General features: G+C 37.4%; 2 protein-coding genes and 3 pseudogenes across 5 annotated transcripts; 2 read left to right on the top strand and 3 right to left on the bottom strand.

Annotated features, from left to right (window-relative positions):
- The first annotated feature begins 232313 nt into the window (after positions 1-232313).
- On the top strand, positions 232314-1136340 carry KCNIP4 (potassium voltage-gated channel interacting protein 4). 2 transcript variants are annotated; one of them, XM_016121275.2, is made up of 9 exons: positions 232314-232517; positions 1030068-1030169; positions 1054909-1055033; positions 1113513-1113582; positions 1120866-1120936; positions 1130302-1130409; positions 1132311-1132415; positions 1133039-1133101; positions 1134794-1136338. In XM_016121275.2, the coding sequence occupies exons 1-9, from the start codon at positions 232457-232459 to the stop codon at positions 1134839-1134841; spliced, it is 753 nt and encodes a 250-aa protein (XP_015976761.1). In that variant the 5' UTR covers positions 232314-232456; the 3' UTR covers positions 1134842-1136338. The 2 variants fall into 2 exon arrangements, with proteins under 2 accessions (XP_015976761.1, XP_015976762.1); XM_016121276.2 differs by lacking the exons at positions 232314-232517; positions 1030068-1030169 and adding an exon at positions 938253-945178 and having other exon boundaries at positions 1134794-1136340.
- LOC118608940 lies at positions 380734-380852 on the bottom strand (annotated as a pseudogene).
- LOC118608916 lies at positions 663710-663828 on the bottom strand (annotated as a pseudogene).
- LOC118609262 lies at positions 796807-796925 on the top strand (annotated as a pseudogene).
- A 529-nt stretch (positions 1136341-1136869) lies between the features above and the next one.
- PACRGL (parkin coregulated like) lies at positions 1136870-1147759 on the bottom strand. Of its 3 annotated transcripts, none has more exons than XM_016121274.2 (9): positions 1147617-1147759; positions 1146340-1146407; positions 1146039-1146193; positions 1143953-1144020; positions 1142248-1142338; positions 1141827-1141961; positions 1141243-1141350; positions 1139843-1139923; positions 1136870-1137642 (listed from the first exon to the last, which is right to left on the bottom strand). In XM_016121274.2, exons 2-9 carry the CDS (start codon positions 1146389-1146391, stop codon positions 1137586-1137588), a joined length of 747 nt encoding a protein of 248 aa, XP_015976760.2. In that variant the 5' UTR covers positions 1146392-1146407; positions 1147617-1147759; the 3' UTR covers positions 1136870-1137585. The 3 variants fall into 3 exon arrangements, with proteins under 3 accessions (XP_015976760.2, XP_015976759.2, XP_036082604.1); XM_016121273.2 differs by lacking the exon at positions 1147617-1147759 and adding an exon at positions 1146875-1147602; XM_036226711.1 differs by lacking the exon at positions 1147617-1147759 and adding an exon at positions 1147485-1147589.
- Positions 1147760-1153433: the final 5674 nt, after the last annotated feature.

Genomic DNA, 1153433 nt, shown 5'->3' with positions numbered 1-1153433 from the left:
CAAATAGTTCTATGTGACAGGAAGAAAATGAGCTATAGAAGTAAAAGTGAAAATATGTACTTTGACCTGATTATGGAGAGGCCTTGAATGCTAAGCTAAGAAATATTTAGATTTGATTTTGTAAGCAATAAATAGATAACCAGTGTACATATTTCTGCAGAGAAGTAAATCAAACACGAATTTAAGATTAAAAAGAATGGCTAGCAAATTATGAATTCCTAAATCATTTACCAATTACGAATGTGCATCAATTAGGAATACCAAAGAGGTCTATGTACCTGAGATTTGTTAAAGAAAATCACAATATTGGGCAAATTGATATATTGAATAAATTTATGTTCGACCTCCAGTAGGTATACAACACTGCTGGACAATCCTGTTAGCTTTTTAGTAACTCTCACTTTCTTAAATATGTTTAATCACCTTCTAGGCCTTTCTCTGCCTATTAGAGTTTGACTGTGATCCACTGAAAGTGAACCCTTGTGGAACAGACATTACATTAGGAGCTGAGAATTACTGCGAAAACTGTAAGAATCCCCTGGGAGATCTAGGGAAGAGTCCAGAGTAGTATGCATGGGATAGGGGTTTGGGAATCTTTTCAATCTCTGCTCTTTTTAACTTGGTGACTTGTTTTGTCCTGAACTATTATGAAGCCCTAAACCCATAGATGCAGCTCAGTTTTGACCAGTGTTAAAGGGAATAATGGTCAAGTGGCACCGAAATTCAGCTTCCTTTGGAAGCATTTGACTGTCAGGCGCAGCCAAAAGGGCGGGGTCCAACAGCAGCACTGTGCATGAGAAAGCAATAGAGTAGCATTTTAACACGTTTCTGAAAACTCATTGATCAAACAGACGTTAAGCAATAGAAGATTTGAATGATTATTATGCCCAGAATAAGAGATTTATACAGAAATAGAAGTGTAAAAAATATATAGAAAAGTTTTAGTAATGTCGAATGCCCATAAAATGTTCACAAAAGTATACATGTTCTGTGTGACAGGTTTCAATAAAGGAATCTTTGTATCACACAGAGTCATCCAATAAAATTAGAAATCAATAACAAAAGGATAGCTAAAAAACTGACACATAGTTGGAAACTAAACTCATACTATTAAATAACTCTTGAATAAAAGAAGAAATAATGACAAAATTGTGTAATAATTATAATCGATATATGAAATTATTACATAACAAAATTTATGAAATATAGTTAAGACAGTATTCAGTGGAAAATTTATAGCTTTAAAGACATTTATCGTAATAAAAACTGGACTCAAATGAACTGATTGTTCAATTAACAAAAGAATAATGTACAAAAGAGTTAAGAGCAAATAAGTAAGAAAATTTAAATTGTGACGGTTTTAATATGTAATATTTATTGACCCTAGGCATTGTTAATACTCAATTCACTTGATCCACAATAATGAAGATAAATGCAGAAATCAAAGAAATTGAGAACATTAATCAAACCAAAAGTTAAAATAATTACATTATTTTAAAATATTAAATAAGACATTTTTTCTGTTATATCAAATTACCATTAAACAGACAATTTCTACCTAATAATTTTTTTTTTAACCAGAAAACAGACATATGCCCAATTTATGCTCCATTTTATGAGGCTAGAAAAAATGTTCTTCAAGACATTGAGATGGTATGAGAAAGAAAATTTTAGGTCCTTTGTATTTAAAATGTAAGTGCTAAAATGCAAATCAGATATTAATCAAATCCAACAATGTAGCATATCATGATTAAGTAGGGTCTATTCCAGGAATTCAAATGTTTAATAGCAGAGATTCACCATACCAGTGGATTAAAGGAGAAAAATTACGTTATCTGAATAGAAGCAGAAAATGCATTTTATAGCACTCAATTCCTGTTTGTGATTATACACACACACACAACTAGAAATAAATGGGGGAATTACTTAATAAAATCCTACCACAAGCATTATGTAATGCCATTTAGTAATTATACGAGGATCCCTGCTTCCATCATTACTTTTTATCATGGAGGTCATAACCAATGCAACCAGACAGGAAAAATAAATAAGAGGCGTATCAATCAGGATGGGCTAGATTATGCTGCAGTTCATAAAAATGCAACATTTTAGTTGCTCAAACAGAAGAGTTTGCCTTTTGCTCATGATAACTGTTTTTTAGGGTATGGCAGAGGGGCCGGGCTCATTGTCATTCAAGATACGCAGGCCGGGGGAATAGCCACCGTCTTAAGCATTGCTAATCATTGTATCTAAGGGAAAATGACAGTTTGGGAGATCTGGCATACACAATTAAATGCTCTGGTTCCAAAGTGATACATGTCACTGGGCTCAAAACTCATTTGACCTGAAATAGTCACAAGGCCCAACCTGAGAACAGGGAACGTAGGAAGTGAAACCTTCATCTGGACCGAGGAAGGAGAAGCTCAGAGATACTGGGGACTGTTACTAACGGCTATGACAGAAGCGTATTAATTGGAAAAGAAGATAAGACACAAAACTGTCCTTCTTGGTAGATCTATGAATATTCATGTAAACCAACAAGAACTACAAGAAAACCAATAGTCAAATTATTATAACTAATAAGATCTTGTAGCAGTGTTGGTTAATATGCTATCAGTTTGCAAAAACAAATATTAGAACTAAACATCACTTGTGCTTATATCTGTTGCCTTCTCTCCTGGTGTAATGAGTGAAATTTTTGTGCTTCTTGCCACGTCAGAACCGAAATTCTAATATCTCTCACCTATTCAAACGGATTACAATTCTCCATTTTTTATTCATTCTGGAATATTTTCCAACAGCAGCCAAGCATTCTACAAGTTCTCACATCTTAAGAATAATCCTCTATTTGCTGATTTCACACCCGCCTTTAGTTTTCACACTTTTGCCGTCACGCTTTAGAGCAAAACTCCATGAACGCTATCTGCTCTTGCTGTCTTTAATGCTCTCCTTTCTTTGTCCCTTGAACCCACAATTTTTCACCATGCTTTTCATGATGATAAATGGCTTCCAGGTTCCGATCCAATAGTCAATCCTCAGATCTTTTCTAACTTGACCTATCACTGGTATTTAATAAAGTAAATTACTTCCTCCTGCAAATCTCTCTTCACTAGGCTTCTATAAAATTGTAGCCTCTTAGTTTTACTCTGTCTTCACTGGCCGCTTCTTTTAATCTTTGATCATTTCCTCTGCATCTCTGGCATATTGTTGGAGTATATCTCGATCAGTCCATGGATTACATTTTTTCTGTATTCTCTTTTCCCTGGTGATTTATTCCAGCCTTTTAAGTTTATATGGTAATGTTGCTCAAATTCATTTTTCCTGAACCAATATTGCCTCTGACCTCCAGACTGACATATACAACTGCCTATTCAAATCTCATTTGCATGTCTAATAACATCCAAAAGGGATCTTTTAGGTCCCTTTTTAAAGTGACATCTAAAATGGGTACTAGATTTATTAGGGTGATCACTTCATAAGTTATATAAATGTCTTGTCACTATGTTGTACACCTAAAACAAATATAATATTGTATGTCAACTGTAATTGAAAATTTTTTAAAAATATGTATTTCAAAAGAGAAAGAAAAAGAAAAAATGACATCTAGAAGAATAAGGGAGTTTCCCCCCCTTAACTTGTTTTTGAGGCAGTCTTCCCCATTAGGTATGTGGCAGCCCCATTGTTCAAGTCATTCAAGATTAAACTTTGAAATGGTCAACGGTCCTTCTCTCTCTTTCATACTCCACTGCCCAGTTGTCAACAGATCCAGAATTCGGCTCCTCCTTTCTCCATTGCTATAAATTAGTCCAAATCACCATCATCTCTCGTTTAGACTATTGAAATAGTCCCTAGTAGGTCTCTTTTTTTCCTGCTCTTGCCTCACCTATAGCCTAATTCCAACACAGCTGCTTAAGTAAACCTGACATCTGGGTCAGTTCTGGTAGTTTTACGATGGTTTCCTGTCCCATTCAGAAGCAGTGTGGGGCCACGTGTATGAGCACAGGCTCCAGAATCAGACTGATTGGGTTCGAATGCCAGCTTTATGACTCACCAGCTGTATGATCTTGGGCAAGTTAACATAAGCTATCTCTGCCATGGTTTCTTCATCTGTAAAGTGGGAATAGTAGTAGTATCTCAAAGCATTATTGATTAGAGAAATTAATATGTGCAATACAATATATGTGTCAGCTATTAATTGATATTTTAGAAAAGCTGAAATTCTTATAATGAACTTTAAGGCTCTACACTGTCCTTAAGAGAAGCTCTGTGGTAGTTAGGAAATTTTATCTGTTTCTCCAACACAAAAATGACTGGGTTATAGTAGGTTCTTAATAAATATTTGTTAAATGAATTAATAGATAACATACATGAATTGGAAAGGGCCAGTGGAATAAAATGGAGAACTCAGAATGTAGTTCTTATTAAATGATACAAAAATCATCGGAAAAGGAAGAACTTTTTAAGAGATATTGTTGAAAACTTTGGCTTTTTATGTGGGTAAAATTAAAATTGGTATTTTAAAGTCTACACCAATTATAAAGCTGATTTTTAAAAAACATGATTTTTTAGACAAAACCTTAACGCACACCTTAAAAGTCAAAAGTGGTTTGGGCAAAGCTAACAGAAGGACGAAAATAATAAAGACAAAGCTAAGTGAAACAGAGAATAGAAAAACAGCAGGAAAAAACTAACAACGCTGAGTCGGTTCTGTGTGAAGGTCACAGCTGACATTGAGGAATGTCGCTGAGGCATCTTGGGACTGGAGACCATATTTTCTGCTAAACTGAGCAGAATAGGATTGACATTATTATAATTTGAGCATTAAACAAAATATATGGCTTGATTTTATACCCAAGCCAATGAAGAGGGTATACTTGTTACGGATCTTGAGAATCATTTTACATAAATGAAATCACATTATACATGCTCTTTTATAACTAGTTTTTTTTCCCCCTTGAACAAATATTATGGCCATTTTTCCAAGAAGCAAGTTTATAAATGTAATAAAAATAATAGATCTCAAAAAAAAGTGGGTTGGATTGTGACTACATCAGAATTAAGGATTGTGATCAGTGAAGGACACAAAGTAACAAACTGACAAACTGGGAACCACATTTGCAACAGTAAAAACCAAGGGATTATTACAGAGGTCCCCAACCTTTTTGGCACCAGGGGCTTGTACACCTATAAGAATCTAATGCCTGATGACCTAACGTGGAGCTGAGGCGGTGATGCTAGCGCTGGGGAGCGGCTGCAAATGCAGATGAAACTTTGTTTGCCCGCAGCTCACCTCCTGCTGTGTGGCCCAGTTCCTAACAGGCTGCAGACAGGTACCTGGTGTGCAGTTGTGGAGGCGGGGGGGGGGGGGGGGGGGGCGGGGGGCGGCGGTAAGGACTCCTTATCTTGAACATAATGAAATATCTGTTGACCTACAATTAAAACAATAGAAAATAATCAATAGAAAATAATCAATAGCAATTCACAACCAGGGAAACCTAAATGTTTTATATGTGTGAGAGTTTCTTACTCTCAGTAATAATCAGAGAAATGTGAAGAAAAACAGTAATGAGATAGCTAACCCCTTTATACCCTTCAGATTGGAAGGAATGAGCAATTATGATAATAGCAAACACTGGTAATAATAATGAAATGGGAAGCCTCATACTCAGCTGGAGAAAATGTTAAGCGGCGGAAACACTTGGGAGAGAAACCCATCCATACCTCACAAAATAATATATGCGTGTAGCCTAAAACCCTCACGACCCTGTTCTTGTTTATAGACTTCTCTTCAACAAGTGTAAGGATATTTACTACATCACCGACTGTGATAATGAGCAACTGGAGACACCCTCACTGAGGAAAGAAGCAAAATAAGGCAGATACAAACAAATATTTATGTAGCTTTTAGGAGCAATAATCAGAGTGCTATATGCAGCTAACTAACATATTGGAAGTACATTTTTGAATGCAAAATAATAAAGGAAGGAAGCAAATGTATAGGTTAATGTAATTTCTATAAAGTGAGACCATATATTCATATAAAACAACCTCTATAATCTTATAAGGGTACACATATATCCCAGGACATACAGATTAGAGAATCAGGGGCCCGAAGAAGGAGAGAGAGTGGCGTAAAGGGTTCATTTCTCAAGGTGAGAGGGTCTTGGGTAGCCCTATGATGATGATGAGGCACAGACATCCACTAAGAGGAAAGAGACCAGCTCGTGACTCTGATGCTTCTCCAGTGATTCTGCACCGGCCTGGCTCCCGGGGGAGAGTGGGGCTCCAACTCTAGGACTGGCCTGCAAGGACAACAGCTGATGTGTTTATTATGGCTGAAGACTTGGGGGACCGTTGAGAAGACTTCTGCTCTTCAGTGCGAGCAACATTCCTGGAGAGCAGGAACAGGCATCCTCAGAGACACTTAACGTGGAGTTCCTTCAGAAATGTAGATGAGAAGTACAGATCCACAGAGACCACGTTTCGGGCCAAAAAAAAAAACCCTAAAAGCATAGAAGAAAAATACCTACTTGTATCTGAGTAAATTAAAGGGGCAACAATTTGAAATCTTTATCAAGTGCAGTTTCTAAAACCACTGCATGGTGTCTTAGATTCTTCATGTCCAACATCAACCACAGTTTTTGGCCTTTGTCATCCTTAAAATATAGCTGCTATTGCTAGAGCTCTTACTGTGCCCTGGGAAACACAAGCTGTTACCTGCTGCCCATATTTCAATAAAACCAGCGTAAACACTTCACAAATTGCCTAGTATACCTGTCAGGCCACATCTTCATGATGAGCTTTGTGTTTAAAATCTTAAATCTCTAGTATAGGCAAGTCCCAAACTATAAACCAGTTTTATCTGAAAATTTATCGTGTGACCTTATTGTCTGGAAATGAGACTATCTTTTCAAGTGAAAAGGATGTTACAAATGGTTTAACCCACTTTCCTGGGTGCCGGGCCCACTCAAAGTAAAATTTTGGAAAGTCTGACGTTTTGGCAGTTTCCCTGCAGAGGGTGCAGGCTGTGCTTCGTGTGCCCGGCACCCCCACACGTGAGTGCTCACCCACACACACGTAAATTCTGCTGATCCTTAAGCTAAACAGATATTGGGAGGAATTGCAGGCAATGGAAAGAATAGGATATTTTGTATCCCTAAACCACTGGGTCTCAAACCTGTCGGGTTATCCAAATTGTCCCTAAATGTTTTTTCGAAGAAGTCAGCATCCTGACAGGTGGGTTTCAGGTGCAGAAGCTGCCCAGGTGGCTCTGCTGCACCACAGTGCTGCAGCCCGGCGACATGGTAACTCCAGTTCTCTTCTCTGATGCCCACCTGTGATGTCAGCCGGTGCTGCAGGTGCAGCCAGCAGCACCAGGTAGCCTCTGGCATTTAAGGTGACTTAAAGACCTCATCGTTGCTAGTTTGTGGAATCTATCACATACCCAAACTGACAGACCCTTACCTTTGCTTGGTATATCTAGTATAATTCTGAGGTTCTCATGAAAATGACATCTTTTTTTGTTTTAATAGTAAAGGATCAGGATATTTACTTTTGCTCTGATGAACATGAAAAAGCCAAACTATGTTGCCTGAAGGGAGAAGGAATAGGTCAAATCCTGCAATAGTTTCTGTAAGCAGCCAGGTTGTCATTCATTCATTCATGCATGCATGCATTCATTCATTCTGTCAACAAATACTTAGTCTATTCTGGTCAGATACTCCTCTGGCCTCTGACGCTACACTGGAGAATAAGACAGATAAAATCTCTTTGTAAGTAAGGAAAATGTGAAATCTTTCTTAGATGACCAGAGGTGATAAAGAGAAAAATAAGGAAAAGCTTAGGGAGTTTTCGGAGGTGGGGGTGGTATAAAGACACCTCATAAGAAGGTGACATTTGTGTTAACACCTGAAAAGGTGAGGGGTGAGTCATGTGAAGTCCGTTGCAAAGGTAAGCGACATGTCTGGGACAGTACAGAAATGTCAAGGAGGCCGGTGTGGCCTACGGGGAGGGAGAGAAGGAGAGCCTGGCTCGAAATAACGGGAAATGTGAAAGGAGATTGACTTGACTTTGAACCCCCAACTCTTTACAGACAATGAAAGGGCATGATTCCCTCTCGTGTTACCCTCTCATCAAGTCTGAAATGGTCGAGGTTTCTATTTCCTGTATGCCCTGATAAGTGACTCTATTAGTCCTGCCCAAGACTTCAACTTTCTTCCTCGAATACTTTAACATATCCCAGATGTTTTTTTCTTTCCATCTTAAACTGTATTCCTGACTTCTGTGAAGATGAGAAACTAGCTGTGTCTAGTTTAGTTCTCACTAAGGTGCTTGTCAATAAGAATGACCATTTAGTCGATGGAAGAGCAAGAACAGGTTGGAGCAGCGTTCCAGGCTCGTCACCTTCCCCTGGGAATTGGCTCGGGGGCAGAGGCCTTAGCTGACTGTTCACCATAGTTTCCTCCAGAACCCACAGGCTCAGAAGTGTCAGGACCCCTGCTTGGTGTTCCTTCAGAAGTGATGGCGCATGTTTGGTAGTGGGACAGTCCCAGGACGGGAAGCTCATTCCTAAGCTGGCATTTGTGGTTTGCTGTCTGCAGTGCTCGCTGGACTGAAGGCCCCACCTCAGTTAACGCATGAGGCCAGCATGGCCTTCTGAAAGAAAGTATCACAGAACGCCCGGGCCCTTTGCTGTTAGGGCACAGTGAGTCAGGAGCAGGGGGTGGGGGAAGCAGTTGGGGTGAAAAGCAGAAGAAAGGATAAATTAGTCCAGAAAACAGCAAGCTGGGGTTTCCAGAAGAAACTGCTTCTGCCTACTGCTTTGAAATGCCTGAACGAAAGGAGTCAGATGGCTCAAAGGGAGCAAGAGGGGAGAGAAAAAATAGTCTTGGAGCCTCCTCAGCACCTAACTGGGTTTGCACTGAGGATGACCCAAACCCAGCTATAGAGGCTGTTGGATCAGTGTGCCTTGTCTGGAAGGAGATGGAATAGGTCCAATCCTGAAATCTATTTACTTGGCATTCAAACTGTAATCAAGAGATTATCAACCAACAACCAACAAACATTTATTGTCTGCTTCATCTCAGAAAACACAGGCCCACCTTCTCTCTCTCTCTCTCTCTCTCTCTCTCTCTCTCTCTCTCTCTCTCTCTCTCTCTCTCTCTCATATTATTTTTACTAGAATATCAGAGGGCCACACACTCATTCATAAAGGCCCAAGGTCACTGCTGAGACCTAAGTGAATAGTTTTAACTAATTTGCCTTTAAATGCAGGTCTTCTAGTCCAGATCAACCAGAAGGCTTGAAGCACATTGCAGAAGAGCCGGAACTGGAGTGGGGAACACCAGGGCCCAGGGCGGCCCCCAGGGTGGAGACGTTTCATAGCCTCATCTTCCAGGCGTGTCGTGAATTGTTAGCAAGAAATGGGGTTTGTGATTCATGGCAATTTGGGGAAAATATATGAAATGTACGGAAGGACTTTTGACAATATGATAGAAAGAAATGTTGAAAGATCTTGGAAAAAGAACACCCACGTAATAGTGTTTTTCATTATTCTTAAGGACCGTTCGCATAAAGCGCTTTAGGTTATTCACAATAGTTAATAACAGATTCGAAGTAAGAAACTTGGTGTAATTGATTTCTGCAATACTTCCGCCTGCCCCCTCCCCCCCAACCACACACAATGCAACATATTCCACATTCAAATTTCACTCTTTGAATAGGGTTCCTGGACTTAACCTAAAAAAGTGACATTGGCATGACAGTTACATGGTGAATGACAAGGAAACAGATACACGGGCCGGAAAAGCTGGTGACCTTTGTAAGCTGTGGCAAAAGAGTTAATATAACTTTTACTTGTGATACCTCTGAAGACTGACCACGCGCTGACTAAGCCTGCAGCTTTAGGGAAAAGGAAAACATTCAGAAGTTGGGGTGTGTTCTTGTTCCGTATTTCAGCAAAGCCCTTCCAGAGAAATGGACTGAGGCCAGAGCTACCCAAGCTGTAGGCAGAGAAGGGAGGGACCAGAGCTCTGCTCAGGACGCTCTCTTCCTGCAGGCGAGATTCCTAGCTGTCAGAATTAAGTAATTTGAGGTGCGGTAGACTTCTGCACCCCAAATGGAAAGTTTAACAGGTGTTTAGAAAGAGGCTCCCCAAAAGGAGTGCAGAGCGAAACCTTTCCCCCCAAACCTCCTGTCGAAATCTCTTACAGACAAAGCGAAGCAGCAGAAGAGAGTGCCCAGGACCTAGTGGTCACACGGTCTGGACCTCTGGCAGGCTCGAGACAACACCTTGACCTAAGTTCTGTTTCAGTTCCTGAGCCCTAAGGTAGAATGACCCCTGGACCACTTTCCCATGAGATGGGACAGAGGGACACTGCAAAAGACCTCAGGGCTGTCCTCAAGACCTGAAGACGTGATTCATGACCCTCACCTCACCTCCGACCAATCAGCTCCCAGTGCAACCCCGAACCCCCAACCCGCGGTGTCTTGTGATGTCGCCCTATAGAATCTGTAACCTACATGCCATCGAGGAGTTTCAGCGTGTGAGCACGAGCTCCCCGTTCTCCTGGGTAGCACCATTCATCAGTAAGATAGCCCGTCTTCCTCTGCTGCAGTTCTCCGTGGTTGGTGTTTGGCTCTGCTGGAGCCGAGTGGACGCCTCCTTTCTGTTCTGTGACAGTGGCCGCTCGATAAGTGTCGGTACCCTGGTAACACCACCAGTCCCTGCTCGTTCTTCACAGCCAGGTTGGTCCTGACTGCACTTACAAAGCCTTTCTTCCCTGATAATTGCAGTTCCTTTCTTCCGTCTTTAAACTCCTGCATTTCATTCTCTTATTACTAGAGGATTTAGTTTTTCTTCATACTTTCTCTTATGCTTAAAATTAGCTTTTACTCACTAATATGATTGTAACTCTAAGGAAAACTTCTCATAAATGCCAGTGTACCCAGACATTTACTGAGCACAGAACTGGCAGTTTATGATCACAAATCGTAAGATCTAAAAGGGCCATAAATGTGTAGTGGTTGAACTACAGTAAATGCTGAATTTCACGATGCTCACACGTCTCACAATCACAGAGCACTTGAAAAGGGGACCAGAAACATAATGGAATAGAATATAATCACAAAGAAACTATTTTGATGCAAACAGATGTACATAAATACTAAGTGCTGCAGATATTTAAGAATTTTGGGGCGGGGAGAGGCCAAAGGAGGGAGGATACTTTTACCTACTCTGAGGCATGGTGCACTCAGGTAGCAATGGACCCTATTCTGGTACCACCTTCTTACAGGGTTCCACTTACCTGGTTTGCCCCTCTGTGAATGAAAACTCTAATCGGATGGGTCAGTTCACTTCAGGTACATTTCTCAATAATACCCCAGAAGTGGTATACTTGACACATTATAAAGATAGCAAGAATTAGAAACTATATATATTAAATAAATTAATGAAACACAATGAATACTCTGTCAAAGGCTTATTCTCAGTATGCTGTAACTTCCTGGGTTAAATCAATTCTTCCTTCCTAAGAACTGGTAAAATATTTAATGGCTATGGCTGAGGGAGTTGTTTTTATTCTGACTCCTGACTGGGCCCTTGGATGTTGGCTGTTTCTGCATCGTTCACTAGTTCAGGGTGAGGTACTTGGATCCAGATGTACTTGGCTTTGGATTCTGGCTTGCTTTCTACTAGAAATCGAGTTTTGAATACGTTTTTCAACCATTTTTGAACTGCACTTTCTTTAGCTAGCAGCGGAGATACTCAAACTACCTTATGGGATGAATGTGGGGATTAGTGATGATAAATATAGAGTTTATGGAGATGTGTGTGTGTCACAGAGATCATGGTTACTAAAAGACCTAATGAACAGTGCTATTGTTTATTACTGTTTTTGTCGTTCTTTTTATCGTCACCGTTTTGTGTGTCCCGCCCTGCTCCGTGATGGATTGATCAGGTCCCGATAGACAGGAAACAGAATTCACAGCCTGCGTTGGCTTGAGTTTCCAGCAATAAACCACAGAGTTCCCGTCAGCTTTATTTCCCCATCTTAGCACTTGTGTTTCTATAGTTTCTTTTATATTTGCAATTCTGGCACTGAAGGAAGACCAGCATTTTTCCCAATGTTTTCCTTACTGCAATCAGAGAATTATGTCTCCTTGTGCTTTTTGGTAATGGTTGTGTAGGTGGGAATTTTATAGAACACTCTGGCTTAGGAAAGGAAAAAAAAAAAAACTCAAGGCGGCATGCTACATCGAAATTTCTCTTCCCATTAATCAAAAATTAACACAATCTTATACTTCAGGATCACACTGCTTTTTATACCTGTGGTCTGAACTATCGGGGGTTTTGTGGTTCAGACATTTCATTTTCCTGTAAGTACGAGATGTAGTGAAGCAACAACAACAAAAGCAGTAAGTTATCTGGAGTGAACACCATCCTGAAATAGTAAATGCTATACAGTCCCAGAAAGTACAATCTCTGGTGGTCAATCGTCACGAAGAGTGACTGTTTGATTTGGTACTAGGTAACCTTTAAATATCAATGGCTCTCTCTCCCTGGATATTAATTTTAAATCCTCCTAGATTTAAATAGTTTATTCCAAAGTACTCTGCTCATGTATAATTTTTATAGACCAGTGAAAGCATTTAGGTAAAATACACTGTTACATTCAATTCCATTTATTACATAAATATGTTTTAAAACCCTACGAAATTCAGTGGGACTAATCTAAGCTCTATGAGGGACTCCAAAGATTTCCTGTTCATAAACAACTTATTTGGTTTGTTCTCTACATAAAATGTAATCTGTTTTATGTATAAATAGAGGTTTCTTTTAATTATGGCACATCTAAATTGCAATCATGGCTCTTTTAATTTTATATGACATGTATTTTCCAGTATGAATAAAACAGTTCATAAATCAAGGAAGAAAGATATACTGTACTCAGTTATGCAAAACACTACTTTTCTAAAAAGATATGTGAGTGGACTTGAAACATTTTACTTCAGTTTACACATTATTGAGTAAATATATTTATTTGGAGCACCTACTATGTGCCAGACACTTTGGTAGTATCTGGGATATAAATTAAACAAGATACTTTTCAAGGACTCAAAATCCATTAAATATACAAGTTGCAAGAAACGTGGTACACCCAGCAACAACGGTGTGTTTAAGGTGTTAAGGAAGCTACCACTGGTATGGAAGGGAGAGCTGGGGAGGGAGGATCTTTTGATTTTCTGCTCTAACTTCCCTCAAACAACCTGTCTTCCTTAGGAATTCTCAGCTGGCAAAGCCAAAATTCTAGGCATCATCCATGAATTGGTTTTGGTTTTTCCCTTGCACTCCCACATTCAGCGCATCATCTGGTCCAGCCAGACCCTTCCTCTAAGCTGTATTTTAAACCTGCCGAGTCTTCTGTAGCCCTGTTGTTATCCTCGAGATTCAAGCTGCCATTCATCCTCCTCTGGTCCTCTTCAGCAACCATTTCCACCAGTCTCCCCGCTCCCATCCCTGCCACCCGACAGTGTGTTCTCCGCACAGCAATAGATATGATCTTTTAAAACTAAATGAAACCATTTCATGCTACTGCCTAAAGTCCTTCAGGGGCTTGCCAATACAACTAATGTTCACCCCAACATCTGACTAAGACCTACAAGACATGACATGGTTATCTTAGCTCAGAAGTCACCTTTCACCCTGTCAATTCATTCTTTTTTTCTTCTTCTGCATAGCATTTACCAATATCTGAAATTGTTGTTGCCTATCATTTATTAGTTTATCTTCCCAATCCCTCCTCATCCTTGCCCTCTACTCTCTCTCTCTCTCTCTCTCTCTCTCTCTCTCTCTCTCTCTCTCCCTCTCTCTCTCTCTCACACACTCACATCTGTCTCACAGACATAAAGCTTCATAAAGTCAAGAATAACCTTTTCCATCTAGTTCTTATCTATCCACCAGCACTTATCATTAGATATTTGTTGAATGAATGAATGAATGAATAATTGGAACTAGGTAAGAGCTTGTCACAGGAAGAGGCTGGTGAGAATTTAAAAGACTAAGCTATTATTTGTTCCTGCTAGTTCCTTAAAGATAAGGAACTAGCAATACCATGGCTAATATTCCAATTGGGAATAACCTCCTGATAATCTGGCATAGTTAGTTTTGAAATAGGCTTCACTCAGTGCAGCCTATTACTCAGACAGTATTAACACTTGGAACATCTTTTGATTTTTAAAAAGTTTTTAATGTCAGACAGAACTAGTGTCTACATTGAGAAGTTATCACATGGATTATGTCTTTCCAATTATACTTTCACTGTCTGGTATTTTCCAAAAAAAATTGCAATTTGAAATTTAAATACTGTTTTGGTCTTTTTTTGTGATTGGAAAGAGGTGTCATGTGAGTTCACTGGCAAAGATGTTGGTATATATGGGACATATTCAATGACAAGATCACAAATCTTTTGCAAGTCTGATAAATGAAAGCTTACTTAATTATCTGTCACTAAAGCTTCTAACCTAGGGGGCGTTGGATGAACAATGACAAAAATCTGCAAAAAAAAAAAAATAATAATAATCTACCTTTATTAAGTTGTCCGGGGACCATTTCTGTTCTTAATTGAATCCTTCAACTTTTCTTATGATTTATGGAGCTATTGGAAATAAATCAGCTGCCATCTTCTCATTGTCTTAGTAGGGCATTTATTATTTTCCCAGGAATCATGAGAACTTGTCGGATAATTATGGAATGTGGCCACTTCCAAGCCAACAGTGTCGACCTCTCTAGAAACCACAACATTAGAATGTGGATGACTTAATGAAGAGTTTTTTTCCCCCAACTTCTCATTTACATTTTCTCAAGAAATTTTCTAAGCATTATAAATGTCTGATGCCAATGGTATAGACATTCTTATCATCCGAAGTCTAATTATTCTATTTTCTTATTTCTAAGAGATATTTAGTTATTGCTGACTTTTTTGGCTTCTGAGAGTTTGGGTTTGTCTTTGCATCCTCTTCATCCATAAAGCTCATCCGTTTTCATAGTAGGACAATCAATTCTGCTCCAAAGAGAATTCAATTCCCAGGATAGACTTCTTACGCAAGTACCAGGACCATGGTTTTAAATGATCACAGGACAGTTTTATGCAATAGCTCTACCACCAAATAAAATTCAACAGCCCCAACTTAACTAAGACTCCTCTGCTATTCAGTACTGTTATTTTATTTTATTTTACTTCATTTTATTTTTCAGTGCTGTATTTTACTCCCTCGCCTCCCCCATTCCCTTCCATCATTCCCCTCATCCTTTTTTTTCAGACTGTAGCACAGGCTTATATATTGCCTCTTGGATTCATTCTTTCTAGTCCCATTTGGTACCAACATCATCACAGCTAAATCGAGTCAATAACGTCCTCGTCTGTCTCCCTGTCTATTTTTTTTCCCCTTCAAATCTTCATAGGATTTCAAAAATGGTTTTTCTAGCATAAAAAAAATGATTAGAAAGAGATTCAAGAACGCTTCACTTACTATGAAAAGAAGAGCTTTGCATTATTTGTTAAAACAGTTCTCAATAGCTTATCTTATCACTGGAGTCTCCATCTTCCCTTAATTTTGGTAAATTTGAAATCTAGATAATCAGATCTCTTTGCTGTCCTCTCCCCTGGCAATCCTATTATGTTCACCTTGGATTGCCTCCTGTCTTCTAATCATTTATCCAAGTTTATTTTTCCTTCAAGTCATCTTTGAAACTTCATCTTCCTCAAAGAAGTCTTCCCTAGACACTCAACTCTACATCCATTTCCTTTTTTTCCTTTTATACTCTCATGTGGTATTTTGTGTTCCTAGATCTTGTCTCCCTCATAAGAGCATGAGTTCTGCAAGGGCAGAGGTGTTATTTTCTGTTGCTTCTGTATCCGTCACAATGATAAGCATTTTTAAAACCTTAAAATATAGTTAAGGAATCATATAGCAACAAAAGGATTTTTTTTTTTATCACATATCCTATAGGTTAAAAATAGAGGCCACAATATACGAATGTTAAAGAGCTAGCATAGGAGGATACACCACGACAATCAGAACCCAGGCACCTGTTGAAACCTCAAACGCATCAAGTTTGCTGTAACCTTCGATCTGGTATAGAGCACCAGGTGTCTTGGAGCAAGAAGGTCCTATAGCTTCAGGCAGTCAGAAAGCTCGGGGAAGGGGAACTAGTTCACACCATCAGGAAGCAAGTGGATCTGCCCACAGAGGAGTCAGTGTGTTATGTTCTTAATAAAGATGATATTTAAGTTCTCTTTTTTTCAATTTTAAGTTTAGGTCCCCATGTTAGGATATGTCGTCATCACATACTCTATGACTAGCATTTGTTACAACTGCAATAAAATGATTTTTTGTTTGATATATTTCTTTAATGTCTGTTAACCCTGCAAAGTGCAAGCTTCATGTGGCTTTTTTTCTCCCTCATGCCTGGAGTAGAGCCTGGAGTATAGTAGGTGCTCACTTTATGAATGAATGAGGACTCTAGGTCTATATTCAAGCATGCGAGCATGTGCGAGTGCACACTCATTCATTCAATGGAGAGAGGCATCAAAGTTCTGGATAAACCTGACAACTAGGAAGGTTCAGAGAAAAACACTCACACGCATTAAGGGAATGGAAGATAGTGCTAAGAGAGAAAAACAAAAAAGAGTTGACGTTGCAATTTTTAGAGATAAGAATGTTATACAGTGAGGCGGCTCTGTGAAGTGAAAAGTGCCTATTCTTAGCTGTCTTGTTGTATTTGTGCTAAAATGGGGATAATAGAAGTTTTCACTTACATTAGGGTTAATTGAGGCTGAATATGTGGAGTATTGAACCCAGGCCTTGGTTCCTATATAAGAAATTTCTCATCCTCTTGACAATCTTCTTTTAACTCATGAACTCATAAGTTGTTGATGAAATAGACTAGAGGAAGAAAAAAAAACAGGAGGAAACAAAACATGATGTAGCAGAATGGATTGTACATGTTCAAAACCATTCAAAGGTTTGCAAAAAGAAACTAGAAAATGTTTCCTGTTTTCATCCTATTCCAAATTCTATTATTTGTGTGTATCTTTATATATCTATATATCTCTATCCATAGTTCATACTGAATTTGTCCATATATTTTCATTGGTAACAGATTTTTCGCATTGATATGTAAATAAGTTAAAAATGAAATTTTATAAAATATTAAAAAGCTGAAATCTCCTCTTCCTATTCCTCCTTTTTCTTCCTTTTTTTTTTTGAAACAATTCTATCAAAATAAATACCAGAAGAGTTTTTTCCTGTTAGTTAGGAACATCTTATTCAGTTTTGATGAACTTCAACTGTGCCTTTAGGTACCAAGGGCCACAATGAAGTTTTGAAAGTACGCATCAAGGTGAGGTCTGCTGACTTCTACATCTGGTGAGTGCCGGCCATTCTCCTTCATTCACAGGTTGAGGAAGCTTAATGTCTGAAGGATCCGTCATCACTTAAGTGCCCAGTGTGATGATGTGGACATCTGTGCACTCCTGACCAGCCACCTTCAAATGGGAACACGGAGAGAGCTAAACAAGTCTTTTCCTGAAATATGTGAGTGTCACTTGAGATCTCCCTCTGGAAATCAAAATGAGATGGAAAAAACATATTGGGATTAAAAAAGATCTCAGTGGTAAAATTGACTGCATCCGTCCACACCCCTTTTCAGCCGAGGTCCCAAATGATAGTTCTACTGTGCTATCAAAAGGATGATAGTTAGAGGGAAACTTAGGAGAGGGGAGAAATGTGAGCGAAACCTATAAAAATGAGAGCATTTTCCTGTTAATAGATTGTTAGATTTTTGCCATTTATTAATGAGAGAACTATTAATACCACTTATTGGACATCTAACATGTGCCAGGAATTCTGCATGTGTTATTTAGTTTTAACAGTGACTCCAGGTAATTCTTATGATGATTCTTCTATGGATGAGCAAATGGAAGTGCCGGGAGGTTAAGGCCAGTATGTGACTGAGCCAGGGTTTCAACCCAGGCAAATGGATTCTCAAGGCCACAAGCTATGTGGTACCCCATTGCTGGCTCATCTCTGTAACAATCAGATAAGCCCCCTTAGGATGGGGGCTACCAGTGAACGAATTATATATCAATGCATAATTTTTTTGTGATCCAAAGGGCTGATATATCTTTGTTCACTCCTGACAGAAAACAGGTGCCTGTTTCCCATTGAAGAATGAAGGACCTCAGCCTCCATGAAGGCTCTGATGCCTGATGTGGCCTAGGTGATCATTTACTTCATTTGCAGTTTACCTGTCACTGACCTATGACAGTAGCATCTGGCTTTGCCTACTGAAAAGCAGGACTCGTGATTAACTGCCTCTGACTGTTCTTTTCCCAGAGCTGTCTACATCTGCTGTGCTTTGTAACTGGAATTTTCAGAGCAACTCCTCTTACATGAAAATTAGGTTTCACACAAACAGGACTCTCATATCGAAAAGGAAAATGAGCGGAGGTTCTAATAATTTAGTGGTAGGTGTTTAGTGAAGCAGGGCCTCGAAGAACACATAGATTGAATCTATTTAGAGATAAAGTACCCAAAACAAGCAGTATTTTAACAGGCAAAATTACTTTCCTTTTCTGGTTTCCTTGAACATTTTCCATCACTGACCACCCTGTCTGAATGTGTCTGAGCTCATGGGAAGCACCCTCTGAAGCCTGAGACATCTTTCTGAAGGATCACTGGACAAAAAGGATTTGTCAAAGCTAGAATGTAGGAGGGGCAATGTTTTAATTAGAGGAGAAACACGAATAAAAGAATGAAGAAGGGGAAGAAAAGAGTTTAAGAAGTAGCAGTAGGAGAGGCAAAACAGCTGGCCAGGTAGGTAGGAGGCAGGTCTGGAGAAGCTTTGTGCATTATGCAAAGGAGTCTAATTTTATTCTATTGTCAAGAGAGAGCCGTGAAAATATGTTAAGCAGAACAGTAGCATGACTAGTTTCAGATTTAAGAAAGCTCTCTGGAAGCATGGCAGCCACTGGATTGGAAAGAACTAAGAATGGAGCAAGAGAGGACTAGTCAGGAGGCTCCTGGAATGACCCTTGTGAGGATTCTGGCTTGAAGTGGGGCAGTGGCAGTGAGTTGAGACAGAGGGTGGACTCAAGAGGTTTAAGAGTCTGAATCTATAAGTACGGCGACCGATTGTATGTGGAGGTAGAGAGAAGAGTCAAGGATGACTATTAGGTGTCTAACGGGTGTCAGGAGGATGAGAGAGACTAGCATCTGTTTGTCTGCTAAGAGCACAGAACCAGGGATTGTGGAAAATATTGGATAAATGGGATAAATGGAGGTTGTTTGATGTCATGAGGTTTTGAAGAAGCAAGGGGACCTGGCATAGCGATGGGAGGAGAAATATCATTTTCTCTGAGATATAAAAACAGAGGATGAAGGGGAGACGCAATGCAGATAGGCCTGTTCTGGCACAGTGGATGGGGTAGCAATGTTCCAAAGACTGAAGGACTTCTTGAACTTTCTCTAAGAGGTAAGAGACAAGGTCTTTGGCCCAAAGTGTTAGGTAAGAGATGTGGTGAAGGTTTGAACTGCAGTGGACAGTAGAAAGGAACATTGGTGGCCAGACAGGTTATCGGCTTTGAAAGAGCTTAAGAAAACTCTAACAGATGTACCATTCTGCTCAGTTTGCATAACTCAGAGATGCATAACTTCCCTACATTGTATTATAACTCACTGTTCTTAAGACCACAGCAGTGGCAGAGATCATGTTTCAATTAACTTGAAGAATCTTCAGTGTTCAGAACAGAACATGACCTGTATTAGATGCTCAATATGCTTTTGTTGACTTGAAATGTGTGGAGGTACAAAGCAGCCAACATGAAATACTATTAGCAAATAGAACCTTTTTCCCCAAGTGCATTAAATGGCAGTGCCTTGGAGAATACTGAAAGTAGAACAGTCAATATTTTAGGATTGTTCTCCCGGGAGCCACAGTTCTCTGTATGAACAGGTGTATCTGAAAAGACCAATTTGCTGCCAATAGTCACTTTCCTGCTGCAGACTCGGGGTTTAATGATTTAAGGCAAGGCAGAGCACCTGGCATTGTTTACAGTGCTCTTTCTTCGCAGAATCTGTACAGAGATTTCAGGAAGCGAAGTGAAGGGAACTGGAAAAAGTAATGAAAAGGGATCATGACGGGGAAGAGTGAGTTGAGGCCAACTGCCTGTTGAAAGTTGTTGATTGACAGTATGTGCTATAGGGCAAAGCGCACAGAGTTAGACTGAACAAAACAAAACACCGAGATTCTGGTTTTAGCTCGGCCTCTACCTAATCACATGACCTTTGACATGTGACCTTTGATCAATTAGCTGAGACTCAAGTTCTTTGCAATCAAAGGGGAGTCATACTTCTTGCATCAGATGATTATTTTTAATTTTTTAAATTGAGGTATAACGACATATAACATTGGTTTCAGGTGTACAACACAATGACTTGATATTTGTATATATTGAGAAATTATCCTCAGATAAGTCTAAGTAACATCCATTACCACATAGTCATGATTTTTTTCTTATGATAAGAAATTTAAGGCCTTGCTCTTAGCAAATTTCAATATACAGTATTATTACTTACAGTCACCATGCTTTTTATATTATATCCCCATGACTTATTCCTTTTATAACTAGAAGATTGTACCTTAGATAATTTTGTCAATAAACATTTTGTAAACTTCCCAGCATTCTAAAAAATGTGTTTACTATTAGCATCAATGGTTACAGATCAGAGCTTTGATCCGAGGCACACTTACAGTGCATACGTCGAATGTTCATATACTTTGCCTTTTGCTTTACATTTGCTCCTGCCCATCACAGCACAAGTTAGCTCTGTTTCTTTTTCTTCAAACTCTTCAGAGTTTTACCCACATAAAATCCTTATATAGACGTTAAAACAAATCTAATTCAGCATTTACTTCCCAAGGTATCCTTTTTAATGCATCCAGTATGTCTTTGACACATCGTCTTTCCAACCTCTAAAAATATGAGGTCATTTGTCAGTGCAATTAAACAAATGTTTACTGAGTTGCTGTCACAGGCCAGTCCCTGTAGATGCAGGGAATATAGGCGTGAGGTACAATAAGGAAGATAAACACAACTGATTCTACTCAAATAGATGCCAAATGTTCATATTAAGTTATCAAATGTTAATAGAAACATAGAAAAGTGATTGATTAATTCTATCTGAGATGTTTGGAGAATGCTTCCTAGAAGCTGTGATATTTGACCTTGACCATGAAGAATGAACGCCATCAATACAATTTTATCAGACAGAGAAGGGAGAAAAGACATTTCAGGTAGAGAAACCAGCATGGTCAAAGGCCTAGTGCCAGCCTAGAAGGCAGTGTGTTGGGAGGAACAGCAAGCGGCCTACCTGCTAGATTGCTCCTTCTCCAATGTTAAATTCTTCCTAGAGCTTTAAAAAATCAAACATAAATATAAGGGCCTCAAAAATGGTTACTTTCATTGCTTTTGGAGGGTTATGGCTACCAGACTCTGTGGAACTGTCACACCAAAGGTCAATGATAATCGCTGTTAGAAATAAAAATGGCACCGTCATCAGGGAGGACAGGGATGTAGAAGGGAGGTGACATATGAGAGCTGTCACCGGAGGATGTTAACTAGATTTATTGTGATCACTTTGCAGTGTATACAAATATTAGATCATTATTTCATGTACCCAAAACTAATATATGTCAATTATACTTGGAAAAAAAAAAAAAAAAAGCAGTCATCAGGAGCAATACACAGAGACCAATGGTCTAAAACTCATGTTTTGTGGAAGGGCCAAAGATAGCTAAAGATTTGCTGTGATTTGAGAAATTACTAATAAAGAAGAAGAAAGGAAAAGGAATATGCAAATTGGTATTTTACAAACAGACACACACATACACACACACCCCTAAGCCCTTGAGATATTCAGATAACTGTAAGGTTCACGGAAGCCCACCCCTTCCCCCTACGTTCCACATCTCATGACAATTACATAGCTAGAGCTTGTTTATAAGAATAGAGCTAAAGCTAGATTAATCACAGGCTCTGATACTTGTTATACCTGGGCGCTTGGCCAAACTATTTGACCTCTAAACATCTCAGTTGGCTCATCTATTTTAAAAGGTGGGAGTAAAAATATAAGGTGGCAGTGAGGCCGTACAGTGATGTGCGTAAAGCAACCTGCAGAACGCCTCGCACTTGCGACGTGCTCATTATTACTTTTGTCTTAATTCGATTACCTTTTCCCTATATTTAATAATCATAATGATTTAATTCGGCAAATTTCACCACCTGATCTCAAACTGTATTTTAAACACTGTTATTGCCACCTAGCTGGCCTTGCAGGAGCCAGAGCTCCTGAATAGGAATTGATGTGAGTGATAATTTTCTGTGAGAAGGCAGGTGAAGAGTCATGCTTTACCTGCCTTTATAGATGCCCACATGGAGGCAGAAACCTTGGACGTAGCCCAAGAAATTCAGACTGTGAACAAAAACTATAATTAAATGCTTTACCGCCAAGCTTGCCGACTCAGTCATTGTTTCTGCAATCTTGTGCATGCAACTGTATGTCACCAGTGTGCTGAAAGGAACAACTCTCATCATAAAGCTCTCTGTGCACCAAGCAGTATCACCGTGGCATTTTGCAAACAATGGGTCCTTTGGAAAAATCTAGTCTGAGAGCAGTGAGAATAGTAATAAAAACAAGGGATTGAATTTAATCATATCAAATCAGAAAAGAAAAGATGTGTGTGTGTGTGTGTGTGTGTGTGTGTGTGTGTGTGTGTGTATTTGGTAATGGTAAAAGGAAACAGTAATTCATTTTTTCGTAATAAGATCGAAATAGAGCTCAGTTCTTCAGACACATGTTGATGACATTTGCTAACAGAGAATGCTGGGAGCAAGAACTGAAACCACTGTATGTTGAAAAGCTTCTTCAAAATTTATTGTACCATTTATGTATTTGAAAATCTGAATTGTAAATGGAATGATATATGTCTCAGTTAGGTATGGCCTTATATAAGTATTTTCATTTTGGAAATTTATTAATATGCCTTAGGCAGTTCTTCCTTCATGAGAAAGGCAGTGGTGACATGACATTTAATAAGTCTGCGGCAACATTAAGCTCCATTGATCTAAATTAGTATGTGTGCATTTTGCTTTGATAGTTTATTACTGTGGTTCACAGGTAGCAAGATCTGTAGTCATCCAAATTTGATTGTGCTAGAAAACGTATTACATGTTACTGAATAAATTGCAAGTCAGGGATAATTTACATAGCGTATTTCATTTTTGTATATTAATTTTTTTTACATTGGCATTAATGTCAGTACATAAACACATAAAACAATGCTCAATGAACATTGAATGAATGAATGAGTACAGTTCTTGTATAACATCAAAGAAAATAAGTGATGGATTCAACATTCAAGTTTTATGCTTGAGAATGTTCAAAACTTCTGGTCAAGGAGAATCAAGTGGATTGGTTAGGTCAAGGTTACGCCCAACAGCTCACAACTCAGATCTTGATGTATGATTTTGGTGGCCTATTCTAGTACTTACTTGGTATAAGTTGTCCTTGGTCAGAGTCCCAAGGCGGCATCAGGAACTAGTGACTAAAGTGGTAGGTAGAACGCGATCATTAATAAGGAATTAGATTTACAAACTGCGACCTTGTGGAGACAGATTCAGGAACTGGTTTATAAAGTTAGGAAGGTCCTAGGAAATCACTACGAATGGATGGGTGTCTGTGGTTGGTTTTACACGTTTATGTATGCACAGATGTGTTCTATTGGCTGAAAGTTTATCAGGTCCAGATGGACTAGATGTACTTTAGAATTTTGTTTAAATATCTAATAATACTGGCAATTACTCTACACCAGGCAGAATTCTAGACTTTTACATGGATTATTTTACTTAAACCTGATTTTATTTTCCTCATTTTATAAATGGGGCACTGAGGCCAAGAGAGTTTGCTTTTCCTGCACGAGAAAGTGGCAGAGTTAAGACTTGAACCTTTGGAAGCTGAGTCCAGGGTTTGGGGTTCTAATCAAGTACTCTCCAGAAGTAGTATATGCCCTGGCCTTGCTGGAGAACATTTTCCTGATTTTTTTTTTTTTTGCCCAGTATATCTGGTTCCCCAGAGTTACTGATGGTCATTTCTGTGACAAGAAAAAAGTAAAAAATATTTTACCCTAAACAAATAAGCAAAATATTATCCTCCGAACATAATTCTACCATTCATCATTTCTCTATGTCAAGATCTTCTATATTTGACATGTTATGCTGTCTGCATTCACTGATTCATTAAATATTGAGTGCTCACAATGTGATAGGCACTATTTTAGTTGCTTAGATTCCATCACAAATAAAACTGACAAAGATCCCTGACCTCATGGATCTTATATTCTAGTAGAGGAGATAGAAAATAGAAAATAAGTAGAATATATAAATATACAGTAATGTTTCTTAGAAGCTGACCATTATTGCTATAAATAAAAGAAAGGAAAAGCGAGTAAGGAAAATCAGGTGTCCTCTGGTAGGAAGTGGGGGGCATTTAAGACAGAATGATCAGTGAAGTGTCATTGAGAAGGTTGAGCAAAGGCTTGAAGGAAGTGAGGGAATACACCATGTGTGCTTAGGTGTCACGACGGTCATTGCAATGAGCAGACTAAGTTGTCTTAAGTGCCCGGCCAGGGAGAGTAAGGGTGAACCTGTGGTCACGGGTGAAGTCCCAGCTTAAAATTCTGTGTCTAGATCGGTCCCATAATTCTGGCTTCATCAGGCTCTTGATAAAATTAAAGGTGTAACGTCTCCTTTCTCAATCGATACACTAACTTTGCCTTAGAGTGGTCACACGCTTCTTCCTGAGAGTTCGTAAACCCTGTGGTCAGCGTGAGCCATCAGCACAGGCCCTTCTTCAAGATGACATCCAGTCTGCCTAATAGATGGTTTTCCATCCATGAGCCCCGGGTGTGAGGAGCACTCCAGCCTCTAGAGGGAGCTCAAGATTTCCTTCCTCATCTCACCAACCTCTGCCCACCCTCCCACGCTACAATATTCTGACTTTCTCATACCCGAGATGTTAAGGCCTAGGACAGCATTGGACCTTGGCGCTAGGAGTTCAGCTTTTTTGGATACAACTGCATTAACTCTGGATGAAAATACTGTTGAATTCCTACTAACCAGTGTCTCTGGTATTTATCTACAACTACAATTAATAAAAAGGACAAGATGAATTATTACTTTGCAAATTCAGTATAAAGGACAGAATATTTCAGAGCATGGGTTCCGTGGAGGGAATACTGTTTACTAGATGCGGGCAGCTTTTGTTTACAGTTTTTACCACTATTCTCTCTCTTCACTCACTGCATGTTTGGCCTTCGACTAGGGTCGGCTGTTTGTCCGCTGAACCAAGAAATCAGGACAAAAGCCAGCACTGACAAGAAGACAGTCATAGCAGGGCCACTGCCTTGTCGAGGTTGAGTTGACAATCCAGAAGAGATTTTTTTCCTTTGTAGAAACATATACCAAACCCAGCTTTCTTGACAGTGGATTTTTTTTTTAGCTGCGAGCAGTTGTCAAAATACCAGCAAAGGCTCTGAAGAATGGTGACACAGGCACCTGTTCCAGGCCCTGTCAACACTTAGTGTCAAGGAGATGGAAACTGATTTTTTCATTATTTACAGAATCTTTTGTGGAGAGAAAGAGAGAGAGGGGGACAGAGAGAAACAGAGACAGAGACAGGCAGAGATTGAATTTGAGTTTCTATCTCTGATGAAATCCTATATTGGAGCACTTCAGGATGAAATAGAGTGTCTGTCTCCAAAATGGCTGACAAGATGGGTAGCAAGGTCTAGTGGAAGGAGAGATTTTGGACTTCAGCGAGGACTGGGTTTAGATACCAGAGCATGCCTCAGACTGACCTTTTTTGTGATTGTGGGGAAATTGTTTAATCATATTAAAAGACAGTTTTTCTGATTTCTGAAAATCAGTATTGCCTTAGTTCCCACCTCGAAGGCTTCTTATGAAGACTAAATGAGAGAAGATATGGGTAATGAGGTAAAGAAACCCATGAACTTATGTAAGGCCCTCGACTTACAAATAGGAAAACCTCAAATCCTAGACCCTCCCCTCATCTGCTTCCCTCTGAGCACAGTAGCCTTTCTACTACAACATGCTGAAGAAAAGAAAAATACTTCTAAAAAACATACATTGTGTCATATAACTAGATAGAACTATGCTTGGGAAAAAAAACACACACACACATTATCTAATTCTAACTGTATGAAGCTGGATTTCAACAAGCCAAGAGGATACAGGATAGGGCTGCAGCCAGTCGCGTTTCTAAACAACACGTCATGGGTGAAGGATGGGATGGATGGTGGCTTGAGTCGTGGCCTCCAAAAGGGTATGTCCACGATGAGGGCCCAGAGTATGTGAATGAGACCTCTTTTGGGAAAAGAGTCTTTACAGATGTAATTAAGGATCTTGAGATGAAGAGATCATCCTAGATTGTTTAGGCCCTAAATCTAATGACAAGTGTCCTTATATGAGACACACAGAGGAATAACACACAAAGAAAAGAAATGGAAAACGTCCTCAGCCACAGCGGCCAGAAGAGGCAAGGACCTGAGTGTCCCCAGAGCCTCTGGAGGGCTCACCACTCTGCCGACACCTTGCCTTTGGCCCTGGGATTCTGAGTCCCATTTCTGGTCCCCAGAACTGTGAGAGACTACATTGCTGTTGATTTAAGTCACCAAGGTTATTTTAATTTTGCGGTATGCTATGACAGCCCTGGAAGACTGACCTAGGTGGTTAAAAAATCTGAGACTAAGAACTGAGAACAAGTTGTGTGTGCCAGTGAGAATGTAATTCACACGCAAATTTTTTGGTGTGTGGGGAGGGCCGGGGTGCTTGCTTACATTCAATAGACAGTTAAAATGCACAATAATTCATTCAGTATTTGAGAAACACAGGATTCTTGACTTCAAGTTACTTAAGTCATTGACTATTGGCGAAATCAACTGACAAATCAGTTATAATACCACATGCTAAGGGCTATGACAAAGGGGGCATGTAAGTGCTGTGGGTCACTTAGAGAAGGGATGCTCACGGTCTGGTGGGCACAGGAAAGCTACCAGGACAGGCTTCTGAGAGGAACTGATGCCGGAACTGGGACTTGAATTTGTTGGCTTCAGGAGAGGGAGGTTTTGCTGACAGAAGGAGCAGGGGCTGTTATTTTCTCCACCCTGGATGCAGAGGTCCTGAAGGCCGGAATTTCTATTTATTATTGTGTCTACCCTCCTCTTTTCCATGACCTGGCATGTCTGTATAAGGGCCACTGTAGCTGTTTGCTGGGTTGAGATAACTATTAGACAAGGAAGTGTGTCTGACTAACATGTGCACCAGGTGTTCTGGAAGATAAGCTTAGAAGTGGATTAGGGCACAGTCATGGGGACAGAGGACTTAAAGCTTCCCTTGGCCAAGGGGGAGGGGAGCACATCTAGCTCTCTAGTCAGCTCTGCCTGCAGCTCAATTACACCTGCCTTGGAGGCCCTGCTCACCGCTCACGCTGGCCTCTGACTGCCCCTCAATTCATTACCCTAACTCCCACTCTGGACAATGAAACTGAGCAGGAGAGAGAGAGAATGAATCTCGTTTCATATGTGACAAACACACGTGATCTGATTTAGCCTTCACCAGATTCCTCTGGGAAAATTCTGGCTAGTTCTGTTTTTCAGAAGAAGAAACAGTCTTTCCTAGAGCCGAAAGGCATGAAAGGCCTTCGACCATCTGGCTTTTGCTTGCTTCTCCATCTCCTGCACCAGTCACTCTCTGTCTCATGACTTAAACTCTAGCTATGCCCACCTGCTTCTAGTTCTTTCTTCCATGCTTGGTGTAATGGTTCTCGACTGGGGGCAATTTTGTTTTCTTGAGGTAAAACTTGACAATGTCTAGAGATATTTATGATTGCTACAACTGAGGAGGGGGCGCATCTGTCATCTAGTGAATAGAAGCCAGGGATGTTGCTGAATATCTTGTAATGCACAGTACAGTCATCTTTCAGGGAAGAAAAGAATGCTCTAACCCAAAATATCCGTAGTTCCAAGACTGAGAAACCTTGTATTAGTGACTATCATTCTCTCTGCCTTGTCTGTCCCTGTTTCTATTCTCCTCTTAACTAGATATCTCCTACTCATTTAAGAACCAGATGAGATGCCACTTCCTCTAGGAAGCCCTTTCTGATTTCTCCAGGCTGGGCCAGGGACTCTCCCTTTGTGCTCTCAAATGCAACCTCCCCAGCACTGTATCGTTACTGGTTCTGTACGGTCATATTCACGAATCCGAAGCTCCCCCTGGGCAGGGAACCATATTCTATCCACCTTCACATCCCGAGAAACTAGTGCAGAACCTAGCAGATGCTTAAAGTGTATTTTCTGGACGCATGAAGTGGTGATTTGGGATTTATACGCCATATGGAAGGGCAAATGGGGACAGTTGAAATAGTTGTTTTTCGTGGAGAGTGACTGGCATGAAAAGAGAATGGGAGAAACTGCCGCTGAAGAGATACAGACCCGTTTCCTGCCGGTTTTAGCTCTGGTTTCCTGAATCGAGAGAGAGAAGACTCAGAGAAAAGAAAAAAGTGGCCGAATATACTAGACACATGTCCTTTTCTTCTTAACTGCTACTTCCTCCTCACGTTGTGATCATTAAAAGAATGACAACATCAGCCGAACAAAAATTGGGACTGACCGTTGTAGCCTGAACAGCTCTCAGATCCAGTGGAGAAAGCATGGAGAAATGGCCATGTTTGTGCAAGGACACAGATTTGAGAAAACCTAGTTGGCCCTTTCCTAGCTTCTGTCAGAGAAATTCAAGTGACAGTAGCATTTGTGCCAGCTGCCAAAGGAATTGGCTGAAAGCAAGAGATATTTGAAGCACATGACATGAGATTTCTTTTAAAGACAGCGTCTGTGACAGCCCTTGAGCTCCTGGTTCCCTTTGGCACTCTGATGGACTGGCAGTTTTCAAAAGGACATTGAAGACCAGTCCTCATTGCCTTTTCTTTGCCCTTTCTCAGGATTTGTGAGTAGCAGTGGCGTGGATAAAAATGCATCTGCAACTGTTTTAGTTACGCTCTCCCAGCAGAGGAGAACCTGAAGATAAGGAACTAAGACTTGGTTAAAGATAAAGACTAATGAGTCTACACTGGCATAGACTAAATTGAAATCTGGCTCCAGGAACTCTTACGAGATCTTAAATATATGAATCTATGGATAATCTTTTATATTTTAAATTTTTTTCTGGTTATTAACAGGAACATAAAGTTTGCACATAAAGTGATGGCTGAAAACTCTTAGTGTCAGGGCGGCCTGATGGAAAAGATGAGCGACAATGGGCCTCTTTTCTCCATCACCGATTGTTCATCTTCACTCCGAATATCTGCTTTCCAATATTCAGCCAAGTCTTTTTCATCCTGAAGGAAAAATATAGTTGGAAAAATTATTACAAGATTGGCCAAAGCAAGTCTCTCATGGACAATGGGCTACATGGAGTCGATGGTGTCCAGCAGCCCTGAGAATTCCGCGACTGTGCAGTGAGCCTTTGAGTTCCCATGAGGGAGGAGGCTGAACAGTGTTGTGTGGGAAGTGCATGGTGTCCATCTCCTATGCGATGGACCCCCTGCCTGTATCACATAGCCAGTCCTAAAGTGATTACTTCCGGGAGGACAGCATCTGACATTGTCCTCCCACTCCTGCGGTATTGACAGAAGTCAGACAGACTGATGGGGCATGGGCTGATCGTAGACACAGCCGAGCAGAAGTCAAAAGGAAACAGCAGAGTTTAAAGTTTTAATAAAATACTGAAATTTGAATGTCATTAACATTTCAATTTTGTTCTTTAGGATGCGGACTTTAAAAGAATCCCTCTCTATCTCAAGGTTATGAAATATTTTTCTGTATTTTCATCTAAGTGTTTTATAGATTTGTTTTTATATCTTTGCTATTCATCTACTATTTTTTGTCTTTTGTTTTCAGTAGAGGCGATGTACACATTTCTTTTTACCTTTGTCCATATAGCTAACAAATGCTTGCAGCTAACCACGGTGGAATTCCTATAAAGCTAATGAAACAAGCTTTAGGTATCCTATGGTGATCACGTAGCCATATGTGTCTTTAAACTTTACAAAACATTTTTGTATTCTTAAAGCGAGCATCTGCTCCAAATTGTATAAGCTTCAGGCTTTACAAAACATGGATGCATTTCATGCCCACTGTTTTACATGCTGTCTGCAGTAGGCAATCCAACAATGATGTTAACGGGTTTATTTGGTTGTTATGAACTACACTTCACAAGTTACTTATGTAGCTTGTAGACTATGACCTGTCGTAGATTACAAGACACACCTTTACTTTATGTGCCACTCAAAAAAGTCAGCTAAGATTTGACATAATATCTTTTTAATGCATCAATTATGAAATGCGGCCCAATCTCAAAGATACTAAAATGAGAAACGAATGCGCATCCTATAATCAATGAAATATGGTACAAAAAGAAGAGATGAGCTCAAGAAAGAATTGAACAGCTTATATGCAAAAATAAAAGAGAATAAGATCTAGAAAGTCAAGGTCCTACAGAGTAGGGAAAGTCAACTGCTTCTCGGCTCCAAGGAACAGATGTGATCTTAAAAGGTTTGGAGACTTCTTAGTTGAATGGAGTGACAGCTTTGAGGCGGAGATGAGCTGTAAGACCTGTCCACTCAAGCCTCATAGCCTCAAGGCAGCAAGCAGCCTCTATGATGAGAGAGGCAGGCATGGGGGTGACCAAGTGAAGAAGTAGAGAGATCTGTGATCTACATCTACAAAAGAACTTTGAATATAGTGAAGAGCACATGGATCTAACTAGAAGCACATAAATCAGAAGCATACTAATTATTTGAGAGAGTTTGCTGCCAAACGATTCTTGAGCCTTGCCAGGGGAAAGAAAAAAAAAAAAGCTTAACTGTTCGAGGAGTCTTAAGGCAGCCCTCACGCAGGAAGTGGGCCAGGTGAGTTGTGTGGCTCTCAACGAGGACCCACTCTCCAACACTCAGATGCCGCAGACATGGGAAATGAATGGGAAAGAATGCCCCCGAGGGAGATCCAGAAACAGGAAAAACAAAGGGCGAATGCGTTCTCCTTCAGAGAGAACGGCTGGGGGGTATGCAGGGGGGTTTTACCCCTTCCAGAGGTGGAGGTCCTGCACACTGTCGCTCGGCTGTCGGCTGTCGCAGAGCTGCGACAGACCCATGGCTACGGAGCATCTCCCGATTTTCCTTTTTCTGACTGTAAGTGTCTACGTGGCTATTCTGTCTCTGTCCCACCGTGTCACTCTGTATGTGGGAGTGGAGGAAGATTACCTGTCTTTTTAGTTTACAGGTGGTCATGCAATGAAAGGCTACCTCCGGATGTAAGTGGCGAGGTCACCCAGAAATCCTGCGCTTTGAGCTGGTTCCGGCGCAGACTGGATTTCAGCGTTGCCTCCTTGGGGAAGGTGTGAGTATGTTCTATTTAGGGGAGAAAGAACGAGAGGCGTATTTGGAAACTGGAAGTAGGGACATTTGTATGGATAATGATAGGCGTTTATCAAACCCAATTTATTTTCTCCCCGACTCCATTGGAAGACTATAGTGCTTATTCTCCCACTGTCTAAGCAGAGCCACGTCACTGAGTTCTAGCCAATAGGATGTGGGTGGAAGGGACACGCATCACCTCTAGACCTTGCCATCAACGCCCCCCCACTCCCCCACCCCCGCATAAACCTCCGTATTCTCTGTCTCAAAGGAGTTTAGAGACTTTGAGTTGTGATAGAAGGCGCCACTTTAAATGACTGCAAAAACCAGAACAGAGAAACATACCCCCACCCCTGTGTCCCTTACGCAGTGACAATGGTTAAGAGTGAGCAGTAAAATTTTACTGCGTTCGAATGAGATTTTGTTTTTTATTTCTTCCTGCAGAATTTAGCCTAGCCTAATTAACACACTCAATCACCTTCTCTGCCCCGGATTATTCTTGCCGGGCTTCTCACATATTCATTAATATTGTCCTACTTGAAAATATCTTTCTCTTGGCTTCGGTCTCCTCCAGCCCATTTTTCTGCTCTCTGGTCAAAGAAAAACTCTGTCGAGTCCTCTTCTTCACTCATCGTCTCCACTTCCTTTCTCTCCCATGAATTTCAAATCCAGTGGTCATTTCTCGATCTTCATTTAATCTAAATTGCCGGCGGCATTCGAAATGGTTGACCATGCTGTTTTCTTTGATTTCCTTTCCACTACATGGGCCATTTATGCCGAATATCCCTTGCTGGCGTCATCTCTCTTCGCCAGATTTCAAAACGCAGCAGTGACCCGCAGCTGCTTCTCTTAGCCATCTAATTTCTACCCTCGGTGGTCTTACTCACACCTACTTCCGAAGTGTACTATAATTACAGTAGTGCAACCCAAACCTATAGGTTTATCCCTAAACTCTAACCTGGGCACATTGGCACATTTATGTATTCCGCTGTCTACTTGATATCTCTGTGTGGAAGTCTAATTGACATTTAACATGAACAAAACAGAACTATTAGTGGCCTTTCCCATCTTATCTATTCTTCCCTAAGATTTCCCATCTCTGTAAATGACATCACTGTCCTCAGGCCCATACCTGGGGCTCCTCTTTGACTCGTCTATGATTCATCTTTCCTCATACCCCTCGTCCAGTCAGTAATTTCTCTTCACCATCACCACTAACCAAACTGTACTTTGTGCCATTCTCATCGTTTGGTTTGATCATGCTTCCTACCTGGTCCTGTTGTTTCCTCTACAGTCTCCTCAGAGTAACTAGTAGAATCTTTTGAGTAGATAAATCAGGTAACATCAACCTCCTGCTAAAAATCTTTAGGAGACAATGGTCGCAAGTATAATAAAATCCAGGATCCTTCTTTCACCTCATAGAGATTTACATAATCTGAGCCCTGTGTGTCTCTGAAATCTCAGCTCCCCACTCGGCCTTCACATGCTAAAATTTATCATCACTCTCGTTATTATCGCTCAAGCAGGTTCGCTGCTGTCTCTGGGCCTCTGAACTTCCTATTCCTACTGGTCAGAATTATTTTCTTTCAGACATTATCATGGTCACCTCTGTCTCATTTTCTGGTCTCTGCTCAACTGTCCTTACCTCAGAGAAGCTAACAGACGATCCCTGAGTCATTTTCCAACTCTTTCATAAATTATATTTTTTTCATAACATGTACCTGGATCTGGAATTATAATATTTCCTTATGTATGACTGATTCACTCTAAGAACATTTGACTATATTTTAATAAGTGATACCCAAATACCCTTGCCTCAAAAAAGCAAACAGATAATCCCTGAATCACTTTCCATCCCTTTAATCAATTATATTTTCTTCATATCATGTATCTGGATCTGGAATAATAATTTCTCTTCATATGTAATTGATTCACTCTAAGGAGATTTGACTGTATTTTAATAAATGATACACTTCCAATATTTTAGCTGTATAATTATTTATAACCAAGTAAAGGAAACTTTGGATATCCAGCCTTTCTACTAGGAAATCTCAAGCAGGAGCTAAATATAATGAATCTGGCAGGAATTGAAGAGGGGTGCTGGCTTTTGTGCAGAGAAACTTAATAAAACCATTGGTTTGAATAATTACTTAATCATAGTATGCCAGAGTTTGAATGCCACCTGATTATGGCTCCATTTCAATTTACAGCCAAGATTCTGGTGCAACCAGCACTTTGAAATGCCATGGCAACATTGCCTGCTGGAGCATTTTATGCTTGCTGAAAATGTTTTTTTTCTTCCTACGTGGTTGGGCGCTGCTTTCATTAAACTGCAACAAAATCTTTGCTCTCCGACATGTCTATTTTCAGAGGTAGTCCCACCCTTTAAAACACCCATCCCCCACTTGATAGAGCACAATTTCTCAGCTTTTAAAGAGGCGCCCTCTGTGATGGAGGCTTCACTCCTCACTTCCCTCTGCTCACCTCCCCATTGTCAGCACTCGTTCCTCTTCCTGCTTCTGTCCCTCCAGCCTGATAAACATGTGACTCAGTTTCCTCAGCCCCAGCTCTCTCTTGCTAGTCAGGCACCTTCAAGGGTATGACATCAGTCTAGTCACCAAATCTCCTTGTTATAACCCTGCTACCTTTTACTCTTGGGTGATGATTCCTGAGCAGCCCCTTCTGAGCACACAGCCTGAGGGTTAGGCTCAGACATGGTCTGACATTTAGCATGTTGTCCTCCAATCGGAAGACTAGGGACATCATGATGCTTAGTAGCTTGCCAGAGGATTGTTCTATATATTTTCCCCAGAATCTTAACTCCCGCCATTAAATCCTTTCACGAGAAACCTTAACAATCCTGTGTTGGTCAGGATACTTTCCAAAACTTCAACTGAGGCTCAGCTAGTCCAGATACTTCCTAGAGAATTGGTTTGTTTCTAGACTTCTTCCTGTTTGACCAACCTGCTTGGCAAAAGTCCCGGAAGATCTAATCTGAATTAGCACTTATACTTTGGTATAGAGCAAAATTTTTTAAGAATAAAATTTTAAGTTTGAGTAATAGATTCATCCGAAGGGAAAAAATTCCTCCTATTCTTGAGGACAGGGTCTATATTACTTCACTAGGGCTGGCATAACAAAGTACCTCAGACAGGGAGGCTTAACAACAGAAATATATTTTCTCATAGTTCTGAAGGCTAGAAGTCTGAGCTCAAGTATTGTCAGTATTGGCTTCTCCTAAGGTCCACGATCTGTTCTAGACTTCTCTCTCTCTCTGGCTTGTAGATGGCTATCTCCTTCCTGTGTCCTCATATTGTCTTCCGGCTATCTCCTTCCTGTGTCTTCATATTGTCTTCCCTCTGCGTGTGTCTGTGTTTACATTCCCAGTCCCACTGGGTTAGGGCCCACCCTAATGACCTCATTTTAACTTGATTACCTCTGAAAAGACCCTAACTTCAAATAACAGTCACATTCTAAGGTCTTGGGGGTTAGAACCTCAACATAGGAATTGGAGTTGCGGGCATAATTCATCACATAGGAGATCTTTAACCTTCCAAGAAACATTTAATTAAAAGTTACATTCTGTCTCTCACACTAGCGGTCCCCAACCTTTTTGGCACCAGGGACCAGTGCTCCTATGAGAATCTCATGCCGGATGATTTGAGGTGGAGCCGAGGCGGTGATGCTGATGCTGGGGAGTGGCTGCAAATATAGATGAAGCTTTGCTCGCTCATCTGCCACTCACCTCCTGCTGTGCGGCCAAGCTCCTAACAGGCCACAAACTGGTACTGGTGTGGTGCCCTGGCTTTGAGGACACTTATTCTTCCATGATCACCTGTAGCTAAGTGGGTGTATGAATATGAATACCTTGTGTAGTTTGTTCCCAAATTATAGAAGGCATTAAATGTGCCTTAAATGAAGAGCATCTCCCAAACCACCAACTGGTACCCTCAGCTTCCCCTCTGTCACTTTACCCTGCTTTATCTTTGTTCATAACATTTAGTACTATATGAAATTAAACATTTTTGTTTAATTGAAAAAATAAAGGATAACAATAATAACAACCATAAATAACTTGAGTATTTACTATATGTTAGACCCTATTCTAAATATTTTATATATACTATTTCATTAAATTTCACAGCTACCCTGTGAGATCATCCCTATTTTAAACGCCGTTTTGTAAATCAGGAAACATGTTTATTTTCTTATTTACCAATATGCAATGAATAATAACACATATTAGGAACTTATACAGATTTGTTGAGTGAATAAATGAATGACTATAGATACAAAGCTGAAACAAATGGAAAGGAATAAAGTTAGCTGGCGGATCTTGGTAACCCATATCCAGAAGTAAAGAATATTGTAAAAAATTTTTATTGAAATGAGAATACAACCTTACATTTCTTGTCTCTCTCCAAGGATGTCTGAGAACGTGCACAAGGCCTCCCACGTTATAGGATCAGCAAGTTATCTGATCAGTGGTTCTTGAAGAAAAGCGTGCATCAGAATGAGCTGGGGATCTTTTGAGAAATATGCCTGTCAGACTCCCAGACCCATGAAATTAGAATCCTGTGAGGAAAGGCCCAGGCATGTGAGTTTTGAACTTCAGAATGACATGTGAAACTACACCTAGGGGTGGAAGTAGGGACCTTATGGCCTTGGAGGTCGGGGTGATTACAACTCTTTCTTGCTATGTGGAGCGCAGAGCAGCATATCGGTACCAGCATAGACTGTGGAAGTCATTCAGACCGGGGTTCAAATCCCAGCTCTGTTCTTGCTTTTGGTGTACAACTCCTTGAGCCAAAGATTCCACAAATGTAGAATGAGCATAACATTTCCTATTTCGTAGTATTGTTTGGTATACTTAAATGAAATTATATAATATTTAGTACAGTGTCTGGCCCCAAAGTAAGTCTTCAATACTTAAAGTAAGTTCATAGGAAGGTAAAGGAATGGTAGAAGTACATATTTTTTGTAAATGCATTAAAACTATTCTTTGAGATATCTGAAAGACAGCTTTGTGCCAGAATTTGCTACTGTAAACATACCAGAGCCTTTTAGATGTCTCCAACTCCCTTGTCAAAGTTTTTAGCTGTGGAAACATCTTCTTGGTCATGATTGATGAATTTCAAAGCTCATAAGAAGTCAGAGTGATTTTTTCTACTCAGAGATTCTTGGGGCTGCTGCCACATAGAAATGACCATGATCTCCTCCTCACTTATCAAGGATCAATGGCAGTTTTAGCCACAGTTGCAAGGTCTTTACAACCACTTTTTAATTTGGTCCAAGTTGAATAGTTTCAGGAAGAGCATCAGGTACTGTTTTATTACCCCAAATCATCCTGATACCCCAGCAGAGAAAAAAGTCACCCCTAAAGTAGATTCAAGTAGACAAACTCTTAGCAGCTCAGATTAGTTCTCCAACATATGGATGACCTAACAAGGCTTCTACCCTCAGGATACTGTCATTCTGACCTTGGCGGCCTTGACTTTCCTAGAGCTTGGTAGGTGCAAAGGTGATTAACATGCAGTTTGAATCACTTACTCTCTCTGTTGTTCAGAGGTTGCAGTTTAAATGGAAACTATTTGCATAACCGAATTTTCTCTTCTTCAGTGTTGAGAAGGGAGCTCCTTGTTGTGAGTTATTCCATAAGGTGAATTATCCTAATGGATTCGCTGTGTATGAAAAATTAACAGATGTTTGTGGAAGTCTAAATCTATTTTGCTTTGCTTAAAGATGTGATTTAAGCTCATCTGTCTTCAAATAGCTCTAAAATGATTCAAATAAATAACTAGTCAACCACAGAGCATGTTACTAAAGGAAGGTTCTACCCAGAGGAAGTCTGTATGTCAAATTGTATTTTAATTTTTTAAGGAAATGGATGATTTTCATTGTTTGAGGTTGTTTACCATTTCTAAGGGAAGATTTGAGCCTGTGCCTATGCCAAGCTTTTCTGTGGCTTCTAGAAAACTGAGGAAACAAATTTGCCAGTGGGAGCAGTGTTCTATATTAGGAAACATTCACATTGGCAGATGGTCAGGGGACTGCTACCTGAGTGTAGAGAGCTATTTAGGACTATTCACATTTAAATTTCCGATTTGAGCTGAACACAAGTGGAACAATAAACCCGTTTGTTGCATTCATGCTTGGCTGAAGTCAGAGGAAATGTAACATTGGTATTATCTACTCTTGTAGTTATGGGCATACATATTTGCAAATGGATCATTGTTTAAACATATTTGTATAGCAATGAAAGCATGACCTCCAACTGAATAACTTAATGGAGATAATAACATTTGTTGTATACCTGTTACAGAGTATTTATGGGTGGTAGGTGTGTTCAGGAACAGGGTTACATAATCTAGGAGACTGTCACAAAACGGCATAGGTCTCCATGAGCTATACAGGGCTAAGTAACATACGGAGCAGTTTTAGATTTATAGGGAAAAACAACTTACTTTCTTTGAAAACATTTCTACTAGTTATTCAAGAAAAACTTCAGAAGCAAACACTTTAAAAATTAAATGGTTTACTATTTTTTAATCCTTTCCAAAATTCTAAAAGGGGTCTATAATGCAATTTAGCTATAACTGGGCACAATGCCTTGGATTTTTTGACAATAATAGATAGGCGACTGCAAAATCCACGCTTAATAAACTAAGGCATTAATTCCCCATTAATGCCTCTCTCCCCAAACTAAACTGAAACATTTTCTGTGTTATTTGGAGTTTATTAGCAATTTCACTACTGTAATTAGTATGGTAGGGCAAGAAAAACTTACATGTAAATGGATTATAACTAAATTATAATCCTAACTTCAGAAACACAAATATTTTTGGAGCTGACGGGAAACTCTCTAGTTTATCTCCATCATTAGACAGGTAAAGAATGGCACACATAAACTCAAATCACTGATTAAAGGCAGAACCAGAAGACGGGTCTAGGAGAGCCCAAATTAATTTGGATAATTAAAGGTAACATCAAAAACAAGACCTATCAGTAATTTTCCTGGCAGTATTTTTTTCTAACAGTTTTCTTCCCCCCCCCCACACACACAATCAGATGTTATTGAAAAACAAAATTATATAGGAGATCACTTCTGTGTCCATTGTTAAATCATATATAATTATATTAATACATTGATCTAATTATATATAATTTTACAATAGAAAACTAGAATTTCTGAATAACTGTGGATTTCTTGAGATATATACACAAAAGCATTTGTGAAAGGATGCGGTTTCCTGGCATTGCTTTCCGTGGACCTCCTTTGGGGCTTTTCTGAAATGTCAGCACAGTACTGCCGAAAAGCCTCCTCCATTGGAGCAAGAGCCGGAGCTTCCGTCAAGGTCGAAGGTTCGTAGAACTCCCTGGACACTTGATGAGCATGAAAAAAGAATCGCAGCTCTGAGCTAGCCGTGTCTGCGTGTGAGCACGTGCTGTGCGTATGCATGTTTGTGTATGTTTCTTCCTCCCTGCACGGGTGCATGCACTAAACCCCTAGCCTAAGCACAACTTTTTGTTTAATTGAATGTATGCTCTTAGAATCCCAGAGTGTATAGATTCAAGCTTAAACAGTCACCTAGTTCCTCTACTCTCTACCAGTAACACTTCTTAATTAAATTTTCTCTTTATGTGGATATTTTAAAATTTTATTCCACACTTAGTACACACCTGGGGTATATATGTTTTACCTTATATATGGTATTTTTTCTCCTATGAGACTGAAAGAACAAATGATTTGCATTTATAATTACTATAAATCACTATGTCTTCCTGATAGAGCGATACTTTTATCATTATAAACTGTCCTTTGTCTCTACAAACGATTTTTGTCTTAAAGTCTGTTTTGGCTGATATCAGTATAGTCAGTCAACTTCCTTTTGGTTATAATTTGTGCGCTATTCTTTCGCTTTCAACCAACTTGTGTCTTAGACTCTGAAGTGTCTCTCGTAGACAGCCGACGGTTGGAACATGTTCCTGATCCATTCCGACAAACTCTGCCTTTCGATTAGAATATTTATTTTATTTAAATTTAATGTAGTTACTCGTAAGATAGGGTTTGTACTGCCATTTTGCTCTTTCTTTTCTGTGATTTGTGTTTCGTTTCTCTATCGTTCCATTATTACCTTGTATTGTGTTACGTGGATATTTTCTATTGTTCCATTTTAATTCTCTTGTTATTATACGTTATTGTTATTTAATTTAATTTAATTCCCCTGTTATTATATGTTATTGGTATTACATTATATGTTATAGACTCTATTATATTTACTTTGCGTTATCTTCCTAGTGGCGACTTTGGAAATTTGATCTTTCTCGCATGTACCTAGAGTTTATCGTTTTTGCCGTTTGTTGTTGTATATGTGTTTATTGACTTTTCTGAACTAATTTCGTAATGTCTATATTCTTTTTTGTATGCGGTCACTGAAGTCCTTGCTATGTTAGCTTAGCAGTCAACTAATGACTGGACCAAAATTTCCTTAAGTGCCTTGAGCAAAGTCTCCTACTCTTTCCCAAGGGACTCTGCAGTTTGCTGTGGCGGGCCTTCAACACTCCGGCATGGATAAGGGCTCAAGGTCTTCTCTTGTCTTTCTTGGCACACACAGGGCCTTCTAGATCCCCAGGAATATGTCAGAGCTTTTTCAAAACAATCTCTTGACATTTTTTTTTTTTTCCCTAGAATTTTCTTTTAGTTTTTTTGGAAGCTTTCTTATTTCTGAACTTATTTCCCCAGCTGAGACAGCTGTGGTGTTAAACAATTGCTGCTGATTGCTTTTGACAAATGCCCTCAGGTTAGGAATTTTCACACTGAGTGAGCTCTGTGTTGGGTCACCTGAAGACAGGCTCTGTGAATGGGGCTTCCGTAGGGAGCTGCCAGAGAAGTCCAATAGTGACAATTCTCTAGGCATGCTTTTTTTTTTGCAGAGATTCTAACCCATTCTGCTCTCTTCAGTGTCTGCTAGGCCGCTGTTTTTCAAAGCTATCATGGTTGTGATTCTGCTGGTTTTAAAGGCTACTTCGGAGCTGAGGAAAAAGGGGTGGGAATAAGGTAAGGCATAGCAAATCTTACTTGTCTCCCTGAGATTCAGGTGGTTTTACTTAATATACACGCCTCAGATTGTTACAAGCCTTTGGCTCATTTTCAGCATTCTGAATAGGTTGCTTTTGACAATATTTTGCCAGTTTTCTCATTGCTTTTATGGAAAGGTGGATTTTTGGAGGTTTTTATTCTGCCATTATGGAAGTACTTCTCCCTTACTCATGATTTCCAGGGCTTAGCTTCCAAGAGGTCTAAATACCCCAATTCTGACCTCTCGTTGCATCCAAGGCCTGTCTTCCCACAGCATTTGCTGTATGATCATGAAATATGTTCCTTTGTTTCCGCTTTTTGCTCATTAGTTGATAGAGTCTTTAAGTTGGGGGCGGTGTCTCATTACGCGTTGTGGCCCCAACTGCTTTTGCAGTGCCCGATTTATTTAACTTGTTTATTCATTTCTGTTCTTTTTCTTTGGGTGCATGCCATCTTTCCTCATTCCAAAAATCATTCAAGGTAAATAAGCACATAATAGTAAAAGCTTAAATGAATATTTGAGGGGATGTAGAGAAAGGAAATAAATTTAGGGCTAAGAGTTATACTGCATATGATCGCATGCAATGATTAGGTTGAGAATGAAAGTTGGCCTTGAGAATCCTAACTACGGACCACTGAAAACACTCTCTGGTTTTGAATATGGAGTTATTGTTATTAAATAGAAAGATTCTTGAAACAGTATTTTAACGTATATGTCCAAATAGCTGTTATCCTTTTTCATGGTCATTTTAGGAGCTGGGCTTATTCCTAATGATATTTCTCTCAGATCTCTTTCTGAGAACCAGCTTTTGTCAATGTAGCCTCATTACCAAAAGTACCCACGTCATCAGCCTTGGATGAGATCGAACGTGCCCCATTCCCTGTGCTCAGTCCCTCTCACCGAAGGATGAAGATTTACTTATGTTGAAGTTCTGTGGTCGCGATCTCCATGCTGACTATGTGTGGACCAAGTTCTTGGTCAAAGAGTTTCATGGGAAACAGTTTTCTAAGCTGCTTGTGGGGCTCTGCCATTTCTTCCTTTTACTGGGGTGTCAAGAATCTCTCTCTACTTAGAGTGGCATGGTCAGAGCGCTTGGTACCTGAGTGTCCAGCCTCCTTTATCTTAAATTTGTGGTCCTGAATGAGTTGCAAAGAAATTAAGACAAAATTAAGCAAATGGGAAAAAGCACTTGCAGAGATTTAACTTCTTACTCTCACACCAAACTGCATGCTTACCTACACGGGAAGTGTACAGTGTTATTTTAAGAGCATAAAGGCCTTTGAGATGCTGATGAAAGAATCTATAATGTGGACCCTCATTTTATGCAGCTTTGGCACTAAGCTCAGCAATTCAGAGCCTAGAGCTTTCCTTCATGGAAAAATGAAAATAATATAAATTAACTCTTTCTTTCTCTAGAGGAAAATTGAAGGGCCAGTTACTCAAGGTCAAAAGGTTTTCTATTTAAAGACTACTTCCTGGCCACCTGCCATTCCACCCCTCTTTAGAAAAACAGTTACAATTTTTAAGACAAATTCATCATATGAGTATACTGTCCCTTTGAATTTTCTTTTAAAAATGAATAGTTCATAAACATTTCCATTTTTTAAATCAAATTTTCTTAACAAATTATAGCACTTCAAGCAGAATTCTCTACACTAACTTCGAAAGCATAATGAAACTGCTCTTGGGGTGAAGGATTAAGGAAACACTTTCCTTATTAATAATAGAAATGGACAGGAATGGAGAGTTTTAAAAATTCTTTCTCATTGTTAACGGTAAGTCTGTGTGAAGCAGGTCACATCCAGCTAAATTTAGAGCCATGTCTCTAATTTCTATAAAACAGGATTAAAAATTGGAATAGTTTTCTTTTTGGAATATTTTGAATACATTCCTTTTTTTTTTTACAGCAAAGATTTGGTATGTTTGATTGACCGGAAATCTCTTTTTTCCCCCTTGGTATAGCTCAAGGCATTAAATAAGCTATCACCTGAGGTACCCTTATTCCCTTTCATATGGACTTTCACCCAGGCAAACTGAGGCTCACCCCCACTTTTCCAAGCACAGCACAGAGGGAAAGCCCCTAGAAGCAAGCATTTTCAGACCTCTATTTGCTTCCTGGAATATGCTAAATCCTTTTTAACTCAAACACCAATGGGATTCCATAACATATGCTGATGCAATTAATTTTTTTTTTTTTAGAACTCTTAATTATGCAGTTTTCAAACATAAACACAGGTAGAGAAAAATAGTCTAATGAACCACTGCGTATGCATGATCCAGCTTTAATAACTGTTCACACAAAAACTATCTTAATTCTGAATGATTATTTTGAACTGTATGCTATGGGCTTGATTCATAAAAATTTGGAGACTGTATTAAATGCTGCTTAATTTTATAGACTGCATGAAATAACATTGCTGCTTCCCAAGGGAAGGTCTATTTTTATTGCAGTTTGCCTCCCAGTCAAAATACAGGTTGCCTCTGATCCAAGAGAAAGCTCTACTTAGGTGGTTGAGTCTGTTTTTTCATCCAAAATCCCGTCACTCACTGAGGACTTTACTGTGTGCTAGCCACTGTGCTAAACATGTTACATCTCTTATTTCATATAATTCTACAACCCCATGGAGGAAGTATTGTTTTTCTACCATTTCTCAGATACAGAAACTAAGGAACATGAAATTTAAGTAACTTGCCCAAGGTCACATAGCTAGGAGGTATTGCAGCTGGGATTTGAATTCAGACTTAGTTCTGACAAGTGCAGTTGACCCTTGAACAACACAGGGTTAGGACACGACACTGTGCAGCCGAAAATATGTAGATAAGTTTCGACTCTTCCAAAACTTAACTATAGTCGGCCCTTTGCATCTGCAGATTCAACCACCTGTAGATTGAAAACAGTGTATTTCATTCTCCTGTTGGGAATCTGTGACTGGGAATGTGGAAACACTGTTTTGATCTGCAGTTGATTGAATCCGTGATAGGAAACCCAGAAATACAAAGGGGTAGCTATATTTATTGAAGAAAAAACACACGAAAGTGGGCCCGTGCAGCTCAAACCCACGTTGTTCAAGGGCCAAGTCTCCTGGCTCAGTGCCCTGGGTAAGTTATTTTAACTTTGAATCTGTTTCTTAATCCGATGAAATGAGATAGTATTGACAATATTGAGTGGTTATTAAGATTAAAGATGATAACTCTAAAGGGCTTAATATGTGCGTATGAATGTCACGTGAGAACTCTAAATGAAAGCCATTATTATTATTATTATTATTATTATTATTATTATTTACTGTTAGTATTATTATCATGAGTTATCCTTGTTGGCCAGGTCCATTTCTAGGTGCTCACAACAACCCTGCAGGTATAATTATCCCCCTTTGAAAGAGATTAAGTGACTTGTCCATTGTCTTATCAATTACTTAGCATGAAACCATTTTCTCCCAGATCTGGTGTGTTCAAAAGATTTCTAATTCTTGTACACAATCTTATAACCTTATCTCTTCACTTAATAACTGTTTATTTTCTCCAGTGAGATGTCTTCAAGCAGCTACCCGGAATCTTTGTATTCCAAGCCTAAGTCAATTTGAGCTCTCTGCTTCATAGCTCTAAACAGGAGCTTTCCTGAAGAAAGGTGCACTTGTGGGAAATGGAGTATGGGATGCACATTCCGTCTACCTTGCCAGGTAATTTGCATTCTGTCCTCATTTGGTTGGCCCACCCGTATGCTAAATACCTAACATTAGCTTGTTTAGCCTTTCTAGAACTGCTTTCTCTGAATTATTGTGCAGCCTTACTATCAGCTTCCATGTAAGGTTGGTTACCTCAAGAAATTTTTTTGAAATTTATCATTGCATTTGCTTCTGAGAACACCACCGTCCACTTTGAGACAGTTTTTCTGGGAAAAGTTTTCCCTGTGCTAAGGATCTTTCTCATACTAAGAATTCTGTAATGATTGCTTCTTGCTTTTCAATAAGGAAGCTCAAAATCAAATTTTAAGTTAAACTACAATAATTATTTTGGAATGTAGGTTATGGTATTGTGATAGGCTTTTGAAAGAGGAGAATATTTGAAACTATGAAGACAAAGCAACTTACTGAAAGCTTTCCTGAGCATATCTTTTATTTTGAAATCACTTTATGGAAAAGTTTCAAAGATCATATGACCAACACAGTAAGACCCCATGTGATTGCTCCCCCCGCTGCTTTGTGTGGTAGTTTGTACCACTGTATGTGTGACAGTTCCTGCCACTACATGGTGGGGCAGTTCACATTATGTCACTTCACGGTTGTGTACGTGATTACACTGTGTAGTTGTTTACATGTACTTGTCATGGTTGTGTACATGATTACACTATACAGTTGTTTACATGTCACGTTGTGGTTGGATACATGATTATACTGTGTAGTTATTAGAGTACACGCTGAGTATACACTATTATTCTGTGTATTAGTGCACAGCATGTGTAGTTAACACTACTGTGTGGTGATTCACACAGTGCAGTGTGCGGTGGGTTTAGCACTATTAGATATGCAGGCCTTGGGAGCAGACACAGCTCTTAAAAAAACTAATTATGAGAAAAAGAGAACCTTTTCAAGTTCTAAGACTCTTGTGGACAGAAGTATTATTTTCAGCATTTACATGGTTTTTCTGCCAAGTCTGTATGTCAGGAGTTCAAAATACAACTAAGCAGCATGTAAGCTGCAGAGATTTCTGGTATGACATATTCTAGTTTAAATCATCCAAGTGGGGACTATGAGAGGCTGTTATTTAGAACTGCATTGAGGGACAAGACAGGAAACCATTATTCTTGGATTTGTAACAATCCACGTGGATAATGAGCCTTATCCACATGCTCTTAGCGGTCATTCTCCAACATGTGGTCTGAGTTTGGATCTGTCTGTTAACTACACAGGCTGTGGCCAAGGTCTTGTACTTCTAACCTTCAACCAGTGGCTTCATCCACAGGGGCTTTACATTTTGTTAATAGATGACACAATTTGGGATGAAAAAGAGAAAAGAAGATGAGTACGGAGAGGCCTATGATGTAGTTTTATCAGCACATTCTTCAGATCCATGTTAGGACCTTCTAGTGGCAAAGTCTAATGTGCCCTAAAGGTACCAGGACAATACTCGGTGAAGCAGAGGTTTGTGTTGGGTTCTGGGCTTCTGAGGGTCAGAGCCAGATGGCACAAACAAATTGCTGACCCCTCCCGAGGCAAATAGCCCATGGCCCTGGCTGACTGTAGATTTTCTAGCCAAGCCCAATTGGTTAAGAGAACAAAAGCACAGGGCATGTAGGGGAGGGATACTATTCCCAGTCCTGCGAAGGAAGAGGAGGAATTTCCTCTAAACAGTTCTGGCCTCCAACCTTGCACTGATGCCCCGAGGGAGTGGGGCGCATTGTCTGGTTGGTGTCTCACAGTCATTGGTGCCAGCCTTTTGGGGGCTCTGTTTCCTTTCCTCATCCGATCAATGCAATGATGCGGGGCAAGTGTGTCTATACCTGAAACCTCAGGAAAGTCAACCCGCTGTTGGTCGCTGCACACCTAACCCCATACTGCAGGCCAGCTTTTTATCAGGCTCCATCTGCCCGAATCATCTGTATTTCAGCGGTTCAGAAGTCAGGCGGTGAGGACATGGTTATAACCAATTGGCTTTCTAAAGGCCCAGTACTTTATGTCACTTACTGTAGCTTTATTTTGTACTTGTTTGTATGTGATTTGCGGATGATTAATGTCTGCCTTCCTAATTGATGAATAAGCTCCGTGGGGAGTGAGAGGGTGAGCACACGTGTGCTTTCGATTCCCATCGTATTCCCAGGGCCCGGCTCAGGGTTCCAAGGCCGCGCACACCATTTGTCAAAGGAAATGAGTAAATGAGTCTTAGGGACTCTTCCATTGTCATTGGGCCTGGCTGTCTCACCCTCCTGCAGGGTCCTCTTGCTGAGGCCTGGAAAGCTCTCCTGACCACACTGCCAAACCAGCCGACTCTGCTCCAGTCCCTGGACCAAAATTTTTAACCCCAGCAAAGCCAACCACACACGACAACACCACCACCCAAGTAGAGGCAGCCCTGGGCCACTGAATCCTGTTCCAAGGAAAAGTCCTGATTTCCCTATTTTCTTTCTTTTGGCTCTTCATTTCCATCTGCGGGCTTGTGTTTTTATTGAGAATTCTGACCTTGGGCTTCCTTCTCCCCAGTACTCTTAGCATGCCTTGTAAATGAACCTGGGCGCTTTCTCTGTTGTTAGACACCCCAGGAAAGTCCCTGGTCCGAGCCTGGAATGCAGGGGACATGACATCCAAGCTGGCTGATGTCCTCTTTCCCCCATCTCCAGCCACCTTGAGGCTCAAGAGAAGTTAGAGTGGGTCTCAGGCACACCTCAGTGAAAAGAGTTTTGCTTTCAGACTTTCATGGAGGATGGTGGGAGCAGGGAATCGGGGAAGAAAATATTTACAAATAGAAAAGCAAGAGGGTTGCTTTGCCTTTCTTTCAACTATTGCACGTCCCACTTCTTTAAGAGTATAAGAGAACATTTTTTTCTCTTGCCTGGCTTTTTCTCGGCTTTATTATTTCACTTTGACATACTGTTTTCTTTGGGTTTTATCTCTGAACCCTTCCTGGGGCTCTTTCCCCTGTTAACTATTTGATAGGGGACAGGCAAAGTCAGCACAAAGGAAACAAACAGAACCCAGTGGCCTGCAAGGGACCTGCTGGTCCTGGCCACCTGCCGGAAGGCATTGAGCCTGAGCCCAGCCTCACTTCCTTTGAAGCAGAGCGATGAGCCTGCGATCCAAATCAAAGGTGCTTATAAAAAGAATTCCCTCTTTTGGGTCTGGGTTTTTTTTTTCTTCTTCCCAGATCCAGATCCCGCTGTCTTCCTGCTGTCACAAGGGAAGGACCCACAGACTAATTCCTGCTTTGAATGGCAAAAGCTTTAAATTCTAGTACCTCTTCCTGCTCCAGTTTGCTGACGCCAACTCTGCGTGTGGCTCCAAAACCTGGCCCCTAGCTATTACCTACAGCTTTGCCTTCCTATTTCACTCTCATTTCGAAGATACAATGTTTTCTCCTCCACTGTAGAAGTAATTCAGGCTTCCTACTGGAAATCACTACAGAAATAAGCAGCAGGGCAAACAATTCACTGCTAGCCCTACCACCCAAAGATAAACATTGTAAGCATGTTGGTCCCTTTCCTTCTAGACATTTCTTTTCTTTTTTTTTTTTTTTTAGCATCCTTAGTGTTAAAAGATTCCCAACTTATGCTTTTTTTCTCTCTCTCTTATTCATCAGATATTGAGTATTCCCAAGTGGTTTTATTTGGGGCTAAGAGTGTTCTAAGGGAGAGAGAAAAAAAGGGAGAAAAACACTGGACACAGAAAAAGCAGAAGCCTAAGCACCTTCTGTATAAGTATTTCATCTCTGTTAACTCCCAGATTGGTGTTTAGCTACAGTAGTTCACAGTAAGATTCATCAATTAATCAGGAAGAGAAGCGATGAGTCAGCAACTATTCGAGGGCTAACAACTCATTCCTCTGAGATGAATAACTTTTCAGCACTTTCAGATAATCTGAATTCAGTAAACAAAGAGCTGGCAGACAGTTTAATAATGTACAAAATGGAAAACAGCGCCCCCTAGGGGCAGGTCCGTGCAGGCGCGTGTGGGTGCAGGTGTGTTGACCTGAGTAGGCCCGGAGGCCAGCCTCTGCCAGCCTCTCTTTCTAGCACCTCTGGGCAGGACACAGCCCTCAGAGCCTTGTGGCAAGCAGAGTGGTCAGAGGAGCTCAGTGTTGAAGTTCACGTTTGGCCACTGTGTGTTTGCCTATGGCTACTCACTGTCCCTTTGTGGGTGGGCTTGTCCCCTGTGTGAGTGGCACAAAATAAAATGACTTCTAAGATCTAGGTTATGCATTCCAGGTGCAGAGTAAAATTACATCCATAGATGGTAGAGACACACGCAGACCCATTCTCACATCTTGCTGGATGTCTCACAGACCTGACAGCTGGAGCGGGCAGGGTCAGCCCTCGACTGGGATCCTGAACCTGGTTCCTTCCTAGAACCTAGTGACCTTGTACATGCGATTTAATTTCTAAGCCTCCCATCATCCCTTTGTTAAGACAGAATAAGAATGTGTACATTTAGGGTTGTTAAGGACGATACAGTGAAAAACAGAATAATTACTTAATAAATAATTCAACGAATATTTATTAAACACCCACCATATGCCAGGCACCGTTCCAGGCACTGTGGGCAAGCAGTGAGCAAGCCGATTAAAGTCTGTTGTCCTGTGGAGCTGCCATACTGATGGGGGATGTGGGAGACAGGAAATAAATGAAAATATCAGTGCCGCGCAGACGATTAAAATGGGGTGATGTGATAGAAAGTGACGAAGTAGCCTCTTAGGTCTGAGTAGTCACAGAAGGTGTCTCTGAGGAGATGACCTTGGGGCTGAGATGTGAATGACAAGGAACCAACCGTATAATAGTAGCCAGGAAAAGAGCATTTCAGAGAAAGGGAACTGATAAAGAGAAAAGCCACAGGCCCAACATGGTGTCGCTTATGCTAAAGCCCAAGATACCAAACCAAGATTTAATAACTGACCTAATCGCTCTTTTGACCTCTCCCAGAAACATAATCTCGATCAACCAGCTTGGAATATTCTGGTCAATGTCAATGAGGTAATCTGTTGCTTGGGCCCACTCCAACTCCCCCGCCCCCACCCAGGAGGCAATCTGCATAATAAAACCCCTTGCCATTCCCTGCTCTCCAAAAGGTGCTGTACCATCTAAAAATGATCCTTTCTTTTATTCTGTTGACAGCTCCCTTGTCCCACCCTTCTTCCTATAAAAACCTTCCATTTTGTACAGCTCCTCTGAGTACCCTTCTAGTTGGTACCCTTCTAGTTGTTTAGTAAAGCCAATGAGATCTTCGCATTTACTCATTTTAAGGGAACATAATTGCAAAGTGCAGAGAGGGAAGGCAGTGAGGTTTGGCATTCTTAGGACCTGAAATGAAGCCAGGATGTCGCCTGTCTGGGAGGTGAGGAGAGTGAAGGTTTGAAAAGTAGGAAGGAGCTGGATCTCAGAAGTTTTGATAATTCAGGCAAGCAATCTAGACAAGAAAGAGCCCGCACAGCTTGTCAATGAAAAAAGCAGTTCAAGGGGAGGTAACCTGACAGAGTGATCTGATCATAAACTCCTAGCTGGGCAGGTCGTGGTGGGTGGTCACCTCCCAGGCATGTAACTTTTTTTTAGTAAAAGGCTTGTCTTTGCCTTAAGCAAGCTCCGTTCTTTGTTTCTGTCCGTCTGAATCAACATACCTTTGAATGGCCTCCTCCTTCTGATACCTGACAATCTTCCTTAAGTTCCCACCTTACTCTCAAATCCATAAAAGGAACTGCAACTGTTAATATCCAAAGCATTTATCTCAGTCTGTTGAGATTTTACTTCCAAGTGTATCATCTCTTTGGCTCAAGTTTTTATAAAAACTCCCTATCGGTTTGGAATTCTTCCGTCAACAGTCAACAAGCTCTTCGCCCAAAGGTCCTCTTGATTGAGGGATTTGTCTGTGCAAATGAAGAGCAAAGAAGGTTCTCGAGAAATCTGTTTCCTCCTTACCCTGAAGAATAGAGATAAAAATTTTATCAAACACTGCTGTGCCAGATGGCTTCTATGGTGAAGAGTATCTGCCTACGTCAAACAGAAACCCTGGGGGAGACATAGGTCCTCTGAGTCTTCAGAGGAGGCACAATCAGTCACCAAAAGCGGAGGAATGGTTCATAAAAGAAACCTTAAAATTGGTTCAGTGGGAGATGCAAATTCAGTTCAAAGCAGGTCTCCCAAAGTCAGGAAGGTGAACTCAGAGAGGAAATGGGGGAGGGGGAACGGAAGGCAGAGCAGATGGCTGGATGAGGTGAGCTGAACACTTCAGGCAACTCCCAGAAAGGCAGTCTTAATTAAGGGGAAAAAGCCCCCAACAGCAGACCTGTTTGCCTGCCATTATTAATAGTATTATTCTTCTGTTTATGAGTTGCTAACATCCATCTGGGGCCATTCAGGTCTGACAGGAGAAGAATCTTGTTCTTTTCCTTATTTGCAAAGTGCCCTGGAGCTGCCCCCAGGTCCTTTCTCAGGATTCAAGGAAGGCTAATGTTCCAGATGAGAAGTAATTACAGCTCTTGGTCTCCAACTGTCCAAGAGGCCCCTCAGATAGTTAATTGGCTCCGCTATCTTAGTTTCTTTTCCTGGGGCTTTCTACATCATTCTGCTTCCTCTGCAACCTCTTGGGGAATTTTCACGGTCCAGCCAGCTCTGCACATCTAGGTTACCTCGAAGGATGGGTTTACCATCAGGCAACAATTGATTTCCAAGCCTCTGCAGCTACCTCGGCTGGTTTTCTGTGGAGCTAAAGAGGGTTGGCTGTTCATTAGCATCTGCGACATTTTCATGAACGTTAATGAGGCCCATCAGAGAACTCAGACACAGAGCCGGTGGAATGATTCTGGGCCATCAGAAGGACTGGAAAATTTCCCTGGCTTATTTAGGCCCTAGCAAAGACCCAAAGGAGTATCAGACTTGTCCTGAGATGATAATAGTAGTACTTGAAAAGAGAATTCTCTGGAAGCTGGAGAAATAATATTTTCGATACACTTTATAATGAAGAATTTTAAACGCACACACAAAATAACTTACAGTGAACCTCAGGTACTCATTGCTCAGTCTCTACCAATATTTTGCCATCGTTTTTCACCTCTTTGCCCCCTTGTTTTTTCTTTGCAATGGTAAGCCATCATATTATCTCATTCCTAAACTATTCAGGTTTATCTCCAATAGGCAGACTCTCCCCACTCCACCCTCAATACACACACACACACAACCCCCAGGTCGGGTTCCCTGGAAAGTAAACTGAGATGAGGACTAGCTGGCAGAAAGCTTATTAGGAAGTTGCAGTATTAGCATTCATAGGCTGGAAGGAAAGGCAGTAAATTGGTCTGCTAGGCGGTCTCTCAAAGGACTCAGCTGGCCCCCGAACAAAGGTACAAAGGTACAAATGTACAAAGTTGAGCACTTCTTAGATATCCAGAATCTGGGTGAGAAGGTTGGGCCTTCATACTCTAGGAATACTCCTGTACTGATCAGGCTCTCCTAGGAAGTGGGTGTAACCTTGGAGAAGGTGTCCTTCTTTAGCCAATGGCAATCACAGGGCAACCTCTGGAGAAGGTGTGTAGCAAGTGGCTTTTAGCTGACAGTACTTCCAAAAGCGCAGGGAATAATCTTTAATTTCCAAAAGGGAATCAGAGTTGCTCACCACAGTAGCCACTACAGACAGTGTTATGCCTAATGAAATTAACAGTAATTCTTTATACTGTTATCTAAGATCATGGAATCCTTTTCCCGTTTAGGAAACGAAGTGCAGCTCGCTTCCAGCATTGACGTCACATGTAGGAATGTTGCGTTTTCTAGGATTTGACATTTTCAGCGACTGAACTACTAAAAACAGAATGTTATAAATAGAATGATGTAATTTGTTTCCAAAGACTATCGATATCCTAGAGCGATGCAAAAAATAATAACAAAAGTAAGATATTTCTTGGCAAACTTTGCAGGGGAGGTTAGGACTGTAATCCGCGAGTTATCACGAGGTAAACGCTCAGCCACAGGAACCGCCGGTGACTGTTCTCAAGGCAAATGGGCAAAGGGCTAAACAAGGTCCACAGAGGGAAGACTTATGTTAAATTAAGTTAAAAGATTCCTTTACAGCAGGTCTGTTACGAATTTTAAATGTGCAGTGAACATCACGGCTCTCCAAGCAGCTTTTCCAAAACCTATTTGACCATCTAACATTTTTTTGGTTTTGCTTTTATTTTTATTTTGGGGGGATGTCTCCCCCCAAACAACACCCTGGAGAATTTAATAAACAGAGAAAGCAGAAGTTATTTTACAGCATTTGAGCACAGATAACTAAGGCCAACACCGTCGTGCATGGCGAAGAAGTTGAATCTTCGAAGTGGAACCGTAGTAAGAGTAATAAGAGGAAATACTACTTCATCATACAGTCTTTTCAAAGACAGCTACGAATTATATGAACATTTGAGGGTATTTTGCAGCTGGACCAGGACACGTGCTAAAAATACTGTGCACTTTGTCACATCGACAGCGTTTTGCTGACACAGCTTTATGATAATGGTCATTTCTTCACAGTAGAAAGATGGCAGAAAATGTGGTAACTGATGAAGCGTCTCCTTGTGGATGCTGGGAGGTTATTTTTAGGTTGTCACAAAGCTTCATTCATAACTGCTACCCCAACCTCAAGAGGGTGATGTTGGAGACAAAGGAACTGGAAAGAGTGGTGTTCTAGGGTTTAGTGAAAGGTTCATAAATCAATAGCTTCCAGTTGTGCATAGAGCATGGGCCAGGCATTGGAACTGATCAAGGAGATGCAGTTTGCTTCCCTAGGAATTTATATGGGTATGATAAGGGGAGTAGGTGAAGGTTAAGGAAATGGAGCAAACAAGTAAACATGAATGCCATTGATTTTCGTTTTGTTGTACGGTGGGACTTTTTATTAAACACTACCTCAATTAATGTTTTTATGCAGGTATTATTCCTGTTTTGTAGACTGAGAGGGGGAGAAAGTTCTTGATCGCAAAGCTAATAAGCGAAAAGTTTGGAAATGCAATCAAGACATTTTGATGGTAACTATTCCGGCTCCAGTAGACAATGGTGCATTTTGAAGGGGGTTCACAATGAGGAAAGAATTAAAGAGAGATGATGGGTGTCTGGATTTAGGGATACAATTGGCATATCATTTCTCTGGATTCAGTGATTTCAGATGTTGGATCCCTCTCACTGGGAGTTGAGACCCTAGCCTTACCTGTGGGAGTTTATGATCTGGGAGGGGCATGCTTGTCTGTGCCTCCACATTTCTTGGGGAACTTAGGTATTTTTCAAACACGCAGGGGTTGCTGTACTGGTCTATTATAAGAGATGCACAGCATGAAAGGAGAGCGCTGACCTGAAGACGGATATGACTGCTTTTGAATTCTAGCTCCACTCACTACCAGTGTATTTATACATGTTATTTTCAGAAATTTAGTTTCCTGATCCTTAAAATGAATATAATAATGCCTACATCCTTACAGGGTATCAGTGGGGATTAAACGATACGTTGTTTATGATAGTGCCTTGGATGACCTCGGCACCTGGCTGACACTCAGCAAATACTATTTTTTCCCCCTTATCCCTCATGAAATTACTTTCCTTCAGCACAAGAAAATTGTTAGCATCAGAAGCATTGAATCAGCTTTACAATAAAAACCAGAGTTCCTGGCCATTTCCCAGGAATCTATGCAATATATACCACTAAAGGTTAGTTGTGCCTTCCACTGAAAAGTTCATGTGTCTCTGCCTTATCCCATTCAAAGTTCTCTTATTCAGTGGTGAAAAATAATAATGGAAGCTACAATTTCCTGGGTAGTTACTCTGTGCCAGTTAGATGTTTGTTTGCAGAGTAGCAACTTTCCAAAAAGTTCTTTTTGTAGCCTTGGTAGAGTTGTGACATTTTTCAGTTTGGGGTTGAGTAAATTGCCCCAGATCATAGAGTCGGTAAATGGTGGAGGAAGCCTTCAACCCAGCTATTTGTGATATTCAAGCATGACAGGTAAAACTTTTGTGTGACAAAAAGCTTGTGACATGGACTCTTATGATTTTAGTAGGCTAGCTCTGCTTGGATGTGGTGCAAAGAGAGAGCTGGCTATTGGAGGACCTGCATTTGCATCTGGTCTAAGTCTGCTCTGGCTGGATTCCTTGGTTGCAAGTTCAGTTCAAGTTCACTTTAGCAAATAGGGAAAATTTATTGACTTCAGTCTCTCTCCTTCTGTTGGTCAGCTTTCTTCTCATATTGAAGATGTTGTCCAAATTTGACCAAGGAAATTTGCTAGACGTGACTTTGGCCTAGTTTTCCCTAAAGCTGTAATCACAGAGAAAGAGGACATATTTCCATAAGACCCACCAAGTTCGGGTCCCCAAACTTATTACTATGGATAAGGAGAAGGGGGGGCTCTCATTTGCTTGGCCAACATCATGTTCCTTTGGCCCTTAGAATGGGGTACAAGGGAGGATAGGGTAAATCCCATTGGAAATAAGTGGAATGGCACAAAAAGAAGAGACAAAGAGCAGAAAAAGACATTTTTCCTTAATAATATGCCACTGAAAACCTTTCTAACCCTAAGGCTGGTTTGAAACCTTGGGAGTTCCCTGGCCTCAGTACATGGAAGGCAAGAGAGACCAAAGAAAGAGGCAAACCAAGACTGGTAACCGGCAGGTTTAATAAGCAAGGGAACTTACCTATGAGGCTTGCCTTGGGTGGCTGTACCCACCTGCCATAATCTTAAGAATTTTTATAAAGCTCTTAGCGGGTTCAGTCACATATTCAGTCCAAATAGTCTCGACAACACATTACTCTCTCAAAGTTATGCCCTCGAAATGGCTTCTTGTGTAGGAATGGTGGTGGACAGTGAGGTGGGGAGGAGAGCCCGATCGCCAGGGTACAGCTCAAGGGTCACCCAGCGGCCACGTCCTTTGTATGACCTCCAACATTAAGTAAATCATTTCTCTCTAAAGTCCAGTCTCTTCGTCTGTAAAACGAGAGTAAAAATTTTCCTTGGAAAGTTGTTGTGAGGGACAAAGAAAATAATAGATTAGAAAGAACGTCCTCGGTAAACGTCACAGGCCTGTGGTAACACCGCTCCATCCCAGTATCTCTGAAAACCTGCTGTTTCTCTAGCAACTCTCCTTCGACGTATGACTTATTTTAGGTGCTTTCTTGCCATTCACTGATAGGAAGTCATGTGACACAATAAATTAATGAAAATATATGTATTTCCATTAGAATTTATATGCTCACATTCTTGAGCCTGCAGAGAAGTAAAAACGAGAGCATTAAAAAAAATCTGGGATACAGTTATTTATATCTTGTGTCTGCCAAATTCTCTGCCAATGTACAGCTTAATTTCAGGTTTACCTTAAAACGTCTCTGCTGAAAGGTAAAAGCCGGATAACAAGCCTGTGGATAAAAATAAACAGGTTTATACAAAGGGAAAATACAAAGCAAGAATACAAAGCTCAGGGACATGTGGGTGACGACTGAGCCATGAGCAACTTGAGGGTTTAAGGTAAGCTGAAACTTTGCCTAAGGTTACAAAACAAGGGGAGAAAGCACTGTTTCCTTCTTTAAATGATTAAACCTTAAAATTGCATCTTACTAGACTACTCCAGCTAATCTACATGTACGTATGTAGGGCTCTTAGCCTCCCAATAAAGAAGGAAAGCTTGCATTTCAGCAGTTTCCTGCTCTACCTGAAGAATTTTAAAACATCTATGGGAAAGCCATCAGAGAATTTCCCAGGTGATGAGTTGTTTTCTCTGGGTCTATACCTCTAAAAAGGTACTAAGTTCATGTAGAACATTGTATATCTTAATATCGTAGCCATTTTTTTTTTCTTTTTGCACCTAGAATTTGCTAGGTGTTTTTCACATTGGTTAATGGAAAGACTAAAGAATTGAAGAAGATAAAATGACCTAGTGCTGTGGCTGGGGATAAAGAGACATCATTCTAATTCTCATTCAGTTGATATTCATTCAAAAACTAAATATTTGAGCATCAGGCTCTGTCCTACATGCCAGGAATAGAGTTTCAAACCAACTGTTGTTCTTGCCTTCATGAAGCTTGAATAATCATGTGAAAGAGATAATAAAGATAATATTGCCCAAATGTTATTGCCGTGATAAAAAAAAAAAAAAATCAAACAGGATAAGGAGATTTAGAGGGGTATCGAAGTCTCTTTAGAGAAAATGGTCAAAGAGGAACTCTCTGAGGGGTTAGTATTTGAAATAAGTCTTGAAGGAAGTGAATGAACAAGACATGAATTTTGGGGGAAGAATGCTTTAAGAGAGAATAGTGCGTGCAGTGGTCCCGAGGCAGGAATGTACTTGGCTTATCCGAGGAACCGACAAGGAGGCCAAGGTGGTTGGAGAGGATTATGCTAGGAAACAGGAACGAGAGATAAGAAATAAATTGGAGAGCGAGCTGGAGTCTATGTTACACGGGAATTTATAGGGCTTGGTAAAACTTTTAATTTTGTCGATGGGTAATGGAAAGCCATTGGAGAGCGTGAACAGAATAATGAAACAATGCAGTTTATGTTCTAGAAAGATCGATCCGGCAGTTGTGTGGAAAACAAACAGTGAAGAGTAAAGAGAGATCAGCAGATAACTGTTACAGCAATTTAGGATGTATGTGGTTATGGTGGGAAATGATTTTATTTGAGATATTTTATTTAGGTAAGACCAAATGTTTGGATGTGGGTTTTCTGCTATAGATCTCTAGTTATATATGTGACTTTGGGTAGTGATAAAATATAGCAGATATTTTATTTAATATTTTTAAAAACATATACAAAGTTAATATGAATAATAAAGTAAACTCTGTATCTACCACTCAGATTTAACAACCATTAAGATTTTCCAATCTTGTTTTTCTTATGTCTTCCCACTATTCTTTTTTTCTCTCTTTCTGGAATATTCAAACAAATCCTAGGAATCATATAATTTTATCCACCAATACATTATTATGGATCTCCGCCAAACAAGAACTTAAAAAAATAAACCCACAATTCACACATATAACCGCAAAATATTAACCTAACAAAATTAATGATAATTATTTATCATCTATAACCAATGTTTATTCAAGTTTTCTTGTTTTTTACAAATATATATTTTACAGTTGGTTTGATCAAATCAAGATCAAAAGAAGGACAACCCATTCATTGTATTTGGTTAATTTATCTCATAAATTTCTTTACTCTATAATCACCTGCTTCCTCTTATTCTTTCATTTTTTATTCATAATTATTTGATTTTATTTCATCTTTTTATTATGAGACTGTATTTTTTTTTTTTAGAGCAATTATAGGTTAACAGCAGAACCAAGAGGAAGGTAGAGATTTCTCCTCCACCCGCCCCTGCCCTGCGCCTGCACAGCCTCCCCCATTATCATCATCACGAGCAGAGGGTACATTTGTCACAATCGGTGAACCTACTTTGACACATCATAATCGCCCAGAGTCCATAGTTTACCTCAGGGTTCATTCTTGGTATTGTACATTCCGTGGTTCTGACAAGCGTATAATGACATGTATTTATTACTATAGTATTATACGGGTATTTTCACTGCCCTAAAAACCTTCTGTGTTCTGCCTACTCATCCCTCCCCCCCATTCCATCTTCTGACAACCACCAGCCTTTTTACTGTCCCCATAGTTTTGCCCTTCCCAGAATGCCATATGGTTGGAAGCATGTAGTATATAGCCTTTTGAGATTGGATTCTTTCTCTTAGCAATATGCGTTTAAGTTTCTTTTGTGTCCTTTCACGCCTTGAGAGCTCACATCTTTTTAGTACTGAATAGTATTCTATGGTGTGGCTGTACCAGCGTTTACTTATCCATCACCTGCTGATGAGTATTTTGGTTGCTTTCCAGTTTTCACATTTGTGAAGAAAGCTGGTATAAATATCCGTGTGCAGGTTTTTATGTGGACATATGTTTTCATCTCCCTGAGGTAAATACCAAGGCGCGTGATTGCTGACCATATGTAAGAGTACATCTCTTTTGCATGCAAACCGTTAAATTGTCTTCCAACGTGGCTGTTCTATTTCGCAGTCTCCCTAGCAGTGGACGATGGCTCCTATTGTTCCACATCCTCACTGGTATTTGGTGTTGTCAGTGTTCCAAATTTTGACTATCTTTTTATTTTTCTCTGCCGTTTTTGTTGAGAATCCTGAGTCATTTGCCCTACAGAATTCCCCATATAGTAGACATTCTCCTAATCTACTGTAAAACTGTTAGCTACATCGAGAGGCTTGATTATATTCTTTTTTGATAGGGACAGGGTCAGAATAATCATAGGTGGCTTCATGTCCTACCTATGTCATTGCTTGTCAAACTAAATAAAAGAAGTAAACTGAGGTCAGCTCGAATGACCAGAAATTGAATTTATTTGGGAATAGCAGAGGAATTACTACTATTCAAGACACAAAATGTGGCAAGCTACAGGAAAGTGATTGAGGATTTGGGGCGAGCTATTTCTATGGGCAAGGGGTGCAAAGAGGAGGCGGTTTAGATAGACTACAAGCAGCAAGTTCATTGGCTTGAGGAAGGGGAGAGGTTCTCGTGAACTTTCATTGGTTAAGGCATAAGTTTGTTTTCTTGACGGCACATGCGTTTGATTCTCTATTTCCTATCCTCTGGTTCCATTTTAGATAGAAATTCTTTCATAGTATGATGACTACTTTATGAGGTTAAAATTGACCAGTGGCGTGGTAGGCCAGATAATGCCCCCTCTCTCCAAAGATGTCCCCACCCTAATTCTAGAGCCTGTAAATATGTTATGCTGATTGGCTAAAGGGTCTTCGTAGATGTAATTAAGATTATCAACCTTCAGATAACCAAGATTGTCCAGGTGGGTTCAATAGAGACACATGAGACCTTAAAGACAGAGAACCTGGCCAGGCAGAAAGAAGCAGAAGAGGGAGGAGGGAAGTCAGAGAGATTGCAAGCACGAGAAAGGTTTGATGTGCCATTCCTGGCTATGAGATGAGGAGGTCCTGATGAGGTCTCTAGGAGCGAAGGGCCGTACCCAACTGACAGTGAGCAAGAAAACTTAATCTCAGTCCTTCCACTCCAAGGAACTTTATTTGGCTGACAACCTGAAGGGGCTTGGAATTGTATTCTTCCCAGAACCTCCCAGTTGTAGCCTAGGCTGGCTGACATCTTAGTTGTGACCTTCTACATCTGCAGCAGAGAAACTAGTCATGCCAACCTGGACTCTTCACCTCCAGAACGGTGAGAGAATGAATTTGTGTTGTTTTAAGCTGCTAAATTTGTGGTATTTGTTATGACAGCTATACAGGCGTACCTTTGAGACATTGCGGGTTCAGTACCAGGCCACCACAATTGAACAGGTCTTATTCTTTTTGCTGGTGGAGGGTCTTCCCTTCAATTTGTAAAAAATACAATGTCTGTGCAGCACAATAAAGCCAAGTGCAATAAAGCGAGGTATGCCTCTAGATAACTAATACAAGTCAATGTAGGAATTGTGAGCCTGATCCATCTATTATAAAGTTCTCCATGATTTTTTCACATAATGGTTTCAGCAGCTGTTGATAATTGTTTTTTAGATCTGTTGTCATTTGTGGTTACAAAATGGTGATTTTTCTAATGCTATCATTCCCTCTGTATTTATTAGATGGAATTTTTCTCTAAAGAAAAATCTTGCTTTATCAATAATTAGTTTCCATGAAAAAATTTTGTATATAAAGAGCAGGATAAATGCCTGATTTTAAAATTAGTTTTCAGAATATTGAGATAGTAGTTTTGCTATGATTTTAGGCAACAAATTGGGGTTTTGGTTGGTTTGTTTGTTTGTTTTTGGTATGAAATCGTGGAGTGTTATATATATATTTGTGTATTTCAACCACATTTCTGTCATTAATTTCTTTTTGGTGATTAAATGGTCCCATTTGTGGCCAATGAAAACGCCTTCAAGTTTGATCCTATGTCTTTTTGTCAAGGCCTCGTTATTTATGATTGCATTCTTACTTTCTGGAACTGCAAACTATCTAAAGTTTATCTGGTACATTTTATACCTATGACATCGCATTGTCCATTTCCCCAAGAATTCTGTTTCCTTTGGGGTGTTTAGAAACCACAACCTGGGTGTTCAAGGGTGCTTTTGTCATTGTTTCAAGGCCATCTTAGTAGGCAGAGATAGGACATGTTGTTTTTTAGAAATTAAAAAATCATGAGTTTACATTAAATTTTCAATTCAAAGGTTACAATACATGGTTTATACCTTGATTTTTATACTCAATTGCTTTGTTAAAATTTTTGGTTTCAAACATTAATATAATTTATTACTGGTTTTCTCTATTATCTAACAATGCAAATATAACTAATGAGATTGTTGAATGTGGTTTTACAGTGCTTTAAAGTTTTGTTGTTATTGTTACTCTTAGAACTTATCCCTTTAGGAAACTACAGTGAAATATATTGTTTCTTAAAGTATGATATTATTCTTCACTAAGTGGTTATGCTACCAATTTCATATAGGTATATTAATTTTTTTTTTTAATTTTGGGGTTGTGGGTTTTTGTCTTTGTTTTAATTATATTTTTAAATGTGAAATATTTGCATAATTCCAGAGTAAAAAAAAAAATAGAAAAATCTGAGAGTTTTAGCTGCTTGTCCCCTTTCCTGACCTTCATTTTCTTTCCTCTACATGTTACTTTTTATTACCTCTTAGTTTTAGATTCATCAAACAATTATTTGTAAGTGTGTATGTGTGTGTGTGTGTGTGTGTGTGTGTGTGTATGTATACATATAGTCAAAGTTTATGAACACCAGGCTTAGACCAAGTAAGGATCCATAGACCAAAGCTGAAACCAAAAAATGGGTTTTATTAGCAAGGGAGAAAGTGGTAATGGATTCTGGGTAAGCAATTAAAAATACCTGTTGCAGTGTTGTTGGTGATGGAGGTCAGGGTTATTATAGGGGCAAAAAGACAAGATTGAAAGTGAACCAACTTTTTTAGGAATGATGATCGATTTCTTATTCAGTCTCTGCTCCTTCAACCTTTTCTTCCATCTGTGGCCTTTATTCCTGCATATTATCCCCTAACCTAGTCCTCAGGTGATAAGTGGCTCCTCCACCATCTCTGAATATTGTTACTTTCTGAAATGGTTCTAATTTTACTCATGTATACATTAGAGTAAATTTAAGGCAATATATCCTTTTCCATGGGGCATATATGTTTTAAGCCTTTGTCTTACATGGGAAGGAAACTTTGCCCAGCAAAGAAGAATTTCAGGTTCCAGAAGTCCTCCTCCCTTCCTTCTTCTCTTCCTTCCTTCCACAGGTATTTATGCATCTACACATTCTAGGCTTTGTTCTAGGTGCTGAGAGAATACAAAGGAAAAGACAAGATCCCTTTCCTCATAATACTTATATCCTCCTGGGAAAAATAGTATAAGCAAACCAATAAATAAATATATAAGAAAATATCAAATAGTGTTGAGTACTTTGAAGAAAAATTAAGTAGGGTGAAGGCCTGGAGAGAAACAACAGACTTATTTTAAAGAGGATGATCAAGGAAGGCTTTTCTCAGGAGGTGACTCTCCATCCTGAAGGAAGCAAGGCAGAGAAGCCTGCATATACACACGTACACCTTCCAGGCTGAGGGAGCACAAGTGCACAGTTCCTGAGGCAGCGAATCGATTGGCACCATCACGGACAGCAAGGCTGCCAGTGCTTTGTGAGCAATGAGCAAAGAGAAGAGTGCCATGAAATGAGGTTGAGGCTGTGGTCAAGTGTTAGACCACATGGGGATTTGTAAACCGTGGAAATGACTTGGGGATTTCTTCTAGTTATGGTGGCAAGTGACTGGAAGATTTCTATCAGGAGATACAACACTCTGATTACTACTTAAGAAGATCTCTTTGGATTACTCTTGGACAGAAACCAATTTCCCATTTATATATTATGGAAATAGATGATTTGCTGAGTTGTGAAAGTGCTTTGTAAACAATGGATTTCTATTCATTAATTTAATAAGTAAATATTGAACAAGTGTTATACTGTGAGCACCTTCTTAAGCTTTGGGGACACAATGATGAATGAGATATAAGCCCTAACCTTGTGGAATTTACAATCTAAAACTTGAGCTGTAGAAGTCAACAGATAATTGTAAATAGCACAGTAAGTTCGGTAAAAACAGTAAACATAGGCGGACATGTAAGCCCATTGGGGAAGCCACATAGCCTAGGGTGGGTGGGCGAAGAAGAAGGAAGATGTGTTCACTTACGCTGTGTTCTGAAAAATGGGCTGTAGGGTAGAAGGAGGCTAAGGTACAATAAGATGGAGTACAGGATGACCAGTTAAATTTGAGCTTTATATAAACAATGGATACTCCCTTTTTTTTTTTTTAAGTGTAAGTGTGTCCCAAGTATTACATAGGGCTTGCTTGTACTAAGTATTGTTGTTTATCTAAATTTCAGATGTAATTGGGCATCCTGGTTTTTTGTTTTTTATTATTTCCTAAATCTAGCAGATCTGGAGGATGTACTTGAAGGGAACAGCAAGTGGTTTGGTAAGCATGGAGTTCCAAGTTGCAGACCAGAGTGTTCAGAGAAAATTAGTTTACACCTAGTAGGTTGAGCCAAATTTCATCCTACATTCACGATAAAGTCCAAAGGACAACTGATGAAGGGTTTTAAGCAGGGAAGTGACATGCTCAGATTTCAAGTTTAGAAAAAAAAAAAAACGCAACATTCTGGTTCTGAAAGTACAGATGATGACATGCAGGCTCTCTTGAAGAGAGGACACATTATAAATAGGTCATTCTTCAGCACTAGCTTTTTAATTAAATCATTGTTTAGCTTCTTCTGTAGTCCCCTGAGGAAGGGTTTATTTTGTGTTCTTTCTCATTAGTGTGTACTAATTTTAAGTCTAAACCAGCAGGAAAAAAAATCTTTCAGAGGAAAAATTTTAATAAGAAACAAAAGCAAGATTTCACAAAAACAGGTCTTCTCCCTCTCAAAGCTCCCAGGACATTTTCACAGGGGTCGTCCCACTAGTCCTTGCGTCCATTTGAGGGAGTGGAGGGAGTATGTGTCGAAGGCTTCATCTCTTGCAGTGGCTCACTCTAACCTCAAGCTAGGACCCCCAAGGGTTTCTCAGACAAGCAGGATGCTGAAGCGTTCTTATGAGACCAAGAAGACGGAATTGTGGGGGGAAAGCCATGCTCTCTCTCTCCTCTTGTTGGGAAAAGACAAACCTCTCAGCTCTTCAGCAACAGCCAAACCTCAAGGTTCAGCCTGACTTTGAAACTGATTAATGAGGGCTGGATAGAATTTCTTTGGAGATAAAAATTCAAAAGGGAATTGCTCATCAAACACAATGCCACAGGCCACAGTAATTCTGAAGCATGATTCTCTTCTAGTAATTTTTCATCTATATTATCTTCCTGTCAGAATTTGTTGGCCTATTAAACTCATTTTTCTTAATTCAAATCTTGTTCTTTCTTCTCCTTCTCCCTTTCCACCTATTTTTGGTCATCCACCTCAACCTCCCAGGTCTTTTACTTTGCTCTTTACACATTCATTCACTCATTCATTCATTCATTCATTCATTAAATAGTACTGAAGATCTACGGTGAGGTCTATTTCTGTGCTATTGTCTGAAGAATAAAAAGATTGATCAAAAGCGTCCTTTCCAAAATATAGTAGTTGAGGGAAGGGAGAGAAAAAATAACTAAAATTTATTATAAAATAATAAATAGCAGTGATAATGCACTTATTATAAAATAGTAAGTAATGATGATAGTAGCAGTCTGGCAAATACTTACTAGGTGCCAGAGACTCTTCTAACAATTTTCTATATATTCATTCCTTTAATAGTCACAAAAATTCTTCAAGAAAACTATAATTATCACCAACATTTATGAGAAAACTGTGATGCAGAAAGTTTCATAGATCTGCTCGAGGTTTCGGGGTTAACGGAAGAGCTGGGCAGAGGCCAGAAATCTGCCTCTAGAGTTTGTGTTCTTACCTATATGCCTTATAAGCATGCATGGTTCTATATATAACATATATACCTATATAACCTAACTAAATATATACAAATACCTCTTTTGTACAATTCCTGGTAAAATATGCAATTCATTACTTAAAGATCATTTTTATGGATATTTAGACCACTGGGGTAAGTACAAGGATAGAAGGAACTCGGTATATTACTTGATGATAGACCATCTACCCCAAATCAGATGTGCCAGATGGGGACATGATACAGTTGCATCTGCTGGTCTTAAGTTATAAGGAAGTTTTCAGCTTGAGATTCAGATGTGGGAGTCTTCTGTAATAGGAATTTAAAACTATGAAATGAACAGTATCAACTAGAAGGGATGTGTGTGATCAGAAGAGCAGGAAGAGAATAAAACTCTGATGGCTCAACATTTAGAATTTAGGCGGAAGTACCACAAGTAAGGAAGAGAAGAAAGGGTGTGAGTTGGGGAGAGTGTAGGGAGAGAATGCCAAGGAAGACTGAGGAACGGAGTGTCAAGGATGGGCTCATTCGTGCTGTCGGATGCAACAGAGAGCCACTTCATTGCCTTTCCTTCCCTTGTGAAGTGTACAAATAGCATTTCACAAAGCTGAGCAAAAACGCTTCCCAGTAACTGGCCTGAGGTGACTCATGTTGTCCTTTGTCCCGGGGTGAACGATACCCTCTTTTCCTTGACTGAGTTGTATACTTCCCTTTCTCAGAAATGCTTTTGTATGACTGGAGGCCATTTAACCTTCCACAGACTTCTACCTATTCCATCCATCCTGTCCAGATAAGCCCCCTGGCCAAAAAAAAAAAAAAAAAAAAAAAGGCACATCTTGATTTTGCTTCTATTCTGAGTTTACTTTTGATGGAGGAAATGAGATTAAATAACTCGACCTAGAGCAGGATGGACTGGCCTGAACTTACATTAAGGAGAAAGAGAGCAGGAAAAGATGGACGTCTTAGAAACAATTACACTGTCTATAGAGAAACAATGAGTAAAATTATATTGAGCTAGGAATAAATGTTCATTTGTGGAAATTCTGGAAGGTGAGCATTCCAATATCAGAGAAAAGTCCTTCGAGATCATTATTGCACTTCTCTGAGAATTCTCAGAGAGGCTGATTTGATTATCTGCCTTTCTGTTCTACCAAACACCCTTCAGGTATAGCGCTGGCAAGAAGACTTTCAATGAGGAATAGGTCACCATGTCTTTCTCCTGAGGTCAGGGGGTGACAATGAAAGAGGTACTGAATTTACTTTAGGGATAAAGACAGAGAGCACAGAGTGGACCAAACTCGCAGTGATTGACTCAAAAGGGAAGCCAAGTCTCTAGATAAGACAGTTGCTTCCAAATCTTTGTGAAATTAAGAAAATATTGTACCTTTACCATATCCATTATTTTGGTTTTCCTTTGTATATTCTTTATAATGCCTAGCAATAAATACTTCCAATCAGAAAGACTTATATCTTTGCTTTGTGATGGAAATTGGGGTGACAGTAAAGAGGTGCTCTCTCAGACTCCACAGCCAATTTGGGGGGAAGAAGAAACCCAAAAGATGCTGATAGCAGCAGTTTTAAATTGAAGGGAAGGAATCATGAGGCCTGGGGCAAGGTGGGAAAGGCCAAAAAGGAAAGCCAAGGTCAAAAGAAAAGGTATCAGCATTGCTATCATCTTAATGTTATTGAAGGATTGCACTGTCTTAGGCACAATTCTGAGTTTTAATACCTTTAACCCAGCTAATCACAGTGGTACTATCTGTCCCTCTTACTAATGCTGCCTAACAAGCCTTCTAAAAATTTAGTGCTGTAAAATAACAACCATTATATATATTGTGCTCACAGATTCTGGGGTGAGGAATTCAGATGGGGCTCAGTGAGCATGACTTTTCTCTGTCCACAATATCTGGAGCCACAGCTCAGAAGGCTCAAATATCTGGGACTGGAGGATTCACTTCCCAGGTGGCTTTTTCACTCACATATCTGGCTCCCTGACAAGGATGAATGGTCGCCTTGCAGGCTGGGCATGGCTAGGACCATCGTCCAGAGTGCTTATCCAAAGCCTCTCCAGCATGGTGGCCCAAGGAAAGTTGAACTTCTCACATGGCGACTCGGTGAATCAGGAAAAAAGGCAGAAACTATGTAACCTCTTATGGCCTATCCTGGGAAGACATATGGTGTCACTTCTACCATATTCTATTGGTAGAAGTCGTCACCAACCCACCCAGACTTGAAGGGAGGGAACGTAGGCTCTGACTATTGACAAAGAGTATCCAATAATTTTTTGCCATTTAAAAAATGCTACATTTTTATTATTTCCATTTTAACAGATGAGGAAACTGAAGCCTAGGGAAATTAAATAATTTGCCAAACACGACATAGCCAGTAAGTGGCAGAAGTAGGTATTAAACCCAGTCTCCAAAGCCAGTGTTCTTAATCATGATGCAAATAACACCATCGCCATTGATAATAACAATAGTGTTACTTCGGCTGTGGCTGCTGCACTGTGGCTACTATTGCTGCTCTGGCCACTGTTCCTTCTGTTACTGCTCTGCTGTCACTATGGCTAGTGCCGCTGTCTCCAGCACTGTCACTATTACTACTACCACTGCTACTATGACAGTGCCACCAACAGCCCTTCATCGGGTGTGGTTGATGGTGCTCAGGCCCTCGTGATATGTGTCTTCCATATAATATTGTACCAAAACCTTACGCATTTCTATTAGGAAACTAGTGGCACTCTTTTCTCTTTAAGAATGAGATGGCTAGGTCCGAGGTTAAGAAATTGGTCTTGGATAATAGGCTGTGGAGCGTTGTTCTCTCAGCCGCTCCTGGGTCCTGCCCCCTCGTGCGGGCCACCCCTGTGGGTCAGGGCTTCTCCCTCCATCATGCAAGTTTACAATTAACTTGGTGTAAGGAAAGAACAGCTCTACCCTTTAGTGTTGCCTATGCGGAAGCAATGTGAATAACATATAAGTAGATGAGTTTTGCTTTATTGATGAGGGAGAAGTGTTGGTGATTCAGATTTATGCTGTAGAGAAAGAATAGGTAGGTCTCTGGGATTTGTCCTGGCCATTCCATATGTTGTGTGCCTTCGTGCAGTCATTTCGTTGACTTTACCCTAATCTCTCCACGTTTTGGAAAAAGGAATTTACAAAGGTTCTTTCAACTCTGGTACCTTAGCCTAGAATTAAGTGGACAGCAGGGAGTCAGGGGAGATGCAGCTTTCCTTAAGAAACCCATGTCAGGAACAGCTTCTCAGTGTATCTGTTCTTAGTGAGTCCAAATTGTGTGGATCGGAGTTCGAGTTGGGGGTTACCAGACACCGCTCACCCACGGAAAAGCACAACTCCTCTAAGGAAGTACAGGCGGATTCCTATAGGGTTCTAGCATATTTACTCTTCTGAAATTGGAGATGCTTTAGTCGTGGAAGCCATTGAGCACAGAGCAGATTACATAAAACCACAGGATTTCACAAACATTTTAATGAATATACTTTCAGTAATGAAATTACTTAGGACATTGTATTTCTTCTTGGGTATGTTTTATGTAAGAAGGCAAGATAAAATTGTGCCAAATTAAAAAGCATAACAAAATGAACTGAATGAACTGAAACAACTGAATCTTTTAAAAAATCTAAGCAATTGCAGCACTTTTTTTGTTGTGTCTTAACGGAAATGAGAAGATACCCAATAAAATGTTAGTATAAATGTGTGAAAATGTATGCAGATGGGCACTTTAAGGCAATTCCTTTCAGCTTCTCAAAAGTTTGGTTGGGTTGCGTGTGTATGTGTGTGGTCTAATAACATGTTTAGGATTCTTCATTAAAAGCTTGGAAAACATGATTGGTACCAAGTGTCATACTTGCAATGTCAGCTTGTGACATAATATTTTTAAAATAAATTTATTAAATCTATTGCGGTGACATTGGTTAATAAGATTACATAAATTTCAAGTGTACAGTTCTATGATACACCATCTATATATTGCATTGTGTTCACCACCCAAAGTCATCTTCTATCATCACGTATTTGACCCCCTTTACCCTCTTCCACCTCCTCCACTTTGGTAACCTCCCTTAATTCTGCTTTTCCTCAAGCAACTTGCAACTCTGGGGCAGATAATAATAGAAACAACCACACTAATGTTTATCGAGTGTTTATTGTCTGCCGGGCACTGTGTGGGCATCTCTCAGGTCTTTTAAGATTCCTTATAGAGTTGGTTTCATCATCATCCCTATTTTACAGATGGGGAACCTAAGAGTTAGAACCATTAAATAAGTTTCTTAAGGTCACACAGCTACTTAGAGCCAGAAGAGCCAGGGTTTGACCCCAGCTCACATTCTTAATGGCGTTGCAACACTAGTGGTTCGGGGTAGGTCACCTTCAGTCCTATGTTACGTGCTGTTCTGATATGGGAGAAAGAACAGTTCTGATCTTCTTCTGGTCTGCGGCTAGTGGTGTTTCTGGTAGATTTAGTGCATCAGTTGCCAGCTGTCCATGAAGACAAGTGTTATGGACTGAATGTTTGTGTCCCCCCAAATTCCTATGTTGAAACCCAACTACCTCATGTGATAGTATTTGGAGGTGGGGCTTTTGGGAGGTAGTCAGGTTTAGATAAAGTCATGAATTGGGGCCCCCAGGGTGGGATTAGTCCTTATAATAAGAGGAAGAGAGGGCATAGCTCTGTGTCTCTCTACAGTATGAAGACAGTGAGGTGGCCATCTGCATGCCCCAAAGAGGGCTCTCACCAGAAACCAAGTTTGCCAGTGCCTTGAACTTTGACTTCTAGCATTCAGAACTATGAGAAATAAATGTCAGTTGTTTAAGCCACACAGTCTGTGGTATTTTGTCTTGGCAGCTGGAACCAAGTAAGACACCAAGGTTTGAGCTCTTTCATGCGTAACTTCGCCAATGAGAACTTCTCAGCTCAGTGCACGTGGCCCTGAGAGCCCCTCTCCTCTCCAACTCAGTTGTCTGGTACTGGCTCTGCACCAGCCCCGAGGCCCTCACTGGGGTATGCCTCTTGGACTTTACCCTTTGACTGGGCCCTTTTCCCTCCCATCTTCATGCCTGTTGATTTCTGCTGATCCGTTGCATTTAATCATAATTATCTGCTTCTTAGGGAAGCCTTCTCTGACCTCCCAGGTGGAGCCTTGTGCTCTCATTTAGGCTGACACTCCAGCCTGTAAGTTTGGTATTTCTCTAATGACACTATCTTGCTCTCCTGCAATTACGTTTTATTTTTTATTGTGGTGGTGGTGGGGGGGGGAAAGCCCACATCACATAAAATCACTTTCCCAGCAATATTGGTAACCATTGTACAGCAGAGCCCCAGAACGTGGTCCCTCATCCCGCGAGGCTGAAACTCTGTACCCATTAAAAGACCCCACCCCTCCTCCCCCAGCCTCTGGCAACCAATGATCTATTTTCCATGTCCAGGAGTTTGACTACTGTGGATAACTCATATCAGTGGAATGATGCAGTATTTGAGTATTTGTCATTTCATGACTTTATCCATTCATCTGTCCATGGATCTACCTTTTTGGGGCAAAAATTTTTGTTACTATTGTTTAATTATTGTTTATTGAGACATAATTGACACATAACATTGTGTTAGTTTAAGGTGTAGTGTGTTGATTCGCTAGCTGGCGCTCGTGTTGGCGCACGTAGTTACCATTTCTTTTTTGTTATGGGAACTACTCAGATCTTGTCTTTTAGCAATTTGGAAGTTTATATAACAGTGCTGTTGACTGCAATTCCTATGCTGTACATTTGCTCTCCAGGACTTATTTATCTACCAATCGCAAGTTTATACCCTTAAACAACCTCACCCAAATTCCTCCATGGATGCTAGTAACTACCATTCTCCTCTGTTTTTGTGAGTTTGGCTTTTTTAGGGTCCACTCGTAAAGGAGAGCTGCAGTGTTTGACTTATCTCACTCAGCATAATGGTCTCAAAGTCCATCCATGTTGTCACAAATGGCAGGAGGTCCTTTCTTCTCAAGGCTGAATAATATTCCATTATATATATCTGTATATAAATAGAGAAATATCTTGGAATAAAAGATGTATCTGTATATAGATAGATATTATCTACATTTATATCTATTTTCTATCACATTTTCTTTAACTATTCATCTGCTGAGAGACTGACACTTAGATTGCTTTTATATCCTGGCTATTGTGAATAATGCTGCAATAAATGTGGGGATACACATCTTTTTGATAATCCGTGGATCTATTGCAATTCATTTTGAGGTGAGCCATCTGCCGTTTTCTTTTTAAGTCCTTTGATGAAAGAGACCATCTCCTATTCTGCTTTGTATTCCAAGCTCCTAGCACAAAGTCTGACACATGAGAGAGGCTTGATAAATAATGGGAAGAATAAATTTAAGTTTGAACAAGCAAAGAGTAAATATTTGGAAAGAGAAACAATATGCCTCCAACAAAAGGAACGTAAATTTTTTCAAAAGTATCAGAATAGAGATTCGAAGAGGAGCCTGGAAGGAAAAAAAAAATCACATTTCACTAAACTTTAAAATATTCCCCAATTCACAATGATGTAGCTACTTTTGTAACTTCATTAATATACTAGGATACTGTCTCCTGCCTCAAGGAAGTTCCCTTGCCAAATTGAGAATTGTTTTTTAGCCCCCAAGTTTATTTCTCGTTCCTGATCTTAAAAGGCTTGTACACGATTCCAGACAGAAGAAAGTCTTTTTAGCCCATCTCCTTCTACCATTATTTTAATAAATGCTGGAACTGATTCAGTCTTAAAATTTAAGTGTTTCTAGAATCTCTTGTCAGCATTTTTAAAGATCTCTTTGGATATGAGTAATCCATATTAAAAATCCAAACATAATTTTCTATTCAGAAAATGATGAACTCTATAAAAATTCACTTCTCCCAAAAGGTAAAATGTCAGCATTTAGAAATTAAATGTCCATTGCTGTCCGAGATTGTTAAAATCTTATGCTGGAATTTTTTTAAGTCCTGAAGATGGATTGACTTTAGTCAATTCTTACATTTTCATCCTCTGTGACTAAGGGCGAATATTTTGTTGGAAACCTGACTGGTCCAGAGATTTCACTAGTGTTCAAACAATGTAAAAGGTAGGGAACTGACTTTATTGAAAATTCAGTAAATATGTCAGAGCAACGACAACCCTGTGAGGTAGGTGTATTATTCCAGGTATATTATTCCAACTCTATAGATTGTAAAGAGCTCTTTGGATAAATACCCAGAAGTGAAATTTCAGGTCAAAAGGTATATCTATTTTTAATTTTTTGAGAAATCTCCGGACTTTTTTCCATAGTGGCTGTACCAATTTTCAATCCCACTAACTGTGTTTGAGGGTTCCCTTTTTTCTACATCTTTGCCAGCACTTGTTGTTCTTTGATTTATTGATGATAGCCATTCTGACAGGTGTAAGATGATATCTCATTGTAGTTTAAATTAGCATTTCTCTGGTGATTAATGACCTCGAGCATCTTTTCATATGTCTGTTGGCCATCTGTACTTCCTCTTTGGAGAAATATCTGTTCATATCTTCTGCCCACTTTCTAATTGTATTGTTTGCTTTTTTTGTCATTGAGTTGTATGGGTTCTTTATGTATTTTGGGTAGTAACTCCTTATCAGATATATCATGAGTAAATATCTTCTCCTATTCAGTCGGTTGTCTTTTTATTTTGTTGATGGTTTCCTTTGCTGTGCAAAAGCTTTTTAGTTTTAATGTAGTCCCATTTGTTTGATTTTTTTCTTTTGTTTCCCATGCTCAAGGAGATATGTCTGAAAAGAAATTACTAGTAGCGATATTGAAGAGGTCACTGTGTATGTTTTCTTCTAGAAGTTTTATGGTTTCAGGTCTTACATTTAAGTCTTTAATCAAAATTACATTTGAGTCTATTCTTGTATATGGTGTAATATCTATGCACCCCTATGTTCATAGCAGCACAATTTATAATAGCCTAGAAATGGAAGCAACCTAAATGCCCATCGACAGATGATTGTCTAAAGTTATAGTTCATATATACAATGGAACATTATTCAGCCATAAAAAGAAATAAAATCCTACCATTTACAACATGAATAGACCTAGAGGTTATTATTCTGAGTAAAGTAAGTCAGATAGAAAAAGATAAATATCATATGATTTCACTTATATGGTGTAAGAAGGTGGTCCAGTTTCATTTTTTTTGCATGTATCTGTCCAATTTTCCCAACACCATTTATTGAAGAGACTCTCTTTACCCCAATATATATTCTTGCCTCCTTTGTCATACATTAAATGAGCATATAGATGCAGATTTATTTCTGGGCTTTCTGTTATGTTCTATTTATCAATGTATCTGTTTTTATGCCAGTATCATGCTGTTTTAATTTCTGTAGCCTAGTAGAGTTTGATATTAGATAGTGTGATACCTCTAACTTTGTTCTTTCTCAAGATTGTCATGGCTATTCGGTGTCCTTTATAGCTTCATATAAATTTTAAAGTTATTTGTTCTAGCTCTCTGAAAAATGTCATTGGTATTTTGATAGGGGTTGCACTGAATCTATAGATTGCTTTGGGTGGCATGGCCATTTTAATGATGATGATTCTTCCTATCCATGCACATGGTATATGCTTCCATTTATTTGTATCTTCTTCAATTTCTTTTTTCAATGACATGATTTTCTAAGAACAGATCTTTTACCTCTTTGGTTAATTTGATTCCTAGATATTTTATTGTTTTTGATGCAATTGTAAATGTGATTGTTTTCTTAATTTCACTTTTTGAAAGTTCATCATTGGTGTATAAAATGCCTACTTTTGAATATTTTGTATCCTGCTACTTTACTGAATTAATCGATCAGTTCTAACATTTTTTGGTGGAATGTTTAAGGTTTTCTATATATAGTATCATGCCATCTGCAAATAATGAGAGTTTTACTTCTTTTTTTTCCAATTTGGATACATTTTATTTCTCTTTCTCATCTGATAGTTGTGGCTGGGACTTCCAATACAATGGTGAACAGAAAGTTGCTAAAGTCAAAACTTTGGTAATTCACGATTCAACTCCATGATTAGTTATTTTTGTAGACAAACCAGATTTGATTTTGCTGTCTGCACAGTTTAAAGTTTATAATACAGGTAATTTGATTATCTTTCTTTAGAAATATATTATCGATATGATAGGAGTTTTTATCAGCTTAAGCAAAATAAAAATTTCCATAGAACTATTATGAAGAACCCTTTCCTTTTTAAGAGACTGTTAGAAACTGTAGCTAATTTTAAAAGATGTTTGTAGGATAAGTGTTGGACTTACTTCAAGTATAAAGTCTAGAATGTTTCTAATTCTTGATTTTTTTTATCATACTAATTTGCTTTTCTTTTGTATTTTCTGACATCCCATTGACATTCTCATGTTAAATCTTTGAAAATTCTTCAAACTGAAAGTCATTTTTACACATTCGGGTTTGTATATAAAAAATATTTGTCTTATAACATCAATAGACTGATTATTTCAATAATTAAAATTCTACCAAATGATCAGTATTAATAATCTCTCAATGTAGTAAGTGCTTTATAATTTTCTATTTTGCCTTTGTCCGTATGATCTCAGTAGCTCTTTGGAATAGTTCAGGCACTTTACTGTTTTGGAGGTGAGAACATTGCAGTTCAGAGGGGATGTGTGACAACTGTCACTGTGATAGTGTGGCCCTAACACAGGTCAGTTAGTATAGAGGCCCTGCCTATTTAAAAATGTCTCATGTCTATAACACTGGCAGAGCGAGTGGCATAGTAGAGGTTCAGGAGATGTTTTCTTTATTCCATTTTCTGCTCAGTGTTTGGCACATCGTTTGATTCCTGGGAAAAAGCAAAATGAGACATAATAATAGGGAAATCGCCTTGGCTTGTAGGATTCCCTGATCTCTTTCAGATGTAGATAAAGTAGCAGCTTTTAAAGCAGCAGATGAGCACACTGCTAATACCCCTGTCCTGTTGATTCTGAAGGGCACTGTGGTTGTCATTTATGAAGATGAGGGTCAGAAACTTATGAGATCAGTGAACGTATAAGTAGACAGAATAGGAAGCCTAAGAGCTTTGAATATAATTTAATATTAAAAGCCAATAATATCTGTTTCCTTAGAACTCTTCATCAGAAAGACTACTGAATACTTAGAAATCTTCCTCTAGTTAAGGTGAAGTCTACTTCTTCACAGAGGCAAGGTCAATGTCCTCTTTATGATTTTTATCAAAAGAATTTCTTTCTCTTTTCTTTTTTCCCCTTCCTTAATCCTTGGATTTCTATATGCTGTTATTCACAGCAGAATTGTACCTCCTGGTTGGTATAATCTGTGAATATGTATTGACGTCTCATTCTGGGCCAAGCAACATACCTGGGAAGAACAAAGAACAGACACATTCCTTGCCCTTGGAAATTCAGATTGACTCTCAGGGGAATCGAATAGCTTTGTCATTATTGCAATAAATGTCTTTATATCTATCACCTTATTAATTTTTTGTCAGTGTCTTTGAGGGTAGTACTAGTATTTTACTGAGGTTAAATATGATTCAGGTCTCTCAGAGATGAAGTGGGATCTAAATGAGTATGTTTTCTTTTTTTTTCCAAGGTTTTGTTGTCATTGCTGTTGTTGCTATGTGGGATCTATAGTAGCCATCCCCACCTCTTAGGAAATGTTACACTCTCCTTGCCTTCACAGCTTTTACAATCTCCACCCCAAGGAAAATAAGACATTACCTCCCTCCTTGCCATTGGGAAGATTTGATATAATGAGCATGGCGCCTATGGGGGGTTGTGTGTCTGTCTATTGCAGAGGTTGGAAAGATAAAAGAACTGCTGCATTCCCTAGGCTCCTTTGCAGCTGGGGTTTTGAGTATAATATGTTTCTACCAAGATGACGCACTCACCTGAAGCTTGGAAATTGGAGTGATGCGGAGGCTATCTTTAAATGGCTGCTGTTTTCTGTCATCAAGCATGGCCGTGGTATACTCCACACAGCAGAGGTCTGATAGAGAGCCAGCAGCATTGGAGGGGTGAGGAGAGGCTGGTTGTGGCACATGATAGGACCCTAGTGTTGGGGTGTTGACAACCTTCTATTACTGGGTCATAGCCACGTGTGTTTTTAGAACAAAAAGTTCCAGCCGTGCCTCCCGATTTCTGCCTTTCATTTCTCCTAACAACAGCTCTGACGGGGTAGGTAGTACTATTTTTACTTCCCTTTTATAGATGAGGAAACTGTAGCCCAGAGGTTAAGTAAATTGGCTGATTCACACAACTAGTAAATGAAATGTCCAAGGCAGGTTTTAATTGCCTGGTTGAATTGTCTGGTTTCAGAGTCTGACCTTTTAATCTTTCTATGCTGATTTTTCATATGTGTGAGAACTAGACACACGGTAAGATCTAAATAAATTATATGTCCACAGAGGCTATTTAGAATGGAGGAATAATGAAAAGCCCTACTCAATAAATGCTGAGTTTCTAAGCAACACCTTCAGTTTATAGACAAGGAGTTTGAGCCTAGATAATGCAGAGCAATGTCAATGCTTTTATACATAAAGTATTGGGGCTGAACTGCCATTGTGTGTTCTGATTCTGTGTATGTTCTTTGAAATCTAAAACTGATATAAGAATCTTCTGGAAACTTTAGACTCCTTAATAATAATATTTTTTAAAAAAACAAAATATACTCACCTATACATGCAATATTTTGTAGTAAATTTGCTTTATTTTTATAACTGGCTTCTCAGAATTAACCTAAACCTACTTTTGGTGATTTGGATTCCTGGGGTAAGTTCCTTGCCCCTGAATATAGTCTTGGTGAAGGTGGGAAATTGCTTTGATTGTCCCAGCATTTTACCCCTCCCTCTATCCGTGCCTTTGCCATGTGACTTTGCAGTTAACACTCACAGAAGCAATAGAATACATTTTCCCTATACCTTAGTTATGAGTTTGTCCTCCAGAACGTGGTGGAGGTGAAGGTGTGCTAGTTCTGGGTTTTGGCCAAAGGAGACCTTGAGAATTTCTGCCCTTTGTTGTGTGTCCATCACTGTCTACCATGAGTACATGGAAGCGCTAGTCTGATGGAAGATGAGAGACATGTAGAACAGAGACATGTAAAGCTGAGGCCATTGTAGTTCATCCAACAACCAGCCGATGCCTAGACAGATGAGCAATTTCAGCTGAGATTAGAAGAGTTTCCTAGCTGATCCTGAGGAAACCCTAGATGCATGTGTAATAAACGCTTATTGCTGTTTGCCACTGAGGTTTCAAGATTGTTTTGTTGTTGTTTTTATTATTATTATTATTATTCAGCATTATAATGGCAGTCGGTAACTGAAACAGAGGAATCACTAATCAAAATACTATGCCTTTATTCTGTCCAAATTGTTTACAGTGGTCAAAAGCTAGGCCAATTGGGTGCTTTAAATTTTGAGTTGAATGAGGAAAAATGAGAAAAAAAAATTTTTGATCATTCTGTTACATACGGCATGTTTGTGTTTCCCCCCTGATCTATATGCTGAAATTCTAACCCCCAGTATGATGGTAGTTGCAGATGGGACTTCTGGGGGGTAATTAGGTCAAAAGGATGGAGTCCTCGTGATCAGGTTAGTGCCCTGATTGGAAGAGGCTCGAGAACTTGCTTCTCTCTCTGCTTTCCTCCACGTGATGATACATTAAGAAGGTGGCTATCTATAAGCCAGAAGCAGAATCTCACTAGACCCCAACCACATTGGCACTCTGACTTTGGACTTTCAGCCTTCAGAACTATGAGGAATGTTTGTCGTTTAAGTCATCCAGTCTATGGTATGTTGCTGCAGCAGCCTAAGCTAAGACCCATTCATTTCTCTTGAAGGACTCAGATGAGACTGTTAAGTAGTTTCTGAGCTCTACATATAAGGGTATGGCCTGGCTTCTTCCCATCTGACTTTATAAGCCACATTTATTTTTCCAATAAACTTATTTTTCTTTTGAAATTAGTCCAAGGATTTTCTGTTGTTTGCTTTTCTAGTTTCTACTGCTTTGTTTAAAATTACCCTCAAACTAAGCAGCTGAAAATAATCATTTTATTATATTCATGATTTTGTGTGTTAGTATTTGGGAAGGGCTCAGCTGGTCCACCTTTACTTATAGTCTTTCTAGCAGTTACAGTCAGATATCAGACAGCAAAATATTTAACAAGGCTGGACCTGAAAGTGGCTCCTTCACATGACTACTCATTGTTGCTGGCTCATTGTTGCTAGTTGTTGGCTGAGAGCTCATCAGGGCTCCCTCTGGAATGCCTACCTTTGCCCTTTATAGTCAGTGCCAGGGAAAGAGGACTTCTTACCTGGTAGCTGACTTCCCCCAGACTGAAGGCAAAGAAGAAGGTCAACAAAGTCTGGCATGTTTTAAAAAACTGCTCTATTCTGTCCATTAACCACACACTTTTTTCATCTGTCTACTTGTGAAATATGCCCACTTCTTCCCAAATCTCAAAGTCTTGCTCATTAGGGCATGGAGTTCAGGCTTCAGGTCAAGGATCCTGTCATCTAAGTCAGGTCCAGATGTAGATTTCTTTCCTTGGTCACAGTTCCTCTGAATGTGAAAATCTGGGCACTAAGGGCAGGTTTTCTGCCTTGATACACCAGTATACAATTCTAGTATAGGGATAGGATAATTGCAATAACCCTAAATCTGAAAGAGGGAGATGGGAAACACCTAACAGTCACTACTCTAAAACCAGATGGACACATGCCACCTATTTGATTAGGGTCTAAAACAAAACTGTTACTAGTGCAGTGAAAGCAATCGATTGGGAATTTATTTCACAATGAAGAATAGAAATAATCTTTTTTTAAGAAATAGATTTTTCACTCTCTTTTTTTTAATTAAAAAAACATACCTACTTTCTGAAAAAAGATTGAAGGAAATCTAAATTGTACCTATATCAGTTTTGTTTTGTTGTTTTTTTTTTGTTTGTTTTAGTGAGATGGTAAGATTGTAGCAAGAGCTTGTTGAAGTAGCTATATGCAGGGATCGTTTATATCTGATTTTTATTTTTATTTTTATAAGAATACATACTGGAAACCATGACCTACAAAGGAATAGAAGTCAAACTGAGTATTTATTTTCATTATGTTTCATTATGGTCTTTGTTATGTAAGTGTCGTTTGTCTTATGAAGTACTAGATAGTTCCAAAATTTTTCTTTTAGAGTTAAATTCATGATTTCATTTTTCCTCAAATCAATTAGGGTATCTTTCTAGAAGATTCATAATTAATGCTATGTATGTTTGCCAGAAAAGAATTATGAATGCTTTTTCCATCCCAAGAGAAGTAATTTTCGGCAGACTTTTATAATATTTCTGAGTGTCTGCAGACTTCTGACAAATTGACTAGATTTTATCATTTTCAACTTTAGCTTGCTGAAACACTTCTTCCAGTACTGGAATGTTTTCACAAATTTCTGATTCCAGCCTCTTTTAACAATGTGGCAAATTGACCAGTGGAATCCACAGTTATCCAGCAGTAGTGTCCATAAAGGTGATTGCAGGTCTCCAATTAAATGATTTAACTCATCCATAAGTGCCCAGATAGCTGCCAGCTAAGCTAAGACCTAAATGAACTCCTTCCCCAACAACTGTTCTGGGAATATGATTTACTTTTCTTATAAAAACATGTAACTTCTGCCCAATTTCCAATCATGCCCTTCAAGACTCATTCTCTTGTAAGCTGGGGAACATCTGTGTAGAAGACATCTTTGTTCATCCTCTTCCTGATTGAAAACACGTGAAGATACTGTGATTCGAAACCTGGCTCAGATGAATGAGCCCACTTTCAGTGCAGTAGATAACACTCCCAGGAATGTAGGTTGTCTGTGATTTCAGAACAAAGCAAGAAACCTCATGACATATACAACTTCCATCTTCACTAAAGGAGGAAAACTTTAATGTTACCTTGTATGACAGATGACACATCTGAAGAGAGCACCAAGAATTTGTGTGCTGAGGTTGTGTTGGCAAATAAACTCTTTACTCATGTGAGGTTATCAGTTACACCCTCAGTTTCCATACGTGGGCTTAAAAACCAATCTCCTGTCAAAATTCCAATGGCATTTTTTAAAGAAATAGAACAAAAAATCATCAGATTTATATGAAACCACCAAATATCCTGAATAGCTAAAGTGATCCTGAGAAAAAATAACAAAGCCAATGAATGTATCACACTCTTTGACTTCAAATTATACTACAAAGTGATAATAATCAAAACGGCATGGTATTGGCAGAAAAAGAGACACACAGACCAATGGAACAGAATTGAGAGCCCAGAAATAAACCTACATATATATGGGCAAATAATTTTTGACAAAAGAGCCGATAACACAATGAAGAAAAGAAAGCCTTCCCAATAAATGCTACTGGGAAAATTGGAAAGCCACATGTAAAAGAATCACCATGCACAAAAATTAACTCAAATGAATCCAAGACCTGAATGTAAGGCCTGAAACAATAAAATACATAGAAGAAAACATAGGTACTAAACTTATGGACCTTGGTCTTAGAGAGGATTTTATGAATTTGATCTCAAAGGCAAGAGAAGTAAAAGCACAAATAAAGGAATGGGACTATATGAAACTAAAAAGCTTCTGCACAGCAAAAGAAACCATCAACAAAATAAAGAAGGAACCAACCAAATGGGAGAAGATATTTGCAAGCAACACCTCCAATAAGGAGCTAATATCTAAAATATATAAAGAATTTATACAACTTAACAACAACAACAAAAACAAACAACTTAAAGAAATAGACACTTCTCCCAAGAAGGCATACAAATGGCCAACAGGTATATGAAAAGATGCTCACTCAACTTCACTAGTTATTTGGGAAATGCAAATCAAAACCATAGTAAGATACCAACTCGCACCTGTTAGAATGGCTGTTATCACCAAAATAAGTAATAACAAGTGTTTTAGAGGTTGTACAGGTGGAAAGGAGCCCTCATACACTGCTGGTGGGAATGTAAACTGGTACAGCCACTATGAAAAATAGTATGGAGCTTCCTCAAAAAATTAAGAATAGTATTATATACGACCCAGCAATCTCTTCTGGGTTTCTGCCCCCCAAAATTTGAAAACATTTATTCATAAAGATACATATACGCCTATGTTCATTGCAGTATTATTTATGGTGGCCAAGACAAAAACAACCAAAGCGCCCTTCAATAGATGATTGGCAAGAAGATGTGGTACATATATGTAATGGAATACTACTCAGCAATAAAAGATGAAATACTGCCATTTACAACAACATGGATGGATCTTCAGAAATACCATGCTAAGAAATAGATAGACGTCAAGAACCATATGGTTTCACTCGTGTATGGGATATAAAACTGAGAACAAACTAATAATACAAATGAAAACTCATAGACACATACAACAGTATAGTGGTCACCAGAGGGAAAGGGGGGAGGGGGAGAAGTAGAAAGGGTAAAGGGAGGTAAATCTATGGTGATGGAAGGACATTTGACTTTTAGTGGTGAACATACAATGTAATCTAAAGATGATGATGATATATAGGTTTAAAGCTAATTTTATTAACTGATGTGACCCCAATAAATTTAATAAAATTTTAAAAAGATACAAAGGAATAAAAAATAAATAAAAAGGCATTTTTCATAGACATGTTAGTGAGACTAAATTTAGATACTGGCACTATTGAGTGAGTGTAGTAGTTCCAATGAGTTAATATTAAAGGAGAATAAGGCGCATTACTATCCGAAACATATTTTGGAGAAGACAATATTTAGAGACAGTACTTTAATTTTTTTAAATTTGGCCATTTCTAGGTCACATGGTATTGTGGGCTGAATTGAGTGCCTTGAAAATTTGGATTTTGAAGTCATAACTCCTACCACCTCCAAATATGTCTGTCTTTAAAGATAGGGTCTTTAGAGAGATAGTTAAGATATGAGATCATATGTGTGAGTCCTAATCCAGCATGACTGGCATCCTTATAAGAAGAGGAAATTAGGACACAGATATGTATAGGGAGAAGATGATGTGAAGACACAGGAAGAAGATGGCCATCTATAAGTCAAGGAAAGAGGCTGCAGGAAGGAAACCAATCCTGCCAACATCTTGATCTTGGAATTCTAGCCACCAGAATTAAAAGAAAATAAATTCCTATTGTTTAAGTACCGGTCTTTAAAGTATGGTATTTTAATATGGCAGCTCTAGCAAACTGGCACATAGGGAGTTTCAAGATCTTACCATCTTCTGAGGGGCTATTTGCTTGGCACTATGATAAGCATTCTTGGAGGATGCTTCAAAATTAGATGTTTTAGTTAAGGCAAATCCAAATTTTGGTAAAGTTATAATCTTTCAAAGCAAGTCTTTTTCTTATGAAAAATATCTACAATCCTGCTGTTTTGTCATGATGATCACTGGATATGTTTTTTCAATTGTCCTGACTTTGACTTATCCTAGCACGCTAATAAACACTGTAGTTTTTCAGTCCTGCATTACTTAGGAAGAAAGCAAAGCCAAAAGATATCTAAGGTTTATTCTATTGTCTCTTTCCACCTGAAAACTTTAAAAAGTGTCTCTAATTATAGTGGCAAGATGTGTTTTCACTAATTCTTATCAGTGATAACCTTATTTTAGGCTTCATGACATAACAAATATTTTAATAAATTGTTGCATGGCTGGGCTCAATTAGCTGAAAGAAAGAACAAAAGGAAGTCTACAAAAGACGTGTGCTTTTTTAATGCCCTATCCTAGAAGGGATCATGTTACTTCTGCTTACATTTCATTGGTGAGAACTAGTCACTTAGTCATACCTACGTAACGGAAGGCTGGGCTATGTCTGATTTCACAGCCCCTTGCCAGTTACAACTACACTATCCTATGTAGTATATATAGTATATAGTGCAGTTCATGTATAATACGGGAAGCAGTGAGCAGATTTTGGTGAAGAACCACTCTCTCTGCCAAAATACCTAACACTTACTTAATACTCACTGTGTGCTTCCATACTGTAAGCCCTTTCCATCGTTTGCCCTTTAATCCTCACAAAACTCATTAAGTTCTGTTAGTGTTCCTAGAATGTAGGGGACAAATTGAGATAGAGGAATTAAGTAAGTTGGTTACACTCACAGCTAAGAAATGAGAAAGCAGGATTTCAACCCAGCCCAAGTAACCATTATAGTAGACCACCTCTTGTTGATAAAGGAAGCAATAAGGCATGAAATGGTAGAAGAAGCATTAAGACTTCATGATTGCTTGGAAAAGATGGTGAAGGATATTTTCTAAGGAAAACAAGTCAGCTAATGTCATTTCTTCTTTCTATCCAACTGAGGTATTCATAATTTCCCAAGACTAGAGTAAACCTCCTGTGTTAGTCTATTCTAGCTGTTATAATTAAGATATCATGGATTGGGTGGCTTTTAAACAATAAATATTCATTTCCAACAGTTCTAAAGTGTGGGAAATCTAAGATAAGGGTGCTGGCAGTTTTTTTTGTCTGGTGAAGGCACACTTCCTGGTTCACAGACATGGAGGAGGATGGAGTTCTCTGGGTCTCTTATAAGGGCACTCATCTCATTTATGATACCTCTGCCCTCATGACCTAATCATCACCCCCAAGACCCCCACCTCCAAATATCATCACATTGGAGATTAGGTTTTGGCATATGAATGTTGGGGTCACAAGCATTCAGCCTACTTATAGTGTTCGATTTCTTTCAAATATAGTTTTCTTATCTTTCTCGCTTACAGTAATATTTTCCTCCATTTAACTGCCATAGCACTCTGTATCATGCATCTGGTTCATTTAAAGATTTATTTATTGATTTACTTAATGATTTATTCATCATCCATTAGCCATCTTTTAAGCATCTATTATGTTTCAATTACAGTGTGAGGTACTGGTGACATACTGAATAGAACATGAATCGTGCTTCCAAAGTTTCATAGTCAAAAGGAGTATGTTTGAGTAATAGACATGAAATAGCTTATGTTGTTGCATAATTCTCTTGTATGTGCTATGTTTCACCAATGCATTTTTGGATTTTGACTTCTATTACTCCTCTCTTTCCCATTATGCCTAGGACAATGATGGACACATACTAGGAGCTTGAAAAGTGCCTGTTTTTTTAATATGCAAATTTTATTTTTTTAAGTAACTCCACATATATCTTTAACTTACATGTATCTTAGAATAATATTTCATGATTGGTTGGAAAATATATCAATGAATAAGAAACTCCATTATAACATAAGAAAAGTTGGATTTAATAGCATCATCAACATTTTTTTCTACCATATTACTGCTTCTTGGGCTGGTCAATTTCTGTTGACTGGAGTTTGAGTGAAATTTGATAATGGGAACTGAGCTATTGGCACTGAGAGAGAAGATGTCACACATGCCCAATCAATTTCTGACTCACTTAAATAAAATGTCACGTTTGCTCACCTTTGAGCTCAAAATAGCTCATATATTGCATCTAACAATCAATGCCAACTTATAATAGTTTTTTGTGAGAAAGCTAATATAAAGTACTGTACCTTTATAAAACATGCAAATGCATCACCACACACGTGCACATGTGTGCACGCACAGTCATGCACATGTGCGCACGCGCACAAACACACACACACACACACACACGCACACACAACTAGAGGTGAAAACAGCTGCTTAATTAAACATTTGAATCCAAAGCCCAGAGCGTGGGGACTTTTAATAATTAGTCTATCACTTAGCGAACAGTGAGAAGAAACCTAGTTGTGCTATAGTTGCAACAATCAATTCAAAAAGTGAAAAGAATCTCAATTAACCAATTAGATTGTGTTCAATGCATATTAATTTACCTGATTTTTCTCCCCACTGGAAATGATGAAGTTATGGAAACAGCCTTAAAAACTCCAGTTTTAGTCCTCTGAGTTTTGGAGCTTTTCTTTGAGAAATGAGATAACTGTATTTGAGTTTGAGTAATCACTTTTGTAATGAATGTCTCTGTTGGTAAAGTGAAGGGAGATTTTGATTCATTGATTTGAATAGTTTTAGAGAACTAATCTTTTATCCTTATATACCTTAATTATGAAGACAAATGTATATTTTGTTCAAATTAATTGAATGATTAATTACCCTAATCTTCACCTTAATTTTCCTATTAGTGATTTTTTTACAATACTCTTAGTAGGATAAGGTCATCTCATAAAATTATTGCAGTTGCTTTTCTGGGAAAAAAAGTCCTTCATAGCAATACAAATTCTATGGATTTTTACTATATTTATTTATGTATTTTTCAACTCTTCATTCTTTACCCAAAAAAGTATGGTAAACTTTTATATACAGAAAAGAAAATCAGGTATTTTCTCCAACAAAATCCCTCCTGCCTTTAGGTGACTTCAGAAAATTGCTCTACATCAGAATTGAGGCCCTGTGCTGCCATAAGCTAACACAGTTTCACTTTCACGAGATGCAGATGAAGTGAAGAGGTTATGGCACTTGTTGGTTTCTAAGCAAGATGTGGTATGCAGCTTCCAAGATGGCTCCCAACGAGCCCCTCCTAGTACTCACATGTAGTATCCGTTCCTTGAATTTACTGATCTACTTCTAACAAATGGAATATGGCCAATAGATGGAGTGTCACTCTTGAGACTGGATTCCAAAAGATTGTAATTGAAATCTAGAACTTTTAATATTATCCGTTCCATATCCATACTGCAATTAATTTCCTTAATTGAAGGCCATAAGTTTCCAGATTAACAGGGCCCACACAGGGCCTATCGTCAAGAAAATGCAGAACATTACCATTAAAGAGAGAATTCTAAAAGCTTCCAGACAGGTAAAAAAAAAAAAATAGCAGGTCACATATGATCAAGAATTATAATGATCTCAAGCTTCTTAATTGCCACACTGGCAGTTAGAAGACAATAGAGAAATAAATGCATCGCAGTCCTGAGGAAAATGAATTCTAACTGTAATTACATTCTCAACCAAACTATAAATCAAGTCTAAGGGTGAAATAACATTTCAGACACACAAGATGTCAATGGATTCATTGCCCTTGGCCTCTCATTCAGTGCATAGAGGCAGATAAGAAGAAAGAGGATAAAGGATAAAGTTTGAGATCAAGGAAACAAGGTACCTGAGAGCACAGAAAGGTGACAGACGAGATGGCCCAGTTTGGGGGCTATGCAGCTGGCCAAGGAGGACCCAGTCCACAGTAGAGCATAGGATTTGAGCTCCATGAGAGATGACCCCAAGGAAAAAAGTAGATAAAATATTGATGTGTTTGATCTTGTTGAAATGTGTTTGGCAGCTCTTGACATTTTGAGGAAGCAGCAATGTTCACAGAGGACATTGAACAAATGCTTGTCTTCCTTAGAAGGAGGAAATTATGATAATGTCTATAACTGCAAAATCAAGAAAAAACAAAAGAGATATCTTACACTGAAATTAGATGTTAAATATCAGAAGAATCGGCTAAAGAATTGAATGTGATGACTCTGGAGATTAGGAGGTGAGTGTCAGAAGGGACAGGGGAAGGGGAGTGCTTTTTGAAAAAAACCTAGTCTAACTCTTTGACTCTTAGAATTATGCATTGCTTAACATAACAAATTCCTGGAACTCATATTTTATACATGCTAAGATGTCTCATCCTATTCTTCCTCCTCCTTGTGCTCCACCGTGGCTCCCTCTCCCTTTTCACACTCTGGAGACCCTGAAGCTTTCACATTCACACTGCCTGATCGAGTCAGTAGACACCCCAAAAGTTCCCATACCCCAGCTCCTGTGTCTTGCTTCTTTTCTCCATGACACGCCCTTCCCTTCCACCCCCCTCTAAATCAGGAAAGCTCCGAAGGAAAGGGGTTTGCACAAACCTGACCTTCTATCTTTTCTCTTTCCCTAACTAGAATTTCACATTCAGGCTCTGGCAGGGACTCAGCACCAAATGGGGTCATTGGCAGGTCTCACTATGATTTTTTCTCTTCTCCATTTTTATAGTGGTTTTGGAAACAATACATCTCCATCTAGTCAGCTTCCATCCTCGAGCATGTCGGGAATTTTTCTTGCTTCTATTCCATCTCGGCTTAGTCTCTACCCTGGAAATTGAATTGTCTCTTTGCTCACTTAGCCCTTTTTAGCGAGATTTTACCTCATTAAGATGTGCTAAGGTGAGCCTGCCTGTCATTGATTTCCACATGAATTCTGGATAGCCAGGCAGTTAAACAAACACTGCTCACTGAGTTCCCTTTTTGAATGCACTCCCAGGAAGGGATGGCCACAAATTCCTATGAAGGTCATTATCACAGCAGTTCTGGCTGGCCACTGGGATAGAGGTAGGGGGAATATATGCAGGCGTTTTGACAATAAATTTCCTTCCATATTTTGGTTTCCAGAATACGGAATCTGATCCGATTCATCAGTCAGACTGTGGTATGAATTAGCAGGGAAACAGTCTTCCCTTCAATTGCTCTTTATTTCATATGTCTAACGTCTTAGACTGGGCTGTGATGGAGATAAGGACAGACTGCTGTAGAAGCATAGGGAAGAGGCACCTAGTTCAGCCTTGGTGAATCATGGCAGGGATGTGTGAGCATGGAATTTGCATGGAGCTAGAAGGATGCATAGTGGTGAGCTCAAGCTAGGCGGGAAAACAGCTAGGTATCCGATCATACCAACAGCCACACCGGAGATGATCTCTTACCTTTACAGAGCATTTCACAGTTTGTAACACCATTTCCAAGTGAGAGATTATCACATAGGAAAACAGCCTGTGGGTGTTCAGTGCATCAGCAAAGGTAGGGCCTGAGAAAATGGGCACAGTTAAACTTTTGCAAATTTACCCATAATTTTACAATAAGAAAATCAACAAGCAGTCTATTTTAATTGCAGGTTTTATTTAAGTTTTGAGTTTTATAGCTTGTATTGGTTTTATATTACAGAATATGTAGGATGGGCAGTAGTGGAGAGCGGAAGACAGCATAAATTTTAAACCGATTAGTCTGGTCACTTTAGATACATTTTCTTACAGTAACCTTGAGAAAGGCTGTATAGGCTAGACAATAAATAATGATCATTATTATTATTATAGTCATTATTATTTATTATTATTTTATTTATTATTATTTTATTATTTATTACCATTTTAATAGTTGACCAAACATAGATCAGAGAGTTGCTAAGGAACTTGGTCAGAACCACACTGCTAGTCAAAGGCAGTGGTGGGACTTGAACTCAAAATCCCCATTGAGAGACTGTGGCCTGTAAGTCAAGTGGGCTGGACCCCAAGCCCTTTCCTACTGTGTGATGAAATTCCTTTACTTCATTCATTTTCAAATGGGGAAAAATATATATCCCATTGAGTTGTTGGGGAAATTAAATAAGAGCGTGTAGGAACAGTTTGTAGCCTAGGGCAGGCTTGAAGTACAGGTTTAATAAATGGTGGTTATTATCATCTCTTGGTTCCTGGGTTCAGTATCATTTCTTTTCTGCGGCGTGTGAACAAGAATCCATTAGAAGCAATGCCAGGCAGTAGAGAATTGAGTACTTAGCTTGTCAGGACTAGATGTGCTATTAGAGCACTAGGGTGATTCTGATGATGCCGTTGATAAACTTTGGTGCTCTCTGTCCCGCTTCTTCCATTTTATAGAGAGAGTTGGAATAGCTCAGGTTATTTGTCCAGATTCTAGATAGAATCATTTTAAATGCCCATGTGTTTCGACGAATCTCATTCAATCAGAGTGCAATGGCTAGAGGCAAGCTCTGGGGCCCGCGTGGTCGATGGAAATCTCGGCTTTTTTACTTTCTAGCTGCATTATGTTGGAGACATTACCGAAATGGTCCATGCCTCAGTTTCAGGTCTATAAAATGAGAATAAAACTACTATCTGTTTATGGGATTATTGAAAGGATAAAATAAGTTTATATGTATATCAATTGCCTTTAAAAGTGCCTGATACAGAATAAGTCTCCATGTTTACTGAGCATTTATTAGATCACAAACCCTATTTTAAGCACTGAGATAGTATCAGTGACCAAGATAGACAAAGTCTCTATCTCCATGGACCTTAGAGTCTAATGTGGGCAAATAATACTGGGATTCTGTAACTCGGGTATAATACGAGGGTGCCTTTTGTTACTGCTTATTCAGGATGAAATAGCAAAAATTTCCAGTTTCCTCCAGGTTTTGCCAAATTGTCCAGAACCCTTTTATTTCCTTCAGCCTACGGGCAAGGCTTTGTTTGTTTGTTTTTTTCCCCTCAGAAATGACTTTTCACAAATGAGTACTTATGACTTTAAAAGAAGCAACTTCTTTCTAAGAACCATTGATGAAGGTCACAGAAAAAAATTTCTATGTTTCAAAGCCAAAGATTAGAAATTTCTAGTTTTGAGTTTAGCTCTAACTTGTGGATGTGCTACCTGCTTAAGTTAGGAGTCCAGAATCTCTGTATCATAAAATTTGCATTGTGCTAAATATAACCAAGAGTCCATTCTGGATGAACCCACTCCTGGACAATGGAATGTGAAGGGGGATGACATTTAGTATTTTGAAAATCCAGATCTATGAGTCTTCCTTGTTTCTCCTACAGTAGTTTTATTATAATTGTAATCTGCCTTTTACTGCTGTACTTCCCCAGCCCAGGGAAATCCTTCCCACTGAAGTTGGGGACAGTTGAATTAATTTGAACATTGCTGTTATATTCTGTCCATTAGCACACACATAAAAATGAACAAACTCACAAGTACCTTGAGGTCATCCTAAACCTAAGTCATTGATGAGCTCATTCTGTGCAGAAAATGCACATCTCAATTTCAGAAGAAGCAGGACCGTGTTGGATAATGGACAGGCAGAGTCCTAAGTAGACTCTGTTTCCTTTTGCAATAGCACACTACCACTTTCTCTGTGTCACCTGTCACTCACAGAGCAAGAAATTATGCACCGTAATAGCAGAGAGCCAGTGATACTCTGTATGTGGTAGACTCTGATTGCTTAATATCATCTAATTTGCATGTTTTGCAATGTCACAAATGCAGAATGTACATGTCTATCTGGAAATGCACTTCCTAGCTCTCCCCAAACATGTAGAAGGATTTAGAACCATTCAAAATCATTATCTCAGACTTCAGATTTGGAATTTAATAACCCTCTCATAATAACTATTTATGATATTTCTTGTCAAAATCTCTTTTCCTGGGAATCACATGGCTGTCCCTCATCCTGTATCCCAGTCCATGTATTTATAGATAGTTTTTCCATAATTTAGTATATATCTTACCCTAACACCCCATCAAACACCATCCACAATAGCTGAGTTCAACTTTGAGTAGAGTGTCTTGCTCTGCCAACAGAGGGGCTGATGTTTTACCACTAGGCACTAATAAATCTTTACAGAAGAGCTTGTACCATCCCAGAGACTAAATATCTTAAATATGTCTCTAGGTAATCTTGCAGCTCAGCAAACACACTATGAGCGACCTATAAACCATCATGTATTTATTTAGTCCATATGGATAAATTTCATGTTTCCAAGAATTTAAGAATCTAGTCAGTCCGACATTAGAGAACACACAGTTTTGGGGGAAATGATGAGGGAATCTTGTGTTGGCCATCTTGGCATCATCTTCCCTCAACACTTAATAAAACACAGGGTAATGCACTCACGCTCTCTAACAAGGAGAGTATGTTGGTATGAAATGGCTAATCCACTTTTTCAGGGGGGCTGGCTTAAATAACAGACATTCATCTATTTCTCATAATTCTGGAGGCTGAGATCAATTCTGAAGTCAAAGATGAAGGCCGTGATAGCTGGCTGTCTCCTCATTGGGACTTCACATAGCAAAGGCCACTGTTAATCCATTTTGAGCACCATCACTGACTTGCTTTACTCAAGCATACACTTTTTTCCTTCATTAAGCAAAACTAGCACTTGTGAAACACCACACTGCTTTTTAAATTTAACATAGAGTGCAACTGAAGGAAACATACACCATGATTGAGTTTATAGGTCAAAATCCGAATAACAGAAGAACCTGGCAGATTGATGTATCTAAATATTTGTTTTTCAAACCAAATATTTAGGGACTGAAACATAAGAAATCCTGGCTAACATTTGCAAGTGCTGATCATATTTCATACATTGGTTTTGGACATGTATTAACTCAGGAATATACACAAGATTCTATGAGGTACGTTTATTATCTCAATTTTACAGGTGAGAAAACTGAAACAGATGAGTTAAATTTATACACCTAACAGGTGATTGGCCTAGGATTCAAATTCAGATCTTTGGCTCCAGAATCCATGCCTGCAACCAACACTCTATAAGACTCAATATAAAAAAGAGGATCGGGTATAATATTGATCTTCATTTAAAAGGCAAACTGTTTAAAAGCTTATTTTTTGTACTCGAACTTTTCATTATTCACTCTTCTGAGTCTGCAAATGGCCTCAGGTGTTGGCTGCATGTATTCCAGGAAAGGCATAATCTAAATCCAACTCCCATGTAAAAATTAATTATTGCCTGTTCATCCTAAGGCCAGGGAACCTTTTCTAAATCAGCGTGTGGATGAAGATGAATGCCCTTGCCAAATCAGTAACGCTGGGATGAATGGCATGCTTTAACAGGAATAAAATAAACACTATTCTAGGATGGAATGATGGTTGTATCTTGCTCATGATTGGACCCTCAGCAGCTGAAACTGAGTTTTCCTTATGATTGATGCTTGTAATTCACTCAGTGTGTGTGTGCTTCCAAACCCCCAAATTCACATATTGAAATCCTAACCTCTCAGTGTGGTGACATGAGGAGGTACAGCCTTTGGACAGTAATTAGGTCATGAGGGTGGAGCCTTCATGAATGAAATTAGTACCTAGAGAGTTCTCTTGCCCTCTTTCCATGATATAAGAGTATAGGGAGAATTTGGCAGTTTACAACCTAGAAGAGGGCTTTCACCAGAATCCAAACTACTGATTCCCTAATCTTGGACTTCCAGCCTCCAGAACTGTGAGAAATAAATATATATTGTTGACAAGCCATTCAGTCTGTGATGTTTTGTTATAGCAGTTCAAGCTAAGACAATGATTCATGAAATGATTAGATATAACTTAAACCCTTGACTTGGAGAAGACCAAGTCTTGAAAACCCTTGGCTGAACATAGAGTGCTGAAGGAATGGAGTTGCCTTCTTCAAGAACTGTTAAGAGCCCATAAAGGGATCTGCAGTAGTAGCAGGGTTTAAAGAGATTTAATATCTTTTGCTTTGGCTGGATATGAGATGGCCCTGACTGAGCTTAACACCGAGTGGAGGAAACTTTCTTTTGTCTCCCCGTAAACCTTAACTTGCCACTTCCAGGTCTCATCATAGCAGTGGGGAGGGAGGGCACCAGGCAATGCAGATTTGGGGTAGCCAAACTACAGCAGAGCAACACGAATCAGTAGAAAATTAGGCCTTCTAGTGGCCTAATTTCATATCACCCAGTTCTCCTTCAGTGAAAGTATTATGAAGCACAGTAGGTGTCTTTAATCTAAGCAGGCTTTCATCTGAGGAAGTTCAGGGAAGGGAGAAAGAAAGATCTGTGAAAGGTACTGCTCATTCATCTGGCCATGTAGAGATGGGATAATTAACTTTGAAAATAAATTTTATAAAAAAACTAAATTGAACTACTTGTATCCCACACTGCTTATAAGGGTCAGCATGGTTGATGTTTGAGTCTCTGATACCAAAAAAGAAAGCTGTATATTTACTTCAAAATACATTGATATGACAATGCTTTCAAGTAAGTTAAATTCATGAAATAATCAAGACAGTTTCCTGGCTATTGCATGCTCTCAAACCTTTTTTTTTCGAATTTCTCTTCTATTTTGAAGAGTTTTTATGACTGAAAACTCAGAGTTAATAAAATAGGAAGATCCTACAGGAGTTAAATGCCTTAATCATGATTCAAAGCCCAGACACATCTTCTTTCACTGAAATAATATTCTAAACCTGGTTTTGAAAAATAGCTCACCTACCAGGGTCGGTAGATTTCACGTTCTAGTTTTTGCTAGGGGTTTTGTAAATTTGGTAGAGTTGCCAAATTTATCACCATACTGCAGACCTTCTAAATAGTACAGCAGGGTGACTAGAGACAATGAAGTGCCCCAAATAAAGTTTCTCTCAAGGCCTTAATTTATAGCAGTTTCCTGTTTCTTATTTTTATGCCCAGCTTGATGTAATACTACTGGGAACTTGTTAACTCAGCAGCATTTGTCATGATTCTGTTTTGTTGTACAAATATAATAGATTCTTCTTTTTCCTTTTATTCAATATATAAAGTAGAGAGTGGGGTAGAAGGAACAGGAATTATGTTAGATTAATGGCTTTTGGTGAAATTCAGCTAGAATATTGTACCTATAGTTTAAGATGGCCTCCCCTAGGAGCAAAATTTTTCCAAATAATTCAGTGACATTGTTCCTATACATTATGGCTGCCATTTTGCCTCTTCACAGAGAGAAAGTGCAAGACACACTCCAATTTATCAAGGTCACTATTACTTAGAAGATAGACGTACGTAGGCAGGGTAAATGCAGATGTCAGCAGAGGGAGGTGGCAGGAAGAATAGAAGAGGAAGAGACATCGGAGGCCTATCTAACTATCAACTAGACATTGAATGTGCATTATTTCACTTAGTCCCCCTTATACATGAAAGAGGTTCTACCTTTATTTCACCAATAAAAAAATGACTGTGTTTGGCAGTGGTTTAGCATTATAGGCTCAAGGTCCTCATCAGACAAAAGGTAGCAAACATGATTCTAGACTAGGGTCTGTGGAACTCTAAACCCCCGTCTTTATTCTTCTTCTTTTTTTTAACCCTATATGCCACAGTTCTCTCTCTCTCTCTCTCTCTCTCTCTCTCTCTCTCTCTCTCTCTCTCTCACTCTCACTCTGTCTCTCAAAGGGGGAAGGGTATTTTTTTTACAGTAATGGGGTATGTATTTGCTATCATGGTCTATACTGAATACTTTAGTGAGAATTTTCCACAGCATGCAATAGTCAGGTATTTGGTTTGATTTCTACTCTATGCACCTTTCTCTACAGTGAAATAAAATTCTAGGAGATAAGACCTGAAGGAGTTTAAAATGAAGAAAGAATTGAGGAAGTTTATGGATACAAAAGGAATTGAGATTAAAATGAGTTGTGTGGTATAGGAAATACTAAATCTGGATTTAAGTATCTTTAAGTAAATATAAAGAGAAAAAGATCTGAGCTCTGGTGAAGCTCCGAGTACCATGAGGACTTGTAGTTTCTTCTTATCTGTCTCGTGATATCTCTGGAGCTGAATGAGAGGTAGAATGACTTATTGGAAAGAACACAGCTGTGGAGATATAAAGACTTGGGTTCAAGTCGGGACCAACACTGTCTAACTCCTTGTGTCATTTACTTAATCTCTGAACTTCAGTTTTCTCCTTTGTAACACAAGCACAATAATACCTACCTGTGGGTTTGTTGAAGATTAAAATGATATTATGTATAGAAAACATTGTGTCTGGCACATAGCAGGCACTCGTTAAAAAAGTCAGATCATCACGTTCAACTTAAATGTTTATTAATATAGCAAATATAAATCGAGAAAGCTATGGAGGAAAGGAGTTGAAAAAAAGTGTAAAATATGTGGCTCTTGCAAACGTGTCCATCCCCTACGTAGTGACAACTATATTCTTTTTGACATGATTTATCTGATCCTTAGAAAGCCCATGATCTAAAATGTCAGGTTGTCTGAAAAACTCATCATTAGATTTCTTTTGGCTCTTAAAGACCTGGTTAAGGAAACTGGGAACAGGGAGATGAACCCAAACTAAACCAAACTTCACTTCACATTTTGCTCAGACTAGCTCTGCTCCAAAAATCCCATCATGAAGCACAATTGGAACTTGGAGGTTGCTAAGCTTAGATATGCAATACACTGTTTTCATTTTGAGAGAAGGCCAATCAGGGAAAATGAGTCAGAGAGTTATTGCTCTAAGGGGCCTGAGCCAAGCCTTCCTTTTTTACTGTTACTTACCATTTTCCCTGTTGCAATCATTTCCAAAGCAGAAATTTGCATTCAAGTGCTTTTCTTTCTCCCACTCTCCTTGGAACAACAATATATGAAATCATTCCAAAAGGGAGAACACCTTCTGTGAGATTAACCTGACAGGTGATAGAAAGACATAGAAGATAATAGAACAGCGTAAAACCTGACTACTTCTGGAAATGAGGTAGGTTTTACATTGCACTTAGGAATGGGTGTTTAGAACCTGCCGAATTCACTGCCTAAGCAATGACTCACTCCATTTAGCATGGACACCTGGAAATTTCAGTTCCGATATCATCATGACAAAGTATAATTTTCCCAGGCCGTGGCGTTTGCTCTGACTCAGCTGACATAAAACCCACCACATTTTCCTCACTTGGGTCATGACTAACATAGACACTGAATTGAGAGAGTACCATGCTGTTCCTTCAAAGAAAGACTAAGGTTGTTAACATAGCAAAGGGTACATTTGGCATGATACATTGACTAAAACAAACAAACAAGAGCCCACTGTTACATCTTCAAGTAGAGACACTTGTTGCTATTGCGTATGTAATTCCTTGGCAGTAACACATTATATTGGTTCTTTAGATTCCTCACCATGTACTTATTTAGAACTGATATCAAAACATTTGAAAATTAAATCATTTAAACTAGGACTAATTAAGTTCTCCATAAAACAGAAGAACATGACCAGAAAGCTTTATTATGCTGATGGTACTAAATTTAAGAAATAGTTTTGTGTTGTATTGCAGACATGAGTATATTTTATGATGGGATAATAGTTTTCAGATTTCTTAAATCTCTGCTGGCTTTTCAAGAGATTTTAAAACAGCTAGTCAAAGGCAAAGGATTCGCTACTTGGAAAATGAATCAGTTAAATTCAAATAACTAGTTTCTAACTAGTCATTATCCAAAATAAGACTCTAAATTAGCTGAGCTGTTTATAATCAATGTATAGATAAATTTTTAAAGTATTCGATCTGATAATATTTGATTGAATTATTATTGCAGTAATTTTTTTCCTGTAGCCTAGTTTAGTGGCTTACGAAGTAGGTACTAAATAAATCTTTATTGAAAGAATGGATGGATGAATAAAAGAAGAGAAAATATACTGTTTTGAAAAAAACACAGCTATATGAGTCTCTCGACCTTGAAGGAAGGCAGATTCTTGGTAGGAAGGAGAACTTCTCTTTTGTTGGAACAAATACCCGTAATGATGATTTTGTAGTGGAAGGAGTGTAGTCTTGGGTGAGACCTGAAATTTATGTTCTGCATAATCAAACCTCAGGAAATTGGTTGCTACTCTCAGCAGCTCTCTCTTTTGAAGCCAGAGGGGAGTAGGGAGGATGAGGGCTAGGAAAGGAGGAGGGAGATTGGAATGAGAAGGAATTTGAGAATCCTGGCAGTAAACAGGATTCTACAAAAGGAGATGACCAACAAAAAGTTTCTCCATGACGAAAACGGACTTGAGGTTTTAGGGGAGTGAAGTTCGGTGTTCAAAGCCATCACTGTGCCTGGCTTTAACTTCTTTCTGTTACCCAGAACTTGAGTCAAAATTCCCCACACGCAGGAGTACTGGGATAGAGCTTATTTGGGGAGAATGAGGGAATGCTGTCAATTTTAGATGTAGGTCAAAATGATAGGATAACGGTGAACATAGAAAGGATGGGAATTGCAGAGGGGTTGGGACAGAGCTGATAGAAACCAATGGAAACAGGAAGTTTGAGCAACAGAAACTCAGAAGAACCTATGTGACAGGGTGACCCTGACTGACCATTTCCTGCTTGAATGAGTTAGTTCCTGACCCTCCGGCTAACATGGCAGTCCAAAACCCTGGTTAAAAGATTAAGCTGGTTTCCTTGTAGTTTGGCAGCCAATCAATGTTCTCCTTATGTTCTCCTTCCTTATATGGAATGTCTGTAGCTGTGTGGGAATGTGGAAGTACAAGATGGTATAAAACTGCCCTCCATGTCACAATTGGGGCTCAGCCTTTGGATAAGAATCCACTGAGCTGATGCTGACATCAATAAACGCTGCTTCCTGCTTATAGCCTCAGTATCCTCGCCTCTCTGTTTGAGAATCCAGCAACACCTAAATCTACTCTTCATCATGGACACACTGGCCTAGATCTAGGGAGGAAGTGCTGGCACATGCTTCTCTCCTCACCACAAACATCCACTACTTCTGTGCATTTGTCTCTATCAAATATTTGTAATCATCTCTTCTCGGGAAAAGCTAATGAAAAGTACCTCGATCGAACAGTTAATCACTGCCAAGGATTCCAGCCCCTGGCAGCAAAGTATATTTTCATTTAATTAACTAGTAGCTGATGAATATATTTCATTATATCGCCCAGAAGTAGGAGTTCTAAATGCTCTGATGATCTGATTAATTTTGGCTAAGGCATACCTTCTACCTTATTTCAATATACGATTATTAAGTAACTCCTAAATTCTCACTCTGAGAGTTTACCATCTTATGACCTATTTAACAGGTCCTGTTTCTTTTGGTCACTGCTTCATGCTGAAAGCTTTGAACTATAAAAATCTCAAGCCTGTATCTAGTTCCTAGGAAGAAGCTGAGAAAGAATATTTTATATGGACTGCTCATCCTCGCAGTTAAGGAAAGATGACAGAGATGGGATGTATGTGTGTGAATGTGTATGTGCCTCTGTGTGTGTGTGTGTGTGTGTGTGTGTGTGTGTGTTGAATCTATCAAGTTTTTCAGGTTTAGAAGTAAAGCATGCTCAAAGTGGTATGTAGGCTCTATAGTGGTGGGGATCGTGGATCCAGCATGGAACCCCGTATTCATTCTACTGTTCCGCACTGAGTCTAGCACAGAGCACATACTCAATAAATGTCTGCTAACTTAAACATTGAAAGAGGCTGAGTTTTCAAGACATATGAGGTCACCGTTTCATTTTTTTTTTCTTTTTTCTTTTGGCAGGGAAATCCCTACAGAAGTTTGCTTTATCTGCCATAAAAATTTGAGCCTGGTAGCTAGGCTGACATTTCTTGATAACTATAAATTTTATAGGAGACAGTTATTCATCTGGCTGCCTCTCCAGTCTCTTTCGACAGAGAAACAGTGGCTTAGCCGGTGGGCAGCTCTCAATGGCTCAGAGAGTAGACAAGGCCTTGTTTTTACTAGGATGTTTATCTCCCTTGATTCTCAACTTATCTTCATTTTTTTGATTCATCCTTTTCGTGGAAAGACGCACTTTAAAACTGAAGTTTGAACACCATTAAGAAGTTTTTTTCTACCAATATGCTAAGTTAGGTGTTTTCTTTATAGAATTTTAAGGATTTTAGCTCTAATTAGACCTATTTAATTCAGTTGAGATGGAGCTCAAAGACCAACTCTCATTTCTAAGTGGAGGAAACTATGATGCTCTGAGTTTGTAAGATTTCGTAATAGTTATATTCCTCCCTTGGAATATAATCGCACTCTTTGTTTTACGACAAAGTAGTTTTTGGAAAAAGGTGTGAGGGAAAAGTGTGGGGATAGATCTTTAAAAAACTCCATAAAATCAGATGTTTAAAATTATATTCTCTACCTGTTTTTAAGGCAATCAGAACTTTGGTTAGCTGTTAGCCGGACAGGCACATGCGAATTTCCCCAATACTATCCCATTGAGTTTCAGATGTAACACTCACCATGGGTACTTGTAATTGCAAATTTTGTGCATTATCAACTCCCATCCGTGAGGGAAATAGCAAGACAGTGGAAAACGGACTCTGTAGATGAATATTGATTGTCAATACAAATTCCTGCTCAGTTTGTGTTTCATTCAGTTGTTGAACATCAAACTATTTGATTAAGAGGCTCATAAAAATACATGTGGGAAATATGTGAGAAGTAGGACAATAGCATAACTTATCAACCAGGAGGAACTAAGAAGAAATCATGACCCTTTGTAGTTAAATCTTTTTTATTTTTAACTCCTTAAAAATTGATAGGCTATTATGTGATAGGTGTCATCTTCTCTATTTTCCAGAAAGTCTAGAATAAAGACTGAGGGTGGTGTAATTATGTTTGTATCAGGTGGCAGGCCTGGTTATTGTGGCTCTCTAACTCTTGCCAGTTCATTGTTTTGATTATTAGATCTCCTTGCTCCCATATACTATCACGATATAATGCTAAGCCAAAAGAAATGGAAAAGAAAAGCCTTAGGGGGAAAAAAGATCCAAGTTGAAGCTGATTGATTTTATCAACTTGAAGAAATTACCTGGGCTAGAAATGAATCCAGGATCTCTCCATAATCAGTCAAGAGGCTCAGAGTAAAAACAGTAAATCGTTGGAACATTTTGAAAATTTTAATTCTTGACTAATCAATTACTAGCTCCATAAAAATAGTGTCAATTTTATTTAAAAGGGAGCCTTACACAGAAGCATGTTCTTTGTCCATCTTGCTAAAGATTTTAGAGAGGATAAAATCAAGCTGACATATAAAATTGTATGCTACACATACACAGACACGACACATGTGTATGTATTTGTGTGTGTATGTTTATAGAAGTTCCTTCACTATATTTTATGATATTCTTCTTTCTCTAGACCAAAGATTCCCCTTGGCATTAGTCATCACGAAACTGGTTTATCTTCAAGGCCTTAAAAGCGCCAAGTGATCTTTAACTCTGTAGATTAAGTGATAAAAAATGGATGATCCCAGGACTGATCAGGAATCCTCTGAACCTCCAAGAAGACAGAACTCCTTATGCACAGATCCAGTGGACATCTTCCCATGATTGCTTTTACTTATCTCAATAAAATACATTTCACTGAAACCAGCTGGCAAACACTATAAAGCAGATTCTGATAAAAGACATCATATACTATAGAATAAAATACTAATTTACACTCAGAAAGAGGGCATATTTGGTCTAGCAGTATATCCAAGACACCTTATGCTATTCAGTTACTTTATAACTAAAGTCTTGTAAAACTCTATATCTTTACATCTTCTGAGTCAGACACACATCATGATTTAAAGAGCCTCTGAAGGTACTTGAAGCTTTGGTGGCACATGGCCTTGAGCATTTCTCTGACTCTTCAAGTCTTGGAAAGATGCTTTGTTCTAGGCTTTTAGAAATTCTGAGGTCTGTTGCAAAGTTCCTCCATCTGTTCCCACAGGCACACAGTTTCATTTAAGTGCTGACTCTGTCATCTCAGGTATGTGACTTTACCTGAACTGCCTTCCTATCAGTCTCCTCTTTTGATTATGCTTTCCTCAAAGTCAAAACAGAGACTGAAAAACCAGTGAGAAATCACCTCTTATCCAAGTGAACTAGGTTTAATTTAAGCTCAAACTTTTCTCCATGTGATCCAGTGGTTCAGATATTGTCTCTAGTTCTACATTCTTTTCTCTGGCTCCTCATCTTATTCCCACGTGTGTCTTCAGACATTGTATGTTAGGAGGGGTTTCTGTATCCTATTTCTGACTTCCTCATTCCTCTAAGAAGCCATCCATAGCCCTCCCCTCCTCAGCTTATGATCCGGGTTAAGTGTCCTTCATTTCCTCCCATCACTCAATGTGCTAACCACTTGCATTGCAAAAAATTGTCTGTTTTACCATCTGTCATCCCTAAAAGGCAAAATTTTCTAAGAGTAGGAGCTATATCTTATATTTTGCTGTATCCCCAGCTTCTAGAACAGTTCCAGTGTACAGAAAACACCCAGCTGAACTCATCTGGCCTTCCCAATGATTTCAAACATTTAATAACATGCCATAGCTTTCTCCTAAAATGAGCATTGCCTTATTTTTTTTTAATAAACACTTTAAAATTATGGTATGAATAGCCAACCAACCACACAACTGAAGAGTTGCTACCAAATCACAAGACAGTGGTTTCTGCATTTTAACCTGGACAACAGTCAATTCTAAGAGTAGGTGGAAGAAAGGTTGGGCTGGCCTCTCTGAGGGGTGTCAGTGTGAGGCTTTCAGGAAAGTGAGGGAGCCAGGCCAGTACTCCCCTCTCTTTCTAAGTGTCCTGGTTCTCTGGTCCTAGACATAGAGTAGACTTTTTTAAGAGGAGGATTTCAAGATGAGTACAGAAAGCAAATCAATAAAGAGGAGGAAACCAAGGAAAACGCCATGGAAGGGCCATGCCATCTGTTATAGCAGACATAGAGACACCCAGTAGACAGACTCCGACATCTATAAGAAACAGGAAGAATCGGCTTCTTCGTAAATCTAGTAGATATCATCATTCTTGTCTGGACAACAGCTAGCCCAGGCTCTGCATTTGTCCTTGCCAGGCAGTGTCTTCTCTAGTGGGATTAAAACAATGCTGAAAAATGTCAAAGAATCTTGACTTCTGGAGCTATAGCTGAAAGCTACTGAGGCCGGGGGCTTTTCAAAGGCTTTTATTTGGTGATCAAGTCATCACTTGGCCCTTGTCATGTTGGTACCTGTGACTCACTCAGTGGTTCCATGCCAGACCTCTGGCTTAACCTAAATTGATCATACTCAGTCCGTCAATAGGGATGACATGGTTAAAATACTATGCTCACCCTTTGAATGTTATTGAGAGCAATAATAATACATTTTTTAGCACCTACTATGTGCCAGGCTTAGTGATATATCCTTTGATATATCCCAGTTAATCTTCATGACAACCTTTTTTTTTTTTGCTCAGTACCTTTATTCACTCATTTTACAAAAATGGAGCAAGTAGCCAAGACTTGGATTCTCTTTCCTCTTACTCTACAATTTGTGTTCTTCCTACTCATCCATATTATAGGCTTGTAACATTTCTCTTCAAGTAAAAAGTGAGCATGATTCTAGAATGGTTCTGCTACTATGTAATCAGGTTTTCTTCATCTGTCATTACATTAGTATATCTTGTCTGGGACATTGTTTAAATCATGGCATTTTCTAGGTCTTTTTTTTTTTTTTTTTTGAGAAGCAAGGATTTATTGACCAAGAAGCCAGGCAAGAAGAAGGAGAAGGAGGAGGAGGAGGAGGAGGAGGAGGAGGAGGAGGAGGAGGAGGAGGAGGAGGAGGAGGAGAAGGAGAAGGAGAAGGAGAAGGAGAAGGAGAAGGAGAAGGAGAAGGAGAAGGAGAAGGAGAAGGAGAAGGAGAAGGAGAAGGAGAAGGAGAAGGAGAAGGAGAAGGAGAAGGAGAAGGAGAAGGAGAAGGAGAAGGAGAAGGAGAAGGAGAAGGAGAAGGAGAAGGAGAAGGAGAAGGAGAAGGAGAAGGAGAAGGAGAAGGAGAAGGAGAAGGAGAAGGAGAAGGAGAAGGAGAAGGAGAAGGGAAAAAGAAAAAAAGAAAAAATATTCAAAGTTAATTAGAAAAAAGTTTAGTGTCTGGTTGAACATAAGAGAATCACTTTTGCAGGTCTTCACAATTTACAGATGTGTTAAATACGTGTTCTGTCACATAGCCTGGTGGTCCATTTTGTTGACAGACAAGATATGCATTATTAGTCTCATTCTAGAGATGAAGTCAAGCTCAAAGATTATTTATCAGAAGTATTAAATTCATATTTTAAAAAATATGTATTAAATGCTTACCATCAAACTCTCTGGTCTTATGGACTGTCCATGCTAATGAATGGAAATGGCAAGAAAAAAAAGTAAGATAGAGTCAGATGGTGGTAATGAGAATGAAACGAGGAGGGATACAACTGTGAGCTCTGAGATCTGAAGGCTGAGAAGGATCCTGCTATGTGAAAACCTGGTGAATGGTGATGAGAGTAGAAGAAAGAACAAGTTCAAAGGCCCTGAGATAGGACTAGCACTGGTGAGTTTGAGAGCCAAAGGCATGAGGGGACCATAGTAGTTAGGAAGGAAAGTTTTAGGTGTTGTTCTCAAGACAAGGAGTACCTGATTTGGAAAACTTTCAGAGGACAAAGATTTATTCTACATGTAATAGGGTCATAAAAGATTTTAATAATGGGATCAACAGAAAAAGAAAAATTATATATGCCCCCAAATATATTAAATATGTCTAGGCTAGGTACCTGGATCCTGTAGAAACCAAAGCTTCCCGTACTGCGCAGGAACTCTGCTGAGGACCTTCAGGTGCAAAGCTTATTAGGCTCCTGCTGCTCTGGTTCATTTCCCGTTTCTCAAATGCGCAGGTTCGGTCTCAGTTTGGGGCTTTTGTATAGGTTCATGTAAAATCCCTGAAATGAAATTCCTCTCCTTCTGGCCTGGCCAACTCTTGGTCATCTACTAGGTCTCCCCTTGAACATTTCTTCTGCAGGAAAGCCTTTTGTGATCCTCACCAGTCTCGGTGTTGCTTTGAAGGTATTTTGTGGATGTGGCTCACATGTAAATCTACATTTAAGTAATGGAGATTACCTTTAATAATGCGAGTGGGCATCATACATCAGCTGAAAGTCTTTAAGAGCAAATGGATATTTCTCTGAGAAGGAGAAATTTTCCCTTACTGTAACATGACCTCCTGCCCAAGAAGTTCCAGCTCGCTCTGTGGATTTTGGTCTTACTTGCCCCCAGAAATCACATAAGCCAATTCCTTGAAATCGGTCTCTCTCTCTTTTTCAATGAGGGAAAGAAGAGGCTCATGGCACCTCTGTATGATGCAAATCCAAACTTTCATATTGGTTTCAGTCAAACACAGAAGTCCTTGGCATTTGAAGACTGCTCATGGCTTCAATTCATGAAAAAAAAACAAAAATGGCTCCTTTTTGCAAAGGGCTGCCTGCTCAAAGGAAGGACGGGCCTGAGATGGGGGCCAGGTTCTGTCAACTTCTCTTTGAATGCCTTTTTGCTCAGTTCCCAAATTTTAGATTTAACTTAATTTTCTTGGTCATGCTGTAGAACTGTGTAGCATTTTTATATGAAACAAGGAGCATCTGCTTAAAGTTATAGGCATAGTCACAGAGGCTTTTGAGATTAACATATGCCCAAAGCAAATTTCATAGTTTTGCAGAAGTCAAAAATTATCCATTAGAAAGAAAAATTAAGCTAATAGTTATATAGTATCAAGCTATGTTTTATCAGTCACAAGTATTGATGTTATTATTCTCAAGCTGCTTTTAGAAATGGAGGAAAAGTTATTTGTACACTAATGAAAATTTTAAATTATTTAACACGTTTTCAGTTAGACTCTGGGAGGGCCACAGTGTTTTGACAATGCTTTGGAAGGGAAAACAGCCTCAATACTGTGATTTTAGGTTTTGTACAATGATGAATCCATGATTACTTGGGCTGTCACCATACAAGTATGCTGCTGAAATCATTTACCCAAAATAAGAATTAGTATAATTTATGGTTTTGTTTTTACAACTGGGACAAGGAAAGAATCGATCAAGTAGCAACCTATCAGTCTTATTCAAGGCCTTGCTTTTTTTTCCCCTTTAAATTAAAATGAAAACCGTGAAGAATGGATTGAAAATCTTCCAAATTCTATTTAATTTCCAACTCTGTCTCAGAGACTGTGATCACTTTTATAGGTGAAATTGATTGCTTATTAGCTGTTTTCATGGTGCTATTTCATTTCTTATTTCTCCTCGTTATCTTTTCTTGACCATCTAGGTAAATTGAGTTGGTTCTACTATTTTTATCAGTCTAGCTGGGGCCTTGTTGGAAATAAACTAGTATTTATTAAATACCTTTGGTGTATCTACCTCAGATCCATCCCCTGTAGGACACACAGAAGAGATAAACAGAATTACAATTCCTGACTTCATTAACTTGCACTCAGATTGTAGAGTCATGCCTATGCTTAAAATTAAAAGCACAAATGAAAAAATGACTGCAGAATCTGAAAATTCAGGTCTAGTCTTGTCATTTTCTCTAAGTAGCTGTGTAGCATTAGGTAGACCACTGGACCTGTCTGGGCCTTGATTTGCTCAGATCATTTCTATGACTGAAGTTAGCATGATACGTTCTGAGGTCAGGAAGACCACTGTAGCAAACAAGGTCATGTGGCTTTGGAAAAGCTGGGCAAACACAATTACATAAATATTTTTTAAGCACCAAGTCTGTGCAAGGTACTGTGTGTATCACTGAGGCAAAATTGAGATGTGTGGAATGCACACTCTTCCTGTCCTCAAGGGGACCACAGGATAGTGCTGAGGATGCAAAACAGACTAGGAGTAAAGACTAAGGGTCTGGCTTCTGGAGAGTATTTGAATCTTTACTTTGCCAATAAGAGTCTGTGAGTAGATAACATAGTTAATTATCCTTATTAAAATGATTAAATACTTTAATTCATTTAATGGACAAATATTTGTTGAGTGCCTGCTCTATGCCAAAGACTGTAATTGGTGCTTGGTATATATTGGTGAGCAAAACAGACAAAGATATCTGCCCTCACAGCTCAGAGTGACACTATGCAATAGCTATAATAAAGAAGTGGATTGTATGAAATGTGATGAGCTGCTAACTGATATGGGGGAAATGAAAGTAGATGAGGACGGAGTGGGGCTCAGAACAGGGACTGGGGAGGGGTCTACACTTTTATATGTAGCTGTACGTTAGACTTCATAGAGAAAGCTCCAACATCCTGGTAAGAACAATTCAGAGACAGAACAGCCAATACAAAGCTGTGAGGAAGCAAACCTGACGTATCGAAGGAAGAGTAAGAAGGCCAGTGTGACTGGGGCAGACTATGTGATGGGGAGTTTTAAGAAATGAGGTTGTTTAGGATCTTTGAGCCATAGCAGAGATTTCGGCTTTATTCTGAGAGGAAAGGGGGCGTTATAGAGTTTCACAGAGGAGTGACATCATCTTACTTAAAGTTAGAGTACAATAGTAACTACAGGGAGAAGTAGGAGTATCAACAATGGTGAAGGAGGGAGGATTAGGAGACAATATCAGTGATTTTTGTCGAGGGAAAATGGTGGTTGGAGCTGGGATGGTATAAGCAGAGGTCATGGGAAAGGACTGGAATCTGGATTAGTTTAACAGACGAGTCAACAAGAGTTTCTTATGACTTATACGTGAGGTCTGAGAGAAGACACAAGTCAAGGAAAATTGAATAACGTTTACCCCGAGTGAAAGACAACTATCAAGCAGAGAAAGCATGTTAAAGCATTGAAAGTACTCAGCACAGGGTTTAGTACATAGTAGGTTCTCGATTAAGAAATTCAAGTGAATAATGTTTAGATAAAACTTGCCGGTCTTCCTCTTTTCATTTTTGAGAGGTGAGCTTAGATACCACTTACACTGTAAACCTTTCCTGACTCCCTCTGGGTGATGGACATGGGCTTTGACTCCCCTCTGTCTGTGCCCATATCTTTCCAAGTCCTCCTTCACATCAACTTTTATTTTACACTGCAATTTACGAAAGCACTTTCAGAGAGAAAGTGGTAGGAAGATCGAGAATCCTCGCATTTGCTCTGAGATATCAGAAGATATTTTTATGAAGGAAGCAACATTTGAGATGGGACTTGAAAGAATGGCTAGAATGTGTGGCAGGAGTCGAAGGAATAAAATAAACGGCTTAATTTTCATGCTTCCTGGTCAGAGAAGTCTATACAAGTGTCCGATGGTGGCAGGTCAGCAAGAAAACCAACAAATTCATAGCTTGAGATTTCTGGCTCATATCCTCTGATCTGGTTAAAGAAGGTCACTAGTCAATGGCAACAGTGCTGTGTGTTTCTATCCTGCGAATGCACACTTTATGCCTGTTGCCTATGATAAGAACAAATCAATGGCCCTGCGCGCACACGTACGTGTGTGTGTGTGTGTGTGTGTGTGTGTGTGTGTGTGTGTGAGTGAATGTGGTTACAATGCCACTAAATCATGTTTTCCATTATTTCCTTACTGACCTTTTCAGGTCTTCCATACTGCTCTGGGGCAAGGTATAGGGATAAAAGGAAACCGGAATTAGTTTCTGCACATCATAAGATGTTCAAACCCTAAGATAAGAATTCTACATAGAGTTAGCTAATGTCTTTGTAGACACATACAGCTTATCTTCCCCGTGGACTTCTTAAGGATTAATGAGATATATGCCATGTACCTGTATTTATTGGGCAGACCCAATAAAGGCAGCAGTCTTCATTGTTTTATGATGTAATATTATAAATATTGTACCATTAAAGTAGGAAAATAAAATGCAAATATATATTTTTACTCACAAAATATGTACAACAAAGCAAAATGTAACTTTCAAACCTGTTCTCATCGAAGGATAATTTCCTTTCATGCAATAGATGGTTTAGGTTTTTATAAAATGTAAATTCAAAAATTTCAATGAAAAAGGCTTTCTTTTTCTGATAACTCACCTGCAGCAAGCAAAGATATTCTTCACTGCCATAACAAAGAATTTCAAACTGTGTTCAAATTAAGGTTATTCTGTTTTGTACATTTTTATTCTGTGTTCAATATGCATAAATGTCTCCGATGTGATTGAGGTGGCGAAAATGAATTTTGGATTTTGCTATGAAGATTTTTATGATATAAAATTTTTAAAAAATGTGAATATAATCAAAGCATCTGGAGGCGGCCTGCAGGAAGCCTTCTTATGAGTAGATGAGCGGTGGCATTGATTTCAGGGTGGGCGAAATTGGGAAGCGCAGAGAAACGAGTAGCATCAAAAGGTTTTGTCTCCAGTTTCTCAGACACAGAATGAGATCCAGAGGCAAATCTTCAGTTCCTAGGAAGGAAAATTTTAACAATAACTTATGGGTCTCATCTTATAGGAAACTGAGATCTCAAGCAATTTATCAGGGCAGGGACCAAGGGAGCATATGGAGTAGGAGCTGAGGCATATGTAGGCCATATGATGGAGCTGGCCTGGCAGGAAAGGTTATCTATCCTCGAGGTCAAGAATGATGTACTGAAGGAGTCCTGGAAGTCTCCACCTGGGGCCTGGACTTCACCTGAGAACTGGGAAAATAGATCTGCATATGGCTCAACAAAGACAGAGTAGGAAGAAATAATGAGGAACCTGAAATTTTAACAATTATGCTATAAGCTTCAGGAATATAAAACCCATTACTCTCATCAGCTGCTTATGTCAATGAAAATTGATATAACCATTCTAGGGGGTAATTTTACCATTCAGTATATATTAAAAGATTAAAAACATATGGACCTTTTACTTCAAATGTTTAATTCTAGTTTTATTATGAGTAAATCATACAACTACATGCAGAATGGAATGTTCAGAGATATTCCTGTTTATATAGTAAATAAAAAAAAGGGAGGAGATAAAGAACACAATCTAAATGAAATATAGAATTTTGGTTAAGTATATTTGCTTTTGCTTGAAAAGAAATCAACTGAACTCTCTGTTCCTCTCACTCATCAGTATCCCTAATGCTTTTCATCTTTCAGATAGCTGAGCTATCATTTGTACTGTAAACCTTTCCTGCCTCCTTCAAGACTGAGTGAAATGCCTCTTTCATACACTTCCACAACTTTCTAATTGTTCCTCCATATCAGTTCTTATTTTCCTATATACTAAATGGTTCTCTTATTTTCCTAATACTATTCAAAAAATAGGGTGCTATGAAAGAAAACATTTTCAAATGAACACAGGTGGAACAATTTTATCAAAACAGGCTAGCACATAAAAATATATTAAAGGAAGGTTTGTTTGTTTGTTTGTTTGTTTGTTTGTTTGCGTTAAAGAGAAGTGATACCAGATGGAAACACAAATAAACACAAAGGAAATACAATCAGAAATAGAAAATATATGAATAAACATATCAGACTGTCTTTTTTCTTCTCTTAATTTGTTTAAAAGCCATTTAATTTTTGAGATAAAATTAATACTGATAGATCATGGCTATTATAGCATATGTAGAAGTAAAACCTATAACAATAGAGCAAGAAGGGAAGGTGAGTAAAAGGATATACTTTGTAAGACTCTTACATTACACATGAAGTACTATACTATTCCTTTTAAAACATTAGTCTATGACAGACTGATAAATTAAGGATGCATATTGTAATCCCTAAAGTAATAATAAACACCACCACCAATGAAAAATAAGAAATAAGACTGAATGCTAATAATGGAGATAAAAAGAAATAGTTAAGTAAAAAGGACTGGTGTACCCAAATGTAAACAGGAAAGAAAAAAAAATATGAGTAAAGAACACATGGGGAAATAGGTGCGTAAGCACCTAAAACGACTTAAAATAGACATATCTACAATTATGTTTTATGATTTTTAACACTCCTCTCACTAGTTGAAGGAACAATTAGAAAAAATTTAGTAAGACTATAGAAGAATTGAACAATATCATCAAATATTCTAACCTCATTTATATATGTGGAACACTAATTCCCCAAACTACAGAGCACAAATTATTTTCAAGTACACATAGAACATTTGAAAAGATAGGTTATATGCTGTGTTATAAAAAAAAGTCTAAGTAAGTTTCAAATAATTTGTATTCTCTGACTAAAATTAGAAATCAATAAAGAAGATAATTAGAAAAGTCTCTAAATAAACCATCTGAAAAGAACAGAAAATCACAGAGATATTTAGAAAACATTTCAAATGGCAAAGAAAAGAGTATCAAACTTTGTGAGTATAGCCAAAGGACTGCTAAAAGTTTAAACGCTTATGTAAGAAAAGAAAAAAAAGTTTTTAAATCAATTCGCTTTGGGAAAGTAGAAAAATGATTAAATTAAACCCAAGATAAGTAGAAAGGAGGAGAAAAATTAAAATGAGTAGAAATCAATGAAGTAAAAAATGGAAGTATTAATAAAATTTAAAGACATTCTGGAAATTAATAAATTCCTAGGTGAACCGATCAAGGAAAAAGAGGGAAGCACAGTTATCAATATCAATAATGCTGGAGGAAACTACAAATCCTACAATAAAGGAATAGCCTTTTTTGTAAATTTAATCAAACATGTGAGGAAGAAGCTAGATTAATCTTCCACAGACACTTTCAGAAAATGATAAGGAAGCAGTAGTCTTACCAGACCTTAAAAAAGTGTCTATGTTCATAAGATACCAGTATTCTTCATGCACAGAGATGGACAGAATATTAGCAGATGAAATTAGCAATATATAAAAAGCATAATACAGCATGACCAAGTGGTTTATTTCAAGAATGTAAGATTATTTCAACATCCAAAAATCAATTGATGTCATTCACCAAACTAATAGAATAAAGAAAAAATATTATATGATAATTTTAAAGATGCAGGAAAACTTGGGTTTAAAAAGTTCAACATTTATTCATGACAGCAAACTAGGAACTGCGGGAACTTCCTCAATCTGTTAAAGGATGTCTTAAAAAATCTCAACTTGATGGTGATAGTTAATGGTGACACCTTAAATCCCTCGTTCCCATATTCTGTAAGAGGCCGTGGCATTTTATTGTCACTAATTCTATTCAACACTGCACTTCTATTCCTAATCAGTGAAAGGAAGAAAATGACCACAAAGGTATACAAATTAGGAAGGGAAAAATAGAATCTTTATCCTCAACTGAATCTACAAATCAAAAAAAAAAGTAAGTCAATTGAATAATATTACAGTATATACAAATCAATCATATTTCTATTACCAATGAAGAATTTGAAAATAAAAATAATACCATTTTAATATTTTAATAACATGAAAACATAAAATACTTTTAAATGTAATGATAGATGTGAAAGACTTATAATTGACAACTGTGAGATAATTCTGAGCAGAAAAAGAAGACCTAAATAAGGGAAGAAATATATCATAAAACTAAACTAGAAGACTCAATAGTGTTAAGATGTTGCTACCCCCCAAAATGTCTATAAATTTTATGCAAACTCAATCAAAATCTTAGCAAGCTTTTTTTTTTGGCTAATAGAGTTTTTTATTATTAATAACAGTATTTTTCTATTGAATTAAGTCATCCTACTTGATTCAGAATGTAAAGAAAATTGGGAAACTCAATGAAAGAAAATAAAAGCAGCCCAAAATATCAGCATTCAAGAATTACCTCTTTGCAGTGGATACTTCTCATCTTTGCACAGGTCTGTGACATACAAAGATAGATCAATTATATCAATTATATAAAATATATAACACATTTTTGATAGATAAATGACAAAGTGATTCTAAGAAATTATATGGAAGTGCCAAAGAGCTAGAATAACCAAGACAATTTTGAAAAAGAACAGAATTTGATGACTTGCACTACCTAATTTCCAGACTTACTATGAAGCTATATTATCCTAGAAAGTAGAGTTCTGGCATAAATGTGGATAAAAAGATCAATGGAAAATAATAGACTTGTACAAACACATTCATTTGATTTACTACAAAGGTGCTAAAGCAATTCAATGGGAAAAGAAAGTCTACTCACCAAATGCTGCTGGAACAACTGGGTATGCACATGAGAAAAAATGAACATTGACTCCTACCATGCATCTTACACAAAAATTAATTCCACATGAATCATAAAAGCCAGAACTATTAAGCTTCTAGGAAAAAAAAAAATCAGAATATATTGCTGACCTTGGAGTAAGCAAAGAAATTTTAGATAGGACACAAATTAGTAAATACATACTAAATGATCAATTAAACTTCATAAATATTTAAAACTTTCATTCATGAAAACATATTGTTAAAAAAATGAAGATGCAAGCCACTGAGTGAATATATTTAATATATATATTATACATATTTATATATCTCTGACAAAGAGCGTATCCAGACAATAAAGGACTCTCATGATCAATCCAACTTAAAAATAAAATACTTGAACAGACTGTTCATAAAGTAAGGTACACAAATGGCCAAAAAATGCATGAAAATGTCAACATTGTAATAATCAGAGAAATGCAAATTAAAACTGTTATGCCATACCACTATATTGCCTCTCGAATGGCTAAAATTTAAAACCACTGAGAATACCAAATGTTAGCTATGAGACAAGAGGAACTTTCAGAGACATCATTGGTGAAACTGTAAAATGGTGCAACCATCTTGGAAAACAGTTTGAGAGTTTCTACTAACCTTAAACATTCCCTTACTCTGTGTCCCAGCAATTCCACTCCTAGGTATTTAGCTGAGAGAAATGAAAACTTATGTCAATAGAAAGACTTGTACAAAAAGATTTATAGTAGCTTTATTCATAAGAGCCAAGAAGCAAATACTGTATCCACAGGAGAATGGATCAGCTAGTTTCGCCATCGTCACACAATTCAGCAATAAAAGTAAACCTAGTGATAGATAAACTAATGTGGATGAATCTCACAGTCATTATGCCAAATAATAGGAGCCAGACACGTATGTGAACTTGCTGTGTAATGCTATTTATGAGACTTTCAGAACAGGAAACACTGATCTGTTCTAGTAGAAATTAGAAATGTAGTATGCTGGTGTGATGGAAATATTCTATATCTGGATAGGGATGTGGTTTATACAGTTGTAGGTGTTTATCAAAACTCCTGGATCCACTCAGCCAAGGTTTGTGCATATTACTGCATGAAAATTATATCTCAACTGAAAAAAAAGAATTTAATTAATTCTGTTTATGCCATATCACTAAGCAAAAATGTAAAATTTATACATTTAAAATAATTCCTTTGTGTAAGCAACTATTTTATTGGTCAGGATCCATGATTACAAACAGCAGAAAAACTTTAGCTTGGAATTTATCGAAAAATATTTAGTAGCATTCCGAATAGTCAGAGAATTTGGGGTGCATGCCACACTGTCAAGAACAAAACAGAAAGAAAATCCCCCAGCTACAATATTGCAGTGTTCTAGGTGAAATCCTAGTGTCACTGCCATTTGCCTCTTGACACTTGTGATGCCAGAGTGGAACCCCAAATCTACCCTGGAGAACCAGTTGTCTCCACCATTACAATTTCAAGAAGATCCGGTTTTCCTGCGTGAGGCTGTCTTCTCACATTGCTCCTTTGCCTCTTGCAAGACTTCTGCAGTGCAATCTGCAAAAGACCTGGGAGATATAAATTATCTGGATTCTAAAAGCCAAGAAGATGTGGAACGAGATATGATGTAGTCCTGAGAGGGAGTAGGAGTGGGTGATGAATGAGTTAATATGAGTTATCTACCACAGTTCAATGATTCAAGTACTTCACTGTACACATTCTTTTCCATGTACAAAATTCCAAACAACAGTAGTAGCACAATGTGGTTGCATTTAATGTATGGAACTATTTTTTTGCAAAGACAAAATTGGACTAGTTTGCTCTCCAAAGGGGAGATAAAAAGTCTTGTCCGTTATGATATCCAACTCTGAGTGGTGTTTTTTTTTTTTCTTACCTTAGCTGAATCACAGTCCTGCCTGGGTGTTTTATAACCTATGGACCAAGTAATAAATTTAACCACCACCAACATAATCCAAAAATATAGAGCCAAGAAAAAACTCAGTTCTACAATTGGTCATGAGGCCATTGGTGTTTATAGTTCTCTTTCTCTACTGTGTATTTCATGTTTCTTTTTTCTTTGAAAGACACCTTACCTTGTTGGAAGTTTTCACCTGGCAGATGAACAAAGCTCGCAGTCCTAAGGTATTTGATCCTTTGATGGACTTTCCTATATGGATTGATTTAGTCTTATATTAACATTTTATACTGAGAACCTCCAGAGGGTACTCAGAATGATCTCCAGTGGTCTAGGATGGTTATCTTCACCCTCATTATATAGCAGCAGTTTTCCATTGGTAACCATGGTTAATAACCCTGTCTGTCTAGTAACATAAGGATCCCAAAGTGGCCATATGGCATTTTTAACTTTAAGTGCAATGGGAGACTTACTTCCTGGGCACTCAGACCTATAAATAAACAGAGCCTAGAGTCCAGAAACCATAAAAATAATTTTTTGTAAGTAGGTCAAAAGGTATAACAATGAAAGATATCTTGGTTTTGACTATGAGAAAAATAATCTGAAGTATTGATTGCTTGTTCATAGCACATTCACATCCTTAGCTTCTCAAGGTGCCATTTCCAAGCTGCAGCTTATGTGAATCTTCCATAGGCCATTGCATCATTCTTTAAGGATAAGGTTTACTTTTCTTAGGAAATGCAAAGAAAGTGTTGCTAACAGAAGGGTGTCTAAGGGAAAGCCAATCCACATTTCCTGTTCTCTTAGCATGTAGCAGGTGATCACTCTAGCATGTGATACCGTGCCAAGTTTAACAATAGTCATTGATATTGGCAAAAGTGAGGCTTAGCTCACTTAATGGGTAGGTCAGACGTGGTGAGACAAAGTCCATGTCCTATTCATGAACATGTTCTGTTCTTGACACCTTGGCTACTTTGAAAATACTTTGAGCAATCAATGATATGGCTAGGGAAAAGATGAAATGATATCCATAGAGGAGACCAATTCAAAAATCTTATCAGTGAGAATCTACTCCACTTTCCTCTCCTACGGTGGAGCTCTGTGGTAAACATTTATATGGCCATGAATTTTTAACACTTTGAACTCAGGGTGGTTAATCCACATATTTCTTTCGCAAATCTATTGTCAAACTTCTAAGACTTTGCTACCAGCCAATTGGTTTTAGCTATCACTATTGAATTGATGTAGAGACTCATCTCAGGCCTTCACTCCCTCAGGAGACCATGAGATGGGCTGCGTACTGTTACCACCTAAAAGGATTTCCCACATAACTGTCTTTTAGGCCTCAACTGAATGAGGCTATAATAATCACAACATTGCATTTCTAGCTCAGTACATTATGCAGAATCTCCTGTAAGCCAGATTTTTCCTTGGTCCATCAGTCACTGAGATTATTCAAGAAGCATATGTGTAGATTGAGGAGAGTATTTTAGTCCATTAGGAGTAGGCACATTGGTAGTGAGAGCTAATCCTGCAAATTACTTAAATTGGATATATAGCTTCTATTTGATCATGGATGTGCTGGGAACACCTGACTATGGTTTCTTTCAGGGTGCATAGTTAACTACTCTTTCATAGATCAGGTATCTTCAGCCTCCACAGAGGTCCAATAGCAAGCTATAAATGGAAAATAGTTACCTGCCCAAAGGGGCATGCATCTGTTTCCAAACCCATTGTAGTTCTCTTTCTAAGGCTTGTTAAAGCATCCTTGGCTCGATAGAGCATCCTTGTCACCTGCAGATGCTTTAGACATCATTGGATCTACTGTAGAGGTCAAATGGCAGAGCTGCTTGGATTGGAGTTCCTGAGCCCCTCTGGAGCCTGGTAGCTACATGGGTAATTCAGTCATGGAAGTGGTGCTTCTATGTGAAATGTGTGATGTTCCTGAAATTAAAAGAAACTAGTAAATATTTCATTTTTAATGCTTAAAAGCATGTGTTACAGTAAATTTTCTTTAAATTTGGAGAGGATATGCTTTCATAGACCACTGTTTATGAACTAAGATATGGAAATTAGATGAGGAGGCTTAATCTTCTGTTTAACACACTAGAGTTTTGTGTTTGTTTGTATCATATGAATGAAATGAAATTTTGATGGGCTACCATACGTATCATTTCTAGGGATAAAACATTCTTGCACAACCCCAAGGCATACCATTCAGTTGATGATATGCACAGAATTCTCTAAAGATCCCTTCATGTCAAGCTACATCTTTTCCATCTTCTCTCTGCTCATCTTGCCTCTGGTGGTGAAGTGCCACCATGAGATCTCATAGTTTTCATTGTAATAAGGGAGTACATTAAATGGCAGTACCTCCTACCTTTATCCAAAGGATATCTACCTTTTAAAGAGGATGGTGCTCTGCTTACCAACGTATTTCTCAATGTTGTGGCAAAAGGGATATTCTCTTGGAACTCATGGGGGATATAGGAAGTTGGTAAGTGGCTCACACACAAGAGGTTCACTAAACAGTTCAATGGCATTGTCTATAATTTCTTTCGGTTTTTTTTTTGTTTTTTTTTTTTTTGGTTTTTTGTTTTTTTTTTTACATCATAAAGAATTCTGATGTCTTGATTTTATTTAATGCAGTCCACAGATGAATTTAGATTTTAGCCGGCCAACAAAGCAAATAACAAGAACCATTAACTGTTCTACCCAACACACTGATTCTAGAATTTTGGACAGAAATACCAATATCAGTAAATTTGGCTTGATCTAAACTCCCTACTCCATCTTCCTTGGATTTTGCCCTTATATAATCCTCCAGGGTTTTGTTGAGATATTCCATTTTTTTGGTATATGAGCCTTCTCTCACGTCCGACTTTGGTAGATATAAGGGAAAAGTTAATTACATGAATCAGTTCCATCAGGGGAGGAGGAAATGCTTCTGCTGGCAAAAGTGGTCCAATAGAATCTGGAGCTTTAAAATATAAAGAGTTATCCAAGTCATTGCAAATGTTCCTCTTCCAGGTTTCAGTATCATTCCTTCCTAATCTGTATCCTAATTTACATGTAAGATATTTGGCAAGGCTAAGAATTTTAACCTACATTAAATTTTAATAATCTGCATGATTGAATATTTAGTCTGATTATAAGCCCCATCAGCCCAGGAATGATAACAGGTAATATACTATTAGGAACAGTTATAAATACTTGGTTTCCCTGCATGTGTCTTGGGTCAAGAAATAAAAACTATGAGTTTGTGATTTAATTTTTAAATATCTATGTGGTTACAAGGAACCAGCCTATCTCCCAGACTTTATGATGGTGTTTCCCAGCATGCCTTTTGCCAATGTCTTGTCTTAAATAGACGCTGCAGCCCAGGGACTCACAAATGATAATTCCAAGTAGCTAAATCGCCACTGTATGCAATGAGTGACTAATGCTGCATTCTCTAATGGCAGCAAAAAGTCACTGTCTTCAAATTCAATTAAGTCAGTACCGATCTGAGAGTTTCATTTCCTTGAGTGTCTGTTACCTGCAACCATTTCTGTTAATAACTGTACTGCTTAACAGGATATTTACTTAGAAATAATACATTTTACCCTTCGTAGTTTTAAAACACAGGATTTTTTTTTACAGGTTATCCTACTGTACATAGGTAGCCTTCAGAATTGTTTTACTGTAGAGGATGACATTGGGGATAGAGGAAACAAAAAGCAGATTCTTCCTACCCAGAAAAAAAAAAAAAGCATCATGGAAATATCAATGAATACCACAGACTGTTCTAGAAGGAATTCCACTGCCACCACTGCCCTCCACTCAGCACCTGTATTTTCATGGGCCAGACACTAGAACCTCCACTATTATTGACTTAAAAAAAGAATCAAGTACTTCCTGCCATTTTATTTGAAAGACTACCTAGTCTCTCCATTCTTCGCCACTACCTTGCTTTACTCTCTTCCACTTTCTTAGTCTTGTATAAAATCTAACTTACATGCAGAACCCAAGTTTCTAGATTTCAGAAAGTTGTGCGTGCTGAATAAGGCACAAATACGTTTGCATAGCCAGCTTCTACAGTGCACACATAAAAATGATCACGGTAATGATCTCTGGCTGGAATTTTGTCTAACATCTATTCTACTTTGCCCATTTGTATCTCTAAAATTTCAATAACAGACATGGTCTTTATAAAATAAGAAAAAACTTGATTTTAAATAACTTAACAAAAAGACAAGAAGTAAAGTAGAGAAATAGAGTGATATCTTTTGTTTTTCAAACACCACAACTGTCAGCTTAGCAGGTACGTGCAACAGCACACTAAACCCATACCTCCAGTGCCAAGTACCCATGTGTCGTTATTGTAGTTAATTCCCACCCCTCCCCCAGAAGTTTATCGATGGGTAGATTGATGCAATGATAGATTGCTAATGTTCAGTTTTCGCTGTTCTTGGTTCTGGAGATACAAAGATGAGTGAGACATCTAACTTTCCTCTGGGAATATATTGCCCAGATTTAGGGGTAGATAAGTAAACAAGAAAATGTAATAAAGAGTTATCAGTGCCAAGACTGGCCTGTGTACATAGGGTTCACAGTGTATGTATTTGGGGTTCTTGATATACATATCCAGTAGAAAGAGAATCCTTTCTACTAATTGGGGGGGAATAGGATGGGGGGTTATGACAACATCAAAGAGATTATTGCTTGCTTTGAACTTAGTCTTGAAAAGTAAATATATATTTAATGCGTGAATGGGGTCGAGGGAATGACAGGAGCAGTACACACAGGGCATGTCGTGTGCCTCCACCGTGGCAGAGCTCGCTCTAACAACACACGCTATGATTCTTCTTGTTTTCTTAAAGTGGCAGATTTGTAATTATCATAATTCATTCTCGATCAGAGAAGAACACTGAGTCATCCTGAGGCAGAATATGGGAAACGGAATATTCCCATAACCATATTACAGATAATTGAAAAGACACAAAAGAGTAAGTCTGAAAGCGTTCATTCTGACACCAGCCATGGCTGGTTTAGATTCTGGCCCCACCCTGTTCTAGCTCTCTCATTTTGGGCAAGTAATTTAATTCCTCTAAGCCTTACTTTCTCACATCTTTAAAGTGGATATCTAAATAGTACTTAATACTTTATTTTATTTATTTTTATTTTTATTTTTTATTTACTTTATTTTAGGCGAGGCAACCCTTGGTAGACCTCACAGACTGCAAAGGCCTTGTCATCTTAAAATCCCTTGTTTTATTTTTTTTATTTTTTTTATTTTTTATGATTACAGCACCTGGTCTTACTATGTGGTCTCCCATTCAAGTACTAATCAGGCCCAACCCTGCTTAGCTTCTGAGATCAGACAGGGTACAGCTTGTTCAGAGTGGCATGGCCATAGACAGTACCTACCTCTTTAGATTGAGGAGAAAATTTAATAAGAGAATGCCTATAAAGTATCTACCTGCTTAGTTTCTGATCTATAATAAATACTCAATAAATATTAGCTAATATTATTAGCTTTATTGACCTGTCTTTTATCATGTGATTTCGAACATGTAATCAAGCCCATGTTATCTGTTTATTCCTCTTTGAAAATTTAATCAATGCATAATAATATTTAGGAAACCTTAAGAAAAGAGATTTCTTGAAAAACAGAAAATCCTACAAATAGGTATGCATTTATTTTTCCTGCTAGTACTGTTTGAACAGACAGATTCGTTGTAAGGCCACTTTCAGTGACATACAAAGACTGGATTATTTAGGGACGGGTTCATCAAAAACCTTGACTGGCGCGCCATAGAGACTGTTCCACAGACAGCACCGTGTGGGCAATGTTGAGTACAGTCGAAGTAATTTAGCACCAACACAATTATTTGAAAACTTACGTCAAACAGTCACTCAACTCGGTAAATAAAAAATCAAGCAAATATTCAGTAGTCAGACAAAAACACGAGGTGTTGCGTTCTCTTTCTGTTTATTAAACTGAAGGAATTGGCCACCTGTGCAAACCGTCCGTGATGAATATACTTAATAGCATGACTCTGCAAGAGACTCTTGACTGTAGTGATTGGTGTTCTTATACAGGAACAGATCTAACTAAAATGTATCTTGAAGCACACGAGAGGGACAGTACGATTAAGATGGGCGAGAACGGACTGCCCTTGTTTTAGTGTGCGTCTGCAAAAACTGATGCGTGGTGGTAAAAGGTAAAGACATTGCCTGGTTTGCAATTCTAACTCATCTGTTTACTGCCTGTGTGAACTTGAACTAGCTCAGTTTCTTTTTTCCTTAATTTTCTCTACCATAAAGTAGAAATAATAGTACCACACAGGACAGAAAGAATTAGTACATGTGAAATGTTTAGAGGAGTGTCTGACATCTAAAATAAGCTTTCAATAAGTATTAGTTATTTTTATTAGCTGTGTGATCTTGTCCTAATTATTTCTGAATCTCTATTTTCTCTTACCTAAGATGGGGGTAAAGTAAAACATATCTGAGGTTCTCTCTGAAAATAAATTGAGAATGGTGTATGTAAGTGTATAGAAACACACACGCGCGCACACACCCTTATTCATTCATAATGAAAACAATGATTGGTCCACTCTGCTCTCCTTGCTGACCTGCTGCAATACCCCACACACCCTCTCCAAACAGGATGAGGGGCATGGGTCCATGGCCTTCCTCAGGAAGGAGCACACACTACTCAAGAGGTGGTGGTGAAGGCACTTTTCAACCTTAGTTTGAATATGGTAATTGGGAGAAGTAGCCATCATTCTGCAACAAGCTGATTCCTTCCTCCTGGAGACTCCATCCAAAGAGCTTCCCTAAACTTCATTTTTAGATAGGATTATATTGTCATTCAGAAAACTCTCTTTTATTAGTTCATTTTTGTCCTTAGAGAATTTTAAAAACCCCTAAATCTCATTTTATTTTTGGTTATGATATCTTGAAAGATCTTCAGAGACTATAAAACAATGTTATAAATGGAATGTGTCAGATGATTTATATATAGGTAGAGGTTACATTTTTTCAATATCATCTAAGCTCCTGTAGGTATGGGGTTGGCAGGCACACTGGAGAGAGGCATGGTTTTAGTTTATGTTCCCCCAGCCCACATGTAACCGATGCCCAATTTCCTATGATGTTACATGAGTTCTTCCACTTCCTTGTCAAGTCCAGACCAGATTTCTCCTAAATTAATCCATGTATCTGTCCTTTCCTATTATCTTCTCTATCTTAAATACACACCAGTCCAAGTTCTTATCTTAATTCCCAGACTTTTCTAGTAGTCAGAACTCTATTGATGGAATTGCTCAACCAGAAGTTGATAATATCTCAAAATAATGTAGGAATAATATAATAATATAATCTTTCTAGAGGATGTTATTTCTATTGTGATAGAAATGCCTTCAATCAAAGTAGTTATTAATGATGGCTGTTTTATACTGTGAGGGAAATGATTTCGGAAGAAAAGATCATTTAGAGTTTCTCAAATCATGCATACTCCTGAGAAACCATCGCTGTGGGGAGTGAGATTACAGGGAATGGAAGAAGAAACTCAGCCTCCCAGAGGCAGGCATTTTATGTCGCCATTAATGACTATTCATTCAGTCCTTCTCAAGTGCTACACACTTACATGCGTGTTAGCTAATTTAATTCTCACAACTCCATAGAGTAGGTAGTGTAAATGGCCTCATTGGTGAATGAAGAAGCTAAAGGACCTGGTAACTGAGGTTACACTGCTAGTTGTCCTGCAAAGTGAAATTCAAAACCAAGCTCTCCAGCTCGAAATCCCGGTCACTTTACCCATCTGCTACTCTGCCTCCCGGAGAGTAGCTCATTGGTTCCCCACAGAAGCTGTGAACAACGTCAGTGCTATCAGTTCCGCTTAATGCAAAGACTCTGCCCAAGGTCCCTCGGCAAGGAAGTAGAATTGGGATTCAAATTCAGTCTTGCCTGCTTCCAAGGGCTGTGTTCTTCCCACTATACAAAGTGGTTTCTGCTTAGGTCTCTAAGACTTTCTTGGTCTCCCAAGTCTCATACGGTGATTTCTTTACAATGAAGCTGATGCATCTTGTGACACCTGTATTTGGTCACTTATTTTCCTGATGACATCAGCTATGGGTGGGGTCTAGCTCTGGGAAAATTTCCACAGTGCTTTTGACAAAACAAATGATTGCGATATGTTTTAGCATTTAGGCTGCCCTAATGGCTAACTCGAAAAGCTAAAGGTGACTTTACTCAGAGACAGTAATTCCGCCCACACTCCTCTAAAGTGATTTAAAGCCTTGCCTTTCTGTGTGCCATTAAGGAGCAATTAAAAGCGAGCATGGTAAGTTTCAGGTCTCTACGCACTGAAGCGCCATGTCACAGGTCTTCATTCCCATCTCATTTGTTTGTAGAGGCAAGATAATCAGGGCACGGGTCTTTCTTATTTCTTGTCCTATTCCTCATTATTCTTCATATCTCTTTTGCCATTTAAGGGACATATGTTTCTGTGACTGTCCTTTAGAAAAAGATTAGACACGGTATGGGGGTGGAGGGAGCATTGAAAATAATGACAGTAGAAAAGCCAGAGAGGCCCCGATTTCCAGAATGCTGCCTTCCTTCTACATCTCTCATGTTTGGCTCCTCAGCCAGGGCTGGCTGAATTAGCCGTTTATTATACTGAGGGAAAGGGCTTAGACAGAAAAACAGCCACAGGAGAGGAAAACGCATTGATGGGAGCATAAACAATGCCTAGTACCAGAGTTTTGTTTTTGTTTTTTTCTTTCTGAGAGCAGATTTTATTAGAGGAAGGGAGCTCACAGTTCTGAGTGCCTCTCTGCCCCCACCAGCATTGGGATAAGCTCTTGACAGACATTTAACCTTCATGAGACTACTGTGAGCCAGGTATTTACCATCTGGATTTTACAGCTGATGAAATCAAAGAGGTTCAATTACTTGCCTAAGGGTATACAGTTAGGATCAGAAGCAGAATTCAAGCCTGACTCTAAAAACTGATCTCTCTCTTGGGAGGTCATCACCATCACAGTTAACTGTTATTAACAAATATTTCTTGAGCTGGGCTCTGCTTTTGGTACCAAAGATAGTAAAAATAAATAAATAAATAATCTAAGATGCGAATGCTCCCTCTGTAGGAAGTGGGTGGAACTTCCCCCACCCCGTGTGTCATGTTTCCATTTGGAAGGACCCCCCCCTCCCCCTTTATAAGACAAACCTCCTGCCTTCTGCCCTATCTCTTCCTGTCCTTCCCCAGGCAGGGCAGGGGTCCCTATGACTGGCAAGTTAGGGAAGAAAATATTGAGCACAATTTAGTCTTCTCCATTCTCTGTTGGGAACCACCTGCTGGCAGAGATGTATCCTTTCTCATTTGCTCTCCCACTTGGTAATTTTAGGATTAAAAGCCCTGCCCCTGTGAATGAAGCTGAGTTTTCCAGTTCTGTCAGAGAAGAGTGAGTAAGTTTACTTCTAGGATGTATTACTATTACCGATCCAGTGCCTTGGTTTTTCCATATAGACAGGCTCTGATGAAGGTGATAATTCATAATTCCAATGTCTTACTGACCAGTTGTTCATTTCTCAATTAGTTACAAAACCAGTTGAATCTCAGAATCTTTCATGGGTTCACAGTCTCATAGGAGGAGCCAAATATAGCCTATGATAGATAGCATTACATCCGTCATCAACATGGGCTAATTTTGATAGAAAGAACCAACAACACACATAGGGCTGGCATCGTGGACTCTAAAAAGAGTCTCTTGGATGAATAACATTTTAGTTCAAAAATATTAACACTGAACTCTAGTATGCATCAACACAAATATTTCTGATGAAAGGAAACATCAAATAAATTAAATTTATTTCTCAGGATTTAGGAAAATCTTTCTCCTTTCAACCAGAAGCTTCGATATCAGCAGACATTGTTTTGTTTGTTTGTTTGTTTGTTTGTTTGTTTTGTTTTGGTAACTCACCCCATGACCCAACAAAATGCTATATTTCTACAGTAAAAGCACCTGAATCAACTACACTTTTTTTTTTTTTTTGTAAATCAAACTACACATCCAGACGATTCATGGACATTTTCTGGTGATAGTTCTGATGTTTTGGTGATTTGATAATGTGGTCATCTTTCAAAGAAGTATTCCTTTTAAATAGCCACTCTGGATACCAAATATACATAGAGTAGCAAATGTTGGCCATCATCTAAACATTTTTGTAAGTGTGGTTTAGTAGATAATACAGGTGAGTACTCATTTTTTATAATTATCTGGGTCATTCATCAAACTTTAAAATTCTTTTTTAGTCTGAAATACTTGAGTAACTGCAGTTGTATAGCTCTTAGCCGAGTCCTCAGTGATGTGAATTCATTTGGCCATTGTTGGAAGGTGGTTCTAAAAATAACCAAAGGCTCAAAAGAAAGGTGACTAAGGGGATAAGCAGATATTTAGATACATCAAAATCAAGTCATATATTCTTTTTTATCTGCTTGTTAAGTGGAAATTTTGGTGCTATATCTGTTGCCTCTATTCAAAAAGCAGGCAATGAAGGAAATAATTATAATCAGAATTTCATTCTCATGTATTTTACCTAATGGGTTACCTAGGTAACTCTACCAGTTTTCAGTGATCCTTAAAACTCTTTTATATCTGGGAAGAGAAATGGATTATATACACTTGGAGGGTTTATGAAGAATATTTTAATATATCTAACTGAAGGGAGTCTGCAATAATCTTTTGGTTTGGACATTAATATACCTTTACTTTGTGAAAGAATTATTCATACATTATTTAGCATCTACTATGGTCCAGACACTATTCTGGGCATTGAAATAGATAATCCTTAACATATTTTATTGTTCATTTTTATTGCGATTTAGAATTATGTATATATTACGTAAAATTATAATATATGTATATATGTATACATATATGTATTATATATGTATATATGTATTATATATGTATATGTGTTGTGTATATATACATTTTAAGAATATGTATTTCTATATTTGAGTATAAATAGATATGAACAGATCTATATATTCATATATATTCATATCTGGGTATATATATATTCCCATATTCCTATATATGTAAATAAACATATATTTGAATATATATACCCAGATATGAATATATATGTGTGTGTATATGTACTGAATCACATATTGCAGGTAGTTTTTGTTAAATATGTAATTAATCTTTTTTATTTTATTTTCTCTTTTCAATTTATAGACACCAAGTTCATCTTCTTAAATGACAATTTTGCCAAGTCATTTTCATGATTAAGAACCAACACTGACTTTTTACTACCCAAAGGATAGTATGAAAACTACTCATTCTGTCATTCAAATCTCTCTTGGTTCTAACCTATCTTTAATGCCACATTTTACATAACAAAACCTTTTATTGTAGTCAAACTATTTCATTTATATTTTCCCCAAGATGTTTCATTTTCATTCTCATTGACTACCTCTTTGCCCAAGGTATTTATCTCTGTCTAAACTCTTTCCTTCAAGGATGATCAAACATTAATCATTTATACAAACATTTCTGATTATTTTTACCAAAGATATGTTTCCCTAATATGACGCTAACCCTTTATCACTTACTATGTATGATGCCAGCTTATACTGTTTATCTTTTTTCATGTAGTCCATGATGTAATGGGACTAATTTCACTAGCTCCATCTAAAAATTCTCTTACTATTTTGTAGTCTGATGAAGTCTAATCTCTTCATCTAGCTTTTATTCTTCTTATAGGAAGAAACATTTTTTTCCTCCACATATCACAAAGCACAGTACCTGGCACAGAGCAGGCTATTGGCAAGCATTTTTTCTTTATTTAGCCTGTCAACAGGGACAGTGGAAATAAAACTAGATTGAAAACCAAGAGGCTTGGGCACTAGTTTTGACTCTTGTTTGTGTCCTGTTGGGAAAGTCACTCACATTTTCTGAAACTGTTTAATCAACTGTATAATGACAAACTTGATGACTTGATCTTTAAGTCCCATTTCAGTAATAATAACATGCGATTGGTCTGGTAGTAAAAGTCTTACTTCTCCCTTAAGCTCAATAAATGCCTGAGTTAGTAAAATTTTGTATAGCTATATGTAACTTATAAGGAACTGATTTTTCTCATGTAGCAAGGAAAATGGGCTAAGTATTCCAGGGCTGGCTCAGATGCTTTTTCTCTTTTTGCTCTACCATCTTCAGCATTTGATTTTTTCTCTCTTAGTCACAAGATGGCTGCTACACCTCTGGGCCACTCATTCATGCTCTTTTGTCAGGAAGAAAGGGAAAAAGTAAAGAGAAAATGTGAGTGTCAGTGAAGCATGCCCCTTTAACCAACGAAAACTAGTTTTCCTAGAGGCCTCTACTGTAAGGCTTCTACCCTTATCTCCCAACCAACCGTTTAACATGTGGTTACCGTTGGTTGAAAGGAATTCATGGAAATGATATTTTGGCTGGGGATGACCATTTAGATAAAGTTAATTGATCTCAATCTCTCTCTCTCAATAAGGGAGAAATGGAGGATAAATTAATAAGATCTTTTATACTGCTGTTGCTTAGATATCTGTATCTTCACATCATTACATTTTATTAATTGCTCTAATGAAACATGCAGTCTATAACAAGAAATCAATAAAATATTTTGAGGAGGAGAGTTAAAGGACTTTAGATAATTTAGTTTGGGGATATAATGCAGTTAATGTCTCTTGATCTCTGAGTTCCTTGTTCTAGAACTTTACTGATGTGTAATTTATGTACAAAAACCCATATCCACCTAAAGTGTACAATTTGATGAGTTTTGATGGATATATATAATCATGAAACTGCTATGAAAATTAAGACACCAAACATGTCCATCAACCTTCCAAAACTTCTCCTGCCCTTTGCAACTCAACCCATTCCCCACCCATTCCTCAAACAAACATTATGTTCTTTTTTTTATATATATTAATTTGTATTTCTAGAGTTTTGTATAAATGTAATCAATCATTCAGGACTTAGTCTTTTGTGTCTGACTCATCTTCCTCAGTGTAGTGATTTTGAGATTCGTCCATTTTGCTGTGTGTATCAATAGTTTGTTCCTTTTTATAACTGAGTAGTATTCCATGGTATGGGTATACAATTTCATTTATTCATTTACTTATTTATAGACCTTTTGTTGTTTCAAATTTGGGGCAATGATAAATAATGCTGCTATAAGCATTCACATGAAAGTCTGTATGGATATATATTTTCATGGCTTCTTGGCTAAACATCTAGAATTGGGATGTATGAGTAGTTTGGTAATGCAAGTGAGTTTTAAGGATCTGCCAGGTTGTTTCCAAAGTGATCGTGCCATTTAGTATTCCATCAGCAATTCATAAGAATTTGAGTTACTCCACATTCTTGTTAACCCTTGGTATGGTCAGACTTTAATTTAGCCATTTTGATGGAAGTGGAGCCATTGGATTTATATATATTTATTTTGATCTGATCATCTTACATTTAGTGAGAGTTCTATGATACTTAAGTCAATCTTTTAGGTTTTTGAAGTAGACAATTCATACTATCTGAAAATAATAATTTTATTTCTCCCTTTTGATTTTAGAACTCATTTGTTTTCATTTTACATCTTAATGCAGTGTTAAAACTTCTTGGTTTATATTAAAAATATTAGAATGAATGCTCATTATTTGTTTATATCATATAATATTTATCTTAGTCCCAATCTAGTGCCAGTTTCTTTGGTGACTCAGCACTTGGGATAGGTGCTTTTTATTACATTAAAAATAAACTTTTGAAAATTGTTTACAAAGAGTTTTATTTTTTAAATCATAGCTGCATGATGAATTTTTTAAAATACCTTTTTGGCATCTAATGATAATTTGATTCAAATCTCTTAGATGAACCCTTTTGAGTATGTATATTACACATTTTCATTTGTTAGTATTCAGTTTATAATGTTGTTATAAGTATTCATAAATAATATTGATCTTTCTATGCCAGGGTTTCATAGGGGCATTGTACTATCTTTACAGAAATCAATATGGAATTCTTCCAACTGCATTCATGTTCTGAAATAATTTATATAGCATCAGTATATTGTTCCTTGATTATTTGGAAGAAGTCATCACATGCCTTTTGGAGAAAATCTCCAACCAACTTTCTGAATGTATTCCATGGTATTAATATATTAAGCTTTCCTGTTTCATGAGTCTAAATTGGCTTTAACTACCTCTTCTCTCTCAATATCCCTGATCCCTCTGACAAACACAGTCTTTTTTTTTTTTTTTTGCATACTTAAAATCATTAGTACAGAGTATTATTTATATGCTTAACAATTTTAAAAATTCTCCTATCAATGGTTTGGCTCATTTTTCTTCCCCAGTTTTCTGCATTTGCCTTTTCTTTTATTAGATTACATTAGGTTATATATTTATTAGAATTTTCTTGGTTTTCTAAAAAGTACTATTGGATATGTTTACTCAGTTAATACTTTAGCTCTTTAAAAAATAGTTGATATTGACATTTCTTTCTGTACTTCTGTACTTAACTGTAACATCTGTTCTGGTCCAGTGCCCCTTTTCTCATCCCTACTCATGGGTATCGGCCATTGGGTGGAGGAGCTATCAGGAGAATAGAGCTCAGAGAAGATACCATGCTAATCTCTCCAGTCTTGTCCTGACTTGTTTCTAAAGCTTAATTCATATGTTTTCTGTGGCAAATTTCACATTTCCTAATATTTTATTTCCACCAACCATTTATTCATTTATTCAACAGATATCTTTTAAAGCATTTGTACACTTATAGTCACTATAGCACTGGACATCGAGGCTTAAACAAAACAGAAGTTCCCTGCCTTCACAAAATTTACAGTTCAGTAAGGAAGAAAGGTAATCGACACGTGATTACAATAAAGAGTAATGAGGGGAGGCACTGGGAAAATACAGAGTGCTATGGGAGCAAATCAAGAGAACTTAAGCTAGATCAGGAAGGGCCTGTGTTACTTCTAAGTTTTGTCCTAACCATCTATTTTCTATAAGGGTCAGGAAGGTGTCACTCACTGTCTTTTATGAGGCACTCTGAGACTGTGCAAGATTGTCGTGTTTCTCATCCTTAGATTATTTTAATTTAAGCCACCTGGTGTGAAAAGAAGACTCAAATCAATAATATCAATAAATCAGTAATGTTTGTGCTCCAGTTCTAAATTGCAAACAAATCCTTGAACAGGATCAAAAATAAATGTAACAGTAGTAATTATAATTGCAGGGAGATTAAAAAATTGGAATAGAAAAAAACAGTAAAAATGACTACAAAGGCACTGGAGTTGTGTTCAAACATAATTCATGAGAGATTGTTAGTCTTTAAATGGATAAAAATGGTTTGGCTGTGTGGGTGGGCTGAGGGAGATAGCAAAGAACAACGCATCCTCTTTCTACCCAGTATTACTGCACATTCTGAGTTATTAAGGCACTTAGCATTTCTCAAAAAGCAGGAGTCTACCACCTGTTGCTAAATGTGGGAGCAGCATTCATTGGTGGAGTGACCAATGACTTTGTTATTTTTTTGTTAAAAAAATAACAAAGACATTTCAACAGGAAAATCAGGTTACAGAACTGAATATTTAGTATTGGTAGGAATTGCAGAATTCAAATGCTTGCCACTCTTTCTTTTACATTCTGAACCTACAGGGAAATAGACCTAGTGTCCAGGTGAGAGGTAAAGTATAAAATTTCTTTCTTGTTGGCAAAATGAACTTGGAAAAGTCAACTTATGTGGGGCCTCCTATAAACTCCTACAATTCTAGAGTTTGAGACTCAGTGGCGGATGGAAGGAAGAGTGTGTGGAACAGCTTCTTACTTAGACCCTGTTGAGTCTGAGAGCCAAGGGTAAGGGCTCACTACTCAGCAATGACCTTTAAATACATGAATCCTGCCCCATGAAGAATATGAAAGAATGAAAGATATATATTGGGCTCTCATTTCTCAACGATCAGATGAGTTCTTCTGCTCCCATGGGAGGCTTGAGTGTGTGCATAGGAATGGTAGGAGCTACTTTCCTCTAATGCTTCTCTGAGAAGATAGAGGTTTGGGGAGATTTCTTGTTGTATGAGTTGCTATGGGAGAGGAAGAGACTCATCTCTTCAAGAGTGTGTAAAAAAAAAAGTATAAACATATAGTATAAACACATAGTTTCCAAAAAAAAATACCGGAATAGAAAATCAACAACATTTTGAAATGAGTATGTCAGCTGAATGAAATTATGTTATTTTTATATTTTCGAATTGTTCTCCAGTGATCATATTCCTTTGATAATTAAGAGAAAAATAATATCACTTATTTTTAAATATATTCACAGTGATGGATTGTATTTCGAGCATCCCACAATAAAGTGGTTCCTGATAGCCCTTTGCTCGTCAGACAATAAAATATAAATTCCAAAGGATAAGTTTCATGGTCAATAATAAACCAATGGGTAGACAGTTGTTTTATACCCATTATATATCAAAATTATTTTATGTGCTGCAGATACCCTGGTGAACATGATAAATTCCCATTTCTCTAAAAGCTTTTATTCTAGTAGGGGGATAAACAACAAAAATATCAGCAAACGAAAATGTAATTCTAGGAATTGACAACTGTTAAGATGAAAATAAGGTAGGATTAGGTGACTATCTGAAGGTGTGTCATTCCATAGAAGAAACTGAAAATATAAAGGCCTGACGGTTGATATTATAAAATCAATTGATAGTAAAGGCAAGATAGATAACAGGCCACAGGTCAATATGGAGTAGTGGGGACTACAGGGATCTGGAGAGTGCATGTCCCATCTGAGGGAGTCAACAACAGACATATGAGCTTAATGGCGCTGGATGTTTTGATTTTATTTTCCATGAGAGACTGAAAAGCCATATTGTCAAGAGACGTCTCTCAATTTTTTAATGCTTGCAACCAATTTTCAGTTTTTTGGGCCAACAGCAGCAATCAAAAGCACACAAAATAATGTATGAATCGAATCAATGGGCTTCCAATTTGAAACTTCTTTCATAAACCATAGGGTTTAAGGGATTGTAAAGATCATAAAATTCAACTAATGGTAAATATATTAGGACATTGAGGCCCAGATAAAGTGACCGAACTGTATTATTGACCCACAGCTGAGAAAGTTGTTCGAGTGAAATTCACAAGTACTGTTCAGGCCTCTTTCTGTTACATGGGGTGGGGGTGGGGGAAGGGGACAGTAATATATGTCTTCTTTTCTCTGATTCAGATTATGGATTATATTCCAACATATCAGGTATTGTCTTATTTTGTTTCCTTTTCACATATAGATATCTGAAAGGGCAAATGAATGAGCACATCCCAGTTATGTTGTTTAATAGTCACAGCAATTAATGGCGTAATGGATTAGATACTTGATGTTAGGACAGCATTTGAAGGAACCATAGAATAAAATATGTAGATGCAAGAGTATTACATTACCTAAATAGTAATGAGTTCTTTTAAAAATTAATCAAAACAAGAAAGTCTACAACTTTGATGCCGGAGACATTAGCATATGCTTTTACTAAGAGGAAGACTACAGGTCATGCCATACAGGGCTCAGGGTGGCCGGAGGAGAGATTCTGAAATAGATGCAGTACCACTTTTCCTCTGTGTTGGCTCCACGAATGGTCTTATTCCCATCCTCAGAGATGGCTTTTTATTATTGTGTCTGATGGCAGAGGAAGCTAACATAATGGCTGGTGAAATGGCATAGGGAATCAGGAAAGAGAGAGCTCAGCCTGGGCAAAAAGCACTTTGAACTTTTTTGTAGTCATTTCACAATTGTGTTTTATTAATCATCGAAGTAAATGTTGGTTTCCTCATAAGTTCTATGTTTTTTGTTTTGTTTGTTTTTGTTTTTTTATTTTTGCTGTGGCCACATTTATCAAATGAGTGAAAGAATGAAACACAGAGAATAGCGTTTAACTTGAGTGAAAAAAAAACCTATCTTAAAAATACTTCAGCATTTGTATACCCTACATGGAGGTAACTTCTTAGTGGTGAGCAGGAAATAGAGATATCAGTTAGAATGGGAGCAGAGAGTTTGGGGGGACATCAATGGACCTCATTTTGGAATCTGGAAATGAGCACCATTATGCAAAGTCAAGAGACACTGAGGCATTTAAGTCAGGAGACCTGGATACGAGTACTGGCTCTGTGGGCGTTCAATGTTGGTTTAGTTCTTGACTGTCCTGTATCCATTCTCTCATCTATCAAATAGCATCATTTGAACTGTAAAATGTGATGCCACACCAACAGCTTTAAAAATAGAAAGTGCTAGGCAAATGCCCAGTTACTGAAATACTTCAATTAATATGAAGATTCTTAGATGGGATAATTCTTAAAAGTCTATTCTTTCAATCAATCTAAATTTATTTTCTTAGGATTTGCTCCTGGTGCAGCTAAGAACTATCACCTGTATTAAGTGACACAATTCATGTGAAAACACTCCTAGAATGTACTGCTTGGTTTATATACTGGTATATTGAGTTGAAAAGAAAGGCTGACTAGTTGCTACCATGCATGGTCTTCCAATTAAGTCTTATTGTGGTGGAATTACCTTAGGCCATATGATCAATTGATCTATCTGTCATCTATCTATCTATCTATCTATCTATCTATCTATCTATCATCATCTATATATCATGTATCTAAAATGAACTTAAATTTAGAAGATGGATATACTAACTAAGTAAGCTGTCAAGAGATGGATGTAAACCAGTTTGGCAGACACTGTTGGTTAGTTAACTCAGCTGCCTTCTCTACCCCCTTGATTCCTAGACACTCTCTGAAAAGGATTGCTGTCATCAGAGTTCTGGTAAGCAGGTCCAGCACAGGTTTTCCAGGAAGTTTTTCCTTTCTTGATTAAAAAGGACAGATTCAACAGCCACCTTTATTGCCATTCACCCCTTATCTTTCTTCCTTATTTCTGCTTGCAATGAGGATATGATGCTTGAATGTACAGCAGCTCTACATGAGGTTTTTCATCTAAAAACAAAACCCAAAACAGATATAGAAAGAGCCTGGGTACTTTAAGATTATGCTTCTTGAAGTCTCTGTGGTTAAGATCATTTAAAAATTTTTCTTTTCCAGTATATTATAGACTGATTAAAATACAACAAATAAATACATAGAAAATGAAATGAAAAAGACATTAAAAAGTACAAATATTTTATCATTAGTTCCAACAGGCATATATTATTCTGTCAAATTGTCGTCCAAGTTTTTAAATGCTTACTCTGATTTTCTATGCTGACCTCATCTGTATTCATTTGCTAGGGCTGCCATAACAAAATGCCACAGACAAAGTGCCTTATACAACAGACATTTATTTTCTCACAGTTCTGGAAGCTGGAGGTTCAACATCAAGGTGTTGGCAGATCGGGCTTCTCCTGAGGTCTCTCTCCTTGGCTTGCAGATGGCCACTTCCTCACTGTGTCCTCTCACTCCCTTTCCTCTGTGTGCAAATATGACACAGTTACATTCGGGGTCAGGGCTTCAGTATATGATTACAGGGACATAAGTCATCTCATCACATCATCACAAACTAGTAACAACCAGTTCATGGACTGGTACCAGTACCTTGAGATAAAACCTTAAGATACGGTCCTGGACTGGTACCTCCAGCACCATACTCTAGAAAATCAAAACCCTATATTTTGAAACCACTGTGTGTCAGGTTTCTCTTATTTGCAACTGAAATAATCAAGTGGATATAACTAGGAAGCACATTTTAAAAATTTACATTAGAAAATGTTACTGGCTCAAGAATCAAGCCAGTTGCATCCACTGGAGAATCTAACCATTGTTTAACGACTTTGCATTCCCAGCATGCATTTCCCTTTTCTGATGACAGACCTTCATTTTACTTTAGAAACTCTTCCCCTACATTGCCTGTAATTTCTATCTTGATCTGTCAATCAAGGTGCTCTCTCCTCGCCTGGACAGTGCATTCAAACTAGTGCAGACCTAGTCACTCTTCTTTAGTAATGTGACCTTTGACTTGCAAAGAAAAAACCCTGAACATAGAGTTTAATCCAGAATTAATCCATAAGAGAGGATTATGAAGTTTGTTTGGTGAACAAGTAATCACAAAAACGGAAGTACTCAAAGCATCAGCCCAAACACTACATCTTCTGAGAGGCTTCTCTAGCTGCCTCGTCAATTGTGTTTCTACAGCGCTTTGTACATACTTGCCCCAGAATGATTATGGTGTCATATGGCAAACATGTTTGCCTCTCTCCTGCCCAGTTAGTTACCACACTCCATAAGGAGGAGAATTGGGTCTTTTAATCTTTGCAATTCTAGTACACAGCATAGTAGCTATACATATCAGGCACTTAATAAATAATTGCTAAATGAATAACCTGCATATTTCGGTTTATTTATTTATTGATAAATTTGGTCAAGAGAAACACTCAGAGTATAGTGTGCACTATGGAGGCGATGGTAGGGATATGGAAGTGGATTCGATGTAATCCTGATTCAAGAACTTTGTGGTCTAGGGGGTAGAAAGGAGGGCAGACCCCAGAACAGATTATGATGATGCAATAGGGCTAGGCAAGTGGACACAATATTTATTCATTCACCCATGCAACAAGTATTATCTGTGAGTCAGCCATCATGACCAAATATGCATCAGCTATGATGAGAACAAATTATCAAAGCACCTCATGGAGAAGCTGGAGAAAGCTCCTTGAAAAAGGCAATACTTGAGCAAAACCTTAAAGAACGAGGAGATGATTTGAAACAGTTGTTGAAGCAGATGACAGTTGATTGAGGATACAGAGACATTCTGTTGGGCATATTTGAGGTCTCAGGTGTCATTTGAGACAATGCTTTGTGATAGCATCTATGTACATGATGTGATTTTCTTCAAGACTCAGCTGCAGAGTCTTAGAAGTCAAGAAAGTAGATGGATTTTAACATTGACCCAACATCAGGAATTTATATGGTGAATATTATAATTTCATTGGGTATACTGAGACAGTGGTTCAAGTGATCAATCGTCAGGTACAGCCTCGGTAGGAGAGAACAACCAAGAGGTGACTGACTGAAGATGGAGGCGACAGGGAATGAGAAAAACTTGATTGATTCAAAGAGATGCTTGAGCTACTGGTGTATGTTTACACTTTATAGGCGTCATTTTGCATTATTCTTACAATGACCCTAAGAAGATGATGGTATTATCTGCGTTTTTTAGGTAAAAAGAAATTGAGGTAGAGAAGTCCAGGCACCCTTAGTAAGTGTTGGAGACTGCATTAGGATCAGGTCTTCTGCCCCCAAGAACTAAATTTTAAACAATGGTTAGTGGGAATTATATTAATTTCTTAAATAGAAAAAATAAAAAATAATTTGCTTATAAAACTTTGAATTAGTGCATGTTCTCCCAGAAGCACTGGCAAATCCTTGCTTTTACAGATTTTGCTTTTCTTAGTTATTAGGTTGAAGGACTTGACATTACTGAGATTTCACTTCTGACCTAAAAAAACATTCAGTGTAACACTACAGGGTTATGGCATTGTATTATTGAAACTCAGGACAAATGGCATTAACTCTTGTTAGGCAGGTGATGATATGCTTGGCCAGGTGGCAGTGGTGTCCTTTGTCCATTGAAGTCTATTCTTATCTTTATAAGGAACCATTCTCTTTTGGATAAAGATTTAGAGACTTTTCAAAACAACACAGTGGCAAGTCACTTCTGCTGTGTTCCTTTGAAAGAGGACTTACGAATCCTTAGTGAGCACATTTGCAGCTGAGACTCCACCATGCAATCATGAGCCCTTTCTCTCCCACGCCATGTGCAAGAAGAGAACTTAGCTGAGCTGAAAGTCCTGGACGACGTGGATGTTGCAACTGATGTTTTATTTTGTGCTGATGATTAAATGTCGGCCTGCGAGGTTTTAAAGTTACATGAAAATCAACATAAACTGAGGCTTGGGATACTGCTTTGAAATTAACTGACATAATGTAATAAACAAAACATAACAAAGGAAAAACTTTTCCCCTGGAATGTGTTATATGAGAGACTTTGACTGCGCAAACACATCCTGAAAAATGAAATCCTCAAAAATCACACAAAAACAACTTTAGGCATTGGGAGGAAATAAGCCATATAGCGATAGAAAGCCATCAAATGACTGTGAAAACAATCACAGAAAATTTGTGCTTATTCACTTTGTATAATAAGCTTATTTCATGTCACTTATTATAGTCCTGTCATCAAGAGGGACTGACCCAATTATGTTTTCTTTCTCTTGTCATCCCTGTTCGGGAGAGGTGAGGGAGAAGTGCATTTACTGTGTTAATTAAACTTATTCCTTATCCACTGAGAATTAAAAGAATTCTTTTCTCTATTAATTTTGATTTTATAATTGTTCATTATTACGATTACCGAAATCCTTTCTCCCAATTGCATAAGATTTTTTATATCACCAATAAAAAAAATATGCCCAGACTAATATTTAAATTAAAAAGGAAACGGTAATCTTAATCCCTAAAATCTTTCTACTTGGCTGCAGCAAATTGTGATAATGACAATTTTAACATGTGATGATTTTTCCCTAAAGGTACAATAGACTGAAACACTATTAAAGTTGACCTCGTTTTTCAAATGCACTCTTTGGGGTCCTTATAATCTTTTTATGCTGATAGGGTCAATTTTTTTTTTTCTCTAGTAGCATTCTGATTGTTGACTTAAAAGTAGTATTCTGAAGGCAGTTGTCAGAACTAATTAGGTAACTAAACCAATTAAAGCAAATATTTACTGGGACATTGTTATGCCTGAGTTAAGGGAATGATGACATACTCTTTGTAAAAGATGTTTTTTTTTTCTTTCTCCAGTTTGAAAAAAAGGATCTTATAATCCATGGTCATGTTTAAGTTCATAAGGTTTTGACAGATGGAGAAATGGGGCTCAGAGAAGTCCAAGGACTATTCAAGTTACCCAGCTGGTAAATGCAAAAGAGAGATGTCTGTCTTTATTGGCTCCTAGCCCAGCCTCTGTTAGATGTATTGCAAGGGATGTAGTTATTTATAACGCACATTACCTCCGCTATCTCCCTATTGCAGAGAAACCACCAAAAAAGGGCCAGCTGTACCCTTAGATTCATATTGTATGAAGAAAAAAAGCAACGGCTTCCCTCCCCCCTCCCCCCCCACCCCCAAGTGAAGGATCTTCCAATGAATGCTAGTGATGACAGGGATTATGTGTCTGTCACTGCTGTCGGGAGGCTTCATCCTCTGTGATCCTGTGGCAATGACTGCACATTGAGAGTTCTTAAATGATGTTCCCCTTCTGAGCCAGGACTCCCCTGGGAGAAGCAATAGTGAGAGGTTTCGATGACTTCCTAGGTAATAGCTTTCTTTCTTATTGGCAGTATCACACCTGCTTCTACTTAATAAGTTAGAGGGTTGGTTTAAAGTTTTCTTTATGATGTATTTCCTGCTAATCAATTTCTATTTAGTTTTCCTGTCTTGTCAACCTCATTTCCTTTGCATATGAATCAATAAGTCAGTTAACCATTATTTATTAAACATCTACCAAGGTCATGGCCACTGTTCATGGATATCACTAGGAGAAATATGACATAATCCTTACATTCAACAAAATAACCACTCAGCAATTCTGAGAGTATGTTCAGAAAGATACTATCCAAAAAGAAGTACATAGGTGAATATATTTGTGAATGCTTAAATAAAGGTAAACTTTATTTTTTGCTGTAGGACATTTTAGAGCCTCGGGTATGCTAACATGTATTATAGTTTTTCCCAAGGGACCATATACTGCAGTATTTCCCAAATGGGACAGACCATTTTAAGCTACTTTGTATGAAATAACTCTGAAGACACTTTAGGAAGTATTCCATAATTTGAGGAGATACATTCAATACAATGAAGCTTTCTTATCAAACTTTCTCCGGGTGGCTTAAATTCTGTCCTTCCTTTGTGAAAATTCCTCATGTCTGGAATAATTTACAATGCCCCAGGGGAGAGCGTATTCCTGGAATGCATGTTTTCCCATGGGTACCTGCAAAAAGATATAGTTTTAAAAGAATCGATTTCCAGATACTCGGTTTCCACATGTAATTTCTATTTCCCCCACAGATGGATCTGGGACAGAATGAGTCTTGTTTTGAAGAACTCCCCATCTTTTTCACATTATGACTTTGTGGAAAAGTTGATTCATTATTGAAAAGGGAATGACTTTAATGCCTGGGTAAAAAAAAAGTCTCTTTTGCAAGACATGCTTTCAATTCAGTAATACTATAGGAGTATCTAATTGACTGGTTGTCTGATAGATCATTAAAAACAAATTTTGTGTGATTGCTCTGTGATATTTTTGGCAACTATATGGAAAGTGTTGGAGACTTAATGACCTGCTAAAATCAAATTCCTTCCATTCACATCCATTTATTTAGATGAACACATTCTTTCTTGAGCTTAAAAACATGGAAAATGAAAACTAGGAATGGAATTAGTTCTGAAACTTGTCTTATTATTATAATGTAATTTATAGTAATGGTAATGTGTAGTATTCATTATTGGATATATAAATTATATAGGGGTAAACTTCCAGACCCTTCTTTTCAATAAGAAAGTAATAATATTTTACTTCTGTTAATAATTATTTATATATATATTTTAAAAATTGAGCCCTAAAATATTTATAATCATAACTCAGTACAGAAATAATTTTTAGTACTTAAAGCTTTAAGGTCACTGGCTATTTAAAAACAACTTGCCTTTCAATTTGCACACATACTTTTGTTACACTGAAGTGTGATTCAGTGAGTGTTAAAGGCTTTCATGTACATATGTCCTTTTTTAGGATAAACTTATTTTGGGCAATTGAAATGGAAATATGAGTTTATGGGAAATAAAGACAGGTGAAATTTTTGACTGGAAAAGAAGAATGTGCTTTTATTTATTCAATGAATGATTAAAATTTTCAATTTGATGTTGTGTTTAAATTACTCTGAAAAATCTCTTCAGAGTAATCTCACAGTTTAATTAAAAAGTGTCATTATTTGGAATTTGCCAGAAATTATACCTTTTACAATTAGTTATAAAATAAAGAAGACATGTTAGATGCAAACTTAAATATGCCCGAGTTTTTCCTAAAATCTTTTTTCATGGAAAAATGAGCCAAAAACAAACAAACAAAATACCCCCCCCAAGAAAAAAACAAAGGCCATTGATTTAAGCCACAGTTCATTATTATTGTTATTCCATTATAATTCCCTCATTTACTCTATGAATTTTTAGTTTATTCTGTAAATTTTTATTCTCGATTTTTCTTTGAACTGTGATCTGGGTTTTCTAATCTATAATAAATCCTTACCTTTGATACCTTCACAAATAACTACATCTGAGGGTATTCTTCCTTAAGCTGGTATTGCCACATGCTTTCCAGGACAAAGTGTTGATATATTTCCTCTACATGGTGAATAAATATGGCTGTCGTCATCTCGCCTTGTCTTTGACAAAGAGGTACAACAGGAATGCTGGTTCACTCAAGTGCTCTCAGGTTTTCAGAGAATCAGCAGTGAAGTAGGATACAGTATTAAGGAGAGAACACCGTGTTTGGAGACAAAGATTCAAGGTCTGTGCAACTTTGGACAAGTTATACCACTTCTTACAGCTTTCACATTTAATCAATTTACCAGTACGACCCTTTTCATCACTAAGATTACTTATCTTTTAAATATGTAAAAATTTTATTTTGGTAAGAACACTTATCTGAGATGTACCTTCTTCACAAATTTAAAATTTTTATTTTGTTTTTATCTTTTCATTTTGAGATCATTTCGGATTTTTAAAAATTTACAAAATTAATACAGTGAATTTCATATAGCCTTCATCTAGCTTCCCAAAATGTTAACATTGTCTATAATAATATCTTTGTAAAAATAAGAAATTAATGTTGATACCATTTCATCATCTAATTTAGAGACCTTATTCAAATTCTACCAATAGTCCCACCGATGTCTTTTTTTCCTGGATCAAGAACCAATCCAATGTCTTATTGAGTTTAGTCATCATGTCTCTTTAATACGGAACAGTTCCTAAATCTTTTTTAAAACCTGGAACAGTTCCTAAGTCTTTTTTCTTCTTTCATGGGCTTGATCCATCGGAAAAGTACTAACAAGAATTTCTTGCTTGACCAAACTTCAGTCAGGCCCCTGAACCTACTCCCAGGCCTATCTGTGCACTTCCTTGTAAAATCCAGTTTTAGCAAGAACCCCGCTGAATCAGCTTAACCAGAGCCCATCCCCTTCTACCTTTGACACCTGATCAGGTTCATCAGCCTCCACTGCTCCCCAGCTGATGTCTGATCACCCTGGCTTGTTGTCAGCAAGAATCCTGCGAGGTTAGTTTAGCCAGGATCCCCTCTTCCCTCTGATGTTTCCTCTTAGCCGTTTTCATCCAGTGACCCCCACACTGCTCCTTGGCTATAAATTCCCATGATGTATTTGGAGTTTAACCCAGTCTTTCTCCAACTCCCGGAGAAATCCCATTGAAGTGGTCTCTATATTATCACTATGATTCTCAATAAAGTCCCCCTTACTATCTTTAAAAGTGTCACTGATATATATAGTGAAAAAAGATCACCCACACACAGTACACAATAACCGATGTGTACTATTAATATATATATATTTATTTACTTACTTATTTATTTATTTATTTATTTATTTATTTATTTATTTATTTTTGGACAGGATGCCACAGAAAATGTTTGTCTTTCCCAGAACAGGGTATTAGGAGGCACCAGATATTAATATGTCCCATAACTGGTGAGGTTAACTTTGATCACTTGGTTAAGTCTCTCAATGAAGAGATGAATTATTTTGAGTTCCTTATTGACATAATTTTCTTTTATAGATAAAAGCCCTGAATAGAAACTTATAATTTTTTTCATCTGTTCAAAATGCATGAAATCTGTACATAGGGTAATGTTCATCACTGACTTCACATGTTTTTTACAAAGAATTGTAAAATGGAATTTTTTCTAGACCTTTCATGATGAATCTCTGCCAAACCACAGGTATAAAACCAGTGCATGGCATTTTAAAGAACATACTTGGAAAAAATACACAATTCTATATTAAAATAGCTAACTATATTCTATTACCCAATTCTGTACTTTTTAAAAGCGATTTTTAAATCAGAAGATCTAAGATAAAGTCCTGCTCTAGCTTTCATTAGCTTCATGAACTTTCTGTATTTTTGTAGGTGAGGATAGCACTACTCAAACACTCTGTAGAGTCTGGGCACAAGAACCTCCCCGTTTGGCTCATAGATTTAGCACCAATCATATTGGAAGTAATTGTTTAGAATGGTCAGAAATGGATTAGCTAAATAGTATTGAAGACTGTCTTTCGAACACACTCACATACGCACACTTCAAACTACATTAAATGCAGGTATAACCAGAATGTAATGCTAGTGTTGAAAACAAACTGTTCTTCGTTAAAGCATGGGCGAGACTCTTAGATATCAGTGATCAAAGGACATGCCTCTACCTTTAATGTCCTAGGCTCTGTTGTCTAATGACAGAGCCTACATTATGTTAGACTTCCTTTCTTACCGCAGTCTTTCTGACTGAGGGGGCGCAATGTTTAAATTTAAAGGGTTGGCAACTGAATTTCTACAACTCTGGTTAATTCTTTTCCTATTTGGATTTGAAAAACTCCATGCGAACATACCAACTCCAGTAGCTGTGGCTCTCCATTTGAAAGAGCAATCATTGAACTCTCTTCATGCTGCTCAGGAACCCCCACAAGCCTACCTGCACTGCTGTTGTATGCTGGGTTTTCATAGACAAGAAAAACAATGTACTATCAGATGATTACCTAAGAAAGTACCTTTGCCTCATTCACTCCAAGTTATTTCTTCTTTAGTTATGTCCTATACTTTCTTTCTTTTCCTCTCTCTCTTTCTTTCTCTTTCTTTCTTTCTTTCTTTCTTTCTTTCTTTCTTTCTTTCTTTTCTTTCTTTCTTTTCTCTCTCTCTCCTTCCTTCCTTCCTTCCTTCCTTCCTTCCTTCCTTCCTTCCTTCCTTCCTTCCTTCCTTCCTTTCTTCTCTCTCTCTCTCTCTTTTTCTTTTTCTTTTCTTCAACAACTATTCACTGACACTTCACATGAACCAAACACTGTTCTAGTAGACAGAGACCTCAAAGCCCCATGGGTCTTACAGTCAAGTACAGTAGGTGAAGATAAAACAGTCTCTCCTGACTTTCTAGGACTTTGCTATTTAAACATTTTATGCCCATTTCCATGTGTACTATGAAATAAGTGCTTTAAACTGAAAACAGTTATAAGAATAGACTATAATTATCATTGTGGCTTTCATTATCTAATTACCACTGATAAGATACTTTGATCTAGGGATGCTCAATCAGGTGATCAGGCAGCAAATAGAAGCACAAGTGTATGTCCTAAGTGGCTGTTGTCTTTCTCCTGCCTCCACTTACTCTCTTTAGTCCTCAAGAAGCATTTCCCTGCCAGGAGCCACTTAACAACGCCACAACAGCTGCATGGTGCTACTCGGCACATGCAGGTCTCACCCCTTCATAAGTTCATGCAGGCTCCTGGTGGTTGATAGATTCTCTACACTTCCTAGCTGAGTGTTTTTCCAAAGGACCACTTGCTTCATAAGTATGGAACATCTTCAGTTCTAATTCCAGGTGGAACTTATATGAGACCCACAAATCAGAATTATTGACAAACACGAGGGGTAATTCTGCTGTCATTGGTCAGAACTACAAAACAGCACCATAAACCAGGATTTTGTTTGTTTGTTTGTTTTGTTTTTTGTATCCCTGGTTCCTATCATAGTGTCTAGAGGTTTTTACTCTATTTAAATAGCTGACATTACATAGATGTAGTGTTAAACTTACTGTATACCCAAGTCTCTCAGATGTTCAGGAAAGAAAACTCAGGTTACTTTGGGAATGAAGTTCTTGAACAATTACTCAAATCAACACATTTGTCTTCTGAAATTGGTTTTTCAAAACCATTATTTTAAGCAGAAAAAAATGTTGAAAATTTGAAGCGGTCATTTACTTTTTGGGTAGAAAAGTACTGATTCCATGTTCTACCAATTCTGTTTTATTGCCAGTAAAGGATTCATTTGAGTAGCACAGGACTGAGGGTGAAATTCACTTACAGTAAGAACCCAAAAGAATCAGTTGGTGGTGAGTGGATTTAGACTTGTGCTGAACTGTTTATTCCTCCCTTTGGGGTTTTGCTTTTAAACTTCCCACTGTCATGTTGTTTACGTCACCTGAAACTTAATAACAGAGACCCTAGTTGGCAAAAACAATCACTGTTGCTATTTTTATACCTGGAATCCAAATCTAATAGACGTAAGTGGGCGTGAGTTACAGTTATTTAAGCACGTTGATTTTGTGTGTGTGTCTGTGCAGAATATGCTGGTTGCCATGGCATCTCAGTGCATGATTTCTGTGAAGGTAGTGCTGATTGAATCTATAAAAAGATGAGCACAGAAAAATATGTTTATAAAACCATTTTCTGATGAAATTGTTAAAGTGATGCCTGATGCCAATCTATGTTTTGTTTCAGTCCACATTGCTTTATTAAATGTTTTTTTTAGAATGGTAGATTTTTAGACTGCTGTGCAGGTGATTGAATCTCTTACTGATGATTTATTAAATCACATCGCTCACTGGAATGAGTTGAGAATGAGAGGTGGTTTTCTTTCATACAGTCCAGTTTACATGTACTCTTAGCTTTTGTGCATGTGCTGTGTTCCTGAAAAAGTGTGTTTAATTAAATTTATAGAAATCAAATGAGACATGTGGCCTCTCTAAAATAATTCTAGAGTAATTTCAGACATAAATGAATTTTTTTTTTTTTTACAGGATAAAGCTAATAATCACTCTCTCTGTCCTACATCATGAATCTCAATGACAGGCTGAATTGTTTAGTTTTTGGAAGTCAGGCTTCATTCTCCCATTATATTTGGGACCTTAGACCAATCACTCCTCCATTTCGAACCTGTTTCTTCTGCTCTAAAACTGAGAGGGTTGGCTAGTATAACTCTAGATTCCCTTCCACTGATGAATATGATTGTGTGTGCACGTATGTATGGGTATAAACATGTATTGTTACTTCAGGAAGATTTACTTCAGAAGGGGTCATTTTTCTTAGAAACTTGGTAGTTCACACTAGATATAGTTCAACACAATTCATTGAAACAAAGATAATGACATTTGATTTTCCTATCTGTTCTCATATTTGTTACTAATTTTAGGGTAAGACACAGTAGAAAGAGGCTTGACATTGAAATCAGACAAAATAAGCCTGAAATTGAGTTCTGCTACTGACGACTTGAAACCTCAGAGAGACTTGTTTTTGAATTTTGATAAAAGTTCACTGCCATGTTAGAAATGAGTGCAGATGCTGCACGTGATTATCTCTCAAATGAATTGTATAGACTAAAAAATTGAGAAATATTTTTAGGAAAAGAAGAGTTGATAATGAGGGGATTCTTATATATTTGGAACATAGACTGAAACAGTAATTTATGAATCAAATTTCTAGTTCCACTGGGGACAGGGGGAAACATACTTTTAGTTACACAGAAGTGATTGGGTTAAAACGAAATGAAATATAACACACAGACACATACACACACACGCACACACACACACACACACACACACACACACACACAAGCACATTTCTCATTCTGGCTCTCCACTTCATTTGTTAGATGACTTGGGCTGGGGAAAACAAGACCAAAGTTAAATGTGTATTCAAATTTTGGTTATCTTTACCCTATACAAACTTATCTGTCCTTTCATACATGAGCATGTATATGCTTATTGTCTTAGATTGGATTCCTGAGAAGCAAACTCAGTGATGGAGAATTGCATGGAGAAATTTCATTGGAGCATACACTAGGAGAGATATATCTGAAGGAAATAAGAAGGCAGGATGAGACAGATAAAGAAATTCACCTGTTTTGTGGATGCAGCTGAGTTCTTAGCTAATACAACAGGAAGTTCTGAAACTGGGATGGTCCTTATGATCTGTCTCAAATTGAGACAAGGGGAGTGAGTCTTTATATTTTGCTGTTCTCCAGTCATAGGCCACAGGTCAGCCTCTGAGGAGCAGTTACCTGGAGCAAAGGGCGATGACCAGTGAGGGCACATTTGTGAGCATCCCATCCACCAACATTTTCAGCAGCTGGGGTTGAATGTGTTGACCCTGAAAGGGAATCCAAGATGAGCACACAGATTCCACTGTACTTATTTGTATCCATGTTAAACAAAGTGTGCTTTATTAAATGTTCCTCACAAGCAAATTTTAAGTTAAAGTTAGGCAAGCATGTTCTCCTACAGAACCATACCTTTCGTTATTATGCAAAAAGTCTGTTAAGACCTACCAACAAAGAAGCTTATATAATTGTTATAATCTTATTTCACCACAGGACTCCATTTTGGCATAACACAAAATAAAAATTTGAAGAATTAGATTCTATAAAACATTTTTTAATTGCTGATTTATAAATAAATCACTTGGGTAACTACTATTTAATAGTGTCAGTACTCAGAATATACTTTACCATTTCAATTATTCTTGAGACTGAAATATAACACATACACATACACACACATGGGCATACCCATTTCTCATTCTGCCTCTCCAATTCATGAGTCAGATGACTTGGGCTGGAGAAAACAAGACGAAAGCTAAACTTGTATTTAAATTTCAGTTATCTTTACCCTCTACAAACTCATCTTTCCATTCATACATTCTTTTGTTTACTTAACCATCCATTTGTTCAAAAAACATTTGTTGAGTGTCTGTATGTTTGATATAGAAGCTAGAATGTAAGGTTCATGAAAGAAGGACATTTTTCTCTTTTGTTGCCCACTTTTATGCTCAGTGTCAAGTGTAGTATTTAATACCACACACACACACACACACACACACACACACACACACACACAACTTGCTGAGTGAGTAAACGCTGAGTGAAAGCAGTTAGGCACTGTGCTAGGCACTGGTGTTACAAAAAGAACATAATTCGTGGTTCCTGCCTTGCAGAAGATCATATCTAGTTGGAAATTTCCTCACAATGAAAGATTTTGGAAGTGAAATTACTATGTAAATGACTGCAAAAATATTACCTGTGATAATTCAAAAGATCTCACACAGATAAAAATATGCAGTAGGATATTCCCTTCTCATGCATATGTAATACTTGAGACCCTAGAGTAATAATTCTTGGTTGTTGTTTTCATATCATTTTTGCAGGACTTCTACGGGAGGTTGTAGGATGGGAAAGAGACAGGGGTGGGCTGTTAGAACTGGCATTAGTGGTAGGAAAGTGGCAAAGCCGTCATGTCTAATGCTGATCTACATTCTGATGCTTTGAACATGTAGTTAAATGTGCTGAGAGAATTTAGGGAGAGTGAATTATAAGCCTTGGAATTGGGCCCAAACCATAGGTTGATAATGGAATTCTTGCTGTAATTTTTCAACCCTCTGGCTAGTTCTAGGGCTAAGCCACACTGGCACATCTGCCAGCACAGTGTCTTCCCAAACTGCCAATCTCGTCTCTAGATTTTGGCTCCTCTTGAAGAGACATCTCCCTGCCCAATTCTGCTAAGATCCTCAAAGCCAACAGGAGTCTGGCTTTGGGTTGTCAGCAGCTGAAATGTTCAAGACAGATGGCTTAGGATTTGAGGGAATGAACACCTGTAGTACGGTCAAGGCCAGAAAATACTCAAAGGTAAAAATGAGAAGATGGTTTGGCAATAGGTCCTCGTGTATGAAGAAACAAAATGAAATAACGGTGATTCCATTTGGTGGGATCCAATATTGTCTGCATGCTCTTGGATCAAAATGTATATACCATTATAGATACCTAAAATTCAAGTTGCATATCTCCTTTGCTCTTTCTGCTTTTTCACAAGATTACAACTTTGATTGTGACTTTGGTCTTCTTCATGCCATTTGATATTATCCTCTCCGATTTGTAAGAATATTAACAATACATTCGAAAATAGGAAGTAAAGATCAGCAAGTTCTACATCTTTTAGTTTTACTTTTCGCTTTTAATGCTGCCTCAGTATATTGAAATTTTTTTTTCTTGTTGATATAATTCTAAGTTCTCCTACTTCTCTATTTTTCATGTATTTCTTTGTGCTTTTCATAGTAATAAATCTATATCCGCAAGACTGTAATGGCTTCTTTTTCTAAAACGGACTCAGAATTACACAGCACAATCGACTTTCTTTATTCTAAATCTCAAGCCTCCTGATAGAACTTTTGAATCAGTGAAGATTGATTGCTTTGATTCTCAATGTTTCTACACATTTGCATGCATTTAAAAATTTAGACTCAGTATGAAGTAGTTAAATATTCTTCATCATAGAAGTAAAATGACAAGTAGAATATGGATCAGAATTCAAAGAAAGACTGTTGCCTACATTTCAACAAGGACTTTTGGCTAACTGAACTGTATTCAGTACAGCATAATGTAGTCTTCGGACGGAAATTTACTTTGAGTTAATTTATCAAAGACTTTGTACTGTGTGCTTTCTCAGTGCCCCCGGTCAGTGGATTGCTAAACCTAAAACCCTGATATTGTCATTTGTTCTCCGTAAGTCTCTGGCTGACCACGCAATCATCTGCTTTTAAAAAAGGTCTACCTTAAAAAAAAAAAAATGTTCTTTTCCCCAGAAAAACGAGACTTCTGCAGCCACTAAAAAATATAGACACTCGATTTTTTTTCTCAATGTTAAATATCATTTTGCTCCAGTAAGACTGCAGAAATGACAGTTGTCAGCAGGCACCCTTCCTCCCTTGGCCTTCATTCATCTCCTGCTGGAGAGATAGCTCCAAAGTCCAGCCCTTTTCCGCCAATCCTGTTCCTCCATACATCTTTTTTCTGGATTGTAGGAGAAGGGAAAATGAACAAAGATAATTCGATTTCTCCTTTTCTCTCCTCTGCCGATGATTCAAGAACTAACCACCTTCTGTCCAGAAAACAGTTACTTAACTGACAAAGTGGAATTTCTAAACACTTTTCTTACTGGATCATATTATCTCTTTTTCTAATCAATAGCTAATTAAAATTGTGAGGCTTACTGTTGAAATGAATGATGCCCTGTGGTTTTAGAATGTCTCAAAAACTGATTATCAGTTACCTTTTCATAAAACACAATTATTTTCAATGTAGTTTTTAATCAACAGAACAATTCTTAAATGGCAGTAGAAGATTTTCTCACAGATCCATAATCATGTATCTTTAAATATATTTGTAAGGGAATGCAGTGGGAAGGTGAGTTAAACTATTATGTATGATTTAAACATATAACAGAGAGTTGTGTTTAATAGCATATTATTGAATAAGTAAAACACAATGAATAAAAGACTAGATAGAATCAGCTCTACTCAGTCTGAAGATGGTCCATGGGGAAGTGCTGCCATCGAGTCCCTTCTTTACAGTTCAAAAGCATGGATTTTGCAACCCATTGGCCTTGGTTCAGATACTGACTCTGCAGATACTTTTAGCTGTGTGATCTTGGACAAATTACTGAAAGTCTCTGTGCCTCTTCTGAAAAAACAAGGATACTCACAGCACCTCCCTCCTCTGTTGTTGTGAGCCTTATATTTGCTAATGTTAGCATCACACCGAGAGCCGAGAGTGGCACTTGCTGAGCACTCTGTATGTGAACCTCTAACTATTATCAAACTTCATTTAAATATGTAGTAACAGGTTATTAGGAGAGGGGAACATTCTGTAATTAAAATGTAGTAAATTAGCTTTAAATTTTGCATATGCGTTACATGCTGTCAAGTTGACCCAAACTCCTGGCAATCCTATGAATGAGCGATGTCCATATGTCCTGTCCTCAACATCCCTGTTTCTTCTGTTAACACTGACTTTTCTAGGCTTGATTTTTTTTTCCCTTGGAATTTAGAAGGGAAGCACATCATGCCTTACAGTGCCACCCAGGGGAGAATTAACTGTTCCCAGTGCTCCTGTTTCCTCTTGTCTAAATTTTAGACAGGCTTAGTTTAAGCTTATGACTCTCAGGGGAGTCCTAAGCTGCAGCTAAAGTTCCATTGCTATTTACAGGATGACCTAGGATGGTTCCTAGTTTGTATGGATTTTAAGAGCCTGAGAAGTCTAGATATTTTTTCATATGAGTGAAGCAGAGGGTGCTGGAGCAGAATATTATGAGTATGCTTTCCCTTTCTCTTTGGCTCATTGTATCCCTTTAAAGACCAATCTCTAAAGCTAGGTCACATGATTTACATTTGGAGGTTTTTCATAAGATTTACAAAAAATCAAATACTGAAAACCATTAACAACATCTTGCCTCTGACGTTGAGTTAGACAAGCTAATAGAACCATTTTGGTGGCAATTGTTTCTGATCTCTTCATATAATGATGATGGTGGTGGTGGTGGTGGTGGTGATGATGATGATGATACCAGTAGCTTTTATTGCATATCTACCATTGGTTAGACTTTATACTAGGTGTTAATCAATTTAGTCTTCAAATTAACCCAATCTTCTTGACAACTCTACGATATATTATCCCAATTTCATAAATTAAAAAATAAAATAAAATAAAATTCAAAGAGGCTAGTAGCTTCCACAAGATGATACAACTAGAGGGTCGTATTCTCCACTGGGCTCTTTCGATGAGCAACACCACCTTTATCACCACACCCACGTGCAAATTTCTGTCTAGTTGAAGTGCCTTCTCCCCTCTCAAATTTGAGATGCCTTCTTGTCTCTTTTATGTGTCTTTTTTTTTTTTTTACTGCTTGCTAGTAAATTCATGTTTATATAAATTGCCTTTGTCGACTCCAAGGTATTAGGTTATTTGATGTTATTATTCTAATGTATGCCCTTTCAAGATGCAGCCACAGAGGAAAAAGACCTTGCAAAGCTCATGCATTTCCAGATGAGTTTATAAATAGACGCAGCATCATCCTGTGTCTTTAAATAGAGAGACATCAGGAGAGAGGCTGTTTTCAGGCCTCTCTTATCTTGACCAAGTCACTTCTTATTATGTCATCATTGACAAGTGAAAGTAATTGATCCCTTCTGCCTTTTGAAGGTTTACTGGATGTTGCTTGCTACAGGGAAAAGCAACAAAGTTCTGTTAGTTTCTGCCAATTTATCTTCTTTTAATAGCAAGATAAAGCCATACTAGTAGCTTGAAAGAAGACAGTGGAATTAATTTAGCCCAGTTTTATTTGATTCAACAAACATCAGAAAATGATTAATCAGGCTTTAAGCAGAAAATATTATAGAAAGGTATATACAGCTTTAGGTCATATTTAACTCAACTGTAGTGATAAACGTAATTCAATGCAGTCTTACACTGAATCATGCAATAACAGTGTAACTTTATGTATAAGATGTACACTTAAAAACAAGTCATCATCAAGTCCCAACTATTTTTTTTAAAGTCAAAACAAGACCTTTTCTAACATTTTCTTCCTTCTTCCCCATCTGCAATTTGTACAGTGTATATTCTTTTTACCCCTTTTCACTCTGGTGTTATTCGTTGGGGATTCATGTGAGATGGACAACTGAATTTTCAGAATCTGACTAGTGACCCGCTCGACCTCATGCATTATAATTAATGGGGCCATGGTAGCAGAAAAAGTAAGGGTTTTGGAGGTAAACGAACATGGGTTGGAATCTTCATCCTATACCTTACTATTCCCTCATGTCAAAAAAATCACCCCCAAAATTCCAACCTTATGGGGTTATTTGAAAGAGTTAACTGGGATGCGATATGTAATACCTTAGGCTGGTGTCTAATATACATAAGTTGTGTTTGATATAGCTGTGATCCTTTGTTTATTTCCCCATCCCTGTCCATCTCTCCTTATCCTAAAGAAGACCTAAGTTTCATAGTCATGAGAATACAGGTTCTAAGTCAGCCTCAAGACTTCAAGGTCTGTGTCCACGGCTTGCTAACTTTTTCAGCCTAGAGTAAGTTTTTAATCTCTTTTGAATCTCCAATTTATTTGTAAACTACTGATTATAATAACACCTGTTTTCTAGGGTCATTTTACATGAGATAATGCATATAAAATGTCTCATACCTAAAAAGCACTTAATATATGTTTGATGATAACATTATTAATGGGAAAGACGTCACTCAAAATGGCCCTACTCTATAACAACAAATAATGGCCTCTCATGTGACAAGTGTAGTTCTAAGGACTTTTCTTTGAGTCAATCATACACTCCCACAATCAGTTGAGATAGGTATTATCATTTACAATCATCCCCATTTTTAACATGAAAAAAAAAATGAGTCCATATTCATTTGCTGTATTTTATCTGCCTCACATGTTATTTTGCACCAGTGCAGTGAGGTGGGGGGTAGGGGAGAAATGTACCATTGTTTTTTATTTTCTAATGAAGAAGCAGAGGCACCAAAGGGTCAGGCTTCTTGGTGAAACTGCTCCCCTCAACGTGAAACGAAAAAGCCAAACCTTTCTTTAGAACTCCCAAAAGACCTCTAAGGACATTTGATCATGTATTTTCTGTACATATGAGGAAAAATGGGACAGAAATTACCTTGCAATCTCATGTCTTATGTTGAAAATTCACCTAGTTAGCATTTTACTCCATAACGTGACGGGTTGTTTGAATAGAAAAATTATATTGAAAATTTCTTAGTGCCGCGTGTAATGGATGTTTCAGAAAGATGTGGCATGTTTTTTTCCAATGGATTTTGTTTTTGAGAATTTGGCCTTACATCTAATGCTAGCAATGCTAAATTATAAAGCTTCTTGAGCATCAGTAGACTCTATCTAATGTAATATCAGCATTTGGGACCTCTTTTTATGCAATAAAGTTGCCTAATAATATGCACGAGGGAAGAGCCAAAATAAGCAAATTATTCTGACAGCCATCCTGGTGAAGAAATAGCTCTTGCACTGACCTCTTGAACTCATTCATTGATTGCTGGGAAAAACAATTATTAGCACAATTGGAGTCATTGCTCATGATATCACTTACAGTGAATTAAAGTAGCTCAGGGGTGGTGAGCAAATCCCCTCATCAAACCTATTCCTTCCTCACTCTGGACACCCAAGTTGAGCCAGATAATGATAACTGTGGTTCTTTGAATGCTTTGCACCTCCTCACACCTCCCACCTCTGCCCACACTATTTCCTTGCTTTGGAATATCTTTGACAAGTTTGAAGTTCAGCTTACATTAACATGGACTTTGTAACCACCAAATGTTGAATAAATTCATCTGATTCTCATTGAAGAGAATGATGAGGTAATTTAATAATTTAGTATAACAAATGTTCATTGACAATTTGTTGAGCGTCAGACAGTATAGAAAGTACAGAAATAAATAAGAGGCAGAGCCCCTAAGCCTTAAATTCAAAGGAATAAATAACTCTTGAGAGCATTTTATAAATCAGTGACTGTATTAGGTGTCGGGAATACAAACATGAGCAAGATGTTTTCCTGGACTTGCAAAACATTGCAGGTGTTGTCTAGGGAACCAAACATACAAAGAAAGAAAGAAACAAATAAAAGCTCTCACATTAAAATACTGTAAGTGGTAATATCAGATAAAAGTATGATAAATCCTATATGGGGTAGGTGGGGAATGGGTCTAAAAACTCTCTCACAGAAAGATCTAAGAGCTGGACCACAAATGAAAAAACATGTTTGCCATGCAAAAGTGTTGCCGAGGACATTCCACAGAGAGAAAACAGTGCGAACATCCTGCAATTTAGTGAGGGAACCAGGAAAAGATTTCACACCAGGAATTAGGGGTATGCAAAACCATCGGAAAGACGGAAGAGCAGAACTTACGACTTTTGGTTTTGTGATTATGCCTCCATATCCACGGTCAATAGGCAATTGCTGCTGCATCCTCAAGCTTACATACAGTGAATGGAGCCTGGCTCTATGAATATTCATATGTGTAGAGCTTCCTTGTCCACTGCCACGGTGCAACTGACGAGCGGCATGTTGTTCCCCTTCCACCTTCCAAGTCTTGCATTTCTCTCTCTCATTGGAAGAACCTCCACTGTATTCACACCTGTAGCCACAGAGGAGTCAGTAACATACTGTCGTTAGCCTTCCTTCCCACTTACTGCGGAGTGGGAAGAGTCTAAGAAGGGATGGAAATGGACTCTAAGAATCAACAAATACTATGTCACTCATGGAATATACACGATTCCTTTGCACAGACACTGGTACTGCAGATGTTAAGATGAATGACATGTGGGCCCTGCCTTCAGGCTGTTCCTTTTGTCAACACAAGAAAAAAATGGTTTGGAAAAAAACATTGCGCTAACTTATGATAGAAATTTAAAAGCGATCTTAACAGAAAATAATTTTTTAAAAAATACTGGTTTGGAGGTCATGTGTAGAATATACCATTCTGTAATCAAACAAAACATCAACAAACAGCATCAACAAAACTCTATTACCTATCAGAATCAGAGATTTAAACACATCTTTTTTTTTTTTTTTTAGCTAAGGTATTAGAAAGTATGATCAATAAGTACTTAATACAATTTGAACTGAATTCTCCAACTACTTACGGAGAAATGTTGCATCTCATGCCAGGAAGCCTGTTTGGCAGATTCTAATATCGCAAACAGTGAGAAAACATAAGTCACCTTGAGAGCTGATTGAATATAATCAATGATTAATGGCAAACTTGTGGTCCCTTTAATGACCATAGCTAAATCGAATCAAACTGAATCATAAATTTAGATGCTTTCTGAAACTGGGTCATGTAAAAGTAAGCTTCATGAAGAAGAAAAATCAATTTTGTAATATTACTATGATCAGACTCATAACTCATGATTTGGAAGTTTTTATTCAAAGAGTTTTGACTCTCCCTTTTACATATTTGCATCTATTTATTTGGGATGGCAGAGTTGTTCAAATATCATCTGAAAGGGTTGAGTTGAGAGCCAAACATTTTCTTTTGCTTGATTTTATTTCAAACACATGCACTAAAAATCAGCAATAGTTTTAATCGTTTAAGAGTAGAGATGCTTTAATTATCATTTCAATGAAAAAAAGAAAAATAAGTAGACTAGTTCAGTTCTCAGTACCGGGCCTACTTGAAATTAGTTGAATGATTTCAGCTCCTCTAGAAGTCGAATGACATCTTGTGTTTCCATTAGGATAAACTTGGCAAAACTGTAATTATGTTTTGAAAACTATGCTATTAACGTATTGATCTCAGGGTTTATTATAACTCCATGGGTACTATCTGTGAGGCTATGTGGCCAATTTCGAGCTGAGGTTTTGGAGTAAGCAAAAATGATCCTCTATTGAACCAATAGCCAGTTCAGGGGGAAAATGTGGGGATGGTGGGCTTGGGGAGGTAGAAATTTGCAGCAAGTGCACTCCCTGCTTCATGGTTAGATTCCACCAAGAGCAGTTGTCATACTCCCGATCTCAGAGCTCCCACCTACACCCTAATATGTTTTTCTAGAGACTGCCATGGGCAGAGGCACCAGAGGAAAAGGCCAGATGACCTGTCCGTTCTCTTCTGGGTTCAGAGACAAGAATCTGAGGCCAAAAGTTCAGTCAGCAAAAAGGATCAGGGCATTGAGAGCAGACTTGAGAGAAAGAGGTAGCAGACTAGGTGGGTGAAGGCGTCTGCACCCACGTGGCAGTCATTCTTCACCTGTCATTATCGTGAATGCTATAGAGAAAAACTTATTTTCAGTCAATCAAATATGGTACCAACGACTAAAGTTTGACTGAAATTTTTGTTAAGTAAGTTTGTGGTCTCATGATCACCATATTGAAACTCATAAGTAGAAAGAGAAGAATTGAGTTATAAAATACCTGGCAAGGATAATTATTATATGTAATAGAAAACATAATCTTCAGCTTTCTGAGTTACATAACGGCAACCCCTTCAGATGAGTTGCACACTCTGATTTGCCACAGTCTCCATTGCTCTTTCTATCTAAAAGACAACCAGCATTCATCCAGGTGTCCAAGGCCCCAAAATTGGAGTCCTCCTTGGCATGTTTCTTTTTCTCACAGTCCTCATCCATTATTCCAGCCATCCTTCAAAAATCACCTTTGTCATAGATCCTGAATTATACCCTTCTGCTCCACCATAACCGCCCTCATCCCATTCGGCATTGTCAGTGGACTACTTCGTCTTCCCTTGTCTCTCTTCTCACGCTCGAACCAAAATTTAAAATGGAAATCTGATCCTGTCTCTCCCTGATTGAAAACCTTCCAAAGGTTTCCAATCTCCAGTAAAATAAAATCAGAGCCTTTAACACACCTCTAAGCTTTAAATGACTTGCCCCGCTCACCTCTTCCAATGCTAATTCCCACTATTCTTTCCTTCATGCTGACTCCTTACCGTTCTTTGAGCATCCCAGAATGCTCCCACTCAGAGCGCTTGTGCTTATTTGTCCCTGTTTCAGGAATGATATTTTCCCAGAAATTGGCAGGCCTTTCTCCTGCATGTCATTCATATCTCTGCTCGAATGCCACCTCCTCAGAGAAGCCTTCCCTGATCTATTTAAATCTCCCATGATGCTCACAATTATTTTCTTACTCTGCTTGTATTAAATTCTTATTGCACATGTATAACTGACTTGACACCACATCTTAAGTTATTTAGTGCTCTTTCTTATCACTTTTAAACTCCATGGGGATAAGGACTTCATCTTTAGTACCCAAAACAGTATGTGGCTCGCAGTAAGTAATAAATGCTTATTGAATAAACGAACGTATGAATTTTCACATAAAATGGAGAATGTTTCACTCTTGGATGTTAACTACTAGGACTCTTGTAGGCAATCAAGTTTGAGAGCCATGTCTTAGATAATTTAGCAAGAAGTTCAGTGCACTACATAATCTACTGACACAAAGCACTGTGATTGTTCCAGTTGTCTTGAAAAGGCTCCACTGTGTTTTGACCTCACCAAAGAGATTAATAATAGTTGATATTCACGAAGACTTAGAATATTACCTGTGCATCATGGCTGAAATCACATAGCTTAGATCCACTTTGATCTACTTCAGAAATTCAGGATTATTATTCATGTTTTCCAGAATCTTATTTTACTTTTCCCAGCTCCAAGTATTAGGGATTCTCTAATTCCAGGTCCAATATTGGTTTCAATTTAATTCTTCCCTCTCTTTTTTTCTTGGAGTAGAACCTTAAGGGTTGATTTTGTCGTAGATGGTTTAAAATAGAGTTATACAGATCACAGCAGCAATAAACTTGAAAAGGATTCTAACCATGGCAAAAAGGGAGAAGCACAGTTCAGGGGAAAATTGCTGAAAGACAGAAGAGAATTTGTCTTTTACAGATATATATTTTTAGGAACTTTCTATTGCAGGCCTGGGGAATCTGTTAGCCTGGAAAAATCCATTACCCTACAGCAAATTCATCATTAATAGAAACAGTAGAGAAAGATACTTGCGTATAGTGAGTTTAAGATTCCAAAATATTTTCCCCATTAGCTCTTTTTAATTTTTTTTCAAAATTATTTTCACTTTGTGTTTAAAACAGCAACAAAGACCAGAGCCAATATTTCAATGCAATGTTGGTGTGAGGAAAGGATGCCCTACATTTGAATGATTTTCATTCTGCTTAAAGCTACATGATCTAAGTAAAGTATTTAAGGTAGTTTCTGGAAACTCTTGTTTGCCACCATATCTGTTCTCCCCTTCTCCCTGGCACACAGCTATGGAGTAGTTTGCTATGAATTGCCATTTGACCAAAGTTCTCACCGTATCAGTTTGCAAGGGCTGCTGTAACAAAATTCCCAGCTTTACTTCCAGTCCACTGGCCACTGTTCTCCTTAGTCTGGTCTCTTCTCGTTTGCATGCTGGATCTCATAAAAAGATGCCATAAAAGGAACATAATTTCTAGTTCAACACTCTCTGTGTAGGTGATAAAGCTGAGACCCAGGGAAAAAAGGGCAATGTCATGGCTGAGATCACACAGCTCGTCAGCAGGGCCAGGCTAGAATTGGGCTGTGCCGCGTTCTGTCCACCAGGCTACATGTCATCCCAAGGAAATTAACAGTCCGCAGAGAGAGAATACTCCACCTATAAGAGACAGCATGGCTCTGCCGCTTTCTCCTTCTCCTCCTCCTCCTGCTCCTTCTCTTCCTCTTGCATTTTATATTTTATCAAAGTTAAACACATCCACGATTTGAAGAGACAAATAGTTCTGTGAGATGAGTTATAAACAACAGCAGTTCCGACTCCCTCTGCTTCATGCCTTCATCTATTATGGAAACCACTTCCTCTTTTGGCTGAGTACTTTGATATCACCATTCGATGCTCTAACATTATTATTTTTTTTTCAACTTTGGGCATTATCTATTGACTTATCACTGTGAAAGATGAAGTTTTAGCACTCTTTTCCTCCTCACTGCCTCTTACCACATATTCATACCCTTTCGCTGCCCCCATCTTCCTAATACACTGACCTGGAATTTTGGTTGTATCATTACTCTCTAATTGAACGATTTTGAGCAGAGGTGCATAACACGGAGATTGAGATCATGGACTGTAGAGCCAAAATGCCTGTGTTCAAAACCCAGCCTTACTGTTTATGAGCTGTGTGACCTTAGATAATTCACCAAATTCTGTGTGCTTCAGTTGCCTTATCTGTAATATGAGGAAATAGCACCTCACAAGTTTGGTATGAGGATTAAGTGAATTACCACATTTAAAGTTTTTAGAATCATGGCTGCACTGGAAAGTAATAGGTAAATTGTTTTTAAAGCTGACACATGTAATATGTGATTACTTTTATTTTTCTGAAGAATGTTTCCTCTGTAGTTAATGCTTATCTTGTCTTTTTATATTAATAATCTTACTCCACATCTTCAAAGTTAGATATCTAAGTCTTCTCTCAAAATATCCAGGTGAATCTCAGAGTCTGTTGATTTTATTATCCTGAAGAAGTCTTTACTGGGAATTCTGGAATACTCCAATATGGACTGGTCCCTTTCCATGGCTGTTTCACAGCTGACATCTTGGGGGACAGCATTTCACTTTCATCTGGGGATTCTTTTAGTTTCTCCTCAGTTTGGATGGCTTGCTTCCCGTAGCCCATGACTTTCATCTTTCTCTTTAGAAACGGTATGTAGAGATAACTTTTTGAGAGCGTTCATGTCATAAAATGTTTAAATTCTAATCTCCCTCTTAATTGATAGTTTGATTCGCTTCAATTCTAGATTAAAAATAATTTCCATCCAGAATATTGAAGAAATTCCTTAATTGCTTTCAAAGTGCTACTTAAGAGAAATCTAAGTCTTCTGACTTCTGATGTGTGTGTGTGTGTGTGTGTGTGTGTGTGTGTGTGTGAGAGAGAGAGAGAGAGAGAAAGAGAGAGAGAGAGAGAGAGAGAGAGAGAGAGAGAGAGAGAGAGAGAGAGAGAGATCGATCTGCTTATTTTGTCCATAATCTTGTGAAATCTCTTTGTCCCAGATGTTCTGGATTCTAGTAATGTACTTGTGCTTTGGTTTGAGTTTCTTTTTAATCAGTTCTCCTGGGAACTATTAGACTCAGTATAGAAATGCAGACATTTTCTTCAGGTCTAGAAAATATTCTTGATGTATGTATATATATATGTATGTATGTATTTTGATAACTTTCTTTTCTTCATTTTCCCTCTCCTCTCTTTCTTGAACATCTATTATTCAGGGACTGCAACACTTAAACTTATCCCTTAATTTTATAACTTTCTTTTTGCTTGTTTTCTGAGTCCCTCAACTTTATATTGAAAACCTTTCTTAATGTTGTTTATTCAAACCATTATATTTAAAATTTTTAGATACTCATTTTGGTCTCTGTGAGTTTTTGTTTCATGAAATTCTGTTCTGAAAGAATAACAATATTGTTATTCTTTCCTTGCAGACCGATTGGGAAAACCACATTCACATTCACCAAAATTCCACTTGGACGGTGAAAGCCTGACTGTCAGCATTCTCAAAACTGAGTGAGAGAAGCAGACAAAGAGTTTCAGGGTCCACTGTGCATAAGTCCATACTTCCTCCTGTTTTTATACTTCCTCCAGCTTCATTTTTACCTTGTGTCTTCCAGTCCAGAAAACATTTTTTGTGTGTTTGTTTGTTTGTTTGTTTGTTTTATCATCTCCAAAACATAGAACTCCAGACTTATGGGGTCAGAATCATCTCTTATTAGCTTTACCCCGATGTCAGGTATTCACTCTCTGTGTGACCCAGTTATTTAGATTTATCATCCTTTTATATAGTAGGAGATATCAGTATCTATATGTCAGGGAATCTGAGAAGACCGGATGAGGTTAGTATGTACATATCTTCATAAAGTTCTTAGCACAGGGTCTGGTACATATGAGGCACTTAATAAACATCAACTCCTTAAAATTCTTTAGAATGAAGTCATGAAACAATTTTTAAAAAACAAAACTAATTCTTTTTACTTTTTCCTCTTCTATTCACAACCATAAAGACCTAATTCCCAAAGCTGGTAAAGTTCCCTTTTTAAGGTTATGATGTCCTCCCATATTAAATTCACTATCAAAAAGACTTCTTTTATCTGTTTTGCACGAATTAAAACTCTCAGTATGGCAGTGAGGTAAGACTGGTTAAAACACAGGCCCAGCCTCAGAGACCTCAAAGCTAAAAGTTGGAACTAGGAGTTTATTGTTTTTGAACAAGCTTCTTCTGATTCCAATTGGACAAATAAAGACTATTAGGAAAACTCAGGGTCCCTCCTGGGAAGCCAGGAACTACCAAGCTGGCCGTATTTACATTGCTGTTGGGTAGTTTGTGCATTCGTTTTGGTTTTCTCTAATTAAACTAGAAAGATTTTCTTTAGGTGAGGCAAGAGTCCATTTCTCTTCCCCTTGCACATTCTGGGTGGAGGAAATTTGGTCAGACAATGACAGAGGATATTGAATGTTCTTGTCTCCCCTCTTCATATGACCAGCAGAAGCCAAGCTTCAAGGTTCAGATATGTTCTCCGTGAACTTCCCACAGAGTCATCTTCCATTCTGAAGTAATATCTCTGTGTAACTCCTTATTTGTGCTTCCCTAGTGTCCCTCATCTCTTTCTACCTTTATGAAAGTGATGCTTTCTTTCCTCTTCCCCCAGCTGGATGACTTGGAGTTCCTCCATGAGAGTGAACACATTCATGGAAATATGACCACAGAGAGGATCTTTGTGAATCCACAGGACCTGACCCCAGTAAGAGCCAGTTCCTGCCCACTCTGTCCTGTGTACATTTTATCTTGCTGATAAACTAAAATTCTTACATACCAAAAATCATGTGTATACATGATCATTCCTAAGAGTGCTAACCCCTATTTTTTTTTACAATAGTACAATAGGTAAATTGTACTCTCAGGATTTTCCAAACTAAATGTGGTAGACTGAATTTTGGGGACTGATTCTCCTCTCCCTGCTGGGTAAAGTGGTATTGTACATCTGTATTCTTCCTCAGCCTCATGGTGGATAGAATGTGTTCCCCAGACTTTGACTTTGGGCTTTGGCCAAGGAGATGTTATTGGATGTGCTACAGTCAGGGCTGGAAATATGCTACACACTTTACCCTCCTGGGAGAATCTCTCAAAAGATTCTCATGTTCCTCAAGTACTATAGAGTCCCTTGTCATCATTATTGAATTATGACACTACTGAATGTCTTTCTTATTTAATGTCTTATTTTTCTGCAGATCTCTATGTTCTGTGAGGTCGGTGACTATGTCTGATTTATTTCTTATACCCCAGTGACAATCGTGATACCTCGTACATAGAAAGCACTCAATATTAGTCAACTGAATGAAAAAAAATGAAGGAATAACTAAAAACTGGATGAATAGAATCTTAAAATGTGTAGTAAAGTATTCTCAGAAGAATGAACATAAAAATGTACCTGAAAACTGGCATATGATATGAGAGAGCTCATAAGACTTTGAAATCTATCTGATTCATGGTCAAGATAGTGTGGTAATATTTCAGACACCAGAGCCTGAAAAGTTCCTAATTTTTGTTGTGGTATTTTAGGAGTGAATGTCTATACATTGGCAAGACTCAGTAATTTTCCAGGGGACAAGTTATTTGGCCAGATGAGTCATTTTTCTGATCATGCTGTGTATCCTTCTGTATGTTATTTCATCTTTTATTCATCAAATAGGCGAAAGGACCGACCAGGTACAAAAGGAAAAGGACAAAAAGGTTATTTTCTAGGACTCAGAAAGAGGGGCATAGTATGACTAGAGAAAGTTTACAATGTATACAAATGGTCATCATTGTTGATGCAATGCATTAGATTTGGTGAGCCTGAAGCTGAATGCCTGGAGCAGCAGGGAGAAGAGTAACAACAGTAGGGTAACCCTTCGAGGGTACTTGCATCCATATAGAAAGTAGACGCAATGTTCTCATTCTAAATTTTCATGTTGTGCCTCTTTGAAGGTTATTCCCAGTCACATTGGGAAAACTAAGGCACCTCAGTGGGCTCCCTGGATCTATGCTGGGGCTGTTAGAATTAAATCCATTTGAATTTGGTTGAGATGCTTCATGTGTGGTCCCATGGAAATGGAGAGATAATTTTAAGCTTGGGTGGGACGGGACTGGCGATGAGAATTCAGATAGAGAATGAATGAACTATAGGTCAATGAGTGCTTTTTTTTCTGAAATCATCTTTTAATTATACAATTTGTGGTGAGTCATTTGCTCTCTCTTTTATAAGTCTCAAAATTATCTAGTTTGTGGTTTGGTTTTGACTTCTGTAGTTGGGAGTCTTGTGATTCCTCTACTTTCAGACCAGTCGCCGTGACTCCAAGGGTGACTTCAAGTTGAACAAAAGAAATAGAGACAAAATAGATGTACAAACTGAAACAGAGAAGCATATGGTTTGTTCCTAATGGTGTGACTTTGGGCCAGACACTTCCCTCCAGGAAATGCCTTTCCTTGAGATGAAAACTTTCATTACTGATTTACCTTGTTCCTATTAAAATGATTCTTGACACCATAGGTCCATGGGAACCCAGCCATGCACTGAATAGCAGTGATAGAGACATCCACACTCATTTACAAGTTTAAGCTGTGAGTAAGCTCCCCTCAAAAGAAACTGCTTCTTTCATCTCAGAGACAGAGTGAGAATGTCTATGGAACTAGCCAGTGTTCTGGTTATCTGTAGGCTCAAGTATTATATTGAACTATGAACAATGGAAATAAAAACTATATTAAAAACAGCAGCTTTTAATACTGGACCCAATCTCCCAACCCCAAAAAGCTTGTTGACATTTTCTTAAGCGTATAAAATGCTTATATTTTATCACTAGAGAAATTCTCCAAGTGTTTTACATAATATGTCATTTAATTCTGTGCTTGACTCAGCTACACAATAAATACTAAATTCTCCATCAATCAATTTTCTAGATAACCGAGGAATATATTGTGTTTAAACTAAAAAAAATGAGAGTATTTTATGAAAACCTTTTTAAAATGTATCAAATGTACTTTTGCCTTATTGGACAGACTGTATATAATACAAGTTATTCTCGCCTCGATATCTGCCCATTATTATGTTTGTAATTGTTGTAATGAGCAGTGAGATGGCATGAGTTTCTTTCACCATTATTTCTGATTATCAACTCTAATTTTTTGTGCCCATGTGAACTTACCTAGGCACTTTCCTATATTCAGGAGAGGCCGGATGAACAGGTTTTTAGGATGCATGGAAATTCAAGGTCAATAGGATCTGAATTAAGACTCAAGGGACCTGGCAGTAAGAAAGAGAATTTTAGAATGCTTAGTCATTGTCTGTGAGACCTTTGCTATTTACTTTTTGATTTTTCAAAATCATGCTCTTAATATATGAAGTTTGCATTATATATATACATATATATGCTCCTATGTATTGTGTATGTACGTATAGGTATGTGTGTTTGCTTATATGTATGTACGTGTGTATGTATGTGTATAGGGATCCAACACAGAATAATAGAAAGGGAGCAGTCATTTTATCCAACAGACCTTGATCAAACCCCAACAATAGTCCACTTATAACTGTTTGACCTTGGGCAAATTTCTAGTTCTCCCTTAGTCTCACTTTCCTCAATGTTTAATTGTGAATAGGAATATTTACTTTATAGCACCTAGGGCAGTTTCTGAGACATAGAGTTATAAAAATATTAATTTTTCTTTTTTTTAATAAAGATACATGGTCTAGACTTTTTTAGCCTGTATCTATCGTCAAATTCATTGCTACTAGAAATATTGAACTTGCTTGCTATTAAAATGAAAAGTACCAAAGTGATTTTTTTATTCTATTATTATCTGCCAGTTTATTTGTTTGGACTACTTAGTCCAAGAATCGTAAATACATGGCATATATTCCACCTCTTTTTCTTCCACAACTAATAATGATTCTCTTTTCCACTGGGCCTAGATGAAGCCTCAGAATTCTTTTCAACATAGTGCCAGCTTCCACAACCAATCCACCAGAACTGGTACATAAGGTGAAACCCAAGTTCCTGATTTAGTCACTGGAATGATGATTTCCAAAATCATACTCATTTTCACATATATAGAAGCAGGTGAATTGAGAAGTAAGCAGAAGAGCTTCCCCTAACGTGTTAATGGGTAGTGAGAAGATTAAGCTCAGGATCTGTTTTGGAACAGAGCTAATCCACAGCAGAAGGGGCCCAGTACAGGTCTGATGAACACCTACCTCCCTTTACTCCAGTCAGCATCCTCAGTCACGATGCCAAGACAATGAGCAAGCTCAGCCCTGGCACTGGCACCAGGTCTATCAGCTATTCTCATCAGCCCTCAGTCAAAAGGGTGGTCCTGTTTTCATGTGCATATCACAATTTAGATGTGTGTTGTTAAGTTGGTTGGTTTGTTTGTTTGCAGTTTTGATATTCCAGAGACATATTGTTGATTTTTCTACCCAGTCTAGTGAGCATGTATTCAGCACCTAATACATCTCAGGGATACAATTCATGCCAGATGCATAAGGTCATCTCAGACCTTGAGGGGCTCACAGACAGGTGGAGATATGCACCTGCCGATGCATCAATGCTGTTCACTACGATAGGTTCCGTGAGAGAAGATGAGCACATTCATTCATCCATTCCTCTGTGTACTCATCCTCTCTAGAACACAATAGGCATGTATGTGGTCTGATTTCCTGACCAGAGTGAACTTAGAAGTCTAAATCTTAGATGTTACTGACTAGAAGTAAGTGCAAGCTTGAAACAAATTATCTTCATCTGCCTCGCTCCCTTTAAAAAGTTGGTCAGTCCTGCAGGCTACGCAGACTCTAGAATCTGCACTATGCCATTGCAGAAATGAGTTCTGTAGCTCATTCTTTTGGAATAATCTTTAAATTTATTTGGAAAGCCAATTATTTCCACGGAGCAAGCTAAGCACTGGGGATGCAGAGAGAAACGAGATTTGTGACTGTCTGAGCAGCTCACAGTTCATGGAGATAACCCATATGTAAATATGTAATTAGCATAAAACAGAGGCACTGAGAAGCCACGGCATTTGAGTTAATATTGGATGGATGAGCAGATGCTCATCAGGTAAAGAAATGGGATAAAGGCATTCGAAAAGGAGGAATTTCAGAAGGAAACAGCAAGTCAGCAAGCATCAGAGCAATTTATGAAGTAGCAAGGACATAAGTTCATGTCTAAGAGTTTGAATTTTAACTATAGGTAAAAAACTACTCAAAAAATAAAGTGAGCATGGGAATGACATAATACTGGTGGACAGCATTTGAGCATATCTGCTATCACATTAGCGAATTATCGTGAAATTACATTAAGCCAATGCTTGTAATATTACCCCTATTTTACAGGTTACAAAACTGAGGCGGAGAAAGGTTTTTAGTTTTACGACTAGTGAATGACAGAGCCAATACATGGATAGTTTTGCTTGTGAGTGCTGAACCTATGGTTGGAAGAAAATTAGAAACAAGACATTAAGGGGAAATTGTGCTATTTCAGGTAGATAAGGAGAGCAGTAGTAGCATGAATGCCATAAACGTTGACTGGTGTATGTCTCAAGGACAGACACCCCTCTGCATTCTAGGAGGTGCTAAGGAAGCACATTCCCATTATTCTAAATTCACTCCTGTTTAAACATTAAAGCACTGTTACCAACTTGACCATCTATTTGGTCATTTGCAAATAGAACACTCAAGGATGGAAATTCGTAACCGCTAAAGGAAATTAAAACAAAAATGTCGGAGTTCAATTCAAAGCAGAGCTCCAAAAAGTTCTGAGCCACTCAATGGTCTGTTAAATGAAGTAATTTTCTCAATCATTTTTTTTCATTGAGGACTGACTTTATGTCAGCCCCTTTGCAAGGTGATGGAGATATAGTGATGGGACGTAATTTGGCAAAGGCCAAATGCAGAATCATGAGCCAAAGGATATAAACTCTTCACATTACTTAGAAAATAACAGTACAGTAACACTTATTGGAGTGTGTAGGTGTGATGTTTTTGTTAAAATATTTTTGAAAATTATTCTCTTAATACCTTTTATTCACACCTCATACTCCAGGCGGTGTTAATACTAGAAGAAAGGTCCCCATGATGTATTTTGCACATTTATGAAAGAACAGATTGCAGCAAAAGACTCTGCTTCTGTGACAATAGCTTTGATTAACACCTATCAAAATAGAACCATCATTTGCTCACTTAAGCATTTGTTAAATAACCCAATCTGCTACTGAATTAGAAGCCAGATGCCACTATCTCCACACGTGCTGAGAGGACATTTGTCACCTCCCCCTTCCACCATCACCAATGAGTGGCCCTTGCCCAGAGGGTGTCTCTGGCCTATTCCAGCTCAAGGTTCTAAGATTCCATAGATTTAGGTGTTTTCTCCAGAGTAACTAGTGGTATATCAGCCATACCATTTCAGGAATCGAGTAAGTGATTCCATAATGGTACCCACCCAAGTGGTACCTATTCAGAGTGATGCCATACTCTGTCAAGTCTTCATCACGCAGGCAAACTACTGCGTCATCTGCAAAGACTTTTTGACAGAAAGGACCAGTCTTACAGAATCTCATTCAAGTGCTGCTCAGCCCCTGACTAATTCCAGGACTAGCACTCAGTACTAATATTCATTTTTAGAAGAGCCATAATTAGTAGCATCTGCTTCCTTATATGCGGCTAAGTTCTGCTTGTAATTTTCATTCCTATTTTGCTCTCAGAAGCCAAACAAAAAAAGTTCATCATGTCAAAATGACGCCCCTCTCCTGTCTGTATCAGGTCTTCTTTTTCCTCAATGGAGCAACTAGGTTTCCTGCTGTTCTTCAGGTGGTGCTACTTCCAGACCCTCTCATTATCCTGAACAGTTTCTTCTTGATTCGCTCTAATTCTTCAATGTTCCTCGTTAAAACGTGGTACAAAGAACTGAATTTAGCAGAGTATTCTAAAGGAAATCTGACCAGTAAAAAGTATAGGGCAATATTAATTCCTTACCATTCTATTACTGAAATCTAAAATATTCTTTGTTTTTATCTGATAAACATTGACAATTTCTAGGAAAGAACACTGTTGCCTAAGGGCCTTTGTGCTTGCTGATCTGTCAGGAAACCTCTTTGCTCAGATATTCATGTGGCTCTCTTCTCACTGCATTCTGTTCAAATGCTTCCTCTTCAGTACCCCCCCCCCCCACACACACTGAAGCGGGGTTCCCCCTTCACTCTCTTTCCCCTTCTATGGCTATTACTTCCGTCATGGAACTACCATCACATGATACATAGTTATTTTATGTCTGTCCCCTTCACAAAATGTATGCTCCATGAGGCAAGAGACTGTTTTGTTCTCTGCTGCATTTTTTTCTGATACATGGAATAGAGAAGACACTCGAATAACTGTTAACTAATGAAAATTGGATGTGTGATCAACTATAATTTCTAGAACACTTCCTCTAACATTCATGAAATGCTGTTAGATTTAGTCTTTGTCCGTTTTTCACATGACAAATAAATTGATTTTGTAATTAAAAAATAACATATTTATCGCAAATATTTAGATAATATAGATAAGCTAAAAAAATCCACCTCAAATTCTCTTGTATCAATACAACATTTTATTCACATAATTTTAAAAACTTTTCATTCTTGTATTTTTTTACTAAAATGAGATAATTTATATATTTCAACCTGAATTATTTTTACTATATATTTTCCCTTATTAACATATATTTTTACTAAGACCACATAATGTTTAAGTATGCAGGTATATCATAATTTAACACAATTTACCTAACCTATCATCAACTTATTAGAAATTAAGACTATTTTCAATTTATTATGAACTTAATGGTATTGCAGTGTTATAGATAAATTTATGGAACGTTTGTAATTATTTCCTTGATTTAAGATCTGATTACATCAAGGAGTATAAAATATACAATACTGGTAATGAGTATATAAGTAGATACATTTGAATTTAAATACTCTAGAATTTTTGCTTTTTGAGAGATGAGAAAGAAGACATTTATATATTATGAAAAAAATGTGAACTGAAGTAGTATTTCTGGATGGTGATTTGATTATACCTACCAGACAAGGAAAACAACAGTAAGTTTATAAGTTCCTTCATTTGTCTGTCAAATTTGCAACTGTTTTTTCCTTGGCCTAAGGGAAAAATCAACTATATTTAAAAAAAAAAAATTTGTTTCTTCCGTCTTGTTGAAATTCTATGTTTTTTTGAATTCCAAGTCTATACCCAACATAGGTACCACTACTATGAATATTATACATTTGATGAATAAATCTTGCTTCTAAAGTTTTTAACAGGGTAGATCAAATACAAAATAATATTGTGAACTTATTAAACTTTTTTTTAAAAAATAAGATTGATGGGGAGAAATGAAATGACTTTAGGTTGAATGTACAAAAAAGAGTGAAGAGTTAGTAAAGGAATTTAAAACAAAGTAAAATATAAAAGAAGGCAAAATAGCTTATAACGATATATTTCAAGGACAAGAAGTCCCAAGTATGGCTCAATATCCAAGCACCCTTACTGACATTTTTAATTCATGCCTTTGGCTGTTGAAAGACTTCTGTAAGGCAAATGCTGATCCATATCTCCACTGAGGACAGAAGACATCACTCAAATTAAAGATCAAGGTTTTGATAAGAAAGAACTCTGTACCAGTACAGAAGTTCAAGTACATATTGGAATATTCTGCTAATGAAGATTATATAATTTTTATGTTATCTTTAAGAAATTAAATAGATTGACTGGAATAGAACCTATGATGCATAATCCCCTAACCCCATACTAAAACAAAAGACCCATAATGGCTTAAAAAAGTAATTTATTTCTCACAGTGTATAACTCTGGATCAGGCAGGGCTCATGTTTGCTGACCTGTTCATGTGTCTGCAGGTAGCCCGTGGGTTTACTGGGGCTGATTAGTATAGCTGGATCTATGCTGAATGACTCAGTTCTGCTCCATGTGGTCTCCAGCAGACTAGCCCAGGCTCCTTCTCAAGGAGGCAAGGGTACAAGAGAGGAGCAGAAATACACACTCACTTTTCTAGGATTCTGTATTCATCATTTGTTAACGTCTCATTATCTATAGCAAGTCACCTCACCAAGCCAGTCAGTGTAGAAGTCATTACCAAAGGGCATAGATACAGGAAAATGTAAAAAGCCAGGATCATGAAAGTTTCACAGTCATTTATATGAGAGTGTCTAGTCAAGTCTCTAGCTTCTAAGGGGCTCCCCCAGGGGTTATTAACTACTAGGAGCTCCCCACCCCAGAGGTTATTAACTATCTCCGAGTTGATTGGACCAATGCAACTTGATGATTCAGGCATATTCACACTCAAAAGCAGTATGGTTGTTTGAGGGGTCATCCAAGTTTATGACTCTATGACAAAATACTTGGCATTTAGTTTTTGTAACTGCAGGAGATTGATAAGATTGATATCTACCTTTATTGTAGAAATATATTATGGTTGAATTTCAGAATCTTATTATGGGCCCATATTGATAATAGAGATTTTTAATTGATTTTAAACATTAGCCTCCTATCTTATACATCTATAGTTTCTGTGTTTGACTATATTAAAAGGTGAAAAATAAAAGATATACCTGCTTAAAAATACTATTAAATGTATTCTCATCAACTTTGCCTGATTGTTTTATGTAACTTTTGACTGGGCAACATCTGTTAAGACTCTATCCAGTATAAACAAATATAAGATTCCACGGTGGGTGAAAGAAAACCAAAAGAAAGTCTATAAATAAAGTGTCTGAAAAGCAATGTGTTTGGAAAAGCCAAGGAGATAGTTGTTAACTAAACACATTTTTTAAATTTCCAAACACTGATGTCAAAACAAACTGGTAATATTTTTGGAGAGGTGTGTCTGTGTGTGGGTGGGTGGGGGAGTGGGGAATGAAGAGGAAATGACTCTCCTTCCTGCCTGGCTTCGGTTAAAGGGTGGGCAAATTTGACTAGGTCACACTATCATTATTAGTCTGGAGCTTGGGAAACAGGAGCATTTTGGGTAGAATGAGAGGAGATGAAAGGTTAATTTATTAGATCACCCAGAGTGCAAGAGGGTTGCTTTACACTCACCTCAGAGTTACAGCTCACACAGCATATAAACTTGTCTCATCTCACCTGTCCTTGGGCATCATAATAATTTGAAAATACGCCCATTACTTTCTATTACCCCTGGAAAAAAAATCCTTCGTGGGAGTCAGATCACATAGTATTATTCCCACTTCACAGATGAGGAAATGGAAGATGAGATCAAGTAACTTATTCAGGGTCTATCTCTAGTTGGGGCTCTTACAAATCCCCAGTCAAGGCTTTCCTGCAGCATACTCTCTGTCCCTACATAGGTTCCCACTCCTTCTGAAGGCACATGATTGGTCTCCCTGGTTGATGGGGAGGGAAGTGGAGGTTCAGGAGGAGAATTGAGCAAAGAGATCATCAAATCAATACATTGCGAAAAGAAAAACAAAATCAAGGTAGTAAACAAAAATTGAAAACAGGTGGCCTAAGAACAGATGCATGTCTTTGACAACATTATTTGATCTGTGCAGTATTTGGAAGCACAATTTGGCACGTGTTTGGTTGCAACGCGAGCGGATTACCACCTATGGTGTAATACCCTTTTGTATGTTTGTGGGGCTTATTTTGGCTTCTGCAGATTTCATACTGCAACTGTGAATCTGAATTTAAATTAAGATATTCAATAGTGTGTTTTAGAGAGTAGATCAAGAATAACATATTATTTCAGGCGCAACAGGGAGTGGCTGGTTCTCGTGATCGTTTGGTTGATGAGGTGGTCTGTGAGAAGCTGAATGGAACAGAAACCGATGTCTGAGCAAGGAAACCCCGGATGTGCATAATGAAGTGGAAGCCTCCTCGCTGAGCCTGCGCAGAGCAGCCTCTGTGCTGGAGTGAGCTTACCACGTTGTTTGGCGCGTGTTACCATCTCTCCAGAGGGATCAGAGCTGTAGCAACACAACATGTTCCCTGAAAACTGGCTCTGGAAGGAGAAACTGTCATCTTAATTATGTCACAGAAACTGGGGACTGTGCTGATCACCAAAGCCATCAGGTAGTGGCGAATTGAACTCAATCACCTTTACATCTCAGCTTTGGACGCTTGAGATGTCCCTTAGTACGGTCCCAGAAAACAATGGGAACAAATGTATCCCACTTGGTTGAGGAAAGACGAAAACCTTTCTAGTCTTAACTGCTTGTGTTTTGCAGACTCTGCTTCAACTACTGTAGAACAGCTTTTGTAGATATTTCACTCACAAAAAAATAATTTAATTTCCTAGGATTAACCACATATTTCTTGATCTACAGACTGCACATTAGGTGCTATCTTCTAGGTCGTGGTATCTTCTTCCCTTACTAATCACTTTATTACCTTCATGTTTTTTCAAGTCATTTGCAGAAGACCACCCAGCTCGTAATAAATACCCTCTGACTCTTCCTAAACTTAGATGTTAATGCTGTTCTAAGTAATTAAGAAATTGACAGGAAAGGGTGAGAGAAAGAAATTCTATTTCCAATGATGACAGTAAGAGCCAGCCTTATACAATACTTCCCAAGCATCCACTGCTGTTAGAATAGGTCTCCATACATCAACTCCCTCAATCCTCACAAGGTAGTAAACCCCAATTTACTACCTCTGTCCCCATTTTACAGGAAACTGAGGCACAGAGAGATGAGGTGAGGTATCTCACAGACAGTGTCAAAGCTTGGATTTAACCTTGGATTGTCTGTCTCCTGAGCTTCTGTTCTGGACTATTGTGCTATATCTTTTTCTCTCTAAGTGTAATGGGGAAATCACCTACAAATTTCTACTCAGTGTCTTTGCTTAGGCTTCCCTTTTCTTGCAATGTCTTTCCTTAGAGTCTCTGCCTGCCAAGGTCAAGTTCAATTATCACCTCCTCTGTGAAGCCTTACTTAGTTCCTCCTAACCTTTGTTCTTTTGCCTCTCTTTGTCATGACATTTATCATTTAGTATTTTTGTCACTGTATACTCATCTCTAAAATATAGTCAGATCTTTAAGGAAAAAGATGTCATGTCATGTTTTATATTTATGTATTTATAGTGACTAGGAGAATGTATGGTACATATTAAGGATTCAGTACATATTGTATTAGACATAAATGAACAAAGATGTTTGGAGATGATTTTTGATAAAGTAGGTTTCTAGTTTCCTTTACCTCTATTTTATTTAGTGATTATCCCTGGCCTAAAAGAAAATATTTTTATTAGATATTTATTGGGCACTTTGATGACTCCAGGCATGTAGGTCCCTGTTTATACTGAAGCATTATTGAAGTGAGAAAAATGGATAACCTTGACTTAGGTAAATTTAGGTAGCTTCTATGATCTGGAGTCTGTTGTTTTTGAATCTTAATTAGCTACACCCCTCAGTAAATTATCAGTGGCCTGTGGGTTATTAAATGGCAAAATAAATGGTTTGGTGTATTTCCTTTATGAATCTCACAGAGTGTCTACATTTCTCACATTTCATTAGATGTCATTATTTTCTTGTAATTACTTAATCTGAAATGATGTACAGATTATGCGAGACCTCATCCATGGTTGTTTCTCTGAACACTTATGGTATTAGACTTCTTTTAATTATTTCCTCTGCACCAGAGTGCTCACTGTTTTCTCTGCTACTGCTTTGGGTATTCATGACTGAACAAATCAATTATTAAAAGGGAAACATGCTCCTTTTGTGTGTTACCTGGATGTCTTAACAATCTCGTTATTTGATGAGTGACTTGTAGAAATATTGAATTCAGTCTGTTTGACAGATGTCACGTGCTCAGGAAGGATAATGAACGTGCTCTTCTATACTGAGAAGACTGTATGCAATGGTTTTACTCTGATTTCAGCATTGCCTGGGGTAACAGGCTTGTCTTTTAATTATAGCTATATTTTGGCTCAAAAGTGTTGAATTATCTGACCTTGACAACCAGTTCTACAGAATACATTTATATGGTAAAAAAAAAAAAAAAAAAGAAAAAGAAAAGAAAAAGATTTACATCAGGTCAAAGTTAATTGTAGTTGGAATTTGTTTAATAATTCATTCCCTATCATTCTAGTGTGTGATAGAATAAATGAACTATTTGGGGGAAAATGAAGGTCAATGCTATATTCAATTTACTGCAGTAGGTGAGCTTTCAATTGAGGACTTCATTTTAGGAGGATTTTAATAAAGAAGAGGTGACTTATAAATGTCTCGGTCAACATAGCACACTTAACAAATTACCCTTGCCTGGGAGATTCTTTCATATTCAATAAAAGAACATTTCAGACATAGTCTCAGTGACAAGAACTGGGTCTTCATCTGATTTCTTGATTTCAGGATCTTCTTTTTAAACTTTTTTATAATCTGCTTTCCAAAAGCCTCTCTGAGAGTTACCACAGTACTCTGAAGCCAGCACATGTCATCGTGCATATCATATGTTGTTGTAATGGCCTTTTCCTTATACAGAAACCCTGCTGGAAGGTTTTCTAGGACAGAGGTTGTATCCTGTTAGCATTGTATTTGCAGTACCTAGCATGGAACCTGGGCCATAATAGCCATTAGAAAATAACTACTGAATTAATTAATTTATTAATGATAATAATAATGCTACATTTCATGGTAATAAAGAAAATTTTATTCCTTCTTTTCCACAAAATACAAGAATTTCAGCTCCTTTCAAATTCTAGCCCAATTTTTCCTGGGAGTCCCTTGAGGTGAAGCACATAAGCTCTTAATCTTCATATTTTTTTTCTTTTTTAAATTAAAACTATTAAGGAGAAAGTGGTTATAAATTGAAATGAGTTTTAAGTTTACAATTAAAAAATATGTCATATATATATATATATATATATATATTGCATTGCATGTTCACCACCCAAAGTTAAATTTCCTTCTATCACCAAATATTTGACCCCTTTTATCCCTATCTACCTTCCTTCTCCCCCCATGTTTTTCTTCTCCACTGGTCCCACCATGACTAAACTGATGCTCACATGAAGGCACGTTTTTCGGTTCTCCCCTAAGTCATAAACCTTCAAAGTAGCAATGTAGGGCTGTGTTTCTGAGGATAGTCACAGTGCTGAAGATATGCCATGTCTCTTGTAGACCTAGGAGGAGTTTCTCTTTGTTGCACTTCGCCATTTGACATTAAAGATAAAGCAAAACATCTCACATCTTTCAAAAAGTGTCATCATGGCTCACAAAGTTTCCAAAAAAAACAGTTCTTCATCTCAACCTGAAGCTCCTCTCTTCATCCGTGGATTTGTGTCCGTGGTGCTGGGCTAGCTACTAATATCTGGTTCTCATCACATGCTCCATGCTGCTTGCTTATCCTGACCTCTCCCAAGGCATCAACTTAAATATTTCACTTTTTCTTCAGCCTCAAAGAGAATTTTTCCATTTTAGCTAATTTTTTTTCTTTCCATCTCCCTTCTTTTACTCATGCAGTCATTCAATCACCACATAGTTATTGAATAAACTTATGTACCAAATACTCTAATAAATTTTAGAGATTCCTTTGAAGAAGAAACAAAATTTCTATCCCATGAAGTTTATAATTTTATTTACTTGAAGATGCGCAGATATGTTTTAATCCCACTTAAGACTTAACTTGAATCCATACCAAGTTCTAAAGCATGACACATGTTTTTGTCCTTCCTGAGACCTCAGCACCCAGAAAACTTCCTACCTATGTTTTGCTTAATTTGGACAAGGTGTATATTATGCAGTTTGAGAATTTGTGAACATATTAGGAAGAAGTAGAAGAGGAATAAAGATGATTATAAGAACCTTCTTTTAGGCAAAGGAGACAAGAAGAAGTGTAAAGGAGATGAGATACTATTTGATTGTGATCAGTGATAATCATCTCCTGAAATCCCAATCCAATATGGGAAAATAGAAGTGGTCTCAGTTAGGAACTCAGAAAACATGAAGGAGTTATATATGGAGAGAAAAAAAAAGACTAATGGAAGGAGCTGGGCCTCAGAAATCAACTTCAAGGTAAAGATAGTCTCTTCATGGAAAGATTGATTATATCTATCCAAGAGCCTGCAGAGTCACTGTCTGAAAAGGAAGATACACTTAAAGGAATGAATTTTAATTTTCTGCAAAGCCCATATTCCTGAAATATTTTGTTAAGAAAGGTTCTTGAAAGAAAGATGACTTATTTGCCAAAAGTCCCAGGCAATTAGGGAGAAATGCCGTTTCTGAAGAGTGACTCCTGAGAAGAAAAGTGACTAAGTAGCTGCAAATGGTAACGAGGAAAGGTGATTACCCATGAGCTTACGATATTCCCCAAGAGCTGAAAGTAGGAGATGCAAAAGAAACTTCTTTTGAAAAATCCTGTTATTACAGGTACCATTTTCCTCTTTCGAAAGTCTCTTATCCTAATGGGAAGATGGAAAGATCAATCAACTAAATTGCAAGAGACAAACCTGGATGACACTAAGTGTTGAATTTTTCCTACCGTTAACCCTTGGAAGCTGCTCAACTCACTAATCACTTGAAGTAGGTTATGGCCCAAGGCTGTGAACTATCAGTCAAAATTCCTAATGACTATGTCACCAAAGGGAAGCTTTAGATGGAACTCAATGCCAAGAACATTCTTTATGCAAATAAAGCATATAATCAAAGTTAATCACTTATAGGAAAGTTCTCAGGATAATATTCATCCTGGAGAGAATTGTTTTGGAGTTGTTAAAATACTTTAAAATGATGTTGTATTCTAATGTTATTCTTCAAATTTTCTCCTTTTTTAAGAAAGACATTTTATAATAGTTTCTTAATAGAGCAGGTCCTTAAAAAATAAAACGCAAATAAATCTTGGGTCTTCGCATGGCTCAGTGTATAGAACCACAATAACATTCTGCTACCTAATGGTACTATAAAAATATTCATTGACTTAGCTGAATGTGATAAAATGCCAGCAAAGTATTCTTTCTTTCATTGTTCCTTTATATTTGCCCTATGGGCTATTTTTTCCCTTGCCCCTAGATGAAAATATAGATTCATATTATATCCTTTTTTCCTTTAATTTATAAGAACTGTCTCATTTCAGTAATTAAAATGTCTGGTCATCAGCATAATGATCAAAACTCTGATCTGAAAACATCTGTAGAGCTACTCCCCTCCTCCCAGTTTACACTGCTTCAGATCTGGAAGCCTCATTGAGGAAGAGGAATGCAGTGGCTTCTTCCACCATATTTGCCTTCTTAGTAGCTGAGCTCCTGGCCCTTTAAGCTACATCCAGAGAGAGAAAGAATCAGGAGAGAAGAGTCATAGTGTTATGTGTCTGGGTGATCACCATCTGTCACTGGCTTTTCTGCATATAAGGGAGATTAGAACTGGCTCATTCTCTCAAGACTTGTACTGTGCTTCTCAGGATCTCCCTGTGGTAAAATAAACAAACAAACAAACAAAAAATATTTGGTCTTTTTTCCAGTTCCTTGCACAAAGATCCTAAAACTTTGGAATCTCCAAAGTGTTGTGTCTTTTTTGTGCTAAAGAGGTGGCTGGTGATTGGGGGCCCTTAGATAGCTGCAGAGTGGGCTCTGGTCACCAAGTAGAACAACCATGATAAGAGGGCTTGGTTATGAAGTCCCTCGCAGTGCATCATGCAACGGGAAGAGGGCAGGCCCCACATCAGGACCTCCCTACTCCACCCTGTCTGGGACAGATTTCAAGTAGTTCGTAAATTCTGAATTCAAACCTAGTCTTCCAGGTTTTCCATTTGTCAAAGTAGGAAAATAGGACACATTTCCCTTAGCTGTTTTGTTTTTTGTTTTTGCCTTGATTTGTGCTTTTTAAATTGAGACCTATGGCATATGGGTTCTCCATGTGACTCTTACCCTAGGTGCATATGCATACAAATTTGGGATGGGCCACCCATTAAAGGTAAACTCTATTTTCTTCTTCAGTTTAGACTCGAAGAATCTTCTGTGAAATATTCTTACAAAAACTGGACATCAGTCTCACAAAGTTATTTTCCTTTGCTGCTCGGCTCCATGTCAATAGGCCATAATGAGTTTCATTTTGAAGCTTTTTTTCTAGAACACTTTATCATTTAATATCACCTAATATACTATGTAATATGCTTATGTATTATATTTATTTTTTCTTTTTTGCTTATCTTCCCATCACCTCTTTCGTATTTTTAAAAAAATTATTGGGGTGACATTGGTTAATGAAATGATATAGGTTTCAAGTATAGAATTCAATAATATGTCATATGTATATTGAATGTGTGTTCATCACCCACTGGTTACTCAAAAAATAAGAAAAATATTTTTCAATATGCTTTCTACAGTATTGCATAGTCTGCAGGTGAAATTTTGATATGCCAGTAATCTCAATTCCAGTTTTAATGGAATCATATAATTCAAACTGATTTGCAAACCAAAGTTCTAGCAAATTTTAATCATGTGTAAATATTATTCAATAGATGTTATTCTAGAAAAATTAGGACATGGACAAGTTTGTAAGTTTAGCCCACAAATCACCTTCTTTATAGAACTGACTATAATTTTCTTACTTGAAAGAAACGTCTCTTTCTTTAAAACTGTGTACTATGTGCCTAGAACTGAACTAGATATTGCATATAGAATGGAAAGAAAACAGAGCAGTTCCCATCCTCAGAGAGCTTGCGTGCAACAGAGTCATCAAACACACATATACAAATATATGTGTGTGTGTGTGTGTGTGTGTGTATCTCAGGATATTGGAAGTGGATGAATGTAATGAAAATGAAAATTGGATGTTGTGAGAAAGATTGATAAGTGGTGTGATTAAATGCTGAGACCTCTAAGGCGACATTTAAGTTTTCCAGCTGACAGGTGTTAGCCTGGCTGACTGTGGGGCAGGTGGGAGAGGTAGGCCTCAAGGCTGAGGTCTCAGGAACCCTGAGGCCTACACAACTTGGCTTATTTGAATTGAGAGAAGGTTAGTGTGGAGCCCTGTACAGTGACTGGTGTAGATTCCGTGGCGAGGGATCTCTTTAGAAAGTTCCAGAAGTCATCTGTCAAATGCTGTGTTGAGGAACACTGGGATGGAGAATTGGATTGTCTTTGCCTTGAGAGTGAGCCAGTTGCATTTTTTAACTGAGCTTTGTCATGGTTCACGTGGCAGGAGTGGGGTTGGGGATAGAAGTTGATTCAAATTGTTGTGAATGTGTTCTGTAATTCAGTCACAATTATGAACGTTTTTCAGCGTTGTGTGCTTGGTGCTACTCAAGTATTACTACTAATAATGATTAATAACACAGCAACAACAACAACAACAACAGTAGTTAACAACAATACAGTTTTGCTATATGCCATAGTAATATTTGTTGATGTTTCTATAGCTGTACTATGTGCCAGAAACAGTTATTAGTATTACAGTAATTAACTTTGCATCCTTACGAGCTTTGAGGCAAATACTCTTATTAATCCCTTTTATAGATGAAGAAAATGAGGCACGGAGAAGTTAAGCAACTTCCCCAGCATCACACAGCCTTAGAAAGTAACAGAGCTGGAATTCAAACGCATGTTCTCTTTCCAGTGCCCAAGTTTTTAACTGCTTTGCTGTGTTGCAGTATGAATTATATTTACAACCCTAAGGGGGAGAGTAAAAGACACCAACAGAACTGATGATAATCTAAGGAAGAATAAGTACCGAATAGGAGTATAAATAAAAGATGTCAGTAATTCTGATTTTGGAAAGGTAGAGGTTTAGCAGGAGGCTTGGGGTGGTAGAAGAATCTGGTTATACCTTTTCCATATAAATTATAACAAGCTCCCAATAAAAAGGAATTTAAGAAATTGGCTTAAGTGAGAATACCTGTTAGCCAGAAAGTGTCCTGAATCAAAGTCAGACCTCATGGTCAGGGTCATACAGCCCTACTGTGATACAGGGACACTCAGGGAAGGGTCCAGGCCTATTACAAAGTAAACACTGAGTAAAGGTTTGTGGTGTGATTTGGCAGGACTCACATATTCTCCTTTCTGGACAAATAATGGGGCGATGATGGTGGTACTTAATCCTGCGTGCTGCTTGCTGCTAATGACCAGCTGATGAGCAAATCCGTGACAGCACCTGTGCTGAGGCCTGGCATCAGTTATTAACATCTTCAGCATCAGCTCTAACGATCATCACAAGTAGTGTTTGCATAGCAATTTACACACTACCGAAGATTTTCCTATGTATTATATCCTTTTAATGCCTGAAAATTGATTTCTTTTGCCCTTACTTTTGTAAAAACTATTTTGCTTTTGCCAAAAGTAATATATGTTCAGAGTTTAAAAAGTTAAGTGGTGCTATTACATTTATAATGAAAAATTTGTTCTCAGCCAATGACTCCTTCCAATTTCCAGTGCTAAGGAAGTAATTAGCTTTAACTTCTTTTTTGGATATTTACTCTCATATATCTAATAATATGCTTATGTGGCTATTCCTTGGTTTTTCCACTTTAAATGTTATGTGCTGACTTGTAAGAGAGGATGTGGATTTAACTTTTACCTTCCTCTCCCTTCCTCGTACACTCATACACACTCTTATGTACATATCTCCCCTCTCCCTAGCCTAGCAATACAGTTAGGTTGTGCTTTTTGATTATATTAATATGTTTGCTTTATTACTATAAAATTTAAATCTAATTCACTTTTTAAAATTTATTATATTATATATCTTACCATGTATCATTCTCTTTCTTGCACAAGTCCACTTAGAGTAAATAATTGCCTTATTTTTAAATTAATTTTTGCTGAATCGCTAATTAATTCCTAAACTTTTGAACAGAACTGGAAAGTTGTTATTAATCCATTCAAACTCATCAAGCAGCTTATCATTCTTTTCCCAGAGGGACCCATCCCTGCAACTCTTCATTCTCTTCTCCAGTTTCTTCTAGCCGATGCATTGACCTGCTATGTCGGGGATCTCTCTGTCGCCTTCACTTAAGAACTCTCTTCTAGGTTGGTTGTCTTGGTTCCCAGATCCTCCTTTCTGATTTACATCTCTGTTTTCTGGCAGCACATTCTTCATTAGCTTCTCCAGAAGAATGGCAGGAAACATTTTTGAAATATTGTTCATTAATCATGGTAGACAATCATGGTTTCTCAGCGTCAGCATTATTGACATTGGGGCCAGGTAATTCTTTGTTGTGAGAAGTTGTCCTGTGCATTGGAGAATGTGTCATGTCATCCCTGGCCTCTACCCACTACTGCCCAGTAGCACCTCCCTCAATTGTAGTAACCAAAGATCTTTCAAGACATTGCTAAATGTCTCCTGTGGAATAATGTCAACTCTAGTTGAGAATTACCAGGGTTTGTGAGCAAATCTCCGTCGCTTAACCCAACAAATGTGTTTGCTCATTCATGTTCATGTATAGTATGTGTTGGCACAGTGCTCTTTCCTCATATTAATTTATAAAATTATTCAGGGGCCTAAGGTGAGAGATGCACTCCCATCTTTTATTGGTGCAATAATTAAATTTTAAAGTCAAAGGAGCTGAGGGGTTGGGTAGCAGGGGAATTTTTACCTTCTCAGTTCAGAACTGACAGATTCCAATCTACTTCTTAGATTCCATTAGCCAGAATTAGTCACATACCCATTCTTAATTTCAAGGAATAAAAGGAAAAATGGTCTCTACCACATCTTATAGTTCGGAAAATATCTTCATTTTTTTCATATCTGATTAATAGTTTGGCCAAGTTTAGAATTCTCCATTAGAAAGCAATTTTGTGATATAAATATCATCATTTCACAGATAAAGAAACACCCTTGGAGATCTGCAGAGCTAGTAAATAGAAATGGGATTGAACCAGTTGTCTGACTTCAAATCAGAGGCAGTACTATGTGTTCACTGAGCCTGTTTCTTTTTCCTTGTGGACACATAGATAAGATGCATTTGCCAGCCTCCTTCCATTACATTTGGCTCCATGACTGAATTTTGGCCAGCGAAATGGAGCAGAAGTGATATATGCCTGGTCCAGAACAGTATTCCATGCCCAATTCTCTATTTTCTTTCTCTCCTCATGGTGAACCCAGAAGCCATGAGTTAAATTGTGACATAAAATAGAAAGAGCTTGAGTCTCTAAAGGACATTATGAAGCAGAGCCCTGCTCCAACCTCACTGGACATTAAATAATTAAATAAAAAACCTTTAAAGTGTTAACCCACTGAAATTTTGTTATTTTACCAGCTAGTGCTATTTCCCCTGACTAACAGAGTGCTGGAAGCCAAAAGTAGAGTGCTATTACAACGAAAAATTGAAAAAAAGTGTCTTTGATTTAGTGGTTAGAAGGCAAGTGGCAGAAACTCATGGCAGAAGTAGAAAGATGATGGACTGTGTTAGGTGGTGGCAAATATTTGGTAGAACATTACTGGGAAAATTGTAATAAGTTGGAAGATAGATGATATACCTCAAACGTCAGCAGCTGCAGGAAGAGTGATTGAGGAAAATTTAAGTGCTAGTTCGTGTAAAAAATTATTAAAGATGAGAAGTTGCCAGTTTGCCAACATAAATGGAAGAATATAAACAAAATCTGGAACTATAAAATCTTGAAGGATTGGAAAAGCCACACGTATATGGCCAATTATTTCATCACGTCCTTTCATGAGGAAAGGAGAGTCTCTTCAATAAATGGTGTTGGGAAAACTGGTTTTCTCACATGCAGAAGAGTAAAATTGGATGCTTACTTCACTCCATATATAAAAATTAATTCAAAATGGATTAAACACTTAAATGTAAGAACTGAAATCATAAAACTGTTAGAGGAAAACATAGAGAAAAAAGCTTCTTAATATTGGTCTGAGCAATGATTTTTTGGATATAACCCCCAAAGCACAGGCAACAAAGGCAAAAACTGACAAAAGGGATTGCATCAAAGGACAAAGGTTCAGCACAGCAAAGAAAATGATCAACAGAGTGAAGAGACAACCTACAGAATGGGAAAATAATATCTGCAAACCATACATCTGATAAGGGATTTGTATCCAAAATATATAAGGAACTCAAACAACTCAATAGCATGAAAAAAAAAAAAATAACTCATTATAAAATGGGAAAAGGACCTGAATAGATATTTCTCAAAAGAAGACATACAAATAGCCGAGGGTACATGAAAAAATGCTCGACATCACTAATCATGAGGGAAATGCAAATCAAAACCACAATGAGATATCACTTCACACTCGTTCAAATGGTTATTATCGAAAAGACAAAAAATAATGTGTTAGTGAGGATGTGGATATATGGATGTATTGAATGCTTCATTCACTATTATGATGTCCCACACAACATTACTTTTGTTTTATAGCTTCAGAAATGAGGCATTGACTCATACCTTTGGAATTGACTGGCTTGCCATATACCAAACCACCCAGAAGCAACTAAGCAGATTGATTGGTGGAATGGAATATTGAAATGGCTGACAATACCTTGCAGGCTTGAGATATGTCCAATCCGATGAGACATATTCTTGGAGCTTCTAACCAATTTATGACTCACCCATAACAGGAATATAAAGGTCTTGGAATTAAAAGGGTAGGAAGAATGACTCTTTTTTACTTTTTCACCAAAGTGGAAAAAAAAAAAAACATGACCAGATAAGAAAGCGAGATAAACATAATTAAACTGAACCACATAAAAATGTGCACAAAACCAGGACCAAGAGGGAAATTGCTGTTATGTCACAGAAGAGGGAATTATGACAGGACGTAGTAATTAAGTTTCAGTATAAAAGCTTTTGCTAATTAGAGCGGTGAGTTAGTCTACAACACAAATGAGGGAGTCAAATGTCCAGAATATTGCTCTCAGCGCCCCTCCCAATAATTTCCTGCTACAGAGCCCAATTATTATTCCTAATAGTCTACTTGTAAATTTGCGCTTCCCAGTCATGTGATACTTGGATCTGCTTGTTTCGAGGTATTAGTTGCTAAAGAAGAAATTGTCTTCCAAGTACACACCAAAGATTCTGTTGGCTAGCAGTTGTGGACGTCAGCTAGTCTTTCGGGTTCTTCATGCCAGTGTTAGGACAGTTAAAAGACACAGTTAATTGTCCGGTGTGATTGATCCTGATTTCGAAGGACACATAAGATTGCTGCTACACAACAGGGTCTGGAGAGGTTATTTTGAACCCAAGGAAATTTATGGGACTTCCTCTTAGTAGTACTTCAATGCCTAGAGGTCAAAGTTAGATGAAAGGCTAAAGCAACTCAGTACAGTCAAGACCACTAAGTTGCATTCCCTGAGGAATGGAGGTTTGGGTTATTCTGTTATGTAAAGAATTGTCACCAGCCAAGGTTCTGGCTGAGCACATAGGGAGCATGGAGCTACCAGTTACAGAACAAAGGATTATAGTAGTCATGCATTTTCTTTCTTACATGTTAAGAATTTTTTTTTTATCTCCTCATTGTATTAAGGATGTTGGTGGTAGTTACCTTGTAATGTAATCTTTTAATTAGAGAAGGGAATTGTAACTGAGCTACAAGAGGAATGAACATCATCCAGAGATGGATACTGTTACTTATAAGACATAGGGTTTCCTGGTTTGGGGAGAGGGTGGGCTGGTCATTAATCGTATGATGGCTAATTAGATCATATTCAACAGATGAATGATGTTGTTGTCTCGTTGTTATGAAGTTTAAATATATATATGTATAAGGTTATATATGGACGCTAAGTAGCCAAAGGGGCAGACAATGCCACATGCTGTTGAATCTTGCACTATTCCTGCCCATATGCAAGACCTAGTCTGTAGAATGGATTTGGCCAATGACTGGCACTCACCCAAGATTTGGAAGGTGAGAGGGAAAGATAAACCATTATTCTCTGGCAGCCACTCCTGGCAGACACGAGGGCGGTCAGCAGATGCGAAATTCTCTGGCTCCCTGGCGAACTCCTCCGAAACACCTGCTTTTGAGCTGTAGGCAGTGGACTCCATCAATGTCAGCTTTCCTGCTTTCCTGCCCTTTCTGAGTTCGTAAAAAGCAGCAGGAGTTTCTTGACATTTTTCTCCAGTTCTTTCAAAAGTTTGTAAGCGTTTATTTTCTTAATCCACTTCCCACCTAAAATAGCTATAGTGATTTCTAGCCTTCTGACCAACTGCTGATAAATACCTGATTTTTATTTTTTTCTCCACTAATACCACACTACATCTGCTCAGTGTTTAGACCTGTGGGATGTGATTTAGGAGACCAGGTAGAAGAAAAGGCATGGCTATATGTGGTAACTACTCGCCATAGAGCAAAGCATCCAAAATTCAGTGGCAGACAACAACGACCATTTTATTATGCTCACAAAATCCACGTGCCAAGAAATTTGATGTGACATGACACCGAGACTTGTTTCTTCTGCTGCAGAATATGTTGGTCTATCTGGAAAGATGCATACGCTGGAGGTAACTCCACAGCTGGTCACTGAAATCATCTGAAAACTTTTCACTATGTGCCTGGCAGCTGGGCTGGGAGGCTTGACAACTACTATTGTAGATTGTAGTGCTAACAGGTGGCCTCCCCGCATGGCTTCGCTTCTCCACAGCATGGCAGCATCAGGGCAGGCAGACTTCTCACATAATGGCTTAGGACTCTAAGCCTGAGCCAGCAAAGTGGCAGCTGCATTCTCTCTTATGACCCAACCTCAGAGGTCACATAATAAAATTGAATTCTATTAATCAATTTCAGTCACAAGGCTACCAAGATCCAAGGGGAGGCTCATAGACCCACGCCTCAGCTGGTCGGGAGGATTGTCTACGAATTTGGGAGCCATATTTCAAAGCTTCAATGCATTTCGATTAAGAAGACAAAATTACTGTACTTGCAGAAGTAGTTCTAATTTGGCATGCTCTTATCATTCAAGTCTTAACACAAACATTGTGCATGCAGAGAACCCTGACCTGACACAATATGGAATAGTGGTTAAGCAGTCGGACCATGAGGCCAGCACCTCAGTTCAAACCCCCAGCTCCACACATACTAGCTGAGTGACCACAGCAATTATCTTTCTCTACTAGAGAGGGTCTACACCTATGAGAGGATGACAATACCTACCTCAGAAGCTCGGTTTAAGACTTGTCAGTGGATGCAGTCCACTAGGAATTTTCGAATGTGATCTTATTTGGAAAAAGGATCTTTGCAAATATAATTAAGAATCCTGAGATCATCCTGGATTAGGGTAGGTATTAAATTTGGTAACAAGTGTCTTTATTAAGAGAAGAAGTTGTGTTTGATTTAAGTAGGTGTTATAGAGTGTTAGCTATCTTTACTTAAATTATATCGCCTTCCCATCATTCAATTACATAACCTTGTTTTGTAGTTTCAATCAATAGTTCAGTTTTTCTTATTTGTTTCCTTAATTATTGTCTGCCTCCCTATACTAGAATATAAGCATCTTGATTTTAGGGTCTTTGTCTGTCTTTTTTACTGTCATATCCCAGTCTTTAAAAACATGATATTAGGTATTAGAATATCACTATTTACTGAATGAATGAATAAAGAAATGGACCTGAAAAAAATCACAGGAAAACGTAAATGCTAAATTACATGCTCAAATAGGATTTCAAATGATAAGTGCCCAGTATGTTGGAATACTTTAAAAGAATTCCTGAAAGGAGTTGAAATTGTGAGGTTTAAAAAGAGTGAAAGTTCAATGTAGTATAGTACACCGATGACTGGAAGAAAGTCTTTTTCATCTTAATACCCCCAATCTACAATATGAGTGTCCGGCACATCAACATTACTCAAAAATATATTTTTAATTAATCGAATTTAGGAAAGGTGACATTCCAGGAAGTGAATAGTCTGAGCACCATATAGAAGGATTCTATGAGGAATTAACATATATGTGAAACAGAAACAAACATTCCTTTCCCGTTTGCTTGACTGGAAGTAGGGCTGAAAAAAATTTTTTTCATACATAATCTCCTACAATTTACTACTGATTGATTTCATTTCTTTTAGAAGGAGATTCTCTTTCCTAGAAATATACCCACTGGAAAGAAAAAATCCCTAATATTTACCAAAACTGACCTGTGGTCCAATTTCATTGCTGTGAAGAACACATGGCTCTTCTGTCATGTCCTAATCTCTGCCTGTGAAGCTAATGACTCTTCAACTGGTCTGTTCTTACATCTTTCCCCTCTTCCATGCATCTGAATGGGTCTACCCTTAAGTAAATCTGGTTAGTTTTTTCTTGATCTCAATTTTTTTTATAGTTTTTTTTTAAATCTGCATATATGATTATTTCTTCATAAGGAAAAACAAAGCAAATACAAATTCTTTCTATATTTTCTGTGGCTCCAAGCTATTCATTTTCAGAAACTATCTCCTTTTATAGTAGGTGAGTGGACTGAACTGATTTTCCAGCTCAATTTTTAAGCATTTGATTGCACTTATAATTTAAATCTTCCTTTATCGTTATGACAAACCAGCAGACCATTTCCTGTTTTGTCTCAGTTGTGCAATGACCTGTATGAATAAAACTACTTTAAAAAGATGCCATAACAAGTAATCAGAATTGTGAACATCTAAAGTCAAGGTACTCTGAAAACATTCCAGAAAAGGCAAGCTCATTCTTGAAACACTGTCATAAAAATGAAAACATAAAAAGGAGACATTAGAGTATGTAATGAAATATAAGTACTTTGTTTCCTGAATATGTCTCTCTATTTTGTTTGATGTCTATGATAAATAGTTGTTGAATTTTAATTAAAAAAAATTACTTACAATTAATTTAAATATAAGCTCTTCATCTTCCAATAGCTTTTTTTTTCTTTTGCCTCAGTTTCATCATCTGTAAAATAGAGATAGTTATACGACTGTCTCTTGGGTTAATTCACTAATATATGATTTTGTAGGTTTTGTGTTGTTTTATCACATTGCTTGACACCATATTGACATGGGGATTTTTACTAAAGGAAAATGCATAGACACAGCATTAAAAAGCAGAGCTACTCTAATGATTTATTTTTGTTATTTTTTTTTTAAAGGACACTAAGCTAAGCTTGCCTTAATCAGAAAAAAGAATGAAATTAGTCTTAAAAAATTTTGTAGTGGGTCATCCTTAAGTTGCTGGACCAAGCACGAGGCTACAAAATGAGAATGGATCCTGCAAGGACTCTGCTTAACTTCACTCTGCTATGTGATCTCCACAGAAGGAGATCTACTTGGATATCTGGTTATTTTGATAACCCTTATTCAACAGAGGTGTTACATGCAACAAAAATCTTTCACAAGCTCTGACCTTATTTCTCTTCAGGACCTTTCTGCATCACACCCTGGTGCTGTAATTAAGTCAGGTGCCTAGAGATCAATATTACTTTTTTTCTACTACTGGAGTATCACTGAGCTGAGTCCTGAATTGTTTATTTAAATGGAGGCAATGGGGACCACGAAGCCCATTATACTGTTATTTAGTCTCAGATTTAGTTAGAGAATTCTCTTTCGAATGGAACTACATCTGCTCTGAGACATTTTAAATGGCCACTTACCTCTTGGAACTGACTTCTGTCTAGGTCTATTTTCTTTATCTCCCATAATGGAACAGTAAACAATTCAAGGTAGGGTTATTTGTTCCTTTTCTCTTCCTTGGTGCTTCACCTAGCATCTTCCAACACACATCTACAGCCCTATTTAAATAACAATTATCTCACACTGAGTCAGAGCAAATAACAAAGCTTACTGCAGATTGATTTCAAACTCCAGTGAACGGGAAGGTCAAAACCTGGGGATAAAAAATAAAAACAAAAAATAAATAACTCAGCTTCTTTCAAGCTCCATTAAAAACTTGTACAGGCCAATGGCAGAGTCCAAAATGTCACTTCTAGCAGTCAAATCACTCTTCATCATAATTTGGAGGCAGAGCTCTTTCTATGCACATAGACAATCATTATATATGATTAAGGAGAGTTTACTATGTATCAGACTCATTGCCAAACATTTTACCTAAACAAATTCCTTTAATTCTTACAACCATCCAATAAGATAGATCCACTAGTTATCTCTGTTTTACAGACATAGAAACTGACAACTTGCCCAAAGTCACACAACCGAAAGCGGGATCAGGCAGATTTGATCCCTGGCAGTTTGGATCAGAAATCCCAAACTCTTAGCAACTAGACTTTACTAACACCTGCTTGTCGAAATACAAATATAAGGAGCATGTTTTAAATTGTTTTCCCAAATTTGTTTTCTAATTGTGGCCATTTCTCTATTCTTGCACCTTGACCAATATTATGTCCTTAGCATGAGAAGAAAAGTGGGTCTAAGAAGTTATGAGGTAGGGAACTTTTTTGCTCATATATAAAGCAGAGAAAAACCAAGCTCTTGTCATTTGGAGACTATGCAAAGGTAAAGGAGACACAGCTGGAAAGTTAGAGTTAAGCCACTTATGTCTTAATCTCTTTTTGGACTGAAGTCTGAGATGAGGAGGGAGGTTAGATAAGACGAGGGTAAAGCTAACAGCAGCTGGAAAGTGCCCTGTTTCCAGACGAACTCCAGGAGAGTGAATCTTAGGATATTCTTACAATAACCTGAGGAAACCACTTGGTTGGATAGAATGAGAGAGCCTGACTCAGCGTTCTCCAGTCATGGAAGGAACCCCGAAATTCCCACGGGACCACCAGGGCTCTTGTTGAGGCTGTTAAAATTTCAATGATCATGATTACCAGATGGGTGACCCTTTAAATCAAAGTCAAAACTGCAGGTGGATCAACAGAGTCTGGGTCAAGCTGGCAGCGGTAGCTGGTCTATGAGACCAGTAAGAGTGACTATATGGCTGAGTCAGCAGCAGGGGTCACCACGGCCTGATGGAGCTGAGCAAGAATGACCAAGAGGTGTAGAAACTGCAGACTTCAGTGGCAAATGCCAGCAGTATGTCTACAGAGAGGACCAGATCATGCACAGCTCAGCAGCACAATGGGGACCTGACGAGGCGCCAGGGGCCCCCATATTCACTGATTTTTTAAATGAAAAAATTAAAATGAAAATTTTTGTTAAAGCATCATAGATTACAATGCCACACTGAAGTAATGCAGCTGGAAGAGGGGCCAAATCTGAAACAAATTAAGTCATTTTAAAGCAATTAAATTACCTTAAGAGATGTTTTAAATTATTTAATTATGTCCTGATTAAAGTTTTATTTTCTACAATTATTAAAGTGGGACTGGTAAGGAAGATCTGTGAAAATAAATACATAACTACCCTTTCTTCACCCTGGCAGTGTAGTGTTTTGAATTTTGATTTGACTGCAAAATATCTTTAAAACAGTGGTCCTCAACCTTTCTGGCACAGGGAACCAGAGAATCTAATGCCTGATGATCTGAGGTGGAGCTGAGGCAGTGATGCTAGTGCTGGGGAGCGGCTGCAAATACAGATGAAGCTTCACTCATTGGCCTGGCTCCTAATAGGCCATGGACCAGACCGGTCCATGTTCCAGGGGTTGGGAACCCCTGCTTTAAAATATGCAAGGTTCTGCATTAATCTCTATTCTATGGGCAGAATGTAGCATAATGTCACTTTCAAACTTTATTCTAAGGGTACAAAGTAGTTTAGAAATTAGTTCCTACAATTTGAAAGGGCTCCAAATATCTTCAACCCTCTTGAAGAATGTTATTTAAAAAGTTAACAAAATTCCCTAAACTGTAAGTAAATACTAAGCTTTGTCACATTTGATAAAACTTCTAAACCTTTAGGAGCTAAGCCATTGCTAAAAATTAATCAATCTCTTATTATATAATATGTTAATTTGTTTATCTATTGTTGTATTACATTTCCCTAAAATTTAATGGCTTAAAATGACAGTGATCTATTTGCTTATAGTTCTGCAAGTTGAGCTGGCTTCAGCTAGGTGGATCTTCTGCCATTCCTGCTTGGGCTCATCCAAGGGGCTGCAAATACCTGGTGGCTCAATTGGGTCCAAGATGGGAGATGTAGGATGGCTTCATTCAAATGTCTGTGTGTTTGGTGTTGGGTACTGATTAGAACTCGCTCTCCATGGAGTCTCTCCTTGTTTAGGAGTCCAGCATGAGCTTTCTTATATTATGCATGGAGTCCTCCAATAGAGAGAAGGGAGAAGTGTCAGAGCTTCTTAAGACATCGGCTGCGGAACTGATGAGAGGCCGCTTCCTCCACATTCTACTGTCAGAGCAAGTCAGAGGCCGCCTCAGATTTGAGGCTGGCTAAAGAAACTCCACCGCTTCACGGAAAGGCAACAAAATATCAAACGTGTGATTTTTCAGTCTACAGCATGGACCTCCTACTTGTTCTGTGGCTTCTTTGAAATTTAATTCAATGTATGTTTTAACCTCCCCAAGGCATTATTATTGCTAATTTTTATATATTCACTTTTCACTTATATTTAATTACATCTTTATCTTTTCTATTATTTCTCATTCCTTTTTATATTAAAAAATCATATAAGATTATTTTTCTTCTGCCTAAAGGACTTGAGCAATATTTCTGTCAATGCGGGTCTGTCGTTAATTAATTCCCTTAGTTTTGTTTGCCTGAAAATCTTATATTTCATCTTTTTTTGAGATATATTATTCTGACTTGGCAGCTATTTTCTTTCAGCATTTTAAATATATATTTCCATTAACTTCTGACTTCTATTGTTGCTGGTGAGAAGACAAATGTCAGTCTCATTTTTGCTCCTTTCAATGGAGTATGTCTTGATCGCCTCTGATGCTTTTACACTTTTTCTTTTACTTTGTTATTTTTAGCAATTTTGCTATGTTTCTAGATATGGGTTTCCTTGTATTTACCCTGCTTTTGGTTCTCAGAACTTCTTATATCTGTAGTTTGGTATATTTCGTCAGTTTTGGAACAAGTTTTCCAATTTTTCTTGACAGGATTATTTGTAAACTTGTCATTGTCAGAAGCGGGAAATAAATATGTCATATAGAGACTTCTGATTCTAGTTAGGATGTAAAATTAACAAACACCGTCATTCTTACATTAGCAACTGAAGGCGACCCAATAAGCAGAGTTGTGTGTGTGTGTTTCAACTCATCACACTGCTTGAAATCAAAGACACCTAAATCAACTACACTACAGGACGTGAGCGACACCTCACAGGGGAGAATGGCCCAATGCTGCTGCCTCTCTGGTGGAGCAGATGGAGGAGGAATCCGCCATAGATGGGGGTCAGGAAAAAAGCAGTTGAACCTTTAATAAATATTTAAAGACCATGAGTAGCCTGAAATGACAGATCATTAGAATTTCCTGGAGCCCTCACTTCAGAGAGCTTCAGCAGCTTTGTACCAACTATTTCCTCTGTTCGTCACTGAGTGCCCCAGTATACTGTGGGAGCAGGATTCAAGGTGTAAAAGGTGCCTTCCCAACTGCAAGAGGGGAGGTGGGCAACAGGGCTGAGAGAGTCCTTTGGTCTTTTCTTCCTCTCTCTCTGAATTAATTTCCTCTTGCTACTGAAACAGGTTACCACGAACTTGGTGAATTAAAACAATGCATATTTATCCTGGAGCACAAAGTCTGTTTCACCAGGCCAAACCATGGTGACAGCAAGGTCACACTCCTTCTGAAATCTCCAGGGGACTGTTTCCTTGACTTTTACAGTTTTCAGCGCTGCATTCCCTATGTTACTTGGCTCATGGCCTCTTACTCCATCTTCAGAACCTTCAGTGTAGCATCTTTATCTCTTTTTCGGCTGAGGTTTTTCCCTTCCTTCTTTTCTTCATCTCTCCTACCTTATACATGTCTGCGGGGGCCGGGGGGGGGGGGAGATTTCTTTCCTAAGAGTTTCAACAAAAGTTCTGAATCTGCCTCTCACTGATCCACCGTGGGCCACATGCCAACTTTTGAACCAATGAGTGTTGTCTGGCTCATACATCACACTCAATTCAGTAGTGAGGTCCAAACCACCCAAGTTGCTTGAGCTTAGCGAAGGTCCTAAGAAAAACTGGATTTGTACCAGCCAATGGAGGAATGGATACTCATCAAACAAAAGGAACAGATGTCCCAAATACTCTTCTAAAAATGCTTCATACTTTATATAGTAATAGTCTAATTAAAGCTCCTAATTTGAACTTACTATGAGGTAGAAATTTTGGCTAAATTTATAAAACCATTTAAAATAAGTTTCTTTCTCCCTCTTTCTTTTCAATGAATTTCATGTGGGTATGTAACAGAACAAATTCATTAACCATTGCTTCCACTTTTTTGAGACTAATTGCTAGAAAGGATAATGGAGAGAGTTTGTAATTAGCGTGTTCTTTATTTCCATAAGAGAAAGGATGCTTCTAAAGGATTTGAGATTGATGGAAAATGTAGTTCAAGTGGTTTTATATACTTTACTGTAATTCTTCTTACACTATTAATTTACTTGGCCAAATTATTCCAGATTCTGAATTGATGAGTTGTTAGTATATATGGAGATAACATTATCTAGTTTGCTTTAAGTAATCTTCAAGGCATAATGTTCCTTCTGCTACTGGGAGAATTGTGTAAATGTTTGCTAAATCTTTTTAGAGCTAAGCCTTTAAAGAATAGCCAATGTATTTCCTGATAATGTGTTAATTTAGTTTGAAGCAGACTATTTTACTTAAGACAGAATAGATCTTGCTTATTTCAGATCTCTTCCTTTAACTAGGGGATCTCCTTGCTGTCTCTTAGAATAGTATATCTCTTAGGATGATCCATAACAGTGTCACAACATACAATCCCCTATTTCTACAGATACACAAGCAACCAAATACAGGAATTGAGAATATTAAGAAAGTCTTATAGCAATTAAATATTTTCACAACATCCAAATGCATACTCAATGGATTAATCTTTTGGGGCATGGTACCAACAAGTTCAGGCATACGTACACTTGCATAATAAATCGTATTTGCCACAAATTGCATCCTAATAATGTATATTTGGGCCACATATCACTTGTTGTAAAGGATTAAAAAAAAAAATCTCTTACCCCAAATAATATGAAAATAATAATTTTTCCCAAAAATTTGTTTGAAGATATCAAAAATCTACAAGAGATGGTGAAGAATTACTCAGCCTAAAGGTACAAGAAGATAACATTATCCATGAGCTCAAATGACGCCAGCAATTTTTTATAGGCAGTGTCTGGAACTCAAAAACTGTTATATAGGCAAGTGAGTTATAAGATAATGTGATTAAAAACCACAATAAGCATTAGATAATATAACTAAACTTATTGATAATCCAGTTTAATATAGCTATGCTTAATATGCTCTAGAAACAAGATAAAATTGGGAATTTTGTCAGAGAACTGGAACATATTTCATAAAAGCTCCAAGCAGAAATTATATGACTAAAAGATGCAACAACTGTATCAAGGATTCAACAAATGGGTTTACCAGCAGATTAGACACAGATTAGAAAGAAAATTAGTGAAGTAGAAAGTGGCTCAGATGAAAAAATACAGAATGCAGCAAGGAGAGACAAAATGATAGATAACACACTTCACAAAATGTAAAAATGTAAAAATGAGATACAGTGGAAAATATATGTACATGTAATCAGAGCTTCGGAAGGGGAAGGGAGAGATAATGAGGCTGAGAGATATTTGAAGAGAAAATGGCTGAGAATCTTTCCAAATTGACAAAAGTTTTCAAAGCACAGACTCGAGAGGCACTATGAATCTTAAGCCAGATAAACATAAACACTCTGAGGCAACATCACAGCTAGCTTGCTGAAAGAACAAAACAAACAAACGAAAATCAAACCATCTTGAAAAATTAAGGTTACCTTCTAAGAGCTACAATTAGACCAACAGCAGATTTCTCAAAAGAAACAATGGATCGAGAAAGTAAATGAAATAAAATTTCAAACTGTTTTAAAAAATAATTATCAATCATAGTTGTATACTAGTGGAAATGTTCCTCAAAAATTACAGTGAAATAAGGGAATTTTCAGACATACAAAAACTGGGAGAATTTATCATCAATATAAGACTCCAGAGAAAATAATATTCTATAGGCAAAAGGAAAATGATCATGGTTAGAGGTTTACAGGTGCAGGAAGATATGAAGAGTAATGTAAAAGTAAATACGTGGATAAGTCTAAATAAATATTAGTGGTGTAAACCAATAGAATATCTTAAAGGGTTTGAAAAACATGAGTTAAAACAGCAACAGACATGTTGTAATGATTGAGAAGAGGGATACATTGAGATAAATGTCAAAAGGCCTTTGCACATCCAAACAAAAGGGAAAAAAAAATTTATTTACATTGAAATTTGTTGAGTCAAGGGCAATGGTTCTGAACTAAGTGTGATTTTATCTTCCAAGAAACATTTGGCAATATCTGGAGACATTTCTGATTGTCATACTAAAAGGATATGACTGGCTTTTCATAGGTAGAAGTCAGAGATGCTGCTGAAATCTTACAATACAAACAGAAGCCTGTCTCATGACACAGGATTATCTGGTCAAAATTGTTAGTGGTGCTGAGGTTGTAAAACTGATCTAGACTCGTCACTAAAGGATAGAATGACACTCAAGCTAATAAAGAGGGGGGAAATGATCAAAATAAAACATTTATATAAGGGCAAGAAAAAATAGAGAAAAGGAAGCTAGAGCAGATATAACAAGTAAAAGCATATCAAATGATGGTAAATTTAAAATTCTTCAATATAAATAAAATCGTGTTACTATAATAAGCCATCATATTTCACTTATAATAATAAATATACCTTAAAATAAAATGAACGCATAAAATGCAGAAAGATTTCAAATTACATAATGTCGAATGTATTTCTTGCAAAGTGAACAAATGGGAAAAAAGTCAGCAGTTTACATTGCTTTCTAGAAGCATTTGTACTTAGTAATATTTTTCTCTTCTTAAGCCGATATGTTATTCAAAGCTATTTTCTCACTATGATAGTAGTAATTGTAGATTGAATTTTGTGATTGATTAATGCCGTACCTCACTGGGCCATGAACTTTATGATGGCAGAAATTAGGTTTGCTTTCTATTTTCCTGATATAAACAGAGCGTCTGCCATAGTGACTTACATACATATAGCACGTATTCTCTATACATACGATTAAAGTTCACAGGTGCAGGAACAGAGGTTATATGGAGGAGGATGTTGGGAGAGGAGGTTGGAATATAGTTTGGCCTTAAATTGTTCCAGGCCAAGTAAGTTATACTAAGGAGTTCAAATTTTATACAAAAGCATTAGGAATCTGATGCAAATTTTAAGAAAGATGGTGATGTGAACACCTCTGCTTTTTGGAAGACCAATCTGATGACCAAGTAGAAAATAATGAGTGTGGGTGGATAATACAGACAGAAGACTAATTAAAGCAACATAGCATTATTGTAAGTCAGAAATGATGAAAAGCAGAACTAACATGATAGCAGTAAAGTGAAAGGAAAGAGCCAGATATGAGATGCATTATAGAAACAAAGAGAATTGATATGACTTGGCAATTATTTGGATTGCGAGGATGAAGTAGAGGTAAGAGAGGAGGATGACATAAACATTTGTGCACTGGGAAATTAGAAAAATGGAGCTGCTATTAACCAAGATAAATAATACATGAGGTCGAACTAGTTAGCAAGATGGGAAGAGAATTTCCACTTTAGATAGAAGTTAAACTTTAGTAAGAAACAGCCCTGTGTCCCAAATCTAGTTCTCCCAACTATTGTATGATATTTTTATTTAATCTATAAAATGGACATGCTCACCTGTAGTAAAGAATTTGACCTTGGCCAAGGGGAGATCTGGCCTTTGTCCCTGGCTCCTGGGACGTAATCTTTAAACTATTGGAATTTCCCAAGCAGTAGGACTGTCTTTGTTATTCATGATGGGCCCCTGATAGTTTATGCTAATGAGGTGACTCATGGTGGACCTCTCAGACCATATGGTATATCAGTCAGTCATGCCTACATAATGTAAAAAAAGTACAGTATAAACCCTGAACACAGAAGCTCAGGTGGTTTCCTAGATTGGGGAAATTCCTTGCATGCTGTCGCATGTGAATAGTGGGAGGATAGAGCATCCTGAAGACAATGGAAGCTTCACCCTTAGAACCATCTTAGACTCCACCATCTGTATCTCTTTGGCTGTCAATAATTCATAGACTTTATCGTGATAAACCATATCCATGAGTATAATATGTTTCAGTGAGTTCTGTAAAACTTTCTAGTGTGTCATCACACCTGAGGTTCATTTTGGGAAAACTCCTGAATTTACAGTTAGAAATAAGGGTGGTCTTGTGTGGACTTTCCTTTCTAATTTTGTGGTTAGATCCTAACTCATTGTACTTGGGATGAGAACTCATGGGAAGACTTGGCAGTCTGGAGAGATGTGTCTTTAACCTCATCGCTGGCTTAACTCTAGGTACTCACAGACTTATTACGAGGATCAACTAATTTATTTTACAAATATTTGCACAAACTATATAGTAGGCATGGTGTGTGGTGATGGGTATATAGTAATAAAAACATATGCAATGTCAGTCCTAATGGAGTGTATAATCCAGGATTAAGTGAAGTCAAGCATGTGAAATTGACTCAATGTTTGTCACTCCCCTAAACTCTTATGTTGAAATCCTAACTCGCAAAGTGATAGTATCAGGAGGTGGGGCCCTAGGAGATAATTAGATCATGAGGGTGGAGCTTCATGAGTGGGATTAGTACTGTTATAAAAGAGGCCCTAGAGAGCTCCTTTGGCCTCTTCCTGCCATGTGAGGACATCATGAGAAAACGATGGTCTGCAGCCCAGAAGAGGGCTCTCTTGGAAACTCAGCCACGCTGGCACCCTGATCTCAAAATGTCAGCCTCCAGAGCTGTGAGGGACAAACTTCTGCTGTTTATAAGCCATGCAGTCTATGGTACTTTCTTAAAAGATCTCGAATTGATTGAGACAGTATGCAAAGCTGTAAAAAAAACTGGCATAAATCCAGGTACACAGTGAAGTCAAAATAATCATGAATTTCCCTTGAACAAGTTCCACTCAGGTGGAGAAGTATAGGGAGAAAGTTGAAATGAGAGTTTGGAGAATGAGAGAAAGTAGTTTGGTATAGAAATACAAATATGGGTGTTATCAGCATCTGGATGGTATTTGAATTCATGAATATGGATGAGGTCATACAGAAAGGGTTTTTAGACAGAGTCCTGACTCAAGAAACAAAAGGGCTCTTCAAGTTCAAAGAAAAACAAAAGATTCTAGAATGGAAGAGGCATTCTCACCTGCAACTGATGGTATACAGTTGAAACACATAATCTGAAGTCATCAAAATGATATTTTATTCCCACATAGTTAGATAAAAGAAACCCCACATTAATGCTTCCTTAAAATATTTGCAGCAAATGCAGAAAAAACACATATATAGAAAGAGAACTCCCCACAAAGAGTTAACGAAGAGTTTTATCCTATTATTCTGATAGGCCACCCATCCCTATACTATAACATGCTGCAGTGGCAAATATAGCTTTGACCCCAGTGATCTGAAGTGAACACGAACTCACTTTTAACATTAGAAATGGACATGTTATAAGATCACGTTTTCTGAGCTGTCGAATGAGTTTTTCTGCTTTGAAAGTCCGTGAGTGTTCATTTCTGATCACTTTTTAACTGCCGTGCATAAAAATAAAAGAAGTTATCATATATTTCATACCCAAACACCGGGGGATAAAAAGGTAAGACTGTAGAAAGGCAGGCATGAATGAACTGTTAGGTGAAATAGATTTTTGTAGTTGACTTCATGACAGCGAGGACAGTTAATTGAACCCCTGTTGGACAATCAGTGGTTTTCTGGTGCCCATATTACAAAAGTTTCAAACAGAACTTCAAAGATTCTTATGCTATGGAGAGGTTAGCAAGGTTTTATTTCTCAAGATGATAAAGTGTATTTTTCAGTCATTTGGGGAGAAAGTAGGTAATTGACTAAACAACTAAAGTGTGATATTGTCCTTCTCCCTGTCTTCATTTGTTCTTTTATTATTAAGTAATTCATCAACCTCACTCAACATGTAGCCCAGAATATGAAAACAATCTCAGATTTTATCCTATGCACAAAACAAACACCTCTTGGAACTTATTTTTTTTTAGAAAATCAATTGTCAGAGGAGAACAACACTGAGAACAACGTACAATTCACTAGACAAAACACCACTGTCTTTCCAATATTGAAAAAAGGAATGATAACATATATTTTGAAAAAGAGTCTCTGTGTGCAATGCAGATTAACCACATTTTTAGGAAATTGAAGTATTATATATGCTAATAAAGACAGAAACTCTTAGCATTTCCCATTGTGTTCAGCGGTCTCAGTCAGCCCTAAAAATCTTAATGAGTACAAGAAGAGTATGCAGTGAAATGAAGATGTCTGCTTTGTTTTATGCCTTCTACTAAACTTTTCAATTACAGAAATCATCTTGGTAGGGTTTTCCCTGCTGTGTAAACTTATACATCACAACGCACAGACTGGCCGTATTGAAACTGGACAATTAAGAGTACACAAATATTTTAAATGAGCAAAGTATTATCATATTAATGTATTTGTCCTACAAACATGTATAACTGGAAATTGTATTAAATTCTACATTAGGAAGACAGTTCAAAAGTAAAAACCTTAGGAACCATTGGATCAGATCCTCACTAGGGCATGATTTTTTATAGCCTCCTCACTCTGATTTCATGTTCATAGTTGGACAACCAGAAATTAGAATTCGGTATTATTAATACTGAAGAGAATAGAGACTACACTTTATTATTGTGTATAACCCAGATGTAAATGGCACTTCTCAGCCCACTAAAAAATTTGGTTAAATTTGTTTTCAGCATAACATATGTAGCCTGGGACAGCAAACACAATTTTCCTACTTTTTCTAGTATTTCCTACAGTTGACATCCTCATGCTTATCTGTGGTCCTATGCGCTACTGATTCTGTCCTTCACCCAGAGAGTATACATGTGAAAAGTCTATTTTGTTTATTGGTTCCAAAAGAAACCCACATCGAGCATTTCATGACTGTCCATAGGAGAGGAGCGTCATCGAGATTGAACTCCTAAGGAGCAATCAGCCTTCTGATGTACACATAACAATCCTATAAACTTTATACATTGAAAATTTTTCATTTTAGCACTGATAACCTTGGACCCAGAAAGATTAAGCAAACTGATTAAGGTCATAAGACTATAAAGTGTCAGAGTCAATGTTAAATCCAGATGCATCTAAATAGCTTACACTGCCTATTACCAATATATGTCTCTTTCCATTTATCATGTTTTACTGTAATGGGATTGCGTAGATGTACATATATCAGTTTATAAAATTTGTTTTTAATGAAAAGTGCATAAATATATGAATATAATATAAATATGGTTTGTTTCTGCAAAAAACACTGAAACAGACTCTGAACTTTAATAGACACTAAAAGGCATCATTTTAAACTGTTATACATAGCTCCCTAGACCTAAAGAGCAGATAGGTAATGTCTTAAAAATAAAAGGATAAAAAATAAAGATGAACTAGGTCACAATATAAAGGGAGATGTATTTTACCAGTTCTAACCCACTTAATTTATAAAATCTAATAATATTCCAGGCTTAGGTGGAAGCTCTGCCTATTAAGAAGCTCAATAAAATAGTGTTTAGGATCAGATTGACTCATATGTCTTTCCATGTTAAAACATTTAGAAATTTCATCAGTTTTGAGTACTGTGTGTAATTTTCCGACCTTTTTGTCCTTACCTAACATTTTTCTTTGAAGAAATGGTTTTCTCTAGTTTTCCCAAGAAAGTTAAATATTTAATGCTGTTGATTGATTAATATTATAAACACATTTTATATAGAAATACAGCAGTAAATGGTTCTTGTGCTCATTTCTGCATAAACAATGTACTTGTCTGTTATGCAATTTTACTTTTCTAAACAGAGGCTCCCTGAGCAATAGACAGCTGTTTCTAAAGGAAGGTAATTAATGTTTTATTCCATTAAAAAGAATGCTTTGAGTACTTAAAGAAAAAAAGATTAGCACAAGGATTCATGTTATTTCCTAATTAAACCAGCTTTACTAAAACATATTAGGCGCAGATGAGACAAATATACAATCCAGAACATCCTGTGAAAAATGCATTCCTCTAAGCAGTGGTTTTCAACTAGCAAACAAGGTTTGCTAAACTATTTATTTTCTAAGTTAGTAGATAAAAGGTTCGTCCCGACAACTTACATTTTTAGCAATTTCCCAAATGATCTGTTTTTGATCCAAGGAAAATGCTTTGAAAAACACTGCTCTAAAGTAATGTAATTATTTTTCAAATGAACATATATTTAACACGCCTAAATGAATGTCTTTAAAACTGCACAGCAAAGGGAACCATCAATAAAATGAAAAGGCAGCTTACTGAAAGGGAGAAAATATTTGCAGATCATATATTTGATAGTGGTTAATATCCAATATATATAAAGAACTCATACAACTCAATAGCAAAAAAAAAAAAGAAAAGAAAAGAAAAAGAAAAAAGAAAAAAGAAAAAGAAAGAAAAAAGAAAAGAAAACAAAACAAACAAAAAAACCCCCCAAATATTATGATTAAAAAGTGAGTAGAGAAGCTGAATTGACATTTTTCCAAAGAAGACATGTAGATGGATAACAGGTACATGAAAAGATGCTCAACACCACTAATCATCAGGGAAATGCAAATTAAGACAACTATGAGATATCACCTCACACCACTTAGAATGGCTATGATATATATATAAAGAGAGAAAATAGCAAGTGTTGGTGAGGATATGGAAAAAGGGGGAGCCCTTGTGGTGATGGCGGGAATGTGACTTGGTGGAGAGAATTGTGATGAATAAGTAAATAGAGGCATGAGGAGAGTTAGGCATGCAGGACTCCATATAGCATCAACACTATGGTATATGGTGCAGGACTTGGCAGCAGTTTGGAATTCATTCTCAGGGCAAGTAGAAAGGTTAGAGCGAACACCGATCTAATGAAATTCCAATATGATGTGCATTCTCAGTATTGATTCTTCTGTCATTATATTCAGGATATTCTCCATGTTCATAACAGTCACACCACCTAGGATAGTCATAAGAAAAATTTCATAGGGCTTAGTCTGGTTTTTCTGTCTCCTTTTCCTTGAGAATTGGAAGGGTGTTTTAGGGTGGTATTCCTGGTCTGATGTTTAAAAATGTTAAAAGTTCATTGTCTTAGAACTCATTGTATTCTTTCAAGAGGGCATCTTCTAAAATGCCAAGACACTAGAACCAAGAAGAACCAATCAGATTATCTTTAACATTAATTCAGAACCAGGATTCAGGGCTTGCAGCCAACTAGCTGCAAATATGCATCTTAGATATTGGTGGCCCTATGTGTTTAACACGTATACCATTTGAGGGGAGGAGTAGGAGGGGGGAGAGAGAGGAGCAGGAGGATAATGGAAAGAGAAAGGAGATGGGGAGGAGGAGGCAAAGATGGGGAAAGGGAGAGGAAGTAGAAAAAAAAGGGAGGAGGAGGACGAGGGGACAAGGAAGACAAGAGAAGGGAAGAGGAAGAAGGAAATGAGTAGGGCAACGCAGACATGAAGGATAATGAAGGAGAGACTGAGCCCTTGGCCCAGACTCATGTAACTGGCTCTACTTTTCTTTAAAGTCAGGGAAGACTTCCTGGTTTTGCTTTCTGTGGGACGTCTCTACAGCTCATCAATAAATCCTGCCTTTTTGCTTAAACTAGTTTCATAGGTTTCTTTTTCTTCCTACCTGAATGAGAAAAGAGCCGAGGGGAAAGCATGATCCGAGTCCGAGAGGATGGGAGTAAACTTATTGGTGACATCTTCAGGTAGAAAATGTAGAACTTCGTGCACCTGGAATAAGGGGAAGAAAAAAATAAAGGAATGTCATGTAACGTCCTCAATTCCCCGTATTTGGATGATGTTCTGCTCAGTTTCACCATCTGCTTGAACTCTCCTTTCTCTGAACATACATTAGAAGAAGAGATAGAAAACACAAGGGGATGAAAAACAAGATATCCTTGGTGTGCTCGTTCACAACCATGAGCATTTGGTTTTCATGATAACTAGAAAGTTCACCTGCTCTTCCCACATGCTGCTGTTAGGGTACCAAATCACCACCTGGTGTCCGAGTGACTGCTTTGTGCTCCTATCTGGAAGTCAAAAGGACACTGCTTTTCATTTCCAGTTTAGAGTTTGAGATTTTTAATTTGCCTCTATTTGGAAAAGTTAAAGGACAAAATCTTCCATATAGATCATAGATTTTGTTTCTCCTGTGAAAGTTCTACATTATCCCATGAGTAATGGAAAATGTCTTATTGTGTGTACATATGTGCATGCACGTGTTCATTCTTGCTTCATACTTAATGCAAAAAAGGGAGTATTGACTTCTACTCTTAGGCTTGAGACACCATTGTCATGTGAATAACTGGAGTAGGGAACATTACTATTATTTTATATGATCTGGACACAACATTGATGATAAATATGCATTGTACAGATATTTTAAAAAACTGATTTATGGAGCAATTATGTTTGTTCAGGGCACATTTGTCCCAGCTGTAAAACAAATTGAATTTGGGTGAGTTTTGTAGTGAACAAGGAGGTCGGAGGAATCTTACGTATAGTGTATTGTGTTTGCCTTTTAAAAAGTAATTACATAATGTTATACCAACATCAAGAAAAGTTTAAAAGGAAATACTACTACTATTAATTCCAAAACCTTAATATATTCTTATCACTTTCTGTGTTCTCTGCCAAAACACAGTGATATCTTTACTGAGTTATACAGTAGATTTTTAAGTTTTTCAAACTATTATATAGCAAACATTTCTACCTATTAATGTTATATATGTGATTACTTATTTTTATATACACAAACTTCTTATTAGAGCATCAGATGCACAGAGAATGGTACAGCTCAATATTTCACAAAGCGAATATCCATGTAACCCAAACTTGGATTAAGGTTCAAACACTACCAGCACCCCAGATTGCCACCTTCTTGGGTCCCTGGCACTGCACACGCCACCAGAGGTAACCACGACACTTACATCTACCTCCTTTGATTAACGTGAGCTCTCTATAAACGGAATTGCATGGCGTACACCCTTTTGTGTTTGGCTTCTTTCACTCAGCGTTATTTCTGTGAGGGTTGTTCATGGTATTGCATGTGCAGTCACGTGCCGCTCGGTGATGGGGATTTATTTTGAGATACACCTCATCGGGTGATTTTATCATTGCGATAACATCACACAGCGCACTTACACAAACCTGTATGTCCTAGCCTACTGTAATTGTACCTGCTAGGCTTTCATACGACTGGCGGTGCAGTAGGTCTGTTCATACCAGTGTCACTCACAGACATGTGAGTAATTCACTGCGTGGTAATAATACCAGCGCTACGGCATCACTAGGTAATAGGAATACGTCAGCTCCTTTATAATTTTATGGGAGCACTGTCATATATGTGTTTCGTCATCGACTGAGACGTCCTTTACGTGCCGCAGGATGTACTTGCAGTCTGTTCACTTTCAGTGTCATGTACTATGTCATTGTTTGAATGAACCATAATTTATCCATTTTACTGTTACTAATTGGGCCGATTAGAGCGACACTGCTATGAACAGGTTTATGCATTGTGTGCACAAAAGTACGTATGATTCTCTTCTGTGTGTATATACCTAGGCATGGCGACTTCTAGATAATTTGTGACTGAATGATTAAGAAATAATGACAGGGTGGAACATATTCCCGAGTTAAATGTTTTTCCATACAATGTACCAAAAACCCCTTATGGATTGCTATAACATTAAATGTGATCATATATACACACACCACTTAACGCAATGACTCCCACCCAGTAGACACTTAATAAAGGTTAATTAAATAAATGGACATACAGAGCTTAACAAAAAAAAAAGGGGGTGGGGGGTTAAAAGGCAATAATGTATTCAAAGGTTAGCATTCATCTATTTAAATACGTGACTTCGAAAGCACTCCTCTAATTATAATTCTGACATTTTGGTTGTTTTATCATGAATCCTTTCCTACCTTCTCCTATCCCTTTGAATGGCAAATTTGAGAACTAGTAGGAATGTGGTAACTCTGGATTTCATTATTCTCTAGTAAATTTCCCTAACGTTTTATAGTACATTGTCTTAAGTGTTAAATGATTACTAAACAAAAGTCAGATGATGTAAAATAAAAATTATATAGATCTACAGGGTCTCCGCTGACAAAGTCCATGTTTTACATTTGCGGAGAAACCTCCCAAATGGTGCCAATTGGCACTAATCCCCCATGGCTGCATGCACTCCCTCCCACCTCAATCAGAATTTGCAACACAATTTCATTGCTCTCAAATCTGCAGAGTTTTGATTTTAGTATCCAGCCCATGAAACAGTGTTCGTACATCTGTCCATTTGGAAAGCTTTCATTAGCTAAATCCCTTAAAGCTGGCAAGCAGGAGCTGCTGGCTTTCTATGCATTGTGTGTGAAGAGCTACGGAGGGATCCAAATTTGAGAATTGGCTCCCATCTTTCTTGTGATGTGTCATTTTGTAAATGGCTCAAAGTAAGCCAAAAAAAAAAAAAAAGGGGGGGACTCTTAGGTTCTGTCCTTTTGCTCTTCTGTTTCTTTTGACACATTCTTCAAGGAAGAAAATTACCGTGAAAGAAACTTTCACATGTTTGTTTCTGCAACTTGTAATGTGCAGAATTGGAGCTCACTCAAGAAGGGGTTGTGCCTTTCTCCTTGGCTGATCAAACATAGATTGACAGCTGTCATTTTGTCCTCTACACTTCGGCCTACTCAGTGACCTCCCTTACATTTTTAAATGGGCTCAAGGTATATGGGAGACCACTGAGGCAAAGGACGGTTGAGCAGGGCTTTGAAGTCTTAATGCCTTAAGGGATCAGACAGTGCTAGGAAGGATGAAACTTTGTATATAGCTAAAAGGAGAGGTAAGGACTATTTCAAGCGGAGAGTGCATACTTCCCTTGGAACCATGCCAACACATCAGATAACAGACACACTCTGATAGTACTTGGTTTCTACCTCCAATTCTCTTTACCAACACAAACAATGAGTTGAACCAATCTTTATGGGATATAAGGATCCCCCTAGGATATACATCATGCACTGCTATACTGTGACTCTCTGTCTCTCTGTCTCTCTGTCTCTGTTTCTCCCTCTCTCCCCCCCTCCCTCCCTCCCTCTCCCTTTCTCCATGTAACCGTGGATTGCTTCCCAGAATGGTACCTATGCTAGTCTCCACATCCTCATTAGCACCAGTAAATACTCAACTATCTAATTGTTACCAACTTAAAAGTATGATGTGATAGCTTGCTGTTGTCTTCGTTTCCCTTTTTCTGACTGCCCATGATTGAAGCTGTCCTTTAAAACTGTTAAGAGCACCTTGAATTTCTTTTCCTGTGCACTGCTTATTTCCTTTTTGTCGGTTTTCTACATCTTTCTCCACCTGGTCACAGGAGTTCCCGGCTAGTTTTATGTACTGACACCTTAGTTAAAGATTTTGTACATGCCACCTTCCTTTCTATTACCCATTAACTCCTTCGCAAAATTCCTTAACTTTGTTGAAGTCAGAGTAATGTTCTTTTGCCTTGCAGACTGTGCTTTTGTTGAAGTTTCGTCAAAGAGTTCCTTTAACACAGTGTGTGCTGAGGAAGAGGCGGGCTTTATCCATGTCTTGGCAGAGACCAGGAAATGTCTCCGAAATAACCAGACAGTAACAAACTCACAGCCAGTTCTTCGGTTCGTGTAGATGCGTCACAAAAAAAATCCATACCGCTCTCCTCCCTAGGAGTAAAATATGCTCAGATATGGGAATATCAGCCAAGAGGTCGTTTCTCTTTGTGAACGAAGTGGTAAGGAGTTGTCTATTAGAATTCCTCTTGTGTTGTGGCTTCCATGCTCACAGGACCACTCCAGCTGTGGTGGCTCCCACCCCTCTCATTCATTGAGAAGAACCTGCCAAGGGACGGAATTGCATCTGGTCTGCTGACTGTGTCCTCTAGGAAACATTAAAAACTGAAAGACAAATTCAAGTGTATTTGTATTTGATCATTGTTACTTTGGATGTCCTGTTCATTTTATATTCATAGGTGTAATTCTGGCACAATGCAAAAGAGAATAAACGTCCATTCATATTCGATTAACCTTTAGAATGTTCTGTGCCTAAAAGAAGACTGTGAAAACATAAGCTCATGATGTTGTTTCTAAAATGTGAGACTTTCTTTAGCTGAATTTTTTTGAGACCAAAATAGCACTACTGTCCTAAAGCCTGCCTGAAATGACTCCTTCAGTTAAATTCTCATTTCCATTGGACATCTGAAGTCAGCTAACGAAAAAAGATTACGCTCCATGAGAATCTATACTCGATTAGTGAGACACCGAAACTAGTGAGATACTAAACTGAATGAAAAACACAGTAAAGAAGGTTTAAGGGAGTGTTGTGGTTGCCAATGATATTTTAAAAATACAGAAGTTGCTTCCGCTAGGAATGTATCACCATTTCAAAGCTGATGGAGTTTATTCCTCATACGTGTATTACCGTGCGGGTTTTTGTAAGCTTGTAAAGCATGAGCTTTTCGCTTGCATTCATTTTTCCACTTCCGGACATCCGCATTTTATACCTTTTTTCTTTTGACTCAGACTGTCACAGGAAGTTGCCCGGCTCTGCTGCCTGTCAGGTTTACTGACTTGAGCTTCTTTACAAATTTGGCTTTCTTTTAAGTTACTATGTGGTATATTTTCTTAAGACTGTCAAAACTGTGGAAAGTAATATGTTTCATTGCATTTAGGATTATAGGATTAGAATACAAATCTAGTACTATTAAAGAAAATTAAACAGTGTACTGTATACCTGAAACTAACAAAAAAAGAATGTCAAAACCTGAGGAGGTAGCTACAATCATTACTTGTATATTCAACATGAGGACATTGAGGATCATGGAGATAAAGACTACATCTCTAGCTCTGAATGATTTTATGAACCAGTTGGACATGGAGAAAGCCTCATTCCCAAAGCCATTCTTTGATTGGCTTCATTTAAAGGTTTAGTGTTACATTGAGCTTGATGGAGGACAGGGACGGCTAATTCTTGATCATGGGTTACATGGGCCACATTCAAACTGTTTTTCTCTTTGGGAACTATAAACCATACAAACCTACCAGTTAGAGGAAGGGTACTACAGAGTGCTTGAGAAAGCCTAGCAAATAGGGAAGGATAGAATAAATTATGGTCCATGTACATTATGCAATATTGTAGTGCTCTTAAATGAAATGGTTAACAGTTGACTTAAATAAGCCTTTATGTTGATATTATTAAGCAAGAAAGATAAGATGAAGAATTGTGTTTATAATGTAATTTATATTTTATAAAGCACACAAAAAAATCTTCCTATACCAGTATATTTATATGTATATGTGTAAAGAAATAACATTATAAACCAGGTGCTCACCTTAGAGTATTGGTTGTGGTGGCTATGGTGGAGAATGTAGTTAGAAGGGGGAATAAAACAAAATAATAAGAAAACATTAGATGCAGTGATCCCCTCTTATCCACAGGAGATATGTTTCAAGACCTCCAGTGGATGCCTGAAACCATGGATAGTACCCAACATACGTATACTATGTTTTTTTCCTATATATATGTATATTCCTATGATAAAATTTAATTTATAAACTAGGGACAGTAAGAGATTAACATTAACAATAATAAAATAGAGCAATTGGAACATATACCGTAATAGAAGTTATATGAATGTGCATGCTTGCTTGCTCTCTCTCTTTCACTCTCTTCCTCTGATAATCAATCTGATAACCAAGACAGCTCCTAAGTGACTAATGGGCGGGAGCGTATATAGCGTGGAGACACTGGTCAAAGGGATGATTCTCGTCCTGGGGAGGACGCGGTGAGATTTTATTGTGCTACTCAGAAGGGCACTCAATTTAAAACTTATGATTATTTCTATAATTTTCTATTTAATATTTTTGGACCACAGTTGACCATGAGTCACTCCTATTGTAGAGCACAAAATTGCAAATAAGGAGAGACTACTGTACAAATAAACCAGAAACAAAAGCACCCCAGCATGTGAAATGATTTCATTTCCGTGAAATAATATATATGGGTTGTTACAGGCCGAATTGTGTCCTCCAGAAATGGTATGCTGGATGCCTAACCCCCTATACTTCAGAATGGGAACTTATTTGGAGATAAGGTTCTTTACAGAGGTAATTAACTTAAAGCGAGGTCATTAGGGTGGACTCTAATGCAATAGGACTAGTGTTCTTACCAAAAGGGAGAATTTGGGCATAGAAAAGATGACGCAAAGAGATGCAGGGAGAAGGGGCCTTTGGGATGCTTGAGGCTCACAGAAGCTGTGAGCAAGACCTGGAACAGGACCATCCCTCAGAGCCCTTAGGAGGAATCAGCATTGTGAACACCATAACTTCAGCTTCTAGCCTCTAGACTGTGAGAGTAAAAGTCCTGTATTTTAAGCCGCTGTGTGTGAGGAATGTTTTTACAGCAGCGTTGGGAAACATACGTGTGTTTATATACATTCATAGGAAAATTAGGGGAGAGATAAGTAAAGTTTAACTCCTTTTATTTGTAGAGACCCTTAGGAGATTTTGTTCAGTGGGGAAAATCAGACAGTATCGGGAGAATGTGGGCAGTAGTTAAATGAAAAGGGAATAAGAGAGGCATCTGCGTGATGAGATGGGAGCCAAAATACCAGCTTTACCACTTACCTGTGTGACTCGGGCAGGCTACCTCAGTTTTATTACCCATTCAGTGGGACTAATGCCCACATCTTGAGACTGCCTGGGAAAAATGGCAAAATGGCGTATGTGAAGCCTTCTTGCCACTCCAGGCTTTCCCATTCGCCATCTTCCATGTCTTGACCCACCTGACTCTTCACCTTTCATGTCACCACTTGAACGGCTGCTCCTGACCAGTTCCTTGTATTTTTTCCTGTCACGCAGCATCCCATTTACCTCACTCATAGCACTTTCCCTAGCCTCATATTATTTATTTCTTTGCTTTCTAGTTTACTTTTTCCCCACTTCATGAAGGCAGGAATTATTTTTGTCCTTTTCACCAGTGATTCTCCAGCGCCGAGAGCTTTCTCTGTCAAACACGAAGAAGGCAATCAAGAAACAGTTGTTGAATGAGTGTGTCTGACTGGACAAAAGTGCTTTACACTGGATTTGTCACATAATAAGTATATAGGAAATATTGACTATTTTTTCCTGTTCTTATTGTTGTTATGTAATTATATGATGCCCTCAGTAACATGTGCCATAATTCATATTTGAAGAAAAAAGAGGAAGGTTTTTCAATTCTTACCACTTATATTTACCCCAAACATGGGATATGCTTTCCCTAGCACAGAGAAGAAATTTGATCTGAGCCCTATTTTAATTTAGCTTTACTTGAAAATGTAACTTTGGCGGGGGTCACATTCCACAGAATTTATCCAAAATTACTATTAAGGACTCTTTAGGCAGGTGAATAGCTATCCAATAGCCTACAGGTACTTGTTGATATAATGTGACCATATTTGGCCCAGGTGGTTGTCAGGGGCATAATTATGTTTTAATATAAAATGGAACCACTACTCTTCATCCAGAAACGTAACAACACCCCATCTGGAGAATGATACCACAGCTGCTGAGAAACAACAGAGAGGAATAATAATTTTTGGATAGAGGCTTAGCATAAAATCTGAGAAGAATGAACAGATTCAGGCAAGCAAATTATAGTGATATTTGGATTTGTCATTTAATTGTTAGAAAGGTGGTCTGAATGTTATTACTGACAAATGGTGCTGGGGCCTGTGGCTTCAGCGCACTCAGAAGCGGGTTTGCAGGCAGTGGTTTCTGTTCTTCCTGCAATTTGTATCAGGAACACGTGACATTTAAGCACATGAGCCCAGGTGGTGTGTCACTTTGACTTTCCTTCAAGGGATCAAAATATGTCAAGTTTTTAAAAATTTAGGAGCTGGATGGGGCCACAGAGATTTCAGCCATTGCCGTTTATCCTCTTAGTGCAAACTCTCAGTGCTGGGAAGGTGGCCACGGCACCAGGAACATCCTTTTGTTTTTCACATTGCCGGGATTCTTACCTGTGCTGAGTGAAAACTGTCACCCCTCAGTTGTTCTCCTGCTCATTTACCTCATTCTGAAGACAGAGAATCTGTCTAGCTCTTCTTCCACTGGACTCTGCTGTAACGACTTGAAGGGCGTAATATGGTTCTGTCTTACTTCAAGCTAAACATCTCAGGGGACTTCGTGACATTTATTTCACTAGAAAATAGGGCCCAGAATGGTCTTGGGTCCCATCTAGGATTTAAATTCACTCAGACTCTAAGAGACGAAGGGGTGAAGTGTGTGAAGGTACCACACTGGGCAGTGGGGCCCTGCCGAGGCAAGGGTCATCTCCATTATCTGACCACATCCCAGCGTTTTAGCGCCCTCTGTGGCGGCTAGGGACTCATGATAATTCCCAATTGAAACACTACATGGATATTTACACATATGCCATTTTCCAAATAAATGAAATATTAATTTATGCATCATTTGAACATATAAGTAGGGATTAAAATTAATGAGATGATTTACTGATTTAGTGGGTCAAACACATCTGTAAAAGTCTAAATTTCATGTTTAGGGTACACCTTATGAGAATTCTCATTGTAATTTAACCAGGAATTGACAAACTGCATTTCATGCTTGTCAGTTTGAAAATTGGCCCCTGTACATGGTAGGCAAGGAGAGACCATGGAAAGATCCAGCCCATTTCGGATTGGTGGATGACAGGTTTCATAAGAAAGGGAGCTTACATATGAGGCCTGGCTTGGGCAGCTGCAAGATCAGAAGATTTCCACACATGCTCACAAGAATCTTAAAAGTTTTTACAAAGGCCTTACTGGGTTCAGTCACATAAACTATCCAGATCGCCTCAGCGACACATTGCTCTTTCAAAGCTATGTCCTTGAAACAGCTCTTAGCGTGGGAATGATGGGCAGTAGGTACAGTCCAAGGACAAGAGAAGAAATGAGGCACCTCCAGTGGCTGGGCTCCAGCTCGAGGGGCCAGCAGTGGTCATGTCCTCTCCATGACCGCCTCCAAGAATGCTACACAAGTGACTTTCAAGATATTAATAGATATTCCACAAACAAACAAACAAGAAACCGGAATCCACAGAGTTTCTGATCTTACCTTTTACTATCAAACCATGTGACTAATACTATTTTAAGACTAGTCTTAGAACCGCTATCCTATATTACTGTTTTAATTTGTTCATTCCACAGAAAAATGCAATTTACACAAATTCTCTGGATGTATGACCAGGAGTTAGAATTATTTTTACTGGCTATTTAGGATGTATTTTATAAATACTAAATATATATATTTAATGTTTTCTAAACATAATACTTTACTACATATTATAAAGTTTTTCTTTTTCTTTTTGAATTTGTTTAGTTCTAATAATTCTTGGCATAATTTTAACACCAACTTTAATATTATTGGTAGTATATTATACTTACTGTTTACCACTTATTACATTTGAGGCATAAAATATTTAATAGTTCTTTCTGTTTTGTGCTTTTAAAATATAATTACCTAATTCCTTATATAAACTATATTTTATGTGAATAATTAAAAGCTTTACACGCTGACACACGTGCTGATTTATTACAAATTAGCGGAATGCTTGAGACACTGGGATGTTAAGGAGAAGTACTACTCAAATAAAACAAAATAGACCAACAAAGTTTTAGGAAAAAAGTCTTCTGGCACGTTCTGCCTCTCAGTTTAGCCTACAGAACAGCTGAGTGATTCTAAAGTACAGCAAATTCCCCAGGAAACAATGAAAAATAAATGCTTTAGAAATTTAAATATTATTAACTTTAGGATTATTATCATTTTAATTTATTTATTTAATCAAGACAGTAAATTGAAAACACAACTTGGCAAGGAAACTTGGCTAATGGCATAAAAGCATTCTCATTCTTTCTTGAGAAGAGAGGTATTATATAATCTCCCCTAAACAAATGGATTACCTATTTTTTACTTTACATTTTTCTTGAACAATGAAAACACATTGGAGTCTATTTATAAGGCTGTTTGGTGGTTTATGCAGTTGGACCATCTTTGTGGGGGAAACCATCTTGAATCAAAGTTCTTCTGGTGTTTTGGTATAAAATTAGTTTTGAATGGTCTTAAGATGGATATATCTTTATTCCACATTCTGTGTGGCGCACTCTGATGATGATTTCCATTGCTATGTATAACTCTGTCCTATCTATGCTCTCAGAAAAGCACATGGACATAGTCCGTTGTGAGAAAGTCAATATATTTGGAATCCAGAGGATGGTATAAAACATATCTTTACTGTCCCCATACGTTTGTCTCTTTCTGAATCCATCAGGAATGGATATTCAGAAGCCACTGCTTATTGTGCTCCTTTATTCCTTTTAGCCCTTTTCCTTTTTCCTCCCATTTTCTGGCATCTGCTATTCTACTGTGTCTGCTCAGGTCAGAGGGACTCATTTACCCTCATGCTCAAAGCCAGCAGAGTCATTAGTGCTGAAACTTTTACATACTACCCTGTGTTCCTCATGGGTTCGAGACACACTCAACCACTAGGTCCTCAACTGCTCAGCTGCTGCCTTTGCAATAGAGTTCAGGAGAGGACATTCTATCTTGCTAAGGCATTATCAGGCCAAAAGATTACCTTTTACCTCTGATGAACTTATATAGTATAGGGAATGAATAAATCAGAAGACTTGTTCTAAAGTATACAATAGTGTTAATTTCTAAATATTGTTACATTAAGTGTCTATTCAATTTTGTTGGATATGTAGTTCGCTTTCAGTTTTCTAGGACTGTGGAAGGAACTATTTGCGCACATAATTAAGAGTGTCTTTACTCGTACAAATAACTGCTGTCAGGACCCATCTGCTCGCCTCACTTATCATCAATCTTGTGATCACAACTAAATCGGTTAACTGTCTCAGTTTGCCCAGGCCCTGGGATGAGGGGATGAGGGGCACAGGACATTTAGTGCTAAAACGTGGAGAGTCCTGGGAAATCCCAGTTTGAATAAAACCAAGATGGTTCCCAGGAAGTGTGACTTTCAGCAAACAACTTAACTGGCAAACAACTTCTGAATTCATCTTGGGAGATTTGAGTAAACTCATGCTCGAAGACTAGTTCAATCAGTCCCTGCTTCAGATTAATTTGGGTGGTAAATGCCTTTGTTATCTTTCAGGAGAAAATATCCAGTTTTGTCACTTCTGGTTGCCACAACTTACATCATCTCCCCATTTTCCTGTGAAAATATTCTGTTTCTCAAATTGGCATGTCAAACACCTCACACTTTGACTATCCTTTATTCTCTTTCTCGTCTCCCCACACTCCCTACCATATCCCAGACAGCTCAAGCATCATTGCCCCTGATTATCTCCGAGGCAAAACCTCTTGCCTGGTGCACCATAAGATTTGTTGAGTGAACAGCTTAAATTGATATTTTTATTTCTTTTAAGCAGATGAAGGAACCAAGGCCCAGAGAGGTCAAATGATTTCCACTGTATCAATACCTAGGAAGTGACTGGAGCCGGGCTTGAACCAGTCCCCTTCAGCGGTGTATATGGATTGCCAATAACATACACTGTCAGCTTTCAATGGAGAACTCCAGAAAGAGTCAGGAGAGAAATATGTTTCATGAGAATGAGAAAGAACATCCCTGTGTTGAGGTAATGATCTGCATCACAATAGGGTTCCTCAGAGGGAAAATGGGCAATTTGAATTAGAATGGCCTCGCATTTAAAGAGGCATTGTCCTCTGTCTTGCATAGTTCAGTTAATCTTAGGTCAGCTTGCTGCACCTTAGATCAAGTTAACTAGTTAGTATATGGTATTGCTTATACAAATCTAAAAACAAACAAACAAACAAAAAATTGGATTTATTTTGTTTATAATACTTTCATGCATATAAGAGAGAAGTTACAATTCTGATAAATCAGACTATTCAATTAACATTAATTTATACTAACCTTCGTGATTTTCTCACATTCCAATCAGGTTCAGTTTGGGAAGGTTCCCTATTATCCTCAATTAATTTAATCTTCAGTAATTAAAGTGAAGACTCAAAGGTTATAGATATACAGAGTTGCATGTACCTCAAATCTCAAGAAATATTGTCACTTTTTTTTATAGCGAGTTAAAATTAAAACTCTGGTGGTGAATTATCACTGCTTCTAACGAAATAGCAATGTTTCCAGTTTAGCCGAGATTTATTCTGTGTGCCTGGAACATATTTCCTGACTTTTTAGATGCTTTGTTTCTCCTGCAATTAGAATAACTAAGTACTCAGTTGTCATGGAAATACTCCCCTCTATAAAAATTCTTAAACCAGAAGCTATCTGGCTTTGTCTCTCTTTGCAGAGAAGGCAATCGCTGTGCTACCTTTATCCTCCTTTCTTTGTGCTTCTCTTTCTAACTCTAGTTTCCTTCCAATTCAGAGGATTTCGTAAGATTTTCATGGTACTTGACCTTCAAATGAAAATGCCTTTTCATTCACGAGAAGCAGAAATCATATTTCAATGATGCCCCACCCTTTTTTTTAGTAGTAGAGAATAATGATTGAAATGGTGTGGATATGTAGCTGAGGCATTGTTAGACTGGCTGCTTTTAGTGTAACCCCCAACTCAGAATATTTTAGTAGTTCCTTGGAAGTAGACTGTGATCCTCTGGGAAGTACACACCTGCCTCCGCAGCTGACACACCTCGGCCAGAATCACATCCCCGCTCATCTCAATGAGGGGATTTCACCTTACACTATTTGGTAGGTCAATTAATGTACCGCCAGTACATTTATCAGGGCACACACTTAATATTTATTTGTTCAATGAAAGGAAACAAGTAGCTTCTGAAATTAGATTCTCTATTCTGGTGAGGTAGGTGAGATGTCATTCTTAGAGGACTGGTGGTTCTATGAGAGCATGGAAATATAACCCATTATCTTTTCTATGCCATTTAGTTATGTATATTTATCGAGCAACTACAATATGCAGGCACTATGCTCGGTGCTGAAAATTCAATGGTGACATTATACTGTTAGGCAGCAGCCCAGAATAGTGGTCACAGGCACAAGGTTTTGAGCCAGACTGCCTTGGTTCAAATCGAAATGTTTTTGTTCGTTAGGCCTGTGGCCTCTGTCTTCATATTGCTCACTTGTAAAATTGTGGTTGCGTCTACTTTATAGGGTTGCAATGGGGGTTGAATGCATTTATATCTGTAAATATTTTAGAACAGTACCTGGGATATAATAAGCACTCCGTGTTTGTAAAAAATAAAGAAAATAGACAAAATGTTGAGCCACAGAGGCAAAGTTTCTATACTCATAGAGTTCACAATCTTGCCAATAACTCTTCATTAGTTAATATTGCTTCCCAGGTGCAATATAAGGAACAAATAAAATATGTCCCCAAGGCACCTTTTGATAGCACAAGTAAGAGAGGAACAAGGGAAAAAGAGAACAGGAGAGAGAGCTCACCGATGCTGAGATGCTGCCCACATAATTTCCCCGAGTATTTACCCCTACCCACGAAGGGAGGGAGAAAGAAGTGGATTATAATGACTGCACAAAAATAAACGTATGAGTCACAGGGAATGCTTGGCAGGTTCAGGTACATCTCAGTGTAACTAAAGAGCTGTAAATACACTGAGGGTCTTTAAGTCAAATTATTTTTCAAATGCTCCAGGAAAGCTGAATCCTTTTTAAGGGAATTAGCCATTACCTAATTTATTCAGTTTTTATGTTTATTTTGCATTGGATTTTTTGGGGGTCACATTTTATGTACTAGTTTTTCCTGATGTGTAGATTAATTTAAAATAATTGGATTCTTACAATTTTCTGAGAGTAGGTACTCTGTTTATCTTACCAATATGAGCACTTGGTACATGAAGGCATTCAAAAACTATTTGTTAAAATGAATAAATAAATAAATACAGTATCATCTAAAAATGAAATATGTGGAATTTTAGGTAGGTTATTATGTAGAGCATAAAGAATTGAGGACTTTCGGGACTTGAGAAAATGGATCCCATGAGAGCCATGACAGTAATGTCAACTGGCATTAAGGGAACACTCTTCGGGTGTGACCTGAATGCCCAAAACCACAGATGTCAGCCACAACTGTCCTGGATGAGCCTCCAAGTGAAGGGGTGACAAGCATAAGGATCCTACCTTGTAAGGTCCATGTAAGCTGAACATCTCAGACAAATGGTGCTCAAACCTGACCTAAGAGCATCATGGATGGGTGTGCTGAGAGCCAGGCTCTGACCTTCTGCCTGTCATTGCCGCTGCTGACTTGGGACTGGCAGCTAGTCAACAGAGCTCTGTGATGTAAGACTCTGTACTTCCCTTCTCTGTGTGTCGTGCATTAACCTGTGTGGATATCTGATTGGTTTATCTGAGAAGGTTCCTCTCAATCAACCTGGCATTGTGGAAGGACAGAAACACGTTCAAGGGTGTTACTTTGGGAGCTTTCCTTGCTTGCAACAGTTATCAAGTAGCACATTTCTCTTCAAATAACAATGACTAAATGTTGTATTAAATGTTCTAGAAAAAGAGTCAGAGGGAAAATATTTAAAAATGGATTGGACACAAATGCATTATCTCTAAATGATGTAAGGAGATGTGCCTCGGCAAGAAAAGCTCAAGATTCACAGCTCTCCCTGATTTTATGCCTGTCTTCCCTTCTTGGGCTTTTAATTTCTATCATTCCATAGCACCACTTGGCTACTTAATATTTTAGAGTCGATGCCAGGGCGTAGCATGTGGATCCAGATTCCCTTCTTACTGAATGAAGCAAGACGCCAGGAAAAGGCTTAAGCCTCAGGGAGAGGGAGACCAAGACCTCTGTAGTTTGTCAAGACCCTGATAGAGACTCGGACATTGAATGTAGGTTTTTCAGTCTGACAAAGTATTCAGCTCTACTGAGTATTCCTCATGTATTTCCTAATCCAGCCTTCTTTCTTCTCAAGATTCACATGGCAATTTAAACCTCCTCCATACTATTGCACTTTCTTCCTTACCACTATCCATTCCCCGGCTCCTGCCATACTCAAAGTCAATAGAGGAGCTCATTCCTACTTTTCAGGGAGGTGGGGGGTCAGGGGGAGTAGAAGACCTCATACAGACATTCCCTCAAACTCTTGCTGTCAAAAACTCATCACGTGGACATCCATCAGCTTCTCTTTCTTCCTGTTACAATGATGGCTTTTTTCCTAAGACAAATGGGCTATGGATCATACCTTGGTCTGTCTCCTTAAGAAAATCACTACACTGATTATTTCTTTTCTCTTCCATATCTTTAACTTATTTTTCTCTACTGGTTTCTTTTCATCAACAGTTAAACTGATGCCCATGGCAGGAGTCAGAGGAAGGGCTGTCTTCCGGACCCCATCTCTGTTTTCATTACAACGCCATCGTTTGTTGCCAACATGACTAAGATTTTTTGAATAGTTACATATTCTTTCCCTGCATTCTCTTTATCTTCTCAGTTGAATGCAACTGATTTTGCTTTGGCTGCTGTATTAAAATGTTCTTCCAAGGACACCAATGATATTCTTGTCACGAATCCAGTGGAAAAATTTCAGTTCTTACCTTGCTTGATATCCTTACAGCATGTGATGTCGCCGACCTTTCCCGAGGCACTGTTGGCCTTGGTTTCCCTTACTTTGCACTCTTGAATTTTCTTCTAGCTCTCTTCTGTTCTCTTTCTACTTTTTCTTAAGTGCTGCTTAAAAGCTGATGATATTTTGCTTTTGCACTTGGACCTTCTTCGTTACTGGTGATACTGACTCTCTTCTGTGTGCCAGGCCCTGTTTAGAACTTGCTTATTCTGTACACTATCCTTGTTTATGTCATCCATTTCTATGTCTTAAATTATCAACTATATCTAGTGTTGGACGATTTAGCAAATACAAATATAAGACATATGAAAAAATATTCATTGCTTATTTGAAATCCAAATTTGACTGGTCATCATATATTTTATTTGGCAACCATAACTACATTAGAAGTCACAGACTCAAGTGCCTTCAGGAGCCAGGTAGATAACCATGTACAAACCGGAAAGATGTAAGACAAGTAAAGATGAGGATTAGGATCAACCGAAGAGTACATGCATTGTCAGAAAACCTTCAAATTTGATTTCTTTCACAAGCTTGTAGGCAAATAAATCAGAACTGAGGGCCACATCCGATTTAAGGTTACACATTTAAAATTTCTAAAATCTATATGCTAATGATTCCTTCTAGTCCTATGTATACAACTGTTTCTTGCATATTTTCCTGGTAACTCAAGATGCACAAAATAAAGTCTCTGTGCTATGGCCAGAGTTATCACCCTATAGTACAAATTGGATCATGCCCTTTCTATTTACGCTTTTAACCAATTCTTCATTCTCTTCAAGATAAAGTTCACACTCCTTGATAGGGGTTACAGAAGTACTATGTGTCCTCAGGTTACTGCCTTTAATGTCATCGCTTGTCATTATCATTTACATCCTTACTACTCATTGTTCAAACTCTAACCAGTTCTACTAACATGAACAAATCATTTTACTGAGACTATGGAGGCGTTTTTCTTTCTGTTCAGAGTCCTTTCCTTTGCTTGTGTCTCCTCTACCTTTGTTGCTACGTGACTTGCTATGGCCAATGAGATTTGAGCAGAAGGTATATGTGTAAATTCTGGAGAGAAGTGTTAATGGCAGTACATGCTCCCCCACGCCTGCTTTTCTCCACCTCTGCGGTTGCAGAAGCATATGGTTTCCTGGGTCCACAGCACGCAGGGAAGGTAAACAATGCCTCTTTGGGTTGGTGCCTGCATAGGAGCAGTTTCTATTTGAGTGTGCTGCATATCATAAATGCTTGTTACAAAATGTCTGGTGTAGGTCTCAGATGGCACTCTAAATAACAAGAAAAAAAGAGAAGTTTCTACTCCTCAGTGCACTTAAAATATAAAAGACTTCATAGATTTTTTTAGCTGAGGAGACATGTGGGTCAGCCTCTGTGTTGGCAAATAGATTTGTTTTTCAGGCCCTGTCTTGCACATTGTAATCAAAGGAACATTGATTTATTTGCTTTACTCTGTTATTGTTATTAAAAAAAAAAAGGTGTTGGAGTTTAATGAAGAATTCCATTAATAAAAAGACATGTCTTAGAATAACCTGGATACAGTCTCATGAACAACTGCAAGAATTTTACTCGCCACAGTGAAGTCCTTCCTATGTATTTTTACCTAATGACATTTAATGCTTTGAATTAAGTTATAGTGCTTGATTCATTTATTATCAAGCATTCTTAAATTTCAAAAGTGAGCATTTTTTATTTTTAAATGAGGAACTGCACACTAAGGCAGTGTAGGCTGGAGAATAACCTTTTAAAACTCTGATCCTCATCCCCAGCTGATTACCAGACCTGGCTGTAGAGATGCTCACTCTACATCTGCTGAAATCTTGGCACTGGGAGCTACTGATTTAAAGCTTTTTCTTCAGAGGGGTGGTGAATAAGCTTGGGGGCACTGACATTTCAAGAGATGATATAGTTTAATTATTAAGCAGCATTTATTGTCTTTGGATAATGATAACCTGTGTCAATTAAAGAGTTAAAACGATGTATAGTCATCCTGTTGATTGAGAAGAGATGTTCAATTTTGGCACACACACAAAAAAAGTCTATCTTTGAGATCAGGAGCAGAATAAAGAGATGATAATAAAGAGATTAATTTTCTCATCAAGAGGGAGAGTAAGACTGTAATGGGGAAAATGATTCTTTAATAAACTCAGAATCAACAACCGTTAATAAAAACCTGTTGTGTGTTTGGCTCTCGGTGTGAGTCGTAGGGACTTCAAGTTGAGATTTAGTTTAGCAGGGGAGCCAGATGGCAGCCATGAGTTCAAATCTCAGCTCTTTCTTGCAAGGAGTGCATGACTGCGTGGTGAACTTAACCAGTGCAATGTTTATTTTTCTCCTCTATTTAGTGGATATAATTTCTATCTCATAGCACTGATGTAAAAATAAAATAGTGCAACACGTATAGCATAGTACCTGGCTTATTCACAAGATGTTTTTATTTAGTATCCAATTCTGAGATAGTCTTATGAAGAAGCTGTTCAGATAAATCAGTAATTTTAATATAAAACAATAAGCCCTATTGTATCAGAATACATTGGAGCTAAAAGATGAGCTGAAGAACACTTACCTCTGTCACTCACAGAGGCAATGGTACCAAATAGGAAATGTATGGTCAGGTGTACTTGGAGTTTGGGGTGGGCAGAAGAAGTGCCACCCACAGATTTCCATGTCTCAATTCCTGTAACCTGTGAACATGTTACTTTATGTGGCAAAGGAGAATTAAGGGTCAGACAGAAGTGAGGTGTTAAGCAGCTGATGTTAGATGGGGAGATCGCTGGTTTTCCTGGGTGCGCCCAGTGTAATAATCGCAGAGACCCTTAACTGTGCAGGAGGAGGCAGGGACGTGTGTCAAAGTGAAGGGGGGGAGGCGAGTGTGAGGACTCAGCTGGTCATTGCTGGCTTCGAATAGAAAGAGGCCACAAGCCAAGGGAAGCCGGTGACCTCTAGAAGCTGGAAAAGACAAGAAAATGGATTCTCCCCTAGAGCCTTCAACAAGGAATTGTAGCTTTGCCTACAAGTTGATTTTAACTCAGTGAAACCCATTTCAGACTTCTGATCCCCAGAACTGCAAGGATGATATATTTCTGTTGGTTTAAGTCACTAGCTTGTGGTAATTTGTTACTGTAGCAGTAGAACACTAATACAGAGCTAATCCGAACAATTGACTCAGGTGGAGATAAGTTCTGAGTTAGCAATGATACGTGGGGTAGTGAGACCCTGTGGCTGGTAGGAATCGTAGTATTTCTGTGTGTTTAGAACATAGGGACAGGTAGGTGAGTGTTAGGAGGTGACTCCAAAGGGAATGGCAGGGAAGAGATGGAAGGCCATACACCTCCTTCACAGGAAGATGGTCTTTATCCTGAAGGCACTAGGGAATCCTTGAAGGACTTTCAGGGTGAATGAATAAGATGGCAATCCAGAATGAGGAGAAAATATTGAGAGTGGAAAATTTTAAGTTGTCATATTTAATGTACCAAAAATAGATCCCATTTCTTTTTAAGATGTAATCTAAACTGTACACGTGTCATATTTTCTAATTCCAAGTTTTGTCTCCTGCTGTTTTCTGGAGTGTATATTCAAACATGCATTTGCATTATTTTAAAATTTCTGTTCCCTTGTTTATCCTCCTTGGAGAAAGTGTCTCCCTAAGGTGACAGATGCAATGCGATGGCATTTTGATTCTCTCTCTAATTCCATCCTTAGATGATCAGTTGTTGTACTTAGAAAGGGAATTTTCAGGCTAATGTACCCACTGCATAAAGTCAAATTAATCCAGAAAAATCAGCTAATGGGCTCCATTATCTTTTTACTAAAGGAAAACAATTGTGACTTATAGAATAGAAGAATGGAGGGCCCCTGAAACCAAAGAATCATTCATCCTTTTATTCAACAGATTTTTATTGAGTATCTATTTTATGCCAGGCACTGAACCTGGCGCAGAGTATCTAATGGTGAAAAAAAAAAAAAAAGATGCAATTCTAGTCTTCTAGGAAGACTATAGGTGTGTTTGTGTGTGTGTGTGTAGGCGTGTTGAGAGATGGATATTAAACAAGTAATACATATATACATACAATAAACATATATGTATTACTTGTTTGAACATACGTGTGTGTCTATATATATATATATATAATATATATATATATATATATATTTACAATTTGTGATAAGTTCTGGAGAAAAAAGAAATAGGGCTCTTAGAGAGAGAGAGAAAGGGGAATAATGGGTAGTCGGAAACTTTCTGAGGACGTGATATTTGCAGTAAAGAAGGTAAAGCTTAAAAGTAGGGAGCAGACTATTCCTGGCAGAGGCAATATTATGTGGAAGGTCCTGAGGCTGGAAAGAAGGCCAGTGAGCTGGAATATATCAGGGGCTAGGGGCACAGGCCTTAAGGGGGCAAGGAAGGTCAAGTTCCCACAGGCCCCAAAAGTCTTGGCTACAATTGGAACTAACTGGACAATTGTGGTCAAGTTGCTCACAGTTTCTGGACTTTTGGGACTTCGTAAAAGGAATCTATTAAACTTGATGGTTTCTAATACTGTGCAAAAGAATAAACATCAATTCCTCTGTCACATAAAGAGTAAAGTGATGAAAGAAAAAAAAACTATTTAGGTTATTAACAAAGCCTTGGTTTTTAGCAAATATTTATCGAGGACTTAATTTATGCAGAGTGCCCGGGGGAGCAGGAGGCGTGAAATGCGTCGGCATCTGCTCTCTGGGCGAGGCTGCTGCTTCTGTTCTGCCTCTCATGCCTCTGTAGGCTGGTCGGTAGGAAGGATCCCCAAATACCACCACCCACAGGCAACTTTTAAAGGATCGCTGAGACGCTCCGTGCAGCTTCTAACTATCTCGAGACCTCAAGATGCTACTTCTGACTTCTTAACCTTCCTACTCACAGGCTAGATAATCGTGAGCTTGATTGCATTATGCTTGGGGGAGCGTGGGGATGGTATTTCTGTACATCTCTGGCCACTCTGATGCTCGGCTTCCCTTCCCAGACATATCTTTAGAGCGAGAAAAGCGAAGAGTGGGAAGAACCGGTCAATGCAGACTTAACACGCCCTGAATGTTTTCTGCAGTGTCAGCTGTTGGCAAATGATTTAAAATAACTAGATTTGGCTGAGGATGATTTCTGGAGAAAACCATGTGGTCCTCTCCAACACCTAAACATGTATCAGAAAACGAGAATCTGGATGGTGGGCGGAGAGACTGCTAACCGAAATGCCTAGAGAGTGTGTTCCTTGACGTGAAGAGGGAGCGTTGAGCTAACATTGTTCAGATACGTCAGGATTTAAAGTTAATCTTTGACATTCCAATTTGCATTGTGCTATTTCCATCCCAGTCATTCTGTGGCAGGAGAGAGCACTTTTGTCTGCCTCCGTTAGCTAACTTTTGTTTGAAGCCATCATTACATGGGACCTCTATTCACACTCTTCACTGTTAAATGATTGCTGCCTATCAGGAAATTAAGAATATCATTTCTGTAGCAGTCCTCACTTGTGTTCTTATCACCAAGCCAATAAAAGCTCTCATTAAACCGGTATGAGGTGACACAAGGCAGAGACACAGCCCTCCAGGGCTAATGTTTAAACTCTCCGTTCCTATTTGCTTTTGTCTTTACGATTTTATGTGGTGAACTGTAAAATTTCTTCTTATAATAATTTCTTGATTACAAATGCTTCCAGGGAGGAGAACAGTATTGCTAGTGAAATTAAAGTAAACATATTATACATATATATCAGAGCAAATGCATGGTGATATATACTTTTTGATAATATATATTATATATTTTATATATACATATAGTCTTTATATGTACATAAAACAATGAGATTGATTTGTTTTTAATAAGAGCCGGGACTAAAAATCACAAAGGCTTCACAATGCTATTTCGAAATTCCCACTAGATTTTGACCTCACAAAATGTTCACCCAGAATGATAACTCTGCTAATATTATTTGTTTTTCGATGATATTTTCTTAGGCTTTAAAACTAGTTGTCACAACTTATTTGAACTTATCCAGAGCAAGTGCAGAAATGGTGAAAAAGGAAGAAAAGCGAGGATGTGGCAAGTTTGTGGCTCAGAAAATAGTTTCAGCTTTGGTCTCCAGGAAAGACGTCAGAAAATCTACAAGATCTTTTTTCACGGGATATGTAGAGCTGGGCATGGAGTTAGCGCTTGGCATGCCAGTAAGAGTAGCATGGATTGATACATAATGCCTGGCAAATAGTAAGATTTGGTAAATCATAGTCTAGGTGTTAGTTGTTCACCTTTTCTGTTTTTCCAAGTATTCCTAAGATAAGCCTGACCTGGAAGAAATACAACAGAGCTGCTTTTGGTCCTGAGGATAATCCGATCTTTTTATACCTTTTGGAGATAGTTCTAGTGATTCTTCTCCGGTCTGAGAGGTAGGTGGAAATATGGGAGGCATGCTAGATTTGCACTAGCTTATTTTTTGGTGCATTGTAAAGAGTCATTGGCTCGTTGGGCTGAGAATGGGTTGCTGACCTTCCCCAGTAGATCATGCAAATATTTTCATTATTATCCAATTTCAGAGAATGCTGTAAATATAGTTGTGTTTCAGAAGACAAAATCTTTTCTTGAGTAACAGGGATCTGATTTTCCTGCTGTTGATAATTTGGTCCAGGTGCGATTAGAACCTTCTTGATTAACCATTGAGTTTCATTGTTAGAGATAAGATAGTAAGGGCAAGGATATAAGTTATGACCTGGGTCAAAACCTGGAGAAAGGTATTATAGAGGGAGCATTTGAATTATCAGGGTCCTAAAAAGCAATCTGAAGGCAGCACTGCATACCAGCATGTACCAGGTAAACTAAGAAGACATGTGTTGGGAACATCGCTCATGAGTTCAAGGCCAGATTTAACTTCTGACCTTCACTCAGAATCCCTGCCCTTCATCCATCTGGGTTTGCGAGTGAGAACTTTTACTCTGTGCATCTAAACCCACTGGGTGGCTACCTCAGGGGAGAGGGGCCATCACTGGCTGCTCAGAGATGACCATCTGTGACGCCCGCATGACAAAAGTAAGACCAAAGAGAACTCTGGAGCTTAGCAGGTGTTGGGGTCAGTTACCTGCACTTAGAGGCTGAACCGGGCATACTTCAATGGGGGCACAGGGATTTGGATACCTCTCAATGCTCCATTCCTCTTCCCTGAATACCTGCAGGTGGTCAGCATGCCACAGCCCCCTTGTGAAAATAGTGAGGTGTTCTTGTCAGTGCATTGTGCGTTGAGGTGTAGCAGAAAGGATAACCCAGAAACAATACAGAATAACTGGTCCTTTTATTAGCAGATGTGTTTCTTGAGTGCCCTTTTTTTTTTCCCATTTGTCCAAAAACCAAATGTGATTCCATGCTGCTCAGAGACTATACTTGTGTGTACTTATGTCGAGAGATGGTCACTGAACAATTGAAAGCACAAAAATATTTATTTACAATTTATAATAAATCCTGGGTAAAAAAAGGAACAAATGCTCTTGAGAGAGAAAAAGAAATAGTGCCACAGGAAGGGCGTAGCTGTCTAACTTCACACTGGGCAATCAGGAACTTTGCACTCATAAAGCACCTTTTCCTGGTAGAATGCTCGCATCATGCTTTTTGGCTCTGTGATGATTTTGTGCACTGCTGTTCATTATCAGAAAATGACCTTTAATCTCAAGCATGGTTTGCACTAATTTCTAAAACCACTGCATTTGGGTTGGTTACTAAAAACAATGATTATGTTTTATTTTTACCATCTGCTTAAGTTATCGATCCATGATAATGTGCCATTAGCTAAATTTCTATTAATTAAAATGTTCATGTTCACCTAGCATCACAAATCATTTCTTTAACATTATTCTTTTGATGATACTTACTGCACTGCTTCCTGGGACTTTAATTCAGTGGACAGATGGATCATTGTAAATTGTCTTAAGATCTAACATACAAAAACATGCAAATTACTAAGGTCTTTTTCACACCTTGTCACCTCATTTTACTATGGAGAATCCTTGCTACTCCTATCTTATAGATGAGAACACTAATGGTAAAAAAAAGTTCAGCATCAACTGGAAGTTATACAAGTATTCTTAGACAATTTAAAAACCCATCTCTTCTAACTCCAGAGTCAGTGCAGGCTTCTTTGTTAGCCTTGATTTTTCTGCTACCTGTGCAGGTGTGTTTTCAAGCCTAGCAGACTTCTACCCTTGGGCTATTCTTCCCTTAATATATTTTATTAATAAGTTTTAGACATTTCTCATTGGACTCATTTCTATTTATCCTCTTAGCTGGTAGTTCCTGATTATCATCTGCCCAGAGGAGCTAGTTATGTTGGTATGTTATTTCATCTTTCTTTACCTCAGTCTTATCTTCTGTAAAATGAGCACTGGATAGCATCTTCTCATTATAAATATTTCATAATACCTATAATATATATAAGATGTCTTTAAAAGTGCCTGCCACATAAGTATTTAGCAAAGGCTAGTTTTTAATTTTTCTCTCTCAATATTAGAAACTCTTTTTTTTTCTTATTGAACATGGGTTTACAATGTCTAAATAGTATTAAAAAACTCTGCTATTCAAGAGGGAATATTCTATGTTATAGGTTATCTGTCAGGTACAACAGGCCCCTCATCCTTTAAATGCCATCAAAATACCAAAGTCTACAGGCACAAGAAATGAATAAAAGGAGTTGGGCCATGCAATCATGAAGTCTGAGAAAGTTCTAGACTCCAGTTGTCAGAGTTCACATCAAAACTTCTCTTTGGATGATTTTCTCAGTCCCCGATTTAGCTGTATAAATGAATTTTCCCCATCTGAGTAGTTTTAAATGGAAACTGGATTAGGATTGTTGAATTGACCCCATCATCAAATGCTGATTTTCATAACTTCCCTGGCTTGGAACACGCAGGCAAAAGGTACTACCCACCCTGCATCTACCCTCCCCTTTCCAGAACGAAAGAAACAATAAGATACCAGTATCTTTTCTTTCTCCTTCTGTCTTCAGCTTCTGACCATTTTGTTACTTATTAAAACATCTCCACAAGCAAAGCGAAGGGATGCTTGAATTGCTATGGCTTAGAAATGCCAGTTAAAATTGTTCAGGCAGAGAAAGTTGGCACAACTGATTAAAAGAATCCTTTTTTCAGCAAATGTGATTCATGGCATACCTACTTCCTTTTGTCAAAGGAATGAAACAGGGACTGTACAGTATAGTGTAAAAAACCAAAGCAAAACAGTGAGGTCTGTGAACTTGGTGAATTCTGACTCTTCGTGTTGGCTTTGCCAATGACCAGACTTGTGATGTCAACTCATGGGTACCTGCACTTGTCAAATGGAAAGAAAATCTGCTGCCTTATAAGCAGTTGTTTGACAACATAAAGTGCCGATTATAGAATTCAGCATATGAGAGGTTCTCAAAAATGGAAGTTCTTATTAGCTGGAAATACCAATTATGCATAACTTTAGTCAGCAAAATAAAACTATGTTAATTTTCAAAGAGCAATCTTAAATATATGAACAAGAAGTTGCCTGTTAATTCTTGGGAGAAGGCCACTAATGATCTCCTTGCTTCTGAATACAGCCATTAAGTTCTATCAGGCCTCTACGTACTTGACATCCTGTAGTCACTGCCTTCTTAGAAAATTCTCTTTTCTTGGTTTCCATGGCACAGGGCTGACCGGAATTTGGAGAAAATACATGAAATGGAAATGGGCTCCAATCCTGTGCCTAGTCCCAACTCTTCAATCCAATGCTAACATAAGACTAATGTGCTTTTCTTTTACAGGAGTGATTTTGGGGGACCTTTTCAATTTAGTGGATGATCATTTGATATGATTTTCACTATGTCTGTAATGTGCTTCCGTCGTGGTGACTGTGTGTAATGACTGAGATGTATGCTTTTTCCCATCTACCTCACAATGACACAACCCCACAAATATTGTGAATGTATAGTTTTCAAGATCATATTTTGCACCTCATTCACCATGTCAAGCCATGGTTAACAGTACCTACATGGTACAGAATCTTGCACTAGAATCTTTCCCCAGTCTGCAGGAAGGAGCCATGTAACTTCACTATTAGCAGCATGAGATATGGAACCAGATTGCCTAGGTTTAAATGCTGGCTCTAACCACTTGTAACTGTTTGCCTTACTTTCCTCATCTTTAAAATGAGTGCACTAATAGTATTGCTTATAGGATTATTCTGAGAATTAAACTTGTTAAAAATTTTTTATTATACTACATGTTTATCAACTATGAATATTTGAGTTGATAATATCAAAGTTAATCTATTACCAATATTTCTCAATATAACCTTATTGCTACTTTTACAGTCATGCTGTTTTACTCATGTAAATATTGCTTTTCCTAAGAGGGAAAAGAAAAGATCTTTCAAATAATTTATGAATTTTATTTTACTAAACTTCAGTTACATGTGAAGGAGTGGAAGAGAATATTTTGATAGCTATTCTAATCACTGTGCATAAAATTTAGGTACTTGCCAAAAATCGGTAAAGGAAATAAAATATAAATGACGTGTCATATGACCTTGTTACCTAGTAGTCTAGTCATGGCATGATCTTATCTCTTTACCCCCATGTTCTCCACCCGTGCTCTGAATTCTCATTGACAGCTGCGTCTGCTTCCGGCGTTAGGAAGGTACCTTTCATCGTCCTCCCAAACTTTGCCCCAATCTGAAAGTGCTTGTTCTATGAGCACTCACTGTCCCAGCGTAACTAGGTTTTCATTCTTTACCGCCATTGTTAACATCACCCATCTAAAGATTCTGGACTTCCGCAAACCTGATGGGGTTGAGACTTTGAAGGTCTCAGTCTTTTGTTCCCCTCTCTTTTGTTCATTTGTTGACAGGTTGTTAACTAATACACCTAAACTCGAGCATCAGATACTTCAGCTATTTTGACAAGTGTGTATGTGACAGTTTTGCTCTTCAATTCTGACAGGCTGTCTAACCTAGTTTTGAATTATCCAAACTGAAAACTGTGGCAATTTTTTTAAAACTTAACTGAAAAAAAATAGATTCCTGGTTTTCCTACATTTCTAATTTATATAAACATACTTTAATTTTACTAATACATTAAAAAATAAATTGAACATATTTCCCAAAATGCTAACTTGTTGAAAAATCTAAACTGTACCAAGTTAAGTAACTTCCTCATCAGCAGTATAATACACACATAAACATGCACAACACATAAACAAAGAAATGCATATATCTCCTTTTTTTTTTTTTTAGAACTTGATCTGTTTGGATCAGATATTTGAAGAAAACAAGTGATTTAGAACGAAATTCAGTTTTCAGTTCTGTCTGACTTTTGGTTACAAAGATTACACTCTAAAAACAGGTTCATTTAGTTATAGTGAAATCATTTTGGACAGTTTCATTCAAACTGCTAATAGGTAAACTAACAGATTCTCATTCCCCAAGGACCTATTTTTAGTCTAAATGCAGTGCAATGAGCAATTAAAGGAAACACAGGGATAAAGGGTATAAAGTGACTTGGAATTTAATGAAGCTATCCCCCAATTAGAACATATAGTTCAAATATAGAACCTAGAGATAGGGAATTTAGGTAAAACCTCTTCAGCATTAACTTCATTAAGGATATTAACTTAAGTAGTCACAGAGCTCTCTGGTTTAACTAAATCTCCATTCCGGAGCAAATCCCCTAATCGCTTCTCCTGCCACGTAGAGAATGTAGCCAGTGAGTTGATTTCCTGAAGTTCTCAAGTTGGGGAACGCAGCTAAGCGATATAATGCCTTTACATTTATCATTTAGACTTATCCTGCAAGACGCAGTTGCAAGGCACGTCTGAAATTTGGTGCCTAGAGAACTGCAGTCCATTTGGCAGTACTCCAGCTTATACAAACTTGGCAAGGCTTATAGCCCGAAGTGCTGAAAGATGTCAGGTGATGAAGGTTTGGGCCCTGGCTGCATCCTGTACTCCTTGTGAAAAATTTAAATAAGCGTGCTCTAGTTTCTTCATCTGCAAAATGGGGATAATGAAATCTGAATGTAGAAATCCTACAGAAATGTTAGAATTAATCTTCCTGCCCTAAAATGGTTACCTTGTTTTTGTCTCATCATGACATATGAAGATTCTCTTTAATTTGAGGATCTCGAAGTAGATTAGTCCCCCTGTTTATTATAATCATGAGAGATTATGAATCACAAAGCATTTTGCAATGTAGTCTAGTCAGATGATCAAGGTCGTGGATACTGGCTGCTTGAAACATAATGAAGCAATAAACAATTCTATCCTTTTTGAGTAGGGGCTGATGCGAAAGGTAAAGCAGATTCATCTCACTAGGGGGAAAATGCAGTGAATGGATTGTGATTATAACAAAACCCCCCTCTCATGCCCAGTGAGTTTTGGGTGCCTTGGAGGAGCCCGAGGTAAACCCAACAGTGTCTGTGAGCAGGGCTTCTTATAGTTTCAATCTGCATACCTGGAACCACTTGAGGATGTTGTTAAAAGGAGAGTACTGATTCAGGAAGTCTGAGGCAAGGTTCCAGATTCTAAATTTCAGACAAGCTCCCATTTGACACAGATGATGCTGGAATGCAGACCACACCTGGTTTACCTCTTGTGAGGAGGAGCGATTTCTCAGTGTGTGGTCTTGGGTGTGTATTAGTTTGCTTGGGCTACCATAATGAAATAACACAGATAGCATGGCTTAAACAAGGGAGATTTATGTTCTCACAGTTTCAGAGACCATAAAGTCCAAGGTTAAGTTTCTGGAAGTATCTGGTGAGGGGTCTCTTCTTGGCTTGCAGATGGCCACTTTGTCATCACACGGCTTTCCTCTGAGTGAGCTCTGTCTTCTCTTCTTATAAGGCCGTCAGTCCTACCTAAATTATGGATGTTAGTTCAAATAATGTATTATTGGTCCATTATTGTAACAAATGTACCATATTAATGTAAAATGTTATCATAGGGGAAACTGGGACAGGGGAGAGGGAGAATGAAGAGGGAGTTATATGGGAACTCTGTACTTTCTGATCGATTTTTCTGTAAATCCAAAACTGCTCTAAAATATAGTCTTTTAATTAAACAAAAATTAGATTCTGAGACTTCTCTCCCAAACCAAGTGAATCTCTCATGACAGCTAGAGCACAGAGGCTTTCAAATCAACCCTTTAAGTGATTCTTATACACGCTGAGGCTTGAGCACCATCACATAGAAATTGAAAGCTCCGGCTTTGTAATCAGATGACTGTGGGTTCAAAACTCAGCTGTACCACTTCACCACTGGCTGATCTTGGGCTACTTAGCCTCTATTTACACTCTCTGAGACTCGGTCTCATTTTAAAATTAGGGTAAAAATAGCTCTATAAAGTGATATAATGATGTAGAGTTTAAAACACAGATCGCACATAGTAAGCACTCAATAAATATCAAATACTGGAAATTCTCCTATTATTGTTATTGTTTAAGTCCTGGGAGTCGAGAAAGAGAGAGAGAGAGAGAGTCATGCATTTTAAAATGTGCGGGGCTTTCAGAAAAGAACAGGCGATAAAAGTAATAGGCAATAAAAGATCAAGGCAATAATAAAAGTAATCCTGGATGCTCCTACAGCATTCCGAGGTTTATAGATAGCTTTCTCTTTCATTACCTGAGTTAATTCTCACAATGACCTTGTGAAGAAGCAGAAATTCTCTTTTTAACAGATAAGGAACTGAAGCTTAGAGATGATCAGTGACTTTCTGAAGGGAACAGAGTTGGGAAATGTCAGCGTCCATAGCATCTAAACCCTAATCCAGGTGGTAGTACATTCACTATTGAGTTTGAGGGCTCTTGAGTCAGAGTTGTGGGTTCAAATCCTTGAGATACTGATTACTACTGATAAAACTGGCAAACCACTCTACATTTCTCGGTTGTCATTTCCTCTCCAGTTAAACAGAAGTAACAACAGTAATTACTTTGTATAATTTTCTAAAGAGGAAATGAAATAATGTACAGAAATTTGAGATTAATGGCTGACGCATGGTGAGTGTACTATTTCTGCATCCGGTTGGTAATATGGCTCCCTTAGAGGATGATACACATCCATGTTACAAGAAGAATAACCTAAGGTTAGTCATAGAAAATGTGGGAATCTTGGTGCATACACTTTGGTGGTTACTGTGGGGAAGAGAGACAAGGATCGCCATTGCTTCTATGAAAGGGCAACCGGCTGACAGAACGTGCTATGGCATGTAACTCTCTGTAACCATTTTGGGACATGTGGACCTCCAATGAGGAGATAGTATAAGCAAGGCAGAGTCACCCTGTGCCTTCAGTCCCAAATATCGGAAATAGTAAAAGCAGCAGCAAAAAGATGATTTTCTCTGTGACGTTCGACAATGATTAGAATCTGAATAAAGAGGCTCTGGAAATGAATATTATTTTCCCAAGATCTCACACAAGTATTTTGGAAATAGTATACAGTATTGTAAACTCCCTGAGCATAGTATCCGCTTTGTGTGATTTTGTTGCTTTCCTGACTAGTCCAGAGATAGACACCTCGTAGGATCAAAATAGACAGACATTCCTTGGGTAAGAATAAAGAAGTAGGTTGGACCAACAAAACGTTTTGGGTATTTTGTGGATGGAAAAGGCGTTGCATAATACTTCCCACACTATGAAGCAAAGTTAGGTAGACTTGTCCTAGTAGCCAGTGATGCCTTTTCTCCTATGAGTCATCATGATGAAATATAAGGATGATGATAATGATGGTCACTCTAAATGAGTTCTTACTATGTGCCAACAACCATTCTAAACACTTTACATGTGTTGTTTCATTTAATCTTTCCCGACAGCTAATTGAAATAGGCATTATTATTTTCTACATTTTAAAGATGAGGGAGGGAAGTTATCAGCCCTTGGACACACATGAAACAATTGGAACTGGGATTCTGACGCAGGCTGCGGGACCCAAGTTAATACATGAAGGTAGCTTTAGAAGTCATCTGATGGAAAATGATGGAATTTAGAGCTGGACAGGTGTTAGCGATCATCTACAGAGCCGCAGTCGTGAGAGAGGTTTCTGGAAAGAGTTGCTACTGCATTAGAGAGTCCTGCATCCCAGGCACTGCCCTCAGCCCTTTATATCTATCGGTTTCCTTATATCACAACAAACCAATAAAATAGGTACCATTATTATCCCATTATTACAGCTGATATAAATACTTTGTACCAAGTTACAAAATTAGTAAATACTGGAACCAGGATTTAAATTTAGGCAATGGTGGTGTCCACGTCAGTCCCTTTAACCATGAACTAAAAGGAAAGTGAGAGGTCTCACAAGAGACCAGATGAGCGACTGGTAGGATCGGGGGTGGGGAGAGGGCACGCAAGTGTCAGCTGAGCCCTTCTTGATGTAAGGGGCAAGATTTCACAGGCGGACAGTGAGTGTGTAAGGATGTGTGTGTGGGGGGGGGCGGAGAGGGTGGCGGCACAGGTTGAATGGATGGTTTTGCAATCAATTAGAAATGGCTTAAACCCAAGTCACGGCCAATTGACCACAAAATTGAAAGTAGGAGGGAATTTTATTTCGGTTTCTCAGAGGAGAACTGGTCGACCTGACCTTTCTTCTCAAAAGAGACACTTAAGTCTAGGGGACACAGGAAGTAATTATGGCCACAAGTGGCTGATTGGTTTGTCCTTATCTTCCCAAACATTCCTGTCCTTGATTTGCTTAAGAGCGCAAATAACACCGTGTGATGAAGGCCCATGGGGTCGGTTAGCTGCTAGGGACCTCAGACAAAACCTTCCTTATGGATGCTTGTCCAAAACGTTTCCCAATTTCCTCCACCTTGTCCCTCTGAGGTGGCGTTCTCCCCTCGGCCCTGGCCAGCGTTTCCCAGCGCCTGGCCGAGTCCCGTGACTGGCTCTAGCTTCATTTGGGGAAGTTTCCTGTCTAGGAGCTCCTGGCGCTCTGCCCGGTTCTGCAGGACAGATCCTTGAGTTTCCCTTCTGGTGTCCTCCGAACTCAGTCTAACTCTGTGTAGCGACACCTCGGCCTAGGTGTGCGAGTTCGAGCCCCGGGGACGTCCAGCAGCACGTTCTTTGCGAAGGTGGGGGGCGGGGAGCAGGAGGTGGGGCAGGGAGACCCCCGCTAGAGACAAGGGCTGCGTGCCCCAAGAAGGGGTTCCGGAGGTGCCGCTGGTAACCTGTTGGCCACTCTCAGTGGGGGCCTTGCGCGGCCCTAAGTTGCTTTGGGGTCTGGCCGCTCCGTCGCGCCAGCTCCGCATCTGTCGACTAGGCAGCAGGTGTCAGAGGCGGCGCCCGAGCGGGCGAGGCGAGGGGGCTTCTCGCTCTCGGACACGCGGAGCACAGCGTCGGCTGCCAGCGCGCGGGCGCCTCGGCCGCCCCCGCTGCCCAGCCCCGCGCCGCGCCCGCGGCGCCCCCCGCCGGCCTCCGCCCGCACCTGCAGCCCGCTCCGCGCCCCGCCGCCGCCGCCGCCGCCGCCTCGTCTCTGTCTCTCGCTCGCTCCCAGCGCCACGGACGCCCCTGGGCCGAGCAGCGAGTGCGCTCTGGTGCCCGACCCAACGACAGACGCCCCGGAGCCGGAGCCGGTTGACTCTCGAGTCCCGCTCCTGCACCCTGCGTCCCTAAAGATGAATGTGAGGAGGGTGGAAAGCATTTCGGCTCAGCTGGAGGAGGCGAGCTCCACAGGCGGTAGGATGCAATAAGCATGCGAACGGGCGCTCGGCTTCCACCCTCCGTCCCTCGCAAGCCGAGCCCCGGACCCCTTCCTCGGCTGGGGGACGCTTGTTGCCTTTGCCGCATGACAGACAGTCACCCAGGCGGGACCGAGAAGGGGAGGTGGGAGCGGCGGGAGTGGGGGAGCGCAGGAGACGGAGTGCACGCAAGGTCCAGGTCGGGGAGGAGATGTTTGAAGTGTGTGTGAAACTCGCCGGTGGCAGGGTCCCCTGCGATCGTGTGCCTACTTTTGCCTTCTCTGAAAATTTCCGATGCCGTTTATGCATCTGCCAGATGACTTCAGACCGCACACTTCCTTCCGCTAACACCTGGGGATAAACGAGCTGAAATAGTATTGATCCTCTCCCTCCACTTTTCCTTTATGCTCCCAAACATTTCATTAAAACTCTATTTTCTCCCCTAACATACAGGCGAATGTTTCCCAGGCCAGATGCTTCAGCGGGAGCGTATGTCTTCTTTGATTGTCAGTTTAAGTTTAGAGCGTTCAAAGAAAACGGTCCTCAGTGACACTTGGGAATAATTTATATACAGTCCAACCTTGGAAAGGTCCTGGACACTCTTGTGCAAGGTGCTGGGTCTTCGGAGTATCGTGCATTCTGTGAAAGCAGGGAAAGGACCTCTTCTGATGAGTTTAGTGGCACCCGTAATGACATAGGGGACGAGACCCCTACTCCGCGGACGCTGTGTCTGGTTGAATGGATTTGTGGTTAGGCAGCTTTGATGTGTACAGTTTTTCAGAGGAGCCACAAATAGAATGAAGGGTGTTGTGGAGGCCATGAGAGTGTAGTGGGTTGGACGTTTCCCAGATTATGTAAGATGAGGGGTCACGCATATGGCCACAGCACAGTTTGGATTTACAGCATGAAAAACTTGGATCCCGGGGATGTAAAGTTCCAAGGAAAGAAGTATTTCTACATTCTAACTGTTTGTGTTCAAGGGAATGGAGTTACTTCAATGATTTGAGTCTATCGCTCTAATTTGGACATTGAAAAATGGATGCGTTCTCTTTTTTTCTTTCCCTCCAATAAATAGTTAAGGTCACTGCAAATGGGAAGCTATTAGTCTTATTTGAATGAGAATTTTAAAGATAAAAGTCTAGGTCCTTTATGGGCTGGAAAAACAACAACAACAATATGACTAATTACCTTTAAAGCCTTGGATTCGTCTTATACTGATGTTTAGTTCTGGTTTCATTTATGGTAACAGCTTCCACTCATTGCAAACCAAGGAATATCTAGAATATATCTTAGGAGGGATACTCCTAATCTTTAAGAGACTGCATTTTTCCAGAAGGGGATTGTAAGTGGAGGGCTGAGTAGTTGCTGAGTTCATAGGGTCTCTGTCTTAACAGATCCTTTGACTAAGAATAGGATAAAGAGCTAGCTGTCCAATTAGGAACTGCATTCACGCACAACTTATAGACAGATCAGGTTGTAGGGGCATGACTCTGGGCTACTAGGTGGCTTATATTGTTTGGTATCTTGGTGAAAACAACATTTTGGTCATGCCTAGTCTTTACTTGGCCAGATGAGGTTGAATCAACATGTCCAGCCTAGTCACAGAGCCACAGGTGGCTGAAATCGCTATTTGTTAGAAAATCAGAAAAATGAAATCACATCTGGGTAGTATGATACATTAAAAAAGAAACTCTTAGTACCATATCTAGATTCAGTATGTGTTCATTGTTCGTTGGAGAATGGAAAGATGCTGGTTTATATCTTGGGTAAGATGAGACTAAAAGAGAAGAGTTTTCCGGCTTGAATTGATTTGACACCTGTTTCTTGAATTGTATTCATATGTTTTTAGAGTTCATTGTCACATATTGGAAGAATAAAGAAGAAACAGTCTGGAGCATCTTTCTTTTGTTGTCATTCTTATTGTTACTGTTTCGAAGTTAATATTAGAGAATGATCTTCAGATATGTAGTTTATATTATTTTCACCAAACATATGCTAAAGTACTTTGGCTATTTGTGTTCAGATATAAGATGCTCTTTACTAATCCAGGGATAAGAAAGGATCACCAGTTTTAAAGGTTGGTGCTGTATTTTCAGTCCCTTTTTTAAAATGATAGTTCCTCTTCTCCTTTCCTTTAAAATAATTGTGACTTTTGCATAGCTTCCAACATGACTGTGATGGTACTTCTTAGATGGAGTTTTATAAAATGACTTAATCAAAATTTAAATAAAATTAAACCGGAGGATAAGACTGAGAAGAATGTATGAAGATGAGAGGGAAATTGGACATTGGACAATTGTGTGTGGGTGGGTGTGTGTGCACGGTTGCACATGTGTGTGTTTTATTATGACTTGACTCTAGAGCCTGAGTACTATGAAAAATGGTTTGCTGAGAGATGAAGGGAAAAAAACTACAGGGCAAGGAAAGTGAGTGGGATGTAGGAAAGATAGGAACAGTGTCAAATTGCTTTGCTAGACTTTTAAAATAATATAGCTAAAAAAGTTTATTTCCTTTCAACTCCTTTCATCAGGGAATGTTTTTAATCTGCTAACTGATCAATAGGACTTCCAAGTCACCGTAATGGAAACGTTGTATATGCTACAGAGTACAAAAGATGGATACGTTGTAAATAAGTACTTACAAGTAGAGAAGTTTCTTTTCAATTGCATGCTTACTTTTACCCCACCTCTCTCAGCTTTCACATTAAACCAAAAGCCTGCCCAGAATATATTTTTCATGTCATTGCCTAAACCCTTTATTTTGCTCCCATACAATAGAATCAAACACAATCCTGCTACCAGTGGAAAGATAGAGAGATAATAATTCAACAGTATATTTGAAAGAGAATAAGAAATAAGGTCAGAAAGAAAAAAAAAATCCTACAAAATTAGTCATTGGTGTCCTTAATTTGTGTCATCTAACTTAGGGATGGCAGATGTTATGTGATGTAATCTACAAGTAAGAGTCAGGAGGGAAATGTGTGTTTCAGTAGTTGTTAGAGGAGGTCATCAAGAAGACCTGACCCTCCAGATGGACCTGGGTGATTGGAGGCTCCTTACCCACTCCCATAGCCTCAGAATGTATATCCTGCCTACCGTTTCCATAGCCGGAACTGATTTCAAGGATGCAGGCTTGAAAGGGCAATGTGTTGCTAAGACCATTTGGATGGTATATGAGACTGAACCCAGTTAAGGCCTCTACGTAAACCTTTAAGATCCTGGTAGGCAGAGGCAGAGATCTATTTGTCCTGTAGCCACCCAAGGCAAGCCTCCTAAGTAAATTCCATTGCCTATTAAACCTGCTCCCTATCCATCTGGGTGGTCTGCCTCTTTCTTCAGTCTCTCCTTACCCTTCACATAATGGGGCAAGTTTCAGATTTTACCTGCGAAGCCCTGAGCTAGGAAGCCAACAATAGAGGAGTGAAAAATCTCTTCAATTTCGAATGGTCGTTTGATGGATATATCTCATGGCTCCAACTTTTTTGTTTATTAATGATAAGGCAAACTCAAATGAGTAATCCTACAAGTGTAATAGTGAAAAATCTTTTTATTCTGATTCTAGGAAAAGCTTTTTCTTGCACAAGGCTTTATTCTGTTTTCTTTATGATGTGAAAAGTGGGAAGCTACTTAACGAATGATATGATGAAGAATTAAAATTCAACAACCCTCCTCCCTTTGCTGTGCTTCCCCCCCCCCCCCCCCCGGCCAATGCTCATGCAAAGTTGCATAAAAAATGACTATGGGTGGTTTTGAAATTAATGAGCCATGCAATATAAAATGTGTATGCAAGATTTCTATGAAATTGTAGACCAGACAATAGTTGAATCTTTTGAAGACACATTTCTGGGATTAAAGTATATGGTCCTTCTTGTTCTCTTTTGTCCTTTTATTTGTTTGCCTTGTCCCCACTGATTTCTGAAACATGAGGATAATATTGCTTTTCAATATTTCATAGCAGAGTATGCTTGTTTACTTAACAGCCTCCCTTCTTAAAGACTATTTTCAAGTAGATTCATGTGTGTGGGGAGAGGATGTGGAAGGGGGAAGAATGAGTGTTTAATTTGTTCAGTGGGCCTTTGCCATCCTTAAAAAGGTTTTAAGGTTATATAACTGCACCTGTCACTACAAGTTTATTCACCGTTGGGCATTGAATCACCTACTTCTTTTTCAAAAGTGGTCATTCGGTTAAAGATTCTGGTGGTCTTTCCTCCATTCACCTCGTCCTGAGCTCAGGGCAATGCTTCTTCTGTTCATCAACGCTCCTTAGAGGATGAGGAACCCTGTGAGCGCGGCGCTGTTGTGTTTTGCTGCACCTCCAGCATCTACGCGAAGCCTGACGTGTAAAACTTGCTCAACACCAGATGATCGTTGAATGAAGTCTACTCTCTTGCTTTCTGACGCTGCTTTATTCTACTTCCTCCTAGTTGTCTCAGATCTTCTCCTGATCCTTATTATTCCTTTTGTCCATTTTGTGCAACTTTTCACAAAGTTATGTCTTTTTTTTCCCCCTTCTCTCTACATACTCTCTCCCTAATCGCGCTGTAGTTTTGATGCATGTCAGTTCGATACAGAGGTCTCTTTCGGGTATAGCTCTGGCCCAGTCTCTTTCCAAAATACCAGATGGACATTTTCATGCCTTGTCGGTCAGATCCACCAGTAAGTTTTATCAGCACCTCAAAGTCAGTGTGTCAGAAAAGATATTCTCTCTTTTAAGAACAATTTGTTGTTCAGATTTTGCTAATGGTGCCTTTATTTCTTGAAGCATGCAGTTAAAAAACATAAGTGTTTCCTTCTCTATGGTATTTCCCACCTCCATCATTTCCTCCCTTCTTTGTGGAATCAGTCACCAAGCTTTATTTATTCTCTTCTAGTTTTTCTGTCCAGATCCTCCTCCATTTTCCATTGGACCCTCAAGGTTATGTTCTTATCATCATTTCCCAGGCCACCATGGTCGTCTCCTATTTGTGTTAAGTGCCACTCATAACCAAATAAATTTACTAAAACCTGATTTGATCATTCTTCTGTGCAGAATCTCTTAATACTTTCCCATTACTTAAAGAACTGAAAATACTGTTTTCTTAGCTTGATAGTTAAGGCATTCACAGTATGGTGAAGTCCTCCATCCCAACATTATCATCCATGACTCTTCTAGGTCTATACCTACACTGGACTGTCCCTTAGTCACCAAACATATCTCATGCTGTACCTACTGCTTAGAATGAACTTTCTGCCCCAGCATTACCCACTGAACATGGTTGTATGTTAAACACCAAACACATCCTTCAAGACTCAATTCAAAGACAATGTCTTTCTGGTGGAGCCTTGCTGATTTCTCCCTGCCTCCAACTCAAAGTATTATGCTTTAAATTTTCATAGATCATTTTCCTTTTTTTGGACCTATATCTGAATGACAAGGCAAAATAAACTATGAATATTTATTTTACTTGCACTTTTAAATCGTAGCTCCTGATGGCAAGTGCCATGCATGAATTACTCATTTTTGTGCCTCTACGAATGACTGCACAGAGCTTCACGAAATGGTAGTTCCTTAAAACATAGTTGTTGAATTTAAACCACATTGCTCAGTGGTGGACCCTTCAAACAACCAAAGTTACAATTCATGTTTGATTGCTTGTCAAGTACCAGAAGAGACTTTTTTTTTTTTCATTCCCTTTCTTTTCCATTAGCGGGCCAGATTAACCAGGAAAGTAACACAACACCAAGATGGCGTCCTCTGAACTGTGCACATTCTTGCATCTATAACGCATGGCTATGAGGGTGTATGTGTTTCTGAAGAAGGGCTTAATAAGTGCGCAGTGTTTTGTGTGTATTTCGAGCAATAGTCAGTGTTGTGTTTAGATTGTTGCCATGTCTCTCCTTCATCCTAAATACTTTTCAGACCTATTAGCTCCAGGATGGATAGTCCAACGGGCCCCCGGTGAGTGGTGATCACCTCTCCTGGTTCTCCTCCAAATAAAAGAGTGGGACACTTAGCTAGATACTCCCTCTGCACCATGCTGGTGATTGTCCATACTATTCTGAATTCACGTTACAGAGGATGGCGCTTTCTCACCTTTCCCAACCCAGAGCATAAATGGCGGCACCACCAAGGCCCCCGTCATTATTACCATCTTCATCGTTATCCTCATCTGATGACAGATGCTTTCGTATTTACAGCAGTGGCTGTGGAAAGGAATGGAAACACTAAAAATCTGAGCTATCGTTCATCAGGTGCATTTTCTTTCCTATCACACTTCACAGACAGAATCAGACCAAGTTGGGAGGGAATTAGGAGGGATGTGGAAACCATGGCAGGGCTGAGATGAGATGAGGCACATGCATCCATAGGCCCATAGCATTAGAAAGTCTGAAAAAGAAGAGACTCTCAGTGTTTCAACACACGAGTTTTCTGTGTACTTTGACCATCTAAGGAATCATGTGAATGGGGTTATAAATACAGGCTTTGCGATCTTGAGCAGTTGGCCTCCATCCCCATCTTAAGGACTGATTCTTCTTCTCGAACAGACACAGCCAGTGTACCTGTATGATTCTCCCACTGGAAATAGGTTGTCAGTTTAAATACCCTGTGGATATCTTAACTAATCATTTAGAAAGTTCTCTCCCCTACATATTCTACCCCAGTTATTAGGTAAAAATAAGTAGTCAACCCATTTTACAGCAATGGTTCGTAATGTTTTGGTCACCTGAAATCTGGGTCGGCTTTAGGAAATGTCCCCCACCCCCATGTGTTCAAGCAGCATCTGCTCATGAATAGGGAATAAAAAGTCTTTAGGGAATTAGAACTGGCATTTTTATTTTATAGGCCTTTACTTTAAAAAGATTTTGGAGGAAAAATGCACTTTTATTTCCAGATGTCAATATTTCCTAATATTCTGAAGACTCTTCAGAGTAAAGCAGTTTATTTAAGAAATGACATTACCTGCAGCCCAAGTGGGACTCAAAATCAGATTTGGCTGATATAGTAACTACTGCAGTCTAATGACTATGCATGCTCGTGCTCTCTTTCTCCTGTCTTCATTGTAATGCCATCTGCCCCTTGTGTTTACAGATGCTAAGGTGTCCCGAAGAATGCCCCCAAATACAATTTTTTTTTTACAAGAAAAGATATGACTTCCAAATGTCTTCATGATTTTCATAATAAAATTGGGTGAAGATAGCACATGCAATTATTAAACTGATCTACATCTCAGAACAGACATTCTGCCAGGGAATTTATTTTGGGTTGTAACTTTTTGTACTTTAATGAATTTTCATTAGCATAAGAAAAATACTTACCAAAAATTGGTCTAGCCCATACCTTTTACCCATGTTTTGTACGTGGTAAGTGCTCTGGAGATTTGGTAAATTAGGTGAGTGAATAAAAGTATCTTATATTATGGTTATACCCCCAAGAGTAGAGATTTGCTTCTGTGGTCCAACTCATTCCATCATTGCACAAAATTTATCCTCAGGTCACCTTCTTGTTGTGTCTTCAGTGAATTTGAAAAACAAAACAAAATGAGACAAAGCAAAACAAAACAAAAAATAGCCCCCAAAACAAAAACACACACAAACAACCAAACAATTAATATAGAAATCATAAACAGACATTTCAAAAACAGCACTGTCAAATCCAGTTCTGAGAACAAGGTTAATTTGGAGAGAAGTTTAATTCAGAGAAATTTTATTTAATTTAGAAAGGTAAGAGCAAAGAAAATGACCACTGAGTAGAATGTTGTCGTTTCTTTTTCTTCATCTCCAAAAATGGTAGCCATTGCATCTACTTATAGATTATGGGGATCGATTCTGTAATGATGAAATGAGATTAATTTAACAAATATTGACAGGGAAACTACTTGGCATTAGGTTGAGTGAGATGTGGAGTTTGCCTTCAGAGAGCTGACTGTTTATTCAAGAGGTAATTACTGAGGATGCACCAGGTACAGTAAAGTCCTCACTTATATCAGTAAGTTCTTGGAAACAATGTAGGCAAAATGACATATAATGAAACCAACTTCACCACAGGCTAATTGATATAAACAGGAGTCCGGTTCCTATGGAATGTATCTGGTCACAGAAACCTTACCAAACTTCTAAATAAGGACCCAAAACACTTACAGTATTACACATTGAAATAAATGTGAGCTACACATCTATTTCGGAAAGATGAATTAATACCAGTCAGATAATTTTTCCGACCTGCCAGTTCCAGTTCGGGGTCACAGGTGCCTGGAGTCTGTTGCAGCAGCTCAGGGTGCCAGGTGGGAACCCACACTGGACAAGATGCCCTTCCCGCCCAGGGCCATTCACATACCCATCCACCCACATTCAGCAGGACTAGGATGAGGCAGACACACCAGTTCACCTCACGTGCCCAGCTCTGGGATGTGGGAAGAAACCAGAGAGTCCAGAGACAATCCGCGCAGGCATGGGGGAGAATATGCAGACAGACAGTGGCCACAACTGGGAACTGATTTTTTTTCCCCGTCGATGTTGTAACAAAATGACACTGAACATAAAGACAGTGTTCAAGGACCTGCTGTATTTATAGTTGAGTAGAAGAAAAAGAAATTACTCGACATGAATATTTTAAAATAGTCGCTGCCATAACAGAGGTAAGGATGAAGTGAGACGATGTCGAAAAGCAAAATTATTTCCAGTTGGTATAAGTACCATTCCTTTCCAATTAGATACAGTGAAAGCAGTGATGTTGAACTTGACCTTTTTCTCATTGGGGGGTCTTACAGATACAGCTATCAAAAGAACTAGGCTTGAAATTCTATATTTGTTTTATTGTCCAGTTTCTTCCTGCCTTCTCTTAATTTTCCCATCTGTAATATGGGTTTACCTGTCAATCACTTAGAGACATTGTGGCACCATCTAAGCCATTTTAAAGATTTTTAAAGCTCATGATGCTGGTAGTCTATGAAGATGTGCACTTTTTTCATAGAACGAATACAATTTTGAAGCTTGGAAAGTACGAAGTGAGTAATAACTTCTGTTTAAAGATAGTCATAAAGGAATTGGGAATGCCCAGTTCTCCTAATGTCAGTGTAACAAACGTCCCAGTAAAGGCAGAGGCATTTCAATTAGTGTAGGATTTTAAAAATGAAATAGAATATTACTCTCATTTTTAAATTCAGTTCTGCAGACAATCATTTATCACAATATGATTATTCCTGACCTAATACTGTGAATACTTGTGAAAATCAGATTCTGCTAAACCTTTCTCATATCTTTTCCAAGAATTCTTAAATCACTCTCCCTATCATCTGTTTTTTCCAAACTCCCTTTAATTTGAGGCCCCAATATCTTCCTACTGAGATGCACAGAATTATTGCAATCTGTTCCCGATTCCCTCTCCTCTTGTGGTCCAGTTTTATCATAGTTTCCTACCGATATGATCTACCGATGTGCAGGCTCTGACACACGGGAGCCTTACATTAATTCGAAGGTGATGGGGAGGGAAATCTTGGGAGACAAGTATAGAACAATGAGACTTCAGAGCCAGGCACTGAGAAACATGGGAAAAGGAGAGTGGAAACTGCAAAGTGCAGCAATATGCAGGGACAAGGGAGTGAGGGAGTTTTTCTACCATGGCTTGATGGGATAAACCCAACGTTTGATGGAGGCGTTCATTATAAGATAGTTTTTAAAAAGGCAACATATCTAAACTGCAAAGCCAGAAGATAATAAATGCTAGCAATTCTGATGTGATTTAAGTACCAGATTTGTAGTTAAATCCTACAAACCCTCATAGTTAAATTAAAGTTGTGGATGTAGATTACGAATGAAAATTAGTCATTAAAATACTTTCAAAATAATTGTTCAGCTGTCAGGATAAATACTGACAATACAAAATCTTCAGACTGGGAAGACTGAACTGTAGAAATAGTTTGTTAGAAACATTGCAATTTAGAACAGTTACATTTATCCTTGGATCTCTGAGTAAGAGATTGCAGCTTTTCATAAATATCATTGGAATAGATTTCGGATCTCAAGAAATGACAGTTATAACTTAAGCCTTAATGTAACTTTTGTTCTGAGTTTTAGATACCATTTTGAAGATGTTATTCAGTAGTTATCTATTTAAAACACATTTACCAATTACCAACTATAGGAAAGATGCTGCCAGTAAATATTTCAAAATATATAGGCATGTTAGTTGTTTAGGGTATAGGGATTCAGTTTTAAATCATGTTTTGGTTCTCCACCCAAGAATTCTACATTATTTGAATTGCGTATTGATTAAATAAAGCATGGCAGCTTATTTCATTTTCAAGGGCACTTGCTAAATACCTTCACTGGATCCTGATGTTTGTCCTCGATGGAGGAAATCAGCAGCTAGTGGTGGGAAATGGATGTAAAACCAGGGAAACATGCGATAGCTGGAGAAGAAATTGGAGAGGAGAATATTATTGACATCCGTGCCTGGCACAGAGATAAATGGTCCATGCGTCTCAGCTAATGGGGAATAAAAGAGTTTCAAAAGCCAGAGCTGGTTCGCCAGGTGAACTGCTGCAGAACGTGGATGGTGGATGAGGAATGAAGCCTCAGGATAAGACTCTGGAGTCAGAGTTAGGGTTCAGGTACTATGGGGTCTACTACTATGTGACCTTGGGAAGCCACATGGCCTCTCTGTAGTTTGGTTTCTTTATGAATGGTCTATGCACTCCATTGGCATGCTTCCTTGCTTATTCAGGTCTCTATTAAAATATTATATCTCTGATGACTTCATCTAATGTAAACCGACCTGTGTCTCAAGCCCCTTATTCTGATTTACTTTCCTTGATAGCTTTTATGTACTCCTTCAAAGAAAACATATATATATATTATTATCCTATATTTGTATATACTAGAATACTATACGTATGTAGTATATATTTTTTATATCTACACATGTGTATCTTTATTTTGCGTGTATGTGTTTACTTTTATTATTCTTCCTCTTAAAATAATTGAATGTACATTAAATGGTAAATCAATGAAAAAAGCCCATTTGTACAGATTGCACTGAGGATTAACTGACCTAATGTATATAAAATGCTCGGCACAGTGCCTGACAGTTTGATAAATGTGACTTGTGCTTGTTTCTATAATTATTTTGGCCTGAGAAGAAGTCCTGTCATCCTGAGGATGGGAAGTCAGGGGAGTGCGATGTTGGGAGCCTATGGGGACGATGGGGGGTGTGAGTCACAAGGGAGGGCACTTGACTCCTGAAAGGGGGTAAATCTTGTCCTCTGACACAGCGAGAAGAGAAGGCCACCTCAGGGTGACCTGCTGGGGGACCCTGCGGAGGAGCTGGGCTGTGAGCTGGGCTTTGAACGAGCCCTGGGGTTTTGAGAGGTTCTGAGGAAGCATTTCATGGACGGCAAGAAGGAATTTGTTTGACTGGAGTGGATGGTCATCTGAGAAGTGTTGAGGCTGAGAAACGAGACCGGGGAGAGTCTAAGAAATGTGAATTTTATCCAGTGAGCAAGAATTCAAGATATCTGAGAAAGGTGATGGTATCATCGAAGCGACGCCTTTGGAAGCCTGTCTTGTCTTCCTGAAAAGAAAAGATGTGAAGAAGGGGGAGTGTTCAGGGGATGAGGTCGGTTGAGAAGATATTGCAGTTGTCCAGCGTGTAGGTCGGATTGGCCGGTTTTGGAGCGATGCCAGTGAGGGAGAAAGCATATCTGGCAGTTTCTGGTGGCACTGGGGATGGTCTTTGTCCTGACCGAAGGTGGGTGCGGGGTGAGGTGGGAGACCAAGGACATGCAGAGTCAGCTGCGCTCTGAAGCAGGCTCTGCCTTCAAACTGTGGCGACTGGGTAAGGGGCTCAGCTTCCGGCGATGGGGAGTTAGTATTCCAAAGTCAGGAGAAGGAAATTGGTAATTGCTCTGGTAAGGTCAAAAGAATTGAGTTCGACAATCTTTTGGGGTACTAGAGGGCTACCCTAGTAAGATGGGCACTAGATAGTTTTGAATATCTTTTTTTGTTAATAAGTGGATTGAGGCTTAAAGGTGTTAAGCAACTTGCCCATATTTTCATAGCTAGCGATTGGGAAAGTGGGGATATATTAGCCAGAACGATGTTAATTCATACACAGCCTTCTCCACTCTCCTGCCCGGGGAGGGCAGGGCTGGGGAAGAGTGAGGAGTGGCAGTCTGGGGCGACCTAATATTGTTCTGGGGTGGGGAGGGGTGCGGGCTGGGCTCAGCTCAACACAGACAGTACTTATTGCCCCGTTTGTTGGTGCACAGAGTTAAAGAGCATGGATTTCTAGGTGACATCCAAGGTAAAGATCAAAGCCGGTACCCAAGGTCCAAGTGACCCTGCATGGGAGAAGGAGCCTTGATAGCTAGCCTTATAGGTTGGGAAAAAAGACCGTTAATACTTGCAGAGTTTGAATGGCAGTGAAATTAACCTGCAGGCCCCACCCCTGCCCTTGAGCCTGAGTTGAAGGGCTAATGAAAGTGACTGATGTGGACAGGCTGGAGCCAGGTAAGGGTGTGGGGCAGATGGGGCCTTGAAAGTGCACGGTGTAGGGAGGCTTTTGACGGATGTGTGTTATCGCATGCAGAGACAGGATTTTGATTCAGAGAGCCCTCCACTTGCCTAGCTGACCCCTCTCTCCCTCCACGGCTCGATCCTGCATCGTTTCTCCATCCCACCCTGTGGACTCTGGGCACAAACAATCTTGCAGGGACTAACTGAGATTATGTAACATTTCTGCAAGCAGTGAAGCCCGGCCATCTTCCATCCTGTTGGAATAAGTCATGAATCCTTTCAATACTGTTCCTTAATGAATACAGTTTTAATTAATTGTTTGATGAGTACAGAGACTGTCCACACTTCCAAGACCCACCGGGGCACTCAAATATTTGTCATCCAATGGGTAATGAAGTGCCTTTAAATGTACTGATAAAGTGCAGTCAAATATTTTTGTAACTATTAGGTAAGCCTCATAATTCTGCCATCATGAAATGGAGCAAGCACTTGAACTCAAAGAAATTCTTTTTCTCTCTCACTCTTTGGACTCATTTCTGGTCTCGGGACACATTTCACTCAACTTCACTCCAATCAGCATAGTTGTTTTGTACATTATATAAATCAAACAGCGTGCTGGATGCGTGGGGATACAAATACCCTGTCTGTCCTCACAGATGGCTAGCAAGGAAGAAATACCTTCAGCGGTGCAAGCAAGAGCAGCATGCTGGGAATTTCAGAATAGTGAGTTAAGGACGCTCTAGGAACATATGGGGGAAATTTAATAGGGTTTAGGGGTCACGAGGTAATTTCTAAAGCAAGGAGAAATTAAGTTGATCCCTGAGTGACACTGAGGTCTAGATGGGAACAAGAGCAGAGAACATACTCGAAGGACTAAAGAACATCTAGGAAAATAAAGAAGAGAGCGAGAGAGTGGCAAGAGGTAAGACCGGAGGGGTGGACACAAGGTTGACGGCTGAGAGTTCAAGTTTTATTATTATTAAGGATTTGGCACCAAGAAATGACAGGGGGTTTTAAGCAGAGAAATGAGATAATGAAATAGCCATGTCGTATCTTCTGTCCTTGGTCCCTGCACTCAGAAAAAAACAGAAGACGGTTATTCCAGTGACCAAAAACTGTCGATCGCATCTTCGTGGGACCTGGCATTATTCTCTCAGCCTCTTTCTTTGATTTAGCGTAGTGAGGGAGTGAGGTTGCTGTTGGGGGGGAGGGCGTGCGGAGTGAGGGAGGGGGTGGGAGGGCGGGTGAGGGGTGAGGTGAGGTATGAGAGGACTGTTTGGAGGAGATTCTTCTGTCTTCGTCTTGCTGCGGTTCGTCTATCTGTCTTTTCTTAGTTCTTCTTCTTCTTCTTCTTCTTCTTCTTCTTCTTCTTCTTCTTCTTCTTCTTTTTTAAAATTTATTTACCTTTTCTTTTCTGCTTTGGCTAAGGTCATAAATCTGTCTTTGGTCTCTCCTTTAGAACTCATTGCTCACCTTGTCGTGTCAGGGTGAGCAGTTTCCAAAATGTTTTGGTCTTATGTCCCTACTTGTAAAAAGTTTTGAGCATGTACTTTCATTTCTATAGATTTCATTACAAATTCTATGCATGGACTTATAGAAAGTATGTGTAATCATTATTAGTAAAACATAACTTCTTTCTTTTTTTTTTTTTTATTAAATAGTAACCACGTTAGAAATAGCAATGTCAAACCCAAAAAGTTCGATCCCAGTTACCTCCTGTGAAGGCATTTCTGTTTATCCTTAGCTAACATAAAGAGAAAAGTCTAACAAAGAACGATCAACAATGTGTAATTTCATCAACGGTTAATTTCCATATACATTTATGTGATCGTTTATGCAAATATCAAGTGTCACGGAGATAATGCTGCCTTACAGTGCTGTTATTAACAATTCATTCTTCCTCAGTGCTTCAGGCCAGTTGCTGCTTTTCCCCTCCCACTTGAGAACTTCTCTGCATTGTTCAGATTCTGCTTTGTCCTGATTTGTTTCTGGCGGAGTCTGTCTGCATTCTGAGTTTTTCACTGTTTCACGGGTGATGCTGGTGCCAATTCCAGAGAAGCCACACTCTCCCTGTCTACAGATACCCAAAGATTTCATGAGACACACATGAGCTAGTGCCTAATAAATTAAAATGGGTATATAATATAGGTTACCACCACTAACATATGGGCATTTTCTGACTCAGCCACAGAGAGCTCATCTGTTATTTCTGTTTCATGAATCCATGCAGTGTGGGTCTGACACCTACTGATTTGTGGGGAACTTGAGCCAAGACCAGCTACCCAACTACAGTGGGTAATTGCATAACCTTTAGGCCTTCCAAGGAAAGGATAGTTTTCATCAAAAAAGCATGAGCCTTAAGTTTTTAAAGGCTTATGGTTTGTGCACATTTGAGTGTCTGCCTGTGGGGTTGCAAAGTAGTGAGAGATGAGATCTAATTGGAAATGATGAGCTAAGGATGACATGCAAAGGCCACCATGGTAGAATGCGTTAACACTGAGTTTACATGGCCTTTCTGATGATCTAAGCAAACATCTTCAAATCAGCTTCAGCTTACGGATTCCCAGTCAGCGCTCTAAAGTTTATACTCTGTGAGTGTAGAGATTGGTTATTCTGTTCACTGTAGATCCCATATGCTTTGAACAAGGCCTGCCAATAATGGGCTCACAACTATTGGTTGAATGAAGACACTATTACAAAAACCTAGCTCTAGCTTGTTGTCCATTAAGGGAGACAGAGATAGGTGGACAAGTCACTCTGAGACCAGTGTGACTTAAGTGCTAATGCATGCACATGCAAAGTCCTACGGGAGCGAAGGTGCAGGAATAACTACCTGCATAGGGAGGTTCAGGAAACCTGGCAGAGGAAAATGTCATCTCAACTGGGTCATGAAATGTGTTGAGGCTTATCTAGTGGAGCAGAGAGAAAGGGATGCAGCAGTGTAAAGGGATTCAGCCTGTGCCAAGACTGAGATTTGTGTGAAGATTCAAGCCACATTTAGGGAATGGTGAGGCAGTCCATGTGGACTGTCTACTGGTAATATGGGGAGATGCATCCAGAAACGAAGCTGGGAGGGTAGATGGTGGTTAGTTGTTTCAGACCCTTGCATTTATGACTGAGGAGTCTGAATTATGATCTTCAGGCAGTGGGGAGCCATTGAAGGGTGTTAAGCAAGGGAATGACAGTAATTGTGTTTTAGAAAGAAATGAGGAAAGTAGCTTCACAGAAGTCAAGGGGATGAGTTGGAACAGTAGTACAGACAATGTAGATGGGAGACCTGAATTAAAGCAGTGTGGCAGGCAGAAGAGGGGAGGTAGGTTTACGAGAGATGTGGCAGGTATAACCAATACATCATTAAGCACTGGAATAAGGCAAGAAAAGCAAGAGTTGAGATATCCAGTTTAGCTGCAAACTTCAGTGAGAATTCTTGAAATTGGCTGCTTTGAAACTTACTGAGCTTGAGATGCTTCTAGAGTAAGAGAAAGCCAGCTTGCGGCTGAAAGTGTGTACCCAGATCTCAGAAGAAGCTAGAGAAACAGATTTAGGAGCCAGTGGATTGCAGGTAAAGCCACGAGAACAGAGGACGTCACTTAGGGAGAGAACAGAGCTTGGAATGGAGTACGAGGAGGTAGATTAAACTGAAGTGACTACACCAGGGAGGAGGCACCCGCAAAGGAGTCAGTGAAGGATCATATGAGGGGGTAAAAGGGTTGGCAGCCAAGAGTAGTGCCATGGACGCCAAGGGAGGGAAACTTTTCCAGTACTTGGTCAATTATCTTAAGTGCTTTTCATGGTTAAATAAAATGAGAACTAAAAGGATTCGGCAGTTAGGAGGTGGAAGCAATTTCAGTGGGGCAGAAGCCAGACTGTGACGGGTTTGGGTGTGAGTGAGGAAATGAAGGAGAGCAAACGTAGGCAGTTCTTCTAAGACGTTTTGTTGTGGACGAAAAGGGGTAGATAGAGAAGTTGCTTGAGGGAGTAATTGCTGGAAGATTCCTCTTGTTGGCCAGGAGACTTTTGGCCATGTTTGTTGACACTGGCCTTGTTAGGGCGGTGGCTGGGCAGTGGAGCTCAGTGGTCTGAAACACCATATAGAGAATCATTCTTCTGCCTTACCACCGTTGTACCTTGTATCTACCATGTACTGCACTCACTAGGCCACAGTGAAATTTTCTATTTAAATTTGAACTATTTATAAAAACACAGAAAAGTATAAAGAATAAGAACCACCTGAGCATTTCCTACTCAAAACCGACAGTTAATAATTTTACAAAATATTCGCCACCAGCCTTCGTTACATAAAAGCCACACAATATTAACAGTAAAGTTGCCGTGCATTTTGTCACCTCCTGTGTCCTTTTCCCCAGCTCTTCTCCCCTGAAGTTACCACTAACACCATGAATTTAGTGCGTATGCTTCTAATTCGCTTCCCTGCGTGCCCGAGCCGTGCGTCGTGTGTTCATGCATGCCTGAGTCCTTTCTCGCCGCTATGACAAAACGCCACAGGCTGCGTAGCTTATGAGCAGTAGGGATGTATTGCTCACAGTTCTGGAGACTCGAAGTCTGAGATCAGAATGGCAGTGTGGTCAGGTGAGGGCCCTCTGCCCAGTCCCTGACTGCTCATTATGTCCTCAGATGCTGGAAGGTGCTCGGGAGCTCCCTGGGGCCTCCCTTATAAGGGCACTAATCTCACGTATGAGGACTCCACCCTCATGACCCGATCACATCTCAAAGGCCCCATCTGCTAGCACCATCACCTTTGGGGGTTAGGTTTCAACATGTGCATTTTGCGGAGACACAGACATTCATACCATAGAAATGTGTGTGTGTGTGTGTGTGTGTGTGTGTGTGTGTTTAAACTTACACAAATAGGATATTTCAAGACTTTTTCACATAACGTTATGTCTTGGAGATCTAGCTGTACAGATGAATTTAGTTTAATCTTCTTACATGCTGAATATTATTTGTGCAATCTTTTATTGCTCTGTCCATTTCCTCTAAGAGACTGAGTCATTCTGGGCCAGGAATTGTTTGCTGTTCATATTTGTACCCCCAGTGCCTAAATATTTATTCACTAAGTGAGTAAAGGGACGGGTAGGACTTAGGTTTGGGGAGGACTTCAGGCCTGGCAAGTTCTATAATTTGTGAAACAAAAGGGGACACCATTTTCTGAGAAGAGGGTGGTGATAAGGGTTTCAGAACTGCGGTATAAATTTATAACATTTAGCTTAATTGGGAGAAGATTATCCCAAATAGTTACGATTTCTATGAGAGCCGTACAATTAGGCTCACTTTGTTTTTGGGTTTATGAATGATCGGAAATAGAAAACACCAATTAGCTTCTAAAATATTTATTTGTTTGCCTGAATTCTTCTTTCCTAATTTTTTTTTCTTTTTTTTTAGCACTAGGGGGAGAAATGGTGGCATGTTTTTTGACTACAGAATATTTTGTGATTTAAATCAGTTTAAGGTTTCTGGGAAGCATTCATCTAGTTGTCCTTGGACTCTTATTAAAGATATTTTTATGCTGGATATGATGAATTGGAATTTTTTTATGTAGTTTAATTTATCTTGCATGTGAATAATCTATCCTGGCTTATAGGCAAGATGGTTTTTAAGTTTTGCCGTCTGTGTATGAGTACTGTGAAGTCATCCAACAGCATCTAGGGGCTCCAGAAGCTGAATTTCAGAGAATTCGGTCTTCCTAGGCCAACCTGACTGTGTAATTCATCACTGATCCAAAACAGAGAGTTTTTTTCTCTAGATCCAAAGGGAAAAGAAAACGTTAATATGGTTCAACTAATATATGTGTGTGTGTGTAAAATTGTATATATAGATATCATATATATATCATGTGTGTGTTATACATATAATATGTAACAAAATATTTGCTACCAGCCTTCTTTATATAAAAATAATACAATGTTAGCAATAAAGGTGACATGCATTTTGTCACCTTTTGTGTTCCCTTTCCTGTCTCTTCTTTCCTAAAGTTGTAACACTACCATAGATTTGATGTGCATCCTTCTAATTCTAATATATATATATATATATATAAATAAATATATATATATATATATATAAATATTATAGTAGGTGGTTAGAAAAAGATGGGATTATTATGGGTTAGGGTGGCTTGGGAGGAGGGCTTCATGGAGGAGATGGGCTTCTCAAGTTTGAGAATTGGTAGTATTTGGATAATAGAAGCCAGTGGGAAAGATATTTCAAATGGGTAGGTAGGTTGAAAAGGTGGTATTGAGTAAGGGGATTGAGGTCCAGTGAACGAGCCAGTGTGTTGGTAGAGGATTAGTAGAATTTTTTTTTATATCAGAGACCAGAGAGCAACGGGGAATCATAAGCTGCAGGGGTAGTGATGGAGGAGGTGAGGTGGAAACTGGCAGAGAATAGGGTGGCAGCTGTGAGAATGAAGGGAAATTGGGAGAACGTCTATTTTATTACAGTTCTACTTAAACTTCACCTTGCATGATGATAAAATAGAATTGTACATAATTGAATCACACAAGGCATTCAGAAGTGGTGTCCTTGAATTTAATAATATTTGACTTTCGAGTTGTGATAACATTATGACATGCAAAAAAAAAAAAAAATCCCTCCTTCTGTCACTGTCATGTTTGGAGGCATCATTATATGTGGTTGAGAAATAAAACTATTGCGGTATTTTCTGTTTTAGTTTATAGAACTCAATATCTGACTCATTGGCATATAGCAAATGTGATCTTCCCTCCGTCCTCATCACTGATTTTGTTTCTTTTTGCTCCTGACCTCTTTTGTACAAGGCGACAATAGTAGATTTCTTAGTAGCTTGATTGATCTCAGTTTATATTATGCTTATTCATTTTCATGTCACTTTATACCATTGGATAATCAATCTGCTGTCTCATTATTCTTTGTATAGCAAAATGCTTGGTACAGTAAATATTTCTTGACTGAATGAAAGGAGAATGGGTTCCAAAATGTATTTCCTGATTAATCTTAAAACCATGAAGAATGTAAAAGAAAATATCTTTGTAAAGGCCGAGGAGCTGAAAGGGACTTTGGTAAGATTTTCCCTAGTGCTTCGAAACCCACTGAACTTCTTCATCAATTCACCAAATATTTACTGAGCATACACGGAGTGTCTAGGACATAGGGACACAGCAGTGAGAGACTCAGAAAGTTCCCTGATCTCAAGGCTTGTAGATTCTTTTGGAGAAAGATGGACAATAAATAGCCAAGAAAATATGAGATAGTAATACTTGCTGTGAAGGACGGAAAACAGCAGGATGGACTGAGAATAATAGGGTGGCTGCTTGAGGCTTACTGGCCAGGGGAAGGCTTCTGAGCAGAAGTGAGCAATGAGCAGAGACCTGGATCATAAGAAATAGTTATTTGTATGACTATCTGGGAGAAGCGCTTTCCAGATAGAAGACAGCTTTTGTAAAAACCAAAGGCATAACAAGCTGGGATTGTAAAATTGTCAGGAAGGAGGACAGTTAAGTTGGAATATAGGGAGAAAAGCAGAGATGTGAGATGAGTCAGAGGTGGATGGGAGCCAGATCATGTAGGGAGGACCCTGGAGTCTAGAAGAAGGCCTTTGGGTCTTCTAAGTATCATACTCTTAAGTATGATAGGACACTATTATGAAGGTTTTAGGCAGAAAAGTGACAAGGTATCATGTATATTTAAAAAAAAAAAAAGACACACTAGCCAATGTATGGGAAATGATGAGGTGGAGCGAATGAAGGCAAATAGGAAGATGAGTTAGGTGGTTATGGTGGTGTCCCAGGCAGGAGATGTACTGCGTTTGGAATGTCAGTGGAGGAAAGTAGATGCGTTCAAGGTCTATGATGCAAGTAGAATTGACCAGCCTTGTCGATGAGCTGAATGTGAGGAATAAAGGACAGAGAGGAAGCAAGGGCACTTCCAGGCGTTTGGCTTGAGCTACTACGTGTGTGGTGGTGTTATCTGTTGACATGGGGAAAACTGAGGGAGGCGAAAATTGGAAATGAACTGAAAAACCAGGAGTTCAGTCTTGGGTATGTAGGGTTCAGATATCTTTTAGACAGCTAAGTGGAGAGTTTAAGTAAGCAGTCGAATATATAAGATAAAAGTTTTAGAGTCGAGGCTAGCGCTGAGGATATAAATATTTCAGTCTTGTAATGTACATTTTATTAAAATGAGATCATTCATTGCAAGATCATGCATAAGAAAGGAAGTGAGGATGATATCCTGGGACTCCTTAATATTTAGAGGTAGAGCGAAGAAGGACTCAGCAAACAAAAGTAAGAGGTCAGAGATGGAGGAGAGAAATCGGGAGAGCGTGATAGCACAGAAATCAAGAAGGAGGGAATGTTCAACTGAGTCAAATGCTATCGAGATTTTGAATTATGCAGAGAAGTAACGGTCTGTTGAATATAAGATGAAGAATAAAAATGAAAGAGGATGGTAGTAACTGTAAATGAAGTAACATCAGAGAAGCTAAACGAGTAATACTAAAACACTAAAAGGTAGATGTGTTCTAAAGCTGGCCTTAAAAGACTACCAATGAGCCAGACACCACTTATCGGGATGTGATCTAAGTTGATAAAATTCTGTAGTATATGAAATGGTTTAACATGGGGTAGAAGTAGACAGCTTCTAGAAAGCCACTTTTAAGGGAACAAAAGAGAAGGTATGGTAAACTGTTTCTGTTGGCATCTCAGTGTATCTACAGTCCACTGAACTGCTCAGGAAATGCTCGATTATATTTAGTACCATTATAGTGTTTTGTCTGTTTTGGTATGGGTTTAGCCATTTGCATATTCATTAACAGTTTTTCTACATACTACCTAAATTGAGAATCAACTTTAAAAAAGGTAACATTTTATTAAAAAGACAGTTTCAAGAAGGGTAGATAACAGTCTTCAAAAAAGCCAGGAGTCAGTGAGAATTTGTCATTTTCTTCTGTTCTTCAAATATGAGTCCTTCCATATTTTACTCATAGTATATGATCAGTTTATGAATTAGACATATTTTTAAGGTAATAGAAATCTCAACTGTGACATCACTTATAAAGTTGATTTGCTTGTTTCTATAACAAGAAATATAGTTCCAGCTACTCTCATCCTTCCAACATTCCCAGCATATGATTGTTTTTTTTATCCTTATGTTCATTGCCTCATCACAAAACAATTACTTTTTTTTTTAAGAAGAAAAGAAAGGAAAATGCCTCCACTTATCAAAGTATAAAATTTCCTCCTGGTGAACTCACTCGTTCAGTCTCATTTGGCTAACTGAAGACGCAAGGGTGATTGAGAAAGTAAGTATTTGGCAGAGGGCCATAGGCGTGCCATGATTTACCTAGGTAGACCAGTTGTGATTCATGCCAAGAGCTAGGCATGTTGTCATCTTAAAGTAATCATATTTCTGTTAGCAAAGAAAAGGGGGGAAATGGCTGTTGAGTGTGCTACTAATGATGAATGTCAGGGTTCATCCACTGGACTATATCACATGTTCATATCAAAAGTTCTTCCCAAACACATTTTTAACACTGCTCAAGCTACAGGGAATTTTCTCACTCTCTCCTTGAGAGTGAGTGACCACCTTAAGTCTCATCTAGTTATCCATCTGCCATTCCAGATCTCTGGGTGATTTATGGTCACCTCAGTCATATCTGCCTATGGACTGTCACAATGAGCAACTGAATTCAAAGTTACTAGGTCCCCTAATATTCTGAATACAATTATTAACTGTAATTGGACTCTCACTTAGAAAAGGAGAGAAAGCCAACTGATTCCATTCAGTTAATCCATATTTCAGTGTCTGTTCTTTTAGTACCCTTTGAGAACCAAATTCTGTATTAGTTAGTAATTTTTCACATGCAAAGAGTAGTGTCTGGCTATACCTGTCTAATAACAGAATTTGAGGTCGTTTTGGGTGAGGGTTCTGCAGTTGATTATTAAGGGGAGCTATCATAGGCTTCTTGCTTTTGCCAACCCAGTACCCATTTATTATCCTAATTACAACATGATTTTATAGGGGCTCTGACCCTCTCTCATTGGATATAGTGTTAATAAAACTGTCCCTCAAGATATTTATCCTCCCTGGCAAAAGGTGTCATCTGACCTAAACTATACCAATCAGATGTGCCTCTGAGGAACAGGAATTTTGAGTAGAATGACAAACCAGGCTACATGTGGGGTAGAGAAGCCTGGGGTTGAATCCTAACTGTATCCTTTAATAGCTCTATGAGTTTGATCAGATTCTCACCTTCACTAAGTTTTGGTTTCCTCATATGAAAAGTGGGAGTTGGGACTGGTTTGGGGTCTGTGAGCCTGCGTATGTGTGTATCTATTTGACTTCAGTGAGTAATGCATGTCAAGTACCCCCCCCCCCCGCCAAATAGTAGTTATTACTGTCATTAATGGTAGGCAAGTAGAGTATGGACCACTTGAGAGCAGACCTGGAGCAAAGACGCCACAGGAAGGGAGGCCGTGGCATCCATGGGGCTGGGAACTCTCAGAGGCCTCAGTTGACAGCAGAGAGAGGCGGAGGAGGAGATGATGAGAGAATAATTTAGAATGGAAGAAGATAGAAGAAGCTTTGTGACTAAACACATTCAGTTCGCTGCTTGGCTCAGAAGATGAAACAGGGGGAGAGCTTGATACTGATAGAATGGGGGGAGGGGGCAGAATCCTGACTCCTGATCGGTCTCAGTTCTGCTTGAGACAGATCTCCGGCCAAGACAAGCTGGGCAAACCAATATGTCAGTCGGATTGTTACTTGTGGATCCTCAAGGCCCAGCCTTTCCCCAGAAAAGCATTGACTTTGATTTCTAACGATGGTCCTGCTAAATGCTGAAAGGTGGTAGCTTTTTGAAAATAACAGGCTAAATGTTGCATATAACTTTTTATAGGTAGAGTCAGATGTTGATGGACAGTGCACAGATGGAAAATATCATTTGTTTCTTTTAAATGTGTAATGGGTTATGGAAACTTGTAATCATCGAAAATCTCTGCTAAATGAACCTATGCTCTAAATTTGACAGGCATAGACTGCCAAATAAACAAAGGCAGCAGTTCCTGGGAAAAACAGTCTGAGATCGCTATGAAAGCAGGACTTTTCCCTTTTCCTCAAACATTTTTCTCTCATGTTGATGTTATTGCACAGAAAGTAACTGGAAAACAGAAGCACAATCATAGCATTTTCCTGAGTTGTAGTTTCTTATAGCTACATAAGAAAAATGGGATTTTTAATTGCTTAAACCGGAAGTTCCACCAGTCAGCTCTGGGGAGAAGCAGGTATTTCGAAAACAAATTTCGTGTGGCATATATGTTTACATCTTTACTCTTAAATCTAAGAACACAGAGCTCACACTCTGGTTATCATTTATGATGGCTCTGCAAGGATGGGAGGGTATCTCTCCCAAACCTGTGGAAGCGATGCTTCAGAGACAGTGAATCACCCCATGTGAATCAACCGGTAACGGGAAGCCATGTAGCTGGGAATTGGCGGTGTGGAATGGCAGCCGGTGCTGTGGGCAGTAGTCTAACGGGGTGCAGGGGTGGCAGGGGTGAGAGGGCTCTTCTCTGCAGGGAGACAGACAGCAGGAGGCCTCGCACGCAGACTAAACAAAATCCACACCTGTGCTTGTTTACAGAGGGCAGACAGGACCACGGAAAAGATACCGTTAGTCTGGTGGAAAGCATCATTAGCAATTCTTTCTAAAATGTAAGAGAACGTAATACAGGAGGTGCCAAATGCTAGGTTTCAAAATTCGGTATCTGAAATTAACAAGCTGCAATTTAGACAAATCATTGACAAAGACGGCCTAGCAGTTGTGACTCCTGGACCCCTCTCACAATGCGTGACATGATGATAGTATGTACTCACTGTGTGTGGAATTTGAATGAGAGAGAGAGAGAGAGAGAACATGTGTTTATCCCTTTTTTTCAAAAAGAGGTAGGAAAATAGTTTGTGGCTATGGGAGGAGAATCAGTAAAAGCATAAATGATGAACATGGAGGCTGAGAGTCAAAAAGACCTCCTGTATTTTATCCTGGCTCTTGAACTAGGTGACCTAAGCAAGTAATTTCTCTTGTTTGAACTCTTAATTATCGCAAAATAGGTGTAATTACGCTTCTCAACCAGAATAGTTAAGGAGATTCATGAAATATGTTCTCAAAGCATCTTGCACCGAGTCTAGCACATGGTATATTCTCAGCATTGGTTAGTTCCTCTTTCTTTGTTTCAGTAATTTGTCACCCTGTCTATTGGATTAATCTAAAGCAGGAGTCGGCAACTATGCCTCTCTGGCCAATTTCAACCTGTTATTGTAAATAAAATTTTACTGGAACATAGCCATCCATGCTGATTCATTTATATATTGTGCAAAAAATGCTTTCACGTTACAATGGCAAAGTTGAGTAGTTTTCAATAGTGTCCTCATGGCCTGCAGAGCCTAAAATTCTTGCCATGGGGGCCCTTTACAGATAAAGTATTCTGATCCTTGGTCTACAGTCAATATTTTAATGGAAATCAAGATTCAAATGGGTTTATTTTCTTTCTTTTTTTTCTGTTCATTGCTTTCAAATGTGTACTTTTCAATCTGTTTTCTATTTGTGTTTCCAAAACCGAACCTTTTTATTTCTGGCAGCTCACCTGTTAAGCTTTAAGCTCTATATGTAATTTGTTACCCAGCTTCTCTACTCGCTCACTCATTCATTCACTCATTCATTCATTGAAAAGATTTGTATTGAGTGCTCTCCAGGGGCTAGAGACTGTGCTGACAAGGAAGGTGAGACCACGATGTCCTGGCCCTGACTGGGGACTCTACCATACGTAACAGTAAACATGTTAACAGAAGTTTGGATAAACGAATCTCTGAGAAAATTAGCATGTGAGCTGATTTTAGAGAGCGGAGTGTGATGAACACGTGGAATCCAGGTAGGCTGAGGGTGATGAGGGAGGCCCTATCCAGGGAGATGACATGTAAGCAGAGACATAAATGGGAGGAAGGGGCAACCTGGAAAAGGCCTCGGGAGACAGCATTCCAGACAGAGGGAGTGGCCGGGGCAGAGACCATGAATTGAGGAGGAGCTCGGCAGGTTCAAGGGCTGACAGAAAGCTAGTGACGCCGCAGTGTGGGAATATCGGTATAGGACTGGGCAGACTGGACTTTCCTCCTGCCAGCCCACCCTGTGCACTCGGCCACGCAACGATCGAGTTCTGTCCATCGTACAGTGGACATCTCCGCCGTCTTTCGGATCACCCTTTTGAGTTTTTCACCATCTCCATAGCCACCATCATCTTATTGCTGCATCACGCTCAGTGTTTGCTAATGGACTTCCCTCACCCTGGCTGGCCTCTCTCCCAGCCATCTCCCACAATGCTGAGTGCAGGATAGTTCTAATTTATCCCCCTGCTTAAAGCCCTTTCCAGAACTTTCGGATAGAGATCCGGATGCTTAGCTTTGCACAGGCAGCTCTGGTTCATGCTCCGACCTCTGCTGGCTCTAGTCTTGTCTTCCTTTTCTCTCTATGCAGATCCCTTCATTCAGGCCTGAGGTTGAGTTCCCTATAGCTTCTCGTGCATCCATTTTTCTCCATCCCCTCGCCCACCTCCCCCTACTTACATTATTTTGCCAATTCCTACTCATGCTTCAGTTTTAGCCCAAGTGTTTCCTCTTCCAAGAAGCCTTCCCTGACTTCCCCAGCTGATGTGGACCACTCTCTTATCCTTTATTATGTGGAGTATAACCCCATCAGCACTCCTGCCCATTCTGATCCCTCACTCTGTCTTAATTTTTTTGTCGGTTTTATTGCCACATAACATAGTATGTTTATCTGTTTACTTTTATTATTTTTCATCTCTCTTATTAGAATGCTGGGTCTCTGATAGCAAGGACCTTGCCTTATTCGATGCTAAATCCCTGGCGCAAAGCTTGTGGAATAAATGGCTCCATAATTTTTTGCAAGATGGGCGAATAGTCTAAGCCATTGTCATTTCCTGGACAACCGTATAGCCTCCATTCCCATTTTCTCCAATCTACTCCCAATGTAATATTCTGAGAGGAATTATAAAGAAAGTCACAGCCTAAAAGAGGTCAGTGTTTCTTACTGTAATGAAGGGAGTATATATTATGTCATAATATATTACATATGCAATATAAAATAACATCCCAATTTCTTTTGGAAACCATCTTTGCATCATCTGTTTACCTCTCCACCTCGTTTTACTCTTAACTTTTTCTGCTAAGCTCTAGCCTCACTGGCCGTGTGACCTGTTCCTCCAGTCTTTGGCTCCAGTCAGCCTCAGGTTGCACATGCCTCTCCTTTGGCCCGAACACGGCAGCTCTTGGCATGGCCGACTCCTCCTGAGTCCTGGTGTCAGCCTACAGCCCCTTCCCGTACAGCTCTCCTGCGATTTTCCTCACAGCTCTTACTTCTGTTTGACTTTTAAAATTGGGCTTATTTGTGTGCTTACTGTCTGTTTCCTACCCTGGATTGTGACCTCTCTGAGCATGTGGGCAAAAACGAGAACTGATTTCTTCACCCTTGAGTAGCCAGTGAAGAGAGGCGCAGTGACTGGCGCACAGGAGGCGCTCAGATACTTGCTGAATAAGGGAAGGAATGGCGCTTCGCCCACGCTAGCTACCATAAACATCCGTCAGATTCTCCATTGCCCCGACTGGATAGTAAACACATAGACTGCAGGAACAATACCATAATCATTTGTGTGTCCCTAGAGCCCGTGACAATATTCAGCACACAGTAGAGACCTGATAAATATTCAGTATACACCCTAAAACGTGACACGTTGAAAAGCCTGGGATGTGCTAGGTGAGTAATAATGAAAGGAATGTTGCGATTGTACTTATAGCACAAATCAGTTGCTAGGTGGAGAAGGGATAAAGAAACATCGCCGCTTCTTTGTTAGGCCATCTAGGAGATCTTTGGGGGAGGAGCCGGTGCTTTGCAGAGGTTATAGTTACAGTGAGAGGAAGTGCATCTGCTGATTTAAAATATGGAAAGGCAAGAACTAAAAAGAGATCACATTGGGTCAAAAAGGCCATGACAATGATGAATCCTGGCCTGTACTGAAGGGAACTTTAGGGCCGTCACTGAAATGGGAATTATAAAAATGCTAACAGTTGATTTAAAAGATGGGGCCTGGCTCCACATACTAAGAGACCTCAGTATTGCTTATGCTATTAGGTAGGGGTCTGGCAGGTAAAGGCATGCTACAAATTCCAGACTCAAGACATGCATGCGTGTGTGTGTGTGTGTGTGTGTGTGTATGTGTTTTAATGCAAACTGTTAGTGACTTTTAGGACTTAGGAAAACATTTAGAAAGAACATCTCAAAAAGCCAACTCGGTGCATCTCAGGATTGTAGCTATGAAAATTATCCGTGTTCTCTTTGGGTTTATTTGAAAGCTCAGATAGTTTCATCGCATGAGTAGAAATGTTAGGAAGTACTACGCAGTTAAAATGAGAGAATCTGATTACCAACTTTCTTTTTCTTCTTTAGGCCATTAAAACTTTTTTGTAGACTGTATAAATAGATGCCATCCTATATACAGAAAACTAGAGTCTTGTCTAATTGACAAGTACAGAAGCATTTGCAGTAGATGTTAGGAGCTGGCTGTCTTTTTATAAGCCTGCCTTATTTTAAATCTTAATTTAAAAAGCATCAACACTTTAGCAGAGACTATATTTTGAGCTACTTTTTAAAAGAAGCTTTTTCAATGTGAAGATACCAAAATTGACTTTTAAAAAATCTGTTCTTTGTTTAGTAGAGGCTGTCAACTCTTTGCATGTACCAGGAAAACTCTAAACAGTCAATAAATAAGGTTGCCTTTTACTTTTATGTTGAATGGCTTTTTTAAAAAGTGGAGAACAGATTTCGGCTAGTCTTTAAGGCATTTTATTGGCCAAGCTAGGGTAAATCATAGCAAATGAAGGGCTTCTGCTCATTAAAAACACTAATCACTTAACGAATGAACTTAAAAAACCAAGTCAAGTTCAAATCTACATGTAATAATAGTTCATAGGACTTTTTTAATCTTCTGAAGAAAAGTAAATTAAACACAGAAGCTGTAATGCAACTGGCCGAATAATCAAATTTCATTTGCCTCTTAACTCAAAGTGAGCTAGATTAGAGAGTAATGAAAAGCCTCCCTTACATAATTTAGTTCTTATGGCTTTGATTTTTCCCAAATTGCAGCTTTACTGAAGAGCTGGCATCTGTAGATGTCATGCTTAATCATGATTACTTTTAGAAATAAATCTGTAATTTCAGAGTGAATTTTGGGGGTATCTCTGGGGCTTCAGAGAGTGCTCCCAAATGAGACATATTTAATTCTACAGTGAAACAAGCAGATTTGATCTGCAGAAGCATCTAGTCTGGTTTGGCTTTATTTTTGGATGGTCTTGAAGTGATCCAAATTTTTATGAGAAATCATTTAAACCACTTGAAATGAAACCTTTTCATGTATGGTGCTTGTATGTTTTTAAAAGTATTTTTTTTTTTTTTTTTTTAGTTTGAGTTTGATAGTAATTCAATGCCATTAGGAGCTTACAGACAACACATTTGCATCAATACTGAGGACTAGAGCTGCCTGCTCTGCTGGTTGGAAGGAAAGTTTGAACCCCGCTCCTCACCCTTACCTCCTTCTGCCTGGGATGGGTCAGGGTGTGAGCGGCTCCTTAGAGGGGGGCATTGGAATTCCTCTTGGTTCCCCTGTTGACTCCGTGTCCTCTTCCCGCCCCTGCTTTCTGCATTCAGAATAAAGTCATCATCATTTCTTTATTCACCAAATACTTATTGAGTACCTGCTCCGGGCTAGACATTGTAACAGGGGTTGTGAATACAAAGAAGTAAGCCTTCCTGCAGCTTCCATGGAGAAAAGAGTCAGTACTTGAGTAAACACAGAGCAACTTAAGAAACAACACATTTTCAGCCTAGGAGATAAGGACTACAAAGCAAACTAGGAGCGAAAAGTAACTGGAATCGAGGGTTTGGGGATTGGCTTTAGATTGTTTTTTCAAATGGGGCTTCACTCAGGAGGTGATGATGTTTAAGCCAAGGCGAGAAGGATGAGAAGGAGCCAGTCAAGTAAAGACCTGGGGGAAGAAGATTCTAGGCATAGGGAGAAGTTTGGTGCGCCTTAGGAACTTAGAGGAATTTATCTGGAGGATGGCTAGTTAGGGGCAGGGCGATGTGAGGTTTGAAAGGGGTGTAAGGTAGCATTCATTGATTTAGAAGGCTAAACAAGGACTTTGAAACTTTAAATTTAACAAGAAATTATTTCATTTCTGTAATATCTTATTCTCATTTTCATTCCCAATCATAAACTACTTATATAGTCCTGTTTTTTTTCTTGTTTATTTGTTTGTTTTTCATTTTATTTCGAGAAATAATTACTGAGCATATACCCTGTAGTACACAGAATTCTGCTCTCAAATCCAGGTGGGGAGATGGACATCAATGTAATAACACGTAAACTACAGTTTATATGGAACAAAAGTCAAGAAAACATACCCACAATACACAAACTTAGAAATAACATTGACTCAGCTATAGCAAAGTGACTTTAATGCTTTGCTCAGACTTTATTCTCCATTCTCAATTCTTAATCTCTTGGAGGGGACTTGATTAGAATGCGACCACTTCATGATCATTTCGGACTCACAGATTGTTGTGGTCCGATCAAATTTAAGACCCACGGAGCCAATTGAGGTTAATTATGAGCCTTTATTAGCCGGCCAGCGACTGACTCCCCACTAGAGAATCAGCCCTGAGCCTCTAGAAGGAATAGCTTAAAAAGCCCCAAAACCCCCTCTAGCAAGCAAGCAGGTTTACAGAAGCAGAGACTGGCCATTAACATATCTTAACACAGGATAATGACACCCTTAACATTAGCATATCTTTGCACAGAATATCTCCTAGAACTACACCCTGTTTAACATTAAACAATAGAAGCAGAAGTTGGTCATTTGAAAATTTTCTACCCTTAACAAGATCAGTCCATTGCCTACTATGTACCTTTCATTGTTTATTTTTCTGCGTTCTGTGATTGTAGAGAGCAACTATAAAGTATTGTTTTTTCACTAACTTTATGAAATCTGATCCAACATTTTATTTGATTGAATGTTGACCCTCTTTTTTTGCATAATGATGGAGACTTGACTGTCCGAAAACGATAAGCATGTTGCTCAGAAAGCCATAGCAGGGGAGTGTGGTCTTGTTGAGGAAGCTAGAGGCAGAACTCTGTAACGAAGCAAGCTGTGACCTGAAGGAGGGGAAGCGCTAGCAAAGCCCAGACTGGAGCGAAGAATGTTCCAGGCCGAGGGAACAGCACGTGTGAAGCCCTGTGACAAGAGGGAATGAATGAAGGCCCAGGCTACTGGAACTGTGGAATTTGGGGGGTGCGGCCTCGCTCCTACTTTGCAGAGATGTTATAGTGGGTACAGCAGAAAGTCGCCCAAGGGACAGGACTGTTTTGGGTAAGCTTTCATCCATCCTGAAGAAATGAGGCATTAAGGAAGTGGCATCACCGATCTTGCTTGGGATTATTTTTATTTCTTTTACGAGGAGGGAAAGAACCACGGAGAGTGTAATTTAACCACCTGTTTAATGAGTGAGAAAACTTTTGCATTAGAGTTGAAATGACACCTAAACTCACACAGTTATTTTTTTTGCCAATATTCCAAGCATTCACTACATACAGTTTAAACGAAGTTTATATTTCAGAAAAAATTTTCTTCTTCATTTTTTTAATCTTTGTTTTTATCATGATAGACTTATTTCCATATTTCTGATGTGACTATAAGGGAGTTACTTTTAAGAATTTTATTATTTTCTAAAGGGAGCTTTATTACACTAAAAAGAAAATGCTTACTTCATACACATGATGTTAGCAAGCATTTAAAATCTGGCTATGTTAGGTGTTGGTGAAGAAAGGAGAAACAGAAACACTTAAACACTACTGCTTGCAGGGTGAATGATTATATCCCTTTCAAAAGCAATATGGCACCATAGGATACAGCTAAAGGTAGTACACAGGCCCCATAACCAAGAAGGTCCATTCCTAAGTAAAAACCCTGGAATTACTCTTGCAGTTGTGCATGAGAGACACGTATAAAAAAGAACACTCATGATGGTACTGTTTATCATAATGAAAACTGAGAAATAACCTTAATGACCGTCAGGAAGAGATCCACGTGGATACAGGAATAGTGGTATGTTAAAACATTGGCAGGAACCAGAGCTTCATGTATCAAAGTGGACGAATCTTTAAAATATTAGATTGAGTTGGGAAAGCAAGTTTTAGAAACATTCATAAAAGTGTACCTTTTTGATAAGATGTAGCATATTCCAAACAATAATATTTTATTGTTTTTTGTTATGTACTTTATTGATAAATGTAAAAAGAGGTGTACAGGCTAGGTAAACATCATGTTTAGGCAATGACGGGGAAGGGTATATAGGTGGCTTTAACAACATATAGTTTTTTTTCCCCTTAAATTGGAGGGTATATATATATATATATATATATATATATATAACTATTTTTTGTTTATTGTTTATTGTTTTTGTGTGCTTTTAAAAATATATATTTAATCAACATAATAATAAAATTTAAAAAACATTATCACTGTTAAATAATCTTAAGCAGTATTTTCTTAACTTTCCAAAAATAGTAGAGCAATACTGACTTACTCCGTTTGGACTACAACTAAACTATGGTAGACTGAGTAGCTTAAACAAAATACATTTATTTCTCACAGTTCTGCAACCTAGGAAGTACAAGGTCAAGTTGCTGGCAGATTTGGTGTCTGGCGAAGGCCTCCTTCCTTGTTCACAGATGGCTGTCTTCTCATGTAACCTCACATGGTGGCAGGAGGCATGGGAGTTCTTTGGGGTCTCTTTCTAAGAGAACGAATGCCATTCATGAAGATTCTACCCTAATCACCTCTCATGACCATGCTGGCGCCTTGATCTTGGACTTCTCAGTCTCCAGGACTGTGAGAAATAAATTCTGTTTTCTATAAGGCACCCGGTCTGTGGTATTTTTATTATAGCATCCTAGGTGGACTAAGACTATTTGTCTTTGAAAAGTTATTTTGTGAGACACAGGACTTTGAAAATGTATGCCAACAGGCTTCTAAGGAAAGCAAAATTAGTATTTATGGAATATCTAATTTATGTTAAGATTCTTATAACATTGTAAATGGTTCTGTTAGGGTTTTATTATGTCCATTTTTAGAGTGGAAATCTGAGGCCCAGATATTGCTTAATTATGTATTCAAATACATAGTTGGCAAGAATTCGAATGCAGGTATGTCTGACTCTAGAACCCAAAGGCTCGTTAGGGCACAACTCTGTTCTTTTGGTAAAAGCTGAAGCTATTGAAGATACTTGTTTTCCTGTTCATTCTTAATGCAAAGTTCTTATGTCAAGATTATTTCAAGAAGTATACAAGATGCCTGAAATTGTGGAATGTTTTTGGCCTGCTCTGTTTCCAGCCGCATATACTGTGATTCCTTAAGATCCAAGATACAGTGACAGCAAAGGAAATCCAGAAGAAAAGCATTCCTGATTTTGTTAACCACTAAGAAGCCACGTTTATTTTAACAAACTGCAGAATATATTTTGAAGAGACCAGATTATAAAATTGTTTAATTGTTAAAATGAAAATAAAGCCTCTTTGAAATGTATCATGAAAGAATAAGACTTCTGAAATTTACGATAATGAATAAAACTATTGAGGCATAGACGTCAGAGTGATAAGGAATTTATATTACTTGAAAGGGAAACATTTACATAACTTCCTAATGGCTCCGCCATTTATGATTCAATAGTTCTTTCCCCATTTAAAAAATAAATTGTGTATTTCATTATGGCCTATTATCTTTCCAACTCTGTCGATTTGGTAAAATTTCTATAATTTACTCTACATTAAAAAGAAAAAGAATAATAAATGAGTTTAATAATGTCCTTAAGCCTCTTAGCACTTATTTTTTCCCTTTTCATGGCACTATTTTAAAAAATCAGTGCCTGCAGTCTTCGTAAACTGATTCTAAATAGCCATTTCTGTTTGAGCTTCAAAAGACCAATTGATGTTAGAAAAGTGGCCGCATTCAGTCCTTTCTATACTAATCTTAGCGCTAGCAGAATTAATGTAGCACTAAAGCCTTTGTTTCCATATGATCGGTAATATTTCATTATAATTTCTTTTGGCTTAAGATGGGCTTGAATTTCAGTTATTTATTATTTTATTATTCTAGACCTAGTCTATCCAAGGTGGCGGGGCGGGGGGTGTGGGTGGGTAAGTATTCCTTCTATGACCTACTTTACCTGTACCAAAACAACCCCTTTTTTTTTTTAGCTTGAGAGGTAGATGACTTCAAAAGGAATAAAAAAAAATGAACCATTATTCCACAGTTCTGTCATATTTAAAGATACCGTGTATGTTATGGACATAATCAAAGGTTAGAGACACTGACTTAAATTTTCCTTTTTTTCTCCCTAGAGGGACTTAGTTGCTAGCACCAGTAGCTCTAGTAGGACCTGAATGAAAATTATCGCTCTGGTTTACATGGCATTCATGCTTCACCATTTTGCTAAACCGTTATATGTGGTAATAGGCAGGAGGTCCAGCTGGTCCCCCTCCTCTCGGTTCCTGGTACCTGAAACGTGGCAAGGATCACTGCAGCAGTGATGTTATGAGTTCCATGTGGACTCACTTTTTTTGTGTTTCTCCCCTCCAAGGGAACATCTGGCGGCTTCCCACATGTGGCTGAATTCACTGCAGTCCTACTTCTACTTAAGTCTAATCTGTCCCAAATAATTCTAAGCCTCAACGATGTTATTCTGTCTTCTTGTCTCCAGATAGCTCTCTGCCTGATAACTCGGTCCCTGCCCACCTTTCTAAGTTCATCTTACCCCATTGTTCTACTTGTTCACTTTGTTATAGCCAGACATATTACCCGAAACTCTTGAAATGCTTGAAGAGCATGTGCTTTCACAGGAGTCTGGGTGCAGGGGTTGAGATGAGGGCTCTGTGGGGAATTTAAGCAATGGGGAAAAAATCAAGAAATAATGATTGTGCAGGTGGTGTCATTTAAGATCTGGGGCTGAGTCTTCGTGAATACAGAGCACTTCCTATTTCATGCCGAGGGTACCATCAGCCATTTACTGATTTCATGAATACTTCCTGTGCACTGTGCTAAGTTGTGAACGTGGAGTGATGTTGGGCATATAGAAGTGAGTTAAGTGAACAAAGTTTTGCTCTCATGACCCTTTTAGTTTAAGAAAGTCTAATAAAACAAGAAAACCAATTAAAAATGACATATTTTCAAATTAGAAGTGTCAGCTTCGGATTTTCCTTTACCATTTAAAAAACTGTTATTATTAGAAATACAAAGGATTAATGATTAAATATTGATTTAATACCTATGTTGTAGTTTATGAGACAAAATCACAAATATATGTTTTAGGTCTTGAAAGAATTCTGAGTGTTTTAGCTTGATTACTGAAAGTCATTTTTTCCATTCTAAGGAGCTTTCACAGTTTATTTCTCTGTCTTTTTTTTTTTTTTTTAGTTTTAAATTTTCTTGCCCTCCAAACTCTAAAAGACAGAAAATGTGTCTTTTTCACTTTCATATTTCACACTGCAGTGTGTTACTTAGAACTTATTTATAAATGAGTTAAAATAACACTGAATTATGACTAGGATAAAGTTTTAAGAACTTCTTTGTGTTATATAAATCTGTTTACTCTTTGAGGATTTTTAGAGCAAGGAAAGAAACTTTGACACTTGGGCTAGAAGAAAGTGAAGTTAAAGATCTCATGGCCAATTAAGTTGGTATGTAAATTAGAGCCTTGCTTTTTAAAGGCACGCTATTCTCTCGCTGCTCTATCAGTATTCCTGAAATACTAAAAAAGTTGGCAAAAGGAAAAAAATATCTTATTCCCAAATCCTTATTTCTTTAGGCATTACCTTCCTTTACTGTCTTTTCTTGAGGATTATAAATATCCTCGTAAAAATTAAACGTGTCTGAAAGGCACATCGTTCCATAACTTTAAAAGTAAAGCATCAATTTATAAAATCTTTTATATATAGAACTTGATACAAAAATATCGCAGAAGAGTCTAAAGAGTTAAAACACAAAAGAGAGAAAGAGAGAGAGAGAGAGAGAGAGAGAGAGAGAGAGAGCGCCAATCTATACAGTACAGCCAGGGTTTAAACAAATATAGACATGTCATTTCCATGATTAAAATATTTCATTGACTCTCCATTTTTAATTACTTTGAATCAAGCCCAAAATATTTAACATAGCCGCAAGGCCCTGCATTATTCAGTTCCCACTGGCCTCACTCACATTAACCTCTGCCACTCTCTCCCTTCTCTGTCTCCGACTTCCAGCCAGGCAGATCTTTCATCTCCTAGAGTGGTCATGCCACCTCCTTCCTCAGGTTTACTGCAAACACCAGTTCTTTTTCCTGGAGGTCCCCTCCCCAGCCCTGACCATCGCTTGTATGTGCACGGATACTTGTTTTTATCTCTTTCTCTAGAACCTGGATGCCCCTGGGATATGAACTCATAGCACTTTGCACTGTTTATCACAATTTTAAGTAAATCATTTTATTAATAGAGTTAAATGTCTTTCTTTTTCATGAGGATGTAAATTCTAGGAGGGTATTGATTATGTCTGTCCGAATCATTTTTTATCTGCAATTTTAAGTGTCAGGCAAATAGTAAATGATGGTATGCAAAATGGAGAAAATTATAGGCTTTGTTACACAGGACAGTTGTAAGGAAGGAGTGAGACAGTCTGTGGAAAGGATTTAGCATAGATTAGAGCAAACACATTTGTTTTATGACACCTGGAGCCCTGGATTGTTGGTGGAGTTGGCAAAGCGTCACCGGTGTGGACAAACCAGTCTTCCTCTCCACCTGGCTTTTCACTGTTTCTCTAGGGATGCCTGGGTGATTCAGAGAAGGTACCACAGAATCTGCTATTGAGCAAAGTTAAGGCACTAAGAGAAAGATGGAAAATATCCATCATTCGGTCAGTCACTCAGCCAGCCTGAGCTTTATTGAATGTTGTTGGATGACCACCATTCGGAGGACATTGTTGATCTGAGGGCGGGTGTTTTAGGTCACTTTCTCAGCAGCTCCTTTTTGTTTACGAGATGTATAGTTGGGGTGACTACTTTCCTCTTAGTGTGATTCTCACTATAATGACCGTGCCACTAACTGACGCTCTCTAATGTAATGAAATCCAAAAGATATTACTAATAATTTCACATTTGAGCACTTAATGTTATCTAAGTGTCTTAAATGTATGAACTTGTTTAATTCTCACAGTGATCCTATGACATAGGATTATTGTCATTTCTAATACTGAGACTTGGAGAGGTTGCCTTGGTTACACAGCTGATAAATGGAGGAGCTGGGGTTTGAATTTAGAAAGTGTGACTCTTAGTGCCTCATGCTTTCACCATGGCATTGTGCTGATGAAATGGTTCTAAAGGCAACTCTTGTTCACAGCACTGTTAAATCTGTGTTAAATCCTCTCTCCTTATCACAAACCTAGAGAAAAAGAAATGTTGAAATCAGTTGCCTATCCCAGTTTGACTGAAAGTGACCTTATCTTTCTAAATCCTTGCTCAATTAAGATTAATTGTTCACCAAAACAAAGAAAAAAAAGGAGGAGGAGCTATTAAGTTTAGCAAAGCATCCATATCAAAGACAGTCCGCTAGATTCGCCAATCCGTGAATTTTCTAGTTTAGAATTGGGGGAGATGGGTGGAGGGAGGTAGGGAAAAGGCAGTTGTCCCACAGTGGATGGGAAAAGACTCTCTATTCACATGAAAAGTAAGAAGAGAAAGTCAGGGGGAGAAGAGAAGTGATAAGAAAACATGGACTGGAGGCACTGGAGACAGAGAGAGGCCTCTGCAGAAATAAGCCACGGAGGAGGGGGCAGCCCGGGGAGGAGGGTGCAGCACTGCTAGCAGGTAGCCCACCTCTGGGTGACTTCAAGGAGCAAAGGTCAGGGGAGAAGTGAAGACCTGGAGGGTCAGGGCTTCTAACTCAGCATGTGCTCTGCGCTAAGCTGTCCCTGCCTGTGTAAGAGGAAAAAGTTAAGGTTCTCTTTGGAAGAAAAAAAAAAAAAAAGAACAACAACAAAACAAACCTAGTTGGAATAGCACATCCCTTAACAGTGTCAAATAACAGGGCAGTACCAAATATTTATTTAAATTATTTATATGATAAGATAACACTAATCAAAATGTGAATTTTTAATGTTATTGTTGAATATTCTATAATTCTCTGCACTATGTTTTGGATGACGCCATCTGTTGACAATGGAAAATTCCTTATTACCCCAATATTACTCAGTTACTTCTGTTTTAATTTCCGCTTTTCTTCAGATGCTCTTAGTCACAAATGATGTATTTACTATTTTTGTTGTGTTTTATTTTTTAAGATGGCTTGGAATTTAGAAATTATATGTAGTTAAATTTAAGCAAGTTTTTAAGAAATTAATAAGTGACTTTTCATTGTTGCATTTTTTTGTTGTTGTTGTTAATTTAAACTGTTATCCATTTGACAGATTCTTCTAGATAAAAGAAAAAAGTAAGATGCTGCTAGAATAGATTCTTTTCGGGCTGTGAATAATGCTAACCAGGGTCCTAAAACAGAAAATCAAGGCAACAAACAGTTAACATACACTCAACAGCATTAAAAATTCAATTCAGATGTATTCCACTGTACATTGGACTATAGAAGTCTCACACAAATATAGCTTTAGAGATTCAAAGGAGAGTTATTAGTTTTAACTGCATTCTAACAACGAGACCACATAAAATCTATGGTCTTTGGTTATGGAATACGATCTAGTCTTAAAATGACTAATATGTTAAATCCAGCAGTTGTTTACTCAGTATTTACTGTTGGGGTGACATATACACATGCAAAATGCAAATGTTGGATTGCCTTGCTATGAACCCTTTCTTGTGTGTAATGAATTTATCTAAGGAGAAAATTAGAAATTATAGGAAGAGAAATGAAGCAATTCCAATCTCACAGGGATTCAAAGAAAAACCTCAGAATTCTGATTTTATGCGTTTTTACGTATTGATGGGAACTGATGTACTTTAAGTCTTGCAATTTTATATATTGAAGAGCCCCTGGTGTTGAAACAACATACTATTAAAAACACAAAAATGTTGTCAGAAGAAATATTACTAAAAACTGTTCTGACAGCTGGCGTTTGTTTCATAAGTAGAGGATAAACACGAAGTGTAAATTGGTTCATAATTTCTGATGTAGATATGCAACGGCATACATTTAGGCTTCAGATATCACTCTGAAGATGTTCTGCTCTTATGTTTCATTTGTGAGTTTTTCACAGATAAAAAATGTTTTGCTCCAGATACTTGGTTTAATGTGAGGTGCCTGTTTGCTCATCAATGCCCTCGCTCACTCTTAAGGTACTGGTTATCCCAGCTGCCTTAAATTTTCTGAAAATTCATTGTGTCCGTGTAATGGGTGATTGGCAAAATGTAGACGAATCACACAGATCCCAGAAATGAGCCTGCAATAGCATATTAACTTCTGAAATAGGGAGATATTTTCTAAATCGGTGGTCCCAAACTGTGGCTGGGCCACCCATAGAGTTTCTAAAATTAGAGACGCATTGGCCGCCATATCTAGTGAATCAAAATCTCTTCATATCTAGTGAATCAAAATCTGTAGGTCAGTAAGACTAGGACATCTATTTACTTGTCATTATCATCACTTTAGGTGAATCTCACTCACAGCTAGAGTTGAAACCCACTGGTATAGATATTTAACAGTTGTACAGAACTTTACAAAGCACATCACAATTTTTAGTCTAATTTATTCTGGTATGGTAGGTGTCATTCCTATTTTATAGACAAATAACTCAAGACTTAAGAGAGGTTAAGCGATTAGGGACTTAATGCTGATTCTAGGCTTCTGATGCAAAATCACTCCTTGTTTTCTCCTTTTTTGGGGGGGGGAATGGACATAATATACATACAGAAAAATGACTAGGTCAGTAATGTACAGCTCAGTGAATTTTCACAAACTGACAACCCCCATGTAATTGGCACAGCAAATGCCCTGCCGTGGACCCCTCCCGTCACTAGCCTTTAACTGCCCAGCCCTTATGAGACAGTGATCACCACATTTAATGGCATTGCTTTGATTCCTTGTTTTTTAAATAGTGGGGTAAATAAAATCACCCGATATGAACTCTGTATATGGCTTCTTTTCATGACTATCACATCTGTGGGACTCATCCACACTGTTTTGCGTAGCAGTGATTGATTTACCCCCATGGCTTATAGCATTTATCTGTGTGAATATATGACAATTATCTTACCCCTTCTAGTCATGGTGGAAATTTTGATAGTTCCAGTTTTTACTTTCTGTCACCAGTACTTTGTCAGTATTGTGGTACAGATCTTTTGTGAGCCTGTATGTATTTCTATTGCATACATACTTAGGTAAACCTCGAACTTTCAAATGGTAGTTTCTAAGTGTTAGGTTGGCAGGAATCACCTCTAGCCTTTCCTTTATAAACCTTTCTCTTTATTTATTATAATTCTTACTACCACTCCCAACTTCATGAATCAAAATCTCTCTGAAAAAAGAAAAAGACAAATGAATTTACTGTAAGGTAAATTACCTTGTCTAGTAATTCCTAATTTATTTCAAAAGATAATACCTTGAGTTAAAGGAACAACTTTCTGAATGTGGAATTTTAGGGCATAAGAGAATTACAGGCAAAACTAAGCAAGTGGTTTTCTTTTATCTTGACATAGAATTTTGTTTTAAATTCCTTTGGCCAAAATGTTATGAGGAAACACAAAATGATTAAGTAATTAGTGAAGAACGTTCTCTGGCCTCGCCTGTAGATTAGGACAGTAGGCATAATAGTTCTTACTGTGCTTGGTTGATTGGCATTAGAAGTAAATGAATGTTGAGTGCCTAGTACAAAGCTTGCAGGTAGCTGTTATTAGTGGTAGTTAGTAATGGTGAAACTAGACAGGTGATTGTTTGGTAATAAAGAACAAAACTAGATATAAAACCAAAGCCCAGGAGAGTAGAAGGGCTCAAAGGAGAGAGAGAGAAGTTTCAGGTGGGAGAGTGGGTGGCAAAACCTGGAACAGTTACATGAGCCACAGAGAGCAGAGCTCTAAGCCAGTGCTCAGAATGGAATGGAAAACTTTTAGAAGGTGCTGGATAGTTAGTTATAATAGTGTGGTTAGCGCAATGGAACAGAGCATACAAAATATGAAAGTAGCTGAGAGGAGGGTATGTAATTAACTACTTCTGGCATAATTGCACTTGAGGATGAAAACAAATAGTCATCCTCTCTATGAGAGAGAATCTGAGTCAGCCTTATTTGTCATTGCTTTTTTTCGGGAAGCCTTGTGCATCTTTTTTTATTTTATTTTATTTTATTTTATTTTATTTTATTTTATTTATTTTATTTATTTTATTTTATTTTATTTCATTTCATTTCATTTCATTTCATTTCATTTCATTTCATTTCATTTCACTTCATTAGTTTCAAATATACAGTACATTGGTTAGACTTACATAGTTTAAAAAATGATCCCCTTGTTTACTCTCTTCCCTCCGGCTCTCCACCTAGCTATTACACTCATGCTAACTGCATTCCCTATGCCATGCTCCCCATCCCTGTGACCATCTATCAACTACTAATTTGTACTTCTTTAACCCTTCACCCCATTCTCCCATGCCCCCAACCCTCTCCCCTTTGGCCATATCTTTCTAATTCCCTTTTATCTCTTTCTCCTCCTTGGACTCACAGGTTTTGGGTATGAAGTTATGAAAATATGGACTTGAAATTTTTACTTGTTTTTATTGTAACTAATTCCTATGAGTCTAGGCAAGGGGAGTAAGTATTTAGTAAACAGCTGTATTTTTGTTGTTGTTTTTTATAAAGGCAAAAATTATCCAACGCAGTTTGCATAAAATTCCACAGGACTATTCCTAAGTAATTATTCTGGCCCACATCAGTTTCTCCCATCTTTTCTTTAACTTATTCTGCTTAAGAGTAAATATTGAAGTTGTTTCTGATTTTTCCTTATTTTGTATAGTAGGTTTAGTTTCATGGAGTTAAGAGCAAAGATTATGGAGCAGACTTTTGGGTTTAAAGCCCAGTTCCAAGTCTTAACTATCTGTGAGAACTTGGGATAGTCACTTCACCTCCCTCTGTCTTATTTTAATTGTTATCACTCTGTAAATTGGTGATAACAATCTTAACTAATAGTGTATATGCCATAGAGTTGTTACAGCAATAAAATGAAAATAATGAACATGATTCATTTAGAACAGTGAGTGGCATATAGTAAGTGTTATATAAATACAAACTATTATAATTGGACAGCTAATAACAAAACACTAGGTAGGGAGATGTAACAATTTTTTGTTGTAACAAGTTTACATTCGAAAGTCAAAAATAAATTGCAAAGACCCTTCTAGGAGCTCAGCAAAGATTGAGCGAAATCAACTGGTTTCGATCTTCAGCACTGTTTTCTGTATGAGCTAGAATATATCAAGGGTGGTTACAATCTCTTTTAAACTTTTCTGTTATATAACCTCACCTATGATAATAACTGTGTTAGTTAAGGAAATCATTATTCAAAGGGCTGAATCATCTCCATGTAAATGAATTTAGTATAATTTCCTTAAGCACTGTAATCACTAAAGAGAGAATATTCATTTTGTTTCATAAGCCCCTGTGTCTGGAACAATTTAGCAAAGTAAATAGGGGGAGGGAGTAATTCACTGTTTAAAATATCTTTGTGGCATCTTTGTAAAATAAAATTCTCTGTCCCCAGGCAGTAATCATCTACCATTAAAAACAGCATTTCCTAAGGATGTTTTTGTCTCTTGAGTCTGTATTTTTACACAGGAAAGTCAGTTATATCTTTTTTAAAAAATGTTTTATTTAGGCTTTGTTCTGAAGTGGATCATTATGTCATTAGTTTGCTATTTGGGATGTCTTTGATTAAGACCAGGGCTTTCAGCGTATTTTCCTTATCGTGTGACTTCATCCAATCTTTTCACTGTTCTCAGACTTTTTGATTGTGCCTCTCCGCAAGGTGTAATCAGCACTCACATCCTATGAAACAAAAGCATTTATTATACATATGTCTTACTTCCCTAATATACTAAACATTCTAAATATGAAAAAAAAAAAAGAAAAAAGAATAAGAGGAAATAGCTAAATAAAATATTTCTTTTTGTGCCCTGATTAATTGCCACATGTGTCGGATACATTTACATACTTTGAATATCACTGATCTTTGAATAAATATTCAGAGACATTTGAAATTAATGAATATTACTACTCTTAATAAGACACAAAGAATACATTAAGAATAAATACATGTTGAAGAGGGATATTAACTCCATTTTAGTAACTCACCAAGAAGCCTTTCCTGATATAATTAGAGAAATTGAAGCCCTTTTGGAAAATGGGCTTGGAGAGAAAATGAAATGTTGTGTGGAAATTTTTGTGTTGTGAACAAATGCTTTCTGAAGATCTGCTTTTTGTTTTCTGCATCTTTAGAGCTGAACTTCTGTTCGATGAATCGGAAGATCATACCATGTACTTCAATATGTAACATAACTTTCACAGTCATAATTATCAGGTTCTCGACATCAAACCTGGAAAATCCTAATATGTTTTAGGAAAATTTCCAAACTTTTATAAAAACTCTGTTTATAAAACGGCCTGAATTTTATTTCTTCCTAAATAACATAGAATTAGGTGTACTTAAAAACTGCTTCTATAAGAGTAAGAATCCACTGGCCTTCTGCACATAGCAAAGAGATTTTAGGTTAGTGTGAAAATGAGTGATGATATTTGAAAACTACAGGTGTATTACGAGGCACTTGAATCTGCCTTTTCAAAGGAGAAGGCTGTCTTTTGAAGTTCAGAGCCCATGTTCCCGTCTTCCTGCCAATCAGGACAGGAGGTAGGCTTTAAGCGAATCATCAGGATGCCCATCAGTAGTATACGCAGGCAGGCATATTTAAAACGTAATATTTTTAGCACTTAGCACAACTAGGAATCTTTTTTTTATTGGAAGGAAATGTTTCCTCTCCCTTCATTATTTCATCTGAATATCCAGTCCTGACATTTAAAGCAAAGCACGTTCTAATTTCCTTTGAAATTTAAAGTTTGTGCTAAATTAAGGTTGTTTGGTGGGAAGTGAGTTTTGCATTTGTGAAGGAGATTTGCTTATAAAAGTTTGATTGACTTAGGGCTCTCGAAGTGGGGGAATAAGAGCCAGTGGCAAGAAAATGAGAAATAGAAGTTAGTGGGAAGGTGATTCACTGTCATTTCCTACAGTTCTTAGGATAATGGATAGAGAGTTGTGGATCAGGGGTCAAGAAATGAGGCTGTTGCTGTTTCTCTCAGGATTTTGCAAGAACAACAAAGCGAAATGCTGAATTACTAAATGTGGAATTTATATTTTTTATGAGACTCAGGGGGAGAATTGTGCTTCGTTCTACAGAATGCAGCATCTTTCTACAGTCAAAAATAGCTGCTCAGTAAGTGAATATTGACTGAAATATTGCTCCAAGTACTTCTTCCCTCTGCCCCTGGTCCTTTTTCGTCCCTCTTTCTTCTGTATTTATTTATCAAACTCCAGTTATGTAGAGGAGACGTGTATAAGATGCTAGAGATGCAGTATCGAATAACACAACATCGGGCTTGGTCTCATGGAGCCTGTATTTTAATGGGCAAAGTAGAATGAGAGTGAACAGGTTAAATAATTACAAATTGCGGCAAGTGTTTTGAAGGACCCAGTCAAGGAGCTGAGTGACAAAATACTGGTCATGAGAGGGAGGAGATGACGCTGCTGCTGGCAGTGGGTGCCTGAGTGATGGGCAGGAGCCAGCAGGTGTTGAAGGTTTAGTGGGAGAGTTCCAGGAAGACGGAATGATAGTGACCATGGTGGTGACGTCAACCTTTAGAATCTGGAAGAGAGGTGGTATGGCTAGAAAGTAGTGAGAAAGGGGACAGTCTTATTTCCTTTCTTTTGGTTGTCCCTAGAAACAAATCCTGAAGATAGTGGTTTAAGACCCACTGCAGTTTCCCTGCTGGGTGGGATTCTGACTAGGTCATCATGATATTGTTATCGACCCTTGCTGCCAAATCGCCCCGATGCCGGCACCCACCACAGACTCACATAAGCACCTATTCATTCAGTCAGCAAGTCTTTTTTTTTTCAGGGCTTATCCAGGCCAAGTACTGTTTTAGGCACTAGAAAAAGAACAGACAAGAAGACGTACAAGGTCTGCATGAGAAGAAGGGTAGAGAGGGCAGATGATAAAGGAGCTACTGGAAAGTGCTAGGCAGAGAATTAAAATAGAGTAACGTGATAGAGGACTGGCAGGAGGGGATGTCAAGTGAGGTCTCCCTGGGAAGGTGACATTTGAGCCAAGATCTGAATGAAATGAGGAAAAGAGCTATGAGTGATGTCTTTCAAAATGATACTAAATGATATCTTAAAGTGCAAAGAGCCTGGCAAAATAACCTGAAATATACAGGCCCTTGAATTTGTTCCAGAATAGCTCTTTGAGTTATTCTGACTGCGTATAGTTTCCTCGCATGTGATTCACTGAGACAGGCAACATAGAAAGCCTCAGAAATTCAAGACTTGCTAATAATGATGATGATGTAATTTATTGAGTGTATATTACATGGCAGGTATTAGGTTGGGTGCCTTGACAGGAATTACTCTCCTTAATGCTTACAACACTACAAAGTAGATATTATCTTTCTCTCCTTTTACGAAGGAGGCAGTGCAGTCTTAGAGAAGGAAAATAACTTGAGGTCAGAGTCTGTGAGCGTAAGGCACAGAATTCAGGCCTGAAATGCCAGCTAGTGGCCGGCTGTACACTGCTTCCCTAGGAACCATTTCTGTGGCATTTAGTGCTTATGTATGCTTTGTTATCTAGAAGGATAGAACACAGAACTATCTCGCCATTTATTTTTATCAGAGGCTTCAAAGTGTAGCTTCGCCTCAAGCTCGAAAAAGTAAGTTGTACTTTTGGTGTTGGTTAGTGTGGTAGTTACTCTGCTTGTTCTTGAATTCCATTTGGATATATGAAGAAAGTTTTACAAAGACGATCTTAATATTTAGGAAGGGAGGCAAATATGTCAAGATAGATGTTTCATAAAGTTCCAAATCTACTAAACTGCATGTGAAAATGATAGAACCCGTTCTCGTTTCTTTGATGAATCTGAAAGAAGACAAAGAAATGGTCTCTCTCCTTCCCTTCCTCCCTACCTCTCTTCTTCCCTCAATTTCTCCCCTCTTTCTTCTTCCCTCTCCCCCTCCTCTTCCTCTTCTCCCACCCAACTGTTTATTTGCAGGCCTAAAATAACAAAATTTGGAGCTCCCTAATTCCATTAGGGAATTACGAAGAAATAAATCATATTTGTTCACTTCTGAGTTTTCTCAAGGTAATGGGCAGGCTTGAGCGCCTGCTGTGCCACTCACTGCCCTTGACCCTGACCGTGGGACTGGGCGTTCCCTTCTAGCAAGAGCTGCTCTGGCTGTACTTTCTTCTCTGACAGTTCTCCTCTTAAGGCTAAGGGGCATTACAGCATTCAGAACTGAGCGGCCCTCTGAGTACAGCCTTTCCAGATCTGCTGTTTACCATTACCTTCTTTTAAAATGGAGCATTATGTAGCTTGTCCTTAAGAACTGGCCAGCATGCTCTCAGCAAATGAAAGCACAGGATGCTTTATTTGTGCTTGGGGGGAGGAGGGGGGCGGAGTCTGTTATTGCTATGGGTCTTATTGTCATCCTAAAATGTATCACTCTGCATCTTCCACAGATCTGTTCCATCCTTTTCATGCTACAAATATCAGTAGAATGAGGGCCTCTTAGCTTGGCAGAAGCGTACAAAGCAAAGCAAAGCAAGCCTAGTCTAACACTCACCTCATGTGAAATTCTTTCTGCTGTATCCCTGGCAAACGATAACGTGACCCACCCTTGAAAACCTCTAACAGCAGAAATATGTTTCATTGCTATATAGCTTATTTCAAAGAAACGAGTTTCCATTTAGCCACTCATTTGGTTACCCATCCAGCCTCCATCCACTTCGTTAATTGATCAGTCAGTCGGAAGGTTACTTAATCAGTTATCGAGTGCTTACTATGTCCCAGGAAATTTGTTAGCCAGGGTTGCCAAGGTGAAAACACTTGAAAAGATCTTAACCCTTTTTTAAAATAAACTTACAGTCCCGTCCCCCCAAAAACCATACAAGATGTAGACAGTGGCATTGTAGAAGGACAGTGGCCGTAATGAAATTATGTACAAAGTTCATTAGGATCATTTGCCAGAGTGCTGGTCAGAAAAAAAATAGGCACTTTTAGATCTAGCAGAAAATAAGAACGATGGGCCATCACGCATGGCTTTGTGTTATCTAGGGTTTTTAAAAGGTTCTTATATTACTGTGGCTTTGTCAGCCTAGTCTAATTCCAGTCACCTTTCACATGTTTTCTACTGATGTCTCTTTAAGTGTCCCTGTTTTTATAGAGCTTCCCTGCCAACTTAGTGGCCTTAGAATGTTACTCCTTAGATCTAGATGGTACAGAACATAAGGTCTGTGATGAGTCTATTTTCATTGTATTTTGAATTTCTAAATAACTACACTGCATATAAATAAATTTCAGGAAGAAAGTCAAGTACTAAAAAGATTTGAAAAGCTATTTAATACTCATTTTTACTCTACCATGAACTGTAGCACCTGGGAGCTCACACCATCTGATTTTTCTTGGCGAGACGTTCTCAGGACCCGTCTTGGGGAACACTGCAAGGCTGTCCTTCCCTTTTCTGCTCATGAGTTCTCTCCATGCTTTCAAATAAAAGTTAAAGCTTCCCAAAGTCCATGGTAGTTCAAACATCCTTTGCTATTTTCCTACAGAAGTCAGGAACTCAGCGATTTGAAAGGGACTGCCCTAGGCTGCCTTTTGGCTCCATTTCTCAGTTTCTATTTTAATCCAGCCTGGCCTCCTACACACTTCCCTTCTTCCCTCTGCAGGCTTTTCCTCAGCCCATCTACTGGATTCTCTGCATCCGAATTCCAGAAACTTCTCTCCTCCTCTTTGAAATGCACACGTTCCTTAACTTCCAAATGTATCTCTGAAACAGTAAAGAAGGACCAAATAAGACCCAACACATAATATTTGCAGACCCACGTCTTTCACTCTTCCAGATCTTTGTATATTTTTCAGTGGTTGCTCGTGATCTGAATACCATGGCAATACCATTTGGCAAGTTAATTACTCTCCATGAGCCTCAGTTTTCTCAAAAAGGTAAGACAGTAATACCGCTTCACAGGGTAGTTGAGCATTAAATAAGCTAATGCTGTTTAGGTATTTAGCACAGTGCTTCCCTTTTTATGCCCTTCACCCTTCGATGTCTATTAATTATACAATAATTTTGGGAAGAGAAGGTAACATCTCAGGCATATGCTCTACTTACTAGTACTCACTATCGTATGAATAAGGACACTTAACTGTAAAAGTAGTAGATATAATTTTTACTTAATAAATGCTAATATATTAGTAGAATCAAATCTGTGTCAATGGGAATCATCATAGGTTCTTAATTAGTGTGCAGATGTGTGGAAAGTGCCTCTCCATGCTTAACAGCTACTTTGAATGTTCACGGGGTAGGGGTTGGGAATAACTGGAGTGGCAAATTCTGACGTCTGTATGAGTGGCTGCTATTGTGTATCTTATAGGAAACAACTGAAAAATCTTGGGCCAAGTTCGAGCCAAGGCAGTCCAGCCCACTCGAAAGTTTTAAAATTGCTTGGTGATGTTTTCTGAAAGTTGTAACTAACAAAGGCTACATGAAACTCACCTAAAAACATGTTTAGAAAATTGTAGACATAAAAACGAACTTACATTTTTACTTCTGTTCAGACTGCTCGCACAAACCCAGGAACTGTGCTGCCTCTTAACTTCACGTGTCATGCATTCATCTGATGATTTGATGTTATGTCTGGCACAAGAACCGTTAGATTAGATTAGAAGCCCTTGCAAACCCAAGGACGGTGATGTAGTTATAATAGGATGTTTTCTTAAGTAAATGTGAAATTAGTATTTTAAATCCTTCTCGTTGTTTTATTAATCGAAATGATAGTTACTATTTTTTTTTTTTTTTTTTGCTTTGGGTAACATTAGCATTTCATTGACTTAATATTCAGTTCCTGAACCTAACTAGAATTAAACATATTAATGCTAGAAAAAAAAAATACTTGGCTGTTCTGTACTTGGTCCAACTATGATAGCAGTTTTATACTTTTGCCTTATTTTGATATTATAAGTTAATTTCCCATTGAATAATGTCTTTGGTGAAAAACAAATGACTAAACACACCTTTAAAAAAATATTTGTCAAAAGAAGGCAGCAGGGTTTCCCTAAATGGAAATAAATTTTTTGAAGAAGCTAAAAAATTAAGAACTTTATGACTTTTTAAAATACACAAGCCCCAATAATGTTTAAAAATCACCCATGTTTCTAAAAGAATACAAATACAATTTAACATCAGAAAGTTTCCCACAAAATGAATCAGGTATTCATGAAAAAGGAGGAAGTGAGAAACTGCTCGTTAGTAATGGTTTTATCTCTATTTTTGCCACTTCTGGCTTACTTTGGTCTTTGGTAAATCCATTTAAAAAGCAGGTGTTAAACAAAATAAGTCAGAAAAGGTTGAAGACCATATCATTTCACTCATATGTGGGATATAGAACTGGAAGCAACAAACAAACAAGACAGATGAAAACTCAAGACAAAGTCAATAGTTTAGTGGTTACCAGAGGGAAAGTGGGAAGGGGGGAGGTAGATAGGGATAAAGGGGTCAGATATATAGTGACGGAAGGAGATTTGACTTTAGGTGGTGAACATGCAGCGCAATATATAGATGACGTATTATAGAATTATACACTTGAAACCTGTATAATTTTATTAACCAATATCACCCCAATAAATTTAAGAAGAAAAACAAAAAACAAGTATAAAACTATAGAGTAATTGTTAGGTTTCCTACATGGACAGCATCCCTGGAATTGGATCATATTGCAAGACACAAGATTTTGGAGACAAACCCACCCGAGTGGATTCCAGCCTGTCTGTTTACTGAGTAGCGCTGGTGGTTGCCCAATAGAGTAATTGCAAGAGCTACCATAGATTGGGATAAACTTTTATACATGCCAGACAATGAGTTCTTAATTAATATCAGCTTACTTTACTCTCATTTTTTTCTTAGAAATGGACAGAAAAATTACATTTTTTTGAGAAAACTTAAGTCAACTATGAAACAATGCCATGGGCTGTCTGTGATGAATAGACACCTAAAATGCTCATCCTCAGTGGTCTTTTTAAAGAGAAAGATATAAAAATAATTAGATAACTTTTCAATTTTCAAATTAACTATGGGTAAGAATAGGAACCAATATTGGAGACATAGGCATCTTATATCAATAGTGAGTATAAATTTGGAAAACCCAAGTAATTTGGCTATATGGATTATCTTAAAATTTCATGTTCTTTGATTTACTAATTATACTAATTTGCTTACAAAGATAAGTATATTTTCTCACAAAGATTTATAAACAAGAATTCCCTTTAGGCTGTCTGTAAATAATAGGAAAATATACGGTGACATATTTTGTGGTCATTAAACAGCAATTTAAGAGGATCCTTAATAGCATTAGAAAATTCTATCAAGGCATATCCCTTAAAAAAAAAAAAGCAAGACAGTCAGCTATACATAGAGTATGATTCAAATTATGCAAAGATAAAAAAAAGGATAAAGGAATTAATTCTCAAAGGCAGGAAAATAAGACTCCAATGGTAACACTGATCGTCTTCGAATGGTGGGATTTTGGGTGAATTCTGTTTTCTGTCCTTTTACTCTTCTGTGTTTTCTAAATCTCATATAACATGCATGGAATAATTACATGTTCTGAAAAAAAAATTAAGGAACAAATGAAGTTGATTCGTTGATTTGAAGACAGCTGGCCAAGAAGCCAAAGTGCAGGAGGCGACATAACTCTTCAGTTGACAGCCATGCTCACCTGAAGGCATAGGCTGGGGGGTCAGATCAGTTCCCGGTCCTAGAGGAGCCGCTCACAAGTCAGAGGCCCTGCCCAGGGAGAGGATGCTGAGGGCTGACAAGAGGTGGTCTAACAAACAGTTTAATGTGCAGGGTTTGTCCATCTTTACCATAATTCATCTGGGCTTCTAAACAAACTTAGAGCTCAGCTATGCTCAGAGGACTTTGTACCTCACGACTAAGGTCTGGGCTTCTCAGACTTCTCTACTTCTTGGAGTAATGCAGTTGTTTAAAAGGTAGAGCCATGGTACGGCATAGGGTCATATTTCCATTTTTATATTCAAAGTACGTTGGACGGAGGGGGACCTGCCATCTATAATCATAGTGATCTTCCAAAAGAACTCTACCCCAAAATGTAGCCAGCACATCATAATCTGAGAAAAAAAAAGTTTTAATTAGATAAATTTTACCTTATGAAAACCTCATAATATTTTTCTTTTAATTTTGTCATAGACGTGTGATGCATCACCAGGGACAAGAATGGGCCCAAGAATTCCCACGTAAGGAATTAGGAGAACTTCGTGATAAATCACCTTCCTTTATTCTAACAATAATCACTGTCCTTCTGGTGGGACTGAAGGTGGTTCAGCAGGAACACTGAGCTTTTATGACCAGATTTTATTGTGTTGTCTATGAGACCTCCTGTTTGTGTTCATGTTGTCCAGAATTAAAAGAAAACTAAATAATTGATTTAAATATAGAAGTTGCTTTAGGAATGACCTAAGCTTTAAAGTAGTGAATATGTTCCAAATTGTTGAAAGCATCACTCATTGTCATCTTGGACATGGCTAGAGTTATAGGAACCCAAACCTATATGCTTCTTAAGGTATATTTTTCTTAAAGGTATATGCTTCTTAAAAGGGTGGTGGTGATACATTTAAAAAAAGATGCCAACCAATCATGGGAAAGGATACAAACTTAATTAACACAAGCAGAGAATGCAGGGACTAATCTGTACGCTGAGAGCTTTGAGTAGGGAACATAGCAATCTTCCAGGCAAAGGGATAAGCTCCCATGGACCTCGTGTCCCCTAGTAGAGCTTCCAAGAGACTCACTCTCAAGTACCTCTCTGTCCTCCCAGTTTATTCTAGTTGTTCTGAGGTCTGGCCCTTTGCCCAAAACCCAAATATCCCTTAGTGTCTACTCTGAGATTGAGCGACTTGCAAGTAAGTTTGTAGTCCTTCTATCTCTTTGCTAGGCTAAAATTTACTGCCTAACAACTATTCCTTCTGAAAGAGAAGGGCCAGAAGTAGAACTAGGACTAGAGAACATCTGGTGACCCAGGAAATGCTGCAACGGGATTGGCGATTTGTATTTAAAATGCACTAAGTGCTTCAGGTCAGTGCTTAAGAATGACGTAAGCAGGACAGTTATTTTCCAGAGAACAAAACAGAGGGGTAGGAAAAATCAAGAACCTCAGAAGTTCTCGTTTGACAGTTGAACCTTAGCTCAGTTTGGCATTGAAAAGAGAGGAAATTATAATCAAACTTAGGCACGAAGCACTAGGGTGTGGTGCTAAGGTAATGTTAAAAGATAAATGGAAGTGTTTCAAAACTTTTAAACGTCTGTATGAGCAAATATAGATTGGAATCAGGCAGTATCCAATTCCACACATAGAAAGGAGCTTGGGGGAGCTGTACAAATAAAAATATTTTTATAGCTAGAAGAGAGTGGGGAAAAAATTATACCAAGCAAAAAAACGGGTTATTACAAGTACTTTCCCTTAGAGGATGGCACGTGCCCTCACTAGTGCTGATCAGGTGATTCCTGATTGACTGGTTTAAGATTGCATTTCTTGGAGAGCTGAAATTGTAATTAAGTCTTGGTTTGGTGATGTGGGGTTTAGCGTAAGCGACTCTGTTTTGGGTCTATTGTCCTTTTTTTGTTTTGTTTTTATTAATAGCCATCTGTTTCTGTTAGGAAGTCCCCTTTATATTCCCTCTATGTTATTGGTCCCTTTGATCAATTCTAGGGTGACTCCACATGATGGATCTTGGCAGTATATTATACACTTAATGAGATGGTAACTCAGCATCTGGTTTTAATAGAGCTACGTTTTAATCCGCTGATTTTAATCTTAGTGTGTTTTTGCTGACTTCATTCTTTTCAATTCAAATTCAAGCAATCGAATGATGCCTTTTTGAGATTGGCTAGTCTCTAACAGATGAGCTGGACTACACATGGACTGTTAATATCACTACAGATTTGGGAAGGTATTAATGCTAATAATCAAACCCCAAGTAGACCGAACATGTTTGCTTTAACATGTACGTCAAACAAGTGAATACTTCTACCATTTTTTTTCTGGGAACTTCCACTCACTTTTTATGAACTTACAATAGAAATTTAAAAAGAGGCTTCATGCTGTCAATCACTTAAAAACCCAATATAATCCTTTTTTCAAAGACTTTTATGAAACAGACTGCTGAAGTTTATTTTAACTTTTTTTAAAAATAGCATTTTATTTTGTTCTATAGAATAAGAGTATATTTGGCTCTAAAATTAATTCCTCTTCAACAGCTCTCATTTTCTCTCTACTCAATCTTGGGGAATGGAAGGCTTTTCCTCCTAACCCTTTCTGGTTACTGTGTTTCCTCTTTTCATACTCTAGCTACAATGATTCGATGTCGGAGTTTCTTCACTTGGGATCCACCAACAGAAATCAGGGGTTCATTGAACTTAAGGAACTAAAATTCTATCTTTATTTTACCAATGTTTGGCAAACAAATTTATCAAGCCCTTCAATTATGGTATAAGCAACAAACCACAGAAATTGTGAGTAGCTCCATCGTAAATGCAATCATAGATATAATCATAATCATAATCATAATATCACATTGCAGTTTTTGCAAATACAGTTATAATTACAGTACTTATTAGACACTGTTGCATATTGATAGTTAATATTTTTACACTAAAGTATATTATTATATCAAATTATTCTTGTAATATTTTGATGGGTTTTCTAATATAATTAGTTTTCTTTATGTCTATGTATTTTCTTTTATTCACTTAAAAACATAGTTATGAGAATGGGGTCCATAGCCTTTATAAAAACTGTGAAAAGGGTCCATGGTTCAAACACTGTTAAGAACTTAAATTGCTTTTTCTGAAGTCCCCTTTTTCTATGTGAACCATAGTTTGAATGTCCTTTACTTATCCTGCAATGCCCCTAAAAAAAAAAAAAAAAAAGTTTTCTTCCAAAATCCAATGATCTAATGTTTTCATATTGCATGTGAAGTAAAAGCATTTTTAGTGCCAGTTAGAATAATGAATCAGACATTAAATTAGCATTTACTATAATGAAATCAGACCTGTGTAATTATCACAGTGCAATTACACTCATCTGAAAATTTGCAATGTTTCCTTTTTCAGCATCAAATAATCAAAACTCTTATTCGGCCGTGAATGATAACATGTTCTTTCTCCAAATGCTGAATACAGGCATTGATTTTCTGTTTTAAAAAGGCTTCTGTAACAACTTAATTGATTAAAAAATTTATTAAGCACTTATAACGTACTAGGCACTGTGCAGATAATATTCACATTTATCGGTACACAGGTGTTTGATACAACACACAGAGAGTGTTAAATGCAACATGCCCAGATCACCCTAGAATATTTTATAGGCGAAAAGCACTATGTGAGAAAACAGATGATGAAAAAAATGAAGCGTAGAGATACTTATTTTGACATATTTGTCTGAATTGAATTCTGCAAATAATTAACTCCTGAGCCTCTGTTGGCTCTGGTGACTGAACCCAGCGAAGTGGCAGTGACAGATCAGTCGGAGCAGGTGTCTCTCACTTCCACTGCGAGAGCTGACGTCAGATCGTAGCAAAGGGTCTCGTTTCAGGCGTCGGATGCACCCACCTCTGCATCCTGGCTCTACCGCTTCCTAGTTGTGTGACCTCGTGAAAATGACATCTGAGCCTCATGACCTGTCATAAAGATGAGAATAATAAAATACAACTTGCAAGCTACTTAAGGGAATTTAAAGGGTTATGTGGAAAATGCCTGCTGTAGTTGTCTGACACATAGTGAGTGCTTAAGAAATTTTCATTGTTGTTAATCGTTGTCAAAACTCTACTCAAATATGCTGCTTTCCTTGCAATAAGGGTTTGAGAATTATGTCAAATTCTAAACTCAATTTTACTCTTACTATATGACCCAGAGGATTTGGTGCAGGCTTGCCCTTTATCTCAGGGAAATATAAATAGGATAGAAATTATATATGTGGGAATCTAAAGAAAAATAACAACAACAAATAATGAATGCTAAATGTGTTGTGGTATATATATAAATTAAAATTATATATATATGCATATATATTTGAAAATTAGAATCATGGCGCAAGACAGAGAGAGTTTAATGAAAGGACAACTTACAAATACATGGGTGACGGTAAGGGAACCAACACAGAATGGTGTCCCCCCCCAAGGAGTAGAAGGCGTGGGAGTTGTCACTACCCCATGAACCCGGGAAGGCAGGAAGCCATTGCCAGGATCTGAATAGCGCCTTGGCTGTCACTATAGGACAGTGCCTCTTGGTAGAGTTATGGGCTTGTGCGAGGAGCACGTTTTTTCCCCATCGCTCCGTGGGAGGGAGCCCAGGGTACATACACCCTAACCCGCATCCTCTGGCTCTGACAAATCTAAAAACGGACCAGAAGCCAGAATGGTCAGGAAGCCATGGAATGCAGTCTACACCGACAGCCTCTCGGAGCGTGATGGAGAGGGATAGTGGATCTGAAGGCGCCAACAGTGTTTGGTCTGCAAAATGCTGTCAGAAGCATTTCCGAGCTCAGAGAAGGGCCGTGCCATAAGGTTCGGAGTAGTCGCATGGAGCTGCTATCATAATGAAATCCAGGTGCTATAAATAATTCCTGCTTGAGACACACATATGTGTACATTCCATTTAAGTGTGACATAATTTTCAGCTGAAACAATTGTACCGAATGATATGGTCAGGAGGCCCCCGTCAAATAACCACGCTCTTCCTCCTGGCGGCTCATCGGTCACAGTGTATGTGATATAGCTCCACAGAAGCCCAGGCTTTTTGCCTAGCAAGCCAGTTGCCTTATGTTCACAGAGTGGACTAACGTACGGGGAGGTACAGACAATGGGTCAAACCTGAAAATGGGTCTTAGCCTTGCTGCGTCCCGTCCTTAAGTGGACAGGTAATCTGTTCAAAGACAAATACCCTCTGTTGTCCTGGAGCATGCTGAATCTTTCCGTTAGCCCATTGATCATTCCTACCAGACCTATTCATTTGCAACTTTCTATCGATCTGTTTACTAAATTCACTTCAGGACTTATTTTTGCTACAGGAACGCTTTTAACCAGGGACTCCTTTGAGTCTTATTTATAATTTTGTTGTGGCCGGGAGGGCTGTTTGTATGTTCAAGGAGATTGTCCCAAATGCTTGGTCTCATCATTTCACGCAATAGAAGAATTCAGATGTTCAGCAGGCATTCAGTGAATTATTCATTCACTGATCATTCTCTCAGGGCCTGTTTTGTGCCAGGTACCGTGGTGGTTATTAGAGATGCATTAGCTAGCTCCAAGAGGGCAAATCAGTTTCTTTTCTTGGAATCCTAATGGCCTGGTGATACCATCTTTGCGTCGTTCTCTGAGATAGATTCTCAGACCTGGCTTGGGCTTGGCAGAGAAGAGTTCTGTAATTGATGAGCCCTGCCTGTGGCAGGCATGGGCGGGAGGCTGTCGCCCTCTCCGCCCTGTGGTCTGCTCACCTGCTGGCCATCGCATTCTTCAGGTTTAGTGCTACCTCTGCTGGACAGAGGAAAACTTAGTAGTAAGAGACAAGTCCACTTCAAGTAAATCTGACCTCACACCCAGAGGACTCTTAAAATTTTGGTTGGATAAATTAACTTAAGGGCTTAAACACTCAAAGGGATGAGCCCTTTTTTGTGTGTGTGTGGACAATGTGTGATTCTCACTTTCTTCGTCTAACGTTAGTCATATTTTGAAAAGAGACAGTGGAAATTTACATATGAAATGGTGGATACTTTTTTGTGACTCACATTTCTGAAGATTTTCAATAACGATGTCGATGATCTATCTATATGAATGTCGAAGCTAATGGAGCGTATTTGAAATCACAGATGACTGAGTTTTAAACTCCAGGCCACTTCTAAGTGGAATCTGAGCTGCAATTGTAAAGTGAAGAGTAAGATTACATTACCTTTCTGTGACAGTTATGAGAGTGTATTCTCTGCCAGCTTCAAAGAAAAAGTTGATGGTCCCCTTCGACCCTTAGTAAGAAAGCCTGAAAATTTACAACTTAGAAATAATTTTTAATAATTCTCAAAAGAAGTTTCTCAATAGGACATCTGAGGAGTGTCCATCTTGGTGAGGAATTAATCATCAGTTGTCATTGTTATAAGCATGTCGAGTGAGTAGAGTGGGTGAATCGCAGTAATTGTATTCATTACCTGTTCCTTCTTAAGGTAATTTCTATCAAATGGTTTCTGAATCTCTCTCTCTCTCTCTCTTTTTCCTTCCCTCTTTAAGTGTTTAAGGCATAAAAACATCTAGCTTTTGCTTCACTTTTCTATGCCTTAACCTGGATTAAAGCAAGAGTATATTTATACCCTCAACGGTGGAGACACCTGCTGATTCTCTTTAACCTTTGGATCATTCCTCCCTTAGTGAAGATAATGACAATATTCAAACAACCCACAGATTGTTTGATAGATAGAAAAGATGCTGATAGAAACGATGCCGGACCCCAGCCTCTAGTAATGCCCCAAGCAGGAATGCCAGGCATTCACCTTTAGTCAGTGAATTGTGGGAAGGTCCCAAGAGTCTCAGGGGAAGAATTAAATATGTGATCTAGAGGGGATTTCATTCTCGGTGCCTAGGATGGTGGTACAAAGCAGTTCAGAAATATTTTAACCTCTGGTAGGACCTTATGGATACTACCCAAATGTCGGCCCTTCTGAGTCAGTGTCTCCTGGGCCCTGCTGGCTGTTCCCTTCTCTGAGGGCCCCAGAGATTCCCAGGAGAGGGGGTTGCAGCTAAGGGATAAGGTGTCACCATTTTTCATTGCTTTATCTCCATCTGATATGTTTTCTTGTCTACTCATGTTTTCTCTTTTTTTTTTTCCTTTTTAAACTTGGTTAGCTGTTTATTTTACTCATGCTTACTGTGATTCATGCAGTATATTAATCACTTCATATACATCATCTCATTTAATCCTGCCAACAGTTTTGAAATGTGATTACTTCTCTTCCTGATGAGGAAATGAATGATAGAAGGGCTTCTAAGATCTTGACTTGTCCGAAGGTACACGACTGGTGTGCATGGTAGACCTGGGGTGTGAACCCGGATCTGACTAAAAAGTCTACGTATTTGTGACGGCAGTATATCCAGGCATTTTATCATTTTAATATAAATACCTTTAGACTGGTTTGTCCTCTCTCAAGTAGTCTCTTTTGCTTTAAATAAGGCATCATACTTGTGTGTGTGCGTGTGAGACATCTGTGATGTCTCCATCTATATGTCTATATCTGTATCTATATCTATATATTTATTCTCTCTCTTTCTATCTCTATCTCTATGTCTGTCTATTTATATCTAGAGACAGAGAGATATACATAGGACTTATAGCCATTTCAGTTTGTGGTTCCGGCCTTAAGAAGAAAAGCACAATTGGTTCATGGAGAGAAATGTTACCTGTGACATGTCCTTAAAAGGGCCTTCAGATCACACAAAGCTAAACCTCCAGGGCAGTCTAGGAGGGTTCAGATGGAGGGACTGAATTATTTTCCATAAGAAAGGGATGGTTAATTTAGACTGACTTCCTGTAGTTCAAGAAAAGTTGGGGGCTCTGGATTAGGGAGGAGACAGGGGCCAGAGAGTCATCAGCAAGATCCTGGCCCAAGGCAGCCCGGCTGAGATTTAAGGAAAAAAATGAGTAGGGGGGCGGGGGAAATCAGAGGGAAAACAGTCTAGAAATTTGAACATATGAAAGAGTCCAATTTAGGTTGTATTTTGTTTCTACCCCCCAGCGACGTGTCCAGCCTCCCAAAAAACTTGCTGGCGCCTCCCGTGTGCCTTGGAGGATGAAGAAGGAGGGCCCCTCAGTGCTGGGCTGAACTGCACCGCCTCCGGAGGGCCGGATGGTGTGCGGAGCGGGGCGGGGCGGGGGGGGGGGGGAACGGGGAGCGGGGCCCAGGTGAGAATCTAGTTGGGAGAAGAAATTTGGGATCAGCAGTGACGGGAAAATACAGGCTACTCTTCCCTCAGCAATGCCCCGCAATCACAGGCGGCGCTGGACCTCCCCACGCAGGTGGGGTAGAGACTGAAGTCGCGTTGCTTGGATATTGAAAAAAAATGTGACCCTGATGATTGCAGTACACGGGGCTCTTATTTTATAGGCGATGCAGTGCTTTGAGGAAGTGAACGGTTGCTTCTCTTCAGATTTTTTTTTTCTTTTTGAAACTTTGCTTGTTCCCCGAATATTTTAACAAATATTCCTTTTGCTGTCAACGGGTTTTATAAACACTTTTTTTTTTTTTTTTTGCTGTCAGCCCTATTGTATAACTATCTGGGCAAAGATCGTTTCCGATAGGCTTTGATCATTTTTCGTTATGACACTGTTCTAGGGGCGTGCCACGGGGGCACCTCGCGCTATGTACCACTCCGCCTTTGTAGATATTTTCCAAATGAGACTCTCTGGAGTGTGTTTCAAGATAGAGTCTCATTATCTTCCAGTCAGCTGTCAATTACCTCATTTTTAGGATTTCAGCATGTTTGTGTTTCTTTGAGAAAATAGAACCTAATTCAGTAATAATGGTTAGAACTTACTGGGTGTCTGTGAGCCAGATACTGCTCCAAGGGCCCAGCGTACCCATCAAGCCTACGAGGTGCTATCTTCTTATTTCCATTCTACTGCTAATGAAACAGGGGTGTAGATGTGAGGTCTTTTGACCCAGATATCATAGCAACAGATGTCACAGCAATAGTCAGTAGCAGAGTTAGGATATAAACTCAGGTGATCGGATTCTACTCCAAGCCTATATAGTCTCTTGATAAAATAATTTTTGGTTAATGGAAATAGTACCGTTTTGATGATCCCACTTTATTGTTTTCATGCCCTAAACTTTTAAGAAAGTACCTTTGCCGCTTTCCCAGGTGACAGTCTGGACGTACTGTCTTTAAATGTCAGCCTTTGGGAACTTTTGTTAATAAATACACATGAGAATTTTATCCAGAGAAATTTGGAGACTGGCAAGGCTCACGCTTCCTTCCTCTCTGATTATCTCCAGAGCAATTCAAAACTTCTAGGTCGATACTGACCCCTTATTAAATGTATCATTGGCAAATATCTTCTTCTTCTATTTAGTAGGTTTTCTTTTCATTTTGTTGATGGTTTCCTTTGCTGTCCAAAAACTTTTTAGTTTGATATAGTTCTTTTTGTCTATTATTTCTTTTGTTTCTCTCGCCCGAAGATATATATTGGAAAAAATATTACTAGGAGAAATGTCAGAGTTTGCTACCTATGTTTTCTTCTAGGAGTTTTATTTGAGTCCTACATTTAAGTTTTTAATCCATTTTGAGATTTCACTTATGTGTGGAATCTAAGGAACAAAATAAACAAAAAATAAATAAATACAGAGAACAAACTGGTGATTGTCAGATGGAAGTTGATTTGAGGGGCTGGGTAAAAAAGGTTGAAGGAATTAAGATGTACAAATGGGTAGTAACAAAACAGTCATGGGGATAATAAAGTATGATATAATAAAGTAGGAAATATAGTCAATAATATTGTAATAAGTATGTATAGTGCCAGGTGGGTACTAGACTAATCAGGGGGATCCCTTTGTAAAGTATATAAATGTTTAACCACTATGCTGTGCACCTGAAACTAATACAATATTGAATCTCGACTTAATTGAAAAATAAAAATTAAACAAAAATTCTAGGTGGAAAACTTTTTTTGGTTCGATACTGGATTTTCATGCCTATCTTCTACTAAGAGTGAAAGATGATTTAAAAACTAAAATAATAGGAAAAAAATCTCATGAGGAAGAAAGAAACATACTTAAATAATTCCCATACAATTTAGGACTATTATAAAGGATTCCAGGCTGAGCTGTAGATGAGGGTAGAATTAGAAGTTTTACTTAGTTTCTGAAACAGAAATACTGTTTGACTTATATTTCCAGACAGTATATTTTTGTTGTGATTGTTGTTATACATAGGTAAAACTGCATATTCCATACCTTCTTTTCCTTTTCCATTTCTCCGAGCCCTCCTTTGAGGTAACCTGTTGGTCATTCTTACTCTTTAGTGTTAGATCCTTAAAACAGAGGAGTTTAATGACTTTCTTAGTACCTTTGGCCTCTCATGACCAGACATGCCTCCATTTGATGGTATCTGTGTGGTGGGTGGAGCAGCAGCTCGCTACCGATGTTATGGCAAAGGCCAGCAGGCTTAGGGGCGTGGAAGTGCTTCCTCCTCCTTCCCTTGAACAAACACAGCTTAAGGCTTGACCCCGATCCTCCTCAGAGAGTTAGAGAGAAGACAGTTGTACATGACAAATTTCAGTTAGTGGTACTGACAGAGAAGATTTGCTGTAATTTGCCCGAATGCAGAGATGATTTACAAATAAAGTCTTAGTTCACGGTATTTGTAACCAATTTTAATTTAAGCTACTGATTATGAGTATGTATTTATACATATAGGAAAGCAGATTATTTCAAATACCAAACCTCTAGAATGTAACTCTGCAAGCTTACATATAAAATGACAATGTTACTGTGGCGATCATTTTTGAAAAAAATGCTTCTGGTCTCACAGCATTTATTTTTGTGTTAAGATTTATTTTTTACTAAGTGTGTTAAAGTCCCTTTATAGATAGATACTTCATGTTTTTTTTTGTGTGAGTGTATGATTGAAACCTTTTTATTAATTTTAGTAATCTCATTTTGAAGTGAAATTCAGAAATCAGTGTGTCAAGTGATAAGTCTGAAGTTGATCTCTTTCCCCTTGAGACTTGGTTTTCTTCTCCTCCCTTCCCTTTCCTTCCCTCCTTTTCTCCTTCCATCCCTCCTTCCCTCCTTTCTTCTCTCCTTCCTTCCTACCTACCTATCTACCTTTTACCTTTCTTTTTTCCTTCCTTCCTTTGTTCTTATTTTTGTTGATGGAAGTGATCATGAATAGGATTGTGTCAATAGATCAACAAATGATTAAATCATCCATTGTTTCCTGTAGAGTCGCCTTTCAGAAGTCAAAAAGATGAATCATCATTCTGAAAAGAAATTCATTAGTTATTTAGGATTCCTACCCTCCTCTTCTCATGAATGAGTGAAATAATGAATTCCTTGGGATAACACATGTGGTTCCATCATTAAGTACTGATTTTTTTTTAAAGAAAAATCACATTAATTTAATCATCTAGTTTGTTTCTTTCATCATCACCTTGCAAAAGTTCAAATCATCAGCATGTGGGAAGTGCTGGACTGAGCTGCTCTTTGCCCACGTACGCATCTAGTAGACACATGCACTTCCTGAATTTGTCTATTTGCCTTACTGGAAAGTAATTAAAATTGGCTTGTAAACCTATCTTCTTGGGGCTTTAGGATCTTTGCTGTAAGGACTTGGTTATCAGCCTGAAGGATTCTAGAAACTCTTTCCTTTTGAAAACCAAACAAACAAAACAAAGCTGAAGTCTAGGCTTGGCCCCCTTTTCCAGTACCAGATATGTGGATAAAAGTATACGTATGAAAGTGGGAAGGAAACGTTCTTAGTCCCTCATCTATTGGAACACGTATCTCTGTTGCCAGTACTTTTATTTTCTGGCAATCCAGCCAAGAGCATATGTGACAGGTGTCCAGTAACTGGAAAAAATCCAGGATTTCTAGTCTGCTAGTGCGGATACAAGACACATAAATGAGTATTTTTCATTGCTTGTTTGTTTGTATGGGGCATTATCACATCCACGGTAGTCTTAATGCATGTATGAAAAAGTAAGGTTACCCAAGAAAACGTGGTTATTATGGAAAATGTGTTTTCATCATTAAATGTCAGAAAAAAAATGGAGTCATTATGTTGAATATTCTTGAAAACAAACAAAATAATTTACTTTATGACATATTGTGTGTGCCTTGATTACAAATATATGACAATTTTTAGTTTTGTGTAGAATAGGCTGTAGTAATAAGCATGGAAATTATATAAGAAGCAGCATGAATGTGCTCCAGACAGCTTAGTCATACCCCACGTGAGGAAGTAAGCTAAGTCTCTAACCCATCTTTCGATTCTTGTAAACCAACAGCATGAGTCCCTGGGAATATGTAAATATTGATGTAAAAAAGTCACTATTAATCAAAGTTTCACAGAATTATTATATTTCTAACTGTGGAAAAAATTGCATACCACTTCACATATATTATGGCAAAATCAAAGACTAATTGCTTTTGGGTGTAAGTAGAATAGAATTGCAGTTTAATATTTGCATTTGCCAAACAAAACTAAGACATATAATAAATGAGTCCTTTGTTTTGTAAATGCGTTCGTAGGACTGCTTTAGTCACAAATCTCAGAGACCAATTTCACCTTCCACAGCTAAAAAGAGCAAATTGGAAGCGTGAATACGGTTTCAGGTAGAACCTCAAAAAAATCATGAGGGTTCTTTCTCTCTCTCATTTTCTTGGTCCTGTCCCCCACTCCCTCCCTTTTCCATGCCGTGATCCCTGCATGCTGCTGCTTTGAGGTTGGATTCGTTTCATCTACGTGTTAGGTAGGACGGATTTTAGCCTTCCTAATTTTATCTCATACCTTCTTCCTTGTTCAGAATGGAAAAGTGACACTCCCCAACCATACATTACGAATAATGGTAGGGCACTGATTATCCTCTCTGGACCATTCTGCCTTGCTTATACAAAAAATGGTAAAAATTTCCTTCCTTTGCCAACTGTGCATGGGGATGACCGTTGCAGTAGCAATTTGTCAGAAGGTTTTGGTGTTTGTGTGGAGATTGTTACTTACACATATTTTTTTTGGTCTTATACCCTATGTCTGATAAGGTTACTTTTTCCAAGAGCAGTGGTTTCCAGAATTTTCCTTTGATGTTGCTTTGAGGCTTATCTATAAAAAATCGGTTAAACCTATATGCTTCTATTTCTGCTCCTCAACTCCCATACAGTTTTATTATAATGTTTGTTTCTGTAAATTTCCAGTATTTTATAATCGTAGTACTAATGACTATAAAAAAACCAATACCTTATAAGAATATGGCTTAGAATATTCTGGCCTCAGTTATCAGCTACAATAACTTTAGGGACATATGTTACCTTAAAATGATCATCAATAGAATATTCTGTCACAGGAAAAAAAATTACTTGATAGTGCCCTATGAGAAAAATTTTGAGACTGTACTTTGGTTTAAAAAGAGTGTTGACAGCAAAAGTACATGCAACTGATAGTGTGTTAATTTGCTTTTAACTATATTTTAATTTGTCACTTTATTACAAACTAGAATGTATGTTAAAAATGCCAACATGCTTCTAAAATTGATTCCTATTGTAATATTGTAGCCAATTTTGAGTTGAGTCCTTCATTGCATAACCGTAATTTCTACTTAAATTCTACAGAGTTAAGGAATGAAATGGGGCCAGTAGTTTTAAGTTAAATTCCATTTCAGAGAACTCTGAGACAATTTCATTTTTCCCCCTGTGCTACTAGTCAGTCTAGAAAATGACAAAAAAAAAAAATTCTCAGAGTTATTAAGAAATCAAATTTTTTTCCTGCCATTTTTTTATCTTCTCTTTACATTTCAAATATCCAATTATAGATATGACACCATGATAATAAAACCTGAGATGTTAACTAAAATGTTTGTAAAGACAGCCTTTGTAACTTTATACCTTACAGGAACCTCCAGATAAATTTAAGACCTATTTGAGATCATCCTTCAAATGTATCTCCAAACATTTACTATGATTATTTTGGCATCCCTACATCTGGTATGAATCATAGTGTGAGAATTCCAAAACACCACTGTCCCCAGGAACCACTCAGGCTGTGTAAATTAGTCAAGTGTCTCTGGTGATATTATCAGCACATGATAAATGACCCCATCTCAAGTGACATCACAACAACAGGGAACAGAGAAGAGGAAGGCAAAAGAGACAGCTCCTCTCCTACCCTAATTTCCATACTCAGCTGCAGCGCATTGTGGTCATGTGGGTTGGGGGTCTAGTACTGAAACGTCTGTTAAGACAGCAGTCTCATTTACAGGAAAATCTCATTCATCCATGTTGGTAACTAAATTATAAATAAATTATTAGGACTAGGGAACCTCACTGAGAAATGTTGGAGGGAAAATCCAACTAGAGATTTATGGTAACTTGTAAGTATGTGGGAGATGGAGGGAAGAGGCATGGCTGGAGGCAGAGAGGTAGTTAAGGATGAGCATCCAGATGAATGATAATGCTGGTCAGTTTTGGCGCAGGGCAAATAGTTCTGGAGAAAGAATAAAGAGGCGGGCTAGAGACCTTCTGGACACAGAACGAGCAGGACCTAGAAGCTAGTTGTGTAGGGATGAGACCCCACAGCAGAACTGAAGCTTCAAGTTTCTCTGAGATCCCAGAGGGAAAATAAAAACCCCCAAAAGAAACAAAGTCAAAAAAATTGCTGGGCCTCAGGTGGAAAGTGCATATTTGTATCAGTAATCTCAAATCCAATTATCTGTCTTCCTAAAGCACAGACACTACTCCTGTGCGCACAGAATAATTATGCCACGTACGGGCTCAGCTTTGATTTTTCAATCAGAGGCTGCACTGGTGCCATCGCTACATTTGCTTGAAAGGTCATGGCTTCGGTGGTTTAGACGCTAGAAAGCGAAATGAAAATAGAAGCAGAATGATTTTGTAAAACAGATGGGAGAAAAGCAAACGGAGGTCAGTCCACAGTTCCTAGCAGGAGAGAGAATGAGAGGCAAAGTCAGGAACTTGAATTTCTCATGTAGACTGTGCTGCTAGAACAACGGAAGAGGGGTTTGCAGCTGTGAACCTCCCCAGTCTGAGTTAGCTTGATGCTGAAAATTGAACGACCGATGGTTCTCCGTTGAGCTCCCTGTACAGTGAATGTTATGTTTACTCAATTTTATAGATGAGGCAACTGAGATCCGGGGAGGTCATGTGACTTACCTATGGCCACACAGCTAGATCTGCCTTGCAGCTAGCTCTGTTCTCCCCACGACTAACCTTGTTTTCTTACTGATACTCCAGCCCGATAGACTTTCTCAGGTGTTACCATGTGCCTATTGACTGGGTGATTAATAATGTTGTCTTGCTTCTTTGGTCAGATTTTCTTGTCATCTTTTTCTAGTTTCCTACCCTGATTCACAGTGGTGAATAAATACTGTGTTGAGCAGGTGGGGTGCTCGGTAGCTGTTAATTGAATTAACAGATGATCATCAGAGAACTAATTCTTATCAGTTGAAAAGGGGACTTGGAAATAATGTAGTCAAGTCCTCTCATTAAGAGGGAGAACGAAACTCGGAAATTATCACAGGACCTGTTCTAAGGTCATCAGCTTTAATGATAAACCCAACCTAAATCACTGTTCTCCTACATATTTCAATACCAGATCATTAAAAAATGAAATCCTACCATTTGCAATGAATGGCATGGATGGACCTAGAGGTTATTATGCTAAGTGAAATTAATCAGAGAGAGAAAGATAAATACCATATGATTTCATTTATGTGAAGAATCTAAGAAATAGAACAAACTAATCAAAAACAGACTCACAAATATAGAGGACAATCTAGGGACGACCAGAGGGGAAAGAGGTTGCGGGGCTGGGAGAATGGAATGAAGAGTTAAAATAGTACAAATTAGCAGTTGATAGATGGTCACGGGGATGGGGAGCATGGTAGAGGGAATGCAGTTAGCATTAATGTAACGGCTAGGCGGAGGGCCAGAGGAGAGAAAGAGCAATCAAGTGGATCATTTTATAAACTATATAAATGTCTAACCAATGTACTGTATACTTGAAATTAATAATAAAATTAATTTTTTCCTGCTATGTCCCACTGCTTTGAAAGTGATAGGGAGCCAAATATTAACAACTTAAAAGGTAAAATGACATCATGATTTATATTTTTTCTTGTAGTTTTCCAAACGCTTTCTTGTGTTACAGGATGTATAACTGTAACCTATGAAGCTGGCTCAGCAGCTAAACTGTTCCACAAATTAGGCAACAAAACTCAAAATTTAAGAGACTTGGAATCGAAATGGTTCAATTTCCTCAAATGCAGAGGACCCACAGAACCCTGTTCAATGTTGGTACTTGCTCTTGAAAGGACATTTCTTTTTCTAATTCAGCAAGGCAATGCTCTGTCACTAAAGATGTTCTTTAGAGAAGGACTAGAGATTTTATGTTAAACAGTTTTCTCCAAGTTACTTATCACCCAAGTAACAATATCCTGATTTACTTTTGCTCTTCAGGGGAATTCTTACGGTAAGAACATTGTGGTTCTTATTTATTTTAGCTTGAAAGGTGAAGAATTTTGGAAGCATGTGCTGTGTGGGCTAAAGCAATGGTATATGATAAAACTTTCAGAATTCTAATTAAAGATATAAACAGGAAAATGCAGAAAGAGGAAATCTACAAATTGGCTGCATACAGAATGAGCCTGCATACATCAGGTGTGATGCTGAATTACTTATGTGATGCTCTGAGCAGCATCCGTTGTGAAGTCCGCTAGTACTTCAAAGGGAATTTGGTATTCTCTGCCAGGTTCACACTCTTTCTAATTAGGGAGTATTTAGGCTTGTGTTTACTGTGCTAGAAAACAATGACCTGAATCAACCCAATTAACAAATAAAGTTTCCTGGGTTGTATTGTTGCTTTGCTCTGCTGAAGTTCAATTGAGACTGTTTCTGATTAAATTAAACGTGAATTCAAGAAACATTGTGAGAAGAGGCAAACGTGTTCAGTTCTTCCAAGATCTTCACTAAAAAAGTAGCCAAACAGCTCTTTTCTCAGTGTTCATTGGGACTATGAGCTGCTTAATGGAAGACAGGGACCGTGTTTTCTTTGTTCACAGTATTTACCTACAGAACCTCAGGAAGAGTGAGGCTTATATTGGGACCCCGATAATCATTGGCTGAATAAATTAGAGTCTGGAAGACTTCTGGACTGGCTCTCTGGGCTTTCTTAGCCAGATGGAGGGCTTCCTTGAAGGATTTGAATACAGACAGGATTACCCCCAGGCCTGATATCTTAACCACTACTTTGTACTTCCTTTTCTCAATGACACTTACATAAATAAGGCATGTAAAACACTTAGGACAATGTTTAGACCCCAGCAAGTTTTCAGCAGCTGTTAACTGGGGTTAATATTGCTGTTGTCAACATTGGCCTAGTGTTAAAGGAGGCATCTCTAGCCCTCGCAGAGAGGTGCCCCCTTCTGGTTCAGGGTCTCTTTACTATCCTGCTTACCACGCTTTAAGTGTTGGTTAACTTCTTTCTTGCCTCCATCATCCTTTAAGAGCAATAATAGCAAAGATTCTGCCCAGCGCATGATGGATGCTGAGTACGTGTTTGTTACCCAGATTCATTTATTTTCCTAAGAGTACTTTGCAACCTGACCTTGGAAAAGGCACCAGTGGAATACACACAATTTTTTTTTTGCATCTTTGGAACAAAATATTTCTTAAAGTAAGACTTGCTTTCAGAAAGAAAAACAAAGCCATCTCACCATCCGGCTTAATACATGATGTCGTCATGGCAGATACAACGATCCAAGTGCGTATGTTTGTTACAATACAATAGGAACTCAGGGCCATGTTCTCAATGAATTTTCCCCAAGGATTTTTTTACTATACAGAATTCTATTAAACACACACACATATGCGCACATCATTACATCTAGCATATTTATTAAATTGTAGAGATTTTTTTTTATTCTCTTTATGCCAAGAGAGCGCCACAGATGGTACATAGACATGAAGTGATGGATTCAAAGTCACCAGGATTATTTCTTAAGGCAGAGCTGAGTGAGGACTCAGGTGTGTCGCTGTCCTCCTCCGTGTTTCCTCCCCCTTCACTCGTGCATCCATCTGTCAACCGAAAAGAAACAAAGCTTCGGAGGTCCACGTCGTTGAGAGCGTTAGTGTACTCAACATGGGATAGCCGTTTTACAGTGTGGCTGGAATATTCTGTGTGGCTAGTTTCCCAGGACTAGCACCCTTCAGCACAGAGGGGGCTGTCATAGGGCGCCCTCTCACTTGGGGGAGAAGCGATGTGCTCTGGAGTCTCAGGAACCCGAGTCTGAATTCTGAGTGTGACTTTCAGAAGCCTTTCTGAGCTCTTCGCCCGTGTAACTGTCACTTGAAGGCCTTCCCGTGACACCCTGGCTTCACTCCACCTGTCCTCCTCCCTCCCTGCGCTCATTACCTGGCTCCCTTCTGCCTCTTCCAGCAAGATCTGAAGTGAAGATCAACATGTTTCAGACTTATTTCTACCTTCTTCCTCCTTCGCTCTAACTTAGGTATCATTCCTCCTTTTACCAAAGCTAGGTTATCCTGTTCTTTACTTTCACAGCACGTGTGTGTGTGTTGTGTGTGTGTGTGTGTGTGTGTGTGTGTGTGTATAATTATGTTCTGTTAGTCTGCCTTGTGAGACTATAAGGTTCAAGATGACGTGGGATTTTATCTGCTTTATTCAAGCAAGTGTAACAGTCCGTTTTGAATCTTGCACAAATGTTGAGTGTACAATTAATGAAGTGATGTGTAGTGTTTGGGCTAAAACTCATGAGAGCCAGGTCATGCCTGACTTTGGAGTCTGTGAGCTGAGATGAATGGGACCACCCCTAGTCTCAAGGTCATCTTATCTGGATCAAACTGAAATGAAGCAGTCTTACTTTATATTATTTTAAATGTTGAAACTGGAAAGATTATAGAATTGAAAGCCAATGAACAATACAACAAGGCCACTTAGATCACCCAGATTAGTAACCAACTTTAAAAAAAACAACTACTCAATTGTGCTCTTCGATTTGCTGGGGTAAGAGGACCTTGCCTGGGACTTTGGTTGTTGGTTGGGGAGATATTATTTTATACATTCTAAAGAGCTGAATTGGATAGTGGCCAAATATAAGAGTTTCTAAAATATCTTTAAAATGAATTTTTATGTTCAGATTTTGAACATACTTGAGGTTTGTAGGTTTGCTGTTTATTTCATAAAATAACCCTGTTTTAGTGACTCTGTCTTGAATTTCCTTTTTTTTTTTTTTTGCCATTTTAAATGTGATGTAATTAAACTGGATTAGAATTCAGAATACATGGGTTCTGGACACACTTCTGCCACCAGTGTATTTTGTCATTGTAGTTAAGATGCTTATCCTCTCTGAACTTTTTTAATTTGTGTAGGTAACACAGAAACTTGTCTTATCATAACCTCTCCCGTTCTTCCAAAACACCCACGTGAGTGCACATGCCCGTTATTATAGAGGCGATAATATATGATTAATTCGGTACTTTGATGTTGCTATGCATAATGGTTATAGAAGAGTACCATCTACCTTCTTGGCATTTTATACGTCTAATATTCTTTTGCTATACTGTAAAAATAATCGTCTTAATGATCTAGATTAAATATAAATTTAGGTAGTAAGCATTGCTGTCATTTTATGTAGATGCTGTCCTGTGTGATACTGAGTAATTTGTCTCTGACAACAAAATAAAACATGGTGATCAATGTTTCTGATCGATTTTTTTCTGCCGGGATAGTGTGAGTATGCACTGATCAAGCTGATTTTTATTGCTGTCGAACGATGTGGAGCACAATTTCAATAATTGTTCTCTTTTGATGGAAATTTCTCCTCTGGTGTCCTCATTGATTTGCGGGCAGATTTTGAAGATGCACTCTTCAAAATAACAGAAAGAGACATGGCTAGATTAGAGAAGAAACACTTACATCAGGAATTATGTGCTAACATAATGCAGTTCACCTTAATGTTTTCTCTTAACAGTTCCCGCTTTCAAGATGTGTAAAATTAATATTGACGTAAGCCCTCTTCCATTCTTTTTGCACAGTTAGGACAGATTAGAATGCAAACTAAAGACCCAGGATTGTGTGACAGAACAAATCCTGTTCTATTTCATAGAATATTACATTCATTAGAAATGAATATTTTCATGGTAAATGAATTGAGACAGGCGGGTAGGCCGAACTAATTCTTTATTTTGTTTCTCTCCAAAGGGATCATTCCTACAGAGGGTAAAACTCAACAAAGGTTTGGCATGTGCCAATCAATTATTTCAGTTACCATATATATATATTTTAAAGGAAACACATACATGCTTCACAAAGTGACCCGTTTTCTCCTGTGGCATTATCTCCTTAGGCACTTCTCGGTTTTAGAACACACATGTGTTCTTATCACTGAGGCATTTGTTCCCAGCCAGACTGGTTTCATGTGCTGGACTATACTAAGATTAGGCAGAAAGAATCTCAGGGTTGAACACAGTAAGGGCTCCCATGTGTTGGGTGCCTTCAGAGAGCCAACACGTGACTGTTTACCTTTAACGAGTGTTGGAGGACTGAAGCCCTTATGGGTACTTGAGAGAAATGTTAAGAGTTTTTTTTTTTTTTTTTTTTTTAATAAAACTTATAACAAGGATGCTGATAGACTCGGCTTGTAGAGTACTTTTTGTCCTCAACAAATTCCTGTGAGAAAGGAGTTAATATGCTCATTTTATGAAAGAGTAATCTGACCCAAGGAACACTTAAGTAATTTGCTGGAGGCCACACAGCTTGTAAGTGACAGAGCCTGCATGTCAGCTCGGCACTGTCCAGTTAGCAGTGTGTTCTCAGTCTTTGTGTTGCTGTTGCCTGTCACTTCCGCTTCTAAAGTCAATCCAATCAAGTCTTCTCAAATACCCACACGTGTTGAACCCTTGTCCCAGCCTGAGGCAAGTGGTGCCATTGGCTTTCATGCAGGGCTAGTGCTTCTTTTTTCAAGATGCACAGAAAAATAATCCAGTTGATGGAATCTGAGAGGCTACTGAAATACTCGAGCTACTGGGCCAGTTGAACTTGTTAAAGTATTTGGAGTGAGACATCCCACAATATTAAACCTTCAGAATGGTGCCAAACTCAGGAGCGAAACACCAAAGGAAAGTCTGTGTGTGGCGGTTGTGATTAGTCAGAATCAAGTAAAATAACCAAGATAAAGTCAGGATCCAACATTCTAACTGGCACGCTGCAGGAGTTTCCACTGTGGATAAAAGAAGAAAGGTAGGCTTTTATCTTCATGACAGGATAATGAACAATTAAAAAACAAAAAAAGAAAAAGAAAAGAAGAAAAATCTAAGAGCGAAAAAAAAATGGAGAGGAGCATGACAAATAGAAAAAGTGGATGACTGTGTCAGAAAAGATAAGAGAAGGCAAAATGCTTTGTATAAGGAGCGACAACTGGGTGTCAAGTGACAGCTGTTCTGAGTGGAAAAAAAATCTAAAACTAAGGGGGAAAAGTTAATTCTATGTTTAAGAGAAGGATTAAGGAACCAAGTACAATTTAATTATTAGAGGTAATATTCCTAGTTCTTTTTATTATGTTTTCTAATCACTTCCACAGATGATACTTCATTTAATCTTCACAACAATTCTGTGCAGTAGGCTAAGTGGATGCTTCAGTTTCTCTTTTGGAAATGTGGAAACCTAGTGTTTGAGGCTGAGAGACTTGGCCACTTTCTTTAGTAAGTGGTAGAGCAGAAATAAGAAAATGCATGTTCTGGCCCTATCAAGTTCACATTTGTGATGGACACCTGGGCATCGTTATCTAACATTAAAAGTACATCTGTCATAGATGGCTTTACCAGATAAGGTTGGAGGAGTTTAGTCACTGGGCAACTCTGCCTTCTTAATTTGATACAGCCATAGTATGTGGAGGTATGTGAAGATTACAGCACCGAGTATATTTCATCTCTTGCATTTTTTTTAACTTGAGCTAGTCTGGGTGCATTTATTATAGAAGAAGGGTCAAATACACCATAGGTAATACTCCTGTTCATACCACTTGGGCAGTCATAGAGGGTCATGAACTGGAAACTCGGGGCCAGTGGTTTTTGCAATAGAAGCGGGAAGTCAGACCTGCCTGCCTGCAGCATATGCAAAATGAGCATGAACTACAGTGGTCATCTCTAGTTTCCATTTGCTCAAGATCTCTTTCCTTCTCCATCTTCATTGTGAATACAAGAGGTGGAGCTGACCCAACAGCCCTTCTCCACCCTTAAGCAACAGCGACTGGTGTATGCCCCTCACTGGGCCAATCTGTCCTTCTTGCTTACTTTCTGCCCGAGTAGATGGCAAAGACTGTTTTCCATGGGTATTGGTTGGGGGTGTGGTTCTGGGATTGCCACCATTTTATCCACCTCATGGAGGGAGCCTGACAGAAAACTCAGAACAGCCAGAGCTTTTGGCCCCACTCATTGAGCCTCCAGAAAGTAGAATTAGCTGTTTCCTTGAACTTCCCACTTGAGGTAATCATAAAGGATGTCATCATAAAGGTAGGGAAAAACAACCAAACAACAACAACAACAACAACAGCAAAACAGCAACATTTTATTGGGGAAGCTGGAGAAGAATTTACTTAGATATTTAAGGAAAATAATCTCGAAGAACCATCAAGTGCTAGGACTTCTTGAAATCAATGAACCTGGGTGTATTTTGCAGGGATTCCCAACTCTAAGTTACAGTATGTGAATCCTGTGCCAAGATGTATATGGAATTGAAAAGGTTAACTCTCTCACCATGCACCATTCTTATAGGCTGCCGCAAAAAAAATTAAATAAATAAATAAATAAATAATCTTATTAAAATAAAAAGCATTAGGGTCCTATAACTTCCCATTGTATTATGGAAACATACAAGTAAATAGTTTTCTGTTGGCATGCTTTTAGAAAAGAATGGTCTTTGAATCATAATTGTTTATTAGGACAGGACAGACAAATGGGTTAAATCCAGCACTCGTTCCTATACAGCTGGTATACTAAGAATGTCTTTTTAAAAATATATTTTATATGATTGGAAAAAAATCAAAAGAAGAATAATATTCTGTGACTTGTAAGAATTCCAGTTTCAGTGTCCATAAATAAAGTTAATTGAAATACAGCTACGGTCATTACTTTGCATATTGTCTGTGCCTAATTTCTGCGTTATGTCAGCATGGTTGAGTAATTGTGATAGGGACTGAACGGCCTGCAAAGCCTTAAATACTTACTACTTGGACCTTCACAGAAACAGATCGCTGAGCCCATCTTAGAATAATAAAGCCTTGATCCTAGGAAGAGATTGAAATGCTCATCCAAAGGAGGCGCAGAGTAAGTGTCTAGACACAAACAAATAAAGATGAATAAACAAATGAGCGTGCGAGGTGCCAGTGAGAAAGAGATACAGAGAGAGAGAGAGAGAGAGAGAGAGAGAGAGAGAGAGAGAGAGAGAGACTGATTCTGTAAGTGATTTAACCATCTTGTTATGTTATTACTTCCTGGATTAAAATCATAAATCATGGTTGAATCAAAATATGTAGTATTATTTTAGAAGATTTTTTTTTTGCGTGACAAGTTTGTACAGTCCTCTGACAAGTGATGTCATGGGGTGTCGATTTCATTATAGCATAAATACCTGTGTTTCATCTAATAATAGGTCTTTTTCTAAACTGTGTCCTGTTGAAATATGTCATCTTAATATGCAGTTTGTAATCCTATGACCACAAGCACCTGACAGTGGATATGTTTTGAAGTGTGACATGCCAAGAACCTTTCTTTGTCGGAGACTGAGAAATTGTTTTACCAACTTCTACATTTTATTCATTTTCCTCTTTAAGGCATGTTGCCTCTGCAACTTTCCTTTCTCCAGTGATTTCACAACCATTCTCTTTTGAGCTTTCTTTTCCTTTCTCATCTTGTACAGTAGTCACTAGAAAAAAAGAAAAAAATGACGTCTTGTTGAAATATGTAGTCCCATGAAGAGAAAGAAAGAAAATATTTAGGTTTTGGAATGAGGTTTTCTTAAAATGACAAATTTGTGAAATGGACAATTTTTGGGTTTCTTTCACCCCATCAACAGATTTGGTGAGGCAGTGGAATGACAAATACATGCTGGTCAGCAGAAGGGTTAGAATTCCTGTGCTCCATTGTATTGTAATAGAGAAATCATAGAATGGTATAAAGAATACTCAGAAAGACCACAGTAACTCTACACTTGAACTTTACCACTATAATTGTGTGCTTATACAATTATAGTTACCAACCAGCTAATTTTTTGAAGTAGCTATATGCCTATATCTGTATCTATAGATATTTGAAGTATACTATATGCCTATATCTGTGTCTATAGCTATATATATAATGTATATCTAATTATAAAAGTTGAAGAATGATACTAAAATTGTCTGTAATCTCACCTATTATCTCTGTAACTTTTCCTCTGAGTTCTTAGGAAATACTTTTTATATTTTCTGTTATAACTGCTTATGTAATATATACGTGTCCTACATTCCTGTAAAGGACTGGGTTTCCTCAGAGTGGTGTCCTTGACTCATTATTCATTTCCCATAGTACTCAGGACATTATCACCAGCAAATTACATATGATAAAAAACAAAACAAAACAAAACAAAAAACGCATGTAGAATGAATGAATGAATGAATGAATGTACTGCAATCTCTCTATGGAAAGAAATGTTTCATTACCTGTTTCTTATAGTTACTAAACTTAGGGGCATAGAGTAGGTAGTTAGCAAATGATGGAATGGAAATGGAATGAAAAGCCCTAGTATTCCATTCAGGAGCACTTGTGAATGTCTGCGCACAGGCGCCATGCTATGTTATGATTTGTTTGCTTGTTTTCATCCAAACACTTGATATATCAGTATAGAACCCTGTGAGCTTATTAAAGAATCCAAGGCCACCGTATCCATTTATCGAAGACCTCCAGTTATTATACTCTAATTGTCATATTCTTTCTCTCTCTTTCCAGCTCTTTCTGTTAGTCACGTCAAGTTGGGCTGCATTTTGCTGTTCTTGGTACATGTTTGAAAGTGTCCGTACAGCTCATGTCATTGCGAACTTTAGCTCTAGGCTGGTCTTGTCTCATTTCCGCTACCTTCTTCCCACCTTTTCCTGTCCTCCTTATGACACTTCGACACACTGATTTGGCTTTACCAACCAATAAGGATATTTTTCTCCCACGATGGCAGTTAATTTCAAACCAACCGTGAATATTCTACTTGCTCATCTCTATTTATCTTGGCTACTTTTGCCAGTGCTTGCTTTGAGAAGCTATTTTTTTAAAGCTCTAATTTTTAGCTGTTCTAAACAGGAAAAGGGGCTGGAATCCGACTGCCTCATCAATATTACTGCGTTATGCTGTCTTTACTCTTAGATTGTTACTCAAGAGCATGTTATTTCTCAAGACCAGATAAATGAGTGAGTACAGAAAACTTGAGAATTAATTATAAGTGAACTTATCCTGGTACAAAAACATTATCATCAAATGTTTTTATCATAAGTCACTTTTATCAACTATGTGGAGCAACTTCTTGAAATTCTCACTTGAACATAAATAATTTTGAATTCAGAACTATGTGGAAATGGTATTTTAAGACAAATATAGAGAAATTAATATCCCGGATCTGGGTGTTAGAATATTAGATATTACCAGACATTTCTATTATGTATGTAAAATTCACTGGGTAGCTAGTCGACTTATACTGCAGGTAATATGTAAAAAGTTAAGTTAAAAAAATAACATTTATTTCCATGTCGTAAACATAATTATGTATTTGATATGGAGAGAGTATTATTTGGAAGATAATCCTGAGGAAAGTTTATTGGTAGATTGTCATCAAAATATGTTGGTATTTCTATAATGAAGTTCAGACTATTAAATAGTTTGGGTTTATATCTTTTAGTTATGTAACATGAGCTTTGAATGAGATCAAGTTCAAGTCCTGGCTGTGTTGCTTATTAGCTAGCTGTATTTTCCAACCCTCGACCTCCTCATCTGTAAAATGGAAATAGAAAATGTCAATCTCATAATGTTGATGGGAAGATTAAATGAACTAGAATATTAAGGCTTCGATAAGGTATATGGAATATAAAGGTGTTCAAGGATTGGTAGTTAATATTAGTAGTTGGATTTTATTTTTCCCATTTGTACAATAAATATCTATTATTAAGTATTTAGCTTTCAAAAGATGCTAATCGATGAGGTGAATAATATTTTATAAAATCAATTGGTCTGATTGTATGAATCATGGTACAATGTATAAGAATATGTTTTCTAGAATTTTGAGGCTTTTAGCCTCCTTTCATGAGAATTCTGGTAATATCCATTTTGAAATGATATAAAAACAAGAATTTGTCTTTTTGGATAAAAAACATTTCTGATTATTGTGACATGGATATGAAACATTTTTACTGAGCATTAATTATGTGCCAGGGATGCTTCGAGTACTTTGCAATTAACTCTGAATCTTCACGACAACCCTACAAAGTTGGTACCGTGACTATCTTCATTTACGGATGAGAAAGTTGAGGAACAGAGAGGAATCAAAATGGCAGAGCCTGGATGGAAGTCTAAGTTTGTTGCTCTCAGTCCTGCACTTGTAATCGTCACGTAATGCTCCTTTGATATTAGGGAGAGTTATATTTGGAGAATACATCCTATTCAGAGGCAAGCATTACTTGTCAGAAATTTGTATTAAGTAAAAATATATGCCAGTTGGAAATTGCAACATAGAGTGTTTAGGAAAGTAAAAGCATTTCCATGGACCTGCAAAGGACTAGTATAAGAATATTTGTACTTTTAAAATACAGGCCAAATTTGTATTGCGATAATGTACGAGAAAACTTTTGTCAGTGCACATGCGTGGTAGGCATTTTAGAAATGCTTAATTGACTCTGAATCAGATTTCTACATATTATAGTTATTTTTTTTTAAAAAAAGTTATCAAGGTAGGAAAAAAATATTTTGAGATCTGAATTATCAGACAAGTGATTTTATTAATAAATATTTTTTTCCAGCTAGTTTGCAAAGCTTTTTACTTTTTGAGTATACATAGATTCTGCCAAGGTATGTGCTTTATTGTGATTGCTGTCAATGCTTCAGAAAGGAATTCCTGAAAAGGAGGAAAGTTGCAGTAGAGTCTCCAACAGCACAGATTTTGCTGCTGAAAGGAACCATCTTTAACCTCCTCCCGGAATTCTTTTTGCTAGCCAGAAGTTCTAGCAATATTTTGTTTTCAGACTTTCTTAAGCACAATAGAGATAGATTCATTTTAAAAAAGAACCACCATAATTTTACACAGAATCTTGTTTATCTCAGAGTTGAGTTTTAAAAATCTAATAGTGGACTTTTGACAAAGAGGAGATCCATTTATTTTAAGGACTTTTTTGAAAATTTCAGAACAGCACTTCACCCTCTAGATTTCAAGAGGTTCACTCATATGCATGGAATGAGCATGAGGATATGTTCTGTAAGGTTGGATAGCCATCTTGAAATCTTTGAAGAATGGCCAGATGGAAGTCATTGCTTATGCAGAAATAGAAACTGTGTGTGAGAAGGGAAAAAGAGACACGGGGAAGGAGAATAAGAAGGCAAATCAAATTGTCTTCAACATAAGGAAAAAAGTTCTCATAATAAGTTCTTATAAAAATGGAATGAGTTAATGGAAGAAATTAATGAGTGTTTAAAAAGAGACCAATCGACCATCTGTTAAGAATGGTATGTAAATAATTTCATTTGATTTGCTGAGTTTAGATGAAATGATCTGTATGGACCTTTAAAATGAAGTGATCTGAGAAAGGAAAGTGATGGAGGGTTCCAGCTTTAAAAATAGTGAGAGTCACTGCCTTAGTTCATGTGTGTTATAAGAATGAAAGACGGAGATACCTCAAAGCTCTTTATAAATGTTTTCAAGGAAAGCTTAAGCCAAAAAAATAATTTTCATATTTATTTTAGAAATAAATTTTATGAAACAAATATTTGGAAGGCAAATAAAAGACCATTTATAATGATTTCTTTCACATATCAGGGAGTGGTATTAACAAGAGTAGATAGATCTCTATTGGGGAAATATCTCAATGGGATCAGTGTGATTTTGTTGTAAGCAGGAGAAGAAACTGGAGGTGCATGTCATCAGCCATAGAAGAATTTATTGATAACACAGGGTAACTCACAGAATTGAATAAACGATGAGACATTGGCTTTGGGAAGGATATGAACCAGTGTCATCGTGTTCAAGATTCTCATTCTGGTGAAAAGGTGTTAATTGCAAAGCCTAAGTGGGTTATATGCTCTCTCCTTGGCCTGGGAAAACTTGATTAACAACCCACCAACATAACATTCAATGGCTTCCCAAAGCAAAATTGAGTTGCATCATGAGAAGAAGGGGGAATATAAGCTGGGCAGGGGAAAGCACAGGTGTGCACCATAATGAGCCGCTTTGGTCTGAGACCTGAATTCTTAACCCCTCTCAGCCTCCTTCATCAGCACCCTCCCTTTTTACAACGCATGTGGAAGAACAGGGCACAGTATGGAGGTAATGCTGTGTTCTGCATGGAAGATGAAAGGCACTTAGAAATTCGGAGAGCAGCTTGTGCAAAGTTGTCTACAGTGAACAGGAGTAGAGGAGCCCACCGATGCAGAATGTCTGGACCCATAACGGGTTGTAGCCAACATGGACTTCCTCCTGAGAGGTGGTTGATGGAGTTTTAGTACAGTCACATCTAATATTCTAAGGTGCCACCTGCACTTACCCTGCCCGCCTTACCCTTCTTCATAACCCTAACCCTGCCCTACGAGTCTGCTATGCCTAATGACCCTTCATTCCTTCCGTCAGTGTGGAGTGCGGTATGGTGACCACAGAAGTACATCATGTGGTTGGGAAGCAAGCTCTTGACCAGGACACTAAGCTGTCCTGAAATTCATGAGAGTGGTAGGATACAGGATGTGGAGGGATAGTTTTCACGTGAGTGGAGATGGAGATTTAAAGCATCTTACCTGCACAATACACCAAATGACAACTCTTCACACCACGGCCTTTTTTGTCACATGCAAAACTTGATTCTATGCTCAGCATTGGCTCACATTTTTCAAAAAAAAAGTTATACTTGTACAAAAATATGAGTATTCTCTCTTGTGGGATAGAGAAAGTGAATCACTTCACATATATTGCAATGTATTCTTCAAATAGAGATAATCAAGTGAAATATTTCCTGTTCCACGGCATGGCAGACGATGCAGGCCTTATTATCTGGTATAAAGTATGAGAATTAGAAATTGCCTTTCATCCTTAAATTTTGTATTTAATATTTTATGGCACTTAAGTGAATAATGAATTATTTTTGTCCTAATTCATTATTTATGGACTGCTTTTAACAAAACTTAATGTAATTCCACAAAATGACAGATATAAGGAGAAAAATGTGCCTGGAGGTAATTGGCCCAGTGCTTCCCAAAAGAATTTAAGATATTCTTTTGGTAGAAATATGGATGGAATTTCTAAGGAAAGCCTATTCACTAGCAATGACAGAAAACCAACTTTGGGTTATTCGGGGTCTGGAAATCCAACTTATAAAATTTTATTTCTAACTTTCTGCCATCTCTATGAAAGGAATTTAAATTTTGGGAGCAAACTCATTTTGAAGAAGTTCTATAGACACAGCATAATTTATTTCATTAATTTATTTCAGGAGCTATGGGGAGAAAGGGAACACCTCAAAGTGGATGGTTGTTATGTTATTTATCTAATTTATCTATTCAGTACCTTTACCCCTGCCTAAGGTGTTCATTCCAGTTTGGGCCTCCAGATCTTCCCCTATAAAACCTCTGGGAAAAGAGAAATCCAGCAAGCTATTGGATTAAAGTCATGAGTACATTTTGGCTCTGACCACAGAGTTATTTTCAGGGTCCTGAACTAGTTGAACCCAGAAAACATGTCCTGGGCCTTCTGGAAAAATGCTTCTTTGCTTTTATAAGAAAGTGACAAGGGACTTGCCATTCTTCCTTCCTATAACATTTCCCTTTGCTTTAGAGAGCAGCAGCTTTTTCAGTGTGAAGTAAGATGTCATGTTCAAACATCGTGGTATTAGAGATCTAGTTAACTGCAAAGTTACCAACAGCCGTGTTTTTTTTTTTTTTTCTGAAAATGTACACTGAAGTACAATAAAATGAGGGAAGTGTAAACACCATTGTCTTGTGTTAAAACTTGGAAAAATAGGCTATCTCTTACCTGGATTTTCCCAGCGGGCTATCGCATCCCAATCACACATAAAGGTGAGACAATTATCTCCTTTCTCCTCTTTCTACTTTCAGGCAGTAGCTGTTGATGTACAATAATTGAGTTTTCTCAGGGTGTCTAAAGAAGAAAGGGCATGTCATCTAGAAGTATAGCTGAGTTCTTTGTATTCATTTCACTCTGAAATCTAAGATATTTTTATTCTGAACTACATTATACATAAATGATGTATAACTTTATGATTACCGAAATGAAAATCATTATACCCACATTTCATGGGAAAAGTAAAGGATAGTAGGTAATTTAGGTACCCTCTCCTCTATGTGCCCCTGTCTGATTTCTCGACCAGTAACTCCTCAAAGTAATCGCTGCCCTGAATTTTGGTTTAATCATTGCCTTACTTTTCCTTATTGTTTTACCACCTATGCCTCTACTCATAAGCAATATATCTTTAGTTTTGCTTACAGTTGAACTGTATAAACTTGAGTTATCCTATATGTAGTCTTTTGTGACTGTTTCATTTGCTGAATATGTTGAAGCTGTTACCTGTGATTCATTCATTTTTGGGACCGAATGAAATAAATATACCTCATTCCATTTATCAGGTTTTATTTTTGGCTGAAACTGGGTTTGCCTCTGATCTTTTTTTTTTTTTTAAATCACAAACAGCAAAGATCATTCTTGTGCATGCCCCCGATGCATATGTGCAAATGTTTCTTTAAAGAGGGGTTATTGGGATGTAGGGTATGAAAATATTAAATTTTAATCTATAATGCTATGTATATCAAATCATCATATTGTATACTCTAAACACATACTTTTTTTTTTTTTGCCAATTTTCTCAATAATGCTGGGGAAAGACATGTAAGATAAAAAGAAAGTCCCTTCTATTCCTAGTTTGCTAAGATTTTTTTTGCTGCTTCTTTGATCGTCTCAGTAGTGTTTCTTTCCAATTTTATTAATTTCTGTTCTTCGTTCTTCCTTCTCTTTCCTGCCTTCTGCTTTCTTTATGCTTAGTCTTTAGTTCTCGTCCTACCTTCGTATAAGTTAATGCTGAGCTCACTAATTTTGAACTTTCTCCATTCTTTTTGTATATAACATGTTAGTTGTATCTACCAAGTTCTGATACCTAGTGTTAAGTTTTAAATATCATACAAATTTCTTAATGAGTTACTTGACCGATGAGTACTTTGATAGTGTTTTAAAATTTCCAAATATATATAATACAGAAAAGATGTAGTTTTTCTAGTTATCTTTTTGTTATTTTGTTATTGATTTCTAAGTTAATTGCTTTGTAATTATAGAATATGGCATATACTCTGTGATACCAGTACTTCATAACTTATTGAGAAAAATGGTGTTTGTGTGTGTTTGTCTGTGTACATGTAAATGTTCAGTGTATGTATATTTGAGCTAGCTTGTTTTTTGTTGTCTACATTTTCCATAGCTTTAGTGATTTCTGTGTGCCTGATATTTAAATTTCTAGGGCACCATGGTTTTTTTTTTTTTTTTTTAGTATTACCATATAATTCCATTAAATTTTGCTTTATATATTATGGGGTTGTTTTAAAAGGGTATATACATGTTCAGAATTGTTAAATTTTCCTGATTGATGGAAAATTTTATTATTACATTGTTCCGTTTATCTCTAGGAGGTAGTTCCAATAAATAAAGTATTTGTCTACTGTCTTATTTTTTTGTGGTTTATGTTTTGCTTGACACGATTTTTTCCAAATCTTACTTTTAGTCATTTGTTGTTATATTTTTGATGTGTCTCAAGTCAGCAACATATAGTTGACATTCTTTTCTCTGTTTCTTCTTACTTTGATGAAATATTTGAATTCGTTTCTATACTGTTTTTTTCTTAGTCTTTTTTTCTATTTCTTTTATCCCCTCCCTCCCTTTCTCTCTCCCCTCCTGTTTATTGCTTTCTTTTAAAATTTTCTTTGTTTTTTCATTTCTTTCTTTTTTCTTGGTTATTTGAAAGTTTCACACTCATTTTCATTCTTCTATTGGTCAGTTTTATACTTTACCATTCCTAATTAAAAAACCTAAGATAAATAAAAATGTGTACCTATCTTTTTGACCTACATAAAGGTCTAAGGACACTTTAATGGCCGTCACCCTCTTGCATTGTCAGTGCTATTTTTTTCCCTCTATTTTTATTCCACCTTGCAGAGTTACCAAAATAAGAACCAACATAATTCTCATAATTTCTTATTGTATTTCAGAGTTCCCATCTAGTATCATTTTCCTTCAGTTTAAGTATGTCTGTGAATATTTTACTTAGTATATATTTGTGGTAAATTCTATTTTGGCTTTTGTCTGAACTTTCATTGATTCACTCGTGATTTGGGACTATTGCATTGAATATATAATTCTATTTATATTTATTCATTTATTTATTTTCAGTATTTAGAAGAGGCATTTCTTGCTGCCTTCATTATTATCTTTGTTTTTTTTTTTTTTTTCTGCCTTAAGATCTTATCATTGTCTTTAGTATTTCATAGATTTACTATGTGCATCAGGGAATGGATTTTTTATTTATATTGTTCTCAATTTATATTTCTTTCTAGAATTTAGGATTCATGTCTTTCAACAACTTTGGAAATTTCTGGTACCTCTTTGAATATTGTTGTTTCTCCATTCTATTATCTTCTGGAAATTCGGTTGTGAATATGTTAGATCTTCTTATGCTACTAGGTGTATCTTAATGATTTTTCTTATTTCTCATATCTTTTCTTCTATGTTTTAATTAGAAGGAATACTTTGAAAGGGCTTCCCAGTTTACCAGTTTTAATATTCTCTGTCAAATTAGTCATTTCATTTCATCAATCATTAATTTCAGTGATTACACATTTTTTATAGAAATTCTATTAAATTTTTAAATATACTTGCTTATTTTAAATGGTGAAACTTTTACTCCTAAATCATATTTTAACATTCTATTTTATTTTTGATAGTTATTAATATATTTAGCATATTATGGAGGTAGCTCCAATAAGTAAAGTATTTGTCTACTGTCTTTTTTCCTCCTTACTCTCAGTAATGGTGCCTTTTTCCTTGTTTTTAACTTTGATCTGCCTATTTTACTTAAAACTTTATATATGGGAATTATTTGAGGACTGGGTTCGATGAGTTTTCTTCTAGAGAAAGCTTTTATTTGTTATTTCATATATTCGGGAGCACCACCGCACCTGGAACCCTTTAAATTAAATCTTTTGCTTGCTGCTTTTTATGACACAATAGTGTAAATTTAGACAGTGAATCCATGTGAGGTTCAGCTTGTGATTATATAGACTTAGGAGAGCTTATTTACTTATTTTTCTTCTCTGACAAATTCGAAACAGGCAAGTTTTCTTATTATCTTGTTTTGTGTGGCAATATTATTTCTTCTTCAACTTTGTGGTTCTATTTTTATACTGAGATTTCCTGTCCTTTGTCCTCTGGGTAACTTTCAAAGAAGAATCTTAAAACAAATTTTCTAGAATTTGTCAGAAATCCTCTGGATAAAAGCAAACTTTAGTGCTTGATTATATACTAATTTCTGCTTTAACTTTGTTTTTGGGCTCTCTGAAATTGGGTTATTTCAACTCATCAGTGCTTTAGAAATGTTTTTCAATATTGTTTTGTGCATTACGATTGTTTTTTCTTTACTGTTAGACATTGATGTCCCCAAGAAGTATTTATTAAATTTCATCTCCTTTGCGTTGTTTCTTATTTTTCTTTCTAGTTACTTTGTTTTTATTAACTAATTGCTTATGGGAGGTAAACATAATTTTATGAATTTTTACTAAGAAGGAATTTGAGATACACAAGTTGTAATTATTTTTCTTTACAGTGTACTGTAGATTTTATTGACCATCTACTTAGTGTCAAATATTTAAACACACGTGGAAATTATTTTGTTTTTAATCTTTATTGCTCATTTACATTCATGTTATTGCCCAATTAGATTATTATTTTAAGATGAAGTTGTTAGTTTACTTTATGAGGGAATCCATTACACCACCAAAATATTGCATCTAAAGTAGCAATAACACTACAAACCAGTTTGTTCAAATTCATTCCCATGGTAATTTATTTCTGATATTATTCAATTCCGTATATTTGAAACATTTTTTCCTCTTGTGCACAGATTCAAAAAAAATCTTTTAAGTCACCTTCTGGTGTCATTTTTAGGTTTTCAGTATTTAAAGCTCAAACTTGTCAACTCATTTTACCTAAACATAACGAGTTTTACTTGTTCACTCAGTTAATCATCATGAGATGTAAATGATATAATTTATATAATTTATTTAAAAGTAATAAATTGTCTTTTGTTATTTATAGCAGAGTTTCCTCCAAATTACAATTACCTAGTTTTTAGTAGAGTCATTGGACTTTAGATTACTTGGAACATTTTATTCACCCTTATTTTTTTCCATATGTAATATCTTAAATATGCCGAAATACTAATTTACTAAAACAGTCCTATTTCAGTGACCATTCTTTTAATTTCAGTAAGTACTCAGTTTTCCTCCTAGACTGATTGGAATACGTTATTAAAAAAAAACACTTGATTGACTTAGTTCTGTACTTGTTGTTGCCCTTCTATGAATATGCCAAGACCAAGGTGGCTGACTGAGAAGAGTCTAGGAAATATTTAAAGGATTTTAACTAGGATGGTAAACATTTTATGAAAACCATCTGCCTTTCCGAATATTTCTAAATTCCTTCTCATTTAGTAGTTACCGTGGAATTGCAGCATGGCTTCAGTTAACAATCCACACTTCTTGCATGCTTATGGTGGGTTTTCAAAGTCACAGAGTTCTGTTGGCAAACAAAATCCCCATATACCTCTGTCAGTAATAACTTACGTAGATTTCAGCTATATGTAGACATTTTGGATAAGATTTGAATGAATTTTAATGGCTTATGAGACTCTATGTCCTCTGCCCACTCTACACCTTTCCTTTCAGCTTACTAGGTATTAGCTATGCCTGTCATCTTTTCAAATCCGAAAAGGCCAATTTTATTTCTACTTTAGGTCCTTGGAACTTAGAGTCCTCCCTCCTTAAAATCTGCATGATTGGCTTCTCTTTTGCTGTTGTCATTGTCCATGTCTCATCTTAAATGCCACCTCCTTAAAAGGTTCCTGATTTCCCATTCTAAATTATCTGCTGCGATTGTTCACATTTTCATTTTTTTTTTAATTCACAGAATCTATAAATGCCAGAAATTATCTTGTTCTTCCTGCAAAAATATAGTTTCCATGAGAGCAGGGCATTGTCTGTCTTATTCACTTTGATGTCCCTGATAATTGACTATGTGCCTGGCATAGAGTAGGCATTCTTATGTTAAATAAATCAATGAATGAGTCTAGGTAAAGGGAATTCTCCTCAATATAATATTACTATTGTTATAATAATCATATGTAATATTTTACAGTCTTAGTTTTTAAAGCATATTCACATATTTTATGTCATTATCTTCAGTCACGGGGGAACAATTCTAATTATCCTAAGTATGATAAAGCATCGTTTATATAAAAGTAGCCTCATAATACAAAACATTATCTTACACAAACAGGATGGCAAATTTCATGTTTAGTATAGTGTGCTTCATCCTTTATAAATACCTTTTTTGGAAATAAAAATGATGTGCAAGGAAGCAGTTACCATGGTAAACTTAGATTTTCAATAATGCAAGTGAAACTCCTTTCTAAAAGTCAAAACTAAATGTCACAGCTGTTTTTTTCCAGTTGCATGTAGTTTTTTTTTTTTTTTGTATGTTTATTTCTAGAAAGTATTTTTGTTCACTTTTCATTTTTTCTTCCTGAATGGGTCACATCTCTCAGTGGCACTTGATTAGGTAGGACAAAACTTCTGGAATCCAGTTGGCCTTAAACAAATATATTTACTGTATATGTTAAGTCTTGACATGAAAAATGTTAGACAATCCTAGTGTGATAATCTTCGACTTCAAAAACTTTGTCTTCTGTTTGTTTTTCTTTTTGTAAGAAAGGTTGCATCACTTAGCTTTCTCTGTATAAAAAACCACCCACTTAGTGGCTGAAAGCAACAATCATTTATTAGCTTGCAATACTGTGGGTTGGCAATCTGGGCTGGGTCCAGTTGGGCAGTTCTTCTCCAGGTGTCCCCTGAGTTCACTTTCATTGCTTCAGTCAACTAGCAGATTATTCGGGAAAGGTTGGTAGTAGATGGATGGCCTCCTTCTCAGATCCAGATGTTGCCTGCAGTGGTGGAGGCAATTGTGCCATGTATCTCTAACATCTAGCAGACCACCCAGGCTTCTTCACATGGTGGCAAAAAGACAGAGATGGTAAAGTCCCATGGTACAAGCACTTATCAAGTCTCTCCTCTTTGTCATGTTTGCTAATGTCCTATTGCTGAAGTGTATCACAGGGCTAAGACCTGATACTGAGAAGTAGAGATCTACTTTCTACCTTTTAATGGGAGGAGCTGCAAGCTCACATCGTAGAAGGATGTACAAGCAGGAATTGGAGAATTGGTGGTCAGTTTTGTGATTTACTAGAATAAGGTCCTAAAAATCATCGTTCGGAATCCAATACTCACAGAGGGATGAAATTTAAAAATGTAATCACTGTGAGCATGTGCTTTTCTAATTTAGCTGAATTCCCAACTGTGCAATAATTCTCATATTTCGATACATATAAGAAACATCTTCTACGACTAATAATATGCAGATTATAGCATTGTCCTTTTACCCTATTCTGATTCAGTCTATTTGAGGTGGGGTCCAAAAACTTTTTTTTTTTTATAGGACGACTATATTGTTTTTTTATAGGACGACTATATTGTTTTTCTAAAGACAGAGTAGAAACGAATGCATGCTTATGTCTGGACAATAACTATGAGACAATTTGTTGAAAGTTTCTATTTCTTTGAAATTCATGTTTTGCCTGAAAAAATTGGATCACATAATAAGTTTTTAACTTCTAGCAAAAACTTAAGTTAACTCTGGTAAGTTAAATAGCTGTTTACCATGTGATAATTTTTTTCAGGAAAATAAACTTAAGTAATATGAAAAAACATTGTTAAAGCATATAATATAGAGGTGCAGAGTGTTGTTATAATTAAAATATACCAGTTTGCATTCCCACCAGTAATATATGAAGGTTCCTTTTTCCCTACAACCCCTCCAATGCTTGTTATTACTTATCCTGTTGATGACAGCCATTCTAACAGGTATGAGTATCTCATTGTGGTTTTGATTTGCATTTTCCTAATAGCTAGTGACGTTGAGCATCCTTTCCTATGTCTGTTCAGCAACTATGAAAAACATTCTGGAAGTTCCTCAAAAAATTAAGAATAGAATTACCATATGATCCAACAATCCCTCTTCTGGGTATCTACCCCCCAAAGTCTGAACACATTTATTTGTAAAGATATCTGCACCCCAGTGTTCACTGCAGGCTTATTCATGGTGGTCAAGACAGGGGACCAACTGAAGTCCCCTTCGATAGATGATTAGATAATGAAGATATAGTACATACATTACAATGGAATATTCCTCAGCCATAAGAAAAGATGAAATACTGCAATTTGTGACAGCGTCTTGAGATTCCCATGCTAAGGGAAATAAATCAGACAGAAAAAGTTGAGGACAATATGATCTCACTAATATGTGGGATATAAAACTGAAAGCAACAAACAGGACAAACAAAGGGAGACTCGTGGACATGGACAAGAGCTTAGTGGTTACCAGAGAGAAAGGGGGACAAGGGAGTAGATAATTGAGGTCAAATATATGGTGACAGAAGGAAATTTAACTTTGAGTTGTGTACACACAATGCAATATACATGTGACATGTTACTGAATTGTACAGTTGAGACCTATATAATTCTATTAACCAATGTCACTCCAATACATTTAACAAAAATCATAATCGATAATATACCTTGCATGAAATGTTTGTCTTATATGAAATATTTGCCTACAAAGGTATTTCTCATTGATTTTGAATATTGTAAATTTAAGAAAAGGGAGTAGTGGAAATAGGAAAATAGCAAATCAGATATATTTTTCTGAAGAATATATGTGGTGTTTTTAAATAATAAATCTGGAAAACTGTATTTAATTTGTAACTATTTGGCCAAATATCTTATTTATGTGAAAATGATTGGGAAACTATTTTAATAAAATACTTTTACTGGTAATATTATATTTTATATTTTAAATTTGACTTATACATGCTCAAATATAGGTAAACCATCAGCTAGATAAATAATCTCTACCACTTTATAATTTACTCATTGAAACACTATAAATACCAACAGTTTACCAGAGAGCAAAATACTAGATGCATGTATGGTTAGAAAATAGCAAGAGACAAATGTATGTATAATAGTATTTGATTTTGTATAATATTATTAAAGAGTCCAGGGCGATGCTTTGGGCTTAGTACCCTCTGGCTGTCTCTGCTTGTTTGGGTATCAAGTTGGGACTCTGGATTTCTTTTTAATAAAATCCCAGAGGGTAAAAAAACCTCTCTTCTTTGCAGCTATTAAGAGGAAATCACAGGAAGACATCTGGAGAATTGTTCTACCTCTATAAAGTAACTAATTAAACAGTTTTATTTTCATCTACTAAAGAATTTCTACCTAGTATGATGTTTGCCATTTTATTTTCTGAAAGTATAATGAAAATTGAAAAATATTATTTGTTCAGAGATAATATCAGTATGTCATATATCTCTTAGCAAATTGTGCTTGGATGCTAGGTAGAAATCCTGATGAATTCATTTGTAATTCTGATTAAAAGTTAATGGCTACTTTATTTCACTGATTATCGGTTTTGCTTTCAGAATAAGTTGGAAACTTCTTTTCCCCTGTGTTTTATATTGTAAATATTAGCTTTAGAGCTGCATCTTGAGCTACTTTTAGTTTTTAAATGCATGTGTCGAATGTGCTTCCATTCAGGAAAATCATTGTAAAGATTTGAATTAAGAAACACGATATTAAGCACTTTTCTGATTTGTTAGCTAAGATGTAATTAGAGTACAAGTGAAAAATAACAGTAAAATTATCTCATCATGACAGTTTTTTAAATTTTCATTGTGATATTTTAAAATGAGGTTTAATAAATATGATTTACAATTTAAATATTTTAAATAAGAGGTTCTGTCTACAGCCATGCCACCCTGAACGAGCCCATTCTGTCTGCTCTCAGAAGCTAAGCAGGGTTGCAGCCTGGTTAGTGCTTGGATGGGAGACCACCTAGGAAGACCAGGTGCTGTAGGTGAAAAAAAAATAATAATAAGGGATTGTAAGCTGACAAGATCCTCTCAATCTGTGAGGTCAGCCAAGGGTTGCATTGCTTAAAAAATAAATAAATAAATAAATAAATAAATAAATAAATAAATAAATAAAGATTCAGTTATGTATAATAGAGAGCAATATGGGTTTCTGCTGAGGCTTTAAGTACCTATTCACTCATTCATTCATTTATCTATCTCATCATTTTGAGAACCTATTATATGCTAGGTAATAGCAAGGCTACAGTGACTCACAAGAAATCCTGAAATGAAGACATTCCTATTTATGTAATCACATTTTCGCTCTACATTTAAGAGTTTATTCAGACCATTGAAACATTTTTATAATGTTTATTCTCGTGTTTTCTAATTTCTATAAATAGTTTAAAGCGTCAGTGTAATATGAGGTTCCATTCACTAAAATTTTAAAATTATCCTGCTCAATTTCATAAGGTTTTATTTCTTTTTAAATAGAGTAGCTCTGACTTCTTTTTTCCCCCAAGGTAACATATCATCTTTAATGTTATCTGGTGAGAAATTCGGGGACCTTAAATATAGTTCATGGGAATTACCCAGGCTTCAATGATACCTGCAGAAGGATCCTGGTGTCCTACTTAGAGTCAGAGATTAGAGCTGAAAGGGCCTCCAACAACATTGACTTTAAACTTGTACTTCACTGGTGGGTCCAGACACACAAGTCAACTGCAAAGGCCCAGATTATCTACCTGGGATATCTGGCCACCCAAATAACAGTGACTTCTAATCATACTATACAGAGATTAAGAATAGAAAGTTTTCTTAAACTAGTAATGGCTAACTTGATACCTGCATTTTATGATTAGCACTCATAAAATAAGACATTTTTTTAAAACGTCAGACATGTTCCTTGGAATGAATTGTTATAACACAGCTGACAATATATTTCAGTGCCTTTTCTCACAATGAATATACCTGATGTTCACTTATCATTGATAACGGTGACTGACATTCAGTTAACAGGGACAATGATTGTGTAACCCGAGTGTCTCAAAATAGAATGGCCCTATAATGTGGAAATCAGCTGTTTTCTGATGGGTTTGTTTGCATAGGAGCAGTCCTATGAGCGTGACCTAAATTTAGATTAAAGAACAAAAGCCTTTAAAGTTATTGAAACGAACTGACATGTCAGTGAACTTAGAGAAATTCAGTTATGACACAAATGGGAAATTATTGGCACAGCAAAATAAACAGTGCAGCTAAAGTTTTCTAAAGCCCACTTCAATCCTCAATTACATTAGATCAAGATTATAACTTGACTTTATGAATTACAGAAAAAGAGGGTGATAGCAAAATTAGTTTTCACTTTGATTAAGTGATTTGTTTCTCCTAATCAGCTGAATTCAGTGCCCATAATTCTGATGCGTTTTTATGGCTTAAATGCTTCTCCAAATTTGTATAGATCCAGTTAGCTTATCTATAGCCAGAAAGTGTTTACTGGCTATAGATAAACCAGTTCTGCATGTGAATCAACATATTACAGGAAATCAGGGTTATGATGCTTTGCACGTGTGTATCTTGGAACTTCGTGTCATTTAAAATCTCTTCTTGTACTGTTTATTGTTTATTCTATAGATGTTTGATGGAAACTGCACATGAGGAAAAAACTAAGTCCAAAGGGATATCTAATTTTTATGATGATCTGACATTTTCTTAGCATGTCTGCCTTCTTCGTCTTCTTTTTTTAACTTTCTAATCCACCCAAACTAATAGAGTGAAACAATTCATTTCTTCTAAAGGAAAGCCTCATTTTTATTATTCATATGGTATTTAGTTAGCTCTAGCACTCTTAAATATCTTACCACCTCCATCTGGGCATTGCTCCAGTATTTGAAGCCACTAAATATAATGAGCATCGAAGATCAAATCCAAGTTCAATGTCTCTGAAGTAACCAAATCTCATATTGCAGATCAAAAATGACTGCTTCATAATTTTCTCTCTGATAATATGTAAACATGTCTTGGACCTTCGAAGTCCGAACAAATGATAGATTTTATAATTTTATGTGATATTTCAAAAATTAAACCTCCCTTTCTTTGGAACTCTCACACACATGCATATAAAGGCAACCACAAAAAATTGGTTATTTTAAAATTCCTTTATTTAACCTAAAGTCATTACATTGTTTTTTTTTTTTTAACACAATTATGTAGGCATCTGAGACTCTGTTTCTTTCCTTCATTTATTAGATATTTCTTAAGTATCTAGCTGTCATGGCATAAGATGCAGGATAAATAATGGGAAATCAAACGATATACTCAGCATTCACCAAACTAAATGTTTATTGCAGGAGACAGATAATGGTTAACATACAGATATCAAATTATAAAGGAAAGAATGGAGTGCCGTGAGAGAGAATGAAAGAGGGAACTACTTTGTATTGACCGGTCACGTAAGGCAGCTCTGAGTATGTGAAAATGAAAGAATTGACTGAAGAAATCTGGCTTGCAGTGTGCGTTGTGGGGTGTGCTGTGAGCTTGTGTTGGGAGGGGTAGAGAGAGACCTGCCTATTTCCATGAACTGAAAGAAGGCCGGTGGCTGGAGGCCAGCGATCAATGTCTGAGAGAATGGTGAATGTTATGCAGATAGTACTTCTGGAACATTCAAAGAGGCTTGAGTTCAAAAGGAAGCTACTGCAGGGTTTTAGCCTCATCTAATATTAATGCAAAGAAAACTCTACTGTTCTCTTTTATTTTCTAGAAAATCTAGAAACTTTATGAAGTTTGAAACTTTATGAAGAAAGTTAGGGATCCGAGCATGAATTTCGTATGGATTAGCTATGGTGATAAGACTGGTCACGCTAGCGCCACAGAGTTGGTGGGTTTCCCATCATTCTGGATGAGGGGACATCTTCCCGACATTGACGTGCTGTGTGGCTAGCTACAGTGAGGTTCTGGTTCTGTCCTCTTACCTCCATATACAAAAAATGCTTTTATGCGGTAGTCTAACACTCAAGTTATTTTGATGTAAATCGGGTTTTCATCTTGAGCTTTTTTTTTTTTTAATGAAAGCTTATGGCAAGATAGAATTTCTGAGAAAATTTTTCTAAAATGCAGAGGGTCTTTAAAAGCCATAAAACATTTATTCAAGTACTGCCTATTGCAACAATGTCCAATGGAAGTTCCCGTGATGGTGGAAATATTCTATATCTGTGAGAAAAATATGGCTGAGTTTTGGGTTAATCACTAGGGATTTCAGAAGAGGGATTGATGCTTTTTTAAGTGAGAAAAAATGGGGCAGATGGAAGTGGCAGCTGTCCTGGGGTTTGAAGGATGGACAAGGTTGTTAATATATGGAATTGAAATGAATGGCACTACAAGCAAAGGAACCAATAAGAGAGGAGAACAAAGAGCCTGCATTAGAGACACAATAACATCAACACCATCATCACCATCATCATCACCACCATCGTCATCACCATCGTCATCATCATCATCATCTATTAAAGATCATCTATTTTTCCAAGAGCTTTATATGTATCAATTAATTCTCACAACAGCTTTCTAAGATTAAGTGTCATTAACATTATCCTCAATTTACAGATAAGGAAACTGAGGGTGAAGAGGTCAAACAAATTGCCCAAGGTCAAGCTGGAAGTGACAGAGCCAAGAAGTGAACTTAGGAAATTTGAGTTAGGCTCAGAGAGATCCTGATGAAAGCTCGGAGAGTATGTCATAATTAAAGGGTTAGGTTGCGCAGAGCAGACGAGCAGATGCAGATCTTCACAAGTATCCTACACTGAGAGGATGACTGGAGGATGAGAAAATAGTAAGGGACTTCCGGGATTAGGAGCGAAGGGGAGGACAGAGAAGGGACTCTGCCTTAGAAGGTAGGTTAGCAGAGTATGTCATGGAGAAGATATGATCAGCAGGCTATGAAAGTCCAACGCTCTTTACCTCAGCTTTCGAACATTCTTCTCTCCCTTCTGAGACTTTCTTTTTAGAGACATTTTATTTAATGGGTGGGTGAGGGCGGTCCTTTCTTCTTTTCAGTTTTCTAATTCATTGCTCTTCTTTTTGATTATTTCCTTTACAAAGATGACTTGCTTTATAACTTAGTTGTTGAATTCCTAAGGTTTGGTCAAACGTGCATGGATGTTCAGAGTTCAGTACTAACTAGAAAGAGTTAATTGCATGGTGGAAAGGCATCATGTTTTGTATAACATTATCGTACACATGATGTCAGAGTTCATTTTTGTAGTATCCATTCATCTGGCAATTTCAATGTAACATCTTCTGAACCCACAGTTGGTTTGTTACAATTGCTTTTTTAAATGAGAGCATAATTCTAGGTTTGATTTTGGAGAGCAAAAATATCCCATTGTTCCCACCAGAAATAGCTTTAATCGTGGAGACAATCAAACCTCCCAAAAGACCAGCCCGTGGAATTCATCTTCATTGTTGAAATTGAGTCACTTGCCACAAGGTGAAACTGGATTTAAAACTTTTTATTTGTAAATGTAGTTAATGCACTATTTGTTCGTATGGAAAAACCTAATTAGTACCTACAATTGAGGAGGTATTTCTGGAGAACATACCAGCTGGTAGCCTACATGGGACAGATGGCCCAAAGCACTTTAATGGGGGGAAGATAATGTGTTGGCTTGGAGAGATCTGAATAAGAGATTTCATGAACTCTGTTTTTCACTTAAAAATATTCTATAACACTTTCACAAGCAGTAATTTAATGAGAATGGAGACTTGCTTTATAAACATGACCATTTACATCCTGCTTTTATCAAATTATAAAACAGCACATTTTGTGTTTGGTGTCAGAGCGTACTTGTAGATGTCTGTTTACATCCCCACAGAAAATAATTAGGCCATGTATGTTAAAGCTGGAGGTCGGGTTCCCCACCCCCCAGTTTTGCTTTTTAATGTTCCTTCCTTCACAAGACTCTGAACTAAGTAACTCACCCTATTGTTTTAGAAACTCACAGAGCAAAAGGTTTTTCTGCACACTCATCAGTGTGCATCTGATTTTATTTTACTTGAAAGCTCTGAGGAATTCATTGCTTGAACAACAGTTAGATCCTTAGTGATCTCTAGTGACAGTGATACTGGTGATGATGGTGCTGGTGGTAGTGGTAATGATTTCACCAACAGACAGACAGATCTGCTGACACCTTGATCTTAGACTTTCCAGCCTCCAGAATGTGAAAAGTAAATTTTTAGTTATTTACGTCACCCAGTCTATGGTGTTTTGTTATAGCAGTCGTATCTGACCAAGACAGGTAATGAATTTTTATTGAGAGAGGAGTGATTCTATCTTAGAATAGAAATATTTTTGAAATTCTATATTTATCTGGCTCTTGTAAAAATTATGAAATGACATTTTTCTGTTAATATTTACTTTGTAGAAGGAAATCTATGGTAATTTTAAGTTTATGTTTTTAATACTGTTTGTTCTTCTTACAGTAATTCTTTTCCATTTCAACCAGATAGGCTGGTTCTTACTTTGGGGATTTTGCAGAGCAGAAAATAAATCTGCTTGAAGCTAGATGCTCTCACTTGCTTCTGCAAAGCTTTAGATTGGTCGTGGAGGTGACGTGAGTTATTTTAAAAGGGGAAGGGAGAGAAGGATTTTTTCCCTTTCCATTGGAATAATTCAGTCATTTCAGGAGTTCTATAAATATCAGGAACATTTGTAGATTTTGGTAACATCTGGAAAGGTGTTAAAACATCTGAGGATTTAGCCCCTTAGGGCACCTAAGGGGGCCGGACATAGGCATGATATCCTGTCTCAAGTTTCACGCAAGTGCGTGGAGCCTGGTGTAGGAATCCCACACCCCAAGCACGACACAGCAGCATCAGCTTTTATGGCTGAGAAGGGGCTCACGCTGGCTGAGACAGTGAGGGAAGCAATGGTTCGGACCAGTGGCCTCACCGAAGGTTGAGGGTACCCAATTCCATTTCATCATAGAAGAGCCTGAGATCTTTGTATGATCTTTGATGTGGTAGTTGGTTTTCCAACATAAGATATGATTTTAGCAGAGCTGGATTTGTACTGATTTAAGAGAATAAAGAAATTGGCATTTTTTGGAATTTAGATTTATGGACCGAGATTAATGTCACTAGTTTCTCATGCGCCTGTATACAATGTTTATCTAAACAACTCTATGGATTCTGATATTAATAACAAGCCCAACTTTTTGGTAGCTGGCAGCTCATGGTGTTGTTTTCCAGAGTTGTTTAATTTTTCATTCTTTATCTTGTTTGCTGAGCTAGGATGTTAGTACAGAGATCCTGGATTTATTTCTTCGCATCCTCTACAATATCTGGGATATCAGTTTAGATATCCGTGGTTGATTCTCACCACTATATTTGTTCTGGAGAGTATTATAAAAAAGCAGTATTAATAGAATGCTTATTTTCCTGGTTTCTCTGAAGAGTGTGATCAGTTTACAGCACTCATCTTGAGGGGGAAATTTAAGAAACAAAGGATGGGGATAATCTAAAGGAAAGTAGGCTCTTTCTCTATAACTAGGTGTTTTGTTTTGTTTTTCCCCCTGAGAAAAAGAAAGGAGAAGAATGATTTTGAATAGGTAGGCCTGCATAACAACTATGCTAACCATAGCTGCCATAAAGGCCCAGATTTTATTATGAATGTACCAGTTTGTCTGGTATATGGGGTCCCTAGGGATACTTTATTGAGCCACAGTGTACGTTTATCCAGCACACCATCACTTGCAAACATTGCAACCTTACATTATTCTATGATGATGATTTAACTGAAAAATTGGTATAACATACACTGAGAGTATTTGTAGATATTAAGAGTTTCTGGACAGTCGCCACTATTAATTGCCATTTGGCCTCATTTGCAGACGTGACAAGGGCTTGGTCGTGCTGGCCGAGACACATTTTGCAGCTGTCTTAGAACACCCTTGAATGTGCATATTTAAAATTCCTCTAAGCATCACGCTTGTTGTGTCCTTACACGGCCATGCCACACACTCCTTTTCTGGGTCAAATCATGAATACTACATTTATTCAGTCCCAGAGGAAGAGAAAGGAAGAAAAGAGCCACACACTCAGACCTGCCCCCAAGGCTGTTTCAGCTCTTCTTCTCACACTTGTCCTTTTTGGAATCAGGTGGGCAGGGACTAGTGGTCCCATCCCCTCCCCGGGAATCCTGACCACTTCCGGGGGTTGCTGCAGGTACACTTTCAACACTTCTAAAGCAGGATCATCAGAAGAAAGGTTTTATTGAAAACGCCTAGATAGCATTATATTATTACTCATTTCATTCATTAATTTAGAAGCTTTCTTTAAGATGTAAACTGTGTTTTAATTAAAATCTAAACAAATTCCTTCACTATTCCACCCAAATCTTTACCAACTACAATGCACCCTATGGAGAATAACAGATGGGGAGATTTATGTAAAATTTTACTTTTATTCATCTTTCTCTAACTTTGAAAATTGAGGTAGGATTAAGTGGCCTGTGAGATCTTAGGTTTTTCAAATTCTATAAATCTGAAATTTTTGCTATTCATTAAGGAATCCCTAGTTCGCACATTCTATATTACTTTCATCCACATGTTTTCAAGAGAGAGGCCCAGGTTACACATGTAATAATTATCTTTCTATGCTTAACATAAATGGTGCTAGGACTTCTTCTTTATTCCCCTACCTTGTCCCATACCTTAAGAGCAAAGTGGGAATGAAATATATTGGGGCTGTAAAAATATATTTTAATGCTAACTCAACAGTTGGTATTGGAAGATGGCAAAACCTTCATTTCCCTTCCCCATTTACGATGATCACAATTTTATGAATTTTTCACCTCATTCAGACTCTTTCTTACTCAAGAGTTACTTGTTGCTTTGCTGTTTGAAGTATAATGGAATCCATTTTCTCTCTTTTGGGACTACACTGGACTAGCTATTGGCCAAAACATCTTCAATAATAACTCTTCCTTCCTGTCAAAAGCTTGGATGTAGTAGGGAGGATTCTCTGATTTGTATGGGGTTTGGGAGAAGAGAAGGTAGGGGCGGGGGAGGGGTGGATCAAGATTTAGAGGAGAGAGCAGACGCCCAGCAGTGCTAGTACCTGCTGCGTCATTTACTAGCTTTGTGGTTTTGTGCAGTTTAATCCTTCTGTGTACCACTTTCCTCGTTTATGAAATTGAGAAGTCTGTGTTTCATTTACTTTATAGGATGACATGAGATCATGCACACAAGTCATGTAATGCACATTTGGGGTTAAATAAATGGCAGTTTTTATTATTTTTTCCTTGCCATCCTCATCCTCCATTCCCAAAGTCATTGCCTAACTATGGCCACTGTTCTCTTGTTCTCTTCCTATGCTACTCCCCACAGGGTTCCCCTGCTAGGTGTGTCTCTCTCACTACCTGGCTCTCTAACCCTGTCTTTCCCAGTGTAATTGGAGTCTAATTGGAGGCTCAGGAGGGTCTCATTGAAATGTAAATGTTGCTGCCATCTACCTAACCTTAAGAAAAGGACACAAGCTCTAAGCATAGTGGGCAGTTTCCTGACCTACAAGATTCTCTGATGAATGCCTCACTTCTCTCTGGGATGCCAGCTATAAACAGGCAGGGCCTGAGTTTCTTTGATTCCTTTTCAGATCTCAAAAGCCTAACAATGTGTGGTCTATCAGAGGTGCTCTACAAATTCAGTAAAAGTCATGACTGAAGGTACAAATCATTAGAGTAACATTCAGAGTATACTTAGTATGTAAGGTTAAGTAACTAACCAGGAATGAAAACTTCCTGTGGTTTAAGTAACTAACTAAACCGTAGATACTATAAACCTATTAGGCAGATACAACATAACACCATGAGTTTTTTGTATCTCTGATACAGTAAATGAATGCCCTGGCATGAGTGAGAAAGTCTAGGAAGATCAGAACTCTAAATTCATAGTAAATGAGGAGAACCCATGCTTTCAGATCCAGAGGGATTTATCCTGGACCTTATTGCTGCATTGAGGAAACATAATTCTCGAAATCTTTGAGCTGTGAAGCCCTGCTTGGCGTGCCAGAAAATCTAGGGAAAGAGTTTCTTCTCAGAGTGGCTCTTCAGAAGTTCTAGCAGAGCCATGTGGCCCTTTTGTTCTTCTAGGGCGAAGGACAGATCAGGGCAGGAGCCATCCTCAAATTGAAGCTTTGGAGCTCATGGAATCATGGTCATGAAAGAGAAATGGAAGAGAATTGAATCTAGAGGAAATTTCAAAATTTGAATATCCTTGTTAAAATGGACCTTATAAATCGTTAAGACTAGACATCCATGTCATACATTTAATATCTACAACCTAGGGAAGATGAACAATGAAGGCAAGTTCTGTTCTCTGTTGGGATATAACATCAAAACCATACTTCAGACCCTGAAACCATTGATTATCATATTTCTACCTCATGATGTATATATGCCCCAAATATACATTATCGGTGGGATGCTTTTTATTGTGATTAAATATATGTGTATATGTGGACCTTATTACAATTTTTATTTTATTTTTTTTAAATCTTCTGAAAAACATTTTGGACAATCATATTTAATCTAAGCCTAGCTTTCAGGGAAAATATGATATTTCATCCCTCTAGTTTTATTCCTAAATTTTATCTAAAATACTGCATGTACATAACATAGTTACAGAAGCAATGTCGAGGCCAGGCTCCAATTTGCTTTATTTGATCTTGATTGAGGGTGCGCCAGAAGCTAATTTTCATTTCAATGAGGAGCGCATGGATGCAATTAATTGTATATGTAATGAGGATTAGAAAGGTCAGAAATTTTGTCCCATTAAGTGGCCCACTGAATAATGGAGAATTTTAACCCTAATCGTCCACTGGAGGAACACTGCTGCGAATATAGTAATGATGTGACACATTATTTAATGTTCTCATCAAGCAGGAGCCATGGGTTATTAACATAAATTCTGGGAACCTATGTATGTTTAGAGCTTGAAAGAATAACTTCCCAATTAATTGATTAGTAACCATCAACTTGTACTAATTAAGTAGATGACCATAGTATGATTTATTGATATGCATGGCAAGCTGCCTTAGAATTAACAACCTTTTATCCTTCCCATGGGTGCATATATTATATGGTCACATACTAATATACAAGATTACGTCAGTCTAACTTTCATGGAGAAATGTAGGTGATGAGTTTTAGGACAAAGATTGGTCATTTAATTTCTATAGATTACTATTCAGAAAAAAATGCTTTAGCACAGTATGTTTAATACTTCTCATTTTTTTTCCTTTCAGCTTCCATTTCTTATTTTTTTTTAAATTACTTTTTAAATGTCTGTTTAACTTATAGGTCATGATCTTCATGAAGAAAGGTACCATTGTGCATTTATTCACCGTTGTGTACTTTGTGCTGAGTGCCTGAGACATGGCAGATAGTATCTGTTTATTGAATGAATATAACTAAATGTTAATTGGTCACCTTCGTTATTTACATGTGTCATAGAAGATTCCTCTATGTAAAAGCAATTAATTGGTGCTGGCCCTGGGGACAAAATTTACTGATGATTTACTCTTCTCTGCTTCGGAGCATATAGTATCATTAATCATAACTACATATTACTGTTGAAAGCTTCAGATAAATACAAAATTGTAACTGGCGAACCAGAAGACATACCATTTTTTCTTGGAAGAGTAGTAACATGAGTGACATGAGCACCTGTCGCTTTTTTTTTAAAACCATTTTTGGCTTTATCTTTACATTGCCATTCTTGCCTCCTAAATAAAATCTATGAACATATCTGTCTAGTCATAGAATCGCCTGTGCATTCTAATAGCACTCAATCCAGAGCAAAATCACGTTCTCTTGACCCTTTCACAAAAACACTTAATATCAGCCCAGGTCTTATAACAAGCCCCTTTTAATATCCTCTAATGAGATACCCACCACCACCATTTCACATGGTCGCTGCCTCCCTCATTGCAATGAGCCAGTACTGACTTCGCTTGCCTACTGATCTGGGGATCTCTGGCTGGAGGGCATCTGCACCAGTGTCAGAGGCAAAATAGATGTTGTCTCATCTCATATTGAGCTTTCATCCTTTTCAGAGAGATAGACGTTAATAATGTGATTTACTAAGTTGTGGATAATTGCCAATAAAATCAATGCTTTGCAGAGAGGAATTTGGCTGTGAGTATGAAATGACCCTTGAGTAGAGAGGTGAGAAGGAAGACTAAGAGATGGGGTAGGTTTCAGAGGTTCTGGATGTTGGATATGGTGGCCTTTTTTCCCAAAGAGCAGAGGAGAACCATCAAAGATTCTTAAGGAGAATAATCATGCTACATCACAGTGCATCGTATGAAGATTTTTTGGATGTTGTACAGAAGAGATATTGGTGAGGATTCCTCGTGAACGTGGAAAACTGGTTAGGAGGCTTATTCTAGTAAAAATAAAAGTGTGGGTTGCAACAAAAGAAGTAGAGGTGGAGGGATGTAGACTCATTTTGGAGATATTTTCTTGTTAAACTAGATAGGTTTGGGTAATAGTTTAGGGGCCATGGTAACGTGAGCGGAGGGAGGTGTTCTCACGTGGGTGACTGAAGAGACGGTGGTGTCATTGACTGGCTGCAGAGGGCCGCATTTACTGACTTCACTGATGTCATAAGACTACTAAATATTGGAACTAAAACTCGAATCTTCTGCCTTTCGGAGCAGGTCTTTCTTTAACATTCAACCCTTATTTGTATTATAAAAACAAGTAGAAGGGAAGACAAGGAGCTGGGAGAATTTCAGAAGAATAGAGTCAGAGATTGGCGTGCAGCAAACAGAGACCCTACCTTGAAATACAGCATCATATTGTTGTAAGAATCAATCATTTTTTAAATTCTGAGATCAATCATTTTAAAGCTGACTTTTCCAGATTCTCCTGAACAGGAAAGGATGCTTTCTGGAAGCGGAGGTGGGGTAGGATGTTGGAGAGAGGAGACGGAAGTTGAGAAAACATAATTGTGTATGTGGAAACTATGTCTTGGTCTTAGATTTTATTATAATTGGGTCTCTATTTTTTTTAATTAATGTGTTATCCTTCCATCCATCCACTCATTACCTTTGTTCGAAAACATTTTAAGAGTGATTAATTCCCCTGTCCTCTGCCAGAAGTGGAAGGTAAATAGCAATGACTAATTGTTTTATAATGTAGACCGTGGTCTAGGAGTCAAGAAACCTTGTTTTAGTACAAGTTATGTTTCTATTTCTATGTGCATTTATTTAAATATTTTTTCCTTTCTTTGCCTTTATCTTATTAGCAACACGGGAGTAAAAAGCATGTATCCCGATTACCTCATAGGTACCAACCTGTATTTGGGAAAGGAAAAACAAAAAAAGTTGTTCCCCAGACTGGTGGGTGACCTTGGGAAGGCAGTAATATACTATGAGCTTAGATTTCTTATGAAATGGGGAGAGCATTCCTGCTTGTTTAAGAATTTTCAACTAAATAATAAGACATGTAAATTTATATTAAGTACCAAACAACCTAAACAAATGCTAATCATATGAAATACTAAAATGCTAAGAAACTAAAATATTCATTTATTATTATAGAAAGTCATACATTTAAGCACTTTTAATACAGTGAATGAATACTATAATTTTTATTTGCAAGACAGACATATGTTTCCAGGTTGTAATACAGTCAGATTTAGAAAAATTAGAGATTCTGTGAATTCTCACTTTCCCTGAATGTTCTTTCTCCTGTGAAAAACTTCAAGACCTCAGCCCTTTCCGTAACCTACCCATCTAAAATAATTTTTTAATGGTCAGAATTCTGTTTATTTCCTTTACTCTTTTCTTCCCGCTTTTTTTCCTTGGCGATTTCTGTCTGTATAGCTCTTACGATCAGTGTCTCATCACAGTCGTCTCTAAGAGCGTGGCTTCCTGATGCAGCATCTAGTTCCCGGAGCCACACAGCTGCAGAGAAACCCCTTCACGTGCCAATCGATTATCACCACTTGCCAAGCAGAGTTCCAGGAGGATGTGCTTTGTCGCGGGCATCCTAAACTCGTGTTGTTTTGGCCACAGATCTCTTCACAGAGGCCTAAACCATTCCATGGCACACTTTTCATAACCACCTATCTAATGTCCTGTCCCCTCCCTCTCTCACCCCAGGTACAGAATAGAAAGCGAACTCTTTCGTGGAATAGTGTGGCTGGGCACTGGTCTTCTTGTTAAGTTCACGTAACAACCACTAGTCTTATCTACTAATTACCTGTTACTTACCTATTACTTACATTTATCTACCTCTCTTAGAGATTTCCTTTAAAATACATTAAAATATCTTCTATTACTTATAAAATGGTGAAAGTGCCTTGGATATGAAACTGTGAAAATCTATGTTAAAATATAGTCTTCCAATGACTAGTTAAGTCATCCGAGGAAAATACATAACATTCTCTGAACTTCAGCTTCCTGCGCAGTGGACATAGCACTTGGCTGGATTTTTCTGAGAAATCAGTGAGAGGATGGCTTCAAAAGAGTCATGCCCAAGGTCTTGTGAAGTTCCTGATTTAGAGAATAAATGCAATGAGTGTTTTTGCTCCAGGGTGACCCAAAAAAAAAAAAAAAAAAAAAAAGCAGGAGCGATTTCTCATGAGAAATGTTGGCAAATGTTATGACTAAAATTCCTCTTAGAAGCTGTACTATGTTTGCTTACCTGAGGCGTTAGGGAGGGTGTATGTTCTCCATCCAATACCGCATGTTATGTTTGACAATATGTTGTGTTCTGCAATTTCTTTTTGGAAAGAGTTTGTATGAGGAATTCTATATTAACGTAAGCAGTATTGAATTTTTCCTTCGATTCCTCTAGGCCTTGTTTTATTAGTTTTCGGCTTACTCATTTCCCCCTCCCTACCCCCCCCGCCGAGATCATCATGTGAACAATGATGAAAATAAAAAGCATTCATTGTAGACAGAAATGCAGATGTTTGTAGAGCGAGTTGTCATATCACAACAAATAATTCATTCATTTTTATAGTAATTTCTATTTTATTTGAAAGTATTTTACTTTGGGAGTCACCGTTTTATTTGTATGTGTATGTACTTCCTTTAGAAAAGATAACTCACAATGTTAATTGAGCTGATCTGGTTCATTTGTAATCTTTGCTTTGACCAAAGAAGGGAAAAAATGGCAGTAAAAGCCTTTTGCTAAACATTATTAAACCAAATCTAACTTTCATAAAGTGAAGATTATCTCTAAGGAATGAATTACATCAAATCTTTAGTATCTCTCATAATTTTAGTTAAAAATAGTAAAACCAACAATGAAAACTCCGAGTTACAGAGCCTCAAAGCATTGCCAAAATTCCTAGTGGTCTTCAATTAGTGTAATAACCATCCTGATTCAAATACTTTCACTATTAATGATGTCATTTTATTAACAAGCCGATAGAGTGAGCACTTATAGTGGGGAGGAACTCATTTCCAGTCAGGAGGTTGGAAAAAGTTCACATGTTTTTTGTAAGGACAGCCATCAGAAATTTATGCTCCATGTAGAGATAAATCGAAGGAAAATTTCTGTCCAAATGGAGTGGAGAAAAGAACATGATAGACTATTCCACAAACTTTCTACCGTAAAACAATTAAAAATACCCAAAAACATGTGTAAAGAAAGCATCTTTTCAAATATATTGGTGAGCTGGTAAGAATGTCAGACAAATCCTCAGTGCCCGAAAGTGAAAAGGAAGTCAAAATCCAGGGATTAAAGCATTAGTAGCATTAGAGCTACTGTGTGTCCCACAATGCTTCTGTGCATGGGTATCTGTGAACTTTGTTTTGATGGCAGTAAGAGCGTGGAAGAAAAGGAACACAGCTTGGAGCCCGTGCGAGGTAGGGGACATGAAAATGAACCTCCCTGCCTCTGCATAAATCTGGGATCCTCAAGGTGTGCAGAGAATGAGCAGCCAGAAAAAACTTACTTGTCTCAAAACTTGGCATTGGATAAGGGGAAAAAAAATTCTCTTTGGAATTTGCAACCAAAATCCAACCCTGCCATAGGTTAGAAGGTCAAATTTATATTAACGTACATTTCAAAAAAAAAAAAAAAAAAAGCTTAAAACCTTAAGCCTAAAATTTATTTTAAGGATGCCTCTAAGGTACTTAGAGAAGCAGAATCATCATCAAAAAACCACAGGGAGCTGGGGAGTCAGTCTCATGTGTTCCAGATAAGACTGTATCTTTCTGATCTCCTTATCATCATTGGCAGGAGTGATAAGATCCTATTGTGGTTTTCATTGTATTTAAGCCAGGCCCATAGCAACTCATATGTCCCAGGGCATCCTTCATTCCAGTTAAGCTTCATTCACAATGAGGTTCTCCCCTTTATTCTTCTGGACAGCACTTATTACCATCTGATATACATTTTCCTTATATATTTGTGTGTTACCACCCTGAAATCTAAGTTCCATGAGGGCAGTCATTTTATCTTTTTTTTATTTTTATTTTTATTTTTTTTTTTACTACTTCATCACTGGTGCCTAAAACAATAACAGGTATGTAGGAGATTTTCAATAATTAAAAAAATAGTAAAAAGTAGAATTTCTAGAGATAAAATATATATGAATAATTGAAAAGTCTGAAGGCGAATTTAAACAGATTAGATACAAGAGAGTATTAACAATCTGGATGGTAAAAATTGAGGAAATTATCAAGACCAGCATAGAGAGACAACAGAATGGAAAATATGAAAGATAGATTAAGAGATATAAGATTAGAGTAAGAAAGTCTAAATACGTCTGTTTAAATAGGGGGTGTCAACATTTGAAAAGAAGAGAGGAAATTCTTTTCCTTGCTAATTTCTGAATTAAATTATTGGTTGTTTCTTTGAAGCACTGAATAGATGATTCTGATTTGTAAGAGATACACATAAGTCAAAAAGGATTTTTAACAAACTTCCTTTTGTTTTCTATTTAACAATAATATTATTAATTATTGGCTGCACTGGTTTCTTAGTAATTTTAGGATTCGTTTTTTTTTTTCTTCCTGTAATTATTTCAAAAGTCTGAATGGTCAAGACCTCTAGGTTTATAATTTTTTTTCTGTAAATATTTCCACACAATCTCTATCATATACTCTTTTTTTCTCTTGAAACCTCCTCTGCAATGTACATGTATATCAAATCATCACACTGTACACTTTAAATACATACAATTATATTTGACAAACATCTTTCAATAAAGTTAAGAAAATTTTTCAAAGCTGTCCATTCAAAATAGGCCATGGTTGGATTGGGATGTAATTTGCTGTCTTAGGAAGTGAAGCCAGAGAGAAGTCAGTCTGTGGTCAAGGTCTCTGCTTTGGTGAGGTGAGTAGACCTACTTTTTTCACCTATTCTACACCTAGATGATAGATAAATTGACATCTAGTTTCAACTTCTCATTTGGAGTACTAAGAAATACTAAGAAGGCTTGCCGCATATAAATATTGTAAAGTAGCAAACATGCACAATTCCCTATGAAGAATATCATATTCTGAAGTAACCTTATATTGCCAATATCTTGATAGTGACATGGTCTAAGACTTTTAGTACTGGATTGTTAAATTAACAGTGTATCAAAACCAGTGTTCTTCACTGGTAAAAGAAGGTTTGTCACAAAATAAATGGCTCATCAGACTTTGAGATAGGATTTTCCAACACTGGCACAAGGTCCTTTAGAAGTTCTGACATTTCTTATGACCCTTAGCATTGCATTTTAATTATTTTCTAAGATATTTGTCTTTCTTCACAGAAGGTTTATTGATGACATGTACTCTGTTTTATTCATTTTTGTATTTTCAGATTCACTGTTTGTAGTGTGTGTGTGTGTGTGTATGTGTGTGTGCGCGCGCGTGTGCGTGTGTGTGTGAATAAAGAAGCTAAGAGGTATTTTCTTAACAATATTCAGGAAAGGGAAGGATTGGAGGAAAGCAACCAGGGAAAGAAAGTGTTGTGTCTTGTGAAAGCCTATTTTCCTATGTATGTGGGTTAGATATGTGTTCAGTCACTTTGGTAGATATTTATTTGTGCGACATAATATAACTCAGGGCTCAGCAAAATTTTTGTGGCCGCTAGATAGTAAATATTTTAGACTGTGGTCATTCAGTGTCTGTCACAACATTCAATTCTATGCTGATAGGATAAAAGCAACCACAGATGATACGTAAATGAATGGGTGTCACCATATCCCAATAAAACTTATTTACAAAAAGAAGCAGCTTGTGGAGTTTAGTCCATAGATTGTTAATTGACGTTCTAGAGAGGAAAGGGAGGGAGCCCACTCACTCCGCCACATGGTTGACATATGACATACAAAGTATAGTCAGAGTTCCGGAGTTCAGAAGTCTTTCTTCCATACTTTTCTAAGGGCGTGGACATTGAATTGTGTCTTATATCCTGCTCAGTTTTCTACCTCTCTTCCCTTGGCTCATCCAAAACAAACATTTACTGTCCCATTCTTAACATGTTAAAGTCAAGGTCCACCTCTTTACTAGGAGACTGCTAAGCCATTTGAGAGTTAATATGTAAGCGAGTGCTCTCATGCCAATTCTTAGCCACCGCCTCTGCCTTCCTGTACCTTTTAAGTCTGAGGAGACTACTCAACCAAAATTAATATCAAAGATTATCAAAACCAAATTAAGTAAGCTCTGATTGGCACCTGGAAAAATGTCTTGCAATTTTGGTAATATAGAAAAATCTTTGAGTGTAGAGCTTGGGGTTACTTATACCTGGATTCAATTTCCGACTGTGCCATTTATCAGAAATAAGACCTTGACCAAGGTACTTGCCCTTTTTCAATCTCAGTTACTCTGGCTATAAAAAAAAAAAAAAGAGACACGACGGTGCTTTATCATTCGGTTGTTATGAATATTGAAGAAAATCATGATTGGAAAGCACTTAGCACAGTGCCTGGTCTGTAGGGTGAAGAACTCGCCTATGATCATTGCCAATGTTATATCATTAAAGTGCTAAATGGGCTTTTTAAATATGTTTATGCTCTCAAGACTATAACAATGTGAAAGTATAGTTTTTTTTCTTTTTTTTTTTTTTTTCTGGATAGATTGTTATATAAGGTTAATCTTTCTTGCAGGAAAATGTCAGCTTAGGGTCAACTAATGAAAAATTTTTGGTAATGTCAAATATTGTAACAGAATTTTATTATGTATGGGTGAAAAGTATCAATGGGCCACATAATTAAGTTGATCATATTAGTAGTCTTTAACTTACTTAAAGAGCTGATTATTTTGAAGCGGGGTCGCTTTTGTTCATCCCAATATATATATAATCTCATACATATTCTAAGCATTCAGTAACACAGAACATTCAATTAGTTTTTCAGTAACTTATAAACATAAAACTGAAATTTAATGTCAGCTATAAAATTTCAATGACCATTCAAGGTAGGTTTTGTTTTCATACTACATTGCCTCCAAAGAGCCTAATGATACTTTTTCCTCTCACTGTTTAGATAATGTCTTTAAAAAATGTCTCTTTGGATTTTCATTTATAATCCTCAGTGTATACTACTCACTTGCCCAAATCATATGTACATGTAAGCCTGACATATACATACCCTTAAAAGTCTGTACCTAGTCTCCTAGAATTAGATGTTAATGTATGTATATATTTTCATATTTTATATCTTCAAGTGCAACATCCTAAAAGGAGAGAAAGAAGGAAAGGAGAATTGCCAGCCACAGATACTTTTTAGCGGGCTAGGAGTGGAGGAACATCTATGAGTATCTCTCCTAATACAAGTCCTCTATCCTTATGTCATAAAATTCTGCTTATTACTTGTCACTACCTTTTCTCTTATGCTATTTGTGCCTCCAGCTCTATTAATCTCATACATATGGTGATGATATTAGGAATGTATGTAGGAACCTTACCAGAGTGGTATGTAAAACTAGTAGCTGCATAATTGAACCATTTGCTGTTAACTAGTTTCTTCAGCGTCAGCTCCCTCTCTAAGAATCAGAAATCAATATATATCTTGTCTTAATATCACATATTTCTCTTGAGTATAACATTTGAAGACTAGGTACAATTCATTGTATCTGGGATAAATAATCATAGCACTAGGAAAATAACCCAATAAAAACTCAGTGAAACGGCAACCAAATATAATAATGAAACCCTAGTAGAGAGGATTGCAAAGAAACGAAATACTGTGAACATTTAAATGTAGAAATCTCTACCAAGAACTGAGAGAACATTATAAGAAATACAAAAATATGAGCTATAAATATTGTATAAGAAACACAAACAGACTAAGTAGAATGAACAAATCTCTTTGGGAAAATGAGCGAGGGAGGCAGGCGAAGATGGGGCATTAAAGTGATTCCGGGTAGTGTGGATCAAAGGAAGCTGTCGAAACGGGAAGACTGCATGCTCATCAGATAACCTGTGCTACAGATAATTGGGAAAGAGAGAAAAATGGATGTTACAGGCAATAAGAACTATTCTCTTAACATCTTCTGAGAAAACGGGAACAAAGAATAAAACTCATTTTAAAATATTTAGTTGAAGTAAACCGCAGAGTTCTCCATGTGTATTGGCTTTTTTTTTTCTTTTTAAGAGCCTGTGTTGCATTTACAAAATTTACCAGAGATTGTACAATAATGCTTCCATCTCTTCTTATTAATCTATTTTTAAGGAAAACACTCAGAAATCCATAGAAAAATATATTGTATAGAATGTGGACATATAAATGGCATCCAGATCAACCCTAAACAATTCAAATGAGGAAAGTAGTTAAAAGCTCATCTGGAATTTTCACTTACTATGGTCAAATTCTAAGTAGCCTTTTTGTTTTAAAATTGTTCCATGCCTGAAAACAAAGGTTCTATATCATGATCGTTTTACATCACAGGTCTTGCATAGAGTAGATCCAAAGGTAATTTCTCCTTAAAAACTGTATTTGTTGGCTAAGCCTTCCACAATAGAATATCACAGGCTGATTGGCTTAAACAACAGCAATTTATTATCTCACAGATCTGGAGGCTAGAAGTGCAAGATCAGGGTGTCAGCAGATTTGATTTCTTTGAGGCTTCTCTCCTTGGCTGGCAGATGGCCACCTTCCTACTGTGTCCTCGCGTGGTCTTTCTTTTGTAGTCACACTTCCCTGGCGTCTATCTCTCTGTCCTAAATATGTATAAGGACACCAGTTGGATTGGATTAGGGCCCACTTTGATGGCCTCATTTTAACTTAATTATCTCTTTAAAAGTTCTATCTCCAATTATATTCATATTTTGAGGTTCTGAGAGTTAGGGCTTCATCATGTGAATTTTTGGGGTGGAGCACAATTTAGTCCATAACAAGGGCCAAAATCATATTTGCTTAAAATGCTTAAGAGCAATCATATTTTGGCTAGAGGGATAGAGAGAACTTTAGGTCTCGGCAACTTTTTTTTTTAAAGCCAGAATCTCATCCCTATGAACCTGACCCAGAGTTTATGGTCAAGGCCTCCTCAGAGGACTACACTCTGTTTTCAGCATCCCTGCATTGTAAATATTACTCAGATGCCATCAGGAAGTTGCCAGGGCTCATTCTGTTTACTAGGTATATATTTTCATGACACAAATCAATTGATTGAAAAGTGAACCATTTTGACATAAGATAAAATTAAATAAAATCTGAGGTGATATAATGTATGCTGTCTTCCCCTCTGGAATACTTTCACGTTTTTTCTTCAAGTAGAGATTGTCCTCTGGCCTGGAAGATAACTTACAGAGGGGGATTTTATGTGATTAAGTGAAAAATAAATATTTCTACACAAATGAAGGATTCCCATTGTATTTTATTCTTTTCCAACCTCTTACAAGTTATAAATTTTATTTTTATTTAGTTTTTAAATTTTCTATTATTGAATAACCACTTGTCTTAAAAAGACAACACAACACAACACAACAAAACAAAACAAAACAAAAAATAAAACAAAACAAAACAAAACACACAGAATTTTGCTGGGTAAATCCTATAATAGTTCCTGCAGAGGAACCGATACTATTTTATAAATACCGTATTTATGAATTTATTTATTTTTATTTACCTTGCTTCTCAGGAATGGAAAATTTCTTAAGGTAGTAGCTTTCCTTCTTCCATCTGCTGACTCTGAGCCAAAGGATTCTTTCCAAATTTCTTTCACTTACACTTAGCATTTGGAATAACGCCCTTAACCATCACATCTGGTTTTCTTGGTTTGGTATTTATAATCAGAACCTAGGGGTGCTTCTCACTGTTACAGGATGAAATCAGTGGATACTTTTATGATGCATGACCCCACCTCACCCCACCCCATGAGGGATCCTCCTTGGTAAACTTGAACTGTAGTTAAAACTTTGCCCTGTTAAGTCACCAGTGGGCTCCCCCAGGTCGAGAGTCCTTGCTTTTCCCTCTGCTGGCCTCGGCGTAAGTATAAAATCAAGACCGCCCTCCCTGATCATCACCCCAAATCTTCATCCTCCCTCTTAATCCTGACTTCCTGTCGGGCTTTTTCTCTGTGGAGTGGGTTTCTCAAACTTCACTTTCATGGTACTATCATTTACTCATACCACCTACACTATTACCTACTTAATAGTTTTCAAGTTACTATGTTTTGACTAAGTACCTTTATTTATGAAGACAACTTGGTCATTAGCCCACACTTAAAATCTATACTATTTGTCATTAGTGGAAGGTAAATAGAAAAATCAATGTAACAGATGAAGTGTTACGGAAATTCTTAGGCCTTACTGTGTGCCAGGTGCTGAGTTCATATCTTCTTGTAGGCTCACAACACCTCCTCACTGATTTCTTAACTTCCGTTGCGGGCCTGACATGCTGGACACTGGGAAAAAGGGAAAAGCCAGCACAGAGAAGGTCGGCGTGCTTGTAGAGTTTATGACCTATTGAGGGAGAGAAACAAAAGAGGTGTGTAAGGTAAATATGGGACAAGTCCAGAAGTTTTAAAAGCAAGCCTTTATTGGGAGAGCGCTCCGGGTGAGATTTTCTGGTCCAGAGAGGAGAGGGGCCAGAGGAGTCGCCCCTGGGACAGGAGGGCATAGTTTTTATAGGGTTATGTGGGTGTAGGGTAGAGAATGGGGAATGTCAGTTGAGCTTCCTGATTAGGGTGGTGGCGGATTAGGGCGGTGGCCCCAGGGCTTTAGGGTGGGCCCTTGTCCTGATTCCCATGTCTGGCTGGGAAGCCTCGAGGCAGGCCCCCCCCCCCCCCGACCCAACAAGGTGAATAAACAAATAAGTGAGCCAAAATTTAAAAAAATCAGAAAGTACTATATTAAATACCTTAAAAAATAAGATACAGGGATAAAGATACTGGTGCCATTATGAATTGCTTTCTACAGTGAGGAAAGTAAAGATTAAATATGTGAAGTGACCTACCCAAACCCATGCACATAGTCAACAAAGGAGCCAGGCTTCCTCCAACCAGCTTGAGTATGGCGGTGGGCACCTCATTCACCAGAGGGAACCCCAACATTGCACTCATCGCTTTTGTCCAAATAAATACTTGCTCTTGTCTCCCCCCCCCCCCGAATTAGCTGAAATTACTAAAAAAGGTACTTGTAACCTTTCTCATTCTTCAACCTTTCACCTTTCTGGTTATTTTCCAGTTAACCAAGTAAAAAATTGCAGTCCTCGTAAAATGATGCATTCTAGAATAGAGATTTTTTTTTGTGGAACATGGAAGCAAATGAAGGAATCACACATTTTAGTTGGATGAATGCAAAAGCTAAGTAGTAAAGTTACAAATTGTGAGGATTGTGGTGCTACAACCTGGCATCCCTTTAACTTCTGTTGTCATTAACAGGTAAATAATGGCTACTCTTTGTTGTGAATGGTGGCTCACTGCAAAGAAGTGGTTCCGCCCTTTCAAAGATACAGTTAGGGTCTTTTGAGGATTAGGATTGAGTGATTAAACCGGATTATGCTGGAGCCTCCCCAGGGATGGCAAAGGTACCTTATCAGGGGAGTGCGGGATTTTTAAGTTTGAGGACAGAGCCCTCTTCTGGCAATTATAAGTACTTTTGTTTTTCTTTATCTTGGATTTTATATTCAAATGGAAATATACCACAAAATTAGTCCTGGAAATAAGATTAAAAAAAAAAAAATCTCAAGTTCAGCAGTGGAACATAATTTGAAGTTTCCGTAAGATAAACTCCTCTCCTAAAATCTCCTACGTTCTCTGAAATTCGCGTGCACTCGAGGATGCTCTAAAAACAGGATAAAGTGAGTGTGTGCAGAGTATCTTATTTTTAAGGTTGTTGCTTATGAGTATTTGCAGCATCGATGAAATCTGTTTTTAATCCATAAGTAATTTTGAAAATGCTTTAAGGTTTGTGTATACTTATCAGGAAATGGTTGTTCAGCGGGTCTGCTGCTATTTCCTATGAAAATAACCATGATGTTTACTTTAAATCATTTCATCTTTCATTCCAGTCCCTCAGCCTCTCTTCTCATGACTTAAATCTAATACACACCCAGGCCGTATGTGGTCCCCCCGCCCCAGGCTCTTTTTATTCACCCCTACACTCGCTCAGTGGCTTTGCCTGGAGCCCTTTCCATGAAATAACACGCCGATCCCGCTTTTAGTGACATTTTCATAACCAAAATAATATTTCCGTGCTTTTCCTTGTGTCAAATGAATATCAAGTTCGAAAATGTGAAGAAACCAAATTTCAGTTCTTGGCTCACATTCAAATAGATTTACCTTAAACCAAATGCAAACTGAATTTGATGTTCATTTTCATAAGTAATTGTTGAAAATCCAAATTTGGTGAGATTGCCTTAAAAATCAGTTATTTAAATAGGAGTAACTTAAGGCTCCCATAGAGTGATTCCGCCTCACCCGATTTAAAAAAAGAAGTGAGCACAAATGTAATCCCCATCTTTTGTGCATAAAAGCAGCGATCTACACGGAGAGAATTAAATCTTTTTATTTGTGTGTTTCTTAGGAAACTGGATATATGAACCTTTTTGAGTTGTGAAGTTGTGAGCTCTCTGCGAATGTCACATCCAGTTCAACGCAGACATAGCAATCACATTACATAGCCTTAAACATCCATCTCTCTGTGACCCACTTGCTGCAGTACCTAATAAAACTATGGCAATTTAGATTTTTAAAAGAAGTGCTTTTTGTGACGCAAAGCATTGAAATGCTGACCAGTTCTCACAGCTGCCTTGGAATGAATGTTCGGCTATTGCCATCTAGTGATCGTATTCAGGAGACACGAGGAGAATTGGCTTCATTGTCCAATTAGGAATCTCCCGGCTTCCATTATTTCCTAAGATGAATTGTTAGCTGAGATGAAGTATTGCAGATAGCATTGGTTTTTAAATTAGAGTTTAAAAGTTGCATTCATTTAAAAAGTAAATAAAATTTTACGCGAGTCAAATTGCATTTATTGCAATTTCCCTATTAAAGAACTGAAACATCAGTATTTTTTTCTAACTCAGTCGTGAATTTCTCTTGAGGGGAGAAGCTGCCTTAGCCATCTTTGTATCCTAGATGACTTGTAATGTGCCCGGCATGGAGTAAATATTTGTAAAGTGCATGCATCTCATGCCATCTTGTAATCTGGGCTACAGTTTCATAAGGTTAGGGTTTGGGGATATGTTCTCATAATTCTTAGCATGATCTTTAGACTAGTTGATTAGCACAGGAATGATGAATCTTTGATTGATGTGCTGAACATTATATGCTGTCCATTTGGTCATTCAGCTAAGCGTTCATGTCATTCAGCTAATTAATGAAGTCCTACTTCAAGCATATATTGAACAGCACTCCACACTAATAGCGTTGCTGTCAAATTGATACGAAATTCATCAGTGAAAAGTAATACAGCTATTTTTTTTTTCTTTAGCTCCTACATTTTGAAATCTCCAAAGTGGTTTATTCGCAAAAGGGCGGATGTCTCCTAGTTGAAATGAGATTGACAAGACCTGTTGTCAGCTTCTGGGACTTGCCTTTAAATATCTTTGGGGAAATCTATCAAGTGGCTTGCCTTCAAATCCATAGCTCCCCCCTCCCCTTCTTATTCATTTGCCGTCCCTCCTGGAAGAAGAGACAGATGATCTCAAGGAGGTTTCCATGACACAGTTGATGGGAGAATCCCTTCCTACCTTTTGCAGTGGCTCATTTATTCTAAAGTTAAATATAAAATTGAAGAAGTTAGGGAGTTGTGTAGAAGTTTGTTGCCCAGCTCGGGGGACTGTCAGCAACACAAACGCGTCCTCCCTATTGTCTGCCGTTGTGCTTGACAGTGAAATTGTTCCTCCGGGACACCTTGTCATTACTCATTCCTTCTCTGTCACTTTAAAAGATGTATCTTTCAGAGTTTCCTAGGGCTTCTCAGATTTACCTCTGGTTATTTACAGATTCTGCAAGAGATGGATGCTATAAATGGGAAGAGTCCTGCCTTTGGTATTTTTGACTTGTATTTCTATTGTAATAGCTTTGGAATAGCAGACACTGCAAAGATACAGGATAAGAGTGGCTTAAGTTTCTGACACCTTTAGATAAATCACCTTGCCGAAGCACAGAGTCTTGGAATCTAATTTGCTGAGGGTTTGGAGTTGTTGTACAGGGAATATAGTTCTGTTAACATATTTGAGAATCCAAGCATTAGCTGTAGAGCAGAAAGTGGTGTTAATGATGAAATTTGCTATTACTGGGATCAGATTTCCTTGGTTTAAGTTTCAATACTGCTCTCTGCAGCTTGGGCAAGGTGCTAAACCTCCCCACACCTCATTTTATGCAAATGATCAGAGTACCTACATTCTAAAATTCTTATTCCCGGAAAACAGAACTTGGTATGAGTAGGTATTCAAGAAATGTTATTAGTGTCATGTTAATTATCAATAATAGCATTAGTATTTGTATATTCGTAGTCATATTGTTAGTAATTATAAGAGACTTTCTTCTTTCTGTAGAGTGTGATGGTCTCCTTGGTTCAACCCACACTGAGTGTCCAGTAAAATGATTTCTTGTCCCCTGCCCCTCCATAACAAGCCTCCTTTCTTACCCAAGACACCTGCTGCTAGAGAAGAGATAAGACTGAGGCAGAGGCCCTGGGGTTGATAAGAGAACTTGCCAAATTCAGTACCACTGGGGATCTCAAAGAAGTCATTGAGGCTGACTTTCCATGACTTTGGAGGCCCGTGACTGCAGGTGAGAGCTCCAGCTACAGAATCATTGCTTCTATGAGTCCAATATGATAACTCCTGTTAATAATGTCTTGTACCATGCTGAACACACACTAAGTGACTTATGGCATTACCTTATTTAACTAGACTTATTGAGGGGATCACTCCGTAAATTATGTAAATATCTAACCACTATGCTATACACCTGAAACTAAGATAATATTGAATGTCAACTGTAATCGAAACATAAAAAAAAATTTAAAGTATAGAGATAACTTTTGTATGAAGTGGCGATTATAATTTCTGTTTTAGTGACGAGGAAGTAGATTCAGCAAGCTTATGTAGCTTGCTCAATGTCACATGAGAGTAAATATCAGGGACACAATTCAAATCTGGGGTTATCTATTTCTTGATTCTACAAAATATTGAAAAATAAATCACCTTGCTCATTAGGTACTATGATTAGTTGAAAGAGTCCCAGGCAGGTATAAAAGAGAATGCTGATCCAGAGCTTACCATGTTTAGATGCTCATTTAATGCTCACAGGGAGACATCCTCATTTTCCTCATTTTATAGATGAAGAACCTGTGGCAGAGAGAGCCGGAAAGGCTGACCCTAGGTCACGTGACTAGTGTCAAGTAGAGCTGAGATTCCAGCCTAGGCTGACTTTGGTGACGGCCACATGAGGGCTCCAGTCTTGGCAAGGGTACTTTCTAGACAATTACGGGGCAGCTTACTTGATAAATTCAGGTCTTGGTTTCCTCATGTGTAAATTAGCAATTTTACTTGCTATATCCTCTTTAGAAGCTTTCTATAAGAAATAAGGCACGTGTGTGCACATGCTTTCTAAGTTTATAAAGCATTATCAAATATGGTCATCTATTATGTTATTATTCAGTCCTGTACAGTGTGCAAATCAATGCAATTTACATAAAATACATATATTATGGAATGAACCTATTACTTATTTTTCCTATTACCCTCCACTAAGTAAATAAATCAACAAGCAAATGCATAAAATAGAATCCCCATCCTTGTTTTAGGTTTTGAGGTGGGCAAAAAGGATACAATGAATTTGGCCTTTGTAAAATTAATGGAGAATAATTTTATAAATAGACAAGAAGCTTCAAAATGAGTGTAAAAGTTTATATTCAAGCTTTTGAAACAGAGACGCGATCTGTTTTTGTAGAGGAAGGTATCACATTTTTCATGCTCTTTATTTTCATTCTTAATGCTGACCCAAGTGTTTTGTTGTTCCCTGTGACTTTTTCTTGGAGTCTAGTCACCTCAGGATAGTTAAGGATGGGTTTGATAATGACTGATGCAGCTTCTGCTTTGAGTTGGGTAGTATATGTGGCACTTAATTTTTAAAGTTAAAAAAAAAAGAGAATGAAAGACAATGGTGCACTGACATTGATACTATATTCCTTAAGCCCATGCTCTGTTCTGCCTTTGGCCTATGTGGCGTGTCCCCCTGGACATAGAGAAGTATGTGAAGAGATAGAGGAACTTCCCCAGTGTCTGTTAGCGTGGTCAAATGAATTGGTGATCAGCTGAGGCCCATCACAGGCGTCTTATTCCCCATTCGGTAAATGCTGAAAAATCCCATGTGTGTGATGCACTTTGACTGCTTGCGGCTCATTGATCTCCTTGGGGTCAATGCCAAGGTTTCAGTTTATTTGCATTTTCCTTGTGCTGAGAGTATTTCTGATCTCAGTCCCATGCTCTGTCCTGATCACCCTCTTTCATTCATACCATAGGTGTTTATTAAACCCAGTAAATATTTTGGGGTGATAACAATATGAAGATGAAATATTCCATACTTTTTAGCCTGGAGGAAGGCAGGAGGAAGGAATAAGGAATAGAGGAGAGGAAGAGAGACAGATTTTATGAACACTGGCTAGGTGACAAATGGTGACTTGGGATAGCTTTGGGCATTAACTCTTTATCCTCATAAGAACGTATGAAGTAGATGTCATAATCCTTTTGTTTTGATGTGGGAGTCAAAGTGATTAAGCGTGATATTCTTAGAGACACTAGGTTACTTATTGTAATCTCTGGCATCTCAGCTCACAGTATGTCATGTCCTGACCTTCCAGAAAAAGTTGTCTGACCATTGTTGGTTATAAGCAATAGAAACCCATTCATAACTAGTTGAAGGAAAAGGAGAGATTATTGACATTATTGTTTCATGCATCAAGCAAGTCCAAGGATATAGCCAGCCTCAGAGGCTACCCTGAACTTCACGTCTCAGCTTTTCTGTTTCTGTTTGGCCTCTTTCTGCACTTGGGTCCCTTCATGTGACAGCTCTAAGCTTACAGCATCTCAATGTAGCAAGCTGAAAGGAAAAGCACTCCCCCACCCAAAAAAATTGGGGTGCTTCTCTCTGTAAGAGAAATGTAATAGCCTCCCTTTTGAACTCAACCCTGGCATATGACTTGCTTTGACCAAAGAAGTAAAGTGTGTCTCTTCTGAGAGGTAGATTTAAGAATCAGTGTGTGGTTCACCATGATCTTTTATTTTCCTCCTCCTGAAATTAGAGAAGCCTATGTCAGTTCGGGGGCTCTGAGTGACCCTAATGAACAGAGTCTCCATGTTTACTCCTGATGGAGGTGGATCTGTACTTTGCTGTTTTAAGGTGCTGAGCTTTTCTGGTTGGTTAGTACTACAACATAACCCAGCCTGCAGTAGATTAAGGAGGGATACTAGCCTATCTGGTTCAGGTATAATATAATGCTTTGTATACTGACTATGGCCAGGTAGGTGGCATACTGAGTAATAGCCAAAAGGTAAAAACAACCCAAATGTCCATCGACTGATGAATGGATAAAAAATATTGTGGTATATGCAAGCAATTGAATACTCTTTGCCAATATAAAGGAACGGGGTGCTGATTCATGCTACCACATGGATGAAACTTATGCTATGTAAAGAATGCCAAGCGTTATATAATTCCATTTATATGAAATGTTCGGAATAGGCAAATCCATAGAGACAGAGAGTAGATTGGTGGTGACATAGGGCTTTGGGGAAGGGGTTTTGGGGATGATAGGTAATGCGTAGAGGTTTTCTTTTGAGTCATGAAAATGTTCTAGAATTGATTTTGATGAGTTGCACAGCCCTGTGAATACACTGAAATCCATTAAATTGAACACTTTAAATGGGTGAATGCATGGCATGTGAATTATATTCCAAAAAATAAAATTGAGGTGAATGAGGTCTGAACATGTGTGGCTCCCCAAGTGATTCTGATACACAGTCATTGTTGACAACTACTAGTTTAAATGGACCAAATTAACCCATCTCTACTGTCTTACGATCAGTTTAAAAGACCTGTTGTTTGGGAGAGCTGTCAAAAATATATCTTCAGAGTTCACCAACAATTTCATTCCTGTTTCACTCAGATGATTTAGCTTAAAAGATCCTTTGGTTACAAGAAATGACTTGAAAGTTTTGGAAATATGAAGTTAACGTCAGCTCAGCATTGACTCAAAGATAGTTGATGAAATTTACTCCGGTAAAGAGTAGAAGGAAACTAAACTTAGGACATGCTCATCATAAAATAAGTGAAAATGCTACATGAAGATCCCAGGAGTTGTACTTGATAAATTCAACATTTTACTTGACGTAGTTGGATTTTCATCAAGTTGTTCCAAATAAAAATATATCTTTGGGAATGAAGTGTTGTCTTTATAGTTAACACTCAAGATTTTTGACATCTACTTATAATTTTTTTCACATTAAAAATATGTCATTATGTAGGATTTCAAGAAGATACTTTGTGTATATATATCTGTATTTGGCAGGTTGACACCTTAGAATGTGAATAAGCCAAAGGTAAAACCACTAACTTCCAATTGCATTTTTTAACTGCTAGTGTTTATTTAAAATCTAAGCATTTATTTTTCAAAACTAGAAAATGTTTTTTTTTCTAGATTTAATAATTATTTGGTCATTTGAAAGGTTTATAAATTGCTGTTACACATATAATGATAGAGCACAGAATTTGTTGGAGTCATAGGATGTTTATATTTATATATGCAGATATAGTTTTGATTAAACAAATATTTCTACAAAGGTTATAATGCAAAACGGTAGCCCCTTCCTCCAATTCTTTCAACTCCTTTTACTGTTTTCTTAGTCAAATAATATAGTTATGATGCTGCTTCCTGATCTTCCGGTTTTGGAGTTCTCTCTTGGCAGCACAGTGGAAGGTAGAGGTTTCGGTCTCTTTACCAACTCCTCCAATACATGCATGTATAATATTTTCATCTTTCTACTGTAATCATGTGATCACCTTAGATAAATAAACCTTCTGTGTTTATGTTATTATGACTACAGACATTAATGTTTGAAGATGCATGTAAGGATGCTTATTTCCTTTTCTAAACATCTGTTTCTTTCCTTGGAGATGATGTCTCCTTTTTTAGTTTGCTTTAGTTTTATATAAATTTTTTATTTTTAATTTATCTTAAAACTCATGGCAAGGATCATGATCATCCCCCAAAGCCAGGAGAGAGGCATGAGATGGACTCTTTCTCAACCTTCCTGGGGGAGCCAGCCTTGCTGACTTTCTGATTTTGGACTTCTGGCCTCCAAAACTGAGAGGATATGTTTCTGTTGTTTTAACCCACCCAGCATGTGATGATTCGTTACAGCAGCCCTGGAAAAATAACACAGGGTGCTGTGTTTCTGAGGGAAGCATCTTCCTGTCAGGCCTGCAAACGACGAGTGTGGCTGCCGGCCTTCTGTGAACCGAAGCCCGTGCGGGTGGGTGGTGAAAGGCATGGAGAGTCTCTGTATTCAGAATAAACACTTCCTCTGAATCCTCTCTATATTTAGTAGGGCGCCCTCACCTCAGATGCATGTGGTTTTTTCTAGTCTTGAAGCCCTCAGTGTCACCCTTTCCTACAAAAGTGTTCCCAGTCTTTGGTAGATGAGAGTGATGGCGGTGATGGGTTGGCCAGCTGTCATGAGTAAATATAGACCTAGGGGGAGGTTTTGCTGGTTCTTTTCGGTCCCTGTTCACCACTGGTGCTAGGCGGGGTGGGGAATCCTTGAACGTTTGATAGTCAGGCTGGCAAATCACGTTACTTCTCAGTTTTCACGCTGCTTGCTTAGGAGTTCCATACATCCTCACGTTTACCAGCTTTCCAAATTTTATTCCATCTTCTTGTTATATGTCATCCTTTGCTCATACAATTATAAAACATTTTATGCTTTTATTTCAGTGGTTTCTTATACAGGAAATGTGTGCATTTGTTGCACTATCTTTAACTGAAACCACAGATGTGTTTTTATCATATTTAGTAAGCATCTGAGTCCCTTCTGAAATCAGTGTCTTCCAGTAATGGTGACATGCTCTTTCTTGCAGATTTTACTTTTCAGGAATGCTTTCCCTCTCCCTCTATCTGTCTGTATCCCTCCTTCTCTCTCCCTCTCTCCCTCTCTCTCTCTTTCTCTCTACACACACACACACACACACACACACACACACACACACACACACACACACGTTCTTAACTTCATATATAGGTATTCTAACTATCCTTGTTTGCTGTGTTTTGTGGCCCTGGATAGATATTTCAGCATCACCACTCCAAGTATATAATGCCCTTAAAATGATCACAAGTATAAAGGTGAAAGCAGAATGCTTATGCACATCTAAATATCCTTCTGGAGTCTACAGCCATGCTACCCTAAACAAGCCCGATCCTGTCTGATCTTGGACGCTAAGCAGGGTCAGGCCTGGTTAGTACTTGGATCAGAGACCACCTAGGAAGAACAAGTACTGTAGGTGTAAAAAATTAAAAAATAAGGGATTGTAAACTGACAAGGTCCTTGCAGTCTGTAAGGTCAGCCAACCTCGCCTAAATAAATAAATAAATAAATAAATAAATAAATAAATAAAAATAAATATCTTTCTAGGGGAACAATATATTTTGTTTTCATCACAATGGGAACTTTATGGCAGACAAAATAATGGGTTAGACAGTAGAGGCTCGAGTCAGTCACACCACAGCAGCTGGTTCTAGCGTCTGACAGAGACAGACAGAGACACATGCACAACACACACACACGTGCACATGCTTTTAATCCTCACAACTGTTCTGTGAGGGGTGCTATAGTACCCTCTCCATTTTCCAGATGAGAAAACCAAGTCAAAGAGAGCTATGGGTTGGCCCAGGGTCACACAGTGAGTAAGTGACTGAGACAGGATTTGCACACAGGCAGCCTGGCCACAGAGAAGCTGGCACAGAGTGGGAGCAAAATAAATTTAGTTGCTATTATTATTATTATTATTATTATTATTTCACATTATACAAATTTAAAATTTTAAAAATTACCTTAGAGTACATTTGGATCATATCGGCTAATCTCCCTCAAAAATTGTATTTTTGCATTATGCCTTCGCTTTTATCAGAGGATGATAGTTACATGAAATGTACTTCTACATTTGCTCTCGAACTGTTTTTAATATTTTCTGTTACAATATGTAAAATCTCCTTAGTAGAGCAACGCAAGAAAATAATGTTTTTAGACTTTTAAGTTCAAGGAAGACAAACATACAAAAAGGAAAACATATAAGCATAATTTCCTTTGAGAACTGTCTGTGTGGCCTCCATTTTAAACATAGTAGTTATGAAAATTGTACGTTTTTTCTTTTTGCCTTGAAACTCAGTCTCAGAAGGTGAACAGACAGCTCAACCAGGCACAGTTTTTTGTTTGTTTGTTTTTGTATTTATCATTGAAGGACTATGCCTCTATTTAGTGATTCATAATACTCAAACTGCCGTTTTTCTCCCCTGAATTAAAACAGGATTATAGTCTAAAATCACAAATTTTATAGGCAAATCTCCTCTGGTTCGGGCATTTAAAGTAAAATTTCAACTTCAATTAATCATATATATCTTAGTTTGTTCAAGCCGCTTTAAAAAATACTATAGACTAGGTGGCTTATAAACAATAAAAATTTCTTTCTCACAATAGAAATTTCTGGGGGCTGGAAGTCCAAGATCAAGGTGCTGGTGGATGTCTGGAGAAAGCCAGTTTCCTGGTTCATAGATGGCTGCCTTCTCCTTCTTCTCTGATGCAGGGGAAGGAGTAAAAAGTCTCTCTGAGGTCTGTTTTAACAAGGACACTAATCCAGTTCCCAGGGGCTCCATCCTCATGGCCTAATCCCCTCCCCAAGGTCTTACCTCCACATACCATCATGTTGGGGGTTAGGATTCCAACATGAGAATTTTGAAGGGGTGTAAACATTCAGTCTATTTGAAAGAGGAAAATTATAAAAAGTATAAATTCGTGATAACATTATTTAAGAAGTAAAAGACTGAAATGTTAAAAAATATATATAAGCCGAGTGACAGAGCATATATTTCTTCATCTGTAAATTATCAGTCATTTGGTAGTGGCAGAGCTCATAATATGAGTCTTAACATGTATAAGATTGTGTGTCTGTATACGTGTAAATGTGATCAGAGGTGACAGCCATTACAAGCTCTTTTATTGGTGTGTCTGGTGATGTAGTTTATCCACCATTGCATCCTACTACAGGAACAGTAGAATGTATTCAGAAGTCATAGTACATCTAGTAAAAAAAAAAAAATCCGCATTTTTAATTCTATTTCCTCAAAATGGTATGATTTGTGGATTATTAGGATACTTTAGTGATCGTCTTATATTATTAGAGTGATTAATCAATTATTGATGACTGTCATTGAGCTAGACAAGCTATTATCCAAGTGTATCTGAGAAATACAAATACATAGTCAGGTAGAGATTGAAATGTCTTTGTGATTGTTAACTTGCAATTCTTCATTTTATGTCAGAAGAAAAAGAGACTCTGGAAAGGATGAATTAGATTATGTTCTGTACGTTACGATGTTGCTAGAGCCTCATTCTGTGATTTTTTTTTTTTGTTCGCTATACTTTCTACTACCATTTTATAAATGCTACATACTGCAAAATTCATGTTAAAGCAAATTCTGGTAAAGAATGATTGGCAACTGGACGACCAGTTCTCTGCCTCGTGTGCCATCTCATTATTTAACCTCAGTAATGAACCCTGCATTTGTTCTGGTTAAATTTATGGTTAAGTTTCTATTTGATGTGAAATATGATTTTTATTTTATGTTAATAATTGAAGAGAGTTTATGAGCATGAAGATGAACATACTATGCAATCAAGCTAACATATTAATAATAAGCAATTTCTTACAATGTCCTCAAAATATTTTGCTCATCAGTGTCATAATTCACACAGGCACAGAAAAGACAAGTGACGTGACGGGGTAATAATTGAAAGATTAACCTTTCTTCTTAAACCACATAACTTTAGGAACTTCCACGGGAAAAATATCCAGATAAAATCTTCATGTATAGAAAAAAAAAGATGCAATTAAATCAAAATTTAAAATATCTGTATATTAAAAGTACCATGAAAAATGAAATAATGTATGATAGTAATAAAATGACATAATATATAACAAAATTAGCACTTGTTCATATATGTTTCAAGTAAGTTGTTAGTTTTGTCAATTTCTTCCTTGTTACGATGTAGACACTAAAACAGAAAACCTGTCATAGACACAGAAATGCAGAAATATAGAAAAGGCCAGTAGACATATGGAAAGAAAATGTTCGCTACTCATCAAATAAATATAAATAATAACAGCATCCCATTTTCCTTCATGTAGCTTGTTACAGTATATAAAAAGAAGTACTGATAAGAATGTACTTTTTATAGGACTGTTAATTAGTATAGACTTCAGGAGAAGTCTGTACTAAATGATACATATGAAAATATACATGAAAAGCCTTCACGTTTTGATATTCTTTCACTAAGGAGCTAGATCTCCAGTAATGTTTTATATTAAAAAAATCGGAGGTGAGTCCAAAATTTTTAAACCAAGATATTGTTCTACCCTCCAAAAAATAACATAAAGAAAATTAAAGAAACCCAAATGTTCAAAAGTAAAATGATATATCACATGATTAAATATAATGTAGTCACAATAAGCATATTAAACTACATACATTTTGACGATATGTTTTAGGTGAAAAACATCCCATTACACAGTTGTGTTTTTTAACCCTGTTTATCTGGGAATGTCTCTGGGAAGTAAGAATGCAGGGATTATTATTTTATTTGTGTTTTTATGCATTTTAATGACTACATGTAGGTTTTATGATGACAGAGTGATACTTAATAATTTTAAATAGGCAATAAACTTTCCTAAAACCTATGGACATCTAGGAATATAGAGTGAACCTAGGAAAAGAGTGGTGGTGTATGGATTTCTCACGTGTTAAAGTAAATTTTGGTGCTGACCAGCAGGTGGCAGTAACAAGCAAGCAGTGTTTTTAGGAATGAGGGACAAGACTGGGGAGAGAGGTGTTTCTTCTTTTTCGTAGCTGTGTGGAATTTTAACCATAACGGCAGGGTGATGCTCTAGTTTATAATCATTTGTGTACTTCAATCAGAATTTATCTTCAAATATAAATACACTCAGGTTTCAAAACAGTCAAGCGAAACACCTTGGAGGAGTTTCTAGTACTGTTCAGAGGGAAAATCGCATCTATATTTTATGTTTACTTGCTTATTTTATCATTACTTATTAACATAGAATTGATTAGTTTTGTATTAAAATACAAAATAAATTTAAAAGGTTAAGTCTTAAATGATTTCTAAATATGTCTCAAAACCAGTCTACTTATTTTACTTAAGTATATTTTTAATCTCATTATAAAATTAAGCGCATTACAATTTTTTTAAAAATGCAGGCTTTTAAGGAATACTAAAACACACACATACTTTGGCATAAGGTTACTATTTGATGTAGTGTTTTATATTACTATATTCCTAATTCAGTCAATGATTACGTGCTTATGATGGGGTCACAGAAGGTTTCTTGCTTGCAGGTTTGGTGGCAGTGATTGGCGGTGTAACTAAGATTGATTTTCTATATGATACCGTGTCTCTTGATTTCCCTGTAAGGAAAATTGTGTATAACAACAGCACATTCTTGGAAGGCGTGTCTTTCCCAATGATCACTTTTGATTTCCTTGCCCTGAACTGAGCACTCCTGTACGTACTAAAATAGATAAGTCTGTGATAAATTTGCTTGCGTTGGCAGTTATAAGTTGGTGTTTGCACTCATGTTAAATCATGAGTGTATTTCAAGTGAATCGCATTGTGTTTATTAAGCTCCCACTGTGTATATTTCTCTATTGCAGAGGAAAAATCACAACGAATCTTTCCTACATTTTGAGTCATATCATTTTATTTTGTAAATCTGCTCTCATTCCAGACTTGTGAAGTTTTTTAATAACTGCATTTTGAAATAGAAAAGAAGTTGAGACTGAGGGTGGATTCATTAAACTCAGGGTCACAGAGTTTATAAATATTGCAAAGATGGAAATAAAACCAGCGGCAGCGTCCCTGCTATTCTGAGCCTTCCTGCCTCTCTCACCTGACTGCACCTGCTTCCTCACGGTGTCCTGGACCGCTCTCTGTCTCTAAGTCCTTCCCACCCCACAGCTCTCCTCTAATCTCCACTAGCCCTGGGCAGCTCTGGAAAATGTAAATCTTCCTCTCATTCTTGAAATAAAAATCCAACATTGTCACCAGGGTGTGCCCAGCCCTATGTGAAATGGCTCTGTCCCCTATTTGCTCACCTAGCTCCAGTCATACTGGTCTCTTGGTTCCTTCATAAAGTACAATCCCTACTAGGGTTTTGCCACTGAAGTTTTCTCTCTGGTCCTCTTCCTTGCTTCTTAGAGGTCACTCCGCAGGAGCGATCCCCTAATCTGCTTCCCTGTACTCTCTATCCATCGTATCCATTTACTTGTTTTTCCTTATTGTTTGTTTGCTTTTTTTTTTTTTTTTGCAATGCTTTTTACTTGACACAATCCAAAACACATTGTTTCATGGTGAATTTCCTGTCTCTTTTACTAGAATGGGGTCACCACGAGAGCAGGATCTTTGTTTTGATCACTGCTATATCTCAGTACCTAGAATATGCCAGGTAGGTGGTGGATGTTCAGTGAATTTCTATTTACATAAGTGAACGAATGAATAAATAAAACCTGCACTTTCTGACTCCCAGCCCAGTTCGCCACAGGTCCATTTCCCCGAGGGTAAAGTAAGATTTTTGTTTCCAGGCTGCCAGCCTTTGACTGAGAACATTAAGTGGAGCCCCTTGCTAGCCCTTTGCTGTGTAGGGCAAGTCGGGGAGACTTCCCCTTAATCTTCATAGATGAGATATAATAACCTTTGCTTTATCTACTTTATTTAAGTTGTAGGAAGATCAAAAACAAAACTATTTTAGTAAAATTTTGCTAAACTCTGAGATACCAAGCAAAGCAGTAATTGTTATTTGAGAATTTTAGGTTTACCAGTTGAGCACATTTGCTTTAGACTAGCAGTGATGGCGGTAAAGAAGAACCTGGGGGCATTTTTCAGATTTGGGGGAGGGTGGGGACAACAGAGATTGGGAGCCCAGGGTTTTGAAGACAAATGAACTTTCATGGAACTCTGTTCAGCCTCTTGAAACCTAAGTGATTTGGGGCAAATTATTCAGTCTCTGGGTCTCAGTTTCTTTTTGTGTAAAATGACACAACTGAGGCTGCTTTTTGTGTTATTATGGAGGTGGATGCATGTCACACACAGTGCGTTATTATTGTCGCAGGTGAGGTGGCCTGCAATAAACCTTTCAGAATCCAGTGATGACATTCTCTCCTTTCTTTGTTGGAAACCCAGTGATTTTCCTTGAGTCTTTCCACCAGTACACATTGGCCCAAGGAAATGCACAAGCAGGAGTTTGCTGTATAAAAAGAAAACAAATAGTTTTAACATTCATTTGGCCAATATGGAGATGAGGAGCTTATGAAAATGTGACTCTGCGATGCGTGTAGGTTATAGATTATATAGAACAAAAATCACAAGACACCATGGGTTAAGGGTTTGGGGTTGTGCTGGGAGCTGATTGGTCAGAGATGAGGGAGGGTGATGTATCATATCTTCAGATCTCGAGGACAGCTCTGTCTGATCTCATGGGGAAGAAGCCGGGGGGTTGTTTCACCTTAGAGCTCAGGGTCTGAAACATAACTTAGGTCAAGATGTTATCTTTAGCCTGCCAGAGGTCCAGACCCTGTGACCACTAGTCAGGTCCTGGCCACTGTTTTCTGCTGCCTCTTGGGTTGCTGGTTATCTGGGGGAGAGGCTGGGTCTCCCAGAGGTGTACATATATGGAGAGAGGGATATGATTTCTAGAGCTGGGATTTAAAACTAAATGTAATCAAAGTCATAATGACCTTCGGTTTCAATTTTTACAAAACCTATTGTTCAGACCACCACCACCTGCACCATTAGCAGGAAGACACCTGCGGCTTCCGTCCTTCCACTTCCTTCTCTCATTCCTATATAATCCAAGAACTCTCACCCGTGGAGGTTTAGTCCCATTTGTAAACTAGATGGAGAACTATCCGTCTACCGCTGCTGTTACATGTCCTTGCCACATGGTGTCGCTGTTGCAGATGATTCCTTTATCGTTCAACAGCCACTTGATTACTTGTGTCTTTTCCTAACTGCAGTCCTGCAGTTCGCTGTTGTGTTTGGGCTCTGGGGTGCCAGCCCTGTACACACACACACACACACACACACACACGCACACACACACACACACACACACACGCACACACCTTCAGTCATTTCCTCACAGCCTGGGAATAAGGTTTCTGGGTCCCGAGATACTGCCCCATCGACCACATGCTGTGCTGAGGAACCTAGCCTCAGTGACCCCTGGGGTCATGTCCAGCTAGGTCACCACCCGGACTCATCCCTCCCGCAGAGTAATCCCTCTCTGTGAAGCAGCCCCTCTCGGCGTGGGATTGCCCACCCTCTCCGCAGGTCCAACTCTGCGTCATTAGGGGAGCAAGTCATTTTTGCTAAGCGACAGAAGCCTGAACACACATGCACACAAGTCTTTTATTATTGCCCTTTCCCAGAGCGGTGGGCATTTATTTGCATAATTAATAAGGCCGCTCAAGTGACCTTATAAGACAAAAGAAGATTAGATTCTCTTGATAGTAAAAAGACAACAGAAACGACAACATACCCCATCTTAAATTTCTATTAATATTGGTATTGCTTTGCCATAATGATAGAATAGTCACTGATAGTAGCTCGACTTAACTTTGGGGGAGGGGGGCGCTAGACTCCACCAAAAGTAGGCGCAGCTGTGAAATGGTTCTCATGGAATCACTGCTTCAATAGGAACAGAGGGTTATGGCTCGAACCGCAGGGCGAACGAACCCTCCTTCCCTCCTCACAATTCTCTCTTGGTGCCTTGCTCTCCGTGTTTCCCCTTGCAGCCAGGCTGGGTGGTTGAGTGGAGCCCTGGCTTTTACCAGGTCTGAGAAGCTCAAGGTGCAGCCGGCCAGGCAAAGGATGACAGCGACTGCGCCGCTGGTCCCAGCCTTCCTCTGGTCTGGGCCTGCAGTGGAAAGGGCCGTGGAGGCCGCTCAGGCTGCCATGCGGCCCAGTGCACTCAGGGCATGGAGCGAAAGCCTCAGCTAGTCTTAAGGAGCAAATTCACCATTTCTAGCATCTTCTGAGAGGCAAGGCATTAGCTGGCAGAGTTTATATATTCAGCCTTCCGATCCTGGCGAGACATAATCAATCATCACCAACTATAGGTACGCACACATAGGGTACACTTTATTTTACTTGTATATAAATAAATCACTGAAAACAAACACCCTAGTGTCCAAGGCACTTAGTTGTTCCTTCCAAATGATTCTAGCTCGTTTAGAACTTTCTCATTGGACTTGTTGTAGCTGCAAACTTAGCGCACTAATTGGCATTCACACAGTATTGCCACCTTTAGCATTGGCCTTTTTTCCTTCGGAGTTTGTCTCCCTGGCTGGGATTAGAGTCTTGTTCCTAGAATTGCCAGTATGAACCCTCTCTTTTCTTCACACAATTGTCTGAAATAATTTACTTATCTCTAGCCATTATGGAAAATGCCTGCTTATCATACAAATGTGATTTCTTTTTCTGCGGGTCTATAATAAATCGAATCTCTTCTTACTGTTTTCTCCCTATTATTCTAGCTTTATCTACAGAATCATATTGTTCATTACTAAAATGTATGATCACATTTAGACCAAGTGATCTAATTGCATAAATTTTCTTCTGATCTGGAGTTCCTGGCACTCGAATCTCATTTCCTAGCAAACCTATTATAACTCACAGGCTGCTTCCAAATTTTGTCTTGGCTCAAGGTTCCTTTTTCAAACCATAAAAGGCAAACTTGAGAGTTTTTACAATTTGAGATAAATCAAAGATTGTTTTTTTTTCCTTTTTGCCACCTTCAATTTTTTAATGAATAGAAGGATGCATACACCAAAGCTGAAATGAAAAATTTAGAAAAATTTCTAAATTTCTAATGTAGAAAAAGCATTCTACCTGTACTTTTTAATCCTAAGAATAACCAACTGTGCAAATTTAGTTTTCATTATCCCCTTTTGCTTAGAAAATTGAGACTCAAAGAAGAGAAATAACTTGCCCAAGATTAGTCAGCTCAGGGGACGGACCTGAGCCCTCTGTACCTAACATCGCCAATTCATGCCTGGCCCCCAGAGGACACTCAGAGATGGTGACTTTATTCTTTAAGACCAGCTAAGCTTCTTGATCCTCACTTCTAAATGGGCTGTTGTTTTTAGTAGCCAACAGAATAATATGCAGTGGCTGGAGTTCAAAATTTAAACCGATTCTTTTTTATTAAGTGAAAGGAAAAGAAGAGAATTAAAATTCCTTTCTTGTGGGAAGAGAGTAAAGCCAAGTGTGTTTGTTAGTTACAGCTAGGCTGACCTAGTGGTTCAGTTTGTCACTGGCACCTTGTGTGTAATAAGCAGCGGATGGCTGGCGTATGCTGTCATGTAGGAAAACTACACAGTCACGGGCTTTGTTTATTATGACACGCAGTCAACAGCAATAGTTAAAATGATAATGGGAATAGACAGATAATTTGGGCAACGCTCTTCTCATTTCATTCGTGTGAACTCAACCGTGATTCAGGAATTGCTGTCCAATGAACCTACCTGTGCTTGTTATTAGGGACACATTCCTGAGTGTCCTGACAAGTAAGGGAATTAGATCAGTGGTGCATTCATCCATTCGTTCTAGAGGAGATTATTAAGCATTCGCTGCGTAGTAAGCACTGTCCTAGACAGGAAGTCTTTACACCCAGTCTGTCACCTAGGGATGACAGATGTTGAACATCAGAGCACTTCTCAAATCATCTCAGGAATCATTCCCTTCCAATTCTCTCTCTCTCTCTCTCTCTCTCTCTCTCTCTCTCTCTCTCTCTCTCTCTCTCTCTCTCTCTCTCTCTCCACTCTTTCCCAACCTTCTGAGGTCCCTCTGTATCTCACTCTTAAAAAGATTTTGTGATCATTCATTCAGAGAAAGAATTGTGACTGAGAGCTTGATTATTGGTGAAAGAATCTTATTGCTCCGGTCCACTAATAACATTGATAAAATGTTTCAATGTTGGCCAATGGATGCTATCTTTACTTATAGTAAACTATTGTGGTAAGCTTAACACTTCAGAATAAAATAAAATAATGGTGTCCTTGCTTATTCGTTTTATGTTGGTGATTGAAGAACAGTTTACTTGGCTTTGCTCTGAGGCTCAGCCAACCAAGAACAGCTATTTCTGTTCATGGTGAATTTTCGTTAGTGTTCTATAAGTTGAGACCAGCCCAGGTTTACTGAGTCCAGTACTTTACTAGACACTGGAAGAGACATAAGACAAGGAAAACAGTGTGGATGAAATGGAAAACTAATTGTGAAGGCCACGTGGTAATAGAAAATGTAAACATTAATTAATTTAGGTATAAATTATATAGTTAATTAATTTTAACAGCTAAATATAAGTACTGCTTACTGAGTAAATGGATGAGAGTTTGAGGAAACACAAAACACAAGTTCACAGAGAAAACATGCAAGAAAAGAAGAGCATTTCTAATCTCTGCATTACTCTAATGCAATGCTGTCCAGTAGGGTCCGTGTGGCTAATGAGCAATTGAAACATACTTGAATTGAGATGTGTTGTATAAATGTAAACCACACACATTGAGTTCAAAGACTTAATGCAAAATAGTGAAATACCTCACTAATAATTTTTCTTATTGATTACATGTTAAAATAATATTCTGAGTACGTGGCACTAAATAAAATAGCTTATTAACATTAATTCCACCTACTTCTTTTTTACCTTGAAAAACTGTGGCCAGTGGAAGAATTAAAATTTCCCATGTGGCTCTAGTGTATTTCCACCCATCGTTTTGGGGATTATTGTGGATGGAGATTTATAATCCAATTTTTTTTACATTTAAGTTTATATCATATATTTTTTTTCTCAAACCATGATTTTTTGAGTGACTTTTGCAAAAATACATCGTGTGAAAGGCCAGTTGTGTGTGTGACCATGACATCCTGTTGTGGTCCCATTCATCCATTTAGGTCACTTCCAATTGCAAAGTAAGGATTTTTTTTTTTTAAAAAAAAGAATTTATTTTTAACTAATACCATCTCTTCCCCCCTCCCACATTGGATTAAGTTTGGAGACAATAAATCTAGACAGAGTAATAAAAAATATTTTAGTCTCGGGATAGAAAGTGTTTATTTTACTGTTATTGTAAATTTCTTTTTTTGTGTGTGTGGCTGTTTTGGTTTCTTATTTTACAAACTTATATATTGAGCTTTCTTTTTTATTTGAACAGAAGAATTTTATGTTTTTCATTTTATTATGTCACTGTAAGAAAAAAAAAGAGATTATGGTAATGGCTACACAGTGTTCTACTGAATGGGCTGTATCATTTTCCTGTGATGTTGGCTTTACATGTTGAATTCAGTTTTGAAGAATTACGTGTAGTGAATCTTTTTTCCTCCACATTTTAGATAATTTCTATTTGTTCACTGAACGAGCCTCAGATGGGCATTCAAGAAAAAAGTACACAAACACTGCGTCTCCTATCTAGCAACGACCATGCTTCAAATGAGAAGTTCTAGTAGTGTTAAAAAGTTCAAGGATGCTTTTCGTAATTACAGTAAGACCTCCTACCTCCTCGTTTTCTTTTTCATTTTGCCATCCTTCCAGCAGAACACTGCATATTAATAAAGTCGATCTCCAAAAGCCCATCATTTTCCTATTTAACAAATTTAGAATATACTTTAATAAAGACATGCATTTAATTGAAGCTTGAATATAAGCCAGTTTTCCATTGTTGATAATTTTTAGCATGAGTGTGTGGGTTCGTATGAATGAGTGTTTTTACCCATTTTAACAGCACAATCGCTCCCAAATTTTTTCTTGTGCTTTACGATGAGCGTCCGCAGAACACCGAGCAGTCATTCACGGACCCATAGGTTCTGATCACTGACTTTGGTGAAGTTTGGGCTGTGGAAGTGAAATATTAATAAAGAAGTTTGGGGCAGGGGAACAAGTGGGCTAATTTCTCAGCAAGGAAAACCATGAGTGATTGAGATGCTGAACAAAGTAATGGGTGAGGACATCATTCATATTTATATTCAACATTGCCGCTAGCGGCACACTCTTCTTGGGCCTGAGTGAAACTGAATAGATTAGTTTAAAGCCTATAGTTTCTTCTTTTTCAGGTGAGACATTACAGGATATTTACATTAGTAAAAATAGAAAGGAGAGCAAAGAAATCAAGAGCAGGAAACTTGAGGAGGAGTGGATTAAACTCAAGCAGAAATGAAGAATGAGGATTTTAATTTATGTTGTGATTCCATTTCCCCCAGGTCCTTAGCCCTGTTCAGGCAAACATTTAATAGCAAGTCACAAGATGTGAAGACAGGAACATGGACGTGAGAATTCTGGAAAGTTAGGTTGTCATTCCAGGTCCTCTGCTATGCGACCTCAGAAAAGTTAATTTTAATACATCACCTATGAGGACTCTAGATCCCTCAGAATTCAACTCTAACATGACAGGCTGAGCCCAGGTCAGGGTCTCCTATTGCACAGACTGCTTGCTCAGCCATGACTCCCTGAGACCTGGAATTAAAGCCATATTCAGGGGTGGCTCAGGGATCACATGAGTCCTGATCTATAACAAATGTCTGAGAAGAATACCCCGATTACGCTTCTTGGACAAAACCATCTCAGGTGATCTTCTCAATTAAATAGTCTATTATTCTTTGACTGCAGAAGATATGTGTGTCCTTCTAACATAAAACCAAGAAGATTCAGTCAAATGCTTTCATTTTTAAAAAAATAGGAAATGTATTAAAATTACTCATGTGATTTGTAAATGGAGCGTAAGATACAGCCTATGTAGATTGAAGAGCTGTGTGGTGATAATAAGACTCAATCTCAGGGAAATGTATAAATCCATCAAAAAGGGAAAACTTATGTAAAGCAAAGATTCTTACTTACCATGTCACTGTGTTGTCAGATTTAATTAATATTTTAAAATCTTCAGAAGTAAGATACAGAAATGGTCCAAGTGATTGTTCTTAGTGTTAGGGAAACTCCATGTGGGGATGACTTAGTCCATCATAATTTCTAAGTCAATGGTCCTTTCTTTCACAGCCATCTGAGCCTATGATAATATTTTATCATGGCAGATGTCATAGTCATGGGCAGTATGATAATACTTTGATGAGAATTATTCTGTGCCAGGACCCATACAAAGTGCTTTACATAACTAATTTCTCATCCAAAGGCTAATAGTTGGGTATTATTATTATTTTTTTATCATGTTTATCTTACAAATTGGGAAACTGAGGCACAGAAAAGTGACACACTCACCCGAGGTCACATTGCTAGTAAGCAGCACAGCTCTTTACCTGATAATATCACTGATTATCCTTTGAGGGTCTGCTTGGCACCAGGCACTCTGCCAGAAATAGTCCTTCCACGATCTGTGTCAGGTGTGTTTTATCGATGAGGTTACTGAAACTCCTGTTGCTTAAATAACAAGGCCACTGTCAACCTACTGATGATTCTCATAGATGGGAACCTTTCATTCTAAGGGACATAATAGGCTTGGCTCCCTTCCAGAAATCGTTATACAATGGTAGGTATTCCTTTTCTTAAAGGAGAGTGAACAAAGTACACACATTGAAATCTGGATCTCCTTTATCACTGCAGAGTTGCAGAAATGGTACATTGCAGAACATCAGAAAATGCATCTTGAATTGGCTTGTGCTAAAGTCTTGCTGATGGGTTTGCACAGTACGCAGCTGGCTAGTTATCATCAGTGAGGTCAAGCTCAAACCTTCTTTCCTCAGGGCGACATTCTATGATCATCCCTATGTTTAAAGCACCTCCCTAACATACACACTCACACATAACCACACCTGCAGTTTATGTCTGTTCACATTACTTTGTTTTACTGTCTTCAGAGCATTTATCGCTATGGATGTTGTCCTATCTGTCCTTTATCAGGAAATAGTTACATGAGAGCAGAGAGTTTCTGGTTTTGTTTACCGCTGTATCCCCAGCACTATGATGTATCTGGGACACATAAAGTACAACCTAAATTTTTTATTGAATGAAATTTGCATGTTCTTATTGAAAATATTAATAGCCCCACATTTTTTATGACTGTTTCCTATGTGTCTCACTTTGTGTTAAGTACACATTTTCGGAATTTATTTCTAACAATAAAATAGGGAGCTGGTCCTCTTAACCTCGCTTTGCAGATGAGCAAAATAAAGCAGACTGAGGTCAGATTACTTGCACAGGGACACACACACCTGGTGGTTGAGAGCCACAAGCCAACTGACAGAGGCCATATCCGGTATTGACCTCCCCTGTGACAACAAAAAGTCCTGAACAGTTTGATCTACTCCTTGGTTGAATTTCCCAAGGAGTTATTTAAGTGGTTTCGTTACTAACTTTGTAGACATGATTCAGATTCGACTAACATTTAGTGAACACTCAAAATTGTGTGGCAAACGTCACTAATCTCTCTTTACGAAGGAGAAAGGGGGAGTTCAGGTAAGTGATGCTGATATTGCTGACAACTGGCGAAGCCACAGCACAAACCCAGGACAGTCGATTCCAGGTCTCCTGCTTATTCTGTTTTAAAATAGTGGAGTCTCTTCTTTTAAGAGACTTAGCACCACCAGCTGTGCATTTCCTTACCGGGTTTTCAAACTGAATATCGAGAAGAAGAGTTATCTCATGGTACATATTGTGATTCCATTGTAAAATGCTGTCTGGGGACAGATAATATTTGAATATAGATTCTTGATAGTTATTTAGTCCAAATTTATACATGAATTGATTTTCTTCTTTGGAAGAGATCCAATTTACACAAAGAGGTGTCCTGGGTAATTTTCCTACCATTTTTTTTTTTTTTTATCAAAGTGAGTTTTACATTTGTGTTTCAATATCCCTAACTGGCAGTTGACAAATTTCTGGAGCTTTCATTGATTTGCTTTCAGGATAAAGAATAAAATTTGAGGAGCAATTCAGAAATACCAAAGCAGATTTGTGCCCCTCTTAAACTAGTCAGGTAGTTACTAATATAATAAGCATGCACTTGGAATTCTCCCATAGAAGAGAGAGAGAGGCTGCTGTTGAAAGATATTCCTTATAATACTTACCTCGACTATTTTAAATGTTACCTATACGGAAGAATTAAACAGCAAACAAACGAGAAAAAAAATCTCCAGAAACTAAAGCCAACAATCCAGGTTCCGAACTTGACCAAATAAAAGAAGAAATGTTTCTTCATTTCTCTAGCAATTGGGAACGAAACGGAGAAATGAAAATCTGTGTTTTTAGCTAGGTATGTCAGTTGATAGTCCTTTCAGGGAGACTGCAATTTTTAGGTTGTCAAGCAAATATTCTGATTCTAAAAAGAGAGAAAGGCCCATAAAATTAAAAATGTGTTGCATTCCCTAGGCTATTTTAGAGGTGGTAGAACCATTTATAGCTTCTAATAGAAACCAAGGGAAAATGTAATTTATTGTATCAGTTCAACCATAACATAACAGATCATTACTACTCTGCTATCAGCAACTATAGAAATTGTGAGAAACTAAATTTCTAAGATCACATCAGAGTTAGAACATCAGTAAATTTTTACTTCTGACAACTATATTAGTACAAATTCAAATACAAGGTTTCTGTGAATATGTACTAAAGGTTAGCAATACTTTTATTAAAGATCTTTCATTAACTTCACATTTTTTCAAACAGATGTTTGACCACTAGGTGATTAGGTGATTTTCCCAAGAATGCTTGTTAAGTTCATTGGTTATGTCCAAATAAATATTTGGGTGCTGCTGCATCTCCTCCCCCAAACTAATCAATTGATCAACTTGATCAAAACAAAGACACTGAAATTTGGACCATCTTTCATGGGATTCACGACCATTGCGTGCGATTGCTACGAGTCCCTTGTCCTTCGGTTTTACGTGCCCTGGAGAAAGGCTGTCAGCTTTGTTTTTGGTTTTGTTTTTTGTTTTTGTTTTTTTTTTTTGTTTTTGGAGACGCTTAGCATTATTCTCTGCTTTTTTATGGGATGCATTAATAAATGAATAACTGAAATAAAATTTTATTTCAGTCTGTACACTTAGGATTTATTATAGTAACATGACTAGTGAGTCACTCATTCCACTTACATTTGTGCCAGAAACTTCACATTCATTATTTCACTTCCGTCTGCCAACAACTGGGAGGTAGAGGGGAGGCGGGCATCACTTCTACTTCATAGATATGAAAACTGAGGTTGGAAAGCGAATAGCCGTGCTTGACTCTTAGAGCTTTGTTCTTTCCACTTTCCCTCAATAGGACTTATTTTCATGGTCACTCCGTGCAAGATGACCGTCAAGTTTTATTCAGAAGTTTTTCAGGATTCTATGTGCCGTTGTGTTGTTGCTTTTTCCTGTATATAGTTTAGTGGCCTTTCCTTTCTTTAGTGTCTTCATTCCATTTTAGGAATGAAATGAAGGGCTTAAGGGAGCTTCGATTATTAGGCATATTAAAGAAATGGTGATGTGAAGTGGGACGATTGAGAGCAGCGATCAAGAGGGGAGGTTTTCTGTTCTGCAAGATCCGGACCGGTCCCTGGGTGATGCTGGGAGAATTTCTAACCCTCCATAAGTGTCGGCTTCCCCATCTGTACAACTGTTCTGACGAATGCTCGTGGTTATTCATACATTCGTTCATTCAATAAATATTTATGGAGCCTTCATAATGTGCCAGATACTCAGTAGTGAATTAACTAAGTTGCCTGCCCTGAAACAAACAGTGTATGTCCTAGAAGAGGGAGGACAGATAAACCAATAAATAAATAAACCTGTGTCAGATGGTGCTATGGACTCTGGAGAAAAGGCAAGGTAAGAGTGATGGACAGTGGTGGAGGAGTAGAAGCATAATGAGGCAGGAGGGGTATTTTACAAGGTGATCAGGAGACTCTTTCCTCATAACGGGACAGTTGAGCAAAGACCTGAAAGAAATGTTATTGAAAGATCTAAGAAAAAAAAAAAAAAACACTGCATTGTGCTTTGCAAGATGCCTGCTGTGGGAAGATGCAAGGTTATTTTATTCTGTTCTATTCTATTCTATTCTATTCTATTCTATTCTATTCTATTCTATTCTATTCTATTCTATTCATTTGTTTTATTGTGATAAGAACAACTTAACATAAGATCTACTCTCAATAAATTTTTGAGTATACTATACAGTATTGTTAGCTGTAGACACCATGTTGTATAGCATATCTCTAAAACTTATTCGTCTTGCATAACCGAACCTTAATACTGATTAAGGCTCATTTTAAGTCCCCGGAGTGAGAGGTCCCTGAGAAGAGGGGCCATTTCTGATTCGTTCATTGCTGCATGACCAGTGCTCACAGTGCCTGAGGAGACTTTCAGTACAATTAAGCTGTGGCTCTTTGAGTCTCTGCTTATTTCCTGATGGCTGTGGCAGAATGAGGGGATCAGGAGATGCAGGGAAGAGGCTGAGAGTGGATTAGGGTGCTCTGAGGTAGCAGTCCCCTGTCCTACCTCACCACAATGTCATCAGAAGTATAGACTCAGAAGACTTTGGGGCATGAGCTTGACTCTAGTTTCAGACAAGATGTGATGCTTCAATAAGAAGTTTCTTTAAAAGCAACTGTGTAATATATAGAAACACACAGGTTAAGTCCGGAGACCTGCAGACAAGTCCAGGCTTCCTTAATCATCTGGTGGAAGACACAGGAGGGAAGTGTGCAATGTGGTATTTAAAAGGCAGACGCTTCATTCCTGTTCTAACTCAAGCATTCCATTCTGATTGGCTGTTAGCTCGATGGAAATAGCCAAAGTATATTAGAGACCAGAAGGATTGTCTCTCCTGTCATTAATTCAATTACTATTTACTGGCAAATGAATGGGTCCAGCTCTTTGACTTGCAAAACTGCAGAGCATCTTGTGTCCTCAGGTTCCAGTTCCAAACTCTGGGTCTAAGGCATGAAATCTGACAGGTCATGCTGTTTAAATATGGTGTCTGCCATGAAGTCCTTGCTGTTTTATTTGGTGACACCAAATAGAAGTGATTGCCTCCTACTTAACTTGAGGATAGCTAGCATCTTGTGGACCCAGAGAATATTCAACAAAGTCAAATGATCTATAAGGCGGTCTCTTCAGTGGATTTGCTGATGATTTACATAATGTTCATTTTTTTTCCCTTAGAATTTTAGCTAGGGTGAAAGACCTCTGTAGATTGTGTAACTGTTAGGAACCTCACCACAATTTATCCTGCACTGTTTAATTGCAGATCTTGGAAACACTCACTCAAAGATGTCAGACATTTAACTAAATTTTGGATTCAGTTTTGCTAAATTGCAAACATCCTAGAAAAAAACTGATAAACAGAAATGAGCCTCCAAATGCCTCTAGAAAGGCAAAACACTTGGAAAAAACAAAAACCTCTAATTGCAACTGCACATTTTATGGTCAATAAAGTATTCAATATGCTGTGCAGCAGGAGTATTTCAACTGAGAGTCAAATAAAAATAACTGTGCATGTGATAGCTCAATGAAAAGTTTCTTTCCTCAGCAAGAGATTAAAAAAAAAAAAAAACTCAGCTGTTTCCAGCCTAGCATATTTGATAAATTGCTTTTACAAAGAGAATGTGGATTTAGTCTAGCTAAAATAAAACAAAATAAACAAATTCCTTATAGTAGCCTACTAAGGAAAGTTATGTATCTGATTCTGATTGGTTTGGGATTATTTAAATAAAATTTCTCTTAAATATAAGCCCCCACAGACTGACCCCAGTGATCTTTCTTTCCGGGAAGGAATGGTACTTCTTTCTTCTTTCCCTACCTTTTTTCCTTCTCTATTATCCATCCATCTGTCTGTTTATCCATTTGTCAGTCCATCCATTTCATTCATCTACCCATCTACCCACTTGCTCCTTCCACTAATGTTTTCTAAGTATATACGTGTACCACATTCCAAGTCTTGTGCTAGTCAATATAACTTTCTTTTTTTCCTGGTTGGGAAAAAACAGTCAGGATGAATAAAGTTTTGTAAGATCTCAGATGAGAACAGCTAACAGCCTTAGGGAGCTGGCAAAAGCCACGCAGTAACTTTTGAGATGATCTTGAAGGAAAAGGGGTTTTTGCCACCGTTGAGTTATTTTCTATTAGTATTGCCACCTTTTCCTGAACTTGTTGCACCTGGAATTTATTAACATCTTTTATCCTGTGACTATGCCCATAATTATTTTATCGATTGTTCCATCTGATGATATGTTAATACTCTTTCTCCCTCAGGCTCCTTATCCTCATGGCTCTGCTTTTTTTTTTTTTTTCTGTCTACATATTTAACCTAATTATGATTTCAGATGAATTTAAGTTAATCCAAGTATTCCAGTTACAGTGGTAAAACTTGGGCATATTACCAGCAGATGCAAATGTCCTTTTTTGAGATACAGTGAATCAATTCATTTACTTTTCTTCTTCATGTGTATTTGTATATATGTATGTATATTCAACTACAGTTGACATTCAACATTATTTTATGTTAGTTGCAGGTGTACAACGTGTTGGTTAGACATTTGCATAATTCGCAAAGCGATCCTCCTGACAAGTCTAGTACTCACCTGGCACTATACAATATACAATATTGTTATAATATACAATATTATTGACTGTATTCCTTATGCTGTAAGACACATCCCCATGACTATTTTGTAACTACCAATTTGTACTTCTTAATCTCTTTGCCTTTTTCATACAGCCTTCTTCCCCAATTTCCCTTCCATCTGACAAAAATTGGTTTATTCTCTGCATCTATGAATATGTTTCTGTTCTGTTTGTTCATTTATTTCATTCTTTAGATTCTGGATATGAGCGAAATCATATAATATTTTTCCTTCTCTGTCTGATTTATTTCACATAGAATAATACCCTCTTGGTCCATCTATGTTATCACGAATGGTAAAATTTCTTTCTTATAGTTGAGTAATACTCCATCACATATATGTACCATATCTTCTTTATCCAGTCATTTTTCGATGGGCATTTAGGTTACTTATATATCTTGGCTATTGTAATTATGTTGCAATAAACATAGGGGTGCATGTATCTTTTCAAATTAGTGTTTTGGATTTCTTTGGATAAATACCCAGAAGTGCAATTGCTATGTCATAAGGTAGTTCTACTTTTAGGTTTTTGATGAAACTTCATTTCGTTTTCCATAGTGGCTGTACCAGTTTTCAATCCCATCGATAGTGTACAAAGTTTCCCTTTCTCTGCATCCTCACCAGTACTTGTCTTTTGTTGCTTTATTGATGCTAGCCATTCTGACAGATGTGAAGTGATATCTCATTGTGGTTTTAATTTGCATTTCTCTGAGGTTTAATGATATTGAACATCTTTCCTATGTCTATTTGTCATCTGTATGTCCTCTTTGGAGAAGTGTCTATTCAGGTCCTCTGCCTATTTTTAATTGGATTGTTTATTTTTTTGGTGTTAAGTTCTATGAGTTCTTTATAAATTTTGGATATTAACGTCTTATGAGATATATGATTGGCAAATATCGTCTCCAATTTAGTTGGTTGTCTTTTTGTTTTGTCGGTGGTTTCCTTTGCTGTGCAAAAAGTTTTTATATTGATGTAGTACTATTTTCTTTTCTTTTTTTCTTTTATTTTCCTTGTCTGAGGAGATATATTAGAAAAAATAGTACTAACATTGCTTTGGGTGGTATGAACATTTTACTTCCTGTCCATAAGCACAGTATATGCTTCCGTTTATTTGTATTTTCTTCAATTTATTTCTTCAATGTCATAATTTTTCAAGTATAAACCTGTTACTTCCTTAGTTAAATATATTTCTAGATTTTTTTTTAGATGTAGTTATAAATGGAATTGTTTTCTTAATTTTGCTTTCTGATATATCATTATCGATGTATAAAAATACAACCAACTTCAGAATAATTTTGTATCCCGCTAGCTTACTGAATTTATTTATGAATTCTAATAGTCTTTTTTGTTGTTGTTGTTGGATCTTTAGGGTTCTCTTTATATAGAACCATGTCCTCTGCAAATAATGACGATTTTACTTTCCTCATTTATTTTTCTTGAAACTTTTTAATCATGAAAATTTGAAAGATAAACAAAAAAAAAGTAAAGAGCATGGTAAGCCTGGTGTACCCTTTATCGAGCATCAATATTATCAACACTTTGCCAAACTTGTATCATCTATTAATTTATTTGCAGCAGATATTTACAAATAAATGCAAAATATAAGGCTTATCTCCTGCAAATTTTTATGTATGCATCTCCAATTTCTACATTAAACCTTTTGCTGTTAGAACATTTAACATAATAATTCTTTAAAAATGAAAGAATTTTTAATCTTTTAAAAAGTCCATATTTCCATATTCGCATTTCCTTAATTGTCTCAAGAATCATTTTTTGTAATGTGTTTGTCACATCAGAGTCCAAAGTCCATTTACTGCATTTGGGGGTTGTGTTTTCCAAGTCTCTTTTAATGTATGACACTGGTGCTCCCTTCTTTTTTATTCACGCCGTCGAGTTGAGAAACCAGACTTCTGTCCTGTAGAATGTGTTGCACCTGGATTTGGCTAAGGGCTTCCTCCTGGTATCTTCACTCACATCCCCTCTGTCTTTCCTTCTGTTCATTTTGCAAGGCCTGGGTTATCAACTTGGCAGCAGGAGAGATGTGGAAAATGAAATCTAGTAGGGTTTCTAGAAATGCCATCCAAAAAAGTGTTCTCTGTGATTTACCACAGTAAATAGTAGATGATAGGGCCCTCTGCTTCCTACAAAGGGGCTTTCTTGGTCTACAATAGAGGACTGAAGTCTTATGTAACTAGCATGTGATGTGACTCCACTTAATTAAGTCTACTTGCCCAGTGGAAAAGCACATTTGAGGTGAGAGAAGACTTAAGGCCATATAGGAGAAAGGACTTCTAACATCAGCCTCTGTCCTCTATAGCCTCTGCAATAGACCCCATAGTTTCAACTACAAATCAGTGTTGGACATTTAGAAAATATACTTTTAAAGAGCAGTAAATTATTAGGCTACTCAGAACAAACACGTTTTTGACTCAATCTTGCACCTCACAGGTTTGCAAGATTAGATGAGCGTATCTTGTAAGTTGATTTCTGTGTCTACTTCTATTTAGTATCAATAAGTTGAGTGTAGAATGATTAGTCTATAGAATTTCTTTAAATGAAGATGATCATAATCCTTTTATTTATAAGATACTTTGGAGTTTATGAAATGTATCCATATATTATATATGATTTAATTTTTAATTCTGTTTCAAACAATTTTATACCCAGTAAACAAAGAGTGTGGAGAAGTTAACTTGTTGAATGGTATGGGATAGGAAATGGACATGGATTTTAATTTCATTATCTTATTAAAAACTATCAGACACTTTGTACTGGTGTCATGCTTATATAGGGGTATCAGTGAGGAAAATACACTCCCAGCCTCAAGGAACTTAGACTCTAAGTGTGAAAAATGAAATGATGAGGGGTACAAGCAAAGGGAGCAAAAGAGAAGAGCAGGAAATTCAGCAGGGAGGGCGTTCGGGAACGATCTTAACTATGCATGCTCTAAGCAGGCATGCACTTCTATTTTCTCTACTCAAAGGTTCGGCAAGGTAAAAGAGGGCCTAGGCCTTCAGTGTGAGAGTCCAGCAGGGGAGGAGGCCAAAGTGGGAGATGGATGTGGATGCCAAGGTGAACGGAAGGCAAAGGATGATGGCCTTCATGGGTGAATATTTCAATGATCTACCCAAGAGTGGATGGAGATCTGAACTAGTGGTTGAGGATGGAGTTCTTTTCCATCTTAATTACCACTTGCATGCCTGGGGGTGGTGTGTAGTGAGGAGAGAATGATAAGGAACAGTGGGAAATTAACACTTGCTAATTTGAACCTCAAAGAGAACTGGAGAGCGATGACAGCCAATGACAGCCATCGAGGTAGACTTCCATTGACAGGCAGTAGTGATTACTAGAGGTAATGAGCCAATCTTGACAAAATGCTCCTTGACTTTGGAAAAATTGTTTTCTGCCTCATTGTTTGGACAGGAATACCATTGATTCCCCATCATCAGTTAGGTTCACCATCAATTTTCCATTGAGGGTGAGCACAGAGGAATGAATCTTGCTTTCTGCTCTGATAGGAACGAAAACAGGAACACCAGGAGGCTTGATCATATCTTCCATTAAATTTTGAAAACATGCTTGGATGACGTCAGTTCTGAGAGACCGTGTTTGAAATAATTTGTCTCTGTAATATTTTTATTGCATAAAGAGATTTGCAATCAAGAGTTATAAATTCAGTCTTCTGAATGCTACACCTAAGCTGTAACTTTAAGAACTGAGTAATTTATTCTAGGAGTTTTGGCAGTCTTGAATTTTTTAAAAGCAATATTGAACTCTAATTATTAGTGAAATATTTGCAGTTGGTTTTTATGCCTTTGATACCATCCACTTCCTGCTCTTCTAAAATAAGGAGAACGTTATAAAAACCTAGGATCTGTACATTAACGTCTGCTTCTTTGACCCTAACTTCTGATATTTTTCAATCAGCAGCACTAAAACTGTCTTACCACGATCAGGGTCATCTGTTTATTTATTTTTTATGCCAGTTCAGGTGATTAAAAGTACAACAAACTATTATTAATGACAGTACAACAACTCTAAAAATAATGGAGCCCTGGTTACTCCCCTTCTGAAACAGCCCTAATAATTTACCTGTCTATGTGATAAATGATTCATATCAGGGTTCAAAGTCAGACTTCAGGATATAAACCCACTCTTTAGGCAAAAAAAAAAAAGATTCTGTAATAGAGAATGAACTAAAAAGCAAACCAAACATGTACTTGTGTGCATTTCTTTCATATTTTTAATTTTCATATTTCATAAACAGATATCTACTGCAAAGTTGACATGTACTCTGAACCATTGACAATGATAACAAATCAGAATTTCTGTCTACTTTATAGCTTTTCAAAAGCTTATTACATACATAATTTCACTTAATGTCAGTAATCCCAAGTGATTGATACTATTATTACGTCTCTCTTCTAGAGATGATCGAATGGATATTTTGAGAGGCTAATTGGATTGCCCACGGAGAGTGACAGAGTGGAACCAATTCCCCTCGACTCCACATCTTTCTGTGCTCTTTCCACTGTCTCATTCTATCTCCAATATTTAAAGAGAAAGTTTTTGTGAAATGTGGCATTATTCCCTCTGTAAACGACTATTGTTTCATAGGGCTTCCATAACAAATAGGTGACTTAGAAACCATTCTCTTTCAGTTCTGTAAGCTAGAAGTAAGGCATCGGCAGGCTGAGGATTCCTCTGGAGTCTCTAAGGGAGAATTTGTTCTTGCCTCTTCTAGCTTCTGGGGTCTCCTGGTATTCCTTGGTTTGTGGCAGCGTAACTCTAATCTCTGCCTCTGTCTCTATGTGGCTTCTTCCTTGTACGTCTGTATGTCCTTTTTTGTCTCTTACAAGGACAGTCTTATGAGATTTAGAGCCTGCTCTAATCCAGTATGATCTCACCTTGACCCTCACTTAATTACGTCTGATATGATTCTATTTCCCCAAAAGATAATTTTTTCAGGTTCCAGTTGGATATATATTTTGGGGGATCACTATTCAACCTATTATAGCTGTTTCTTATTTCTATTCTAGTAGGAAAGTTAGATAGCTGGTTAACATTACTATTGAATTAATGACTATGGTTTGAGTCTTGATATTTTAATGGGCAACTTGATGCTCAAGGTTTACAATTTGAGGCTCTTAATGAACTTCAGGACTATGCAATTTTGAATCTCTGTATTTCTCCAAAGAGTAAAATATACTATTTCACCAGTTTGGATGGTGTTGTATTCTATAGTCTGCACTTACAAAGAGTTGTTATCCGTACGTTGGAACTTGCTGTAACTTGACGTCTATTTCCCTCATGGTCATAGAGAAAGACAGCAGACATCTAGTGTTTCCTGTTATCAAGATGTCTGCAGAAGTTGTGAAATATGGCTCTGACCTTCAGGCCTATACAATGGATAGTTGTAGATTGACAGACTAAAATAGGAAGTGATTTCATCAGGGCTCCCTGGAAGGCAAACTGTTCGATCAATGATTCTCAAATCCTTCTGATAGGAATCCTATAGAGCGATCCCTAGAAATTTCATAGAGTGATCTCCTCACATTTTTATTTTGTCTGCAGTGACTTAAGTAGAATGAAGGTGTGGTTGGCAATGGATCTTGAGTGAAGGTATCGCTCATATCAACATAATAGTTGGGAATGGCAGGATGAAAGCAAAGCATTTAAGTAGAAGCTGACATGTTAACCTAAACTTAATAGAATTGAAACTAAACTTTGTGATTTCTATCCACTTTTACTTAACTCAAAGTAATTGTTTTATATAAAACTTATACACATAGCATGTATATTATTAATATAATTAGTATATATGAAATATAAAATTATACCTGCTGTTTCAATCCAGTTTTACTTAAATAGAAATAATCGTTTTATATAAAACATAGATAGTATATATATAAATAATATGATTAGTATATATAATATAAAACTCCTGTCTGCTGCTTTTTGGAAAATGAAAATATGTAATACTAAAACAAACAAACAAACCTTCATTACTATTATCCTGAGGTAATGACTATAGCTTTATTCTTGCCTTCTTTTATAATATATATCTTTTTAATATATAGCTTTGCATCCTGCCTTATTTTTTAAAAATAAAATTGTAGATATTTTTATGTTTTTTGGTGATCTTTATAAATATTATTTTGGTGACTGCATAACAGCTCTTCAAGGTACAGTTTATGTTAGAGTTTCCCCATTTGGGCATTTAAACTCTTTCTGATATATTTGTTATTATAAATAATACTCAAATGCATAATATTTTAGTAAAGCTATCTCCCCAGAAGTAAATTCCTGATGTATTTTTATTATGTTTTTCTTGATTATATTAATCTATATTGAGAGATTAATATTTTTTATAATCCTGATCTATATTGCTAGTTTACTTTCCAAAATGATTTGCTGGTTTATATTCTTATCAGTAGAATTCAGTTCACTCATGGAACTGAATCCTTATCAGCGTAAAGATGTTTTTTCAATCATTAACAGTTTTATAAACAACAAAAAAATAGAATCATATTTTACTTTTTCTTTAGGCAAGGCAACCCTTGGTTGACCTTACAGATTGCAAGGACCTTGTCAGCTTACAAGGCCTTATTTTTATTTTTAACTCCTACAGCACCTGGTCTTCCTAGGTGGTCTCCCATCCAAGTACTAACCAGGCCAGACCCTGCTTAGCTTCCAAGATCAGACAGGATCAGGCGTGTTCAAGGTGGCACGGCCATAGAGTCATATTTTACATTTAATTATCTTTTACTTATATACAAAGATAATATTTTAATGTATTTTTTAGGCAATATATTTTTTGAATTGCGTATGTCTATTATGGACTAATTGTGTTCCATTAAAATTTTTATATGTCAGAATATGACTATTTGGAGACAGGGCCTTTAAGGAAGTGTTAAAATTAAATGAGGTCATTTGGGTGGGCCCTAAACCATTATAAGAAGAGGAGATCAGGACACAGACAAAACTAAGACCAAGAGACAACCTCATGAGGACATAGTGAGAAGGGGGCCACCTTCAAGCAAAGGATAGAGGCCTCAAAATAAACCATACCTGCTGACACCTTGATCTTGGACTTCTAGCCCCCAAAACTGTGAGAAAATAAGTTTCTGTTGTTTAAGCCACTCAATCTATGGTGTTTCGTTATGGCAGCTCTAGCAAAGTAATACAATGTTACTTACCAATTTACTTATTAGGGCCTTAGAGCTTTTCTTAGTAATTTGTACAAGGTCTTTTTATGTTAAACGCACTTACTATTTCCTTTTTGCATTTGTTGCAAAGTGACTATTTGTCTTTATCATTTTTTCTTAATTTTTTAGGTTACATATATATGTATATTTACTATTTTTCCATAATTAGTCATCTTCGCTGTTTTGCTTTTTTTCCTTAGTACTTCAAAGCTTAGAAAGTCCTTCTCCCTTAAAGATTTGACACATTGTCAGTTCTATTTTTTGTTAGTTTTTCTGTGGTTTGATACTGGCCTGTATAATGTAATTATTCTCCATGTTCGAGGGTGCAGACTCAGAAAAGTAGGTGAACTTCAAATTTACAGAGCAAAACTTCCTTTAATTTAAGATTTTTATGTCCAATAATACCCAGTCATCTTATTTGCAGTGACCCATTTAAAATGAGTTATTTTCAGTGGCTATTACTTCATTTTGGAAACGTGCATTATCAAAATGGAACAATAACCTCATTTTATAAATCTTCAATTTTAGTAATATCAACAGTTATAAAGACAAAGAACCTAAAGGTAGATAATAGCTACAGCTCTCTGACATCTGTTAAATATCTTTGAAATTCTACAGGAATCTAATGTAAAGCAAAGGACACATCGTCTTGCAAGATGAAAGAAACATTCCCCCCTGCATTTCCTTGTTTTCATTTGTGATTCTTGTGCTAAGAAATAATTTAAAGTCTTCTTTTATGGATCCTGTTGTTCAAAGTTTTTACTTTCTTTCTTTGAGGATCTTTGTAGAATTTATTTAGAAATATCTCTTTACTACTTCTCTGTGTTTCTTTTATTTAGTTTTGCTCGGTTCCATTAAAACTACCAGCTGTAAAAGGCTCTTTGTCATTTCTTTGTTGGTGGTATCCAGATCAAAATATAAAACTTTTCACTTGTGAGATGAAATTATCTTACTATTCTGGAGTGTCTCTTATGTTAGTGCTAAATAGTAAATAAAATGTCATCTCCACAATTACTTTAAATAAAGATTTGAACAGCCTTCTCTAAAGAGGTGAATTATTTCTTTTGGTTTTTTAATTGAGATATATTTTACATATACCATTGTGTAAATTAAAGGTGTACAATATCAACATATTTAATACATTTATATTGTAATGTGATTGTTATTGTGACCTTGGCTATACTTCTATCAAATCACATAATTGTCATTTCTTTTAGTGTTGGAAACAACGAAGATATAGTCTCGTAGCAAGTTGAATGTTTATAGTATAGTTTTGTTGTCTGTAATTACCGTACCCTGAATTAGGTCACCAGGACCTATTTATCTGTCGTTTACACCCTTAAATAAATTCTCTTCCATTTCCCTAGTTCCCAGTCCCTGGTAACCACCATTCTAGTCTTTGTTTCTATGAGTTTGACTTCTTTAGATTCCACACATAAAAGGTATCATACAGTATTTGTCTTTCTTTGTTTGACTTATCTCACTTAGCATAATATCATTTCTATTGTTGCAAATGGTGGACTTTCTCTCTTTTTTCTCATGGTTGCATAACATTCCATTGTTTATGCACGCACACACACACACACACACACACACACCTCTCTCGTCTTCTTTTTCTATTCATTCATCGATGGACATGTTGTTTCTGTATCTTAGCCATTAGGAAAAATATTGCAATAAACACAGGAGTGTGCATATTTCTTTGATAACCTGGTTCCATTTCTTTTGGCTATACCCAGAAGTACAATTTCTGGATCATATCATAGTCCCACTTTTAATTTTTTGAGGAAACTCCATACTGTTTTCCATAGTGTTTATACCAGATTACAATTTCACCGACAGTGTACACATGTTCTCTTTTCTCCAAATCCTTGCAGATACTTGTCTTACCTTTATTTTTGAAATACTATATTAGCAGGATTTACTGACATGTAAGGTATATTGATAAGATTTATTCATTCACCAGATATTTACTGAGCACCCATTATAAGCCAGGCGCTCTTCCGAAGTTTAGAATGCAGTTGGTTTGTACAGCACAGCCCCCTGGCCAGTAGAATGGGCTGCCGCTCTGCAACAGGGTCCCAGAGGCTCCCTGTTGCCCTATCAGTTGCTGCGCTGAGGGTCCCATGGGAAGGCTCAGGGAAGCAGCTGTTATTGAAGTGTTCCGGTATTTTCGCAAGAGCCATAACCATAGCAGACTGTGAGCCAACTCCTGGCATCACTGTTATCTTTAAGATTAGTGAAAACAAAACAAGCAGATGCTCATCTTGAAGTGTTGTGGGGTAAGTGTGGGAAAGCAGGTACATGAAAGGAAGTCATGGAAGTTCTCAAAGTACTTCCAGAGGAACCCCAAAGCAAGCGAGGGTGGTGCTGTTTGAGAATGAGGATGGGCAGCACAGTGAGAAAAGATTTCATAAGGAAAGTGACTTTGCTAGGTTTGGGAAGGCGAGCAAGCGTTCTCAAGGTTCTCAGAGGGCCAGTCAATCATAGGCAAAAACTAAGTCCTAACTTTGCAGATTGTGGCCACCACTAGGTGTACCATTGACTTTAATATAAATAGGACTGAAAAATATTTATTATATCATTTAGCCCCTAAACTCACATCATTTGAGGTTACAGTGGTGACTCACTAACTGCAGTTGAGGTTGATGGTTGACTAATAGAATTCTTCTGTGGTATTTGGTTGTCATCTAGATTTTCTGTTCCCTTGGATTCATTTCCATTAGAACTCCAGTCAAGTTCAATCACTGGGGAAATCAGACAAAACATACATAACCTTGCAATATCCGTTCCAATGACTGTACCCCCTCACACTCTCCTCATTCCATTAGCTGTGGATGAAGGGCATAATTTCTCATCAAGGATGTTGCCATAACCAAGAAGAATACTCTGCCTTTTGCACAGAATAACTTCTGTGTCTGGTCTCTCATCATCTTGGTGGTAAAATAAATATTTGAGTTGGCTGATTTTCTTTGAACATTCACATTGCATTATAATATTTTTTAAAAACAGAGGTAGGGAGAAAAAGGGGAAGTGTGTGTTCCCCTCAAAAGGGAGTTGTGCCAAGGAACGTGGTTCTTTTTTGATATTATTATGGTAGGCAAAATAATTGCCTCCACCAAAGACATCTGCATCCTAATGCCCAGACCTCATGAATTCGTTACCTGACATGGTGAAAGAAACTTTGAAGGTGTAATTAAGTTAAAGATCCTGAAATGGGAGTATTTTCCTAGATTGCCTGGGTATGTCCATTGTAATTACAAGATTTCTTTAGTGAAGGAGGGACAAAGTGGAGTCAGGGTCCCATTGATGGAGAATGAGAAAGATGCAACCAACCATTCTCAGTTTTAAGGATGAAAAGGGACTATGAGCAAAGGACGACCAGGAATGCAGAAGGCTTCTACGAGGAGGCTGGAAAGGGCAAGGAATCGGGGCTTCTTTCTTAGAGCTGCCAGAAGGAACCCCACATCTTGATTTTATCCCAATGAGACCCATTTTGACTTCTGACCTCAGAACTGTGAGTTAATCAGTTTGGGCTGTTTTAAGTCACTAAGTTTGTAGTAATTTGTTACAGTAGCAATAGGAGACTAATATAAATATTTGTATTATTAAAAATTATTGAGGTGACATTGATATTAATTGGTGCCTGCTTATTATGTGACTGTAGGCTTAAAGTATATCCTAAGGTAGACCTTCTTTTCTGCCCCAGTCTGAGGTAACCCACGATATCTACAGAAATCACTTTAAATGTTTTTATTTTAAAAGCAAATACATGTTTATTACACAAAATATAAATAGGCTAAAGATACATCTATATCCCATTACCCCACAATATTCTTCTAATCTTTTGCTGTAGGTATGTGTTTATCTTCTTAATATAGTTATATAATTTGTAAATCTCACTATTCTGTTAGAACTCAATCTGCCTTCAAGTTTTTTGCCTTCTCATCTGGTTTGAAAATCTTTGAGGTGAGGGATCAAGTCGAATTTTCCTTCTTTGTGTCGCCCTCAATGCTTTGGAGGCTGACTTGTGTATACCCGCCATTCACTTGGCAAATTTACAGTATGTGGGTCTGGCCCTACCTCTTTTATGCCTCAGTGGTACCATCTTTTTAGTGTTGTAGGTAAATGGACTTGGAGATGCTGATTCCTATTTGGAAGACTCACAAGAGAATGAGGAAGATAAAGTAGAATATCAGCTTTCTGCTTTACAGCAAGAAATATAATTGTTGGATGGATCTCAGGTTTCCGTCAATCTGATTCCTTGACTCTTGGTTGAAAATCCACATAGGCAAACAAATTATAATCAAGAAGGTTGCTGAATAAACATGGAATCAGTGTGAATGTAACGAATTGCTTGTTTTCAATGCTCAGGGACCTGTTTGGAACATTCGTCTGCAGTGGAGGACTCTCCCAGTTATAGGGTTCCTTATCTTGGCACCCTCTCCTGTACAATACTTAGTCGGACAACTAAAACACGTTGAAAATGTCATTTTTTTGCATAACCAGCAAAGAAATCTGCCTTTTAAATCTTTTTTATTAGGTACAATGATGCTATTTAAGTATTGTACTTCAGTATCTTATTTATGGAGAAGAAACATTAGTTTTCTATAAGGTGCCTTTTAATTGGGAGTTGATTTTACATTTTAACTCCTAAGAGTTTTGAAAGGGCTTTTCTTCTAACTATACATCTGACCCAATCAGATGTATGGTTATTTATTTTATTGTTTTCATACAACTGTCTATTTAAAATTATAACTGTTGGATGATAATCTGAGTTCAATCAGAGTTTCTGGAATTTTGTAGTAAGTGATGGCGAGGCTTATGTCTAAAGACTTTTGGACTCCGCCATAATCCACTGTTTTTAGATTTCGCTGTGATCCAACCTGTCCCTGGAATGAGGAATTCCTCAACAGATGTCATAGAAGGAAGACAAGCCTCGGATTCTCAAATACTCAGTGGTAAGAACATCCATTCTGTTACTTGTTTCCACCATTCTGCATCCCTGGAAGTCCTGTTTCCCTCTCCAGCTCATCTATCTTTTCATGTAGTAATTTATTTCATGGAAATATAGAATATTGTCCTCCACCATAGCTGGAAGCCTACTTGCCCTAGCTGACTTCTGAGCGAATTAAAGCACCTCTTATATGAAAGTGGAGAAAATAAAATTGGGAATAGAAATATTACAAGCTGGCATTACAAAACGATGTCACTTGTGTGAGCAAAAAAGGATGTGCCAGTCACCTTTCAAACTGCCATATCGATACCCACATGGGTTCATTTATTTTTGCACACTGTCTCCCTGTGTCGTTTCCTCTCACATTCCCTGTCTTTTTGGTAATAGCCAACACATTTTTCAACCAGTGTTTATTAAGCACCTCGTTTGAATAAAATATTTATTTGAGAGCAGTGTAAAAACTGAGCATACTTTCATTTCTTGAATATCTGCAAAGCTGCAACAGTGAAACTAGAATTTAATAGTAAATGACTATTTAAACGTATTTGGGGAGAGCAGTATCGTAGCATTTATTGAGCATCTACTATATGTCAGAGTCTCCACTCGACTCTTTTCACTTGTTATTTTATTTAGTCCTTGAGATATATGATGAGGCTGGAATTATTGCCGTTTTCCTTTTGAGAAAATGAAAGCCCAGCAAGGTTAAATAATTTTGCAAAGATCCTAAGTTATATCATCATGATTCGAATGAAGGTCTCTCTAAGTTAAAATTATATGATTTTCATCTTTTACTAGATATATTCAGTAAAATTAAAGTGCCATGCAAATAGGGTCCTTCTGTAATTATTCACCATTGGACCTTTCAGACTTACCAGTTTCTAGCATATGTCATATGTCAATAATTTTTTTTGTGTGGGAAGAAAAAGGAAGAAATTGAAAGAAAATAGAGGGAAGATGGTGGAAAAGGAAGGAAGGAGAAGGAAGAATGGTAGGTCTATGAAAATACTGTTTTTCTTCAAGTAACTCAAGCATGTCTTTTATAGAATATAATGAATCTGTATACTTGCTTAGTATGTGTGTATACACATGTGTAATTATTGAAAAGAACTGTATGTGTATATGTTTGTGTATGTATATGAGTGTGTATATATGTACATATATTGCATATATGTATATGTAGGTTATATATAATATGCATAATATATAATAACATACATATATGAGCTTGAGTATTTGAAAATTTGCTTGACTGCGGTTACTTGAGTACATGTGGTGTTATTCATATTTTTGAAACACTTAATGGCTAAGCTCATATGCAGAGATCAAAACCATTTGCGTTAATGATTTAATGAATATGAAAACAAATTAAATCAGAAATCCCTGCATCCTTGCAGATACCATTTTTGTTTTTCTATGAATCAGCCATTGGATACTTTTGTTTGAGTATATTGTTTATTCATTTTTTCCTCCATTGTCATAATGAGATAAACAGAAAGTTGGCTTTGATATAAAGAATCTACTGTAAACAAGCTATTCATGACAACCAGGAAAAAATTTGGAAGCCACTCTTATTTTAACAAGTGTAATTTTTTTCCCCCTAGACTCTAATGATATGAGTAGCTTTGGGAGTTTTCTATGCAGATGTAATTCATTTATTTCATGAAAACAATAGTTTTTTTTATGACATAGAAATCTATTTGAAACAATTATAAACTGTCATATATGTCTTTGGCAAGCAAATATTTTCATATAAATTTTGCTGATACATCTTGAGAAAGTCATTTTGCAGCTAGTTTGTAAATAATTCTGCCTAAATTACTTTGAGAAAAATAGAGATGAAGCAATCTAAGAGCTGGAATCTTGAAAAATAGCTTTTTTGGAAACATCAATTCAGTTTTCAAACTTCCAATATAGCTTTTAGAGTTTATGTTTTAGTTTCTTGTTATAATGTCTATTTAAAATAAACTTTAGAGTGCATTAACATTTTGTGGAGTCAAGAGCAAGTGAAAAAATATATATTGCAAACCTGGGGGAGAAGTATATTCTTCAAAATCCCCAGTATATCCAGACTAACGTGGGTTCAAATCCTGTTCTTCTACTTATTAGTGTTGTTTTCTTTGACAGGTTTCTTAATCTCTTTTATTTGTTAGTATAAGTCCCCAAAATACTAAGAGAATATACATTTTACATATATCACATATTAATTATATTATGATTATTATCGAATAGCAGTTAAACTGCTGAGAAAATTGATCCTTCTATGGTAGACAAAGTATGTAATTTACAGAGGATTAACACACTTCTTTACAATAAACATTCATTTTAGTATGTTTTTCTATAACAGCTTCATGGTTTTAGGATTATACATCAACAATTCTTGGAAGGTAGCTGTTAAAAGAAACTTTTGAATACAAGAAAGCTTTTTTTCTCAGTTTAGAAAACAGACATTTAAGTTTTTATGCAAGTAAGTTTAAGATTTATAACTGTAGATATTTTTACTTTCCTTCCCTTTTTGAGCAATGGGTAGTAAGAAGTCTAGTGCTCCATGTTATCTGAAGTACCTCGGTCAACAGTCTTTTCACCCCTTAATCATTTCTCACTGAAATGCATGGCTATGATTTCACTGTGGTTTTAACAAAAGCCAGATCAAAGTACTGTGCCTGTTAATATTATTATTCAGAAACTCCAAGGTAACATAATATTTATATTCCCCAAACCCTTTGAGTCTTCCACATTTATTTAGGGATGGATCATAATACATGTCCACATATCTGATGCCGTTGACTACAGATTACTATCTCAATTAAGTGACCTTGGAAATGCATGCTGCTGGAAACTGAGGAGAAAAAGGGGAGGACAGGGGACATTGCCAGACTAAAGGTCAGCCTTGATATTCAGAGAAGTGTCATGTCATTGACTTGCCACGAAGAATAAGTGGATGAGGGTTCCAAATTCTCTACATTCCGGCTAACACATTGTCTTTTGGTTTTTGATAATAGCCTTCCTAAGAAATGTGAGGTGATAGCTCTTTGTGGTATTGATTTACATTTCCCTGCTGATTAGTCACATTGAGCATTTTTTCGTATACCTGTTGTTCATTCTTATGTCTTCTTTAGAGAAATGTCTACTCAAGTCTTTAGCCCTTTTTTTTTACTTGGGTTATTATGTTGTTGTTGTTTTGCTGTTAAGTTATGAGTCCCTTATGTATTTTAGAAATTAACTTCTTATCAGATATATGGTTTGCAAATATTTTCCCATATTTTTTGTTGCCTTTTCACTCTGTTGATTGTTTTATTCCTTGAAGAGATAACAGCACTCCCACCTTTATTGAGACACTATTATTCATGATAGCAAAGATGTAGAAACAACCTAAATGTTCACTGATAGATGAATGAATAAAGAAAATGTGATTTATACATATAGTGGAATATTATTCACCTTTAGAAAGAAGGGAATATTGCAGGATGTGACAATGTGGATGATCCTGGTGGACATTATGCTAAGTGAAAGAAGCCAGCCGTCTCATAAGTCCTCTTACATGAGGTGTAAAAAGAGTCAAACTCATAGAGACGAAGAGGGGAAAATGGGTATAATCAACGAGTATAAAGTTTTAATTATGGAAGATGAATAGGTTCTAGAGATCTGCTGTACAAAATTGTGCCTGTAGTTAAAAATCCTATGTTATAGACTTGGAAATCTGTTAAGAGGGTAGATCTCATGTTAAGCGTTTTTACCACAATGAAATAAAAATTTAAGACAATGTAACAAAGTAATAATAAAAGAATACTTATTTGATATAATAGAGTATCTTCAAAATTAAAATTAAAAAAGGAATGAGTAGCATTAAAGAAATAAAAATTCGAAGTAATACAGTAAAAGTTTACGTTAATTTGATCAGAGATACTGTGAAAAGCAAGACATGTAAGGATAAAGCAAATTCTTAATTGCTCAAACATTAATGTAGCACAAATCCAGAGCAATGGTATTAAATCCATACAGTAATGCTTTTCAGCAATTAAAAGATTTTGGTTGAGAGATTCTTTTTAGCAGACAGATTTGTTTGGGTTTGGTTTAATGATTAAATCAGGAGTTTCCCATTTATTTCTAACATGTAACTAAATACAGAATTTAACTCTTAATTCCTCCCCTAATTGCTTGGAGTGGATGATTAGGTAGTTCCATTTAATTTAGAGAGCTTTAATTCCTTTGTCTCTTGTTTCCTCTGAAGTGATCATCTTAATTATCTCAATAGTGTGAGGTTTTCTTTTAAAATCCTGCAAGTGGGCTATAGAAGGAGAAATAAAGACACAAACAGATTTCAAGTAACGCAACATGTTTTCTCTCCTTTTTATAGTCCTTTAATTTCTTTTTAGTAATATTCGTATGTGTGCCTTCTAAAATACCAATACATGTTTCATTTGACTTTTAAATCTGTTTTTAAACTGATTAATTTTGGTATTTAGATTTTTATATTTTCCTCTATTTTCTTCTTTTTATGTGTATTTACATTTAAAAAAAAACACATATACGAGGATCTTTATTATTTAGTTTAAGCAACAGAAATGGGGACCTAGTCTGGAAGGCAACGAGGACCAAGATTAATAGCAAAAGAAAACTGAATTTTTAAAGAAGAACCCTGGGCAGGGAGCTGAGAAATCTGAGTGCATCCCTGAGAAATCTGAGTGCATCCCTGAGAAATCTGAGTGCATCCCTGTGTTGGCTACCATGACACTATGTGGCCTTAGTTAAATGATGTTACGTTTCAGGATTTCATTTTAAAAATCTGTCAAACGAAAAGTTTGCACTGGATGATTTTTCTGGTCTCTTCCGGTTTGGAAATTCTAAAGTTTACTTCACATTGTTTTCCCTTTTTATTGTGTGACTCCTTCAAGAAATATTTTAGGGAATCGCAAAAATAGAGCGTATGAGAGGTAGGATCAATGTGTGCAAATGTGGATTATGAAAATAAGTTGGAAAATGCTGGACACAATGACTGTTTTTCTCAGGTGTGGTTTGGCATGGATGATGAGAATGCGAACTCTTGATTAGTGCTCATTAGGCTGATATTATTACTATAATGTAACACTGAAGTTAGGTAAATGGCAGTGCCTGAGGGTGGCAGACCTGAGGTTTCACTGTGACTCAGTCACTGACTAGGCAGCAGATCACCAAACATCTGTGGGCCTTAGTTTCCAGCCTTCAAATGAAGAGATTGTGGTAAATGATTAAAGTTTTCTTCCCTACCTCTGGCGGAAGTCTGAGATACAATGTTAATTAAAATCAGCATCAAAAAAACCCAAAGGTGGTGATATATACACACACACACACACACACACACACACACACACACACACACACCCCTTACTGTTAAAGGGTATAGCTGAAACTTATTACATTTTGTTAACCAATGTCACAATAAATAAATAAGTAAGTAAGTAAGTAAGTAAATAAATAAAAATACGAAAAGCAAAGGGAAAGTTCTGCTCCAGCTGATCATGTTTAGTAAATCAAAGATTTGTCCTCATGTATGTTTAGTGCAGCCTTTCAATGTGTCAGCCATGAGAATTCAAAAACAGATCCCAGAAAACTAAGTGTAGATTGAGAAATACAGAGACTTGTTTCCAGTATCATTGAATCACTATTCTCACAGGGATGTGAGCAAAGTGCCTTTGAAAAACACAGCAAAGGGACGGCACCGATGTTGCTTGCGCGTCGACCTATGCAGTGACATAATGACTGGTGCTCGTGTATGTGTGACCTTGAGTTTGTCAAAGGCAGAACCGGGATGAAATGCGAAGGCCCAAGGTGTTTCACTACCAGGAAACTTGTTTGGAAGACAGACTAGTTCTGTGTGATTAGAACGTGAATATCAGGATCCAGATTATGTGAGTGTTTTGAATATGCCATTTAAAATACTTTAGATTTATCTCATATAAAATGAAGATATTTTAAAGATCTTTACATAGAAGTGTTTCTGAGGCATCTAACTGTCTCTGCGGTACACAGGACAGGTTCAAGGATGCTGAGACTGGCAGCAGAAAGGGAAGTTAGGTGGCTATTGTAGTTGTTCAGGTGAGAGATTAATAGGGGTATGAACTGAGACAAAAACCATTTCAAAGAATCTGTAATGCTTGGCAATCGTGTGAGTCAGGATGCTTTGGGTCATGCTGGAATGAGGAAAAAAGGTCAAATATCAGTAACTTAAAACAACAAAAGTTTATTTCTCAGTCAATATATATAACCAATCCAAGTAAGAATTTAAGGGGAGACATTCAGACATTCTTTGCTTATCACTGTCGTTTAGGGACTTAGGTTGACTCTTCCACAGTCACCACATTAGTGAACAGGGCAGATCACATACTATCTGTAAAAGCATTAACCTGGAAGTGACCCTGATGGCAGAAAGGGCAGTTAGGTGCACACATTGCATTGGCAAAGTCAGGGCATTTAGCCATGCTCAAGTTCAAGGGAGCCGTACAATGCAATCTCATAGGGGCTCCAAAAGTGAAAATGAGAATATTGGTAAAGAGAGATCTAATAACTATGATAGCAAGTTATTAAACTTAGGGGAGACAGGATGAGAGGAGCTAGGACAACTTCTAAGTTATTTGTGGCTTAGACTTTTGGTTTTATTGTTTTCTAAGAGAAGTGACATTGTTATTGTCTTTATAGATTAAATGTAAAACAATGAACATTTGTAATAATACATTTTCACATCCAATAATATATGACAAATGTTTCACTTGTGAAGGCCAGTCCTCATCCTTCATGTGACAGATTTTGCTAATCCTTACTTTCTCTTCTTCTACGATGATCCCCTTAACCATGAAGAGGTAGGGACCTAGGTTAGATGTTCTCAGTGGTATGCTGATATGTGTTTAACACCTGGTTGTGTGTGGACAAACAAACAAACAGACAGACAAACAAAAACCTTTGGTAGCATTCGTTGAGCTCTCTGGTATAAATTCTGTCTCCCTGGTGAATTCCAAGCTGCCCACCTGATGCCCCTGATCAGCTGGTGACAGGTGCACAGCAGCTCACCATCCCGTGACATGTCCACTGTGCCTGCACAACAGAACTCGGTAACCTCAAGTATGTAGGTAACAGTAAAATGTAACAAAATGATTAAGAAATGATGGATTTTCAAGATTTTATAACCTTTGTTTGAAATCTAATTTATTTAATTGAAACTCTGTCTGATTTAATTTTTAATAATGGCTGTATTTAGTGACTGCTTTATAAAAGTCCCCCAAATTGAGTCTTTGGCTCTCACGAACTCTCGCCGGCTGACTCCAGCACACCACCGGGGTCTTCTTTCTCTCTGCCCGCCTGCGACACTCTGTCCTTGTTTCTGCTGCTTCATTTTAATTATTCCTTTACTCATCTGATTCGTCTACTGGACGACGGGCCCCGCAAGGAGGAGGGCTTTGTCTGACTGTTCAATGCTTCAGTGCTGAGCATGGTGCTTGGAACACAGGAGCAGCTCAGCAAACACCAGTTGAGATAATGAATTAATGAAAACATGCTTTTCATGAAATAAGCAAATTAGTGGTTTCTTTTTCCACTGATCCTTTTTTGCAAGGGCCTAGTCTTTCCATTACATTAAGAAAGAGCTGCTCCATGCAATTGCTCTTAGGTTAAAGTCTCTCTACCTGCAAATATGCAGTTATTAAAAAAAAAAAAAAAACAATGTCTTATAGCCTGGCTTTGCTTCTTGGGTGAATGCCAAGTTCTCTAGAAAACATCTCCACTAAAGACGTATTTAAGACCTAGTCTGTAGTTCAGAATTAGAAAATTTTATTGTTCTTTTGAATTTTAACTATTATATTTTATTATATAAATAAACTAAACATAACCACTTTAAAATGTTTTCATCTTCCCAGGAATATAAGTTACTAAGACAGAAATTGTCTCATGCTTTTTTAAAATTTTGTTTTATTATTAGTTTCAAGTACATAGTACATTGGTTAGACATTTATAGAATTTATAAAATGATCCCTCTAATTGCTCTTTCTCTCCTCTGGCCCTCCACCTAGCCATTACATTGATGATAGCTGCATTCCCTATAGGTCATAATGACTCAAAGCATTTAGGACTTGAATGTTCTACTTCTCCCTCAAATACCAGGCAAAACAAATCCAACATTATTTTCTGAAGCACCTTGTATATCTTCTATATTTTTTATTTTATGAGTTAGCTGGAACTTTACTGTAGGAATGCCATTGCATTCTACTTTGAGTTAGTAGGCGAGAACCTCACTGTATTTTTTGTTTGTTTGTTTATTTGTTGAGCTTGATTAACTAGGTATCTTGACACTGACTTAAAGTTGTCTTCCCAATGTCTCGTCACCTGGAATAGCACTTCGAAGACAACAGACTATTCCAGGTAAGAGTAAGAGCGCAGCACATGATGAATTTCAGACATTTGTTTTGGCTAAGTTTTTAGAATTCTCATCTAAATTGTTTACATGTCAGGGTTCTTGGGTAGCCCAGGATAATTTGGATAAATGAACCTCCCCACTGGTAATTACATTTTCTTAACAATATTTTAGTGAATGTTCATAAAAGGTAATAACAGCTTCCACCAGCGCTCTGTCCTGCAACATGTCACAGCCCCAGACTCTGATAGTGTCTGACACTTACTGCTTAAGTCATATATTTCTAAGAGCAGAAGCTTCTGCATGATCTTTTCCCAAATGATACTGCCTTAACCTGCTGAGTCAAAAATCCAATTATGTCTGAAACTTTCCATGGATGTCATACACATTTATGGGAAAGCCCACATGTTCTGAATTGGCAGTTATCATGTGGACAATATGAAACAGAACTCTCTAGAACAGAGGAAAACTTTTCCACCTTTCGCCTTCTCTCAAGATACTTTTACATTCCCTAATAGAGTTGCCTGCCTCCCCATCCCCAATCGAGAATGTCTGCCCTCCCTGATACTGAAATCCATGGTTATTCAGGAGCAGGTGTTGTCTCAGTATTAAAGGCAGGAAAATGTTGGAAACGTTATTCCATACCTCCCGTAATTCAAAGAATAAAATGAAAATCCATTGACTTGCTGAGATGGTACTGGCCATTCCCCAAGAACACGCTTTGGTTTTGGATTCCTACCATATAGTTGAACTCGGCTGTACTGTGGGTTAAAATATCTGTGTCCCCGTAGATTCCCCACAGAAACACAATTCCTGAGCCATCGTGCGTGTGTGAGGTGGGAAAGAGTTTCTACGTTAACACAAATTCGAAAAATTCTGTATATTATTCATCCTGCTTTTAAATTTGTAACACATATTAATATACTATAGAGCCTCTGGGAAATCCTATTGTAAAAATATGTGAGTGTGTGTGTGCACACGCATATGCGCATGTGCACGAGCATGCACATTTATTCAGATTTACTGTTTCCCAAATTCTCCATGTGTATATCAGTCAGGGTCCACTCAGGAGACAGAAACCACACAGTGATTTGAACAGAAGAATTTTATATAAATAATTACTATAACAGGATTGAAGTAAAAAATTGGGACTGGCTCATAATACAAAGAATATAGATGTAGCTACGAGGAGCTGTCATGCCCTCTCCCCAGGGTTGAGAGGGCCCAAGCAAGCCTCCCAATTGAGATCCAGATCTCATTGGACAGGGTACCCGTGGTGAAAGTGACATGTCAGATTTTCTATTTTTTTAACATTTAAAAAAATTTTCTATTAAAATATATTACCTTTTATATCAATATACTTGTTAGTGATTTTGGCTAAGTAGTATTGTATAGAAATAGAATAGAAATAGAAGAACAGTATTTTGGAATAGGAGTAGATTTAAACTTTTTTTTTGTTTTCATTTCTTCTGTATAGTGTCCCATGATTTGGACCCTGATAATACTTAGTGTCTGAGCAGACATCGATGGACAGGCTCTCTTTTTTCAGCCTTGCCATCCTTCTCCCCTGCCTCCACCTTGAGAGGTGACTCTATTGGAGCCACGATTGCTGAGGCAAGAACTCAAGGCCTAGGTCAATGCTGGAGTGAAATGAGGGTGCGCTCTGGGAGGCCCCAGTGTGCGGTAGGGTTCCGTGCAGCCCCAGCTGTCGATGACTGCTTTTACATAACTAGGTTGACTTTGGGCAAGATTAAATATTTTAGAATTATTGTAAAGGACTAAAAAAAAAAAAAAAATGCAAACCTTTAAAGTAGCCAGAAAGAATGTAATAGGTGACAATCAATATTTCTTCTCTTCGTTTTACTTCTCTGGAACTGAATTTAATAATTAAAGAGAGAAGGAGCAATCAGTATGCTTTGAAAGACATTTTCAGATAAAGCAACAAAGGGGTTAGGGAACCTGTAGTGTGAAGAATTTCATTTTTAATAGGATGGACCAGAGAGACCTCATTGTAAAGTCGAGTCCTGAGCAGAGATGTGAGAGAGAGAAGACAGTGACACCTAGACATGCCCTTCCGAAGGGATTCCAGGTGGAGGGAACAGCAAACACCCCCATCCATGAGGGAAAGCATGTTAGTTCTTTTAAAGGAGCATCGCCTCGTCGTGATCCAGATTGAGCATGAGGCCAGTAGGCCAGATGAAGCCATAGAGGAACTGGAGATATGCAGGGTTTTAGGATTTTGCCTTTACTCTGAATGCAGTGCCTGGTCATGAGAGAGGCTTGAGCAGAGGTGAGGCATGATCTGCATTTTCTTTTGAAAGGATCACTCTGGCTCACTGATTAAGAATAGACAATGCGTGTCAAGGGCAGATGCAGTGATGTCACTTAAGAGGTTATTGCAATAAATAAGCAATAAATCATGGCAGCCTGGACAAAAATTGTAGAAGCAGTGGTGGTAGAAAATTCTTTCATTTTGAATATTGAACCAACATCATTTTCTGACAGGTGAGATATGGAATGGAGAGAAAAGGTTTTGTTCTATTTTACCCTAAGCACCTGGAAGAATGATGTTGACGTTTGCAGACCTAAGCTTCCGTGTGGAACAGCTTTGAGGCAAGAGCAGATTTGGATTTTGGTTTTAGTTCCTTTTGAGATACCCATCACATCCAATTAGCTATGTTGATATATACATCTAGAGTTCAGGGAAGAGACTCCGGCTGGAGGTTTTTATTTGGAAGTTGTCAACATTGCCTGAGATGCAATTACCTGGAAAGTGAGTGTAGATGAGGATAAGAAGTCTAAGTTCGAGTTTTGAAGGACGAGAATGCAGGAGACTGAGAACGAGTGTGGCCAATGAGTAGGAAGCCAGCAGCAGATAATATAGATACCAAGTGAAAGAGTGTGAGGGAAATGTCTGGACCCTTTATCAGTTATGGTCCAGGATGTGGTGGTACGTAGGCTGCTCTTCTGCAAAGCATGCTGAGCAAAGGCACATAACCATTTTTAATATAGCAAGGGACTCATTTTACGTGCTCCAGTATTAGAGCATATTGACCAACGAGAAACAGAAGAAATAGTTATCACCATACCCTTTGCACCAAGTAGCATCAAACATAATATATTAGATTCCCCTTCCCTAGACAGGCTGAGACTGTGTGGCTTGAGGGAATTAAGATTTTACTTCCAGGTAATGACATAATATACTTTCCCCAAACTTACAGAAGAGAACTTAGAATTTAACAGCAGCATTCTAAAGTATGATTGACACAAATCAGTATTGAGTCTCTCGTTGATTGAATAAGTATGTATTCATTATCTGCTTTGTGTCAGGAACTGTGCTAGCCACCATGTGAATGGTGGTAAAAAGGTTAATTTCTCAGTGAGCGTGCATTTGGGGAGGAAAAAAGACAATCGAACAAACAATCACAGTGCAGTGTGAGAAGTGGGTTGGTTATTTATGGAAGCAAAGGGACACAGAATCTAATCTTAAGGTCTAAGAAAAACTTCCCAGAAGCAGAACTCAAACACTGGCATTAAATGTTAATATTTCCCAGGGCCATTTGGACACACTCCTGTTTTCTGAATTACTGTCTCGTGACGATTTCCCTAACTCGTGTTCTAAGCCATTTTATAGTCTGGCAAAAATATTACTCAACCTCTTCTGCTACATGAGACTCATCTTTATGCCTAGACACGTCTATGTTTAGTGTTTCATATGCTGCTTTTTTAGTTTCTTAAAATATAGTCTATTACTAAGAATAAGACATGCTTCTTTAAGAGAATGTAAAGGCTGTTGAGTCTGGCTACTGAAAGAACAATTGCTTCATTGCTTGTCCCAGAAGCAAGTCATTTCAGTGCTACCTCTTTATTATTTACCAGTGAGAATTTTGAAAGGAGAAGTAAACCTCCCCAGGCTAATGGTATACCGATGTCCTAGCTGCTTTGGAAAAGCATCACAATTAATGAAGTTTTGAGACATAACATTGTTATCCATAGACTTCCCACTATGTAGTTTGCAGATTTTATGCAGATGAACATGATAGAAATCAAGCTATTTCCATATGTATACTTTTAACTTAAATATAGCATTTGTTACTCTAGTTTAAGGAAGCACATATTGCCTAAGCATTACGAATCAGTGATAGATTTCCTTTCATTTTATTCTTTCCAAAAATGTTCAAATAGAATTCATTTTCTCCCCTTTAAAATATGGTCTCCCTTTTAGTGCAGAAGATCCCTGATTGATTAATTAATAATTAATTAGTAAATTTATTTCATATCGCTTATTATGTACTTGCTTCATGCCAAGTGCTTTGCTAGTACCTGAATATCACCAAGTTAAGAACAACGCCACCTTTGTCTGAATTTAATGGTGTATATTGAATAATTTTAAGGGGGGGGGAAATAGACCCTTATGAAGAAGAAAAACATTGTAAAAGAAAGTTATTTTGGTGTGCTCTACTTTTCAGTTACAGAGAAGATGAGATAAGGTTGTTTGTGATGTCCATGTAATCTACTTACTTCTGATAATGCACAGACTACTGGGCCTTGTTCCAAAGTGATAATCCTCCACATCGTAGGTTGAAGGAATATGTCTATCTCTCTGCCAGAGTGAGGGCTGTCAGAGATAGCAATGGTATCTTGGAACGTCTCTTGTCTCTTACAAGTGGTCTGCTGGTAGTTGCCCGACTTCATTTGCCAGCTTTGTATTTGATGTTTTTTCTTGCCTTTTTACATTGAGTATTTTGTGGATAACTTTTAAGTGTGAATCTGAGGTATCCAATTGTTCAGCCATACTCCAAAATATCAGCTCCAGATTATTATTTGCAAAGAGTGCGAATATTGTGACAGGAAATCTATGAAAAAAAGAGAGCTGAGGTTTTCACTACATATAGTTTTGAAATATTTACTAAGAAATCTGATTTTCTGGCTTTGTGTTTTGATGAATTATTGACTTAAAAGAAATGTGCAAATCCTTAACAATAATATTGGGAATCATAGGCTAGGGAAGGCAGAGGTGTCAAACAAATGATATCAAAGATTTACCAGGTTTAGATGCCGAATCAGGCTGAGTAAATACAGAGTTGGAATATTTTGACATCCCACAGAAACTTCCATGAAGCTAAAATGTTTACACGGCAACTCCAAAGAGGAAGGAGTAAGGATTGAGTAGAGGAAGCTCGAAAGTTATTTTTTATAGAGAAAGAAAGATTGGGCCAGAAATCCAAAGACTCCTCCGCCTTCTGGTTCTGAGGTGGTTGATGTTCTACCCGTATGCCAGGGGCTCCTGTAGCAGGCTGTATCACACTCTCCTTGGATCTCTTAAAAAAGCTTGCATGCTCTCTTATTCTTCACTGAGCAGAAGTCACTTGATGAATACCTTAACGCTTCCATCATCTCTTTACTCTGGAGTGAAAATGCTGTGAAAAATTATGTGTACGGAGCATATATTTACTAAGTGAACCTAAACTTGCATGCCAAGTCTAAGAATTTAATAGTAGTTCTTACGCCAATGGGAGAAAATGTATAGTAGATTTTCCTAGAATCCTAAAGCTTTGAAGATAACTGAAGACATTAAAATGGCCCTCACAGAGTTTACGCAGGGAAGGCACTATAAAATGAAGAGATGCTCCATGAGCTATATGCAGAAACACACTTTATTTTATCATTTAATCCACCAAAATTCTTAGATACTGTTTATGTGCTGGTAATTCATGCATGTTGAATGTCAAGAAAGTGCTGAATATCTCACATGCATTATTTATAACTCTTTTCACAACACTTTGGGGTTCTATCGATGATCCTGAGACTGAGAAAAGCCAAGAAAATGTTCTGAGAGTGAATAATTAGTAAACTGAGAAGCTGGAATTCAAACTCTGGCTCACATGACTCCAAAACCATTCTTATTTCTAAATCTCGGGAAAGGCTTGTACTTACCGGAGAGAGTAGATTCTGTATATGTATAGCCAAAAGTTTACATGTGTATGTTCTCTAACCCTGTATGCCTGAACTTCTGTGTGGCGCCACATTGTCTTTCCTGAGTCATTTCTTCTGGGTTCTTTATGCTTTATTAACCTCATCTCTTCCATTTCCTCGCACTTTTCCATTAGCCATGCTGATCTCAGTAGTTCTTCTCTACAGCATTTCAGGTGGGCTGTGATTTACTGGAAAGAGATGATGTATAAAATACACCAGTTAAAAGCCTAACATCTGATTTAAAAACTTGTGATTGAGGTCACTACACAGAAAAGGAGAAGCAGCAGCGATCAGTAACAAAACTTTCTCCAGCAGCTCTTGTTCCCTAATTTGCACCCTGGGGATCCTGTCAGCTCAGAGGAAGGAGGGTCTTCAGATTTGGAAAACAGAAAAAGTAAAAAAAAAAAATTTCTTATTGCTTGATTTTTAGTTAGTGGGGCCTGAGTCAACATGCTTTAGGAAATTATCGAATCGTGTCCTATGGAAAAGAAATGGGAATGGGGACTGAGGCAGCAAGTGACCCATTAGGGTTTCTATATTATTTACCTTTAGTATATGAGATATATTTAAAATAAATATTTAAGTAAGTAGGTAGGTAGGTGGGTAGGTAGGTAGGTTAGTGGATGGGTAGGTAAGTAGGTAGGTGGGTGGGTGGGTAGGTAGGTGCGTGGGTAAGTAGGTGAGTGGGTGGGTGGGTAGGTAGGTAGGTGGGTGGGTAGGTAGGTAGGTGGGTGGGTAAGTAGGTAGGTAGGTGGGTGGGTAGGTAGGTAGGTGGGTGGGTAAGTAGGTGGGTGGGTGGGTAGGTAGGTGGGTGGGTGGGTGGATGGGTAGGTAGATAGGTGGGTAGGTAGGTAGGTAGGTGGGTGCATAGATATGTAACTATATGGATAGTAACATTCCTTATAGAACTTCTGTCTTTTTTTGTCTAAAGATGCTACTTTTCTTACCACACTGCTGATACTAGGAATCTTTTCTCAGCCTACTCTCTTGAACATTAGCCCTACTGCCTGCCAGTAGATATATAGTCACAATAATTAAAACTATATTTAATCGTAGAGTGATACCAACATATTACCAAAGATTGTGTAAATAGCAAGACGTAATATGTGTATAAAGATGGCAACGATAACACAATTTTTTATGAGTTTTCACAGAGATATAACAGGCTGCCGGGGAAGCAAACAGCAAGAGAGCCAGAAGTCCATTTGCTCTGTCCAGAGTCACGGAGGAGCATGGGAGCAGCTGTGCGATCCTGCCCAACTCGCTTTTATCATTTAAATTGACTTGTGATCTCTCTGTTCTCAGTTGACTTTCTGGTGGTTGTCCCAGTGAGCGGTGTGGGTGTGCGGAGTGAAGTCTGCATATACTAAATGAAAATAAGAAATCTCTTGGTGTGGATGGAGCACTTGTTACTGTCTTCTTCCCTTTTTCTCTCTTTAGAATATGGGACCTCCATGTTTTCTCTCCTAGCCATTTGCAAGAAACAAAAAACAAAACAAACAAACAGAAAAAGCTACTTCCTAAAACTTGGTACAAATGTTTTGGTAACACCTACCCTGAACACATTCTTCTTCCTCTGTCCCCCATCACATGCCCTGTGATACACGGGGGCTGTTGTCACATGTCTCTTCCCAATGGCGCTGTGAGAACCAAAAATTCAGGGCTGGCTTATGATTCATTTTACAGCTCTCTTCAGCACCTAGCAGTAAATTGAATAAATGAATGGCATTTCATAAAGTATCTCTTATTTTTCCCAGTGAAAGACTGAATAATGAGCTCAATGACATAGCAATTTGACTAAATGTGATATTTATGATCTTAAGGACTCTAAGTTTTTTGGTGCAAATCGTAAAATGGATATCTTTGAAAGAAAATAATCTGTCTCTCTGTACGCCCGTGATGTATTCACATAAATAAAAGCCACAGGCAGTGCTTAGAGCACCTTTAAAGATAAGCACTGCCTAAATGCAAAGTCATGTCTTATGAATATGACATGTAATTTGGAGGAAATTAACTTAAATATGGTCATGAGGGTGACTTTATATTGGTTTATTACTATGGAAGAAGGAAGGAATCGTGTAGACCAGGTGAATGATAAGTGCTGAGTTTACAACCGTGTTGTGGCAGCAGAAGTGTCATGGGATGTATCAGAGTCTTTCGTGTAGGCTAGAGGTCAACATCACAATGATGAAAACTAAAAAGTGATCATGAGAGGGTGGGGGAATTTTTATGTGATATTTTTAGTCAGTTTTGGGGGGTCTGATATGTACTTATCACCAGAAATTACTTATTTGCCAAAAAAATGAGTGGCTGGTTTATAATTCCCATTAACTTATTAAACAGTGGAAAGTGTGTTGATTATAACTGATATGGAACTTTGAAAAGTATATCACTAAAATGGTGCCTAGTCTAAGGCTTTCTTTTTACTTGATGCCTTGTCATCACTTAGTTTTTTTTCTTTTTAAAAATTTGGTAATTGTTAGAATCTTAACACTCTGACAAACAAAAACACAAAGGAGAAACTATAAATTGTCATAGTTCCTCCCAATGCAGAAATAATTGCACATAATCTTTGGGTACACAGAAGTTAAGTGACTTTGCCAATGGTAGACAGTAAAGGCAGAGATAGGATGCAAGCCGAGGCATCTACACTTTAAATCATTATACTCCTTCACTGAAAAATTATTTTGTACATAAACAAACATTGGAATTAGCTCACTAAACAGTTTAAGAAAACTTTGAATTATAGCTCTACAGTTAGATAACAACTTTGAATCATTTCTTCTACTGTGAAACGCGGTCTTTTAATCTGTGAGAACAGCTTGGTATTCATGGATAGATTTTCCAAACTAATATAAATAAATAAATAAATAGGAAATTTTACAGTGTTTAGATATGAAAATAGATAATATTATCTAGGTTAAATTTTCTTAACATCTAATGGATGTGAGGTTTTATCGGTCTTAGGAAGTTTGCATATTATTTTTTATTCTCTTTGTTCTTTTTTCCTACTAATTCTCTACATGGAAAAATTGGAATAGTACTTACTGTGCTTACAATGGAAAATAATTTAGGTGATATTACAGGCGGCTGACCTAATACACATTTCTTGAGCATTAAAGAGATATGGAATTGTGTTTAAATGGAGCCCCGAAGACTTGAAGGGAACTCTCATCACCAGCTGTTGAGTAAACTGGTGTTAAGGGACATAGGAAAGGCATCAAGTAATTGGTCCTCCCGCTATCGTTTCTTCTTTTACCTGTCACAGAAGTTCCTTTTCTCCCCTGCTAAGCAGAGGTCATGGTTCAAAAGTAGCCTCTATGGCCCCATGGATTTCTAGATGGTTCAGAAATAGTCTCATTCATTTAATTATTTAACAACTGTTTGTTGAACTTTTGCTCTCCCAAGTTCCACTGAGCGTTAACACAAAACTTAGCCCTGATGAAATACCATATTTTCACATTTACATTCATTCTCAACACCATCACCCCAGGTTCATAAGAGAAGAACATATAAGAATGCTTTTCTCTCCGTAGGTTCTCTATGGAGCGTCTGTTAGCAGCAGCTGAAGCAGCAGCGGGCAGATAATAAATTTAAATAGACTCCTTTATAGTTCTTTATGTTCCTCTGAGATGAATGGAGTTCATTTCAGAGTTCCTGGGTATCTAATATAATTAGGTTTCCCTCTGTCCCCCTGTCCTCCTACTCTCTGACTTTCTTGTATTTCATCTCATGTACCAAAGATGTGTATCTCTTATTGGTTTCTAACATTAGTTACTATCAGCAATTGGCAACAATGGAGTTTTCAGTGCAGCAAAGATCACTTTATTCTTCGTCTATCACTTTTTAGGGTAACAGTTGTGTTGTGAAGCTTAATGTGTGTCTTTGGCCTGTTTGTTTGTTAGGTCCTTGCTGCTGAGTGCTGACAACTTTAAAATGATGAATGCAATGCACATCATTGATTATCCTGCAAGAGATTAGGATCTGAAAAGTGCAGATTTTGACATCTGAAATTAAAATGCACTAACGCTGGCAAAAAAGAAATTTGAGGACCCAGGAAGAGTCCTTAGCAAATCGGTTTGCTCATTAAAATAATCACTTAGTTCTCCTATTTATCCTTTGCTTATACAATTTTGTTTTGTAGACTAATTTGTCACACTGTTCTGGTTTATCATTTAGAGTTGATGTTTTTGGGTTCTTGGGATCCATGCAAGAAGGAATAATTCATTAAATATTGGCACAATAGAAATGATTTTTTAAAATAAAATTTTAAATGTGCTTGTGTTTGAAGTAGGCTCTTCTCAAGTAGAATATGTATACTCCTTTACTGAAGACTTAAAGCCATTACTACAAATACTCTTGTCATACTCTAATGTGATAATGTGATTGTTTCAAAAGTAATGAAGTCTGTAGAGGTGTTTCTGAGAATTGTTTTTATAGTTTTTCCTCTTTTTTCCTCTCTGGTAAACTGCTATCTTCTATTTCTTTATGTATTAATTGTCTTTGTCATGCCACAATATGAACAGATTCAGGACCAAAGGAGATGCCAGGACTAAGAGACTAGTGAATTGAGCCCAAATTATACTGGTGATATATTACTAGTCAAAGAAGCAAAGTGGTAATCACAGATAACTGAATATACAGCAGAACTCAGAGTGGAAACTCTTATTAAAGAAAGAACTATGAGCAGTAGTAGGGGACCAATATAAATGACTAGTGATCAAGGGTCTTGAAGTAGGAAAACAGGAAAGTAAACAACAAAAAAAAAAGATTAATGAGTTAATATGTACAAATTCTAATCAGTTCAACACAGTTAAGAAAAGTAAGCCAGTTAGCAAGAAGAAAATTAGGGACGGCTGATGCTGGCCTCTTTGTCCCGGTCTTAGGCTTCTGATTGAGTGTAAGTGAATTTTTCATTGGGAATAGAGTGTACCATTGTTTCTGGCATAACCTAATTCTCACAAATACAAAGGTCCAGCTTTTCTAGAGGGTCATACAATGCTTAGCTCATTTGATTTACTACTTATAATGCATTGGATTCTAGCAAGCTATATAGTTAATATCCAGTGAATTATGTAGTTAATATTTTTAAAATCACATGTAAAATCTGAGTCACTAGGGCTCTAAGCAAGAATCCACAGAGCTCTCATTAATCAAGCTCATGGTCTTAAAACAGTAGTTCTCAATAGGGTCTGATGTTTCCCGTAGGAGACATTAGGGAATATCTAGAGCCAGTTTTGGTTATCACACTCGAGTAGTACTTCTAACATTTAGTAAGTAAAGGCCAGAGATGCTGTTAAACATCCTACAATATGTAGGCCAGCCCCCAACAGCAAAGAATTATCTGATCCAAGATGGTGTCAAGGTTGCAAAATACTGACTTAGGAAAACCGTGAGTATAAGAGAGGAAAGTGGGATCTGCGAGCATCCTTTGAAGACTGTGGGTCTTAATGATTTTGTGAGTACAGTATAATATGAACTAAGTATCTCCAGTGTGGCAGTTTCACCTTTGGAGGGACAGTAGACTCAGCCAAAGAATGTGCTTTACTGGCTTTCCCTGGGTTTGAAGAAAAGTGGCTTCTTAGAAGAGATTTCTGAATTTACTTATACTGAGCTCTTAATTGTCAGTCACTCCAGAAGGTGGAATGACTATAGCAATTGAGTGACAGCAATATCTGGTCACAGACCTTTGCTCCCATCAGCGAAGCTATTTTAGGATGGTAGGGATGAGTCAGGACTAGTGTTGCAGGGGAGGAACTTTGAGTGGGTTCATCAGACTGAGAGATGGAGGATGTCATTGTAACTGATTTTACTCATTGAGATAAACATGTGCTTCAGACCATATAATAATTAAGCTCTCTAACTTTAATATGAATCCTTATTATGGGATTTCAAGGAAATAGAAATTTCTGCCTCTTATCAGAATCTCAAGACTATTCTGTATTGTTCCCATATGTGGACTGAACCACTTCATCTAATGAAGTTGGGGTCTAGATAATTATCTGACCATCAAAGCTGACTAAGAATGGTTTGGCTCATTCTTAGCCATAGCTGCTCCCCCCAAAATTAAGATCCTTATATAAGAAGCTTTTCAAATGGCTATATTAATACATTTTGCACACCAATACTTTCCAGTTATATATATATATATATATATATATATATATATATATATATCCAGGTATCTCCATTTTAAAGCCGATCTTAAAGAAATTGAAGTTTTATCAAAGTAAACTCATTTTACAGTTTCTTAAAAAATGTTTGAATGAATAATGTAAGAGTCAAGTGGAATATTTTGCAGTTATGTTACCAGAAGCACAGAGAACAAATTGAAAACCATGTTGAGAAACCTGTAGATCTTTTCAAGAGGAAAGCATATTAATTTTTATAAACTTACTTTTCCAGTTAGTACTTTTATGACTGATGAAGCTCCCCCCTGATATTTGTAGTCCTATACAGTTTTTAGAGCAAATATAATTCTTATACTTCTTGGACCCGATATAAGAAAAGGGATAAGACACCCGATCCACATTTGTTAAACTGAATTGAAAATAATTTATCTCGTGGCAGAAATGGCAAAGATGCATCATCTAAAGTTGTATCAAGACAAAAGAGCAAATGTGGAATAGAAAGAATTTTGTTTCGGTTTATTAAGCAGACGATTCTCCCCTCATCCATTCTCCAAAAAGTTGTTTGGCAATAGATAAAGAAGCAGCCCACGTCGGTATACAGTAACGTGGACTATAAAAAATAATGCTTAGAAAGGGCAGGTTATTCAAATATATTATATAATTCATAGGATTTTTAAAAGTATTATTCATAGGTAGTTTTAAAAGCTGTGGATCAGAATGCCCTCAATTGTTTCTCCTTTATCTCAGGGTGAATGTGCTGAGTGGATAAAGCAGCCAATGGGCTTAGGGAGATGTTTTTCAGAAACTACAGATTAACATGGCAAAAGCTACCAAGTCATAATCTGTCTTCCTTTCTCTCTATCTCTTACCTCCCTCTCTCCTTCCCTCCTCTTTCCTCTTACCCTCCTTTTCTTCTCCCTTCCTCTCTTTCCTTCCTTCCCCCCTTCTCTCCTGCTCTTCTCTCTCTTCTCTCTCTCTTTTCCATCCCTGTCAATGACTCTGTAATCACTTTGTATTATCTTCTTTTCTTCCCTTTCTTGTTCTCTCTTTCCTTCCTTGCCCACATTTTAGATTACCAGTAGAAAAAAAGGGGCTCATCGTTGTGACTTTGTCACAGAACAAGGGAGGTTGGGGGCAAGTAAATGCCATTCCCAGCCTCTATGAGTGAGAGATTGCCACCCAGAACATTTAAAGGTGCAGTTAAGAGATCTCCATTAAGAACTATCAAAGGTGCAGTTATGATTTACTACAATCCATTAATCTTAAGAGGATGTTTATAATTTTTGTACAATTATCAAAAAGGACAGTCACTTCAAGAAGATGACAAGACACTGCACTAGACTATATTGTTTAGGGCATAAGTTTGATATATTCTTCAGATTTCTAGAGGAAATAGAAGCCGATGACATAAATTATTTACTCCAATACATTTAGTATATAATTGCATATTTCTAAACTATTAGCTTTTCAAAATCAGATAAAAACTCTGAACTCTATTATCAGAAAACACATACATAGTCATTATTTTCATACAGTTTCATAATCTTTTGAAGCCTATCCATGTGTCTATTCACGTTCTTGAACTATGAAGTATAATAATTTAGGTAAATTTTCCCCCATTGATTATACAGCCAATATTTACATGATAAAGGAAAGAATGCAGGTGTATTCTTAGATTGCCTGTAAAATGGCTCTAACTCCTATTATCCAAATCATAATCACAACAGTATTTAAGAAGATTTTCCTAGGTACTTAGAGGGATTTCCAATGCTTCCCCCAGACTATTTAATATTTGCTTTAGAAAGATTTCTTTCTCAATTTTGGCTAAGGAAGCAGTACGCTTTAATAGTAATAACATGCTAGTAATAACAGTAATGGCAGCAGCCTGTATTGATGAAATATCTCCTATATGCCAGACATTTTCTAATGTGTTTTATATACATGATCAGATTTAATTTTCCTAAGAATTTTATTGAGTAGGTCTATTAGATGGTCATTATTACTTCCCTTTACACATGATTCTATTGATGCTTCGACATTTTTGAGTGATCTGGCCCAAATCATGGACCATCAGTTGAAAGAACTGGCACAGGAAGCTCAGGTGGCCCATGTCTTTGGGCTTTGCAGTTTCCAATGTGTTTAAATGATAGGATGAATGTCCATGCAACCTTGCCTCTTGAATAAAGAATGCTAAGAAACAAAAAAAGAAGAGAATGTAGACTAAGTTGACTAATTGCTGCTATGGCCAGATTTTCTCAGGTCTCTAAATGGAAAAATTGCCCTTCATTCCCACACAGCAGCAGCTGTCCCTGGCATGGGTCTATGCTGTGAGTGCCGGAGCAAACGTTTGTGGAGATGAATGATTCTGTGCTTCGGCAGCAAAATAACATGGAGATGCTAGGCTTATCTAGGAGAAAGATGTGGAGAGTATGCAGGGAGAAGGCTATGCAAGCGAAGTCTCAGCCACCATATTGTAAGAAGAAACCCATCTATGCTCATAGACTGTGGGTGAATCTTCAAAATGTGCCAAATGTCCATGAGATAAGCGGTACTTTATAATGGGCAAAATTACAAAAATGTTGAAAACATACTTCTGAGACTGATGAAAGATTAGGAGAGAAGTTATTTTACCCCTAATTTTGTCTTACTGGCACACAAAAAGTTACTTTATAGAATCAATAATAGCAGACTTAACTCAATTGGAAATAAATCCTTAGTTTGCTAAGCTTTATTTTATAAAATTTCTTAAGTGAACCATCATTTCTAGATCCCTATATAAAATGACTGTATCCATTAAAAATGTTTCAGAATGGTAAAGATATTATTATTCAATAATATTTGTTATTATTTTTATAAGCTTTTGCGTTGAGTACTTTTAAAACAATGGGTTCATCTGTTGTAATGTTAATAGTTTCCACAACAGAAAAAGGGGAATTCAACACTCAAACCTAAATGAGTGACTCATGTGGGTTTTTCAGGAAGCAGAGAGGCAGGCTATAACATTCTACAGGGTTTTAGAGCATGGATTTTGGGGTTAGGCAGGATGGAACACATTTAAGATGTGACACTAAATGCCACAATAAATTTAGTAGAGGTAGTTAATCTTTCTTTCTCAGCTGAAGCTGAGAGAGATAACAAGACTACCTCAAAAATCTCTTGCATTAGATAACTCAGCACAATTTTTCACCATACCGTAAAGAATGTTCAATAAATAGATATCATTGGCATTTTGCCGGCACAGAACCTCTAAAAGAAGTTCATATCACAGACTCATTATTTCCCCTTTTGTCTATATGTTACTTTTCTGCAAAAACAACATAACAGAAGGTATTCAAGTAAAAAAAAATTGCCTAAATTTCTCATCACGTAATGAAATGGTTGTTTTCCTTTAATCTACATATCTTTCTCACATATGTATGTTACTTTTTTCATATTTTCACACATTTTGTAGTTTCATATTCTAAATATTAGCACTGTATTGTAAGAGCTTCCATTTTGTCGCATTCTCCTTTTTTCCTATATCATCTGTTCTTTCCGCCCCGACGAAGCAGGTTGCCATTCTTTGCAAATGTGATTCACACATGTAGAGATTGTAATTTTATTTCACAAAAATAGGATCTTATTACATACATGTTTTTGTAACTCGTTTTCTCTCTTAACAGCATGGAGTAGGCATACCTCTAAGGAAACGGCCGACCCTGTGGAAGTGAAAGCTCCACATCATAAGGCTGTGTGTATAAGGTTATTTATTGCAGTATTGTTTCTGATAGCAGGACAACTCAGAACGTCCTGGATGTCTGTCAGTGGGAGTATGGTGAATAGACTGAAGTACATCCATCTTTTGCAACTACGTGCGGATCTTTAATAATATATGTATACATATACATTTATATATACACATATACATTTATACATATATTGAGAGCTCCCAGTGGAGATATTTTTTTTGAATTGGAAAAGAAGGCAGGAGTTCTTTAATCCAATGCCCTTATTTGACAGACAGAACATGGAAACCCAAAGCAGCTTGTCTCGCTTTGGTCCCTTTAGAGCTGCAAGCCCGACTCTCAGTCCGGTGCTCATCCCGTGGCCTCCCACTCCCTGGCACGTTAGCGACCAAGTTCGCATGGAGCAGAGGGCCGGCCGCAGATGGCTCTGAATGTGAATTTGCAGCCTGCATGAAAAAGGCTTTTAGTATGACTTCTGCACTGAGAGTTTAATAGTGCATTTACCACACTGGAGCGTATGTAACATGAAAACTGCATTAGTTGGTTTTCCGTTACAGTACACAGTTAGTGTCACCCGTTGTCACACATTTGTTCCCTGACTGACTTTGCTGGAGAAGGTCAGAGCCCTGCACACTCTGCTCTGCACCACCGTGGCAGGGTCCTGAATATTTAATCTCACTGCTCTGATGAGAAGGGGGGATGGCAGCATTTCCAGGGGGGTGTGGGCGCCGGGCTCCTGCTCAGACCGCTGTTTGGAACAACTCCATAGGGCACCCTCAAGGACATCCACAAGGCCTGGGGGATTCCGAGGCATCCTTTTCCTTCGGCTCGTCAAAATGGGATTTAGAATTGTGAAGTGGATTCTAAAGGTTGTCTTTATTTATCAGCATAATCCAGCATTTTGCTCTATGGAAGTCAAAACAAGAATTTTTGTTTAGGGAGAATGGTGGCAGTTGTGTTTTCTTGTTTTATTGCTTTGATTTCCATAACGGCATGCCAGGGCATACTCTCCCGCCCGATTTCACTCGGAAGCGTTGCACGCTGGCAGCTCTCAGGGTTCGTAATGTGATGTAGGCACTTGGTAGCTGCAGGGCTAGGATGCGTGCTTTTGTTTTGCTCTGCTGTGGCGTTTGGGTGTTTGGCCTACAGCATTAGTGTAGTTTTAAAAGCATCAATGGAAACTTTAGCAGGAACTTTGCAAAAGGGATTATTCACACTAAAGAGAATCATAACCTGGTATACGATATTACTGAGTAAATACGTTTCTGTGATCATCTAATGCCACTGATTCTAATATTTCTAGGTGTTTACATAAGCGAGAAAATCCTTCCTTGCTGAACAAATCAAGAATATTTCAGTTTTAATATCACTCTTATTCCTCATAATCTTCAGACTATTTTTCTTTTTTGTTTTAAGCTCTTCAATTTATTTTTAAATTTGTACCTTCATTTTTTTTTTAAACTGTTTTATGATAAATAGTATAAGGCAGTTTAATCCTGAATGAAAAACAGGGCAAAACCATTTATAACTAAGACAATGTGACAGCAGCTTTGTAGGTCGCCACTGTTTCTTTCAAGGGTTCCATCCATATTCAGCTGTCACTGTCGCTTGCACATCGATGACTTCTACATGTGACCTTCAACCTTGACCTTTATTCTGAATGCTAGATCAGCATTTCTAAATGCTTGGTATGTACCTTAATGTCATCTGAAACGTAACTCCTCACCTCTGCCTGGTAAGTAGTAGAAACTCAACAAAAATTTCCTAAATCAGCTTCTCGTCTGTATATGTTAGATGAGAGGCAGGGAGACACCGACAAATTTATTGCTCTTTTAATCCTTTTTTATTATAAACTTCCCTTTACATAATTACCTCAAATTCAAAATGATTTTTTCAGAGATCTCACTTCACAAGAGAAAGAGCAGAAAAGTTCTGTACCTCTTTCTTATAAAACAAACAAAAACAAACAAACAAACAAACATTGAGTAGAGTTCAGCTTAATTATAATTGTATTAAAAATTAGATCTATAGACCAAGATAATCAAAAAAAGAAAGACTAATCTTAAAAAAATAATAATAGAGGGAAGAGAATTAGCATGCTGGATCCTAATGTTTAAATTATGTATATGTGGCATGATTGTTTTTAAACACTTTGGCTGTTGCAATTAAAGAAAAAAAAATGTTATTAAAATGCAGTGTCACCGAGCCTATGTGTGTCTGTTAGATTCTAATAGACATCACAGGATGGCTTACGGTTAATGACTTTTGCTGAAGCCAAATGAGCAATCTGATTGTTTTAGAGCTGCCTATTGATTGCCTTTGATTTAACTGAAAATGAAGCTTCCTTGACTCACTTGTGATCTGTTTTGAAATGTGAGGCAGGGATGCATTGGCAAGGCCATGCCCCAGCCTCTCAGCAGCTGCAGGTGGCTTTTGGCTGAAATATCTGAGAGATGATTGGAACTTACACAGAATTTCTATAGAACCATAATTTCACTGTCTTCAGATCGCAATTAAGTTTTTCTTTGACTTTTCATTCCAAGATGGGAGTTGGCTTGGGTTGTCTAGATTACCAAAATTCAGTGTTTTTGAGAACTCAAGAGATCCCATATTTGTAAGCCTCCCTGCCCCATACTCAGGGGTTCTGTGTCTTTGTGGTGAAGGTGTGGTCCAAGAAATCTACATTTTAAATAGGCATTCTAGATAGTTCTGATGCACATAGGCCAAAATGCACACTTTGAGAAAAACCGGGAAGGAACGTGGATAAAATTGAAATACATAGGTCCCAGGGAATTTTTATAAAGAAAAAATTATATATCAACACTTCAAAAATGCTATGTAATTGTAGGATATTATTTTAATACTCCCAATAATAATTTTTTTTTCTACGCAAGAGAGTATTAGTCTGCTTAATAGCTGAGTGAAATGAGTCCTAGTAAAGGCAAATAACTTGATATTAAATCCAACGCTAAACTAGAACCTTGGTTCCTTACTCTATATAGCCCATTAGATAGTGGGGGGGGGGGGGTTGGGGGGGTGGAAATCTATTGCAAAGAAAATAAGCTGATCTATTTACTGAGACATAGTTTTTACCTTAATTTTGTAGAATAGTGGGATATGGCACATGTCACATTCTCTTTTTTTGTTTCTGTTTGTTTTTTTAAAGTCAGGGAGTAGACCAATGACTGGGAAGGTGGCAGCTTTCCTACTGTGGCCCCTCAGTCTGCTCTCCTCTGGCGTTGTGCCTGCTAATGCAGAAACCCGTTTCCATGCCATGCCCCTGATTATAGCCTCTCTTTTTCTTCTTCTTCTTCTTCTTTTTTTTAGTACAACACACATAATCTAATTCTGACTCTCAAGACTCCCCATCAGTGAAATGCATCTTCTTCCAGTTCCCATCACAACAGTAAGACTTTTACGCAGGGTTTCAGGTGGGTGGCGCCCCCTGGAGGCAACCCTCAGTTCAGCAGGCATGTATTTCCAATGGACTATTTTTCTAAAATACATGCTTATGTCTTCAGCACTTTTTACTTACCTCTGAACAATCGTGTATGAAAACCTGTGGCTCTCCTTCTTAAAAACGAAATAGAAAACAGCTACAACTTCATCTTCTGGGAAATTTACTTCTTCAGCCCTTCAGTGTTTTTTTTTTTTAATCTTATAATTTGTATTAAAGAAATACTTATGAATCTATTTACATGTGAATATCTGTCTCACTTCTTTACTGCCACTGTGATACAGAATTACCATATCTATCAATAATTTTAGTCTGATCGTATGACAAATGATGGTAGAACACCTGAACCAATTGCATTACCTAGGTATTACCTGGAATACTGATTGGACATTTTTTGGTTAGTATATACCTAGACACATGAAAGGGGGGGGGACTTCTTGTACCAGAAAGTTTGATTTTGACTTTCCTGGTATTCACAGAGCTGTTCCAAAGTCGCTGCTAAAGTTATTAGCATGTTGGCGTGCTCCTGATTCATCGAAGTAGGTGAACAGTGATATTTCTGGAGTAATAATGGACCTGGCATTGGGACACTCCTCTCTAATGAACAGTAGCTAGTCTGATATTTTATCAAGACCCATTTTCAAAACCTGTGACTTTGCCTCAAGGCTCTGCTCTGCTGCTCTCTGCAGCCCCGTAGTGAGCTATTTTTAAGCTGCACATGTTTAATTTTGCAACTTGTGACAATTTGAAAAGCATAACAATGTCTGTTCCCACTGAGATAACAGAATACACCAAGGTGTATTGAGAGGAGCAGTATTTGCGGGAAAACTCCACTGTGACAAGAGCCTTCTCAGTAATCAATGGGTTCTTTCTTCCTTGAAGGAAACCTAAACTTTTTTCCTTAATCAATCAATTACATTTATTTTTCCATTGTTAAGGATCAACAAGAGTGACCCAAGTGTATTTAACACTTGCTTTACTTCGCATGGACAACTCAGAAAGAAGTGATCCAAAAAAAAAATTTGTCTCCAAAACGTAATTAGGAGAATACATCTTGAAATGGCCTGCATTCTCACCTTCCTCTGGAACTTACTTAACGAGACCAATGGCTGCTTATGGATCATCCCTCACCGACGTAGGACCTTTGGTTCTTACTGCATGATCTACCAGTTTGCCTTAAAATTAAATTGTGCTATGGATTTGCTGCAAGAAACTTTTCTAGACTCTGTACCTTATGCTAAAATGCTAATGAGTTTGTTCACCTAGAAAACCCTTGAGCTCTCCTGACCTGTTATAAAGTTCACTCACATTTTTCTGTGATGACAGTCACTTTGCTCAAGTGCTTCTGAAATATTAAAGACATCCGTTATTTGTGAGCACAGCCTTGATTACTGATATTTTGGGAGGTGATGGTTATATTAATCCAAATTAGCTGATTACTAAAAGCATTTTTCTCCTTTATTTTCTAATACTCTGACATTTTATATTTATCTTCCTAATTATGTTTTGTGTTTTCATGAGAATAGCGTTAAACAACAGTATTTTCCCTACACGATTCCCAACAATAAATAGATATAAGCAACGGGCTCTCAGACAAAATTGGTGCTTTGTAATTGTTTTTCTCTGGAGAAAAGATTGACTATATTGGTGCGCTCTGGGCTTTAACATCAAAAACAAGCCTTTACAGATGGTTGATTTCGAGAAAGTTTCCAGCAGAATTATTTGTCTTGACCAACTGTCAGAGGCTACAGAACGATGTGTATATAGGGAAAGTACCACCCATATGTGTGCTGTAGGTATCCACGTGGCTCACTCTTGAGCTTCCTTCAACTCTTTCCTCAAATGTCCCTTCAGTGGGGACTTTTCTGATCACCGTATCTTACTTGTACCTCCATCCCCTCCCTCCGTTCAACACGGTCACTTCTCCTTGCCCCATCGTCCTGTCCTTGCCCCGACTGTAATGTAAGCTCCGCACATTCCTGGCTTTGTCTGTTTGGTTCACTTATGTATATTCAGACATAAAACAGGAAAACATAATGGGAGCTAAAAAGGTATTTAAAATTTTTTATTTATTTAATTTTTAAGTAAAGTTTTTATTTTGAGGTAATTGTAGATTCACGTGAAGTTTTAAGAAATGATACAGAGAGATCTTATACACACTTTACCCAGTTTCCCCCAATGGTGACGCCTTGCAAAACTAAAATAGAATATCAGAACCAGGGTTTTGACCTTGATGCAGTCACGATATAGAGCGTTACCATCAGCACCAAGATCCACCGTGTTTCCCTTTTATAACTATATTTACTTCTCTCCTCTTCTTACCTTTAATCTTTGGCATTCATTAATCTGTTCTCCATTTTCATACTTTTATGATTTTAAGACTGTTATAGAAATGGCATCATGTAGGAAGTAACTTCTTGAGATTGTCTTTTTTTTCTTTCTCTCTCAGCTTAATTCCCTTGAGAGTCATCCAGGATCTGTGTATCATAGTTCTCTTCTTTTTATGACTGTGTTGTAGTCCATGATATGGACGCATCACTGTTTGAATTATTCACCCCTTGAAGGACATCTTGGTTGTTTCCAGTTTTGAGCTACTTCAAGAAAAATAAAATGCTGTCAGCATTTGTGTAAAGGTTTTTGTTTGAACATATGTTTTCATTTCTCTGGGATAAATCCTCAGGAGTCCAGTAGCTGGTTAAATGGCCGATGTGTATTTAGGACTGTAAGTACTACCAGACTTTCTAAGTCTCTGTACTGTCTTAAAGTTCCCACGAATAATGTGTGAGCGTTCCAGTTTTCCAGTTTCTCTGCATCCTCACCAGCCTTTGATCTTATCCCTCTTTTTATGTTTCATTTTAGTCATTTTAATAGGTGCTTATTGATGTCTTATTGTAGTTTTATTTTGCATTTCAGTAATGATAAACGATATTGAATATCTTTTCATATACCTTTTTGCTATCTTTATAGCTTTTTTGGTGAAATGTCTCTTCATGTCTTTTGTTCATGTTCTGATTGGAATGTGTAACTTTTATTGTTGAGTTTTGCAAGTTCTTTCTATATTCTAGATACTAGTCCTTTGTGAGATATGTGGTTTATAAATATTTCTCTCTCTGTAGCTTGTTTCTTAACAGGCTAAAATCTCTAGGCTGAGATTTTAGAATTTGTAGACATTCAGCTTATCAATTTCTTCATTTATGAGTCATGCTTTTGATGTCAAGTGCAACAACTCTTTGCTTAGCCCAAGGTCCTGAAGATTTTTCTCCTATTATTTTTCTTGAAGTTAATATTTCAGAATTTTATGTTTAAGTCCATGATCCATTATGAGCTAAGATTCTTATAAGGTGTAAAGTCTCAGTCAATGTGCCATTGCTCCAGCACCACTTGTCAAAATGCTGTCTTTTCTTCATTGAATTGCTCTTGCATGTTTGTCAAAAATCAGTTGTACATAATGGCGTGGATCTATTTCTATATTGTATTCTGTTTCCGTAAACTATGGATCTATTTCTCTACCAATAACACACAGTCTTGATTACTGTTGTTATATAACTACTGAAATCAGATAGAATGATTTCAAGCATTAATCTTTTTTCAAATGATTTTAGCTATTCTAGTTTCTTTGTTCTTTCCTATATGTATTTTTAAATAATCTTGTCTATATAAAACAAATCTTGATGAGACTTTGATTGGAATCATGTTAAAACTATGTATAAATTTGGGGAGAATTGACATTTTTTTGTTGAGTCTTTGAACATAGTATGTGTCTCCATTAATTTAAAAGTTTAATTTTCTAATCAGAGTTTTAGTAATTTTAGCATGCACGATTGATATGTGTTTTGTTAGAATTATAGCTAAGAATTAATTTTTCAAGCAATTATAAATGATTTTGTATTTAAAATTTTGGTGTCCATATGTTCTGTGCTAGTACAATTGATTTCTCAGTAAAGCAACTGAATATTTAGGTAGTATCCTGTGACCTGACTAAACTCACTAATTCTAGGAGTTTTTTTGTAGATTCCTTGAGACTTTTTTTACATAGACAATCATGTCATCTGCAAATAGGATAATTTTATTTCTTGTTTTATAATCCATGTCTTTAATTTCTACTTGTCACTTTATTGCACTAGCGAGTACTTCCAACACTATGTTGAAAAACACTGGTTGAAGCAGGACTTTCTGCCTTGATTCTGATCTTAGGGTGGAATCATTCACTCTTTATCCCTTAATATTAAGTTTATTGTTACTAGTAGGTTTTTGGAGATGCTTCTTATCAACTTGAAGAAGCTGCTGTGTATTTCTGTTTCTCTGAGATTTTGTGTTTGTCATGATTTTTGAAATCATGAATGGGTGTTAAATTTTGTCATATACTTGTCCTGAATCAATTGATATGATTATGTGATTCTTTTTCTTTCTCCTGTGAATATTGTAGATTATTTTGATGGATTTTTTCAATATTGAGCCAGACTTAAATCCCTGGAATGAACTCTACCTGCTTGTAATATATAATTGTTTTTATAATTCCTGAATTCTTTTTGATCATATTTTGTTAATATTAATGAGAGGTCTTTGTGTATAGTTTTTTTTGTTGTTGTTGTTATTGTCTGGCTGTGGTAATACTAGGTTCATGAAATTAATTAAAAAGTATCACTTTCTTTCTATTTTCTGGCAAAGATAGCCAAGAATTGTTAATTCTTTTTTATACATTTGTTAGAATTCTCCAGTGAAACTCTGTGGTCCAAAGATTTCTTTTTTAGGGGAATTTAAAAAATGTAAATTCAATTTACTTAAATGATTACAGAGTAGTTCAGGTTATTTATTTCATTGATAGATTATTTGAGTTATTATTTTTTTGACGAATTGGTCCACTAAGTTGTCTAATAATGTCTGTAGAGTTGCATGTAGTATTCTTCTATTATCCTTTGATATTTGTATGTTCTGTAGTAATAGCCTCCTTCAAAAAAGATATTTTTAAATGAATGGATTAGTTAAAAATACATCTTAAATTTTGAATTCATTAAAGATATATTACTTCTAATAAGTCCAAAGAAGTACTTTTTGATTTTCTTTATCCCTGTATTCTACCCACAGTATTTCTATTTCATTAACTCATTAAATTTATCTGCCTAATTGTTCAAGCTGCTAAGTCATCCTTGATTCTTCTCTTTCCCTCATTCCCAACCCCCCTAATTCTGTTTCAAAATATATCTGGATGCCAACCAGCCCTCATTTCCACTCCAGGCCACGCCACCATCATTCCTCACCTAGACCACTCTGATGCCCGCAGAGGTGTTCATTCTGCCAGTCCTGCTCCCCTACAATTGATTCTTTACATAACAGACGGATCACGTAATTTCCCTGGTCCCTGGACTGTCTTCCCAGCACATGTAGACTGAAATCCAAATCTCTTACCCTGCCTATAATGCCCTACATACTAGTAGGCACAGGCTAGTAGCCCCTGTCTTCCTCTGTGAAATTGTCCTAAAGGTCTCTCCTTGCTCAGTACGGTTCAACAACCACATCCTTCTTTCTGCTCCTTGAGGATGTCTGGCTCACCATCTGCTTGGGGTCTGTGTACACACTCTTCTCTCTACTTGACATGCTTTTCCCCCTAAACGTCTCCTGGTTGACAGTTGGCTCCTTCTTGAAATTCAGATCCCAGCTGAACTGTCTTTTCTTTGAGATGCCTGACCACTCAACCTACCGACTCTTTACTCTACCAACCTGGGTTTAACAGTCTCCATAGCACTTATTCATATGTGGTGTTTTCTTATTTATTCCTTGTTAATGTGTTGTTTTCTATACTGAGGTGTAAGCTCCATGAATACCAGGGCATTGCCTTTCTTCATTACCATTGTAGCTTCAGCACCTAGAACCATGCATGGAGCATAACAAGTGCTCAAAACATAATTTCTTCATAAATTAATGAAAGTGCTGTTCTTAATATCATCTATATCGTAATCTTATTTCACTCTCTAAAAACATGAAGGAAATGTTCTGACTCCCATTTTATAGATAAGAAAGTGAGGCTTTAAAATAATTAGCCCAGCCCCAGGACTGTAATAGCGTATTTCTTCTGCTTATTTCAAACATAGGATCTCCATCCCTTACAGCAAATGTATGGGAGCAAAACTTCAAAAAGTGTGTTGCTAACCTTTGTGTGTAAATCTTTTTTTTTTTTTTTAATCTCAGACATTTTCAACTTAAGTTTTAAAAATTTCTGGAAAATATGCTTCACGATCCCATTAAATGATTATACCACTGAGTCTGGTGAAAATGTGGAAGGGTTATAGAAGAAAGGGAATTACCATTAAAGCCATGTAGATCTATGATTTCAGGAGTGCATCCTTTTTTTATTATATTATTATATTATATATTATTATGTTATGACATCTTTTCATGCATAGTATTATAGGAAAAAATTAGTTCCCACTAGAACTGTTATAACTGTCAAAAAAAAACCTATCTAGGTATTTAAAAAATGAAGGATGCATATCTTATATGTACAAATCTCTATATTTATACAAAACAAGCAAAAACAAATAAACAAAAACTGGGAGTATAAATTAGAGGGTAGAGAAATCCTAGAACCATCCCAAGCCACTTAAGAATGAAACAAACAAACAAATAAACAAAACAAAACAAACCCTGTACCTTTAGAGAAGGCAAGCCTGTAGTTTTCTGGCTTTCAAAGCAACTGCCTACCTCTATAACAATGTCTTTTTAATAGAAAAGTACTTTGTGAAAAATTGCAGTTGTTCTGTGAACTTAAGTCCATTGGTGGGGAGCTAGCAAGTTGCATTTTGCCTTGTAGAAATATGAAGAACCGAGGCACTTCTTTCCCTTAGACTAATGCAGCAAATGAGTTTTGCAGCTCAGTTGCCCGGAGGCAGAGCATAGGAGCTTAAAGGTCGTGGTTTCCAGGCTACTGTGTTTTAAAGGAAATAATGATTTCCCCTAATTTCCAAATACCTGAGCCCAGACAATGCAGAAAACAGAGCCAAATTTCAGTAACAGCTTACTTTCCACTCTGTGCCCATGAAGTGCATTATATTTATCTGTGACAAAACAGACTTGCCTCCATTGGGTGGTAAAGATTTACCCCTCTTTGTTCAGAATCAGGGTGCTCTCCCCCAGCGAGCCTTTCCCCCACTTAGACTTTCTGAATGTGATTAACACCGTAGCAGGGAACTGTCTGATGTCTGACCTTGAGTGGCAAGCTCTCCTACTTCCCCTTTATTTTTGGAATCATTTTGCATAGCCTTGGACCCTGAGATTCTTTCTCAGCAGGCTTGATTGCATTAGCAGTCTCCCTTTATTAGTTTCCAAAGGGTTTCAGCCCCAGTGACCTGTCATCTGTCCCCTCACCTGCTTACATGCTGATTCATTGATGAGCTGGCATCGCAGGCCCCGCCTCCCTCTGAATGGTCTGTGAGGTTTGCAGTCGCTCCTGGAGAGGGGATGCTGAGCTGAACCACAGTGGCTTACTACAAGTGTGAACCGGCAGCCTCTCTCTTGCCACAGAAGAACTTGGTGACCATTCTGAGAAGCAGCCCTCTCTCACCAACGTGTTACTGTGCTATCTCTATCGGCTTCTGTAGCTTTTTAAAGGAATTTCTGATTCAGGCACTCACAGCTAATTCCACAGGAGTTGTAAGGCAGCCTGTGACATAAACTGAGACAGAAGTTTCCCCCTCAGAGACTGTCTTTTTTTTATTGGCAAAGACTTCTGGCTCTCCTCAGAGGAATACCTTGTTGCTTAAGATGAGTGGCTGTAGAAAACGATGTAAACGTGAAATATTGAAATTTGCCCAGTACCTTCTCAGACTATTAACAGGTTCTCTTCATACAGGTAATGACTTTTTTTTTTTTTTAAATAAAGGCTGGTAGAGCATGGTAACGACGTTGAAATGAAATAGAAAAGGCTCACTATTTCTGTGTTGTGTTTATTTTTAATGCCAATAAAATACAATTTTGTGAGTATCAGCTGAGATTCATGTTTCTAAAATTGTGTGCAGTGCAGCCCTGTAGGGTAGAGCTGGATTCAGTGGATGTATCTTTTATGTCTTTTTGGCAGTGTTACTGTTATATGTGCCTCAGTCGAAGGAGACAGTGTCTGCAGAGTAGAAAGATTCTTTTTTAAAAGCTTGATTGCGTGAGGGGTTTTTCCCCCTCTTCTGCTTGCTGCAGTTTGCTGGAGAATCACATAGCTGTATTTAGAAATTCTGCAGGTATTCAGAAATTCTTCGGAACTCTTTGATCATTTTAATCCATAGATTATTTCTAGCATTTGGTCGTAGAGCGTGTCAGTAGAAGAGTTGAGCACATTTCTTTTGGATTTCTGAATTCCTTGAGAAATGTGAACAAAATGTGAAAACAGCTGAAGAGTAAAATGTCCCTGAGAGGTTTGATATTTGTTTCATTGCAGTGGATTTCAGTGTTTAAAAATTTGCATGATTGAAATAGAAAACTCTGTTTAAATCTAAGTGTTGATAGCAAGAAAATAATTTTTTAAATGTTTCAAAATCATGAGCCTGAACCAGCAGTTCTGCTGCCCATGAAATTCCTAGGGCATGCTGTCATTAAGGTAGTGACAGGTGGAGCCAAAACTACTTTAACTCTGGTAATAGATGTTTTTAATGGACCGTCAAACTTCTGAGAGGCAGAGCTTGGTTGATATAATACTACACTTAGATTCTGGCCATGAAGAACTATTGTTAGCTTTATGTTTTTGCCTTATATTTGTCTTCTTTAATCTAAATAATGAGAGAGGAGATTTTGCAACAAAACCTATACACTGTGATGCAAGGTTGAGAAATTAGTTTGAGCACCATTTTCTCTAGGAAGTAAATTCCCTGATTAATAACAGAATTGCGTGTATGCTTATATTGACAACCTAATAAGCAGAAGCAATTTCAAGAGAATAACTGTGAAAATCAAATGATTTCTGAGAGTATTATTAAGTAGTAATAAATATTAATAGGATTGTTATAAGATGCTAATCTTTAAGCAGCGCAAATCATGGTGACTTGATGCTTTTAAGAATAATCATTGAGAGTCTATACCTGACTTTTGTTAACTTGGAGCTCTGTCTTATTTTTCACCCAGTGTTTATATTTCTATTACAAATACCTACTCTCATCAATATGATTTTGTTTTATCATACAATGTGATCAATAACAGTCGTGTGATATTTGCTTTAAATATTCAATCAAGGATGGTGTGCCATTTGTGATATCATGTCTCATTGAATAATACTCAATATGTGATTAGAGAATATTTTATAAAAGAAAGCTGTCCATGAGGTTTCTGTGGTAGTTTGAATTCTCTCCGATAAGAAAATTTTAAGGTTCTACCTGTTTCTCACTGGAATTAAGTGCAGTGCTTTGTCTTTTTTGCTCAGTCTGTGCAGAGTTTTCTTAAACTTCTGATTTCGAATAATTTTATGAAGATAGTAAATGGTTGTGAAGTCGTAAACCATAAGTATTGAATCCAAAATACAGTGATTGTCTAATGACAGGATGCTCATTTATAGTATGACATGTATAGAAAGCTAGTATAAGGCAGCAATATTTTAAGCCTTATTTCATGCATATTTAGAAATCAGTATAGATGGGATTCCTTCTCTTTTGTTTTGAGCCACAGGAGAAAAAAATAAGAACTTTGAGAAATAGGACAGATAGATTAAAATAAAATAGTAAGATTTATGGCTAGGGAAATGTGATTACAAGAATTTGTGTGTGTCTGTGTGTGTCTGTGTGTGTCTGTGTGTGTGTGTGGTGTGTGTGAGAAAATTCTTTCCGGCTCAAGTCTCTGAAACTAAATGCTGTAAAATCTGGCCAGAATCTTTACAAGTGCTCAAAATGCAACTTGGAAAAGCCAATTTATGTATTTACTAGAGGCTGTGATAATATACACTGTATATATTGCAGAATCTAATGTAAAATTCATTAGGATGCTTTCAAGTCCCTTAGCTAGTAATTAATGAAGAAGTAAGAAGCAGAGTTGAATTAGCTTTAAAAATTTGCTTTAAGGTTGCATGTGCAAGCAGTTGCTAATTGTATTCTGAACAATCAACATATGTCTTTGTAGTTAGCAAAAATTTAAAGCAATACAAATATGCCTTGGACGATTCCCCACCCCCCATTTTATCAACAAGCCTTTTATCCTCTCTTTTACAATTAAAGATGTCATCTGAGGAAATAGTGATTTTGTTTTACATTTGAAAACAGGTTGATTCTGTATCATTGGCAGTTGCCTTTCATTTGATACCAAAATGCACACACCTTTACACAAACATAGAAAATTTTGAAATGCAAAGAAATTTTTAGGGACACAAAATCTCCTTTGATATATCTTATTAGTATTATCACAGGTTAGAGGAAAGCAGTTTTCTGAGAGCCTTTCATATAAGTTTTGGCGATGACTAGGATTGCTTATAAATAATCTAATTAGTCATTTTTTTTTCTAAAATAATCTTTATGTTAGAGAGTGATCATTCAATGGTAAAGATTTGTCCAGATAAAATAAGATACTTTTATTTTGCCAGAAACTTTTTACATATTTTTATCATAGCAAATCACTTTTCAGAGAGTGGATTTTACGAACACATATATTGGCGTTACTGATCCTGAAAATCTATAGCATTTTTAAAGGTTCTTTGTTATATATAATAAATCTCAGAAATTCATATGCAAGTATGACAAGTTAATGGCTACCATGTTCAGTGTTGCGAGGTACAATACGAATCGATTATCCTAATTCCTTCTCCCTATGAGACCTTCATGTACCACATTATATTCAGTTCTAGATGGGGCTCATGGTAACCAATATATTCTTGTACATCTAAATAAATAGAGACGATTTGTAAGGGTTGTAATATGACACTGGGAACATGAGAGTTATTCTCTTGATGGTCAATTTATGTACCACAGAACCTACAGAACATTCTATCATATAAATGAAGAAAGGATGAATGCAATCGCAGGTACCAATTTTTAAACTCTTCTTCCTCATGTACGAAGTGCAGTGGTGGAATGTTTTCTGGTACTTATTTTGAGGTTGTTTGGACATTTATCCATTCTCTGTACCTAGTTTTCTTAAAAACTCAAGACCCAAACACATTTTCCCATTAGCGAGTATTCCCAAAACATGTGTCTGAGGTTGATATTGCCTGGAGCTCTGTTTCAGGCTTCTAGACTACAAGCTTCAGGTGTGGGAAACGAAAACAACTCAAACCAAAAACATTGAGTTGCTGTTTAACTAGTGAGTTAAAGTATTTCAAATTTAACGAAATTATGTTATTAAAAGCATGAGGTCAGCATTCATCATTTCCTTGAGTAGAGAACGTTAGATTAAATGGCAAGGGAGAGTGACAGAGGACTTGTTTCACAACTTTGCACTGAGTGATTTCCAGCCTTATCACTGCTGAAGTTTCTGTGGATCGAGCCAAATCACAAGGCTAGTGATATAGAAATTTAGGTATTTTTACGTTTTTAAAGTGTGAAGAGAAAACAAAGGGTAGCCGTTAGCAAAATCAGATAACTAAGAAAGCTTATTTCACTTCCTTTTCTGTCCCCTTCTTTCCCCTTCCTGATTGCAGATCACAGGATCACATTTTCAATCTCTGACCTCCTCTTGTGACCCCCCATCCCTGCCACACTTGAACCCAGGGCAGACACACTGCAAAGGGAATGTTGTTTCTGAAGACCTCACCTCATTATAGATTCACAAAACTCACGTTTATCCTGGCAGAGATGAGAGGTGTTTCTGTTTCCCAGTTCACGTGGCCCTGATATGTGACAATTGAAAAGACAGTTAGTTTATTTTCACTCTGAAATTAAGGCATCCTTGATGAATTCTTTATCTTTTAATTAATTAATTTATTTTTTCTGATACAGTGAGCTTATAGTCCTTATAGCACTGTGTGACATTTGCATTATGGAAATGCACATCAAATGCCACCATTTCTCCCAGTTTTCTTGCACTTCTTCTATTGAAACGTGCCCTCAGGTAAGAAGAAAGCAAAGAAGGATGATGAAGTGTTTACTTGACTGCCAAGGACTACCTATCCATGTTCCCCCACCCCCCCCAGAAGTGTCTACATTTTAATTTTTATCAAAAGAATAATTTTTGCCTTCTGTTAATAAGTTTAACTTTTCAGTTAGGAGTAATGGCATATTTTGAGGTATTCAGCATCTTGCCTAATCATCTCAAAATCTGTCAGTTGCTGCTAAATCTGGTTCTAGGATCCCTGAGTTCAATGGACAGAACAACTCTATATGCAGATTACTAGTTGCTTCTTTATTTCGAAGGAAATCTACACGTTAATGTTTAATAACCTTGTATTTTATGTCCTTCACTTAGTATATTAGGTGAACTTGTAGGGCATAAAAACTTTTCCAAAGAGGAGATTATTATTATTTTTTTTTATCATTGTGCGAACTTCAAAGCTGTAATTGATCTCGTAGTCTTAGATACACAAAACTTGAAAACTCATTTGTAAGCTGATTGACCAAATCAATCAATATATCACATTTGGTCTAAAGGGAAGAGCTAATATTCATAGAAGGAACTGCATGTGCTCCTATTGGTTAGGGTAATCATAGCTTTCCTGCTGGAACCTTTGACAGTTCACATCTGTGCCTCATTTAAGCCATCGGAGAAGAAATATTGAAGTTTCAAAATACGAGACAAAGACTGTTGAGGATGTTGTATATTGATTGTGATGTGTATTAGTTATGTTCCAGGCAGAAAACAGAACTCACACTCAGGAAAATAATTTAATAAAAGGATTTTGTATGTGGGCAGGGTGTGAGGAAGTTAACAAGGACGTGGCGTACTTTGGCGCTAGTGACAGCTGACGACCCGATGAGCAAGGGATGGGAGCCATTTTTGAAGCCTAGGGAAGGAAATCATGCTGAGGGCTGCTGGTCAGGAGATGAGGTCTTTCAGTCCAGGAACACAGCCGACACATGGACACCCAATAGGAAGGGAGCTCAGGAAACAAACAAACAAACCAACACAAAACAGGAAACCTTGCTGGCAGCTCCATTCTTCTACCTTCAGATTTTTTGCTAGTGCTTTCGTTGGTTGACCCCACCCTAGAAGCCAGTGGTCAAACTAAGTAGAAGAAATATTCTCATGGCCATATTTATTGTTTTATACTTGCCCATCACATGCATCATCACTGACTAGGCTTTCTTTGTTGAAAATGACTACCATTGGTTACGCTGCTTCCCCTCAAAAGGTATTGAAAGTGGCATGACAAGCTAATCACGTCCCTGGGTGATTTGTCAGGTCTCGGTCATTCTATCACATCTTTTACCATCATTGTTTATCTTTTCCTTTGACCATATAGCTATTTTTCAAAATTTCTTTGTGTGTTTCCTAAACCTTATAAGTCAAATAAACTTACACCTTCAAACAAACTGACTGTTTTCTGAGGAGAAGTCACCTTAACCAGCCAGATTAAATGACACATGAAAACAACATAATCTGCCTTGTGTAGGAAGGGGGTATTACAACCCAGTACGATGCAATTATGACTTGTATTTGCTAGGTAGGATGATGAGTTTTGTTTGGTAAAATGTATTTTCTCTTTCCAAGTTTGTTTTTTCAGCATTAGGATATATTTGAGAGTCGGGAGAGGAGGGACTATAATCTGAGAAGCTTCCCTTACTTGTGGAAGAAATCAACTGGCCATGATAGAAACCAGCACCGATATATACATATTTGTTTGCAGTGTATGCCGGTTTGACAAACTAGTTTTTATCAAGCCTCTGCAAAGTGTGGCTCTATGCCTAACATTATCCATTTCTCCTCACTGTTAGAGATACTGCAATGACATCAGAATGTCTCAAAATGTTCTTTATTTGGGACCAATGTTCACTTTACATTTTTAAAGGTGAATATATAGGACTCTGCTGCAGGTCAACATAACATAACAGCTGGGAAGGGGCAACTAATTGTTATTTTCCGGGAGTGTGAGTCAAAAAAGAAACGAATGGGTGACCTGGGTGGGGAGAACTTTGCCCAGTTGTGGTTGGAGGAGTAAACTCAGAAAAAGCAGAATCCATCATCTGACACCCTTCTTTATGTATCTCATGTCTGGCTCACTAACTGGCTCTGTTTTGCTTCCTCTAATGTCTTTTCATCAGAATCTTAATGACCATAACATAGATCTATTACATTAAAAACGAAAAAGGATTCTGAGACTGTGTTCCGAGAGAGCTGTTTTCTCTGCTCAACCCCCGACTATGCTTCTGGTGGGGGCAGCAGGATGCACAGAAGAAGAGTTAGGAATTTCAGCTCAATCTCTAATCCTACAATCGTGAAAGTCACTCGGCTACTCTGAGCTGGGTCAGCTCTTGTGTCCAATGGGGATTTTCCTACATATGTTTCTAATACTGGCAGGCATTCAAGAAATAGTAACTTTTGTCATTATTACTAGTCTGTTTATCTATAGGATGTTCTGTTTTTGTTTTTGTTATTTTTCAAATTAAATTTTCTCCCAAGTTAATTGGATACCTAATCATTATTAGGTAGCTTGGTAATTAGGAACAAATAGGAAGCAAGCTATATAAATGACTGCAATTTTTAAACTCTTTTGCTTTTTTTCATTAGTTTTCAATAACTATAATTGCCTTTTATTCATTTAACTAACATTTATTAAGTGCTTGTTAAGGGCTGAGCCTTGTGGTTTTATAAAGCTATTTCTTCATGATCCCCACCTGCCTCGCAGTTACTCTGGCAGCAGAGCAAGGAAATGTGGGACAGTTAACTCGACAGACCAGCACGTGCTAAGATTTCCAAATGCAGAGGAGACCTGCATCTCGTGGTTTCAGCCAAGGAGGGGCAAGGACAATGGGCAACCTAGGTGATGCAATAAGCTTTCGAAATATGTTTCTCTGCAAAAAATTAAAGGTAGAGAAGGCTGGAGAGAACGGAGCCAAGTGAGGAAGGTGAGGGAGCAGCTAGGAGGGAGGTCAGTGGGATTATTTTGTGAAAATAGGAAGTTTCGCCAGCAAGCTCAGTTGCAAACACTGCCAGATTGCTGCAGAAACTATCAGCAAAGCCCAGCAGAAGGTTCTATTCCTTGTCCAGAGAAATAACTCTGTGGCTTACTGAGTGATCAGGTAGCTAATGTTACATTTCGTCAGTTAAGCACCTGTTCAGATGCCGTTTCTTCTTCCTTGGACCTGTCTTCACCCTCAGATGTGCGTTGATATCCTTTCTTTCTAAGTCCTCATAGAACAAGTGGTCTGTCCCTTATTGTTCCACATTTAATTATTCAGCAACTCCGTATTATTTCACAGATTCATGTGTTAGAGCCATATCTCTCAAATAGATCTGAATCTTGTAAAAAACATAAAAATATTTAGTTCTCCAGCTCTGCCTTAATGCAAGTGTTTAGTGCATAGTATCTGTTCAAAAATATATAACTAAGTATCAGTTTCATCTTCCATATAACTTAATGTGTTTCCGAATCACATTATTGGACTTGAGCTATAACCATTTGAGCATCCCCCTGGGAACTTATCCCGAGGTGCCAAATTTAGGATGCAGTGGGACTAAGACATGAAACTATATTTGTTAGAATTCAAACTATATCTTTTTTTCACTGCACAGTTCTCCCCGCTGTGAACTCAAACCTACTCTGAAGAACTATGTAATGACTTTAATTCTCAGCTCAACTATCATCTTAGCCACTTCCTGTCCATCCAATCCAAAATAGCCCCACCCATAGTGACTTTCCTTTATAACACCTTCTTGGAATTTATTTTACTGATTGAGTGACCAAAATTGGGGCACTTTTGAGAGTAACAGGAGGCAACCTTGAGAATCACAGCATGAATACGGGCACAAACTGAGACCCTCCCAGCCAAACTGAGACATTGCTTCAGCCTCTCCATAGAAAATGCCACTATCTGAAATAATTTACAAGAATCTATATACCTGGAATGTAAACTCTTTTTTTAAGGATCCTGTTTGTTTTGCTCATTGCTGTAATCCAGTGACTAGACCTTGCCTCACACATAGGAAATGTTCAATACGTAGTCAGTCGTTGGATGCATGATGAGATTGCACACCAGTGCTCTTTCTGGGACGAAGCTACGACATCTCCTGCCTCTGTGTCTCTACGTGTGTCTTTCCTAAAGTCAGTAGGATTGTGATTGTTTTTCTGTATCACTTCTATGCCAGCTACTCGTGCTGATCTCCGCAGTGGCTCTGCTGCTTCCTTATCTCTGCCCAGTGCTTCTTCCCATTTTGGAAGCTGTTGTAGATAATTCAGAGCCCTGGAAGTCGGAATTGTTATCTCTAAGTGTGCACAGAGTGGGTATAACTGCACATTTTAAAATAGGAGTAGGTACTGTATGCTTGCTCATTTGCCTCAAAAGTCATGCAGCTCATGGATGATTTATGTACAAATGTCTATGCGTTTGTATTTTTCATTTTTCTACAATGAACATAATCTATGTATTATGATTTAATTGTGGTGTTTTTAAAATGATAGAAATTTATGGGTTCTTCTCACTTTTAACTATGGTAAACCTGCTGAAAACAAAAAAAAAGATACTGCCTCAGATGTATTATAATTTTAGAGGGATTATAAAAAATAGTTTTGGTTTTAGTCAATCTGTTTTCCGTTTGTAGTTTTCTTCTCCAACTTGCTTATAACTCTGACAAAATCATAAATTCTCCCAGCTCATTATCTTCTACAAAGTGGAGATTTCTGTTTTGCAGGATCAGAGGGTAAGAGCCTTAAAGCCTGTCAAATCAGTCATGTTCCTCTGTTATAGTATGTCATCAAGACACATAGAGGCTGTTTTATTACTGGGTATTCATAAAAGAGTTTCCTAACCATCTTATAATCTCCTGAGCCAATAAAAAGTCTAAAACCTTTAAAGAACTATGAAGCCAATTCTATAAAAGGCTTTTAAAACTTTAAAGATGAGTTTTATGCTCTGTCTACTATCCCCAAGGGAAACTCTACAGCCAGCTCCTGGGCATGTGCCCAAATACATGCAAATGCACCTTCCGATGGTGCCCTTTTTTCTTATCTCCAAGTGAAAGCGTAGCCTGTGATCTCTGAAGTTTAAGAAGCTTGTTCAAACTCAAATTAGTGAAAGTGCATGACACTAAGACAACAATAAAGACAGCATTTTGCATGTTATGGTGCTTAAATAGTGGAGTTGGAATATATCATTAGATCATAGACATGTAAAATCTCAATGGAGCATAAAAATCGCTTGGTCTTACTTCTGAATTTTCAGAAGAGCATATTGAGGCCTTGGCTACTCATTCTATTTTACCAAATTCCTGAGAGCTAGTAAGCCCCATTACTAGTCCATTGCATTACCATTCCAGAAGAAAAGTGAGCTCACAGCTGTACTTCGCCCATGGTGGTGATATGACGTGATAGCAATACCTGGTTTTGGCAGCCAAGTTGACCTGATCTTAAATCTTAACACCATTTCATCTTAGCAGATGACCTTGGGAAAATCTACACGATACCTGTTTCCTTATAAGAAAAATTAAGTGATATCAGTTCAAGCTACCACTAGGTTCTTTTTCAAGCCAGCATTTTTAAGGATAATAGTTGGGTCAGTACTCATTCAGAGAGTTTTAAGGCCCGTTTTGGGCACCGATTAATCAATGCAGAGTATAGCAGCTAACACCATCCAAGCACCAGTCAAAGTGTGGTCAGTGTATATCAATTTAAAATTTTCAAAAATAATAGAGTATCTGGATCAGAGAGCTCTTTCAAAAATGATAAAATTTAAGAACTGTGGACTTAAAGTGTTATATTTCATTATGCTTTAATACTCTCTTATCAAAAATCCTCTCCTACTTAAAAATGCTAGATAACTTGTATATTGTTTCAATATGTGCAGCATAGATAGTTTTGCTATAAGTTTGAGTCTAAAGTTCTTACATTTTTTAAAAATTAGTAGTTAAAGAAAGATTTTTTTCTTCACCAAAGGTTAAAATTAATAATGCCATTTATCTTGCCTATTCTATGGGATATAAAGTGTAATAGACCGAAAAAAACAACAACAATGAAAAGTAGAAATGATCTTTTTCAGAATTCAATTTTAAGAACCTGCATTTTTCTTAAATTCATTATGAAATACAAGGAAATAGGAAGTATGTATAGATATTAACATTAAATCTTTAGAAAAGCCAAATTTATTTAATATAATTCATTAGTTTAAATATTAAGACTTTAATCATTACCAATAAAATAAGATCAATGTGTAAAACTATATTATTATGAATTAAAAAAATTTTAGAGTTAATGTATAGATTTAAAGAATGTACAATGGCTACACACTGAGACTTCAGATCAAGAATACCAGTCATTAGAAATGCAAAAATTTTAGGCTAATGCTACTTCTTCCTTAGTTTTTGTTCTATGTAACATGATATTGAAAAATTTTTATTTCGTAAGCATTTTTTTTCTTTTTACTTGCAAGACTGTATACTCCAGATCCTGACCTCTACAGAATGACATATCTGTGTTTGGTACCTGGCTTCGCCAATCCTTAAGCAGTTATGGGCAAGTTACTTTATTTCTCTTAGGCTTGGTAGCCTCATCTATAAAAGAAGATAATGATAGTGTCACCTTTACAAAGATTTTGCTAATTATGCAAATAATATAGACTTAAGATGTAATTGTGAGACAAAGCAGTTGTTTTGTAAGAGTTGTTTCCATACTAATGATATCATAATGTTTATTAAACATTTATTGTGACTCTAGTCTTTGCGGCACATTCAGAGCGTATGCCGAGGGGTTTGAAGATGCACAGGACACCAGCTGCTCAATAAAAAAGCTTAACGTTCAGTAAAGGAGTTAAAACATTAAAGAGTAAGAGTAAGGAGTAAAAGCCTTACTATAGATTTGAATGTGTTAAGTGCTAGAAGAGAGGTACAATATATTGGTATTAGTCAGACGAAGCCTACTTCGTGTTGGTGACGAAAGAGTAACTCTTAGCAGTGGAAACATTTGAGCTGAATTCTAGTATCTATGGTTTTGCAGATGCCAAATTGGTGGTAGGACCTACCAAGAAGAGCAAAGAAACAGGGGAAGGGAATCTATGGGATATACAGAGATTATGGTATTGCTAAGTTTCATTTATCCAGCAATTATTTGGCAAGTGCCTACTCTCTGATACATACTGCTCTGGGAACTTAGAATGCATCAGTAAACAAAAGAGCATTACTTTCACGTAGTGGGAGATGGATAATAATCATACTAAGTTGGTTAATTTAATAGTACGTTAGTGGGTGGTAAGTGTTCCGGGTGAGAATGGAATAGGGGAAGTGGGTTTAGGCGAGCTGTGGATGTCGGAGTTTGTGTTAGTTTTTTAGAGCTGCCATAATAAAATGCCATAGATTTGGTGAATTGATCAACAGAAATTTATTTTCTCACAGTTCTGGAGACTAGAAATCCAAGATCAAGGTATCCACAGGTTTGCTTTTTTCTGAGGCCCCTCTTCTTAGCTTGCAGATGGCCCCCTTCTTAACTATGTCCTCCCACGGCCTTTGCTTTGAGAGGACATGTCCCTGATATCTTCCTGTGTGTCCAGACTTTAAGGATACCGATAAGATTAGATGAAGGCCCACCCCACTGGCCTCATTTAACTGAATCACCTCTTGAAAGACCTTAAGGAACAGAAAGCAGTTCGGTTAGCAGATGCAGAGCAAAAGCAAAGTGAGTAATTGGAGTAATTGGAGATAAAGGCAGAGAAACCAAGAGGCCTGGAATACATGAGGCTTACAGGCCGTGGTGAGGGCCCGAGCGGAACTGAGCCTGAGTTAAATTCAATCATGATGGCCGCCAGGTCATCTTTGGAGATGTGTGGTAGAGCGAGAGCTGACAGCAACAGCCCACGGGCCAAATCCAGCCCATCACCTGTTTTCGTGTGGTCCATTCAAAAAGAATTTTTTCTCTATTTTTAAGTGATTGAAAAAAAATCAACAGAAAAAATAATAGACAGAAGAAATTTGAATTTAGTATCTAGAAATCAAGTTTTAGAGGAGCTCTGCTCTTTCATGTCCGCATGACCTATGGCTGCTTTGTGTTACAAAGGCTGAGTAGTTGTGAGGGAAACTGCTCATCCTGCAAAGCCTATGCTATTGACCATCCGCCCCTTCCAGAGTAAGCCGTCTGACTCTTACCAGAGGGGTCCGGGACAGGCACCGGCGGGAAGAGCGGAGGTCTGCCCAGGCCTGTAGCAGTGGAGGCCGATGCAAGATTGGGACAGCATTGCTCGTGAAGCAGAGTGTTTGGGAGAACTGATTGGATCAGGGACTGGGAGGAAGTTGTGGGGTTTGAATTCACTACCATGAAGCAGGATATTGTGCAGGGCTTTGAGCAGAGATGTGTGCCCCCCCCCCCCCATCCCCATAGCAGTATTTTAGGAAGCCCAATTGGCAGCAGATGGCTACAGGGGACTGACTGTGACGCTCAGGTCAAGAGACACTGGTGGCCTGGAAATGGAGAGATGAAGACAATAAAAAGGTAGAGTCAAGAGCAGCCTGAGCACGTTGAGCAGCTTTTCCATTTTCTATGCCTGTAAGGAACCTTCTGTGATAATATAGCAGTTTCCAAACAACTTTAAAAATATCTCGAAGTGCTAGAATGCTAGTATTCTAATTATATACCCTTTGAGTTAAAATAGAGTTCTTCAAGTGAATCAGGCTGAATGCCTTTTACAATTTGGGACTTTGGATGTGTAATATTGAAAATATGAACTCAAAAGAAGACCATCAGTCATTCGTAAGTGGCCCAAGGATCTCCCAATATGCATTTGTGACTTAATTCATTAGTATTTGTTGGTTAAAAGTAAAAATCTTCAACTTTACATTTCTGATTTTTATTCTGTGAGCTATTTTCAATCTTAGGTTTAAAGTACATCTATAGATATCCATTATCTTTGCTAGAATATTTGAGTTGCTTTCCTTCCAATATGTAATTTGGAAGATGGATGGATCAAAAGACATTAATTCAATTTTATGTGTTTCTTAAATAACCTCAATCATATATTTCATGGAGAACATCGCTTCTTTCTTAAAAATAACCCTTTATTGTTATTGCTACATTAGTTACATAATCTTAGCTGATATATTTAAAGAAATGCTCAGTGTTTCGTGTATTATGTCCAAAGTTTTGCAGATTTGTTTCATAACGTATATTTTCCAACTTATTGAGTCTCATCTTTACAAATGTAAATTATGATAAGTAAGGCTAAAACACAAAACACTCTAAATAAAGGAGGAAAAGAATGAGCTAAAATTTTATAAATCTTTTAAAGAAAGAAATAGTTATAGCATAACATAGACTTCAAACCCAGGGCTGGTTTATTTATATATGAAGGAGTACAACATTCCATGAATAAATATATTTTTGTTGACAGAATCTTTTAGATGTAGCTATATTCTGAAATTGGACTACTTAAAATAAGCATGAAATATCTCCACTGCATTGAGGAGAGGAAAACAAATCTGCTGTTCATCTAAAAATCATCAGTCTTTCCCAAGAACAGAGTGGTGGTTGAGGACCCTCACTAGAATTGCCAAGGGAGGAGTCATTTCTAGACAAGATTTGAGGATGACTTATCTAGGTTATGATTTAACTTTGGAAATGTCACTGAATTCGGAAGATGATAAAATTCATTTCGTATGTTCTATCTTATATGTGTTAAAAAGGAGGTTCTTAAGTCTCAAAAGTCTCCTAACCTTGAGAAGAGATAAAAGTGTCACAAATGTTGATAATGAAAAAAGCTGGTGAAGACAGCTCCAAAGTCAAGAAATGAGAGGCGGTGCCTCTGCAATCCATTCCCATCATTTTGCAGAAGAGGCTAAGTTCATTGAGCACCACAATGCTTAGCATAGTTGTCTCAGAATATCTTTGTTGCTGGACCAGATTTAACTAACAATTTAATTGCCATGCTCAGGTTAAAACCTCAGGCTAAGACCCCCTTTCTCTCTCTTTCTGTTGGAGTCTAGACTACAAGTCTGCCAGCCAGTGTGTGATGCTTACATTGATAGAAGTAAGCTGACTTTCTCTGACACTCAGATTTCCCACTGAAGAGCAGCCGGATCATGGAGTAAGGGATGAGTTCCTGTTTAATGTTTCCTTTCAGACTTTTGATAGCATTAGTGGACATCTTCGAGTTACCGCAAATAAACCTTTGTTACACTCAAACACCTTTAATAGGAGAGCTTATCTGAGGCTCAGTCTTCAGCAAAGCAAATTTTGATACCATAGCCAGATTTTGTTTAGACAGTGTTTTTGTGGAAGTCTTCAATTTATAGCGAAATAATAATTTTCTTATTATGAGATTTTTTTTCATTTTATAATACTTTAACATTTATTTAGCTAAAACTGATTTATTTTTTAAAATCATTAGTTCAGAGGTTATACAGATATAGTAAAAAAATCATGAGGGAGGTCCTAGGTGGAACACAGATGTGGCACAGCCATGAATGGGGTCCACAGATGACAGCTTCATACACTTCCCTAGACATGGCCAAAGCGTCATACCCTGAGATGCAAGTAGTACAGTAGAGGGCAATGACCCCTGGAGTAAGAGCAAGAATACAAGTTCTTGTTTTTGATTTGTTGGTTGAGGATACTCCAAGCTTCATGTCTCAAAGGTACATAAGGGAAATTAGAGTTAGGAAGGGCTAAGTGTACTGCAGCTCTGCATTCTAAGATAACTTGCAAAGGTGATGATACGCTGTCATCAAAATGTAATATTCAGAACGATTAAGGAACATTACCCACTCATCATAATCGTTAGGGGCTAAATTGCCCCAATAATATACATACACAATTACTTCTTCAAAGTTACTTTTACTCAGAAGTACACAGAGCAATTTAACCCTCTAGAAAGCTTATTTGAATTCGATGTAGAGAACGCCCACACTTATGATACAGCAGAAGAGGTAGGAAAACGCAAGGTGCATGTGTGTGCACATGCACACATGCACACACGGACACACACACAGACACACACACAGACACACACACACACACACACACACACACAATCTGTCCTGAGCTGTGAACTGCTGTGTCCATCACGGCCAAGTTTCTTGTTATTACTCTAAGAACAGATTTAGATGAGGATCTAAATAAACTCAACAAATATAGCAAAAAGCTGTAAGTATTACTTTAACTCTGCTGACAGGGCATTAATATTCTCCATTCTAAATCTGATTTGTTGTTAGAATTTTTAATGCTCAAGTATTTAAGAGATTCTGTCTGCTGATAGGACACAGTTTTATCTTCATTTCTGTTTTCAAACGCTCCCTGCAAGGCATAGGAAGATGTGCTGGTGGTGTCTTTGAGTCTTAAAATGAGTTGAGCTGGGATTTTTAAAACCATGTATAAAAGCACAGGTACAATAATTTGTTGGTTAACTTCTATGTAAACTTTAATTAATTCTTTGGTAACACTGACTACAACACAGGCAAGTAGAAATGATGGACCAGATAATGATTAAATCATGTTTAATACTTATGCTGATATCAGCTTTAAAAAAACTATTTTAAGCTGGCTATTTACTTATAATAATTATAGGAGTATAGTTCATTACCCATTATTGTTAGCTTGTTCAGTCTGTACAGTACATTAGTATTATACTAATTGCTGACTCAAGATTCAAATGATGGTTTTCCAGACAGTTAATTAAATAACATTTCTCTCCCACTCGTTTTTATATTTATTCTGTAAAATTTTGCCAAAGGTATAAGTTAAATTTTTAGAACACAGGACAGGGCATAAGGTTCGATAATGGTATATTAGATAGAGATTTCTATTTTTTTGATCTTCTAGTTTTAAATAAAATTTCAATTCTTATTGTTATAATCTATTTGAATTAACTTTCCATCCTCCTAATTAAGCATTGTATTTTATTTATATTTTTGTTATTAAAAATTAGTTCCATAATTATAATTTCTTCAAGATTAAGCTAGTTTGTGGCAGGATAGAAGTTGTTATATCTTAACCAACTAAGACAACCAAGAAAATATAAATGAAATAATGTGAAATAACATACACTTCTCATTCATTTTGAGTACACACTCTTGATAATTGTGGTCATAGGCCAGTAATTTAAACTATCTGCTTTCTTCATACAGTTGTTTTAGTTTTGAAAAGCACTTTATAACTTGTGAGATGCTAAGTAAATGTTACTGGTTTCCAATGATTCCCACCTGGTGTTCACACCCTCATGGAGTACAAGAGTTAATGAGTGTGATCATTAAAATATAGCAGACATGGTCCTATGCCACCTCCAAGGTTAGGTTGTAAAGGATGCCATGGCTTTCACTGTACTCACTCTCAGTCTTTATGGAATCCCTGTGGGGAAGCCAGTGGCCACGCCATGAAGTCAGTCTATGGAGGAACCTACATGGTGAGGTCCCCCCGCCCCCTCCGCCCGATCGGCAGCCGTGTGAGTGCATCACCGCGGAAGCAGATCCTGCAGCCTGTCAAACCTTCAGATGTTTACAGCCCTGTTTATGTCTTGATTGAAACCTCATGAAAAACTTTGGACCAGAACCACCTACTAAACCATTTCCAAAGTCCTGACCCTCCAAAAACAGAGAGATAAATGTTTACTGTGCAATACATAAAATTGGAGGGTCATTTGTTACATAGTAATAGATAACTAGGACATTGTTGATGCTCCAGAAGTCACCTGTTCCTCCTTCTGTCCCTAAGCCTTAAGATGCTTTCAGTGTATCCGAAGTAGATGGAAGCAGATTGAAAAACAAACGTACCAACAAATATATGGTAGGCTGATGAAAATAAAACATTTATTTAATATACTGCCATTTTCACCCCCGACTGCTAAGTAAATTATGATCAGAAGATTACTACATCAGTTAAAATCCCCAACAACTCTAGGAATGTTATTATCCAAGGAGGAAACCAAAATTGGCAGAGGTTAAGCAATGATCACAAGGCAGATGTTACTGAGCTAGTATCTTAAGTTAGATCTGTTGTATCCTGCTTTGTATATTAAGTAGGCGTCAATGAAGCTCTAAGACAAGGTTTATGAAGTTCACAGCTTTACTGCAGGTGCCTTGGTACGTCCAGGAGAATTTGTTTCATTTACTTCAAGCTTTAGGGCTGAGTTGCAGGGGGATGTGTTTGCTTGAGTCTGACCTTTTAGTAAGAGAGGCATTGCTGGGGTATAATTCAATCTTAAAGGTATCTAACTCTCCTCCTGAGAATCATTAGACCTTTAAAATGAATTCTTATTCTTGCAAGCCATTAAAGTTTTGTCCTTCCCCTCCCTCAAGCACACCACACAACAAGTACATGCCGCATGGGTTGTTTAGGCTGGTATTCTAGTGGAGACCTCGAAGCATCGTAACACCCCTGCTTCTGAGTAATGTTAGCAGAAGGGAATCCATACATCATATAGATCCATTATTAGCAAGAGAAAGAGGATGAAGTATAGCCAAGAGTAAAATTGGATCCTGCTGACAATCGAAATGTGTTGAAGGCTCTGTGAAGCAGAGATAATGTAGGAAGGATGTCCATACATAAGATAACTCTAAATGTGCCAATGGTGGGAACGCTCTCCAAATTTACTGGGCCTCCATTATTATTCTAAAGTTTATCTAAATCACTTTGTGATGGGAATTATGTTAGGCATCGATGCAGGAGGAAGTCTTATAAAAACAGGTTTCTGAAAAATTGGCATGGTATCAATCATGGCAGTTCGGAATCTTCTAGATTCCTATAAGAATTTCTTAAACAGCTGGCTACATTTAAAGAATATTTGTTTACTTTTATAGCTAACCATTCTTGTTAGATTTTGGAAGTGCAATAAACTCTGACTTCATAATTTAATATTTTAGTGACACATTTTTAGGTTTCTAAATCAGTCTATGAGGCGTGCGACAAAAATAAAATCAGTCTGTTGAACACTTATGTTGCTTAGTCAACTCTGAATATGACCTGTAAGAAACAAAGTAGAAACAAAATGATACTGAATAACCCCTTTTTATTTCATTTTTATTAAAAGAAAAAAAAACATACAAGCTACTAAAATTTTTAAAAACTTTTCATTTATAAAATTCTACTTACATTTAATCAGATAGGGTTGAGGTACAAAATGTAATTAAATATGATTGATTTGGTTCTCTAAATTTAGTGAAAATGTTATATTTCAGCATTAAGACATATGCTCGGTGTGTTGCATTCTCATCGTATTTAAGATGTATGCCTTGTTGAATGTGGTAGCAAATCCTAACTGAAGATAATTTATTTTTCTACCAATGAAAAAATGAGAATTCTACCAGTTACTCATATTTTATATGGAAAACTAACAAATATTTCAGCATAGACAAATACTATTGTGGAAGATTAAAAGACTTAACATTTAAGAATTATTAAAATAAGAGTGTTATGAAATGTTTCATATCTGCTGAGCTAAAGTTATAATTTTTACAATGACTAATAGCTCATGCATTTTACTTTGTAAATCTCCATCTTTCCCCAAGTAGATCCTCTTTCCATAACATAGAACAAAAAAGAGGTAAGACAATTTTCCCCAAATGCTTTTCAACTTTGGGGTTTATATTTATGAAAAGTTTCATGTTTAGCAAATGAGTAGTGGGAAGATTACGGTGATGGAGTACAAGCATAGTGCTATAAATATATATGGAAATTGACCTCTCTGAGGCAGGTTTCTTCCTTAGTAAATAGCATAATTAGCAAGAATATGAACCCTGGACCAGGCTACCTATGCAAAACCTGGTTTTGTAACTAATACTTACATAACTTTGGGATTTAATCTCTCTCTGCCTCAATTTCTTCATCTGTAAAATGGTGACAGTAATAGCCTTTATCTTTTTGTGCTACTATGAGAATTAAACGAGTAAAATAGAAAGTTATTGTGCATGCGTGTGTGTGTGTGTGTGTGTAGAGAGAGAGAGAGAGACAGACAGACAGACAGACAGACAGAGAAAGAGAGACAGAGTAAGACATGTGCATACATTGAAGAAAAAAAAAGAGTTCTTTAGTTCTAGCACTGACATTAGGTCCCAAGTCAAATCTGATTAGCAGACCTTATACACCTCCCTCCAGGATTACTGTATTAGAGAAACATATCCTTCTTCAGTTGTCAGAGATTAGTTGGCTAAGGCAGATTCTTCAGAAAAGGTTGATGTATTGAGACCATGCTTCTGCTTAATATGTTGGAACTAGCACTGCTCACTTAGCTTGAAGTGTAATATCTTCTTTAGTTGCTTTGTCTTTTGATTCATTTTAGATACGTTTTCACAAAATGACTATGTAATCACCTGGCCTTTCACAAAATGGTTATTTATGACGATGTTTTTCCAGGCTCATTCTTCTGTTCCTATATAGAAACAGGAGAACAAACATTGACTTCTGTCTGAAATGTTTCACTGTGGTCAGTGACAGTCATCATCATACTGTTGATTATCTGCCTTATAAGTTAAAACTATATAGAGAAGTAGATATAGATAGATAGCAGAAACTCCTTAATATGTGTTTATTTACTTATAAATCGCACATGAGTTCTCTACAAAAATATTGTGCATATTATAAGATGTACAAAATTAAAATGTAAAATATCGGGATATAAAATAAATATTTAAATACTTTTATTAATTAACAACTCAGACATTTTGCTCATATTAAAATGTTAGGATAATATTATATTGAATTATTACTTCTCGTAATTAATGTTAACAGAGTATTTATAATAACTTTAGTGAGAATAATATAGTTATAGCTTCTTAATTACTTTTGAAAATCATGATTCTACCTTGTTTTTTTTTCTTACCACTTCAGTTTCAAACTTAGTTATAAGTTCAGTTATACTTAGTTATACTTGCTTTTAATGACTGAAAAGTTACTATATGCATATATATATATATCAAAGTGGATATATACACCTCCTGCTTGCTGAATCATAATATGTGAATCTCATCTATGCCTTAACACAGCAGTGAAAAGTTCACATAATACATTTAGGATGAAGCTTATTTTTAAGATACACAACGTAACTCTAATATCCAATAGTGCGTCGATAATTTCACATTCTTGTGGGCCCATTCACATCTGATCTGAATATATCATTGCTTCTCTTATCTGCTATCTGACCTGAAACTGAGTTTTCCCATGGAGCAGAAGAGTCACCTCGGTCATGTCCTTCTCCTGGGCGTGCATTGCGAGTATTGTTTGCAAACCAAGTTTTTGTTTTGTTTTGTTTTGTTTGTTTATGATTCCTATATTTCTGTTGTCTCTTTTGTGAGAGTTAGTTGGAATTAAAATGTTAGGATAACATTATATTGAATTATTACTTCTCGTATGTAATGTTAACAGAGTAACATAAGATAAGTAGTGAAAACTATAAACCTACTTTACCAAGTCCATACAAACCAGGAGACACTGTAGTGTGTTGAGTGTGAACTATTCTCAACAGCGGAGTGACTGCCGTGTGATGGAGCTTCACCACACAGCCCGTGCCACTGCAGCACATTCTTTCCCTGGGCTACTTCTGTGAATCAGTGACATCCAATCAGTGTGCTCATTAAGAGTTAGTGCATCTTGATTACCTCTGAAAAAGTCAATGGAAACATTATTCATGATATTTTATAATATTTCCTTCCTATATCTTGTCCCACACTCACTGTAGACACCACCAACTTCTAGAATAAGGAAGCAATAATTGTTGTCTCATCTTTTTTTGTGAAATAAGACTTATCCATGCCAGGAACATAGGCAATCATGGATTTGACATTTTAATACGAAAACATAAAATCATGTCTGGGCACGTTGTTATTTAGTAGAATTGCACAGCACCCTGTGCAAGTTTCTATCACAGCCTTGCTGCCATGCTCTCTTGGCTTTTTCCCCAGTGGCCCCCCATCTCACACCCCAGTCCCAAAACTGTGTGGCCAATAAGGCTGGCGATTGCGTTGTTTATGTATGATGCTTTAATCCAAACACAGCATGTCATAGGTTTTCAATAGATGATTTTGAATTAGTGAACATGTAAAATCAAGGATAGAGGTATTTGTGGATAAAGCGAAATATATATTATCCACAGAGACAAGTGTGAAAAGGAGAAGTGGACAACTAAAGTGAGGTGAGCAGGAAATTTATTAAGTTCTTGCTATGGTGTGAATGTTTGCGTTGCCCACCGCCACCCCGCTTACTTCCGTATTCATGCTGAAATCCTAATGTTTAATGAGATAGTATCAGGAGGTGGGGCCTTTGGGTGGCGGTTAGGTCGTGAGGGTGGAGCCCTCATCAATGGGATGACTGCTCTTACAAAAAGGGCCTCACAGGGCTTCCAGGCTGCTTTTGTGCGAGGCACTGTCTCTGAGCCAGGGAGTGAGGCCTCACCGGCCACTACACAGAGTCTGCAGACGTGTTGATCTTGGACTTCCCAGCCTCCGGAACTGTGAGACATCAGTGTTTGTTGTTGACAAGCTGCTCAGTCTGTGGCATTTCGCTGTAGCAGCCCCAAAAAGATTAAGACGGATCTATAGAATCATGAACGCTTCCTCCAGTTTTCCCCTTTATGTCCAACCATCTCTTCATTCCATGTACAGGATTGTTTGGTTCTGGGCTTAGCTTTTTCCCTCTCCTCCAGTTTCCTGGGGCATAGGTATGGCAGGGGGAGTACAACTGGGTTTTGTAACGATATAGTTGTCTTGTTTCCCTCCAATAATTCTTGAGATGACAAGTTTATTTTATTTTGTTTTTGTTTTTTAATATTTATGAATGGTTGTCCATTTCCCCTCACTTTTATTATGCTTCTCTCTTCTTTTTTTTTTATGTCCATCAGGTCATTGGGGTCTAGAAAGTTCTGGAATTGAAGAGTAAAGAGAGAAGAAAAGCCTATTGTGTGGCTCTGATTCCTCCCCCTTATTCATCACCGTTAGGTTAAGTATATCCTTTAAAAGACCTGAAGGAATAGACGACGTTATTGCTTTTTATCTAAAAGACAGCTTTGGCATTTTCACTTAATGTCTGTAGAGCTGCTCCAAGTAGGTACCATGTGAAACACAGAGATTAGTATTGTTAATTTAATGCGGTGAGCTTAGAGTCTTTATAAGATACCATCTCCTTTTGAACTTTATATTTAAATCAGTAGAGACTGGAGCTGAGTTTTTCAGAAGAATATTAACTTTGCTACTTCATATGTTAAGCAAATAGAAGAGCCAAAGAAAATACAAATACTCGGGCTCTAACATCAGCATAAATCACCCTGATATATGGGAAAATAGGCCTTTTTTTCTTTCTCATAAAGTGCTTGGAAAATTAGATGAACTTGCTGTATAGATAATGGATCCAGTAATGCAGAGAGATGATCTGTTGCAGTGATGCATTTGCAAAGGTTCTAATGAGGTAAAGACCCAGCTCAATTGACGACATAAAGAAAACAAAAGTTATTATGGACAGATTACCATATATCTTATCATCAAGCTGTTCTTAATCAGAGAGAGTCAACATCGCCTCAATAAGCATTATGCTCTCATCTTAAAAAGTGCCAAAGCTGAAACATTCCAGTTTTATTTCTGTGCATTCTGTTTCAAAGGTAATCTCTTATTTTGGCACCAGTAAAATGTTTAAAAGGAATGTGGTATTCTTCTGTAGGCAGAAGCAACAGCAGTGTGTGGACAGCCAGAGAAATGCTTGGAACAAAATGGTGGCCAAAAGAATTAAAGAGGCCTCAGTTGATGATTGTTTTACATTAATAAATCTATCTTTTATCATATAAATTTTACTAAATTCATCTTTTATCTATGTTTTACTGCATCCAATATTAAAATTAGTTTTTACCCTCCTCGACCCACAATAACTTAAAGTGAGGAAAGACCAAAAGGGACACTATGTAAGGTCAAGGGAAGGATATGGATTTCTAAGGATATATGCAGTTAGCTGCAGCTGAGCCTACAAGTGAGAAATAAAGACCTGGACCCCAAGAATCTCCTGTATCCAACCCAGTTTGGAGTCTCCACTCAAGTTTTGCTGATAGAAATGGCTGATGGGCCTTCATAATTTATCTTCTTGCCTATTGCAAACAGCATCACATAACGCTCCTAAAAGAAATTACATTGCATACAGGGCCATCTGGCTATGTGCCTACTTGTCATGTGGATACTCAAATTTAAATTTTCATATCTGTAATTCTTCTTAGAGCCATGACTTAAGTTTTTGGCATTCATGAATGTGTGTATATTTATTTAAAACATGGGGATGTGAGGCCGTGATGAAGAAAGCAGTAGTGGCCATTTCTCAGCTTTTCCCAACTTCTTTCTAACTTCACAATTGTATTTAAGAGTTAGGTTTGTAACTATGTACCACTTACGACAATCTTTTCAATCTACACATTTTGTCTCCAAATGTCCACTCTTGCTGTAATATTTTCAGTCTGTGCATTTTGACTTTAAACATTTGTTCCTAACTTTTATGGCTTCTCTGCCCACTATTTCTAACTATTGAGGAGAAAGGAGGGGGATTAACTAGAACAAATATTCCATCATCTTAGCCAGAGAGGCTGTGGACATGGGAGGAGTCTACAGAAGTTCTCACTTATCTTTCCTTTCCTGAACTTAGGAGGTACACTGGCTGTTTTGATGATCTGTAGTAAATCTTAAAAAGAGTCCTTTTTTTCCCGAAAAAATGTCAACCGAAGTAATTATTTGGGGGTCCACTTGTGCCAGTCCTTTATACATATTATTTTATTTAATCTTCACACACAAAAAATTACTTTATGGTAGACATTAGTAACCAGTTTATGCCAAAGATGAAGAAATTAAGCATGAGTAAATTTAAGTCAGGATCTTCCAAGTCTGTAAAGCCACGGCATGTCCACTTTTTTGGGGGGGCTTTTGGAATATTAAAAATTAAAGAGATATCAAATAAGGTCACAAAATTATAGTGATAATTTTAAAATTATATATGTAACAAAATAAAAATTTGAACACAAAAACAGTGCAATAAAGTTGTCTGAGGCCCAAAATCTTCACAGTATGTTTATTTTAAAAATTCATAGTGTGTTACAGATGGCATGGTTAGATAAAGGAACAGGACTTACATTTCTATTATGAATGGCATTTTTTTAGTCTCTCGTATATATTTCTAGGATGGAACTAATACACAGGGGATTAAATAACCTGCCTGCAGCACATAGCTAGTAAATAAGAAAACCGAAAGATGATCTTAATTGTCTGAACCTAGAGTCTATGCTTTTAATAACTCTGCTAGACTATTTCCCTAGGTAGGCCCACATCTGAACTTTTTGACCATAAGCCATTTCTAGTTTTAAAATAGCAGAAAAAGAAGTAGAAATATTTATTTTCCTTAAATATATACTATGGGAATAAATACTTCCTCAATTTCCTACCGTCTGTCTCTGCTTAAGGACTAGGTTAGGAAGAGTGCTTTTTGCTTGTTTGTTTGTTTGTTTGTTTTTGGTTGTCTTTGTTTTTTATCAGTGGATAATCTTACAGTAGAGCATCATAGGGTGGTTTAAATGTGACCTGTATACTGAACTATACTGCAATTTAGGAGCATTAGCAATGGATATGAACTCAGAAAACCTGGGTTTGAAAGCTAGTTCTGATGTTTTTTGTCTTGGCTTTCTTGCCTTCAGAGTAGTGATGTTGTGAGAATGAGTTCAGCTGTACAAACACAGCGACTTCATTTTATTAGATGTGAAGCTTCTCTGGAGTGGATTCGGTCAGAGGAGGTCCCAAAGTAAGTGCAAAAGTACCTGAAATGAGGTTAGTGGGTTCTCAGGGACCTTTCAAAAATCAAGCAGTGTTATGTTCACTTCAAAGGAATTAGACAGAAGCATGGTCATGATCACAGGTTCAAGGCCTATATGGGTCAATTAGCAACACCCAGAAGCCAGTTACAAAACCAGTCGTTTGCCATTGAAAGGATGCAGAAAGCGGGTGAAATGGCCTCTTTTAATTCTGGCTGGCTCTGGACAAGGGGGCATCTGACATCTTAATGCTTCCAGACTCTCACACTTCCTTCCCCTCGGTCCCCCATGGTGGGCCAGCTTCAGTTTTTCATAGTCAGGACACGATCATCAAAGCTCCATCTATACACTTTGGGAAAAGGGTTTTGAAAAAGAGGGAGATAGTCACTTTTTTATGCATTTTAATGTCACCTGGGTTTAATGTCACCTTGATCTCCAAAAGATGCAGAAAGAATGTAAGTTAGAAACTGATATTGATAAGGGCTATATTAACAATTTAAAAATTAATCTGAGATTATTTTATAAGTCCTGTTAACAAGAATTGCCTTTTCTTTTTCTCTAATATTTCTAAAATAGCCTTCACTCCAGGGCCTTAAACGTCTCCTACCTGCCTGCCCTAGATAAGACTGTTTTGGAACATTTTCTGAATAGATAGCTATTATAGCAACATTTAAAAAATAGTCAATATTTCTTCTTTATCATATAGTTTAAATTATCAGTGTGAAATGTAAGTTCTTTGTGTTTGATTTTTTTTTTTTTTTTGAGTAGCCTTTGGACCAAATTATTAGAGCTACTGTATAAGTTTCCTTTTGCAAAATAGACAGTACTAGAGGATGTTGGTATAATCTTTCTTCTATTCCTCCTACTTTTTTTCAGATGTAACAAGCTGTGCCATACCAGCTTGAATCTTTTCCTAGGTTAATATTTTAGTCCTTCTCTTACTTCTGTGTATGGATTTGTGGTTTTTCAGAGTGCACAGATGTAACTGCAAAGCTGTTACAATCATTTTTATATAGAAATGATTATTTTAGACCACAAACCAAAATTACATGAAGATAATGTTATCCGTAGGAGGCCTAAGTAGAACAAAATAGAGTCCTAATTAATGCTGCTTTTGTGCTATTATCATTATCCTGGGTGGATTACATAATGCTACATTTATAATGGTAGATAAGTTCCCAATGCTGTTTAGCAAACCCATTTGTAGGCAGATGTTATGGTATCCTGTCTTTTAGGCCAGGGGCAGTGTTTATTTTATTTCATGGTGTTGGTGGGTAAGGAAGAATATCTGTCTTGGATTGTGACAAGAGAAACATGTATCCAGAGAGTAAACCATGTGACATTGGAAATAACTTATGGACAAAAAAAAAAAAAAAAAGTAGAAAATAACTACATAGAAACAAAGAGAACGTGTGTGCTTTTTGTTCCTGGAAAAGAACTTAACAAAAATAAAGCAAATGGCAATATCTCTCCAAACTCCACAGGCCTAGGAAGTCAGAAATTTCTTAGGGCATTTGCAGCTCTGCTTTCTGTCCCTTTAAACTTCAAGATATAGGTGACATGGTACTTACAACACTGGAGACAGTCACACTCAGGCTAGTATCTGTTGGTTCTGTGGTGAGTCAGGAAGCCCAAGACGCTTCTGAAAAGGAGCTTCAGACCCAGCCCTCTGCTTGAAGCACCTTCAGACTGCGAGGTTTGTAATGTATCATCCCATACAGGAGCAGAGAATTCCCCTTTGCAGTTAGAAGTTTTTCTTACTCGGTCAATTCAGACTTAAGACATTCATTATTCCTTGATGAATGAAGGCCGTTCATAATTTCTTACACCAAAATTGTTTGGTATTTTTCCTTTGCCTTTTGACACTGATTTAAGGTTATAACAGATCCACATTTTACTTTTCAATTCGTTACTTGCTTTTCAACATTTCAGGGATGTCAGCTGGAAAATCAACGATAAAAAGAATCTATTGAGTGTGGTGTAGCGGAATGAGGGTGGGGTTGGAGTCAGGAGCAGTTTTTATCTGGCATCTTCTACCCTGTGATGTATTAGTAATTTAGTGTCAATTTGGTTAGTCACTCTGAGCCACAAGGTCCTTATAAGAAAGACAGTTTTAATAACAACTATCTCACAGAATTGGGTTGCAATGCAAATGAGAAATCGAGAATGTTACATAAATGAGAATACTAAGTATCATTGTTATGTTTCCATCACTACAACCACTATTGGGAAATAGAACAAGTTTTACGCACAGACCTTTGGACCTCTGGACTGCTTCAGCAAATGAGAGTAGACAGAGAACCCCCAGCCCTGTGAGACGCTCTGGCCTCTGTGTCTAAGTGGATATGCTATCTTTCTGTTTCCTTCTTCTGAGGTTTGTGTGTGTGTGTGTGTGTGTGTGTGTGTGTGTGTGTGTGTTTCAATGCCAGAAGTAGGGCATTTCAGTCCACTATTGAAATTCCCCTGAGCTACACTTACTCTAATCTTCTCCAGCTATCCTCTGTGATTACCCACGATCTCACATCTTCAGGGAAAATTTGAAAAGATGTGTGCGTAGATCAATAGAAAGTTAAATATGTTATATATTCTATTTGATGTGAAATGCTCCTAAATGCAGAAATTACTTTAGATGGGAAGTAAGAAATTAAATAACAAAGTGTAAAATATACAGAAAAATCAACATACAGTTAATTTAACATATATATATATATATATATATATATATATATATATAAAGTTGTTTATGTGAAAGGCATTGGAGTAGATAATTTAAGAAACATGAAGGAGAATAACATATCTATCCCTTCCTCTTATAGCTTATAGTATAGATAAAGGAAGTAAGAGGAATATATAAATAAGGAGGATATATATATATATGTATTATACTTGGTATGATATAGGGGGATATAAGGGGTAGTGAGGACATTTCTTAGTGGAAAAATCTTAGGACTTTTAATAAGGGAAACATTTGAGTTGAGCCTTATGTGATGAGTAAAAAGTATTGATAAAGCTATAGGAATGTTAGTTCAGGGACTAGTCTGAGAAAAATTTTGGTGGCAGAACGGGACATATATAATAAACAAATGGTGATTAGTCTGAAGGTAGATTATAGAGTAATGTAAGGCAAAAGAGAAAGGAGCAAACTCTCCTTGGTACTGTTAACTAGATTGCCCTCATTAATTACTTAATCGAATTCTATCCTCTTATCAGTCAGTCATCTATTATGTCTGCTTTACAAGTAAAGAAACCCGAGCCCAAGAGGATTAGTTAACCCCTCTGAAACAAAGAGCTAGGAAGTATCATTTAGTGTTTGAAACCAAATTTGTTAGGTTATAGTAACTATATTCTTTCTACCATGGTGTCATAACAACTGTAATGGAAGATTATGATTTATCAAGTACCTACTGTTTGTCAGTTTTCATTTTCCTTAACCCTCAGAAGTACCTAAAATGTAGCAATTGATCTAAATGCCCAGATTAAGGAACTAATTAGCTTATAAAATTTATTTGATGTATAAAAATAATAAAAGTTAAGACTGAGAAGGAGAAACGTTGATAGAAATGGGATGGGTATGAATGCCAGACAAAGGAGCTTTATTTTATATAAGAAACCAATAAGGTGACCATTAAATGTATTAGTCCAAAAAAAAAAAATGCATGATCAAAATCGTACTTGAGAAAGATTGATCTGGGTGTTCTACAGGACCACATGAAGAGATATAAAATTTTAACAATGGATTAATATCCAATAAATACAAAGAATTCTTAAAACTCAACAATAAGAAAACAAACTACCTGAATAAAAAGTGGGCCAAAGACCATAACAGACACCTCGCCACAGCAGTTATACAGATGACAAATGAGCACATGAAAGGATACTATCCATCATATGTCATCGGAGAAGTTCAAATAAAAACAATGATGAGATGCCACTACACACCCTTCAGAATGGCCAAAATCCAGAGCACTAACAATAACAAGTGCTGACGAGGATGTGGAGCTCCAGGAACTCTCATGCACTGCTGGCGGGAATGCAGAAAGATACAGGCACTTTGGAAGACAGTTTGGCAGTTTCTTATAAAACTAAACATACCCTTACCATGCAATTCAGTAGTCGTGCTTCTAGGTATTTGCCCCAAGAAGTTAAAAACTTATGTCTACACAAAAACCTTTGCGCTAATGTTTTTTAGCAGCTTTTGTTCCAAATATCACAACTCGAAAGCAACCAAAATGTCCTGCAGTAGGTGACAGAATAAGTGAACTGTGTTACATTGAGACAATGGAATATTATTCAGAGCTGAAAAGCAATGAGCTATCAAGCCATGAAAAGAAATGGAGGAAACTTAAATTCATATAACTGAATGAAATAAGTCAATTTGAAAAGGCTAAATATTGTATGAGTTCAACTACACGGCATTCTAGAAATGGCAAAATGATAGAGATAAATAAAAAGATGAGTGGCTGCCAGGGATTTGGGGAGAGAGGAGGAATGATAGGCAGAGCACACGGGATTTTTATGGCATTGAAAATACTCCATGTGATACGTGTCATTATATATTCATCCAAACCCGTAGAATCACAGTTCACATCAAAAGTGAACTGTGATGTAAACAGCGGACTTTGGGTGGTCACGATGTGTGGATGTAGGCTCATCAGTTATAACAAATGTCCCCTCTGGTGGGGAATGTTGATAATTAGGGAGGATATGCTTGGCATGGGGTGGCAGTAGGTAGTATATGGGAATTATCTGTACTTTCTCTTCAATTTTGCTGTGAGCCTAAAACTACTCTAAAATAAAGTTTTAATTCTAAAAAAAAAAGTGGAGTTAAAAAAGCAATGATTAAAAGTGTTTAGAATAAAAGTTCATCCAGGATCCAGTTTTAAATATATTTTTAAAAATAATTTTTATGTTCAATAAATTTAAATTGAATTATTACCTAGTTTTTTATTCTTATGTTCTAACTCACAAGGTTAGGTAATGAGATGCTCTGGTAAACTAAATATATGTGCTAAAATGCCAATCATACATAGATTACTAGTTTTTAAAGAAAATGTAGCACCTTATATCCTCCATTACCAACTTTTGACTGTAAAATGTGATAAGACACCTGACCTCCTGATGATGCAAGACTTTAGCATTTTCAGAATTGTGACTTGTGATATCCATTTCTTTATATTCTTTATGGCAGACATGTAGTACACTCTCCATAAAAGTGGTTGGTTGAAAAAAAAAATCAGTGAGTGAATGAATGACTCAATCAATCAGTGGGTCAGATAATCAATCACTGATTCCAGTGATCATAATTTGCAGACTAGCCATGTTCTTTTCTCAGTGGTACTGTGAGCTCATGAGATGAGGTATCATTGTACCTTGGAACATAAATATGTCATTATCTCTCATATTTATGAGAATTATAGTTTAGACCAGTGGTCCCCAACATTTTTTGGCAACAGGGACCGGTACTTCTATGGGAATCTCATGCCTGATGATCTGAGGTGAAGCCGAGGCAATGATGCTAACACTGGAGATCAGCTGCAAATACAGATGAAGGTTTTATCTGCTCATCTGCCATTCACATCCTGCTGTGTGGCCTGGTTCCTAACAGTCCATAGACTGCTACTGATCTGTAGCCTGGGGGTTGGAGACCCTTGGTTTAGACAACTCCATTTTATAGTTCTTTAGTTAGCAAATCAATCAAATGCATTCATAAAAGACCCAATGATAGGTCTAAATACATACATATACATATACACATATATATAAATATATAATCTATTATTTATCACCAATATTATGATGAGTTTCTAGTGTAACATTGAAATATTTAAGCTTCGAGAAATGTTAAATTTGCTTTAACATTATGTCATAGTATTTTGAAACTGTTTTAAGAAGTAAATTGCTATATGTGTCAGTAATCTAGGGTAAAATATCTAGCTCATTAATTTTCTTTTTTTACTTACATTCATCTCAAAATCCAGCATCCAACACAGTTTTTATATCTTTTTTTTTCACTGAAAATGAGGAGTTTAGCTATATACTTTTTGTTTCATTTCTCGTACCTACTCTTTGTTATATTGAACTACCCAATTGCCTGCCAAGCAGCCAGGCTTAAATTTTTTCAAAAAGATTTCAGGTGAAATTTGTGAGACTAATCTAATAATCGATGGAAACCTTTGTGAATTGCATATAAATTATACATATTATTTTGAGAGACTTTGAACTGTTCTGTTTGCTAATTCAGTGTTATCAGTAGGATACATTTGCACACTGAGTGTTATAATTCCACTGCATTAAGAACCTCTTACTGGAGAACACATATAAGATTCTTACAGTCCGGAAGCTGAAGAGAAGAGAAGATTTAGACCAACTCATTCATTTCACAAGAGAGATAGTGAAGGAATTTGGGCCTCTTACCCTCAATCTAGCGCCTGTGACACCCCACCCCCAAGGCCAGCGTGTGCTGTATTAAAGAATATGTATTATTTGATACTCTCTTTGTAGGCTGTAGCTTTGTTATGTCTTTCTGTATACAAAACAGCACAGGTCACTTTACTTAAGAAAAAGCAGTAGATTCTTCAAGTTAAATAAGCAGTCAACCTACCTCCCAAAGAAGTAAGAGGACAGTGTGTTTAATGAGATCATTAAACGTTTGCTTCTGGAAAGTTTATTTGGTAGTTGTAGGAATGTTTTTGTTTTCACTATTTATCTAGATTCTTGAATATCTAAAGTAAAATTATGTTTAAAGATATTTGATGATACATTAATAACACTGTGCTAAAGATTCACCAAACATCAAATAACGGGCAAAGGCAAGCCCAAAGTGTTTCCACAGTGTCTCAATAGAGTTGACAGGCTTGTGCCTTAAAGTCACATATTGACTCAAAGAAAGAGCCTCAGAGAGTCTAGTTCTTATGTTACAGATAAGACCTGTAGATTTGCTTCCCCACATTTGGTACTCTAACTAGGAGAAACATTGTAGACTAAAATAAACATTAATAATACTGATTTTATATAATAATGATAATCCTAATTATAATAATTATCAAATAATGAGTACCTGAATACCTATCATGATTCACTCTCTCAGATGTCTCTCTAATCTTCATGTCAACTCTACAACCTGAGACTTATATCCTGATTTTAGAGATGAAGAGGATGAGATACGTTTTGCCTTGCCTGGGATCAGTCACAAAGTATAGAATGTGGAAAGAAAGTCAGTGTGACATCAGACCTGTACATCTGTTCTCTCCACAAGGTATTACCAGAAAATAATGAACCAACGGAAACAGCAACCTCATGCTCAGGAGCAGCCTTAATTATTTTTAATTGAAAAAAAATATGGAAAGATTGTAAGAGAACTGAGAAGCGAATGATTGTGGAGCATGGTTGAAAGGACTCAGTAGTGCTTTCTGTCTTTCCTGCATGACTGCTCGATGTGACTGTCATCTTCTGCTGTTATTCGTATTAGCTGACATTTATTGAGCTGGGCCATGGAAGACTTCCTGAAGGAAGGGGGATAGTAGTGGTGACCTGAGTGATTAATTAGCCAATCGAAAAGTGCATGGGAGACAGGGAGACAATGACGGGGGTGGAGAGTATTCTAAGTGTGGAGAGCAGCTGGGACAAAGGTTCAGTTATAAGACTGTTAGGGGTTGAATTGTATCCTCTAAATATTGTGTTGACATTCGAAGCCCTAGAAACTCAGACTACGGCATTTGGAAATAGGATTGTTGCAGATGTAATTATTTAAGATGAGGTCATTCTGAAGTAGAATGGGCTCCTAATCCAGTATGACTAGGATTCTTATAAGAAGGGAAACTTGGACACAGACAGGCCCAGGAAGAAGATGTACGTGATATGTGAAGATAAAGGCAGTGATAGGGGCGAGCATCCACAAGCCAAGGAACACCAAAGGTGGCAGGCAAACCACCAGAAGCCGCGGAGAAGCATGGAACAGGTTCTCTCTCACAGCTCTCAGAAGGAATCGATGCTACTAACATCTTGATCTTCTAGCTTCCAGAACTTTGAGATAAATTTCTGTTATTTAAGCTATTCGATTGCTTATGATAGTCCTAGCAAACTAACACAAAGGCTGAGGAATTCAAAGACATGCAGCGTGGCCCATGACTCTCAGTCATTAGTAAAGGACTAACTATCCTCTAATAATTACTGAAACGGCCAAGAAATTCCCAAGACATTTTAAGAGCTATTCCATTCGTAATGATCAGTACATTAAAGAACACATTGTGGGACTAAAAGTTATGCACCATGATCTGTTAATTTAACTTAATAACAAACAATTGATTTCACTGTCTCATATGGTTATTTGATAAATACGTAGTTAGCATCTATGATGCGCATGTTCTGTGGGATAGTAGTCCAAAGCCTGGACTCTCAACAGAATTAAGGGTAGAGACCCCACATTTTTGAATGTAGATTTTGGAAAATATCCTGGTCTCTTAGGGTATCAATGTCCTCATCAACATTCCTAGTGACAGGGGGTTATAAAAGGTTACAGTGGAAACACGTTTAGTGGATTGCATGCTTCATAGCAAACACACTATAATGGAGCTGTGTTGTTATTGTTGTCATTTTATTATTTTTATTAGGGTGGGGAGATATTCATTTTGTCATCCTGCCCCTTTAGGCTCCTCGTGTCTCCCTGCCTATGAGATGTGTTGACAGTTTCTGGCTCTGTTCCCTGGCTTCTCATTTCTGGCTTTTGATGGGGCATGATGATCAGATGGCTGTGATTAGTTCTTTGGCTTGCATTGCAGATTATCTATTAAGTAGCCATCTCCTCAGCCACTGAGGCATATGGTCAGCACTTCCAGGGCTTAAAATAAATCCGCATTTTAACATGTGGGATTTTATTATGCAAAAGATTGCTCACACGGGGTCCAATCTTATTATTTGTTATGCTGCCCATGTCTACTCGTGCATTCTGGATGGAATAGTACATTAGGACCCCTGGCCTTCCATTTTATGATATCACATAGATATTCTGTGTGAGGATATCTTAGGAAGTAGCTTTGGCCCTGAACTGTGCAAGGTGCAGAGAAGGAGAAGGGGCGAGGAGTAATTTCCCCTTTCTTCTTCTGCAAACCAGTCATTCAGTCTTTTAAGTCAAACATTTGTTTGGCACCTACTATGTGCCAGCTGTTTCCCCAGGTACTTGGGTGATGGTGAACAAGATGACACAGACATAAGACATTTCTTAGAAGCGATCACCCCTTAATGCCACGTAGGAAAAATATGTACCATCATGAGCAGGGTGTAGAAGGGATTTTATATTGTACCCTTTAGACTAAATGCCCTTGGACTAGAGACGTGATTAATGCAATTAAATTAACAATAACTAAAAAGCATGCTCAGTAGACAACAAGCAAGGTGGCTTACTATATAATGCTCTGCTGGTTACTTGGTTTTGAGGGGGATGCTTGGGGGTTTGTTGAATTTCAATCCGTACCCTCTTAGCATAAAGCGACTGTTTCTTATGTGAATATGCTGAAAGTAGTCATTAATCCAGCATTTGCTTGTCCAAATACTAAAGGTCTTACATTTTAAAACTGGCTATTCTTTGTTCTAAGATTTTTCCAAGTATTACTAGTCTAGGATGTAAATAGAATTGATTAATGGCAAGTAAGAAATTTGTTTGTAGAAATTAATTCAACAGTATTTTCCTGTAATAATAGAAACTTTTTTGAGTCTCTCGAATAAGGATTTTTTTTTTCTTTTTAGGTGTATCATGTCATCTAAATTAATAAATAGTATGAAAATAAAAATAACAGCACCAAGTACAAAAATACAAGCTCTGGAGATTGAGAGAATTGGGTTTGGATTCTAATTCCATATCCTGTGCCTACTTGTTTTTTTTTTTTTTTTTTTACCAAGGGCAAGTTATTAATCCTTTATAGGGCTCGCGGTAATGTTATATTCTTTGGGTATTGTGAGGATTAAAGGAGAAAATCCACATAAAGTGTCAAGCACAGCCCCAGCACCTAGTGAATATTCCGTAAGTGTTAGTGGTTTGTAGTTGATTCTGCTGGTACTTTTTAACATTCACGAGGATCTTCGACATGTAAACTAGCATTACCAATATCAGGACAATGGGTTTTCCATTTATCTGGATAGAAATAGATGTGTTTATAAACCCCCTATTTTATACATGTTCAATTGAGATCATATTACTTCTGTGACATTGTAAAAATAATATTGGCTAACACATATATGACTGTGCCAAGCCTCATCCTATGTAATGGATATTAAGTGATTCATAACATCTTTATACAAATCCTGTAGGTAGATTCTATTATAAGCATTTTGCATATGGAAAAACTGAAGCCTGAAGATGAGAATCCACAGCTAGTAAATTGCAAAGGTGTAATTTCAACCCAGGCAAACTGCTCTAGCACTGTGTCCTTAACAGCTACGATATTCTCAATTTCAGTGATAAACAGCTTAATGTATATCTATAAATGCACACACATCGCAGTACACAAATGTGTGTGTATGTTCATGTGTATCTACCAAAAAAAGCTAATGCATGATGACTTTGTAGAATACCTCTTCCTCTATTATTCTTTTGAGGTCTGTAGCCACACTTAAGCTTTTCTGTTTGTGGTTCCCTTTTCCCTAGATGGCTGATTGAATTATGTGGCATCATATGCAGAATGAGAGGCCTAATTGAAACCTCTCTCTGTTGCCCGGCAATAGATGATCGCTCCACATTGCCTGAAGTTATGCTGAAGCATATCCTTCGGCAGCATCCTTCTTGTTCGCTTCCTCTCGCCCCCACTCGAGTTGCTTGTACAGTGGCTCTATATCCAATTATGTATCATTGAGTGGCAGAAGGATGGCATTAATATGGATTAACTGTATTCTGCAAGCTCTTTGGTGATCTTTGGACCTTCAGTGCTGAATAAACTGATGTATCAGTTAAATTTTGTGCCTGGCTGCACTTAACAGAAATCTGACTGTTGTAGCTTAACCAAATAGGCGTTTATTTTCCTCACATGTCAGAAAGTACAGGGATATTCTTTCTGGCATTGGTGCGGCAGATTCTCAAGTCCTTAGTGTCCCAAGCTCCTTGTGTCTCTCCACACTGCCATTCTTAGTCTGTGTCTTTTCTCTTATATTTTATGCCTCAGTGACGTAAAATGGCTGTTCCATCTCCCACATCACATCCCCACTCCAGACAGGAAAGTTCCAAAGTAGTTTCCCCTACATCTTTTGAGCAGAACTATACCACAAAGGATGATGGACCAATGAGCCTGGCACATAGCTCCCTTAAACAAAATCCGGGTTCCGTTCATTAGAAGGTGGAATGTAAACTGGGCAGCTGGCGGTGTCTGCCGGAACAAACTCATACTGCAAAGGTGTTCTCCTGCTAAGGCAGATGTGGTATTAGAGCAACTCATATTTATAAAGTGTCTACTGTGGACCTAAAGCTACAGATCAATGAGGAGCATGACACTGTTTCATTAAGGAAACTTACCACCCAGAAGACTATATGGACAGATGAGCAAATAACTACATGATATGACATAGCCATATCCAATGGAGTTTTGAGATGTCAGTCGTAGGACCAAGATATACAAACTTCAGTTCTCAATTATATGAAAAATTAATGGTAATAATAATTACTGATTTTTATTGCACATTAATTATGTCACACATTTAACAATTACATTTATATAATGATTTCAACCTGTTTTATTCCCCAATTTACAGCCAAGTTGTGTGAGGCAAAATGAAATTAAATAATTTTTCTAAGGTCAAATAGCTAGTTAAGTTAGAAAGCTGGGATTCAAACCTAGAGAGTCTATAGCCATAGTTCTCATAATTGACAGTCTATACTGAGGATACTGAGGAAGCTCCATTTGGCTATTTGTTTTACTGTTTTCTTTTTGAAAAAAAAAAATCCAGAAGTTTCTTTGGATATTGCTGACAGTGTAGAACCCTTTGACTCATTCAGCATCCGTCATATTTCATAAGTTGACCTTACCTAGGCTTGCTAGGCTTTATAGCTTGGTCACCAAATTGCACAGAAGGATACTGTTGTAGAATCTCCTCAGTCTGGGAATGACTAAGTTGCAAATATTCACATTTCTCTCACTATTATAAAATAGAATACTTTTAACTGCATCGTTTCTTGGTCAAAATATCCTTTTTTAACCCTTAATCTTAACTAAGATTCACTCATCCCTTAGGTGAACATCGATATTTCCAGAAATGTGGTCTCCCTGACATTTTTGGACAGCCCTCCTAGAGATAACAGCTTATTTGTGATTCTCCCTTCAATACCTTCTGTGGTGGACGGGATTCTAAGATGATCCCCCAAAGACTCAAACTCTTGCATAATATCCTTCTCTTGATTGTGAGAGAGACCTGTGATGATGATGTGATATCACAGTATCGCTCCCATAAGTAGGTTTTGCTATTTGGCAAAAGGAGAATATGTTCAGTGGACTGACATAATCAAACTAGCCCTTAAAAAGGCAAGGTTCTTTTGGCAGCAGAGATTCACAATGGGAGAGGGATTCAACAGAAGGAAGGTTCTTCATTGCTCGCTTTGAAGATGGAGAGAGGCATATGGCAAGAAACTGTGGATGGCCTCAAAGAACTGTGAGTGGCCCTATGTTGACAGCCAGCAAAGAAATAGGAACCTAAGTCTTATAACTGTAAGAATTAAATTCTGCTCCACCCATGTGAGCTTACATAAGGACTCCAAGCTCCTGGCTTGACCCTATAATTTTAGCCCTTTGAGACTGCTAGCAGGGAACTCAGTTATTCTGTGCCTAGTGTCCTGACCCATGGAAACTGAGCAATAATAAATTCATGTTGTTTTAAGCTACTAAGTTTTAGATAATTTGTTATGCAGCAATAGACAGCGAATATACTGTGGCTTTGGTTCCAAATGTCTCACTCTTCTACCCTGACCTCAGATGTGCATATGTAGAGTAACTCACCTGGCTCATCTAGTTGTTAGTAGAATGGGCTTTGCCCAAAATATACTAGAGGCATTGCCATTGAGATGAAGAATGGGGACCCAATATCAAGGAATACTGCTTTTATTTTGGTTATTTTATGACTTGTATTGGAAAGATTTTACCAGTGTCTTAACGATTTTAAATACCTTATAAAACCCCCTACTATGACTACCAAAAGTTAAAAACAAATACCATATAATACACTGATAGAAGTCACAGTTCAGTGGAACAAGGACAAAGTCCAAGGTGAAAGCAAATTTAAAACCTACGAAATTAGTAGAGCATTCACTAAGGGTTTTCCGCATAATGAGAAACACAATCTGATGCTCCTTTTCTTGCTGGGTGAAGTATAGACCCTGTGGAGTGGTTTAGGAAGGAAAATGCTTTTTCTGATGGTTTCTGCTTCAAAGAGTACTCTAGCAATCTATTTCAGTGTTCATTAACATATGAAGATTGAGTTCAGGGTTAACACGTTGTAGGCATCAATTGTCCAGAACACACAATCGTTTTGCATGGGGTTGGTGAGGCTAAGATTTGTGCTTGTGTGCACTTTTGGTAACTGTTTTGCAAAGTTGGAATAAAGCACCTGCTGTGATAAAATATGACCCTCACTCACTCTTATAAATTGCTTTTGCCCATTCACATTTAGAGGTCATTAATCTTGTTTCCCTTTATGGACGGACATTTAGCACATTGCTCACAATTGATTCAGCTCTATAGTTCAGAGTGGTATAAAAATCCACAAAGTGCAGTTGGAGAAAAATGTCACATTACAAGAGTTCAGGTAAAAAGGGCTATCTTCATCTTACTTCAGAAACATAGGTATTTGAAGAAGGGGCTATCAAAAAAGATAAAAGGAACAAGACATAAATAGCCAATAAATACTTATAAATTCTTAATACACTATTGATAAGGAAACAGTCTTGTACCATATGCTTGAAAACATTGTGGCTGTAGGGTAACTAGACATCCCTATAAAACATCCCATTCTTTTCATGATCTCTTTACCGCCCAAGAGAGGTGCTTACTTTGAACATACTTATATTGCAATTCTCATACTTTGATATATTTCTTTACAATTTTCATCTCTTCTTGTATCCTTAGTATATAGCATAAATGCATTGAATGTTTGTAGGCACTTAGCATATTTTTATTGAACACAAATTTCAATAAAATCTTGGCTCCATTGATGACAATTCTAGATACCATCTTATCACTCATATGACTACAAGAATGATAGTGGAAAAAAAAATTATCCCTGTGTTCATGGCTAAGGTATTAGTACTCTTTGTGTGATCTTTCTTTTCTGATGCTTTTCCTCAGGCCATTCCAATACGGTTTGACAGTTATCTCTCCAGTAAACCTGATGGCTAAACAAAAATAAATGTGAGTTAAGGTATCTGGTCACTTAGAAGCAAAATTGCTTCAGCCTTAAGTGTAAGTCTTAAAGCTAGGAAGGGCTTCAAGTCAACCTCCTGTCTTCTACCTTCCATTTAAATTGATTGAGAATGTTAAGCCATTATCAAGTCAATACTGAACAAAAGCTGAGGTATATTAATTACAACTAAAGTAGCATTCTATAAAAGGTTTAATCAAGAGGAAGGAGGTATATGTCATTGAGCAAACACAAGGGAATTTAGAATCACATCATAATCAAATGAATAAATATTTGATTTTCGATGATTTGCGGGGCCTATCCTCACTAATGTAGATGGAAAATAAATGTGATAAATATGACAGAATTTCCCCTGTCTAGACAACCTTACTTTGCTGCTGCAGGATTAGGACAATGCACAATTCCCATGATTTTCTTCTGAAATGGTCTATAAATAAACCAATATGTTGACAAACCATCATTCAGACAATTTTTATTTTCTGTTGAATTTGTCTCTAATTGTTGCCCTTCATGTTTGAAATCGATGTGAAATACTGGTCTGAACACAGTTGTGTTTCCGAGCCTGGTAATACAGAAGATGTGTCTGTTAGTTCTTTCTGCTTTAGGCAAGGAATAACTGTGCCTGGAAAGTACATCTCCTCCATAATTTACAACAACAGAGGATTTACTAAACCATTTCTACAGAGCTCCGCATAGTTTAGGAATCTCTACTCTCTGAAAAGTAGCATATTCTTACAAGATCTTACACTTTGCATATTTAAATTCTCATTTTACATAATAAACGATGCCACTTGGTGCATACAAAAAATGTGGTATTATAGCCTAATGAATTTAAAGTAGGAATTGCATGACAGATGAACACCATGGAGTATATTTTTATACGGTTTACTTCATTTTGCAGACACAGGGGATATAGGAGAGTAGTCTGTCAATTTTTATTTGAAAAGCATTATTGATGTGTTAGGATACCACCCAAGGAACAGGTCTGAGGAACAAGAGATGACTTTTTATTGCGAATCTTGGTAAGGCTGTGTAAGATACACAAACCCATGGCCAGAGGTGAAATGTTGAGAACAGAAGAGAGATTTTTACTCTACATCCTGTGTAGGGGGAGATTGGGAGAAAGATGAAGAGCTATCAAGACGGTGAGGAGGACTGAGCGCTAGAACTGAGATCCCAAAGAGGAATTCGACTGATTGGTTCTTTGCGATGTGTAAAGTGAATTCAGTTTTTCTCTCTTCATGAGTTTTCAGTCAAATTTACACTTCTCAGCAGTAATCTATAAGACTGGATCTTTTTGGAGAAAAAGAATAAAATGAGGATTCAGGTCTAAAGTAAGCAAGGAATGACTGTGCCTGGAAAGTACATCTGCTCCATAATTTACAACAACAGAGGATTTACTAAACCATTTCTACAGAGCTCCGCATAGTTTAGGAATCTCTACTCTCTGAAAAGTAGCATATTCTTACACACACAGAGTAAAGGTCCGTGAAGGGCCCCTCATCCCTTCTCAATCATACTTACATCTTTATCGTCTCATATTTGGATCAAGATAGAAAAAGATTGAAAAAAAAATTTAAATTACAAGAATTTTATTCTTAGAAAGAAAATCCTGGAAATATTTGAGTGTTCCTAAAAAAAAGTGTGTGTTTATGTGTGTATTATGTTTTCTGGTAAGGTTAATAAATATGGTATAATGGTTAGCTAAGATATAATTAAGATATGAAAGAAATAGCAACTTAATGAGATTGAGAGAGTTATTTTTAATTGTATATTTTAAAAAGCAAAATTTATTTTTGTTTTAGAATATACTTTACAATTCTGGAGCAGCTTCAAATTTTCCTTCCTTTTATTTTGCTTTATTTTTCCTCAAAACTTCCTAGCTCGTTTGATTCTGAATAGGAATGGGAATAAGAATTTGGGGGAAAACAAAATTGCAAATGTAACCCTTACCTTTTCATATAAGATTGTGCCTTCTCAAATCTAATTCCCCAATTTGCTATTTGGTAAGAGAATAAAGTTGTTCTAATTTAAAGCAATGGGTAATTGAATGATGATTGATGATTATAGTTATAACCAGTGACTTGTGTTAAGTAACTTTGTATATAGTACTGAAGGGAATGCCACACACAGAGAGAGTAAGGGGTGCCACAGCTGGGTGATGGATAATAAATCACACATCATTTTGTCATGTCTTATGCTCTTATATTTACTGTGTTGCTGGGCACTGGGTTGCATACCTGGGTTCTTCAACACAGTTTTTTGGGTCTGTTGGTAAATTGGCCAGAGAAGCACACCCAGATTAGAAATATGTTGCCTTCAAAATCCAAAGAGGCCCACCAGACAGAGATTCTAGATTTAATGATGCAGCTCAGGAAGTTAGGAAGGACCCTAGCAGTTTGATTGGTTGGTTGTCTGAAACATGGACCAAAAGCTGGCCCATAGTAAATGAACTTAAAATGCAAGATCTGCCTGGTGTTCTGTAGAGGAAGGGATTCAAAGGCTTAGGAAGACTGAAATGCTGGTGTGGATTTGTCACTGGACACTGTCTCTGAGCTGACACTAATTCCAGGAGATCCCAAATATCACTGTGGTCCATGTGTCTGAGTAGGGGCTTATGGAGGTCACATGGTGAATGGAGTTTTCGCTCATGTCCATCTAAAGGTCCAGTGGGTCCTGGAACCATCCTGTGGCAGTTTCTTTCCTCAGGGCCAGAATTCATGACTGGAATTGACATACTTAGCTGGTAGAATCCCCAAATTTGAGTAAGATTCTCTGTTTAATCCTCAAAGAACCAGAAAAACTAAAGAATGAGACAGGTATTTTCCATCTTTGTACAGTGGGGTACACAATATTTTACAGTATTTTTAATTTTCAAATTTGTTATAAAATTTCCTAGCATTTGCTTATATTGTCTTTGAACCAAGAAGAAGTTTTATTTAGGATTTATCAATATTTCTTGACAGATTGATGTTTCATCATTTAAAGTTTTGTCTAGTTCATAGAGAACTCTAGAATTTTTAGATACAATAAAAAAAATTGGTGGGGAGGTAATTACCTTTCCTAAAAATTATTTAATGACACAGATTGCTCCCTTTCACTGACAATTACATATATTTTTTATTCTTAATTTCATAGGAGTTTCCTGTGCTATTGTTGTGCTTCAGTTTTGTCATTGCTAATTTGCAGCTCTCTAATTAGTTTTGCTGGTATTTTTCTTCAATTGCATAGATAAATGTAATTTAAACTTACTGTGATTAAGTCTAATGGATGGCATTTCCTGCAGCCTTGATTTGATTGGCAAGGTAAGGAAATAGGAGCAAATGCAGTTGAAAGAATTCAGACAATCGTTTCATGTCCTGGAAAATCGAGCATCCAAGACATTTTACTTTCTCATTTCTTGTCAGTAGTTCTGTCAAGAACTTTCAATTCATGCCCCAATTTATATCACATTCTTTCAAAAACCCAACTAAACAGCAGAAGAATTAATGTCCGTGGCCTATCAAATCCCATCTCATTATTTTTCCTTTTTATTTTTAAAGTTAATCCTTCACTCACAATTAACCAGTACACCAGTGACTTCAGGTTATTAAAAAAATGATATCAGAATACACCTGAAATACTTTATAAGCTGTAGCTTTACTACATTTTCATGAATAACTCGTTTCGCTTGCGCCTTAGAGAAAGAGAGTCTCCCTTGAGGATTGTTCTTTCAAGACTGGTGAAATTCTGTCTTGCGTGTTCATATAATCAGACATCCTGGACTATCACAGAGAATATATGTGTGTTTAGATGTAGTATTTTTAAATGTTCAGCATTCCTTGCAGCAGATTTGTTTTGCGATCAAAGCTTCAATTTCAACAAGCTGGAATGGAGTTTCCAAAAAACAGTACAGAAATTGAAATCTCTGGTGCCCAAAAAATGTCAGTTGTCTGGGGTTATGCTTATATTTGCAGGAGAGGTTGCCAAGACCATGCTACAGTTTGCCTTGTAAAGGTAGAGCTTTCACTACTGTAATAAAAAATATGGAAACACTAGAAAATGGCAGGATGCTACTCTACTCTCTCATTCATGGTTACAAAATTTTATGTCGTATTTCCAGAGGATGCCAAAAAAACAGGACAGCCTTCACCAAGCACTGCCAAAAAAAATAAAAATAAAAAAAAAATTGAAATGGACTGTGCATTGAATGTCACCTGAAACAGGCCCGAATACAGAAGACATGTGGAGTTACTTTTAAATTGGCTTTGACTCCATGCTGAGTGTCTCTTGAGTTGCTGATGAATTATCTCATCGGTCTGATTGGGGGATTTATTACATGAATATCCATCAAGACGGATGCAGTTCTGCTCTCTAGAAGCACTTTTATTCTTTGAGAAAGCATTTCCTTCAGCAGTTGAAATGGTCCTTTAAGTTTGGCTTTAGCACCTTTTGAACCTCGAAAGGCATTGGTGTGTTACATTGCCTCAGTGTTTTGCGAATTAGACGAGAGGAAGAGATGAAAATGAAAAGTGTGAATTTCACTGTTGTTGTTGCTGTTGTTTCGATTTGTGTAAAGAGTGTGGGCATTAAAATTAGACTGTGGGATGGTGGTTACAAGCATAGATTTCTGGCATCAGGTACTCTGGGTTCAAATAATCATTCAGCCACTCGCTATGTGGGATAAGGCAAATTCCTAAACAATTTAAAATTTTTATTTCCTCATTTTTTAAGTGAGTAAAATATCAGGACCTATTTTGTCATGTTATTAGGTGAATTTAGTGAGACAATCCATCTAAGTTGCTCAAGATGGTGCTTGTCATCATGTAAGATGCTCAACATGGTGCTTCTCATGTAAGTAATCATTTGTGCTGTTTGAATCTCAGGTCTAGCAAGACCTAACCCAGAGTATTTACTCTCTCATACCTGTTTCTTCATCTTTGAGGTGAAGATAGTGATGCCCAACCTAGAGAACTATTGAGACTTAAAACCGGTACGAAGTACCAAGTTTTTGACATTTAGTAGTTGATGAATACACTATACTGGTTTGCTTCCCTTCTCGCTGCCACTCCAAGGAACAAAAACAAAATAACAATGGCAAAAGCTATTACTAAATGCTTCCTAAGCATCCATCACCACGTATCATGTACAAAGAAGGTCACTCACTATTATGTTTGTAATAAAACGATGCCACGAATCAGTGGCATAACTTTGCAGTTCTGTCGTATTTTATTAAGTATTTTGTAGCTTTTGCTTTGGATCGATGCGGCGTGGTTTCCATTATATTCTTAATTGCCCATCATGAAAACATTAATTATTTCTTTTTGCCATCCAGCTTCTGCTAGAAGATAAAGTCAGGTCTGATCTAAAGACTTGACTAAGGCTCTATGCCTCTTTCGGTGTTCTTAGGTGAACTTACTGTTTCTACAGAAAGAGTTCTTTAGGAGACCCTGGAGATTTCAAAGAGGTATCAATATTACATGTCATTTTCTGCTGCTGAGCAGGAAAAATGTGGTTGTCACCCTAGGTATCTGGGTACAAAGTACAGTATAAAGGTTTCCTTTTATAGTGCTGCCTGGATTCTTGAAGCTTTTTGAATAGGAAAATATTAAATCCTTATGGGTAAGTTATTTCTTTCAAGATTTGCAAGTGATAGTCTTAGGAAAATATTACTTTCTCATTGCTTGGCAATATTTCTGTCAAGGACTTTCAATTCAAGTTCAAATTTATATCAGATTATTTAAAACCCCAATTAGCCAACAGTATGCTGTGTTAAAAAAAGCACATTTCAATGATTGATCTCCTTGAAGTCTCCATTCTTCCCCAGAACTCTGGGCTGCCAATGTGGATGGAAAACAATGGATTGATTTAATGTATCTGGGCACTTAACACAGAACTTTAATAAGAATGTCAAGAATTGCCATTAGAAAAGATGCCGCCATTTATTCGTTCATTTCCCAAGAGTGGAAAATCTATTACAGTGATTTGAATAAGTTTCTATGAAGCATGCAGCACTAGATTTCACGACCTCCTTCTTGGAACAAGGTGCCAATCAATCAGAATGATTTAAAAAAAATAACTTTATGTATTCATATTGTTTTGACAAAAGAATATGGAATTTTAGATTATTAATTTCTTCAGTCTCAAGTCTCTTAGGTTTTAAGTTTGGAGAAGCTGAATAAAAGGGAATAAAATTTGTAACCTGGGTTATTGTGGTATATTCTGATTTTGCATTTATTTTTGGATAGAGCTCACTAGTTGCTATTCTTTCTAATTTGCTTTCAAATAAGAATTATTAACCTACTAAAAAAAAATGTGAGTTCTTTCAAAGCCAAAGCACTTGATTAGATGTTGGTAAATCAGGTCTTTATCATTTGATGAATTTAGAGAAGTAATTTTATTCCTCTGAGACCCTGTGGCTTTTTCATACAAATGAGACAATTTATTTAGATGACCTCTATATCTCCTTAAGTTCTAAAATTCTAAAAATATATTTTCTTTTTGTCTCTTTGAAGGTATGGATTTATATTCCCTCAGGTTTTAAAATAACCCACATGAATGAATAATGTGTGATAACTTTGAAGACTGTTTTTTTGCATCTACATTGTTTATCACATTCATTATGGCTCTGGGGGAGTCCCGTATCTTTTTCAGGTTTTCTCAGTCTAAATGTATAAATGAGAAATTTGAACAATATCATCTCTAAAGATCCTTCCAGTTCTAATGTTTTCTCTTACTAGTGTGTATTTAATAAAATCATATAACCTATAAGGTGTGTAGTTTTCAGTGTTGTAGGGAATACAAGGTGTAAAAGACATGACCTCTGCCTTACAGAGGGTTCTTAACCTCCACTGAACAAGACTTGGGCATTTTAGTCCGTTTGGGCTGCTGTAACAAAACGTCATAAACTGGGCAGCTTATAAACAACAGAAATGCATTTCTTATAGTTCAGAAGGCTAAAAATCTAAGACTGAGGCGCCCACAGGTTCTCTATCTGGTGAGGGCACACTTTCTGGTCATAGACAGGTGTCTTCTCCACGAGTCCTGGCAGGAAGAAGGGGTGAGGGATTTCTCTGGGGTCTCTTATAAGGACACTAGTAAAGGAGTAAAGGAGTGAGGCCTTTATTAGTGTCCTTATAAAAGAGGTCTCTTATTTCATGACCTAATCACCTCCTAAATGCCCTGCCTCCAAATACTATCACATTGAGTGTACAGGTTTTAACATATGAATTTGGGGAGACATGAACATTCAGTCTGTATCACATGGGTTTCATGAAACCACTAAAATTATGTGTAAAATGTTTGCACATTTTATGTTCATTTTCTGGAGGAAAAAATCCATAACTTTCATAAGAAATGTGAGTACTACATCATGAATAAAATTGGAGACTCTACTGTCACGGGTCTAGTACATTGGTTTTTGAACTATGATCAGTGAACTGAGATACTTTCAAGTGGCTTAAGAAGTAAAGCCTATTTTTATAGTAAGACTAAGATGATATTTTCCCTTTTCATTTCCATTCACTTATACATGGACACTGGTTTTTCCAGAAGCTCCATGCTGTGTAATGTTGTAACAGATCAAATGCATCAGCATATATATGAATCCAGTTGTCTTCTACTAAGCCAGAGATTGAAAAAAATATTTGCAAGAATATAAAAGAATGTTACTCACTATTTTTTGTGTGTGTGTGGAAATAGAATTATTTTTCAAAGAAAATATTTATGTGAACATGTAGCAAGTTTATTAAGGTTATTTTGAATTTAATATCATTAAAATTGTTTCAATTTAAATTCTAACATGCTAAATATCAATAGATAAAGCCCATGTAAGCAAAAGGTCTTTGGAGTCTTTAATAATTTTTAACAGTGTTAAGGGCTTCTGAGACTAACATTTTTGAGAAATGCTGACCTAGTGCCTCTTGAAAGTAGGTTAATCTCTGTCGTTGTAAACAGAGTCTGCCTTGTTATTAACATTACACAAAGATTTATTTCTCCCTCACTTAATCATGTTCATGTTGGCTGAGTAACTCCCTAACACATGGTAATTCAGGGACCCAAGCTAATGGTGTGGCTTTGCCATCTTCAACGTGTGACTTTCAAATTTGTGCTAGAAAACACAGACATCCCAGTCATCTGGAAAAGAAACTGAGCATAAAGGAGTAAAAGTGGGAAATTACTGCTAGCGACCCAGAAATATCACTCACCATGTTCACTTACATTCCATTGGCTACAACTTAGTCTTATGGCTAGAGCCAACTGCGTTTGAGGTTGGTAAAGGTAGCCAAGCTATGCATCCAGGAAGAAACAAAAAATAATCTTTAGGAATAGCTAGAAATCTCTACTATACTTTAATTTTAACCTAGGTCTTTATGTACCAACTAGATAAACGTAGGTCAATTACATAGATACTAATTTTTAGTTTCCTCATGGATGAAATAGGTATAATAAACTTCCAACTTTTTTTTTTTTTTTTTTTTTTTTGGTGAGGAAGCTTGTACCAAAGCACTTAAAATGGTTAGGTATACATTTTTCAAATAATTACGTGTAAGGTTTTTATAAAGGTCTGTAACCCAAAGAATGTTCAATCAGTCTGCTAAAGGAATTTAACATTTAGAAATAGATATGAACTTGTGATAACAGTAACTATAAGATCCTGTGTGATATGGGTAGTAAAGATTTTGTGAACCATTTGGGGACCTCCAGGAACATGGAACCATTTTTAATTTGTGCTTTCATGGAAGATCTTGAGTTGGAAGTTCTTGAAGGGTGTTTCTCAAATATCTAATAGGTATTTCTTTGCTCTGGAATTTGACCACCTTCTCTCCATACCCTTCTAGGGCACTTATTTGACCTTGGTATAACAATGAATTTTCTCACCTTTTCTGCCTCTCTCAGTAACTTTTTATTCCTCTTGCTCCATGAGAATTGGATTCTTATTCTATTTGTATGTCTAGAACCTATCATGATGTCTGGCTCATTATAAGCCCTTAGGCAAATATTGTTTAAATTACTTAGCTTCAAGAAGAGAAATTGTATGAAATGAAAAGAAGAGGAAATTAGAGTTTGTGATAAAAGAGCATCTGTGAAGTTTGCAGTATAGGTTGGTTGATAGCTAAAGTGTAGCAGTAATACAGGCCATCATGAAGCATAGAATCCACATGTTACAAGAGTCATAACTATGAAAGTTCACAGAACCAACTGAGGATATAAGAAAGGATTGGAAAGACAGGGAAAAAGACCCATGTCCTGAAGCCATTAAAGGTTGCAGTAGTTTTATTTGCATAATTATTTCCCCCACAAAAATATGAAACTCTTACCTTTGAGAGTTTCATATTTTTGTAGGGGAAATAATCATGTGATGAATGAATACATACTCTGTGATGGAAGAATGAATAATAATAAGAAGAATAAAAGAATACGATACAGAAGTAATGCATCCACCTTCTCAAAGACAGTAAGGCAGGCTTCACAAGGTAGTATTACAGCATCCTGTGGAGGCTGAGTAAAAAGTCACCAGGTGAACTAGAGACCTGAAGACATTTCAGAATGAGCAACTGGTGTGAAAAGACATGGGAGTGTGAAATAGCATATTGAGTTCATGGTACTACAAGGGATTTGTTATTTCTGAAAGGTGAGGACAATAGCAGAAGACGGTACTTAATACATCAGGTAAAACCTAGAAACACCTTTCATGTCATGTCAAGAAGTTTGGACTCTCTTTTGCAGGTGCATAGAGCCTAGTAAAGAAGGAAATGTTTATTAGAGAAATGAAGAGGGAATAATTAAAGAATGTTAAATAGGAAAGGTTTACGGTCATATCTGTTTGTTTTTTTAATCAATCGTGTCTGCAGTAAGAAGGGAGGTTTGTGGGACAGCTATAAGGAAATGATTGCACTAGCCTGGATACTCGATGATTTGAACCTAAACCAACAGAGTCAAGAAATGTAGAAATGAGTCCAGTGCTTGGTAAAAAACTGATAGAAGTTATGATGAAGATTCGGTTAATATGAAGATGGACATGGTGATAATGAAGGACAGGAGGTGAATTTGAAAGGTATTTTAAAAAAATGTAGTTTGCTGACAGGAAACATTATTAACCATGTAGGATTGTCATGTGTGCTGTGCCAGACAGGACCCAAGACAGAAATGTCCTCTCTATATTTTAGAGTTATATAATTGTTTCCAAATTTAAAGGTTTTGTTATTTTTTTAAAAAAATAAAATTATAATGTCGTCATCCACATTCAGTTTTAGTGTCTCACAAGAGGATATCTTACCATTTTTTTGATAATTAAGGTATGATAGTAAAACACTATGGTGCCCATGATATATTTTGACTAAGAACACTAGTAGCAAATTGGACTCTAGTAGGACATCAAATAAGGACATTTCACATTATGGTGTCTGCAGCTGACAGCCTCCTTGTTGCTGTGAGAGTAGTTGGTATTACTGCATCCTTAAGGAGCCATGAAACTAGGCTAGTTAATTCCCCCAGATAATTTTCTTCTACATTAGCCTCAGTGATCCAATACAATCAGTTACATTTGATGAAGCTGATCATTGAGTTATTATTCTTTTGGGATGTTTAAACTCCCAAGTCTCATTGTGACAACTATTGACACAATATGTCTTCCTTTAAAATAAATTTTCCATTTCTAATCCAGGCTTCTCTTCTCTTCTGCACTGCTCTGGGGCCCAACCCCCCTGATAAATCCTTCTAGCATCTGTCAGCTCTATTTGCTTGCTTAGTTTTCTGACCTGTGACCCACAGAACACCTTGGGGAGGCATTGAGAAAATGAATTTTTATTACGTCAGGTCAATTGGAACTTTACCTCTTTAATTTCATGGAAGATCTTGAATTGGAAGTTCTCGAAAGGTGTTTATATAATTTATATAATTCTATACTTCACATTTTTTTAAAACACCATATATTTATACAATGTATATTTTAAAATTATATACTATTTAAAATAAGACCATTTATATGAAAGGCACTGTCAGCTTGCAAGTGCTTATCAAATGGAAGTGAGTAATCATGTAATTATTATAGTATCAAGTTCAATGATGATCTGGTATATATACTAGAATTTTCTATTTACTTAAAAGTGTTAATCTTGTGTTACTCATTTTATTAGTAGGGAGATATTTGTTTCTGTTCCGTTGCCATAGAAATTACCTTAAACATAGGAGCGTGGTGAGTATAAGCAGAAAGGATAAGTATAACTATGGTTAGTCTAAAAGAATATCAAAATGCCAGAAGATAACGGAACTTTTCAAGGTGATATTTCTTCAGATGGAATGAAATGTTTCTATGGGAATTTAAGTCCAGGAAACCTGTCTGCAGAGCTTGCCTTCTTCTCAGACACTTTACTCCCTCTAGCATTTTGAATGTCCGGGTCATGGTGCTTATTTTAAAGTTTCTATTTGTTTGTATATTGGACATTTACAGACTACCAGTCATATGCTAGGACTCATGCACATTGAGGAATAACAACCAGGCCTCGCTTTTGAGAAACTCAAGGTTTAGCGCGGGGCTACAGCCAAGCAGAATGATGATTGCAGCTCAGCAGGATAGAGGTATGCTCGGCACATTGGGTAATTGCAGACAGGAGCACACCTACTCTCAGCTCATTAAATCATGTTTGAAAGTCAGAATTTAGAGTTTTGGAGAAGGGGAGGAAGCAGACTGAAAGGAAGTCAAATGCATCTATTGGGAAAATATCTCTTTCTAAAAAAGTGCAACCGAGCTATAAATTCAATAATGAATTCAAAATGAAGTAAGCAACACTTCACAGAGGAAACCAGGCTCATGTAACTTATAATAAACCAATATATACCATCCTTATGCAAAATATAACTATTTTAGGTGGAAAAGCTCAGCCCAAGTCAGTTAAACAAGTATAACTGCATATATATTCTCTCCCATTGGATCTTTAAAAGTTGAGTAAATTTCATTCTTTGCATAATTCTGAAAGCTTTTTCTCCCAAGAATCATTTCCTCTCAACTTTTACTATATAAATGTACCTTTTCAAAGTCATTATCATGTTCTGAAAAGGTTTTGTTAACAATCAGTCCTTGTTAGACTCAACAGACAATCCGAGCAAACAAATTATCCTGTGCTTACAAGCTGAGGGCTAAAATGAAATCATCCTTGGAGTGAAAAAATCAACATCTAGGAGGCCTAAGTTAAATTTCATAAAGCATACTTCTGTTTATATTACGTTTTTGCAAATATTTTATGGGAAATTCCTGGAAAGTAATTTTATTTCTTTTAGGCAAAATCTTTCTCTTGTTTTCCTTAGATTAAAAAGAGGTAGAAGCTCAGAAATAGTTTCACACATCAGATATAATTGAGCATAATTTCGGTTCATGTTGTCAGAAAATGGTCAACAGCTGACATTTTGTGCAACTTCTCCGTATTGAGCAGTGTCCTAATTAGCTTAATGAAGGAGAAATAAGAGTTAATAGTAATGGTGTGTGTGTGTGTTTGCGTGTTTGAGGGAGAGAGGAAGGGAGAGAAGAGATGAAGAAAAGGGGAGGGAGAGAGAGAAAGAGTTAGTGAGAGTTCAGAAATGAAAGAAAATTTAGTTCATAAACAAGAGTTAAAATGCCTAGTGGAAGTAGAAGTACAGAAATTCTAAAAAGGTCTAGATCAATGTGTGTGTGCTAGAGTCACTGGAATAGTTTATTTAACAAGGTAGAGATTTTGGAGTCTGGACACAAAATTTGTCAAAGGATATGGAAATCTAAGCTGAGTTTTCTAATAATTGTATAACACACCTTTCAGAAATGGTAAAGGAAGTTAGAATTCAGCCTTTACTCACAAGCCTAGGATAATTGCTTTCAATCTTTTCTGAATCCACTAAAGCCACTGTGAGATAAAAACAGCTCTCAAGGGGCAACCGGAGAAAGGGGCTGAAAGTGGATAGGAAAGCACTTCATATATTTAAATCCATTATTGCTAGGATTTAAAAATGAAGACAATTTGTAAATAAGACACTCTACAACAGTGACTAGAACATGGAAGAATGCTGTCTAGAGAAAAGGAACATGAAACCCAGTTTTGGAAATACACAGTAAAAATATGGAAGCATTGGGCAGCCTGTCATGTAGAAAGACTCTTTGAAGTGAGGGAGGAAAAAGGAACAGGTGTGACTTCCTTCAGGCAGATACTAGTTACTTTAGGGGTTAAGCAATCAGGGGACTCAAAAAATTGAAGCAGAGAAGGGTTATCCTCACAGCTTGGTAGCACAATGAGTGAAGGTTTAGAATGAGACAGTGACAGCTGCTGCTGTCTTAAGTCAAAGTAGTTGGTACTTTTGTGTTAGTTCTGGCTGCCACAACAAATTACTGTCAACTGGTTAGCTTAAACAACAGCAATTTACTTCTCACACTTCTGGAAGCTTGTAAGTTCAAGATCAAGGTGCCAGGAGATAGGTTTCTTCTCTTGAAGCTTCGTCTCTTGACTTGTAGAAGGATACTGTCTCACTGTGTGCTAACACGAAATGCAGAAGGAGAGTGAGCTCTCTGGTGTCTCTCCTTATAAGGGCACCAGTTCCATCATGGGGCGCTCACCCTCATGACCTCATCTAGTGCTAAGTATTTCCGGAAGGCTCCTATCTCCAAACACCATCATTATGGGCATTAGAGCTTCAATATGTGAATTGGAGGTGGGGCACAAATATTCAGTCCATACAACTTCCTTCCTTAGGTATTAGCCCTGTAGAGGAATTTTTGAAAGTAGACCCATACTAGGTTGGCAGGGAAAATCCAGGTCACCCAATTAAATTTGAAGATCAGGTAAATAGTGAATAGTGCTTCAGTATAAATATGCTCCATGCAACATTGGGAACATACTTATACTAAAACAAACAAAAAAATATTTGTTGTTTATATGAAATTCAAATTCAACTGGATGGCCTGTATTTTTGTTTGCTAAATCTGGTGACTCTAGTCTCTCATCTGCTTGTCTAACCAACCAGTTATTCATTCCACATCAAGAGAGAGAGGGCTGAGATGGACAGACCTTGACAGCTATGATAGCTCTGGCTTTATAAATTGGTATTTGGATATTGTAATGATCTTCTGTTCACAGAAACAGTCGTTTTTCAGTTGCAGGTATCTACTACTGATGATGCCCATTGTCTCCTCTATAATTTAGTCTTTGGAATGCTTGAGGGTTTTGCTTTAAGTACATTTAACTGAGGTGTGTCCAGATCACTTCTCTCTCTTACACTTAAACAGACTTAGGAGTGCAGCAGACCAAGCCTTTGTTCAGAACCTCCTCTGTCAAGGTCACTGGTAGTTCATGGTGGGTGGCTCTGCCAGCTTCTTTCAATTGCCTGAGAGAGGGCTCTGAGTTAGGGCAAGAATACATGAGTTTGGTGGACTGGGGTTCAAATTCAAGTTCAAGGATGTCTTCCTGCATTGACTTGAGAGAGTTGTCAGCCTTGCCATGCTTAACACCCACAACTACACAACTGAGATAACAACACACCCACCTCCCTAGATTTTGTTAATGGGATAATAGTAATAGCAGAGAATCTGATAGTACCTACTATATGTCAGGCTCAGCTGATTTGCTAATTTACGTAACATTCAACACACCTTGTGGAGGTTGGCGCTATTATTATCTGAATACTACAAATATAGAATGAGAAGTACAGAGCAGTTAAATAGTACTGCAGATCCATAGAGATTGTTTAATATGTATTACTTTTTTCACCATCGTCGTCATCATCATCATCATCATCATCATCATCATCATCATCATCATTTTAGTGCTTAGCAAAGGAGAACCAACAAAGCCATGATCATTTATTTAAACAATCAGTTTTTCCCAGAAAACGCTGTTGATTTGCTGCTTAATTATTTAGAACATCAAATCATTTTAGTTAAATATATATTAAGCCCAGCCCAATGTGAGCATGGCTTTATTTCTACATCGTCAGTACTTTGTCACAAAGTTAGGCAACTTTGAAGCAGGCAGGAAGGAAACTCTAGTCTCAATTTCAATATGTTCTATTTTTTATGAAGTCATTGGCATGTTAGAGTCATTCAAGGCCTATAAGAGAGTGTATTAAGTAGGAAGGTGGGAATAACATGAGGTACATAAGAAAGTTGACATTCAATTTACAGTGTCAAAGAGTTTTCTACTTTACCGTTTCTTCTCAGTTGTTGAAATAGAATGCTCATTATCAGATTTTATACTTTCTATTTGTATATAGAAAGAAAAAACTATTCATTATTTTCTAAGATTCCAGTGAAAATATGGTTATTATTTCCAAAGATTTTGGTACTGATATTTCAAGAGTCGAGTTTTAGATCTTAAAATGATATATAACACTTTGGTCATGACAAATGATTTATGATCGACTGACAATATCTAGCAAAATTCTTTAGTACATTAGGTAAATGTCTCAGTTCTCTTGAGTTTCTATAACACAAATACCATGGACTGAGTGGCTTAGACAACAAACATTTATTTCTCCTAGTTCTAGGGGGCTGGGAAGTCCACGATCAAGGTGCCAGCAGATTCAGTCTATGTTGAGGGCCCACTTCCTAGTTCATAAAGGGCTGTTTTCTTACTGTGTCCTCACGTGGTGGAAGGGTCATGAGTGATCTCTGGATTCTCTTTTCTAAGAGCATTGTTAGTCCATTCATTTGGGCTCCACTCTCATGACCTAATCACCTCCCAAAGCCTCCTAATACCATCACCTTGGGGATTATATTTCAATATATGGAATATATATTGAGTGTACACACACACACACACACACACACACACACACACACACACACACCAATCCTAGGTTAAGAATGAATGTTAAAGTTCATTTATTTGATACTTATTATTTGGAGTCACAGTAACATTTTCACCTAATGTACAAGTATGTGCATTTAATAATACAGTTTTTGTTTAATTTAGGTTCTATAAATGAAGAAAAATAATAGTTACACTTCTGAAACATCTATGAAAAGGCATAATGAGCAATAACTCATTCCATCCTCATGAGAGCCCTACGAGCTAGTTATTAAGTCACTTCTTTCATATGTTAGGAAACTGACTTGGGGGTTTAAGTCACTTGCCCAGATTCACTGTTGGTAAATGTTAGAGGCAGGATTTGAAGTTCCTTAAGTTTGTCTGAACCAACCACCAGGGTCCTATCTACCATAGTGCGTCACCTCTCAGATAAAAAGAAAGGACTGAGTGCTGCCTGCAATGAGCTACCTGGGAGACAGACATGTTCTGTCTGTCTGCACAGAGTCTAGGCTTGTATGCAGACGTGCGTAATCATGCCTCTCTCACCTCGATGGGGTGGAGCAGAGAGGCGGGCTCTTTTTCAAATTCCATTGTGACTCAATAAATACTCTGAGTGGTCCTGAACATTGCTCCCTCAACAAAGAACTATTGGTAACTCCTTGAATGTGGTCTACAGGCTACAATTGAAAAGAATTTTTGAGAGTAGCAGAATTTAAACTCTTAGTCAATACGAAAGCAAAACTAAAAGCTAAAGTTTGAAGACCATCATATGCTAAAGGTGTGTGTGTGTGAGGGAGGGAGGGAGGGAGGGAGGGAGAGAGAGAGAGAGAGAGAGAGAGAGAGAGAGAGAGAGAGAGAACTGAATTATATTAGAGTAGTAATTTAAATTCAGCATTTATTGAGTACTTACCATGTGTGATATGTTAAGCTAGGCTTTGAAGGATACAAACATGAAAGATAAATAGGGGTTTTTTTTCCCCTCAAAGATAAAATCTCTTTTTATATAATGCATGTCTTATGCTTAATACCTTTTCCGACAAATAGAATGATGCCATTTACCATCATGCCAATTCATAGCTGTTTAGCAGTCAGACTTGACTTGGTGTATGATATATAATTCACTATCTATGAACAATTCAAAATTTCTAAATCTGTTTTCCTAATCTTTAGAACAGATACTAACACTGTTTAATTTGGAATGTTTATAATTTTGTGTTTTCACATCATCAGTGGAAAAATATAGCTGAAAATATGTTAGTAACTATAGTATTGCATGGCACATAAGGAATCATTTAATACTGGTATTGTATTGGTTAAACTCAAACTTTTTAAATCTCATTTAAACTATAATGTAAGACCTATCATTGACTGTTAAATACTTAAACAAAAACATGAACAGATTAAATATTTTTATCTAATGTATTTGAAAGTTTTCTCAGGTGTTAAATTCTGAGTGAGGACAGTAGAAATATAAAATACAGATCATATTCAGAAGTTGATTCTAATTTTCTAACTAGAATCTGCCCTGACAATGGAGATATAACTTAACGAGTCTCCAGTGGAGACATTCACCCTTTCTTTGGCACAAATTATTTTCAAACTATGTTAAAACTCGATGCTTTCTATTGAGACATTAACTTGTATTTTTACAAATATTATAAAAATAGAGAAGTTTACAGTTTCTTAAAAGTCTCTATTCAGTTATTTTTCCACTGCTAATCTTATCTTTTTTTATATGCAGAGTCGTGCTCCAGTGGTATGAATAAACATTAAATTAACAGATATTATGAATATAAGTTTTGATTTCATAAAAAGCTTTGCAAAATGCGTTTTCCTTCTCTAACAGCTTGAAAATCAGAAATATTTTCCCCTTTCTGTAGTGCTTTGGGAACTCAGAGATTTTACTAGGAAAAAAGAATGCAGATATTTAATAAACTTGTTTTTTAATTGGTATAGAGGTACAAGAGAGCTGGGCAAAATGTCGAGAAACAAATGGAAGAACTGATTTTAAATATCGGCCAATTATGGCCTCCATTAACTTATTTGTAAGGTGTTTTCCTTTTCTTACCCCAGAGATGAAATGAAGAGAACCTTTGGTTAAAGTCATTAAAAGATGAGTAGCAAACAGTTTTTAATTATATACCATTTGTACCTCTGTGTGAATAATTAACCTGGCAGTTGCTACCTGAGTGACAGTGATTGACAGAAAGCTACCAATGATTCCAGATAAAAGCCACATCTTAATATGAGTGGGGGATATAGGAACTTCATCTGCGTCAAGATAGTGACAGAGAGCAAGGAACGAGCCAGCACTCACAATTAAGGAGCAAAATTCTCCCTGGCTTCCAAGTCCTTGGGGTGTCCAGTGGCCAATGGCAATCCCTAATTAGTGAGGATCCCTTCAAAGTCATCTTACATGTGTGCCTTTGCCATTCTTATAGAAATTTATGCCCTCTTAGGTTATTCTAATTAATTTTTATGCCTGCTTGCCCAGTAGAAATAAAGGACAGGCACCAACCTCATATTCCTAAGCATTGACAATGACTCTGGGTAAGGCGAACCCTGATTTTCTTTGCACAATGTAACCCTAGTGGGCCAGCCTCAGGCCTTTGTGCCCTAGTGTATTGGATCTTAAGAAAAATAGCTTAGGTATTGTAGTCTATTGTGAAAACCAGCTTAAGCCTTTTAGTCTGTTAAAAAAAAAAGAGTGAAACTGGCAAATTTATGGCATATTTTTATATGAATAGTATCCTCCAGGGTTAGAGGCAGCTGCAGATTCAACTGGAGAGTTCTGAAGAACATTAATAATTCTCTAGGGGTTACAGACTGGGCCCCCAGCGTATGGACATATACTGTTTGGCTGAAATGGCATTTTGCCTAAGTTGAATTTTAATGTCTTTGTTTGGAATATGGCTACTTTTCCCCGCAATTCTGAAACTGTATTATTTTTTCCTTGGTTCGCTTCACATCCGCTGTAGCAGTCGTTTGTGTTCCCAGTTTTATACTGTGAGTCTTTGTAAGATTTTCTGTCTAGAGCCCGGCATGTCTGCCAGGCAGGGAAAAGTAAGAAGTTTATTAGTGAAACTCCCAGTCAGAATCTTAAACAAACAACAGCCCACAGCTAGGCTGCGATCTGGTAAATATTGAAAGAGGTGTGGAGAGTGTGGATGATGGAGGTCAGAAACCAGCCCTGAAGACAAAAGGTTGAGGTTATAAGTCCAAGCCCTAAGGACTAGATAAGACTGAGACCGAAACCATGGCCAAGTGCATGAGCAAGAACTGGGTCTTCTTGCATGTTCCCTCCTCGGATTTAGAATATCTCCTAAGATAGGGTGAGACTAGTTGGAACACCTGGCGAGGGCTAGCCAGCCGAGCGAATTTGTGTAACTATTAGTTATTAATGCTATTTTTTAGCCCCCCTTTTTCTACTCAGATAACAATATTTGAGGATAGCTTTAGGAAGAAAGGTAAAAGCCCTAAGAACTTCTACAGCCAATTATATATTTTGCTTATCTGTTCTTTGGTATGACTTCTACCCTTTTGATCTTCACTGTACGTAGCATGATTTTTTTTTTTCCTTTTTTTGGTAATCTCTCGTTCTAATTCCTACTACTGATTCCTTTCCCAGATCTCCAGAACTGATCATTGCTGTGTGCAGCATGCTGCCCATTCGCCCTAGGATGCCTGATGGATATTGCTTACCTTTACTTCCTTAATAAAACATGGAGCACTGTACTCTCTACATCACTTCATTTCATTCCCAGTACAGTCTCAAGAAATAGGTATTATTCTATCCATGTTACAGGTGACAAGAATGCATCTCAGAGAGCTGCAATTTTATAATTATAAAATTATAGTTTTATAAGCACATTTTATAGTTTATTATAAAAATCCCAAGGTGGCACATTTCCATATTGGAACTTTCATCTCCCGGCCCCAGAATTGTAATCTTTCTTCTGTGCTACCTGCTAATTCTGTGCAGTCTCTTCGAGACCAAATTAGTCATTCTGAACTCCTAAAGTATTGAATGTATCTATTGTAGAACTTATCATTTTGTCATGTCTCTGATTTATTGCATGCTGCATCCTCCATTAGACTATAAAAAAACCTGAAGACAGAGGCCATGATGCTCATTTTAGCGTCTCTGTAGCAGACAAAGTCCTGTTTCATAAGTAGGACCTTAATTACTGAGAGGAGGAAGAATGAAAGATTTGTTAATAATTATGTGTTGGATTAACACAATCAACAGAGGGAGACTGGCCTTGGAACTCAGGCCTTATTTGGTTTATTTCAGGCAGTGGTCACCTGGGGTCATTACTTTTCATCTCCTGGGCATGAAAGGTGAACAAATCCAGACAGAAGTAATAAGCAAAGCTGCAGAGAGAACTTAGACTGTCTGATTACATAGCTTGCGAAGTATGAAATATAGGTGAATGACTGGGATCAGATCAAAGCATGTGCAAATAATAAATACTGATTATTGTTTTGTCTACTTCTACTTGCTCTAAATCAGTGGCACTGCCGTGTTTGATATTTGCTCAATCAAGCACTAATTTGTTTAAAAGTTTTATTTCTACATTAAAATATTTTAATTGGATAATCATTGGCCATTTTCTCTCTTTTTAAAATATAGAGTGTATCACTATTACTCTTTTAAGATCTGACTTTGGAAATGGATATCCAAACATTAAATGAAGGCTGCATGGCATAGTAGAAATAATTCTTGGACTAGGTGGGAAAAGAATAGGAGAGTTAGAGAGGGAAGTCAGAGGCTTGAAGACTGAGCCCCATGTCTGCTGTTACTTAGTCATTCAACAAACATATATTGAACCCCTACTACGTGCTGGGTATCATATCAGTTACACAAAAATAAAAGAAATGGGATCATGAATAAGGTAATCAAGCAACTCACAGCTTAGTAGAGGAAACAAAGAAGTCAACAAATGGAAATAATATAGAAAATATGTAAGTAAAGAGAGAAATAAAAGGAGAAGAATGTGTGAAGGAAAAAAGAGAGAATGGACAAACCAAGAAGAAAGATTGACTGGCTTTCTAACCAGAGTAGTTAACTCTAGCTGGAGACTTGCTTTACCTCTTTCTCTAGTCTGCTTCCCTGCTAAACCAATGTTTGCTTAACTTCATTAATTTTTGGTATCATCTTCATATATATGATACATCATATATATGAAGATACTGCTTTTACAGTAAAATCCATTGACTTTTTTAAAAAATGTAGTATTCTCTTAAACAGTAGCATCTGTGAAATTGCAGGCTGTATGAGCTACTTCTTTCTAATATGTCCGTATCTGAATTTGGTCAAATTCCCCACCCAAACTAGGAGCCCTGTAGACATTCTTTGAGTATTTTGCTTATTTCAGCAAACTGAATTAATATGCATGTAAAACCAATACTTTCCTATTAAAATCAACTTTGAAATCATGTATTACCACCTGAAAGCATCTCAGGTTCTGCAAGTGGCACCCAACCTATCACGATTTGGCAAATTCTGGACAAGTTGTCTCTTCTGAAGTCCCTTCTGTCATTAGCATTTTAATTTCTGTAAAAGTTTTGTTGGCGTTGTTGTTGTTGTTGTTTTAAAGTTTCTTATTAGTTGTCAGGTAATGCAGTCACAGAGGCCTGAAGAAAGAGAGAATCTTTTGCTAAATCAAAAAAGTTAGAACAGAGGTTAGAGGTCAAGGTGAGAACTCTTTCTGCCAGGAATCCAGCCCAGATCTAGGAAGAGAATAGTTCAATTTCTGAAAATCTTTTTTCACTCCATGTTGGGTAGAATGAGGCATTCCCCCTTCCTAACTTCACAGAAGTTTTTCTTCTTACTGAAAACTGGTGCCTGTCATAAATATAAATATTGAATTAAGGAGAAATAGGAGACATTAAAGTCAAACACAGGAAAATGACTATGCACTTTGCAGAAGAATAATTATTCTATAATTTGTTTATTTATAATACAATAATTATTTACTATTTAAAATTCCAAAAAGAAATTATGGTGACACGCGATTTAGAAATAAAGCTATAGCACATAAGGGAAATTAAAGGCAAGTGTATTTCTACCAATTAAAAATACAGCAATTATTGGCATTTTTATAATAATAGTGTTTTTCTGCGTTGACATAAGGTTTAAACTCACTTTGGTTGCCATCTTATTTTCTGAAACTAAGGCCCATTTTGTTGTGATTTTCATAGCATAGGGAATTCAGGATGGTGTGTGTTTTGTAAGAGCACATCTGATACTATTAAACTTATTATTTGGAAAATCACTATTCCTATTTCATAATGTAAAACTACGTTCAAAGAAGGACTAACACACAAGTTTTTGTGTTAATCAAAAAAGTCTATGTGGTGAAAATACTTGTAAACTCTGAAATAATTATCTAGGCAGCTACGTTTGCCTTTTTAATGGGTTTGTTCATTCAGATGAATTGAAACCGTGGTAAGGGACCTCTCATATCATCCTCAGCCAAGCAAGTTTCTAAGTACCTGTGCCTTTCTCATGTTTCCATCAATTCATTTAAAAAAAGACTCGGGAGCACTGCTATGGTATGAATTTTGTTCCTTCCAAAAGATATGCTGAAGTCCTGAGTGTTCATACCTCAAAATCTGATCTTATTTGTAATTGTTAATTAATTACATTAACTAATTCATTAGATGTAACTAAAATATTAAGTATTAAGTTCATATTAGGTGATCTTGAAGTAGAGTGGGCCCTGAATACAATATGACTGATGTCCCTATGAGAAGAGAAGAGACGTGGACAGGATTACACAGGGGAAAATGTCATGGGACAATGGAGACAGAAATTGAAGTGCCACACTCCAGGGAGTGACAAGGATTGCCACCAGAAGCTGGAGGAGGCGAGGAAGGATTCTCTCCTACAGGTTTCAGAGTTGGCACAGCCCGGCTGACACCTTGACTTCAGACGTCCGGCCATCAGATCTATTAGACAACAAACGCTTATTATTTTAAGCCAGCCCTAGGAAACTAATGGAATCAACAAGGTGTCCGGGGCTGCTGTAGATGTGTCAAATACATCAGTAAACAACACAGACTGAGATTTCTGCACTGGTGGAATTTACATTCTCAAGAGGTGGAAAAGATATTAAGTCGATTGGATGGAATGTTAATTGGTAATAAGAAGTATTAATATTATAGATTATAGGTAGATGGAAGAGTAAAAATTACAGTAGTGAAAAGCATGGCCACATAAAGGTAACATTTGAGCAAAATTTGAAGACATCGAAGTAAAAATGCTTAGGAAAAAACATCCCGAGGAGCAGAAGCCACAAGTCAAAGCCTTAAGGCTGGAACATGCCCCGACTGTTGGAGGGACAGCCAGAGGTCATGCCTACCCACCCGAGTGAGCAAGAGGGAGTGTAAAGGGAGCTGAGGACAGGGAGGTGACTGGGGGACCAGTTCTTCCAGGGCATTGAGTGGATTTATGTTCAGTGAAATCGGGGAGCCATTGGAGGTTAAAGCAGGGGCGTAATATGGCCTGACTGGCTTTTTACAAGAATCACAGTTGTTTCTATGTTCATATTCAACTGTAAAGAACAAGGATAGGAGCCAGAGGACGGATTCATAGGCTATTTCAACAGTTCAGGCAGGAGGTAATGCTTAGACTGAGGTGTCACACTGGAGGGGTCAAGAGTAGTAGGATTACAGAAAGAGCCGACAAGATTTCCCAGCATATTGGACATGCGGTGTGAAAGAAAAAAGGGGATAAAATGTGCTCCTAGAGTAATGTCCTCCAGAGCAACTGTCATCTGAACTGCAGAGGCAAATTAAGGGGTTAGTGGGCAGAGACAGCTTCTGCTTTGGAGAGGAACTTTGTTTCTTTTCCCTCTTTTTATTCCTCATGTTTTGTTCATTTTTTGTTTGTTTGCTTGTTTATGATAGAGTCTGTTTCATTGTTTAATATCTAGGTTTGTCACTTTCATATGTCTTATTTATCAAGGCTTTTCTTAGAGTTTAAGGTTCACAGGAAAACTGAGGGAAGGTACAGAGATTTCCCACATACTCCCTGTCCCCACGGGCACAGCCTCCCCCATTAAACAGCTCCCACCAGAGGGGAACAGTTGTTACAACTGGTGAACCCACACTGACACATCATTGTCACTCATAGTCCATAGTTTATGTTAGGGTTCATCTTGGTATCATATTCTGTGAGTTTGGACAAATGTCTAATGGCATGAATCCATTATTACAGTATTACATTATTGCTGTATGATAAAACAGTATTTTATTTTGTCGGTAGTCTTTATCAAGTTGGGAAAGTTCACCTCTATTCCTAGTTTACTGAGAGTTTGAATCATGAATGAGAGTTTGTATCATAGATTTAGTCAAATGTTTTTGATGTATCTATTGGTATGATCATGTAATCTGTCTTATTTGGTCTGTTGATATGATGAATTACATTGATTTTGAATGTTAAACCAGCCTCGCGTACTTCATATAAATCTCGCTTGGCCTTGGAGTAAAATCTTTTTATACACTGTTGGATTTGATTTGCTAATGTTTTGTTGAAGGTTTTTGCACATATGCTCATGAGAGATTTTCTTTTCCTATAATGCCATTTTCTGGTGTTGGTTTAGTAATGCTGGCCTCATAGGATAAGTTAGGAAGTGTTCTCACTGCTTCCAGTATGTCTGTCTTTAATATTATTTTTGCTTCCTTTTACTCTGATCAGCAACCTTTTTTCTTCCTTCGATTTTCTTTTCCTTTTCTACAACTTTTATTCCCAAAGGTTTTCCTTTCTCCCTCCCTCCCTCATTCCTTCTTTTATGTTTTTCTTTTTAACTAGATTACTCTTAACTTCCTAGTTTTTGACTAACTAGTTTTTAAGCAGAGAAGTTCATTTCATGGAGGCGGCCACACTCAGCAAGAGACAGCCTAATCCTCTATTTCCAGGAAGCATACACGTATGGTTTCCCTTAGAGCAGGTGAACTCTTATGAGAATGTGGGGTGGCTTCTGAGTATGCCATGTGTATAGTAAAACCAATGGTTTTGTTGCTTAACATCAACTGGTACCATGGGATTTGCTTCTCAATGATTGATTTATTTCCTAGAAAACACCCATAAGTATCCTAAAATTGTTTCTTGACTCGTTAGCTTTTTTGATGAGTTTTCTAATGCATATCCATAAAGCATTTCGTTTTCCCATATTCCAGTTTTGTTGCGTTGTGTTGTGGTTTCCCTTTATCTATCTATCTGCAAGGGGGGAAATAGTCATTAATAAAGTGCATCCATTTTCTGTCAGCTGTGGAAGAGTTGCTGTTAATCCACTAAGCTTGCTTGACCAGAATATGTTTTTACGACATTTTTATACCCTGGCAAGTTGTATATCTTATGCCTTGACACTTGCATCCCTCATGTCAAGGAGAATGTTGTCTGCATGAATACAAAGTCACACTCTAATAATCTTTTTAGTTTGTATTTATTCTATTCAGCTCAAGGCTGAATTAATTTTCTCTGAACAGCAGGAGAAATGAAAATGTCAATGGAGCCCTACTTTGATCTGTTAAGAAATGGATGAATTGTTCCCCCACAGAACCTTCTTCCAGGAACAAATGTATATATGTGCATGGAGCGTTCCTCACCACATACATTTCTGAATCTACCCAGGTCATATTTAATGGTAATACTTGAGCGATGTTGAGGGATTTCAAGAGTTTATTTCAGAGTTAGACTGTATCAGTGAATAGTTATCAATTGCCACATAACAAATTATCTCAGCTTTTAGTGGTTCAAAAAAATAAACTCCAAAAACAAACAAAAAATGAGACATTTATGATCTCACAGCATTTGTGGATCAGGAATCCAGGAGCTTAGCTGTGTTCTTCTGGCCTGTGATCTTAAAGCTCAACAGGGCCTGGAGCCTCTGTTCTCAAGGTAGTTGAGTCAAATAGCCAGCGAGAGGGTGCTGGCTGTTGGCAGGAGGCCTCAGTTCCTCTCCATGTGGAGCTCTCTGTAGGGCTGCATGAATGTCCTCATGCATGATGACTGACCTCACTCACAGAGAGTGGTCCGAGAAAAAAAGCAAAGCATGAGTTGCAATGCCTTATATTACCTAGCTTGTCATGTCACACATCTATTCCTATAATGTCATATTGGTGAGCATACACATCAGGTGTATTCAGTGTAGTAGAGAGCTATCTAAAGGCATGGGTATAGGGAGGCTAACTCATGGGGCCCATGACAATAATAGTCTAACATAACAAATATAGAATATACTAGATTGATGAATAACTATTAATTAGGCCTTTTGCAACCTTGTGGAGTGGCACCTGAGTGGTAGAATTACATTTCATCAATATTAGATTGATGAAAATGGCCCGAAAACACTAAAATGAACCTTTTTCCTCTAAATATCTTTGAATAGTCTACTTACACGTTCTTTGCTTGCCATCTATTAAACTAAGAGCAATGTTACATCACTAAGGGAAAGATGTTCCTGGTGTCACCAAGGCAAGATATATCCCCTCGGTTTTTCCTAATACCCTCTATATAATACTTCTTACACTTACTGTTTATTATGATTAGTATTGTGATTACTCTTCCCTCTATCAAGCCACTCTACTTGAAGCCATTAGCTTTGATAAAAGTGACAGCGTAATTGAAGACTTTGCTGAGTTAATCAGCTTTGATGTTGCATGTCCCTTTCTGCCCTACCTACATGATAAATAATTGATCTGTCAGACATAATACTAAACTTTTCATTAAATAGCCGTAGTGTATTAGATGCCGATCTAAAATATGCCAATGGCCTAATTGTCTCCATCAAATGCATTCTGTCTCTCAAGTGTCCCCAGACAACCCAAAAAGCCAGCTTCCAGCTTTAAAATTCTGTGTTTTGGTGACTTGTGACTTCATCTCCAATCAGTGAAAGATTAGCAACTTGCTAGTTTTCTGTGCAAAGACTTTCTGTTTTGTTTTCATTTTGACAACATGCTGTACAACACCCCAGTTCCACTCACTCAGCGCACATAATATTTCAAACAAGTTCAGTCCTGACAACCAATTTTAGTCTAAAAACAAAACAAAGCAGAAAAACCTGTTAGTTTACAAAAAGTAATCTTTTTTCTCTCACAAAATAAATGGAATGAAAGTGGAATGTTCACTTCTAAGTCTGAGCTGGCAGGCCTATACCCTCGCTTTGAATTGCTCTTAAGAACGCAATGATGTCACAAGTCCAATGCATGATTGGCTGCTCTAATGGCGAAGGAAAGGTTAAAGCCTTGAGAAAAGTCAAAACATGCAGGTTCTCTAAGTTTGTTTCTCCAAGAAAGCAAATAGCAGTCCTGATCTTTATCTGAAATGTAATGTTTACAGGCATTAGATTCTTCCATACTTGATCTCCCCCTCTCCCTAATTACACCTCTGGGCATGAATTGGCTCAACAAAAGGCAAGTGCCACTGAAAAATGTTATTGTGTGTGTGTGTGGTGTGTATGTGTGTGTGTGTGTGTGTGTAGTACGTCTGTATAGCTGTTCTTAGGATTATATGCAGAGTTAGAGTAACTTTGATATGAGGTGAGGGGAAGCTTAAGCCCCGTGAAGAGTTGATAATAGTGCATTTATACTTGTATTTATCAAAAATCTGAATAGGCCACAACAGGACCTTGTTAATTCCTTGATTATTCATTTGCATAAGAGAGTTCATATTCCTATTGGTATTTTTATATATCCATATATATAATCATATGTATACATATATGTGTATATATGTATATGTGTGTGTGTATGTGTATATATATATATATATACATATATACATATATATATGATTTCATAGGGAATAAAACCCCTAATGTGATTATTTTTCTCTCTGCCATAGATTGAATTGTGGCCTGCTCCAAAATTTATATGGTGAAGTTCTAATCCTCAATGCCATAGTATGTGACCATATTTGTAACTAGGATCTTCAAAGAGGTCATTAAGTTAAAATTAGGTTGTTCGGGTGGGCCCTAATCCAATATCCCTGATGTCCTTGTGAGAAGAGGAAATTTGGACGCAGTCAGGTACAGGGAAGACCATGGGGAGACACAGGGAAGAGATGGCCTTCTACAAGCCAGGGAGAGAGACATGCAAGATCCTTCTCTCATGCTCATCAGAAGGAACTAATCCCGTTGACACCTCGTTCTTGAATTTCTAGCCTCTAGAACTATGAGAAAGTACATTTCTGTTGGTTAATCGCTCAATTTGTGGTCCTTTGTTATGACAGCTCTAATGGACTAATATACTGTGCTTTTAGTCTGTGCAGTCTGTGACAAGACCTCCAGTGGGTTTGACACGTTCTTCAAATTCATGTCCCTCCTTCTGCAAACATTCCTTGCCTGTCTTTGTCTCACATAATTGTATCTGCAGTGTTGAGACAGGGAGCCCCCATTCCCGTCAAACTTGCTAGTTACTCTAAGAGGATGACACATCATAACCTGCAACTGAAGGTAGTTTGTAGTGAAATGATTTTATAATCTAAAGGTGATTCATAGTATAGCAGCATGGTGGTGGAAGGGTGTATGACTCTCTTCGTTTACACACGAAAGTAAATTTTTTGTTTTTTGGTCGGGAAGTGGGTAACTGTCTTTATTTTCATGTGAAAACTAATTTGTATGGGTTTTAAAGTCAATAAAATAAACATTTTAAAAGAGAGTATTAAAAACGGAATGTTTTGAGACCGAACAAATCGATCATACCATGTAAAGTTTTGGGTCTGGCCCATAGCAGAGGGCGCAGGATCAAAGTGTGTAGAGATCACCAGTAAGGACTCAATTCTAAAATCCACTTGCCTCATTTACTGCCTTTTACTCATTTACTCTGGAAAAGAGCCCGTAGCTTCCTCTGAGCCATATTGCTGGCCTCTCCCAATATGCTACTCGAAACACAGCCCAGACCAAAGGAGTAAAGGACACCCTTAGGAGTCTGTTGTTTCTGACAAATATGCCCACAGCGAACCAGATGGCGTTGTCCCCAGAGGGGCTGGCATTCAAATTTATGATATGCCTAGTCTCTTGGTCCCTTAGCTTCGGAGCCCTAGGCAGACAGTTTTTCCAGATTTAAATCAGGACTACATTTGTCTTCCAGCTACCAGCCCACAGGAAAGCCCACCACAGAAGGCTTAGTATTCGATCCCCCGAAACATTCTGTGTCCTTTACATTATAGGGAATGCTAAAGGCACAACGCTTAGACTAAACTAACTGAATTACAATGTCCGTTTTCCCTAGAAATGTTCTGAAACGTTTGGAGATCTAAAGTGAAGTAATTTGACCCCTTTGAGGCTTTTGAAATAGTTAATCAAAGTAAAAACTGTTACCACTCAGCTCCTTTACTTTTCTGAGTTCATCTTTCAATCTCTTTGTTTCACAGTGACTTTCAAAAGAATTGCTTGAATTTGTCTAAATTTAGTGTGCTGAGAGAGATAGCAAAACTAATCTTAATTTCTTAAGACAAAATAGCATATCTGATTGTTCTTTTTCTGAAATAGTCCACGTGAATGTTGAGTTTAGTTTATATATAGCCAATATTCAAATCTTCATATTGAAATAAAAAGATTAATGAGGCTCATTATTCACTGTTGGAAAAAAGTCCAATAACAAATAGACCTTTGATTTATTTTGATTTGCTAATGTTTCATTTGTACCTGATATTTGAAGAGATATATTTTTGTGTTAAATATGATAGAGATGGTATTACCTTATGTTGCTGGATCACAATGTTTAAACATTTTACTCTGAAATCACACAACTGAGTAAAAATTCTGGTCCCCAAAATGATTAGAGTAAGGGCAACTATTTTTTAAGAATAGTGATATATTTATTATCTATCTTTCTATCTATCTATCTATCTATCTATCTATCATCTATCTATCTATCAATCAATCATCTAACCTATCATCTGTCAACTCTCTAAGTCATTTGGCATATTTGCATAGTGAGGGCAATAAATAACAGCTATCATCAATGTAGTTATTACTTATAAACTAATAAAGAATACATATTTACTTGACAGTCTTAAGTTTCTGGGTAAGTTATTTGGCTTGAGGCTAAAGAAAGAATCTATTCGGTTTTACAGTAATAGAAACTACTATCTTATTAGCTAGCCTTAATTATGTGCAGTAATAGGATATATAAAATTATAAAAGTAATATAGTTTACTTCATTTTTAAGTAATTGACTTAACCAAAATTTCCTGGATACTAAATAATTATTATAAAACCAAAAACTTAAACATTTAAAATCAATGAACAAAAAAATGCTCTTAGATTTCCCATTACTGCACATGTCTACTAAAATTTCAACATAAAATCACAAATCTATGTCAATTCCTTAATTTCACATTTCAAATTTTAATAGAGTACTATCACTCAAATAACCCAAATTCCTTTTAGCATTTTAGGTACATTAATTGCTTAAACATGCAAATTCTTAAATAAGAAAAATCATTTCTATAATATGGAATACTATCATTTTGATTTTGTGAAACCTTTTTACTCATGATTTTATCTTTTTTGGGATTAAAAGTTACATTTCTAGTCCGGGAGACCATTACCATTCCTGTTATCCTATTATTTTCAATCATTGCCACTTAATTCTAATTTTTTGAGATTGGACAATGAGTGACCTCTCAGGCAATTATTTTTCTAATTAACTGAGGTTGGACCCACTGATTTTACCTCACCTGGCAGAGTACCTGGAGCTGCAGATGTCATGAACTTCAAAATTTAAAAAAAAAAAAAAAAAAGGGTCTGGCTTCTTAGTTCACATAAATCCACATCTGCTCTCAACTCTCAACTAGGTAGATTACTTGATTAGATTTTTTTGTTTTCTTTTTTTTTTTTTTGCATTTGAGGTCTTGTAATTTTCACCCTTCTTTCCTTCCTCCTTCTCTTCTTTTCCCTTCCCTTCCCTTCAGCCTATCTCAATAAATCTCAGATACTGAGCCTACCTAAATGAATCTCAGTGATCTCTTATGGCTTTATCTAACTTGCAAATAATCTCCACTCCAAGGTCACTTTGCTGACAGCAGAGAGAGTCAAAACAGAATTTAGAAAACTAGAGAAACTGCAAAATTAGTAAATAAATGCCCAAACAAGCGTATTCATCCATGTAATGAGGAGTGATGAAAGGGTATGTTTTAAAGCCCTTTGGCCATACCAACAGAGAAGAGACACGATATGAGTCTCTTAAGTATTGCTATTGTTTTTTTCCTGAAAATAAATATATTGAGTACAACCACCAAAAAGAAAATATAAATTGTAACAGAATAGATCTGTACATGCATAGAAACATGGACATTATTGTTTATCCATTAATTGGTTTAATAAAATTTAAAAGAATTCATATCTATGATTAGTTCCCTACAGAATCTTTTCATTTAATTATTGATTTAGGAAGCATTTTAAAGTACTGCCTTGCTGTTTCTTCTTCATCCTAAACCTATTAATTTAGAAAACTGTGTGTTGTAAATCAATAAGATGAATATCTATAGTTACAGCCAACTGAAGAATCAGCAGTAAATGATCAAGTATATGTTATAAATAATATAATAAGTTTCAGTTGTACATAACCTCTGATTGATTGTACTTGAGAATTATCCATATTTTATGTATCTTTGTATCTTAATATATTAAAAAGCACACACACACATACAGAGGGAGACTTTAAGTTCAGCTTAATTATTGAGTCTTAAGACTATATTACTCTGGTTATCACAGTTGTCACACTGTTTTATGTACACTATGGTAAAACTAATGGGAGCAAATTAATTGTGCTTTGGAGAGGATACCGAGATAAAAAAGACACAGTCTCTTCTCCAGGGGGGTTCTAGTAAGGGAGAAGAGCATTCAAACAAATAATTATGAAACAATTTGATGCTGTAACAGAGACAAAGCTGGGAGTGATCAATTCTGTTTGGGGAAAAGAGAGGACTTCCCAGCAGAAGAGCTATTTGAATCAAAGACTGAAGTATAACTAAGAGCCTAGCAAATAGTCAGTGGCCAGGTTGGAGAACCATATTCCAAGCAGAAGAAATAACAGAAACAAAGCCATTGGCATTAAACAAATGCTTTTCGACCTAGTGCTTTCTTCATTGGTAAGCTTACATTTGAGTGAGGGGAGGGGTACAAGTATATCAGTAAACTAATTGGGGGTTATTTTACATAGTGAGAAATGCTATAAAGGAAATAAAAGAGTAGCATAACACAAAGTTACTGAATGGACAGCTAGCATTTGCTGGCATGATCAAGAAAAATGTTTCTGATGAAGTGACAATTGAGACCTCAATAAGTAGGAACCAGTCATGCATACAGATGGAAAAGGAGCTACAGGAAGGCTTCAAGTGCAAAGTCCTTGAAGCAGAAATGAGCTTGGCTCATCTGAGGATCAGAAAGGAGGTCAGTCTGGTTGGAGTGATGTGAATGAGTGGGAGAATGGAAAGAGGAGGACAGAGAGTAGGCAGGAGTCGGATCATGGGGGCCTATGGTCCAAGGGATGGAGTATGGACTTTAATCCAGGTACCGCATGAAGCCATTGGAGAACCAAGCAGAAAACCGAAGTGACCTAATTGTGTTTTTAAAATTCACTTTGGGAGTTGAGTAGGGAATATGTTTAGGAAGTAAGAAAAGAGAAAGAAGAAGAAAGAAAAAAGAGGGTCCTGAAAAGGGCCAGAAAAACATAATAATGATCTGAGTTGGAGTGGTAGGTGCCAGAAGTAGAATGACACATTATGGCCACTTACTTTGGCTGGATTTTTGTATATTAAATACATATAGGAAATTGATGGAGATTAGTTTGGATAAGTTTGCAGGGTCTAGATTATAAGTGTTTTTTTTAATCGAATGAATATTAAAATTTATTCTTAAGGCAATGTGAAGACATTAAGGTGTCTTAAGGTGAAAAAGCGAGTATAGCATGATCAGAATGACTTTTCTAACATCCTTCAGCTGCACTGTGTAGAAGGAATGGCGAGGAGGGAGATCAGATACAGGGAGACCAGACAGAGCCCTCTGACACTGGTGCCTATGAAAAATGTTGAAAGTTTAAACTAAGTCATGTGGTAAGCGCAAAGTGGAAAGGATGACTTTAAAATAATATAAAATCAATATAGATGGTGGTCGATTGGATGTCAGACATAATACAGATATAGAAAAATAATATTATAGAATACAGAAAAATAATATAGAAAAATAAAGAATGCACAACGGCACCAGTTTTTGTTATGTTTTGTTTTGTTTATTTAACATTAGTAATTGGAAGAGTGATGGTACAATAAAATACAATTAAAAACTCCGAAAGGGAGTCAGATTTGAGGTGACAATGTTCTCAGTTTAGGATTTCTATGGGATTTCCAAGAGACATCCAGTAGCCAGTAGATGAGCAAGGAAAGATAAAGCAAGGCTGGGGATACAGGGTGTTTATAGATGTGAAGAGGAGTTTAGAAACAAGTATGCATGGTGGAAATCCGATGGAGCATACAGTAGTCTGGAAAAAGTCTATCCAGGTACCCAAATTTGAAGAATAGGTCTCTACCATGTAGAAATAAAATGATTATAAGAGAATAAGCTGCTTGAACGTTTTTTTCAGCACTTGGTCAAGAATTTAGGCAAGGCAGGAAAACAAGATGAACATTAAGAATCAATAATTCAGCAGATTGGAAAAGCATTTGTCAAAACTTAGATTGTTCTAGATCAAGGATCCAAGTACAAAACCCAAAAGGTTGTAAGTTCATTTTGAATCAGCAGTTTGGTTTCAGCGGGAAAGTCTGCTTTGGGGAGGAAACCAAACCTGAGTGTGACCAGGCCACTCCTCCCAGGTTACCCCTTGGGAGGACCTGCTTAGCCGAGAGTAAAAGCCTGAAGAGAGAGGCAGTTTTAGACAGTTCTATTTAGATCAATATTTTAAAATAAATGTCATCTCAGGACCCCCTAAAACAGAATCACTAGGAATTTCTTTTCAATATATATATTCTTGAGTTCTACCCAGATCTACTCAATCAAAATCTCTGAGAATGGAGAATATCTTCTTTGTATTCAAATTATATATTTAGTACTCTCTATCTAGAACCTCTTTTAAGTTTATCCCCAATTTTTATAGGTTAGCTCAATATCCTGATTTCTTAAAGTCGGGTCTTTTGGCATCTGGAACAGTTCACCTTAGGTAAACAAGGCAAGTTAACACAGTAGTCAGCTTGGTTAGAGCAAGTCAGCTCAAAATAATTACTGAGCTCATACCTCAAAAACAGACCTGCACTAGAAAATCCAAACTCTAGACATCATTTTATAGAACAAGCAACTGAGGAAGGTTATCAGAAAATCTATTCTGTGCCTACTCACAGCTCTGCCACCAGAATCATTCACTGTGATTGTATTTTGTTCCTAAGTTTTCCTCTGCTTTTGTGTGCATATTAAAAAATTAATATATTTATGGTACTAAATATAATCTGTGGTGCCTATTAAGTACTGAATAATGGTAGCTACGATAATTTTTTTCTTTGTTATTATTGTTGTTATTTGCATTTTTTCTCAGGGGAAGTTGTGAAATTACAAAGTTATTTCTTTAAGAAATTTTGGAAATTAAAGTATTATACAAATAATAAATCACAATTATAATAGAAACTATATTTAAAAAAAAAAAACCCTTTGGTTATTTATTCCCTTTCTAAGAAAGGAAAGTCTACATAAACCAAAGATCGTACAGAACCCAAATCTAATTTTCAGAAATATGTACAAATTTCAAAATATATTATTTGTTTTAACATGTGAACTGGGAATGAGTATTCGAAGCAGGCCCTAGAAGATACCAGAACATTCCCCTAAAGGGTTCCTCAGTGAAAAGAGGGGCAATTATAGCATAAGGATGCCGAAATCAAGATTTGAAGGATGTCGACAGTGAAACTATAATCCTGGCACAGGGCTGCAAAGATGATGCAGTTAATCAAATACATCAACTTTATAAACTGTGATGTGTTCTGAGATCACTGTCCCCTGAAGAGAAGTCTAATAAACCCTACCTAATGTGCCTTCCAGGAGACATAGTGTGGCTCTGTTTAATAGAAAATCAGCTAGGAGGTTGTTTGCACTTGTATTCAGAAACTGTGGGAAGGAACGGAGGCAAAGTGAAAACCCATAAACTGGATGAGTTACAGGGTCCCACTGGTGCGTGAATGAAAAAGAACCAAGGTGCACATGGGTAGATCTTACGAATATTTAATTTGCTTGGTTAAACCTTTTTAACTAAAAATTCTCAGATCTGTCTTTTTTTTTGGTGGGGATGGGGGAGAGGCATTGTCTAATCACAACAAATAAAACCAATGACTGCCTTTACAATTAGAGGGGCTCTGTGACATGTTAATGAGGTGCCTTTCTCACCTTTACATTCCCATTTCTAATACAGGAGATGATAAACCCTAGGGCAAATCCAGCCTGGAGCCTGCTTTCTTGTAAATAAAGTTTTATTGGCACGCAATCCCTCTCAGTTTTTTTACATATTGCCTGTGGTTGCTTTCACACTACATCTGCCAACTTGAGTAGCTGAGACAGACAGAATGATTTGCAAAGCTTAAAATATTTACTATCTAGCACTTTATAGTAATAGTTGTTTGACCTTGATCTTATATACAGCCTGACACAGAGTAAGAGTTTGATAACTCTTTAATGGACTCGAAATGTAACTAGTTGTACTCTTCAGGCAGGCTGATTAATCTCCCTGGGACACAGCTTTCCCCAACCTGCACATAACGATAACAATCTTACAAAAACTTCTCATAGTCTAGCATAGTGCTTGGAATATGGTTTATGGATAAAATATAGTATCTCATTCTTCTTCCTCTTCTCCCTTCACTTACTGGTAGCAGATGCTGCTTTAATCCAAAGTAGTCAGTGGCGTGCTAACTGGTGATTTTACAGCTTTCTAAATTTTCACACAGGAAATTACAGAAATAATTTACTCTCCCTACTGAATCAATGATTGGTAATTATTTAATGGCTGTCGTGAATCTAGATGCATTTTTTTTCTTTTCTCTTCGCTCATCTTCCTTTTTGCTCTCCTTTTTGAGGTAAATGTTTATTTCCTGTAAATCAAATAAGTCCTCTTTTCATTTTTATATTTACCACAGGGAGTCTAATTTATTTTATTTCTTCTGCAAGACATAATACCATAAAAGACTCTGATGTCTGGGCACCTTGCTATTGAAGCAGAAATAGCACAAGAGTGTATTGTTTAAAGAAAATTCTCTCAATCTTTTATTTTCGGTTACCCCCAATTTGCCAGGAGAAACGAAACTCTAATTGGATGAATCCAGGAGACCCAGACAGAGCCTGGAGCGTGGTGTGAATAATGAAGGGCCCAACCAAAAGAAAAGTCTTTTCTTTACACTTTGATGAAGTTTCTGGATGGAAGGGAAGTGCCCTTTGATGGCAGGGTTTGTTGATATGGCCCTCACCTCTGCTTTCTAAGAGAAGCAGGACTTTAATCATCCTGTGGCAATCTTGAAGCAGGCTCTTCTTCCCACAGAGGTGTTCACGGGCAATATCTTATCAGAGACATTGTAGGCAGGCTGGCTTCGCATTCCACCCCCATCGTGTTTCACTTGGCGAAGCCTCATGAGTCACTCATTTTCTTCACACACTCCTCAGACCCCTTCCCCACAGGCTCTCTGTCTCCAGTAACCCCTCCCCCACCCATCATGTCTTCCATCTCCTCAGCTGCTGTTTCTTACTCCTAAATCTGCCTGGTATTAGATTGTTCTCCATTTCTTCCTTGTAATACATAGGTCCAGCTGAGAGCTCCATACCTGGTACCTCCAGTCCCTCTTTGGTACTGTTTTATGTAAGGATTTTATTGTCAGGGAAGATGTGGTTTGTGCTAAGCAAACAAAGACCATCCGTGGTTAGGCCCCTTTCTTTTCTGACAGTAATGTAAAGTTATAAATAGCATCAATAAGAAAAGCTTTGTTCTTCCCTGGCTCAAAGCCTGGTGGAGGAAGCTTTTTTTTTTTTTTTTCTTTTTGTTGTTGTTGTTGTTGTTATTGTTTTATTTTTTCTTCCCAGGGGCAGTTGGAACTGGCAGGGTTTTAAAACACTGCACACATAATTTGATATGGCTAAGACTTAGCAACATTTCAAGTTAAATGAGACAATCTTTTCCCCAGGAAAGCAGAGCAGTTCCTAAAAGCAAAAAAAAAAAAAAAAAAAAAAAAAAAGATATAAAAATGCAATTTTAACAGTTGTCACCATTTACTAAGTCAATAGACTTCACATGGTCTATATATGAAACATGAATGAAATTGCTTTTGAAAGACAATTACGGTTTATTTAAATATCCGCTCATTATAATTAATTCAGACATTTGGAAAATCTTAGGGTAAAATTATAACAGTTAAATATTAATCAACTAGTATGACTACAGGCTGATTTCCGTTATGACAATACTAGCCCCGTCTTCATTCATAACTCTCTGAGGCATAGACCATCATGTTATTAAACAGCGAGCATTTGGGACAGTGTGGCTGTAAAACAGCGTGCCAGTAGTACCAAAGGACAAACTAGCGATCTTCTAACACAAACATGACAACTGGGGATTTATGGAGCCAGCAATCCAGGGCACCTTCTTGGTGCTTCAGCACAAGCTGCTCTGGAAAGATTTCAAGTGGCTCTGCCGCAGCTCTGTCCCGTTCCTTGTGGGCTCCGGAGGATGGTTACCAACCTCCTGGGACAGAATTGAGATTGGCCACTGAGCAGAGTAAAATGTTCTCAATAAATATTTTACCTGGGGATAGATAATATAATTATTCCTAGTTGAAATCTCAAGACAATCTACTTCCATGGTGCAATTGCACAATTTTTTTTTAAATTTCAATTTTTGTTAAGGTAATGAAACTTGTGGCCAGATATCCTAGGTTTAATTTCCAGTTCCATCATTTTCCGTTATATATTTCCAACCAAATTGATTAGCTGTTTGTGCCTCAATTTACACATCTGTAAAATGGGAATAATAATTGTACCCACTTCATTGGATTGTCTTAGGGATGAAATGAGGTGATATGCAGTAAACGCTTAAAATAGTTCTGTAGTAAGATCTACATAAATGTCTTTTCCTGTGTTCTTTAACCCATATTTTGAATGCATTAGTAGGAATAAAATAGGCCATGCTGCACCCCCAAATTAACCATAAGTTTCAGTTTCTTAAAGCAAAGAGATTTAATTCTTATTCATGGCCATATATTCAGTTCTGATGAGTAGGGAGCTGCAGTCCACACACAATCACCTGTCAATCCAGGCTGATGGCTCCTCCTCTGTTTTGAAGTAGCAGTCTAGAACAGGTAGCTTATTCAGTCGTCTAGTCAAGAAAGAGTTTGCTGGAAAGTCTTGCACCACGATCGAATACATCAGCCTGAAATGACAGGCCTTACTTCCGCTCACAGCTTGGTGACCAGCGATAGTTAAGTGACACCACCTGGTTATAAAGGGGACTCATGAATATTCTGTGAGCGGACTGGTCAATGACGTTGCTCCAATGAGTAAACTTCCCTATATCAATTTGCTTAGCTTTATTTCTCATCTTTTAAGAACTGTATCTTATTCATCTTGATCTCTCCCACAAGGCCTAATTACTGTTCACAGTAGGTGCTTAATAAATGTTTATGAAAAAGGGAGGAAAGATGGAAGGAAGGAAGCTTTACCTTTGAGAATTCAGCAGCCAAAGGAAGGTATAAGCCGCAGGCAGGAAACTGAAATCCGAAATGACAAATTCCGCCCCACCCCCCAGGCTTACAATAGAATTAACTGCTTCTCAAAGTGGATTCACCTTACTTAAGAAAATGCATATAGTGAATATTGTTAACCATCCTGTGATATTCGCAACTCAGGAATAAATTTGTTGCATGAATAAAGATGCATCTATGAAAAGAAAAAAGAAACAATAATATTTTTTCTGTCATTGAAACTGAAGTTCCTTCTCTGAATATTCATTACTTTTGGGTTATTGTGAAGTGTTATTTCTCTTTCTGTGCTTGTTCAGTTTCACTTAAGGCTCTTCTATCTCATAGCATGGATTACCCTTCAAAGCCTAATATTGTTTCATACCAAAAGTCTGAATTAGACATTATTTATTCTTCTTTTACATCAGAAGGAGAAGTTGAGTTGAGAAGCAGAGATAGGAAGAATTAAGCAGGAATTGAAGTAGCGATCCAGTATCATTCTCAGATGTATTAGCTCAATTACACATCTTCTTACACGTATTCAAAGTTACAACAGGATCAAAACCAAGTTATTCTGAATCTAGATTTCCTAATACTCTTTACTTTGTCTCCAATGTCTGACTGGTAAACTGGAAACACTGCCATTTAGCTGGTAGAACATCTGTTACCCCAGTGGAGAGTAAATGGAAGAAGAAAAGGAAATTAAGAGTTGTAACGTCTATACAAATACGATAACCAGTATTCTATGTACAAATAGGATACAGAAAGGCAGTTTAGCATATTGGTAAAAAGAAAGCTTCTAGGGCTAGATTACCTGGGTTCATATTCCAGTTTTTGTGTTTATGAGCCATGTTACCTTTTGTAACTAGATTAACCTCTTCCTAATTATCTCTAAAATAGGGGATAGTACATACCTCCAAGGGTTAAGTGACAGTTAAATAAATGATTATATATCAAGTGCTCATTTCTATTTCTGGCACATAGTTTGTTGTGCCCAGTACATGTTTGTTGTGATTACCTGGTGATTAACTACGCGATTTACACAGATTATCAAATTTTATCCAAGATTTTGGAGATTCGGCATTTTGCTCAAGGTTATACAGCTGAGAAAATGTGGCTGGCAGAATTAAAGCCCAGCATTAACTGTAAAATCTTAGCTATTTATGGTCTACCAGGGACCTTTGTGATAACGAGAAGGGCATGAAAGATGTCAGGTATGAATTGGCTTCTGGGAACTTCATTCTCTCTTTATTAAAAAAATTAAAATACAATAAACTTTACTTTTTAGAGGAGATGTAGGTTCACAGCAAAATTGAGGGGAAGGTCCAGAGAGTTCCCACGTATCCTCCATCCCTACACACACGACCTTCTCCTCTGTCAGTATCCTACACCACAGTGGTGCATTCGTTATAAATGAAGAACTTCTACTAAGACATCATAACTGCCTGAAGTCCATAGTCTACATTACAGTTCACATTTGACGTACAGTCTCTGGACAAGTATATAATGATGTATATCCATCATTATGGTGTCATACAGAGAGAGGGTTTTTGCTGCCCTAAAATTCTTCTGTGCTCTGTCCTTACATTCTACATTTCCCCTGCCTCCAACCCCTGGCAACCATGGATACTTTTACTATCTCTATAATTTTGCCTTTTCCGGAATGTCAAATAGTTGGGATTATACGGTGAGCAACCTTCTCAAATTGGCTTCGTTCACTTAGTAGTATGCATTTAAGTTTCTCCATGTCTTTTTCGTGGCTCGATAGCTTGCTTGCTTGCTTATTTATTTATTTATTTATTTATTTATAGCACTGAATAATATTCCATTGTCTAGATATACTATGTAGATATTTTCCTGCATTTAAACTTTGATTTTATTTCAGTTGCCCAATTCATGAGTTAGTGTTAAAAGTTATAAACCCTGAAGGAGAGAGCTAATGAGTATTTAATTAGTAGAATGTTAGACAAAAGCAAGCATTCTTATGAATGCCAATGTTCTTAGTTTAAAACTTTATTATTATGACTCATGAAGAAGACATTTTGGGCCGTTTTCTCTTGGTTTAAGAGGAAACAAGCCTGGCTGGGGTTGGAAGAGGCAGACAGTTCTCATTTCCTTCGGTATTTATGCAATGAATATCATGTTAGCAGCCAACTCATTACAGAACAGGGCCTATCAAATGATTCTGAGTCAATGAGGCTCCAGTGACAAGATACTCCAGGGAGAAATTGGGAGGAGGGGAAGAACTTCAGATGAGAGCATTTATTGTTACTCTGAGGAATACGGAAGCCAAGAAGCACCTTTTCATCTTGCCTGAAGCCCAACCCGGACCCCATCTGAGTTCCCAAAGATTCCATATTTCATTGCCAGGAGAGCTGAAGGAAGAGAAGACTGAGCTCCTTCTTTCTAAAGAGTACAAAGTGTGCCAAGTGTATGGCAGGGAAATGGAGTACTGGCATATTGATCGTGGTGATACTGTATAAAAATATTTTGCTGCTGTATCCATTTAGATCCAGAATTCCCACAGTTTCCAAGGACACAACTTCACCATTTCTGTTGCAATTTCCTTCCACTCAAAGAGAACTCCCTAGCTTTTGCTACATAGTTCATGGCGAAGGCCCTCTGTGAGTTGAGAATAAGTCAGAGCATCGAGGATATATCACATTTACCCAGCCTGGTTGGCCCTTTTCCTTTCACTCTCAACACTAGCCACTCATTAGAATTTTTTGTGACTGGGACATTGGTATTGTTTTAAAAAGTCCCCTAGGAAATGCTAGTAGCATCCAATGTTGAGCACTTCTAATCTATAAGCACTGTACCGTAGCATTAGTCCAGATTTTTAAACATTACTGTTAGTGTTACCAATCGATTTTCAGGGTTATCAGTGCAATCATTATAATAAGGGAAACCTCTTATAACTATGATTTATGCTTCAATTAAGATCAAGATGATGTCTCTTCACTTACTGGCTGAGCTCAAGGAAGCATATCAGCCACATGGCAAGTTCATGATCCATGTACATCCTTATCCTAAAAATGTGCTTGTAGTATATAAACCTGGAGGTATGCTGCCATGCAAGCTTTATAGCTTACAGTCTGCAGAACGCTTAAGTCTGAACGTTATTGGTAACAAAATTCTCTTAATTAAGCTAAAGCATTGATATATGTTTTCTTAAAATATAGTAAACTATCCAAATATGAGCACTTGCTTCATAAGTCAGAGCTAGGGAAGCAAAAACATTTTCAGCCAGGAACCAGAAGACTACAGTTATTTACCATTTATGAGGAACTGTCAGGTAGACCAAACTGTAAATTTGGAAACTTAGTTTTAAAAGCACAAGTGTAGTGTAGGCAAAGAAGTGTCAAAGAATTTTTAAGATGTATTGATGAAAGCAGTCCACTTGTTCTAAATATCGTCTTCCCCTAGAGATGTGGGATTATGCATATGTTTTTGAATACACTACAACCTCTGCCTGAGAGACCAGGTGTAATCAGGCCTGTGACCTTAGGCATTTTCAAGCCCAAATCTTCGTAAACTCTAGGGCTGTCTTTATAACACTTGAAAAGTGACCAAACAACTTCGGAATAAAAGAGAGGAGGAAGAAGAACCCCAAATTGAAGACCTTGCTGTGACCTCATAAAGCTCAGTCAGGTGGGACAAGGAATGCAGTGCAATACACATAGGTCAGGAACCTAAAATAAACCTATAATGACCCCACAAAGAAACTCTTAAGATTCCTCACACTTAACTGGTTGCCATAATGTAATGCATGTAACTCCAGGAAGCCACCCAGCAGTGGTCTGCACCATCTGGTGTAGCTCTTTCTTTACCAATATTCAGTCAGACCTATCTATATAGTTAATTCCCTCTATTATTTGCATTTTTATGGTCTGTAATTGTAAATTATTTTTTTGTGTGTGAATATGGTCTCAATTTCCAAACAAATGCTAAGCAGCATGAGAGGAGAAATGATACACTTCCTTGTTCTGATACTCTCCTCTTCTCCAAATAATGGGCACTGATAATTGCAGTTGACTTGTCTTTTAATTCTGTCTGTGGTTTGTTCTCATGTGCAGACATTTTATGCCATTATACAGATGCTTCTATTGATTTTTTAAAAATCTCTTGTGATTTCTTCCATTCCTCTTGAGCGTAGGCTGCTTTTTTTTCCTTCCTGAGAACAAATTAAATATTCGCCCATATTTTGTTCTGTTCTGATTTGTTGGTTTGTTTGTTTACTGCAAAACCACCAGAGACTCCCACTCTAGTTTAGCCCTTTGGTAGATACTAAATGCAACGCATTTTTAATTCCTGAAATTTTAGGCTAAAGTTAACCAGCATTGGCATTCATCGCAGCAGTAGCAGCGTCAGTTAAAAATTCTTGACTTTATAGTTCCTATATCTTTATGCAAACACTCACCAGCGCCTATGGAGGAGCTTTTATTTATTTATTTTTTTACATTCTAAAAATAGTGAAAAATTATTTGAATTCCAAGGTGAATCTATGCGGTGGAACATTTTTGAGGGGATCGAAAGGAGTTGGAAAGTGATTGGATATTACTTCCGAGGACTCTGGGAAGATTATAATCTGGTGACTTCAGGAAACTCATATTTCTCCATCTTACTCATCTCATTTCGTCGGATGTCTCATGCGACCATGAGATTGTCTCTTTGAAGAGAAACTGACAGGCCCTCTAACCATGGATTTTTGTTTCTTCCGTCCTCATCCACAACACTGATATTTTTTCTCTTATGTATTAGCCAGTTCTTTCAATAATTTTTTCTTGCTGAATTTCTAAACAAAAATGAAAATTAATTGGGTTCGAAGGTGTGCTTTGCCAGAATTATAATTCTACCTTTTCCCAATGAGATTAAAGATTGAAGATGCAGCTTTTTCATAAGCATGAGCCTTATAATGAGGGAGAATTTAGGGTTGAGATTGATTTTGTGAATTCCTAGAATACTAACAACCGTGAACTAAATTACTGAGCTCCATTCCAAAGAAGACAAAATACCCGTTTTTTGTTTGTTTGTTTGTTTTTTTGTTTTTGTTTTTGTTTTTTCTTTTTTGCTTAATAGCGATTATCGGCCCTATCTATCTGGACCTTTTAAAACTGCAATTGATCAATTGATCAATGAAGCAATCATCTCCATTTTGTTTAAGAAAACTGGTGAGAATTAAATGAGAAATAAAAGACAAGCCTATATGTTTTACGATAGAACATTTCTAAATGCATGGCCACAGTGCTTTTGATCTGGGTAATACTCTAAAGGACAGTGGGACACTTTCTTCTCCCTTTACTGCATATTGTTTCTATTTATGTAGCTTAAAATTTATGAGCTGATTTTGAAATGGAGATAGAGGCTAATTTTCTCTTAAGGGTAGCCTAACTGATACAATAGTACAAACATGTAGTTAGTTCTCTTGTCTACAAAATAATAAACTGATAACTTCTAGTGTACATTTAAGACAGCGATCATCTATTAGAATTATATATTAGTGAAACTTGAAAGGTATGACAGAGCGTATAATTTAAGGTTGTTTTGAATTTATGTGTATCTTTGTAACGCAGTTTGAGTATATAATCAAATATTTGTTCCTTAATATGGAATGTTTGCCAACAAGACCAGCTTCATGAGTGGGCAGCTTATGCACACTTTTAATGCTCTGCTGTCACTGTCTCGAAATAATTAATACTTTACAAAAAATAACTAAAAAACAGAAAAATAAGGGACTGACAATATCATTTTGCTCTGAGCCCAGTAAATTACGTAGCTGTTCCTGCTCACCAGATCAGATCTGTACCATCCTGCGGCACACAGTCAGTTCCTTGATAGTCCTGCCTTTCCTCCCTCCCCAGCGCTCACGGAGGACACTCTAGAAAAGGGCTTCCTGCCTTTCCTACTAGATCAAATGCGTACCCGCCGTCTGGCTCTTCTGTGGGACTCCAGCCACTTTCCCTTTCATTCCTGTGGCAAGGGGACCTAACTGAACCCTTAATATACATTTTGTTTATCACATTGCTTTCATACTGGAAAACATCTTGACAATATCAGGTCTAAAAATGTGGCCTCATCTGCAAACAGTTATCTGTCCCTACCTTCTGATTAATCCTTTCTAAGTCCTGCAGCTCCCCCAAGTTTTATTTTAACCTCTGTAGCATTATCGCTCCATCAAACTATGAGTGTGTTACCAAATGTATTTTTAACATCTTTGGAAAAGCAATTAACTTAATCCTTCAACTATTTACTAAGCATGCGCGCTTTGACAAGCATTATGCTGGAGAATAACACATAGTTGGTCCTTACCCTCACTGCTTAACGTGTAGAAAAGGAAAGAGATGTTTAATATGTAATTACTTACTTGTTAAGAGGTTCACAGAGGAAGATAATTAGGAATTATGGGTGATAATTAAAGAGAACATCATTTGCCTTCTGTCCTCTGAGTAGTCAAACTTCATACACAGTTGAAAACCCGGATAAAAGGCTAATACTTCTACTTACACATAGCTTCTTGTTACTTATCTCCTTTGCTTACAGTATTTACACTCTGCTTATCCAAATCAACCCTCTTTCATTAATATTTGATCTCTTGCTTCTTCAATTAGATTGCGGTCTAGACTATGCCTCAGATGTTTTTTTGCCCTTCAAGACTCAGCTCAGCTATTACCTTTTCTGGAACCTTTCCCTAACTGCCCTAACTTCCCAGCCCTAAATGTCATTGATAGAGATGAGAGAGAGAGAGAGAGAGAGAGAGAGAGAGAGAGAGAGAGAGAGAGGGAGAAAGGAAGAGGTAGCTCTTTTGTGCATTAGTTCTGTTGGAGACAGTTTTTATCCCTACTCTTGGTGTTTAGCATGGCACTAGTCTCATAGTAGGAGATGTTCAACATGCTTCTGAATTTCACTGTTGAGGAATGTTCCAAGTTATCATTACAGAATTCTGATGTTACAGGGATCTATTACTGATTACAAATACTATAACGTGGAAATATTTACCTAAGTAGAAAACCTCACTATTGGCCAGGGATGCCTCAATATTTCATAGAAACAAAGTAGATTGCAATAATAATTATTGCATACTGTGTTTTTATTATTTTTTTCATTACCAGCTAATTGGTTTAGAATACCTCTGCTAAGGTCTGGGGGCCCTTTGGTTAGTAAGTATCATGACTCCCTGTAAGTAAAGATATAGAACAAAGAAATATATTGCACACAGTATCTGAAAGGTAGGCGATTCAGTGCCTAATCAGTATCAGAATGTTTCCTCTTTTCTCTTTAGTTTGAGGGTTGCCATGATGAGAGGAGTGGGCAGATCAAGGACAACCTATTGGGATTCAAAAGTTTTTTGAGACTTTCCCTCACCGAAGCAGCCTTTAATATGGCAATCACCTGCCATTCATAGTATGGTAGATACGCATGGCCAATAAATGTGGCTGCTGCGAGTGTAGAGGGTTTCAGATTTTCTGAAAATTAAATAGGTACTCAATAAGTGATTTTTTTTTTATTGGTGAAGACTGACAATTATCTACATAAAATTTGTTACATTTTTTTACATCTGGAAAGAGAAATAAAGTTGATATTTATTTTAATGAGGAAAAGAACTCTTAGCTCAGATATAATAGGTATCTCTGGTAGCCTCATGAGATAGGTCGAGAATTATTCCATTTTTGAGATGAGAAAACTGAGGGTCAGAGTTGGTCTGTGGCTTTTACAAAGTCACTCATAAACAACAAATAGCACAAGGTTTTAAACCCATGTGTCCCTTAGAGGGTAAATCTAGGACTAGTTCTAAAATTTAAGTCTGCAGAATGTAGACAAACCATGTATACCATCTTTAGTTGGAGCAGATGCCTTAATTCCTCAATACAGCTGCAAAGTAGACCTTAGTGGGTAAAGTTTCTGACATCAGTTCCAATGTGTGGCTGTTTTTTCCCCCCACACATCCAAGCAATTCTGCGATCCCAGCTCGGTGTCCTACAAGTTAACTCAATTCTGACACTCTTCACCCTGAGAGAGTATCAGACCCCACAGGTTAAGCGCACAGCTATACACGACCACTTTCCACCTCCTCCTTTGGATGCTAAGTGTAGGTCCAGGTTGTCACCAGTGCTCCTAACCAAGTAACCAGCTATAGAGTTTCAATGATTCCCTTCTTGGATTCTATTAAATTTGCTAGAGTGGCTCACAGAACTTACTAGATTACCAGTTTATTATAAAAGGATTTAACTCGGGAACGGCCAGACGGAAGAGATGCATAATGTAGAATATTTTCTATATTAAGGTATGGAGGAAGGGGTGCAAAGCTTCCATGCTACCTGAGCGTGCCACTGCTCCCCACCTCCATTTGTTCACCAGCCACCCACCTGGAAGCTCTCTGTACTCTGTCCTTTTTTTTTCTTTCAAAGGAGGCATCATTATAGTCACATTGATTAAATCCCTGGCCATTGCTAGTTGAATGGACTTCCGGCCCCTCCTCAGAGGTCAGGGGAGGTAATACTGAAAGTTACAACCCTCTGATCACATGATTCATATTCATGGCAAGGAGCTTTGTTTTTAGGTGTAGTGCAGAAGTCACCGTGTTGACATAGCAACATACACCTTTATTGTTCTCTCAATTTAGGAAAGTTCAAGAATTTTTAGGAGCTTTGTGCTGGAAACAGGAAAGATTTCTCTCTCTCTCTCTCTCTCTCTCGCGCGCGCGCGCTCTCTCTCTCTACACGCACACACACACACACACACACACATACAATAAGTCACAATATCACAGTGGATAATCATTTTAACTTGAGAACAAAGGTAGTTTTGTTGATAAGTGAATATATCTGACTCCTGGCTAGTGAGAATAGGACTACAGCTTTTGTATGTTACTGTAAATAATGATGCTGAACATATCTTGTGTAAAGACTTTAAATAAATAATTATACAAATAAAGATTAACAATTGGAAATGTGCTACAAATGAAAACTACAGGAAATGCATTGTAAATTGTACTGGAATAGGTCAACTTCTTAATTTCCTTTTCTTGGTCCTGTTTATAAAATGGAGACGTTGCTACCTATCTCACTTCTGACACAGTGTGAATAAATGCTTAGTACGGTCTCACAAATGTGCATTATCTTTAATCAATGCTATTATTATTCATAAATTAAAAAGAAATTTCTCTTCATCAAAAAACGAGATCCTCTTTTAAGGTAAATGTTACTTTTATCAATGACTATTTATTGATAATCATTCCGTTTAATCATAATTGTGGTCAATTGCAGTCTTTCAGTCTGACACTTATTACCCATATTTCTTTCTTATGTGTCTCTATTCCATTATCTCAAAGTTTTGCTTTCCTTCTCACTCCCTCATTTCATAATACCACCAGTCAATAAATTAAGCTTCTTGGAAGTTCCTTTTATGATTTCTGGAATAATGGACTTTATACAGTAATAGTTTTATTATATATTCAAGCACACTTGTTTTTAAGGGAAATGCTTCCTGTAATCTATGTATGCTGATGAGTTAGTTTTTAAGCCTATCTCCCACTTTTCCCAACAACCTCTCAGCGTGGGAATTCAAGAGCGAAGAGGAAGCTTCGGATCTGCCAGGATCCATGCTTCTCATTCGGATGATGTGGTGAAATGCCTTGCGAATTCTTTCCTTTGTTTTCACTTCATTTCGGTCGGATAAGTGGTATTTGTTTTATTTTATAAAAACATTTTGTCTTGATAATAAACTTTTAAAGAAAAATGTTGACTTATAAGTATAGTTGAGCAATGTGGGAGTAAGGGGCTCCAAACCCCACCCCCCACAATCAGAAATCGGGGTATAACTTTCAACTCCTGTAAAACTTTACTAATAGCCACTATTGATCAGAAGCCTTACTGATAATGTAGTTGATTAGAACATGTTGACTATGTTATGTGTATTATATACTGTATTATTACGATAAAGTAAGCTAAAGAAAAGGAAATGTTATTAAGAAAATCACAAGAAAGATAAAATATATTTATAGAACTGTACTGTATTTATCAATACTATAAGAGCATGTTGTCTGTTTATAAGATGACTCATCTGCCTCTCAGCACCTACATGAATATTGTCTTATGTGATACAAAATACTGTAGATATTATGTGTATTACTAATGCTAGACATAAAAATGGAAAGATACTGCAAAGAGATTTATTTTTATTTACAGGTATAATGATTCAGACATTTCAAATGAAGAGGCAGCAATATGATTGCCTTGTGGTACCTTAGCCCATACACTAATGAATGAATCATTATAGAATTTTTGTGGCATACAGTATTACAGTTGTATTTATACTACAGTATTGAAAACATTGTTACTTTTTTAATAAACACTTATCTGATGATAATCCAATGCACAGTTTCTCCAATTATGAAAGATGCATAGTGTGCTGTAATATAATTCTTTTTAAGAAAAGTAATAAAACAGTACGAAAACTAATACATTATTAATTTTATATTAAATATTACTCACCTTTTGCCTTTGTAAGGATAGGCTATTCATTTCCACAGAAGTTTTATACATGACGTTTTACACAGTGAATACTTAGGTGATGATGATGATGATGATGATGATGATGATGACACAAAAATATTTTATACAGTTCTCGCCGTACAGTTAATAGATTTTTATATGATGACACATGTGTACTCAACAGATGAGTTTATTAATTGTACAGCGTGCCAGTTATTTACTATTCATTAAGTGGAAGTGAATCATCGTAATGGTCTCCATCCTCGTCGTCTTCATTCTGAGTCTGCTGAGGAGGAGGAGGAGGAGGAGGAGGAGGAGGAGGAGGAGGAGGAGGAGGAGGAGGAAGTGGATGGGTTGGTCTTGCTGTCTTGGGTGCAGGAGGTGGGTGGGGAGGCAGGACGGGGAAGCACACTCCGTGTGACTTTACAGCGTACACTGTCATTTCTGTTTGGAGTTTTTACTTCTCTGTAAATGTTTCTATATAGTACCAACTCTTCCACCATTTGCTTTGGTTTCAGTACCCGTATCATACAGGGCTCCGCGTCATAAATGAAGTCAAAAGCAGTCTTGAATAATCGGAATTCTTCTGCCAGTTTGTCTGATGCCGGTTTGTTTTCTAGCACTGCTACTTGTACATCTTCCTCTTCCTGTGGCACTTGGTCAGAAACACTCATCTCCATCAAGTCCTCTCCTGTTAATTCCTCTGGTGTGGTGTCTGTTAGCTCTTGAATTCCTCCATATCTTGAAACACTTCACCTCCACCCTTTTTTTTTTTGCCATATCCACAATTTCTTTCATGATTTCTTTGATTGGCTCTGTTGTAAATCCTGTGACAGCATGTACATCATCTTAGACACAGTTTTCTTCAGCAGAAATTTATTGTCTTGGGCTTGATGGCTTTCTCAGCTTTTCCTATAAAAATGATGACATCTTCAATGGCGTAATCCTTCCAGACGAGTATGATGTTCACTCTTTCAGGGTTCTCTTTCATAGCCTTGACAGTCCCTTCCACAGAGACTGTGTGTAATGAGCCTTAAACGTCCTGATGACCCCCTGATCTAGAGGCTGAATTGGAGACTTGTGTTTAAGAACAAGTAGACCACTTTGATGCTTTTGGTATTCAATTTGTGGGGTTCTGGGTGGTCAGAGGCATTATCTAATCTCAAAAGAACTTTAAAAGGCTGTCCTTACTGGCAATGTACTTCCTGAGTTCAGGGACAAAACATCGATGGAATCAATCTATAAAACGCGTTCTTGTTGTCCGGGCCTTTTTGTTGTATAATCAGAAGACTAGCGTCTGGTGTTTGTTTATCTTTTTCCTGTAAGGCTCAGGGTTAGCAGCTTTACAGATAAGGACAGTCCTGATTATAAACCTGCCTGCATTTGCACAAAATAGTAAAGTTACCTTATCCCTTCCTGCCTTAAATTCTGATGCTCACTTCCCTTACTTATTAATACATGTCCTTTGTGGCTTCACCCCCCACCCCCACCCCCAGAATAGGTACTTTTGTCTGCATTAAAAACCCGTTCAGGCAGACATTCTTTCTCCTCAATGATTTTCTTAATGATGTCTGGGAACTTGTCTGCTGCCTCTTGGTTGGCAGAAGCTGCTTTTCCTGTTATCTTGATATTTTTTTTTAGACAAACCTCTTTCTAAAATTATTAAATTATTCTCTGCCAGCATTAAATTCTCCAACTTTAGATCCTACACCTTCCTTTTGCTTTAAGTTGTCACATAATGACTGCTTTTTCTTGAGCCATATTAGAATCTATAGATATGCCTTTCATATAGCAATTCTGCACCCACATAAAAGCTGCATTTTCAATATGAGATAAAAAGATATTTCATAACAATTGCAAGATTTTCATGCCTGCTAGTATAGCTGCAGTGATAGTTTCAGGAATTACTTTCTTTCTCTTTCTTTCTTTCTTCTTCCTCCATCCCTCCCTCCGTTCGTTCCTTCCTTCCTTCCTTCCTTCCTTCCTTCCTTCCTTCCTTCCTTCCTTCCTTCCTTCCTTCCTTCCTTCTTTCCATACTGGTCCTTACACTGGATTCATTTACCTTGAAATGGTGGCGACCACAGCTGCAGACCTTGATCTACTGCACACATCTATTAACTCAGCTTTTTCTTGCCAGCATCATGACTTGCCTCTGCTTCTTGGGCACACCTCCAGTACCACTAGTGGCACTTTGTATGGGTCCGTGGTGTTATTCATGGTTTGCTGTATTGCACTAAATATGAAGGAAAATACACAAGTACTGTGAGATCACTTTTTATAGAAAAGCACAATTTACTGGAGAGAGAACTGCTCATGGGGAGGTGACTATCATTACACGGCCTTTTAAGCAGATACTCACAACGCTTGATCTCAGTGTAGTAGCAACAGGAGGTGGCTATTAAATTATTACAGCAGTTCAGTATATACTACGGTTAATTTTATGCACTTGTGATTTAATACTGAATGTTTACATTCGTTTACATTTTTTTCGACTCTAAGCGGCACCATGTATGGTTTGTAAGTATTTGGGTGTGTCAGTTTTGGTAAATTTTAACTTTTTATAATAGATTTGTATATATTTTATGCTAGTAAATTACAAAACAGACTAGTATCTACATATATTTTATATACTGTGACATACCTAAGTTTTCATTTTTAAAACATGTTTAGGTTACATGGTTCATCTGCAAGTTTTTTCAAATTGTTATAAATCTCTAAAAAGTTTTCTAATGTGTATTTATTGGAAAAACATCTGTGTATAAGTGGACCTGTGAAGTTTGAACCCATGCTGTGTAAGAGTCAACTGTTTTCAATTCACAGTTAGGAATTTGTGTATGCAGAGGGCAGACTTAAGTTACCGATAGATTTTTACCATGCATGTGGTCGGTGCCCTAACCCCCATGTTGTTGAAGGTCAACTTTGATTTGGATAAGCTAAGAAAGCCCTGGTTATTTTATTTATCCAGTGAAGTTGAGTGGGTACGATCTGGGATCAAAAAGTTCCTGGGCCAAGCCAGGTTCTCCGCAGACTGGGGACATGAGCGCACAGGTGTATGCTCTGAGTATCGATTTCTTTGTCCCTCAAGGAGAATGGAGATGGAGCGAGTACCTATCTTGTAGTATTGTCATGAGAAACATGCCTGTTAATAACATATTGGATATTTAGCCAATGCTTGGTATATAGTAAGCTCTCAATGCAAGTTTGCTACTAACTGTTGTGTATTCCAGGAATATTTGTGAAGTGCCTATATTTTCCAAGTCTTTTACTAAGTGTAAGGATTCATTATGTTAAGGTCTCGTTCAATGGCTATTTCTGCACTTGGGGCACTTGACTTCTCCAGACTGGTTTCTTTTCTTCTTGCAAATGAAATAAAATGAAACTCAACCATAGGAAATGGTCAGGCTTGTTTGGAGAAGATAATATAAACTTGCTATTTTATAAAAGGTTGAACCCCTTCAATTCACTACTTTATCTTTCCCCTCCCGCCAAATCCCTACCTCTCTCTCTGATCACTATGAATTTTTCTTTTCTTTTTTTCTTTTGTTTCTTCCAACTTGGTGTTTCAGCAGTGAAGTGTAGTGGAAAGAGCTCAAGCTTTGAAGGCTGACAAACCTGGGATTGAATCCAGGATTTGCCTCTCACTAGTTATGTGGCCTGAAGTTTGGCACAGTTGCTGAACCTGAGCCTACTCTCTCTAAATTGGGGAGAAGTTGTGCTAATTGGATATTTTGAGGATTGGTAATTATACTAGGTACTTAATAAATGATATTCATTATTAATTCAGGCAATTTACCATCTAAATTATCCAAATTGTCATTTAATCATATTCCACCTTGTCATTTTACTAATTTCTCTTATTGTGTGTATATTGATTTGGGTTTTAAGCTTCTGGAAGGCAAATTCTGTTATGACATATAAATTCTTCATGACTAGAATAATTTGGGGTAAATGAATGGCATTATTCAGGTTGACGTGAGTAGCCCTCCATGAATTAAACAAGGTTTAAAACCTGATTACGTCTTTCAAAACTGATTTTATTTTTTAAAGGGAAACAAATCTTTTAGTCTAAGACTTAAACACCCTACAAAAAAAGATACACTCATTTAACTTTATTCTCACTAAAGTATCAGTGGTAATTGAAGAAAAGAAAAATGATAGTAATGAATTTCCCTTTAACTGTCCAGTAACCATGGTCTAAGCAGATTGCTAAGCAGTAAACTCTTGTTTAAATGTTTATATAAGTCATGTATCCATATCATTTGTTGTTATTATTATTATTATTATTAATTAGTCTAATCAGTGCCAGCTATCTGCCAGGCATCGTGGAGACCCTGGTGATATGGTGATGAGTGAAACATATTTTGAGTTTGTAAATGGACATATGCAGAAAAAAGAATAGAAATTTAACTCTACAAAAATAAACTGACAATGAAATATTTATATGGAGTCTTTATTTAATAAACTAGTTTTCTTTCTCTCTATGTGTGAAAAACTCTTCAGTGTCATGATAGCACAATCTGTTTCGCTCAAGTTTATAAAGTCAAATCATCTACCCATTCTATTTCTTCCTCATTTCTTCCCAGATTGGAACTCAGAATAAATGGGTAAAATAAAAGCATTTCTATAATGGGCTTTGTTACAGTATTTTAGCCATGAACATTTATGCTTTATACATAAACTCATATTAGAATTGCATTAAAATAACACAGCATAGTTTTAAAGGATTGTTTTTAAATGTTTTCCTTAATGTAATTTATTTGTGGAAGGCCAAGTATATAGTCCTGGCATTTTAGCAAGTTGCTAGTTTCTATGACTTGTTTATGACTATTTTCATCCTTAATTGCTGCTGGTTATTGAGAACTTATTATATATCAGGTTCTGGTATAACTGTTAATGTTGCCTTACTTAAGCACCACTTCTACTCTATAAAATAGATATTGTTTTTCTTGTTCACCTATGAGGATACTGAGGCACAGAAAGCCTAAGTAATTTCCTAAAGTCACAAGGCTAGAAAATAATCAAGTTGGCATTTGAACTCAGATTTTCATCTTCAAATGTATCAAAGTCTAAAATCCTTGGCTCTTAACTCTGCTGCACAGTATGTTTATAAATTGTTCACAATGCTTAACTTGTAAACTCAGTTTTTCAACATGATGGATATGCAGTAAAATTCACTTTTGTTTATTCTGAGGACCATTTTTCTTCAAAGGGGGAATATTTTCAAAGGGGAAAAGAAAATACCACAAGCATTTATGTGAGTCTGATTTTGCAATTGAGTTTTCTCTTACTAGTTGGAATTAGGGCATTAGAGATTTTTAGTTAAGGGCTTGATTTAGGACAATTCTCATTGTTGCGGATAATCCTCAACATTATCCTAATTTCTCTGAAATTACAGAGCAGGAAAGACAATTAGGATCTTTGAAACTAAAAATACTGTGATTTGGGGAGGGATGTGCAAGTTAATTTGAACATATTTGATCCTCTTTCTTCCTTTTCTTCTCCAAAGACGGCTATTATAATGCCTGAGTGACTATCTAAAAGTAAAATAGAGACCTCTCAGTTGTCTCAGGGGTTGTATTTTTATACCAAATGCCATGTTTGCATTCTTTGTATCATGGTTTATTTACAAGGCGGATGCATAGATTCATGTTGGAAATGTTTTCCTTTGAAAATGTATCTCTGTAGAGAAATATTTTCATCCAAAACAGTGGGAAATCATAATTCTAATATTTACACAAAAATGTCATGTAACAGAAAAATTTAAACTTGTATTTTTGTGCTGTTCTTGGTGCATAGTATATTTAGCAATGATTAGATTATATTTATTTTTCTGCAGGGATAGACTTGGAAAGGGTTATGATATAGTAGTACTCTTACCATTTGAGGTCTAAATTATACACATTTTCATTAATGAACCAGTAAATTTAGGTAAAAAAAAATTACCAACTTATTGAAGCAGATTCCTATTATACTCCAGTTCCCATCATACGAAATTACTTATCACACTTTAAAAGTAAAAAAGGAGGGAAAATGCATGATATTCACTTCCTATTCACTGCATCATCAAGATAGAGTGACCAAGGCTAGTGGTAATATGGGTAGCAGAGTTCCAAAGTTTGAATGTTATCCTGCCTAGTGCTTCTCAGTTGTTTTTGGTTATTGCTTAGTGAGAAAATGTATTTTACATTACAATTCAGCATGCACACCCATGCACGCACACACACACTAGTATACACTAAATGTAATTGGAGGTTTCAGAAAAATCTGTACCCTTACTATGTGTGATGTGCTCTTACAGTGTGTGGTCTATTGTGTTTTATCCTATTTCATTCCATTTCATTCTATTCTTTCTTCTTTTTAAGTTTTATCCTGACTCATTTCTAAACTATTTTCATGATCCATTAGTGAATCAACAGCTAGAGTTTGAAAAATACTATATGTAAATAGTGGGTAATTGTAAGAGGGGAATAAAAGAAGAATTAAATGAGAAAAAAAATTAGTTGAGTGTTTAGGATGGACAGACTGAAAGAAGCATTTCTCTAGGAGAGATGATAAAGATCTGAACCAACCACTATAAGTAATAATGGCAGTCAACATTTATTGAACGCTTTCTTCTTGAATGTCCTATGAAAAATGGAGCTTTGAGTGCACTCTATGATTTCAGTCCTTTAACAACCATGTACATGTAATAGATATTATTTTTTATTCATTTTACAGATGTAAGAGCTGAGGCTTTGAAAATGCTATTGTCCAGTTTATATAGCTTGTAACTGGCAAAGATGGAATTTGAACCCCGATTTATATGACTAGAGCCCAAGCTCTCATTCATTCCCTTTCTAGCTTCTTTCCCTCTCAAAAATATTGAGTCTTTTATTGGACAAAGGTCAGTACATGTTGTTATGGATCAATAATATACATCCAAGGAAAAGTCTTCAGTCTTTTACATATTTCTCGGGCTATGGCACCAGGAATTTTCTGCATAAAAGACATTTTGAATTTACAATTGTGAATTACTCAAGTTGTCAATTCCCTTGAAAATCACAAAATAAACCTCCTACAGTTCTATTATTATGCCATTTTTCTACCGAGGGTTTTTTTTTTTTTTTCGCTTGCTTAGAAATATAATAGTGTTTCACTTAAACGTTTCAGAAACAGATATTTTCTCTGTGGGTCTATACTTAATGTCATCATACAGAGTGACAGAAGGAAAGGCAGAAGATTCAATAAATTGAATGTGCACTTGAATTTATAAATATAGCTCAGGTTGAGTGTCAGTTCACATGGATAAATTCTCAGCACAGTCACTGAACATGGTCATTTGCTCTCTGAATGGACTTGACATGTCCTTACAAAAGCACAAATGTTAGCAGCTTGCTTCTTTTTTCTCATTATTCTCTGCAGTGCTCAGAGAAGGACATCCAATTTCTGTGCCAGATCATAGATAGCTGCTCCTGACAGTATACAAAGTACTTGTCGACAAAATGGCCAAGCTGGTTTTCTACTGAAAATGAAAGGCAGGTTGGAATTCACCATCTTTAATGTAATGCTGTCCTTTAAATGTGTACTTGGCAACTGTGAGATGACCCATTAGAACACTGAGAATGATCACTTTTAAGTATTTGTTTACTTTGCATGGGACATTTTACATAATCACACAGAGGAGAGTGGCTATTGCATGCCACTCTAGGGTAAATATAGTTTTTGTTCAATAATATTTCTTAGCTCACCTTTTAAAAATAATTTCTCCATAATATTAAATAATTTCACCCAAGTGTAATTTTAATTTCATAGGAAACTTTATTTTTAACCTTGAATAAAAACGTCATATACAAACAAGGCTGATTTTAGAACAGGATGTATCAAGAGTTGTATATAGTTCCTGCTACCTATTAATGGTGTAACTTTGGATGAGGTGTTTAAACTTTCTGAGCTGAAGTGTTTTTATGTGTGACATAAGGCAGTAATTCTTAAAAGTAGTACTGTGGGTATTAAGTGAGATAAAGCCTGAAAGATTTCCTGGCTCAAGATCAAGACTCAGTAAAGATTCATTCTCTTTTCTTTCCAAACATTGTGAACTTATATATTGAGAACTCTTGCAGTTTTAAAGTTACCTCGATAAAATTTAGTAGTAAATAGATATTGCCACTTTATTGCACAAGTAAAGATATTTTATTATAGCACAGATTTAGGAAATTGTTATTATAATTGGAAGTGAAATAATTTAGTTGTAGTTGGGGTACTTGCTAATTCTTGTTATAAAACATATTGGATTGCAATTTATATAAGAGTTCCTGATCAAAAACTGTGAGCACTATTGGATAGTGCCCAAGTTAGCTAAAAAAGTTATTTTTCAAAAGTGATTTTCACTGTTTTATATTCTGATTCTGCTACATGAGTCAGGATAGATGGAAACATTTAGTTAAATTAAGTTTTTATCTCTATGCTGAAAGGCCGTTTATGGAGAATAATAACTAGAATGTCATTGTATTCAACATGTATTGAATTATCCATTGACTTTGAGAATATAGAGATCAATAGGGTTCGACCTTAATATAGTATAATGGTTTTCGGCAAAGAAAAGCAGGATGGTGAAGGATAGTTGATCCAAGCAGGTAACTACATCCAGAATTTTGTATGTGGAGTTATAATAAAAAATAATCCATGAGAGGATGGATAAACAAACACATGAATGAATATTAACTTACTTAATTATAGTCAATTAAAACAGAAATTAATAGACTGCGTAACCAGTAATTTATAAATCATATATCGATAAATATGATTAAATCGATATTTAATATGACACAAAGGAATCTGAATAGGAATACAGCATGTGAATGATGCAAATGATACTTTTTAATATCTCCTTTTTGCACAAAAGAAATGTAATGTGTCAATTTTTTCCCAAAGTAGTTTGCTTTCTTTTGGGGACATTTTCAGGCTCATTTTTTGCTTGTGTTATGTTCAGACAGCACTGTGACTTTAAGCGTGTTTTTCTGAATTATGAAAAATCAGCAGACACTGTGTCTGGCTTAGTGCTGATGTGATTTTGGCATATGATAGGCCTAGGGAAGCCATCATAAGCAACAAAGCAAAGCACTGGGTCTTCATGCTTTTTGGGTTTCCACCTCGTAAAAGATGCTTTACACGAAACAGCCTTAAATCAGTTGATCCCTTAGAATCGCTGATGTAGAAATGTTCAAATTTGAGAAAGAAAACGCTAAAAATTCGACATTTATGAGCAGAAACAAATGTTGATGAGTAGTAGCTTTTATCTATTGACTTAATCATTCTATGGATATTTATTGAGCACCTGAACTATGCAAAAGAGTAGGATTCTCAAGTAAACGTACCTTGAGAAGTTATGCCATCACTGACAGAGGGATGCCTCAGAATGATTCCAGCTTGGGATGGATCACCTCTGTGATGGGGGAAAAAAAATCACTATTTCTTTTGTTGAGTATAAGTCGAAGTCATTGGTTCATCCTTGGTGCCAAAATGTAGACAAAAATACACATGATTCAAAACTAGCACTATGTCTATGGCCATGCTACCCTGAACAAGTTCAATCCTGTCTGATCTCGGAAGCTAAACAGGGTCGAGCCTGGTTAGTTCTTGGATGGGAGACCATCTAGGAAGACGAGGTGCTGTAGGCGTAAAAATAAAAAAATAAGGGATCGTAAGTTGACAAGGTCCTTGCAATCTGTGAGGTCAACCGATGGTTGCCTTGCCTAAAAAAAATAAAATAAAAAATAAAAACTAGAACTGTACTCAGGACCAGAAGATGCTCACATTCCGTAATGTGCCAGAAAATGAGGTGACATGAGCAAGCTGCAGTCACCTCCCTCTCTCATGCTCACTCACTCTTCATCATTTACCTATTGAGTATAATTGAAGAATCTGCTATATTTAAATCTTTTTTTTCCCCTTAATTTCTTACTTTCTATCTCTTCCCCTTTCTTTTTCTCTTTCTTCCTCCATGATTCCTCTCAATCATATATATGGAAACAAGCAAATATGTGTTTGTTTGCTTGTTTATTTATCTGAGCATATAAAGATTGTAGGCCTTAGAAGCAGACAGATCATGGCATAGGTAGAATCCAGGGGAATTCATGCTTATTTAGCATGAACTCTGAGAAGGTATACATTAACTAATATGAACAAATAGGTTAACTTTTTTTGCCTCTAAAATGTGATAAGATTATTAAAATGGTGTGTTTTCTCATTGAATTATCAAGAATATATATACACCATACACCTTGGTTTGGTGTTTGGCATTGAGTGGGCATGAGTAAATGGCAGTAGCAGTATGTAGCATGTGATGATAGAAAGCAGTTACAGGCAAAGAGGTAATGCCAAGGAAAGAGTGATACATTATCTTCTGGGAGGTATCTCCTGAACAGTTTCCGAAGATTGAGAGGCGCTAACCAGATGGTCAAGGCAAAGCATGGCAGCATTAGCAGAGGAGGAGGTACGTGCAAAGAGAATAGAGGACATTTCTGGAATTGCAATTGCAAAAATAATAGGAGGCAGAGCAGTCAAACAAGACCAGATGGTGAAGGGTCTCGAAATCTGCACATTCTTTAGAGATCGACATTTGAGAGAGATTAGTTTTACTCTCCTTGTCAGAATCAAGGGTTGTCCAGACATGGCAAACTGCCTAGACTGAAGTCCCAGGGCGACATCTAGCAAAGCACATTCAAGACACAGCAAGTAAACTCCTTTTAGCTAAAGAGGTATGTTAGTATGTAATGGAGGTTATGACTGGAAGGATAACTTGGCATTAGTTTATAGATCAGAATTTACTAAGCTAAAATAAAAATAGGCAAAACTTCAGTGGGTGTGCAGCTGATTGATATTTTTAATGAAGTGCGCCATAAACTAAATTTAGAAAAAAGTAATAAATTTTATTGCCATTATCAAAATCATTAAATGATAATGGAGAAATCGTAAAGTGAAAATAAAATACAATAGTATTTTAATTGACCTAATTAAGTCTACATGGTTAAAAATTTAAATGTTCAATTGAGTATAATCTCTGAAGAAATTAGCATATTAATGTAAAATAATTATAAGCATAGCACTTCAAATGTTATGAATTCAAGGGATAGATAAAGATGTATTATAAAAAAGTAATAATTTGATAAAATAATTAAAATTAAATAACTGAAGTCGTCTAAAGTTTTTACATTTTGATAAATTACTAATCAAAGATTTATAATTCACTATTGAGATATATTTCCGGGAACAGCTTTGAACAGTACTTCAAATAATTCTGAGTACATTAAACAATTTTAGGACTTTGGTTTTTAGTTAGTGCGCAAGCCGGGTCTAATGTTTCTACTTTGGTATCCAAAGTTTTGAAGGATTTTGGATTATTTTCAGCCAGAGGACATCAACAACTTAACACAATAGGCAAGCTCCTGTGAGAGACAAACTCTAATTTTTCTGTGGTTAAACCAAATAGAAGTTAATTTTCTTGTTTGTTTAAATAGCTCTCCTCCAAGTGATGGCTTAGGGACCCAACCTCTTTCTATCTTGTGACTCCACTGTCTTAAATAAATGGTTGTCAAGGACATTCTAGAGGTCATCTTCCCTGGAACATTATATGCACGGGCTCGAGAGGGATGGCGATTTCGGGACTGCAAACTGCCAGGTCACCATCGCAACCCGATCAGAATGGAGTTCAGTGCGCTAGTAGACACAAATGTTCTCCCTGTGATAAAAGCATCTCTTGATTCTAAGATGTGTTACAAGTTGAAATGACCTAAATAATGGTATCTCAGAATGGATCAAATATAGATTTAGATAGTATGGAATTCAACTAGGGCCTTGCTTGCAGGAAAATTTATAGGCTTAAATACTTGCATTAATAAAATGTGAAACCTAACGTGAATTAAGCATCTAGGCTCGATCTGTTGAAAAAGAAACAAAATAAACTTAAAGATAAAAGAAGGATGGACTTTAATAGGAAAAAAAAACAAAAATCAAGGATTTAGAAATTAGAAAAGTAGTAGAACTAACATAAATACAGAAAATAATTCTTTGCGGAAAATAATCATAGAGATAAACTACTTAAGGAAGAAAAAGAGGACAGTGTGAAGACAGAAAATCAGATGTGATAGGGAGAACTAGCCACTGACCGATGAAAGAGAAATGAAAAGAAATTCAGTTTCCCTCAGTTGTGAAGTGGGAATAATTAATTCCTGGTAATCCTTGGGACTTTAGTGGATTAGGGTTAATATATTTAAAGTTCCTGATTCTGTGTCTGGCATTCAGTTCATGGCAATCGCTGTTGCTGCTGGTTAATGTGAGTTTAAGTATTAGTATCACTGTTACTGCTACTACTGCCTCTGGTTCTTGTAGTACTAATACTACTAACTCTATTACTCCTGGTGACTGTCCCTGCTGTTATTGCCATAAGTAAACAGTGGTGATAATGAATTGCTCAAGATGCTCTTGGAACATCTGAGATGGATGCCTAACCCAGCCGGAGAAGGCAGGGAAGGTTCACTCGAGAGAGAAAGACCAATCCAAATTTTGGAGTATGACTAGGAAATGGGGAAAAGTAATGAGAGAAGAGAATGCACGAAGGCACAGAAGGATGTGAGCTCTCCGTGGACTCATGCATTTTTCAATACTGTTTTTGTATAAAATATGCATGGGGGGCTTAAAAGGAAAATGATATGAAGTGAAGCGAATGCATGAATCGGGATGCATGTATGAAGACATTAAGAATCATTTTGACGAAATTGTTTTATTGTGGTTTTATTGGCTTATCTACATGAGATGTTATACAACATTTAAAAATGACAAGCTCTGGATTTGTGCTTTAAATTTCTTTTGCCCTAGACTTTGAATGTATTACAGAATAAATAAAAGAGAGCATGGCCAATTTACTTTAAACTCTTCAGACAGAACAAACCAAGCCTTGCTGATCTAACAAAAGAAAAATTCAACAGCAAATTTTGTTAAAATAAGAGAGTTATACTAGTCATAATACATCACACTGACAAAACACATATTTGCTAGAATTTTTGACAAGTAGCAGGCTCTTTTAGAAATAGGTGAAAGTTCTTTAGAATATAAGTATGTGCTTATAAGTAATCTGGCTATTCAGATAGAAGAATTTCCAGCAATCGACATGTATTGGTATGGCACTTTGTTATAGTAATTACTATTTCAGACAGTTTCAGGTTTAAATTTTCTTTCTACATCTAATTTTCTATATCTATTACACACGTGCACACACACACATACACACGCACGCACGCACGCACGCACGCACGCATTGTCATATCACCAAAACATCTATGTTTTAGGAAAGTTACTTTACTTCCCTAAGATCCAGTTTATGCATCAATATAATAGTGTATCATACATTCTTATAAGTTTGATGTGATAATGAGGTTATCAGTATAAACAAAACACTCAGCATAGTGTTTGATAGACGTTCATAGGGTTATTACAATTGCTTCCCTTTTTCTAAATCGTTTTGCATTTGTGTGGACACTTCGCATTACATCTGAAACATCCCAGAGTTCACAAGCTCTAGATTTTATTTCAGTGCAATTAAAGCTCTTGTGCCCTTAGGTACCTTCCAACTCTGGGCAATAAGTGGCCCTTCTGCAAGGCAGATGAGTTTTAATTTAACCTGCCTGCTCAGCTCGACCTTCCTGCTCCCACATTCTGCAGGGAATTCAATGGATGCGTGCTTCTGCTGATCAGCTCAACTTAACACTTGCATAATACCCCAAGAAAACACCAGTGTACCTGCTGCCTATTTATGTAGAGTTTTTGTCTACTGCGTTTATATGTGTAAGATAAAGAGCCAAAGTATTAAGGCTTGGGAAATAGAGCAACCGCAGCCCGTGCATTTGCATTTCTGAGTGTAACTGTCCTTTCTTCTAACCGACCGTGGTCAGTTCTGCGTGGGTATGCAGACACACCGGTAATTTGCACATATGCTCAAACAGCTGGGGCTGCTCTCTCCCACGTGTGTCCTCTGTGAACCTGTTCTTGTCCACTCCTGGCAGCCTCTCCTGTTTATGAACTTTATGTTACCACATTCTCATCACCATCCTTCAGCCTGTCATCTCAGAGGACTATGACAAACCTTAAAAAAAAATGTGAAGGTGAGGAAATAATACTCAGAGGGGATTTATAAATAAGCTGAGCTAAGAACTTGGAGAGATGGCTCAAGTTGCCAGGTGGTACTTGAGTCTTGAAATGACCTTGCTGTCTAGAATGTTTTTGAAAGAATATGTGAGTCTGAATGACTTTTCTGAGATGTAGCAGAGGATAATGTTTAAGAGAAAGGAATTTGCAGTCAGACTTGGGTTTGAGTCCAGCTTCAGACATTTATATTCAGCACGAACTTGACCAAATAATTTAACATCCTGATCTTCAATTTCTTCCCACATAAAATAAGGGTCATAATACTTACCCGATAGTATTGTCTGGAGGGTTTATGTGATGTAAGGGAATTGCTTAATTCCTACCACACGGTAATTGCTTGGTAAACAATATCGTAGTGACAATGACAGTGATGGCGATGATGGTTATGTTAATGATAATAAAATGCTAAGTTCGGCTTTAACGAGAAGTCGACATCTTTGTAATTCTCTCAATTAACGCTGCTTGACCCACTGTCAGATCCGCAGTCCCGTTTTCAAGAACCGCTGCAGGTTATGCCTGGTCCATGGGGGTGTGTGTGCGTCCCTCTTGGTGCTCCAAGCTGTCTGGAACACAGTCCTAGGCTTCCGTCCGTTCTCGTTGGTGTCATCTGCTATCGTTCCCCAATACATCCTTGATGCTCGAATTAAGTTAAATAGTCCACAAGTAGACATTATCTATTTTGCTCACGCTACTATTTCCAGCACCCAGACCCATTCCTGACACATATCAGGGAAAGAAAATCTCTGGCTGACCTGTTCATACATCCCAGACTCTGCCAGTGCCTGGGCATTTCAAACACCCTCTTTTACCCCATTTCTTTTCATTAAAGCCTTTGCATCTCTATATCATTTACCTATTGACTCTTACTTTCAAGCCACACCCTTATCTCTCCTTATTTATTATTTTTTTTTGAGAAGCTGGGAATAAGATTCTAAAGTTACCTTTCCCAGACTCCATTACCAGCCAATTTCTGGGTAGATTTTTTTTTTTTTCCCCAGTGGGAGTCTCTGGCAGGGGCCTAGAAAGGGACAAGTCAGGGGGACTCTGTTCTGGCTTCTAGGTTGTGTCTCACTCTTCATTAGAGACAAACAGCTATGGCTCTAGCCTCCAACTTCCGTGGAACCTTCCAGACTTGACTTCACTCCACCTGAGGCAGGACAAGTGCCAGACAACTATACCCCAGTCCCTCCAACACCCTCTGGGTGTTCTGAGAAAACAGCCAGGCCCTCTCAGTGGCCAGTACCAAAAGGCTATGGCCCCCTTCTCTGAGACATCCTACCACCTACTGCAGGGAGCCCCTTATTCTAAATTCTTTTTTTTGTCAGCCTGGATAATGGTAGCTGCATTCTAAAGCTATCGAGCCCTGGGTAACATCAGGATGGGATAGAACAGGGGTCCTCAACTCTTGGCCATAGACTGGTACCAGTCCATGGTGCATCAGGAACCGGCCACACCGCAGGATGTGAGTGGTAGGTGAGTGAGCAAAGTTTCACCTGTATTTGCAGCTGTTCCCAGCACTAGTATCTGCCCCCCTCAGCTCCACCTCATATCATCAGGCATTAGATTCTCATAGGAGCACCGGTCCCTGGTGCCAAAAAGGTTGGGGCCCGCTGGAGCAAAAGACCCCACGATCTTTAGCTTCTCGGCACCTAGGTAACCAACTGATAATGCCCAGTATTAAATTCTTTCTGCCTGGAACACTAGTCAAGTTTTTGTTTGTTTGTTTGTTTGTTCGTTTGTTGTTGTTGTTCTTTTGGCCTGGATCCCAGTTAATAGAACATCTTTCAGAGTTCTCTTCGAACACCACCTCCTTCCTTTACATCACAATGGAGTCTTTACATTTAACCCCTCATGGCACTTGTTTTTACATCACTTACTGAACCTTATCTCTTTTGCTTTGCACAGAAGCCCTTCATCAGTTTTCAAAAACGTGTCCTAAGAACTTCATGCTTCCTCAAATGCATAATGCTGTACTACCAACTTTTTTATCCAGTGAATATTTATTTAACATCTAATATTTTCCCAGCTCTTTTGCTATATACTGAGATTATCAAGAAAAAAAATGATATTGTAAACTCATAATACATTCTGATGGATTTTTTTTTTTTTGGACATAAGCACATACACACAAGGGCAGAGATCTGGGGGACACTTGTACCTGCCAGGAAATGTTAAAGATTGCAAGCAAAACACCAGAATCTAAGGAAGAGGGATGGAACAGATTTTTACAGTCCCTAGAAGAAACCAAACCTGCTGACACCTTGATTTCTGACTCTGGCCTCCAAAACTATGAGACAATAAATTTCTGTTATTTAAGCCATGCACTTTGCCTCTTTGTGGTGGCAGCCTTAGCAAACTAATAGAAACTCCAGTGGAATCTGTAAGTTTCTTGAAACCCACTTCTTAATCACATGCAGTATGAAACTAATATCCTCGACAACTTGGCTAGTGAAGAAGCCCAACTTTTGTTGGATATTTCAACATAATGACACTTGAGAGAAATTGGAGAGGGAGGAATATTGCTTCCAAAAGAGGAAACAGCCCTCTGCAAAAATTTCTTACAATGATCGCTAGTGAAGAAACTGGATTAGGGCCTCGCTCTAATCCAGTATAATTTTAATTTAATTAATTATATCTACAACAATCCTGTTTATAAATAAGGTCACATTCTGAGGTGCTGGGGGTTAGGACTTCAGTGTATGAATTTGAGGGGAGAGCATCATTCAACTCATAACAAAGTTTTCTCTAAAAGGTTGGAATCGTGATTATTAAATTCACACAAGTCTACCATATTGTAATACCGCTTGAGTTATATCTCTCCTCCTGCTAGGAACCTAGGTTTTAAAGTATTATAATATTGTGTTTCGCTCACATCTCTCTCCCCGGGCATCTCATCATGGGAGTATATTTGTAACATGAAAGCTGCATAGCGGCACTTCCTGTGGCTGTAATATATGTTATTTATTATCAAGTACTAGTTCGTCTTCCCTTTTAGTTTATAAAGTGTTTAGAAGTAAGGATCATGCCTTCCTTCCCCACTGGTACCTAAAAAAAACTATAGAACTTTAAAATACCTCATGACTGACCACTCTGGTTTCTGTGATGGAGTGCTCATTTCTCATGATATTCAACATTGTCGTGACTGTAAGTGTAACTTCTTTCCTCACCCATTTTCAGTTTATATGAGATTACCGAGGGGGAGATAAAAAGGTAGGGCTGTTGTTAGTTATATCCTCTATTCTATGGTTTCCCATAACATTTATGCCTTTCATTCTTTGCTTTTCCTAGCTCTAAGCATATCTTTTTCATAGCTTTCAGTATATTAATTAGGCTTGTTGTACATACGGGAAAATTCAAATAACATTAGCTTTTATAAATTAGTGTAATATTTTTATCAAGTATACTAAAATCAGCAACAGTAGGCCAAATCAGGCTAATATGAAAGACTTGAGCTCCTTATTTTTTTTTCCTCTATAAGGATTAGTGCATATTTCTATTCTTGAGCTCTGGCCCTTACAGATATAGTTTGAAACAAACAAACGAATAAACAAACAAACGAAAACAGGAACGCGGAATGTGGGGAGGGCCCAAGGGCTCTCTTTCCACTAGGTCAAACCCCTGGGCACAGTTTCCCCATATGTCCTACCCAGTGACATCCATTTATACTTCATTAGTTTGATGAGGGAATGGAAAAGATTGGGGACCTTGCTAGTCTTAATAAAATCAGGGTTCTGTTTGTAAAGTGGAAACAAGTTTCAATGTCCTCATCTATGAAACTGGGAAGACAGCTGTACCCAACTCAAAGGGTTGTTATGTGAGGGCTTAGGGGAGAGAATCCTGGTAAAGCAGTTAGTACTGAGTCTGACGCATAATGCACCATTTCAATAAAAAAGTAAATAAAAGAAATAAAGTGGAAGCAAGAATAGATATTGGCTAAGTAATTAGTTATTTCTATCACAGTGACAATAGGAGGTAATTTTAAAGTGTTTATTGTTCATAAATGAATTTTTAAAATTTGATTTCTAAAAATTATAATAGGAAATGCCAGTTCCCTATACTGATAGTCCTTACGGTTTTAAGAAGGTAGTTGGTGAGCCTCGCAGTACTTTAATGATTTGCACAAATTTCACATTATACTATATGGAGATATTTTAATGTATTATCTTTTGCAATTTTTCTTCACGTGCTGTATGTCTTCGAGGCTGCATCTGTGGATTCCTTGATATTTCATTCATAAAATCTGACTCTACCTCAGCAACCCATGTCTGCCTGTCTGTTTTCTCAGAGACCTAAATCTCCTAAAAATGGGGGATCTGGATATACTTGTCCAGCTCACTGGGTTATTTAGAAAGCCAGCAACAAAATTTAAAATCTTTTTTTGGAAAAGTTTTATTATATAAATATTGCTAAATATGATTTAATGCCAATATAACAAGATAGTTACTTAAATTGAGTTGAATAGTAAAGACTATCACATATGTAATTGTGGAACATTAATCAAATTCTTACATATTTTAGAATTCTACCAGCTTGAGTTAGATAGGCATAATTTACATTTAAGAAACATAACAACAAGCTGTGTTTTTGTTTTATTTGATTAGTCGTACTAATATGCATTGGACTAGAAGCCAGGAAAAGTTGAGAAGAAGACTAATTAATCTAACTTCAAATAATTACGTAAGCAGACTTATTTAGATTTCTCAGTTTCATCCTGCATTTCATCACTTACTTCCTTTCTAAGACTAGAAATCTTAACATTTGTTTCTTTCCTTGCCTCACGTCCAGTCACCAACCTATATGGATTCTGTTCCCAAATACCTCTCATTGTTGCTTCTTTCTCTTGACAACCGCCGTCTTGGGCAGTTCACTCATTATCTTTTGTCTAGAGACTCTGATGCTGGTGTCCAAACTGGTCTTGCTGCCCCCAATCTATCCCCAGACTAAGCCATCTTTCATGTTGCTGCCAACGCTGACTTGAATATATGTTTTGTTTTTCCTCAGTCTTTTTATTGTGGCACAAGAGGCCTCTCACAGGCCAGAGATCAACTACACCTATCGTCTCATTCCTTGAGCCTTTTTTCCGTGTGACTGCTGCTTCAATAATTCTGAATGACTTTTTAGTTTCCTTAAAATTCTTTGTTTGCACCCACATCCTTGCTGATCAGGTACTATTTTCTCTACCTAGAACGCCCTAACTCCTTTGTGCTAGCTGGTAGATAAATACTACTTGAATATTTAGATTCATCTGGAATGTCACTTCTTTTCGAAGCTTTCTTTAATTTGCTCAGACAGAATTAGTTATAAGTTTACCCATGTTTTTACCCATTTTACATTCCAATGATCTCTTTAGCATTCTGTCCATTCCTCACTGTCCTGTGAGCCTCTCAAGGTTAGGGACTTTATCTTACTCATCTTTTTATATCCTTTCTCCTCTCCAGTACCCAATATAGTGCCTGACACAAAGCGTACTCTATACATGATTACTGAATAGCTATGAAACCTTACTGAATGTTATCGATATACAAATCAAGGCTTCAGCAGCATATTATAAGTGATAGATAGTCCTGACTTAAACATGAATCGCCATATAATACAAATAGTTGCCATTTTGGAGAGTATATATGCCAGGTTCAAGGTTAAGCAGTTCACATACTTATATTTATGAATACTTCTCTGATATTTTAATCTCCATTTTATGCAACTTACATTGGGTTACATAGCTAGTAAGTAGAATTATGGCTTTCCTCTGTACTTGTTTGAATTAAGCTCATGCTCTTAATAAATATGCTCTGGGGCCTCACCTATAAAACCATGGCAGGTGTGGGACTGAGTGGGAACCTGGGTGTGAGAAGGTCAGATGGAGGACTTCTCCAATACCTGTGATTCTAGGGCTATGTGGAGGGGGAGCCATATGCTCATCTTTCTCCAAGATGTGAATGTTTTCCATATAAATTAAATATAAAATATTTTGAGGAGGAGGTCATTGGAGGGCTGAGCAGGTGCATATGAGCACTCATTTCTCAACTCTGCTTCCTGACTAAATCTACTGTGGAAGGTTCACTGTGGGCAGCTTGCTAATTCTCACTTGGGAGCAGGCACTGCATCTCTTTGCTCATCAATGGGCCACATAAAACATCTGTGTAAAAATGTTTTAAGTCAGGAGAATCAAATGAACCACAATCTACTTGCAAAAGAGTACAGGGAGAGGAAAATGTAATGGATGGTCATGGTTTGGGATTCAGCTAATCCTTAATGTACTTTCGTTTTCTAATTTATAAATAAAATAACAGTAATACTTATATCACAAAATTGAGATCCTAGATTTTAAAAAAGACTTAGCTTAATGTCTTAGGTATAGTAGTTGTTCACTAGACGGTGTTTGATTAGTCTCTTACCTCTCCCCTTCCACACCTCCTCCTCTTTCAGAATTTTTTAGCTGAACCCCAGAGTTAACTAAAGTAATGATATACATGCTGCGTGATCAAAACAGGCCATAGGTAACCCTATTCCTTCAAACCTGTGACCTCCTTCCCCACCTGCAACATATCTTTTTATGTGAGATCCCCATTTTAGGATTTCCCAAGAACCATTTCTAAAAATGTTGCTTTGTTTCTCACTTTTTTTTTCCCTCTCCTAGGCAAAATAATCTTTCCCTTCCTCTGAACTCCAATAGCATTTATACTAAACTGTTCTTATAGAAGCTGATATATTTTATGTATCTCTTCTACTGTCAAATTTGAGAATGGTTTCTTAATCATTTCTATATTTAGTAATTTATCATCAAATATTTGGTTATATGTAGTAAATGCTAGACAGGGCACTCGTTAATTTAGCATTTTGTAATTTTCGTTGCCTTTTATACTTATTATCTCATTTGGTTCTTTTATTAATTGTGGAGAGATCTGTAATATGTGTGAAAGCATTCTCGGTTTGGACTTAGTATGGTACAGGGATTAAGCAATATGCCAAAATTCACAGAGAAAGGTAATTACAGATCTTAAATAAAGATTAAATTTTCTGGATTCTCTTTCCAATGCACATTTTATTTTTTTCTCTGTCCTATCTAGAGAAATACTTTATATACATAGTAAATACAAAGCATTAAGTTGACAGAAGTCATCTTGAGTTTGGATAAATGTTTAATATATCAATTTCTGTACTAAATATACTAATATGCCTGTGGGAAAATACATCTTTTTTTTTTTTACAAGATTCTACTAATTCTTAGCACTGCAAAATTATAGTCCTACAGAAAATGATTCTTTGAGGTGAAAACCGTTTATTTATCCTATTCATTTGTTCAAACATATTTAAAATATCAGAACGACCAACAAAGAAGTAATGTTTTTCAAATCCAGCAAAATCTAGCTGACATTAATGAGAAATTACAATTTCAAATGCATTACCCTTGTAAGATAAATCAAAGGTAATAGTAATTAAGATAATTGCAAAAGATATTTTGGGTTCTGTGTATTTGTGCAAATGTTGAGAGGTGGAATATAAATGTGAAAGTATTTTTGTTCACTTTGGTATCTTCAGATTGAATAATTTTAGACTAAAACATTTTTATACTGAGTTGAAATCTGAAATGCGTTGATATAATCTTATCTGTATGTGCACATATTCTCAAATTTTAAAACATAATACCGATTAAACAGGGGTTTAATGTTGTTGTGGGCCTTATGTAAATAGGAAGTTCACGACATAATACTTTTCTTTTACTTCTTTTTCGTTAGGAAAAGTTTTCTTATTTCTGTTTGATACATAACAAATGTGTTTTATTATTTGATTCTGATATTAAAAGTCATCAGGTCATTATTAAATGTCCAAATATCACTTGCCACTTGATTAGAGGAATTTAAGCGTGAATGTTTACTGGAGATAAAGTTACACCCTTTTAGTCAGAAGGGATTTCTATAAGCTATCCAAGGAGAGGTAGAGAAGCCATTTAGATATAATGCGCGCATGTGTTCATTCTTGGTAATGTCTCTTTAATATCGATAGTGAGTGGCTTATCCACCTCTGTAAATTACACGCTAACGATAGCCACTTAAACTCTAATCTTTCATTCTGACTCTTCTAGAATTGCTTTTATGCTTCAATAATACTTTGACAGTCTTATGTATCCCAGGGTTCAGCAACTTTCCAATATAAGTATATTAAAGACTCAATTTGTTTCCTTTGCATACAAAAATGACTCATCTATAGATGAATGAGCTAGCTACCAGTATTATTAAGAAGGGCAGAAAAGAACATATAGAGAGATAGAAAGGGAATGATGTTTTTAGTCATATATCTGCAGTAGATTACTAGAGGAATTGTCACCAAATGGATAGTTTCAGAAAAAATCCCAGGCTCCTATCATGCTGGCCAGGCTGTAATCACATGTTCACTCTTAAACTATTGTCATAGAGTTTTCATTAATCAGCGTTGGGTCATACGTTTACCCCTCCAGCAAAGCGATGAGATCTTCTTCATAAATGAACGATGTGGAAGGCAACATGATATGTCAAAAAACCATGATGGGCTCCGGTATCAAAAAAAAAAAAAAAAAAAAAGTGATTCGAGACAGATGACATTAAGTATTAATGATGTAACATATGTGAAATACTTCATATCACTCCTGGTATATATAGTAAATGCTCAATTTATGGGACCCATTATAATCATTTCCTTTGTAATGATAGCAAATAATATAATTGCCTTAACATTTGTTTCTTTAACATTTGGTCTGATGTTTCCAGTGGCAAACATAGCGTGCGTCAAACTGGCTCACTCCCCAAAATGAGGAAGTCCGGTGAACCACTGCCGTTCATGAGATTTTAAGTGATCAAAATTTAAAAAGTGCAAGCTCTATGAGTTCTTCCTGAAATCAGTTTTGTGGGATCAGAGGAGATTAAACTAATTCCTGAAATTATGTTTAGTCTTTGGTCTTAGGAGATGATCAGGTGGCCTTGGCTGTCTCAGTGCTATCTAAGGGAACTGTGCTTCTATTCCCTTTATTTTTAGGCTTTAATGAATTCTCTCATCAATTCCCTCTTTCTTTCCTTCCTATCAGGGAAAGATGCTGAAACAAAACCCATCTTTTTTCTAGTGTTTCTTGTCCATTTTGGACAGTGGGTGGCAAACACACACTTCACTGCGTTTATATACCCACTAACGCTTCCGAAAGGTCCTGGGGACATGAAAACTCCTCTCACGAGAAAGGTTATTTTCTTACTAATCTGTACTTGCTCAACTTGCTTCCGTGCATATAACTAATAAGTGTGCAATTCAGACTCCAGCTGTGGCAAAGGAAAACACTCCACGTAATGAGTTCTATGATTTTCCCCCATGCTATTTAATAGGCCAGTACCTTTAATATCAAAAAAAAAAAATGTTTCCAAGACAAATCAAAATGTAGTTCTAATTGAATCACTTGCTTTCTCTTTGCAGCCTCGATTGTGCCCTGTTAATAATGTAGTATAACCTATTTTGTATCAATAAGAACAAGGCCTCATTGTTCATCATGGAGGCATCAATGCGAGCTTTCCACAGCAGCACACGGCATTGGACGTGTTAGCCGCACCTTCCTGAGGAGTTACAGAAATTAGAGCTTGCTATCTTCTGGGAATAGTCATGAACAGAAATATGCCCAAATTTATTAACCTCTTCAGAGGGCCCAAATTAAGTCAATCAATGTAGCAAGTAAGCCCCAATTAGTATCCTTGCTGATGCATTAATTAATATAATATTACGTGATACCTTATCATTGTTTAGACATTCACATTACAACAGTGTACCAGGAATGAGAGGTATGTTTGCTGAATTTCCCCCAAATGAAATAAAATGTCTTCTCATGTTACAAAAGATGCTTAATATTGCCACAATATACTCACTGCAGAAATAACTAAGGCTATTTGGTACCAAGTAGTAAGATTATTTGGCTTTTAGTAATTTTGAGTGTATGGTTTGTAAAATGAGCTGTATATGTGAATATTTAATTTTCGGAACTTTGATCTATAATAGGCACTTATGTATTTATGGATACACTTTAAATTTTAATAAGCCTCAATTGCTAAACCAGCTATGGTCTGTTTGCTCTTAGGGCCTTTAATCAGAGTTATGGTAAACATGAAGATCCAATAATCTGATTATCGAATGCAGAGTTCATTTTACAGTTAGAATAGTCCAATGGGACATGACCTTAAGTCAGAACATTGTGCTTCAGGCAACACCAAATGAAACAAATTTCAATTTAGGCCCTAGTAAATTATCATTAGAAACTCATTTGCATTTACATTATTTGCTTATTTTTAGAATATACATAAAGTAGCTCTTCTGGGTGGGGCAACAAATTGCTGTATACAAAGAGAGAATGAAATATGCTCAGAGGAGTATCACCTGATTAAGAAGGGAAAAGTCAAAGTAAAATGAAATAAAGCAAATAAAGGCATAAGGCAAGAAAGAGAAAATAAAGTTCAAGAAAAAAAATTAAGTAAAAAGTTATCCCCATTGAAACTAAACTGCTGAAATTGTTCTTCTACAAACAGATCTGTTACTCGTTTGGGAGAATGGGAGGCAGAGTGGAACTCGAATGAAGATATCAGTAGATATGGGTCATAGGAGTGTTTTGGTCCCAGCTCTGCCCCTAATCTGTTATGGGGCTATGAACAATTGATCTTTTTTTGTCAAGTTCTTGGTTTTCTTATTAGAGTTATCGGAGTTGATACTCTCTCTGCCTGCCCTATGAGGATATGGTTCACATGCTTCTTCTCTTCCTTCAAGACCCAATAAGTTGCCACCTCTTCTGTGAAATGACTTTCATGGTGGCATCATTATTTCTTCTGTTCTTCCATTAACCTTGTTGAGATCTGCATTGCATCACAGGATAGATACATCCTGAGTGTTATTTCCCTACACCCTTAACTCAAGGAACAGATGCTATCAGTTTGTTATTAAATAGATCTAGGTTTGAATAAGTGGTATATATACATTCACAGAGATTTTCAGTGCCTACCACAAAGCTTGACAATACAATATACTGTCGAATAAATTGCAAAAAGTGCTTTGAAACTGTTTAGAACTAAGCAATTCAATGTCCTCAAATTGTGAAAGATTTGGACTGAATGAATTTTTGAGTTCACATCTATCCACTGTAAAAGTAGGTGATAATTATTATTATAATTATTTTCACCATTTATTTGCCATATTATGTACTATATACTGTTCTAAAGCTTTATATTCATTCCATTTGGCCATAAGTAAATCTATTTAGGTAGCTCATATTATCCTACTTTTTATAGGTGAGAAAACAAAGGTTTAGAAAAACATAATTGTCTTGCTCAAAGCAGATGGCAGAGCTTATATGTAAATCGAGGTCCCGATTCCAAAGCCCATGATCTCATCCACTAGGTAAAAAAGCATAGAGGGGGACCCTTTCATGCATGCGGGTTCAAAGTAATTTTATTAACTCAATGGAATGCATCGCACAGAGCGACAATTAGGAAGTCACATCATTAAAGAATAAATGGCCAAGTAAGAACTGCTTATACTGCTCACGAGCTGCTTCCTTCTTTTTGATGACCACGGTCTTAACATTACAGCATCCAGCAAAGCCCAATTTACATAATCTTTGCTTCACGTTCCAATTAATTTATTATAATGGCATGGCTCTAAATAGATGAGAGATCATTGTTTTCCTTTAATCATCACTTTTGATTGTGGTGTCTAGATAGATAGTGCTGATATACTTAGTCTTTGTACCTACGTGTTTCTTTTGAACGCCACTTAATAAGGCATCGCTTCCTAAAGAAACTAGTGCTGTATGGATTGTATTTGGTAAATTTAAATCCTGATAAACGTGGACTGCATCTTATATAATGTAACAGGTACACTGCCTGCAAATGTCCCAAGTAAATCTAATTTGCAGCACAGCCCTCTAGTTTACAGGAAGTGCATGGCCAAAGACACTTTTGGCCACAGTGCACTTCTGTTAACTACCTTTTAAAATCAGAAGCATCAGAAGCGCCTCCTGTAGCTTCTATTCCGACTCTCCGCAAGGATTTTCAGCATAAGTATCAGCATTCTTTCCCCGTTTCCCTTCATCCGTAAGTCCCATGTGCACTAACCTGTTGCTGGTCCAGTCTCTGAGCACCTCTGGTAGAAGAATCCCCACTATTTCCTTTGTACCTGGTTTTTCTTCCACCCACCAGTTTTATCAAGATATAATTGACATATAACATTGTATTAGTTTAATGCATAAGACATAGTGATTTGATATATGTATCCAGTGCAAAATAACTAGTTAACATCCATTACTTGCATAGTTCTACAGTTCTTTTTTTCTTGTGTTGAGACTTACTTTTAAGACTTACTCTCTTAGCAACTTTCAAATATGGAATATAGTATTCTTCACCATACCGCGTTGTACATCACATCCCCAGTAGAAGGAAACTAACTCACTGTGCCCTAAATGTGTCAGTTTGGGAATTATAAGTTTTATCTTTAAAATAGTACTAGAATCATAAGTTTTATCTTTATATGAGATATTTTCTATATTATGCATATATGGTGGCAATTTTAATTTTTTACTCTTCTGATCTTTCTTGCCATCTTAGTGAGTATGACTAAGGTAATATCCTTGGTGAAACTAGCCGAGGTAAGTACACTGGTGTTGTTACAGTATAAACCACTATGTGCACATTTCCTGTAGAGTATGTTAAATCTAGGAAGGTCCATGACTACAGAACACTAGAATTTCCATTGGCAAAGCATTTCTAAATATCTGGGTGAGAAATAATAAAAATAGTCACATGGTCGAATGTATTTATGAAGTCCTATGTGCTCTACCCACTACTGAAAGATGATGAAATACATATATTTATATTTAAGATGATGGTACGTGTTGCAGTAAAGAATTACATTTCACAAAGCTTAGCCCAAGAATTTTTCTTGACAACTTTTTCATATATTTTAAATAATACCTGCTGACATATTTTAGAATTAGTGTTCCATAGAACACCCTTTGCAATAAACTGCCCTATCGAGTTATTTTAAGGTAATGGGCAGTTTGATAAGAAACAGTAATGGCAACCATTTCTTAAATAGCCTTGGAGAAAGAAAACACATCATCTAAACCTCGAGTTGGCTATCCAACCTTGGGAAGTCTGATTTTTTATTTTCATGTGAAACAGGAGACAAAAGACGAGTTTGCATTTTATCTCTGATACATATCATCTGTGAAAACTGGGGCAAGTCATTTAATTCCTCCAGACTGGATCATCCTAATCTCTAAATTAGATATAGTAATAGCTGAACTATGTACCTACCATATTTGTTGATAAAACACTTCAAATAATGAAAGAACTCTAAAAAAAGAATTGCCATCATACCTACATTGTTGTAATTATTCCTTGAAGGCTCTCCAACTTGAAAGCCAATAATCCATGAACATTTCCTAGTGTTCTCAAATGAGATTCATTACATGACTATATCTTATCCCTTAAAAACATCCGTTGGCTTCATAAATTTACCAAACAAAATTCATTTACCTCGGTAGAGCATTGATACAAAACAGCCAAAAGTTACTCTTTCTTCTCAATATTTGGGATCTGAAATCATTTCGGGGTTAACTAAGCATGTGATTTTTCCAGCATCCAGCTGTGTCCACAGACACATCTGCCCAGCATGCTCCCAGCCTCCGATAGACTGGCAAACTGGAGCTGGATCTGGAGCTGAGATATGAACTCTGACAGCAATGGGAATAACAGAGAATATTAGTCACGGCGATCCTATTTTTGTCTGATGTAGAATGGAGGCCTCTCTGTTTAGGCGCTTAAGCTAATGATATATTCAATATAAAGGAAAATATTTTTCAAACATGACAGAGAAGTCCATTGGAAATGTTTCTTATTTCCACCACTATTTGAGACTATATGTTGTCTAAAATGGTTCAGATATCTTTTTTCTTCTGTGGGGTACACCCATTCTAGTGCTGTGTTCTTATTCCTACACATGACTATAATGCTTTAATCCAACTGCACATAATTCAGCTTTGGGGTTTTCATTAGAGAAAGCCCACTGAGAAGAATTCGATACATCAAAAAATTGCATACTTCCAACAACCCTATTGTCCTGGCGGTGTCAGTGAAGGCCACAGCTGTTGGGTCCATTTGTGCTGTAGTCGTGTGTGCGGTGGAGTACGGTTTATATATTTTATTGATTTTTTCAGCACTCAGGTTCATGACAAGTACAGCCTGGCTCAGTGAACACAGTACACAGCAGGGTCAGAAGGACGCAAGCAGCTCCCCAAGTCACAGATTTGGCTGCTGTAATTGCAGCAACTCGGTGGGTGGGCTCGGACAGGTTAACGAAGCTCCCTCTACCTTTGTTATCCCAGATTTAATGTAGGGAAAACAGCTATCACTCATCTGCTTCTTGAGGTATTTGCAAGCCAAGGGCAATAGGCCAATAACTGAGAGTGAGTCTAATGAACTATCAGAAAAATATTTAGATTACATCCTGGCACTTGTACAAATTTATTGAATATGTAAGAGAGCCTATGTTTAATTAAATAGTGGGATGGAATAAATAAACCCAGGCAAAATCAAGTCAAATAAGACCAAGATTATTCACATAGTGAATGAACATTTATTGGATACCCATTGTGCAATGGACTAGTTTCTGAGATTTCAAAGATGAACGGGACATAGATGTGACTATAAAGGACTGTGCAGTCCAGGGGGGAGGCTGGCTTGGAAACAGACATTGACAGTATGGTGAAGGAAGTGCTCAGGGGACTCGGAGCCCTGGAGCATGGAGGAAGGACAAGTGGCCTTTTCTGGGGAGGCGAGATGAATGGGACTAACCACGACAGAGGAAGGAGGCAGGCAGGGGAAAGGCATGCAGGTGGAAGGAAATCGTTTATACAAACGCATGACATGTTCAGTGAAGCGCAGGATGATGAAAAGAAATGGTAGGAAAACCTGAATTTAGTTCTAATATTGGCACAGAATTGCTTTAGGAGCTTTGTCTCATTATTAGAGTCAATTATTTAAGAAATGATTATTTAAGCCTTTAGGTCTATGCTTAGGGTTTGGTTTAAAATAGAGTGTCTTCCTTAAAGGTAAAGACAACTGCCACTCTCAGGCTTGTTTTGGCTCCCCATCAATCTCAGAATATGAAGCAGTGTGCTCCCTGTGACCTGTACACTCCTGTCCTAGCTGGGGCTTGCTATAACAAAATGCCATAGACTGGGTGGCTTATTGACAACAGAAATTTATTCTTTGAGGTCCTGGAAGTCTACGATCAGAGCGCCAGCATGCTCGTGTTCTAGCAAGGTCCTCTTCGGGGTTGCACATGACTTTCTTCTCATTGTGTCTTCCCAGGACAGAGAACAGAGATAAAAAGGAAGCGCTCTCATGTCTGTTCTTATGAGGACATCAATTCTGTTCCCAAGGGCTCCACCCTCATGACCTAATCGCCTCCCAAAGGCCGCACCTCTGAGTACCATCACTTTGGGAGTTAGAATTTCAACATATAATTTGGGGGTGGGGGAGGTGGCACAAACGTTCAGTCTACATCTCTTTCTCTACAGCCACCTACTCCCTCGCTCTGTTTCTAGCCACTCCAGCTTTCTTAGTTTTTCCGTCTCGCATCTTTGCATTTGCTACTCCCTCTGCCTAGAACAAACATCCCCCATTTATCTACATTTCTTACTCCCTCATGGAGTTTGGCTCACATGTCACCCTCAGAAGACCTTTACTGACCTCTCCAAAGAGCATCTCCCATTCATCCTTACATTCTTGTTCTTTTGAGGATTATCACTACTTGGCATTACATAACATGTCAGTTTATATTAACATCTGACTCCCTATAGCAGGCTGAGCTGAGATCCCCCAAAAGATATGTCCATCTCCTAGCCCTGGGGAACTTGTGAATGTGACCTTACTTTAAAAAAGGGTCTTCGCAGATGTGATTAAGGTTAGGATCTTGGGATGAACTTATCCTGGATTTTGGGTGGGCCCTAAGTCCAGTAACAAATGTTTTTATTAGAAAAGAGAAAGGGAAAAAATAGAGCTTTGATTCTCTTGCCCGGTACTAACAACGATGGTGATAAAAAAGAGAGATAATAGATAATATTAACACACAAAGCAATTTGCTTTTGTTTTCTCCTTTAGTGCTGCTGACAACCATGTCAGATGGTGTAAAATTACTGTGATCTTATTCTACAAGTGACTAAATGGAAGCTCAGAAAAGTCTCAGTGACATGCCCTGAGATCACAGAGGTGGTAAGTTGCCTCATCAAGCACAGTGGGAGCACCTGCATCTCCAAAGTCCCCCAGACAGGCGAGGCCCAACTTAGCCTCCAGGCCCTTTGGAGAGCTCTGCCTTCCACCATTAGCATTAGAAAAGAAACAAACTTCCATTGGATGCGGAGGATATGCAAATACTCTGATAGGTATTTTCACACATATACCTCTCATTCAGTCCTCTCAACACTTATGGGAAGCTGTTATCTTGGCTTCAGTTTTCAGATATGAAAATGCACATTAACGCAAAGCTGGAGAGAGACCGGTGGCCATGTTGATGCCAGCTGTGGTTAATGCAAATGTTCTTGATCTTTCCACAACAAAATACTTTCAGACTACTCACACCTGTGCTCGCAAGTTATCACAACTCTTTAATGCCCCATTCTGAGCTTTCTGATGTTATTTTCTAGAATTCTACAACTATCCTGAATTAACTGGCCTTTTTCACCAGTGCTCTCTCTGCCACTATAGGAAAGATTTTATTTTTTCCCCAGTGGGCACCACCTAGTACTTGCTCCCCAGGAGGCTGAGCTTCTTGATGCTCCCCGCCCCCACTTCCCCTTAGGAAAGATGAGTAAGACATAAACGAGGAAGCTGTAAAATCACCTTTGGACTTTCAATAATTCTTCTACAACCTACTCTAACTTAGCAGAAATTTTATGTGGCTTGTATATTTGCTCCCACATCCCCTTAATTTTCTGACTCTGCTGTTTCAAAGCTGTGTGAACCCCAGCAGGCCTGGAATAATGCTCCACAGCAAGATAAGCTCCTCTCAAGAAAGGTCAGTCTGCCAGGGAAACCTATAAAACTAGGTATTAAAAAGTATGCTTTACTGTGGCAAGTACAGATAACGCTTTGTTCTCCATATCTTCCTCAATCTCTACCCCCTTTAAAAATAAAAGCATTCCCAGTCTCATTTTTGAACAGGGTCTGGGCAAGAAATATTCCATAGGTAAGGATTTCTTATGCTCTGTCATAACAGGAAGAAAACAGCAAACAAAACACTATTTCTACTGTATTAGGATGATTAATTTTGGGATTCTTCATATAATTCCCCTAATGCAAGATTGGTAAACTGCCTCAATCCACTAGAATTAATTATAAAGGAAAAAGGCTAATGTCTTTTATTATTATTTTATTGTGTGTGAATTAGTCTTTTACCTGTATTTCTATTGTCTCCAATAACACCCTTAACTGAATTAAATAATTAGCACGTTTACTTTAGGATCTTATGTTTGTGGTTTGAAGTAGTTATCACTAAATAATAAGATTAAGAGCTCATTTTTTTCTCTAAGGAAATACAATTTGGGAAATATTGAATTGATCTTTCCTAATCACATGATTCATTAATGTAATCTTACCACGTTAATTCCATAACACCTTCTTGCTGTAGAAATAAGAATAGCTACATATTATAACATATAGGCTTTAAAAATAGCTCTTTCCTATATATATATATATATATATATATATATATTTTGATCTACACAAAAACCCAATGAACAGATAGAACTGGACAGGATTAAGCCACTTTTACACATGAGGAAACAGATGCCCAGCTGAAGAAAGAACTTGCTTGTAGGATCTGAGCATCTTAACTGTATCTGAAGTATCTCTTAACAATCCAGCTTTTCTTCCCTTCTTCCATTCTGCACTTCTGCCTGTGTTCTTTAAAGCTGCATTGGCATGTAGGAAGGAAATAGGACAAATTCTAGGGTCAGTGAAAGCAATGAAGGTATAAAGACCCAGAGTGTGCCAGGCGGGGCTGGATATATTGCATATGCTACTTAATCCCCGTGAAAAATTCGAGTGCCCCCTCTCCAAGAGAGAAATTGAGAACTCTAAAAGCTCCACATTTAGCAGCTTTTGGCAGAGCTGCATCCTTTCCAGTGAAAGAATAATAATTCAATTTTTATCAGGCTGTCAAGGATGTTTAGCCTTTTGGTAGCAATTGACAGCATAAGATATATCAAACCCTCACATTTCCATGAAATGTAGCCAGCTCCAAAGGTCATTTAATAATTCAGTAGGGGAAGTTCTTAGTATCCTAATGGCAGGGAAATTCGAGGCTGGCTATGAAGTTGGTACAGGTAGAATTCAAATGATTAAATATGTGAAATTTTATCAGTAAAAGCTGGAAGAACCAAAGTGATCCAATTAGACATCTGTCACCTTTATCATCTGCCCTAATATATTACTTCGAATAATCCAAGCATGTTTATATTTTTCCAAATATAGTTTGAGTTTGAAGTGAAGAATCATTTATTTCCAGTTTTGAATATTAAAGGATACATTCTTATGCAGCAATTTATTCATAAATACATATATTCGTATATTGTATATACAATAAAAATCATGGCTCATGTTTGCATGACTTTGTTTTTATTTCTGTTTTTTTTTTTTAACTTCTGGAATGTTATTGGATTACAAATATACGTGAATATATAGCAAGCAACCATAAGCAAGCCTCTAAAAGCATTTTATAAAGTATAGTATTGCCCCTGGGTGTGGCAAGTGACAGAGGGGGATGTCTTTCGGACTAGTAGGAGGTTCTGGCTTTGGATTTTCTTTTAAATATTTAAAAATGTATGTTTATGGTATACATTTGAAAAATTTCTCTGTCAAAATCATAATAAATGCACGACATAGTTCTGGAATCCTCTGTTATGCAAAAGGTAATCTACCATGTAACTAATCATATACAACTTTATTTTTTTATTGAAATTTGTAAGAATGCATGTCTGGGACCATGTCTATGGATAGGGAGGTGAAGTGGTCAAGAACTTTGACCCATCAGGGACACGTGTGGTGATGAGCTCTAAGGGATGATGTGAAATGGGCAGTAACTATAACAGAAAGCTGGTTTTACCAGTAACTTAATAGACAGATTCTTTGAAGGAGGAGAGAGGCTAGAGACAGATAAACAAGTGAAGAGAAACTTTCAGTGAAGATATGGGCATAGAATTCAGCATAGTCTCACTCACTGTAATCATTTAATTTTTTTGTGAGCATGGGGTTATTGTAGTCACCTTAGGTGAAGAAACTAGCTATTTCTTCCAGTGTCCATTATTAAATTAATTAACCCTCTTTACTGATCAAGTTTTCCAGCACTTACTTTAAATTTCATCTTCATGGTCATCTGGCTAGCAGTTAACTCCTTTTTCCCATCGGCTGTGCCAGAAGGAAAAACTTATGTGCATTCTCACCATGTGTGTGACTGGCCATGACCTTGAAGAGCTTGTGATGAGATTCATGAAGAAATTTGCAAGATTGTGTTGTGAGCAGCCTCTCTTCCCTGCAGAATTTTCTCATAGCAGACAGGTTTAGGGGAAATAAATGCACTAAAATACCATGAATCTAAATCAATGAAGATGGATGGCTGCCATTAGGAACTGGACCGCCGTAGTTGAACATTATCTGATGTGTGGTCAGCCTGCCTTGATTGAAATAAATCTAGCTAAATAGACTTGCTTATAATATAGGGACTCACAGATTGGTAGCAGTGGAAGGGTCATCTTTGAGGTCATCTAGCTCAACTCCCAGATTTAACGGATGAGTAAAGAGAACTCCTAGGAGATACCGCTCATGTGTTTAAGTTCCTGCTGTAATCTTGATGACCTGAAGCCTATTTAATTTATTACTTTCTCTTCAGAAGCCTCCTACCTTGTGTTCAAATCCACCATCCACTTACTAGTTGAGCAGATCACTTAACTTCTGTATGCTTAAGTTTCTCATCAATAATAGAGAGGTAATAATAATGCATAAAGTCATTTAACTTTTGTAAGGAGTAAAATGAATTCCCATGTGTCTGACAAATAGCGAACATCATATAATTGTGGCTGTTTGTGTGCTTGTGGTTAATATCTAGTATTGGAATAAAGAGCATACTGCATTGTATTTCTCTAGGTCATTGGTTCTCAGTAGGGGTGGGTTTTGCCCATAGGGGATGTTTGGCCATGCGTGGAGACATTTTTGGTTGCCATAGCTTCAGATCAGGGGTGCTTCTGGTATCTAATAGGTTGAAGCCAGGGATGGTACTGAACGTCTTAGAATTAGCAGGTCAGCTACCCGCAATAAGGAAATATTCAGCCCAAAATGTCAATGGTGAGGAGATTGAAAAGCCCTATTTTAGATTTTTAAAAAATGGTTTTTAACCTATGATATGAATTAAAACTGAGTTCAAAAAAGAAAAAAATGAAGATCCTTAAATAATAATTGTATAAGTGGAAGAGTTTCCTAGTTTCAACCCCATCATTCACTGCCTGTGAGTTCTCCCTGCTCGTTAAGGCCTATATGTAAGATATTTATTTACTCATTACCAACTTGCTCTCACTCTGCGCCAGCAATTGGTTGTTAGGATCTCAGCAATTTCAAGCCAAGTTAAACACAAAAGTCTGTAAGAAGGCACACACTTTTAGCACTTTATATATTGAGAAGTCACTGTATGTAGGATGTTACGATTCACTTTTTTTTTTTTAATTTCATATTAAGGAGGAAAAGAAATCTATGGTCAGAAGTGTTTTAGACAGAGCTGTATTTTTACAACAGTTAAAATCGAAGAAGACTGTCCCGACCAGTTACATTTACTTCAACAGTGGTTTTCACGTGTTCTCCCCGCCTTAGCGTTTCTTTTTCTTTTGATGCTATGTTGATGCAGGGTGACAGCTGTGACCTTGACGTCATCTGCAAGTATTTTCCTTGTATTTATAAAAACGAAACATAGAATCTCATAAAATTAGATGTAATAAAGAGCTTGGGACATTTAGAAGGTTATAGCCTTCTCAAAAGCAGTTTTTTTGCATATTTATAGAGTTATAGAGTTGCCTGTTTATAGAGTTATAAGATCCTTTTACCACTGTGAATGATCTGGAGACCACAGTGGCTGAAAGCCCAACAAGGAGCAATAGCACTTTTAGCCTCACTGTTGTTACATTTTATTATGAAGTATATTATCAGTTAAAGACATCTTTATAAATTTTAGCAGGAAACTACCTACCAAAGACAGCAATTGTATAAGTGTTGATATAATGTTAAGAAAACAGTACTCAAAAATGCAAGCACCATATATAGAGATATGATATATAAACATATAGCTATAATATAAATATGTATCTACTTAGCCAATTCAGTTTCAAATCTCCATCTGTAGCTCCAGATTTTTTGCTTCCTTCCTCTTTCATATTAGTCAGCTGCAACAATGCTGTGTAAGAAATCATCCCCTTCTCAATGAGCTTGCAGAAGCAAGTATTTATCTTCTCATTCGCAGGTGTGAGGGTGACTGTGGTTCAGCTGATCTAGACTGGGTTCACCTGCGAGGATCAGGTGACCTTCAGGTTTTGTCTGTTCTTCTCCATATTTATGCGTCCTAGCATGCAGTTTGAAGGGGCTTAGTTTTAACATAGTGCATCACTAGAGCCCAAGAGCCAAGTTAAACCTCACAAATACACATAAGGCTCCTTTTCACCTCACATTCATTGAAGGTTCTCTTAGTCAAAGCAAGAACACATGGCCAAGCCCTAAGTCAATGGACTGAGGAAATGTTTTTTTTTTCCCATAGTGAAAAAGAAAGATATATTGGAGTAATTATTTGCTCAAAAACATGTCCACTATCACACCTTCCCATTATTTCAGGTAAGGATAAATTTTCTCTTTGTCCTGGAATTATTTTCTCTGCCTCTTCCCATCCCCAGGATCGAAGCCCTTTGTCAGAAAAGCAAGTCCAGATCTATGCAGCACCATTTAACTCGATATTCTTTGGCGCACATCTATGTTTTCCACATTTATAATGATGTGTTAATGTATGCATGGTTTGGTTAATTTGTTTGAGACAATAATTTAATTACAGGCTCAAACATTCCACAGCATAAACAGCTTAACGGGGAAGGAAGATATAAGAATGGTTCAAAACTTTAGATTTGGTGCCTGAGTGTAATTATAAAATGACATACCAATTAGGAAATGCAAATAACTTTTAAGAAAAACAAACATTTTAGAATGTTTCAGCTCTTCTAGGGAGCATATGTTAGCAAATAAGCAAAGAAAAAGAATATATTCAGTACTTAGCGTCAGGGCAAGTCTGTTTCTCTACTTCTCTTTTTTCTGATCTATTGAATTATATTTCTCTTTGCCTTATTCCCTTAGCTTTATATGGACCAGGGTTCAAGCTCCCCAAGACACAGTTAGCTTAGCTTTCTCCTGACAAAGACTCTACATGCAAGATGAAATTATGTAACCCTAAAGGAATGTCTTGGTAGAATGGCTCTCAATAATCCGTCACTCTTGTATAATCCCACCTCTTAGAATGTGGGTAGAATCTTTGAATATGATGAGGTACCTTTCCTGCCATTATATAATGTAACATGGCAAAATTGATCTTAAGGTAGGGAGATTATCTGTGCAGGCCTCATCTATCACATGATTCCTTGACAGTGTAGAGCTTTCTCTTACTGGTGGTAGACGAACAGGCCAGAGAGAGTCAGAGCATGGAAAGGATTCAGTGTACTGTTGATGGGCCATGTCAGAAGGAACACAGCCTCTGAGAGAAGAGAGCAGCCAGAGAAGAGACTGACAACCAGCCAAGAAATGGGACCTCACACATCCACAAGGGACTGGATTCTGCTAACAACCTGAATGAGCTTGGATGTGGATTAGTCCCTAGAACTTCCAGATAAGAGCCCAGCCAGCGGATACACGGATTTCGGCCTTGTGAGATCTTCTGAGAAAACCCAGTCGAGCCTGCCCATACATTTGAATTACAGAAATGGGAAATAATAAATGGATAATTCTTTAAGCTGCTGAGTTTTGGGTAGTTTATTATGCAGCAATATAAAATGAGTATGCCTTAAAATTGTTATACGCATGTGTGTGTGTGTGTGTGTGTGTGTGTGTGTGTGTGCGCGCGTGTATGTGTATTTCTTACAAGGCTGGCTATGTCAGTGGTCTCTTCCTATGTCCAAGCTGACAAATTAGCTCTGACAATTCAAATTACATAGACTGTGCTAGATCTCGGTTTTTGAACTGGCTTTGGAGTTTACTTAAGTCATTTGACCTAACTGTTATACAGAAGCAGACTTAGTTTTGTGGGTCTTGGGCCATCTTTAAGAAAACGATTACATGATTAAAATACAAAACTAAGTGTAAAGTGAGTATTTATTTAAGATGAAAAAATATAGGTTTCAAAATTAGAATTCTTAGAAAGCAGACAAATTATATAAATATCTAAAAATTAAAGCAGTCACATTTTTTTAAATATGATGACTGCTTTATGCATCTGTATAATATTTTTTTCTAGTTTTTGCTTACATAGTGTTTGATGATTTTACAATATTTTTACAAACCATGGAAAGATAATTCAGGCTTAGAGCAGAGCCAATAGAAATTTGTCTTTTTATTATAATTGGGAAAATTTCTTTTACTTAAAAACTCATTATTTGCTATGTTATGTAACTTTTTAGAATTGTCGAATATGGAAAAATGTCTGATTTTTTTCATAATTGAAGTTGTAAGGCTGTGCAATATTTAAAACTTTGTTGTCCCTTGATCATAAATCATCATTGAATTGACAGTGTTCATTAACCAATTTATCACTGATGTTCTCATTTTAGTAGCGTATTGTTTGTTATTTTCAGCAAAAATGACAGTTTGTGTTATTTCAACCTGAAATTTAAATTGTTTTCCTCAGTGTATTCATTTGATTCATCATTCTATTTATTCTTCTTCACTATTTGGATGATGAATCCACGTGCCTAGTCAATGCTTCTAGTCAAAATATATCTCTTCTACTGATGAGATATTTTGTCTAATCTGATTTTTCTTATTTGTGTTGTTAAATTTGCGTCTTCGCATCAACATAATTTCTTCTGTTCCAAGCTTCTCTTTTGATGCTTAATGCTTCGTTTATATCACATTTACATCAGAAGGGCCTTGATTTCTAGAAGGAGCTTCCGATAGTGGCTATGGCTTCTTTCCATAATCTTTTTTAAAAAAATATTTTGTTTTATTTTTTATTATGGTGACATCGGTTAATGATGATCTTTAAGGAGTGAGCAGCCTCTATTGCACACACTCACCTGATGTAAGCCTTGCTGTTGAAGTATTGATGCTCACAATTAATTGTAGCTGTGGCTTCTTGTTGGAAAACTGATGCTTAATTGCTCCAAACGTGTGAGGTCGTCTATTTTTGTTAGTAAGAGTTGTCATGTGGCAGTGTGTTTTTAAACTATAAAATTAAGACTTCTTTTCTTAATTATTTGACCAGGTGCCTGTTTGGTGAAAGGGTACACAAAAAAAGATTCCTCTTGTGATGACATGTGCTCTAGGATTTGTGCAAAAATATATTTGTGGAGACCACATGGTTTAGTGGAAATATCACTTAGATTTTCAAATCTGAAGACCTAATTAAGTTCCAGGTCCAGTATCTCCATTTGGTATGATAGTGTATAACTAAGTTATTGAAACTTTGTGCACCTCGATCTTATCATGTGTAATTGGGAAAATGGGCAAGAAGATTCTTATAAAGCATATGGAAAGGTGTATGGAACAATGTCTGAAGTTGAATGGATTAATGTTAAAAAGTTCTGCACATGAATGTTTCATGTTCTGAATGAATGAAATTCCACTAGTGGCAGTTGTAATGCTGTTTTTATGCATTGGATGGATTTCAAGAGTTGCTTTACAATGTACATAATAGTTTTGTGATAATAGTTTTGTGTCTTTAATTTCACTACATTTATAGAGGGCACATACTGGCATTATGGAGGCTAAAGTGAGATTACCCTAAGCTTGGGTGCTGGGACACAAGGCTTGAAAAAACCATCATGTAATATGTGCTCTGTGTGGAGAGTACATTTATATCTTGACCTATTTCATTATATTGCGGGGAAAATACAAGTATAAGCCACAACATATTAGAGAGGGAATGAAATACTAGGAAATTCACTGTATAAGCTAAGGGATAATGTGAGCCACGGGATAATGAGGAAGAGGAAGAAAAGAAGTAATGGTTTGTGGCTCTGTAAGAGAAGTAATAAGCTGGAACTAAGAGGAAGCGGATACTCCTTTGATTCTTTTTATATACCTGCAGGCCCGGACATGGGCCTCAGACACCAGGCTTATATTGTCACTGCTTATATTCTCAATGCTGAGCATGACATCTTGCACATCATAGCTGGATATTTACGGGTGATATACTAGTTTCCTAGGGCTGCTGTAACAAAGTCCCACAAACCAGGTGGCTGAAAACAACAGAAATTTATTGGTTCTTAGTTCCGGAGTCTAGAAGCTAGAAGTCCCAAACCAAGATATCGGCAGGGGCGTAACTACTTCTGAAGGCTCTAGAGAAAAATCCTTCCTTTCGCCCTTCAGCTTCTAATGGTTGCTGGCAATCCTTGGCTTTTTTTTTTTTTTTTTTGTCTTATAAATGCATCACTCCAATCTCTGCCTGTCTTCTCATGGGCATCTTTTCTATGTGTCTATGTTTCTGTGTCTAAATTTCCCTCTTCCTTTAAGGACTCCTGTTATATTAGATTTAGGGCACTCTAATCCAGTATGGCTTTATCTTAACTTGATTATATCTGCAAAGACCTTATTTCTAAATAAGGTCATAGTCACAAGTTCTTAGTAGACATGAATTTTCAGGGGACACTATTTAACTCGGACTAGATGATGATTTGTTTGTTTCTGGAATTTGCGAAGACCTGTACCAAATACACACAAGTCAACAAGCTTCTGAACTTTAGAGTGTATATGTTTAAGACTATATTACTTCTCCTTTGGTGCCATGAACTTCAATGCACCAACAATGTTCATAATGGGGTGTGGCACCGATACCTGTCACCACTATCCATAAGATGCCGTTAGACACAACACTGAAGCAGCCTTCAACACTATCCTGTTCAAAGAACTTTGATGTACAACATACACGTTTGAAAATTACAACAAAGATTCGAGTACTTTTCACACTGGTCAGAATCTTGATCTACTTTAGAGTTTGGAAAATAAAAGATTATCTGAAATATCTATGCCAATTTAATCCTCAATGAGAGGCACGCAGAGCAGAAGCCAACCCTTCACTGAGTGGATACATAATGTGACCATGGGAAAATGAGACCATTAATTGGCTTTGCAGAAATTCATTACTGTACGGCCTCGGTGTAATTTCATTATTTTCTTTAAGTGGTAAATATTTGAGGGGAAGAAAAGGAAGTAACATGGTATAGCAGAAAAAAAAACAAAAACAAAAACAGATTTTACATTGGGTATAACAGGGCCCAACATCTGGGACTGATAGTTATTAAGTTTAAATGAATTACTCATCTTCTTTTGTTTTGCTTTTTTAAATTTTTTTTTTAATTAAGTTTATTGGGGTAACATTGGTTAATACAATTATATAATTTTCAGATGGACGTTATCACTTGACATCTGTGTATTCTATTGTGAGTTTACCACCCAAAGTGCAGTTTCCTTCAGCTACCATATATTTGATCCCCTTTATTTGTAATATAGCAGTAACAATATCCTCTTCTCAGAGTGTTGTTCAGAGTAAGTGAAGTAATATATGTAAATATAGTATGCACATAGAGAGAGTGTTCCTTCCTTTTATCTCTGGGTTATTTGTTATTTGTTGAAATGAAACTTAAAAGGCAAAGTTAAACAAAACAATACAAAGAAAACAGAATTAGCAAATACAGCTCTACAACATTAAACAACAATTTTTCTTTCTGGTATCAGAATTTGTATAGCAGGCGAACTTACAAGATTGCCCAGCTTGCAAAATCTCAAATAGCCAGCCTCAGCGAGGTACCACCTGGGCATCTGAGTGTTGGCATTTATGCTCTATTGGCCCAGTTTCCTCTTCTTGATTTTCTGGAATTAAATAAAGCATTTATGAGCCAATGAAACCACACCACCTGAGCCTTTCTTCCTCTCACAGAGCCCAGAAATCACTGTCAGACAGAAAAGCCCATGGCACCATCATTGGAACTAATCGCTATTCCAGTGGATCGTAAAGGACAGTGGGTAAGAGTCATTGAGTGAGATTATTTAGAGATTTTTGGCATACTGGCTCCAAAGATTCAAGTTTTTGGAATGGAATAGGATCTAGGAATAGATGTTTCAAAATACATCCCAGGTACTACTGATTTAGAGAAAAAAGGCCAATCCTTGAAAAACTCTAGAATAAAAACAAAAATAATATGTAGTCAGAGAGTGAAGAACCCCAAGACTGGAATACACCCCCAAAGTAACAGCATAAAATGTTGAGCACATTTTCTTTCTCTAGTCAATTCATATGGAAGTATGGTTTACTAAATATAGAGTTAATGGAACAGGATTCTCAGATCTCTGCAGAAATTAAACAAGATGTTTCAGAATCGAGAATAACTAGTAATATAATGAGAATTTGTACTACATTTGTCCTAGCTAGCTGAAGCCATAGTACTTTGTGGAAAAGAAGGATTGGTAAAAATTATAGAAATTATTTATTAAAAAAAAATCTAGCAGTCATTATTTAGCACCTTCAGGTGAAAAACACACTCTAAACCTGAAATTGTGGCCTAGATCTTCATTGGAAGTGTCCCCAACATAGCAAAGCACACCTTTTTAGTTTGCATGGTTCATTGGAAATCTACCTTGACAATGTCTTATTTTATCCTCATGAATAAAGTTTCCAAGAATAAAATCTTCTGAGTAGACTTGTCTAGTAATAGAAAGAACCCTGTGACCAAATCTGGTTTTAGAGCCAGAAATATTTCATTGTTATATAATGCATTCCATTTCACACATTAAGGTATGTTGTAAACTACTAAACTCATTTTTGGCTTTGTAAAACTATCTACTGAATGAAGCTTCGTCAGCCTGAGAGCTTCTTGAGAGAAAACCCTAAAGTTTTCATCTCTGTAGCAGTAACTGCTTCTTCCACAGAGACTAACTTGGGGTAGGTAACTAATCAATACATCTGAATGGAATGGATTGAAATAGAGTGGAATGTGGTGGAATGGACTAGAATGTAGAAGAGTAGAATGGAATGAAAAGAGGTGAAATGAATGGAATGGAATGGATTGGAATGGAATGGAATGGAATGGAATGGAATGGAATGGCGTGGCGTGGCGTGGAGTGGAAATGCAAAGTATTGAATATGTCAGAGCTTCGACTTTGACTAACTCTGGGTGAACTGATGGCATCAGGTTTCATGGCCATGCAGATAACACCTGCGTCTGATCAGGGATCCTTCACCTAACCTCTGCCCTCCTCTGTGCCCCTGCTTGCAGCTGCAGCACCATGGCCTGCTGGCTGTGGGCTGGCCCCGTGGTGTCCCAGGGGAAACTGCTCAGCTGGCCCCACGGTGCCGCAAGGCTGTGCTACCGGGACATGTGCCCTGGGATGATGGCCCTACAGGCTGTCATTCAGCAGTCACATCCGTCTGGGTACTTTATGAAGCACTCACTATGAGGGCTGAAAAGGGAAAGGGTGTCTACCTTACAAGCGTCACCATTCTATACTTGTCTCACGTTATTTCTCAAAAAGTTAACCATAATGTCGTTTTCAGGAATGTGGACTTAACTCCAGCTAACCTGTTTTCAATTTAGGCTCCACCACTGAGTGTCAACTCAGGCAAGTTATTAAAATGCACTGTACCTATATTTCCTCATTTCTAAAATGAGGATAACAGTACCTACACCAAAATATTGTTGAAATCAATATTTTGTTTTACTGTTTTTTTTTTTTCGCGTAACATCCTAACACATTGCAGAAATTGCTCCAGCTTTTATTTCTTTTACATCATTTTGGTTTGTGCAGCTTCAATTTCTTATTAAGTGGGCTTTATAGGATTCACTGAGAAGAAGTAAATGAAAAACCTAGCTATTACAGTATCTATAATAAAGGAGACACTTATTAAAATGTTTTCCTGCTTTCTCTTTATTATCCATCCTTACTAAATCCCAGATCAATTTCCATAAATTTAAAATCAGCATGGCTGTTCTCCAGAAAATCATCATTGACCATGATGTCATCCCATTGGATATTAAATTTATGCCTGGATATAGCAGATGAAAAGTTCTAAAATCAGACAGGACAACTAAGCCAGTGAGGAGGCTAGACAAACTATTGGTTCTGGACCACATTTGATGTCATCTGCTACTTACCTCTTTTAGTCTTTAAAAATCAATCTATCAGGCAAACAAGCAAATTTAATTTTAGTCTTATTAGTAGTACTTTGATAAAAAAGGAAGACTTTGGATAGCAAATGGGGCAGAAATGAGTGGCATGAGCGTTAGGTAGCCACCAGGTGTGCATAATTTTTGGAGTCAGACACACTTGAATTGGAATCCTGGATCTCTCCTTTGCCGCTTTGAGACTTTGCATGAGTTATTCACCTTTGCAAGCTTTGGTTAATCAGAAAAGGAAGAGGGGAGGCATGGAAGACAGGATAGGGTAACTGATATATCCTGCTTTGCTTGGGACTTTTCTGGTTTTACCACTGACAGTCTTACATCCCAGGAAAATCTTCAGTCCCTGACAGAGACAGTTGATGAGCCCACAAACAATTGTGAGGAGTTAGTATGATAGTCATGTGAAATGCGTGTAAACTGGGCTTTGAAGTAATTGTATCATATTAATGGTTTTGGTCACAAGACCCATCTGGGATCTTTGCTTATACCCAGCTCAAATGCCACAGGTTCTTCCATATGAGTGTAGCTCATGCCTTTCCTTACCCCTGTTTTAGGTTAAGTTCCACAGAATCAGAGGCAGAGCTGGGGGTTCTTGTGCCAGTGGTACATTGTGAATGTGCCCAAATGAAGACACGAGACATGGAGGGAGGCAGAATAGGACAGGGCTGGGCAAAAAGGTGTCAGTGCAGCTGAAGTTTAGCCTCACCCTGATCCGTGAGAAAATTCTGGTTTGTGAATTTCCCATCGGGTTGCCCCACTTTGAGATGAGGGGGCTGGTTATTTGTATCTCACATCATTCAGACATAGGCTGCGGGCCACCCTGTTAGAGCATTTCTAACCAAGGGCAGTTCTTGGGAGAAGGGCACAGCTGTGCACTACTGAGAGTAACAGTCTGCTAGAGAAGGACTGTGCCACCTATGAAGGGGATCTGGGAAGACACCGCCAGTTTCTGCTACGGTTGCTGAGGATTTTCCTTAAAGAACAAAGAAGTCAAGTTAAAGGAAGGGTTGGTCATCTAAAGAGAACGTCAAACTCCTTTGGAAGAAGGTACCATGTAATTATAAATAGTACTATTGTTGGTTCTGACTGGCATATGTTAAGGAGAACACATTTTATTTTCTTTAATTCATTAGCCTTCAATAGAAATCGAAGAACCTCGAGATTCCAATTAGAAAAGAAAGCTGATTTTTAAATCTTGGGTAATATAATATGGTTGATTCCTGTAATTTAAAACAAATGCCAAGGTTAAGTAGAATGCGTCTTCTCCAGAGATCTATATAATTTAGAAAATGTTTCAATTAGTCAGCAGGCTTAACATTGCTGATTGCCCTTCAGCAACTGGAAAAACAAAAGACAAAAAAAAAAAAATCAGGCAAAGTGCTAAATTAGCTCATCAGCAAGTTGATACAACTGTCGGCTGACATGCAATGCCAAGCAAGCGGAGCCTGGGTGTCTGTCTTGTTTAGCCTGGTCCTTAAAAATTATGGATAAATATTTAATAAATGAACAGATTAATTAATCCACTCATTTTATTGTGATATTTTAATTACCTTAGATGCTTTCGAGACTCCTTTATTCAATGATCTAGAATTAGCCTTCACAATGAATCCTATGCAATTTTTAAGACATTTATAGAGATGAGAGATTTCATGGTCCATGTACTCCCTCATCTATGTTTAGTTTATTATAATATTAACAATTATTTTACCAGATTGTCACCAAAATTGTTGCTAATGTCTTAAAATGTTATTGCGATGTTATTCTATATTTATTTAGACGATAGTTACCTAATCCATAAAGTTATATGTCATACACATAAAGACAAATATTTAAAGAATAAATTTTTTTTAAATAGTTGCTCAACAAAACTGAGTTGTAAATAAAATATTTTAAAGGTCAATTCAATCACATTTGTGACAGCTACTTACTCTCAATTTCAGATTTATGTAGGGCTCAGACAATCACATAAGACTGTATGACCTCGGAGCCCCAGGGGTACATTATACATTTGCCAGCATTTTTTTTTTATATATATATATACTAAAAAAATACAGTGAAAAAATGCTGGCTCCAGAATATTCTTTGAGATTCTTCAATGCCTTATCCAAACTGATTCTTAGAGAGGTTAAGGAACTTGCCCTTTGCCACATAAGATTCTGTTTGTCTGAAAACTGAAGATGGTAATGATACCTCACATTCAAGTTAGGAGGATTAAATGAGCTGATCTACAGAGAGTTCACAATGCCTGCTACCTAGTAAGTGATCAATATGTGCTAGCTATTAATTATTGCACAGTAGAATGACAACTAAAAGACAAGACTTCGAAGTTTTCTGCCAACTGTGAAATGTAACTGATTAGGTTGAACAAAAGCTCTATCATTTCTGCTCACTGAACATGATCAAAGCATGTTTCCAGGACATGCCGCAATGCATTTAATGTTTAGAAAGACCAGTTCTTCTCAGAGTCACAAAGCAATAAAACTCATGTCTTTTATCTCATAACACCTGGGATCATGCATCAGAGACCATAATGCTGATAGTGCCTCTCTTGACAATGATTCCCAACTCTTTCCACTTAGCACCCCTGCAAAACAATCTAAGGATTTACTACTGCCCAGGGTGACATTAAAAAGTGTTAACAAGGCTGGAAAGAGATCTGAGAATATTTCATTGTAATAAACCTTCTTTGAGACAAAATGGAAGATGAAAAGACTAAGAAGATAGATTTCTATAAAGTCGTATAGCACATTCCATTAGTTCTGGCTTTCATCTAATCAGATGAGCTACTCTCATCTCTCAAAGCTGAGTTCACTCGGCTATAATGCACACTCCCAGTTCCTGAACTAATCTTAACCTGAAGAAGTGTGCTTCAACCACTGCTTTGTGCTAACAAATATTCTTGATGCTCTACGTCCCATCTCTGGGTGAGCTGTGGATTCTGGAGTTCTAAAATGCTAAAAGTGTGTTTTGTATCCTTTTGTACAGTTTTTCATATTCCCTTCTCATCTCATTTCAAGGTGATTATTATGGCCCAAACCTAAGCCATTTGTCTAGAGTAAGAGTCAATGACTTGGAGCTGTGAACCGGTCTTCATTCTGTTCCAGCCTCTGTTTTTCATCTTTACAATCCCAAGATCACTTCTGCACTATACTCTTCCTTCTATATGCTAGGCAGGAGAAAGGAACAAGAGCAACATAAAGGAAGGGACAAAACCTGTAAAAGGACAGCACAACTTTTACAGATATTCTAAGCACACTTCTGTTGTCATTGGTCAGAGCACTGTCACATGACCACTTGCAAGGACAGATGGAACAAACATGTAGTAGAGCTGGCATCTATGCCACATCCCCAAAACTGGGCTTTGCATTCTATGGAGGGAAGTAAAAATCAATTCTGAGTAGTCAGCTATTTACATTTGAAACATACAAAAATAAAACCCCCCAAATCCAAATGATTATATTTAAGCCACAGACGAGCTTGCTAAGTGAAGAATTAAGGCAATGCAGAAATATAGAGCTGACTGTGTAATCAAAGGAACCATTGATCTGGGATCAGTGAAAACAATGACTTGTGATGGTGGAGACAGCAGAGTACCACTCAATTAGGTACTTTTATTAATCATGTATAAAATTAGTCAATAGTACCTCATGATAACATATTAAAATGAAGTGCTGATTAGGGCTGACCCTGTAGCAGGTTCTTCGGGAAGTTAATAAAGATGTTTTTATTTAGTCAGTGTTTTGGCGCCTTTCGATGGGACCTGTACCCAGGAGGACACCTTAGGGAACAGCAAAGAGAAGTAGAAGCAGGCGAGTTTCTAATGTTCTGTGGGCAGCTTGGAGCCCTGCTCACATCCTCTAATAACAATAACTTTTTACTGGAAATGGTTCATGTTTGTTTGTCTGTGAAAAATCCATAGATTTCAAAATCAAGCCATAAGCTGAGTGTTTGTAAATGTGACCACTCTGTTATGCTAGCATTTGAGCCACTCCCATAAATCTTATTCATATTTGTGTCTCATGGGGAACGATGCCTGGGACAATCGGAGATACATGATTGTTAAAATGAACTGAAATTTTGTGTTCGAGTCAAAGAAAGACAGATGACTTCAGTTTTCTTACATGCAGATGAGAATATTCTTAGATGCTTATATATTTGTCTATGTATCCATCCTCCTGTGCATTGATATATCTGTCCATATATCTATCTATCCAAGGAACATGCCAGTGAAAAAGTCTGGCTAATGTATTGATGTAGCAATATAAAATTGCTTAATTTTTCTTTGTAGAATATAATTTCTAAGGTTAATATAATTTAATTTTCAAAAAAGGACCACCATTTCCTGATTACTAATGATTATAAGGATTAGAGAGAACATAATTAATGCTCATTTACTAAAATATGTCACAATAACTTGAAGATTGAATTACTATTAATTATTTCAATTGTATATTAAATTTCTTCCTCACTTAGGAAGAAAAGAATAATGTTTCTATGGTTCCTTGCCACACTTTTCAATCCCCAGTGTAGGGCACCCACAGCAGAGGAGCATGCTTTCAAAACAGTAATTATTACCCACTAAGATCATGAACACTGTTGTATTCTTATTGTTTTTTAAAAAAATGATCTCCCGATTATGAGAAATGAGGTGTCTCTACACCAATGAGTGACTCTCTGGGATACTAGTTATTTTCTGAGGCATCTTTCATTTTTCTATTTTAATGGGGATTGGGTATTTTCCTTGAAGTTAGGAATGTAAGCCTCTCCAGTCTTTCACGTTTGAGTTCACAAGTAGTAGAACGTATGTATTTTACTTTATATTATATCTAACATCTAAAATAATATTATATATAATGTAACATTAGTTAATTCAGAATGTATTTATGGAATACCTATAAAATTTCCAACTATTACTAGGGATTTTAAAGAATGCAGAGCTAAAGTTAGGACTTTTGCCTCCCAGAATCTTTCTGTATTATTTGAAAAACAAGATACACTGAACCAATTAATATAATGACATGAATGTTTTTCTATGTACTTTGTGTGATTTACATGTGTTTATAAAACCTGGCATAGAAGTTTCCTTTTGAGATATTTTTTTTAGGTTAAATTGCCCCCCCCCCCTTTTAAATAAGTGTTTCTTACTGACATTCTGTTTGCTAGTGGTCATTTGTCAAATGGGGCATGGAAATCCACAAAACTAGTGGAAGAAAAAGATGGCTACGTAATGGTTTCAAGCCAGACTGCTACTGGCTATGTTGGAAAAATCTCTCAGAGGGCAAAGACACATACCTAACTTTGCAAAATGCCTTCTTTGCACACTGTACATGGTGAATTCCTGGCTGTTTTGTTCAAGTAAGATAGAAGTTATTTACAGATTTAACAAGTATGCATTGACTTTATTTGTCAAGCACTACGCATGATGCAGAAGAGTCAATGGTCAGGCAAACCAACAGCATCTTTCCTTTCATAGAGCTTATAATCTGGTGATGGAGACAGACAGCAAGTGGTTCCAAAAATGAGTGATAGAAAAAGATGAGATGCCATGAAAGAAAATAGCAGGGGGCTCGCTTAGAAAGTTTCTCTGAAGACTTGATATTTATAAGGAAATCTAAAGAATAAAAAAGTAGGTAAAGAATGGGAAGACAGAGGCACAGCAGGTGCAGAAGCCAGAAGTGGGGAAAAAAAACCCCAAAAATCTTGATACTTTCACAGAGTTGGAAGAAGGAGGGGGAGGAGGGGGAGAGAAGGAGAAAGAGGGAAGAGAAGAAAAGGTCATAGCGGCTATAACATAAGTCAGGAGGGAGCATAAAGCGGTCAGAGGAAGGTCAGCTGCAAGATGTACTTTAAAGTCATGTGAACATCTTTGTTGGGGTCTCCACAGGGCTACTCTGTACAAAGCACCTCATCTCTGTCTGAATCTGGACAAAGTGAGAAAATGCTTGAGTATATATGGAATCCAAAACATTTGCTTCGTTTGAGAGTTAAATGGCCCCATGCCCAAACCCAAAGTGACAGACACTACCAACCTGTTCATGAGAAGAAATGAACTAAGGCCGGCCAGGACAGGAGAGGACCAGAGCATGACAACTTGGCCTTCCCACACTTGGCAGACAGATATGGCTCACCACCTTCTCAAGGGTGGAGCAAAATAAGAGGCTCAGACTCTCACCAAATCTGAGTCCTTCACAGGAATAAACACTGTAGTGACAAAGAAACGTGGAAGGGATATTATACAATTTGAACGTTATTCTAAATCCACCTTAAGGTTTTGAGGAAGGTATGCATGATCCAATATATGTCACCGAAACAGTTCTTCAAGGACTCAATATAAAGGTGTCCAAAAGAGAAAACTGTGACTATTATTTAGGGCTAAATCATCAGTGCGCTTTCATATTTAATATAGTATTTGAAAATTGAAAAAGTAAATAAATACCTATAGAATTTTAGAATTAATCACCTCTAGCATAGAAGCACTGACATTAAAAAAGAAAAAAACAAAAACAAAAACCAGAGGAATAAAAATAAAAAGCTAACATCTTTTACTATGTGCTAGGCGATGTTCTAAGCACTTTACAAATATTAACTAATTAATGCACTTAGTAACCTAATGAAGTAGAAATTATGATTTTTCATCCTCACTTTATAAATAAAGACCTTAAACATTAGAAGATTTGAGGGTTTAGCCTAAGGTCAAACAGGAAGTAGCTTGTAAAGGTAGGATTTGGTTTTAACCACTCTGCTGCCCATGATTGGAGTGGAGGCGGAATAATTTAGGGACTTGTTTTCATTTTTTTGTTTATTTTTTGTTTTAATACTTTCAATGGAAAGTACTAATTGTAACAAGAATTTATACTGACAGGTGAAAATGTATTTTGCTTTATTCATAATTGCTTAAAAATGTTATGTCACAGTATTATTCATTTAGAAAGCATTTATAAAGAGGTTTAAAAATGCAATGCTTACTGTTATTTCTTTCTTGGAGTCTCTGAAGGGTTGTCTTTTTTTTTTTTTTTTTTTTGCAATTTACACATAGTCAATTGGCTTGGGGCATGGTGATGTGTCGACTTAGGTAAAGTATCTTGATGTGTATTATATTAACATAGTCTTTTGTTTTGCAATCACCTGTCAACTCATTTGCCTCTATTAATGCAGTGTTAACTATGACAGACACAGGTTGAAGTAATTAGTGTTTCAAATGTCTCTCAGAAGTGTGTTACATTTCCCCCTCATCCCCTGCTGGAGGTAGATGGGTTGATACAGTGTCTTGAGAGACAGCAGGCTTTCTAAGAGCTATTTCAACGGCCTGCCGTTTTTTACTATGATGTTCACCAAAGGTGAATGTGTTTTGTTGTTGTTATTGTTGTTTTTTGCAACTTACACATCCTTTCCAGATTGGAACCTCTGAAAAAAACGCCTCACTGACCAACTTCCATCTACTTCATGAGTAAAAATTACTCTAGCTGCTATAAAGAGAAAGGTAGACGGTAGTTCAGCATTAAAGCGGAGAGAGCACTGTAAGCTATTTCAATATGTCCGGACGAGAGATAATGGTGCCTGAGACAGTGAATAGAGTCAAGCTATATTTTTGAGATAGGTGCTCTGAGACTTGTTGATGGACTGGGTAATGCAAGAAAGGAAGAATTAGAAACTATTCCTATACTCAGGTTTCTGATATGAAGTAGATGATGATGAGAGGATGTTCTTGCGTTGAGAAGACAGGAGACGGAATGGCGACTAATCTTGGGGAATGGGGTGATTTTAGTTTTAGACAGGTTAATTTTAAATCCTTGTGAGACGATTGTAAAGAACTCAAGAAAGAAGAAGAGCTGACGCTGCATTAAACTTACTGTGCTCTAAGTCTGTTCACAGAGTTCTTATCATGAATCCGTTGGTCATCGGAGGGACTTTAATCATCCTACTTTCCATGTGAAGGCAGCTGTACGTGTAATAAAAAGTGATACTCTAAGTTGAAGTACATAGAACTGTGCTAGGCGCTAAGAAAATAATTTTTAAAACCACATCCATTGTTTCTTACATTCTAAATTTCTTAGAATGCTTACTGATAATAATTTGGATGCTGTCAGATGCCCTTGCTGGATGCCATATTGTTGAAAAGTACTGTTTCAAACTTGTGTGTGGTCGTAGATGGTAAATTAGAGGCGTAGAAAAGTTATTTTTGCAGGTAGGCATGCAACAGTTTCTCATTTAAAAATGGATTCGGTTAAAGATAAAAGCATGAACAAATTGCTCTGTAAAATTTCCTTAGCATATTATTTACTAAGTGCCAAGCATTGTGCTAAGATGTCCAGCCAAGTGCTAGGTTCACCTCCTAATAGATATCCTTGGAAAAGATGAAAGTTCTATGAATTTTAAATAGGACCTGTAAAAACAGAGACATTGTTCTCTTTAGAATAATGTCATGGTTAGGAGTAAAAGCTTGTAATGCCTGTGTTTGAATCCCATCTCTACTCATTCAGAGCTGCATGACCTTGAGCAAGCTATTCAACCTCCTTGTCCTTTAGTTTGTTCAGTTAGTTAAATGGATGGAATAATGATATTTCCTCATAGGCTTTTGTATTAAGTGAATTAATAAGCATGTAAAGTGCTTAGAATAAGGCTTGGTCTGTAAGAGGCACTCAGTAATTCTTAGCTGCTGTTAAATCTAACCCTGATTTGGGGCAGGGTTCATATTCTCTCCTTTTGGGCTCTAGGCAAGTTAGGGCTTTATTAGGTATGTATTTTAATGTCCTTGAGTATACTCTGGAGGTTAAACCACTTGGAATTAGCTGTTCTGCCCTGACCACTTGGACAACTTACAGGAGATTCTATTGTGCATTTTCAAGTCTAAGCTTGATATAATCTCAGTTCCGATCTAGGCAAAAGAGCACTGCACTTTCTACACTACATAAGCTTCGCAACCCCTATAAAAATTCTAAGAATCTCTTCTTGGAGGTAAAGAAATGCTGTCTTTAGCTGGCACATTCTGGTATTTTGCCAAACTTAGCTCTTAAGAACCTATGTTCTAGCAGAGGGGATAGTGTCTGTCTCATAAGAAATGGGACCACTCCCAAGCAGGACAGAACTTGGTCAGTCACACTGCTGATGGGCTCATTGGAAATACCATTCTAATGACAGGTTTCTTTCATGGCTTATCTTCTCCACCTGTAGATTGTACTTTTCACCCTTTGTAGGAGAGTTCATCTTTTCAGGTCCTTTCTATATCCTGAGGCCTCACTGAGAAGAAGAATTGAGAGCTGGATACGAACTGAGGGCTCGACTAACTGATTCCTGTGCTCTCCGCTCTTCTGCTCACCTTTACCTGCTGCCCCTGCTCTGCTGTGTCTCTCATCAGAGAGTCACTGTTTACCCTGCATGTGTTTCTTTAATGAACAGGAAGGGCTAGGTGCAGTGGTTTATCTGAGGTGTGCTAGCTGATTACTGAGAAAGAGAAAGGCTAAATGGGGGGTGGCATTTTCCTTTCATTCCTCGGAGTGATGCTGCACTGGAGGTAAAATGGCCCACACTTGTTTATGCACTCACCCCAAACACTTAATTGGTTCCATGGACAGTCGATGTTTCATGGAATAAGTAGGTGTGCTATATTTGATGGTATTCAAACTTTGGAAAGAAGCACTGGGGGAAACATGGGAGAGTGGAGTAGATACAGGATTCGGAACCAAAAAGACCTGGACGGGGACATCGCCTGTTCATATCTTACTAGCTATATGACCTTGGGCCCGGCTCCTAACTTCTCAAAGCTTTAGTCGTCTCGTGCGTGAGATGGGAATAGTAACTCCTCATCGTAGGATTTGGTGTGGAATAAATGAGGTCGTGTGCTGTGTTGAGCACTAGCAGAGCCCACCATAAGTGGTAGGAGTTGTTATTAAAAGTCTCCTAGTTTGAGTCTTTGATCGTGGATCACAGAAGACCGTGGATGCAGGTAGTATCACTGTAAAGTGAGGCACACTATTGGCGTCATATTAGCATGACTAGACCTCTCCTCTGCCTTCTGTTAAGGGAAATCTGAATTTATGTGCACAGAGTTTTCTAGTTCAAGAAGGACTCACTGAATTTCAATTCCCGTGTCAGCAACAGAGTCAAGTACTGTAGATAAAGGAATTAGTGAGACAAAATCCTTGACCCCGAAGGAAGGTTGGAATGTAATAACTTATATTGGGTAAGATAAAAATCAGTGATAAATAGATATATAACTGGTTTGCTGAAATACCTCTATACGTTGGAGAATAAATACGAAAGGATTTTCTTTCTTTCAGTTGTCTCATTTTTTAATATGTGTCCGACCTTCTTCCTGTCCCTTAATGACACCTTGGGAATCTTCTAGAATGTTTGGATCAATTTCAGATATTAAAGTTTACTACTTTGAAACTCCTTATCACATTTTTGGTTCGGAACTCTCTACCTCCCTTCTCCTTTCATTTATGACCTACCTCCTCCAGTACGTGAGGTAGAGTGAGGGAAAAGGAAAAAAAAAATACTTTTATTCCTGTGTTTATAGTTGTTTATGGGGAGAAAGCCCCGATTCCAGTCTGACATCGTTGTTTCTGAGTGCGTGGCGCCTGCAGTTTTCTTGGGTGTTGGTATCCACCTTCCATGGTCCTGCTTTTTGTCGAACTTGTCAGCAGTTTGGGCCATTTCATAACTCTCATTAGCCCTCACACAGAGGCATGGGGACCGCTGGGGTCTTGCCTGATGTTTTGTGAGTGATCCGTGGACTTGGACTAAGTTGCCGCCATTTTCCCTAGCCACACAATGCCACCTGCTCTGCACACACGGGCCGCTCTGCTGAATCTCTCACCTTCAGTGTTCACCCAGGCGTCAGTCTCTACTGCCACGCATGCGCCCAAACGCCAGGTCTTCCCAGGCACAGCCCGCCAGGCTCTTCCCTGAGTTGCTGGATGTGCCAAGGAGGACGTGAGGGTTCTGAAGCTAAGCAGCCCACAGCAGAAGAAACAGAGGCAAGCCTGTTTTTCTTACGAGTGCCCTAGATACTGACTGGCGACTCACGGGTGTCACCAACCCATTCAGATTGAGGAATTATGAGAGAGAAGAGGGATCAAATTCTACCAGTCTTATCTCTGCTTTTATTTTCCCTAAATTCCCTCATCAATGTTTAGAGAGTGGAAATTGAAGGGGGATCGTTGTTGGTCGGACCTATTCTGTTGTTTTGGTATGCACACTTGATGGTGTCTGACCTCAGTTCTAAGTGACTCATTAGAGCTGAGTTACTTAGCACTTTGACTTGGCTTCGGGCTGTCAACGTCATGGGGAAGATACCAGTATCATTCTTACTGCAATTAAAGGGGGGAAATAATGAGCTTTTCTGATTATTTAGGAAGGCTCCCTAATCCCTCTCTCACCTACTCTGACCTACACTAAGCGCTTGCCATAGCTTGCTCATTTAGAGCTCGTTGTAAGTTTTTCTCTCATTATCTTTCATGCATCAGGCAGTCTCTTCATTTGTTTCTTTATTCTCTCATGCAACGATCATGTGTTGAGCTGGTACTCTGTGCGTCTAGTTTGCAAGAAGATAGCAGCACTCTGAAGAATAAGACAGATAAAGCCCATTGAGGGAGACACTTAGAAGTGCAATAAGTATGTAGTAGAGAAATATAGTTCCTTCAGGTCAGGGGCACCTGCCGCTGAGGCCCAGTCTAGTCAGGAGCACGTGCAAAGTTTCTTTAAGGGAGCGATGGTTAAGCAAGAATCCAAAGAGTAAGTGGACGCTAACGAGTTAAAGAAATGAGCAATAGTTTCTAAACAAAAGTAGCCACTGGAAAACATTTAGGATGGTTTAGGATGGAATATAGACAGTGATTTATGTTAGGTAATACTGGAAAAGACATAGCGACTAAATCAAAAAGACCTTATAGGTCATGTTTAGAATGGAAAAGAAGGAACAGAGGGAGGAAGGGAGAGAGAGGCAGAAAGAGACAGAGAGAGAGAGAGAGAGAGAGAGAGAGAGAGAGGAGAAGGGATAAACAGGTGAAAAATAAATGAGCAGTGTTCTTTTAGGCACAACTCTCTTTTGAAAGAATGAATAGGTCAGGTTTAGATAGTCATGCTCCCTGTGGGAAGGAGTGATCAGCCTATGTTCGCCACCATTCTCCATGTGAGATGTGAGGGCGGACATTTGGGCTTAAATAAATAAAAAGGCCCTGATGGAGAGATAGCCTTTCCTTCACAGGGGTTATTTCAGCTGTAATTTAATGGCTCCTTCCCATTTTTATCCCTTCTTTTACTTTAATATTTATTTTTTTCTCTTTGTGTCTCATCCTTTCTCTAACCCTCCAATGACCCCACACTGATCAGGTTTGCTTATCCGTAAACATAATTTTAATTCTTTGCAGAAAGAATAGCCACAGTCATTTAGTTACTATTTTTTCCCGTTAGGGCTGTCTCTACAGACTCGACATTCTCTGTGGGAACATACACTGTGCTTCAAGTAGTTATATTTTATTGTGTAGATATCAATAACCCCATGATGTCTTTTCTAAAATATCTGCCCTTTTCCTCTGTGTACCATGTAGCAAAACCATTAAGCTCGTAGTGATCCAATTGCCTTGAATTAGTGGCAACGTGCTTTCCTCTGTTGAACTGAACATGTTTTTACCTTGGGAAATATAACTAAAGACATTATGCCACTGTGCCATTTTTGAAAGCATAAATACAACTGAGAAACAATATCAGCACATGCAAATCACTCAAATGGCTCGTTTCTAGCATTGTCTCAGGGAGACTGCCTTGGCTCTAAAGGGTCAGTATGATTCTTACAGTTAAGATTTTTCTGATTTCCCAAGTCTGACAGTCTCACATTAGAATTTGGGGTGACAACACAAGGCTGATATCTTCATTTTTCTCAGGGGCTTTACCATAGCCTGTGATTTATGAAGGCTTTTTTTGAGAGGACCTCCTTCTATTTCATGAAATATGGTCACCACACTTAGTTCTGTTTACATTTTTAAACCTGTTTTCTTGTATATGAGGTGCCATCTTTGTACCTTACTTAAACTCTCAATAAATCAAGATCTCCTAAATCTTTAGTTAGCCTGCCTCCTGGTCTCACAGATAGATAGACTCAGCAGACCGAACTAAAATTTTTTCGTACCATTGTTCAAGCCAGATATTTGGCTTCTTTTCATTCCTTTCTTGTGGTTATCTAAATGAGATCTATCTAAAAACAGCCAAGTGGCAAAAGTGGTTAACAGAGAGCAATGATGAAAATGATAATAATGTAACATAGGCAAATCATTTAGCGCTCATGCCATGTGAGGGCTAAATGATTTGCCTATGTTACATTATTTATCAAAAGAAACCATTGGGATAAATACTATCGGTGAGTGAAGCAATGTGCTCAGAATCACTTAAGGAATTGAACAAAATCCCATAGATGTAAAGAGACAGATCTAGGATTCAAATCCATGTTTTTCTGATTCCATTATGTTACTCATAGGATTTATAAGGTATTATATAGACATCTTAATATGTTTTTTTAATTTAAAATAGGTTTATATGTTGTTTAAGTTTTTTAAAAAATGAATTATACTCTACTCCTTCTTATAAAATAGGATCATAGCCCTGTTCTTTCTCCTACTTGCTTCGCATCATTTGATGCTGCATGTAAACTCCCTGCATCTCACTTTCTCATCTGAAAGTGTTAAGGGCTTGACTGTCTCCTTTTAAAATAAATGACTCTTTTAAAAAATAACCTTATTGATCAGTAAGCATATTTGTACAACAATTTATTTCACTAGTGCGAGGTTGATTACTCTTGTAATTACGAAGTAAACTAGAGAATTGGTTTCATAATGATGTTTTCAATGTAATGTCATTTATCTTAGTACAGGATTTGAGTATGAGACGTCTATTCTATTTAGGAAGACACAAAATATAAAGATATATTTACATATATCTGAAGATAAGATATTCCAAGGAAAATTAATTTATCTTTGTTTTATATCTGCTACTTAGTAGAACTTTTCTGTTTCATGCCAGCTCCCCAAATATCACCAGCACAAGCAGTCATAAAGAAAAGAGAGTGAATTGTGTGCCTGGTGTGGAGAACACCACCTTGGGAGAGTTTTGGCAGTGTCTCTGAAGACATACTAGATAGGATTTTCATTGAGACTTTCAAGTTTGTTTTAAGTAAGGTCTCTCAGGGAGGGCCCTTGATTAGACTTGGGCAGGAATCACAATACAACTGTCCAGGATTGGTGGTAACTGGCAAGGTAAGATTTTGAGATGAAGGGTTTGTATGGTTCTCAGGGCGTACATTGTTGGTCCATGCTTCCTAGTGAAGGATTGATGGGTCTTTCGAGAAGTTCTTTGAATGAGCTATCAAGTTATTTGCCTGCAGAAGTCTCCTGGAATAGTAAATATATGCTAATGAAGACAAGGGAATCATAAAGTCCTGTTAATGTAGACAGGATTTGAGGTGGGAGGCAAGGAGTTTTAGTCCTCAGGTAGATGATTTTGTTCCCATATCACGTAGTGAGATCGCATAGTGAGAAGGTTATTTAATTACATCCCTACTACTGGACAGTGAACTCTTCCAATGTGCGGCTGCCCTCCTTGTTGTTTGTGGAGAAACACAAATGTTTCTCTGACTGGAAGAGGGTGGTGGTATCGTAGTGGGGTTTGGATGGTGATGGTAGGAGAAGAATAAATGGAAATACCATAATGGCTTTATTTTCCTACTCACTCCCCACCTGCCAGAGGACGACTACGTACTTCCCGGTGAATTATCTACTCTTTGTAACAACCAGATGGAATTGCTTTTATTTTCACTTAACAAACTGTCATAGGAGAGGTTATTTTCACTGTCTAATAAAGAGTTATTACAATTAACTGGACATTCTTTCTGTAGACTTATATCATGAAAGCCAGTCTACTGTGTTTACCTTTATTTGTTCCAACACAAATGTTAACATTTCCAACAGATTGGCTTATTAAAAGCTAAGAGAGAGTGTTAGCCTGCAGTATAGTCAGTGGGTGTCTTACAGTAAACATAAGAAACTCATTAACCAATATTTTCTTTTGTCAGTTTTAAGCACAGAGAAATCAATTGCCATTTGATTCTTGTGCACATTCCTGCTGAGAGGGTCTCTGACCTGGGTCTGCAACCTGGGTCTCCCTGATTCAGACTCTCAAATTAATCCTCCCATCCCACCTCCACTGCTGGCTTTGTCAGCTTAAGTTCTCTGCTGCCACACCGTGGGGAAACATAAAATAAAACTTTAGTTTTTAAAGATACTTTTTGTCATCTTTTTACCAAGGAACAATGGTTATTTACAATGCTTCAAATTTAATTAAAAACAAGTAACATTAAAGTAAAGAAGCTTCCAGGATGATACTAAGTGAAGTCATTAAACATTGAGGGAGCTATGATACTATTATTGATAGGATTGCTCCACTGACTACTTGGGTAATGAGCTCAATTAAAAATGCGGTTGCTTTACACAGGGCAGCTTGGTATAATGAAACAATGACGAGCTTTCAATTCTGATATCAGTGAGACAGACTTTCTTCCTCCTTTCCTTGCTTTTTTTCTTCTTCCCATCCTTTAATTTTTCCCCTTTCATTCCTCCATGAACATTTTTTCAGTAGCTACTACTTTTTGTTAGACGTTATGCTGAATGATATTCATACAAAATCAAAAATTAGCTTATGTGCCCAAATCTCATTAGGGGTACTCTGGTAATAAAGATTTATACAATGAAAATTATAACATAAAGCAGGCTTGAGAGCATTATGTACAAGGTGTCATCGTACTTTAAAGGATCAGCTTTGAAAGCCACAGTTTCCATTATTTGCAGCAAATTCTGATACTTTATTTGCTGAGGGTCAGGAATCTTATCCTCCAGTGACTGTGGTGGCTACCGTCTGCAAATGTCCTGTGGTCCTGGGATCCTCCTTACAAAGAGAATGATTGTTTGCCATTGTTGATTAAAGGCGATCGGAATGTATAGGGATTAAGGAAAGTTATCAAATAGCCTCTGTATATTAATCAGTGCACTTCAAAGTGATTGAAAGGCTTTAGATAGATGGGTGGAGATCTTTAAAACCTTCTTTAGAAATATACTTCTCTTTGTGCATACGTATTTCATCATCTACATAATGCAGTATTGGTATTTATCTAATTTCAAGCGTCTCTGAGAAGCAAAACCCAAGAATGAGGACTATCACCAGGGGTTAAAATTCAAATGCAAGTAATGCCTTTCTTCAAAGAGCATACAAAATAGAATTATAATATTTAACCTCTACTATTCCCTTAAGGCATAAAAGTGGTAGCTATTTCCTAAAATGACTTTTATTTATTATTATCTTGTAATATACACTGTTTTCCAGTACCAAGAGCCTAGAAATATCCATATCTATTTTAAAGCTTGACAGACCTGAAAAACAAGATTAAAATACCAATGCGAGCTGGGGAGATTAAAGGAGGGAAGAGTGTAAATCAATATCCATTAAGCATATATCATGCACAGACAATTTACATGCATTAGTTTATTTAAACATTCCAAAAGCGGGAGGTCAGTATATTAGGTCCATTTTAGAGATGAGGAAACTGAAGTTTAGAGAGTATTAATGACTCCTTCGAGGTCTTAAAACTGGTAAATGGCAGGCCTCGGATAGAAGCAGACCCCTGATGGTCCATACCACTATCAGAACCCAAAAACGGTTGTTAAATATCTGCACCCGACTGAAAATGTGCATTATCTATATCTGCCTGGGTGTATTTTTTAAGAGTAATATAGTATCAGTGGTATCAGGAGAGTGGAGGGTATGCACAAAGTACTTGTTTTAAACCATCTGAAGATGTATTTGCTTATCTTTGAAGTGCACATTTTTTTTTATTAAGTACATTTGAAGTTAAGCCTTCCGCTTGGAGGTGAAAGAAAACTGTAAGCTAATTTAAAAGTCAGGAATCCCGTGAGATCTTTCGAGGTACGGGTTTTCAGAGCCCAAATTCATTAATATCAATTCAATGGGAAAATCAAGGCAATTAGTTTAATGCAGAATCTTTTCATGGCTTGAGCAGCTGGTTGCCATTCTTAAATACAAGTGAGGTTTACAGTCCAGTGGCAGTGGAAAGAACAAACAGAAAACAGAAGGTAGGGAGAGTTTAGTTTAGCAGATTGGACTCAAAGACAAATATCCAGCCTCCTCAGAGCAAAGGGTGGAAATGCGCCATGCAGGCTGTTAAGGCAGAAACAGCCTGGTCAGAGAGCAGGGCTGGTGGATTGTCCCCGGACAGAACCTCACTTTCCTCCCCTGTAATGGGGATAACAATAGCACCAGGTCATAGGATTATTGTGAGGATTGGAAGAAGTAATGTATGTGACTCCCCTGATCCAGCAAATGCCTGTAGCACATAGTACCTGCTTGATCAATGTTAATCTTTATTATCATCTCTACAGGTAGTAGAATAAAATAGATGTGGTACCAGTTATGGTTTTGCTGTACCACGTCCCCAGGAGCAGGTTTATATCGCAATGGGTGCGTGACCTTGGAGAGTAACTTAATCATTCTGAGGTTCAATTGCCACACCTGAGAAAGGGACTATTGATCAAATAAAGCTGTCATGGGTCAAACGGAAGAGTGCGAAAGGCCTTTATGAAATGTGAGAAGCTACTCAAATGCTGGTTATCAATCATCTCTTTTAATTCCTTCCTAGTTTTTATAGACATCTCATCTTTAAATTCACTAGAGTCAGATTCATGGTAGTAATAATCTTAACACTATAAAATAGTATGTTTATTAGGAGGGATTAACTTTTCTAGCTCTCCTCCATGAGTAGTGAGCTACGAGTGGAAAAAACTCTGAGATTTGCCGGGTGGTAAGTCAGGGCTCTGAGGGGAGGACGTGCAGATTCAAGGAAAATGAGGGTTAGGGAGCAGAAGTAGGGAAGGTGCATATTTTAGGAATCTATTTAGCTACAAGTAACATAATTCAACTAAGAGTGGCTTAAGCTAATGAGCTCATTTTCTCATATGACAAATATAGAGGAAGCTGGTTTCCTTGTCTTGGGTCATCTCGCGACAGTGTTGTCTGAGACCCTGGATCTCTCTGCTCCTCTGCTTGTAGTTTTCACCCCCATGCTTGTCGTCTCATGTTAGCTGACATTTTCAAGGCAAGAGCAAGGGGAAAAGAATAGTGCCATCCCTATCTTTTACTTGTAAACAGAGAAAAAGCTTTCCCAGAATCCCATGGCTGCACTCAACACTGGGGAAATGAATGTTTCATTAGGGACGTGGCTACTCTGAGCACAACCTGAATTATATTGACAAGGAACATGGGAAGAATGACTGGGTAGGGAGCTAGCAGTGACTGTCACAGTACAATTCTCAGAGCTAGTAGAGAAGGGGACATTCCTGATTAAAGGTGTAGGAACTCTGTAGCATGGTCAGCATGATGGCATTTCCAATGAGCTTGGAACCTTAAGTTATTTCTCAGTGTGTTTTTGGGCTGAGAATCAAAGGACATCATAGAATACATGGAGATTTAGAGAATTTTGAATTAGTTAAAGGAATATGTGAGAAATTTGCTTCAAATAACAGTTCCCTTGCAAACTATTTCTGTTGCATTTGATTGAAAAATAATGCATGTACTTTTTCCTACAGCCTTAAGTGAAAATGTAACATTGTTCTTAATCAAAGTTTTTTACAAGCAAAATAAATACCATCTACTCTACCCTCCAGGACAGGTGCCATAGCATTTAGGTGCTGCGTAAAGTGTTACTGAAGATGATAACTGGAAAAACTTTTTTTAGCTGCAGAAATCATAGTTCTAAACCATGAGTTTACAGGAGTGCAAAGAGATTCCATTAGGGAAAACCTATTTGATGAAATTAAACAGTATAGAAATAGTTCCTCAGAAATGTTAAAACCTAATGGCTTTGCACATAAAATGGGCCTGGCAAACTTCAGAGTGTCTGTTTGAGGAGCGTTAGGATTTGCTTGAGTTTTAATGTTCCTAATTTCTTGTGATAGGATGGTGTGTGTGTGTGTGTGTGTGTGTGTGTGTGTGTGTGTGTGTTTTATCCCATTTATTCATCATAACTCTCTGCATAGCAAAGAGATCTTGTACTTTAACACTCAACTGCATTTGTTTTTAAGAACTTTTACTTCATTTAAGAACAGTATTTGGCTCCAGCACCACCCAGTGACAAATCGAAAAACTACATGTCATCGAGTTGGGCTGGCATCTTAGACTTAACAAAGGCATTGTCTAATACAAGGTCAGTGGCTATGTGCAGACGGGGGTGGGGAGGCATTGAAATGTGATTAATTCTAGTTGAGAATTGCTGTAAATGTAAAACACACCAGATATTATAAATTCTTTAATACTGATGGCATGTTAAAATGATAATATTTAGTTATATTTGGTTAAAGAAAATATATTAAAATTTATTTCAGTTATATATATTATTCTTAAAATTTGCAAATACACATATAGTTTACAGTGTATTTTGATGAGACAGTGCTGACTTGGAGACTTAATTGGGCAGTTTTGCTGTGGTAGCTCATTTGGTAAAAGTCTAGAGGCAAAGAAGCTGATGTAAACCATTTGGATTTATTCAAAAGAACATTATGGGCAGAAAGTAAAGGAATAAATACATCTAGGTTTCCTTTGTATGTATACTTCTGATCACAGGGAATTAATACTGTTAAAATATCTATTTACTATTAAAGTGCCTGTATAAAAACTCACTAGGTGTCAGGCATCATTTTAAGAACTCTGTATGCATTTACTCGGTTAATCCCCACAAAAGTTCCATGAGGCAATTACTGTTATTTTCCTAATTTTACACACAGCAGAGTGAAGCCCAGAGGGCTGAAAACCTTGTCCAAGGTTATATGGCCATGAAGAGGTAGAGTCAGAATTTGAAGAAAGTTTAGCTCTGCAGTCTGCATGTCTAACTTCTCTGCTGTCCTCTTACTGAAGAGAAGATGGGACAAAAATAAAAATCGCTCAGAGTACATGTTTACCCCAACGTTAGAAAGTTGTTCCAGATTGATGCTAAATTTTTAGTTATCTCATCTTTATTAATAAAATTCAAATGAGTTTAGTTACTAACAGTCATCTTTAAATACTATGTTGCAGATTGTCTATTAATTATTTAGCATCCACCGCAATTAGGAGAAACCACGAGGATCCTAAAATGAATAAGGCATGTAATTTACTTTCTGGCACTCAGATTTTGGGAAAGTTGGATCCATAAACAAGTTACATAGATGAAATATTCAGAAGAAAGCCCCCAGAAAAGGCGGCATTCCAACAGAATTTGGGAGGAAAAATAAGATTTGTCAGACACAAAAGAGAGGGAATCCAGAGGTCCCATGCAGAGGGGTCGGTTTGGGCAGAGTTATATCATCATGAAACAGCATGACACATTGCAGAAAACTAGAAACAGTTCAATATGGTGTGAGTGAGAGGTAAGGGTGCTTAGTCTAACGGGGCAGTCCCCAAGGCGCTGTGTGCCCCAGACTGAACTCATATGCGCCAACCTGACAACCTGAGTAAGAGAAAATGATTTTATATGGGAAATGATAAGTTCTGAGTTTGATCTGATCTAACATTTAAAAAAAATTTTTTTTTTTTTTGCTTTAATATTGGAATTTTATGGGATGAGAAGAATGCCCTGGGAGAAAGAAATCTATGAACCAAAAGTCACAGAAGTAGTTCCAGAACATGTTTCTCTAAACTTTGATTGCTCTGCAAGCCATGTAAAGATCAAATGAGTCCATGATACGACACTGCTCTGGACACAGCCCAGTGCCATTTAGATGTAGGTTCTATGATTATTATCACCTTGGAGCTGCTGAATCAATCAGGCCATTTAAAGGTCTAGAGCACAGTTATTTTTAAAATAAAACTTCTGGGTATCCTTTTTATTAGTTGTTACTGTAATGAATATTTAAAGAATTTTTATTGATGGCATCACTACGAGATTTTCTGTGAAGATTTTTGAGGTCACAACAAACTGGTACATTGATTTTGACTAAAATAAACAGGACATTTGGTAAAATGGTTAAATTGCATATAGATGTAATTTAACTGACTGACTAACTGGAACATAATCACTATTCGTGACTTTAAAAGGATCTCTATATAAGTGTCATAAATATCACCTGCTAATGTCCTCTGGGAGACTCCCTCAGTCACTTGACTCTCAACTCGAGGAACTAAAAGGACTCAGCCCGGATCCCCTCACAATGAATAGTGGGTACATTAGCCTCACTGAAGAAAGGCTTCTAACTTAGACCAGCATCATGGAGACAGGTCCTCACTTCTGTGTCTTTGCAACAGTGTAGGCCCAGAACTGGGTGCACACAGGTGCCAGCCATACGTGTTGGTGGGTGGATTAAATTACCCCAGCAATGTTGAAATGCAGATCTTTTGAGTCCTAGAGACCAGAGAATGAGAGTCTGTGGGCCTGGAGAATGGGAATTTGCATTTTTAGCAAACACCCTAGATGGTTTTGGTACCTTCTTAATTTTGAGAGGCTCAGGATCAGATTGTGGTTTATAGATCGCCTGTGTAATTGAAGATTAGTCCCTGATCTATGGGATTCTCACTAACTACATTTCCAGAAATCAGGAGCCAAGAGCTGTTGCTAGTATAGCTTCTCTCTTCACAAACACTAAGACACTGCTAGCGTAACGTCTGAAGCATAGCTTGGCCAACGCCATCCATTCAGGCTGATTTCATCTTAGCTCAGCATTCTAGGGAATTAAAGCTAAACCATTTTCCTGGTAACTTGCTGCATGGCTATTCTGACAAATCCTTCCATCAATCACTCTCCTGACATAAAATAAAAGAAAAAAAAAGTGCTAAGAGAGTAGAACTTATAAGTTCTTATCACAAGAAAAGAAAAATTGTAACCGAGTGTGGTGGTGGATGCTAGACTTATTTTCATGATCATTTCACAACACACACATGTAGTGAACAACTATGTTGTGCACTTGACCTGAATAAAATGTTATATATCAATTGAATCTCAATAAGGAAAAGAAGAAAAAAAAGCTTTCTGTTCTGCCATGGAGAAATTCTTGCCATTTAGTGAGTTCTCTGGGAAAAAAAAGCAATACATGATTTGAAATGAACAATTTATCTAAATTTCTAGTTTGATCGATAAGCAGATTGATCCATTGTGCATGCCTGATATTTTTATTGAAGAGTATAACAGATGATATCTTTTATTATAATAACATTTCTATTATATAATTCATGATTTATTAGGAGGATCGAAGTGTATGGTTACAATTTTGTTTGCATGTTTATCTCGAAAAACTATAGTTTATATGAGGTGTTCATTGTGAATGTCCTCCTCCATCTTCCACCCCACCCCACAAGAGCTAGTTGATATGATAGCTCTATACATGGAGAAAGGAATATTTAGTAGAATGTGACTAAAACAACTGTATTTGGCAAGAAAATACAGGACAGGACTACTGGAGTAAAATGATGGGTGTAAAGTTACAGCTTAGTTTATGTTTTGTCATAATTTTCTTTCCCATCAAATATAATATTATTTATTTAAAAAATGAAATATAGAAATAGCACCGTTTTTTTAATGTCAACTTAAACCAAAGTTAAATGGGCTGGGTTTTATCACATCAAATATGTCCCAGTTATCCTGATCACATTAATTTTATGCCTGCAGAATGAGACAACTGGTATATGTGATTTTAAAATCACTTTCGATGATAAAAATAAAAAATATGCAGAAGAACTGGTTAATATAGATTCCATAACTATGGGTAAACGTCTCTTACAAAAAATTAGAATGCTCAGGAGGTTTTTTGGGTCTCCGAGTAAAATCACATAGTTGCTAATGCATTCTAATTTTTAGAAGCTAGGGGTTATAGTAAGTCCTGTATTACGTGCAAAGTGTAATTAGATTTGTGCCATTTAGTCTAAATTATTCTAGCTTTCAAAACTTTTTAATAAGAAAAATGAATTCCCTTATTAAAAGTAGATTCATTTCAGAATTGGTAATTTATTCCTGAAAGAGATAATACTAGGGAAAAGAAGTAGCGACATTTCAGATAAAGAGAGCTTAGGCAAAAATTTTGAGACAGGAAGAGGTATCGTGGACTCAGGAAACTTTTAAGAGGCAACTTTGGTTAAATCAGAAGATCTGAGTAAAAGTTATAAAAAATTAAAAAAAAAAATCTCTGCCTACTCAAAAAATAAGACCCTGGTATGTTCTTAGGAAAAAGACTGACAATGATAAAGAATTACTTGATAATTTCTCTTTTGTGGTAATTGTGCAGTTTCAGTTCATTTAGGTAAGATCTAACCTATTTTGTGCCTGGTTATTAATTCTTTCATAAAAAGAGAGTTTCCCCCTCACTCTAATTTTCTCATTCTAGACCAGGCTATTAATTAGGGGAGCGTGAATATGCCCTGTTTTCAGCTTCATTTTGATAGTAAAGGGATTTGGGCTACAAGGATGCTATAATTATCATGAAGAAAATGTCTCCTTTATGCTGTTTTCATAATTTTAAACCTTAGTTTGGGGATCCAGGAATAATTAGGTAGATACCAAGCTTTTAGCAAGCCATCTGCCATAGGCTAGTGTGTGTGTGTAACTGATATACAGATAGATAGAAAAATAGATATAAAATTCTTCTTTCTCATCTGTCTGTGTGTCTATCTAGAGAGAGAGTGATATAGATAGGGAGAAAGGCAGTTACATTTGAACAGGGAACATTTGAACCAAATTAAATATGGGAAAGGGGGTGCACAAATGCTAGGGCGGTGCTCGTGGCAAGTATTAAGCTTATTAGAGACAGTGGATCTGCGTGCCTCTTCTAGAAAAGCACATTTCTGCATTCCTGAAATGTGAAGTTTGAAGATCACAGCACTTCACAGCAGCAGAGTTGAAGATCATTGCCATCCAGACCCGGGAGGACTGCCGAAGGCCTGTGATAGGGGTAAAGCCTTGCTGTTCATTTCACAAGACTTTTTTTTTTTTCCCCTTTCCCCCCTCCCCCTTTTTTTTTTCCTAAATGGGAAATTGGGTTAAAATTAACATTATAAGGTTCAGAGGAGACATCTGAGACATAAATGAGTAGGTGGTGGATGTGATGGTGACTGTTTTCATTCAAATAGAACTAAGGAGACAGTTAAAGGTAAGGGTATAGTACTACGTTCCTTTCCAGATGTGATTTATATAACTTTTTTCTTACATGTGCAAAATTATGAAAAGTTATTTGTTTTCATATTCTTTAAACTGTAAACCATGCTCAAGTTAGGACCATGTGTGTTTATAAGTATGTCAGTGTGTGTGACAGAGAGAGAGAGAGAGAGAGAGAGAGAGAGAGAGAGAGAGAGAGAGAGAGAAAAGGATCTAATAATGTAGAATATATTCTGTAGTCACTTCACAGATACTGATTTAAGGAGTAAGGCAGTTGTCAAACTAAATATTTCTCATATTTAAATATTGTCACTGAAGCAGGCAGAATGTCATAATTAACTGTAGAATTCTAATATCTTGGGAAAGCAAGATAATATGAGATTCTGTAGCAAGAACGTAAAGAATGCAAAAATATATGGAATTATAAGAAAGGCGAGCATTATGGATTAAATGTCTTACCTAAATTTTATGCTCTTACCTAAATTTTACGCTCTTATTCCTGTTCTTGTACCTTAAAGACTTTCCATTACTTGGATCCGTATTAACAAAGCTTTGAACACAGGGGTTAAAAAGACAAAGCTAAGAAAACTACCAATCATCATGCACATTCAGAATTTGTCAAAGACGTGACTAGTATCACTGTTATTTGAAAGTGATGATATAACTTTTAACTCTGCGTAGTCGAGAGTTTTAATCTGGGTTCCATGAACTTAACAGGTTTTAATTTGGCAAAATCTCAAGCGAAATATTAAACCTAAATACTCAGCCCAGATGAAGATTCACAGGCATTTTATATAGGATTTATTACAGTAATTTTACTGTTGAGTTTGAAATAAAAGAAACACTAACACACTCTTAATTTTCCATATTTCTTTTCCATACATTAAAACAAGAGTTCATATATGATAAACTTATAAATCTCTACTAAGTCAACACCCTTATATTTGCATGCACTTTCTAATAACCAAAAAGTAATGATCGAATTTCATATCCATTCTACGTTTTGTCTAATCTTTTTGGAGAAAAGATTATTGTTAATGTTTTTGGTTTGCTTTTTATGTTCAATAAATGTTGAATGTGGAGTTTATTGCCTTTTATATTTTGAAAATGCATATTACACTGCAAGTTTGCAGGGCTATGGCTTGCAAATTCTGGTAGCTTCTCGAAAAGGTCAGATCAGCAGGAGCTCAGGTCAGATCATCAACAGGTGAGTCTCTTGATGACCCTTAAGGACCTGCTGCTGGAGAGCTCAAGGCAGCCTCTTGGTTCAATTGACTTTTGCAAAGGCTGCTCTGTCTTCCAGCTGCATAAGGAGTGCTGATCTTCATCACTCCTCCATGTTAGATGGTCCTTTTTGCTGATAGGGTTGAATATCTTAAGCCATTCAACTCTGAAGGCATGCTGAGGACAGCATTTGCATCCAGGCTGCTCAGCAGAGGGAATTCCACAAAGGGGCCCCTTCTCCAGCAAAGAGCTTCCAGCAGGTATGCGTGTCTCTCTTTTTTTTTAAAGTAACTAAGGCTCAGGGAACTTCTTTAAGATGAAGTTGCTAAGTGTCAAGCTCATGAGTGGAAGATTTCAGAAATTAACACCCAGGCTACTTGGGTGTTAATTGACTCCTGAAACAATTCTTTTACTTCTACACACTTCAAATTAAGGTGATAAAGGTTACAAAGTTAAATGAAATTGTGTCTTGGTAGTTTCGATGATGGTCTCATAGGAACATGTGTTTCCAAGATGAACACAAAGACATACATTTCTTTAGAAACATTGGTAGTATGTGTAAGAGGGTATGGACTACTTAAATACCATTTAGTTGGTTGTATTTGATGCTGTCGTACTGTGGTAGCTTTTTGGTTTGCTTCCTACATGTTGGGGTTTATAAAGTAATCCGTTAGTGACTTTGTATTTGAACTTGAATTTCTGAATATCTCAAATTTTATGAAGTTATGAATTATTATCTGTATTTCTGGATACTTTGTGTTTCAAAGTTTTGATGGTAAAACCTGTTTTGTGAATGTTCATGTGTGTGTGTGTGTGTGTGTGTGAGGGAGAGGGAGAGGGAGAGGAAAAAAGCCAACAGCCTTCCTTATATATTATTTGGAAGATAAGTGAGCTTTCTAAAGTAATGGTTACATTTATCAACTCTGAAATCAAAATGTCTATGCATACATCATATTGATTATATTGTTCAATTTCAAGATGACTATATAATCATCAATTGGGTTGTAATAAGTTTTCCGAAAATGAAATAGCTCTATCGCACTGTCCATATGTTTGTAGAATCCCTCTATATTCTCAAAGTATTTCCCACTTTATATAAACTTATATTTTGTTTGTCAAATAAATGTAATCCCGAGATGTCTGCAAAGGAAAAAAAGAAAGTACTTTGAGTTTTTTTTTTTTTACCAATGATCTTTGATCTTTTAAGCATATCATTGATGCTATCACAGTTTCATTAGTTTTGGAACGTTATCAGTGCTTATATAGTATTTTTAAATGACATATGTGAAAGAAATTTTAATAAAGGTGATTATGATATTGTGCAGCCTTATCAGTCAGCCAGTCCCGCATGGGAACCATGATTTTATTGCTCAAGTGGCAGAGGAAATCAGCCACAGAAGGCACCTGCACTTCGCTGCGAGGCAGGGAGCACACCTGCCATCCTTCCCGGCATCTCTCATCTGCACCATTGTTTTTCCTGAAAAGCTAAACCCCAAGGCTTTAAACTACCCTGGTTTTGGAGTCAGCAGCCTGTGTGTTCAACTTGTTGTAACAAGAGAAAAAGAAGCGGAAAAAATACTCTCCATCCAGGGGCTTTTTAATTTGTATTTCACCCACGTGCCAATATGTTTATTAATTACCCTCAGATGTATCGGCATATCTCATTATTGATCATGACCTTACTTATTTATCCACTAATCAACTCATACATTTTTTTTGGTTGTTTAATTCATGTAATTATTTGTATATCTGGTTCAACAGAAATATTAGATAAATTAGAAGAAAAAACATGTCAAAATAATAAAACATAACCTGAAAAAGAGACAAGAAAATTCCTTTTTATTTTATTTTTTTACTTGCCTGCTCACCTGTTCTTCCAGAGTACATCATTGTATCAGGTACAAATATCCCTGAGCTATTTTAATTTTGAATTGTGTTAAGACTATAAGTTAATTTGGAAAGATTTATTGATGTTTCTGTGTTAAGAATTTTCAAATAAATGTAAAACATAACATACATATTTATTCATTTTTATATGTCTTATTACATTTTTATATAGAAGACTTTTATACTTCTAGTTTGAACTATTCTTAAACATTTTAAATTTTGTTTTTAATATTGATCGTGGTGCAGCTGGGGATGATCCCCAGATATTACCCAGAATGGGTAAGAGAATTCCTACAGAACATTTTAAAAGCGGTGGCTGATGAAAATTTAATTTATTCTCTTGTTATACTTTAAGATGTATATCAGTCAATCAACCAGTCAACATGCATCTATCCACTCAATGCTGTAAACTCACAAAACGAAATCTTGGCTGAAAGGCCAGTAACGTATCACTAATAATGATTTTTGTATCTCTGCTCAAGGAAATCCTTGAGGAATGAATTAACAAAGTAACTTGTATAAATAGATATAGTCTATTTATTGATATTTCTATTTCAATCATTTTTGTTTCAAATGACCACCTTCTTAGGATAGAAATGATTTTAACTGGATCGTAACTGTAAAGCAAACAAACATTCTGTCACACCCTTGTTCAAAATCACAATCAATTGCCTTTAGATAGAAGAGATAACCTACCCTTGAAAGTAAAATGGCCATTTTTAAGATTGTGTGCCAGAGAGTTAGAAAAAAATTAACTTTTATTCAGTGAATCTGTGATTCTCCCAAGGTACATGATCTTTATTCTTTTCATTTAATCATTACTGCCATGCATCTAATATTCCTCTCTGGGTTTTCAATTTGGGAATTGCTGGTGGTTAACCAGGAATATGTTATTTAAAATAGCACTGAACCTACAGCAAAGTGAATCTTAGCATATTAGTTAAGGCCACACTGATATTGCATGCAAATCCCAAACCATAGGTGGCTTTTCTAAACAAAGTCTATTTCTAGCCCTTTATAAAGTACCAATGAGTGTTTCTTATAAAGCATAGAGCTCTTTTTGCAAATGCCATTTCAAAGATCCAATTTCCTTTCATCTTGTGGCTTCACAATCTGCAACTTATGGCTTCCAAAGTTATTATCCAAAGGACAACAGCATGTAGGATGATGATGGGAAGCCTTTATGATCCAGACCTGGCTTCCATCACTTCCACCAGAGTCCACTGATCATCATTTATTCACAAGGCCTTACCTGATTGCAAGGGTACCCGAGATTTGTCATCTTCTCTTAACATGTGCCTAGGAGGAAGAACAGATAAGATTGGTCCACAGCTTGACAATCTCTGCCAGACTTGGCATCTTCTATCTACATTCAACCTATCCTTCCTATAACCATGCATTTAAAAAATTTCATAAGCCTCACTTTACTTTAAATTGGGTGTGGGGGTGGGAGGTGAGAGGAAGATCCACGCCCCCTGCCCCCCGACACACACCACTTCCAGGCCTTTGCACCTGCTATTCTTTTTGCTTTGAATAATCATCCTGTATCAACTTAGGTCTCCACTCAATTGTTGCCTCTTTAGAAAGGTCCGTTCCATACTAACACACGCCCTATGTTTTCTTTTTCCTAAATACATGCGTAAAGCACGTAGGACACGAAAAGCCTGATAAATGCTAGTTGCTTCCATTTGCCTCAGCCTATAAACTGATGTTTATTCCTGGCCTATGCTGAAAAATATGTTTTAGGTTAAGTAAAAACATTTTCTGACAAGGAGCTTTTCAGATATTGAATGAGGCAAGAGCACCTATTGACTTTTTATGGTTTCTCAGAATGACTCTTCAAATGAATTTAATTTGTTAGGAATTCTATTTCCTAAATGAGATATATAATGTAAGTATTGGCTGATTCATGATTCTAATGTTTTCAACTATGTTCATAATTCTTTTTTTCATTTTTTCCCCTTCAGCCTTATTGTCTTGGAAGTATTTTTAAGTCTCTTGTTAGGAGAGAAAAGTCTTTATGTGTGTGTATTTTGGGGTGAGAGTTGAGTGGGGTTGGGAGAAGGCAAGCAGCATATATCTGTGCTCCAGAAGAAAATAAATATGTTGCACTAGCTGGTATCTTTCCTATTAAATTCAAGTTCTGGGAATGATCTCAGCTGCAATCCAAACTTTTCTTTTATCGAAAAGAATATAATCAAGATAATGCTATCCACCTTTGACAGATACACTTGCAGAAGCCCAGGGAGGTAAATGACTCCCAGTGTTACCAAATCAAACTTGTAAGTCAATAAGAATGGATAGACTTTTTCAAAATTTTTCTTTCAAGTACATGGCCTACCTAAATAAAATTAATATCATCCAGTGCAAAAAAGGACCATTTTCCATGTATTTTATAGTCTCAATTATTTCATATAGGATTGTGCAAAAGTTAAATTGTTTAAAAAATAAACTGTAGTCAGCCAAGAAAGGGAAAGTCTCACTAAATTTATCAATGTTCACTTTTTTTTCCCAATTATAGAACTTTGGGATGTCATATTCTTCATTCAGCCTGGAAGGAAGTGTCAAAATCTCCATGTTTATAAAATTCAGCTCATTCTGTGAACAGCTTGAGAATAAAACCTCGCAGTGATGAAAGCTGTGCATGTCTGGGTACGGAAAACTAATGACATCTTTTAGTTAAAAGACAAACTCAGAATATTTACCCTCCAGTCCTTTGCATCACTGAAGCAATTTCCAAAGATGGGATTGTCTGCCGAAAAGGATTATGCATTTAAATATATAAGTGATGCATAACACAGAAATAAGAGTAAAATGGAAGTGTTTAATAATATAATTCCTTAGCTATACCTCCCTGAAAAATAAAAATGTAAGATGTGAGTGAGCTATGCATTAATAGGACTGTGGAATAATAGCATTAATGAAATACCCTAATAGAATTTATTTTCATCATGGATTTTAGTCATTGCAGATAGATTTCTGAATTACCTATGATTGCAGCAATAAAGGTTTTTTGAAAAAGTCATTGGACAAATCAACATGTCGAGGGCCCACCTTCTTAATCAACTGGAAAGGCATTAATTTTGACTGGGGGAGATTTTTTTTCCCCTTAACTCTGTTTGTAACCCCTCAGTGCCTGGGTCTCTCTCTTTCTCTTTGTTCTATTTATTCAGCATGTGCCTAGTTGCTGCTTGTTGCCAAGCACGATGCCAAGTGCTGATGATCAATAGGACCTTTATATACCTCACTTTCTAGTTACAAATATATAAGCAGATAGTTACTATATTTAGTGAGAACTCTGGGTGTAAACATTCCATCCTGGGTGATGGATGAGAAGCCTTTCTCTAGGAGTCTCAGACAGCTTCTTGGAGAGAAGACAGCTTTGTGTTGGGTCCCAAAGGACATTATTCAATGCTTAAGTTTAGCCAAATGCTGTTAATTTCTTATCTGCTTTAACTCATTCTGACTTAGCCTTTTCCCCAAAGGACCTGTGTAAAGTTCCTGAGATAAAGTACTGATGAGACCCTGGAAATAGGTATCATCGATTCCATCCCTGCTGTTGATATCTGAGTTCTGAGATCTCAGCCCCTAGCTCTATGTCGTTACTTTCAGTGTGTTTCTTAGACTCCGTTTAACTTATCATCAGTTTTTTATGCTTTCGTCTGCTCCGTGAAATCTGTATTTCCCCACGGCCAACACTCATCCTCTATGTGTGGTCTGTAATCCCTGCTTCCAATAGGACTGTGATTTATTGCTGTTATTTTACTGTTAAAATTCACCTAATCAAAATAACATTAATTCAGGTACCATCCACATTCTTTATCAGGTTTCCTGGATCTATACCTGACTTAAATAGGGCTTCTTTACCATATCTACATCCTTTGGTTTTGCCTCATCTAACTTGTCTTGATATTATCACTCCTGTTTTCCCACACAGTTTCTTCCACATTCAAGGAAAGCCTAACTTAGTAATGAAATGCAGTTCGAAAAGTAAATGGCTGTTTCTCATGGGGATATGGGTTAACTATTTTGATATATCTATATCTATATCTATATAGATAGATATAGATATAGATGGATATAGATATAGATATAGATATACACATAATGGAATAGACTGATTACATAAGTAGATAGTAAATGGAAGAGCCATCTTACTCATTTTGAGTGGGAGGCTATAGATAAGCAAGAGGAGGAGGCTAGAGAAATCCTTAAGGTAATGGATTAGAGTCAGATACATAAGTGTGAATTCATGTTTAGCTTAATATGGGTACAGGTAACTGTATGTAGAAAAATCTGTAGATATGGATGTATATAAGTTAGTATACAGGCATAAAATCTTTTGCTTGGTGAGCTGAGGGAGGCTAGAAGCAATGCTACCTCTGTAGCAACGAGTACACCTAATGCCCAGGTTTTGATAATTAATACCATTCTTCAATAAAACAAACCAGGACTCTTGAGAAAAGGTTAATATGAAAACTGAAGCAGAACACATAAAGATGAGCCAGGGTTATCTTGTTGTGCCAGAAAGTAAGGAAATGTTAAAAAAGGAAGGAAGGAAGGAAGGAAGGAAGGAAGGAAGGAAGGAAGGAAGGAAGGAAGGAAGGAAGGAGAGGGGGAGAGAGGGGGAGAGAGAGAGAGGAGAGAGACGAGAGAGATAGCACAATCCAGCTAGGCCAGCTCTCACTAGCCCGCTCATAAGCTCGCGCTCAGCTCTTCTCTCTCTCCCTTCTCTCTCTCTCTCCAACTCTCTCTGCTCCTCCCCTCTCTCTCGCTCTCTCCCTCTCTCTCTCTCTCTCTCTCTCTCTCTCTCTCTCTCTCGCCCTCTCCCTCCGAGAGAGAAAGAAAACCCTGAAATGATATCAGAGACACAGAAACCAATTGAATTATTTTCCAATGGCAAAGCTAAACTAATTCAAACAACAAAATAAATAGTTTGGTATTTTTATTATAATCCAAAGTATAAAATAAATATTTATGAGTCAGTGCTAAAGTAAATAAATGATTGAATAAATTAATTAATGGAAAATAGACAAATCTCTATGCAGAAAAGTTCCAAATAATTTTTGTAGATACTCTGCCCTCATGGAGAAGGATCATAAGCCCCTCATTCTGTAAGTGTGGGTTGTACACAATGGCCTCCTTCTAGAAAGCACGTTTTGGAAAAGGGGAAAGAAAAAGAATAACTTTATAGAGAAAAAACCTGACACTCAATCACTCAGCCAGGTGATCAAGGTCAATATCAACAGTGATGTCATGTTGATACATTATGTATCCTTGATGTGATATGATGAAAACTGCACTTGACCTTTGCAGCATTCCTGCTGAGGAAAATGTAGAACCCCACTCTAGTCAAGAGAAAAAATAAGTGACAAATGCCAGCTGAGAGACATGGTGTGAAATACCTCACCAGTACATCTCAAAAGAGACAAGACATTAAAATCAAGGAACATCTGAGAAATTGTCATGATAGACATGACAATAAAATGTAATTTGATGTCCTGGAACAGAAAAGGACTTTAAAAAATGAAGTAAAGACATTTTGATTAAGTATTGACTTTAGTTAATAAATATGTATCACTATTATAACAAATGTGCCAAAATAATGTAAGATGCTAATGACAATATGATAAATTGAGTGGGGTGTATATGGGAACTTAGTACTATCTTTACGATTTTATATAAATATAAAGCTGTTCTAAAATTTTAAAATACTTTATTCAAAAATTTAAAAATGGTAGAGTCAATAGGAAATGATAGAAGGACAATAAAGTTAGAGAGAGTACTTAGAATAAGAATTTGGTTGACACAATAGGGAAGTATTGTCTTTATTTAACACTTTGATTTACTTTGAGCAGTTATTTTGTCTAAGCAAAGTGGAGTCTTTAGAAAATAAAAATGACTTTTTCTGTTCACTCTTAATATTTTTTATTAGTCAATAAATTAGGTAGAGCTAGAATTACCCAAAATACAAATATGAACAAAACTCAGAGTCCCACTGATGATTGAGATGAATTCTATTTCCTTCGATCTTGGGGGGATAGAGAGATAAAACACTAACGCCACCTAAAATACATTATTTATTTCTTATCTCCTATGTTCAGAGCATCTCTCAAGTTATAAATTCAGCTCTTTTTTCTTTTTTCTTTTTTGGAAATTGCTTTCGAGTTGTGGAATTATTAAGTCTGCGTCCTAATCCAGGCCCAAAGCGCACTTTCTAGCTGCTGACTCTGCCGGCAGCTCTGATCCACACCATGATGAGAAGAACTGGAAAATTCATGCTAAAAAAGAAGGAGACACACATCAGGTCCTTCCACTGCTGAAATGTCCAGCAGATTCTTTGTAATGATCAAAAAGCATCAGAACTAATTTAAAAAGAAAAAAACATAAATAGATGCAGCTCATTTCTGCTGCCGCATTTGCAGAAAGCTGCCTTGAGATTTCCAGCTGTGTGAGGTGCATGGAGAACAGAGAGTTTGATTTTCCTGGAATTTTTTTTTAAGCGACAAGGACAAATTATAAGGTGAAATCTCCAGGCCTGGCCCAGCGGTGGAAGGCAGCAGTAGACTTTTTCCCAAGGGAACTTTTCCCAAAACTGGTGACTGGGGTCAGGCCTGAATCAGACTTTTTATTTTATTCCTTCATCGCTCATTGGTTCAGTGGCTAATTCGTGACTGCCATCACTATTTGTCTTGGATGCTGTGGATTGATTAGAAATAAGCAGGGCTCAATCCCTGCTTTCAAAGAGCTGAAAGATAGATGGAGAGAGTGACAAATAAACAATTACAATGATTGTGATAAATGCCATGGAGTTTTACACTTGGAATCATGAAAGTTGCAAGGAGCTCATGATTCTGATGGAGCTGAGAGGGAGATTTCGCGAAGGATGTCATGTGGCTTTTAAACTGAGATTACGATTATGAATAACAGCTCAATGCCCTACAAAAGTAGAAAGGACATTCTTGGCTGAGGAGATGAAATATACCAGAACATGAAGTTGAGAGATAATTTAAAGAATTGTATTAGGGTGATCGTAGGTTGCAATTTCAAGCTGCAAAGTGTCTGAATTTCGGGCACATGTATGGTGTGACATACTTGGGTGTGGGGATTAAAAGGGACTGGAAAGAGATAAACAAAGAGATAGATGAGAGCTAGGTTATCAATAGTTTTCTAGGCCATATTAAGAGAGTTGGGCATTAGGCAGTGAGAAATAATTGAATGATTATAAAGAAAGTAAGTGTTAGCGTTTAATCACTTTAAAAAACACAGTGGCTTAATTATGTTGCTTGGTAGCACTTTTATTTGCGCTGCCACAAAACTTAATGTTGCAGTATTCATCTGTGATGTTTAGTAGTAAGCTCTGACGGGGCGTTTTGCGAGCTGTAAAGATTGTATAGCTGAGAATGCCTCCTTGCTAGTTACTGTGTGCTCAGACAACTAAGAATGCTTTCAAGTCTTTTTTACTTGCCCTAAAATAAATGTTTGATAATATCACCAAGTGGGAGGAAAGACAATTATTATCTTGTAGATTGCCACCCACTAGAGAATCTCTCTGGGCCTTATTATTTATTTATTCATGGAATGTTTATTAAAACTTGCTTGCTATGTACCGGACCCTATAACAGGAGCTATTTATGCAAAAATGAGTAAGAAATCTTCTTGCCCAGAAGCTGAGGCAAGAGTAGTTTGTGAAAGGAACAATGGAAGGATGGAGAAAAAAGAAGGAAGTTTCTGATTTATGTTCCAGGCATGGACCAGGAAAGACCTTTAAGAGAGAGTAGCCTTTGGACTGAGTCTTGAATACTAAGCATGAGTTCACGAGGTAGGCAAGGGAGGGCATTTCTGTAGGATGTTAGCTATGCAGGCGGGGGAGACCTTAATGAGTTGAAGAACTCCAGAAAGCTGCTGAGTTCAGGTGGACAGCTTATGTGCACTATATCCTTGGACAGTATAATTTCCATCAACTTCTATGAGAATGCTGTGCTCCTCTCCCAATACACACACAGTAAAGCTGTGCCCTGTACACCTTGACAACTTTATATGGCAGACCCACATGTCAATTTGGTGCAGATGTGTTACATAATTAGTTATGCAATTAAGTGTCTTACTTTCTCTTGGACATTCCTATCCTCAGAGGCGATGAGAGATGACAAAATTTAAGGTAATTTTCCACATCAATATTTTGAGAGGAAGGTAGTGTTCCTGGGGGCCAAAATAACTGTGGCATTTGGAATAGGAGTGGTAGCCATTTGGGGAGCCACCTGATCTTTTTATCCTCACTCCTTCAGCAACCTAAGACACATTCTTTTAGTGCTAAATCTTTGATGTGATTTTGTTCGGTTTTGCTTTGCTTTGCTTTGTTAGTTTTTTTTTTTTTTTTGGTTGAAACTTACTGCCTTTAGAAATAATTGTTTTCCTACAAAATATAGATTTTGTGGTACTACAGCTGTAGAAACCAGGAAGGAAAATTGTGCTTTTAGGCATCAAAGAAATTGGCTTTATTGCCTTATTTTATTATATAGCAGCAAATAGAAAGTAGATATTTTGGTTTTAGTTGAGATGGTAAAGCAAATGTGACATGTGCCAAACTGAGATACATTAACAGAACAACCTTTGCGATTTTAAAAGACTCAAGTCTTAGGTAGAAAGAGGGCATGGAATCTCCACTGAGACAAATGTTACCTAAGAAATAACAGAAAACCAAATAAATAAATAATTAAACAACCTAGAACCCTGAGTCTCTCGATGTTAACTTGAAATATTTCAAAATTAAAATGTTAACCACATTACGGCATGAAAGAAACAAAACATGTCAAATAGTAGTAATGATAAGAGAAAAAAAAATCAAATCCCACTTACAAAAAGGAGAATGGTAAAGGTTTTTCTTAGAAATGGGAGTGGGGTCTTTGTTGAGTTAAGGAGTGTATGTTGACAGGTTGAGACTGAAAGGCTAGAGATATCGAGGACAGGTTTCGTTTATGTTTGTTTTACAACATTTTGAAAAGTGAAAAATAAGGAAATAAAGTGTGAGTGAAGATTTGAATAAATTGTGCAGGAAAATACTAAGGCTTGTATTCTTTGGGCTGAAATGCTTGCTGTGATGGTGACGTGCGGAGGATGTGTCAGACGGGTTTGGAGCCTGAAAAATGAGTCTCCAGGGGGACTTGCACGCTTTCTGTACACAGCCCATTCATAGGAACTGAATGATAGCATGTGTTTACGAATACCTTTAAGAGAACCTGGTGAGAGCTAATATAATTATTTTTTCAAATAGCACAACCTCTTCTTCCTATCATAAATGAGCAAGTTTTGAGCATCCAGGAAAGCCCTATAAATGTTCTTTTTGCCCAGAGCAAGACTACTGGTTTCACCCTTATGGCATCCTTCAGTAAACTATGGAATTGTGGCCCTCATGACATGTGGATTAATTGATATACTGTTGACTGGGATATTCTACCCAGAGAGTAGCTGTTTTTAACTTCAAAATGCAAGAAAAATCAATGGTATTCAGTGGGATTCACTTTTGGTTGCTGGATATAATATTTTCATCCAGTCCTAGAGGCGAGGCTATAAAATGAGTTTATTAAGTTTGCTTTAGACACTAAGTTAGGGGTGCCAGGCATAATCCTGAGAAATGACTTGGCAATCTTAAGTTGCCCTCAGGGAGCTGCAAAAAGTTTAGTAAAGATAATTTTGTGCAAAAGAAAAAGATCCTGAATAGACAGACTGAAGAATAATTGGCTCTAGGAATGTGCTCAAAATAAATTATAGGACTCTAATTCATTATATTCTGACCATGGATCAGAGCTATAGCACCGAGCTTTTAAAAACACATTAAGTTTTTTAAAAAAATTATTAAGCAACTATTCTTCTGGTAAGAAACTGCTGGTGACAAGCATTCTGCTAGCGCAGCCTGGGAGTCAGGGGCTGTGAACGCATTGCTGTCGGCCCTCAGCACCTAGAGCAATCAATGCCTGCTGCTCAGGCCTCCTGACTTTGTTAAAATGAGCTGTGCGGGAGGGAGACAGGAACACAAAGAAGAATAAGACAGCGCCCTATGCTCTAGGGAAAGTGTCCACTCAGGGAGAGGGACAAACACACATACTCGGTGCTGGAATCTTATGGAAAGCAGGTGAATGTCAGAGTGCCAAAGGACAGTGACTCGGGTGGCCTTCAGGTTTTCCAGAGTCCGGCACGGACACTATGCAAACTCATTTCTGTGTTGCACAGTCTTAATCTTTAAAATAGGGCTAATAAATTTTACTTTCAACAATGTTTTGAGAAACTCAGATATACAGATGTAGACATTTGGTACATAGATATAGATGATAGATCAAGGTAGATGATAGATATAAATAGGTGATAGATAATTACTTTCCATCTGATTTTGCCTCTTTAAAATACAGAATGTTGTTGACTCTCAAATGAAGATAGGAACATCTGAAGTGAATTCTTCCTTTTGCTTTTAAACTGGAGATGTTAATTTAATGAAGTACCAGATTTGAACCAAGCTCCATTAATTTAGAAAGCAATATCCTGGGTCTTTAGATGAAAGGCAATGAGAATATGATTTTTTTCTTCTCTAGAGAACTAGTCTGAGAGAACCAGTCTGCAGAAATAGAATTTACTAGCATAACATCGAAGAAAAAGATGATTTTCATGATAAAATGGTTTATGATTTTTAAGTGAGGTTCATGGAAATAAAAAATTAAAAAACATAGCTATGCCATTTAGATTTTTAATCTTCCAGAACTAAGTAAAAAATGTGAACATAATTTTTACATGCCCAAATCAGAAATCACTAATGAAATGGAGATTAATAGTCCCTTAACTCTAATATCAGAGTTTCACAAAGCTTTCATTTCGCAGCAGCAATATAGCTGAATTTGCATTTCAAGGAATGTTCTGGAGTACTTTGTAAGCCATGGAGCTGGGAACTTGTTTTTCATCACCTAAAAAGTGTCTTTGAAAAATGTACCAAGGGTGGTTCGTATTAAATATATACTCTGTCTTTTGATCGTTGGAAAATTAAATTGTGGTTTTAAATACCATTTTAACCTATAACTTGCATTTGTTAGGAGATTCAGTTAATGGTGTTGAAAGTCATCAAGTATTGAAGCTCTCAGTATTGCTTGCATAGGTAGGCGGTGGCTTTTCCCATGTAGTATGGGCTGTAGGGGAAGTGGCTTGAGTTCTGGATCACTTCTGCAGTGTCTTCTCTAAGCTTCCTTTCATCTGCAAGATGAAAATGAGGATCAACTTGAATGCGGTGTAGCTTGGAGGTAAATAGCAATTCTAATGTGTAAACACTTAATGAGTTATGAAGCACATTGAAATAAAAAAAGAGAAGTACCTATTCTTTAGAGTGTGTCTTTTAACAATAAATAGAATGGCATCATGTCAGGTAAGCCTCTAATAAAAATGTTACAATAGAGTGGAAAAAGAAAATGAGGAAAATGTGTGGAAGGCAGCTGGCTTCCTCCTCACACAAAGGCTCTGCCCCTTTTTCTGTCCAGCCCCTTTTTTCACCTTTGCCTGACCGGAGCCAGCCTCTGCATCAAGGTACAATCATTGTAGATGATGCTTTTGGGAAAAGGCATTCTTTTTAAGGAAGGATAAGGAGACTGCCACAATATATGATTTTAAAATAGCTCTTTGGTTTTGCAAAGAATGCCCCATAGAGTAAAAACATAGCCTGTGGCATGCATCGCCCACACACATGGACATCAATGAATGTGTCTTCTAGCTTTCACTCTGATTATAGTAAAATCAGCATGGAAACAGTGATTGTACCATCTGCAGACTCTGAGTCAATAGGACAGTAGAGCAGCAAATCGTTACGTGTACTGAGGCTGTTCCCCTCTCCCGACCCCGAAATGATAATGACCAGAAAGTCAATTGACAAAATTCTTAGATACTCATGTTTTTTCATCTTCCCTGCTTTTTTTAAAGTAGAAATTCAGCAAATATTTTTCATCAATATAATTAATGAAAGAAAGTAATTAAAGACAATGTTTTAACCCCAGGCTTCTGCCATTTTTTTCTGAGAAATTTAGAATGATTCTAGAGATGTCAATTTTCTATCAAGTTCTGTTACCTCACAGCCTTAAATTAAAATTCTGATATTTCTGTGTTATTCTCCATGTGACTTCTCCAAATACTGACTTTGCCTCACTATAAAGTCTGAGGTTCTTATCCAAACTTGCATTTGTGCTCACTAAAGTTATACAGTCTAATAAAATAATGTAAATTGAATTTCTGTAAAGCCTAATCATTTCTATTCATTAATTATGAACCTCCAAAGGACAGCACAGAAATCAGATCTCATCTTCAGTTTCTTTTTTAAACTCTTTTCAACTCCCATCAGGAAATACTTCATTCTCTATAAGTCTTACAACCTCTCCTGAAAATGGAGCAGGACAAGAGCCTATGTTGTTCTTATTAGTGGTCATTTACAGGAGACGAGGGAGGAGGGATGGGGAAAGGGCTAGACACCCTGGCTCTTGGTGAAGAGCTCGAAAATTTAATTTCTCATATTCTATGATTTAGAAATATATATTTGATGCGTTTGTCAGAAAAGCTGGGTTATGCTGCAGTAACAAAGGGACCTCAAGTTCCCATATCTTATGTATCATTTGTTCCATTGTGGGACAATTGTGGCTTCGTTCTGACATCTTCCTTTTAGGATACAAAGTTATGGAATAATTTTGAGTTAGAATATTGCCAGTCATCATGTCAGAAAGAGAAGAGATCAGGCTTCCACTTGTAAGTGACACATCTCTTTCATTTACATTACATTGACTGGAGCAAGTTGCATCACCAAAACCAGGAATAATGGGGCAGTATAGTATAATTATCCCCTGAGAAGCAGCAGCAAATATTGTTGAAAATCTACCAACTGCTAATCATAGTTATGAGCCAGTTATTATAGGAGGAATTTACAACTATGAATTCTAATTTTCATAATCATCTCAGAGCATAGGGCTTTTTTTAATCCTTATTTTTCAGAAGAGGCAAAAGGGTCATCGGTTTGCCTGTGCTCACCCATCTAGTAATGGAAAAGCCTAAGATTGGACCCAAGATTATCTGAGTTGTGCACTCACTCTAATCAATATTACCCTGGAAGAGGAACGAAGAGGGGGAAACCCACCGGACTCCTCAAAATCCACCCATATAGAACTCAGCTCATGAAACTATATATTCCTTAATTTTCCAAATATAGAAATTCCCTTCAATAAAAGTATCATCTAAGAGAGGAACTAAAATGCATTAAATAGGGTATCAATAGTTGCAGTAATATACAGAATTCTAAAATTCAAGAGATTAACACAATCAAATTGGTTTTCTTACTCATGGAACTGTTCAATTTGAGCATTCCTGGTGGGCTGGAGATTTCTCTCTCTCTCATGATTCAGGAATTCAGGTTCCATCTGCCTTGTTGCTCCACCATCTCCTAGGACCTCAGAGTCCTCTGAATTCATGAAGAAAACATACTTGCTTCTCATCTACTTCACCCTAAACTTGATACTCATTACTTCTACTCTCCTTCTGTTAGCAAGAACTAGTCAGATGGCCATATATGCATGCAAGGATGGCTGGGAGGGGTAGTCCTGTGACTGGCAGCCACCACCTGCAGCAACTCTGTATTATGAAAGAGGATTCATGAATTTTGGTGAACTTAGAGGCACCTCTGCCACATCAAGCATTGTCATTTTTTATGATGATGCAATGTAGAAAGTGAATTCGTACAAAGGGGAGATGCATATGTTTTTGAGTTCATGAAGTGTTTCTTATTTCTTTTCTCCAACTGCAAGCAACAAAATTGAATATAGGTTGTGTTTGTCAAAAAATCTATTAGAAGGCCTTCCAGAGTTTTTACTCGATATTGTTAGGGTATAAACTCAAGTATGGTACTCTGTTTTTCTCTGTCAAGAGGGATGCCATGCGCTTCTCCCATTAGAATGCCGAATCTGAGACAGAAGGAATTGTTAGAATCTCGCCAGTTAAGCAGGTACCTGGATGAGCCTGTGTCTTTACCTGTGAAAGAATAATTTTCCCACAAGTGTGATGTGGGATTAAAATTAAATAGTGGTTATAAAGCTCTTAATGAAAAAGCAAAGTAAGTAGACTGCACGTGACTGTCTTATTCCTCCTTCTGCCACCCACAGGAACTAGTATATACAAATACTGGCCAAGCCTGGCATCTGAGCACATGATGAAAATTTAAAGCAAGGCATCCCACTTCATTTATATAATCATGTCAAAATATGAAATGCTCACCTTCTAGAATAGAAACGTAGAAATAAGGATCATCAATAATTTGCTCATTATTCCTCCCTAATTTCCTACCTTAAGTTGCCCAATTTTCTCAGTCCACCCAGAGTAAGGAAATCAAACCTACAGGACTCTGGAATTGGTAGTCTACTGCTTATTTCAATCCATTGCTATAATGAGGGAAGAGACTCTGAATTATCATATGTTGCTGCAGAGGAATATAACTTGCACTGAATCTATGGTGAAAGTTTCCCCTTCATATTTAAAGCAAGGCTTGTCAAATGCATCTGACAGTGAAAGTAGCCCAGAGCATATGGTAAGGAAACAAATTAAAGAACTTATCCAAACCTAGTTCTCAACCTTGGGCATGTGCCTGAATCCCCTGCAGAGCCTGCTAAATCACAGATTTCTGGGTCCCGTCCCCAGAAATTCTTACGTGATAGGCCTAGAATCGGGGGAGAGTACTCAATCCATGTCTAGGACAGTTGACTGTCCTTCCTGCACTTGACTTACTACTGTATGACTAGACCAAATGCCGTATTTTTTCTGAAGTTCAATTTTCTCATCTGCTAAAATAGAAATGAGTCTTTACATGTTTATGGGAAGTACATAAAAGTACTTAGTGCAAAGTCAGGGCTCACTAAGTGTTCAATATTGCCTTTTCCTTTCCGCTCCCAGATTCAAAAAATCAGACTACATATAAAGCCCCCAGATCCCACTCTGTTCCAATGTCCATTATTAAAATGAGGTCACGGAACGGCACATTTCACCTTTTAAAACAAGGTTTTATGTACTGTTTCTTAACAGTTCTTTCCGGTGTTACCTATACTGTCCTCTGCTTTTTCTTATAATATATTTCTGTCATAATTATGACACAGGCAACATAAAAACACCACTTATGAACATCCCAAAAGGACTGATTATTTTCAAAACTCAAAAGCCTGGCTATTTGTATGATTAGGTCATGTATTAAAATGTGAATAACTAGGACCTACTTAATAACTCCGGTCTGGGGGATAAGATCGCTGCTTTATTAGTTCTCTATTTTGTATCGAGTTGTGTCTTAAATGTAAACCTTACGTTTAAGCAGATGTGCCTGGCCACACTGCACTGAGACCGGGAACCAATGAATCTGATCTCTGGGGTCTTGATAATTTGGGTATTTCAATTGAATAAATTACTGTCTTCAAATTAGAGCTGTTATTTTGTTCTTGAGCTTTAGAGGGCAGTAGAGGAGCTGTCTGAAAAATCGTATCTGTCACCAGGAAAATTGTTTTCGTTTCCCAAATTATTTTTACAAAGCTTTCTCTTTGGAAGGAAAGTAAAGGATTCATTTTAAAAGATGCTTGTAATAGACTTTTTTAAAGGAAGAGATTGCCTTCTAGTATATTTTATACATAAAGGATATTTTTTTCCCTGTAAAAAACTTACTTTATACTGATTTTTAACTTGCGAAGAAATCCAAAATCGATTTTAAAAAAGGAATTATTGTCTATAATAAAACACTGTAGGTTTAAGAATTTTTATTCTGTTTGCATGTTTTTTACACTATACATTTAGAAGGACAAAATAGTTTTAGAGAATTGTGGTTGTGTGTAAACAGTGATGTTGAAAAATTTGAGGCAGACAAATTTGTACAAAGACACAAATCTGAGAAAACTATTTTTCTTTAAGAATTTAAAAACACACAAACCAAAAGGTGAACAGACTTATTTTTTGAAGAATTAGAGTTCATTTAACTAAATTAAATTTTGTCAGCCAGCGAGATCCACATCATCCAAATTTAGCCATCATATAGTTTAAGAGAAACTTGTTCAAAAAACAATTTCCAAACTCTTACTAAAGGTCGCAATGAAAATGGACATCCTAGATTCCCTCTTATCTCTGGGTGACTCCACATCCACAGGCATGCAGCCACCACCATGATCCTAGTCTCCATAAATTAAGACATAGGATTGAAAAGCCACCTACATTACCCACACCATATTTAGGAATTATTGCAAGTCTACAATGCAACAAAACAAAACAAAACAAAACAAAACAAGGATATACCACATAGTATAAGGAATCAAAGTAGAACCTACCAGCTTTCTCTTGATCTGAAGTGTTTTCCTTTGGGAGTGGGTCTGCCTTACCTGCTCTGCCCTGGTGATGGAGGGATTGTTCCGAGCTGGTACTCTGGCAGTAGAAGTCCAGAGCATATGCTTTGCAGTAGAAACTCCCTTGCTGGTTTTGCCCTGATTCTTTCTTGCTGCAAGAACATGAGCTCAGGTCTTCCTCACACATTGGCCTCTTCTTTATTCTTGCTGGTGTTTATTGTCTTTCCTAGTGCATTTTAATTCTAGTAACTGATCATTTTTCTTCATCCTGGTCTTTTGGTTTTCTTTTATGTTTTGGCTCTTTATCTAAGAATATCTCTTTTTCACCCCTTAGAACTCATCTAGGAAAAAAATCAGCCAAGTGATTATATAATCCTATATATCCTCCAGTAAACTTACTGGACTGTGGTCAGTCTCTCCTGTTTATAACCCTCATACGAGACCCTGTGGGGCAGGTCTTCCAGGTTCGTTCCCATCAGTACCAGCTTTCTGTGTAGCAGGATTGTTCAGGGTCTGCTGATACTACTGGAGGCTCTCTTCACACAACGATGAGACGGCAGGACATTTCCTAAGGTGTTGTGACTCTACTTGGTAAAGATGGCCACTTCAGCGACCCGAGCCACCTGGCTTTCAGGATCTAACCTAGGGATGCAGCATGCCAGCTGGAGACAGCCAAGCGGGAGAGGGCCTCGGCAGCTCCAGAGATGAGTCACGACGGCCTTCGCACTTTCAGGAAACGCCATGCTCTCTCTATGCAGAAGTCACAGTGCATGTGACACAGCAGGATTTGGGGAGTCTCAAAAATCCCAATTCTAAAAATCTCATCATAAATTTTATAACCTCCTCAGTCATGTCTCCTGTGAATTCTGTAAGGTGCTCTCTCTAAGTACGTGTTCATAAAGATATTCCCCTTTTGCTGTTTCTTTCTGTGGATCCTTTTGAGAAGGGTGATGGCCTCGCTTTGAGTCCAGCACATTCTTTCTAACCCAGTAGCTCTCAGGTGACTCCGTTGACTCCAGTTCGCAAGGAAAGCTGTGCGTACTGGGGCATAGTGTCTACGAACAAATAAGCAGGCTGTATAAGCTCCCACAGCAAGTCCAATTCCAGATAAATTTTTCAAGTTGGAAAGATACCTCATTCAGGCATTTATCATATTTCTTCACTTTCATTAGCTTTCTTAATCAAATCAAAATGTCTTGAATACCTATCGTGAACCCAATAGGGCACCAATCCTGCTGTGGAATTGATAATCTTTAAGCAATATAAATAAAAACAAACTTGACATTATCAAGTTTGTTTTAATTATTTTCCCCTATTTAGGTCCAGATCATGCTATTATTTTTAGAAAATATTTCCAATCATTCCCAAAAAGCTTTGAGTTAGGGAAAGGAAGGTTCTTTCTTTTTCTAGTGTACAGTGGTAAATAAAATGATGGTGACCAATATGTTGTTTCTTCCAGGCTTAGATGAGTTGGCTCCCCCTCCGCTAGCCTGGATGGGGCACATTATGACATTGGGATAAAGAGAGGGGTGTGCTTCTTGGAAAAGTCTAGCCGACTCTAAAGTATGTTAATTCACTTGCTATTACATGGGAGCCCCCTTAATAGATGTCATGTGGGGTATTTCTGCGTGTGGGGAGCTGGTAGAAGTGATGCTTCGTGTCCTACGTATCTTCACCGTGCTGAGCGTGATTTGACTTGTCTCTTTCTCTGTCTCGTTCTCTCTCTTCTTCTCACTTTCTCCATGCTCTGTATTCTGAAGTGGTTTCAGAATCTTTTAGTGCCATAGGTTATTACCATGATAATTAATTGTCATTGAACTGGCAGTGAAAATGTTAGTTAATGGATGGTATTTATTGATAAAATGCCAAATAGCAGATAATTAATTATAATAGTGCATTTTGGACCAAAAAAACAAGTTCATCAAAATGAGGTTAATGATCAATTTGCCATCTGGCCTAGATTAAGGGACCATCTGGGTCAGTGTTGAGTCACTCTAAGTTGTCTTAAGTGTCTCAGTACAGGTCGTATGTATCCACTGCCTGCTGTGAACACTGTGGTTAAGACCCTGTAGTTCAGTGTTGGCTGTCTTATAATTTCAGCTGAGTTCTAAGAGGTTTGGGGATCATGATGAAGAAATAGGAAAATACAGAAGCAACAGAACTTGGCAGGACAGTAATCCTGATCTCAGAGAACAGTATCTGCAAGGGGGGTGGGGGAGAATCAAATATAAAGCGACATGGTGAACTTGAGCGTTGTAGGAGCAGAGTGCTAATTTCTAGCAGCAGTGTGGGGCTAGGTGGGTGGTCAGCAGAACTCCAGCTGACAGCCAGAGAAGTAGGAAGAGGAGATACTCTACCCTTAGCCATTTTGCCCCATTGGCCCAAAGTGTCAGTTGGATAGAATGAAAGAACAGGTCAGCAGTCTTCGATTTGATTCATAGGAATGTCCAGAACCAGTAAATCTATAGAGACAGAAAGTAGGTTAATGATTTCCCAGGGGTGGGGTGGAGGGTGAGAAGGAAAGGCCTGCTGAGAGGTATGGGGTTTTGAGAGATAATGAAAATTCTCTAAAGATGATAGTGGCGATCGTTGCATAACTCTGTGAATATACGCAAAACCATTTACTCATATAGGTGAATTACATAGTACACTAATTATATCTCAATTCATCTGTAAAACATAAATTCTGAATAATTAATTAGTAGGCAATGTTGTGCTGGCTAGAGGGTAAACACCCAGGGTCAAGAATTTGTACTGATTTTATCTACCGGTGAGACCATCGATCTTCACACACTGCACATGGATAGTCAATGCGTGTTTGTGGTAAAGAGAATGATTCGAGAGAGGGGCATTAAGTTGGGGAATAGGTTACCAGAATGCTGTGGAAGCACAGAAAAGCAGCCCAAGACTATGGAGAGGATTCTGGGAGTTCTTCATAGAACCATTGGCCTTTGAACTGAAGTTTGAAGGGTAATCAGAAGTACACCAGGCGGGTGAGGAGGACAGAGGCTTCTCAGGCAGATGAACAGCCTGGGTACATGCAGGGCACAGAACACCATGCTGACTCAATTGACAACTGGGGAAATAGCAAGAAAGTAGACTAGAAACAAAAATGGTGGCTGGATCCTAAATTGCTTTTTTATACTTTGCAACTTTAGCCTATGTTTTCCCAAAGTATGCCTTAAGGAAGTGCTTCTCAAATTATCTTTGGTAAGGACCAGATTGTTGTTGTTGTTGTTGTTGTTATTAATCTGTCATGAGCTGATACTATGAAACACATAACAATGGTAAATGATTAGAAAAATTAAATGAGAATCAACAAAAACCCACTGATAATGCTCTTGGCAGCCATGTCAAGTTGCTATAAGATTTTCTAAATTTTTGCTCTCAATTTCTATATTTTTCTTATTGCAGATAAGTAATCAATAATTTGTGAATCAGCACTGGTCTACAAACCACATTTTGAGGAGCACAGGTGTAAAGTACACATCCCAAAAGCTGCCCTGATAGATCAGGGATCAAATGTGTGTGGGAAACATCAGGTTTGTCTCATCTTCCCCCAGGATATGTATAAACCGTGTTATCTAATTAAAGAGCCCTAACAAATCTGGTAGTAAGTAAATTGGCTTAAATTCTTTTAAGTTGGCATTTACGATTGTTTCTTTCTTTCATTTATTTATAAACTCATTCATTTCCTCTTTCGTTAAACAAGTGTTTGTTGAGTATTCCTCTCTTTTCCCTGCAACTTCCTAGGCACTGAGGATGCAGACGAAAGTCCCTGATCTCATGCACCTTATGTCCCACTGGAGGAGACCAACAGTGAAATAAAATATTTAAAGAGTAGAGTGAATTAGGTGATGGTAAATGCTGGGGTGACAAGTGAGGCAGGATTGGGCTCTAACCAGGAGAGTCGCAGTTGAATAAGTTCTCACTGAAAAGATGACATTCAGGTAAAAACCAAAGGTTAGAAAGCAAACCTTCAAATGCTGGGTGGGGGGCGGAGCACTGAGGCAGAGAGAGAGAAAGAGAGAGAGAGAGAGAGAGAGAGAGAGAGAGAAAGAGAGAAAGCGCGAGCGAGAGAGAGAGAGAGAGAGATGCGTGCAAATGTCCGGAGGCAGGACAACGCCTGTGAATTTGAGCAAGAACCAGAATAGATTGAGTGGAGAGAAGAGAGCTGAGATAGAAAGTTAGAGGGATGAGAGGGGGACAAATCATAAGGCACTGCAGGCCTCTGCGAGATTTCGGTTTGTACCAAATCTGTGGATTTAGGATCAGAAGCCATTGGACGGTTGGATGAGAGGAGAGATGTCATCCAACCTGGGTTTGCAAAGGCCCACTCTGGTTGCTCCACAGAGAAGAGATGAAAGGAAACAAAGCAGGGCGGCCAGTGGGAAGGTTATTGCAGTAGTTCGAACTTGAGTGTTCAAGGCTTAGAATGACGGGAAAGTAGATGTTGGAATCTGAATACACTTTTCAGTCAGTTCTGACAGATTAACCTATAGACTGGATAGAGACTGTGAGAGAAGAGAAGAAAATCATGTATTTGACCTCTGCAATGAAGAAGAATTCACTTGTACTGAAATGAGAGAAGACCGAAGAAGGAGGAGATTTTGAATTGGAACTGTCAGAAACTCAGTTTTGAATTTGAGAAGCTTGCGAGGCCTCAGAGACATTTAGATGGAAATGCCAGGTAGGCAATTGGATACACGAGTCCAGAGGGCCATGTGGAAATGTAATTTTGGAAGCTGTCAGCATTCTACATGATATTTAAAGCCATGGAGTATTCAACCCTATAAATACTGCTGATGGTCAGAGAGCCTCAGCTTGAGAAGTGGCCATGAGATTTAGCAAAGTGACCGTCATTGGTGACTTTAACGAGAGCAGTATGGCGAGTATGGAGTTGAAAGCCTAACTGAAATGTTTTCAAGAGAGAGTTTGGGTAAAGAAATTGAAGAGAGAGCCCACAGGAACTCTTTCCATGAGTTCGGGACAGTAGCTGGAAGGGAAATGAGAATAAATGAGGCTTTGTTGGTGTTGAGGGTGATGATAATAATGATGGTAGTCATGAAAAGAGAACAGCAGCATGGGCCTGTATTGATGAAAGAAAATAATGTAGGGGGAAGAGGAAGGATGCCTTAAGCAGGTGAGAGGATGTGGCAGGGGGACTTAGTTTACATAGGAGTGGGTTTAGAATGGGGTCGGGGGCAGTATACGAGCATCAGTGAAGTTAGGTGAGTGCCGCAGTTGTGGAAACTGGAGGAAGTCCTTTTTTTTTTTTTTGCTTCTAACTTCTCAGGAGGTTTTGAGCTGAGATCTAGGATGGGGCAGGTATCAGTAATCCAAGGTGACAGACGACATGAACCAGTTGTCTGCTATCGTGTGGTCTGATGGCCAGGCAGCATGAGGACTCTTAGGTTAGTAATCATAAACTTAACGTGAAACCTGGCAACATGGCTGTGCGATTAATGTCCAGCACAGTTTTTCATGTAACACTTACTGCCAGTCAGCTGAAGCTCCGTGTGCAGTACTCACTGCTCTAGGTCACAGGAGCAAGGCTTTAGGTAGGACATAGATGTGGTCACATTTACAGGGTAAGGGGTTTGCTGTGACACTTGCATATTGAATAGATTCACACAGAATAAGATGGAGGGTAAGAACTTAGATGAGAGAATCAGACAAGACATGATGGGACTAAGTAGTGATTCCTTTATTTTTGTGGGTATCTATATGTGGTTTGGAGAATGTCATGTTGAGAACGTATTCTCTTTTTACATGGAACAATAAAGGAGTACGTCATTAGCCATCCTCTATATGAGATGACTTTGGCATTTGCTTTTGATTAACCTTGTTCTGAGACTGCCATATGCTAACCTTGAGTACTCCAGCATCCTCCATATGCCTTTACTTTCTACAAGAGGCAGGTCTATGGGAAAGGGAGGTACCGGTCAGCTAGTCTGATTTTTATTTGCATAAATGAACTAGTCTTGCATCGTTTGCATTCTATCGTTTTCTATCCCCATCACTCTCCAATACCAGAAGAGATTTCTTATTAAGATAAAGACATTTCTGATTGCTTTATGTGGTTCATTTTCTGGAGAGAGAAGCTTGCAAGATGAGGAATTAAGATAGTAAATGATGGTGAAGGATTATCTAAAAAGATTGCTCACTGAGAATTGGTGGCTGGAGATGTGATTTTTCATCTCATTTTGGAAAAATTCTGAAAAATATAGCTGGAATGCTAAAAGGCATTAAACATGGCAGGGAGGTAAAGAGAAAGGGCCAGCAAGCCTCCAACAAAGAATTAAAAGAGATCATGGAATACAGCCCAGAGCTTGGTCAGGCTGCTAGGGGCGGTCCAGGAGAAGCAGCAGGAGATAACGAATGATCAAAAGCTGAAACCTGATTCAGTCAGTGAGAAATGAAAGTGGAAGCAAAGGAAGAAATCTAGACTCCACGAAATGAAAGACTTTCTATATATAAAGCAGACAGTGAAAATGGAAGCAGAGTGAAAATGGTAAAGTTAGATATAACATATATGATTTTTTTTTTTTTTACACAACTGAAGTGGGTAAATGCAAAGGCCAAAAGATATCACCACATTCAGAATCTGACTAATTTGAAATGTGGAAAAGAGAACAGATGGGGAACAGGCTCAGGGCAGCCTGGATCCCTTGCGTAAACAAGAAGTATAATATGGAGAGGGATTCCTTAGACTTCTTAAGAGATCTGAGATCTTTGGGAATCTATGAATTTATAAATAGCTTCTTCCTCTCTAATTCATCCCGTGAAATGAACCACATGCAACTCTGATGGAGCAACTGCTACAGCTGTGTGGGTAGAACAAGGGCTACTTGTCAATAATCAAATCACAACAAATCTACATGGAGCGGTAGAGGCTGGATCAGGATAATCGACCCTGAAAAATAGCTTCCTGAGCTTGCCCACTTCTCTTGGAAATAGATTCAAACATATTTTAGGAGTAACTAAAAAATGAAAGCAGCGAATGCAAAGTTTTGCAAGACCAAGCATCTACTGAACTCCCTTTATTAAATTATTTGGATTTATAAAGTGACATTATAGAAAAGAAGACGTCAACCCTTTCTTTAGCAAAGTTGACAAAGAAAATACAATAATAGAAAAATCAACGTTTCATATAGTGTTTAACTATCTGAACCTTGCCACAAGTTGTAAACAATTTTTTAAATATTTACATATTTATTTTAATGTTTTAGAAATTATGTAACGAGTATGCCACATCTGTGATTTCACTGGTATTATTCCTAAAACAAGACTTAATTTTAAAGAATGAGTTGAGTTAAAGAAATATGAAGTAAAAAATATATATATATATAGATAGATGGGAAGTAGATTGATGAAAATCGAACCAAGTTTTATGATATAACTGTACTCATAAATATAACAGCATAGCAAAGCAAATTTACCTCAATGTAGAGAAATAATGAACAATCATTCAAACTTGCTTAAACTAATAAAATATGTAAGTAAATCTTGATCTGACTGTAAAGATATATTTTGCAAACTGGAAAAAATGAAGTCTTTTGGAGCAGGTGGATCTAGAGTCAAATGTTGGCTCCATCCATTTTCTTCTGCTGAATAGGTTTAGGGAAACTGTTTAATGGTCCTGTGACTAAGTTTCTTTATTTGAAAGTAAGACCAAATGCTTTACCTAGAGGAGGCACTGAAGAAATCCTGTCACCATTATTGCAGATATAATAACAAGGTCAGTTTTCCACTCTCTGCGTTGACCTACAGAAAACAAGGTATTTGAAAGTCTGACAGTGATATGAATGGGGAGAGGACATGGCGTAGAATCAAAAGATTTGGATCTAATCTGCAGTGTCAAAATTTTTCCACTTACTGAATGTGCAATTTCGCCATTTATTCTCCCTTAGCCTAATATGGAAAATCCTAACTGGCAAGAATGCACAATTACATCGGTAAAATATGTAAATATATACAAGACAATGTTCGTAAGACTATCACATGCATATAACCATAAACAGAGAGAGGGGCAGAAAGGATGAGAGAACAAGGGAGGATGGTTAGAGAGAGAGAGAGAAAAAAGAATATTATGGAAAGATAATTGGCTTAGAGCCAGAAAATCTTGATTAAATTTCTAGCCTTTGGAACCGAAGGCAATTTCAATTACCTTATTTATAAAATGATGCAATAGAAGCTACATCAATGGTTTTTTTTTTTCTGATAAATTTACCTATCTACCTATGTATCTGCTTACCTACCTACTGTTTACCTACCTACCTACCTACCTATCAATTAGTTTCATAGAGTAAGTGCTTAATGAACGTCGGTCACATTTTCATTGTTTTTGTCAAACCAAGCTCTCTGCTCTGATCTAATGAGGCATGGCTGATTTTAGTGGATCATGACTCCTGGTGCATTGGGAAAAGCAAAGCAAAGGAAAATTGAGTTTACAAGGTAATAAGAGACATTTTCTGAGAGATCGTAAAAGACATCCTTCGGGGTCATGTCTGAATTCTGTCTTCTCTAGGAATTGGTCTTTGTTTCACAGGAGTGGCCATCAGTGGGTGAAGCGGGCTGGGGTTGGTGCAATTTGTTCTTTGTCTATATAGCTGATTGGGACAGAGGTAGACACATTTGACCCGAGCCAATTCAATTTGGAGAAAAACAAAGAGTAGGAGCTATCGGATCGGACTGACATTAATTGCTAGTGAGAGAGTCTTCTTCAAGATCTCTGCCAGTGTAACCAGCTCTATGTTTGTCCTGGACTGAGGGAATTCCCCAGAACCTGAGATTCTCAGTGCTAAAAGTGGGACAGCCCTGGATAAACAAGGGTGGAGAGTCACTTGATGAGCTGCCCTAAGAGGCTGATTATTGACCACCCTACTAAGAGACAGGTTGCTTCCCCAGTATTCTTTCAATAAATTGCCTTTTTAAGTTTAAACTATCTAGTATCAAACCAAAAGAATTTTTAAAAATATAGTGCTATATGCAAAACAAACAAACAAACAAACAAAAACATGAAGAAATAGGGAAAAAGCAAATGTTGGTATAAAATAGAAACTAACTTAAGCTGTCAACCAGTAATAACATTCTTTATTTAACCCTAATATTTGTGCTAGAAAATGACCGCTTAGTTGAGCTTGCAGAAAGGATGCCTTTGCCGATGCTCCTTAATATTTAGTGAATTATGTTAGTAAATCGAGAAGGATTATGTACTTACTCTGTTTGGAAAACAGACTCATTACCTCTGTTACAGAAAGAGATGAGGGCATCTCAGCAGCAGAAGCATTTTACCCTGAAGTCACAATGATGAATCAAGAATTCGATCAGGCTGTTTCTCTAGTGAATTGCACTGTCAAATAATGTTAATAGAACCAACTGAAGCCTCTCTCATGGCCTTCTCAAGCTTTCATGTGCCCTACAATCTCTTTGAGAGGCAGTTAAACATCTGCTCCCTTGGGCCTTCTCCCTGCAGTCTGAGGCAGGGCCCCAGCTTCTGCAGTTAATGAAGCATCCTAGTTCCTTGCTGCTCAAAGTGTGAGCTGGTCCCCGCAGCCCCGGACCCCCTACAAGCTTGTGAGAAATGTGAAATCTCAGGGCTCATTCCAAACTTAGTAAATTAGAATGTGCTTTTCAGCATATTTAGCACATGTCTGAGGTGTGCTTCCCTCGGAGACTCTGAGGCAGAGTGGTCTAAGAACCACATGTTGAGAAAATGTATTCTAGTGTCCTCTGGGCCAACAGTAACTATGATGACAATAGTAAGTGTTTATGAGTGCTTATTATGTCCCAGGCATTATTCTGATAGTTTAACGTGCCTTAACTCAGTTAATCTTCATGACAACTCTTGAGGGTCATTGTTTTCAGATGAGGAAATAAGCGGACTCAAGAAAGAAAGTTCCCAAGTTCACCAGCAGGTGGATGCTTGACCTTGCATCAAAGGCAGGCGTTCTGACTTTAGAGCTTGAGTGATAAGCTATCACTTACTCCTGCTTCCTTGGCCAACAGAAGGTTTGGCAGCTAAAGGGAGATGAAACCACATTCAATCAGCGATTTAGGGAAGACATTCCTTGTGGTCCGAAAATCAACAACTCATAAAGCATCTTTCCTTGTGTTGCTGATAATGAATGCAAAGTCTGCTCTCTGGGGATTCTGTGTGGCTTCAGCCTCCTCCCCTGTGAATGTGGTCTTGAGGCTTGAATGAACTGCCAAGAGCAAAGGGTAGGCAAGGGCAGGACGGACATGGAGGAGGGGCTCATAGAAGTCTCACAGTGCGGGAAGGGCTTTGGGGTTTGAGAAGCCTGGATGGCGCTCTCAGTTCTAGAATGTTTGGTTCTCTTCAAAGGCATCCCCAAACTGTGCCTCAGTTTCGTCACCTGTAAAATGAGGTTAACGAAACTCATCTTCTAGGATTGCTAGAGTAATTAAATGAGATTGCGTTCATTGGGTAGCAAATCACCCAATGAGTTTCCATATAAAATATGCAATAAATGATTATTACTTATATTTTCATATCAGAATTATTTTTACCCTGAATTTTATTCTATTATCCTCTTCCAGATAATTATGATGTCTCAGCATTGGAAGGGATCTTAAAAGTTGTAAAATTTTCTCCCACTTGTCTTATCCTCCAGACTCCACGTTCTATTAGCACAGCTGCCTCACATTTTATTACCATGAAAACTTCCTAAAACAAGAGGAACGTCTCTTCGATTCTACAGCTCTAAAATGACTGCCCCAAGGCAGTAGAATAGCCCCAAGTATCTCATCTATGAAAATGAATATTTTTACCTCTAGAATAAGCACATACCCTGAGTGAAATCAGTTTATCAGTATTAATTAAAATAATGGAAATGTACACTCCCTTTATTGAGAAAGCAGCCTCTCTTCACATTGGTATTAGCATTCTCTTTCATGGTATTTTAACTATTTTAAAAGGCTTGCCAAAGGGATTTTTTTTTTTTTAGAGCCAACAGAAGCTTTGGCTTTCTTCCTATGCTCTGACTCCTCCAAAGAACACAATTCCACATGTAGGACAAATAATAGTACTAATGATGACAACGGGGATGATAATTATAGTAGTTGTCATGGTAGTCCTTACAATAACGGTAGCTGGTATTTACCATGCGCTTATTCTGTGCTAGCTGGTGTTTTGAGCACTTTACTACTTCAGGTATTTGTCAAAACCACCCTGCGAAGAAGGTGTTATTATCCTCACTGATGTTCAGTAAGTTGCTCAGGTCCACACAGTTGGTAAAAGTAGAAGCCAGAGCGGGAACCTAGACAGTGCGATGACATAGCCTGGACACACGACCACAGAGCAGTCCCACTCAGGCAGGAAAGATGCATCCTCTTCCAGAAAGTTCTACCCTGACTCTCCAGGATTCTCTTCTTATGGCTTCTGAGTTTCTTCTCCTCCTTCCATGTTGGCTGGATCTTGGACCTCAGGACTCTTAGCTGCATACCAGAGAATTAAATGTATAAAATTTTCAATGCCGTGGCATCATTTGGTAGACTTTTGCATATTTTTTTTTCTTTAAAAATGTCAAATTTTGAAGTTCTCTGACTTATTTCCAACATGTTCAGCGATCATAGATTCTCTCATTGCCTAATACTCCATTGTTTTAAACCAATCAATTGGGGGGGGGGGGCAAATTCTCCTTATTAGCTCCTGAAAGGTCAGAGAGAGAATCTTTCTTCCCGCCTCCATCCTTCCCTCCCTCCTTCTCACCCTTCCTTCTTTCCTTCCTTCTCTCCTTCCTTCCTTTCTTTTTTTGTATTTAGCTGTTGACATATTAAGTTCTTATTTCACTTAGATTAGTTTCTGTAAGGAATAATTATTTCTTCTAAGTAAGAATCCTCAGCCATCTTGAATGTTCAGATGTTCAGATGCCCTAAGAATTGCTCTCTTACAGTTTCTATTTCCTTTAATGGTCACTTGACTTTGAGCCTGGCAATGAACTTGAAACCTATTTGCTATGTTGTTACCAGTGAAGATGTTTTCACAGTATTTTCTCACATGTACTTTTATGAGAATTACCGAGACCACCCTAAGATCGTCTTGATTACTGTCGGCCACCACTAATATACTCGGCAATATTTGTGACTGTGAAATGCAGCTTCACTAAGGAATTTTTCACTTGTCATTGTTGGGGAAAAATAATCATTTTTGAGTAACATCTAACTTCTGTATAGCTTGCTACCACTTACAGGGCCTCCATATGCTTTTGATTCTCTAAACAACTATGCAAAATAAGAGTTATTATTGTTTCTTTTTTATAAATAAGGAAAATCAGGAATGAAGAGATTAAGCAACATATGTCTATGGTGGAATCAAAACTCAAAACAATTTTTTCTGAATTTAATTTCTTTTACTACTCCATGGACTTGAGTTCACTTGCATTAGACTATTTTCTGGGCTGTTATACCACTATAAATATTTGAGTCATTGATCATATTTTACAAATGACATAAACAGCTCTTTCTTACCACTGACATTTTGCCTTATTCTACTGCTATTCTCAGCCACAAAATGGCAGATGGGAAAGCGATCTTGTTACTTATTGCTCAGGAAAAGTGGAAACATGGGATAAAAACTAGTGTCAGGTCACAAGGAGCCACTTGCTATAATTACAGGTTTAAGAAAATTCCCCCATAGCTTGTGATTAGGACATTGAATTTCCATTATCCACAACATTTTAAAATATTCTTTTCAAAGTAAGATAGTTTTCTTTTCTGCCATTTATATTTACTGTTATGTCATGTTTGCTCTGTGTTTAAAACCGTCCATTTGTCCTCATATCTGAGAGCAGAATATCTAATGTTTAATGTCCTGAATTCTCACTTTTGAAAACTCCAGATTACTTCAAGACTTTAAAGTAATCGCAAATAGCAATAGACACATGGTGGAATCTAAATAAAATATTTTCGTGAAAAATTACATTTATAAAGTAATTAAAAGTTTCAAAGTATCTTTATATATGCTTTTATTTAATCCTTATAATATTCTTATGAGTAAGCAAAGAAATATTGTTACTAAACTCATGTTATAGTTGCTAAACAGAGACACAGATATTAGCAAGGTATCAGATTGGAAAGATCAAATAAAAACTGGTTTAGAAAAAAGTCGAGAGTTTGGCAGCAGTCGTGTTAAGTTGTAGGTGCCTATTTGGTATCAAAGAGGAGTTCGATAGGACTCCTGAGACACCCAGGACAGAGACATGAAGTTGGGTGTTGTTAGCTATTGATAGATTTAAGACTGTGAGCCTGGGTGAAGTCATCAGGAAGATAAGTAAAGATAAAAAAAAAAAAAGAATGAGATATGAAACTAAACCCAAAGTCACTTTGATGTTCAGAGATGGGAAAATGACAAAGAACCAGCTGAGAAGAATAATAGGAGCTATCCAGGAGAAGGGAAGAAATTAGGTAGCTATGTCTTAAAGATAAGGAAACATTTATGAGGAAAACTGGTGATCAAATGGGTCAGATGTTCCTGATATGCCAAGTAATATAAGAACCAAAAATTACCTCTTATATTTAATATATAGCAATCATTATCGACCTTGCTAAAAGAAGCTTGGGTTTGGAAATAAATTTAAGAAAGAATGAGAAGAGATGAATTGGATACAACAAATGTAAACAATTTTATTTTCTATTGAAAAACAATGTGGTAGAGACCAAGGTCCCTCACTCTCTATTTGGAGCATGACTGTTTTGATGTCCTCGATGGGTAATATCAGTCAGGACGTTGGTATCAGTGGTAACATCATGAACCACAGGTGTCAGGGAGAACGAATTATTAAAGACCTCACCTCTTTTTTTCCTCCTGGGAGTCTCTGCAAGCACCAGAAAAAAAGGGCATTTAATGTAGCCATCAGCTTCGTTTGTAAGTTCCCTCTCACTGCCAGGGCCTGGCATTGAAGACAGTATTGAGAGAAATTTCCTGATCTCAGAAATAATGCAAAAAAAAAAAAAAGAGGGAGGGGGCATAAAATTGAAAAGTTGAAAACTAAAAACCAAGAAACAATACAACACAAAAGAAAACAGAAAACAAAAGTAAAGCATAAGTTGATAAGTAATAGAAAATAGGACCAGTCTTGAGTATCTTACCTTTTTTCAATAGGTATTTGTAAGTATTTCTTAAATGAAGCAATGAAGTTGTCAGTAGATTAGATGTTCAATAAATATCAGATTTTTTCCAAGAACCGCCAAACCTACCCTGCCATACTTTCTCAAATCTTCTGTCTGTGGTGTATCTGACCAAGTAGTTGAAATGGAAAGGGATGTGCAGCAGCTTTGAAAGTGATTGTGGAAAGATGAGTATTTATAACAAAAGAGATATCGTTTGTAGGCCTTGATCTTTTTTTTCTATGGGAGCAGAAAAAAAAAAAAAACAGGAAAGTTATATAAGTTGCTCAAGGTCTGTGCTTTTTGACTCTTGGTGTACTATTCTTCCAATCGCTTATATTGCAGTCCAAAAAGTCCTATGAACTAGAGGGACTCTAGTGAGTGGACAAAGAAGAAGGGGGAATTGAGAAAGGCATTATCAACAAGGGTAGATGGAAGCCCCTGAAGCAGTGAGAATAATTTAAATTTGACACAGAAGGTGACACACAGCCCTGGAGGTTTGAGAAAGGGAAGAATGTGGTCAAAACTGTGGGTGAGGAAGACTATTTTGACAGCCTTTGGTACTGATTGAATATTTCATAATAGAAAATAGCGTTTGAGGTATTGGGAAAAATAGTTTCTGTCCTTTGATTTTTTGTGTGTGTGTTTTTCTAATATATAAATTGCTGTATGTTCTAGGAATTAGACTCTGATATGTTTTGCTTTGTTTCAGGAGGTCGTGTAATTGAGTTACGTGACTGACACTAAATAGATCAAACCCAATCACTTCATTTGCCTTAGCATAATTTTCACAATATAGAAATGATTCTGGTATTTATTGAAGTCAAATAGCGATGATCCCATCAAGTTAATTATTAGGGGAAAAAAACCGAAAATGTGATGTTTAAATAGCAGATGTGTTAATACAGAGTAATTATGTTGACTGAAAATGAGCAATTCCATCAGGCACATGCCCAATTTTTCCCCTACCCGTCAACACTGAATGTCTTTTAATATGCTGGAAAATTACTAGGCAGAGCTGAAATAACAAAGCAATCACTGTAGGCTTTGTTTAAAATTCCTCTAGAGAATAAGACAAATAAAATGATTACAGTGATTTGAATAGTTGGAATTTTATAGCTGTTCACTTAGAAAAACAATCTCCCAATTAGTTAACAATTGATAGCTTCTGATATTTCCTGAAATAGCTTCTGCATTCAGAATATTGATCTGCATGTCTGTTCAGTAAGTTACCTGAGATAAGGTTATTCTCATTATAGTGAACACATATGAAGTCTGTACTTAAAAATCCACATATCTTCTTATTTCAAATTCATAATCTAAATGTATTACCTATATCTGAACTTATATCATGTATACTATTAACACTTGTATTATTTGAACTTGTATTAGTCGAACAATATTATAATGGATATAAGTGACTTTGGTGGCTTTATTTTCTTTCACTCTAGTTGTCTCAGCTAGGGTTTTGAATTTAATTCTTTTATTTTTCTTTGTAATTAGGGTGGAGAATAGGCATGTTTGTTGGATTTTCCAACCTGAGTGTTCAAGAAACCTGAGCATAGATTATAACTTTGTAAGGTCTTGCATGTTAGAGTTAGATGCATTCACAGACATTTGCTTATAAAAAGAAAGGGATGGACTATGAAATGGATACTCTGCTAATGAGGTAACACGTATATTAGATATGTGCATCCTCTCTACCCAAAACTCAGGTAACATGCACTAAATAAGTAGCGCTTAAGTTCCTCTTATGAAAGTAAAAATGTTACTTATTTCTGTTGTGTGGATCAACAGTTTTAGAGCTGTTGTTTGGCATCTATTATGAGCACCTTTCACTCACCGATATAAGATGACTACCGCGATTCAGGGCATAACACCCATACTCCAGGCGAGGAGAAGGGAGAAGGGAAAAGTGAGCTCTGAGAATGTCATTTCTGTTTATCACAAAGCACTCTATTAGTTGGCAGACTTCTGTGTGCATCCCATTAGCCAGGACTGCATAATATGACCATCACAACTTGCAAGGGAGTCTGGGAAGATGGGTAGTTTTATGATCTCTCTAGTGGAGGCAGGCAAGGAAGACAGGTTGGGAATGAACATTGCATTAATGCTACAATTAGGGGACTATATGGAAGAGTTTCCATACCCAGAGTTTCATTTATTTTGCTATAGTTAGTTAATTCTGTTTAAGATTACACTAAAAATTGCGAAGGGATTTACTAATACAGATATTCAGCATTGTATTTCATTGGGTGTAAATAAACATGCCCTTAAAATAGTCATGTATACTCCTGCAAGATACAAGAGGCAAGAGCAAATTGAGGTCAAATCAGGATGCAGATTTTCTATTGGCTTCTTTCCCTACTTTTTAGTAATTTCTAGGATCTGTTAACATAACTGGGCTGTATCCTTGGACTTCTTCTGAAACCATGTTTTTTTTTTTTTAAAGCAGTGTTCTCTAAGTTATAGCCTCAAATGCATATTTAAATTAGCATTAACATGTGAAACATCTATGATTATTAAAATTACAATGTAAATGAACTTCAGTTTGAATTTATTTTATGTACATGTCCACATTACTTTAAATATCTACTTTATGTTATTTTACTAATTGTTAATGATTACTTTTCTAATTTTTAACATAATCATATAGGTCCTTCATGAAATTTTTTTTCTGATATTGTCAGTCTATGCAATTGTGCATCAACCAGCTCACTGGCATTTAGATTTACAACAACTAACCATTCTAGGGGAAAAAAAGGTATGTTTAAATCACATTTTTGCCCAGGAAAAAAAAACATTATAATATATATTTCTTATGCTAAATATTTTATAGAAATGAAAAAAATTCTGTTTTGACTTAAGTTTAAAAAAGATCATATGTCTCTACATAATATATTGCATAAAGCTGTCTGGCTGTATATTAATTTATTAAACAGCAGCAAATTGTAAGTTTTATTGTAAAACCAAAGAAAGATTAAAAAAAAAAGGAAGTTAAATCCCAATTACATACCATTTGTGAAAACATGGATGGACTCGGAAGGTATTATGCTAAGTGAAATAAGTCAAAGAGAGAGACAAACACAGTATGATCTCGCTTATATGTGGAATCTAAAGAACAAAATAAACAAACGACAGAAATAAACTCATAGATACAGAGAACAAACTGATGCTTGCCAAATGGTTGAGGGGTGGTGGGTGAAAAAGGTGAAGAGATTAAGAAGTACAAATTGGTAGTTACAAAATAGTCAAGGGGATGTTAAGTTCAACATAGGGAACAGAGTCAATAATATTGCAATAACGATATAGAGTGCCAGTGGGTACTAGACTAATCGGGAGGAGGGGGCGGTGGAGGATTATAAACAAGTGTCTGACCACTGTGCCCTACACCTGCAAGTATTATAAAATAATGTTGAATGTCAACTATAATTGAAAATAAATTAAAAAAATTCACAATTGGAAATGTCCAAAAAAATGTAAAGGTATAAGTAAAATATAGAGTTATCAAGAGGAACTGCCTCAGGCTTCCAGAATATAAGTATTACTTTATAATGTACCCTCGTGCCTTCATTCAGAGTTCTTGCTGGATTAAATATTAGTAGAGAGGAAAGTAGGGATCATCTATCTCCCAGGTTCTGACTATGTATACCTCATCCTCAACAGACAGAAGGACAGTTAAATGTAGACACACATGATTTTCTTGATACTGAGTTTGTCTACTTCAAGAAAGAATTTGGGTTGGGCATCAGGAATGAAGCAATAAATCCCTTTTGAGCTAGAGGGTAAACATTTTAAGTGGAGAAAGATACCATCCAACCCTCCAAATGGTTTCACTTGTCTTCCAGAAATAAGCCACTCTGGAATTGTAAAGATAAAATAGGAAGAGTATGCTCAAAGGGCATGCCTTTCCCTTTTCTGCTTGAGCCTGGATCATATCCTGCTATTGTGTCTAAAATCTGTTCTATTCAAAGCCTATGTGCAGAAACTGCATTTATAAATAAAAGCAGATTAGAGTAACTTTAAGGTCAATGACAAAGCTGAAATATAACCAGTTTAATGCATAGCCTCTACTAAAAGACATCCTGCGTAACAAGGTGACTGCAAATATCTGAGGTTAGGTATTGGTTTTAATTCAGCTAGAGAGGGAGAAAAAAAAATCTTATCTGTATTTGTGATTTTGGGATAGTTCCTAGCTTCATGAAAATGTACCCTTTATAAAGAGGATAAAAACAGATATTCTAGAAATTTGCTATCCTCAATTAGCTTTTATTCATTCAGCCAACCAGAATCAGTATACAGGCCATTAAAAATAAGAGGCTTCCTTTTCTATTCTTTTTGCTGTTATTGATATTGTTAATCATTTTAATTAGTGGCTTCCCACGATTCCAATCACACCCAATTAGATTCAAACCCGATAAACAATGAAGAGGTGAAAACAGCAGTTCAAAACATGGATTAATCTCCCTGGTACAAACTAGAAGTAGCTGCGTTTTAAATTGCTTCTATCTACCTTTAAACAATAGCATTTCCTGATCCCATTGACTATAATAGCAGTGTATGTGTGTGTGTATCTATCTATCTATCTATCTATCTATCTATCTATCTATCTATCTATATACACTGAATACAGTGCCAAATTATTTTATAAGACACTTGTTCTATTATTTCCTCAATAACTCTATGAGCTGGTCACTCCTGTTAGCCCCATTTTAGATGAGAAAACTGAGGTTTCAAGTATATAAGCAACGTTATCAAGCTAGAAAAAGTTAGACTCAGGATTTGAACTCAGTTTTATATGGTCCCAGAACCCAAGTGCTGAAATCTTATGTTCAGATTTATGCTGGTCTTTTACTTAGGAACAAAATCAAGACAGTCTCCCAAGAAAAAGTGCAGACACTAAAACTTTACCATTATTTTTTTACAAAATGGCTGCAATTAATATTTTTTTAATGAGAATTGTATCACCTTAGCCAACCCAGCCTCACTTCTCTGACTATACTTGCCACGTGACATGGTACATACCATCTTTTAGGTGAGCCAAGAAATTTTATCAGCATTTCCAGATCTACATGGTAAATAGTTTTTATCCTCTGGAGACTATTCAATTGTAATAAAGACATCAATCTTATTATTTCAAAACTTCATGATCTATTCATTTAAAATATGTAATATGGAAGAGACTGAACAACAACCGTTGGATTTGAATCCTGGTGCTAGCATTTAATGTCTGGGCTATCTCCAGCCGATTACTTATCCTCTCTGAACTGAAGGCCTTGAATATAGGCAGTAATAAACAATGAATGACTTGAACTCAGAAAATGGCTATTATAAAATCTGCCTTATAATATTTTTTGAAATTTTGCAGAATTAATTGAAATATATATTTACAAGTGTCTGACCTATAGTTTTTCTTAATAAATCATTAATTGTTTATATGTATTTATCTTGCATCATATGTAAAGTATTTTGTGGGTTTTAGATACAGAAGTAGGTAGAGGTTAGGTTTCAACTAGGTAAGATATCAGGAGAGTATGATAGCCAATAGCTAAAACCAACCAAGGGAACTCACTTTAGAAAGGAATTTGGGTATAGTAGAACATTAACCTGGTAATTAAAGATAGAATAGAAGGCCAGGCTTGATTGAAAAGTGAAAGATAATTAAGATAGCGATTAATAACAATCAGAAGCACATGTATCAGTCAGCTACTGCCACAATAACGCTAAGAAACAACTCCAAAATGTCATGCTTACCAAGAGTCTTTATTCTCACCCTCCTTTCGTCTGATCTAAGATGGGCTCAGCTACGTCTTTCATGCTGTGGGTCAGTTAGGCTTCCCTAAAGGCTGGAGGTTTGGTTTAGATCAATTCCATGGATTTTGTTCTGGAGCCCAGCCTTCAGATCGCTAAGTCATAACATAGAAAGCTCAATTATATATGCACATTTCAAGCTTCAGCTTGGATCAGGTCTTCTAATATCTTGTTAGCCAAAGCAAATCACATGGCTTCATGTAGTGACTTATACTGCACCCACCATCGGACAATATTATGGAGATACAATTTTATTACAGGTGAGAGGAGAATTGGGGCCAGTAAGTTAATCTATCACACGGAGGTTAAAATTGGGGTGACAGTAAGACTTAGAGATTGTCGAACCTTTGGACTATTGATCTAAGGATTCTTCTGCCTCCTTTGTAGGGGGTCCAGACTTGTTCTGGAATCTAGATCTCAGTTTAGACTTGAGTTGAGAGACGTCAATTCTGGGGATAGTATGAAAATTACACTAGTAAAAAGACCGAGCAGATTGAGTATGACTGTGGTTCAACTATTTGACCTGGTCCATGTAACCTTCTATTTGTGGCATGTCATAATCCTTAAATGATGTGCTTTGGTTTTGGGATGTCCTTTGTTTCTTTTTATCAACATTGTCGGTACACATTGGTGGAGCTATGGCTTACACATCTATTTGTCTTCCTAATTTTTTTCTCCATGAACTTCACATCTAACTTTTGTAAAAATTTTCTATTTCTTGAGCAGTCTTTGTAAGCATAATGCAGAAAAGTCAGTTGCTTCACCATTGGTATTGAACTTTTTCCCAGGTGACTAATTTGAATAGTGATAGATTCAATAAGATTGTATCTCCTTGTTTTGTGCTTATGAATAGATGCACTCTTTGGGGCTGTTAAGTGTCATAACTGTTACACAATTACAGAACATATTTTTCCCAAAATCAATATATGAGGAATCAATTCTGATTTAAGTGGTTTTCAGGTACCATTATGCTTTGCTAAGTTGAAATGCTTTCTTACAGTCAAAGAATGAGAAACATTAAACTAAGTTTTATTTGGAACTTGTGCTGGCTTTGGGGAGAAATGACTGTGATTATTCAATGAGCAGCTTGAGCCTAATCCAGTTTTCCTGGTTTAGAGTTACACAGTCTACCTAGAATAATGCCTTCTTAATGTGCTTTATTCCACTGGAGGACATTCTCCTTCTTCCAGTTGTCTGTGCTCTTGTAAGATGATATATGCATACTGCTATTGTAGCACTTAGAATGTAGTATGTATATTTTTCTATCGCTGTTCCTTAATTAGATTATGGGAACAATATGGCAGGTACAAGGCATTTATTTATGTGTGTACCCAGAACCTGACACATTTATCAATAACATTTTATCGATGACTAATTGTTGTGGTTTTGGGTACATCATACCAAACATCATGATCAAGACTTCAAACATAAATCACATTTTTTGTCTACAAATTTCCCTAATTGTGTTTCCTGTTACATCTGAGAAATGGTGATTTGTGGGCACAAATCTATCCTGGCAGCTTATAGTTCAGTTTTTAATCATTTTAATCAGATGACTGTATGCTCTTACAATGTATTAATCTAGCTTGAGATTTGTTCCTTAGTTGAGGCATTCCTCTATACTTTCTTTCCATTTTGCATCATCTTAGTGTTATTTCTTATTCTATATATTTCTGGTAATATGTCACTCTTATCTGGATGGTATCTGAGATACATATAACCCATAATCTGTAACAGAATTGCCTTTGGGGATCAGTTCTGAATTTTTACATGTCTGAACATCATTTGCTGACATTTAAAAAAATGTATTTCATTATTGTTTTTTAGCATGGGTACATTTATAACATTCTGTCCTGAAAGAATCAAAAACAAAGCAAACCAAAGAACTGTGGTTGGTACTATCAGCTAATAAAAATCGGCGTTCTGTCCATGTTCTGTTTATATTCATTGTGTGTTCCTGAGTGTTTTGAACTAGAACTTTCTGATATTTATTTAGAATTTTCTTTAGTTCTGCAGACTCTTAACTTTTTCCTGAATATTTTATGATCCTCTTTGATATTCTTCTGGATCTTCTCTCACACAGTTCTTATTCTTTTTCTTTTCTTTCTTTGAATTTATTGGGTATTCTGGTCCTTCTCCATTCTTTAATTTGCCATATTTTATTGAAGAAGTGCTCATGGTGAGTTGACAACGATCTGCCTCATTTCTCATATTTCTTTATATCTGTTGAGGTTGTTCTTGTAAGAAATACACCTCAGAAGCAATTATATTTTATTTTTTACATTGTGTTGATGCTCTTTTTGGTTTTCCTCTGTAAATAATATCTTAAATCAGTACTGTTCTTTTGAATGTCTTTGAATCTATTTGGAAAAGTGTGACTATTTTTATCTTTGGCTCCACACTTACATTTCATGATTCAATTTAGAAGCAGTATAGTAGAGTGGAAAGAGCTTGATTTACTCAGCCTGAATCCTAAGTCAGACACTTATCTACCTAAATGACCTTGGGAAAGTTACTGAATCTCTCTGAGCCTCAAATTTCTCACCTATTAGTCTTTTGTTTTAATCTGCAGTAACTTTAACTCATAACTTATTTTGAGGATAAAGGAAAATATCTGACCCATAGTATATCCTTCAGAAATGATGGTGAAATAATGCTGACATCTACTTGAGAAATATTTAGAAAATATTTTTGAATTATCACCCATAGAATTAATCTGGAGTAGATTGATTAAACTGAGGCTTCTCACTGTCTTTAGCATCATTACATTGCATTAATAATAGGTATATGTCGTGCTTCCCTGAAGGTTATTGCACGACCTCACTCATATAGTGCTGATCTCTTCCATTTTCATAATAAAATATTGCTGATCAACTTTCCCCTATCAAGCTTTTTCATTTACCTTCTGTTTGAAGAAAATTCATTCATAAGAAACTTTATCACTTTGACATATTTGTGTAAATCATTAAAATATGTGCCAGTAAGTTATATGATGAAAGAATAAACTACTACAGAGTCACTTTTATTTCACATTATTAGCCAGAAGATATATAAAGAGGGAAATAAATTGGACTAGATTTCTTTTTAAGGCTGGTAGCAGAGAAGAGAGGAGAAAAGTTAATTCTCTTAATACTGCTGAGAACATATTACGTACAAGATACTGTTTTAGGTTTGTCAGTGATGATTTTGTCAGTAGAGAGTCTTCTCAAAATGAAAGTTCTGTTCTTAGTCTTTGCTATGACTGATAAAATATGGGTGCTGAGTGCACGCTGGACTGAATGAAGGGAAAGATAAGAACTGATAAGACAATTAATGTTACTTTGGAGGTAGCTAGATTGGAAGAGAAATTAGAATCATCATTTTGGTAAGAATGGATGATCTAGTAATAAGAGTTATGGATTGTGAAAATATTTTACTTTTCAATTTTGGGGATTAAGCAGGTGGATTTGGAGAATTATAAAGGACCAAAATATTTTTAAAAGTCTTAGAGATGAAGCTGGTCTATTGTTTTAATTTTAGAGGCTTAGCTGAGCTTAAATACATTCTAGAAAATATGCACCTTAATTCCCACCATTTCTACTATAGGGTATCACCTTCCATCTTGGCCAATTAGTCAGAAAGCATGCTATAGTAGAAGATACTTAGATGTTGTCAATTAGAATTATTTCCATGAGGATCCCATTTGTAAATTGTCTAAAAAAATTCGTGGATTCCTCCTACCGCTAAGCATAATGATGGGCTTCATCCCCTCACGTCAGCTGTAGTGGGTTTTGAGGCTGCCGACTGATTTTAATGCTGGCCAAAGTAAGTGTAAATTAGATGAATTCTTCTTATGGACAAATATCACTTTTTCTTTTATTTCAGTTAACTTTTATGCCTCCTCTCACTGTGGCCTCCTATCAGTGTCACAGTGGCTTAATGTCCCTACTGAACAATTGTGTCGCCAGCAAAACAGGATATTACATTTATAAAAGAAATGCATACACATAAAATCGGAACCCTTCAGTGTGTCTACTTTAAAAATGACAGTATAATGCTCTTCTCTGATTTAGAAGTAACAGCATGAGAAAATAACAGAGATAGCCCTTCGCTTGTAATAATGATTTTATTTGCTACCCATTTGTCTACGTCTCACCCACATGAAAGCCCTCAGACACTTCCCGGCACCTGTTCCTCCCTCTAGGTTACTATATCCATTACTGTTCCGGAATGGCATCCAATTCTCCCTGGCGACAAAGACGACAATGAATCTTTTCCTGTGACTTAGTTTGTTTTATGCCTGTAATAGAAGACTTCGTGTTGGCTAAGGTTAGTGTCTGGCACTAAGTTTCCTTAAGAACCTTGAAAAAGAACAGGCTAACACTTTGTTAAAATTCCTCTGCTGTGTCTGCCCCGTCTGGATGATCCTTGCCCACGTGATGGCAACACTTAGCTCCCACTCACTCCTAGTGAATTCACCTTCCTCTAGTTCCTGGCAAGTCCCAGAGGACCATTTTCCCCACCACATGCCTCAGGATTTCTGGGGCTGGGAATCTTGATTTTAATGAGGCTACAGGTGGTTTTCATGAATCTCAGATTTGAGAAACCACTCTTCGAATTACCCTTGTGCAAAGCTTGGGTCTCAGCTTAAGATTGAGCCTATTGCCTTGCAAGGAATCCCTTGAGTCCTGACTATTGTACTCACTTTATAAGGTCCACCTCTGAGCTGACCATTGCGCACTGAGGCACAGAGCAGGGAGGTTCTGTACTTTGCTTTGCTAGCCTTTCTCAAACATGGGTACCATCCGGCCCCTTTCTAATTACCCACAACACCATTTAAAAAGCCAAAAAAACATTGTTTACTAAGGTTTGGATATAATGGATTGAAAAGTAAAACCTTAAAATTGGATTTTTTTCATAGTTTTATACCCAATGCCTTAAACATTGCCTGACCCATAGTAGATGCATCATAAACACTTGTTAAATAAATAAATACTACATGTGACTATTCCCCAGGGAAAATTAATTATAACTTTGCCTAAAATTTCTTCATGGATGCACCCATTTCCTAGCCTTAATGTCCTATATTGAGACCCACTTCTCTTGTTCAGGGTCCTACTAAGAACATTTTCTTATTAGCCATGTATTGGAAATTCCAACCCCAGTTTAGAAAAACACTGTACTCTGAAAAAAAAAAAGCATTGGCCTTGCCCTCAGACTGAATTAGAGTACATTTGTGAGAATAGAAAAAAACTGATCAATATAGAAGGTATTAAAATATGATTTGATGTAAAGTATATTGAGCATAACAGAAACAAAAAATAGGAGTTAAATGTTTAATTAAAACATTTCTTCTTTAATAATTTGGATTTTACAGAAAATGAACCTAATTCACATCTTAGGGTACATTTCATGTTGACTTCTCTTTACCAAAGGATATGTTTTTCCATATGTTAATCAACGAGAGTTGCATGTTTAAATACTCATAGGAAATTCAGGCATAAGTAAAAATGGTGTAATCTAAAATGATGGCGTGACAATGAGTGTTTCCAGACTTTCAAAGCCCTGTTGGTATACACTTTTGTTTTCTGTGACGTCTAAATGTTTGACTACCTTATTCAAGAGTGAATGCACAGATTTTTAAATTAGCTTAATGAAGGGATAATTTGCGCATCATAATATTAATTTGCTTTAAGTATACAATTCAATGATTGTCATTAAATTCACAGAAGTGTGCAACCATTACAGCATTCCAATTTTAGAACATTCCTTTGTACTCAAGAGACCTCTAGTGCTCATCTACAGTCTCTTCTGTTTCCACTTACAGACCCCAGCAGCCATGAAAGTTCTTACTGTCTCTTGGCATTTCTTTTTTTAGAGATTTCATACAAATTAAACCACACAATATGTGGTCTTTTGTTATTGTTTATTTTACTTAAAACAATGTTTTGGAGATTCACCTATGCTGTAGCTTAGTGTTCCTTTTTCATTGCTGAATAATATTCCCACACAGTGCTTTTAATATAGGTCAATGTGCAGTGCAACATGGAAGGCAAACGTGTTTGAAATGCTAAAGAGTTTCTTTTTTAAAAGTAATTCATGTCACCAGAACTTACGAATGAATTATTGTAAAGGGTAATGATATATAAAATTATGTATATGATGAATTATTGTAAAGGGTAATGAATTATTGTAAAGGGTAATGATATATAAAATTATATATATGTATACATATATATTCTGAATATATAGAAAAAATATATAAGTTTATTCATTTTATTCATTCATAATCCATTCTTTGAAATATACTTTTGCTGAAATAAATTCTTCCCATTAAATATGCATACATACTTAATATTTCATTTCAAATATGAAGTATAAAAAGATGATAGGTAAGTTTTAATGTTTTACTAACTCATATCAAGAAAAAAAATCTGTAGTGTTATCATAGACAGTTATCTCCTGACAAATTAAAAAATTTAATGTAAAGTGATTGATTGAGGTAAGATTATACTAGGGGAAATTAGCTATATTGAACCTAAAATTATATTTGAAAAAGGTAGCATTTTATGCCTATTTATTCTATTTCATTAATAATTTTAAAGGGTTAGGGCGAGATAGAGAAAAGACCAGATACAACCAGATCCTTTACAGGTCAAGCAAAAATAGACTGTTGAGAATCATTCTATTTCTTTTATCTCTCTTAAGTTTTCATTTCTCTCTTCTTCAATATCTGTTCCTCCATCTTTTTATTTTGCATATGCTTATATCAGTCCTGGACTTCTTTTTTGCATTTTATGAAAAGAGCTTTGTCGTGAAAGACAGGGGATTTATAGAGAGTGGTTAGAAAGTAAAAATAAATTAGAGTAGCCTATACACATTTGGGGGCAGATTCTGTTAACCCAGCTCTTGCATCCCTCAATATATGGCACTGTGCATATCCTGTCTGGAAGACATTTGATTAATGTTTACTGATTCAAAATGATACAATAGGGGAGAAATGAAGAACTGTCTGTCATCTCCTAAAGTTCTATGTTTTAATGCCTTTCTCCTAGATTTTAGGAATTTTAGGTAACTATTCAGTAGGAATGATGTGAGATGGTTCTAAAGAAAGAAAACTTCTATCGCTACTCTTACTAAATACATAGTAGATTAGATACTCCAAATGTAGAGATCCTGTCCCTTTAATATTGCAAAAGGTAACTGTGCTTTTACACATCTTTACCTGTCCTCCATCCAGCCTTGGTAAAGCCAGAAACTGCTGAATAATAACAATTAATAATAATAATAATAATAATAATAATAATTAATAATAAAACTTAATAAAAACACATAGCTCAAATACAGGATGCCGTGCATTCAAATGAACTGTAAATGGTAGTAGTATGGTTTTCTTCTTGTGGATTTTGGTGGACATGGAGTTCATGGTTGGAAGGGGGTGCAGAGAGAGTGATTTTGGGAAACAGGTAAGGAAACGTTTTAGAAATTAATTGCTGAAGCGCTGTCTTTCCTAAATTAGCATGATTCATTTACTTTGTCATTTAACAAATGTTTCCAAATCACCTTATTTTGTGTGCTAGGCACAGTGTTACATATGCAAAAATGAGCCATAGGAACACAGATTCTGTAAGTAACACAAAACAAAACTCTAGAAACTACATTTCAGTTACGTGAGCTTATGTCATTCTCATTTGCAGAATCACCCCAGAGGGAAAGGTGAACGCCTAACCTCCCATCTCTCCTATCTTTCTCTTTTCACAGCAGGAGTCTCTTTAATTCTTCTTTTGGTCTTATGAGACCTTCCCTTAAATCAATCCTGTCAATCCTCCCAAACCAATGACTTAGAATAAAATACTATTATAAAGGTAGATTGGAAAAATTTAGAATTTGAAAAAGTCCTTTTTTATAATTTCAATGCCTTGGCTTTCGCGATTGTATTCGGGCACTGTTTCAAGTTAGTGTTTATGAAGCCATAAACTAAACATAGTTCCTTTTTCTTTCATTCCTTCCAATCTGACATTAGCAAAAGCTGGTAATGTATATCATTAACTAGGAGGAAGCTTAGCTGCAAAGAGCTGATACTGTTTACCCAGTTGATCAGAGACAGATGCCTTATAAAGTAATGCAATGTAAAGAGTGATATGGGAGAGAAAATAGAGATTCCATCCGAGGAATGGCTGTTTGGGTATGTCTTACACTGGTCCAAAATAAGAATGTCTTCTCAGACAGAGAGAGAGAGAGAGAGAAACAACATCTTAAGCTTTAAACTGATTTCTTAGTTAAATAATAGATTCATTTAGAGAGAAAGTGAAGAATGAAAGGGATGCGGTACAGTTACAGGGCAGAGGGTCAGGAGAAAATAAAGGTCACTGGAGAGAAATTATGCCAGGAACCGGAAGATCTCCTAAGCCATAGTAACAGACAGCTGTGGGGAACAGTGCCTGGAGGCAAGAACAGAACAAGACAGAAGAGAGGGAAGCCTGCAGCAGTCCGGGAACTAAATGGTGGTGGCGTAACCTGGAGTAAAGTAGAGTGGTGGCATTGGGGAAAGGGAGACACGCAAAATACAAGACAGATGTAAATAATATAGTTTATCCTTTAATTTTTTTTTTTTTACAGCTGATTTGGGGAAAAGGATCAATAAAAACCCAGATATCTAGTGTAATACATTCCCAATTATGATAATATCTTAGCATGCTTCTTTCAGTGGAACTTGGGCACTTCACGGACGTCGCTGATGAGGGTACCCGGCATCTGTCTGTGTCAGGAGGCTTTATAAGGCAGCTTTTACACATGGGGGAGAGCAAGCCTGCAGCACTTGTGAGAGGCCGGACCCAGCTCCCGTGTAATGTCAAGGTTACAGCTGAAGTTGCTCTGCTTGTAATTATTTTTGATGTCAGAATGACCCCTGTGCAAATTCAGAAGGAAAATCAAAATTTTGCTTTTTTATAATTATCTATCTCTGCCCAATTCTAACAGCTGTAAGCAGTGCAATTTCTGCATGTACTGAGGTTCACTTGGAGAATTTCATCTCATAATTTTTTCCTAACTCTTTTCTGCACATCCCGTCTCTATGTGCATTGGTTATAAACAATGACTCGGCAGAAAGCAAAGTCAAATAGAATCCAGCCTAAAACTCAATACTTTCTTTTCTTGGCTTGCTTCTCCTATGTGTTACCTTCTTTATAAAAATCAATAATGATGAATAACAATAGCTATTTATTTCTGAGCCCTGTTAAGTGCTTGATACCATATTAAGTACTGTACACATATCATTTTATTTAGGTATCTCAAGATAGATATTATTTTATTAGATATAGTAGATGTTATGGTTGTTATTATGAGTAGTATTTCTACTATATAGATGAGCAAATAAAGGCTCTGTAAACAAATGATGATGGAGATGGTGTCAAACTCAGTCTTCTCTGACTCAATATGATGCTTAAACTCTCCATTCTCTTCCACCAAAATCACCATCATTATCATCATTACCTTAGTGTATATATCACATCCAGGAAATCAGGAATATGCTCTAAAAACTATCGAGGAAGTTATTGCTTGTGATGGAAAGGGATAATACTCTGTATCATTAATTTTTCAACACATGTCACAGTCCAGAATATGTACTAGGTGCTAGAGCTGAGAACATTGTTATGAATATGCTAGTACCTCACTATAATGTGGAAAACAGAAAAAACTACGTGGCAGAATAGGACGTGCATGCAGAAGGATGCATCAGGCTTGATTCATATCCTAGGTGTAGTGCCTTAGGGAGTGTAGGTGGAAACTCCTCATGGAGGGCCCTGTGTGGACACGGCTACACCCCATTAATAACTGACTCGCCCTCTTTCTGGCTTTCCCCTGTCTTCCTTTGCTTCTCATCCCCATCTCTGAATAATGTTATTCTAGCTTCAAACCATACTCTGAAGGAAATAATTGTTATCATTCCTGCTCTTGTGGGGAAATAATTCTCTGAAAATTTTCATGTTTCTACACAATCAAGGTTTTCTGAGCAAAGACCATTGGCCCCTAGATTAAAGGATGTTTGACTAGTGACCCTCAAGGTAGAGAAATATGAATTCTGATCTCTCCCCTAGAGACATTTGATTACATCCCAGGATGTTGGAGTAGAGAGACCTTTCCCCTCTTTCCCCAAATATGAGTGTTTATAGTGAAGAGAGAGAGAGAAAAAAAAAGCCCTTTCACAGGGGCGGAGGGACAGATGGGAAAAACACCTTACATAAGCTCCACATTTCATAATTTTGGGGTTCCTGTCCTATGGCGCAAATCTCAATGTGTACACAGGGACCATCTGGCTTCCACTGTATCACATTTAGGTATGAAAGTAACGCAGGCTGCCCCGTGAGTAAGTAAAGAGTTTGATCTCTCATCCCGAAGTCTGTGCTCCTGTATGCGTGTGTATGTATTTATGCACATAGATATATAGAGAAAGATAGATAGACAGAGATGAAAAGAGAGAGAGAGAGGCTGATAGAGATTGCTGGAGATGATATAGAGATAGATAGATGGAGATGGAGACAGAGATGAGATGGATAGCATCATTACTGTCTTTTCACAGTTTCCAACTTAATAGTTACCCAGATAAAGAAACCAAGGCTAGAAACATGTTCTCATTACTGCTTTCTAGAGTAACTCTTTTGTCCTACTATTCTTTGACTCTGTATGTGGAGACCCAAAAGGTATAGGCGACTCTACCGTTAAAGAATATTGGTCCTGCCTCTACCTTCCCATTAACTACTCACTTCCATTGAGCTGTTATAATGTCTAACTAATGTCACCCTGAGGAAGAGATTCCTGGGAAGGGGAGGCAATCTCAGAAGTGTGTGCCCTGGCCAGTAGCCCCAACCCTAACTAGTAGCCCAGGATCCACTATAATGGTGGAATTCTTTCTTGCTCTGTGTGGCCTGCTGTTATCTAAAGAGATGTAGTCAGGACCTACTTTATTCCCTACAGAGAGAAGAAAAATCAGAAAGCTATTTCATGACTTCTCACGCTAGGGAAGGACTTTGCTGTTCTGGAGGATTCTCTCTTGTTCATTGGTAGGTCGCAGGGGGTGAGCTGGTGAGACCTTCCGACCATACACAGCTCTGCTCGAGTTTCTCCAGGACACCACGAGATCTTCTCTGTCCTCTCTTCAAAACAGAACAGAGGAGAAGGACTTGGGAACACTACCATTTAAGTAAGATATCCTTTAATATCACAAAATGGGGAAGAAAATCACACATTTTAGCTCCTTAGAGATAATCCCACACGGAGTTTCTCTTTTTTCTGTTTTTCTTTTATCCTCTCACAATCTCTTTTGGTGTTCACCTCCACCTGCTACCTTTCAAGAAACTCTTAATGGGATAGGAATGCAGGCCTTCACTCTCTCATCTTTCTTGTGCATTGCAAGTTCTTCCCTGATGTTTGGCCAGCGCATTAACTATGGCCTCCCCGTGTCTAGGCTTTGCTGGCCCCACAGGGAGGGTGTGGGACCCTGATCTCTCCAGGGAGACAAAGATGCTGGGTGCTATGGTTCTGATTCAGACTTTCAAAAAATGGAGACTGCCACCAGTTTTTAATAAAATTCCCAAACAAGTGTATTTTGCTACAGCAAATATGATTCATTTTTTTGTTTTGTTTTGTTTTGTTTTCTAAAGACAACATAATTCCACATGGGGAAAGAGTCTTCTTCCTATTAGCATGACCCTGACCCTGCTCATTTCAAAGTAATAACCTTGGCGTTACTGTTTATAGAACATGTGATTCTGTCCTCTGAGTGTACCGGACAAGTGGAATGCTTCTCAAATCAATTCTCCCCAAATATAACTGACATAAAGCCCCCTGACGTGGTGTGAAACAGGACTCACTACAAATCACTCTCAATGAACTCATACATTCCATAGGGTTCCTCCCTCGCCTCTGCTTTTGAAATCAGTTCTCATAAGAAATATGTGAGTTCACTAGCTTGTATTTTTTAATTGGGGAGCTTTAAAGTGTTTAATGCTCAGCACACTTCATTCATTTTTTCCTTTTTTTCTGTCTTCCTTCCATTTTCTTTTGCATATTTAAATGATGGTTACCTACAAAGAAAGCCAAAGTAGACAAAGTAATTGCCACTTGTTCCTTTGTCTTTCAGTGGCTTGCTGTGCTATAAATGTATTTAATCTAGACCAAACTGGGGAGGGAAAACCTAATTTAATAGCTATCAATCACAGGCAGCAGGACCGCAAGAGGAGAAAATAAAAACGTGCTTCTACAATGCAGTCCCCCTCTCAGGAAAAACAACATGAAACAGTAGATACTCCATATCTTTACAAGACGCCTTTAATCCCTCTGCCAAGTTACACATAATTTGAAACTCTCTGTATCCTATTTCCACTTAGATGCTACCACCCCTCATTTAAGAAGCGTGTGACTGACATGTTAGCTAAAATATTTAATATGAATTAAATATGCTGGGCTTCATTACAAGGAAACAGAGCAACTTAATATGAAATTCAAATACTAATTAGGTATAAGCCTGTTTGGCGCTGAGCAGCTGCTTTTTTTTTTCTTTCTTTTTTTTTTTAGTGCACATGGTTATGCTTTCCAGCCTCCTCACAGTGAGGCTGCCATCCGTGTTGTTTGTTAAATCCTTCCAGAAGCTTCTCAATTTACTCTGATTAAAAAGCCGAAGTCTGACAAATTCAGTGACTTACTGATCTGTGATATGTCTCTGGACTTAGCATCACCTCCCCTCTGTAATTATCTTGTCTTTGCTCACTCTGCTCCGGGCCCCCTGGTTTTTCCTCTCACCCACCACATGCTCCCTCATGAGTCTTTGCATTCGATGTCCCCCTCCTCGCACACATGTCCATCATACCCCCCCCCCCACGTCCTTCCATTGTCCCTGTCTCGGTGAGGTTCTCCTGACTTCTCTGAAATTGCGATCCAGACACTTCCGGACTCCCCACTTCCTCGGTTTTCCTCCATATAACTTATCACCCTCTAACACATTTTATGTTTTACTCCTACATTTAGTTATAGTTTGACTCCCCCTGCTAGAATGAAAGGCAAAGAATTTTGTTTACTGTCATATCCCCAGGTCAGTGACCAAACACCTGGTAGAGAGATAATAAGTATTTGCTGAATAAATGAATGTGAAAGCAGTCTGTTCTGTAGAAGTTGTAAGTATATAATTTCAAAAAGAAATAGAGTATAATGGAATTGGAATAAAGGTTATTTGGGGCAGAGACTAATAACCCTGTGATTAATAGGTCATACCACTGCAGACTACATTATACCAATCCAGACACTTTAAATTTCTCCCGCTATTGAACATATTGGTTCTTGTCAGGATATGAAAAAAGGAACAGGATAAAAGAGCCAAAGATTAATTCATTCATATACTGATGGTCTCTAAAGGAACTGGGCAGTGTGCAAAGCCTCCAGGGCTATAATGCTAACTAGGATCTAGTCTCTGTTCTTAGCTCCTAGTGTGCCAGGAAAACGGATAATAAAACAGTTTATTACAATCGCACACTTTAAATGGTATGAGTGCTGTATAAGCAAAGTTCTTGGGAACAAAACAAAGGCCAATATATGCTGACTCGCCGATAGAGTTTTGGAAAGGCATTATGAAGGAAGTTAAATTTTATCTGGATTTTTGTTTAAGATACTTTGAATTACAAGCAATGGGAAACTCAACATAATTAGGCTTAAGTAATTAAGGGAAGTTATTGGTTCAAGGAGCTGAAAACACCCAGCAGTAGAGAGGGTTTTAGAGCTAGGGATCCAAGCTCCACGGCCATCTCTGTGAGATTCTCAGATCTCGTCTCTTCTGTGTGGCAGCTGCATGCTCAGCCCAACTTTCCTCATAGTTTGGAGATGGCTACATCAGTACCACATCTCATATCTGCCGACCCCGCTGCCATACCATCTATATCAAGAGCTGAACTATCTACGGCTGCCACTCAATCTTTAAGCAGTTATTGTGGCCAGGAAATGCCATGGATTAATTAGTACATATCTGGGTCACCTGCCCAGCCCTACACTCACCATTGGAACAAGGGGGGAGGAAATAGGGTCTCTGGCATAAAGCAGTGAAGGTCCATCTCTGAATCAACGTGTTGTAGGCATTCCTACCCAACGGCAGAAGAACTACACAAATGGGAAAGGAGTAGAGGAATGCTTGCACAGAAACTTCAAAATGCACTACAATCTTAAAGGATGATTTCTTCATTTCCAAGGAGATGACGGGCAAAAGTAACATTAAAGGTAGAAGGAACACCATATGAAAAATCATGGAAATATAAAATTGCATACACTATTGTGAAAAAACTGTGTTGGACATGGGGGCAGATAGACTGTCTAGAAATAAAACCCAAATGAGGCTATAGACAGATCATAATGACTTCTGTATATAATAGAAAGAAATAGCATGATTCTGAGTCTTTTCAAATCAAATAAGCATATAAAAATGATTGATTGCCAGTGATAAGCAAGGTATGAAAGAAGTCACAAGAGCAGCAGTTCTAGTCTCTATTCTCCAAAAGCTGTGAGGACAATCAAGTTAGTTAATCAAAGAAGCCATCTAGAGTGCTTCATTGTCAGGCTTTGTGCCAGTAAGCCTAATTTAGAAGCCAGATAAAGTTCTGTGAGAACTGGTGGATAGAGAAAGCCCTCTGAAAAGAAGCAAGAGCCTTGAGAAAACTTGGAAGATGAATCTATTTAGAATAAATGCAAAGGAGAAGAAGACATTCTTCGTGAGAGGCATGTATTCAGGTAGAAGGTTAGGGAAGAACATTGTATGGATAGGAATGAAGAGGCGAATAGCTGCTGATTGTGTGTTTAATGAGCAGCCATCGAAGAGCTGCAAAGAGTGACATCAAAGATTTTAGTGTCTTCACTCCAGGCTCTGGACGATTCAGTTATTTCTCTCATACTCAGTCTTCTCATCTGTACATAAGGACAAGCATCTCTTACTTACATGGTGTAATGCACTTAAAAGCTAAGAGGTTTGAGTATGTGCAGTACCCTGCACATGAGAGAGTTTGTGATTGACAGATTTCATTCTTCCTCTTCTGAGGAGAAGGATGATGACAAGAAGGCCTGTGATAATGATTGAATAGAAGGCTAGATTTTAACTACTCTATAGAGACAAAATAGAAAAAAAAAAAAGGAAAGAAACTGGTAAGGAAAGACATTTTCATTGGATGTAATTGTACTTTGTAAAACCAATATTAGTCTTCATTTACTTTTTGTAACATCGTTGACAATTAGCAGCTAAAGTCTCATTGATAGATTCACCATCATAATGGATTCTAATATATCATATGAGAACCAAATAATTGGCTAAATGCTGATAATGTTTTCTCACTATCCCAAAGTTAACTTTCCAGCTGTTTCTAGTTAAAAAAAAAAAAATTGATAATTACGTTCGAGTTTACTTTTCACTAACAGAGGCTCTATCCCTTCTCCATCCAGGCTCAAGGAATCTGCTCCCCTAAATTTTACTCTGTCTAAAACCGAATCCCTTTTTCTAGGCATCTAAGGATTTTTTCCTTAAGGTAGCACCAACCACTGAAATACTCCAGTTCAAAAATGTAATGTCATCTTTGAATGATTAATTCCTGACATTCAGAGGTTTCATCTCTTTTATTTTTCTTTCTTTTCTGCCACTGCCCTTTTCCAGGTCACCTGTACTCTGGGAGACTAAAATAGACCCAGTCACCTTTCACTGTTGTCTGTCTCCCGGCCATCTGTTGCCACACTCTTACAGCCAGGGTGGCACCATCGTCACGACATTCCCCACTTCAAGTACCTACAGAGTTTTAGAAAGGTCGGAAAAAATAGGATACATTTATTTTTACGCAGTGCGTTTTATTGCTGTATACATAACTATGCACATGACATATCAGTTTAAAATAATCAACGTTATGTATACGTCACAGTTTTCTGTGGGTCTGGAATTTGAAGCAGCTTGGTTGGGTGGTTCTAGCTTACTTAGTCTCTCATGGGTTTGCAGTCAAAATGTTGCTTCAGACTTCTATCACCAAAAGGCTTAATTGTGATGAAATAATTCACTTTGAAGATGGTTCACTCAAACAGCTGGCAAGGTGGTGCTGGCTTTTGTCAGGTGGCCTCAGTTCCTCTCTGTGCAGGCTTCTCAAAGGGACTGCTTGAGTGTATTGTCAGCACGAAAGGTGACTTCTGCCAGAGATAGATGCAAGAGAGAGAAAGCCAAGCAGAAGCCATACCCTTGGCTGACCTTGCAAGTTACATACTAAGTTACTTCTGCTACATTTTATGACTAGAAAGGAATCATTAAGTCCGACCTACATTCCTGGGGAGGGGAATTAAGCATTGCCTGTGGAAGGGAGAGCTGTCAAAGAATTTGCATACCTATTTTAAAACCTCTACAAACTTAATTACATTTTCCAGGAATATACTCAATATAATTTTCTTCAATCTTCAGCACCCCTTTAGATAAAATGCCTCTCAATTTAAAGGAATAAGGCCCCACTGTTAGTCCAAACAAAGTATAGTAAGTGTACGATTTTCCCTGTGTATCCAGGCTTTTTGAATACTGAGTGTATTTATTGTAGTTTACAGAAGGAGTCACATTGTCTGCATTTATTGCAAACTATGCTCATGTACTTTTTTCTCCAACCTTTCAAAATGTATTCTAATTCAATCAGGCCTGCCTTCTCGCTCTTCCAGTGTTTGTGTTTTTATTGCTCCATTCATGGCTCTACTGAAAATATTCCTCCTTTCTCTGCTCTGCCTTTTAATTCCTGGGCGCTTATGATAGGCAAATTCAAGCCTAACCTTTTAATGAAAAGTTGATTAATCTTTTTGCCATGCATGGTTCTGACTATTCATAACTTTTTTTTTTTTTTTTACCCAATCGTATTCAGTTTGGCACAAGTTTCCACATCTTTATTTCTATAATAATGCCTCTTCATAGCAAACACTCATTAAACATTTGTGGAATGAGTGGATGAATATAGATTAAATATTTTATTTGACTCATTTATCCAAAGATTATCAATTCAACTAATAATCATAGAAAAATTACTAATAAAGTATTTTGGATTTTTTGTACCAAGTTATCAAAATCTAGTGTATCTTTCATATATCTCAATTCATGTGCTAAATTTTCATCAGCAATACTTGATCCGTATTTAGCCTTCATACAATTTATAGCTCAAAAATGCAGATTCATGTACACATTATTGCAAAAGTACTTAAGTGTTTTCTAGTAGCCAAGTTGAGTGTTTATTTTTCAAATGACAAAAATACCACAAAAATTTAAGTTTCTCAATCTCAGTAATCACATTTAAAATATACTGTATGATTTGTGATTACCATGTGGGAAAATACAACTTCAGAATCCCAGAAGAAACAAATTTGGGATCTTACTGGATTATAAAGTAACTTTTACCAAAAGCAATGCTTAGAAGTGAAAAAGTGGGAAGAAATATTGCGTGTGTGTGTGTGTGTGTGTGTGTGTGTGCATGCACGTGCGTGGATACACACACACACACACACATATATATACACACATATATGTATAGTTTGATTTTATGTAACACTATATATAATTAAACTCCACAAGTGAATTTTTATTTGCAAATTACTGTAACAAGATTCATACTGGGCCTCCTTATGACAAGGACTAACACCCTGATTGTTATATCCAAAATAAAATAAATATAATTACAAGTTCAAACTAGCATTGAAAGTAATTTGGCTGTAATAATATTTTCTCAAAAAGGGTCTGAAGGATTAAATTGCATTGCACCAAAACAATTGAATTGACACAGTTGCGCCAAAAGCAATTACATTGCAACGAACACAGCAAAGCATCCTCCAAATACTCCTCAGGTTGTCCCCAAACCCGTCCAGCACAGGAGCTGTCCTAAGGCCGCTACTCTTAGACTCCTCGAACCCTCACACACGTTCAGCCTGTACTCTCCTCTGCTCCCTTCCAGAAGCTTATTATTGTAAGTCAATCCAAATTCCATTCTTATTAATTTGTCTCTTCACACCTTCTCATGAAGAGAAAGACAGGCTGTCCCCCAAAACCTGAGCAGATCAACGTTGAGTCCTCCTTGGGGTTGGGGTGAGAGAGCAAGCATTTAGGACAAAGGCCTGGAAGTCTCTGAATGCCAAAGTTTTTTATACTATCACATTGGTATATATGATAAATCTCAACTTGTGTGGCTTTTAAGACTGAAAGAGACTCATTGCCTTTGGCTAAAAAAAAAAATCTATTTAAAAATTTCATAAGATTTTGAAATGGACCAAAAAGGTTACTGTGTATCTTTGATAACTATAGGCATTGTCTTGGCTTTCTGGTTCTCTGGAATCTCTTTACAAGTCTGTAAATTATCTATAGAAACTCAAAAATGTGTTCGATGTAGATTTCAATTTTTTTTTGTCCCTTGAATATTGATCAGTTTCTCCATTTTTGCACATACTGAACAAACTTATTTCAGCATTCCTGATGGCCTATATTTATATAGTTAGTAAGTCTTTCTCTTTAATTAAAGTATTTAGAATGGAAAAGGAACAGCTTGTCTAACAAAATAAATAAGTATTTTTAAATTAAGTTATATTATATGGCTTAAAATAAAAGCTGGCAAGGGAAATGGAAGAATGAGTACTTATAAATTTTTAGAGAGTTCAAAATGTAGAATAGTATATTAGTTAAGAGTGTGGTATCAATTCTAGCTTTGCCACCAAAGGTCTGTGTGTTGGTTCAAGGTATTTAGTTCCTCTGACCATGTGTGTACTGAAATTTAAAATGTTTACCCACTCATTGATCATTTCACTCAATAAACATTTATCGAGTACACAGTATACCCCCAGACATTCTTCAAGGTGAACAAAAGAGACAAAACAAATTTCCTACCTCATGGAACTTAGGATGTCCCTTTGGCAAAGACTGGCAAGGATGCATTTGTTAAGAGATGACAAGTAATTATGATTACAATGGAAAAAACTGATGATATGAGGGGAAGCTGCTTTGGTTAGGGTTCTTAGGGATGGTTTCTTCATGAAGGGGGCATTTGTGGAGAAGTCTGAATGAAGTTAGAAGTATGCTGTGTAACTCTCTGTTCTCCAGGCAAAAGAAACGGCAAGGGCAGAGCCCACAGGCATGTTGACCAAAACAAAGCAAAACATAAGGAATCCATCTTGTTAGAAGACAGTGGAAAAAGGAGGTGAGGGGAGAGACCTGTCACAACCATGGAGAACGGAGAATGGCAGTTACTCTAAAAATCTATCAGTTCCTTCTTGAACCATGGGTCTTTTACCCATGCATATTATGGTAACATCATGTATGGGTTATTTGGAAAATACTGATTCATTAAATTATGCACATTTTTTAAATGTTACCTTTTATTATACAGTATCAAGAAATCACAGTCATTAATATCGCCATTGGTGTCATCAGAAAAGACTTGAAGTATTGTGAAACTGCCAAGCTCATGGTGGTAGATATGAGTCTTCCAAAATTCTAATTCCTGCTTGAAAGCTCAACTTTTATCATTGGTTGCAAATACTGTCAGTTGTTTCCTTGAAGAAACAGCCTCACTGCCTCACTGTTCATTTTCAAGAAAACACATGCCAAATATGCAAGTCTGAATAATTATAGTTTGTCACTAGTACTCTCAAGCAAAAATATTGGTCCTTGAAAAAGGTGACTAATTCAGCTGACAACTCAAAACAATTACCCAAGTGCCATTCCTTAAGACAAATGTCATACTTATGTAGATAACAGAAGTACCTCGTATATACCTCCCATTTTGTCACAAAGAATACTAAAAAGATATGTGCTCAAGTTGCAATTTAATAAAAGTAATAATTCTAATTGTTCATTCACTCCGTTACTGACTGAAACCAGACGACTTGTTTTTTTGCCAGAGTGTGATGGTGAAGAACAGGACTAATACTGCTCGATGCCACTGCAAGATGCCAGCTGTTTTATGCATCCCTGATTTTGTATCATCGGTACAATATCAATCCAATGATAAAAGCAAATAGTATTGCGTGTAATTATGGAAACGTTCTGTCTGTTTTGTTGGTGCTGCTATTTATATCCTCTGTACTATCAGATTAGGAAGACAAAGCAGAAGAGGATTTCTGTGCCTTTTTTAAAAGAGGTTCTCCCCACCCCCCCAAAAAATTTTTTTTACAAATTTCTCCGAGTTTTCATTTCCTCAGCAAGCTTTATTATCTGCCAGAGAAATTGAGAAATATTGACTTTTACCTGGAGAGCAAGGCCTTCTGTCTTTAAGATTTGAAAGATGACAGGCCACTAGCTGTGAGTGACTGAGACATTACTGATGATGAGGTGAAATGATCTTACGCTGGCCCGAGGAACCATAAGCAGTTGAAGTGTTTGCGGCTGATACTTAGACTAATAGTAATGATAATAACGATAATGGCTGGCATTCACTGGGCCCTTTGATATGGTAGACACAATGCTTGGTTCACTTTACAAATGTTATTTCGCTTAATTCTCTTGCAGCATAGAACTAATAAGCAAGTGGCTGAGTTGGTAGGTGGCGGAGTAAAGTCTCCAATTTGCATCGGTGTGACTTCTGAGACTGGGCCTCTCACCAGACCAACCTCAGTTCTTTCTTGCCTAATATCCTGGGATCCAAAAGTAGAAAAGACATATCTACTGGGGTGTCTCATTTACATGATATCAGGAGTTTTTATTTTTAGTTATGAAATTGTTACAGACGATTTAGACGTCTAAGAACTATGTCATAGTTTAGTTACCGGTTATTTCTTTGAGGTGTGACAAATCAGCTACGGTTGCCATCTGTCCCCGGGTAATATTTTACCCACAGTCTCGAATTTTTCTCATGTAAGGAAATGTATATAATTTACTCGTTCTTTGATTCCTACAAAACAGCCAGAATTTATTCTAACATTCTTAGAATGTATATACAATGCCATAAAATAACACCTTTTCATAGAGGACATTGATTAGATCATTTGAAAATTGGTATTATTTTTATATTATGTATATGTATGTGTACATTTATGTGTGTATATAAGCTAATATGTGTGTATGTAAACTAATATGTGTGTGTGTGCATGTGTGTAAGATTAGAGTACATAGGAAAAGTGCTCGAAACTTAAATGACATCCATAGGTGTCTTGAGGCCATAAGTAAGACAAATATAGATGACGTTAGATCGCAGGGATGGGAATCCACGCGACCATAGATATTCACCAGGTAGCTGCTACGTAACCAGCCCCGTTCTTGACTCTGGGGGAACAGAGGAGAATAAAACTAATCACGGGTGTCTTGGAGCTTATATTCTAAGGAAGGCAGGAAAGCAATAATGAATAACTGGTTTTGCTGAGTAAGCACTATTAAAAATAAAGCAGATTGAGAGAGAGAGAGAGAGTAGAGAGGAATGGGGATGCAAGGTACCAAATTATTGGATGATCTCTGACTTCTTTAGAGGAATAAGCTGCATGGATGTCTGCTGGGAGAGGGATACATGAGAGCAAGGCCCGCAGATGGGAGTGTTCTTGGTATATTCATGGGACAGTAAGGAGCCCAGTGTGGCTGCTTGGGAGTAAGCAAAGACCAGGACAATCATTCTATCAGATCAGAGAGATGAGGCAGAGTGGATTATGCTGAAATTTAAAATGTTATTCTAAATGAACAGTGGATAAATGTAAGCACATTCATTTTGAATAGAAGAGTGACAACATGATCTGACTTAAATTTTAAAAAGCTGGTACTGACTGCTGAGGCCACTGGGTGGAGAACAGACTGTAGGTGGTTAGCGTGGCAGCTAGGTCACGTCTTAGGAGGTCGTTTCAGTTGTACAGAGCTGAAATAATGATGATATGGACTAAAATGATAACAGCGGGGATCTAGAGTCACAGTCAGCTTCTGGATGGATTTTAAATGCAGAACCAACATAATTCTGTGAATGCAGATGAACAATAGAAATAATTTGAGGACAGAACCCTGGAGCCTTCCACTGTATAAAAATTGATAAACTTGGAGTTAATTAAAAATGGAGACTGAGAAGGAACAGCCTGGAGGTAGATAGACAGCCAAGGGCATCTTTCAGAGCCAAGGGAAGGAGGAGAAAGTTATCAACAGTGTCAAATGCTGCTGATCTGTCCATAATGTGAAGACGAGAAAAGATCCCTGGATTTGGCAAAGAGGTGACGTGGGTGACCAATGCAATAGAGTGATGTAGACTAAATTCTCACTGGAGTGGGCTTATGGGTTCATGAGTATGTAAGAGAGGATGTTGAAGCAAAGGAATTCAATTACAGAGATGAAGGGCCCAAGGAAGGCTTTATTAAAAGTAGGACTTATTATAGAATGACTGTATTCTAATAATCCAATGAAGAAGGGAAAATGATGACATAAGGGAGAATGGGTGCATCCCAGAGAGGAAACGGGGTTCATCTCCATGAGTAGAAGAGCAGGCCTAGGATGCAAGCCTGGCTGTGCTTCTGTAACCGGAGGGAGCCACCTGTGCGGGCAGGTGCAGGTGAGAGATTTGGGGGTGGAATCGTGTGGTCGCTCCATTCAGAGTGTTCCATTGTTGGGCTTTTAGAAAGATCAGTAAAGGATGCAGTAAAGAGGGCAAAGGTTTTGTCTATGCCCACAAATACCCCTTAGGAAACCAGCATGAGAACTGAGTCAGAACCACCTACGAAGAGGCTTTTGGGGGAATGACAAGGCCTATTCACCACTTAACGCTTTGTCTTTCTCTATGAACAGAATCCAGTGATGAGATATTCCTATTCGGCGTGACCATGTCACGTCTATGGTTATAGTAATAGGAAGAGACAGAGTAGTAGATGGAAATTTTCTGTGATTCATTAACTCTTCACGGAAGAAATAGCCATTTATGCTTCTAAGGAAGAAATTCGAATTTGCAAACATGAGAAGGCTATCTGTTTTTGAGAAACTGCTATAAAAAAAATGCAGCATTCGGATTTGGGGAAATTGAAGCAAATCCAGAGACTCCATTTAGCCAGTGAATCTGAAGAAGACAAATAATTTTTTTCTTACTCTGCATTTCAAAGCAGTTAAGAATATGTCCACTGTGCTTGATATGCTTTTAAAAAATAATTACATCAAAGACCATTTAATGCTTTATTTTAAATTAACGGGGCATTACTTGATTTTTTCATTCATGACATGCTGAAAGATCTTTTCCATGCATGCAGAAGTATGTACTTCAGGGGAAAATTAAAATCAATACTATTTTTAATTATTAAAATACTAGGATCCAGATATATATTTAGTGTGGGGTTCTGAAAAATACAGATTTGAATTCTTCCTTCATCAAAGCACTACGCTCATCCTTGTCTAGCACCTCTGTTTTCTAGAACTTGCCCTCCCTAGGGAAAAGCCCCAGAATCTTGGTACATTATATAATGGGCCCATGCCATAAGTATAGAGATTGAGCTATGAATTAGCACATCAGACTCATTTTCGCTGGTAACCTGATTTTATAGCGCGCCTCTCGTTGCCACAAATAAAAGTAGACAGGATCCTGTGTTCCTTAATCCTTTGTTGTCAGCCTGTCTTATGCACCTTAGTCCAAGTTTTTCAAGAAACGATTCCTTTCAAAAGTGATTCCTTTTCTGCTGCGTTCACATCTGAAATAGGGGAATGCCTCAAGTTCAGCAGACCCACATCTAGTGCAGGTGAGCTTACTCGCTGCTGCTGAGTTTTTTGAACAGTGACACCTTAATAGGTCTGTCCCAGAAAAAGACAAATGGAAGTGTTTGGGGAGCCCCTTGGGTTTCCCTTTGCACACGGGCATGGGAGATTTGTAAAATGGGACAGTCTTCACACATTTCATTCCTTAAAGAGGAAGTCCATGTTTTTGCTTATTTGAGAAAGATCTAAATGAGAACATTCTAGGCTATTGGAGAATAAAATAAAAATAAAACTCGGCTGTACATTTTCACCCGGTCATCTCTAAGAGAGAAAAAAAAATCGGGGCATAAAGAACCTGCTGGTTAAATGCCCTGAAGTGAGACCGAGCAAGCTTGGGTTCTCATCCCAGGTCTGCAGCTACCATCAGCTACCCGATCTCCCACTTGTTCTCTCGCCTACAAAATTAGGGGCTTGGTAAATGTTTTTGTTTCAGCTCTTAAATTCTCTGCATTTACAGAATTCAGATCACATCGAGTTTGAGTTCTATATTCATGAGCCCTAACTGAGCCAGCACCACTTGACCTCACCTGACACTACCATAACCTTTGGCTTTGCCCTTGACAGTGCTAGCTTGTTAAACAGCATCATTATTATTAGAAAAGCTGGATGATCAAAGGTGAAAGAGAAGAGAAGGAATGGGAAGAAAACAGGAAATGATAAGAGGGCATCTGTTTGAGAGGAGCACTCTAGCCTGCCTCCTCACATCATACCTCTCCACCAAGGTCTAGCTCAAGTGCCATCTACTCCAAGTCTGGCCTTTCTGCTCTCTCCCTGGACCAATGCCACAGGCATTACAGTCCTCTTGGTTTTTTGTTGTTGTTGTTGTTATTTTTTTAGCCATATCTGTTCCTCTGGACAGATTGAGCCCTTCAAAATAGAAAAGCTGGGATCTTATTCCCCGTGCTCCCCCACCAGCTCTGCATAATGTCTGAGACATAAATGCATAGTGAAATGAATGAATTAAACTGACCTCTGAGAAAGTCATAATTAACATAGAGGCTGTTACTACTTTCTTCCTTAGTGGATATGTTCTAGGGCTTTGAGTCTAAAACCAATGTAGAGATAGGGTCAGGGAAGGAAAAAAAGGACTTGAAACATCAGCTCGATAAATACCTTGCCTTTTCTATTCTCTGTTATGTGTGCTAACTAACTAGCTGTTATTCCTCTAAAGAGAAATGTATGAAACACCTCACTGTATCCCAGGATATTATTTGTCTCTGTGCTTGGTCACAGGTCTATTTCCATTCTCTACTGACCTTGCTCCACATCTAGAAACAGCTTGCCATAGGAGTTAGGATTAGAGTTGTTAGACTTCGCAAACATTGGGTGAGACACACTGGTAATGAAGAGTTATTTGCTGTTCATATAAAATTCACATTTAACCAGACGTCTTATATTTGATCTAGAAATCCTAGATGGGGCTCAGGTAGCTTGAAACCCCACTCAAATTGGCTTCAACAACAGCAACAACCACCACCACAACAGGAATTGATTGCTCCACATAGCTGAAAGGCCCAGGTGATAATTCTGGGTTTCAGGTGGAACTTAATTTAATATATCATGAAGACTTCAACCCTAATGGCTTTCTGGCTTCCCATGGTGTCAGGTGATTGCAGACAATGCCTGTTTCACATCCTGCTAGGGTCAATCACAGCGGGTAAGAACAGCCGCCTTCTACCCACTGGGAAGCACCAGCAGAAGCTGTTTCATGCCTCACGTCCTTCCCTGGGCCCATACTCACCCTGAACCTGATGATGACAACGGGCAATGCCACGCTCTGATTGGTCAGACCTGAGCCACATGCCCCGCCCTTAAGCCCCTCTGGAGATGTCTGGGCTGATGGGGTGAGAGGAGTAGTTTCTCACGAACTAAATTGGGGTGCATAAATTTTCTTAAAGGAAAACGGATGCCGGGTTACAGAAGCAAAATAATAATAATAATAATAAAAGCCCACTCATTGTTCTTGTTATAGTTTCTGAAATGACATAATTAGTTTTTGAAGGGATTTTTGGTGACGAGGTGGCAGTAGAAACTTTGGGAATTAATCCCGATTATTCTGCTGACTTGTTCAAGTTGCTTTAACTTCGTGGATCAATTTCTACATGTGTAAAAGGAGAAACTAAGTAATAGGTGATTTCCAAAGCCCTTCCTTGTCTGACATGTAGAGAAAGATATAGATGGAGAGGAATTCCAGTGCATTTTATGTGTCCAGGATCAAAGCACTGCTGCTGGAAAGGAAGTCTCAGTATAAATGAAACCTAAGTTTTACTTATGCTAACTATTCACTTTGTTTGTTCTTTGCTTTCGTAGGTTCCTTGTAGCTATTTAAAAAGATAAATGTAGCTGACTGAAAATTTGCCATGTGCATGCACACGTTCAAATTATTGCTTAAACATTGACACCAAGTTGGTTTTTCTCTCCAAATTAATTTATTAGAGAAGAAAAAAACCTGAAATCTGAGGAATGATCAAACTTGTGACTTTATTGCAACATCACATGCCATTAAAGTGACAGATCATCTTCATGCCATGAGATTAGTAGTAGTTCGTGAGCTTTTGAAAGCCCTTTGAAATGCTCAGGTTAAAGAAATTAAGTTAGATTTCAAAATAACAAATCAAATTACTGGTTTTTCTGAATATTCAAATAAGGAAGGTCAATTCTCCTTCTTCCTCCCTTTGGATGTCTTTTAATTTGTTCTCCTACCACTGAGCCTCCACGTTCAAAGCAGTTATCATTTTGACTTAAACTCTGGGGAAAAAAAAAAGATCTGAATAGACTCAGTCAGACTTAACCTTGACAAAAAATAAAAAATAAAAAAATAAAAGAAAAAAAAGAAAAAGAAAAAAAGAGCCTGACCGGCTCTGGCCTCGGTTGACATTGCAGCCGCCTGTCATAAATTCATGAGGTCCGGCTTGTCAGCCTCCTCAGCCAACTCTCCCAGTCACCCTGCAGGAAGAGGCCCCCATGGTGTGTGCGATTGTGTTTGCATCCAATTTTTGGAAAATAGCTTAAGTAAGGGCTGACCTGGGGCTTTCTGTACCCAGCCATATTAGACTAGCATGCCATTTTTATGACTTTTAATCTTGTAGTCTATCTCCCCCTTCAATTTATAGATGCAAAGCAGAGCACTACAATGGCAAAGAGCTATCAGAAACAGGAGCCCCCCCACCCCCATTTGCCATACAGCTTCTAGTCTTTAGGAACTGAAGTCATCATTGATCTACTGCCATATATAGCTTCTTGACAAGATCATCAAATCCATTGAACTAATTCTTGATCGTTGAGTAAGGCAGAAGCTATGTTATATTTTTAAAATATTTAAAATTTTTATTAACGCTGGTTATTAAATCTCTCTAATAGTTTGTTTTGAAGAATACTGATTTAGGATGTTATCAATAAATGTGACACGATTTAATGGATAAAAGTATGAACCTCAGTGTTTCACTCCAGAGGTTCCTAGATCCTCTGTAATAATTGAAATGCCAAGGGAGAGTTTGAAATAGGGGCTACAGAGCAACATAGATTGGTGTCTTCCAGATGTTGTCCCCTGGCTATTTGGACATAATTTATTAACACTTAGAGTATTAAATGTAAAGTCTTTTCTTTCAGATTTCACTTTTAAGAATCTTGAATATGAATATGTGGTTTTGTCTTCTTTTTTTGGGGGGGGAAACCCAGCAAAAGTTTCTGAATAAATATCCCCAAATGCAGAAGCAGATAACAATGTAATGTTGTGTTTGATTTCCCTCACCACATCAATTTCCTATTTAGTGATAATAAATTACCACAAACTGAATAGTATAAAATGATGCAAATTTATTCTTTACAGTCCTGCATATCAGAACTTCAAGTCTGTTTCACTGGGCTAAAGTCAGGAGGTCAGCAAGACTGGGTTCCTTTGGTAATCTCCATGGGAGAATCTATTACCTTGCCTTTTTTCAGTTTCTAAAGAACCCTGCATCTTAGCTCATGCCACTCATTACTCCAAACCTCGCTTTCACCATTCCAGCTCCCTCTCTGACGCTAATCCGCCTGCCTCCCTCTTGTAAGAATCATTAGGATTACCTTGGGCCTGCTCAGATGATCCACACAGGGCCACTGGTGACTCTGACAGGACCTGATTCCACCTTTTATTGATCTATGTAATTTTTGATAGTTTACCTAATCAACCTTAAGTGTCAGAATCCTCATTTTTAAGATAAGGATAATAAGAATAAGTACTTTATGGTTTGGAGAAGAATTAAACGAGATCACGCATATTTGGTCTTTAGCACAAGTTCTTTCCACAGAGGGAATGCGGATGAAATATATTAGCCACCTACTTAAAGCGAAAAAAAAAAAAAAAGAAAATGAAAAACCACATTTTTCATTTCGAGAAGTTCTTGAGAGAGGTAGAACTGAAGTGAAAGTTAGTGGAGAATAAATAAATTTTATTTAAACCAAATGGTGGTTTAGAACTTTGAAGTGACTTGAAGTGTCAAGTTAAGAGTCATGATAGTTTCTTTGAAGGTTACTTCCCCCATGTCATTTAAGGGAGTGCTTCGATGAGTTGATGATAATGGTGATGGTAATGACATACGTGTGTGTGACTGTCTCTATAAATATTTTCTCTATGGATAGTTTCTCTTATTCACATACTAAAAATACAAATAATCCCTCATACTGTGTATCTTTTAATAGAATATATGTTTCCATCATAGTTAATAATTTATGTGTAAGTTTTTTATAAAGTAAGAGTTTCCTAGGTGTAAGGTTTGTAGCTTATTTTTTTGTAAGCCCTATGCTTGTCATATAATAGATGTTTAATAAATTTAACGAATTTAATGAAAGCATGCCCATGCATGCAAACCAGTATTCAACAACATTAAAAGAGAAGTGTCAGCCAAGATGTTTTTCAGTTATAGAGGAAAAATAATTGAATCAAAAAAGGGGATTTATTGGCATGTATTATTTGGAGGCACCTTGTGGCTAGTTCAAATCAAAGATTATATATAGAGACCACGAATCTGGAGAATAGAATTTGAACTGAGAAATAACAGGACAATTTCCATTGATCGCTTTTCTTTTCTCTGCTTCCCAATATGTGTGGGTCTCTTTCTAGCCTACTCTAGTTAGCTTTCTTGAGTGGCATGGGACATAGGAGTCCTATATTCTCAGGTTAGCAACCTTGCAAGATAAAAGAGCATATTTACCTTGTGGTGAACACTTATTGAACATGATTTTTAAATATGTTCATTGTCTGGCTTAATCACTGATACCAGGAAGACAGAATTCTCTGGTCAGTTCAGAGTCACATGACTTCTTCTGTGACTGTGCGTGTCCAGGGGTAGAGAGAAGCTGAAGGAGTGGAATTCTTACTATCCCTAGAACAAAAGAAGAAAGAGGAAAGATCACCAATACACCAAGTGCTATGGTCTACTACAAGAATTAAGGAGTAGCAAATTTTTTCAATTTAAATATATTTTTTATTTTTCTATTGTAAAACAGGTATTGCCTTCATGCAAGTGGTAGTAATACTGAAATAATCCATTGCAATTATGGAACTATGAGTTTTTATTTTTCTAAATTTGTTCAAAGAATCTGAGAGTGCCTATAGGTTCATAATTCTCCTTTTAAAGGTTGCTTAGTAAAGAAACAAAAAGCAGAAGTTTATTTTAAGGAAAATAACACTTCACAGAGAAGTCAGGTAGGAAATAAGTCAATACTCAGTGAATAAATGAATCGTTCAGACATTTTGATCAATGGATTTGGGACCATAAGTTTTTTACATAGATTCTGTAGGTTCTAAATATCTGTATGATTCATTATTGGGCTGTTAATTTGCACTTTACTAAGGTGTCTTTAAAATTAGAAACCTAAGTGTAAAATGGTTTATGCATTAGAACAGTGGAAAATTTCAATTATGAGAACAAGGAACCTGTTAATCACAATTAAAGAAGAAAATCACAGAACATTCTAAAAAATAACATCGCAGCACGATTCGAAGAGTCTGAAAAGATACAAGATTTTGATTTAAAAATCAATTCTTAATAACATAAACTTCTTGAGGTTCAGATCAACATCGACCATTTTGTTTTGGGTCCCAGCGAACTAATGAATACCTGGACTTGGGTAGTGGATACCTTACATTACAGATTTTCAGAGGCTTATTTTATAAAAGGCCTTCTTCTTTGCCAGGTCCTTTATTGTGGTGGCCTTACTAAGAACAGGCACATTCATTCACCTCTGTCTAGTTATAGTGTGACTCTGCTCAGTGATGTCCCTTCCTTCCTGTGCTTCCTTATAGTCAAATTTTCTTCCGCGGTGTGAATTTTGTTACATGTCTTGAAGATAAGACTTCAGAGTTTAATTAATTGGAAATATATCTTCAGATCTTTTTTTTTTTAAGGGAAATAAAAGAAAAATGTGCAACACCCAAGAATTGAGCTACTTTATACTTGATTTTAGATTTCGTGATGTGCCTCGCTAATATTAAGTATCTATTCTGGTGGACATTTGAAAGAAATTTTCTAATAACGATCTGACAATCTTTGACAAATTTATCTCAGATACAGTCACATGTTCACCTACTGATTAAATTTTTCCAGGAAAGAGGGACAAATCTTTGAACAATCCATCATCACAATAAATTTAATTTCATCTTTTGTTTATATTTCAATGACAGGCCTAATACCTAAATCAATGTGTTTTAAAAAGAATTCCCCTTAGGTTTCTTCAAATGATTTATTGCCTTAGTTACATTATTGCTTCAGGTGTAATCAGGAATATTTTTCTTCATGTCATTGCAATGGAGAGATGAGATAGAATATGCTAATATGCCTGTCTTTGTACATAATGTTTTATTAGTCTTTTGTTTGTTTCAGTCTCTTAATTAGTGACAGTCATTTAAAGTCATCCATCTTTGTTCAAATTTATGCAAATATTATAAGTTAATAATGAGATTTTCAAAGAACCCTGTTTATCAGCCTTTATTTTGAGTGTGTTTGTTTGTTCAGCTACATGTCTTTCTTTAAAGCTGTAAAGCTAAAATTCATCAATCAAATAATTATTAAAAATTCTCAAGGATAATTTTGTATTTCACATCAGAGTACAAATGCCATTTGTAAATTCAATAGGTTTTCATACATTCCATTATTGCTTCTATCTCAATTCAGCCCCCGTCCATATCTTAAGTGACTGTTCAGGAAAATGATAAGGTCCTATTAACATTTACTCCCAAAGTGCCATCTTGAATTTATTGACTCATTGCAATTTAAAACAGAATCCTCAGAGTTTACTAATGGTAATTGGAGTTAACGCTATAGAGGTTGATTAAAATGCTCATTGGTATCATAAGAAATATGCTCTTAATTATAATCTTCTTAATAGTTCATACAAGGCAAAAATGATCACTTAGTTTATGGCTTTGCATATTCATTGTGTACTTACACTTTCACATTTGGGTTACATTGTTTTAAGTCATAGCTAAAACAAATAGCTTGGAAATGCTGATGTGCAGTTCTCAGCGGTATATTGCTGGGGGTCTCTTCCCATTTATCATTATTAGCAGGAGTCTGTCATTCGATAGAATGCATGAGACTCAGTAGTGCCATAAAATTTTAGAATTGCTTTTCTTTAAATCCAGATTTTTTTAGAGGACTATGCTTGGTGGTGAGATTAATGATAAAATCTTTGGCTCAAATAGTTTACAGGATACTTGTTAAAACAGATACCGACTACACTTATTTAAGCTCTCTAGGGCCAGGGAATAGACCATGTTCACTCTTACATCTCACTATTTTGCATATATCAGGAACATAACAGTTATACAAATGGTGCTGGTTGCATTAAGTAAAGGTACGTGCACAGAGGAGGGAAGGGAATGTGACTGGAGAGGTCAAAGTGAATGGCAGGTGTTGAACAGATACCCATAGAATAACTGGAATTTTTCCAGGACACAGAAGAACACAGAACTTTTTTGAGAAACTGAGAAATGAGGTTTACTTGATGGATGATATGCACAGTTAAGGAATGACATAGAGTGAGGTCGAGGTACTGGAGTGTGCCAGGAATGGGAAGGCTTTGAGTGGCATGCTGAAGAATTTGAATGTTATGTTTTATGTTGGAAGAGGCTTCAAAGAAATGCATTCAAGGCATGTTCCTGATAAAAGTTGAAGAATCAGAGAAGGAGCAGAACAGAGGATGAGCTCATGTCCTTGACATGCTAAGGTGGCCACCTAGTATCAGAAAAATTGTCATTCAGGCTTTGGTGGTAGCTAACTCTAAATCTGCCACAGTTTCAGCAAGATAAATTTCTCCGTTTTCTGATCTTGAGTGTCTTGATCTGAAAAAGTGGGGATTATAATACTAATTTGAAGGTAAATTTTTAACTATTAGAGATTACAAATATAAAGTACTTGGAACATAGCACATGCTCTTTAACTTGTGAATGGTTTAGAAATAAATTTGTAATAATAATATTTGGTACTTAAATAATCTAATTAAAAACGGGCAAGGGATCTAAATAGACATTTCCCCAAAGAAGATCTAAAAATGGCAAATATGCACAAGTAAAGATGTTCAGCATCATAAGCTATCAGGAAAATGAAAATCAAAACCACATTGAGACACCACTTCACATCCACTAGGATAGCTATAGTAAAAAACAGGTAGAAACAAATATTGACAAGAAAGTGGAGAAATTAGAAGCCTCCTGGACTGCCGTAGGAGGGTGAAGGGTATATTCGCTTTGGGAAAAAATCTGGCAGTTCCCCAAAAGATTAAACATAGAGTTAACATATGACCCAACAATTCCAATCCTAGGAATACACTCAAGAAAAATGAGAATGGATGTTCACACAAAACTTGTACAGGAATGTTTATAGCAACGTTATTCATAAATAGCCCCAAAGTGAAAACTATCCAAATGCCCATCATCTGGTGAATAGATAAATAAAAGGTGTTACACATATACAATAGAATATTATTTAGCAATAAAAAAGAAATGAATTACTGATAGTTGTTACAGCATGGATGACCCTTAAAACTATGCTAAGTGAATGAAGCCAGTAACAAAAGACCACGCATTGTATGAAACTATTTATATGAAATTTACATGAAATATCCAGAATAAGCGATTCTACAAAGTGATTGCCTGGGCCTTGATGTCGAGAAAAAGTGGAAGGTGACTGCTGAGTATAAAAGGCTTGTTTGGGAGTGGGGTACAGGGAAGGTGTTCTAAAATTGATTGTGGTGATTGTTGCACAGCTGTAAATGTACTAAACACTATTGAACAGTATGGTCTGTGAATGATAGCTCAATAACGCTGTTATAAAAGAATAAAAAAGTAATTGATACATACATCGAGTATTTAATACATAAAATGATGTAAATAAATGATCTCATTTGCTGACTGAAGCAACCTGCTCTTTGAAGTAGGGAGATTTTTAATACCATTTTAAAGACAAGAAAACCAAAACGTAGAGATATAGTGAGTAGCAAAGTTGGACTTTTTATTAATTGTATTATATGTGTATAAGATATATTATTACATATATATGTACATTTATATCATTTATTTTATATATGTTATGCATATTCAATATACATTATACTCATATAAACATCATTATATAATATTAATATGTAATATGTTAAATATGTATTATCATATGTTAATATATTTATAATATACACTAATATGCATAATATTGCAATTATATAATATACTTATATTAGTCATTATATTAATAAGTGTTTATAATATATATTATATGTATTGTAACATATTGTATATGCCATATATAAGACGCTATTATACTATAAAAATATATTTTTAAAATAATAGTGGTCAGTATAGTTTACTCATCTGTAGCTAGTTTACTAGCTTCCCTCACTCTTGTCATGAAGCTTTTTTCAGGCAACAAGTGGCCCTCTCTAGCATTTTCTACTACTTCTTACTACTTCACCCCAGAGAAAGGCATATATCTGGTTGTCTACCCCTATTTTCCTTCCGAGCAATCCCCGATATCAGTTATGTAAGCTGAGATATTCGGGAGAAAGAAGCCTCATGCAAAACTAACTGCATGGTACAACCCCCACTCCTAGTAAGGATTTATACAATAGATGATATATTTTTAATGCTTTTAAATACCAAGTGTTATTATGACATGCCTTTAATAAGCATTATTTTATTCAATTAGTACATCAAATCTATGAGAGATGAGATGACCAACCCATCTTGGTTTGCTGGGGACTTGCCCATTTTAGCACTGAATATCCCATGTCCTCAGAACCCCGTTAGTGCCAGGCAAACCAAAATGGTTGGTCAGCTTTGAGAGAAGATTCATATTGACTGACCTTCTGAACCAGGAGTTTGACAATGTACATTGTTCATTTTCTTCCCCAAAATGGAAAAATTTTAAATGCAATTTCTAATTCTTTCCCCCTTTTGTAACTTATTTTTGGAAAAAAAAATAATTTGTTGATTGGATCACCAAGCTTCATGAAGAGAGGCTGGAGACATCCTCAGAATAGTATAGGAACCAAGTGTATTTTAGGAGGCATCAACAAAAGAGTTGATATAATAATTAAGCACACCTGAAATCTGGTGTAAAATATAATTACATGTTGCATAGAAACTTTTATACCGAGCCAAAGAAAAACACGTCTCCTATTTAAAATGTCAAACTGATCATTGTTCCCTATTTTTTCTCTTAGCTATAGAGTGACATTTTCATGAACACTCATTTCTGGTTTAGTGATACAGAAAAACACAATAGCTATTACCAATTATTTAGTTCCTACTGAGCTGTCCATTAAGGACGTGTAAAAGCAGTGACATCAATTGATATTCCTTTCTTTCCCTTCCTCTCCTGTCTGCCCTACTTAAAAATAACATACTCTGAGTCTTGGCATGACATTAATCTGTCTTCAGACTTTTGCCTCTAAAATGTCATTTGCATCTTTACCTCCTACGTCTTATACCGAGGGGAAGTTATTTTTCTTTGAGGTTGTCCACTAAAATTAGAATTTAAAGTTTAGGTTGTGCAAAGAGGGGAGATAGTTTCTAGGAAATGAGCTCTTTGAATACTCCATTCCTTTTAAAGTTTGTGGAAATTATTTTCTTCAAGATAATGAGACCAGATAGGCAGGTACGATGCTGAGCTAGTTGCCTGGGTAGACCTGTCAGAAGATAAGCTAGCCTTCCAAAGTTTTGCAGAGTATCTAACATGTTGCCTGGCACAGTAGGCACTCTAAAATTGATAATCTTTCCTTTCTCACTTGAGGGATGAAAGACAAAGTACCCTGTTTATGCTGAATCTACTAAAAAGTTGGATTCGTGAAGATAGAGACTAAATATTCCTCTTCATTGCAGCCTTGGTATTACCTAGCAGTATGTAACTTATAGTAAAGCTTAGAAATATTTTATGAATTAAGAAATGAAATAATGAGTTTCTTCTGCAGCATGTATCTCATCAGGGGGAAATTGTATGGTTTGCCAACAGGAGGTATAGAGAATACGTAAAGTACTTTTCTTAATTCTGTAAGACAATCTCTTATAAATCTATGACATCTCTGTTTGGAATACAAATAGCAGATATAAGGGGCCAGGTGATTGAGAACAAACACAGTGGAACAGAATTTACTCTCATGTACTCTTTGAGGAGCTTCATGTTATTATTGGGGGGAATTTGTTGTCTCAGCAGTTGTCCAATTTCCTATTACTGTCTAAGAGATGAGTCAATTCTGCTTCAAGAAAGAGCAAGGAAACAAGAACATAAAGAAAAATACAATTACATATAAACCACCAGGATCTGAAATGTAATAGTCAACTTCTTTATGGTTTCCGGAGTATCTGCTATGAAAAAGTCATTCACCAGAGTTCATGCCATTCATTATAAACTAAAATATAGCCTTAGAAAGAGATGAGTAATATTCCTTCTTGGTTGATGAGTAATAGACAAGTTCTCATGGCATAGTTTGTTCCAGTTCTCCTACAATTGTAGCTACTCAGTCCCTTGTCTGAGCCAGTTTTGACGTGGTCAGCGAAATTATGAGGAAGATGGGCACAGTCACTTAATGGCACTTGGGATCAAATAATTTATCCAAAGAGTTTTAAATATGACATTCTCCAAGGAAATCCCGTGGCATCTGATTTTTTCTCATTTGCTCCATCTGGCATTTGACCCACCTAACTACCCTTTCTAAGCTTCACAAGTTCAATCCAACACTTTGATTGTGGCGATGGTGAAAATGATGAAGAAGAAGAAGAAGAAGGAGGAGGAGGAGGAGGAGGAGGAGGAGGAGGAGGAGGAGGAGGAGGAGGAGGAGAAAAACATTTACTGAGCACTCATTTTCTTGAAACCAATCCAGATACTTTAAATATATAAACTGTTTTAATCTTCACAACCATCCTATAGGTTCCAGTATCACTGCCTTATGGTGAAAAAGAAACTGAGTCTCAAAGAAGTAAAGTCAATTACTTGAGGTTAACCCACTAGGAAATGGAAATTCAAATGCAAACATTTTGGTGCAGGAATTCACACTCCTACTCATTGCACTATATTCACTACACGCTCTTTATTCTGATGCTCTTATTCCCTGCTAGACCCAGTACCCTTCAAAGAACTACAGATGCTTATGTGGATCACTCCCTGATTAATTCCTGTCCCACCCCTGTCCATTTGCTCCTAGTACTGATGAAATTCAAGAAAGCTCTGCTTCCTGAAGGCATAAAAGTTGTATGGATGAATATCATCTTTAGGAAAAAATCAAAACACCCCTTCTTGTGCCAGGAAGAACTCAGTAAATCATGAAATATAAAGAGTTAATGATATTTGGCTGCACTGTATTTCATCTCCCTTCCAACCCTTCTCCACAGGGAGCTCAGCTACTTAAAACAAAATCCTGTTACTGCTCAAACTATCACGAGGTGACAGAGACATGGCCAATATTGTCATCCATAATTCGCAGAACACTTTATATGGTTAAGTGTCTTGCTCAGAGTCAAATGACAATGCAGTTGGCAAATTCTTTGGATCAATTCTTTCCCCTTTGAATTACTGATTTGTGGACACATAAGAAATATTCAATGCATTCTAATAGCTACAGACTTAACATGTCATGTTATTCAATGTCAGTCTAGGATGGAGTTTACTGCTACCTTTATCTTCTTGTACCATAGCATTAAATTTGTCTCCACAGGAATGGTTCAAAATCTTCCCACTCTTCACTGCTTCATGTTAAAGATGGATGATGTGAATTTAAAATCAGAGTCAGCTTGGATGACTCACATTCTTCATTCAACACATATTTATTTAATATCTGTAATGTGCCAATCACTGTGCTGAGGAAAGCAGGGGGAAAACGGATGCCATTCCTATTCCCATGGAGCTTAAATTATAGTATGGAGAGAAAAAGGGATGTCGGGGAGGTGAGGAAGCACTTAAGTATACAATATGGTTTAATATAAGATAGGTGCTATAAAAAACTCTAGGTGATGTGATAGATATCACTGTATAGGAGTAGGCGGAAAGCGCTTTTAGATAGATAAATTTGAGAGGACTTTTCTGAGAGAGTGATGTTTCAGGTGAGACCTGAAATTTCAATAGGAAAAAGTTAGAGATGCAAAAACCCAATGAAAGAGTATTCTAAACGGAAGGAAGAGCCAGTGCAAAGGCCCTGTGGCAAGAGTGAGCTTAGCATGCTCCTGTAGAGTGGGAAGAAGCCAATATGGCTGGGGGTGGGGCGAAGTAAGAGGATGGAGAGTAGAATTAAGGGAGTGTGAGAGGTAAGCATGTACTAGATCATGTTGAGCTTTGTGGGTAAGGGTTATTCGTTTGTTTATTTATTTGTTAATTTTCTTATTTGTAAGTAGTGTGAGAAGTTCTCAAGGCTCTTTAAGGAGGATAGTGACATTATCTAATTCAAATTTTGAAGGACTCTTCCAGCTGTCATGGTGGGACGGGGTAGTACAGAGAAAGAATGGAAGCAGGGAAACTGATTTGTAGACATTTGCATTAATCCCGATAAAATCTGAGGATGGTTTAACCACAGTATAATAGATAAGTCTACGAAAGAATCCGCATTGAGTGACTCATCTGCCAGGTGTTCAGGTTCTTTTACTTGTTCTGTTCTCCAGGCTTTTGCACACATACTTTCACATATTCTTTCTCTGACACAGTCTTTCATCTTCTTCGTTGCCTTGCTACTCTTTAGCTTTCAACCTAGATATCAGTTTCTTCAGGGAGCGTTCCCTGACCCTCGGTTTAAAATTAGTTATGCCGTAGCATCCTACATTCTCCTTATTATGGAACTTATTTTTTTCTCTTTCTGTATCATTGCTCATCTCTGTTCTACATTAGACTGTAAACTACTCGAAGACAGACCTGTAGGTATATCACTGCATTAGTTTGCTAGGGCTGCCATGACGATATACCACAGACCGGATGGTTCAAACATCAGAAATTTACTTCATCACAGTTCTGGACTCTGCATCTGAGATCAAAGTGTCAGCAGGTGTGGTTTTTTTTTTCCTAAAGCCTCTCTCCTTGGCTTGAAGATGCCAGCCTTCTTACTGTGTCCCCTCATATGGTCTTTCCTCTGTCACACACATCTCTGGTGTCTCTTTACTTTACCCAAATTTCCTCTTATCAGAACAGCAGTCATATTGGATTAGGGTCCATCCATATGACCTCATCTTACCTTATATACCTCTTTAAAGCCCTAACTCCAAATTCACACACATTCTGAGGTCCTGGAAGTTAGGATTTCGATACATGAGTTTTGGTGGGACACAGTTCAGCCCACAATAGTCACTGTTGTGTGCACAGTATCTGGAACATTGTAAACATTCAATAAATACGTGTTGATGAATTTTATATTCTTTTATAATTATAATAATAATTGTATCAAAGGGAGTATGAAGATGTTTATTTTGATTTCTGGATGATCTACATTATGGGTGTAGCTTGTTTTTCAGTAAATAAAACAATGAATGGCAACAGATTTTTTATCATCAAATTTCAAAGGTTACTGCAGATGTTGTTACTGAATCTTAGAGTCTTCCATGAATGCCTCATTTTTAGAGCAGGATTCTAACATCTGAGTATTGATGTGTTTTGGATAATGCATTGAACCAGCTACTCTTGTAAAGTCATAGCCTGAGGATGCCTTCATTAACTCAACTAGATACCTAGTAATTTGAATTTTTACTTTGAATTTATTCATATGACCTCTTCAATTATTATACTGATCCTTTGAAGCTGTCAATACAAGCTGTAATTATCCTCAATTTTCAGTTGACATGAACCTGCTCAATTCACTGTCCTGCTTAAAACTGATTTATGTTTCCTCTTTCTCTTAGAATAAAAGCAATGATTTCCACCATGGTCTGTGACATCCCAAATGCCCCATTCGCCTCACTGAGTTCACAGCCTTTCATCTTCTCTCCTTCTATAAACTCTGGCCTTGGCAACTCTTCTGTCTGTTGATCATCTCAAGTGTTATAGACTTCAGCATTTGCTTTCATCCCAGTCAGAAAATCTGTCTTTCCGTCCTTTCTGATCCTACATTCACCTGAGGTTACTCAAGATTTCTTCAGGACAACTTTTTAAGATGTTTCCCTTTTTCTCGGATGTGATCCATCTGGTCTTGGCTACGTTAGCTTCTATTATGTCTCCTGCCTCCTTCACAGCACTTTGATACTTTCAATTATTTACTTAAAAATACATGTGTTTGATTAATATATGCCTCCATTGGAGACTATCAGCACCATGTGGGAGTTACCCGGTCCCTTTTTGTTCACTGCTCTATGTTTAGAGGTTATCTATTTAACACTTAGTTGTTGCTCAATGAATAGCTGTTGACAGAAAATAAAGCTGGCAGTCATGGAAACACGAGTTTACTCCCTTGGTAATTGGAAAGTGGTGAAAAGATTGAAATTCCAAGCTCCCAATTCCATTGCACCCTCTGCTGTGGTTATAAATAGAAAATCTTTGGGAGAATATGAAGCCTAAGTTAGACTTTAAATTAAAAGTAAATCAACCATATTGAACTGAAATGTAAACTCACCACACTAATCATCGCCTCAGTGGGAAATCTCTATTTCACATGGCACATGATTTTCCCCAAAGTTTACATTTTACTTTTTTTATCTTTATATTGGAGAAAGGAAAAAAACAAAACAAAACAAGATGAATTAAAATTCTCAGACTCAGTAATTTCAGTAATAACACTCAACTTAAAAAGATTTTAGTGGTAATAATGCTAAATTTCTTTTCTGTGTATATAAATTACCTAGATCTGCCAAATATTTTAAAAAGCTAAGTAAAAAGGTTACTTGGAGTGTGGATGCATATAAATGATAAATCTAGCCTCCCAAAATAGCATGTGCCATTGCTAATCATTACACATCTATAATCTGCCTGTGATTATGTGCAACATATCCATTTTGTGCGACTTTCCTCCTGGAGAGATATAGAGATCTTGAAGAAGTAAAATAAAAACTTCAAGTTTAATTGGGTGACAGTGAAAAAAAAATCAAAGAAGTATTTTTTAAAGCTGAGATTTCAATAAAGCTAGTGGGATCACTGGAAGAAATGACATCTTGTACCTTCACTCAAGCTGACATTTAGCTATTAACGAAGGTTCAGAGCACCTCTTAGTTGTTTACTTAAACCCATTGCCAAATCTGTAGACACTGACATTGCAGATCTCACCCCAGAGGCCTCTCGCCAGCCACAAGTAAGAGCTTTGACCCTTCAGATTTAAAAAGCAAAAAACTAAACACATCCTAGGCTTACCAGGGCTAAGCGGAGAGTATGCACCTTTCACCAAGCTTATCGAGTGACTCTTCCTGTGTCATGAAAATCACTGGGCTGGTCATGAAGTTAATCGATGTATCTGTGTATCAGTGACCTGATGGCAATATTGCGCATATGTGAGTGATGGGGAAAGGTATTGAAACACAGAGGTAAATGAGTTTGGGAGATTATATGTGAATGAGATAGATCTGTTTAATAAGGTAAACAATAAGTAGCTAATCTATACCTAAAAATATGAAAGTTGATTCAAGTTGGAAATCTCTGACTTTCTTCACTCCCAGTCACTTGATTGGAATAAGTTTGAAGATGCTCTAGGTTTCTCAGCATTTCAGTGATTCATTCCTAGAAGCCAGTCTATCAATAACCATAAAAAATTCCTCAAATTAATAGTGATCTATCCTTTGCCCTGGAACTAGAAGCAATATGTAACATCTCTCAATCTCTCCCTCCCTCTCTTCCGATATTCCTCTCTCCCTTTCTCCCTCCATTCATCTCTCTCTCTCTCTCTCTCTCTCTCTCTCTCTCTCTCTCTTTCTCTCTCCCTCTCTCTCCCTCTCTCTCCCCCTCTCTCCCTCTCTCTCTGTTTCAAACACACACCCACTAAGGGTAGAGGACAGATGAACTATATTTGGTTCCAGTGTTGAGGGCATCCCTACTTAAGAATCTGATTAAGGAAAACAAAGTACTAATAAAATTTGATATCGACTGAAAAGAATAGAATCTAGCAATATTTACACAGTATCACTTAAGGAAGCTGTCCAACAACTGTGCCTGTAGCCCCTCCTGCGCATCAGACGAGGAGGCGGAAGAAGCCCACGCTGTGGCAGGATGAGCTTCTGTTTTAGAACCTGGCAATCTTATGACGTAGGCTCTGCCTTTTTTTCCAGTTCTGTAAAAGTAGGAACATTATGGCCCTCTGTTTTGTCACCTGTAAAATGGGAATAATAGCAATATCTACCACCAGTAGCAAATATAAATTTGAAAAGTTTATGTGTGTAAGATAATTGACCTGTACTGTGTCATAGATGATCTCCAATTAGGAAATATTCATTTTCTCTGTTTACATACTGGGAGGCAATGAAGAACCAGTCTCTAAGGTCGGGTACTTCTATAATGTCGGGGGCAAGGGGGCGTGAGAGGAGAAATACATAGCTACAATATGAAATGCAGATACAATGATAAAAAATATTTGCAAAATTTACACAGAAAAAGAACAAGCATAAGTCTTTGAAGTATGAAGGAGTTAAATAAATAATTATTGACCATCTATCATCTACAAAGCCATAGGCTACAGTGCTACAAAAGCATAAAAATGGTTTATATATTACAGGTGTATTCATAAATTGATATAACCACTTGAGAAAGTACTATGGAAGAATTTAGTAAAATCGAAAAATGTGATTTGAATGAGTCCTAAGAGGCAAGATTTTATTTATAGAAATTTACCCTGGAGAAACTCTGCTACCTAGAGGAAGTTCAGTACAGTGTTATTTGAGGGGTTGAGTTAGTAAGTGTCATGGCGTGATTTATGTTTTAAAAGGTTCACTGACTGCTGTGTTGAGAATAGAGTTTTGAGTCTCCAAGGAGGATGCATGAAGACCAGCTGTAAGACTTTCAGAATCCAGATAAGACATATGGTGCCTTGGTCCAGAGCGGCAGCAGAGAAGTCACTGGATCCTTGACACATTTTAAAGATGATGTTCCATTTATAGAAAATTCATAAATGAGATACTATTCAGCAGTTAAAAAAATGAATTAGGTTGATAATCTAAAAATATATAGAAATCTCAAAAATCTATGTTGAACACCAAAAATAATATATGCAATCATACTTTTCATGATAGAATTTATGTGAATAAAAAAATTCACAGTACTATATATGCATAGATACTTGTCTATAGAAGCTTAAAAATGAATTATAAGGAGATACAGTAAATTCACGAGTGTTCTTACCTCTCAGCACAGTAGGAAGAGGGAGGACATTGGACTGGAGAGAAGGGAAAAACATGATCTCAACTATATGCTGTGTTTCACTCTTGAAAAAAACATTAATACCACAGAACCGTGTAGTGTGTATAAAGGTGGCTTGCCACATTCCATTCTACAGTTTAATTTAAACAGAAACTTAAAAAATATATAAAGATGTTAAGTTGAAATCCCCATAATCAATTCAGGATATATAAATACAAGACAATTTGCCTTAAGGATATTTGGAAGCTATTTTAAAAATTATATGAGTGTTTAAAATATGGCCATATCAAATGTAATTGGGAGGGGAAAAGGTAGATGGTTTTAGGTCATTTGTAAATATTTGATAATATTGCAACAGGTAAAGCAATTCTGTGAGAGAAAACACAAGAGCAAAGATTTTCAGTTTATAGAATTTAAATACAATTGATGAGCTCTCTCTACCCTTGAAAAAGAAAGGGCTGATTTCCATCACTGCCGCTGTGAGATAATATTGTGCATCAAATTTAAAAACGATGTATTTGTTGGAGCATTTTTATTAAAAAAAATGTATTGTGGCCTTAGATACCAAGAACTACTGTGGGTGGGGGGAGACATTAAAAATAGAGAGCACTAACTTTTTGTTAACCAAGAAATGTATGAAAATTTATAATCTAAAGAAGATTTAAAAAAACAAAACTAGTGGAAAGTTCCACTAGGTTTAATCTAAAAGAATTACTTGATGATTTGATAATCATCTCAGTGACTGACTTCTAAATTTGCAGGCTGTTATGTATAACCTAGATGGTAATTCAGAAGCAAGTTTAAAGTGTGTGAAATATTTGAAATAAAGTGGATATTTGAACAAGCTGCTTAAACAAGGCTATTGATGCAATCACTTCAGTGCAAGCCTTGGGTGCCGCTGGTAAATTCAGCAGTCAAATTGAATGTCAGGAGTGTGAAGTACGATTTAGAAGTCTGGTTTACAGAAATTAAAGGATAGGTGTGCAACTCACCTTTTTCTCTTACCAGTGTCCCAAACAGAAGAGCTGTAATATGCTCTAAAAGGCATGAAAAATGATTGTGCTTTGTACCCAAGCTTTGTCTGTTTCCGAATCTTTATTTCCATGTGACATTCATTTATCACTTCTTTTTATGTGTACTTAATATTCTGACAAATTACCTGATAAACTTGGATGCTAGCAACCAGCAATGAGGCAGAATGAGGTAGCAATATTGTTCAGTGATGTGGTTCCAGTAACATGAGACTTGAGTTTTTAGTTTTTTTTTTCTTTCTCCTTTAGCAGACCCTTTGTATGAAAAGATCTGTTACAATTATTTTATTATGGAAAGTTACCCATTTATTTACTATATAGTTATTTAAACCTTGATGATAATCAATGGCCAAGTGAGATAAAAAAAAAAAAAGCAGGTATCTCTTTTATTATTTTTAGTAATTGTCTCTGTATGCTCTATCACCATTTATTTGTCCCAGCTGGACCTGGTCTATAAATAGCTCCGGGAAATGATGGACAGTTTTCAAGGCTTGTTGGCATGGAATCAATACGTAGCAGAAGGAACCATATGAATCAATTACATTGTCCCCCGCAGGGTTACCATGGAAGCTCCAGCTCCTCATCCCACCTTACTTTTCCTGCCTGGGTAGGATTCTCCACATATCTTTAATTAGAATGGATGCAATTTATTTAGTAATGGAAAGCTTACTTGAGCGAGTTTTGTGAAGGCGTCAGACAGAATTCAACCATCCATGCATATTCAGAGAAGACTAATGTGAAAATGCAAATATCTCTCCTAATTTAATTCCTTATTAGAAAAAAAGGAAAAGAAAAAGATGTAGGCCTCCAATCTTGGAAATAAGCTTCCTTTGATTGTAAAGAAATTATGTTTGATATGTCATCTTTACGCAGGCACAAAACAAGCAGCAGTTGTTAAAATAACCTTTTCTGATGTGAATATAACAATCTGCTATATGCATTTATTCATTTACTCTCAGCATTAATGTTGCCTATGACAACTTCATGTTGGGGACAATCCACAGGGCCAGATGGGAATAATTACTGTGTCCCCACTATGTGCCTGGCCCTGTGGGGAGATAAAGACACACACCTTGTTCACAAGACATGAACAAATAAATAGGGGAGACAGGTACACATGAGAAAAACAAACATGATCACAAGTAAAAGTGAAGACAATCTAACAAGACAGGCGAAGAAGCAAATCTAACACAGGAAGCCTAACAGTGCAGGGCTACAGGAAATGCTTTAACCAAGGAGAAGAAGAGCCAGAAACTTGGCAATATACGGGGGCTTGGGGCTATCTAGGACAGTTCCCAGAGGAGGCTGTGTGCTTGAGATGGTTTTTGAAGGACAGACAGTAACTGGCTAGCTTGATGAAGTATAGAAAGTACAAATGGCCAGAGGAAAAGGATGTGGAAAGACACGGATTACTGAAGGAACAGGCTGCGTTTGAGAATCTGCAAATCGTCTATCAGGGCTGGAGAAGTGCTTCATAGGGTCTAGCATTCAAAGTTTAAGACGATCATGAAAGAACTTGTGTACTGTCCTGACTGTCAATTTTATGTTGAATGCAATGGTTAAGAAACATTTCTATTTTGAGAAAAGTAACATCGAAAAGAGTATACTTGATTAAGCAAAATTGTGGAAGTGGCAAATTTTTGGTATTGTTATTATTTTAAACTTTTTAATTTAAAAATTGTATCTGCAACAATGCTTTAGAAAGAAGGAATAAATAATGCACACAAAAAATTTCCCTGGGGCTTAAGATAGAAGCCAAGGGATAAACCGATTTCCAGATTAGACACCCTGGCGAATGTGTTTGCTTATTTGTTTGTTTATTTTTAAAATCTCTGCCTCCTCAGGGGAGACAGGTATGTTGGCAGGTATGTTTTCTGACATGCGACTTTTTCACTCCCCCACACTCTATTGAAAAAAACTAAAATAATAATTGTAATTAATTAATACACTTTCAATAAAAGGTATGACACTGTACTTGAGCACTTTACGTATATTCCCCGTGTCATCTTTACCACCAAAGTATGAGGTCAATGTTAGCTCCTCAGTTTACAGACGAAGAAACTGAGGCTCAGGAAATAGTCGTAAACAGCCCAAGATCAATGGGCCACCCTAGCTGGGAAGAGGTGACCTTGGTGTTGGAACCTGGGCTACTTATTTCCAAGCCCTTATTCTCTTTCCACTGTGGAGCGACTGGGTTTCCACAGACATTCCTGGACATAGCAGCACATTTGTGTTTCGCCCTGGGACTTAGGGATGCACAGAATGTAAAAGAAAACAGTAAACATTAAAAGCTACATTCTATGGTTTTTATGACTAATGTATCTCCAGAAACTTCTGCTTTTGAATACGTGAGTAACCAATTTGCAAGCTGTTGGGAAATTAAAATCTGCATGAAGTTTACACACATTTCTTAAATCAACACACTAAGTGCCTCCCCCCCACCCTTACCTCTCAATTCTGTAGCACTTCTGCTGTGAGTGTGATGTTTAAGGTTACTTTAAAAATATAAAATAAGCTGGATTTCTTTCCTCCTTCGGTCACTGCACAATCCTGGAGTAAACATGCTTTGGGCAAGTGGTTTTATTTTATTTACGAAAGGAAAACAAAATTGAACTTGATGGTCTAAATACCTCTAAGAAATGCATTCCGGGGCAGAGTTTAGTAGACGTGAACGGTGAGAGAACTGGGGCTCTCCGCCCAAACCCCTCACCAGCCAGCACTCTTTCTCCGGGACACCAAAGGTGGGTATCTGGAGGGTATCAAATGTCTCCCTGATGGCAGCCTGGTTCCCGGGCAATGTCAAATGGGGCATAATCCGATCCCTCATTTTATTTTATTTATTTATTTTTTTAGGTGAAGCAACCCTTGGTTGACCTCACAGATTGCAAGAACCTTGTCAGCTTACAATCCCTTATTTTTTTAATGTTTTCGCTTATAGCACCTGGCCTTCCTAGGTGGTCTCCCATCCAAGTACTAACCAAGCCTGACCCTGCTTAGCTTCCGAGACCAGATGCGATCGGGCTTATTCAGGGTAGCGTGGCCATAGTCCCTCATTTTATATATAATACACATTTATTATCCTCATGTCAATAATGAAAAGGCCACCCGCTGGTGAAAATAAACTGCCTTCATTTTTAAGAACAATCTATTAAGGTGTCATGTACATACCACACGATTCGTTCATTGTTCCTATTGTTCTTTTTTTTTAATTTGTAATAAAGCTCGTCTATCTCAGTTGGTCACGCTGGTCTGCGTTTGCCAGCACCCACGAAGTATTCTTAATATCTGTGTAGCTATCTTTTCTCAAGCGTTATTTACGTAACCCTCAAAATTACCCCGCGAGTGTTCCATTTGTTTAGTACGAGTACTGCTTTTATTCTAAAAATGAGAAACCAAACCTTTATAAAGGTTACGTGACCTGTTCAGTTACACTGGGCCAGAGCTTGGCCATGAACCTCAGTGTTCTACTCTTGTGTTCCTTCATCTTCTTCTTACGCCACACTAACACCAAGATAACATGGTGATGTGTAATTATGTAATGAGGCGGGGTGGGTGGGGGGAGTAGTTTTCCAAAGGAAAACCCAGCTTCTATTACAAAATAAAAGAAAGTAGATGCTATGAAAAGCCAGACACCAGATGTTCATCTTATTAACCTCCTTAGCTTTCCCCAGATCATTTTAATTGTCATACCCATTAAATTGGCTACTCTTTCTACCTTCACTTTCTAAAGTTTCCCGAAAAGTTCTTATATCACATCTTAGTACTTTAAGGATATTCCTGTAGACTTATTTGCCACTAGAAAACATGCTGTCTGATATAATTTACTCAGTGATTCATTTTATTCAACCTCATTAAGACCAATTAATGGAGAAATTATATTTAAATTATATATTTTTTTTGCCCAAGAATCTGGTAAGCTTGCATTCCCTTAAATCAAATTCTGTCAGCATAACCATACAAAACAGGTTTTCAGAAATTAAGTTTTATTTTTACCCAGGAACCTGCCAACCTTGGAATAACATTTGTCTTGCAAAGTTGATTAATACTATTGTATTCACTCCTTAAAAAATTGGGATATTCAGTATTTTGAGAACTGAACATAAAGTCTCTGCCTGATAACTGTCTAAATGTTTCTTTTGGTAGCTTCTTTTTTTCTCTCTCTCTTATTCCTTGTAATTCTTGATTAAAAGTTGACATTTTGTAAATTTATTTTGATACCATTCAACATTTTCTTTGACTTAAGTTCTCAATGCTGAGATTTAATTTGTTAATAACAACAACAACAAAAACAGTGTCTTTTCCTGATTCTGCTTGCAGCTGTTAGCTGAGTTGCCCCAAACAGAGTAGAACCTATGGTTACATTTTAAAAACCTACCTGCTGTGATCTTTAATGCATAAAATAGAAGTGATTGCTAACGGAGGCTGTTTCTTAGAGAAAAGCAATATATATCGCTACTGAACTGGAAATCTTGAATGAGAACTCTCTATCCAATTTGATTCATTGAGCATATATTACCTTTGAAGAAAATGAATTTTAAGATAGATTAAGGAATGCATAGGTAGCAACCTATTCCTGTGATAGGTGGTATAAGATTCTATTTATAATTTGGGTATCTCATAAATATAAAGACCCCTTCTGAAATAGGCTAAAGTACAATGCTACATTCTTTCTGAATTCTTCTATGTTGATGTTGGCTGTCACATTCAAATAATTCTCATTACTGAGACATGACCATTAATAAAACATTTTTTGAAGCACTGAATTTAGTTCCTAGCCCATTTGAATTTATAAAACATGAAAAATTGGCAGCAGTTGGGAGATAGTTGTGTTTATTTAAAATTATGCCTTTTTTTCAGTTTTAAGAGCTACTCATAAATATTTTTCCATTTCTAGAGCTTGAACTTCCTAATTATTAACTTTTAAGAGCTATTGTGACCTTTGTATTATCTCAAGGGTTAGTCTAGATGAATGCTGTTATAGGACTTGGCATTTTAAATTATGAATTTGGATATTAGAGATCAATATTTAAATTTATATAATATAATCAGCCTCCTGAAATCATAGTGCTTTCAATCATGTTTCTTTCTATTACAGTCCATAAACCTGGGGCCAATTTCTCATATCCTACCTATAACAGCTCACCTTTTGTGAGAATTTACTGTCTGCCAGGAACAAAGATAATACCTTATTCAGATTATTTAATTATCTTTATGAGGGAGGTACTATTATTATCCCTACTTTTTTAAAAATTATTTCGAGGGTGATTAGATAAAGAGAAATTAGGTACCATGCCCAAGGTTATGCAGAGAGTATGTGTTGAAGTCAGGACCAGTAAACTGAGTAATTCCAGAGTCTTTCAGATACAATTCTTATTTCCCAGTCTTTCCCCAGAGGGATCCCTTCTGTAAGATAGAATCATCATTGACTAGTGCCCCACATGCTAGACTCTTCTCCCCGGAGCCATCTTTGTTGTTGATCTTCTTTCCAGAATGTTCTCTCCTTTTTATCCTCTCATTCATTCAAATCCCATAAATGCCTCTAAGCTCAGCACAAGTTGGACCATTTCCTTCCTGTGCGTAAAGACTTTAAAGACCCCCCATTTACAAAAGGACAAAGTCCATACATCTGAGCCTGGTGTAGAAGACTCTTCATGATTTGGTTAATTCAAAACTGATTAGATCTCTGGCTGAACTTCCCTATTTGGCCTGTGTTGCCCTCTCCACCGGTACACACGCACACATGTTACACTAACCACGCTTGTGAACTTGATCCCTGTCCCCTTGCAATATTCAAGGGTATCGCTTTACAAATCTCCCCTTTCTCTCCTGTATCAGCAGGGATTTTTTCTTTATATTAAACTAGAAAAGATTTTTTTTTAACCTTGCTTCGCTCCCTTATTCTGTTCCTCCTTACAAAGAGTTGCTAACGTACATATCTCCAGTTTTTCTTCCCTACGTCTCTCCACAATGATCCCATCAAGGTCACCAGTGGCCTGTGCTTTGCTAAAACCAATGACCTCCTCCTGTCTGCTTCTTAGTCATGTCATTCATGCCATACCTCCCTCTCGGGCCTTTGCAAATGCTGTCTCTTCTACCTGGCAAACTTTTCCCCTAGATATACCAAACGCTTCACTCCCACCCCCTTTCAGAGCTCCATTCTTTAATCATCTGCTTTCCTGAGCCTTCCCTATCTATTTAAAACCAGAAAACCTCCCTGTGCTCAACATACTCTGACCTCTTTCCTGCTTCATTTCTCTCATTAGCTCTCCGATCATAGGTTGTATATTTTGCTGCATGTTTGTATTTTTTTCAGTTAAAGTTGACATTCACTATTTTATTATAATAGAATAGTTTCAGGTGTACAGCACAGTGGTTAGACATTTATATGATTTACAAAGTGATCCCTCCAATTTGTCTAGTACTCACCTGGCACTTTACGTAGCTATTACAATATTATTGACTATATTCCCAGTGCTGTACTTCACATCCCATGACGATTTTGTAAGTACCAATTTGTACTTCTTAAGCCCTTCACCTTTTTCACCCAGTTCCCCAATTCTCCTCCTATCTGGCAGTCATCAGTTTGTTCTGTGTATCTACTGCATGTTTTTATATTTTACTTTATAAAAAACTTCTTATTTTGCCTGAGTACAAGTGTGCTTATTTTCCTTTAGGTATCTTTCTCTAAGGAAATATATAAGGTCCACACAAGCAGGAATTTTAGTCTGTGTTTTATATCCATACACCTCCAGCATCAAAAACAAAAACAAAAAACCAAACAAGCAGCCCTCAGCACAATGGACCGTCAATAAATAGCCACTGAATACTGAATCACTTGGCACTTTCTCACATGTGCTACATGGTTTAATTTCTTTTTGTCATTTTTTCTTGCTGCTTCCTGCCTCCTGCATACTTTTCACTACTTGTCTGCTCAGGAATGCCTGGTCATCTTTTAAGGCTCCGCTTAGAGCTGCCGTATTCATTTTTCACATTAAGAATAGCTTGGGTTAAGGTCTCGGCTCTTACCTCTAAGGGTCATCATGAGAATTAGATGAGCTAGCAAGTGAGGGGCCTAAGTGCTGATCTCTGTGCTTAATACATCAGAAGATGTCAACAAATTATCACTGTTATTCCATTCCTTATTTCTCTATTCTCAAATTCTGGTAGAATTAACCATTCTACCTTTATCATACTTATGCCATGTCCTTACTAGACCTCTGGATCTGCTGGAGATTAAAAAGTGTGTCCTATTCATCTTTAAATCTTCAGAACAAAACTAAGGGCCTGACGTATTAAAAGCATGATAGTCATTATTTATTGAGTTTAATTTTTTTTTACTAGATACTGTGTTTAGAAGTCTACAAACATGTTGTTTAATTCTCTTAACATCCCCATTAAATAATACTTGAAAAAATTTACTCTTTAAGAGACTCAATCAGATTACCTTACTTCCTCGAGATCATACAATTAGTAATTTATAAAACTAAAACTAGAATCGAGATCCACCTAACTCTCAGTTTTTGCTCTGTAACACTTTACTACAACCAGAAAGGATGGGTGACTGACTAACTGGCCAGACAAATGGACAAATGGATGGACAGATGGATGGATGGATGGATGGATGGATGGATGGATGGATGGGTGAAGACAGTTCTTGGTCATTTAACCCTTACTCTCTCTTCTCATTTTCTCATCTTTATAATCTGGACTCCAGATAGTCTATGCTACAATGTTTTAGCAATTGACTGTATAGATACTGTATTTATTATATCATTTTTTTCTTTTCAACTTGAAAACTTTACAGTAAAGATCTTATTAAATTAATATTATATGGGCTCCTTTAAGCTCTACTAAAGATTGTTCTCTGTTTACGGAAGGTATAGGCAATATAATATTAGTAGAACCAGACTACCTGAGTCTGTTAAACCATATCATTGACTGCCCATGTAACCTTAGGCAAACTACTTAACCTCTCTGAGCCTTAGTTACTGCAACTGCGAAGTGAAAATATTATTTTAATAATAATCAAATTTAGTATAAATGGGCGAAATAATGCATTTAAATTGTTTAGAATAGGACATTGTTATTTTTCCTTTAGGTATGCTTCTCTTATGCATATGTATCAAACATGTTTTATTTAATCAGAGATGATCTTAGATGCCACCAGCAGAATAAGCTTAAACCACTAATTTGAGCCTTATTCCTATGTAGAGTTTAGTCAATACTATTGTCATTACAACTCACCCTACCTTTTTCGTGAAACTTCTTAAATTCTAATCACTCCAATAAGTCTCTCTTAGAAGTTGTTTCCATTCCTCACACCAGACTCTGCAGGGGTCACTACCCCAATCAAAATGCAGACTCTCACACTGACAATGGTGAAACCTGGATCCAAACCCATATACTTCTAAATCCAAATCTGGCCTCCCTTTCACAATCCTAGGCTGACCAGTTTGAAATAATATTTTTATCTCAGCCTAGCAGGTGTTGACAGTTAAAAATACGTGCGCTTTATTTTAGGATTTCTGCCAGTTACAAACAATAGCTTCATGTCTGCTCATATAGCCGCCTGCCTGCTTGCATTTCGCTACCTCGAATGAAATGCAGCAGACGTGGAAAGATGTCAGATTGTGAACGCTCCCAGTGGACTCTGTGTTTACAACTAGAAACAGCCTTGACTTTGCATATGTAGACTTAAAAATTTTCTGACAGGGAAAATGTAGCCATGTGTCTTCCTTTAATGGGAATTTCTACACAGATGCATTTCCACTACCGCAGGCTCCCCATAGAGCCATGGATTTCCATCACTTTTCTGGTTTTTGACACAGCTGCTCTGGTTGGGAGAATTGCTTATCAAAACCTTTTTGGAATGGTGCATATTCTTCAATTTGTAAAATGCTTCTGAATATAAAATGTCTGTCTTCAACAGGAATGACTATCCTGGCTCAGTCTTGCTTTTGATCACCACCATCTTTTGAACTCTTGAAAGTCAACATGCATGTCCAATTTTGTGCGGTCTCTCCATTTTGTGTTTGGCTAAGGCCCTGATAAAGAGAATGAAACAAAGACAGGCAAATAAACAAAGTAAGCAAAATGAAACAAGTCAGGACAGAATAGAGTAGGTTCACAAAATACAAGAAGGACAAAATAGGACAAGAAACCAGGTGACGAATTTACATTCCCAGTCCAATTTGGGATAATTTGGCCAAAAGTAAATAAGACCCCACAGTTTTTTGTTTCTTTGTTTGAAGTTTGATTTAGATACAGTAACCTGGACCTCTCTCTGTCTTGTCTGTCTCTTTCTCATTCTTTTTTAATGGGTGAAGACCAGGCACCACGGGGTCGGGACTGATTTTTTCTCCTCCTCATCCCCAGCCTTAAGGCATAGAGATATTGGAGGCTGACAGGGGCACTTTCCTCAAGCTGAGGATAGACGCTGCCTTCCCTAACTGCGGGGCTTGCTTGTGTAGCACGCCGATCATTGCTTTCTTGAGCGTGCCAGCCTGAGCACTCGCTGTAGTCTGATCCTTAGCACTCTGTCCATTCTACCCTGGCCGTGGTCCACTAAGCACCAAAGCAAGACTGCTGAGCTCTCAAACCTCAGGAATCACTTTCTTGTTTTCCTTCTGTCTTTGCTATTTCTTCTTCAGACAAGGCTATGAGGAGATTTCCATATGAGGAAAGTACAATTGCATTGCTGGACTAGCTAAAATGTGAAAGAATTCATAGTAACTGCATTGCAACGTGGCAGGCAGTTTGGGGGCTAGAGTGCTTTATAATGATTAAAAAAAAAAAAGAAGACAGCTCCTTATCTTCAAATTCAATCATATACAGATGGTCCCCAGCTTATGATGGTTTGACTTACAGCTTTTCCACTTTATGGCGGTTTAGTGATACTCATTCAGGAGAAACCATACTTTGAATTTTGATCTTTTCCTGGGCTAATGACATGCTGTATGAGACTCTCTAGTGATGCTGGTCTGTGGCAGTGAGCTGCAACTCCCGTGATCATGAGGAGAAACAGCCGATATCCTACAGAGTGTTCATTATGTTAGATGATTTTTCCCAGCTATAGGCAAATAGAAGTGTTCTGAGCACTTTTAAGGTAGGTCAGTCTAAGCTATGAGGTTCAGTAGGTTAGGTATATTAAATGCGTTTCAACTCACAATACTTTCAATTTACTCTGGGCTCCTCTGGACGTCACTCCATTGTAAATTGAGGAACAGCTATAAGAATTATTTCTTTGTTATTCCTAGGATAAGTGCATAAAATCTAACATTTATGATTTTAGTTATTTCAGAATGTGAGTATTCGTGAGTTTGGTAGATCGCTCTGAGCTGCTTAAAACTCAGATATGAATGTTTCCTAATGGACACTAATACGTCATCCAGATCTCAGGCTTCACATTATTGCTAATCTGAATAATTTCTATTCTGAAAGTATTTTAGGTAAATGCTCTCTGCCACAGTTAATAGCCACAGTTAATAGTAGTTCATTTGGCAAATTGAGGGAGGACAGAAAGCTTTTCTTATATCTACTTCTTCTCGATTGCCCTCAGCTCAAAACAACCTTTATGCCAAAGTGCTGTATGTTGATGTAGCATGTTTTGCTACCTTTTATACTCCCCAGTAAAGAGAGTCATAGGAACATTTCTTCCTGTTCACATGATACTGTGAGGATATGTGCATCGTTTCCACAAATGGATCTGTTTGTCTACCAAATTTTGCTCTTGAGGTATTGTGATCATTTTTGCAAGGAAGGAGGAAGAATAAGAACTGGATTGAATGTTTATTACTTTGGCTTGGAAATTTTTCTTTTTACCTAATCTTTATCTCAATCCTGGGAAGTAGGTATTTATCATCTTATTTTCCAGATAACAAAGCTGAGGCTGAAATATAAAGTAATGTACCCAAGATCACCTAGCTAGGCAGATCTAAAATTCAAATAACATGAATTAAGACTCCAAAGCTCATGAGTCTTCTAATACAACGAGTTTGGCAAAATTGATGATTTTTCTTGGGTTGTTCTTCTTGTCTTCATTTCTTATCAATAGCAGTTGCCAGAACTGCAAGTTTTGGGTCAGAAGAGGAGAGTCATTGCTTTCTTCACCATGAGCCAGCCCCTCGGCTGCTCTGTGGCTCCCTCTTTCATTGTCTCATCTGCATAATTTCCTGATAACTGATAGAGCTCCATTACAAAGTTGTTTATGAACTGGAATTCACAGTATCTCAGGTTGAATTTGATATGTTCCATTTCCTTCTGTGGACAAAACAGCAATTCAGTGTACAATCTATTTCCTCTGAACCATGCCTGTTGTCATCTCTTATCCCAGTCTTAACCCTCTTCCTTTTCACTCTGCCATGTGTTCTCTCATTGATCCCATCAAACACCTGCCTTATGAGCTCTTGGGCAAGCATCCTTCTTGGGCTTTGTCATGTGAAGTCGTTCTCTGGGTAGGGGAAGAAAGGCAGAAGGAGGGAGGAGAATTGTGAACATAAGGGAGAGGAGTTGCTTTCTTTACTCCTGAAGGAAAAATATAAAGTCATACTAATTTTAATTATAAATATGAACTAGTTATGGTTACGACAAGTACAACACAGAATAATGTGTGTGTCATCATTCAATCTTAGTTTATTAAGTTTATGAATTTTATATGATGTCATCATGCAGTTCATTCTTTAATCCTTTTGTGATTCTTAGAACGTGACTCAGTTGCAAATGAAAAAAATAAAATAGAAAGAAAGAAAAGTTCAAAAAAACAACAATCTGAGAGACCTCAGGGTTTGAGATCACAGTTGATATAAAAGTTCTACTTATTTCTCTAGACAAAGTACTTTAGCAGTGATCGAAATTCGATTTTTTTTAGGAGCCAGACCATAATAACAGTTACAATTTGTTGAATATTAACTCTGCCAGAAAAAGTCCTTCCCTAGGTAAAGTCCACTACAGTAGGGGTTGTAAATGCAAATTTCAGAAAGCAGACACCAACGGTAGCTAACATCTCTTGAACATTTCCTGTGTGCCAAATAATATCTCAGGCACCTTTCAGTAGTATTGCATTTAGTCCTTACCAAGTGAAATTGAATCCAGGACTATTCTAATTATTTTGTAGATGAAGAAACTGAAGCATTGAAAAGTGAGTCAAACAGCTAACAATTGATAGGGCAAGGTTACAAATGAAGGCATCTAACCCAAGTGTCTGCCCTCAGCACTGAATCCCTCCTGACTGTCCGAAGTATCCACAAGTAACAACAGTGATAAGTCTATTAGGAAGTGAAAAATAGAGAATATATATCTGCCTAAGACTTGTCAGTAAAATGATAGCGATAATAATGATGAAGAAGAAAGAGGAGTGGGGGGGGGGCGGGGCGTGGAAGAGGAATAGGTGAAGAAGGGAGAGGAAGAAGGAAAAGGAGAAGGAGAAGAAGAATGAGGATATATGTGCTGGCTGGGAAACACATTTTGGACCAGTTTGCACACTTGGTCGCCACCAGCTGATGCTGATTTAAAGCTAAATGAAACAGATTTATGGACTTGAAACTTGAGAGTTATTCTTGAGAATATTGATACTTGGTTCCTGACCTGAAAGAATTTCAAGATAATTGTTCTTTTGTCTAAACCTGACCTTATTATAGGCAGAGACTGATAATTTTAATCTAAAAATTCTGATTTATTTTTTATTGCTTCACCTATGTTTTTTCTACTTAACATTATTTTGAATATATTTGTAACATACAAATGAAACTGGTACACTGCAAGGAATTGTTAGAAACACAACATCCTTTTCCTTTAAATGCTCTTATGGAAAACACAATAAGATACATGGAGAAGGTTCATTGTTAGTTTAAAGACATTCTTTAATTTGCATTGTATTCATGTACTTTTGAAAGATAACGCACTGGCTAGGAATACTTCCTGGATAAAAAGCCCAAACAAGGAAAAAAAAAAAAAACAATTAAACATAAAAAAAGATTTTCTTCGCAACATGTCAGTTCTTCAAAAAGAAGGAATCAAGAAACCAAAAACCAAAATCAACTTTCTCTTTTAAAGCTGAGTGACTTTTACTTGAATAGATAATCAAGTCTCTTCGTATTCTATCTTGGGAACTAGGTGATATATAAACAGAACTTATATGCAATAGTTTTAACTTTCTAATATACTAAAACAGAATATAATGGATAATTTATCAGAATCATTTTTCTTGCTCAAATAAATGTAGTCGATGATTCATGATGATTCCTGAAGATTTTGATTAACATTTTCCTAGTAATTGGTAAATGTAAGGTCATGTCCATCAATCAGTAAGCCATTAAGTATCTTTTAGTTCTAAATTTGAGAAAAAAAAATTTATATTTTGAGGCAGGGATTACTCATAGTTGGGACCAATAAATATTTTTGAATGAATGGATGGATAACTGAGTGAGTGAGTGAATGGATCTATAATGCAAACCATTTGCAAATTTCTGTTCCTGCATACAATCTCCTTTTCAAATTTAAATCTCATTTTGTTTATTTTGTTGGTGATTTATAGCTAGAATGACCACTTTTACAAACTTTATCTTTGTAATGTAAATCACAATAAATATGGATTAGAAATGATTCAGTCATTTGATTTCTTCATGGTACTCTCCAGGAAATATTTGGACCCCAGAACCAATTTGACTGCCAAGAACACTTTTTCATAGTGTGGTTGCAACTATGTCATGAGCTGATGAAATGGTGAAAAGTCACACCAAACACCACTAGAAACAGTCATTGCAGACATTTCAAAGGTTAGTCTCCCTCAAGACAATGGAAGAACTTTAAATGATCTTGAATGTCTACATGGTTATTTTATATGCTTTCCTGATTCATTTTTAACACCCAAAAAGAGAACCAGAGCACAGTATTTATAAAGTGATAATTATTATGTACAGTTAATAAATATGTATGGCTTTTCTGACCCTTATTGATAAGGTTCATTGTCTATAGCGATTAAGAATATTATGTGCTCATTCTTAAGATAATAGGATAAAAAATGCTTTTCAAACTCAGACTTGAAGGCAGAAACCATTTAATTAATTTGCTAGTGCTACCATAACAGAGATTCCAAACTGGGTGGCTTAACATGAATTTATCGTCTCACAGTTTGGGGAGGCTAGAAGGCCAAGGTCAAGATGTCAGCAGGGTTGGTTCTTTCTGAGGTCTGTGAGGAAGAATCTGCTCCGTGCTTCTCAACTAGCTTCTGGTGGATTGCTGGCACTCTGGTGTTCCTTAGCTCATAGAATCAACACCTTGATTTCTGCCTTCATTTTCACATAACATTGTAAGTGTGTGTCTGTGTGTGTATCTGTTTCCAAATTTGCTCATTTTATAAAGGATACCAGTCATACTGGGTTAGAGCTCACCCTAATGACCTCATTTTAACTTGATGACTTCTATAAAGATTTTATCTCGAAATAAGGTCACATTCTGGGGTACTCAGAGGTTAAGACTCCAGCATATTTTTTTTTTTTTTTTTTTTTTTTTTTGGGAAAACGCAATTCACCTCATTACACCCTTAAAATGAAAATATCTCAGGATATTACAAAAAGAATTTCCAGTTACTTACTTCTATGCCAGTGACTTATATATAACCTTGTAAGGTAGATGTCATCTCCATTTCAACAAACGAGGAATGCAGAATTCAGAAAGATCAAATAATTAGGGCAAGCACATCCGTTTGTGAATACTGAGGCCAAGATTCAAATCCAGGCTATAAATCCATGTGTTTTTACTCTACCTTGCTTTTACAGAATGTAGCTCACATGGGCAGAGCTTCTCATATAATTATTCACTATTACACCTCCAGTGCCTAAAATAGTGCCTGGCACAGAGTACACACTCAAATGTTTGCTCATCAAATAAATAAGAAAAGGTAACTGACTCGTTCACATGTGGTTTTACTATTGTCATTTAGAAGGAACCTGTGTGTTTTGGTGCTTTGACATTAATGAAAACCTACCTAATATGTGGCCTTCCCGCAAAATGAAAATGCCATCTTGCACCATCATCAGTCAGTTTGAGATGTGGAGGGTCATTTTTATTTGAAACAAGAGTCTCAATTGCTAGCTCCTATCAGAGAAGAAGCATAATATACACTGTATTTTAACACACACACGCATACACACACATACACCCCATTTACCATAGGAATATAGCCCTCACCAGATATGTGGGACTCACAATGCTACAGATATCTAGTTAGAAAGAACATGGGTTCAGTCGTTGAGCTGTTTTAGAAATCTTATACACCACATTCAGGAATATTACCTGGAAGTAGAGAACCAATGTTAAGTGCTTGCTCTCGATTTTAGCTGGAGTAATTTTCCTGTCGAGTGACGACTGGACTGGAAAAAATGCAAAACAAGGTGAAGTTCACCTTGAAGATGATGAAACTTGCTTGACTATGAAAGGAATACAACATTTTCTAGTCTGAGCTCCATTTTAATGATATTAAAATTAAAATTTATTAATTATATTGAACAACCCAAGTCAACATCTGGTAGAGAAATTTGAAGAGAAGTTATTGAATAAAACATGCCGTTGATGATACAAAGCTTATGCATCTGTCTGTAGAAATGCTTCTTGGCAGTAATAATAAAGTTGAGAATGAATGAATGAATATGTGAGAGCAAGAGGTTTTTATGATGATCCCAGGAAGTATCATGTCTGATGTCGCTTTTGCTCCCACACTTCATTCAGATACACAGTTGTTTGAATGACTTCCTTATGAGAAGTCTACCTCGAAGAAAAAAACACTTATGAGCATGGACTGCTTTGCAGTTTGCTTGGCATTGTTTTGAGTTGTTTGATGTTCTCAGTTAACTGTCTAGAGTGAAGCAGTCCCAGAATCTCTCTGTGGTACTCATGCATCAAATGGGGCTCAGAGGATTGATTCGATTAATCATGTGCTTAACGAACAAGTGCCAGAGGCAGGACCTGAATTGATCTTAATTTTGCTTAGGAGTCATTCTACTAGCTGCTGTTGGGCAATTGAACAAAATAGGGAAAAAATCTACGCCCTGTGGTTGAGGGGTAGGACTCTTGCAGTCTACCAAGTCTTTAACCAAGCAGGACTCTCCAATTTTATAGCAGAGCCTCATTTCATGAAGGGATTAGGTTCAAGGCTGTTATTTAAATGAAAATCAGTGTAGTTAGTGTATTTGTTTGATAGGGTTGAAATAACAAAATACCACTGACTGGGCAGCTTATGCACTTTATTATAGTTCAAAAGACTAGACATCCAAAATCAAGGTGTCAGAGGTTTGCTTTCTTCTGAGGTCCCTCTCCTTGGCTCACAGAGGACCGTCTGCGTTCTTGATGTGACCTGATATGATCTTTCCCCCGTGTGTGCAGCTGTCCTCATTTCTTCTTATAAATATATCAGGCATATTGGATTTGGGCCCACTCATATGACCTCATTCAATAAAGGAAAAACTGACCACTTTAACGTTCCTCTCTCCACATAGTCACATTCTGAGGAACTAGAAATCAGGACTTACACACGAATTTGAGAGGGCACAAAGTTCAGCCCTAAAAGTTAGTATGACACCACATTTTTTGATTCGCCAGTACAGTCTCCATTTATACCTGTTATCTCAGTGTAATTATCATTAATTATCGTTAATTTCCTGTCTCACTCATAGGCTTTTCAACTTGCGTGATAAATTACAGGGTTATTTTACCTATAGTCAAACTAATCTTTAAAAATCCTTTAAAATCATCCATAAAGCAAACTGCAGGTGTACTGCCTCTCCATGACTCCTCCACAGCCAGATTTTCTTCCATTATAAGGTACCACTATTTCTTCATCGGCGTTTGTTGTATGAAAATGAATATTATCAAACAGATACATAAGTAATATGGCAATATAATGTCACTCTTAAAGGCACGTGGGAACTGAGACGGAGAGAGGAAGTGCACTTCTCCCGTGTTAGACACATTTCGGGGTGAGCATTTCGGTGCAGTGGTGGGTGGTGGTGCCCCAGCAGGAGGGTTTGGAAATCCTCATCTCCCTTCCTCCAGGGAAGGCAACTGATCGAGCTTGACCTGCAGGACCCTGAAGATGCCCCACCTCTACCAGCAGGTTAGAGCTTCCTCATCTATGCTGGTTCTATTAATCAGTTTGATAACTCTGAATTTCCCTGGCACATTAAATGACATTCACCATTTATATTTGTAGTGTCCAAAAAAGGCAAGAGTTCAAAAGTCTGTTCCATTACCCTCACTTTTACCAGATAAAAAAACTGGCTAGGAGCATGCGGCAAGGAAATTAAGTGTGGATAAGAGGGAAGAAATGATAGAGGACGACTCGAGTTGTCCTCTTACGATTCTTAAAATGTTGGTGATAACCTGCTGCCTCCATATTAGTTTTCTCAGGTTTCCCAAATAACTTTTCACTAATGATAAAGTACCAAGGTTGGTGAATAATTTACCTTGTTAAATAAATTAGAATAGTCATTTCTCTAATTATAATACACTTTCATTTTGATAAATGTTATTGAGCGAGAGAGAGAGAGAGAGACGGAGTTACGGGCAGCTGGCTGGGGATTGCACATAACCTTGGTATACCCGTGGGAGTGTTTCCTAAGCAAGAAATTCCTCATGTTAATCAGCCCAGAAACATAAGTTTGAGAACTGCGACTCCAGCTTCTTAGATCAAAGTTAATGTCTCCAAGAATTCTCTACTTTATGACCCTGGAGAGCTGAGAGAAACATTTCCTGTGATATCAGCTACTTGTTGTTATTGCAACATGTCGCCGCCCATTTTGAGTCAGGAGAGTGCTGTGGGTAAGCTGTCCCTGTACTTTAAGAGCCCGGAGTCCCCAGGGCTCTGCTGGCGGGCCATGGTGCAGTCCATCCATTCTGGGAGGTTCAGTCAGTCCCTGATGGGAGTCTCAATACTCGGAAGGGCCCCCAGATTTATTGCTGGATAACTATAACAAGAGATTTCTTATCTCGTGCCAAGAGATTACTTATCTCAATTTTTTCTACTGCTTCATTAAATGTTTACAAAAGAAGTTGCTGAATGACACATTACATGCACTATCCGGCTAAATTATTCTTTAAAAATATCCCTCATTATGACCTGATTGAACCCCAGTGCCTCCGATGACTCCCTTATTTCAGCCAGAGAATGTCGGGACCTTGGCCGACAAAGTATTTAATATTCTGACTTGATTTACTTTTCCGCCTTCCATATAGCAGAAACTCAATAAATGTCTATTGGAGGAATAATGCACTCTCTTCTTCAGTGATAAAATAATAAGAGCTAAGTGTTACCTGCACGTTTATAATATGGTAGGCAGTTTCTCCTTTTCTTTGACACTTGCAATAATCCTGTGAGTCAGGTACTAGTATTTCTATTTTGCATTTGAGAGAATAGGTTAGGACTTGGCAAATGTTATTTATTAAGTTACCGAGCATCAAAGCCAAAGTTTTAACTTGGCCAGGCTGGCTTGGAGTCCAGGGTCTTAAACACCGACGGGTATTTATTCTGCTGGTGCTCAGCCAGCCATTCCATTTCCACCACTAACCCCGTGTCGAAGCCATTCCCCAGCAGGAAACGTGCTTCCCATTTGTTCCACCTGGCCCGCTGCAGCCAGCCTGCCAAAGCTCAACTCATCCCCACGCTTCTGTGGAGTCGTTTCCAGGTCTCTAGCCCACAGCTGACTCTTCCGTCGGAGCTCACAACACTCATTGTCTGTAGCAATTCTTTTAGCTCCCAGCATATGCCAGATGGTAAAGTTTGTAGAATTGTTGCTTCATATTATTTTTTTTAACTCAATAAATGTGAAATGAATAACTATTACGGTGCAGCTCTGAAGTATCCCACAACTATACATTTTGGCTCCTCATTTACAAATGCCTTGATGATCTTTTTGTGTAGTCTTTGCTGTTCAAACAGATCTGTGTTCAGATGAATTGGTTTAAGGTTGGAATGAGTTAGCTAAGGTCGTGACAGTCATTCGCAGGGGGAGACTTACATTCAGTCTGGGCTTTGCTTGCTTACTTCCAAACAAGAGGAACCAAGATGAAACCAGACAGAATGTTGCATTTTCTATACTGTAAGAACATAGGCCAGAATGTAAATGGACTTGGCTATGTTTTCTACCACAGAGCTACATGCTAGCACTCTGAGTTCTTCGCAACATAACCTAGCAGAGACATCTGTGTCTATTTTGTAAGTTTTTGCTAACTTCACTTGGGGAACAAGCCTACTGAGGAAAAATGTTCTTTTCATCATTGAGGAGTGTTTGTGCCTTAATAACAACAACATAACTTCTTGGCTATGGTCACAACATCTGGAAAGGCATGCAGGTCTGGTCCTAGTCCAGAGAGAAAACAATCGAATTACCAGTTAATATGAACACTCCTGAAATCCAGGTAAGAATCACGTGCGCATCTGTACATTCCATTGGGCCGCCCCTCAGTCGCCCGCCATTGACCTTCATGGGTGGTTGAGAGCACCTTTCCTCTTTCGTCTCCCTCTGTCTTCTTTCTCTCCTAGGCCTTTCTTCTTTATTTTCTTTCAATCCCATGCTCCACCTCTTGAGCACTATTCAAAATATTGTCCTCGAACAGCCTCTGGCTTTTTCTTTTGCGTGAGTCCACCTCATTGAGAAGTTGCGGGTTCTTATGGTGTGCCTCGTAGAAGACTCTAAGCCTTTCCGAGTCTGTCATATGGGTGAAACAGATAGGTTCCCTATTAAAGCAGATCATTTCTCGCAGCATAATTTTGATATGTTATTATGTTATAATATTCTGTTTCTACTCTCCCAAAGACGCTGCATACCAACAGGAAAATGAGTAATAGGAGAGAAAAGGGACAAAGAGAAAATGTATTGCTGAAGCACACAAAGGTGATGAAGATGATGATGGTGATGATGATAAAAATCGTGTACTAAGCTAAGCCCACACTAAGGGCTTTGTACGTGACATGTTTCCATTAAATAACACAACACTCTTATTTTACAAATATGCATTTGAGGATTAGATGAAGTCTTAAGAGAGTGTCAGTACCTCGCTCTGCTGGTTCTTTGCCAGCTTGTTCTCAGATCTATTTCCTGTTCTTTTCTTGCTCTGACCTGTATCACAAACACACACACACATACACACACACGCACACTACATTGAAGGCTCTCTTGCTGATAGCCTTATGGCTAAATGGCTAAATTCATCCTGTGTGATGAAATATCCTGGGAGGCAGGGATGGCTTAGCCAGATATCTCAGTCCCTCCTGCCTCAGCAGCGTCTCCGGCATCTCCTCTGTGTCTTCAGCTCCACCTGGATTGTCCCACCCCCTGCAGTGCCAGCCGTCACCAACCTCCTGTAGCATCGTCTCCTCCTTTTGTCCCTCTAGCCATGTGGGAGACTGGGGCTTCCTCTGTTTAGCTGATGTCATATTTTCTGTAGCCCCATTGTTCACTGTCTCATTTCTAAACAACATTACCTGAGTATTAAATTCCCTACATTAAATCCTTTTGGTTTAAAATACCTAAAGTATTTTTTTTTCTTTATTGGGGTCTCTCTTATTTGTTTGCCCCAGGTCACACAGCTAGAAGATTGCGAAGCTAGAATTCTAATCCCTGTGTTCCAAACCTCTAACCTATGTTCATAACCACTGTACTTATCTCCCAGAACTTAACTTTAAAGAATAATTAAAATGATATTTGGCTTTATGCCTAGATGTACGAATTTTACTAATAAATGTCATCTTGATCTGATGAACTCCGATTGTAGCTAAAACCTTAAGCTGTGAGGTGCAGTGTCGAGCCATCTTTTTGCATCATGGAACATGCACAGTCGCTTTTTAAAATTGTGCGAGTTAAAATTTTGCGGTTTAAAGTGTGATTTGAGTTCCAACAAAATTAACATCACCTGGGAGCTTTTTGGAAATGCAGAACCCCAGGTCTCATCAATCTGTGTTTTAACAAGATCCCCCGGTGATTTGTATACACAGTAAAGTTTGAGAAACATTGTGCTAAAGGAACGTGATTTGAGTAAAGACTAAAGCAAAAGATCCTTAAGATTTAAAGGATAACACCATACAAAAGTTGTTTTTGAGTCCACGTTGTTCTAAATTTAACAGCCACTATATCCCAGGCTTTACCCCAGCTTACAAATGAGTTATGTTCAAAATTCTGTTTGTTAGTGCTATTTTGGAGTTTATTTTCTCATAAAAACTGCATTACAGATCTTGATTAGGTTTACCAGCAAGCTCATTAGAACTTAGGTTAAATCATGGTGTGAAACTACCAACCAGGTTAATTTCAAGGCAGAAGAAAAATCTTTTTTCTCTTTTCTTGGATAAAAAGCCTATTCTAGGCACTTTTTTTTTTCTTTTAACATACCCAGAGTTAGGCTGGTATCATGCTCCTCCACCCAGGCTGCCTCTCCTACTTCATCAATCCTATTTAGAGTACTACCTCACTGTGGACCCTTACCCAGGTCCACTGTGTCCCCAAAGTGCTCCAAAATGAGCTAATGTCTTGCAACTTTCAACAACCCTGCATTGCTTAGCACCGGTCATTTTAGCAAAGAGTTATTATGAAATTAATGAACTTTAATTCAAGCTTATGAGTGGATAACTAGTCATTTAAACACCCTCGGAAGATTTTTCATATTTATAATAAGATGGTTCTTAGCTCAATTAAATCTCTAATTTATGGAGTTTCACCTAGCATAATAAATGGAATGGGGAACAAGCAATAATGCAGGTTACAGGGGATGTGGCGAAGAAGCCACCTTTCCTCGAGAATGGCCTGGAGCCACCCCTGGCTGATATTCATCAACAGCTCCAACTTTAGAGGTTGCTTTTTTATTTTATTTTATTTTATTTTATTTTTCTTTTCACTGTTCCCCTGACATAAGGCAAAGATTTTCTGTTTGAACATGCGGTTTGCTTATAATTATAATTATATTACCTGTAATATAAAAATCGATTGGTGTCCTACCATATTAGTTATCCATTACCATGTAGCAAATTGCCCCTGATTTCATGGCTAAAAAAAAACCCCACATTTATTATGTGAATTAGCTAGGTTGTTCTGACTCAGGGTCTCTCATGAAGCTGCAGCTAAGCTGTTGACTGGGTCAGTAGTTTTCAATTCTTGACTAAGGGAGAATCCACTTTTGAGCACACTCTGAGTGTCTGGAGGACCTGAGTTCCTCACTACGTGAACCTCTCCAGAAGCTGCCTGAATGTCCTCACTCACAGTTTCTCACTTCCATCTTCTCAGGGAGCCACAAGACATAGAAGCCAGCTTCCCCCAGAGACAGGGTCAAGAGGAAGAGAGTATGAGAGCTTGAACTCATAATGAAAACCACAGTCGTTTTATAACCTAATTTCAGAAGTGGCATTCATCTCTTCTGCAATATTCTACTTTCTAGAAACAAGTTACTAAGTCCAGCCAACGCTCAAGGGTAGGAGAAATAAGCTCTGCCTCCTAAGTAGAGGAATATAACAATGCGTGGACATATCTTTAAAAATAACACATGCACATAATAAGTGGGAACAGTGGTGGTAGAACTTTCTATCAGAATGTAATTCTGTAGCATTTGTGCCCTTGTGTGTACACTCTAAGAGGGCACTGATAACGCAGGAGTCTGATGACCTCCTTTAACTCTTAGATCCTACATTTACTAGCGATGTGCCTTTAAGAATTACCTAATTTTTTTCCTAATTGGGGGAGATGTTTTTATTTCCTAAAAACTGGTGATATTAATGCCTATTCTGCCTAATTGCCAAGAACTTTGTGATGCTTTCATGAGATGATGGATATGAAAATACTTTGGAATATCCTAGGACGACCTTACTGCTGGAGTTGGTTTATTCCAACTTCTGTACTTCTTACGTCATAACTACCTAAGTCAGGATTAGAGGGACTTAGTAAATTCCTTGTTATCTCCTTTGGGTTAGTGGCTGCTCCTTTTAGGTTTAACAAGTAAAACTTCTCTGTCCCACAGGTGTGTGTATGTGTGTGTGTGTGTGTGTGTGTGTGTGTGTGTTTTAAGACTATTTTTTTTTTGAGCAGTTTAAAGTTCACAAAAAAAAAAAAAATCGAGATGAAGGTATAGAAATTTCCCATAGATCACCTCCACATACATGCATAAAATCCCTCACCGAATAGTGCATTCGTTACCAAAAATGAACCTACTTTGACACATCATAATCACCCAAAGTCTATCGTTTACCTTAGGGTTCACTCTTGGCACTGTACCTTCTATGGGCTTGGAGTAAAGTATAATGACATATATTCATCGTTATATCATACAGAGTATTTGTCACTGCCCTAAAAATCCTCTGTGCTCTGCCTATTATTCCCAACGTCCTCCCCCCCTGGAAACCACTGATGTGTATATTGTTTCCATAGCTTTGCTGTTCCACTATTTCAAAAAACCCTCTCCTAATCTCCACAATTTGGTCTCCAAGCCCTTTGGCTAAGGTGAGTCTTGCTAAGGAATGCGTTTCTGGATCTGATGTCCCATCCACAGATGGCCCCAGGGCTTACTTGTTTTTTATTCTCTGACAGGTCTCCTGACTTCTCATTTTCCATAGTAAACAAGCCACATCAATCCCCTTTTTCTCTTTGGCAACTTAATGTTCCTTTCATAGTCCATATTCCATGAAGTCTAATAATTAGGTCCTTCGCCCAACACCCAGTTTGCCTTTGTAGGTTGGTCTGCCGTCTGACAAGGTTCTGCGATTATGAGAAAGTTTTCTCATTCTTATCGATTGAAATCCTGACCCTTTGTCAGTACTTGGCCTCTTAGATGTTTTCATGCCTCCTAAGTTCTTTACCTCATCTGCTAACCTATGTCCCTAGGCAGCCATGGTCCTCTGTGATAAAGTGGAAAGGGTAGGGCAATGAGATAGACAGACCAGAGACTTGAATCTTATTCCTTTACCACCTGTGCTTTTTACCAGCATTCCCACTGGTAAAATGGGATTAATAATGTCTACGTCAGAATGTCATTATGAAAATTTAATGAGTTAAAAACAATGGTTTTTCCTCTGTGTAAGTTAAGTTTTAGGTATGGCAAGGAAGACTGTCCTGATTCAGAATTAGTTGGGGTCGGGGGGGGGGGGTCTTCAGATGGGCATTTTCAAAGCTCCTCATATGAAAATCTATGAGAATGGCATTAGAGAATGTGCATTTTGGACTCCCTAGCTGATTTTGATTTTCATGGTCTGTACAATGTGTATAAGAGACAGACACCTGGCCAGGGCCCTGCATCCTCTACAGATATAGAGTTCTCTCTACAAAATATAGATAATTTAGCACCCTGTAGTGGGGTTGAGAGGTAAAGAAAGAGTAAAAGTAGGAAGGTTAAGATCCACCTCCTCTGGGGGAGCAGAGGGCAGGGCTGCGTGGGAGGCGGCTAAAGGCACCATCAGCACTGAGAAGGGAGGGGCTACAGGAGGGGAGCCAGAGGCTAGGGACCGGGGTCTGGAGGCACCAGAGTGGGACCTCTGAAGTCAGTGTTTGTGAGGGGAGGGGGTTTCACTAGTGCCTTTGGTAGGGGCTGAAGGCACCACTGGTGGGGATGGGGGTTGCACAGGAGTCTTAAAAATAGGGTGAGGTGGTGGGAGAGGGAGACTCCAGGTCCTAGGAACCCAGGAGCCTGATACAGATGACATAAAGCAACAGCATGAGGACCCCGTAGAACAGAACAAAGCTGTCCAGACCAGAGGGGGGCAGGAGGGGTTGGGGGACTCTGTACTTAACCCACATCATGCTCTCCAGGGTGGTCCACAGCCCCTGGGCAGTGCTCTGGAGGAAGTAAGTAAAAAACGTGAGAATTATTGCTTCTAAGAAAATGCCCTGGGCTCATGGGTCCTGATAAAGAGACTCATAGATAAGTAGCCTTTTGATTCTATGGTTTGAATTATTCCTGGGACTATAAAGAACACACTCGTCATGACACAAGCCATTTTACTGACTGAAGAGAAATAGTATACTTGGAAGAAGAGGATATATAACTCCCTAAAGAGCCACCTTTTTGTCCTAAGCAGAGATTTACCAAGTACGTGAATTTCTTTCTGAATTTTCTTTGTCTTCTCTTCCCACTTTTTTTTAAAAAAAGTATTATCTACCTAAATATACCCCTGGCTTTCAGTACTTGTGCTTTCACTGCATTCGTGACCCCTTTTACCACTTTGGCTCCAAGTATATTATGCACATTTGTATTGACATTGGACCTGCAGAACTCTTTAAGTCTATTTATCATAGACTTAAAAGCAGCTTCTCAACGTCCTTGCTGTCGCCAGTATCATAAGAAAATATAGACTGCTATAATTGGGTCCATTTTTCACAAACTTTTTTTTTCTCGATTCGCCTATTGCTGATTCAAATCAGGATAAAGCATCGCCTTATGGAGGTGAATGGCAAGCAGTAGACCTGAAGAGGAAAATTCAAGGCTCAGGAAAGATGAATAGTTTTTTACTTTGAAATTATGATGCTGCCTACCATTTCTTGGCTCTGGGCTTAGTCTACTTTCCCTCTGTTAAGAAGATGAATAGAGAACAATGTGTTTGAACCTTAACATTAGGGAGAACTTAGATTAGGAAATGAGAGTGTTTCAGAGGGAGAAACAAAAGTACACATACATATGTGGCAGGATTTTTTTTTTTCTGCTGGAAACATAGCAACCTATGAGCCTAGCAACAATTATGATTGTGTATTTCATATTTGAAATTAGTAGAGAATAGTGGAGAATAGAATTTTTAGGACATAGTATAATGATCCTTGAATGGTTAGATAAATCATTTGTAATTTTACTCACCAAGTGTTCAGAGGGCACAAGAAATGAATAAATCAAGGATCATGTGCACAAGAAAATTAGAAAGAACACAATAGATTTACAGTCAGAGGAAGTGTGCTCTAGTTCTAATGGCAGCAGTTAGTAGTTGTGTGTCCTTGGGCGTGTTATTTAAGCTTTCAGTTTCCTCAAGTGAGAAATAGTGGCAGTGCTTTATTCAGGAGTTGTTTTAAGGATTAAATTAAGTGATGTGAATATAGCTTTGTGTACTCTAAAATAATATTTTCCCATATATATAGAAGAAGTTGAAAGCATTCAATTTGTTTATCTCTAGGTGATGAGTCAGTTTCCTGACTCTCTCCCATCCTACTTTCTCACCCTTGAGACAGAATGTTCTTGTCCTAACTTTCTTGGGATCGTACCTCCCTAGGTCCGTCCCTCTGGTTGGTCCCGGGGCCCCCACACTTGCCTCCTTTCCTCCTCTTCCCATGTGGTCCTAGCTAGTTTTTGTAAGAAAAAAAAAAACCTGCTTTGCAAGTATGCCTCCAAGACACCACTTAGGTCTGTGATTTCTGTGAATCCTGTTTCTAATTGGTGTGGGGTAGGAAGGGAAAACAGCCCCTTTGGATATTAGTGACGGGGGGGGGGGAGCACAATGGAAACAATCTGATTAATACAGTCAAATATCTAGCATTTTGCTGAGTGCAGATCTCGCATTCTTCACAATGTTAGGTTTAAATTGACAAGTCGGTCAACTTCTGAAAGCAGGTGAAGATATCAGAGTACATATTGAGTCAATGTGGATTTCGTGCATCAGAACTGTGGTGATAGCAGAAGCCACACAGGGGCACAAGCCCATCAAGGAAAGCCCAAAGAGCCAAAGGCCAAGAACTGATTCAAAGATGGCTCTAATATTCCAGCGAAGGTAGGAACAGGAGCACCGTGGAAGAGGAGTAATCAGAAAGAAGCAGAAGATCACAGCTATTTTAACTAAATTAAGTGTTTCAAGAAGGAAACATTATTATCATACTGGCCCCCTGGGTACACATAATTTGCACATCTGGGTGGGGAAATAGAGTTAATAAGAATTGTTAGTTAAAAGAAACTATGACAAATGATACGTTAAATTTGATTAGCATTTCCATTAAATTATTTTTTATTTGAAAACACTTTTGCCTAATGATATTAAAACGCATGTGCTTTATGAACGTATTTGCACATTACTTATCAAATATATCGGAGAAGGAGCAGAATGGAGAGGATGCCACTCTGAGTCTCTGCTTATCTAAAGGAAGCAATAAAGTTAGAGATGCCAGAGTGTCTTTGAGAACCTGCATTAATTTCCCAGACTGCCCTAACAAATTGGTTGGCTTAAAACAACAGAAATTTATTCTCTCACACTTCTCTGGAGGCTAGAAGTCTTACATTAAGGTGTCTGCAGGGTCATATTCATTCCGCTGGCTCCAAGGATGAATCCTTCCTTGCCTCTTCTTAGCTTCTAGTTGCTGCCAGCAATCCTTGGCATTCCTACATCGCTCCGATCTCTGCCTTGATTGTCATATGGCCATCTTGCCCCTGTGTGTCTTCATATGATCTTATAAAGATGCCAGTTATTGGATCTTTTAGACCAATAAAGATCTTATAAAGATGCCAGTTATCAGTCTTTTAGACCAATCTGATCTAGTGTAACTTCATCTTAACTAATGACATCTGCAAATACCCTATTTTCAAATAAGGTCACATTTTTAGGTTCTAAGTAGATGTGAATTTGGGGGATGCTATTCCACTTAGTACCTAGCCTTTCAAGTGCCATTTGTGCATGTAATGTAGACAGTGCAGTGTATGGATCTGGCCACGTCAAGGCAAACCTGATGAATACTTAGTGCTTCTTTCTACTGAAGCTTCAGTTCCCACAAACTTGGCTGTTGAATCTCATGCTGGATTGGACCCTTGGTTGTGTACTTGAGACATCATATGAAAAACAGATGCATATTTTTTTCTAGGAGTAGAATAGTTTTTCTGGTTGAGGATCAGCAGTGTGTGTATGCTGATTATAAACAGAATTCTGAAATGTTTATTCCCTTTAGGTGTCCTGAGTAGATGTGCATGACCGTAAACCTTAGTGGCAGTTATTCAGTAGTTTGTGCCGTCCTATAGCTACTGCTTGTGAGATCCCACCAGGTTATTATTCTATGTGTTCTAGAACTAATCAGAGAGAATATAAATCAAGTTCTGCTCTTGTGCAACAAATTTGAATTTATGTAACAGATGGCATCAAATAGTTTTCTGCGATCAGACCTACAAGAATAATTAGAAGGAGTAATCTGGTTAATACTGATAAGATTTTTGAAATGTAAATGGACTGTTTTTAAATGAGAAGGAATTCATTTTTTAAAAATCTGCCAACAGGTGAGATAATAAACCTTGGAAAGTTTTAGCAGGTCATAAATCTATAAAGAAAAATTACAGTTAAGAAATGTTTGATGATTTTGCTTCAGCCCAAAATATTATTCATAGCTCATTGAATAGAGAGGAAAAAATGGGGATGATTAGCATTTCCTTTTGAATCATTAGTAAAGAAAAAAAAATAGGGAAGAATGTAGGCTGTCTCTGAGACTCAGTTTTCTTTTTAAAAGTGGAAAAATACTGCCTGTAGCATATAGTGATTACTGGTTGGAGGGAGTCATGTGAGAACATTATACAGAAGGAGATTACAACTTCACAGAAGTAATTGAGTGATTGATGAATATCGCAATGCAGAGAAAAATATAGAACATTATGAAAAAATGACAAAGGGCTTTCTATACCCTCAACTCTGTTCTCTCATTGACACCAGTTATGCAATTCTAAATTCTGTATAAATCCTAAATATAGTTTGCCTCTTGTTAAAACGTTTTACTTTTCATTACTTTTACTTGTACTCATTACTTTTCATGGCAGCCACAATTTAGCCAAGGTTGAAATTACAGGAGATCATGAATGCTTCCACTCTTGCTTCCTAAAAATAACCTTCCATGGATATTTCCTCTCCGCCATGCCTCTCAGATTCTCTCACCTATTTTTGTTCAGTCCATCTCTACTTCAGATCTCCTATGTTAGGTCTATTACTCATATTCAGGAAATTATTATTTTCATTTTTTTATTCAAATGAAGACTCCAAGAGCGTGGTTCTTGACTTTGTTGTACTACTACTTAAATATATTCCATTTCTTGATAATATTGCCCAGTTTTCTGCTTTTTAAGCTTCCAATAATTGCCTTTCCATATTTTATGTTCAAACTAAAGCATTCTCCCTGTCATTCTATGAATTAGAACTATATTGATTCACACCATTTACTCTGAAATAATTTTCCTCTCACTCTTACTGTAGATACTCAGCAGTATCAAGGCGAATAAATTGCTATTTCTGTAATTAGATTACACCAAGCTATCATAGTGTCACTTAGCCAAAGTCAACTACTTATGTGCTTCTGACCCAGTAGTAGACAGCAATCATGCTTCATTTACCAAATAACAAAACACTTCACCTGTTTAGGGACAATCCTTTCTATCTTTGTGGGAAGCTGGAACTCGCTTTCTGCTATGGTAGCTCATGGAGCATAAGACACAGCCTTGGTGGTGTTTACTCCCACAAAGCTTTCTTAGGTTCCTGTATTTTGCCGAGGCTAGTTTACTAACTCTGGTCTCAAGTCCACAATTCTGTATCCTTCTAGTGCAATCTGCTTGTCAGTCAGATTCATTAACGTTTCATCAAGTATAATGAAAAAGATCTGAATAGCCGAATCAGAGAAGGATCTTGGTATGTATGGCTTTTGATCTAGGCCATGAAAGATTAACATGTCTTGGAAGGAATAGATATAACATTATTAATCATACATTAATGTAATTATTTTGGGGTAAGAGTTATTGGTTACTATGTGTTGAGGCATTCATTTATTTTGTTTTTAGCTTTCGAAGTTGACACTTTCATAATGATATATAGCAGGGACTGTTAATTACCTATCAAATTTTCATTTCAACATCTCCCTTGCTAACAGAATTTGATTTTATTTGGGGTAGCAAAGTACTCAGCAAAAATATGTGATATTTTAGTTTCCCACGAGGCAAGATTTTGCCATCTTTTTAAGTTTGAGCTGGTGGGACTTAACAGTCCCTTGAGTAGAGTACTCTTCTGAATAAAACTGCAGTCTTTCGAAGGGAAAGATTTTGATCCCTTATCCCCTGTGTCTGCCTCAAACTCAGAAGTGATGCTTAGTGGAAAAGGAGTTATCTTAAAACCGAAAAGAAAAACTAAATAGCAAAAATGGTAGAAAATGTTTATTCAGTTCCTTTGTCTAGTTTTAATTACTTTATTTATTTATTTAGTGTTTGTTTATTTGTTGCTATTGAGTTGCATGAGTTACTTGGATCATGTATATTTTGGATATCAGCCCTGTATTGAATATGTAATTTGCAAATATTTTTTTGCCATTCCATAGGTTGCCTTTTCATTTTGTTGGTGGCTCCCATTTGTTGTAAAGAAGCTTGTATATGTGATGTATTCAAACTTATTTAGTTTTACTACAGACATTTTTCCAAAGAAGACATAAAATGGCCAATAGGTACATAAAAAGAAGCTTAACATTACTGATCATGAGGGGAGTGAAAATCAAAATCACAATGAGATAACATCTGATACCTGTTAGGATGTCTTCTATTCAGAAGGCCAAGAGATAACAAACTCTGTGAGGATGTAAGAAAAGAAAACTTTTGTACAATATTGGTGGGAATTTAAACTGGTACAGCCATTATGGAAAACGGCATAGAGGGTCCTCAATAAGTGAAAAATAAAATTACCATATGATTTAGCAAGCCCACTTGTGGATACATAGCCAAAGAAAAGTATTATTTTGAAGAGGTATCTGTACTCCCTTGTTCATTGCAGCATTATTCACAAAAAACAAGGTACAGAAACAACCTAAGTATTCATCAATGGATGAACAGATAGAGAAAATGTGGCATACAATGAAATAGTGTTCAGTCTTAAAAGAAATTCTGTTTTTTTGTTGTTGTTTTTTGTTTGTTTGTTTGTTTGTTTGTTTGTTTTGCAACAACATGGATGAGCCTGGAGAGCATTACACTAAGTAAAATAAGCCAGAGAGTGAAAAATGAATTCTGCATAGCATCACTTATATGTAGAATCTAAAAACAATCAAATAAAATTCAACTCAGAGAAACAGAGAGTAGAACGATAGTTGCCAAGAACTAGGGGACTTAATCTACAACTGCTCTAGAAAAAATAAAGTCAAATAAACAAATAAATAGATAAACAGATTAGATGATAGATAGATAGATAGATATAGAGATAGATAGATAGATAGATAGATAGATAGATAGATAGATAGATAGATGATAGATAGGTAAGTAAATGGTGGGTCAGAAAGGTAGACAAGGATCTTGAGTCATAGGTGACAACATGTAGCAAACTGAGTTTAAATAACTTGATTAAATAAATATCTCCCTTTGTAAGAGAATTGTAAGATTTAAAGACATGTATTTTGCCTGTTAGGTCCATGTTCTTTACCCAAAATAGATTAGTTTATTCAAAATCTGACACATTAATTGTTTTTCAAAGCGAAATTCTCTGTCATTCTAGTTTCTTAGAAGGCATTTTTTTCCTCTCAGGAATAAAGTTTAATTTGTGCTATAAAAAACTTATTTAGGAATTCTAAGATTTCATCAGGTTCTGAGAGTTTTCTATACACAGTATGACTCTAAAGCAATAAACTTTGAAATCAACCTACCGGAATTCAAAAGTCTTAAAGGGTACGCTTATTTGAAGTAGCCACCTTCAGAGGTTGTCTTCTTATTTCTACAGTGCTTCTCAGAACCTCTGGGCGATACTGTTTGAGAAGTGACTATCTAGTCAAAAATATGAGCTTCACAGAAATTAACTTTATGGCTTCATTTTTAAATGAAAATCAAATGACCATCTGTCTTAGTTACAGATTTGATTCCAAATAGCTTTGGGGAGGTTAAAAATCAAATCATCGTCAAAATGATGACCATCACAAAAAACACAATGTCCCTGGCTTCGTCCCTTCCAGAATTTACCTCACACCTGTGCTGTAGCTACTCCCGGCTCTCCACCTCAGCTCCCTTCACTCTCTTGCTTTTAATCTCCACCCGTGCTCTTTCCTCTTCCGGGATTTCCTTTTCTCCATTCATTCCTGAGAGTTTCATCCGCGCCACCCTGGATGTCACTTGTCCAAACCCCCTTGATAAGATCTTCCCAGTTTCTCCTTTCCTGTTTGAATTCCATCCTCTGTGCTCTTCTCATGACTTATTTGTATATTTTGCTGGTGATAAAGTTATCTTACGTGTGTGCTGTTTCTTCTACTGGCTTGTAAGCTCCCATATAGCATCATAGAGTCAAGATCAGAAGTGAAAGAGGCCTGAGAATTTGTCCATTCCAGCCCTTAATATTCCGGATGAAGAAACTGAGGCCGATAGAGATTAAGTGACGTGGTTTTCACAGGCGGCAGGAGAGAGGACTAAATGTTAGCCCTCTGATTCTAGTGTGATTCTGCTACACCTCACTTTGCATTCTATACAGATACTCAATGATTGTTAAATTTGTTTTTTAAAAATCAAATTGGTGACTGGCAAATATTAAAATGTTTACCTATACCAAGTTTTGAGAGTCTGTGGAGAAATGAGAATTTTATAATTCATGGGTAAAATGAAAATTGATGAAAACGCATTGGGTAAAATTTAGTAATAAATAGTACAGTTGAAGATGTCTATTTTACACAATATAGAAATTCCATTCCTAGACAAATATGCTGGAAAAACATCTTGATAAACAAAGGAGACAGACACGAAATGTTTATGGGTGAAATGTTTGTGGTAGTGAAATGGTGGATATCACCTAAATGTATATCATAGAAAATAAGATAAACAATCCATTTTTATTTTTAAAAAATGCAGTGTTCTACAGTGTGAATATTGATGAAGTAGAACTCACATATTAGTCCATGGGATGATTCTAACATATATTATATTGAGTGAAAATAACAAATTGCCGAAGAATACATGGTGTATGATACCTTCTATGTAGATATTTAAACCTGAAAACAGTACCACATCTTACTTAGGGCAACATATATATGTAGAAAAAAGATAAATATATTCATGGAAATAGTCATGATCATATGCAAGGAAGTGTTGGGGTGAGGACAAAGGGAGTTGACAGGATGTAAATGATTAAGGGGGGGTATGAATAGTCTCCATAGCATTGGAAATCAAGTATTTTAAGCTTTGTGGTTGGTACATGTATGTTCATTTTATTATTATTTATACTTTCTTCTATATGCTAAATATTTAATAATAAGATTTGTTTATTTATTTGTGTGTTTGCTTTGATTGGAGGACATTTCCAAAGTGAAATATGCTAGTGCGCTCTGAGCAATGTCAGGATAAACATAAAATGGATATAATGAGTCAGATGACTATTTTGAAGGTGATGGTTATTACTTGGATTTATGCTTTTAAAAATGTTTGGTAAAAGCATCTACCCTATTCCATCATAGTGGTGTTTGTTTTATGCCTAGTTAGCTCTGAGTGAAATGATTGCTTTAGCAAACAATGGTCAGAGAAATGTAGTGATATGCAAGAACCTCAAAAACAAAAAGACGTATTTAGAGTTCAACTTGCAAATCTTGGATTCCACATGCAACTGGGCAGTATACAAATACTTTCTATGTTGTTCACCTTCTATGTCATTCTTTTTGTAACTAACACTGGCCTCCAAAGCACTGCCAAGCCCAGAAAGTGCCAGAGGCAAGGGAGATGATTCATTGATTGTGTTTTTGTTTTGTTTTTCAATTCTTTAGTAACTAAAAGTATTATAAGCTTCTTAAGGTAAAAGACCATTGAGAGCATCTAGTTCCTGCATTTGGTTCACAAATGCAGATACTCAATCTGCTCCCAAGGTCACAAAGAGATTTAAGGGGAAAAAGGGGCAGAGATAAGAAGAACTGACATGCGTTTTTCTACTCTGTTGTATGAGCCGACCACTCAGTAGTTACTGGTGAGCCACACTAGAACTTGACTTCTCCAACAAGTTACACACACTAGAGTCCATGAGGGGCAGATCTTTCACTTAAAATGAGGAAGGGAGAGTTGAAGGAATCGACTCAAAGGAAATAAAAACAAGTGTCTAAAAAAGACTTGTAAGCAAATATTTACAACAGCATGATTTGTAGTTGTGAAAAGCTGGGAACAACTCCAATGTCGGTCAACTGGTGACTAGAACAATAAAACAATATAGTGATAGAATGGAATACTATTTAGCAATAAAATGGAACAAAATAGCACTGATACGTGCAATCACAAGGGCAAACATCCACATTATATGGTGGGAAAGAAACCAGACACAAAAGACCACATATTGTACAATTCCATTTGTACGAAATATTTGGAAAGAATAAGTCTACAGAAACGAAAAGAATCGTGGTTGCCTGGACTGGGGGTATGAAGGGAAATGAGCACTCATGAGCATGAGGGATCTTTTTGGGGTGATAAAAATACTGTAATCTTGGATTTGGCAATGATTGTGTAACAATATAAATTTGCTAAAGGTCATTTAATCATACCCATAAATGGGTGAATTTTATGCTATGTTAATTATACCTTCGATAAAGCTATTTTAAAAACGGAGAAGGGACACAGTTTATCCTTTAAAAAACCAAGTTCGTTTAACTCCATCAACTCCACCAGCTACCCTGTTATCCTTCTTAGAACTTATATTCTCAAGACAGAGGATATCTTAAACTTAGGCCTGTTGGGACACATTATTCTCTAGTAAAAACTAACATTTTTTTGATATCTTACTATATAGTGGACATTTTGCTCATTTTGGTTTTTTATTCCTCACCACAACATGAGATAGACACTATATTAACCCTATTTTAATGACAAGGAAACTGAGTAACCTGTTCTATGTCACAAAGCTTGTACGAAGACTGGGACAGAGAATCTCAAACCGCTGATGTTGAAAGTCCATAGTCTCAACCTATTTACCTCTCAGGTGCTCTGTGGATAGTTGTTACAAGAAAGACGAGATTTGGTGGTTGCCTTCCTAAGCCAGCTTTGCAACAGACAATGCACACTGGTATTACGAACAATTTCTGTCACAATTTTAGTACATTAAGGAAAATAATACTGTTATTATTTCCTGCAATTTATTTCTAATGTGATATGAGAAAGTAGTGGTATGAAAATCCTCAGGGTTTTTGGACTGAATTATTAAAGAATAATCAAGTGATGGCCTCTTGGCCACCAGCCACTATGAGTTCATTTCATCACTGGAAGCCTCCATTCTCTCTCTTTAACACATCTTTCATTTACTGTGGCAGGTTTATGTAAGACATTTTCATTAATGAATTTTTTGGGTTGTCTTCAAAGATATAATGCCAAAGTGTGTTGGTGTTTTGTCCTGTCTATTTTTTTCCTTGATACTTAAAACAAAATCCCCTTGATGGAAAAAAATTCATGATGAAATGTCAACAAAAAGTAGAAAGTATTTTTGAATTAAATAACAATTTTGATAATGTGGAGTGAAAAAAAGTGAAGCACTGGAATTAGTTAGATTAAAAAATGTGAGTTAAAATCTAAAAATGCATTAACACTTTGAGAAACTTACTTTCCTCATTGGTTAAATGGAAATAAGACAATATACCTTAGAGTGCTATTGTAGATACTGAAGATGTACAAATGTGTGACTATACCTGTGTAAAGAGACTAGATGCTGAGTCGGGGCCTGTCAAGTTTATTTATTGTTATTTTATTATGTTAGTTGTTCAACACATGTGATTTTAAGTGCTTTGCTCCATATTGGTCCCTGGGAATAAAATGGCATGTGAGAGAATCAAAGTCTTTCCTCACAAGATTTATGTTCTAGGAGAAAATATAAATAATAACCCAACAAAGAGAAGTGTTCTTAACTCTTAACACAATTGGTAACAAAGCACTTAAAATTACAATTACCAATTGTGTTAAGAATTAAGAATTGATCGAATAAAATGGTAATAAAAGCTGAAAAAAATATGTATTACTGTGAGGGCGAGAGGAAGGTGTTTCAATAGTGTGCTCAAGGAAGATCTCTCTAAGGAGATAATATTTGAGCAGAGACCAGAATGCTGAGAAGGAACCAACCATGAGAAGAGGAAGAGGGAAGAGCATTCAGGAAGAAGGAACAGCATGTGTGAAGTTTCTGAGTTGGTGAAGAGCCTGAGTTGGAGGAGCTCAAAAATTGTTGAGGCTAGAACATTGTAGGAACTAGTAGAAAGGGAGGCAAGGCTTGATAAGTCATCAAAAAGGATTTGAAATTTTACTTTAAATAAAATGTGAAACTGCTGAATTTATAAGGAATAAGATGATGTAGTGTATATTTTAGGAAATCCCCTCGTATTGAAAAGGGTAAGAAAAGAAACAAGGACCGACAGGAAGTCATTTCAACAGTAAAGACAAGATATCATGGGAATCTTTATTAATGCAATACATTGCAGGAGATGGAGAGAAAGTTCTTGGCAGGGCTTCTCAAGTGTTAGGTGAGAGTGGAGAGACAGAAGGCAAAGTCAAGACCACATCAAGGTCACCGTGCCTGGGTTTCTGACTTGAGATAGTGGATGGTGGCATTTACAGTGATGGAGAGGACTGAGGGTAGACTTGAGAGTTCTCTTTCGGACACCTATGTTCGAGATGTCTCTGAGATAGTCCAGTTCAGGTGACTCGTGCTGAGATAGAAAAGAAATTTAGAGTGCAGGGACTTTTGAGATGGAGGTATAAATCAGGAGTCATTGCTGTAAAATGGGAAAATTGAATGGCTGTAAGTGGTAGGGAAAGCTCCATTCTTCTGACAATATATAATAAGAATCTTTGGATTCAGCTCCATCTAGTATATCATATTAATTAACTTATAATTACATATGGTAATACAATTTCTAATGGGTTTTATAATGTGTTGCATTTTAAGGGATGGAGCACTCAAATTTATTGTTTATGATTTTACTGAAATAAACTAGTCTGAATTAATACAATATGGCTTTTAAAATTTTAGAGATCCCTGGAATCGCTTAGTTTGGGCTTGTTTAAGAATAATAAAACTACACTACAGGATGTTGATTTTTATACTAAATCCTGTACAGGCAGATGCTCTTATTGTTGTATTTATTATTGATCGAGGACCTATTGTGTGTCCTCAAGTATAGAGAGGCATAGATCATGTCTCTTCCCACAGAGTGAGTCTAATTGGGAGAAGATGGACATGTGAACAATAAATCACTATGAGATGTGTTAAATGCCACAGTCTAGGGTGATATTAAAGAGAACAGACTGATAAACTTCTAAAGGGTAGAAAACATTTTATGAAAAATCTAATATTTAAGTTGAGTCACGAAGAATGGGGCAGAGATTTTTAGAAACACAAGATATGAGAGAATATTTCCTGAACGAGAGAGGTATAAGGTAGAGAAGGTCAAACAGAGTAGAGATATCAGGTGGCTAAATCAAAGGTTGACTGTAGTACTGAGGAGAAAGCTTGTCACATATTTGTCACTCAAATATCCATTGAATGGGTGAATGAATGAATGAGCCCAACAATTGTCCTTACTCTATACAATCTACTGGGCTTCAATTTTTGGGTGAAGGAAATAGGAGAAGGAGTCTTTGTGTATAGATTTTATGTATTAATATGAGATATAAACTGTAATTGCATATGAAATTCCTAGAGACAATATAAACAGGTATTTGAGAGAGTGGTAAAAATATTTGTATTTTTTGGAGAGGGAAGAGAGAAAGAGCAGAAGGGAGGGAAGGAGGGAAGGAGGGAGAAAGGGAAGGAGAATGAAAACAATTTTTAAAAGCATCTTGAGGGAAATAAGCATTAAAGGAAATTGTACTAAAATGACTTTAGGCATAATCTGTGAAATGGAAACCATGAACTATTGGGCTCAGGAGGAGTAAACATACCAGAACATTGGTTTTAGCCAGAGAAGGTAGAAACAGACTACAGCCAAAGCTTGTGATGGGAGTCAAGTTAAAAGACTCCATCAACCAAGAAAGAGCAAGATACAGTTTTAGAGAGGATCCAAGCCAGATTATCAGGAACTGGAAAAGCAGAGATGTCAGTAAGATAATAAGGCACAGAGCAAATCAAGACTTACTCAAATTTAATTTCAGTGCATAATTCAGATTTGATTTAACTTTGGAAACCAGCGACTCAGTGTCTTAAAGGTGCAATTGAGCCCTTCCGGAAGTGATGGTGGGCAAGGAAAAGCTAAGAAAAAAAGTGAACTCTTTTCAAACAAGAAAACAAGAAAAATAGGGAGAAATAAAGACACTACTGAAGATGGAGTGGGGAGATTCTGCTAAAATTCATTTGCAAAAGGTAAAATTATTCTCTGGAGGTAGGAGCGATCAAGTTCAGTAAGGACACTGATTATGCTCAAAGAGGAAGCTATAGAGCTCGTTATTCTTTAAGGACATCACTTTTTTGTTCAAAACCATTCATGTAGAATTTTTTAGGAAATTTCAATTAAATTCGTCCAGGATTCCAGGGTTAAATGTGAAACTATTTCTTGGTTTCACTTTGAAAGAATTAAAACATAAAGCCTTCCTTAACTTTATAAACTGGCAAAATGAAGGTCATCACTCAGTTTTCTAGTTTATTTGAAGTAGATAGTGCAACTGTTTAATTCCTATAATTCATGTAATCAGAATTTTGGAGTCATAAATGTTATTGTCTATAGTTCTTATAACTTTGATTCCACTGTGTTGCTTATAGTTATTGCTTCAAAAGAATACTTTATACAAGTATATGTGTAATTCTAACACTTAATCAGATTCAGAAATTTTTGTAATATATCCATGCTGATCAATTGATGTATTTTTACAATTATGCATTTAAAAAAATGATTCTTACTTTTTAGCTTTATATTAGTCAAATATATGATGCTTCTGCTGCAAATACGATTAGTTTCCAAAAAGTAGATATACTTTTGAATACTATTGAGTATTTAAACTATGTAATAGATAATTTATAAAGTATTAAGAATGTCCCTTGATATTAAATATACTAGTCTAAATAGGCAGGTATGATTTAGCTTATGTAGACTGAACATATTGCTTTTTACAGTTTCTCCAATAGTGAAAAAGGATGCTTGCCAATATGTTGATTGAGTTGGTAAGATCCTATTTGAGATGGCCTTCCACTCATCACTAATGTATTTAGTGACATTCTAATTGACCTGGAATCAAAATTTCTAAATAATATTTATATCATCCTCCCTATCAAATATTAATTTTGCTAATATATCTTTATCACAATCGGCCACACTCTTCTATTCATTTTATATGGACTGATATATAATATCCTCTCTTTGGATTTTTTTCCTCGTGGCCTAGAAAACTCCTACTTGTTCTTCAAAACCCAGTGTGGGCCTCACCTCCTTTTAGAGGTCTTGCTTGATAAAACCTTCAGGGCCATTGTCAGCAGAATTAAACCCTTCCTCATCTGCGCGTGAAAGCACCATATACCTTTCTCTAAGGTGCTGATCACATTGTTTTGGAACCGTATGTTTAAATGTTTTCTCTCCCACTGGATTGTGGGGTTCTTGAGAACAATGATCTTATTCTTTTTTATATGCCAATGCCTAACACAAGTTCTAGTGCAAGGTAGACATTGCATAAATATTGGTTGAATGAATTTATTGGAAAGGAAATCTCCAATGGCTATTTAATCTTTTATTTACTTTCTCATCCATGTATATATTGCCTCCTAATGGAATTATAAGCTATATAAATAGAGGGACTCAATCTTCTATTTCTCTATATGTTCTTGGGAGCATATAAAAATTATTTTTTTATGTTGCAGGTAATTAAATACTACATATTAATTATCAGTATTTTTTCTCAGTCAGTGTCATATCGTACAAGACATGTAGAAATTGTGTAGGTTGTCTTATACAAGTTTATAATTTATTGGAATAATCCAGAAATCCAGTGTATTGTTATGGTAACATAAGGACCAAAGAAGGAAAAAGATACTTTGACTTTAAAAGATACCAGTTTATGGATGTGGCCATAATTGGTCCATACATAATTTAGTAGTTGGTAAAAATTTGGCAACACGTCAACTCATGACCAAGTTTGTTGGAGATTCTTTTCAGATCTTAATTACACCATCAATCCCATTCAATTCAATTCAGCACATATTAATTGAGTCTTTTAATTAATTGAGTCAACTTGCTGAGTATTAGGTATAATGGAAATACTTTGAAGATAAGTGGACTGGAATTCTCTTCATTCCTGGCTTTTTCTCCTACTATCTACATGATTTAGGGGAAATTACTTAACTTCTTTGACCTCAGATTTTTAATCTGTAAAATAGAGGATATGAATTGCAACCTCATAGGAGGTTATAAAGGAGACAGTGCTAGCACAGTGTTTGATATCTAGTTTATACTCAACAAATGTGAACCTTGTGGTTCACCTAAAGGGAGCATCCTTTTTCATCACTTCGGCATTTTATAGCAGAAGAAAGAAACATGAACTCCTAAAGAAGCAGGTGCCGGCTACAAAGAGACAATGGAACTATAGTTCGTTTTCAGATGCCTTTATTTTAATAGCATTATTATGTGTTGGAATTTTAAAGAAGGGTGCGTGCCAGGGTAGTGTTATAATTCAGTTTCAATTACAGTAACTATTCTGAGTAGCAGGCTAGCCAAAGGTTGGCAAGTATCTTGTGCCCAGGCTCTGGATTTAATAGCAATAATGGCTATTCCAGCTCCCCATTACTGTCTTCCTTTGATTTAGGATGGCCTTCTCCCTGGAGGTAAGGTGTTGATGCCATCTCATTGACTGGCTCGGGTTTCTGGCGGAGATGTTCATTTTGCTTGAGAACTGCCAGAAATCTATATCTTACATTTTCTGTTATGAGGCACAGTGCAACAAGATACAGTTCCCTATTTCTTTTTTTTTATTCCCTTTCTACTTTTTTTGGTAAATTCCGTCATCCACAGAAAACAGTCACTTTCGAGAAGGATTCCTTACACTCTATGGATTCTATTTTAGTTAAATTACCCATGAACATTTATTCATTTAAAATAAGGTAATTATTCATGTCTTTTATATTTTCAAAAATATTTTGGAAAGCAGCATCAATCTTGCTGATATATTTTATACAGAAATGTATGCCAGGGGAAAAAAATGTAATTTCCTTCTATCTTTCCTCCTTCTCACACTGTCTTCCTTCCTCCCTTCCTTTTCTCTTCCTTGTTCTTTCCCTTCCATCTTCCTTCTTTTTCTTCCTTTCTTTCTTCCTCCTCACACTCTTGCTGTTTATTCTTCTCTCCTTCTTCTTTCCTTTCTCTACCTGTATGTTTTCTCCTCCTCCTTCTCGTTTTTTTTTTTTTACTGCCGAACTTAATAAATCCCCTTGTCAAATGTCCTCTTATTATGTACAGTTTCACATTGCATTTTGTTCCATTCTTGCTAATTCTATCCTGCAGCCCACTTAGAAATCTTCTGTCTTATCCACATGTACATCCTGGCAATATTTGTAGATTCTTATCATTTCCCCTGGTTGTCACTTAGCCAAGTAATAGGCATTTATCTCCTTTAATCTAGCCTCATAAATCAAACCTTTTTTTTTTCTCTAATCATTTTTTTATCATTTCCTAAATGGTTTCCAATTTGTCTACATCCTTTGAAAATGAGGTGCCTTAATCATAATGTAGGGATCTAAGGCTGAAAACTTGTTGGCTGCATTTGGCCATTTTTTTTCCTTCTGAACAAACATTTGATAACAAATAAGTGTAGTATGTTTCTTTACTTGCCTATTTATTGGCTTGCAAATTCACACAGAATAAATCCTGAGGTTCTCTGATGTTGATTAAAACTTGAATTTTTTTGGAGGAGTCAGGGAGCCAAATGTTTAAACTCAGATGCAACACTATTTATTACAATTGCACTTAAATTTTGTATAAAAAAAACTTTCTGCCTTCATGAAGGGAGCTCAGACTAGGGCGAGGTGAGCAAAGTCCACACGACTCCTTATAGATTCTGAGAATGAGTGCCTTCTTATATTTTTACCCAATGTGCCTCCCTTGCTTCATACTAGTTCTAGCCCTTTTCATGCAGATAAAATAATAATTGTGAAAATGCTCTGAAAAAATATGAAGACATCAATAAATAAAAGGTATTGTCCTCATTGTTGTTCACCAGTTCATCTCAGCACGATTGAATAACACTGGGATTACTGAACAAGTGTCAAGTCTCTCTAGTGTCATAAATTCACTCTTCCAAGTTCCCTAGTGCCCTGAGCCCCTGCCTACCCAGGCACTTCTATGTCACAACTAGCCCAGTGCACTTCTCAGACATGGTTGCTATTATTTCTTTGTTCTGCCATTAAGAATTACTCATCTAGAATCTCCTTCCCTCAGAGCTCTCTTCATCTGCTTTCTTGAAAATAGCAAGCTTGTCAGGTGAAATTGTGTTTGCTGTTGGGTCTATAAGGAAATACTAGCTTAATGTGTAATTCATGTCAGGTCACAAATTTGCAAATCCATTAAAGTATTTTGTAGACACTGCTTTCCACTGCAGGTTTTCTAATACATGGTTTACAAACTATTCTGATCAAGAACTACAGTAAGAAATACATTTTTTTCATGACCCAGAACATACACAGAAACAGTCATAAACATAATGAGGAAAGGATTTCACAAGCTAGTTCCGGCCCTTTCTACTTATGAAACACCTATTCTCTTCTATCCTGTAAAATGGATTCCATTTTGTTCTTTCTAGTATACTCAATTCCATACTAGTCTGTTTCATTTTTTAAAAGTGTTAACTATGAACAAATTAAGGTCATTTTACTATTCATTATTATAACACACTCGTTTGGAAAAGATACACTCAAAAGGTTTTTTTTGTGGAATGAAGTAGATTGCTGTGGAACAGACTTTTAACTGGTGGTTGCGTACATATGGTGTGTGTATGTGTGTATGTCTGCACACAGTGATGAAGGCAACACTGGACTGACTTGAGGATAGAAGGCCATCCACCTTGATGGGGACGTCATTGTCTTCTGTGTGCTGATATTTAACGGGTTACTAGGTAAGGATCAAGAGAATTCTGCATGAGCTAATGAGGTTCATACTGGGCGGGTAGCCAGCTTACCACACACAGTGCTGCATTGAGGAGAAGGCAATGCTCAGAGATCCAGGAAGGTATCCAGCAGTTGGAAACTTTCTAAACAAAAAAGAAGAATCCTGGTAATTGAAAGGCAGGTACAAGAGGTAAACTACTAATTTAGATATAAGAGAAAAACTAGTTACAGACTGACTCCTAAGATCACAGTAGGACTGCAGACAAGGTCTGTGCCGTGCCATATCATGCATCTGTTGACATGTTGCTCCTTAAGTCTGTTCTTTCTTCAGATATTATTGGCCCAACTACATGCAAATGCAACCAGATGATCATAGCTGCAAGAAGACCAGTCTGAAGGTACAAAGAATGAGGGGTGCCTGATAGATCTTGGGGAGCAGACAGGACTCGGCCCCCTTAAGACTTATTTTTGACATTTCATTTTTATGTCTATGAATAGAGCAAGCACCACACCAGAATTTGTGCCTTTCTGAATTCTCTTAATGTATTTTTTCTGACTTATTTTATAAGTTCTCTCATCAAATTGCCCTGGCATGGCATCTGCTGTGAATTATATTTCGTTCTTTCCAGATGTACATAGCTATTATCAAATTAATATTCCAGACTTCATTTTTTAACAAGAGGACTTATATCAAGTTTTCTCTATAGCTTATTGATGGCTTAAATGTGATTCTTCTATAAACAATTTCTGACTGAATGACTCTTTATGTTTCTGATGTCCAGGCAAAGTATAAGCTCAAGAGGGTTTTTATTAACCTTGTAAAGTCACAGGATAAAGTACACGAAGTGAACAAATAAGCTTCACTTCATGCCCAGGCTCTTTAACAAAATGAATCCTGAGTCCATGTATAAACTTGCAGTTACCAAGAACACATATCAAGGAGCACTACAAATATAACAGGGTTTTAGAAATAAAAAAAGAAAAGCAGAATTCTGTGCCATTTTCTTCTCCACTATTTGGTGGTACAATAGCGACAAAGTACTTTGAAACACGATGCATATGTCTCAAAAATATAAAATTAAATCACTGATAAAATATATAGAAAAATGACCTTTTCAAAATCCCATTTTAAACTGTCAAAGTCAGGAGCTTGAGTGAATGGTGAATCTAAGATGCCTTTTTTTCAAGTGGAAAAGACTTATAAGGGCTGATTTCTATCTGGAGCAGCAAGGAATTATTAGGGTTGCTTTGACTCACAATGATACCATGAACTTCTAATTATTCCAGGTAATTCAGGCAGAGTTTGTGAAATTCAGTGATAACACAAAAGGCTTATTTTAACCATGAATTTCAACCCCCTTCCCTAGAAAGCCTTTGCATGAGCCAATGAAAAATAGTCACGTTGCATGTGCATCATTTTCCCTCTCCCTTGGATATCTCCATTTTTGGTGATGTTGTTTATAAGACATAAAATAGCCAATGTGATGAGAAGGGGCCACGCCTTTCCCGTGAGTTGGACAAAGCTCATGCTAATGGCACTGAGGACACATGTGGGCTTCAGGCAGACTCCAGGTTGTATATATGGAAACAATCTGCAGGTGGAACTTTGGCCAACCACTGCAAGCTTCAGGAGCCCACAGCTGCTAGGTAGCCAGATATGACATTCCTAGTGAGGTGAGAGACACAAGCTACCATGTGATGCTTGAGCAGCTGCCAAAGTGCTCATCACATCTCCACGGCTCACAAAGCATCCATCATAGAAGCCACTACCTTTTTTCAGAATAGCTTCCCAATAAGAATATGGCTCTTAAAATGCTATTTGTTCTCATTCTCACTGGTGCAGAGGATTGGAAGGTTTGGGCCTGCTGGAAGCCAGAATTTAAAGAGAATTCCCAAAAGGAGCTCCATAGTTTTTTATTAAGGGCAGCATCACTGAAGCCACCAGATAATTTCTTGACACAGCTTCTCTGAAGGTAGAAGTCCCATTTGGATGTACAAGTTCTGACAGTAAATACACATTCACACCTACTTTCTGTGACTTATAGTCATAATTTGTCACCTTACAACTATAGAATAAGAATGAATGTTTGCTTATTTATTAGGGTGTTGAAATTACCTAATTATTTAAAAAAAAGTTGATGTAAACACGTTTGCCCATTTGATTCCCTTCCTGAATTTTACTGTGATATTTTTTTTCCTAAAGGAAAGAGAATCATAAAAATATGGTTTGAAGTGATTTTGGAACACTGAGTAGTAAAGATATTTTTATGAATTTATGTTAATGAATCAAAATGATTTCTATGTTCATTAATCAAAATGCATTCATTAACTTTATATATATAATAAAATCATTAGACTTTAAAATTTTAGGAAAAAAGGGCAGTTGGCATGTGAATTGAGAGTTCGACTAAATCCAAGATATTGTAAAAAGCAGTTCAAAATACTCAATATCCCAGACCAGATGTCGGTTTTTCCAATGAGCAGCCTGTCTATCCCACAAGAACACTGAAATAACTTTCTAGTGTCTTTTGAATGGTTGGCCAGCCAAGAAGCATGAAAGCCGGAGCTGTTCATAAGACCAAATTGAAGTCACCTTTAAGAATACCATGTCAGACACTTTGTCCTGAAGAAAAGGAATAGATGAAACCCTGAGCCAGTTGGTCCCAATACAGAAGCCAGCTTCCGTAATGTCGTTTAATAATTTGGGAGGCTGCATCAGTCAGTGTGATGGCTAGAAAATTATCATTTTTATAAGGTAAATGTGAATGTTCTATACAGTGAAAACTTAATAGGGACTAGGAAGAAAGTCACTCTTTTGCAGATAATGAGATAATGAATGCCTTAGAATATCTGGATTATTGAAAATGTTTTGATTGTCTTAGAATCACTGAATTTTCTGTTCACCTAGTTATCCCATTGGATAAGCTTCTGTACTTGCTAACAAACTGGCTCTTAAAATATCTCCTTCATGTATCGATGCCATCAGGCATTAAGGTACTAGGTTGCCAATTGTCTCCCTTTTCCTGCTCAAAGGTAATGAATGAAATTCTTCCACACCAAGATGTTCATGATAGTTTTCTGCCACCGAAGTTACTTTTAGGACATCTCAAACGCTTAATGTGAAAACTAAAATCATTAATGGTATGATTCTAGGCATGGTGATTCTTTGTTGGAAGTTTATGCATCTGGTTTAAACCTTCTGGGTGCCCTAAGATGGCATACCTTAGCTTCTCCTTCTTTACTTCCTCCTTTTCATCCCTCCTTCATTTACCGCAACATTTACTGAGCAACTGATTTATTCCAGCACATGGATAAGTACTGAGAATAGAAAGATGGATAAGGTAGGATCCCTTCTCTCAATGACTCATAGTTTCATAGAGGAGGTAGTTAATGTCAACCAGCTCATAAATCTTCAAAGGATCATAGTTGGGATAAGTACAAAGCAGCAAGAAGAAGGGAGTCAGCCTTGCTGTGAAAAGGATTTGTGAAAGACCCCACCCAGGTGAGAACATTTAGGCTGATTCTTAAATGATGGGTAAGAATTTCTGAGAAGGAAAAAGAAGCAATTAGATACATCACCCTGGCATTTGGGCTACAGCAGTAGTTCAGCTTAACTTGAACACAGGATGTGAAGACATTATCGGGAGATAAGGCTGGCGAGCTTCTCAGAGGGTTGGGAGGAACACTTGCCTTGCTATTATTGTTCTGTAGTCAGTGAGATACCACTGAAAATTACAGCTGGAGAATGCCATGTTTCTACCAGTCTTGCAACAATGTAGACTGAAGATAAAAGGCAGAAGAGAGGCTCTGAGTTTTAATAGCCACATGTTGAATGGATGCCATGGGCCAGATGTGGCACTGGATTCTGGGAGCACAGTACCCGCCTCGTTCTAATGATAACAGTAACAATGATAACATTTATTTATTTTTTACGTGGTACTGATCTGGGTGCTTCATTTATTTTAAGTATTGCAACTCAACAACTCTGAGGTGTAATTACTATGTGTGTCTTATATAAAAAGGTGAGGTAACTGAGATTAAGAGATGGTATCTGCCCACAGCTGTGTAGCCAGTGAAGTATCAAGTTAGGATTCATGCCCAATTTGATTTTACTATGATCTACTGTGATGGGAGTTAAAGATAGAGCCACAAGGTCATAAGGTCAGCCACGATTACAGTAAGACTAGAACTAGGCCACAGTTGCTTTGGGACAAGGAGCAGGAAAAAAAAAATACAGGAAGAATCTGCTCTGTAATAAATAAAATCTGGAAGCTTCCATCTTAGTACCCCAAACAGGTAACTCCTCATCGTTTCCTAGCTTGTTCTCTCTGACTTATACACTTTCCTGGACGAAGCCATCTTGTCACTGTGCAATCAGTGCTGGAGTGGCCAACTGCTGCTGTGGCTTTTTCTAGCCATTTTTTCTCTTCTTGCTGCCACAAGTGACTGGTGGACAGCTTCTACTCTAGGAGTTTAAATCTGTGTGTTGGCTCTTGTGCATTCAGCAGTCAAATGCCCAGTAGCTTTGTGCCGAGCCTCCTCCCAAACTGAGTTTGAAAAAAATCATAACATAAAAATTGTCCTTTGGTCTCTCATAACACAGAATACCCGGCATGTACTCCTAGCAGAAACGTAACATGGTAGGCAGAATTTTCAGATGGTGCCAGGGTTCTCTGCCCTGATGTATTTGCCCTATAAAACCCCTTTCTCTTATGTATGAGTAGGACTTATAACTATGATAGACTATCACTGTCGTGGTCATCATGGTGCTGGATAGGGCAGAAGTGATTTTGCAGATGTAATTAAGGTACCTTATCAGTTGACTTTGAGTTCACCAGAAGGGAGGCTATCTTGAGGGAGACTGACCTAATTAATTAACCCTTGAAAAGAGATCAAAGAGATTTGATATGTAAAAGACATTTTTCCCCTGGTGTTGAAGGACAAACTGTCATGTTGGACAGAGGGCAAGGCACTAAGCACTTTCTGGAAACTAGAGTGGTCCCTTCCAATACCTAGTAAAAAACTAAGGATATCAGTCATATAACCACAAAGATGTAAATTCTGTGAACAACCTATGATCTCGAAAGTGAACCCAGAGCTTCAGATATGATCATAGCCCCAGCCTGCGCTTTGATGTAAGCCTGAGTAAAGGACCCGGCTAAGCCGTAACCAGACTCTTCATCCACAGAAAACGAAATATGAAGTTTGTGTTGTTCTAAGTCAGTTTGTGATAATTTACTGTGCAGTGGTAGACAACTGCCACACGTACTAATGCCACAGTTCAGGGTGGTGCTATCCTCAGTTATCAAACCAGGTCATGCTCAACCAGCTTGTTCTGATGACCCTTCAAAAAGTTTCAAGCTGTTCACGGATCACTCTATAAATTGAACATTCTGTTCACTCAGTTATCTATTAGAGATAACCTAGAAGTCTTAGAGGACACTTTGTGTTATTTAATGAGTTACATTTCATTGCATCGATGATCATTTTCCGTTTGGTGTGGTCTTACTAGCAGCGAGTCTTGTGCATGTTTCACATAAGAACTAAGCTTAATAATAATGCAGAATTTGATTCTAGCATAATATAAATATCATAGCATTATATTTGAAATATTCCGGTTGAAAGCGAGGTTATTAAAAAGTGATTAAGTTAGAGTTGTTAGTAATTAAACTACAACGTATAAGTAGCATGAATAATTGTTCGAGTAGATTGTTTTGTATTACTGTTCATATTTTGTATTTCTTTGGTGCAATAAAAGAAAATAAATTTTTATATTCTATTATAGTGAGGAAGTACAACATGTCAACTGTAATGAGGAATAATTTGTCGGAAGGAACAATATTTGGAATGAGATCTAGCTAAATATATATCTGCAACTAGAGTTCCATTAAGCAGGGCTAAACTCAGTAGAAATTGCCCTGGGTTTAATGATCACATAAATAATCCTGTTTCAATTACTTGAGTCTTACATGATTTCATAATAAATGAATTATGCATCAGACAACTTTGTGTCTTTTGTTACTTTTATAGTAGTGATTTAGATAAAGATTATATCTGGCAGAGTAATGGGAAAGGGCTCCATGTTGCTGCTGGGTTTTTATTATTATTATTATTATTATTATTATTATTATTATTATTATATCTCAAACCAAAATATCTACTTTATCTGAATCAGCTTCATATGTCCAAACATCGGTATCCATCAATTACTATTTATTTCTCTTTGTTTGGTTATTAAGATGGCTGCATCTCAGTGCCGTCCCTTACTTAAGTCATTGCATTTGCAGCCAGGAGGATGATGCTCCGTGGGTAGATTCATGATGGGAGCTAGGATATGTAACGTTGCAGAGAAGTGCAGAATGGTTTACAGTTTTATTACCATTTAAGTTTGCATCTGAAGCTCTCTAGCAAAAGAAAGCTATAATGGATGCAGGAATGAATCATCAAAAAAAAATCTTTGACAACAAGAAATGGAAACTTGTATCTACTCACCCACAATTTAAAATATCTTCTTGTAGAAGAGAAAACTTTCTAGAGAAGTCTGAGGAACCGATGGAGCCCCTATCTATTCTTAACCATGTTGAGTTTGGAAATTGTGTGACTCTCGGCTAGTTTTTAATAAGCTGGGGGAGCGTCTTCCTGGAGGCTGTGTTACTTACCGTGTGAGCGTGTTTGAGCAGATTAATACAGTGTTTCTCATGGTGTGGTCCAGAGAAGTCTTGCATCAGAATGTTTGATAAAAATGGAGATTCATGGGCTCTAGCCAAGATCTACTAAATTGAAATCTTGGGAGAAGGTATGAGGGTTTATTTTACGATCTCTAGGTAATTCTGATGCACACTAAATTTTGAGCCCTACCGGTTAATATATATGTATAACAGTTCTCTGTTTTCTCTTGCCAGTGCTGAATAATATTGCTCTTATTTACAACCCTCTCCTCCCCTCCTCCCCACCCCATTTATCTTTAATCCCATAAAGATGCACCGAAGTACAGCTTCAAAGTGTTTCTGAGTCACTGCCTATTGTTCTTCCATTTAACTCCCTTCACGCACTAAGCAGGTTGTCTTTGCTATTCATCCTGAGGACAAGGTTGCTGGCGAAGCCTGCTGTAGCATTGTTCCCAACCATTGAGGACTTTGTCTGGTCCTGGGATATTGAGTGTGATGCAGAGGTGGCAGATGAGACTGCTGGAGCAATGGAATATGTCCTCAAAGGTGACTTACCTTAGCACCAGACAGGACTCTTTGAAAACTCAGTTGAATCTGAGTAGTCTGTTGCCTGATGCTACGCGAACGCCTCATTGTATCTGCTTATCCTGTGCTGTGTTTTAGAATGGAAGGTGACTAAGATATTCTCAAAAACCAGTGCCCAGAAAAGTCATTTCAATGATATTAACTTTTTTTTCTTTGCAACGAGGGTGCATAGATGTTTTGTTTTGTTTTGTTTTCTTAAAAAGAGCAATTTAAAAGCCAAGTCATTGTAAATGAACAAATTATTCCTATGTGAGTTGTAGTGAAGATGGTAAACTCTATGGGTGGATGTGCTTTCTTTAGAATCTCAATTTAATTGAAGATACCCTATTCCTCCTCATCCATGTGGTGGCTGGGAATAATAATAGTGTTTGGCTAATTGAGTTGTACCATGGATTTATTGCTATAATTCATGTAAAGCAATTAGAAGAGTACGTGATGTGTAGCAAGGTCTCAATAAGTAATAGCAATAATAGATACCATTTATTGAGCATTTACAATGTGACAGTCTCTGTTCAAAGTGCTTTGCATAAATCATCTCAGCAATTTGCTTGAAGTCATGAAGCTCTAAAGTAGCAGCATGAGGATTTGAAGCCTAGCATGCTCCTAACCTTTGCATCATGTGCTGCTTTCATAATGTGGGTCATTATTTCTTCACGTTATTATTTAAATACGTTTCTCATTTGATGTCGTATGGCTGGATTTTATGCCAGTTCATTCTGAAGGGCCAAATATCCTCTATTCACTCAATCACAGGAATTAGTCAGGCTTCTCTTGGATAGCGGAACTGCCAACACAGAGGAACGATTGAGGGGCAGGCAACTGAGGCTCATTCTGTGTCAGAATGGGAGGCTGAGGGAAGAAACTTCATGGGGGCATTGGGGCAAGTGTTTTCACTGGCCGTGAGTGTTTTCCAGGCTCTGGGTGAATTCTTTGCCAAATCTAATCTTGATCTCCACTGTACACTGCTCTTGCTATGAAAAAAAAAAAAAAATCAGTACCTAATACTTAAATGGTCCAAGCTCATTGCAGTAAACTTGATGCTGGTTCTGTTCTCCTACCTCCCACTGCCACTCAGCCTGAGTGTGTTCGCACCCTCATGGTTCTTTCTATACTTCCTCAAACGTATTTTTTACCCGACGTTGCCATGGATGGTAATTGTTTGCAATTATATCTAAAACACTATCTGATCATGATCTCTGGAGTCAGACCTGGGTTTAAACCCCGGGTTGGATATCTCCTTTTATAATTTATAAGCCCCTGTTCCCAATTTCCCCTTCTACAATGGAGATGATAATGGCATCTCCTGTGATTTGTGTCAGGATGCACTAAAAGAATACAAATAAAGTGCTTAGTTCACTAATCTGTCAACCATTGATTAACTATTATCATCTAAATTTTGTTTTAATAGATTTTAAGCTTTGCAAAGACTGGAGATAGGATTTTTATTACCCACACCACCTGGACCATAAATCTACCAAATGAATAAATGATGAATGATCAGAAAGAAGTAAGTGGGATAGAGATTTTGACCAAGACAACTAATTGAGGCTCTGAAACTAGGATATGATAAAGCTCTCCACCCTGCTCCCCTCACCTTCTTCGCCCCGCCCTCCCCCCCCCCCACTCCCACCCCATTTAAAACTGTTGCCAACATGGAATCAAAGAGAAAAGAACCAGAATTTCTTTGTTCCCTGCCTCAGGTCATCAAAGGGCAGCATCACTGCTCATTTTAGAAGAAAACATCGTTTTCTTTCTAAAAGCCATATTGCTGAAAATGAAGCAGAAATGGGTTTATTCTTGCCAGTAACCGGCGGTTTTTAATAAACAGCACTTCAGAGATATGCTCTGAAGTGCACTAGTAAGAGCATCTGTAATTAAGCTAGTTCGTTTTTCTGCTGACAGGCCGAGGAAGCCTTCATGGGGCAACAGTGCCTGAGCAGCTCCCTAAAGTTGCTTTGTTGAACCTCCTTCTAAGCCATGAGAGCTGGATCTTGCCTCTCGTCCTCCTCATTAGTTTCTTGAGAGCAGGTCAAGTACGCTGGTGGCACACTCTCATGACAGCACCCCTTTCTCTCACTGCTGCCTCGGACCCATCCTTCCGCCCTCTGCCACCCCCAGGGTGGCACAGAACATCCCTGTGTCTAAAACTGCACAATCCAGAAAGGGGAAGCGATATAAAAAGTTTCCGTAAGTGTTGGTTACTTATTCCGTTGACATTGGTGTGTTAGTGATGGAAAGAAAGTATTTATCACGTGCTGAGTGTTTATCTGGCCACGGGAAGACCCCTGATGGTCAGTGTATGGCTGTCAGCTGACTAGCTTCTGATGCTTTGAAACATGGGGCTGTTTACTAACTCATCCCGAGCCTCCACTTCTTTATCTATAAGATAAGAATAAAAATCTTTATCTTCTTCAAAAAGTGGCATGAGGATGGGACAGCAAGTGTGCTTAGCCCAGTGCTGGGCGACGTGTCTGCTCCTTGAAGTGTAGGTGTCGTTCACAGATATTACAGCCTGCAATCCTCACAACATCCCTGAGGGATGTGTACTGGCCCCATGCCGAAGACCAGAAAACTGAGATTTTGAGAGTTTAAATAACTTGGATGAGGTCAAAATTTTGGTCTCTTCTTTCTACTGGTCCCTCTAGTATTTCTCTTTTAAAAGGGAATGACAGGCTCTATAGGAAGGTAAGATATTGCATTAATGCTTTAATTTGATTCCAAGCTATGACTCAAAGGTAAGAGAGGTCGACAAAACCACTTCGCCTCTTTCGACTACAGTGTTCTTTCAGTTGAAAAATCAAGGGTGGGAGTGGGAGCTCCCCCAGGCCCCTCTTCCCCTACACCAATGGTGTTTGGATATTTTGGATGGGGAGACCTTCCCCGATGCCTCCTGTGTTCGGCTTTCCTTAGTCACATCGTTAAGAACTGCATATCGTACATTAAACACAGAAAAAAAAAAAATGGCCGAGATGTCCCAGTGTGCAGTGCTCATGGCTTATGTTTAAGAGAGGCATCGTGAACACGTTGTGGTGGCTTCCTCAGCAGCGGGCCTCCTAAGAAAGTGGGCAAGAAACTCATAAGGGTCCATGGGCAGACTTGGCACTTTATATAACGGGCGATGGAGTCCTGGCCAGTCAGTGCAAGCGCAGGAGGCCTTTTAGGGAAGGTGAGAGTATCAGCAACATCATTCATGCAGCAGCGAGTCACTGCCTCTTATGTGCCAGGCACTAGTCTGAGTTCTAGACTATCCCAGCGAACAAGATGGACCAAGATCTCTGTCTTCATAGGCAGGAGGTTATATGTTAGCAGGATGAAAGATCAGATACACAAGTAAACAAATATACATGTCGAGTGGTGACAACATGTATATTTGGAGGAAAGTAGCACCCGTTCAGAGGGTAGTGACCCCAGGGTCGGGAGATGATGTGGTGTTCCTCATAGTGCACTTAGCAATGGCCTCACTTTGATGGGGCTTTTGGAGCCAAGACCCAAATAAAGTCACTTATCGATGGAGTGATCTGGGAATAAGCATTCCAACAGAGGGAAATGCAAGGGTGAAGGCCTGACCTTATGAGGTAAAGAACCTGAGATGAGACCCCTCCGCCCAGGTCCTGGGAAGAATGAGGAACCTATAACTGTAACATCCAGACCAAGCGGAGACTCTCACTCTGGACTTTGCACCAGCAACATGCCTACGCACAGTTCTCAGCCCAAGGGCAACTTTATTTTACTTTAATAAAAATTATATATATTTGAGGGTGTATAATATGATATTTTGATATACATATACACAGTGAAGTGATTACCACAGTCAAGCTGATTAACATATCCACCTCCTCACATAATTACTTTTTTTTTTTTTTGGTCCTAACGCACCAGAAATCCATCTTAGTATATTTCAAGAATACACGGCAGTATTATTACCTTCTATACATCATGCTATACATTGAATCTCTATAATTTATTTATCCTACACAGCTACAGCTTTCTGCCCTTCGACTAACATCTTCCCTTTGTCCCACCACCCTGACCTTGTTAACCATCATTCTACCCTCAGCTTTTGTGAATTCAGTGCTTTTAGATTTGATACATGTAATACTTATCTTTCTGCATCTGGCTTCTTTCTCTTAGCTTCATGTCCTCCAGGTTCATCCTTGTTGTCACAAATGGCAACAGTACTTTCTTTTTAAGTCTGAATAACATTCCTGTTTGAATGTGTCCATGCATGTGTGTCTCTGTGTTTATCCATTTATCCATAGGCAGGTTGTTTTCATGTCTTGGCTATTGTGAATAATCATGCCATAAGCATGAAAGTGCAGGTATCCCTTCAAAGAAGCGATTTCATGTTCTTTGGATATATACCCGGAAGAGAGATTGCCAAAATATGTGGTTATCCTAGTTTCAAGTTTTTGAGGAAACTATACCGTTTTCCGTAGTGGTGGTACCAATTTAAATTCTCACCAACAGTTCATAAAATGTCCCTTTTATCTACATTCTTGCCAACCCTTGTTATCTTTTATCTTTTTGATAATAGCTATTCTAACAGGTGTGAGGTTTTATCATTGGTGGTTTTGATTCGCATTTACCTAATGATTAATTATGTTGAGCGCCGTGTCATATACCTGTTGGCCATTTGTATGTCTTCTTGGAAAAAGTCTATTCGGGACCTTTGCCCATTTTTAAATCAAGTTATTTATATTTTTTGCTATTGAGTTGTATGAGTTCCTTGTGTATTCTTGGATATTGACCCCTTATCAGATACATGTTATGTAAATATTTTCTCCCATTCTGTAGGTTGCATTTTCATTTCGTGGATGGTTTCCTTTGCTGTGCAGATGCTTTTTAGTTTGATGTAGTCCCGACTGTTTATTTTTGCTTTCGTTGCCACATCTACTTTAAATGTGGACAAAAAGGACCTTCATTTGACTTTGACTTTCATTTATTGGACAAGTCGGAGGCTTCTATAGAGTTCCCTGGGGGTAGAAAAACCTAAAACAATCCACTTTGGAGACCAGAAGTCGATGTTTATTTAAGTGACAGTAATCCTGTGAATAAACAGGAAGGAATATCCATGAATTCAGCTAACTAATTTGGAAACTTCTCACGTTGCAAAGTTATAGGAGTTAATGGATTAATTAGGATGTCACAAAACAGTTTGGGAGGATCTTTTTGGTTAAAACCTTCATTCCTATGCTGATAAGTACTTGTGCCAGTGTTTGGATTTTTAATTCCTTTATAGATATGCGGACTAATGGGGAGAATAATGGGCTTTGAGTTTAACAGATCAGAGTTGGAATCTTGGCCCCATCACTCAGCAGCAGTAGGACCTTGAGGCTGCCATTTCAACTCCCTGAGGCTCAGTGTTTCTCTGTAAATCTTATCTAATTATTTTCAGCTTGGCTAAAAGGGAAAAGCAATGTTACATAAAGCATCTGTTATGCGGCAATTAATTACGGCGACTATTGTTATCCAATAAGTTTGTATTCTGTACATCTACGAAGTATGATGTGACTCCCCCTGGAGGCATGTGGGGAGCAAAAAAGAAAAGCAAAAAGGCATGATATCTGCCCTCTAGAAACTTACCTTTCAATGTGAAGACATGTACCCAAGTAGCTGTAATACAATGTATCATAAGAGAAAAAAAAAGTACTATAAAGAGACAGACACACAAAAAAGGAGAGATTTTCTTCAATTCTCCTCGGAGAAGTTTCATGGAAAAGTTTTAGGGACTTAAGAGGCAGAGGTGGTATGGAAAGGATTTTTCAAATAGATACAGCGTTTTGAACAAAGCCTGGAGATGGAAGGAGCTCAGAATGATCTTGGGAGAAGGAAGCCGAGCTGCCACGTAGAGTGGATTGGCAGAAGCAGGGCCAGTCAGGTGTAGCCTTCAGCTGGTGTCAGATGATGGAGAGACCATGATACTGTTAAAAGGAGCTTAGATTTTATTCAGTAGATAACGGGGAGCCATGGAAAGTTTTCATTTAAAGAAATAAAAATATGAAGGCTCCATCTCAGAATAATTACTCTGGCAGCCCTGTGTGGTGTGAATAGCACAGGGAGAGACTTGTAATAAAAACAAAAGCTTGCAGCGAGGGAGCACTCACTCTGTCCTGAAAGTATTACTCAATTCTTTCAACAGTTCGATGAGCTAAGTGCTATTATCACGCCCCTTTTACATATGAGGACATTAAGGCATGGAGATGTTAAGTAACTTACCCAAGGTCACACAGCTAGTAAGAGGTCCTAGACCCGAATCCAGCCGGTCTAGTTCTGGAGTCTCAAAGCTGAACCATTACATGCCATTGGCGCGAGAGCCAACCAGAAGTTAGGGATGCCTGCGTTCTCCTCCGCTCTGCTTTCCCTCATCTTCCTTGTTCTTTCTTGGTCCTCACTTAGATCATCTGTTAAATAAGAGACTTGAATTGGTTTTCTGAGATGCTTTCTAACTTTTTTTTTTTAATTCTATATTTTAAGGTGGGACTGACCAATTTGGGCAGTAGTGGGGTTGGGGGGAGGAGGAAATGGAAGAGAGAGACAGAAATTCCAAACAAAGTTTTGTTTCTGATTGATTTTCTTTTCTTCTTAAACTTTCTGTGGCTCCTGGTTTACTTAAATCAGTTTTTGAAAAAGCATAGGAGGTACACACCGAAAAACAACACACATTTCATTGTGTTGAATGGAAATGTGCTAATGCATAAAGTAGCTAAACTTTAAAATTTACATATGTGAAAAATACTAATTAGTTTCTCATACCCATGCTTTGAAACAGTGATTGTTACTGTTCAAACCAGACCATTAGTTCACGATAGCTCGGACTGTGCCCTAGAATAAGGCAACTCATTGACAAGAAGAAAGTCAGTATTGCAGGACTCGCTGAACCGTCGTATCTCTCTGCAGTCAGCTAGTTGGGGCGAACATACACCCTTTGCTTTTCCTGACTAGTAAACAGTCTTTTCTGGAGCAGCTGAATGAAAGCTGTTACTCCGCCTCTCGGCATTTTCAGGTTTTTCTTATTTCAAGATGATGCCGTGCTCTGGTCCCTGTCTGCAGCAAGAATCCAGCCTTGGATAGTTTCCGTTTCCAAGGCAACTGACCAGCCCAACAAAGCCACTGGCAGCTCGGCGCGGGCTCGCTGGTCCTCTGGCCGCCTAGCCATCCCTGCCGTGCGTGTCATGTTTCCTCGGGACCTTCTGGTGACCTCCCGGGTCTTCGGGTGATCTGCGCGTTACTTCATGCATGGCTGTCTCTCTGTGTAAGAGTGATAACGAGGAAGCTGATAATTCCGACAGGGTGACTTTATCCAGCTGTCACTTCTGGCCTCTGTTACAGTAGACAGGATTAATGCATTTTCTCTCATTCGAGCCCTTTCTCTCAGCCTCTCCATCTCATCGTGTCTCTCTCTCTCTCTCTCTCTCTCTCTCTCTCTCTCTCTCTCTCTCTCTCTCTCTCCTCTCTCTCCTCTCTCTCCTCTCTCTCCTCTCTCTCTGCCTCTCCTCCTCCCCTATTCCTCTGGCAGTAGCCTTCTTAATGTAGTTTAATGGCTTTACAAAGAAAGCCAGGCAGACAAGCACTTCTCACTGGCTGTTGTCGGACCATGACCTAGCTGACCATGAACTTGGAGGGGCTTGAAATGATAGCAGTTCTGATCGTCATTGTGCTTTTTGTTAAGATATTGGAACAGTTTGGGCTGATTGAAGCAGGTTTAGAAGGTAAGGGAGTGCTTTTTAGTGACTTCTAAAAATTCTCTGTTTTGCAATAAAAATTTCTTAAGAGGCACCTGAAATGAGATCAGAGAAACGTTACTCTGGGGTAGACATGAAAAGAGGCAGGTTTTTCAGGGTAGCAAAGATTAATAAAATAAAGTTTTTGTAAGTTTCAGTAATGTTTTCACAGTAAATGTTAAAACTATGAGAAACACTTTGAATCAAAATGTTAGAACCCAAACTGAAGAAATGAAAGGTTTTTCATTGGTAAATCTGCTTATATTGAGAGCATTTAGTCCATATTGATCTTAAGTTATTTTATCTAATATCTCCTTTTATTGTATCAGCAAATTTTGTTTGGATGTCGTGAAGTCCATTTGTTTCTTGCTTTGCAAATGCATTTATCAAATGGTAATGGATATACATTTATTATCATTTCTTATGGTTTGAGAGAGGAGCCTAAAATGACAAGCTTTTTCTAACTAAGACTGTCTTGAGAAGTATTTATAATATGACCTATGTTACATCCCAACAGAGAGCTTAAGGGGTACAGTCCCCAACTCATGTGACAAACCTTAACGTACATTCCGAATAACAAATTGTTCTGCAAGTGTTACTGTTTACATCTGTCAGAGGCTCATTCTCCTATTTTCCTTAGCAGTCACCTTTTGCTTTAATCAGTTAAGCTGTATACTTGCATGTGTCTTTTTCCTGAACTAAATATTTCTTTAAGAATTTGAGTAAATTCAGATTATAATATTCTTATTGCTCTGAACACATTTGAGAGTGTTTGCATACAGCTAGTTATTGTTTCTCTAAAGTTGTCAGAGCAATTTTTTAACTCACCCCTAGGTGATGTTTGACGTAGTTATGCTTTGATATTCTTCCTGCTTTAAATTTTAAACTTGAGTCAAAATATAAATATGTTATAAATATTTTTACATTCACAACTAATCTAGTCCTAAAGAGAATGGCTGCCACATGTGGTATGAAGAAGATTGCATTTACAAATAGCAAACAACAAATGGCTGTAAGTGTGTCACTCCGATATAGGTTATCAGAAACCTACCTACATTCGCAACTCGTTGTAAGGGGGTGGGTGGAAAACAGGTTTTTTAAAAGTAATTTTAAGTAAGCTTGCAGAACGCTTTTTGAAGTTCTCTTTGATGAAAACATTTGTAGTTCTAAAAAGAGGACAAAAGTCTCAGTTATGGAAGGGGTAGCTGCTGTTTAAAATTAACTTTATCTTGTGCATTTTTGTGGAACCAATAACTTGGTTTGGCGTCTTTGTTTATCAATGTGTGTCATTTTACCTGGCAAGTGTTGGGACCTCCTGTTTTAATGCACTGGCTTTTATTCTCTCTGCGGCTGACAGTTGTATGGCGGGTGTCAGTATTCCCAGCTGTGTTGAGGGATATTTTTTACCTGATTTCATGGATGATGTGGAGTCATTCTTTAAACTCTTTTGTTGGAGTCTTTTATTCTGGGTTTTGTGATGAAACCTACTCTCGTATTGGTTTTATTTCAGGAGCATACACATTTTTTTCTCTCAAGTGACAGCATATTTTTCCTTCCTCTAAGGGCTAGTAACTTTTATGATTATTCCCTCTTTTCCTTATTATTTATATTTCAAACTATACTGATTTGTATGAATGGTTTCTTGTATTTTATATTCTACAATATTACCATTACCTAGGTCAACATTGTACTAATTCTATTAAGAGAATAAGAGTGTCTGTCTTATAAACTTCAACATCAATCCATATCTGATTTCCAATGAATTTAGAAAATATTTTTAAATGATAAATGTTGATAACTACATTTAGGAGAAATTGTATTTAATGTGTAAAAGTTGATAGAGAACAAAAGTGCTTTCTGTTTTGAAGTTTGTAGATGACTTATCTCCAAAGTGAATGCTAGAGTCAGAAAACCTTCAAAAACAAGATTTAAGTTGGCCTCATATTTTGCTTACTGGAGCTATAAAACAAAGGAATAGACTGAATTTTTATATTTCATTGGAAATAGTTGAGTATAGATGAGAATATGCATATTCCAAAGTTGTACTCTAGTTTTAATTTATGAAAAAGATAAGCATTTTATATCAAAATAGTATCTTAATAGAATTTCTGAAGCTTTCTTAAAAAAAAATGATGCTTATTTTACCTAGATTTATTTTTAAACAGGAGTTACCTTTCTTCCCCATTTTATATATCTAAGTTGAGAATATTGATTTCTTTCACCTTTCTTATTTATCTACTCAAGTATAAAGAAATTCAAGTATTAAGTAAAAAAATTTGGACAGTGGTTTAAAGCCCTATGAAGATGGTTTTGAATTTTTTTCTAAACAATAAAACATTTTCATCTAAGCTTATAATTCTTACGCATAGTTATTATTTAGAATGTAGTTTCTCTTTCTGTATTGTTATATGTGCAGTATGCATTACGTTCTTAAAGGTGTATATAATATTATGTTTGCATAATTTAGTTATTATCTTGCTTGAAATATGTATAGAACAAATGCACTTCAAAATAAATTAATATCCTTAAAGTCTGAAATTTTTGCATTTACTTATCTTTGAGTACTTTGAGCTCCTATTCTTTGCAGAAAACTGGGGATTGGGTCCTGGACGTCCTGGGTCCTTCTGTTCTAGTCTATATCTGATCTACATAAACATATAATGCTACATGTAGATCCATAGCATATATTTATAAAAAAAAAAGAGGTACATGAAAATAAACAATAATAGGAGTATAGTTTCCTACCCCTCTGTTGCCACTTTCTTGCTTTCTAAGCTTGGATAAGCCACTTTATCTCGTCAGTGGTCTAAAATGAGAAAATTGGACTCGATAATCTCTATGGAACTTTCCATTTCAAAAATTCTAGGAGTCTCTCAGGTAATGAAAGTTGGAGATTCATATATCACATATCCTTTCTTATAAAATAGGTATCAATGACCCACTTTAGAATTGATATGCAACGCAGCTGTTGGACTGATCTTTCCTTCTCTCCCATAGTGGGGTAATTCATCATACTTCAGGGAGATTTTCATTGTATTTCAAGAAAATAAAGAAATGTCCTTTCCTGTAACTCTAGATTTGACATTTTTGGTTGCTATTTTAGGCACCCTGTGATATAATTTCTCAAAACTTGCATGGAGTTCCAATAACAAATAAGTACACCACGTTATAATTTCTTAACATTTCAAAGTTGAGTTGTCTTTGTTTTTTGGTGTTTTTTTTCCCCTTTTTTTCTTTTTTTTTGGTTTATTCTCTCTCTTTTTCTGTAATTTCATTAAGCTTAAACATGTCTTATTTTTAATAAAAGTAATTGTGACACCAAGTCAATATGTATGCAAATAAGTTTTAACTTGAACAAAGTTTTAAGGATAATGCACAATCCCAGTGTTTGAATTCACAGGCTCTCTCTACTTACTGAGGTGTTTAGGAAGTGCCAGAGTTATGCTGGTTTGGAATACTAAAACCTCATGACAGTAAATTGCCTGTTTTCCAGCTATAAAAATAGAAGTGGTTTTCAGTTAACGCATTCCAAGGAGAAATGGAATGAAAATTTTAATGGCAAAGCTATTTCATTATTTCTATATGCAACACTGGGCTGTGAAAATATCTATTGTGCATCCAAATATGTATTAAATTATGCCAAAATAGACACTGAATTAAGAAAAACAACATCCTTTGCCCTACTACCAACCTTAGTAAAAAGCAAAATTTTGCAAAAACACCATAGTATATATGACCTGAAAAAGGTCACTTCTATTGATAAATGTATTTAATAAAAAGACAAAAAAGAAATCAACTGATAATCTAAGTCTTTTATAGCATATACATTACAATGTTTTGTATTTATTTAGTTGACTTTATTTAGCAGACATCTGTAATACCGTAATACAAGCTTTTTCAAGAGGTCTAAACAAGGTATTATCTCTATACACAGAGGTGGAATTTTGGAACCCAAGTTCTTAATTTTCCTGTTTTGTTGACAGAAGTATAGATGTGTTGAGTCATCAATTAATTGGGCCAACTGGAAAACAGGGCTGTGTGTCCCTTCCATGACATTAATGAGGGCCAAAGTGCTGAAGATGACTGGAAGGGGGCTGTTATTTCTATCTCAAATAGCTTGATTGACATTTATAAAGCTGATTCTTTAAAATTCTCCCAGCAATTCTGCTTCTCCTATTGCAGTGGGATACCAAAGCTGATGTGTATTTGGACTATTAGAAAAAGTTTTTCTTAACTGTAATGCTTAAGAAATATAAAAATAATTTATGATGATATTAGAAAACAAGCATGCTATCTCTTTACACCATCTAGGAATGGAATAAAGGGAATGTTTATGATTTGGCTTCCTTTAGTGTTTTCTATAGCTAATATTTTCTTTATTTCAAGAGCATTCACTAATGCTTAAAGAGGACTATCAGAAGAGGCTATAGTATGTTCAGAGATTACCCTCAGAAAATCCAGGGTCATTTTGCTTGGCTTCTAATCACAGCTTTGCCTCTTAGTAGCCATGTGATTTGGGGCTATTACTTAACCTCTATAATCCTTATTTTTAAAAAATTTTTAAAATAAAATAATGATAAATAATATCAATATCTTAGTTTATTGAAGATTACTTATGCATAAGGCAAGTGTTAAACACAAGGTAGAATTAAATTATGTATTAAAGCGTTAAACATTGAATAGTATTAGTATAGTAATATCTTATTTAATCTCTACCATGGTCCTCTGAGGTAGGCACTACCATTCTTATTTTGGAGGTGAGAAAACTTAGACCTATATAGCTAAATAACTTAGTTCACATTTACTCAACCAAAGTCATAATGCTGGAATTCAAACTCATAGACCATGATATAGACCAACAGCTCTATATCATGTTCTGTAATTTTAATTTCCTAGATGTTACAGCATGACAGCTATGGCATATCATTTGGTGAAGGGTAGAAAGTGTTAGGTCAATTATCCATAACTCTTTCTACAAGCCTTTCTTGAACACATTTTATATGTGAAACCCTCTCAGTTTTTGACATTCCTAATAAGCATAAATGTTCATACCGACTATACTATTCTAAATACAACATAAAGAATGTCGCAAAGCCTCTGTCTTATATATCAGACAAATCTTGTAACATTAATGAATCTGCATTATGGTCTTGTCCAATCAAGTATAGTATTCAGTTGGGCTCTGGGGTAAAAACTGAGAAGAAAAAATAGAGTAATTTAGACTGAACTCAGTATTATCTGTTTTGTTTTGTTTGTTTTGTTTTGTTTTGTTTTGTTTTGCTTTGTTTTGTTTTGTTTTCTGGGTGACAGGTGGGACTGCAGAAAATAGATGGGATAGAGAAGGACTGGTGATTTCAGAGAAAAGAGAAAATTCTGTATTAGAAGCTATGGTGTGAAGATGAGATGCCAAATCCAAGAAGGGAATTACCTATGAAAGGGTCTGAGATTTATAGCGAAGATTGGAGCATGGACAAATAAAGATAAAAAAATATTCCATTTTGGATTAAGATTTTGGAGTAGGGGCATGATCATTGATTAAGAGTATGACATAAGCATCAGTGGGATTTTAGACTTAGGATGGTCATAACAGAAAATACATACCCCACTCTTATTCAGTAGTTGTAAAGCAAGAAGAAACACAGAAAGTTGTAGTTATAGAGAACAGAGTACAAGGGAGGGAAGAAAGCTTAGCTTTGTTGAGAACCTACTTTAGGACAAACAAAGTGAAAAGAGTGTTACGTTTGCCATGCCCTGGAATTATCATATCGACCATGCAAGATTATAGGTGTTATTTCTTTTTTAAATATGGAAAACTAGAGTTTCAAGGAGATCAATAACTTGGTCAGGGTCATAAGAAAATAAGTGAGGGAATCATATTAGTTTCAATATATTTGTAGTGGCACTGATTCAAATGGCATGCAGAAGGTAAATATTCAAAAACTGGATAAAATGTGAGCAGATAAATAAAAGCCTTATCTAATATAAGTCTTTCCTGTAGACTATGTCTATAAAAAAAGGAACATTTTCTTTTTTAATTTGACTAAAATTTTTCACTTCTAGTTTTATATAAAATGTTCTATGTCGAAGCACAAAAAAAAATGAGGAAGGAGAATAAAAGAGAAAAAGTATACCTATAATTCACATAATTGGATTTCTGATTTATCGAGTGTTCATAGATTGAAAGGTCCTTTAGAAATTGCCAGTTCCCAATTGATTATTTTATAGATAAAGAAACTAATTCCCAGAGAGATGAAATGACTTACATGAGCTTTTTTTTTTTTTGGACAGAACTCTTCTTTGCAGTGAAAAAAAATAGTGGATTTTACTCAGAAAAGAAAAACTTCAAATATGATTTAAATTCCACAAAATATTTATCCGAGTTGTAACTTTCCTAAGTTATTCTGCTAGTCGATCAATAACTCCAAAGTCCAAGAATCCTAAGACGTGGGTGATGATAAGTTGTGCGCTGTCTTAGCTTTATCATAGAGATAGGTGCTACTACAAAAGAAGAGACCATATATTGAGGTGTTTTTCTGCCTCAGTGGCTTGTCTGAATTAGTTAGTGATAGAGAATCATTACTATTTGACAGCTATTTAGTGGTTCAATGGATGAGTTTCTGGAAGACCCAGATTCAATGCCCAATAGATACATTTACAAATCTCAAGGGCAGTTATCCTAATTGTTCATCACTCTGATTATCAAAAGTGGAAAGCTAAGTCTCTCATGAGTCTCACTTCTTACACCATCTCACAGCAGAGGCCCACCCAGACCTCTGCTTAAAATTCACCCCAGGGCTGTTGGAGGCAGGTCTTTGAAAATCATTTGCATAGGTGAGAAAGTTCATCATCTAGACACCACTTACTGCTGAAACAATGCCAATTGTGTGTTTCAGTTTTTCTACAGAGAGATCATAGGGTATAGATGCTAAGAACACAGACTCTGAAACCATAATAATTGTATTTAATAATAATTAAATACCAGCTCTAAAATATATTAGTTTTATAACCTTAAGCAAGCACCCATTTCTCATTTAAGATATAAATAAACTAAGTACCTCAGTTTATTTATATCTTCAATGAGAATAATCACAGCACCTCCTTGTCCCTGTCCTGTTTTTTGAATGGATTAACATGAGTTAATATTTGTATGTGCTTAGAAGTCTGTGTTTTTCCATGATGGCCAGGCACCATCATCTTTCTTTTCGAAGAAAGGAGGCCACCACTCAATATCTGAAACCAAAAGCCGAGTTAATTGCTTGCCAAGCAAGTGAGAGATGTTCTTGTAGAATAGTCACTCAGAGCAAAACACTGCTGGTGTATATAGAATTTGGGATTTTACCAGGAGTGGTTATTACTAATAGGGAGTTGTCATTGATTGATTGGGTTGGATTTAAAATTGGTTCTGGTGCTACTTGTTAGTATAATCAAAGAACAATCATTCATTTTCTTTCTTGAAATTATACTGCTGGAACTTTTAAAAAAATTTTCATAGCAAACAACATTTAAGGTTACTTATTTAGCTACTCCTATGCTCCAGCCACTGTTCTAGACACTGGGGATGCAGTCATAGCAGAGACAAAACTCCCGTTCTTGCAAGTTGATATATTAAATTTTGAGATACAAGGTATAAATGCTATAAAATTGTACAGGAGACAGAATAGTTATAGCGAATTCATTCATTCACTAACTTTGTTTTCCTCTATTGTGCTCCATACATTGTTGTAGGCCCGGTAATGAACATAATCCAAGTTCTCGTAGAATTTGTATTCTATCAGGAAAGAAGACGAAAAGATAAAGGAATATATAATCAGATATTTAGTAGAGACAAGCAGAAATTATAGTAAGGGGACAAAAACTGGGGTGTTATTTGTAATAGAGTGTTGAGAGAAGTCCTTTCTGAAGAACTGACTTTACTGCCAGCAAAGGAATGAGTCTGGGAAACATTGTAGATCTGGGAAAAGAGGATTCCAGGCAAAGGGGCAACCAAGTCCAAGAGCCTTTGTCTGGAAGTGTGTTTCCTGTGTCCAGGGAACACAGGAAGGCTAGCAGAACTGGAGCAGAGAGAGCAGCGAGGGTAGTGTGAGGAGCAGTGGAGGGAGGGCCGCATGCGGGGCCATCGCAAGGACTTCGGGTTTTATTCTTTGCTTGCTGTGAAGCCAATGAAAGATGAGGATAGGAAGTTTCTACAAATCTCCAATTCCAGCTCTTCTTATAGGTCATGATATCACTTTCCACACCGTATCTGTCTCCTCCAATCTTGGCATGGGGTCTTCGCCCAGACCCTTCTTAGCCCTGCCCCAGACACCTGCCAGGATTTCAATTCATTATTTTTTTGTCATTCGTCTCTTATCTAGAAAAACTGCCTTACTTCTCATGAACAATCTTTAGCATATGTTCAGACTAAAATATCCATTCCTCTTAATTGTGTCACCTGCCTTATGGGGTGAGTGGGTCCAGTCTTCATCACCTTACCAGACTGCTTCAAGATCCTGAGATATAAGTCCCATGCTTAATTGCATCCATAGGACCAATTAAATTGTCTTAATAAGACGTTACTAGAGAAGGCATTTAAAAAAATCAGATAATATTCCTTGAGCACCTGCCATAGTGAGAGTATTATGACAATAGAGGTGAAAAGGCAAATTTCACAAAAAGGAAAACTATGTTTTTTTTTTTTTTTTTCTGAGTAATTCCTCCTCCCCCACATATTAGCTTCAAAGATAAATATTTAGATTGGGCATATTCCAAATTGAGATGAAAATAATACATTTACATCCCAGATAATTTATATTAGTACATTTTTTGGAACTAGCAAGAATCATAGAGACTGTATTCCAACCTCCTCATTTATGTGTAAATTGAGGACCAGGAAAGTTAATTGACTTATTAGAAATGACAAAACTAATTGGTACCATTAGATACCATAATAATTATATCATCTATGATAGAGTGATAACTTCTAGGTGAGGTGTTAATAATTCAACATATTTAGAAGTACCTAATTTTTGTAAAACCCTGTAAGAAAAATCTTATTAGCCACAATTACAGAAATTCAGGCCCTTTATTTACTTAAGAATATATTATGAACTTTTTTCCCCACATATCACTATTTTCTAGTTTTACTGGCTTACATCCAAGAATATGGGGGAGGATTTTTTTGTGTGTGCAGGCAGAGACAAAGTTTATAAAAAAGCTGGTGAGGCATGCCAAAATGTGATCTACAATGATGACATGGGGTCAAATCCCAGATGTCTGGTGCTGGGGCATTCAGGCAGGAAGCAAATGAAAGTAGGAGTGAAGCCTTGGGGAACAAGGTCCCAGAGCTGGTAATCAAGAAGGTGGCATAGGATGATAAAAGTACCATTGATACCTGAATGAGCATCTTGTTGAGTTATGCCAGGCACTGTGGCCAGTACTTTATATGAATTATTTACGTTGACAATCATTTTTCTCAACCGGTTATATAATTGAAGATTTAACAGATGAGAAAGTATACTCTGGGAGTTTTGATCATTTGCCTAAGATCACACACCTAGGATGGTCTAGCTGGGATTCAAATCCATCCCGTCAACTTGGAGAGTACAAGTTCTCAGCCATCATGTACCTGCCTCTCACGTAGGGCTAGGTCATAGTCAGAGACAGAATTATGTTGAAGTAAGTGAAGCTTAAGCTACAGAGCCCCTTAAGTATGTACACACTCCTTCCCATCTTTATTTTAAATAAATACTAACTTCCATACCAAATTTTGTATACGTGATTTTTAAAATTTTTACTCTTCTCTTAGAGACTCCCCTCTTCCAAAGTATGTAAGATTTAGGCCCCACAAAACCAAGATCTGTCTCTGTTGTGAGCTTAGAACATCTTGCATTTTCTGACATGGTTAAAGTTCATGGCTGGGGATATAGAAAGCAAGATTCATCCTTCAAGACAGGAAGCTGGATATAAAGTTCCTGTTAGTGGTCCCATTGTCCCTCTGCCTATCTCCATGGCTACTTAGAGTTTATGACTGACACAGTGATGGTGAGATGATTTGGCAGCAGGACATTCCCAGGCCTCACTGACTATAGGGGGAATTCAGTCCTGTTCCCTACAGAAGGGACTCGGAACTAATTGGGCATGAATCTACAGGAAGTTCGCAAGAGCCTACGGGCCGCGGGCTGAGTGGAGAGAGCATGGACTTTCACATCAGACAGATATCGATTTGAATCCTAACTCATTCATTTCCTTGTTGACCTTGGCAAATTACTTTTCATCATCCATAAACCGGTCATTGTTATGAAGAGTAGAGATGAATGGACAGTGACTGACTGTATTGTTTTCTACAAATGCGACCATTAATTGTTAGACACAATATAAAAGCCAGGTAGGACAATGACTTAGAAAATGAGGCAAGAGTAAACATCTCTTATTTAGTTATCATTTGTTTTATATATGATTATGTAGCTATATGCTGCCGATTTGGAGTACTGTCCTAGAAATGCTCATGTTTGCACTTGTCCTCTTCTTTTAAGAAGCATAGGGCCTTTCATATTCATAGGTATCCATTCATTTGTTCATTCATTTAACCTATATTTAGCAAGGTCCTATTGGTTGGTGTTCTAGGGGATAGGACATGACAGGGACAGAAATACTGAGGTCCCTGCCATTGTAGAGGAGTTGGCTTTGGGTGCAGCAAAGCCTCTCCTCTCCTGTATTGTATTATATTATATGCTGGGGAAGGCAGAGAATATGGGTGTAGATCTTGATACATTTATAACCGGAAGTTGAGAGACAATGTGTCTGATTGCTTTCTTCTTCTGTTAATATGAAATGAGGTGAGGTGAAAAGCATTTGTAGGGGAGGTGGCGGGTAGTAATGGATGTTCTAAGGAGAGAGAAAATACAGTGTGGTCTTTTGAGAACCTTGGAAGTGCAAATATGAGAAGACTGTTGGGCGATGTTCAGTGGTCACTTGAGATCTGTAGTCATACTTTTGAAAGAGGACTCTTCCCAATTCAAATAAAGTGAGCACTTTCTTGGGTGCATTACTGCAAGATCAATTTTTCCAAACATGTTCAAAGAGAAGGATAGAATTTGGTAGCAAATGGGGGAATTGGAAAAAATAGCCCGGGAATTAGAGAGAATATGCTTATTACAGCATCCAAATATGGAGAATCAGGTACAATGGCTTAGACTATGGAAGTGCAAGTATGGAAGACTTGAACTTAAATGACCTTGGAATTGTGTCCTCCACTTGTGGGGCGGGACAGAAACCAGTGATTGAGAACTTTATTTCTCAATTTTGTGTGTGGCTGTAATGGTGTGTTATAAAAAAAAAAAACAAAAAAAAAAAAAACAAAAAAAAACCTCATAAATTTTGGGGGGAGGGGATCCAACAAAGGGTTTACAAATAACGGTTCATACATTATAGTGAAAATACTTGAGAAAATACTTTAAGACTACTATTTAAAACCATATATAAAATCCTTAAAGTTGAGTATGCTTTGTGTCTTCATAAATAGAGTAAGATTCAAATGTACTGAAAGGAATTTTCTGCTTTAATTTCAAAAATGGAGCTTTATTTATCATATATTTTTAGTGATAATGCATTCATACTTTTCTTATTTCTTCAACTTTTAGCCTCTAATCTCTTATTAGCCTTTGGAAAGTTCAAGAGTATCTAGTAGTCACAGATCTGATGTCCTATCTTCAAAACTGTATGTTTGTGAAAACAAATAAAACACACTTAAACCATCATAAAAAAATACATTTCATAGCTATCAAAATCAATGAGGTATAAAATTTTAGATGTTAATGTATGTAAACACACTTGCACACAAATATATATTTGTGTAAATGGGCTAGATTCACAGGTGCACACATGTACATATTTCACACATACATATATTCCAAGAACATGAGGCATGAAGTTTATCAGTTAATGTGATATAAGCCAGTGAGCTCATCAAAAAACCCAATTCTTGATTCTTTTGTACCATGATCTGTGAAGCTCCCTTGGGAGATTGATTTATATTTAACCATATGTACAGGTGCAAAAAAAAAAAAAATGAGGGCGTAATACAAAAGAGCCCTGGAGAGAGAATGAAGTTTGACTATAGGTCAAAGTAGAACATTCTATGCCTTTGGAATACAAAGCCCCAACTGCGATCTACTCTAACTAGCTGTGTGATCTTAGGCAAGTTATTTAACCTTCCTGCTCCTCTATTTTTTTTTTTCCATAAAATCCTCCACTGGATCTGAAAAGAATGCATATTAATAGACAAGTAGTACTGAGAATGACTAGTTCTGGCCCCTAGTAAGTGCCCAAGTGAGTGTTGGTGTCTCCGCCTGGTTCTTGCTCACCAGGTCTCGTGCCTCCTTCCTTGAGTTTGAAAGATCTTATCATGTGGTTTCCCAACTGCCTCTTCTGGGTCCCAGCCTGATGCCCTTCCAAGCTCAAGACTCTTCCTTGCCTGATCAAGTGTCCTCTCCTTGGCCATGCCTCAATTCTGAATCCATTCATTTTAGACAAGAGCCCTATTTTATCTGCATGTTGATAAATTCTCCCATTTACCCAGCATATGTCCCATGAGACTGGCAAATACTACTGTTTTGAACAGATGTTCAGATATATTTCTTAAATTAAAAGAACAAGTGTCAAAACAGTATGCAAAATCATGGTCCCGTTTAAAAAAAATACACACGAGGTATGTGTAGAAAGAACACTGGCATTTTTTATTGCTTCTTTGAACTTGTTCATTTTTGGCATGTGTTTTTAGAGGTTACTTAAAAAAAATAATATCACTATGAAATGTGTATTATTTTTTCCCAATAGAAGAAACTTAGTGCCCATTGGAACATAATCATTTGATAATTTAAAATGAAAAACTTTTTAAATTAGAAAACATTTAAAATTGAGGAGTTCTGTGTTTGGTTTTTTTATCTTCAAAAATAAGACAGTTCAGAAGAAACATCTTGGAATTGAAGCCAAATCATTATACCTTGAAGTCATTGTTCAAGTCAGTTTCTGTGTTAGTTTATAAAGAGTTTTCTCTATAACTATTCCTACATCCAGGAAGTTATTAAGGGCCCAGGATATTGATGTTTTGCCTAAGAGCCTCACTTACCTAAAAGAGGAGCTCATTTTCTGCACTTTTTAAGAGGAACTGTATTTTATGACTTAGGAATAAACCATTTCACACCATCGAGATGTTTTGCTTCATTTCCTCTGAAAGGGAAATTGAACTGGGTGTGTGTTATGTGGGAAAGGCCAGGCAGGGCGGGAGAGTGCTGAGGGGTTTGCTGCTTCTCAGTAATTCTCAGCTTCCTTTGCTTCTGGGTTTCAGCAATTTTCTTTCCTGAATAGCACCTTGCTGGTGTCTGAGTGGGCACCATTCATGCGAAAACCTAGGTAAGAATCATTTAATATGGGGAACAGATTAAAAGGAAAGGAATGATAGAAGCTGCAAGAAGTACAGAAGCATTTAAGACCAGGGCAAAGATTTCATTAAACGGCTTTCTAGCAAGGAATTCTAAATACCTCTTATACTATTTTTGTTTTGTTTTTATTTTTCCTTTCAAAAGTATTTTATAAAATTTGGCTATCAGAATGATCCACATAATTTGGTTTAGGGATAATTTATATAATTTTCCTTTTTCACGTCTAGAGTTTTTTTTTTTCTTTTTCATGAATAATGAATGTGAAAAAGTTTGGAAAACCTTGATTCAAATCAATACAATTTGGATAGGGAAAAAGAGAAAACATACTCTGAGGCTCTAGGCGATGAACTGGGAATACAAGCAAGCTACGATCTGCACTTACAGACCTTAAGTCCAAGAACAACGCCCCTAAATGTTGGCATCATGGAAAGAGCACAGCGTTGGGTTCAAGTAGTCTTGTGTTTTCATCCAGACTCAGCCACTAGCTAGTTATCTGATCTTAGTTTTCCTTCTCCAACAAGTGGGGACATGGCCACCCTCCTAGCTTTCTTGTGAATGTATAACATCAAGTACAGTAGCCTGCAGGGAGGGGTCACTCAGCCAACACTTGTTATTCGTGGTGTGACAAGTGGCCTCACAATGTCAAGAGCATGCACTCTGGAGTCTGACGGCCTGCCTTTGAAACCCAGCCTGGGCAACCACCTGCCTTTAATCTTGGACAAACTACTTATCCATTCTGTGCCTCAGTTTCCTCACCAGTAAAAAGGAGATAAAATAGCATTGATATCATAGGGTTTTGAGGAGGAGTTAAAATGGGTAAAGCATGTGTAGTGTTTGGTCCAAGGTAAAGTCTATGCAAACGTATTTGCTCTTATTGTAACTGTTAAATCGAATTTTATAGTTTTTAACAACTGCCAAATCATTTTCAAAATCTAGTCTAAATGGTTAAGGCTTTAGTGATAGTGATAGTGGCTCCTCTTTTAGGTTATTTCTATTGTTTTACATTATTTTGCATGTGTGTTGCCTATAGTCTAAGCACACATCTGCACGTGGTTAAATTTTTCCAGAAAGACAGGTAGGTTACAGGTACATTTAATGCCTTGGGGAGTAGCAATGCTGGGAGCCAGTGCTAAGTACACAACTCCACCTGGGCTACTCATCTCGGAGATGTGCCCGTGCTCTGGTAAGAAGGAAGACCTCGCGAGAGGCTGTGCATAAATCAACACGAATCCGTCCACTGATGGAACAAACCCAGCTTCTGGTAGTCACATATTTTGCTCCCAGGAAAACCAAGCATCTATTTCAGGCTGAAAGAGTTTCGAACTCATGCTTATATCCCCTGCAGCAGTACTTAGTAGATTCTCAGATGGATACAAACGAGGGAGTAAGACAAATGACTATAAAATATTAATTTTATACAGTTAAATCAAATTGTATGTTTCTTAATTCCAAAACCTTTTCATATTCTCTCTGTCTCTGTTTCTCTGTCTTTGTCTCTCTGTAGTTTTCACAGTAACCAAAGTACACACACAAAAAAGGAAAATGGTGGGAAGTTAAAGAAGAATGTCATAGTCGGAGCCCTTGTTAGTCTATAAAGGCTGCAAAAATCCTCCAAAAGCATCTAGACTCCTTTGCAAAATAGATTTAAGTGAGAGTCATAAGTAGTATGGAATTAGAAAAAAACCATTTGGTACCTGGTTCTACCACACATTTGCTTGGGCAAATCATTAGTAGGACTTTTGAAAAGTAAATTGATTTACCTGTGCCCTGGTTCCTCATTGGTCACATAGAGATGAAATCTATCTCAGAGGTTGGTAAGATGATTAAATGAATTAATATAGATAAGGCACTGAGAACGATGCCTGGCTCTACACAGCTCTGTTTATCACTTTATTATTACAGTACTCATCAGACATTACATGAATATATTATTGTTTTTGCCTTTACGTTATAAGAGATAAGGAATTTACAGTGCATATCTATTTCCATATATTTATAAATGCCTTCTAATGGGAATAATGTATTGTTAGTATTATTATGGCAGTATTATCTTGATTCATATAAATGACAGTTTGTTTTTTTCTTTCCCAAATTAACGCAAGCTCATAACTTATCAGACAGTGAAACAGACGGGCCAGCTTTGGCTGGACCCTAAACAATGCTCGCCTCTAATTAACATCCGACAAGACATATTTGGGAAATGTATCACAGGAGGCACGAAGATGTGGCAAGAGCACGCACATCTGGGTCAGAGGTCTGGATTTGAATCCAAACTCTGTCCCTCAGTGAATCTGTATTATGCTTTTTCGTTTCTTTGTCTCATTTTTAATTTCCTTCAGTCTCAGTTTTTTTTTTTTTGTCAACAACGTAAGGATAATATTTCATCAAAAATTCATTGGGAAAATTAAATAACAGATGAAAAGTGTAAGCATAAGTCAGAAACATTACCTTCCTTCTCTTCTCTCCAATGAATGAAAGGAAATTTACAGAGAGGGGTCTGACAGACATCAGGAGTCCTTAGGGAATTGTGTTGCTAATTACTCATTGAGGAGAAATGTTTCTGGCTATGGTTGCAAATAGGATATAGGATGATGCTTCGTTCTATGAGATTACCTTTTCAGAGAAAACGCAGTCAGGGGCTTGGTCTTCGCCTCACACTTTCTTTACCCTAAAGCAATAAAACTTATCTCCCCATTTTGTCACTTAAAGGGTTTAAACTGTAGCCAATTTGGGGTGCCATTTTTCACGTGTTCAAGTCATGTTAATTTTCATCTGCTCAGCCAATTACTGTGTCACAGTAACAGGGCATGGTGGCCTTATCACAGGCAGGCGTCCAGAATAGCATTTTATTTCCTCCATGAAATGTACACACAATGTCATCAAATCAAACATTCTGATTACTCCAAATGTTCTGACCTCATGGGTACTTATTCTAAAGTTTAGAGCTCTGAGGCTGGCTTTCAAAATAGGCCAATTAAGAAAGGTAAAGGGAAAAGAGAGGTATGCAAGGTAAGTGGAGGGCGTAGAACCCTCCCCCACGCCCATATATCTACATTTAAATGGAAAAGATGCTGAATTGGGGGAAGGACAGAAATAGATGAACATAGACTCCAGGGGTGCAGGCAAACGATTTTCATTTAGCATTTGTCATCCCTTATAAACGGTGCTTTGTATTATTGCGATAAGTCATGTCATCATTGGAATGAAGCCAGGCCTTTTGTGCAGTTCTGGATGACAGGCATCATGTCATGCTCTTTTGTTTTGTTTTCGTCGTTTCTAACAGCAAATTCCATTTCCCTTTAGGATTTTGTCTCTGATAAAAAGAAAGTTAAAGGGGCACAGTAATTTCTCCAAAATTCAGACTGACTCATTTGGAACATGTAGTGATTGGTTCAATGCCTGAACCGAGGTTCTGAGCAAATCTTTATTCATTGAGAATGTAAATGTGTTAGTCTGAAGAAGATTTGGAGTGGGGAATATTTAAAATGCTGGAAGATGTCAACTGTTTTCAAGCAACCTGCAAGTTCCTCAGACGCTATTTAAATAATGCATGTAATTAAAAATTATTTTTATCTATTCATTAAAAGCAAGATTAAAGAAGGGTGTCAAATAGGCTTGACTTTGTCATCCTAGTTTGAATTAATATTTAATTTAAAAATAGATGCTAATGGATCGACCTAGGCCATAACAGAGGGGTTGTACATTTGTGTGTGTGTGTGTGTGTGTGTGTGTGTGTTTGTGTGTGCATGTTTTAAGGCAAAACATAACATGTGATACTGAAGAAAAAAGGCAAGGAGTTAAAAGCGCTGATGTAGAGATCAGATTACTGGGGTTTGAATCTGAAGTATTCTCCATACCCAGGGTGCGATTTGGGTCAAGAGCTGTAACAGAGGTCATCGGTACTTGCCCGGGTCTCTTGGGACCCTTTTCCTGGTGGGCCCGTCCATCCCGCAGCTGTGGGCACTCACCAAGAGCTCACACATGCGACCTCTGAAGGGTTACAGCCAAGATGCATGGGAGTTACACACAAACACACATGCATGCACACACGCACACATGCACACACACGTGTATGCACGCACACATACGTGCATGCACACACACATGCACATGCACGCACGCACACACGCACGCAGACACTCATGCAGTAAGTAGCTGGGACACTCAGTATATTTAGCCTCACTGCCTTTTGTCAAGAATGGATAGATTCAGATTCTGCTTTCCTGTTAACCCTTCAGGACTCCCCCAGGCTAAAGCTGGACTTCCCTAGAAATCATTCCAACCCCTTCTCTTTCCCTTTGTTGCTTCCCTCTGTCCCATTTGTAGTTTCTCTCATTTGTAGTTTCTCTCCAAAGCATTCCCTCCCCAAGCCATATGCACAACAAATCTGCCCAAGGCTCCGCCTCCAGGGCACCAGGCCTAAAACAAGTGGCTTAATTTCACTGTGTCAAGTGCTTTTCCTGGAATAATAGCTGCAGAATGAGGAGCATCCTCAGTACCCCAAAGGAAGTGTTCACTAAAAGCCATTGCTCCCAATGTCGCTGCCTTTGCTGCTAACAGTATTCCTTTTATTCGTAGCTGATGTGCTGAGGTATTAAACTACTTTTACAAGTTAAATAAAGGTGAATTTCAGAATTCAGAGCAACTGTAGAATACTCACAGCTGGGCATTTTTACATGTGTTTTTGTTATCACTTTAAATATAATTTGCTTCCTCTATTTAGATTCGACAATATGTATTTTTACATAGAATGGTTCAGAGTAATTTGTGTATTCAAAAATTTACAGTCTGGTAAAGATATTAGACAAATACTCAAATGAATGAAATTCAAGGAAGGGTTGGAAGGCCAATGACCAATGTCCAAGATTTCCAAAAACAAAATGATGTGTTAATTCAAGACAAGGAAAGGCCACTTTCAGACTGAGATGTGAGAGAATCTTAAAGGAAAGAAGAATGGGTGAATGGATATACGGGAGGCTAGCTGAGCCATTTGGCTAAAATGTTTAATAATTTCATTGAGGAGAAATTTATATTCCCATAATTTACCCAATTTAAGTATGTAATTCAGTGAGTATTAGTAAATTCGCCATGCTACATAACTATCATACTCATCAAGTTTGGGAATATTTTTACTATTCCCCATAGAATCCCTCCTGCCAATTTTCAGTTAGTCTCTGCTGCCACTCAGAGATCCAGGCAACCACTAATCTGCTTCCTGTCTTTATAGGTTTTCCTTTTCTGGAAATTCTATACAAATATGTTCAGACAACACATGGCCTTTTTTTTTTTTAACATTTCAGATCCATCAAAGTAGCATATATCAATAATTTGTTTTTCGTTTTTTTTTTTTTTTTTTTTTGTATTGCTAGATAGTAGTCCATTGTATGGCTTTGCTACATTTTCTTTAACCATTCAGTTGTCATGGGCATTTAGATTGTTTCCACTTTGGGGCTAGTTTGTGAGTAAGTTTATGTGTGGAGGATAGATACATATTAAGAGTCAGCTATGAGCTAGCAGTGAAGGAAATGCTATGAGTAAGGAATGAAGATGGAAAGTTTGTGTCGTGCTCAGGCAGTGACTACTCAGCAGAAGCAAAGAGCATCGAAGAGGCACAGAGGAATACAAAAAACCATGAAAACGACAACACAATTTGTCAATATACATCAAGAGGGAAATGTGTCTTCCAAAGTGTTCTACCTAGAAAATAGTTCATGTTCAGAACATTTGTAAAACGTTGGCTAGCAGATGGCCCTCTGGGAAAATAGTAATGCTCATTGATGTTTTAAAGGTTCTAAGAAATCCTGAGGTAAAGATATCAATTTTTAATAAATATTTTAAAATTTATCTAAATTTTGCTTAACCTGCCATTTCACATACACAAAACTGAACCATGGAGTCTTTCTATTAATTAACATTATTAATATTTCATGAATCTAATGTTCTATGTACACACTTTGGTTAATACATATAAAACAGATATATACTAGGTTCTTCCTTGAGGGACGTGATAGGAATTATGAAAAAAAGTGCTCATTGTATTGATAGAGAGGTATTCATACCCTTTCTAATCCCAGTCAATCTTTTGATTATGTAAATGAGACAATCTCCTTTTGATTAACATATCAGAAACAGTTGTTTATCCCTCTTCTTTGAAAAGAGGTAACAGTCCTGAGCTCAGACCTAAACCTTGAAAATAAGGCTGTTTCATTGTATTTATATCTGTAGTTACTCCTTGATGGCAAATAATACTTATTAGTAATTTGGTAGAGATAAAATATTTCCTTTAAAAATAATGCTTTTAAGTGTAAATTGAATGAATTGATTTAAGAAAAATAACAATAGTATAAGTAAAATCTGGGTTTTGATAGAGCTAGTAAAGGTGGTTTTGAATAGCTGAAAATTTGGAAACGCAATTCTAAGCTTTACCTAAACTGAGAATGTCTTTTCCTTTATGAGAACTTTCCTGATGTTATTATTATTTTTTTTGTTTCATGTATCTTTGGTAATTTTATTCTGTTAACTGGGAATCAGCCAGTCTACTTTAGAAGATAGCTAAACAAACAATATGCGATTATAAAGGACTGAAGGTTTGCTGGTGAAAGGGAAGGCATGGCTTGAAAACCACTCTTATAAAAAATTTATTTTGCTTCTTTCTCTGCCAAAGAATGTGCAGAATGATTGGAGCCTGTGATGAAAGGCCCATAGCTATTTCCCACATCTCTATCTCATTAGATGCAATCAATTCCGTTAGTTGTCAAAGCCAAGGTATTTCATTTAATCCAATATTCAGATCAATGGGAAGTTGCCATATGTTCACAGGATATCAATTTTCAAATGATTAGAATGCAACATAAATAGGCCCAAAACTTTCCTGATGCTGCATATAATTCAATCTAGCCTTATTGAATTGGCATTGAATCGGGGCTTCAAACACTACTGAGAATATAAGTTGGATTTGTACCGTGTATGTGCACAGAGACCACTTACATTTCAATTTGTTGGATGCCAGATAAGAGTTTGTTTGAGCTCAAGTTTGTCTGCCACCTTCGGGACGGGCCTGCCCCCGTTTTACATTTGACACGTCAGTGTCTTAACTCTGTCTTGTGTTTGTCTCTTATATGTCCATCGGCATCAGGGCACTGTTACCGCATCAGCAGGAGTAACTGGTGTGTGTGTTTAAAAAGCTATTACAGAGAGTTACAATCCTGTTTTAAGAATCAGGGAGATGATAGCTAGGGATTTAGGATTACCGGTGCATGTGCTGTGTTTTCTCTCTTGTGTTTAAATAGATAACAACATAATTACCAGAACATTCCTGTTTCTGTCGTGTTTTAAGTTCCAACTCATGTTTAAGTCTCTGCTGTACCGGGAATCCAAACCGTTACGGCCCACATGAACTTCTCCTTCTACCCTCCCCAAAAGACCTTATCCACACACCACTCATCCTGGGGCCCAGGAATAGATTGTGTTTTCAGTGTTCTGATTGATTTTTATGCTGATTTTAATGCCAAACAAGTCACTGAGGTCAAGGATTGTGTCACATGTGCGAGCCGAGTCTCACGGGTGATTGATAGACTGATTTTTCATTCAACAAATACTTTTTGTGGGTACCATAAGGAACTGGCCTTTAGGGGAGGCCAACGAAGATTTGGTACAGTGGAATATTATGACACAGCTTACGTTTTCAGTGAGTTACTTTAGCTGATGTCTTCATAGGGTAGGGGACAAGGCAAAAGCAGGCAAACCAGTGTGGAGAATTTTGCAGTTACCAAAGTAAGGAGTAATGGTGGCATATACCAGGGTGGCAGAGGTCATAGGTGCTTATTTGGTACTTTGCAATGGGTCTGGTATGTTTCTCTTTCCAATATATTGTTTAATAAATACATGATATTATATTCTTATCTGCCTTATAACTCCACACTTCCCAAACTTTTGACCTTTCAGTAAATATAAAAAAGGCTTGTCTCTGCGTATTTACAAAATATTCTTAGTATCCAAGCTGATGGGCAGGGAATGAGGTACATTATACAGTTGCTGTGTTCAGCAGAATCGTTCTCTTGCATCACATGCAGTCGAATGCATTACGATTTCAATAGTTTCATTAGATTTTTGTTTTTGTTTTTTTTTTTTACATAGGCAGAATGAAAGAATGGAATGGATATGGACTGCATATTCTGCTAATAATAACATCAGAAACTGCAATATTTAGGTAAAAGTGAGTGACCAGATGCAGAATTCAGCAATCTGCCTGTTAGGACTAAAGCTATCCCTAATAGTTCAGTTTGTGAGTCTTAGAAATCATTATGAAATTAGCTCTTTGAATGTTAAAATGCTGCTTTGTAAGCTACTTTCTTTAGCACAGAAAAATTTTAATCTAGACACATCCTCAAAATTCATTTTTGAAATAATGAGTAGGTAGTATTATGCCTATATTAGAGAGGAGTAATCCAAGGCTCAGTTGTATTGCGTGGTCAAAGTCACGCTATCCTAACAGAGAGTTTTGTCTATTTTGTCCACTGCTTTATCCCCAATGCCTAGAATGATGCTGTCTGAATGAATATTTGAAGAATAAATGACTGAATGAGTAAATAAATGAAAGTCACAGAACTAAGATTATGATAAAGCTGCAACTTAAAATATAAGAAAGGGAATAACTTGGTAAAGTTTCAGAGAATATGCTCTGTGCAGCCATAGTAGTGAAAAATTAGAAAAAAAAATAGCTAGTATGCATGCTATTTTTTAAAAAACTTATTTGTAGTAAAACAAGCCAATATCAATGATCAATTTTTCAAAGTCAAATATTTTTATTTTGTATTCAATTTCATGAACTAAAAAAATTAAATAAATTTATACCTTAAAACTTGTGACCTATCCTCATTACTTAAAAACACACAAATAAAATAAAATATCAAAAATGGCCACTTGAGATATTCTATTTCTAAATTCTCCCTAGAGTTGAAATTTTGAATGGTTTCTTCTATTTTGAATTCTTATAATAAATTTGTCCTTACTTATATTTCTTGACTTTTCAATTTTGCATATTACCTATCATCTAGGTACAGAAAATGAGAATTGCTCTCTCTTACAAGACAAGACCCCTCTCTCTACGCTCAAGTCCCCTCCCCCATCCTCCCAATATTTTCACTCAGCATCCGAGGGCTTCCATTATTACAAATATATAATATTGTTCAAAGCTCTTTCAGTGTTCCATGATTACTTTACTTTCTTGTTGTCCCTTGAGTTAATAATGGCTTTTTTTTTTTTCATTTTAGTTTGTTAAATCTTCAATGTGTGAATGATTTCCCAGTCCGAATCTCAATCTCGAACTGTAATTCTCCTCTCAGTACAGAAAAGCACATTCTAAAATCCCTTAAATCCATTTTTTCCCCCTTGAGAAATCCCTCCTTGGGCCTCTCTTCACAGTTTGCATCTGCTGCTCCCCAAGTCTGCTGCATACGCCTCCTCCCAGGCCCTTAAATTTCCTTTGCCTCTCTCTCAGGTTCCATCCAATGGCTTCCTCTTAGTCTCTACTCCCGCCAATTAGTGGAGTGTGTCTTCTGTTACTCCCTAAGGAAAAAGGTTATTTTTTTAAAAGATTTTCGTTCTCAACTTTCAAAAATTTTTTACCATCTCTTGTGATCTATATTCTGTGTTGGAATTATAAGTTGGAAGACAGTTTCCTTCAGCATTTTAAAAGTTTTACTTTTTCAATCTTCCAGTATCTTGTAAGCCCACTGCCATACTTCTAATCTAAATTGTTCCCCCCCACCCTCTTCTGAAAGCTGTTAGCATTTTATCTTTCCCTCCAGGTGTTCTAAAATTCCAACTCAATTGTCTCTGTGTGGGTTTCTTGCCTTTTACTGTTGTGTACCTTTGGTAGGTCTTTACAATTTGAAAACTTAACTCTTTAATTCTAGGGAATCCTTTTGCTTTATATTTGTTTAAAATATATTTCTCTGCCATTGAGTCTGCTTTTTTTTCTTTCTGCAGCTTCTTTTAGTCATCTATTGGATCTTCTGAATTGGTCTTGTAATTTGCTCATAGTTTCTCTCCTTTTTACTAGCATTTTTGTCGTATTTTTTATGTGAGGGTCTGAAATTAATGTTTCCTCCTTAATGAACTCCTTTTTATGTCCCCTAACACATTTATTAATCTTTTTAGATTTTGTTATTATTTTTAACAATGACTATTTTTGTGAGTTTTTAAAAAATATATATCTAAAGCTATCAAATATACTTTAAAAATTTATGTGCTTTTGCTCCCTGTACTGAATGCTTCCTCTCATTCTTTTTTATTACTTGTTTTGGTCTCTGCTTTCCCATTCTGGGCTGTCTGTGACTATTCCAGAGTGAGATATTAACATGTCGATGGCGTCACCTGTGTGACTGATCAGACCTTGTTTATTAGTGGCTTTCACTGTAGCCCAGTCAGTTAAAAATCCAGCCATTTCATCAAAAAATCCTAAAATGTTCCCATCTGTGGGTCTTTTCTCTGAGGCTAGGGCTGATTTCCTATCATTTATCAGTTGGAAATTGGATTAGGCTGTATGGAACAGAAGTCTAACTTTAGTTGCTTAATCATATGAGATTTTTTTCTGCTTCCCTCTCAATAAAAAGGGCAAAGACCTGCTCAGGTTGTGTCTCTATCCACCACCACACTTAGCAGATGGCTTTTATCGCCCCCACTTGTCACTCATAGTTTCATCATGGCTGCTCCGACTCCAACCTCACATCCGTGTTCCAAACAGGAAAGAGAAGAAATTTTGAAGGAGAAATGTGTAGCCCCCTATAGTACAATAACTGAATGGATGAATACATAAACATCCCAGAAATTTGTAGCAAACTTCTGTGGCCAAAAATATATTATTAAACCATTTCTAGTTGCAAGGGAGTCTGGAAAGTTATGGTTTATAGCTGAGCTGCTGTCATCCTGAACATAATCAGGCTTCTTTTAGAAAGGAAGAAGGGAGAATGGGTATTGAATAAGAAAATTAGCAGTGCTCACTAGATAAAATAAAATAGATAAAATATATTGTCCAAGGTCAAGTTGAAGAGAGTCAAACCCAACATACTATGTGCACTATTATTATCTTAGGATCAAATGATAATAGGAGCTGACTTAAAGGACTGCTCTAATAGTGAAATTAGGAATGTTTATCCAGGAAAGATCCTGTTAGATGCTCCATTGTACTCCCCAGCTCAATTTTCAGCAAAAAATACAACTAAATAATTATAACAAAAATTATAGCTAAACTGTAATCCCGTTAAGTATGGTGGCTAAAACTTATTCATAATTGTAAATTTAGCATCTAATATATTTCCAGATAAAGAATAAATATTTGATAAGTATTTGAATAAACACATCAAAATACAGCTTACTAAATAGTTATACTGAATTGTTTATTATGTAAAGGATAACTATATACATTGCCTATTTAAAGAGGAAGGAAGGGAAGAAAGAAGGAGAGAAAGAGAGAAGGGAGGAAGGGAAGAAGCAAAGAAGGGAGGAAGAAAGGAAAGAAAGGAAGAAGAAAAAATTTGAGTACTAGCAGCTAAAGGTTTTATTTAAAAAAGGAAACCTCAACATCCCATTTATTGCCTTTTGAAGGGCTGCCTGAATTAAAGATGAGGGAAATACAAGAAAAGAGTCGATTTGACTTCTACTAAGGCAGTAAGTACCCTGTAGTATCTGAGTCTTTAGGCTCTGACATTAGCCTGCCCATGTACAACCCCATTTGTGCCACTTCCTAGCTCTCTGACGTTAGGAAACTTGTTTAATATTCTTATGTCTCAGTTTTCTCATCTGTAAAATTGGGAGTAATAATAATGCCTGGCTCATATGATCAATGTGAGTAGTAAATGACCCACATACATAAAGTATCTTTGGTCAATTAGCATTTGACAAAAGTTAGCTGATTTAAAAATTATGGTTATGATGAATATTTAAATGAGATTGCTCAATAAAGAATTAAGCAACTGTATGCAAAACAGGATGATTCAAGTGATTAGCAGGTGTGATTAAGATTCCCAGTGGGGACTATCTTCCTTCAGATGTTGCATTAGTTTGCTAGATCTTCCATAACAAAGTACCACAATTTGGGTGGCTTAAACAACAGAAATTTACTGTCTGACAGTTCTGGGGCTGGACATCTGAAATTAAGGTGCCTAAGGGGTTATTCACTTTGAAGGGCTCTGAGGGAGTACCTGTTTTGTGCCCCTCTCCTAGCTTCTGGGACCCTCAGATGTTCCTTGGCTTGTAGTTGGTGTTCTCTCTGTGTCTTTACAGCATTTCCCCTCTATATGTGTCTATCTCTGCATCCGAATGTCCCCTTTTTATAAGGACACTAGTCACGCTGGAGAAGGGCTCACCTTAATGACCTCATATTAACTTGAGCATTGGCAAAGACGCTATTTCCAAATAAGGCCACAATCACATGTGCCGGGGTTTAGAACTGCAACACGTTCAGCAGGGGTTGTGGGGTGGAGGACCATTCAACTCATAACGAGCATGACTTAGATGAAGCAATAGCTAATGTGCTTACCAAATCTACATGTAACCTAGGTGGCAGGTGGCAGCTTGTGCCTCGGTGGCCTTGAGAAATTGATGGGATTGCTCTCATGGCCTTGGTAAGCCTTAGGCATCAGAATAATACCAGCGGACACCTAGTAATTTTTGGTCTCATGGCTCCTTTGATCTCATGATGTTGTGTCCTTGTGGACTGTGCTCTACCTCACTGACCCAGATGTGAAACTCATCATGGTCTTCAAAAATGATTCACTAACACACACACACACACACACACACACACACCCACACACGCACACTCATCAGTGACCAATGTTGGCTCCGGTGAAGCTCTTTGAAAGGAGGGAGAATTTTTAATATATACCTTATAGTGACTTTTCATGGGATTGTTGAGAGGATTACATGGATTCATGTTTTTCATCTGGATTTGGCCTATATTAAAATTATTAATAATGGAGTCATGTTAACATCTTCTTAACTGAGTATGAACACTTGCATAATTTGAGTGCTTATTTGTTCATTTTGCTCCACTGGACTAAATTCTATGTGTTCAGGTTTCCTGTTTTATATTTTTATTCATTTGTTTATCACTATGATCTAATGTGGTCATTGACATTTAGGATGGGATCCAACAAGTGTATGTTGAATGTGGATGCCCTGGTGTATGACCTTCTAGGGTTCAGTATCTCACAATATAAGGAACACCAGATTGGATATCAGAAAACTTGGATTATGATCATGGCTTTGGCATGAGCCAGCTGTGAAAGTGTAAGGGGTCTGGGGACAGCATTTTTCTCTCAGGATCTCAAATGCTCTCATGTATAAAGTGAAAGACTGAATTAGAAATTTATAGACATGAATGCAGATTCATGAGTCAGCATATCAGAATCAATGTGTGACTATGAAATACACCAGATCCTGGGCTTCATTCTAGACCAACAGGATCTGAACGTTAACAGCAGGGCCCAGAGTAATCTCCTCTGGGGAATTGCCCCAGTTTTTAGTACAACGGAATTCAGTGATCAATTTCTTCTAAATTTGTGCATTCTGTAGATTTAGATTGTCACATTTAATTTTTTTAAAAGTTCCTAAAAGAATAATTTGTTAAAAGGAGGAGAATTAAATTAACATTCTTCATAGTAATTCTGAAGGAAGATCATCTCCCCTTTTTCTAGAAATCAAACAGAAATGGGTCATCCAAATACAAAAACCTCAGCTGAGTATATTTTTGGAGATCAGTACTTTCAAAATCCTTGCTGCAATGTTTGAGTATTTGTACTTTGGGGTCCTGAGTTCTGCAGACATCGGTAACTTGTGCTTAGAGAAAGCAGGTGTATTTACCAAGTCATTCACGGAACTCGAGGAAATACAACTTTCATCAGAGTTGAAGACATTATAGTTCTGTGCTATTTTAAGTAAAGCCCATTAGGCGCCCCTTGTAATTGAATTTTTCCATTGTAGTAACCTTTAGATATATGACCTTCTAACGTTGAAGTTACAAGTGATTAGCACAAGTTTTCTCAATTTCCTCTCAGCGCTGTCAGTCTTTAAGGATTCTAAATTAATTTGTTGAATGTTATATCCCAAAGGGAGAAATAAAGATTCTTCTCTTTGCGTTTAGATTTCTAAACTCTTCCTTGAAATGTTGATTGTTAACTGAGACATGGTTTCCGAGAAGCACTCAGCCTTCAAGAGTAGTTTTTCCTCCCTTTTTCCTCCTCGATTTGGGTCCACAGTACCTCAGTCTTTCACACATAAGCCCGGCGCTTCGTGGTGTATAGAATGTGAATCTTCACAAAACGTCTGTTTCATAGGTCATATGTGACTATGTTTTTATTTTTTAATAAACAAGTAAGTTTCAGGAGAAAGAAGTTAAATGATTTCTCCAAGCTCATGTGAAAACTGTGGGCAAACCCATAGTCTGTTCATTTTAGTCATCATCAGTTAATTCTGCAAGAATTTATTGAGCATGCCCTGTCCTACCATATATCAGAAACCGTGTGGTGCAACCTGGGACTCAGATATGAATAAGATTTTGCCTGTGGAAAGCTCCAGTTTAACAGACACATGCACACACATACACACACATGCACATACACGTATGTGCATACATGTATACAAACATACATATAGTGTAAAAATGCAACAATAGAAGCATATACAAGATACAGCTGTATAATAGAGAAAGAAGTGATGAACTCTCACGGGTTTGGGTGTGGGAAGAGAAACAGCTGGTAGATCAACAGCAGTTCCAGATTTTATTAGAAGGGTGGCTTAGACGCTCTGCTCTTTGAAAAGAAGCAAATATTACATTGCTCATCTTAAATCTGTCACAGTAGAATTTATGTGAATATCAATTACCCATTTCAAAGAATATGGATAATATGATGATGCCACGAGGCATCCTTTCTCACTGTCACTGTCAAAAGATGACGCTCAGATTCCTGGCTTGAGTGACTGGTTGGATGGAAACAGCCTTCGTTGAGCTAGGGTGATACAGGAAAGAAGTCAGGTTTTCCACAGGAGATGATTCAGCAGTAATTTCTCTTAACCATGTTGCCTCTACCTGACATACATTTTATTAGTAACAATCCACAGTAAGAGGAACTTCCCTAGAAGTAGTAGGTCTATAAAGGGACCAATGAGGCAGGTGTTTGGGGTATAGTGGGGCAATCACTTAGATCACATCAGTGGAGCCAGAGGGATCGTGTACTTCTTAGAAGAGGTCAAATTAATAATAAAAAAATGTTTATTTAATTATCCCTTTCAACATTGGATGTACTATCAGTAATATTTAAGAGTAACGACAGATAGTGGCTACTTTATTGTCAACAAAGCAGTGCCTTAAGAATCTGCCTGTATTGGCTTTGGCAATGACACAATGAAATGAGACACTGTAATCTAGCCACGTTATTCATAAAGCTATTGCCACTAAAATGCTTCATCTAAGAAAGTGATCCTGTTAGGAAAATAAGGCAGCGAGATTTGCTTTGTCTTATAATAACTGTGCTGTAGATAATTGACAATTGGCTCTAAAGGAAAAATCATAAGATCTTAGAATTCCATTAGTATATATACCTTTCATCATCCTAATGGCACAAAAGAAGAGTCTCTATAAAATATTTACATGTACAAGCTACCTAGTAAAATAATGACATTAAAGTGAAATACGATGAGAATACCGCCATGGCTTATGGAGGTATGAATTGTTAAGCTGAATTAAATAAAAATAGCAACCTTAATTCTTCTTTCTTTAGTTGAGCTTTTTTTAGAAGTAAAGTACATTCATTTCTTTAATTGCTCCGCAAGATGAAGGAAGTATTTAAACTACTGGAAAAGAAATTTCAAAATTCCTATTCAAGAGGTAAAGAGTGGTGATAAAGAGCTTCGGCCCTGGGCTTTGCCATTCAGTGTCTTAATCCAGAAAATGGGAATAATAATGATTCCCTCTAACAGGCTGCCACAGAGATATACTTGACTACAGAACGCTCATCATGATATCTGATACACTCAATAAATATTAGCTATTGTCATAATTTGCTTTTTTTTACAGATGAATAAATAATAATAGCCAACTCTAATATAGTGATTATAATACAGCAGAGACTATTTTCAGTGCTTTCATGTAGTAGCTCGCTCTTTCAACAGTCTGAAGCAACCGGTGCTACCATTATCTTGTTTTATAGATGATGAAAGAAAGGCACAGAAAGGTTAAGAAAAACTTTCAAAAAGTATCTAGTGGGAATGGATCCCAGCAGTCTGTCTTTGAGACTATGTGCCTGACTGCTATGTGGTATCTGTCTCAGGATAAATTACTAGAAATATCATCATCGCCACAAATGATAATGCTATCTGATTAAGAAGAAGCATTCTTTGTGTTCTACCATTTCAGGGTAATGATGTTTCTTTAAAGAAAAATTTTAAAATAAGTACTATGTTTGGGGTGATGATGGAACAGAGCATGAACACTGTGAATGCTTGGATAGGGTAACCTCTCTGCTTTGTCTTATCCTAAGAGCCGTTTTTGATTGCTAATGACTTGTTTTCCCATTCTTGATAAATTGCTGCCAAACCATTTGATCATTATTTCCTTTCTTATCTTAATTTCTGTCCTGTTTTCTTTCATTATTAACCTTTTAGCAATCTGCTCCTTCATTTATAGAAAGACTTTATTGCTCCCATTGAGCCCAGTCTTCTAGACCGGCTTCTCAAGAGCACCTTTCAGTGACTGTGAGGCCAAAACCACACCCATGTGTGTTCCCTCTGTCCCCACTCCTATGACCAAAGACAAGAAGTCCCCCACCAGGCCTCTTCTTTTCGGCTTCATCAATCTTTTGGGCAACATTAGCATGGTTGCTTCCAAGAACTATTTGTAAGCACTGGCACCCTGAGAATAGTAAATAACACATGTTAGGAACTCAGATGAACAAGTTGCATGAGTAATGCCACATCCCCTAAAATTCTGTGCCTCAAAGCATGAATAGATTCTTTTGACTGACTACCAATAGCTATTGCTGCATCTAAAGGGCAAGCTCAGTATTTAGAAAGGAGAAGCAATTCTTTCGTATCTGATTGTTCCTATGCCACCTGGAAAGACAAAACAAGAGTAAAATAGCTCGACACAATGTCTCAGATTCATCTGATCCATCAATGTAAGAATGAAGTGTTAGACCATAAATCTTCTAGACTAAAGACTAGGTTTTTAGTGTCTGGCCGTGACCTGTCTGACACTGCTGCAGAAAAAATAAATAAATTTTTGGTTAACGACCTTGCAGAAGGACCTTCTGTATTTGTCAGATTTTATGTTTTAAAATCAGATGACCAGACCGAAAGACTTGTTCTCAACCCATTCTCCTGGAAAGTAGCAGTTCTTCAAGCTGAATCGATATGCTCCTACCCCCAATTGAATAATGCAGCCATTTCCCCCTTTTCAAGGGATAAAATGTAGATAGAGCTTTTATACTTTTAAGTTTCCTTTTTAAGTTATTTGTGTCTGCTGAGAAATTCTGTAAGAAGATAATTTGAATGAGCAAATAGCAAACATCTACTAACAGAAACCAAGAAAGAGTAGCAGATAGTATTTTGATAGCTTTGGATTTCTTCATACAAACAGATAATTATTACATGTGAAATATTCTTTCTGCAGTTTAAATTGCCCTTGGTCCATTTGCTAAAATTAAATCTATGGATATTTTAAACCGTTATACTATCGATAGCATGGTTTCTAAGTGCTCTATCATTGGAACACTTTCGATTGTTGTCCTTTCTTTAGAAAAAAGTCACCTCCTAGCTTATGAGCACAAGGGTACACATCAGCATGTTGTTTGTTTCTGCAGAATTCCTGTTCTTTTTGATATGAGTGTGGGTGCATTGGCTGGGTTCTCATGTCTTCTTCAACCAAAGCAGCAACATTTTCATCTTTCTCATATTTGACACTTTGGGTTTCCATACGAATGCTAATTTGATGAAAAAAAGCCCATTTCTAGAAAAGGCTGAGAATCACTGTCCTAGTGTTAAGATCACAGAGCTTGAAAAGTCTGTTAGCCTATGATACTCCCTTGTGGCCCATCTCCTTAAATGGAGTATGAAAAGCTACCACTCACACTTCCCCCAACATACCTATTTTAATTATTGAATAAGAACTCAAAAAGGTAAATTCAAATGAGCTTTGCTTTTTTTTTTTTTTTTTTTTTTTTTAAAAAAAAAAAAAAGGAGTAATAGGGCAGAACTAAGGTGCATATTCAGTTTAGCTGTCTTACTAAACTATTTCTTTTTAGGTCACATCCAAAACCAAGGAGAGTTCTGAAAATCATTCACCTGTTAGGGGCGATGCCTAATTTGAGCTCTGATGTCCGGAATCCCAGTCTTTTTCATGCAATCTCCATCTTTTCTTCTCCCTCATCGTTTGAGCTGTTTTTTCTTTCTTCCTTGTGAATTTCTAATCTAGTGTATGTGAGTTGCCCAGGCCACTCTAAAGAAGGAATCAGAATGAAGGAGGAAGTAAAAAATTTATAGATGAATTCCTTGGGTTTGCCCAGATGGAGGCAGGCCCCATGGCCCTTACTTGTTATAGTATGTACACCAGCAAACCCTATCTATTAAATATTCCAGCTATCTTTTGATCTAATACAGCAACTCCATTCTCTCTATTGCTAGAAAACCATGTTTCACTTGGATTGTTAAAGTAACCTTCTAAGATGTTCCATCATCTTCCTCACAGCTTTCTAGTCCTTCTTCCCGTCTAGCCAAGTTATGACTTTACCATGCTCCTCTATAAAACTACAGCTGGGCTCCTTAACTGGGTGTACCAGGCCCCTGCTAAGTTTTCAGGCTTAACCTCTTGATTTACCATCTTATAAACTTTTCCATCTATATTGAAGTACTTGTATGTTTTTTATCAAGACAAAATCTACCTGTGCTTGGACATCTGCAGATGCTGTTATTCCTGTCTGACAGATAGATACCCCTCGCCACCTTCTCCCCCAATTCCCCAGGTCAACCCCCTTCTTTTGTTCACATTTTAGCTTCAGCAATGACTTTGCCCAGGAAGGCATTCCTAACTGTCAAGCACAAGACTGGATTAAATCATTCCTGGCTGTTTACCCAAGAATCAAGTCAAATATTCCAAGACTATGAGATATTTGAAGTAAGGCACCCCAAACCATCTCCATCACAACCCTTAGCACAGTGGACTTTAATCACCTATTTCCTCTTCAAACTCCCCAGCCAGACTGTAAAACCCTTGAGGCCAGGGACCACTATACTCTGTGCATTCTCTTATCTCTTCCTTGTTCATCCCACTCCATCCTCTGCTTGACGTAAAAGGTGCTCAGAAAGTATTGATGAATGAGGTGCTTTCTGGTTCAAATATCTCACAGATGCAAAGATCATATGTGAAAGAAAAGTTCTTTTTCCCCTTGATTGAAGCAGGAGACGACACACTAAAACTTTCTGTTCCCGCCTGCCTCCTTCAAGACAAAGTCAAGCTCATTAATTTAGAACTCTGTCAGTGATCTATGTCTCCCACATTAATTTTGCGGAACATTAGTGGCTAATTTGTGAAAGAAAGCATAGCGGCATTATTATTAAAGTAAGAAAATCTTAAAATGGAAAATGTCAGCCTTGTACAAAATTTCCTAAGCACAGGGAGCACTGTGTTTGATGTTAAAGGCCTCTGTGTTTCACTTGGTCCCACTAAAAGATCAGTAAAACCTGTTTATGTGCAGCCAGAGACTCTGTTTTCATCTAAAAACATTACATTATTATGCAAATAGTGATTTTAAAGTATACACTGAGGCTTGAATATTTATTTAGTTAAAGAAAGCTCTGTTGTTGAAATTCCAGAAAATGTAAATGTAGAAAGATTGATACGTGAAAAGCCCGATTCATTAAAAGTGACCTTTTAAAATGTATTTTAAAACTTAGCTTCAGGATTGTTATGTTGTACACAGGATAGATGGTACAAAAATAACTACTTAAGAGATTTTTCTAAATCTATCTTTTCCATTCAGGGCCTGAGATTACTCCAACATCAGACTGCGACACTATCCTCAGGAGAGAATTAAAAGGCAGCTTAATGCACTCCTCAATGAAAAGCAAATTCAATCAAAAGTACACATAAAACAGTAGGAAACTGCCACCATGAATATTATTCTGGCTAGGTAAATTCGATAACACAAGTTTTTTAGTCGGTCATATTTGAAAAAAAAAAATTGAAAAGAAAAGAAAAAAATGAACTAGAGCCAATATCCATCATTTTTACCATTACAATGACATTTTTATTATCTATAATGATTATAGCTAAACTTGGCACTTTGCCTGTATATCTTATTTCATCTTATAAGTATCCTGCATTATGGGAGCTATCATCCCATTTTATAGATAAGGCAATTGAGACTTAGAGAAATGCTGTGACTTGCCCGATATCTTACCAGTAGGAAATGGGAGGAAGGATTCAAATTCCATCCTGCTGCCCCCGGACATTCAAGTTGTCTCCACCACATTACATCCCTTCCTGTTAATAAGGAACTGTTACCAAATGGTCAGTCTGGCTTGTCCTCAGCGGTTTTAATTTTCTTCATTTTGTTTATTAGCTTGGCATTCTGTTTTCAAGTAATAATTTGTTAGCTTCTAGCAGATGCTGGACCATAATAAAAACATCACTCTATGAAAACTGAGGGATAATTTTGTATGAAAATAGGCTGTACAAATAAAACCAATCTCTTTTCTTTTCACAGCAAGTTTTGAGAAGTTTTATGTTTATTTCCCTAAAAATCAAAAGCGAATGTGACAGAGTGCTGACACCACAGGCATTATCATTATGGATGCCTCGCATTCAGAAAGACTTGAGTTTTCACTCTGCCATTTGACATCTCTGTTACTTGAAATGAGCATCTGAATCTCTTTAAAACTCTATTTTTTATCTTTGGAATGAAACTAACAATATCTACCTCACTGGATTATCGAGAGGACTCAGTGAGATAATATACACCAATTGCTAGCATAACGGAAATGAGCAAGTGCTTGAGAAACTCGAACAATTATTATAGTCTTACTGAATTAATTCCCCAATAATTATCTTATTTATAGGTACTTTACACAGTTCGTTAGATCTTTCAAATGTATCATTGTTTCTTCGGTGTTCTAGGCTACATAAAAATTGATGGCTTATTCAATGCATTCAAAAGTCAGAAGCAAAGAATGTGTATTTACTTGCCTTATACTAATCAAATGGGTAAAGACTGCTGGCTTTTAATTTGGAGTACCAATTTCTGATTGTGAATGTTATTTTTGATTGTACTTCTCTCTCTCTGTCTCAGAGGTCAATACCTTTACTCAAAATAAGCTACTACAAATTTGACCATTGCAAACAAAATCGCTTTGTCTGCTGCTATTATTTCCCAGAAATCTCCTTTCCCATGATAGTTCATCATTTCAAGTTCTTGCCACTCTTGCCTGTATCACTCATGCAATCCTATGATTTCCATGTTCCCAAACCCCACTTAATAAAATCCATCCTCCACGTATGATCAGGGTATCTTTGTAGACTGAAAATCCGATTATGAAATTCTTCTTGCATAATGTTCTCTAAAGGTATTTCATTAATAACATAAAGTCAGAACTCCCTTTATATCCTCTGAGGCCCTTTATGGCCTAACTCCTGTTATCCAAGAGCCTTCTAACTCATCACTCTTCTCTTCCCACATACCTGGGTTATGTACACAGGTATATAACATTTAGCTTCTCATCTTCCTCCTTTTGCTTTTTCTCTTCCTTCTGCCTGTCTCCCTCTTTCTCTTCCCTTTATTATTATTATTTTTTTTTTCCATTGGTGAATTCCAAATCATCTCTTAAGACTCACCTCAAAAGTTATATTTCCATGATCCTTTTCTGGTCTTTGTAACTTCATGCCAGGCTGAGTTACATTTTCCTTTTCTTCATGCCTATAGCATCTTGTGTCTATTTTATTCTAGCTCTGATCTATTTACTGAACAAAATTCTGTGGTGCTCATTGTGTATCTGACATTGTTTCAAACACTTTATAAGTAGTAATTCATTTAATCTTATGAAAAACTCCAGGAGATGGGTATAGTATTTTTACCCTCATTTTACACATGAAGAAACTCAGACACAGAGAGATTAAGTAACACAGTAGGAGGTAGAGCCAGCACTCAAACTCAGCAATGAGCCTCCTACGTGTGATTAACTTCTACGTGACATTCTTCACCACTTCGCCACTAGGCTGATGATCTCTATTCTCGCACTAGTGTTGGAAGGTCTCTTTCTGGTTCTTATTTTGGCATGTCTTTTTCATATCAAGTGCATCCTTGCTGTATGTGGATTTTGGATAAATATAAGTAGTTAAATACATTAACAATTCAGTGCTATCCCTCAATCCTTCCCTTGGCTTTTTATGCCTTCCTCACTGTTGTCTCTTTGGACCATAAAGCCAACTTTATTTTGTGGAATGCTGAGCATTAGAATACTTCTTCTAACCCCCCATCCCCTGCCCCCATACGCATTCATATAAATCCTTAATCTCAGCATCTCCACTGTTCTTGGGGAGTCAAGAACAAAGATATTTCCTTATCCTTAGTATTCCTCATCTGTGGCAAAATGTGAACTATAATTTTGGGGTCAGATAAGCCTGTGCTAAAGAAAGTGGTGGTGGCATTTTGAAAATTCAGGCCAACTGGAGCTGAGTAGTTGCTCAAATAAGTCATGGCATTATAGGATTTGGTTATTTGCTTTGAAGGCCCGGAAGCTCACTCTTTCCACTTGATTAATTTTCAAGAGGGTGATTCAAGGTTCCCAAAGTTCACATAGGACAGAGGCAGCTTGATGAGAATTAAGAGCATGCATCTCGGGAGGTTCGGGTTCTAACAGAGTCTTCTTCACCAATGAGTTGAGTGACCTTGAGCACATTCTGTTGACTGAATCTTAGATTAACCATCTCAGACACATAGATGATGCATCTTTTTCACAAAGATGTTTTCTAGAATTTCATAAAAGATCTTATTTCTACTTTAATTCTACCTGGCACATTTTGCCTCTCACAGGATAATGGCATGTTATAACAACTAGAATTGTCACATGGACAGAATACATGTCAGAATGCCTAAGGAAGGCTATCATTATAGTCGAGCCCCCATGAAAATCTGAATTCTAATCAGAAACTAGTCGATAGATACCATAGAAACCAGAGAAGGGACAAGTAATTTAGCCTGGATCATTAGGGGAATTGGGAAAGGTTTTGCTATTTATTAAATAATTCATTAAGCAAGTATTAGCTAGCAACTACTACTAGCCAAATACTATCCTCATTGCTGGGACTTACTAGTTAAAGATACAATCCCTGCCCTCAATTTGTTCACAGTCCATGGTGATACAGTCAATGAATAAATGAACAAGAAAACCCAACCTATAATAACAGCTTTTGACACCTGCTGGAAAGAAAATAAATGGTGTGCATTGCTGGAGAATAATTGGGTAAAAGTTGGAATAGTCTCTTAGTTTGCTCTCCCAGAAGCAGATCCTGAGATGAGATTTTGTGTCAACGTGATTTATTAGAAGGTATTCCCAGGGAAAGGTGGTAGGGAAATGGGAATAGGGCCAGGAAAGGAAAGACGGCACGCAAGAGTGCAGTATTAATCAAAGACTCTCAGAGGGCGACTCTGGCTCCCCGCTGTAGGCGAGCCCTGAGGGAATTGTAATTCAGCTTCAGAGTTGGGCCCATGATGAATCAAGGGAGCTGGAGCATTTATACACCTCATCCATCAGACGTGGGTTAAGGCTGCACTCCAGGATGGAGGGCTATATAAATCAGTAGGCACTTTTCAACCCTCCATGTACAGTCAAAGCCATTCTGATAGTTAAAAGTCGTCCTTGGGTCAAGAGACACAGATTCGGGCATTGGGAAGTAAAAGGACACTGGGAGTTCAGATTTAGGAATATAAAAGGGAGACCGAGGCGATGTGGGCAGAGGGCTGACAGCATCTGCTCTGAGCGGTGTCATCTGATGAGATGATGTTAAAACCAAGACCTGACGAGGAGGGTCCAGCCTGGTGAAGGACAGAAAAATGTGTTTTCCAGAAGTAGAATCTGTTTGGGGATGCATCAAGACAGGAAAACGCCTACCATGTGTAAGGAATTGAAAGGATCTTCATGTCAGGAACACAATGAGTGGGAGGAAAAATGTTATAAGACTGAGGGGGTGTGCAGGGTCCAGGAATTTGTTGGCTACAGAATGGAGGAGGGTTTATTCTGACTGTAATGAGTTTCTATCTAAAGATTTGAAGCTTTGAAGTGGCATTATATGATTCAGGTTTGTAGAAAAATCTCACTGACCATCATATAGAAAATAGATTGGAGCAAGGGGGAAAGAGAAGCAAGGCCACCATTCTACAGTCAAGGTGAGAAGAGATAGTCGTATCTCCTAGGGTGGGGGAGTGGTGCAGGCCGGGAGACGAGGGTGATGGTAGCGTGCGTTGTGAAGGTAATGCCCAGAGGACTTGCTGATGAATTGGATGTGCAGGTGAGAGAAGGGAAGGAGATGGACATAATTCTCTCATTCTGAGTACAGTAACCAGGAGAATCGGGCCACCATTTCTTGAGACTGGAAAGAATAAAAACCAGTAAGATGCATCAGACTGGGATAACGGTAAAGTCCATAGATGACCTTCACGCTGCCTTCCAATGTTGTGTCAAAGCTAGGATTCTTAGTGATGTTTATGACAAACGAATATAATTGTTTCAGTGGAAGATGGTGGCTTTGGCACGGGGGACTCCTTCTTGATGGAATCCAGTCTGCCTCTGAAATGGCACTGATGAATCTGTTTTCTAATACTCTATGACGTGTATAAGCAGATCCATATGAAATATCATCTTGAACAAAACCTTTCAGAAAAAGCTTTGCCATTTCTCCCAGCAATGGGTCATATTTTCTTTTCTTTTCTTTATATAACATCATTTGGTTTTCCATTTAAAACTAAGCATTGATTCAAAGCCAGAATCCCTTCAATGTACTCATTGAAGGTGTTTTACACATTTCCTTTCCTTCATGTTTGATATTAAAATCAAGTCTCATATCGAAACAAAGAATAGTCACTGCAAAAAACAGGAGCAGCAAACTGCGAACTTGGCAGTTAATTCTAAAATCATCATGGAGGTGGGAGCAGCTCTGCCAATGGAACCTGTTGATATTAAAGTCGATGTGAGAACAGCTGAGAACTCAATTAAAAATCATCCCTTTGCCTCCGATCATCTCTCTGCACCAAGCAGCTGGGCTGATGACGAGAGACAACATGTAACCTTGGATGTGGTGGCAACTTGACTACTTATCTGCTTGTCCTCGGAAATTCATCTTTCCGAGAATCGGTCTTGTCCTCCATCAGTAACAGAGTTTGACTTCCAGAGCAATGGCAGATGGATTCAATGTCATAGGCCCACTCACATCCATTGTCAGAGAATGCTTGAAGCTCTATGTAGAGAAAGATTCTAAGACCATTGCTGGATTCAGCAAAATAATGTATCCTTGTAGATAAGCTCTACCTACAATGGACACCAGAAGGAAGTGTGATAGCTGGAAGATTCTGAAGTTTTTTTCAATCTCCACATCTAATTGTTTGCCTTTTCTCAGAAACTGAATATTTGTATGTCATTTAAAAATACTCAACAACATTAAACATATAACTAAAATCTCTAGCTTAAATTAAGGACTTATAGCATAAAGCAATCCACAATACTTACATTATCAACAACTATTTGTGATCCCCTGATGAAGACTTTGTATCACCAGATTGTCAAAAAAAAAAAGTTAAAATATAATCTTGAACTCATAGTTTAGGACAATTCACTTATACATTAAAACCCCAGAGTATTTCAAAGAGACCTTCTAAGGAAGTACAGTTAGGTGTAGCTTTTTAAAGAAAGAGAATTCTTGGATGGAAATACTGAAGGCAAGGTCAAAATTCTCAGAACTAAATTCCTGACCCATCTTCTTACACTTACTCTGCCTTTTGTTATGATTTTTCAGCTTTAAATTTTGGTCACATACTGAGGTTTGATAAGAAACAATCAAGCAATTCTGTTCCACATATCTTACATGCACACACATCCACACATAGGCATGTGTGCACACGCGTGCGCACACATACACACAGACTTGTACTTCTTTGAACACTCTGTCAAATGTCTGATCATCAGGGTATTTTTTCCTTGGAAAAAGTAGAAGCAGGAGACTTTTTTTTTTTCTTTTTTCGCCGGGAAGGACCAGGACAACTGACACCCAGGGTGACAGCCAAGACAAATTGCAAAGAGCTGAATTTAGATCAAATCCCTTATTTATTTACATGTCTCCCTTTCCCACCTGACTTTAGGGCCCATAAGAAAAGAGACTGTTTTTCTTCTTGGCTATATCCGTCATGATCACAATGGGCTTGCTACGTAGTAGGAGCGGAACAAGCTCCTATTTGTGTGTGTGTGTGTGTGTGTGTGTGTGTGTGTGTGTGTGTGTGTGTGTGTGAAATAAAGAGAGTTCTAGCATCAAAACCAGTAGCTACAAGCAGAAAATTAGATGGGAGTGGGGTGTGTGTGTATGTGTGTGAAAAACTGAAAGATTAAAGGTGGAATTAAATGACATGAAAATTTAAGATTGTCAACAATAGTAACAGGAAGAACTGATGTGTGTTTGTGACTAGCCTTTAAATCAGGAAATTGAAGACTTTTTTTTTTCCCCAGAGGGATGTGTTTATACCTACACAGCGCAACAGTTCATCAGTATAATTAGAATAGACCCATTGCATTTGACCAGATGATCTAAATGGATCTTCTCATTGTCTGAACCATTAACTCTGATGACAAGCATTCAGGGATATGGTGGTGATTGTTTTAAGCAGGCAGAAGTAGAAAAGGTTTATACCACAGGTTTTGGAGTCTGGCAGTTCTGGGTGCAAATCACAGTTTAACTACTAATTATGAGTGTCATTTGGAAGATTACTTAAATTCTCTGATCTGTAGTTTGACCATATGTAATGCAAAGAGGGGAAAGATAGTACCTCCCTTATGGGCTGGCTAAATGTTACCAATCATGGTAAATCATAGCTAAGTGGCTGGAACACAGTAGGTGCTCAGAATATGCTTGCTATTATTATTAATGATTATCAGCATCATTGATGTTTCAGTATTCTAACTACAGAATGAAATAATGCTCCCTCTTAAGTTTTAGTGTTTGTTTGGATAAAAACCAAACCATTGTGTGTAGGGTTTCCCAAACTAAGCTAAGTCTTACAATATATTTTGAAACCACATTGAATATTCTACAGCTTTTTGCAAATAAAGGAATGTTTCATTATTATCATGCATCTGATAGGCTAAAAGCATTCCAGTAGGGGAAAGGATGTTATTTATGTTTTAAAATAAAACCAGACAGATGAAATTGGCAAAAAGCGATCTCAGAGTGAGGAAGATTTTGCCAGTTTTTTTTTGTTGCCGATTTTTTGCATTGTTCAGGTAATTCAAAACAGCGATTAAAATACAGGAACACTGAAACACTTCCAAATTCACAATTGACAGTATGAGAAGAGTAAAGACACCAAGAATTATAGAGCACTGTATCAATTATTCTCTTAAGGAAATGAAGAAACTGATAGTTGATAATTTCGGATTATAATTTATTTACCCGCCCCATGTTGCTGGATATGAAGAACTGGTTAGTGAGTCTTTAATTAAATAAAAGAACAGGTTATATATTATTATGGCTCATCTCTCTGTCTTTGTCTCTCTCAGTCTCCCTCTCTTTTCCTTGCCAAGGTGAGTCTGTACAATTTTTTTTAGTTCTGCAATATCTGTTTCAGGAATTATTTATTCAGTCATTGAATATTCAAGCATGTATTATATGCTAGGATTGTACCAAAATGTTAGGAGAAAAACTCAAGATCAAGGTTTATTTATTTCATATTTACGAAGAATGATGTTTTTGTCTCAGTTCCGCCTAAATTTTCATGTGAATGTTAATAAATATCCTAATGAGATAATGCCTAAATATGTTCATACCTGATGTGGTGCGTGAACTCTCATCTCCACTATTAAATAGCTGCTCCAAAGCTAAAATTAAATGACAGATGAGAGGGTGTTTTGGAATGCTAAAATTATTTTTGGAAAGTTCTGTTGTTACCATCTCTATATAATTGAAAAGAATATAAAAACATTTGATTCAGTAGACAAACTAATTAAAGCAGTTAGGGAAAGCTAGCTGATGGATAAAGGGAGATTTGATGAGGGGCAAGAAAAAAATATTGGAACATTATGTTAGTTTGAATAAGCAGACCAAATCATCTATTTACTGTTCAACTCTTTCTGATGATTATATCTACCAGTTATTCTTAAACTTCAGCATGCAACAGAATCATGAAGAGTTGAATCATGAATTAGTTCAAGTACAGATAATTGGAGCCTCTGCCGGAGTTCCTAATTTAGTTGGTTTGGGGGTGGAGCCCAGACATTAGAATTTCTAACAAGTTTCAGGTTAAGCAGATAACTAAGAGTCCGAGGAACACATTTGTAGATGTTAGGGGAGCCCCCCACTGTTGCAAACTGGAGACAAAACTGAACAAATGAAAAACAAAAAAAAATTCCAGCCGTGAGCTTCAGACACAGTATGAAAGTGTCCAATTTCTGAGGCATATCAAACCTAATGTTCCCAAAATGGAACACTTGCTTCCTCCCCACAAGCTTGTTCATCTTCCAGTCTTTCCCACCTCAGTTTATAATACACTCTCAGCCCAAATTATCAAATTAAAAATTTAGGGGTTTATCTCAGTACCTATGCCTAAGCCATTTATTGATTTATTCAGTAATGCTCACTTGTTTGGCATTTACTATATATCAGACACTGTTCTGGAAACTAGGGGGTGGAGAAATGGCCAAAACAAAGTCCGAGGGCTAACTTCATCTTTGTATGTGCAATATGAAACCCCAAATAAATAAATAAGTATATAGTGTATACCATATACCCTAACCAAAATATGAGCGTTTCCCACCATCATCATTACCGCTACCCCAGTTTCTTGCCTGGTCTACTCTGAAATAGACTCATAACTCATCTTTTTCTACTGTTCCTCAAGCACAATCGGTTACCTGCACAGTTTTCAGAGGCTCCTTTAAAGAATTTATCAGACTGTCACATTCTCCTACTTAAACCTCTTGGCGATTTTCCTTTGCATTTAGTATTAAATTCAGACTCTTTAATTTGCATGGCATATAAAAACTCTCCAAATTCTCTTACTTAATCTCTTCGTCATTCAAAAAAACTCCTGTGGCCTCCTTTCTGCTTCTCAGACATGTTAAGTTCATTCAAACCTCAGGGCCTTTGCATTTACCTTATCACCACCTTCATGTCATACTCTTTCTGAACACCTGATTCTCTTTGTCATCATTTAGGTCTTAGACGAAATGTCACCTCCACAGAGAAGTAGTTCCTGACCCCACTTCTAGCACACCTCAGTGACATAACCTTGTTATTTTATTACTCATTGTTTTCTTTCATAGCATTTACCATTCTCTGATATTATCTAGCCAGCTAGGTGGCTATTATTACTGAAATGTAAGCTTCTTGAGGGCAGTGACTGGTTCAGACTTGTTTATTGTTATGTGTTCAATGAGTAGATATGTGCCTAACATGTTATAGGCACTCACTAAAAACTAACTGAATAAATAAATGAATGAGTAAGGCACTATGATTGATGGCCAAGATGTCTCTTCAAATCACGGTGAAGTTCCTCAATGTCTGATCATGTCTATTTTATCTTTACACTTCAATGTTTAACTCAGTGCTGTGCATACAGTAGGTTCTCAATGACTGTCCGCTGAATAAGAAAATAAGTCAAATGAGCATTTTACTTCCTTACACCTCTGTAATGACATTGTGAATTAGATATTATTTTTCTATTTTAGAAGTAAAGATTCTGAGGCTAAAAAAAGGTTAAGGAACTTGCTTAGGTAGAAGCAAAGAACAAGAAAACAATCAAATAGAAACAAAAAGAAGACAATAGCTGATCATTCCAGAGGCCGAGGGGGCAGAGAGTTGAAGATGATTAAATGTCAGGCAAGCAGATGCTGAGGCAGAACTGAACATTGACAAATGGATTTGGCCCGAAGATGGATTTTAATAACTTTGAAGAGAATTGCGTCAAGAGGAGAGTGGGGTTAAGGAAGGAAGTGGTAATGAGACATTAAAGAGGATGAGTATGAAAAAAAAATCATATAAGAGCACAGAAACAAAACTCATTTTAAAGTCAGATATAATTATTACTCAGAAATGGGGGTAGAATTTACATAAACAAAGGTGTGATTAGAGCTAGTGGAGAGGCAGAGAGTCCAAGATGGGGGCGTGGGTTTGGGAGTGAGAGTGCTCAGGCAGTGAAGAGGGGTGAGAAGCTTCAGGAGAGATGGCCTCTCTCTCCAAAATCATGGGAAAGACAGACAGGGGCAGGCTCAAGGATATAATGCAGTAGACAGGACAGAATTAGAAGAATTCATCCAAGACTGACTTGGAATTGATAAGATGCGATGGGGCAAAGGTGAGGGGTCAGATCCCCCTGAAGTCATAAAGATCTGAAAATGTCAAGAAAAGATCATTGAAAATAGTGGTTCCCCTGGTAATTCCAGTAATGTGCGAAAGTGATTATCTAGGGAGTGTGGATGATATAAAAGTACAGAGAATTCTTGGAACCATACCTGAAGGTAAAGACAATGCGTTAATGACAGGCCAGTACCTGATAATTGGATAGAATAAGGTGAGCATGTCAAAGAGTAAAATTTTAAGGAATTTTTGAGAAAAATAAATCTCAGTTTGGTTGCTGGTTTTACCCATTTCTAAATATGTACTCAAGGACAAATCATTTTTTTCCTCTCCCCCTAATTTCCTCTCTTATCATTTGTTAAGATTAAAAGAATAGCAGAGGAGCTCAATCAAGAGAAAAGCTCAGAAAAATGATAGATAGCTAAGAGTAAGGAAAGATCTAGAGAGGGTCTTAGACATAATAGTAAAACTTAACACATGAGAATCACTTGGGAAAATTTTAAATGCATATCCCTTCCCTGGCTCCCTCTATAAAATTCTGGATCTGTAGGTCTACAGCTTGGCCTTGGAATATGCATTTGTAACACGCCAACCCTCTAGTTGATGTTCTTAAGAGCAATCCATGAGTCACGCAGAGAAGAGCTTTGAGAAATGGCGTGGTGATCCATGGAGTTGATAGCACGAAGCCAGCACTATACAGTTACAATGGTACTGGTCTAATAGCTATGTTTGATCCTGTAAATTAGGGTTCTTACTCAGTAAATACCTAGAAAACTATTCATTCACTCATTCATTCATTGGCTCATTCATTTACATTTACGATGTTGTACACCCACCACTCCTATTTCCAAAACATTTTTACCCCTCAAAAGGAAAATCTACACCCATTGATCAGTTGCTCCCCATTTCTCCTTCTCCATTGCCCCTGGCAACAACCAATCTTCATTCTGAATTTACCTATTCTGGATAGTTCGTATAAATGGAATCACACAACGTGTGAAATTTTGTGTCTGAATTCTTTTACTTAGCATAATATTTTTGCGATTCGTCCATGGTGTAGCATTCATCAGTACTCCATTCATTCTTTTTATGGTGGAATCACATTTCATTGTAGGCTTATACTACATTTTGTTTATCCATTTTTTTATTGATGGACACTTGAACTATTTCCACCATGTAGCTATTGTGAATAGTGCTGCTGTGAATACACATTTGTGGAAACTCTTAAAACATCTTTCTGCAGACGCACTAGCCTCAAAGATTCTAATTTAATCCATTTGGTTGAAATCATCCAGGAAATTTTAACGTGGGGGGCAAGTACTGAGAACCTCTGTTTAAGGTATTGATCTGAAGAAATATTTGAATTGCAATGCAATTTTAGCAGTATTTAGCAGGCAAATTGCTTTTCTAAGACTGATAGGACATTCCTTTCTAAGACTCAGTGCACTGGTGATACTCAGTAATTCAGGCTGGATAGCTGGAAGAAGAGCTATGATTCCAGAACAGGTTGGACTGAACAACTGGTGTGAGTGATTAGCTCTGTCTGTCCTGCCTCGAGTGTGGCCATAGCACAGGAAGTCATAAATAACTTCCTGAATGTATTTTACGTTTCTGTCCCTAGAAGATTGCTTTCCAGCAATGCCTACAGAGAGAGGTAGCAGGTAACACATTTCATACCTGTTGGCTGAATGACACAGCTGAAGGAGCCAAAAATGAGCCTCAGAGACCCCTCACAGGGATTTGAGAAGGGGCGTTGGGATTTGCAAAGGCTATATGTGAATAATGTCTGTGGGAAAAAGAGAAAAGAAATTGCTGTGGCAATTATTTTAATGAGAAAGAGCATTCGGTGTCAGACCTACACATTATCCCATCCACAAACCACTCATTGAAGTCTTAGAAAAGTATGAACATGTCCTTTGATGAGAGGCTTTGAACTTCCATAAAAGCTCACTTCAGAGGAGTTCAAAGTGCTTCCAATGGACTTTCTCGTAGTGCCTTTCAACCCCTTTGTGGGACAGATGATAAGTGTTCTTCTCATCTCACTGACGATAGGAAAGCGGAAATGTGGAGAGGTTAAGTGGTGTGTTCAAGGCTTATCTTTCCATCTTTTAGGATGGGACCCGAGGCTCTCCTGGCTTCCAGAGCCCTCACAGTTGGCCCTGTCACCTCCTGCTCTTTTATCACAAGGATAACATATAATAGTTACTAAAAAAAAAAAAAGTATCCGTCAGTATGAAAGATGGGTTATTTCCAATTTAGTACTGTCAGTTGCCTGCATTGAGTTTTCTGTCAGGGTCCCAATGTCATTATTGATTCACGGCATGGAGAAAATGTTCACATTCATTTATTATTGTTATTATTATTATTGTTCTTCTTCTTATTTTGTTGAATTTCACACAGTTGTGTTAATATTGTCAGTCTTTCATCAGATCTTCATAAGCTGTCATCCTTTGGCAGTAGACTGAAATGGTACCCTTTCTTGTGACATTTCATTTTGTTGCAGAAAGAGTATTATAAACTTGAGCACATAGTCTACTTAAAAGATAACTGAGGTATGACTATTTTTTAAAACAAGAGAATTCCTTTTTTTTTTTTAATTGGACAGAACTTTAGTTAACATTGTGGATTTGATTGAAACCTTATTCTAGTATCCCAACATCATATGAGGCTCGTAGTATTCTCAATACAGGGTGAACATCAGAATTACTGTATTTATTGTTGCTTTTCTCTTTTAAATTACAAAAGTGATACATACAAGCAAAAATCAAAATAGTAAATTGGAGCTCATAGAGAGGCTTTAAAACAAAATTTCAACACTTCTTTCTCTGTATCACTTTGCTAAAATTTTCTGGATTATGCTACAATCTACCATATTCTAACAATATATTTTGGATCGCTTTTCTTTAATTCACTTCAACTTTAGAAACCTAACATTTTGTTTCTATTAAAGTATAACATTGTTTGGCTACATAATAATTCATTAAATCAAACCCCCCAGTGTTGGAATTTAAATTGTTTCTAGTTCTTCCATAATTAAAAAAAAAAAAAGCTGTAATGAATGAACAGTCCTGATATATATGCAATTTTATGTGTCAAAATAGAGGATAGTAGTAGATAAGGAATTTCTAGGATAAAATGTGGCTATAGCTTATATATGTGTATTTTAAAATGTGAGTATATTCATAATATGCAGTTAAATATGAGTATAATATATATTTATATATGTAATATTTTATGCACATTGATATAGCTAACACAGTTAACTATAGGATATATTGTATAGTATATATCACTACTTTTTCCTTAGGAGATTTAAAACAAAAATTACAACCTATCATGTTGGTACATTTAACACAGAGGAAAACAAACTTACATCCTGGTTAAAGTACCTACTAGATTAGAATTTTCTAGGGTCTTTGTTGAATATCAATGTTTTTCTTTTTTAAAGCCAAATAATTAATTCTGAATCACAGCTTAGTTAAATCCTCTATCCCATTGTATTGCCAGTCCAAAACATAAATATCTGTTTCTAGTCTATAATCTATGTAAAATTATACCTTCTAAAAAATCATAAAGACCAGATCGATTTTTGTATAACTATTACTCTTGATACAGTATAGATGTCATTATTGAATTGTGTGTCCTGCACATTGCTCCTGGAAAACCATCAGTAAAACTCAGCAGAATGGTAGATTTCTGCTTCATGAGACAGGCAGTTTTTAGCAACTGGTTTTAGTGACTTCAGAAGGATTAGGCATCCTCCCAAGCAGAATACCCGTCATTACTTCAGGTGGAAGTTTCAGAGCTGAATATGAAAAGAACTGAGCTGAAACTGCAAGGAAGGAGTCTTAATACTACATAGACCTTCCTAAGTCTGCAGAATTTTGCTTTCTCATTTTTATTATGATTGTCAGTGATTTTGTGCAGATATTAATTTTTCGAACAGTACTGGGATTTTAAGTAAGAGTGTCATCATCTCGGGCATTATGGCTGCCTGTGGTCTTGCAGAATAACAATTGTGGAGAATAAAAATGTGAGAAAGAAATGGAGTGCTTCAGCCTTCCAGAACAATTTACCGCTCCCTTTATACTTTTAGGAAATATATTTCTTGGATAAGATCACAACTAGAAAGCCTTAAGGGATATCAAGAAATCACCACTCTGAACCCTAACTTATTAAAAATTACATAGAAATTGGCGTTGTCACAAGACAGTGCTCTTGGTTATCAGGATGCTATTGTGCTTGCAGAGAATAATTAAACCACTGGCAACGAGCTTTATTGAATATTTCAAGGGGAAAATTATTTCATAAAGAATATTGCACAAGTCTTAACATAATCATTGTTACTGGCACATTCACTTTTTCATTACCAATGTGTTGCTACATTTTAGAGCACCATGCTGATTTGGAGACTGATCAAATTTAAATTAAAATATTTGTGCATATGCTAAACGAACACTTTCAAATAATTTTATTATGTTAGTACATTTAACACAGAGGAAAACAAAATTTTGGGGAGAGAGGCTGATATTGCTACAAATGGTAAAATAACTATCATCTAAGAAGAAATTCTAGATCAGCGGTCCCCAAACTTTCTGGCATCAGAGACCGGGGCTCCTACGAGGATCTAATGCCTGATGATCTGAGGCGGAGCTGAGGCGGTGATGCCGGCGCTGGGGAGCGGCTGCACATACAGATGATGCTTCGCTCACTCACCTGCCACTCACCTCCTGCTGTGCAGCCTGGTTCTCAACAGACCACAGACTGGTACTGGTCCGCGGCCTGTGGGTTGGGGACCCCTGTCCTAGATTATTTAATGTTTTACTGTCAAGAGTGAGGACACGAATTCAAAAATGTCAGGGTGCCTGCAGTTACCATGACTAAAGGTAAGCAGCCAATTACCATTCCCTACTACTGTGTCCAGCTTCAGGCTTCCCAGCCCAGAAACAAGTTCACATTCAAGTGCCACAATTTATTAGACAAGTGAATCTTGGACAAGTCATGAAATCTGTAGGTAGTTCAACTTTATTGTGAAGTGGTCGAAATTACAGCATTTATTTCACAAGTTTGCTAAGAGGGTTAATTATTACTGGACAGGCAAAGTACTTGGTCCAGTGTCTAATACCTAGGAAGCGGTCATTGTCATCCTCATCGATTGGATGCATCTCTGGGGCCATTGTGATTAGTTATCCCTAAGAGCTTTGTCCCCGGTCTCCATGGCTTGAAAATCCTCTATGAGCAGAGAATCAATAAAGGGAAAAGAAAAGGGAAGAAGTGATATTTATGGGTAGCTATTTTGTTCCAAACACTCTGCTGGGTACTTGATATATATTATTTCATGTAATCTTTTTACCAATCTTACAAGGTCAAGAAAATAAAGCCTAAAATTGTTATTACTTGCCCCAAATCACAAAGGTAACAGGGTATGGAGGATGTATTAGAAACAGCTGGTTTGGCAGCAGGATTGGAATGGAAGACACTCAGTACTCATGTACACGGCATAGACCTCCTCCTCCTCTAATACCATCACTAATGTATCACGAAAGAAAGGGACTATTTTGAACTTTAGTGCTTTCATTTCAAGCTCTAGGCTTTTTTCCTGTCAGTTTTCTATTACCTAAGTCTGCTTTATTTAAATGTATATATCACTGTGATGGAGGGACACCCAGTATAATAATAATAATAACAACATTGTGATCCCCAAGGACTAAAAATTTCAGCTTCTTTTATTCTGTTGAGTTGCCTGGATATACAGGATATCAGCAAACTGAGTAATTTCTAGTTTAGACTTAAAAGAAAAAATGATTTTCTGGTCAAAACTGAAAACAAAATTTGTCCAGCGAATTGTTCTACGTTAGGTAGAGAAAGGGTGTGGTACTTACTAAATTTTTCACCAGCTGATCACTTGTGTTGGCATGAAGAGAAAATAGAATTAAAAAGCATTGACTTTAAAATTAGTATAATCGTTTCCAATCGTTCTCAGCCACTTAATGGGTACATGACTTTAAAAAATATTCAACCTCTTTCAGCCTCAGTTTTCCAGTCGAATTTTAACCATAATCAACTTATCCCATGGAATAACTATTTAGATAAATGAGATAATGTATGCAAATTCCTTTCACTGAGCCTGGCCTACATTAAGCCTTTCAAAATGGTACATGACATCAAAAAACTGCTGAGAAGCCACTTCTAGAACTGGGCTCCATTAACACCTATAATTAGAGTAGATTAGTCCCAGGAGACAAATGAGATATTCAGGCACTGCTATTAAAGGGAAAAGGCATAAGTTTACATATATTATTACCATGCTATTTGCTTGGCTGAAAAATGCAGCATTTAGAAATTCTAGTTTTCAAGGCTTTTTGGGCTGCCTAAGCAATCACTAGTGAACAACTGGATATTCAGAGAAACCCAATTAACAAGTCTATGCAAAGATCCCCAGGGAAAGGAGTGAGTTTAAGCACAAATCATTTTAAAGATGATCTTTGTATAGTGTGTGTTTGCTAATTGGCTACACTTAACTTATTCTTGCTCTGCTCCTATGAGGCCAGCAGCCAACTTAAGAGCTTTGGAAAATTTCACAAAATCTATATTGTTGGTGTCTTAGGAAAATAATAAAATAAATAAAATAAAATAAAATAAAATAAAATCATAACATAACATAACATAACATAACATAACATAACATAACATAACATAACATAACATAACATAACATAACATATCTGACATGACTGGGACCATGAAGACACAAGTGAATATTAAGGTAGGCCTGAGTCTGGCCACCCTTTAAAGTGGGACATGCCGTCTCCAGTGACCACTGCCCTCAGCACTCGCAATATTGCATGTGCACTCGTGCTAAGCAGGACACACCTTCCATGCGAACTCCTCGGCCCTCTTAGGCACTCGCCACCTTAGAACTTGCATGGGTCATCTTCCTGTAAATGTCCTTCGGCCACGCCTTCCTCTCCATGCATATTGGGAGTGATCGCTTGAGAATACCAGAATTACGCCTCCCACTTTTAGCTCCTATAAGTCCCCAGGCACTTTTGTTCCAACATTTTTCACCTTTTATTGCGCCCTCCACTAGCAAAAATCACATTTCTGGCTCACGAAATCACGCCTTACACAGTACTTTAAACACTTAGGCAGTAACTGATATTAAATGGCTAACTGAAGGGATAAGAACTATAATAGAATGTGAGGTAGTTTAGAAATTGGACCTGTTGACAATTCGCTGTGTGACCTTCAAGCACGTAATTTATCCTGTGGGTTATACTGTATCTATAATGAAGGTTGGATTAGGTAATCTGCAAAGTCCCTTTAACTCTAAAATTCTTGAACCCAATGAAATACCTAATCTCCCTAGTGCATTTATTTCTAGTTTAAGTTCAACTATACTGGCCTGGGGTAAGCTACTAATGTCTCTACAACCAGACTGTTAGTAATGGAATCCTTATCTCTTGGGATCTCTGTGAGAACTAATTAATAAATGTGGACAAACTTAGATGAAATACAAAAAAAAATGAGAAACTACTTACTATATTTTTATAACTGCATTTTAAATGGTAATGGTTGTGGGTCTATATTTCACTTATAAACAGAACTTCAGCTATTAGTGCTTATAAAAAAATATTAGTTCTAATTTTACATTCCTTTTTCCCTGAAGAACTAATTATCCTTTTATTATTATTTTTCAACCTTAATCATAAAATTCTCTACAACCCAGTGGATGCATTGCAGTGCATTTTGGGGTCCTGCATCCTTATTTTATTAGGATAAAGGGTTTGCAGTATGCTTCTCCCTCACATTTTCCCAAGGGCTAACCCAGTGCCTGGCAAGGAGCAGGTGCATCAAAGCTGCTTGCTACTTGAGTGAAGAAAGAAAAGCAAAAATAGTATCCATGGAAAACAATCCTTGGCAATTGTGTAGACTGAGCCGATGCTGGATTGCCAGCGATTTCAGGCATCATGTCCTCAAAGGTTTTGTTTTCTCACTCGTATTTTGCAGGATGCCTCTTCACATGACGAATGCTCTAAAACTAAGCTCTAGTTAACAAAATCAGCTTAGGGCTGGGAAGTGTTTGGAGGGATGTGTGTTTATCTTTTCACTTTGGACTGAGGTGATGACAGCCAAGATCAAGGCTGTCAGGCAGCCTGCCTTCTGGGCCTTTTGGGAGAGACGGAGTTAGGATGTTTGAAAAGAGAGAACGTCCAGCAACCCAAGACTACAAATGTTTGCCACCTGCTTATAGGAAAGGGACTTCCTGATGCTCTGTGGTTCTGTACATTTCTAGATGACAAACTGCTATAAAGGTGACTGTGGTCCATTCATAGGCAGAATTCCAGTCTGCCTCAGCCTTAGCCATAGTGTTCCACAGACCTGTTGCGTCCTAAGCTGGATTAAGTCCTTCTACTTTATATTATGTTTCCACCTAGTTTTGAGATTTCTGTCATGTTAGAGAGATGCTTCCTCTTCTTTAGGAAAACTCCTCAGGGTGTTTGCAGACTCTCCAAATACTATCCTTGTCTTCCGTTTGTCAATTTTCATGTAATAATTTACCATATCAGTAGAGAAAATATTGCTACTTGCTGATGACATTCCAGTTTTTTGTTGTCCTTGCATCACAAAGTGATATTATCCACATACTCACTGTAGCTTTTGTCATTAGTGACAGAAGATTTGCGGCATTCTGTTCATCGCTTCTTGTGATCAGGATACATATTTGAATACATTTGTTTGGGGCCGCATGCAAGGCCGTAACTCTGAGAAAGAATTGTGATGTGTGGTTCACAAGAAAATTGTAGCTGATGTTGTCTTTACGTTGCCCATGGCCCTGAGTTTGGTCCCTTTGAGACAAGTTGGAGCTGGTCTTACAAAAGTATCACTTCATAAAATTTTTATGGCCTTAGAGAAATCTGATATTTATGTTGTCTTCTGTATGTGCACATGTTTGACATTTCCTTTTTGTTTCTTCTTTGCCTCTCTATCTTGACCTTGATTGGTTAGTATTAGTTTACTATTGTTGTATAACAAAGTAATACACACTGGGCAGCTTAAATGAATGCACATTTATTATCTCACAGTTTTTGTGAGTCAAGAATCTGGGAACAGCTCAGTGAGACCCTCTGATTAGGGTCTCACACGGTAGTTATCAAGATATTGGCCAGGACTGAGTTCTCATCTGGTGGTTTGATTGGGGAAGGATATGATTCACTGCTTATATGGTTGTTGGCCACATTAAATTCTTTGTGACTGTAGAATTCATGGCAGCCTGTTCCTTCAAAACCAAGGAGGAGGGAGAGACTCTAGCAACACAGACAGTACAGTCTTGTATAATGTAATACTGCACATTATGTCACCCTTGCCATTTTTACTTGGTTGGAATTAAGTCACGGGTCTTGCCCGAACTCAAAAAAGAGGATAATACACAGACATAATTTTCAGCAGGTGAGAGTCAGAGTGGGACAGCTGAGGCATCTGTCTGCCACACGGTCCTTCAGATACTCTCGTTCTTAGTGTGACCCCTGTTGTTTCTCTTGAATTTCCTGTCTCAGTTCTGACATATCCTATTTTTTTCCCCTCTGCCCCCTCTTATTATTAGGCATTATCCTTCCCTCAAAAACATATCACACGTGGTCTGCGGGGATTTTGCATGTTTGTTCACTCAAGTGTTTATTAAGCACCTACTATATAAAAGGTTTAGTAAAAATATGCACTATGCAAAAGGAGCAAAAATAATGAACCAAAGCAAAGCTGCGTTAATGAAGCTTACACTCAGAACACTGTGAATTTGGGATACCTGTCTGCTTGTTCAAATTAGATGTGAATGAAACAGATGCACAATTGTAATTCTTCCAAGTACTGTAAGGTATGTGCAATGCAGGAATATGACAGAGTCAGGGCCGTCAGCGAAGGCCTGGGAGCAGAGTGAACTTTCAGAAAGCCAGTCTATTCCTCATTGCATAGAAAGGACAAGGGAATGACATTTATTTTCTTATTTTAACCTCACAGAAATCTAATCAGGTAGCATTGGTGGTCACATTTAATAACAAAAGAAAACTGAGGTAAACAGACCAGTCATAGGTCAAATAGTATGTAAGTCACAAATGTCAGATTCGAGACCAGATCTTCTTCCCACTAATATCAGTGCCCTAGGCTGTTATTCAGATGGAACACAAAGGCTTTTGTTTTTCTTTCTATCCATTTTATTCTTAATTTAGAAATAGCTTTCAGATTTGGGCAAATTGTCAATCTCTGTTGCCTTTTGACTCGATAACATTCAGGTTTTTTTTTTTTTTAATACATTTGAATTTCAGTAGTTCATAAACAATATTCAATTTGTCATTTTATTAGTAATGAGATGGAAGCTTTAATTATTGTTTTTGAAGACTTAGCGACTTAAAGAATCAGGTCTCAGAGATGCGTCTCATTTAAATGTGCATTTTAATAAAGCATTTGTTCCAAAAGTTGAAAAATATTCTAATAGTTGCTACTAAACTCAAACTTAAGTATTTTGTGATACATTAAAAGAAATATTTTTAGAATCAGAACTCATCCACATTGCTGTGGAATTAACGTTCTATGTCTCAGTTTGATAGAGAATTCAATGGGAAAGACATTTTCCTCTCTGTGGGATTAGTGTGTTTATATTCAATATTGTAAGCAGAATAGATCCAGAGCCAATTGTAAATGGCTTCTTCCAAAATTACTTATTTCTAGTGGTGTTAATGTAAACTATCTGTCACTGTTATATAGCATTATGGGTATCTGAAGAGCAAACATAAAGTATTTAGATCACTGAACAATTTATAAGAGCTATTTTTGGAGTGCTTTGGTCTTTAGCTATTGATAGCCTGGTTTTGGTGGAAAGTGTATTAGACATGCTACTCTGTGTTCCATATACACTGTCACAGTCAGTCATTGTAACAACCTGCTAAGTAGTGACCGTTATTATCCCCATTTAACAGATGATATTCCAGAGGCAGAGTCTCAAAAGTATAGTAATTATACAAGATCTCGCCTAGGTATAGTGTTTATAGATTGTGAAGATTTAATTTTTACACAAGATTGTTTTGTTAGTTGTTTCCTTTGGATGTGTGATATGTAGTATATACTCAGAAAAGCGCTTCACATTTCTTTGGCCTTTCCAACAACTCTGATCAGTGAGCAGATAGAGAAGGCATGCCAGTGACCGTGGTGCATCCTGCGGTTTTAGTGGCTAAATATTCTGCACCAGGATGGGAAGCCTAGAAGCTGGGCTTCTATTTGGTACCTAGAAGGTACCAACTCTGGAGCTTTAAACACACAAAACAACACAGAACAAACACGAAACCCCGGCCCATCCCAGAGAATGTCACATCCTGCACAAAGAATTTTTTCACAAAGTAAGTAAAAGCTCCATTGGCTAATACTCAAGGCCTCTCTGATTCCTTCATGCCGTATCTTGACAGAGCGCCTCACACCCCATATGACTTATTCCTCTGCAAAGACTGGAGTTGGTTATTAGCTCCGTTCTCTACTTCTACCTTTAGTCTACACCTTTTTTTACCAGGAGACGTAGCCGCAAGCCTCCGACTTGACTCTAACCCCCACTTAAATGTCAAAGGATGAACTTGTTGCTTTTTAAAGAAGTGTTCACCACTCGAAAGGAGAAACTTTTACAAAATAGTATCTTTTTCTGATTATGAAAGGTAACTCACATTGGCTTTAGGAATTCTTGAAAAATCTTTAGTAAAGCACAAATAAAACATTTTTTTTTTCAAACTATCCAATTTGCCACTATTAATTTTTGGTTTATATACATGCAAAGTAATTTTTCCATGAACATACACACAATTTGGATTGCACCATACATACTGTATGTAAACTTCTTCACCTAACTGTATACCATCAACACACCCTCCTGCCACTAAAATTCTTCTGCAACATCATTTGTAATAGCTCTGTAGAATTCTGTACATATAAGCATGTATATAATTTACATTAGTTTATCTTATTTTGTCCTGTTTAGATTCTTGCTTAAACTTTTTCAATATCATAAGTAACAATGACATGAACATCCTTATGGTTAAATATCTGATTATATCTCTTCTTAGTTTCTTAAGGTAGAACTTGACAAGAAAAATCTCTGTATTAAAGCAAACGTGCATCTTTAATGGAAAAGTATCTCAACAGTATTTCAAAGGGTGGCCATCTAGAAGGCGGCGTTCTTACACTGTGGGAAATATTGGGGCAGGTATTTGGGGGGTGGTTGCCGTGTTGGGAGGTAATTTTCCATTTACTCTCTTGCCTCTGATTTTCCAGTCGCCTTCCTTGCAGCTGTCCCTGTCGTCTTCAGTTTATCCCCACCTTCCAAATCACACGGAAGCCAGAAAGCCTTTCCTCGTGGACCATACATACCCCATGCCACACCTGGGCTTTCTCAGACAGGGCTTGGAGCCGGGGACTGGATGACATTTGGGAAATCCTGCTGGTGGAGAAATCTATTGGACTAAGTAACTTTCGGATGGAGGCAGGATTTCAAAATGTAACATTTTCTCTGTAGCAGGTTCTCTTACACATGAGTGTGTAAGGAAATATGGGAACTTGTCTTGCTTCTACAAGAAGCTACTTTGAAGTATGAGGGCTTGGTAGGACCAGGAATTAAATTAGATTGCCTTCACTCTAAGAGACTTTGAAGATCTACGTGGACCAAATCCTGCTATTACCTATGTTATTGTCTTCTTAACACTTGCAACTATTTGAATTCATTTATTTGTGTGCTTGTCCGTTACCTACCCTGTTGTTAGAAGGTGAAGTCCATGAGACATATACCTTGTCTAACTTGTTCCCTTTATATTTTCAGCATCTAGCACAACCTACAGCATTGTTTTGATTGCAAATTATATTGGTGGGATAAGAGAATGAAAAAAGTTTTATCTTCTCTGATCCTTTAAATGTCTACATTTTTAGCATGTCATAAATTATCTGATTAGTTTTTTATTTTGTATATGGCATTGGGTTTTTGTTTTGCATATGTACACGTCTGTGGTTTTATCATATGCTCATGAAGGACAAAGGGATGGGATATAGAGGAAAATTTGCACCAACCAATTGAATGCACTTCTTAAAGGGCAAACTAAATGACTATTTATTAAATCTGTGTTCACTAGCTGAAGGCTAATTAAAGTTATGTCAGTTTCCGATTTTAGCATCAGACATAACTTCCTGGATCTGGCATTTTCAGATAAGACTTGCTGACGTTTTATCTGGAATCACTTTTTCAATCAGCATACAGCCATGCCTGTCTCAAGTCTGGTTGATATAAGAATTTGAATGAGGGAAAAAGTCAGTGGAATCAATGATTTGTAGGTTAAGAGTCAAATGGATTTGAATGGTTGTAATATGTTTTAATGGAAAAATATGTCAAAATTACCTTTTGAAAGTAATGTAGTTATAGCAGTACAAATTATATGCCAGTTTCATCTGCCCAGTTCTTTGTTATAGAACTCACCTGTCCAAATTCCTGCATGATATTTCTATCGCCATCTCTGTTATTTATATAAACTCACTTTGGGTTGCTTCTTTAAAAATCCTCAATTAATGCAGAACTTAGAGAGTAGAGAGAAAATCCAAAGTCAAGACCATTAAGGCATGACTGAGAAAGCCATTTATTTTCATTAAACGTGACTTCACAAAATCTAGATTGGAACCTAAACACCTTTCCAACTGAAGTGTTTAATTTTCTGTTTTTCTCCAGTCTCCGATGACATCAAGCCTGTGCCCACACAGTACACCCTCCTAGGTGTTGTACTTCCTTTCTGAGGTCCCAGAATAGGCTGTACCCCACATCTAAACACTGACCACACAGATGCTCTGTTAAAAAATGCTCTGTTTCTACAACTATTAACTGAGTACTTGCTACCTGCCAGTCACTATGATGTCCTTAAGCCAAAGAAATCCCTACCTCAGGGAACTTGCTTTCTAACAGCGGGTCACTAACCAAATATGCAAATAAATCTATGATACAGTTCTGGGTAAATAAATATTGTAACAAGAAATAAAGCAGGGTGAAGGGATAGAGAGTCGTGGGTGGGGGACACTTTTTTAGTCCTAATCAGGATAGGATCTCTGAGACCTAAACACAGTGAAGAAGCAAGCCATGGATATCTGGGGAGAACAACACAGACAGAGGAAGCCGTGGCAAATGCAGAGGCCCTGACGCAGAAGCAGGCCCAGTGTGTGTGACGAAAGGCAAGACATATTACAGCAGGGCGTGTGTGGATAGAGAGAAGGAAAGGAGGCAGAGAGAGCCCGGAACCAGTTCTCCAGCAATCATTAGCAGGGACCTTAACCTGGGGTAGGCGGGCCGGAACACTCAGTGGGCTCATGAACCTTAATGCAGAGAACATTCCATCTTTATTTTCATTAGCCCTAACAGAAATTATGAATGTAGGTAATGAAACACTGTATTATTAGTAATATCTGTGACTTCATAACTAATAGACTTAAAAATATCTTCATATCACATTATAATTGTAAATATCTCAAAATAGTCCATGTTTTCACTGCTTTGAAATTATAGTAGTTGTTAGGCCCATTGCTAATGTGTCTTCTTAATATTTTGATTACTGCATTGTAATAGAGTTGACTTCCTTTGTAATCTTATGTCTTTTATATATTCAAAGACATTCTTCTGAGGTGTCCCCAGGCTTCACTAGTCAATTAAAGATGCTTGTGGTAGAAAAAATATTTAAGAACCCCCACAGTAGTAAAATAAACACTGTAGGTCTTAACCAGACTTTTTCAATAAAATGGAATAAAATGTGAACTATCATAGGGCATGACACATAGTAAGTAAAAGTACATAGTAGGCTTAAATTTGTTGAAACTTTTGTGTAAGGTGTGTGTGTGTGTGTGTGTGTGTGTGTGTGTGTGTGTGTTGGGTCACAGTATGAGATGCATTTCTTAGTGTAGAATAATAATACAAAATGGTCAAAGATCAATAGATTAAGGCAGTAACATGTTGACAAGAGGTGGGATGTGTCTGGATTACATTTGTGAATCTGTCAGGAATCTTACAGTCCCCAGATCAGTGAACGTGCCCCATACATGTGTCTGTTGAACTGACCTAAGAAGAGATGTGTTCTTTCTGTTTCAAGGCTCATCCTGGTGTTCTTGATTCTTCCCCTCCCCGACCCTCCCTCTCCTGAGCACTTGGTCTCTCGGTGTTGAACTCTCTCTTTTCTGAATCATGAGCCTCTGCTTTTTCACTGACGATGAATCTATAGTTATACCACAAGTCTCCCTCAAAACATGATCTTCTTTCCTGAAGCCATATACGCTCTCCTTTCTTGTATTGCATTAAAATACTGTAAATGTATCCATTCCATATGTAGGGAATATTTACTAGACACCGTCTATGTTCGAGCACCATAGACCAGGCCTTGCCCTCCTGTGACATAGTCTCACAACCCTATATTCCGGCTTTGTTCCCCTCACTCCACTAAAATAACTTTCATTATGTCACCAGCGAAGTCTTAATCCCAAACTCTGGACATTTCTCCCTCTTCATCTTAGTTGATCTTGGCCTATCTCTGTTTTCTTTTTTCCACATCTGTTCAGCTGATACCTTCCTATCAACCATATCAAACTACTTCGTTACCTAATTCTCTGTTTCCTTTTTCGTTTTCACTGCATGCATCTCATTTCCCCCCTCTCACTGCAATGGCTTTTGTCTTGGATGTCCTTTTAAGAAATTTCTAATCATCTTTCAAATTCCAGATCTAGTGTTGCCTCCCGAGGGAACTCTTTACCTTCTCTGCTCCTTTTACTCATTCTCAAATTCCCCCAGAGCTAATCACCTCATTCTCATTATTACGAAAACTTGTGTATTATCTATATCAGTATCATATTGCATTGATTAATAAAATTATATAGGTTTCAAGTGTGCGATTCAATAATACATCATCTGCATGTTTCATGTGTGTTCACCACCCAGTCAGTTAACTATTTTCTTACCTCCCTCCTGTTCCAGACTAGAAAGTTCCTCAAAGAATAACCCTTAGCCCTTTTCACAGAATATGCACTCCAAAATGCTTCTGAGTGAGTGAATGAGTGAATGAATGAATGAATAAAATTTTTCTACTGTTTCTTCAACAATGAATTAAACCCCAGGTCTGGGGCAGTGCCTAGCACATAGTAAGTAATCGACATATTTATCAAATAAGTTGTATTTTATTCATAATAGACATAAAAACCATTGAGTGATATATAAAAAGTAATTCTTAGATTTGGATTTGTTTTGCCTATTAGATACATTCCAAGTAGCCAATTGTTATAACCATTTGTTACACAATTCCTGTTATTATTTTCCTTCTTCTTTATAAAGGTCATAAAGAACTATTTTATAAGCATTAAAATATGTCTTCATTAAAACATTATATATAAATCTATTTTTGAAATTCAACAAGTCAATTGCATTGCTCTTCTGTGTGTACAGCACCTGATTGATCAGAGTGACCTTACTATTTCACACCGCTGAATTCAAACCCTTTGCTAGGGTCTTTGCACCTTTGCTTACCAAGAAGAAAACAAAAATAATATCCCAGTGAGTGACAGGGTCTGAACATAGAGACGTTCATTCCTTCCAATAATGGTGATTCAAGGCCCCTTTGTCAAATACAGGCATTGAGGTAAAGAGCAGGTACTTTCACCTCCTTGAAGAAAGCATCGCTAACCCACTCACATCCTTTGTGTATGTCCTTGCCGATCAGGCAGCTTCCTCTCTTACTCTGATGGAGTGTGTGTGCTTAGCTGTTGTCTTGACATTGACCACAAGTGGGAAAGGCAGGCATCTGGGCCACAAGGTTTGAACAATGGAGATAAATAGAGCTCAGCTTCCACAAATCATTGGTGTTACTGCGGCTCCAAGTGAAATGCCACCCTCTCCTGCACCTCCTGACAGATGGCTTCCCATCTTTGTCAGACGAAATGAATGCTAAGGCGGCATTGTTGAGAGTGGGCAATGACATCTAAAGAGAAGTGTAATCATCTCAAATCTTCCTGTAAATACTCTTGGTTATCCCGTTGAGCAGAACTCAATGACTTCCTATTATTTCCAGAAAGAGGAGTAATCATCTCTTTTTCCCCAAAGAGCCAATTCAATATTGAAGCACAGTTCTAAGAAATACAGGGATCTTCAAACCTTCATCTTTATCAAAGACTATACAATAGTAAAATGTATTCTATACATCTTCAGAGATTGAATATTTTCTTTAAGTGAGCGAATTTTCCCTGAATAATTAAGCAATATAAATTGGGAAATAACAACTTGGGTAAAATTTAACAAACATGCACTGAACCTGGAACTACTTTATATGAATAAGATGCATCACTTCAAAGAGCTTAAAAGTTCCATACTTAGAAAATGGGATGAAACTCAAATTTATTTAAACTTAAATAAGATTTATTTACCTAATTTTGGCACATTAAAGGAACAAGAATAAATTCATACACTTTTAAGAGAATCTAGTTAGGGCGCCAATTTGTGAAATTTATCAGAGAGCTCTGTGGAAATTAAGTTGTCTAAGGACACTAAGCAAGAGGACATTTCTGAGATGATTAAGCCAAATGAAGACAGAGAGTGTGTATGCCTGATCTATTTAGGTTGCTTTATTAGTTTCCTAAGGCTGCTGTGACAAATTACCACAACTGGGTGGCCTAAAATGATAGCATCAAGGTGTCGACGTGGTCATGCTCTCTCTGCAGGCTCTGAGGGAGAGTCGTACGCTTTCCTCTTGCTTCTGGTGGTTGCTGGCAGTCCTTGGCACTTCATGGCTGGTAGCTGCATCACGGCAATGTCTGCCTTCGTTTTCACATGGCTGACTTCCCTCTGTGTGTGTCTCTCTGTCTTCAAATCTTCCTCTTTTTATAAGGACATCACATGAATTTGGGACCCATCCTGGTCTAACGTGAGCTCATCTTAACTGATTTCATCTGCAAAGACCCTATTTCCAAATAAGGCCATAATCTGAGGTTCCAGGTACATGTGATTTTTTGGTGGGGGTGGGGTATCCTTTTCAATTCAGTACAGTTGTTGGGCTGCTTTATTTGAAATAATTAGTTAAATGACTCTTAGCAACACACAGCAAGCACCTTATAATTTCCTGTGAGTATCTAAAGAAGTCTAGAGAGAATCACAGTTTAGATTCTTAGAACTATGCCAGGGTGCACAATCAAATGGGAAAAGCAGTCAGATAACTGTAAAGTAGCCTATTGAATATTAGCATTACAAATCATTCCTTATTTATGTTTTAACATATTTAGCATTTACTTTTGCTTATGAAATTACTTGGCTTGCAAGAACTATTACTTCTGTACACGTGCTCAGTGATATGCTCTTCCTTCCTAAGTAGCCACTGCTCTATCTCAGTTTATTCCCTAGTGATACAACCTGTCTATACCTCCTTCATACACCATGCACAGTTGTTTTCTGCTTTGGAGCCTCTGTCGAGTGGTCCCCTCAGACTAAGCACCTTCCCCTATCCCCCACCCCCCACCTTCTGGATGCCTCCTCTGGGCTTGCTTACCTTTAATTCTGACCTCACCTGGTACTTCATAAACAAGGACTCCCCAGACACCGTGCTCACCTTTACCATGAGCTGCACATTCTCTCTCCATTTCCTGTATTACTCGGTACAAAATACTTTCTTGGCTCTTAACTAATAGTTTAATAATTACCTTTATGTTCGTCTCTTTTCTGTCAATAGACTGAGTTCTTGGGAGGCTGGGAAAGTATGACTAGCACAGAGTAGGACCAGAAAACTCTGTGTAGGCAAATGAATGAGTAAATAATTGACTGAGAGTCAAACAAAGGCCCAGTGCTAGGTAACTACTAGAGGGTAAGTAAAGTAAGGCATCAATTCTGACCTCAGAGAGCTTGCATAGATGGTAGGTGATGTGCCTACAGCTCACCAAGGTTTGAGATGTAGTCTCTGGTTCCAGAAGAAAAAGATAATGAAATACATTAGGAAGTTAGCAGATTAAGTGATTATTCCTACTGCAGCATGATCTGCAAGGATTTCGTGACAGGTATGACACTCAAACTGGGCACTGAGGAATAGCACTTTTTTTTTTTTTTTTTGCAGAGATAGGCTGGTGGGGACACTGGGGAATAGTGAAGGAAGGGGAGAAATTTTAAGGCACAAAGGAAAAAAAAAGCATGATTGAAGGTACGAAGATATATAGGTCCAGGACTTATTGAAAAACTGTAAATAATTCAGCTTTGATGAGGGTTTGCAAACATGATTAAATAATTGTGATAAAAAAAATGAAAAAGGAATTAGATCACAAGAGCCTTGAGTTACAGTGTGAAGAGAAGACATCACAGGGGGTGACAGAGGAAAGGTCTGCTCAGAGCTCCCTCTGGATCCGTGTGACGAGCCTGGACAGCCCAGTCGAGGCAGCTCGGTAGGGCGTAAGGATAGCACTTTGCTGAGGAACAGTCTGCGACTGGGTAAGAAACAGGAGAGAAACGATATATTTGTACAAAAAAAGAACAGAAGTGTGATTTAGAAGGGAGGAGGTGACCAGATCTAGTGTGTTCTGATGGGAGCAATGGGAAACCAGACTTGTAAGATGGAGGTAGTTACTGGCCTTCGGGGAAGCAAAGATGCAGGAAGAAGAAAACTAATGTTTTTCTGAGACTGTTCTCATGCCTCAACCAAGATCAACTATATACTTATTTGTGTTCCAGTAGCATCTCATTTAAGATGTTTTAAGAACGTGCTACTCAAATCGTAGTCTGTAGGAGGGGGTTGTTTTGCAAACTCTAGACTACTCATTCTCAAGGACAAAGTACAGAATTGAGCAAACACATTTAGAAGCTATCGCAGCAATTTGTTATTGTCATAACATCTGTAAGTGCAATTTTGTATTTTACAAAAGTATCTGTGTATATTGGAAAGAAAAAGATGAAATTGATCCTTCATCACAGACAGTTTGAGAAACTCGTTCTGTAAAACTGTTCAGCCTCATGGAAATAAAATATAGTTTATCTGTCTACTCCTTAAGTAGCTTATCAGTTCTGTGTGGAAGGTAGAGGGATGTGCTTGAATCCTTTGGGAACACCCATGGACCAGAGCACAACACACATGATCGAGAAATTATTAAAATAGAATTGATCTTGCTAACTTGTTGGAAATTTTTTATTGTTTTGAGAGCAATTTCAGGTTGGCCACTTGAGCTAGAACTCACAGATCTGGAACTCTGAAATAAACACAAATACATACACGTAAGCAGGCAGGAGACAGTCCTCATTAGATGCCACAAAAGAGCAGTGAAGGGAAGCTTGCTGGTAGACCATTTTTATGCTTCAAACTTTGGGGAAGAAGATTTTAGAGAATGGGTTCTAGATGAGAAGAGACAAGAGGCTAAAACTGAAACAATCTTCAAAATCACAGGGAGATGATGTCCCATTGATCAGTACATGTTCTGTTCTGGGACTAAGGCTTCTGCTATGGGCCAAGTTAAACATCTTCTACTGCAGAATTGGAGAAGTGCTTCTGGTTTCTGAGGCTCTGAGTGTGAGCCATCTCAAAATAAGCAACCTGGTGTCCTTGACCCAACAAAACTCTGCTCTCGGTGATAACTTTCCCTTGGAAAGACAGCTGATTACTGAGTTTACTACAACATGTTCAGTTTGTTGACAGACTGAAACCGTTCTGGGCTCAGGGTCTGCTAGAAACCTGTGCAAGCTTTTGCTGTTACACTTGATCTACCTGAAGAATGTCAATTAGTTTCCATCTGTGAAATATAAAATTGAATTCTTCTGAATGCCCTGAGCTCTTTGCAAGCACCGGGCTGCTTGGCCAAAGTGACAATTTACAAAGAATCTAGGCCATATTACAGAGAATCAGAGTCTGGCCAAACTTGAAAGGATTTTAATGATAATCTAGCTATGCTTTCATTTTACAAAAAGGGTAACTAAGACCCAAAGTATAGTAAAATCACTAGTTTGAGCTCACATTATAAGCTATTTCATATCAACAAGAATAAAGTTTTTTCTTTCTGTAAAACCCCGAACACTCTCCACTACACCTTAGCGCTTCTTGGTCAGCTGTTCGATTATCATAGATTTCCCAGTAGATAAAAAATATCCTCCCAGACCTTAAAACCAGTTGGTGGTTCTACAAAAAAAAAAATATAATATGCCATTTTTGTCATTTCCTACTAATGATAGAAGGCCTCCCTGATCTTTAAAGATATAGCATTCTATGACAGAGAGGTACTACAAATAAACAGAGTTAACATTTGTAGAATAATATCCATAAAATTAAAGCAACCTTTATAATGAAGAAAGTCCTATAGGTTTTTAGAAATTTTGAAGGCATTTTGAACTCTCTGCTTCTCAAATACAAATTTTAGGCTTTTAATTGTTTTAATTAAAGAGACAGGATTCTATGTGAATCTGGAAATTTTATCTTCGTAGTGAGATTTTCATAGTACCCACCTTCTAGAGTTCTGAAAAAGATAATTTAAAATCGTTCACATCAGGTGTCAGCACAATGTCTGAGAAATGGTAATTACTCTCTAAATGTTACCCATCAATGTTAATAATTAGGAGATAGACCTGTCAGGGATGTCGCAGGGATGTTTCTGCCTGGAGAGGGGATTTGGACTTGATAATGAGTACTATCTTTTTCTTTGAGATGCTATGACTCTGGTGGTTCTTTCTGTATTTAGGCCATTGGCAAGTTGACTAACTTTGTCTCTATCTCCGGCCATATCCTACTTTTAAATACTTTCTCCTAAATTAAATTAATCAGTGGATCCCATTGTGGTCGCAATTCTCTCCACATTTTTAAGGTGGTCAGTCCTTACTGAAAAGAAAGGAAACTAACCTAGAGCGAGCGTCTACTGAGCGCTGAGATCATCGCCCGTGTTACTTAATCCATCCAGCATCCTGTGAGGGTAGCACTGTTGCATTTTATAGATGAGGAATAAATCCTAAGATATATTAAGTGACTCATCCAAAGTGCAAGATAGAGAAATCATATAATTTAATCGTACAAACTAGAATACTTTTTAGAGTAAAAGGAGGCACTATTAATAATTATAAAAGGTCAATAGTTATAAATTGGACTGTCCCAGGTAAAGTGGAGCATATAATCATTCTCCCTGTGGATAAAAAAGTTTTAATGGTAAAATTCAAACACAAGAAAATTTCTAGCACCCTATGTTTAACTATAATTATGTTGAAAAGATCTTTCTTATTATCATTTTATTATACTGGGCTGAGAACCACTGTCTTAATATAATTAAAAACTGATACACTAGTATAAAAACCTGGTAATCTGAGGTGGATTCAGGGATCAGGACATCTTAGCCGTTGGAGTTAATATATAGAGTCAAGGGGACTTTGTGTTACCAGCTGAGAGTTATTTGTGTCCCTCAAAATTGATATATTGAAGCCTTAGCCCCCACTGTGATGGTACTTAGAGGTGGGGCCTTTGGGAGGTAATTAGGTTTAGACAAGGTTGTGAGGGTGGGACCTCCATGATGGGATTAATGTTGTCATAAAAAAGGGAAGATAAATGAGATCTCTTTTTACCTCTGTAACTGCATGTACCAAGTAAAGGCCATGTGAGCCACAGCAAGGAGGTGGCTGTCTACAAGCCAGGAAGAGAGACCTCACCAGACATTAATTCTGCTGACACCTTGATCTTAGACTTTCCAGTCTCCAGAACTGTCAGAAGTAAATTCTGTTGTTTAATCCACTAAGTCTATGATATTTTGTTATAGTAGCTTGAACTAAGACAATGATGATATGAACACATCATCTTGAGGTGCTGGGAAGATCCTTAAGATCCTTAATGCTGAGGACAAGGCAACTGATAGGCAAGGCAGAGAGAGAGAGAGAGAGAGAGAGAGAGAGAGAGAGAGAGAGAGAGAGAGAGAGATGATAATCTAGACATAGGCCAAAAAACCAATTATCTTGGTCTTTGTCCTAAATGGCAGAAATGTGAGGTTGCCTGAAGATTCCCTGGTTGATGAACAGGTGGCATCAGAAGCTCTCATAGGGTATACTGTGACCTCCAATATGGACATGGGGTTAGCTAATGGAAAACTAGACGATAAAAATGATGGCAAGTGTCCCTGCTCCCAGCAGATACGCTAACCAAGCGGTTCAAATGAAGACCATTATACAAAGAAAAATATATACTCACACCCAATATTAGTCAACTAAGTAATTCTGGAGATGTATCACCAACATACTATATTTGCAAATTGAAGAATAAGAAAGGAGTCATTGACATTCATTGCATTTGATTGCCAATTTGTCCTTTTACCAAGAGTTAATATCTATTGAAACCATCTGTCATGCCATTCACTGTTATGCATGCTTTGTGTGTATTTACAGATTTAAACTATGTCATGAGTTAGGTGATGGTTTGTCCTTCATTTTAGAGATGAGAAAACTGAGGCACAGAGAGTAAGCTTACCATGCCCGAGATCTTTTATAGGCAAAGCTGACAGCTTAGTTTTTCATAGCTTCTGGAACCAGTGATCACAAACATAGTGACTTAAAGCAACCCAAATTTATTCTGTTATGTATAGTTCTGGAGGTCAGAAATCTAATGGGTTGACAGGGCTGGTTCCTTATGGAGACTCTAGGGGAGAATCTATTTCCTCATCTTTTCTAGATTCTAGAGGCTAACTGCATTCCCTGGCTCATGGCAATAGTCTCCAGCTTCAAAGCCGGTAGCATAGCATCTTCCAATCTTTCTCATTCTTTCTCTCTCCCTCTCCTCCCTTCTGTCATTACATCACTTTGTATGACCTTGACCCTCCTGCCTCCCTATTATATGGAAATTCGTGATTCTATTGGGCCCACTAACAAATCCAGGGGTAGTGTCTCAAGATACTTAACTTAGTCACACCGCTAATGCTCCTTTTACTATGTAAGGTCACAACACATTCTGCCTTCCACAGCAGTGTTCACGCCCAAGTCTGGCTGCAGAACCTGCTGCCTTAAACAACTGCAGCATAGTGCCTGAAAAACTTTAGTAAATAATTTACCTCGAGTGTGTGCTGTATGCTGAGTACCTGCCTGAATATGTTGGACACATGATACTGAAGAAAATCAACATGATCTTGCTCCCATGGGGAATGCTGGCATTAAAGAAATACACAGTGTTAAAAACTGTGTTAAGTTCTACAAAGCAAAGTACAGTGTCCTATGGGGGGAAAAATAGTGGAGATGAGGAAAGGTCAGCATTACAAATTAGAAGTCAGGGATGACTTCTCTAAGGAAGTGACATTTAAGCAAAAAAAAAAAAACAAAGTATAAAGAAAATTTACATAGTTGTATTCATATAACTAATACTTGAGATATTTTTTTCAAAAAGTTTGTTGACAGTAGTTATGTTGAAAGATGAAATCATGGGTGATTCCATTCTTCTGTGTTTTTTCTTTCTTTCTTTCTTTCTTTTTTTTTGCCCCTTAGTTTTTCAGAATTTCTATAATGACTTCCTTTAAATTAAAAATATTACCTTTAAATTATAAAAATGAAAGAAACTTTACTTTATGAAAAGGATGAAGTGTGTATTGTTTTTTGAGGTTGAATCTGTAGAAAATGTCTTCAGTTATCCGTGAAAATGAATACTGGGCCAGTTTCAAAAGGGTCTCTCATGTAAGTGCATTAAAGTTTTTTTTTTAAGACAAATGCTTCCTTAGATGGCATATTCCTCTTCGTATTCAACACCATGCTGCCGTGAGAGAGAATATGAAGTCATCACTCTAAAATACAACAGAAAAAAAAAAAAAAAAAGAATCTGTTTGGGATTGTTTTAAACATTTAGCTTTTTTGGATTACATTATTTTCCATTTCAAGTTTGCTTATATTTTGGCTATGGGAAAAAACACTTCTTATACTGGAATCCAATTCTAGTCAATTCTATTGCTCTATGAAACCTGTCCAGTCTATATTGAGAACAATTAACTCAGTAGAAAAGAGAACAGGCCTCTTTCATCAATGTTTGATCTGATAGATGCATCCAAACGCTGGTCAGCTTTCCGTTGGACGTTACCATGGGCAACAGTTTTAAGAACTTCATGTGAATAAAAGAGAACAGAGAAAAGGAATACTGTATGACTATGTATCTGTGTGGCCGTGCCCATTTTATTCACGTGGCTGACCGGATTTAGATCTGAACATTTTGTTGATGCATTTCTCTGAGCCCTTAACCATTCTCCCCTGGAAGACTGAAATGCACACCTAATTGGCCTCCCTCCCCATTTCTCCCTATCCCATCCCAGTCATTTAACCCAGTGCTGCCAGAGTAATCTGCTAAAATGATGCTCTCACCACATCCCTCCCTGTCCAATAGTTAATGTACTGCTACAACTATTTGCTGTGTGACAGGCATCATGCTAGGGCTCATGAGTCTACCAGCATGAGTGAGAACTAGCTTCTGCCCTCAAGAAAACTCAAGGAGGTTTCATTTAAAATCTAGCAGAAAAAAAAAAAAAGAGTTATAACACAGGGCAGGATGACATCAGCGACCACTGAGTCTAAGAGCACAGTGAGATGAACAGTGAATTATTTAAAAGCTCAACCTCCAGCTGATCAAAGTACCTCTTGGAGCCCTTCGTTTCAAGTTCTGATCCCTCTAGATTTAGCCCATCCTTAGCATTCGTGAACTTCCATGTCTGTCTTGGCCTTATCTACAGTCATCCCTCAGTATCTGTGGGAGATTATTTCCAGGACCCTCTTCCGAAATAAAAATCAGTGGGCACCCCAGTCCCTTTTATCAAATGCTATAGAACAATGCACACATACTTTTTGAAACCATTTTATGTTATCAATGAAAAAGTATTTCTGGAATTCTTAAAAATGCCATCAAGATTTGTAGTAGCAACCTTTGGAATTTGAACTCCTGATATAGGTACTTCAAACATTTACCTCCTCGAGGCTGTGGATTATTGTTAACTGTCACACATAAACGTGAGACATTTTATTGAGACATTTTAAAATTATTTATAATAATATAATAGAAACCCTAAATGTAGCTCCTTCTCAAGGTTTGCAGCGAGAGAAACACTTGACTGAGCCCACAGATTTTTATTGTAGATTCCATGGAGTCTAATCTGCAGGCCCAAGGGCGTCTGTGAATCAACCGTAATTGTATGAGAAATTGCAGTGCGTAGCCTTTTTCTAAGCAGATAGTTTATAGGCGTCCTCATCTCTCTAGAAGTGTCACTGTCTTGTTAGAGGTAAAGAAGTTCTTCCTTTATTGCAAATATAAAAACTGAGACCTATTCCTTCATTTGCTCTTCATTCATATAAGAAATATGCATGGTGCCTTCTCTATGCCGACCATTATTCTAGGACCTAAGAATACAGTGGTAAACAAGGTAAATTCCTCATAATTGTGGAATGAGGAATACAGGTTATAAAACATAAAGATGACTGTATGCAGCATACATAATTTCAGGTACTGTCAATTCTACCATCAACCAATCAACCATTCAATCTTTTTATCTATACGAAGAGTTAGTAACCAGAAGCTACTTTGGATACAGTGAGTAAACATTAGCTGACCTAATATGGCACAGTTCTGGATTATTCCGAAATCTGCATTTCTAACCCTGTCTTTTCCTCAGAAGAGCTATGCTCAGTCACACAAATGTCTAACAGCCTGCTAGATAGCATCAGGGGTTGTCACTTTGGCTCCAATAAATCAAGTTTCCCAAAACCTGGTTGACATTTTCCTCTCCTTAACCCCTTTCACACCTTTGACCTCACCCCAGCGCAGTCCCAGCTCCGGCCCCAGCCCATTTGTATTCCTTTTTACTCTCCTTGTACATAGGCCACCACCAGATCCCACTTACCCACGTACACCCAGTCCCGCAAAGCTAACTTTTTACTCTTTCTTGCCCCCTTGATGCTCATATCCAATCACTTTCCAACTCTAGCACAATGATCTGTCACTTCTAAATGTGAATTTTAAATGTGCATTTTAAGAATTGGGCTCTAATTGGTTATCGGTCTGTTATAAAGCCTTTTTAGTTTTATGATGACTTCTCAAATAAAGGTCCAACTCCTTCTGTCCTTGACATGTGTGCGTGCACTTTGTGACCCCAACTTGCCTTTGCACACATGCTTCCAACCAGTTCCAACACTAAGCCCTCACCAAGGGCCTGGGGGACTTTCCTGACACTCTCTGTAGTCTCACTTTGGTGCCTTTGGTGATAATGTGGCTGTTAAGGGATAGCGGCCATTACAATTACTACTGAGCACTTATTGTGGACTCAACACTGAGCTAAGTACTTTGCAATTATGAATGGCAGGCTGAGTAACATAATGCTAAGAATTGGGGCTTTGAATGACATCTCTGCAACCTCTTTAACTGTGAGTCTTGGTCAGTTACTTAGATTCTACACCTGTTTCCTGGTATATTAAATGAGATACAATAACATCCACATCATAGGTTGTACTGTAGAGTAGATAAGATATGTAGCTTCATGCCGTACCTGGTATATAGTAATTACTCAGTGAACGTTAATTGTTAGTATCATCATTAAAATTCCTAACAGGTATTCAGAGTAGTTATTATTATTCATACTTCTGTGTGAGGCTTACTGGAAAGGGAGATACTGCATATTCTTCTGTTGGATAGTCTCATTCTCATTTAAACGTGTCAGAAATCTTTGTGGGTTTCTTATAACCTTCTCCATGAAGACTTTAGTTGATTTTTCCTCATTAAATATCATGACTTTTTGTTTACACCTGATCTAGGGTATTCTTCACAAAATAAGGATATTTGTATATGTTTTTTTTTTCCTAAATTGGATAGTACCTAATTCTTTTGGGAGACCGTGTATTAGTATAGAAAGAAATGAGACTTGGGATAAAAGACCCAGTTGTGAATTCTGGCTCTGCCACTTCTCAGCTGTGTGATGTTGAGAAGTTGCCTAACCTCTCTGATCATCATTTTTCTAATCTCTAAAACGAGGACAATAGTAACTTCCAGTGTGTTCATGAAAATTAAGCAAGCTGGCAAAAGAAGCGCACCTAGTACAGTGCCTGGCAGACAGACAGGATCCAGGTCAAAATAAATCACCCCTCACATTCTCCTCAAGAGGACAAATTTACTCAGCCTCATATTCTTCAGAGCAATTAGCACACTGTCGTACAAATCTTTGGTGCTTTGAAAACATCAGATTAAACTAAATTGTTGTTCCATCCAGTAATAGCAAATGGCGATAAAAACAGGACACATTGTGATATCAAGATTCTGGCTACATACCTGGTTGCTCTAATGTTATTTTCTCACTATGGTTTAGTAACCACCTATGAGAATTATCCCCGGGGTCATTCTTAACATATTTCTTACAAACCACTAGGCTAAAGAATAGATCTTTGTAAAATCCTCACTATGTGAAGTAATTTCTCATGAATCTTTTCACACTTTAGAGACACCTGTCACAGACTTTAACCTTTGGTTTATAAATTGTTAGTTTGCATTTCCATTTTTTTCCACTAAACAGTGATAGGCTCAAGGGGAGGCCCTCTCGTATTCCTCTTCTATCCCTAGTCCCTGGCACAGCACCTAGCCTGTAGAATGTGCCAGGCAACAGGCCTTGGTCCTCAAGGACCTGAGAAGATAGAATATCATGATGAAGTATAATTATGCCCCTCGCATAGGTAGAGTTCCAGGTAAGCATGAAGAAAGAGCCTCCCACATGGATAAGGAGCCCAGCAAGGCTGTCTGAGGAAGTGATATGTGAACTATTATTTCAAAGGATAAGAAAGAAGAATGTGTTACTAAGAAAAGAACATTCATTGGTTTGAATCAATGAGTGTATCTTTTAGTTAAATTTTGGAGAAATGTAAATTACAACATTGGCTATTGAGCTTAACCATGAAAAGGCTCACATTTTTCATTACCACAAAGCTGCACCACTTGCTAATTGAAGTTTGTTCATTAATTGAAAAAATATATGCAGCAATAGAATAGAGACTTTATAAGTCGTACTTTATAAATCAGATCCTTTTAAACTACTCTGAGATGTTCCATTGTTCAAGCTCATCTTTGAAATGATCAAATAGGTCTCCCAAACCCTTTTAGAGTGAAGAGAATATATTCTGTAATCACTGAGTTAATTTGTGACCGCGAGTAATGAGATGCACTGGCTGTTGATAGGCACCTGTAGAATTAAGTGCCATTGCCATTCATTAGGAAGCCATTGGCACACTGCATGCACCTCAACGCACGTTCTCACTGGTATTTGGATGCCAGTGCTCTTGGGACTCATAACAGAAGGTTACAAGATAAATACTATAAATCTTTTCAAAAAGTTCACCTAAGGCATTTGCTAAAAATTGGCCCTGGAGCACTGGGAAGACTATGTAAATGAATCACCTCCATTTTGTCTGTCCCTAGAGTCCATCCTCGGTCTGGGGAAAAGACTGATAATAAATGAGAAAACAGCATGAAAAAAGCAATAGGTGTAGACTGTGGAAGACAGGGACTAAGGTTGGTTCTTAATTTTCAAGGTAGATTTCATATATGTACCTATATATATCAAAAAGTTAATGGGGTAGTCAAGTTTTAAAATAATGGAAGATAAATTTGTATACAATGGCAAGTATTTATATCTCAAGGGATGAGAATAAAATTCTGTATCTTTATATATATTTATATAGATCTATATAGATATATAGAGATGGAAAGGCGGGCTATATCTTCATGCAACACAAATAATCAAACTTGTGGAACTATAAACTATATTCGTTTAATGAAAATTATTAAGAAACTTGATTCTAGGAACTGAAAACAGAAAATTATGTAAGATAAAGATCCTCATTCACAAGGAAGTCAGAATAGTAAAGGAGATGGGCAAGCAAACCAATCGCTTAGTTTATAGTACGAACAGCACCAGGAGAGAAGCATGAGCCATGGCAGAGTTAGACTAGAGAAGACAGAGATACGAGTGGGACTTTTTGCAGGTGATGACGTCTAAGCTGGGATTTGTGATTTTTGAATACACACCATTTATCGTTCCAGATCTAAGGAGAGAATAAATTTGCATTTGAAATTATTGTATCCTCCTCAAGTGAGCACTTACTACTGGCCAGGCACAGGGCTTAATGTTTTATACATTTGCTCCTCATGGCTGTAAAGTGAGTCCACATAAGTAGTCCCATTTTACTGATGAAAAAAATGAGGAACAAGAGGAGAAATCAATTACAACCAGTCATATGTCGCAAGGTGAGGATTCAAATCCAGATCTTTGCAAATGCGATGCGTAGGTTTCTAAGGCACCCTGTGTGCAAGGAATGAGATCTTCCTGGAGGAGAAAGAAGATGTACGCTAGATAAGCCAAAGATTTCTTGGAAGAGCGGAACTAGGACTGACTCCTGAGGGATCGATGGAGGGCAGAAAGGCGGAGCGTGTTGGTAGGACATTTCACGTGCAGAGGTGAGCACATCGAGGACGCGGTTTGCTCTTGTGGGGGCCAAACCCTCTGATTCTCTGATGGTTTAAAATCATAGTGGTCTGATCTTGCCAGTTCTTCTGGACTTCCGTCGGGTTGGATGGCATTTCAGCCCTCCAGCACAGGGGTTGGAAAATGTTCCCCATTTTACCCTGTGTGCTCTAGGATAATACATGGCGATACTCCATGCCGAAGCAGCTGAGAAATGATGCTTTTTATTTGGTTCTGACCTTGATGAGAACCAAAGCCATTGTAAATTTCATTCACTGTAGTTACATTTTTCTCTTCTGTTGCCAGTGTTTCTCAACCCTCCTAAAAAACCGTTGTAGAATTTTTTTTTCTACTCACTGCCAATTAAGTTTTAATATCTTAGATATGTTGCAGATCCTTATATGTATATCCTTATATGTAAATCTGTGCTTTATACATAAAAAGGGTAAGACTTTTCACCCCGAACCAGTTTTCACCAACTTGGGACTGAGAAAGTCCCCAATGATGGTGAATGCCTTATGCTATGCTTTGTCTCTAATTTTACATTATGTTATAATAAGAACCAGGGGGCTATGAAAACGGACAATTTAGAATGAAATTAACTTCTAAGACCATTCCCTAACCTGCCTGCGTACAAATTTTTCCTGCGAAAAATAGTGATAATAATAATGTATCTAGGGAAGTTTTATTAACAGATTAAATGAGATAACCCAGAAGCAAAGGCATAATAGGAATTTAGAACATATGACTTTCTCCTGTTTCCATGGTATAGTTTCTTTCAAACTCAGCCTTTTTCATCTGCTTATTTGCTCCCTTGTCTGAGAATGGAAGCAAGGAGCCAGAGGAACCACAGAAAGGACTTGATACATGAAAGAAGTAGCAAAAGCTCTCTGAGCAGCCTTGCTTCCTGACATGTCATAGTGTACAGTCATTTCATGTACGCAAGGGATTAAAAAATGCACACTTTTTACAACAATAAATATGAGGATCATAACATATTTCTAGAGAATTTCATAGATGTAACACATTTTCAAATTCATATTTCATACTATTACTTGGTGAAATACATAGAAATGATGTAATTATTTCTAATTAAAAAGAAGAAAATTTGGATATTATGTGACTAATCCAACATCAGATGGTAATAGATCGTGTAATTGGAATTCCAATCCAATTTTTCTGATTCTAGAGCTAAACTTCACTGTTGCTTTGTATTACTTACAAATCCTTGTATTTCAAGCACAAAATCAAGTGAATGTTTAAAAGTTCTTGCAAATCAATAGTCAGGCTTCGGTTCATTTCAATTTTTAATAATTCTTCATTGGTAAATGTTACATTTTGTGCATTTTAGATTGGTGAATCCAGTTTTTAACTTTCACTGAGATCTCATTAGGTCTTTGATTACTGTTTGAAATTCAGCTTAATTCTCCACCTAAGAAAGGATTCGAGAAAATAATATCTCTTCTCATAGGTTTACAGTGGAAGGATTGAAAATTGTAGCCCTTTTATCAGGAAGGAATACTAAAAGAAACTTTTATTATACTACATAGTTTTGCCCATAAGATGCAATATTGGGCAGTGATGATCAAACTGTTTTTGTTTGTTTGTTTGTTTGTTTATATCACTTAAGTTATACAATAAAGCCTACCTCTAGCCAGATTCTACAAATATCATTTTAAAATATATTTTAAAGGACAATGGTAATTAAAGTGTAACTAGTAATTCCTTTACATAAAGTGTCTACCTTTCTATGCCTGGATCTATGCAAATAATAGGATTCTAGCTTTCAATGACACTCAGTGGCTTAGCTTTAATCCACATGGTAATGCTCTAGACTTTTTTAATTGTAGAACATCTCACCAAGGCATAAAGCAGATCAGAATACTAAATTTCAAAAACACAGCCTCTTCTTCCAATTGGATTTGGCAGTTAATAAGAGCAGCCACTAAGAATAAAATTGTTCAGAAACATTTCGAGCAGTAAAAGAAAAAAGGCAACAATTCTTAATGAGCCAACAGTCTTTACCAGGAGGCTAGTCGATCTAAGATAACTCTTCCCATTATTCATGAGTCTTTGAGGGCACTTTAATATAGGTTCCTTTATTAATAGCTCCCCTGTCATCCATTATTTATGCATCATTCCATATTAAATCACCAATGTGTCAGTTTCCTAAAGCAATACACATGAGAGTTTTAAATAACCATTTGACAGGAAGTTGTCAGAGGAAGAGCTTATTTCAACCAGTGAAGAATGTGAGGATGAGAAATGTTCTGTTTATAGACAAAAGCATAACAGATTAAAAATTAAGTATAAAAGTTTATTTAATTCAAAAAATCTTGTACTTAAAATTCAATCCGTATTTGTTGGAACCACGTTTAGTTGGTACAAGATTCAATTTAATTAGTTATCATGGACTGAAATATAATACAGTAAAATTTTGTCAAATATCTACTAAGTTCTCGACACTCTTCAAGACACGGATAGAGATATAAAGGAACTACACAGATTACTTCCCTAACTTTCAAGACATTTTATTCCTCTCGGAGAGACAAAGATTGTGTATGTGTGTGTACGACCAAGAGAATAATAAAATAAATTTCATTAAATGCTAAAATACATGGTAAAGATCTGCATTACTGAAAGATCATTTAAAAAGAGTGTATTCAATATGCATGGTGATTTCAGAAGGCTTTAAGAAGAGATCCCACTAAAAAGAAGAGAAGTAGAAGAGCAGAAAAGAACTGTCGTGGGTCAGGAAAAATAAGAATCAAAGCACAAGACCAGAGGCTGAGCAAGGCATGACCATAGCGTAGAAAGACTGGGAAGGTTGATGTATGTTAAAAATCCAGCAGAGAAATATGGTCGGATGCAAAAGCAAGAGAACCAGATTATGAAGAGATTATTTTTGTAACTATTTTGGGAGGGATCTATAGGTATTGGAGACGTTATGATATGTACTTACATAATGCATTAGCCCACTTGTCTCATCTTAGAGAAAGAGAAGCGTGATGGCATTGGGTCTGTGGTTAAGAAACACGAGAAAGGGGGAGGGCAATTTAGAAACTGTATAAATCCGGGAATGGGGAGAAGAGGTCTAGGTATACATAATGGAGGAAAAAATAAGAATAAATAAAGAAGGATGCATTTCATAAAGTGCGTGTTTTTTTTTGTTTGTTTGTTTTTGTTTTTGGTAATTGGTCCATTTTAATTGAGAGGAAGTAAATATAATTTTTTTAAAAATGGAAATGATTAACATTAAAATAAGCTCTCGCTCTGAAGAGTTCCTATCACATAGTTATTTAAGAGGTAAATAACTTTAGGAAGATGTCACACCGATGATTTAATAGGGAATAAGGCTGAAAATAATGGGCAATGCCAGAAATATTAACAAAGGGATGTGTATTTCTTGATGCTGCCATGGTGCGGTGAGTTAGCCTAGCCTAGAAATTTGCCACAAAGGAATTTGTTGTCTGGGGTGTTAGCTAGCTCAAAACTACTCGATTTGTATTTTGCTAGCCACAGGCATGTATATGTACATGCATTCGTTTATTTTTAGTACAAAAATAGTGGATATTTATTGTGGCGATGTTAACAAAGTTTAAAAAGAGAAAAGCAAGGAGTCTATGGCCATGCCACCCTGAATAAGCCCAATCCCATCTGATCTCGGAAGCTAAGCAGGGTCGAGCCTGGTTAGTACTTGGATGGGAGACCACCTAGGAAGACCAGGCGCTGTAGGCATAAAAAATAAGAATACAAACAAACAAACAAATAAATAAAGAAAAGAAAAAAAAGAAAAAGGAAAATTTCTGCAATCCTACTCCCACAGATAAATATTGTTAACATTTTAAAGTATTTTGTTCTTGTAGATTCACATATTTTTTTGTAAGAAGCATTTCTGAGAGTAATCTCTCTTCTGCCATCTCTCCTTTCCCTGTCTTATTTTTAACTCTTAATTTATCTTTTTATCTCTTTTATTTTTAAATACACTTATTTGAATATTATCATAACTCACAAAAATAAAATTATAACTATTCTCCTTGCCACATTAAAGAAACATAGGGAATTACTACTTTCAGTAAAATTCAAGAGACCTTTATGGACACAGCCAGAAATATGTCTAATTTTCAGAGTTTTAAGAAAGCAAACATTGTCAGAGAAGTAACAAGTTGCAAAGCGATATCAAAAACCATGAACATTCAACGTTTCTAGGAAGTAGATGGGTAGAAGTAATGACATGAAAGTGCAGTAAATCTAAAGGAACAATGGATACAATTATAAAAGTGTAGAGTTCAGTGGCACCATGATGGTTAAGGGCACAGCTTTCCCAGCTGGACGACCCTGGGTGACGGTCCTGGCTCCACCACACCTTCTAGCTGTGTCGTGATCTTGAGCATATTGCTCAGTTTCCCTAGGGGATTAGTTATCTCTTCTATAAAATGTGAATAAAAATATTCATCCCATAGGTTTGTTCTGAAGAGTAAATCAGATAATATATGTTAAATAACTGTTCACAATGCCGTTCTTCAATTATGTCCAAATAGCGATGCAATGTTGATGCAATACAATCCTGAAAGCAGTAAAGCAGCTGAGCTGTAGAGAAAATAAGAGACTTGCTCAAGGTCACATCAGACACCAGCATCAAAAATGAGATGTGAATCAAGGTTTGCGTCTTGGTCCAGTACTCATCTCGCTTTGGCAAGAAGTTATTCCATTCCCAATAAATGGAGAGAGAGACTACCCATTCAGAAAACCTCGGGATGCCCATTCCCCCAAATCAATAAATTGTGGAACTCTGAATCCCAACCGGGAACTCTCTTCATAATGTACTTGTAACTATTTAAAGTAAAAAAAGAAAAGAAAAGAAAAACACACACAAAAAAATAAACAAAAGAAACCTCTCTACATAGTCTGTTTGACTCTTAGGAAGGGTCACAGTCACTTATTATGACTAATTTTGACTTGAACCTTTTAGCTGCTGCAGTATCCAGAAGTAATTTATTATCCCGATGTTACATAAAAGAAGCAAGAACAAAACAAATATTCAAACTAGCATTTTAAAATATGTCAGCGGAGAGAATCAGAGAGCCCCCACTCCTTACTTTACATCAAGATGAACCTGTTTGGTACCTGTCATGGAGTGTGGCTTACTAGATGAGACAGGAAGCAAAAGTTATCTTCAACGCAATGGAAAAGGGCAAATGAATGTTAACATTTAATTAAAGCCACAGGAAAAGAGTGACAAAGTGCAGGTCAGTGGTGGAAAGAATGGCGTTGTTGGTGCCTTATAGCTGGGCGAACACAAACAGGCCACATCTGTATGCAGACAGTTGAATTCGCAGCTGTCTTGGGGTCACCAACTTATATTACAGTTGTTGATCTTCAGAAGAGAGCACACAAGAGGAGGTGTGTTAAATGTAAGGACTTTGAAGTCAGATCTTTCTGGGTTTGAGAAGTAGCTCACAGCGAGCAAGGACTGGGAGCCAGATCACCTGGCTTTAAACACCAGCTATATACCACTTACTGTGTGACTCGGGGCAAGTCACCGTGTCTCTGTCTCTTTCCTCTTCTGTAAAGTGGTAATAATACAAGTACCTACTCATATGGCGTTTAGAGAGACTTAAAAAATGAGCAAGTATTTGTAAAGCACATGGTCAATGTTATGTAAGTCTTTGTTAAGTACAGTTGACTGCTCACCTGTACTCCTAACAGAAGTTATTTAGACTTTCCGCCCCTCAGGCTTCTCACGTGGGAAATGGGTCTAACCGCGGTGCCTGGCTTACACAGCTGTGGGAGACCGTGCATGGGTAGCACCTGGCACATACCAACCAAAGACTTATCTTGGATTTTACTTCACCACCTCGACCAGAAGTTCTGAAGCAGATGCTCTGTCATGTTCTTCTTGGGGTCCACATTAGAGCTTTCTACATGAATGTTTGTAAAAAGAACAGAAAGATGCAAAGACACAGATAAAATAATTTATATACATGTAATACAGATATATTCATGCCCAAACTTAGAACATGCCCTCGGAAAAGAAACCATGACACCTACTAAAACACACAGGATATACATGGAATTATACTTGGAGAATTGTAAAACGATGAAGTTTGATCTATCTATTCATCACCCAATGCCGTAATATTCTGCCTTGCCTCCTTAACAGATGGTCACAAGCTTTCATTGAAACTTTCAAGAATCCACAATTAAATCTTTCACAGAATAAATGCATTTTTTTTCTTTTACATCCAGTGGAACTTTTAGATATAGCTCTTTAGTAACAATGAAGAAGTCCCACTATTATTCATGAGGATCCTTCCATTACTGAATGGTAAGTCCTTTGAGATAAAGGATAAAGGATCACTAACTTATCATATTTATCTCTCTCAACTACACACAAAACATTCCTCTACCCCTGACAGCTGCTCAGTAAGTGGATATTGAACAAATCAATTAAATGATTAGGGATATCATATAATATTCCTCTTTCTGAAAATGTGGCTTATTTTAAGTGTGACATCTCCTGTATGTAATCTTTCCTTCTGTTTATATACACCTCATCATCTTTAAAATCTTGAAATCCAAAGAGATTGATTCTAATTTTTCGACTCAAGGGTTAAATTTAAACTGTTTTTAATACTTGACATTTTGATTTTGTGGATTATTATAATTTAAGAAAAGGCAAAATCGTCTAGTTATTTTGCATGTTGAGAATCCAAAACCAATCAGCAGAGCCTAGATTTCGGACTGGGCCACCTGACTCTTAATCCCACATTATTTCTACTGCAACATTCTTCAAACCCTTTACAGTTTACAAAGCTCTTTTCACCTACAAAGAACTATAGCTTTTTGATCCTTAAATCTATTTTGTAGAAAGAACAAACATTATGCCATTATGTTTCAGAGAAAGGAAGTCTCAAAGAGGTCCAAGGACAGGCTGCATCAGGAGAGTAGTAAAACCAGGAGAGAAGTCAGATTCAATTCGTTATTATTATTATTACTTTTTTTAACTTCCAATAGACCAAACTAAGCAAATGTATATAAAAAATTGAATTATCTTAAAAATGGGAAGCATGGAAAAAATGCAACATAAAGACATCTCCCAAGTGGGTGCTGACAGTCAAAGGAGAAAGGATTTCCTGCTCATTAATTATCAACTGGACAATTCTGAGGACAAGGACAACTGAGTTCTGTAATGAGTTCTGCTCAACCCAAGGATGAGCACAAAGCAAGTTTCACTCTTACATAATTCATGAGAAAAATACCATATTTCTCTACTTAGGTTCCATCTTGGGATGGAAAACAGGAGAAAGATAACCAGACCTCCCAGGTAGCTGAAATTTGGATAATTTTTCTTACTAAAAAAGAGAAAACTGAGATATATCTTATCAGCACATTGAAATGAATACACTACCCCTCATTTCCTGCTATCTTGATATCACCTGTACTATTAAAATTCATGAAAAATTTTTAAGAAATTCAGAAGAAATACATATGGGGCTGCCTCATGGTTATATGTCTGACATAAGGTTCTCAGAAGGATGCATGATTGCTTACCTTGCTTCCCTGCAGTAGTGCCTGCTCCCCACAGAGTGACAGCCAGCAAGGGATGTGAACAGGGAAGTCACCTGCCTTTCAGAGGCAGGAGTAGTAGGGTTAGCACGCAGGTTCAGCAAGCTGGAGATATGTGTCTGCCCAGGGAGAGAGAAATCACAAAATTCTTAATGAGGCATCACAACTTGGCTGTTCTCAGTTGGAATCAGTAGAGTAAGCTGAAGTTGTCTTATAAATGGTAAATAATTAGCAACTCCAAGGACTAAAATAAGAACTGTGATTATGGATCTTTGATTCTTAGAGTTATCCCATTTATCTCAATGCTCCTCTTTCCTGTCAGTCATCCAGTCAGTAAACACCTTCTGCAGACTCATGGGCACCATGATTTTGAGGGGTTGATTTGCGGTCCTTTCCAGCTGTGTCCCTCCCCATAAAGCCAAGTAGACTTGACCACCTAGAGCCCACACTCTGCCTTCTATTCCCTAGTCTGAGGACCCAAGATCCCAGACTCACTTACCCAAGTGATCCAAGTCTACTTTCAGGGCCTTCATGAGCCACTTTCTTGAGTCCAACTTCTGAATGGTGGACTGCCCAAAAGTATTCTGGAAGAGTAGCCAAGCGCTGGTTATTTGTGGAAGGTATGAAGTGAGCTTGTACATAGGGCATGGCATATCCATACAGATGCCCACAAGACTCTTTATCGTTCAGGACTGAAGCAGGGGTGAGAAGAGAGGAGAACAGGCCATTGGCAAAGAGTATCCACATATATTTTTGTCATGGCCCATAAATATGAGAAGTGGGTCTAGCAGCCTTTTTAGATTTTGCTCCTTTGTTTTCTGTTTGGTGAAGTAGCAAGCAGAGCCCCCACCTGGCCCATTCTAGGATTTATAAGTAGATGCACAGGAATTCATTGAAGTCTTGAGAGTGAAAATGAATACAACGGGAAAAGCAAGTGGGAGGAATGAGACAGATATGCGGACCAGGTCCTGACCTGCTACTTCTCAGATCTGGGACTGTGTGCAAATTACTTAACTTCTCTGAATCATGTCGCTAATTTATGAGGCTTAAAATTTTACCTACCTTATAGAATGACAGTGGAGGGTATAGATGTGAATAGCATGCACTAGATACTTTATCCACACAGTAAACATTTTACAAAGGTAGTTATTTTATAGGTGTGAAGTATAATGATGAAGTAGATCTTACAACATAGAAAAGAGGAAGGACTATTGACCTCAGAAAGGTCACGATTAATCAGAAAGTGGCACCTACTGAATGTTTGAGAAAAATGATTTGCCTAATTAATACAAGTAAAAACCATTTCCTCCTTCTTAAAAAAAACTATGACAAACAGGCAGTAGATGCTCACAATTCAGTGTTATGCAACTATATAATTAATGAAAATGGGTGAGCACGTAGGCTCCTGTAGGCACCACTTCTGCATTCTTCATTGACATTTGCTCATGTTTTCGGCCCCCTATTTTTGTATCTTTCTCCTTTATTATTCTTCAGTTGTTGCTCTTTAACTAGAATGTTTTCAAAGCAGGTCAGCCTCTGGACTGCAGCAATTAAAGGATGTGAGTTAGCTTTACACTACACTAGTGCCCCAGTTTAAAAGTGTATCGGACAATAATAGATACTGCTGGAACAGAGGGCTGCGTGAAGCTCACACTGGAGACCGTAGGCATTCGCAATCTCATGTAAACCCTCAAAATGCATCCTCTCGTAAAATGATATTGCATAATAAATATTTGCAGAGAGAAGAATATGGAGAAAAACTCATATTTGGAATGAAAAGCTCCAGCCTAATGAATCTCAGCCCCTCTGCCACTGGGTGAGGTCGGACAATCGCTTACTTATTCTTGGATTCAGTTTCCTCTTTTGTGAAGTAGAAAATATGCCACCGATTTCATAGGTCTGTTGTAAAGATTAAATTTAAAAATGGTTATAAAGTGCTAAGCAACCCGTCCAACATAGTTAGAAAGCCCTCAATAATGGTTGCCTGAAATAAGTAAACATTTGAATATTCCCTAATCATTCTCTAATGCCACTTGCCTGTATTCTCCTGATTAAGTCATACCTGTGTGTTCTCACAATCAGTTGTAGACAGAAGGAAGTGCTGACGATAGCAGTGACTCTAGGTTAAAACTCTCAGTGCTGACAATATTAGCCACATGGAGGACTCCTGGGGGAGTTGGGGAAACACAGCAACTTGCAGTTATTCTGAGAAGTGAGAATAATATAATTGGAAAATTGTACTCTTATAATGCCAAATGTGTTTTGTGCAGTAATTTGGGCTTAGTATTCTTACTTGGATTTTCTAAACATCCAACACATACATACATAATGCATGCTTGCATACATACATACATACATACATATGATAAAGAGATCTCTATAGAGTTTCACATATCTTTATTATTACTTCTTTTAAAAATGTCTTGCAAGAATATCTTGACTCTTTAAATGGAGTTGACGAAGTTGTGATTCCTCACTCTAAGATATGAGGCAATATATCTAAACTTTGAGTTTCTTTATTTATTAGAGACATTCAAGCATATCTGTGCTCCTGAGATGGTGTTTCTAATAGAATCCAAAGATAAGCTATTCTAGAACTGTACATAATAAATAATTTAAAGGAAAATGTTCAGAAAAATATAGATTGCTTGTATAGGTTTTTATTTCTGGTCAGATAGTCACAGTTTAGTTTATTAATCATTTAATACATTTATGGGATTTTATTAAGCATTTAATCTATGTCGGGCATTTGGTTTGGTGTGTCACTGGCTCTTTCTAAGATTTTCTTTCTTGACTACTCTTTACTGTATAAGAGTAATAAATACAGCTGGGTTGCATATTGAAAGAAACTAAACTAGTATCAGAACTAGATTTGATGCCCTTTGCTAACTCCGAGACCCTGGCTGTAAATTCTCTAAATCTCAATATGGAAAAAGATCTGTGAAAATTGGCAGATTTTTCTACCTCAAGGAGTCGTGGGGTTTAAAAGATCTAAATATGTGAAGGAATTCAGCATGCATTGGAATCAAAATGGGTTTTAAATGATGAAAGCATAAATATAGCACTGCAAAAACTTATCACCTTGGATATTCAAAAGTCTGTCCTGATATCTACTGAAATGAAACATAAGTATACCCCATGAGCTAGCAATTCCACTTCTATTCATATACCCGAATGAAGAGTGCATTTATGCACCAAATCATGTGCAAGGATGTTCATAGCAGCTTCATTCATGTTACCAAATATTGGAAACAACCCACAACAGTAGAATGGATAAATTGTGATGTCATATAATGGAACACAATACAACAAAATAGATGACATTATGCAACATGGTCTACCGCTAGACCATGAATTATTCTCACATATTTAATGAATTAAAAAAAAAACAAGCTGAAAACTATATTATGTATTTTTCCATTTATATGAAGTTCAAAAACAGGCCAAACTCATCTTTGGTGATATATCAGAATAGTGGTTACCCCTGGTGCAGGCAGCTCCTGACTGGGAAGGAATCTGAGGATTTGAGGGAGTCATATGGTGGGTGTGACATGTTGTGTGTCTTGAAGTGGGGTGGTAGCTCCATGAATGTGTTTACAAATTCCTCAAGATGTACAATTAAGATTCGCATATTTTGTGTATTTTCTACCTCAGTATTAAATTGGATAGATAGACAAGATGATACCTATTTCTCTGAATAGTGAAACTTGGACCTAGATCTTGGCTTCGCTTAAGTATTTAAATATAGATAGGGCCCAGTGTGAAATACAGCCCCTTTTTTCAAATATTACTAAGAATTTTGTGATGGCAACAGCAGAACATTTAACCAAGCATGGGAACATACTAAGCCCTGGGCCCTGTGTAGTCTGCATGCCCACAAGGCCAGTCTCGCTCAGAGACAACTCAGAAGGTGTCCTCAAAAGTGAGACAGGCTTGCTAAGAAGACTGGGCATCCACATGGTGTAAAGCAAATGATAGAAATTTCTAGTTCTGCCAAAAAAGCATAACTTTGGGTTAAAGAAGTTATGTCCTCTTGAGCTGGATGACTAAGGTACAGTTCTGCTTTATCGAAAGGGCAACTTTCAATAGAATAGGATAAATAATTGTTATGGGGAAATACATAAAAGCTGATATTAGATAGAATTTCTTAAAGAAGGAAAATTTTACCCGAGAGTTCCGAATAGAAAATATAAATTACATTAAAATGAAATGTGCAATGTTCTCCATGTCAGAAACGAAACATTGACAGGGCCCAAGGACAATAAGCTGGAACAGAATAGCATGCGTGCTAGTGATAACTTTTGACTTACTGATTGAGAATTTTTAATATTGTATTTATATTGCTTTAATCATTAACTATACTAAAATTCTTTAAGAAGTCCATGCCTCCAGGGCGAAGCATTTGACACTAGAGAGAAGAAAAAGCAATCACGAGAATAGAGTATGGGAAACATGAAGGGCAGATCGGAGGCTTGGGCGTGCCCAGGTGGCTGGTTGTGGACTTTATTTCCTTGCAAGAGAGACGCTTACTTATATGACAAAGTGAGAATCTGCCGACCGGTATCATCCGGCAGTTCCCTGCCTTTCAGAGACAGGGTCCCTAGATGTAGCATGAGGGTTCAGCACACTGGAAAACCAAAGTCTACCTGGGCAGAAAAAAAGTCCCGACATCCTTAACAAGGCAGCTTTGTGTCCCGGCTGCTCCTGCTTGGAATTAAAGTGAAGGAAGTTGTCTTGTGGATGCTGAATAACTCTCAACCTTGAGGAATGAAACAAAACAAAACAAAGCAAAATAACTGTTGTTGTTGTTTCCTTTCTCTGGTGCCTTGAATGACAGTTAAAGTTCCCATTTATATCAACGCCCCTGTTTCCTGCTACACAGCAGAACAGTGAGAACTTTTTGAAGACGCAGGAGCGTAGAGCAAGCCCTCCATCACATGAATGTTCAGTGGCTGAGCAGCTGTGTTCTCAAATGAATATGGGCCTTGAGACTTTCTGTAAAACTTTTCAGTTTCTTAATGGATGGTTGTATTATCAGTAAGTCTCCATTCAGCAGATATTTGTAACACAAACTTTTCAAGGTTTTAGAAGGCTGCTGACATAAACGAGGTTTTATTTGCGTTCACATTTGATTTTATCCTGACCTGCATTGTGTTGGCAATCACTTCCCTCAGCGATCTCCCGATGTCCTGAGGGGTGTTTCGTATGTGCTCACATGCCTTCTGCCCTGGGCTGACCAGGGCTCGTGAAGCCATTTTGAAGTTCGTGCCTAGAAGGGAACAGTTGTGGCAATGACGATTCCCTGGATAAGTGCTAAAGAGGAGAGTCATATGATGCCAAAGAGAGATGTGATTAATCGGGAAAAGAAGTTTCTCTTTAAGGAGTGACACTTGGCTGAGTTGTAAAGAATATGTCGGAAGTAACAGGGCACCATCAGGACAGTGAGAGCAAAACCCTTTGGTAGGAGGAAGTTTAGTGTGGACGCAGGAAACATGTGAAAGGAAAAAAGGCTGGTATAACAGCAACAACAACAACAACAACAACCACAAAACTCTGAAATATCAGTCCCTTGGTACAATAGCTGTTTAATTTTTGCTTCTGTAGTCCAAAATTGCATTAGGGGGCACTGCATCGCACAGTCCCCAGGAGACCTGGCTGACTGAAGTTCCACCGACTTCAGCGCTTGACCTTCAATGTCAATTTGCACATTGACAATCCAGCTGTGGAACAGCTGGAAAGAGAGCATGGGAGATAGTGTGTGGAGTTCTCAGGAGTCAGATCTGGAAAAGGCATATAACACTTGCACTCATATTTCAATCATTCTGTCTAACAGGGCCCAAAGGGTGGCCAAACCTATGGAGGAATTAAATTTTTAAGAAAGTAATTTAAAGTTTAGAAACTTCATGTATTACAACTGAGACCATGAGAATCCGAGATTGTTTCTCACGTGTGGCTGAGTTGAGAGATAGGCTCACTCATTCCTTTACTCGTTTATTCAGCCTTTCATCCATTTATTCTCTGAACGTTTATCAAGTCACCACATTGTGCTAGGCTAGTGGTCAAGAAACCACATTTTTATGCAAAGCTTAATAGAGTGGACAAGGTTATGAATGAAAATGTCAAAAGGAGACATGGGCAAACTTTCTGCATTTCATATTTCAAATAATCATTTAAGGAGAAAAATGTAACTGCTCATTGGTGCTTAAATTAAATTCTTATCAATACAGAACAGGTAGAATTATGGAGAACGTTTTAAAGTAGGGAATTTATATTTTTCTTGGAAAAAAAGATAAACTAAAATTTGTGAAAGTATCTTTAGCACAATTCCAGTGTTCCATTCTTTCAGTTTGCTTCGTGTTTCTAGAATTTCCAGGCGTAGTCATTCTAGTCGCTGTCCGTGAATCTCCCTCTTTATGCACTGAACAGCTCAGGAGTTTGAGTTGCTTTACTAATTGCCAGGGAAGACGTTAAGAAACATGGAATGACTTTGACATGTCCCTCTCGTAGTTTTAAAATCAATATTTAAATTGTGACATGTGATCAATACTGAATTACTACTAAGGAGGGATTTGCAGATCCAGAAATTATCCAATTAGAGGGAAATGTGAATTTTTTTCTTATTTTTGACTACTTGGGGGATAAAACATTTTTCTAAGCATGAGCAGGACCCTATATAAACACCACTCCAATTATCAAATAAATCCATTAGCTTACGTTACACCCACATTTGAATAATTTCTCCGCAATCCTTACTTTTTCCTCGGCTCAGCTGTGACACATAAAGAATGCTTTAAAAAGAGTGTGAATAATTAAAGCAACAAGCAATTAACTAATTGATCCTAAAATGTAGCTTACACAACATCAACAGCATAATTGCAGCCATTCTGTAGGGCAGCCTAGGCTATGATCATTCGTGGGTCTTCAGTTTTATTTTCCTCTAATAAACAGCCAGACAAAATAATTTTGCAAACCAATTTCCACTGGTGCTTGGAACGTTTTAACCTTCTTTCAGTTGCTCTCTCTCACCTAGGTCCGTTTCCTCCCTCCATCTACCTGAAACTGCTTCTTTCCCCCATCCTCCCATGCCAGTTATCAAATTATCCATTTCTGGTTATGGGAAACCTTTCTTTACCATCTCTTCTGCGTTTCAGAGGATCCATTTAGATGCTTGCTCTAGGCTTCCATAGTCTTCCATTCTGCACCTAGCATAGTTGAGACCAGCTAAATAATTTGCACAGCCCAGTAAAAAATGAAAAGGCAGGGCCTGTGTTCAAAAATTAAGAATTTAAAGATGGCAACATCAGAGCATTAAATCAAGCTGGGAGGCCTTCTGAGTGTGGGGCCCTGTGTGACTACACAGGTCCCCTACCCACGAATCTAGCCCTTATCAAAGCACTGTCTTGTGGTTGCGCCTGTCCTTGCCTCTGAAGTTAAAGCTGCACAAAGCAAGAACCATGGGTAACTTGTTCTCCATTCTACCCCCAGAAACAAGTGTGTCGGGTGATGGCCTAATCCCCAAGGCCTCCAGTATGGCGTAAGCTACTGGGTAAGACAAAGGGGGATATCTGCAATTTTAGTTCCAAAAGAAGAAGAGGGCAGAGAGGATCTCACGGAGATGTGGGGATTAGATGTGGTAGGATTAAATACCATCATCTGCAAGGCACTATGTGACCTGGATATTCCTGCTTCTGTGACTCCATCACTCCCCTCTCTCTAGTCAACTCTCCTGGATGGAGCCACACTTGCCCTGTTGAATATGCAGCGTATTTCTATCTCAGGCCCTTTACTTATGCTTTGCTCGTCCCCAACAGAGTCATATGCTTCTGTAAATCCTTTAGGTCTTTACTCAAATGTTCCTTCCTCAGAAGGCCTTTCCTGGCCACTGCTAGCTCCGGTAGCCCCCGACAGGCACAGCACTTTTCATTGCCTTTCCACTGTAGCCCCAGAAGGGAGAAAACAGCACAAAACAAAACCTACTGATACCAACCAAATGCTTAGTCAACGAATGAATAAATGAATAAATGTTTCCAAAACTGCTTCTTACCCAATCTTATTCACTTGGCAAAAATGTGAGAATAAAAACTTAATTTTCTGCCCTCAAACGCAAGGGGTACACAAACTACAGCCTGAACATCAAATCCGGCCCACCTGTTTTGTTAAATAAAGATTTAGTGAAACACGGCCATGCTCATTTATTTCTGTCATATCAGTGTCTACTTTTATGAAACAGTGGCTGAGCTAACAGTTGCAATAAACAGTGTGGTCCATAAAATCTATTTACTCTCTGGCTTTTAGAGAAAAAGTTTGCCAACATCTGGCACACCACTTGCAAATATAAGAATAAATTACCCATCAAATAAAATCAGTTCAGAGCCATCTACGTTAACAAAACAAACAAAAAGTAAACTAACGGCAAAAGCCATTTAAGTTTCTTTTTAAATAAAGAATTCTCACAATTATCTGCCTATAAGTTACCAACAGCTCCAAATGAGTCTGTTCAGTGAATGTGTTAAATCAACTGGGTACTGTAGCTAATTATTAGTTAAAAATGGAAAGAGCAGGAGAGGGCAAAGAAAATGATAAAAAGGAGAAGGCAAGGCAGAAACAGACAGAGCTGCATGAAGAGCCAAAAAGATGGAGACAGAAAGGACACTGGAAGAAGAGCAGAGAGAAAAATAGTTTGGTGGTTTCTCAAAAAGTCAAACAGAGGCTTACAGTATGATCGAGGAACTCCACTCATTGGTACAGACCCAAAACATTGAAAGCAGGGACTCAAACATACTCGTACACCAGTGTTCACAGCCGCATCCTTCACAATAGCCCAACAGGGGAAAACCCCAAGTATTATTCAACAGATAAATGGATAAACAAGATGAGGTGTGTACACGCAATGGAATGTCATCGGGACATAGAAAGGAATGAACGTCCCATACATGCTGCAGCATAAATGAACCTTGAAAACTTTATGCTAAGTGAAATAAGCATTTAAAAGGACACATCATGTGATCGCCCTCATATGAATCAGAGGAGTCAAATTCAGAGGGACAGAGAGTAAAGTAGTGGTGACCAAAGACTATGGAGAGGAAGAAGGGGAGAAGGTTATTTGATGAGTTTAGAGTTCTTGCAGATGATGGGAAATTTCTGGATTTCTGGAAATAGTGGTGATGGTTACACAACATTGTGAATATAAGGCCACTGAATTGTATACTTAAAAATAGTTAAAATGGTAAATTTTGTCATGAGTACTTTACCGCAATAATATTTTATTTGAAAAAAAAAAGAAAAACAGAAGCTGACAACAGATATACCAGTCTCTTGTATGTCCCTAAAGCCATGCATGATTCCAGAAGAAAGGTACCAGCCTGAGACCACAGCTTATGGAGAAGCAGTGGTCACCCTGGGTGTGGAAAGTACAACTGCGTGTGATGAAATCGGATATGGCTCTGGAGAGACGTGTCAGCAAAGTGTTGAAGGAACAGCCTGGTTCCTCCCGACGATGGCTTACAGTAAACTTCGAGATGAGAAAAATGAACTGACAACAGAATCGTTAAGCAAAACGGAACCAGAAATGAAAGATTTGGAAAATGCTCAGTCTTTCCATATTACAGACAGTAAGGAAACGTGTTTGGAAGACAACACTAAGGGGGAGTGGGAGATTATTCAGTAAGTGTGATTCATGTCGGTGTGAACACAGAACTAATCAGCCACCCCAGCAGGAAACTGCCAGTCTGAAGGGGAAGGAAATGGGACCTAATGGAGGGAAGTTGAGAATGTGCACTATCTTTCAAGAAAAGGAAAGAAGGGCCCTGAAGACAATTCGGAGATTACCAGGAACATGGCCTAGGTGTCAACAGGTCAGACAAGCTCCGACAGAAGCCATAGGGGTAAGACTACTCAGTCACTGGGGTACAATCCCCACTGGGCAGAGAGCCACAATGTGGGCAGCATCACTCTAAGCTGAGGGGGTGGTGACATTGCCACTCTGGTGAGTCTGCAAGGTGGAGTGTCAAGCCAAAGAGGGTTGTTTTCCAGCCTTAAAATTTCATAGATTTGTCTTACTAAGTTGTGGACTTACCTGGGACCACTCTTGGTTTCTTCTTTCCTATTTCTCTCCTTTGGAATAGGAATCCCTATCATATGCCTGTTGCCTCATTGTATTTTAGAAACACATATCTTATTCGGTTTCACAGACTCACAGCTGAGATTGCCAAAGATTAGTCGAACCTGGAGAATCACCCACATCTGATTTAGATGATATTTAGATGACACTTTAGACTTTAGAGTTGATACTGGAACAAGATTTGAGGGCTATTGTGATGGAAGGAATGTATCTTGCCTGTGAGAAGGACATGGGTTTTGGAGGGTCAGGAGGATAAATAAACATTTGATCCACAGCATTCTGCCAGAATGCTATGGATTGAAGGTTTTTTTAAATCCCTCCAAAATCTCTATGTCTTCCCTCAAATTTATATGATGAATCCCTAATGTGATGGTAAGGAAAGATGGAACTTGAGGAGGTAATTAGGTCTAGAAGGAGGAGCCCTCAAGATGAGACTAGTGTCCTTGTTAGAACAGAAGGAGAGGTAGCCCTTTTTCTCTCTTTGTAATGTGAGAATACGATGAGACGATGACAATTTATAAACCAGGAAGAGAGTCTTCACCAAGAACCCAGTCATACTGGCATCTTGTCTCCAGGCTCCGGAGCTGTGAGAAATAAATGTTTGTCATTTATGGCACCCAGTGTATGTTGTTTCGTTATGGCAGCCTGAGCAGACTAAGAGTGAACTGGAGAGTGATAAGAGCTGTCATTAATAAAATGAGTAAAATTAGTCTTTATGTTAACATTTTTTTCTTTTGATATTATAGTTTTAAGTCCACATTAACAGATCATGAAAGCATGTAGGATTCTGTATACTTATTTTATGTACAAGTTACTATCAGTTTCCTCAATGTAAAAAACAACACATAATTTATTATCTTAGAATCCTTCTAAAACAGGATATAATTTATAATTAATCTATACATTCAATGATGTGTTTTTTTAGGAGAGAAAAAAGTTGAGACTAAACTGATAATGTTCCCCCAAACTGATGTCATCGTAAAATTAAAGCAATATCACATATTGATGATAATATTTACCTGTAAGAAAATGCTGGCATTACCTACTGGTGAAATACTCCACAGTTAAATTCCTCTCTTGAACCGTCATAAATTTTCCTTGTGAATTGGTTGGCTGCTTATAAGTTATATGTAGAGAAAGTATTGAAAATCAATTTGTGTCTTTAAGAATAATATTAAAAAATGTGAAATGGATAACAATTGGAGAGTTAAGAATTAAAATCACTATATGAAAATATAAAAATGAATCATGGGTTGAGATCATGTCATTCTAGTGAGAAAAATAATCATAATAGTAACACAAATAAGAATTTGTATGATTTCGTATATGCCTACTATGTGCCAGGCTGCAGACTCTCTGCTGTACACATATCCAAATAGTCAAGGAAGAGGGTAAAATGGAACTAACAAATCAAAAATGAAAACACTCCCTCCTTTTAAGCATTGTAAGCCATATTATTTGAGACTAACCCTGCCACCCTTAAATTGGTTCCATCCATCATTTAAGAGCCTAAACCGATCTGTAGAAGACTCTGTGTCATCGTGAGGGATTGTTCATCTTCCAAGCGTGGTACAGCTGTGTTTCATTACCAAGCGCACCGACCATGGTAAATGTGGATCTGTGCTTCTCATTTCCTAGCTGACTGGTGTTCTGCCCTTGCACATGTGACTACCACCTTTCAGCACTGGAGAATATTTCCCTGAAGTACTCAGAAAGGGATTATATGGCACCAGTAAGACAAAGGTGCCTATGGCGGCTCCCGGCAAATGGTTTTCTTGTAGCATAGACACGCTTCAGAAGACCGATGTCCATCTTCCATTGTTAAGCTCTATGCAATTGATCATTTGTGAATTCTTTCTGGGTTGCATATGTAGCAGCATAAGATTTCAGTCTCTTCTTCCTTTAAAATATCATGACCCTTCCCTTCCCCAGTCGCACATCTTAACACTGCAGTAAACATGATTTCCTCTTCCTCTGCTATCAAATACACAAAGCTCTCAGACAAGAAGGTGACTCAGAATGGTGGATAAGTAACGTGTTCTTTGTTCCCCATGTTTGTGCACGTTATCGAAATCTATCTTTGTTCAGAATATCTCTGTGCCAACTGCAAACAATTCTCTTTTGGACCAGTTTTCTTTTTACTGTAATAAATGACAAAGAAATTGAATACATAAAGGAATTGCTTGGAAAAATGATTCTAGCAGATTGAATTTCAGGGTAATGCTATTAGGTTTGAAAGCCACAATTCTCGGATCTACCAGGATTTGCCTTTCTTTTACCTATCCGGGGAAGGATTACTGCTGACAAATTGTAACTCCTTTTCAAAATATTTACTCTTTTCTTTCAAGATTTCCTATGAAACCTTTGAAACTCACAAATAAATGTGAGGAAAGCTATGAGAGCAGCTGTGCCATCTAAATGTAATTACACATTTAATTTGCATGAGACTTGGTAGGTAGAAGAATATGTAAATACATTCTTATCTCTATTGGCTATTAGAGTTTCTTTAACAGTTCATTTTCTTTTTCTTTTTTTGGGGGGGTTGGTATGGCAAATAAAGTACGGTGTCTCTAGGTTTACTTTTAAAGCCTGTGGAGTTTAGGATGTTGGTTGATAACTGTTTGCTAACCTTTCTCGTATGGTTACTGTTTATCTTTCCTGGTTTATCGTTGAATCTCCACACCTGGCCCTGTGTCTGGATGTAAGAGTTGCCGGCCTTACCAAACTCCCAATATAAGAAACAAGGAGAAACTGCACTTAGTTCTAAATGTTAAGAGGAGTGTTACACTTACTGCATTCTTGTTGAGCGATGCTTTCCTTTGCACCTAAAATCATTATCTGGTATTGCTAGAGAGAGATAACATTCATGTTTTTTCCACAGTTAGCTGAAAGATGGGGGATGAAGTCCATGACTCGCATGGCCTAAGATTGTTTAGTAGATCGTACTTAGAAAAAGAAACAATAAGCTACCCAATTAAAAGTACTAAGAAGATGCCAACAGCCCTTCTTCCCCTTTGTGCCTTCTTACTAGATGAACCGTTTTTGGGGAATGAACTACACTAGTGTTTAGAAGTGTAAAATGGTCAAAGCTATTAACATAGGCACAGAAATTTTGAAATCTTTGCCACTCTGTTCTCTCTGTTCTCATACTTCCTAAGAATTGTCTTTTCTCACAAAGATCATGTTAGTTTTTTTTTTTTCCCTTCAGTATTTAACCATAGCAATGGACTTAAACTACAAAATTCTGGACACTCAGGCACCTCAATGGTTGGATGATAAACATGTTTGAATCCTTATTGGTGTAGCCAAAGACATAAAATGCAAAAATAAATGCAAATTTTAGAAGTATAATAAAGGGGAAAGTGAAATCCCTGAATATAATGGTTTACTAGACCTCCGACATTTGAATAACGATTTTGTAAACCGGAATAATTACTAAAAGTATGATTTCTATTAACATAATTTCCTTCTCTTGAGTGATAAAAAAATAATAACCAAAGAGAAAAGAAGAATTAAATTAATAGAATTTCAGAAGTGGTATTTTTATTTCACATGGCAAATATTTGTGTGTTTTGCTTTCCTATATATCCATCAGGTGACACTTTCTATTGAAGAAAACACTATTCTTGGAGAACTATCATTGGGCTTTTAAAACCTAAGTAGGCTTTGCAAGCTATTTTATGAGAAATATTTTTATATTGCCGATGAACATAAACTGCTGCTAGTAACGTGATGATTTTGTCTTTCAAAATATTAATAGATAGCAGGGATGGAGTATTAGACATCGACTCTTAGCAGTATTGCATTTCAGTGGCATTTTATTCGATGATGTAACATGTTTTCAGTTGAAGTTGAAAAGGGACCAGAAAGCTAGATGGATTTCTAAAAGGTGTGTGGTTGGAGCTGTGGAGTGGAATGGGGCACAGTGCCTTTGAAAGGCTCCACCAGTACCAGGCCTGGTCTTCATCACTGTATTAAATAATTAATTAACTCTACATGCATCTATTATGGAGTCATGGCAAGGGTGATAGCGATTCTTTGTGAAACACTTGATATGTATTAGGTACACTCCCGTGTGTTTGATACACATCGTTATCCTTTTACTCTTCAAGATAGCTCTGCAACATAAATATTATTCCCCTCATTTTATCAAAGAGGAAACAATCAGGGAACTAAATTCCCTAACTTTGTCCATCCAAGAATGCAGAGCACTGGGTTTTATCCAGACTCAAATCCAGGTCTGCCCAGGTCTAACGCTGGCTCTTTACTGTGGCCTGCTCTGCCTCTCCAAACTCTTCTTGAGGGTCTATTACGTGCCTAGCTCCTTTCTAGATTCTAGGGATGAAGTAGTGAACAGGCATGACTCTTGTTTTTAGAGATATTTCTCTCTAGTGAGTTAGACCTTAAACAAGTAACTGTATTAATCCATTAGCATGTTGGTTAATGCTATAAAGAAAAAGTCCAAGATGGTATTGTGGGCAGGGGGCTTGGCACTCAAAAAAGACAGAAGTCTCAAAATACATATGGTGGGAGTTCCATATGTCAGGAATCTTTGGTTTATCAACTTAATTTCAAAACTCATCAATTTAAAATATTTTTATAATGCTTGTTTAATTTGTTGAGGACAGAACTGAGTTTCTTAGCACCTCTCTATGGACAATATAGTTATATTTTTAGAAACGAAATAATGTAAGAGATGTTAAATGTAACATATTATTGTTACTTTTAACATACTTTTATGCCAATCAAGGAGAGAGAAGGAGAAACCATACTTTGATTCAGTGTGTCATTTGATTCAAGTGCTGTGTGGACCGCCTAATCTGTGGTTGCTTGCTGTTTTAGATTCAGCACTTTAAATGAGTCAAAGCAGGTTATGGTGAGTCAAGAGGTTTTTGCTTTGCAGGTTTGCTTTTCCCCTGCTGACTTTTTCTTTGATCCAAGGTAAACTGTCCCCTTTTATAAAGGTGCACTCATAAGCAATTGCAATAGGAATTCTTTGAAGCGATCTGCTCATCACTCAAAACTCATGGTGAACATAAGCACAACACAGGTGTTAAATATGACAAGCCTTTCCGCCACCTAGGGAAGTACTGTTTCCTGGCTGCCAACTAGGTGCCAAGCGCTACCTGATTTGTAAAGGTTTTCTCCCATTACTACCACAGCAACCTAATGAGCTAGGACATGGTGTCCATTACCGTTGTTGGTACTGTTAGACCCATTTGACAGATGAGAACATTGAGGTTCAGAAAATTGAGTGCATTTCCCAAAGTCAAGGCTAGTGAAGTGTGGTCAGACTTCTGTTGGGCTACAGAGCCTGTGTTCCTTCCATCCACCTGCTATTCTTTATTTGCTGTCATTTTGTGTCAGACCCATTAGAACAGGAGTGGTATGCTGTCAATATATCAGACATAGACCTTGCACCATCTGCAGGCAGAGCTATTGACCTCTGGGCAATATGTTCCTGACAAGTGACTCTTCTGTCCTTTTGAATAATCAAAACCCTACTAAATTTCTTACCGGTTTCCTCTGTGCCTAGCAGAGAATAACCATACATACTTAAAAATGAATTTCAAAAAATTAAGTAGAAAATGTCTCAGTGAGAAGAAGGATTGAGTAGATCTCGCCCTTAGAGGTTACAACCTTTGCAACATGCCACAGTCTCTTGAATGTCCCTTTACCCTTAATAAATATCAATCATTTGATTATATATTTAATACCTTAGGCATTAGAACATCTATTTGGATTCAACTATCTGCAGTCACACATGATTAGCTTCCTTAGAATTTTATATTTGCTTAATTTGAAATGAGAAACTTAAATGTATACATACAATAACTGTTTTAAAAAAATAAATATCATAGTATGAGCTTGAGAATTGTCAGAAATGGATTACGTGCCCATATGAATGACAACTTTGACTTTTATTGGCTTCAGCTGAGCTATCCCTTAGAGGTTTAACAAAATAAATAACTTATTTCTATATTACCCAGAAAAAAAAAAACAAAATGAAAAAATATTCATGTTGCCTTAAGCCAAACATATGGAGTCTAGAAAAAAATAAAAAGCCCATGATACCATAAAATATGATGTTTGATGGCTGCTTTTTCTAAAACCTGTTAACTTGGTCTCTTGAAAAACATGAGTTGGGAAAGACAGCAAGAAAAATTGTATGTTTTATTTAAGTGCATAAAGTGGTGCTAGCTTAAGTATTATCCAAGTCCCTTTTTAAATTTTTATTTATTTTTATTTTTAAATAAGATTAGGAATTTGAACCAGTTTTACCTGGAGATGCTTAATGAGATGGCGTGCACTATTCAGGAGGATTTATTTTATCAGCATGAACTCTCTCTTACCCCACCTCAACTTTGGGTCCCAAACATACTTCCCCAGAATAAGAGGACTTTAAAGACCCTCCGATATATGCATAAGTTCTATGGCCACAGCAAGAGAATTTGCTGGAAATATTTGTAGATGTTGCTAGGTGTGTTTCAGTACAAGGACTTGGGCTAAGAAAAGTATATACTTCTCTTATAAAATCATTAATTCTTTATGAAAATTTGGCTATAATCTTTCAGACTATAAAAGTTTGGAGCAGAAAATACCTAAGCGAGTAAGAGAATAGCAGAGAGAAATTATAGAGGGATACACATTTTTTTTAAAGGATGTTGAGGGTCTCTACTTGGAAAAGTGGACATATGAGCAGGAAGGCGTGTAGATGTGGACGAATTATTCACCTAGAAATAAGTTAGGCTATCTGTGCTTGAAATATAAGAAAGAAGGCATCTCTTAATAATCTAGACAAGTAAGAAAGCTGATGTTTCAAGCCAGTATTGAAAGCCGTATTCAGCTTTGAACAAGTAGTAAGTAGTGTAGTAAAATGATCATAAACGAACACAGCAGTGGAGAAAAAAGTGACAAGGAGCTTGTGTTCCACCGGTGGACATTATTTTATTTGGTGAAGCTTCTTGTAGCTGCCTGTTGGCATTGCAGCTGGCTGTGTATACCCATTTTCTATTCTTGGAAATAAGTAAAAAGGGGGTTAAACTCCTCTCAAATAAAGAAAATGAACTGGAAGTATTTTACTCCTAAAGATTAGTTTAAAAGGTCTATAAAGGTAATAGTGATAAGGATTAGCTGCCTTTTACTCAGAGATTTGACGTGCTTTGCTGTCATATTTGTAGAGCCTTTCAAGGCATATCTTTCTTTCTCTATTTTACAGATGAGTAAACTGAGGCAGGCAAAGGCATGTAGCTATAAATCAGGAAGGAAAAGTAGAAGAAATGCTCTTGGCAAAGTGCCAGGTATATGTCCAGGAGAAAATGTACAGACTTTCTCTGGGTCCAGCTGTGAAATCCATGACTTACTGAGAAGAACAAGGACCTCCCTAAAACTAAAGTCTAAGTCACAGGAAGATGAAATTTCCCCCCAAATCTGAGCACAATTTAAATTTTAGAGATGACTCGACTTTGTTTTGAAAGTTCAAACCAAGAGTAATGTATATTCTGCCTTATAGAATATTTATGTTTTTAGAAATTATGCTAAAAGAAAATATTTTTTTTCAGCTCTAGGCAATTTTGTGTATAGCAAATTTATATTTTTGTATTTCGATGCACTTACCTAGTACCACCTGGTGGCAGCTAAAAATATTTCAGGAAAGTAGAAGACAAAACATCCTCAATTTCTCAAATTCCAACTTCAGCCTCAGGAGGTAGGTGTTAAGCCCTGAAAACGTTATCGGGGCGGGGCCACGTGTGTTAGGTGGTTTGAGCTCAGTGAAGACCTGGCACTGAAACCTCTTGTCATGTTGCCAACACCAAGAATCGTCCGACTGTTTATTGGGAATGCATTTCCAGATGAAATTTCCTTAGCCATAATTGGTAGATGTTTATTTCTTCATCCTCTTTCTTCCTGGTGCTGAATATCGATGCATCAGACCACTGACTGTCAGGGGAAATGCCAAGTGAATGGTCACAGCAGAGCACAGATCTAAGTGGAACATACAAAGGTGTCAAACCTCTCACCTTGGCCTTGTTAATATCAGGTTACAGCTAATTTTGCTAACAACACTTCCAGCCTCTCCCCCATCATTATGTAATAGTGGTTTTCTTTTCATCACTGGCTTAAATTGCTTTTTTAGATTTAGTCCCCTGAAAATTTCTTATCTTCCCCTAGATACTCTTCTATAAAACATTTGTTCAACCAATATTAAGTATCCAGAATTGCCAAATGAAATGCTAGATACTAGAGATTTAACTTTGAACCTGAGGACAAAATTTCTATTCTTATACTTCAAATGGAAGAGACGACGACAACTACTACTACTACTACTACTACTACTACTACTACTACTACTACTTCTACTACTACTACTAATGGCAATGATAATGTATTAAGAGGTGCTCTGTACCAGGCTCTGTTTAAGTGATTTATTTTGATCGATTCATTTAATTTTTATAATAACTCTCTGAGGTAGGTATTATTTTTATCCCAATTATATTAATGAAGAAATTGAAGCACAGAGAAATTAAATATCTCAAAACAATAAATGATAGAGACAGAATTCAAACCAAAGCTGATTCCAGAGTCTATTCTTATCCATGGCTTTCTACTGCCTGTTAAGAAACAAAAAATGAACAATAGGCAAAACTGGTAGTAAGCAGATTTACAGTGATTTACAATAGCAAATAAATACTTTACAATTTATAATAACTGTAAAACAACTTAAATTGCAAATGAACTATAAGGAAAGACAAATATAACAATGGAGAGAGAGAGTAAGAGTCTGGAAGAAGAGAAGTAAGAAGAAAGAGGGACCCTCTACACTGGGTGGCCAGAGACATATCTCAAGAGATGACCTTAGGGATGAGATCTGAGTAATAAAAGAGAATCTATTCTGCAACTGCCCTTGCATCTGAAGAGACCCATTCTAATTTTAATGAGAAACCACTCAGTGGCTTTGAGCAAGGAAGCGATATGATCCCTTCCATCATCCAGATTGCTTCTGTTGCAATATTTCCTCTGTTCACAACTTCTATAGTATTTCTCAAGATAGTTCAGCATGTACATAGGTGACCTGCATCTAAAATTCCAAATGTCCTTGGCTGGTTCTCTCATTGAAAGGCCAACATCCTTCTTTCTCTTGACTATTTTTTCCAGACATTCTTCTTTCTAATTGGTCTAAATGTCCACTTAGAGCATCTAGCTTCCGTGGAGGTACAGACATAATTACATCTCCTCTGAGTAAGGGCTGCAGTAGAGACATTCCAACAGTGCTGAAAGCAAATGAAATCATGTTTTATTGCTAGAAACTGGAGACTGTTTGGCATTTAGTAAAGCAAATGTTTGACCCAAGGGCACTATTGTATCAGTGTTAGACATGAATCTCTTCTATGTTTGTTTTATTAGGTTTCAAGATGGTACTATCTGATGAATAATGTTCCCACAGTGATTGTTAAAGGTCCAATGAAAAGAATTATGGTATCTGTAGTAATAGTATGTAATGAATTCAGTGAAGACAGAAGAAAAGCTGCCTAGTTGTCATAAAGGAGACAGGCCACATGCCTCTTCAAATGCTTGGAGTCTCTGAACTTCTTCTGTATTCCACATTGACCTACAATACAAAATTGACTTAAGCTTACCTATTACATTGAAAACTCACTGAATAGAGAAGTTTTACAGCTTGTTTCACTACAACATCAGGCATGACAGTTTGTAATTTATAAGGTATATATGGTTGGTTTGGGTGGATGGATGGATGGATGGATGGTTGGATGAATGGATAGGTGAGTATATGGGTATATATGCAGATGGACAGATAAATGAGAATTCAGAGGTCTTGAGAATCAGAGTAAAGTTTAGGTAATGCTCCCCCTATAAGAGGAACATGGTGATGATCAAGCACATGAGGTAACATATGATTAGGAACTAAAATGTCGCTGGTAATCAGTCTTAATGAGAGAAGCTTCAACTTCAATGTCTAGAGAATGACTGATTTTTAGCTTTCTTGTTCCCAAGTGTACATTTAATCAAATTATATTAATTGAAGACAGAACTTGTCAACCTATCCTGATCCCCTCTTAGATAGGCTAACTGTATGGCTTAGATATCTTATGTCACTTTCTTCAGGAATATATTCCTGATTCCCAAGGAAAATTAATGGCCAATGCCAGGTGCTTCTTCTATATAAGAATATACCGTAATTGTTATAAATTTCACATTGTTTCAATTTACATCCTCAGTGTTTGAAAGCTAGTATATACTAAAATTAGCAAGGAGGTTGCCTCTCAGTGGTAGAAGCCACTTTCTGCCTGGAGTCTAAACTTAAAGCAAATCCTTCTCTTCCAGTATAAGCCTGTAAATATAGCCTTGTGATCAAGAGATTAAGATGTACTACATAATATGTTATGGTCAGTGTTGTATTCACTACATAAAGATATTGCAGATAGATAAAGGTAGATAGATGATTGATAGATAGATAGATAGATAGATAGATAGTCAGACAATCCGAATTGCTTATAAATATTCAGAGTGGGATGGGTATGGGTATTGGAAGAGAAAAAGCCATTACAATTTACCAGCATTAGCTTTTTATGTCTTTATTGAACCTAAACAACAAAGTCAATACAAAATTGTCATTTGAATGTATTTGTAAAAATAGGGGTTTTGATTAATTTATATTCATATGATACAGATATTTTTGTTTTGTCCTATGTTCTCTTCCAAATGACACCTCATTTATTTTCTTTCCTCTTCATTGTTTCATCTACTTAAAATACATTTCTTAGTTATTCATCTACTTTAAATACATCTACCTCCATTTCTTTCCCATTCATTTTCTCTTCAACCATATATATGTGATTTTTGTTTTATTAGCTTTTCACTGATTTTACAAGTTTTCACTAAACAAATCTATGTATTACTTTTTTATCATAAAATATATTTTAATATTTTTAAAGTAGAGCTCTAAGCATACATATATCTATATTATTTTATTATTGTGAATCAATCTTTTTTTCTTATTTATAAGCAACATAAATGAAAAGATATTATTGAGAGTCTAGCCATAAACTCAGGACCTGGAAGTCTGAGTCATGTGATTAATCTGGCATTGCTATAGCAACATAAGTGTCTGTTTATGGATTTTGGAAGGATGAAGAAGTCAGATTTATGAGAGTTTGGTTAATTATGTTTTTAGGCACTTATTAAAAAATGACATCATCATAAACATTTCAGTGTATTTTGTGTACTTGATAGCTGAGTAATTAGATGCAATGGAAAGAGTATTTTGTTTCTTAACAGCCTGTTATAATCTCTTGATGGAAAATTGCATATATATATATATATATATATATATATATATATATATATTGCCTAAGCATTATCTTTAGCCACCACTATCGTTATATCCTCAGTGACCTACTCTGTACTTTGAATGACTCATAATGGGGGCTCCAGAAACTGGCATTAAGTGGGGGAGTAAATGAGAAGGAGGAAGTGGAGGTAGCCAATATAGGCTGTATTTTAAGGAGATGAATAAATAATAGAAATAAATGAGGTATCATTTGGAAGAGGAAATAAACATGAAAGAAGCATTTACAAAGACCATTGTTTTATCACCTATTATAAAAGTAACATGTTTGTTAAAGAAATTTAGAAAATTCTGAGATATTCAAAGAAAACTGAAGGTACTCTTAATCTCAGAAGCCAGAATAATAGTCTATTCTTTTTTTTCTTATTTACACACCCACATGCACACACACCCATACACTCCTATTTATGTTTTTTTTTTTAACAAATATGAGATATTTACTCATGACTAAAATTTTTTCATATCTTTTGTTATTTTTCCAAAAGATTCTTAGTCATTTGGGCATTTTCTAATGCTTACTACTGTGTTTCCACAATGGCAATCTTTTAGCAAAAATCGTTGGACACATCTCTATTATTTCCTTAGAATAGATTTAGGGAAAGGATAATTTGTGGATTGAATATAGATAAAACTACATCCCAGATTGAGGGAGATGAACCAGAACAAGCAGAAAGAAGCTTCATGGAAATAACAATGGAGCAAGGCCTGGTAGAAGGTCAAATGGAATGAGTATTCATTGGCCTGAGAAATGGGTCTTTAAAAGGAACTGGCATCCATTTCCTCCAAGATAGACAGGAAGAAGGAAATATGATGGAAAATATAGCTTTTTTGTGTTGGAAAGGGAATACCAGAGAGGGTCCTCCTCCGATAATTCGTCTTCTCAACAACACAGGAAATAAGTTTATCTGATGAGAATGGGAAGTTAGGAAGCAGTTGACGACCTGAGGTCAAATTTTAGAATGCTCTATTTTTAGAAGGGAAAGTAAGCAAGTGGCATAAATAGCTTCTACTTTTTGAATCCCGATCTCATGCCAGGAATGAGGCTCAGAACATTATTATTTGTATTATTTTATGTAATATTTTTTACCAACCCTGAAAAATAAGACTACGAATGATAAAAATTAAACTCATAGTACTTGAGGAACTATTAAAGGTACATGGTTATTATACCCAGCAATGGTTATTAATCCCAGACCCACGAATCCACTGCCCTCATATGAACTTCGGCAGTGACAATGGAACTGACGTCAATCATGTGATAACGGGTGACACCTGGAAGTGCACCATCCTTCAGTCTCAAAAACAGCTCTGGACCAGAAGTAAAATGGCCACAATAAAGTTTTCATCCCTATATTAATATTTGTGTTTTTCAACTAGAGAAACAGGTGAAAAACTTACATTTACTTTCAAGCATATTTTCTAAGTAATAACTGTGTATATAATCACAATTAAGCCTCGAAACTGCATTGTGTCCTCTGAAGCCCCCAGACTAACTTCTTTCATTAAGAGGTAGGACCTTATTTCTAAGGCAGATAATTAAAATATGTTGTAATGAAGATGAGAATGATAGTTTCTTATGCTAAGTAAGTCCACAGAGATTTGAGGCTGAAGTAGGTTGAGGCTTTAATAGTGAAAAGATGTTTTGATACACTTGCCTGGGGCATGCTAATAGATAGGTCTTGTTCAGGCTGAGATTAACAGTTGAATATTGAATTTAATTTGGAAAAATGTTAATAGCTTGGGAAATGCAGAGAAATGATTGAAAACTTGGCTTGAAGTTTTCTTTTTAGATGTGCTATAATTTTAATGCAGGAAGTAGTTTTTTTGCCGTATTTTAACCCTTAATGTGTACAAAGCGTATGCAAGGTAGAGGATCAGAGAAAAGAAATATAAAGATGAACATAAGCTTCCCTGCCCTTGGAAACCTCATAATCAATAATTACCTGTTCCCCATAATGAATACTTCGGTAGGATGTCATGCACATAGTTTATGCTTAAATCATCCTTATTGAACTGGAACTCCAAAGAACCCAACCAGTCATTCTACTTTTTAAAATTTCGAATTCTAAGAGTGCTGAGGAATAGCAAATATCTTGTGCTACATTGACCATGAGGTCAAGGAGCACTTTAATTTTACTCTACTCTGAAACAGTGTCTGCAGACAGTACACACTCAATAACATGACCAAATAAGCCCATTGCATCAGCCACGCTGGCCTAGGGCTCTGAAATTCCCACCACTGAAGTTATTATATTTTTTTTTGTATGGATTTGGAAATTATCTCTAGAGCCTGTCAAAATGTCAATATGTATTATGAGAAGGACATCAACTCAGCAGATGACCATCTTTCAGCCACATTATTAAATTAATAGATGAAATAGCAAAACGGTGAAAGCAAATGCTAGGAGAAGGAGAGAAGTACTGGATTGATTCTGATATTGTCGGACAAAGCTTGAGGTTTGGAAAGAAACTTAAAATGTTGGAAGTAGAAAAAGTCCATAAAAAATGACAAAATGCAATAATTTCATTTTTTTTTTTCTGGCTGTGGCAGTACCTCTCTTTTAAATGAGGTCAGAACAGGACCCAAATTCATTTTATTTACTCGAATGTAATGATCTCAGAGCCCCCACTCAGGTTCCTCTTGGTCCTCTTGCCTCTCGGAGGCTTATGGGGGATCTGTCAGATACAACGGTGAGACTAGGAATCGAGTCCAACTTCCTCACTTTTTAGGAAAGCAAATCAAGGCCCTGTGAGTTAGATTACCTTTGCAGGACAATGACCTTGTTAGGATAGGGATTCAGGCTGCCCTCTTGGTCTTAAATCCCATTCAAGTCCATAGGAAAGGAGCGTAAATGATCTGACACAAATCCCAGCTTCACCTTGCTTAATTGTCTCATTGCCTCTGGGCCAATACAAAAGAAAAATTGCACTGGGCAAGTCAAACGGTCAAGGAGAGCTTAATTCAAGACTTTCACGAGGGGTCAAGACTATTGCAACAGAGAAGAGAGGCTGCTCCGGTCAGTGTTAGGTCATCTGTGTTTGTGAATTGTTGCTAATCCGGGGTGGGCACCTACTTTCCCACAGACTTGAAATACGGTCCTGTCTTTGGCAATGATTACATTTCAACTGAGATCCTTGAGAAGGACATTTCTGGGTTTTAGAAGATTTACTCTCAAAGGATCAGAGAAAGAATGTATGACTTCAAATTTTCCAAAGTAAATGCTCTAAGACAAGGGAGGTCAAGAGCTTACAGTGAAGAAGAAACTTTTCTAAAGCTTAGGCAAGGTGAGGAGACATTCGGTGCCCACAGCTGTAAAGATGAGGTAACAAAATCACATCTTAACAAAGTTTTTGAAAATTACATGGGTTAATAGTACTGATGCATCTTTGTACATAGAACTTAATATCATACAAATATCAAATACAGAAAGCCTATGAGAGCTTATCAGATGAGACCAGCTTTGGTTAAAAGAATAAATGAAATAAAAGGTAAAACTAATAATCCCTCAGGTATAACAAGTCCCTAATTAATGTCAAGTTCCTACATTATTTCTGATCCCTACAAATATATCATTATTCTAATTTTTTAGGGAAACAAACTGAATCTTAGAAAGATTAAGTCTTTTGTTCAAGGTCACACACCAGTGAGGTAGAGCTGTGACTCAACCACAGGACTGTCTAATGCTCAAGCCTTTTTTTTTCTTTTTTCTAAAATACCAAGCTCTTCTTAAAAACTTTATCAGGCCTATGGCCAGAGAAAATGTACCTACATAGTCACCTTGTCCAGAAAACTGAGAGTTTGACCTTTTTTGTTATTTTGTTCCCAAGTTTTGTTGACTGTGGGTGTTCAAATGTGAGGTGAAAATTGAGTGGACGTATCGACTGGACAATAGAGCCGTTCGACCAACTGCCAACTAGGAGTTATAAGGGTATAATTTGACATTTTCTGGGACAGGCCATGTGAGCACTTAAGGGCATCAGTGCCCCATTAGGTAGAAAACAGGTGACCTTTTCTTTCCTGAGTGTACAGAGACAAGAAAAGCTCTCCATTGTAAGCAAGGGCATTTTACCTCCTTGGGCACAGCTGGGTAAGAAGTATTCTATTAGGTGAGGAGCCACATACAAAATACAGGCTTTTCTTTTCTGTTTGGACTGCAGCATGTGACTTTTCCTCTCTCACTCTACTTATCAATTCAAGGAAAATCTATTCAAAGATCCTGCTAGAGATTTGCTTTAGGAGGTAAACTCACCTAGCTGAGGTCAGCAGTTCTCTGCAGAGTACTGGACTCATTGCCACAGGCTTGGGTTTTAAAGCTCCTTTCACTGAGAGGTTATGACTGTGGACAAAGCCTTTTTTTTTTCCCCTCGGAGCCTCACTTTCCTATTCTAAAAAAAAAAAAAGATACAAACAAAATCACTCCAAAGATTGATTTCTTACAGTCTTGTAATTAGGATTCTAAGGAGCTGTCTAAAGGATGTTTCTTCCCAGAGAATTTTGGGGATCACTCCAGCCAGAGAGACTTCCTTCTCTGAACTCCCATCCTGCTGACTGTTTGAACTTCTCAGATACACTCTCTGTTCTTCATGAGGGAGGAAGACTGGAGTGATGGAATGATATCCGCACACAGGCAAATCTGTTCCTCTAGGCTGCTTGCTGCTTACTACTTGTGAGACGTGGAATAAATGATCTAACTTTTGAGTCTCAGTCTCCTCATCTGTAAAACGGAGGCGTAATGGATATTTCCCAAGTTTCCCCCCCTCCCTAGTACTTTGTAAAATACTTTTCTTATAATTGGAGAATTTCCCATCTCATAAATCTTCCCCTCGAAATGTAAACTGCAACTTAACTTTTCTCTTTTCCCTTGCAGCCAGGGCCCAGACATCTGACCTAACCCTCCACCAATTAGATGCACTATCACAAGACTTTGATTTGAAAGTAGGGAAATGAGTGCCACTAAAAATCCAATAATGCATTGAACGTAATACCAGAAACGGAGTGCGGGCTTTACAAATGCTATTGTGTTTTACTCACTTTGCATATTCGGTTTCCTCATTTAAAATGGAGAGATTCTTGAAGACCAACATGCATACAAAAGAACCATGGCGAATGCTTAGAGGGTATCAAACAAATGTTCATAATTATCTTTCTCATAAGGACATTACATCTCAGTAGCAGAGGCAATAGAACACGAGTTCATGCCTTAGATTCTGTACTCCAATCCTATCTTTTGAAGCTCTTAGCTCTCTCACTAATTTTAAACACAGAACAATCCTATACCTCTGATATTTTTTTCTGTAAAATAATGTATTCATTTGTATCTTATGTGGCTTATATGAATCTTAAATGAGTTCACTTGAAACATTCAATTAGAGCCTAGCATACAGTAAGTACTCACTAGATGTTGGCTCTTACAAAAGTTAAATAACTTTGCTAAGTGAAGTTAAGCTGGTTAAATGATCAGAGTCTATAGAGCACAAGTTCCTAATTGCCCAAAAACTTGAGACAAGCCCTTTTAGAAATGTCAGTTAGCTCTCAGTGCCTTGGAAATTCGCGAGCCCACCATTAATTGAGCGTGTACTGAGAGCCAAGCCCTCTCAGCCCCTTGCACACACATTATTGCATTTCTTCTTCCCAGAAAATATAGAGCTGATGATGACTATAGCTATTCTTTAAATAAGCAATTCCTTGGTGACATAGTCAAGGACCCCAAGCTAGAAAGAAGGGCTAGGACTCAATTCCAGATTTTCTGATCCTAAAATCACATTCTTAATTCCTACCCTGCAGTTTTGTGAGTCCCGGATTTTCCTGACCAATGGATTCTGAGTTGAATTTGATTGCAACCCTTCTAAAAATGCATTTATTGTGTGTGTGGTATATAGAAACATATTAATGCCAATTATTTTAGAAAGTATAATGGTTTGGAAACTGCTGAGAGGCTTCACACTCAACTGTAGCTGTAGTGCTCTGTCTCTAACAATGAGAAGGAATTGTCCGTCAGCTCAGGGCACTGCTTCATGGTGCAGAATCTGCTTTTATTGAGTCTGCATAGGTCACCATTTGTCTAGGAGCTCGTTAACAGTTGTTTCAGGAAAACGCTGACAATTTCCTAATGGATAGGACTCATTTTCTCCTTTACCCCAGTTGTTTAGATAAAACTCAGTTTGTCATGAATGCAATTAGATTTGGCCATTTAACCACCTGAAAACATAATTAGAAGTTTCCAAAAAAGAGTCAATGGAGAGAATAGCAGCATCCGTGCGGATTTATTTGTAACTCAAACCTGAACCAGTCAACACCTCAGTTGTTCATGACAAATGAATAGAAAATTATTACTATCTCTCAGAATACAAGTTAGAGCTAAGGAAAGCAAAATAGTAGGCACATTGGCTAGTTCCTACCTGATAACCCATTTTCCACTTAAAAAAGTAAATCTACTCTTGATTAAATATAGTGGTTGGAGATATAGGAACCCTCTGACACAGGGAATTAAAGAATTAAAATGGCAAATCATAATTCTATATTCATAAAAGGGAAAATTTAAATTTTACATACAGAAATGTATTTCAACTGCTCTATAAGCAACAGGTGTATTATCATAAATATTATAAATGGTTTTATATTAATTTTTGCTGTCTTGTTTTCCATATCAATTAAAATTTCAACAATTCAGTTTAAAACACACATGGCTGCAATATATACCAATTAATCAAAATGCAGTTAAATTCGAGCTTCATTAGATGTTGAAAATACATTTTTAGGACATTGCTTTTTGTGGTCTTTTTAGTCTTAAAAATTTATTATGTCTCTTTCCTGCTCTTACTCTCTCAAATTCTAGGGATTAATGTTTCAAAGTTAAAGTAAAGAAGACTCATATTTAACTAAGATGATTTTATGTATATTGAGAGTTTCAAACATCACTTTTTCATTCTTATCTAAGTTTTCCAGAGAGTTTCTAGGGGCTTACACTAATAGCTGTCCATGATTGCAAACTTTCTTCATAGACTTCTGTTAGAAACCCAAACAAATTGTGCATTCCTCCCCATAGTATACCCATGATTATATTTATATAAAAAAATACTTGCCTTCATCCACAAAAATAGCTTGGTGAAACTGATACTGAGGAAGGAGTTACCATGTTTAATCTATGGTTTTAAGTTTCCTCACACAAATCTCCATGAATGCTGTCATCTGACTAGGGAATCAGTCCAATTTCCAAACACGAATCTCAGGGGTAAAGCTTTATGAAATATAATTTGATATTCCCTTGAAGTTGCTTTAATCTCAACATTTCCTTTTTTTTTTTTTCTAGAAACATTCTGCTTGTTTAAACTCATGGTCACTTAGCTTCAGAATAAAGAGAAGTTCCATTTTTATTTTTTCTGTAGGTATAGGATGACAAGGTAAGAGTATTCCTCTTTGATGTAGGGACATGTTTGCCAACACTATAAAATAGGCTTAACATATATCTAATTGCTTAAAAGAAGAAGGGTTCTTCTAGAAAGTAACTCTCAAAGAATGTGTAGAGATGCACAAAAGACTCTGAATACAAAAAAGCAGGAACAGAGGCTGAGAGAGCATTTGAGTATCACATAGGACCAGCCAGTCTAGTGTCTTTTAACTTAGGAACAATTCTTATATCAGAAGCCTATGGAGAAAAAAAAAAAAAAAAAAAAAAAAAAAAAAAGGCAAATGTGAAACAACAACCACAAAAAAAATAAACAGAACCAAACAAAAAAAAACTTCCTAGATGGTGACTAAATTTGGTAGTATTGGGCTCTCCTCATTTATTCAATGGAAAAGTATTTTTGATATCTACTCTGGTGTAGAGTTTGATAACACAATTTTACCTGCTTAAGTAATAACCTCTGGAGTTTCGGTTCCTGATTCCCATGCCACAGGTATTCAAAACTATAGATATAGGTTGACTTATACACATGACAGTAACTTTTTATAAAGAAGAAATTTAGAATAAATTTACCTCTGTATGCGACATCCCTGGTGCTATTGGCAGAATAGAAGTGATATAGATGTGTTTTATGAGTCTCAGCAGCTCTGATAACAGTCATAGATTGAAGGGAGACTGAGCAAAAACAAAGAGACTCTCAAATACTTCCTGAGAGGATTATATTGGTGAACACATGTGAGATATGCCAGAGGACTCCCAGAAATACTGGGAAGTCATGTTTAAAAGAGGTAGTGCAGAGATCCCACAAGACACAGTGAGAGCAGAGGCAGATATGCTATGCGGTAATTCTTGTCTTGACCTTACTTGGCTTTTTTTTTTTTTCTTCAGTTAATGGAGTCTCGAGATACAGTTTACAAATATAAGGGTCCTACTTATGTTGAGTATATAATGAGAACTCAAAAAATATTGTTATATTTCTAATCTATCAGAGGTTGTTGAATTATTTTCTGATAATATTGGAAAATACTCCTCCTCTACCTTAAGATAATAGTCATTTGGATGTAAGAGAAAAACTCAGATTTTTGTTTTTTGCAAATCTGTCCTTTCTTTATTTGTATATTCATTTCCATAGCCTGCCTATCCCAAAGATAAAGAGAGACCCTGTATACCTATGCCAGGTGCACCTGAAGCTGAGAGTCCATCATAACCATGTAGTTGCTGAAGAGGTAGGATAGAACTAGACACTCCTCATGAAGGGCAACTAAGGTTGGAACCTTTTTGCTCCTTGATGTCACTTCTCAGCCTCTCATTGTGGTCACTGGTCCCAGAAATAAAGAATTCCTAGTCAACATCATCCCATTACCAAACAAGGCTGCAATAAAGGCAATGATTAAAATAAATAAGGTAGGACAACTCTAGTACATGAAGCTAGCCAATCTTTTCTTTTTTTCCTTTTTCCTTTCTTTTCTTTGTTTCCTTGTTTGTTTCTGTCCTTCCTTCCTTCCTTTCTTCCTTTATTCCTCCTTTCCTTCCCTCCCTCGCTCTCTCCCTCCCTCCCTCCTTCCTTCCTTCCTTCCTTCCTTCCTTCCTTCCTTCCTTCCTTCCTTCCTTCCTTCCTTCCTTCCTTCCTTCTCTAGAAGAAAAAAAAAAAACTGTTCTTCTAATCAAGCATTTAGACAAATAAATCCCTTGAGGAACATCATTTATTTTTTAAAAAAATAATTTGCTACCTGGAAGGCAAGATGACTTAAAAGTAGTCCAGATTTTTATGATAATAGTTACAGAGTGATAAGACACTGATTTCCTGAAAATATTGAGGTGGTTTCATCAAAGTATCAGCTGTTTTTTCCAGGACCAGGAATGACTGCCTAATTTCTGTCCAAGTACTTTCTCACTCATAAAAGAAAATAAGTGAATGTGATTGTTGGTAAGAGCTGGAAGTGGCCGTTCAAAGTCTTTGGCACCCTCATTCTTACCGTTAGTCTTAAAGGAGCATTTAAAAGTAGGAGGTGATCAGAACTTTCATTTTCATTCCATATTCTTGGGTGTAATTTGAAGTTTTCTTAGGCATGAGCATCTAATCCATTTATAATTTCGTAAACATGAATTACATAATGTTTACATAATTACATAATTACGATGGCCAGTGAGTGATTAATCTTTAAGGGGCAATAATGCTTTAGATGTGAACGTTTAAAAAACATACTGGCAAATAAGCATTTAGCACATAGCATTTTGTTATGTTTACATAACAAAACTAAATTTTTAGCACTAGTAAGTGGAGGGACACTCGTTGTTGGATGTCAAAGTGCTCTCTAGCCCTCATTAGAATGGTTGAGTGAATGATGAGCAGCAGAGAATTTGATGAATCTGTAATATATTTTGAATCATAAAAACCTTAAATGATAATTATTTTTGTTTTATATCTGTACATTGGTAAACTAAAGACATACTAATATACAATAAACTACACATCTCTAAAATATTTAATATAAGTATATATATACATATGTGTGTGTGTCCATGAAATAATTCCAATCAAAATAGTGAACCTATGCATCTATTATCTTCAAACATTTTTTCATGTCTCCTTATAATCCTTCCCCTGGCCCTCCCCACCACTCTATCCCAGGCAACCACAGATCTGTTTTCTATATTAGTTTTTTTTAAATTTGTAGACAGCTTTTTCCCAGAAGTCATTCACAGTATTGAAGGTGAGCCTGAATGTCTTGTGGACAAAAGAGATGACTTCCTCTGCCACATCTGTCTCCTGGGATTGTTAGGAGGACTACAGAGAAAATATAATCCTTAGCATTTGGCACATATTTTCTTCTTAAAATTTTGAGAGATACTACTGCTATTAAACGATATTGTTCTGGATAAATTCAAGAGTATTTAGCTACAAATTGAGTTTTATTCTTACCTGTTTATTGAAAGAGATTAGGAAATTCAACTAACTTATGCCAGATGACAGACAATTTTCTGAGTTTTGGAGCATTAGTTATTCCGCCAAGACTCTACAGTATAAGAAATAATATATAGATGAGCAAGGTAGCTAAAAATAGTTATGGAAGTTATAAGACCAGAGATTTCTTACCTGTAGGTATATCAGCTTTCTCCTTCCTTTCCCAATGCTTAATCCATTTATTTACAAATATTGGTCTGTACTCTCTGCCTCTACCTTTGCTCCATCTTTCAGATTTTTTTCTTTCCACTGTCATTTCAAACTTTCAGGCTTCTCCTCACCATCCTCTGAGCTCCTCTGAGGGAGAGGCCATGTCTTATTTATCTTGTTACCTATAATATCCTTTGACTGATGTAGAGATAAAATTGAGGTTTAAAAATAAATCAACTAAGTCACCTTGTTTTACTTTAAAGTTTATACTGTAAAGAGGAATGCGCCTCTTCACTAACAAATAATTACTGAGCACATCCTGCTAACAAGGCAATGTACTCAGGGATACGGCAGTGAATAAAACAGATGAAAATTTCCACTCTCGTGAAACTTATAGTGCACAGCTTTTCCCCAGCAACCATTTCACAGTATTGAGTACAATGAGAGAAACAACAAATACATGAATAAGAAAAAAATATATTGTGTTACATAACAAATGTTATCACAAAACTAAAGCAGACTTAACTAATGCTGGATAGGGAATAGGAGGGTGGGAGGAAGACCTCAAAGAGAAGGCGTAAGATGAAGAAAGAGGCCAAAAGGAAGTGAGGAAGCCACGTGGATAGCTGGAGAAAGAGTGTTCAAGACAGCGAAGACTTCAAATGCGAATCTCTAAACAGGCTCATGACGGACATAGGGACAGTGAGGAAACTGCTAGCACAATTAGAGCAAAAGAAGAGAGGATGAAAAGAGTGAAAAATCAGCAGTGGGCGTAAAACCTTGTAAGTGATGATTAGGACTTTGACTTCTGCTCCGAGTGCCAGTAGAAGCCATTGGAAGGTTTCGCACAGAAGAATGGTATGATGTGAAATATCGGACTGATATTTCAGAAGGATCACTCTGATTGTTATGGTGAGAAGATGGAGAAGCTGTGCTGGCTGAAACAGGGAGATGACTTAGGGGCCATTGCAGCCCCTAAGAGAGAGTCCATATTTGTCTGGGGCAAGGAGGGAGGGATGCAGGTGGTGAGAAATATCAGAATGTAGATATAGAGTTCTCTATATTGTTTGGATTCTGGCTCATAGAGTTTTTTTCTTTTATAAAATAAGAGAATTGGAGGAGAGGATATTGCGACAGTGACTGTAGACACATTACTTAGGGTTTCTATGCTGTTACAGGGAGTAAAGAAATGAGACAGTAAGCTGGAACAAGATGTACAGTCAGAGGTCCCTAAATTTTATTTTATTTTCATATTTATTTTACAGTATTATGTAGGCTGATAGGACCCTTATAACAGAGAAGGGAAAATTGAGGATGTAGAAGAAAAAGGGGTTGATCCCTTGAGTGACATCTCTATGCATAAAAACCTCAAGAGCTACTGAAAAGCTTGTGGCTGATCTTAGACAGCAACCCACGTCACTCATCTGAAGGGAAGACCATCATATAAGCACAAAGGGACTGCAATGTACTGAAACGTGTCCCCACCTTCCGAATTCACATCCCTAATGAGATGATATTTGGAGGTGAGGCCTTTGGGAGATAATTAGGTTTAGAAGAGTTCATGAGAATGAAGCCGCCAGGATGGGATTGGTGTCCTTGTAAGAAGAGACATGAGAGAATTGCTCTCTTTCTCTCTCCCTCTCCTCAATGTGAGGACAAAGCTGTAAGGCAGCCATCTGCCATCCAGGAAGAGAGCTCTCACCAGAACCCCGCCATGCTTCTGCACCCTGATCTTGGACTTTCCAGCCTCCAGAACTGTGAAAAGTCAATTAATGTTATTTAAGCCCCCTATCTATGTTATTTTGTTATGGCAGCTGGAGTAGACTAAGCCAGAATGCTAATGGCCAGAGGTGATGTGGGAGCCTGTAGAAGTCATTAGCTACAGTTCTAATTTTAATAAAATCTTCACAATTCTTTTATGTAGATTGAGTTACATAGAGTTTGATCAATGATGTGATGTGAGTGTCCGTAGGATTCATAATTAAAACCAACCTTCCATGAATAACTATATTTAAGTCTTTAAGGAAGAAAGGTTTTTATTGCAACTGTTCTAACAAAGGTACTTTCCTTTAATACACATTGCTAGCCTTAAGTTTATAGTCTATAGTCCTTGCAACTATTACAAAGAGACTTTTCTCTAGTACAGGAAGGCTCCTTGTTCTTTTAGCAAGTAAATTTTTAGATAGAAACAGAACTCTATGATGACAAGATATAGAATGAATGTAGCAATGTGTTATGGTAACAGAGATGAAAATTTTATATTCATTAGCTTCTGTGTCAATTAACAAGAAGTAATGGCTAGCTTGGGGCTTGTCTTTTCAGAGGACCCGAGTCAACAGATTGCCTTTCTTTTAAGCTCTTTCATTAACTGCTTATTAAGACTGATTGTCTCTGAATTTAGGTCTAATTTTCTACCTTGGCAGAATTACAAAATATGGAACTTGCATATTTCTGATTTGATTCAATCGAGCTCTCAATAATTTTCTATTGAATGGGTAAACACATACCCAACTTTATACTCACAGATTGTCTTAGCATAATAACCAGTTGAATCCCGTTATTTCTTGTTCCCTTTGTAATTATTTCCTCCTCAATGCACACATTCACTCACATACTTCAAGAAAGGGTAATGTTTTTTACCAAGGTCTCAACACTTAGTCTGAGTCCCCAAGCTGAGACCAGGTTCATTGAGATCATAATCAGGAGAATGTTCCCAGAACATCAAAGTCAAGGGTGGTTTTGAGAGTGACCCAACATAGATTCGTCCTTACCTAGCCTCCCTGCTTTGGCTGGTCTCCTCCACACTCATTTCCATCATGTATCAAGAGCATAGGTGGAGTTGAGCACTACTCTGCTTAACATTTCCATCGTCTTTAAATTAATCTCAAAAGTCCCTGAGCTCTGTGTATCCTAAGTGTCAGATGGGGCCCCCCCTTCTTAGAAGCTAAAGTATTAGCTCCAATTACTGCATGCTGCCCTGTGAAAAGTCTCATGGCTTCCCCAAGGTTTTTTCAGGTTCCAGGGTCACCTCTCCTTCCTACACTTTACCTCCACGATATGACTTTGTACTCTACATGTTGTTTCTAACAGGTAATTCTATCTATTCATCTCTGTTCTAATATCACAACAGATATAGAACTTTGATTTCTACAAATACAAAATAAAACACTCAAGTTTACATGTGTCTTTTGTCTTTGTGGATAAACAATACTGAATATTTGGTGGGGAGTGTGTGATAAGAGGGTATTTCTAACACAGAAAAATAAACAAATTAACATCTTTATTCTTAAAATTTCTTTGTATTCCTTTCCTGTTGTTTCTCTTCCTGCTCTTTGTTTCCCCCTGTTCCTTCTCATGTTAATACATCTTCAAAACATAAAAACCTGTTTATTTTCAATACAGAGCAGTTAGCTTTGTTTCTTGATTTCGGTGCTTGCTAAAACCTTTCCTCAACGCTTTGCCTCCTGACCCAACATTGGATTTATTCCTAAACAAAGCTTGTTCCCTTCCTAACAGAGAATCTAAGGCCAAATAGTAATAACATACAGATTTTTCTTCACTTCATTGCTCTAAAAATTCTTTCCTCATTTTGCTTTATATGAACAATGTCCTCTTTTCAAATTCCACATCTTTGTTTCTGCCAAACGGAATGTCTTGGGATTCCTGGAACAGTCCAAGGCCTTCTCCTCAGCATCTCCTTCACTCATGACCCTTCTCTGTTCATCTGGACAATTCCACCTCAACTTTCAGGTCCCAAATTAGAATTCATCTCCCCAGTTCTTTAAGAATAAGGCAGAGTTATGTGGTTTTGAAGAAGCCACTTAAAGCATGTTGAAATATATAGTCTTTCCAGTTATCAGATGAAATTCTCTGACCACTTTTCGCTTCCTTGAAGTCAGCAAAGTTTCAATATCTAATCTTCACTTCCTAGAACAAACTTTGCACATGAGTATTTCAATAAACAGCAAAATGCCTAAATTCATGAAGGAAGAGAGAGACAGAAATTCAGGGTTTTGCTAAATTCTTTAGTCTGCAACTCTAAAACCTTTTAAAATTCACTGCCAGTGTCTTTGATCAAACTAGATTTCTCTCTTTGTATAATATTCTGAGCCTTTTACTGCATTTAGAATTTTGAGAACATTTCAAATGTAAGAAGCAAAACATAATCAATTATGACTTTTTTTTTTTGCACACTTATGTAATTCCTCCGAAGCAAAGTATTTTGGAAAGATATTTCTAAGCTGACAATTCATCTTTTAATGCTGTATACTCAAATTTAATTCACATTTTCTTTAACTGTATCCAAATTTGACATGTTAGAAATAACGTAGTTTTCCATTCAGCAAAGTTTGAGTGTTTATCAAAACAGAGATCCTTTGCTTCGCCTCTCAGAGATAAGTTAAATAATTTAGCATACTCAGTTGTATTGTCTTTCTTAGTACAGATAAATGGTCTGTTATTAGCTGTGATTTTTCACTTTACTTTGCTTTTCTTAATGTTTACTTCAGCTGCTTTTATTTTTCTTCTGGAATATCACATTTTGAATTTGGTTCAGTTCTCTTTTGAAAACAACACTTTGTCAACTGAAAAAAAAGAAAGAAAAAAGACAATAATAATGCATCCTTACAACAAGACTTTTCTATTTATATTTAACTGTGTTAAAGTTAGTAAAATAACTAGCATTTGGTGAAAGTTATTGCATAGCAGAATGGAGTAAGCATGCCTTAATATTTGATAAAACACAACTACCATTGTCAAATACATAAAAGTTATACAGGTGAGTGAAAAGTGTGACATTAATTTAGTCATCCAAATATGATTTTGGTGGTGTCAATAGTCTATATTTATGGATTATTAACTCCATTACTCACCTTCCTCTCCAACATTTTAGCAATTGTTGACTCAGGCATACTCTGTTTTTATTCTCTGAAGGTTGTTATTTTGGGATAGATTGTTCTTTTATAATAAGCTGTATTTAAGAGCACATGATTTCTTAGCCTAAAGGCAGACAATGCAATATAACAAATATAAGTCATGGATTTAAGCTACTGAGCAAAAAGAAAAAAAATAAGTCATTAGCCATCAGTTTTCCAATTTTTATACTATAAAAAATAAACTAAGTAATATTTAATCTATGATTCAGAAGAGAAAGTTGGTAATGATTTGTATGGTTATAAATTTACTTAAAATGTCAGGATATATAGAACTGTTACTTGATTTTCCCTTTCATCTGTTTTTAATAGTCTAACATATAACCTCTAAAAACATTGCTGCCATATATCCATTTTTGAAACAAATGAGGAATAAGTACATCATTTAAAAACTTAGATAATAAGGAAAGTTAAATTTTATGTTAGAAGTTAACCGACTTTGAGGAAGCCTATCAGCAATAGGCTCACCAGTGGGAGTAATAATCAGTAGAGATATCAATCAAGGGTCAAGTCAAGAAGAGATGGAGCACACACACTGGGTAATTTGAGAAAAGTTTAATAGAGGAACTACTTACAAAGATTGTAGAGACACCATAGGAAAGCATATAGTCTGTTAGGTTAGTAACAGCCAGGCCAACTGAGAAATCTTGAAACCTGAAGAAATAAAGCAGCTGCATGAACCTGGTGAGGGCCAAGAGATGAACTGTGATCTTTGGTCAAGAAGTGCACCCAACTGCAGCCAGGCCTCAGGGAAGGAGCCTAATCATCCCATCTCTCTCTTCTCCTTCATCTTAGCTCAAGCCAGGGCAGCCCAGAGCCTGAATCCAATCAGAAGCCAGAACACTTCAGAGGCTTTCACACTCTGGCCCACCTCCTTAGACAGAGAACAGAGTATGTAGAGAGATGCAGGGAGGGGCAGACAGAGATTTATCCAGTAACTACAAAGAACCATGGAAATGTGTGGTGATAAAGCACATGAACAAAAAATGTTTATTTACAACAATTTTCATTGTGCTTGTTATTAAATCAATCCCCAGCTTGTTTTGAATATGAAAATAGTTTTATATTCAGTTTTGTCTAAAAATCTCATTAGTCTCTGGAAGGAAGAACGTTATTTCTACTGACAATATTTTCTCTTTTTCTTTTTTTCTCAGACTTGCCATGTGTAAACACATACCTCTGAGAACAAATTTACTGAGGGATCTATCTATGGGCGGTTATTCAAGGACCATGTGACTGTGACATAATATGACAGGAATATTTATTCTTTTCCATTCAGTAGTGTAGAGGACACTTCTACCTGTGTTTTGTTGGAGGTGGGCACATGCGGTGAGAATGTAATGCTGGTGACTAATCCTCCCTCTCTGGCAGACAAAAATCTTAATTCTTCATGCCGGTTTCCCATACATAAGGAACTTTCTCTTTTCCAATATCTGAAGCAATTTTTTTTTAATGATTCACTTTAGAAAGCCAATGTATAACTGAGAATGACAGAATTCACACTATAAAATCGGTGTATATACTTATTTGAACAATATTATTTAAGCATAGATATATAAACAGTAAGTTGCAAATAATATGTAAACATATTTGTGGAGTGCCCCTGATATTTATGTCCAGCCTCTTCTAGCTAAGGGGTCAATAAAATTGTCAGTCGTGTGCAGCTGTTGGAAGCATGCTTTTCTGGCCCTATCTGGCTCCTCTTGTATTTGAAATTCATTTGCTCATCTCCTTTGAGTACCAGGCCATTTTCCGTGTTGTGATGAGCCTCATCAAACTCATTGCTTTACTTGAATCAAGGCCAAGGTAGTTACTTAAGAGAGAGGAAATAGTTGACTTTCATCAGCGCCCTTCCCACCTCCATTTTCATGGCTCCTCCATTCCCTACTGTCCGGCCCCCAGTGTCCAGCAAAGGCTCCTCCACCGCCCTTTGAGAACTCTAAAACTTGGAGACGTAAGATCAGGTCGCTTTCCAGGCAGTTCCAGCTGCAGAGCTTTGTTTAAAAGTACAGATGCCCTGAAGGTTTATTCAGGAGGTTGGGCTACAGTTCAGGAATCTAAGTGTTTAAAATTTCCTAGGTCTGTAACCTCTACCCACTTCCATGAAGCTCTGAACGATTTCCAGGACCACTCATTGCATAACTGATTTCATTTACTAGGAATGGGGAAAAAATTGACAGTGGGCTCTGAGAAAGTGTAAGTCGTAGGGTCATTACTTGCATGGCCCCTGTGAGCACTCAGAGCTTCAGGAAGTTTACAGTGGGGAAGGGACCAAGTCACACTCGCCATTATGTCTGTGTAAAGATGTCTGGTAAATTGCCATGAGAGGTTCCAAAACAAAGAATATAAAGATTTAAGATCTAGTCTATTTTGATTTTTTGTCTCATTTTGAAAAAATATCTAATTTTGTATTCATAAGGTTACTTTTTTTTTTTTTTTTTTTGTAAAGATGGCCCTCCATCTGCCAAATTCTCACTGGTTATAGGGAGAGAGGGAGATGAAAGGACTGAATGGTTCTGAGCTGTGAAGCCTGAGTGACCAGGAAGATGTTGGCATCAGTAATGGACTCAGGAATTCGGGTGATGGTGTTAGATCAGGGTGAAAGAATGATCTCCATTTCGCACTGGAAAACTATATGGCAGAATGGAAATCGTGATAACCTGAAATTCCAGTTTGTTAAAATCTCCCCTCTGAGACTCCAAAACTGTGTGCTCCTCCATACATTTTGTGACATGTCTGGGTCTTGGTTTTCTTATTTTAAATGGAGACTCCTCCAACCAAGCTCAGAGGTTTGGCATGAGAAGTGGAAGGGAATTTTAGTACAGCATTTAGCCATCTTCTAGACACAGGTTATGAGATGACCACATATGTGTCCCTGCTCTGTACGTTTTGGAAATCCCTGAATGGAATCCCTGTTGAATGGTGCATTTTTAAGGAGGTCAAACCCATGACTCATATGGATATAAAAATTTTTCTATATATAAATATTTGTATATAGGAAAAAAAATATATAAATACATTATACATATTATAAATGTTTATAAATGAACATAAAATAAATATTATTTAACTCATTAATAAGAGAACCAGTAGGATGTTGCAACTGGATCAAAAGAGAATTCAAATTGCCACCTATACATGGGCAGAGAAATGCTGGAATAAATTTACAAATACGTGTAAAACCGGCTTATTCCTTAGAGTGGAGGGAGATTGTATTTATGATGGATAAAATTCATTTGCATGCCTGTGAACAAAAATTATTATTCAGTTATCTACAATTTATAGAACTATATAATAGTTCAAGGAAAATGAAAGGCACAGATGCTCCATAGAATAAAAACCCTGAAGGTAGACACTCAGTGTTTGTTTTCTATTGCTCTGGAATAACCCAACAGACTTGGTGGCTGAAAATATACCCATTTCTTAGCTCATAGTTCTATCAGTCAGAAGTCAAGCATGGCTTACCTGTCTTCTCTGCTTGGGGTTTCACCAGTTTCCTGGGCTGGGCTCTAAAGAAATCTTTCCTTCCCAGCTCATTGGAATCACTGGCAGAATTCAATTCTTTGCGATTGAGTTCAGAGGCTCTATTTCCTTTCTGGCTTTAGGCCATGGATCACTCTCTGCTCCTAGATCTCACCCATATGTTTTCTCATGTGATCTTCCCCATCTTCCAACCAGCACTGGCCCTTGGAGTCCTCCTCCTGCTTTGACCCCTCCTCCTCCTGCCATCAGCTAAAGAAAGTCCTCTGCTTTTAATGGCTTGTGCAATTCAATCAGGCCCATGTGGATAATGTCCCTGTTCTAAGGTCAACTGATTAAAAGACTTTAGTTACATCTGCAAAATCTCTTTGTAGCAAGTTATAAACCACAGTTTGATTAAATAACCAGGAAACCAGAATCTTGGGGAAATAATCTTTAGGATTCTTTCTACTACCTTGTAAACTTTTTGGTCCATTTTAATGTCTTTCATACTTTTTTCTTACGAACCAGTATAAAGAAATTGTTCTCTGTGGTTCAAACTTTAAGATCCACTCTCTGTGTTTTAAGTAGATATAAACTAAACATAGTAGGAAGATACAAGTGCTTTCTTCTCATTCATAGTTTTAGTCTCTATTTACAGCACCAATTTTTAATACCCACACATTTATATGTCATAACATTCATAGTGTAATCATTTAATCCTCAAATTATTACATGATGTTAAGATTATTAGTTTCTAAGTGGCTGTGACGTATTTCTCAAGAGTCCACATATCCCACTGGCCCTGTTGACCTCAGATCTTTACAGCTTATGTATAGCTAATACATCCTAGAACCAACACAGCCATAGGAACTTTGGTTGAAAATTGCATTTCTGAGGCAGTCAGCAGGAGATAATCTTTCCTGTTGAAGCTTCAACCCAAGGTCGCTAAAGCCAAAGAAGCACCATAAGCCAGGAATAGAAAAGTTCTAGAATTTCTATGTGTAGCTAACCCCTCCCATGTCACAGTGCTCGTTGCTAATTACTCCTAAAGCTGGCCAGTCTGTCACCCTTCTCTTGACTTTCATGTGATCCAAGCTTCTTTTCTTTGACAATCAAATCATCCCCCTGAGCAAATAATACAGAAGCTCATTTAGTTTCCAGCAGGTGTTTCTCCTATCGAAGCACATTCTAACATCCATTAGCCCTTGGCCTATGGTAAAGCAGCCAGCTATAAGTAAGATTAATTTTGAAGGGTCATGCTTCAATTTAAAAACTCATTGCATTTTGTATTCAAATAGTTTTAACCCAAAAATAGTGTTTTACATTTCTGATAATTCAGTAAAATTGACTCAAATTCTGTGAGTTTAACTTAATGAAGTTCCAAAAGACACAAAACCCGGAATGAGAAGCATAGGGTATTAGAAAGTGCATGGACTCTAGAGGAAGACGGGCTGGCCAGCTCATTGTTTCACTCCAAAATTAGCATCATAGTTTGGGGGCCTTGGGAAGTAGGCCTTGGAGGTGTTTAGTTATGAGACGCTCCTGAGATCCACATGTACAGAAAGAAGGGAAGGGAGTGAGAGTGGGAAGTGTTAGCTGTTGAGTAGTGATGTCATCTCGGTGGAAGCTTCAGATTATCTATGTGGAGTGCTGCAGCCAGGATATCTGTCAGACTTGTCCCGAGTTGGGGGCAAGACGGAAAGCTAATATGACATTGGATGTGGATCATACTCAGAAAGACATGATCATGGGCAAGGTGGTTGTCTACAGCTGAAGTCATCCCTCAAAAAATAGTTGGTTTTCTTCTCATTTGACCTAAAGTATTTCTGACTGATAGAATTATACTGAAATTGTAGATTACTTTTGTTTTGTTTTCTTTTATATTCTTTCTTATTTTCCTTTTTATTTTCTTCAGAGCACAAAACAAGTAAATGAAATGAATAATGAGTTTGTTAGGGCCTGAACTGTGCCCCCTTCAAAGTGTACACGTCGCAGCAACATTATCCCCTAGTAACTCAGAATGGGATTGTACTTGGGGATAAGATTTTTTTTTAAATTATTGTTACTTGCATGTTGAATGCTCCCTTTATTTAATTAAATTATGCAAACAAGCATGAAATAGTATTTGAAACTTTAAATCTCATGGAATCAACTTTCTTTTTTTTTTTTTAAAAAAATATTTTATTATTAGTTTAAAGTATATGGTACATTAGATAGACATTTATATAATTTATGAAATGATCCCCCTGATTGCTCTTTCTCTCTTCTGGCCCTCCACCTAGCCATCACATTAATGCTAACTGCATTCCCTATGCCATGCCCCCCATCCCTGTGACCATCCATCAACTATTAATTTGTACTTCTTTAACCCTTTACCTTTTTATCCCAGCCCTCTAACCCTCCTCCCCTCTGGCCATCACTAGATTGTCATCTATATTTGTGAGTTTGTTTTTGATTAGCTTGTTCTTTTTGTTCTTTAGATTTGCATATAAGTGAAATCATACGATATTTATCTTTGTCTGATTTATTTTATTCAGCCTAATAACCTCTAGGTCCATCTGTGTTGTTATGAATGGTAGGATTTCACTTTTTTAATGGCTGAGTAATATTCCATTGTATATATGAGCCATAATTCCAAAGGGTCTCTGAGGTCTTTCTGTACTTGAAAACTAACCATGAGAGTTGATTATTTACCACGTTCTACCCTGATCCTTAGTTTTGAAAAATATTTCACCAAGGTGGCAGGACAAAAAAAGGGGACATTAACCCATTGTATTCATTACTGCCGTATGTGCAATAAAATGATGGAACAGAAACATCAGTTTAGAGAAAGGGCTAGAAGGTCACAGGAAGCAAGCTAAAGAAAAAGGCCTGGCCAGAGCATGGACAGAGCTGAGGTTATATAACGTTAGCAGTGCGAAGGTAGGAGAGGTCCTATTGGAGGCAGAAAGGAATCACAAAAAAATGGAGAAGGTTCTCAAGAAGAAGTGACAGAGGCCATTGAAGACATACTTTGCCAGATTAATAGTTTGACCTGAACCAGTACTTACATTGAGTGGTATCAAGACTGAAGTCTGACCAAACCCTGTTTTCTCTATAAAATTTATCTTGCTGGAGCCCTTCAGCATCAGTGCTGAACTTGATGAGTTAGCTTGGAATTGGAAGATGGCTTGCTAGCATGTCTTAGACATATGATCTCTGAACTGCATCCCAAGAGAACTGTAATTGATCTAGTCTTTTGAGATGTTTTCTAAGGGAGGAATGGAAGAGAGGAGAGCACCCATTTGGAACATTCTGCTTAGGTCCCATCTCTTGCCATTGGCTAGTTTTCTCACTTCGGCACACTGTAACTTCTGGCTTACAAACCTAGTGACAACTTAATCCTTGTTTACTGAACTAATAAACAAGGAACAATATTCAAATCGCATTTCAGTGTGGCGGTAGTTGAAAAAAGGAATGCATTGTTGGATCTGGGTACTTTGCTGTTGCCATTGTTCCTTCTGAGAATCATCCTTTGCAAATTCTCCCCAAAGATTACTGACTTCCTCCAGCTATTGTTTGTTCTTCAGGCAAGTCATTAGGTGAGGAACAGAAGGTCAGAAAACGAAGCGCTTTGTACCATAGGCCATTAAATAGTTGTAAATAAAATTAAAACGTGGAGTTATGTTGAGACCTTAGGGCAAGGGCAAACATCCAGAAACATTTTCCAGGCTCAGAAAATTTAAGACATTACTTTAAATTACACAGTTAGTGTCAATGCTAAGGCTGTGCTCTAAAAACAATATTCTCTAGGTATCTACAGTGTTTTGAATCTGTGAAAAAAAGAAATAGCTTTGTTTTGGGAAATATAATAAATTCTGCTACTTAGACTGGATTGTAATATTAATGCTAACTGTTAATATTTGCTGACTATTTACTTTGTGACGAGGACTGTTAGGCACCTAACATGAGACATTTTAATTAATATGTATGATAATGATATGATGGGTATTATTATTTCCCTCATTTGAAAAAAGAGGAAAATGGATTTCAAAGATATTCAGTAACCATCTCAAGGTACTTGTTGTGTTATGCTTTTGAGCCCAAATCTGTCCTCACTGTGCAGTTCTCAGAGTACAATAAGTATGCAAAAATTATTCTAAATAATCAAAAGCTACCACTGACATACTTTTAAAAGTAAGTTTTCAACTAAAAAAATTGTGCAAATATACATGATTAACTTTAATCTTTCTTTTAAGACTCAGAAAACAATTTAGGATTGTGCAGTGTGTCAAGGTAATGACCCTCAATAGAACTTGCGAATTTCCTGCAAAAATGCAAATGTGATGACTAATAGAAAGTTGTGCACTAAAAACACGGCAACTAATTTAATGCTTGCTGAAATGTATGATAGCCTATACACTCTATTAATTAAAGGTCTACAGATATAAGGATTAATTGGAGAAATTAGCTAGTCATGGAAAGACAAATACTGCATGATTCCACTTATATGAGGTATCTAAAATAGCCAAACTCATAGAAACAAAAAAGAATGGTCATTGCTACAAACTGAGGTGGGGGCGGAGTGGAGAGCTGCTGTTCAAGGTATAAAGTTTGACTTACACTAGACAAATAAGTTCTAGAGGTCTGATCTACAATATTCACCTACAGTTCATGATACTACATTGTGTGCTTAAATTTTGTCAAGAGGGTAGATCTCATGGTTAAGTGTTCTTACCATAATAAAAATAAAGTAGTAATTGATTACATGTCTTTGCTGTAGCGGTATAACAGATCCTCACTAAAATCAGTTTTCCTACATCAGAATACCTATCACAGCCTGTTATGTCTTTTCAACGACTGCAATTATCTAGCACCAGTCCATATCATTTTGAAAGCACTATATCTTTCCTCTTTGACCCATTCCACATCTCTGCTAATATTAATTGAAGAGAATATGCTTTTGACCAGCAGAGAGCAGCAATGATATACTTTAGAAGAGCAAGTCTGGTGAACTTGACCATCTTTTCTAAAATGTCCACTTTGGGAAATTAGCACAGATCCTGTCTCGAGTGATCCTAGTCTATGAGTGATTCATTGTTGAAAGATCCCTAAGATTCCCTGAAATCAGCATATAAGGATGTGACTACTGGCCTGGGCCTCGTCCCATCTTATATCCTACTGGTGCCATAGAGAGTGTTGGCTTCGGATTGCAGACTTGCCTCCTGGCACTGCCAGCAAGAGCCAGATGTCTGGGTCAGAAAGTGCTACTCGTCATGGTGGTTTCTGCCCTCACTGTCCAGTTGTGTTCAAGGCCAGAGGTTATGGTGCATCATGGAGCTTGTCTGGTGTTCTGTGTTGACCAACAATACATATGTCCTTCTTATATAAAAAAAAAGCTGTTAAAGATCTTGAGGATGGTGGAAGGATCACATGAATAGAGGAGTACATGGGAAATAAACTTGGAGGATATATATTTTTGGAAAACAGAAATAGAATGGAAGGAACAGGAACTGAGAAAAAAGGCAGAGAAGAAAGAATCTGTGAGTAGAAGCCAAGAGAAGAGATCATGTCAATAATAAGGTGTCCAATTTTTAAATCCCCTTTGTTATAGTGATAGTGAACTTGGGCAAGTTATTGACTTTAGAGCTAGATGGTTGAGGAGGACCTCAGAACACCTGTGGTCCCATTTTGAGGACTCAAGTTAGATTACATGGAGTTGAGGAGAGTGGTTATGAAAGAATCGTACAGAAGAAAGTTGCTGTCAAAGCAGCTTGAGAAAGAGGAAAGACACTTCTCCTCCAATACGTGAGGGAAATAGGTATGAATAATGACACAGAGAGACTTTGAGGTGGAAAATAAATTAATGATCTCAGTTTGCTCATTAAAGCAAGAGGCCTTGGCTTTCTGGTATATATGTGTGGTTCGTTTTGTTTTTTCCTTTAGGAGCTAGTGGCTGGAGAGCAGAAAATGAACTACAACTTAATGAAAGGAATATTGAAAAGTCCCATGAGTTTAGCTGAGATCATGTAACCTGAGATTGTGGTAGAAACCGAAGAAATTGTATTAATATTTTTTTAATTAGGTGAGGCTGCCAGTATTCAGAAGGTAATAGGTGATAAAATTTACTGAGTGACATTGGTTAAGATGGTGGAAGATGAAGGGGTTTAATGAATTCAGGTAGAAGGCAGTTGCATTGCCTAATCTGGGGTCTGAGCAAAATAGAAGACGAGGAAAGGTAGGGTGTGATGATGGACTTGGGGCTGGGAGTTTGAGAAAATGAAAGTCCCATGGAACTCCATAGTAACATGGAATACAGAGCACTGAAGATATCCTCCTCATTTTTCAATTATCCTCCTAATCTGCCTTGCTTCTTGGGAAATAGAAAATAATCTATATACATTTGCTAAATAAATTAATAATCATTGTGAAACCCAAGCTATTTTCAAAAGAAAGCATTAAACATGAATATGCCAGGAAATAAGCACCTTTTGCTGTAAATAGGAAAAATCTAAAGACATTTGAAATAGGAAAATCTTAATTACATGTTCCTCTATCCAACTCCTAGCCATTGCGCAAAGAGAGAATTCTTAGAATTGTGTAATAATTAATGAATTCCCTTCCCTGGGAAAAGATTATTTTGTACATTTCAAAAAAAAAAGTCATAAACCATTTTCCAAATTAGGAAATGAACACTGATCAACTACCATCCAATCCATGTATATCTATTTCTGTTGGATATATAAATAGAGGTGAAATTTCTGAGTCATAACATATGCGTATGTTCAGCTTTATATACTATAGTATTTTAAAGCTACTTACAGTCGATATAAATCAGACCTATACTACAAGTCTGTAAAGAGCAGATCCACAAGTAACCAGAGCTATTAACCTCACTCTAATAATTCTTTTATCACCCACTCATTCATTCTTTAATATATTTTTATTGTAACTCTTACATGGGTAATTCTAAACACTGTGAGTACAAATAATAAAGAACTTTGACCTCATGTCTCTACTTTCAAAGAATTTACAGTAGGGGATCTGTTGAGGAGAATTTTTTTTTCATACAAAGGAACAGGACCAACATTACCCAGTGGCCGAGCTTCTTGGAAAGAGTGCTTCTGAACTGCATTTTGAGGAATGACTAGGAATTACCAGTTGATAAAAGAAAAGAAAGAAATTTGAGCTTGTGCAATGAATAAGAGGAAGAAAAACAGTGCAATGATTCTCAAACCAAGCTACATATTAGAATCGCCTGGAAATTTTTTTAGAAATATGATACCTGATATCTACTGCAGAACAATTAATTAATGCCACGTAATGCAGGTAAGGCTTTGGTATCTAATTTTTATAGCCTTGCCAGGTGATTATAAAGTAAGGTCATAATTGAAAGCCGATGGCTTAATGGATTTAAAATCTCCCAAGTTATTCAGTATGGTTTATGCACTGAATAAGAATAGTAATAATAATAATAATAATAAATCCTTGAATGAAAGGTCATCAGGCAAACTATTCAAGGCTTCTGCCTTGGTTACAAGGTTTTACTGGGGGAAATAAAATCACATCAGCACTTTATATAAAACAGCCAGCACTAAAGAATAGGTAGAGTGGTGTTTAAGATGTCTCGAAGTCAGCTATGTACAAGACATTATTTACATTCACACTGGTTTAATTATCTTTTCTGCTTCTACACCTGTTACATTATCTCACATTTTTTGACACATTTATCCCAAGAACATCAATTTATACCAAACAAACACGTTTTAAATAGCAAACTTAGAGAATCTACCCCTAAGTAATTTACATTTATAATGACTCCAGGTCCGTGTCTCTAGACTGTGAAGTGGAAAAAATTCCCGACAGTTGAGAACTTTGTTAAACTCGCTGCTATTCCAGTCGACAGCAGCTAGTGAGTAGTTCACTGCTTTGAAAGCGGGGATTTGGGACGTCAGCAGCTGCAGTGTGTGAGCGAGGGAAGCCAGAGCGAAAATAATGTGCAGTCGACGCTTGGATTATGGACCATGGACAAAGACTATATGGTTTCTGTGGTCAGAATCCCGTTTCCTGAAATCCCAGTTTTATCAATTCCCAGAAGAGTGAGCCTGGAGACAGTCATTTGATCCTTCTGAATGAAAGTTGTCTCATCTGTAAAATGACAGGGTAACAAGTGTTTTGTTGTGAGCTCTGTTCCAAGCATTGCACACTTGCTTTTAACAAGTATGACTTTATTTAATCCCCCTGACTGACTGACTGACTGACTGACTAATCATGCTTAGCGTTACTAGCCCCATTTTAGGAAAAGGAAGTTTAGAATGTAAATGACTGGCTTCGAATCATGATCTTTTATTTACCACACAGAATTCATTTTTTAACACAAAACATATCAAGATGTAACATATTCTGTTTCTGGGCAGGCAACAAGATATGTCAATGTCAGCTCCCAGCCATAGTCCCCTTACAGATCGTAAGCAAAAGATGGATAACACTGTTTTGAACATGTTGTGAGAATCTTTTCTCCCAGAAAAATGCAAGTAATTCTACCTTCTGCTTTACACAACGTGTTTATTGAGCACCTACTGTACACCAGGTCCTCTTCCAGAAAATGTGTATGAAAAAGGGCTGGTGAATGCGATGAGCAAATCTCCACGTTCGATGCTCGTTAATCGCTTGTGGAGGCAGAACGTTTCAGGGAGTAGAGTCCTCACCCGCAGTCCGTGAAGGCTCCTATGTGGCTTAGTAGAAAGAGAAAATAAAAAAACCTGCTACAAATGCTCTTTTATGTTGAATGGTGTTTGTTCATTTAAACAAACTGTTAACAGAAATATAACTCCCATGTCATGTTTTGAAATGTCACCTGTTTCAAAAGCAAATACTCCTTTAATTTTTACTTTGACAATGTTTTTTAATCAGGGGGGAAATAATCTTGAAAGCTTAGGTTTCTGTTCTCTTTACTCCATATGAGCATCTCTAAGCACGGGCTTTTTCCCCTGTGACGTTCCCTCTTCATCTCCATGAAAGCTGTTCCCCCTTTCTTGTTTCTATGTTGTTCAAGTTTCTCCTTGCTACTCTTTGTAATACAGATAAATGAACAAGCCAATATGATTTATTCTAATCTCCCAGCTTATTGAATCAAGCACTTGAAGGTCAATGTTAAACAGAAACAGATCAGGAGTTCTTTTAATAAATGTAGGTGGTTATGCAAGCCTAATGTGATGGGAGCCAAAGGAACAGAGACTTCTGTTTTAGGGTATCTTCAATATACACTCATAAATCTAGATTGATGCAGATAATGAATTACTTGGCCCTAAAGCCTGGATTGATTTTTACTTTTGTAAACTTTTGATTGTGTAGAATAGCACGTTTAACAAAAATGTGGTTGATTAAGGAAAGGCTACAGAAATGGAAAGGAGAACTATAGCATCTACATGAGAATAAAGCCACTTATTTAGTCATTCAAGAGTGTCATTTGTTAGCCAAGATCCTTCTACATTGACATGGAGAGTTTCTGATATTTAGCATCTTTGCTTGTTTATTTTGTTTATTCAGCAAACATATATTAAATACCTACTATGTACTGGGTATATTCTAAGTTTTGGGGATATCACAGTGAACAGGGTGGGTGAAGTCATGTCACCATGATGTTTATCTTCTCAGGGGCATCAGGTGGGGTGGAGAAGGTTGAGGAGGGGATGCAAGGTCAGGTAGGGTGACAATATAAAGACAAACAAGTAAACAAATGAACGAATAAGACAATGTTAGGTAGGAAGAAGTGCTATGAAAAAAACTAAACACAGTCATGAGGGGCAAATGTGACTTTGTTTTCAGGTTTAGGTTGCCATAAAAACAGACCTTGAGACAAGGAATTGGAAGCAAGTGATTTGTTTGGGAATTGATCTCAATGAGTATGGTGAGAGAGTAGGGAAGAGAGATGGTAAAATAAGGCAAGCCAGTTGAGACCAGAGAGCACCCCCTGTCTGGCAGTGGGATGCAGAGATACCCATCTCAGCCTGGGTACACAGGCCAGGCTGCGGATGAGGCCACCATTTGCAAATATCAGGTTGAGGGAAGACCTCTGGGAGGGAATTCTCTTGAACTGAGACCTGAGTGATGAGGAAGACTTGGGTTTGTGAAGATCAAAATGCAGAGTAGTCCAGATAGAGGGACCAGCAAATGCAAAGGCCCAGAGGTGAAAACAAGCTTAGCCTATTATAGGAACAGAAAGACTAATTCTGGGCCTGGTCATGGAGTGCCTTTAAGGTCAAGGTGAAGATTTAGAATTTGATATTCATGCCTGACCTTGGCACTGAGCCCATGTGAAAGCCTAAATACCAGACTGTGGGCCTTGGAGCCAGACATACAGTGGTTCAAATCTGTGCTCCTTAGGACAAATCGTTCATTTCTCAGAACCTTAGTTTCCCTATGTGTTTAGGAGGTCTTTTCATTGCACTGATTCTCACTACAAAGAATCACCAGGATTATATGAGATACTGTATGTCTGAAACCAGCCAGCACAGCACCAAGTGCTAACCTGATTTATTATCATCCCATCCTTTGGCCTTATAAGGCTAGTGAATACTTACCCCACAACCATGAGGATCTCCAGGAAATGCTCTGACTGCAGTCCTGGGTTTCCAGAGACCGATTTTTGTTGATATAACATAATACCCCACATTTGTTTTAATCACTCGAGTCTTTGATGTTGTGTTTATATTTGGTTAAAAAGAAAATCATGGCAAGCTGAAACTAAAGCTACATTGGAAATGTAGACTTAGTCTGCTCAAGACAGTTGCAAGGTATGTATAAACTCAGGAGTCTGAATTATGAATTAAAACCCCATATTTAGTTCTAACATCTTACATCTGAACTCTAATGGCTGGAAAGGAATTGTTCAAATTAAGGCTCAGCCATGCAATCACCCCTGCCATCCCTCTAAGAAGTCCCTCCACTCCCACACGGGAGAAAATAAAATAGCAAGTTAGCTTTTTAAAAACACTATAATTACTGTGCTCCTCTTGGAATCTCCCTTCAGAATAGCTACACTAAAATATATAAGGACCGATGTTTGGAGCTGGGATGTATTTTATAACCTGATTACGGAGACATTTAGAATGTAAAAAACTTGTTCTTTTCTGTAAGCTCAAATCACATTCTGTAATCTATCATTTTTCAGTGTTTTTCAAAGTATGGCCAACTGAAACTTGGGTGACAGGTTCACCTGGGAACTTGAAAATGTAAATACTCAGGGCCCCACCCCACATCTACTGAATTAGATATTCCGAGGGTGGGCCTAGAAGCTTGTCTTAACAAGCCCTCCTAGAGGTTCTGATGTACATTCAGGTGTGAGAACCACTGCTTTATTCATCTAGCAAAAGGTGGGGAAGGGCCTTCTCTGCAGCAAAGGGTGGAGGTTGGGTCATCATTCAGGACTTTCAAGCCCACCATCTCCAGATGGGGCAGACTTCCCCCAGGGACTCCTGTTTGCCTCCCTCTTTTAGATAACTTGAATGTTTCTAAACTACTTTGCCTCTTTAGTTCACTGTCCCAAAGTCTTTTGGACTTCAAGGGCTGATATCAGTCATTGGGGATTTTCCTGGATGTAGCTGAAGGGGATCGAACCTCTGTAGATGATATTATGTTAATAAAGGAGAGGTCAAATAAACTCTCTCTCTGTCTCTGCCTGTCTCTCTTTCTGTCTCTGTCTCTGTCTCTCTCTCTTTCTCTGTCTCTCTCTCTCCCCCTCTCATTCACACACACACACACACACACACACACACACACACACACACACACCCCTTACCAGTCTATTCTGGAGCCAAGCATCTGTTCTCAGTACTAAGTCAGCCTCACTGTCAAAGTGAGTCTATATTTTTGTAGACTAGCCCTGGACTTCATCTTACTTTTCATCTTTGAATGTCATAGACTCCCTTCTTGCATTCTAGTTCAGTTAGTGTCTGCTCCAGCAAGATGAGGATGAGGAGAAAAGAAAAAGAAGAAAATATCTGTTCTATTAAAATATTAAAAACCAATTCAGAGAGGGCAGAGAGCTGGGAATGTCACAGCTGGAAAAGATTCTGGCTATAATTTAATCCAGAGGGAGGAAGCAGAGGCCAAGAAAAAGGAAATAATTTCCGAAGATCACAAGTTAGATCTCAGGTCTTTCGAATGTGTGCTTTTTCTGCCATACCAATAGATTTCAAAGTGGAGCCCTGAACTCCACTCCACGGGTCCCTGAGACCCTCAGAGGTCCATAAAGTAAAAAAATATTTCCATAACAATACTAAGAACTAATCTGCCTGTTTTTCCCTTTTTCTCTTACAAGCATACAGTGGAATTCTCCAGAAACTGCATGATATTGATATCACAGATTGAATAAAAAAGCAAACTTAAAAATTTAGCTTTTTTATTAATACCGACTGGTTTCAAAAATGCCAACTAGTATCACTCGTCTCACTATTTCTTGGTTTTAGGCTAGTTATTTTTCATGAAATATATTATTTTTAGCATGTCATGAATTTATTAGTCTTTTGATAAATAATATTTATAAAATATTACAAATATTTACAAAATGATAAATAATATTTATATTTTGAGTTATAATACTTAACATAGTAAATACTGATAGATAAAACCTACATAAACAAAAGTTTTTTGATGTCCTTGACATTAAAAACAAATGGTTGAATCTCTACTCAGGAAAAGACAGTTTTGAAATTGTAAGCTCTTTGAGGACTTGGATGTTTTTCTTTTTTGTTCGAAATGTTTTTCACATTCCTAGCTCAGTGCCTATATGTAATAAACATCTGATAAATATGAATTGACTCAATAGAAGTATATATGTTTTACACAAAAGTCAACCGTTAATAGCCAATTCTTATATATACACATATATACGTATATATATATATACACATTCATATATATAATATTCAATTAATATATACACACATATATGTATATACATATAAGTGTGTGTGTGTGTGTGTGTGTGTGTGTGTGTGTGTATTTTAATTCCACAGAGAAAACTCTCACTGCCCCATCCTAGAGTCCTGGGGGTAGAAACTAGAACCAGGTACTTCTGACCTGAGTTGTCATCCCGATGTCTCAGAATCGACATAAAGCAGGAGTCACCCAGATGACACAGCCCCTCCTTCATCGTGTACCCCCTTCTCACCTCTCCTTCCACCTCCCCATCCTCCTCAGATTCCTTTCCTGACTACTGGATTTATCTTAAGAGGCAGAGATGTGACCTGGAAAATTATAACTTAGAAATATAAAGTTCTGGCCCAACTTTCGATGTTTTCATTTTGTTCGGAATTATCAGATGACTCTGAATAACTGGGGGTGGCGGGGGGAAAACATCTCGGTTTATAAAAATTACATACCGCGCAACTTTTCCTAGGGCTGCTATTTGTGTTGCTTTGCTTTGTGTTGTTTGCTGAGAAATAATTCTTACAAGAGAAATGTTTAATAGATTTTACCTAACCATGCCAATCCTCCTGAAACTGTAACCTATAAGGATAAATGCTTCTTCCCCAAAGGTGAACTCTTCCTGACAAAGGAGGTGTTTCTATCTCATCAACAGAGCTTGCTGTGTGCAAGGCAGGGTGACTCTTGTGAATACTTTGCATACATTGTCCTCTTGATCAATCGTGTCAAGTACAAAAGTTGGCCATTGTCTTAGTCCATTTGGGCTGCTGTAATATCCCTCAGGCTGCATGGTTTACAAAGATCCCCTCATCTCCAGAACTGTGACAACATAAATTTATGTTGTTTATAAACCATGCAGTCTGTGGCATTTTGTTCTAGAACCTGAACAAGCTAATCTGGCCTCTATTGCTGGGCATTGATATCCAAGGCTCCGGAGCACAGATTTGCCAAAGTCTAGAAACTGGACAAATACCCACGCCCGTGGTTTCCTTGGTGGTCTCACTCAGAGCAAAGGGATCAAGGTACCAGGAAGGCTACAGTGCCCCCAGGGATGGTTGCTTATTCATCCCCTCCCGGAAAGTTCACACACCACTCAACACCTGCCCACTTTGCTCCCTTGGGTGTCAGCCTTTTCTCCCCTATGTTTCTAAACCACACAAAGTGTTGGGTTGTCAGTGCTGACACATTGAATAACAACACTTAATTAATGAACACACACAACTCTCGCATGTTTTTCTAATTAATTTACCCCAACTTTAATTTCATTTGCCTCTCAGTTTCTAAATTCAAACTAAACCTGCTAATTACATTGTGCTAATTCTGTTGCATTCTTCCAGAAGGAAGAAAAACAGTCTTACATATATCAGTTTTGGAGATAGAGACAATGAATTCTGCTTAAGAAATATAGGTTTAGTTTTGGGAAAAGACATTATTTTGTGTTTTTAAAAAATAATATTCAACTTTAATAAGAAATAGTTTCAGTGTTTGGTTATGCTTTTTTTTTTTCTTTTTCTTTTTTTTTTTAACCATGAGGCACATATTTAATAATTGTAGAAATCCAAAGGACCCTCAGCCTCACATCTAGGAAGTTACAAGTGAACTGATGTCTGTGGGTTGGCATGAAATGACAGGTGGGGTGTCCTACGGGATCTTCTCATCCACTGAGCTGGTTCTACCAGCAAAGGAATGGGAGTATGGTCCCTATGCCGACATCTACATTATCTTTATTTTACCTAATGGTTATAATTTCAACAATGCATTTGTGCCAATGGCTCAAATTGTGCCATGTAGCAGAATTTTTCTCACCTTTCTTGGCCTGCTCAAAATGCTCCCTCTTCCATGAATCAGGGCTCTGGAATCTTCCATTTATGAGCATATACTGTTGGCTCCTCAGAAGTATTGAGGAGACAACAGTATATGCTCATAAATGGAAGATTCCAGAGCCCTGATTCATGGAAGAGGGAGCATTTTGAGCATATACTGTTGTCTCCTCAATACTTCTGAGGAGCCAACTCAAGTTAGCACCACTTATATAGTCAACAGGGCCAAAATATAACTTTCTTGTTCCTTAACCAATCCTGGTTTCTATCTTGTACCCTCATTCTGTCTAATGTGAAACAAACAAACAAAACAAAACAAAATTCATTGTTTCCAGGTAAATTCAATTGATGGTATGATTTTTCTCATTTAAAATATAAAGACAAATAAACCTACGGTTTCATTTGCCCTTGGAGATCTATGTGGTCTGAGGTTCTTACTCAAACACCATTGTATAACATTGTCAAAAGGTCAAGTCTTTGCTTCCTCAGGTTTATCTGTCTGTATTTGAGGTGGATTCTACTCATTCTTTTTGCCATTGTGCCTGCTGCCTCCCTGAGGGCATCTTAAGGGGCAGACAAGGGGATTTTAGACAAGCACATGAGATTTCAGAGAAGCCTAGAGAGGGCAGGCTCAAAATTCCAACACAGTGTTGGCTCCCCTTGCTCTGTGGAAATAAACAAAGACTAATGAAAGCAAATAAAGGATATCTATTCAGAGTTTGCTATATCAAAGGAGTCAGCACCACTTGTGTTTGGCAGAGACTCAAAAGTGGGCAGATGAGTAAGAAAGCTTTATTGTGAAAAGCAGAGGGAGGCTTCAGACGTGCACTGGTTGGCAGTTGTTGGCACGGGGCAGCTGGAGGCGAGCTGATGAGGTAGAAACAGGGCACCTTCTGTGATTATTTTAAGAAGCGTATGTAGCTTTCTCTGGTTGGTCCTGAGTCAGAAGCAGGGAGAAAAGTTAGGGAAGCTAAGAGTCATCATCAAAGCCCTGCTTGTTCTAGGTTGATTTCTGCAGAGGTTGTGGTTTGGCTGGTTGGGTTGGTCAGTAAGGTGTCTGTGGGTCAGAGTTTTGTCACTTACAGTCTGGCCACTATCTGTTTATACAGTCCGTCTCTCAGCTCTTTAAGGAACGGATAGCATTAGCTGAATAGGGCGGCAGTTCTCAAACTTTAACATGATCAGATTGAACCACACGTTAAGAGACTACCCCCCCCCCCCACACACACACACTCATACTCACAAAGTAAGAATTTCACAACTATCCTTGCCCCATTTGTCTGCATGTCCTTCTCCAAGGTACTTAGCTCTTTGGGAATTCCTCTTAGTCGTTATATGCTGTCGCTTTAGTAACTAACACATCACAAATGGGTGCTTGATTAGTATTTATAGTTTTGTCTGGGTCCCCTTGTCCGTGTCTTTGAGTCTACTGTGACTAATAGAAAAGATTTGTCTCTAGAGTAGGAAAAAAAGCTCTGCAGCCTACTCTGAGCACTAATTGCCTAAAGCACTGTGTCTCCCCACACTCTGCAGTAGAGACAATGCCAGCAGGAGCGACACGTTAAGGGTAACAGGGTAAGGGAATTGGAGAACATAAAACAGGGAAATGGACCAAGGAGCGCATCTGAGCAGCTTAAGTCCGTTTGATGCACTCCGTAGCTCCCCCAGTGTGGTCTCCATCCTCATGAGAAATGCATTAGACTGAGCGGATCATTTATGGAATCCTTCTGCGGCCTCTCTCTGGGAAAACACCTTCAACTCTTTGGCAAATGGTCTGGTCAGGGTAAATCAGTTTCGACAAAACTGTTTTCAGTATTTTATCTGAGTGGCCAATTAAAGATTATTGTTATCTTGATTTAAATGAAACCATCGGTAGCTATTTTTTTTTAAGATACAATAAAAAGATAATGCATTAATGCATTAAATTGTTCACTAACTTGTTTATTTCCCAGTGGTCAATGACTTACTCTGTAAAGCATGGTTATGAAGCGTGGCTGCTTATTAGAATCACCAAGGGAGATGGAAAAAGTCCTCATTCTCCAGCCATACTTCAGAGCAATAAATCAGAAATATTTAGGGAGGGACCCAGGATATTGAAAAGTCTCTGGGTAATTCACATGTCCAGTCAAAGTTGAAAGCTGCTGATCTAGAATTAGAACTCTTGGTTTAAATCCCAGAAACTCTGCTAATTAACTGAGCAAGTTGCTTAACCTCTCTGAACCTCAGTTTCCTCATCTGTAAAATGGTGATGGGAGATGCATCTACCTAAAAAGGTTGTAGGAAGGATTAAGGGAGATGATACATGAAAATGCTACTACAGTTCCTGAGACATACTAAGTTACATATTAGCTTTATTGTTATTTCAAACAATTTTAAAGAGATTATTATTTCTATGATGATTGTCCCTATAGAAATGCAGAAATAATAAAATACAAGGAAATGTTTAACTAATTATACTACTGGGAAAAATTGTGTTTTATGCAGCTATGAAGAGAAAATGATGGTGCTATGAGAAACAAAAAGAAAAAAATAGGTTTATAGAAGACATCATTGAAGTAGAAACAATTTAGTTGGGTCTCAGGTCTTTTCTTCTAATACTTTGATCTAGGAAGAAGGAAGATTTATCTATTACTAACTTAGATAAAAATCTTATTTTATATTAAGCAAAAAGAACTTTTCAGTTTTGTTTTGTTAATAGTTTTCATTTTTGTTCTTGGTGGAGTGGGCATAAATGAGGCAGATAAAGAGGACAGATTGACATGTTGGGTCATATTATATTTTTGGAAAATGCCAGAGGATAAAAGCAAAATTGGTTAAGTTCATGGTGTACCTATCTGCCTGGGTAAATAGGGATGAATGACATTGTATAGGCCTAAGGCAGCCATGTCTCGTTCTTTCCTGAGGATGACCCCGCTGCCCACAGTCCCTGCTAAGGTAGTTGTAATTATCAGTGGCATTTTATGCACAAGTATTTTGATTCTGTCCCTATATCTTCATGCCCAGAGATCTGTTTGACCAGGACAGGGTATGTTTTCTGTGGGCAGTCAATCTATGGCTGGAAAATAGTCTTTCAACTGCGCTACTCCGAAAGCCTTAATCCACCGGGAATAACTTGAGTTAGAATCATATGCCTATCTTGGGAATGGTAAACTGGAGGTAGGATGAAGTAAGAATTTGTAGCAAAAACTGAAAGAGGAATGGAGAGAGCCATGACATTGCAGAAGTCAAGAGAAAGCAGAAGCCACAACATAGAGAGAAAACATCCAAAGGAAACTGTAATGTTAGTTATTGGTGGACGAAGCCGTAGAACAAGAGACAGGAAGCTAATGATCATTATAAACATGTAAAGCCAATGACTTCTACCTGCCAAAAAACAGATTAAACATTTTGAGGCTTAAAGCTTCCCTTTTCAACCTATCCAGTTCTAGCTAGGTCAAGAGCTGTGAAAAGTCTAGAGTGTTTCAATGCCACCTGAAATCTGACTGTCTGAGAATGTCTTGCTTCTTTCCATGTTTCCTCAACTGCCATTCTTCTCACCCACATGACAGAAAACAACAAGAATGTGTCTCTACTCCCTGGATGAATGAATGAATGAATGAATGAATGAAACTAAGAAAACTAGAACAAAGACAATCTTTGCAAAATGGAAGCTTAGTTTTACAGATTCTAAGGGAGTCTGTGCTTGTAATCAAAGTTCGAACCAAGTTCTTTTGGACCTGGAGTTTAAACAGTTTGGAGACATCTGTTCAAGGGAAAAAAAGTTGAATATTAAAAATTTAAATATTCAATACATAAATATATAGAATTAGATGGAGTCTGAGTAAACACAGAGTGGTAAAGTTTAAGCTTCAGTAGCTTCACAGCGAATCTGGTATGAAGTGGAGGGAAAAAGAACTGAAAAGGAAGAATGAAGTGTTCCAATCATCATCTTTCTCACTGCTTGCCTAGGCCTGACCGTGGCAGAAACTTTGGAAATTCTCGTTATTTATTGACAATTTGTCTGAATAACTGTATATCTTTAGCGCTTGAATTGATCTCTCTTCAAAGACTTTTGGTCACATGTGTGTTCTTAAAATGTTTATATCTGCTGAAGTTATTATTGGACTTCAACATTTATTTATCTTGCTGAGGTTCTAACACATCTTACTTCATTCCAATGAAATATAATATTGATTGTAAAATAATTCTGTCCACTCACTATGGTAGCCCAGAATATCTTCACTAAGGTTTGCTTTTCTGTTTGGTATCCACTTATTCCCAAAGGCTGAAAATCCAATTTATTATTATTGATCTGTCTTTCAGTATAGTGCAGAAGTCCTTTGGATTAGATTTTTTTCATCTTTACTTAGTTTAGTTTTATAGTTAAACTTCTACTGAAGCTGAATTGTCAAACATTTTAATAAGTGTTGAAAAATATGTGTTAAATCTCTTTTCTGCTATTTTGAAATTAGTAAGACCAGTATGAAATTTCTAGAATAGTCATGTGGTAATATTTTACTATGTTCAAAATTAATTTTTTTATTTGCTTAAACAATATGGATTTATTCAGGGCCTTCTATGAGTCTGATATTCTGCTCTGAGACAAAAGACAAATTGTAAGTCCATAGTCTTTCAATGGATCAGGGTTTATTTTTGATAAAATGTAAATGTAAACTACATGAAGCTGACTAGTATTACCTCTAGGAGCTAAGGTGGTATGGATGTTAAAACTGTGATTGTAGCTATATTAAACTGTGTATGGTTAGAGGCATGAGATGAAAGTTAATATGAAGACAGAATAACAGCAGAATCATGGGAAGGAGAGAAGGAGAGACAGAAAATGCATTTCAGAAGAGCCATGAAGGGAAAACAATTTGAAAGAAGGTGATAGAAGCATACTAGGCCAATGCAGGAACTTTCAAAGAGATCTGTGTTTGATTAATGTCTCTGCAACTTATTAGTTGAGTAACTTTGAACAAGTTCCTTAAACTCCGTAAACTTGACTTTCTTCATCTGTAAATGGTGGTATTAATGTTTCTATTTTCATAGTGATATGAGTTTTTTAATAAAGTAATGAAGAATAAATATTCAATATTGGCATCTGGGGATAAAGTAAACACTCAATGTCTGATAACGTTTGTCACGGTTCCAAAGTTAGAGACCAGCATATACCTCAGTGCCAATCACTACCCAAGTGGGAAAATGGTGAAGATTTTTGTTTTTGTTATTAAAATATATGAGTTTAAGACAAAAATGAAACATGTAACAAGATATTATCAGTAAAAGCAAAACATGCATTTTTAGGTTACATTACTTTTTTTTAGGTCCCTGGGTAATCCAACATAGTCTGTGCTACTATGGACTTGCATGCAGTGTGTGTACACACGAAAAGGAAATGAAGAATTTAAACAATCAGCGGATTGATCTGGGTCCCGATTATTTGCCCTTTTGCTTGCAACCTAGAAAACTCCGAGGAGTAGCATTTGTCTAAAATGAGCCTTTTCGATAATTGCATTTGTTTGGAGATTAGTAGAATCCATACTGGCAGAGGCCAATGAGGAGGTTCCATTTTGGAGCTGAGCTCTTCTATCTAATTACTTTGTCATATTCTGAAGCTGTGAGAGTCGCTTTACAGATTATGGAAAGGGCTCTGATAAAATTGAACTGAGAATAGGAACAGGTTACAGGTGAGTCTGAACTACATCAAAATTTTTGGCTTCCCCATTTTCAGCCGGATCAATGTGACCAGCCAAAAGAAAGGGGGCGGGAGGAGAATCTCAATTCCAGATTTAGATCAAAATGGACTAACTTTGATTCTTTGATAGAGAAAGGAGCTAATTTTGTCATTTTTGAAAAAAATCAGCCACCGATTCTGATGTTATGTGTTCAAATATTGAGCGTGGGTGAACATCTTCGTCTCTTATACATGGTTAAATTCAGTCCCAGAATAGTCCCATACTGGAACTGTGCCGTTGGGCTGGTGCTGTGTAATTGTTTTTAGTGCTCAAACCAGACACAAGGACCAATCAGTAGAGCATATAGTGATGATAGCATCTCTCAGCCTGGATTAGGCCCCGGAGAGGCTAACTCAGGTGTTTCTCCCATACTCTCCACCAAGCACATCTTTCTCTTTCCCCACAGATAGATACCATCTCTCCTTTATATTTTGTTCAGTCTTCAAGAGCAAAAGAGAAAAGTCAAACCATAAATGATAGAAGGGGAATCATTTTGAGTGAAGCAGACAAGGAGATGATTTTCTCTTCTGTTTGCCCCGGCTGAGTTATAGCCCTGTGCCTGTGTGAAATCTAACTTGATGAGATTTTCTTTGCATTATTGCTGAAAGAACTGGTTTCTTTGGGAGTCCTATTTATTTTGTGCTGTTGTCATCTGCAAAACTTCTTGTCCCCTTGTGTGGTCACGAGCCTCATTTTCCCCCTCCATTTGCAGCCCTTCTATATGTTATTACATATTTCTCTGAAATTTGGACTCAGCAGAATAGGTATTGTCAAACATGTCAAAATTCTTATTTTTATGTTTTAAGTATTGACAGCATTTAAAGAATAGCATCAAGTATAAAAGACATTCTCCCCGAGGGTTTACAATCTGGGAAAAATTCTAGAGTAAACACAATGAGATTTCAAAAACAGTAGCAGATTAGCTATTTTAATATCAGTCAGATGGCACTCTGCTTTTCTTTTACGGCTGTTAGAAAAAAAAAAAAAAAAAAGGAAGAGAAAGAATGTTGACACAAATCCCCAGGGGCCAGATGAGTACGGAAACAAACTTCTCTTTCTGGTTTTCTAATCATTTTGAGGCAAATAGACTGCAGACTGTATTTAGGAGTCTGGGAGGCTGCCCCAGTTTCTCTAGATGACTGAGAAGTAGATAGGCCTGGTGAAGTTCAGTGTTAAAGTTCATTTGTCCCAGAGCTACGTAGCTCTGATTTAAACCTGTGACCCAGGAACCATTCACCAGCAGATGGTCAAGAGCAAGAATCACCACCTTAGTACATTACACAGAGATCTGATTACACACACAACCCTCTCCCCGCTGCCCCTTCTTGTGGCAGGCAGCCCGTCTTCATACAGTATTATCTCTAAAGTGGCAAAGATGTTTGTCTTACTTGGAAAATATTGAAAGTCTGGATCTCCCCACTATTCCTGGCTCATTATTTATCCCCTCAAACTCCATCCATATGCAAAGTAAAGAACAGTGGACTGGTGTACCCAGCCCTGCTTCTGCATTAGAACTCTAACATAATAACTATTCAGTATTATCAGCATTAAAACTCCAAAGTCCATCACTGTAGACATTTTAGAGATAGTCACAGCAAGACAGGTCAAAGAACATTTATCCTTGGATCCCTCTAATAGCTCTTCTTCTAGTCATTTTACCCTCTAAGATATGTAATAGCTTAAATTCTGCCACAGTTATAATTTTCTTATTTCCTTAATTCTTAGTCTACAGAAACTTCAGGTATATAGATATATAAATAGGCAAGATTAAATAGATAGATAGATAGATAGATAGATAGATAGATAGATGGCTAGGTAGGTAGGTAGGTAGGTAGGTAGATTGATGATAGATGATAATAGATAGATGATAGATAGATAGATAGATAGATAGATAGATAGATAGATAGATAGATGATAGATAGATAGACGATAGATAAATTTGTTGTTTGTTTTTATTTTATCTTTGTATAAGAAACTTCATTTCTATTTTGATCTATTATTCCACTAGATATCAGAAACGTGATTTCATTGAATTGGCATGCTTTCTCTTTTTCTTTTATGTGGAGCTTATGTAGTGTGAGAACATGGTGGGAGCATGAAGATCATGTCTGTATCTTCATCACTTATCTGCGTTGTCTCCACTGTGACCTGCCTTATTCCTGCCTATCAGACCTTTTCAGGCCTCAGCTCTCGAAGCCACCCCACTGCAGGGCACACAGGAAGCATTCTCCTGCTCCTGATCCCAGTGGGCTAAATTAAACCCGCTTTTTGAGCATCATCTCATTTTTCTGGTGCAACAGAGTCCAAGAAGCTGAGAGACTGATTCAGGTCAGCCCACCTGCAACCTCAGGCAGGATCCTTTTTCTGTTCCTACCTGTGCTAAATGAACAGAACCCCAAGGGACTGTCTACTCCTTTGGTTTCACTTGGAGATGGCAGCAACATCCAGCCTATACCTCATTCCCTAAATCTGTCTGGAATTTATATTGTCTCCCTTAGTTCTTCACATCCTATGGAATCTTGGCCTTGTCTGAGGATGGGAATAAAGTGCAGGTAAACATTCTTTAATCATATATTCTGCTAAATCTTTTCTCTTTGTCAGAGCCTGTGCTAGTCCAAACTCAAAGCCAAGGATCGATTACTTTGTTCTTTATTTTTCCTACATTCTCTCTTCTCTGGCTGCTGAAAGCAGGGAAACATCTAGGAATAATGCAACATTGGAAATGAAAAATAGAATTGACTAATAAATCAAGATATTATTTCTCTATACCTCTACTAAGGTATTAACAAATAAGATCAGTTTGCTAATTCCAATGATTAAAAATTATTTTAACATAAAAATCTCATCAGAATGAAAGAGGGAAAAAAATAACATTTTAAGTGATTACTTTGTTCCATGATGTTCATTTTGTAAAGAAATTCAAATATATTAACAATTCCTTTTAATCTCAAAAGTAACCCAATTATCGTTCCCAGTTTAGAAGCAACAAAACTGGCTCAAACAAGGAGTAGTTGGCTTCAGGTCTACAAGTAAAATGTGTTGATACAGAATTAAATTTCATATCTATCAGTCTGGCTTCAATGTCTAAGCTCATTTCCTGGTGCCATATTGAATGAGTAAATAAGTTTCATCCAGTTCAGTTGGGAAAGTTGTATTTGCAGCAATAGCAAAGAACTTCTTAAGATAGGGTCGTGTGTCATTTTGTGAACTATATATTTATTGGGCATTATCATGTGCACAGCACTGTGTCAGATAACGAGAAGGAAGATAATCATAAGACACCATCTCTTCCACGAGGGAATTCGCAAAAGAGTGACAGAGACAACATGGAAAGAATATGCATAAGGGACTATGATAGGAGCTGTTAGAAGGATACAAGTTAAACAAAGAGAAATCAACCCCAAACTTTATCTCGAGAAAACAGAAAACTCTTTGCGGAAGAGGTTGCTGTTAAATTCTCTTGCATGGCAGAGCCCACTATATACTGAGAAGGAATAGAGTGTGTGATGCCTAAGATCTCTGACGCCACAAGTTAAATGCATTAAGTCTGGAAGTTTCTAGAACGTATTTAATAATATTAATTATATTAATAAATACACTTAATTATATCTTGAACATCTTATAAACATTTTTTTTCTGTACTTTTCTAACATTTGCATTATACTTTCATTCAATTTTGGTATCTACAATGGCACCAACAAAATATGAAACAGTAGTCACAAGAAACAAAGCTTATGTGGTTCCCAAAAGTCCTTTGTGAATTATTTATTAAAAGACGAGAGAAGCCTTTCTCCCAAAAGGAGCTGCTACATAGTTATATGTTTTTATAGGTAAAAAGAATGTTGAATTTTTTTTTTTACTTTAATGTTTCTCAAACTTTGGTATCCTTTTAAAGGACAAATTTCTCTAGAATATTGAATAATAATTTATATTTATTAAAATGTTATTTAAAATTGTACAGAGAAAACATAAAATGTTTTGTCTACTGATTGTAAACAGTCCAAAAGCCTAACACTCACTTATAAATTCAAAATAGGAAAAATAACAATATCAGAGAAATCTAAAGTAACTCACAATAATGTGACAGAAGATTATGGTACTGACAAGAAAAGGTACAAGTTTGAGATGTTTATTGCCATAGGTCATGTGTTAATTCAATTCTTTCAGCATTTTCCTCCTCCCAAACTCCCAAAAAACCTTTAGTAGTACAGTGAGCTGTGATGGTGTTTGGCTTTCCTTGTCGTGGATGCATTATTTATAGATGGCTGGTTCTCTCACTCTTCATTAGCCTCCAACAAGTAAAGTAGCATCACCATGGCAATCATAAAGATTGGAATCAAATGACCGTACTCAAGTGATCATCCCAACGATGCAGATTGTGGTTTTATTTATGTTTGGCACAATCATCAAAATGAAAGCCTCAAGTCTAGAATCCTTATTAAAAAATAGCAACAACTAATAAACTCCTAGGGACCTAAATTCTAATTTGATTACTTCATTTTGGAGATAGAACTAAAATGACAGCCAAAGGTTTAAATATTTGAACCCAAACTATACAGTTAATAGTAGGACTGGGAAGACTGGGACTACATATAGAAGACTTCAGAAGCTTTCAGAATATTTGGTGTTATCCCTAAATGATGAATTTGTATATTTTAAATAACAATATGGATATGAACAATAGCACATTTTCCTTATACGTTTTTTAAAAGTTTAGGTTCTTGCTTACTTTTTATGAGAGTCGTTTCAAGTAAGTGAGCAGTGAGTTTTGAAAAGCAGCTAAGATCAAAAGAAGGGAAGACTAGAGGGAAATAACAGAGAAGACAGTAGGAAAAGAATATATTTCAAGATACTGCAAAAATTTTGGCTACATGAAATTTTGTGGGGAATATATCTAAATAATATCTCTTTTGCTATAAGATCTTAAATATATTTAATAGATTCTATGGATGGAGAAACCAAATCTCAGTGAAATTTTGTGATCCACTCAAGATCGTAAAGGTAGTCAATGAAAAAGCTGATATTTAAATGAAAGTTCCCTTGACTCCAAGTCATGTTTTTTTTTTCCTCCCCATAATCTATCGATTCCTGTTTGATAATATTTTAAAATATCAATGAAACTAATACATGGAAAATATATTCCAAGACCCCCAGTGGATTCCTGAAACCACAGATAGTACTGAACCCTACATATGCTATGTTTTCCTATACATACATACCTATGATGAAGTTTAATTTATAAATTACACACAGCAAGATATTAACACCAATAACTAGCTATAAACTAGAACAATTATAACAAATCGCTGTAATAAAGTTTTCATGAATATGAGCACACAGTTCAGGGGCTACTCTGCTGAAGTTTTCGTAGAAACTTGATGCTTTCTGTCAGTGCATTTTCTGTTTATGTCTTCCACTCACAAATTTAATGTCTTCGCCATCTTAACTAAGCACTTATCATTCACTGTGGCCATAATTTTTTTCAGTCTGAGGTGTGACAGCAAAACTAACACAAATTCCTTTTTTCTTCTTCACAATTTCACAGATAGAATATTTGTTCTCATTATAGATTTTAGCAGCCTTAGCATGTGATGGTTTTCTTTCTTTCTTGAGTCAAGAACTTTCACCTTTTCACTTAAAGGGGTATTTCTTAGTTTTGGCATATTCTAATTGTTGACTTCACTGCTCTTGAGCTTTGGAACCATTATTAAGAAAAATAAGTGTTACTTGACGCAAGCACTAGGATAGTGTGACGGTAGATCTCATCAAGCAAGACGTCTGTCACTGTGTGACCAATGGGTGGGCAGCCTCTTCTTTGTGGGGAAGCTGGACAAAGCGATGAATCACAGCCTGAGAAGGACGAAGCGAGATGCGTGAGATTGTATCACACTATTCAGAATGGCGCACAACTTACATCTTCTGAGTTGTTGATTTTATTGTTTATTGCTGGAATTTTTCACATGACATTTTTGGACTGCAGCTGACTGAGGGTGACTGAAACCGAGGAAAGTGAAACCACAGATAAGGGGGAACTACTGTATTCGAATGCTACAAAGTGAGAAGGAGTAGATTCATATTGAACAAGAATAAACATTTACTGGGGAGACTAGTTATACTATCTGTTTTCCTACTAACTGATCTGTGGATAGACTCACATTTTTCAGACTGCAGGTGTCTCAAAATGAATATATTGTAGAAAGGTAACAAAATGAGACTAGAAAGAGAAATGAAGAAGTGCGAGGCAAGTCACTGTGTCAGAGGAACTTTTGTACCGTTGAAGGTAATTGGAGAGAACGGCAATGTTTCTCTCAGCCAACAGGGGCGGCTTTGCTTACAGCCACTATTGTTCCCAAAGAAATTGCATTATGTTTGAAGATTTTAGTTGGCTTTTATTCAGTTTTAAAATCAGAGCCAAAAACAGAACTAATTACTTGGGAAAATTCTTTGGATAACTTAAATTGATTGTTAGTCCCAGATAACCATGAGTTAAACTACACTAAACTTCCAAATTTATATCCTTGATCCAGAACCATAGATTGAGGCACGTGCCAGACAACTCTAAATCAATGGGCTGAGGTGCTCTTAAATGCAACATGTCTAAAACTGACTTCATTATCTCCCACCCCAACCCCATACTGCTTTTCCTCCAAATTTTTTCTAATAGTCTATGCCCCACTGCCCTTGAATTATATTATGAATATTTAATATTGCAATTTATCATTGGTACGATAGTTTTTTTGTTACTCTATTCAGCAAATATTTATTGAACATCTACTATGTGCTAATCATCAGAGCTTATGCCTCAATGAATCTAATATTTTACAAATTCTAGACATATTAGTTTAAACTACCAAGCACCAAACAACCTATATTATAGTACATTGTTCTTCGTTAATGTCCCTCATGAAGAAATTTTCTAATTCCTAGGCTCCTGACCTTGGCCTATTCTTTTGTGCCCCCATTTTTCTACCTCCCTTAGCTTTGTTTACATTATCTTTTATTGAACATTTTTAAGAGAGAACAAACTTCAGTCACTTAAAGATCAGAATAAACTTAAATCATAATTTCTATATGTAGGACCACTTTTCTCTGATATGAACCACATAGAGATTATAGGTTTTTAATGACTATAGTAATGTTAGCTTCACGACTATTTCTATTTGTTTTTAATAGCTTTACTGAGATATAATTTATATACCATAAAATTAACATGTTTTAAGTGTTTATTCAAGGGATTTTTGTCATATTTACCTAGTTATAACTGCAGACTAATAATAGAACATCTCATCACCTCCAATTTCTCTACCTTCTAAGATCTAATCTACTTTCTGTCACTGTATATTTGTCCTTTTGGGGGACATTTCATATAAATGAAATCTTACAATTTTTCATATCTGGGTTCTTTCACTGAGCATAATATTTTTGGGGTTTATCATGTCATAGCATGTATCAAGATTTTGCTCTTCTTTATTATTGAATAATGTTTCCTTGTATGGATATATCACATTTTGTTTATCTACTCATCTGCTGAGCATCTGGGTTGTTGTCACTTTTTCGTTATTATGAATAAAGTTGTCGTGAACATTTCATCCAAGTCTTGGTGTGGACATACATTTCTTTTGAGAAGATACCTGTAAGTAGAATTGCTGAGTTGTGTAATCATATGTCAAATCTATGTTTAACTTTTAAGATTTATTATTTGCTTTTTTGGTAGAATTGTTTGTTGTTTTAATTTTGAGGCATTCAGAGTTTCATGGCTGAATGAAAATTGATAAAAGTTTTGTGGAAATATGTCATGTTGTTTTATTGTTTGTTCAGCTTTGAATTGGCTGTATGCTTTCAGTCCTGGAAGGATGTGCAGTCAAAGAGCAACATTCAAGACCATCATTCATTCCTACCTGTAAGATTTCTTGATCGAGTTTCATAGCTGTTTATTTATTGCAAAAAGTGAAAATACTAAGAGGCTTTTAATATTAAACAATTAGAAACCGTGCCTTCTTTTTAAGTTAAAATTATTTTAAGTGAAATAAGAGCATATCAAAACAAAATCAAATATATATTTAAAAGAACTATTTTCAAATTAACGCTTGAAGAAATAGCTTTAGATCATTATACTTGTTAGTTTCTATAATTTAATTATTATGTTTGGTGACTAAATGAGGAGATACCTGATGAAGATGACACGTAATGGCAAAGAATGTAAGAGCTGAAGGAGCCTAGAATGAATGTAGTCTGTTAAACACCCTGTGAGCATTAGGGTTCATTTAGAAATAAAATGTGACTATTGATAGACTATGGAAAACGCAAACCGCTGTGAGTTAAATGAGGGAATAAACAAGCTGGACTGGTGGAAAAAGACTATCCATTCATTACTCATAGTCTAGTTAACTGCATTATTCTGGTCAGTGTTTAGTAAGTTTGTCCTTTTAGCATCAAAGTGATTCAACTGTCCTTTGAGCATTTTTCTGTATGGTAAATTTAAATCTCTCCAGAGAATCTTTGGATTTTTAATTTTATTTTAGTAAGACACAAAGATAAGCCGAGTGACATACTCAGATTCGCAAGGATATGCAATAAGTTAGTGTCGTGGATACATTATGTATTAGGATTTGTCCAATTCCGCTCTTGCAGGTTTCTTGGGAATTTTTGTTCTAAAGTCTATGCTGAATCTTCTCGGTTATCACATGCAGCAGCACGTTACAACTAAGCAGCTGTGACTGTGCGCAGAACCCTTCTAAAATAACACCTGCAGCATCTGCTTCTTCATAGGCCCCATAAAGACACTCATCTTTATTAAAGCGACAGACAGTAAAATGACATAAAATTACATACATTTGTGAGGGAAAAAATAAAAAAGTGATATTTCTCTTGATGCGTGTCAGTCATGAGAGAAAAATGGGGAAAACATGAATTCTCAAAACTAGACTATTTTTTTCTTACGCGCTAACAAAGCGTAGGATATACATTTAGAGTAGTAGTTTGTATTCCAGTTATTGCAAAGCAACACAAGTAAGTTTTAATTCATTGATGTTTTGACTAAACAAATTATTGAATTTTACTTAATTGATATTTGTTTTTAAAGAATCTTTTTTTTTTTTTAAATCTTAGATTATGTCCATACCTAAACTGACTGATAAATATATGGTCAGAAAGAGGTTAAATGAAGTGAGAAACTTTTTAGTCTTTTATTAATTTCTAGAAAGAGGGTAGTATAAACTTTTTTTTTTTTTTAAGAGACATGTTTTAACCATATGTTAGTGGAGTCAAGTCCTCTGTTTTTCTCCTTACCTGGGAAAACTCGCATCAAGGATTTTCCAAACTAGCCCATTCTTCACATTCTCTATGTGTTTACTTTACTCTCAGACATCTGGGAGTGATCACACATGCACACATTCACACACACACACACACACACACACACACACACACACACACACACTATATCCTAAGCTGCTGCCAGTGTCTGATTCCTACCTCAGTTAATAACCCTACCATCCTCCTTATTATGCATATTTGAAAAATTGGAGCCATTTTTAATCTTCCCCTTGCCCTTCCTCATGGCCCTTCATCCAATGAATTTCTGAATTTTAGAATTTTGTTGTTGTTATGTTTCATACAATTTCCAGTACTTTTCTATCCAACTTGTTCCATCAAGAGCAACGTGATCACGTAGTGGTTAAAGGCACCTCCCAACTTGGGTAAGTCTCTTATCTGCTGTGGTTCAATTTCTTCATCTAAACTGGCAGTCAATTAATGCTGGCTGAACCTTTCCATAGAACTGCTTGAGTTTCCTCCCAATACGGCAGCTGGCTTCCCTCAGAAGTGACCTGAGTACAAGGCAGATTCCACAAAATCTTTCATAAGTCAGCGTCACAGGTCAGACGACTTCATCTCTTTAATAATCTATTTGTTACACAGGTCAGCGTGGAACCTATCTTATAAGGGTGTGAATGTCAGGAGGCCATGCTTGAGGCTCGCTAGCTCTTCTTACTAATAGTGCTTTGGCTCTAAATCTGACTTTCCTTCTCTCCTCTTGCCTTATGCTCTCAGTTGAGCTTTCCCTTACATCTGTCCCAACTCCACCGATCTTCCAGCCATTACCAGAGCATCTTCTTACCAATTTATATGTACCTCTTAAGCAATTCAGTTAATCACTTTTTGTTATCTCAGCTGCTAATGTCTTCTTTGATCATATCCCTTTGCTTTAGATAATTTCGCTGTATAAGTTTTTCTCAATCTTTTTGTAGTCAAATCTATCAGAACTTTAGTTGTGATTTCTTCTATCACGCAAAAAAGTACAATTTCTCTAAAAAGTTCATAATATTTCTATTTTGGACTACGGTGTTATTTATTATTTTAAAATTTAGTTTTAATTCTTTTGAAATTTGTTTTGCCATGTGTTCTAAAGTATAGATGTACATTTACATAAAAAGTCTTTTCTTTTAATTTTATATCTTCTCTTATTTTTATTTTATATATTCCACCGATGTCCATTTTCTGATTTTTGTAAATAGAACATTAGTTATCCTTTATAAAAACGTTGTAATATTATTTATGATTAGGCCATACAAACTCTGTGTCTCTGAGAAATAAAAACTAGGTTTATAAGTATACATTTGATTGAATTTAGTCAAATAACTGAATTTTGAGGCATGCGTGTGTGTGTATTTTCTTTTTTCCTATATCTTTCTCACTGAGAATCAGAGGTCTTGAAGTCAAAAGGTTTCCGCAGGATATATACCCGTTCCTCAATTTATGTGATATTTTTTTACCTGAGTTTTTTTTTATAGATTGTAAATATTCTTCCCCCTTCCTGTGCCCTGCTCTCCCTGTTTATGCAGATTTTTTATACACGGTTTCCATTTACACAGTCTCATGTTATGCAGTTTTTCTTTTTCATTTCCATTATTGGTAATTACTCTTTCTAAAAAAAATATAGCTTAACACAGCTATGTACAAAGAACTAATACTTAATGACACAGTTATTAATGATCTTGTTCATTGGATGGCAAATAAAAAAGCATAGATGACTACCGATGTTTTTCAGGATCGGTTTTACAAATGTTTTCCTGTAGAAGCTGAAAATTGTAGGAAGGAAAAATGTTTTCCTTTTAAAATACTTTTACTTTTAGATCATGCACATGGTCATCCACACAATTTAGATTATCCAAGTATAAAAGTTGTACATTTGCCACCAAATACAACTTTCTTGGGCCAACCTTTAGATTAAGGCATTATTTTTACCTTGAAGATTAATTATGTTAAACAAAGTTTTAATGACATTTTTAATAAACTTGAAGATAATGAATCACTTACAATTATAGAAGCCTGGAATAAATATATAATTTTAAGTCATTTCAAGAATATTGCTTTAGCTTTGAGTGATATAAAGCCATCAACTTTAAATGGTTGCTGGAAAGCAATATGGCCAAAAGTGGTTGTACCAGGGAACAAAGTTCCAACAACTGAAGAAGGATAACTAGCATTATTAATTTATTAAATAAATTTCAAGAAGGCTCTGATAATTTGAATGTAGATGATATTGATTAATTATTTGTTGATCAGTAATTAACTGATATTAAATTAATTCACTTAATAGCTGAAGCCCATCCTACCCAATGAATACAGCAGCGACCTTGAACCAGTTTCATTAACTGCAGAAAAATGTTTACAAAGCTCTTTAATTGGCCACAAAACTGGAAATTGCAATTCTATATATTGATCCAAACATCCAATGAGCCTTAAAATTTAGAACATACTTTTTAAAATGTTGTGGTGAATGTTGAAGAATTTATGACAACTTAGCAAAAGATGAGATTGGAAAAAAATCATCTGAAAACAAAAATGATGAAACCGAAATAGCACTTCCAAATATTTCAAGCGATGAAGATAATGATTTTGCGTCAATTAAAAAGAGAAAGTTGATTGCTTTGGATTACAGTACAGATACCCACAGTGAATAAAATTTATTTTGGTTTGTCTGAATTTTCATTAGCATTTTTTTGCGAAAATATATAGAATAAATATTTTTAGGACTTATATCAGTCTATTTCTTTAGTATTTTTTTTTTGTACTTTTAGACTCCTTTTATGAGATTTTCTTCTGCATTAAAAAAAAATAGATGCATGGAACAGATAATCCATGGAAATCGAGGGATGGGTGTACTGATATGTTTTTGTTGCTGCTGTTGTTGGTTGTGATAAAATTGTCTACTTGTCATCTTGGGGTAGTAGTACTATTTGTCGAATTGCTTTTCTAATTCTATAGGGCATTTTGCATTACGCTTATGTTGCCCTTTAAATAAAATGAAAAATCAGAATCACTGCTTTTACTATTGAATGCAAGTTAAGTCACATTTTGACTGTAATTAAGAAGCATTAAGGAAGACACTCATTTTCTTGCAGATTTAAAGCCAGTAAGGTTTGGATTTGGAGACAACATAATATTACCCTCTAATTATGTGGAGTGATTTCCACTTTTATGAGTGTCATGTATGACACAGAATTGTTTTTTTTTTTAATCAATGTTGCCTGCTTGACTTTAATTTTTTTTTCTTTTTTTAGAGAAAGTCTCAAAAGGAATCTTCATGGTGGAAAGCAAATGATTTGTGCAAGGATACACTTTCGTGAATATATACACATAGCCTTTTTTGTTATTTTTACTTATAACATTGTCTCAACACTTGTATATTTTTGAGGTATTTCCAAGTGGCAAGGTGCTTGTATGCTTTGAATGATGGGTTCTAACTTCTTTTACACTCCTTCATAAAAAGTTTTTTTCTAATGCTTTCCAATAATTTCAGCCCAGATGTTTGTAATATGTCATTGTCACATTATATTATAGTCATTTGTGCCACTGTTTTTAGACTAGGCTACAAATTGGTGTTTACTAGGGAAGTTTCTCACACACTAGCTCACTAGCTAGTCATTACATGAGCCCGCTGGCTACTTTATTTCTATCACAAAGCTATACTCCCTTTGACAACATACTACCTTCTTCTGGGACATTGAGGCCTGAAGTGGAGGCAAAAGGAACCACAGTGCTTACTCTTTCATTAGTTCTCTTTCCTTCTGCTATCTAGCATTGCCGGAAATCTCTGCATTGTTTCAGGATGGTGGTCAGAGGGGAGGAGTCAAACAAATTGGTAGAGCTGACTCTGATTCCAGATACTCAAGCTCAATCTTTAACCACAATATATATTTTCAAAACAGAGTGTGCATAATACACACACACACACACACACACACACACTGCTCTGGGTTTTAAACTTGTAATGGATTGTGTTTGCAACTAGAAAGTAGAATATTTTCTGGCTGGTGGATAATTAATTAGATGACTTGACTTTTTGGACTGACCCCTGCTGAACCCTGCCGACGTCTATAGAGACAGTAGTCCTTTAATTCTCCATCTCCAGGAGAGCAGATAGCAGTCTGCTCTGTGTGCTCTTCGCATAGCAGTATCTACCAATTGTTTTTGTGAAAATGAAACAAGTTTATTCATGGAAAGTACCTTTAAGGAGTACCTAATATATATCAAATCCTCAGTAAATGGTAGTTATTTATAATAATTAACTTATTCAACAGATACCTGGGATTGAATGAATTGGAATAGACAGGAAGCTGGTTTTAGCAGATATTGTATAGTTTTCAGGGCTCGATGAGCCTGAATCTGAATTCTGGCTCTGTTTTTTAATGATCCCCTGACTGGAGAATGTCTGAATCTCAGTTACTTCAACAGTATGATAATGATTGTTCTTTTGCATGGTTATGAGGATCAATTGATGTGTATGTAAAATGTGCATCTGCATGTAAAATAAATGGCACAGTGCCTGAGAGCACTCAGTAAGGGAATTTCTTGTTACAAGAACTGGGAGACCTCAATTCAAGCCCCAGTCTTTCCATGTATGAAATCACTTTACTCTTAAGCCTCAGTGTCTCTTTCTGGAAAATGAAGAGCAAGATAAAATTATTTTTAATATTTGTGCATGTTTACCACTGATCCTTTTTTAAAGAGCACTTACCTTACAAAAACATAATTATTTGGTAAGGATTTTCTCTTGTCATATTTTAACTCTTAGTGTTATTCATCATTAAATATTCAGATCCTAGCACAGTGCCTGACAAATAAAATTTACTTAATAAATGCTGAGTAAATAAAGGAATGAATGAATGCATGGACGGGAACACATATTTTTATAAGAACGATGTATTAGCAATATCCAGGGACAAAGGGAGGGAGTAGAGAGTATGGGGAGAAGTGTGCAGACCTGAGGTATGTTTCTGTAATAGTTGCTTTGAGGCCTTCCCCCGTTTATTCACTTTTTAGCATCTGAAAACCAGACAAGTCTTTTAGTAAATAGAAGTCCATGGTTTATTTTTATTTTCCTTTTTTAGTGGTACTTAATGACAAAAATTACAATTGATATCATCTTAGAGTCAATACAATATGGTAAACTTGTTAAAATTTTATGAGGAACAGTGACCGTAATTCCTTTCCGTAATTCAGTTTTGTTTTTAACTGAGATATAATAAAGTTACAATAGGATGCGCATCATACAAGAAAATATTTATTCATTCATCACACAAATACTCACTGTAATGAAAGCACTGAGGGGGGCTTTGGCGATACAATGGTGGACTGATCGAAATGTAAACCTGGTTGGTTTGTGTTGGGTTGTGAGGTGAGTGAGGGGTGAGGAAATGGAGACAGCAAATGAAGACTGTTTTGAAACCTCTAACTATAATAGAGATGAAGAGACCTGTTGTCTGAAAGGAAGTAGGGAACCGCTCTTTTGAGATAGGCTTGAGCCACCAGAGACAGAGATCTTGAAAGAATTGGAAAAAGAGAGCATAGGGTCTTAAGAAAGGAAGAAGAAAGAGTTTAAAGAATGAGAGAGGAATTTCTGTTAACTAAGAGAACTGCCTTCGTAACTGTAACAAGAGGAAAAGAGGATAGGAAAGGTATAGGGATGCATCTTAAAGTCACGTTATATGGAAAAGTGTGCTGCATAGGCCGCGTTTTGTTAAGCATACATATGTAAAATTATTCTTCAAGAGAAAAACCATAATAAGCAGCCCGGTGAATGATTATTATGTAGCATGTATTTATAATTAAATGTATTATAATTATCTGAACAATTATTTTTAAAAATTTTAATAACATGTAAGCAAATTTATTGTAAATCTAATACCCACCGGTCACCCATGGTGCAGAGATGTCACCATGATTGCCATCGTGCTATCAGAGAATGGCCGTGTAGTGATAGCAACAGGCATTTAAACAGATAACTGTAATACAATCTGATAGGAGGTGGGACTAGAGCGTGGTGGAAGTGGAGAGCAGGGAACAATTTTATAAATTTCACATGAATTAAGGTATGGGTTTAGCCATATGAATATTAGTAAAATAACTTTGACTTTACAATATAGAATTATTATGCTCCTCAATGGTAGTGGGTGGAAAGACCAGGACTGCTCTGCTCCATGAAGTCATGCAGGGATCTAGGCTTCTGTAACTATTACTCCATTACATCTATATAATGAAACCTGACTTCCCTCCCCACCACCACCACCATATCCATGTTCCAGCATACAGGAAGGGAACAGAAGGGATGGAGAGCATGATCTAGATGTTAAACACATCATTTATCCTCAAATTCCATATGCCCAGCTCACACACTGTTATAATGGGAGAAAGGGAAAATCTCTCTTGTGGGCAAGCCAGCCATCTATCACAGATGGTGACATTGATTTAAATCTTTGAGGCCTGAGGCCATGGGGAGTTTTCAAGGTGAATAAGAGATTTCTGGGGTAAAGGACTAACACATGTAAAAGTAAAGGTAATATTTAAATATTTTAATAACCCTTATGGCACAAATTTTAGAGTAGACTCTTCCAGTTCCTATATCGCCTCCCTCAGACCACCTGTAACAGCAGCAGCAGGGTGGTGGACAATTCCATGTGCGCTCACTCACCTTACAGCCTCAGACTTTTACCTCATTGCTCACTGAATATCTTTCTCACTCAGCCTCTGGGCCTGGGGTGCTATCAGTGAAGCTCCCTTAGCCTGACTATGAGTACAGCCTGGGAGTGGAGAGAAATCAGCAAAATTAACCTGTGATGGAAAGATAGAATCTTTAGTTTTCTGGATCCTTCTGGAAGTGTTCTATAAGCATCTCAGAATTCCTACATATTTGAGCTTCTGATCCCTGAGCAGAAACCCTGGCACGGCACGGTTAAGCCGGCCTCCCTCCCCTGCCGTATCGCCCTCGCTGCTTCCCCGCTCCTGCTTCCTGAGATCGCCTCCTCAGCAAGCTCCTTCTATCTCGTTCCTTGTCTTGGACTCTGCCTTTTGGGGGAGCCCAAATTACCAATCAAGTAAAGCAGAAGCCCTGATCAATCAGAAGAAATGTCTGTTGGTTTAGCCTCACCAGTGCATTCCTACTGAAGATCGACTCTGTGCAAAACCACAGAGCCAGGAGGAAATTGTCCAGTGATTTTAAAATGCTATGAGAAGTGTGTATGGCTGCAAAGTAGACTCCATTATAAGGAGAGACACAGGGGGCTGCAGAAGTAGTTGGGGTTTAAATTAATATACAGAATATATAGATTTAATACTGGTATTATATATTTATATAATATAGTTATTATGTAATATAGATGCAACATATTTAATATATATACATATGTATACATACATGCAATCTATATGTATTCCCATGAGTGACAGGAAGACAACAGAGATGAATTTTTCTGTCTATTTTTTTATGCATTTATGCATTTTAATAGAGGAGTTATATATTTGATTTGAATTTCTGGAAAGTTTATGTTGAGAATAAATTGCAGGGGCCAATTCTCTAAGAAGAGGAGTCTTTGAAGAGGCTATTTTGGACACTTGATTGGGAGACAAGGCCCCAGATAGAGACAGAAACGAGAGCCACAACACTGGGAATGGAAAGAAGAGAATATATATTCTAGAGAAAATGGATGAATTAGAATGATGTTAAAAATATTTGACAGTTGGTCCTGCCAGGTACCAACTAATTAGAATGGACATTGACTGCAAAACTCCGGTTGACAGAACTGGAGCATTCTGACCAATTCCAGCCTGGGTGTGAAGGATGCATGGTGAGGACCACCCAATCTATTCTGAGATCTACTAAGACTTCTGCTGACTTTGCAGTTGACAGAAGAAAATGGAATCCTAGCCCTGCATAATTTCATTTAGATCCATGTATTGCCCTGCCATTCCCATTTCTTTCACATTTTAAGGATTTCTTGAAAAATCTATTTTACTCTATTAAAAAAAAAGAGTACATGTTTACCTTTGATGATGAAGTCGCTATTAGCACCACACCCTAAACAGTCTCCATGTTCACCATTGCATTTCTGACCTACCTGTTCTTTTCTGCGAGTCACAAGGCAGGCTAGTTGTAACATGTCCAAAGATCTAAAGTGCGTGTCAGAGCAGGTATAAGCATGTTGATGAGAATTCAGGCGAGAGTTAACACTTCCCTCTGGATAAATGACTTTTTATTCTTTCCCGAAATGTCCCATGTCTGCTGGAGCCGCTGCAAAGTCAGGTTGTTTTGCTCAGCAAGTATCACAGGCTGTATTCCAGCAATCAGAAGATATTTTAAGGGACACGGAGGTAGGTAAAGATAGACTATAGGACCATCAGGAGCTTTATAGGCTATTGCAGAGTTAAAATGTCCTTATGCTTCCTAAAGTTTATTCTATCTTATTGTATTATATTTCTTATTACTTCACAGCACTGTGAGTGAGCATACGGTATTTTTACATTGCAATTGCCCCTACTACCAATCTCAGAATTTAAAAGAGGGAGTTATATTAGTTTCCATGGCTGCCATAACAAATAACTACTAACTTATTAGCTTAAAACAGAAATGTATTCTCTCACATATAGAGGCCAGAAGCCCGAAATCAAAGTGTCAGCAGGGCCGCCCTCCCTCCAGGGGCTCTAGGGGACAGTCCGTTTCTTACCTCTTCCAGTTTCTGGCGGCTGCAGGCATTTCTTGTCTCATTACTGCTTAACTCCAAGCTCTGCCCCTGTGGTCCTGTTCCTTTCCTCCTCTTCTGAGTCTGTCTCTCTCTAGAACGAGAAACCCAGAGGGAGACAGATATCTCCCTTTCTCTTATGGGAATGCATGTGATTGTATTTAGGGCCCACCTGGATACATCAGAATAAGCTCTGTCTCACAAGATTCTTAATCACATATGCAAAGACCCGTTTTCCAAATAAGGCAACAGTCTCAATTTCTGGGCTTAGGACCTGGGAATATCTTTTAGGAAGCCATAATTCAATCCAATAAAAAGATAAAAAGACTAGCTGTTTGTTTTGTGTGTGTGTGTGTGTGTGTGTGTATTTGTGTGTGTATGTATTTTGTTTTGTTTTTTGGAGAATTAAGTGGGGGAAGAGAAAAAGAGAGAGAGAGAGAGAAAGAGATCGAATATGAATATAAATCTTCCTTAAATATAAAAAATCTGCTGAGGCTAAGAAAAGTCTTCACTTACTATTTATCCCTACACTTGCCAGGGTAAGACACAGAGAGAGGAGTAAGGAAAAGAGCAAAAGCTACACCAGTATGATGTAGATAAAGACCCAGAATTTGAAACCAACGAGACCCACATTCAAATCTCAGTTAAATGACTTACTTACTACCTCTGCTACTCTGGGAGTATCTTTAATGTGATAGATGCTAATGTCTAAAATGCAGGGTTCCTTTAGCACATGCATGGGTATAACTATATATGTGTATATATATGCATGCATGCATGTATGTATGTATGTATAGATATACATATATCCTGGGACAGAACATGACATGCAGTTAGGAACCCCATATAGTCATTCCTATCAAGTGTTCAATGTAAATATCAATTATGTGCACGTTTTTCTTCTTGGAGGACCAGATTCAGAGCCATCTTCTTCAGACATAACTGTATTAGTAATGCTGGCTTAATCCATTGCTCATCATTTCTTCATTTCTTATAATGACCTTCTGTAACATTCTTTTTTTTTGTAAGACTATTACTTCTGCCCCTCGCCCCAGACACTGGAAATCCCAGTGGTATATCCAAGAGAAGAAAAAAATAAGAGTACTCTGTAAAACAGACGTTTGTGCTATTGCTGTAATAAAGCAAGTTGGGTTAGAATAGTATAGAGGCTTGAGTTTGTCATAACTCATGATGATCCAAATGATTTGTTAATGGGGTTGCTCTTCGAATGATATACTATTGTAAAATATGGGGCAAAGGGTATAGCGAAGTCCTTACAGAAATTATCTGAAGTGTTTTAGCTCCCAGTAGCTTTCTTTGCTTAAGTGCCCTTAATGATAGCCTCCAGTGGAAATGGAAGGGTTTGGCTAATGACTTCTCAAAATGGGAGTTGTCAACTCCAAGGGGAGTCTCGGGTGCCTTGATGAGCTATCAACTGTTGTTTGCCTTTAAATACTTAAAAATCAGCATGAGAAAAAAAATCATCACAGTTATTTATAATATAGCAAAAGAGAAATTTTAAAAATTCACTCATACCAAAGGCTAAACAAATCTGAGGAAGTCAGTGTCTGCATTAGCTGATCAATTTAGAACCACTGCAGAGTAGACTGCTTGTCTAGGAAAGCATCAGCAATCTGCCTTTTCAAAGGAAAATTACTTTTTCAGTGTGAGATTAGTGGCATCAGAAGGGTAAATTTATCTCTTTATTTGACACAGTGCTTTGAAAAGTTTGCAAGCTGAAGACAAGGTTTGTTCATGATAGTATGCTATTTTCAAAGAGTCTTCAACATCTTAATGTATGAACCACTGTGTTTTTCTGTTTATACATTAAAAATTTCCTAATTATCTTCTCAAAAGTCAGTGAACTGTTCAATAGAATTAATCACTCTTCCCTCAGTATAGCATGTATATGATGTCAGTAAAGACTTATTTTTTGTATCATGCAATTAAATTACAAATATTGTACTGGAATTACAAAATAATGACAAAAAGCAGAGCCATGTGAATTAGCATGCTTATCAGAGCCACCAAATAAGAGTCTGTATTGTTTATAAGATTTAACTTTCCCTTTTTCTCAATAAATAACTTTTCCTTCCACAGTTTTAACAAAAATTGAGACTTTTAGAGAGCAATTTTAAATACTTCTACTAAGGTTAATGGTGTTGACCTTAATTGTTTTGAGATTAACTGTACATGTGTCCACAAAATAAAAATAACCACTGATGAGAATATTATTTTTAGAACTTAAAAATATTGATTCCCATGTTAATTATGTTTGCACTTTTTTCACTTTATTTCTGAAACACTAACCAGCTGATCACTGTCATCAGCAAACACCATGAAGTCAACTTTATAACAACACTCCACAATCTTAATGGAGAGGTCCTAGAAATCCAGACACGCGAACTCCAGTCGTTTTTGCACAACACTAAAATTCACTCCCCTCAACGTCATGCTTTCTAATCAAAGAGATCGCGTCCAGGCTGAACTGTATAAAACTGACTTTATGGGCTAATAATTAAAAAAAAAAGTACTCGATCTGACATATGATCTAAATTAAGTTTGAACCTCCCCTCCCTCCCCCCCAAAAATTCTGAATGCCACTTGAATTCTCTGACTATTTCAGAGAATATTTTTTATGAACTTAGAGACACTCATTAGGCTTCAATTAATACTTTGTAGGGGTGTTGTTTGGCTGAATGCTGGGTGTTTTGTCTGGTTTCTTGAAAGTGACATAAGTGGAAAACACCATTGGCCCAGAAACTATAAGAATAACAAGATTAATATAAATAAAATAATGTAATATTTCATTGTATATATGTACCACATCTTCTTTATCCAATGATTGTCGTCTTGTCCACATAATTATGTCCAAGCTTTCATTCCACTATGGTTTTCTAGCATCAAAATATTAATATAAATCTTTAAGCTTCTAGAAATTTAAAGACAAAATTGTTTTCTTGACATTGACTCTTGGATATAGGTGTTTAGTGTGTGAGATAATTTAAAATAGTTTATATTGCTATAGACTTAAGAATAATTTGATTAAGCACATTACACATGAATAAGGTGATTTCATAGTCTACCTTCAAAACTATTTTGTATTTTAGATCATCTTTCAAAATACTTGAACTGCTTATTATTTCCCCTCTTTTAAGTAATCCTAGAACTTATTTCCCAGAATCAAAACTTCTTTCTTAAAATCCTGGGATTTGGGGTAAGAATAAGTCTGAACAATATCATGTACTATATTTGACAATTCTCTCAAAACTCAATCAAGAGTTTCCCTTATAGATTTTCTCTTTGATTATAATGCCCCACTGATATTTACTTCATTCGACCTTTCTAACAGCCTACCTGGCCTCTTCAATATTCTTTTCTCTAAATTTAAAGGTGATATTACCTTTAAGATTTATTTTCTTTTGACTGGTAGACTATAAGTAACTTTAGTTTGTGAAAATAAATTAATCTCGGGTCCTTGTTCCCTAAGAATTACATCACACTGAAATCTGAAATTGCCTTTTCCTGTTCAGTGGTATTTATCACAACCTCTATAGGACATAAAGGGTATGGATGAAGATAAATATTGGTTGAAAGAATAGAGGGTAAATTGGTGGATGGCAGAAAAGGGAAATAAATAGTGTAAGGCTGGCATGGCTTACTCCCCCAGCTCCAATGTCAAGTAGCAGGGTTTGTTTACTGATTCCAGAATTTAAAATATTTAACCTCTATTAACAGAATGAGTGAATTAGTTTGCTAAAAAAGGTGGCTTAAACGACAGAAATTTATTGTCTTATAGTTATGGAAGCTCAATGTCCTGATCAAGGCGTCAGGGGCATTGGTTCTTTGTGAGAGCTGTGAGTGAGACTCTACCTCTGTCCTAGCTTCCAATGGCTGCAAGATCTCCTTATACACAGTGTTCTCCTTTTGTCTTCACAGCATCTTTCCACTGTGCTTCTCTGTCTCCATGTCCAAATATCCTCTTTTTATAAGGACACCAGTACTATTGGATTGAGGGTTCACCCTAGTCCAATATAGCCTCATTTTAACTAATTAGATTTGCAACAACTATGTTCACAAATAGGATTACATTTTGAGATACTAGGGGCTAAGATTTCAACATATGAATTTGAGAGGGACACAATTCAGCCCCATGACCGATGGAATATGTTTTATTTATATAACATATTCCCTAAAATGGAATCGATTTCCATATAACAGAAGGAAAGACTCTCTGTCGATTTGTGTGTAATTTGCCTAAGGATATAGAATGATTTTAGTTGTCTTCTCAGTGACATCAGTTAACACAAAACAACGGCTAAGTAAAGGTTGAATGAATGAATGTATGCATGGTGTATTACTCATTGTACTAGTTTGTTAGGGATGTCGAAATAATATACCAAAGATTGGATAGCAGAAAGTGTTCTCTTGGAAACTGTGAGGACAAATACCTTCAAATACCTAGTACCAGGAAAAGAGTTTATTTTGGAAAAAAAATAAAAGTTTGGCAAACTGAACTTATCAAAAGATCGCTAAAAGCCTTTATATATTTATAGCTAGACATATGATTAGACTCCATGAGGGCCTGGTAAATACCAGGCATTGTGCTCAACCCTTCGATTACCTCATTTACCATTCCTAGTGCTATGAGGCAAGTACCACTATTTTTCCACTTACGGATGAAGAAACCGAAGGTTAGTAGGAGAAAGTTATATGCTCATGGACAAAATCAATATCCCGTAGAACAGGGTTAGGAACCCATTTAATCTGACTCTGAGCTTGACTCCAATGACTTCTCTGTGCTACCCATTTAATTTCAGAACATTCACAGGTTTATCGGCCCTCGTGTCCATCACCTGTTGAAAAAATGGGGTTATAAACAATGAGGATACATTTTCTTCTTGTTCAAGTAGGTCTCTCTTTCCTCTGTTATTCTGAGCCACCAATATTTAGACTTACCATATACTGTCACAAGGTATGTTTTCTGATCGGCCACCAAAAGTTTGTCTTTCCTTTTTACTACTTTGCTAAACCCTGATTATTCAGATAAAAGAAAACCAGAGAATCTAGGTAGGTTTATATTTTTTAACTCAGGCCATTGAATTATGCCCTAATATATATACCTACCAAGAATTGACTGTCTTTATGCATAGATTTATTCCTTTTTTGTTGTTCTTTAGCTTATCTTTAGCTCATATTCACAATGTCTGTGAATATAAAATAGTATCACAATAAGTTTAAATAGCATGCAATTTCTGAAACTCTAATTTTTTCTTTCTTCTTTGGAATTCAATGTCACACTTTTAAAATATGCTGTTGAATGAGATACAGATAACCAACATGCTACAATGAGAACCTCAGTTTCCAATGTCGTCATATAATTTTAGCTGTTATCGCTGCAATTCTTATCCAGTGCTTTCCAAACAATGGATTGAAACGCATTAGTAAGTCATGAGAATTTTTCTGTGATATACAGCCTAAGAGAGCCAATAAAACAGAATTCTTACTTCCAAGATAACCCTTATGCTATGAGCTATTTTTGAACTATTTAAAAAGAAGTTAAAGTTAATTTCAACCTTGTAGAAGAAGGTCCCTTTCAGAAAGAGATGCTATTGTTCAACTTTCACTGAATATGATTATAAGAAACAATGGTCAATCTATTTTTTAATGAAAAAGAGATTTAAGTCCATATTTACTCTTTGGGGAAAAAAATTTTGAGGAAATCGAATGAATTTTAAGAGTATTGTATTTTTGTTTTGTTTTGTTTTGTTTTTTGAAAAATAATCATTACAGCTACACTTTAGGGTAACAAAGCCTTCTTTCATAAATGACTATGAAGGGTATTGCTAGTTCTTTTTAAAATAAATGCACAAAAAAGTGATTGAAAAGCAGAACTGAGTGCTTCTTTCGAATCACTAAGAGGATGGCAATGTGGACAGACAGTGCACAAAGTGTTGTTGGTTCCTCACACAGATACCCAATGGCAGCAACAACAGCATCCACACTCTGCAAGAATATACTGTTACTAATTTATGAGTGATTACATGTGAAAATGAATAGCCAAACAATAAATATTTTAACAATATCTACCATGTGTGAGACACTCTCTGGATACTATATATCTTAGCTTGGGCTGCTATCACAGACAGTCATTACTCATGGTTTTAGAGGCTGAGAAGTCTGAGACTGGGGTGCTAATATGGTCATGGTCACTTTTTGATGAGAGACTCTTTCTACCTCCAAATGGCTGCCTCCTTGCTGTATTCTCACATAGCAGAGAGATGGGAGCAGAGAGAAAGGATGACCTCAAAGGTAAGTTGAAAGGTTAAGCTGAGGGAATTTGGAAATCTCAGCAAAGAGCCTGAGCATGACGTAATTTCAAACACTTGTAACATAGTGAGATTTATCTAAAATGCAAGGATTATGGATGGCAGGAGATATGATTACAATTTGATATACTAGGATGGGAACAGAACAAATAGGAAAAAGAAAATTGGGATCAGAGATACTGAGGAAACAGACTCTGATTAGTGTTCCCTTTATTTTTAAATCCTCGTGTATTAAAGTAATAGCTGTATCATGGAATACTCAAGACCTGGGATCCCAGTGATTCTACTTTGCTGATCTAAAATGCTCTACACGTTTTCCAGAGTCAGTCTTCTCTGCAGCACAAACTTATTTTCTGTTTAAAACTCGCCTCTCTCATGCCCTAAATCTAACTATATGGTGTATACTAGTGGAGTAATTGTAGTTGTAAAGAACTTTTCCAAAGCCCTTATCATTGATATTAAACTGCGATGTCTTTGGGATTCAGATTGATCTTAATCTTCTATGTATCTTCTGTGAAATGTTGCACACTCTCAAGTTTTAGTAGCAGCTCAGTACTTTTTTAATAAGTTAAAGATTATAATTAAAAATACGTTTTAGGGTCAAAAAAATTTGAAAACACAAGGATGAGCTGATTTGTTCTTACTGCCATTCTGAGAATGGTCAAACACTTTCTGTTATATACAAAATAAAACAGAGGGAACTAAATGATATTTGGACAACATCTATACCTATACTTTATGATTCAAAGCAAAGTTCTTTTTCCTACAATCTTATTTCTCAGATACTTGTACATAGTAACATGTAATTAAGAGAACCTTAATTACAATTTTTAGTTTAAAAAAAATATCCTGATCATGAAAGCAAATAAACCTGAAAATCCAAATAACTGAAAAATACAGCAGATACCATCACAGAAAAGATGTTTTCCTGTTTACTATTGAACTTGGCAATTACCTTGGTGTTTACCTACTTTATCCACCACAATTTAAACGTATTCTCTTTAAAACCAGGAAATAACTTGCAAAAATCTTTCCTAGAAAAGGATATAGATGCAAAAATAAGCAAAAGAAAAATGATGCTTTTTGTTTCTAGTGTTCAAAAAAGCGAGGCCCAAGTGCTGTGCCCCATGGAGGTACAAATGTGAATAAAACATGGGTTCTGCTCCTTGAGGAGGTCCCAGTCTGGCAGAGGAGTTAATGCATGGAAATAATTGCAGTTCAGAGGGGAAAACAGAGAATTCCTGATGCATCCTATACCAGCTTAGCGGAAGATGGGAGTTTTCTAGAAAGGAACCCCAGGAGCCATTTTTGAAACAGATGGCATTTGAGCAGGTCTTGGAGAATAAATTGAATGAGTTTGGTTAAACTCTCTTCAGTGGGCTACTGAATGGAAACAAAATTGCAGAAAATGGAAGGAGCCAATAAATGAAAATCGGTAAAAGACATTCTTAACTGGATACAGAATTCTGATGTCCAGCTGCTCAATATAGCAGGTAGCTTTTTCTAATAAGAATGTCTTGAGATAAATTTGGTGTTTTTGAACCTGAGTGATCAACCAAAGGAAAATATCTGTTTTTGCCATGATCACATTTGATTATTAATCAGTGTTTACTTGGCTATTAAACTACTATATTTTCTTTAATGCCATAAAATTCCATATTTTCGTAAGTGGGAAAATATGTGTTTTATTTAGTTTGTAACATAGCTTTCTATTTTGAAAACATTTCAGGAAATATATGATTCTTGTTCGATATGAGCTTTTTTTGTTTCAGTCCTTTCCTATGAGCACTTTGCTTTAATTTAACATTTCCAAATTTACTTATATATGTTAGTTTCTGATATATTAGATAAATGTTTACATTATTTTTGCCTTATAGGCAAAGAGACATTATTTTGGGTTAGGGAGGATAAATTTTCTCCTCGATTATTTTATATCGATTTAAATTAAATTGCAATTATGATCACCTGCTGCAAATATTTTTTATACGTATTTAACAGAGATTCTAAAATAGCACTACCATAATCCAATCCTTTTGCATTCTCAGAATAACAACGATTGTATAGTAACCTTAAGCAGTTTAAAAGTAAAAAAAAAAAAAAAATAGCAAATTGCTTAAATATTTATGTCCATCTCTATATTACATTGCCGATTTTTTTTTCTGTATTGACTTTTATTATTACCAATTGCTGGCTATCTTATCTGGGCAATGACAGCTTGGAGATAAATCACACAAGGCACCTGTTTATAAGGGTTTTACAGCTGCTAGGAACAGAAATGCTTTTAACCGAATGAATATATTAAAGCACCTACTGTCCCTTCTGATTATTGGATAAGTGGGTTTGTCAAGATGAGTTTTGAGATGAATGGAGTGCAATAATAAGGTGTGCACACAAGTAAATTTTAACTAATAATAGCTAAAATGAATGATTAATTTTTTTTCATTGTTTAATCCATGGGAGTAGATTAAAAAGCATGCTCCCAAGAGTATCACTCTTAATCACTTGTGTTTCAAATTGTTTCCTTGAGTGGGAGACAGGAGTGGGGAATGATAAGGGCCTTATAAGAATGAGCATGTGGAATGTGTCACATGGTGAGCATACTTGTCATGTAAATCACACCAAACAAAGAATTAATACAGTCGTCCCTCTATACTTGCAGATTCCACATCTGAGGATTCAACCAACATAGATCAAAAATATTTGAAAAAAAAAAATGTTATGTTGTTGCTGACAGGTGCTATGTAGTTAAGGCTGGCACGATTGTGTCTCCACTGAACAAACACAGATTTTTTTTTCTTGTCTTTATTTCCTAACCATTATAGTATAACAACCATTTACATAACATTTGCATTGTATTAGGTATTATAAGTAATCTAGAGATGATTTTAAGTATACAGAAGATGCAAGTAGGTTATATGTAAACACTATGCCATTTTATGTAAGGGACATGAGCATTTGTGGATTTTGGTATCCCTTGTGGCGTGGGTGTCCTTGAACCAATCCCCTGTGGATACTGAGGGACAATTGTATATACAGAAGCAATCAGATGTCCAGAATGCATGAGAGATTGATGCACCATGTACATAGCCTTCAGGGTACATAAAAGAAGACAGTTCTCAAAATCAGACCAGAGAGAGGGTAAAAACTTAACATAAAAGAAACGTATGTATGTTAATATGAAAAGTTAGCAGCCTTTTTAAGCATTGAGCCCTAGGTCCTGAGAGGTAATGCAAATATTAAGGCTAAGACCGTAGATATGGGGTTTGACAGGCAAGAGTTACTCACTAGGAAGGATTAGCTCAATTACCTATTGCCGTATAACAAAGCAACCAAAATCTTAGTGACTTAAGAGAGTGATTTATCATTATTACATATTATAGTTGACCCTTAAACAATGCAGGAGTTTGGGGCACTGACCTCCCCATATAATAAAAAATCTTCGTGCAACTTTTGATTGCCCCAAAACTTAACTACTGATAGTGTACTATTGACTAGGAGCCTTACTGATATCATAAACAGTTATTTAACACCTGTTTTGTATGTTTTATGTATTATATACTGTATTTTTACAATAAAGCAAGCTAGAGAAAAAAAATGTTTTTAAGAAAATGAGAAATCAGAGAAAATACATTTATAGTATTTATCGAAAAGAAAATATGCATATAAGTGGACCAGCGTAGTTCAAACCCATATTGTTCAAGGGCCAACTGCATTTTGTCAGTCAAGGGATTAAGACTGGGACGCTGTTTCTGCTCCAATGTCTGTGACTTCAACTGAGATAACCAAAGGGCGTTGGAAGAGCTGGGGGCTATTAGGTCATCTGTCTTCCTTCCTTCCTTCCTTCCTTCCTTCCTTCCTTCCTTCCTTCCTTCCTTCCTTCCTTCCTTTCTTCCTTCCTTCCTTTTTTTCCTTCTTCCTCATTCATATGCTCAGTCTTGTGACTGACTTAGGATAAGACAAAAAATCATGAAGTGTAAATAAATGTGCTGACGAACAACAACAAAAAAACCTTAGAAAAGAAATGTCATAATGCACTAAATTTTAATATGATTGTGTAGATAATGTGTATTTTATCATTGAAGATAACCTAGTTTAAAACCACTGGAACTTTCCATTATTAATGTTTAAAATACATTATAATAAGCACCCATGTAGATACTTTTATAGAGAAAGTGACAGTCCTAATATTGTGCCTTTTATGTTTGGTTTTTTAGGGCTCGTCCTCTTACAGTGCCAGGGAGCAGCAGATCTCACCTTAAAACAGACTTCAGTAAAAAATATCTATAAAATGGTTTTCTATTAAATTAGTCAGTAACTCCCTCAAAGACCTCTCTTTTTTCAAACAGAATATTTCCTGACTTGACTTACAGTCTAGATCTTAACTTCTTCTACTCTACTCTGAGTTTAAAGCTTAAAAAATAAATGTTAAAAAATAAATGTTAAAGCATAAAGAACTAGCATCTTCACACAGCCAGGACAAAAATTGGACAGGGAATAAGAATCCATATTTTATGATACTAGAATAGCAAAAATGCAAGAGATCCCAGTGGTTCATCCATTCTCTCCTAGTAGCCAGAGCTTTGTTCCTTTGCCCTAGTAGGTCTACTGTGAAACCTTTAGATATGCCCAGTCACTTCCTGTCCATGAATTTCCTCCTGCCTTAGCTCAAACTGAACAGTAGTGTTTTTTCAATGAGTAATCATGATAATGCCACGTCATATCACTCTTTTCATTCGCATTGCACTCAAAGTAGGCCAGTGTGAATGAGGACATTTCTGACTACTTTTGAATTTCAATCAGCAAGGTAATCCCAATAAATGCATTGAAAATTTGCCGTCATTGTGACAGCCTCATCAAACATCTTGACAACCATATCGAATTAAAAATTTTCCATTCTCCTATTTAAATGCCTTCCACTTCACAGTAATTGAAAAAAATTTCAGCAATGTCGTACAGCACAAAACAAAAGGAATAGCTATCTGAGTTTATCACATTACTCAAATAATCACTCATTTCTAGAGCATTTCATTACTCAAATAAGGTCATACCTGGCACACGGAAAGTGCTCCATAAATAGCAGATATTATTTCTGTTTCGAAGGCAAATTATGTTTTTAATTTGTTATTCTTATTTTCCCCTTCAGGTTTCTCTATTTTCCCATGGTTCCATTTTCCAAGCTATGATTTCACATCGAATGTGTTATCTAAGGATAGGTCTTAAATGCTCCCTTCATCTAAACTTCTGTATAATCTATGCTCAATGGAGTCAAGAGAAGAGTAGCATAGAAAACCAAGAGTTGTCAGTAGTTTTTGACTGTGATTCTTGCAATTGTCTGAGGTTTGTTATGCTTGTGGAATCAGAACTTTGGTCAATAAGTAAAAACTAATGGAGAATGGAAGAAAAGAAATATTTTGAGACAATGCAGATCACGGAGATGAGGAGTCTTTTAAATGTTCTAGGTTTTTATTACTCAAAACGTGATCTGTGGACCACCAACATCACCATCATCTAGGAGCTTGTTAGAAATGCAGAAACTTAGCCTGCCTGTCCTAGACCTAATCAGTCTACATTTTATCAAGATCACCCCAGGCATCTGTGTGCCCATTAAAATTTGAGAACCGCTATGCTAGGACACACAAGCATTAACCATGAACTCCAAAAAAACATCAGTAGAAAAAGAAAGTACTATGTATTGAGGGACAATTCATAGAGGAAATCTTCACACAAAGTTAAGGAAACTGAAGCTCAGTCGTGTGGCTTGTTTGAAGTCATACATTTGTAAGTGATGGAAGCAAGGTGTAGGTCTATTCCACTGTTGATCTTTTCCCTATATCACATTGAAAGAAGAATTTCATTGATAATCTCTGAGAGCAGACTTTTCTTTCTCTGTTTTTGAAATTGTTATCGAAACTAATGTGCCCAACTTAAAAGTTTTAAACATGATTACTTTTGTGTCTTAATGTCTATTCAATAATAGCAATTTAAAAAACAACAAAAATTCTTTTTTAAAAAATACAATCTCTTCTCATCTTTCTTTATAAATATAGTAAATCTTTATCCTTCAAAGAGTCCACATTTCCTAATTCAACTCCTGCTCAAGTTTATCTATAACCCCAAAACTAATTCTGATGGCGTTTCTGTGGTCATTGTGGACATCCATAGAATAGCGAGCAATCAGTCGCTGGATGTACACATTCTTCACTGAGGATGAATGAGGCAACGCTCTGCCTTCTTGTTTCAGCTCTCACATTATAAACGTGTCCTTTTCGCCATCTATTGAATTCCACATTTGTTACATTTTTATTCTTCTGTCTGGTGATTTTCCTCTTTAAGATGGTCCCCGTGTATAGTGAATGATGTTGTGCTATTTAGTTTTTCTGCGCTTAAGATGGCTGCAAGGTGACTTATGGGGGAAAAATGTGTTTTAAACAAGGTTTGTTCAGATGTGTTATAGTGTTGTTGGCTATGAATTCCATGTTAACAAATCAACAATATACATGAAGTAAAGTAAATCAAAACTGAAATACACATAAAACAAGGTTATATATCGATCAGTTGATGAAAATCTTGTGACCAGAGGCTCACAAGAACCTAACCCTATATTTCCTCAAGAGCAATGGTTCAGTACTCACTAATTCAGTGTTCATAACAACTCTATAGACCATAACTACTGCCAATAACGAGAATTGGCCATATATATATATATATATATATATATATATATATATATATATATACATGTTTTTGTTTTTGTTGTTAGGAATATATAATGTCATATTATCTTTCTGTGCCATTGTTACCTGGACATCATACATATATATTTATATAGGCTTTATACAGCTCTATAGATTATTTTTTTCATGAACCATTATATCTATCAAGAGCATTTTCAGGCATTAATATTTCCTGGGAAATCACATTTTAGTTTGGTGAGCTTGTGTATATATGATACTTAATTATGTAATATAAACAATAAAAGTTCAGGAAAGAATAATGAACAGCCCTCTTGGGTTACTTGATCAATGATAGCTGAAGTCATCATAAAAGGCTCTCCAGAGGAAGGGATGTTTAAAGCAGACACTGATGAAGAAGTACAGTTGTCTTAGTTACTGAAGCAGAGCTCACAAAATCTACCCATGGGAAATAGGAGAAGGTGACGTGCTGTGGAGGAGTACAGAAGACATACACAGAAACCATAAGAATAGGATGTCTGTTCACAATAGAAATTTTGGGGAAAGAGATGAAAATAAGCATGGTGGGCACTTGATTCTGGAGAGCCTGGAAAACCCCACCAAGAGACAAACAGAGATACTTGTGTGAGAGAGGGAAAAAATAATTTTTCCTCCAGCCTTCTGAGTTTTTTAGCTGAGACCCCTTTAATAAAAGATAGATTCACAAGTATACATATATACGTGTGTGTGTGATGTATATATGGGAGATACCCAGAGACAAATGAGTAGCTCTAAGAGGTAGCTTAGAACTCTGGCTTATATAGCATCTACAACAAAGAACAATAAATTTGTAGAGAAAGGACAGGACAAAAAAAAAAAACAGATTTAGGCATCTTGGGCAGAGATAAAGGCTAGATAGTAAAATTTGTTTTATAGATTTCTCTGGTTTAGCTTGATAGTGTCCAGTTAATTTTTGTCCTTCCTGGTAAGAGGACACATTGAAAATGTGTGTCCTGCTTTTAATCAAACAGGAGATGGGCAAAAAGCTTTTCTTGTATGTCTTCTTGGACACACTACAAATCTCTTGTTCATAGAAGAACATGAAGTAAAATAGCATACTGTTCCTAGAGTAAAAATAAAAGCAAAATTTATGCATCCTCTTTGCTGGAAAATGCATAAATCCAATAACAAATAATGAGGATGAATATGCATGATCTCATTTATCCTCACCACCAACCTAGGAAGTGTAATGCTCATCCTGATATTTTAAAGGTTAATCCTAGTCAGGTGAAAGAGGAGATAGTCGTGAATGGAATCCCGAGCTAGCTATGTTAGGATGGCACAGCGGTGCTGGGAGTCGGGGGAGGGTGCCCAGGACATGTGGAATCCACAGACTCCTAAAAGTGACAGTGATGTAGATGCTAGACAACGCAAACGAAGAGGCAGAGGAAAAGTCCAGGGAGAGGGACAGGATGCGGCCTGGAAGATGGAGTTTGAGGTAAATATTGGCAGTTGAGGGGGTTGTGGTTCTTGCTATGAGGACAAGAGGAGGCCACCCTGCATTCTTTTCAACTAGAGAAACGGATAGGATGCAGGAGCAACATGTTTAGGAGGTAACTAGAAAACTGAGGCAATCAGATCATTTATTTGCTGAAGAATTCAAATAAGAATCCTATCACAGTGACAAGGAAAAATAATGTTGGGGAGAGAAAAGTAAGCAGATTGAATAGAAAGCTGGCAAATTCCCCTTCCAGGAGATGCCACTAACTCTGTGGCAGTATTAATAGGATTGTCTAGCTATGTGGCGCCAGCCGTAATGTTTTCAGCAGATTTTGATGTGGTCATATTTGCCAGGAGCAGACTTTCTACTCCAGAATTATGAAACATGTGACTGATCTAACTCCACCGTATTCCTAATCCATCCAGTAGACACCAATGGCATTTTCTTGGAAGTTCTGATAAGCGATCCGGACAACATAGTGTAACAGTGAGACACAGTGGTTTCTGTGTCCCATGGAATTGAGTTTTGACTTTTTTCAACAAATTTCCCTTTCTGTGTCTCAGTTTTCTCCTATGCCTATGAGGATTGAGTGACATTATGCATGCAAAACACTTGGCACAATGCTTGACACACAAATGGTTATTTTCGATACTATTATTTATGTGAAGGAAGTCTAGTACATGTTCTGCCATACATTAGGCTTTCAAAAAAGAAAACATTGGTTCTATTTTCTTCTTTTACTCTGCATTGAAAAAAAGAAAAAGAAAAAAAGGAAAAAGTAAAATGTACCTTTAAAAATCATTGCTTATTTCAATCTCGTGATCTATTTACATTTTTTTTTAATTTCATTGGATTAGTTAAGTAAGAATCTGTTTCCACGTTATGTAAATCTGAGGATGAGAGAGACTGTCCTGCTGACACAGGCCAAGAGAACTTTTTTTTCTCACAGTCTGGTTCCTTTCTGGTGCTTGGGAACACCTCCAGTAACTGCTTACTAAATAATCTCCATGATGTAACAGAACAGAGAAACGCATGGAATGTTCCTCTCCAGGGAGCCCAGGAGAGCCTGGGCAAGAGCTGACTCTGCCTACATAGTAAGCCTTCCATTGTTATAATGTATTCATGTTATTTAGAACTCTGATTTCTCCGCCTAAGGAAAAACCTTCCCTTCCCTTTTCTGGGATCATGATGGTTATCACTGTCTTTTTTTTTTCTTTCTTTCTTTTTTTCTCTAAAGTGAAATTATAGTATTATGAGGTCACATTCTGACCCTCCTTTTAGAATCATAGGGAAACACAGATCACCCTCGAGGCTGTTCCCATTTCATAGATGTGGATGAAAATTGAGACCTAAAGAACTCCAAAGGTATGTCTACGTGAGGGAGGCAGGAAAGGGAGCATGCTGTTGATGGAGCAGCTGGCCTGAGCCAGCATCATGCCGGTGTTTGCACAGGGGTCATCCTGTCTTTATACAAGCCCCCCCCCAAGATGATTAGGAAAGTTGTCTGTATTTTATAGCTAAGAGCATAGCATCGAAGCGGCCGGGTTAATAACACACCAACTTCTCCTGATTCCTGCTTCCTCCACTTCATGTTGATTCCATCATGGAAGCTGTTGATTGCCAAATCCACAATATGTTTCACTTAGATAAATAATATTTGCCTCCAGATATTTATAGCATGCTGTCTGTTTATGCTCCCATGTTTTCTCCAGAGCTGTTTTCCTCTTAGTTACTTTGCAGACCAAAAAGCTTAGTTTTTTTTTTTTTATCATCATAAAAAGATCATTTCTAACTTTTTTTGCATTTCCCTGGGATGAGTTCTGATCTAGTTGTAACTACATTGTAGTCAGCAGCAAATAGGGCACAAGAAGTAACCTTTTTTTGTACCTTTCCCAGATTTGGGATTTTTAAAATATGAGTAATCGCTTATTTGAGAAGACCCTCCTTCTTCTGTCTTGCTTGCTCCGAAATTCAAATTCCATTACTTAAATTTGAAATTGCTTGCATGGTTAGTTTTTTGAAACATGAAGTTAAATCCTTATGTTCGAGACTACTTGAGAAACCTCTGAAAGAATGTTTCATTGAGCAAGGAAACAGAGAGGGTATACATAATGATTGCTAATTCTAGATAACAGGACAGTTATTCATGAAATACACAACCCAGTGAGAAGTCCAATGAAACTGTTCAATAATGTATCTAAAATGTGCCAGATGTTCACACATATTATCTGAAATCTTATCTCACTATACAATATGGATTCTGTTTTATATCAGCAGATATTCATCTACATTATCAGATATACTTGCCATAACACTGAAGGGTAGAAGCTGAAAGAATGTTAGGTGTTAAAGATTAAAGATGGTAAGCTGAGAAGATAACGATGTATAGAATAATGATTGATCTGGTTTTAGATGTTGCTTTTCTGTTCTTCAAAACAGTTTAATTTCAAGGGAAAAATATGCGTTTATCTTATCACGTGAAGAAATTTAACCAAAATATAGGTGAAAAAGAAAATAATTGTATTTCTAAATGAAAAAAGAACTCTATGTTTTTGGACAAGGCATTTGAAAGCCTCTCAGTCATTTCCCTCTACACACTTGTAAGCCTGTATATTTTCAGATACCTGAGATCTCCTCATTCATTAGTCCTTGCTAACTTGTGATATTGATTTAGGCTAAGCTGAAGTGATGAGTTGGTTTCTTTAAAAACTTGTTTTTCATATACATCCTTCCTAAAGTAGCACTGCAATAAAGATGAGTATAAGTATATTATGAAAATACTGCTTCGATTTTAGGTCTGAGGTAATTTACAAAATTCAACAGTAGTTACAAATCAAGATGCACTTTTAAAATGGACCATTTTCCCTTCTATAAAGGGTCAGCAGCGATATTTCGATAGCAAGCTTGCCTTCTGAACGCAACAAAGAAACCTGAATCCCCTAAGTCGTAAAGCTCCAAATCAATATTCCTTTTTAATTATCTGTAATCCTTTCTAGAAAGTAGCCAGTTGCAACCTTGTTCCCCTTAAAGTGTTCAGGGAAAATGGCCACTAGTGGAAAATGTGACAGAGTAAACAGTCTGCCTCCTATAATGGGAACACCAAATGCTTCAAAGAGGGGAAGTCTGGAAGCATTTGGCTTCAGTTTCGATGGAAAAAAAAAATAGATCTTGCTTTGAGCTCCTCGTTTCTGTTCTTTCAGCAATCTTTCAGAACACTTCATTGACAGGCGGCTGCATGTGTTCATTAGTCTATTCATTCATTACATGGGCGCTTATTGACTATCTTGAATATCTAAAATCACGCTAGGCATTGGACATGTAAAGATGAATTAAAAAAAAAATTATGACTCGCTCCCAGGAGCTCGCAGTCTGTTAGAGAAAGCAGATATGAGCAATAAAATGCCACTCACCATTGTGTCGCTGCCCATACTTGATAGTAGTTATAAGCACCTGAAATTGTGCCAGTTCATTTTGTCTCTCGTACTTGAAAATAGTTGCTCTTGAGGGCAGGGGTCTGGCATATAGTTGGCACCCAATGAGAATGAGTTTAATAAATAGAATAGTGTAGAATGAAATATTAGGTCTTTACAGTGGACTCCAACAGTCTTTAGTGAGTAAGATTATCAAAGCCTACAGATATTTTCTTAAAGCTTGTGCTTACAGATATGTCTGTCCAATGACTACTACTTCAAGTTTCATTCTCAGTCTTGTACAGTGGGTAAAATTGCCTCGACTCACCCTCACGGAGATGGGGATGATGAACTCGAGAATTAGCTACGGCCTCCGCATGACGTAGCCTTGCCCATTTTAGACCATGGAGCCCACGGGTGCATCACAAAGGAATGGGGGCCCTGAGCTCAAACTGGATATGTGTGGCTTTGAATCTCAGCTCCTGCATTCGCTAAAGTGAGCAGGTTATCAATCTCTCATCTGTAAAGTGGGGAGTTAACAGTACTTTCTTCGCAACATCGATGTTTGTAAAATGTTAGTATTTAACATGCGTTAGTTAAATTTGCATATATGCAACTCAAGTCTAGAGATTGGCATCCTATTTTCTGGGAGTTGCATTCCTCATAAGCCATTTCTCCAACTCTGACTTTTAGAACCTTTCCCGCCCACTTTGCCGCCACCTGACCTTGGTGAAGGGAGTTCAAGCCCTTCAGCAGACGGTAAAGTGAGCTGTATTTCTGTGTCTGACCAGGGAGGGGAAAGGAGGCCAGTCTAACAGCCATGCCCTCCTGAGGCTGTTGCCAGTGCTTCCTGTATGAGTCAGGAGCAGCCCAACAGCTGTGGCATCTCTGAACTCTGCAGGCACTAAAGGTAATGAAAGGGGGAAAAAAGCAAAAGATAACAAAATCTTTGGGGTAAATTTCATGGCAATCTAAGAGGAATGTTTTATTGTGCAAGTTGCGGAAAGCATTTCTTTTGTTTGCTTTCAGGGCTACTTTATAAAATTGTGGCAGGAACACCATAGAAGTTATTAACAAGAAAGATCAAGCTGAATGCAACTATAATTCTATTTCTTTGAAGCCATTAATTTGAACTAATTTGCTATTAAAAAAAAAATTCCAAGCTAAAATATTTTAAACCTTCATCATTTTCTGCCAAGCTTCTTAACTTCCCTGGTAAATAGCAAGAGTGACTGAATTGATCTGCTGTTTGCAATGAGTTGTCTCTAGCAAAGCCAGTGTTATAGTGCTTCTAGCAACTTCTAACTCAAGTACTATATTCCTAAAAGTGGGCATGAAACAAATCGTAGAGCAGTTTTTAAGACTTATTTTGCTTTCGGTACCAAGAGATATGCTTGATACATTTTTCAGCAGTTACAGAATACAAACCTGTGCTCATCTTTTCCTTCTCAAATGTCTTCTCGGTATCAGGCCCAGTTTATAGAAGCCATGTAGCTTCATGTGTATTTATTCCCAAAGTAATATTTACACATTTCATACTCCTTGCCTATGCTGAGTATAAAAAATAATAGAATAAGACTAGGTTCCAACAGGCACATACCTCTACCACCCAATACCCCTATGATATTGGGCAAGTTAATAAAAATCTCTAAATCTTAATTCCTTCCTAGAATTGTACAGATTAAATATACAGTATAGATAAAAGGCATATCATATATAATATAGTCTGTGTAAAAGGCATAGCATATGTAATATCATGTATGTAAAAGGCATAGCATTTGCGATAGAGTATATGCAAGCCCCAAGCAGATCCCGAGGCAAGGATCACAGGGCTAGTGATTTATTAAGAAGTGCTCCCAGGAGAAAAGAGCCAGGGAGTGGGGTAAGGGACCCTGGGAAAGGGAACGAACACAAGCAAAACTATGATCCCGGACAAAGTCGCAGCCTCAGCGTGATCCTTTAAAGAGGAGCAGCGCTGAGCAACTTACGCTTCAGAGTTTGCCGGGATTTAAGGCAGGAGAGTAGGGCCTCCTTCCTCCCTCACTAATGAATCTGGCTGCAGAATAAGGTGGGGCCGTAACCTCTCAGGCACTTCCCACCCTCTGGGCTCCAGCAACCCCAGGGCCATCCTCCTAAGCTGAGTCACAGATGCAGGCCATTAGATGAAGCAAAAGCTTACGGAGGCAGTGAGGGGCACTGGAAGCTGGTAACAGGCACCCGAGAGGATCTAGAGAGAGCACTAGGGGTGTTCACTGCCATAATACGCAGGTGTCGCAATCACCACTTCTATCATAGATACTGGTCTCCTAGTTAGTGAAGTTTCAGATCAGAGGTTGTATACTTTTTGGCTTTCCAGTGGTTACGCATCACCGTCAGTGAGAATTTGCTGGGCCCACGAGAAGATGAACGTGAGTCATAACTTAAGAAAGTGAGATTTTTATGCATTTCTGGTTTGCTGCAAATTTCAGAGCACGTAGGGATGGTAGGCCCAGGTGGTCGTTGCACGTTGGTAGTCGCGACAGAGCACAGGGCAATGTCGACCACCACTTATTTCATTTGAATGATTAAGGAGATGTCAAATTCTAATCACAAAACATTTTTGACGCATATTAAAATTAGCTTTGACAGTTGCAGGGTAAGTAAAGGATTCAGTTTGTTGGAAACTGGCAGTTTGGACAAATTCATCAGAGTCAACTGTTCTTCGGTGTGTTAAAAAATGAGAACAAGAACCAACTAGCGACTTAGATAAGAAATGAAGCTTGATGCTCTCACATAAAACAGTGCATCTGTGAAAATTCCAGCAACTGCCAGCCCAGACTCATGCCCATTAAAAGCAAAGGTATTTGGGAGCCAAGAATGAGAGAAGGGATTTGCCTTGGACCATTGTCGCTTTGCCCTATTGATTCTGCTGAACTGTGCCATGCTGTTTGTGGACCTCCCATGGCTTCCACCTTCAAGCACTACAAGCCGATGGTGAGGAAGAACTGTCCAGTCACCCCGTCATAGGGGGCAGGACAGCTGTGAGGTTCTCCAGGTGTGAGCCAGGTCTGAAAGCACAATCTTTCCTAATTCCAAAAGCTGTAACTCAGGCCAAAAGAAATATTTCCTCAAGCTGTGTTTACCGAGCTGAGTTTTAGGAAGTGACATTTACTTTTAATTCATTCAGTAACTCTTTTGTCTGGCTTATAATCTCCACAAAGGCTCAGGATAACAGATGGAACGTACACTGTGCCTTGAAAATTAATGTGGCCCTCCCCTGGTGACTGACAGGGAGAAACAGGCACTGCAGCAAAAGATTTCTAAGGCTGTCCCTAGCCACCCAGAGCTCGACTTTGAGAAGCATCACACACTACCACATTCGGAAAGACCAGAGAAGAGCCAGGGCGCCCCCTTGATCCTAGGATGTTGGAGACCTTGGCTGTCGTTAAGGCCATTCCAGTCTCATTCACTCCACAGTTGATAGTGGAAACGAAACAGGCAGGAACAACATATGGAGCCCAGAGAGAACATACTCGGCACAGCTTGTGTTTTTAAAGAGGCGAACTGCCTCCTCCCAGGACAGCTAAAGCCTGCAGGCTGATTTGTTTTTAATACAGATCGACAAACAAACAAAGTGATGAAGCTTCAGGGTCATAAGCAATTCAGTTTGGTTCTGTTCCGTGGCAGAATTCAAGGATTCAGGAGAGAGTCCTAGTGTAAACTGAATCCTGGTGACAGGATGGTGAAAATTTATCCTGTCCTACCTGCCGATGTGTTAGGTTTTACATGGGAAACATAGGTTTGTTTTTTGTTTTTTTTTGTCACTACAATCTTTTCTGCAAATATTTAAAATATTAATTGCTTGGAAAGCCAACTGGAATTCTATTTGTTTATCATGTCATTATGTGTTTATGACACTTGCCTTACAAAGCAAATTTCTTTTTAACATAAATTCACTAGCTTTTGCCAGAGAAACCACATGTAGTTTCCTTCGGAGCCCAAACAATATGTACAAATCGATATTTTCTGCTGTTAGCTGTTTTCACATAAGCAGAATGCCTGCTTATTGCTTTAAAGTTTGCCACAAGAAAGTTTTCCCAATTTACTATAAAATCCGTATTGACCGAATGTTTAAATCAGATGTTTGTTTCAATTTTTTTTTCTTTTTACAGAAGGATTTAATATAGAATATCTATAGTAATGATCTCAATTATCTATTCATTCAGTAAATTTTCATTGAGTACCTATCATACCTGATGTATATTTGATGCTGATATCTTTTTGTGAGTGTGTTCCATTCTAACACCTTCCTGCTTGCCATTCCCTTCTCTGATTCCATCCTTATTTAGGAGAATCACAGCTATAAAGTTAGAGAAAAATCTAAAAGTCAGACAAGGAAATAGCACACAGTCTGTGCCCCTAGGCTTGAGGTACGATTGGACAATGGATATTAACTAAAGGTTTCCTTTTCTTTCTGAAGGGCTGAGTTCTCAGTAAACACAGCTCTGCTCGACCTTTGGGGAGTTTACTTATTAATGCCGGTCAAAACCCTAAACCTAGTGGCTATTCTTTGTGAACAGAAGAAAAAAAAAACCTATGAGAAATTTTCTACTCTTTTATTAAAAATAAGCTGTAAATTTTGTCAAGAATATACAGGTTCCCAACTTGCAGAGTAGAGATTGGAAGATTCTGGGAGGAAAATGGGAAGGGAAGAGTTCTTATTTAGAATGTGCCAAAGCCCACTTACAGAAATTTTTAAATCTGAGAGTTAGTAGAAATTGAAATCTCTGTTTCCCGATAGTTCAAAAACTCCTTCCTTTATTTTTAAAAGTGATTAATAGCAGAAAGTATCCTAAGTACCCAATACGTAAATCAAGTAAAAGGAGGGCTTCTCTAGTTCCAGGAGGGACAGGAGAGCAGGCGGGGTGTGGAGTCCAGATACCACGTTCCAGCCCCTCCCTCAGTTCTCTTTAATGCCTGGATGAGTGGGGCTCCTTAAAGCCTATTTGCTCAAGCCCTCGCTTAATGCAGAATCTCTAAATAGCATCCCTGATGGGTTGTTATGCAACTTCTGCTGCTTGATTTTATCTAATGACAAGGAACTCATTACTTCGCAAGACAACCTATTTCATCTTTCTACAGCTCTAAGATAGTTTTCCTAAACTATCATTAATTACAGATCACCAGTCCAGGGGAGATTTTCAATTCAAATGGGATCAGAAATAATTTTAGATTGTGTTGATTCGTGGTTGGCTCAGAAAACCGACAGAAAGTTCAAGCATGAGGCAGCAATTTCTTTTTTAGTATTTTTTTGGGTTCCCTGAAACAGGCTTCCTAAGTTATCCATGGAAAGTTTCTATGAGGAAATGTGTCCCTTGAATAATGTCAAGTATGCCATATTCAACCTCAAGGAAATGTTTGTTCTGAGTCATAAGTCCTTTGAAAAAGCTTAGTGTTACTGGGGTTATAATGAAAATGCCAATAATAAACCCCTAGCAAGTAGACCTGTTCAGAAACTTTGTTCAAAGGGAAGTGCATCCCGAATGCAATATTTATGTATTCTCCAGCTCTCCAGATGACAGTGCCATTGAGTATTGACTGTTCTCAGCCTTTAAGCCCCACACAAACACAAACACAAAGCACTCCGTCAAATAGAAGCCACTCAGATGGGCTCAGATAAAAAAGACACAGAAGCTTTCTTTTTTCTTTGTTTCTTTGAGGAACTCTGTGAGAAAGATCTCCAAAATTTTTAGAAGGCCAGTGAGACAGAAATAAATAAATAAATAAACATTGTTTAGAGTTTTCCTGCCACCCCTCATAGGCCATGTCTCAGCACAAAGGCTTTCGAGAATTGTTCTCTGTGTGCAGTGTGGACAATGTCCAGTGGCTTTGCCACCTGTTTTTGTAAATAGTTCTATCGAAACACCGCTGCACTCATCCATTTACGTATAGTCTTTTGCTGCTTTCAAACTACAATAGCAGAATTGAGTAACTGTGGCAAATGCCTTACAGACCACAAGGCTTAAAGCATTTTCTATCTGGTGCTTTACAGAAAAAGTTTACTGACCTCTGCTTTAAGAGAGGTTGTAAAGAGAATTCAACACAAAATGAAGAGCTAGAGACACGGAACTGGCCAGAGAGACTAGACTACAAATACCTCAGGACTGTATAACATTAGCTCTTCAACGAATCCTATATATCGTTTGGGCCAAGGCTTTTCATTTTCCATTTGAGGAAATTGAAGAGCAGGGAGCTGGTGAGTGGCCGAGCCAATAGGACACTGTCCAGCAAAGAGGAGCTTCGTCACGTGTCACAGCAAAAGGACACACCTTTGTATGGTTTAGGTGGAAACCCACTCAGAAATTTGAATTTTAGAGAATTAACTGTATGACAGCATTAGTATTATGCTCATTTTATTGATTGGAACTAACAGAATAAAGGTAAAGGATAGTAATAGAATAGTAGCAGCAATAGAGGAATATAAATTAATTTTAGTCTTTACCATCTACTGTGATTTATAAATTATTTTCATCTCTCTAAACTTCAACGTATCATCTACAAAATGAGTATGATAATAATAGAAATACCTTATTGAAGGATTCAGACATAATGAATAAAATGTGCCTGGCACAGAGTGAGAATTAAATAAATCTCTTCTAAAGATTTAACATATAAATCTTCTCTCTTCTAACTCACCCCCAATGAAATCGAATGCCAAGACAAGAACGTAGGTGCGAAGAGCTTGTCTGAAATGTGATCCCAGGAAGCCATGCGAAGGAGCAGGACAGGGGAACAAGAAGAGATGGAAAATAATACATGGATAAAACCCCATGGAGATTTCCTTAGAGACAACATGGAAACTACCTCCAAATTGTCCCAATGGGACAATCCTGTCTCTTGTTATCTGAAGGTCAGTCCTGTGCCATTATCTCCCTGGTAAGCATGTCACTGGACTCAGGAAACACCCTCAGGTAGTGATGTGGGCAGCAGTGGTATGAACGGGACTGTCTTAGATGCTTCTAGGGTAGGTCAAAAGGATATGGCTAAGAAATCAACTGTGTTCACTACAATAAACAAACAAACAAATAATACAGGAGTCTCTCTTATTCTAGGTCCATGAATTCTAATCAACAAAACATTTTAATCTAGTAGCAATTATTAATTATATACTTTATTGAGCTTCTGAAGAGGTTTTCACATCTGGTAACTTATTTTTTTTTAAGTAACAATGATAAATATCTACTTTTATTGTGTTTGTGTGTCTGCATGCTCCAAATTCTTAGTTAATATCCTAGAGTAGGAATTAAATGTAATTTAGGAATACATTTTGGTGCAAAGAGCATTTAAAGATATTCTTTGAAGTATACCTAGAGGCCCACAGATTTTGTTTGAAGGCTGTTTTAGAAGAGATTTACAAATGGTTCAAATTCTTCTGCTAGCAAATTAGACATAGATCGTCTAGAAAATAGAATGTTTAGCACTCTTTCCTCATGGATGCTAAAGGTTATGCTTAAGTGAAAGGAATGCACTGTGTATATTCCATTGGTGTTCTGTTTTCCTGAGCACTTTTTCTTATTGAAAAAGTCATCAAGTTTGTATTACAGTTCGGTTCTCAAATAATCTTTTATTCTTCAAATCATTTTAGAGAGGTGCAGATTAGAGTAAGTGTTCTTCTAGACTCAGCGTCATTTCAGGATGACATTGTTACCTGTATCCATCATCTTCACCAGCCCATGGAAAGGAAAAAAATGAAAGGAATCTATAACATTCTTGAGCTATGTCAAAGGAACATAATTCAGTGGTTCACATATGTCCACACAAGAGCAAAGGCATGGGCTCTGCAGAAATACTTTTAGTATGTAGAGCTACCTGCAGGTCACTATATAAATTAGAATACTTGAGTCCCTCTAGACTACACTGGTTAAGATGATCTTACATGGTATAAGGTCTCTGTTCCCAGCTCTAGCATGGTGTTTTTATTATGTCCCATCATCGTCCTATGGCTACATTTATTACATTTTTTTTGTGTGGTTAGTTTACATATCAGTTTTCTCCGCTGAACTGTGAGCCTGCATTTTATTGATTTTCCTATCTCTAGCATCTAACAGTTACATAATACATATTAGAATGTACTAAATGCTTTTCCAAATGAATTATGCCAGAAAGGAAAGAGGAAGGAAAGAAGGAAGGAAAGAATAAAGGAGGGAAGGAAGGAAGGAAGGAAGGAAGGAAGGAAGGAAGGAAGGAAGGAAGGAAGGAAGGAAGGAAAGAAGGAAGGAAGGAAAGAAGGAAGGCAGGGAGGGGAGATACCTCTAGCCATCTCACTAATCCCCCTACGCAAATCTCATTTACTTTTCGCTCCTCTATTACAGGATACCTGAAGTAGGACCGTGTTCATTTAAGGAGGCTCTTATGTCTGCAGTGGAGCAAAGGGAGCATATGGAGGCCAGAAGGATAAATAGAAGCCAGATAATATAAGATGTCAGGGGCAATTGTAAGGACTTTGGCTAAGTGAATGAAATTGTGGGCTATACAGAGTTTTGAACAGAGAAGTAACGTCATCTGACTTCCATTTTAAAAGACTTGTTCTAGTGCTTTGAGAACAGAATGTAGTGGAGGACAAGGACAGAAGCAAGTAGACTTGTTAGGAAGCTCTTGAAAGAATTCAGGCTAGAGAAGATGGCACCTGTTTCAGGGTAGGGACAATAGAGATGGTTAGAAGTGATGGGACTCTGGATACGATCTGAAGGTAGAGACATCAGGGTTCCTGGTGGAGGACTTTAGTGTTGTCGACTTGAATGACTAGAAGGATGATGTTTTCATTACCTGAAATGAGAAAGCCATGGGTGGAGCTGGCTAGGGGGAGGTCAGGAATTCAGGTTAGCATTTGCTGAGTGCGAGATGTCTATGGCATCCAAGCGGGGATAGAAAGTAGGCAATTAATTATGACTTTGAAAGCATGAGATTGGGTAAGATCAAAAAAGAGTGACTATATATAAATAAGAGGACTGAACTCTGAGACACACCAACAGAATTAAAAATAGTGATCCTTTCCCCCTTGAGTTAAAGTGATTTTTTTTCACTTTTTTCTTTAAAGGAAAAGCTAGAGTTCTTAAAAATTTTAATTTTTACATGAATTAAAACAAAAGGTGCAATGAAAACAAAAGATCAATGGAAGGAGTCTTATTCAGCATTGGAATGGTTTGGTGCCATATTTAATAGAAATTATAGGTCAAAATGATGCACCTACAATAAGATTATCACTCTCAGAAAAGACAGTTACCCATCTGAAAGGGATCAAGTCTGAAAAGGCAGCATGATTGTCAAAGCCAACTTTGAATAGATGTGACTGTATTAAACACAGCACTTGTAAAAGTCTGCTCTATAGCCCAACACTCTCCCAATAAAAATAGGTCTTGGACACTCCATTCTCATTACTGGAAATTATCTTGGTGCCTGTTACTGTCCACAAGCCAGTGACTCCTATATCAACTTCCTATCGTTGCCAGAACAAATTCCGCCAACTTAATGGCTTAAAACAACATAAATTCCTCATCTTTATTTTACAGCTCTGAACTTCAGAAATCCATGAAATAGATTTCAGTGGGCTGAATAAATAATGTGTCGGCAGAGCTACATTCCTTTCAGGGAGCTCCAGGTCGGAACCTACTCCCTCGCCTTTGCAGCTTCTAGAAGCTGCTGATATTCCTTGGCTCATGTCCCCTTTCTAGCCTCGAAGTCAGAAGCCACAGCACCCCAACCTCCTCTTCCATCACCACGCCACCTTCTCTGCCTCTCCCTGTCTGTCCTGCCTCGGTCTTCCTCTTCTAAGACCTTTGTGATGACATTGGGCCCTTGAATAATCCAAAATTATCTCCCCACTTTGAGATCCTTTCGTTAGTCTGCTCAGGTGTCCATACAAAACACCACAGACTGGATGACTTAAACAACAGACATTTATTGTTTTCATAGTTCCTGAGGTGGAAAGTCCCAGGTCAAACTGTCAGCATGTTTGGATTGACCTGAGATCTCCTTGATTTGTATATGGCTGCCTTCTCCCTGTGTCCCCACATGACAAGGTGGCCTTTCTTCTGTGCTCATGCATCCTTAATGTCTCTTCTTTTTCTTATAGGGACATGAGTCCTATTGAATTAGAATCCCACCCATATGACCTCATTTAACCTTTCTTTCCTCTTTAAAGGCCCAGTCTCCAAATATAATCACATTGGTGGTTAGGGCTTCAACATATGAATTTTGCAGAACACACAATTCAATTAATTCATAACAATCTTCAGTTTAATCATAGCTACAAAGTCTCCTTTGCCATGTAATGTACCATATTTAGAAGATGTAGTGTTCGGGACATGGACATTTATGGGGCACAATTACTCTACCTAGAACAACTTCTAAATTTATATCTTCCATGTATTTCTCTATTCCAAGCTCCAGACTCATATATTCAAATGTCTATTTATTTTTTGACAGTTTAGATATCTAAAAGTCACCTCCAAGACAATATATGTAATACTAAATTCATGAGTTTGATCCTAAATCTGGTCTTTCTACATTGTCAGATCACCATCTATTTCCTGTTTTGGGAAATATAAGTCCAATGTGGTTTAGTTGCATACATCAGAAACTCAGGTATTATCTTTAAGATTCACCCTTCCCTCACTCTCATATTAATCTAATACTAAATTCTATTATTTTAATCTAAGAAATGGCAAAATGTTTTTAGCTTGAAAAAAGAAACTTATTTCTCATAATTCTGGAAGCCAGAAGTCCAAGGTCAAGGTGCTGGCAAGTTCATTTTTTTCCTGAGGCATCTCTCCTTGGCTTGTGGATGGTCATCTTCTCCCCGCCTCTTTACATGGTTCTTCTTCGAAGTGTCTCCATTTCCTAATCACTTCTCCTTTTACATGTTACAGTCACAAGGCCCATGTGCTCAGCACATCAAGGATTTAATATTCAATAGATCAGAGTTTGGAAGAAGGAAAGGTTTTGGTTTTTTTTTTATCAAAATGGTGCCATGATGAAAGGATGAGAGATTTCTAGCCTTCTCAAATTCATCTTGACAACAACACCCAGAATTCAGGCTGCTTTTATGTCAAGGGAAGGGAGAATGGGTGGAGCAAGAGGTGAGATTCGGGGAAGAGCAGGAAATCTCCAAATCTCTCTGTTCCCAGTGGGTCAGACTAGAAGTTATTCAAGTCTCAGGCAGAACTTCTTCAGTCAATTAGCAAATCTATAGAAATGCCGGCTGGAATTAAGGTCGAGTTGGGGAGAAAATCAGAAGCATTCTACTCTGTTATAATTCCCCCCCCCCTTTTTTTGTTTAGCCCTCAATCTTGAGATAAGTAATGCAATTGGTTCCAGTTTCAATCAAGAGGGAGAATTAGCCTGTAAGATGGAGTAAGATTCGTCAGCCCATCATGTCCCTCTTAACCGGCTCTTACAACCTCACAGGCCCATCTCTTCCTGAGGCTTCAGGAATTTGCCAGCACCTTGCTCACGATGCTCCCTGAGCCTTAGAAGGGCATTCTTGTATTCTTGTATTCGATTTACTAGCAGAGACCATAGGGCAGAGTACCCGTACCCTAATATGAGACAAATAAAAAGTAATGAAGGCAGACTGTGACAATCTGACAGATTCTCCTGGTCTGGTTTAATGTCTCTGATGACGTCATCAGGTGCTCAGGAAAGCTCTTACGCAGCATCAGACATGAGACTGTCCAAGCACGAGCTGTCGTGATGATTTCTCCCATTTACATCACATCCAGCTGCAGTCTGCAATTGCAAGGCTCAGGGAAAAAAAAAAAAAAAAAGTTTTAATTCTCAAATTTCAAGGCAAAGGGTGGGAGAAGAAAATGAAACACTAGTTCAGAAGGCTGCAACCAAACACTCCCATCAGAAAATATCAGGATCCAGTTCAGTTTACAGGTAAAAAATAAAACTTTAAAAGCAATTAACCGAACTAGAATCTAACATCCACAATTTCTCATTATGGTCTCTATTGAAATCATTTTTCTTTCTAAAATCACCCTAATTTTTAGCAAAAATAACCAAATTAAAACTAATTCAGTGCATAAGTCTAACTTTAATAAACTTGGCCTGTTATTTGCATAAGTGCAACAAGAATAGCAATTGATCTTATAGACTCCCTTAAATCTGCTTTGTTGGAATTTCATAAAGGAGCTCCAGACAGAACTTCACTTAGCCTCTCAGGGCTAAGAAACCAAGCTACATCCTTGCCATCAGACTTGCCTGCAATACTTATAAAACTGGGTGAAATCTTCATGTTCTTGAGGTCCCCCAAAATACCTTGAGGTTCTTCTTTTGCTGTTTCCCATGAAAATAACCTTCAGTATTACCCATAAGCAAGGTGCCAGGCTGTTTTTCCAAGAGACTTTTATTGGCTTGAAAAATCAATCTTAATTTCTTAAAGCTTTATGATGGCATCCATAGTCTGTGCATGTCTTTTTCAAATATAACATTCCGGTCAAAGCTTTATCAGGAGTTTCCAATTGTGTCCTGTTTTAAAGAGAACAGATAGATTCTTATTGAATCTATGCAAACAACTGTATATGGCAAACCTTTTCTTAAAGCACTAAATAGTAATTATTTTAGACTTCATGAACCACCCAGTCTCTGTCCCAACTATGCAACTTTGCTGTTGTAGCCATAAACAATACATAATAAATAGATGTGGCCATGTTCCAGTAAAACTTTTATTTACAATGACAGACAGCCAACCCAAAGGCCATACTTTGTTAACCACTGATTTAAGCTTTCAAATCGATTTCCTTCCATCTATGTCCATTGCCAACACATTTATCTAATTGATCATCATCTCTCTATCAAACTGTTGAAAGAGCTCTTAGAAAACTGGTCTATCCACATCCACTTTGAAATCCCCAATATACTCTTCTCAGGACAGTCAGAATAATCTTTTGAAAATCCAAATCTAATTATGGCACACCCTGGCTTATATCCTGCAGAAAAATGTTCTTATTATAAGACAAAATCTTCAATGTGGCCCATAAGTTTTACATCATCCAGCCCTCATGTAGGTCTCCTGCTTCTGCCAAATTGGTTGTGATGAGTGTTCCAGACACACTAACCTATAACTGGTCACATTCTTTCCTACCTCAGGGCATTTGCACATCCTGCTTCATCTGCTTAGGCTGCCTTTCCCCAGGTTTGACCTAACAGACTCTATCAATCATTGTCCTTACAAGAAAAAGAAGGTGTACCGCAACGGGATTCTGAATGAAATTTATGAAGAGGTTGCCATGGACCCCTCAGGGATGTTGAGGCATGAAGAACTAACAATAGCAAGAGCTGGAACTGGGGAAGAAGGACCACGTGACAGGAACTGTGCTTATAAATGATGATGATATAATAGCCACTCTGAGAGCTAGAGATCTGAAGTCAACAAGAAATAGAGGAAGAAATATCCAGACAACTCTCTTCTCCTACTGTCTGTTCTCAAGCTGACACTTTTCTGGTTGAATCCAACAAAAAAACAATGGTAAGGGATCCTGGGGAAAACCTTCTGTAAAAGTCAGGTCCCTTTATTCTCATAGCAATTTTTTTCTTTATAATCAGTCTTCATGATTGCGATTTGTTTTTATTTTTCAGGACTGTCGGATTAATATTTCTCTCTTATAATCTATACCCTACAATGTCAAAAGTTGTGCCATTTTTGCTTACAATTATATTACCAAATTCTACCTTAGGCCTGGCAAATAGAAGGTTCTCAAAAATAGTTATTAAATATTTGAAAGTAAGAAAACGTCAATCAATCAATCAGTTCGTCAATGAACATTTTTTCAGTTTATTTTCTCCCACTGTTACTCTCACTCCGTGCATCAAACTGATTGATGTCCACTTAGCTTCTGGCAATATTTTTGTCCCTTCCTGTCTTCCTAAGTCCTTTGCTAAACACTTTGACTAACGAACAGAATTTGACTCCATCTGCTTTGACAATTGGCTCATCCAAGGACAAGCTTTCCATCTCTCCCAGACACTCAGTTCTGGTTCACCTCCTGAACTTGGACCCTTTAAGCAGCCCCAGAGATGGACCTGCCTCTTGTCTTCTCCCACTCTTACCTCATGCATGGGGATCCGACAAACCTTGTATGACAAATGATCATTGGTAGCAGTTGAACTGATGGTGACTCTATGACTTTAGCATCCAAAATTCTCATACCTTTCTTTCCTTAGAAAATTGTTCATAATCTTAACTCCAGGCAAAAGCTCTTTTGACATTTCAAGCAGCTCTCATCTCAAGTTCTACTTGGTCTTGTCTTATTCCTCATTCTATTTTAGCACAGTTCAGGGAGCTCTACGTATTTAAACAAAGATTTATCATGAAAAGAAGTTGTCACTTTTCTTTTTCCTCTTAAAATTTGTGAACGTTTTTTGATTAAAAAGTCCTATGAAGTTCTGGGCACTTTAATAAAAACAGACTTACTTAGTCCATGATACATTTTGTAAGGTTGGAAATAGATTTTCTTTAATCAGGATAAAATCAATAACAATAGATTCATATTGCACAAAATAGAAAGTATAGTTTTGAATTAAATATCATGACATTCAGGAAATGCCAGCATGTAAGGTTGAAATTTTGAAGAAACCATTAAGGAAAACTTTCTACTCAGTCTAAATATAGCCAATTAGTAGAGATAATAATAGAATTATTAATTGGTGTTTAGTGCCAACTTTAGAAAAGCTATTAACATGTAGGGATTTCTTTGGAAATGTGTGCAGATAAATATGTAAGCTTTAAAATTCTACTGTCGCCTGTACTATCTGCCAGGCTTAATCAGATATTTTACTTATTAGAGAAGTAACTATTCAAGGTTTGTCAATTTTCAAAGAATAAAATGACTTCACGAGATACGGTATTAAATATAATTTAGTGTTTCACTGAAGGAATTTGATAATCGAGCCTGACTCCCAAGTCAGCCTCATCAATATTAATGGCCTTGAACCAGAGAATGTTAAAGAGAGGACTATGATCAAAGCGATGGCTAATACCAACTGATACTTAAAAACTGTACAATCTGATGATGTTGTAAGGGAAAGGAAATTAGTTTACTTAATTTCAAAAAATAGTAAATTGAAAAAAAATAGGTGTGATTTTATCAGTAAAATAAATTAATTTTTTTCAGTAAAATAAATGAATTCAAGGTGGAGAACAGAAACCATGAAATAAAATCACACTGACTTGCTAGATCACAAGGTCACTCTATCTATATCTAACTAAGAACTTGTCGGACTGCTTTCCAAAAAGCCCGCAGCGTTTTGCTTTCTGCTAGCAGTGTATGAAGGGTTCATTCTTCATTTCCTCACTGTCACTTGTTCTGATCTGTCATTTTGATTATAGCCATCCTGATAGGGGTGAAGCGGTCTCTTTTTGTAACTTTGATTTGCATTTCCCTAATGGGTTAAAATATCGGACATCTTTTCATGTGTTTATTGACCATTTTTTTATCTTCTTTGAAAAAAAATCTATTCAGATTTTTCCCCTAATTTTTAAATTAGATTATTTATCTTTTTATTATTGACTTGTAAGAATTCTTTATCTATTCTAGATATAAGTCCATTATCAGATACATGATTTATAAAAGTTTTTCCTGTTCTATGGGTTGTCTTTTCATCTTCTATTAGTAAGATTTTCATTTTGTTTGTAGTATCATCAACTCAAAAAATATGATATAAAATATAAAAAATAATTTTTATATCTTTACTGATATTCCCTATTTGATGAGAAGCTATCAGAGCTTTCTTTACCCCTATAAGCATGATTTCCTTTAGGTCTTTGAATATTTTTATGACAGCTAATATTTAATGTCTTAACCATTGTTGTAGTGTTTTCTTTCCTGGGGATTTTGTTTTTTATTCACATTTTATGGGGTAAATATGGAACAAAAATTCTAAGGATAACAGGATAGGACACTAAATGATGGTCGGGGTTATTTAGACCCAGTAATTTTTGATTCTTTAAGGAAAAAAACACTCTAAAACTCATTTGTGATAATTGTAGTAGGAATTAGAGAAATACATTTGGAATTTTGTTTATTATATTATTCCATATGTCTTATTTCTGACATGCATCGAAAACAATCAAATTTTCTTACTTAGATGATCTAATTCCAGGTTTCAGTTCTTCTGGAGTTTGCTCTCACACGAGGGGATGCTAAAGTCAGTGCCAAGCAATCACTCTATATGTATTCAAAATAGTCAAAATTATCTTAAAAATCCTTAAGTCTTAATCTCCTACCACCCAATATTATATGGCTTTGTTGTTCTTCACCAACAGTTATTTAAGTTAGTATGAAATGAAGTGGTTACATTTGTCTAGGAGTTAGGAAATATGAAAATTGGGTTTGAGTTTGTGATTTTTGAGTTGTGTGAATGTTCATTGTCTAGGTTCACATATGCAGTTCTACCAAGTAAGAAATTATTTTTCGTCCTCCAGTAGTCAGCAGTGTCATGAGGAAATGTGAAGTGACTGAGAAAAATGGGGACACCAAGTGAAGTTATTTTAAGCAGCTTAAATATATTTGAAAGGCTTAGGAGGTCTTTTCTGTAGTATTTCCTATTCCTGACAGACTCAAATAATTCAGTCCTCAGGAAGACAAGTTGAGAACTCTTTCTTCTATATCCTTTTCAGCTTTGCTACTCGATCATACTAGTCATTTTATTCATTTTTAATTGACCATATTCACTTAATCTTTTCATAACCATCCACAAGGATGAATCATGATAAAATTTTCAATTTTCGGTTACTGTCTAGTCTTGGTAATAAAAATAATGCAAAGTTCGAAAAATGCTTAATTTTCTTGGATACCAGATCACTGAAGCAGTTAAAAAACAAACAAACAAGCTCATATATCTAAAGGATATTAGAATGGCAATACTATGTATTATCTAGGGGGGAAAAAAACTTTTCTGTATAGTCTGAAGATCGTGCCCTTTTTCGGTGAGTGAATCATGAACGGTCTGGCCAGTTTGGGGTGCTGAGCACTCTTACCTATTTGCAGACAGATAAGGGACTATCACCCCACTCATGCTGTGTTTCAACTCAGTTATGCATATTGATAGAAATGTCTGGCATGTCACTCTATTTGTTACTTTGTTAATTAATATTTATGTATTGGTGGCATGAGGAACAGCTTTGGATAATGATGGGAGAAACTAATAGTCATTGGATGAATGTGAGCATTTCTAGAGGACAATATCCAGAAGCACTTGCAATTAATTTAGAAAATGTGATAGAAAATACATTGTTTTGAGAGTTATCAAGGAAGTACAAGCAGCACATCAGCGTTTACCGACCCAAAAGCCTTTAAGGGCTACATACCATACACGTATGACGATACGAACATGCACTAAGGACAGAAATGGACCTGTGGAAAACTGCAGAGACATGCTTTATTTAAAGATATTTTTATTCTGGATTTCTAAGGAAATAACAAATAGGGCAAGTTTGCCTCTTACCTATCAGTTTCTGAACTCTAGGATAGCTTGAAAACTATGCCAGGTTCAAAATTATAGAACTGTCATATCAAAGATGAAGCTACACAATTTGACCTTTTATATGTCATTCCCTTTTCTTTTTGAGTTTATCATATAATTTAACTTCATATGACTGTGGGACATACCTCTAGTGATATTGCCCCCAAACAAATTAATATTAAATAAAGTAATGGACAATGATTCTAATAAATTGTATGTGGGAGGGGTACTGAGTAAAACCTACAATGATTGCCTTATATGTACCAGTGAAATTTTATGTTATTGTATTTAATTTGAATAAAACTATATGGTAGATATTATCATCTCATATTTTATAGACCGAGACTCAGAGAAGTTAAGTGATTAGCTCAAAGCTATTGGCTAGTGCTATGGGCCAAATTATGTTCCCCCCAAATTCTTATGTGGAAGTCTAACTCTTAGCATCTCAGAAAGTGACTATGTTTAAAGATAGAGCCTTCAAGGGGGTGATTAAATTAAAACAAGCCCTAATCCAATATGACTGGTAACCTTATAAGAAGAGGACATTAGGGCACAGACACACATTGAGGGAAGATAGTCTAAAGACACAAAGGGAAGATGGCCATCTACGAGCCAAGGAGGGAGGACTCAGTTGAAGCCGACTCTGCCAACACCTTGATCTGGGACTTCTAGCCTCCAAAAATATGAGACAATGTACTTCTTTTCTTTAAGCCACCAAGTTTGTCATACTTTGTTATCATGGCAGCCTTCGCAAACTAATATAGTTATTAATTCATAAATTCAACTCAATATTGTCAGAATTCAGAATTAACTATACCCTAAACACCCATAAACAAATTCAGTTTGAAATACCTCTGCTATATTGTTCTAGTTAACATCCCCTGTGTTAGTCCAGGTTTTCGAAGCAAATCTCAAGACAACACATGAGAATTTTATTAAGAGAATTTTCTGTAAGAGAGAATGAGGATAGAAAGGCTAAGAGAGCTATCAAACTACAATGCAACTCTGACTCCATGTGAAAGATATAGGAAAGGAAAGTTGGAAAAGCCATTTAAGGTCCAGTGATCCTTCTGGGAGTCCTGAAACTAAAGTTAGCTGTGAGAGGAGTCCTATCTCTCCTAGACATAAGCCTACCTTAGCATCCCTACAAGCTCATCACAGTCGAAGGAGTATGTGGGGGTGTGGCCTTACTGAAAACATGCAAAATTGAACAGCATCTATGACTCTTAGCCAACTACCTCCTTGCAGTTAGAGACCTACAAGATACATTCTTGTGCACACTTAAGAAAAAATAATATTGTAACCTTCAAAGTAATAATTATTCAACGACAATTGTTAAAGCATAGTAAGGTAGACTTTAGTCTAGGGAGGCCATGGTAATAGGTTTAAGGACCACAGCAATGGAATTATGCAATGGAGGAGAAAGATAGGATCAACTCTGAATACAGCATGGGTAAGTGGGAATTTATAGTACAAGAGCAAAGTGGTGCTGAGTGGATGGAAAATTACAAAGAACAAACATCAGAGGGAAGAGGGAATGTTGGCTAAACCAACCCAACAGAATTTTTTTCTGAAAACAGGCCAAGGTGATCAGATATCACCTGGGGTGTGGTAGAGGATGAGAAACCCACTAGATTAGAGAGTGACCATATATGGCAGATGGGGAATTCTGGATGAACCTTCTTAGCAAAATTCTTGCTAATATTGGACAATGCAGAGATGAACAGAAGAGTTCAAATTCAAGGCATAATTGAAAATTGCAGGGGACCCTGGATAGAATATGGTCAAGAGGAGAATCCTTGACCATAACCCACCTCCAAATTCCCTAACCTAATGAAATGGCTTTGGTTTTATAAGAACGGAACATATCTACCATCTCTGAAGCCAATGGTGCATTTAGTCGCCAGATATGTCGAGTATGATGAGAGCTTGATAATCTTCAAGAAGCTAAGGAACATAAAATGATGACCCAAAAGAATAAAAGAGTCTGTCCATTGAGCCACACTCTTTATTTTTAAGTTCTAAATCCAAATTCCAATTTTAGGCACAGAATGGGCACTGATATTTACTATAATAGCTTATTCAATGTTCCTCTTTACCTGACACAAATTCTCCCCAAAGGGGCCACCTATGGCTTGAAAGGAATAGGGCACTCCTTCGGGGGCAAGGGTTGAGAGTACCAAAATGCTCTCCTGTTTTAAGTACTGCTGCAGTCTTGCAGTCTCTAGCATGATTCCTTCTGATCTCGTAGGCCTGATGGTATTTTCTGGGCTTCTTTCCTGCTACTGAATGGGACCTGTAAAGAACTGGGCACCCCCACGCCTGACATCTGGAGGTTAGTGGCTCATTGGAGGAAGTTTAGCCCTGGAGTGCCTTCATGAACATCAAGCTGTACCCTCTGCTCTCTGTATGTGGTCAGCATACTTGATAGTCCTCTCTCTGGCTTCCAGTTCCCACTCTCCTCCCCAAGAAGTCTTGCGCGCCTTACCTAATTCCTGCAATCTTCTTTCCTCAGAGCTGGATGTGATGCCAGTTCCTGTCACATCTCAGGTTGACCTCCTCCTCCTAACCCTGCTGATGTCGAAATATGATGCATGTCAGGATTCTACTGCTACATCTGTGCTACCTCCTCTCTTTAGACCCTTTGCCTGTTGGCTGTAGCCCAGAATTAGCAGGAGTTTACCTTACCCCTCTGAATTCACTAACTGACTGCAAGCATCCACTTATTGCCCATCTCACTTCATTCCCAGATCCCCAGTGAGAAGTTTCCTCTGTGTTCATCGCCCTGGGCCATGGCTTTTTACCCCAAATTGCTATAATTCTCAGCATTAGAGTGAGAGACACCTTCCAATTAAAGCATTCTGTTCCAAGTTAAATGTGTTACCTAGAAAAGCCAGCACATTAAGTTGTCATTGCCTGTTAACATCATGGCATGTGTCAGACTAGCCATTATCCCATCACCAGGTAAGATCTTGAGGGCTATAGAACAGATGTATTTTCAAAGATTGATTCATTTTCAGTTTGGCAAGTAGACGCAACTTAGTCCTACTTCCTGTGTCGTATACAAACCCCTCCTTTATAACAATAATCTGGTTCTCCAGGCCCTAACTGGACATTTTCTATGACACAAAATGCTGGACACACAGAGTACATATGGATTTGGGAAGCCTAAGTGATTAAATTCTTTACCCTGAACTTCAAACCACTTTTTTCTCCCTAGAAGAGGTTATACTAAATTATATCCAAGAGATATTTATTGGGCGCATACTAGACCTAGCACAATGTTATGTGCTGGTCACACCAATAGCCACAAGGTTTGATCTCTGTCCTCTATGAGCCTATATCCTATTGAAATGTTGAAATTTTGTAGGAATATGTAGACACCCCCTTTCAATTGTACCACAATTGCTTCCTTTACAAATTAGCTTAGTACATTCTTATCATGCTTCCGGTTGATTATTATTCTCTCTCTCCTTCTTCCTGAAAGACTCCAAACATCAAAACTATTTGAGAACATTTTGAGCTTTTTTGGTGATGAACTAGTTAGGAGATAATTCATCCAGCTTGTCTCAATTATGACAGAGAAGATAAGTGATGAAATTATATTATGAAAGAAATAAACAGAAGCATTAAGTACATCTAAGAAGACATCTGTTGAATTGGGGATAGTGTGATAGCAAGGGACTTTTTCAGAGACACTTTGGAATAGTATTTTAATGGATTGGTTATGCTTCTTTGAGAACAAAGTTGGGAGAGTCATCTATATAGCCAGTTCCAAAGAGCATTAATTCTTGTTGACTTGTAGACAAAGTGAGAAAGAGATTTTTATTATAATTATTTTTTCCTAGTTAGAAACTAAAAAATGCAGCACTCAGTAAGCACACATGTGCCCAGAGAGCTGGTTACTGTGAATATTTTCTGTAAGTCTAAACTATAAATAGTCATTTATAGTGCAGAAGCAGGTGCAATGTAAGTATGCAAAGCTGTTATGACGATAAGTGTTATTTTTCCAAAGTTGGCTGTAAATAATACCATACACAAGAAGATGGAAAAGTACTGAGGGAAATAATAGCCTTGTCCAAGTACTGAGACCTTTAAAAGACTTCAAGAACAATGACAACTTGAGAATGGTAACCGTTATGACTCAGTGATCAGGAGACTTTGCAGAAACAAGGTTTGTATGAAATCTTGAGTTCATCAGTCACAGAGACCACAAATTGTCAGTGCAACCAGGAAGTGAGGCAGCACTTCTAAAGTTAATGAGGATAAACCATGATGCTGAGTTAGTGTACATTGTACAAAAAGGCAACAACGCCAATTATTTCCAGTTATTTTTAATGACTGCATTTTATTGCCCCTCTCTTGTCTTTCCTCATTATAATCAAAATTATTATTCATCTTTTCCCCAATTATTTTCTTAACATGCATATATTGCTGCTGTAACATCTGGGGACATTTAGCAGAATAAATGAGGTATTACGTTTCTCCAAGGGTAGATCTTGCAAAAGGATAATCCAACCCAGAGTAATCTTTGAAACATTTGGTTTCATCAGTTTTTGACCTGGTAGCATGAAAATTACTTAATATCAACTGAAATTGATCTTATTTAAAATAATAATCCAAGTATACAAAGACAACCTTGAAAAAATTTTAAAAAATAATTATAACTTAAGCTTTCAAATGTATCTTGTCCTACAAATTTTTTACCTTAATTTATGCACTTAGTATACTATGCTATTATTGCTAAAAACTAAGCTGGAAAAATAGCTATATGGTAATTAGTCTCAAAGCAAGTTTTGCAAGGTTGGTAGTGAAGACATCTCTCTTAGTCTATGGTCTTTCCCAGTTTTGTTCCCAAAGTGGGTTTCTGTGGTATGATCATTTAACTTGATTGTAAAACTTGTCTCCAAATACAATTTTACTGTATCCAAAAATTAAATCCACCAAGCAAAGGTTAGGGATTTTCTCAGAGGACATTTCAAAAGAATGTCTCACAAATTCTGTGGGCATTTCTCATGGGGAATTTAAAAAATGTGTAAGCTTCAATAACGCCATTAAACTAAGTGCCCGCCTCCTCAAAGTACTTCTTTGAAAGGCACCATATTTTATTTAGATGTATAAAATCTGTTTTTTAAATATTTTTCCAGTTGTATTGATGTATAATTGATGTACCAAAAAACTGTACAAAATGAATGTATACAATTTGGTAAATTTGGACCTTTGTATACACCCGTGTTACCATCATCATAATCAAAGTCATAAACATGTCCATCACCTCCAAAAGTTACTTTGTGTCTCTTTGTTGTTGTTGTTTTAATTTTAAAAGAAAACCCATGACTTTATAGTCACATCTAATATTTTTTCAGTTAAGAAGAGGGAGAGAAAAACATGTGGACATAGTCTTGTAAAAAGGAATCAAAGAAAATTCCTGGTGCTTTGTCGCGGTGGTTGTTGCAGATGATTTCCATGTCTGCTATGGCTTCTAATATTTCAAAGACCCTTCATATTTATTAACTGACAGAGATATGTCTAAGAAGCAGTAGGTATGTGACTATGATTACCCCTCTCCAACAAGGTCTGCAGTTGGTATTTGCTTGTTACTTCCTAGGGAGCCAGGGATGAGTCTTGAAATGATGTCTGTCTTAGGACATCAAAGACCATTGTTACATGAAAGGCAACCTTGGTATTTACTAACCTTGGAAAGGCAATGAGTGGAGAATCAGTGATTTCCAAAACAAGCCATGAGTCAGAATCCTCCGTGTTTGGAGGTCACACTACGCCCAGTCTGGATGAACCTTTTTAATGGAGTTGATGGGGGATCTAGATGTTGGTGTTATATAAAGGTCCCCATCAATGTGAAGTACAGCATAAGAAATATAGTCAGTAATATTGTAATAACTATGTATGGTATCATATGGGATTTATCAGGATGATCACTTAGTAAGTTTATATAAATGTCGAATAACTATGTTGTACACCCGAAACAAATATGATATTGCATATCAATGATACCTGAAAAATAAAAAATAAATTAAAAAATAAAATAAATAAAAAAACTAAAGGTCCCTATCAGTGAGACTAACACATCCAATCCTCAGACCACTGTTTGTGGCCATGTGAGGAAAGTTCAAGGAGATCTAGGTGTGGGTCCCTGTGTCACTGTTTCCTAACTATATGATGCACAAGATACTTAATCTCTCTGAACCTCAGATCCTTCATTTCTAAAATCAGAGTCTACACGGCTGCCCCAGAATGCTGTTAAAATTGAATAAACCGTGCATAAGCTATATCCGGTGAACACTAGGCTCTCAAAAGAAATTCTGTTTTCTTTCAACACTGCCCTCCCCAGTCAATAGATGTTATAGACTGAATGTTTGAGTCCCCCTAAAATTTATATGTTGAAGCCCTAAACCCCAGTTATGATGGTTTTTGGAGATTGTGCTTTTAGAGGTGATTAGGATCAGGTTAGGTCATGAAGGCGAGGCCTGTGTGATGGGATTGATGGTTTTGTAAGAAGATGAAGGCTATGTGAGGACTAGTGAGAAGTCAGCCATCCGTAAACCAGGAAGAGAGTTCTCACCAGGGCCAGATCAGCCAGCACCTGGATTCTGGACTTGCCATCCCACTGTAAATCTGTTGTTTAAGCTGGCCAGTCTATGGTGTTTTTTTATGGCAGCCCAAGCAGATGAAGAGGTAGGCAAACCAGACTTAAAAAAAAATTGCATAGACACAGGACAGTTGAGTGGAAAGGGGGAGGGGACAGAATATTTTTCCTGTAAACAGATTCTGTAGGAGTATCTTTTCAGAGCACGTCTGGAGAAGCTTGGAGCATACAGCCCACCACAGCCACAGAGAGGAACCTGAGCCAATGTTCTGCTGCTGCCTTGGCAGGACATGGACTAAGGTGATCTAGGAACTTGGAAATAGAGGAGAAAGTATTGTCTTCTGAAAACAAAGATAAATTAAAGTGCATTAATTACAATAGATATGTGGGAGTAAACCAAGAGACGGTAATTAAATGCATTACAGAGGAGTTTAGGAACAACAAAATAGTCCATCAAGGAAATCTGGAGTAATCTCTATGAAAAAGGCTGAGAGGGATTGTTATTCTCTACGTAGAAACCTAATCAGACATACTTGCCCTGTTTAGATTTAAATCGTATAGGGAGGAAGGAATGGTTACACTTAACCCAGAAAGAGAAAGTCACCAGGGCTAGAAGAAATTGGGATAGTTCAATTTCATAATGCTTTTCATTCATGCTGAAGGCTCTGAATCTAGAGGTTAGTTATTAAAATTAGCCTTTGTGTTCATGAAAACTCACCCTGAAATTTTATTCACTCATTGAACAAATATTTATTGAGTATCAACCATGTGCCAATCACTGAGCCAGGTGTTGTGTGTGTGTGCGTATATGTCTATATCTGTATCTATATATTTATATATCTATATCTATATATCTACATATCTATCTATATCTATATTTATATCTCTATATCTAGATATATAGATATATACACATATATATATCATGGAGCCCACTGCTTATGCTTATGATGTTGGAGTTCATATGGGTGAATTAGCTCACTCTATTTGATTATTTTGATTTAGGAACAATCTGCCCCTTTATCATTTGTGAACTTTTGTTTTCTAGTGCACTAGTTAGATGGTTTGCAAAATGTACAAGGCAGACAGTTGAAATCTTGAGATCCCAATCCTTAGCGTATTTGGAGGGTTAAAGGGATATATAAGCCTAAGAACAGTATTCGAAGTTCTGTTATTTAAATGTTTCTCCTAAAGAAACACCCAGTGATTAGCACCTTGCAGTTTCCTAAAAATAAATTGTTCATAGCTACATGAATGTGTTTATTCTGATGCATAAGTATTACTAAATTCATAAATAAGAGGTTCATTTTAAACTAATTTTATAGCATAGAGCAGCTCTTTGGCATAAGGGGAAAGAGCCTAATTTCTGGCAGAAATATTGGTAGACTTTAACGGTATGCCCTGCCCCTCCAAATTGTTCATGATGCTCTACAAATGAAGGAAAAATAACTAGAAAACAATTAGAGGGTATCAAAGTGTGAGATGGGAGGAGAGTGTGGAAGCAAAATTTGGGAAGCGAATGTAATTCTAAGGTGGTTTCCTTAACAAAATGTAACACGAATAATTGGATGTGATTTTTTTTAAAGCTAGAGCAAGCAATGGGTTTTCTCCCTTCCCACCCCACCCGTGGGACTCCTTTCTGAGCAGTGTTGCTTGGTGGGAACATTTTGGCAGCTCTTGTATATTGTAGGCTTAAACAGGTTTTTAATCATCCCAGACAGGGGGGACATGTTATTTCAAACTAGGGGCAGGCTATGAAATGGGAGACTCATTAGCAACAAAAACAGATGAGCTCCAATTAAACTAACTGTTCTCAGGCAAACCCCTGGTGTCTTGGAGGCGAACTTTGTTTAACTAAGGTTTACAGAACAAACAAGCGTGCTTCAGGTGTCATTATGGGAAAGCAAGGCAAGGCACGCCTCAGATTGCTTTCTCTGTCAGATTACTTCTCGTTTACTGTCGCTTGGGACTGTTCAGAATCAGGGCCTCCCTCTGGCACTATCGTTTTCTTCTGAGATAATTACTGAGGAGTGTTTGGGGCGCCATTAAGTTCAGATCTCTCCATTAGATTTCAGAGCCTGGTTGCATAACGATTACATTTCTTTCACTTGCTTCACTTTTGAAAATGGCTTTTTCTAAGCCCTGAAAGATGTCTAGTCTCCAGGATCAGTCCTTGCCAGTTCTTTCTGCTTTTATGGATAGCTTCTTCCTGCGATGTATGAGATGGCTCATGCCTTCGGGAGAACTGTTTCTCTGCTGATTCTTCTGGAAAGAGTGAGTCTCAACACTAATAGATTCACGGGGGGAGCTTAGAAAACCACCAGTGTCTAAAATCCACTCCTAAATGTTCTGATTTTAGTTGTTCAGGGATTTTAATTTTATTTAAATTTATAGTTATTATAATTTCCTCTAGTGGGCACCCAGGGCTGAGAACTACTGACTTAAACAGTTTACCTTCTACCTCATTCATCAAGAGAGCTTGGAAAGCCAGACAGATGCTACCAGGAAATTTCATGTGGAGCATTCTTAGTGACATCGTCCTTAAAAACAGAGAAGAACTTGTTGCAAGGCCTTGCCAAGCTAAATCTTCCTCAGGTCCTGCCTTTTGTTGACTGGATTCCTTCAAGCTCAGCCATGACAACCTGCCTGCATACGTCATGCTCCTTCATACCTCCCTGCGCTCTCATGTGCTGCCCGTTCCCAGAGCAGAATGTGCCCACCTACTTGCTGCTCCGTGTTGCAGGCAATATTCTGATTCTCATTCAAGACCCTGCTCAACCTTTCCCTCCTTCCCTGGCAATTCTACCCGAAGCAAACTGCCATGCTTCCATGCTTCTGCCGCATCTTGAGCACATCTACATCATAGCTCTTGATATTTACCATCGTTTTTCATTTCCTCTGTTAGATCACGGGCCCTCGAAAGGAGACATTTCAGGCTTGCAATAGAGTGTGTCTGATTTGAAAGTTGGTCGAGAGTAAGTTCCTTCCTATCTCAGAGCCTTTGCACCTGACTTTTCTTCACTCAGTAGATGCTGTTGCCATGTAAAGGTCAGAAGAAATTCAGATCTTATGCCTTGGAAGAAACATGTAAGAAGTACCTCCGCAATCTGTCTATATTACCTTACCCACTTGTATTTTTTTTTTTTTTTTTTTTGTGGCACTAATGGAGCATCACATTTCCTTTATTTACTTGTTTGCTTTAGCGTCCCTCTTCCTCCTCTGGAATACAAATGCCTCTAGATCATATCTATTGTTACACACCAGGACCCATAATAGTGTGTGCGTCAACACAATAGATGACAAATAAATATTTGTTCTTGATTGGCTTTCAAATCAGATAGACTGGGGCTTAAATCCTGGCTCTATTAATTCCAGTTTATATTCCGGGCAAGGTACATAACCTCTCTATGCCCCAGTCTCCTCTATTCTAAGGCTTTTTATTGCTATCTTACTGATACAACAACTTTTTTGGGGAGGGGGTGGAGGAGACTATATTCAATGAGAAGATCAACCAAAAGTTGCGTGCAAATTCCAGAAAAATTACAATGCCAGGGGAAATAGTATGTTTTTGAATCACACTAATTCATAATAATTATCCACAGTAATTGAATAACGTTTCTCTGGCAAGATGGCTACTGTGATTCAGTAAGAAGGTATCCGAGGTACCTGTCAAGGACCTGTTCTTTCCTTCACTGTGTCTAAAGTCACTCTATATTCAAACTATACAAGAATGCTAGATATCTGCTCTCTCAAATTTGATCACTCCATTTTCAGACGAAGGTGTGCCAAACCATATTCATTGTAAAATTCATGAAATTTTGTCTCATTGTTCAACACAATTTGGGAACCCATTTGGTTGGAGCTCTCAGGCAAGTCATATATTGGAAAAAAAATGTATATATAGGTATATGTACACACTATATTTTAAGAAAATGCATTTAATAAATAAATTTTAAATATAAATTATCTTAACTATATGAATTAGTCAGAACTGAAACAACTTAGGTCATCTATGATTAGGCCCTTTGGTATTTATTCAGAAAATACTCTAAAAAATAAGAAAAAGTGGAAAGAGCCCAAGAATTACCGGTCAGTTTTATCTGCCATTCCCGTATGGCCCAGAAGTGTGTTCTTTTAGTTATTAGAGAGCTTGTCAAATCAGTGAAAACATGTGGCTAGCTTTACCTGTGTACATGAGCGATGCAGTCTGTGGGACCAGCATCCGAAGAGACTCATTCAGTTTGTCTAGTTTTCCAATCTGCAGCTAACATTTTAATTTGGAAACCCCTGCTGTTTTACAAGGAACCTCCAGCTATAACGTAGGATTAACTCTCACAAAAGTAACATGTTGATATGAAAAGGTTTATACTTTAAGTAATAACGTGAGTTCATAGGATTTCTCTAAGCCAGAGCCAAATAGAACCTTGTCGATCCCTTTACTTTCAGAGATGTCCCATTGATTGTCCATCTCTCTCTACTTTAACTTATTTTTTTTTTGCTGGCTCTTCAATATGTTTATATGTTACGCTTAAATCACTCCATTCCCACATTTTCTCCCACTTCTTTAACATTTTTTAAATCCTTAAAGCAGAAATACTCCTGTTCTCAATTTAATATCCTATGTCCCCATGCAATTGAGTTTCCATCCATATTGCCTGCCTTTCTGAACTCATGACACCCATATTGCAAAAATGAAATTAGTTTTCACTTCTCTGGGACTCTATGCATTTAAAACTAATTATCACTCATTAAGTGTGAATTTTTTTGTTATCACTATTTTTTGTTTGTTTGTTTTTTTACAGAAGACTTTCCCTCTCCCCTTCCAACTTCTCTGTTTACTCTCCATAAAAATTGGTGAGCTTCCTCCTCTTCTGTAACCTTGACCTTGACCTTGCTACTTTCTTGCCTTGGGCAGTCTCCTACATTATAATGATTTTGGCCATAAGCCAAGTGTATTGATAGTCCAGGATGTTTCCACAGTGATGATTCAATGATGCAGTGACCACAATAATAGATTTATTATTTCTACATGGCCAGATATATTCCTCCTCATTCTTTCAGTCTCATTACCAAAGCTAGAAATCAGGGAATTACCCCATACCCTTCTCTGTCTTTATTTAATCAATTACTAAGTCCTGGTTGTTTCACCTCTCAAAAATCTTTTGAATCTTCCCTCTCTACTTTAGTGCCAGTAGAATTGGCCTTGCATAGGTTTTACCTTCTTTTTGCCAGGAATATTCTAAGTATAACTGATCTTACTATCTTTCCTCTTGGATTCTATTATCTCCTTCCTCTCCCCATCCCTTAAGTTGATGTTTCATAGTCCACAGTACAGGCAGAGGGAGTGAAGATACAAACCTGATCATGTCATTCTCCTGTATAAATTCTTTTTTTCTTTTATTATGGTGACATTGGTTAACAAAATCTAGTAAGTTTCAGGTGTACAATTTAACAGTATACACATACACACACACACACACACACACACACACACACACACACACACACATTGCATAGTATGTTCACTGTCCACAATTAGATTTCTTTCTGTCACCACATATTTGACCCACATCTACCTCCCCCTTCCCCTTGTCCATGTCCATTAGTCTCTCTTTGTTTGTCCTATTCATTTGTTGCTTCTAGATTTATGTCCCACATATAAGTGATATCATATGGTTTTCTGTCTGCCTTATTTCACTTAGCACGATTATCTCGAGGTCCATCCATGTTGTCACAAATGGCGGTATTTCATCTCTTCTTATGGCTGAGTAATAGTCCATTGTATATATGACCAAAGCTTCTTTATCCTATGAGCTATTGGACACTTTGGTTGCTTCCGTGTCCTGGCCACTGTCAACAATGCTGCTATGAACTTCAATGTGCAAATATCTTTTTGGATATGGGTTTTCAAGTCTCTGGGGGTAAATACCCAGCAGAGGGATTGCTGGATCATATGGTAGATCAATTCTTAGTTTTCTGAGGAACCTCCATACTGTTTTCCACAGTGGCTGTACCAATTTGCAGTCCCACCAGTGTACGAGGGTTCCTTTCTCTCCACATTCTCTCCAGCACCTGTTATTACTTGTCCTGTTGATTACAACTATTCTGACAAGTGTGAGGTGGTATCTCATTGTGGTTTTAATTTGCATTTCCCTAATAGCTAGTGGTGTTGAGCATCTTTTCATATGTTTGTTAGTCATTTGTATGTCTTCTTGGGAGAAGTGTCTGTTCAGGTCCACTACCCATTTTTTAATTGGATTGTTTATTTTTTGTTATTGAGTTGTTTGAGTTCTTTGTATATTTCGGATATTAGGCCTTTATCAGAGGCATTGCTTGCAAATATATTTTCCCATTCGGGTGGTTATCTCTTTACTTTGTTGATGGTTTCTTTATAAATTCTTTAGTAGCTCTTTATGAGTTCTAAATGTCTTAGAATTACATATTCAGGCCTTTTGAGCCATGCTTCTCTTGCTCAAGCCTGCTTCCATGTCTGGAAGTGTACTTTTCCTTGTAATAAAACTATTTTACTGTAAAAAAAAATTACACATTCAGCCCTCTGTAACTTGGCCTCTCTACATTTCCTCAGTCTCATTTCCAACTGCTTCCTAATTTTCAGTTTTAATTTTAATACTATGGAATTTTCTAATAGATTCCTAAATCCATCATTTGGTTCCAGAACTCTATTATACTTTTGCTTAGGCCGTTGCCTCTACCCAGAATTATTATCCTAAATTTATTAGCTTGAATAATCCTTGTTTATCTTTTAAGACCCTGTTGTACCACATCCTCTTTATCAACTTCCCTTGAACATGGATGTATGGATATATGGCTACTTCTAAAGAAGGAATATTCAGTTTGATTTAATGAAACAATACCAGAAATAGCATCAACCCAAGTGGGCAGTGAAATACAAGCTAGCTACATCCCTGATACTAACCAGCTTGTGACCTTGGACAAATCATCTGATACTCTGATTCTTAATTTCCTGTTTGCCTATAATGACCTTTTTAAGATAGAAGCTTTCCAATGTTCTCTCCAGTTCCATTTTCTGCATCTTTTCACCAGGGACAAAACATCTCAGCATTGTCAATAAATCAGCAGTTTAGTACAACTACAAGTCTTGTTTATTGATCACTCTTAAGGTAAAGTGGCTTTTATGTAAAGTCAATATGTGTGTTAAATGTATTCAAAGTAATTGCTTTATATACTTAAAGGAAATAAACAGTTGGTTCTGCCTAGCCCCACCTTGTGGACTGCAGGATTTTTAAATTTTTTTCCTCTCTTGCAGAAATACACCAAGTCCGGGAGCATAGACCTTAGAAGAGAGGAAGGAACATGGGTTTTGAAAGTTGGGTCTGGATTTAAATTCAAAAATTTGTCATTTACTTCCTTCGTGACATGGGGGGAGTTATATAACTTATCTAGTTTTCCTCAGTATTAAATTCAAAATAATTAGTACTAGAGGAAGTGATAGACCAAACATATGTAAAACTCTTGACAAAGCACTTGACATGCAGGAAGTGCTCAGTTATCATCATCATCATTATCAATCATTACACTAGCTAGAAGAGAGGTCATCAGTTAGGTAATGAGAGCTGAATCTTTCAGTATGTAGGGGGCATCATACCAGCATCAAGGAACCACTGATGTTCTGGTATTAAGTGAAGAAGCAATTCAAGGATATTAATTCTATCCCTTTACATATCAGGGATGTGAAAGCCAGAAAAATTAAATGATTAATTTCAAATGGTTCTCCACCAACTGATCCTACAGGACTTGAACCCCCTTCTCCACATTAAAATTTAAACCCTTCACTTTAGTTTGCATCACAATTACCCAGAGAGCTTGTAAAATGCAGGTCACTGCACCTCACCCTAGAGATCCTGGTTTAGTAGATCTGGGATAGGCCTAACAAGCTCCTAGGTAATGCTGAAGCTGCACTTTGGGTAGGATTGGAATAGACGACTCTGTTTTGAATAGCCTAGGAGGAGTTCTTGGCTTTCTTAAACACCTCACTCTCAGGAAGTGACGAAGAGAGAAGGATGAGGCCATACGTTTTGATTATTCCCTACCAGATTTCACACGGGTTACGACACTGCCCATGAATGAACTACGATCTCTTCTCCCATTCTTGTGTTTTGTTACTACTCTCTTAGACAAGGAACGTTCTTAGACAAGTTTCCGAAAAATACACTCCCCAGATTTATTTTATAAAAATTACAGTTTGTTTTGGCTGATGTGTTTATAGTCCTATTTGGAGATTGCAGATGTATTTTGAAATCTGCAGTGTCTGAGATGAGAAATTGGCTCTGGGGCTCATCATTTACTTCTGTGCATCTTTTACATTTCAGTGGTAGGAGAAAATACAGCACTGCCAAATGCTATGTGGAAAGATGATACACGAAATGGGCTGAGGAGCTGATCCTCGCCACCCATTTATCTCCTCTGAGAAGAGGGAAACAGATTATAGCCCCAAAGTTCATTTGTTAAGTAGGCAGTTTAATACTCCTGGCTCATATTTCCATAGAAACAATCATACTCTTTGGTCTGTATTATATGTTACGAAGGGTTTTAATGAACTTACTAGGAAACCAAATTACCATTTGCAAAATAATTTCTAAGGAAAAATGTCTTCTGCTTTGTGGCTAGGTGGACAGAATGGTTCAAAGAGCAAACAAGCAGTATTTTTTGGAGAAGGCGGTGTTGCAGCAGGATTAGGTTCAATTTCAGTGCCAACAAATTCTGTGCAACATTGAAAAGATTTTAAACCTCTCTGTTTCCTTTGTACTAAGAGCTGCTGATAGATACCACAGACTCCTTGTGACAGCTAAATGGGCTGATACACATGAAGACTCACCGCTACCCTTACCTTGCACAAAGTAGACACTCAATAAATTAATGCTGTTGTTTCTTAAGGCGCATAAATTCTAATTTTGATTTTTTCAGTTCACCATTTTTTTCACCCACAGAACCATAGTCACCAAGATCAGGAAGGATGACCCTTGAAATTCCATCTTTTTAATTATGCAGAGCAAATCTACTTTCCCGATTAGAATGCAAAATTTATCCTAATATATCTCAGAACTCAAAAACAAACAAGTAAAAAAAGTTAAGAGCTCTCCATTTCATGACCCACCTACTTTGAAAGGCATATTAATGATTCTTTTTTTTTTTTTTAAATCACTCAAACTGTTTTGCGGCTTTAGTTACTTGTTATATCTTCAATTTCCTCGTAACCAGTTTATGAAACAACTTCACAGAGAAAAATGGAATTTTTTCTCTAGTTATTTACATTTATGGTCCACTTAAATACAAAATATTTCAAGGATATACGTGTGTGTGTGTGTGTGTGTGTGTGTGTGTGTGTTTTAATTAAAGGGAAAACCATGTGTGCTTATAAATGTGAATGTCTGATGCTTTAAGATCATATTTCAAGAACATTCATCAACTTATTATCTAGCACCTACTACATGTCGTGTCACCTCAGTGTTGGGGATTATAAATGAAGCAGCCAAAAGAATCCTGCCAAACAGCATTTAGAGTCAAATGGTGAAAACAAGATAAAGAAAATATATAGTCTATGTGGTGGTGGTAATTGCTGAGAAGAATAAGAGAGTTTGAAAGAGGCGAGGGAGAATTGGGAGTAGAAGAAGGTAATTTTGGACCATGCAACCTTCCAAGCTAACCATAGTGATAATAAAATATTGCCCTGGCATTGTCAAGGGAGTAGGTCATGTTGAAATCCGAGTAAAGAGTGATTCAAGTAGAGGAAACCACAAATACAAAGGCCCTGAGGCAGGAGCACACCTCTAATGATCAAGGCACATACATTGAGGAGACAGACCAGTAAGGCTAGACTGAGCGAATGAGTAAGAGTGGGGAGTAATGAGATGAGATCAGAAACTTATCGTAAAAGATGCACACCCCATTTTAAATGTGCTTTTTGAAAAATTAGAGCTGTTGGAAAATGTTGAACAGAGGAGTCACTTGACTGGACCTATGTTTTAAAGGTTTACTCTGCTGTTCTTTCTGTAAAGTAGAACATGGGAAGGCAAGGGTAGAAGCTGAGAGATGGCTTGGGAGACAGAATTCAGGGAGGAGAAGGTGACATAGCCTAGAGCAGAGGTATGGCAGTGCGGTCCTGAGAATTGGTCAGATACTGGATAATCCTTAAGGAAAAGCCAAATGGATTTGCTAATGATTTAAATGGTAACTGAAAAGCCTCCTTGGCATTACAAGAATAGATAACATATACCTACCTGGAAAATTTATCCTTCTGAGACAGGTGGAGGTGGGGAGAGTCTTCTGAGCAAAAGCATTTGATTTTAAGTGGCCATAAACGAATTTCCACCTGCCACTGACACTCATTTTTTTTTCACCCATTCCTCGATAATTACTGGGTTTTCCAACGGCAGAGATGAATGCTCTGGGAAGACTAAGTTGCCCATCCTAGCAAATTCCAACTTGTGATATACATATCTTGTTTCCACCTTATCTCTGACCAGTGTATTGTGCGGTTACTGAACTCCTTGCTTCTTGTTTCAAATCTATGTGCATCAATTTGTTAGTTCTTTACAATATAATTAATTTTGCAAGTAATCTCAACTTTCAACCGAAGAGGGTAAGTTTTTTTTTCTGGAAATGTGAATGTCATCCAAACTCTTTCCCTCTCTAGCTTTCAAGTATCTCGAGATTTCATTATATCTGTATCTCTCACATCCATCCAAGCCTTTCCAGCTAGTAGGCCACATTCCTAATTTATCACTCGCTTGGATTTCTGGAGCAGCCTCTTAATTAGTCTCTTCACCTGTAGTTCAGCCACTCATCCCCCAATCAATTCTCTACATAGTAACCACACTGATCTTTCTAAAGCATAAATTTGATGCTATGCCTTTGCTTACATCCTTCTTTGGCTCTTCAGTGCTCTCAAGATAAAACAAACAAACAAAACGAACTGTTGTAGCATACCTGAAGAGCCTTTGTGATCTGGGTACTGCTTGCCGTAAAAACCCCATATTCTGAAATACAATTTCTTGCCATCCAGTTCATCCACCGCATGCTGTTCCTGCCCCAGATTCACTCAGGGCATTAAGCTCTTAACTCTCCTAAGATGTTACACCTACTGTTCCCTCTACCAGAAGTGCATTTTCCCCATCTTTGTCTGACCCCACTTATCTTTGAGATCACATCCCAGGTGGTATTTTTGTTCCTAGCAAACCTGTACAGGTTTAAATGTGGGTTAACTATCTATCTGATGAGTTCTCATGATGAACAGCATGGTGTATCACTGAAATATTTAATAACTGCCTGCTTTTGTCTCTGCATTCCCCACTGAACGACAGGTCCTCAGAGAGCAGAGGCCATGTCACCTACATATGTGATATCCCCAGGGTCTGTGTTGGGCACATACTGGGTGTTTAGTGGTACTCACAGAATTGTCTTGGATTGAACGCAAAAGCATAAAAATCACAGTTGAAAGTCCCTTACTTTGCCCTTTCACCCTTGTACCCCAGTCTTCTGCACATGTACTCACAAATTACACCTCCCTATACACACACATATACACACACTTGCACCCTCACTAGCCCAAAACTAATTGGTGCTAGGACTACACTTTAACTTGGAGGATGACCGGGTTTCTGAACTTAACACAATTGTCAATCCTCTTTTTGCAGCTCTGGCTTCTCCTAACTCCTCCCAAAGGTCTCTTTAGATCTCTGTCACCACCCTTGCTGTGGCACACTTGGCCCCTCTTGCTCCTAGAATGTCGACCCCTTGCTCTCGTTTCTCTCTCTAAACATCTCTCTTCTGAATATCCTGTTCACTTCTTGTCCCTTTGACTGTCACCTTTTTATGGATAAATCCCAGATTTTTATCTCTAGCTCTGGCCTCTCTCCCAATATTTTAAGTTATGAACTCAGCATCTCTACTTGGCTTCCCTGCTTGGGTTATTCAAACATGACTCTATCAAAACTTCAGTTATCCTCACCTCCTACATGTTCTTGTTCTCAGTTTCACCCAGGGAGGACTTAGAGTGGCCATCTGGACCTTTAAGATTTTCTTTTCTCCTAACAGGACCACAGGCCATCAAGTGAGTGAGTCTCCAGTGCTCACTAGCTCTATGTGACCTGCTTCCTGATTGACCCAGAGGTATTTATGTGACCCAAGGTGGGCCAAGCGAAATGGCCCTTTTTGAAGTTTGAAATTTGGAGATAGATAAAGGCAATGGTCCAGAGTGCTTGGAAGCGAGACAGCTTAAGGGCAGCTATCTCAAGTAGAGGTCTGCAAACTACTGCTGTGGGCCACCCAGAGCCACCTTCTTTTTCTGGCCATCCCTACGTCTTGATTATTCAGTTTCTTTTCAAATTCGCTAGTCATCCTTGCACCCTTTTAATACATGTCCACCACCAATTTGGGCTCACTAGTCAGAGACAGTAGGATATTGGCAAATAACTGTCCCATGTTTCAGAGTCAGCTCAGATCAGCTTTGATGCCTGCTGTCCCCGGGTTCTGCTTTATGCTCTTTTGCCGGGTTCACCTCTGCATCTTTGCTCGTGTCCGTGCCCACCCCTTTCTGACCACTGATGTGACCTCTGGCTTAGATCCTTCCAGCAGCCTACTCACCAGTCTTCCTGTCTCTGGTTTCTTTTTTCATTCATTACTGTGTTCTTGCTTCCATCATTACCATATAAAGCAAATACAACACTGCTATAATCATGCCACCCCACTGGTCAGAAGCATTTATTAGCTCCTCATCTTTTAACTTTCTTACAGATACTGTGACTCTCTGCAGTCCTCCCTCCCCCAAATTCCCAGTCCGATAAATTTTTTTTTGAACCCACTTTCTTAGAAGCTGAAGTTACTTACTGATCTCTAATCATGACTATTGCTGAGCCAATTCATGTGATTTCAAATGTGTACATGAAGAAAGAGCCCTGTCATATGCCATTCATTCATTCATTCATTCATTCAACAAAGAGTTATACAAAAAAAACTGGAGATATTGTGACAAATAAGATTAGTAACAGGCCTTAATGTGGAGCATTGACTACAAGTGGAAAGAGATAAGAAATGGACTAATGAACATGTAAAGACAAAAAAGTTCATGGAGACTAGCAAGCTCTATGCAGAAAATAAAACAGCAGTTTGGAAGACTAATGGGCATTGGTGACAGGAAACAGGATATTTCTGATAAGGTGACTGAGGAAGCCCTCTTGATAAGACAGCATTTGAACCTAGAACTGAGTGATGAGAAAGAGCCAGAGGTAAAAAGGAAACAGCCTCGAGGAAAAGCACATTCCACACAGAAGCATCGAGAAGCACAAAGGCTTTGGGCAGGGATAATCTTGGTATATTCTAAAAATTGAAAAACTATGTAAGGACAGAACCATGGTTTGGGGGCCAGTGAGGACGTGGAGGATGAAAGTGGGCTCAGCTGAGATCAAAGAGAAGCCAACACTTAGTGTGAGTTTGAATATTATCCCCAATGTAATGGGGAACCACTAGAAGGTCACAGGCAGGAAAGTTATATGAAAAATATACTCTTTAATATATAAAGATTAATATAAATTAATCCAAGATTAATATAGGGATTAGTGCTCTATAAGGACAGACTGTAGAGGTATGAGAATGAAAGCAGGAAAATCAGATGGGTATGTGTCACGTGACAGCTGGGGTCTAGGGCTATGTTAGCAGACTTAGTGAGAATTAATCAGAGGGAGGCGGCAGTTTCAAGGTGGAGGCAACAGGATTTGTTGATTGGATTGTACTAAGGGGTCTTGCATAGGGTAAGCCACAGAAGACACCCAAGAAATGTTGATTGACTCATTGAAGGAATGATTGAATGACGATTCATGGTCAACCACAAACTCTATGAAGCCTTCCTAATGAACTTCAACCTTCCCGTCTCCCTACTCCCCACCCACTCTGAGTTCCCACAGCACTTTAAATCCACTTTCCCATGGATACTTATCTCTCACCTTGGATTTAGTGATTTATGTGCATTCATGACCTCCCCTTCTAGTCTGAAAGCTTCTTCACGGTATGTATCCCCCATAGTCCTTGAATATTTTGCATGGCACATAATCATTGTCAACTTTTTTTGACAAACGAATGAAGAAATGCACAAATGAATTGAGGTAGAAATAACGTGAAGGTCAAAGCCTTCAGTTAAAGAAATGATTACTGAGCTACAACATCTGAAATCTGAGGGTCTTCCCAGAGAGATTGAACAATGTCACAGCTCAGTTAGCTTAGGCTCTGCCTTGCTCAGAAGCCGAAGACTAACTGAATGACTAAGAGAGGCTGTGTTTCAAGGAACCGAGGACTGAGGCTGGCCGTATGAATGAGGACAGGCTCCCATGGCTTGCTTGGTCACTTACCAGGAAAAGTGGTTACGTGTCTTAACCATTTTGAATTGTAGTTTTTTCATCTCATCAAATGGGCGTAATAATAGAAGTACCTCAGAGATGGCTCGTGAAGAATAACAATAATTACTCTTTCAAATAGAGCACTTGCTTTGTGCTCTGTCGTGCCCTGAATGCTTTAGCTATACTTTATGCCGACGCATTTATCGCTCTCAAAGACACCGGGAGGTACGCACTTTTATTATCCTTACTTCGTAAATTGTTCATATAAAAACACTTACCATAGCGCCTGACACAGAAAAAGCATTCTGTAAGTCCTAGAGAAGAAAAAAAGCCCCAAACGGAATATGGAGCCAGAATACCTGGTTTTAAAACCCAGTTTTGCTGCCATTCTTGACCTTGGATAAAGCAAACTCTCATAACCTGAATTTTTTCATTCTTAAAATGAGATAGGAATAAGGGAGCCAGTCTGTAGAAGTGCAAATACACTAAATTATGACAAAATCCTGGATAAATGTAGATACTTAAAAAGTATTAAAGTTGATTTTTAACTCAAGTGTGTAAAGCACCAGCCCATTTAAGCACAGGGCTCTCAAGAGAAAACACCATGTGGATCCTCCAAAGGCAAAAGCCCCCTATTTACCTCACTGTCGTCGCCACCCTCAGCGGTCTTTCTGAAAGTCAAGGTCTCTGACTTTCTCATGGTGAGAAGATTGACAGCTTTAAATAAAAACAAAAACTTTAGTAGCTGAGGATCTTAGTCCATTTTTTGTCTTATCCATTTGAAGACATCTGGGCCAGTTAATTAGAGTGTTCCATCTGAGTGTCCTTTCGCTGCTTAAAAACACCTCCTCCCCCATTATCTCTTGTGATCCTCACAGAAATTCTGTAAAGAGAAACATGAGCTCAGTTCTTTCTACTCCAGGGTTTTATCTCCTGTAACTCCAAATTTAGTCCTGAGTTCACAGGAAACACCTTCTCTGTATCTAATTGCTTCTGACCACAAAAATAAAAATAGAGTGTCCCTCAATCTGCTCATTAGCCTGTATCTTTTAGATTGTTTGGCATTCCTTTTTGATATTTTAAAATATACTTTCTTCAGAGTTTTTTCTTAGTGAAAATGGGAAGTTCGGAGATAAGAAGGCTAATTAAAATTCCTTTTTCCATCTCAAAAACAAGGTCCTTTTTTTCTGTATATTGAACACGCGCGCGCACACACACACACACACACACAAATTTTAAGTTGCTTGTTCCTAATGAAGCAGATCTATCTTTGTGGTTTTCAGTTTAGGATTAGCTTTTCTTTTCTTATTTAAAGGAGCGTCTACTGTTAAAAGTAGATTATGTATTATAATTTTGGAGTAGGCAGAATAATGCCCACAAAGACATCCGCATCCCCAGAGCTGTGGAAATACTAGGCTACATGGGACAGGGTAAAGTTACAGATGTAATTAAAGTTGCTAATCAAATGGCCTTAAAAGAGAAAGATTATCCTGGGTTACCCAGGAAGACCAGATGTGATCACCAGGGTAACTGAAAGACAGAGGCAGGAGAAGCAGGTTCAGAATGATGCTGCCTGAGAAAAACTCAGCTGGCCATTGCTAGCATTGAAGATGGAGGAGACCACTAGCCAAGGAATACATGAAGGTTCTAAGACATGGACAAGACAAGGCAGCAAATTCTTTCCCAAGCCTCCTAAAGGAGCACCCTGCCGACACCTTGATTTTAGCTCGATGGGAACCATTTCAGACTTCTGACCTTCAGAGCTGTAAGATAATAAATTTGTGCTGTTTTAAGCACCAACTTTGTAGAAATTTGTTGCAACAACAATAGGAAAGTAATACAAACTGATTTCAGCATTACAATAATAGGAGTGTAATAACATTAAGCAACCTCCAGCCGCAGCCAAACAATGACCGAAACTACAGGACGTTCTGGGAAACGTGTAATTCTCAGAAGAAAATGATTCTTCCATTTCCAGCTCTTCAGGCCTCTGTTTTTGGAGACAAAAGAAATGATACTGGTGATAATTGTTCGTTTGCATGTGAGAGAGAGAGGGGGCGGGGGAAAGGGAATTAAGGACCCTTTAAGCTTAACAAAAAGCAAATTCTGGAATCTGGTGCATGAGAAAGAATTAAGAGATGGGCTGGATGGAGGGAAGAAGGAAAAAAGGAAGGAAGGAAGGAAGGAAGGAAGGAAGGAAGGAAGGAAGGAAGGAAGGAAGGAAGGAAGGAAGAGGGGGAGAGAGACAGAGACAGAAAATAAACAAGGGGATTTTGGATGTGTTCTCGGAGAAGGATCTTAAGAACTCTACAGTCCTTCTATATAGTCCTTATGACTTTATACAAAACATGACCCAGAAAATCGTTCAGTCTTTGGAGATTTGGAATGCATTTAAGTCTAGACCTCTTGGCCTCTTTCCCACCAAGTTCTGCTGTGGGACATGAAATGAGAGCGCCCAAGGGCAGATCTGAGAATGCCCATGTCTGTCTGTGGGAATCTGGAGCCTATGAACTAAGAGAACCCAGCTGATGAAGTGGTACATCCCTGGCACTAGGGCCCTGCCAGGTGAGCAGGTGGGCGTTACCACTGGGCCTAGGAACGGACACTGAAGGCAGAGCCCCAGGCCCAGCTATAGGTAGTGTAACATCCATGAAAGTGCCATTCATCATGCTTTTAAAACCACCTGCTCTATTTCTAAGGCGACTTGAAGTCACGGCTGAGAAAGAAGAGCTGCAGAGCTACTCTGCATGTCTAGTTAAAACGACCGCAGAGACTGATGGACCAGGGAGGTGGGGCTGATCAGGGAGAAATAAGCCCTTGCTCACCCCTTTCCTACAGCCTTCTTAAATCGTGATTTAGATCTCATCTCTCTGGACGTCTCTGAGAATCCTGCAAGCAGAAAACAGGCTGAATTTAGCTTTGTATTTTCGAATCCATCACAGTGGCAGACAGAGGATTCCTGATCTCTTCTCCCTCTCATTTCTCCCTCCTCCCTTTTCTTCCTGTCTTCTCTCCTCCCTTCAACTTTCCTCCTTTCTTTCCTCCTCTCCCATTTCTCTTGTTTGTCTTTCTGTTGCTCTCCTGACCTTGCTCCCAGGAAAGAACAGTACTATTTAACATTTACATTTCAGTAGAGGTTAAGGCCATACCACCTGCTACCTTTCTGGACTCTATCCGCATTTTAAATTGTGTTTCTCATTGTTTAAGAGATCACAATAAAAACAAAAGAAAACAGAAATATTGATCTTTATACCTCCTCAGGGATGTAAGAACACTTGCTCTCAAGTAAGGATTCCTGAGGTTAAATCCTAACCCCTTGACTTCTAGCGTGTGTAATTGTTGGTGGGGGGATCTTTTCCTCTACCTTTTTATGTTCAATGCCTGAGGACCTGCAAATTAGACTAGCCAACAACAGTTTAACAGGAAAAAAGAAAAATTTTTTATTAATATTTATATGTATAGAAGTTCAAAGAAGCTAACTCTGGGGCATGTATACCATTTTAACTAAAGAAAAGGAGTTAGAGTTTCAAGGGATGATAAATTATAGAGAAGTGACTAGGAAATATATGAGGGAAACTAATAGAAGATAAGGCAAGGCTTATTTTAGTTACGGTTGTTTATGCAGACTTATCTTTGTGCTGGCTCTCTGTCTCTGTTGATAAGAGTTGCTCTCTGATTCTTGGCACAGGGGCATGAGGGGTTTGAGAACAACTCACGAAGGGGAATTTATGCTCTGCTTTTAGGTAGATAAGAGGAGGGTAGAGAACTCTTCTTGCATCTAATGACTCTCAATTACCTTCAGCTCATCGCAATCCTTATGCAAAAATGGTATATTTTGGAGTGGGATATTTTGATCTCTTTCACAATCATAGATAAATTATTTAAGCTTTCGTATTTCAGTATTCTCATCAATAAATGTGGTGAATAATATTACCTATCCTATAAAGATGTTTTGACAATGCAAGAGACTGTTCATAAAATGCATACAGTACACTGTCAACAACATACTGAGGCCCTAAAATTACTCTAATCCTAATTAGAATATAATAAAGGATAATAATTATTATTTTTATTCATAATCACTGGTTTAAAGCCAACTCTATTCGATGGTATGTGACACTTGTTAATAGAGAAGGCACATGAAAAGGGTTATAACATGAGATCCGAAGTTGTCTGTCATATTAAATTGTTGAACCCAAGAGCGCACTCGGTGTAGCCTAGGAAAAAAGATAGAGCACATAAAAAAGTCATAGGAAAAGATTATATTCTTATGATCATTTTTAGTTGAATCTTCAAATAATCTACTTTGTTTATATTGAGATTACATACAACACATGCTTTGATCATAAAATACATGAGAACTCTATTCAGGATACATTAGTGCAATATTGCTGGAAGTTTCTTAAAGTGGAAGATAGCTTCCTACCATCACCATCATATTATGGATTCAACAGAGCACTCCAAACAGGAAGCCGGATGCTTAAGTTTTTAATGGGCAATCGTATACATATTTTAAAGAAATCCACTCCGGATACATTTACCAATCTTTCTGAATGAGTCCTGAAGCTAAGTGAGATAGCTTAAGTCTTGTCACAGTAGAAAGCTTGTCAAGAGACATTTAGAGATCTTTCCAAGTAATTGAGAAACTCTAAGATAGAGGGATGTGACATACTTTATAGTAGAAGAAAGGGCTAGGGGTAGACTAAAGGGCACCAGACAGTAGGAAAATCCTAAAATTAGAAGCGACATGAAGGGTCACACACCAACCTTGTCCTCATTACTTGCTCTATATCTCTTCACTTATTTTTAAAAATCTAAATTAGGCTTCACTCTTCAATGGAACCTTCTAGATAATGCCAACCACAAAGTCTTGCTTCTCTTAACTCCTACTGATTGAGAGTAGAAAATGCTTCTTTTAGAACTTTTTTTAAACTTCTCAGTCTATCATCCTCATTTCGCTGTTGTTACAAGTCGGGAATCTTAAAGAGCTACAGGATACAAACCAACTTTGCTCACTTCTCAAATCCTTTGACCTTGAACAAGTCAATTCTCTGCACTCACTTTTAAGCAGCTGTAAATTTAAGATTGGTTTATTTGATTTTAAATGATCTCTAAAGACTTATACAAATATGAACTAGTATCTTAAATTTAAATTTGGCTTTACTAGTTTCTACTTACATTGTCATTCTATTTATATTTTTGGAGAGATAATATATTGATAGATAAATCTATCAAACATTAACATTTTTTCCTAATTTTGTTAACTAATACATGTAAAAATTTTAGAATAGTGCCTGATACTTATAAGTTCTCCATAAATGTTAGCAACTATTATTTTTGGAGCAAGTCAGCTATAAACCCTGGTTTTGCCCCTTATTGAATATGACTTCTGAAAATAATTTAATCTCAATCAATAACACTTGGTTTTTATTTGTTGTTTGAAATGGAGATAATAACACCTAACTGGTTTGCAGTAAGATTAAATGAATCTATACATGTAAAGTACATAGCATGGTACCTGGGATAGAGTAAGTGGGTTAGTTTATCCCTTCGGTATTCCTTTCCTTTAGTGTAAAGGACAAACTTCGCTGGATACCCCTTACAATGTCAAAAGTAGGGATAACCCTGGGAATGAGAACAGAAAGCCAGGTAACAAACTGGGGTGAGGCTAGCAAGTTAATGTAACACAATGGCAAAGCCATAATCTAGAATTATTTTTTTTAAATAATATGTAGCCAACTATACTTTCTTACAATGCCCCTAGAAAAACATTCTTCCCCAGGTGTCCCCTGTTTCCCTCAGTTTCTCAGATGAAGTTTGAAACCCTTTGATAGCATTTTACCATCCCAAATCCACATATGAGACAGCCTGTGGTATCCTTTGAGAACCAAGAGGTCCTGTAGCTGGAGCCAACAGAGTGAGTCCAGAAAACCAAGGGATAAAGGTCACTAATGTGGATAGGGAAGGGTTGGGCCACCAAGACTCTCAGCTGGTGGATCCTAAACTAATGCCATTGTCCTAGAGGGAAGTCCTGCCTAGAATCAAGAACATCCTATCTGTGGATCTTTATGTGAATTTCAAGAATGGCTGAGATTTCTGTCCTGAAAAATGGGTGTGGCAATTTTAAAACACTTTGTCTAATTCCATGAATCGAGATCCATTGACAAATATTTGCTGAAATCTGCAGAGGGGCATTAAGGGAGAAGAATGAATTTGGGAGTCAAACAAAGGAATGTTTGAATCTCGGATCTATTACTTTGTAGCTGTGTAAACTTGGTCAAGTCACGTAATCTCTTTGTACCTTAGTTTTTTGCAACTCTAATATGGTGTTGTATAGGATTAAAAGAGATAGTTATAGTTGACGATCTAATTTGTGTAACTTTTCAATTTTTAATTTTTTTTAATTTTCAAAAATTTTTTTAATTTAAATTAACATTTTTAAATTTTCTTTAAAAATTGACTTCTTATAGCTATTTTGGCAGGAATTTCAGAGAATGATTACTTACAATATCTATTTTTCTCATCTAATTCTGTGAATTGCTTCCCCTTCCCTGGCTTGCTGATACAACTGAAAACAGCATATTTAGATGGACAGGTGGTTGGTCAGATTGAAAGAAAGATATCTTCCATAAACATATTATCCAGAATGAAAAACACCCTTAGAAAAGCCAACTTGGCTGTCTAAGTATATTCCTGGTGCCCGGAGAAGAAAAATAGCCCTGTGGGCTAGATTGATAAGGAAGTCTTCATGGGCCAAAGACTAAAGCTTGACCTAGGAGCAGGGAGAAATGCCACGCCCAGGGAAAAGCAAAGTCTCTTCATCCATCTCAGCCTAGCGAAGCCTCCAAATTGCTGGCAATTCTGTCACAATCCCATAACTACCACGTACTGAGCAGGGGCCACCAAGGGCTGAGCTTAGCTTTTTCTGTCCCAGTTAGCTCTCACATGAGAAGGGGGCAGTCACAGTCTCCCCATGAACTTAGAAAACTGAGATAGGGATGGAGCAGTTTCTCCAAGGTCACACTACAATATGCGACAGAACCAGATCTAACCCAGTTCTACCTACCCCAAATCTTCAGTATGCTATACTACTTCTAATAATGATGAACTCTAACACCACCGATGGCTACCTCCTTCATAAAGTCTCATTCCTGTTACATCACCCACCTTTCCTCAGGTAGGGCTGACTTTCCCTTCTTGTGTTCCCACTGTACCCAGTAAAGACACCTGTTCAAGTCCTAGTGCATTTAGTGATCACATCTGACTTCATGCCTGCCACCCTTATTAACCTATATGTCCCAAAAGGATAGGTTTGGACATTATTTGGCCTTTTGTCATCCGTGTACCATTCATAGCTCAAAGCAGGAGCTTAATAAATGTTAATAAAGAACCAAATGAATGATGAATATCTATCGTCTACCAAGCACTGTGCCCACAGCTTTGACAAGCAAGTTAGTCCCTTTGTGCTTCAGTTTCCTAGCCTATAAAATCAAAGTCACCATCATGCTTACCACACAGAGCTGTGGGGATGAGCTAATGGTTGATAAATCACTCTGATATTGATGAGCACATAATCAATACTCAGTAAATGTTAACTATTATTATGAACCCATAGAGTTCCTAGAATTCTTTTTCAATGGAGAATGTTAAATAAAACATTTAAGTATTATGATCACAATTTCATAGAAAAGAAACTGTTTTCAGAGAGGTTAAGTGTCTTGCAGAAACATCACACAGCAAGGAACTAGCAGAACCAGGAAAAGTCCCCCGAGGTCCAAGCTATTTCTCATGAGCCCTTATGTTTCACAGTCAGTTCCAGGGGCTAAAAATCCTTCACAGAAAGGTGCCAGTTGATTCTCTTCAGTGCCACTCTGGGGCTGGCCTTCACCAGACTGAAGAAAGCTGGCCAAGTGATGAAGCCACTGTGGTCCTGGCTTAGGCTGGAAGTCATGACCACGCCTAGGCTGCTTGCCTAGTTTGGAATCAAATATGCCACAGGATCCTTTGGGACAGCGAGCCCCAGCCTCCCTGATGAGAGTCACCCAGTTTCTTGTTTAAGAACGCAAACTCCAGGATCCTCTAAATCAGACTCGCCACAAGACAGTGTTTTTAACAAGCATCCTGGTTGATTATCATCAGGGAAGTTTGTGAAACTTTGCTTTGGAGACAGGCTGAAGCAAGCCTTTTAAAGGAAGGTGGTGGCACTCTCCCTCCAGGGGACAATCACTGAACATCAGTGTTCTTACAAGGTTCTGCCCTGCCCCACCCTCCATCCATGCATGTTCCTAAATGTAAGGATTAAACCAGTCTCCCTACTCATGAATGCTCCCTAAGCGTCAGCAAGGACCACAACAGTCCCAGCGGAGTGGCAGGTGGAAGGCATCTTGGGTGCTCCTGCTTGAGGAAGCCCCTGACTGAATCTCAGATCTTGACCCCCCGTGCACTTTTCTCCCTAGGAGAGCAGCCCACGGGCTTCCACTGGGTTTTTCTGAAAAGGGCTGTAGCCACTGAAACGGATATTTTTTCCTGGCATCCCCAGAGCCCTCTCGCGGAGCAAGCTCCGGGAAGAGAGAGAGCAGCTGCTATGGCAAAAAAGGGGACAGTCGCAAGCTTTCCAGGCAGCAAACTAGCATACAGATAGCCCAGCCCCGCAGCTGGTCGTCAGCGCATGGAGTACCGCCGCGCTCTCTAGGGCAAGTTTCCTGGGAGTATCCCTTCGCTCCATGGACACAGCAAAGTCCCCAGTTCTCCAACAGATGTTTCTTTCGCAGCTCTGAAGTCCGAGTACTCTCTGGCTGTTGCACAGAGTCCCGAGGCTGGCCAGCTGTGGTTGGGGGACCCCATCAGGCAAATGCCAGCATCAGCATGAGAGGCTGGACTTCAGCCCAGGTCGGTCCTCACCCCGGGGGGCCGCTGCCTGGCCCGGTGCATCTGCGAGGAGCTGCTCACTTTCCTCCCGCACGAGTCTTTGTTCCCAGCCAGATATTGCTCGGATTCTCTCATTAACTCCCTCCGCTCCAAAGGGGTCCGGAGGCTGGGATGCTCTGCCGGCTTGAAGGATGCTGACTCTTGAGTGGGAGTCGGAAGGACTGCAAACAGTGGGTATTGTTGTGATTATATGTGCATCTCTGAAGCTGCTTCACTTGCTGGGACTGATTGATTTTTCGGAAGGTAAAGTGGTCGCTCCCAGTCCGTGCCTTTGGTCAGGGCTGATTCAGAACTGGATGCAGACACTGTGGAAGTTGAGGAGGTTTAATACCCAAAGTAAAAGTTGTGAAATATGCATGCTTGCTTGCCATGGAGCAGACTAGCACTGGACAGTTCATTTCTGTTTGCCCAGATATTTGACATTGGGAGAGAAGGGATATTATTATATTGTACCTTTATCTTCTTATTTGAAAGCTATTTGAGTTTGGGGGTGATATTGTGGGTTAAATATATTTCCAAAGTTTAGACTCTCTACTGTGGGGTGACAAATCCAGGTTGGTTTTGGGTGGTCAAGTTCACATTGGCTACCACGCCTTACTTACATTAGCGATTCCATCCTCTGGAGGAGCACCCTGATTTGTGAGGGACGTATCTGTGTGTGCTTCATTAGTTAGGGGGTGTGGGGGTGGAGCTGGGTTGTTGATTATTATATAAAATGGACAAGCTTTTTTGCTTAAAACTGAGTGAGTTACTGAGTACTTAGCAAAACATGATGTTTTGGATGCCTAATTTGCAAAACTGTTTCATTTGCATTTCCCAGTGAGCCACTTTGCACATTTGTCTCTTAAGTGGGAACAAATATGCACAAGACAGCATTGTTTCTACCAATAAATATTTTATCCATCTAATATGTTTTACTACCAAAATCGATTTTATTATTCAAAGATGTCAATTACCTTTGTTTGCTTTAACCATTTGAATGTGTGTGCATTCACATACATACATATTTTTCATGAACATTTTTTCTACTGAAATAACATACTTTGAATCATTTCAACTTCTAACATTTGATGTCAATTTTACATCCAAGCCCTTCTTTCTTCCCAGGTGAAAGAATGGAATTCTTGAGACACTTGCTAATAATATTCCTTCTAAATAAGGATACGATTTTTCATTGCAGAGTTATTTATGAATATTCATTTCTCACATTGTGTATCATGTTGTAAGTTAATAGACACATTTAAACCTGTCTGTAATTTTTCTAAGTACAGGAGCTTAGACCTGATAGCTAAGATGACATCATCCCAAACTACATCCGGCGTACAGGTTGTTTCTGTAAATCTGTTAATAGTGATCGATGTATCTTATCTTCGGAAAGTCCTGTTTTTCCTCTATAGTGGGTTCATTAGGTTCTAACTGTTTAGACCAATATGAAAACATAAAAAGTTCTCATGTTATTTTCATACCATTTTCTAAGTATTCTCAATCCCTGACAAATTCTGCTGAGGCACACGTGAGAATAATATTGTAATGGGATTAAATAAAACTTAAAAATTAATTTTTTTCTCATATTACACAGTAGTTTTATTTAAATCTGGAAGGAGAATAGTGCATAACCAACTTCTCCAAGTGCCACACAGCAGTCTTCATTATTTTGAGCTTTCTGCCTCGATGCACTACTAATGTTGGTGTCATGACAAACTAGACAGGATACTTTCAATTTCTATGATTGCAATAATTTGTTTCTGTTTTATTTTGTTACCATATTAGTTTTTGTCCTCTAAACTTGATTGAGTCATATTCCCTAACTTTAATGTACTATACTCAAGATGGCTTACACTCAGAGCTGGATAAAGTGACTTCTAAAAAAAAGAACCACATTGGAAGGATTTGAGGAAGTTATCTTCCATAGTTCTGTGGGATAGCACACAGTTCCTTTATTGCTAATGTCAATAATATAGAAACTTAAAGTTAAATGTCCCAAGTTTAAGACCCTTGTCATTGACTCAGTTTTTATTCTTTAAGTTGTTTTATGTCACTTAGAGTTGAAGGCATTCTGATAAAAACATCAAATCTGAGTTCCAATAACTGAAAAGTAGAAATATAAGCTTGACTTCCCCAACTAGAATCACAGAAATTTGAACTAGTCTGAAATATCTTTCTTAGGATGACTGTCCATATTCATATCCTAATAATATCCATGTTCTTATATGAATTTATATTTCTATGCACACACACATGTAGATGGACCTACATATTTATATATATTATGTAAAATATCCAGTAATTGGGAAAACTTAGGATTCAATGAACAATAAGCCTTGATCATGCTAAAATACAAAGATGCAGGTTACTGCCATACTTGAGGTATAACCCAGGTTTGCTTGACAAATGAATATTTTTTATTCTAACGTGCATGTTATAAAATTCTGGTCTAGTTCAACTTTCTCATTTTACATGATAATTGTGGTCTGGACAGGTTAACTGATTTATCAGAAGACAAACTAACTGGGAGCAGAGACAGGACCAAAACCAAGGAATATTGAATTCTACGTAGTGTTTTTCTTACTAAAACATCCTTTTTACTTATTCCTCTTCCCTAATAGTGGGAAAAGGAATTAATGAGAACATACGTGGGAAATTTAGTAAAATCCTGAAATTTCTACTAACAATCTGTGAGGTAACATGGAAATACACTCACAAAAAATAAGATCACATAATAGCCACCTAATTTCTACAAGTCTTTGATGCCAACCCAAGAGTGGGACTCTAGTATGGCATGTAAGCAAGCTATACCAGATCACTGACTTTATCATAGATTAGAAGCAGGATTAGAATGAAACCAAGCCAAGTGTCTCCCAAGCACTTTGCCTTCTAATGTGCACTGAATTTTGACCACCTGTGACTCATGTTCAGCAAGTGTTGGTGGAGTCCAACAATGGGACCGATAAGATTGTGAGAATTCTGGCCTGGACCCATCTGTGTTTTCTCAGAGTGTCCAAGCAGAAACGGAACTTAAGCTCCTTAATCACCAGCCAAGTGGAGGAACAAGAAAAAAAAAGCAGCTACAGAGCAAGTCACAAAGTATTAGATTGTCAGGGTCCTTCATTTTTCCTATGTGCAAATGACAAAACAACCAATAAGGGACATCCCAATGTAGATTGCTGAACTTCTCACTGAGACTACACTACCTAGAAAACATGGCCCAGAATAAGGCCAGAGAACTGGCCATTCTTTTTGGTGGATAAGTGAAGATGATGAGACCCAGAGAAAAAACTTGAGCTTCTTATAGGCAACTTCAATCTTGTATTCTATCCTCAAGAAGTAATGGTTCTTCACTGGTACCACCATGGAGTATTTTCTCTGATGTGACTGTGCATGGATTGACTTGGAAAGTACTTCCGAGTCTATTTGAATGAGAGGGTCTACATGAGTGTTGCGATAAAGCACTGTTACCTTAGTATTATCATCTACAATGGCTAGCAAGAATTAGCCATGGATAAAAAAAGAGTTAAGAGAAATATTTCTGCTCCCACTTAAATTAGATTCCAATTTTGATAAAGCCCTATTTAAAAAAATAATACTAATTTTCTTTCAGTCGAAATTCAAGGTTTAAGGAGCAAAAGCAATTTATAAAGAGGATTAAAATGACTAATGGGATTTTAATATAATGATTAGAGGTTTTACACATATCCACTTATTCATAAGGGGAACAAGGAAGAGTACTCAGAAAATTAATCTCATTATTTCATAGTTTAGCATGTAATATATGTCTCATTGAATTCTAAGTGTGTGCAGGATTCTCTCATAGGCTCTGACCGAGGGAGGTGCAAGATGAACATTGGAGGAATGTACCCTCAGGAGGCTTCCATTCTAGAAAGGAAAACTGATTACCAAATGAGACAGAAGGAATAAGTGCTGGGCATAAGCCCAAGAAATGACCTGAAGAAGCACAGACGGAGTGGTGCATTCTGGGAAGTGCTCAAGAGAATGCTTCATGGAGGAAAAAACAATTGTACAGGACTTGGCAGTGTGAGAAAGATTTTCCAAGTTAGAAAATAGGGGAAGAACATTCCCGACTGAGCAAAGGGTTAGAGTTGTGACCATAAACACCAGCAGAAGGTAGTTTGTAGCACATGGGAATGAGAATGTTGTAATGAGAGGTGTAGCTAAAGCAGTCACTTGGAATGCAATGCCGAGAGAGCACTTATCCTCTAACCGGGAAGGGCCATTGACTCAACTTTGGGGAAACAAATGAGCAATTTGGCAGTCCAGTGTTTTAGGTGGGTCAGCCTGGGCGTAGGTGGAGTTGAGGTCATAGGTAAAAGTGGAAGCAGAGGTTCCAATTGTGTTTCTGGACAAGTCAGTGACATACAACAAGAGCAAAAATCCATACATTTGCCCTCCTCAGTAAAATACTTAACGGGAACTGTCCATATCCAGTTTTTTCAAAAATTTGTGTTTAATATCTTTGGTCTGTATCTGCTCTAAAATAGCATCATTGTATTTTATTGCAGGGCAATAAAATATAGTTCTCATGAGAAAAGAAAGAAATGTGAGGTACACAGAAGTTGTAGCTATAGATATAGGAGCTCTATTTATGGTGGGAAGTTTAAAATTCTGATAGCTATATCTCACATCTTGCAAGGTCTTCAATCATTTGGAACTTTTTATTTTGGAGAAATTTTGCACACAGTAAGTATAGAGAATAGTATAATGAACTTCTATGTACCCATCACGTAACTTCAATAATTACCATTACTTCACTGTTTGTGTTTCAGCAATCACTTGTGTTTACAAATAGTTTTTAATTATCTAAAATATGCTGGGCACTCTGCTAGGCCCAGAATACAAAGATAAATTAAAGATAGTCACCGCTGTCAAGGAAATCTCAGCTGTATAAGGAGATAGGGACTAGAGACACAGAAAATACAATACATTATTGTAAACAGATCAGGACAAGTGAGTCCAAGATACGAAAGGAAAACACAAAGCAATTAAGTATAAGTAGGAGAGAAAGGGTTCATCAGAGATGACTCCCTGGAGGAGGTGACTTTTAAGCTGAGTTCTTATAGCTAAAGAGAAGTTTATCACATTCATGACCCAAAAAGATGCTCGTGCACATACAACATGCAGGCACCAGGTGAGGTAAGACCATGCCAACACAGAGACACGGCACACAGAGTGGAATCCCGGGTCAACAGCAAATGAAGTGTAAAGGAGAATTGACACACTTTTAGTCCTTCTCCTTGATTACATAATTAACCCTGCTGTCTAGCACAAAGCTTGGTATACAGAAGATACTTAAAAAATTACAGCACAAGCATCATCTACTCTCATTTATTAATGATGCCTGTGCATTTCTCCTTAGGCTACATCACTGAGGGCCTCCAGCACCTCTGTCCAGTTTCCATAGTAGCCTGGAAACTCTTGATTCATTGATCACAAATATTTTTTGCTTTTTTTTTTTTTTTTTTGCTAAGAATATTGTATGTCAAAATCCCCTTGCGAAGTAGAGATGCTCACACACCAAAAGCATCTGGGGCAGCTGTCCATCAGAACCCCATAGCCCTGGGGAATAATTTCAAATGAGACATCCAGTAGTGTAATGAAAAAGCCAAATTTTTTGGCTGGGAAAGTAGTTCTTTCAATTTCTTAACTGGAAAAACAAGCTTTGATTTCTAACTGAAACTGAAGAAATGTGTATTAAGCACTTACTATGTGAAGGAAAATAGAGGATATCAGTGCATTTTACTGTCCATAAGAAGTGTCAGATTGGCTAGGGATGAACCATCTGGTGAATAACTAATCCAAGACTAAAGTGTCTGGTGAGAAGGAGCAAGGCCTTCAGAAAACACAGTGAAGAGCCAGCTCATCCAGTTGGAAGATTTCAGGAAAGCCTCCATGAAAAAAGTGATAATTAAAGTCTGATGAACTGAGTAATATTCTATTGTATATTACTCAGCCATTAAAAAAATGAAATCCAACTATTTGCAATGACATGGATAGACCTAAAGTTTCTTACGCTGAGTGAAATAAGTCAGACAGAGAAAGATAAATATTACATGATTTCACTTATATATGGTATCTAAGGAACAAAAAGAACAAACTAGTCAAATACAAACTCACAAATATAGTGGACAACTTGGTGACAGACAGAGGGGAGGGGGATTTGGGGAGCTGGGGGAATGGGGTGAAGGGTTAAAGAAGTACAAATTAGTCGCTGATGGTTGGGCACGGGGATGAGGAGCACGGCACAGGGAATGCAGTTAGCATTAATACATCGGCTAGGTGGAGGGTCAGTGGAGGGAGGGGGCAATTGTGAGATTGTTTTATGAACAATATAGATGTCTAACCAATGTGCTGTATGCTTGAAACTAATTTAAATAAATAATTTTTTTAAAAATCTGATAAGCTGAAGTATCCAAAGACTTCGATAGGTAAAGGACTGGAAGCCAAAAATAAGAATTCAAGCTGTAATTTCAAAAAGAAGTTTTCTGAAATTATTGTTTGTAATCAGGTTAGTTCTAAAAAAAATTCATTAATCCATTAAGCCAAGTATCTGCTCCGGACCTAGCAATGTGCTTGATACTCATTGATTCGGGGACCATTATTTTTCAGTTTTGCTTACTTTGGAAACAGCTGGGAGCAGAGAGCTGAAATCTTAATGGGGATAAGGGATGAAGGCAGGAGGAATTGCATGTTTCAATAATCTCCAGACTCAAATCATCTGGACAGACCTGGGGTTGAACAATTTGGCTTATTACTCTGCAGAGTGGAAGGATTCACACCATGGATATCGTGGGGCATCTCAGTAACAGGGTGTTGTTAGAAAGAACTTACAGGATTTGAGCTCATGTTTGGGAGTCATGATTTAGGGAACAGAGTTTTGCTTTGGATTGAATGAAGTCAAGCTAGGGTAATTTTATGATTGGGCATCTTAAATTATATCTACAAGTAGCAAAGACTACACAGAGGTTAAAGGCGTGATTGGCAAGGAAGCAAGCTATACTAGCTAAGAGGGGAACAAAGTTCATGTTTTTGCCTAGACTCAGATATGATTAAAAAGTGATCTTGCTTTTGTCTTGATCAATCATAGGTAGCTCAGTGCTTGGAATATAAATAAAAGTCAATAAATGCCTTTTGTGTAATTATGTTGGAATAAGATTGTGTGTTCAAATGTCTCGAATCATATCTGTGGTTCTCAAACTTTAGTGAGTATCAGCATCACCTAGATGACTTGTTAGAATACAGACTGCTAGGCCCCAACCCAAGAATTTCAGATTCAGTAGATCTAGGTTAGGGTGTGAGATTTTGCATTTCTAAAGATTTCTCACTTTAGCCTGCTGCTGCTGGTCCAGGTGATACACTTTGAGAACCACTAAGTTATGCAACAAACCTGAAAGGCCCAACCCATAATGTTTGCAATGTGTTCTTCGCCAAGTTCTTTGGCACCTGCTGAGCTTTAGTCTAGAACAGTAGTCCTCAGCTTGTTTTATAATAAATATTTTAGGCTTGGTGTGCCATGCGGTCTTTTATACCTACTCAATTTTGTTGTGGTAGCACAAAAGATACACAAACAAATGAGTGTGACTATATTCCAATAAAACTTTATTTGTAAATATTAAAATATAAATTTCATAAAAATTTTGTGCCATAAAATATTATTTTATTTTACTTTTTAATCATTGTAAATATAAAACAGTGTTTAGCTTGAAGATCATACAAAAACAGGTAGCAGGATAGATCTGGCCTATCTCTGAAATTTGCCAACCCCTTCTAGAGTTGGCAATAAAAGGAACGTATTCAGAAGGGGTCTCAGGCTGGTGAGGTATTTTTGCAGGGAAATTTATCTGGATTTTTTGAGCTCTTAGTCTCATCGAGTGGATGAGGATTTAGTCCCTCTTTTAGGGACTAAATTAGTAGGTGATTTGAATTAGAATGCATATGTTTGTTCAATAAAATATCTTTCCTTTTCCTAACTCCGCATTTATAGGCCAGTTTAGAGGGTTGTATAAATTAAGTTATCTGCATGATTTCATCACATGATGAATTATGCTGGGACTAGACAGAACAGTTTGGGTCATTCTATCTTACTGATTTTTGTTTTAGGTTTCATTGCTTCTCAAAAGAGGTGATATCATATGCTTCTTTCATTGAGGTTATAAACTTTTATCTGTGTTAAAGACATATTTCAACTTTTCAAAGTAAATTGGTCCTCAGAGTATTGTATTACATTGAGTCTTTTGATCGTAGGACAAATACATTAAATCAACACTTTTTTTGTTGTTGATAAAATCACTTTAAGTCTGGATTTTCTTGAAAATACATAAGATACATAAATAATGGGTAAGTTCATGTTTATTGAAGTGAGACAGACTTGAAGTCAGTTAAAAATTCTGCTTTTTGATGACCATATGGCCTTGGGCAACGTGTATAACCACTCTGCACGTCAGATCTCTCACACGCAAACTGAAGAGAATGGTAGTAGCTGCCTCATAGAATTCTTTTTTAAATCTTTTTATTTATTTATTTTAGGCACGGCAAACCTTGGTCGACCTCACCAATTACAAGCACCTTGTTAGCTTAAAATCCCTTATTTTTATTTTTATTTTTTTTTTAAGGCCTATAGTACCTGGTCTTCTTAAGTGATCTCCCATTCAATTACTAACCAGGCCCAACCATCCTTAGCTTCTGAGATCAGACGGGATCGGGCTTGTTCATGGGTGGCATGGCTTTGGACTCATAGGATTATTATAAGAAGTAGATTAAATGATATTTTTAAAATTCATGTTCAGCATGTGTCTGACACATAGAGCTCAACAAATATTGGGTATCATTGCTGTTTTTGTTCTTAACATCATACCTATCACTAAAAATGGTCATTCATGCAATCAACCATGACAAAAAAGGTTTTTAACTATCACCTGTGTACCAGGCCGTGTACTAGTAATCGAGAAATTAAAAGCATAGTTTTGGCTAAGAGGGATTTACATACAAATAAACATACCCTTGGTGTCACATCTGTGCAAGGATTAGGATGATTATTCAGAGGGTGGGGAGCATTATAAAGGACTCATAAAGGTGACCTTTGACCTAAATCTCAGTGATACTTTTAGTACTTACTTCACGTAACCTTGGGAACTACTGACAGCTGATAAAAAAAATCCATTTTCTCATTTTCAAGAACACATCAAGTTGATCTCAGTTTCTAAGTCCTGGCTCACATATTCCCTTTTCTCCCACAATTACTTTTTTACCCAAAAGTCATTCGTATTTTCCCATTTCAGCTCAAATAAAAACCTACACTCTCTCTAATATCACCTTTACTCCCTAGTCTGAATTCAGTCAGTCCTGTTGTATGTTGTACAATGTAACACTTGATACTAATAAACTTACATGCTCCGTTCCCAAAATCACTTTATATTTATTCATTCATTTTCTCCTCAGCTAGGAAAAAGGGACCACTGTACCTTAGCACAGAGTGACTTTTTATTTCCACAGCATCCGGAGCCATACAAAGTATATCACATACTTATCAGTGGGTTTCTCAACTGCATCTTTGATGAATTATCTCTTTACATCAATATGCTTGTCTCATTTCAACCCCATCTCCATCCCACTCTGTTCTAATCTGACTTCGTGTTATCACAGAGAAATCTTTTAAAACATGGGAACTGAGCTCATACTCAAGATTTTTCTGTATCACCTGCAAAATAAAATCTCCATGTCTTTGCATAGGATACAAAGGATCAGGGGCAGACCGGAGCCGACCTGTCCAGTTCGTCCCTCCTCCTTGGTCATTCCTCCTGCCTCCTTCTTTTGCCCAGCTTCATGTTCCAGCAACACTATAATGACGTCCCACGAGCATCCGATGTAGTCTCCAGCTGACTTTTTTTTTTTTTTTTTGCATATACTATTCTCTCTCCCAGAATTCCCTTCACTCTTCACATTTCTGCAAATGTCATTTCAATCTTCAATCCTTAGTTTATATGCTTTCTTCTCTGGGAAGCATTTCTAAACTTCCTCAAGCAGAAAAAGATACTCTGGCCCTGAGACCTCTGCCTCTTCCTCACCCTTTCTTGTGCCCATTTCATGTTCCACTGCCATGAAACTCAATCTTTCCCAAGCTCTTCTGCGCTTCATGCCTTTGCCTGTACTGTGAATGTTCCATTCTCTAAACTACTAATCCCATTCATCTTCACCTGGTTAACCCCTTCTTTTAAGCTCAGCTCAGGAGCCGTCTGTTTCAGAATGCCTCCCTTGACCTACCTACTTGGATTAAGTGTGCATTTCTGTTATCCTAAAGCACTCAATCCTAGCACTTCAAACTACATTAAATTCTTTATTTCTATGTCTTCCTTTTTCAATAAACTTCAAGCAGCACATAGGCAGAGCACTTATATCTATGTCTTTAATACCTTGTGGGAGTGAGTGGATGAATGAGTTGATAAAGAACAGCCAAGTCTATTCAGAGGTTCTGGCAATAAACTTCTCAGAGTTTCTATGGCAGTTTTGAGTTAATATAATTTTTTTTTTCTTTTTAGGAAGAATTTCTCAACCTCAGCATGGTTTGCATTTTCAGTTAAATAATAATTTTTGTGGATATTGTCCTCTGCCATATAGGGTGTTTGGCAGTATTGGTAGTATCCCAGGACTGTACCTACTAAATGCCAATGGCATCTTTCTCCAAACTATGACAATTGAAAGTGTCTCCAGGTACTGCCTAAAATCCCAAGGGGGAGGAGGACAGGAAAAGTCACATCTCACACATTAAGGGCCATCGGGTTGAGCTATGGTCAAACACAATTCGTAAGCTTTTTTATAGACATATGTTCATAAATCATTAAGCTGAATTTAAGTGTGCAAACATCACAGCATTGAAAACAAAACTGTGTGTTGAAAAGGGACATGTTTTTTTTTTTTTTAATGACAAAAGTAATGAGCAATCATTATGGAAAGCTTAGAAATATTTTAAAGAAGGAAAAAACATGACAAAAATATTCCTAGTCCCATCATTCAAAGAGTAACCACTGATAATATTTTTATTTAAACAAATACTTTTAGTTTTTCCTACATATAGATATGTTCTTTTAACTTAATGATATTGCGTATTATAAAATTTTATTTAGCTTTAAATTTAATATCAGAGCATAAGTATTTTTATATTAGATTATAGATCCTTTATAAATATGTTAATGCCTAAATTATACTCTATAATTGGTGTGCTATAATTTACTTATCCTGATTCTAGGACATATAAGTTATTTGCATTTTTTCCAGTGTTTGAAAAATTCAGTAATAAAATTTCTATTTGAAGTTGCTTATAAATTGAGAATTATGTTTTTAAGATAAAGTCTTAGACTAATAATTAATGGAACAATAGAATGGACTGTTTCAAATCTCTTAACATATATACTAGGTCAAATTGCTTTCTAAGCGAGTCATAGATTTACCTGCTACATTGTGACATAGGAGGGCCCAGTGGTTTGCTCTTATTGCACTGTCAATATGTGCTGTTAGGGGACATTTTGAAGGTGGATAGCAAAGAGCATGTTGGCAAGCTTAGTGTTAAGAAACTGTGTCTTAGGGCTGGATTGCTAATGTCTTTTAAACCAATATTAGGAATCATAATTTTGCACAGACGTGAAATTCACATTGTAGCATGAATAGGCTCTTCCTGTTCTGCGCTCTTGTCAGTCATGGTACACTTCCTTTATGACATGATCATCACACCCATCTCAACCATCAAGAATGGTGTACACTAGGTATCAGGTTATATATTGAAAGAGAATAAATGGCATGCTCTTGCAGTAGATGATGTTATTTTTGGATCTGTATGGATTTAGGAGGAAAATTGTCATGCATAAAACAATTGCTGTACACATTCAAATAAATACTTTCTGACCCTTACTAATAGATGTATTTTACTTAGATTAATTTAAATACCAGGAAGGGAGGGTAATGTCTTTTTATAGAGGCATATCCATGTTCATCTCAAGTAAAAATGTGGTACATTTTGTTCACATGACCAAGTCTGGAACCAAGAATTATAGACATTTTGAGTAGGAAGACATGAAAGCCCATCTAGTCAAACTTTCTCATGTTACAGGTCATGATGAGATATGAGTTACACAGAGTCCCTTTGTGAATTAATGGTAGAGCTTGGCTTTAGAGGCAAAACAACACTGAGATTAGAAGATACTGAACCTTGAACATAGAGACACATAGGTCAAATCCAGCCTCTGAAATATATTGTCTGTGGATCCCATGCAAATTATCACCGCTCTCTTGACCTCAATTCCTCGCCTATGAGATAGAGATTATCATAATGCCAACTTTGCAGATCTTCAAATTCTTAGAGTGATTTTGAGACATAGAATCATTGAGAGACAAGGCATACATCATATCATAACTTAAATTTGCAAATGAAGACTTCAGTCTTCGTCTTCTTACATAACTATGGGTTGAAACAATCCCAAATATGAACGGAACTGGCTGCCAAAAACAATTTCTGTATGCTGATTCTAAATATTTTGTGTTGTAACTCATATAAAGTTGAGTTCTATCTCATCTCAGATCATCTGTATTTTCTATACACACTTTTATGGATGATGAAATTTGTTCAAAAGGGCTAAGTAGCTTGTCTTGTTTAGGAGCAAACAGACAGTAGAATTGGAATCAACCACAGACTTCAAAAGCTAGAGTTAATGTTTATTCCACTCTAACCTGTTGTGTAACTGTTAATTTTTTTCTAAATTTCTATGATATGTGAAGAAAATCAAGATAGTATATTTGGGGTCAAGTACTATTTCTGACACCCATTTAAGTAGAATTAAATACATGAATGACTTTGTATGTCAGCAAGCTTGCAATTATTAATGACTGGTCATAAAAACTCTCTAATGAATGAACAGGAGACCTGGCATCAATGAGGTAAATTGTTGATGTGATTGCAAATTTAAACAAATTACAGGGGAAAGTAGGTAATGATAAAATAATTAGAAGACTGAGGCACCTGAACAAATACACAAATCCCACATCTGTCTTCACTCTATTCAGCAATCCCTAAATATCACTGGTGCATTGAAGAAGAAATTAGCTGAGGCTTCTAAACATCACCAGAGTGAGTGCAGGATTAACTCTTTCCTGTTATTGCAAATTTTCAAGGAGACACAAAGGGAATTAGCCAAATACATTCTTTCAGGACAATAGAGGTTGTACAGCTAAAACTCTTTTTAAAAATGGACCTCATTAAAAATTGCACAATAGCTCTGGGTCCCTAATAAGATTTTAGACTAAACATATAATGCTCAAAATAGCAAGCTGGCCTCAGTATTGATGTATAACTCTTCTACAATGCCTCAACAATAAAACTAACGTATAGTTTAGCACTTTATAGGTGTATTCAAGGAAAAATGTGAGATCGGCAAAGAAATTTTGTAAAATTGCAAAATCTTTATAAAGTTGAGAGTTGACCTGACTAGCTAATATATCTTAAATACACATATTTTACAATAATAGGAACTATTCTTGTCAATGGCTGGCTAAAGCGAGTGGAGAATTTTTTCTGTTAAGACAAATCATACCCTATCACATCTGAGAGGGACCTGAATATGTCTGTTTTTCAGAGAACAGCTTAAATCTTGAAATAATTATTTAAGAAAAGACTGTCATCTCCTTTAAATAAGTTTTCTCAGGCTGGGAAGGGAAGAGAGTTTTTCCAGTAGATAGAGGTGGCTTATGCCAATGACATCTATCCCATGAGTTACTTCTTCTTAGAGAACTTTCACTCCTTTCATTAAGTGATATTACTGGTGATATTTCCTTATAGTGCCATGTTCTTTGCTCTTGGACTTGGCTTATGTTTTGAATAATAAGCCACAGAAAAACGGCTGGTACATCAAGCACATTATGGCTTCTGAGATTCCAAGAGTATTGGTCTGAGGCCAATCCTAGATATAGTCAGGATATAGGATAGGAATAATTGACTCTGGCTATTCTTTCCTTGCTTTGCTTCTTCATGGGCCTTTTTCTAAATAAGGGTGAATACTGACTAGATTCACACTTAACTATAGTGGGGGAAAGCAGAAGCAAATCCCAAGTAGGGGGTTGAAAGTTAAATTTAATTGCATTCTTAATTTCTTCTCTCCACCTTCTCTTTGGTTATATAAAATTATTTTAAATTTGTCTTGAAACAAAGAAAACTTATAAGAATTTTCCCCTCCTCCGTAAGTCATATGCTACTAGAGAATATTTATGTAATGTGTCTCCTAATTAAAATAATCTTTCCCAAACATAATGATAAGTAAGTCATACTCTGTAAGTGAGAATCGGGATCCTTGACATTAGACTTAGCCCTATTCTGTCTTGCCACTAATTACTCCACATTAGCTCTTTTGCCTTCAAAGGCTAGAAAAATTGGATATTTTAAATGAGGCAAAATGTTTATTTCCATGGTATCAACTAAGCACTTTATATAGTCAATATTTACAACATTACTGCTCATGGAGAAAAAATGTAGTGAACATCAGAATGGCTCAGGGTAATTTTTGTGACAGAATCTTAACCCTAAGTATCTTAGAGAGGGGAGATCATCAAAAATAGGGATGGAGACCAGAGTGTTCAGATAATTATTGTCAAAAAAATATCGATCTTGCTTAACTTCACTCCGAAGTGCACTTTCTTTGAACTTTGCCAGAGAAATAGTATTTTTCCCCCCGCTAATGAGTATACAGATTTAAAGAATGAAGATATTAGAAGATGAAATATTTGAGCCAAATATTTTAATTGTAGCTAGGATAAACTTTTTAGCTTAGGGACAAAATCTGATTTTTATCAGTGGGTGGTGTGGCCAGAGGTAGACTATGCATAGTAGTCAAGAGTGTAAGTTGAAGTGGGTTTGAAATCTTGTACCAACATTTACAAGGTTTTAGACACATTATTTCAGTTTTCAACAACTCAAGCTTGTCTTATATAAAGTCACCCAGACCTTCACTGGGTTGTTGGTAATTATAAGAGCTGAGGGCTGAGGACTAGATAGATAGATAAATAGATAGATAGATAGATAGATAGATAGATAGATAGATAGATAGATAGACAGACAGATAGATAGATACACATATATGTAAAAAATTAATAGGCTCTGTAACATAAAAAGAGCTCAGTAAATGGCAATTCTGTGGGAGTATGAGTAGAAGAATTTCCTTATGATTTTACTGCACAAAATCCACTCTCCTATTCTCTTTCCACTTTTTGTTTCTAGTGTGCATTTGTTGCATCTCTTCTTTTCAGTAAAAGCTTCCTGAGTGCAGGAAGTATGCACTAATATTTCTTTATTAACCGTAGAACGTATAGCAACTTTCCTGGCAGATGTAGGATTTCATCAATAAGTCATTGTTGTGTAAACTGAAGAAATACATATAGCAGTTACATAATTCCCTGAGTGAAAAAAAAAATCAAATTTCTGAATAATGGAAATACTAATTTATAAAAGAAATACAGTAATTACTCATAATGGCATATTATTTTATTATGTATAAATCACTATGATATGTAGTCTCATTTCATTTTTTTGCCCAAACTTTACAAGGAGAGAAATAACTTTTTATCTTCATTTTATAGACACATAAACTGAAAGTTTAAGAAATTAAATTACATAATTAAATGAATTCTAACTAAATGTTTATACTCTGTTATGAGTCCAAATCAGATGGATAATAGGTGAGTTGAAGGATACGTTAGAGATCTGAGTAAATGTCTGAAAGCTGAGATTGCAATTATAAATCCTGCTATCACTGCCTATAAATTCTTTACATATCTTTCAGTATTTTACCATATGATTTGGATGATATGAACTTTTAATTCCTTTTTGTTTACTTTTGAATGAATAAATGATAAAAGAAATATAACTTTTTAGGCTTATTTGTAAATAAAATGGGACAGACATAGCTTGTTTGTTTCAATGTTTGCATTGGTGACCAATATTGCTGCTCTGATGTCTGCATGTATGTTTGACAATAGCCCTTGGTCTATCAGAGTTTTGAAGGAAGCCAGATAAATAGCATTCCATTTTACCTCCACCTTGTTCTGAATGAATAAGAGCTAAGACAAAGTTAGCGGGAGATGGAGGACAAAAATTGGTCTGTTAATGATGGAAACCAGGTGGAAGGCTACAGTCCAGTGTCAGAGCTACATGGACCTGCCGATAGGTGTAGGATTAGGCAGACTCGGCCTTGAGTCACAGGCAATGCTGCCCAGGATTGGACACTCAAGCCCATGGTCTGGAAAGTGTGTTGCTGCCCAGGGGAGACTAAGACTGGAAGAGCAAAGGACAATCCTGCTCATTATGGGCAATTTGCTCCCAGAAGGACAAAATGGAGAAATTGAGTAGAGCGGGAACATTATCATTCCTAAATTTACTAATCATTTCTTCACAAAGAAGGAGGAAGTGAGGGTCAAATGATGCCAGATGATTTAGAGAAGATGTGTTGTCATGGAAATCAAAGGATGACTAAGAGAAAACTTTCTTACCACTAACCTGTTGATAATCTCCAAATGGAAAGAGCTAGTTTTATGAGTTAAATTGAAGCACGTGTGTATTGTTAATTATAACCCCACTTCTAATCAAAAGTGCAGAAATATTCACAGGTTGTCTATACAGTGCATTAATAGTTCCTTGTATAGAAGTAGATTTTTGTTTGTTTGTTTTTATCATATTTCAGGAACCACAACGTTCTCTCTGGGGAGCTCTGGGAGCTGAATCTCCAGGATACTTGATTTTCATGCATATTCCCAAGTTCTATTTTCGAATTCACATTTTGGGGCTGGAGCTGGCACTTTGTATTTTTAACAGGTATCCAGGTGATTGCAAGGCAATTTAAGTTTACGAAACACGAATGGGAATTTGAGTTATCAAAATCAATTTCCATTCTTTAAAAAACTCTGTGTATGTTCCAAATGTACACTATTTGTTTATTACCAGTAATAGTTTGATTTGTTGTCTCCGGTGAGTTTTGGAAATCTTTCATTTTTCATCGGAGATCAGTGTATTCGTTTCTCAAAACCTTAAGTATCTTCAAATTTTCAGAAATTGTCCTTTTATGTACACTGAGGATATTGTGTAATTTGTGATAGAATTTGGGGACAGTGATGAAGTTGAATAGCTCTTTAGGATGTTTTCTCTATTTGAGCTACCAGAGATTTTTTTTTTAAATATTCCCTTTGTGTACTAAATAGTTCCAAACATAAAAATAATTTGCTATTTCACATTTTGTGATTTACTTTGGAAACTATCACTGAAAAACTAATAAATATAAATTTAAATTTTACTAAATTCTTAAGTTCTATTTTATTTTTCTTGGGTTCTCTTATGTCTGAGGACTTCATATTTATTTATAGAGTGGAAACCCAATGGGAAAATTCCTTGATATTCACAATGAATTAAATAGAGAAATAGACTGTTCTTTTTCCATGAAATAATTTATGCTAAGGAACAGAGTCTATTTCAAAAAATACAAAAACTCTTTAGTATGCGTGTTTCACATACATTGTCTAAGTCTATTTGAGCTGCTGTAACAAATCATCCTAGGCTGGGTGGCTTGAACAACAGGCATTAATTTCTCATAGTTCTGGAGGCTGGTAGTCTGCGATCAGGGTGCCAGCGTGGTCAGGTTCCCGTGAGAGCTCTCAAACTACAAACCTATGGCTGTATCCTTGTGTGGTGGGAAAAAAGCCAGTTGGCTCTCTCTCTGGCTTCTTATAAGGGCACTAACCCCATTCACAAGCCTCTACCCTCATGACCTAGTTACTTTCCAAAAGCCCTACCTCCAAATGCTGTCATACTGGGATTAGGGTTTCCACATGTGAATTTTGGACAGATGCAAACATTCAGTCCATTGTACATGATCAAAAATCTCAGAGGTCTCCATGGGTCTTCACTCATCCTCCCATTTAAAACTGTACCCCTTCTGCATTTTCTTCCAGGACTCTTTGATCCCCTTTTCTGTTTCATTTGTCAGTACATCATCACTTTCTAGTAGAATTAATTTTATTCAAAGTCTGCTTAGTGGTTTTTGCTTCTGGGTGTTTCACCCTAAAATAGCACCGAAACTTTGTAGGTTCTCCAGATTCGTTGAATGAATGCTTTTCAGTCAGAATTTCAATGGGTTGTAGCCTCTGCTATCTGGGATTGTTCTCAGGATAAGGGGACTGCTTTGCACGAATCACACCCTGAACATATTTCTGGGTCCCCTTCTCGCTGTGCATATGAAGAAATCTTTTCTGGGTCATTTGCTGCCAGACAGTTGCACGTAGGAGGCAGAACAGAAAGGAGCACGAAGTATCCATGACTAGAACACAAGGGGAGGCAACTAATTGAGTTTTCAGTGAAGGATAAGGAGCAGATTTACTTGCTTCCCAGACTGTACCTAATTTCATCAAAGTGTTTCTGAAGAAAGTCATTTAATACGAACTTGGCCAACCATATCCATTTCTCCTTGTTCGAATTGTTTTAGAACATATAATGTGTTTATAAATACTCTTGATCCCTTATAAAATATTTTAGGAAATATGTGGAGGCTTATTGAAGAAATTCTTATTTAGGAGAGGGGACATTCAAGCCCAGTCTTTGAACATATACTTACATTGTATGTGCTCTTTAATTGTAATTGTTTGGAGAACTGATAAACACTAGATTTACATATTTGTTATGGAATTCTTTTTTTTATACACAATAGTAGTGCATCTCCTCTATGCCTAACATGAAGAAAAACAATGGCAATATATATATATATATTTTTTTTTTTTTAAAGAAAGAATGGCAAACAACTGAGCCTGGTGTTGTTCAAAGCCCTTTGTATGTTATTATCTCATTTAATTTTTATAATAACTCAACAAGTAGATGGTCACATTTTCCTAGTTTTACAGATGATACTAAGGATCATACCTGAGGTCATCCATCCCTGAAACCAGGGTTTAAACACAGGTAGTCAGGATGCAGAGCCCGTTGTTAATAACTACACAATGACTCCATTAATGATATGATTTCTTTCCTCAGAGGTTCAAAGTGGGAAGAGAGACGTCATAAAATGTGATGAAAATGACGTGATAAAAACAAAAGATAAAGCATTAAACTCTGTTGACTGGAGCTGGAGAAATCTTCAAAGAGGGATGACATAGTGGGATTCAAGAGTGATTAAGAGCTTTCTAGGGGGGGGAAAGAAGACAAAGATTGAGGATAGAAGGAGGAAGAATTTAAATTATCTGTCTCCTTTATGAATTAGCTTATACTAGCTTTCAGTAAGTCTCATCTGTATTCTTTCTTGCAGATACAGGTTGAGCATTGTGGAACCAAACTTTAACCTGTATTTATTTGTAAATAAACATCTAGGTCATTAAAGCTGTAAAAGTTAAAGACTCTCTGAGTGTATATTAGGATAGCCACTGTAATAATGGGGAACAGTGAATACATACTGCTAAAGGTAATTATTTAGAAGTCACTTATTTTGGCCACTTATTGTCAGGAGCCAAGAGGTAGACCATGTCATCTTTTTAGCCTTGTAACTGTCCTCTCTTAAGCTATTCACAGCCTTAGTGCACATGAAAAATACCTTGTTTTAAATCTTTCTTCCCTCTTCAGTGTTATCAACTAAACTTCCTACAGCAGGCAGTAAATGGAACTTTTTTCCACCTGGCCAAAGTAATTATTTAGAGATTTATATACACCTACTGATTTCAACATGTGTCGTGATGGTTGGATTTCAATTTTGCTTGGCACCCCACAGCTGCGAAGGATTAATTCCCAGCGCTGTGCCCGGCGATGTCAATTTTTTCATGGGCTGTGCGTGTCCATCACTTCCCTCCCCTAGGAACAGGGCACCTGCAACTGCTGGTACTCATGCTGGTGAAGATCGACGCACCTCTTCCGGGCACTGTGTGATGTCAGTGGCAGAGCAGGATGGAATACTCAGGTGTGTGTTGCCAGCTGCAGATATGTGCTGATTTAGCTCAGGTTATTTTAGAGGTGTACAGGTCCCCCAGGTAGTTAAGCTCTCTATAAGCAGTCCTGCAGCAAACCTCTTGAGAAAGATGCTGTTGCTCACATCTGCAAAGTAGGTAGCATTTAGGCAGTCCAGACTTCCGTCATCTCTCAGTTTAGTTGAAGGTTATTCTTTGTATAATGATACCTCTACTGAAATCTCCCTGAAGTGAAACTACACTTTGCGTGTGCCTCTTCGTCAGTGTTTATTATACAGTAAAAGGAAAAACGTCTGTATTTATTCTTACCTCCAGGGGAATCTGGAACTTTCTTGGCTTACTCCACAGTATAAATTGGTTAGGAAGTACAGTAGGTTTCTCTTGCCCTTTGACTTCCCCTGCGTTCTCCAGTAGGCACCCTATTCTCCAGCTGAAGGAGTAAGCACAGTAGCCGGCTCACACTGGATCTGCGTTCCCCGAGGAGGAAGTTTGCTGGCCATTAGGAGTCTCGCCTCCCACATCCTCTGGACCATAAAAGTGAATCCCCCAGTCTAGTAAATTTGACCTGGATCCTGCTGCAACACTGACATTAGGACACTTTCCCATAAATGCTTATTGATCAAGGTTACTAAGGAAACCAGAGGCCCAGGTTGTAGCGATTTGTGCTAAGGTTAACAAAAGGTGCAAATGTAATCCTTGGCTGGCTCAAAGATTTGACTCTTAATTTCCTCAGAAGATGGAGTGGACATACATTTTACAAGTGGTCTCTTGAGAGGCTCGCTGGTCAGACTCCTGCCTCCCTTTTTTCATCCTGTGAAGTCTGCATCCCTACTGGGGTTTGAGGCCAGAAATCAGAGAATATCATGAAAATTTGACAATAGCCGGCAATATTTCCTTTAACATATGCAAATTAAATCATTATTTTTATATAATTTTGTATTTTCTCAGTTTGGTGATTAAATTATAATGATTAATATACAGTGCAATTAACATACTTACATTAACTATGTTGGTACGCCAGAGAGCTGCCACATGCATCTCATTATTTGCCTCTATAACCCTGTATGACAGGAAAGGCACAAATCATTATCCCATATCTGAAGGTCATGGGCATTTAAGTGCAAAGGTGTAAACAACCTGTTCCCTGGGGTTGGTTAGTGAGACTATGGGCCCAGCAGCAGCACATGGACTTTGAATCAGACAAACCTGATCATTTCAATCATGTTCTTTTTCTTTTTCTTTTTCTTTCTTTCTTTCTTTTCTTTTCTTTTCTTTTCTTTCTTTCTTCTTTCTTTCTTTCTTTCTTTCTTTCTTTCTTTCTTCTCTTCCTCTCTCTCTCTCTCTCTCTCTCTCTCTCTATCTTCCTTCCTTCCCCTTCCCTTCCCTTTTCCTTCCTTTCTTCCTTCCTCCTTCCTTCCTTGCTTCCTCCCTCCCTCCCTTCCTCTCTCCCTCCTTCTCTTCCTCTCTCACCCTCTCACTTTCCTTTAAAAATTGGAACACATCCAATAACCATTATACATGTATCATGCATGTAAGACTTAGATGAACTTCAATATATTTTAAAATGTTCTACATATTATAGATGCTATGCAAATGTTAGTAATTATTTGTGTTAGTCTAACTTCTGTTAGGTACTCTTTTCACCATATCATTCCACTCAGTTTTGACAAAAATTATTCTCTCTAGCACCCTGTACATGTACATGCAGGGCTCACTGTTTAATTCTGCTTTTTATTTTTTTCTTCCCTGTAAAAGGTTATGTTTTGCTTCTTGCTTTGGCTGCCAGGAAGCTCAATGTCAAATCTAAAAGTCATATTGACTAATTATTAAAACCATTATAATATATTTTTAGCTTGGTTTCATTTTATTTTTGATCTATTTTTTAAAATCTATTGTTTCATTATTTTGCAGTGAATATACACTTTTAAACAACACCTCAAATCAGGTAAAAAAAAAAAATAACAAAACAATAACTACATAATAATAACAATGAAGTCAGAGAAAAAAATTTTTAGGTACTCTGAATTTTTATTTCGCTCTTTGTAGAGGTAAAATTTTATTTGCTCTTAATTTTAATTAAATAATATCAAACATTTATCAAATGCCTATGTAATGCAAGGAACACTGGGGTTAACAGAATAGAAAAACCAAACCTTACCAAAAGATTTATAATAAAATCTAGAAGAATCATGCACAGACATGAAGTGTTAGATGTTAGAAGTTGAATGAGTATCAGGAATACACATAGGGATATAGCACAAGAGCTGGTCGTATAATAAATGAGCATTGCCGAGGACTACAAACCCCTGTTTATTGCTTTCATTTCATTCCAGTAATAAGCACCCCAATTCACACTATATTCTTCCTTTTTTTCCTCTGGTAAAATTGGAATAATGAAGGGAGGATGTATGTACATAGGTAATTGCCCCTTAATTGACCTCAGTTTCAGTATCTGTAAAATGAAAATAGGAAACCTAAAATTTCTTTAAGCTATAAGCTGCCTATCTCAGAAATAACTTCATATCTTTCTGAAGTAATCAATTATATTTACTCAGAAAAAAAAAAGAAGATTTCACTTAATGCAAGAAAATTACAAAATAGATAAGTAGATTCTTTTAATGTCTTAGATAATTAGCTATTTTTAAAGGGATACGTTGGAAATTCATTTTATTAAGTGCAAAGAATGTTAGAGATGGAAGAGTCCCTGGCATTAATTGGAACGATCCCCTCATTTGACAGATGAGGGAATGAAGGCTCAGAGGGATTGAGAGAATTGCAAAACGTCAGACTCTTACCTACAGAGTTGGTGGCTGACTGTTTCTGATGCTTATCATGCATCACTGTTCATTCACAGAAATCTAGTTTTGAGACGACTGGGTAGTAGAAACCTATTCTCTACTTGGTTCTGGGCAAACTTCATATTAAGAGCTGTTTAAGGAACAAAGGCTGTATAGATTAGAGTTCAGTTACAGACAGCTGGGGCATGATATCAGATTTAAGAAGAAAGGATTTTATTACCACATATTAGGTGGCTTACAAACTAATTCAAAGGCTGGAAGAACAAGCTCTAGGAGGGTCTCCTAGGAGCAACTCCAGCTACCCGACTCACCCCACCTCTGCCGTGATCTGAAAGCTGACCACTGCAACACGAGACCTATATCCAGAGCTGTGATCACAGAACTATGCTGCCTCTGCCCCAGCCTTACCTCTCTTTCCACCACTCCAAATTGAAGTGGAACTAAAATATGAAACACTAGCTGCAAAGGAGTCTGGGTAAGGCAGGGTTCAACTTTCCAGTCTTTACAACAAAGGATGACTTTTGAGAAGGAGGTTGAAATAGATATTAAGTGAGACAATTGAGACCAATTGCCAGAAATCCAAGAGGGTGGTAAATAGTAGGATTATGGGACCCAAACCACATCTTATAAGGAATAATATAAGAGTTGTGTGCATGCCACCATATTCCCAAGTCAGTTGCTGCCTGGCCAGCTTGGTGGACCACTTGGTGGTACTCGATATTATTGTTGCTATTGTTTAATTATATCTCGATTGACTCCTTTGCATTATCATGATGATCATGTAAAATTGAATAAAGCAAACTACAAAGTATTTAATGATTTAGTTATCTCTATACCCTGCACAGTATTTGACACACATTAAATTAGTATCTATTAATGTGATTTTAAAATCTCAATGATTCCATCTAAAAACTTTAATTCAGTGTTCACTTTACATAAAATAACATTATATGTCATTGTATCAGGCTTAGTGAGACCCAAGGTTTTAAAGGATCTCCCTAAGCCTCCTTGAAAAAGGAACATATTTTGTCCATGTGTTTATAGAACCCTAAAAAGTCAATTTGGAGCAATTTAGAGGTGTATTTGTTCACGAACCATGTGCTAAGTTTTTTACTTTGAGCCCGTCCAGTTTTTTATGTTCTTGTCATCTTTTCTTTCTTAAACTTCTGTGATCAGTTGAGCTGATATTAATTCATAAAGTAGTTTCACTCTGAGATAAGCAGACGTACATCACATAGAATGGATGTGCTTAAAGCTTTGAAATGGGGATGTTGATTCATGATTTCCATTCAATGTGTTTTTTAAATTCTGCATAAAAGGGCTGCCTGTTTCTTGAGAAAAAAGCACACAAATATATTCCACTTGACTCTGCTTGCTAACCTGCATAGTGTGTTCTCAGTGGGGCAAAGACTTAATCATATTTATAGCTGACTCGTTTTTGGTGATTGATAGTAACTCTCCTTTGATAATTCTTCATAGAGAACACTGAATTTGGGAGAACATTGATAAAGTTAGAACAAGTATGTGGCTATGGAATACAATGATGAATCTCATTAACATCATCTATTTATTCAGTAAAGGAGAGTGTAGTTATATCTACAATGTATTACTTATTATGTGTTGTGTTAGGTCCCTGTAATATGGAAGTCTCAAGTTGTGTCTGGTCATTATGGGGTCTGAGAGATAGAGACTATAAAGAGGTAGAAACAGCAAAAACCAGTATGAGAGTCCCTGAGGGGAAACACAGAAGCCGTTTGAGTGGATGACAGAGGAAAAAAAGGTAGCTCACGCTTCGCTGGCTAAAAAGAAAGACTATTGAGTCAAACAGACAGTGATTCAAATGCAGTTTAGACTATTTAGTAACAGAGAAATCGTTGTTGTTTTTAGAAAAAAATCTTCAAAATAATGACTATAATGTTTAATATTATGATCAAGTACTTCTATGAAACTTGTCATAGATAAAGATAAAAGCAGAAGTTACATTTTTTTTCTTATTACAAAATGTGTTTGTAAGTGCAGCAAGATTATCCATTAAAATCATTCATCTGTATCTATTTATAAAGTGCCCACTATGCATCAAACACCATATCACCTGCAGGGATGTCACAGTAAGCAAGGCATGTGTTTATTATTGTTGCTGGAGGAAAGACAAATTTGCTTTTTAATAAATTTACTCTATATTTTTCAACAAGAAGGAAAGAAAGAAAGAAACCTGGGGTCCTTAAAGCAAATGCTTTTTGACTTTTCCCTTTCCAAATCTACTGTGCCATCTTCAACTGTGAGCTCAGATTTTTCTCCTCCCATTTTTTCTTCCTTCCATCAGAAAAATGAATTTATTAGCTCAGGAAAACACAGTAATGCAGGCCCAACACTCAAAGGAATAGAATATATTGTTAGTCTGGTCTCATATTGAAAATTTACTATCTATAAGCAGCCGTATGTGATCCTATTCATAAAAGGTGTCTGAATGTGTTTGCGAGAGGAGGGGGGTTAATATTTCATCTTCTATTAGGAAGGAAAGTACACATCTAGGAGCAACTAGTTCTCATTTGAGACTTAAAAAAATAAAAAGATCATATGCCTAATCTTTTCTAGATGATCAAAAGTTTCCTCCTCAGTATTAATTTAGTATTAATTCTAATCACATTTGCAAGGCTTTTAGAATAATTCATCTAACACTTCTACAAACTGCCTCAAATATTTAGAATTTCCCAGATCGATCGTATAGTAGCCATCTTCAATCGCTATGACAAAATACTACAGACTGGGAGGCTTAAACAGCAGATATTTATTTTCTCACAGTTCCGGAGGCTGAAGGTTCAAGATCAGGGTGCCGGCATGGTCAGGTTGTGGCGAGGTCTGCCTTCCCGGCTTGTAGATGGCGGCCTTCTCACTGCGTCCTCTGTGCACACAAAGGGAAAGGGAGACAGGGCTCGCTGGTGTCTCCTCTTATAAGGACACTAATTCTATCAGATCAGGGTCCCAGTCTGATGACCTCAGTTATCTTTAATTACTTCCTTTGAGACTTCATCTCCAAATGCAGTCACAATGGAGGTGAGAGGGCTCCAAAGTTAGAGGGCTTTGGGGGAGATATAGACACTCAGTCCATAACCAATAGATCGCCATATTTCTTTAGAATTGTATTCCAGAAAAGAATGTGAGGATTTTTTTTTTTTTAATGAAAAACAGAAAAGAAGCTGAGCAAAAACAACAGTGCAGAAGCAAATCTGTGCGCCCTGCGTTTAAGGTTATGTATTTATTTTTCTCCTTGAGCATTCCAGTATCGAATTGGTTTGGGCAAGTCAAGTCGGTTTTGTAAGAGTCCTGAAGCAAAAGACTATGATTGCATTAATATCTGCAAAATTTGATTCAGAAGCTATAATCTCATTGGCTTCAACATCACATGCCTCTCCACTGCTTAGAAAAGCTAGGTCTCTGAGCCTACAAAGGGGGAAAAGCCTCTAATGGCATCACACTCGCCTGAACACAGTATTGATTGCATCAACTTCGAGTTAAATTGCCACCAAAAATCTAGTTAGATCTCTCCTCAGTGGCTCGGGGATTTTGATTACAGAATGGCTGTGAGTGGAATGTTTTCCAATATCAAAGAACATCGATGGAGATTAAAAGGAACTCAGGCTTATTCATTCTAGCCAAGAAATCTGGACAGAATGAAATATTCACAGCAAAGGAAGCAAATGAACCTTGGAGTGAGTTGTTCTCTTTCTGTTCAACACCATAACTCAAAATCGAAAGAAAACGCAAGAGGTCAGAAGACCCAGAAACTGAGATGATAAGGGGTCACACCAGCTCATGGCTGGAGCTCTTCTAGGTAAAGGAGACATTTCCCTGGAAATCTCCTTCCCCTACAGAGAAAGAATCAATATTTCCATTGGTGGCAGATACAATCCACCTCACCCGATCAGAGAACCACAGGAGCAGAAAGCCCAAAGGGATGACAGTTAGCTCGCCCACAGTCTGTCGGGGTAGCATGGACAGGGATTGGAATTATTAAACCAGTACAAGCATAATACTTTCAGTTCGGGACTTTCGAGGTGCTCCAAAAGCATTGCAACTGGGGGCTTGGATATTACAAAGGATTTTTTCCAAAGTAAACCAAATCTCAGCTTCTTTTTCCCTTCCAAGCAATCCTTATAATGGTACCCTCATTTATTCTGGAGGGCTATGAGGAATAGTAGAAAAAAGGCCACATTTATATGAAGCTATGTGCTCAAACCATCACTGCCACTCAGTTTTTAAGTTATTAGTTTTTAAAATCAGTGCTTTTTAATGGAAACAACTTGACCAAAAATCTGTCACAGAATTTCGAGACCTAATTAAACCAAAGTTTAATGAGAAAAAAAAAATCACTGCTACCTACCAACTGCATGGAGACTTACTCCTCAAATCTCTAGTTCTGGTCATGCAGAGGGGTTGTGGGAATGATACAGGTAACGGGCTTCACATACTGCCTACAATGTATTCTGTGAGGCCCAGAACTTCCTTCCTGTCGGTAAAGGGATCTAAGAGACAAACTGACATTCAGGAAAGTATTTTATATATTACCATTCTCAGGAATATTACCGTTATTAAAACAAACAAAAACACACACAATCACCTCTGGAGAAAACAAAGCGTATCATCTCCAATGATGGAATTTCAAACAATGGTGATGCTGATAATGTTGAGAAGGAGACAAGGTTTTTTCTGATTCCTCTCAAATAATGTACACCCACTTCTCCTTGGGGGATCCCAGACCTAGCTCCCAAAGAGCTGCAACCTGGACTGTGTGTTTAGGCAAAGCTGCACCAGGCAGAAAGCCTGTTTTCCCAGAAGCTGTACTTCCTTTTCTTGAAGATTCTATAGTTTGGTGGGGTGGAAGACAGGCCTCCTCTCCACAACAGAAGAGCCAACTCGAGCTAGTGTGGAGGAGAATGACAGAGATGAGAGCTAAGCACTGGGCCCTGCCAAGTCCAGCCCGTTATCTGACCTGGGGAAACACTAGCTTAATTAATTGGAAAATAAAGGTTATTGTCAAAACAAACTACAAAAGCAAGACTTTAGTCAATACTTATTGAATTTTGCTTTCCTGGGCTTTTCAGCCTTCCAATATTATATTAAATCAAACTCTCTTTCACTTTATGACCCGTTTCTGGGATAAGATCAGATTTAGCTGGTAACTTGGCAATATCGAGGATAAATGAGGGCCGATTCTGGAGCAGGAAAGTGAACTGTCGTTTTTGGAATTCTGGCATTGCCCCAGAAACGAGTTATTTTTCTTCTTCACTTTTATGTCTGTCCTTCTTTAACATGTGCTTGCATGGCACTTGCTATATTGTCTCATTTGATCCTCCCTATAACCCTGGAAAAGAGAAGAAGCAAGGGTTTGTCATTCCATTTTCCCAAATGTGTAAACTGAGGCTCAGAGAGATTGAAAAAGACAATTCTGTTAAACAGCACTGGTGTTGAAAGTGGGATCCCTCCAGGCTGAGCCTCTTAAGATCCAATCCAGGGACTGCACAGAGGGATATTTGATCAAAAACAAATTACATTAACAATGCTGTAGTCAATTGGCCCAATATCTGGTACACAGTAAATGTTCAATATGAACTAGCCATTATCCACTGCCCTTTGGTTGATTATCATTGTGATTATTTCGACTCATCCCAGAGAGAACGAGAATAAAATTAAGAGACAGACTTGCCTTTCGAATTGCTCTGTATTGAGGTTATTTTTTTATTATTATTATCAACAATAACCATTTCTATAGTGTTGGTTGCGTGCAGAGCAGGAGGAGGATGAAATGATCGAGGATCAGCTCAAGCCCTCAAGGCTATTCTCTAGCAGGGAGAGGCCACCAGTGAGGACTTAAAGTCCAGGAGTAGCATGGTTCTCAGTGTCACTTGTGGAGAGTGTTAAAAATAGACACAAGCAGGCCCACATCTAAAGATTCTTATTCAATACAGCTGGATGGAACCCTAGTTTTACACGGAGGAAGTTTCCATAGTAAAACGGACCAAAGTTGCTCTTGACAGTAGGGGACCATTCGATTAGGCATCTGATACTAATTCATAGAGATAGATTGAACTTAATAAGGTTAGTCAACTATTCGTGTTCCCAGGAACACAGTAGTGGACATAGGGTGAGTCTTTACCCATCGGAAAGGAAAAGGGATGAAAGGCAGGAAGAAAAGTGAAGAAAGACGCCACTGTCCCCCACTTTGTCTATTAACCTGCCCTGAGATTCCAAGGTCGTAATTTCTGCCCTGAGGTAGATCACTAGCTGGACTGGCAGTGATATTCTGAGAGCGCACTAGGAGTGAGATCCACACTCCTGACCATGATGACCCACAAGGCCTGTACGAACTCAGATCAGCCTTTTCTACCACACCTCCTACCTCCTTTGCTCACGGCCCTTCTGTCTGTTCCTCGAAACTTCCAGGCTCATTTTTTGCCTTGGAGCATTAGCATTGCCTGGGATGCCCTTTCTTCTTGTCTGCATGTGGCTTCCTAATCTTCGAGTCACGGTTGAATTTTTATCTCAGGAGAGCCACCATAATCATCCACTCATAAGTACAAACCCAGTCACTGTGTCCCTCCCTCAAAGCATTTTTTATAACCTCACATTATTTTTGTCATCAGTCGCTTTTCCACGTGTCTCCCTCTCCACCAGCACCACCAGACTGCAAGGCATTTAAAGGTGGGATTCTCGCTGGCCTTGTTCATGGCTATGTCCAAAATACCTACGAAGTGTCTGCCGCATAGACATCGCTCAATCAATATCTGTTGAATGAATGGATGGATGCTATCAAAAGGACCTGCTTTCCTACCTTCATTCTCTTCCCCAATCTTTTGTTTGTTTGTTTAATCTTCCTATCTCTCTAAGCCACACTTGATTTGGAATGGCTATAAAAAATTTGGGGGGAAAAACAAACAAACAAAAAACAAACGAACAAACAAAAAACAACTTCCCACCTCTCACCTGTTATCCATCCACCTGGGCTCGTGACCCCAAATCTAACATCACCTTACATAAAGCCCCATGATCTCGGGAGGCCTTGACTCTGGCAGTGAAAACATGTCAGGGGGTCCCGGAGGGCCCATCCATTTTAAGAGCTCTTATGAGATTTAGAGGAGAAAGGATTCTTTTTTTGGCAACTAGTCTGAGAATTAGGTTACACTCTAAACAAAGTAGGTCAGAATGTGTCATATATGACCCAATTCCACATCTAGAACTCATGCACGCAGGTGAGCACACACACACACATACACAATCTTTGAGAATTCAAGTTAGTTTGGTTTGGTGTATGGCACACACATTTGTGTGCATAAGGTCTTGATGTTATAAAGCTCTTTCACAGATGTTATCACATTTTATACAAAAAAGGAGGCAAAGCATGTGCGAGTACCTCCAGTTTACTGATATGGAGATGAAGGCCCAGGGAGGTTTGTCATGCTGCCAAGGGTTACACTGATGAAGTGCAATCCCGGCATCTAAACTCGATCTTTCTGTGGGATGTTCTGGACAGTTACTGGATTGAGGCTCAGTTTCTCTCCCTGGAAAATGAGAGAGTTGGATGCTCTTCAAGGCAGTACTTCTGAAACGTCAATGTGTCTACAGATCCCCTGGGGTGTGTTCTTGAAAAACTGCAGTCCCGAATCAGCAGATTTGGATAGGGCTTGCTAATCTGTATTTCAAAGGTTAGTAACAGCTCTCAGCGATGCCCAAGCTACTGGTTCATGGACCACATTTCAAATAGTGAGGCATTAGAGCGAAGTGGATGTGATGGGTCAAGCTCTCCTGAGATCCACAGGTGCATGGTAGACTCACAGAAGCATTGCTCTAATGAACTATAGTTCTGAGGTTAAGATTCTCCTCCCAGATGCATTCCTGTTTAAGCTGTGATCTTTGGGAGGTCACTTAGTCTGATCTTAAGCTGGTTCGTGGGGATGTAACTATATCTGAAAGAGGAAATAATTTATAATTTAAGTTTAGCAAGGAAAGGGATATTAGGCAAACAGAAATTTTAAAAACAGAAATCTGAATTCCCCCAAAATAGGTGACATTTTTACATGACTAAGTGACTAAATATTGTCCCTACATCTTCCTGATTTGTTTTTCTCTGGGGATAAATTCAGAGGAAGGATTATCTGGAAGTAGATGAGTAGCAGGAGGCTTAGACAGGCTCCGGGCTTCCCTGGAGCCTTGCAAAGCCTGGCAAAAATGCTAGGCTAATCCAAGCTTTCTTTGTCTCTGTCAGGATAAGTGCAGAGCATTGTCACAGCGGGCAAGCCTCTGTGAATGTGAATTGAGAACAAAATGTCTGGGCTGATAAAGAGAACATTAATCATTATATTTTAGTTTTTTTCATCATCTAGTGAAGCACAGGTAGATTTTCCATTACGCCTTGTCAGGACCTGAATCTTCAGTTATTGACAGATGTATTGTCCCCTCTGATTGTCCACTAGGCATGGTGAGTGAAATGGACAGGGCACATCAGTCCTCAATCTACGGGAATGCAACTGCAGTCATATTCAAGGTGCGTCTGTTGTGCCCTGCAAGACCATGGCCTGGATAGAAGTCATGCTCAGCACAGACATGGAACTGCTTCTCTAGGTTGCATGGGTGGCCAGGGGGCCCCTGAAGGGCCACTGTGGCTGAGAACGGTGGAGAGTGTTAGATGTAGAGTCGGGTCGAAGGCCACGGTTCGCCTCCGTACGCACCACTATGGAACTGGGTGTTGTACTTATTTTTACACACTCCATCATAACCACTCAATGAGTTCGGTATAATTACTCCCATTTTATAGAACAGGGAGGAAACTTAGTCTCAGATGAAGCAACTGGCCAAGGCATCTTATGATTACTTTGATTCAACTTGCTAATTGATTCCTGAGTCTAGCTATCGGAATCAACGTTTCCATCCTTTCTGACATCTGTACTCTTTTTAACACTCCCGAGAATATGTCCCTCGCATATTTGATCCTAGACTGGTTCTAATGAAAATAGCCAATAATTTGACAGAACTGAGGACATAGTGCCTCATCGAGCTTGTACAAGATCTGCATGCCAAGCCCTTATTACAAAGGCGATTCTGTTTCTTACATAGTCACATCACCATCCCTCTTTAGGCCTGCAGTGTCGTGTAGTGAGGGAAACGTGGGCTGTTAGATCAAAGACAACTGCAGTCAAATACCCGCTTTGCAGCTTATTAATTGTATGGCTGTTATCCTTTTATTTTCCCTCTCCGAGCTCAGTTTTCTACTCCATAAAATGGGGTTCATAATCACACTTGGGACCTTTAGGAGATTAAATGTAAAGTGCATGGAATAGTCCCTGACCCATAATGAGCGTTCAGCAGCACACTGAGAATTTAACAAAAAAGCTGTCATAGGCTACAAATAAACTTGTAGTCAATTGCAGAGCAGGGATTGGAACCTCAGCTCTTAATCCCTAAAATATCGCCTCTGCCACAAACGGTAGCTTTAGCTATTAATAGAGGCTTAACATCCAGGAGAAGAGGCTAAGGCGTTATAGGGCAGCACTGGTTGGCATGCACATAGCTGCTAAGAGCATTTGTAGCTGAGGCTTCACGGACCAACATCTTGGCAGCTTCTTCTGAACACACTACAGTTCTCATCAATTATTTACTCAGTTCTATGTTAAAGGAAATAGAATAAATGCCAGCATAAAATGATTGAATAATAAGTTGAATCTAAAAAATAAATGCAATTTATATATTTATACATTCTCTATCTGTACTTTGGGACTTTATTATTTTTATAAGTGCACATCTTAATCAAGCACATCGATCCTGTTTCGTGGTTGAAATTAACAGCCTCAGGCAAAGTACATAAGCTCCTTAGGACGAAATAGCAGGAATTAGCTTTTATTATGGACCCACTATCTCTTCGAACAAGTTACTTAACTCTCCCTAGCCTCAGTTGTTTGTTTGTTTGTTTAAATCTGAGCACTGTGGACAATAATGGCCCCACCTCATAGAGGTGTAGTAGAGACTAAAGAAGATAATACCCAGAAAACATCTGGTGCCTAGCATGTGCTCAAGTAGGTGAGCGTTGCAGATACTGCTTTAGGAGTCCTCCGGGATGCAATATTGCATAGCTTTTGGGTTGGGAACTGGATTATTAAGAGTTTACTAGCTGAGAGACCCTAGATAAGTTCCTTCAGTTTCACGAATGCCAATTACTTTATGAAGGATGGAGACAGTTTGGCCTGTCTTACAGGAAGCTTAGGACAGGGAAATGAAATGACACTTATCATGTGGCTTGCCCTATGACCAGAACCTAATTTTTAACTCTCTCCCCATGCACCCACCCACTGCAGTGATGCCCAACTGCAGTGAGGGGAGGCAAGACTGGGAGCCACACAAAATGTCCCCACCTCTGCCTGAAAGTCTTTTGCCAAGATATCCACAAGTGAGGTCTCTTCTTCAATGTCACCTCCTCAGAGACACTTTGACCACTCCCTTGTTATAGTGGGTGGAGAGGAAAATGGCAGTCTCCAAACCCTACGTTCTTTCTTCCTAGCAATTGTTACTACAGGATATCACATTCTGTTATGATTTCTCTGTTGTAAGTCTTTCCCTACTGAATGTGACCTTCACGTGGCCTGGAGCCTTACTGATTTTTTCACTGTCTTTCCACGGTATTAAAGCAGTACTTGGGCCCTCTGTACATACTTTTTTTGTTATTGTTTTCAAATCTGCCTGGAATCCCATCTGCAAAAAATAAAATAACTCTGGGCCTACGTCACTATACAAATGGTCAGGTGAGAATGTTTCAAATGAAGGATAAAAGTTCACTATAATATTTTTCTCATATTTTTATAGACTGGACAAATAATAAAATATTCTTACCTTTGTCTCTGGAATATTTGTTTGTTCCTGCTTTATCAGTGAGCTCTGTTTCAAAACTAATAACAATGACATTTTAAATATAAGAATACCCAACATCCTTTAAAAGAGTTAACCTTTCCATGTGACATTTTATCGGATGTCTAATTAGCAATAACATTTTGTTGTTTGCCATCTTAAATATAGTAGATCCATAAGCCTCAGAAAAACTAACCTGCTTAAATCAGCAGTCTTCATAATGAGAGAATTTTTATCTTTCAAAGTTTTTCTTCTTTCTTCCTTTGTTCTCCATTCCTTTGACGCTAGAATGTTCCATTTGCTACTTTCTGTCTATACTAGACTTTCCATTAAGAATCTCTTTTTTATAATTTCTTTAGCTGTGAATTAGTTTTATTATTTATTTATCTATCTATTTATTTATATATTTATTTGCCGATTAGGGAAAGTTCATGCAATTTGTACTTTCATATAGACAAGAACAGAACTTTGGCAACCAGTCAAGCAAAGCAGAAACAAGTTTTTTATAAAGACAGTAAAACAAATTTTTATGTCATATACACTTTTATGGAGGATCTTTGAGAAACCCTATTTTCACTATATATGTTAATATAAATTACGGATCATGCAAATAGTTAAAATAGTCAAACATTTTTTTAGCTCTTGTAGATTTTTGTATCTACAAGATACAAAATAGAGAAAGGGGGAAACCAAATTATTATGCCAGGTGTTTCATAGGCATTGGCTCATGTAATTGCATAATGATCTGATAGGATAGCACTGTTATTCCTATTTTAAAAGGATATGAAATGAGACCCAGAGTGTTTGAGAAACTTGCTCAATATCACATAGTCATTAAGTGTTGGATAGTGGAATCAGTGTGTCCATTTCTAAGATCATGTTCTCTCCACAATCCTGTCCTGCCTTCCTACACCAGGGACTCTGTCAACATCTGTGGTCTCTCCAATGATTAGTCTTTAGTGTTAGTAGAACGACATGGGTAAAGCAGGCTAGAGACTGGAGAAGAAATAATAATGAGAATAATCCTCTGAATGAAAATATGACCTGGATATAAAATTCTTGGTTGAAAAAGTGTCTCAATTAAATAATAATTTAAAGAAATTATTTTCTAAGAAATTTTATTTTCCTAAGAAATGAACAAAGATATAGATATCCTTTATAGAAAATGACTACATTAGAAATTTATTTTGTAAGTTTTAGATCCCAGATGCTTAAAAATAGTGGTCTAAAGACAGTATTTACCCCATTAATTTGATCTATCTTTGAATATGAAAGCCACATCTCCTCGCTTTACATGGCAAAAATAAAATTTTAAGTAAACCACTTCCTCAATCATTGATTAAACTTTTTAAATGTCTATTTTGTGGCTAGTACCTTGCAAGATTCTGGGAGTGCCTAGATTAATGAAATGTACTCACTTTTCTTAAGAGCTCTTAGGCTTTTGGGAGACCATTGTAAGAACAGATAAATACAAAATTGTTCAGCGATGACTATAATAATTGGTCATTGTAGAACTACTAAGATACGACATCTCATTCAGCCTGGGAGATAGACAAGGAGGCTTCTTATAGGAGATGCTAACTGAGCTCTGTTTTAATGGACAAATGAAAAATAGATGATTGAAAGTAGAAATGGAAGTGTTTTCTAGATGGAGACAAACACTGTAAAAAAAGAGACACGTCATTGCGAAATAGTTCACAGAGGCAGATTTCTACATAAAGTATAAGACCGGCAGTTGTAAGAAATAAGTCTAGAAGTGGAATGACGTAGTCACTCTTGACTCTTCATGGAACTTTGCTTAGGTGTTTACATAAGAAGAGAACAAAGCTAGAGGTAGGGAGGTAAATTAGGATACTATAGCAGTTCAAATATTGATAATAGCTGGAACCAGAGCATTAGTCATTGGGTGGGGCATAAAGAGCAAATAGAAGATGTATGCAACAGATTTTATAAGTATTTCAGAGCTAAAATTAGTAGCATTTTGTGATTAGAGGAAAACAAATTTGAGGATGGTCAAAAATGACTCCTGATTTTCAGTACAGGTGGCTGGTTGAGAGGGTGGTACGTTCAATTCAGATAAGAAGAAAAGATGTGTATGCTGTTTAATATATTATTCATATCTAGCAATGAGGGAAGCTTGAGAAATCTAGGAGGAGCTGCTTCAGGCAACCGAGCAAGTTTTAGCACAGAGATAGCAAATGAGGACAGAGTTTAGAAGTGTTGATATAAGAAATGTAGAAACCAAACCTGTACACAATTTTCATAAACATTTATTTGAGCCAAAATTGATGACAGTTGCTAAGAATCAAGATCTCAAATGCTCCAAAGAATAGGGTTTGCAGTTTCTTTTATGCATTTGAGATTAAGGAGGAAATGTTAAAAGGAGAGAGAAAGCAAGGTAGGAATTGGATTATAGGATTATTAAGATTATGTGCTCTCTTGAGGGTGGTCACACCTTCCAGGGGCATAACTTCTGGCATTTCAAAGATGTTGCAACCTAGATGCACAAAAATAATGACCATGGCTGTCTTTAAAACCCTTCACTAAAGAAGTTACAGGCCTGAGTCATGACTATCCACTGTTTACCTCCCAGTTAGGAGTTTATGATTTATTACAGCACCCATTTTTTATCTACAAAAACAATCACTCCCAGAAATGTATAGAGTGAGATCAGGGATGATGTAATACATTAAAACAATATTTAAGGGTGGGAAAGGGTAATAAGAAATAGTGACAGATTTAGTGAGATATCAGGAAACCTTAGAGATTCTAGAATTTCCAGTGTCAACTGCAATAGAAAAGTTTGATAAATGATCTCAAAATAACTTATTAATTTTGAAGATTAGGGGATAGTAAATGAGTGTGTCAAAAATCGTTTTGCTAGAGGAGTAAGGGATGAACTCATTTCTTTTGCTGGTTAAATAGTAGATGGGCAATGAAAAATTAGAGAAACAAGTATAAAATAATATTTTAACAAATTTCCACATGAAGACTGCAAGAAAGAGGTAGAGATTCAACTTCAAGACCAGGGTCATCAGAGACATGGCATTTTTTCTTTGTTTAGGCCTGGACTAAACCAAGTGTCAATAAAAACGGGCAATAAAAAGAATGTTCTACAAAATTAAAGAATAAAGAAGGTGGATTTTGTTTCTTTGTTTTGTTTTATTTCTATGATGAGATGTGAATCCCGGAAATCTCAATGGAAAAGGTTGAATGGGGAGGCAAGTTGGGAGAATTGATAAAACTGTAAGAGATTCAGACATTCAGAAGCGATTGTGTCATAAAACAGTGGGAAGGACTAGTTTTGTGCTTAGCAATCGGGACAACAGGGAGGAAACACACAGTTGGAAGTATCTGCTCTTAAACAGCGTAACTTAAAGCCTGGTCATATTGGTGTCTCAGCTGATCAAGGACACTACTCATCATGGAACAGTGCCAAAGACTGATAAAACCAAAAAAGTGTCCATAGTGACCTTGGCTACTGAGTGGTGGCAAACACAGCGGTAGGGACATTGGCCAGATCAGATTGGCTTCATGAAATACGACTAATCTCTGAGCTGGTTAATAACAAAAGTAAACACGTGAGCTTTCATTGACTCTTCCTTCTGTTATTTCTCCTGATTCAACTGCAACTTTTAATTGGGCAGTGAACTTGTACTGAAAAATGCACTAGTAAAACCTTTTGTGTGGATAAAAACCTAGGGAAACACATCAAAAGCCCCATCTAACATTCAAGGTGACATTTGCATGAGCTCTGTCTCTTTGGAACTTAAAGATGTGTATTTATGAGACAACTTTTTCATGCTTGGTTGGCTGTTTCTTTTATTATACTTTAAAATTGAAAACAACTAAACAAGAGACAGTTACCTGTTCTAGCTTTTTAAAAATTTTCCTGTGGCATCTTTGAGAAAAAAAAAAAAAAGCATTATTTATCTTTAAAAATATTATAGTTAAGACTGAACTGAAGAAAAATTAAACCCAAGGCCTGACTCTTTTACTTTGCATAAATAATTGTGGCCTAATTATTTGTCTGCAAAATACCCTGGATAGGTTGAAAACTAGGCTGAACACGGGAAGTCTCGCTGTGTGAGCAGCAGTTGCCTCAACCAAGATAGGTCCTAACTTTTAATCCAAGTCTTGGGCATGTAGAAACTTTCTAAAGTATGAAAAATAGAAAAGGCTTTGGTACTTCCCCCTTTTGAACTGATAATCAATTCCAAATGATAAAATAAAGGCAAGACAGTTAAACGGCATTCTGATTTGCTGATGATGATTATGTGTTTGTTGTTATTGTTGTTGTTTTTCAATTTCAAATATCAAATTCTTTCAAAAAAACTCTTTGGGGTCACCTTTGCTAGTGCCCTAACCACGTGCTCATGAGATGATCCGGCACTTAGTAAAAATCTTTCGCACCAAGCCAGCCCTTGCTGGCAGAAGCCCCTCCCCACCCTCTTTCCTTCAGGGCAGCAAAACTATGATGGAGAGTAGAGCCGACACCAAAAACGACATCTTTTTTCTTTAGCCAACAGATTAATCCACTGGTACGCCTGCCTGGGATCATGCGCTAGAAAGGGCTTCGGTCCCAGAATAGCCACAGGGAAACTTCATCTGCATAACTAGTATCACATTTGTGATCTGTACTTTGTCTTAATAACTGTGGTTTTATTACTAGCCATTTTTTGGGTACCAGCTTTGTGCTAAATACTATTTTAACTATTTAGCTTTGCATTGGGTGGGAAGTGGAGAGGGATTGAAAAATATACAAGAAACGCACCTTTTTTTCTCTGCTTATGGACTAGTCAGGATAAAGACTTGCAAATAATATGGGAGAATAAAGAGATATGTTGATATAGGTGAGATATGGACAATATTGTACGCATTCTAAGTATAGACAGTCTATACCTCTATCTTGTAGACTGGAACATTGGAATTTTCGTCTATATCTATTAGAGCTCTGAGAAGGAGTAAATATTAAATAAATATTTGTTGAAGGAGTTAAAATTATTACTGATTTATAGAGATATAGATATAAGTATACACACAGAAATATATAGATACACATATAGATACAGGTATTACTACATATATTAATGTCTCGATGAGCAATAAAATCTTTGAGATACAATTTTTTTTAAAAAATAAATCTATAGCTATATTCCCTCTGCTGTACGTTACATCCCTGTGACTATCTTGTAATATTATAATAATTAAGTATATTGCCATGTTGGATACTAAACTAATCAAGGGAATCATTTCATAAATTATATGAATGTCTAACTACTATGCTATATACCTGAAACAAATATAAAATAGTCTTGAATGTCAACTGTGATTGGAAAATAAGAACAATTTGAAAATAAAAATAACTAATTACCTTTAAAAAAAAAAAGTAAAATAAATTTGTGTAATCTCAGAATCTTAACACACAAAAGATCTTGGAGAAATGCTTGTTAAATGACTGAACAATTGGAACAACCTACTCCAGACTTATTCTTGTGCTGCGGTCGTATTAGGTAATCCTACCTGAGGCTAAGGGGTAAATATCTGTTTGGATGGAAAGAGCAGTTTTTCAGTAAATGATTTTACAAGCTCAAGACTAACTCTTGTGGGCAGAACCTTTCCTTTCAACACCTCTTTCTCTTCTGTCAGAAGATTATACAACATGGTGATTTTTGTCATCATTATCATCACTGCTTAAAGAACTCCTAGGTGCCAGTGTCTGAACTAGATAATTTTTTTGTTAAGTTAACCCTTAAGATGACAGCTCTATGAGGTGAAAATTATTAACCTCAATCAATAGGCAAGGAAAATTGTTTTTTTATGATCAAGAGTTTTTTGTTTATGATCAAGGACTCACAGGCAAGAAACGTAAGCTCTTATCTTCCAGTTTTCTAATATATAATATGGCAATCATAATATCTATCTCATTAAAGGTCTTAATGTAAATTAAAAATTCCATGTACTAAGTAGACACATACAAGTAAACACTGTCAGATATGTTGTTGATGCTCATTAAGAGGCGAGGGTGATGGCGGTAGCCAGGACTGACTAGCAAGTAACTGCTAAGTTGAGCATGTCTGGTTTGCCAAAATCTTGGATAGATGTGGTAGGAGAGGAATTGGAAATATTTGTTAATACAAGATGAAAAATGTCTTTGGAAACAACAGAAAGTGTTTTTGAATGATGAAAGCTTCCTTAGGAGCACCCACGAAGAAAAACTCCATGGAATTTCTATTTACTTGGAAGAGAGACCATAGGTTATTTTAAATATGGGAAAGCTGTGAAAGGGTGTTATGCAAGGTGGGGTGACATCAGAAGATTGTTCTTGTTAACATTCCCTCTAAGTCAGGGTAGGGAATGGAAGTGGGGGACTTAGAAATAAAGCAGCCTAAATAATTGCAGTAGAATTAGGAATACAGATATCTTGATTGAAGTGTAAGAGATAGAATTGACAGGACTTCTGGAAGTAGATTGAGTGGGACTAAGTGTTTAGAGTGATTCCTAATTTTCTAGGAATCAGGGTAAATATTCGAAAGGGTTTGGAAGCTGGATTGAAGAGACCGACCATTATGATAATTTCCACTTTGGATTTGTAACACCCAAGACTATCTGATAAACAATCTATTTTTATTTGTATATTGTATATTTCTCTTCATTAGAATAGAAGCCCCATGATGGTAGAGATTTTTAACTTTTTTAATTCAATCATATCAGCAATGCTTATATAAGTGTGGATTAAAGAGAGATACAAACCAATGACAGAACTCCAGGAATGTGTAATTCAAATTTAAGGACAATAGAAATAAAAGGAGCCCCAAGGACAGATTGGGAAAGAATAGCCAAGAATTTGTGAAGAGGAAAATAAATCAAGAGAGGGAAAAAATTCAAGAAAGGAATAGCTCCTAGTGGCACATGATGCAAAATGATGGAGTAAATTGAGAAGAGATATGGGATGTCTCAATGAACTTTAGGAGAGAAATTCAGGTGTGTGTTGGCCTGGACTTCTGATGCTAGTTGGCATCAGTTTGGGGAATAAATTATTTTATTTTTTAAAATATAAAAGGCCTAAATATGTGTGTACATGAGGCACGGGAGAGGGTGGACAGGAGCAAACGGACAGGAAAGAGCAGAAGAGAAAATCAGGTAGAACGGTCTTGTGAACTCCAGTTCCTCTTTCAATTTCAGCTCCAGTTAAGCTTTCAATTTCAATTACATTTACATCATAACTTCTTGGATTTGCTCTCTCACATTTTCAACATTTATATAGAAAGTGGCTTTTGTGTCAACAGTTATATAGGAAGTGTCTTTTTCTATACTTATTTCAAATGAGTGCATGTTTGATTCTTTATATGACAGTCAACTTTACCAAAAGTTTTTCCACCTCAATGCATAAGTGCAAATAAAGGGATAGAAATGTGTCCCATTGACAGGGGAGAATCCATGGTAAGGGCGACCAGCCATTCAATTTTCCTAGGGCTGAGGAGTTTCCTAGGACATGAGGTTTTGAGTGAGTGCTAAGATTTTGAGAGACTCTAGACAAACCAGGACTGGTGACCACCCTACCTATGAATATTGTTAAGTAATTTTAATTTAGAGCTGGGTAAACTTATTTCTGTTTTTCTTTCTTTTTACCTAGATATAGTATCTATACTTCTGGGGAAAGGAAAATTGGAAAATAGAAATCAATACTCTTTTAGCCTAAAGCAATAGTTGTTTGGGTTAACATTTGAATATTCACTAAAGTTTGGTCTGCCAGATCTTACCTTGTGATTATTAAAATATCATGAATTGCGGATAATTATGAAATAAACTATGATTATAGTTGAATCCATGTAATAATCCAACTGCCACATCATCTTTTTGAAAAAACCTTCATAAACAGAACTCCTTTAACTGGTAGAGTCCTGTGCCCCTTCTACAAATTTTCACAGCATCCTTATTAATTTAGAACAGTGTACTTATCAGGTTGTATTAGAAATACCTATTTGCTTATATTCATTTTCCACTGGACCATTAGACCTGATAGAGAACTATGTTCTATACTTACTAGGCATTTAGTAAATACTTGTAGAATTAGCTAGGTTTTACTCTGTTGTAAAGAATAGTTTCCAACACGGAAGATATACTTAAGCTATGATGATTTCTTTTAATTCCAGTGATGCAGAAACATGAATTTTAAAAGCAAAGCTTATATTTTGCTATGTTAATTAAAAATTTAATGACCTGGAAATTTTTTCTCATTTATTTATATTAATTTATTCCAAAGAAAAAAAATTGTAATTCGTTTGTATGAAAATCTTTTTAAAAAGCTGAAAATTATATCTTTACTTCAGCATGTATTAATGAGTCAACTTTGATTAAAAAAAGAATCAAAGATGATGAAATTGGAACTATCTTAGAACATTCATAGTTTTGAAGCATAAGCTAATATAATTTATAGCTTTTACATAGTTTTAAAAGCGACACCGAAATGCTATATATTAGAACACACACTGAAAAAAAAATGCATTTTTGAACAAATTTTATCACTCTTATTATTCTTCTGTGTCCATTACACATGCACACATAAATACACACATCTTTCTTGGCTTTTGTTCTACTATTTCTTCCTATTGTTTCTTTAGAACTGAATGTTATTCCCCATAAATAAATCATGTCTTCAGTTATTAACAAATCTTAGAAACAATGGGCATTTTATATAACACTGCTTATATAAACAGCAGTTTAAAAATTGTTTTCTATCTTTAAAAATACCCCCTTTAAATTTATAGATGAACATGGCATTTTCTATGGCACTAAAACTGCTCAGATGTAGACAACTAAAATGGTAGTAGGACATTATGACTAAATCCCACACATTTTAGTTTAAACTGTAATAAATACTGAAAACAATCAGCTAGAATTCAGTCTCAAATCCTCCTCCAGAAGTCAAAATACTAGCAAGAAAGAAATATTTTTGCCTTCACCCTTTTTCTTTCTTTCATAAAGCTATTCCACAAAGAGATTAACAGTGAATCAAGGAAAAGCCTTTTAAATTTAATTAACTGTTATCATATTTCAAAGAACAGCAAATAAAAACATTATGGTCTTCAAGATATTTTAAGATAGGGGTAAACATCCTTCAGTTTTAAATATCATAGTCTCACCAGTTACAGGCACTGTTATAGCTGCAAAGAAAACAGCAATTTAAATATTTGATTCCCACACACTTCTTTCTCCTCTTCTGCTCACTAAAATAATCACTCACTTTCTTGGATAAAGGCCATCTAGTCATGGTCCCAAAATAAAACCAGCAAGAATATCTTTAAAAATACAATGAGTTTGTATTTTGATACTAATGGTTGATTTTATAATTTCTTGCTTTGTTTAGAGAGGTATAAATGTTTATTTTTGACTTTTCAATTATTCTCAGTGTCCAAAAGCTAAATTATTTGAACAGGAGAAACTAAGATAAAAGGACAAATGCCATAAGGAAACAAGAATCCAAGAGAAGCCTTGCTAAGTTCAGTGAGTTCCAGAAATTGCAGTATGTTTAGAGTGATTCATGTAGAAACTTCACTACGAAAAGTTCAAATGCCCCACAACTCTGCCTTACTTTATAAAATCTCAAAACACTGAACTCTGACTTATAGGATGAATGATTTAAGAAGCGAACTTCATAAATGGATTTCTCACATTGCCAAAGGGCTCTGCAGAGATAGATGTTAAATTACAAGCTCTAATGCACGTAAAACAGAGAAACACATTATATGCGGTTCTTCTCAAGAATGCAGCTAAAGTTGTCTTGCAATGTACAATGGATGTAAATCACTTTGTTCATGCTGTAACGAATATTCTGATGAGCAATAAAATCAAAAGACGAGCAGATTTTATAATTAATTTATACATTGTGCAAGTTTTTGTCTCCTTCTGCCCTGAAGAGGGGAGGGGAGATAGAGCCCCACTGTATCCTGCTTTACTCTCTTCCCCTCTCACCTCTCAAGTTTCCCTTTAGTCAAGCATTACAAAGACCTGCAAAGGCCAGGCAAAGGCCAGGCATTTTTCTCAACTAAATGCCCTTAGGCATTGTGTAGGAAGCAGCTAACATACAGGCCCAAGACTGTGATCCATAGAAATGCCTTCCTGCTTGTCTGGCATCTGAGAACTTGGATTTGGAGAAGATTCACATTATTCCCTAACTGATTAGAGTGGCTCACTGTTCCTAACTTGTTTGTTCGTTCTCTCTCTCTCCCCCACCCCCCAAACACACACACACATACACACATACACACATGCACACACTATAAAATTTATAGTAAAAATCTGATTTCCTTGTAAAAGTCTGAAATTTTGGTATATCCTGGGCAGAGAGTATCTCTGTGACCTGCCCCCAATAAAAGCCTTGGGCACTGTGTTTTTATTGAGCTTTTCAGTTAGACGCCAATTCAATGTTGTCACACTTATTGCTGGGGGATTTGCCTGTGTCCCACATGACTCCAGTGGGAGCGATTTCTTGGAGGCTTGCACCTGGTTTCCTGTGGACTTTGCTCAATGTGCTTTTTTCCTTCGTTGGTTTTATTTTGTATGCTTTTGCAGTAATAAATTGCAGCCATGTGGTCAACTATGTGCTGGGTCCTGTGTGCTGTCCTAGTGAGTCACCAAACCTGTTGAGACTCTTTGGAACTCCCAACATAGGTGTCTGTGATATACAATATGATATCTAAACTGTAATGAAATAGTCTCTCTCCTGCACATTTAGCACGCTACTAGCTCCAGTCTATTCTAGGAAGAGCTGAGAAAAACAGTCACTCATTTTTGGGGTTCTGTGGTTCTGGTGAAGAACCCTAGTAGAAAGACTCAAAGTGCTACAAGTCCCCAATTTGTCCTTAGGTCTTCCACAGAGATAAAGCTTTCAGAATATACACAGCTTTTTCTCTAAAACACACACACACACACACACACACACACACACACACACACACAGAAGAAATAGAAAAGATATGCTGAGTGACTGCTCCTGGCCAATATTGTCATAGGCTATGAACATTTTAAAGCATGATAGGTATGGATACCTATAGACCAAATCTGCACAATAATTCTGAGAAGCAGATATCACTGACCCAGAAGGTAAAGAAACAGACTTAAAGCATTTATCATCCCCTATTCTCTCACACTAGACTATGAGCTACTAGAAAATAACTTCTTTCTTTCTATTCTCATATATGTTCAATGTCTCGAGTAGCCTCTGCTGTATATTTGAATAAATGAACGAATGTATTAATTAAAAATTTAATTTTGCAATTTCTACAAGATGGTAAGTTGTGGAGCTGGGTCCCAAACTCATGCTTCTCTAACTCAAAATTAATACTTTTCCTTACTCTAATATTTTCTTTTACTGCCAAAGATGTACATATATCTTTACTAATGATGAAACTGTAAGGCTTAGAAACTGACCCAAGGTCATTCATTCATTCATTCATTCAACAATTATTTTGACCCACTATATGCTAGGATTATGCTGGGCCATGTGATACAGTTTAAAAACAAAAAGAAAAAAAAAATGTCTTATTTTGTGACATATTAAAATAACCTAAATTTAAAATATATAAGGCACAACGGAACTGGAGGATTCTCTGATTATATAATCATGTAACTAATATTTAAAATAAATTACAAGTCCCACCCCTAAGTTGTCTGACTCAAAGTTTGTATTCAGACTCTTGGTACAACCATTCATTGAACTTCCACTCTTGGCCTTACCGGTGCTTCTGGTATTGAAAATGGTATGCAGGTTGTCCACAGTGAGGGGATAGCCTAGAAGAAGCAACCAAACATAATCAAGATTGTCTTATGCTCTCAATCAAATCGAGGTACTTAGACTCAAAGTGCAAGAGCTTCAAGACTGTTTAGCTAGTGATTAGCACTGAGTTTCCCAATAATTCAAGCTATACATATTCAAAACTCATTAGTAATGTGTCAGTCATTTTAATATATCCAAGAGTTACAATCATTCAAACCTGATATGAGATAAGAATAAATTATGGTTTAAGGGCCCACTATGTACTAGAAACTACACAATGAAGAATAAGATACAATCTTTGATCTTGAGGAAGAACACTCAATTGAGTATATGACAAGGCACCACAAACCTACAAGTATATTAAATATATTGGGATGTAATTGGAGTGTAGTGAACTTGGAAATACAATTTTTTAAATGCATTGTTAAAACAGAGCTAGTCTGATAGGGCTAAACACTGCTTCTATCTATTTTCTTTCCTTCCTCACTAAATATCAGTTTTAATTGAGGCAGCAATGTGCCTAGAGAAAATGCTGTCCATCATTCAGGCTTTCTTGCTATTAAAGATGGCCATATGACACAATTGCAAAAAATGAGATACAAGTGGAAGTCTACTAGTTTACTGGGTAGAATTTCCAGAAGAACTATTGTTTTCCTAATTTAAAAAAAAAAGGAAGAGGAAGAGGAATAGGAACAAACTCAGCTGGCGCTTGCCTTTTGCCCTTTAACTTTCTGATTGCGAAGTAGGTGAAATGTCTGGAGGTATAATAGCCATTTTTGAGCATGAGAAAGAAAGCCACAGATTAACATAACCACCAAAATTAGAAGAAGTTTTAAATTGGACTGCCTATTTCAAAATTTTGTTTTGTAGAAATAAACATTTGGTTAAGTTACTATGATCTATATGAAGCTATAAACCAAAACTAACTCATACACTGATATTTCCTTTATGTGTAATCCTTTCCTTCATTCAAACTGCTATCCTGAGAACGTCCCTCTCTGAAGCTATTTTTGAGTAATTCTTACAAATCATGAAGTAAGTATCTGTGGGTGTTTTTTGTGATGCTTCTATATCATGAGAATCTAGATATGTCGTGAAGAGGATACTGAAGATTCAATTTTCACTGCAGGGATCTCATTTCCAAACCAGGAATAAAATGACAAGAAAATTAGAAAAGTGAGGTGACAGTTCAAAAGTTGACACAATAGTTGGGTTCCTTGAATGAATTTTAAATTTGTTTCATATATCACTATGTAGCTGGTCTGCTCATGGTATTAGCTTCTTGCAAGTTGTGACTTGAGGTGTTTTTCCTTATAAGTAAGTGAGAGTATAAAAACAAATTGTGACTATAAGGTATAGATGAATTTTTAGCAAACATATCAAGATTTATACATGCAAATGATTCTTAGGCTTTGATGAGATGACCTTAAAAAGCTGATCTCTGATTCTCATGACACTGACAGATTTTTTGATGTATTATCCTTTTGAAATTGTCTACAGAGCCAGTTTATAATCCAAGAAGAAAAATCCCTCTCTTTACTTTGTAAACACGCTTTATAAAAACCTCACAAGTTCAACTATGGACCATAAAAAAGACATAGTATTTTTTAGTTTTTCAGAGATAGCTTAGGAGAAGAACAAATCTTATAAAATAATTTCTATAAATATTATTTTAAAAGAGTATTTAACACATTTGAAATAATTCTATACCTTGGACTGTAGAAATCTTGCAAGAAATATTTCTAAGTAGTTTTATGGTTAATTTTTCCATATTTTAATACTTTTTTTTTTACTTTTAAAGTACTTTAGAAGTTCTAAGAATATTTAGACAAATTATCATTTAATTTTTATAACTAATCTCATTTTTTAGATTAAAAAAAAAAACAAAGTTCAGAGACATTGAGTAAATTTTCCAAGGTCCTATAATTAATAACAGTTGTTAACCAGGCTTGTAAATCTTTTGTATCCAAGTTTACCATTTTTTTAAAACAATATTCTTCTTTTAACCAATATTCCTCTTTCTTTTTTTATTCATCTCCCAAGATAATTTTGAGCAAATTTTTAATTGAGATTTAGAATATTTTCATCATAAGTTTAATTACTATGGTTCTAGAAGTTATAATTCTCAGTGTACTGCAAATACAGACTTTTTAAACAAAATGTGTTTCATTTATCTTTTAAATGTATTAAATTGAATCTAACTGCTATAGCAAATTGATATCCATCATACATTTATTATTTTTCTTAAGAGGTGTAAATATTCTTTACTTTTTCTAGAAAAATTTGTGTAATATATATATGTATGTATATATATATATATATACACATATACATACTGATTGAAAGCCCTTTACTCATTACACTATCATATTTCTCTGAAAGAAAAATATATAAAATATTTATATAAATTGCAAGTTAGTTTTGAAAACATTTTCTGTAACTACAGTTGATTCAATTTTTTTAAATTCTCAATTCAGTTCAACATTAATCCTTAAGAGTACACAACTGATCAATTAATTTGTTTCAAATTTTGAAAATAATTTAAACAAAAGAACAGCATTTCATCAAAATGTTATACCTTTGTTCACATTTCCAAGGAAACTCATAATAACTGATGCAGGACAGGGCAAATCTACACACACACACACACACACACACACACACACACACACATTCACACACACAATGGGTTCAAAATCAATTATATATCTTCTCCACATTTTTATAAATATAAGTGCAGAAAATTTTGTTCATGTTAATAGCAATGACAGCTAAATTCATACAATGTTTATTAGGTAGTAGACATGGGTCCAAATGTTTGATATTTTGTTATACCAATTTTATCCTCACTATTTACATTTATACCTACTACTTGTATTTCCCTAAGCTTCAATTTCTTTATGTAAAATGAGAAAATAACATTAACTACCTTACAGAGTTTTTGAGTTCTAAAGTCCTAGTTATTAGTGCTGGCAATTAGAATTTAAAAGTGAGAAAATTTAAGAATAAAGACATTAATGAGTGGTCACACAAGTAAACATCTGAATCTGAATTCAACCAGAGTTCAACTTTACATGGCCCCTAGGAAGTACAGCAAGTGGTTTGGAAACAAAAGTTTTCTTAAATCCTGTTATAATTCTTTAAATTCCTTCCAGTTTTACTAAAAATCATCCAGTGATAGGTCATATAAATCATTTTGGTAATTTATCACCTAACAACTTAGATGTCTCCTGTCAACTTTGTTAAGAGTGAAGATTTAGAAATTGATTTTGAAAAAGATGTGTTACCTGAGGAACTGGCATTCATTGGAAAACAATATATGGTATTGTCCCTGTATTTGACACTCCCCAAGACTTTACACCCAGGGCCATAAGCCACAATGACTATCTAGAATAGGTAAGAGTCATGCTTCCCTCACACACACACCTTTTCAATGGAAAATTGTTTACACATGAAAAATGTTTTTAAAAAGATTCTTTTAACACTACTTACACTTTTTGAGACATTATTGATAGCTTGCTCCTCACTCTACACAACCATACAGTTTTCTGAGCATGGAAATCAATGAGCGAGAACATAACATAGAATGATTTCAGCATATTATTTATTTTATGTTGTGCCTCTCAGTGTGAAATAAAGCAACTGAGTCTCTACTATTGCATTTCCAGAACAATCTGTCCTTGCACAGATAGAAATACCCTTGGATTAAAATGTGACATCCTATCTGTGGCCTGTTATATGTAGATTAATAAATATTTTGAGGGGTTTTAAAGGAGAGCTGCCTGTTTCCCAGTATATTTCTAATGGAATGTATTGATGAGAAAGGAGAAATTCCCATCTTATTTAGATTTAAAATAATCAAAATCATCATTAAACAACAGAGAAAAAAAATTCTCCTAAATATGGTATAAAAACCAAGTATCCTCTTTAAAAAAAAAACAAACCAAAACAAACACACACAATTGTTTAAGAGACTGAACACATAGGGCTGTGAGTCATATCTCATTTTTCTCTAGGAGAAATGTTTATTCTAACTCTTCTATGTACCCACAACTGTCTTTTTCTTAAAATTACTGCCTGGAATCAAGACATCTAATGGGTGCATAACAATTAATGTTTAATATTAATAGGCAGATAATCCATAACTAGGCAATTACCCTAGATTATTGAGAATTCTAGTGGGCCAATTTACAATGATTTCTTCAATTTTTACTCTCTAGATTGATTATGTTATGCCCGCACTCTAGTAAATTTAGAAGTTATTCAAATGAAAAAACACACATTTCAAAAAATATGTTGAGGAAACCAAAGGGATATTTTGGAGACTATCAGGATAGTATCCCAATACAAGGTTTAACATTCCAAGAAAACTAATTATATATTAACACAAGGGCATAGAAGAGATACTTCATTTTGACCAAGTCATCAGGTTTGGGCTTCTAATATAATAATTAGAATTCTAATTTAATAATTAGAAGATTTAACAAATCATTAATACAATAATTGATGGAAAATATATACCCTATATATAAATATGCCAAATGATAGAAAAACTCTTTAGCGGAACTATTCACTGATGACTCAAAAGAGATGATGGTAATTGTCTTTGAGACTGGTATTTATTTATAAATATCTTAATTCTTGGCTCAAAGCAAAATCAAAAATCTCATGAACAAATGTGATAGCCATTCACTAATCTTCACCTTGTTAACATCAACCACACAGACTTATCAGCAGTTGTATCTAGCCAGTCCACAAAACTTATTTATCATTACTTTTATTTCAGAAGGATAAAATGTTCCACATAGAACCACACACCCACACACACACACAAAATGTGCAACTGCCAATTGAACTTATTTGTAATCACGGTTTTTCACAATTTCAATTCCATAGTTCTACTTTTTAAAATTAGTGGATATCAACAATCCAAATATTTCAGTCAGAATTCCAAATAATTTTATTTGTAAATATAACTCTATATTTCACTGGATTGGCTTACTAAAAAGTAACAGGACATAGTAAACAAATAAAAGTTTTTCACTTACTATCAGGTGACATTCCCAACTTCCGACTTCTCTGAGCCTTCGTTTCCTTATTTACATAGCTGCCTGTTTCACAGGGTTATTGTGTTGCTCTAATAAGAAATGTATTTGAAAGTACTATGAATAATTTAAAGCGCTATGGAAATCTAGTCATTTTAATAGTGGTCATTATATATCCACAATATATCTCTTTTGCTACAAAAATTGCAAATGGCAGCCAAGCAAACCTTTTTTATGTCATTTTCCGCACTCACCCTGAACTCTTATCAACCACGTCTTCCCAGCCTTGAAATCTTGTTAATTTTGACTAAGGAACACCTCTCGAATCTGGTCTCTTCATATTGTCTCAACATCAATACCTCTGTTCAGCTATCCACCTATCCTGGCTGGACTCTGGAAACAAACCCCTGGTTAGTATTCTGGTTTTCAAGGTTTTTTGTTTTATGTTTTTCTTGTTAAAACTCATCTTCTACCCAGCAGCAAGGGTTATCTTTAAAAAAAAAAAAAAAAAAAAAGCAAGTAGATCATTGTTATTGTCAGTTGCTTTCCATTTTCTACAGGAACTGAGTCCTGGCTCTCCAGGGCAGTGTGGATGCCCCACCCAAATCCACTTACACCCTGTTTCTCCCACTATGTGTCCTTTGCCCAGCCATTCTGAATTTCACACTATCCCAAAGATGTGCCTTTTCATGATATTAAGTCTATGCTAAGTTATCCTTTCTGTGTAGAATGTTCTCAATGGACATGATTATGTAAAGATAAAAATGAAATCATTTCAAGTCAGTAAGTTATGCTCTATAAAGTTATTGTTAGTGTTATTGTACAAATCGAAATTATTTCGAGAATCTTAGCACAGCATGAAAAGACAGTTGATATTTGTTCTAATCTCTATGTAGGGCTGAAAACTGTCTAGTATATCATTTAGCCCATCAGAATTAAAGCATCTTATGAAATAAATGGTTTTAAAAGTGAATAACTTCAGTAAGTTGATAACAAGTTCTTCTCTCATATCTCTTGGAAATTACATAAAATTGCATATAATTTGATATTATACATTTCAGGCCATGATAATCACATTCTGAAATAATTTAATTAGTGAAGAATGGTATAATGATACTGTCCTTTTCATTTTTATAATTCCTTTATTCAAAATGGCCTAAAGCCCTTTAACAAACATTTTGGTGATAGAAAAAATTAGAGAGCAGTTCCTCTTCAGACTTCAAAGTAAGGCCTTAGAAAGCAAAGAAGATTCTCAACTATACACATAAAGTGATGTGCAAGCCTGAAATCAGGTTTCTGAGACTAGTTCCACAGAAATTCAGCTGTAGAGGAATGGAGTCAGAGATAATGATAACACCTTGAAAAAAACATATTCATCGTGTACCTTCCATGTACTAGGTGCTTTCTCATTTACCCTCAAAATAATGGAGACATACATATTTATATTCCTAGTTTTCTTTTATCTGGAAAAAAAAATCAGTGAAAAAAGGAACAGGGTTCTTCTACAGGCACCCAGCCCTGAGGCCACAGAACTAGGAGTCAACCTTTCATTCACAATTACCTACTGAATGTCAGTCCCATTCCAGCTCAGCGCTAGGTGCCTAGCATGCAAAGGATGATTACCCCAGAGACCCTGTCCTCTAAGAGCTCATGTCTGTTGGGGTGGCACTCAGGTCCGCCTGGCCCATTTCTAGTCCAACATACTGAAGAAAGCTTGTCAAATTGTAAAACATGATAGAGCCATTATTATTTTATTATTATTACAGTCTTTTTCTCTCATGTGCCCTTCTGTTAATCCTGATCATCTTAACTTTCTTGATCATTTTCTATAATAAAGAAAAAAGTAGAAAAGTAGAGAGTTCCCCACTACTGTTGGATCTTTACACCTGAATGTCTGTCAGAGCCCCTTCGTATGTTAGTGTTGTGGCAGAAGAAAGCTTTAGCCTATAATATTTATGCTCCAGATCTTATCTTATTTGAACTTGGCCTACTTTCTATTGGCCTTTTTTCTCAATGATCTGTTTTTCCCAACTGTTTAGACTCCCCTTATGAGTTTTTAGTTTGGGTCTGGGCTTAGTTGCTATAATCTCTGATTTTGCTATAGAGTACCTTTTTGGGTAAGAGACTACCTACTCCAATTGTAAGCCATGAAATTCTAAGGAAGAAGATTCATGTGAATGGAAGAAAGAATAGGAGAAAGAGAAGAAGACAAGGTGAGATTACTCTGGCTAAACCAGGAGGATAGGGAACATGGCTGTCTTGTTTACTACTGAATTCCATGTACCTAGCACAGCATCTGGAATCCAGTAGAAAGTTAATAAATATGTGGTGGGATATTATAGCAGGGCAAAGACAACCATGGAGGGTACAGGATTACAGATATTTTGCATAGTCTCAGAGGAAATATTATGAATAACCCCCCCAAAAAATGTTGAAGTAGAAAAGAGAAAGGATATACTGGGTTCAACATCAATCCATGCCATCTAAGTCTTGATGGACTGCTATATAGAGTACCTATGAATTCTTTTAATGTCAGAGAAACCAATTACTGTGAAGTATGTGAAGGGTTCTTCATGCATGCTTACAATAAAGAAGAATATGGACTTAGAGTGTGAAAAAGATGTCGAGCTGCTTCCCAGTGGAGCAGGGAGGCCCTGGAACACTTCACAGAGGAGGCTTCTGTCAGATGATGTTAGACAGAGCAGTCAGCCTAGACATGACAGCTGGGATGAGCCTGTTTAACATTCCTTTCAACTCTGTGACTTGGTGATTTTGAACAGTTCATCCCAACGTAAAGAGTTCACTAAGAAGAAAACTTCAACCAGGATTTTTTCGCTACTATTGCCTTTGTAAGGCCTAAGCCTTTCCTTGACTGGGAGAAAAACTAAAACTGAAAAGACTCCCCTGCAGAAAGTTAGTGATACATCATATAATTCTAGCCTCGAAGGCAGGCTGAGCTGGCTATATTGAGATGAAAGGGCTCCAACACTGGAGTCTCTTCTGCATATTATCATTATTTTTAGATTTTACTCAAATGTGTTGGCTGGGTAAACAGATTTTCACAGAAGAATCACACTTTATCTCAAACTGTTTTCTTGAAGGACAATGTTTCTTGTTGGTGTAAAATTGTTTGAATTTAGGAACATATTCTGTCAAGTAGAGCACTCTCATATTTCTCGACTGGACATTGCTACTTTTCTTGAGCCTAACAGAAGGCAAAGATGGAGTTTTACATTAATTCATTTTTCATACAGCTATCTAATATTTCCAAGATCTTCCTACTAGATGCACCATCCTAGGTACTCAAGGGAAAAGAGACCATATGTGATTTCTGCTCTCTAATAAACTACCAGTTGAGGAAAAGAGATTCCCAAATAAACACATAGCTCATTCTCAGACAAGTCTCCAGTTCATGGAAGAGAATGGTTATAAAACTACATTTCCAGAGACTCTGGAAAAAAGAAACTAACATTTAGAATTAATATTTTGAAATATTTTTGCTAATTTCCAATGAAAGCCAGTGTTCCTCCATGCTAACACACTATCTACCTAAGAAAGTTCTTTGTGTCACTCAAGTGGTTGAAAGGTTGGTGTCTGAGGTTGGGTTATTATCTCTAGAATTTTTAGTACTTTTTCATAACTATCAAATAATAATTTTAAAAAACTACTATTCTCAACACCAACAACAGTGACCATATTTATTTAGCAACTCCTTTATGCTAAGCATTGTGCTTGGTATTCTCCAAAAACTTTCACATGTTGTTGCAACAAACCTACGAAATAGGCGTTATTCCTGACTCAGAGAGATTATATATCATCCCTAAAGCCAGATATCTGAAAAGTATCAATGCAAGAACTGACATTTCTACTTATCTGGAATGCATTTGTAAGGTGCATACTCTCCACTGGACCACTGGACCTCTTAGAATCTGCAAGCTTCTTTCAGACTTGCTTCCTCTTTACCTTTTCTTTTGCCCTGCTCTACTATAGTCCCTCATCGATTCTCATGTCATAAATTAGTTTGCTAAGGCTTTGTACAAAGTAGCACAGACTGGGTACTTAAACAACAGAAATTTATTGTCTGACAGTTCTAGAGGCTAGAAGTCCATGATCAAGGTGTTAGCACAGTCAGTTCCTTTTAAGAAGTGTGAAGGAAAGATCTGTTCCAAGCCTTTCTCCTTGGCTTATTAATGGGCATCTTCTCCCTATCTGTTTATATCATCTTTTCTCTGTGCATTCCTCCGTGTCCTAATGGCTTCTTCTATTGGGGATGCCAGACATTTGGGTCAGAAACTACCCTAATGATCTTGTTTTAACTTGATTACCTCTGTAAAGACCCTGTCTTCAAACAGTCACACTCTGAGCCAGTAAGGGTTAGGGCTTTGACTTTAGGATTGGTGGGACATGAGGAGAGGAAGCAATTGAACTCACAACATGTGTATTCTGAAATCTAGCGATCAATATCTCTTCCTTTATCCCATCCATCTCATGCAGTTATCAGAGTGAGCATTCTAAACCACATAGCTAATGAAGCTTTGCTCTTTATAAAAAGTCTTCGTGACTTCCTCATTGCTAGCAGCTAAGGTCTAAATTATAGCATGGCAAATAAAGGATTCCACAGTGGGATCAGTGAGTAATTTTCCACTTTCATCTCCCATCACTCCTCTGTCACAGAGTATGCAGATCCTTGGTAGAGGAATAGAGCTTGTCATATTCCAAATGTTTTTTTTTTTTAATTATGTCATGTTACCTAAAAATAAATGCTACATTATAATTTTACCTACTATTTATAGATGAATCTACTGAGATACAGAGAGGTAATGCTTTGCCTTGAGCTTGGTCTCCTTCCTTAAGATTGTATGATCAAAATAAATAAATAAATATGTGGACAGACAAACAAAAAATTCACTTTTTTTTTTTGGCAATATACCATACTCAAATTCAGAATTCAAAAGGTAAAAAGGTATATAGTATAAAGTTTTCCTTTCATACCTGTCTCTAGGTACCATATTTTTCATTCTGAAAGCAACTAAAATGTTCTCAAGTTTTTAAAAAATCCTTCTAGAGCTATTTAATGCATGTTCAGTTCAGTGTTGTAATATTTTTATTTAATTTTTTTCCCCACAAATGCTAGTATTATGTACACAACATTTAGTATTTTCTTTTCTTATTTTTCATTAAATAAAAAAGATCATATGGTCAATTATACCAAAGATCCAATAAGGCTCAGCATTTATCTTTGTTAAAATATTTGGAAGTATTTGTTAGTGGTTCTTTCTCACCAAACTGTGACCTTTCGGCCAGATCTCACTAGTGTTTAGCACAGTGCCTGGAATATAATAGGCACTCAATAAATATTTGTTGAGTTGAGATAAATCAAGTGTTCTAACAATGAAATCATAAGATACTTTGTAACAACACTGATGCAGATGTTGTCATTAAAATATCTAGGTATGATGGAAAAGATAGATCTCTTTTGATATATCCATTCATTGCCAGACACCTACCGTCCCACGTGTTAAAGTTGAGCGATAAGTTGGAGCTCATGTTTCAGTGGAAAAGAAAGTTCAAATGAACAAGTAAGCCAAATAAAAACATAATTTTAGGTAGAAATAAATGCTATGAAGAAAACAAGGCAGGACAATATGATAAAGACTTTTTTTTTTTGATTGGGGGGTAGGCAGTAAAGCTCTAGAAAGGTACCCATGAAGTCCTCTTTAAGGAATAGAGACATGAATAGAAAGAAGAAAGTAGTTGCCCACTGAATAAAGGCAGATAATCCCAGAGAGAAGAGTAGGTGCAATGCCCTATGTCAGATGTGTAGATAGAGCATCCAATATCTTCAAAGGAGCTAAAGAGACCAGTGTATAACAGAAGGAGGAATTGGTGCAAGAAAACCTTTAACCATAAACAGAGTTTATAATCATTATCTCAAGAACAAATTGAAAGCCACTAAAAGGGTTAGGTTGAATTGGGCGTGAGAGTGAGATTTAATTAGATTTATGTTTTTAACATAACCTACTCAGCCTGGAGAGGTCATCATAGACTATCCTTAGATCTTCTTCCCAGTGTCCCAGTCTTGATTCATTTCATTCTTCTTCTTTCTCAGAAACTCTATAGTGGTCCCTCCACCTTATCCACAGGCAATACATTCCAAGACTCCCAATGCATACTTGAAACCGCAGATAGTATTGAAACTCGTAAATGCCATGTTTTTTCCTATACATACATACCTATGATAACGTTTAAGCAATAAATTAGGCTGTATTTAGGTGGATAAATAAAGGATGAATGGGATAAAGGATGGGATAATCAGTAAGAGATTAAAAACAATAACTAATAATAAAAAAGAACAATTATAATAATATACTATAATAAAAGTTATGTGAATGTGGTCTCTCTCGCTTTGAAAATATCTTACCATACTCTACTCATCCTTCTTGTGATGATGTGAGATGATACAGTGCCTATGTGGTGATGAGATGAAGCGAGGTAAATGACGTAGGCGTTGTGACATAGCAGTAGGCTATTCTGACCTTCGATGATATGTTAGAAGGACTGTTGAGCTATGACAACATCATGTCTTTTACCCATCCTCAAATTTCATGCCTTTTCCATCTTAACTAAGCACTTATTCAGCACTGTGGCCATAAATTTTACACTTTGTGGTGCGACAGCAAATCTAGCAGGAATCTTTTTTCTTCTACACAACTTCATGGATAGAAGATTTATTTTTACTTTAGATCTTAGCAACCACACATACAAACTTTATTCTCTTTTTATTACGTTAAGAACTTCTACTTTTTCATTTAAAGGAAGCACCTTGCAGCTTCTCTTGGGCATATCCAAATTGCCAGCATCATTACTCTTGTACCTTGGGGCTATTACTAAGTAAAATAAGGGTTACTTGAACACAGACAGTGTGACCCCAGGACAGTGGATCTAATAAGCAAGATGACCTTTAAGCGACTAATGTGTGGCTAGTGTCTACAGTATAGAGACACATCCTGGCAGGACAGAGCAGGACATGCAAGATTTCATCACACGTCTCTGAATGGTGTGCAATTTAAAACTTGAGTTGTTTATTTATAGAATTTTTCATTTAATATTTTTGGACCACATTTAACCATGGGTAACTGAAACCTTGGAAAACAAAACTTTGGATAAGGAAGGACTGCTATGTTTCCTGTTTTTCATGACATTGCCTCATTTGTGATTTCATAAACATGGATGTAAATAAGTCACTCGCTCCTTATTAGGCATTCTGAGGGCAGGACCAGGTCTGGCCTGACTGACCACTGCATTCCAAAATTTGGCACAGTTGGTGCTTAATAGACATTTCTGAAGACAATGTGGGGACATTTAAAGAATGATGTATGCTCCTTCTACAGAAAAGAGTTGGAGCTAGAGTTATGTAACAAATATAAATTATAAACATAAAATTGTCAATTGTAGAACAAAAAGGAAAAAGAAAAAAGAAAGAATGGAAGGAAAAATAGTTGACTGTGGTTAAGCAAAAACAGTTTAGCTTAGGGCATTAGAGAAGCTAATTATATCACAGGTTATTAGAAAAAGGTTATTCCATTATGGATTTGGCTTAACTGTTGCTACAGGACAGTTAAGACTACAAATAAATGGCTCCAATAGTCGAACAGCCATGCTTTCTGAGAACAAGACTTGGCCCCAGGGTTTGGGGGAGCAGAGATACATTTTAGACTAGATTTTTATTTAGCTAACATAAACTGCATCCAGAACAGGCTGTGATTATAAGTATTATAATTCCTGACTTTTTGAGTGGATGCTAAGGGATACCAATTAAAATGAACTTCTAAAATCTCTTGAATTCATCTGTTCGTGGAAAATTCATTTTCCTGTCTCCACTACTTCTCTCTTCTATTTCATAATGCTACTATTTTTACCCCTGCATTGCATACGGAGACCACATATATATTCATATTTTCTATTAGTGGGTAAATCTACTGAAAATCTCATAAAGAACTAGGTACCATCACGACTGCTTTACAGGATGAACCCAGTGTACCATGATGACCACACAAAGGTAAACAGTTCTAAACATTACTCTGGGGTCATGTAGGTGGGAAATGTTCGTGAAGGTCAGAGGAGAAGCTCTTTGGGGCAGGAATAGTCAAGAGAACCTTGAGGGGCTGATGAGGACATTTTATGAGAGAGATGACTGAGCAGAGGAGGAAAGAGCTGATTGTGGTGTGACCACAGAGCAACCTGATGGATGACAGGGCTGGGGGAACATTGGAAATTGAACTCATTCATCCTGTTTCCTAAACTGTCTTCCTCAGGAATGAACTCAAGAATATATATTTTGGAGCATAACAAAATTTCTTCCCCTTATCCAACCATGTGATAAAAGAATATAAAAGAGGAAATTGAAAAATTCACTTTAAAAGGCTTTTCAACTTCAGCGTTCCCAGATAATATTTTTTTTCTGGCATTAAAGGAACAGTCTTATTCATTCATTGCAATGTTAAACTGAGGGAAAACAATTTATCATGTTTCTGTGTAGAGAAGACAAGATTAGAGTGATATTGGCAATGACAAGTCTGTGCTAAATATTGCATCTATAATCATCAAATATTTACTTCTTCACTGACTAGTAGTTTAAATATCATTCTGTTTTAAATTCATTATATATGAGGGTGTGTGTATATACTTATACATATACATTTATACATATGTATGTATTTTCTTCTTTGTTCTACATTAAACAACATCAAATTCTTTATCGAACAAAATAAGAGAATTATTTTCTACAGTGGCTTGAAGTTCATGTTAGTGAAATGCTGTTTTAGAAAAATACCTACTGACTAAATGAGTGTTTTTTTCATTTTGCAGAAAAAAATTAATTTGTTATAGTAATTGATGTATTTTAATACACTGTCTGTAAAGCTTACATAAATAAAAATTTCTTTTTTTAGTTCTTTTTGCCCAACATGAAAATATATACCTCAAGCAAATATTTTCATGGTTTTCATTTTCTTTCTGGGATTCATTCTCCCTGACATAAGTAATGAGCCATTTTCTCATATCACTTTGCAGTCCCACTGAGCAGATCTGAGGGTAAACTTCAAAAAGCATTGCCTGTGGCTTGGTGGCAGGGCCTTGTGTATAAGACAAGAAACTGAACTCATTTGTGTATAATATTTTCTTTCCTAGGGATATAAGATAAATATGCATATAGAGAATAAACAACACTTTTGGCACTTTAAAAATATGTGTGTTGTGCTGAAATATTCTAAAGTGATGAGTAAAGTAGTCAGTCATTTGGAGAGAGAAAAGAACAGGATCAGGAATACAAACTATCACACAACTTTTCCTTCCTAGAATCTCTCCCTGCAAGGATGTGTACACAGAGAGCCAGAAGGTTCATGACTTCTCATAAAATTATTATGTCTCAGAGCTTGCTCTGGATTCCCAGAGACTTTAGTAAAGAGGCAGGTTTCTTTCTTTCTTGCAGTCACATAGGCAAACATACATTTTAGAAGAAGTAGATTGCAACATGCTTGGTATGTCATCCAAGCAATTAGGCTGGTCGCCATCTTGACCATTTCTACAATATTTAGCTAAAGATACTATTACCAGACTGCATTTGAGCTGTTGACTCTAAAATGATGTGGTGTGACTCCAATTAGATCCTGGGACCAGTCACTGGGAAACAATAAATATCTAAGTGTCAACAGCAATAGAGAATAGAGTATACAATGCTGAAGAGACATAGCTAATAATAATAATAATATATCACAATATAATATCTGTCTTAATAATAATAGTAAATTTATTAAGTGCTTGCTGAATGTCTTTTACTGTTCCAAGTGCTTTGCAATATTAATTCAGATAATCCTCACAAAAACCTTGTGAGCTAGGTATATTATCACTATTTTACAGATAAGGATGTTGAGGTCCAGTGAGATTAAGTGAGTTGCCCACAATCATTCAGCTAGAGAGGAATTTTAAGGAATGCCTACCTCTACGGCCCAGCTGCTTAACCACCACAGTACATTGGCTATAATTGCAATCTGCAGGGGTGTAATTGGGGAAGGAGTGCTGGAAATGGTCTTAGAAGTTAGGAAGCTTTGCATAGAGAAGTTCACAGTTAAGTTGAATTTCTTTTTTAGTTGAAATATAATTCATATACCAAAAATTATATTTTCGAATTGTTTGTTGATGCTGTAAAGAAATATATTTGAGTTTTGCATATTGATCTTGAATGCTGCAACCTTGCTAAATTCATTTATTCACTCTAGTTTTTCTTGGTAGTTTCCCTCAGATTTTCTATATATAAGACTATCACCTCAAAATAGAGATAGTTTTACTTCTTCCTTTTCTATACGGATTAACCTGAGTTTTAAAACACATGTAGGCCTTAGCCTGGAAAATAGGTAGAGAAAGAATTCTAAATACAATCCTGAAAGTGTAAAATATTCTGCCTTCTTATGACCATAGTGCTAGATTATTAAGGCCTTTGGTGACATGTACAGCAGAAGATGAGACTTAGTAAGTAATTGAGGGGCAAGGTTAGGGAGGAGGACCTGATTACCAAGCAGAGGAGTCCTGAGGAGGCCTTGCCGCACTGTGATCTAAGTTAGGATGTGATCGGATTATTGCTTCAGAAAATTCAATCTGGTGCCCACATGGACAACTCATTGAAGGCAAATGTCCTCAATAATGATTCCCAGTTTTCTAGCTTCTGCGACTAGGAGGATAATCGTCATTCATACACCTGTTCAATAGGCTTATAAATTTGTTTTTAAATACATACTTGAAATGTAAAGGTGTTAGAATTTATTTAGTCAAGGAAGAATGTGAATCCAGAAGCGAAGGCCAATTCTACACTGATTCCTTTTTGTCAGAGATAAGAAAAGGTCTCAGGAGCAAAGCCTCAGTCCTGCCAGCCTAGGCCATTAAGATGCAGGAAGATAGTAGAATAATGTGACTCATCTTCATTGCACTCATCTTTTGAAAATAAGTAATGGAATCAGAAAACACTGAAATGGTGAACTATTACCAGAAATGTGCCCACCCTTCTCTCCTTTGTACATAATCTTTTAAAACTAATATAACCCATCTTAAGGCAGCAGACATAGTAAAATCAACAAAGTTAACTGATTTCTACTCATACTTTATTAAGGTTCCCTCTATTCCATAAAAATGCCGAGCCAAAAGTGCACAGCTCTTGAATAGCAAACCGTGGAAACCGAACTGAACACTGTAATAAGCAGAGCTGATGCTTGAAGCAAACAAAGTTCACATCACAGTTAACTGGACACTTGTTTAATATCTTTCATGGTGGTTATTACGCCACACTGTAAACTTCATCATAAAATGAGGTAATTTTCACAAAGAATAATAATTTGTAATTTTCTGAGAAAAAAGAAAAAGCCATTTGTTTGTTTAGTAAGAGGAAAGGGGACCCTGTGAGAGATTGACAGATGCCTCCTGCAGAACACATCCAGATGTCTGTCCTCCTCTTTCTCCTAATCTACCTGATGTGGCTTTCATTTAAGGCAGAAGTATAGTTTATACTGTGGCTAATTTTTTCCCTTTCGGAAATAAAGTCTTCATATTAAGAGTTTGGACACCTCCTATTCAATTCTCCAGGAAAACAAAACATCAAATTCTCAGCCAAAGTGGGAGACAAGGCTTTCCTTAGCAATCAGGTGTGAAGCTGTCCCTGGGAGTGTGTCACACTCAGAATGGCCTAGAGAGACAAGAGGCTCAAGAACAACTGTAGCTTTAGTGCAGTGTCTTCAGATTGAGTCTCTAACAGAAGAGGAAGGAGGTTTTATCACAGAGGAGGCATCCAAAGCTAATTATTTTGGAATAAAGGGTAATATATGGATATTGATAACCTGGGTAAGATATTGCAGGTTTCAGTAAACCGGAGGCTACTATTGGATCACAGAACTTCTGGAGGAGAAGTCCAGGAGATATTATATTTTAGGAATGAGAAAAAGAAGTGAAATTTTTTTTTCAGGTTTGTTTTGCTTTATTTCTTCTTTGAGGCCTAGTAGGTCATGATTCTGGTCAGACTTAGCCTCATATCCTACTTTCCTAACTGTGGCATGGTATTGAAAGAGACTAGGAAGAAAAAGAGGAAGAAGAGAACTAGGCATAGGGAAGTAAGTTTTAAAGGTTGTGGCACTTTAAAGGGCTAGTTTTATTTGGCCATATGCTGTTAACAAAAGGGGTATGTGATCAAAAGCCCCTGCTCTTAACATGCACACACAAACACATGTGCCCACTCCATCCCCACCCTCCCCACAACGGGAAATGAGTCTTTTGCGAACTAAATTTACTACTTTAAAGTGAAGTGAACCAGTGAGGAAAATTCAAGTAATTAAAAAGGAGGAAAAAATGATGATAAAATATTTTAAAAAGAAACCCGCAGGATCTGGATCTCAGTGGGATTAAGTAAAAACCATATATCAATTAGAAGTATTTGGGGGTTACAACAACTTAAAAACTATAGAAACAGTATTTTCCTCATTTTATGATAAGACCGGAAGTTGTTGTTGGCATTGATTTAGTGGCTCGGTGATGTCAGGGCTGGGATTCGTGGGAAGAGTCAGCCTTTTGCTCCTGCTGTGAGGTAACTGAAGTGTCTCAGTGGTACCGACTCTCAGGCAGGTGGGAGGGAAGAGATGTGCTGGCCATTACGACTGTCATTTCATCCTGGAAGCACGAGCCTCCACCCTCAGATTTACACTGGTAAGCGTCTCATCACCCCAGTTGTTTTACCTCAACAGTCATGATTGAATAGAAGACAAAGGGAAGTATTAACTTGTTTCAGTCTTCATAGTAGAATCAGGTAAGGGAAGAGAAGGTTGAAATAAGTAGGTGTAAGTCTGGCCAAAACAATGTGTTCCGCATGCCAGGATGACTGAGGGGAACCCGGAAGCATGTTTGTTTCCGGCTCCCACGGGCCCCACGCTCCCTGATGCAGGTGTCTACTGCACTGCTTAAAGGGGAAGACAGTCCACATTCTGTGTGGATGTATGTAAACAACTTAGTGGTAAGTTGTAGGTGTATTCAAAAACCTCAAGCTGCTGGGCTAGTGAGCCAAGGGTGATACGCATAGCCAATCAACCATTATGTGATGTTTAATAATGGGAGGATTACTCATTGAGTGACAAAGACTATATATTTCTTGTACGTAGCTTTCCTTAATAAATCAATAACATTCTATGAAAAACAATCAAAGAAGCAGAAAAACACGAAAGTAAAATAAATAACAAAAAAAATCTCACCATCCAAATGTAACCACCAGTAACATTTTGGTGTATAGTTTTCTAGTCTATTCTTTGAACAAACTATTGGTAGTCTACATTTTCCCTTAGCAACAGGTCCAGAAAATTTTCCCATGTCATACATATTTTTCTAACACATGATATTTAATGGCTGTGTATTATTTTTGTTGTCTGAAGTTACCATAATTAATTCACTCAGTGCCTGATTCACTCTTACGGGTGAAGTGATTTTTTTTTTTTTTTTGTAGTGCCGGAACTTCATTATCTTTGTGTATCTTTGAAAGAAATGTGTCTTTACCAGCTTTTCATGATTTCTGAGGTAACATCGTTTCCTTGCTTACTAAGGACTATAACGTATATCACTGAATTAAATGAATATTACTGGATGGCAGAAATAGTTCTAGGCACTAAATATTCAACAAGAAGCAAATCAGACCAACATGCTTTCATGGAGCTTCCAAAACTGAATTCTACTTTCCCAGACTCACAAATCTTACTTCTCTACTTCTCTCTCATATTCTATCTCCATTAAATGGTTCCTTCCCCATTCCTCCCAGCTACTCAATCTAGAAATATTTAAAAATACATCCTTCCCTTTCATCCCACGAATCCATGAAATCTCACTGCAGTAGGCAATGGTAGATATCTAAAGCTGGAATGGAAGAATGTGTAAGTTTCCTACAGGTGGGGAAGTAGCCAGAAAGCTAAAGAGAGTACAGGTATACTGGCTATAAAGTGCAAAGTACATTTAGAAGATGAAAAATAGCCCTACATGAATACAACAGTACGGATTTTTGAAGAAGGGACACTAAAAAGTGGGTAAAGTCTAAATATCTAATGACCTTGAATCCCATACCTAGGAATTTGGACTTTATCTGGTAGGCAGTGAAGAACAACAAAAAGTTTTGACTTTGTGCCTCAAGGTGTTCTTAGTAGAGCATTGCATGCCTAGTTGAATTCCTGGCACAGCCATGTTCATACGCATGTGTTGCCTGAATTAGTGGATGAATGTGGGCTCGTTATGCTGGAACTGTGCTTTAGAAAAACTGGTCTCATGAAAGTGTGAGACATAGATGAATCTGAGCAACCAGTTATTATATTATTGTAATAATTCCATCTAGAAGAAATTAAGGAATGGCAGCATCAACATTCAGATGGCCAGAAGATCATTATCACATTCCATTTGCTACCACCTCAGTGGATAATGATGAAGAGAAGCCCTCATAATCACTTTCATTTCCTAGGGGATAGTCACTTGCCCCTCAGCAACCAGCAAACCTCCGTTATTGTCTGAATTGTGCCTCCTGCCAAAATTTAACTATGGAAAACTTAACCCCAGTTTCTCAGAATGTGACAGTGTATCTGAAGATGAAGTGTTTAAAGAGGTGATTAAGTTGAAATTAGGTCACTAAGTGAGGCCCTAATCCAATGTCCTCGATGCCCTTGTGAGTAGAGACACCAGGAATCTTGGAGTACAAAGAAAAGGCCATATGAGGACACAGCGAGAAGCCTTCTCCAAGCTGAGGAGAGAGACTCAAAAAACACAAACCTGCTGACACCTTGATCTTAGACTTCCAGCCCCTAGAGTTGTGAGAAAATAAGTTTCTATTGTCATGCCATCCAGTCCGTAGTACGTTGTTATGGCGCCCTAGCAAACTAATACACATCTATATCCAGAAAGCCATTATACAAAAGGGAACATTTGTACTTTTAAATTCTAATGACAAAACTTGATCTCTTAGAATTAGACTAAGAAATACCTTCTTACTCTGAAACTATTTCTCTCCTCTTTCTCCTCCTGGTCTTCCTGCGCCTCTTCCTTTTTGTTCTTCCCAAAACACCTCTGATTACTGTCTCTCCATTTGAAATCCTCAGATTATTAAGGAGAAACATGAGTAGAATTACAACCTCCTAGATTTGCTTAGACAGAAAGGAAGTTTCATTTGAAGCAAGTGTTCTTTCATGAAATTCATAAAATTTAAAATATTATTGATAGTTAAAATTATATTATTAGTTGAACAGTTGTGAATCAAGATGTGGGGAAAAAAAACAGTTAAGGCTTAATTAAACAAGTGTTTTGTTAAGGACTCTCGAATCAAGAGTGCTAAAAAAATAGATGAGTTATTTCAATACTATCCATTAGCTAAGTAAGTTTTATATTAATTTTTAAAAATCTAGAATAATAAAGTATCTCTCTGCTATATTTAAGCACTTAACCCTAAAAAAATAATATGGAAACCACCATATTGTTTTATTATATTTGTTGAGGAAATTCTAGATGGCTTCTGAATCATCACTGCATAATCGACAAATAGTTCCAATATGAAGGCTTTGACACTGGTAAGAATTTGCTAGGGTTTCAAATAGTGCATAGTTTTAAACCAATGTTATTAAATCAATGATACTCTATTTTTGAAAAGCGTATATAAAAACTTTCTCTCAATTCTTGAATCTCAACTGGGGGTGAACAGCTTGACTGTGAGAGAAGAGTTATTCTACTAGTGAAGAATAACGTGTCACATACAGAAATATAGAAAGTTCTATATTTATTTGATTAAATTCTCCATTCACTTTTTACTCATAGAGCTAAAGAATGATGGAGTTCTAACTGAGAAGAAAATTAGCTCAGTTGGTAAATGCAATTTTTTAAAATACTGCTTTTATAAATCTCGACAGAGAGATGCCCATCCAGGAGAGTCAGCCATCACCTGCTGTGATTGATTTAACACTGATAATCTAAAAGAGTGGGACTTGAAGGACTGCCTCAGAGCAGGGATGGGTTGATGACAGTCTGCTCAAAGAAATTAGCTCTAAAGGATAGCCAGTCATGACTTGACTAGGTGAGTTCTTGTCTCTCCTTTATTTAGGTAGCCTATATTGATGTGAGAGGCCACATACCTTTGGTGTGTCTTAGGTAGTGACTGTGTGAAGGTCTATTGAGAGGTACCCCTTCCTCACAGTACTTACCTCTTATTGTCCAGTTATTACATGATATAGCAGACAGTGGGCAAAGGATTTTTAAGGGCTTCGAACCTAGTGGTATGTGAAACCATTTCGAGTCTTGGCTCTTCCACTTACTGAGTGACCCCAGCCAACCCCTTTATATCTTTCTGGGTCTCAATGTCCCCATGTAGAGATGGAGATAATTATAATGCCTTTCTTATAGGATTGCCATGAAGATTAAGTGAGTTCACACATGGAAAGTTTTCAGGAGAATGTCTGACAAATAGTAATAATGAATTAATTGTTAAGAGACCCACGTAATCCTTAGTGGTCCTTATCCATCATCATTATTACCCATCATAAGTTTTACTAAGTGCCTCCTTGGAGCCAGACAATGAAGATACAACAAGAGGAAACGGGCATGGGCCACTGTTCTTATGGAGCTTTTATTTTGGAAAGAAAAATGAACAAAAGAAAAGAAAGGAGTCCTGTGCCATTAGAGTCTCCCTTGTTCAGATCATAGGCTCTACATTCGGATGCCATTTTTATGATCACTCTCTCTGCCTACCATTATAAATTGATAGTAAAAATAAATTTTAAAAAAACAGTCAACAAAACAAAACAAAATTAGTTCAAAAAAGTGTTTTAAAGGTGATGAAAAATGAATTAAAACTAGAAACAAGCTAAAATTAAATTGAAACGAGAGCAATTTAAGTGACTAAAAGCCTGGTCCTGACAAGAAGTATAAACATAAGATGAAAATGATAAATACTGATGATATATAAGCTACAAAAACTGAAAAAGAAAGAAAAGAATGAGGTAAAATGTTAAAAATACAATGGAACATGCTGGAAAATGATGAGAAACTAGACAAAAGAAATAGATCCAAATAAAGCAAGAAAAAGATAAAATAAAACAGCATTTTATAATAAAACATAAGATTTTTACCAGCAAAAGATAAACAGCCTAAAGACAAAATACAAAAGAAGAAGAAGAAGAAGAAGAAGAAGAAGGAGGAGGAGGAGGAGGAGGAGATCTCAATGAGTTTAAAGATAGAAATAAATTTTGAGAGATTAAAAAAGAGAGGCAGATTTTTCCAAAGTTAGCTAAGAAACAAGCAGCAAGTGGAAGAGCAGGTAGGTGAAAATATATGTAAACTAATTTACAATCATTTGAAATTGACTCTTAACTCTTTAAAAATATAAAGTCATATTTAAAGAATGATTCGATTTTACTTCATTTTTAAAGAAATAACTATTTTCCATTTGAAAAGAAAAATTTTATCTTTGGAAACTTAGAAAATGTCTGTGGCTTGTTATTTTTTTATTATTTGCATCTTTAAAACCCATGATAAAGAAAACTGGGGGCTTCTGTCTCATTTGGCTAATTAAAACCTGAGGTCCCCTACTAAGAGGAAGGCACCGAGCTGTGGTGGAATGAGCAAGCCTAGCAAAGACCAGTTTTAAATCCATGCCCTGACGCTTACCCCCTCTGTTAATACTTGCCCTGTGGAAATCAGTGGAGATTTGAAAGTGCCAAATCAAAAAAAAAAAAATGGTACAAAATAAAGATCAACAGAAACATATGTGACTGCCACTCAGCAGGAAAGCAAGAAGAAAACCAAGATACTCTACTTAAATGTCATTTCGAATTAAGTTCATGATATGCCTTTGACAAGTTGCAGTATTTTCATATCCTTACTCTCTAACTGTCTTTTAAGGATTTGCTAGGTCTGTAAAGAGTAATGACTCCACATCCAGGAGCAGCATTCTGGTATTGGCCTCCCACGCTTTTACCCTAGTGATTTATGATATCTAATTTTGAATTGCATACCACACATTGAGGCTAGGAGATTCTTCCCATATGAGAAACAAGAGCACAACATTAACTAATAATAACTCGTCTCTGTTAAGCACATTTTAATAAAACATTTTTCATGTTCCTTGTCTCGTTCAGAGTGAAATAGGGTCTTCATATTGCCTCTGCACGTACCAGAAACAAAACATCCAGTTAATTTAGTTGCAATTTGAAATTTCTTTCTTTAAAATACCCCAATGCACCAGCAGGAAGGAGCTGGGAGAATGAATTGGTGGTGTGTTTTCGGTGAACCCTGCTGTGATCAGTTCCTTTCCTTAAAACTCAATTTCTAAAGCGTTCTTGTGGCTTTCAGCAGCCAAGCATTCTACCCTCTTATTTCCAGACTCCTAGAGAAGAAAAATTATCTGAGCCTCTTCTCAGTTGTTTTACAAATTTTAAGAATAATTTTTGAAATTTGATCAAACCCTAATGGGGCCAGTCTTGCAAGTTCCAAAGATGTTGGACTTTTAGAACCTGAGTGTAGACAAACAAAGACTAATTCCTGAGATAAAAAAATCTAGAAAATGCATCAAGGGTTTTTCCTGGGATAACTTTCCGGAAACTCACAACTACCTTGCATCCCTTGGAAGAATTCCATAGCTCAGAGTTCACAAGAAGTGAGTCTCTGTGACAGTGTTCCAAGTGTTGACTTAATGAAGAACCAACAGAACCTACTTAAAAGTTTTTATTTTTCTTTCTTGGTAAAAAAAAAAAAAAAAAAAAAAGACTGAGAGTGATCTCTGTTGAGTATCATTCTTAAAATAGTGACACTGTGCATTCCTAATACGTGCCAGCTCTGAGGACTCATTTCATCTGATTTCCACAACAACCTCACGAGGTTGGTATCCTTATTATGCTCATTTCCAGATGAGGAGCAGAGGCTGAAATAGTTAAGAAGTGTTCCCGAAGCCACACAGCAAATGGCAAAAGCAGGATTCAGAGTCACTGGTGCCATTAACATTTAAATCTGGTTGTATTTTTAGAAGATTCATAAATTGGCAGCTTATTCTTCTAATAGCGGCCTCTATTTACCCTCATTCATAAGGAATTGAGATGAGATTCCCAAAGCAGAGGCATTCCAGACGACTAATGCAGCATGATCTATAAGATGCTTTTCACAATTTAAGGTACATGCAAATCACTGGAGGATCTTATCAAAATGCAAATTCTGATTCAGTAGCTCAGGGGTGAGTCCAAAACTTCTGCATTTCTAACAAGCTCCAAGATGAGGTTGATGGTCTGAGTATGACATTTTAAGCAGCAAGAATATAAAGGAAGAGACCTGAAATGAAGTCAATCTCAGCTAGACAGCATTTGAGCTGTACATTTTCTAAACTTCATTAATTTTCTCATTTATAAATTATAGACTATAATATCTCACATACTTAGCACATGGAACTGTTTTGATAATCAAATCGGATGTAGTGCTTTGTAAGTGCTCAGAAAACCCAGCATTTGTTACTTATCATTATTAACATGAAGCTCAGACTCATTTAGTTCAAAGCCCACCCCCTTAAAAGCCTACATGAACTTCATATCTATCTTGACAATAAATACATTTATTAGACAAATTGTCCTGTTTGATTCTATGCACACATAATCCTGAGGTCATGTTGAAGTTAATGGCTTTATTCATCCAGAGTATAAGATAGGATCCATAATTTTCCTTACCCGGAAAGCCATTTTAGAAGCTTCCCATGAAATTTTAGCTTGAGAGTATCATATTGCTTTCTCACCGTAAGGATGGTTTATCTGAGTTTCATATTTCTTACCTGTTCCTTTTTATGATCCGAGTGCATTTTACCAGCACTGTTTTCTCATACGATTAAAGACGATGCTGGGTTGTCTACTACCATCATTTTCCCCGGCCACTAACCAGCAGCCTAACTCCCCCTAACCAGCAGCCTAGCATTGAAGGCCACCAGAGGAGGACTGGCTCTGCCAATACTCAAGCCTCAGCTTTCTGAATGCCCTTGTCTCCAAGTATTAGATCAGTTTGTTAGGGTCCAGCATTTCAGACTGACCCAATGTATTAATGTTTTTGGAAAGCTTGAAAAAGTCATGGTTTATTCATAAAAAAGGAGCCTCCCTTTCTGCTTTGGACTGCAACCAACATCGATTTATTAATTTAACAAGCATGTGTCGCATAGTCAGTGCTAGGCAATGTGCACAATGCTGGGGAAAAAGAGATGAATAAAACGTGAATAGAATTTGCATGGCTTTAGTATTCAGACAGACCAGGTTCACGGGCACGTTTCATTAGCTTTTAGACTTCTGATCTTAGGCAAGCTAAAACATTCCTGAGTTCAGTGTCTTCCTTGACAGACATTGTGCTTTATTAAACAAATCGAAGGCAAGATCCACCACCTGCATACAGGTCATGACTCGCTGTATTGCAATGGTCTGGAACTCAACCTGCAACGTCCCCAAGGTATGCCTGTATTTATAATGTGCCTTTTACAATGTTCACTCATGGCAGATGGCTAAAATATGGCTTTTGGTTTCCTAAGCAGCCCTCCATTCCAGGTCATGGAGATCTGGGAGAGCCAGACAATCTGATCAATCCAATACTGTAAGGAGTTCTGCATACCAGAAGTAGGCACAGAATTAGCATCTGGAGTAAACATTTTTTTTTTCTAAGTTATTTTACTTTCATTTCTCAAAAGTTTTCCTTCTCTGCAATTAAACCCTAAGGTCTCTGGGACTAGAAAGCATCAAGGAGCATTTAATCAGTCTAAATCGACAGACAGTTGTAGAATTGAATTGAGTGATGCTAGGATTTTCAGGATTGAAATCTTATTTCCACTGTGTTTTGGATAAAAACTGATCATTATGAATTATAAAGATATTGTGTTTTATTTGAAGAACTCATTCTTGATGACGTCAAATAATTTAAGATCTTAGTTGGGTATTTCCATACATGAATATGATTCTGGCCTGAACACTAAAGGCCAGAGTTTCTTTAAGGGTTATTGTACTGCCTTAAAGTAATATCCTAAAGAGCTCACCCACCATTTAGTCAGTCTGCCTGCTTTGAAGTTATAAAATGCCAGACTAAGATTTGGGTATTGCATTAGTTTCAAATTTGAACATAGTGTGAGGCTTTATTATTTTATATGGTACTATTTTAAATTTGCATGCAAAGTATGACTATATGTAACTCAAATTCTCTTAGGCAACATTTTGATGTGGTCAAGATACTAGTTACTTATAAAAAAATATATATCAGACAATGTCTCCAAAGTTGACGAGAAATTAATTTTCTTCTTCAGGACATAGTCCCTCAGCTCCTGTGATAAATTTTAATATTGGATTTTCCTAGTTTAGTTGCTAACAAATAAAAATATTGAATAGCAGAAATAGCTGCTTGTTTTCAAGGACAATATTTCACATTGTGTGTCCGTCCAAAGCATTAGTTACTAAAAATCAAATTAGGAGGAAGAGCTACTCATATTCATTTAGAGACATTGATTTGTGGTCCTCGATTTTTCTGTAGTACTGATAGAGAATTCAGGATTAAAGCATTAGCGATCTTTCCACCTACACAGTTTAATTGAAAATGACTTATTCTGAAACTCACACTGATATAATTTGTGGATAGCATTTGTACTTGAACATGTACAATATTGTGACTAGTAACTATTAATCATTTCAATAGACTTAATGGATTGTAAATCTGCATCTATGTCCTTTTCTAACTGCTGAGAATGTGCAAACATCTTTTCTGCATTAAAAGATGCCGACTTGAGTTTGAATTCTGAGCTACTTGCTGAGGGATATAGGAAAAGTGACCTAAAATCTCTAAGAAATTAAGTTCTGCAAGTATAAAACAGGGATCACACCCAGCTTGCAAAGGTGTTGTAAGAATGAATAATAATATATGTAAAGTGCCTAGTACCCTTCCGAGCACATAGCAAGTGCAAGATAATTAGTAGTCACATTGAGATAGCTGTTTTTATATAAAGATCAGTGAACAGTGACACCTTTATGTCAAGAGCAAAGAACATCAACTGGTCCCCACAGTTTACATTTATTTATTCAACATATTTGTATTGAGAAGCAGCTATGTGCTAGACACTTAGGCACTGGGATAAAGCAGTAAAAACACAGAAATACTTTCCCTCAAGAAATTTACTGTCTGATAGAGATAAGCAGGTAATAAACATACAACTAAATAAAGTACATCACATTTTAACAGTGACAGACTTTGTATCAGGCGACCAAATGTCCTGCTATAGCTAGGAAATCACGGTATATGTCACTTGTCCAGGTCTGAGTATTAATTCTGCCCTTTTTCATCCTCAGTGGTGTTCCAAGTTGGACAATAGATTTTATGGTCAGCTGCATTTGTTTGCTAGGAGCATTATAACAAAATTAGGTGGCTTTAAACAACAGAAATTTATTTTCTCACAGCTCTGGAGGCTGGAAGTTCAAGATCGAGGTGCCATCAGGATTGGTGTCTTCTGAGGCATCTCTCCTTGGCTTACAGATGGCCGCCTTCTCACTGTGTCCGCATGGAGCCTTTCCTCTACGCCCCAGTGTCTCTTCCTCTTCTTATAAAGACTCCAGCCAAATTAGATTAGAGTCCACCCTAAGGAACCCATTTTAGCCTAATTGCTTCTTTAAAGGCCCTGTGTCCAAACACGGTCATGTTCTGAGGTACTGGGGGTTAGAGCTTCAACATATGAATCTGTGGGGAGTGCAGTTCAGCTCATAACATAAGCCTATATATGGGGTAAAATAAAGCAGAAAAGAGAAAGAGGGAATGGTTATGGTAAGATCCAGTTTTCACTAGGGTGGTCAGAGAAGGCCTTGCTGAAATGGTAACATTGGAGGAAGGATTTGAAGGAAGGGAGGGAGTGACCTTGAAGATATTTAGATAAGACATTTCAGGCATGGAAACCAGCAGATGACGAGGACAGAATGAGAAGAGTAAAATAGGATGTGAGACAGATGAGTTATGCGGTGAGGATTGTAGACACTTCGTGCCATTGTAGGGAATTTGGCTGTTAATCTCAGTGATACAGAAAGTCATTGGTGTTTGAATAAATATCTGATTAATTAATTAATTAATTAATTAATTTGAAACAAAGATGGGAAGATCCTTACTTCTAGGTTAGTTTTTTTGTGAATGCTCAGACTCAACTGGGATTTACTCAGAATATAGAATATGGCCCACCGACACCAGTAGAAATGCTCTCAGCGATCAATTTACTCAGGATGGATATGCTCAGTAGCAATTTGCAAAAACTACCAGTACTATTAAAGAAGGCATTACAGGTACAGCACCAGGTCTTAGATTTTGAGGGACTCTGTATTTGAAGAGAATGTTCTATGTAAAGCAGAGGATAAAAATGTGTCCGTCATTTAATTTAACTTTTTCAGATGTTCTTGAGAATGTGTTCATTGATGTCTATGTTAGATTCCTAGGGCTTCTGTAATAAATGATTGTGAACTAAATGGCTCAGAATGATACAAATGTATTCTCTCACAATTGAGATGACCAGAATCCAGAAATTAGTGGGGGCTGCATGGCCGGTTTCTCCTGGGGACGCTGAGGGAGAATCTGTTCCATGGGTTCTGGTGGTTGCTGGCAGTCTCGGGTAGCTGTGTCACTTGGAGCTGTGTTACCCCACTCTGCCTCTATCTTCATGTGGCCTTCTTCCCTCTGTGAGTGGGTGTGCGTGCACGCATGTGTCCTCTCTCTCACAAGGACACAAGTCACTTGATGTAGGGCTCACCCTAATCCAGTATGATTTCATGCGAACTTAACTAATGACATTTGTGAAGACTTTATTTCCAAAAGTCATATCCTGAGGCTCATTGTGAACAGGAATTTTTGAAAGACACTATTCAATCCAGTACAGTGTCTATGTAGAAACAACTAGATGTCAGTTTGCAATCTCAAAACCGTAAGCCACAGTTCTTTGGAAAACCTATTTGCCACGGGATTGGCCCAAACAGAACAACCTTCCTCAGGTTTGCTTTCACGTTTGAGTTCCTTGATTCAGTTGGTCTGGAGGGACCAGACATGGCTAATTTTTAAAGCCACCCTGGTGATTCTAGTGAACAGCCAGGACCGACTAATGGTATTCACAAAATTTTAAGTACTTGAGCTTCATCGAATATCTTATTTGACTTTTATCCTCATTGTAGCACAGGGTCTGCCTTATTATTTACTCAATAAATATTTATTGGTTTTATTAACGAAATCAGTTTACAGAATACATTGTTGAAAGATGAAAATTTAATACAGTTTTCACTTTGGAAGTTATAATGGATCATATGTTATTTCTTCCAGCATTTGAAGGATTTTGCAGAAACGATTGCTTCATTTATCTCCTAACTTCCTTGAGATTAGTAAGTGTCACGTATTATTACCCCCATTTTTCAGATGAAGACATTGGATCTCCTAGTGCAACTTTTCCTTCACCTCCATTATTTTTTAATACCACCAGGAATTTGATGAATGGCCTACAGAAAATAGAATTCAAGGTAGCATTTCCAGCAAAGGAATGCAAGTCATCAAGTTTTCAGTACATATTCAAGACAGGATAATTTAAGAAGCCTAATTAGGGGGAAAGAGGGTATAAAATAAATAAAGCCACAAAATGAAGCACTAACCTGTAGCCGAAGGTTACACAATTTGACACAGAAAATAAGTGGTCTAATTATTTATTAGAGCCATTGTAGTTTAGTCTACAAGTCAGGATGTCAAACCCAGAAGTTAGACCGATGGACATGTGCTCATATGTTGATACACTGCAAGGATCTCTTGACCCTTAATTTTCTCACCTGTCATTTGTCTATTATAATATTATCTGCCACAGGGGATTCTTGTGGGGATTAAATGATATAATGCTTGTAAAGTACTTGATACATAAAAAGTTCTTGTTGTTAGCTACATTTTAGGTATTATTTATCTACATCTTTGCTTAAGGCAAGATCATGTTCAAGTGAAATTTAGACTTTCTTGTGTTATTGTTCAATCCCTTCTTCATATTTACTTTCCACATTAGAGTATAAGTTTCCTGAGAGCGGGAGACTAGGCTTGCTTCTGTCAGTGCATAATGAATATTTCTTGAATAAAGCATAAGCTAGATTATATCGCTCCTATTCTCAAAAATTCTTCATTTTCAATCTCACTATAAATGGAATCCAAAGTTTTTATAATGAACCATAAGACTATAGGATTTTATACTGAAAGAAGCTGAATAGAATGAACCAAAAGAAACAAGTTATTTTTTTCAAATATATTATTAAAGAGCAGTAGTCAAGTAAATGGCCAATCATCAAATGAACCGAGCACCATAAGCTGTGTGAAAATTAATATGAATGGAGAAGGTGGGGGACAGAAAGATTCCTTACATAATAAGGAAATACTCTGACAAGAAAATCAATTCGATAATCCCAAATCCTATTAAAACTCAATTCATAAATTATATTTGTGACCTCTTGTTATTAGAAGAATCAACTACACTCAAATGTAACTAGCTTTCCAATCTTAAATATGTGATTGACTTATTCCAAAGGAAAATTTGAAGTTACATAGCTTAGAACTAAAACACTTAAAATCATATATCAATATACATATGTATACATGTTTTTTATATTAGCTTGAAGAAAAGAAATAGTACAGATAGATTTATGTTTAATTCATAGTTATAGTAAAATTAGTATTAAAGAGGAAACGTTCAAGATAGAGATTTGGATGTGAGGAACGCTTTAATTGCTGCTATATTCTATAAGGTACTGCTGTCACTTTAAAAATATTCCTTTTTGCTTTGGGTGCTGAGTCTTAAACACACTTCTCAAGCACCCACTGGTTGGGGAAGGACATTACTAGCCAGAAGCTGTGTATATGTAACCTCTTTTAAATCTCCTAACCACCCCGGAACAAAGCGAGGCTGGCATTATTAGTATTCCCATGATACAGGTGAAATCAAAGTGGCCCAGGGAGGTTAAGTCACTTTTCCAAAATCTCACAAACAAAACGTGGCATAGATTAGACGCAAACCAGGTTTTTCGACACCAAAGCCACAGGTGTTTCCACTACAAACGTTAGAATGAATGTGCCCCAAATGACTTACATTTCTTTGTGTAAGAATACTTAACATGCACAGTGCAGAAGGGTTAACCCGTGGACTGTGCTGTACAGCACATCTCTAGGCCTTACTCATCTTGCACAACTAAAACTGTCTGCGTTCAACATCTCACCCTCTCGCCTGCCCGCAGCCCCTGGCAACCTCCAGTCTAATCTCTGCTTCTGCGAATTTGATAATTTTAGATACCTCATATAAGTAGGATCATGCAGTATTTATCTTTCTGTAACTAGCTTATTTCACTCAGCCCAGTGGTCTCAAGGTTCATCTATATAGTCACATATGATGGGATGCCCTTCATTTTTTTAAAGCTGAAATATATCACAATAATATTACAATAATATTGCATCATGTGCATAATTGACATTTTAGCTTCCTATTTTATCTTTCCTACTAATTATAACTACTTTTAAAACATACTTTTAAAATAAAGTTGCATAATTTACATTGTTTACAGTGTAATGAAGTGGCCTTTAGGAGATGCCTACAGACTACTCTGTAGGAACAGACCATTCTGGTCATTAGTATAGTAGGACCACATAATTCACCATCTAAACCAGAACATGTTTGAACACAAAAAGGGTACTAACACATAGGATGTTAGGGTAACTATCAAAAACTGGCACTGACCCAGGCAAACCAGAAGGTCTAGTCGCTATACTTATAAAAAACTCCACATAATTCCCCAACTCCCACACAAAAGATATCAGAGGAGCACTTTTGGCCATTTTTGCAGAGGAACAAAGGAAATTTGGGCTTCAGTGATGACTCTTAAAGGATCCCAGAGGAAACAGATGCCTTTGCCATGCCATTATTTTCTCCTGGTGTCCTCCGGCTAGTTCTGCCAAGAGATCAGGATGGTGATGTGGACAATCACAAGCTCTCAGGACTAATTTGGAAAGCACTGTAGCTTCCGACCATCTAGTTGTTTACAACATTTGCCTAGCAATAACATACGATAATTATCCTGTCCTCGGCTGACTAAAGCTCTCTCTAAATATTTCATGAGGCATGCAATCAAGACAAAAGTAGAGAAGATCAAATGGGACCCTGCCTTGATTGAGTCACAGGCAGAGAGACAGAGAAAGAGAGAGAGGAGAGAGATGGCAGAGCGGAGAGAGAGAGACAGAGAGACAGAGGGAGAGAACAGAAAGGAGAGGTACAAACAAAGACATATATATAGAAGGGCAAAGGCAGAAACAGATATAAAACCCGAGAAACACAAAGATGGAGATGGAGAGGAAGACAGAGAGATAAGGGGGTGACAAAGACTAAGGGAGAAAGTGAGACATACAGTAGGCAGAAGCAGAGAGAGACGTAGGAAAGAGACAGATGCTGACAGACTAGCATTCGTTTTATGAGAAACAGGTGTCTTCAAGTCGCAGCTCTGTGTAGAACTAAGCTTATTTGCATTTAGATTCTGTAGATAATTTCTAGCAAATTCAAGCACCTTCTGCCTCCCTCCTTCTTAATGAACTGATAGATTTAAAAGGTAATTTTATAATCAGGCAAAACAAAACGGGTCAGTTAGGGAGGTCAGTGTTCTGCCTCCAAAATTCATAAAGTTACAGAATTAAATGCAGATACTGTCCCCCTCATTTTCAGTCACTAACCCTGCTACTACCCTTCTTAAGGGTGAACAGTTTAAATTTGGGGCTGACTACAGGGTCCAGTAACAATTGGTATGGTGTGGCAGCAATTTTCAGCAAAAATTATCACCAGAATATGAACTCCACATTATCTGGGGCCCTGTTTTTCCAGGAATAAATGTAAAAATCCAAAGTGAACTATTTTCATTTGCATATTTATGAGCTGTAAGCCCGTTTAAAAAACAAATATGCTACAACCATGCCACCCTGAACAAGCCCAATCTCATCTGATCTCAGAAGCTAAGCAGAGTCAGGTCTGGTTAGTTCTTGGATGGGAGACCACCTAGGAAGACCAGGTGCTGTAGGCATAAAAAATAAAAAATAAGGGATTGTAAACTGATAAGATCCTTGCAATCTGTGAGGTCAACCAAAGATTGCCTGGCCTAAAAAAATAAAAATAAAATAAAATAATAAAAAAGATATGCGAGCAAATAAGCTCACATTTGCAACTAGCGAAGAATGTACTTTCTAGCCCCAGTATCAAGTCACCACTCATGAGTCAGCTTGTCACTGATTGAAAGAAACAAAGGCATGATGACAATGCCATTGAATCTCCTGATTATTTTGTCATAGTTATTAATTCATGGGAAGATCCCAAATCTGTGGAAAGTAGCCATTTTCCTCCACCAGACATCCACGAGTGCAGAATCTAGGAAGAAAAACATTGTCCATAATTTAAAGGCACAAGAATTATCAATTATGGAGGAGTCTTTATGTCTATGCACAGCCACAGAACAAAAACAAAGAAGATAAGTGTAATTCTCATCATGGTGAAATAACCACTTCTAATACCATCATCATTACTTCTTGAATTCATAATTCATGGCTCATCACTCACCACTAAAACCTGACATTGATATGTAATGGTATTTTTTGTATCACAGGAAAAGCAGTAAGGGAAAAATGACCACTCACATACGCTACTATTTGGATGTGGAGAGTCAGAGACATGAAGCTCTATGTTCAGTAACGTCAGGCTTTGTAATGTCCACCTCTCCCACGGGTAAAAATGAATGCATTTTCACTCAGTTATTCCACAATTTAACGTGACCTACTTATTTACACATCGACCGTTTATTCTTTTTTTTTGTATTGCTTTATTTCATTATTTTTGTATTGCTTTTTTTTTGTATTGCTTTATTTCATTATTTTTGTATTGCTTTTTTTTTGTATTGCTTTATTTCATTATTTTTGAAGAGCTAGTATATTAGTAGGTTGGTTTAACTCCTATGCAAAGATTTAATTTTGATTTCTAAGGCAACAAATTTGTGAATAGTCTGTTAAACTCCATGGTTTATATAGCCAATTAATTGAAGGTATTACTCTAACCATTTTAATTTCAATAAATATTAATTGAAAAACTTAAGAAATAGCTTATATTACTCCACACATGTGCTAATATATGTAATACTGTACTAGTTGCTAATAATCAAAATAGGGTAAGAAACTTTCTCATCTCATTAAATAGTTTTGCTCAAATTTGATTCCACTGACACCTTCTCTGGCCACCACATTTAAAATTACAAGTATTCACCCCGCCTCTCAACCCGTTCATCAGCAGAAGTCTTAGGCATCATCCTTGCTTTCTACCTGACAAATTTTATGTTTTGTGATTTCTTTTTTTATGATTATTTTTCTTCCCTGACTATAAGATTGATTCGAGCTGGAAATTTTGTCTGGTTCCCAGTACATTATAGACACTCAGTAAATGTTTTCTCGACTAAATGAATTAATAAGTGAACGGAATCCTCCCCTCAGTGAATTCAGGTTTAATAAATGAAACCGACAAATCGGTCATGCAATGGAATAGATGTTACAAGCATGAAGATGGTTAGCCTCTAGAGAGCAGAGACTTATTTGTATAAGACCACTGTGTATCCACATTATTTATAAGGTTTATAATATATGCATGAAAATAACTGCTTTGTGAATAAATGAATAAATAAATATTAACTTGGTATAAGATAATTAACCTATCAAAGAGTACTTAGTCTCTGTGGGGTTAAAATGCCCTCCATACTAAGGCACTTTGCTGACTGACCACTTTCACTATCAATTTTCTTTCAGTGTTATTGGCTGGGGAGTGTAGTCGGTATCGTCTCGAGCAGAATGCCTTTACACATGACTGTCCTCTTAGGGCGCGGGCAGGGCAAGGGACTGCTTCACACCCTGTCAGGCAGTGTACCATGCAAATTCTAAAAGTGTCTGCCAGTTCCAAACATGCAGCTAATCTGTACATTTTGAGACCCTCATATAGACTGATTTCATGCTTTCAGTAGAAATATCTACTAAAGACTTTTTATATATCAGGCACTGTGCAAGGCATTGGGGATACAGAAATGAATAAGAAAGCCTTGGTTTCTGATTTCATGATATGGTTAAGTATAAGTCTACTTTCTCAGTATATATTCTCCTTGCTTCTCAGCTTCTCTGTCCCTGACTTCTTTGGGGTTAATTAAATCTTTTTGGTTTTCCTTTTGAATTCCTCAGTTGGATTTTTGATTGCACCTTTTATTACTTTTACTTGCTCCCCTGGCATCTAAAGATTGGAATATCGTGTTATGTCTTCTCCAGTTATTCAGACTAGTCAGAGTTAATATTGCACCATTTTGTGTGAAACATACAACAGTAAAATTCCATTTACCTTCCCCATTCTTTAAGCTATTAATGTCTGAAACCTTATATCTACAAATGTAATAAACTCCACATACTTTTGTTGTTTGTTTTAAACAAAGGAAATGAGAGGAAATGAAGATAATATTTTATATTTATTCAGATATTATTAATTTCCAATGTTCCTTATTTCTAACTGTAAATCTAAGTTTCTATGTCATGTCATTACCTTTTAGCTTGAAAAAATTCCTTTAGTATTTCTTGTAATGAAGATCTAGTAGCTATAATTTCAGCTTTAGTTTATCTGAAAATATCTTTATTTCACCTTCATTCCCAAAAAACTATTTTCACTCAATCTAGAATTCTGTATTAAAAGAGTCTGTATATTTTCTCCAGCACTTATTCCATTGTTTTTTGGTTTCTATTGTTTTTGATGAGAAACCACTTTCATATTATCATACCTCTATAAGTAATATGTCATTTTATTCTGTTAAGATTTTTCTCAATTTTTTCTAGCAGTTTTACTATACTCGGTTCATCTTGTACCAATATTGATTGTGTTCCAACAAGTTTCTCATGCAATCTGTGTATCGATGTTTATAAACAAATTTGAAATATTTTGGCAATTATTTTCAAAAATTTTTCTTCATCTCATCTGCTTCTCTAGTTATATTCATGTTAGACTACTTGATATTGTCTCAAAAATCATTAAGTATCTGTTTATTTTTAATCTCTTTTCCTCTCTATTATACAGATGAGATGGTCTGTTTCTTTACTTCTCTATTCTAGCTTATAACTCTTCGGTAGCCCCCATCTGCCACCAAGCACATCTAAAGAAGGATTTTTTTTTCATTTTATATAGTTTACTTTTCATTTCTAGATTTACATATGTTTATTTTCTGTAGTTTAAATTTCGCTGCTAAAATTTTTCACCCATTTACTTATGACCATGTTTTTCTTTAAAGTCATTTTCTGCTGATTCCGACATCTGTGTCATTTCAGGCTCTGTTTCTACTGACTGCTTTTTTTTTTTTTTTTTAATGATTATGGATAACAGTTCCTTCACACATCTGCTAATTTTTGATAGCATGATAGACATCATTTTAACACATTATAAGGAGTTTGGATTATGTTATCTTAATATGTGTTATGTATTCTTCTGGAAGGTGTTGCATAGTTGCTAGGAATTCCTTTTGCTCTTGCCAACTTTAGTTCTATTATTTGTTAAGACAGGTCAATTTTAGTCTTATACTGAGTTATAAGGCGTGGCCCTTACTCTAGGAAATAACCCTTACTCCAAAAATATAGTCTTTCTGAACTCTCTAGCAAATACCAGAGGTGATTAGTACAGTTTCTTTCTTTTCTTATTCTTTATTCCTTTTTTTTTTTTCTCTCAGCATTCCATGGCTTCTATCTCCATTTAATTTTCAGACCTACAGCAGCTTCTGTCTGCTCAGTATTATGGAGTCTGACACTGAGTACACATCACCCAGACCCTGGCCAGCAACTGTATTAGTCAGGGTTCTCCAGAGAAACAGAACCAATAAGATATATACAGATATATACAAAGAGATTTCTTATGAGAGACTAGCTCACACAATTACAGAGCTGAGATGCCCCACAATATGCCATCTGCAAGTTGGAGGCTCAGGAAAGCTGATGGTCCAAACCTGAAGGCCTGAGAACCAGGAGAGCCAGTGTCTGAGGGCAGGAGGAGACGGTTGTCTCAACTCGAGCAGAGAACAATTCTCCCTTTCTCTGCATTTCTGTTCTATTCAAACCTTCAACTTATTAGATAGTGGTTGTCAATGCTGGCGAAGGCGATATTCTTTATTCAGTCTATCAATTCAATTGCCAATTGCCAATCTCTTCTAGAAACACCCTCACAGACATATCCAAAAATAATGTTTTACCAGCTATCTGGGCATCCCTTACACTGGTCCAACTGACACATAAAATTAACTATCACAATGACCTACAATTAATCGTCACACAGATCCTCTATCACGCACACCAGTTCTCTCTTGTCCAACACTCTCTCCTGCGACTTCCAGGCACTTTGAGAGCTGCGCATCAGTCCCATGCCAGTGGCCACCACGAGTCAGAGGGTCAGAGTCTTTGGCTCTCAGTGCACCATCTGTGGTACCATCATGTCAGGCTTGAGCATCATCTGTCTGAGGAGTTCAGCTTATGTGGACCTTACAAGATGGGATCCTCATGTTTATCGGCCCCTGCAAACGGAGACTGACATCTGTGGTTTGGGCATTCAGGTCACACCCTACGGGCGTTCCCTTATGTGCCTGTTGACATATCTGTCATGGCTCCCATGGGATCCATCTTGTAAAGTTTCAAAAGTCCTCAATTCTTTATGCTCTTTACAAATGACATCAAGGTTTGCAGTGACTTGAAAGGAAGAAGCAGACACCCTGCTTTAGGAGCTAAAGCAAAACTCTGATATCCTGAGAAGTTAACAAAGGAGATAGCACTTTGATGGATGTTTTCTGGAAATTGAATTTATTTTATTTTACAAGTTTGAAAGCTTACTTAGATACAAATCTAGGAAATGAAATCAGGTCTTCTTCTGGTATCAAAAGTGAATTTATTCACTCATTCATCTGAGATATGTTTATCTCCTCCCATGTGCCAGACCCTAAACAAGCATTTAGGATATCAAGTGAACAAGACATTCATGCCAAGTAAGTGTGAAGAGTGGGGGTGGAGCCTGTTTTGTGAGTTCCAACAAAGGCAAGGAAGGTGGCATGGCCTACGGCTGATGGTCCATTAGGAGTAATAGGAAGGGCAGTAGAAATCGCTTTCAGAGTGAAGCAGAGCCAGATCATGCATGGACTGGGATCCATGGTAGGAAGTGTGAATCTTTTCAAAGGACAACATGAAAGTGTTAAAAGGATTTTAAGCAGGAAAATGTTCTGCTTTCATTTATGTATCTACTAGTATACTGTCACCCCTCCCCCAACACACACACACACACACACACACACACGCACACGCACGCACACCATAGATCTATGCAGTTTCTTAGCTAACGGATACTAATGTGGGGTGAATCAGCCCCCAAAAAGAAATAGATCAGCAAACTTATGGTCAGGACTTTTTATAATTTCGAGATGGGAGTTGTAAAGTACAAAAGCAGCAAGTGATACATTCACCAGCCCATATTATGAAGATGAAGATGGTGTAACCCCAATTTAAATTGCTTCTTTTGTTGTTGCTTTATATTCAAAACCTTCTAAACTGTATAAGCACCGCACACTAGCTGATTGCACTGCTGGAGCTCCCAGAACCTTCTAAACTGATTTGAAGGAAGCAATATATTTATCTACATACAAATTCATGCTCTGGGCACTTAGAATCAGTAAGCTCTGGCTAACTTGGGCAGTTGTGGTTCCTGACACCAACAGTTGTTTCAAGTGTTTGCGTGTTTGCCCACTGGGTCACTAGTGGTTTCTCTGAGTCCTCCCCAGCAATCTGAAGTCACAGGTACTGCTCCATCTATTCCTGGGTTAACATTTTGCAAACACACTCTGCTTTTTTGGGCATTACTCTGCTTGAATAATTCTGTTCATTAATGTCGACACCTGAAAAATGTGAAGGACTGTCTTGTCTCTGGGCATGTCAGCTTATGCTAATGGAGCTGCATATCAAGGACATCTATTTTGTCACTTTCAGGGAAGGCAAAGGTACTAACAGGTGATTGTGGTGTGAATGATTTATGCAGAGCATCTATCTCCTCAGTAATCAAACACGGGAGTGATAAGAACAGAAAATTATCATGTGGGCCCTTCATGCTGGTTTGAATATTGAAATTTCAATCCAGTTAACTCCTTCAGTGGTATTTGTTTTATTTCCTATCTAAGACCAAAAAAAGTCTACCGCATTTTACTTTTGCTACTCAAAAGATATATATACTTGCATGATTCTGCTTTCACTTGCTAGTCATTATCTTTAAGGCAACATAAGGAAAAGTTTTGAAAAGAAAACCTAAAAAAAATGAGAAAAACAGAGGGGGAGAAAAGGATGTTTTTTTCTCCCTTCTGGGGTCCCTAACCTACTGCCTGTGATTGCCTGAGCGGATGGCCGAGTCCAGATCCTGCCTGCGGGGCGTCCTCTGATAAACCGCGCCACGCGCCCCAGTTTCTCTTCGAAGACGGCCTTGACAGAACACATCGCGTATCTTCTAGGTTTCCTCTACGCCCAGAACAGCACCAAGCGCAGCATCAAAGAGCGGCTCAGGAAGCTCTTGCCCTGCTCAGCCGCCAAAACATCGTCTCCTGCTGTTCAAAGCAAGTTCCCTTTTCTTCCCCCCCAAACTGTTTACTTGTTTTGTTTGTTTAGGTCTGCATGCATTGCAGTTCTCTGCTTCTAAAAAGAATCAATACATCATAGCCTACAAAACCAACTCTATTGATGTACTCCTGGTTCCCTAAACATCCAGGGGAACTTTTGTGTGATGATGAGGGAGGTGCATCCTGTTTGACAGGTAGCACCGCATTAGTGACAGGAGTCTAGGCTTCAAAACGATTGAAGATTTTGTTTGATCTGAGGGGTAAGGACTAGAGTCAGATAACTCTTGGATTCCCATTGCCTAACTTGTTAGCGGAGCAGCTGTATCGTTTTAAAGTATATTATTACCTCGTAAACTCCTTGAGTCCCATACATGCATTTGGTGTTGTAATTTAGATATTTTCAAACATCAGAAATATCATCAAGTACAAAAAACTACTGTCAAGTAGAAAACATTTACACAAATGTGACTTTCTTTCTTTGCTTAATTTCTACCTGTATCAATCAGGGTTCTCTAGAAAAACAGAACCAATATATGCATATACATTTGTATATGTGTATATACTCATATACATAAACATGTACATACATATGCATATTCATATTCATATACATATGCATCATTTATATATAAACACAAACAGATATAAAAGTATTTATTTTTAGGAATTGGTCCACGTGACTGTGGAAGTTGGCATGTTTGAAATTCACAGGGCAGGCGGACAAGCTGAAATTCACTGAGGCAGGATGCGATGCTGCAGTCTTGAGACAGAATTCTTTGTTTTCCTGGAAACCTCAGTTATTGCCTAAGTCTTTTCAGCTGATCGAACGCAGTCCACCCACATTATCCAGGGTAATCTCCTTTACTGAAAGCCAGCTGATTGCAGATTTCAAGCCTGTGTGCAAAATATCTTGACAGTAACTGAAATTAGTGTTTGATTACATAAGTGGGTGCTCTAGCCTAGCCAAGTTGACACATAAGACTAATCATCGTACTCTCCATTTTCTCTTTCTCTCCAATTGTGTGCCATTCTTAAGGAGTAGAAAAAAGAAGATCTCTAAAGGGAAACCCTTTATAAAAAAAAAAGATGCTATATATAATTTATAATGACACTTGACAAATATTCTATGTCCACAAACGTTTTTTAATACATGATTTTTTTTTCAAACATGGGAAAACTGTTAGAATCAGACAGACAAGGTGGTATTCTTTGCCAGCGAGGAAGCAAAATACTAAGAAGCTAGGTGAGACATTTTAGGTGAGGGCTCTAACTCATGTCTTTATCTACTGTCTTTATATTTGGCCACGCCATTTCGTAGGGACCGATGGACTCATACAATGATTTGAAAATGTGAATGCCCTAAAATTTCATGAGTGTTCACAAAAGAAATGGAGAAAACATAGAGAGTACCTCAAAGAACCCAATATACCCAGTCAAAAGTCCCAGAATAGAATAGTAATTTATTGCAGTGGCACTGACCAAAGGTAATATATCATCCTAATAAGATTTAATTAATTCACTTATTCATTCAACATATATTTATAATATGCCAGTTCCTGTTCCTGTGCTGGGAGGGAGAGTGGTAAATAAAACAGTGTTTAAAAAGCCCTGACTTACTAGAACATTCTGTGAAGAGAGGGGACAGGATAAGATTACTTTTATTAGTAATAATCCTGTGGACAAAATAATGAAAATTGTGACCGAAAAATATTGCTTTGATTTTTTTTTTCCTTCCTTGCACACACATGCCGAAACAAAACATACATGTCATTGGCAACCTAGAAGGCTATGATCAAGATTAATGCCAAAACTCTAGTCCTGTATGATAGTGAAGCTGTAGATATTTTTATTGCTAATTTGCGATAAATTAGTGGATGCTGGTTGTTATAACCATTGCTTTTACCCTTTCGAGTTGGAAACAAAATTGTCATTTTACCAGATATTTACCAGCGATATAGTCATTTGTACAAAGCAGACCAGTAAAGTGTAACTTTCAAATGGATTTCATATTCACATGGGGAAGAGCAAAATTAGCATGCCTTCTTAGTGCTCTTCCTGCACCAATATTTGGCAAAGCCCACAAATAAATGTTCGCAGAGGATGCATGGCAATTATTAACCCAAGTGTCAGGGTGTCAGGAAGAAGTAATAACATTGCCTGAAAGACAAAAAAAGGAAGATATGAAAATTGAACAAAATAACACTAAAAACTGATATTTTTGTAAAATGGGATTTCATAAAACCAGCTGATATTGAACACACACTAGATATGGGCTATGATTTGTGGACCCCAAAAGGTCTACAGGTATAAAGCTTCTGCTCCCAGTAACTACCAGTTTCCCCTTTAGTGACCCATCACAAGAAAACCCTAGAGAGTAGAAGTAAATTATTTAGAAGGGAGACCACATTTGCTCCATTGCTAAGTTACTTTACAACAGTGTTTTCACTAGATTCTCCTCCATCTATGATCTGGGCCCTAAGCAGTTGGACACAGAACTGAAAAGATGATATGAGACCATGAGGCAAAATGCAGATGGTTAGAGCCAGGTACCAGGGTGGCAGAGGACGCTAGGCCACCAGGAAGAAAAGCAGGGACACCACATGCCTGCATGCTGGACCACACCCTGTGGTGAGGTGAGACTTGACTGGGCTAGTTCAAGGCTTTGCTGACCTGCAATGTGGCTGAAGAACTATCCTCCACCAGGTCCCATGCAGCTTCATGGCTAGGGACTAAAAGTTAGTTTAATAAAGGGCTGATACTCACTCTAAAATTTCTTTTCCAGGAAAGCAGATAAAGAAGGGCTTTTCATTTTTCTTGGCGGAAATGTGAGATTTATTAATATTATGCAAATAACAAAAGAAAAAAAATATAGTTTCTCCAGAAAAGCCTACACTCCTGCTGAGTTAGGGAGCACTTATGTTCCCAAAATTAGAGAACCTGTGAGTCGGAAGGGAGCATAGGAGAACATGGAGCCTCACCTCCTGCATAGCTCCCAGACAGATCCTGTCATCACCAGGCGACAGCATGGCTTCTTCAGGAAGCCCCCCATTTGGTGACAGCCCGCTTTAAGGAGGCTTCTTCCTTCCAGTGACCCGAAATCAGCCTTCCTTTGAACTTCCAACCCTATTGGTCCCACTTTTGAGAGTCATGTGCAGTGTGTGCCCCTTCTTCCGCAGGACGGCCTTTCTCCTCCTCCTCCTACTCCTCGGGTGCCGGGAGGGTGAACGGTTTGTTTGTGAAAGTTACGTCCATAGAAGGAAACTTGGAAAGTGTAAAAAAGGGTAGAAAATCTCTCTCTCTCTCACACACACACACACACACACACATTCATTCACTCATACACTCATACCACACAACACATTCATAATCCTACTATACCCCCTCACCTTGAAGTAACTACAAATAAGCAGTAATATTGTTTTTCATGGCTGCATGTACATTAATGAAATCTCATCTATACCAAATTTTATCTTTTTTTTTACATTGCACACTTTCATCAATATTAACTTTGTTATTAAAACTCTGTAAAAGTCATTTTTTAATGGTAAGCATAATATTACATTGTATATTTACCATATATTATTTTTGACAAGATCCCCTGGCTTTTGGATATTTAGATTTTTTCCCCCTTTTTATTTTTTACTCCGTAACATAAATAGCACTGAGATAAACATATCTGTGCATATATCCGAGTACAGACATTTATATACATATACCTATGTATGTCTTTTAGATTATTCTCCCTCAAGTTTGGAATTTTTGTATGAAAGAATTAAATTATGTGAATGCAAGCTTCCCAATGTATATTGGAAAACTGTTCTTTGAGTCAGCTTTTCAAATATTTAAAAACAGCATACATTTCACCTCCTGAGATTTTTGTTACATACATTTAATATTCTCAATATTTGGAAATTATATGCATTTTATAGTAATTGGTTAAATGCAGGTTTAAACATTAGTTCTGTGCCTCAAGTGAAAGCATTAAAGGAAGTAACACAATACAAAGATTTTCTACATGATAAACCAATGACATTCTTAAATTTTTGAAAGTCAAATATATTGCTCATCTTTAACCGACAGCAAAAATTATAAGTCCAAGCTCCTTATTTTAAACCACACATTGGGTCTGAGCAAGACTGTCAGACCAATATCAAAGTCCCACTGTCCTGGAAAGGCCTGGGGAACCACAAACACAAGTTTGAAAAGGAGATGACAGATCTGTGCAGTGGCCTCCAATGGAGCGGCCTGGCTGGTGGTCAAGCAGAGGGGATGGTCGTGATCTAGGGAGAATTAATGTCTTCCTCCCGACGTTAGTAACTCCCCAGCAAGAATAAGAAAGGAGGTAGCATCCGATGCTGGCAATACCTGGGCCGTAAGTTAAGGATTAGCTTGTGCAAAGTCCGGGCCCCATCCCGTGTAGCCAGTTTCCCACACTACTCTTTGAACACCCATGCCAGGAAGCAGATGAGCGCACCAGCCAGATGGAGTGGCCTGGTCTCCACTCAGCCCCACTCCCCGGGTTTCCCACCTCATCCATTGGCACCACTAGCTGCGTGGATGCTGAAGTCAGAACCATCTTCCCTCCGTTTTATGCTCCCCCACCCATCATCTTATTGGGCACTAAGCTCTGGTCAGTTTTCTCTGAAACAGCTTTTAAATTAACTTCTTTTCATCTCTTGTTGTAAAGCCCTTGCTCAGACCCTCATTGTCATTTCCAAAAACTGCCGAAAGATAGGACGGAGAGAGCGCAGACTTCAGTGTCGTCTGGCACGCATTTGAACTCTTGCTAAACAAAATGCTTGGAGTTATCCAGATGAATTCTCTGGCCCCTTAGTTTCCTTATTTTGTCATTCATTGCACAATGCTTTTTTGAGAGACCACGTGTGGCAAGCCCGATTCTAGGCACTGGCTTTGGACCAGGGAATAGGACGTACGTCACTTCCTTCATGGAGCTTTTATGACAAGAAAGATGACAAACATGAAGATAAAGATAATCTTAGGAATTGATGAGTATTATAAAGGCAATAAAACTGTGGCAATGTGATGGAAACTGAATGCAGGCAGAGGACCTACTTTGCCTCGTTGACGGGGTGGCATTGAGGCCCTAAAACAAGAAGAAGCTGGTAATGTGAGGGTCAGAAGGGAGAGTTTCAAGGAAGAGGAAGCAGTAAGTGCAACGTTCCTAAGGAGGAAAGTCACATAATTTATTCACAGCACTGTACTGAAAGACCCCGGCAATCATCAGAAAACTGGGTTGTTGTGAGCACTAAACAAGGTAGTTCACACAGACGACTTAGCACATGAAACATCATAGCTAGGAATTTATGACAAGTATCCACTCAATCAGCACTCCCACCCCCCTTCTGAGGCAGGTGTATTATTTCTCTCAGATCGTGGCTGAGAAAATTGAGGCACAGAGAAGTAAAACAACTCTCCCAATCAGCAGAACTGGGGTTCTGACTCCGGGGCCTGCTGTCTCCTTCGCTTCCTCAGGCCCAGCTGGGGCATAGAAAGATGAAGTGAATTCCTCGGTTATTCACTGAGGAGATATAGCCTTGATACAGATTGACAACATATGTTTTTTTAAAGAAAAAGTATTGGTGCTCACATAGAGTAGAGTAACTAGGGATTTCTTGATACCAAAGTAAGTCACAAAAGAGCTAGTTAAACTCCTTAATCTTGCAGTTATCTACTCAATATACCCCTTTAGGTGTATATTGCATATATTGTTTAAGGCATATATTCCATAATGCAAATCCCAAATCTTCAAATTGGAAACATGAGAAAGCACTAGGTTTGCCCTCTGACTTCAGGAAGGTGGGGCTTGCATTACTGTTTTACAGTTGAAACACCTGTACCCTGAAAATATAATGATTTGTGCTGAATCACACAGCCAGAAGTTGGAATAAAACCTACACCCCAAGTCCCCTTTGTCCTATGATACAGATACTCTTGTTGAATGACTACATAATAAAGGACTGTCATATCAATAGAAGAATCCTTACTGGCAAAATTTTAAAAGAGCAAAGGCTAATTTCATGGGGTTGGCAAATGAAAGGGTCCTTTGGACTAGATACTATCTAAGCAAAAGTTCGTCATATGCTAAATGTTATAAGTATTATAACCTGTTATAACAACAACAATAATAATAGCCTATTATAAGTAATATACCTTATTTTTAAGAGGAAACTGAGATCTAGAGAAGGGAAATAATTTGCTCAAAATCACAGAGTTTAACTCCAAGTCCAGGACTTTTCAACACTGGAATTTTATGATTTGGTATCAGTCAGGGTCCAAGCAGAAAACACAGGGCCCACTTAAATAGAGCAATTGAGGGGGGTTTAATGAAGGGATTATTTGCAAATGCGTGGGCAAGGTTTCTGGACCCAACAAGGTTGCTGAAGCAAATAGGGCTAGCAAGAGTGAAAGTGATTTATTTCTAGGCTGCCGGTTACCAGACGGTTGCCCGTTATAGCTATAGCTCCAGCTATCAGAGAGGGCTTCACAACAGCGACTCTGGCCCTTAGAAGAGGAATGCAGCCACTACCAACCCAATGCCACCAAGGAGGGAGCCCAAAGAATAAATACTACAACTTCTTTCTTTTCCTCCTCTCTGATCTCCTATTGAGGCTTCGTATTGACCAAACTGAATAGGAAGCCAGAGGGCAAGGAGAGCAGATGACGTCCGTAAAGGCCAGCCTCCCAGACCCAGAGCGGCATGCAGAGGGTGGCTCAGGAGGCCAAATGGAGATGTTTTCTATATCCCGTATGTCTTGAGAGCCCGGAGTTGGGGATCTATAAGACCAACAACAGTTCTCAAAGTTGGTCACACTGCTTGCTCTTCTTCTTATAAGATTTCTTCCCAATCCTATGACATCTTGAAGGCTGACAACTTGCCTATACATGTATGTTGATATTGAATAGAGAATTATAGGGTTAAGAAATTTAACTAGCTAGTTTATGAATGGCTTAGTATCAAGAAATTCCTACCCATTCTACTTTATGTGAATACCAATGTTTTTCTTTAAAAAAAAAAAAAAAGCGCTGTCAAGTCCATGGTTATATCTCTTCATTGCATAACTGAGTAATTCACTTTATCTCTTCATGCCCCAGTTTTTTTTCTAAAGTCACCATTTTCCGTATTTACCCAAAGGACATTATGGCAAAAGAGATTATTTACTAGATAATAATGGTAAGGAACAAATGCAAAAAAATGAAATAATACACACTTGATTATACATGTTTTATTTAACTTTGCTACATAATAACATCTACCCAGTAAAATCATAGTGCCCTCATTCAACCAAAATAATTGATTCACCACATTAAAGCTTCATTCCAGGGTTTTTCGTTGTTGATTTGAGCAGACAGGAGAGCAAATGCAACAAGGTTATCATGAGCCTAGACTACTCATAACCCATAAGTCACCATCAGCATATTGCCTTGTGTAATTGCAAAACATAATTTCCTAACTTTACTTTGGATTTTTGGTATCAAATATGGCATACCATTTTAGTGTTGTGTTTTTCCTGGTAGCATATTGATCATGGAAAGTTTCAGATGCCTCTCTTGGCTGAGAAACCATCAACATCTGGCTGTTGGCAGATTTGTTTTCCAAAAAGTGAGTTGAACTGCCAACATGATACCAATTAAAAATACAACAGTAACCTCCAGGAAATTAAAAAAAAAATGTTCGACCTTCTGACAATTTATTAATCTCATGTTAACTCCTTAGCGACTTTAGCTAAAAGCTCTGATCTGAACATACAGTCAGGAAAAATTTTGGAGAAACAGAAGCAGAAATCATAATGACTTAGAAACTAAATCTGCAAGTATAAATCAAGGCCCTTAAATGTCATCATCTGTATAAGCTCAAAAAATGTTATGATAGAATTCTCTCATGTTATTGTTATTTATTTAACAGCCATCTAGCACTTACTGTGTGGCTGATACAATTCTAAGTGCTGTGCACAGCTTAATAATAATGCTATCGGATGGACATTCTTTATTATTTCCATTTTACAAAATAGGCACATAAGAGATGAGAGGTTAGTTAACTTGCTCGAATCACTCCATTAGTAGAAGGTGTGGGTGCAGGGAGAGAGGTTCACCCCAGCAATTGAGCTCCAGAGTCTTTGCACTTAACCAGTTCTCTAGTTATGGTCATTGTTTTGGTCAGTTTACAAAAATAAACAACACAGAGTCTCTTTCTACCTACCTACTCAACATGGGACACCCTTGCATAGCTTGTATTGTCCAGAGATTGTGGTGGCCTCCTGGCTGGGTTGTTTCCCCTCTACAACCTCAGTCTCACCACATACAAATGAGAAGTACAGACTGTGTCTCAAGTCTCCATCCAGATCTAACATAGCAGGAGCCAGTGAGATGGCATTTCTTATTTCTGGCTATGACAAATAGATGTTTCAAAGCTAGCATATGAGTTCCTTTTTTCATGGTACCTCACTACTCATGAAATCAGAAAGTGGGAGAAGTTAAAAATGCCATTTAACCTAGATTTCATAACAACCAGTAGTATCACTTAACTTACTGTAAACTATGTGCCTTACAAATTAGAATAGTTGCCCTATCCCTTTGTATGTTCTTTTACTGGTTTTAAAATTCTTTCTCTTGATTATCTCATTTCACCCTCATAATTCTCCTGGGAGAATGATAAATTACAGGGGTTAGAGTCTTCATTTAACAAAGTAAAAAAAAAAAATGGAGAGATTAAGCAGCTTGTCCAATGTCTCATAGGTATTTAGTGACAAATAGGAAGGTGAGCACTCCTTTTCCTGGGCCATCATGTGTCTACTAGGGATCTTCATTAAGTCATGAATGAGTCTTGGAAAGCCAGAGATAGAAGTCCCAGTCACATCTATGTAACACACATTAATGGAACATTAACTATGTGAACAGTACAAGTGCCAGAAACAGGGAAACACATAGATTACTCCCTCTGAAGGCTGACTCTGTGCTGATACAAACAGACATGTATGTAGATCATTCAGATACAATGAATACAAATAAAATGCTACGAGAGGCAATACTAGAGAGGTATTAGTGTTAAGAAGTTAAAAAGCGGTAATAGTAGGATTAGTTTACTTGACTCAAATCCTGGTCTTGTGATTAATTAGCTATGGAAATGTTAGGTAAGTCGCTTACCCTTTCTGAGCTTCAATTTCCTCATGTATATGATGGAAATAATAGCAGCAAATATTATATGTTTGCTCAAATGATTAAATGAGCACGTGAGGTATTTGCAACAGTGACTGGCTAGTAGCAGTCAATAAAGGCTGGCTGCTGATGCTGTTCTTCTATGAATACTGTGACAATCATGACTGTTATGGCCACAGAGATGAGACTGAGTCTCACCTCAGTGCATTTCACAAAGAGGTAATGTTTCATCAGGGCCCTAGGGAGAAGAATTGTCATTTCACTGTAGATACAAAAAGGAGGAGGAGCTTTCGAAGTACTTAAAAAGATGAGGCAGAAAGAATGAGAAGTAGGGAAGGGAAGCGGCCTGGGAGGGTGAGCTGGACCAGAGTTTGAAGGTCCCAACTGACAGCATGAGTGTGGACTTAACAGTAAAGAAAAGCAATGGGAAGTCAGCCAAAGCTTTTACTTGTTTATTTTTATTTCAGGTTTATTGAGTTACCTGACATACAAAATTGTAAATTATTTAAAGTGTACAACACGGTGATATGATATTTGTATACATTGTGAAAGGATTCCCTCATCTAGTTAATTAACATATCCATCACTTCACATATTTATTGTTTTGTGTATATGAGAACATTTAAGTTCTACTCTTTAGAAAATTTCAATTATACAATACAATGTTCTCGACTATAGTCACCACGTTTTACATTAGATCCTCAAACCTTATTAATCTTACAGCTGAAAGTTTGGCCAACCTCACCCTATTTCCCTCCACCCCTGGCCCTTGGCAACCAGTTTTTATTCTGTCTCTATGAATTTGACTTTTATCTATTATCATTTTTAAGAGTCTGCATATACGTGATACCATAAAGTATTTTTCTTTCTCTATCTGGTTTGTTTAACTTTGCATAAATCCCTGAAGGCCCAGTTACATTGCTACAAACGGCCGAATTTGCTCCTCTCTTTTGGCTGAATAATATCCTATTATCTGTCTTTTCCTGATCCATCATCTGTTGATGGACACGGGTCGTTTCCATATCTTAGCTACTATGAATAATGCTGCAGTGAACAAGGGAGTGCAGATATCTCTTCAATACTCTGTTTTTATTTCCTTTTGGTCAAAATGGGATATGAATCCTTGTTTTGACTGGGTTTTGAGGTGACTAGAACCAGCCAGCAGTTAGAAAAGCTAGATGCGAATCCAGCTTTAGATGAGTTGATGGTGAACTTAAAGTCAGGGAAAAGACAGGCAAAGGATCAAATGCAATATGTGACATGACTTGGATACAGTGTCAAAACCGTCAGCAACAGCTAGTTGGGTACTGATGTATGAATCAAGAAACCAACCAAACTCATACCGAAAAAACGATCCCAAAACAAATCATATGATCTCCACTTAAAGGAGAGAACCAAACAAAGAAATTAAATCACTAACCCAGATCTCACAATTACTCGGTGTCAAAGCAGGAATTTTACCTCAAACGGTGTAATGCCATAGCTTCCAGTCTCACCACTGGACTTCCTTGCCTATAGGTGAGGACAAACGCCTACACTGTGCCTTAGAAGGGGACAGTCATAGAAGGGAGAGGATGGACTTGAATCACACTGTGAAGGTGTAATTGGAAACAATGGGGGAATATTGGTGGTATCGAGCGAAAGATGAGAAATGGACAGGATTCCACCAAAAGGGTACTGATGGCATTAAGCAAGATAAGGAACAGAGAAGGTCATTGTAGTTAAGAAAAAGTGATCATTTTACTTTAGACATGTTGCCTTAAAATGTCTGAAGAATACAAACCATTCTTGACATAATCTTTATCGTTGATAGGTGTATTTTTTTTTTCACGTTATCTGTATGATGAAACATTTTCCTTCCTACTTGATTTTTCCACTGTTTTCTATTGATTTTAGCCAAAAGTGGTTGAGTGATGACTATTTATAAAGAGCTACATAGAAGTTTAGAGAAACAAAAGCCTTCTCTGTTTTTTCTCTTTTATTAATGATTTCATAATTGATCACTCATGTAGTTTCTAATAGAAGTCATAAACACTTATTTTCTATTTGCATAAACCTAAAAAGTAATAGTTGAGCTAAACATGAGTCCAGTCAATGCCAACTTCTTCTGATTTCCTTTAGACACTGATATGAGCCTCGCATTTCAAGCAGACTCAATTTTACAGTCCACCAAGTCTACAAAATACAGAGCATTGCTATGTTATCTGTTTAGATTGAAAGGTTAAAATTTAGCCTCCTTACTTTCAAATTGCTTTCTTATCATTGGAAATAGAACAACTGTGATGGGCAGAAACTCATTACAGAAGAGCTGGCCCATCTTTGCTTGTAAGCTTTCAGGAAAAAAAAAAAAAGAAGAAGAAGGAGAAGGAGAAGGAAAAAAAGACAAGTTCTGGAGATGAACTGACAGAGAAAACCTTATCCACTTTCATCAAAGCATTCTCAGTGGAGACTTTGGGTAGAAAAACAATTCTACAGCACATTGTAGTATTCTCTGAGTCTGCTTGGTGACAGGCAAATTCACCAGTGAGTGTTCCTGGATGTAATAAAAATCACTTTTAATATATCTTAGTGACAGGGTAAATTTAATCAGTGCTTTAGGTGAGAAGACGTCAGAAAGATTAGAGGCAAAATCATCATAATAATAGCAGAAAGCATGATATAGGTTCTATCATATACCATAAACTATGAAAAATTCTTTATATATATTATTCCATTTACTCTTTAGAGTTAATGTTCAAGCACTGTTATTATCATCATTTAAGAATTGAGGAGACTAAGAATTTGAGGTTTTAAGCAATTAACCTCAAATTACATAGCTACTAAGCGACAGAGCCCAGGTCATTTAGTCATTTGATAGATCATTATAGTACCTATCACATGGCAGGAATTATCCTAGGTGCCCAGGATGCAACCATGAATAAGCCAAACATAGATCCCGTCCACCGGAAGCTTAAACTCTAGTAGAGGAGATGAAGCAGAGCCTGTGCAATAAAATTTCCTTTTATTTATATATATATTTTTTATTTATATTTATATTCATATATATTTATATTTACATATATTTATTTTACTTATATTTATATATATTTTATTTATACATATAAATACATTTGTTTGTTTGTTTGTTTATTTATTTATTTATTTTCAATTTTAAGAAGTTAGACATTTATATAATCCATGAAGTAATCCCCCCAATTTATCCTAGCACCCATCTGGCACCACACACAACCATTACAATAATATCGACTGTATACCCTATGCTGTCCTCTAAATCCACATGACTGTTTTGTAACTAATTTGTACTTCATCTTTTCACTTTTTTCATCCAAGCCCTCAACCCTCCTTCCCTCTGGCAATCATCAGTTTGTTCTCTATATCCATGAGTCTATTTTCATTTAGTTTGTTCATTTTGTTGTTGTTGTTCCTTAGAATCTGCATAATAGCAGAAAGTCAAATCATATAGTATTTATCTCTCTCTGTCTGACTTTTTTCACTCAGCATAATACCCTATAGATCCATGCATGTCATTACAAATAGTAAGAGCTCATTTTTTATGACTGAGTAATATTCCATTGTATACATGAACTATTATTTTTTCCCACCTGTCTATAGATGGGCACTTAGGTTGCTTCTACATCTTGGCTATTGTGAATAGCACTGCTGTGAACATAGGGGTGCATAGATCTTTACAAGCACCTAGAAATGCAATGGCTTGATCAAAATTTAGTTCAATTTTAAATTTTTTGAGAAAACTCCAAACAGTTTTCCAGAGCGGCTGTATCAATTTTCAATCCTACCAACAGTGTATGAGGGTTCTCTTTTCTCCATATCCTCACCAGCATTTGTTGTTTTTTGATTCATTGATGATAGACAATCTGACAAGTGTGAGGTAATAGCTCATTGTGGTTTTAATTTGCATTTCTCTGATGAATAGTGACTTTGAGCATCTTTTCATATGTCTATTGGCCATCACGATGTCCTCTTTGGAGAAATACCTATTCAGGTCTTCTGCTCATTTTTTAATTGAATTGTTTTTTTCATTGTTGTTGTTGTTCTTGGATTGTATGAGTTATTTATAAATTTTAGATATTAACCCCTTATCAACCCCTTAGCAGATGTACTGTAGGCAAATATCTTCTCTCATTCAGTAGGTTGTCTTTTAGTTTTGTTGATGGTTTCCTTTGCTGTGCCAAACCTTTTTAGTTTAATGTTGTCCCATTTATTTATTTTGTTGTGGTGGTGATGGTTTTTCCCTTGTCCAAGGAGACATATCAGAAAAAATTACTAATAGCAATATCGGGGAGTTTACTGCTTATGTTTTCATCTAGAAGTTTTATGGGTTGGGATATTAGATTTAAGTCTTTAATCCATTTTGAGTCTATTCTTGTATATGGTGTAAGAAGGAGGTCCAGTTTAATTTTTTGGCATATATCCATCCAATTTCCCTATAACTATTTGTTGAAGAGAATGTCTTTACCCCACTATATATTCTTGCCTCCTTTATCATAGATTAGATGCCTATATGGTCATCATGCCTTATTGCTTCATAGCTTTCTTCCCTGGTTCTCTGAGGTCACATCCAACTTAATCTCCACTTGGTAACATGAGGAGAGATTCTATGATATTTACCATGACTACAGCATCTTGGTCCCATTAAGATGAATTTAGGCACTATTATCTGGGAGGCATAATTCATCCAAGCTTCCCCTAGCTGCTGAGGGGGAAAAAAAGAAACAACTCAAAGAAAGACACCACTTTCCCATGAACGGAAGTTTTAAAACATGAAGAATATGTGAAAGCCATTGTGAAAATCATGCCTGTGTTAAGTACAGCCATGCAGCTCAGCTATTTTCTTCTTGATTAAAATGCCACCATGAGCGGGGAGCTTCACGACAAAATTTTCAGGAGGGAACACCCATCATCAAGAGTAATTCTTAAAAACTGGGTAATTTCTGAGTTGGTCCTGTCCCGGGCTTACCTACAGCAGAATCGCCAAAATTCTCTGCCTTAATGTCTTTATACATTCCTTCACTTAAAAAAGAAAAAAAAAGAGAGAAGAAGAGAAACAATTACTCTTCTCTGTCAACACTCACTCCCTTAGTGATCTCACTGAGTTTCATGATCTTATATATAACTCTGACATTTACATCCTTAGCTCAGACTGCACTCCTCAACTCCAGACCCATATATCCATCCGTTCAGTGACAGCTCCACTGGGATGTCCTATTAGGGACTCTTTCACTAGAATTTAAGGTATATACGAGCAAGGATTTTGTCCTTTTTGTTTATTTCAGTGTCTACAGTGCCTTGAGATGTGCCTGGCTCATAATAGATACTCAATAAATATTGAATGAATAAATAAATAAATGAACTATCTCTAATATCCAGAGCCATGCTAAGTGTCAATGGTAAAAAGATAACTGAGATAAGTCTCTTGCCTCCAGATATGCGTATTTCACACAGAAGAATGACAGATAGTCGAGCAGGTCAATGAGATACAAAGCAATCAGAGCCAATGACACACAAGTGCACATGCTGCATGGAACACGGAAGTCAAAGACTTCTCTTCTGTGAAGCCCTGTCCTTGTTGAGATGAACCTTAAAGAGAGTAGAGAGAGATGGTTGAGAAGAAAGAAAGGCAGATCCATGGAGAGTAAGTAGTGTAAGCAGAAAGTTACAAGTTAATGATGCAGGCTTTGTTTAGAGAATAGCAAATTGTCTGAGATACTATATCAAAAGGTATGTGAGAGGAAATGGCAGGCAATAAAGCTAGGTTATTGCTTTGAATTCCATTCCAAAAATAGTCCTTAACCTCATGTCAATACCAAACGGGAACAGTATAAAGTTCCCAAAGGGAGTTAAGATGTCCAGTGGATTCTACTATCATTAGTTGGTCAGTGCAGAATCCCTGAAAAAAAAAAAAAAATACAAAAACAAACAAAAAAAACATGCTGAGTGCAATTCTGAGGGCAAGGGCTTTGGTGAATGATGGAATTATCTTTAGTGTGTGTCCTTGACAAGTTAGTCAACCTCCACATACCTCGATTTATCCTGCTAAAATAAACAAGATAATACTCGTGTTGAAGGACTTCTTAATAATTAAATGAGATGGTAATAATTGACATTTTAAACACCATGCACCACACTCTATTTTAAATGGTTTTTACACATTTTTTAGTTTCAATTTCTTGACAATTCTTTGCAGTAAGTCCTATTATTATATTTCTTTTATGGATGAAACATGGAGAAACTAAGCACCTTGCACAAGGTCACGCATCCAACAAAAGGCAAAAAAAGGGATTCAAACTCAAGAAGTGTAGTAACAGAGACCTCACTCCTGAAGAGTCTAAAACAATGACTCTAGTAAGTATGCAAGAAACATTAATAATCACAATTACTCTCCTTTATTGATACAAGTACTATATCCCCAGTTTATAGATTTTGAAATTGAGGCACGAAGATGTTAAACACGGGATCCAGTGACAGAGTTGAGAAAGAGAAACAGGAAAAAACAAAAACTTGGAGAAACAATAATTCACTAGAATGAGTGCTCCCAGGCACTGTTCTGCTTGTCACGTTATAGGTGATACTAGATGTTAATGTAATTAACACTAATACTGTTAGGATCTCAACGACACTATGATTGAGTGTTGACTGTGCTCTAGGCACATGTACCATCTTAGTTAATACCCACAGTCACCCTATACTGTAGTATTAGGTATGATTTTATGCTTATTTTTATGCTATTGAACATATGGGAGAATTAAGGGACTGAGTTGTACTAATTTATCCTCATTGCACAATAAATGTCCTCCTTGCATGGGGACTAGACTAGATTTATCCTAGAAGGAACATAACAAAATCTAGCTCACTGCTCATTTTTTCAAATACTCCATTTTAAACATGGCCACGATGGATACGTGTTTTGTGGCAGGATGTTACTGCCACCACTGATATTTAGTCCCAAAACATTCCCCTAATATGCCATCAAGAATGTGTTATTACTACACTTACCCAAACTCTTTTTAACTTCCTAGATAATGGATCCCACCTATTTCGTCTGCTTTCTACAGCAACACATAACACACTAGCATTTGATGAATCTGGCATTATATTTGGCAAAAATAAAGATTTTCAACTATATATTCCTTTACAATAGGTTTTTTTTAATATAAAATTTTAATAAACAACCATTTTAAAATGTGTCACTTCATGTAAACCTTCTTAAATGAAGTAAATTGAATTAAACTCTTTCCTGATATTAACAACCACAATTGGTCATGGACTATTTTATTGTTATTATTATTTGCTATAATAGTCTCATGTGCCTTTCCAATTTTATGTTCCCGCCTTTGTTCCCAGGCCATCGGCTGTCACTTCAAGCCTTTAGAAATCAGAAAACTTGGGTTTAAATCCTGACTCCATAACTTCCCATTTTTATGTCCTTTGTGAGTTATACATTCCTTTCACCACTGATTTCCTCTTCTACAAAAGCAGAATGACAATATTTATTATGCACAGAGTAATCATGATGTTTAGCAATAATAACAAAAGCGAAAATAATTTTGCTTCCTATGAAGGGCCGGATGTCAAATGTTAAGTGTTATTCCAATGGTTCATGGGTTCCTACTAGTGTGTGGCCCTCCTCCCGCACCTGCTTCTGATGTGGACTCAGAGCTTATTAAACCTGTGACTACAGTGAAGATGAAGACACTGTGACAGGCATTTTTCAAAGTGCTGCACTAGGGAGTCTACGCCCGTTTCTGTCACTGATGTGTGCATGGCTCTGATTTGCAGCCACTAAAGCTGAGACTCTGTGTTTCAATGTGCATTTACAAAGTAAGGGGATAGATTTCAGGCCACTTTCAACCTTACTATAACTCCAAGTTTTGCTTAGAGCCCTTTTGTTACTGATTTTCTGATTCTTGGTTGGGCGTGTGATTTCCAGATAAGTGGGGCATTGTCCTCCCTCTTTTTCTATAAGAGGCAGACAGAGTAGTGAATTACACGAACCGTGAAACCAGACCCTCCAGAGTTCACACTGGCTCTGCTGCTGTGTGACCATGGACAAGTTACTTAATCTCTCTGCGCCAGTGTCGTCATCTTGAGAACAGAATATGGTGTGCAGATGGGAATTTTATACGTTAATAAATGTAAAGTGCTTACACAGAGCAAAAGCTCTATAAAAATTCAACAGAAACCCTTTTGTATGGGCACTTTTAATTTCGCAAACTACAATGAACTATCTTTCTTCAACTCTCTCCTCGTCTGATTCCTTTTTAAAATTTCTCTTTGATCATAGTGCCTCTCAGCTGTTGCTTTCCTGGCAACAAGAAAATCCTAGAATATCAATCTTTTCGGTCTAGCTCTGTATGCAAGTTCAATAACATTCCCTGTTTCCTTCTCCCCCGATTCCACTTTTATTATAGATTTTCTCTCTGTGTATAATGATGGACAATATAATTTTTATTTCCTTCATTTATCAAAAAGCAAGTAAGTCCTTATTACCTATGAAATAATACCTCTTTAATAAGAGGACATTCAGGACTTGCTGAAGTAATAATATGGTTAATGCTAATAATAAGCCTTCCAATTAAGGGATTATATTTTAAAATTTAAGCTGTAAAAGGAGTTATTTATGTTTATAAAAAAGAGATAGATTATTCATTCACATGTGCTGAGAGAAATAGCTCAAGCAATTTTCCTCTGAGTAGTTATATTTTATAAGTGATTGAATTCAATCACGAAATTACAAAATAATTCAAGTTCTCCTGGGGTGGAAATTGCAGTGTTATTGCCAACAACAGTCTCTAACAGAAGATGCTCAGAACAATTGGCCACTTTCAAATAACTTTTTATCTTCTGGGTGACATATGCATATTAAATAGGGCAAAGTACAATGGTAAAAGGCATTTTGGGTCCTAACATACTTTTTAGGGCCAGAGTTGAAGAAATATGGCTGAATAACAAAAATTTGGGGGGTTCCAGTTGTTCAGGGTGCCCTGGGAAGTGCTCGTATTCCCTGATGTTTCAAATGGATGTACTACTTTCTACGTGTGACCGCGTTGGAGTTAATTGTCTCTACACTCTCTGCGTATGCCTGAAAATAGTTCCGGGTGGGTGGATGGGTGAGTGGTCGGGAAGACAAGAAGAGCCGAGAGGGCTTCCAGGCCTTCACATGCTTGAGATAAAACGTTCAAATTTGGCAAAGCTTAAAGAGTGGCCCAGGTTTGAACTCTCCATCCGGAGAAGTCAAATAATAGAACAAAAAGAAGAAAGATAAGTTTGGGTCAGATCCCAGCTCCTGCACTTATCAGCTGTATAGCCGTGCAGACTTGAGCAAATTCCTCAACCCCTAATAATTTGTTTCCTCAACTGATTATAGTGCCAACCCCTTTGAGCACCATGAGGGGTGGAACTAAGGGATGGGATGCTCTGAGTGTATGGCATCTTATTGATGCCTGTACAAGTTTTTGATGTAGAAAGGAAGGGAGAAAAGAAATTACATCTGTGTCATATAAAAGAGTTGTGGAAATCTCTCTCCACACAGCTTCATCCTTGTCCTGGTGTGTTGAACTTAGACTTTACGTGGACAACAGTGTCGCCTTCTTGCTCCAGAATTTCTCAGTAGTTTCCAATGCTATAGTTAAGAATCTGACAGCATTGTTTAATGTCAAGCTAAACCCTGAAGTAAAATTAGTCAAACTCTCCTCCAATACCTCCCACTGGACCAAGCTTCTAAATAACAACACATAGCATATCATTAGAAGGTAGTTGTTCTCATCGCGATGTTACTACCATCGTGATCAAGTCACTATTAAGCCAATTTAATAAATTGTAAATATCAGGAGTAAAGACTCAGAGGCTATTTTTATAAATGAAGTAAAGCAATGTAAGTCAAGTCAGCTGAATCTTTCGCTAGACAAGTCAATTTCAGGTCAAATAGAATTCAAAAGTTGTAGTAGTTATGATCTTTTTATAATTCAAAATGGATTTTTTTTTAAAGAAAGGTCAGGTTGTAGTGAGAAAATAGACCTCTTTGTAGATACACTCACTATAGTTGGAATACTTCAAATAATTATTCATTCATTTCATTTTTTATTGAGCGCTTTCAGTGTGCCAAATTAGGACTAGTTTAGCCAGTATTCTGGCCGATCCTTGGTGGAAGACATCAAAGCAAGAACCTCACACTGTCCCATGCTATGAGAAGGCAGGAACTTGTTTCTGTGCCCAGCCTGCATACTGAACCACTTTTCTAAAATAAGGGACATTATTTTCCATAAAATGGTTTTATTTCAGCATTACAGGCCTTATTTACCGATATGTGTGCTAGGAACACAGGTTTCATCCTCATGTTCTTTTGTAAAGCGGGATGTTCTGTAGTTATGTTCTGGTGGGTATGGTTTGGCCTCAGATAGAGATAAGTTTACATAATTATGAGTTGGACTGTAATAAGCTTCTACTGTATTTTAAGAGAAGTTGTGAGAAAATGGAGAAAGATGACTATTTTTAAAACTCATTCTGTTGTTCCCAGGTGATTTGAATTCTAATTTCTAGCCCAACTGTGTTATGGCCTAAGGGGACTGTTGACTCAGACACAGAAAAACCTCGGCCCTTGAGAGACTTAAATCTAAGGAACAAAGAACAAAGAGAGACAGCCAGGAAACTCAAGGGTGTCTGAGTTTGGGAATTTATTGTCTGATTAAAAGTAAATCTGTTAGAAGATGCATACATTAAAATACTTTTTATATTCAGCTTGTCTCAAGATGCGAAGGCAGCACTGGAATTAGCAACTCAGCAAGATGTGTGTTGGCAGAGGCCTGGAGATGACTCAGGAGGCCAGAGTCTCACCTGCTTCTGGTTTTCCTCACAGACAAACCCTCAGCCTCCCTGAACTTCAACTTCTCAGTGATAGAATGAGAAAAAGCAAACATCCCTTTCTGTTCTTCCCAGCTCTGAGATCCCATCTCTTCCACACCTTATTCTACACGTTTCTAATCAGCACATCATCAAGCACCATTGCAGCGATCTTCTCGAGGACCCTATGCCTATTTCTCTTGAGGAACTGGGGGCTCAGTGGCCACCTGCTTTGTGGTTCAAAATCTGCTATCCCCTAATATTTAGGTCAATATATAACAGTCACCATCTCAAATAGTATATTGACTGAATTCATGATCTTTGGTGTCAATAAGCCAGCGATCAAATCCCGGCTCTGTCCCTTACTAGCTGTGTGACCTTGAGTAAGTTGTTTAAGCTCTGCGAGTCCCAGTTTATTCCTTGTAAAATAAGGGGAATAGCAGATATCTCACAGAATTTTTATCAGTGTTAGAATGAGATAAAATACAGCCAGGCTTCAAGCAAAAGCTCTCTATAGGGTGGTGGTTTTTGTTAGCGATCTCAGAAAAATGCTTAAAAAGCTGAACTTCAGGGTGCTAAGGACACCTGTCTGCTTCATTGCCATCTAGCCATCTGACATGGAGCAAGTTATTTAGAATCTCCAAGCCTCAGTTTTCTAATCTATAAAATGGGGATGGTGATTACTCTCTTGATGTTTATTGTAAGGATTAAATTATATGATTGACCTGCAAACTGTCCAGCACTCACTGAGCAAACTCTGTGAGTAACAAGACTTGCTTTTATTAGTGTCATGTGTCATTTGAATACAGGTAAATGTATTCGTCTGCTCAAGCTGCCATACTAAACGTCATTGATTGGGTGGCTTAAACAATAACATTTATTTTCTCACAGTTCTAGAGGTGGGAATTCCAAAATCAAGGACCCAGAAGGGTTGGTTTTTCCTGAGATCTTTCCCACTGGCTTGCGAATGACTGCCTTCTGGCTGTGTCTTCACACAGCCTTTCCTCTGTGTGTGTGTGTGTCCCTGGCATCTCTCTCTCTCCCTTCTTATAAAAACACCAGTTGTATTGACTTAGGGTCCCACCATCACGACCTTATTTAACCTTAATCACCACCTTAAAGGCTATGTGTTCAAATACAGTAATATCAGAGGTTAGGCCTTCAACATACAAATTATACAGGGACACAGTTCAACTCTTAACAAAGATAAAAACCAGACCGCAGGAGATGAAGGAGAGAGCAGGAGGTAGGAAATGCACCCAGTGGGTAAAGTCTCATCTTTTCTGAGACATTTAACAGTGCAGGAGAGGAGAGAGGTTGTCACTGTTTTTATCATTGTTATTTCTGTTGATATTGAGAGAGAGCGTGGGCAAGTAGAAAGAACATAAACATTGTCATCAAAGACTTGGATGTAAAGCTTTTCTCTACTTCTCCCATGTGAAATCTGGCCTCTCATTTTTTTACCTCTGTAAGACTCAGTATCCACATACGTAAAAAATGGACCACTAAACCTCATCATGGAGTTACTGTACAGATTAGAATTGTATCAACAGAGCACCGCGCCCATCTCCTGGAATAGAAGCCCCCCAAAAATGTGAAGTGCCGAATTAAAATCCCCCCAATTGCATACTGCTCCGTGGTGGCTGAGTCACACTGTGAATTTCACAGTTCTGGGCTCTCCACAGAGTTTGTATCTAGGAATCAGTCTTGATTGGGTTAGGTGGTGTTGCTTTTTTAACTTAACATAAGCTGGTGATTGCTGCTGATTTCAGGTATGTTTTTAGAGCCTGTCAGCCTCCTAGAAATAGAAACAGCCCTTCGGCAGAGAGGAGTCATTAAGAAGTAAGGTGCCAGGCAGCTGGGAAAACAAGACGGCCTGCAGGCAGGCACTTCAAGTGTGGTGCTTTGACTACTGCATGAGCTGCTCATCCTATGACACACACTTAACTCAATTACATTGACCCTCCGGCCCTGGGTCTTTTGTTTCAGCCTCGGAATCTGCGAGTCTGAGACAGCTGGGGAAGAAACTGTGTTGGTAGCGTGGTTCAGAGGGCTGTGTGGTTACAAAGGCCAAGAGGTTAACGCGCTGTTTTGTTTCTTTCCAAGGGAAGGGTCGCTATGTCTAGAAAAGGTTATGCTATGATTGAAAGACTGCCCAGAAAAGCCGATTAGGATTTGCTTTGCTTGTGCCTGTGCTGTGTTTCTCAGAACAATGCACGGAGAACACAGTGATTTCAAAGAAGGCATCTGAACTCCACACAGAGTCCAGGAACCTCAGTTTGAGAATTTTTCTAGAGGGCAGCTAAGGCTCAAGAGGAAAGGAAACTTTAGGAGCAGTGTTTGTTTATTGGCTTATTTATTCATTTATGAAAGCATTCTCGAATGACTATGAGGTGTCAGACTCTGTGTTAGGTCCAGAGGACACACAGATCTGTAAGACGTTGCCACAGTCTTCAAGGAACTCATAGCGGAAGAAAGAAAGAACAGATCGCGGCATTACGTTTTATATGCTGTCTGAGAGGGTGGTGAGGTGTGATGACTCTGACCAGGAAGCCATCTGTTCTGCATGGCACAGCAATCTGGGAAGGCTTCAGAGAGGAGGCAGTAATATTTAAAATAGAATCATAAAGGATACATGAATTTCACCAGGTAGAAAAGGGAAAGAAGAATATCATAAGCTAAGGAACTTACACTGTAAATGATTCAAAAGAAGCTTACATCAGGACATTTTTCAAAAAAGCAGAGTCTTTCTATTTGGTACTATTTCCATTAAGTCCATTCTTTGGCATTTATTTCTGCACTGGTCTTTATAGTAACTACAACACGGTCTAATTCACTGGATTAACAGCAATTGCAGGAAGTACCATCTTCCTTAATTCTCTCTAGCTCAGGACTCGTTGAGTAGAATCAACTTTTTTGTTCCAATGAACAAAGGAGAAAATTGGAGGAGCCCCTTTCGGCTTCTTCGATTTTTGCACGAAGCCCAGCCTGAGGTCACGTTGCTGATGCCCAGCTGCCTTTTATTGGCCGCTTTTATCCCTTTGCATATCCTTTAGCTGCACACCCCGCTTTCTTTCCTGTCGATTATCCTTGTCAGCTCAGAGTTTATTATTGGCCTTCCCATATTTTCCTGGGTTCCACTTATTATTCTTATCCATCCATCACTATTCTGTAGCCTTCCCAAATCACTGTTCCAAAATTAATTATAATATGAAAAGTACAAAACAATTGTTTGCCTTTATCTCCTCTTCCACATTTTGACAAACACAACCGTTCCAAGTATTTATTTCATCACCATTATTGGTCTTTTGTAAACTCCTTGAGGGCAGTGATTAGGACATGCCGAGATTAGACTTCCCCTGGTCTTTATTTTTTCCCTGCTAAGTGAGCTCTCTCCCCTCACTGCATTCAGCAAGACAAGGGAGTAAGTAGGTACCAATGTTAGTGAGTGGCAGCATTCGTATCAACAGTGATGTGACTTTTGTAGTCAAAATGACTGCACTTCCAACTGACACATGAGATATGAAATTGGAAGTGCTAGTGGCCCTGGAACCAGAGTTGATGAGAAGCAGCTGTTCTCCTAAGCCTTCCCCCTGTGAGGTGAGAATCTGTAGCCAAGAGGAAGTAACACAAGGGAGGGAAGCCATGGCTTCAGTTCCGGGCCCAGATGCTCTGTCCCTGATGAATTCCTTGGACTGGACAATGACAGGAAGAATTTCTTAGGCTTCCATTGAGCCCCATTGCAAAAGACATGGACCCAATTAAAAATGCACAAGACTTAAACATTCAGATCCTAATATATCCCAACACCTCCCAACTTATGGCCTACCTGACCCTAGGGCAAAGATGCAGATGCTCCAGATGTTGCTTGTGGAAAGAAAGGGCTCTATGGACAAATACCTTCTGGGGTCACTTGGGTTAAACAAAGTTAAACATAATTTCTTCTTGCGAGTCCTCTCAAAACCTTTACATTCCTGTGCTGTGATCTCAAACTCCGTTAACATTTACAACATTTCCCAAATTTATACGGACTCAGAATTCCTTTTGCATAGAGCGTCTTAGAGAAATTAGAGCATAAATATAATTTGCAAAGCAAAATACAATTCTTTAGACTTTGTCTATGGGTTTTCTTGGCTGCAACACAAGATCTAGCCAGAAGTTTCCCTGCCCCCAGGCCCTCCAGCATGCAACCATGAAGACTGGGTTTATGCCAGTCAAACGCAGTTTATTACTTTGCTCACGTTAGCACCTGATCTGACTACTTTGTTTGTAGCCCCAGGAAAAAGATTTGATTTCAGAGGAAACGTCTCTGAGTATCAGCAGAGTTCTGTCTCACAAATGCATGCTAGAAGGGTACTGCCGAGTGCTGTTTAACTAAAATTCCATTGTTATAGCTGGTACTTGGTACAGACACAGAAATCCCAGATTTTAAGATTGTCAATGATGCTTTTGCACTTTTCAAGCTGTACTGGGAAAATGCTAGTATTATAATATCTAATGACTAGAAATTCTGAAAAAAAAATATCATAGAGAATTGGCTTAGCTTAATACTGTAAACTCTGGGAAATGTAAAGACCATTGATCGACAGCGTGAGAATCCTTCCTCTGGAGGAATAACACACATCCAGTAAGCACTGCATTCTGTTTTCCTGTGTGTTGATGCGCCGTGGCTGTTCTGAAGGCCCTTTTTGGTTTTCCTTCACAGACAGCGTGGAAGATGAGCTGGAGATGGCCACCGTCAGGCATCGGCCTGAGGCTCTTGAACTTCTGGAAGCCCAGAGCAAATTCACCAAGAAAGAGCTCCAGATTCTCTACAGAGGATTTAAGAATGTAAGAACTTTCTTTTTGGCCTTACCTTCATCCATTTCTCAGGGGAGCATTGAGAAGGAAGAGGGAAAGAGAGAAAATACACATGTCTTTGAGGGCTCTTTCCTATGTACATTTCCTACCAACTTTTCCTAGATGTGGATATTGTCAATATCCTTTTGGACTTTGATTCACTTTGGCCCACCATACAATGTAGGTGCACATTAAACAAGAATGAGTAAAGGAGAAAGAGGCTTACTCAATTCAATGCTTAGTTGGGATTTTTTTTTTTCAGCTATAATGACATCATTTCAATCAGCTCCAATTATCTCTGGATTTTTAAACTATAGTCAGATGCTTAACTTGAAACTTTACTGAAGATTGGGGTCCATCAAGAAACTTGATTCCTCACAGAGAAGAAAGGTTGCTATAAGTTCGATAGTCTCTAAAAGGCCATGTTGCAATGACTCGAGACCACAGGTACCTATAGGTAGTCCCTGTATCTGGTTCTCTGTGATCCAGGTGTGGCTATGATACTAACTACCTGAGTGAATCATCTTCAAAAGAAGTAACAGTTCATGCGCATCAGAGGGCGAGGGTGACAGACAATGAGTCGTAACCTATCAGACACACTCTTATTGAACCTTTGGTATGTGCTCAGTATTAACCTAGTTATTCAAAAGTTAACTACAAGTTATTCAAAAGCCAGAGAAGATATGCTTCTGTCCTCAAGGAGCTTATGGCCCGAATGGAGATAGAAGACTTGCTATTATGATTCTATTGGAAAATAATTCATCTTTAAATGTAATAATGGTTGTCTGTCAAATGGCATGCACAACCCAGCGTGTCTTGTGTTCTTACATATATGTGAACCACAGTAGCTATAGGGGCCCCTGGAGATCCAAATTAAATTGCTTTGATTCTTTCTCAAGCCTACACCATAAGATGTCCTATTCCATGGCCTGTAGAAATCTATAGCATCCAGAGATTTCTGCTAATTCCAGCCTCTTTAAAACTGACCCCTTCAAATAATACCTCTGTCCAACCTCATGCAGGCCAAATGAGAAGTTTTTCCCCTTCTTTGACATCCACGAAAAACTTACTCAGAGAATTTGTAACTCTAATTTTCAGAATATATTTATAGGGTTCCATTGTACATAATATACACAACCTCTCACCATCTCTCTGATTCCATGGCGTCTCTCTCTGTCCCATTTCTGCTCCTCACCATTTCCCTTGCCTGGGCTTTCTAAATTTTTCTACCCTCATTGCTCTTTCAAAACCTGGCCCTCTGCTCACACCCAGGCCTTTGTGGGGGTGCACTGGGTGGGGTTGGAGGAGATATAATGGAAAGAGGTGTTCATTACACAGACAGGACCCTCATTAAAAGGAGTCTTGATATGTGATCTATCTAGACGACACATATAAATAAACATGCATAGAGAGAAAGGAGTTTGAAAATTAGGCTAGAGAATTATCAGTTATGCCTATGAAGCCACAGTTTGTAGCTATCAGAGAGAACAAGATTTACAATGAAACAGCATCACTGACACTAACAGCCCCAAACCACTGAGTAGCAAGGATGGAGGAGGAGAGGAAGTGAAAAAGACCAAGTGTTGACCAAAAGTAAATGTTAAGGAAAGGCTAATGGCAGAATAGAACTTCAAACGTATTCCTGTGAACATCTAAAACATTTTTGCTCTAATTTAAAGATCTCGTAATAAGCAAACATTTCTTTTTAACATTGTATTGTGCATCAGATACAAAATGGTTATTGAATAAAGGAGAACTTAATTCAAACTCCCAGAATCCCTGTGTTCCTGGATGACTGCTCCATTATTACTCTGCCACCATCACTGTAGGCTTCTCCATGTGGGGTCCAGCTGCTTTTCATCCCATTTGTTGCAAATTGGAATCATGATTACTGCCATCATTAACCTTAGGAGCCAACATCTCTGCAGCCTGTCTTTTCCAAGTAGCACTTCACAAATTATTGCCCAGGCTCCAAAGTCTGCAGTCATTGATTTCTTTTATGTTTTTTCTTTGCCTACTCATCTTCTTGTTTTCCTTTTCTCCTCTCTCTCCTCTTTTCTCAACGTTTCTTTCCTCCTTTCCTACCCTTCTGATCCCTTCTTTCTTCTTTCTTCCATCCTCTCCCTCCATTTTTTGTTTTACCTCCTTTCTGTCTTCCTCTTGTCAATTCTTATCTCCTTACTTTCAATTCTTCTCCTTCCTTCCTCTTTGTATTTTTCTCCTCGCTCACCAACATTTTCTTTATCTCCCATCCCTGCACCATGAGATCAATTTCCACTAGACCTTTATGTGCCCAAAACACATTTTATATGCATTTTTAAAGAAAGGACTTCACGATTTACTTAGAAAATATTAATCGATGTCTCTAATAAATCAAACAAACATGGTCTTTTAATTTTTGTTTATTTTCCCCTATTCACGTGTACAATCTAATAAATGTGCCCTGAAATACAGCAAGGGAGGCACTAACACAGGTCAGCGGGATGTGTTATAGGATGGCAACAAGCTGAACCCACTTGACATCAGAGAAGGCAAATCAGCTACCCTTGGTTTCCTGAGCACCAATTATCTCAAACCCTTAAGATCAAAAAATAATTTCCCTGGAACCAATTAAGATATTCGTTTTTAATGAAACCTTTTAAAACTCCCCATATTTTGATTAAAAGGATAAGCTACTCATCAATGTCTTAAAATAGTCACACTTACATGACAGCGGCTCAACATGGCAAATAAAGATCACCAGAGTCCCCAGTCCTTTTCCAGTATGCTATCTCTGTAGCATTTCCTCATTTCCAACATAGATTATTAATATAAACAAGGTTTGGGAGAAAAGGAAGATAGTGAGAAACAATTTATCAGCCCCTCACCCCCATCTCACCTACTGAGTCACCTCCATATTTTTATTTCTCTTACCACATGCTGAACTGAGTCTCTAAAATTAGGCAGCTGATAGAAATGGGCAACATAATAGTGTTTCTCAACCGTTAGTGTGCTTCAAATCATCTGAAGGGCTTGTTAAAACACAGATTTCTGTGACTCAGACCAAAAGATTATGATTGAGTAGGTCTGATTTGGGGGCAGAGGATTTGCACTTTTCATAATCTGTTGATACTGAGGCTGCTTGTTTAGGGATTGCACTTGGAGAATCACTGGTACAGTGCAGATGTCAGAAGTTTTGGAATCACTCAGACTCAGGCCCACAACTTACTTGTTTAGCAGCTCCCTCTGAATCAGTGACCTGAATGTCCTTCTCCCTACAAATCTGCATAATGAATCCTACATCACACCGGTTTTCTTTGTTTTTTGTTTTAGATATTAAGATAACAAACATGAAGTTAATCAAAAAGCCATTACATGGTATGGTCCCAAATAGTCAACCTCAATTTAATGTTCCATCAAAGTGGAGCGGTTATGGTTGGCCTAAATACCTCCCAGGCCATTTTTTTTTTTTGGGGGGGGGACGCTACATGACTATTAATTAGAAAGAATACAGAAAAAATATTAGGTATTATCTATCCATCGGTGGTCTCAAACTTAACTTTGATTTGCAATCATCTGGGAAGCTTTAAACATTACAAATAGTTGGTTACTGTGTTTGGTGATTTTGATGTGATTGCTCCAGGAAGAAGCTTCAGCATAGGATTTACAAAGCTCTCCAGGAAATTGTAATGTGCAGCCTAGACTGAGAACCATTAAAATGAATGTGTAAGATCCCAGGCATAAGATGATCGATCAGTCACAAAAAGTACTGTTGTACTTGTGATGAGTATTATCATGTCAAATAACAATGGTTAAGCTGGCTACATTGGGACCTTATGAAGTCCTTGGTGGATGGGATGTTTGTGGGGGGAGTGGGGATGGCAGTAACAGGTCTCACCTCTAATGATTGATTCGGTTAAGTCTGGGATGGTGCTCAGAAATCCTTTGTTTTGAACTTTTTAATTAAGAAAAAAATTCCCATTTTAATAGAGAACGAACAGAAAGCCATATTTGAGAACCACTGATCCAGAAGGTCATACAAGTAAACTGGCTCTCTTTCAAAGGCAAGCATAAATTTAGTTCACTTTTAGGTGATCATGAATGGTCTACTGAGGCATTAAGTTTTAATATGGCTATGCATCTTTGTCACTTTTTCTCATTGATTAATAATTTATAGAATATTATTTCCATCTTTTAAGGCACAGGATGAAAGATAAGTACAAATAGTTAGACTTGTATGCTTTGGACACCTGCATCCTTCCTGTCCCAACTCTTTCTTTGCTTCTTTTCCTTCACTACTTTGAATTATATTAGATGAAAGTATTCATTAGATTCAAATATGTCTTCAGGGTATCACTGTAATACTTTTTAATGTCTTTTATCCCTAAAAATGCTAAATGTTAACATCTTTTTTACCTGAAAAGAAAGATGTTTGCTTTACCTTCTGGATCGCAGAGCCTTCTTCCAAGCTCACATGGTTGTGGGCAGAACTTATTTCTTCGTTGTTGTATTTCTGAGATCCCCAGTCTCTAGCTGACTGTCAACCTGGGGTCACTAAGCCCCCAGTGGCTCCCCGTAATCCCTTGCCAATGGCCCACTCACAGGCTCTTTTATAACCTGGCAGCTCACTTCTTCAAAGCCAGCATGGGAGAATTCTCTAGTCTGTTAAAGCAGAGACTTCTTTAATGTAACATAATCATGGGAGTGATAGCTCAGCCCATCCCAGCACTGAAGGCCAGGAGATTAAAAAGGATATGACTTACTGGGAGTCACCAACAGTGGTGTTTGTGAGGAGGCAGCAACCCCGGTAGAGTGAAGCAGCTGAATTTGGTCTAATGTCACATCTCAAGCACAGTCAATCCCCACCCTCCGTGCTGTGCCCGCAGTTCAGACATCTCCTTGGAGATTTTACCAAAAGGGGCACCAAACTTTTCCTTGATTTCTTTGAGTTTTTGTAGGAACCAGCGGGAGATGAGAGTTGTTCGATGGGGTTTTTCCACCCCACTGGAAGTGTTCTAGAACTTATCTCACTAAGACCTTTAAAAATAGATGATAGGAACTGAGGACAAAATTATAGGGATCTACGGTTTTGACAAAGTACATTTACATAAAAAGGACTAAATCCCACTTATGGTGGAGAGGGAGAGAGGGGGAGTTTAGCACGTGCATGGGAAAGAGTGGGATATGGTGGTTAGCATAGAGAAGTAAGCTGATAATTATACAAGGCAATTGCTCTTTTGCCATAAGCCCTCGGAGTTATTCTTGAGGCTTTCATAGACCGATTGTGTAACCTTCAGTAAATCACTTCATCTCTGGCAGCTTCTGTCTCCCTGTCAGCAAATTAGGGATTAAGATCTTCCTTTCCAATCACAAAGGGTATGGGTAATAATTGGTTTTGTTCTGCTCTTGAAAGACTCACATAAAAGATCTTCCTTAAGTGCAAAGTATTACTCATGTACTTTAGAAGCAAAGTATAAGTACAGAGTTAATATGTTACTTCCTATGCTCTAGCAGAGTTCTCTGTCAGACTTCCGAGAAGCAGGGCTTTGTGAGGAAAAGGCTGTCTGCAGGTCTCAGGAGATAGACATGGCTGCCTTCCCAAAATCCAAGGACTCTCATGTCATAAGTGCTCTCCTGGGTTCAGACCTTTCAACTGCCATGTCCTAACTTGGGCAGGTAGTTTAGCTTCTCTGGACGTGAAATTCTCCTTTGGAGATTCAGGATGTCAGTACCTATGAATATGAGACAATGAGAAATGTTTCATATAAGCACTTTCATTTAGAGTGTGCAACGGACAATAGAGCCCTTCAGTCCTTCTCATTTTCCTAAATCTAGAAATAACTAAAATTCATAACGAAGCCCCCACGACGTCATCTTCAAGTGTACTACCTTAAGTATGAGTTTATGTTAAATTTTTTCTGTTGCATTTGGTTATATATTGGTGTATTTGTTTCATTTTTTAAATGAATAAAGTGTCATGCTAAACATTTGAAAAGATACAGAGGGTGTTAAATGAAATATGTTTCCATCTGCAATCAACACTCCATTCCATCTTGCTGAGGGGACCGCTCTCAGCTGTCTTTGTTCTTGCACTGTTTATTATGTGCACATAGTTACATGTGTGTTGGGATTCTTTTGACACAAATGAATTGATTGTGTGTGTGTGTGTGTGTGTGTGTTCTACGAATGGATTATTTTTACTTAACAATGAACAATTAATTGTGAACATTTAGTTTGATTTTTATCATATTTTGTTGGTCAGGAGTTTCCTGTTTGGGGACCCTTCGGACTAGAGGGTTGGCACACCAACATTCAGCTTCTACTTTGTTTGCTTGGGAATCCCCAGAGAGAAGGCAGCAGGTTCACACTGCCCTTCTATTCAACTCTTATTACAAAAAGCACTTAAAAAATTACACACACATATATATAATGATGTTTACACATATGGATATATATCTCAACACACACACACACATACACGCACATAGATTCAGGCCCTCTGTTTCTGTTAATCTTTGAGCTTCCTAAAGAACATGTTCTGAGCCTGATTCATCTTGATATTCTGCTCTTAATTCCAGGTATCTGGTCCATTATACCACTCAGTACCTGATTGAAAAGAAAGTTCTAGACTTCGATCATAAATAAAAGTCATCCTGCATTATTCATATAATGCCAAACTTTTCAAATATCTTTTACTTTCATTAAGTGAAATATGTGTGCAGAATATTTGTCTCCTAAACCTGTCTTTTCTCAAGTCACCTCCATTTATCCAGTCACCTAGAAGCCCGGATGTCTCCCTGGCTTTTTCTGTCAGAACCTCCTGCATCTAATTAATCTCCAGGGGTGGTCTATTTTCTAGTCTTTGTATCTCTCACATCTACCTCTTCCTTTCGCTCTCCATTGCTCCCGCCTCTCAAATGCAGCTGTCTGTCACCTTTTATCTGCATCACCACATGGCTTCCCAGTCTCCTCGCCCAGATCCAGTCTTGTTTTCTTCTGAACCACTTTCTACAGTGCAGCTGACAGAATCTTTTTAAAGCACAAATACAATCCAGTCAGTTCCAACTTAAAACCAATGAGTTGCCCTCCATTGTCATTAGAAGACAGACCCAAGGGTCTCATGCATTCATCCAACAAATACTTGAGTGTCTACTATAAGTCGGACCATGAGTTAGATGCTCTCTGTACTACAGTGACCCAGTAAGCCCTTGATCAGTTAGCACCTTCTTGTTTTTTTCTGTTTCGCCTCTCACTATTTCCTATCCGATTTGCCCTAACCTTAAAACACTTCATGCAGTTGATGTGCTTTCCTCTGAAGGGTGTTGACCTGACATTTTTTCTTTCAGGAAATGCTCGTTCTCGCAGCTTCCTTATCTTTCATCTTTCACCTTCTCTACCTCTCGGTTTAGACTTTACCTCAACATATTTTTTTTATTATTATTATTATTCTTTCTCTGAGTGCTGAGTGTGGGTCCACCCCTGTTCTGGCAATTTAGGATACACAGTTAGAATAGGAATGGAGAGGAGGGATGAGATTTAAACATACGAACAATTAAATGAGCAAATATATAGCAGTAATCAAAACTGTGATGAAACATGTTACAGAGAGGCAACACAGAGAGCTTCTTGTGATGGAGTTATTAGTGAGTGTCCCCTAGGGACATGGCACTTAATCTAGGATGTCAAGAAAGGCATAGCCAGATGAAAGTAGGAAAAGGGATCCCAAGCAGAGAGGACAATCAAAAACCCTGAGGCAAGAGTGAGGCAAGAGTGTCTGGAACTTGGAGCATTAATTCTATTTTATTATTTCTAAAAATATTAAGAAACTACCAGTTTTAAAAGGGTCCGATACAATATACAGTAATGCATTTGATGCTAGGCCAAGTAAAATGGAGTATAAAGGGCCAAGGTAAAACACAGAGATCCTCAAAAGAGCTGTTTCACGAGAGTAAGGGAGGAAGTGAAGCTTAGACCAGGAGGGTAGCAATAGAGGACAGCGATGACAGACTATAATATACGGTGGAGCTAACTAAATATTTTGGTGTTTTGTATTGAAAAGGTGAAGGGAATTGAAGACTCAAAGCTAACTCACAGGTTTGGGGGTTGAAAGAATTATATACGGGAAAGTTTTCTCTGACACTCTGCAAAGTAGATTTGGAAAGCCCCCTACTATGGTCTGATCACTGCACTGAGTTAGGGTTTCCTCTTTACTTGTTTTCTCTCCTCTTCTGTAAGGTCCCTGAGAGCAGGTGCTATACTTTCTTTATCTTAATACCCTTAGCTCTTCAGAGTATACTTTATATATAACAGATAGTTAGTAAATGTTTGTGAATGAATAATTCCAACCAAAAAGTTCAGGGAATCATCCCAAATAAAATTTTTATCTTCTCTAGGCTTCCTCTTTTTAGTTTCCTCCACGGCCATCCAGTAAGTTTGAAAAGCTATTAATTCACTCTTGGCGGGGGACGGGGGGAAGTATGTAATAATAAGGGAAGTGAATGAACATGGCTCCTCTTGTAAAAGAACTATATGCAATAGCTTGGCACATTTATTAGGGTTACCAAGTGCTCCTCAGAAATGTTAAGGGCAGTCTCATATGGTAACAAAGAACTTCTTTTGATTCTATTGACTGTCCAAAGTTTTCATCCAGTAAATTATCCATGTCCTATAGTGCTTGTCAAATAAGTAATGGGATCTCCATGCTTAAAAACGCTTCTTAACAAAATATTTCAAAGATTCAAAGGAAGAAATAGTGTGATGGCATCCAACATGCGCTCCTACTATTATCCAGAGTAGGTTCCTTGCTGTAATACGTGGCCTTTTGTTGTGTTAAGCCACTTAAATGCTGTATTAAGCCACAGAAAAGGGCTTAACACAAAAAAAGTTTGCTTCTCTCTCATCTCCCAATTTTTTTGTGTATCATTAAGGGTTGGGTTCAGGGTGGGACCTGTGCTCCACCCGTTTATTAAAGACACTCCTTCCATCTAGTTTGCTTAGCACCTCAGCACCTTCCACTGGGTCAGCAGCATCTGGTCCATGTTCAAAAGTGAAATAAGTCAGACAAAGATAAATACCATATGATTTCACTTATATGCAGACTCTAAGAAGCACAAAGAACAAACTAATCAAAAACGGACTCATAAATATAGTGGACAATTTGGTACAGACAGAGGGGTGGAGAATTGGGGAGCTGGGAGAATAGAGTGAAGGTTTAAAGAAGTACAAAGTAGTAGTTGATAGTCGGGCACGGGGTTAGGGAGCATGCCCGAGGGAATGCAGTCAGCATTAATACATTGGCTAGGTGGAGGGCCAGAGGAGAGAGGGAACAACTAGGGGGATCATTTTATGAACTACATAGATGTCTAATCAATGTATTGTATACTTGAAACTAATTTAAATAAATTAGTTTTAAAAACGAGAATGAGACTGAGAGCAAAGAAGAATGTGCGGGACACACTGAGTCTGCCCTAGAGTGGCAGACATACTTTCTGCTCACGTTCCACGGGTCAAAACTCAGTCTTATGGCCACACCAGACTTTAAGAGAGGCTGAGAAATATAGTCTTCCTATTTACTTATGAAGAAAATAAAATTCCGTTTCCAAATGAGAGAATGGCATGGAGGAAAGTTGCGCCAGAGGCACCCAAGATCACCTTTATGTTCAGGAGAACTCAGAGGATTCAGCACAGAGTCATATTCATAGCCAATCTATTACAGCAAAAAAGATACAAGGGAATATCAGCAAAGGGAACAGGTACATGGGACAATGCTTGGAGGAAACCAGATTCAGACTTCCAAGAGTCCTTTCCCAGTGGAATCACAAGAGATGTTTAATTTCTTCGGCAATGAGTTGTGGCAACCCGTGGAAATTGTGGCCATTAAGCATCCGAGGTCATTAGTGCCCAAGGCTTTTGTTGGGGCTGGTTGTGTAAACACCCTCTGTCTAGCATGTACCAAAATTTCAAACTCTCAGAAACAAAACAAGTATTCAGCATTAACCTTATTGTTTACACAGGTGGTTTAGGTGCAGTGAGCCATTCTTATCAGGGAATAATTGAGAACCCTCCCAAACTTCAAGTTCTCAGATGCTGGCTCCTATGGACTGAACCGTATCCCTCTAAAATTCATACATTGAAGCTCTAACCAACTATGTGACGGTATTTGAAGATAAGACCTTTTAAGAAGTAATCACGGTTAAGTGAAGTCATAAAAGTGAAGCCCTAATCCAAAGAATGGAGTTCTTAGCAGAAGGAGAGACGTTAGGGATGCATGAGCCCAGAGGAGAAGCCACAGGAGGACACAATGAAAAGGTGGCCATTTGCAAACCAAAGAGAGAGGCCTCAGGAGAAACCAGCCCTGCTGGCACCTTGATCTTGGAATCGCAGCCTCCAGAGCTGTGAGGAAACACATTCCTGTTGTTTAAGTTACCCAGCCTGTGGTATTTTATCATGGCGGCCTTAGCAGACAGATAGGCCGGTCAAGGGCCAACCTTATAAGCAGAACTTTCTAAGGACAGCAGTCTCAGTCTTGCAATGGTAACTTGTTTCTACACAAAAGTGTGCATATTTTGGAGTAAAAATAAAAATGTGATTAGATTCTAGTTCTGGTTACCATTTGGCAATATACTTGACCTCTTTGGTTTTCACGTATCTGCAAAATTGGAAAAGCATCTCACAGTTGCTTTGTTAAGATAATGAATGTAAAGCACAGAGTATAGAATCTGTCTCATGGTAACACTCAAAATGTAGCTAATATTCTTATTACTCCCTGTATCATTAGCATCATTAGCATCATTGTCATCATGCCACTCCTCTGACTTGTGTTAATGTCCAGAATTCTTTTTTAAAATGTCTTTGCCTCTAAGCCTTGTCTAGAGACAAATTTGGAAATAGTGTACTTTATGTTGGTTTGGTTTTACTTTATCCTTTAAATTCTTGCAGATACTGACATTGTCTTTCTTTAATGACTTCTTTGCTGGGATTTTGTAAAAATCAAGAGATAACATAATTTTTGATATTCTAAACATATAATACAACCTAGAGACTTTGGTAAATAAATTAAAAAAACAGCTTAAATTCATTAGAAGCATTTCTAAAATCTTCAATATTTTTTTATTTATTTATCCACAATAATCCTATAAATAAGATCACATTTTATTTCTCTGTTAAGTCACAGGTGGCTTGGTCCCAGATGATGGATCAGTTCTGCTCCATCGGGACATGCAGTGATCCAGGTTTCTTCCAAATCATTTCCCTGTTCTCCCTTGGACAGGCTACTGTCCTCATCTGCATTGTGTAAAATAGGTCACTTTCATGCTTATGTCTGGGCAGAAGGTGAAAGAGCCATAGATCAGGGTTGGGTGACCTATCTTAATTTAGGGATAACACAAATGGTATGCACATCACTTTTATTTACATTTCAAAGGCTCATTAGTCACCCAGCTCTAGGGGCTGCTGGAAATGTTATCTTTAGCTGGACAGTGGTGTATGCAGATAGAGGGAGAAACTAGATTCAGGGAAACAACCAGCACTCTACAAAAGTTAACAAAAAGTCCTTCTACTGAATTTTTCTGGAGAACATACTAAAGATTTCCTAAAGTATTTCAGCTAATCTTCCTAAGACATTTCTTTAGTCTGGAAGTAACGTATCAGTTGACATTTCAAACTCATGTATTCCTTAAAGGATCAAGATTTTTTAAATAATAAATAGTGATAACTCTCTGTCTTCTGAATGTTTTGAGATTTCCTACTTCCCTTAACACCGTACATCAGAAACCAATACATAACAAGTTCAAGAGAAGCTTCATCCAGGGAGGTTTGTTAATGCAATTTGTCGCACACAGTGCAAAATCCACGCACAGGGTGGTGGTAAAGACTGCCTTACAAATCAATTTTAACAACATTACTCCTTCTTATTCTTTTTGGAAGAACTAATTGGTTCACACAAATGTATCTTTGGGAGCCCACTAATTAATTTTTTGAATTCAGTATATATTCCTTAAAGAGCCTGCTGTGGATGTTTTGTGGTTAAACTGAAAACAAATCTGGGACACTATTCATCACTGCTAGCTGCTGGCAGTGAACCTACCCCACAAAGTCAGATCGTTTTCCATTTTTAACAATTCCCACTTTAATGGGTTCATTAATACAAACCTAAATGGCAATTACTCCTGTGATCCTGGCAGGTTTTCAAATCATTAAAATAAAATAAGTTGCCAAAACTTTAGAACTTCATCAGCACTATGTTGGAATTGAATGTGTTAGACTATAAATTCTCTTAAATCCATGTTGATTAACTTAACTTGAGGGAAAAGCAAAGAAATGCATCAAAGGAAAATGAGATAAATCAGTAATTTCTTTATCTATGAATATTATGCTAATAAATAAATTATGATTAATATATGACATTCCAACTCCCACAGAATTTTAGGAGATTGAGTCAAAACTTCTCATCTTAAAATCCTACTAGTTGTTGATTCTTTCCACAAACATATATGAAGAACCAATCCTTTATTGAATATTAACTGTATGTCAATGACATTGCTAGTATTAGATACATATTAATGAATAAAAGAGAATTGTCCTAAACTTGTAGACACAAAGTCTATTGTAGGAAATATAAAATTAATTTTTAAAAAAAGAAAAAAATAATTAATTGAGACATAGTTTGGCTTTGTCCAATTCATTTTGTCATAACAACATCTACTCACCATACAGAAAACCTTAAACAATGTAATCTGCAAATAATAAAAAAAGGTATGCCTTTAAAACCACTGAGGAGTATCAAAAGACCATTTTAGTAGAGCAGATAATGTTACCACAGAAGACTCACTCATCTTCTTGAATCTCTTCTTTCTATTGTTCAATGATCTTATTTAACAAAGAGAAATGTTTAGAGTGAGTTAAAATATCACCTATTAAATCCCTCAGCCTGATGGACCTTATTTTTTAAGCATTCAAATAGGTCAACAAGGAAATAAGCGGAACCATTTTTTTTCAATGTGAATTTTCACCACTGTATATAGGCCGATGCACAATCTAATCTGTATTTATTTTGACTATATTGCCTATTGATCTTTAAAATATTCTGAGGGAAACTTGCATAAAACACACATATAATATAACCAATATAATATAGACTATAGATTCCACAACACTGGGGAAAAGAAAGTATTAATTTTTCTAAAAAAAATATAAAATTACTGTTATTTGGCATCAGGAGTTTCAGTCCTCAGAAGCCACGTATTTGGCTTTTTTATTTTTTATTACACCAGTTTTGCATAAATGACCCAATGACACTTTCGCTTTTTTCTTTTTAGGTTCTCTCAGCATAATTCCTGGTTATATCACTCAATATTAGGCAGTTATCTAGTTATTGAGTCTTTCTAGTTTTCTAAACATTATGCCTTTTCTTCCCCCAAAAAAGAGATGATAAAAAATTTTTATTGAAATGTCTAGAGAAAGGAATAACAAAAAAATATTTCAAGCAGTAATTTAGTGCCTTATCACTAAGAAAATAAATAGCATAATTTCTGCAGTTAAAATCCAAGCAAAATTTTCTTACCAGAAATGTGGTCCAATACAGGACACTTCATGAAAAAAGAAGTAAATGTTATTTGAAATAAACGAATTCCAGGAAAGGGTGTGATTAGTCCCTTTATGGCGTATTGTTACAGCCTATAGTCTGTAATTATTTTAGGACTCTGATTCCTCATATGTTACCCATGGTGATCGGAAGTGGGGTGGGTGATAATTGTAGATTAAACACATTTTAATACACCGTACTGAGCAATTTACTGGCTGTCAGCAGCAGAATTAAGGCACCGTGTAATCTGCTCCTTGAAGCAAATACTAATAATGTCTACTCAGTTTCTTCTGGAACTTCATATTATTAGTTCTTTAGCGGAAGGCAAGCCTTTTACTCAACATATTATGTATTATCATTAATAAGTGCTACTGATTTATTGGATAGATTACATTTATTGAAAACAGAATGGAAACATGCAGTTAATTATCAGCGTTTTCTAATCAATTAGTGTTTTATGTGACTAGAATATTCTGCAGATCATTATACTGCTCTCTCCCAGAGCGATAAAAGTGGTGCCGAAGCAAGCCACCCCCAGCACCACTGTGTGCGACCCTCCTTCCTGTGTCACTAGGACTGTAGATTTAGCGGGGACATGTGTTTCAGTGCATAGGCGGAGAACTGAGAGCCACTGAATCCTGGATTCCAGTTCCAGCTCTGGCAATTACCCTGGGAGACCTTCCTCAACCTCATCCTCCTTATTCGTAAGTGGGAATAATATTATCTACTGACAATATTGGTGAAGAGTCTTAAAGAAATAATGTGTGAGTGGAGACGCTTATGTGTGGGAGATGCTGAAGCTGAGTTCCTGATTGCCTAAGTCCAACACATACAAAAATGTTCCATGCTGATACCAAAGGAAACCTGCATAAGATACACATATAATATGACCAACATAATATATATTATAGATTCCGTCACACTGAGGAAAGGAGAATATTTACTTGTTCAAAAATGTAAGCTAGGTTTTGGGGTGAAAGTAAATTACACATTCAGAGCTCTGTTGATAGACCTTTGAGAACAATTAACTCCATATTCTCCAAATTTTGCAGGGACAAATACTAAAGACTTGACCTTTGTGATGATTATTTGTCCTGAAGTTAAATAATCAACAAAATAGTCAATGAAATCATTAAATTCCTGCCTCCTTTGCCTTCAGACTTTGTCTGCTGACTCTTAATTCAGGATTCTCTCTGCTGTAACCAAACTGCCTTTGGGATTCCAAGGCAACGTGTCCATTTTACATACCAAATCATGAAATCTTCCACTATCAATTCATACAGATTTATTGAGTTTCTGCAGAAGATGTTATCTATTTTTCTGCATTATTATTATTAAAAAATGCATGTAAGGCTTTTTTTTTTTGGCAGCATGATCTTAACATTAAAAAATTAGATACTTCTCAAGGTCATATAGCTAATTAGTAACAGCAAAATAATTATAACAGACACATCTGAGTTCTCATCTAAAAATCCCAGTCTAGTTTCCCAACAGGAGCACACAGAATATCTTCTAAAAATAGAAAAGATGAAAATAATTAAAAAAAAATATCTTAGCCTAAATGCAAAGAGAATTTTCAGGTTTTTAATATTACAATTAGATAGAACCAGAATTTGTAGTTCTGAATTGATCTAGCAAGGCTCCCTTGAGGTAAATAGTTGATATTTGTCATGCAGGTGCCATATGAAGTTGTAGATTACATGCAAAGGGGTTTATAAGATAGAGAAGCAGCCTAGCATAGGGATGAAGAGCATAGACTCTGGAATTGAACTGCCTAGGTTCACATCTTGTTTCTGCTGTTGATTCTGAAGTTGAAGATGCCATTTTAGCCTCTCTGTCTCGTGATTCCTGTTCAAAGATGACAGTGACCTTTACATCTAAGCAATCAGAAAAATAGACTCACATTCTGAAAGATGGAAAGAAGACCGCATTTAGAGATCAAGAAAACAAGCCCCATTTAGTTTGGAGATTTAGGATGCCTTGTAGATATCCAAGAAGAGTTATGGAGTTGGTAGCAGCATATGTGTGTCTAGAGTTCAAGGGGAGATGCCCAGGCTGGGAAATAAATATTGCTGACCTCAATATCTAAATCATATTTATCTGCATGAGACTAGATGAGATCACCAAGGGAATGAGCACAAGCTGTGATCAGATTTATGTTCTAGAAATATCACTCTGACAGCATAGTGAGAGGAATGAGAGTGGAGGCTGTTAGACCAGCTTGAAACCTATTGTAGTAGATCAAGTTTAAGACTAGCAAAGATGATAAACAACAGCAGTATCCACGGTAATAACAAAAATGAATTATGATGCCATACAATTATAATAGAAAATAAATACGATATCAGTTATAATAAAAATCAAGCAAAAACAAAAATGCTACAAGGGCCAGGTCCCTCCTATTTTTTGTTTTCTGGAGGCAGAGAAAGTAAGAGACTAGTTTGTCTCTTGGAATTTGTGCCACTGGCCCCCTGAGGGAAGACTGGACTCTCCTCTTTAACTCATAAAAGGCAAATTTCACAGTGTTTTAAAGATAAACTCTCACTCACTTTTTATATACTCTAATCCCTTATAAATTTTGCCTTCACTCTCCCCCTGCCATCATCAGCACAACCTACTGCCCATATTGAAAAGCTGAGAGGCTGTAAGAAAAGAGTCAGTATGGAAAGTTTCTGATACTTTCTGTAGGGTATTGTCTCCTTTCTAGCAAGTATGGACATTAGAAAACGCTAATTCTGGGCACTCTCTTCTTCCTGGTGTACAGCTGTAATTCTTTATTCTTTGTATCCGCCTTCATGCATCAAAAGTCTTATATTTGTAGGTAGGGATGTGCATGTTTGTGTGTGTATTAAAATCCAATGAACAAGATGTATAAAGAAATAAAGAATAGAACAGAAGAAACTGAAACATAAGTTGCTTAGAAGACAAAAGAAAAAAGAGAAAAAAGAGCATCGGAAGCCCACGTCTCTCACTCGAGCCGTCTATCCCATTATCTGCACTCACTTCTGCCATAGTCTGGCCTAGATCCTCAGAATTCATTATGTCTAAAACTAAACATGCCATTCTTCATACCCCACAACTGTATTTCCTCTACATGCTCTATCTTTTGGGGTTCATGACCATCCACCCAGTTACCTAGCCTAGAAATCTGTCATCATCTTCAACCTTTTTTTTTTCCCCTTAATGACCCACATCCAATCAGCCATCATCTTCTGTCATATTTCTTTTTCTAACACTTTCTCAAATGTATCCTCTCCTCTTTAGCCCAGTCCTGCACGTCATAGGTCAGGTCTACATCATCTCCCTTAGGAAGTAGTCAAGAATATCCTAAGTAGTCTCCAAACCTCTGTCTTCTAGTCAGAATCCAGTCTCCATTTCAACACCAGATCTTACACATAAAACAGAAGACCAACTGGGGCAATTCATACTGAAATTAATTCTCTACTGACTCTATTTTATGTCAGTAAGACCAAATTTCTCAAGTCCTGGAGGCCAGGCACTCTGTCTGCTTTGGAAGTGTACCCCGGTAAACCAATGAGGGATGGGATGGAACGCTAAGGAAGGTCTGAGCTCAACACACAGTTAGAAGTAAAACACTCCTTAGATCATATTCTTTAATTTTACTTCAAAAAAAATTAAAATCTTCAGAGCTTATGGAATCTAGAAGTCAGTGTTTTTAAAAACAGCATATAACCAAGTTTTGGGTAATGATATGTTTAATTACGTATCAGTAGTTCTTGAGGACTGGGTTATCTGTGGCTCTATGTCTTGTTTACATGTATTGGGTAGTAATAAGAATAAAAGTAATATGAAAGCCAACAACACATGACAATCCTTCAGTGCCACCTATCCTAGAACACTTTGTCTCCAAAGTCATTACACCATGCAACTACAAGACATCAAAAAGACACAAATATTTCCATACAAATATGCCATTGTAAGCCAGGCAAATTTTTGTGTTTTCTTAGTCCGAATTTTGTTTCAAGTACATTAAATTTCCTTCAGGGCACAATTTCACAAAAGGAAAAATAACAAATTTTGCCCATTGTGAGTATCAGCAAAATGTATATATAGGTTGTTTTCAGTTTCCAGATGTCTCTGGTATAATCCTTTCTTTGTGCTAGCCATCGAATTAAGCACTATGCATTAACTATACAATAATATTGTGCAATAATGTTCAACAACAATGTGTCATATTAAATACAAAGTGTCTTATGCTAATATACACAATTCTATGAAAAAAATAGCATTATTATCTCAAGTTTATAGATGAGAAAACTCGAACATAGAGATTATGAGGTTCCCTAAGAACACACTAGCAGGAAGAGGCAGAGCTGGAATTCAAGCTGAAGCAGTCAGCCGAGAACCTATGATCTTATTGCTACCCGTGTTTCTATACTCTCAAATTTGTTACCTGCTTTCCATTTCCACACCCCTCCCCACACACTCAATTTTAAAGCCTTAACTACTGCAAAATCTTAATTAACTGTCTATTTTTAGTCTCACTGTCACCGACCCATTAACTACTCTCTGTCAAAGTAATCGTTATAATAAATCTATTGATACTAACGCCGCTTGAATTTTTTAACGACCTTCTATTCTTTTATTTAAGTAAAATTTGAATTTCTCTGCATGGCATTTAAAGCCCTTTAGGAATTGGCCTTTTCCTGCATTTTCACCCTCAATTCCTGTCACTCTCCATGTTTTATGTTCTAGTCCTACAGGATTAGGTACCCATCTTTTCCAGAGTATATATGTTCTCTTGCCAACTTTATAATTAGATTCAGGCATTACATTTATTACTCCATGTCTCAGCTACCTGTGAGGCCTCTTCTCTCCTCCCCCAGCCCCTTACATCATACTTAACACGTCTCTTATGGTGTGGTTATGCAGTGCAGTTGGTTTATTTGCCCATTTCTTTATCACACTGTGAGGGCAGTTGCTATATTTCTTCATCTTTGGGTCTTCAGACCTCAGTTAATTTAAAGTGATAAAAGAATACGTCATCATAGTGTGAGTCCTAGTACTGTCAGTTGTTGATAGGGTGACTTTGTTGTCTCATCTGTAAAATGAGATTACGACAGCGCCTACCTATATAAACTCTTTGTGAGGATTTAATGACATAATATGTAAGAAATGATTAGCAGAATGCCTGACACATGGGAAACATCCAAAACTGTTAGATCGTCTTCCTACTCTTATTCTAGATCATTTAACATTATAGTGTTCAGGGAAGCACTGTGAGTACTGTTTAATTCTGAACTTTAATTTGTACCACGCTTTATACCTATTGTACACTGGACTTAATTTCTCAGTCAATGAATTCAAGCCTATTGAATTAACGGCAAGACAAATGTAGAGTTCTTCCAGGCTGAGGCAGCAACAAGCTCCCTGACTGTGGCACAGCAGATGTTCTACCCGGGCTCTAGGCTTGGGACACTCTTGAAACACAGGCTTTAGCACTTGGGGAAGCCAGGCTCTCACTAGACAGCTACTTAAATCAAGAGCGATTCAGCCTCTGAAAATTGTGCCTCCAAGGGATGGCACAATCAAGACAGCTGAGCCAGTTTGCTGACAAGCCACACCAGAGGCTAAAGCCAGGTGCTTCCAGAGAGGATTGCATTTCTTCTGATAACCTGGAGTATGAGTTCTATCATATTTGTTTACTGAAATAGTCTGTGTTGCCTTTGTTTCACAGAGTTATCAGCTTAAATGCTCTGGAATTGATACTAAGACTATTTCTCTACCAGCCTTGCTTTCTGGCACTGCTATATGTATATATATATGCTATATTATAATATATGCTATATTATGGATTTAATGCTATAATATATATAGCATATATGGATTGAATGCTATAATATATATATAGCATATATGGATTGAATGCTATAATATATATATAGCATATATAGTATATAGCATATATTATAATATAGCATATATATGCTATATATTATAATATATATACTATATTATAATATATGTTATATATTATAATATATAACATATATACGCTATATCATAATATATGCTATATTATGGATTGAACGCTTTCCCCTCCCCCCCAAAAAAACACAAAAATTTATGTTGAAATCCTAACCCCTAATGTCATGATATTAGGAAGTGGGATCTTTGAGAAGTAATTAGGTCATCGGAGTGGAGCCCTCATTATGACATTAGTGCTCTTAGGAGAAGTGGCATGAGATAGCTTGCTTCCGCCACATGAGGATTCAATAAGAATCCAAAGGAGGTCCTCACCAGAAACCATAGCTGTCTGCACCTTGATCTCAGACTTCCCGGCCTCCAGTACTGTGAGAAATAAACTTCTGTTGTTTAAGCCATCTAGTCTATGGCATTCTGTTATAACAGGCAGAACCAAGATATAGGTTATCTTTTTTGAAGGACTTCCCTTTTAGTTTCACTATTTATCTAGCTAGCTGACATCGAAGCATTATTTGAACACCTCTGAACCTAAGATTCTCCATGTCTAAAACTGAGCAACCGATGTCTCAGGTGAAGCATCACAATCATTAAAAATCATGCTCATAAAGCATCAGGTGCTGTGGAAGCCCAGACCAGGCTCCTCAATGGTATAAGCATCATTAATTGTCAGTTAATTCTATGAATATCAAGTCATCATGGATGTATGTACATAGCGCTAAAGAATAATTTCTGCTTTTTTTGTTTTGTTTTGTTCAAGATTCAGATGATCGTTTTCTGACTATTTGGGGGACTCAGCTACTCTTTCAATTATTACTGATTTTCCCCACTTTCAACCCTCACAGGAGCCACTAGCTGTAAAAAGAATAACTTGTCAAAGGCGATATCTAATTATATAGAAATATAATAATTTGGCTTTTGCTTTTAAAATCCACAGTAATTTCATTATCCTATTGATATGTGTATGCAATCACTTAGTAAATAATAGACACTGGCTAAGCAGATAAAAAAAAAAAAAAAAAAAAAAAAAAAAAAGCCCTGAAAAATTTTGTTATCACAGAGAAGAGAAAAATGGTAAAACAGGCTACCATGATAAAGCACAATAAGGCAATATTAAGGGAGAAGGGAGAATAATTCCGCTTGCCCAGAAGGGTGAGAGAAGTGAAAGCAGCGCCTGAGGAAGGAGGTATTTGAATGAGGACTTAAAGGTCACAGAGCATTCCCTAGGCAGGGAAGGGGCATTGCAGCCATTGGAATGACCAGGAAGGCAAGATGGCAGCCGCATGGAGGTGGGGGAGTTGAGTTTATGTCAAAAGAAGGGCTCTTGGTAAAGGTGCATTGATTAGCAGCTAATGAGGATGTAAGAGCCAGATATCATGCTTTCTTTATGGGCATAATGAGAGTTTCAGAATTTGTCTCATAGGCAGAATTTGAAATCTGCCTGAAAACCTGGCTTGAGGTAAACGACGCTTCACGCAAAGATAAGGCTTGGGCTAATTCCACAGGCTCGACAGTGGGTGGCTCAGGAATTACAACCACTAAAATTTTGACTGACATATATAAGCCAGGGAGTCTCTTGTGACCCTTCTCTCCTCTCCTAGTGATTGGTTGAAACTTCCTGACATTACTTTCTCAGTAGAAAGATTTCCTGACCTAATGGTGCCTGTTTGTTTTTGGAATGAATAAAATATTGACTGTCTGCTTCTCCATTAAAACTCTCATGAATGTTTCTAAATTTCTACTCTCTACAAAACTGGCCCAAACATCAGAGCACGAATTTTTGTTTCTGCGCAGCATTATTTAGACAATCTAACATCTAAGTCCCCCAGGCCAACGCAAATTTAATATCCAACATAAACAGAGAATAGCTAACTGAGCAATAGAACTGACCCTTTCAGAGGAAAATAGAAAATCTGTTCCAGAGCTCCTATTAGTAAATCTATGCCAACCTGTGAAAAATCCAAACAGTTTATATACAACCTCTGCGGTCCTTTCTGTTTTGCTTAAAACTTTCAAGCAGAGAAAACTCCAGGTTTTTCAAAAGGGAACTCAGCCTTTCCTTGGGTACGAAACTACTGAGTTACTAAACCCTCACAATGAGAAAACTGCTAAAGAGTCTTCAGTTCATCTCAGAAGTGGGTTGTCTCCTTTGAAAACATTTCTCAGTTCAATACACTAGAAAATCATAAGGATGCTGAGTTATGCTTTGCAGCCCTGTACTTGCCAGGGATGAGGGATTTGATTTACTGTTCCTTGATAACTGGTGAGGTCTTTTATCTCGCCTAGGGTCTGCTTCTTACGGAGCTTGCTTTGTTGGGAAGTACCCCCTGTGCCCTCCTTACCCTTTTGCCAGTCAGAGCTCTGAAAAAGAGGCAGTTTCTCCCTAAAGCATTCTTCCCACCTTCTAGGAAAAGAGCATGTGCAATTTCATTGGACAGCATCTTGAGAAAGGCTCTGCTTTCTGCTTAAAGGTTTCTAAGAGCATTTCCAAGTGTGTTCACAGAGCAGAGCTATCTGTGTTTGTCAGAGTAGTGTGATTCTAGAAGGCGAACTGGAAACCTTGGGGAAGTTATCTCGCCTCTCAAAGTCTCATGCATCTCTGTACTAAAACCTAGAAAACAATGCCTCACTCACGATACTGTTGTATTTTGAAAAGGGGCTTGATAAACCTTGCCATCCAAATGTGGGTTGTTATCGTTTATCATTAACATTGATAATAATACATATCTTCTATTGGACAATGTCAAACATTTCGTGCCTTCGATGGTCAGTCTTTAAAGAGTTTGAGGTTTTCAAGATGTCAGTATCTCAAGAAGGGATTAGAATTGGTGTAACAGACAGGTTTCCAGGGTTGATTGCCAGTTGAGATAAGGCTCTGTGAGCTTAGACCTAGATTGTATTATATGGACACCATGGAAGCCAGTGGGACCTGGAATTCTCAACATCATTTTATAACTTGCTAGTTTTGTTACCTGGGTCACAGACTTTACCCTTCCAACTTAAGTTAGAGCCCTGTGCAATCTGAGTGACAATAGGGCACATTACAGTCCTGAGAGCTGAGATAATGTGTTCTCTCCTTGGTACAGTGTCTGATGCAAACATTGTGCACTTAAGCATCTGCCATAATGCTTAGTAATTGTTATTTTGGGAACATCTATCCATCAGTGAATACATAAATATATGGGAAGATAGTATTTCCTTATTTTCCCTCATGATTCAGATGATTAGTTTTCTTACAGTTTTGAGGATTAACTATGAGCTACTTAGTTTGAATGAAAAAACAGATTGGTGCAGGAGATATTTTACATATTTGATAATCTAATAGTAGCAATAATAATTATAACTGCCATTCATTTCAGATTTATTCTTTGGTCAGGTCCGTGTGGATTTAAGGGATGTAAACTAGTGTAGGTAGAGAGAGAGAGACAGAGAGACAGGGAGATGGGAAGACTGAGAGGTAGGAAGATTGAGAGACTGATGAGTGGATATGTAAAAGGTATTTCGAAGAACCCAAAAGCAGAAAGTACAAGTAAATTTCAGTAAATATTAGAATCCCAAATTGGAAAACTCAGGAATTAAGGTTCATATTTCTAGAGCTGTTTTGCATCTCCGAGCCCACAGCTGAGAAATAATTTCCCTGGGAGTTCCTACAACTCTCCTTCACTCAAACTTTGAAAGAGACAACCAGTGTCTCTGATTTCTTGGTCTTGATGTTCCAGTGAGCAAAGCTAGCTGGCCGGTCCTGTTTTAGGTGCCCTGTTCTAGTCCTTCCTAGCATCTCCTTCTATTTTAGTCAGTCAAGGCCATCAGGAAAGAGTTAATGGTGACAAATAGATCTGCAGTCTTGCTTGGGAATTGGGGTAGGGGAGGCACAATCATAGAGTTAATTTATCTGAGGCCAACAAACTAATATGAGGCAGAGCCTGGAAAAACCCAAGCCTATCTAGCACCCAAGTTCATAGTATTTCCTCGAGCTTTGTGATAGGACCTGAAGGTCTGCATTTTTAGCAGATTCTCCAGTGATGCTGTGGCTGTGGATCCTGTCACAGGAACACACAATGTGGAGGAGGCTTTAGAAAAAGAATTTGGGAAAGTGAAGCAGGAAGAAACCACTTTCCTGGACCAAACCCACAGCTGCCCAGAGAGCTGGTTACTTGGCAAGCTCGCTCCTTCACCCAGTCCAGTGACAAGATGAGTATCTACAGCTACGGCAGCTTGCTGAGCCAGCTAAAGAAAAATCATGTGCTAGCTAAAAAAGAAAAATATTGGCAAATAATCAGTGGATGTTGCTGGCAGCCAATGTATTTGGAGTTTGTCTTGTCGAGACACACAGGCTATTTTGCACCAGAACTGTTTTCCTTAGTTAAACTTTGGACAAGCTTGCTAATATGCGTGGTGAGTGGAATTTTTATACAACTCGCTGATTAAAAAAATACATATGGTACATGCAGAAGTCCTTGTTCAGCATTATTTCTGAGGTGTGTGGGCTTTTTGGTGCTCCCCTTCTTGGCTTTCCCAGGAGCTTGAGGCCTAATTCCCACCACATATTTATGGGGTACTTCGACGATGTTAGATACCATGTAAAATCAGTAACATGTATTACCTCACTTCGTCCTCCCAAAAACCTAAGAGCTAGATGCTATTTTATCCTCTTTTAGCGATGATGAAACTGAGGCCAAAACATGGTATATGCAGTGACCAAGCACTGTCTCATACTGATGTGACTCCTTCAGGAAATATGTCCACACTGCCCTTGCTCCCCCATTGACACCTCATCCCTTTGACTTTTGGTTGATGCTCTGTCCCCCCCTTCAACTCATCCTCAGTATGGACTTTCTCATCTTTTGCCCCTTCATGGGGAGGTTGAAAATGTTGGGAAGCTATTCTGGCCACGCCCAGCCCTGCTGTATTTGGGGTGTGCTCTTATTACTGCTTTTCTTTGGTTGATTTCCTCAGCTACTGTTCTCGGTGTGCTCGGCGGTGGCTCCAGATGCTTTCTAGATATCCAACCCCTAGTCCCAGATGTGCCTCCGTCCCTCTTCGCAGATACTTCCTCTTTTACTTTAGTGAAAAGATGGAGACAATCTTCCTAAAGTCACTTACATAAATTTTTTACTGAAAACATCAGAGAATTCAAATTTATACATTATGATTTATACAATGAATAATATAAATCTCTCTCCAGTCAGGAAATTGAGGGTAAGCAGTTCTAGTACCATGTTTGGTCAATGTTATCATTAGACCCACATCTCTTCTCCTCCATCCTGAGCATTCAACTTTTGGCCCTTTGGTTCCACCTCATGGTTACAAGATGGCACCTTCACTCTAAGCATCATATCCTGTACTACCAAGTTCAAGGAAGGACACTTGCTTACCATGCAGCAAAATAATTCCCAGAAGTATCCTCAGCAGAGATCTTCTTGATGCATATTTGGCCCAAAGATAGTCATTTTCCCACCCCCAAGTCAATCACCAAAAGAGGAGTATGGGATAACCATGCTGAGTTTAGGTCAATCATGGTGCATCCTCTTGTCCTGGAGAGGGACCAACCTTGTCTAAGTACATTGCCACAGGCACAAATCCTGCATATCTGGCTTCTACAAACTAAGGAATAGGCGTAGTATGGCCATGAGGTGGCAAAGGACAGCATCTAAAGCACTTCCCTCATTGTTGCTTCTCTCTCCTGCTGCTCCCTTCCTACCTCACATGTGCCATGCGGAGTCACCTGTCCCCTTCAACTTTCTGGCCTCTTCCTTCCCAAGGCCAGATTCTCCACCTCACTACCCATCTTGGTCCCATATCCTTTCTTTTTCTCTTGGCCCCATCAGTGATCACTTGTCCAGTCCTCAACTTCTTTCCCCCTTTCTTTCAAATATATTTCAATATTTCCTATAAGAATTAATCAAAACAAAAGCAAAACAGCGACAACAAAAAAAACCCACAGTCTTTCCTTTGCTTTATAATACTTTCGAGTTGCTGTCTTGGCTCTATCTTTTCACCAACAAAACCTTCAAAATGAAATCCACGCTCTGCTTTCATGTTCTCACCACTCACTTATACAAGTCTGTACAGTCTGGCTTTTGCCCTCAGCAGCTCAAAGAATGCAGCACCACCAAACTCTGATTCAATTTAATGATCTTTCTCTCAGGATCTACCTTGGTTGGGGAACTTACTCTTTTCTTGGTCCCTACATCCCTGTAAAATTCCGTATCTGTCCCTCCCCAGCCTGTGCACCTAGCCAACCACTTCTTTGACTCTCTGTCTCAGTCTCATTTATTAGACCTTCTTTCACTAGACAGTAAACAACTTGAGGAAAGGGACCACGTCTTATTCATTATCATGACCCGCACAGTGTATGGGGCAGAATTTTAGATCATTTGTTGCAAAACTTCTTAACTGGTCTCCTTGACTCTTCTCTGTTCCCAGGATTGGCCTGGGCTGGGTATGTATATTTTTAACACTCATCCAAGGCAATCCTAAAGGCCTATCGAAGTCTGAAGCTATGGCCTCATATCATACTTAATAACCAAAAACTGATTCAATTTAGTATGACCACCCCCAGTTTTTATTATTTCTAAGCATTTGTTATACCCACTTAATAATTGTATCATTTTTTTTTCTCTCTATGGGGATGGGATGAAGAAGTTTCTAAGGTAAAGTCAAGAACTGGACTAAGGATTACTAGGCCATCAAGCTTATTAAAAAGGTTCCCTATCTTCATCTGAAAGAGAGTCCCGCCTCATTGTTCTGACTCTCCTTATCAAAAGTGCACTTTTGCTTTCCCATTTGGACATTTTGGAAATGATACAGTTTGAGTACCTAATCCTTGAGAAGAATGTATGGTCTGTGGTTTACTTCTTCTATTAATGAAGAGAAGGTTCTATCCACAGATTGCTTAGTGGCCTCAATGGTGACACTAGCCACAAGTGATCATTTGGTGTACTTCCCAAATGTGTTGAGTTTATTTTCTTCACTCATTTCATATGCATCAGCCTTCTCTATTGATGCCCCAGTCCTAGCATCCTGACTTCCCGTATCCATGGAAACAGCAAATGCTATGGGATTTAACAAGCACACAGCTGCATTTAATGAAAGCACGCCGGGCTTCCAGATGAAATTCAATTTAAAAGTTTCATAAAGTTTTACAAAAGGCAAGTCCAGAAGCTTTGTAAAAACATTTGCTATTGCAAATACTTACTATAAAAGTTGCTGTTTCAGTGGCAAAAGACAGTCTGTCTCGTCGATGCCCGCTGTTGGTTGTCTCCCTTCCCAACCCCAACTCTTTCCATTCATCGTTGTGTCCATGTGCGTGGGATAAAATATTACTAGACTGTGATGCAATGTCTGTAGCTCCATTAGATACTAAGACTGATTGATTGTAAACAGTGTCAGGTTAGTTGGTAAGATGGTCAGAATTCCAGAGTCGACAGTAGTCATTTTAGTCATTTTTCCTTTTCATAGAAATAAAGCTTTAGCCTCTCAGTCTCTCTCTCTCTCTCTCTCTCTCTCTCTCTCTCTCTCTCTCTCTCTCTCTCTCTCACTCCTCTGTCCCTCCCTCCCTTTCCCCACTTTCATTTCCGTTACCTCTCTCTTCTTCCACTGACTCAGACAAATAAACTCACCAAAACACATTGCTTTTGATATTGTCTGTGACCCGAGGTCACAGAGAAAAGACTCAAAATGAAAATAGAAATCAAATCAGATCCATAAATGGATGCCAGAGGGGTTGATAAAATAAAGGACAAAGAGACTGGTCCAAGCATCTCATTTTCTCCACAAAATGACTTTCAGCTTGAGCAATGGTTTGCTTTTGCAGTCTGTTTTCCAATAACAACAATGAGGGAAATCGTTTTAAGGGATGAACTGTCCATACTAGGAGTGAGAAAGAAGCAGATTGGCCCCAATTGCTTGAGAGGGGAGAATATTCTTGAGTGCTGCAGTTAGTCGTGGATTTCAAAGTGTTCACCTTGGCCTGAATGAGTTATGTCAAGTTCACACGGGTTCATGTCCGGAGGATCGCTGCTGAAGAAATCAGATTTCTCTGACTTTGCTTCTGAGTGCTTGTCCTAAACTGCATGCCCATCAGCACTCCGGCAGGCAGCAGCCTCTGGATATCTCGTCTAGGAGCCAAGACTGGGTCATGGCCTGCTGTGGCCCAGGAAGTTGAGAACAAACAGTACATGTATGAGCAGCCTCCTGAGATGGGCTGCAGCTGCACACTGCCTCCAGGGAGGAAGACTCAACCTTGTAGTGCAATTAATCGATGGCCGGAAGCAGTAAGAATATATCTGGATTCAGGCCATTGAGAGAAAAGCAGCCCGAAGCCCACACCGGGGCAGAGAAGTTCCAGAATGCCAGTTCCCCTAATGTTAACCTTGCACCTTATAGTTTGTGTCAGAGTGTGAAAAAAAAATTTAGTGGGTCAAACAACGGCAATGAAAACATAGTCTTTGAAGGCTTCAGATGTTTCTCCATCCCAAACCTAAGTCTCTCAAATCTTATAATTTACCTGCTAAATAAACAAAGTCACGTAACGTGTTTTCCGGGGCATGTTCTCTTCTCCTTAACAAAATGCTTTGGCCACGGTCTGTCACAGTGGATTCCAAATCCCAACGATTTGCAGACTATTGTCTATTACTGGAGAGGTTAAAAACCAAAAAGTAAATGTGAGTTTGCTACCTCCAAAGGACTCGATACTTTGATACTTTTGTTACGGACAAACTTAAGTTGTTTTTGCTCAGGGCCATGTGCTGGAAACACAAAGAACAGCCCCTGACCCTAAAAAGCTCATCAATTTTGCTGAAAGAGAGCACAAGGTAGTGAACAGCTGATGGTAGATGAATCGACAGCTGATTGTAAAATCTAGGTTGAATAGATCTTCAAAACAAAAAAATAGTTTTGCATGCAGGGGTGGATATGGGGATGAGTGGCTTCAAATGGCTATCTCATATCCTCTCATACATAACTAGCTCACCTGCACTAACTCTGCATGAGGACCTGCCTGAAAGAAACCGGACTATCATTGACTTTTAATCACTAATGGCAAAATCATCAACCCATCCAGCATCTGTAACTGCTACTCCTTTAACATACAAAAAGTCGAGTTTCTCAGGACACTATCTGGGAGGAGCACCTGGGCTGTAGGCACCCCAATTCCATCAGATTTGCTGAACCAGCACAAAGTTTAAGAAACCAGACAACTCAACAGTTACTAATAAAATAAATACTTGTGTTCACAAACTAATAAATGTGAATAATGATCTTTCTTTAAGGGATGAGATTAATAAATATTATGATAGGTCACAAGAGAGCTATATATAGTTGCATCTAACTAAACCAAGGCAGAGATGTCATCTCAGCACCTGTTGACATAAATGTCATTGCTGGGTGGTGATCTCTGAGGTGTTCTCTGTCATATTCGCATCACGTGAATAGAGGAGCTGTCTCAGGAAGCAGATCTATTGCTTTCGTGGCCTCATTAAATGTTTTACGTTTGTTTGCTCTTATCCCCAGAACTCTGGATTGTCATGCATCCAGTTATATGCCATGTTCTTTCATAGTAATAACGTGGAATGGGTATTAATTCAGCTGACAACATAGAAAGAGTGATTCTCAAGTGTGTGCCAAGGTGTTGTTCACTCATGTGTTCAACAGCTCCCCCAAGAAAGGGACATTAGAAGAGATTTGACTCAAGGTTATCCAGTCTTTCCATACTTCCTGATTCTACAATCTAGTCCTACATCAAGCCAGACCCATAGAAAGCCAGATAGCTGACCCACGCGCTAAGGTCTTTTGAAAATTGCCTTTATTGAATTGTAGTTTGGTATGATATCATCAGGCTAAACGTAGGATTGTGACGTAAAACAGCCCTGCAAAACTTGCTGGAACATCTGTTGTTGGCTCGCCAGAGAAGCACACATCTTTCCTTATTAGAGTGTGGGATGAGCGTGTGCTCTGAAGAGTGGGGAAAGGAGAGGTGAGATAAGAGATCGCTAGAGAAAGAATCAAGAAGCAGATCCCTGGTAGTTTTGAATTTGTGCCTCTTTATTTTATTCAGAAGACACTGGACAGCCACTATCAAACTGTGAGCAGGAGAATGGTACAGTTAGAACTAAAAATGGAGGAGGTAAACTCTAGAAGCTGAGAGATCAACTTAGAGCCTGCTGCAGGATCTGAATGAGATATGAAGACATCTGATGGGACCACAACTTACAGCCCCAACTCCTGAGTTTCTGACTTATTAGATCCGGTAGGAAACCCAAGGATTTGCATTTCCAGCAAGTTTCAAGGGATATGGATGCTACTGGTCCAGCGGCCACGCTCTGAGCATCGTTGGTTTAGAGCAGTGGTAAAAATCAAAAGGCGGGTTTAGGTGCCAAGTAGATAAAACCAGAGGGGATGAATGGAGTGAAAGGCTACAGGGTTGAATTTCAGGTTCTGATTGTAATATGCGCTCACTGAGGGAAGAGAGGGAGGAGGGGGAATATTTACCAAAGACCAGATAATACGGTACCTTAGGCATGGCTGGTTATGGCGTGATTATGAGGCACGCAGCGGGAGTGATCGTGAAGGAAGATGATTGCGTTTGTAGGTAAGAAGAGATCTAGACTAATCATCGAATGTAAGGAATCATATTACATAAGGGACCGAAGCTACAACAATGAGAGGGAGGGTGAAAATGAGAAGAAATGAGGCTCAGAATGGATCTGTAAGTAACACTAACAAAAGAAGCAAAGAAAGAAGGAGGCAGGGAGGAAAGAAGGAATATAAAAGAGAGAGGGAAGATCGGGTTGGGGAGAAAGAAAGAAAGGAAGGAGAGAATTAAAAAAAGAAAAGAAAAGAAAAGAAAAAAGAAAAGAAAAGAAAAGAAAAGAAAAGAAAAGAAAAAAAAGAAAAGAAAAGAAAAGAAAAGAAAAAAGAAAAGAAAAAAGAAAAAAGAAAAAAAGACAGAAAGGAGACATTTCCATGTTTCTCTGAAAAGACAGGGTAAAATCTGTTTAGCAATAAAATCAGTGCAGGAAGTAGTTCGTATCTTGTCTTATCAGCTACCTGCAGATGCCAGAAATGTCTGGCCTTAGGCTACCAATTTTTTTCCCTTGCTGAAGAATAAAGCTTAATGTTGAGCTGAGGTATGTTAATTCACTTTCTCCTGGTCTAATAAGCAAAACTCAGAGCAGGGCAGGGGTTTTATTCTCCCCAGGTAATGTGATTTGCATAACTGATAGAGTGGACCTCAGCGCAAATGGGAAGAATGATCTGACAGCAAACCCTAGGCGGGTTTCTGTTTGCTTCCCCACCTCTGTAAAAGAAAATTAATTAGCGTAAGACACTGTGTTTGGAACTCCCAGTCCTGACCGTCATTGTATATCTGGAAAACCATGAGGAAATTTCAATAAGTCTGTGAGACAGCAAAAATAATTAGGCTGAAATGCTGGCATCTACTGACTTTATTATTATTATTATTTTTAATATGGGCAATACCTACAGCTTTCTATCAGGCCCAGCAACCTTTCCAGATGAGCCACAAAACTACATATTGAATTGTTTTAAGGTTTCCCAACTCATTGAGTATCTTCATTAAATGTATTTGATTGTGTTTGAAGAGAGAGGACGATATTACAGTTCAGAATCCTAATTATATAGTCTTCAGGATTTGGATGATGAAATTGCCTTGTAAATTAAAGGCACCTGATAAAGCTTAGAGTCCAGCTCATAGTTGGTACTAAATAAATGCATTAAAAAATGAATAAATAAATGAACAAATGGATTAGGGAATATAAAATAATGAAAACTTTGGGTTAGATCCAAACCATGTGTATTAGTTTTCTATTACCGCATAACAAATTATTGGAAATTTAGGGGCTACAAGCAACACCCACTTATTAAGTGACAACTGTGTGGTTTAGAAGTCCAGCACAGCATGTCTGCGTTCTCTGTCAAGGGAATCATCAGCCAGGCCGATTTGTCTTCTGGAGGCTCTGTGGGAAAACCCGCTTCCCAGCGCGTTCTTGCTGTGGGCAGATTTCAGTTCCTCATGACTATTTTACTGAGTTTCCTATGTCCTTGCTGAATGACAAGTAGGGATTGCTCTCATCCCCTAGAAGACTGCATATGTACCTTTAAACCAGAAATGGTGATTCAAACTTTCCCCGATTCCCATATGGGCTTATCCTTCTTCAGTCAGCCAGAGAAAGCCCTGTGCTTTTAAAGGGCTCATGTGATTAGGTCGGGCCCACCCAGATAATCTCCCTATTTTGTGGTTAACTAGTCAATGGTGCCATATAACATTACCTCATTACAGAGTAAAATCCAACAAATTGATGCAGGGTGTGTGCATGAGAGGGCAGGAAACTGTGGGAACCAATGTAGAATCCTTCCTACACCCCATAGAAGATTCTGCTGCAGCAGACTGCAGGGTACAGCACTGTATTTCTCTGAAGGCACAATTTGATATTCCCAGGCATGCTCGCTTGTTACATTGGAAAACTTTAGAGTTCAAAACCACTAGACCGTTTAGTTTTCCCTTTGTAGTTTTTAAAAATATATTTTCTAGCCTCGCATCTTTTATAATAGCTCCTATAGCCGATAGAAAAATCCTATTACCTCTCTCCATTAAACGAATGCAATATATACGTAGTCAAAACTAGAAAATATCCCCTTAGAAAAATCTGGTGATGCTGGAGTCCTTTTCAGCTTGTAGCAATGAAATTGAGTTTTTCGTATTCATTGTAAGGGTTAGCAAAGGGGAGCATTATTACACAACGGAGCTAGCTATGCAGGTGGGAGGAACTACCCTCATGTCATCTATATGAGAGTGGCAGAGGCCATCTCATGACTTACTCAAGAGAAACAAAAATTACAGAACTGTTGTTTATTTCAGAATTTTCATTCGCACAAAGCATTAGGTTCTCTGAACACAGATGTTATTAAAATATTTATTTATTAAAAAGTTTGGTATTCAGGAAACCAGCCTATGATGCAATACAGATTATTCCTATCTGGAACTAGTCACTGTACTTGTTTTATTTAGTCACTTGAAACCATTTTTTTTAATTTGGGAACCTAAACTTTTAGGATTTTTATTTCTTAATTATTTCTATATTTTTTGTTTACTCTGCATTGAAAACTTTTTTCAAATTTGAAAAATTAAACAAGCTGGCTTGAATCGCTGTGACAAGAATACTAAAGCTATGACTCAGAGAAAGACTGCATTACTGAGAATAACAATAGGAAATGAGTAAATGAAAAATAGAATGGAAACTAGAACATACTGACTGGTAGTAATGAAAAATGCATTTTAACAAATTGCTACATTATTCAGTGCTAAGGGCTTTAAACATATTTTTACAGCTCTATATTCACTTGATTTTCATAGCCACACAATCAGTAATTATCATTGCCCAATTCACATAAGATAAAAGGAAGTATCTCTTTTTATGACTCTTTCGTGTTAATTTAGTAATTTTTATTATTTAATTTTCTCTACTGCTTTGGCTTATTAGTTATATTAGGAGAGGTTCTCCAGGAAAACAGAAGCGATACAATTGGGGAGAGAGAGAGACAGAGAGAAGAAAGAGATTCATTTCAAGGAATTGGTTCTCACAAATTGTTGAGGGTAGCAAGTCCAAAATCTGCAGGGTAGGCTGACATGGTAGAGATCCAAACTACCAAATGTAGTTTGCTAGCAGAAACCCCTCTCTCTCAAGGGCAGTCAGTCTCTTCTTTAAGGCCTTCAGCTGACTGGATAAGGTCCTCTCACACTATGGAAGACAATCTGCTTTACTCAGTCTACTGATCTACTGATTTAAATGTTAATCCCATTTAAAACAAACAAACAAAAAACCTTCAAAGAAACATCTAGTATAGTATTTGAGCAGTTGCAATGGGCAGATAGCATCTGTCTACCCAGCCTAGGTAGAAAACTATAACGTTTGTAGAAGTTGTGTTTACCTGTTTGCTTAACTTGAGAATTTAACTTGAAAATGAATGTCTTCTTTTAGAACGATTAAATGCACACTATTTAATCCTTCTAAAAGAAGAAGGCTTTAATGTATAACGTATTATTCATTACCTTAAGTCTTGACAGAAATGAAATTTTACTCAATGATGAGGGAATCCTCATAACAACTCCCTGTTACTCCTCACTATGGAACTCTTAATTTAAAGCTTAGAAATCTTTTATTTCATGTGGCTAAGAAAATATGTTTTCTCATGTTTGTTTGCTCTGAATTCACCAACTACCTACTGAATTATCTTCTGGGTACCTCTTCCTCCTCTTCTTGATACACTGGGCTATTTCTTTTTCTTTTTCTTTTTTTTATTCGAAGCCTTATATCTACATGCTGAAGATTCATCATCTTCGCTTGTGCACTTATTCAAAGCTTTCGGTGAGCACAGACTGTAACTACGCTGTTCTGGAGTCCTTACTTTCCTGCAATCTCCTCTAGGAGGTGCTGAATTCCAACAAGGTCTCCTGTCCCGGGCCTTCTCCGTTTTCTCGGAGCAGAGTCTCCCTCAGAGGACGTAAACCCTGAGGGTTTGCCCATCCTCTGCAATGCGCACACCACAGCGACAGGCCGGGCTCACACCTGCTCCTGTTCATGGAAAGATGTTTGCCGACTAGGACACGGGGTTCCTCACCACATAGAAAGCAGTGATCACAACATGTTGTAGACAATATTTTTAAGTATTTTGTCTGATGTACTACAGGGTTTTATTTTCAACAGAACATTTCTATGGTGATGTGGATTAAATCTTCATGTAGTCATGGGCACATCTCTTCCCTTGTCTCATAGTTTTTGGCTCCTTCATGAATTCATTCTGAAGGAATACTAGCCAGTGACTTGTTAGGCACTGTGCTGCATGGAGGAATACAACCGTCAACGCGATGTGCAAAAACCTTCCTTTCCTCACAGAGTTTACAATCTAGTGAGATATATATACAAACTTATGTAAATGAGCTATTGGAATACCAACAGAAAAGTGTTTAAGAGAAGAATAAAATACTGTGGGAGGAAGTATGTAGTAAAATTACTATAAATGAGGAGAAAAAACTATGACTTTACAGAATAGCCCATTTTAAGATGTAACTAGATATTTAAGCTTTGTTATGTACTGAAGTATAAGTGGACAGCCAGACAATGATCATGCAGCTGCTTTTAAAAGAAACAAAAAACATCCCAAGTGAGGATTTTCATTAAAAATAAATTATGCTGAAAGCAAAAGAAATGAGTTTTAAAGAATTTTAACATTGGAAACTTAAAGGTGAATTTATGGCCAACATTCATTGAACTACTAACGACCTCAATGCTCAACAATCAATAAAATGTGCTTATTGATTCAACAGGAATAAAAATTTGAATAGCAAATTAATCATTACATAATAGTCTTACATTAAAGTAAGTGCATTGAAAGAGTGCATGGCAGATACTTATCTACCTTCATTCCAAAAGGTGTTTTTTTTTTCAATTTAACATCTCTTTTATGGTGCTACAAAATAAAATCAATATCAGAAGAGCAGGAGAAAAATTCTAAAATGAAAAATTAAATTGCTGGCAAAAAAAATCTTTAAAGAGCATCAGAAATGTAATACAGTGTTTAATATTCTTATATAACATTCTCAGACAGCAGCTCCAAAGTGCTCAAATAAACCATTGTCATCTGAATAAAACTGTCTAAAAAATAAATTGCTGGTAGCAAATCAGTCGGGAGATGTGAGCATTTGAAAGGGAATTTATGGATGTAATTGCCATTATTATTATCAAACATGAAAACTGCCTTTTCACATATAAAATATGAGGAAGAATAAATATTACAATTTGACCATTTCCAATTTAATGTATCTAAACTGCCTATCTATACATTAACGTTTTGAAAGGACCTCTTTGCCAACCACACATACATGGATCTTTAAAACAAGGCCCCTTACATTGAATCAATTATTCGTGACTACAAATAATTGTCCTTAAAAACAGCTCACATGGCTATAGCATCTTACAGCTTGCAAAATATTTATACTGCTTTTCCTGTCTGGTAGATGGAGGATGTATAACTAAGCCCTGTCTGGTAGATGAAAGATGTATAACTAAGCCCTCCTTGGTAGAGAAAACAGGTGCTACAATAGGAAAGGAGTCGTCCAAGGCCAGATAAATGGTAAGGAAAGATAAGGAACTGTAATCTAGGCCCCCTGATTTCAAATCCAATAGTTGTTCCTCTTCACCACATGGTACCTCTTCCTGCAACCCATTTACTACAACCAGTCTGAAAAAAAAACACTTGCAGGAAACCACCAATGACCAGATGTATTAGAAACCCACAGCGTAAGTTCTAGAGGAGAAAGAAATAGTCATTTCTATTTTTGCAATTTTCATAAGGAAACATGATGGAAACTTACCAAGATAAGTTTGTTGATGGTAATGATGATTTTATTCATTCTGTAATAACACTTTTGTCTGTTTCTACTATAAAATGAATTCATGTTCATTATAGAAAGGTAGAAAAATATGAAAGACTATAATTAAAAATTAAAATAACTAATTATATTCTATTCTTTATTGTGATAGTCTTTGAAAGAACAGCCAAAGTCTTGGGATTTTTATCAAATTCATCCAAAAGTCACATTAAATAAATGAAATACATTACCCTCATTTTTCTGTGAAATAATCTCACCCAGTTTTCAACTAGGGTATTTTGAGAATTATATGTGTTATTGAATCTACTTCCAATGACCCAAGTTCATGATCAGATATATCAGCATATCAGCAGAGATCATCTGAGGACACTAATACCAGCTTCTTAAGTATTTTTTATATAGATGTTTGAGAAGCAAGTACATCAGAAGTCCAATCTCAAGATTGGCAGCAGTGGTCAAAAAAGCATGATATCAGAAAAAGCAGGAAGGAACATGCTAGTGGTTCATCTGTTGAGGAAGCTGTGGGCATTTACACAGCTAAGACTGGGTGCTACTAAGTCTCCAACTTCGTGAACTGAGACAAGCTTTGCTCATCCTCCCTGCCTTACTTCTACCTCTTCCCCCATCCTAATCCTCTGTGGATGCGGGATGCTTTGCTAGCTCTGCATTGCAATTGAGAAACAAATTCTGGGAGAGTAGCCCAATGGTGTTTCCTCTCTACCAAGCGTATCACCTCCTAATGATACCTATGCCCAGATTCTGAGGAGTGGGGTAGTGGGTTTAGGGAAACACTATTTGCCTTGCGGGTGGTTGTGCCTTATCTTGAAATGCCCTTCCTTTAATTCGAAATCTGGTAAATTCCTAAAAAAAAAAAAAAAAAAAAAAACTTCAGGCATTTTTTCCCTATAAATCCTTCATAGCCTCCACGCCCTTAATCTTCCCCTTCGTGGAAAAGAGTAAACACTTTTCCTGTGATGAACCATAACACACACGTCGCACTGTTTCATACTATTTCACTTATGCGTGTTTCCTCGCCACTGGATTGAGAGCATGTGTGTATCCCTGATGCCCAGCACACACCCTACGCATCGAATAACTTCATGTGGAATGAAATCAAAGAATCAAAGAAAGAAGGAAAGTCAGGGACATGAAGGAGAGAAGGAAAGAAAAAAGAAAAGGAAGAGGAATTTTTCTTTAATTCAAAGTACTTCTAGAGAAAGACTTCCAGTCGTCTTATAGAGTAAGTCATCCTAAATTTAACTACTCTGTTAATCTTAAAAATAAATTATTTGCTATCATAATTGATATGCCTGAGAAAGAAAGGAAGAGGATTATAAACCTGGCAACCTTGTATTCCTTCACCAACGTCTCTCTTTTATAGCACGGTTTAATGAAACACATATGGGCTGAGAGTAACAATGAGAGGATTTTATTCCTACTTTATCAGGATATGACCTTGAGCAGATCATTTGCCAGCCCTTGCCTCAGTTTTCCTAGATTACAAATGAGACTCTTGAACACTGAGTCTTTCTAATTCAAGCAAATTAAAGTTTAGGGAATTATTGTCAGTTATTTAAACATCAAACTAGACAAGAATTAGAAATTCTATTTGGGAGTGACTAAAATCAAGATAAGGAAACCATTTAGCAAAGAGATATTTGTACCGTTTTCAGATCCTAGTGTTTGTGAGTTTTATCAACTACTAAATGTGAAGGGTGAAGTGAACAATCACTGTGATTCCTCTGAGGGTCCTTGGTTTGCACTGAGGGGCAAGAGGCAGATACTGGACCTATTTCACAATTGTGTTTCCAGTGCTGAACCCAATGCCAGACATATGGGAGGATTTCCCCAAAATGTTAATGGAATAGGTCTTTTGTCATTTTTAAATAATAGCACTTAGGCTCTTTTAATTAGCAGATAATGTAAGGAATCAAGAGGCATCTGAACTGCAATTATTTCAGAATCTTATTTTTATATAATCTGCAATATTTATTCATATTGACACACTACATTTCTGCATGCTTAATTTAGTGCAGATGGGAGCTTCTGGTTCAATGTTCTACCACATTTTGCTTCTCAAAGAAGTTTATCACGTAACTTAATTATTAGGTTGCAACGAGAAGTCCTTTCAAATTTTTTATCTTACTCATTTATATGTGCCTGGCTTACAGTAGGGGTTTAATAGAGATTTTTTGAATAAATTTGATTTGAATGAGTAAGAACTGTGAAATTGGAATTTCTTGAAATTTAAAATGTTCTTGCAGATTAATTCGTTTTGTTTTGTTGCTGTTGTTTTCTTTCTCATCTCAGCTCCCTGCTGGTCTTTGAAATAATTTTCTAAAGCTCACACCCTTCTGGTTGTGAAAATAAGGTTTATAAAAATAAACTAATATATCATTTTTTGTGCCTGAAGTCAGAGTTTAAAACAATGACTAAAAAAAAAAAATATATGAACTTTCTCTAATTCATCTGGTTGTTATCTCCTGAAGCATCTAAACACACCGATAAGAAAACGGGGGACTAAATTTATTTCTCTGTAGCCATCCAATAAAGAACAAAAGCTGGGGTAAAAAAATCATCCTGATATAAGTTAGAATATTTCAGAGTATTTGTAATAAAAACCTAATTCAAAGTATTTTCAAGATCGTATTTTTTAGAGTAGTTTAAGGTTCACACAAAACTGAAAGTACAGAGATTACTAATATGCCCCCGTCCCCATACAGGCATAGCCTTCCGCATTATCAGCATCACTTATTACCAAACATGAGCCTACATGAACACATAATTGCCCAGAGTCCATCATTTATTTTAGGGTTCACTTTTATTCTTGTATATCCAGTGGATTTGGTCAAATGCGTAATGACATGTATCCATCATTACAATATCGTACAGAGTATTTTCACTGCTCTAAAATCCTCTGTGCTCTGTCTATTCACCTCTCCCTCCCCATCCACCTTTAACAATCACTTATCTTTTCATTGTTTCCAGTTACTCCTTTCCCAGAGTGTCATGTAGTAAGAGTCACATAGTATGTAGTCTTCTCGGATTGGCTTCAATTGCTTAGTAATACACATTTAAGTTTCCTTCTTATCTTTTCATGGCTTAATAGCTCATTTCTTTTTAGAGCTGAATATTCCCACTGTCTGGATACACCACAGTTTATTTATCCATTCGTCTACCGAAGGACCTCTTGGTTGCTTCCAAGTATTGGCAATTATTAATAAGCCTGCTATAAACATCCATGTGCGGGGTTTTGTATGCACATGTTTTCAGCACCTTCAGGTAAATATCAAGGAGTGTGATTGCTGGATTGTATGGTAAGAGTTATGTTTAGTTTCGTAAGAAACCTCCAAACTGTTCCAAAGTGACTATAGCATCTTGCATTTCCACCAGCAATGGCTGACGCTTCTGCTGTTCCACATCCTTGCCAGCATTTGATGCCAGTGTTCCAGATTTGGGGCATTCTAACAGGTGTGTAGTGACAGCGCATTGCCATTTTAATTTGCATTTCCCTGGCATCATATGGTGTGGAACAAATTTTCATATGCTTATTTGCCATCTGTATGTCTTTAGTAAAGTGTCTGTTAAGATCTGTGGCCCATTTTTTAACTAGGTTGTTGCTTTTCTTATTTATGAGCTTTAAGGGTTTTTTGTATATTTTGATTGACAGTCATCTTTCAGATGTGTCTTTTGCAAATGTTTTCTTTCAGTCTGTTGTTTGTCTTCTAATTCTCTTAACATTGTCTTTTGCTGAGTACAATTTTTTAATTTTAACAAAGTCCAGCTTATCAATTATTTCTTTTATGGATCATGTATTTGATGTTGTACCTAAAAAGACATTACAATACTCAAAGTCATCTCAGTTATCTCCTATGTTTTTCTATGAGTTTTATAGTTTTGTGTTTTACGTTTAGGTCCATGAACCATTTTGAGTTAGTTTTTGTGAAGAGTGTAAGATCAGTGTCTAGATTCTTTATTCCACATGTGAATGTCCAATTGTTACAGCACCATTTGTTAAAGAGACTATCTTTGCTCTGTTGTGTCGCCTTTGCTTATTTATCAGAGATCAGTTGACTATACTTATGTGGCTCCATTTCTGGGCTCTCCATTCTGTTCCATTGCTCTATTTGTCTATTCTTTTACCAACACCACACTGTCTCGATTACTGTAGCTTTATACTTAGTCTTGAAGTGGGGTAACATCTGTCCTCCAACTTTGTGCGTCTTCTTGTTGGCTATTCTGGGTAATCTGCCTCTCCATATAAAGCTTAGACTCAGTTTGTCACTATCCATAGGATGAGTTGCTGGGATTTAGATTGGGATTGCATTGAATCTATAGTTCAAGTTGGGAAGAACTGACATCTTGACAACATTGAATTTTTCTACCCATTAAAAGAAATATCTTTCCACTTATTACTATTCTTTGATTAATTCATTAGTTTCATAATTTTCCTCATTCATATCTTGCACATATATTGTTAGATTTATACCTAAATATTTCCATTTTGGGGGTGCTAATGTAAATGATACTGTGTTTTTAATTTCAAATTCACTATTTTTTATTTTTGGTATATAAAAAAAGCAACTGACTTTTGTATATTAACCTTGTGTCCTGCAACCTTGCTATAATCGCTTGTTAGTTCCAGGAATTTTTTGGTTGATTCTTTCGAATTTTGTACATAGATGATCATGCCACCTGAAAACAAAGACAGTTTTATGTCTTTCTCCCAATCTGCATTTCATTTTCTTTCTTTATTGCACTATCTTTTTTTTCCTTCCTGATGGCACAATTAAAAATATATTAAATTAAAATACAATTTTTTTTTTTTTTTTTGGTTCACGTAACGGGAGACATCAGTCACAGCTAGACCAGGGCTCCACCAATACCATCAGGATTCTTTTTTCTGATCTCCTTTTCTCAGCCCTGATCACTCCAACAAGGAAGGATCTTCCATTTCCAGAAATTAGGGTATGGATGTCTTTGGGGGGGGGTGCTTTTTCTTTTTTCTTTCTTTTTTTTTTCTTTTTTTTGCCTAGCACCCATATGGCAAAAAGCCAACTCTGGAGTCAGACAATAATCTCTTCACTCCTTCAATTTTTGCTGCAAGGAAGACAACAGAATGCATAATAGTCACTAGTAATTCACAATTTGTACACCAAATTTGATAGTCCCATTACTTTTCCATGATCAAATGTCTCTCCATCTACCCTTAGCTACAGTTAGATACCTTTAGTTCATGCAAAGCTCTCCCAATTCCATCCGTAAATGTATTTACAGAAACATCTGTTCTCTAACAGAGAGCTGTGGACAGAGGGATCTTGTCTGTTCTCTTCAACCACCACCATATACTCAGCTCCTAGAGCAGGGTCCAGTGCTTAGTTGGCACGTGATTCATATGTATTTGTGACTTATTCTTTTCAGTATAAGAGAAGAAGATGTTCCATTTCCTCTGTGTTCTTAATCCCATTCCCTCTGGTATCTTGCTTACTCTTTACCCTACATTTCTAATTTTTCTTTATCTCCTCTCTTTCCTGGTTTTTTCCTTATTTCTTCTTAAGCTACTTACCCAAGTCTCTTTCACACTTAAAAAAGTACAGAGGAATACATACTCTAAACCATCACAAACAACTTTTTGAGCATACACTGTCTTTTCTAAGTATTGACAAATTTCATTCTTATACTTTTTATTCAGTTTCTAAAAGAATGGTCTAAATTCAGTTTATAGTTTATAGTCTCTCAGCTCCAACTCAATCTCCAGATATTAACTTCCACCTCTAAGATATCATCAAACTCTTCTTTCTTAGGTCAAAACTTTTTTTGTTGTTATTTTCATGGTCTGCTGTTGTCAGTTTGCTGCTTTTTTTTTCTTTTAACTTAAACTCTTTATTTTGAGATAACTGTAGATTAATGTGAAATTGTAAAAAATAATACAAATATGTCTCCATACACCCTTTTCTCCTAATAATATCTTGTAAAACTATAGTACACTATTACAATCAGGATATTGGCATTGACACCACCCATTGATCTTATTCTAATCTCCCCAATTTTCCTTGTATTTATTTGCATGTATATCAAACTACCTTTCCTTTGCAAATTTATTGAGTACTTTCCAGTGTTGACATTAATTAATTGCTTGATTTAAATTTATTAAAGAGTAAACATATTTAGTGCATATTATGAGCCACGAATTGATGTAAGGTTTTACAAATATTGGCCAAGGCAACATAGCTAGTATGTGTAGTAGAGCCTGGATTTAAGCCCACACAGTCTAATTCCAGAGTCTATGATTTTCACTCTTCCTCCTCATGACCTCTCTGGACCTAATTAAATCCTCTGTCGAGTCTGGGACTGGAAGCCGTGAGCTCCTTGAGTGTCTCTTCTTCCTTGGCTCCTTTGATATCACAATCTATTGCTTCTCTTGCACCTCTCCGATTCTTCCTTTGTGGTCTTTTTGTCATGGACCCCTCATCCCATTACCATTCCTGAAATTTTGCTATGCTCCAATGCGATGTATTCATCTGAATTTTTTTACTCTGTATTTTTCTTGAGAGATCTTTATACCTTTGTGCTAAAGTAACACATACCTATAGCTATAAGCATAAGTTTATACCTGAGCTCTTAACCTGCACTCCAGATTCATTCCTGTTGTTGAATCTCCATCTTTCCCTGGATTCTCGCCAGATACTTCAAAGTTCAATTTCTCAAAAAAAGCACTAATCCATCTCTACACCTTTTTTCCACACTCATATGCTCCAACATCCTCCCCAAAGAAGATCTATTTCTTTGCCTGGATTCTGATCTGAAGCAATTTCTCCATGTATTCATATTTACAATGGTCACAAAATAGAAAAAAATCATAATAAATGCAATAACTGTGCTCCTATTGACTAATTTACACTCTAGTAATTTATGATAATTAGTTATTTTTTATTCTAAAGTGATGAGCTGGATTAGTTCACTTACAGTACCTGACACAGTGGCATAAAATGGAAAAATGCAAAAATCAAACCTATTTATGGAAAGATATGAAAATTGTCTTCTGACGGTAGAATCAAGGAAATGGTTCTTAAAGAGCACAACATTATTTGTGGGAACAAAAGTGTAATTAGAAACAGTAGATAAAATACAAGCATTCCAATTCTTTGGAAAAAGCATCCTTTTTCAACTGAGTTTTATAACTACGGAGGAAATATTCTTTGTTGTACTAGTTATGTTGGCCTATTAAAAAACAAACAATGTCTGAAATATTTTGAGAGGGTATAGAGAGACCAAACCACCAAGACTTCTCATCTCCCAGTAAAAATAACCAAAAGAGAAAGAGAGAGAGAGAAATATGAAGTAAAGTACCATAATTTAAATCCAAACACTAATCTCTTTCTGAGAAGCACTAAAGTTAACAGCTGTTGAACCAGAAAATGAAAATATCTGCAAGATACTGAAGAAAACATGCATTGCATTTCCTTCATTATGCAGCAGGAACATAATAAAGCCTGTATAGCTTTATGCCTCAGTAGAGAGAGTAAAACTTGTGATAACAAACTTATGTAATATGAGTTTTGAAGAGGATCCTTGCTGATTGAAATAATGCCTTAACCATATTTGCAAATAAATGTCTTGAATATCCATGAGCTCTAAAAATGAAAAAAAAGGACAGATGTCAATGAAACGTGAAAGTGGTGAAGTGTTTGTAATTTGATAGCCTTTTCTTATGCTTGGAATTTTTTTGAGAAGTCAGAATTTTTCATATATATACATATATATACATATATATATATAAAATACGAAATATTTAGTGTGTTAAAAAAAAGAAGCATTGAATAAGAGTTAAACTACTGTGATTTTCAGGGTAAACATATCCACTCAGGCATCAGCTAAATCAACTAGCTTGCCAGTCTTATGGCCCTCCAGAAAGATGCTAGCTCTTCAAATATTATGAATGCCTTAGTATCACTTTCAATAGTAAGTATAAAAATCCATCCTAATCAATTGAACCATGTACAAATAAGTATGCATTATAGAAATCAACATCATTATTATTAATCATTAGTGAACTGAATCCTACTTACAAATTAGTAATCCCAAGTTATTAGCATTGTAATCCACAGCAATGTGAGTTTATTGTGCATGTTTGCCTCCCCTCCCCCCACTCCCACTTTGGGGAGATGGGAGCAAGAAACTTTAATTCCTAGCTATGTTGAAACTCTTGTTCAGCAGGAAAAAAAATTCATACACACAAAGAACATAATAGCTGAGCAGTGAAAATACTCCAAAGGGGCAAGACAATGTCTGTTTGTTTGTTTTTGTTTTCTTCTGTTTCTTCAGCAGAGAGCCTGGCACAGAGTAGATGCTGTATAATTACATATTGAATAAATACTCTACCGGAGTTAGAAATTCAGCTCTGGTAAGACAAAACGAAAAGAGAATACCGTAGGCGGTGATCAGGACTTTTGCTAGGCGCTTTATGTAAAGCTTCCCTTAATTCTCTCTAGCGTCCTATGAACAGGTATATTATCCCCATCACACAAATGGTAAAAACCTTAACCCTGAACATATCCAACAGGCCCTGAATTCATTAACTTGGTCTGAGGCTATCTGTTCTGACACTTTTGCCATCTCTTTAGCCCTAGAACACTTCCCAGGTTTTGGCAGTGCCCTTGGCCTCGCCCCTAGCTCTTGCTAATGACTACTCATCTTTCAGGTCTCTCTGTACAAGTCATTTAAATGTGACTTCCTCGGGGAAATCTTTCCTACAGCCCTACCTAGATTAGATTGGTCTCCCTCACTCCCTTTGTAGCACTTAACCTTAGCTGAATGATTACCTGTGCAGGTGTTTATGTGTGCCTCCTCTGAGAGACTAAACTTCTGCCAGGAGGAGGTTTCATCTGTCTTGTTGATGGTTTTATCCCCAACACTAACTATACACTCTCTGACATATTTTCAAAAATATTTGATGAATAAATGAATGATGAGAAAGTCTCAAAGCTCTGGTAAATGATATGAGTGGATTTCAAGCCAGGGGCTATCAAACCTCAAAGGCTACAATTTAGAATAAGAAATAAGAAAATGGAAGATTGGTTTAGGAATATATACATATGTACACATATACATCTGTATATATGTGTGTATCTATATGTATATATGTGTATATATATGTATACATATATACGTGTGTGTGTGTGTGTGTATATATATCCCTCTGAGATTAATAAACAAGTGGTATTGAATAAAAGTAAGTATAATATCTTCCATTAAGTGAACAAAGAAAAACACCAATGGAGTTCATAATAGCCACTCCCATCATTACAGAAATAACCCCATCACGGTTAATACCAGGCATTGCACTAAACATTGTATTGGGGTTATTTTTATGTAAACCTCATAATGTCTCTGAGACAGGTATTATCATTATTTCTGTTTTAAAGTTTTAAACTTTTTTTCCACTAATCTATATATATAGCTAAGCAAAATATAGCCAGTCTGATTCGAGAGCCCACATGATCTTGAGAACAAAATTTGCAAGACTTTCGGACTCAAACTTTAGAATTTTTGCTGTTGTCTTGGTTATTTACTCGTTTCCTTACACCTAGGACCTACAGATTTGGGGCGACTACAATTAAGGATGGCACACTGCCAACAAAGAGATGAGAACTTTAGGCCGATTCACTCTGACTCTGATGTAATTGTCTCTGGGTCCCTTTCTCTGAAATAGTTAATTTTTCTAGATACCTAACAAGAACAGGAAGAAACTCACGGTCACCTTTCATAAAGAGAAAATAGCTTTCTGGAAAGAAATATACTCGGACTTACACCAAATTTAGGGAACGAACTGCCAGAATGTGAACTAGAAATCCAGTTTCGAGCTGTCGTGGGGGGCACGGCTGCCCCCTTGTGCCTCGCCGTTGTAATAAAACACTGGGGAAGCTTGAGGCCGGCTCGTCCTGCGCAGGGCTGAGCGCCAGAGCCCTTCGAAGCGCTTCTCAGCTGTTGACAGGGGAACCGGGTCGCCTTTTGAGCCACCCTGCTCGCGACGGGAGCCTGGGAGGCTTGCAAGTGGAGGCACAGCTGTCCCCTTGGGCAGCTTTTGTGACCCTTGCTAATTAGAGAAAGCCCTCTGAAGAATCGCTAGAAGGCAAAGAAGGGTAGAACTCCTCAAGTATATGCAACAAACAGAATTTAATTAAGCAGAATAAATATTCCTTGACTTAAGAGCCAAGCTTCAGAGACTCAGGGACTGCTGCTGCTGGAAGTTGTAGCTCTCGAGAGGCAAATACCTGAGAGGGACAAAGGATTCTTTTCTCAGAGTTGTAATAAGAAAGTGGAGGTAGAGGAATATAAATAAAATGAGTTTAGAGCTGGGCTTGACTGTGTCCCACGCCTTCCTCATGAAAGCAGATAACCGGAGGACTCCAGACCCTGTCCTACAGTCTCCTCATTTGTGACATTGAATTACTTTATGAAAAGCAAATTTTTCCTGCTGTTTTGCCCTGATGAGCCTTCATACACTATTTATTTGTGTGAATATGTAAATAATTCCTGTCTCCCCCACGGATAGTATGGGGGATCATCCTCGCTGGTCTAGAAATATTTGTTGAATAAATAATGCCTTTTGGGGTGACTTCATAAGGTTAAAAAATATTTAGATAATAGTTCATTCTCCATTAGTTTTTTTTTCTCTCTCCTGTAATTATACTCGCCTTTCACAACTTAGTAAGATATAGCATGTAGGCTTTATAGTCAACCTCAAGTTCAAACCCCATGGTCCTGCCTAATGTCTGTCTGACTCAGGGAAGTTTCTTAAACCTATCTGAGCTCCTTTCTTACACATCGTGGGATAAAATGTCCACCTCCTGTACTTGTTATGAGGACTTAATGAAAACCTAGATCTCCTACACACCTTGGCTCAGTGCCCAGCAGACCACAGTGACAATTAGACATTACTTTTTGTTTAGCATCCAACCCCTACACTCCCTCAACATTTCTTCGAATATATCTTAGAACACATTTTCAAAAATCAAGTAAATCAAATCAACTGCATAGACGCACGTGTCACTATAATCTCTAGATTATTCTTCCTTGTCTAACAGAACTTTCACCAAATTTGTCAGCAAACAATAAAGTGAATTTATTTTCATTTCCCCACCCAGTTGAGAGGTGTAATCTAATGATGAGAGGTGTTATTCCATACATGAAGGATATTTTTGACTCTAAGTAATGGAAAACCAAAAAATAAAAACGACTTACGCAGTGAGGAAAATGTATAATCTCATTTAAGAAGCCGAGAAACTAGCGGCATAATGAAATCGGCAAAGATCCAGAATATAACCAACTTAGCAGGTGAAGAAAACAAGTCTGAGAATACTTTTGCAAAGCTCCAGAAAATGTGTCCTTTTACAACTGTGTAGATACCTGTGGGTATACATGAATGGCCTAATTTTAGTGTTATTTTTTTTTCCTGATTAAAATGCTACATGATTTTTTCAAGTAGAATTTTTTATTCAGTGTTTTTTTTTTTAACATAATTCCAATTTAAATGTGATCTAATTAATTCAGAAACTTGGTAGAATGACCCTGGTGAAATAGAGCAGACATAAAGGACAGGACACACCTCAATGCATGGAATATTATTCATGGCCTCCATGAAAAGAATATTCCATTTTTCAATCATAGTGGTCCTTACCTGCTGAACACAGCCTTGGCAGGATGTATCCCTTTCAAATCGAGTTGAACTAGGGCTCCGAGTAGTGTAGTCACCAGTTGTGCTGAAAACAGCCCAGTATTTATACAAGTTTGAATCGTTTCTGTTGTTTGATATACCTGTGTATATAAGTACAGAAAAGACTGTTACATGGAAACTGCTATAAAAATTGAAGTCAGCCCATGTTAAGAAGAAGCAGACCGTGGTGGGCAGATATCTAAGGGTAGCCCACCCACGACTACTGTCTTCTAGCTATTCAACCGAATACTAAGGGAGGTATTACTGTAAAGAGATTTTGCAGATGTAATTAAAGTTCCAGGTCAGCTGAACTTAAGATACAGAGATTATCTTTGTGGATCTGATCTATTCACATGAACCCTTTGAAAGGTAAGGGAAGTCAGGGAGGATTGGAGTATGAGAAGAAGTCAGCATGTCTTTGCTAATTTGAAGATGGAGGAATCATGAGAGGAGACAGCTGAGATAGGTCCCTGGCTAATAGCCCACAAGGTACCTGGTACCACAGTCCTACAACCAGAAGAAACTGAATTCAACCGACAATCAGAATGAGCTTGGAAAAGGATTGCAAGGCCCAGGCAAGAGCCAGAGTCAGCTGTCATTTTTAGTGTGAGGTCCTGAGTAGAGAATACAGCTAAGCCACGACAGACTCTCGGTCCTCAGAACTGTGAGATACTAAACCTGTGTTGTTTTAAGTCACTAAGTTAGTGGCAATTCGTTATGCAGCAATAGAAAACTAAGACACAGGCCTGCTCTCTGGGCACTGCTGTCTTTTCCATTCCCAAAATGGTTTTGCACACCAACGAAAGTTAAGTGTTGTGATTGACAAAATGAATCTTGATCAGATGAACCCTCTCTTTTCATTAAGTTCAGAAAATCCTTTTTTGAAAGCTATTTAAATCAAATAACTTGACATGCATGCCAATAAAAATTCTGGACTTAGGCCCAACTCCAGGAAGCCTTTTCCTAAAAATTTTGGGCAACTTCATTTTGCAGAATCAACATAAGTGAGGAGAGAATGTTAAATCAATATTTGTAGAGTTCCTAGAATAGTAGTAGGATTTTCATATACGTAATGTCAATGAGTTATCATTTCTTCATGATAAAATGTTATTACTTCCCACATTTTACAGACTGAGACTCAGAGGTCCAGGACATTTCAGTGATTTCTTTGTTAGCAGAAATTCAAGTCCTTTTTTGGGGCTGGTAGAAGGGGGCTGCAAATCTCATATAATTTCCCTCTTCCGTAAAGTAGAACAGAAATAGGAGCGAGGAGAAAATGTGCCCACACCTTAGGTTTCTCCTTCGTCCTGAGGGTGACAGGAGGACCACGTGGGGCTCAGAACGTGCCCACATTGCCACGCTCGAGCACCTAAGTCAAATCTCGATTATCGTCCAGCATTCTTCTCTTTTCCAATATTATAGGAGGGAGTCTTTCTCCACTGTTTTTCTTTTTTTTTTTTTTTTAATCTGAAATTCATATTGAACCACTTTGGCCCAAGGAGTGTATTTAAGGAATGAAGAAGGTTCTTAATGCAAATTAAGTTGTTAAAGTTTTTTTTTTCTTTTTTATACATTTTCTTGTCTTAATTTTAATTTATCTATTTGCCTGTGATGTCAGTATTTCCTAGAGGTCATTTTACAGATGAGGAAACTTAGACTTACAATGAATAAATAAATGACTTGCTAAGGATTCGAACACCTGGGAACAATAGAACAGAAATTTAAAGCCAGTTCTAGTTCTTAGTAACAAGCCCTGAAAACTGAAGAGCTAATTCTATTATTTTTAAATGAGCTTCTTATGGCCCAGTTGTTGAATATAGTAAGGTTTATAAAATTCATGTTGAGATGAGAAATGTTTTATCTTAACCCTGGTGTTCTCCTTTAATTTCTATAATCATATTTATGATAAGCAGTCATAGGGTTGGGAGGATGGAACCAAGAGGTTGACCTCAAAAGTTCTTTATAACCATTTCCTGTTCTTCAGTGTGGCCAAGGACAGAGATGTGTATAAGACAAAGTGGTGACTTTGAATAGCGTAGCACAAGGTGTCAAAAATATTCCCTCAGCACAAATGGATAAGAAGAACAAAAGAATCAGAGGGAAATGTTTTTGTTTTGCAGTGCATGGAGTTCTAAAAATCTGCATCCATGTTTTTGAGGAAACTGCCAGAACAAGCTTAGTTCCTAATTTCTTAAAAGTTAAGAACTGGTTGAGTCCTTATCCACTTAGGATAAACATGTTTAGTCCTCTGTGTTCAGAGCACTGCTGGACTCTGTAAAGACTGGTCTCTACCATCAAGGTACTTACCAGGACGAAGGGAGCAGAGAAGTCCATAAACACACTCTAGTGATACCAGCAGTCCAGCGTGTGGCGCTGTGCTATTTAAATTTTGAAAATTCTCCTACAACTGTAGAATGTCAGGGCAACTTTAAATTGTCACACTACTAAGAGAGTGACTTTTCAGAGAAACCCCAGTTTCAGATGAGGTCACTGGAGAGTGGAAATTTAATTTAAAAGAACCTATGCTTTCCCAATTGGATTAGGTATTAAGCAAGGTGGAATAATATGTAAAGACAGTCATGCTTTCCAATTACAGGTCTCTGAGAATGAAATTCTTTATCCGTTATCTTTATTGTATCAGTGAGTTCACTCCATCTGTCTTGTGAAAATCATCTTTGCTGGAGGTGGGGTGTCCCCACCTCATATACACACAATTAAATCACCTAATTAATAGTAATATAAAAGAAAAATTTAAAGGATAAAAAATTGTCTTAGCTATGAAATAGTTATAGTATAACTTTGCTTGATATATTCACATCTTGAGAATTCAGAAAATGAAAACCAGTCTTTTCCAAATGTTAAATATATACAAATAGTTATGAAAAATTGTTGAATATAACACAACCAGACAAATCTACAACTTGTTAAAGCATCCTTTTATAAGAAGACTTTTTATGTGATTTGGAGACACTCCAGACAGAATCTTAAGTATAATAATTAGATAGAATCCATGTGGTATACATAATGGTAATTTGAAAGTATTTTTAAATTACAACTTTATAAAATAGCAAATAATAAATAGTTGAATTCATACTCAAAATAAGAACTTCATAGTTAATGATTAAATTCACCTAGGTATAAACAAATATATTATTACCTATGCAGTTAAATTTTCAGATGAATTTCAAATATCTCCTCGCCATGTAACTAGTAAAAAGTACTTAGGCAGATGGACAAGGGAAGAAGACCTTTTCTGTCCTCTCCTGGGGGCATCAATCAGAATATTATTTAACAACAGTATCTCAGTGGCTCAAAAGTTAAAAGATATATTTCTTATTCATATTTCATGCTCATATCTGGTAAGCAGGGGCACTTTGCTCATCGATGCCCCTCAAGAAGTCCCGTGGACAGAGAAGCCACCATGTCACATGTGATTACCATGCCAGAAAGAGAAGAGAGCTCTCACATGTCTGACATCAACGGTTAAATGCTGTAGCCCCAAAGTGATGTGTTTCTAGAAGGTCTCTTATTACATTTACATCTGGAGCCACAGGGAGAGGGTATTCCCACACCGCCAGGCAATCCTGGGACACCAGCTGGCGTCTTACATTCACCTCAATTCTGACATTGTCTACAAGAGTCGCATCAGATCCCACTGGTTAAGGGCTCCACAAGACTGTCCTCCATTTCAGATGCTAATCTCAAGACCTGTACTTCTAGCCAACCAGCTCTAAATCAGAGGTTCCCACAACTCCTTTCTTTAGCTTGATAAATTTGCTGCAGTGGTGCACAGAACTCAGGGAACTCATTTGCTCACTAGATTACTGGTTTATTTTAAAAGGATATAACCCAGGGACATCCAGGTGGAAGAGATGTGTAGGGCAAGGGGTGGGGAAAGGGTGCTGAACTGCCCCCTCAGAGCATGCTGCTCACCCCAGATCTCCACCTGTCCACCAATCCAGAAGCTCTTGGAACTCCATCCTTTTTGGTTTTTAATGGAGGCTTCATTACATAGGTATGATTGATTAAATTACTGGTTATTGGTTATTCAACTCAACCTCCAGCCCTATCCCTTCTCCGAGGTCAAGCAAGTGGAACTGAAAATTCCAACCCTCTAACCACATGGGTGGTTCTCCTGGCAACAGGTAGGACATCCTTAGGTGGGGTCCAAAAGTCACTTCATTAACATAACAAGAGACACCTTTATTTGTCTCATCACTTAGGAAATTTCAGTGGTTTTTAGAGCTCTGTGCCAGAAATGGGGATGAAAAACATAAAAATATATATATTATATATATATATATTTCTTATTATAAATCACAATATCACAGTGTCACTTCAGCTTTCCATTCATTGGACACTTTGTCATATGGTCACAGCCAACCATTAGGGACCCACGAATGCAATCTTCCCAGATGTTCAGAAGTAGGGAAAACTTGATGATAAATAGCACTGAGGACTATACCACATGCAAAGTTCTGTTCCCCGTGCCTTGTCCAATTCAGCTGTTCCCTTTCGGTGTATCTCCTGGGCTATTGCCACTTGTTCTTATAAATATTCAGGATGCTTGCTGGTCTCTGCTTGTGAATTTGTACACAGCTCACTTTAAGTACAGTCTCCAGCAACTGTCCTGTTTAAGAAGTGCTGATTTACCTGCCACTCATTCTTGCCAGAGAAATGGATGCTCGCCTTATGGATAGCAATGTGTGTCTGCATCTTTCTCTTCTCTGATCCGAGTGCCCAGTCTTTGTGTTCTCTTTGTGTAGTTCTGCCCATAATCTGCCTGTGCTGCCTATCGAAGAAGTATCAGTCTACTCCCTTTGTCAGGAAGAATAAGAGTAACAGAAAGAACAGTCATTGGACAAAACATGGATGCCACAATATTTCTGTTGGTAGAAACCCAAGGTTTTCAATTTAAGTAGCGCACAAACACCGCCGCCTATGCCCTCCCTAGCAACAGGGGTAGGAGTGAGAGATGACGAAATGCATCGATGTCTAAAAAAGTGTGACATTGAGATACCATGATAGGGTCCCCAAGGAACTATTTATTTCACAAGGCCTTTTAATTCTTTTCTCATGATATTTTTGTACCATATTGATTTTTGGATTCCTGAAGAAGTATTTCTAAACGTTTAATAATAGTTCTGAACCTGAGGAGAAGATGTTCACTAGAACAGAATGATTTATGGGGAGAAGAGATGTCAGCCAATGGAGTGGACATATATCATTGAGAAAATATATCTGATTTGCATGTCACTGCAACCATTTCTAGAACATTCACCAGAGTTCTGACAACTTTCAAAGAAATACTGAAAAGCTTTCTTATAAAGTAAAAATATAAAGATTCATAATGTACCTCAAAAAATAATTTCTTTGGCAATTTCCTATCATGTGTGGATCTCTCCTCAAAGCACTTTACATGCACTGTGGTATTTCTAATGTACTCATCTAGGCATTACGAGGGAAAACTTTCTTTTAAGTTAATGAATAAAAGGCTCCTGGGTTCCTACTGACATTTATTTCCAGCATGGTGGCCTTTATTCTTCTCGGCTGTCATTTACAATTGCAGTATTCTCATGCCTTTGAGGGTGAGCCCTGATGATATTAGATAGAGTAAATTCAATTTATAATGCTAGAGTAGGAGGCATAACTCATATCTGCTTTATAGGCTCATTGCATTATTTCAGACCTGCACTCTGCTGGGTTCAACTGCTTTGATGAATACCATTTAACCCTGGTATAGCCACACCAATGATAAAGGGACTCTTTGTGTCATGGATTTCTGCTTACCAAATTCTTGATTTTTAACATTGTGATAATAGCTATTGTGTAATGAGCAAATATGATGTGCAAAGAAGAGAGCTAAGATAACAACGTAACATGCATTATCTTATTAATTTTTTTAACAGCCCTCTGATATCAGTGGTTACCCCTCAGCCCCATTCCAGGAGAGAATAATGAGGCAGATTCGTAGGTTAAACAATCCATCTGAAGCTATACAACTTTTACATGGCAGATCAGCAGTTCAATCCAGTTCTTCTACTAAACTCCAGAGCCCAGGAACATAAGCATTTCACTATATGATTCTAAATACTACCTGGCAGAACACCAGCAACCGTATGGACATGAAGGCATTTGTGAGATCCTCACCTCAGCCTCCACCTCGGGCAACCCAGTCACACAAATAAGCATCAGCAGCCGTCACGTGACTTATGGGTGATTCCTGTCACCTCAACTTCGATCTCTTCACCTTGAAAATGAGCCATTGAACTGAATTATCTACAAAAATTGCTCAAACACTCAAGTTTCCTGATTCTGTGACTAATAGACTGTGCTGCCGTTTCTAATTATGAGAACAGGCGCAGTTTGCTCTTGAAGGCAGTTTGCACATCTATAAGATGGAGGGAATGCTAGCATCCATCCATTCACAGGACATAATCCACATAAAGGCATTTAACACAGTGCTTGAAACACGGAAAGTGCACATATGTATTAGCTTATTATCATCATCATGATTATCACCATCATCAACATACTATTATTATAAAAATCACTGCTTTATTAGTATCAATATTAGTAATAGCAAAGTACTCATTGTATATTTACAACTGACCTTGACATTCAACGATCCATGACACTACCTGAGAAAACTGAGAGGGTCGTCAGGGAATGCATCTACAGCAGTCATTACTGTGATAATGTAGCCCTACAGATGGCCATCGAAGCACCCTTGTCTGCAGGAATAGCAGGCCCATCGCTTTACCCCTGGGGAGACATCTGTACAAATGCCTTGATGTCCTCTGGTAGTTTTCAGAATGACAATTAAATTCATGAAGGAAGCTGATTATTGCCGTTTATTCATGGGATTTGCTGCATGCCCAATCCCCACGTGATTTTGGCCAGCAGCCCCTCTACATGTGCAGGCTCATACACCAGGGGTGGCAGTGCATCCTGGTACAGCCTTTCTGGAGAGCAACGTGACTGTGCATAGAAAGAGCCTTAAAATGGCTTAAGCCCTTCGGTCTTGAGATTCTCTTAATGCGATTAGTCATAAAGAAAAAACCACAGGTGCAGTCACATCTGTATGCACTAGAATATTAATTTATATCATTATTCTTACATAATCAAAATGCTGAAATCCTCTTAATATCCAACAATATGGTGAATTCAATAGATACTTTATTATGCAGCCATTAAAAACTATGGCATGGAAAATATTCAGGGTATTTTGTAAAATCAAAAAAATGAAAGGATATAATACTATATCTTGTGTTATCCCAATTTTATGTATAGAGCATATTAATATATGCTTAGAAAAATGACCAAAATGGTCTTACAGCAGTAGAATTATGGGAAATTTTTACATACTTTATTTTTTTCTTGGGTCCTTCCTGTTAGAATAGAGACTAAAAAGCAAATACATACTGGGATGCTCAGGCCTTATTGGACTTGTTGGCTTGAAAATATCATGATTTAAAAAAGATCCCGGGGAAAAGAATTTATACTGTTATATGAGTTGGTGATTGTCATAATAAAGAGTCAGTGGGAGAATTATTTCAGAGCACAGACATATGGAGGCTCCTGGACAGATGTTGCTGACGGTTCGCAAATCTGTGCTCCTGTCTTCTACCCGGGCACACGAGACTGCTCTTGTCATTTGGAGTGAACATATCAAGTGAGTTCTAACCAACAGAATGAGAGTGGAAACGATGTCTACCACCTCAAGATCTGACCTATTATCATCTCCCACACACGATTCTAATGCCCCTTTTCTCCTGAATGAGGCAGTCGCAGAAACTTTAGAAGCCACACTTTGAAGATTGCCAGATTTGCTTCTGTCCTTTAATGACTGAGAATAATCAACTGGTCTGTACACTCACCCACGTCTGTTAGATGAGCAAGAAATATACCACATTCTTTTTAATTTATTACAACTCAGCAGCCCGTTTGTTACAGCAGCAAGAGATAACCTACCTACTACAGCCACTTTGTACGCTTAGCTATACAAATGGCGTGACCAAATTTATTCTTGTTTAATAGGTGGAAATATCACTTTTGTGCATATACCACTCATTCTGTGAAAGGGGTGAGAAAAAAGGTAGAGACCAAATCATTTGTACCATTTTTAAAATCACCGAAGTCCTATAGAATTTGGTTAATTTTTCCCACAGAAAGGTAGTAAAATGCTTTAGTTTTCATAAGAACTCTTTAGAATAAACAAAAGATCACACTCTCTGGATTGTTATTTTTGTTATCTTTTGTCTTGTTTTGACCTTTCTTCTTCTATTTGGGTGTAGGCCTCATGAGGGCAAAACCTTGACTTGTTTATTGCTAATGCCCCAGTTCCTAGAAAAGTTCCTAGAACAATAAGCATACAATATATTTTGGTTGAAGTTGTAAATTAATGTAACGAATGTGAGATGGATAAAGACAAAGTCACCTAATGAGACTTACCACCGTAAAACTTGACCAGGGGCTTTCAGTCATTAGAGAAAGGATTTTTGTCTGATCCAGACACATGATAAAATATAAAACAAACACATGTGAGAATGTCGATTTTCTAAATTTTATTTCACATTATAAGATTTATTTATCAAATGCCTCTAGAGACCAAACGCAGCTGACAAATTTGATCGGTGCAAATGTCCCTTCATTTCTCATCTTCATCGCTTGCGAGAGTCACTTTAACTCTGAGGCAGGTTTCCAGCTCCGACCTTGCACCTGATGGCAGAGAGCCATCTGTTTGCTCTCTTCTTACTATCCCAAGCAGATGGCTCCAAGTCAAATAGCCCATAAATCACAATTTCCATGTGTGAGAGGGTCCAACTACGAAGTGCTCATTTGCTTTAAAATTGGTTCAGTTGTTGCCAGCTAGATAGAATTATTTAGCCAAGACTTTGAAGTCATTAGCTATATACATGCCCTCTTCTTTCCTTTTTGGAGTTGTAGCTGTTGATTATATATATATATATATATTTATGTAGTCAGGCTTCTCCAGAAAAACAGAACCGATAGGTGTGTGTACGTACAGAAAGAGATTTGTTTCAAGTAATTGACTCATGCTGTTGTGGAGGCCCATCCAGTCCAAAATCTGATGGGGGAGGCAGAAAAGTTGGAGACTCGAGAAGGAATTGCAGTTCAAATTCAAAGGCAGTCTTTTGGAGAATTCCTCTTGCTCAGTGGAGATCAATCTTTTGTTCTATTTAAGTCTTCAACTGATTAGATTAGGGCCACCCACATTATGGAGGGCAATCTGCTTTACTCAAAGTCCACTGATTTAAAGGCAAATCTTATCCAAAAACAATCTTACAGAAACATCCAGAATAATATTTGATCAAACACTTGGGCATCATAGCCCAAACAGCTTGACACATAAAATTAACCATCACAGTTTGCTTGCTTGCTTTTTGCTCATTTGTTTTTGCTTGTCATCTCTATCCTCCATTTTTTTTAGGCTTAGGGGTCATTATTTGCACAGGGCTCATATAATCCAAAACTTGTGGTGACTTGGAAAGTCCCAAGCCCACACCGAAGCTCTCCCAGTGACTAGTTGAATAACAGGGTACTTTACCACAGTACTTTGCCAATTCTGCCTCTGTGAATGGAGATACCTAAGTCATAGGTTTATTATAACAACTAAATGGGAAAATATACACTGACAAGCTCTCTAAACACAAGTTCACATTGAAACTATCATTTTAAATTGTGTTTATGTATCAGAGGTTTTGCCTTTCAAACCAATGAATAAGAAAATAGAAAATTCTTTGTGTGAAGCACACTGCAGTTGTAACTGGCTCATTAGAATAAAGAAAGATCAAATTAATAAATCAACTTCATTCATGAATGAACACTGATGTTAATTTAGGGTTAAGAGCTTTAAAGACCACAACAAATGATTATTGAATATTCAGAAACAGTGTCAGATTTAAAGAGGACGATATTCATACCTAAAATCAAGGAAGTTAGCACATTCCTGATTCTCCCCCAGTGAATCCTGGGGGAATGGTGGGTATTTTGGGGGTACTATGACAAATGATCCAAGGGAGCTCAGGTAAGAAGGGCTGTTTATGAGAAGCCACTCAAAAGGGCTGGGCAGAGCTTATCACCTCCTCACTTGCAAGGTATAATTAACATCCCACATGTGATATGATGCTGGATTATTGTGTGGTCAACAGGCTCCACTGCTCCAGGATTCTCTACAACTCAGATTCTTAGCCAGAGTATTGTCGTGACTGCAAAGAGTAAAGGACCCACTTGTTTACTCCTCATTTTCTGCAGATCCCTTCTCATTTCTTAGATTTCAGTTCCTTTTACAGAAAATGCTCAATTTGCTTTCAGAGGGGGCAGCTTTGCCCTATGGTCCCACCAGGTCAATAGTTCAACATCAGCAGAATTCCCAAGGTCAATATCAATGAGTCTTAAATAACTACACCTATGGGACAAAGGTGACAAGTCACTATATGCAGGCCTGTTTCTTTTCAGACCATCCTCTTCAAAAATTCAACAAAATTATGGGGCCTTTGCTTTATGAAAAACAATGTAATTTCCTCTCACCTCTTTGATAATAAACAAGTGTGTTCTTATGTGCAGCAGGGTGTTTTTGAATGTGTCAACCAGCTTTTACAACTATATGCAGAGATGTTTACTTACGCTATTCTTTATTCCTTCTGTGAGAACTGAAACAAAACTTTATCGTGTGTTTTTATTATCTTTGTAATAACGGATGGATGGCTGGCTTTCTTGGTGCAGCTTTGTACAGTAGACAGTTCTGTTTAAAAATGTGCAAAAAATAGTTTTCTGAACATTTAGTTCATATTACTTTTCTACCACTTTCTCTAGGAATGCCCCAGTGGTGTTGTTAATGAAGAAACCTTCAAAGAGATTTACTCACAGTTCTTTCCACAGGGAGGTAAGTAAGAATGTGGAGTGGTTTATGTACTGTTAGAATTATGCTTGCGATCTTATTTTTCCCTCCAGGTGGTGCCTGGAGGAGGGGTAATGTGGTAAATATGTAACTGCTTCTCTTACTCTTCACGTATTCTTTCTCAGTCTCTGTGGGGTAAGGATGAGCCCCAGCCTCATCGCCATGTTCTAGGATTTGCTCAGTGGTTTTTGCTCATGAATGTGTTAGTTGTTCTTTCTATGAGGGGCAGTGCAGTTGGCAATGACCTATTTCACCGTTTGGTGAGGTCGCTCTCTTTGTGTGTTAGTCTTGTAAACCACTACATTGTTGAACTACTTATGATTGCAATCTTGAGTTTTATTTAATTTTCCATCGTATAATCATTATGTGAAGGAATTAACAAAAAGCATGCAAGTGCATATGATTTTCAACATATCACAAAAGTAAACCAATTACAAATTATCAAATTATCCAACAGTTTGCTCTTCAGTATGACACAACAAGCAGTGTCACTTTGTGCCTGGTACTGTGGCTCTCAAACGCACAACACATTCTGTGATGGATTGGTCCTATGACACAAAACTTTCACATGCATTATAGGTATCATCTGATTCTTCCAACTTGCTCAGGGCCACACATGCATTACGTGGCAGATCTGGGTTCGAACCTAGATTTTTTTTGGAGTGTCCTTTCTGCTGTCTCTCTCTCTCTTTCGGTTATTCTTTACTATGACCCAACCCACCCCATCCCTGCATCTGAAAAAAATTAATATCACTCTAGATATCATTTTAACTGGAAAAAAAACAGGAAGGCATAATGATAATACACATTAGAGATGATCGAAGGGATAGATTAGTCACTGGACTTGTTGTTTCTCCTTCAATCACCCAGCAGGATGCCCGGCTCAAATTTGTCACACAGCCTACTGTGTGCCCAGCTATGTGTTAGGTGCTAGTAATGTAAGAGGAATGAGGGCTGGTACTTGCCCAAAACAATGTTACAGCCTAAAGTAGCATGTGAGCAATGTCAAAATAAAGTAAAACTGTGAAGACAGAGGTTTAAAAAAATACTATCATGAGAGCATAATGTAGGACAACTAGACAAATTGAAGAACAGGGAGAAAATGAAAAAAGGCTACCCAGACACATTGAACCTGAGCTGAAGTAGCTGCTGTTCATGAGGTACCTGATATGCTTTGGGCCCTGGCATGCATCACCCCTCATCTTCCAACAACCCTAGATATAATTCTCTCTTTTTAATACATGTGTAAACTAAGGCACAGAGAGGTTCACCTATTTCCTTGCTGTTACCTTTTTTACTGCTTTACACTTTAAAAAGCCACCATCATCTCATACCAGAATAACTCAACAGTCTCTGAACTAGTCTCTCTGATTCCGGCTGTCCTCCCTGCGCCCCTGTGATGGGCAACTCTAAACACAAGCCTGTGAGAATGTTAGCCAGATGGGGTCACTGCTCTGCTCCAACTTTCCATTCATTGGAGCATAAGCCGCCACCTGCGCAGGGGCCTGCAAGTCGTGGTCGCTGCTCTCCTGTCCCCTCCCGCCTCGTCATTCCCCACTCTTCCGTCCACACTGGCCTTCTCACTGTTCCTTCCACATGCCAGTCATGTTGCTACTTCTGGGCCTTTGAACTTGCTGTTCCTTCTGCCTGGAAATTTCTTCTCCCAAATATCCATCTCACTACCTCAGCACCTTCACTTTTATTCAAATGTCATTCTATCTTAAACTTTCCCCATGCTCCTTCTCTTTCACGCTCAAGAGCACCTAATAATATATATTTAACCTATTCTCATTGTTGTTTATTGTCTCTTTCCCGACTAGAATGTCATCTACAAGGGAGAGGAGGTTTTTGTGTTATTCACTGCTGTATCCAAAGGTCATGGAAAAATGGCCAGTATTAGCACTCAAAAAATACTCACTGCATAAATGAGTGAATGTATGAATGAATGAATGATATCTACCTCACATTTGGCTATAATGATACAATGGAATAACATCTGTAAAAGGAATTTTGAAATTATATAGCACCTAAATATTAGTTGTTTCATTGAAAAATTAGATTCTCTTTTGGTATTCAATCCATTTGGTATTAAATATTTCAGTGGGTTGAAAATAATTTTGTGCATGAATTCTGAAAATAGGAATTTTCATTTAAGATGATCTTTTAAAATATGTTAATTAGAATTTAATTCTGAGAAAACATGAGGTGACCCATTATTACATGAATTTGGACATCTCATGAATGACAATTCCCATAATCCATCTCATTACTAATATCCCAACTACAGGTATTGGTCACAGGGCATGATGCCAGACTATAATGGGTCCAGTGTCTGCATTAATAAAGAATTTGGAATATCACTTGATTAACTCATATATTTCTAAGTTATTAAAAACCATAAAATTTTTAAAGGAAAATTGTGCTTACTCTACATATTGGCAGGCATTAATATCAAAGCACCTAGCATAAATGAAAATCTTTAAGTTATTTTTTTATTATCTCAAATGAAAGTTATTACATGCTACAAATTAGATACAGTTTCACATTAAAAATTTACCTTTATTTGAAAAATAATATTACAGCATTAGAGAACATCTACTTAAACATAATCCTTCACAAAGGATTTTTGTTACCAAATCCAAAGGGATTTGAAGAAAAATCACTTTTGTACTCTTAAAAATTCTTTGATTATTTATGTTAATTGAATGCATAAATCTAAAAGTACCAAGCATAAATGAAGGAAATGAAGTATTTTAAAGAATGATTTCTTACAACTTTAAACATTAATATCATGCATACAAATCATATTTTGTAGTTTTGCTAGAAAAGGGAAAATAATCTAAGGAAGAATGTCATCTCCAATGGCAGGCAAATTCATGCTATGGCTATCCTCACACTTCTATGAAGTCACTTATTTAGGTTGATGATCTTGAAAGCAACAGGTTTTTCTTATTATGAGCGGTAACAATGATGGCTCCATAAATCACAATGTCTCATCATTTCCTCCAGGGAAATACTTTGTCTCATCCACAGAACCTCCTGCAATTTGTATTGTGTCAGGCTCTTAGTTTTCTCTTTTGCTTAGTGAGATGGTTTACTGAGCACAATGTGTCTGGTGTTCTGGATGTTGGAGTAACTAAATTGAACAGAAACTTCTTGTTTGTAAGGAATAAAGCCTGCCTACTATATAAAGCAAGCTGAGCAGAAATGGTTTATCGGTGCCCTTGCCTGTATCATTACAGCAATACTTTTCAACTCCACATGCAGTAGAAGCTTTAGCTCCCTAAGCATTTTTAAAACTCATTAAAAAATGCAGTTTCCTGGGCTACTCCAGCTCATATTGTAAGAATTTTTCACTTACTTTATCATACTAGGCACCCAATAAACAGCTATTGAAGGAATGAATGAATGAGCTTCAGTCAAAAGATTCTAAGTCAACAAATGTTGTTCAAGGCACTTGAGGCAGTTAGATGAGTTCAATGGACCTAAAGATTTCTTTTCTTTATTTTTAAAATAATTCCACCACTGAATATCAAGGTCAATATTTGTAAGAATTTTCAGGGTGATTTATAAAGGGCTTATTGAACAGAAACTACTTATTCATGGATATGAACCTGCCTTACCATAGTAACAGTGCCATGGATTGTATATTCAAATGCATTAAGCTAATCCTGTCCCTTGTTCTTGAATTCAAGTAGGAGTAGGGAGGGGTTTGTGGTGTGAAGAAAGAAATCAACCAGATGATTTCAATCCCCAGATCTGACACATGATAATCAAATACTCTGAAATATGTGTATATCAATGACTTTTTCAGTGAAGGAGTTAATTGGTATCATCACTGTGGTCTGGAAATGGCTGTGTTAGAGACACGGGACTACATCAAGAGTCCTGAGTTTGTGGATAGACTGTGCCATGACCACGTCGAGTGACTCGAATGGTTTGTGACTCGAATGGTTTCTCCCTCCGGGTCTCAGGTCGTTCCTCTGTAAAATACGGAACAACATTTTTACGACATGTAAGAAATGCTAAGTGAAGGAATCCTTGCTTGCTTTTCACGCTAACATTCTTCACTTCTAAGAGTTGCAGTGTCCTGATTTCATTAACTCTCCCATTAACTTCGGTGACCTTAGCTAAGCCACTAAGAGTACCCACACTTATTTTCCACCTTGTTAAACTCAGAACACTAGCTAAGTGATATCCGAGATCCCTTCCTATCCTAAGAACTCAAAAATATTGTCCCCCCCAACTGTAACACTTCAACTTTACAAGTAGAATTGTAAGAAACAGAGGCGATCTCAGCCTGACAAACTCAGTAACTTTTTTTGTTTTTTGTAAGGAAACATGAACAAGGAAGGGCATCAGGTCACATGGGGAGAATAGAGATCATTGTTATATCTTTTGAGCCCTGAACTATATAGTGAAATCTAGAATCCGGGACAGCAGTTATTCATCCTTTTGGCAAATATTTCCTGAGTATCTAAGAACATCGTCAGATTAAACCGGATCATAAAAGCTTTTGTGCATAGTATTCCTTTTCTCTGTGCATCCACATCTGTGCCCAGGCAGACCCTCTAGTGCCTCAGTTACTTCCTCTCGCTCAAAGCTAGTAGCATCGCTCTCCTTTAAAAATTTTCACTGCCTCCAAACACCTGCCAGAAGAAATCCAAACTCCTCGATGCCTTTCATGACACAATTTTACTAGTCTATTGAGCATGAAGTTGCATCAAGTTAGAACTCTAGTCACCAAAACATACAATGGAAAGTTCACACACACACAAATAAAACAGGAAACTTTTTCAGGTGAAAATATATTACATCTGTAAAAAAATTGATCATGTTTCTTTAAGGTGGTTGAAATAAGAGTGGCTTGTTTATAAAAGAATAATAATTGCTAATATTGATCGAGCATTTATGTGCCTAGGACTATTCTAAGCATTTTGCATGAAGAATCTCATTTAGTCTTTTCATGATGACTCTATGAAGTATATACTGTTATCATATTGTAGCTGAGGCAACTGACTCACCGAGAGGTGAAACAACTTGCCCAAGGTCATGCAGTTAATATTTGGTGGCGCTAAGGTTCAAGTTCAGGCAGCCTGACTTCTCTATACTATCACCAACCACTCCCTGCACAGTCTATCGAGGCTGGGAAACTGGCTTCACTTCCAGGAGAATTGCCAAGGTACATTTAGAGGAATGAGAAATCTTCCTTACCACATTAGGGCAAACCTTGAGAGTGTACGTCCCATGTGTCAAGCTTTAAGGCTAGACCAACTTCATTTGAGAAGAGTGGTAATTATTTTATACCCATATTATCTTGTTGTTTTTTTTCTTTAATTTTAAAAAATTCTCAATATTGTTTGGTTTGAGCCATTATTCATGGTAAATTCTGCATGCTAAGGTAAAGGTATCCACCCTGATTATATAAATAGGGTAACAAGAGATTTGCCTAATGAGGCTCATTATAAAATATGCAAAATCTCTACTTTTTTTTCCTCCCTGAAAATAACTTTAACATACCAATTGTCAGGTCATGTCTCCATAGTGCACTAAATAGTGCAAGAACTCTATGTGAAGAGCAAAGTAACTTTGTAAATAAAAACAGGCTACCATTTCTTGATAATTCTATAGTGCAACTTCCTAACAATTGTACTAAGTTGACTGCAATTTAACTCCTGGTCCCATAGTCAAGGATTTCTTCCTGCAGTCCATTAATACTTGATGGACATCCACTCTAGATATAATAGTTTTGCATATTATTTAGACCTGTTTAGTTCATTGAGAACAATGTTAATAATTCTTATGTTTAAAAATAAGTGGTTCCTCATATCACATTTAAAGGTGAGAGGTGAAAGAAAACACCACCATCATTTCGAGAATCTACGTCATGCAATATATGACCTTCAATAACGTTAACCATTGGAGTAAAGAATTCAGGAAAAATAATCCATAAATAGGCCACCAGCACTTGAGACCTGGAAGGGAAGTTTGTTTGACCTCTGACCTCTCTTATTTGGGGAAGACAATTCTCTATTTCTGCTACTATGACTTAGTTTTTTTACAACCTTTAAAGAGCAATTTACAAACTAAAAGGTGAATAGAAGTTTTGTTAAAATCCCCCCAAAAATAAAGGTTAAAAGTTATAAAATAGAAATGGATTTTAAACTGAAACAAAGGCTAGAGCCAATAAACTAAAAGGTTACATATTTTTTTAATATAAAAAAGGTTAAGATAAAAAGCTAAAACCCATGAGATGCAACATTTAAAATAATCAAGTAGATTTGATCAAGGGTCAAGCCCAAAAGCGCTTAGAAATGAAAACTGTGCACTAAGGAAAGAAAACAATAAGAAAATGTATGTACTTTTTAAATGAAAAAGCAGAAACCTCAGAGATTAGGGAGACAAAGAAGAAAAAGGAGAAGAGGAAGGGAAAATTAGAGGAAAAAAAGCCTGTAAGAAGCAAACTAAGAGGAAGTGTTGGATTTCATTAGTGTCATTAGATATCATTATGAGCCGCTAGGGACAGAGAGCCATCCAGAGCCATCCACCTTTATGCACAGACAGCCTCGATTCCCACCTAGTACTCAGGCAGAGCAGCGCTCTCTGCTGCTTGCCACCGGGGACCTTCAATACAATCCCCTTCCAATGTGGCCACGGAAACCTCCCAAGTCACTACTGTCTCCGATTCATCAGGCAGTTTCACCAGATGTGGCCTCGCATGGTGTTTCAGTCAGAAAGACCTGAGTTATGTCCCACTCTACTCCTTCTTGACTGTGTGACTTTGGGCAAGTTTCTCAACCTCTCTGAGCCCCAATCTCTTATCTCTGCTGTGAAAATGATGACTAACACTAGTAATAGCCACCCGTCTGTGTCTCATTAGTAGTATTTGTATCATATTACTTCTGCTAATAGTCCCTTCCAGGCACTAAGCAATTCCAGATGTGTCTTCACTTAATCTTCCCACTTGTCGATGGTGCTGCCACTCATCCCGGGGCAGCAGCACCACCCAAGACTCCCAAGAGGTCAGCTCATTTCCAGCTGGAAACTTAGAGAAGGTCCTCACTAGTGGCCTTGACGTAGGTAGCTCACTCCTACGAGTCTCAAATTGCAATTCTCTGCTGAAAGAAGGTGGGCAGCTGGGAAGAAAGCATAAGTTAAAGGAAATAGCGTAAATTTTCCTGAATAGGAGGAGGCTTGGACAGACTATATGCTTCCTATGCAGGATTCTGAAATGCTGACTTAATGATCTTCCCTTTTCAACATTTCAGACTCTACGACATACGCACATTTTCTGTTCAATGCGTTCGATACAGACCACAATGGAGCTGTGAGTTTTGAGGTAAGTCTCAGACTATTTTTTAAAGAGATTTGCCTTTACACGCTGAAAAGAATTTAGTCTCTCGTTAGTTGAAAAATTTGAGTTTGATGGTTTACATTTTTGTTTTGTTTTGTTTTGCTTTTTGAGCTTTTTATCCTTTTTTATTATCATGGTAAGGATGCTCAACGTAAGATCTAGCTTCTTAATGGATTTCTAGTGCACAGCACATTATCGTCGACTAGAGGTGCAGTGTTGCACAGCAGGTCGGTAGAGCCTGGTCCTCTTGCTTGACTGAAACTTTACACCCTTTGGCTAGTAGCTCCCCCAGCCCCGGCAACCACTTTTCCACTCTGAGTCTTTGAATCTGACTATTTTAGATGCTTCATATAAGTGGAATCATGCAATATTTGTCTTTCTATGATGGGTTATTTCACTTATCTGTTCTTAGAGGAAAAGTTTTCAGTCTTTTATCATTGAGCATGATGTCAGCTATAGGCATATATATATATATATATATATATATATATCCTTTATATACATATATCTATATATCTATATATCTATCTATCTATCTATATAGATAGATATATATATCCTTTATTGTGTTGAGGTGCTTCTACTCCAAGTTTAATGAGAGTTTTTATCATGAACTAGTGTTGAACTTCGTCAAAGGCTTTTTCTACATCTATTGGAATGATCAGGTACTTTTTATCCTTTATTCTGTTAATGTGGTATGTCACATATATTGACTTTCATATATTAAAACATCTTTCCATCCCAGAGATGAATCCCACTTGGCTATGATGTGTGATCCTTTTAATGTGCTGCTGGATTCAGTTTGCTCATACTTTGTTGAGGACTTTTGCATCTATATCAGGAATATTGGCTTGAAGTCTTCTTTTCTTATAATGCCTTTAGCGTTAGTACCGGGAGAATGCTGACCTCATAAATGAGTTGGGAAGTATTCCTTACTCATAACTTTTTTGGAAGAGTTTGAAAAGGATTGGTGTTAGTTCTTTAAATGTTTGGCAGAAATCACCAAGGAAGCCATCTGGTCCTGGGCTTTTCCTTGTTGAGAGGTTTTTGGTTATTGATTAAATCTCCTAGTTAAAGATATTTCCCCGCCCCCACCCCACCATGATTCAGTCTTGGTAGGTTGTATGTTTCTAGGCAGTTACTTGTTTATCTAGGTTATTTTTTATACTAGTCTCTTTTGATTCTTTTATTTCTATGGCATCAGTTTTAACATCTCCTCTTTCATATCTGATTTATTTATTTATTTGAATCTTCTCTCTTATTTTCTCTGCCTAGCTAATGGTTTGTCAATCTTTTTTCTTTTCAAAACAACTCTTAGTTTCATTGATTTTTTCTATTGTTTTTCTATTCCTTGTTTCATTTATTTCTGCTTTAATTTTTTTTCTTTCTTCTGCTAATTTTAAGCTTTGATTTTTTGTTTGTTACCTCCTTGAATTCTAAATTTACATTGTTCGAGATATTTCTTCTTGTTTAATGTTGGCGCTAATTGCTGTAAACTTCCCTCTTAGTACTGCTAGATAATTTTTAAGCAGGGGGGAAAAGCTCAAGAATAGTTCCTTGCCCTCATTGCATTGTCATAAAGCTACACTTATCTTTCCAAAGTAGTACAAATTACAACACACATTAGTTTGCTTTCTAGTGCTATATATCTGTTTGCATGAGAAAAGTACATTTTCCCGATTACATGACAACAATCCCAGAAAGCAAACAATCTAAGTAACATTTACTGGCATTGATGACTACAGGCCAATAATTATGGTAGGCTTTGAAAATACAAATCAGATAAAGTCAAAACCCTGACGTTGAAGGCCCAGTAAGTAGGGGAAACATGAAAGAAATTAAATATAACAAAACACTGTATTCACTAGCCTGAAAATTTTACAAGGAAATCCCTTTTCAAATTATGTACTTTCAATGATTTGTATTTAATTTTGTTCATAAAATGTTATATATAAGCACCAATAGAATGAACTAGATCCTGGATATTCACATAACTAAATATATAGAATAGATTATTATGTATATTTATATTTTATTATATATTAATTAATATTTATATTTTATTATATTTTAAAATATATTATTTTATTTATATGTAATTTATATATATATTTAGCTATGTGAATATCTAGGACATTTTCACATTTTAACCTACTGATTTTTATATATAGTATTTCATGATCAAAATTGCACTATATATACATATATACATATATCAGCACATATACACACACATATATATGTTTATATATACTGATGTCATTCAGATGGTATGTAGCATGTCATAATGTCATAGATAGTAATATATTTAAATCTAGATGCTGGGAGAATGCTGAGCCAGCTGGCTAAAGTCGATCAGTACCTAAAAGAGGGGGGGTGAAGCCTAAGAAAAAAGAAGACAGGAAGGAACTTTCGGGAGGGCATACAGTCAATCCTGGGGCCTCGAGTTTATTTAGCATAGCTTTTATATTTCTTTTTGAATACAATAGCAAAGCACAGAGTACATACCATAGGAATGCTGACATTTACATAAGTTCCTAAATATCCTTCCCTCAGGGTACAAACATCCTGTTCTGGGCTGTAAAACATTCCACTATCTTAAAAGGATTTCTTTAGGAGGCAAACCTACCCTCCAGGGTCAGTAACGTTTTAACTCCACACCCTGCTTCCTAGAACCATTGTTTAAGCAGTCGCAGCAGCTGCTTCATGGCTATCAGCTATGTGACTTCTTCAGTGCCTCGTAATGGCTCCCGACAGGAGAATAAACTAAACACTAATTCCGATCAGCTGTGATGACTGTTGCCTTTTATTTTTGTTAGAGCGGGGAGGGGGAGAGAATGTTTAACTCATCTATTTGCTTATATTCTGAATGGCTGTACTTGGTCTCTAGGAAATGGAACTGTCTATTATTTTACTTGGTAATTAATCCTGGTTTTTGAATATATTTATGATATCATGACTTATGATAAAGAAATATATATATTTGATCCTACCTCCCAGTTTCTGGCACAGAGCTAAAACACTTGGTTTTAAATGATGAGGGTGATACAGGTGTCTTTTGTTGTGTTAATGAGGTTGCTTTTCGTCCCCACCTAAGGATGGGGATTGGTCGCCAAAAGACCCCACACATGTGACTAGAGGGTTAGACCTTTCAGTCCCACCACCCCTCCACCCCAGACCTGTGGGGAGAGGTAAGGGGCTGGAGGTTGAGTTCAATCCTCAAGGCCAATGCTTCAATCAATCATGCCTGAAGCCTCCATAAAAACCCGAAAGAGCAGAGTTCAGAGAGCTTCTAGGTTGCTGAGCATGTGGAGCTCTGGGGAGAGCGGTGTGCTGGGAGAAGGTGTGGAAGCTTCTTAACCCTTCCCATATATCTTGTCCTATGCATCTCTTCTACCTGAATGTTCCTATCGGATTATATCAGTTTATAAGAAACTGGTAATCTAGTAAGTAAAATGTTTCTCTAAGTTCTGTGAGCTGGTCTAGCAAAGTAATGAAACTCAGGTAGGGTTTTGTTGAAGCCTCCAATATGTAGCTTGTCATTGGTGGCAACCTGGACTTGCAATTGACATCTAAAGTGTGTGTGTAAGGGGGGAGGGGGGAGCAGTCTTAGAGAACTGATCCTTTATTACGTGGGATCTGGCTCTACCTCTAGGTAGAAAGCATCAGAATTGAATCAAATCGTAGGACACTCAGCTGGTGTTGGAGAATCGCTTGGTGGTCTGAGGAAGTCTTCCCCACACACACACACATTGGAACTGGGTACAGAATTGTTAATATGTGTAATGGAAACAAAGTAATTGTGGGGTATGCTTTTTGGATATTGGGGAGTCATACGTACCAGGTCCCTGTACTGGTTCTTCCACTGAGGGCAGCTTACGATCGCCACGTGTCATATTAGTGTTCCATGTACTTTACCAAGATTAATTCCAGCACAGTCTTAGTTTAGCGACAATACAAAAGTCAAAGTTTCCAATGCACCTACTAAAATCTTTTGTAGCTAGTTTGCAGAGAATGAATAAAGCGAAAACTACTAGTGATTTCTTTACTTGAAATTACTTATGTAACAGAAACATACCATCAATTACCTATAGCATATTGTATCTAATTTCACATGTAAATTTAGTCTGGGGTTAACGATATGGGGCCATACATAACATTGCTGTTATAATATTTATGCCAAATGCTGGCAATTATGATGAATGTTGATTATAATTTGGGAAATTTGTTATAATGGCTATAGACTATAAGAATGTTGGAAAATGTTTTTTCTTTAAAGAGAAACTAATGACTAAATTAATAAATGTTATATTAAAATCAAATTTAACACTAAGCTATTATAGTTTTTGTCTAAATTGATTAGCTGCCTGGAAAATTTCTAGAAAACAGAAATGATTAGGCAGTGAACACATTTTGAGCAGCAATAGCATTCTGAGAGGTACAGAAGAGACCATTCCAATTCCATAATAAAGAGCAATGGACTTCTACTTAATGTGCTTAAAACTGAAGGGCAGAGTGAATGAAATAGGAGGGGTCTTAAATCCAGATATAACTGGATCCAAACCCCATTTTTCCCCCAAGTGGCTGTGAGACCCAGGCTAAGAGTTTAAACTCTCTGGGCAATAGATTCAGATCTATAAACCATCAGCAAGCGAAGTTGCTTCCCAGAGTAATGTAAGAAAAAAAACAATTCATGACGTCAGTCAAGGACTTGGCTCAATATCTGGCACCAAACACATGCTCAGTATTTATTAGAAGTTACCATAGCAGTTATTGCATGGGAGATTCTTCTGACAAAGCCAGTGAATATTGACATTGGTTGTCTTATTCAACAGTAATTTCTTATCATGAATGTATTCAAGCAAAGAGTAGTGATTGCTCAGTGCATGATGTTATCGGTCACCGTACTAAATGTTTAAAAATAACATTAACAATAATAATAGCTACACACAATAATACTGATCCTTGTTTAGTACTCATTATGAGGCAGGCATTGTGCTGAGGAAATTACATACACTAACTCATTGCATCTTCATAGGTACTATTTTTATCTCCTTTTTAGCAAATGAGGAAAGGGAATCACAAGAAATTTAATAAACCTGCCCAGGGTCACACATCTAAAAAGCAGCAGAGCCAGGATTCAAACTCAGGCAGGATGGCCACAGGAAGCATCTCTTAGCAACTGTGCTATCCTGCCTGGGAGGTATGGATATAGATCCCTGGCCCCTCCTCTGAAGTCCTCAGAGCCAGCTGAGTTTTGTCCTCCAGGGTCTTGCAGATTTAGAAAGGTGATGCTGTGCATATACTCTTCATTATATTAAGTTTCCAGCAGGGTCTGCAGCATGCTACTATCAAATGCGTAATATTCGTGCAGCAAAAATAAGATAAATGATAAACATGGCAGTGATTGCTGCTGACCACCAATGCCCATGGGCTCCACTTTGTGATCGCGTGACTAGGCCACACTCCCAGCCTCTCATGCAGTTGGGTGGGGTATGACTGATTTTTTACCAATGGGAGGTAAGTGGAAGTAATAACTCCTTTCTCTCTCCATTTTTGGAGACTGTGAAGTCACACATTTCAGTTGACCTTGCCACAAAGTGGAAGGAGCTCAGGTCTCTGAATGACTTCATGGAACAGAGCTCCCTCCTCACTTGTATATTTTACTGTATGTGAGTGACAAGCAAATATTATGCGAAGCCACTAAGATTTGCAAGTGTTGATATAGCTGGTAGCACCCTCTGATTAATGTGATATAGATGGATGGATGGATGGATGGATGGATGGACAGATAGATGATAAATGATGATAGATGGATAATGATAGATGGTAGATACATAAATACATACATACATATGTACATATATACATATGTAGACATATAAATAGATACATAGATACTAGAAATAGTTTCATATCAGTTCACAAACAAATTTTGGTACCAAAATTTACCACCTCCTCTGTCTTCACAATAGAGTTTGTGTGTGTGGTGGGGGGGGGGTTGTTTGTTTAGTTTACAAAAACATTTGGGAGGGGAGGTGGTGCAGTGCAGATAAAAAGTGAAGGACCTGTATTACTAGCCGCGTGTTACTGATGAGGAGCCCAAAACTTAGGGAGGTTAAGTGACTCATCTAAAGTCTTACAGTTAGTAAATGGCAGAACCAAGAGTGAACCCGAGCTCTGCCTAAGTCTCTAAAACCCATGGTTTTAACCAGGGCTCCGCAAACTTCTGTAAAGAGCCAAATAGCAAATATTTTTCACTTTGCAAAATATACAGTCTTTCTTGTATCTACCCAATTTTGCTGTTGTAGCACAAAAACCACCACAGACAAATCCTAAATAAATGAGTACAGCTGTGTTCCATAGAATTTTATTTACAAAATAGGTGGTGGGCCATATATGGCCCATAGACCATAGATTTACAACCCCTTTTTTTAACCATCATAACAGATTACTTCCACGTTCACTACATAATGTCTAAGACAACGTTCTATAATTTATTTACTGAATATTATTGCCAGCTTTTACAATTACCACTTAGAGATCCATGCCATCCAGAAATACTAGATTATTGTCACAATTCTTGGCTGCACAAATAAAACTCAAACTCTCAACTATGACCTTGTGCCTGCCTCTTCAGTATCATTTTTAGTGTGTGTGTGTGTGTGTGTGTGTGTGTGTGTGTGTGTGTGTGTGTGTGTTTCAGTGTTCCTGGACACATGACCGTTGGGATTCTCCTTTACTTGGTCTCACCTTCCTATAGCTTTTATATTCACATATATATTCATATACTGACTCACTTTCTCTCTTTAGAAGCTAAGGCCATTTTCTAATTCATTTATGTAGTAATTTTATTGCAGAAATTATGAATTCCTGGCACCTCCAAATGTTCTACAAATGTTGTAAGTAATTGAATTGCAGGCACCATGAATCACTGTTTCCTATCAGGGTTTATAGTACCAAAAAGAAAGATATGATATATGTTTATATAATACTGGTCTGTATACCACAGCCCATTGCTTCATTTCTAGTCAAAATCAGAGCCGGGGCTTTCGGTCAGAGGTCTGAGTTCAATTTCGGGCTTCACTGCTCAGGGGCTGAATGCCTTGGCTCAGTCACATGTTTTCTCTGAGCTTCTGTCTATAACATAAAGACAACAATACCTGTTCCCTGCAAGTGTGTGAGGCTGTCATGAGCCAATGCATGTAAACCTGGACATGTCCCACACATGTCAAAAAACTATAGTCACTATTACTATTAAATTTCAGTGTTCCCAGGGCTCTTTAACCCAAGGATGAAATAAGTCAAAATAATGGGAAATCAAGAGAAATGTTTACCACAGCATCACTTATAATGAAGAAAATTTTAAATTAATTTACATATCTAACAATAGAAAATATGAGTAAATAAATTACAATGGATTTGTATGACAAAGCAGCATTTCAAACTCCAGATTGTGACTATTGGTAGATGGTAAAATAAATTAAGAGATTAGTGACAAAATTTTGTTAAAAATTAATAGAAGAAAAGTGGAAATAGAGTCATCCATTTACAATGTAATTCTTAGTGTGATTTGGGGTCCAAAATGTTTGAAAGCCACTGTGATAACATCAGACCATATGAAATTACTATTTTTGATGCAAACAATCAGAAAGATCAGCAATTCCATATGGTTCAACCTAATATGTAGTTATTTAAATAATGTTACAATACATTTTCAGTAATGTGAGAAAATACTTATAATTTTAAATGAACTATACGGACTCACATATACACCATATAACCTTTACTATAAATGTGTGCTAAGGCATGCATGAAAAAAAAGAATGAAAATGTTCAATGTGAGTAGGCAATGGTATTATATATGGTTGCAATTTCTTTCAGTACCATTTTCTATATTTACATGAATCAAGCATTATATTTACATATGTATTTATTATATGTTTGTAGTTATGATCTTATTTAAAATTTATTTAAATTTTAATGGCCTCCAGTGAAATCAAACCAAAGAACTTTCTTCTAATTTAATTTAATGTAGCTATAAATACCTATCGAGACACTAACTTACCTAAATAGACAGTAGTATGTATCAATCAAGCTAAGTACATTATGTCTTCTCATGATAAAATCAAACTACAAATCTTGGAAAATATACTTATTGTTTTTTAGACATGTTGATACCTTGTATTAGTTCCAAACAAATGCAAACTTTACTTAGCACCTGAAATTGTATCTTTCAAATACTTAGCTCAATCACTATGAAAGCCATACCAGAGAAAATCAACAACCTTAAAAAAATTAATGAGAATATGTAAATTTACAGATCAGTTTTGGAGGAATTGACAACTGCTTGTTGATGGGTTTTCCTACTCAAGGCTGTCGATTACTTTTCCCTTGTCCAAGTCATTTTTGTCATTGAGTGTATTGGTTTCCTATTGCTGCTATAACAAATTACCACAAACTTAGTGGTTTAAAATAATAAATATTTATTATCTTACAGTTCTGGGGGGGCAGAGATCTAAAATGGGTTTCACTGGGTTGAAATCCAGATAGAAGCCCAGCTACACCCCCTCCAGGGAATCTGAAGAGCGAATAAGCTTCTTTGCATTTTCCGGGTTTTAGAGGCCACCTGTGTTGTTTGGCTGTAAGAAGTAGATGCTACAATTTTCATTTTACAGATGTGAAAAATGAGGTAAAATAAATTAAGAGATTAGTGACAAAATTTTGTTAAAAATTAATAGAAGAAAAGTGGAAATAGAGTCATCCATTTACAATGTAATTCTGAGGACACAAAGCTATCAAGTGACATGGCTGGAATCTGGATTCAGGCACTATGGCTTCCAGCTCCATGCTCTTAACCATTGCGCATCTGCACGTTATACTTTGCTTTGTAAGTAAAGGTTGCAGTTGGCTCACATCTTAATTAAGGATAGCCCTTGTGTCTTGTAAACAGATCTTTTTCATGGGCAGTGTGTTATGTGTGTCTGTATTTTAAAAGACACAGTTATTTGATTCTTTTCAGGCAAAGAATTGTGTGTACTTGTGGAAAGCCAGTACCACTTATAGCATGCGCCTTACTGTTTGTGGGTGTCTATTCTGATACAATCTCCAATTCCACAATTGATGTAAGTCTCCGTTTCCAATCAGAAGGTGAGAACATTAAAGCGAATGAGTGGTTTATGCTCACAAAGAACTCTGCAAAACCGATGACCAAAAATACATTGATCATTTTGCTAAATGGCTCAATATCAGAGGGTTTTGCTTCCAGTATTTGAGGGAAAACTTTATCAGAGTTTGTGTTTTACTTTTTTAGAACTGTCATGTTAAATTGTATTTTTATTTCTTTCTAGGATTTCATCAAAGGTCTTTCCATTTTGCTCCGGGGAACAGTACAAGAAAAACTCAACTGGGCATTTAATTTGTATGACATAAACAAAGATGGCTACATCACTAAAGAGGTAAGAAATGCTTTAACAATGCAGGTATCATTTGACCCATCTTTTTTTTTTTTAACTTCAAAATATTAAACAATTGGCATTATTAATTTGAAAATCGCCTTTTTATGAAATCTAAAATATTTTCTGTGGTGCCGGAGAAATAGTCTAATAAAAAATCTGAATGGATAGAAGTTTACGGTGAATCTATGAAGTAAATGTAAAACATGTAAAGATTATACCTTTGTTTATTGTTATTTTAATAAATACCAATGGAATAAAGCATATGGTCGGAATCTGATAGGAAGAAAATATATCCAAACCATGTTAGCTTATTTGGACTGTGACCTTTTTTCCTCCCATCTAATGTGGTCCATATGGAAACAAATAGAATTTTGATATCATATAGATTGTGTGATGACCCATATTGTGTAGGAAATGACCTGATGGAATGGTAGGTCCCCCCAAATACTTCCAGGCAAGCTATTCAAGAAGGAAGTCCCACAGATCAAATAAAGATGCTCATATCAAGTGGCTTGTTAAACCAATTTAAAACACAATGAAAAGTAAAGGAGAAGGGGTGAAGTAAGTTAACAGATCTAGGGTAGGATGCAAGTGAGGCCGAAGGACCACATCACCTGAATCCTGAGAGGCCTCGATGTTCTTGTGTCCTGTCTCTCTCTCTCTCCTCTCTCTCTCTCTGCCTCACCAGCTTAACCCAGAGGTGAGTTCTGAGGAAGAATTCCCTCACACAAAAGGTACTGTGGGCCAATGACATGAACTTGCTTTACTGGAGACAAAGGGGCAAGTGCACCTGACCATAGCTAGAGTCTAACAATTAGCCTAAACAACGGCCGTGGGTTTTATTTGTGTTTCTTGAGCAGAGAACACATGAGGCCAGAATATTTCTCACCAACAAGTGGCTGAATTAAGATCTCATGAATATTAAGTGTTCGCGTATATTGAGCACTTCCTGAATGGTTAGTGCCTCTTGTATATTTGATATACAATACGCATTTAGTGCTCAGATGCCTCAGGGTTGTTAGGTATCCCTTGGTCCTTCGATCTCTATCTCTTTCTGTGTTTAACACAAACATGCTTTTCTTACTGCTTATAGGTAATACATCTCACGAATTATGCCTATGGCAAGTGATTTTTTGCTACTTATCTAAACCCAAAACATATTTAAAAGGTTTGCCTATGACTTATGAACTACAAACTAGTTTATCAGTTATAATAGAGTTGAATGCTCTCAAAAGTCTGTATTATCAATTTAATCTAGACACTTTTATGTGGAAGCTTCAATATGAAACAAATGTGAAACAATAAATCTGAACATCTAAATACTGAGATATTATTTTTACCAAGATTGAAAATGACAAGTCAAAAACTAGATTGCTTTCATAAAAAAATGAAATTTCAAGCTGTTTCCTAGAGTCATAATATTTTGACTATCCTACATGTGTGACTTCTTCAGTTAAAGCCATAGTACGGAAAAAAAAAAGAATGAAAATCCTAATGAGCTTTGATGCTTATTGGTTTTTGTATAATTTTCATGTTTTAGACTCAATAAATAGAAATTGATAATCAAAATGTAATATATATGATACCTCAATAAAACGAAGATAGCCTATGTCCAATCTATTGAAATCCAAACATGAAACCTGAATATGCCTGCCTGATCATGTTAGATATGTGGGAATTTATTTCATCTTGGAACCAAGATCAGAAATGATTTTTACATTCTGGTTCTACTTTTAAAGTACAAAACCATTGACTTTTCATTGGGATAACCAAATGACTTTTAATGAAGCATCAAGTAAAAATCATAAATTGAAAACTGAGTATGAATAATGTCGAAGCTTCTCAGAGCAGTTTCTCTGCACGTTGCATGCAGTCTCATGGGGGTGCCTTATGCTTTTCAGGAAATGCTCGACATAATGAAAGCAATATATGACATGATGGGCAAATGCACATATCCTGTCCTCAAAGAAGATGCTCCCAGACAACACGTGGAAACGTTTTTCCAGGTAGGAATGCAAACAAGATTCAGATGGGGGAATAAAATTAGGAGGACATTTCCTGATGTTTGCGAGACGTCATGAAGATTCAAAAAAATACAATGAAAAATAATTTTTCCTGAAAGGGACAACTACAAGAGACTATTCGCCATCTTACCAATTTAATTTTGGTTTTGAATTTATTACCATACTGATAACTTACACTTGTCGAACATTCGCGATATCCTAAATAGAACACTAAGCAATTGCTATGTTTTATATAGTTGTTTGCATTCAATTCTTACATAAACATTATGAGGTTATTAATCCTCATTAGCCCCATTTTACAGACGAGAAAACCAAGGTTCTGAAAGTTATGACCAATTTCCTGGCTATGACATAGCTAGAGAACAGGATTTTACGTAGGTCAGTGACTAGATCTTCACCACATTCTAGAAAAGGAAAGAGCCTATGAGAAGTCAGTCATGTGATTCCTATAACTAAGAAATTACTAGTTCGTGCTCTGAAGCTGTTCTTCACATTAAATAAGCAGTGGCCTTCCTTTTCATTAACTTCAGCTTACTTGGTTCAAGTGTGAGGGTATCAAGGGGTAAAAGTCTGATAAAGTTTATTATTCTTTCCTTCTTGAACAGAAAATGGACAAAAATAAAGATGGAGTCGTTACTATAGATGAGTTCATCGAAAGTTGCCAAAAAGTAAGTAAGGAGAGTAAAGGAACCATCGTTTTTGCTTTCACAGCGGCTAGACTGAGTACGACCAGCTATCCAACATGAAGCGAGTGAAATATAAAGATCATAGGCCTAAGTTTGCCATTTTACGCAGCCAAAATAAGCTAAGCCCATTGCTCCGAACACTACCACCGAGGTATATATTCAATTCCTCAGCACTTACGGAGTGCCTACAGGCTATGTAGGAAGCCCTGGAGACACAAATGTGGCACTTGGACTGCATTTTTGTTCTCTAAATCCTTTAGACGTTTGGAGAGTATTTATCACTGAGGATAAACATATGAGATTTAAATTGCTCTTTGCCTAGACTTAGCTTATATATATTGTCCATCGTATCTCCACAGATTTAGAATTCCAGTACAGCTAAGAATGCTTCACAGGCCAAGCTTTCTAAGAGAAACAGAATTGCTTTAATGTATGTGGACAAGAAATGGCTTTTAGGCTGAAGCAGTAATGGCCTTCAGTCGCAACGACTGAGTAATTACACCATTGTGACTCTTCGGAAATTTCTCAGAGGAGAAATCCAGTGGTTCCCTGTCATCTGGTGGAAGACCAGTTCTAGCTTAGCTAGAATTATTTGACTTGATGTGGGCAGAACCACAATTAAGGAGTTTGTTGGAGTTTTATCTTTTCTCTTTATTTTCAAATTGGTTTACTGGGCCTTTCCTAATGTCTGCTTGTTTCTAAACTCATACTTGGACCTGGTGGTCTTTGAGAGAATTAATTTGACGACATCAACCTGTTTAAGGGTGATGTGACTACCTGGCTTCGAGGAGTTGAAGTCATCACTAGTTCAGCTGCCGTTTAGCATTACCAGAGAAAGCTCAGGGAGCGCCATCCATATACAATCTCCAGGTGCCCCCATCAATGCCCAAAGTCTGTCCCTTTAGGATTTTAAGGAATGTGCTAAACTGAACGCAGCCACAAGGCAATGGCATTTCCCAAACAATTCTTTCTATTGAGCCGGGATACCATTCATTTTTAAAGGTTCCTGAAGGCCACAGAGATTTAGTCATAACATATCCAGAAAGAGGTGTAATTATCCCACACGTGTACCAAAGCCCCAACCTCCAATCCTCACGAAGTTGGCCCTTAGCTCACACACAAACTGTTTCCTTCTACCTGTATAAATCTCTGTGATTTGGCCCAAGATCCACCTAGTGCGCCAACATTTGCGTTTGCTCATTTTGTCTTCCCCCCTTCAGTTCTCGAGTTTCCATTCTGGCATTCTGATTTGAGAAATATCCTGTTAACACCAAGATTCAGTGGAGGTGTTTAAAGCCTGGTAGACTCAACATTAAATGGGCTCTCCACAGCTGTCTGTGTGGAACATGGAAAGAATGCTGTTTACAGTTGCAACAGCACCTGAGCCTTTGGCATCAGTGGTTGGTGGGGAGGCAGAACTTAGAGGGAAAAGTGTGCAGCAGGTCCTTGAATGACGTCGTTCCATTCATTGCTGTCCACTCAGCATCACTAAATTATAACTGATGAGGTGTCGTGGGAATTTAGCTCATTTACATCAATCAATTTATGGTGAAACTGGTTTCATTACATGTCATTTCATTTAAAGCCACAGAACTTCCTGACAACGTGAAGTGAGGGTTTACTTTGCTTTCCTCTGCCGATACTCTGAATTTAATCCCCGTTTCTCCCCTACAGGATGAAAACATAATGCGATCCATGCAGCTCTTTGAAAATGTGATTTAACTTGTGAATACGTCCTCGATCAGACAAATATGAACTATTCTGCCACCCTTACAGGTGGAGCTACCACTTTTAGCATAGATCGCTCAGCTTTACACTGAGGCACGTTATGCAAACAAGCTTTGTTTTAACGAGAAGCAATCCCCCCCAGATTTCGAGTTATTCCAGTTATAAATCTGCATCCTTTTCATAAAGCCACCGATGGTCTAAGTCATCTCACACCCTGTGAATATTCAAAATTAACAGAATCTGACATATAGTTTTATTGATTCTTTAGCCATGGGATTATTGAGGCTTTCACATTATCAGTGATTTTAAAATATGTTTTTTGCTACTCATTTGTATGTATTCAGCCCAAGGATTTTAAATGGTTTTCTAAAACATTGGCATTCGCGTTTAATTTCCAGAAATTAATTTTCGTGTTTATATGCTATGATTCCATTTATATACTTTAAGTTAACAAGATTACCACAATTTAAACATACACACACAGTCCCGGTCAATTTCTATGGATCTGCTGCCGTCTGTTAAAGACATTCATTTATTTGGCTTTTTTAATAATATGAAACAAATTAGTTTATCACCAGATGTCAGCATATGCCTAATAAAGCTTATTTAATAAGCATTTCTTAATTTTCATATATGTACACACACACACATTACAGCCAAGGCCTACATGATGTTTATAATTTTGGATTTGTTCAATCCTGCAGGTTGACTATTTTCTAATGTGTCTTCAAGCAGAACTCCAAGAAGGTGTGAAATAGAGTGAGCCTGTTTACAGGCATATGCGAAAGGTCAGGTTCTGTCCTCCAGTACTTAGTAATGCTTTAAAAAAAAGTAAGTTTAAAATCTCTGAAGGCCTGTTCCAGCCCCTTCCCCCTGGACCCCTCGCAGCATCTTTGCCTCGCAGGGACAAAGAAACCTTGATGACCCCAATGCCTGCTAGGAACAAACAGCAAACAAGTCACTCTGAAAGCACCACTGATTCCATTCTATCGAGAACCCTAATCCCCAAATCTAGTGGAAAACGAATAAAAAGTATGCAACTCGTCTGACTGCATTATGATTTAGCTTACCATAAAACTCCAGTAAGTCAGATTCTTTTTAATGCTCTTAAACCAAAATTGTAAAGTTGCTACAACATTACTAGAGATCCACACACCTTCCCTATTTTGCAGAAATGTCACAGATTAAGAGGCTACAGTAGGGGGAAACTTGAAACTGTCTTTGCAACAATAAATCAGGTATCTATTCTGGTGTAGAGATAGGATGTTGAAAGCTGCCCTGCTATCACCAGTGTAGAAAAAGTAGTACAATACATGTACACTGAAACTTGCCATCACGTGTTTGTGGAAACTCAATGTGCACATTTTGTATTTCAAAAAAAAATAAAAAATAAAAGCAAATAAAATGTTTATAACTCTACTGTATCTTATAAGTCTTTATTCTAACAGATTTTATAATTACTAGATAAAAAGTATTACATTTCTCTCATGGCATTTTCTAGATGACAGATATCTCGGCCTTGGGGGTTGCTAAGCGCAATGAAGAGTAAAAGCAAGGCCGGTGGGCAGGTGGCTGTCATAGCTAATAGGATCTGAGGATGTGATGAGTGGTAGAGACCTGAGCAGACAGTGCACCGGACGGGGACCAGGAAGCGCAAAAGATCTTAGGGAGGACAAGCATTTCCACCATACGACTCCTCAGAAACGACCCATATTCTCGTAAATTACAGCTGTAAGGCTATATCTGAAGTGAAAATTGCAAAGAGCTCCCGCCAGGTATTGGAGCAAAGACAGAGCGTTCTCTGATGCTTCTGGAATGTGATACTGTTGCGCCTATGTAAGAGTGACCCCTAATGTCCATCACGTCAAAAGCAGCAGTTTGCTGCGGCTTTGGCGTGACTATCGAGTTTCTACAGGCTCTTTTCTTGACCTTACTTACGGTCTTACTCCTGTTTCCTATTTTTCTTCAAAAGCTTTTTTAATTGAATTAATTGTTCAACATAAGCACAACAAAACCACTGAATACACTTAAGAGTTTTAAGATTTTAATTTCGGAATATCTTCGTGTACTGAACATCCTCAGTGAAGTACAAAAATAACATTTACTTAAATACAATTAACACCTAAAGTTTAGGTAGTTTTAACGAGTTGTAATAAACAACATACTTAAAAGAAAATTCACATATTTAAAAAAAAATCTTAAACTAGAATACTCTGGAAAGAAATTTTCCAAGCATTCTATATTATAAAATACATATTTACAAACAATAATTAACAGTAAATTCACAAGTGTTTGTACAGTATTTAAATTTTCAGAGCCTCGATAAATATAAAATCCAGAAATAGCAAAATGTCTAGAAATAAGCGTACAGCTACTAACTGAAAAACGAATGTTATAAATAAAAGCCACTAGAAAACATAAATACAAACACATCCACTGTAAACCTAGTATGGTTGTTCACACAAACCACAGAGATATAAAAAATAAAACCCACAAAATTGTACTATTACAGAACTTTTTAATAGCTTTCCATCATTAACCATTCTTTTCTGTTGCTGAATAACTTTTACTATGATTCAGTAGAATTGTATATATTCATCTTAAACTGGTAAGTAATGAATGGTGGCTGTGATTTATAAAATAATAAACTAAAGTGAATCTGAAAAGGCTCCATTGGGTACTATGGTCAGCACTTAACAGCTGTCACCAGCTAGTGAGATTTCTGTTGGCTCCCCTCTTCAACAACATATGGAGCAATATGTTGGAATTTTAGATTTGATGATGAGAAGGCTTCCCTGTCAACAGAAAAAAAAAACGCAGCCTCATTAGTATCTTGCAGGGTGCCCCTAACAGGTGTTACACTTGCGGGAGCTTATCTAAAACAGTATCCAAACTCAAAACGAACAAAAAGGGATAAGGGAATGATAAAATAGAAAGTGAAATTTTTTTATGAGTTAAATAAAACAGAGGTTGTGTCTTACTGTTTTGCGAAAACATTTAACTACAGAAGTAGTTAGGGACTGGACAACCAGTATCTGGATCCGACTTCTGCCAGTCACTTCTCTGTCAAACGTGGGGGTAATTACCTCTCTGCACCTTGGTTTCTAAATCTTTAAAGGGAGGGTTGCAGTAAAAATTAAGAGTTTAATGTCTAAAAAGTACTCAAAAGAACACTTGGCAAGTAGTAAGTTCCCACATGCTCTATGAAGATCAGGTGTAAGTATGTACATTTCCCAAGGCAAATGTACACATTGCTTAGAAAAAAACATTAAATCAAACTCAGAATGAACCAATTTCAATTTAAGGCAGGTTGTAAACTGATTAGTTATGAAGAAAACGACACTGTGACCATCTGTAACTGATATTTTTGTTTTCCAGGAAGTTGTGTGTATCAGTGTGATACACACAAGCCCTAAGAAATGAGGAACTGAAATAGTGAGAAGGAGAGAAAAAGACCTGAAGGAATAAATAATACTTATTAGCCCTTATAACTTAAAAATCTTTTTTTAAAATTCTGTATTAGCATGGTTCAAAACTAATGAGATTGAGTAGCAAAAGAGGAACTCCCTTATCTCTGGGACCTTGGATTGGTCAACTACACCTCAGTATTCCCCCTACAAGTCTTAGTGTGCTATTTCTTAACTTTTCGTACACGCTGTCCCCAACTCTGCACACACGTACCCGTGAAATCTAACACGCGGGGCCCGCCTCTTTCGACTTTCCCCATTCCCTACATCAGTCCACAGGACGCGTGGAAACCACCTGAGAAGGGTTTCAGGTAGAAAAGCTGTGCCATCATCATTTAGCACCTGTTTACTTGCATTTCACTGGGGAAGGGGGAAGGGGACACGAATTCATTTTGCACTCCAATTCTCAGAACAGCAAGCATATCTGAAAGCAAGAATTTCCCTTTTGCTGAGGAGGGACTGGCTTGGCTAGGGAATGGTTTTGTGCATCACCACAAAGTGTCTGAATGCTAATCCTCTTCCCAGGACCCACATGCAACAAAGAAATTCATTATCTAGCAGCCTTGGGACTTACTTCCTCCTCAGAAACTTTATTCTAGGCATTCATCAATTGGAAAGAATATCATCAATTTAAAAAGTCACTGAAATTGGTCAAATTAGGTAACTTAGGCAAAGTTTAAACTAAAACATCTGCCATTTTAAAACTGTATACAATCATACAAATTTTCTTTATGATTTAAGTCCTTTAGCAAGTACCCAGAATCAAACTAAGTTCTGCAGTGTTAAAAGAATCACATGCAACTCCATCATTCAGATCTGATTAAACATAATCACCAAAATGAGAAAGGTGTAATGCTTCATGAAGATATTTCCTAGATTAGATTATCTGAACACTTCTTTCAGATGCAAACTTGACCTGGTGGTTTGACACCACACAATGATGATGATAACCCCTACATTCTTGCATCTTCGTGCTCATTGTTCTTGAACATTAATTATTGCAAGTTTAAATCATCGGCTGACTCGTTCCTGTGTGTGCATGCTCATACTCGAGCACGCGCGTTCTTCCAGACATAATATTGCTGATATCTGGAAATCTCATTTCGATCACTGATTTACGGGCAAATGGTATTTTTTTTTTTAGATAGAAAAGATGGCAAATGGAAGGGAGAAAAAGGTACTCTGTCTTCATGAGCCCTCTACATTAGTCCTTTTGTTTTCTGAATGTTCAAAGCAAAAACATCCAAAATAAAGAAGAAAAAACAGCAGAAAGCTGCACCACACGGAGTGCCATGTAGTTATTTCGCACAGAAGTGACAGGCTCTGTATTTATACGACCTGGGTCTGAATCCCAGTGCTTAAAAACGGCATGACCTGGGCAAGACAGAGACTCTGAGCTCTTAAACGAAAATAATAATATCAATTCCACGTGGTTACTTGTGGCTGAAATTAGATAATATATGTTATACAGCCAATTCTGTAATATGACTAAAAGTAAAAAACGACTTAAGGAACAGGCCATACTTACGCTCCCACCGTGCAGCTCCAGCTTCTGCAAGGCATTGGTGACGGGCTCTTTGAATCTCCTGTCCCTCAGTCTCTTGGAGAGCTTTCAAAATAAAATTGGGGGAGTGAAAAGATTTGAATATTCACCGTAAGCTGAATATTCACCATAAGCATAGGTAAAACTTCCCTAAAAACTGGCTATCCAGAAATAATGTATTTGGCTCTTTTCTTATAGCAGGTACATGAACACCACTAAACTTGTTTTGGATTTCAAGGTTTCTCTTAGGAAATATCTCATAGAAATGTACATATAATAGACACCACTCTCTTTTAAAAAGATCAATGAATTTATGTTATTTTAAATTATATCAATCCTACAAAATCTGCTACAGGGTGGTACCCAGAGTAATTTTTCTATGAAATTGCATACTTTTCCATTCTGTGATTTGCAAGAGCATTTGGGGGACTTATGATAGAAAGCTAAGCCTCTAAAACACATGCGTTTCCCACAGTAACAATGGGAAGAGACACCAGAGGAGAGTGCGTTTACATGAATAATTCAGTAACTCACAGAAGAATCAGACTATAAACCCCCAGACCCCGAGCCCCACGCTATGTCCTGAAGACGCTGAACTCTGACCGCAAAGGGGGAGAGTACAAGGTGCATGAGGACAGAATCACAGGGGCGAAGATGGATATAACGCAATTCAGGTCATCAAGCACAACCTGCAACTTTGTCCCCGCACCAGACATCTGCAGTACTCACCTGGTTTCTGCTGGACCCTGCTCTGTGGACCTCTTCCCCTTGCTGAGTTTAACCTATGTCGCTTCACTGCCGGTAGTAACCCTAACAGTAGATAACAGCTTTTCTGAGTTCCCTAAGTCCTTGTAGCAAATTGCTCAAACTAAAGGCTGTATCAGGGACTTCCTAACTAAACAGTGTCCCAGTATACATTTGTGATAAAAATTAAACTACAAGTAACAGGAAAAACAACTCCTATCCTGAATGCTATTTACAGACTCACTAAAAAACTTACAATGAAAAACAAAGAAAAAGATGAAAGACATGACTACACAAGAGGGTATATAAACTCTGCTTATATTCATGGCTAATCCACATGGGCTTGATACCGTTACATTGTTTATTAATTTCTGCCCATTCAACTCTGCTTACTTTTTATGACGACCCTAAATTCTGCTCGTGTGAGTGCTTTCCATTAAAAAAATCTACAGAGCATACTGTCCATTAATAAAATATTTTATGAACTACTGTCTGATCTCTACATTTTGGTTAGGATGATGAGTTTCACGTTGAGGTTTTGAATCATCTTAATGATTAATATGAAGTTATTAAACCATAAATAGATATGGATAATGCATGATACATATTTATGACCACTCTCTAATCTTTTCAGTACTCACACTTGTAAGCAGATGTTTCAGATGGTCGTTTAGAGACGGACCGACAACAACACTTAACTGTACCAGCGCATTCAATCCTCTTTCAAACACCTCATCATCCGAATGGACCTGTGGAGCATTGGTGAATCAGGGGAGTAGGGATAGGAAGGGAAAGAGGGGGAAAGGAAAGGAAGGATGGGTTAGGAGAAAGGGCAAGCCAGTGGAGAAAAAAAGTAAGACTTAACATTCAAAATAAGAGGATGATCAACCAAATCTAGAACTGAAAAAAGAGCCTTTAATGCAGGACATGCAGAAGCGAAAAACCAATGGTCAGCCTGACCTAGACATTGATTACAATGTAGCGCAACATGCAGAAATACTGCTTGGGATTCATTCCTTTCTCTAATCACTCAAAATGTTCCATTTTACCTTTAGTAAAGGTGCCTTCGAGTAAGTAATCATCTGGCCCTGACTAACAGTGGCCCAACTCTACAGACACATCAAAATCAAAAGTAAAGGACTAATCTGCATATAATTTAGAAAGAAAGAAAGACGTAAAATATCCTAAATGTACTACAGTAAGTCCAAAGGAATAAAGGACATACCAGAGCTGCCTTTAACACAGGAACCAGTCTAGGAAGCAAAGGCACAGCTTTTTCAGGCGCGCCATGGACCAAAAGCAATTCTCTAAAACCCTCCTTTGACACGAAGGTGTATGGATGCTTAGTCTCTCTCAGACCCTGCCAAAGACCAAAAATCAGAACAGAACAAAACAAAAATCGCACATGATGTACTACCCACTTATTGTGCTAATGAAAAAAAATTGAATCCTTATTAGTCCAACTGCAAATTAAGTTTTATTATGGTTTTCCTAATCATGATATACAATTTCAGTAATTACAATTTCAATTAAACCAATAAATTGTGGGTAAAGGATGAGATTTACTGATGAATTACAAAATAACATTTAATGAAATTTTAATTTTTTTTCCATAAACATTCAGGAGAGATGGAGTGTTTATTTACCTCAGCTAAAGTAATAAGAAGAGGATCGAATGGAAGATTTTCAGGAGGACAGTCCCACTGTAATCTGTGTTTCACTGAACCATGGACCAATCTAAAATATAAAAATCAGTGAATGTAACAAGGATAACATAAGTATACAGTAAGCACTGATTATCTAATATATACATACTTTTTCTAGACCATAACCATGTTAGACTTTGTAACATGTAGGAAAACCATGACTTCAAAATATATTACAAAAACATCTTATACAACAGTGTCTATAATCCTACAAATTCCTACTCTTTCTGCAAAACTGTTCTGGTGGCAAAACTAAACCACCCTGCTCTTGCTAAGCCTACAAGTTTTGGAGTTTAAGGATGTTGCCATCTGTGAGTCTTAATGCAAATGTTACAGTTAATATGTTTAAATCATAATTATAACAATTTGTTTTATAAGAAACAATGTTTCTTGGATAGATCATCAAACCCTAACACAAATGATGTGATGTCAAGCCAGGTTTTATCCCTGTTAAAGAGAAGAAAATTGAGGCCAGAAATGTGACATGGCTGGCACCTGTAAGGTAACAAAGTGGTAGCCCCGTGAATTAAAGCAACTGCTGCTGTTTTTTGTTTTTTTTTTAAACAGCCTTTACTGGGGTATTAACTGACATTCAATAAACTGCGCATATATAAGTATATCATTTGGTAAGTTCTAGTGTATGAGCACATCCACTGCATCATCACGGCAATCATGACAATGAACTTCGTTATCATCCCCACATGTTTCTTCCCCTTTTGTAATGTTCTCGACTTCTTGACTGTGTCATTAGTGTTATTTTCATAATTGCTAGAGACTTCAGTAACTTTTTTTTTTTTTTTACATTTTTAGCAACAATAAACTGCTCTGAGTGGGGAAGGGGTATAAGAACCTTAAAATAGGGTTTCAATTCAGAACATAAATAGGAAATAATAACAATAAATTGAAGAGTGCTTCTTGTATTTATTTTTCACTTGCGGCCCTCCAAATCTGAAAATATCACAAAAAAACTATATTTAGTAAATTTTAAAAAAATAACAAAAAGGATGCTGTGACTATTCTTTCCACAATGATAATGAAATTTTCTAGCATCTAGAATAGGCTAAAACTGGATGTACTTAGAAGAAATAAATGATTCCCAACAGTGAAATATTAAAATGATATTACTCTATTATTAGCCTATGTTCTTTTCTTTAAATAGTTGTGATGTCTGTCCAGAAAGGTAGCAAGAACTACATCAAAAGCAAGAGCAGACATATGTACTCATTAAGAAATATAATTTCAATAAATATAACTGAAATTTTTAAAATTTAAGTTTTGAAATATATTTTTAAAAATAATGAACAATTTCAAAAAATTGTCAACTTTCTGTTTACAAACAAAATAGAATCATTTGCAACTTGTCCAAGCCAGTGAATGCTGAAATTGGTTTAGAAACTATTTCAATCCATTTCTTAAATTACTTGGTGGTTTACTTCAGATCTACTGGTAATTCTATTTTGGATTTAAAATTATTTTCTTCAACAATGTCCCAGGATCTATACCAATCCAACAGCCAAACTCTAAGTCACCATTATTTCAACCTCCCTCATAAATAAAACTTTCCGTACATTTAAACCAAATATTGTATTGATTTTACTCAACTATTCTGAATGACATGCTCAGTTAAAACTTGCATTGACTTTACCTGCAAGGAATCCCTCCCTTAGAGTAAATAGCTGCGAATGCTGAAGGGGCCCGGGACTGCTCACCAAACTGAAATAAAAATGACAAGGATACAATAAACATGACTATCGCCTACACTTCGTGAGATCTCATCAGTTTTAATCCATCTCAGGTCAGAGGCAAACAGTGACTTTCAATCCACCGTGAGGGTGTCCAGTGTGTCATCGTTATACTGAGAAACACAACTGAGAAAAATCATCAGGCCTCTCAGGACTGAAACCACAACCACAACCACACTTTGTATATTTCCTTTCACTCCTAATTTGTTTCAAATGTTTGAAGGTAGCTGAAATCAGGAATATAATAAATATAAATATTATAAAGATAATCCATCTTTCTATCCCCTCCCAAAGTGAGAGCTGCAGAGAGGTGTAGAGGAGGGTATATTTGTTTTCAGCCTTCGGCACATTTTCTATTTGTCCTCCAGCCAAATATGGATGGTCTAGATAGTCAAAGAACCTGTGATTTCTCCAAACTGACTTTATGCTTCTGTAAAATCAGACTCTGGTTGGGCAGGAATAACAGAGCTGGACACTGAGCAAGACTCTCACAAACAGATGCCCAGATGTGTCTGCTTAGATATAAAACTCCAAAGCTTTCAGTTTTGCTATATATCATTATCTTAAGAATAAATTAATTGTGGATGTACTCTCAAAGACGATTTAAGAGAGGATCAATCATAACACATAACAGTTAAACGATCAGCATAATTTCAATATAATTGATCAGAGACTTAAAAGTAAATGTTTTACCATATGGCACAAAAAGTAAATGTTTTACCATATGGTACTTTGAATATAATCAAATGAAACATAGTTGTCTAAATTACAATATAAATCGTTACTATATATAATGATAAATTTTTTAATCGCATGCAGTAATTTGAAAATATACTTAAGAATATAAGTTTAGAATTAGCCCTTTTCCTCTGGAAAAACATGTTTTGAGTAAAAATACATACATGAAATTTCATTAAAATACTATTAGATTCATTTGAGAAGATCAATCCGTGTTCTGCATAGTAATTCACAGCACAGTAATATTTCACTTATCTAGTTATAATTCCTGCTAAGAGAGACATGTTTTAAAAATTGTTTTCAAGTAAAAGTCATATCAAACAAGGAAATAAATTTAAAATGTGTTGTTTATATTGAAGAAAAAATGAAGACAAATCAGGACTACAAACTCCCGCAATTAAATATGGGAAAAGGAAGTAACAGCAGAAAGATGCCAGGGCATTCTTCAGGATTTCAATTTCCTTAACATAGAGTAGATTACGGAAAGAGGCAAAGGATAATAGATACTCAAACTTATTTTCGTTTTTCTTTTCTAAGTTAGACAATCTCCTTCTGCCTTCAGTTTATTGGATCCTTGCTTAAATATCTGCCATAGCTCATCTGCCATTAAAATCAGTGTCTCAGTCACTCTCATAATTCTTCGCAAGGACTGATGCCACCATCATCCTAACCTATGTGAGGCTGGAAGAGACGCCACCTGGTGTTGCACAGGTGTGTTCACTCTTCTATAATTCACTGATCTACATACAACTATGTACTTTTATGTGCATAAATCTCATGTTTGCTAAATCTGATTTAATTGCTGTGAAAAGGCAAAAGACTGCTATTTTTATAGTTAGGATTTCTGATGGAGTTAATTTATACATCAGAGAAAAATGGTTAGAGACCTTTATGCAACTATAGAGGCACATAATTCATCTGATGGCAATTAAATACAAGTTTATTCACTGCTATCAGGAAGTGAAACCACCACAGCAAATAAAAAATAAAGCTGATATGCAATTTATTTTATATTCACAATACTCACTCACGTGACAGGATATACCAAAACTGGTTAATGTCTACTTTCCACCTTCTCACCTCCTCACTCCCACATCATCTCCATTTTTCATCATTACTATGTGTTCTTCCTTCATCACTACCTCAAAACTAACCATCAAAAGAGACTTACGCTAGCATTCAGAGATTCAGTAGTATGTTATGTGCATATGACTTTGAAATATCTGAGTTAGGAATTTCCTTTGTACCTACTGGGTTAATTGTTTTAGGGTTAAGTTTATCACTTGGTCGAGGATGAACTTTTCTTGCAGACTCTGGAGAACTAGTTGACGACGAGGATTTACTTCGCTGAACCATAGTCCCATGTTTTATTTGTGTACTAGATGATGTCCTTTGATCACAGTTACCTGGGGGGTAAAAAAAAAAAAAAAAAGAAAAAAAAACAGAAAATCAACAAATTTGAAAACAATAAAGTTCACCTTGCATTCATCTGTATAACAGAATGTGCCATTAATGAAATTCACCTCTTCATTTAAAAAGAAATATTCTGTACCTGTCACTCTGTTTCTCAGCTGTGCATCTCCGTGGCACTCTGGTTTCTGCATTGTCTCCTTTTTACTCCTACGGTTAAATAAAACTGGATTTCAAAAATTTGGGGGGTGGGAAATTCATTAACAATATAAAGACCAAAACAGAAAAATGTAGAAAAGGCAGTAAAGGACACACAAAAAAAGGAATGGTGTGGAGCAAAATACCTGAAAAGACTAATGAGAAAATATAAAATTCTATCAATTTCAAAATATCAATGATAGCAAATTGAAAACCAGCTATAAGGAAATAAGATGTATAAAAACAAAAGTTCCCCTCCTCCCGTTCAAATTATCAAAATACACTGACAGACACTCAATGGCAATCCTCTGGCTATGCTCAGAAAACATGGACTAGCTTTCCGAAAGGAGTGGCTGGCACATCCCCTATCATCTCCATCTTCTCTGGCCTCTATATTTCCAAAGTTCCAAATGTCAGCGTCTGCATATCAAGTTCTACTTCCCAGTGACATAATGACTTCTCCTGCTCAATGTACCTACCACAAGCTCCTTGAACAGAACATAACCAAAATGGAGGTTATCACACTGAGGTGATGAACCCCTTAATCCAAGATGCCACCGGTTTTCTGGTCAATTGGGCTGAAAAACTTAGGTCATTGTTGTTTCCTTTTCCTTCACTTCCTACAGTCAGTCCTACAGGGTGGTCAGTGTGGTGTGAGAGGTAGAAAGGGCTGTGTGCTCAGATCTGGGTCTGCATCTCAGCTCTACCAATTGTGAGGTTTATGAATTCAGGCAGATTATTTAACCTCCCTAAGCTCTGATTTCCTGATCTGTTAAAAGAAGGAGATACAATGAGCCTATCAAGGCTGTTATTGAGTAAATATGATCATATGCCAAGTTGCTCCTTCTTCCACATTTCCTTTTCTACTGATGAAAGGCCTCTAATACTATACATGTCTGAATACCTAAAACCAGTTCAGGGCCAGGATGTTTTCAAAATTGGAAAATGAGGACACGCAGGGGGAAAAGGTGGAGGAAAAGATTTAAAAGAGGGCGTGGGGGAGGTACGGCCAGTTTCAATTAAGGCGAACGAAGGCTACTGTGGGCCAAAGCCCGACACTAGAAAATAAAGGGCGCGCTCTTGGCTCACAGCATCTCCAGGGTCCTTAGCAACGGAGTCCAGCGGCCCTAGTAACAAGCCAGGGAAGAAGCTGCTTGGCCGAAAGCGCGCGGGCGGCACTGAGGGATCCCCGCACCCGCGGCCCACGGCTCCCGTTCCTACCGCGCCTCCCTCCCGCCGCGATCCGCACACCAGCCGCCACCCCCGGTGGGGCTTATGGCCGGCGCCCCCTCGCCCAGCAGCCGTGAACCACACCGCCTGCAGTCGGGACTCAGAAAAATGAGGCTTCGCGGGGTCCCCGGATCTGGCGGCGCCGCTCATTTACGACAGACGCAAGCTGCGTCCTCTCAGCCAATAGGAGGAGCCTGCGGAGGAGGGTTGCCGTGGCAACGAGGCGCCAGGCTTAAAAGGCGCAGCTCCTCCGCTAGAGGTGCTGTCTGGGGTCGAAAAGCATCTCTCCCGGCGGTTGCGTTTGGAACGAGAAGTCCAGGGAGCAGAGAGAGGCGAGCACAGGCTCCTGCGCTCTTGCGCGGCGACCTCGCCCCAGTCCGTGTACTTAATTAACTCTTACACTTGTCTCGCACACTTAAAGTACTCAGTGTTCGACTATCTCGCCTAGATCATCTGAGAGCTGAAGACCATGAATTCCTGCCCCAGAGTCTTCTGGGGAGAAAGTTGAAGTCATCTGTCTGCCCAGCTGTGTAATTTCCTTTCCTGTCATACCGTATTCATATGCTATTGCATCAACTACATAATACACCCATATTTAAATAATAAAAAGTATGGGTTTTTTTTTTCGTACTACAGATTATTTTAATAAAACCGATGCTACGGGAAAATGTATCCACTTGCAATTCCACCAAAAGCAATTTGGGTTGTCATAGTAAAAAGTCCAATTCTTTTCAGCCTGTCCATTGCATCCTCTCCAGAGGCTGCTCCTGTTGTCGACCTTAACTTTTTGCTCAGGTGACGGCAAACTATGCGGTTGGCGTTGTGGGAACACTACAGGGGATGTAATTTTTCCCTGTCCTTGTAGCTCCAAACTTATTCCTTGAATTGCTGCCCCAGAAGCACTTTCGGTGTTTCTTGTACAATGTAGCAAATGCCCTCTGAAGAAATGAAATGAATGAGTGAATTCTATAATATTCCTAATGTAAACCTTGCACACTAGTCTATCTTAACTTTTAAAATTCATAATAATATATTTCCCTGTCTTCCCCACTAAACCGAAATGGTCTCCATCACATTTCTATCCCCAATATCTAGCAGAATGCATGCTTAATTTAACAGTGTTTTTTAAATAAGCAAGAGAATAGAAATAAAAGATCTATTCTTAGCTACTTTCATCTCTCCTCTTCTACGGCTTCTTCAAGACATTTCTTCTTGCACCTTCCTCACTCCTAGCACGCCAAACATCAGACTTAGCAGCACCTAGCTCATGGCCTTTTAGCCTCTGCCTGGAGTTTAAGAATAATTTGTATTCAGTATTGCAGTGCAGCCAGGTGTACATGTTCTGAAGCTAGGCTATCCAGACTGGAAACTCCACTTCATCATCTATGATCTATGAGGACTTGTGCAAATCGTTTGACCCCTACACGCCTTAATTTCCTCATCATTAGGGTCTTCGGTAAAAGCACAAAGTTCCTAACCCATAGGAAGAACTCGATAAGGACAAGCTTATAAATTATTGATGTAAAAGCAAGTTAAATTTTAAACAGAGTACACTGCAAGTTGCAGAAGTCGCCAACTATGTCTTGGTGTTAGTACAGGACCATGGATACTAGCATAGATTTTTCAGATTTTTAAAAAATGACCATTACTACTTGTGTGAGCCTCTCCTAATCATATTTAAATCAGCTTCTTGTAAACTTTCTATCTTAATTTTTATTTTATTTTTTTTAAAAAACAGCTTTGTTGGCGTCGTGACTTTGTCTGGATATCATGCAATAAAAGCCGGATACTCTTGTGACATACTATTTTGAAAAGACTATGAGACACTCAGTTGGAGCTGACCTAAATAAAGGTCAGAGTTTCTTTCTTAACGACCAACTTCAGGACTAAACTCTCAGGTTCTATATTAACTGATTAATGCACTGTCCCTTTAGTACCCTTACACTTGAAATTATAAATTAGTGATACATCTAATAAAAGTCGAAAACTCAGAATATTTTTCTTATTGTTTTAATTCCTAGTTCAATTGTGAAAATTTCTTAATTATATCTGTTTAGTCACCAAGCATCTTAAAGAAAATATCAGAGGTATTAATGGCTTGGTCTTAATTACTTCAATATAATGTTGGAAACATAAAAAATTTTTGATTTCCTAGTAGGCACATTTTTTTAAAAGTAAGAATAAACAGGTGGAATTAAGTTTAATAATATATTTTTATTTAACTCAATATGTCCAAAATGCTATCAATGTCTAAATATATAGACATATTAGTGTGATATTTTTACTTTCTTGTTATTATGCTAAGTCCTCAAAATCTCATGTGTATTTTGTACTGACAGTTCATCTTAATTCAGATTAGCCACACTGCATGTCCTCAACAGCCAGCCATGTGTGGGTAGTGACAACTATTGGAGAATGCGAAGAGACAGCAATGTCCTCAGAGAGTTGTACAAACATAGCACCAGGTGAATGCATCGTATCAAATCATTACAGAGCATATATGATATGTAGAACATATTGTTAGGTATTGTAAGGTCAATGCAAAATGTAAAGAGAAAACTGATTAAATTAGCTGACTATTAATCTCTATGGAATTAGTGGGTAATAGCTTCTTTTACAATTCATAGTTGAATTAGATCTGTGAAGAAACTTAAGCTTCTTCTCCTAGGACATGTACTGGAGAGGGAGCAGTGAAGCTTGGAGACATGAGGCACCTGGTCCTCTGTTGCCATCTGCCTGAGATGTACTTTGACCTTTCTGGTCTTCGGTCATCTATCCTTCATATGTAGATTTTTCACGTATAACTCTCATTCCAGGTTCTCATGGTTTGGATTCATAGAGAATTTTAATCTCCTCTTACGCACCCAGGAAGTAGTCTATTCTTCCCATCTGAAGTGAGAGAAACCCACCTCATGGGTTTCACACTGTGGAGATGATGGGAACCTGTGAGACCACCTTGAGTCTTTTGCTTAGACATTCCACATGACCATTTCTTCTGATCCTGCACCTTGATGGCTTCATGGGTATCTAGACCCTTATTAGTCCTGGGGTCAGGGTGGAGGGTGGGGAGGGCAGGGCACACTGTCTCTTTGCACTCAGATCTGGACCTGGACTCTGAATTTTCTTCTAACTCTTCCAAATGATTACTAATCCTTGAACTTGGCTTTTGAAACTTAAAAGCCAAGGATTTGTCTATTGTCAGTGTCTTTTTATGATGACACTGCCCCCTTTCTGAGGCAATAAGCATAAAATAGTCCAGCTGCAGTTTGCGTGGAAGAAGTGTCATGAGGTAGCAGGAAATATTATTTTTACAAACCTTTTTATTATATTAGTTTATAACTTATTTAGGATCTTTTATAAGATTTTTTTTTTTAATTCGGAGGTGTCAGTCAGAATAATATACCATTTAAAGAGTGTTTCATTCCACTTAGTTTAAGTATAGACTAAGCTGAGTGTTAGATATAGACAAGAAAAAAATGGTCTTCGCATATGTCTATAGAAAGTAGAACATTAACCATAATTGAATCAGTTTATTAAGTCCTGGGTAATTAATTCTTATTCTGTTGATCATTGGTTAATGAGTCTTCTTTCACCAAGTCATTTGCAACAAGGCTAAAATAAACAAGAAAACTTGAATTGGTCTCTGTACATTCTGACAGGTGCCCCTGGCAATAATGTCAGATTATAATGAAAAACAGGTCCATATGATTTTATTCTCCATAATATCAATAGTTAAAAGAATACCAACCAGGGATAATCTTTTGCTGGGTCAACTTTGTCATTGTTTGTTTGTTAACGTTTTATTTTCGGGTGGCTTAATTTCTGATCCATGGCCTGTTCTCATAGTGTGGTTCTCAGATCATGATCACCATCTCCAGCGCCCCGTCATCACCATCGCCTCAGAGCTTCTTAGAAATGCAGAATCTCAGACCCCATTCTGGGTCTACGGAGTCAAATTCTGAATTTTACCAAGATTCCCCGGATGAGGAAATGTCCCTTACAGCTTAAGAAGCACCAATTTAGGCAAGTGCCAGGGAGAAGCAGAAACTACCTCTTGATGATAAAGAGTAAGTTAAATTGTAGAAATCATAATATCAGAGTGAAGGTGAATGTAACTGTTGAGATATAATACATAATATTTTTATAGGGATTTAGTCAAAAATTACCCTGAGAGTAAGAACATATTCTGCCCTTGAGGGCTGTTATAGGTTGAATTTTATCCCCCTCAAAATTCATGCATTGAAGTCCTCACCTATAGTACCTTAAAATGTGACCTCATTTAGAAATAGAGTCATCGAAGATCTAATTAATTAAGATACGGTCATAGTGGAGCAGGACGGGCCCCTAATTCAATATGAATGATATTCCTATAAAAAGAGAAATTTGGGATGCAGCTACACACACGGGGAGAGCATCATGTGAAGGCAGAAGCAGAGAAACACCGGAGACTGCCAACGAACCACCAGAGTCTGGGGAAGGGGCACGAGGGAGACCCTCCCTCCCAGCCCTCAGAAGGAGCCAACGCTGCCGACACCATGATCTCAGACTTCCAGCGTCTAGAATCACCAGACAATACATTTCTATTCGCTTACACCACACAGTTTGTTATGGCGGCCCATCCAAATTAATCTAAGACCCTCGAAAAATCCTCAGGGCCCTCAAATTCATCCCATAATGTGTGTTATGATTGTCTTCCGTTGAAAAGTGGTATCCAACCTTGAAACAAAATATTTCTTGTGGGAAAAGCAAATCAATTTGTCGACAAGTATATCAGTCTTTGAACATGGGAACTAAAGTAGGCTTCTACCCAAACCGAGAGTCACATAATAGCTGAAACATACTTATATTGACAACATTTTGTAATTACACGTGCATAATTAACCCAGAAGGAGCTGAGATTCTCTTTCTCTTTTGTTAATTCTTCTCAGACTGTGGGATGTGTAAAAAGGGCAGCTCTGACTGCAGTATTGAGCTCAATAAAAATTTGGAGTTGCTAATTTTTCTAGCATTCTTCCTTACTGACATGAGGGAGTCAATATTTGTGGTTTCCCAGAGCTGTCCAGAAAACCCTCAGAATAGGTTAGGTACAAAAGACATACAAAGAGTTTTATTATTGTGAATCTGGAGTCTGGATTTGGCAAGGGGAATGTTAAAAAGAATTATCAAAACGTAGCAAAACATGAATAAATTTTATAAACATATAAATATCAAAACTGATTGTAGGCTTGGATCAGAGTAAGAACATTTAAAGTCAACCCAGGAATAAATAATAATTAAGAACTCCAATGTTTTAGAAAGTTATCTTTTTACCGATATAGATTTCAGATCATGAAAAAAATGCACAAACTAAGCTCCTGAGTGAAAATGTTATGTGATATAGAAATCTCATTATCCAGACAAGATATACAGAAACTGCAGAATAACTTTTCCTTTTTTTTTTTTCCTAAAAGCAGAATGTATACTCAAAGTGCACATTTAACTACCCAATAAGTGATTTTTCAGTTAACTAATCAATAGTTCCATTGGTAACGAAAATAAAAACATTGCTCACTTAACCGTTGTAGCTTGAATCCTGTTGTAGCTTAAGGGGTGAGAAAGGGCTCTAAGTGTTCAGTGGGTTGGTTGAAACATGAGCTGAAAGGTGGACTACAGTAAATGCAGTTGAAAGGCCAGATCAACCTCGTTACACTGTAGAGGGAGGTAGCCAAAGACTTAGGGACACAGGAATGTTAGGGTGCATTCATCATGTGAGATCTGCTCACCCAGCCTGGGTGGGTGGTGGAAGCCACTAGACCGAGTGGAATGTAC

The sequence above is a fragment of the Rousettus aegyptiacus genome, unplaced genomic scaffold, assembly GCF_014176215.1.
Source record: "Rousettus aegyptiacus isolate mRouAeg1 unplaced genomic scaffold, mRouAeg1.p scaffold_m13_p_10, whole genome shotgun sequence".
NCBI lineage: Eukaryota > Metazoa > Chordata > Mammalia > Chiroptera > Pteropodidae > Rousettus > Rousettus aegyptiacus.
Note: the sequence above shows the minus strand (reverse complement) of the source record. Positions and strands in the feature narration are given on the sequence as shown.

What these genes read in the sequence shown, in the direction of transcription:
- KCNIP4 (XM_016121275.2), top strand. Translation starts at nt 232,457, where the DNA reads ATGAATGTGAGGAGGGTGGAAAGCATTTCGGCTCAGCTGGAGGAGGCG. An exon ending in ATCGTCTCCTGCTGTTCAAA is followed by an intron (nt 1,030,170 to 1,054,908) that starts GCAAGTTCCCTT and finishes TTTCCTTCACAG; the next exon opens with ACAGCGTGGAAGATGAGCTG. An exon ending in ATGGCTACATCACTAAAGAG is followed by an intron (nt 1,130,410 to 1,132,310) that starts GTAAGAAATGCT and finishes TATGCTTTTCAG; the next exon opens with GAAATGCTCGACATAATGAA.
- PACRGL (XM_016121273.2), bottom strand. Translation starts at nt 1,146,897, where the DNA reads ATGTTCTGTTCAAGGAGCTTGTG. An exon ending in AAGGGAGGGATTCCTTGCAG is followed by an intron (nt 1,142,339 to 1,143,952) that starts GTAAAGTCAATG and finishes TTTATATTTTAG; the next exon opens with ATTGGTCCATGGTTCAGTGA. An exon ending in TGGAGCTGCACGGTGGGAGC is followed by an intron (nt 1,137,643 to 1,139,842) that starts GTAAGTATGGCC and finishes TTCTGTTGACAG; the next exon opens with GGAAGCCTTCTCATCATCAA.